The 1,044,293-nt window shown below is 39.2% G+C and overlaps 4 protein-coding genes, 1 long non-coding RNA gene and 2 pseudogenes across 14 annotated transcripts; 4 read left to right on the top strand and 3 right to left on the bottom strand.

Moving 5' to 3' along the window:
- Positions 1-259,276: 259,276 nt before the first annotated feature.
- Positions 259,277-277,084, bottom strand: MSL3 (MSL complex subunit 3). 3 transcript variants are annotated; one of them, XM_054472265.2, is made up of 13 exons: positions 276,705-277,084; positions 275,186-275,268; positions 274,559-274,654; positions 274,117-274,217; positions 273,476-273,558; positions 272,805-272,927; positions 272,061-272,221; positions 271,120-271,278; positions 269,330-269,592; positions 266,360-266,469; positions 262,776-262,875; positions 262,326-262,410; positions 259,277-260,046 (listed from the first exon to the last, which is right to left on the bottom strand). In XM_054472265.2, the coding sequence occupies exons 1-13, from the start codon at positions 276,804-276,806 to the stop codon at positions 259,947-259,949; spliced, it is 1,566 nt and encodes a 521-aa protein (XP_054328240.1). In that variant the 5' UTR covers positions 276,807-277,084; the 3' UTR covers positions 259,277-259,946. The 3 variants fall into 3 exon arrangements, with proteins under 3 accessions (XP_054328240.1, XP_063516657.1, XP_054328241.1); XM_063660587.1 differs by lacking the exon at positions 276,705-277,084 and adding an exon at positions 276,291-276,425; XM_054472266.2 differs by lacking the exons at positions 259,277-260,046; positions 262,326-262,410; positions 262,776-262,875; positions 266,360-266,469 and adding an exon at positions 267,091-268,018.
- A 54,243-nt stretch (positions 277,085-331,327) lies between these two features.
- Positions 331,328-333,921, top strand: LOC129025427 (LIM domain kinase 2-like; annotated as a pseudogene).
- Positions 333,922-371,588: 37,667 nt separating this feature from the next.
- On the top strand, positions 371,589-920,703 carry ARHGAP6 (Rho GTPase activating protein 6). 5 transcript variants are annotated; one of them, XM_054470947.2, is made up of 13 exons: positions 371,589-373,536; positions 798,416-798,575; positions 861,286-861,357; positions 869,219-869,475; positions 871,772-871,967; positions 876,071-876,126; positions 879,964-880,114; positions 881,167-881,315; positions 889,707-889,886; positions 902,133-902,230; positions 914,025-914,293; positions 915,959-916,039; positions 918,730-920,703. In XM_054470947.2, the coding sequence occupies exons 1-13, from the start codon at positions 372,949-372,951 to the stop codon at positions 919,395-919,397; spliced, it is 2,925 nt and encodes a 974-aa protein (XP_054326922.1). In that variant the 5' UTR covers positions 371,589-372,948; the 3' UTR covers positions 919,398-920,703. The 5 variants fall into 5 exon arrangements, with proteins under 5 accessions (XP_054326922.1, XP_054326923.1, XP_063516432.1 ...); XM_054470948.2 differs by lacking the exon at positions 371,589-373,536 and adding an exon at positions 615,651-615,913; XM_063660362.1 differs by lacking the exon at positions 371,589-373,536 and adding an exon at positions 737,289-737,308.
- On the top strand, positions 704,352-706,107 carry LOC129024483 (aspartate aminotransferase, mitochondrial-like; annotated as a pseudogene).
- Positions 746,210-753,683, bottom strand: AMELX (amelogenin X-linked). 3 transcript variants are annotated; one of them, XM_054470949.2, is made up of 7 exons: positions 753,508-753,683; positions 752,128-752,193; positions 750,154-750,201; positions 748,834-748,875; positions 748,701-748,742; positions 748,005-748,430; positions 746,210-746,364 (listed from the first exon to the last, which is right to left on the bottom strand). In XM_054470949.2, exons 2-7 carry the CDS (start codon positions 752,179-752,181, stop codon positions 746,359-746,361), a joined length of 618 nt encoding a protein of 205 aa, XP_054326924.1. In that variant the 5' UTR covers positions 752,182-752,193; positions 753,508-753,683; the 3' UTR covers positions 746,210-746,358. The 3 variants fall into 3 exon arrangements, with proteins under 3 accessions (XP_054326924.1, XP_054326925.1, XP_054326926.1); XM_054470950.2 differs by lacking the exon at positions 748,834-748,875 and having other exon boundaries at positions 753,508-753,672; XM_054470951.2 differs by lacking the exons at positions 748,834-748,875; positions 750,154-750,201 and having other exon boundaries at positions 753,508-753,674.
- Positions 920,704-934,846: 14,143 nt separating the features above from the next.
- LOC129023985 (holocytochrome c-type synthase) lies at positions 934,847-946,603 on the bottom strand. 2 transcript variants are annotated; one of them, XM_054470945.2, is made up of 7 exons: positions 946,367-946,603; positions 945,730-945,871; positions 942,924-943,075; positions 940,500-940,648; positions 939,294-939,413; positions 936,940-937,026; positions 934,847-936,322 (listed from the first exon to the last, which is right to left on the bottom strand). In XM_054470945.2, the coding sequence occupies exons 2-7, from the start codon at positions 945,827-945,829 to the stop codon at positions 936,124-936,126; spliced, it is 807 nt and encodes a 268-aa protein (XP_054326920.1). In that variant the 5' UTR covers positions 945,830-945,871; positions 946,367-946,603; the 3' UTR covers positions 934,847-936,123. The 2 variants fall into 2 exon arrangements, with proteins under 2 accessions (XP_054326920.1, XP_054326919.1); XM_054470944.2 differs by having other exon boundaries at positions 946,425-946,603.
- Positions 946,604-946,679: 76 nt separating this feature from the next.
- LOC129023984 (uncharacterized) lies at positions 946,680-956,897 on the top strand. The gene is made up of 5 exons (XR_010125432.1): positions 946,680-946,812; positions 946,903-947,001; positions 950,875-950,962; positions 954,592-954,649; positions 956,553-956,897. It is a non-coding gene; the product is annotated as an uncharacterized LOC129023984 (long non-coding RNA).
- The last annotated feature ends 87,396 nt before the right edge of the window (positions 956,898-1,044,293 follow it).

Here is a 1,044,293-nt window from a genome sequence, read left to right as displayed (position 1 = left end):
CTGTCTCAAAAAAAGAGAAAGAAATTAGAAAAAAAGGAACAAACTAGATACAAAGCAAACAGGAAGGAAACCATAAAGATCAAAGGGGAAATCAATCAAATGGAAAACAAAAAAACAATAGAAAAAATAAATCACTAAAAATTGATAAATTTCTAGACCATATGACAAAAAAAAGAAGAAACAAATTACCAAACTTAGGAATGAGTGTACATCGCTATCAATCCTAGGGAAGTTAAAAGGATTATAAGAAAACATTATGAAAAAATTTATGCCAAACAATTATGCACATCAGTTGACACAGACAAATTCCTAGGAAGACATTTTGATCAGAGACCTAAATGTCAGAGCTGAAACTAAATCTTCTAGGTGAGAACATAGAAGAATAGTTTTGAGAAGTTAAGTTAGCTACTGATTTATTAGATATAGATATAAAAAGCACACACTATAACAAAAATTAGTAATTTGGACTTCATCAAATTGTTTTTCTCCAGTAGACACTGTTAAGAAAACAGACACTCCACAGAACTGGGAGAAAATATTTCCAAAAAAAAACATTCTAAAGAAGGGTTTGTACCTAGAATATATAAAGAACTATTACAACTCAAATAAGCTGCTAAAAGCACATTTGGATGAAAAATTAAAATTACAATGTTAGATTACTATACATCTCTTAGAATGGCTAAAATGAAGAAGACTGAAAATATCAAGTGCTAGTTTGGATATGGAGCAACTGGAAATCTCATACATTGTTAGTGGGAATACAAGGTGATGCAGCCACTTAGGAACTAAATGCTAAGACTTTAGCATGTCTTAAAAACTTAAGCATACCACTTAATATCCATCCCAGATATTCTACTTTTGCTAATTACCCAAAAGAAATGAAATTATATGTCAAAAGACTAGTATATTAATGCTAACAATGCATTTATTCACTATTAGTCAAAAACTGGAAAATAAATACCAAATCAATTGGTGAATGAATAAATAAATTGTAGTACATCCATACAATCAGATACTATTTCGTACTAAAAAGAAACAAACTACTGATACACACAAAAAAATGGTTGAAACTCATCATAGAAAAGAATAAGATCATGTCCTTTGCAGGGACATGGATGGAGCTGGAGGCCATTACCCTTAGCAAAATAATGCAGGAACAGAAAACCAAATACCGCATGTTCTCACTTATAAGTGGGAGTCAAATGATGAGAACACATGAATGCAAGGGGAGAACAGCAGACACTGGGGCCTATCTGAGGGTGGAGGGTGGGAGGAGGGAGAGGATCAGTAAAGTATCTATTAGGTACTAGGCCTAGTGCCTGTATAATAAAAGAATCTGTGCATCAAACCCCCGTGATACGAGTTTACCTGTATAACAAATGTGCACATGTACCCCTGAACCTAAAATAACAGATTAAAAATAAAATAAAAATAAATAAATAAAATGGTTGAAACTCAAAAGCATTATGCTAAGTGAAACAAGCCAGACCCCAAAGGCCACACACCATATGATTTCATTTATATAATTCCCTGGAAAATGCAAACTCACAAGAATAAAAATCAGATCAAGGGCCAAGGGTGATGGGAAGTAAAGATAAGTATAAAGGAGCAGGAGAAACTTTTTGGTATGTTCAAAATGTTCTATATCTTAACTGTGGTGGCAGCTGTATAACTATATACATTTGTCATAATGCATTATGAACAGGTACAAATGGAGGGTAAAGATTATTGACAAATATAATCCTCATGAGAAAACACAAGTATAGAAGTAGGTCTCCTCATGTTCTCATTCTAGAAACTCTAAATATTTACCTATCATCCAGTTGAGAACATTGGAGAACTACCTGGAAGTTTCATGAGTCAATACATTGCCTGTATGAGGAGAAAGACATGATATAGTTTTTCTGTAAAGTTCTAGTACCCAGCAAAGGTACTAGACAATCTCATAGCTACTCAATAAATATTTATATTAACAAATGGACAGATAAATATATCCTCACAAAGATACTTAGCCAAGATCTGATAGTCCTCCAGGTGTGGAGGTGGAATAGTAAATGGTGAAATATGAAAACAGAGAAATCGTATAAATTAATGAAATTCCCCACATTACTGTGTCAGTGGCATCTGGATGGCTGTTTTAGAATCTTTGTACATAATAATACTCCCAAATCAGTAAACAAATAAACACTTCTTTAAAGGGATCATGCATAAATAACAAAATGACTCTCTTAAAGATTAAAATAAACAAATTGAAATAAAGTCTACCCAAATCTCAAAATTCTATGCAAGTGAAATCAATCTGCATAGATTAGAAATTGCCTGAGCTGAAATAAGGTTTTATAATAAACTGTTTCACTTAAAATAGGAATAGTTACTTATTTTATTGAATTTTTATTTTTATTTTTTATTTTTTATTTTTTATTTTTTGCTTTCTCATAATTTTTTATTACTTCTTTGTAGAACATGGATTCCAATATTATTTCTGTTTGTACTGACAATTCAAAGACAGGTCTTATTTTCCTTTTTGATGATGCAAAGGTGGAATTCAGCCTTGAATCCTTTACTTGGAGGTAATGCTTAGTTTTCAAATAAAAAAAGTCTAATTAAAAGTGTGGCACTTCTAAACAGAGATATAGTGTTTTCACAGTGTTTTAATTTTTAAATAATGAAGCAAACTCAAAGGGTTCTCTGCAAGCCATTACTTTCTTAGCTCTAGATTACTTTCAAAATAATTTTCAAATCAATTAATATTATTTCTAAAGAAATGTCAAAACGTTCTCACTTGTTCTCAAAGATACCACTTTTTTTCTTGTTCACTTTTTATCTTGCAAATTTTCCTAGTAATATTTTTATAACAATTTTGTTTTTCTGATCCAGATGTAAGTTATTGCATTTATTTCTCATGCCTCTGCCTTTGTCTTTTATGACATTGTCATTTTGAAGAGTATCACCAGTGTTGTTGTAGAATGTCTCTCAATCTTGGTTGGTCTGATGTTTCTCATGATTAGATAATGATTAAGCATTTTAGGCTGGTATATCACAGATTTTGATATTGTGTCCTTCAAGCTACATCACACCAGGAAGCACTTGATATTCATTTGTTCTATTATTGGAGATGTTAACTTGGGTAATATGGTTTAGGTGGTATTTGTCAGATCTTTCCATGGTAAAGGGATCTATTATCCTTTGTGATTAATAAATGATCCATGTAAAGTACTTTGATAGCGTATAATTTACTTCTATTACATATATTTTAACATTCAAATATTATGACATTGTAAAGTATAATATCTTTGAAAATAAACACATTTAATCATTAGTAACTTCATTCAGTATAGTTTGGAATAGAATGATACATTTAATTACTATGCATACTTCCAGAAGCTATCATACGTGCCTATCATTTCAAGGCATAGATTTAAGTAGAAGTTGATAGAAAGGCTCTTCAGAAATTACCTACGATTTTTTTCCTGTACCAACATGAGGCTTGTGGTTTATGCTTTGGGCCAATGATCTCTGTTGGACAGTCATTTCCTCGCTTTAAAATTCAAGAGCAGTGCTCTTCATTCTAGAGGAAATAAAATGCCTTTCCAATGTACTGAGAAATGTACCATTTCACCAAATATCAAGAAACCCAAGAGGCCAGACTAGATCAATAAATAAACTTCCAGCCCCTGGCCTAAGCTCCAATGATTTAGTTCCATTTATAAAGTGTTAACCTTGAAATACAGCTTGAGATAAAGTTGAACACACTTTATTACAATACAAACTGTTAATACAATAGAGACCTCACTTGCTCAAAGTTATCATGTTATAATAGAAAGATCCCTAGAGTCCAAGACAACCAGCGTTTTCAGCTTGACTCCATCACCGAAACCAGCCTTTGATTGTTCACTTTTCCCTTCTGAAAATCCATTTACTGATCTTGAATTAGGGCTCACGGTACCAACTCTGTGGTGTTGTATAAGCAATAAATCATCATACATGAAAGAGCTTTGGAAACCATAGAACACTTACAAAGGTTAGCCAAAGAGGGGGAAAGACCCTCCAAAATACAATTATACTGTTATTTCCTACATTGAGAATCACTCAACTTGGACTTGATGCCAATGAAAATCTATTTATTAAAAAAATTTTCAACATTTTGAATGTCTGAAAACGGAGCATCCTGATTGTGCAAATGAAGCAACACTGAATAGAACAGAATTTTAATGATGCCAAGAACCAGGCATAAACTGTTCAAGAGACTGACTGCTTTCTCTGCTGACTTCATGGAGTGAAGTAGTTTCAAGAGGAACAGCTGCCAACTTGAGTCGTCAGCCCACCGCATACCTTTTACAGTGATGCTAGAGCTGCCTACACACAAGGCTGTAGGAAACACTCAAACACTGGTTGCTTTTATCAGTTGTGTGTATACACGCACACATACGCATGGCCATGCATACACACAATGGTTCTGGCAAAGGAATAAATCAGTTAACCAAAGTATAACTCCCTTCAAAGACTGCCTACATGCTGTTTTACGTATTCACCTAATCCAATTCTTGAATGGTTAGACTACAGGGACAGTGGCTGAGTGTACCTTCCCAGTAAAAAAAACCAAAAAGACTGGAAACGGATGGTCTAGCTGTATCATAGTTCCTGCTCGACTCCCAAGTGCTGAAATAAGCAATGGTAAAGCTAGTGACTGGAGCAGAAGTGTTATATAAAACAACTTTGTACCAGATGAAAATCTTTTCAGGTAATTCGACTCCCAGATGAAGGAAGCAGCAGATGACAATAGCTAGATATGTTGGAGCTCATAATGAAGGATAAGCAAAAGGAGCCCTGAAAAAACTTGCAGGCCTTATAATACAGATAATGTTTAGGAATTGACATTTGTGGTAGGAAAATGAACTATCTGAATGCTGATATTGCTTACAATCATCTCTCTCTCTCTATCCCGACCACTGCAGCTCTACAACAAAGACTGCGTTACCTTTTTGTCTCAGTTGTCTTCCCACTCTGACCAATTCTTACCCCGTCTCCAGGACAGTCTTCTTAAATGTGTTGACAGTGATTGCTCAGGATGATGAAATTATGGCTGACTTTTTTTCTTCTCTCCCATATGTTTCCTCAAAGATGTCTCAAGTGAAATCTGCATAGTCTCCTCATCTTATAAATAGTATGGTTGGGAAATAAATCTACGGCTTCTTCACCCAACAGGGCTACTTCTGTAGATCATCAATCCAAAATGCTTGGCTTAAAATACCTCCTCTGGCCGGGCGCAGTGGCTTACGCCTGTAATCCCAGCACTTTGGGAGGCCAAGGCGGGCGGATCACCTGAGGTCAGGAGTTCGAGACCAGCCTGACCAATATGAATAAACCCCGTCTCTACAAAAAATACAAAATTAGCTGGGCGTGGTGGCACATGCCTGTAATCCCAGCTACTCAGGAGGCTGAGGTGGGAGAATTGCTTGAACCCGGGAGGCAGAGGTTGCAGTGAGCCGAGATTGTGCCATTGCACTCCAGCCTGGGCAATAAGAGTGAAACTCCATCTCAAAATAACATAACATAACATAATATAACATGACATGACATGACATGACATAACATAACATAAAATAAAACAAAATAAAATACCTCCTCTGTGTATGACACCCAGTACAACCCTCCTCTTCCCATCTGCTTGCCATTACCTTTAAATCTCTTCCCTTATTCCATGAAGATGTTTATCCCTTAATAGTCCACATTAATTGCCTCTCTAGTACATATTAATTTGGATATTGCATTCAACATCTTTTTCTCTCAATCCCCTGACTTCATCTGCAATTACTTTCACCTTTGCTTCACTTCTGCCTTCTCCCATGGCCACATTTTTATATTGCCTTCACCTAGAAAATCTCTGTGTCTGAAATCTTAAACTCAAATAATTCTCCTTGGACCGCAACTTCTTCTGCCTCCAGTTCTTTCAGTTAGCTATTCTTTGGCCTCAGAGGGACTCCCTGTTTCCTTGATCACTCTACTATTTTCTCCCTATCAATCACCCCCACCTCTTGTCATTCCTTCTTTCTCCATTTAATTTAGTTTTATGGACATTTATTTCCATAATACACTTTCTTCAATCCCCTCTCAAATTCACTTAGCCTAATCTTAACCCTAACAAACTCAACTCGCTAAATTGACACCACTTACACCAAGATGCTGACAACCACTGTAGAGAATCCAAAACAGAATGGAGTGGTTGCACCACAATGAAGGTAGTCAGCCTTAACTGGTCTTTGGCATTCCTTTGACTAGTAATTTTTGTGTATCTCTGGTAATATCTCTTTCCCAATTTCAGTAACTATTTCAACCTTTCTTTGAGCTTCTCAAAATTACTACCTACACATTTCTGAGCCTCACATTTATCATCTGTCAAATGAGAATTATCTTAGATGACTTTATCTTAGACTTCCCAGAGAAGCAAGATGTTCTCAGGCAAGTACTTATTTTCAGATGACTTTATCTTAGACTTCTTAGAGAAAAAAGAAGTTATCAGGTAAGTACTTATTTATTTACCACTGACAGATTCATAAATTTACCAACAACTTCCATCATTGTTTTGCTTATGCCAGAAGGTGTTCTTTCTTCCTTCTAAGGCTAGTCTCTCCATTTGTGCTGTAGAAACCATTTCAGTCCAATTTTCCACTCTCGTTTGGTGCCAACTTTCAGCATTCAAACATGTTCCAGTTCCTAACATTAATTTAAAATTTCCTCTCTTGGACCCATAGTCCTCTCTAGTAGTTTTCCTATTGTTCTCCTCTCCTTTAAGGGCAAATGATTCCACTGAAACTATTCTCACTGTTATCATCAATGATTACTTTATTGCTAAATCAAAGGATATTTCCAGCTAACTTCTTTATACATTAAATACTGCCAAGGACTCACTCCTTTCAAACATTCACTCTAGGAAACACATCTTGCAATGTTCCTGCACAAGTGTAGGAGTTCTTTCTCCATTCCCTTGGCAAACTCCTCTTCTCTGCCTATCTTTGAAAAGCTGGAGCTCTTCCACCTCCCTCTTGGTTAGTTATCTTTTCAGTTTCAACTTCTATGGCTTCAAGTACTGTATGATGATGATTCTTAAGTTCATATCTCCATCCCAGTACTTGATTGCATTTTCAGATTCTCCCCTACCTGTTGGATCACACTACTTGAATATCCAAGCATGCATGTCAAATTCAGCATGTTTATTTTGTATATATTTTTTCATTCCCATCAAAATCCTCCTGTTTTCCTGTCTTAGTGGATGATGCCACCAAACCAAAACCTGGGGTTAGCTCCAGAATTCTCCCATGTCTTCATCCACCACATCCAAAGAAACATCAAATTCTGCTGATTCCACTCCTTAAGCTTTCTCAACTGTGTCCATATCTTGTCACCTCCCACTGCCATAGTTTTGGTCTGGACCACAGGTATCCCTTGCCCTGATGGGAGACAACTTATCTCTTAAAAGTCCCTCTGACTCCATTCTGGCCCTGTTTCAGAAAGCAGAGGGAGCTTTCTAAAATACACACCTGATTACGTAAGTCTCCTGTACACAAGCATTCAACAAAATCCAGTTGCTCTTACAGTTCAAACTCCAGACCAGCCCCTTGTTGTGGAAGCTGTCCTGGACATTGTAGGACATTTAACAAGTATCACTGGCCTCCACCCACTAGATGCCAGTAGCACCACCTCTCCTCCCCTAAGCTGTGACAACCAGAAAACATCTCCAAACACTGCTAAATGCCTCTTAAGTGACAAATTCATCCCTGGTTGAGAATCACTGACCTAGAGTAATAGAAAAAAACCTTGACTCCTCAGCTTTTACCCTCCCAGTTCATCATCTATACTTATCATTTCCACCTTGCAATGGGAAGTTCACAGCCATGAACATTGTCTCTAATGTTTTGAGCTTTTGTTCTGGACATTCTTTTATTCCTCCAAGTTTCTTTTTAACCTGCCAAATATCTCTTGTAGAATTTATTTTGGAAGATTCTTATAAATAACACTTTTTTCTGAATAGCATTCATCACATTGACAAAGATGATGCATGCTTGTATTCACTACAGTTTCTACCAAAAGACTGACCTCCTGGGGAAAACATGACTGTTCCTGTTACTGAAAATTGACCAAGCACGTTGAAACATGCTGTTCTGTATTTACTCCTCCTCTACCCAATCCTCTCATAAATTACTGTGAACACTGGTGTTGTTACATTATAGTTTTTCCCTCTAGAGAAATTGCACTGTATACTACTTATACTACTCTTTCTAAGAACACTGCTAGTTAGCATTTGTTACATGTGTTCATTACCTGACAGACATTATGGTAGATATTTTATAAACATTATCAATCATCCCCACCCAAACCCACCCGTGGAGGCATTATTGGAAACTGTTAGAGTACCTTAGAAAAGGAGATGCTCAGTTGGGTTTGGGGTGAGTGGTGTTAGATACTCAGCTCAAGAGGGAAATGTCTACCACAAAAACATAGCCTTTATTCCTCATCCTATTGCTTTGTTTTAGCTAATATTCTGTCTTTATCTCTAGTAAGTAGATGGCTACCTCCAACTTGCTTTCAGGCTTCATTTTCTTTTTCTCCCTGCTAGTGCTTGCTAATGGACAGTGTCTTCTCTAACAATGTTGATGTCCATTTGTCTTAGCATGGTTCAGGTTCCTCTTATAACAAATAAATTGTTAGATGCCTGTGGTTTGTTGCCATTCCCAGATTGCCCATACAGAATATATTCTGTTTTTGCTGTCTGCTGTATCACCTAATGCTGTATTTTCAGAAATTTCAGTTGCCAAGAAATAAGGTCCTTTCTGAATAGCTCAAGATGAGGTTTTCCAAGTTGATGACCAGCATCGAGACCTCCCCCACAAAAAAAAAAAGCTATTAGAAGAGGACCCCAAGTACCAACAGGTCTACCTGGGGATGTCTCATTTGCAAGTTTACTCCATCATCTTGACTGTGAGTGTCCTTTCTCTTTACTGTGGGGTGTTATGCTAATAGAGGGGTGCTGAACTGGAAGGGAACAACAAAAGATGTTGCAATGTAGATGCTAACTTTTCTAGAAAGTCTTTTGCTTTGAGATGACCTAGAAGACATAGCATTCTCTTACCAGGATGCCAGTGTGCCTCATGAGGTCTGGAAAGTTTCTTATGATTCTATAAGTTAGACTGGTTTTTAGCTTTACCACAATAGCATAAAGGTAAAAACACAGTGGTGCTATTAGGGGTGGGGTCCTAATATATGTAACAAATCTCATTTGATCTACAATAATTCTCATTTGACAGGTGATAAAAGTGAGGCTCAGAAGTGTTAGGACCAGAAATGAGTATATAGAATGTGTTATGTTGAATTGGAAGGTCTCCAAGATTCTCACCCCCTTGGTATATATGCCCTATGTAATCCCCTCCCTTGAGTGTAAACATGGCCTGTTTTTATGATGGTGGAGTCATTCTCATGATTAGGTTATATTAAATGGCAGGGATGAAGGCCTTTTTGTAGATATAATCAAAGCCCCTAATTAGTTGACATTAATTTAATCAAAAGGGATATTGGCTGAGTGAGCATGACCTAAAGAGGTGATCCCTTTAAAACAGAGTTTATGCAAAAAGAAAAAAAGTAATGGAGACACAGACTTTACACCCTTCAAAAAAATTAACTCAAAATGGATCACAGACGTAAATGTAAAATGCAAAACTATAAAACCCCTGGAAGATAACATAGAAGAAAATCTAGATAACTTTGGGCTTAACAATGACTTCTTAGATACAACACTAAAGGCATGATCCATGAAAGAAAGAACTGATAAGCTGGACTTCATCAAAATTAAAAATATCTGCTCTGCAAAAGACACTGTCAACAGAATGAAAAGATATGCCACTGACTGGTAGAAAATATTTGCAAGAGATATATCTGATAAAGGACTGCTATCCAAAATATACCAAAAACTCAATAATTAACTAAGTAACCCAATTTTTAAAATGGGCCAAAGAATTCACAGACACTTCAACAAAGAAGATATACAGATGGCAAATAAGCATATGAAAAGATGTTCCACATCATGTCATCAGGGAAATGCAAATTGAAACAAATAAATACCACCACACACCTATTAGACTGACCAAAATCCAGAACATTATCAACAACAAATGTTAGCAAGGTTGTGTAGCAACAAGAACTCCTACTCATTGCTAGTGGGAATGCAAAATGGTACAGCCACTTTGGAAGACAGTTTAGCAGTGTCTTATAAAACTAAACATACTCTTACCATACAATCAAACAGTTACACTCTTTGGTACTTTCCCAAAGGAGTTGAGAACTTATGTCCACACAAAAACTCGCACATGGATGTTTACAGCAGCTTTATCCATAATTGCCAAAACTTGGATGCAACCAAGACATCCTTTAGTAGATAAATGTATAAACTGTGGTACATTCAGACAATGGAATATTATTCATCACTAAAAAGCAGTGGGCTATCAAGCCATGAAAAGACATGGAGAAAACTTAAATACATATTACTAAGTGAAAGAAGCCAATCTGAAAAGGCTATATACTGCATGATTCCAACTATATGGCATTGTGGAAGTCAAAACTATGCAGATAGTAAAAAGATCAGTGGTTGTCAGGAGTTGGGGGGAAATAAGAGATGAGTAGGTAGAACACAGAGGATTTTTAGGGCAGTGAAACTTCTCTTTATGATACTATATTGGTAGACACATGTTATTACACACTTGTCTTAACCCATAAAATGTACAACACCAAGAATGAACCCTAATATAAAACATAGCCTTTGGGTGATAATGATGTAGCAATGTAGGTTCATGAATTGTAACAAATGTATCACTCTAGTGTGAGATGCTGATAATGGGAGGCTATGCATGGGTGGGGCTAGGGAGTATATGGAGAAATCTCTATAACTTCCTCCCAATCTTTCCGTGAACCTAAGAATGCGCTAAAAAATAATGTCTATTCAAACAAACAAACAAACAAACAAACATTCCCCACATATTAACAACAACAAAAGAATGCCTAGAGATTAGAGAGATTCTCCTGCTGGTTTTGAAGAAGCAGCTGGCCACCAACAAGAAAAGTGGGGACTTCAGTCCTACAAGTGCAAAAGACTCAATTCTGCCAAAAGCCTCATGAGCTTGGTAGTGGACTCAGCCTGGCTGACATCTTGCTTTCAAGCTTGTGACATGCTGAGCAGAGAACGTAATTAAGCCACGCATGGACTCCTGGCCCATATAAACTGCATGTTTTTTAAGCCACTAATTCTGTGGCAATTTGTTATGCAGCAATTGAAAACTAACGCATCCTTTATGTTGGGTTATAAAATTCAATGGGTGGCAACAGAAGAAGACTAGTGACTTATTTAATAAATTTGCTTCTTCCATCTTATAGGAACTTCAAAGATATGAGCACCATTTAAACACCAGACAATAGAAAATGGTTTATTTTCAGTGGTGTATAAGCAAATGATTTCTTTATATTTAAGATTACACTGGCCATTTCTCAGGAGTAATTTTTTTTTTCTTTTTAGGAGTAATTTCATCTATACAAGTAACATATCCCAGATATTAGTTTTACTATTCCTTTTGACTAGGAAGACAATTTAGTTTAAAATATTTCATTCGACGTCAATAACTGCATTATGAAGTCCAATTTAAAAGAATCAAGGACTGAAATATTTTTGTTTGATTTTTTTTTTTTTTTGCATCAGGACTATTGTTGCTTATTTTATTTATACCTCAGCAAATTTATTTTCAGGAAGCAAAGGCTGAAGAATGAGTATTGACTTCCATGGACAGTTATTGCTGATCACTCCGTCACACTCGATGTAACAGGAAGAAATTGTTTCAGGCTGATTTTAGTTTTCCTCACACAGATTACTCATTCACATCACATGATGGCATCAAATATTTATGTGGTTGAGGAAATTATAGTTTCTCACAATTCAAGATTTGAAGATTGTCTCTTGCTATAGATAAAGAATACATTGGACTGATGAGAGAACAAACTGAGTTAACTTTGAAGACCTAAAAGTAGGAAGCCATCTAAAAAGCCTTAGTCATAAGGAGTTTAAGCCTTTTGATATGAATTTTCAGAGTAACAATGAGCCCTAGATTAGATTACTTAGTTTTGCAAGTAAACAGGTTGAACAGATATAAGTCAAAAGGAAGCAGAATTCTAAGTGATATAAGAAATTACAACAATTTCATCTTTTTAACAATCAAATAAGCTACCTTGTGAGATAATGAGTTGATAATCACTAGAAGTGATTATGCAGAAGTTGGAAAACCACCAGTTATGAAGGCTATAGAGCAAATTCCTATACTATATGGGAGAGTGAACACAATAACCAGTAAAAGTCACCATTTCAATCTAAGAGATTTCATGATTCCAAAAACATGACGTGATCAGTTAAAGAGAAATCCTACACCATTACGCACTTGTATTAAGCCATGATTTATGACATGATATATATATCACCCATTATATATTACAAGAAAAATATGAATTAATGTTTTTTTCCCTCCTTAGGTATAATGCAATCTTGACAATTTGCCCAAACTCATTGATGGTGAAGGGCAGAATGCCCAGACACAGTTGCTGGTATTTAAGACTTCACTCCTGGTGATTCATACATGGCGGGGTGGGGAGGGGGGGTAATTAAGGAAGGAAAGAGAACAATTAAAGGATAGAATACAATGGCACATGCATAGCTTTATCAACCACCACTTTCTGCACAGTGCTTGAAAATTATGCCTTAAACAAGTTGGGATCAAGAAAGATCCTCAATATCATTTCCTTGAGAAATCATTAGTATATTGGGTAGCAATATGAAATAATATGATCTTCTTCTTATAGAACCAATTATCTCATTTTCAGAGACTGTTTACATTTCTCGGTTAAATTAATTTATATCTCCCTTATTTTATTGCAAAATCCATGATTCAGGAACAATGTTAAGTTTTTATCTCTATCCCTAGTACTTAAAAAAGGACCTCAGTGATACATAAAAATGTATTAAATAAGTGAATAAATAAATTGATAAGGAAAAGAAGACAGGAGGATAAAACAACCTTAACATTCCCTAAGGATTCTGTCTAAAGACCTCTTATTTCTCTCTCAAGGCAAGAGATGATGGTGGCTTGGCCTAGTGTATGCCAACGGAGATAGAAGCTACAGGACTAGCAAATGGGTTGCTGTGGAGGATAAGAAATAGGCGTGAGTCAAGGAAGACTTTATAATCTGAATAGCCAAGTGAATTGTTTATTGATATGTAGACCACTGAGAGATGAATAAGACTTGTATTAGTTATCTAATACTATGTAACAAATTACCCCCAAAATGAGCAGCTTAAAATAACAAACATTTATTATGTCATTATTTCTGTCGGTCAGGTGCCTCAGTGTGGTTTCGCTGCACCCTCTCTGGCTCAGGGTTTCTCACAAGAGTGCAGTTGAGGTGTCAGCAGTAGTTGCAGTCATCAGGCTTAACTGTGGCAGGAACCACTTCCAAGTTCACACTCCTGTAGTCATTGGCAGAGTCCAGTCCTTTAACAATCAAATGGTTGTTGGCCCAAGGCTGTTCTCAGTTCCTTGGTTATGTGGGTCTCTCCATCAGGCAGTTCAGAACATGACAAATGGGTTCCTCAGAGTGAACAAGTAAGGAAAGCCACAGAGAATGCAAACAAGATGGAAGTCAGTCTTTTGTAACCTAATCTTGGAAGTGGCATCCCATCACTTTTGCCATAGATTCATCAGAAGCAATTCAGTGAGTCCGGTCTGTACACAAGGGAGATTATACAAAGATGTGACAAAATGTGAATACTAGGAGGCCAGCTTGTTGAGGGCCATTTTAAAAGCTCTTTATTATAGGTTTACACAGAAAAATCAGGAGTTCCTTTTTTTTTTTCTTAGATGTCCTAAGTTTGACCTTGAATGGCCTCTGAGATACCTAAGAGGAGGAGTCAAGTAGGCAATTGTCATGATTCATGAGTCTGGAGCTTAGAGGGGAGATATGGACAGGAGACACCACTTTGAAGAGTATCAACCTATATTTAAAGTCACATAAATAAGTGAGATCTTCCAGGAAAAAAAAAAATGGAAAGAGAGATAAGGGAAAATGATTCAAGACCAAGAGTGGGGAATTTTGACATTTTTCGGTTACACAGAAGAAAGAAGGTAATGAAAACCAAGAAGTAGCAAGAGGAGAAGGGGGAAAAACCAAGACTCTCGAGGTTATAGAGTCAAGAGAAAAAAATTGTAGAATAAAAGATGGTCAATTATGGCAAATGTTGCAGAGAGGCAGAATAAGACGCAGACAGGGACATTATTGTTTTTTAAATAAAAATGTGGAAAAAGACTAATTATATATTGGCAAGAGACCAGGTAAATAAATTGCGGTATATTGATACTGTGAGCAATTAAAATGAATGCAAAAGGGAGTCACTCCCATCAACATGGAAAAAACTCAAAAACATAATGTTAAGAAAAAGCAACTGCTGCAAAACAGATATTATTTAAAAGCTTAAAAGCTAGAACTAAGTATATATTTGTATAAATCCATTTGTATATAGAAATAATGTAAAAGCAAGCATATGAATTATTTTTTAAAATCACGAAAATGTTACCTCTGGGGAGGGGGTAGGGAAAATGTGATCAGGAAGAAGTATACAACAGCTACTTCTCTGTAAGGCATCATTCCTTTCTGAAATATGAAAACAAGTATAGGATAATACATGGATTTTCTTGATATTATTCTCTCTGTCTATATGCTTAAAATGTGTCATAGTGAAAGTTTTAAATTAACAAAATTTGACAAGATTTGGCAACTCTTTCAAGAGTGGCTTTAAGTGGAGTAAGTTAAAATGGACTAAAAAGAAACTTAACTTCACTCTCTGAGTGACCCTGGAGAAATTATTTTACTTCTCTGAACTTCAGTTTTCTCATCTGAACAATGGTATATAAGTGCCTGAATATGTGGGTATGTACATGCATGAGTATGTATGTGTACATATATATGCATGACACATTCATAAATGCACAGACACACACATATGCACATATCATAAATGTATTGCAGGCAATAAACAAATGAGAGCTATAATTCAACCTTTATGGTGAGAACTAAAAAAAGACAATCTTTCAGAGCTTAGCTAGAGTACAGATTATAGATAAAATAAATGGAAATGGAAGGCGAAAGAAAGTGGTAGGGATTACTGCCAAATGGTGTTCAGATCTGTCTGAATTAGTACAAAGAAAGGAGAACTAAAAAGAACTTCAGAAGCTTTGTGGTTCGATTGTAGTTACCTGACTTTAGAAAAAAAAGTAGTCTCCCAGCCCTACCTTCTTCACCACTGCCACTCTCCCAGAAAAGATTCAAGGAACAAAGCTAATGGGCATCTCTTTAGCAACTGCTTAACTAAGAAATGACAGGCTGAGGCAGGAACCTAAAGAAGATGATCATTGTAGTTATGACTAGGATGGGAAAGGCAAACTAAACTTAAAGACCCTGAGCAGAAACTTAAAGGGAGCTATTGCTTAAAAAAAAATGGAGCAGAGTTCCTGGAGGTGGATGAGAGAGCATAAAGACCTAAGAACATTTCTCCAAGTGCCCCGTGTCCATTACTGGCAAAGAGTCATCCAACCACTGCCTTTCAAGTTCCTACTAAGTGCCAGGCACTGTTCTTTGCATGAAGAAACCATCAGCAAATAGGAAAAAGTCCATGGCTTCATGAAGGTTATATTCTAGTGGTAGGAAATGGTAAATAAGCAAAGAAATTACAAGCAATGGTAACTTAGAAAAACAAAGCAGATGGGCACTATGGGGAAGGGTTGGAAATTAAAAATCCAGTGAGCAGGAACAAACTCATTGATAAGATGTCATGTGCCATGTGTGGGAATTTGAGTCCAGGAAATGAGGGATGACTGAGGGGTCTGAACTTCTTGGGTCTCCTGGTGTGTCTTAGTCTGTTCAGGCTGCTGTAAGAGAATGCCATAGACTGGGTGGCCTATAAACAATAGAAATTTATTTCTCAAAGTTCTGGAGGCTGAGAAGTATACGATCAAGGCATTGGCAGATGGGAGTCTGGTGAGTGTCTGCTTTCTGCTTCCTAGCTGGCCATCTTTTCACTGTAACCTCATATGGTAGAAGGGATGAGGGAGCTTTCTGGGTTCTCTTTTGTAAAGCTTAGTTTCCATCTCTATTAAAAATTTTTGTATTAAAAATACAAAAATTACCTGGGTGTGGTGGTAGGCACCTATAATCCCAGCTACTTGGGAGACTGAGGCAGGAGAATCTCTTGAACCCTGGGGGTGGAGGTTGCAGTGAGCCGAGATTGCACCACTGCACTCCAGCCTGGGCCAAAGAGCAAAAAGCCGTCTCAAAAAAAAAAAAAAAAAAAAAAGAAGGGGAAATCTGTACACAGAGACAGACAGACACACACAGAGGGAAGAACACCCTGTGAACATGGAGGCAGAGTTTGAAGTTAATGTGACTGCAAGCCAAGGATAGCTGGTAAACACAGAAGCTAAGAGAAAGGCATGATACAGATTTTTCCCTCGATTCTTCAGAGAAAGCATGACCTTGCCAACACCTTTATCTTAGACTTCTAGACTTGAGAGCTGTGAGAGATTAAGTTCCTGGTTGTTGTTTTGTTTTTCCCACCATAGTTTGTGGTTCTTTGTTACAGCAGCCCTAAAAAACTAATGCAAAGTGATATAATTTGTATGGTTCTCTTTTTAATTTATAAAAAAATGCTGTCATTATCTTAGTTACAAAACTCCTTGTGGAAGAGGTGAGCCTCATATTTCTCATCTATTAAATGGAAATGAAAAGACTAGGACAATGTCACTCAGCTAGCTATCCATATAGCCAGGACTCAACTCAATAATTACTTCTCAAATACGTACCATGTTCCAGTTACCAAGCTAGAACCTGGGTTAAATGTTGAAAATAACCCTTGAGCTCCTTTCAGTCTAGAGAATCAAGGTGCTGTGAATGTATACTGCTAATCCTCCCACATAGAGCCTCATATAGTCCATCTTTTGAGAGAGAATAAGGACCCCAAGATTTGAATTTGAACTATCAACAGAAAACCATATAGTCCTTAGTTTCTATTCCCTAGGGACAATAAAAGCATTTACAATAGGAGACAAATTACAAAAAATAGAGGAGAAATTAATAGTTTTGTATCATAAGCCTCTCCCTTATTTTTGGAGAATATACTCTTGACCCTTCACTGACCATTTATTGGGCCTGAACGAGCTCTTTCATGAAGGGCTGTGTTTGATGTCCCTTTGACATAAAAATGTTTTAAAAAAAAGAATTGATAGTTAAGTACTTCAAATGTGGACATCTGAAACTAAGCTTATTCATAAAATCAGATTCCAGGGAATAACCAGTTCCTGACTTGCTGAGAGAGGATGTTATAAACACAGCCATGGGCAGAAAGTCTAGCTTCTATTTTGTGGCTGGAATATGTGCATGTTACATACTCATATAAATGTCCTGAACAGTCTCATCCTCTTCTGCTTCTCTGCATTCAGCCCTGCAAAAGAATTCAATGAGTTACAAGGGCCCAGCCAAAGAACCAAGGAAGCAGAGGCAGAGTGTTAGTAGTCATTGCTTGAGAAGGTACTAGAAGTGAGAGCAGGAAATGGATCAGAATCCACAAGATAAGCCAGTAAGGAAGCGTACACAAACTATCCAAGATCAGGGCAAGTAAAGAGCCCAAAGCTAGGTCAATCAGCATGAAGCAGGAGGATATAAATAGTAGCAGTATATGGAGCAAGCCTATTCTAAGGCACACAACAGCCTAGTCAATGGGGAAAGAGGAACAGTGTAAAGCTCAGGTCAAGATGCAAGCTCTGGAGAAGGCAGGCCAGGGTTTGCTTCCAATAGAGGCTTTGGCTTGCTTCATGGGAAAGGTGAGCTTTTCCCCCGTGTGGACAGGCTGAGGTCCATAGCTAGCGTCATTTGGGAAAATCTCTCCCGAGGAAGAAATGGGGTCGGGGAGAGGAGAGAGAGAGGCGTTCTCTAACTTTAGTTGTACTTTGGCCTATATACCTCACCTTCCAAAAGCAGAGATTTCCATTTGTTGGCAATGTACTCTGTATATTTAAGCATGGAAAAATTATTTTAACCTAAAGTGTTGATTTTATAAGGACAGTGCTCAGTGTAATTTTTTTTCTTTAGCTAACCTTCCTTTGCCTAATGACAAGAGGTATAACTCTCAAGGTCAAATAAGCACACTAAATATTCTATAACATAGATGAAAAGGGATTAGGTAAAATAATCTCCCTTCCCCAAAAGCTTTTCCGGAGAAACACATTTGCAGGGATGCATTAGTCATTATTTTTTTAAAAAGACAGCTGAGGATAGTTGTATAAAATCAATTCACTCCGCATTTAATGCACTCTAGTCTGCTTAATGCACATAATAAGTACACTAACCGCATTGAGCCTCTCTCCTCCAACTCAACCACACTTCATAACAGGAGCATTAGATAGCCCACGGACCTCATATTTTTCCTTCCATTTCCTTTGACTTAACTCATTCAATGAGCAACTATCTCATTTCTCTCTAGGGGTGTCTTGGCCTCACGCTCAACTTTCTTCTCTTCTACTGACTTCTCCAATCATGAGTTCCCAGGAAGGTGTATAATTTTCCCTGCATTACTGTCCAAAGCCAAGTTATAGAATCCAATGGAATGCAACCCTCTTCTCTAGGTAAAATAGTTTTCCTACCGTTCCTTCTTTGCTTATCTTTCTGTGCCACTGCAAGTAAGAGAAACTCTGAAAAGAAAATGGCAATGAAAATCAGCAGAGTAATTATTTTTCTTGTGTGAAAATAAAGCCCCAACGAGTATGGTGGCTCTGTGATGTCACTGGGGAGTCTATTTCACATCTGTCTTTCTGCTCAGCCTCAGCATAGTGTGTGGCTGTCATCTCATGCCTGCTGCCTCATGGTTACAAAGTAGCTGCTTCTCCTCTTCCAATATTGTGACTGTGCCCAAAGTAGGAACAGAAACAAGATGATAGGCAAAAGCCACCCAAGTCAGCTGTATTTCTTGCTATTTTAAAGAACATCCCTTGAAGCCTAACTGTATGTATTTTACCTACATCTTAATGGTCAGTCAGAATTATGTCACATGGCCAGCCATAAATGCACAGGAGCCTAGGAAATGTAGATTTTACATGGAAAAATTTCCATCCCAAACACAATAGGATTATTTTAGATAGAATAAAAGGAGCAAAATATGTACGCTATCTGGTGACAGACATAAAAGAAATAATTACAAAAATATACAATAACAAGCTTTGGTAAGTCGAAAAATGAAAAAAAAGTGCAGGTTGGTATGAAAGCATCCAATGAGGCAATGTGATCTAACGAGGGGAAGATGAAATGGTCACAAAAGAATTATTGATAAGTGAAACCTGAGAAATAAATAGGAATTAGCTAAGATGAGGGGCAGTGTGTTCTCTTCTTTCTACCTTCAGACTGGGGAGATGGCCAAACAGACCTGGAAACTAAGCTTTTTAAACTTACTATGAAATGAACTACAATATAGGATAGGGTAAGGGATGGTAGTGTGTATTCTTAAAATTCCTCAACTTGGAAATGACAATCTTGCCAAAGTTAGTCTACATAAAGATCAATCCCTTTGACCACACTTTCAGAATTAAAAAAAAAAAATTGTCAAGAATTTTGCTTTTTTCAAAATCCAAGCATAGTGTTGCCAGTTACAGAAATGCAGGAAAGAAAATTCGCCCACTCTTCTTCTTCTTTATATATCTGTGGGTCCAACCACAGAGTCCTCATCAAGCTAATTTATTTGTCCCTTTACTGTCTAGAATGGTGTTTTACACTGTTATTTATTGGGAAATGGAGGAAGATTTGTACTTTAATCATCACAACTCCACCTTTAGATCCTTATATCCCACTTCTCTGTCATGGGCTACAGTACTTATGCAGTTATCGCCTCCACTGAAGCTTATACTCAATAAAAATCACAGAGTACTTGATGCTGTATATTTTCAGCAGCTATCCAGACACAGCTCTCTCTCTCTCATATTCCCTAAACACACACACACAGAGACACACGATCCAGTATGTATATTCTTTTGCTCCTTCCTCTTTGAAGCGTAAAAATCTCTAATAGAAAAATACTATCTTTTGCTTTCTTGCTTCCCATAATACCTGGTTTAACTCTGTAAAACGGGCACCCAGTAGACAGGGATGCCTATATCCTATCTCTCAAGTCAGACCCAGTCAAATGTTTTAGATTGCAGAAGTGAGCTTCCAGACCCATAAAACAATTGGAATGTAGCATTACAAATAAGAACTTGTAAATACTAGGGCAGATAGGATTCACTTGTCATTGTGAATTCTAAATGCCATAAAAATAGTTAATTTAGAGCAGAATGATGAATGTCATGAGTTACAGGAACAGCAGATTGGCCCTTCATGGATAGCAGTTGTCTTCTCTCTTGTTTGAGCAGAGAGACCAGAGGATAGACTTTAAGTAGCTCCTGCTCCCTGTCACTTGTTGCTGTCTATTATCAGCAATAGACTGAGGCACGGTTGAAAACCAGTGACTGTGCTGTCAAATCTGGGGCTGGCGTCTTCTGAATGAAGGTGTAGAGGAAATCTAAGCAGATGACTCCTCTCCATTCACAGCATGGGGGAAAAGTGAGACCTGGCTCTAGTAGGGTTTTTAATAAGCACGTTATATGCTTGTCAAGAAAACTAAAATTTAAAAAAAAAGTTATATAATACGTCTGATTTGAGGATCATTTTCTAAGAACTGCTAATAAATGGTTTGCATTAAATCAGTTCCATAAGGGTTAGTTCTCAGTATACCATGATGCTTTGTGATTTACATAATGGGCTTAAAGAATATACTCATGTAATATTTTCCTAATAATGCCAAGTTGGCGGATGTGACTGACAGCTGAAGAGAAACATTTGAAATAATTCTGACAAGCTGGAGAATTCTGTGGATACAAACATGGCACAGCCTGTGTCAAATGATAAAGGAAGAAAAAACTAATAACCTCAGAAATTGGCCTATGCCAGGTTCATGTACTAATGGTAATTGTAGCTGGATACCCAGGAGGCAGAGGGAGCTGTAAAATGGTAAATGTCTCCGGGAGGGGAAATGGACAATAAAGAAGCTGACCCTAGCCCTTCATTGATACAGGAGTTAAGATAGGAATGACATTACTGGAGCTTGAGAAAATAGCCTGTGGTCAAGTAAACTAAACATGAGTCAGCAGACTGGCACTGCAGCCAAAACAAGGTAACCTTGAAACTGAGCTGGATAGAGAGGAATATAATGCACAAGGGCCCTGGAGATGATGCTTACCATGTACCCCACAGTGGCGAGATCTTTGGGAGGTCATAAATCTGTTCTTGACATGAATACGAAGGGCTTGATTGATGACTCCTCAGATTAACATACAGAACATAATGGAAAGTTGGGGATATAATGGAGGGAAGGTACAATAAAACCTGTTTACCTTTCCTGGAGAAAGAAAGGCCTCTGAAACAATGTAATACAATGCTAAACTTGTGATTGTAAAGAAGTAGAGAGTTAATTTTTTTGTTCTGCTGAGAGCCATTTCCTTAGAATCCAAGACACTGCTTAATGACTCCCTCTCAACCAGAGACCACTACAAACAATGGGATTCCAGAGCTGGGTTTGGTAGATCTGACCAGAGATTGAAACATTATGGGAAGACCTCTAGGATTCACATACTACCTACTTATGCTGCCAAAACAACTGAACTCAAATACATCAGTTCAGTCTCATAACTCACTAGTTCTTGAATTTCCCATCATCATGTCCACTTCTGTGTCTTGTTCATGAAGTTTTCTCAACTTAATGTCCCTTCCTTTCCCATCCTTCATTGTCTCTTATCTCCTTCTTCTGTCCTTTTCTCCCCCATCAAAGGCTACTATATAAATCAATAAACTACATTTTTTCTTGACAAAACAATAAGTTATAAACACTAATGTTATACAGTTCTTCTCCCAAGAGACAGCATGTTTCCTACTACAGTAAGACACAAATTCTGCATTGATTCTTTAGCAATAGCCTTAACATAGATGCCATGGATTTGCCTAATCCATCCATTTACTATTGTCTGGCCTTCCTGGTTTCCAGAGATAGAAGATTCTTTAGGGAATGCTAGGTATAACCAGTCACATAGCTGGTTTCTATTACCATAAGGAGCTAAGAGAACAAAAAGTAAATGAAGAGCTAAGAAAAAATGTTAAACAAATTGAATGAACAGAAGAGAGCAAGGACCAATATACCTTCATGATTAAACAAAAAAATAACCCAACAGACTTAGAAAAAAAGGGAACTTCCTCAACCTGGTAAAGGATGTCTACAAATAACCCACAGCTAACTTCATACTTAATGGTGAAAGACTGAAAGCTTTCCACCTAAGATCAGAAAAAAGACATGGATGTCTGCCTCCACCACTTCTATTCAACATTGTACTGGAGGTTCTAGCCAGGGCAATTAGGCAAGAAAATGAAATAAAAAGCATTCAGGGCCGGGCGCAGTGGCTCACGCCTGTAATCCCAGCACTTTGGGAGGCTGAGGCAGGTGGATCACGAGGTCAAGAGATAGAGACCATCCTGGCCAACATGGGGAAACCCCGTCTCTACTAAAAATACAGAAATTAGCTGGGCATGGTGGTGTGCGCCTGTAGTCCCAGCTACTCGGGAGGCTGAGGCAGGAGAATCGCTTGAACATGGGAGGCGGAGGTTGCAGTGAGTTGAGATCGCGCCACTGCACTCCAGCCTGGTGACAGAGCAAGACTCCGTCAAAAAAAAAAAAAAAAAAAAAAAAATCAGATCGTAAAGAAAGAAGTAAAACTATCTCTATTTGCAAATGATATGGAAACAAGCAAAGAAATAATGAGAATTGCCTGAAAGCACAGAGATGGTATCACTGAAATGACAACAATGTCTTATATTTATGTAGCATTTTACAGCTTCTAAAGAGCAATCCACTATTTTGCCTTCATAACCACCTAAAAAAAAGTACAATTATTCCTCCATATCACAGATGACAAAACCAATACTTAGAAAGTAAAGTATTTGCTAATGAACTAACAGTTACTAAATGTCTTAACTGTCATCCAAACCTCCAGCCCTGGGAGTCTAGGCCAGTACTTCAAGGTTGCTTGGTTTCTCATCTCCTAAGAGCAGCATGGTCCAATAGAAATTTCTGTGACGATGAAAATCTTCTGTTATCTGCATTGTTCAGTACTGTGGCCACTAGACACAAGTGGCTACTGAATACTTGAAATGTGGCTAGTATGACTGAATCACTGAAATTTTAATTTAAATTTAAATAGTCACATGAGGCTAGTGGCTGGCCATGTTGGACAGTGTAGCTCTAGAAAGTAAGTTCCTGCTCTGAATCAGACACACCTCCTCATGGTTCTATCCTCGGAGTGGCCAACCTACGTGCAATTCTTCATGGATTGATGAGTAATGTGTGAAGCAGCATGAAGGTAAACAAACCACCCCTGGGGATGATTACAAGTTGCAGAACATCCTTAGAAATACCTAAAATGATTCTGCAACACAGAAACATGTAAGAGTTTTCTAACCAACCAAAAATAAAAGTAATTCTTTCCTAACAACTACAGCTTAGTATTCATTAAGGGGGTGGGTTGAAGTCAGAAATAGTGTAGCTTATGTTTAACTGACTATATATGGTTTTCCTGTCTTACACCCACTCCAGTGCATTCTTGCTTCTAACTCTACCCCTATAGATCTGCCAAATGTATTGCTTGCTCTTTCTCAAATATCTTCTCCATGTTTCCACTTTTGTACCTTTTCTTGGGCTATCTTTTCTTCTGGTGATGTCTTTCTTCACCTCTACAAGTCCAAACATGATCACATCCTTGAAGGGCTATCTCAAATCTATAATCTCCTAGGAGACTTTCTTGCCTTAGCTGGATGCCATTCATTCTTCATCTATTTTGTTTGTATGAAACAAACAAAAAACTATAATATTATATTATATTATAGTTTTATTATATTATATTATAGTTTTAATTATACTCATATTATAGTTTTAATTGCACATCATCTATCTGATTAGAGGCAGGATGGGCAAACTGCAGCACGTGGACTAAATCTGATCCTTTGCATGTTTTTGTAAATAAAGTTTTATTGAAAACAGACGTGCTCATTATTTTACATTTTGACTATGGCTGCTTTTGTGCTTCAAGAGCACAGTTGTATAGTAGTAGAAACAGAGACAATCTGGCCCACAAAGCCTAATACATTGCCTAACTGGCTCATCACAGAAAACATTTGCTGACCCTGTATTATTAAAAGCTCTGGAATGGACTATAGAAACTACATATTATTTATTTTTTTAGTCTTTATAAAAACCTAGAATATTGCCCTACATAGAGCAGTAACATCGTAAGTATTTTAAGAGAATTTTTTATTTACAAGAATTTAATGATAATACCTGCTTATGTATATCAGTCTTTTATTTGCATATATGTATCCCATCTAATTTCTCATTTATGCATCAAGGTAACTTCCTGGCACAGAGAAAGTAGGTGTCATTATCCACATTTTTACACTGTGAGAAATTAAGGCACAGAGACTTGCCTATGGTCACACAACTACTCAGGAGGTAAAAAACTGGGACAGAAACCCAGATATTCTGATTTCTGCTCAGTACTACCTCATTTGGTCTCTCTGTGCTTACCTGCTTTCCCTTAAGTTGAACTAAGATGCCAATGGAACCCAAAATAAACATGTATATACATCTAGTTAGTAAATTAATAATCATGGCCCAGATAAGCCATGTTTACTTACTATTTTTATGAGAACCAGTCATTTAAAACTATTTTGTTTCTAAATTCAAAAAAATAATATAAACATTAAATGTAGAAACTTAATTAAGATTTTAAAAGGTTTACAAAAGAGCTCCCCCACATCGACCAAAGTAGAGGGAATTCTTTTTTCCAACACTTTAGAAGATACAAGAAATGTACGTTTCCTGTGCTGGTTACACTGATTCTCTCTTCTCTGTTTGTCCCCCTTACAAAGACAGTTGCTTTCTCTTTTTCATCCAACATTTTAAAGCTATCAACTTCAAGTTGGTAGCTATCAGATTAAACTGTAAATGAGAATAATATGCCCCAATGGTGTATTCAGTCTACCCAGGCCAAGTTTATCTAATTCAAGTCCATTATCTGCTCAGCGACACTTCTTTACTATTTGGTATTGATTGTTTATTCAGCTGTTATGAAACACCGGAAAAAGCAGAATGGCAATAATAACAGGACATTTGTTTTACATCTTCTGTAAAAATTTTCTGGCTTTGTTCTAAATATATTAAACACTAGACTCATGAATTTTTAAACAATATTTGTAAGGACTTTGCATTTGTATTGGATAGCTACATTGTTTTGACATTGACACTTTTCTAAAATGGGTCATATCTTTTTAGCTTTAAGTATAACTGACAAATAAAAATCATATGTTTAAGGTGTACAACTTGACATTTTGACATATTATGCATTGTGAAATAATCAACAGAATCAAGCTAATTAAAATATCCATCACCTCACATAGTTACTAGTTTCCTTTTTGTGTATGGTGAGAACACAAGATCTACTGAAATGGCTCACATTCTTTACAGTTACAGAGAGTCTACTTATTTCTGCCCAGTGAGAAGAAATCGATTCATTTTTAAGCCTCTAGGAGGTGTTACAGTCAGCTTAAATTATGTATTCAATTTAAAGCAAATGAAAGATTTCAATATAAGCAGGTGGTTCTCTGAACTGGAGGCTACCCTACTGGCAAAATACATATCATGAAATATTCATTTAACTCTCTGTGGGCACCCAATAAATGTTTGTAAGCTAAAATAATCTACATCTACATTTTTTTTTTAAAAAAAGCAAAAATTAATATTTTCTCAAGCCACAATGACAGGGGATATTAGAATGTCCATAAATGCAGGAACACTTGCCTAATGTAGATGTGACCTAGTGTCCTGGTTCATCATAGCAAACCAGTCATCCGGTCCAACCAGGCCTTCCTTCTTGGTATTCAGGGGTCAGCATTTCTGCTGAGCTAAAACCACTGGGCTAGCTGCATGATGGGCTACACCCCAACATCTTAATTCTTATTTAATGGAGCTACCATGGATCTTACATTTTCTTTCATAACTTATCTGTGTATTTGTTTATTTATATTCTGCCTTCTGCTGAGGATGACTTTGAGCAGCCTGCAAAGGCACATATATTTGAGATTACAATGTGTTTAAAATAAGAAAAATGAAGTATCCCTTAGCCCAATTCCTCTGGTGCTTGACATAAGCCAAAGACAAAAAGTGTATGTGAACTCAAACTGGGCTTCCCTCAGCTTCTGTGCCTAAAGTCCTGATGTCAGCCAAAGCCAATGACAAATAATAGAGCCAGAACCCCTGGGGTTGAATACTGGTTCTGAATTCTGATTATACACTGCCATGCCCATGTGACTCTGGCCAAGTATCCTCTCTGCTCTATGCCTCAGTTTCCTTGGGCATAAATCAGGGATACCAACAGCACCTACCTTAATTCATACAGGGTGTTGGAGCAGTACTTGGCACAAAGCCTCACTATGTCAGCAAGTAGAAGGAGCAGTAGTACTAGCCACAGTAATGATTTAGCATTGGCCCAGCAGGCAGTGACTCACAAGCAGCCTCTATTAGTCAGTGATAAACCACCTAAGTATATTTCTGGTGCCCTGCCCATTTCCTGTTTCCTCTTCAGTGTCTCTCTCCTTCCCCTTCTTAATGGTGAGTGTCCTTACCCTCCTAGCATTCATGGGGGCATGGGGTCCATCCTGTGCCCACTGACAGGCCAATCCTTACTCTAAGTTGATGTCACCAATCCCTGCCGAGAACGTAACAATATCAAAGATTTTAGTTATTCCTGTAAGGGCATACTTATGTCACCTAAGTGGGGATATAGGGGACCGAGAAGCTTTTACTCTTGATTAAAAAGCTTTCTGTTGGTATGGTGACCAGTAGCAGGTAGGAAATCTCAGGCTATTTCTTGCTCTTGACCCCAAACATGTTACTTAGCTAATCACTGGGCTCTGGAGGAAGGAAGGCAACAGTGTGTGGATGATGGAGCAAGGCTAAGGTACAGAGAGTATTTTAGACGACAGCATTTGCCAGGGAAAAGGATTGAGAGGACACATCCAAGGTCATCCTGTGTTTCAGAAGTTCCTACAGGACCCTGTCTGAAAGGCTCTGGCCTTAGAGCTCTTGTCTAGTCTCAGTAGTGGCTCTTAGGGAAGCCATGGGAAAGAGTAGAAAAAAAGAGATGCTTTTATTCTGGATATCCGTTACTGCAAGAAGAATGACTTCGAAACTTAGCAGTTTGAAATAACAGTCTATCATCTATGTTTCTGCTGAATCTCCAAGGTGAACAGGGCCACCTTCAGCTGGGGTCAGTTCTGCTGAAGCTAAAAATGATCCAATTCCAATATGGCTTATTCATGTGGCTGGCAAGCTGGCACTAGCTAGTCTTAGTTCCTCTCAGTGTGGTCCTTTCCACAGAGCTGCTTTGGCTCCCTCACAGCATGGAGATTGGGTTCCAAGAATGGGTGTTCCCAGTGACAGACTGTGGAAGCTTCCTGTCTCTTGAGGTCTGGGCCCAGAAACTGACACAGCAGCATCGCAATGAATTCTATTGTTTAGGCAATCACAAAGTCCACTCAGATTCAAGGAAGGAGACGTAGAGATCTTCCTTTAGTGTGAGAAAAGTCAAAGAGTTTGGGCCATCTTCATTTGCCACACTTAACTGTTTTAAGTAGAAGAGGAGAAGACTGACCTGGACTCATATACCCTCACTCTCCTCCTCCATCATCTCACCAAAGCAGACAAGCTACAATTGGCTGCTTTACAATGATGGGCCCTTCCTCTAGTCTCGGACCACAGACTTGGACTTCAGGTGGTCACATTTTAGAATTCCTTCTCTTTGAGTTCCTTACATCCTTTTACAAAAATCTACCTCCTGCTCTCCGAAAATTGATGGTCTCAGTCTCATCGAGTAAGATTAAATCGTAAAAGTAAGATGTGGCAGCTGTGGAGAAGGAGAGAGTCTGGAGTCTATAATGCAATGTGTTATATCCCTGCTAGGGAGTGGCTGGGCCTTATCAGCCACCAGGTGATTATGAATTTTTGATAAGCTTCTAAATGATGACATTTCCAACTATACATATACAGATACAGTTTAATTAAGAGCAAAAATTGGCAAATGTGGTGGCTTTTCTGGTGGCGAAACCATTAATACCACATTTATTTAGCCTGAAGCAATGGAAACATGTTAAAAGTTCTTTTAACACCAAATTTAAAGATATCCAATAAAGCTCGTTTTCAGTTATCTCTTCTTCAATATAAGATGATATCTATCAAATCCTTCTGTTCTTATGTGAAAATTTGTACATATCTAAGCCAGAGGGCTATTTTGCTAAGAATCAACTTCCATCATAAGAATTTATAATAAGCTTAAAGGGTAAATGTTCAGTGTGTGATAAAATTAGTTTTTGAAATCCTAGGTTTGAGGGGACCAGAAAATCAAAAGAGGCAGGAGCTTTTCTAATAAGATGTGAAAGATCAAGATGATTTGGATATTGGATGTAGGGACCAGGAACTTTAGGCAGTGACTGCTGTGGGAAGTCTGCCTTCGTCTAGAAGGGAGGCAAATGGGTTCATTGTACCAAGGCTACAATCATTACCATTTTTTTTAAAGCCTGAAAATTTTCTCATAAAGATCAAGTTCTTAAAATTTACTCAACGGGAAAAAAAGAATCTTGGGAGATACTAATGACTAATGATTTCGTCTCTAAAAATAAATTCCACTTTTGAATGTGGCAGCCTGGGAGGAGACAGATCTGCTCACACACACATGGAGTTGGGTGGTTTGAGAAACAGAATCACAAGCCCGCCCCTTCCCCACTTGGCACCAGCCACAGGGTTTTCTGTCATAATTCTGGGAACCCTCCCAAGTCAGAGTCGCAGCATGGTGGGCACACTGAAGCCATCATTTCACATCAGACCCAAAGGCGTATCAGTTCTCTCTGCGGCGCTCAGAAAGATGACATAATGCATTTGCTGAGGGCTCACATGTCTGTCGAAAGATGATTCATCGGGGGTAAAAACTAGGACAATAAAATTCTACAGAATGGTTCTGCATCTCCAGGTACTTAGGGATTAAAGGAAATACTGGAAATAAAATGGAGTCAGTCTAGGCTGGAAAAAAATAATAGTCAAAGAGAAGCAAGTAAATGATTATCTTTTTCTGTCATAGGCCCTTCATGCTGGGAATTCTCAGTAATGGTCAAGCTGAATTTCAAATATAAACTGTCAAGCCAACATGGGGTGTCTGTGATTTAGGCCAGTGCTATATTCAAAGCATTGCCTGTAGACCAGCATCATCATCATCATGTGGAAGCGTATTAGAGATCCAGATTCTTGGGTCCCATCCCAGACCTACTGAATCAGAACTTGTGGGAGTGGGGTCCAGCAGTCTGTGTTTTACCAGCTCTCCAGATGATTCTTAAGCACTCTATAGTTTGAGAAGCCCCATTTCAGACTGTGGATAAAAGAAAAATAATAACATAGAAAGACATTTGGTTTGCTAAGGCTTAACTCTAATAAATACATATGAAAATGAGGCATATTTCATGTGTTTTTTGGGCATTTAAAACATTCCCTAAAGTCAGATATGAGTCTAATAAATGCTAATCAATGAAACTTGACAAGTTCATTGATCTTGCTACTAAAATAATTTGTCTCCAAATCACTGATGGTCTATTCTAGATTCCAGGGGATGGTGATGCAGGTTATATGTGGGGTGTTAAAGATCTACATAATGCAAGGAAGAAGTTAAGCAGAGTGCCAGGCCAGCAGGCTGTGGTTCCTGGTCCAAGGATGGGGGATTACTTGGCCCCATCACAGAGGCCTAGCAGCCAGGTTGGGCTGGACAGAACATTTACCCCTGGCAGTGACAGGCAGCAGAGACAGACAGTCAACATCAACTGAGGATGAAAAAAAAAAAAAAAAAAGATCAGCAGACAGAAAACAATACCAAACATTCAGATATAAAGAGACAATTATAGATCCTGAACAGAAAACACAACCACAAAGTCAGGCAGAAAATCTAACCTGTTCCAATTTGTTCCTGTTTTTAAGTGGGTCAGCCAACACCAAGGCAACAAACAATATAAGAATTTGAGGGCCTAACTTCCTTAGATGTTGGTTCCTTGTTTGAGTTGAGTCAGGCCAGGCTTGGTGGTGAACAGAGCCTGGCAAACACTATGTGGGCTGCATGGAGATTAGATGTGGTAATACAGATCAAAGGCTATGTTCAAAATTGTTAAGCATGCTGTTGGTCTGTCCAAACCAGGAAAATTGCCATTCATGTATCCCATGACAGTGACTGAGCAAGCACCTAGTGCCAGCTGAATCAGAATTCTGTGGCTTTGGTTTGGCAGTAGTATTTACCCGAATCAGAATGGCAGACCTTGGCCTCAAGCAGAGGTCCTCTTTCCTACCAAGACATACATGGAGCTCTGGTTTAGAGCAGGGGTTTTCAACCTCTGGAACTTTTGATACATAATGATGTTCAGGCTCAAATCTATTGTATAGCTGAAGGTAAGACCCAAGGGTATTTCTAGAGCACCCACCATGTGATTCTATGATACAGCCAGCATTGGGAATCAAGGCAGGGGGAAGAAGAGGGAGAAAAAGCCAGTCCTGGCCCAGCCTGCCTTCGTGGAAGTAGAAGGAAGGAGAGATGAGGCAGATTCATGACTGGAACCTCAGCTGAGCTCATTATGTTAGGAACTCTTGTGTCTGAAATGTCCACATGCAGTCAATCAGTTGTCTGCAGCCTGAGATAAAGTATAATGAAAAAAATTGTGCATTTTATATTAATGATGTATATTTGGGTGGATGAGTTTATTTTTTTAAAGAGGAAAGTGAAAGGAACCAGGTGACAAATGAGAAAGGGAACTAATAGATCCCCAGCAGAATCTCAATATATACTTGCCTGGGCCGGGAGCGGTGGCTCACGCCTGTAATCCCAGCACTTTGGGAGGCCAAGGCAGGCAATCACTTGAGGCCAGGAGTTCAAGATCGGCCTGGTTAACATGGTGAAACACCGTCTCTACGAAAAATACAAAAATTAGCCAGGTGTGGTTGTGCATGCCTGTAATCCCAGCTACTCTGGAGGCTGAGGTGGAAGGATCACTTGAGGTGAAGGTTACAGTGAACCAAGATTGTGCCACTGCACTCCAGCCTGAGTGACAGAACAAGACTTTGTCTTAAAAAATACACACACACACTTGCCAAACTGAATTAAGTTAATGGGTGTATATGTACCAAGCCCTAAATAAGGTGTAATACATTACTTCCCTTAGTCCTGTAACTAGCTCTATTAATCCTATTATATCCCTATTTTACAGATAAAGAAATCAAGGTTTAAAAAACATAAAGCAACTTGCAGAGCTAACATTTGAAATCAGTCCTGTCAGATCTCAGGCTCTCTTCCCCTACCTGGCTTAGAACAGGTAGGAATGACAGGAGGTGATCCAGCTCAATGTTGCTGCTGCTTCTGAGTCACTGTAGCTTGTGTTTTTGAATTTGAATTCCTGGAATGAATGGGGGTGTGCTATGAGTAGCTTAATGCCAGAGCAGCTTCTGGAGTAGTTGGTGGACACCTATTCAGTCCCTGCTTATTTTACTAAAACTCCACCTAAGAATATCTCAGGGTCTGGGTCTTTGGGGGAGAGGTTCCCATTCCCTTCTCTGTTAGTGGGATTACTGAAGTTTGTGTCTACAGCAGCAAGTGTTAGTAAGTATATATTAATGTGTCTGCCTGTGCCAAACCCTATCTCCCTAGGCTTGAGAAACTTAAGCATGCAATATTCAGCCTTGCACCTCCAATGCTCAATACTATGAGTACATAATAACTGCTTAATAATGGTCTGATGAATGAATGAATAAACACAGGGCTGACAACTCAGGGGATTCCTTCTTTAGTTTCCAAGGGGGTTTTTTCATGCATTCAACAAACATTTATTGAGCACCTACTATGCGTCATACACCATTCCAGGAAGTGGAGATATAGAAATGAACACAAACAAAGGCTCTCAGTTGTCAAAACTATTATGCTAAGATTCAGGGCTTAAAAATTGGGCATAAGGTAGACAAAAATAGGAATGCTGTTTGGCCACCTTTGACTTCTAACATTACTTAATTTTACTTGGCTTTTTTGTTACATACTTGTTTTAAATGAGTCCATAGCATCATCCTGTAATTAGAAATACAATTCTAGCAATAATGCTACCACAATTCTGCAACTGCTGACCTGAAACACAATCAAAGCTGCCTGCCTATGAGAAAGCCTGGAAAACAACTGATTCCTATACCTACACGAACAGAAGCAGGCCGGCTATTGCTCCTATATATCATTTGAGCTGTGTAAAGAGGAGTGAGGGGCCAAGAACTCACTGGAGATATAGAAAGTTAATTAAAATGCATCCTTAATTGTCCAGAATTTGGGTAATAAATGCCCTACAGAATGCATGAGAAGGAAGTCCAACACCCTGTGGTCACATTTTTGTATATTCCCTTCTGGCATTATGAGAACTGGCCTCCAAGGCCGGTTTGAGGCAAAGAGTCAATGAATGCTCTTCTGGCCCCCAGGAAGAGTAACAGCCGCAATTATTATTTACTTCTTAGATTCTGGTTACACACAGATATCATTACATTCATGGTTCCACTCTAGTTCATCATTTCTGAAAGCCCATTGGTTCCAGTCTGTTAATTATGGCAAGTCAATCTTAATTCAAAACCAATAATCTTTGGAAAAATATGATGGAGAGATTATTAATGCAATGGCTATTCTAAAGAATTCATTTATAGGGAAGAATTCCAAGTCTTATTTAATTACAAAGATAGAAATATGTCAATTTTGGAAGTCAAGTCATTCTAGCAAGCCTCTAGTTGGGAAGAAAAATTCAAAATTGAAAATTGATATTCTGAGTGTACCAGATAGGATGACTTTCTCCCCTCCTCTTTAATTGTTTGATTGGTTTTGTTTTCTAACAATGCCTGTTTCTTAGTTTCAGGCACTCTGTGTTGGAGGGGATGGTATGGACATCATTGTTTTCCTGAATCAATATTTGTCCATACTCATAAAACATCTGAGAAACATATGGTCATTTATATAGTCCCTTCTTTCTCTAGGTTGACTGCCTTCTTAATTTAAACTATCTATCACGAATCACCTCATATTTTCGATTAAGGTTCTGAGTGATTGTCAAGTAAATCATCAGAAAAGTCAACTGAAACTCCTGCACTTCCAATTCAGTTCAATTTCACATGATCCACCTTGAAGGAGTGTTAGGAATCATATAATAGATGTGGTGGTCTTTCAGTCTTTGTTGTTTTTTTTTGTATTTTTCTTTTATTATTATTATTATTATTATACTTTAGGTTTTATGGTATGTGTGCGCAATGTGCAGGTAAGTTACATATGTATACATGTGCCATGCTGGTGCGCTGCACCCACCAACTCGTCATCTAGCATTAGGTATATCTCCCAATGCTATCCCTCCCCCCTCCCCCCACCCCACAACAGTCCCCGAAGTGTGATGTTCCCCTTCCTGTGTCCATGTGTTCTCATTGTTCAATTCCCACCTATGAGTGAGAATATGCGGTGTTTGGTTTTTTGTTCTTGTGATAGTTTACTGAGAATGATGATTTCCAATTTCATCCATGTCCCTACAAAGGACGTGAACTCATCATTTTTTATGGCTGCATAGTATTCCATGGTGTATATGTGCCACATTTTCTTAATCCAGTCTATCATTGTTGGACATTTGGGTTGGTTCCAAGTCTTTGCTATTGTGAATAATGCCGCAATAAACATACCTGTGCATGTGTCTTTATAGCAGCATGATTTATAGTCCTTTGGGTATATACCCAGTAATGGGATGGCTGGGTCGAATGGAATTTCTAGTTCTAGATCCCTGAGGAATCGCCACACTGACTTCCACAAGGGTTGAACTAGTTTACAGTCCCACCAACAGTGTAAAAGTGTTCCTATTTCTCCACAGCCTCTCCAGCAGCTGTTGTTTCCTGACTTTTGAATGATTGCCATTCTAACTGGTGTGAGATGGTATCTCATTGTGGTTTTGATTTGCATTTCTCTGATGGCCAGTGATGGTGAGCATTTTTTCATGTGTTTTTTGGCTGCATAAATGTCTTCTTTTGAGAAGTGTCTGTTCATGTCCTTCGCCCACTTTTTGATGGGGTTGTTTGTTTTTTTCTTGTAAATTTGTTGGAGTTCATTGTAGATTCTGGATATTAGCCCTTTGTCAGATGAGTAGGTTGCGAAAATTTTCTCCCATTTTGTAGGTTGCCTGTTCACTCTGATGGTAGTTTCTTTTGCTGTGCAGAAGCTCTTTAGTTTAATTAGATCCCATTTGTCAATTTTGGCTTTTGTTGCCATTGCTTTTGGTGTTTTAGACATGAAGTCCTTGCCCATGCCTATGTCCTGAATGGTAATGCCTAGGTTCTCTTCTAGGGGTTTAATGGTTTTAGGTCTAACATTTAAGTCTTTAATCCATCTTGAATTGATTTTTGTATAAGGTGTAAGGAAGGGATCCAGTTTCAGCTTTCTACATATGGCTAGCCAGTTTTCCCAGCACCATTTATTAAATAGGGAATCCTTTCCCCATTTCTTGTTTTTCTCAGGTTTGTCAAAGATCAGATAGTTGTAGATATGTGGCATTATTTCTGACGGCTCTGTTCTGTTCCATTGACCTCTATCTCTGTTTTGGTACCAGTACCATGCTGTTTTGGTTACTGTAGCCTTGTAGTATAGTTTGAAGTCAGGTAGCGTGATGCCTCCAGCTTTGTTCTTTTGGCTTAGGATTGACTTGGCGATGCAGGCTCTTTTTTGGTTCCATATGAACTTTAAAGTAGTTTTTTCCAATTCTGTGAAGAAAGTCATTGGTAGCTTGATGGGGATGGCATTGAATCTGTAAATTACCTTGGGAAGGATGGCCATTTTCACGATATTGATTCTTCCTACCCATGAGCATGGAATGTTCTTCCACTTGTTTGTATCCTCTTTTATTTCGTTGAGCAGTGGTTTGTAGTTCTCCTTGAAGAGGTCCTTCACATCCCTTGTAAGTTGGATTCCTAGGTATTTTATTCTCTTTGAAGCAATTGTGAATGGGAGTTCACTCATGATTTGGCTCTCTGTTTGTCTGTTATTGATGTATAAGAATGCTTGTGATTTTTGCACATTGATTTTGTATCCTGAGACTGCTGAAGTTGCTTATCAGCTTAAGGAGATTTTGGGCTGAGACGATGGGGTTTTCTAAATATACAATCATGTCATCTGCAAACAGGGACAATTTGACTTCCTCTTTTCCTAATTGAATGCCCTTTATTTCCTTCTCCTGCCTGATTGCCCTGGCCAGAACTTCCAACACTATGTTGAATAGGAGTGGTGAGAGAGGGCATCCCTGTCTTGTGCCAGTTTTCAAAGGGAATGCTTCCAGTTTTTGCCCATTCAGTATGATATTGGCTGTGGGTTTGTTGTAGATAGCTCTTATTATTTTGAGATACGTCCCATCAATACCTAATTTATTGAGAGTTTTTAGCATGCAGGGTTGTTGAATTTTGTCAAAGGCCTTTTCTGCATCTATTGAGATAATCATGTGGTTTTTGTCTTTGGTTCTGTTTATATGCTGGATTACATTTAGTGATTTGCATATATTGAACCAGCCTTGCATCCCAGGGATGAAGCCCACTTGATCATGGTGGATAAGCTTTTTGATGTGCTGCTGGATTCTGTTTGCCAGTATTTTATTGAGGATTTTTGCATCAATATTCATCAAGGATATTGGTCTAAAATTCTCTTTTTTTGTTGTGTCTCTGCCAGGCTTTGGTATCAGGATGATGCTGGCCTCATAAAACGAGTTAGGGAGGATTCCCTCTTTCTCTATTGATTGGAATAGTTTCAGAAGGAATGGTACCAGTTCCTCCTTGTACCTCTGGTAGAATTCGGCTGTGAACCCATCTGGTCCTGGACTTTTTTTGGTTGGTAAGCTATTGATTATTGCCACAATTTCAGATCCTGTTATTGGTCTATTCAGAGATTCAACTTCTTCCTGGTTTAGTCTTGGGAGGGTGTATGTGTTGAGGAATTTATCCATTTCTTCTAGATTTTCTAGTTTATTTGCATAGAGGTGTTTGTAGTATTCTCTGATGGTAGTTTGTATTTCTGTGGGATCGGTGGTGATACCCCCTTTATCATTTTTTATTGCATCTATTTGATTCTTCTCTCTTTTTTTCTTCATTAATCTTGGTAGTGGTCTATCAATTTTGTTGGTCCTTTCAAAAAACCAGCTCCTGGATTCATTAATTTTTTGAAGGGTTTTTTTGTGTCTCTATTTCCTTCAGTTCTGCTCTGATTTTAGTTATTTCTTGCCTTCTGCTAGCTTTTGAATGTGTTTGCTCTTGCTTTTCTAGTTCTTTTAATTGTGATGTCAGGGTGCCAATTTTGGATCTTTCCTGCTTTCTCTTGTGGGCATTCAGTGCTATAAATTTCCCTCTACACACTGCTTTGAATGCATCCTAGAGATTCTGGTGTGTTGTGTCTTGGTTCTCGTTGGTTTCAAAGAACATCTTTATTTCTGCCTTCATTTCGTTATGTACCCAGTAGTCATTCAGGAGCAGGTTGTTCAGTTTCCATGTAGTTGAGCGGTTTTGAGTGAGATTCTTAATCCTGAGTTCTAGCTTGATTGCACTGTGATCTGAGAGATAGTTTGTTATAATTTCTGTTCTTTTACATTTATTGAGGAGAGCTTTACTTCCAAGTATGTGGCCAATTTTGGAATAGGTGTGGTGTGGTGCTGAAAAAAATGTATATTCTGTTGATTTGGGGTGGAGAGTTCTGTAGATGTCTATTAGGTCTGCTTGGTGGAGAGCTGAGTTCAATTCCTGGGTATCCTTGTTGACTTTCTGTCTCGTTGATCTGTCTAATGCTGACAGTGGGGTGTTAAAGTCTCCCATTATTAATGTGTGGGAGTCTAAGTCTCTTTGTAGGTCACTCAGGACTTGCTTTATGAATCTGGGTGTTCCTGTATTGGGTGCATATATATTTAGCATAGTTAGCTCTTCTTGTTGAATTAATCCCTTTACCATTATGTAATGGCCTTCTTTGTCTCTTTTGATCTTTGTTGGTTTAAAGTCTGTTTTATCAGAGACTAGGATTGCAACCCCTGCCTTTTTTTGTTTTCCATTTGCTTGGTAGATCTTCCTCCATCCTTTTATTTTGAGCCTATGTGTGTCTCTGCACGTGAGATGGGTTTCCTGAATACAGCACACTGATGGGTCTTGACTCTTTATCCAATTTGCCAGTCTGTGTCTTTTAATTGGAGCATTTAGTCCATTTACATTTAAAGTTAATATTGTTATGTGTGAATTCGATCCTGTCATTATGATGTTAGCTGGTTATTTTGCTCGTTAGTTGATGCAGTCTCTTCCTAGTCTCGATGGTCTTTATATTTTGGCATGATTTTGCAGTGGCTGGTACTGGTTGTGCCTTTCCATGTTTAGCACTTCCTTCAGGAGCTCTTTTAGGGCAGGCCTGGTGGTGACAAAATCTCTCAGCATTTGCTTGTCTGTAAAGGATTTTATTTCTCCTTCACTTATGAAGCTTAGTTTGGCTGGATATGAAATTCTGGGTTGAAAATTCTTTTCTTTAAGAATGTTGAATATTGGCCCCCACTCTCTTCTGGCTTGTAGGGTTTCTGCCGAGAGATCCACTGTTAGTCTGATGGGCTTCCCTTTGATGGTAACCTGACCTTTCTCTCTGGCTGCCCTTAACATTTTTTCCTTCATTTCAACTTTGGTGAATCTGACAATTATGTGTCTTGGAGTTGCTCTTCTCGAGGAGTATCTTTGTGGCATTCTCTGTATTTCCTGAATCTGAATGTTGGCCTGCCTTGCTAGATTGGGGGAGTTCTCCTGGATAATATCCTCCAGAGTGTTTTCCAACTTGTTTCCATTCTCCCCGTCACTTTCAGGTACACCAATCAGACGTAGATTTGGTCTTTTCACATAGTCCCACATTTCTTGGAGGCTTTGCTCGTTTCTTTTTATTCTTTTTTCTCTAAACTTCCCTTCTCGCTTCATTTCATTCATTTCATCTTCCAGGGCTGATACCCTTTCTTCCATTTGATCGCATCGGCTCCTTAGGCTTCTGCATTCTTCACGTAGTTCTCGAGCCTTGGTTTTCAGCTCCATCGGCTCCTTTAAGCACTTCTCTGTATTGGTTATTCTAGTTATACATTCTTCTAATTTTTTTTCAAAGTTTTCAACTTCTTTGCCTTTGGTTTGAATATCCTCCCGTAGCTCGGAGTAATTTGATCGTCTGAAGCCTTCTTCTCTCAGCTCGTCAAAGTCATTCTCCGTCCAGCTTTGTTCCGTTGCTGGTGAGGAACTGCATTCCTTTGGAGGAGGAGAGGTACTCTGCTTTTTAGAGTTTCCAGTTTTTCTGCTCTGTTTTTTCCCCATCTTTGTGGTTTTATCTACTTTTGGTCTTTGATGATGGTGATGTACAGATGGGTTTTTGGTGTGGATGTCCTTTCTGTTAGTTTTCCTTCTAACAGACAGGACCCTCAGCTGCAGGTCTGTTGGAATACCTGGCCGGCCGTGTGAGGTGTCAGTCTGCCCCTGCTGGGGGGTGCCTCCCAGTTAGGCTGCTCGGGGGTCAGGGGTCAGGGACCCACTTGAGGAGGCAGTCTGCCCATTCTCAGATCTCCAGCTGCGTGCTGGGAGAACCACTGCTCTCCTCAAAGCTGTCAGACAGGGACATTTAAGTCTGCAGAGGTTACTGCTGTCTTTTTGTTTGTCTGTGCCCTGCCCCCAGAGGTGGAGCCTACAGAGGCAGGCAGGCCTCCTTGAGTTGTGGTGGGCTCCACCCAGTTCAAGCTTCCAGGCTGCTTTGTTTACCTAAGCGAGCCTGGGCAATGGCGGGCGCCCCTCCCCCAGCCTCGCTGCCGACTTGCTGTTTGATCTCAGACTGCTGTGCTAGCAATCAGCGAGACTCCGTGGGCGTAGGACCCTCTGAGCCAGGTGCGGGCTATACTCTCCTGGGGCACCGTTTCCTAAGCCTGTCGGAAAAGCACAGTATTCGGGTGGGAGTGGCCCGATTTTCCAGGTGCCGTCTGTCACCCCTGGAAAGGGAACTCCCTGACCCCTTGCGCTTCCCGAGTGAGGCAATGCCTCGCCCCTGCTTCGGCTGGTGCACGGTACACTCACCCACTGACCTGCGCCCACTGTCTGGCACTCCCTAGTGAGATGAACACGGTACCTCAGATGGAAATGCAGAAATCACCCGTCTTCTGCGTCGCTCACGCTGGGAGCTGTAGACCGGAGCTGTTCCTATTCGGCCATCTTGGCTCCTCCTCTGGACCAGTCTTTGTTATAGCGGCTAGCACAACCAACCTTCATCAATGTAAATGCCTACTCATTAAATGTTATGCGAGGGAGTGGGGAGTATACAGAGAGATACACCAGCTTCCATCTGAAACTCTTAAGGTTATGTGCATACCTGACTTCATCCTCTTTCTTCTGATTTTAGAAAGGCAAACAGTACAGATACCTTTATTACATAACCCATCAATAAAGACCAGAACAGCACCTTCAATGAAGTACTTTAACATTTCTGTAGCTGAATGCATGAATATTCACACTGGACAAGATAAATAAAGACTATAAATAGATTCATATTAGTTGTTTAAATGTACCTAATGAGTTACAAATTGTATCAAGTAGAAAACCCAGATTTACAGATAAAAGACTCATTCATTCAAAAAAAAATCTTATGGCACCGGGGACTCAAGAAATGAAAGACGCAATTTTACGAGGAAAAAGCTCCCAAATGAGTAAAGTAATTCAGTGTGATAAAGAAGGTAGCCAAAGGATGTTATAGTTGCAGAGAGAAAAGACACCAAATCTAGTTTGAGGGATTGGAAAGACCTTCTGGGGTGGGTGATGCCTGAGTTCAGTCTGGAAAAATATGACTGTAAACTGAAGAAGGGAGAGGGAAGTATGTTCTGGGCAAGGAAATTATATTCCAAGGCAGCTCCTGTAAATAGGAAAGAATGAGTAGAGGATGGCTCTGACCAACCTGAACTCAGCCTCATGTTTGACAATTTCTCTATAAGCCAATCATCTATCTTCGAACGATTATACTAGTACTATAATTGAAATGTTTCTGTTAAATACTGCTGCATATTTATATCAAAATTGCCTTGTATTTGACTCACTGCACCTTTGTTTCTCCTGCATAATTCCAATCACTGTTGTAGGGATATTTTAAAATAAGAGTTGAAATACAGATATGCTTCTTTGGCTTATGTACCACTTTATCTCCATGTAACAAAATCTTCACAGATTTTTTCACAGCTCTACTCAATGCCAAAATTAATTGGGGCAAATTAATCCAAGCTTGTATGAAAATCTACAGAAAATATTTCATGTGGTAGGAGCTGAGAGGGGGTAGAACAGAGATGGTAAAAGAGTTCAAGTGGGTAAAATACAATAAAGTGGGTTTTTAAAAATATCATTAGGATGTGTGATTTGGTATAATTAAAAAAGTAATAAGTCTGAGAAGGCATATCATTTTATCACCTCAAGCTTAATTCTGAAGCATGGGCTTTTTAAATGTCAAGTTGAGTTCTTTTCGTCAAAGAGTAGGAGAGAATGCAAAGCATAGAAAATTTTTTCATGGTGTGCTTGATGTGGTGACAAGGAAAGGCTCGTCTATACTACGTTTTGAATATCGCTGATGGGCTCCCAAAGACAGACAGAGCCATCAGCAGCATGCACAGATGTTCATAATCATTCTATGAAGAGGTTTTTAGTTGAGGGAGCTGGTGTGTTCTATTTGCTAATTGCTTCCTCTGCCTGTTTCCCTGTAATCTCCCATTCCGATTTGCTTTCTACCTTTTAAGAGTCTGTAGTGTTATCAGCAGCAGGAGATGCAGACCCAGTCCCCATGTGATTGTCACAAGTATGATTGTCACGTTGCTTTGCATGTGCTAACTTGTCTTGCCATGGTAAATTTGTCAACTGCTCTAACTTTCCCCATTATGTTTCAAACATGCTTTAATGACAAATTGAGGGAATAGCTGCAATACACCCAATGTTGTTTATCTTAATGCATTCGCTTTTATCAGAATTGCTAAAGATCATTCACTCAACTTGAAGGTTTTCTGGTTCAATGGCTACTGTTTCATTATTAATACTCCATGTTAATTTATGAGACTGTGCTGTTTCTAGATCTCTTTCCTTCTTGGGTTTCTTTGGAATGCTTATCATAGAGATGGTGCAAACTGAACTATTCAGTTTGGATGTTGTATAGCTAGCAATATCTTTATTGCTTTTAGATTGAGTGGCACATCATGGACAAATATGGCAACTCTCAGGGGTGCCAGCCCTGTGGACATGGATAGAAACAGGATATCAGCTCCCAGGATAAAGTTATGTGGTAGGTGAGGCAGTTCCACAGGAAACCGTCTTCCAAGCCCCCTCCAGGAGGCAGCACATGCAAGGGCTTTCTAGATGAGATCCTTATACAATAGCAGTCAGATGATCAACTATTATTTACTGTGTATCCCATAGACACATAAAATTATCCAGAGATTACACAGCTTATATAGATAGGGATCCTGAACTGTCCCTGCATTAAGAAAGTAAAGCATATTTCTCTTTTATTATTATTAAGCAAAGGAAAAATATCTTCCCATACAAACTGAAAAGCACTTAGTCAACTAGTTTGTTTAAGTGACTGTGCAGCTGCTCCTGATGCAAGCTGTTTGGAAAGACAAGTTGTTTCCTAAAGAAACATTCACAGTTTTCATAACTTTTCATCAATACTAAGAAATAAAAATTTTGTAGGTAGGTTACATAAAGCTAATGAAAACAATAATTTATCCTCTGAGTATGATCAATCACACATTACCTATGGTTTGGATATGATTTATGGATTGACTACAAAGAGACTTTTTAAACAGTCCCCTTTTTTGGCAGAACTTTCAAAAACAGGATTTTAGACTGCAGTTAGGCAGAAAAGACAGTAAGACCATGGTCTAGATTTCAATCTAAGTTTAATGCGATGGTAGCCAAATTGGATTTTCTTACCTAGACCTCTCACCTTTGTTCCAGACCCTACTTTCAGCTAATGGATGTCCTGCCCTCACCTCACACCTAAAAATGCCAAAACAGAAGAATCTTCATTTTCCTGTCTCTCATCCCCCTACACAATAACAACCACAAAAACAAAACAAAGAAAAACTTTGGTTCTGCTTCCCAAGTTTCCAATTCTTTCTAAGGGCACCATCATTATCTGTCTCATTCAGTCCACACATGAAAGGGATATATAGATCAATGAGCCGCATGTCCAACCCTCAGGGCACAGCATCAAAATGTAGTAGGTGTTATGACAGAGTTACACATAAACTATCTGGGAATAAAGATAAGTAACATTGATTGCAGCCTTGCAGGGGGTGGGAATCAGAAAATCCTTCAACACTTAGAGACTTGAGGGACTGAAAGGACAGAAGGAGCATTTAGGCACAAAGAACAATGTGTCATAAAAAGGCATAAAACTTCATGATGAATTGGAAATAGGTCATTGTGATCAGAATAAAAAATAGGTGTTGGAACACAGCAGAAGAAGGATAGAAATGTGAGGAGACTGTGAAGAACCCTATTTAGTAAAAAGTTTGACCTTTACACAAGTAGGGAGCCATGTAAAGGTTTTAAGGTTAATGACATTTGCAGATGCATTTCAGAAAAATCACACCAATTGTGAAAGTTTGGATTATTGCCCAGAAAATACTCACTTACCCTCCCTTCTCCTTGAGGTACATTAAGTACTTCCCTGCCCCATTGATTTGGGCTTTGCCATGTGACTTACTTTGACCAAAGAAATATAACTTGAAGAGAAGTCTTAAATACGTTTGTGCAAATTGGCTTGGCCTTTTGCCCTCCTATGATGACCATGAGAAGAGAATGTCCTAGGTAGCCTCTGTTCCTTCAGTCTGGGCCCCATGAGACCCATGTTGTAGAAGTGAGGCCTGAAATTCAAAGCCTGGTGCACAGATTCCAAAACCTAGAACCAAGCCCCACCAAGTTGCAGCCAGAAACAAAGCCACCCTGGCCAGCCCAAAGACTTATAAGCAAGATAAGTAAATGCATATTATTGTAAGCCACTAAATTTGGGAGGGATTTTTTACACAGCATTACTACAGCAGTAAGTGACTAATACTTGCATGTTAGGAAATATGACAATTTGTACTTTCCTTTTAACCTTGAATTCCTTCTTCTTCCAAATCCAAACTACCAAGAAGATATTTTTCCAATCCTTCATTAGAATTGAATTACTGAAGCAGCCTCCTAACCAACATCTTTGAGCCTAGTTTTGCTTGGTTCCCATTTATTCTGAAGTCTACGTCTAAACTTTTTCTTAAATGCCCCTTCATGTCATACCCTATCTCATAATCTTCAGGGCTTGCTATTACGTATCATTTCAGGTTCAAATTCTGCCTTGTTTCCTAACACCACCAAATAGTTAAGTCCGCTTTTGCATCCCAGGCTAATTCTCAATGCCATGCCTTTGTTTAAACAGAAGAACCTCCCTCATACTGAAGCCCATTTAGAATATTCACTTCCTCTTTTCACTCTGTCTATGCTTCATTTTAAGCCACCTTTCATGTAGTAATCACCCTCTCCAGACTTTTTAGAGCTGCAAGGACTATACATTCCTATGGCATTTTCAATCTATATCCCAGAAACATTTAATTAAGCACTGACTTTGTATATATGCATATATGTCTATCTTGTCTTCCCAGCTACCTTGAAATCTCCTTGAAAGGCAGAACTACATCAAATTTTCTATATTCTCTTGTCTCCCTTCCACCACCAAAGTTCTTTGCAGAATGACTAAACATAATAGGTAATAGATATTTGCTTGATAACCTATGATTAAGCACCTACTATGTGCCAGGTACTGTGATTCATATTGACTGAAAAAAGACAAACCATTTTCTACAGCCTCAAGGGCTGTACAATTAATAGCAACAGCAAATGATTTCACAAAGGAAGCATTATTGTTTTCCTCTGAAAGAATTTTGCTTTATTTGCCGCTTATATTTTAAATGTTTATACCTATTGTGGGACTTAGAAATGAAAGATGAGCACAATAGATGCATTTCCTAAAGTCACAATCATATCTTACCCAGAGAATCTTCTCAAACTAATTGTCACCACTCTGGGAACATGATTGTTAATCCTTAATTATTTTCTTTGCAAAGGCAGTGAGGGAGGTTCAAAAGGGCGTCTGGAGAGGGAATCTTCTGCTAAAGCACACACTATTTATAGTTTTCCAGAATTTTCCAGAAGCAAATATTTCAATGTTTTCTTAATTTTCCCCCTTGTCACCTGACAGAAATGTAGCAACTTCCATAATTTATCAAAGAGGCAGCAAATTGTGTTACAAAAATCAATGCACTACCTAATGGAATTATATTTTTTAGGTATACTGTCTGCTTTATTTTTTTTTCTTTTTATAAATGGAGAGCCTATCTAGACAACCAAATCTTTATGCCTGGAAAATCTGGGGGACAATTTTAAGTTCCATTGTTGATTATGAAACAGAACTCACTTATTTTTAAAGTAACATTGCCAAAAATTCTGAAAAAAATGGCCTTAATGCACTTATAAAATGTGAAATTTGCTTGAAGACCACTTCCTGTCTCCAATATTTCAGCCATGTCCTAACGCACATAAAAGTTGGAGCACTCTTATGCTATTTCAAATGTATTTTGATATTAATTATGGAAATGGACATTCAACCACATAAGTGAATCATTTTATCCACACTTCTAGTTCAACTACAGTATGGTCCCCAGGAACGACAGATGCCAAATGAGAAGAGAAGTTGATATGCTTGTTTGGCCAAAGCCTTTGAATGACCAAGAAGGATTATATTAACAATTATGGTGACAGACACAGTGAGATTTTGACAATTTAAATAAGTTTTTATTAATACTTTACATAAATGCATGTTTAAATACCTAAGTGGTGAAAGATATCCAAAAATCTATTATCTTCAATTTTAAGGAGTATTTTCCAAGTAGAATCTTCCCTTGTGCCTGTTGGTAAAGGAAAGAAGTCTGAAATATTGAAGATTAAACTCTATTTACAGCTTACTGGCAGCTAAAATGGGAAACCTCAGAAAATAAAGATAGAAGGACCCAAGCAAGAGTGGGAACGATTGGAATGACAAAATTAAATTTCTCTGGGACCTCTTCCAGGCTGATCTGTGCCTAAAAAAAATAATAAGATGCTACAGTATGTCACTGTGAAGAAACAGATGTCAGGAAAGCCCAATTTTAGGGACTGCTGTGCCTCAAAGAACTGTAGTGTGACATTATTGGTGATCAACTTTGTTCTTCAGATCTCTTTGGAAAGTTTCTTTTAAACTCTTAATTAAACCCACTTTCATTGTAAAGAACTGTAATTTGGCAATGAGAAACATTTCAGCACACAGAGAAAGTACTTATTCTAGAAAACATAAAGGTCCAAAGACCACATATTCAAGCTGTTTTGATAGAGAAAAAAAGAGAAGTGTTGCAAGTATTTTAGAGCCTTAAGTGGAAAAGTAACCAGGAAAAAAGAGGATTTTTAAAGTGATACCAGTATTTCAAATTATTCTAGGCCTACTTCAGAGCAGACATAACACATCAAATATGCAACAATGAGAAGGAAAAACATGGAAGCAGAGCTGGAATGAAAGACTAAGCATCAATTCCTACAGAACTGATGTCTTCTAGAAGTCTGTGGGCTAAGTGTAAACTCTGGGCTGTTCAAGTTACTGAGATGAATAAGCCCCCTTATCACTCACAAAGTGAAGAACTGGAAAGCATGGGAAGTTCATCTGATAGAAATAGTATTTTAGATCTAATGTAAAAGACAACTCTTATGCATACACATACACACCTGAACATACAGTTTGCTATCATGTGTGTGTGAACCAAAGAAACAACCAACCATAGGAAATGATATAAGAAATTGAGGACAAACTTAACAGACTCCATTGCCTCTTTCAACAGCTTCCCCCTTAAGTCAAATACTCTTCTTCGACTCTCAAATGCACTCCTCAAAGGTACTCTATCCTGTAATCTTCTTATCACAAGAGCAAATCATCTATAGGGTCCTGACTATATTGTAGTAACTCAGTATTTTACCTCTCCCAAGATTATCTGCCTTTTAAAAGAAGAGAATGAGAGGTCTGTACTAGAGCCAAAGGAATGAAATTCCACAGGCCATTAGGGGAGTAATTTTGGGAAAAAATAACATCCCTCTGACTTTCAAGTCACCTTATGTGATAAAATCCATCGTTCTCATATATCTGTGCCAGGGCTTTTGAACTTTGGCACTATGGACTTTTGGGGCTGGAGAATTCTTTCTCAGTGAGTAGGGGCTGTCCTGTGCATTATAGGATGTTTAATAGCATCCATAGCCTCTACCCACTAGATGCCAATTGCACCCCTTCATGCAATCGTGAAAACAAAAAATCCCTAGACACTGCCAAATGTCTTCTGGGGGGCAAAATCACTCAGCTAAGAAGCACTGGTCTATATGAAGACAGGCCTTACTTGCAAACACCAGTAACCTTAAATTTATCACCTCATATTTTCATTCTGTTGCAGTTGCTATTAGTACATAAATCACTCTTTGGAAAAAAAATCAGGAAAGCTGTTCATCACAAAATAATTAGCAGAATTGGACTCTAGTCAAGAGCTTATGTTCTTCCTTCACTGAATATTCTCTGCCCTCAGACATATTTACAAATACCTACTTGAAAATGTATTAAAGAACAAAAAACTGACTGTACTCCTTTAAACTCATTGTAGCTCTTGAAATTAATGCAGCACAAAAACTCTTGAAAAATAACTTTAAAGAGCATGAAGATGCAGAGCTTTGTTTTCACAAAAATGCTAGTGTCAGATCCCTGACTTACACAACACATCTCTGGCTCAAGATACACATAGTAATCTATAGAACACATTGATTTAAAATGAATGTTTCTGTTTTTGTTTTTGTTTTTGTTTTTGTACTCTCTATTTCCATCCCCTATGGTTTCCCAAGACCAGTGGTTATCAACTGGGAGCAATTTTGCCTGCAACCAGGGTGCATTTGTCAATGTTTGGAGACATTTGTGGTTGTCACAACTGGCAGGGGGATAACAGACATCTAGTGAGTAGAGGCTAGGGTCACTGTTAGGCATCACACAATGTGTAGGTAGCCCTCCACCACAAGGAATTATCCAGCTCCAAATGTCCATTGTGCTAAGGCTGAAAAACTCAGGACTGGAGACACAATTAGAATTCCTATTCATGGCCCCTGATTTGCTTACAACCTATGGGGTATGGAGGGTACCCATACCTTCTCCATACATGTAATCACCCATGATGCTTTATATAGGGATGTAGCCACAGCAGGTACCCCATAGACATTGTTATCTGAAAAGCCTAATGTTTTAGAAAAAGATATAAAAATAACCTATTCTCTCCAGTTAAAAAGGTGTTTGGTAAACAGAAAAAAAAAACTACAATTGGAATAACATCTTATTTTTAAATGGAGGAATTGTATCATTTGCAAAAAAAAAAAAAAAAAAAAGGACCAGGAAAGTCATACATCATTACATCATTGATTGTGTTGGAATGCAGTATTTGTTGGTTGTGCATTTGAGCCTCCAGGGGGAACTCAAGGATCTTTTCATCACCCTGAATCCCACCTCTACTCCCTTACCTTCCACCAAGAAGAGGCAGCAAACTGAGGAGGAATAATGCCGAAGTGGCTTGTGAGGCCACAAAGAGGCCACCATGCTGCTAAAGGTTGGGGGCAAATAGCGAGTGATAAATAGAATCCCAGTGGGGCTTGAATTTTCTTTGCCCTTTAAGTAAATTTCTTCACCACCTATTTATTTTCCTCTTTCCATTTCTTTTCTGGAATTCCAGATACAATTTTTGAATGAAAGCTCTATCTGACTTATTTTTTTTTAAGATTGATGTAATCATATCCCTTTGATCCAAGTTCTCTAAAGGCAGTGGAATTCAAATTACAACAAAAAAGGGCAATCAAAATATTGAAGTGCAAAACATCCAGGGAATGCAGGCATCTCACCCTGGGGACTCTGGGTAAGCCACATTAGGTTCTTATACTGAAAGACTAAAAACATGGCCACAGCAATAGCTTGTTGGTTTTGTAATAAACCTTGAATATGTATAAATAAAGCAAATCTCTGTAAATAGAAATCCTGTGAGCTCTTCTTGTGATTAAGAATTTAAAGTACTAATCTTCTCCTGGGCTTGCAGACTTTTAGAACAAAAAGTTTTAAGTGAAACTGGAAAACAGTTAAATATTACCGATGCTCCCATATTGCTCATGTAATATTTATGAGCCATGGAATGATCATTCTGATTATTCCCAGCTGATTTTAACAAGGGATTTTTTTTTTTTCTCTTTTAATTAGGTGCCTGCGTGCAAACAAAAGCCTATTATAGCACTCAGAAAGAACACACTGAATAAAATTAGAGCAGATCTTCTAAATCATTGGATAGTAGTCTAGATATAAAAAATACAATGGTTCCCTGTGATCTGGATGTGAGTGCACTTGCAATAAAACTTCAATGCAATTACAATTGGCCAGTCTTTGCAATTAGGGCAAGCAAACCTAAAATCAGCTCAGCTCTTCTGAGTCATTGTAATGCATATCAACTAAGATACGTGCTTTATCAACGTCAAAGGTATTGTTATCTCCTATTCTGTTTAGAGGAGCAGTACCTTTGACGTTGATAAAGTATGTATCTTAGTTTACATGTTTTTAGTTTATAAAAGTTTTTATATCTTAGTTTATTAAATGTTTTTAGGTAACTAAAAGGCAAATGACTTAAATTTAAAGAAAATCAGTTTTCCTACTGCTCAAAGCAAAGAAGAAATATTTCTGGTTCAAAAGGATGTGAGAAGGGTAGGGCTTTTACAAGTAATCAACATCCTTAAGCTTGACTTGAAAAGTCTATTCAATTACAATTAGCATCTAAATTTAAATCCCTACCTGTTGATGGAATAGAGGTTAGAAATTCTAGTATAGTGTACACCTCCATGGTCTACTGAAATCTTAGCATTTATTTCTGTCTTTCCAGAAAAAAGACAAAGTAAGTTCAAAGGTGTGGAATCTTTATAGGCAACGATAAGAGCTTGACTCCTTGTTCTACATGATAGTTTATGGAATCATTACTTCCATAGACTAATTATGGAAGTGTTTATGCCTGAAACACTGGATCTCATTTTGAAATACTGTTAAGGATTAGACCCTGTAGCAGACACAACCTAAAATGACCCCCAATGAGTCCCACCTCCTGGTGTTCACACAAGCACATGATCTCTGTCATTGAGTATAAGCAGAACCCATGACTTGCCAACAAAATATGGTAGAAGTCATGAGGTTTCACTTTTAAGATTGTGTCACTTCATATATGACTGCATCTTGGCAAACTGGAATGAGACTCTCCTCATAAGAATGATTTAGTGTATGACCATTATGGAGAAGGTCCCATGGCAAGGAACTACAGAAAACCCCTAGAACATGAGGATGGCCTCCAGGAGCTGAGCATGGCCTCTATTCACTGGCCAGAAAAATACCAGAATACACAGTCCTACAGTTTCAAGAAAATGAACTCTCCCAACAAACTGAAGGAACTTGGAAGTTGATTCTTCCACAGTCAAGCTTCTACATGAGCATGCGGTCCAGTCAATAGCTTGCGGCTCTGTAAAGCCCTGTGCAGAGGACCTAGCTCCACACCAGATTACAGATGCAGCGAAATTGTGAGTAATAAATATGTGTTGTTTAAAGCCACTAAGATTGTGGTAGTTTGTTGCTCAGCAATAGGAAACTAATATAGACACCAAGAATTCCATGAAATAAAGTAGAAAAGAAACATAGTGGAGGATATGATGGATTATGTTTAATGATCCCCAAACATGTGAATGCAGAAAAAAGTATCATAGAAAGGAACTAGGAAAACAAGCCCAGTTCTCTGTTTTGCCACAGATATTTAGTAAGCTTTAGGGGTTTTCAATGTCTATACTTTCAGTTTTCCTGAGATTTGTTTTTTAATTTTTAAATTTTATTTAGGTGAAATTTACAGAACATAAAATTAACCATTTTAAAGTAAACAAGTCAGTGAGGTTTAGTACATTAACAATGTTATGCAACCACCACATTTATCTAGTTCTGAAATATTTTCATCCCCCAATGGGGGATGTACCCATTGAGCAGTCACTCCCCATTCCTGTTCCCTTAGCCCCTGGAAACCATTAATCTGCTTTCTGTCTGTATGAGTTTGCCTATTATGGATATTTAATATAAATGGAATCATACAATGTAACCATTTGTGCCTGGCTTGTTTAACTTAGCATCATGTTTTAAAGGTTCATCCATACTGTAGTATGTATCAGGAATTCATTCTTTTTTACAGCTGAATAAAATTCCATTGTATGTATATACCATGACTTGCTTATTTATTTATCCATTGATGGACATTTTGGCAGTTTCTATCTTTTGGCTATTGTGAATAGTGCTATTATGAACACGTATGTACACATATTTCTTTGAATACCAATTTAGTTTTTTCGGGTACATACCTAGGAGTGGAATCATGGGGTATTTTGGTAATTTTACATTTAACTTTTTGAGGAATCATTAAACTCCTTTCCTTACTGGCTGAACCATTTTATATTCCCACCAGCAATGTATAAGGGTTTTAATTTCTCTACATCCTCATCAACATTATTTTTATATATTTTTTAATTTTTAATTTTTGTGGGTACATAGGTGTATATATTTATGGGGCACATGAGATACTTTGATATAGGCATGCAATGCATAATAATCACATCATGGAGAACGAAGTAACCATCCCCTCAAGCATTTATCCTTTGTGTTACAAACAATCCAATTATACTTTGTTATTTTAAATTGTACAATTAAATTATTACTGACTATAGTCACCTCACTGTGCTTTAGAATACTAGGCCTTATTCATTCTTTCTATTTTTTGTGCCCATTAACCATCCTTACTTCCTCCTCACTTCCCCACATCCCCCCACTACCCTTCTCAGCCTCTGGTAACCATCCTTCTACTCTCTATCTCCATGAATTCAATTGTTTTAATTTTAAGCTCCCCAAAATAAGTGAGAATAGGCAAAGTTTGCTTTTCTGTGCCTGGCTTATTTCACTTAACATAATAACCTCCAGTTCCATCCATGTTGTTGCAAATGACAGGATCCCATTCACTTTCATGGCTGAATAGTACTCCATTGCGTATGTGTACCACATTTTCTTTATCCATTCATCTGTTGATGGACACTTAGGTTGCTTTCAAATCTTGGCTATTGTGAACAGTGCTGCAACAAACATGGGACTGCAGATACCTCTTTGATATACTGACTTCTTATCTCTTTGATATATTTACTTCCTTTCTTTTGGGTATATACCCAGTAGTGGGATTGCTGGATTGTATGGTAGGTCTATTTTTAGTATATTAAGGAACATCCAAACTGTCCTCCGTAATGGTTGTATTAATTTACATTATCACCAACAGTGTACAGGGGTTTCCTTTTGACTACATTCTCAGCAGCATTTGTTATTGCCTGTCTTTTCAATAAAAGCCATTTTAATTGGGGTGACGTGATATCTCGTTGTAGTTTTGATTTGCATTATTCTGATGATCAATGATGTTGAGCACCTTTTCATGTGCCTGTTTGCCATTTGTATGTCTTCTTTTGAGAAATGTCTATTCAGATCTTTTGCCCATTTTTAAAATTGGATTATTAGATTTTTTTCCTATAGAGTTTTTTGAGCTTCTTATATATTCTGATTATTAATTCCTTGTCAGATGAGTAGTTTGCAAATATTTTCTCGCATTCTGTGGGTTGTTTCTTCACTTTGTTGATTGTTTTCTTTGCTGTGCTAAAGTTTTTTAACTTGATGTGATCTCATTTGTCCATTTTTGCTTTGGTTGTTGCCTGTGCTTGTTGGTATCACCCAGGAATTACTTAAGAAATTTTTGCCCAGACCAATGTCCTAGAGAGTTTCTCCGAAGTTTTCTTGTAGTAGTTTCATAGTTTGAGGTCTTAGATTTAAGTCTTTAATCCATTTTGATTTGATTTTTGTATTTAATGAGAGATAGCAGTCTAGTTTCATTCTTCTGCATATGGATATCCAGTTTTCCCAGTGCTATTTATTGAAGAGAATGTCTTTTCCCCTAATGTATGTTCTTGGCACCTTTGTAGAAAATGAGTTCCCTGTAGGTACATGGATTTATTTCTGGGTTCTCTATTCTGTTCCATTGCTCTATGTATCTGTTTTTATGCCAGTACCATGCTGTTTTGGTTACTATAGCTTGGTAGTATAATTTGAAGTCAGGTAATGTGATTCCTTTATTTTTATTCTTTTTGTTCAGCATAGCTTTGGCTATTCTGGGTCTTTTGTGGTTTCATGTAAATGTTAGGGTTGTTTTTTCTATTTCTGTGAAGAAGGTCATTGGTATTTTGATAAGAATTGCATTGAATCTGTAGATTACTTTAGGTAATATGGACATTTTAACAATATTCATTCTTCCAACTCTTGAGCATGGAATATCTTTCCATTTTTTGTGTCTTCTTCAATTTTTCAAATCAGTGTCTTATAGTTTTGATTATAGAGATCTTTCACTTCTTTGGTTAAGTTAATGCCTAAGTATTTAATTTTCTTTGTGGCTATTACAAATGGTACTACTTTTTTATTTCTTTTTCAGATTGTTCACTGTTGGCATATAGAAATGCTACTGATTTTTGAATGTTGATTTTATATCTTTTAACTTTACTGAATTGGTTTATTAGTTTTAATAGGTTTTTTTGATGGAATATTTAGGTTTTTCCAAATACAAGATCATATTATCAGCAAACAAGGATAATTTGACTTCTTCCTTTCCAATTTGGATACGATTTATTTCTTTCCCTGGCCTTATTGTTCTAGCTAGGACTTCTAGTACTATGTTGAATAACAGTGGTGAAAGTGGGTACCTTTGTCATGTTCTAGATCTTAGAGAAAAGGGTCTCAGTTTTTCCCCATTTAGTATGATACTAGCTGTGAGTCTGCCATACATGGCTTTTATTATGTTGAGTTATGTTCCTTCTACACCCAGTTTTTTGAGGGCTTTTATTGTGAAGCAATGTTGAATTTTCTCCAGTGCTTTTTCAGCATCAATTGAAATAATCATATGCTTTTTGTCCTTTATTCTATTGATATATCACTTGACTTATTTGTCTATGGTGAACCATCCTTGAATCTCTACAATATATCCCATCTGATGATGATTTTTTAATGTATTGTTGAATTTGGTTTGCTAGTATTTTGTTGAGGTTTTTGCATCAATATTCATCAGAGTTATTGGCCTGTAGTTTTTGTTTTTTGTTTTTTTTTTTTGATGTGTCTTTGTCTGGTCTTGGTATCAGAATTATACTGGCCTCATGGAATGGGTTTGGAAGTTTGCCCTCCTCCTCTCTTTTTCAGACTAGTTTCAGTATAATTGATATTAGTTCTTTAAATGTTTGGTAGAATTCAGCAGTGAAGCCATTGGTTCCCAGGCTTTTCTTTACTTGGAGACTTTTTATTATGGCTTTGATCACATCACTTGTTATTGGCTGTTTGGGTTTTAGGTTTCTTGATGGTTCAATATTGATATGTTGCATGTGTCTAGAAATTTATCCATTTCCTCTAGATTTGGCATATAGCTCCTCATAGTAGCCACTAATGATCTTTCGAATTTCTGCAGTATCAGTTGTAATGTCTCCTTTTTCATCTCTGATTTATTTATTTGGGTCTTCTTTTCTTAGTCAGGCTAAAGTTTTGTCAACTGTATTTATCTTTTTAAGCAACCAATTTTTCATTTTGATGGTCTTTTGTATCATTTTCTTCATTTCAATTTTATTTATTTCTGTTGTGAACTTTATTTCTTTTCTTCTACTAATTTTAGGTTTGGTTTTGTCTTGCTTTTCTAGTTCCTTAAGATGCATCACTAAGTTATTTATTTGAAGTCTTTCTTCTTTTTTGATGTAGGCACTTATAGCTATAAATTTCTCTCTTAATACTGCTTTTGCTGTATCCCACAGATTTTGGTATGTTGTGTTTCCATTATCATTTGTTTCAAGAAATTTTTCAATTTCCTTCTTAATTTCGTCATTGACCCACTGGTCATTCAGGAGCATATTGGTTAATTTCCATGTGTTTTGGATAAAATCTGGAAGAATTATTTGGATTACCCAGCAGAGATTCTTGTTCTCTCACCTTACTTTCTCCCAAACAAATGGAGTTTCTCTCTCTGTGCTGAGCCTCCTGGAGCTGGGGGTGGCATGACACAAGCATCCCTGTGGCCATCAACACTGGGACTGCACTGCATCAGGCCTGAAGCCAGCACAGTACTGAGTGTTGCTCAAGGCCCACTGTAACGACTACTTGGCTATTGCCTATGTTTGCTCAAGGCCCTAGGGCTCCACAATGAGCAGATGGCAAAGCAAGCCAGGTTCGTGTCCCTCCCTTCAGGGCGATGAGTTCCCCCAGGCCCCAGGCAAGTCCAGAGATGCTGTCTAGGTATGAGGGATTAGAGTAAAAAACCTTAAAAAACTACCTGGTCTTCTATTTTACTGCAGCTAGACTGGATTCGAACCACAAGACACAGTCCTTCCTGCTTTTCCCTTCCCTTTCCATGGGCAGAGGAGCTTTCCCCATAACCATCACCACCACTCATCCCCACAGAGTTCTACCGGGCCACTGCCAATGTTCACTTGAAACCTGAGAGCTCTTCAGTCAGCTTGTAGTTAATACTGTCAGGCCTAGGGCTCACCCTTCAGGGCAGTGGGATCCTTTATACCAGAGCAGGACAGGAATAATGTCTAAGAGCCTAAGCCTATACTCAGGGACCACAAAAGCCCACTCGGTGCTCTTCCTCACAGCGGCTGGTACCTATGTTACAAAACAAAGACCCCTTTACCTTTTCCTCTGCTTTTCCCAAGAAGGAGTCTTTCATCATAGCCACCACAGCTTGGAATGTGCTGGGTCTCATCTGAAGCCAGCAGGTCTCAGCATCTCACCCAAGGCCCACTGTGTACTACCTGGGTATCATTCTTGGTTATTCAAGGCCCAAGATCTCTTTAGTCATCAGGTGATAAATCCTGCCAGGACTCTGTCCCTTCCTTCAGGACGGCGGGTTCCCTTCTGGCCCACAGTGTATCTAGAAATGTTGTCCAGGAACTAGGGCCTGGAATGGGGGCCTCACAACTCTGCCCTGGTGCGCTATCCTACTATGGCTGAGCTGGTATCCAAGAGGCAAGACAAAGTCCTCTTTACTCTTGACTCTCCTCTCCTGATTTTTGGTTCTAATGACGGTGCTTTTTTGTGTGTAATTAGTTGTTAATATTTGGTGTTCCTGCAGGGAAGACAATCGGTGGAGGCTACTGTTTGTCCATCTTGCTCCACCTCTCTCCATTTTTTGTGTTCTTAATAGTAGCCTCCTAGTGGGTGTGAAATAGTACCTCATTTTCATTTTGGTTTGTTTCCCTAATGATTAATGATAAGGAACATCTTTTCTTGTTTGTTGGTCATTTGTACATCTTCTTTGAAGAAACGTCTATTCAAGACCTTTGCCCATTTTTTCATCAGGTTGTATTTTTGTTGTTGAGTTGTAAGAGTATTTTTTATATTCTGGGTAGTAGACCATTGCCAGATATATGACTTGCAAATATTTTCTCATGTTCTGTAGGTTGTCCTTTCACTTTCTTGAGATGATATTGAAGATGAAGCCTATAGTGGCAGATCATCCACATCAATTTGTGTGGCAAAAATTCATCTTGCTCATGCCCTAATTGAAGAGGACCAATGATTAACAGCAGAAACAATAGCCAACACCATAGCCATCTCAACTGGTTCAACTTACACAATTCTGGCTGAAAAATTAAAGTCAGGCAAACTTTCCACTCTGTGGGCAGCAAAACCATTGCATCCAGATCAGCTGCAGACAAGAGCAGAGCTTTCAATGAAAATTTTAAACAAGTGGAATCAAGATCCTGAAGTGTCTCTCTGAAGAATTATAACAGGAGAATGAAACACGGCTTTACCAGTATCATCTTGAAGACACAGTACAATCAAAGCAATGGCTACCAAGAGGTTGAAGTGGCCCAGTCAAAGCAGGTGTGGACTACTCAAGAGCAAAGGTCATGGCAACAGTGTTTTGGGAATGCTCAAAACATTTTGCCTGTTGATTTTTGGAGGGCTAAAGAAGAATAACATCTGCTTACTATAAGAGTGTTTTGAGAAAGTTAGCCAAAGCTTTAGCAGAAAAACGCCCAGGAAAACTTCGTTGAAGAGTCGTTCTGCAACATGACAATGCTTCTACTCACTCTTCTCATCAAACAAAGGCAATTTTGGGAGAGTTTTGATAGGAAATCATTAGACGTCCACCTTACAGTCCTGATTTGGATCCTTCTAACTTCTTTTTGTTTCCTAATCTTAAAAAATCTTTAAAGTGCATTCACTTTTCTCCAATTAATGTAAAAAAGACTACATTGGCATGGTTAAATTCCCAGGACCCTCAGTTCTTTAGGGATGGACTAAATGGCTGGTATCATCTATTACAAAAGTGTCTTGAACTTTTTTTAGTATAGGTGCTGCTGAAGCGAGCACATGTCTTGAACTCTATATAGGTTATGTTGAGAAATAAAGTTAATATTTTTTATTTTTATCTTTTAATTCCACGAACTTTTTGAAGTCCTCTTGTATTTTGTGCCAGGAATTTTACTGTAAAACAGCAATGAACAGCAGGAGTCACAGTGGCTGTGACACCTGTTTTCATGGAACTTAGAATCCAGAGTAGGAGGGGAAGAAAGTATTTATTACATTCTCTGTATGATCTTAAATATAATAAATATATTGAACAATCCTTCTGATGAAAATGACTAAAATGGTGAGTTAAATTATGAAAAAGAAAATATGCTTTATAATGTTTCACTGAGCTAGCATGAAAGTGAAAAAATCCAGAGGGCAAAATTGGGTAAAACCAGAAATCCCAAGAGGTAAGTAAGCAGCAAAGTCAACTTTATCCTCTCAGGATTCTGCTAAAAGCAAAAGATCCTGAAATTCTGTGGTAGTACAGTAAAGAGGAGATAAAGACAAGGTTCCATCTAAGGCAGACAATGTAATGGAAGTATACTAGGCCACCCTTTCACTAAGAAGCTATACCCCTTACTGTAAATGTGAATAAAAAATGAATCCACAATAAAAGTGGAGTCAACAAATAAATATCTATCTAGACTTTAGTGTTAGATAGAGGATAAAACAATTCCCTTAAGTATGTTCCCTAAAGCTGGTCCACACATGGGTGAGCTTTTTCAATTCATGTTACCTGTGTGACATGAAGAGCTTTAAGCTGGAACTTGAATTAAGAATAACCCTGGGTTGGAGGTACTCCTAGGTGACTGATAGGAACAAGCATCAATATTTTCTGCAGAAACTAAATCTTAATCCAGACCTAAAAGAATGACGGCAAATAAGGTTCCAAGGTACAAGAGATCTAGTGAAAAATGACAAAATAGACAAAACACCATGAGTAAGAGTCAGTAGAAACAAGACAGCAGAATCAGACCCACTTCAGATATTAAAATCAGCAGATCCAAAATATAAAATAACTATTAAACATTTTTAACAATATAGAAGAGTAGCTTGAAAGTATTAGTAGGAGAAAGACAGCAAAATAATCATGAAACAGATATGAAAAACAATCTTTAAATTAAAATGTAATAATTAAAATTTTAATAGATTTTTTTAAACATTAATAGACAGATTAAACAGCGGATTTGATATCATTTAACTGTTGAGCTGAAAGACATCCAATAAAGTTATTCCAGATACAGTCCACTGGGCAAAGAGTTGAAAATATGAAAATGACAAGAGACATGGTGGATAATGCAAGACGGTTTTATTCATCTAATCAGATTTAATGAGAAGAAACTAGAAAGAATGGATAGAAGCAATATTTGAAGTGCTAAATCATTGAGAGTTTTACAGAATTGCTGAAAGACATCTCAGTCATACAATGTAGGAGTTTTAATGAATTCCAAGCAGAATAAATAAGAAATCCATTACAAGACACATCATAGTGGAAATGTATAGCAACAAAAGAAAGAGAAGATCTCAAAAGACTGGGGGAAAAAAAAAAAGAAAAGATCGTTCACCTTCAAAGTACTGCAATTTGATTGATGACTGTTTTCTTAACTGCAACAGCAGAAACCAGAAGATAGTGCTGAGAGAAAAGAACAATTCCACCGAGAGCACTATACCTAGAAAAATATCTTTCCAAAATATAGTGAAATAAATATATTTGCAGACAAACAAAAATAGAATATACTCACAACAAATTCTCACTAAAGGAAATTCTAAAGCATAGATATTAGGCAAAAGGAAAGTGATGGAAGGTCTGAGACACAGAAAAAAGTAGTAAGAAATTAATAAAGAAGTGTAATAGACCATTGAGCACATAAAAATACTATCTAATTTGTAGAGTTACAAAGATACACCTAAAATGCCATACAGTGATATATAAGCTGAAAGGGATGAGTGGAGTGAAAGACTTCTAAGTTTCTGTTATTTGGCAGTAGCATAGCAAGAAGTTGATTAACTTTGTAACATTTACATGGTAAAACATCTAGAATTAGCAGTCAAAATAGATATAATTCATAGCTTCAAATCTAATGGAGAGCAAAAATGCATTGAGAAAATGGGGGACAAAATATATCATTCCAAACAAAAAGAATAACACATAAATGCATAATAAAATGATGAAACAATCAAAGTATATCATTAATAAAAATAAATATGATAGACCATACTTGCTTGTTAAAAAGTGAAGTATGTCAGACAGAATTGAAATCAAGTCTTGTACATCTAGGCACAGCTAAAACATAAGAACATATAAACTGAAGTCAGAGAATTAGAAATTAAGAGTATAGCTACATTAATATCAGACAAGATAGACTTTAAGGAAAAAACAGGCAATCTTGGTATTAAAAAAGATTCACTACATAAAGATCAAAAGATCAACACGATTTAGGCAAAACAATTCTAGCCTAATAATAATATAATGGCTAAAACTGAGCATCAAAAGATATTAAGCAAAATTGACAGAGCCTTAAAGAGAAACTGACAATTCTATTACATTGAGAGATATTAATATTACCTCTCTTAATTATTGATAGGTCAAATAGACAAAAAATTCAGGAATAAAGATAACTTGAATACCATAATTATCAAGTAAATATAGAATATCATACTCAACAATTGGAAAATACACTTAGAACATTTAAATGTATCCATGCTAGGATCATACACACTGTTTTCCTAGGCTAGAGGTTGGCAATCTTTTTCTATAAAAGGCCAGATATTAGATGTTTTAGGCTTTGTAGGTCAGATGGTCTCTCTTATAACTGCTTGGTGCTGCTGGTGGTGTAGCCTGAAAGTTGCCATAGATAATAAGGAAGCAAACTAGTGTGGCTGATTTCTAACCACGCTTTACAAAAACTACAATGGCCCAGGAGCAGTAGTTTGCTGACTCATGTCTTAGCTTTTGGACAATTATTTTAAAAATCAGTAACAAGGATAACCAGAAAAAAAACCATGTCTGGAAGTTGTGAATTACATGTAAGCAATATCTCAAAGAAACCACAATGAAAATAAGAAAACAATTTAGAATGGAATGAACATGGCAATCCTACAAAACAAAACTTTTGAGATTAGTTTAGGGTGATAGTTAAATGAGCATGTTCAATTTGTGAAAACTCATCTAGTTGTAAAGGTATGACATGCTCATCATCCTATATGTATATTATGCTTCATTATAAAGTGTAGAAAAGGTAAAAATCTAAGGGATAGAAATATAGTAGTATTTAGAGGGAAATTCACAGTCTAAAATGCTTCCTTAGAAAAGAACAACCTAATTTATTCAGCTAATTAACAAAATTAAGAAGTTAGAGGGGAAAATATCAGAAACCCATATGCTGAAATTGGGAAGGAATAAAAAACCCAATTAATGATATAGCAAACAAACCAAAAATGGATCAAAGCTATAAACGGGTCCTTTGGAAAGATTGTAAAATAGACAAATTTCTGACAATATAAATAGAGGAAACAAGTAACAAAGCACAAATTTTAAAATATTAGGAAAAAAGAAGGCCTTAAACGTGCTGCAGAGATAAAAGAAATAAGAGCATTTCATGAACAGTTTTATGCAAACATTTGAAATAGATTAGATGAAACTGACAAATTCTTGCATAAATACAACCCAACAAAATACTCAAATACAAGTTTTTTTAATGTTTTAAAAATTTTAAATAGTCCCATAAATATAAACAAAATTGAAGCAGTGGTTAATCTTCCACAGTGACAAAATGAGGACAAGACAGCATAAATCTACCACATACACATGTGCGTACACACACATGCATGAGCGTGCGTGCACACACACATTAAGTATGAAAGACTTAAATTTGAAAGGACCAGAAACCTTTAGCAAATAGAGAAAAGATTTATGACTTTGGGTATGGAGAATTTCTTAAATAAGATATAAAACATAAAGGAATATTTGGATGAATTCATTTATAGTAAAATAAGGAACTTTATATTTATCAGAAGTCACCCAAAAGAGAGTAAATATATAGACCACAAACCGGAAGTAGACATGAGCAACATATAGAGGAGACAAGGACTTATTATCCAGAATGTATGCACAAATCCTCCAAATCAATAAAATGACAACTAGATAGAAAAACACACAAGACATGAATAGACATTTCTGAGGAGAACAAATCCTACTGACCAGTAAACGTGTGAAAAGATGCTCACCCTCATTAGTAACCAGGAAATAAAAATTAAAACCACAATGAAAAATCATTTCATGCCACTAAATTGGCAAAAATTAAAAATTTGGATAATGCCAAGCATCAATGAGTTATAGAGTGATGAAAGTTTCATCCAACAGTGATGTGAACCGAAATGAACACCGCTACTTGGCATTAATTAGTTAACTTGCACCAGTCCATGATCCAGCAATTCCAGTCTTAGGTATAAGATAAGCAGGAATGCTCAGAAGACCATTATTCATAAGAAAAGAACAAATAGGGAACAAACATCTATTTACTGTAGAATGACTAAATATATTAATTTGATACATCATCCTGGATGAATCCAAAAACATAACCTTGACCAAAGAGACAGAACTAAATGGCATATTTTCTAGTGATATATACCTATGTATTAAGACCATAAAAAACAGCAAGACAATTTTAACATGAAATTCAGGGAAATGGCCACTGCTGGGTGGACAGGAAGTGGTACTTGGGGAATGGCATGAAGGAGACTTCAAAAGTACTGGTGCTAGTCTATTTCTTTATCTGGGTGGTGGGTACGTGGGTTTTTACTTTACTTTTCCTTCTTTAAACTGTACTACCCTATACATTCTTTTACATATATATTTCACCATAATTAATTTTTAAAGGTAGTAATAATTACAAAAGTGCTTAGTGCTACAAAGTATAAGGTATTATGGGCATAAACAGGGACCTATCCTAGTGTGAGTTGTTGGGGGCAGGGTATGGAAAGGGGAAAAAGACAAGGAGCATTCCAGTTCTATACACACCGAATTTCTGAAAACGCTGAAAAAGCAGCGACTCTAATTTGAATTAAGATCTTAAAAGATGTTCTTTTCTTTGGTCCCCTAAATTTCTAATTGCTTCAAAGTAAAGTTTTGTATTGTCGGGCATGATTTGTTCTCTACAAACACTCTACTCGTTAAGATTCCATTTTCCTAACAGCCCTGACTTATAGTGCTCATAATAACCATTTCATTACTTCGGTGATTCAGTTTAGAGTTCTCCTACAGTAATTACCAGAAGGATTTCTTTTTCTTCCCCTCTAAGACAAGTAGCATATATTCTTTGAATTGGTTTCCAATGCCAAATGTATTTTGTTTTTTTTAAGCAGGCGAAACGCCCTAGATATTTCAATCTTGCTAAAGCAGATATGCTGCAGTATTCTTGGATATAGTTCTTGTAAACCAAAAATAAAATTCTAAGGCCCCTCAACCATCTGAATGGACTTCCTCCTCAGCCAGGGAACTTTTTTTTTTAAATTTTTTTTTGAGATGGAGTCTCGCTCTGTCACCCAGGCTGGAGTGCAGTGGCACAATCCTGGCTCACTGCAAGCTCCGCCTCCCGGGTTCACGCCATTCTCCTGCCTCAGCCTCCCGAGTAGCTGGGATTACAGGTACCTGCCACCACACCCGGCTAATTTTTTGTATTTTTAGTAGAGACGGGGTTTCACCGTGTTAGCCAGGATGGTCTCGATCTCCTGACCTCGTGATCCGCCCACCTCAGCCTCCCAAAGTGCTGGGATTACAGGCGTGAGCCACCGCGCCCGGCCGGAACTTTTAAAATTTAACCCAAGAGACTGGTTCAGGCCATGATGGGAAGTGGGGGTGGGACATGCCTCGTTATACCTCTCCAGCATTAACATCAACACAGACTTTAAGTCTGATAAGAAACATTTTACAACCTGTTCTCTCTGAAGCCTGCTACCTGAAGACTTCCTCTGAAAATAAGAACTTTCTTTTCCACAATCCTTTATCTTAACCCACACATTTCCTTTCTACTGATCCCAGGTTTTTAGGTTAAACTCAACCAATTATTAACCAAAAAAGTTTTAAATCTACCTATAGCCTGGAAGCTGCCCCTCCCCCAAACTCCCAACCCCAGCTTCCAGTTGTCGTGCCTTTCTGAACTGAATCAATATATTTCTTAAATGTATTTGATTGAGGTCTCACGTCTCCCTAAAATGTATAAAACCAAGCTACACCCCGACCACCTTGGGCACATGTTCTCAGGACTGCCTAAGGGCTGTATCACAGGCCATGGTCACTCACATTTGGCTCAAAATAAATCTCTTCAAATATTTTACAGAGTTAGACTCTTTTCATCAACATTCTCTTCTCACATTCCCATTTAATATGATTTCACATATCCTACCCTTTTAAAGAAGGATAGTCAACCCCTTTTAAATCACAGGGAAGGACTTCAGCCTTGGAGCGTTCCAGGAGGAATAAGCAACACAAAGTCCCAATGGCATCAGATTGTTCTCAGTACACATCAGAGCACCAGAGAATAAAAATATGTACACTGATAGATCCTTGACACCACCATTGTATAGACTCCATTTCTAACATCAATGACTACATCAGAATAATTTTTAAAAGCAAATTTACACAAATGCAGCCATTTGCTCAGAGTTTGTTTTCCACAGTTCCACTTTTTAATAAGCAGCAGCAACATGTATCAATCTAAATGCCTTTTTAACTTTTATTAAAAAACTCATTGTACATGAGAGAAAATACTATTTGCTTGGTAGTTGGGTATAATTTACCCAACTGTTTCCTTGAAGCAGAAATTATACTTTAAAAAAAACCAAACAAACGAGCAAAAGCCCTTCTTCAATAAATATGATCCCATGCAATGGAAAATTAAAATAAAAATCAGATGCATTTTTTTTTAAAAAAAGAACAAAACAAAATGAAAATGATCACAGAGTTGGTCCCATCAAAACTGATGAGTCACGGCAAATAAGGAGGAAAGAACTAGATCTAATAAAGGCTGCTGAATCACAGCCATTTGGGGGCTCTTTTTGAGCAATGTTAATCTCTTAAATTGGCTAGCCATTGGTAATTTGTTTGAGGTTAATTCTCATAAAGAGACAACTTGAATGGCAATGGGCTTGTTTGAAACAAAACAAAAGTGTGTGATCTGAAGAACTGCATTATAATTGATCAACTGATCTAATATTTAAAACTATGGCTTCCAATTCTTTGAACAATTGTAATTAACACATTCAAAGGGTCAACAAGATTGATGCACTTGCCAGAAAAGTAGGTTTTCCTTCTTATTTAAATAAAAATCAATTTATTGATCAAGACAACAGCTTACCTGAAAATGGATGTGTAATCAAGAGTGCTATGTTTTAAAGGGACTTTTGTTGAAAAGGAAGACCACGCCAGAACATCAAAGCTGCATGATTTTTTAAAAGAAAAACAATAGCTTTTAGAGGAAATACTTTTAGCTACCATACTTATCACTATCAAGAGGCCAATAAGCCCAATTTTTTTATTTCCTTACTTTTTCATGGGAATTTGTCTTTAATTTTTGTGTGTGTGATAAGCTACAGGTTATTCGGATACTTCTATTGCATAATCTAAAATCTCAGGCCAGAAAATAGCTTGAGAAGAATCCACTCCCCCATTTCAATGTCAAGGAAATCCAGGATTAATGGGAGAAAAGAAGCTCAGTCAGAGACAGTGTTCAAGAGCATCAAGGATAGGAAAATATGAAAGCCTTCCTGTCCCCAAACTGCTCTCCCATGTACCTGCCACAACATCGAAAATTCCCAGTGTAAAAGAATCTCTGTTTTGAATGGTAGCTTTTTTTCTGGAGACCCCTGTTAAAATGCAAATGTCTTGTCTGTAACAGGTAGGATACTAATCTATACCCATCCATTAACTTCAATAGTAGCTGGCATTACACATAATTTAGCAAATAAATGGCAGCTCTTTGATTTAAGCCTCACTTTATAGACATGGGTTTTTCAGGGATAGCACTTAAGAGGCTGTAACTTTCTTTGAGGCTCTATGCCCTCCAACAGGTAAGTGGGCAGTAAATGACAGTTGTTCCTGGGGCTGCGCTGTGTGCAGTCTCTAGGTTAAGTTCAATTTTCCCCTCTATCGTTTATATTTTTAACTAAGAATTACACCTGTCCTCATTCTCATTACTCACCAGAAATAGATTATTATTTTCATGCAGTAATGCAAAAAAAATTTAGTTATCTTCAAATGAAAAAAGAATAAAATTTTCACAATGAGGCAATAGTAGGTAGACTGTTCAGAAAGCAAGTATGAATAATTTCTACTCCCCATAGTTATTTTGTTGCAATTTATCAAACTCCTCCTATGTGTTTGGTGTTCTTGTGCTAGATGTTCTACATGTTTTAAAGTTTTTCAACAATCCTGCAACCAAAGGTAGAATTGTATCAGTTTTATGGATATGGAAACTAAAGCTCAAAGATAATTTTCCAAAGCCCCAGTGTGTCTGATTGCAGTGCCTGCAAATTTTCCTGATAGCACGCTTTATTCCATATTCAAAATGATATCACCTTCTTTGGATTAAGACTTAAACAACAGAAAATTCTAAACCTAGGTCCAAGTCTCACTGATTTGCAGATTCTTGCTCTTGCTCTCTGTAAGTCTCTGCCCTCCTTTGTGATATGATTTATGCTCAGAGTCATTCATGCCCCTCTATGAAAGAACACAGAGAACAAATGGTAAAATCCCAGCATCCCAGGCCAACAGCCTTGCTTGTCTGACTCCTGCTCACCCTTTTGACTTAAGCTGACCTCCTTCTGTTGCTTTTCTGCCCCCCAAAAATCCTCAGGAACTCTTTGCTCCTCAGCCCTAGCATATCAGGAAAACCAGGGCTCCTCCATTAACGCTTCTCACTCTAGCTTCTTTGACTCAGTGAACTTCATCATTCCTGCCCAGCCTTGCCCTGCTTCCACCCACACCACAGAAGTCTACCTGGGTCAACAGCTTCTGGGTTTGCAGCTGACTCTCTCAATGACCCTCTCTTTCTACTCGAGCCACAAGCTCTCCTTTCGTAATAACTTCAGATTTCCAAGGAACCACACACAAGGCTTAATGTCCTACACTCATCAAGAGCACATCACTGGCTAAGAAAAAAAGATATTCTCCTTAGTAAAGCTGTTTATATAGCTGACGCCTCATATCTCCTGCTTTACTTTTTTCATACCTCTTAAACTCCTGGGAATCATCTGGTTTCTGATTATTGCTCTGGGCTTTTGTCTTAGTTGCCTTAGTGTTACCATAAAGGAATAGCTGAGGCTGGGTAATTTATAAAGAAAAGAGGTTTACGTGGCTCATGGTTCTGCAGGTTGTACAAGAAGCATGGTGCCAGCATCTGCATCTGGTGAGGGCCTCTCATAGCTGCTTCCACTCATGGCAGAAGGTGAAAGGAAACAGACATGTGCAAAAATCACATGGCAAGAGAGGAAGCAAGCGAAAGAGTGGGAGGTGCCAGGCTCTGTTTAACAACCAGCTCTCACGGGAACTAACAGAGCAAGAATGCATTACTGTGAGAACAGCACCAAGCTCTCCCTCATGGGAGAGTTCTGCTCCCATGACCCAAACACCTCCCATCAGGCCCCATCTCCAATATTGGGGATCAGATTTCAACATGAGGCTGGGAGGACAAACATCCAAACTATAGCCATATTGAACCTCTTTCTTAGCTGTTTCCTATCTCCTGACTTTTGATTTTTTCTCTGCAAATTCTTCAACTCCATGCTAAGCAGAGTTTCACTCGAAACCACTCACTCCAGGTTGCTAGGTCAAGCCTGACTATCAGATTTAGTCCCTCCTGGGACCTAACTCTATGCTAACCTCTTTGAACTGTGCCCTGGGTCTGTTAACCACACTCCCTCTCATCCCTGGGTGCACAACCTTCAATCATTGCCAACAGCTGCTGAATCTAATCCTGGTTCTCTTCAAGACTTGCCACCCTTACATTTTGTGAGATTTCTGTGGCAGAAGACATATTTTCCTGCCTATTCCTTAGTGTTATATAGCACTCCTTATCACCAGTGGATCTCTATTGTTCTCATTGCTCTCTTAATAAATGGTAGCTTTCTCTCTCAGTGACAAAGGAGAAGAATACAAAAGACAAAAAATGAAGAACGAACACTTATCAGCATAGAATCATACAGAGGCCTTCTTCCAATCAGAAGATAAGCTTTATAGTCAATTAGCTGCCTTTATCCAGATATGCTCCTGAGAGAGCAGTGATTCTCAAACTTTTGCAGCTATTTAAAGCACCTGTAAAAAAATTTAGATTCTGGTTCAGTAGGGGAGAGGTGCTAAGATTTTGCATTTCTAATATGCCCCCAGGTGCTACCCTGGCTACATCAAGGTCCACACTTTGAGCAGCAAAGCCCCAGATCTACAGTTACCTGGAGATGGATTTATACCTGATTTCCTTTTCAGGCAGTACACACAAAATTAGCCCTGATCTCTGATTCAGACTATAGCATCTTTCTTTGAAACATAGCATTTTATAACATGTTTGAGCAAAATCAAGTGTTTTCAAACATAAAAAAATGATTTCTTTATTCATAGTTATAGATGGAAGTCTGAATTAATAGACACAAAACTTGTTTCTTTCAACAAAGAGATGAAAAATAAGAGAAAAAGCGTGAATTAGAAAGAGGCACTGAAGTGGCGGTTACTGGGCAACCAGGCAAAAATAAAGTTACTGAATTCCACAGCTGAAAGAATAGAACAGCCCATGGGAGAGGGAGGCAAAGTCAAGCCTTCTATTTCAAAATGTTTTACTAGACCAACTCAATAGAGGACTTTACATAATGTAGACAAATAAGAATCGTACTTGTCTATTATCTTGTGGTCTAGCAGCTTCCATGGGCCAAAATGTCTTCCTTTTTATCAACCCAAATCTTTGAGCTTTCACATAAACTAATTTATTCTTGTATACTCACAAGGCTAGGCCACCTGATTATGAATTTTTCTGGGTATGGAATATAACTGAAAATGATTTCTAAATTTCACCAATATTAATGACTAGCATTTATAAGGCACTCATTATGTGCTTTACATGTATCAATTTCATTTGATTCTGTTGACACTGCAAAGAATAGGTATTCTATAAGACCCATTTGTCAGATGAGGAAAGAAGAGTTAAAGAAGTAAGCAATGTGCCTGATGTCCTAGGGGTGAGAAACAATAGAGTCAGGATTTGAACTCAGGCATCTGACTCTAGCCCCTGTGCTTCCAAATAGTACACTATCTTGTCTCTCTATTATTTCTTTTGTTCTTTTCCCCCAAACTGGACAATTTCAATTTATTTTCTTATAAAGTTTCCCTGGAAAACTCCTCTGCAATTCTAATGGAAAGTCCTCCAAGTTGGCTCAAGAGCAGAGATAGTTACTATCTGAGAACCTAGCTAGAGGGAGTACATGGAAGGGATGTACTCCTCTTGCATATCATTCTTTCATTCATATTTCATCCCAGATTATGGCTTGGATTTTTCTTCCCCAACAATTCTTACTCCTGTTCAGTGTATTGGATGTCCTTTCTGAGGTAAGTATCCTTTATTAAAACTCATACGTGAATCAGGATGCTTTAGGTTACAAATTAAAAAAAATAAAACTAGAACTGGCTTAAGTGATAAAGGGAATGTATTAACTCACATAACTGAAGAAATCTTGAGCAGCACTGTGTCAAGATCCTAGCTTCTTTTCAGCATCCTACATCACTTTGAAATTTCTGGCCACATCTAAAGCCAGCTACCCTCAGAATTGTAGGATGTTGATGACCAGGGGCTCCCAGGGCCACAGTTTCCTCATTCTCACTTGAGAATAGGGGCATGTGTTCACCAAACAACCAAACAAAAGTCCTAAGCTCCACTCTGATTAAACCAACTCACCATATCACTTCCATTTTAAGAGGCATATTTTTAATATTGCAATATATCTGAAGTAAAATACATCTTACAGTTGATGTACAGTTATAATTGTTGGCGTTTTTTTCTCATTCTTTCTTAGGGGTACCTAAAATAGTGTCCCCTTCTTGGTATCTAACACTGGGACAATAGGCCCAGACCAGTCAAAAATTATCCCTAGACCTGGGGTGACAATCCTGGTAACAAATGCATTACTGCTATTTCCCATGGGGAAAGGTGGAATGGAATGGATGTTGGGAAGACAATAGACGTGTTCTTTAAACAACTGAGCACACACTAATGGGGGAAAATCTAATAGTGCAAAGTCATTCTTTTATTTACTCATTAAAATGAAAGCATTTATTGAATGCCAACTATGAGCTGATACTCTTCAAGGTGCTAGGATATAAATGATTAATGAAACACAGACCCTGCCATTGAACAGCTCACACTCTACTGATACTTACATTGTTAAATTTATACAAACATGTGTTTCCACATAAATAATAAAATTACAATATTGCAATAATTTCTGGGTAATGTTCTATGAATAATAACGAAATAATAATCAAATACAGGAAATGGTAAGGGAATAGATAATATTAGGCAGAATGCTATACCCAAAAAGCATTGCTGCAAGTGAAAGAAAACATGTTTCCCTGGCCCTAACAAAATCTGGCGCATGTAAGGCAGCAACTCAGACTCCAATTTTAAAGTAAGAATGGCAGGCCAGCTCACAGTTAAGACACATTCAGTGACTCACATATTTCAGAAAGACAGGAAATAAAGAAGCCCTGGAGATCAGATCATGACCTGCAGAAATGTAGGATGCCCAGTAGAAAAAACCCTGACAAATTCAGTCATGGTAACTATGGGAAACACACAAATGATCTGGAAGAGGGGGCAGAACAATTGCCAATTTCATATGCTAACCACCAGATCAATACTATATTTATTTGTTGGGGAGGCTTAAACTGGGGGACACTCAAATGGAATTGGATTGAGCCACGGGGTAATTATCCAACTTCTATGAGATTCTTGGCTGGGAATAAATTTCTCTGCCTCAGCTGTGTGTAGTATGAGACAAATGACAGGCATTTGTGATCAGAGCCCCAGTGAGGTCAAATCACATTAGCAAAACTAGCAAATGCTTTAAGCAATCACCAAAACTTTTCGGGGGAAAAAATCATTTCACACAGCTGAAGGGGCAGAGATTTGCAATCAGCAGAAATTTTACTCCCAACTTGGCTTTCACATCTACTCTCTCTGTTTCTCTGGTGGTTCTTGTATAGTTCATATCTATGAAGAACATTCACATGCTACAACTCGCTTGGTCTTAGAGCATTATTAATTAATTTCTGTGTTTCCGACATAGTCAGTCAGTGCTAGAACCAAGTTCTTCTTCCCTGTTTTCTAGGTAGAGTCAGTGTGATTGTGTATTTGCCCCAATGATGGTGCATGGATGCTGGACAATGGAGAGGCAAAACAGCGATCAAAAAGCTTGCGCACATGTGGTGAGCATCTGATCTCATCCGGGAATGCAGGTCTAATGGTTGTGATCAACTATTACAAAGTACAAAGAGCCTATAAGAAGAGAAGATCACCAGATGGACTCCAGAAAGAGACAAATGTACTACCAAAAGCTTTCCTCTTTAGCCTCTGTTGATAATCATTGCTTATTATGGGATGAAGGTACTGAGTTGAAAAAGAAATGCAGAACCTTAATAATATGCGCCTTTGGAAAAGTACATACCTTTGACCTGGGTAGAAGACCAAAATTGCCTACACTCTTGGTGCCAATAGGCATCATAAAATTAGTAGTTTCCAAAAACACAGCAAACTGCACCTGTCTCTGGTTTTGCTACAGTATCCTAGAAACCCCCAAAATGCCACAGCTACTGGAACTGAGGCTAGGAGAGGAATCTACTCACAATGGCTTATAACTGTAACTCAATAATAAGACTACCTGTATTTTGTATAGTTCAATGAGAGCTGGTGGGAGTGGAGAGAAACAAGGTGAGGGAGTAGGGAGAGAAAGGATAAAGCAACTCGTTAATAGTCTATGAAACGAATTATTTTGAGAGATATAAGAATGAATGCACATGTGTCTTACATATTGTTAAATTACAAAGAAAACAATGTTTTATAAAATCATACAGATTACAGGCTTCCTGTACCTCCCTAATCCCAAATTTAGCCAGCCTTTCACCGACATGATTTTACACTTAAATTCATCAGTGGGTCTATAGCAAGACGGCCTTAGGTGCCTAACAATTTGAACCTGATGATCACTGCAATTTATTTAGGCAACTTTCAACTTAAACCCAATTTCCAAGCTGCAAGTCAACCCCCTACAATTGCTTTAAGGCCCTTCGAAATCTTTATATATATGATTCTTTTATTCCATTATCCACATCACTGATGAAAGCCTCTCTATTTTCAGATTCAAGGCCTAAGCCCATGGAAATCCACTGTTGCTTTCACTCTTAGGATGGCACTGCCCATCTGTAATGTTCTCGGAGTACACTCCTCCACAGCAGAATTTGTGACTAGTAAGTTCAGCAACTTGACCTAGTTTCAGTAAACGGGGTAGGGGCTATACTAGAGATCACCCAAGAAGATTTTCAAGGCATTCTGCCATACTAAGAGAGCTGAGAAGCAGCTCCTCCTAGCAGTCGTGTTACAGAAAGGAAATGTTGATTGAGAAATAGCCTCAGTATTTGGTCAAGTTGCCACTGACACAATACAGCTGGAGATAAGATCCAATTATCCAGAATGTTGAAGCCAAAGCTTACTACCTTCATACCCAATCACGGCCTGCCCGGGATTTGGCTTGGTTTGTTTTCAGTAATCATCTGGAAGTGACTGAAATAATTTCACTGCCTCACATAAGTGGGAAGGATGGGGTGGAGATGGTATGTAAAATAACTGCATGACAGTGTAGCTTGTTGGTTGAGAACGTGGGTGCTAGAGCCAGGTTGCCTGGATTTAAATCTTTCTGCCAGCCATTACCCATGTGTAACTTTGGCTAAGTTATTTAATCTCTGTGCCTCAGTGTATAGCAGATGCACCTGACAGTAATAACAATGTAAACATACCCTGAGAATGACCCTGTATGGGAGACGCACCTGTCAGCAATGAAAGCATACCCTGACAATGACCCTATGGTGTAAGAAGAATGCATGTTTGGAGTTCCAAGCTAAGGAATTCAGGAGTGGCCAACCCAGAGATTCATTCCTTACCTATGAGGAACATCTGAAGTCCTGGCCCATTTCATGGAATGCAGGCCATAGGGGGGATTGAGGCCCTTTGTGTGGGTTGAATGAAGGTTGCCAGGAGATGGTCACTAGGGGGAGAGTGCTAAGCGAAAATGCTATGTAAACTGCATGCTTTTTACAAACAGTAGCAGTTCACGAGTCCAGGCTGCCACTACTGAACCACCCTGTATATAATTCCCCTCAATAAACCCTGTGTCTCATTTGCTGGTTCTGAAACTCCTCTTTGGCCTTTCAAACATGGTACCATCCCTACTGAAGTCAATAGGGGTCTGGCATGACACTTAGTTGTCTGATCTTGGACAAAAGAGAGGAGAAAATACTAGCATCTTTCAACTGGGCTGTTGCCAATATTAGCACAGTGCATGACACATAACAGTAGCTTTTATCATGAACTAGATCCAAGGCTCAAACAATGGGCTAGCAGGATCTGTGGTGCAGGGAGGTGACCTCTATCCCTTGACTTTACTGTTCTCTTCCTTTTGACCTCATTTTCCCTTCCTGCAGAAAGACTTTGGGGCTACTGGGAAAATAGCCCACTGCCCCCGCCTCCAAATCACAGATGCCGTTACTTTATGCTGCTAGAGGTGAAAGTTCCCCAGCTGATCACAGGAAAATGGAATGCAAGACCAAGAGAAGATGAAATGAAAAGAACCAGTGGACCTATGTGGTCAAATAGACATAAAAGGCAACACAAAATTCTAGATATTGGTCATCTCCCCCTAGTGGAGCTTCCTGCCAATCTTCCATTTCTTCTTCACAGAGAAAACTACAAAGACAGTGCCAATAACATCTGTAATGAACAAAGCTACTCCAGCTGCCACTGGTCAGCTTCCTTAAAAAAAAAAAAATCATATCTGCCTAGAAATCATCCACTTCTCCGTGTATTGCTGGTTCCCGTAAGTCCAGCTCTGCAAGCTGAAGGAAGCTGATGAGCTTTCCCTCCATTCACCAGTAAGACCAGGATCTGGTTCTGAGGGACAACAAGAGCAGGTGCTCATTGTAAAAATGCAAATGATCAGATCCTACTGTAAGGGCTCAAGGCACTAGAAATTTACAAATGCAAAAGCATATTGCTGTGAATACATTGTGCAAATAAAAGTCACTCAATGACATGAAAAGCACAGTTCTGATTGAGGAAGTAAATTGTGACTCTAAAGCTAAACTTAAACAAAAAACAGCATACATCAGGGTCTCACAAACACCTCGTCTTATAACAGTGCTGTACATGCAAAACAGTTCATTACACTGTACTCTTTCAGTAGTAATGGCTAGGGGAGATCATTAGCAGAAGGAAGTCACAACATGGATAAGATATGTTTACATGGAAAGTCTTTGTACAGCCAGGAATAGTCACAAATCTGTAGTCCCAGCTACTTAGGAGGCCGAGGGGAAAGGATTGCTTAAGCCCAGGAATTTGAGACCAGCCTGGGCAACATAGCAAGATCCCATCTCCAAAAAATAAGTATATATAAAAATAGTCTTGCACAGTTCAAACTCCAGGAAGGGAGTAAGATTTTCTTTCCTTTTCTTTTTTCTTTTTGCTGTTACCTCAGCCATGGTGAAAGAAAGAAACCTAGATAAAGGATTAAAACTCACACCCATGCCACTTACTTGCTGATGTGGTGGGTGCTAAAATTAGCATAATTCAAAGAGAATCCTCCAGTGTAATCCAAATAAGTGTAGCCACCCAGAAATGTTTAATCTATATTACTTGAAAAAGTCAGTTGCATTCATATAAGTCAGTCTCTTAAAAATAAATGAAACTGGAGATTTAAGGGACGAAGCATTCAAGAGGATTTTAGATCAAAGCAAGAATCTGTGAATTAAAGAAATTGTCATTTGGCATTACTGGAAAGGCTAAATGAGGGGAAGAAAGTGATATTCAACTTAGTTTGGCTGACTTATTGATTCTGCTTAAAAATACGAGATTGGGGAGGAAATTAAAATCCTTGGATAAAACCACATTTTGGGATCAATGATTTTTTACACAACCATGTTATCTTTTCAACCCATTGCCTTGGAAAATTGAGACTTGAGGCTATGATGATGATGATGATGATAATAATAAATCTGGGCTGCTATAATAAAATACTTTAGACTGGGTCATTCAGAATCAATAGAAATTTATTGCTTACAGTTTTGGCAGCTAGAAAGTCCAAGATCAAGTCACCAACAGATTAAGTGTTTGGTGAGAGCTCACTCCCTGCTCCAAAGATGGCATCTTCTTGCTGCATTCTCACATGGAAGAAGGGGCAAACAAGCTCCTTTATTTCTCTTTTACAAGGGCACTAATCCCATTCATGAGGGTGGAGCCCTCATGACCTAATCACCTCCCCAAAAGCCCCATCCCTTAATATAACCACAATAGGGATTAGGGTTCAACTTATGAATTTGGGGGGCACAAACATCCAGACCATAGCATATTATTTGATGCAAATATGTTTCCATGGCATAGAAAAGTTTCAATTAATTCTAGCCTTTGTACAGAAGCTCTTTCCCTCCAACTTGGTGTATATTTTCACTCTATTTTAAGCCTCTTTTAGGTGACTTTTATGTCTTAGATGTCTTTTATCAAGTATAGTGCTTAACAAATACTCCCTGATTGAGTCACTAAATATTAAAATATGGAGTTCAGGAAATGTTATTCTATTGTGATAAATGTAGGAATACTATTATTTCCCCTTTGTAGGAAAGAACTTCTTGCCTCACAAGACTATGGAACATAAAGTCGTTGCTTCTAAATGACAACCAAATCAAGACACTATTCAAACTCCATACTGGGGTGGAAATAGCTAATATCGCTTTCTTTTGCATTCAGGCATTGTTTGATTTTGATTTTTTTTTTAATTTAAGATGCTGAGAGAGTGGAAAGCAACAGACAGGAACCATGTCCTATTGGCAAAAGAATGGTGATTTCTATTCTCAACAACAATGATTAAACAGGAAGATGATTTTGCTGAACTCTCATTCTGCCAGAAATTCCAGGGACTCTTGGGGCAGTGAAACATTTACAGAATCAGACAATGAGAAGAACATGTTCCTGGAGAACTAACAGCTTTGGAAGGATGTAAATTGATCTAAATAGGCAGAAATCATGTTTTTAGACTCTGATATGAGTTATAGTAAATTGATGTGTCATATTTCTATTAAAATCCACTTAATAAAATTATTCTGGAATGCGGACTAAGTCACATGAAGGAATCCTTTTTAGGGGAATAAAACTAGGAAATGAAGATGCTTTCATTCAGCATTTAGCCCAAATTCAACCTTAATTATTGAATGATTGCTTCAGCAAACACCCTTCTAATTAAAAGAATAACATGTAGACCTGTCCTCTTGGAAGCCTAATTTGGAAAATAGGGCATGTGGTAGGCAGAATAATGCCTCCCCCATCTACCAAGATGTCTATGCTCTAATTCCTGAGAACCTGTGAATATGTTATGTTACATGGCAAAGGAGAATTAAGATTGCAGATGGATCAAATTCGCTAATCAGGTGACCTTACAACAGGGATATTAGCCTGGGTTATCCAAGTGAGCCTAATGTAATCACAACAGTCCATAAATCTAGAAGAGGGAGGCAAAAAAGAATCAAAGAAATGGTAGTGTGAGAAAGCCTGATATCAGTGGCTTTGAAGATGGAGGAAGGATGCCCAAGCCAAGGAATGTGGGTTGCCCACTAAAAGCTGGAAAGGGCAAGGAAGGAGATTCTCTTCTAGAGCCCCCAGAAAGAGATGATGCCATGCTGACATCTCAGTTTCAGTCTAGTGAGAATCATTTCAGACTTCTGACCTCCAGAACTGTAAGATAGTAAATTTGTGTTGTTTAAACCACCAAATTTGTGGTAATTTGTCCTAGCAGTAATAGACAACTGACACAGGATATAATCTTAAATAGATAAATAAAAATCTACAGTAATAATTGTCTAGTACCCAATGATACAGACCATACATTTCATATTAGTACTCTGAGACAGTGTCTCAATTCTTCTTAAGGGTCTAGAGATTTGTAAGACTGTTGGCAGTTCCCAGACAGGACACTGTGGGAAGTCCTACTATATTTGATCTGTAGTGCAGGTAACTGGTGTCAAAGCCATGAAGAACATTAGTAGAGCGTTATAGTGGAGTGTCTTAAAAACACTGAATCCCGGCCGGGTATGGTGGCTCACGCATGTAATCCCAGCACTTTGGGAGGCCGAGGTCAGGAGATCGAGACCATCCTGGCTAACACGGTGAAAGCCTGTCTCTACTAAAAATACAAAAAAATTAGCCAGGTGTGGTGGCGGGCACCTGTAGTCCCAGCTACTCAGGAGGCTGAGGCAGGAGAATGGCGTGAACCCGGGAGGCGGAACTTGCAGTGAGCCGAGATTGCACCACCACACTCCAACCTGGGCAACAGAGTGAGACTCCGTCTCAAACAACAACAACGACAACAACAACAAAAAAGCACTGAATCCCAATCCCAGACTCAGATTCTGATTCAAGTAGTTCTGAAGTGGGAGCTCAGCATTTTGCATTTCTGAAAAGCTTGTCCCCACCTCTATGTGTAGGCAGCTGAGTTTGAGAAACATGTGCTAGGAAACCTTTTGTGGCACATCTAACCAACTTAGAGCAACTCAGGAGCAAATCAATGAAGAGTTTGTTCATCTTTAAAAACAAATGGTTGGACTACATTATCCCTAGGGAATTTTTTCACCTATATAGTCTGTGGGTCCCTGAGTTTGACCTGCATTCTGCCTCCTATCAATCCCTTACCCCCAAATTTCCCTTATAATCTGTCAACTTACTCCTGTTGTGATTCCCCAGAATTGCTCTTGCCCTTTGCCTTAGGCTTGCCAATTTTAACCTAGCCTTTCCCCACTTTTGTAAAGAAAATATCCATCAGATCCAGCGCAAACTGGCTTGCCCATGCATCTCTGCCCTCAGCTTTCTGTTCTACTCGTCTTCAATTAATATATTCAAGCATTAGTTCTTGTCAGTTTCATCTCACTTGCTGGGTAGGAAATAGTTGGCCAGTAGACCAGCAATCATTGTCTTTCTTAAAAAGATGAGATGAATAAATTTATTTGAAAACATGCTAATGACAGACCTCTTGGCAAACAAACTAATGGCTGGTGGGAGATTCCTTATCTGTAGATTATTTTAGCAGGATGTGCCTGGTCTGTTTAGGATTGCTTATGGCAAACAGGACTGAAATCTACTAATTTATAGGACATGGAAATGTCTATGCCATATAAGATAAAAATGTTTTATGTCCAAAACATTTCCCTACTGTGTAACTACTGTAGCAGCAGACATCAGTTGGAGCCTCATATGTTAAATCTGAAACAAAGTACACCCTACACAAGAATATGCATGAGGACATGAGTGAGTGGCTCCAGCCCTCTCCATGTATCACCTGTGCTTCACAATTATTTGTGTTTTTGAAGTTATTAAGATCTCTGATTCATGTGGGTCTGATTTAACATTTCTTTCCTTTGTGTTATTTCGCTTGCCCACCCTAGTATACATATTGAAAGAAATTTGATCAATGAAAATTAGAAAGGTATTGCAAGAAAGAGCAATGGTACAAATTCTCATTATTAGTGGTGGTGATGAGGGGTTAGTAGGAGGGAGATAATGAAACCAAGTCAGCTGGATGTATTTTATGTGTATAACAGGGTAACAAAAGAAAATAGATCACATTTAAAGTAGAAGAGATTGTGCTGAGAATCCAACCCCACCCCAAAAGGAGCTATGCCAGGTAAGTTATTGTTATTTAGCTAAAAACCAACCCTTCCAGATTCTGCTCTGTGGTGCTGGGGCTGGGACTCTGTGTCCTACATGTCTGCTTTGCCAGCTGGTCCCTGACAGCCTCTTTCAATAGGAGGCACTAGAGGGAAACTGAAAGTCAGGAGGAGGAAGACAACAGAACTTACTCCTTCCAGTTTTGCTTTTCTGAAGGCAGGGTGTCAGCATGCAGTTCCTGTGCATGCCACCTCAGTAACGCTTCATCACTGCAGCAGCAGGAGTTTGTTCCTGTGTTCCTGTGGCTGAGCAGTGCCCCTCCTCAAAGGTGTGGGTCCCAGAGACATCAGCTGCTATTGGTTTGAATGCATGCGTTTCTCTAAAATTCATATGTTGGAACCTAATACCCAATGTGATAGTGTTAAGAGGTGGGAACTTTTGGAAAATGATCAAGTCATAAGCACTCTACCCTCATGAATGGGATTAGCGCTTTCATAAAAGACATTGAAGGGAGCATCCTAGTGCCCCTTTTCCCTTCTGCTCTTCCTGCTCTATGAGGATACAACATTTGCCCCTTCTACCATGTGAGGATGTGGCAAGAAGCACCATCCATAAGCACAGAGCAAGCCCCCACCAGACACCAAATACTTTAGACTGGGTAATTTATAAATGATAGAAATTTACTTCTCACAGTTCCAGAAGCAGGGAAGCCCAAGATCAAGGCAAATCTGCAATCTAAAGTATTTTGTTATAGAAGTAGGAATGGACTAAGACAGCAGCTTTATGAGAGGTCTTCCTTTAGTTTCTAAGCTTTAATAATTTCAACGTCTTCCCTTTTGTCCTTCAGCCTTAGAGGTTGTAGTAGCTTTTAGCAATGGCTACCTCTGCTACTTCCTAGAATTCTCTTTTTATCTTTTCAGTGGTTAATAACTTTTTATTTAACTAAAAATTCTTTAAGTTTTTTTTTCTTTTTAACATTAAAGCTCTGTTCAAATTTTTGGTGTGGAATGTGGAAGAAGGCCTGGGAAATAGATCATGAAAAGGAGTACTCTAATCCTCTACCGTTTGGGTGTTTGACTCACACTCAAAATGTGAAAGGTGACTGTTGAGCTGGCTAATTTCTTTGAAGGTACCGCATAGTGAAGGGGCTTATTGAGATGGATCTGAACTCTTGGTGTCTGTCACAAAGAATAATGCAGAAGTGTTTCCCAGGGACCAGGCGTCAGCTCTGTATGAGGGTGAGGTGATATGGCATTGCTTTAATCCGATCCAAGAGGACTACTAAAAGGGGCAAACAGATCTTAACAAAGAAAAACTGGAGATATTTCTAGATTCCTTGGGACTGACAAGAACAGATGAAAATTCTCATGATATGAAGAATCAACTTTCCATCCCTGCCAAGTGAGGACACCAAGGCTAGAGCACTCTGGCAGTACAATCAAGTAAGAATTTTCTTGCCTCTTTTCCTCTTCTTTCTTTTCACTCTAAAGGAATCAGAAACCATGGTTAGCAATCTGAGAGAGGAGGAGAAGCTCCAGAAGAGGAGAGAGAGTAAAAGCCAATCATGTACCATTCTCTGGCTGTAGATATCCTGCTTCCAGTAGGCCCAGCTTCAGGGTTTCATAGTATGGCACCAAACATTTTAATTACTGAATTAATCTAGTACCCTGCAACCTGAAGCGACTATAGAAATTTGTACTATCAAAGAGCAGTTAGAAAATTCCAAGGGCAAGAGAAAAAAATACCTCCACAGAACAGATTTAAAGAATGAAGGCAGCAAAACTAAAATTGCTTTATGATTCCATCCCCTAGGTCCTTCTTGTTTCCAATACTGGTTATAAGCAGATAATCAAAGAAAAATAAAGTAAGAAGTTAAATAGGGTTTTGATTACCAAGCTAAGAAGTTTGGACTTTTCCCTTAAGTCAATATGAAATAAATTCAATTTAACTCAAATACGTATAGAACATTGTGCCAGGTTGTGAGGATATAAAAATGAATAGAACCAGGTGCTTCCATGGAGGTAGCAGATATATACATACAGTCGAATTCAATATACTGACGAATGTTATGATCAAGATATGCTTCAGGTACAGAGTGGATGGTGCACACCAGGCAGAATTTTATAAACTGCAGGATAAAAATAGAGAATAAAGACAAAATAAATCCATAAGGAGATATGGCACATATATCTTTGTATTACAGGATATTTAAATCTTCAAATATCCATGTGGAAGTCAAAATTCTTAACCACACTTTGAGCCAAAAGAATCTTTAAAAAATTGCATCAGGAAACTGAGATAACTGACAATGATTTCAACATATCAGCCCCTGATATGAATCTCTGATGCATCTGAGTTTCAAGCTGCTTCTCAGGTCCTCTTTGGCAGCAATGCATGGCCTTCCCAATGACAGAGCGAATATGATGACACCCGAAGGAGGAAGCTGCTGGCAACCAATCAACCCCAGGTGACAAAGAATTTGACTTATTTTTCAGCCTTTAAAATCCAAATGGTTCTTGGCAACACACATACACACAAGCTGGAAAGGAAATCTGGAGGGAGGAGCAGGGAGGGGAAGCATAGGAAATCCTAACCACTCCACAAGAAAGTAGTTTGGTATTGACAATTATTCCCTAACATTGTAATAATTTGTGCCGTGATATGCTGGGCTTGTTCTGGGATACACACCCCAGCTGCTGGAAAGGCTAACACATCTGCTGCTTGCTATGTATGCTATTCCTTCTTAACACTGACAGATTAGGGTTTCTTGGATCCATCTTGTGATGCCCCATCATTTGAAACACTTGAGCCACCAACAGAGCTGTTTTTAGCATCACTGATCACTGTTTGCTGAGGTAGTTTTTCCCCACCATGAAAAAAACAGGAGATGGAGCATATGTCAACTAAGGGCATTTATATCATAAGAAATAAAAATAAAATTCTAAGTCCTCAAACTGACTGAATGGACCCCCTCTTGGCCAAGCGGACCCCAGAGAAACCTGAGAAGCTGACAGGTTGGGAGGTCAGACATGCCTAGTTATAACCACCCCTCACTAACCACCATTAGGCTTCCTTCCCTAAGGGTTAAACAGAAACTAGCCCTTGCAAAAGACTCCACCACTGATATCAACCATATCAACCAACCACCTGACTGCTGTCCTTCTGCAATTTCATCACAACAACCCACCAGAATTCCTTCCTGATAAGGGCCTCCCATTATGGAATGGTTCTGGCCAATCTATTGAGGACATGCAGTGAGGAGTTTCATGTCCTCTGCTTCACCTTTTGATGTCAAATGGCCAAAAACTCCACCCTCGGATGGTGCTAACACTGCCATTCTTTGTACATGGGACCCCTGAAGGGACATGACACTCCATTGCACATGACATACATGTTTCTCTTTTCATAAATAACCATGGCTCCTCCCGAATATGTATATTTGGCCACCCTGCTCAGCATAAATTCCTGTTCTCTTTACCCACTGCCTTGAAGTGTCTGTTTCTAGCTTCTGGCCAGAGGCTACACTTCCCAGTCTGCCAGAATGGCCACCCTGCAGGCTGCAACCCTTTATAAGAAATAAAGCTCTCCCTTCCAAATTTATGAATCTTGTCATTCTTCAGTTGACATCTTTTCCAGAAAGCACCTGTGGTGGGAACAAGATGTGCCTGCTTCACTTGTGGAAATAACTTTAAAAAATACAACCTGCAATAATAAATAGTTTGGGCTTTCTTTTAAGATTTCAGGATACACCCTCATTGTGATTTTTGGTTTTGGTAGGGTTTTTTTTGGCATCATGATTTAATAAAACTCAGCGAAGTCCAAACATAACTACCAAACACACCCTCTGTTGGCTTTTTGTAGAAAATAAAATGTGACCCTCTCTATTGTATTGTTCATATACTATCACAAAATGCATCTTTCTAAAGTGATTCTAACATTAGAATTAGTTCCACATTTGCGGTGGAGGGAAAAGCTATATTAAAGTATATTAGTGTGATGTGAGTATCTTAGGGATCTAAATATTATAAAGAAGATAATGGGTCCTATCATCATCCAACAAGTCACTTGTTAAATAAAATTTAGAGGTGGTCACTGGTTTGGACTGAGCTTCTGTACTTGGCTCAACAGACCAAATCAAAATGGAGTTATTCATGCTGAAGTTCCATGTCTGTAATGTGAAACTAAGTTGTTTATCTGACCTTCCATGAAATCAGGAGAGAGATAATAGCCAAATCCCCAAACAGGCCAGTTTTTAGCCAGCCCGATAAGGACGTGTCCTCTGCTTTAACCTCTATAAAGAAAGTAATTTGGAAGTGACCTGTCTGTTTTTTGTTCTGTTTTTGCTTTCCTCAACTTTTTTCTGTCTATAAAGCCAACCTCCTCTGATCAGCTCATCAGAACTGATTCTAGAATCACAGATAAAAGTCCATTAAGATCTTTAAACTAAATTTGTTGTAATTTTGTCTTTGGACACACTCAATGACCAGAAGTCATCTGCAACTCATGAAAACTTCTCCACCCCATCACCTGCTAGAATATTCAATTTGTCAACTAGGTCTCTTATCCAGAGTATATCCACAGACTCCTCAAATCACTAGTGTTAAAGACATACGTCCTTGAGAGTCTGGATCAGAAAATCCAGAGATAGGTCTAGTAGTCTGTATTTCTAAAAATCTACCTGATTCTGATCAACCAGGTTTGAAAATCAATGTATTAAGTGCTCAAAAAATTGTAACTGAACAAAAGACCAATTGGGGATTCTTTTAAATAATAAAAGATACTTCCTTAGGGTATATTGTTAAGGAAACTTAGTTGTAAGCCAGTAAAAGAAAAAGGAGGGAAGAAAATTATCCCAAGGCCAGGAGAAATCAGTTCAACAATTGACCTTCAAAATAACTACTGTCAGTCAAAAGAAGATGTCAGTTTGTAGGAAAATTTGGAATTAGGGAAAAAGATTACTATCTCCAAAGGGAAAACTATGCATTGTGTACAGCACAATTTTCTGAGTTATCCAATTCTAGCTTTTTATTTTCTTTGAGCTATTTTACAAATAGTAGAGTTGTAAAATAGCTCAAATAAAATATAGGCATGCAAATAAAATCTGTCTGGCAGCAGTTCAATTGACTCCTTCAATCACAGCCCTTGGGAAAAAGCCAGGTTTGTGTCCACTTATAAGTTCATTTCAATATGTTTTACTCCATATAAATCAGTGGTTCATTAATTCTACTTTTATTTTATTTTATTTTATTGAAACAGGGTCTCACTCATTGCAGCCTCAAACTCCAGGGCTCTAAGGATCCTCCTGGCTGAGCCTCTTGAGTAGCTGGGACTACAGGCATATGCCACCACACCTGGCTAATTCTATTTTTTAAATTTTTTTTGTAGAGACAGGGTCTGGCTATGTTACCAGACTGGTCTCAAACTCTTGGGCTCAAGTGATCCTCCTGCCTCAGCCTCCTAAAATACTGGGATTACAGGTGTGAGCCACAGCACTTGGTTCTCATTACTTCTACTTTAAAATGGTTGTGACATTTTGTTGCCTCCCTCATTTGATTGAGTCACATAAAATATTTTACATGTTCATTTTATATTTGTATGTATGAGAGTCATGATTTTACCTTTTGTTAAAAGTTATCTTTTAACAAGTTCTGCCTAGGAAGTTGTTAATCTTCAAGGGGGATGACACCAACCAGTGAGCTTTCTTGTCCTATTTCCCATGACTCGCCAAAACCTACAGCTTTCATGTAAGGGAGAAAATATGCTACACAGATAAAACAAGCATTCTAGTCTTCTTGAAAATTCGATTTCTCAGTGTAAACAAGTGTTACTGTGATTGTAAGCCAGCCTCTTGTGAGTATAGTTAGGCTACGTATGGTTAAGGCTGATTGACTCTGAGCACCACACAATTCTAATTTCTGAAACTACAAACCTGCGGACCAGATCCTGGAACATATGTTAGTAGTCAGCCTCCCACCCTCAGTGCAATTCTACCTCAGTTCTCTCTAACTTTCATGTGGAAAAAGTATTTTAATACTCTTAAAACATTCTAAGTTTATTTTCTGAAAGGCCAAAGATGAAGAAAAAAAAGATGCTATTTACAACTGGTACAGAAGAATGTTTCAAAGAGTTTGTTATGCTAAGAAAACATATTGATAAAAGAGGAATTTCCACAAGCAATGAAGTGTTAGGTTACACTAGAGGCTAATTTAAAAAGTGCACACATTTATCGTGGGACTATAGGATCCCGAATCTACTAAGGGTTAACCTAACTCCATACTTACAATAAAGTGAGCTCCTGTTATTATATTCAGTGTCTTCTAGGTCTGGCTTTCTTACATTAGAATAGAAAATGTTCTCTAAAGAAATCTCCCCCCTCCCCTCCAAACCTCACATACATCTTTAATTGAATTTATTATAATACCATCCTTTGGAAAGCAAGAAATAAGAGTACAGAATCAGGGTTGCCTCCAGTTTCAGTAGGAAAAATGGAGCACTAATAAGAAGAATGGGGAGAACAGAGTGCCTAGTTCTAGCTATGTGAAGAGCTGGGTGGGCTTGAGGATGGCTCTATTTTGGTGGATACACCAGCGATCAAGCATATGGCAGACAGTAAGAATTCCAAAGTTCATCTTCCAAAACTTGTTTTGACTGTCTGCTTGTGTCAAAACTGATTTGACAACTTGGCAAAGATGAGCCTAAAATGCAGTCATTATGGTTCATAGATGAGAGAAGCTGGAAAGACCAGCCCTACTTCTGCCTCCTTCATGACGCCTTACTGGTCCTTCAGAAATCTGGGCTCAAAGAGGGATACCTTTTTCTGCCATGCATGTTAGAAACTTCCTGTAGTGTAGTGAAAAGTCTTGAGTCTAACCTTTTGGAAATTTAATTTTGTCATCTGTGGAGTGAAATGATACCCACTTAGTAGGAGTGAAATGATACCCACTTAGCTGGTTGCAAGGTTTAAACAAAATAAAGTTGATAAACTGCCTATGTCTGGCTGATTCTTTTTCCTTTTTTTTTTTTTTTTTTGAGACGGAGTCTTGCTCTGTTGCCCAGGCTGGAGTGCAGTGGTGCAATCTCGGCTTACTGCAAGCTCTGCCTCCTGGGTTCACGCCATTCTCCTGCCTCAGCCTCCCGAGTAGCTGGGACTACAGGCACCTGCCACCGCGCCCAGATAATTTTTTTGTATTTTTTAGTAGAGACGGGGTTTCACCGTGGTCTCGATCTCCTGACCTCGTGATCCGCCCGCCTCGGCCTCCCAAACATACATACATACATACATACATTTATTGATTTAAATTTTTTGAGATGGGGTCTCACTGTGTTGCCCAAGCTGGACTCTAACTCCTGGGCTCAAATGATCCTCCCATCTCAGCCTCCCCATTAGCTAGGGCTACAAGCATGTACCACTGTGCCCAGCAAGCCTGGCTGATTCTTAATTTCTTCCTATTGCTATGGCCTGAATGTTTGTGTCCCCCCACCCACCCACCCACCAACCAAATTCATATGTTGAAATCCTAACTCCTAAGGTGATGATATTAGGAGGTGAGGTTTGGGGAGGTGGTTAGGTCATGAGAGTGCAGCCCTCATGAATGGGATTAGCCTTCATGATTGGGCTTTTATCAAACAGATGCAAAGAAGCCCCTTTGCTCCTACCATGTGGAGGACACAGTGAGAATGCACCATCTATAAGAAGTGGGCCCTCACCAGACATCAAATCTGCCATAACATGGACTTTTCAGTCTCCAGTACTGTGAGAAATAAATGTTGTTTATAAGTTACCCAGTTTATGATATTTTATTATAGCAGCCTGAATGGACTAAGACACCTATTCTTATTGTTGTCACTGCTTTTTTTTGAAGGGGTTTTAGACTCATCCCTGATAATAAGACTTTCCTATTCTGCTAAAAAGCCCCCAAGGACACCAACAAGGTCAGGAACAAATCTCCCATAAGGAATTTGCAGTTTCTACAATCAATTTATGATTGTAGAAACTATATTGACAGATACAATGATAGAGAACAATAGTGCAAAACTATAGAACATTCTGTCAAGACCCCAAGATGATATTAGAAAGGATTTCCATTATTTTATAGAGGTTGTAGTCAGCTAATGGTCACAGTGTACCGTAGCACTAAAAAAATGTGGTATTTGAAAAATTAACCTTTTTCCCTCCTTACTTCCTACCTAAAGATCCCCCTGCTCTTAGTTGCTTTGCTTTAATTAAGCTTTTCACCTGAAAAAAACACTTCAACCATGATGATTATTTTTAAGTGGTGCTAACAGGACAACCTGTGAACACCCTCTTAGCCACATTATTCTCTCATTACTGTGTAATTCATGACTCCTCAGCACTTCTTTGTTCACCAGCATGACATATTGTACGTACCAGATTTACTGACATGGAAAAAATATGTAGTATCTCTTTCAGTTCCAACTCTTGCATCCAGCTTTAAATAGTTCATCCAATTCTATCCTCAAAGTATTTTTTTAAATCTACGTTATGTATTTGCATGTATTTAATGCTAAGTTTGGTTACTACTTCCTCTCCTAAAAGAGGCATTTAGCAATTTATCTAATAAAGCAAATTCCATTTAATTACAAAACACATAGGTTGGCCAAACTGAAGTCAACAAATGTGTTTTGTAATTAAAGATAATTGTATTATTAGATAAATGCTAAGAGGTTTTTATTTTTAAATGTTTCAGTGATATATACTGACAATGATATATACTGCCTGGAAGACAGCACAGGTTAAGAAATTCCTCCATCCTTTGGTGTCCAGAGGAAGGGCTTACTACACAGAACCACTCTTCTTAACCATATGACTTTAAGAAGACTTGTGAATAACCCCTTTGTTTACCTAGGACAGGCCAGACACAGACACTACAAATTTCCATTCATTGCCACAAATGATTAACTGAACTGTTTGTAAACCCCTGACTAATCTGGACAAAATGCCTGCCAATAGCATCAAAATGCTGAACAACCAATCCTCCTTGAATGGCCCCTCAAGAGAATTGGCTGACTCTCAAGGAAAGGAATTTCCTGCTCATTGCTCTCCCCATGTCTGGTTCTTTCTAGCCTTGTTCATTCCTTCTTATAAAAGAAAATTCCTTTCTATCTGACCTTTGTGGTGCTTGCAGATCTTCTGGTGGGACCATTCGTCCTATTGCAAAGTTCTCTCCCCATATGCAACAATCCCCCACCCCTCATGGAAATAGTCCTTTTGAATAATGTTCCTCCTTAGCTAAACCTGGATTTGCTTTTTATTTGATAATGGAAATCTAGGCAAAAGTTTCAAATAGTACCATGGTTAGGAATCTTAGACTCCTAAATTCCATTGTCAGAAAATCCCACTCCTGAAAAGGGACATCTTTAATGAGACTTATCTTTAAATTAGAGTTTTAATGCTAGGTCAACAGGCACAGGATACAGCAGGGTTAAAAAAATGTTTCCCTTCTTTTCACTCCATTTCCACTACTTTTTCTTTTCTTATTTAATCTATTTGCAATGACATTGACAATATAGAGCTGCTTGAAGGAAGAAGGATATTACCAAATGAGAAACCAACAGATGTAGGTAGGAGAGGGTAAGTCAAATTCATTTTTAGCCTACATGAAATGATACAATGTGTGAGTATTTATGGCCATGTGTAGATAAGCTTCAGAGGTTTGAGTTGGTCTACTTATTTCTTTGTATTGATTTTGCACTAGCTTTCACAGCCATGTCGTTAGGTTTAGCACCCCGAGCCCTACCTGATCAAGATTATTCTCAGTGCATTTCCAGTTTTAACATGCAAATAGATCTCCTGGAGGACTTATTAAAACACAGTTTGCTGGGCATCACCCTCAGTGTTCCTGATTTTGGGGGTGCCTGAAATGTTGCATTTCTAACAAGCTTAAGGTGACGCTGATGTTGCTGATGGTCTCCACCTTGAGTGGCACTGATCTATTCATTATCCAGCCATCCTTGGCCCAAAAGTCTCAAACCACACTGCCCAAGGCAGCCATTGCCAAGGAAGGTGTTAGTGAAGAGGGGAGTTCCCAGGGTAAGATGCTATCAAATGTGAGTGGGTGATGACTGCAAATATATCCCTTGGGTTAGCTGTCTCCCTCTTAGAGTCTTTAAGATAGGAGGAAATGCAAAAAATCATGGCAAAAAACTGAGTTAACTGCTTCAGCCTCAAGCTTTCACATCTGGAAAAGGGAGGCATGGGCTGGATGGCTGCCAGGTCCCACTGCCTTTCGCAGATTACAATTGGGCTCTGGGGAAAGCAGAATTAGTTTTTCTCCCCTGGGATGCAAACTGCAGCATCTGAGATAAACTTAAGGAGGAGGTTCCTCTGATAAACATGACTTTCCTCATACAGCTCCAGCTGTGATCGAACGCTCCTACTCTGCTCTCCCAAGGAATGTTGATTTTGCAGCTTCAAGAAATAAAAGCACCAAACTTAGCCTGCCTGGGAAGGAGCCTGTTTCTTGTTATTCCTCTAAAGGTCTCCTTAGGGAGATAAAGCTCCCAGGGCCCTAATCCACCCGTATCAGTGAGCGCTGGCTATTATATTCATGAAAGAAGGGCTGATTCATTTATAATATGCAGGAGGCATAGTGCCTAAGGCCTGACCTTGTAAACACACTAAACACCACTGAATTGGGCGCTTACTTAAAAGGGGTGAATTTTTTAAAGTATGTATGCATGTATGTATGTATGTATTTATTTTTGAGACAGGGTCTCGCTCTGTCACCCAGGCTGGAGTACAGTGGCGCCATTATGACTCACTGCAGCTTTGACCTCCCAGGCTCAAGTGATCCTCCCACCTCAGCCTCCTGAGTAGCTGGAACCACAGGCATGTGCCACCACACCAGGCTAATTTTTTTTTTTTTTTTTTTTTTTGTTAGAGACGGGATTTTGCCATGTTGCCCAGGCTGGTCTTGAACTCCTGGGCTCAAGCAATCTACCAGCCTCAGCCTCCCAAAGTGCTGGAATTACAGGTGTGAGCGACTGTGCTTTTCTAACTTTTAATTTAAGTTCATGGGTACATGTGTAGGTTTGTTACATAGGTAAACTTGTGTCATGGGAGTTTGTTGTACAGATTATTTCATCACCCAGGTATTAAGCCTAGTACCTATTAGTTATTTTTCCTCATCCTCTCCCTCCTCCCACCGCTCACCCTCAGGTAGGCCCCAGTGTGTGTTGTTCCCCTCTATGTGTCCATGTGTTCTCATCATTTAGCTTCCACTTATAAGTGAGAATATGTGGTATTTGGTTTTCTGTTCCCATGTTAGTTTGCTAAGGATAACGGCCTCTGGCTTCATCCTTGTTCCTGCAAAGGACATAATCTCTTTCTTTTTTATGGCTGCATAGTATTCCATGGTATGTAGATACCACATTTTCTTTATCTAGTCTATCATTGACAGGCTTTTAGGTTGATTCCATGTCTTTGCTATTGTGAATAGTGCTGTGATGAACATACATATGCATGTGTCTTTATGATGGAATGACATATTTTGGGGGTGTATGTAACCAGTAATGGGATTGCTGGGTCGAATGGTATTTCTGTTTTTAGGTCTTTGAGGAATCGCCACACTGTTTTCTACCATGGCTGAATTAATTTACATTCCCACCAATAGTGTATAAGCATTTTCTTTTCTCTGAAATGTTGCCAGCATCTGTTGTTTTTTTACTTTTTTTTTTTTTTTTTTTTTTTTTTTTTTTTTTTTTGAGATGGAGTCTCACTCTTGTTGCCAAGGCTGGAGTGTAACGACACAATCTAGGCTCACTGCAACCTCCGCCTCCCAGGTTCAAGCAATTCTCCTGCCTCAGCCTCCTGAGTAGCTGGGATTATAGGTGTGTGCCACCACATCTGGCTAATTTTTTGTATTTTTAGTAGAGACAGGGTTTCACCATGTTGGCCAGGCTGGTCGAGAACTCCTAACTTCAGGTAATCCACCTGCCTCAGCCTCCCAAAGGGCTGGGATTACAGATGTGAGCCACCGCGCCCAGCCTTGACTTTTTAATAATAACCATTCTGACTGGTGTGAGATGGTATCTCATTGTGCTTTTGATTTGCCCTTCTCTAATGATCAGTGATGTTGAGCTTTTTAAATATGCTTGTTGGCTGCATGTATGTTTTAAAAGGGTGAATTTATGGCACGTAAATCATATCTCAATTTTTAAAAAGAAATAAAGGAGCCTTTAATAGTTACAAGAGAGAAATGTGGAGATGCTGGTCAAAGAGTACAAAGTTTCAGTTACACAGAATGAATAAGTCTGGAGATCTAAGGTCCAACATGAGGACTCTAATTAATAATACTGTGTTGTATACTGGTAATTTTCTAAGAGAGTACATTCAGGTGCTCTCACCAAAAAAAAAAAAAAAAAAGTTAACTAAGTGAGGTAATGTACTTGTGTATTAGTCTGTTCTTACATTGCTATGAAGAAATACCCAAGACTGGGTAATTTATAAAGGAAAAAGTTTTAATTGACTCACAGTTCCACATTGCTGGGGAGGCCTCAGGAAACTTACAATCATGACAGAAGGCAAAGGAGAAGCAGGCACCTTCTTCACAGGGTGGCAGGACAGAGTGAGTGCAATCAGGGAAAATGCCAGACAGTTATAAAACCATCAGATCTCTTGAGAACTCACTCACTATCATGAGAACAGCATTAGAAAAAACATCCCCATGATCCAATTACCTCCACCTGGTCCTACCCTTGACATGTGGGGATTATGGGGATTACAATTCAGGGTGAGATTTGGGTAGGGAAACAGAACCAAACCATATTACATGTAAATTTGGTTGACCGTTAGTAATTATTTCACCATGTATATATATATATCTCAAGGCAGCATGTTGAACACCTTTAACATATACAATTTTATTAATCGCAAAATAGTTATACAATCTAAAAAAAAAACAAAAACAACTGAGCACCTTCTGGGAGTCTAAAAGTTGAATTTGACATTGTCTCAACCATCGGGCAACTCACTGGCAAGTAGAGGAGCCCCAGATTCTGCCAAGCCACAGCCCATTTGCCCTACTCAGGCTTCTGGGTCAGTGTGATCACCACCTATTGAAGCAACCAGCTTGGTCTCACTTGAAAATCCTAGGAATCAGAGACATTCCAGATAGGAAAAAAGAAGAAAAAGAAAAACATTCCACTTCCCCCTCTACCTCCCCTTACCAACACATGCATACACACATACACACACACACATATACACACTTTTGCAGGGTTCACTCTAGCCAAAATTTTGAAACAGTCAGACTTGTCTTTGGAAACTTGCCACCTTCTGAACGTCTCCAACTTAAGATGAGCTGTTCTAAGCAGTCCTCCTCCCTCTTTTACTTCTGGACAGACACATGCTCAGGGAAGTTTCAAGTTTCTTTTTTGTTTTCCCCACAAGACTCTCAAAACAGGAATCCTTGAAGCCCCAGTGGGGAGGAAGGGTGAGTAAGAAAAGCACCTCCTTGTGTGAGACTACACGAACCAGTCAGTTCATAAGGGAACGGCCATCTTGTATACATGCACCAGATACCACACAGTCCTAAATCCACACTGAGCCAATGTTACTCAGTGGGATTACATTTGCCACATTAATAGGACCATGAAAATGGAATCCACGTAACAGCCTCTTCTCCAAGTCTCTAATTTTGCCTTAAGTCAGAACACACTAATAACCTGTGCCCTTCAGAGCCACTAATTCATGAGCCAAGAAGAAGATTCTAGGAGCTTTAAGGAACATCTCATTAAATTCTAGCTAAGCAAAGCCCTCATGTGATTAACCTACAAATTTCTATCTTTTGGTTTTTGAGGAGGCAGGGAAAATGTAAGGATATATATGCTCATGACTGCCAGAGCATTGCATATTTTTTTCAAATGTTATCTGAAGATGCTACATTAAAATCTTAATTGGCCAGAATACCAGGATTTATGAGTCAGTTACTAATTCATTTTATTTTAAAATAAATTGTATCAAAAAGCCTTGGTTTTCAACAATTGTTGCTGAAGATCTTTCTAAAATATATTTTTCAAATGGCTTTCAAGATTCCTTTTATCCACAGGACCTTTTTTTCAAACAAAATCCTAATCAGATGCTAATATGTGATGGCAGTAAGGCAGAGTGGTTAAGGTTGAAGCCGGCATTGCTAGGTCAGGCCCTTCCCCTTCCCCTTCCCCTTTCCAAGAGCTCTGACATTCCCCAGCCTAGGGGAACTAAAAACGTGCTTCAGAGTCCCTATGTCTCAGTCATCTTGGGCTGCTGTAACAATGCATCATAGACTAGGTGACTTACAAGCAACAGAAATGTATTTTTTCACAGTTCTGGAGGCTGAAATTCCAAGATCAGGGTACCAACAAGTTTGGACTCTGGTGAGGGCTTGCTTCTGGGTTGCATTCTTACGTAGCAAAAGGAGAGCAAAAGATCTCCCTGGGGCCCCTCATATAAGGGCACTAATCCCATTCATGAGGACTCCACCCTCATGACCTAATTAACTCCCAAAGGCCTCACCTTTTAATAGCATCACATTGGGGGTTAGGGTTTCAACGTCTGAATTAGGGGAGGGAGGCACACAAACATTCAGTCCATAACACCAAAGAACACAGTAAAGCCCAGTTTGAAAACGTTAGTGGTAGGCAATTGCCTTCTCTTATATAGAGTTTCACAAGGATTGCTACTTTTTTTTTTTTTTTTTTTTTGAGATGGAGTTTCACTCTTGTTGCCCAGGCTGGAGTACAATGGCATGATCTTGGCTCACTGCAACCTCCACCTCCCAGGTTCAAGTGATTCTCCTGCCTCAGCTTCCTGAGTAGCTGGGATTACAGGCATGTGCCACCATGCCCGGCTAATTTTTGTATTTTTTTTAAGTAGAGATGGGGTTTCTCCATGTTGGTCTGCTGGTCTCGAACTCCCAACCTCAGGTGATCCTCCCACCTCGGCCTCCCAAAGTGCTGGGATTACAGGCGTGAGCCACTGCACCTGGCTGAGGATTGCTACAACTTTAAAGTTAATATTGATAATAGCTAAAATTATTGCAGGTTAAGTATAAATGAATTCCATGCTAAGAGCCTTACTTGTTCAAATGACCTCAGTTAGTCCTCATCTCCACTTCATAAGCATTTATTTACAGCCACTATACTGTCTTTTCAAACAGGGTTTTCCCTGACTCCAGTTCATTATTTAAACAAGGCAAATTGTGAAGTAGCTGGAATAGGTAATTTTTGCCTTCACCTCTTATGTTCTCTTTCTTTGCTTTTTGCCCTGAAGACTCACATTTCAGGAACTGTCTTTATGCCACCCACTTTGTTTAGCACCTATTTACTAAGTGTTCACTTTGTATCAAGCATTGAGGCTGCCAAGATACATGAGACAATCCCTGACTTCCAAGAGCTCAATCCAGATGATGTTGCTCAGAGGCTAGTTAACTCTTTTCAGGAAATAGCTGCACTGACAGTAATGACACAGTTCAATTTTTCTTGGGGGAACATATCCTGATTCAAATATTCAAGTAAAGATCCATAATCTCTTATCTGAAACCCTAAGTGATTTCTGTTTCAGAACTCAGAATCTTTCAGATTTTAGAAATGTAAGGTGGTATACTCTTGTATCTGTCAGGCTAGGCTACATTATGCTTCAGTAACAAAAATCCCCCAAATTCAACTTGTGGCGGGGGTGGGGGACTGTGCTCTATATCTCTTCAAGGTCCCAGGCTGTAAGAGTGTATTAGTCAGGATTCTCTAGAAAAACAGAACCAATAGGATATGTTTAGGTATGTGTAAGAGAAGATTTATTATGGGAATTGGCTCACCTGGTTATGAAAACTGAGAAGTCTCAGAGTCTGCCATCTGCAAACTAGAGAAACAGAAAAACCAGTGGCGTAATTCAGTCTGAGTCTGAATGCCTGAGAATCAGGGGGCTAATGGTATATAAATTCCAGTCATAGTCTGAAAGCCAAAGAACTAAAAGCACTGATGGCTGAGGGCAGGAGGAGATAAATGCCTCAGATCAAGCAGAGAAAATTCACCCTTCCTTCACCTTTTTGCTCTAATTGGGCCTTCAGTGGGTTGGATGATGCCTGCCCATACCAGGGAGGGTGATATTCTTTACTCAGTCTACCAATGCAAATGCTAATCTCTTTTGGAAACACCATCACAGACACACCTAGAAATAATGTTTCACCAGCTACCTAGCCATCCCTTAGCCCAGTCAAGTTGACACATAAAATTAACCATCACACAGAGCAAGCACCATCAGGGGTGTTGCTGGTCAGAGTTCCAGCAACTCTGGAAAGAGAGTTACAAGTAATTGCAAACTGTCTCTTAAAACTGCTGCTTGGAAATGACATGTATTACATCTGTTCACATTTCATTGGCCAAATCAAGTCACATGATCATACCTAACTTTAAAAGGGAAGGAAAGTGCAACCCTACAATGTGTCTAGAGGATGGAGGGCTAGAAACATTTGGCACACAGCACTTTGGACTTCCATAGCCATATATTACCTAACAGCCCTAGGTGAGTCTGCCAGAGCAAAGAATAGTAAAACGTAATAACTGTGCTACAAAAAATGTGAATATTTATACTATGATGGGCAAAAAAAGGATTATGCATGACCTCACATGGGTTAGATTCAGGTCTTAAAGGCAAATGAGTTTTGGGTCCAAATTTCCAAAACTTTTTTAAAGCTTTGGGGGATTTCAGAATTGAGATAAAAGATTGTGGACATGTGCTGTACCCACAGATTTTTATTTTTACTCAGTTTTACATTTATTATAATTTGATTCTTTTCTATGAAGGAATCATCTATTTGCAAAATTAGATGTAGAGGCAGTGTAGCCATGACCTTAAATGCTAGGGATGGACCCCGAAGTCTACCACTTACTTCTTGTGTGCAACCTTGGACAAGTGATATGGTTTGGATATTTGTCCCCTCCAAATCTCACGTTGAAGTGTGATCCCCAGTGTTGAAAATGGACCTAGTGGGAGGCGTTTGGGTCATGCGGGTGGGTCTTTCATGAATGTCTTAATGCCATCCTCTTGGTAATGAGTGAGTTCCCACTCTATTTGTTCACTTGAGAGCTGGTTGTTAAAAGGAGCCTGGCACCTACTCCTCTCTCTCTCCATGTGACATGCCTGCTTCTCCTTCGCCCTTCCACCATGAGTAAAAACTTCTTGAGGCCTCACTAGAAGCTGAATAGATGTTGGTGCCATGCTTGTACAACCTGCAAAACTGTGAGCCAAATAAACCTCTTGTCTTTATAAATTACCCAGCCTTGAGTATTCTTTTATAGCAACACAAAATGGACTAATACAAGTAAATTAACCTTGTGCTTTAGGATCTCTTTTGGTAAAAATATGAAAATGATAATAATCCATCATAGGTTTGTTATGAAGATTAAATGAGATGATATATGGAAAGTGCTTAAAATAGTGCCTAAATTTGAGCTTTTATTAAATATGACATAACTCTCATAGTCTTATATTTAAAAAATCTTGTGTTCTAAAACCATAATTACACTCTACAGTTTCCTAAATTTCCTGTCCCAAGTCAGAACACTCTTGCTCTGTGTCATGTCCTAGTGTCAATTTACCTTTGCTGAGGAAATGAGCTGATAAGAAAATCCATATGGGGTTGGAGGGGCAAGAAAATGAGGTTTCAACCTGGTTGTTCACTGGAATCCTCAAGGGAGCTTTAAAATGCTAATGCCTTGGCCCCACCCTCAGAGAGTCTGACATCAATAGTCTAGGGTGGGGCCTGGGCTTTAGGAGTTTTCAAAATTCCCCAGGTGATCACAACGTGCAGTCATGTCTGAAAGCTGTTGCTTCTATAACATTTATTTAAACATTGAACAGTATTTTCATTGGAAAACACAGAGGATTTATTTTCCAGTTCTATTTCCTCAGCAGTAGCACACTGAGAATGGTTGTGATTTGCTCTGGGAGAGGAAGGGAGGGGATTGTGGAGCATAATCACAGTTTGGGAACATATGTGCTGCTACTCCTGGCTTATATTTGGGAGCTGCTGACTCAGAGAGTGGCTTCCTGTCCTATTTGCCACCATTGCTCGAGGTCTCGGGGTGCGAGGACTAGCAACTGCTCTCAGTGGCCTCAGTTCTACCCCTGGTGGGCAGTCAGAGAAGCTGCAGCCTCCAGATTATCAGCATGTTCTGCTGATCCTAGCCCTTCTTTGAGAGGGCTGTTTTTCTCACCTGCCCTTTGCAAGTTAGTCTGCTACGCTGACTGCACTGCCCATAATCTAGGTTCTATTAATTTTACATGAAATCACAAATGCTAAGATCCTACCTATTGCTGGAAATAGATTTCTAGATAAAGGCTGAAATGACAGTAAAATCTGTGTTACAAGAAAGGAAAATGAAGATTAAAAGATGGAAATTAGTGGGTGTAAAAAGCCTGTGGTATCTGGGTCCAATTACAGAAAAAAATAATGGAAATACCAAACTTCAATACTTCACACTACCCCTTATTCATGCTCGCCTGTGGTATCCAGGTAAAGATGATGAAGAAGCAAAATATTTATTTACTTTCACTCCTAAAACTCCAGTAAGATGACTATAAAAGCATTAAGAATATACAGTCTCAAAATAACAAGAATTGGAGCGGGGACAAATGACAGCAACAAAAGCTTGGAAGTTGGAAAGGAGATGGATCATAAACCAGGGATCAGTAAAGAAAGTTTTACTGGAACAAGGACATGCCCATTCATTTCCGTATCATCTATGGCTGCTTTCCTAATCCAATGGCAGAGTTGAGCAGTTGTGAGCAGTTGTATTTGATAGTTGAGCAGTTGTATGGCTTACAAAGTCTAAAATATTTACTACCTCACCCTTTAGAAAAGAAGTTTGCTGATCCCTGCTATAGATTACTTAAAAGCCTCAGGAGCTGGCAGCATTAAGTACCTCAGGGAGTTGGGGAGAAGATGGAGTTATAAAAAAGGGAAAAAAGCTGAAAGTATGTTTAAGAAGCAACTAGATTTCCAGTTTCCCAGATCCTGTAGAAAATGAACATCCAGAGATTTTTTTAAGATTTCATAGGAATTAAAAATAAATAGCATTGTCTCCCAAAATTCACTTGTTGGAAACAATCCACAATGCAACAGGGTTGGGTAGTGAGACCTAATAAGAGATGATTAGGTCCTGATGGTGGACCCTTCATGAATGGAATAATATAGTTATCTTGGGAGTGGGTCAGTTATCCAGAGAGTGGGTTGTTATAAAAGCAAGCCCAGCCCCTCTTGCTTTCTCTTTCATACACGCTCCCTTGCCCTTCTGCTCTTCAGCCATGGGATAATGCAGCATGAAGGCCTACACCAGATGCCTGTGCCATACTATTAAACTTACTAGCCTCCAGAACTGTAAGAAATAAATTTCTTTTATTTACAATTAAAAAAATAAAAATAAAAGTAAATAAAAATAAATAGTATGGAGTAAATGCCCTAAAAGTAGAGGGGGAAGAAACGACAAAGGATCAGCAGCCCAGTGATCCAAAATCAGAATGTAATAAAAATTTTCTGCCTTTACTCCAGAAAGAGTAGAAAGAAAATGGCAGGCAGAAAATTATCGATGAAATGATTTTTAAAATTTCTGGGACACAGGAATCCACCTGAAATTCTAGGCTCTCATCTGTAGTACCTAGGTATTCCAACACTCATTTCTGCTCAATAACCAAGATGCGCCTGTTTGTCCTTCACTTATGGTATGGCTAGCTGGCAGAAGGAAAGGTCTACTGATTGTGAAATCCAACTATTTGCTTTTATGTCACTTACCAAATGATAACTATGGCTAGCTTCGATTTTCTCCTTTTAAAAAATAGATCCAATTTATATGAAATATCCAGGATAGGCAGATACAAAAGACAGAAAGCAGCTTTTACCAGTTGCCTAAGTCTGGTACTTGGTTGCCAGGGGTTAGGAGGAGAGGGGAATGGGGAGTGACAACTTAATTAGGTACAAGATTTCCTTTTGGAGTGATGAAAATGTTATTGAACTAGCTAGTGCTGACAGCTGCACAACATTGTACTAAAAGGCCCTGGAACTGTATACTTTAAAATGGTTAAAATTGAATTTTATGTATATTTTATCACAATAAAAAGTTGATCTTGTGCTTTCCTTTTACATATTCTAAAAATAAGAGACCAATATTGTGGAAGACAATCAAATCCTTAACACCCTTTTGTCAGGCAAAAATCTGATCCTAAATGGATAACAAATGTTACTGTGTTTGGGGAAACTTCCACTTTCTCATTTCCATTAGATTTCATGAGGCAGGAGGTTACTATGTCACCCTTAATTTTACTACAACTAGAGTTCTCCTTGTGCTTCCTCTCTGCCTTAACTTTTATTTAAGTCATTGCACTTTTACTTAAGTAATGATAAATTTTAAACTGCACCTTGCAATTAGAAAAACAATCAACATAGCTGGGCACAGTGGTGCACACCTGTAATCCCAGCTACTCAGGAGGCTGAGGCAGGAGGATCACTTGAGCCCAGGAGTTCGAGACTAGCCTGGGCAACATACAACATAGTGAGACCCCTGTCTCTCAAAAAAAAAAAAAAAGGAAAGAAAAACAATCAACGTAATTGCCTATGAAATTCCCCCAGGGTAAGAGGTTGAAACAAATTTACTATAAAAATATAAAATCTAGCATAAAATTATGCTAAAATATGACTCTTTTTAAACATGTAAGTTTATACTGAGAGAGAACAGTATAGGCTTTGACCTTGCTATTTCATTACATCAAAACCAGAAGCTAATTTCTTTAGCCTTTGTCTATCTTTAAAGCTTTAACATTCATATGCATCTGGAAAGTGTGTTTTCTTCTTATCTCCACTGCACGTTCTTTCCAGAAGCCTCTGGTCACAACTGACGAGTGACAATTGACAAGACTCCTATTAGCCTCACAAACACTGGCTTAGAAGCTAGTGTTGCCTTGGGAGGAAGGAGACCTCATGTTTTAAGCACAGCAGAAAAACCTTCTCAACTTGCAGAGCAGTAAAAGTGTCCCTCGACAATTTCAGTGGTGCTAAAAATAACTTCCATGTCTTTAGTCTCCCTTGCCTAAGTCTTTTAAACTATGGGATAAATCTAGACGCTTGCTTGAAGCCGACCGGATTTCTTCAAACTTTGAACACTGGATTTATTCCAACTAAGGTACTGCTCTCTTTAAGCTTTTAAGTACTTGAGGCTGAAGTATTTCTTAAACACATTTTAGAATAAGCCACTGTATATTGGAGCTGTTTTTCCTCTCCAAGAAGGAGTGATGTGTACGAAGTACCTACAGATATTAAGTGGCATACGGCTAACTGTGGGAGAGGAAGAGTAGAATGCTTCTGTATTTTATCAAGTGCTGGGGGCTGTGGAGAATGCACTTGTAAGCAAATACCAGAATGACCTACAGGTAAACATATAAGATTTCTCGTAATAATCACCACTTAAACCTCCCAACAATACTGTTAAAAAAAAAATCACCAATAGTTGCTGCTAGAAATCCAGTGTCACAAAAGGCCAAAGTTTATTGACAAATTGGCGTATATGGAAGACCTCGACCTTCAACATTCACAAGAAAAGATCAATTGCATGAAATTTGTCTTGTCCGTAATTTTGCTGTTCACATAATATGGTGAAGATCCCTCTTACTCTACAAACAAATTAAATTAAACAACAACAACAAAATGATCTTGGATAGCAATTGCTATGAACTTCAAGGACATCATTCATTCCTTCATCATTCAATCTATAAATATTTACTGACCGTCTGCCATGTGTCAGACCCTGTTCTAGGCCTTGGGAATAGAGCAGTGGGAGAGATAGGCATTGTTCATAACTTCAAAGAGTTTATAATCTCAAAGGAACACATGTATGTAACTAATTATAAACAAGTAATTGTTTTACAAAAGACAAGGGCTTCCTTCCTCAAGTTATCATCTCAAAATACTAAATGCCCCCTAGTTATATTTGGCAAAAACAAACTACTGGAACTGGAATTGTTCCCCAAAATGCTCTCTTTACATTTATAATGAAGATCAGTGTTTCTCATGACTTAAGTAAATTACCCTTACCATGGAGACTTCCCTGGGAATGGCTACAGCCTAGAAACCACTGTCTCAAGCAGCCAGGGAGATGCTCTCCATTTCTCAATAGCCTGCATATTGGTGTTGTGCTTGGGGAAATTGCGAATCAAGTGTTCCTTCCAGCCATAACATCCTGTTTCTATGTACACTAACTGCCACTGGCCGAACTGCTTATGTGAGAACTCAAGCACACTTTCCTGCTTTAAGAGTTAGGGAGACTCAAGTAAGGCAAGCAAACAGATAAAATCTTAACAACTTCAAGTCTTAGTACCAAGTGAAGTGACCCAGTAAGCATGCAATGGTCCTCCCATCTACCCAGCATAGTAGACTAATTCTACTTTTCCTGCTTGGAATTATTTGAACTGAGATTATGCGGCAGTAGACTAGTTGCATGGCATGATCAAACCATCTTGATTAGCTCAACCACCATTTAAGTACGACTGGCAATGGGCCAGGAGAGCTGGGTATATACAATTAATGAACCAAAGCTATTTAACTGAAATAAAAATTCTATACCTTAAGTTCTCTTCTGAAGAGTTCAGTTTAAAAAGAAAATTAGCACAGGGGCAAACATAAACGAGGGAGCAAGGTTATTGCATACTTAGCACCAGATTTATCAAATGAATCATAATTAGAAGCCCTGCCACTAAAATAATGCAATTTGATGCTACATTTACTCTAGTGAGATATTGATTGTCCCTAAAAAAACCCCACAAAGCCAGCCTCAATAACGTCACCAAATATTTTGGAAACTCTGTTTCAATCCTACAAATGCATAAAATTATTCTCCCCATTTGGGAATGAGTACAGTTGGCTCCTGAAATAGAATTGATGGTGGAAGCATTGAGAAACAATGACGTTTTTGATTCTTTGGAATTTCTGGGCACTTATTTGGGTGTAAGAAGAGTTGAAAATCATTTTGCAGCAATAAAATAACACATCTGATATTCTAGTGACTTTTTCCTCGCTGACTGCTACTCCACACATCTGGAAAACTTTAAACAATCCAAATGAAGGATATTTCCAACCAATCATTTTAGACTGCCAAGATAGCTCATAGCTTATAATCCAAAAGTAGGGCAGCCAGTGGATGGTGGAATTGGGGGATGTGTCATGAGAGGAAGCCTGTCTTCCTGAGGAGTGTTGCAAAGGCATGGTTAGTGTGAAACAATAAATACCAATGGTGAGAAATCTTTAAAGAGGAAGAAACAACATTTATTTATGATCCATGAATAATGAGGTCGATCTAGAACCAGCAGCCTTTTCCACAATCGGTGCAGATGAATCTAGGGCTGGAACCTAAGTCAGCAGTGTTTATCTTTCTCTTTTGCAAATACATGTACCTAGGTCTGGAGTGTCTGAGCTCTCATCTCTTGTGCATTACGTTAAGCTGACGTTTGGGGACTCGGTCTTAAACTCCCAGGTATTTATTGAGCAACTGCTAAGTGCCAGGCACTGTAGGGCTGACAGTGAGAAAGCAGTGCCCCTGCTCTCAGTGGAGAGAGGCAAATTATAAACAAGAAAGCAACAACTGTATGTATGTGCCATGAAGAAAGTTAGAACAATGGGAATGCTATTTTAGCAAGGGTTGTCAGGACAGGCCACTCTGGTGAGTGGGGTGGAATTTGAGCAGGCGTCTGAATGGAATCAGGAGCAAATCCTGCGAAAATGTGAGTTCTAGACAGAGGAGGATGAAGGATATGGCAAAGAGTGGAACAAGTAAAGGCACCCAGGAGCAGACATTCAAGTTCAAGTCTTTTTTTTTTTTTTTTTTTTTTAAATGTTTGTTTTATTCTTTGGTCCTCATGAGTACTTCCCTTTGTTCAAACAGTAGAACAGTACTTGCTTTGGGCATTTAACACTTAGTACACAGTTTTACGCACCCAACTCCCATTTGGACAGCTGACTAATCTCTTAGTAACACTTTCCCAAAAAGTTAGTTATTTTCCCTCAGAATTTTGATATGACTTCTGTATGCTGCCTAAGTCAGTAAAATAACTAGTAGTATTTACTTTATAATATTAAAGCAATAGTACTGCCTTAAGTTAGAAAACTTATGACTTTCAGGATTCCTATCATAGGAAAGGAAGAAAAGTAAATATTAGGAAAAGTTAGGCAAAGGAAACAGTGTGATTTACGAATGAAGAATTATTCAGTAAAGATGAAATATATGTATTGACTTTAAAGCCTTTTCATTTTATTAAGTTTTTAAGTGAATAGCTCATCTTTATGAATTCATGCCTGCAACAGTATTATCTGCTAGATTATAATTCATAAACAAATGAAATATCATTAATTTTTTTTTGTAATAAGTATCCCACCTAAACGGCAAGGGAGTGGACAAACATTGAGTCTTCTCCGGGCCTCGCATTGTGGTATATGTATGCACTCTGTAGTTAATAATATGATTTAATTAGTAACACCGTTCTATGCTGACATTAAGCTTTTAATCAGACATGAAGCATTTCTTTTTCCAATCTAACCCTTAAACAATATCCCTGGGCAAGTTCACTACTATATCTTAGCTATTAGCAAATCTTCTTTTTAAGGTCCCTTAGAAATGCGGAAACACGGCCAACTCTTTTGCATATATACATTCATGTATTCATTCAATCCATCCATCAAATATTTATTGAATATCTGCAGTGTGCCTCCTCTATTTCCATTTGTACTGCTTGAGGAAAATGGCAAAAGTGCAACTTTTCAAAAATAGCCTTGAAATGGACTAAAGATGGCTGCCAGTTCTGTCTTTTCCCATCAAGAAATAGAAGTTATTTCTCCTTCCCTGAATCTGCTTTACTGTGACTGCTTAACCAACAGAATGCAGTAGAGTTAAGTCTGTCCCAATTTCGGACTCACTTTTAAGGGTACTAGCAGTTTTCACTTCTCTCTCTTGGAACTCTCACATTAAGACCCTTAAACCACCATGTAAGAAGTCACACTGCCCTTCTGGAGAGACCATGTGGAGAAGCTATGAGGAGAGGAGAGGTGCTGAGACTACATGGAGAGGGAGACAGCTCAAGTCATCCTAGTACCCAAGGTGAACCTCCAGATGACTCTAGACCCAGCTTGTTATCTGACTACAACTGTGGGAGACCCCAAGGAAGGCCAGCAGAAAAGCTGCACAGCTAAGCCTGGTCAATTCATAGAACTATAAAAGAGAAGAAAAAGGTGGTTGTTTTAAGCCACTAAGTTTTGGGGTGTTTTTCTATGCAGTAATAAATAACTAAATAAGCCTCAATGGAATCAGGGGGCTCACTGATGGGACACACACACACATGCACAGTAGCACTTGAAATATTTCTAAGGTCAGTATTACATATACTGTATGGTCAGATGATTACAAAATTTCTGTCTTTTTCAGAAAGAAATCACAAAAAATAATTATTTCTCCTCTCTTTAGTCATGAACTGGTTATTCAGGGAGCCAGATAAAGGCAGCACATTAAGTTTCCCCCGACAGGCTGCTGGGGTAACTAACAGGTTGGGAAATGACTATGGAAGCTCATGGCCAATGCAGATATCCCAGCTTCATCCCCACTACACTTCAAGACTCACCAACAACTCATCATTGACCTACTCCCCAAGCATAAGCAGACTGATACTAACTATCCAATATCCTTCGGAGAGCCACCAGAGCTGCCTCTCTGATGTCCAAAGCAGACCATATCAGTTCAATCTTAAAGATTATCAGATTGCCTCCCCTGTCCATCCTCTGCTTTCTGGATGCTGTACAATCTCCTCAGCAAGACAGAGAGAATCAGATTCATCAAATCTTCATGCTTCCTGTGGCCGCCATAATAAATTCCCACAAGCTTCATGGTTTAAAACAATAGAAATGTATTCTCACACAGTTTTAGAGGCCAGAGTCATGAAATCAAGATGTCTATAAGGTTGCGCTGTCTCTGAAAATTCTAGAGGAGAATTCTTCCCTGCCTCTTTCAGCTTGTGGTGACTACAGGCATCCCTTGTTTGTGGTTGCATCTCTACAGTCTCTGCCTCCATCTTCACGTGACCACCTTCTCTGTGTGTACGTTTCTTCTCCTCCTCTTATAAGGGCACACGTCACTGGATTTAGAGCCCACTCAGATAATTCAAGATAACACCTTTCAAGATCCTTACTAATTTATTTGCATCTGCAAAGTCCTTTTCCAAACAGGGTTATATCTACAGGTTCCTGGTGGGCATATCTTTTGGGGAGCCAACATTCAAGTCACTACATGTCATCTCTTTTCCCTGCATCCCTAGCCCAATGCAGGCTGTGATTGGGCCACATTTTGCTACTTGGACTTTTCACAACACACTGTGCCTTTTCACGGGTCTATATGATAGTGTTCCCATGATGGTGCCTTTTTTTTTTTTTTTTTCTTTTTTTGAGACAGAGTCCCACTCTGTCGCCCAGGCTGGAGTATAGTGGCATGATCTCGGCTCAGTATAAGCTCCGCCTCCCGGGTTCACGCCGTTCTCCTGCCTCAGCCTCCCGAGTAGCTGGGACTACAGGCACATGCCACCACACCTGGCTAAATTTTGTATTTTTAGTAGAGACGGGGTTTCACCATGTTGGCCAGGCTGGTCTCGAACTCCTGACCCCAGGTGATGCACCAGCCTCGGCCTCCCAAACTGTTGGGATTACAGGTGTGAGCCACCGCACCTGGCCGATGGTGCTCTTTTGACTAGAATTCTATTTGCCACCTTGCATTTTCCAGACTTCCTAACATCTTTCAGGCCAGCTCAAATGTCACCTCTTTCATACAACCTTCTCAATACTTCACAAGCAAAATTAGTCAGTTCCTGCTTCTGACAGCACATTGCATAGGGCCTCACATGGAGAGTGTCCAGGGCATGGCCAAATGCTTAATAAATACTCACTGAACCAGTCAGGTTAAGACTAGCTTTATGAACAGATGCACACAGGTTCGACCTCCATCTGTCAGGAAGATCATTGACATTTTATTCTTTTGGGGCTCACAAAGCTTTGTGATATTTAAAAGGCTTTTGTTAAAACAGATGTGTATCCAGCACTTCATGCCAAGGTCAGTTAATACCCTTGGGGCATTATTAACAGCCGGAGAAGAGCGCCCTCAGGAAGTCAACACTGAGAACAGGCAATCATGCAGAGGGAAGTTATATGTTTCCTTTTCCTAGCCCCATTCTGAAAAAGTATTTCTAAGCCTCCCCTGTGACATAGTTTGTATGTTTGTCTCCACTCACATCTCTTTTGAGTTAACTTTTAAGTTCAAGGGTACATGTGCAGGATTGTTAGATAGGTAAACTTGTGTCATGGGGGTTTGTTGTACAGATTATTCCATCACCCAGGTATTAAGCCTAGTAACCATTAGTTATTTTTCCTCATCCTCTCCTTCCTCCCACGCTCCACCCTCTGACAGTCCCCAGCGTGTGCTGTTCCCCACTAGGTGTCCATGTGTTCTCATCGTGCAGCTCCTACTTACAACATGTGGTATTTAGTTTTCTGTTCCTGCATTAGTTTGCTAAGCATAATGGCCTCTGGCTCTTCCCATGTTCCTGCAAAGGACATGATCTCATTCTTTTTATGGCTGCATAGTATTCCATGGTGTATATGTACCACATTTTCTTTATCCAGTCTATCATTGATGGGCTTTTATGTTTATCCCATATCTTTGCTATTGTGAATAGTGCTGCAATGAACATGCACGTGCATATGTCTTTATAATAGAACAATTTACATTCCATTGGGTATATACCCAGTAATGGGATTGCTGGGTTGAATGGCATTTCTGTCTTTAGGTCTTTGAGGAATCACCACACTGTCTTCCACAATGACTGAACTAATTTACACTCCCACCAACGATGTATAAGCATTCCTTTTTCTTCACAGACTCACCGGTATCTATTATTTTTTTACTTTAATAGCCATTCTGACTGGTGTGAGATGGTGATAGAGTTTGGCTGTGTCCCCACCCAAATCTCATCTTGAATTGTAGTTCTCATAATCCCCATATGTGGTGGGAGGTAATTGAATCATGGGCACGGTTTTCCCCATGCTGTTCATATGATAGTGAATGAGTTCTCAGGAGATCTGATGGTTTTATATGGGGCTTTCCCTTTCACTCAGTTCTCATTCTTCTCTCTCCTGCTGCCATATGAAGAGGGACGTGCTTGCTTCCCTTTCAGCCATCATTTTAAGTTTCCTGAGGCCTCCCCAGCCATGCTGAACTGTGAGTCAAACCTCTTTCCTTTATAAATTACCCACTCTTGGGTATGTCTTTATTAGCAGCATGAGAACAGACTAATACAGATGGTATCTCATTGTGGTTTTCTTTTGCATTTCTCTAATGATCAGTGATGTTGAGCTTTCTTCATATGATTGTTTGCCACACATATGTCTTCTTTTGAAAAGTGTCTGTTCATGCCCTTTGCCCACTTTTTAATGGGGTTGTTTTGTTCTTGTAAGATTGTTTAAGTTACTTATGGATGCTGGATATTAGACTTTTGTTGGATAGTTTGCAAAAATCTTCTCCCATTCTGTAGGTTGTCTGTTTACTCTTTTGATAGTTTCTTTTGCTGTGCAGAAGCTCTTTAGTTTAATTAGATCTCATTTGTCAATTTTTGCTTTTGTTGCAATTGCTTTTGGTGTCTTCATCATGAAATCTTTACCTGTACCTGTGCCTATGTCCTGAATGGTATTGCCTAGGTTGTCTTTCAGGGCAACCTATACTTTTGGGACTTACAATTAGGTGTTTAATCCATCTTGAGCTAATTTTTGTATATGGTGTATGGAATGGGTCGAGTTTCAATCTTCTGCATATGGCTAGCCAGTTATCCTAGCATCATTAATTGAATTAGGAATCCTTTCGTCATTGCTTGTTTTTGTCAGGTTTGTCGAAGATCAGATAGCCTTAGGTGTGTGGTCTTATTTCTGGGTTGTCTATTCTGTTCCATTGGTCTATAGGTCTGTTTTTGTACCAGTACCACGCTGTTTTGGTTACTGTAGCCCTGTAGTACAGTTTTGATGTTGGGTAGTGTGATGCCTCCAGCTTTGTTCTTTTTGCTTAGGATTGCCTTGGCTATTCAGGCTCCTTTTTGGTTCCATATGAATTTTAAAATAGTTTTTTCTAGTTCTGTGAAGATTCTCAATGGTACTTTAATAGGAATAGCATTGAATGTATAAATTGCTTTGGGCAGTATGACCATTTTAACAATATTGATTCTTCCTATACGTGAGCATAGAATGTTTTTCCATTTGTTTGTGTCATGTCTGATTTCTTTGAGCAGTGTTTTGTAGTTTCTTTGTAGAGATGTTTTACCTCCCCCATTAGCTGTATTCCTAGGTATTTTATACTTTTTTTTGTGGCAATTGTGAATGGAACTATGTTCCTGATTTGGCTTGACTGTTGTTGGTATATAGGAATGCTAGTGATTTTTGCACATTGATTTTGTATCCTGAGGCTTTGCTGAAGTTGTTTATCAGCTTAAGAAGCTTTTGGGCTGAGACTATGGGGTTTTCTAGATATAGGATAATGTCGTCTGCAAACAGGGATAGTTTGACTTCCTCTCTCCCTATTTGGATACCATTTATTTCTCTCTGTTGGCTAATTTCCCTGGCCAGGACTCCCAATACTATGCTGAATAGGAGTGGTGAGAGAGGGCATCCTTGTCTTGTGCTGATTTTTAAAGGGAATGCTTCTAGCTTTTGCCCATTCAGTATGATATTGGCTGTGGGTTTGTCGTACATGGCTCTTATTATTTTGAGTATGTTCCTTCAATACCTAGTTTATTGAGAGTTTTTGACATGAAGGGGTGTTGAATTTTATCAAGACTTTTATGCATCTGTTGAGACAATCATGTGGTTTTTGTCTTTAGTCCTGTTTATATGATGAATCACATTTATTGATTTGCATATGTTGAACCATCCTTGTATCCCAGGGATAAAGCCTACTTGATTGTAACGGATAAGCTTCATGATGTGCTGCTGAATTTGGTTTGCCAGTATTTTGTTAAGGACTTTCACATCAATGTTCATTGAGAATATTGGCCTGAAGTTTTCTTTTTTGTTGTTGCATCTCTGCCAGCTTTTGGTATCAGGATGACGCTGGCCTCATATAATGAATTAGTGTGGAGTCTCTCCTCCTCAATTTTTTTTGGAATTGTTTCAGTAGGAATGGTACCAGCTCTTCTTTGTACATCTGGTAGAATTCAGCTGTGAATCTGTCTGGTCTTGGGCTTTTTTTTTTTTTTTTTGGTTGGTAAGCTGTTTATTATTACCTCAATTTCGGAGCTCATTACTGGTCTGTTCAGGGATTCAGTTTCTTCTGGTTCGGTCTTGAGAGGGTGTATTTGTCCAGGAATTCATTTCTTTTAAATTTTCTAGTTTATGTGCATGGAAGTGTTCATATTATTCTCTGATAGTTGTTTGTATTTCAGTGGGGTCAGTGGTAATATCTCCCTTGTCATTTCTTATTGTGTTTATTTGAATCTTCTCTCTTTTCTTTTTTATTAGTCTAGCTAGCAGTCTATTTTATTAATTTTTTTAAAAAAACAGCTCCTGGATTTGTTGGTCTTGTGAATGGTTTTTCATGTCTCAATATCCTTCAGTTCAGCTTGGATTGTCGTCTGCTAGCTTTGGGATTTATTTGCTCTTGGTTCTGTAGTTCTTTCAGTTGTGATGTTAGGTTGTTAGCTTGAGATCTTTCTAACTTTTTCAATGTGGGCATTTAGTGCTATAAATTTCCCTCCTAACGCTGTCTTAGCTGTGTCCCAGAGATTCTGGTATGTTGTATCTTTTTTCTCATTAGTTTCAAAGAACTTCGTGATTTCTGCCTTAATTTCATTATTTACCCCCAAAGTCATTCAGGAGCAGGTTATTCAATTTCCATGTAATTGTATGGTTTTGTGTGAATTTCTTAGTCTGGATTTCTAATTTGATTGCGCTGTGGTCTGAGAGGTTGTTTGTTATGGTTTCAACTCTTTCACATTTGCTGAAGAGTGTTTTACTTCGATTGTGTGATCAATTTTAGAGTATGTGACATATGGCAATGAGAAAAATATATAATCTGTTGTTTTGGGGTAGAGAGTTCTGTAGATATCAAGTCCATTTGATCCTGTGCTGAGTCTAGGTCCTGAACGTCTTGGTTAATTTTCTGTCTCGATGATCTAATAATGTCAGTGGGATGTTAAAGTCTCTCACTATTATTGTGTGGGAGTCTAAGTCTCTTTGAAGGTCTCTACAAACTTGCTTTATGAATCTGGGCACTCCTGTGTTGGGTGCATATATATATTTAGGATACTTAGATCTTCTTGTTGAATTGAACCCTTTACCATTATGTAATGCCCTTCTTCATTTTTTTTTAATCTCTGTTGGTTTAAAGTCTGTTTTGTCAGAAACTAGGATTGCAACCCCTGCTTTTTTTGTTTTCCATTTGCTTAGATTTTTCTCTATCCCTTTATTTTGAGCCTATATGTGTCACTGCATGTGAGATGGGTCTCTTGAAGACAGCATACTAATGGGTCTTGGTTCTTTATTCAGCTTGCCACTCTGTGTCTTTTAATTGGGACATTTAGCCCATTAACATTTAAGCTTAGTATTGATATGTGTGGATTTGATCTTGTCATCATGTTAGCTGGTTATTTTGCAGACTTGTTTATGTGGTTGCTTTGTAGTGTCACTGGTCTGTGTACTTCAGTGTGTTTTTATAGTGGCTAGTAAGCCTTTCCTTTTCATATTTAGTGCTTCCTTCAGGAGCTCTTGTAAGGCAGGTCAAGTGGTAACAAATTTCCTCAGCATTTTCTTGTCTGAAAAGGATCTTAGTCCTCCTTCACTTATGAAGCTTAGTTTGGACAGATATGAAATTATGGGTTGGAATTTCTTTTGAGAATGTTGAACATTTGCCCACAGTCTCTCCTGGCTTGTAGGGTTTCAGCTGAGAGGTTTGCTGTTAGTCTAATGGGCTTCCCTTTGTAGGTAATCTGACCTTTTTATCTAGCTGCCTTTAATATTTTTTCTTTCATTTTGACCCTGGAGAATCTGAGGATTACGTGTCCTTGGGGTGATCTTCTTGTAGATTATCTTCCTGGGGTTCTCTGCATTTCCTAAATTTGAATGTTGGCCTCTCTAGCTAGATTGGGAAAGTTCTCATGAATGATATCCTGAAATATGTTTTCCAAGTTGGCTTCATTCTTTCCATTCTTTCAGGGACACCAGTCAGTCACAGATTCCTGGAGGTTTTATTCATTTCTTTTCATTGTTTTTTCTCTATTCTTGTCTGCCTGTCTTATTTTATAAAGCTAGTCTTCAAGCTCTGAAATTCTTTTCTACACTTGGTCTATTCTGCTATTAATACTTGTGATTGCATTATGAAATTCTTGTACTATGCTTTTCAGCTCTCTCAGATTGGTTACAATCTCCTCTGTACTGGCTATTTGGTCTGTCAACTCCTGCATTATTTTATCATGATTTTTAGCTTCCTTGCATTGGGTTTCAATGTACTCCTATAGCCGATGATCTTAATTCCTATCCGTATTCTGAATTCTGTCATTTCAGCTGTCTCAATCTCAGCCTGGTTCCAAACCCTTGCTGGAAAGGTGATGTTGTCATTTAGAGGAAAGAAGAAGGCACCCTGTCTTTTTGAGTTTTCAGCATTCTTGTGCTGATTCTTTCTCATTTTTTGTGGGCTTATCTACCTCCAACCCTTGAGGTTGCTGACCTTTGGATGGTTTTTAAATTTTCTTTTATCCTATTTGATGACCTTGAGGGTTTGTGGTATAAGGTGCATTCAGCCAACTGGCTTTGTTTCTGGGAGATTTTAGAGGTCAAGGCTCAACTCTCAACACCTCGACTGCATGTTCTAATGCTGGGGGACTTGTATTGGGCCCCAACTTTGTTCTCTGGCTCCTCAAGCTTGGAATCTACTGTTGGGGTGGGGCTGAGATGAGCAGCTGCAGTAGAGTGCTAGTGGATGCAGGGGTGCCTGCCTCCCTGAAGACACTCACCACAGTGTCAGAGGCAATGCAGCTGGGGTGGGGGGTAAGGGGGCCCTGTTGGAGACTGTATGCATGGTTGCCCCTAAGGTGGTGTTGGCTTGGGGTGGGGTGCTGGCCAATGCAGGTCTAGGTGACTTCTTTGTGCCCTGCAAACAGGAGTGATCACTCAGGGTGTGGGAAGATCTGCTGTTCTCTGCACAGTGTTAGTGCAAGGGCAGGGCACTGGCAGGGGTGGGGCTTGCTGATTCTGTGCCCACCAAGGCTCCATCTGCAATAGGAGTTGGTGGTGGAGTGGAGGGGAGCGGACTGCTTTTCCACATGCTGGCATGGCAAGTAAAGCAAAACCTGCCCATGCAGACACATGCCAGCAGAGCAATGCAGGGAGTTGCTGTGGGGCTGGGGAAGCTGAAGTGTGGGGAGGGAGCATGTGGGCCGCTGCATATGGCCAAAGGGGCTACCTCACTGGAGTGCTCCACTGGTCAGGCATGGTCCACCAGTGCAGAAGTTATGGTGTGGTTCCCCAGAGCACCTGAGACTGCCCTGTAAGTAGGCATGGCCTGGCTGGGGCCCCAGGAGAGGCCAGCAGACCAAGGGGTGCTCAGGTCAGACCTGCCCCATCTGATGTGCAAGACCACCTTGCAGAGATCAGGTCCAACTCTTCCCTAGGGCTAAGGTCTCCTATGGAAACAAGTCGAGCCTAAGGGAATGGCCATCCCTGGCCATGCTCTACTACAGATGCTCCCACACCGAACCCTCTGGGCTCCACATCAGCTGGCTTGCTGCCCCACCACTTCTCTAAGCAGCTCTTCCTGCCACCTCAAGTGGCTGTGGTGGTCAAAGGGTCCCCTCCTTCTGGGGTTCCAGAGGTCCGTGGTGAGAGCAGGTTGCTCCTTGCCAGTTTACATCACCAATTCCCCTGGAGCTTTTGTGGTTCCAATATAAGCCCCAGTGTGTGGTAGCCCATGCAGGGCTCCCAGCTTTCTCTCCCTTCAGCCCAGCTTCTGTGTCCCAAATCTCATGTTGAATTGTAATACCCAGTATTAGAGGTGGGGCCTGGTGGGAGGTGACTGGATGTTGGGGTGGGTTTCTCACGAAAGGTTTAGCACCATCCTTTTGGTGCTGTCTTTGTGATAGTGAGTGACTTCTCATGAGATCTGGTTGTTTAAAAGATATGTGGCACCCCACACCCGCTCTCTTGCTCCTGCTCTGACCATGTGATATGCCTGCTCCCCCTTTGCCTTCTGCCATGATTTTAAGCTTCCTGAGGCCTCCCCAGAGGCCAAGCAGATGCCAGCACCATGCTTCCTGTAAAGCCTGCAGAACTGTGAGCCAATTAAACCTCTTTTCTTTATAACTTACCCAGTCTCAGATGTTTCTTTATAGCAATGCAAGAATGCCTAATACACCCTGCATTTAAGTTTGGACCACATGATTAATTCTCATCAAAGAAATGAAGACAGAGTGATATACTCCATTTCTAGGCCTGTCCACTAAAATCTCCAAATAAATCATTGGCTTTGTCTTGTTTCCAGCTGTGTAGCTACCCTCATGATACAAAGAGCTCAGATTTCTAAATTACTATTGAGAAAGACAGACAAAAAGGAGAGATACCTAACCTGCATCATACTGTAACTGAGCAAGAAATAAATTTTTCTGTTACTAGGTGTATCTGTTAGCTTTTGTTAGGTTATGCTGTGGTAACAATCCCAAAACTCTCAATAGCCTATGACAACAAAAGTTTATTTATAATTCATATTACATGTTAACTGCTGTTGACTGTGGCTATGCTCCTTATGTTTTGTTTATTCCAGAATCCAAGCTGAAGGATCAGTCCCTATTTGGGGCTGTTTTTATGGCACACGGAAAAATGGACCAGCAACAGAGCTGCTATGCAAAGCTTTTAAGCTTCCACTAAGATACAGCATCTATTACATTTGCTCAAATTCCACTGGCCAAGCCCTAGTCAATGGGAAGGAAACTCTACTTTCCCCCTGTTATGGACTGAATCATGTCCCCCCCAAATGCATAAATTGAAGCCCTAACCCCCAATGTGATTGTATTTGGAGATAAGGCCTTTAAAGGGGTAGTTAATATTAAATGAAGACGTAAGGGTGTGACCCTAATCCAATAGGACTGGTGTCCTTATAAGAAGAGGAAGAGACACCAGGAATGCACATGTACACAGAAAAAGGCCATGTGAAGATATAGCAAGAAGGCGGCCACCTGAAAGTCAAGGAAAGAGGCCTTGGAAGAAATCGTACCTGCTGTTACCTTGATAATGGATTTCCAGCCTCCAGAACTGTGAGAAAATTAATTTCTGTTGTTTAAGCCATGCAGTCTGTGGTACTTTGTTACAACAGCCCAAGTTGACTAATACACTCCTCATAGAAAAGCATGGCAAGTTACAGGGCAGTGGATGTGGATGACAATCTCCTTACGTAATAGGACCTGATCTGTAACTTTAAACAACTGAGGGCAATTAAACCATTTACCACATTACAGCACCGAAGTTGGGGAATGCTTGCTAAAGCAGTTGGCCAGCATTACCCTGACTTTTCAGATGCCTCAGATTGTCCAGCTAGACACATGCAGAAAGGTACTTTGGGGGATACTGAAGGTAAAACGTCTCTCTCTCTTCTCCATTTGTCTAGGGCTGCCTCTGCTCCTAGACTTCCTAGAATGAGCAGCAGCTGGGACCAAAGGAAAGAGGCTGGTGGCATAGCTATAACACTTTGTCCTTGGAATCTGATCTCATCATCTACTAGCACTATGGCCTTGTGCAGATTTCATTAACTCTTTGAGTTTTAATTTATTTGTCGAATAAAAAAACTGCTATCTGCTTCCCAGGGTTGCTGTGAGAAGCAAATGAGAGAAAATCCTAACACCCAGTAGGTTTTCATTAAATGTTATTTTTCTTTCTTCTTAGAAACTGAAAAAGTTCCTCCTAAGGGGAAGTTAAAGCTTAGTATGTCTCAGTCTTATCACAAGAGATATTCCCCTTTGTTCCAAAAATCATTATTTCAAGTCGGCACATCTTACAGGACTAATGACCGTACAGAAGATACTGTGATTAATCATTTGAGAACTGGAGAAAGTAGAGATGGGAAAGGAAGGGCAGAGGCTGCAGGGACCAACCTGCAGGCAAGAAGAAATGTTCACTGCATTTATTTAATAGGGCCACTGTGCAGCTGACTGGAGTTTACTCATCATAACAATGCTGGCATTTAAATAAAGATGTTAGAATTAATCATCGATTGTGATTAAAGCCCACAGTTAGTGAAAAAAAAGAAAAAATGCTGGGCTTTTTTTCCCCCTTATTTTTCCCCTGGTCCTAGCAATACAGAATCTCAACGGCCCAGAATAAAAATTCTCTATTTTTATTAGAAACACAATGGTGGGGGGAAGGAATCTTGGAAATTGTATCAGGAATTTAGATGGTAGGAGGGAAGAGAGTTTGATGTGTTTGCCTAATGTTTCATAAAAGGATGCCAGCTGTGTTGTTTTTAATTTGGGAATTACAGAGCTAAAAAGAGATTTACTCACTAATAAATATCCATTTTCTGAATCTTCATTGCCATATTGTCCTGCAGTAATTCTTTGCTGATTCCAGAATAGTTTAATACTAATCCAGCAGATAGCATGCAGTCCTGTCACAGATACTGAACTCTTTACTGTGTATAAACTGACAATCTCTGAAGAGGGGCAAGGAGGAGAAGGGAGAAATTTTGTGAAGATGCTGTATTCTATTTTGGCTTTAAAACCTTGAGAATTGAGTACAATGAGGCAGTTTTAATTTGTAGCCTTGAATTTGAAACATAAACTAGTTTTCAAGGTGGAGCTCCTGATTTGGGGAGCCTTTTTCCCAAAAACCTATCACCAGTGTCATATCTCCAAGTAGGCAGGAATTGTCATTGAACTCCTCCAATGATAACCACCAAGAGTGATTTATTGGTGTCCCCTTGACTCCCTAGAAGTTCCCTGAAATGTTCCAGCCACACTAATCCTCCCTCCACAGCACTGATGATCCCCTGTGCACAGCCTCCCACTCCCACTCCCTATTGGCCCTGTCCTCCCAACCACCCAATCTGTAGGCTGTTTGATGGATTCTAATGGGCTTACCAATGATTCATAACAGATATTATATAGTCCCTCTTATTTGTTCTTTAGACTTTGGCATATAACCAAACCCTTTGCCTAGAGCAGTGGTTCTCGACTGAGGGCAAGTTTGCATCTCAGGGGGTATTAGACAATGCTGAGATATATTTTTGTTTGTTACAATGGGGAGATGGGAGGTACTACTGGTATCCAGTATATACAGGCTGGGGATGCCACTAAATATCCTACCATGCACAGGACAATCTAAAATACCAACAACGCTGACACTGAGAAACCTTGAAGATGGCCTAGAAGATAATGGATAATAACAAGTCCACAGCAAGTAGCAGAAAAGTCTTCAATTAAAATGACTTTGTTAGAAAGGAACAGGAGACAGAGAAGAAAAGACAGGTCACTGGGGGAAAATTCACAGGACAGATGTCCACCATGTCTACATGGACGGGAAGAAGAAACCCTCCAAGGTGTCCGGCATTGCCATCCCATTCTGGAAATGTCTTCCCTCCTTGGCTGCCATCTCAGTTTCAGCCTAGTTCCCCTCATGACTATCTCTGTGTTCATTTTTTCTCAACATTCACTGCTCCCACCCCTACCAGGAGGATTGGTGATCAACCCTTTTTAAAAAATTATCTCTGCATGCTCTGCTTAGATGGCTCACTTCCCCAACATGTCAATTTGCATGTATGTGTGGCTAGGACATACAAATCTGTAACTTTAGTCACTCTCTCTCCCATGAGACCCAAATACCCATTCATTCTAGCTGTGTCCCTCTCTTTTTTTGTTCTCGTTTTGAGATGGAATTTTGCTCATTGCCCAGGCTGGAGTGCAATGGCGTGATCTTGGCTCACTGCAACCTCTGCCTCCCGGTTTCAAGTGATTCTCCCACCTCAGCCTCCTGAGAAGCTGGGATTACAGGCATGTGCCACCACGCCCAGCTAATTTTGTATTTTTAGTAGAGACGGGGTTTCACCATGTTGGCCAGGCTGGTCTCGAACTCCTGACCTCAGGTGATCCATCCGCCTTGGCCTCCCAAAGTGCTGGGATTACGGGCATGAGCCACCGTGCCTGGCCTGTGTCCCTTTCTATATCGCAGAGATATATCAAATGAATCAGTCAAAACCAAATTTATTCTCTCCCTTACAAATAGAACTAATTAATAACCCAATTTGCACAACTAAACTTAAACATTTTATAAAACATTGGTATGTGCTTGCTGCAGTGTAAGCACTGGACACACATAATCCTTTTTCCATTGGAATGATTTCAAGTGAAGTAAGAGAACACCTATTTAAAGGGCACATAAAGAGCAAGGATAGGAGGAAGTTTGTGGAGAATGGTAGTTCCATGTTTAGTCCAAAGCCTCAACAATATCAGGGCTCAGAATCAGCTTCTATGTTCTAGTCACCTTTGCCTCATTGTGACAATAGGGCAGTCACATATCTAACTGTTACATTTTCACAGAACAGTGTCTTTCTTTTGATGGCTATTATCTTTTTTTTTTTTTTTTTTTTTTTTTTTTTTAGATTCACAGGGTACATGTGCAGGTTTGTTACATGGGTATATTGTGTAATCCCGGGGTTTGGGCTTCCACTGAACCCATCACCCAAGTAGTGCATATAGTACCCAACAGGCAGTTTTTCAGCCCTTGCCCTCCTCCCTCCCTTCCTCCCTCCTTTTGGAGTCTGAAATGTCTATTGTTTCCATCTTTATGTCCATGTGTACCCATTGTTTAGCTCCCACTTATAAATGAGAACTTGTGGTATTTTTGTTTCTGCGTTAATTCACTTAGGATAATAGCCTCCAGCTGTATCCATGTTGCTGCAAAGAACATGATTTCACTCTTTTTATGGCTGTATAGTAGTCCATGGTGTCTATGTGCCACATTTTCTTTGTCCAATCCACCATTGATGGGCACCTAGGTTGATTCCATGATTTTCATATTGTGAATAGTGCTGTGATGAACATACAAGCACAGATGTCTTTTTGATAGAATGATTTATTTTCCCTTGGGTTGATACCCAGTAGTGGAATTGCTGGGTCACATGGAAGTTCTATTTTTAGTTCTCTGATACATCTCCATATTGTTTTCTATAGGGGTTTAATGAATTTTCATTCCCACCATCAGTGTATAAGTACTCCCTTTTTTCTGCATCCTCATCAATATCTGTTATTTTTTGAATTTTTAAGAATAGCCATTCTGACTGATGTGAGATGTTATCTCATTGTGGTTTTAATTTTCATTTCTGTGATGATTAGTGATGCTGAGCATTTTTTCAAACGTTCATTGGCCACTTTTATGTCTTCTTTTGAAAAGTGTCTGTTCATGACCTTTGCCTACTTTTTTGCAGAACAGCGTCTTTGAGCAGGAAGTGGTAGGAAGTTTCCCAACTCTCTCCTTCAGTCTTGGAAGAAAGTCTTCGTACAGCCCCAGCCTCAGCCCCAGTATTTCCCCAGTTCACATTGGTCAGGATCGAATCATGTGCCCATGCCTTATGTGTGAGGGAGGCTAGGAACACAGGTGTCTGGCATTTTAGTAGGAGGGGAGGGGAGCTCTGCTGACAAGAAAGAGGGTGTGGGAGGGTCCACAAAAAGGCACATGACAGTGCAGACATGGTCTAGTCCCCTCTTCATGGTATAGACACTGCCCAGTCCCCTCCTTATGGAATCACAACCTACCACAGGGAGAACCAGATTAACATAAGGCAGCACTGATGACTGGGGGCCGCTGCCATCTAGAGCTGGAATGTGAGACACAAAGCAAGGCACTGTCAGCACTGTCTGAGGAGGTCTAGGAAGCCTTCATGGGAGGTGAGATACCCAACCCTTCTCCTGAAGTCTCCACCCAAATCTTCGAACCCCCTCTTTCTGCCTTCCCACATGTAATTCATGCTGAACACTTATCAACACTCCTCTCCCTTCCACCTCCACACTCTCTCAGCCTGAGTTCAAGATTTCATTATCCCCCTTTTTCCCTTTCTGATTGATTGCTGGACCCCCACTTAAATCCATCTTCCACAATATCACCATAGTTATTTGGATATGGTCATGTCAGAAACCTTCACTGGCTCCTTATTTATAAAATAAAATCTAGCCTCTTCGGCGTGGCATGCAAGGAACAACACAGTCTTTGTTCACCTGTCCTTCTAGCCTCACTTTCTGCCATCCATTCCTCTTTCCACAGACAAATTGGGTGATTCGCCATTGCCCAAATGTACCGGGTAATTTCTTGCCCCCATGCCCTTGCATAAGCTGTTCCACATGCCTGGAATACCCTCCCCCTCCCCATCCACTTCCCTTCTTCATTTTTTAAAATTCATCATTCTAAGTACAATTTAAATATCACCATTCCCACGAAACTTCCTCAGTCTCTCTGGGTCAGAATTAATTTGCTGCCTCTTTTGGGTGTTCAAAATGTTCTGTGAAATGTCTACTGAGGAACAACCCCAATATCTACTGTACACTTCCTATGGGTCAGGTACTTTTAAATGTATTTTATATGAATAAATTCATTGAATCCTCATAGCAGCCCTCATGAGTATCATTCCCATTTTGCAGATGGGGGAAACTGAGGCATGGTGCTCCCAAGAAACTCTTCTGAGTCCACACAGCTGGTTAGTGGTACAACTTAGTTTCAAACCCAATCAGTCTGACTCCAGAGGTGAGTTCACTATTTCTATACCAGTGCTGTCCAGTGGATTCTGTGATGATGGACATGTTCTATATCTGCGCTGTCCAATATGGTAGTCACTACAACATATGGCTATTGAAAACTTGTCATGTGACCAGTAGAACTAAGGAATTGGATTTCTAATTTTAATTAATTTTCATTTAAATAGCCACATGTAGCTAGTTGCTACCATATTGGACAGCACAGCTCTGTACCATATGCTCTCCATATGAGGGCAAGGACTTCTTTATTCATCAGATGTCTCATGACTCAGTTTAGATGTTTGTTAGACTGAAATAGTCAAGCATATTTCCTTCTCTAACACAAATGTAGGGCAGCATTTCTACACCTTCAACTGAGGAATAAGACTATTTTGCTGAGTTTCCATTGTGCAGCATGTGCTAAGCAATCTCTATTATTAGAAAACTTGGTTAACCACTTTCATTGAAAATGCTTCCCCCCAAAATCGTTTTATTACTCTTCCATACGAAAAGCTCACAAAGCAATCTTATGCAGCTTAGAGGAGAATCTGACCTCTGTGTTCAGAAATACAATTTCCATTATTGACAATTCTTATTTATATTTGCAAGGTTAACATCCAATAGTATTTATAAGGTCAGCACAATGTGCCAAGGAATAAGAAATAAAAGTCAACTCCAGTAAAAATAAGCACACCCTGAAAGCTATTTTTTTGCATTGCTAGAAAGCTCTTTTTTTCTTTTATCCCTAAAAAATATATATCCTATGGAGATTTATGCTTGCAAACTTTGGCAGATATCTGTATCAAGAAGTTACATTAATTTAAATTTCTGAATACAACTCAAATCTCAACGTGAAAATGTCTAAGTGACAAAGGCAGCATATGTTGTGTCTACACCATGTTATTTAACATATACATGAAAAAAGTTTATTTTTCTCCCCATCCAGAACAGTACACAAAGAATAATAATATCCATAGAAATAATTTTTTCCCATATGTTTAGCCACAGCTGCTACAGTTTAAAGAACACACAGGGTTGTTTGTTTCAAGTTTTGTTTTCTTTCTCCGGAGGAGAAGAGAGGCTGACAACAAAATAGCATGTTAAAAGCTATAAAGAAATATCAAATAATTCAAGGGATTATAGCTTTAAAGCTCTACATCACAAGCCTACAACAGGACACCAGTTGGTTTTGCTTGGTTCAGGAGTTGCAAAGTGGTGGCCCTTGGATGTGTTTCATTCAGCCTCCCCAGTGTCTTTAAAAATGTGTGTTTGAATGCCTTCAGTTAGACTTGCATGCTCAAACTTTCCACAATTGCCATGGTCCCTTCTTGCTGCTCAGTACTCCTTTTTAGTTTACTTGCCTGGCATCCTGTAGGCATTTGAGTTTTCAGCCCCAGATGAGGTGGTATTCTGTTAGAGGAACTCAGAGCACTTAGACGTTTTCCAAAAAAAAAAAAAAAAAAAAAGAAAAAAAAAGTCATATTTCTACCTAATTATTCAAAGGACATCATAATTGAAGGACACTGTGCAATGCACTAGTCAGATGCAATATGCCATCAATTTGCCATGCTAGATGTATTATTAATCATCTTTAAAAAAGACAAATTCACTTTCTGCATCTATGAACCTTCTGTAAATCTGGAATTAATTTATCCAAGAGATATTATGGAATACAGAGGGAGTTTTAGACTATGTTCTTCAAGTCCCAGAATTCTAGTTGAATTAAAATTCTAGGATGTATTGGAAACTGTCACTGTCTAACGTGGTTAAAATGACTACAATTACCAAATCTAAAAATATGTCATTCTCTTTACTCCATATCTGTTTTCTCCAGAGTTTGCTTAGAGTCCTACAGAAATGGGAAACTTGACCAGGCATGGAGCCCCTGCCTCTGCTCACTCACTCAATTATCTTCACCCCTTACCATTCTTCCCTAGTTTGATTTCATAGCTACAGGGAAATTCTTGAATTCTTCATCTTTATTCTACAGGAAGTCCTGAAACGAAATCAGATTTTATCTGTAAACATTATGTTTTTCCTTATTTACCAAAGGGAAAATGATATTTAAAAATTTAATTCTAGAAAGAAAACATATATAATATATTTGAAATTTTTCCTTGAAAACTAAACAGTGCTTCCAAGGTCAACTAATTTTCTTCTATGATCCAGGTGTCTAGAAGAGATCTTGAAGTTAGAGTCCAATATCTTAAATTTCCACAGAGGAGCAAAGACTATCAGTGATCATGCATATACTCAGCAATGAAACTGAGACCGGAATCAGCTAGATCAGAGATTCATAATCCTCGCTGTCCATCATAATGACCATGATTCTGAGAGGGTGGGACTTTAGCCTTGACCCCACCCCCAGACAATCTGGGGTGAGGTGTCAAGCACCGGTATTTTGTAAACCTCTGAGATGATTCAATGTGCAGTTAGCCTGGAGAACCTTAGGTCCAGACCAGCACTCCTCCAAGTATTGTCCTCAGCCAGTCAGCCTCACAATCATGGGACATGCCGGGAAAATGGAAATTCCTGACTGTACTCATCAAAAAGCAATAGAATTAGGATCCCAAGAGTCAGAGGCCAGGAATGTGCATGTTATCTGGCTCTCCCTGAAATGCGTAGGCCCACTAAACATTGTGAATCACAGGCTAGACAAAGTAGACAGCTTCAAAGACAACTGGCTTTGGAGGCAGATAAGGCTATGAATTTATGAATTTCAACTAGGTCACTTACAAGCTGCAGGCCCCCTTTAAGAGGCAGTTTCAGGCTCCCTTTAGCCTTGGTTTCTTTATCTCTAAAATGGAGTAATGGTAATGACCTCAGAATGAAGTAAAGTAAAATGAAGTACTAAAACTGCAGTACCCAATCCCATGTGTGGGGCAGATTTGGTGACCCATAAATTCCCGGCCCTTTCACCATTTTTCTACTGTCTAGAAGCAGCTTCTTCTCCTTCTTTTTTTCTTTTTTTTTTTTTTTGTAATTCCATTTATTCTACTATAAATATCAGAAAATAATCAATTTGTTCTCATGTCCTACAGTGTGATTGGACAACAGAGTAGCTTCCACATGTTTAAAAAAATACAAGTATTGATGGGGCTTTTAAAAGTTGTCTCTTTGACCAAATGGAAATCCACAGGCAAAGTTCAAAATCTTGTTTTGTTACCATGAACACACAGGACTTTTTTTCCTTCATAGATTGAGATAAGTTCACCAGCTTATCAGGCCCGCAGACTCATCTCTCAAGTGATGTTTTTGTCCTTGGAGGAATTTGAGCCTTTATATTTCTTTTATGTGTTATTATCCCAACAAGCCATTTGCTCTCTAACTTAAAAACGCAGTATTAAACTCAAACTGTCTGTTCATTGTGTCAATCACTTAGATTGAAGACAGGGAGGAAAATACCTTTCCAGTAAGTGTTCCCCTTTTTGATCTCTGAGAAAATGAGAATAAGATTTGTCTTGTGTTAAGCATGAGCTTCCATTTCCAAGGGTAATATTCCAAGCCTAAGCTACATATAACCATGTGAGACCAACCTGGTTACACCAAAACCTTCAAACTGACAGGGAAAGAAAAAGAAAAGAGGCTGGGAGTGGCTTACAGAAGCTTGCTTCCCTTCCAGCTGCCAACTTCAATTGAAAAGACAAAGGGGCATGTTCTTCTTCGGTAGGGCTTCTGGATTGGAGAAGTCAGCACCTGCAGTTGAAGTAGCCTGTGAAAGCCTTCTTCTCCCTATGTACTGCTAATCTCTCCCTGATAACCAGCCAGTCAATTAAACCCACAAACAGAGCCAGGATACCACCTCCTTGCTACTATCAAAGCACCCTGAGGGAAAGTGTATGGATCTTGCCTGCCCAACTTCCATTCTCTGTCCAAATCTGGCTGTGGCACCACTTTGGCTCACCTTGGTTATTTCCTCTGATTGCTGAAATATCTTCTGGCTCAACAGCAATCACTTGCAAAGCAATTGAACTGAAGTCTCCTACTTTCCCTCCTATCATTATCATTATAATCTCTCTCAATGTTCCAAAGGATGCCTTTCATGTGTCCACAAAAATGTCTGCCACCAGCAGTCATTCCCAAATGTCTACCTTTGTCTCTTTGCTTGCGTTTGCTAACCTGGTCTCCATCCCCTGCCCACTCAGTCATCAGGAGGAGCCTCCCTGCTGCCAGGACCTATCAAACTCCACCAAAATTATGCCAAAGGGTTCTCCAAGTTGCCAACATGAAGTTGGAGTCCATTCAGGGGAAGGGAGAAGCCCTTTGCTGCAAAACAGTGTCACATTTTGGCAGCCAGCCCCATAAAGCTTCTTAAATGATTCTGTTAACCTTGCCCTTTATATTGTTTCCACTGTAGGAAGTTTAAAACCAGCTCAAGTGGGCATTCTAACCTCTTTCATCTTTCTTTCCACTGTCACCTTCCCTGAACAGAATGTCCTCTCACCTGTCTCAGTTACCAAACATATGTACAGAGACAAACAAAGTCAGTATTTGAATTGAGACAGGGCACAACAGGGGTTACTGTCTATACCAGGAGTTGGCAAACGACAGCTCAAGGCCAAATCAGATCCACCACCTGTTTTTGTAAATTATGTTTTATTGGAGCACAGCCATACTTATTTGTTCACATATCGTCCATGGTTGCTTTTGCACTATAACAGCAGAGTTGAGTAGCTGAGATAGAGATGGCAAAGCCTAACCATCTATCCCTTTACAGAAAATGTTTGCTGACCTTTCGTCTAGACTAACAATGAGCTCAATATATGGTGTTATGACACTTAAGGAGAATAGACAATCTCTCTAAAGGGATTCTTGGAAGATGTTTTTTTTTTGGGGGGGAGGGGTTACATTTCTTTTTTGTAACAGCAAAATTAAATACATTTCTTGAATAATAAAAATGGTGATTTTTAATGTCTAATATAAATGTTTAATATTAATTTACAAAAGACATATGTATATGTTCTACCAGGTATATCTCTGTGTTTTGACATGTCACATACCTATGAAGAAGGCTTGATATTTTGGTTGGAAAATCATATTAAAAATGCAGTCATTGGCTAGGCACAGTGGCCCATGCCTGTAATTCTAGCACTTTGGGAGGCCAAGGCAAGTGGATTGCCTGAGCTCACGAGTTTAAGATAAGCCTGGGCAACATGGTGAAACCCCATCTCTACTAAAAACACAAAAAAATTCGTTGGATGTGGTGGCACGTGCCTGTAGTTCCAGCTACTTGAGAGGCTGAGGCACACGAATCGCTTAAACCTGGGAGGTGGCAGAGGTTGCAGTGAGCCGAGATCACACCACTGCACTCCAGCCTGGGCAACAGAGTGAGACTCTGTCTCCAGAAAAAAAAATGCTGCCATAAATTCTAATCCTATATTACTATAAATTATTTTGTTCATGTTTATATAATGTTTCAATGTGGGCATTAATGAGATCATATATTTACTTAGTGTATATGTTTTATAATGCCTCTTCTTAAATTATTTATTTTGGTAAACACCACAATACTCTGAGGTAGAAAGAGAATCAGCATTTTAACCATAAAAATTTGAATCCTGTGGCCTTAGGGGGATTGTTTACAATCATTTGGCTAGTGAGTGGAGAAGTCTCACATTTTAAATATTAAGATTCTTGAAATGGACAAATCAAAAATTATAGTTGGAGATTTAAAATTCCTAATTCAGAAGTTGATAATAACATGTAAGCAGACAGTCAGTAGTGATATAAAATACTTGACAAACACTATTAACCAACTTGATATAAATTCCATCCAACAAACAAGAACATACTTTCAAGTATGTATGATATATATTCATCAATATAGACCATATTTTGAGACATAAAACAAGGCTCAATACATTTCAGATGGTTGATTAAAATGTTTTCTCTGAATTCAACAGAACTAAACTAGAGATCAACAGAAGAAAAACACTAGGAAAATCTCTCACACATTTGGAATTTAAACAACACAATGCTAAATAACTCATGGTCTGAAGAAAAAATCACAATGGATATTAGAACACTTTTAATGGAATTTTGAAAATGAAGACACAACTTATCAAAATGTGTGGGATGCAGATAAAGCAGTGATTAGAGGGAGAATTATAACATTAATGAATATACTAAAAAGAAAAAAAGGTCTCAGATCAGTGTTTTAAGCTCCAACTCAAGAAAATCTGTTAAAGGAAAGCAAATGAAACCTAACGCAAGCAGAAGGAAAATAAATGAATAAAGAGCAAAAATCAGTGAAACAGAAAAACAATGAATAAATTCAATGAAACCATTATTGAGAAGATTAATAAAATTGGAAAAATAATAGCCAGACTAATCAAGAAAAAAAAAGAAATATACATATCAACAATGTCAGGAATAAAAAGGAAGCATCACCATACATCCTACAAACATTAAATGATATTAAGGGACTATTATGACTGATGTTACAACAATAAATTTTAAAACTCAGGTAAAATGGACAAATTTATTGAAAGACACAAACTGCCAAAACTCATTTGAGAAGAAATGGATTACCTGAATAGCCTACATCTATTAAAGAAATTGAATTTTCAGTTAAAAGCCTTCCCCAACAGGAAACTCCAGACCAGATGGCTTTAATGGTGAGTTCTACCACATATTTAAAGAAGAAAAAATACCAATTATACACAAACTTTTCCAGGAAACAGAATGTGGGGGAATATGTTTAGTTCATTTTATGAGGCTAGCACTACCTTGATATAAAAACAAGAAAAAGATATTATAAGAAAAAGACAATAGAAACCAATATCACTTAAGAGCACGACAAGAAAATCCTTAATAAAATGTTAGCAAATCAAATATAGCAACATATAAAAAGGATATGTCATGACCGAGTAGGGTTTATTCTAGAAATGCAAGATGTAACATATAAAAGAAAAACTTTCGGTAATAGCAGAGTAATATGGTCAGAAAATACCTTCCCAAAACACAATTATAAAACTGGAAAAACTAACAATAATCATTTCAAGGGCCTAAAAATAAATGAAACGCTGACAACAAATTGAGATGTATTTATTCATGAAAAACTAGTGAACTCTGAGTAAAATGGTCGTGTCTGTGATATTCTTGCCTGGAAATGATCACATACACCCCCATCCACCCACCCATATTAATCTGCAAAGTAGTGCTACTTTGTGGTAGTGTCAGATGGGGCTAGCAGTGTAAAATAGAAGATTTGCCACTAGATGGGGCTGCCTTGATTTGGAGCAGAAGGTGAAAACCCACAAGTGTCGCCAGTCAAATTAGCAAATTCGGTAGGAAACAAAAGGGATGAAAGTCCATAGCTCTGTTAGCTTGAGGTTGTAGCCCCACTGGGAATGAGTGGCAGACTAGCTAGACATCAGAAATTTAACAGGGATATCCTGGAAATTAGAGATCCATAGAGGGGCTAGAAATGCTGTACATACATCCTTGGCTAATTAGGAGGCTGTGTACAGGCAGAACTGAGTGGGTCCAAGCTCTTCACGATCTCTGGATGATTCCAAGTCTGCTTGCACATGCAAGGAAGACCCAAGAGGATCCAGCAAAAAATTAAAGATGATTGAAAACGCCTAAACTTTGAAAGTGATGGACCTACACACGGATCAGTCAGCAGAAAGTAGAATCTTTACTGGCATAAATTGTTTGAGCACAGTTTCTGTCTAATTATTGGCTGACAACTAAGCTATACAGACAAAAGAGGACCCATAGGAAGCTGGGAGAAGGAAGAGTAAGAGGAAAAAGAAGAGGAAGGACGGAGGAGGAAGAGGAGGAGAAAGAGGAGGAGGACAAAGAAGAGGAGAAGGAAGACGGAAAAGGGAGGAGGAAGAGGAGGAAAGAAGAGGAGCCACATTACAGCCACAAACTTGGGGAGTAAGGAAGAGGTGGAAAATATTCCACAGATTAAAGCAAAGCAAGTTACTAAACAAAATAAAACCCAGGGGAAAAAAAGGTGCAAAAACAACAGCACTAAGGGGAAAAAATGAAGAACCCACAGTTTCTACAATATGTTATTGCAATGAACTGAATGTTTGTGTCTTCTCAATATTCATATGTTGCGATCATAATCTCCAATATGATAGTTTTAGAAGGTAGTGCCTTTGTGAGGTAATTAGGTCATAAGGGTGGAGCTCTCATGAATGGGATTGGTGCCCTTATAAAAGGGACTCCTGAGAGCTCTCTCACTCTCTTTCCACTGCATAAGAAAATAAGAAGATGGCAGTCTGCAACTTGGAAGAGGGCTCTCACCAGAACCCAACCATGCTTGCAACCTCACATTAGACTTCTAGACTCCAGAACTATGAGAAATAAATGTATGTTGTTTATATGCCACTCAGTCTATGGTAATTTGTTATGGCAGCCTGAACTAAGACAAATATCTAAAATATCCAGCCTTCTATCCAGGTTTCAGTAACACCAACAAAAAATAATGAGAGGAAGAAATAAGAAAGTATAACCCATATTCATGGAAACACAAGGAGTTGAGTTTTTTAATGGACTCTGAGTGGGTCCAGTTGCTGGATTCAACAGACTTTAAAGCAGTTGTTATAAACAGGTTCAAAGAATTAAGGGAAACCATGTTTAAGAATTAAAAAAAAATACAATCACAATAACTTAAGAAGTTGGAAATATCAATATAACAATATAAACATTAATTATTAAATGTTTAAAATATTAAATATTAATATTAATGTTAGATATTAAATATTAAAAATAAACAAGTGAAAATTCTGGAGTTGGAAAGCACAACAAATGAAATGATAAATTCACTAGACAGACTTGGTAGCAGAACTGAGAAGACAGAAGAATCAGTAAACATGAAATAGATCCATAGAATTATCCAATTTGAACAACAGAGAGGAAAATTTAAGAAAAATTAGCAGAGACTTGAAGACTTATGAAACAATATCAAGCGTACCAACCTATATGTAATGGGAGTGCTAGAAGAAGAAAGAAGGAGAAAAAAGAATATTTCAAGAAATAATTTTTAAAACTTTCTCAAATTTAAAAATACACATTAATCTATAGACCCAAGAAGCTTAAGAAACCCCAAGTAGGAGACATACAAAGATATCTACACCTAAAAACACCATAGTGGACTGTTAAAAAGCCATAGAAAACGAAAAATCTTGAAAGAATCAAGAGAAAAACAACTCATTATATACAGTGAAAAAAAAATACAATAAAAAACTGACTTGTCAGAAGTAATGGAGGCTAGATGGCAGTGAAACAATATATTAAGAATGAAAAAACCCACAAAAAAACCTGTCAGCCAAGAATTCTATATCTTAGCAAAAACTACCTTTGAAAATGAAGGGAAACTGGGCCGGGTGCGGTGGCTCACGCCTGTAATCCCAGCACTTTGGGAGGCCGAGGCAGGAGGATCACAAGGTCAGGAGATTGAGACCATCCTGGCTAACACAGTGAATCCCTGTCTCTACTAAAAATAAAAAAAATTAGCCAGGCATGGTGGCAGGCGTCTGTAGTCCCAGCTACTCGGGAGGTTGAGGCAGGAGAATGGTATGAACCCGGGAGGTGGAACTTGCAGTAAGCTGAGACCTCGCCACTGCACTCCAGCCTGGGTGACAGAATGAAATTCCATCTCAAAAGAAAAATAAATAAATACATAAATAAATAAATAAATAAATAAATAAATAAAATGAACGGAAACTGAAGGTATTCATTTCACATACTAGAAAAGGCAAGACTATGTGATAAAATGAAGGTCAATGTTTGCCAAGATCAGGGGATTTGGGGAGAAGACTGGCTTTTTAAAGTGATGTAAATGTTTCATATCTTGATTTTGTGGCTGTAATAGAATTATACATGAAATTTACATTTCACATGGGTTGATGTTATTGCTTGTAAGTTATACCCCATTAAACTTTTTTAAAAGAGTATCGTCTGTTCAAAAACTTTCTGTGTGCTTCATAAGATGGAGTCCATGACCCCAGTTTTTGCTCCCATAACTTTTTTAGTCTATACCTCCATTATTATACTTGATTCATTGTATCAAAATTATCTATTTAAAGTCAATCTCTCCCACTTGTTTATAAGATCCTTTGGGGTTAGGAGCATATGTTATCAACGTTAATACCCCCAATATATATCACAGTACCTTATGAAAGTAGGCATTCAAATATAAGTGTTCTGAGACTAGAGCCCAAATCTGGGCTAACTGAGGGCTCTTTCTAATAGGCTATGCTTGTTTCTACAAAGTATAGTAAGTAGATGATTTGCCTGAAAAATACAACAGAAGCTGACTCAAATAGGAAGATTTCTTGTTGAGGGATAGAATTATTAACAATGACATGAACAATAAATATATTTTATTATTTCAAAATAAAAGAAGATAGGGAATTCCTGGTTTAATATCTTAGATGAACAATATCACCAAGGTCCCAGGCTCATTTTTTTCTTTCAACTTTGCCATCCTCAGCATTTTGTCTTAGGTTTGTAATTTCATGGTTTCAAAATAGCTACTGCAGATCTGGGAATCACATATTATAATCACATTCAGGGAAGGAAGAAGAGGGAAAGTTCAGTGCAGAGGAGGTATCCTTCCAAACTTTCTTTTGTCGGGCAATAAAGTATTTCCTGGATGTTCCCCCAGCAGTCTTGCCCGTATGTCTCATTGGCTAAAAGTCATATGGCCACCTAATTTGCAAGAGGGGCTGGAAAAAGGAGTATTTGTCCAAGGGACATTGAATTGCCACGCACTGATTTACACCACCAGCTTAGACAACTGATTTAGACTCATCCTCTGGGCTGTGCACATTACCACCTAAACAAAATCAAGTTTCTGGTAGCAAAGAAGAAGGGGAAATGCCCTTGTGGATACAAACAACTGTGTCTGCCACAGAAAGTAATTTTAAAAACCACACTCTTGCTATTTGGAGCTATTTCTATTATCACCAAAATAGGTTCCTATATGTCAATAATACTGTTGTATCATTAAAAATAATCATCTCTTAAAAGCTCGAGGGCTATGAGTACAAGGTCAAGGCTTCAGAGTCTTGACATTAAAGTGAGAACAGCAATCAAAGGATCAATAATGATGCTGTCCTAGTATGGTAATTGTTGATATTCTTAAAAGGTGGCTGATGAGTATTAATCTCACATGAGTCTTGGAGGTTAAAGCCAATGCAGAGTCAATTCTGGCTTGCTTCCTGAGAAGGGTGAAAGCAAGGAACAAGACAGGAAACTTAATGTTTGTTTCAGCTAATCATGTAGAACCACTTGACTCACTGTTGGTAGAACAAAACAGAATGATAAATTTAAAACCCAAATCAAGTTCTCACCTTTCTTGCAGCCAACATTTTAACAATGTCCCCTGCCTTTCATCTAAGAGGATCAAGGATAAACAGGACTCGATGAAAGAGACGTATACCCATATCCTTCCTTAGCTTTGAGCCTAGTGGCAAAGTCTCTCCTTGATTTTTTGAATTCAGTAAGGCAGCACTTTATGAGGTCTACCTTTCATGATGGAGGGCTCTGCCTGGCTTTTCTTGAAACAGACATCGTAAGAAATAAAAATAGCAATGCTTTAAACCCGATGATGACCAAACCATATGCACCTGTCCATTTGAAAGAGACAGAGGGGATAAATGTGATTGTTTCAAAATAAATTGGCAGTGCTTCCACAATATCCTGATTATTTCACTTAACATTTGCAATATTACACTCAAACCAGCAGGCCAGGCCAGGCATGGTGGCTCATGCCTATAATCCCAGCACTTTGCGAGGCTGAGATGAGGGATTGCTTGAGCCCAGGAGTTTGAGGTCAGCCTGGGCACATAGTGAGACCCCCATCTCTACAAAAAAATTTAAAAATTAGCCAGGTTTGGCAGCACATGCCTGTAGTCCCAGCTACTCTGGAGGTTGAGCTGAGAGCATTGCCTGAGCCCAGGAGGTCAAGGCTACAGTAAGCCATGATCACGCTGCTGCACTCTAGCCAGGCAACACAGCAAGACCCTGTCTCAAAAAAACAAAAACAAAAAACCCAGCAGGACATATTAGAAATCAAACAATAGAAGATTTAAAATAAGTCATTTTTTAAAAAGACAAAAGAAGCCCTTTACTAGCTGAAGGGCTACAATGAGAAATTTCTATGGAATTTTCAATGGAGAACAAATAATCTAAATTTACAACTATGATTCAAACATTGGGTTTCTGATATAATTTGATGACTTTTAAGTTTGTAATTTAAAAATGTCTTGACTTCAAACAAATAAAGCATGGAATTTAAAAGATGGAATTTGAGGAAAATGAAATTGTAATTTGGGTTTGAATTGGAGAAGAGTAGGGCTATAAAGAATCAAGGATGTGTTTTTATGTAGTTTATTAATCAGCCTCATTATTTGTTATCTACACTGAATATTTTGATGTTCTAACTCAAGGAATTAAAACTGTATATAAACATGAATTGCTTTAATCTGCTCTTCAACCAAAGTTTGATGCAATTTGCTCTTCAATAAAAGTATCATCTTAGCATAAATATTAAAATAGAAAATATTATAGTTTAGAAAGCCAGGGCAACATATTCCATTTGGGGGTTAAACCTGTGCTCAATACTGACACAAAAACACATACCATTTCCCTTTCCCAGCATTTTTCATTTACTGGAAAGATTTGGAAAATGTCCAGTGGTAGATTACACTAGTAATCACACTCAAAGACTGTGAACAAAACGGAGAATGACAGCTGTCTCCTGTTCAATGCCACTTCATTCTGCCAAACTCTGCCTTCCTCAGTTTCCTTCAAAAACCTTGGAGTTATCTGTAAGCCATACCATATATTTATCATTCAGCAAATCCTGTTAGACCTATATTTAAAACATATCCACAGTCTACACATCTCCTACAAACCCCACAACCAGCCCAGTGGTCCTAGCCTCCATCATCACTCCCCTGGATTACTGCAATAAGTTCCCAACAAGTCTTCCTGCCCTCACCTTTGCTCTTTGTTCTGCCATTCATGTTCCTTTTGGGAATTATACCTCATATTGGATGAGATGGAGGTAAGAGGCCCCCACCATTTCCATTTCGATTCCATTCTGAGATTATTTCCCATGCCAAGTATGAGCAGCCACAGAGCAAATTCCTGAAGTGAGAGTTCTTTGACAAATCTTACTGAAAGGCTATGATTATGGACTGTTTCACCCCAAAATTCATCCATTAAAGTCCTAACCCCCAATGTGATAGAATTCGGAGGAGGGGAGGTGGGGACTTTGGGAAGTAATTAGGTTTATTAATAGATAAGTTCATAAGGCTGGAGTCCCCATGATGGAATTAGCATCCTTATAAGAAGACGAGGGACCAGAGTGCTCTCTTGGGTTCTCACTCTCTCGTTCTCACTCTCTTGCTCTCTAGCTCTCTCTCTGCCATGTAAGGACACAGCACAAAGGTGGCCATGTGCAAGTCAGGAAGAGAGCCCTCACCAGGAACCAAATCTGCTGGTGCCTTGATCTTGGACTCTGTAGCCTCCAGAACTGTGAGAAAAAAAAATGTCTGTTGTTTAAGCCACCAAGTCTGTGCCATTTTGTTATAGCAGCCAAGCTGACAAAGACAGCAATTTAATAATTTGTCAAATTGCATCTTTCGTAGAGAACTGCTTACAATTTGATGAAAAAAGCAAAAAAGAAACATTGAGGTCAGTTCCCGACAGACCAGAAACTGACCTATAGAAAACTGTTCAGAAGCATATTCTACGCAGCAAAAGAAATAAGCAGCATAGTAAACAGACAACACACAGAGTGGGAGAAAATCTTCACAAACTACACATTCAACAAAGGACTAATATCCAGAATCTGTAAGGTACTCAAACAAATCCACATGAAACAAATAATCCCATCACAAAGCAGGCAAAGGACATGAATAGACATTTATTTCTCAAAAGAAGATATAGAAACAGCCAAAAAACATATGAAAAAATGTTCGCTATCACTAATCATCAGGGAAATGCAAATTAAAACCACAATGAGATACCACTTTACTCTGCAAGAAAGGCCATAATTAAAAAGTAAAAAAGAAAAAAAAAAGATACTGTTGTGAATGTGGTGAAAAGCGGACACTTTTACACTGCTGATGGGAATGTAAATTAGTACAACCACTGTGGAAAACAGTACAGAGATTCCTTAAGGAACTAAAAGTGGATCTACCACTTCATCCAGCAGTCCCACTACTGGGCATTTACTCAGAGGAAAAGAAGTTATATGAAAAAAGACACATGCACACGCATGGTTTACGGCAGCATATTTCATAACTGCAAAGATATGGGAGCAACCTAAGTCTCCTCAACTAATGAGTGGATAAAGAAAACGTGGTATATGTATACCAAGGAATACTACTCAGCCATAAAAAGGAATGAAATAATGTCTTTTGCAGCAACTTGGAAGGAGCTGGAGGCCATTATTCTAAGTGAAGTAACTCGGGAACGGAAAACCAAATATCATATGTTCTCACTTATAAGTGGGAGCTAGGCTATGAGGATGCAAAGGCATAAGAATGATATAATGGACTTTGGTAACTTAGTGAAGGGGAAGGTTGGGAGGGGGTGAAGGATAAAATACAACATATTGGGTACAGTGTACACTGCTCAGGTGATGGGTGCACTAAAATCTCACAAATAACCACTGAACTTATCCATGTAACAAAAAACCACCTGTACCCCCAAACTATTGAAATAAATCAAAACAAGCACACAAATTAGGGACAAGTAGGATGATTCACATGGCCACAGAGACTTATATGGCCACATTACCTTAGAGGGATTTTAGGCAAGACATACAAAATACTAAATAATGGTGAAGGGTGGGAGAGAAAAGAATGAACCACTGATGTGGTGGCCATGGGGAACAACTTGAAGGAAGCACCCTCTTTCTGCCGTGGGGGTCAACATAATTGAATATGAGAAGAGGAAGGGGTGGCAAGTCAGTTTGGGAAAGCTCTTTATGTGGTGTTAAAGAAACCCCCTCTCTCCAATCACAGCAACTTAGTCTCTCCAGCATCCCCCCACTACCACCCAACCACCAGTGGAGGTGTCGGGGTTGTGTTTCATGACGTCCAAGACACTCCAGGGCTACCATTGGCTGCAGCAGTGCCTGGATGACCAAGCGCAGCTTAAGAGTGTGTCTTTGCCTTGCCTAGGGGAGGGTATATATAGGCAGGGGGAGCTCCCTGGGACAGACCACTAGAAGGCTTCAACATGGCTGAGATTACAGACAAACCACAGACATTCAGCACAGATATGGGCCAACCAACCACAAGAGCAGAAGAATCAGCCACAAGTGCTGAAGAAGAAAAGAAAGAGGGGACGACCCCTTGCCAGTGCAAATACAGAAACCGTTGCCAGGTCAGATAACCCTACCCATGCTCCTTCTCTTCTTCTCCATACATTCTCCCAAGAGTCCTATCCTGTCCTGGCCTGGCAAAAACCTTTCCTCAACCTATACCCTTTATGAAGCCCCCGCTTCCCATTTTGTCTCCATCTTCTTCCCCTAAACCAATGCTCTTCTGTGTTCACTCTCTTGCCCTACCAGGTACACAAGACAACTATGAGGATATAAATTGTTCCTTCACCCTTCTGCAGACAAAAAAAAAAATCCTCTGAAACATCTATCACCCAATCAAGAAAGCATAAGAGAGGGGAAAAAGCCAACCATAATTGTGTGTTACCACATGTTAAATAAGAAATGAAATCAGAACCAAAAGACCCCCAGATAACTCCACCAATCCAAGTAAGCCCTGTGCGTAGGGAGGCCCAGAGACCTAAAACTATCTGTTACATCTCCAGAAGGGGCTGTGGAAAAAAGGTCAACCATGTAGAGAGACCAAATCTTATACCTATAGGGTATAGCAATGGTGATAAATAAAAGTAAAATCAACAAGTTTTGAAAGAAAAAACGTTTTTCAGAAGTATGGACCACTGAATCACAAATTTAGTATTTTTCCAAAGACTGCATTAGGATAATTCATTAATACCCAGTATTTTGTATTACATTCAGATTGTGGTAATAGCAGAAAATGATTGAGGAAAGTATGATGCTAGACTGATGGCGAATAACAGAATTGGTGAAAAACAGCAATACTGTTCAGTTGAAATTGTGCTCATTACTGTTGGCACAAACCAACCCATTAGTCAGCCATGAAAATTTTTCACGTAATAGTCCTTTTAAATGCATGTGTCCTTATATTCAAAACTCCTTATAAAAATGAAAATATTATTGGGGACTCAGTGACCATGGCTAAATAAACATGTTCATATTATATTATCTTTTAAATCTTAATCCTTCTCTCTATGAGAAGAAAGAGAAAGATGTCACTGGGGTAACAACAAAAAGCAAAAACAAACGCAAATAAATGAAAGGGAGGTTGGCAGCACAAAGTGTCAGCTGCAAAAAAAAAAAAAAAAAAAAAAGTCAACATCACTCATGAGTCACAGCAAGTAAAAATAAGATTAGGATTTATGTCAGGTTTTAGTCTGCCATAAACTTTTCACCCATTTTCTTCTGTAATAACAAATTATTCTGCAACATTCCTCTTGCTATAGTCACCAGCCACTTCCTGAAAGGAAGCAAATACATTCTCAATCACCCAGGTACATTTTAGGCATGACAAATTAGGATGCCACAGAGAAGAATATAGAGCATATTGCCATTAGCTGCTATCATCATACAAAATGCCCTACAAATTTATAGTTCAGACTTTCTGTATTTCTCAATACTCTTTCAAATTTGCTTTGATGGAAAAGCCATTTCGTAGTTTTTAGGGAGCTATTGCACAAACATAATTTCTGGCTTTAAGGAAGTTGGATGTTATGTTCACTGCAGGGTGGAGGGTTATTAAACAACCTTTTAGCCCTTACTCAGACACCCCAAGCTGTCTTCTCATTGCAAAGGCAAGTCCATCTTTCCACTTATTCAGGCCCAAACCTTGGAGACATCCTTTATTCTCTGTGACTTTCATAGCACACAGCCAATCACTTAGGAAATCCTGCTGGATCTACTTTCAAAATAGTTCCAGAATCCTACTTCTCCCTACCTCCAGAGCTTCCACCTAGTCTGACTCCCCCATATTCTCTCATCTGGATAATTACTATTATCTTTTTCTTTTTAAATTAATATTATTTTAAATTAATAAGTCATAATTGTATATATTTATGGAGTACAATGTGATGTTTTGATACATGCATAAAATGTGTAATGAGTAAATCAAACTAATTAACATATTCCTCACCTCACTTACCTATATATTTCTATGGTCTCACCTGGATTATTGATGGAGCAGCTCAGAGGCTCCTCCTAGGTGATGCTGATGCCACTGGTCCAGGGACTGCATCTAGAGTGTGTTTCAAAGTGAAGGATGTTTGAGAGGAGACAGACTGATAAAGAGGAGGGTATGCTCAGTTGCAAATAATAGGATACCAAGCCATCTACAAGCAGCACGTGAGAGAAGACACTGGGACAGACCAAGTGAGTGCCTGCTTTCCTCACTTCCACCCCTGTCCGTAGAGTCTTCTTAACACAGCAGTCAGGTTGTCCCATGCCAAGCTGCTTAAAACCCCCAGGGCACCTCCATCTCAGAGGAAAAGCCAATGTCAATACAACCACTGATCTAGACCCATCCAGCCCTGACTGCCTCTCTTCCTGCCTGCCCCCCCACCCATACCCCCAATACACACACACACCTTTCAGTCATGAAGACCTCTTCCTTGGTGTTGGAACCTTGAACTGCTCCTATATGAGGCCTTCTCACTGGTTGTTCTTTGCCTAGAATACTCTGTCCCTATTTATCTGCATGGGCTAAACCTCTCACTTCCTTCTGGATTTGATGCAAATGTCATCTTTTCAGGGAGCCCTGCCCTGAGCACCCAGCTCCTCAATGAGCCCTTGCCTTTCCTACCCAGCCTTCCTCTCCTTTCAATTCCCTTAGCCAGCCCCAGTTTTACCATGGCACTTATGTCTAACATACTACGCAATGTATTTACTTATTGATTTTGTTCATTAGTTATACCTGTCTTCTGCACTATAATGCAAGCCCCAGGACTGTAGGAGGTTTTTCGACTTTATTCCTTGATTTATCTCCATTGTCTAGCACAATCCATGGCACACATGGTACACAATGATTGTATACTGAATGAATGAATAAAAGCACTCTTTGGTAACAATATTTCCTACATTCATAAAAAGCTTTAATCATCAGAGAAAACATTCCAACTGAAAACCAATTTTTAAAATATTTTGTGTTCTGGAAATATTCACATAAATACAGCAGTAGAGAATAATACAATGAGGGCCATGTACTCAACACCCAGCTTCGACAATTACTAACATACAGTCACTTCTGTTTTAGCCATACCCCCACCCTTTTCTCCAGCTAATTATTTTGAAGTGAATCACAGGAACTGTATCATTTATTCATAAATATATCAGTATTATGTCTAAGAAATAAGGACCATTATCACCCCTAACAAATTTAGACAACCCCACAACCACCACCAACCCCAGCAGGCAACCACTAATTTGATTTCTGTCATTCTAGATTAGTTTTGCCTGTTCCAGAATTTCATGTAAATGGAATCATATTAAATGTACTCTTTTGTGCCTGGCTTGTTTTGCTCAGCATGCTTTTTTTTTGTAATTCATCCATGTTCCATACCAGATTTTAAATTAGGAATTTGGAACGGTAATTATCAAGGTTTTTCAGGAAAGCAGAGTGAGGTGAATGTTAAGTAATTTACACCCAGATTAATTCAGATACTGAATTTAGCAGCTTCCAAACCCCCAAACAGAAGACCAGTTTAAGTCCTCACTACTCCAAGTGTGGTCTGTTCTGGAGACCAGCAGCATTGGCATCCCCTGGGAGCTTACTAGAAATGCAGAATCCCAGGCTTTGTACCAGACCTGCTGAATCAACATCTGCATTTTAATCAGATTTCCAGGGGATTCGTGGACACCTTTCCGGTTTGAGAAACACCAGTTTAAACATTCTTAGGGGAATGGCTCAGTGGCCCAATCCATGGACCACAGGGCTCAGCCCCAAGCACATTTCACCACTATGGTCACTTGACATGAACTACGCAAGGACTCCTAATATTACATTGGTGTCTTAGTCCATTCAGGCTTCTATAACAAAGCCACACAAAATGGGTGCCTTATAAGCAACAGAAATTTATTTTTCACAGTTCTAGAGGCTGGGAAGTCCAAGGTCAAGACACCAGCAGATCTGGTGTCTAATGAAGGCCTGCTTTCTGCTTCACAAATGGCACCTTCTTGCTGTGTCCTCACATGATGGTAGAAGGGAAGAGGCAGCTCTCTGGGATCTCTTTGATAAGGACACGAATCCCATTCACAAAAGCACTACCCTCATGACCCAATCACCTCCTAATGACCCCACCTCCTAACACCATTATATTGGTGATTAGATTTCAACATCTGAATTTTGTGGGGGACATAAACATTCAGATCACAGTAACTTGGCCTCTTTACAAACACCACAATTGGGTACTGCGGGGGGGTGAAACGATAAGGAAAGAACACTGCAGGTGAAAACAAGTCATGTGGTTGAGTTTGAATTCTCTTCTTTTTTTTTTTCTTTAAAATACTTTAATATGCCTCTAAGATTTAGGAAAGCTAATTGAATTATCTGAAACTATGATAGCCTAAAGAGCTCAGGAAGGGTGTCTGTGCAATTACACAGGTGAAATCATTCAGAACTCAATGGCTGGAAGCCTGAAATTGAGCAATCACATCGAAGAGTATCACAAGGGACAGCTCCTTTGAAGGAAAGAATCTTTGAGCCCTTATATATTCATCCAAAGCAGAAAGAGTAGCTTGATGAGAGGGGATAAAAAATACTGGGAAACGGATTCAGGTGCAAATATAAATAGTGGCTTTCAAAATAACTGTAAAATCTCAGGGTGCTTATACAACTTTGTCAGAACCATGAACATTGACCCAGCTACAGGAAGAAAACAACTTATGTGAGGTGGAGCTCTACCTATTACCTGGTTGAGAGGTTTCTAGAACAACATGGCACACAGGCCCCAGGTAGGCAGCTAATGGAAGACTAAAAGGCAGAAGACATCCCCAGTCTTAACATAATGCAAATGAACCTGCACGTTACAACAGTTTATCTTCTCTTCCCCTTGTCTCTGCAATGTTACCAGCAGCAGCAGGGGGAGTCCCATTTCCATCTCATTTAACTGCCGAATTTTGAAGTTCAAAAAAAATTTGCTGAGTTTAATAAGGTAATGCATGTTATACTGGATGAGCCTAAGTCTCACTGTCACCCTCATTTCCTTCTCCCCCTTGATCAAGTGCTCCCTGTTTACCAGAGTAATGATTGGCTCTATCATTCACTCTTCCTAACAGTTTTCATTAATGTTCTGAACCCTTGATCTTGGACTTCAGTGCAACAGCCCTGTGTTAACGTTCAGTCTATTCCAGTGGTTCTTAACTGTAGGTGATTTTTGTCCCTCAGGGCATATTTGGCCATGCCTGGAAACATTTTTGTTGTTTCAACTTGATGGGGTTGTAACGTGCTACTGGCATCTAGTGCGTAGAAGCCAGGGATGCTGCTAAATACCCTGCAATGCACACAACAGCCCCACACAAAAAAAATCACTTGGTCCCAAAGTCAATAAGTGCTGCTATTAAGAAACTGCTCTGCTGTAATCTGTTGTACAAGCAAGAGCAAGAATCATCTTCTTCAAAACAACCATTCTGGGATATTTTCTGGTCCTTGGAGCATATATTTCTGGGAAGAGGCTCTAAGACCTTTTACTGATAACCCTCATTAGACAGGTGATTCCACTTGCTTGGTCTGTCTCCAATGCCTTCCCCTATCTGCTGCATGTAGATCACTCCATATCCTATTATTTGCAACCAAGGATACACTCTTCTTTTTCAGTCTGTCCCCTCCTCTAAATTATCTTTCACTTTGAAACACACTCTAGAGCTTTGCTAGCCACGTGTGGTTCCTAGACCATCAGCATCAACATTACCTGGAAAGAGCCTCTTACAGACGCAGAATCTCTGCCCCAACCCAGACCTATGGAGTTAAAACCTACAAGATTTCCAGGTGAGTCTTACACACATTAAAATTTGAGACATGCTGCTCTAGTCTAAAGCACTGATTCCTGAATTTTTTTTGTGCATTGGAATCTGATGGAGGCCTTTAAAAACACACCTGGATCCCAGCCCCAGCGAAACTGATGTAATTGGGATTCGCCCTGGGCACTGGGTTTCTATAGTTCCCCATGACATTCCAATGTGCAGCCAAGGATAAAAACCACTGCTCCGGATTAATCATTCTTAAAATGGTTGTTACTGGCTTCTTTCATTTGTACATTCCAATGCCTATACAAGAGCCAGTATAATACAACAATCAAGAGCCCGGTTTGGGGACTAAACACCATGACTTTGAATTTAAACTGTCACTGATCATGTGATCTTGGGAAAGTTATTTAATTTCTCTGTGCTTCAGTTTCTCTAGATGTAAATGGGAATAAGGAATAACTCTCATATGATGACAGTTTCCCTCAGTCAAGTTTCAACCAGAGCAGCGGAACCGGACAATATGTATACTAAATAGATTTATTACAAGGAATTGGCTTATGTCATTGTGAAGGCTGCTTATCAAGTCCAATGTTCAGAGTGCAGGTGGTCAGGAAGGGAAGATCACAAGCAGGCTGCAGGCTCAGGGGTACAAGTTTTAGCTTGTCCACAGGCATTTCTTAACTCAGGGAAGCCTAAAGCCTCATTTAAAGGTCTTTAAGCTGATTAGGTCATGTCCACCCAGTATAATCTCCTTTTTGATGAATTTAAAGTTAATTCGTTATGGATCTTAATTGCACCTGCAAAATCCCTTCACAACAACATATAGATTAGAATTTGATTGAATAATTGCGGCAAGATGTGTGTGCTACAAAATGGTCACTGCCTCTTTTTCCTCCTCTAACTCTCTAGGGACTGCCCCTTTTAGCCTGCCCTAACTGGAAAAAGAATTCCCTAGAAGGGAATCGTTGGATGGTAGTTGCACCTAGGCAAGTTGATACATCCAAGGCCGTCACAGAGTTAAGTACCTTACCACATTTAACTCACCAAAGACAGTATCTCACTCATAGTTAGCATTCAGTAATTGTGATTATTGCCCTTATTAAAGCCATAAAAGTTTAGTTATCCAAAGATTCTTATATAAAGTGCTTGTTCATATAATGTATTTTGATATGATCAAATCTCAATTTCAACTTTATATTGGCTTATATTACAGCCAAGATACATTTTCATTCCTAACTAAAAATAGGTTATTAGTCACCAAAATGTCAGAGATACTTGATAGGCAGTAAGAAATCTTAACTTAAAACCTATAAGAATTCAGGAAAAACATATATTCAAAACCAAAATTCAGGTCCAAGTGTCTCTACAGGAAGGAGTTCTTAACAGCAGTGCTATTCTGAATCAAAATCTACTTGAAATTTTTATAAAGTAAATGTAGTCTTGGCTAGTATTCCTCAAGACTGTCAAGGTCATGGAAAACAAGGAAAGACAGAAAAACTGACAGACCAGGGAAGACTGAGGAGACATGACAACTAAATGCAAAGTGGCATCCTGGATGAGATCCTGAAACAGAAGATAAAGTAGTAGAAAAACTGGTGAAATCCAAATAAAGACTGCAGTTTAGTGAATACTAATGTACCAAAGTACCATCAAAATCAAAGGTGTTAACAATGGGGGAAACAGAATGAGGGCTACATAGGAGCTATCTGTGCTATCTTTGCAACTTCTGTGTAAATCCAAAATTATTATAAAATAAACAAGGTTACTTAATAATAAAAAAACCTAGGATGCAACCCCCAAGAATTTTTTTCTTTTAATTTTGACGTCCGGGTATACGTATATAGAGAAAGCTCTCACTGATTGTGAAGCAAATCTCAGGACTGAGACCCATCCCAAGCTTCACTTCTGAGAGAATAGATTATGTTCCCAATTCTTGTTATAAAATCATTCCTTCAGGAAACACAGGATACAATAGGGACAAGAGAGCAATCTATTCCTTGCTGGCCTCTCTCAGACTCTGACCAAAAGCAGCAGACCCCTAGGAAATGGGAGATTAGACTTCTTTCATTCTTTGCCCTTTCTTGAACTGTGAACGATTCCCCTCAGTTTCATGATCTCAGAACTGAATTATTGAGCAGGGTAACTCCATTTCCTGTCCGGCAGATTTTGATGTACCAATTCTATGGCTTTGTGCTCATCTTGTCTTCCTTTCAGATGTGTGGGAGTGAAGGAGCTGGTGGCTATCAGACCTCAAGGTCTCCAACAGGACAAGATCAAGAGGGATTCCACTCCCACAGGCCACTCACTCACCCTAGGAAGACTGTGAAATGCCTGTCCTGGTGCTTAGTTTGAATTGTTGAAAGACCATCTTTACGGCAGAAATGCTTTGTCATTTCATTTGATAAGGGCCTTGGGTTTCAAGCCAGTTTACTCTTTTCTGCTCTACTGTGAGCATGAAAGCCACCTATAGATACGCTCCGAGGCAGGATTTTGACATCAAAGCCAAAATAAGAATTTAGGAAGAAAAGAAAGGGAGGGAGGAAAAAGGGAAGTTTGGTCCAGGGAAAAAAATGCAGTGTCATTTCTGACCAACTAAACAGCACTTGAAAAATCTGTCTATCCCCACCTATATACATATACTATATACCTCCTAAACATACGTACACACATATACACAATCACATGCACACACATGGAAGTTCTCATTTCTCTACACATAAGCTACTAAGTCCTCTGATAAAGCACAAAATTACTGTTAGGATATTTGAGAATTTGTTCACGTATTCGTTCATCAAATCATTCATTCATTCATCAAATAATACTGAGTACTACTAGGTGCCAGGAACTGTTCTTGGAGCTGGGGATATAATAGTGAACTAGACAGTTTCTACTCTCACAATAATTTTGATACTACTAAATGACATTTATCAAATATGTATTAAATGCCAGTTACTGGACTATGTAATCACTTTACAAGTATTATCCCATTTATTACTCACAGCAACCCTATGAGGAGATAAAATTATTACTCCCATTTTTCCAGATGAGAACTCTGGGGCTTAGTAAGCTCAAGTAACTTACCCAAGGAACATGATAACACATAGATTTTAATCCAGAGAGGGTAATTACCTGAGCTAGCACAATACTGCATACCCAGTGTTAGATGTCAACGGTTAACCTATCCTGTGGTGGCATGAAGTGCTGACTGGAACAAAGCAAACATAAATATTGCTCTCTTTACTCCAATGTGGAAGGATTCTCCAGCTTGCTTTCTTGGCCCCCTCTCTCCTCAGCTTCTGGGTCTAGGAAGAGGAGTGTCCTTGCCTTGCACTTGTCCCTCATTCTTCATTTCTTCCTCTCTCATTCCTGGAAAGGGAACAGCAAGGAGGAAATTGCCTTTCCATCCCACGCACAGCTGTTGCAAGAAAGCTCTGGCAGGCGCCGAGCTCTCCCAGGAGAGGGAGTCCAGGAGGAGCCATTCCCTGCTCCTTCCCATGGCTCCCCCATTTTTGGATGAGCTTTATCCGTAAGCCACCTGTTATGTGCAGCTCAAGGTCTGGCATTGGCTTCCAGTCAGAACCCAAACAGTGCTCTCTGTCCCAGGTACAGATCCGAGGAGCTGAGGGAAGGCAGGAAGACGTGTCTAAAAGAGGAAGTAGAGAAAATGCTGGACTGCACTCTCTGAGCAACAGCCCTTGGAGACACCCCAAGAGGCAGCTGCCCAGCTGGCAAGGCTTGTGTCAGGCAGCTGTGTGCCCAGGAACAGGGAGCAGCACACATACGGCAGAGCAGACCCGCACCATCTGTCACACGCCTGTGCCAGCATCTTCACTTCAGGCTAGCTGGGAGTGGGAAGGCTTCAGGAGAGAAGTGACAGCTCACCAAGCCAGCCACATGCCATGGCTCCCCTCTAACAATCTCTTCCTTTAAACATTTAGACTCCTTCACCACTGCCATATGGCAGTTGCCAGTGGATACTCTACCATAATGAAGAGCATGCAATTTGGAGTCAAAAAGCCCTGGGTTTGAATTCAGCTTCTCCATGTACAAGTGTGAGTGACATGGGTAAATTACTTAACCACCTGTCTTTGAACATCAGTTTCCTCTTTTGTAAAATGAGAGTTATGATAATTATCCCTCAAGGTAGTTGTGAGGATTATATTTGATAATATCTGTGAAGAGCTAAGGGTAAGGCTTTGAAAAACAAACCACATAATCGGCAATAAGTAAAACAAAGCCTTTTCCATGCTGAATCAAGTCCCTGACTACAAAACAATCTTCTTTTGTAGGTGGTAGGTCTTCCGTCTCAGTTGTGGAAGTAAAAAGAGCAGTAGAGTCTCAGCACACTTTAATGTGCATCCAGTGCTCCTGGGAACCTTGGGAAAGGCAGATTCTGATTTAGTACGTCCTGAGTGGGGTCCGAGATTCCGCATTTCAAATAAGTTCTAAAAGGTGCTGATGGTGCTGGTCAAGGGCAGCACTTTGCACAGCAAGAGTCTGGAAAACCAGCTGTGGTACCTTAAACAAACTATTTCACTTCTCTAAACTTTGATTTTCTCAAATGCAAAAATTTAAAAGTTTACCTAGATAATTTCACAATCCTTCCTTGTTACCATGTTGTAATAGATTACTGCAAAAATGGCTGCCAACAGTTTCCCCCAACCCTTCTGCTACATGACTTTGTCCCTCCTTCCAACAAGAGAAAGAGCCCTTCCCCTTGAATCTGGCTTGTTCTGTTACTTGTTTGGATCAGGAGAGTGTGACAGAAGTAAAACTTTGTGATTTCCAGGCCTAAGCCTTAGAAAGCTTGGTAGCTTCCGTTTTCTATTTTTTATTTTTTGCCTTCTTGGCATCCAGCTTCCATGTAAAGCAGCTCAGGCTAGAGTGCTGAAAAGGAAAAGAAAATGGTCCAGCCAGCACTCAGCTCTATTAGGCACTGCAGCTGAGATGCCAGACACATGAGCATAGTCCTCTCAGACATTCCAGCCCCAGTTGACTTCCCAGCTTTATGTAGCTACACAAGAAACCCCTGCTATGATTTCATGCAGCAAATGAACCACACTGCTGAACTCATCCACAAAATTCTGAGAAATAATAAATTTTTGTTGTTTTAAGCCATTGTGTCTTAGGATGGTTTGTTATATGGCAATTAATAGCTGTGCACGTGTTCTGCTCACATAGGAGATAACAGAAATTTTTAAAGCCACAACACTTGGAATAATTATAAAGAAATATGCCTATTAACTGGAGGGCTGAATATATGCTGAGAAGTGACTTTTACATTTATATAGTTCTTAATGAAAACCTCTCTTCTGTATTAAATTCAATTCATTCAGACAGTCTCTGACTTACAATGGTTCAACTTACAACATCCAGTATGCTCTTGGACTTACAATGGGGTTATGTCCAAATAAGCCCATTTTAAGTCAAAAATGCACATTTGACTTAACAGCATTTTCAATTTATGATGGGCTTATTGGGATGTAGCCCAATCTAAGTTGAGGAGCACCTATTTGTTCAGGGCTAGTGCGGAATGTGAGAAGTTGGGGACGTAATTCCAAGAAACTTGCATTATATTTGGGAATGCTACAGCGTATATTACAAAAAAGTTAGAGAACACATATCAATTAATAATAGTGCACTAAACATATATTTGAGACTCAAATTATTTTAGCATCAACAATAAAATTTTACGGATGCCTAGAAGGTACTCAGTAAGTATATTCCAGAATTAGAGAACAGTTCTATGAAGAAGTACAGGCATATCTCATTTTATTGCTCTTCACTTTATTGTGCTTTGCAGATAGTTTTTGCTTTGTTGTGTTTTGTTTACAAATAATGGCTTGTGGCAACCCTGCGTTGAGCAACTTTATCAGCACCATTTTTCCTACAGCATGTGCTCACTTCTTATCTCTGTGTCAGATAATGTTAGCATTTTTTTTTAGCAATAAAGTATTTTTAAATTAAGGTATGCATTTTTTTAGAAATAATGCTACTGTACACTTAATAGACTATAGTATAAACATAACTTTTGTATATACTAGGCAACCAAAAAATTTGTGTGACTCACTTTATTGCAATATTTGCGTTCTTGTAGTGGTCTGGAACCAACCTGCAATATCTCCAAGGTATGCCTGTATAACTTAAACTTGGATAAATGAGGGAGTAAAAAGAGCTATGTAATGGTTGAGTCATGGTGTTCAAATTTTCTATACAAAAATGAAACAGCCCTATTGACAAATACATTCTAGAAAATATCAGAAGTCCTTTATACAGAGGATGATGATTTTAAACAGACCTTTAAAATTATTTTTGCTATGGCACACACAATTTCACTAAATTAGTAAATTGTGAGGACACAAGGTTATTGTAAAATATATGCTATAGAAATATGAATAGAATTTCAGAGTTGTAATACAGGTAAAAAATGTGAAGGTGTAGTGTTAAAACCAAAAAAATGACAACATAGGACCCTTGAAAAGTGTACACAAACTAGAATTTGGGAAATAAACATAAAGGATTTGATGTACATACTGATCATCTTTAGCCCTCTCATCCACATCCTAGTTATAATATGTTTTATTTGGAAAATATTTTCTAAGTAATTGCTATTGATAATGTGAAACCTCAGAATTAAAATTTTCCAATGATAGTCCAATAAAATGAGTTCAATGATTAAGAATAAGATGTAAGAAAAAACAAAATTAACACTTGTTTTATAATATTCTTTATACCCATTTCTGTAAGAAAATTCTGTACTTACAAATAATGTTTTAACTGTACTGGAAAATAAACCCATTTTTTAGAAAAGGAAATTAATCTTGTAGGCAACTTCTCAAAACTCCATTTATCTATGTTATCATTTTGCTACCTCTTTTTATGAAAACCCAAGAGGGAAGAACACAATTCTGATGTACTGGTAACGTGAGACCTCAGAATAACACCCATTTTAAATGAAAGTTCCAACCAAAAATCATGATTGAGTGTTCAAATATTCTCGGAGAGACAAAGGACTAGTTTAATAATAGTATAATACTACCTTCCTACCAGCACATAGATCGGCCTGCGTACACAGTTAGCATTCAATGAAATAATTAAATAAATCTGCCCCGGGTGTGACTGGTTGGAGCCAGTGTCACAGGTGAAAAAAGAATTTACCAAGACAGTTCTAGGTAAAGAAAGGCAAATTTATTAAAGAAAGTACAAACATATGTTGCAAGGGTGCAATAGGCAGCACAGCAAAGAAGGGGCTGTCTGCCAAGAGGCAGAGGATGGAGGGAAGTTTTATAGGTTCATACTGGAGGGGCTATGTGCGGATAAGGTGTGTAGATAAGGTTCTGCTGCTGGGGCTACATGTGGAGTGAGGTATATGGGAACAGGGTGTGGTGCCAGCAGGTTGTCTGTGATTAGCCATGTCTCAGAACAATTGTTCTCCCTGACCTGGGGCTCCTTCTTTGTTGTTGCTTACCTATCTTATTAGAACTCCACAGGATGAATGTCAATGCATACAAGCTTTCTCAAGGATGGCCTTGGATAGAGGAAACAAGAAGAAAACAAGAAGAAACAAGAAGGGTTAACTCAACCCATTGCAGTTAAATCTTCCTTGAATATTCTTTCATCTATTCATTTAACACTGAAGTTAAAAGGCCAAGATTGAAAAAGTTACAGTAACCTAAAATTGGAGTAAAGGGATATTCTTTGAGTACCCATATCTTGGTGGAGAAAACAGACAATAAACACATGAATAAATGCATAAGAATGCTAGATGATTGTGAGAATGCTGTAGAAAACTAAAGCTGAGTCAGAAAAGTGGTGGGCAGGGACAATATTTAGGTGAGGTCATCAGGAAAGGTCCCTCCGAGGAGACATGTAAGCAGAGACATGTGGGAGAGAGCATTCCAGAGAAAGGGAACAATTAGTACAAAAGTTCTGAGTCAGAAAGGAGGGTTGGTATTAAGATATAATTATCAGATTTTTAAAATAATAAAATTAAATGGAGAAATAGAATAAGCAAAAAAGTTAAAAAAAAATAAGTCACGATTACTGGAGCTGACTTTATGTGTATAGAGTATGTGAGCACCTTCTTCACTTTAGGGGTTTGAGTTCTGTTTTAGGAAGGGGAGATGGTCTTCCTGGGCAAACACATTAAATACACAGAATTTCTAACCCATTAGCTTCAGTCCCCTGGGAGAATTGTGTTAAATCCAGTCAGCAATTATCTGTAATACTGGATAACAATCTGTACCTGAGAGTGAGCTTTGAAAGGGCAAAGCACAGTCACTGTCAGAGAAGGGTCCTTCAGGTACATATTGAATTGCCTGGGGAAAGACCTTCTGACATCTCTGTTTGCTTTTCAAAGCACTGGCTTTGTGCTTTGTAATCAGGAAAAAAAAATGGTTTGTCTAAATCGATCTCCTCTCTGTAATTTCAACATATTTCCCCACTGTTTCCTTCTAGAAATCCACTTTATTGAGACAGACTTCTCAGTTGTCACCTTAAAAATCTTCAAAAACTTGGGGTGCATATTGCGGAAAAGTATGAATAGGTAGTACAGATTAATGGAGTTTGAATCATCAATTACCATTTGTTACACCTTCCTGATTTGTGTGGGAAAAGCTGAGAAACTAACAAATATGATTCCTTGGGGGCATGTGCAGCCCTGCAGAATAAAGCAATGCTCTACTCTCGACATCTCCCAGGGGCACCTTGGTTTTATAAGTATTTGGCCATAAAATCATCTCATCCACTAAAAGTATAGATGGATAATCAATAGCATAAATGAACCTTAATAAGATTTTGCTCTATTTGGGTATACATTCAACTCAAAGCTTTGAAATAATAGCTTTCATGCACAATTTAATAAGGTCAATGGAATAGAAACAACCTATGGGGCTATGCTGCTAAGCTTCCCTTTTTGGGCAAGGGGATAACATGCCTCTTTGAAAAACTGAAAAAAGCGATGGGCCTTTCTCCCAGGAAAATGCTTAAACAGATATAAAATTGCATTAAGTATAGAGGAGGTCATGGATCTCCTGGATTATTGAAGCCCCGTGCCCTAGAGACAATGGAAGACAAAAAGTGTAACAACAGTAACACCTCAGGTCTATATGGCTCTAGAAAAAGAGTCCTAATTTTCTTGGCAGTAGGTACACCAAAGCAAGGCATGTTAACACAATGGCTATTTTTTTAACATTTAAAAAATGTTTAATTGTGGTAAGATACACATAAAACGTGCTATCTTAACCATTTTTTAGTGTACAGCTTAGTAGTGTTAAATATATTCACATTATTATGCAACCAATCTCCAGAATGCTTTTCATCTTGCAAAACTGAAAGGCTATACTCACTAAACAACTCCCCACTCTTCCACCCCCCAGCCCCTGCCAATCACCAGTCTACTTTCTGTCCCGATGCAACAGATTACTCTAGATACCTCATATAAGTAGAATCATAGCACTTTGTCTTTTTGTGACTGGCTTATTTCACTTAGCATAATATCCTGAAGGTTCATCCATGTTGTAGCCTGTGTCCATTTCCTTCCTTTTAATGGCTGAATAATATTCCATTGTATGAATATATCACATTTTGCTTATCTATTTATCCACTGATGGACACTTGGCTTCTTCCACCTCTTGGCTATTATAAATAATGTTGCTGTAAATATGGCTGTACAGATATCTCTTTGATATCCTGCTTTCAATTCTTTTGGATAATATACCTAGAAGTGGGATGACACAACAGTTTTGGTGCATCCATTTTGATGGGCCTGTTACATGCCAAGGGACATTATGATTCAGCAATTGTGAGTCGGGATCCTTGTCGAAAGGGCCCACCAAAATGTGAAATCTGTGTTTTATTACAAAGTCATGCACATGATAGACATCCCTGATCCTTATTCTATATTTAATCTCTCCTCTATTATGCAGATTTCACATTTTACTTTATTCATGCCAGTATCTTAAAAATTTTTATAAGAATGAATTAATTTTATAATAAAAAGGTAATAAAGTTCTTTTTAAGTCTGTTAGAACTAAGTCTCACATTTTACTTTATTCATGCCAGTATCTTAAAAATTTTTATAAGAATGAATTAATTTTATAATAAAAAGGTAATAAAGTTCTTTTTAAGTCTGTTAGAACTAAGTCTCAAAGGGTAACTCAACTACCTCTTAAAACCATAAATTCAAAGGAAATTTATAATATGAATATTGGTGGATATATATATATATTCATATTATGTGTATGTGTGTTTATGTGTGTGTATATGTATACGTGTGTATATATAAATACCTAACTGTTCTTCTAATGTGTGTTTGCATATACTTATATATACACACATACACATATATACACACACATTAGAAAAACAGTTAAGAATTTATTTGAGGACTTTCTGCGCAGTATGGCACTGAGAATAAGGACATGTAAATTCCTCCTCCTCCTTCCCTTGAACAAGCAACATAACACTGATCAATAAAACTGAGTGTAACCAAAAAGCCTTCAAAATAGCAGAGATGTCTATCCCTTCAATTATCAAATGGAAAAGGAAATATTTTTAAGTGTAACTCTTTATTGAATATAAACAAGTAGAGCCATCATGATTTTAAAGGTGAAATTAACATGAGATGTAGACCATTTATTCAAGGTGTCCATGACGTCTCTAAGAATGAGCAATCACTCAGCTTAGAATGGCAAAAGGTCCTTTATGAGCAGAGGACAAGGTTAGCACATGAATCCCTGTCATGGGTTCTTTGCCTGCCAGATGGAGCCTGTACCCTACCCCATTCCACCTCTGAATCCCACCTTGTCCCACCTCCACCACAGGGGAGATGAGGCCCTAAGATGAAGAAAGGACATCCATTTGTTTATTTCCTGGTTATCAGAACAGCTGGAATTTCAATGATTTGTTCTGGGACCACATCAACATAGTGGCATCAGTAGGTACCTAAGTCACAAGAGCTCTAACACAGCTGGGTCAAAATTGTTTCAAAACGTATGTGCCCATCTGAATTATCTCAAGTCAGACCCAATAACTTGGCCTATGTCATTCCAAGCCAGTGTGGATTCAGGGCATCAGAAACCAGTTTCAAACCATATGCCCTTTGGAAGTGTCCTTGACAATTACTTTACAGCTCTGCCTGTGCATACGTACTGGAAGATTCAATCTCCTTAGCAGCCTAGAATTTCAGCTAGAATTTCAATCTCCTTAGCAGCCTAGAATTTGCTTATGGCTGTCCTCAAGCACCATGGACCATTTACAAAGTGTATAGGTGTGATCTCTCCTTGTAGATTCGAAGTGTTTTTGGAACAGGGACTAGATCTACTATTTATTTTCCATCCCTCCTAGAGCTTAGTATAATGCAATGCATATCAGAGATATCTGTTCATTTTTAGACAGTCTCCTCAAGAAAGATTAGAGAGCCTTTTACCAGAATGCCATAAAAAAAGAAGTATGGGTAAATGAGCACCCTGAGATTATGGCATAAGCTAGATACATCCCTCCTCACACATAAGGACCAGATCCAATGGCAAATCATTGAGAACTGAGGTGAAATAAATAGATTTAACCAATGTCTAAGTTTCCAATTTCTATCTTTGTGCCAATGATCCCCAATTTATATTTGCAGCCCAGACTGCTCTTCACCGCTACCATCTACTTACTAGGTGTTGCCAACCTGGATGTCTCAGAGGCCCCTTACACTCCAAAAATTTGCCAAAGCTCAGCTCATTTGGCCCCTAAAATATCAGCTCTGTAAAGGCTGGGCTTTGGTTTCATTCATTGTTGGATCCTGAAGGCCTAGAGTAGTGCCTGGCAGAGAGCAGGTGCTCAATAAAGAGTGTTTGAATAATTTAATAATGGATGAATGAATGCAGGGACCTCCCCAGGAGACACAGTCTTCCATTAAAGCCATATGTGTTGCCAAAGAGTTCTCTAGCACTTGACAGTTAAGACCAAACCCTATACCTCTTCCCATTACCTCATCCCTCCAGTCTCCTCTCTCTTTTATCAAATCACCCTCTCTGCTGCCTCATCCCTGGGAGCCCCTAAATATGCTCCAAATCTACTACAGGTTGAATATTTCTTATCCAAAATGCTTGGGACAAGAAATGTTTTGGATTTCAGATTTTTTCAGATTTTGGAATATTTGCATATACATAATATCTCAAGGATGGGACTCAAGTCTAAACATGAAATTCATTTATGTTTCATATATACATTATACACATAGCCTGAAGGTAATTTTACACAATATTTTTAATAATTTTCTGCATGAAACAAAGTTTTAACCATGTTTTTACTGCGACTTGTCACATGGGGTCAGGTATGGAATTTTCCACTTGTAGCATCATGTTGGTGCTCAAAAAGTTTCAAATTTTGGATTTTCGAATTGAGGATGCTCAAACTATATCATAAAACAAAATGCTCTTTTATTATACAAGGTCCTCTATAAATCTGTTCACAGTCTCTCTTTGCCAGCCCCACTCACACTATTATAATCTTGAACGCCCTGGAGTTCCCAGCTCACACCTCATTCTTTGACCCCTCTGTACCTTTCTCAGGCAAGGAATGACTTGCTGAAATGTCCTCCCCCTCCCCTGGAGAAGCCCTCTCTTGGCTATCTCCTCTTTACCCTTTAATTCCCAGTGCAGGTGTTGTCTCCTCTATGAAGTCTTTCCCTGGGAATTCCCCCTCCCAGTCTGCCAGGCAATGTGTTCCTCTTCTATGCTCTCACAATACACTATGCCAGGACTCTTTTCAAACTTTTTTTTTATATCTTGGCACACAGAGAAAATGGTTGAGGGTAGACAAGACTGTGCATGGCCACAAGCAACTGGCCTGGGCCTCTGGCTTTCATAAACCTTGTGCAGCAACACCTGGATACTTTTGTAACCCATTCATTGCATACCAGCATGGCATGTCAAGCTGGTTGGTAACTCTGTTCTTGGTATGTCTTAGTCTTAATCGCTACATTCACTGCACTGTATTATACTTATTCGTGTTTGTGTTTTTCCCTCAATGAACCTATGAACTCCCTAAGGGCAAGAAACTTATATTCTTATTTTTCATGTTTTAAATGACTGTACAATAAAATGGACTTTTGAGGATGTACAGTCCCATAAACTTTATCACATGTATATGTTTGTGTAACCATGACTACAATCAAGATACAGAATATTTCCATCACCCAGGGTGCTGACACACCCTCCTCCAACCCCTAATCCTTGGCACCCACTGATCTGTTCTCTGTCACTATAGTTTTGTCTCTTTGAAAATGTCTTATAAATGGAATTGTACATTACATAACCTTTTGAAACTGGCTTCATTCAGCCAATGCCTTTGACATTCATCCAATTTGTTGTACGTATCAATAATTTGTTTCTTTTTATCACTGAGTAGTATTCCATTGTGAGGATTTAACATAGTTTGTTTATTCATTCATGCACTAAAGGGTTTTGGGTTGTTTCCAGTCTGGGGCAATTTTGACAGACGTGCTGTAAACATTCATGAGAAGGTTTTGTGGGAATGTAAGTTTTTATTTTTCTAGGGTAAATACCCAGGGGTGGGATTATATGGGCATTATGGCAAATGTATTTTTAGCTTTATGAGAAACTACCAAACTGTCTCCAAAGTGACTGTACTATTTTGCCAATAGATTGTACTGGCAATGTATGAGAGTTCCAGTTGTTCCACATCCTTGCCAGCATTTGGAATTGCCAGCATTTGGCATTGCCAGCATTTTTATTTTAGCCATTCTCATAGGTGTGGCATGGCATCTCATTGTAGCTTTGTCTTCATCATTGAACTCCAGCATTTTGCAATGTGGTAGGTTCTCAGTAAATATTTGTTGAACTGAAATACACTCATCTTGTTGTTTTGCCTCATTTAATAAACCTACTAATAATAAATTCAAGGCCAGGCACAGTGGCTCACGCCTGTAATCCCAGCACTTTAGGAGGTCAAGGTGGGTGGATCACTTGAAGTCAGGAGTTCAAGACCAGCCTGGCCAACATGGTGAAACCCCATCTCTACTAAAAGTACAAAGATTAGCCAGGTGTGGTGGTGCGTGCCTGTAATTCCAGCTACTTGGGAGGCTGAAGCACGAGAATCACTTGAAACTGGGAGGCAGAGCTTGCAGTGAACCGAGATTGTGCCACTGTATTCCAGCCTGGGTCACAGAGTGAGACTTTGCCTCAAAAAATAATAAATAAAAATAAGTAAATTCAATCTTCACTATACTTTGTACCAAGCTTTGTGTTAGAAAAACAAAAAAAATTGCACAGGACAGAAGTACTAAACTCTCTCTCTCATCTTCCTGTACTCACTCCTTTTCCCAAGTCCTAAATGAATCATTCTTTCTATTAGGATATATAGCAATATAGCCTATAATATTTACTCAACAAACTGAACTTGAAGGCACGCAATCAAGAGCTTCTGAAAGTCTGTATTCTCACTGCTAATAGTACTAACCATAAGTGATGATCTAGTTATCATCATCAATAACTAGATAATTGGATGAACCAGGCACTGTGTTAGGAGAAATTCCTATGGTAACTCACTTATCTCCCCAACCAGATGAAATAGGTATTATCCTCATTTTAGAGATGTGGGAACTGAGGCTTAATGAAGCTGACAAACTTGCCCAAAATCAAACAGCCAATAAATGAAGGCTGTAGGGTGCATACCAGATCAAGCTGGTTTCAGAAAACACGGTCCAAACCATTCCATGTACCTGCTTTACTTGGCAAAGGAACTAGCTGCTCTTTAATCAACAGCAAAACAACAAAAACAATCTCAAGTCACTTTAATTTTGAAGAGTTATAAAACTTTAGAAAAGTAAACCTCTCTCTTTACTTGAGTCTTATGATAATAAGTCCTTCAGATCAGCCATGAGGCATACAGATGGAGGAGCATGGAGACCCCCAGTCTGGGAAACCTCAATTGCTCCATTGGAAGGCAGACTAAAAATTATAGACCTTATTCTCGTGAAGCTAACAGCATGAGTAGGACTCAGCTGAGCAAACTGAACTAGCGTCACTTGTGGCTCTATGATAATTATCCCTGCCCGTTGAATCTTGAACTATATTTACATAGTTCTATAGTTGAGAGGGTTCTCCACTGCAGACCTAAGCTGAAGTGATAATAATGGTTTCTTTTAATGTTGATTCTAAAAATAAAATAGAATTTTATATATAAAATAATATAGTAACCTGGATAATCTAATGACTATCAAACTGTTAGGTGCATCCAGGGATAACAAAAAGCTTCAGTCTTTAGAGACATATATAGCACTAATTTTAATAGAACAAATCACAGCCAGACCTTTTACTAGATAGTTGCTATAATAGTCAAGAGACTATTGAACTGGAATTCAGTGGTTTGACCTAGTATTTTGATTTAAAATATTTCTTACCTCTTTTATTACTTACTTCCTCCCAAACCCATAAACAAGCTTCAGTGAGCTTGGAGCTGAATCTATTTCTTTGAATGTCATTGATTAGGAAAGATAGGAGGCACAAATCCCAGGATCCTATGTCTTAAGTGATGACTTTCCAGAGCCCAAACATTCAACCATTTCACCCTTCAAGTAAGAAATCAGGAGAAAAATGTAGGCGCTAAAAAGTCATCCAATGAAATTATGTTGCAAGCCAACAGCTTTTGGGGATCACAGTAGCTAGTTCCAAATGTCAGACTGTTTTGTGTGTTTGAGTCTCATAGAATAACATCAATTTCTAAATCTTCCTTACAGTGAACTGCATAACAAAAAAAGGTTTCATTTGCACTCATCTCAAAAGTGTTCCAGACAAATAGTGCCACCAAGTAATTATTGACATGAAAAATTATGGTCTCAAACTCAAAAACATTTGGCTCAAAGTCTCAAGTAGCAAAAGTTGAGGGCAATGACTTTATCAACTTGGAGAGCTTCTCTTAACCTGTGGCAGTTCCTCTATATATGTGTCTGCACATAATGTTTGTATTGCCCTGCTTAAACACTCAATAATCATAGAATCTACTGAAAGAATATCATCTAAACAAATTTATAAGGGTCTTATAATATACAGTGCCAGTGATTAATGAGAAAGCATTAAATAGCAGAATAACTGGAAATTTTCCAATCAGCATTCCAAAGTGTGTGCATTACTGATGAATTTCTCATATTTGAAAGCTAGACAACCCCAAGAAAAGAATTACATATTTATATAAATCATAAACCATTCAGCAATAGTCTGAACTTTCTGTAAAATTGTGATGTTTCTCAAGGGAGAAAAACTTATTTATCAAGACCATTGAACATAAAGAAACAATTAAATACAAACCAATTTGCATAGCCAACATAGCATTTTCTGTTGAAAAATCAAAACTTTTCATCCTGACAGATATATTTGTCACTGAGAAGACAGCATTTTTAAAAGAAAACAAACACAGCACACAATTCAATTCCCTTGCAAAAAGTGCAGCCAAAAGTTTACTGTGAATTATAGCCTATTATAATACCATAGAAATGAACAGGCAGCTAAAATCAGTTTCTCTTTTCCCAAAAGTGCCTGTGGACATTTATTCCTAAGGAAATAAATGACCAAAGTAGTATAAGGCTTTGTCCTTCTGTTTTACAGGATATTCCTGCCTTGCCTCCAATATTCTTTTTAAATTTTTGAATTGCCTGAACAAAACTCAGAAGGACTTCATTTTTCTCCAAAGGCATCGTTCTTGTATAATTCTGAGACACAGCTTTCAATTCTTTCCAAATAAATTCATCCTACTGAAAAGCACAAGCTCATCTCAGAAAGCAACAATAAGACCCCTGATATTTTTTCCTTGAAGACCATTACTCACTGGCAAATATGTTCTCCTTCATCCTCAGTCGCCCTGCTGAAGCACCAGGGAATGGAGAAGGTCTGCCAGTTTTCTCCTTCAAGGTCCTCCTCCATGGTAGGAAGCCAAAACAGCCCACCTTTTCCTAAGGATGGAAAGAAAGAACCTCTTCTTTATTCTTTTATAAGAAGAATGATTGTATCATAACAACTGCTATCCAAGAAGAGAGAGAGAGAGGAAGGAGAGGAGGAATCGATGCTGAGAGGCCAATCATATTTCATCACTCAGCTACTTGGAAACCAAATAGTCTTAAACAATCACGTGCTCCGAGAGATTTGAGGATGCAAAAGAGGAGTGGCTCTGCCTTTTGTAAATTATTAACAGGAACTTTTTTCCTGACCACGAGTAAAGATGTACAGACTACTTATTTAAGAAAACAGCAATTAGGTCTGACATGGAACATAAAAATGGACAAGTCAACAGCAAGATCTCTGACCGCAGTTCTGTGCTGACCCCTCTGAATCAGGACAACCTGGTGCAGTTAGAATCAAAGTGATATCCAACTGGGAATGAAGGGGCACCTTCTGAAGGTCTGAAGGGACCATAACTGCAGCTTCAGCATCTGCCTCTGATGAAAAATGTGTATTTGCTCCTCCCCATCTGAGAACTCACGATGGGATATTTGGCACTCTGAGCTGGAGTGAAGCCACCTGCACACAGTTCTCACATTGCTCCTAGATTTCAAATTGCTGCTTAACTTCTCCCGTGGCTTTCTTGTGTTTCATCCAAATTTGAGATTTAACGCATCTACCTTAAAGCTATTTGAAAGTTGCCAATTTCAGTGCTAGATCCTATCCAGTAATTTAAACTTGGTGAGAAAAACCTGATCCAGAAAGCTTTTAGAAAGCATTAGCTTTCCATGCCATAGACAGAGGGCACTAAGGAATACTCTTTTGGGTGATATGCAATGTCTCCTTTTCTCTAGACCAGGGTCTCTCAACCTTGACATTATTGACTTTTTGGACTGGCTACCCCTTTGTTGTGGGGGGCTGGCCTGTGCATTGTAGGATGTTTAGTGGCATCTCTGGCCTCTACTCAGTAGATATCAGTAGCATCTCCCCAGTTCTGACAACTAAATATGTCTTCAGACATTGCCAAATATTCCTGGGAAGCAGAATCAACCCCAGTTGAAACCACTGCTATAGACCCATTTCTTTAGTGAAGTTGTTCAAAACAGGAGGAGTATCATTTATATTTGAGATGGGCTCATGCCAAAGATAAATGGTAGGTAAACAGTCAAGGGTTTGGGTGAAACATACGACTCATATGCCCAAGTGCAGGTGGCCAGTTTGATTTGTCACGATGGAGACACATTTAAAGTGGGAAAATAACTCTCCAATGACATCTGCCAAACCTCTCATTGCTATAGTCTCCAAGTTCCCAAATCCTGCTATTTGGAATATGCTCATTTCTCCTCAGTTACATATTTCTTATTTTACCTTGGTATCTATCATCCATTGCAAGAAGGATTTGTTCTGGAAAACTATGCCTAGTCGATCTTTGTCAGCAAAACCAATCAAGGCAGAGATAATGAGGACATCAATCTTGTGCCCAGTTGTGTAACTGTTACCAACCACAGGTGGGATGTTTCCTAAAGAGCCTTAGATGCAAGCAAAAAAAAAAAAAAAAAAAAAAGAGAGGAAAAAGAGGAAAAAATTATTTTCAATTAAATACACGAACAACAGTCTATTTAAATTCAACGCTGAGAAAATTAGATGGATTGTTTCAAAAGCAAAAGTGCAATTCAGCAAGTTTACAGGTGATGGTATTTCATTAAAAAGAATGGCACGCCAGAGGGAGAAACAGTACAGAGTGGGAGTTGTCTTGGGAGTGAATGTGATAAAAAAGAAGACAAGATCCTCAAGTGGGGAGGCCGAGGCGGGCAGATCACGAGGTCAGGAGAACAAGACCATCCTGGCTAACACGGTGAAACCCCGTCTCTACTAAAAATACAAAAAAATTAGCCGGGCATGGTGGTGGGTGCCTGTAGTCCCAGCTACTCCGGAGGCTGAGGAAGGAGAATGGCATGAACCCGGGAGGCGGAGCTTGCAGTGAGCTGAGATCTCGCCACTGCACTCCAGCCTGGGCGACAGAGGGAGACTCCATCTCAAAAAAACAAAACAATCAAACAAACAAAAAATCCTCAAGTGGTAAAGATCCTCAAGCGGAAAGCGGCGTCAGCATGGCTTTCTGTCCCCTCTGGGGCTTATTTTGGAGATTAGTGTAGAGGGGTCAGTGACTGAAGGACGACAGAAGTTTGTTCTTTCCTATGGGAGAGGGTATTGAGTGTGCTGCAAAGAGAGGTTCTGTGTCCCATTTCCTTTGGGATAAGAAGGAAGAAAAGAGTTTTCAACAAAGCAGAATGGTGTTCTGAGATGGGTGAACTGTGTCCCCTTCTAGGGGCTGGATTCTAGGAGGAGGAAGCTTGTTGGCCTTGGGAAATGCACAGGATGTTCAGTGTGGCCTGGATGGAGGTGGAGTGGGGGAGCTCCACTTGAGAGTTGGAATTTGGGAGCAGGAGCTTCAAGAAACAAAGTCTCGTGTTTCTAGCCTGTTTTCCAGATCTATTCCTTGGCTGTAGGTTGTGGATTTTTCTTTCCTTTTTTAAATTTGGAAATGCTCGTTTCTTACTAATGTTGAGAGCATTTTTATATCATAGCTGGTTATACCTATCAAATGGCCTGCACAAGCAGCAAATATTAAAGAATTAAATCACATGTCCCTGCCCTCAAAGAGTTTATTTTCTAGGGTTATATAGAAAGATAATAAAGAAAACATCCATGAGCAGATTTGAAAGATCTCATGCTTTTTACATAAAATTATATTATTCTTCCTAGTTTTAAAATCTAAAGGTATACTTTGAGTACCTTTAAAATCATTTATGAATATGAGCTTTTTTGACTGGCCAAGAGAAAAATAATTTTATGTCCTTTTAAGGAAGGTTGAGAATTATTTAAAGTTGTTCAGATGAACTCCTTAATCCACAGCCTGACATTCACATTCAAGGCCTCTGCCTCCTCTTTCCAGTCTCACTTTTTGGCCCTTCCTCCCTTCTGCCATTTGTCATGCTTTTAGTGCCAATCCTGTTAAGGAATATGATGAGCTCCCTATGAATTTTCACCTCCAAACATTTGTTGTTGTTGTTGTTGTTGTTTTTCAATATTCCCTGCCACTAAAACACCATTTCTCTTCTTCCTGACCAAAACCAATCTTTCCTCAAACACGTGATTCACAGGCCATTTTCTAGGATGTCTTCCACTTTCTTCCAGGGAATTAATCTCCCCACCTCAGTACATCTAAAGGACTTTGTACCTCTGTAAAAGTAGTGATCACATTCTGCCCTACATTGCAAGTACCTATATTCACTGCAGAATGCAAGCTCCATGTGGGAGACTGGTTCTAGGACCTCTCTCTGATAATCACCAAAATTCGAGGATGCCCAAGTCCCTTATGTAAAATAGTGTAGTATTTGCATACAACCTAAGCACATTCCCCTGTATATGTTAAATCATCTCTAGATTACTTATAATGCCTAATACAATATAAATGCTGTGTAAATAGTTTTCATAGCCAGGCACGGTGGCTTATGCCTGTATTCCCAGCACCTTGGGAGGCTGAGGCAGAAGGATCACTCGAGCCCAGGAGTTCGAGACCAGCCTGGCCAACAAAGTGAGACCCTGTCTCTACAAAAATTTAAAAAACTAGCCAGTCATGGTGGCATTCATCGTGATCCCAGCTACAGGAGGGGCTGTGGCAGGAGGATCGCCTGAGCCTTGGAGGTGAAAGCTGCAGTAAACTGTGTTTGCACCACTGCACTCCAGCCTGAGTAACAGAGTGAGACCCTGTCTCAAAAAATAAAATAGTTATTATACTGTATTGTTCAGGGAATAATAACCCAAAAAAAGGTCTTTATATGTTCACATGTTCAGTATAGACACAACCATCCTGTTTTGTTTTTGTTTTTCTTTTTGAGACAGAGTTTCACCTTGTTCCCCAGGCTGGAGTGCAGTGGTGCGATCTCGGCTCACTGCAACCTCTGCCTACTGGGATGAAGTGATTCTCGAGACTCAGCCTCCCAAGTAGTTGGGATTACAGGGTCCATGTCTGGAATTTCTATTTTGTTCCATTACCTCTATGCCTGACTTTTCATGGATAAGTTTTAGTAACTGTAGCCTAAAAATCAAGTGTTATAGATCCTGCAATTTTGTTCTTCTTTTTCAAAATTGTTTTGGCAATTCTAGGTCCTTTGTATTTCCATATAAATTTTACAATTAGCTTGTTAATTTCTTTTTTTAAAAAAAAAAAAAAAAAAGCCTGCTGGATTGTAATCGAGATTGCGTTGAGTCTATAGATCAGTTAGGGACAACTGACATTTAAACAATATTGAGTCTTCTGACTCATGAATATAGTATTAACTCTGTTTATTTAGTTCTTCTTTAGTTTCCCTCAGCAATATTTTATAGTTTTCAGTGTACAGATGTAGCTTTGAGGGTCTATGGCAAAGGGCAGCAAAGAGTAACATCCTTTGCTAATTTATCCCTAAGTATTTCATATCTGGATGTTATTGTAAATGTTAATTATAAAATTTCAACTTTTGATTGTTCATCACTACATAACTTGTACAGATACAAGTGACCTTGTATCTGTAATTTTGCTAAACTCACTTATTGTTCTATTAAACTTTTTGTGGAATTTTCTACATAGATGATCGTATAATATGCAAATGAATCTGTTTTACTTCTTCCTTTGCTAATCTGTTTTTTTTTTTTTCTTGCTACTCCACTTGTTAGGACCTCCAATAAAATACTGAATAGAAATTTTTAGAGTGGAAATCCTTGCCTTGTTCCTGATCTTAGAGTTAAAGCATTCTTAAATAGTCCAGAGTTGATTAACTGAACCTTATAAAATTTTGAAAAGCATAGTCTTCAACAGTGGGGAGTGTAGAGAAAATATTTTTGTGTTTCTGCAGATTTGGTGCTTTCAGGCATGTACCTAGGAGAATTGCTGGGTCACATGGAATTTCTATGGTTAACTTTTTGAGGAACTACCAAACTGTTTTCCACAGTGGCTACACCATATTAAATTTCAACCAGCAACGCACAAGGGTTCCAATTTCTCCACATCCTCACAGACACTTGTTATTTTACATTTTCCCTCACTTTCATGCTCTTGTTGGCTCTTCAGTAATTTCAAGCTTTTCTAAAAATATTTTATGCATAGAATTGGTCTAAATAACTGACCATACTTTGATATAGATTTCAGCCCTTCTTATACGGCTGATACAGTGTTAACTCAAAATGTTAAACTCTAAAAAATAGATCACCCACAGAATAAATGATTTTAAGTTGGAACTACCCTTTGGAGAGCAGCCTGCTTGCATTTTGTAAAGCAAGAGTAAAATTGAGGAAGTGTTGGCTCTACTTTTGTGTTATCTACGTGCTGTCATTTATCTTTCTTTTTCCCTTTGTTTTCTGTGTAAAAGAGTAAGGAAAATATCACATGGTTTGCTGAGAATAAAACCAATCTTTCCCAACTTTGAACTTATAGTTAGAAATAATAAACATAGAATGAGATTTTATCCTCCCTTTCAGCCTTCCTGAAGAAAGAAAAGGAAATGTCATTAAAAATGTAAATTGATTAGTCTTCTGAAATTGGATGGGAAATGTTCCGCCCAAACTCTTTCTCTCAATCTAAATGCTTCAGTAATATTGTTCAAGGTTCAGATAAGGTAGCTATTAAGTAAATTAGCTTTGAACATACAAGTGGCATTCAAAAACCTGTCTAACCATGAAAGATTTAAGTTGAATTGTACCTGCAATGAAAAATGAGGAAAGCATTAGAAAAGCTCATTACTTAGAATTCACATAGCAATTCATATTTTCTATGCATTTATAATCAGATGCAAGTCATTGCTCAAAAAGGTTCTGCGCATTTTTCATTGGGCACCGTATTCCATAAAACTCACGGCTGGCAAAATTTCATATTTCAATCAATCTTCCTTTCCTATCATTCATTCAATATTTACTGATCACCAAAAATGAGATAGGCATTGTGCTAGGCAGTAGGGATAGGGAAATGAATGATGTCTGTGCAAGTTTGGTCACTTCAGCATCTCCCTCCCCACAAGGTTTGAGATTGCTGGTTGCAGTTTTGTTGTGCTGCACCTTGTTTTTGTCTCCCTGAGCAAGCCCACTAAATTGATAATTCCTTATTCACCAGCCCATACCCATCTACTCTTGGGTTCTTGATCCAGCTTCATCCCTGGACATTGTGCTTTAGGTCCACTTCACTCTCTCCACATTCTGCATCTTCTAAGCCAATCCCAATCCACCGTTCCTTTCCCCAGCTGTGGAATTCAGTCTAGCTGCAATGCTCAATGCCCTCCAACAGGAGTTGAGATTACAGATGACAGAAAAATTAAGGATGACTCCCATTATGTTTGAATTTCAAGTAAACAATGAATTTTGTTAGTACATCTCGTCAAATATTTGGAATAGGATATACTTATACTAAGCAATTATTTACTGTTATCTGAAATTCAGATTTAAATAGAGTCCTGTATTTTTATTTACCAAATGTGGCCACCCTGGTAGGGGCAAATAAAATGTATTCCTCAAAGACCTGCCCACTGTGAATTAATGTGCATGCTACTAGACGAATCACAATAGAACTTGCTTGGGGCTGGTCTTCAGTTGGATTCCCCCAGATGCAGACCCTGAGATAAGGATCTGAGTGCAAGTGGTATTTTGGGAGGTGACATAAGAGAGAAAGGGAAGGAGCCAACACAGCGTGCATTAACCAACAAGTTACTGCTGTAGGTAAGAACGAACTTCAGAGATGCCTCCCCCAGGGAACAAGAATGCTGGGGTATCTTTCTTCAACTCATATTTGGCATTAATGGAGGATCGTTCCTGAAGATTTTAATGCTTCTGCATTTCTAGCCAAGCATGTCTCAGCAACCAGACCACAGCCTCTGGCAAAGCCATACGTGCTTGCAGCACACACCCCAGAGATGGTGAGTACCTAGGGAATACAAACAGGCACTGCCACAGCTGCATCTGCTATCATGAGATCTGTGGAGCATGAGCTTCATATAAGCAGAGTTAATTTGGGAGGCCAATGTAAGTTCAAAAACCATAGCAAGTAAGAATTGAGTAAGACCTCCAAGTTAATCTAGTCCAATTCCCTTATTTCACACACTAGTACATTATGGCTCAGAGAGTTTCTTGTCCAAAGGCAAAAAAAGTTACCTACTGCCGGTCCAAGATGCTGTTTTTATTACTGTCGGGTCACCATTGAAGAGTGATGGATGATTTGCAAAGAATTTTCATGTTTCATAGACCCCTCCCTGGTCCTCCCATTCTATATCCCAAGGGAGACACAGCTCTTGCAGTTTGGTTGGGAGTGGGTGTCTGGGCACTATGAAGACCCAAAAGGGCCCCTCTCACCCTGGGCTGAAAACCCAGCCTCCTGCTTTTGTCTGGGAGGCAGCACAGTATAAGAATTATGAATCAGGCCTCTTGCATGCAGAGGTTGTCCTGCCCCAGCACCATGTCACTGCCCTTTTCTCTGCCCTTAGGTCCATAAGGTGCCTGGTCATCCCCCATCCACATCAACATCCCATATAAAGAAGCTCACCTTGGGGAGGATGGAGCATCTCCAGGCATTGCCAGGCTGGGCTCACCTCTTTACCCCACCACTTTAATATTCTTTCAGCAAGGTCCCACACAAACCTGAGGGGTGGGTAAAAACTTGGGTTTGATAATTTCCCATATTTGGGGTAATCATCAAGTGGAATCATGGTGTGAAATCTCTAAATTTCCATAGATTTGCAATCTATGAAAGTTAACATAAAAGAGATCTAGCTCCTGACACAGGACTGCCACACAGTAGAGGGCCAATAAATGTTTAATGAATGGAAAGACAGAATGCCTGAATTGCAACTTACTACTTATCCTCAGATCAAAATTCAATGTATTCTACTTCTTTTTGTGCAGTTTGTCAGAAACCCTTGACTATATGATTTGATGGTGATGTTCATATTCAGTGGCCCATGATATAGGGTGCAGTCAATAGTAACAGGGAAAATATGACACGTATGGAAAGAAATATCCAATGGAAATTTTGTGACCTGAACAAAATTTTTGCAGATCAAATGATCTTTGAAAGGTAGTAACCATGAGGGTTTTATTTACTTAAGCATTTATAATTTAAACCAAAACAAGAAAATCAATCAAGATAATATAATTGATTCTAACTTAATCAAGACAGAGTTTTCTTCCTAAACCAGAGTTTTTCTCCTGTGGTGTGTATTGACTAATCTGGCTCAAAAAAGACCAGACTAATCTGGTCTTATCTGGCTCAAAAATGACCTCACAGCAAGTCAAAGAAATTCAACCGTGATTTTAATGTTATATTTAACATTATTTTCATTTCTTTTAACGTTAGTATTATTTTCAAAGGACAAATAATAATTGTACAAACTTAAGGGGTACCATATGATGTTGTGATATATGTATATAATGTGGTATGATTAAATCAAGCTAATTAACATATTCATCACATCACTTATCTATCCTTTTTTATGGTGAGACATTTGAAATTTACTCCCTTAGTTATTTTGAAATATATGCCAGATCTACGCTTAAAGCATTATAGATTGTAAGTGAACCTATTTATCTAGAGTTCTGAGTTACTTTGCAATTAGCAAAGCCCCTGGGGAAAGCACTGGGAAGGTACTAAGCCACATAATGAATCTATTGCTTCAAGCACTTAAATATCAAACCACAGAAATGAACTCAATCTGGAATATGCCGTATGTCTTAGAGATATATGTGGTAAACCTTTATGTCCATTTAATGAGTACATAACTTCTTGAAATCATATGTTTTCTGAGAAGATGATGAGTACAACATTAAGTTAGTATCACCTTGAATTTCTTTATGGACATAGAGTCTTAGATTCCAGGGAAACCAAATGTGAGCTCTGAAAAGGATCTCAGACACCATTAAGTCCAACTCATTTTAGAAACAAAAAAAAAATCAATGCCCAGAGAAGTTAAGTGACATTCTCTAGCCTAAGGGTCAGCAAAGTTTTCCTGTAAAGGGCCAGATAGCAAATGTTTTAGGGTTTGTGGGCCATGTAGTCTCTCACAGCCATTCAGCTCTGCTGTTATAGTGCATAAGGCACTACAACAATGGGTGAGCATTTCTGTGTTCCAACAGAACTTCATTTATGAAAAGTGGTGGTGGCCTGGAATTGGCCTGTGGGTCATGGTTTACCAAACCCTGATGCAAACTGCATAGATTAATAATGTCAGAGACTGGCCAGACCCAGCTTTCATTATTTGCTATGGTTATTTATTTATTCATTCCTTTATTCATCTAAGACATAAGGCATGATAGGGGATTCGGCTACAGTTGATATGGTTGATTCCAAGTTCAGAATGTAGGATTTTATCTACAGGGATAAAACTTAGCAGTCTCTACTAATTGTGTCTCAAGAATACATCTCCAGTTGGAAATCAAATATCTAATCATGGAAATTGTCTACAGGACACAACATTTTGTAGAGCTAATAGCCTACTACATCAGCATTTTTAGGTTTGTGTTCCCAAATGCATAGGTGGCCTGATCATCTTATAACCAGATGTGAGCCATAAGGATTTCCAGGACCAGCCTCCATCCTCAACCCCTGGGTCATGAGCCTTTCTTCTAGGGAGTTCTCACAGCATTTGGCTCACCTTCCATCACCCCATCCTTCCTAACACAGTATCTCTGCCAGATGATATCATGAGGAAGAACCACTTTTGGAAACAAATGAGGAGAGGAGACCCAAAGGGACTGGCCCAAGTGAAACAGAAGAACAGGAGAAGTGCTGAGTCATTCATTGAATCTTTTCAGCCTTGACAATGTACTGCAGATAGGGAAGTGAATAGTGGAGACCAGGGTCCTGTTCTAAGGGAGTCTGAAGTAGAGTGAAGGAGCATTAAATAGACAGTAGTAACTTCTGTGAAAAAAATAAAATAAATAAGAGCATAATGGAACAAAGAGTAGGGGCTGCAGAAAGAGAGAAATGGGCTACATAAAATACAGTGAGTAGGGAAGTCCTCTCCAAGAGGTTGTCTTTTGGGATAAGTCCTACATGATGACAAGGAACCGACCTCATGGGGATCTTGGAAATGTGGAAATGTGCTGAGGCAGGCACTTATTTGGTGCATTCAGCGTGGTTAAACTAGAGCAGGCGAATAAGCACAAGACTGGTGTGAGATGAGGTCACAACAGAAGACAGGGGTAGCCGCAACCCCTGGCCAGCATGCCTGTGAGTCAATGTCTCCTACAAACAGGGGACACGCTCCACAGGGCATGACTGAAAATGACCCATTGGGGTGCAGGCTGAAAATATCAGCATTTTTATTTAAATGTATTTTTTGTCTAAAAAATTAGAAAGAAATTAAGCTTTGCTAATTAGGTCATATAAAGATTGCCACTGGCACCGTGTCTCAGTCAGGATGTCTGAAGGTTATGAATCAGGTATGGTACTGGAAATTTCCCAAGGCAAAAGAGTTATCAAGGGGTCTATCAGGGCACCCACAATACGTTCGTTCTGTTGCAGCTGATATATGCCTTGTTAAGTGAATTCACAGATTATATTATCTAGCTGTAACTAAGTGAATACAATTGGCTTAAAAAGCTCTGTGCAAAGGAATCAAGCATTAGAAACAGAGTTAATAATGGAAGTACAAAAGGAAAGCAAGAAAATAGTAGACTTTACATTTCTGCTTCTACTATAAGCTCTTCAACAGCTATAGGTTTTGGATAAATACAATAATTATCCAATTCAACACTTTCAAGAGTGTTTGATCGCCAGATTTCATATTATGATTCAGTATTCAGATATGCATATATGGACATGTAAATATATACAGATATAGAGATACAGTTATATAATTGAAATGAGAGCTTTTCAGAACAATACTTAATAATATACTCTTGACATTTTCTCTATTTTATTAAATATTATTAATATTGTAATCCCTCAATAGGCTGTTGTGATATGCAATTTGAAAAATACTAATACAATCAGATCCAGACAGAAATCAGCCAAAAAAATGAAATTAAGGAGACTATCTGAAATATGGATTAACATCCATTACTGTTAATCATTAATATTACCACAAAAGTATATTTCCCCACTTCAAAATTGGCTAATAGTAGCGTGAAGTCACAATTTGAAAAATATTTTAGAAATTAAACATCCAGACCAAGAAAACAAACCACTATATTTTTCAGTAATATTAAAAACACAAGACAACCTTCAGTCCATTACTTTAGAAATTTTACTAAACTTAATGCATGTTTAAAAACCTATTTTAAGATCTCTTAATATATTAATCTAGTTTTATATGTATATATTACTGGTAATGATCTATATACATATACAGACACACATCTATACTGACATTCTTACTATTTGTTTTTTGTTTTTCTCTTACCGAGGTGATATGTGAACAAGTAAGTTTGAAAACCATCACTGTAGCTCACAGAATTTGTCTACTCTGTATCTTCAGTGGCCATCTGTGGATTTCCAGAACCCTAGAATGGAGGACTCTGCTTCTTCACCTTGTTTCTCCTACTATTGCCTAAACCCAATGTTCTTGGCCCTTTATTACCTGAACTAATAGCCTGGAAACTGTTAAATAAAATTTGTGGAAGGCCTTTGATTTGGGCTGAACTCCTGCATGAGGCCCCAATAGACCAACCCAAAATGGAGTCACTCTTGCTAAGGTTACATGTCACCAAACTGAAACCTATACTGTTTACTTGTAAGATCTGACCTTTTTAAGAAATCAGAAGAGAGAGGATAGCCAAATCCCATGAAGCCAACAGGATTCCCTATAAGGAAAGTAACTTAGAAAGGACCAATCTGCTTTTCGTTCCTTGTTTCTGCTTTCTTCAGCTTTTTCTGCCTATAAAGCCCACCCTCTCTGCTCAGCTAATGGGAGTTCCTTTCTGTTTTGTAAACTGGATACTGTCCAATTCATGAAATGCTAATAAAAGCCAATTAGACCTTTAAAACTCAATTTCTTGAAATTTGAGTTTTTGACATAACTGTACCTACGTGCAAATTCTTGTCCCCAAAGAAAGTATTAATGAACATAAGACATCATAAGAGACCTGGCCATATAATAGTTACATGTCAAAGACTTGTATGAGTCAGTTGATTTTGATTCAGCTCACTCTACAGTTGGATATCCATTTAGAAAAACAAAGTATGTGAAAGTTCTGGTTTATCCTGATCACCACTGAGTTTGCCAGTAACATATTCTGCCCTAGTTAAGAGTACTAACTTTGGAGAGAGACAAACAAACCTGGACTAGTCATATTAGACATATGAACCTTAGCAAATGTCTTAGCCTTCCTATGCCTCGGTTTCCATATTCATAAAATGGTGAAAATACTTACCTCTAATTCATCCTGCTATAAGGGTTGATGAGAAAAATCTATGAAATGCACTTTAGCACTAGGCTCAGCATAGAATGAGTACTTTGTAAGCTGTAGCTACCACTATTGCTATTGTTATAGTTGTCTTTGCTGTGGAGATTTAGTTCTGTGTGGTACATCTTTATATGTCACATACAGCTCTAGATGAGCTTTTAAAAAAACACAAGGTAACATATTTTCATGTTCATGAAGAAGACAACAATACCATCCTAATTATATTTGCAACAATACTAAAACAATCTTTTGGTCAGACTGGCACTGTTGTCTTGGCCACTTTCTATTTCATAGCCACTAGGTCAACTCTCAAAATGAATATAACCACTTACCTGTATATTTCAAAGATGATGATGACATGGAAGGGCAAGGTTTGGGATCCTGTATTTTATTTTCCACTCTATGGGAAACATTCAGGTCACTAAATCAACTTATTTTTTCACTTGGTCTCTTTTTCATTCACCTACAAGAAAAATGATACCTGGTTTGACTATCTTCTTTGTATAAAATGTGTTACACATTTTTAAAGAACAGCATAATTCACTCAGTTTTACTCATTGCAAAAATGTTCCTGGAAACATCACAAATGGATGTTCTTTTCTACCTCTACCACCCTCAATTTAAATAATGGTCAATTTTATGAAACTATTGCTAACAATGAATTATAGTATAGGGCTTTTTCACATTTTTCTGCACAAGAACATTTACTAGAAAAAAAATCCATTTTACTAGAGAGGGAAACATATTTTACTATAAACAGAATAGTCAAGAATGCCAACAAAATCAAAGAGCCATAAGGTCAATGGAAAGTGTCCATTAAATTTTTTTTCAATTTTGGAATGCATCTTTGTTCTTAGTGGGAAAGCAGATGAGTAGAAGTCTTGATGGATAAACAGGACATCAATTCACCAGAATATTCACAAAGCAACAAAAGAATGACAGGATAGCTTTGCATATAAAGTCAAGAGGCACGATCACTTTCCAGTTTGCTAAATAACCCCTCAGTCATTCAGGAAGAAATATACACTTTTCCCAAAGGATATCAAAAGCTCCTATTGTACAATTGTGCATGCAAATCAAAAGCCCTGGTTATTTTCTTCTTCCCTTCTACTTACAATGTTCAGTCTTGGCTTAGTCTTGTGGGCTCAGGCATCCCCTAGGTGGCTTTCTCTGACCTCATCCCTCCCACATGTCTAACCACTCCTTTAGTGCTGCCAATGCAATGCCCTTAAACTGCCCTCAGTCCACACCCAGGATCCTCTCTGCTTGCTCCCTCATCCCTTCACTCTTGTTAACTTTCCGAGCAGTCTTTATTTATTCATTTCAGTTATTCCCGTAGATGTTATTTTCATAGATCCATGCAATGTGTGTGACTTGCCAAGGCCACAGCATTTGTGGGAATCCAGTCTTCCCCTCCTCTGCCTGGCAGCCTATTATCTCCTTCTAATAGCACCTGCAGCAAAGTCACAGCCTAAAGTTGTGACATTACCATGATATCCAAGCCAACCAATGGCAAGGCCCTAAACATGGAAGTATTTCAATGCAAGAAAAAGCATAACACAAATCTGAGTAACAGGCAAACAAGATACAAGCTTCAACATATACCTTTATTAGTATTAAATCGAGTCAAAGTCATTTCTGACTGTCAAAAGAGTTCTTTCACAAATTATTCAAAGAAGGAGCACTGTAAGCTAAGACATTGTATGGCCATGCCAAAATTCCACATAAAATGTATTGAAAGGATACTGAGGGAAACAAATAATGGAGAAAAACATTTCTAAGCTGTATTCATCAAGCATTTAAGACATCAATTCTTTTTACCTCAGAAGCACTGAACTAGGGGGCAGAAATTATTATTATTCATTATTTTTAACTTATATTGAATTAACTAGTGTTAATCTGTTTTCTTTAGTCATACATAATATTTATGACTTTGGTTGTAGTTTATGATTGCACTATAAAATAATATGTGTCATCATTCTTTTAATAAGGGAAAGAATGTAAATTACTTTCTACTACCAACATCCAGGGTAGCCTAGGGGGTGCTGTAGACCTCCATAATCTTCTTCAGTTCCCACCAAAGTCTCCTAAAAAAATTCATGCAATGTAAATAAAAGCAGCAGACTTGTTGTACAAACATAGCTTCAAAAAAATGTGGCATATACACACCATGGAATACTCTGCAGCCATAAAAAATGATGAGTTCATGTCCTTTGTAGGGACGCGGATGAAGCTGGAAACCATCATTCTGAGCAAACCATTGCAAAGACAAAAAAACCAAACACTGCATGTTCTCACTCATAGATGGGAACTGAACAATGAGAACACATGGACACAGGAAGGGGAACATCACACACCGAGGCCTGTTGTGGGGTGGGGGGAGAGGGGAGGGATAGCATTAGGAGATATACCTAATGTTAAATGAAGAGTTAATGGGTGCAGCACACCAACATGGCACATGTATACATATGTAACAAACCTGCACGCTGTGCACATGTACCCTAAAATTTAAAGTATAATAATAAAAGAAAAAGAGAGAGATGCATCAAAAACAAAACAAAACAAAACAAAAAACCAAGTTCCCTAACCACACACCTCCAATCAGGTTGCTACCCTTAAACACCTTAGTTAGTCCTAGTCCACAAAGATACAGACATCAAGATGAGATCAAAATGTAGATTATTTATTTATTTATCTATTTATTAGCAAAAATGCCTGTGTAAAGAAAAATACGGACAGAGCTCAGCAAGCTAAGAGAAATGACAGACTCAGTTTGACTTGGATGAAAGAGTCCTAGACTACCTTAATGTCTAAGGAAGTTTCAGCAAAACTGTCAGGGAGTTCCTGAGCCAAGCTCAGCCAAGGAAGGGATCTGTCTCCTGGGACAGTGCAGGTTAGTATCCCCATCATGCTCAGTCATTGCTAGGGAGCAACCCTTATGGTACGTCACCTACAAGGGATTAGAGACTATAGAAGCTGGAGCCCTGACACAACTGTAGGAGGTCTGTAAGGCACATTATCAGAGCCAACACTCCTATACCACTTCTGTATAGAAATTCAAGTGTTTATACTTATACAATAAATTTTGAGCCTGGCATCCAAATTTTCCCCAATCTCTGCCTAATCCATGTGTAAACTTTACTTTCTAGAACTTCTTTTTTGCCACTTTACATTAGCCTAAATATCCCTTTGGTACCCATATGAGCCCCAAAGACCACCAAAATGCTTTCAGTCTTGCTGTTTCCTCCCTCTACTACATTTCCACCCGAAACCTTCTTTTCAGTATCCTACCTACTTTTTGAGGGCCATTTGAAAAGCCAACCCAACACTGATAAGGTTTGAATCTATGTTCCCACCAAAATGTCATGTCAAATTATAACCTCCAATGTTGGAGGTGGGGCCTGGTGGGAGGTGGATTGGATCATGGGGGTGAATTTCCCCCTTGGTGCTGTTCATGTGATAGTGAGTGGGCTCTTGTGAGATCTGGTCATTTAAAAGTGTGTGGCACCTCCCCCAACTCCTTGCTCCTGCTCCAGCCATGTAAGACGTACCTGCTTCTCCTTTGCCTTCTGCCATAATTGAAGTTTCCTGAGGCCTCCCCAGAAGCCAAGCAGATGCTGACCTCATGCTCCCTGTACAGCCTATGGAACCATGAGCCAACTAAACCTCTTTTCTTTATAAATTACCCAGTCTCGGGTATTTCTTTATAGCAATGCAAGAACAGACTAATACAAACACTAAGGTTGAACTCATAACTCTTATCCTCACCATGCTCTCAACCCCATCCCTAGTAGAAAGGGCCTCTCTCACCTTAGAAACTCTATGGGACTTTACCTACTTGGAGATGAGAACTTGGAGTATTTAGCACTTTCTTTTGCTTTAGTTGTTATAAGTTTTATCTCTACAGTAGACCTCAGGTAGGATTGTACCTATTTCTAATTAGTATTGCCGTAATACCATGCAAACCATAAATTGAATAGGCAAATGGATAAATTAATGAAAGACAAATTCTGACCTGGTGCTTACTATCTATCCAGGAGTAATAGTTAAGCTAAATGACCTTCTTTATTACATATTTTGTTTTTTGTGCTTGTGCTGATATTCTTTTAATTTTATGAGATAAGCAGGAACTACCAAACCCAAAGTACTATTGATCCTAACACTCAAGGGAAAAAACAAAAAAAAAAAAAGAAAAAAAATCACAGACCTGATAAGGGATATATCATCACTGCTGAAGTCATGGAGGAATACACATAGTATAATGAGCCACATAGCAAATTGACCCAACAAATGACTCTTTCTTGAGAGATTTGAGTATAAGGTCCTAATAATACCTCTTCAGCTATCTATTTCCTTTTTCTCAGCTATCACTTATCTCAGACCTCAGTGTCAATTTCATATTAGAGCATATGCCTCTTGTTCATCTTTGTTATCAAACATATCCATAATTACTAAAAAGAAATAAAATTATTAAATACCTCAAAATTTTATGAGTCACATAACAGAGACTAACTTCTTTATTTAAATTTTTTAATTTTTTAATTAAATACTTTTTGAAATAATTTCAACTGAATTCAAGAGTCTAGATTAAAAGGAATATCTTCAAATTGATTCTGCTCTTATGTGAATAGAGAACCTTGTAAACTTTTCAATAAAAGAACAATTAGTGGTAAATGAAGATTAATCAAACTTCATCTCCCAGGATAATAAAGAATGTGAGAGTTACAGAAAGCCCTTAAAACTCATCCCACCTCACTTTCAGCAATGAAAGAACATCTATTACTAACTTGGTTTAGGAAAAACCCAAACTGACTTACAAAATGTTTATCTCTTTCATGAGTTCATTTATATCAGATTTTAAGAACCTCATTAGATGTTTCCCAGGCAGAAACATTTTTCTCCAAGACAATTCACCTATTTTAAATATCATTAGAGTGTGATTGGCACACATCCTGTGGGGAGCTGACACCCAGAGGGAGAACACAATACTAATAGCTAGTCAGGCGCCAACTGGCCCCAAGTTGCCAATTCCTTTTCAGAGAAAAACTGAGTATATCTAAGCAAAGGGAACTTTGATGATAATCAGGATACATTCTGTAGCATCAAAATTCTGCTTAGCAAGGGATAAATCAAGATTGCAAACACCACCTGAGTCAGAGTGTCTTCAATCACACAGTCCAGTTAAACCCTGTAAGCAGCTAACGTCGGGCCAAGATCCCACAGATGATCCTCAATCAGGCAGTTCGGCTTCTTGCATGTCAATCAAAAAGGTGATTAGCCTGAGACATAGTAACCAAGTGTAACAAGTTTGCTTAAAAGAAAATAGACAGCCAAGAACCACAGCAACCCATTCTTAAAGAGAAAACAATATCTTGATAAATGATTCTTTTCTAAATATGTGCCTATTATTGTATATTTGAACTGCTCCAGCAAATGCATCTTAATTTTATATTGTCCCAAGGAGTATCCTTGTTGCATTTAATTGGTAATTTGACTCATTTAAGTGAATAATTCTTGGGAGTTTGCCACATGCAAGGCAAAAATTAAACAAAGTTAGTAGAAGCGACAGTCTGGATCCTCAAGTATAAAGGGTAGGACAAGTGCACCCAACAAAAGGAAGATACTGAAAAGAAAGAAAAGGGCATGGGCAGAGTGGAAAATCAGGAAATAGAAATGAGCATTTTATTTGAAGTGGCAGCAGCAGCTAGGGGTTGACAGGGCAGTGGGGACAAGAATTATAAGTACAATCTTAGTATTGGATTGGCATTTAAATCTTAGGGAAACCACTTAATGTAACTGAAAACAAACAAACAAACAAACAAAAAACAGAAGCAGGATGGTAGAAATAACCCAAAAAGCAAAATTCTTAAAATATGTGGAGAAGACCATCTCAGTAATTCCTTCCTGACTTTGAGTTTCAATGTTATTTCTAAAATAGTTATACATTGCACAACAAAGCAAACTACTTAGCTTCTAAAACATGAAAAGGCAGGAATACAAAGTCTTGGAAAATGGCCTTCCTTACTTTATGCAAAATGAAGCAATTCTATTGTTCTAACATTTTTTAAAATTATCCTAGAAAATGTCCACCTTATCTCAAGATTCTAACTCAAAAATGATCAATTCTAAGTTTGAAAGAACAAAGGTAAATATATTTTACAAAACTTTATCATTTGAAAACCTGAAATTCCTCTGAACACTGTATAATAAAGTCTCAAAATATTGCATAATGCTGTGCTTTGCTTCTTTGCTCCCTGCTTTTAGCTATTATCTCACCTTTATTGCAGAGAATAAAAATTTATATCCTGGGCAATTTTGTCCTTGTCTGCAAGTGTAGTTCTTCCCATGTGCAGTAAATGAATAATTTTTTAATTAAATAAATGTCAAATAGTTCAGTTCATGCATAGGAATGGCCTTAATAAGCCTATATTATGTACGCAAATGTTGAAGAACATGGTGAGGAAGCAAATAATATTTTCACTCCTTCAGCTGTTTATTAGAACCAAGGATAGGAAAAAATAAATTATTTGACAGCTAGATTTTTAAGGATTTCTGCAAGTATAATATTTGCTTTCTTATTAATTTACATTATAAACGCATCTTCTTATTAAATTTACCTTAGTCAGGAGAAGAGGAAGAAGCCTCATTTACATAGGACATTATGAACTGACTGAAAGTGCATTTCACAGGATATTTTTTTAGGTAGAATCGACTTCTTCTTTGAGAGTTTTCATAGTAAGCATTCTTTTAAGTTTTAATTTTTATTTTTGTCTTTTATTTTAAATTTCTGTGGGTAAAACAGGATGATGATAATAAGCATTCTTATTTCTTAACTTTTAAGTTCAGGGGTACAAGTGTAGGTTTGTTATATAACTAAAATCAGATCATGGGGTTTGTTGTACAGATTATTTCATCACCTAGATATTAATCTTAGTACCCAGTAGTTATTTTTCCTGATCCTCTCCCTCCTCCCACCCTCTGCCCTCTGAAAGACCCCAGTGTGTGTTGTTCTCCTCTGTGTCCATGTGTTCTCATCATTTAGCTCCCATTTATAAGTGAGAACACGTGGTATTTGGTTTTCTCTTCCTGTGTTAGTTTGCTAAGGATAATGGCCTTCAGCTCCATCCATGTCCCTGCAAAGGACATGATCTCATTCTTTTTTATGGCTGCATAGTATTCCATGGTGTATATGTGCCACATTTTCTTTATCCAGTCTATCATTAATGGGCTTTTAGGTTGATTCCATGTCTTTGCTATTGTGAATAGTGCTGCAATGAGTATACATGTACATATGTCTTTATAATAGAATAATTTATATTCTTTTGGGTATATATCCAGTAATGAGATTGCTAGGTCGAATGGTATTTCTGTCTTTAGGTCTTTGAGCAATCACCACACTGTCTTCCACAATGGCTGAACTAATTTACACTCACCAACAGTGCATAAGCCTTCCTTTTTCTCCACCACCTTGCCAGCATCTGTTATTTTTTGACTTTTTAATAATAGTCATTCTTACCGGTGTGAAATGGTATCTCATTGTGGTTTTGATTTGCATTTCTCTAATGATCAGTGATGTTGGGCTTTTTTACATATGATTGTTGGCTACATGTATGTCTTCTTTTAAAAAGGATATGTTCATGTACTTTGCCCACTTTTTACAGGGCTGTCTTTGTTTTGTAAATTTGTTTAAGTTTCTTATAGATACTGGATATTAAACCTTTGTCAAATGCACAGTTTGCAAAAATTTTCTCCTATTCTGTAGGTTGTCTGTTTGATGATAGTTTCTTTTACTGTGCAGAAGCTCTTTAGTTTAATGAGATCCCATTGGTCAATTTTTGCTTTTGTTGCGATTGCTTTTGACATTGTCATGAAATCTTTGCCTGTGCCTATGTCCTGAATGGTATTGCCTTCCAGGCAATAGGTTGTCTTCCAGGGTTTTTATAGTTTTCAGTTTTCCATTTAAGTCTTTAATCCATGTCGAGTTAATTTTTGTACATTGTGTAAGGAAGAGGTTCAGTTTCAATCTTCTGCACACGGCTAGGGAGTTCTCCCAGTGCCATTCATTGAATAGGGAATCTTTTCCCCATTTTTTTCAGGTTTGTCAAAGATCAGATAGTTGTAGGTGTGCATTCTTATTTCTAGGTTCTCTATTATGTTCCATTTGTCTATAGTTCTTTTTTTCCTTTGTACCAGGATCATGATGTTTTGGTTACTGTAGCTCTGTATGATAGTTTGACATCAGGTAGCATGATGCTTCCAGCTTTGTTCTTTTTGCTTAGGATTTCCTCGGCTATTCGGGCTCCTTTTTGGTTCTGTATGAATTTTAAAATACTTTTCTTTAGTTCTCTGAAAAATGTCAATGGTAGTTTAATAGGAATAGCATTGAATCTATAAATGGCTTTGGGCAGTATGGCCATTTAAAAAATATTGATTCTTCCTATCCATGAGTATGTCATGTTTTTCCATTTGTTTGTGTCATCTCTGATTTCTTTGAGCGGTCATTTGTAGCTCTCCTTGTAGAGATCTTTCACCTCGCCAGTTAGCTGTATTCCTAGGCATTTTATTATTTTTGTGGTATTTGTGAATGGGAGTTAATTCCTGATTTGGCTCTTGGCTTGACTGTTGTTGGTGTCTAGGATTGCTAGTGATTTTTGCACATTGATTTTGTATCCTGAGACTTTCCTGAAGTGGTTTATCAGCTTAAGAAACTTTTGGGCTGAGACTGTGGGGTTTTCTAGATATAGGATTACATCATCTGCAAACAAGGATAATTTAACTTCCTCTCTTCCTATTTGGATGCCTTTTATTTCTTTCTCTTGCCTGATTGTCCAGACCAGAACTTTCAATACTATGCTGAATTGGAGTGGTGAGAGAGGGCATCTTTGTCTTGTGCCAATTTTCAAGGGGAATTCTTCCAGCTTTTACCTATTCAATAAGATACTGGCTATGGGTTTGTCATTTATGGCTCTTATTATTTTGAAGTATGCTCCTTCAATATCTAGCTTATTGAGAGTTTTTTTTAAACATTAATGGATGTCGAATTTTATCAAAAGCCTTTTCTGTATCTATTGAGATAATCATGTGATTTTTGTCTTTATTCCTGTTTATATGATGAACCACATTTATTGATTTGCATATGTTGAACCAACCTTGCATCCTGGGAATGAAGCCTACTTAATTGTGGTGGATAAACTTTTTGCTGTGCTGCTGGTTTCAGTTTTCCAGTATTTTGCTGAGGATTTTTGCATCAATGTTTGATACAGTTTGTCTGTGTCCCTACCTAAATCTCATCTTGAATTGTAGTTCCCATAATCCCCACATGTTGTGGGAGGGATCAGTTGGAGATAACTGAATCATGGGGGTGGTTTCCCCCATTCTGTTCTTATGATAGTTCTCACGAGATCTGATGGTTTTATAAGCGGCTTCCCCTTTCACTGGGCACTCATTATCTCCCCTGCCACCCTGTGAAGAGGTGCCCTCCTCTATAAGTTTCCTAAGGCCTTCCCAGCTGTGTGGAATTGTAAGTCAATTAAACCTGTTTCCTTTATAAATTACCCAGTCTCAGGTATTTCTTCATAGCAACATAAGAACAGATTAATACAGTAAACTGGTACTGCAGAGAGTGGGGTGCTGCTGTAAAGAAATCCAAAAATGTGGAAGTGACTTTGGAACTGGGTAACAGGCAGAGGTTGGAACCATTTGGAGGACTCAGAAGAAGACAGGAAAATGTGGGAAAGTTTGGAACATCCTAGAAACTTGAAGGGCTCAGAAGACAGGAAGATACGGAAAAGTTTGGAACTTCCTAGATACTTGTTGAATGCCTTTGACCAAAATGCTGATAGTGATGTGGACAATGAAGTTCAGGTCGAAGTGGTCTCAGATGGAGATGAGGAACTTGTTGGGAACTGAAATAAAGGTCACTCTTGCTATTCAAAGATACTGATGGCATTTTGCCCCTGCCCTAGAGATCTGTGGAATTTTGAACTTGCGAGAGATGATTTAGGGTATCTGGTGGAATAAATTTCTAAGTGGCAAGGTGTTCTAAAGGTAGTAGAGCATAAAAGTTTGGAAAATTTGCAGACTAACAATGCAATAGAAAAGAAAAATCCATTTTCTGGGGAGAAATTCAAGCTGACTACAGAAATTTGTATTAATAACGAGGAGCCAAATGTTAATCACCAAGACAATGGGGGAAATGTCTCCAGGTCATGTCAGAGACCTTTGTGGCAGCCCCTCCCATCACAGACCCAGAGGCCTAGGAGGGAAAAATGGTTTCCTGGGCCAGGCCCAGGGCCTCTGTGCTCTATGCAGCCTCAGGACATGGTGCCCTGCATCCCACCTGCTTCAGCTCCAGCCGTGGCTAAAAGGAGCCAACGTACAGCTCAGGCCATTACTTCAGAGGGTGCAAGCACCAAGCCTTAACATCTTATACATGGTGTTGGGCCTGTGGGTGCACAGAAATCAAGAATTAAGTTGTAAGTACCTCTACCTAGATTTCAGAGGATACATGGAAATGCCTTGTTGTCCAAATAGAAGTATGCTGCAGGGGTGGAGCCCTCATGGAGAACCTCTGCTAGGGCAGTGTGGAAGGGAAGTGTGGGGTCAGAGCCCCCACACAGAGTCCCCATTGGGGCACTGCCTGGTGGAGCTGTGAGAAGAAGGCCATCATCCTCTAGACCCCAGCATGGTAGATCTACCAATGGCTTGCACCATGCACCTGGAAAAGCTGCAGACACTCAACTCCAGCCTGTGAAAACAGCCAGGAAGAGAGCTGTACCCTGCAAAGCCACAGGGGTGGAGCTGCCCAATGCCGTGGGAGCCCATCTCTTACATCAGCATGACCTGGATGTAAGACATGGAGTCAAAGGAGATCATTTTGGAACTTTAAGGTTTAATGACTGTCCCATTAGATTTCAGAATTGCAGGGGCTTGTAGCCCCTTTGTTTTGGCCAATTTCTCCCATTTGGAATGGGTGTATTTTACCCAATTCCTGTACCCCCATTGTATCTAGGAAGTATTACTAATAACTAACTTGCCTTTGGTTTTACAGGCTCATAGGCAGAAGGGACTTGCCTTGTCTCAGATGAGACTTTGGACTTGGCCTTTTGAGTTAATGTTGGAATGAGTTAAGACTTTGGAAGACTGTTGGAAGGGCATGATTGTGTTTTGAATTGCGAGGACATGAGATTTGGGAGGGGCCTGGGGCAGAATGATATGGTTTGGCTGTGTCCTCACCCAAACCTCATTTTGAATTATAGTTCCCATAATCCCCATGTGTTGAGGGAGGGACCAGGTAGAGATAAATGAATCATGGGGGCAGTTCCTCCATTCCATTCTCATGATAGGGAGTTAGTTCTCACAAGATCTGATTGTTTTATAAGGGGCTTCCCCCTTCATAGGCACTCATTCTCTCCCCTGCTGCCCTGTGAAGAGATGCCTTCTGCCATGATTGTAAGTTTCCTGAGGCCTCCTCAGCCATGTGGAACTGTGAGTCAATTAAATCTATTTTCTTTATAAATTACTTGGTCTCGGGTATTTCTTCATAGCAGCATGCCAATGAACTAATACAACGTTCATCAAGAATACTGGCCTGAAATTTTCTTTTTCTGTTGTATCTCTGCCAGGTTTGGGTATCAGGATGATGCTGGCCTCATAGAATGAGTTAGAAAGGAATCCCTCCTCCTCCCCAATTGTTTGGAATAGTTTCAGTAGGAACAGTACCAGCTCTTATTTGTACATCTGGTAGAATTCAGCTGTGAATTTGTCTGGTCCTGGGCTTTTTTTGGTTGGTAGACTATTTATTACTACTTCAATTTCAGAACTCATTATTGGTCTGTTCAGGGATTCAATTTCTTCCTGTTTCTTTCTTGGGAGGGTGTAAGTGTCCAGGAATGTGTCCATTTTTTCTAATTTTTCTAGTTTATGTGCATAGAGGTGTTCACAATATTCCCTGATGGTCGTTTGAATTTCTGTTGGGTAACTGGTAATATCCCCCTTGTCATTTCTTATTGTGTTTATTTGAACCTTCTCTCTTTTCTTCATTAGTCTAGTTAGCAATATATATTTTTAACTTTTTTTCAAAAAAAAAATAGCTCCTGGATTCATTGCTCTTTTGAAGGGTTTTTTCTTTAGTTCAGCTCTGATTTTAGTTATTTCTTGTTTTCTGCTAGCTTTGGGATTTGTTTACTCTTGGTTCTGTAGTTCTTTTAGTTGTGATGTTAGGTTGTTAATTTGAGATCTTTCTAACTTTTTGATGTGGGCATTTAGTGCTATAAATTTCCCGCTTAACACTGCCTTAGCTGTGTCCCAGAGATTCTGGTATGTTGTATCTTTTTTCTCATTAGTTTCAAAGAACTTCTTGATTTCTGCCTTAATTTCATTATTTACCCCAATGTCATTCAGGAGCAGGTTATTCAATTTCCATGTAATTGTATGGTTTTGAGTTTCTTAGTCTTGATTTCAAATTTGACTGCACTGTGGTCTGAGAGACTGTTATGATTTCAGTACTTTTGCATTTGCTGAGGAGTGTTTTACTTCTGATTATGTGATCAATTTTAGAATAAGTACCACATGGCAATGAGGAGAATGTATATTCTTCTGTTTGAAGGTACAGAGTTCTGTAGATATCTATCAGGTCCATTTGAACCAGTGCTGAGTCCAGGTCCTGAATATATTTGTTAATTTTCTGTCTCAATGACCTGTCTAATATTCTCAGTGGGGTGTTAAAGTCCCCCTCTATTATTGTGTGGGAGTCTAAGTCTCTTTGAAGGTTTCTAAGAGCTTGCTTTATGAATCTGGGTGCTCCTGTGTTGGGTGCTTATATATTTAGGATTTTTAGGTCTTCATGTTGAATTGAATGCTTTACCATTATGTAATTCCCTTCTTTGTCTTTTTGGATCTTTGTTGGTTTAAAGTCCGTTTTCTCAGAAACTAGGATTGTAACCCCTGCATAGTAAGCATTCTTTTAAAGTACACACAGAGAATTCCACAGGATAGTATATAGACTGGGTGACACATCAAGTCTCAAAGGCTGAAATCATAATGAAGTATATTCTTTTTTTCTTTTTCTTTTTTTTCTTTTTTTTTTTTTTTTTGGAGACAGGGTCTCACTCTGTCACCCAGGCTGGAGTGCAGTGGCATGATTATGGTTCTCTGCAGCCTCCAACTCCAAGGCTCAGGCAATTCTCCTACCTCAGCCTCCTGGACAAAGTATATTCCATTACCACAAACCCTGAGAAAGTGAAGTGTGGCCCATATTACTCAGAAAGCCTGCTGTTCCCTCCTAATGATACATAAGTAGTTCCTAAATAGAAGATTGTGTGGCCCAGATGTTAGTAAGCATAAAATGGCTACATAGGAATACCTCAATCCCCACCAAAGCCACCTTCCATTTTTTAGCCTAATGGGCTGAACTCTTATTGTCAGCTAATATCCAGTGAGAAAGTAAGTTTTGCCACTGGACCAAAACAAAGACTCTTTTCTTAGTCATGCCAGAAGAAAAGATTTTATTAACTTTATGATAAAGAATTAGAAGTTGATGACAGAACCCCACTGTCTATCCCTTAGAGGTTTTTTTTTGTATAATATTTACACCTAAGTTACTTCTGGTAAACTGCATATAATTCACATTCCAAGGTATGAGTTTAACCATTCTCAAAAATTTCTACTGTCATCATATCAAAGCTAAAGTCAAGTATTTCCCAAGATCTTTTGTTAAAATCCAGTAGAAGAGTTGAAAAATTAAAAATTCATTTCTTAGGTCTTTGTCTTAGAAACCTTATAGAAAGAAATGTAGGCTACTTTTTTTGAGGAAGATAGTTAGCATTAATCTGAAAGGAATCAAAGAAATGAACAGGGAAAGGAATGAATAATTTCTTCTTCTGAAATAACCATATTTACTTATTCTCTACCATAAGAAAATCCTGCCCACAGAATGAGACATAATTTCATGATAAAGCCAAGTGTCAACTACTTACTTATTAAAATGGGATACTATTTGGATACCTAGTAAAGGGGCTGTTTCTACTGTGTCTTAAGGAACCTTAGTTGGGTTCCCCTAAACTCATTCAGGGGCCGTGGAACATGTGACATAAAAGTCAGGGGGCAACCGAGCACAGCCAGAGTTCTCATTTTATTCCTTTTGTTTACTCTTCCAGTAATCTGTCAATGGAGAAGGGTCTATGACTCTAAAATTGAAAATCATTGGAGACAGATTCATTTCTGGGATGAGGAAATCAAAAATCCTCTCCCCATGAAACTGGACAAATCTGTTTAAAAAAACAACAACCATTTCAGCAATCTGAAACTTGACCATGAGCATACAACAAACAGAGAAACATTTATTCATGAAAACTACTGATCTTCAGGTAGGAAGAGCTTAAATCTGTGGCATTCTTACCTGGGCCTGCTCCCTCTACTACCTTTCCACCCCACCTGTGCCAGTTCTGTTCAACCGGGGCAGGGTAAGTCATGAACATCAATAGCTTCACTATGTCCACCAGAGGAGGCTCACTTGGTTGTCTTTTACTAATTTTTAAAAATTGTGGTAAAATATACACAACATAAAATGTACCATCTTAACCATGTGTAAGAGTACAGTTCAGTAGTGTTAAGTACATTCATATCATTGTGGAACCAGTCTCCAGAACTCTTTTTATCTTGAAGAACTAAAATTCTATATCCATTAAACAAGAGTTACAGCCCATTCTTCCTTTTCCCCAGCACTTGGCAACCACCATTTCACTTTCTGTCTCTATGAATTTGACTACTATAAGTACTTACATGTATAGAATCATAAAATACTTGTCTTTTTGTGACTGGCTGGCTTATTTTACTTAGCATAACATTCTGAAAGTTTATCCATGTTGTATCAGGTTTCAGGACTTCCTTTCTTTTTAAGACTGAGTAATAATCCACTGTATGTATACACCATATCTTGTTTATCTGTTCACATGTCAGTGGACACTTCAGTTGCTTCCACCTTTTGGCTCTTGTGAATAATGCTGCTATGAACATATATCTACAAATATCTTTCCAAGATCCTGCTTTCAATGCTTTTGTGTATAAACCCCGAAGTAGATTTGCTAGATATTATGATGATTCTATTTTTAACTTTTTGAGGAACTATCATACTCTTTTCCTATAGTTGTTGCAATATTTTACATTCCCACTAACAGTACACAAGAATTCCAACTTCTCCACATCCTCGCTAACAGCTAACACTTGTTATTTTCTGTTTTTTGTTTGTTTCTTTGTTTTTAATAGTGACCACCCTAATAGGTAAGGTAGTATCTTATTGTGGTTTTCATTTGCATTGCTCTAATAATTAGTGATGCTGAACATCTTTTCATATGCTGGTTGGTCATTTGTATGTCTTCTTTGGAGAACTGTCTATTCAAATTCCTTGCCCATTTTTTACTCAGGTTATTTGGTTTGTTGTTGAGCTGTAGGGGTTCTTTATATAGTCTGAATATATTAGCCCCTTATCAGATATATGATTTGAAAATATTTTCTCCCATTCCATAGGTTGGCTTTCCATTCTGTTGATTGTCTCCTTTGATGCACAGATGTTTTAAATTTTGACATAATCTGGTTTATCGATTTTCATTTTGTTGCCTATGCTTTTGGTGTCATATTCAGGAAATCATTGCCAAATCCAAAGTCATGAGGTTTTTCTCCTATGTTTGCTTCTAAGAGTTTTATAGTTTTAGCACTTATGTTTAGGTCTTTGATCTACTTTGAGTTAATTTTTATATGTGATATAAGATAAAGGTCCAAGTTCATTGTTCTGCATGTGGATATCTCATTTTTATACCACTTGGAAAAAAAAAACCTGTCCTTTCCCACATTGAATTGTCTTGGCACCCTCATTAAAAATCATTTGACCATGTTATGTGAGTGTTTATTTTTGGGCTCTCTGTTCTATTCCACATGTCTATATGTCTGTCTTTATGACAGTACCACACTGTTTTGATTACTGTAGCTTTGTGATAAGTTTTGAAACCTAAAAGTATGAGGCACCCAACTTTTTTCTTTTTCAAGACTGTTTTGGTTATTTGGGGTCCCTTGAGGTTCTATATGAATTTTACGATGAACTTTTCTATTTTTTCAAAAAATGCTATTGGGATTTTGATAGGGCTTGGATTAAATCTGGATATAGCTTTGGGTAGTACTGACATCTTAATGATATTAAATCTCCCATTTAAGAGTATCTTCTTTAATTTCTTTCAGCAATGTTTTGTAGTTTTCAGTGTATAAGTCTTATACCTCCTTTTATTCCTAAGTATTTTATTCTTTTTGATGCTATTGTAAATGAAATTATTTTCTAAATTTCCTTTTCATATTGATCATTGTTATACAGGAATGCAACTGATTTTTGCATGTTGATTTTGTACTCTGCAACTTTGCTGAATCCATGTATTCGTTCTACCAGTTTTGTTGTAGAATCCTTAGGGTTTTCTACATGTAAGATCATGTCACCAGTGAACAGAGATAATTTTCCTCCTTGTCTTCCAATTTGGATATACCTTATTCCTTTTTCTTGCTTTATTGCTCTGACTAGGACTCCCAGTACTATATTAAGTGGAAGTAGTGAAAGCAGGCATCCTTCTCTTGTTCCTGATCTTAGAAGAAAAGCTTTCGGTCTTTCACAATTGAGTATGATGTTAGCTATAGAACATATTGAATATAGTCAGTTAAAATGGTGATCTCAATTACAGGGGAATATGAAAGACCAGTGGCTCTGGGAGCCTGAAGTTTCTGTTTTGTTTTCAGCAAGCAATGGACTGGTAGGTTAGGAGGGGATTTAACAGGGAGTTCCTAGAAGTGGATCATCCACAGGGGGCTTGATGAGCACCCTACATATTCCAAATTGACTGAAGAATCTGCACATGCACAGCAGAGACTGAAGTGGGCCCAAACCACCCACATATCCCTGGATGAAAGAGTCTGCATGTATGTGCAAAGGAGATGCAAGAGGACCTAATGAAAAAAAAAAAACAACACAGGTTGGGGAAGACTCAAAAATGGACTGAAGGTACTCCCTAGCCCACAGATTTATCAGCAGACAGTAGAACCCTACTGACTAAAAAGATTTAAGCACAACTTTCTGACCAATCTTTGCTGAATATTATGTTATGCAAGCAAAGGAGTAACACTTAGAAAGCCAAGTTTTAAAAAAGTTAAAATGAGGGGAAAAACAGCAGAGACATCAACAGCCACAAATCTCAAGGTAAAGCATTAGGTAGGGCAATTCCACAAATTAACTGCAGGCAAGTTACTAAACAAAACAAATCAAAAGAGAACAATCAGCAAACACAGAAATTCTCTAGGGAAAAAATAAGAATTCAGAGTTGCTACAATATATTGTCTAAAATATACAGTATTCCAAAAAAGAAAGGACGTATTTGTTCTTTCTTTCTCTTAATCATATTATTTTTCTTTATATGTAGTGATTAGATTTTCTTTTGCTGCTTTCAAGATTTCCTGTTCACCTTTTTGTCACATGTGAATTTCTTTGTGTTTATTTTACTTGGGGTTTGAAAGAATGAAAGAGGGACCTATAATGAGGGAAAAAATAGTCAACAGAAACTGTCTCTGAGTGTCTCCAGAAGCCAGATTTAGCAAAAAACTTTAAGGCAGCTATTATGAATACGTTCAAACCATACTGAAACAATTAAAGTATGATATCAATAACTCAATGAATGAAGAGTTTCAACAAAGAGATAATCATTATATCCAGATGGAAATTCTGACATAGAAAAGTGTAAGAAATTACACAGAAATTTCATTGGATGGGCACAACAGTAGACTTAAGCTGGCAGACAAACCAGAACATCTAAATTTAAATCAATAGAAATGGTCCTGTCTGAAGAACAGAGGGGAAAAAAGATTGAAGAATAATAAACAGAGTGCACAGAAATATGTGGAACAACATCAAATGTAAAAATATATGCATAACAGAATCACCAAAGAGAGAAAGGAACAAATGTATTCACAAAAATAATAAATAAAAACTTCATAAATTTGATTAAAACATTAATTTATAAGTGCAATAACTCAACAAACTCCAAGTAAGATAAACACAAAGAAATTCACAACGTGACAAAAAGGCAAATAGAAAATCTTGAAAGCAGCAAAAGAAAACCTAATCACTACATATAAAGAAAAAAATAATATGATTAGCAACTAATTTCTCATCAGAAACAATGGAGGCCACAAAATAGTGCATATTAGGGTTCTTCAGAGACACAGAAACAATAGGAGATACATCCAGAGTAAATGTTTGACTAAAAGTCTGGACACCTCATGGCCCAGTCAAGGTGTCACATAAAATTAACCATCCCAAAGTGGACTGATATATCCGAAGAGCTGGAAAAAGATAAAATAAAATGTCAACCACAAATTCTATATTCAGAAAAAAAAATCCTCCAAAAATAAGGGTGAAATAAAGAAATAAACAAGCACGTAAAGAATTCATAACTATCAGGCCGGGTGCAGTGGCTCACACCTGCCATCCCAGCACTTGGGGAGGCTGAGGCAGGTGGATCACTTGAGGTCAGGGGTTTGAGACCAGCTTAGCTAACACAGTGAAACCTCGTCTCCAGTAAAAATAAAAAAATAAAAAAATAGCTGGGTGTGATGGCACATGCCTGTAGTCCCAGCTACTCGGGAGGCTGAGGCATGAGAATCTCTTAAACTTGGGAGGCAGAGGTTGTAGTGAGCTGAGATCACACCATTGTACTCCAGCCTGGGCAACAGAGTGAGACATGACACTGTCTCAAAAAGAAAAAAAAAAAAAGAATTCATAACTATCAGATCTGTCTTACAAAAGAATGTTAAAGAAAATCCCTCTGGCTAAAAGGAACTGACATAAGATAGTAAATGAAATCCGCAGGATGAAATGAAGAGCATAAGAAATGTAAAAAGGCCAGGTACAGTGGCTCGTGCCTGAAATCCCAAGTGCTTTTCAAGGCCAAGGCAGAAGAATTACCTGAGTCCAGCAGTTCAACATCAGCCTGGTGTGACGGAGAAAAAGAAAAAGAAAAAGGAAAAGGAAAAGGAAAGAAAAGAAAAGAAAGAAGGAAGGAAATGCTAAATACATGGATAAGCATCAAAGAGTATAAATATTTTTTTCTTATTTCTTCTTTAAACTTCTTTAAAGAACATAAGAAAAAGTATAACACTATTTTGTAGGATTTACATCATGCAGAGTTACAATATATGTGACACTAATAGTAAAGAAAAGAGGGAATAGGAAAAGGAGATATACTAGAGCCAAAAATTCTACATTAAAGAAAAAAATAGCATTAAACCTTCACAAACTCTTCCAGACTATACAGAAGTGGCCAAAATACCATATACACAAAAAATTACAAACCAATATTCCTCATGAACATAGATGCAAGAATCCTTAACAAAATGTAATCAAACCAAATTCAGCAACTTGTAAAAAGGATTATACAAGATAGCCAAACGGAATATAGCTTAGGAATAGAAAGTATATATAACATGTTGGAAATCAACTAATTTCATGCACCATAATAATAGAATAAAGGACAAAAAACCATGTGATCATCTCAGTAGATAAGAGAAGTATTTAGCAAAATCTACCACCTATTCATGACAAAAATTCTCAGTAAAATAAAAATATAAAGGAACTTCCTTACCTGAGAAAGGGCACAAAATCACTTATAGCTACCATCATACTTACAGACTGAAAGTTTTACCACAAGATTAAGAACAAAACAAGGATGAATATCCTTGCCATTTCTATTCAAAATTGTACTACAGGTTCTAGTTGGTGCAATGAGACTAAACACATACATACAGAGAGATTAGAAAAGAAGACATGCAATTATTTTGGGGTTATATGATTCCACATGTTAAAAATTCCTAAAGTTTACACAAAACCTACTACAACTAACATACCAGCCTAGCAAGTTTACAAAATACAAGATCATGAAAAAATTAATTGTATTCCTATGTACCACCAATGAATAAAAATGAAATTAAAAAAATTCATCCACAATATTACATAAACGAATAAAAAACTTGGGAATACATTTAACAAAAGAAGTGTAATATTTGTACACTGAAAACTACAAAACATTGTTGAGAGAATTTGGGAAAAATCTAAACAAATAGGGAAGCATTCCATGTTCATAAATTGAAACACTCAGTACTGTTAAAATGGCATTTCTCCCCAAACTTATATACAGATTCAATATAATCCCTATTAAAATCTCATCACACTGTTTTATAGAAATTGACAAACTGATTCTAAAATTTATATGGAAATGCAGAGTTAAAATATTTTTGAAAAGGGGGGAACAAAGTTAGAGGACTTACATATCCAATTTCAAAACTTACTGTAAAACCACTGTAATCTAAAGAATATGAGATTGGCATATGATAGGTATATAGATCAATAGAACAGAATTGAGAGACCAGAAATAAATCCTTTCATTTATGGTCAAGTTACACTCAACAAAGGTACTGAGACAATTCAATGAGAAAAACAAACAAACAAACAAACAAAAACAGCCTTTACAACATATGGTGCCAGGAAACTTGAGAATCAATTTGCAAAAAAAGAAAAAAGAAAGAAAGAAAAGGAACTTAGAGGCTTACCACATACCATACACAAAAATTAACTCAGAGTATATCCTAGACCTAAATGTAAGAACTAAACCTACAAAAAATTTTTTAGAAGAAAACAGAAAAAAACTCTTCATGACCTTCAACTTATAAATTGGACTTTATTGAAATTAAAATATTTTTGACTTCAAAGACACAATTAAAAAATTAAAACACAAACCACAGAAAAGGATAAAATATTACAAATCATATATCTAATAAAGGGCTTTTATTTAGAATATGTAAAGAACTCTTGCAACTCAGTAATAAAAAGGCAAACAACACAATTTTAAAAATGGGTAAAAGACTTAAATAGGCACTTCACCAAAAAAGACACACAAATAACTAATAAGTATATGAAAGGACGTCATTAGTCATTAAGGAAATGCAAATAAAAACCACAATAAGATACCATGACACACACACTAGAATGGCTACAGTAAAAAAGAAACAATAACAAGTGTTGGTAAGGATTTGGAGAAACTAGAACCCTTATATACTACTGATGGGGATGTAAAATGATACAGCTATTTTGTAAAAACAATTTGGCAGTTTCCTTAAAATTTAAACACAAACTAAATATGGTGAGGATTTGGAGAAACTAGAACCCTTATATACTACTGATGGGGATGTAAAATGATACAGCTACTTTGTAAAAACAATTTGTCAGTTTTCTTAAAATTTAAACATAAACTGAATATACAAGCCAGCAATTCTACTTCCAGGAATCTACCCAAGAGAAATGAAAACATATATCCACATAAACACTTGTATATGAATGTCTATGGCAGCATTATTTATAATAGTAAAAAATTAAATAACCTAAATATCTATCAACTGGTGATTCCATAAACAAAATGTAGTGTATCCATACAATGGAATATTATTGAGCAAGAAAAAGAAACTACCGATACATGCTACAACATGGATGAACCTCAAAAACATGACATTAAATAAAAGAAACCAGATACAAAATACTACATATTGTACGATTCTATGTATATGAAATTTCAAAAGACAAATATGTAGATATAGAAAGCAGATCAGTGGTTACCTGGGCCTCATGGCAGCAGAAGTGGGGAGCATAGTGGTGGGGATTGACTACAAATGGGCTCAAGGGAAATTTTGGGGGTAATGGAAAAATTCTAAACTAAGACTGAAATGATGGTTACACAACTCTATACGTTCACTAAAAATACAAAAAGAAAACCTTTGGGTTAATTTAATGTAAAATATTTATTTTACAAATAATGAAAGTATCTTCTTCATTTTATATGGTTTGTTTTTGCCATTTTGATTCCTACCTCCAGAATAATAACTTTTGCACAATACACCAATCCTGAAGGCAGCTATTAAATGGTTACAGTTTCGATATTGTAAGAGCTATCTGGATTATTTTGCTATTCCCAGGCCATCTATTCATGAATTGTACTGAACTGAAGTATATATTTATATTACAGTTTTTTTGTGGGTGGGGGGATCTTGATATGCTTTTCATTGATTTGCATAATTCACATTAAAGATGAGAAAGGGTTGGTGCCTTGTAAATATGTAGCAGATCTTTGTGGTCTGTTCTGATGTGTGCATTAACTTTATTTAAAAAGAACACTTGTGGTATCAATCTAGACAAGGTGCCAAATGCAAAAAAAAGTGTCTTCAACTTATAAAAATATGTGAATATCCTTATAGCATCTTTGTGTGTCATATTTGAGCTCTGATATTGCTTTCTAATTTTTCATGTTGGGGGTCTTATTCCCCATGGAATTTAGAGTACCTTAGAATATAGGTCGAGAATCTGTGCTAGATTCCTAATGATTTAATTTGAAGTGAACATATTTGCTTTAAATTCATAGGAATAAGGTTGGTGAGACTGAGCGATTCTCCTAAATCAGATCTAATACAGTGGATTTTCTACTTATTAATTACTCAGCTTGTACTGCTACAAATTCCTTAAACATACACAAGAAAACTCATATCCAGGGGCAAACAAAAATAGCCTCTAGAATTTAAAAACAAACAAACTGCATTCTCATTTTAAGTTACTATTCACTTCTGCTTTTCATGATTAGCAGTTTGAAGAGTCTGACATGCAGAACGAGGGGACACACTGGGTGAGCTCCAAGATTCCCTCCAGTCCTAACATAAATCATGCCCTCTATTATTCTTGATAAAAATGTATCATTTCTACCCACTATTACATATTTTTGCAGTAGTTGAACATGAATCTATTTTTGTTGCATGATTCTTTTACCACATCCTTAGGAACCTAAGCTTTTTTGGATCAAAGGTAGAAGAAATGTATCATCTCAGCTTTTGGAAAAACTGAATATAAGGACATTCCAAAAAAATTTTCTTAAAATTCAACATCAACATAAATATTTAAGACTCCTATCTTAAAGAATTGACAAGTAGTATTTCTTAATGAAAAAGAAATGTACTGAAATACAATTCTTTTTCAGTTTAAAAATGAACTGAAATATAAACTAAAATATAATTCATAGTAATATAATTCATAGTCAGAAATGCAAATTCAGTCCCGCATGGCCATGGCCACTCAGAATGCTTAAACTCTGCCCAGAAAGGCTATGAGGAAAGTGATTTGTTATTTTAAGGATTAAATTTAGATATTTTGGGGCTCATATCTTTTTACTTGATATTTCACAATATTAGGCAATGAGTAGGACAATAAGAAAACAGAAAAGTGGCTCCAATGAGGGAATAGAATGGAGGAAACTATTGAAAAAGGATGTAGATTTTGACTTTTCACTTTGCACTTTTTTGAACTGTCAGACCTTTTTATCATGAACACATACTTCTCTTAGTTTTTAAAACCTAATAAGAATAATGAAATAGAACTTTTAAATTTCCTCATGTGCATTTCCTTTGAAAGGCAGGATATAGCAATAATGAACACTGAGAAGAAAAAGCATACATTTGCCATCAGAAAGATTTAGATTCAAATCCTATAGCACCCCAGGCATAGTTTTCATCAGAGTATAAGAATTGGGCTTATCTGTCTGTTTCCTCCCTAAATAACTCTGTAGCTTGTTCTATGTTTCATTTATCATTTTCTCTTGTATATAGCCTGTTGCCTAGTATATACTAGTTGTTCAGTAAATATTTATTAAACTGAACTAAACTTCTGAAGCCCTGCCTCCTCCAACTCCCATCTTTGTAATTTTTGGTGAGTCAACTTCCTCACATTCAGAGTAGGAGTGATAATTACTACCTCACAGGGTTGTTTAAATGACACATGTATATAAAGCACTTAGCACAGTGCATGGTACATAGTAGTTGCCATTCACCCTCACCTCTAATTTTAAAATAAGTCTCTTTCCAATGGGAAATAATAATAATTTTCACAAGGAAAAATCTCAGTAGTCCTTTATCTGCCTTTTAAATACCACTTTGAAGCTGACAAAGATGGGCCAGGCAAAACATTAACTTTGGTATGTGTTGCAGAGGTCCCAACACCACCCACACATTTAGCAATTTCTAGAAGGACTCACAGGCCCCATAAGTAGTTATATTCATGGTTATAGCTTATTACAGGAGTCACCAAGAGGAAAAGATATGTCAGGAGGAGTCTGAAGGAATCCATGCATAGGTTTCCTATGTTCCCTCCCTCACACCAGAAAGGACTGTGTTCCCTCCTCTAGCAATGAGATCTAGTAATACTTGTATACTGTTTCTTTCCACTGAGGCCTGCTTGAGACTCAGAGTCCAAAGTTTCTATCATAATGTAGGCACAATGACCTGCCACAACTACTCTAATAGTAAATTCCCAGAAGGAAACAGGTGTTTAGTGCCCCACATGGGCAAAACAACCTATAGCTTAGAGAATATTTCAAACGCAAAGTTGAAAGAGGGCCTTTTAAAAATAGCACTGTCAGGCCCACTCTGTTAACGTTTTCCTGCATAGCATGCCAAGTGATAATACTGGGAAGAGGGCAGGAGTTACCAGAAAGAAGACTAATAAAAACTGGGGAAAACAGCCAAAGGACAAAATGGTTGAAAGGGAAGAGAGGAAATGAAGTAACTGGGCAGGGGGCAAGGAAAGAAATCAGGGAAAAAGAAGAGGGAAGGCAGGAAGGAGAGAAAGTAGTCACCTGGCTAAGCCAAACTGGCTTCTTACTCGGGCCACTTGACCCTATAGTACCCCTGCTCAATGTCGCTCATCCCAACGCCCTACCTCCCATTCCGCTTCCTATGATGCCATGTTGTACGTGCTTATTTCTCATCCTCTCTATTTATGTACATACCTGTTCTCTTAGTCCTGCTGCCTTGGTGCTACCTGGATGCTTTGATAAGAAAGAAGGAGATGGAGGAGGGAAAGAAAGCCCGATAGTGATAAGATTAGGTAGAAAAAGGTGTTTGAGCTAAATGGAACAATATGACAATAACAGGCTCCCAGAGCCCCTCCAAACTTATAAAGAAATATGTAGTCTTTCTGGCTTTAGAAGACAAGAGACACTGGGAAAATACTATGGCAGAATGGGCTCTTCTGAGTGTACTTTTAAAATTACAGTGGCCTCTTTGACTTCTGTAATGAAGTCAGTGGTCAGTGGTTACTTCCCTCATTTTAATTCATAGAGCAAGTTTTTTAAAAAGATGATAGGTGCTAAGGTTATATTCTCCCAACCCTTCCTTTTTTGTGACTTCCCAAATTCATAAAAGGGAAAAGAAGATAAAGGAGCTATTCCTTGCCTTGAGCTTTTATAATTAAAAAAAATATGACAGATCCTTTTCTCCTTTTCTCACATTTTACATTTTATAAATTGCTGTCAGACTAAGGCTTTGCCAAGTTTCAACCCCAAGTGAAATCTTACCAAAACCACTAAAAGTATAAAAAGCAGATGGATAATAGGTATAATCATTCAGCCTATGCATGTGTTATGGTTTTTTAAATAAGTTCATTCCTCTTGTGTTAAATGTGTAATATTAGTTATAACGATATTGATTTACTAAAATACCTATCCTTCTATCATTCTATTTTCTTATTATTAAGAAGGTTTCACTTTTGTTTTTTATATATATATTCATCTGGATAAAAACAGAACCCTAGATAATAAATTTGAAGGAATATGACAGCTTTCCATCTTCAGCTACCTGCAAGTCTATCACATGGAAGAAGATATTTTCACAACTCCAGAGAATGGAGGTTGACCAAATAAATACGAGATAATTTTCATGGGGCACATTAGGCTCACTTAAAGAAAAAACCAAGACATCATTTAGACTCTTCTAAAAACAGATGGTGTGGTATTATGTGGTAATTGTCACATGAGGGGTATTGTCATCAAGGGAGATCAAGACTGGAACCAGCGTATCAGTGAGACTCTGAGAAATAATTGGAGAACCAATGGAAGGGCTGGACAGACAAGTAAACATATAGATTCCCACAGAGTCCAAAGACAAAGATCAGTCCCCCAAAATGAACTGGGTCCTTGGAAAACCTTATTGACATGGATAGATTGCTTGTTGAGATGGGTCAGGTTGCCAAATATAACCTAAGTAGTCTGAAGTTAAAGTGTAGCACAGACACACAAGGGAGTTACAACTGGATGGAGGGAAAAGGACTAAGAGCCAAGAGAGAAGTTAAGGGTTAGGAAAGAGAGGTGTACTAGTCAGGTAAGGCTAGGCTATGTGGAGGTAGCAACCCTAGAAGCTCAGTGGCTTAACATAACAAAGATTATTTCTTACTCAAGATGCATATCCCAGTTCAGAGGGATCTTTGTTCCACGCAGTCTTTCTGGGGCTCAAGCTCATAGATCTGTCACAGCTGTTTCATCTGGATCACAGAGTTCTCCAAGGTCTCTGAACATAAGAAATAGAAAAAGGAAGAAGCTCATAGACTCTTAAGTGAGCCCGATCTGCAGTGAGGCTTCACTTCTGCTCATATTCCCATTGGCCAGAGCTCAATCACATGCTCCAACCCAACTATAAGAGAGGCTGCAAAATGCAGGGAAGGAAACAGATATTCAGTGAGCTCTCTGCTGCAGGAGGGTGCACTGCCCAAAACCCACACCGAACCTTGTCTGTGTCCAGGTGGAGAGGCTGCAAACATTCTTTATTTCAGCTTACTCTCCTGTAAAGCTCTACTTTTCCCAGCCACTAGAAGTATCCTGAATTTCTGACACGGTGAATTATCATTTTGGGGGGCATTCAAAAGGAAGCCAAGAGTGGCCAATATCCAAAATCAAATACTAGTGAGGATGGGGGAGCAACAGGAACTCTCATTCCTTACTGGTGGGAATGAAAAATGGTACAGCCACTGTGGCAGACAGTTTGGCAATTTCTTACAAAAGTAAACATACTCTTATCATATGATCCAGAAATCACGCTCTTTGGTATTTATCCAGATGAACTGAAAAATTATGTCCACATAAAACCTGCACACAGATGTTTACAGTTTATAGTTTATAGCAGCTTTATTCATAATTGTCAAAACCTGGAAGCAACCAAGATGTCCTTCAGTAGATGAATGGATAGAGAAACTGTGGTACATCCAGTGAAATATTACTCAGCACTAAAAAGTAATGAGCTATCAAGCCATGAAAAGACAAGGAGGAAATTTCAATGCATGTTACTCAGTGAAAGAAGCCAATCTGAAAAGTCTACATACTGTATGATTCTAACTATATGGCATTTTGGTAAAGGCAAAGCTATGGACACAGTAAAAGTATTAGGGGTTGTCATGGGTTAGTAGGGAGAAAAGGATGAATAGGCAGAGCACGGAAGATTTTTAGGGCTGTGAACCTATTCTGTATGATACTACAATAGTGGACATATGTCATTATATATTTATCAAAACCCATGGAGTGTAGAACACCAAGAGTGAACTCTAACGCAAGCTATGGATTCCTGGTGATGATGTGTCCATGTAGGTTGATTGTAGCACATGTACCTAATAATGAAGGAGTCTGTGCCTGTGTGCGGTGGGACAGGGGATATTTGAGAACTCTGTGCTTTCCACCCAATTTTGCTGTGAACCTGAAATGGTTCTAAAAACTAAAGTTTATTAGTTTAAAAAGGGAGTTGGGGATGCTCATCTTTAATAAGGTAGTAGGAGGGACATATTTATTTGGTAGAAAGTGAATCAAATGACCTCTTCAAGCCCCTTCCAACCCCGAGGTTCCCTGATTTCTATGCTCTGTTTGATATCAAGAGACCATTGACTCTTAGGACAGAAAGGGATTTTAAAGGTCATCCAATGGATGAATTCTGATAGATGAACTATTTCCTCTGCAGCACAACTGCTGAAAGGTCATCTCGTCTGTGCTGGATGATGCTCAGAGAATGGAAATTTGGTGCCTCTTTGATTAACTCTTTCAATACCTCCTTGAATCACTTTGTCTGAGAGTCTTCCTTGCATTGAGATGTCTGTCTCCCCACAGTTATTGCCCATTAGATATATCCATGGGAATCAGAAAGAGTAGTGTCTGGAGGCAAATCTGGTATCTGTTAAACAGAGTACACCACCAGTAAATGTGAAGCTCTTGCAAGACTGATGGGCATTGGAAGAAAATGAGGTAGGGATCAGCAATAACGTAACAGAACCAGGGAGGAAAGCAAGCAGGGCTCAGAGTGACCTTGAGTTCCTGGAGGACAAAAACAGGGGCTCAGTTTAGGTGCTGGTGAGGCTACCACTGTGCAGGGCTATGGGCAAGTTGAGCCAAAAAGCACATTCATTAGTTTGTGCCGAGGTCATTTTCCTCTTGAAGGATATTCAGTTTATTTCAACTAAACACTCGTAAGTCATAATTTTCCCAAGAGGTTCTTTTAAACTGTTTGCAGACAGAAAGATCTGTCCTTTAAGGAGTTCATGGCCTTGTTTAGAAAATATAAAAATACTTTGCCAAATCAACTGGATACTTCCCCATCCTTATTTCACTTGGTATTCCTTCAATATCAAAAACAGCTAATACTCTTTTCCTTGATACTTTCCCCTTCTTGGTATTGACCTCATTTATCTCTGGCCCATTTTCTCTCAATGGATTCTCTTCTCTCCCTTCCAATAATGATGGTTTTCCCAAAGCCCAATCCCTACCCTTGTTATCTTACATGACACATCTTTGCTGGGTAATCTATCCAGTCCCATGACTGTATCTATACTTACATGCTGATGAACTCTAAATGTGTATCTCTCCTAAGAGCCCCAGACTCATCTTTACTTAACTAGGTCACAGATACTAAGAGTTTATGTGCTCACAATGGATTTAATTGTTGTTCACTCCTCTCTGTTCATGCATTTCCAACTCAGCTTCGTATTTACCCAGTCTCCAAAGCTGGGAGACTAGACAGAAGTAATCCTGCATTCTTACCTCTCCATGAACCCCCATAATCCAGGCATGAAATCCCATCAACTCTACCCTCAGGCAGCTCTAAAACCAACCTCTGCCTTCCATCCTCGTTACCAATGACACAGTCCTTCATTTCTCATTTGGACTATAATATTCTGCTTTAAGTTTTAATTTTTTTCATTATATCATAGTTCAGGTGCTTTTATAATGAAGAACAATTTATTGACTCAGCCTTACCCTGTCCCAATCTGGCTCCCCACAAGCCACTAACTGAAACTACCCCAGGTTTTTGATCATCTAGTAGTTGTCTCAGTATCTCTAGATAGTATGTGCTTTATGTGACAATTTCTTGGTTTATCAAAATAAGATATTTCTTTTACTTTTCTGGTACTAGAGATGAAGAATTAACCTACTTCCTTTACCCTCAAGTTTCCAGTAGCCCTTCCCAAAAGTCTGTATGTAACCAAATATAAGGCAAGACTTTTGCTCAAAATTATCCCATAAAAAATAAAGTTCTTATTAAGACTTTCATATTATAAGCAGTCTCTCAATTACTTAATTTCAAACAACAAATTACTATTTGGGGAAGACACAGTAGCCTGAAATGACCTCAATCAAAGCTAGATTTGGATGTTTATAAAGGGTATCTGACATGACGGGGGAGGGTAAATAAATTTAATACAGATTGAGTCAATATTTCTGGAGAAATGGCTTCAAACAGCAGTTCTGGATGCCACTGCATACAAGCATTTTTTTAAAAAATTACTTTATTAAAATACATTAAATGCTTATGTTGTGGAGCTTACTGCGAATTAATGAGTAGATGTAAATTAGGATAAAATTTCTAATGGCAACATCAAACTCAGATTCAAAAAGTGCTGTAGTCAAACAACTTAGTGGAAGCGAATATGGCACTATGTTTTCAAGTGGCTCCAGATGAAGGAGAAATGAATGCCAATGTGCATGTGTGGCATTTGAAAAAAAATCATGAAATATGAGAGTGAAAAAGAGCAATTTTGTATAACAGTGTAGTTTACATAACATGTGGTTTAAAATATACATATATAACTAAAATTTAAAATATCATAGGTAGACATTGGCTATTTCAACTCTTTCTTTAAATGTTGTATATTCAAGTTGAAAAAAGAAAAGTTGTTTCCAACTTTCTCATTTAGGAAAATGATGGTTTGACTCATATTCAGGGTCCACTTATATTTAGACTTATATTATAGTTATATCTCCAGATCAAGACCTCCATTAGTCAATGCTGTCACAGACAGCATTCTTAAGCGTTCTAAAACATGCTTCTATTATTCTATTTTATGTTCTGTGCACCATAGGCAATGTCTCTTGGTTCTCCACTTTATAAGAGAAAGCAGTAATGTTCTCCCCTTCTCCTCCAACTCTTTTCCCCAGTCCTCACCAACCTGATTCTGTAACAAAACTCGTCTGCAATTTGCCCAGCAAGGGTCACAAACTGTTGGTCCCTAAGTGAAAGACGATATAGTTTTGTTTGATTTAAACAGAAATTTATAAATTGAACGAGTTTCCCTGTATTTTAAACTGAGATTTCATGTGTAACAAAGGTCCTATTTTCTTAATATTTCTATTGTGCTTTATTCTTTTGCTTTCTCAATGACATGACCTTCACCCTAGAATGCTCAGTTATCCAACTGTCTGGAGAGAGACCAGAATTTATTACAGAGGAAATTCAAAGACAGAATCTAAGGAAATATTCACCTTCTGATCTCCAAAAATAGACTTATGAAGCAGGACACTAATCCTCCAAAACTAGTGGTTATTCTTTTTTAAAAATAATTTCAACCCTTATTTTAGATTCAGGGGGTACATGTGCAGGTTTGTTACATGGGCATATATCGTGATGGTGAGGTTTGGGATACGAATGATCCCGTCACCCAGATGGTGAGCATAGTATCCAACAGTTAGTTAAACTATTTATTTTCTTGAGAAAAGATTTTCCTAGTTTATATTTCTCTTAAGCTTGCCAAAGGCCACGCTTCAAGGATCCAGCCTCATAGATTTCTATAATAGCCTGACAATAGCCAATCAATCAGTTTATCTCTGCCAGTATATCATATATACTATAATAGTTGAAAGCCCACTGTGATGGTTAATTTTATGTGTCAACTTGACTGGGCCATGGGGTACCAAAATGTTTGGTCAAACATTATTTTGGGTATTTGTAGGAGGGTATTTCTGGATGAGATTAACATTTAAATTGGTAGACTGAATAAAGCAGATTGTCCTGCATAATGTGGGTGAGCCTCAGCCTATCAGTTGAGGGTCTGAGTAGAACAAAAAGGCTGACCCTCCTCCCAGTAAGACAGAACTCCTGCCTGGCTGCCTTCAAGTTGGGACATTGGCTCTTTCCTGCCTTCAGATTCCAACTGAGACATCAGCTCTTCATGGGGCTTGAGCCTGCTCGCTTTCAGATTAGACCTGCACCATCAGCATTTCCAAAATCGTCAGTGGACTAACAGTTAAACAAGATTGACTTTTAGGTGTTGCTGGTGTTTTGTTGTGTTTTTCCTTGAACCAGCAGCAGAAGAGATTGGGAGCAGGCCATAATTGCAGACTAAATAATGAGATTCTTTTCTTCATATCCATTCTGCGGTGTGAAAAAAAATTGCGACTTTGCAACATGCATAAAGATCCAGCTTTCTGGTTCTCTTGAAATTTGCCGTCTTGGAACAGTGGGCTAGCAATCCTGTAGGAAGGCACCTTTCTCAGTTCAGCAGCAACAGCATTTGCCCACTTTCGATGGGGCACACACTTGCCAGTTTGACAGGCCCACCCCCTTCCAAATCACTCTCTCACTCACTCACAGTGCCTGTATAGTTCTGAATATATTTGAATTTGTGATTCCTGGTCAATGAGCCCATTCTAAAAGTTAAACAACAATTAACAGTGTTTACATATTGTTTCAATTAGGAATATGTTTAGCTGCAAATAACAGATACCTAAATAGCAGGACCTTCAACAAATAAAGGTTTCCTTTTCTCATATATCAAAAAGTCTGGTGTGGGCAGTTGCTGAAGTTGGATCAATGATATATGATACAATGTTGCAGAGGCTACTAGCTGTCTACTAAATGTTAATTTTCTCTTTTTTGTACTAGTTGAAACCTGAGATTATTTGAAGGGACAACGTAACAAGCTACAAGCAAGACTTCTATTCTAGCCTTCCTTACAACTAGGAATATTTTAGATACTCCTGGACAATTTTAGGTTATAATAATCACAAATGGTGACTTCCAGGAAGGCAATTTTAATGGGGATAACACAGTTGGCATATGTCTTCTTTACTGTGCTCTATCCCTTCTTCATGTCTGAGAATAAAAATATGATGGCTTGAGTGTGGACAGCCATATTGAGAACAGGAAGATTAGGGTCATACCCAAAAGATGACAAAGCAGAAAGCCAAAGGAGCATTGGTCCCTGTTTATATCATGTTGCCATCAGAACAACCCTGGACTACCCACTCTGGACTTAATAAAGCTATAAATTCAGCCACTGTCTTATAATTTTTTACTACTAGCAACTAAGTATTAATTTGACTGATACATTGTTGACACACTGTCGATGTATCTGTAGCTCTTTTGGCATTTTCATTAAAGTTTTAAAATTTCTACTGCCTTGCTCATGGCAAGAATATGGAGAAATGGGAATGAATCTGTCACAGCCACAGCTTTTCGATTCCCTTAAACGCAGGGTAAGCACCAGGGCATTATTCAGGCACTAAATGGCTATCTTATCCAGTTGTGATTGGAAGTACGAACAGACAAATTCTTCATTAAATATGGACTACTATGTATCTTCTTAGAAGTCTTGCTACTTGGTACAAATAAAGATGGCATCTATGCAAAACAACCACTGGAACTCAGAATATGCCAGTGATGCTCAAGTCCAGATTCTTTCAGTCCCATGTCCCCAACTACCCTTTGCTATGAAATGACTCGGTTTTCTTATCTACTTCCACCCATTCAAACTAAAGACAATTACTCATTTGGACTAAACTAAACTAAATCACTCATTTGAACAGTGCACAGATGCATGAAGACCACATGGCCACGAGTATTCAATAAGATACACACCCACACTCATCCAGATGACTGGGGAAAAAAGAATTATACCATATGTATGATATAATATATGTAATTTATATATGGTATCATTTAGGTATAAAAGGTATAATTTATAAAATGTATATTATATAATTTACATATATTATATATAAAATACACCTTTTATATATGTTATATACATAACATATACATTATATATATATATATATAATTTCCATCTAAATAAAACACAAAAATTTTAAATTCTTGTGGCAAACTCAGCATGCCCCCAGAAATTCACACTTCTTGCAGGCCCAGTTTGCCACACACTGTCCAAAACAGTTCATGACACCTCCTCCTCATACCTTTCTCTGAGCCTTGTATGTACCTCTCTCACGGTGCTTGCATTTTGTAATACACTTTGTTTTCTAGTCTCATTCCTCTTTGTCTGGGAACCTTTTGAGGTCAGCAACTGTTCTTCTTTATTTCCTTACAGACAGATCTAATTATTTAACACTGGATAAATGTTCTATTAATACTAGTTGATTTGAGTGAAGCTCTGGATAGAATTTATCACACTTCGAAGGAGGCCCATTGGTAAGATAAATCTGAAATTATCCGTACTTGTAATTTGTACAACATGCCGAAAAGAGAAAGCTATTAAAAAGTACTCAAGTCTTTAGGAACTTGACTTTGATGACCTATAAAAATGACTACAGAGAATAGGTAGTTCCCCTTGACAGGTATTTATTATTTATCCTTCCTGTCAGAAATCATAGATTTTTTTTATCCTTCCTGTTCAATCAGCATCAAGAGGTGTAATGATTGTTAAAGGTCCCTAATGTCTTTTCGCCCCCTCCTATCCTCCTCCTTTAGGGCAGAGCGAATGAGCTCATTTGCAGAGAGGCTTGCCAGGCTCTGCATATGGTTTGTAATATAAATAGATCACATCTTAGGCATATCAGCAAGATAGAAGATGCTTGCCCTCCCCAAAGTCTGCTGAAATAGAAATTCTCACCTTAAAAAGTAGGCAAGCCACCTCTACTTTCTACTTCTCAGGGACTTTAAGAATGTGTTGTGTGACTATTTCAATCTTTGGCAAACTTAGATGAGTCCTGGACTATCCAAAAATAAAATATGCTAAAACTAAAAACTAAATGGCAGTCCTGTTTAATTTCAGATTTTCACCTATAATTGAACTTTGTGACTACATGCTTATTAAGAGCAATTTAGGTTCATGATCTGGATTATAATCTATTGCATTAGCTTAAACATATATTGATCAGATTTTATTTTGTCTTTTATAAATAAAACCTAATAATCTGGCTTACTTATGGTACAAGCCTCTATTAAAAACCAAAAATGAATCCATGAGGTAAAGGTGACAATAAAACAAAATGACCCTGAGCTACACAATAGTCTTAGCTTTTATTTGAAATAGTTTAAGACTCACAAGAAGTTGCAAAAATAATACAGAGTTCTGTGTACCCTTCACCCAGGTTTCCTACATGAGAACATCTTACATAACTATGGCACATAGTCAAAACGAGGAAATTGATGTTGGTACAATAGTATTAACTGAACTAATAATCTTGTTTGGATTTCACTCCTTTTCTGTGCTCTTTTGGTGGGGGGGGGGTGCAGTATATATAGTTCTATGAAATTTTATTACCTGTTTAAATTTGTGTAACCATCACTACTATCAGGATACATATTGTTATTATTTTTAAACATTTACAGAAGTCCAACTAAGTATTAAACACTGATAATCACTTCTACACAACCTCATAAGGTAAGTCTATTATCCTCATTTTGAAGTGAGAAGACTTAAAAGGAAAAAAAGCAGACATTTCCCTTTCTTTTGGTATTTTATTATCATGTGACTAAGAGGCACACTTGTTTAATGACATTAACTTCAATATGAGGGATTCAATTTTTTAACCTTTATGTTGAGCCTTTATCAAGCCATAGCTCTTCAATTTTTAAATGTATAAAGAGAGAGTTCACATAATCCGTTCACTATTTTTTTTTACTACAATTAGGCATGAGATGAGTGAAGAGACCACACACACACACACACACACAAAGAAGACACATCCTGCAGCTCAGGATGCTAAAAACCACATCTCTCAAGTACTTTTGCTTTTCCTCAAAACCACAGAAACTCTATTTCTGTTCTTGTTTTTTTCCTGTACCCAGACCATAACAGTTTTATCCTTTGAGAGTTATTTCTAAAAATAAAATGAGAAAGAAGAAGAAACATGTAAAGGTATCTATCTTTGGTTTCCCAATGCTATTTTTAACCACCTATTTTTTTTTTTTAACCATTCCCTACTAGAAAACACTCTGTCCATTGCATCACCCTCAGGCTCCATGCATTTAGAGCCTGGTTTACCCCATCCCCTTAACCACCACTGGAAATCCCATCAACAAAATATTGTGGAGCTCACTGTGGCTCAGCCCTGATTTCTGGAGCATTACCTCTTGTCCACACTCCACCTCTGGCTTTCAACAAATGTTAAACCAAGTCTAGTCTAGACATTTGGGACCCAGCATATGAATTTTTCTACTTACTGACTACTCCTTCTTTGTATCTTTTCCCATTTTCTCCTCCTCTTCCTGATTTCCAAAGTTGGAGTCATGAAGGACCATTCTCAGCCTAAAATAGTGATTGTCAACCAAGGATGACTTTCACCCCAGGGGATGTCTGGCCATGTCTGGAGATATTTTGGGTTGTCACAACTGAGGGGAGTATGCTATTAACATTTAGTGGGTAGAGACTAGGGATGCTTCTCAACATCCCACAATGTACAGGACAATCCCTACAATGAAGAATTACCCCACCCCAAAGGTCAATGGCCAAGGTTATGAAATCCTGCCCTAAAAGATGCCATGATGTACTCAGATTCAGTCTACACGCTAATGGCTCTCAAATTTCAATATCTAGTCCTGCCATCTCTCCGAATTCCAGATTTCTATATCCAACTGTCCCCACTTATGTCTATTATGTGCCCCAAACTTAACTTGTTCACAGCTAAACTCTTGATGTTACCCACACACCTACTCTTTCCCCAGTCTTCCCCATATTGCTGATGGCGCCACCAAATTTGTCACCTTATATTCAGATTGTGATTTCATGGAAATCATTGGGTACAGGCATACTATGATTAAGATGAAAGAATAGTGGAGCTGTCAGGAATCTCATCTGGGAAAGTTTTTAAGACATACCTAAACCTATACATTTAATTTGATGGTAGAGCCAGAATAAGAACTATGGTCCCATAAGTTTCCCCATATTTGGCTTGGCTCCCTTAGTTAAAATATGTAGCTCAGTTGCTTTCACTTCATTATTTTCATAAGTTGTTAGAAAGGCAGTTTTGTACAGTGCAAGGATGAGCAAACTATTACCTGTGGGTCAAAACTGGGTTGCCACCCGTTTTTATGTGGCTTGTGAACAGAACAATTTTACCATTTTTATGTGATTGAAAAGAAACCCAAGGAACAATAATAATTCATGACATGTGCAAATTATATTCAATTCTGATTTTAGTGTCTGTAAATAAAGCTTTATTGGAATATAGCCACATTCATGCATTTACGAATTGTCTATGGCTGCCTCCGTACTACAACAGCAGAGTGGAGTAGCTGCAACACACACCGTATGGCTGGCAAAGCTGAAAATATCTACTATCTGGTCTTTTACAGAAAAAGTTTGCTGACCCCAGTAAAGTGATATGAGCTCAAATTTTAGAATTTAAATAGGAAAAGAAAAGAAATATAGATTTCAGTTTTGTCTCAGCTGGCAGTGTGATCTTTGAATATGATCCAATGTCTGTGAGCCTCAGGTTAAATGGGATAAAAGATACTTTCCTTGAATTGTCAGGAGTGTTAGAAGTAATGCCTGTAAAGTTTTCGAATATAGTAGGAACTCAACAAATATTAGCAATAAATAGTAATAATAAGAATAATAATTAGCATAAACTTAGCCCTCAAAATGTCCCCTTTGGCATGCTTTGAGAGTTCCTCTGACAAATGCCTTTTTCTAAAATCCAAGCAAATATGTAACTTAAATTGAATGCCTTTAGTCTCTTGCATCCGTTAGTTAGGTGATGACAGAACAGGTTTCTATCACATCATGGGTTGACAGCAAACTGAAGTTAATATCTTTATAATTCGCATGTCATCCCGCCCAATCATGAATTCCCTCAGTAATTAGTTTCCTGGAAATTGTCTCCTGAGTGATGAAGGTGACAATATCTGAAACTGGAAATAGTCGGGACATATCCAGTCTCCTTTTCAACTTTCCTATGCCAAGAACATCAGAAAACAAGTTTAGTTAATAGAAAACAGGAAGAACCAGAAATAAATTAGTAAATGGCACATAGAAACAGTCCCAACCAATCAGACCCAACTTTTTTAGATTTCCTAAAGGGTACTGACAGTATCCATAGAAGTAGAAACTAGCCTTGATTTTTGATTGGCCTCCCCACAAATTTCCAGGCAATACAGATGGGGGCATGCCTGACACTCACCTCGTCAGTGGCCTCCGTCAAGACCCTGGCCTCTGCCCTGGCCACCACCTCCAATCCTTCAGGAGATTCTGCCATCCCTGGTGGAGTATCAGCCTCAGGCTTGCCTCCTGGCTTACATCTCATTCCCAGAGTGGAAAAGAGGTCAACTCTAGCTCTTTTTCTTTGTGTGACCCCATCCTTTCCCCATCTTGCACACTGCCATTTTCTCCTGCTCTCTAAGGCAGTTTTTGCTGAGCAAAGAGTCACTTCCAGCCTCCTTAGACTTCCTCTTCTCACTGAACTCCCCTTTCTATGACACTTTCTGGGATGATCCACATCCCTCACGAGTGACAAGGCACAGGGTGTCATCCTGCTAATTAACATATGGCCTAATTATGCCTGCGTTACACTTTAGAAGACAGATTTAAAGCCTGAAGTGACCTAAGTAATTAGAAGTGGTAGACAGAAACAAATGAAAGTGGCAGCAATAAGGTTGGGGTGGGCAATGACTTGGCCATGTCCCATGAGGCTGAAAAGGTCCAGAGGTCAGTGAAAAACAATCAGCCACGACTCAGATACATTGACACCTTGGGATCGGCTATAAGCTTTACAAGCTGTATTAAGAAACGAGCATCAAATGTAGGGCAAGATGGAATTTTCTTCCTCTGTCCCATCTTCATTCTCTCCTCTACCACCCCTGGTGCTGAGGTGGTTTTTGGTAAGATAGATGCAACAAATTAGAAAAATTCATGCCCACAAAGTTGAATTTTCATACGGTGCTGCAGTAAAAATGGGGTGGGGGATAGGAGCTGGTAGCTTAACTGATGTTCTGAAGCTGACACGTTCTAGGGTCACTTCTAGTGAATGGTAGGGGCAAGACCAGGACAGACAAAGACATGATGCACGTATAGGTTTGCATCTTAGTCCATTTTGTGCTGTTACAACAGAATATCTGAGACTGGGTAATTTATAATAAACAGAAATTTATTCTCACAGTTCTGAAGGCTGCAAAGTCCAAGATCAAGGGACCAGCATTTGACGAGGACCTTCATGCTGCATCATCACATGGCACATAAATAAAGAAAGTGTAAGAGAGAGAGAAAGAGGGGGCCAAAGTCATTTGTTTGTAAGGAGCCCTCTACCACAATAAGGAGTCCCACTACTATGTTAATAAGCCAACTCCCACAATAATGGCATTAATGCATTCCTGAGGGTGGTGCCCCATGACCCAAACAACTCCCAATAGGTCTTACCTAATACCTTTGCATCGGGAATCAAGTTTCTATCATACAAACTTTAGGGGACACATTTAAACCACAGCAGTTGGATACCGCTAGATGTCAACTGTGGGTCAATAATGTAAGTACAGGTAGTTTCTATGGGAAAAGATCTAAGAAACAACAGCAGATGAGAAAACAAGACAGGGAAAGGAAAGAAGGCAAGAGAAGGTATGTTATCAAGGAAGTCAGTATTGAGGACAACTGGAACTCAGTTCAGCTGGGGAACTATCAAACACAGAATAGAGCAGTGATTGGCAAAGTTTTTTTGTAAAGGGTAACATAGCAAATATTTTAGGTTTTGCAGGCCATGCAGTCTCTGTCACATTGACTCAGTTCTGCCCTTGTTTTAAAAAAAAAAAGCAACCATAGATACATTCATCCCTCAAGTATCCTTGGGGGATTGGTTCCAGAACCCCCATGGATACCCAAATCCATGGATGCTCAAGTCCCTAATACAAAATAGCATAATATTTGCATATAACTTATGTCCTCTTGTATACTTTAAATCATCTCTAGATTACTTATAATACCTAATACAATGCAAATGCTATATAAATAGGTGTTACACTGTATTTTACTTGTATTATTTTTTACTGTTATATTTTTATTATGCTGTTATTTTTTATTATTTTCTTTTTTCACATATTTTCTTAAGTTGAATCCATGGATGCAGAACCCAAAGATATGGAGGGACAACAACAATACATAAATGAATGGGTGTAGCTGTGTTCCAATTAAACATTTACAAAAATAGGTAACCAGTGCAAAGGCTACAGGTTGTCAACCCCCTGCTTAGAATAATGTTTCTCAAACTCCTGCGGTGAAGAACCAATTTTTAAAGAATGTCCAATCCACTGCAAAACAAGACTTTTACAAATACAACAAAGATGAATCATTAGAAAATGAAATTTTAAAAACACAAATATGAAATACAAGCTTTTTTATTATTAGATTCAAAAAACACAAAACAACTGTCCAATTGCTTGATTCTTTGCCTGTATTAGCTATAATCCAGTTGACAATCCTGCAAGGAAGATGCTGTTGACCTAATTTTAAGGAAGAAACTGACCCTCAAGGAGGATGAGTGACTCATTCAAGGCCACACAGCTAGTAAGAAACAGAGCTGGGACTCCAATCCAGGACTGTATGATTCCAACACTCACACTTTACATATGCCAAGTTACTGATGAAAAGCCTGTGAGACAAATCACTGTTATAAGTGCAATCTGGGCTGGGAAAGAAATAAGAAAAGACTCATAAAATGGAAAATGATCTACAGGGAAGGTAGCAAAGAAGTGCCCTAGATATAATTGAAGTCTTTGAAAAATGGGAATAGGAAAAGTACAGTCACATGACTGGGGCCTTTTACAGTCAGACTAAGGTTTTAAAGGTGTTTGTCAAGGCAGTGGACACTAGAGACTCACTCTCAATGGGATTTTTCTAGGAGCTGGAAATAATTATTTAAAATTCGTATAAAAAACAATTTAAGAAATTAAACAAATGAGGGTGCTACAGTTTGAATTTGTCCCCCTAATGTGTTGAAAACTTGATCCCTAATGCAACAATGTTGAGAGGCAGGACCTTTGGGACATGAGGGTTAGTTATCACAAGAGGAGGTGTGATAAAAACCAGTTTGGCCATCTCTCATGAGCCCCTTTGCTATGTGATGCCCCGTACCACCTCCAAACTCTACAAAGAGTCCCCACCAGATTCACCCCCTCAACCTTGGGAATCCCAGCCTCCAGAACTGTAAGAAATAAAATATTATCCTTTATAAACTACCCAGTCTTTTGTACTCTGTTATGGCAACAGAAAAGGGAATAAGACACAGGAAGAAGACTAGTCCCCACAGGAATTTATATATATTATAGGCAACAAGATTTCAAACAGTACAATACTGGCTTAAGAACAGACAGAAATCAGTTAAAATGAAAGAATCAGTAGCCCAGAAAATGAGTTTCCTTTGTATAAAACTGAATATTTAATAAAGAAAGCATTTATCAAACAACAGAAAAGAAAAAAAATTATTTAGCATATGCAGTTGAAGAAACAGATTAAGAAAAAAGTATTTCCCCTATGTCATATATCAAGGTAAATTCCAAGTGGACTTTTTTTTTCTTTTTCTTTTTCTTTTTTTTTTTTTTTTGAGACGGAGTCTTGCTCTGTCACCCAGGCTGGAGTGCAGTGGCATGATCTGCAACCTCCACCTCCTGGGTTCAAGCAATTCTCCTGCCTCAGCCTCCTGAGTAGCTGGGACTACAGGCACGTGCCACCATACCCAGCTGATTTTTGTATTTTTAGTAGAGACGGGGTTTCACCATGTTGGCCAGGCTGGTCTTGAACTCCTGACCTCATGATCTGCCCACCTCGGCCTCCCAAAGTGCTGGGATTACAGGCATGAGCCACCGCACCCAGCCCAAGTGGATTTAAGAGATTTTTTTTTAAGTTAAATATAGAAAAAATGGAAGGAACTCAAAGCCCAAATTTAATTTCTGGCAGAATATCCTTAGGAAATAATCAAACTTACGGAAAAAAGAAAATGCAGAAAGATATTCACACATCTAATGTTCATTTACAGGGTGTGATTAAGGAAACACCAGCACTTCAGCTCCATAGCATAATATATGGCCCTTCAAATAATTACAAAAACTATAGCAAGATAAAAAAATGTTTAAGAATGATGGAACTATAAAAATAAAAAAAACAAGGTGTATTAGTGTTCTATTGCTGCTCTTAACAAATTACCTCAGACTTACCTGCTTAAAGCAACACAAATTTATTATCTTACAATTCTGGCAGTTAGAAGTCCAACATATCTCACTGGGCTAAAATCAAGGTGTCAGCAGGGCTGCATTCCTTTCTGGAGGCTCTAGGGAAGGACCTAGGTCCTTAACTTCTTCAACCTCTACAGGACACCAGCATTTCTTGGCTGATGACCTTTTCCTCCATCTTCAAAGCCCCAAAAGCCAGCAGAGTCCTTATATTGCTTCACTCTGACCTCCTTCCACAGTCACATGTCCCTCAGAGTCTTGTTCTGCCTCCCTCTTCCACTTTTAAGGATGTTTATGATTACACTGGGCCCACCTAGATAATCCAGGATAATTTATCTATTTGAGGTCAGCTGATAAGCAACCTTCGTGACATCTGCAACCTTAATTCTGAATTTATCATGTCACCTAACATATTCCCAGGTTCCAGGGATTAGGACATGGGTATCTTTGAGGGGCCATTATTCTGGCCTATCTATTCTATCTATCTATTCTAAACCTATTGTATGTTTCAAACAGATGAAGAAAATATAGTAAGATGTGACTATATATTAAGGGGATAGTGAGTAAATATTGTCTATTTTCCAAATGTTTTATATTAGCATATTATTCTATAATTTTTTGCAAACATAAGAGTGGTGGTTGATGGAGGCAAATATGAGAAATGTATGCTAAATCTCAGTGTAATAAATGTTGGGCTAGCACAATAACATCTGTTGCATTTTTCCATCCATCCATTCTTTTCTGAACATTTTTAGATATTCCTCAGTCATTAATTCCTTGGTGCAGTCCTGACCCATCAGAGTGGTCAGCAATGGTTGCCAAATGCAGTGATGATGGATGACTGTCTTGCTCTCTGCAAGACAGCTCTGCAAGCTCTCAATTAATAGCATTTGCCTTTCTCATTTGGCTGGTCTTTGTTTATTTTCACAGAAAATGTAACTGTTTCCTTAAGCATTGAGCATTTTAATGTTTTTATTCCAGCAGTTATGGTATCCTCAAGAATGTTGGGTCATCTCCCCAAGTGGTGTTTGGGCTTGTCTCAGAACTCTATGGAAAGAGGCCCAGGCCTCAGACCCTATGAAATACTTGTGCACACACAGAAGGGACTTTATAGTCGCTACATTAATCCCTCCAAACTGGGAGGTCTCATAAAACACCCACCACAAGCACTTCTTATTGAAATCACTGATTTCAAACCAGCTTGCAATAGAAATTTTGTGAAGCAACCATAGAATTGTTTCCATTCCTAATTCTAGAAATGAAAGCACAACTATTCCTCCATCACATCATTTGAGGAAGAAAATAAAAGATGATATGCATTCTATCTGTTGCAGTGGTACAACATCAAGACAACAAGGTCAGGACGGGGTAGCCATGGAAAAAAATATAGTCAATATCATCTAGTTTCAGAAAAATTGAATGAGTTAGCCTTCAGTCCACATTCATGCATGATATGGTTTGACTGTGTCCCCACCCAAATCTCATCTTGAGATGCAGCTCCCACAATTCCCACATGTCATGGGAGGGACCTGGTGGGAGGTAATTGAATCATGGAGGCAAGTCTTTTCCATGCTGTTCTCATGATAGTGAATAAGTCTTATGAGATCTGATGGTTTTATAAAGGGGAGTTCCCCTGCACAAGTTCTCTATTGCCGCTATCCATGTAAGATGTGACTTTGCTCCTCGTTTGCCTTCTGCCATAATTGTGAGGCCTCCCCAGCCACGTGTAACTATGAGTCCGTTAAACCTCTCTCCTTTATAAATTACCCAGTCTTGGGTATGTCTTTATTAGCAGTGTGAGAACAGACTAATACAATGCACAATCCATGAAACCTCGGGTCAGAAGAGTTACTCTTCTCAGTTGTTCTGCAGTCCTCCCCCACTTCCCAACTTGACTAAAACTTTAAAAGTGCTCCAGGATTAACCCTCTCTAGTTCCAACCCTTCTATTTATTGAATAGCTTCACATAACTTGCAAATAATGCTACATCTATGTCCAGAGTCAAGCTGTGTAGTTTGATCATTCTTTCTCCCCATGACTGTAAAATGTTTTAGGATCATGGATTGTGTCAACTCTAATCACAGTTATTCAAAATATAAACAGAGCTGGAAAGGATCCTAGCAATGATTCATTTTTTAGTTCTTAATCTTGACTGCACGTTTAGAATCACCACAGTAGTGGTGGGGGCAGCTTTTAAAATCTTGATGCCCAGGAATGCCCCCAAACAGTTTCATAAGAACCTCTGGGACTGGGATTCAGTAATCAGTGTTTTTAAAGCTCCCTAGTACCATAGCCAAGGTTTAGAACCACTGCTCTAGACTAAAAAATGAATGTCCAGGCAGATGAAGTGACTTTACTGAGATGAAATAGCTAAATAGTTGCAGAACCACCAGTGCTGTGCTTACCTTGGAGCTGGTACTGAAGGAATGAATTCTATTCTAGGTTGATCCAAAACAGTGGTCCCAACCTTGGTGTCTAATGAAGGTACATGGAAGCCTTTAAAAACACAGTATGTAGATTCCTACCCCATACCCCAACAGAGATTCTGGTTTTTTTTGTTTTGTTTTGTTTGGCAAAGCTCCTCGGGTGATTTTAATGTATAGACAGGGTTGAGAACTACTGATCTAAATTTTAGAAGATCATGGGCCATGCACAGTGGCTCACGCCTGTAATCCCAGCACTTTGGGAGGCTGAGGTGGGCAGACTGCTTGAGGCCAGGAGTTCTAGACCAGCCTGGCCAACATGGTAAAACGCTGTCTCTACTAAAAATACAAAAGTTAGCCAGGCATAGTGGTGCATGCCTGTAATCCCAGCTACTTGGGAGGCTGAAGCAGAAGAATCACTGGAACCTGGGAGGCGAAGGTTGCAGTGAACCAAGATCATGCCACAGCACTCCAGCCTGGGTGATACAGTGAGACTCTGTCTTAAAAAAATTAATTTCAGAAGGTCTTCTAAAATTTAGAAGATCAGTAGTTCTATAACCTATCTGCTCATTTTTCTTAACCAATAACCTATCTGCTCATTTTTCTTAACCAAAGACCACAAGGTAAGTGGATGTGTCTCCTTCATATCCAAGGAGCTTTATCAGAAGGAAGTCATGTCAGTAAGTTCTTAATGTCAAGAAGGAGAATGTAGAATGTATACATTAAAATTATCCCAAAATTACAGGAATTTCTCTCTGAAATGAAAGGTGTTTCCAATAACATGCTTCATTGTTTAAAGCTTTAATGTCAGAAAGAAATTTAACATTAATGACATAATAATCAATCCAGGGAACTACATTAAAAAATTTGTCATACAAACATTACCTTAAACATGAAATGTTCAAAAATAATAGGAAAACCAAGACATGCTCTTAGGTGTCCTGAGTGAATTGGTGTGAGGAGGAGTTATTTAGGAGTAAGTGAGGATGTGGAGATGCCTAGATTGGGGTTCAACCAAGGAAGGTGTACTAGGTTTTCTATTGCTATATAACAAACTACCTTGAAATTTAGCAGCTTAAAACAGTAAACGTGTATTATCTCACAGTTTCTGTAGGTAAAGAACTTGGGAACAACTTCACTGAGCGGTTCTGGCTCAGGGTCTCATGAGATTTCAGTCACGATATTTTTGGGACTACAGTCATCTGGAGGCTTGACTGGGGTGAAGGATCTGTTTCCAAGATGGACCATGTGGTAGACAAGTTGATGCTGGCTCTTGACAGGAGACCTCAGTTCCTTGCCACATGGACCTCTTCATAGGGCTGTCCTTATGACATAGTGGCTGACTTCCGCCAGAGTGAATCCAAGAGTGGGCAACAAGGCAGCTTTTATGATATAGTCTCAGAAGTCACATATTATCACTTATACATTATTTTTTTATTAGAAGCAAATAAGTAAGTAAGGACCACAGTCAAGGGGAGAGGAATTAAGCCCCACTTTTTAAATAACATGTCAAAGAATTTGCGGACATATTTTAAACCATCACATAAGGCAGGAGAGAACAGACAAAGACAAGTGTGCTTGCCGGTAAACCTAATGCAAACTCCATTTAAAAAGCACAAGCCCTTCCCTTTTTGACAACTGCCAAAAGGTCCAGGAATAGGCCTTTAAAACTAGCTAGAATAGCTTCTGGAAGGAAACAAGGGATTATCTTTGATTTTAGGAATACTTTTGGTTCACAAATGTCTTCCTGAATGCTGGAATTATTTTTATATAGAGTCAAAAGCCACAACTAGAGATGAGACAACAAATGAAAATGGTAAATGAAATAAACACTGATACAGCTGAAAAAGTAAGAGTTTACCAGCCAATAGGTGGGGAGACTCAGATCAAAGACATAACCTTCTCATGTAGAGGGAGAATGGAAGAATGGAAGAGAATTAGAAGAAAGAGAACAGAAAGGTCAGGCTCAGAACTAGGAGGACTGGGCTTCAAAGACCCAAAGGCCCAGGAGAGGTTTCCAAGTGTTAAGGTCATTAATCGGCTACCTCAGTATTTTTGCTTCATATTCTATACACTGAAAAATCTTCATCCGGACAGTTAAAATCTTATACTTTGGACCTCCGAGGGTGAATCTCAGTAGGACTCTTTGCTTGTTGTGTACTGTAGCAAGTCCTGTAAGCACCCTGTAACTTTCCTTCCTCATCTAGACAACAGGGAGAATAATAATGCCTACTTCATACATTACTAGGTAGATTAAACAAGTTATTATTTTCTCATTATTAAAAAAAGAAAACAACTTGTGATAGTTGGCAAAATACCCCAAGACTCAAGCTTAATATTTCTTAGCATCTGCTGATTAGAAGAAGTAACTAAACTTCTAGAAATCTACTTCCTCAATTGCCATAGGTATTTATCCTTCCAACGGACTCTGATGTGTCATGGGGCATTTTAGTGAGCCTTCTTGTTCACATACATATGTGAAGAGCTGAATAATAATCTTTGGGTAGCTTCTGACTACTCAAAAATAGGAAGTTTCAACATTAAATATTGATGAGTAGATTTGCTTTTTCTCATATGTCAGTTTTTGCACACGAAAATATTTAAAATTACCTTTGATGTTAAAAAACTAATTTATTAAAATTTTCAAATCAGAAACTAGTCCTTCTCAAGCTTTTAAATTCAACTCACTAATCATATTATCATATGTATAAATCTACCAAGTTTTAATAATCACTCTTGGGGGATCTTTAATTAATGTTTGTTCCCATTGCCAATGTAGTTGATTAGACTCTCTCTAGTATGTTAAGCAATATTTAAAATTTTAATATATTTTATTTATTCTATTCCTTTTTTATGGGCTTCAATTGTGTGAGTAATAAACCTTCCCATGTACTCATGTACTATTTATAAATCTAATAGATTAAATTTGTAAATATATTGGTAAACTTAAGTTTCCTGAATTTTCTAATATTGCTGATAAACGTCATAAGATTTCAAGCTAAAATCACAAGTTTAAATCAATAAGTCAAATACACATTTTGAATGGTATCACAAAGCTGATAAAGTTATCTTAATAAGCCAAATTCTCTTAAACATAGTAAACATCTAAAATACCAAATATGTATATAGTATCCTTAAACACAAAATATTAATGCTATAGTTTTGGTTATTTTATTTTTTTTAATTACAATTTTTCTTTAGGTTAAAAGGAAACATAACTGTTGAATTAAGTACTGAGCATCTTGATGTTTTCAATTCAACCAGTATGGCATCCTTCAGGAATGTTGTGTTACATCCCCAGGTGATATTTGGGCTTGTCTTCCAGTTCCCTGACAAGAGGCCCGTGCCTCAGCCCCTAAGAGATTCTTATACACAACCCTGAAGCGAACACTGAACTCTCTTTATGGCCAACGCAATAACACTCTCCAAATGGGCTGGTCTCACAGCTCAACTCTATGTAATCCCATTCCTGAGTCCACTAATGGAAGCCTGGAACCCCTCCCCAAGTCGAAACAATTACGTTTTGAATTTAGTGGGTTCTAAAGATACTCATCACATTCTCCTCTAGCTCTAGAGACTTGAGTGGTCCCTGTAGTCTTTTCTTAGCCTTCCTATATAGGAAAGTCACAGCTCTCTATATATTAAAATAACAGACAACTGGAGAATAGATTGTGGAGGCAAAAACAGAAGCAGGAGAAAGAATTAGGAAAGTATTTCAGTGGTTCGGGTGACATGTGACAGTGGCTGAGACCAAGGTGGTATTAGTGGAGATGAAGTGGATTGACGAGAATATGTTCTAGAGGTAACATTAACAGGACTTGGTGATGGATAGTAGCTACTGGGAGAGAAGAAAGGAATTGGAGATAATGCCTGGATATTTGCCTGAGCAACCAGGTGGTTGGTAGTCCTGTTACCAAAATAAGAAAAACTTGAGTGGAAGGAGCTTAAAGAGAAACTTCAATAATTCTCTTTTAGGTATGTTAATGTCAAGATATCCTTTAGACAACCAAAGAGCAATATTGTATTACAAATTTGAGCCTGCGGGGCTGGAGAGCTCACACGATACAGAAGTCTGCTCTTTCATCGGATACTTCAGGTTTATTTCCAGGAGGAAAGATAAGGCTTGGATTACCCTCTTCTGGGCATATTTGCTGCCAGGATCTGAGAAAACATCCCACTCCCCCTTTATCATTTCTATAGAAACTAAGCAACAACTTTATACCTATGGTAGGCATCATTTACCTTCAAGTAAGCAAGAATAAATACTTTCATTTACAAAATTGTGAATGCATGCAGTTCCCTATCGCAAGATTTGTGATCATTTGGCTTGCTTTTGAAAAATTGGACTTTACCATAAAAGATTTTAGTTCCAAATGACCTAATAGCCAATTATCCCCTATATGTTATTGTGATGGTTAAATTTTATGTTTCAAGTTGTCTAGGCTTGGTCAAACTCTAGTCTAAGTATTGCTGTGAAGGTATTTTGTAGATGTGATTAACATCTACCATCAGTTGTCTTTAAGTAAAGATCACTCTCCATAATGTGGGTGGGCCTCATCCAATCCATTGAAGGTCTTAAGAGCAAAGACTGAGGTTTCCTGGAGAAGAAGCAATCCTTTCTCAAGGCTGTAACATAAAAATCCTGCCTGAGTTGCCAGCTTGCCAGCTTGCCCTACAGATTTTAAACTTGTCAGGCCCCACAATCACATGAGCCAATGCCTTAAAATAAACCTGTCTCTGTACACACACATATTTAGATATATAGATAGATACACACGTATATATCCTATTGATTCTGTTTCTCTGGAGTACCCTGATAGTTATTATGCACATATTTCATGTAGGTAAAAATTAATAGGAAAATTACATTTAATGATCGAGAAGTATCTGTGGCCTCCCATGATTATGTGTACTACCTCTTGGTACATCAGAGGTGCTTCATAAATTTCCATTTGTGAACTGAAGTTTTCTGGAGTTACTGCTTGGATACAGAAAAAGAGAGAGAGAGAGAGAGATCATCTGTAACAGCTGGCCTTGCTACTGATGAAGACCAGCCTCAGCACCTCTTGGAGGGTTTGCCATGTGCCACTCATTCAAGAAAAGGGCTGATGAGTTGTTCTGTATAGAAGCTGAGGAAAGAGATTTCCAAAGCCATAACTATTTCTAGAGACAATATGCCATTGATAAGAAATTATTTCAAATTGTGAAATGCATCTGTGTAAAAGAAATGCATGTGAAAACCTGCACATTCTTTTGTTAGCAAAACTGAATTCAGCTAGATTATCTTTCCCATATTATTACAAAGCAAGTTTTACATTAATTAGCAAGCTCTTCCAACAGAATGAATGAAAGGCTGCTGATTTTCTAAATCACTTGCCTACTAATACATGATTGCAATTTAATAGGACACTATAAATATCTTATTTTTAGGACATATGTTTTGCATGCCATTATTTTCACAAAGAGCTGTTTTATTACATAAAGTGTTTTTCTTGTCCTTGACAAATTTGGATATAAGTAGTAAATAACAAATGCCTTCACTGGATCAGAGGCATAAACATAAAAGCAAAAATGATAAAATTTATTGAGGAAATCATAGAAAAATATAATCTTGACCCTGGAGTATGCAAAGATTCTTTAAGACACAACCCCAAAAGCATTAACCATAAAATAAAAAAATGATAAATTGAACTCTAATCAAAATTAGACTTCTGCTCACCAAAACATACCATTAAGAAAATGAAAAGGCAAGCCACAGACTCTGATAATGTTTACAATACATAATCCATGACAAAGTACATGAATCCACATGAGAAGAGAATGACTACAAATCCATAATAAAATGAGACAAATTACTTACTTTTTTATTTTTTTTATTTTTTTTATTATTTTATTTTATTTTATTTTATTTTTTATTTTTTATTATTATTACTATTATTATTATTATACTTTAGGCTCTATGGTACATGTGCGCAACGTGCAGGTAAGTTACATATGTATACATGTGCCATGCTGGTGCGCTGCACCCACCAACTCGTCATCTAGCATTAGGTATATCTCCCAATGCTATCCCTCCCCCCTCCCCCCACCCCACAACAGTCCCTGAAGTCTGATGTTCCCCTTCCTGTGTCCATGTGTTTTCATTGTTCAGTTCCCACCTATGAGTGAGAATATGCGGTGTTTGGTTTTTTGTTCTTGCGATAGTTTACTGAGAATGATGATTTCCAATTTCATCCATGTCCCTACAAAGGACACGAACTCATCATTTTTTATGGCTGCATAGTATTCCATGGTGTATATGTGCCACATTTTCTTAATCCAGTCTATCATTGTTGGACATTTGGGTTGGATCCAAGTCTTTGCTATTGTGAATAATGCTGCAATAAACATACGTGTGCATGTGTCTTTATAGCAGCATGATTTATCGTCCTTTGGGTATATACCCAGTAATGGGATGGCTGGGTCGAATGGAATTTCTAGTTCTAGATCCCTGAGGAATCGCCACACTGACTTCCACAAGGGTTGAACTAGTTTACAGTCCCACCAACAGTGTAAAAGTGTTCCTATTTCTCCACATCCTCTCCAGCACCTGTTGTTTCCTGACTTTTTAATGATTGCCATTCTAACTGGTGTGAGATGGTATCTCATTGTGGTTTTGATTTGCATTTCTCTGATGGCCAGTGATGGTGAGCATTTTCTCATGTGTTTTTTGGCTGCATAAATGTCTTCTTTTGAGAAGTGTCTGTTCATGTCCTTCGCCCACTTTTTGATGGGGTTGTTTGTTTTTTTCTTGTAAATTTGTTGGAGTTCATTGTAGATTCTGGATATTAGCCCTTTGTCAGACGAGTAGGTTGCGAAAATTTTCTCCCATTTTGTAGGTTGCCTGTTCACTCTGATGGTAGTTTCCTTTGCTGTGCAGAAGCTCTTGAGTTTAATTAGATCCCATTTGTCAATTTTGGCTTTTGTTGCCATTGCTTTTGGTGTTTTAGACATGAAGTCCTTGCCCATGCCTATGTCCTGAATGGTAATGCCTAGGTTTTCTTCTAGGGTTTTTATGGTTTTAGGTCTAACATTTAAGTCTTTAATCCATCTTGAATTGATTTTTGTATAAGGTGTAAGGAAGGGATCCAGTTTCAGCTTTCTACATATGGCTAGCCAGTTTGCCCAGCACCATTTATTAAATAGGGAATCCTTTCCCCATTGCTTGTTTTTGTCAGGTTTGTCAAAGATCAGATACTTGTAGATATGTGGCATTATTTCTGACGGCTCTGTTCTGTTCCATTGATCTATATCTCTGTTTTGGTACCAGTACCATGCTGTTTTGGTTACTGTAGCCTTGTAGTATAGTTTGAAGTCAGGTAGTGTGATGCCTCCAGCTTTGTTCTTTTGGCTTAGGATTGACTTGGCGATGCGGGCTCTTTTTTGGTTCCATATGAACTTTAAAGTAGTTTTTTCCAATTCTGTGAAGAAAGTCATTGGTAACTTGATGGGGATGGCATTGAATCTGTAAATTACCTTGGGAAGGATGGCCATTTTCATGATATTGATTCTTCCTACCCATGAGCATGGAATGTTCTTCCATTTGTTTGTATCCTCTTTTATTTCCTTGAGCAGTGGTTTGTAGTTCTCCTTGAAGAGGTCCTTCACATCCCTTGTAAGTTGGATTCCTAGGTATTTTATTCTCTTTGAAGCAATTGTGAATGGGAGTTCACTCATGATTTGGCTCTCTGTTTGTCTGTTATTGATGTATAAGAATGCTTGTGATTTTTGCACATTGATTTTGTATCCTGAGACTTTGCTGAAGTTGCTTATCAGCTTAAGGAGATTTTGGGCTGAGACAATGGGGTTTTCTAGATATACTATCATGTCATCTGCAAAGAGGGACAATTTGACTTCCTCTTTTCCTACTTGAATACCCTTGATTTCCTTCTCCTGCCTAATTGCCCTGGCCAGAACTTCCAACACTATGTTGAATAGAAGTGGTGAGAGAGGGCATCCCTGTCTTGTGCCAGTTTTCAAAGGGAATGCTTCCAGTTTTTGCCCATTCAGTATGATATTGGCTGTGGGTTTGTCATAAATAGCTCTTATTATTTTGAGATACGTCCCATCAATTCCTAATTTATTGAGAGTTTTTAGCATGAAGGGTTGTTGAATTTTGTCAAAGGCCTTTTCTGCATCTATTGAGATAATCATGTGGTTTTTGTCTTTGGTTCTGTTTATATGCTGGATTACATTTATTGATTTGCGTATATTGAACCAGCCTTGCATCCCCGGGATGAAGCCTACTTGATCATGGTGGATAAGCTTTTTGATGTGCTGCTGGATTCTGTTTGCCAGTATTTTATTGAGGATTTTTGCATCAATGTTCATCAAGGATATTGGTCTAAAATTCTCTTTTTTGTGTGTGTCTCTGCCAGGCTTTGGTATCAGGATGATGTTGGCCTCATAAAATGAGTTAGGGAGGATTCCCTCTTTTTCTATTGATTGGAATAGTTTCAGAAGGAATGGTACCAGCTCCTCCTTGTACCTCTGGTAGAATTCGGCTGTGAACCCATCTGGTCCTGGACTTTTTTTGGTTGGTAAGCTATTGATTATTGCCACAATTTCAGCTCCTGTTATTGGTCTATTCAGAGATTCAACTTCTTCCTGGTTTAGTCTTGGGAGGGTGTATGTGTTGAGGAATTTATCCATTTCTTCTAGATTTTCTAGTTTATTTGCGTAGAGGTGCTTGTAATATTCTCTGATGGTAGTTTGTATTTCTGTGGGATTGGTGGTGATATCCCCTTTATCATTTTTTATTGCATCTATTTGATTCTTCTTTTTTTCTTTATTAGTCTTGCTAGCGGTCTATCAATTTTGTTGATCCTTTCAAAAAACCAGCTCCTGGATTCATTAATTTTTTGAAGGGTTTTATGTGTCTCTATTTCCTTCAGTTCTGCTCTGATTTTAGTTATTTCTTGCCTTCTGCTAGCTTTTGAATGTGTTTGCTCTTGCTTTTCTAGTTCTTTTAATTGTGATGTTAGGGTGTCAATTTTGGATCTTTCCTGCTTGCTCTTGTGGGCATTTAGTGCTATCAGTTTCCCTCTACACACTGCTTTGAATGCATCCCAGAGATTCTGGTATGTTGTGTCTTGGTTCTCGTTGGTTTCAAAGAACATCTTTATTTCTGCCTTCATTTCGTTATGTACCCAGTAGTCATTCAGGAGCAGGTTATTCAGTTTCCATGTAGTTGAGCGGTTTTGAGTGAGATTCTTAATCCTGAGTTCTAGCTTGATTGCACTGTGATCTGAGAGAGAGTTTGTTATAATTTCTGTTCTTTTACATTTATTGAGGAGAGCTTTATTTCCAAGTATATGGTCAATTTTGGAATAGGTGTGGTGTGGTGCTGAAAAAAATGTATATTCTGTTGATTTGGGGTGGAGAGTTCTGTAGATGTCTATTAGGTCCGCTTGGTGCAGAGCTGAGTTCAATTCCTGGGTATCCTTGTTGACTTTCTGTCTCGTTGATCTGTCTAATGTTGACAGTGGGGTGTTAAAGTCTCCCATTATTAATGTGTGGGAGTCTAAGTCTCTTTGTAGGTCACTCAGGACTTGCTTTATGAATCTGGGTGCTCCTGTATTGGGTGCATATATATTTAGGATAGTTAGCTCTTCTTGTTGAATTAATCCCTTTACCATTATGTAATGGCCTTCTTTGTCTCTTTTGATCTTTGGTGGTTTAAAGTCTGTTTTATCAGAGACTAGGATTGCAACCCCTGCCTTTTTTTGTTTTCCATTTGCTTGGTAGATCTTCCTCCATCCTTTTATTTTGAGCCTATGTGTGTCTCTGCATGTGAGATGGGTTTCCTGAATACAGCACACTGATGGGTCTTGAGTCTTTATCCAATTTGCCAGTCTGTGTCTTTTAATTGGAGCATTTAGTCCATTTATATTTAAAGTTAATATTGTTATGTGTGAATCTGATCCTGTCATTATGATGTTAGCTGGTTATTTTGCTCATTAGTTGATGCAGTCTCTTCCTAGTCTCGATGGTCTTTACATTTCGGTATGATTTTGCAGTGGCTGGTACCGGTTGTGCCTTTCCATGTTTAGGGCTTCCTTCAGGAGCTCTTTTAGGGCAGGCTTGGTGGTGACAAAATCTCTCAGCATTTGCTTGTTTATAAAGTATTTTATTTCTCCTTCACTTATGAAGCTTAGTTTGGCAGGATATGAAATTCTGGGTTGAAAATTCTTTTCTTTAAGAATGTTGAATATTGGCCCCCACTCTCTTCTGGCTTGTAGGGTTTCTGCCGAGAGATCCACTGTTAGTCTGATGGGCTTCCCTTTGATGGTAACCCGACCTTTCTCTCTGGCTGCCCTTAACATTTTTTCCTTCATTTCAACTTTGGTGAATCTGACAATTATGTGTCTTGGAGTTGCTCTTCTCGAGGAGTATCTTTGTGGCGTTCTCTGTATTTCCTGAATCTGAATGTTGGCCTGCCTTGCTAGATTGGGGAAGTTCTCCTGGATAATATCCTGCAGAGTGTTTTCCAACTTGTTTCCATTCTCCCCGTCACTTTCAGGTACACCAATCAGACGTAGATTTGGTCTTTTCACATAGTCCCACAGTTCTTGGAGGCTTTGCTCGTTTCTTTTTATTCTTTTTTCTCTAAACTTCCCTTCTCGCTTCATTTCATTCATTTCATCTTCCAGGGCTGATACCCTTTCTTCCATTTGATCGCATCAGCTCCTTAGGCTTCTGCATTCTTCACGTAGTTCTCGAGCCTTGGTGTTCAGCTCCATCAGCTCCTTTAAGCACTTCTCGGTATTGGTTATTCTAGTTATACATTCTTATAAATTTTTTTCAAAGTTTTCAACTTCTTTGCCTTTGGTTTGAATATCCTCCCGTAGCTCGGAGTAATTTGATCGTCTGAAGCCTTCTTCTCTCAGCTCGTCAAAGTCATTCTCCATCCAGCTTTGTTCCGTTGCTGGTGAGGAACTGCGTTCCTTTGGAGGAGGAGAGGTACTCTGCTTTTTAGAGTTTCCAGTTTTTCTGCTCTGTTTTTTCCCCATCTTTGTGGTTTTATCTACTTTTGGTCTTGATGATGGTGATGTACAGATGGGTTTTTGGTGTGGATGTCCTTTCTGTTAGTTTTCCTTCTAACAGAAAGCACCCTCAGCTGCAGGTCTGTTGGAGTACCTGGCCGGCCGTGTGAGGTGTCAGTCTGCCCCTGCGGGGGGGTGCCTCCCAGTTAGGCTGCTCGGGGGTCAGGGGTCAGGGACCCACTTGAGGAGGCAGTCAGCCCGTTCTCAGATCTCCAGCTGCGTGCTGGGAGAACCACTGCTCTCCTCAAAGCTGTCAGACAGGGACATTTAAGTCTGCAGAGGTTACTGCTGTCTTTTTGTTTGTCTGTGCCCTGCCCCCAGAGGTGGAGCCTACAGAGGCAGGCAGGCCTCCTTGAGTTGTGGTGGGCTCCGCCCAGTTCAAGCTTCCCGGCTGCTTTGTTTACCTAAGCGAGCCTGGGCAATGGCAGGCGCCCCTCCCCCAGCCTTGCTGCCGACTTGCTGTTTGATCTCAGACTGCTGTGCTAGCAATCAGCGAGACTCCGTGGGCGTAGGACCCTCTGAGCCAGGTCTGGGCTATACTCTCCTGGGGCACCGTTTCCTAAGCCCGTCGGAAAGGCACAGTATTCGGGTGGGAGTGGCCCGATTTTCCAGGTGCCGTCTGTCACCCCTGGAAATGGAACTCCCTGACCCCTTGCGCTTCCCGAGTGAGGCAATGCCTCGCCCCCGCTTCGGCTGGCGCACGGTGCACTCACCCACTGACCTGCGCCCACTGTCTGGCACTCCCTAGTGAGATGAACACGGTACCTCAGATGGAAATGCAGAAATCACCCGTCTTCTGCGTCGCTCACGCTGGGAGCTGTAGACCGGAGCTGTTCCTATTCGGCCATCTTGGCTCCTCCCCCCCTACTTACTTTTTTAAATGAGACTTGAAAATACACTTCACAAAAGACTATAGATGGCCAATAAGAACATGAAAAGATACTCAGCAGCATTAGTCATCAGAAAATGCAAATTAAAACCACAAGATATTATTATAAACCCAATAAAATAGTTGAAACAAAAAGATTAGCATTAACAAATGTTAGCTAGGGTATGGAGCAACTGGAATTCTCATATATTGTTGGTGTGTGGAGGGGTGTAAAATGGTGAAATATATTTGGAAAATAGTTTGACGCTTTCTTATAAAGTTCCCATATTCTTACTCTTAAGTGTTTCCACTCCTAGATATTTCATTTCCAGTGGAAATAAAAATGTATGTCTACACAAAGACTTGTATGCAAATGTTCATAAGAACTTCATTCATAGTAGCCAAAAACAGGAAACACCCAAACTTCCATCAGCAAGGGAGTGGATAACCAAGTTGTAGTATATTCCTACAATGTTATATTACTCATCAACAAATAGGAACAAACCACTGATAGTTGCAACAACATGAATGAATCTCAAATCAGCATGTTCAGGGAACAAAGGCAGGCATGAAATAGCACATATTGCATGGCTCTATTTATACACATTTCTAGAACAAACAAAGCTTCTATAGTGACAAAAGCAAACTGGTTGTAGCTAGAGTTGGTGGTGGAGGAGTTAGGGGTAGAATTTGATGGGAAAGGGAAAAGAGAGAACTTTCTGGGAAGACAGAAATGTTCTATATCTTGATTGAGACCATGGGTACATACACTGTTGCTTCCACGTTTTACCCATTCCAAAATCTTTACAGGACAGTCAAGATTTTAAAATATAAGTTAGTTTTTTTCAAAGGCTCCAAATAAAGCAATACCTTAAGAAATTACTGCAACTGTTCTAACAGTGTGTTACTAATACTTTCTATAAAAAAGACAGGATGTAATAATAATAATAAGTTAATAGTTCATGCTGTTTCTATGGGTTCCACTAGCACAGAGAGTATAGAGGTTCAAGGTCACATGTGGAAGAGCAAACAGCATTCTTTACTGCTGTGCTACCCCTTTCAGGAGCCTTATACTCATCCAGGTAATTTCACTGCCCCCCATGGCATCTCACACCTGTGTTCTATCGCCACAGCTGTGCAGCTCTCCGTAGTCAGCTGTGGGGCTCTGTGTCCAGGTGGCTGGGTACCCCTCTGAAAATGAGATTGGTTCTGCTGCCCCCCTAGCATCTGCAGTGATTGCCTGAGGGGTCAGGCAATCTTAACCAGTCTTTCCACAGCACACAGGGGCTCTCGGTATCACATGTTCAGTCTCCTCTCCCTAGAACTGTGGCATATGTCTGTGAACTAGAATTGGGGGATAATTTGAGAATATGGAAGGAGCCATTCTTACAGTGGTTCCTCCATTCTGCCTTGTCCCAAACCTCCAGTCTGATTATTACTGGGCTCTGAACTGTGAAGTCTTGAAGCTCTGCCTTGTCCACCTTCAATCCTTTGGCCTTGCTGTGTGAAGTTCAGCTGCTTCCTCTGCAGCTTGGATGTAATAGACCACCCAATTCAGCACTCCTTTTTCCACCCTACAGATTTCAGCCCCGGATCCACGTACCAGCTCATCACCCAAACAGGCAAGCCCTTCCTTCTTCTCACTGTCCTTTCTTTCATTTTTTTGAGATGGGGTCTCACTCTGTCACTCAAGCTAGATTGCAGTGGTGCAATCATAGCTCACTGCAGCCTTGAACTCCTACCCTCAGGTGATCCTCCTACCTCAGCCTCCCAAGTAGTTGGGACTACCAGTGCACACCACCATGACCTGCTAATTTTTAAAAATTTTGTAGAGCTGGGATCTTGCTATGTTGCCCAGGCTGGTCTCAAACTCCTGGCCTCAAGCTATCAGCCCACCTCAGCCTCCCAAAGTGCTAGGATTACAGGTGAGAGCCACTGCACCAGGCCCCAACTGTCGAGTGCATCTTACTATGGATGCACTTGCTCCCAACAGCGGTAGAGAAATTATGTTTAATAAGTAGTAATACATTGATGAGAAAGCTAGACAGTTGAGAATAGTTTAAAAAACTAAAAGATTAACAAGTTTATATTATGCCAAATTTATAAATCAGTTCTTCATATTTGTAAATGTAGTTGAAAAAATCCTACCTCACATAAAACTTTGGGAAGGCAGGTCACACTGGAATTTTGATGCACTGAAATCATTTTTTCTCAGCTTGCTGTTTTGAGGTACATATATGAATGAAAAGTTTCTTTGAAATGCTACAGTTCAACACAGACACACTCAAACTTAGGAGATAGTAATAGATTTTCATAAATAAAGGGCAGAATTAGGAAGATGACAATCTTTTCTATTATCTGAGAGAAGCATTTTCTTTCAGATACATTTCCTGACCCTGAGCTAACTTACTATCTAAAAATAAAGTGGCCTTGTTTTGGTCTTCTACCCATCTATCCAAGGGTAGGAACCAACCTTAGCTTATAGCCAAACCCAAGTAGCACATCTTTATAGACTTAAATTTATTTTAAAAAATAATTTCTGCAAAATTAAGTATGCACCACACTTGAAAACACTGATCTCAAAGATAAACTTAGACAATCTGAAGACACTCTTTTGTCCCAAGCTGAAATGCAGCAGACTGAAGTACGATTTAGAAGCCTGGAACTATAATCCATTATTTTTCACCCTAGCCAGTACACTGTTAAAATGGAAAATCTGTCTAATCAATTACAGCAGCTGAGGTGGAATATTGCATAGCTTGTAATCTCTGAAGCTTAAAAGAAAATCTGTTTACAAAAATTCAGAGATACATCAAAATGACAAGGGGAATGAAAGTTCATTTTCAATTAACACCAACCAGAGTTTTAGAAACCTGTAACATCCTTATTCCCCTTCCTCTTACCTCTTCCGAGGTTGTCCAATTTGACCATAAACATGCCATGGAAACCGAATTGATGGAATGTTTACAAAACAGATGTGTTCACGGGATGCTAATAATGTATTTAAACCCAAGACCTACCTTTCCAAAGGGACATAAATTATAAGTGACAGAATACAAAGTACAAAAGAATGCATTAAAGTATATGCCACAGAGCAGACAAAATTGAGGAAGATATTATCTAGTCCGTATTTATTAAACATTCACTATATGAAAATTCCCAAATTTCTTCCAAAGAATATTCTTTCACTCTGCCGAATTATGTACTACTATCTGTTTAGAAAATGAGTCAGAAAGAAAAGTATAATATTTCACTCCACCTAGAATCAACAGGGGAGGAAACAAAAATATTCAAGATAAATAATGAATGAATGATAGAATATATATATATACACATATATATGCATATGTACATACACATATACATCTTAATAATGATGAAGTGTTTTTTCTCAACTTTTTTTTTTCTTTTTGAGACGGAGTCTCACTCCCTCAGTCACTGAGGCTGGAGCGCAGTGGCACAATCTCGGCTTCTTGCAAACTCTGCCTCCCAGGTTCAAGTGATTCTTCTGCCTCAGCCTCCCAGGTAGCTAGGACTAGAACACACCACCACACCCAGCTAATTTTTGTATTTTTAGTAGAGACAGGGTTTCTCCCTGTTGGTCAAGCTGGTCACAAACTCCTGGCCTCAAGCGATCCACCCGCCTCGGCCTCCCAAAATGCTGGGATTACAGGTATGAGCCACTGCACCCGGCCTCAACTTCTTTACAAATGAAATATGCTTGTGTCTTCCAATGGCAATTGCCCTCGATGAGGAACTCTGGTTTGCTAGTGGTATAGAGGTCTGATTGTTGTCAGTACTCTGTCATTCCTATTTATTTTCTTGTTTCGCTGTGTGAACATACCTTTGTCATAGTAAATACATGTTTTTGACCTATAACCCTTCACCCACTACACAGCAGGAAGATGATTCTTTTGGTAACCCATCCTCAGTTTTGTTATTGCCACTAAGTCAGTGGTTCTCGATCACGAGTTAGTCTGTACCCTTAGGGACATTTGGCAATGTCTGGAGATGTCTTGGATCGACACAACTGGGGAAGTGATGTTATTGGCATCTAGAGGACAGGGATTCTGCTAAATATCATACAGTGCACAGGCCAGTCCCCAGGACAAAGAATGATCTGGTTCAAAATATCAATAGTGCTGGGATCAAGAAACTCTGCTCTAGAGTTAGGTAGGACTAGGGCTACTGTGTGATTGACTCACTGCTGAGCCATTGTATTTTTGGATCTAAGATACAAATAGACTTATTTGTATTTGATTATTCGAACTCCCCAGTTTACGACACATATTCATCATTGGACTCTTCTCAGCCTTATTTTGTTCTACTTTTCTATTTCTTTTCCCCATTCCACCATTCTAATGTATTTGACGTATATCCTTTTATTTGTATGTGTCTTTGGGTAGCATTTGGGGGTGTGTTTGTGTACATGCATGTGTACATGTGTTACACACATGGTATTGGGCTCTAGACTCACACCATTTTGGCTTTTTTCACTCAGCATTGTTTCGAAGTAAAATAATTGCTCCATTGCTATGTGCAAATCGAGTATGTGCCTTCTAATTGCTAAAAGACACAGCAGTTTACTAATATACCACCCCCATCCCCATTGTCACAAGTGGTAGTGTTTCCAACACTCTACTCCTAAAAATGCCATGAAAAACAGCCTCAAAAATTTTCCTTATGTGTCTGTGTGAGAACTTCCCTGAGACATATATCCAGAAGAGAGTTCTCAGTGCTTTCTCAGATATTATCACAATTGACCTTCAAGCAATGATGTGAGACAGGCATCATTGTTTTCCAATAATGGGGAAGCTAAAGCTTAGCGAGATTACATAGGTTGCCCAAGGCCACATAGCAGAGTGGGGACTGACTGTCTGTATTTTCTGAAGCTCACATCTCACTTTCTCCTTAGACACCTCCAGATGCAAAAGAGACTGAAGCCCAGAGCAGAACTGGCACTGACAGCAGGGAAACATGGAGGGATTTGTATGAGGCTGTGCTCACATTCTAGAGCTATCTGCCTTTCCCTAGATGAGGTATTTTTCCTCTCCAGCATTTTATTACACCCCAGGATCTCTGGGACCAAATATCACAGGGACAACTGGACCCATGAGACTGAGGATGAGGAGGACCTGATGGCCTGAGCCACAGGCCCAAAGGAGATGTCACAGAGAAACCAAAAACTTCTCCAGGCATGTATCTTCACCATTCATTCTTTCACTCATTTTCACTATTAATTGATCGGCTACTATGTGTAGCACGCTTGTCAAGCAAAACCTATCATTCAAGGGATTGTGCTCGTATCTGTGACTCCATATTACAACCAGCTAGTGCCCTTGCTTCAATGGCTATCCAAGCCATCACACACATGATCCTTAGGGAAACCAGCAAGATGGCCATAGCCCTTAAATGCCAGAAGAGTTGGCAGCAGACGTGGGGCCAACTTCTCCCTTATGTCCCTGAGACCTCACTGCACAGGAATGTGTTGGAGATCTCTTGCGCCTAGGATCGTGATACATAGGTCACTAGGAAACCCTAGCAGCACCCTCCAAAGAACAGGGACGTTATAGTGTTTGAGGTCCCTACATTTGACTGAACACAGCTATTTGGTCCCAAACTAACATGCTAAGGGAACCAAAGGTTAAAAAGTCCTCTGCAGATGGAGGGAAGATTGTTAACCTATTGTATTTTCACATGTTTTAAAGTTGAATCATGTTTAGAGCTTTCAAAAGTGGATTTGGCTGTGTTATTTTGAACCCAAGAAGGCATAAGTGGGGGAGGAAGCCAGTGGAAACATCCCTAACCCAGAAATCCAGATACCTGGGCCTGGGTCTCAGCATGATAATTGATCCACTGTGTAACTGGGAGCAGCTCAGCTTCTCTGGGTCTCACTGAATTCCCCTGGGAAAGAGGTGAAGTTTCAGATTGTTTCAATGAGCCTTAAGGGTCAGTGAACGTCCCTCAAGGGCCACTCAGGATGGGAGTTGAGATGTTAGGAATGGGAGTTGCAGTATCTGCCCAATTTGACCACTTTGACCAAGTTTATATCTTGGCATTGCATATAAGAATTCATCTTTTTACAATGAGTTCTAACACAAAAGAAAGATTTTTAAAATGACTGATCACAACGACTTTAAAACTCTGCTTAGTGCTAGATATACTTTGCTTCTATGACTCATTTCATTTCTCTCAACCCCAAAGCTCTGGCTTCCCTTAACTTTCCCTTCTTCTAGAAAACCAATAAATTGAAAGAAAAAGAATCTTACAGTGGACAGGGCCAACTTCTCCATCAGGCCTGGAGAATCAGCCCAGGGCCAGAGCCCAGAATGTATTTAAAGACCCATGAAAATTTACTCTTAAAATTTTAATCTTTTCCAATCAGAAAAAAAGAATAATAATGTGTACATAATAATGAATCCAGCTCTGCTTACGTTTGTCTTTATGCCATAACAGCCATAAAATATAACTATTAGTATTTTTGGTGAAGGATGGACCCATGGAGGCAAAAGTACTTTCAGCCCACGAAGGCATCATCGGTTCTAATAGCAGGAAGTATGTGGTGTTTGGAGACAGCACAGATCTGGGTTCAGATTCCTGCTTTTAACATAGCTGCATGTGATTTATCTCTGTGTCTCTGTCTCCTGGTCTACTCAACAGGGACACAGATTACTCCAGGACTTGCTGGGAGGCTTAAGTGAGCATGCACATGATATCCTGGACCAGCAGGTGCTAAACTAATAGAGGTTTCTCCTATCCCCTCCTTTTCACACAAACCCCCAGCCAGGTGGCATGGACAAACATTTTAGGGGGCACTTAGCCAACATTTACTCCCTGGCTTGGACTTGAAACTTCTAAAACTTCCTGCCAAGTCATTCAGCTCTGCTTTGTTCTCTCCATACTAGGAATTAAACAGAACTCATGTAATGGTCTTATAATTACCTCCTGCTTCTGTACAGAAAAATCCCAATTTTCACTGAAATAAACTGAGGTAAATGAAACAGCCACAGCCTGGGCCTCATGCTTTGTCATCTGTATCTCCAAGAACTGAGAAGTAGCAAGACCTGATGATAGAAATAGCATTGACAGAACATATGGCTTGGTTGACATAAAAGATCTGTCCCAAGAAAGATGTAAATAAATCTAGTTTTCATAAATTGGATGATGTTTATCTTTTAAAAACACACACACTTTTACATTTAAATATGATTATTTGGACACTTAGGTTGCTTCCATATCTTGGCTATTTTGAACCGTGGTCCAATGGACAGATATCTCTTTGACATACGAATTTCAATCCCTTTGGATATATACCCAGAAGTGGGATTACTGGATCATATGGTACTTCTATTTTTAGTTTTCTGAGGAACCTCCATATTGTTTTCTATAATGCAAAAAGAAGGGTATTCTGCCATTTGCAACAACATGGATGAACCTGGAAGACATTATGCTACGTGAAATAAGCCAGACACAGAAAGACACCACAAGATGTCCCTTATGTATGGAATCTAGATAAGTCAAGCTCATAAAAGTAGAGAGTAGAATGGAAATTTCCAGGAGCTGAGATGGGGTTGAGTAGGCAAGGAAATGGGGAGAGGTTGGTGAAAGGATACATAATTTCAGTTAGACAGGAGGAATAGGTTTTAGTAATCTACTGTACGGCAAGGTGACTATAGTTAATAACAATGTGTTATATATTTCAAAATTACTAAAAGAGTATATTTTTAAAGTTCTCACCACAAAATAAGTATGTGAGGTGATGGATATGTTAGCTGGATTTAATCATTCCACAATATATACATATACATAACATCACATTGTACCCCATAGATATGTACATAATTAGTATTTGTCCATTAAAATATGATTATGTGCTGTTTTAATTAAAAAGAATATAACATTAGCAAAACCACTCCATGTTAAGAGCATACTAAAAATAAAACAGAACTTGCCCATGCCTATGTCCTGAATGGTAATGCCTAGGTTTTCTTCTAGGGTTTTTATGGTTTTAGGTCTAACGTTTAAGTCTTTAATCCATCTTGAATTAATTTTTGTATAAGGTGTAAGGAAGGGATCCAGTTTCAGCTTTCTACATATGGCTAGCCAGTTTTCCCAGCACCATTTATTAAATAGGGAATCCTTTCCCCATTGCTTGTTTTTCTCAGGTTTCTAAGATCAGATAGTTGTAGATATGCGGTGTTATTTCTGAGGGCTCTGTTCTGTTCCATTGATCTATATCTCTGTTTTGGGCATGTCTAAAACACCAAAAGCAATGGCAACAAAAGCCAAAATTGACAAATAGGATCTAATTAAACTAAAGAGCTTTTGCACAGCAAAGGAAACTAACATCAGAGTGAACAGGCAACCTACAAAATGGGAGAAAATTTTCGCAACCTACTCATCCGACAAAGGGCTAATATCCAGAATCTACAATGAACTCCAACAAATTTACAAGAAAAAAACCAACAGCCCCATCAAAAAGTGGGCAAAGGATATGAACAGACACTTCTCAAAAGAAGACATTTATGCAGCCAAAAGACACATGAAAAAATGCTCACCATCACTGGCCATCAGAGAAATGCAAACCAAAACCACAATGAGATACCATCTCACACCAGTTAGAATGGCAATCATTAAAAAGTCAGGAAGCAACAGGTGCTGGAGAGGATGTGGAGAAATAGGAACACTTTTACACTGTTGGTGGGACTGTAAACTAGTTCAACCATTGTGGAAGTCAGTGTGGCGATTCCTCAGGGATCTAGAACTAGAAATACCATTTGACCCAGCCATCCCATTACTGGGTATATACCCAAAGGACTATAAATCATGCTGCTATAAAGACACATGCACACGTATGTTTATCGCGGCACTATTCACAATAGCAAAGACTTGGAACCAACCCAAATGTCCAACAATGATAGACTGGATTAAGAAAATGTGGCACATATACACCATGGAATACTATGCAGCCATAAAAAATGATGAGTTCATGTCCTTTGTAGGGACATGGATGAAATTGGAAATCATCATTCTCAGTAAACTATCGCAAGAACAAAAAACCAAACACCACATGTTCTCACTCATAGATGGGAATTGAACAATGAGAACACATGGACACAGGAAGAGGAACATCACACTCTGGGGCCTGTTGTGGGGTGGGCGGGGGAGGGATAGCATTAGGAGATATACCTAATGCTAAATGACGAGTTACTGGGTGCAGCACACCAGCATGGCACATGTATACATATGTAACTAACCTGCACATTGTGCACATGTACCCTAAAACTTAAAGTATAGTAAAAAAATAAATAAATAAATAAATAATAATAATAAAAAATATGTAAAATAAAAAGAAAAAATGCAGAGATAACAAGCTGGGGAAAATATTTGCATCACTTTGATTTATAGACCAAGAGTTATTTTTCTCTATTAAGAGCTCATATAAATAAATAAATAAATAAATAAATATTAAAAAAAAAACAGAACTGACATGATGCTTTAAAGGTATGAATGTAATATAAAGAACTCTGTGTCTCAAAGTGAACTAGAATCCACTTTAGAAACTGTGGGGAATATGTGTGCATATTTCTGTGTGCATAGACAGAAAGACATTTTTATATATTATGTATGTATATAATATACAAAAAATCAGAATTAATAAAGAATAGAACAATAATGTATACAATATATACATGTATGTAATCTTGGGTCTTGGGTAGCTGACCTTTCTGGGCAGGTCCTGCGAACGTCTGGCACACAAACTTAGGCTTCCAGTGCCAACCTTCCAATGACCTAACCCTCGACTCAGCTTCTGTCATGCTATAACATAAAATGAAAGCTCACAAAGGGCAGGGGGTCCAACACATACACAGCGAAAAGCCCTGACTTCAGTGCTCCTTTCTGTGGAACCCTGGAATTGTGAGGTGCCCGTGCTTCTCATCTCGAGTCAATCCTGAACTCATAAGTCCACCCTTTCCCTAATACTCTTTCCCTATACTTTATAACATATAATTTATCTAAAATTCTAATGGGTGACCCAGAGACAGTCAAAGGAACCACCTGAGTGACCGCTGTAAGCTGTATGTTGGTAGTGATCATTGCTGGGTGGTAAGTCTATAGGCAATGGCTAATTTTTCCTTCCTACTTTTCTGACTTTCCAAATTTTCTACCTTACCCTTAGAATGCAGGAGCTGGGACGGGGGATAGTTATTATCTAAAATGAACTTGAGACTGCCCAAAGAGGAGCCCTTCAAAAGAAACTAATCTGCTTGGTGATTTGGTCCGGAACTAACCACTGGTTCCTTTAGAGATGTAATCTACAAGACACTGATTGTAAAGGAAATCTAATCTCTGTTCTCAATTTATCACCCTAAAAGTTGCTAAAAGAGAAACAAGTCCATGTCTCTTTAGTTTAGAGAATGACAGTCTCCGCTACAAAAGATAATTTCTTGGAAAACATCTTGTTGCTTCTTTACAAGGTTCTTTTCCCTCCAGGACCTTCAGGGAAAGCTATTCTTGTGAGAAATAATAAATCAAGCTAAATAAAATATGGCCTAAAAAAAGATTTACACTTCCATTTACGAGAATGGGTAGTGGCAGTAGATGGATCAAAGTCGCCTCATTTAATTCACGGTCCTAACAAGGGTGGTTATCTGGGTTTCCAGCCTATGAGAAATAAAAGATGTGAAATGGGAAAGGGATGGAAAGAGAAGGTTTGAAGAAGTGGACTGCAAGGCTGGCAGCAGTGAGCAGACAAAAATGCCTGCCTGATTCAGAGGGTAATACTCTTGATGATGGCTCAAGAGATACTTAAAAAGTAGATATAAACAAAATTTGTGGGGTACTATCAGATCAGACTAAAAACAAAAGTTGAATTTTCTGGTTGTGTTTTATGAGCAGTGCCTGGCACACAGTTGGCACTTTACAGATGTTTGTAAAGCATAAATATCACGCAGCCCTAACAAGGGGTAAAGTGAAATGGCCACACAGGCATGGCTGTGCCAGTAGAAATTGAGTTTTTTCTTTTTGGAACGTAATTTAGAAAAATGCCCATAGCTTTGGATTCAGTAAATTTTAGGAATCTGATCTAAGGAAATAATCTTAAAGTAAAAAAAACAAAAAGCCTTATGTAAAAATATTTTAAATTGATTGGCTATTAGCAGTAACACTGGAAAAAATCAAATTTCCAACAAAGAAGAATAGTTAAATAAGCTTAGTGGAATATTACATAACAGATAATATATATTCAGGATAACCTATAAAAGTATTTTTAATGCTTTAAAATGTTTAAATTTTTCTATCCATCTATTATGTGTATATATATGTGTGTACAAAAGCATATATAGTCTGATTATAATTTAATCATTGAAAGAGTAAGCATTATTTTCTATGCTAACTGTACTACAGGGTAATCAAATATTTGTTAAAAAAAAGTTTCTCTTTATAGAAGTATTCTAGCTGGTAAATGATGATTGAATGAATGAGGTAGAGTAACACTAAATTAATTATCATTACTGAATAACAAATTACCCCCAAACATAGAAGCTTAAAACAACACACTTTCCATGGGTCAAGAATTCAGCAGTGGCTGAGCAAGGAGTTTCGGCTCAGGATGGTTCAGGAGCTGCAATCAAGATGACAGCTGGGGCTGCAGCTACCTGAAGGTCTGACTTACAACCTCACTCATACAGCTACTGGCAGGAGGCCTCAGTTCTTCTCCATGTAGTCCTCATGGCTTGGCTGCTGGCTTTGCCCAGAGTAAGTGGCCAAGAGAGAGAGGAGTAGAAGCTATGCTGCCTTTTATGACCTACCCTCACAAGTGATATAACAGCATTTCTGTTATGTTCTACTGGTCATGCAGACCAACCCTGAAACAGTGCAGGAGGACATTACATGAAGCCGTGAATCCCAGGAGCCAGGGAGCACTGGGGGCCTCTTCAAGGCTGGCTACTGCAAACACCATTTATCAACCCTCAATGAATTAACTGATCTACACTATAATCATCAACGGCCACTGACATCACAACAAGAGAGACAACCAGGCATGAAGTGCCACTGATGGAAGTAACAACAACAGCTATGAAGTAGTCCTGTGAAAAAAAATGAACTTGAATCTGATTAAGTCTCTGGTTCTACATACTAATATACAAGAACTGGAGGGGACAAAGGAACATGTTAACCAATACCATGTAAATGCAGCTTCCATGTGAGTGCAATACCATGTAAATGCAAGTCCAGACTGTGAGCAGTTTTATAAGACAAAGAACTAATTTCTTGATTAAAAAAATTGCAAGGGATAAATGAGAGAGAGAGAGAGAGAGAAAACCTACAGATTGAAAGAGACTAAAGGACATTTCAATAATTGTAACATTTAAACATTATTTCAATCCTAATCCAAACAACTAAATTTTGAAAAACATGACTAAGCATATAAATAGAAGGGAGAAACTTTAAAGCATACAAAAACAAAATACAACATTCTGTAATCATTCATTGTAACGGAAAGAATAATTCCACACATATAATATCTTAAGAAAATATTATAGTAAGAATGTTTCTATGTTTCCTCATTCATTTATCCATACAGTTAATAAATGCTTACTGAGTACCCAACGTGACTAAGGCATGCAGTAAGTATCCTAGCAAATATAGAAAAGGTTATGTAATACTTGATACCCAGTGTTCAAGAAGGCAGCCAAGTATAAGCTGCATTTTTGAAAGTTGGTATTAAAAAATGATTCAGCCTCAGTAACTAAAATGTGACTTGGGCAGAAGACATCAAATAAATTTTCAAGGCCGGGCACAGTGGCTCATGCCTGTAATCCCAGCACTTTGGGAGGCCGAGGCAGGTAGATTGCTTGAAGCCAGGAGTTCAAGACCAGCCTGGCCAACATGGCAAAACCCCATCCCTACTAAAAATACAAAACTTAACCAGGCATCATGATGCGTGCCTGTAATCCCAGCTACTCAGTAGGCTGAGGCAGGAGAATCACTTGAACCCGGGAGGCAGAGGTTACAGTGAGCCGAGATCGCACCACTGTATTCCCGCCTGGGTGACAGGGCGAGACTGTTTAAAAAAAAAAAAAAAAGTCATACCTCCCTTGTGTTAATTTTATAATTGACATTTTAAAAACACTTCACCACTTTTCATTAATGATGATCATGCTTGCCCTAACCCCACAAGCTTTTAGTGGCAAAGTAGATCTATCTATTTTTCTTCAGTGTGATTAGATACTCATATTTCCATAGCATTTTTGAAATTTGAGATGTGATTGAAATATTACAAAATTCTCTCCTTGAAAGTATACAGTTGGGCAGTTTTTATTTTTATTGATTTATTGAGACAGAGTTTTGCTCTTGTTGCCCAGGCTGGAATGCAATGGCGTGATCTCAGCTCACTGCAAACTCCACCTCCCAGGTTCAAGCGATTCTCCTGCCTCAGCTTCTGGAGTAGCTGGGATTACAGGTGCCTACCACCATGCCTGGCTAATTTTTTGTATTTTTAGTTGAGACGGGGTTTCACCATGTTGACCAGGCTGGTCTTAAACTCCTGACCTCAGGTGATCCACCTGCCTCGGACTCCCAAAGGGCTGGGATTACAGGCATGAGGCATCGTGCCCAGCCAGCAGTTTTTAGTGTATTCACAAAGTTGTGCAACTATCAACACTATCAAATTCTCGAGCAATTTCATCACTGAAGTAACAATACTTCAGTTAGAGCAGCCCAGGCATGGATTATTTATCAAACTGACCGTGATGAAGCCCATTAGGAACAAAGGGATCTGAAAACACGTACTCAAGCTGACTGAAGGCCAAGCCATGATTCCAGCAAGTCCCCAGCAAAAAGAGTGTGATTGCCACTAATTTCCAGGTATTATTTGTATAATGCTGTCTTAAATAATTTCATATTTTAAGTTGACTACAATATGCTCAGATGCTCTTTGCTTGACTTGATCAAAGTACACAACTCACTGAAAATGTTGTTCGCAATATCATTCTATCTGCATATACTGATAGCAAGCCAATTTTGCAGTACATCACAGGAATAGGTGGTAGATTTGGTTTACTTAGGTGTAGAAAATCTTGGAAACAGGAAAGTATCCTCAGGAAAACAGTATCCTTAAGATGATCACTTACAATGAGACCTTAAAGATAAAATAATTCATTTCAAGTTGCTGGGCGCGGTCACTCACACCTGTAATTCCAGCACTTTGGGAGGCCGAGGTGGATGGATCACAAGGTCAGGAGTTCAAGACCAGCCTGGCCAAGATAGTGAAACCCCATCTCTACTAAAAATACAAAAATTAGCCGGGCATGGTGGCAGGTGCCTGGAATCCCAGCTACTCAGGAGGCCGAAGCAGAGAATTGCTTGAACCCGGGCAGCAGAGGTTGCAGTGAGCCGAGATGGCGCCACTGCACTCCAGCCTGGGTGACAGAGTGAGACTCTGTCTCAAAAATAATAAATAAAAATAAAAAATAAAAGTATGAACAGTCTCTTAGAAGAATAATTTTTCAAAAAGACATACTGTGAAGTGTCCATGGAAAGCATATAGATGCTTCTACAAAGGCAAGTAGGTTGAGAAGTGAATGGCATGTCCTAAACAGCTCATTTTCCACCTGCCAAGGCCTGGATCCTCACTAGCTGGTAATTTACACAGTAATCTAGGAAACAGAAATAAAATAACTGTCATTTCTAAGTCTTCAACAAACTATTACTGGCATTTTCAAACTACTCTATGCCTTTTAGAAAATATAGGAAAAGGGGTGTTCTGTTTCACAGTTGATCCTTGCCTGCCCTCTCAAGCCTGAATCACCAACACTAGCCATCAGCCAGACAAGCATATTTAGTGTCTCAATTTCGGTATCTGTAAAGAAGATATTTCAACAGATGGTGGAAAAGGAACTAGGACAAGAACCAAAGGACACAATTCCGAAAGGAAACTTAGAGAAACAAACCCAATGCCTGGTAACTTCATATGTACAAAACAGTGTCAATCAGCTAGCTGGTTGATGAAACAGAATAAGGTCTGTGTGCATTGCTTTGGATTGATTTTCCTTAAGAGAAGCATAAAAGAAAAATTGCCCCTCTCAGATACGTAGGCTCCAGGCTGGGTTCTAGAAGCCTGGTCCCATCAAGTCAGAGGGGAGGAGCCAGTGCTCAGGCTGAGTGCTCAGGAGTGGAGGAACACATCACAAAATGAAAGGTTAATACAAAGGAAACATCCATTTAGAAGAGTTAGGAATAGATTCTATTTCTTTTTATTTTCTTTTTGAGCCATTTCCTGGAGAGACTTATAGGGGTACAGAGAAAACTTCCCCTTCGCCCTCTAAAGGTTCGCTGAAAACCAGCTGACAAAAGGCAAATTAATAAAGGAAAAGGCATGCAATAGTTTATTGTAATGTGCATAGCATGGGGGAAACACAGGAGAATGATTACCCTCTGACCGACAGCAGCACAGAAGCCCATATGCCCTTTTGCATAGGGGACGGAGAGATGGCTCTCCTGTCAGGTTCAAATCAGCCTCGTTGTGCTAACTGAGGCCAGGAGGTTTCACACTGAGTCGGTGGCCAATTAAATGCTGATGAATCCATGGTTTATTGTGAGGCTTTCACATGCCTACAATCATGCAAATATATTCAACACACAAGGGCACTAGTAAGAGAGAGAGGAGGGTCGTAGCTTGATTAGCTTCGGAGGCCAGCATGCTGACTGACAATCCGGCAGGTCCTGTTATTTTTTCCTGGGTCGGGGTTGGAGCGGGGGTCACTGTCACTGCTCTTCTCCCAGCAGACCTTCCTACAGCCCCTGCCGATGGAACAGAGGCCTCAGAGTTGCCACGTGCAGAGCTTCTGCTGGCATCTTGACCGTGGTCAGTTTCTTTGTGGTTTTTATGGCCTTCCATGGCCATGATCTCAGCCACCTTTTGGCTTCACTCGCTTGTCAGGTCTCAGCAGTGCCTGGCCACAGCAGGTGACATCTTCCATACATATGCTTATCACTCTGAGGGGTCAGCAATTTCACTGTAGGCTGAGTCATTTGTCATAAGTGACACCATTTTGAGACATTTAGGATCAAGAAACATTATTATATATCATCGGGGAATTTAGACAATTATTTTCAGGGGCAGTAAACCATTAGGGAGAATAAATGGACTGTGGAGGTGAGAAACAGACACTAAGAAAGGTGAGAGGTGGAGGTGCACAGGAAGAAAGGTTGTCTTATTATGCAGATGGAGTCTTCCAGGTCATCTTTCTGAGCTGCCCTCAGAAGAATAGATGAAAACTCTGTCTGGGTCTGGTGCTGACTCCCAGTTTTTTCTCTTCATAGATGGTTGATCTTTCCTAGATATTTGATGAGATCCCTAGGGAGGCGGTTTAAGACAATTACATTTCTTTTGGAAAGATGCTTTCTTAGTGAGATAAGAAAATTCCAGAGACAGTCCCTCCCAGAGCTTGGGGGACAAGAGGGAGGCGGGGGAGACAAGACAAGGTAAGAGGGACCTTGATTCTGACACCTCTCTGTATGTCAAAGCACCAGTCTTGGGGTATTGCTTTCTGAGCCTCAACAGACTCATGTCAGGCAGAGGAGCTGAGAGAACTTCTATGGCAGGAGTAGGAGGAGCTCAGGCAACAACTGCTATTCTAGTGATGTATAAATTTTCAGTCTAAAGCAGTTCACATGTTGTCTGTGTGAAGCAATGAACACTGAATGCCCAGAGCTATTTTAACACATGAGCTATATGGACAAGGATACACAAGAGAAGTTAATCAAGTCCCTTCACACTTACCAAATAGGTACTTTGTAAAAGCAACTCTCCAGAGAGACGTGGGTTTTCTCACAATTTCCCCCAGGGAGCACATTGGGCCACGCACCTCCCTCCAAACCTCTGCTGCACCATCTCAGGAAGCAGAGGCCTGGAACTGTGCCTGAAACTCCTTCACTCTGCAGGTGCGTGGTGACAGCCTGGCCCGGGTGGCAGGCTGGAAAATACGACGACACAACCACAAAGGCAGCATTTTCACACTAGCTTTTACAGACTGTTAGTACCTGTCATTCAACATTAGAGAAAAACAAAGCCCAGAGGGCAGCAAGATGAGAAGTATTTCTATGCTGGTGTCTCATTTGCAAGGAAAAAATGAAATGTGACCTCATAAAGCACCAAAGTATCAACAATGAAATAAGAGATGTTAAGAGTTTGCCGAAAAGCGCAGAAGTTAAAAAAAGTACTAACTACTAAAAAGTGGTCAAGAGGGTTTTGAAATCATAACTTTCCTTTTGATTCATTATTCAGAACCCAAGAACTCAAATACTTGGTGTCATGGGAACATAAAGCTAGTAAATGTGTTCTGCAAATAGCAACTATCCCACTGTTTGTCTTTTGCTTACCAAATAGCATTTCACGTTATCGAATATCCTTTTTCCCAGGACATTAAATGATTTTATGGAATCTAAAAAGCAATGGTAATTAAGTAAGGAAAAATGTTGTGCCTCCATGTGTACCCTCAAGTAATAAACAGATTCAATACATGGTGCTTGCTGCTATTAGTAGGGGATGATGCAGATGATATGAAAATAACAAATACAAGCTCACTATGTGATCATTTTTGTATTAACTTCAGTTAGTTTCAGATACTTTATGTGGGTATTATTAGAATCAGAGATTTCATTCCTACATAATTCATTTTATTTTTTATTTTTATTTTTTGAGACAGGGTCTCACTCTGTCACCCAGGCTGGAGTACAGTGGCACAATCTCAGCTCACTGCAACCTCTGCCTCCTGGGCTCAAGCAATCCTCCCACCTCAGCCTTCCAAGCAGCTGGGACCACAGGCATGCATCACCATAACTGGCTAATTTTTGTATTTTTTTGTAGAGACAGGGTCTCACCACGTTGCCCAGGCTAGTTTTGCACTCCTGGGCTCAAGCAATCCACCTACCTTGGCCTCCCAAAGTGTTGGGATTACAGGTATCAGCCACTGCTCCTGGCCTCATAATTCATTTTAAATCTATTTAGAATGCAGGAAAAACACTATTTATCTAGACCAGAGGTCAGAAAAATAAAATCCACAGGACAAATCCTGCCTGCCACCTGTTTTTCTGTTGTTTTTTTGTTTGTTTTTGTAAATAAAGTTATATTAGAACATAGCCATGCCCATTCATTTATGTATTACCTCTGGCTGCTATTACACTATAATGGCAGAGGTTGAGTGGTTGCAACAGAGACTTTATGGCCCACAAAGCCTAAAATATTTACTACCTGGCCCTTGACGGAAAATATCTGCTGACTAATACACTACACATTTCATTATTTACCCTCACTATCACTATGGCACAATAAATAACAGATTATGTAAAATTTCAATATCTGATTTTCCTGAAGAAAATTAAAGGAATTTATATTAAGTTTTGGTATATTCCCTGCAAATATGGCTGCCAAGTAGTTCGCCCTTGCCATCAAGACCTGGAGTTTATTTTCCCTTCCCTTGAATATAAGGTGGTCTTGTGACTTGCTTTGGCAGCACAATATGGTAGAAGAGGCCTGTCAGCTTCTGCTTTCCCTCTTGGAGCCCTGAGTCACCATGTGGAGAGTTTGTCTCCTCTGCTGGAAAGAGAGGCTCAGCCAGTCGCAGACATACCAGCTGTGGTACCAGTCTTTGAGTGAAGCCATCTTGGAGATCCTGGCTGCAGATAAGCTCCCAGCTGAATGCAACCCCAGGAGTGGCCACAACCAACACCGTGTGGAGGAGAAGAACTGCCTAGCTCAGCCTAGGCAACCAACAGGGTGGGAAGAATAAATCATCATTTTAAACCACCAAACTGTCATCATGCAGCAACAAATGAACTCAAAGTTTTGATGTTCCATTTAGTATTTCAAACTTTCTTTAGGATATTTTAAAATAGTTCTAAAACAAGACAACTCTATCGTCTTCTTTTATATCTTAAAAGCAAGAAACATCATTCTGTTCAGATGGCAGTGTGAGCAGATTGGATGAAAAATGTCTCTCATAAACTGCATGTAAGACATGGAGACTCAAAGAAAAAGCAAAGTTATCTGGCAACAGCAATAAGATACAAAATCTCATCTAAATGCTGAGAAAAAGATTTTTTTTTAATCCACGAGCTAAGTGGTCAGGGTTTTCAGAATCTCATTTTTTAAGAAAGCATTTCTTTTCTCAATCTATTTGTCTTACTAAAAAGCAAGCAGGTCAGGAGAAAGAGACTTCAAGGAAATGAAAAACATTGTTAAATTTAAGTTAGCTGGTGGCAGGTGATTTACAATTGACTAGTAATATAAGAATAAAAATTGAGAAATACTCCCAGAAAATAGAGGAAAACAATGAGAGAAGAAATTGATGCAAACATGACAATGAAAGTCTTCAAGACAGAGACATTTCGAGCAGGGGATTGTATTTTCTATAGGGCATAGAAAAGGGGGTTCAGTTAGGCAACATTTATTTAAATTTTATTTAAAGAAAACAATGACTTGAACTAACCACTGAAACACTTGTGCCTCATAAAGGAGACAAATTGGTACAGTGCCTACCAGAAATGGCATGGAGGTTTCTCAAAAAATGAAAAGAGAATTACCATATTACCCAGCAATCCCACTTTTACTTCTATATCCAAAAGAATTGAAAGCAAGATCTCAAAGAGATATTTGCATACCCATGTTCACAGCAGCATAATTCACAATAGCCAAGAGGTGGATGCAACCCTAGTGTCTACCAACAGATAAACTGATAAACAAAATGTGGTCTATCCATACAATGGGTTATTATTCAGCTTTAATAAGAGGAAATTCTGACACATGCTACAACAACATAAACCTTCAGGACATTATGCTAAGTGAAATAAGCCAGTCACAAAAAGAAAAATACTGTATGATTCCCCTTATATGAGGTACCTGGAGTCATCAAATTAATAGAGATGAAAATAGAATGGTGGTTGCCAGAGGCTGGGGGAAAGGGGAAGTGAGGACTTGTTTAATAGGTTCAGAGTTTCAATTTTGGTAGATGAAAAAGCTCTAGAGATCTGTTGCATGACAATGTGAATGTACTTAACACTACTGAACTGTACACTTAAAAAATGATTGCAATGGTTAATTTTATCTTATTGTTTCTTTACTATTAAAAAACTTAATTTTTTAAAAAAAAGAGACTAGAAGGAAAAACTCCAAAATAGTTATGGTGACTAGCTATGGCATCATGATGTTGGATGATTTTTCCCCCCTTTTATCTGTGCTTTGATGTGTCTCTTTTTGTTTTTAGTTTGTTTTTATATTTGGAAAATATTAGTTTCCTATAATCTTAAAAGAAATGGGAGTTAGTTGGGTCAAAAATAATAATAATTACCTTAATATATTTAGACAAGGCTTTTTTAAGTCTATAAGTAGGATGAAGGAAATAATTAAAGCATCAAAACAAATATATTAGAAAATAGAAAACCATAGCATTATTTACAAGCCCAAGAGTGCAAGTTTCTTGAAAAAAAAAAATATATATATATAAAGAGAATACCTTTGCCAAATACAATCAATAGAAAGGTATGAGGAAAATGTCCATTAAATGAATTATGAATGTTAAAATAGCAGCTGCTGAAAAAAATCCTTTGAAACTGCAAGAAATAACTAAGCAGGCACAGCTGTAATATATTTGAAACTCTAGATCAGGCTTGGCAAACATTATCTGTAAAGGACCAAATAATGAATATTTTTAGCTTTGTAGGCCATGCAGTCTCTGTAGCAACCACTCAACTTCTGCCATTATAACTTGAAAGCAATTACAGATAATATTTAAATGAAAGGGTGTGGCTGTGTTTCCATAAAACTTTAGAAAAGCAGGCAGGAGGCCTGATTTGGCCCAGAGGTCGTAATTTGCTAAGTGATAGAGGCTGGGGTCACTTTTCCTTCATGTTCTTTTTCCCCTAAAATTTGGCCTCCCCACATCACTGTGACAACCTTCACCAAGACAGTAAAGAGCTGGAGCTACTGTATCTTTTTCTCCTGGGCCACTGACATCCTCATGGATAGCATTCCTAATTAGATGCCACTAAACAAACAGTGATTCTGGATACTCAGAATCCATAGGCATCCCGCTTCCACATTTTATATTTTATATTGAAAAAACAAAGTGTCATAAACCTTAGAGGGCAAACAGAGGCAAAGTAAAACTTCCATCATGGTCTATCAGTACTCACAAAGACTCTTTTCAGGAAATATCTCAGGCCCACTCCTTGACATAAGGAAAACTATAGAATATGTCATTCTAAAAGCTTTTGAACATAGGAACCAAGGCTCTAGGTTTTGGAGAAAGTATTAATTAGAGTAAGAGGCTCTAGCCAGGGGTGAGAGGGAGCACAAATACAGAAACCAGGTCTTCCCTTTGCTATAGCGATCCAGTGCAGTTACCCCAATTGGGGTTCAGGTTCAACATTCTCCTTTAAGTCCCTTTTTTATTAAAAAAAAAAAAAAAAGGCAGCAAGTAGTAAACAATCTGAAAACTTCTATAAGAGAGTTCATGGAATTTTCAGATGAAGAAACTGGGCAAGCCATGAAACTTGTATTCAAATGCCAGAACTGTGGGCCCTGATGATTTTGAAGTAGATTTGGTTCAAACTTTCAGGGCCTGGATAATTCCAAGTCAAAAACTCAGAAGTTTGAATATAAAAACATGAAAAGTTATGCAATTAGTTTCAGAAAGCTTCAACGGAATCAATTTCCAGAGGTAAGCTCTGGGACTCTATATTCCCCCATAATTCTGATGCAGCATGTCTTGGAGCTAGCATTTGAGAACCACTGAATTCAAGAGTTAAATATAAAAATCAACCAAAGACAATGATTAGTTAATTAGCAACAATCGTATGGGAGGGGGTTTCTGGCAGCATTTTCGCATATAACCAGTGAGAGTGTAAATCACGATAATTCGTCTGGAAAGCAATTTGGCAAATGTATCAAGGACTTTAAAAATGTTTACAGATGTTGATACCTGCGAAGGAGGGAGGGCTACCCGGCTGCTGCTGGGAGCAGGGGTTTACAGGAGGAGACGCCAGGCTAAGCTCAGGCCGCTGAGGAAGGGGGGCCTCCCAGCTGTTGCCGGTGTGACCGACCGGCCCCAGGAGGATGCTTCTGGAAGTGCGGAAAGAAGTTGGAGGCTGCCACCAGCCGCTGCAGCCAGAGTGAAGCGCCCCTGCATCCTGACAAAGCAGCAAGCCAATCGGGATGAACCCCTCTCTCCCGTCCAGTTGTCCCTCTCCAATGCCCCCTGCTGGCAAAACACAACAGGAAGCAAGGGAGCAAAGGAGTTTTCAGCACAGCAGAAAGCGATGTATTTGGAGCTGCCTGATAATCGCCGAAAAACTGACAACACCTGAAATCTCTTTATAAAATTCCCCTCACGTGTGCAAAACATGCAGGATATTTCAAAAACCAGAGCCTTGATTGCCCAAATCTTAAAGGAAAGAACTAAAAAACTAGCGTCAGAAGTTCCTTTCAGAGTGATTTCTGGAAGCCAGCAGGATTTCACTTCATTAATATAATTATTTTATTACTTGTACTAATCAACATTTTGTCATCGGGCTGGCTTGGAGTTTTGAGGACAAAGATGTCGCTTTCCCATAGTTTTATTTCTCCTCATTTTTCTATACAAAGTGAATGATATAGTATTACTTCTACAAAACAGCAATTCTTATCACCAGTTGTAAGAATTTAAAACTAAGAGCGTCTGCATTATAGACTATCTATAATGTAACCTGACATAAACCAAGAAAACCTCAGGCAGCTCTCAGATATGGTTACAAATCGAAAGAATAGGGTGATGTTGACAGCATCCTGTTATGATCAGCTGGTTTGCACTGAGCCCAGAAGACAAAGGGTACACACAATTTGTTGAGAAGAACATTTATTATGACGGCAGGCTTCTTGTATGCTAATTCGCTTTTGACGGGAAGGTGTAAAAATCTAAGAGCACTTAGCTACTTACTACTTAAGCAACAAGAGTAATGTTCTGTTTACAGAAGGAAAGTTGTTTGAACTTGACCATGATCATACCATGGTATGTTTACCATACCATGTCTTGGCACGGTAAAATACAAGATTTTAAACTTGACTTCGCCATTGAGAAAATCAAAACAAAACAAAAGAACTGGTTTGCCTTATTGAATAATGAATCTGAGACTTCTCAGAAATGATCTAATGTGATGTGTTTGTCCATTTGGAGAACATTTCAAAGAGATTTCAAGTTTCCATCTACCTTTTCTTTTATTTTAGCTTCTTGTGTTATAAATTTGTCCCATAAGACAACGACTCTGAAACTTACCATCAAGGAAATCTTATAAAGCCAGGTTCCTGTCTGGTGGGATAAATTTAGACTCTAGAAAATGTAAAAAAGTATGTGTCCCACCATCCAGAATTCTGGGTGTGTGACCTAGAGAAAGACTGGCATTTGAATACAAGGAATTATATACAAGTGCTATTTATTTCAGCACTATGTATGAGTAAAGGGGGAATTTGGAAGCAATCTGAATATTCAACAATGGTAAAGGAATTAATACAGGATATTACATCCATGTGATAGACTATCATACAGGAGTTAAAAGTATTAAACTAAACGTGTGTATAAGTAAAACACATATTTACATATTTATGCATATGTTATACATGTATGTATATATACATATGGATGTATGTCATATATATGTATGTCAAAACTATGATGAGTAAAAGAGCAAAAAGTTTCATTGTACAATGTGAGTTCACACTATACCACACTCAGGCTATTTTTGCCTGTGGAAGAAGGGCAGGGTCTTGAGACCCAGGTAATGGTTAAAGGGAACTTTAGCCAAATATAAATTTTTTTTTTGTCTTACAAATAGTGGTTGAAACAAATATTACAAAATAATAACAGTTTTTTTACTTTATAGTGAAAATGTATTTTATATTCTCCTTTCTAGTTTTCTGCAAATTCTAAATTTCTTACCAACTGCCCCCCACCTGCCCCCACCAGACTTCATGCTAGCTACAGGATCCCAAAGATGTGTTGCTGTCTCCATCTACTTTCTTCCTTGTTATTTGAGCAGTAGCAAGGGTAGGTATATGTTCCCTTGAGCATCTGATGGCTTCTGAACATGCCAGGGTTTCAGTGATTTCAGCCAAGGCAACGAAGTTTAAACTGTTCCATAGACAGGGAGTAAAACATTTGCACCACAAAAGGCACGTTGTGACATTAGCTATTGCTGTATAGCAAAGCATCCCAAAATTCAGTGGCTTAAAACAATAAGCATTTATTATTGATCAACAGTACATAGGTCACCTGGATGGGTCTGCTAACCTGGGCTAGACTTAGCTGATCTTGGCTGGCTTGTATATGCATCTGTTGAGGGCTGGCAGGTAAGCTGGGGGTTGGCCAGTCTAAGATTTTTTTTTTCACATGTTGGCCAGTCGGCTGATTGTTGGCAGTGGTAATAAGAATAACTGGCCATGTGGCTCTTATCATCCGCAGGTTAACTGGGATTTGTTCACATCTCAGCAAGTTTCCAAGGGAAAGAATGGAAGGGAGTGACTTCTGCCATATTGCCTTGGCTAAAGCAAGTTATAAGACCAGACTTTTCTTTGTCCTTTTCAAGAGCAAAGAAAATAGACCCCACTTCTTTATTAGAGGAACTTCAAACTCACATTTCACAGGTTAGGAAAGGGAGTAGTGGTGGTTGTGGTGTTAGGTGTGTAAAGATTTAGAAACATTTTTAAATCCATCTATCACACCATGGCTTCTTGTGGACCACCAAATTAACTAAGAGTCCCTGATTGGTTATGCTTCACATGCTACAGAATATAAAAGACAAGATGAAATATCATATATCAAAAGAAAATCTTACTATGTTTTCCCTCCAATAGAGTGTTTTCGGTTTTCAGACTGTTTTATATACTGCCCAAGCACATTTAAACAGCCTTTATCCTCTGACACTAATAGGTGTGTTTCTATGCAGCTCACAAATCATCTCACCCAAAATTATTTTCTGGATACTAATGGACGACTAATAGAGGCTGGTGACCTGAAACTGTCTCAGAAGTCACCTTTACAATAGTGAAGACTGAGCAGTAAATAGAGACTGCAGGCTGGTGTAATTTACCTTCTGCCAAGCCATATCTCCAAAACGGCTTATTAAATCATCCCACTGAGAGTTGTAAATCTAAGTGGGAAAAGTACAAATCAATAGAAAAACATAGTCAAGCACTTCACTACCTATGATTTTCATGATCCTCTGGAAGGATGAAGATTGATGTTGCAAAGAAATTCCAAAACGTGGAAGACTTGTAAAGATTAACTGGCTCTGGTTTGCTTTAGTCTTAACAATTCATTTTATTCTTGCTGTCTAACCTCTGTGTATTAACCTTTTATGCTTATATCACAGTATCAGTATATACTTATTCCTTATGCCCTATCTTGCTAAGCAGGAGAATCAGAAAGCCAAAAAGTTTGAAGATCTGTCAACCCCATATTTGCTTACAAAGGAAGCTGTATAAAGGCACAGGTTTTCTGACCTTCAGAGGAGGTATGAACTCAGAGGAATGACAAGAGGAACCTTGGCCTGTTTTAAGCAGCGATGCTTGAAAGAAGCCTCACTGGAGTATTGGAGTAAGTAGGCTTTCAGCTCTCAAAAATGGGTTTTCATAGTGTATTTTCGTTGAGTTTTAGGCACAGCCAATTTTTAGAGACCCCTTTCTAAAAAGTGAAATATAATTCCCTGTTGTAGTCTATTCTCACATTGCTATAAAGAAATACCTGAAACTGTAATTTATGAAGAAAAGAGGTTTATTTGGCTCATGGTTCTGTAGTCTGTACAGGAAGCATAACACCCTCTGTTTCTGGGGAGGCCTCAGGAAGCTTTCAATCATGGCAGAAGGCAAGGGGGGAGCAGGCTTCTTACATGGTAGGAGCAGGAGCAAGAGAGAGAGGTGGGAGGTGCTACACATTTTTAAACAACCAGATCTTACGATAACTCACTCACTATCACAAGATCAGCACCAGGAGAGTGGTTCTAAACCATTTATGAAGGACGACCCCCATGATCCAATTACCTCCATCAGGCCCCGCCTCCAACATTGGGGATTACAGTTCAACGTGAGATTAGGCAAGGACACAAATCCAAACCATATCATTCACATACCATAAAATTCACCCTTTAAATGCTGACAATTCGGTGGTTTTTAGTATATTCAGAGTGGTATAATGATCACTACTAATTCCAAAAATATCCATCACCCCCCAAAAAAAGTTCTTATCTATTAGCAGTTAGTCCCAATTCCCTCCTCTCCCTATCCTCTGACAACTACTAATCTACTTTCTAGCCCCATGGATTTGCCTATTCTGAACATTCCACGTAAGTGGAATCATATAATATGAGGCCCTTGTTTCTGGCTTCTCCAGGATCCTTTTTGATGAATGAAAGAGCACATGAACCTGATATTCCTGACTCTCGGAGTGTCCTTGCTCTTTCTCTGCCTGCCTGGAGGCCTGTTTCAGCCTGGCAACTCATTTCCACAGAAGCTCAAACGCACAAATCCAGCTCCTCAAGCATTAAGCGAATGTCTGACATTTGAGCAGCAATGAAGGGAAGGCTCACAAAGCACATCACCCAGCAAAAATGCCCCTGCCCCGCTTTCAATCCTTCTCTTTTTTTCTGAAACAGATCCTTCTTTACTTTTCTTTTCCTTTCCTCCTCAGAAATCTCCACCACCCCCTTGAGCCACAGCTTAACCTCCTCCCCAGATGCTTCTCCAAACTCTTCCTTTTGGTATCTCACTTAACAGCCAGAAGCACGGGCTCATCGTGGGCCAGACCACACCACACCTTGCTCCCCAAGGGCCTCCTGAGGGCACTCCATTTGTTTCATCACACACACATTCCAGAACAGGACCCCCTTCAGGTTTTGTGGGGCCTCAAGTTTCTGTTATCGTGGCAGCCCTCTTTGAGAAATAAAGCACACAATTATGCCTACAAAACTGAGGGCTTGGAATAGGTGCACACAAGCAAATGAGGAGCCCTGAAGTTTCAGCTTCACCAGCTCCACAGTCATTCTACCTCTGCTCCAAAGCCAACACCATGGATTGTTGGAACATCTGAGTAATGCAAATGTTTCCTGGCCTCACAGGCCAGGACTCAGTGATAGGCAGAATAACAGCCACCAAAAACATCCACATCCAAATCCCCACGATCTGTGAATATGTTACCTCACATGGCAAAAAGAACTTTGCAGATGTGATTCAGACTAAGGACCTAGAGGTGAGGACATTATCTGCATGGGCCCAATTTAATCATAGGAGTCTTCATCAGCGGAGATGCTTTCCTGGCTGTGGTCAGAGAATCAGAGACATGACAGCGTGAGAAGGACTCAGCCAAAACTTGCTGGCTTTGAAGATGGAGAAAGAGGCTACTAGCCAAGGAATGCAGGAAGCCTTGAGAAGCTTGAAATGGCAAGGAAACATATTCTCCCCTAGGGCCTCCAGAAGAAACACAGCCCTCTGACACTTTGATCTTCACCTAATGGGACCTGTATATTATGTCTGATGTCCAGAACTGTATGCTAATAAATGTGTGTTGTCTCAAGTCACTAAATTTGTGATTATCTGTTACAGCAGCAGTAGAAAATTAATATGGACTCCAAAATGTTGAAAGTGTTGTAATCTGAGCATAAGTGGAAAAGACGCTTATCTTCCTACAAACCTGCCCTAGCAGGAACCAAACCCTTAAAACAGGTCCCTCTGTGTATTGGGGAGTCATCACAAACCAGTTGGCTAGCTGTGGTCACCATGCAGTCTGCCAAGTTCTTCCTCCCTAACTGCCTTAGGAGATCCTTGGAAGAGGAGGAGGAGGTGAGGGAGCAGAAAGGGAGTAAGTAGGAGGATAGTGCAGAGCTGATTTGAAAGCTCCTTGAAAGAGACTTGCCTCCCTCCACGTGATGATAGGGCCGTGGCGAGAGTATCAGTGCTGCATGTACCATGGGCTACCTCCAGATGGCCCCAAGCTTTAGTTCTCATGGAGTCAGAGAAGTGTGAAGCTTGTGTCCCCTCACACCTGGGCCCGCAAACAGCTCTGCTCGAGTCTACAAGTGCTCTTGTGAGGTCTCTCCAGCTTCTGGCCTTCTGCCTTTGCCCAGAGGTGCAGGAAGTCCCTTAGGAAACACATTGCTTGGTTTTAGGCCCTCAGGCTTCTATTGCTAGGGACTCAAGCCCTTCATGGCAGCAGACAGCTCCTCCTCTCCATCTTCCGCCTCCCTCTCTTCTGCACTGGCCTCCCCAAAAGCCCCTCCTCCCAAAAACCAGCTAGAAATGATCTCCTGCATTTCAACACATGAGCAAGCCCATGAGGTGGCTGTCCAGGCCAGCAGCCTTTGGGCCCTGCTTGGTCAACCAAAAGGCTTTGGAAACTGGAGGAGGGGACAGCAGAGAGAATTAATTCTTACTCCCTGCCACATTTAGACTCCCATATGAGTACATAGCTTTTTTGTCTTTTTCGTGCTTTTTGCTGTGGACAGGTCTCCTTGCCGCAAGCCGAGTAGAGAATTTGCCACAGAGAATTAAACAGCAGCAAGCCCAGACATGATATAGAAACTCAACCCTCAAGACCTAGTGTTGAGGGCCACCTGCACCTGGGTGTGCTTTCTTCTGTCCCATTGGGGTCCATGGTGTTGAATACACCACACTTGAGAGGCCACCAGAGTTTGAAGGCTGTTGTGACTGGTGTGTTTTGAAGCCAGTGCTTGGAAAGGTGGCCAGGAACACATCGAAGGGTCCCTGAGAGCCCAAAGTGCTGGAAGAGACTCTGGCTCTTGACTTGTTTTTTGGGGAATAAAGTCTAAGTCCAAAGTTGTTTGTAATCAGCACTTTAAAGATATTTGTAAGCCCTGTCTTTTGCATTTGAGGTTGCTGATAAGAAATCCCATGTTCAGGCCTAGCATGGTGGCTCACGCCTGTAATCTCAGCACGTTGGGAGGCCAAGGCAGGCGGATCACTTGAGGTCAGGAGTTCGAGACCAGCCTGGCCAACATGGTGAAACCCCCATCTCTACTAAAATACAAAAATTAGCCAGGCATGGTGGCAGGCCTGTAATACCAGCTACTTGGGAAGCTGAGGCAGGAAAATCACTTGAACTCAGTTCGAGGCCAACCTGGGCAACATAGCAAGCCCTCATCTCCACAAAAAATTAAAAAAAAAATTAGCCTGATGTGGTGGTGCACAGGTGTAGTCCCAGCTACTCAGAAGGCTGAGGTGGGAGGATCACTTGAGCTGGGGAGGTGAAGGCTGCAGTGTCACGCCACTGCTCTCCAGCCTGGGTGACAGAGCAAGACTGTCAGAAAGAAAGAGAGAGAGACAGGAAAGAAGGAAGGAGGGAGGGAAGGAAGGAAGGAAGGAAGGAAGGAAAGAAGGAAAGAAGAAATCCCATGTTCTACTCAGTCCATACTATCTTCCCCGGTAAATTCTTAGCCAATCTCAGAATTTACCACCTATGTTCTGGTGACTTCACAGACTATATTTCCCACCCAGTTCTTCCTCCTGAGGTACAACTTCCTTCTCGTATAAGTCTCAAAACATTCTGTCTCCTCTCCTCATCCTCATTTCAATAATTTTATGGAGGCCACTATCTCCCAACTGGCCTATTTCCTCTCACCTTTTTTTTTTTTTTTTTTGAGATAGGGTCTTAGTCACCCAGGCTGAAGTGCAGTGACATGATTATAGCTCACTTCAGCCTTCATCTCCCCAGCTTAAGCGATCCTCCCACCTCAGCCTCCTGAGTAGCTGGGACTACAGGTGTGCACCACTACGCCAGGCTAATCATTATTATTATTATTATTATTGTGTGTGTAGAGATGAGGGCTTGCTATGTTGCCCAGGCTGGTCTCGAACTCCTGAGCTCAAGTGATCCTCCCACTTTGGCCTCCCAAAGTGCTGGGAATACAGGCTCATGAACCACGTAGCCTAGCCTTCCTCTCACCTCTTTCTAATCCATCCTCCACAGTGCAGCTGAGTGAGATTCAGAAAATACAAACTTAATGATGCCAACTATTGCCATTGGCGATCATTGCCTCCAGGATAACATGCAGACCCTTAACACGGTCTATATGGCCCCATATGATCTGACCCTCAGCCCCTGACCCTTTACCTCTCTGACCTCCTCACTCTGCTCCAGCCATACCGGCCTCCTTGCTCTTCCTCTAGCAATGCCAAGAACACTCCTGCCTCAGGGTCTTGGCCCTGGCTGTTCCCTCTGCCTGAATGCTCCTCCTCCAGCTATCTGCATGTCACACTCCCTTAAACTCAGGTTTTTGCTCAGATGTCACCTTATCAGTGAGTGAGGCATCTCCCTAGAACTATAATCACTTTACCTAAGTACTAATTAATTTTTACCTTGGAAATCAGGTTAATTAATAAATTCAGTGACATTTAGAATAGATGATAACTGTTAACATCAGTGAGACTAATAAAAAGTGAAATAGTTTAATGATAAAAATACAAGATTCCACTATTCTGTCAATTTAGATAGATCATGTTAATCCATAGAAATCAGTCACTATGAGCACACTAGTACTTTGAAATTACTTCCTGGTAGTGACTTGAGTTACTTCTGCTAGGCTAGAGATCTATTTCCCAGTATTCTCTGAATGTAGCTATGATCACTGTGTCCATTTAGCACATATTCTATTTTACAGTTCTCATTACAACCCCATGCAACAAAGGGTTTGGATGCCAAAACTAAGATATTTTGTTAAATCCTCTAGGAAGCCAAACATCTCTAAAACTCTTGAAAGTGTGGTCAGTGAAAGATGTTGTCATTGAATCTTGGATGAACTTAATATATTTCTTCTTTTGCAATCAGCCCTCATATTTCAGAATTACAAAAAATAAATCCAGTTTAGATCTAGCTACATAAACGATAAAGCCTTAAACTAAGAACTGCCTCTTCCTTTAATACCAGAATCAAGCAAATGGCCAAGCAGATGGCAGTTTAAAACAGTAAGAATCCTGGGAACACGTGGGAAGGGTGAAGAAGATGGAGAAAGTGGAAAGACTGCAGAAAAATGATTCCAAATGTTTCCCTACTTCTTTCCTCTACCCTCTGACCCATAAGGCTTGCTTATTGTCTTGCCTTGGCTTGGAAAAAGTTGGGGTGAAATAGCTTTAGAATCAAAACAGATCTGTTTGAACTCTTTCCTAGCTTCTAACTAATCTGAATTCTAATTCCTTGATTTATGTAAGACATAATACCTTCCTTATGTAGCTATCCTGAGAACAAAAGGAAGAACATAAAGTATGGCAGAAGGGACTATGTCTGAATCCTGCTTCCTACCCGATTTCGTACATCCTATCCCCTCAAACAATATCTCAGAACCTGCCTGCTCAGTGTGCAGACTGAGGGCCAGCAGCCTCAGCATGACTGGGAGCTCACTAGCAGTTCAGGCCTGCTAACTCAGAACCCACATTCTAGCAAGACTGCCCATCAAAGCAGGAGAAGCATCATCCTGTAGGAAAGGTCTCCTGATTTCCAGCAACCCAACTGTTCAACTACATGTGAACTCTTGCTTATTCACCCATTTCTAGTAATTGCATTCCTCACTGTGTGATGAAAGATCTAACACATGTATTTTCCATGTATAATGCATGTTGGCAACATGTCCATTCTGGATATGATGTGGGATAGCCTCCCAGTTGCTGTGCCTGTCACCATGCAAAGGGAGTGGTGCTGGCTAGGTACATCCCAGGCCCTGAGACAATTTGCTGGGGACTTGTATTCTGCTCATTGGTTAGATATCCCATAATTTACACCGGAGGGAAAGCTGAAGGCAAGAAATGGCCATTGATAAACTCATGTTGAGTTTAGAAGATGGATTCCAGAGAATAGGGAAGCACTTGGTCTTTTGACCAGAATAACATAAAAACAAATACACACTAAAGTCACCCAGTTCAAAAGATTTAACTAGTTTATTGAGGAGTTTCTTGCCTCTTTGGAATACAAACATGATTTCCAAGTTATTGCTTTCAACTTAATCTATTGAAACCCCTTTACCCAAGTGTATATCAAGTTCCTTAACACCATCTTGGCCAGATTTCATAACTGATGAAAACATTCAATGATCAAACCCTCTACACTGAAAACCAGTTAAAAGAGTAGAAGTATACTTTCTTTTTGGGACAATATAAGGGTTAATTTCAGAAAATGCTGACCTTTATGGGTTACATTACACTTTTGTATATTATGAACTGATTAAAGTAACATACTTCCTTAATACCAAACTTGATTTAGTAAAAATGATGGTCAGTGCCTGTAAAAATTATCTTAACCGTATTCCAACAAGGACCATGCCTTATTGTTCTTCCCATTTCCAATACCTAGTAGTTTCTGGCAGCAGAATAAGTAGTCAATAATTGCTCAGAAAAACTTAACTGTTGACAAGCCAAATCTTAAAGGGCAAAGGCTATTGAACTATTTTTTTGACGGCAAAACAGGGTCATTATACTTGTTCAAATTTTTGAGTTGACAATATCTAATGAGAGACGGCAACTTTTATAAATTGATGTTTTCTTTGGCTTCTTTAGTGTACATCATACCATGGAATGATTTATATATTCTATTTCTGCTCAGAAATGGTTTTTTTTTTGTTCTCACAAGTTTTTATCAAAGATCTAGTACAAGGATCTGATACAGAAGTTATTGAAATATTGTTTTCAACATGCCTTTAAGTTACTACTAAAAGGAAAACATTGACAATGAATGTAAGACTTAACAACTGTAAGGTTTGGCAGTTTAAGAAAGTAACAATTTAAAAATTAATAAAAGGAAGATAATTTGTAATTTGTATAAGGATTATATAGACATTTAAATATTTTTATCTGAGGAATATTTTGAATTATTAGTAATAAACAATAGAGGGTTAGATGTTTTGATGAAAAATTAGTACTCAAATCAACCAAAGCTGCACATCATCAACTGTTTTTTTTTTTTTTTTTTTTTTTTTTGAGATGGAGTCTCGCTCTGTCGCCCATGCTGGAGTGCAGTGGCACCATCTCAGCTCACTGCAAGCTCCACCTCCTGGGTTCACGCCATTCTCCTGCCTCAGTCTCCCAAGTAGCTGGGACTACAGGCACCCGCCACCACGCCTGGCTAATTTTTTTGTGTTTTTAGTAGAGACGAGGTTTCACCATGTTAGCCAGGATGGTCTCGATCTCCTGACCTCATGATCTGCCCATCTCAGCCTCCCAAAATGCTGGGATTACAGGCGTGAGCCACTGCGCCCGGACACATCATCAACTTTTGAAGTTATATTTAAGAAATGCCTTTAGGGGAAGAAAATAATTGTTCATTATTAGAAAATGAATTAACTGTAAACTCAAGGTATGCGCCTATATAAATGTCTGTGCTCACTTCATTGAAGACATTTGAACAAGTTGAGTCTTACAAAGGAAAATATTTTTCCTTTTCCTGGCCATAAGTAATTACTAATTCAACTTTTTAAGCAATTCAGAGCACACTGCAGGTGCGCCAGATTCAAACAAGCATTGCATAAACCAAATGGAGATAAAAGCTACCACGAACCTGAGTACTACTTTGGATGAGACACCAAAACCCACGTCTAACTTAGCAACTAAGTGCACAGTATTGATTCTCATTGGTCAGTGTATGCATAAGTCATTTTGATGAAACCATCTACAGATTTTTAAAAAATCCTTGTGGCCCTTGTTTACAACCAGTGATCTTTGGAAGTTAAGGTGTGCTGAGTTTAGTTACAAGGCAGGTGCTATATTCAATGCTGCTATGGTACTGACACCATTTCTACGAAGTTAGAACTTTCTAAAACATCTGAAGATAGGGGAGGCATATGAGACTAAAATAAGAATTAGAGGAGTGACTGCAGAGACTGTCAGTTGGTAATGAGGGAGGAGGAGGATAAACTGGTGTTGGCCCCAGATGAGACCACAATGCAGCAACAAGACAGCACAGAACCGCAGGAACTTCTAGGAACCACTGTCTGGTCCTGCTGCCAAGTGAGGCAAAACCAAAGAGGGATTTAACAAAAAAAGGCACAAAGGAAAAACACAATGAAACCTAAAGTTATGAGTCAAAAGGTTACCCCACTGTTACCCTGCATTAAAGAGGACAAGGCCAGAGTGAAAACTCTCTCTCCTGGTTCTTTCAAACAAGACAGGCTTTATTTAGATCACCAAAAATAACATTTTACAGAAAGGGAACCATAACATTACACAACAAAGTATAGCTGTAAAATCTCAAATAAGAAAGGCAATGCTTTCTTTAGATCACCAAAAATAATGTTTCACAGAGAGGGAACCATTAGAAGCAAATGCATAGCTGCAAATTTTCTTTTGCCATCAATATCGATTCCCTCTAAAATACTTTGAGACTACTTTGTGGTTTCCAAGTACAAACTAAACCTTTTTGGACAGAGTTGCTCGGCTTCATCAAAAAAATAAAACCAATTTGCAAAAAAAAATTGTTTAATGCTAACAAATAAAGAGACAATGTGGTTCTTGCTAACTAACTGCAATGTCTACTGAAATGGCCTAACCTACTCCACGAATATTTCACTGTGAACATAGTTGCTTCTTCCTTGCCATCACAGATGGCCTGCAAAGTAACAAGTGTCGTGTCAGAGCACTTTCAGGCACCCAGGGAATCATTCCTAACAGAATAACTGCAGTATGTGGGCAACTCAAACAACAGAGCCCCAAGGTGGGCATTGTGTCTGTGCTATGGGTAAAGACCCACCACCTTGTTAGTTGTTCACCTGGAACCCAGAACGCCAAACTAGACAGAGCAGTTGCTCTTACAGAACCATCAACATTTTAATAAATTGCCCGGGGGTTCTTGGTGCTGTAATGTGCCTCACAGGCAGCGACGTAAGCCGACTCTGGGAAGAAGTCATCATGGTATTCTGCTAAAAACCTGGAAAAAAAAAAAATAGCCCCAGTGAGCACCATACTAAGGACTAAATACCATCAAGCAAAATATTGACTTTCAACCTACTAACATTTCAACTGTTTTTTGGTATTAGGAAGAAAAAAATGATTATAATTTTGATCTCTCTATATCGATTATTTTCACTGCACTTATCTAGCTTCTATGTAAATTACTACTTATCTGAATGCCTTCACCATCATCAGGTGTACAAATGGAAACAGAACCTATGCTCCACTAGGTGGCTGTCTGGTTATATAAACACTTCTGTTGGGGGCAGAAAAAAAAAAAAGCCCATGAATGTTTCTACATTTTTCTGTTGTTCAAACAAACTATTAAAAAACAACAGGTTATAGGCTGGGCGTGGTGGTTCACGCCTGTAATCCCAGCACTTTGGAAGGCCGAGGCAGGCGGTCACGAGGTCAGGAGATCGAGAACATCCTGGCTAACACAGTGAAACGCCGTCTCTACTAAAAACACAAAAAATTAGTTGGGTGTGGTGGCGGGCGCCTGTAGTCCCAGCTACTCGGGAGGCTGAGGCAGGAGAATGGCGTGAATCTGGGAGGCAGAGATTGCAGTGAGCCGAGATCACGCCACTGCACTCCAGCCTGGGCGACAGAGTGAGACTCCGTCTGAAAAATAAATAAATAAATAAAATAAAAAATAAAAAACGATTATAAACAATAAATCTCACTTCAGAAATGTACATCATTTATATGAGCAAAGTCATACAAAAATTGAACAGAACAACTAGTAATGGCATTTGGTGTCCTAATTTGCCATGCCAAAACATGTTACAGTTCTAGCTAACAGTACCAAGACACAGAAAAGACTCATATGTATGAAGACGGATGTTAAAAATGTGCCGGTCATTCAAGAATCTGCAATATACATATGATATCTTGACTCAAACTTCAACTGATTTTGCCATGGAGGGCTAAGACATTCTCCCATGTGCAGTATTCACTAATAAGCACATTTGCCTTATGCTTGCTTCCCAGTGACTCCCACCTGCCCAAATTCCTAAAAATGTGCAAACCTTCTTTAGTATAAATTGAGTCAAAACTCATTGGATAGCTAACTCTTTTTCTTCTATGAGTGTACTCTTTTTATGATCATTATTGAGTCCATTGATTCTGGTTGATATCTTCGAATACATTTTTAAAACCTCTTACTAGGTTTATTAATAAGTCCTCCTAAGTTACTTCCTAAAATTCTAATTTCTATTTTGTATTAGGCATGCATCAAAATTAGCAGGATTTCCTATGCTATCCCGCAGCTGACTCTTCATATTTTCTTGGCACTATTTGATTTCAGTTTACAAAATTTTATGCCAAACAGAGTTGTGGGTTTTGTTGAGGAAGAGGCTGGGAGGGAAGAGGGTCTTTTGGAAACTTGTTTCCAAGAAAATGTTGTGAAGTCTAATTCCACTCATGGACACTTTATTCAAAATGCCTACATGAAAGGATCTCTTAAAACCACAAGACGATTTCCCTGGCTGTGATACTCTCCACTCTGTGGTAAATCCTACTTGATGAGTCAGGGTGGGGCCTGGATACAAGGAAGAGATGCTCCTTAAAGAGAAGGAAGAAACAAAGTCAGGTAGCTAGGATGAGCTGCGTGAGGCTGGGGGACAACTAGCCTTGAAGGCCAAGGACAGAAAGTGCTCCATAGACATCACCTGGAAGGGAGAGGACACAGCAGAGCCTCAGGTCAAATGATCCTATTAGATAAAAAAATGACTGGCTTTGTCAGCTGCAGGAAACAATACCTTGGTCTGAATTCATACATGACAACACAGATGAGGGGTCTTTTCTCTTAATTCTAAAGTAAACATCAAAATCCAACCTATAAATGCTACTATTTAAGTTAGTTTATGTACATGCAACAAAGGAAAGTCCAATGCTTAAGGTACTGTTGAATAAAAAAATGTAAACCCAAATTATCATCAATCTCAATCACTTCTACTTTAGAAAATTTATTTTCTATTTATAAGGTTTTTTTTAATTAAATTCTTCTAGTGAGACAAAAAAACTTCACCTCTGTACAATGAATGCCCCTAACTCAGAAACCAGAGAAATTATGGAAAAAAGAAATACCAAAAAAACCCACTCCTAATTCCCATTACGGTTAGAACCAACCATACTTAGGTAATACTTCTACTATTTAAAATACCACAGAGCTGACTTCCCCATGTGCTAAAGAGAAGTTCAGAAAAGCCACATATATGGCAACAGATGTAAGTTTTGACAAAGTAATAAAAATACCTCAAAAAGAGATCAAAGTGCTTCAATAAAGCCTTCAGATTCTTCTCAGAAAAGGACATCTTACCAAGGATTTCTGGAAGTTTCACTGCATTAAAAATAAAGGCAAAACCATTTACAATTAGCAGAATCTGACAATGCATAGGATTCACTCAGGGAAGGTCTGGGCCCCTCCTTATCTCTATTGGAACTGAAATTAACATCCACATTATCAAACAAAACCCCAAACTCTTACTGAACAAAGACAGAGTAGCAGTACAAATATTACAAACATAATTTTTATGAAATTTAAGATTCATTCAGTGCCTTTTCTTTGATAGGTTACCTTCAATTTTTCTTGGATCCCCAAATTTCTTAGTTAGATAATTATAGCCCAAACCACAAGGTGTACAGAAAGCTAACAAGAGAATGCAAAATGAAAAATGGAAAGAAGGCAGGAACCAGGATTCTTACCAAACAATCGCAGCAAATGTTGTGCCCCGTAAATGTAAGAGGGTGGAGGCGGCTGGTCACCTGGCGGGTAATTGTCAGGCACAAGCTTCCAGGAGAGGACCTGGAAAAAGCACGAATTGAACGCTTTTGTTATTCTTAATGGAGACACTTCCAACCACCTAACAATTAGGACAGTAAATTGTACGTAGAGGGGAAAAAATAAGTGATTGGATCAAAATAAACACAAGCTTACAAAAAACAATGATGAAAGGCAAAAACACTTAAAATAGATTAAGAAAGTCTTTAATTTCTTAACTCGCAACAGTTATTCTCTATAAATAACTGTAACTGTTTAGGTTCTTTAGTCCCTTTCTCTTTATTGAAAATCCTGCTGCATGGCCAGGCGCGGTGGCTCACACCTGTAATCCCAGCACTTTGGGAGGCTGAGGTGGGTGGATCAATTGAGGTCAGGGATTTGAGACCAGCCTGGCCAACATGTTGAAACCCCATCTCTACTAAAAATACAAAAAATTAGCCAGGTGTGGTGGTGGACGCCTGTAATCCCAGCTACTTGGGAGGCTGAGGCAGGAGAATCACCTGAACTGGGGAGGCAGAGGTTACAGTGAACCAAGGTTGTGCCACTGCACTCCAGCCTGGGCAACAAGCGTGAAACTCCGGCCCCACTTCTCCCCCACCCAGAAAAAAGAAAATCCTGCTGCACTAGAGAGAGAATGAAGCATTAAAAAGTAATCCATAGATGTTCTGAATAATATTACTGTTGTTTCAAGATTCCTTAATTTCTTGCTGTTAGACTCATTATGGAAACGAATTTGAATCTTTTAACCCCTTGAATCAACTGAAATAGACTTCAAACCTGATAACTGATTTGTCTTCATTCTGAATTTCAGAACTTGGGTGGACTTGGGGCTTTTGTTAAAGGGAGAGTTGCATTTCAAAACTCTCTGATGAATTTCTGTAAAAGTACTTCAGCAAATTATAGAACCAGTGCCTACTCTACTGAGCTGCAACTTTGGCTTTTGGGACATTATATTCAATATGGAAACAGTCAGACTGGAGGAAGTCCACCAGCAGACAAAGCAGAAAGCTGCCCCCACAAACTCAGAAATGCTGATATAGTCAGTTTAACAATATGAAACTGCCAGAAGCTAATAAGCACCAAGGTGGCCCTGAAGGATCCAGAACAAAGGCCTAGCTTCACTTTGGCCCCGGCCTAGACAGGCCTAGACTCTCGCCTAGGTCTCCACTCCCAGTGCCCCACTTCTGCACTGTGGAGCACTGAGGGAAGAGATCGTTCCAGCATCTTTACAGCATCCCCAGCACCTGCCCAGTGCACACAGCTGAAGCTTTGGAACGGTTCTGAAAGTGACTCAAAGGAAACATACAGGACTTTGCAATCTCAGAGGCATGAACAGCACTTGGCATGTACAAAAGCAGGTCATCTGGCTCTATCTCACTCACTCAATTCTGTGTTTCAAGGCAGTTTATAATCTTCTATTTATGAAGACACATTTTCCGGGGAAAAACAGGTTTCTAGTCCGGGGATTCCCAACGGGGTATGCATGGGAACCACTGATGGATCTTTACTGGCATGTGCTGGCCCAGACCAGCCCCTAGTACTGTGGAGCAGCGATTGGAACTGAGAGAAAGAGCCCTGGTCAAAAAACACGGTGGTAGACGTACGTAAGAAGGTGGGAATCCACGAAGGTCTCATGAGTCCTTGTGAGAGCCGCCTGAACCCCAACCATTTCCCAGAAAGCACTTTTAAACTATAAGTTGCAGCTGTACCTATAACCACTAGATGGCGCATTGGCACTGCAGACCAGAGTGGGAATAGCCCTTACTTGACAACTCAGATGCCCCTTAAATTCATGATTTCCCTTCAATAATAAAATTCGTAGTGCATTCTTATCTGAAAAATGGGCGTGTCAGGGACTGCTTGAACTAGGGATTTCCTAACCTACCCTCAACAATCATCATAACACAAATTAGGCTTTCTAGATTCTCTATGGGGTCAGCCAACTGTAACCCCTGGGCCAAACCCAGCCAAATGCTCATATGTTCAAAATGGTTGGGGAAAAAAAAATCATATGAATAATATTTTGTGATATGTGAAAATCACATGACATTAAATTCTCAGTGTCCATGAATGAATTGAGGGGGCAGCACACAGAGCCACACCCCTTTGTTTATGGCAGAGCCATGTCCCTTTGTTTATGGCTTTCCTGCTGGAACTGCAGAGTTGAGCAGTCTCTCAAGAGACCTTAGGGTACACACTACTGAAGATAGTTATCATCTGGAAGAAAGTTTTCTGACCTCTCTTCCCATCATCAAGTGCTCTTTGCCTAGGCTGGGCACAGTGGCTCATGCCTGTAATCCCAGCACTTTGGGAGGCAGAGGCGGGAGGATCACTTGAGCTCAGGAGTTGGTGACCAGCCTGGGCAACATGGCAAAACTTAGTCTCTACAAAAAAATGCAAAAATTAGCCAGGCCATAGTGGCATGAGCCTGGAGTTCCAGCTACTCGGGAGGCTGAGGTGGGAGGATCACCTGGGCCCAGGAGGCAGAGGCTGCACTGAGCTAACATCCTGCCACTGCACTGCAGCCTGGGTGACAGCATGAGAGTGAGACCCTGTGTCAAAAAAAGAAAAAAATGTTCTTTGCCTAGCAAAGCCATTTTCCCCTGTGCAACTCCTACTCACCTTAAAAAAAAAAAAAAAAAAAAAAAGGAAATCTCACCTCCTAGGAGACATTCACAGAATATGCTGATAAACTGAGACATCTTCAGAATCCCTGACAAACTCACCACCTACAGATCACCTAATGGGCCTTAAAAATAGTTTTAAAATGAAAAGTTTTCCCATCTATCAAGTGGAAATCTGGTGGCAAGGCTGATCTCGAGAATTCAAAGTAATTTGGTTCAAGTGTCTGGCACAGTGGTGGCCTAGAGCCCATCCCTGAAGGGACGGCTATTGGTATTACTGTTAATGATGGAGGGGAATCAGGTATTTAAAGTAGGAGTCAGCAAACTACAGCCTGCTGGTCACATCTCGCCCAACTACTGCCTGTTTCTATATTGCCCACAAGCTAAGAGTGGATGTTATATTTTTAAATGATTGAAAAACAAAAAAAATTTTCAAACACATGAAAATTAAATGCTAGTCAAATTTCAGTGTCCATAAATCAAGTTTTATTGGAATATAGCACACTCATTTTATTTACATACTATCTGTGGCTACTTTTGGAGTTAAGTAGCCTTGACAGACACCATATGGCCCACAAAGCCTAAAGTATTTACCCTCTGGCCCTCTGTGGAAAAAGTGTATTGACATCTGTTCTATAAAGTAAAAATACTGGTATTTCAATAATTACACTTATTTAAAAGATGATTGTCAGTGTAGGGCTGGAATCCTAACAATTTTCTCACTTTAGAAACCAAAACCCACAGTGTTAAGCATAATCTTACGTACAATTTTGATGTTTACAGTAATAGCAACATGATGCTTCAAGAACCTTGACTTCCACCTATAGAATCGAAGTAATCACAAATGAAGGAACCATTGGGAACAAACATCAAACATTCTTTACCTCGTTTATTTCATTAGTTCTTCTCCCTTCAAAGCCAGCAAACACAGCACTCCCTTCCTTGCTAGGAGTCAGAGGAATAGGTGAAGATGATCTGCTATGCACAGGTGTCTCTTCCAAAGAAAAAGATGAAATTATTCACACAGCAACTGAATTAAAGACTGCCTCAAGACTGTTAAAAACTGCAGAACATAAATCTAAACTTGGTTCTCAGAAATTACCAACCTTTAACGATAAGACTTTCCTTTTATAACAGATAGCACCTGAATTTTATTTGGTTAAAAAATAAGGAATAATGCACTGACACATGCTACAATGTGGATGAACCTTAAAAGACTATGCTTAGTGAATGGAGCCAATCACAAAGGGCCACATACTATGTTTCCATTTATATGAAATACCCAGGGTAGGCAAATCCAGAGAGACCGAAAGCAGCTTAGTGGTTGCCAGGAGCTTGCAGAAGGGGAAGTGGGGAGTGATTGCTACTGGGTATGGGGTTTCTTTTTGGGGGTGCTGAAAATGTTCTGGAATTGACTGTGCAGATGGTCGCACAACTCTGTGAATACACTAAAAACTACTGGATTGAACTCTGTGAATACACTAAAAACTACTGAATATGTGGATGTGTCAATAAAGCTGTTAAGTGCCACTGAATGATTCACTTTACAATGGTTAATTTTATATGTGAATTTCACATCAATAAATACAAATAAAAAATAAAAAGTACAAAGAGAAACAGAAAAAGATAGCACTTTATTTTGTAGCACCTTTTTAAAACAGTCTTTTTAAAAATTTTCCCAGCTGACCCTTTTCAATCTTCAATCAACCAATCATTATTAACCACTTACATACAGATGATTCCATTTATATGAAATGCCCCAAACTGGCAAATCTATAGAGACAAATAGATTAGTGGTTGTCAGGGGACATAGGGAGAGGCAAATGAGTAACTGCTAGTCGATGTGGGGTTTCTTTCTTGGAGTGGTGAAAATGTCTGAAACGGATTTCAGTGATGGTTGCCCAACTCTTTAATTTTGCCCAACTAAAACTATTTTGTTAGTTATCTATCAGACAGGGTGGTCTCTTTGTGTCGCCCAGGCTCGACTGCAGTGGCCCAATGAGATCACTGCAGTCTTGGACTCTGGGCCTCAAGCAATCCGCCAGCTTCAGCCTCAGCCACAGCCACAGCTGCAGCCTCCCAAGTAGCTGGGACTATAAGTGCACATCATCACACCTGGCTAATTTTTTCTTTAAAGAGATGGGGTTTCACTGTATTGCCCAGGCTGATCTTGAACTCCTGGCCTCAAGTGATCCTCCTGCCCCAGTCTCACAGGCATGAACCACTGTCTCTGGAGACACTAAAAACTTTAAATGTGTGAATTTTAAGGTATGTGGATTATATCTCAATCAAGCTGTTTTAAAAAAGCACCTGATTTTGTTTTAGTACTTGATTATTCAAAGGGCTTCTCTTAAAGGAATGTCTTCTTCAACTCTGCCCTTCTGAGCCTTCCCAATCTTCAAAGAATCAGCAAATACTTTCACGCACCTGGAACTATGCCCCCAACACTGAGCTGTGATGGGGTGACACAATCAACAAGTCAGACCCTTCTCTCAGGAGCTTATGATGTGGCAGGGACAGGATGTACACAAGGAAATGGGCACCTGAACAGAGAATGGCACTGGGATGAGTTTTGGGAGTTCCAACAGGATGATGCTTAGAAGGACCCCTGAAGGAGTCAGCACAGCAGGAGAGGCTGAGGGAAGAAGAGGGCACAGGTCATACACAAGATACGCCTACTGGGTCATGGGGATTCGACTCCAAGTAGATTTACCCTGACCTTAGCTTTGGAGGTGTTTTTGATATTTATGAGGGGTGTCTTAGATTTCACAGCCTGCGAGCAGCTGAGCTCTGTGAAAGGAAGGCCACCAGGTTTCCATCTCTGGAGTTGGGTGCTTGGCGCCTGCTGGTGTAGCTCTGTTTCCGCCTCCACACAGTGTGCCGGTGGACAGGCATGCAAGCTGCTTCCCCTACTGCTGACTTCCTAACTCACCGAGCCTGCAAGGAACCAGGTGACATCGTTGGCCCTGCTGCCATCAACTTTCCATTTCACACATTTTTGGCAGTCAAGGGTGGAAGGATATAAGCACAGAGCACCCTGTATTTGTGAATGAGGTCTTCAATGTAAAGTGAATACTACTAGTAAGATGGCTTCATTAGCATAGGCTAAACAACCAGATTGTAATTAATTTCGGAAAAATGCCTGGTTAGTGTATGATAGCTAATGTTAGTTTCTACAGTAATTGTACCTGATTCATGGCACCTGTTTTAGCAGTTTTTGAAAGTTTAAAATGATTAATTAGCAGTGGTTTACTTCTAAGTTTTATATTACAGCAAATCAACCTGTGTGTATTTTGGAAAAAAAGAAAGTAAACTCTTGTCTAATTAAAACATTCCAGCTGAAAATCAAGGTGAGCAGATCTGATGGAGTTTGAGTTGGGCTAAGAGGAAGTGAGAAGAGCTTATGGAAATCTGAGCATTCTTACTTTGATATTTTAGGACAGACCTTTCCAAATTAAACTTTAGAATGGAGAGACTACAGAGACAGAGTACAAAGAAAACAAAAAGCTAAACAACCCATTAGCATTGCTCATTTTGAATGCTTCGTTAGGCCTAGCTACACAATATATAGAATTCTGATAACTCAATTTGCTCACAAGTGGTAGAGTGATGGCAAAAAAAGAAAGGCTGAGGAAACAGCCCAGTCCTGCCTCCAACACAGCTGCGCTGCAATCTGTGCCAGGTGCTTCAACTTTCTACAGCTCCAGACAGCAGGCAGCATGACAGCACTTTGGACATGGGAATCAAACGCACCGTACACACACACATGTAACCTCAGCACCATGCCTGGCACTGACTAAACACAAGGTACCCGCTGGCTCTCCCCGGCCTGGGGCACCCGAGAATGAACCTACTCTTTTCCAGGTGCAGGAAGAGCTTGGGCATGCTGCCGGACGTGTCCTGCTGCCGGCGCTTGGGCTGAGGTGAAGCGCTGCTCTCAGAAAGCCTGTCACAGTTGGCACTGTGGCGCGTGGACCGCCTCAGCGACTGCAATGCTTCTGGCTCAGCTTTGCGCCTTTTGGGGGTGGCTGGTTCACCGGTGGTCGGCTGACTCTCTGTGGACTGTGGCGTGGATGGATTCAACAAAGGCGGGCTGGGAGAGAGTTCCTCCTGGCTCCTAGGGAAGATGGAGAATGTCACACACGGCTCAAAGGGCCTTTCCAGAACATGGAGTGCTTCTGAAGACACGAAATGCTCTCTCTACTCCAGGAGGGTTGTAAATATGTACCTAAGTCACTTGGACCCTCTCCATAACTCTGCAAGGCATGCTGGCATTAAAGATTGTGATGCCCCTGTTATATGTGTCTTAGAGCAGTGGGTCTCAAGTGGGAGCAATGTTGCCCCGACAGGGAACAGATGGCAATGTCTGGAGACATTTTTGGTTGCTGCAACTGAGGAAACAGGTGCTATCGGCATCTAGTGGGTGAAGGCTCCTAATGCTGCTAAACATCCTATATTGCACAGGCAGCCCCACAACAAAGAAAGATCTGATTCAAAACATCAATAGGGCTGAGGCTGAGAAACGCTGGTCTAGAGAACAAGCATACCCTACCACCTCATTGAAACATAACTACTGGCAGCACTAGGAAAAGCATCAGGGCTGTTGTGTGAAAACACACAGCCCACCCCGGAGGAGTCTCAAGGTTTGAAGTAGGCCCTGGGGACTTTGACACAGGTCCCAGTGAGTCCTGCAGGCCTCTCACCTGGGGTGAAACTGACATGGGGAAAGGGAAAGGAGAGAGAGAAGCTACCAAAGGAAGGATGGCTGAGAGGAGATGGTGGCCAGGCGGAAAGAGAAGCTGGGGAGCCGACAGCCAGGAAGCAGAGGGAGAAAGGGAGGGCAGGGCAAGGCGGCCGAGGCAAAGGGCAGCGCGCTGCAAGTGGGAGGTTATCAGTTCACATGCAGGCAAAGTTTTGCAGCACAGCAGTAGATGAAGGCAGACGATAAGTGGTTAACAGAGGAGACAGATGAGTGGAAATCATGAGAACAGACCACTCTCTCAGGAAGAGAGGGAAGAGGGAGCAAGCACAATACCTTATAGAGATTAAGGGAAAGACTTTAGGTGGCAGGATCCCCCTCCCTGCCCCCTCAAAAAAGAACAGAGCATGCTCGGTAACTGAGGGAGGAAAAGTGGTGACATCGCAGAGCAAGAAGAGAAGTAACTTTTACTGAAGGCCAAAGTTTGCAGGCCCTGTGTGAACATACCCATTTAATACTACTAGCTAGGCCTGCCTTCAGTCCATCCCACACCTGCAAAAGAAGGAGGCTCCTAAGGAACCTCTGCAACTAACACAAACAGCCAGTGAGGGGGCTCAATTCAAACCTGCCCCTTCCACCCTCCTCGGCCTGTGCTCTGTTCACTCCACCCCCTACCGTCTTCCCCAAAATGGGATAGCTGCTCATCATCCCACCTAAATTCTCTATGCTGGGGTCTTCACTTGGTAAAATCTGCCAGAGCCATATGAAAGTGAATGATGACTTAGCTTACCCAGGAAAAAAGAAAACCACCAGGACACACACTTTCCATTTCCTTCCCTCCTCCAAACATGTTGGCCCACGCCATCAGATTGAACTCTTCAGAACAAGGATCTGATTATTGCACTGCTGACACGTGAGGGTGAAAGTGCAGGCTATATAACTTACCTGTTAGTGCTTGTGGCACTTTCCTTAATTGGAAGAAAAAACTTAGACGAAGTCACCTTTTTATACTGAGCTTGTTCATACGGATAGAGTAAAACCAACGGGAGAGTGTAATCAAAGGTTATTCTTAATCCATCCACCATCTCCTTACAAAGGTCAACACTAGGAGGATTAAAAAGAAGAGATTAGAGACACAAGTAAGAGGTACTTTCCAAATGTTCACAATGAAGTTGCCGATTTTTAATAGGGCAGTTTTAAATCTAATCATTATATATTACACCTACGTACACACAAAATGAAATGGATTTGTAGCTACTATCAAGATTACATACGAAAACATAAAGTGCAGAAAATACAGCAGTCACTTTAACTTACCCCAATAAACACAAATAAATAAGTTTGAAGCCATACGAGGTGTCCAGCAGCCTGTGCTGCAAAAGTGGACAGGTGGACACACCCCTATCACTGCAAGCTGAAACGGGTTGACCCTAGTGAACCCCTAACCCTTGCTTTAACTCCAACACTCCACCTTTCTGCCTCTCATCTAGCTGGGTCATGTGTGCCAGGCAGGATACAAGGAAGCTTTCTCTGACTGGAATGAAAACCTGTTTGTAAACAAGCTTTGAGAAATCCTCACTGCCCATTCTGGTGCTTCTCAAGGAAAGTTCTCGCCCTAAACAGTACCACTGAAAAAACTGTCTCAGTGCTGAGGCAGTATACTTTCAATGCATCCATGTAAGATGTGTAAATAGTTATTGAAGTACTGAAGATTTCACAAAAGTGACAAGGTTTTAATATTAGATGATTCAATGAATTATCAATAAATTATTAAATATTAAATGAATTCAAAATAACTGAATAGAGACAAGTGTCACCTGTTTTAAATGGAAGCCACCTCTCTAATACAGAGAGAACCACAAAACACCAAACATGCCAGTACTCACTTCTTTTCTGCTGGGATATAATGCACATTCATGTTGGCATGTGGCATAACGTGATGGTGACGAGGCCTCTCATTGGCTGAAAAGGCTGCATTGATAGCAAAATGCTTCACATAGGATTCCAAAATCGTTATGATGTTGGTCTGGCATGGAAGTTTCACTAACTGTTAACAAAAACATAGACATCTGATGTATGCATCCTAATGTAACAAACCACATAGTCCAAGAAACACTGGTTATGTCTGTATCATTTCTTAACTCAAAAATAAAGCAAAGCCAATTCTGTTTGAATAGAACTTCTTAAATATGTTCGCAACCTCTTTGATCTTTTTTTCTCTACTGATCATAACCTTATGTAGATTACAATATTACTTTTTTGAATAGATGTAAGCAGTGATTCTTAATCTCAGTGATCTGTCAGAACAACCTGGGGAACTTCTTCAAGTATACCTGCAGTTGGACTCCACCACAGATCAATTAATTCTTAATTTCTGGGCTGAAGCACAAGCAGCAGGATTCTGGAAAGCTCCCAACACAACCCTAATGGGCAGCCAGAGCTGTGTGAGTTACAATTTAATCAGCAGCACAGCACCACTGGCAGAGAACTTTAAAACCTGACTCAATACAAAGCTGAAAAATATAAATTTCATTCCTCCAAGATTCGCTATTGCTTACGTCTATGATTGCAAAATATGGCAAAATGAAAATGCCAAACAAATTAATGTTTTATACATTCTCCCTACATACCCGTTTCCTCCTGTTAATGTAGTAACAATCATCCTCCAGCTGCTTCTTCAGAACTTCAGGGATTTCTATAGTTATTGTTCTTTCTTCCATTTCCTTTCTTGTTTGAAGCTCTGGTTCTTCTTTCTGCAATATCAAAATTCCATTTTTAACTATTTAAAACAGGAGGAGAGTCAATATCCAAAGAAGGCCTGCTATGAAACAAACCCAGCTAATCCTCAACAATCATAGTATGCCATGTGTTCTAATTAAAAGTATGTTAAAGGCCAAAAGTTAACTTGTTTGGGGGCACTAAACACAATGCAAATATGTATTTCATTTCTTTCCCATTTCAGTTTACCACTCGGATTTATACTAACTTTGGATACAGGCAGAAGACATCACAGTCTGTAGGCTCCATTAAAAAAATTAATCATTATAAAACAAATAATTTGACTGGAAAGAAAGATAACTATAATTTGTGGAAACACTTTAGGGGCATAAAGAGCCACTGAGAGACTCATACGGCGACTACAAATAAGGGTTGTTTTTCTTTAAATGTCAAATAAAAATTTACATTATTGGTTTAAAAGATGTATCTTTAGAAAACAATTCACAACTAGAGTATTTCACTGTGAATTTTTACCACTAAAATATATAACAAAGAGAAAGTTTTTACAATAAAAACTTTATACCACTTCAGTCTTTTCTTCAATATCACTTTCTTCACTTATTTCTTCATCCTTGTTTTCACTACAGTCAGAGGAACTGCTTAATGCTAGGTGAAACAAAAGCATCCGGTAAACTCGCATTGTATACTTCACCAACCCTTATGTCTACAGATCTTCACGTGTAGTGCGGGTGCTACAGGAAATAATAAACTGCAATTCCATGTATTTTTAAATGCCAAACACAAATACTGTATCTTTCACAATAGAAATTTATTTTGACAACCAATTTCAACGGATGCAAAAATCACACTAGCTAATGATCGGAAAGTGTATTGTCAGGATCCTACAGTCTCCTGTTGCATTCATAAATGGGACCAAGGCCTGGGAGGTGACAAAAAGAGAACAGATCCCATGAGAACACACCCATGAGGGGTTTGTACAAAGATGCTGGCCGAGAGGGCAGTAGTCACAAGCATGACTCTGCTAACGTTCTATTACTGATTTACTGACTTATATTGACCTCTACTTTAATTGTCAAAAATAAATGAGGCAAATATTATACATAATGAGCTTGAAGTGTTTCCCTGTCTAGAATTTCAGTGAATCCTTCTCTCAATCTAGGTGGAAGTTCTTTCAGCCAAAGGAAATGAAGTGAAGCTACTCACAGTTTTCATCATTTTCATCTTTTTCTTCAGTGGGGAGGCCTTTTAAGACAGAGTCAACACCAGGCAACCTGCAGCGCTTCTTCTTTCTTCCTGTGCTCCTCCTGAAAAAGAGTAGCAAACAACTGAAATAAGTTTTGACATTGAACTCGTGAGTCTTGAGATCAAAACAACATATAATAAACAATGAAATACAATTGAAAAATTATTAAACTTTAGAACATAAATGGTAATTTCCATTTCAGAAAATTATACAATAACCACTCTGAAAACACTAAGGTTATTTAGAATACCATAGGAACACTCTTCCCCTTACACACTTTAAGTATTTAAAATTACTTAATAAATGATATTTGTCATTGTATTACTTTTATATCATAAAAATCTAAAACACTAAGAGAAAACACATTGGATAACATTTATATCTTTATTTTTGTATTCTTACAGGCGAGCTACAGCTTTTCTTGCCAATTTACGCTGTAATCTACGATTTTCATCGGTATCACGAAGCACATGATCTTCGGCTGCCCATCTATCCCAGCTAATTGAACAAAAAAGGAAAATTCAGTACTTTAGTTTGATATGAAACAAAGGCTAAAAGTACCTCAAAGCAATAGAAATGCCCCAGAATAACATTTTAGAAAACGATTTAAATATTTTAAAATCACAAAGAGGAGGCAAATAAACTGAAAAAGTAACTCATTCAGACACAGAAACAACTGGGGTTTCCAGAATCACCCAGACAGAATCCAAATACAATCGACTTAAAAGTAACTATTCCTCACAATAGGCAAGTTCTGGTAACAAAGTAAAAACAGGAAATGAATGAAACTTCTCTACAAGTGTTTCTAAAACTTAAAGAAGTTTGCAATGCTACAAAGTAAAGACAGGAAATGAAACAAACTTCTCTACAAGTGTTTCTAAAACTTAAAGAAGTTTGCAATGCTACAAAGTAAAAACAGGAAATGAAACAAACTTCTCTACGAGTGTTTCTAAAACTTAAAAGAAGTCTGCAATGTTCCTATGCTGCAAAGACAATCAATTTTCAGTCTGGTTTAACAAGTTCACTCACCTTCTGTTCCAACCATTAAAATGGATCAGATATTCTGGGATCTTTCTGCCTTTTTCGTCTTTCCCAACAATAACATCAACAATCTGAAACCAAGAAATATTTCCCACAAATGGCAGAACATACAGAAAATTAGAAGTTAGATCAGGAAAACTAATTCATAGACCTTTTTTTTAAAGAAAGCATTCTGTCCTCTTTTAGACCGAGAGCTGGGTTGAAATATTTTTCCTTTCATTTTTTCCCCTGAGTGGACGCCTTCAAAATAGGAAACATCCGTCCAACCACCCCGTGATTGGTCTCTGAGCGTGAGACAGTGTGAGGCTTCTGAAGCCATTGGCCGGCCGATTTGTCACTAAGGAGAGAGTCCAGGCTAGATGAACGCTGCAGCCCTGAGAGCTCTGGGAGTTGTAGTCTCCTGGGCTCCCCTATGTCCAGTGCTAGGAAGGCTAGCTGGAGACTCTGGAATCCCTCCCTGTTGTGTCCCTAGAGGGAACAACTAAGACTAATGACGGGGCGTGTCCCTCCCCCCCCCCCCCCCCGAGGAGGCTGGAGGGCGAGGAGAAAGAGGGATAGCAGACGCGGTTAAAAGACAGGAGCAGCAGGGGAGGGAACTGAAGGCAGAATATGCTCATCCCTTTAGGGATGTCCTTTAGCATCTCTAATGGACAGAGCTGTCCAGACATCGCCAAAGACACAGCTGGGACTGCCCTTGTCCCTGCCGCCTAAGGCTTCGCCCAGGTGGCCCTAGGAACCCAGGTCTCTGAAATGAAAGCACCTGGGTGCTTTCCTCGGGGATCTGGGAGACCTGGTGCCAACTCCTGCCCGCCACCCAAATCTGAGGAGCTGCAAGATGTGGCTCAGCTCCCGGAGACTTAGGTGGACCGGCCCGGGGCGCGATTCCCATCAACTATGGTCAGTCCCACGTAAATCCTTCAGAGTTTGAAAACGTAAATGCTGCAAGGCCCTGGGGTACGAAAACACTGGGCCAACCTTGCCCTCGGGATGGGGTTCACGGCCTACAGGAGGGATGGGGCCTAAACTGGACTAGGGTCCCAGGGACACAACGTCGCAAGTCAGCGGCCAGCGCCGTGGAACTATGAATTAGAACCTGGATTGGACGGCCAGGGCGTCCCACAGGAGCCCACCCGGCACCAGGCCGCACAGAAGGAGAGATTTAACGCGAAGACAGAAACCGTATTCGGGAGGCCTCCTCCCTCAGCGGCCACCGTTGCAGTCGGAGGCACAAACGGTAGCCCCGGTAACGCGACAAAGCATGGGCGAGGCTCCCAACCGCGCGTGCGCCGCCCGGCCTGACGGAAGGAAGTGGAAGCATCCCAGACCCCGCCCCGACTCCCGGGCGTAGCGCCCTGTGAGCGCCCCCTGCTGGCCGCACCGCTCCTCGCAGGCCGAGGAGCCGGGCCGGTCCCTCAGCTCCGCGCGGCCGTCCGCCCCCGCCCCCGCCCCCGCCTTCGGTCCCGGGTCCCCCAGCCCGCGCCTCCTCCCTGTCCCTCCGCGGCGGCACCTTGGCATCGTACAGCACTCGCGCCTTGGTGGGGTCAGGCTCGAAGCACAGCACTTTCTCCCCTGAGTGGAATTTAAATTTCATGCCCTCGCTCGCGCTCATTTGCTCATCGTGGCGGAGGGCGAGGCTCCGGGGCGGGCGGAGCGCGCGCGGTGGGGGAGGGCGGGCGGGGGCGGGGAGGCGGTGCGCCGTGGCCGGGGGGGGCCGGGAATGGCGGAGGCTGCGGCCGCCCCGCCCTCGGCCCCTCCTCCGCCCGCCCCGAGCCGCTGCCGGGACCTCGGAGGCGCCTGGCGCGCGCGCTCCCGCCCGGGCGCGTCCCCGCACGTCCCCGCCGGGGCTCCGGGAGGGGTGCGGGCGGGGAGCGCGACCCCCTGGCCAAGGTCTACCGGCAGGACGTCTCCCGTCGCCCCCATGGGAGAGGGTCCCCGCGGCCTCCAGGCTGCGCCCACGTGCGCGCAGGGTCGTCCGTCGCCCCGAGCGCCCGCTCTCCGGCCCGGGCGTGGGAGGCGCCTAGGGAGAGAGAGAGCCGGTCTGGAGTAGGCACCCGGCGGCCGGGAGGCTGGACGGCGTCTGCCCCCAAGAGCTCCCTGGCCGTGCGCGCCGCGTCAGCCCCCTTGGCAGAGCAGCGCACCGATGAGTGTGGCCACGCTTGGAGAACGCAGCGCTGGAGCTGGCCCCAGGCGGGCAGTGGCCTCGGGCGAGGGCAGAAGGGCACTCCGGGCTGTGAATAGAACACTTGCTTATCCCTCCAGAGGACAAGCTGGTGGCAGGCCTGGAGCCCCCAGTGACGGGGTGAGCAGTGGGCAGCGAGGCAGATGGGTCCTTAAAGAGTAGCTGACGTCTTCAGTGTCAGCTTCTAGCGTGGCTTGACAGCCCCCAGCATCCCCGGAATGCCCCCCACGGTCTATCTGCTCCGATAGACTAAAAATTCCCTAAATAGAAGCACCCTTGAGGCCGCTATCAATATGGTACCTGCACAGAGTGGATGTTAAGTAAATACTTGATGAGCGAATGACAAGTGATGGGAGACTTGAAGGACAAACTTCCAGGGACAGGAAGGACGGTGCTGGGCTTTTTATTTTGAGTTTTGGAAAGCCATTGGGCAGTGTAATTACTGGATTAGGACCGGGCTGGAGACCAGCTTCCAGGCTAATCTCTGCGGACCTAGTGAACTTCCCCTACTCTGTTCTAGCCTCCAGAAAGTTGCATTTGCTTCCCCTCCGCACGCTTCCTTCACCAGGTTCCTGGTATACATCCTTCACATTTCAGCGTGGGCATTGCCAACAGAAAAGCCCTCAGGCTTCCCAAGATGAATCATAAAGCCCTGAGGTGTTCCCTCCCAGGACTCTGCTTAACCCCTTTCTTGCATGTACCACTGTGCTGTAGAATGGGTTGTTCATTTGCAAAATGACCTCATTAAGACAGTAAGCTCTTTGAAGCTGGGGGAAGGGGTCTTATCCAATTCATCACGGCGTATTCGTGGCACATAATCAATATGGAATGAATGAACAGATTGATTCAGGAAATAGAACCCACAAAACTCAGTGGCCAATTGGATGTGAAGGAGAGGGAAGGAGGAATCTTGAGAGACTTCCAGGTTTTCTGGCCCAAGGAATTGGGTGAGTAATAGCTGCATCCGCCAGAATAAGGCTATACAGAGGAGTTAAAGGTTGGGGGAAGATGGTCAAATGGCCTTTGGGGTAATACGGTGCAGAAACTAGAACTGGAACCATGATTCCTCTCCAGGTTGTGGTTTATCAGAGATGAGAACAGTAGATGGTGGTGTTCTCCACAAATGGCAGGGGCGGCTTGGAAGCACACGTAATTGCACGTCCTGTTAAACCATAACTGAAGTATTCACCTTTTTATTTTTCCTGCCCATGATTGGAGAGTTCTGCTGCAGGCTCTGCCCTTTCAGGGATAGGATTTTAGATGCTTTCCTTTGTTTCTCCCCATTTCCACCCCTTCTTATGTCATTGAGGAATTCCTCTTTCCCTGTCCCTCTAAAAAAGTACAAGAATGCAAAAGCCTTCAGGAACCTAAAAGTTAAAAAGCCTGCCAATGGCAGCACCCCTTACAGTCCTCCTCCAGATTAGGATCCACTAGAGAGGGCTCCACCCTTAATGCAGGACATCATTTTTCCTCTCGGGTGTAAAGGTTAAGAACATGGCCAGCTTTGCAAACCACTCTCCAGGACCCAGTCCCATGCTTGTCACTTTCTAGCTTGTGACCATGGACAAGTGGTTAGTCTCTTTGTAATGCACTTTGTTCATGTTTAAAATGAAGGAAATAGTGGCTCCTACTTCATAGGGTTTTTTAGGAGTCAATGAGTCAATTCAGTGAACATGGCTTTGTGTAGTGCCTGACATATAAGCGCTGGGTAAATATTTGCTCTTGACATTAGGCATTTCTTATCTGTTTCTCCGTGTCCCCCATTCATTCATTCATTCATTCAACAAATATTTATTGGACCTCCTGTGTGCTGGTTGCTAGACACACAAAGTAGGATACATACATTACCCCTGTCCTCCCAGAGGGCACATTTCAGGAGGGCAGAGCAGCAAGCAATCAAGTTCAAGCTTTATGTGCATACCCTGATAAAGCTAGTGTGGAATAGAGGAGACAGAAGAGCTTACTTCTCTCTAGGAGGAGGGAGAGTGTCTGAAAAAGCTCCAGAGAGGAAGGCACTCTTGAATTGCAGCTTAGGTGTTTTCCTCATTTTCCAGTTTTTGAGGTTTGGACAGTAGTTTCGTCTGTATTCGGGCATGATTATAGAATGGTCTTGTTTTTGTCGGGATTAAGATAACCATTAAATCTTATAACAAATCTTTTTGATTTCTCATTATAGGTCACCTACAGGAATTGCTTCTCTTAGCAAAGTGTGTGCAGTGCGGGATCCAGTTAGTTGCGTCGCCCGCCGCCCCACTGGCAGAGGCCCAATTTTGTTCAGGTGTTTGCCATCCCACATTGTTAGAGCAGACCTCCCACCAGGGCTGGAGTGAAACTTGATCGGGCTAATACGGTAGGACTCACTTCTGGGTATACATTTGGAACAGCTGGGGAACTTTGAAAACTTGTTAAAATACTGTTGCCAGGAGTTGGAATTTTGTTTCCAAAGTTCCCAGGCGATTCCACTGTGCAGGCGGAGCTGAGAACTACTGGTCTAAACCAATCCCGGCAATCCCCTTCCTCTTACAGTGATTGGCTTAAGTATGGTCATGTGATACACGCCTGGCCAATGAGAAATTCTCATAGCGAGTTAAAATGGGGAACTGTGAGTACTTCTGGAAAATATTTTCCACCTGCCTCCCCCTAAAAGAAATACATCTGGCATAAGGTCTCCTCTTCCTCACTGGGTGTTATCGTCTGCATCAGAATGCGGGGTTGGGGAGGGTGTCAGTGCTGTAGCCACCTTGGCACCACGGAGCTGGCCATCATCACTGAGGCTCTGAGGATGAGAGCCCAAGGATAGCACTCGCTCACCTGGGTCACTGTGGAGCTGTTGAGCCCCTGACACACTAAATTAACTAATCCTGATGCCTAACACCAAACTTCTTGCTTTGTGACATAATAAACCTCCATGCAGCAAAAGCATCCTGATCACGCCCCTCCTGCAGTTGTAGAGTTAGGTTATTGGCATCTGGTATGATGTCTATTGCTAATTTTGGTGATACTGATGAGACAGACCTCTGATGGTGAGAATGCATTTTTCCATGGACATGTAGACATAATTGATGTTGCATTTGAAATATTGTTTCACATGTATTCAGTATTCAGTAGGCTTTGGGAATGAAGGGTAAACCTAGTTACCATTTATGATATGGTTTCAACTAGAATGTCTCTTTTAGGTTAGAAACAAACTTTAAATGAATTTCTGGAACAACCCATTTATAAAGTTAAGAACAATCTATGATCTTACAACTTTGACCTTAGAACTGGATGACCTTACAATTAGATTTTTTTTCTTCTTTTGGTCTTAGGTGATATGCAGACCTACATCCTAAGAATGTATCTTGTGGTTAATGAATATTCTGATAAAAGTTATAGTGATCCTTTTACAAAAGTTGCAATGCTTCTTAATCCTTAATCCTTGTTGGTGCTTCTCAGGTCAAGTGGAGTTGACTTTCACTGCTTCTCGGTTTCCACTTGTAATTCTTCAGATGTTATAGGGATGTAGTTCCAAGGGAAAAACCAAGCTACCTACATTGTGGTTATATTATGAAGAAAGCGTTCCAGAATGCTGCCATCAGTGCCCTCCAGCCAAAGACCACTAGGAACACACTTGTTGAACTTGAGTTGAACAAGTTGTATATTGTTTATTTCAGCCAGGGAGAAGGCACGCCTTGGGAAGTTGTGGGGAGCCTCAGTGAGGGAGTTAGAAAAGGCTTATTGGAAGACTTGAGCTTGTGTTCTGTGATTTGGTGGCTTGAAGCCCTTCTTCTTGGGAAGGAGTTAAGGAAGTAAGGTTTTCCTCTGCATTTGATGATGTCATGAAGAAGGGATTTTAGGATTGGGTATTTGATTACATCTTACCTAGGAGGAGGAAAGACCAGATTGCAGCTGAAGCTGTGATTGGTAAAGAAGTGGCTGTCACTCATATTAGCCAGGAGAAGGGACTGTTTTGGATTTTGTGGTTTGGACAGTAGTTGTGTTTTGCCTGTGTTCAGGCATGGTTGGAGTGCTCTTGTTCTTGTCATGATCCATCATGGTCCCTAAGTGATTTCACCTGATATTCTATGACACTGTTTATGATCAATATGAGAATAGCCAGGCCCAGCTGTTCATGCCGGGCCAGCTCCTGGATGTCAGAGGCTGCCTAGTTTTTCCTCAATCATTAAGGTTTATTGAGTGTTTTCTATGTGATAGGCATTCTGCTAAGTGCTTGACATATTCAGATCCAGTCATTCTCGAAACCTTAGGAGGTGGTATTATGATCACCCTCGTTTAACAGAGGTAGAAACAGGGACCTGCATTGCTAACTGACTTGTCCAAAGATGGGGCGTGAGTTCAGGCTGACACCAAAGCCAATGATGCTGGTAAGCACACGTCTCCACAAAACGATGTGGCTGGGCTTGGGCTGTAAGATTCAAGACTCAAGTCACTGTCACTTTATAAATAGCAAGAGTATTAACATACATGATGTCTATCTTGCAAGTTTAAAACAAAGTCCAGCAGCACGCCTATATTATGAAACCATTTAAAGTTATGTTGTAGAAAGATATTTACTGACATGGAAAAACTGTGAACAGTATGGTAACAGACAAACACATTAAAAAACAGAATTTGGGTGACCTGAGGAGCTTTTTACAGCTGCAGCTTTGACTCATTGAATTGAAATATCAGAGTGGGATTCCAGCATCTGTGAATTCAAAAATTGAAATTCTTACTGTACAGATGAAGCCCAGTGTTCTGTTTCAGGTGTAAACTGAGGCAGGTACTTGTCAGGCTTTCCTGTTGTATGATCAACAACCTTAATGGCCAACATTCAGAATATAATTGGGTTCTGATGAATTCAGAGCTGTAGAATGTAGTCAGTTTGCACTTTTGTGACACTGTACTTAGGGTCAGTGGATACTTTTGAAGATGGTGAGAATGATTATTTACATCTATTGGCAAGTTTGAGTAAAGCCACCTTGGGCGTAAGATTTGGCCCTGGTACAAGCTTAAAAAGTAACTTTAGGTCCTCAACCTTCTTATTCAAGATTAAACATTCAAAGCTGAGGTTTATTCCATTTAACAGAACCAAATAATAACAGCAGCTATTTATTGAGTGGCGACATGCCAACTTTTCCACATGTCATATTTTTTAGCCCATAAACAATCCTCTGAACTAGATAATTATTATCTGCACTTAAAAACAAGAAAACTAAGGCTCAGAAATGTTAAGGGGCTTACCCAAGGTAGCACATGAATAAACGTCAGAATGGCAAGGTGTTTTCCAATCTGGTTCTATCTAATATCCATGTCCCACTTTCTCCATTTGTTAATATCCCAAGTTTTACAAGCTTTTAAAAAGGCTTATAAAACTCTAAGGAGGTTTCAAATATCTCTGCCTTTGTACAGCTATGTAATCAATGCTTTCTGCACCTGTGACATATCAAATTAGCACAAACACAGAGAATATTATTTGCATTAAAAAGGGTACTGAACTTGCAGTCATATAATCATTTTAGTCTTCAAGAGACTGAGTCATATCAGCTACAAAGGCCAGATTAGAAGACTATCCTTACAGTTGAAATTCCAGAGAAATTTACACAAAATCATTTTCAAAAAGGTTCAAAATATCAAGTCGGGTTTAAAAAATGTTAACTAGATGACAACCTTCAAATGCCAAGACCTCTGAAACATTAAAGCCTATTTGAAATTTGGCAGAATTTTAAAAGGAAGATTGAATGTCTTATTCACCTGAAATTTGCTTTACTTAAGACTCACATGATGTTTCTGAGTAAAACAACTGTCCTTGACTAATTTCATATAAAAATGATGATGTATTATGAACAATAAAACTACTATTAATTGTACATTATGAACTGTTGGTGAACCATGACAGAGAAACAAAATACACATGAATTACAAATTTTGCTGTTGAAATATATTCTGGAAATTATTAGTTTCTTGGTCATATTTCAGTGAGTGACTCTTAAAAACATTATTCTCTGTTTTTATCATATTTGAAAAGCAGCTTTGTCATCCTTGTAATTAATTTTTGTTAAGTTTTTGAAGAAAGTGGTAAAAAGAATCAGGCTACATTGAGTATTTATTATTAGCTTTCGGTTCTCCCAGGAACCATGGCTAGATACAGCTTCCTCTTTGCTCAAATCTATAATTAATGTTCATAAGATATCATATTGACATTGTTTTTTGTTTTGTTTGGGGGGGCAGTTTTTGTTTGTTTGCTCTTTTAGAGACAAGTGTTGCTATGTTGCCTAGGCTGGAGTGCAGTGGCTATTCACAGATACAATCATAGTGCACTACAGCCTCAAACTCCTGGCCTCAAGCCATCCTCCCACTTCAGCCTCCTGAGTAGCAGGGACTACAGGCACTTGCCACCTCACCTGGCTGACATTGTTTTTTAAAACAGAATCTCATGAGGAAATTACCATGAGTCCATGACTAATGGATCATGAAAATATTAGCTCAATTATCAAATTGAAAATTATTGACCTAAATTATCCTTCATTATACTTGGATTATATGTAGTAAAACCTAAACTAAAAATGGTAATTTTTAGATTAAAAAGTAACTGAAAATGATTTTCATATTTTAGTTTCCAGAGATTAATAATTTACTACAAAGATGACTTTAAAACCTTAAAAATTCTAAGAATGTACAGTGACTTTTTTTAATCTCACCCCAATCTTATTAAGATGATTGTCTCCAATGACAATCATCATTCAAAGTGATGACTCTGAGGTATTGTCACTTCTTTTTTTCATGCTACACAAAGTACTGGATTCTCGTCGTCATCATGTGAATTGTGTTGTAGTGACTATATTTAGTCTGTCTTGTTAGATTTGCCATCTTCTTTATTCTGGTAGCAGATCTTTTCTTCTGACCACAAGTTGGGCAGATGGCCCAGGCATGATCCAAGGCAATATCTCATCTCCTCACCAAGGTGATTGGGCAAAAAGGCACCTTGGTGCGAGAATTATTCCACGTTCTTGCTACTTGGACACAGGGGGAAAGCAACTCAAGTGGAAAGAAAGCAGCTTATTGTTCAGGTAGGTTTCTGTCACTTGCAACTGAGAGTTCTAATGAATAGAATCTTCTGAATACCTCAAGGTGTAGCCAATATTTTATGTAGTGGTTTTCGGGAAAGCAGGAAAGTGAACCAAATTATTTTAGTCATGTTTTTAACAAGGCTTGAAATAAAAGTTTCTCAAGATTTGTACCAAATCTAATTTTTCATTTTGTCGATATCCGATAAAGTTTAATAATGAAAAAAATAAATGTTAGCTATAATGAGTATTCTAATCCCATCTCGGGTTTGCAAATAGTTTCCTGAAAGTGGTAAACAATGAGCCTGGCTTGGGTGTACTGTTCCATACACGTTGGTATGTCGCAGTAGTAGAAAGAATGGTGAAAGACCAGTTCTCAGACAGGAACAGTAAGATTGCAAAAGAGGCTGAAGTGTGAAAATAATTCTGCTTTTCTTCACTCAGTACATGATCTCACTATATTGGAGTAAAATGGTGACTAGTGGATCTGATTCTCAGTCACTTTGCTTTCCTGGAGGAAAGCCAGCAGTTAAACCTAGGGAGATTGCACGGACAAGGTATAAATTCCTGGGAGCTGTATAAACATGTTACTGAAAAGAGGTTGCACTCTTTTGTTAATTTGGACTTTCATTAATTGGACTCTGCATTAATTAATGCAAGAGGTAATGAGACCTGCAACCGTATTTTCTTAACAGTCCTGCTTCCCCACAGTCCCATCTCAACCCCGCTGATGGGGCATGTGTAACCTGCAAAATGATGACTCTCCATACCTACATCTCTTCTCTAGTCTTCAGGTATCAGAGTGCTATCCTGTAATCATATGCTAGCCTCATACCTAGGGAATACCCAACGTATCTAAATGGAACAAGTCCAAAATGCAACTCATCACCTTTCTTCCTAAGCCTCCTGCTGTGTCTCAGTTGATGTTAGTGGCTATATCACCATCCATCCTATTGTTCAAGCTGTATATCTATCTGGATACTGCCCATTCATTTTTCTCCCTCACCCCTAACATTCAATCAGTTCTACTTCCTAAGTAGCCCTGAAAATGTGTAGTCATTCTAGACAACCCCTTTCTCTCAACCCTCTCGGTAATCCCTAACCAGGTCCTATCACATAAGTAGCTTTCTAGCTCATTAATCTTTTATTACATCTCTATTACTGCTATTCTGGTGTGAGCCACTGTCACCTCTCCAGCATCAGTGCGGAAACCTTCTAACTGGATGCCTTGTATCCAACTGGACTCTGTAGCGTCTTTTTTTCACATGGACTCTGTAGCATCTTTTTTTCACAGTGTAGGTAGGATGAACCATTTTAATATGTAAATCTATCATGATACTAACTGCACTGCTTTTAGTCTCCCAGGGACTTCTTTTTGCTATTAGAAAGAAATGGCATGGCTCACTAGGCAAAGTATAGTCTTGACATGGCCTTTCTCATGCCACTGTCTTCCTCTCTTGCCCTACACCACCCACGCTGATCTTGTCCCAGTTCCTTTAACACCTTATCCAGAATATTCTTCCTCTCCTCCTTTGCCTGGTTACCACGTTGGTCTTTCCAGACCCAAAGGATAGGCTGTGGTGCTTCATTATGTCTCCACTGGTCCCTTCATTTTATAGCCATCATCTCAGATCATCATCATACATTCATTTGTGTGGTTGTTTAATTATTTGTCTCTTCTACTAGATTGTAACTTCTATGAGACCCAGGGCTGTGTCATCTTTTGCAAACATGTATCCCCAAAGCCTAGCATTTTTTCATAGATATGACATAATAAGTGATTCAGTGTATTTGAAATAGAACTATTAATACCTCATGTATATTATGGATTAAATAGGCTTTGAGTGCTGGAGGGTAAACCTAACCATCACTTATAAAACAGTTTCATTCAGAAACTGCAGTCTAAGTTGCCAGGCACAGTGACTCATGCCTGTAATCCCAGAACTTTGAGTGACAGAGATTGGAGGATCACTAGAGGCCAGGAGTTCAGTACCAGCCTGGGCAACATAGTGAGACCTCCATCTCTAACAAATAAAAATTTAGAAAATTAGCCAGGCCTGGTGGCACATGCCTCTAGTCCAAGCCACTCTGTAGGCTGAGGGGGGAGGATCACTTGAGTCCAGGAGTTCAAGGTTGCAGTGAGCTATGATCATACCACTGCACCTAAGCCTCGGCGACAGAGTGAGACCTCATCTCAAAAAAAGAAACTGTAGTCCAAGATGGAAAAATCAAAGTGTAAATGAATTTCTGAGACTTCCCACTAAAAATGTTGGAAAACTGCCTCTGAAATTATAGCTATGTAGTAGACACTGATTTTTGTTTTAGTAATGTAATAATATTCAGAATATAAGAATGTGTTTGGAGGTTAATGAATACTTGGAAAAAAGGTGTCAAATAAGATTTTATAAATATCTCTTACCCTACTTCTGAAAGCTACTCAGGAGAGCAGGGACTATGTCTATTTTTATTTATCAGAACCTTATGCCAAATGCTATGTCTGTGACATAGGAAGCACTCAATAAATATTTGTTGAATGAACAAATGCTGTTTTGTTTGTTTACTTTTGGCCATTTGCTTTGATGCAATATTTCTACCTCTATTCCTCTTTGCCCAGTTAGTTCATATTTATCTTTTATGCTTCAACTCAGGCATCGTCTCCTGTGCAAAGTCTTCACAGATGCCAACTGCCCCTGGCCAAAGGTGAGCTGGGGGCCCCTATGTGTATCTCCACATGCATCCTTCTATTATTGTGTTTATCATACTGTGGGATGAATCTGTTTATGTCTCATTTTCTCCCTGTGCAATAGGAACTCCTTGAGATCTCCTCCATATCTCCAGGGACTTGTACAGTTCCAGGTACATCATAATTTCTTGAGGAAAAAAAAAAAGCTTGTTAAATAAAATAATTAGCAAATATTCAGCCTTCAAAGTCCCCAGAGACTGGTTCTTGGTGCATCCTAATTGCTTCAAAATTGCTTGTTGAATGAAAAAAAAAATGAATCAGTGGTTCTTCAGGCTTCAAACATCATCCCAATCTCATTTTAGTTTAAATTTAAAATGTGGGCTGGGTGCCGTGGTTCATGCCTATAATCCTAGCACTTTGGGAGGTCAAGGTGGGTGGATCACCTGAGGTCAGGAGTTCAAGACTAGCCTGGCCAACATGGTGAAACCCCGTCTCCACTAAAGAAAAAAAAAAAAAAAATATATATATATATATATATATATATATATATATATATATATATGAAAATTAGCCAGGCATGGGTGGTGTGTGCCTGTAATCCCAGCTACCCGGGAGGCTGAGGCACAAGAATCACTTGAATTCAGGAGGCAGATATTGCAGTGAGCCGAGGTTGCGCCACTGCACTCCAGCCTGGGTGCTAGAGTGAGCCTCTAAACAAACAAATAAATAAATAAATAAATAAGTGACCTGAATAGCTTTAGCATAAACCCAAGTCTATGTATTTTTATTTCCTTTTATTTAAACACACACACACACACACACACACACACACACACAAATAGGCGAGATCCAAGCAGCAAAACAGAGGTACACTCCTTAAAAAATATTGGTATATGTTACATTAATATTCAAGGTGAAAATCATATGCCAGAAATTTATCAAGTACTACTGAATGTTGTTAAATAATTTAAAGGAACTCAAGGTTACCTTTTTGATAAGAAAGAGATGGATTCTCAAATGAAGCAAACTACTCATGTAATGAATATTTTAAATCTAGGGATAAAAAAATCATTGCAGAACATTGCACTTAGCATGAATTATGGCAGGCTTTTCCCCTGAGATGGGGACTAAGACAGGATGCTCATTTTACCTCAATTCTATACAATATTGAGATCTTAGTCAAAACAATAAGGCAAATAAAAGGAATTAAAGGCATAGAGATTGAAAATGAAGAAATAAAGCTATCATTATTCTCAGATGACACAATTGTCTATGTCACAAAGAAGTCCCAAAACTCTATCTGTAGATAAGCTATAAAGATACTTTGTAAGGTTGCTGTGTACAAAGTCAATTGTGTTTCTGTATGCTAGCAATAAGCAAGTAGAAAATGAAATTTGGAATAGCATTTACAACAGTATCAAAAAGGTCAAATACCTAGAATGAATCTAATAGAAGATGTGAAAAACACATAATTATTAAGAGAAATTTAAAAAGACCTAAGTAAATGGAGGAATACATCATGTTTATAGATTGAGAAGCTTAATATTATAAAGATGCTAGCTCTCCCTAAATTGATGTATAGATTCATAAATACAATGCAATCCTAGAAGTTTTTTGAAAATTGAAAAGCAGATTCTAAAATTTGTATGGAAATGAAAAGGGCCAGAAACAGCCACCAAAATTTTGAAAAAGCAGAACAAACCTAGAAGACTTTTATCATCAGATATTGTGGCTTCTTATAAAACTGCAGTATTTAAGATGCTGTGGTACAGATGTAAGAAAAGACAAATAGACAAACTGAACAGAACAGAGCAGAGGTCCCTAAGCCCTGGGCCACAGACTGGTACCAGTCTGTGGCCTGTCAGGAGCCATTTTGCACAGCAGGAGGTGAGCTGCAGGCGAGCCAGCATTACCATCTGAGTTCCTCCTCCTGTCAGACCAGCATTGGCATTAGATTCTCATAGGAGCGCAAACCCTATTGTGAACTGCAAATGCAAGGAATCTAGGCTGTGCACCCCTTATGAGACTCTAACTAATGCCTGATGATCTGAGGTGGAACTGTTTCATTCCAAAACCATGCCCCCCTTGACTTCCGCAAAACCAGTCCCTGGTACCAAAAAGATTGGGGACCGCTGGAATAGAGTCCAGTAACAGACCCACACAAGCCACTTGAATTGTGAGAAGGGGGTTGCTTCAGTGCAGTGAGGCAAAGATGATCTCTTTAATAAATGGTGCTGGATCAATTGCATGTCCATATAAAAAAGGAATCTTGATCTCCTACTTCAACCGTATGTAAAAACAATTTCAGATGGATTGCAGATCTATGTGTGCAAGGTTAAAACAATAAAACATCTAAATGAAAGCATGAAAGAATGTCTTCATGACTTTCAAGATAGCAAATTTTTAAACACAAAAAGCACTCATTAAAAAGAAAAAGTGGACTGCATGAAAACTAATAACTTGTGTTCATCAAAGAGCACCATAAAATTAATAATGAAGCAAGTCACAGTGTGGGAGAGGATATTTGAAAAGGTGATGAACATCAGTAGGGAAATGCAAATTACCAAGATCTCAGTATGTTTTCTCCAGAATGTCTTAAATGGGCAAGACAAGTAATACTAAGTCTTGATGAGGCTGTGAGCAACTGCAACCCCCAAACACTGTAGATGGGAGTATAAGTTGAAAAAACTACTTTTGAAACTTGTTTGGAAGTATTTATGAAAGCTGAACGTATAATACTCTATCATGCAACTATCGTATTCCTAGGTACATGCCCTGCAGAAATGCAGACATGAATTTCCAAAAGACATGTACAAAGGAATGTTCATAGTAGCACTCTTTGGAAGAGCCCTGAAGCTGTCATCCATATCTACTGACTGTAGCTTCAGTAAATAAATTGTAATACATTTATACAATGAAATACAATATATCAGAAAGAACAAACAACATAGATTAATCTTTTCAGAAATACTATTGAATGAAAGAAGCCATACACTAAACAGTACATAGTGCATAATTCTATTCATATAAAGTTCAAAAACAGGCAAAAATGATGCGTAGTGTTAAGAGTTGGGATTGTGTTACCCTTTGGAGGAGGGACAAAAGGGGATATTCTGGGTGCTAGTAGTGTTCTATTTGGTGATGTGGCCACTGGTAACCTTTGTGAAAACTTGCTGAACTATACATTTACAATCTGTGTACTTTTCTGTCTCTATGTTATATGTTAATTAAAAATTTACTTAAAGAATTTGCTTGCAATGTGGAGGAAGATGATGTCAGAGAAAAGGTTTTAGAGAATGCTTAGAAGTCAATAAGGAAAAGATTAATGACCTGAAAGAAAAATAGGCAAAGCAAAAATGTAGGCAAGTAACATGGGAGAAAATTATAGTGGCAGAAGCATTTCAAAATAGGTATGACCTGTTAGTGTTTAGGGAAATGTTTCTTCTAAAAACAATGTAAGTTTCACATTTTCAAATTGGCAAAAATGTGAAGGCTATATAAAGATACCAAGAGGTGGGAATTCTCATCTGCTGCTAGCAGGAGTGTGAATGGGGACAACTGCTTTGGAGAACAATTTGGCCACATATAAAAAAGTTGGAGACACACCTGTCTTTTGATTCTCCAACTCAATTTTTAGATATGTATCTGGAAAAATACTTTGTAACAGGAGATGAGTATTGTAATTTTCTTTCTAGTATTGCTTGTTATTACAAAGATTATGAAAATGATCTAAGTAGAAATAGGTAAGTGTAATATTCATACAATATAATACAGCAGCACATAAAAGAAATAACATAGAGTCATTGTATCAAAACTGTAGCAGTCAGTAAAAAAAATCTTAAAAACATACAATAGTGTATATGATGTGTGCATAAAAATGCACAAAAAATAAACAATAAATCCAGAATGGTGGTTGCCTCCAAGATAGGAGAGAAATAGGATGAGGGAAGGAGTACATATTGAGGAGGGAGTGTTCCAATTGCATAATTATTTTTTTACTTAACTGAAACAAATAGGACAAAATATAAAGATTTGACAAGGCTGTGTAGTGAGTACACAGGTATCTGTTATATTCTAATTTTCTGTGTGTTTGTAATATTTCATAATAAAAATTTTTAACAGGAATAAATGGTCAAACATTGGGCTGTTTTCCACAAAAGTAATCCCCTCAGTAAAAGAGCTAGTTGTGTGTATGTATGTGCAGAAGACACTTCATGGGATATATCTTACTGATCAATACCTTGTTTCTATATTCAAAAATGTATCTAAAAGCCTAGAAAATTGTTTTTAGCTAATAATAGCTAATGGTTATAAAATGCTAAATTTATGCTAGGCTTTTTCTTTCCTGTTCCCGCCTTGCCCCTCTCCTCCTTCTCCCTCTCTTCTCACCTTCCTTTCTCCCCTCCCACCCTTCCCTCCACCCTTCTTTTCTTCCTCCTCCCCTCCTTTCCTTGTTTTTTTTCCTCTTCCAACATTTCTGTTGTTGTTGTTCTTGTTCTTGTTGAGACAGTGTCTCGCTCTGTCACCCGAGCTGGAGTGCAGTGGTACAATCTCAGCTCACTGCAACCTCCACCTCTAGGGCTCAAGCGATCCTGCCACCTCAGCCTCCCCAGTAGCTGGGACTGCAGGCACATGCCACTACCCCTGGCTAACTTTTGTATTTTTCGTAGAGACAAGGTTTCACCATGTTGTCCAGGCTGGTCTCAAACTCCTGGGCTCAAGTGATCCTCCTGCCTTGACCTCCCAAAGTGCCGGGATTATGGGCATGAGCCACCATGCACAGCCCCAACCATTTTTTATTATAAAATATTACACTCATATAAAAATTGTATAAAACTTAAACCCATGATTTAATAAATTATTGTGAAATGAATACTTCTGTAATCACAACCGAGGTCAAGAAACAGCATGGTCAGTACCTGGAAAGCCTCCCTTGTATGGCAGGTTCAGTTCTAAGAGGCACACAGAAATAGCTCATGGTGGAACCTGTATTCCAAGCCAGGTCATTTGGTCCTTGCTCCACGTAATGTGTGCGTGTGTGTGTGTGTGTGTGTGTGCGTGCATGCTCATACAAGTGAAAATGCACATCTTGATTTTTTTTTCTGTCAATTGATTCATGTATCCATATCTAACTCAGGATTGTTGGAAAGATTAAAGGATAATATACTATAAGGTACTTAGCACAGTGCTCAGTATGTATAATTGTTTCCTATCATCATCATTGTTGTCATCATCCACCGCTACTTTATTCTGCTCCTCAGGTCCCTTCTGAACTTGGCCAAATGTAAACCCCAAAAGTAGAAATGAACATTCCTTTCAGAACTTTCCTTTTCTGCAGCAGTGTCTGGGCAGGCAGACTAATGAAAATGTATAAAGTAAGATACAGGTAAACTTTCGTAGTGTATTACAAAAATGAACACATAAAAGTTTATGGCAGTAAAACCGATCCAATAGTCCCATAGATAATTTTTTGGATAAAGAGAAATTGACCCTTCTGGGGGCCAGGTGCCGTGGCTTACGCCTGTAATCCCAGCACTTTGGGAGGCTGAGGCAGGTGGATCACTTGAGGCCAGGAGTTCAAGACCAGCCTGGCCAACATGGTGAAACCCTGTCTCTACCAAAAATACAAAATCTTTCTGGGTGTGGTGGCATGCCTATAATTCCAGCTATTCGGGTGGCTGAGGCAGGCGAATCGCTTGAACTCAGAAGGCAGAGGCTGCAGTGAGCTGAGATCACACCACTGCACTCCAGCCTGGGTGACAGAATGAGACTCATTCTCTCAAGAAAAAAAAAATTTTGACCCTTCTGGTCTTGAAACTTGAAACTTACATTTGTGTTATGGGAGCTCCTTCCTCAGGAAGCAAAGACCTTCAGGCCTCTCAATAAATAAATAAATAAATAAATAAATAAATGTGTCAAAGAACTAAAACTCACAAGATCAGCACATCCAGACAATTAGAGGCTGGACCCCTCATTCATGATGATCGCTTTCTTGCCCCTCCCAGCTCCTGTTTTCTCACACATTGTTACATTTCTTCACTACTATTATAAACCCCTAGTTTTAGCTGGTCAGGGAGATGGATTTGAGACTCAGGGAGACGGATGTGAGACTGAGTTTTCATCTCCTTGGCTGCAGAACCCAATTAAAGCCTTCTTCCTTGACAGTACTCATTGTGGCTTTCTGTGTGACGAGCAGCAGCACCTAGTCCAAACCCTGGTGCTTCAGTAACAGTGGATGCAATTCAGAACTTGAGAGTCCTAAAGAGACCTGCACTTTTTCTATCCAGCAGTACTTTTACACCAAGGAGATAAGTTTACAAAAGTTTATATAAAATGTTACAAGTTTATATAAAACTTATATAAGTTGCAGTTAATCTGTAATGTAAATTCTGCATTTTCAAAGATGTGTGTGCACCAGGAGGAGAAACATAGTGACTGAGAAACACCAAGAATAGGAATGAGAATTATGCAGTATAGTCATTTAGAGTATTCATTTATCCAGAAAGTATTTATTAGACACTAGACACTGGAGGAGATATGAGATGGCAGCACATTAGTACAGTCCCTAGCCCTATGAAGCCAAGACTAGTTGAATTGACAGATGAATTTACAAACTTAATGAAGAAAAAAATGTAATGAAAAAGGAAGTACAGAGTGCTATAGGAGGACATAGCAGGGGTGAGCAACTTCATGGCTGAAGGTCAGAGAATATCTGGAGCACAGATATTCCTCTTCCAGAGAAATTGTGCTGAAAGATAAGAAGGGATCAGAGAGGAAAAGTTGATCGTGGAGCAAATGGAAAAAGCATGTGCAAAGGTTTAGAAGATGAAAACAAAGCCTACTTTGGCTAAAGTCTAGACATCGAAGGGAGGTTCAAAAGTTGTTTAATGCCCGGCATGACATTTTTTTATCACAGCTAACAATTAGAAAATATGGTCAAACATGTCACATCAGTTCACTGTGTTTACTAAATCCTTGGATTGTGGCTAACCTAAGTCTCTTGTCTTCTAAACATACCTAACATCCTTTGGACCTGCTCATTGAGATTGATAGATTAGATGTGATAACTATATAGTTCTCTGTATTTAATCTCATGTGCCATTTTTTCCTTGTTTATATCCCAAAGGAAAAAATACAAATAATACTGGATTAATTTTATAAACAGAAAGCTACTAGATTCCCTATAAATACAATGTCTCTGACCAGATGGATTTGTGCTATCAAACTTACTTTTTTGGAAAACTTTAGAAATTTTCATCCAATATTATTTAAAAAACAATTTTAGGCCAGGTGCAGTGGCTCATGCCTGTAATCCTAGCACTTTAGGAAGCCGAGGCGGGCGGATCACGAGGTCAGGAGATCAAGACGATCTTGGCTAACATGGTGAAACCCCGTCTCTACTAAAAATACAAAAAATTAGCCAGGCGTGGTGGTGGGCACCTGTAGTCCCAGCAACTCCGGAGGCTGAGGCAGGAGCATGGCGTGAACCCAGGAGGCGGAGCTTGCAATGACCCAAGATCGCGCCACTGCACTGCAGTCTGGGCGACAGAGCGAGACTCTGTCTCAAAAACAAAAACAAAAAACAAAACAAAACAAAACAACAACAACAACAAAAGATTTTAAAGGATTATAATAAACTGATGTGGTAAAATAGTGCTTGGGACAAGCCAGGCATTCTTTTCTCACTGTTTAAACTGTATCATTTCAACTAGACCTAAATATTAATTCACTTTTATTAGCTTAATAACATTTTCCAGGCAATTTTTAAATGAGTACTGGTTATTTTGCAAATAGGTCTCTTACAGACTTGAGACCAAAAGACATCCCAAAAAGAGCATGAAAGCTGCAAAATTGTATATTCTGTTTTTCATGTTCTTTCATAAGTGAGGAGATAAAGCTTTTAGAATAAAATACATATATCTTCAACTTGTATACTAATTTAAATTATATGCTGTTTACATTCACTTTATATCATATCAATGTTGTTTATACTAGATTTTAAGTTCTAGGTGGCAAAAAATGTGGCTAATAAGTTACTGAATTATTTAATAAATTATTCTAGAAGATAAATGAATATAGTGGGATTTCTCATGGATTTAGGGATAAGAATTAAAATAAAATGAATCTAAAACCCATGGCATGGCTCTGTCCTCCTAATGACCCTTCCTCCAGCCTTGAGAGCACTTCACTGCTTTGACTCTCATTTTCCATATGAAAACTAAAGACAGCCGTGCATGTCACCCTCCAAACTACTAGTACTCACCAGTCTTTTAAGGACTTTACATCCTGTTCCTTTCATACTATTTTTATAATTTGGAGGCAAAAGCCCAGATCCTGCTGGATAATGAAACTATTTCCCAGAAAGTTATGTTAGTAGGTGTGTTCTAAATTTCACCTAGTGACTTTATTTCACTCAGTAAGCAATAGAGGGGCTTTAAAAAAAATCACAACAGCTTATTAGGATAACCCACTAGAATGTAGGGGTCTCTAAACTGATTTGAATCTTTAAGGCCATCTGAACTGACTGCACCTTTGAGCAAGCAATATAACCTTTTTTTATTTTTATTTTTATTTTTTATTTTTTTATTTTTTTTTAGTTCCTTTTTTTTTTTCTTTCTTTCTTTCTTTTATTATTATTATTATTATTATCATTATTATACTTTAGGTTTTATGGTACATGTGCGCAATGTACAGGTAAGTTACATATGTATACATGTGCCATGCTGGTGCGCTGCACCCACCAACTTGTCATCTAGCATTAGGTATATCTCCCAACGCTATCCCTCCCCCCCTCCCCCCACCCCACAACAGTCCCCGAAGTGTGATGTTCCCCTTCCTGTGTCCATGTGTTCTCATTGTTCAATTCCCACCTATGAGTGAGAATATGCGGTGTTTGGTTTTTTGTTCTTGCGATAGTTTACTGAGAATGATGATTTCCAGTTTCATCCATGTCCCTACAAAGGACGTGAACTCATCATTTTTTATGGCTGCATAGTATTCCATGGTGTATATGTGCCACATTTTCTTAATCCAGTCTATCATTGTTGGACATTTGGGTTGGTTCCAAGTCTTTGCTATTGTGAATAATGCGGCAATAAACATACGTGTGCATGTGTCTTTATAGCAGCATGATTTATAGTCCTTTGGGTATATACCCAGTAATGGGATGGCTGGGTCGAATGGAATTTCTAGTTCTAGATCCCTGAGGAATCGCCACACTGACTTCCACAAGGGTTGAACTAGTTTACAGTCCCACCAACAGTGTAAAAGTGTTCCTATTTCTCCACATCCTCTCCAGCACCTGTTGTTTCCTGACTTTTTAATGATTGCCATTCTAACTGGTGTGAGATGGTATCTCATTGTGGTTTTGATTTGCATTTCTCTGATGGCCAGTGATGGTGAGCATTTTTTCATGTGTTTTTTGGCTGCATAAATGTCTTCTTTTGAGAAGTGTCTGTTCATGTCCTTCGCCCACTTTTTGATGGGGTTGTTTGTTTTTTTCTTGTAAATTTGTTGGAGTTCATTGTAGATTCGCTGTCTCTCCTTTTTCAACCCAATAACCTCCTCATATTCTTCAGAGGAGTGAAGCATGCATTCCATTAAAACTCCTTTCACCAAGACCTTGGTGCTAACCCAAGTAACAATTGGGTTTTCTATCTTGCTTTTTTTGGCCCTCTGGCAGCATTTACTCAGGCGCTAACTCTCGCCCTTCTGGAAACACTCCACTACCTTTGTCTCTGTTTCCCTATCTTTCCCATTGTTACTACAAGCTCTTGAGCCACTCTCTGTTTCCTTTTTACATGCTCTTCTTTTATCTGCCGATAATACTTAGGGCTTTCTTCTAGGCCTTCTTTTCTCTCACCCTAGATCAGAAGTTCTTTTTAATATGTTTCATAAACATTTTTTGTTGGTATAATATGCTCAGTTGATAAAACTTCCAAAGATACAAAGGGTGTCAAGTGAAGAGTCTCCTTTGTATTCTGTTGACCCTCAGACACCCCATTTCTCTTTTTAGGGGAATCTCTGTTATGGATTTCTTGTGTATCCTTGCAGAGATATTTTATGTATACACAGACATAGACACACACAAGATACTGTATAATACTACATACATATTGTGTCTTGCTTTTACTGTTTAATAATGTATCACGTAGATTGTTGCATATATGTATATATAGAGCTACATTTTTTGTGTGCATGTAGATGTAGAGTGTGTCTACATATGGATGTATTATAATTTATTTAACCAGCCCTCTTAGAGTTTAATGCAGGAAGTAGAAATTCACTTGCTTTCTGGTATGTAAATAAAAGGAATTAGGTGAGATGAAGTAATCGAAAGGGAAGAAAAAGTGGAAATAATGGGGTTGCCACCGAATTACTGGTTTCAAAGTTATACAACCATAGCTGTCATCCGGAGATTCAGAAGTCGCTATCACCATGGCCACAAATGGCGCTGTCTTGTACCAGGAAGCTGGTGAGTAGACCCTGGAAGATGGAAACCAACAGTCACATACATTCATACCTGTCTGACTTTGTATGCAGCCTGCATAATATCACAGAGATGGCCTTTGTCTTACTTTTAGTCTGGATGCTTTTCAACTTGGAGTCACTCTCTTGTTGTATAAGAGAAACTCATGGCAGAACCTAAATAAAACAGAAAGAAGAGTGGAAAAGGATATCAAAGCCTGATTGAACGACACTGTCTAGCTGTTTGGATTATTCACCGTAAATATCTATCCTTCCACCTATCTTTAAATTGCAACAATATGGTCACACCTTATATTATATATTACCTTCTACAGTGAAAATATGTTCACCCTCTCTCCATAAAGGGGAACCAATTCTATTAGTTGCAGAATCAAACTCCGAGTGATTTTAATTACTTTTTAAAATTAGTCACAATTGAAATTTTATGTCTTGTAACACAATGACTAAATTATAACTAAACACTATACTAATTTAGTATAAACTAAATTATACTTTTAACACCTTTATGTAAAAGAAAGGTGAAGGAGAAAATGGAGAAATGAAATTTGGTTACTATATAAAGGTATATACACAAAATGGCAAGGAAACAATGTATGTAGCTACTATATTCCTTGATTTCACAACTACTCATGAGGTTTTTCTTGGTGAAATTTCTTTCTTCATTTAGCATTCTGTTTTTCCTTTGCCCTTGAATAGTATTTCAGCTTTATAGGGTTATTTATATGGTAGGACAATACAAACTAATGGTGTTGTTATCACTGTCATCAAACACAAACAGGTTAGATAACTAATTTTAGTTTTCCATCTTGGTGCCAAATACTGTTTTATTTAGGATTATGTGCAGTAAACACTCTAGGCATTTTAAGTAGAAAGAGTTTTAACACAGAAAATTAGGTGCTTGGAAACTCATTGGGAGCAATTTAGGGGATTGCCCATGGGCTAATGGTTTAAAAGTCACACCATTCTCATGCTTTCTGGTATATTTTTAAAAAGACAAAAGTCATACCATAATTGCTGTGATTACAAATTCAGAAAACTGCAACTGATGCTGTCACGACACTCCCACAGCTGAATCTCATGCTCTTGAAGCTAGTGAGTACATGCTGGAATGTGGAGTCCAGCTGCTGCAAATGCTCATGTCTGCCTCATTTTCCTTTTCAGACTCCAAAGCATCAGGAAAATATCTCATCACTACATTACATTTCATGAAAATGCAGCTCATCGATGAAATCTAAATCATGTCACAAATCCTAGCTGCATGAGTCTGATAAATGTAGTTTTTAGTCTTCTAAAATATCAAAACCATTGTAGATATAGAGTAGGAACAAAGAAGGGGGAAAGAAAGTGCTAGCACACTTATGATGACAGATATTGACGTAGCTTGCTATCTTTTGTTTTTACACCCAATTTCATGAGGAATATCTTAGAACACACACCATTTCCCACATATGTGAGAATAAAAGTAGGATAAATTCATAGACATGGTATTGATGGTTTAAAAGAGACTTTTATTTAAAATTTTATTAAACATTTACAAATTACTAGAGCTTATAACACAGAGTGTGGTCTGTTCTGTGGACCAGCAGTACTGGCCTCACCTGGGAGTTTGTTAGAAATGCAAAATCTCGGGCCAGGTATGGTAACTTATGCTTGTAATCCCAGCACTTTGGGAAGGTGAGGTGGGCAGATCGTTTGAGGCCAGGAGTTCGAGACCACCTTGGGCAACATGGCAAAAACCCATCTCTACAAGAAATATAAACCAGGTGTGGTGGCATGCACCTGTGGTTCCAGCTACGAGGGAGGATAAGGTGGGAGGATCGCTTGAGCTCAGGAGGTCAAGGCTGCAGTGAACTGTGATCATGCTACTGCACTCCAAACTGGACAACACAGTGAGACTTTATCTCAAAAACAAATGCAAAATCTCAGGCCCCTCCCTAACCAGCTGAACCAGAATTTGCATTTTAACAAGATTTCCAGGTAATCTGTGTGCACATTTCAGTTTGATGAACAGTGGGCTAGAGGTGGTACATACTGCATTCCCAGTAGCAGCATATGTATGGAATTTTTCCTCTACTATCACTAAGGCTGTGCTCAGTTGTCTTCATATTTTTCAAATTAATATTTGAAAATGGTATTTCTCTTGGCCAGGCATGGTGGCTCACGCTTGTAATCCCAGCATTTTGGGAGGCAGAGATGGATGGATCACATGAGGCAAGGAGTTCAATACCAGTCTGGCCAACATGGCAAAATTCTGTCTCTACTAAAAATACAAAAAAAAAAAAAAAAATAGCTGTGCATGGTGGCATGCACCTGTAATCCCACCTACTGGGGTGGCCGAGGCATGAGAATCTTGAATCCCGGAGGCAGAGGTTGCAGTGAGTCATAATGGTGCCGCTACACTTCAGCCTGGGTGACGCAGCAAGACCCTGTCTCAAAAAGGAAAAAAAGAAAAGGAAAAAAAAAGAAAATGGCATTTTATGAAATTGAGCATCTTTTCAAGATTCAAAAAAGTTTTTGTATCAATTTCTGTGAACTTGCTTTTCGCATTTATTCAGTTAGTCTTTTGGTCTTTTTCTTATCAATTTAAGAATGTTTTACTGTTAAGAAAGTTAGCCCTTTGGCTTTGGTATGAGTTGCAAAGTGTTTCTCATTTTGTTATTTCCTTTCTGATTTTGTTTATGATTTTATTTCCATGCAGAATACAAACACACGCAGACACACACACACATACACACACACATTCCTGTGTGGTTGAATTTGTTAATCTTTCCTTTTATGTGTTAGAGATTTTTGTCTTATGCTGAGAAATGCCTCTATCACACACAAGATTTTTTAAACTCTTCCATGTTTTCTTTGATAATGATCCAATCCTTGAGCCACTGGAATGTATTTTGGTGAGAAGTATGAGGTAAGGATCCAACTGAATAGTTATCCTAGATAACTATACATCAAGAGTTCTTAACCTCGCATTCACGAATGCCTAGAGAGTACTTAAGCCCCTAAAATTGCATGTAAAATTGTGTCTGAATTTGCATTTTTTAATTTTATTTTATTACTATTATACTTTAAGTTTTAGGGTACATGTGCACAATGTGCAGGTTAGTTACGTATGTATACATGTGTCATGCTGGTGTGCTGCACCCATTAACTTGTCATTTAACATTAGGTATATCTCCTAATGCTATCCCTCCTCCCTCCCCCCACCCTACAACAGTCCCCAGAGTGTGATGTTCCTCTTCCTGTGTCCATGTGTTCTCATTGTTCAGTTCCCACCTATGAGTGAGAACATGTGGTGTTTGGCTTTTTGTCCTTGTGATAGTTTACTGAGAATGATGATTTCCAATTTCATCCATGTCCCTACAAAGGACATGAACTCATCATTTTTTATGGCTGCATAGTATTCCATGGTGTATATGTGCCACATTTTCTTAATCCAGTCTATCATTGTTGGACATTTGGGTTGGTTCCAAGTCTTTGCTATTGTGAATAGTGCCGCAATAAACATACGTGTGCATGTGTCTTTATAGCAGCATGATTTATAGTCCTTTGGATATATACCCAGTAATGGGATGGCTGGGTCAAATGGTATTTCTAGTTCTAGATCCCTGAGGAATCGCCACACTGACTTCCACAAGGGTTGAACTAGTTTACAGTCCCACCAACAGTGTAAAAGTGTTCCTATTTCTCCACATCCTCTCCAGCACCTGTTGTTACCTGACTTTTAATGATTGCCATTCTAACTGGTGTGAGATGGTATCTCACTGTGGTTTTGATTTGCATTTCTCTGATGGCCAGTGATGGTGAGCATTTTTTCATGTGTTTTTTGGCTGCATAAATGTCTTCTTTTGAGAAGTGTCTGTTCATGTCCTTCACCCACTTTTTGATGGGGTTGTTTGTTTTTTTCTTGTAAATTTGTTGGAGTTCATTGTAGATTCTGGATATTAGCCCTTTGTCAGATGAGTAGGTTGCGAAAATTTTCTCCCGTTTTGTAGGTTGCCTGTTCACTCTGATGGTAGTTTCTTTTGCTGTGCAGAAGCTCTTTAGTTTAATTAGATCCCATTTGTCAATTTTGGCTTTTGTTGCCATTGCTTTTGGTGTTTTAGACATGAAGTCCTTGCCCATGCCTGTGTCCTGAATGGTAATGCCTAGGTTTTCTTCTAGGGTTTTTATGGTTTTAGGTCTAACGTTTAAGTCTTTAATCCATCTTGAATTAATTTTTGTATAAGGTGTAAGGAAGGGATCCAGTTTCAGCTTTCTACATATGGCTAGCCAGTTTTCCCAGCACCATTTATGAAATAGGGAATCCTTTCCCCATTGCTTGTTTTTCTCAGGTTTGTCAAAGGTGAGATAGTTGTAGATAAGCGGCATTATTTCTGAGGGCTCTGTTCTGTTCCATTGATCTATATCTCTGTTTTGGTACCAGTACCATGCTGTTTTGGTTACTGTAGCCTTGTAGTATAGTTTGAAGTCAGGTAGCGTGATGCCTCCAGCTTTGTTCTTTTGGCTTAGGATTGACTTGGTGATGCAGGCTCTTTTTTGGTTCCACATGAACTTTAAAGTAGCTTTTTCCAATTCTGTGAAGAAAGTCATTGGTAGCTTGTTAAGGGCAGCCAGAGAGAAAGGTCAGGTTACCCACAAAGGGAAGCCGATCAGACTAACAGCGGATCTCTCGGCAGAAACTCTACAAGCCAGAAGAGAGTGGGGGCCAATATTCAACATTCTTAAAGAAAAGAATTTTCAACCCAGAATTTCATATCCAGCCAAACTAAGCTTCATAACTGAAGGAGAAATAAAATACTTTACAGACAAGCAAATGCTGAGAGATTTTGTCACCACCAGGCCTGCCCTAAAAGAGCTCCTGAAGGAAGCACTAAACATGGAAAGGCACAACCGGTACCAGCCACTGCAAAATCATGCCAAATTATAAAGACCATTGAGGCTAGGAAGAAACTGCATCAACTAACGAGCAAAATAACCAGCTAACATCATAATGACAGGATCAAAATCACACATAACAATATTAACTTTAAATGTAAATGGACTAAATGCTCCAATTAAAAGACACAGACTGGCAAATTGGATAAAGAGTCAAGACCCATCAGTGTGCTGTATTCAGGAAACCCATCTCACGTGCAGAGACACACATAGGCTCAAAATAAAAGGATGGAGGAAGATCTACCAAGCAAATGGAAAACAAAAAAAGGCAGGGGTTGCAATCCTAGTCTCTGATAAAACAGACTTTAAACCACCAAAGATCAAAAGAGACAAAGAAGGCCATTACATAATGGTAAAGGGATTAATTCAACAAGAAGAGCTAACTATCCTAAATATATATGCACCCAATACAGGAGCACCCAGATTCATAAAGCAAGTCCTGAGTGACCTACAAAGAGACTTAGACTCCCACACAATAATAATGGGAGACTTGAACCCCCCACTGTCAACATTAGACAGATCAACGAGACAAAGTTAACAAGGATACCCAGGAATTGAACTCAGCTCTGCATCAAGCGGACCTAATAGACATCTACAGAACTCTCCACCCCAAATCAAACAGAATATACATTTTTTTCAGCACCACACCACACCTATTCCAAAATTGACCACATAGTTGGAAGTAAAGCTCTCCTCAGCAAATGTAAAAGAACAGAAATTATAACAAACTGTCTCTCAGACCACACTGCAATCAAACTAGAACTCTGGATTAAGAAACTCACTCAAAACCGCTCAACTACATGGAAACTGAGCAACCTGCTCCTGAATGACTACTGGGTACATAACTGAATTTGCATTTTTCTGAAGCAGAGATCATTAGGGTTCATTCAGTTGTCCTCAAAGATTAAGAACCATTGCTCTATGTAGTGTCCCATCATCCAATATGGCTTCAGTCGTTTTCTATCTTTATTACTCCCAAGTGTCCAGTCAGAGCCTTCTCTTGACCTCCCGACTTGGGCATACCAAAGTGTATGAGTCCAATGTAATCACAAGGGCCCTTATAAGAGTGAGGCAAGAAAGTCAATAAACAGAGGAGATGGAATGACAGCAGCAGAAATTGGAGTGATGCACTTTGAAGATGGAAGAAGGAACCAGAGCAAAAAACTGCCTTGATTTTAACCCACTAAAACTCATTTTAGACTTTTGAGCTCCAGAACTGCAAGAGAATAAACGTGTATTATTTTAAGCCACTAAACTTTTGGTAGTTTGTTATAGCAAATAAGAAACTAATACATGGTATAACATAGAGAAGGCAGCAACAGTCTAGCCTCAGGAATTTAATAAATTTACTGGTCTCATTATAACTGCTGGCGTCATGAGTCCAGACAATACAATATCCAAGCCCATCTCAATGGGATATATTTCTATAAAGTTTTATAAAGTAAACAAATAGACACAATCTACTTACAGACAAGCCCACTTCTATTATCTTACAACTGCATCTCATTGCAAGTGACTGGAGCGTCATTGAAACCGGTGGAAGGAACAAGCCTGCCATATTGGCCCTTGGCTCCCATATAGCAATTTTACCATTTTCATCTTTTAGACATCCAGCATCTTTTGACATACACCACCTTTCTGCAAACACCGAAAAAGTTCTAGCAGTGTCTTATTTCTCAAATAAGGAAAAAAATGAAAGGAAATATTCTAAGACAAAAGGGAAAAGGGGCAGCTAGGCATGCCCAAGGGTAAGGAAACATAAGGCATTAGAGAACCCTAACCGAGTTTCACCTGGGCAGGGGGTGGGGAGATTAAGAAGGGATAGAAACACTAGTCAAAGCAGGTTTGAATTTAGTCAACCATCTCCTGAAACTGGACACCTAGTATAGCTTAGCTCCATGTCATCTGACTATCATCCTTCTAAAACCTACCCTAAAATAGCGTAGCTGTGACAATATGGTCAAACAACCCAACTGCAGCAAGGCAGAACTCTGCAACCAGGGTAAGCTTGTAACTCCAGCCTATAGCTGCTCAGGGGAATCTGCAGAGGTGAAAATGACAGGCTCACTAAAGGCTATAGGAAAGGAGAATGTTTGAGGGAACACTTGGTACTGGAGATAGTGCCCCTTGCCCCCAGTCCTCTGCTCTTTCATGCCAGAGAGCGCTATCATTCTCTAACCACAGTCAGGGAAAGCATTTTGTAGAAGGTATTGATGGATAGATAAAATGAGCCAAGCCAAGTGTTTGGTGAGTTGCAAATATGAACAGACATTGTTAGAGGGCTGCTGAACAGTTCAGAATAACTGAGAACAGTCATTACCTCTGTGGAGAAGCCTCAGAGTGGGTATAGGAGGCAAGAATATCAAAGGTGAATTAATGAAGCTGTATAGGCGACTATCTTACAAATGAGAATGCATTCATATAGTCATCATGCAATTAAAAATAAATTTGCAAAGAAAGCACTTGTACTTTAGAAACTGGTTGTTAATGAGCTAAAGGCCAAGAAACAGAACTCTAGCATTCATGAGTCAAACAAAATAAAAGAAAGCAAATGTCTTTACATGGACTTTCATAATCAGCCTGGATGTGGATTAGCAAGGAAAAGAGAACCATATGACATCCAGATAATGAAAGAAGAGAATCCGGAGCTGAATAAAGGCATATGGTAAATTTCTAGGGGAAGAAATTGTGTTAGTCATCTATGTTCCTCTGGTCTAGTGCAGTGCTAGTTCTTTGTAGCTGTACATGTCCCCAGGTGTCTGTTGACTGCCTGACTAAAGGGGCAGATGGCACAATCCCATCCACATTTAGCTACATTCTCACACATTCCTGTTGGAAAGGGCTGTGTAAACACTACTTGGCCTTTTATAGTCATCGTGAACCCTGTATGCCTACTACTATTTGGACATAGTTTACCCATTCACTTCCTAGACCAGACTCAGGATTCTCAATAAATCTTTTTGTTTCTTTCATAAAAACCAACCTTCCAAGAATCACATTCAGTGATCCTGCCCCCAACCCCAGTGAAAGCATATGGGGAATCTAAAAAAACAATGATTACAAGTAAGGCTTAGCCAAATAACTCAGAGGATCAATCAATACAGAAAAATGAGAAAGCGTTTTGTACATGGTAACACTCTAAGCAAATGTGATCAGTAATTGCAATCGTTCAGTCTCCTGGTTTGTCAGTGCCCTTTGCGGCTGGGTCTGAGTTGCTGAAGTGCTGAAGTGCTCCTGGTAGGGCCAGTCTCTGTAACTGGTTCAATTGTTCCCCACAATCCTCCATTTCTGGTGTCCTTAAGCAGGTCTTGCTCCTTTCTCTTTGGTGTTGTCGATGGACACAAACTGGTCCATTATATTTTTTCCAAGATGCCTTTCCTCGCCAATGTTGCCAATATACAAGAAGGTAGGGGAACTGAGGTCCCAACCAGCATATTGTAATCCTAAGTTTATTGAAATGGATGGAATTGAAAAATGACAAAATGCCCAACGAGTAAAAATTCTAGCATTAATTTTATTTTTGCGAAGAATTAAAGTGCCCTATCAAAATGCACATAGTTACTTGAGAATTATAAATAAATCATAATCCCTGATCAACCGTTAGCTGGAATTGGCTCATCACATTTTCTGTGCAGTTACTTAGCATGGCATTGAGACAGTGAGGTAATAAATACATGAGCATTGATAGTGAGAAGTAGAAAAGGAGTGTCCAGAACAAGAATGGCAAATCCATGGCATACATGCTTTTCTCGTTCACTTCCTACACCCATGGCAAACATCAGACTTTTACCAGCTTCTGCCAGACAGAGCCTCAGAATCCTGTTCAACACAATGCTCTAGGAAACCACTGTGAATTGAACTTTGTGTTGGCAAAGGAGGTAAAAAACTTTTGGTCTTTTCTGGCCTAAAATATAAGGTAGAATGTTAGAAGAGTACCATAGGAGGATATAAGAGTACCATAGTAGAGGAAGGCAGGCAGGGGCATCAGGAAGAGGCTAAGCTGCTGGGGAATGCAGTGTTACAAAGGGACACAGCATAGTGACACAACTGGGTCATTATCTTTCCATATTCACCGAGTTGAACAGCAGTACTTCTCAAAATTTAGTGTACATAGGAATCATCTGGGGTTCTTGTTGAAGTGCCGATTCTGATTTAGTAGATCTTAGGTGGGGATCAGGACTCTGCAATTCTAACAAGCACATAGATGTTGTTGAAGTTGCTGGTCCAAAGATTACATCTTGAGTAGTGAGGATGGAGTTGCTTAATGTGGATTAAAACTCATGTCTTGGGCACAGGACCCTGGGTTCTTTCCCTATGCTGTAGAGGAGGGAAACTGGAGTAGAAGTCAGAACTCCCAAGTTCAAATTGGAGTCTGCCACTTATCTTGTGACTACAGTCTTCAAGACCCATTTCTTTTATCTGTAAAATGGGAACAAAAACATATACCTTATGTGATGCTCATGAAGATCAAATAGATATTTTAAAGGACTCAATAAATATTAATTAACTCTGAATAAGCCACAGTCAGTGAAGACACAGAAGCTCTGGCTACACACTCCCAAATAATCCAGAAGAAAAATTTTATCAGCCTTCCAGATGGCTGTCAACATGAAGCCAAACATACAAATATTTGGAATGCATTCAAAACATATTCAACAAGCATCTTTCTCCCTTTCAGATGGGTGTTTTGGCCTCAAGAAGACAAAGAGTGAGTGGCTTTATGTAGAAAGATGCTCTCTATCTAACTTCACTGGCTTCTTTGTATACTTTGGAGCTGCTTACAGATGCATTGGAAAATGATAATTCATACAACATGGATAATCTCAATTTTCAGAAAGCCTTTGATACTGTTCCATACAATGGACTGCTTAAACCCAAGACAGCAGGGATTCTTGATGGAACCCTGAGAAAAAGGAGAAATTGGCTAGACAACAAAACAAAAAGTTGAGACTGAAACAGAATGGAAAATAGAAGATGAGGTTACATTCAAAGAGCAGGGGAGGAAGTCTAGATGTTGCAATTGCGACTGTCACATAGGTTGGTATACAGGGTGAACAATGAGAGAAACAACAATTACAGCTGTGGCTCAACCATGCATGAGCATCAAGCTTGACAGTGACATGCACTTTATATAACAATATCTTAACATTATAAGGGCTACATATTAATTAGTCTAGACAGACTCTTAAGGCACTTGAAATGATGTGAAAACAGGTCCCACTTAAGAATCAAAATATCCAGCTACAGCATGACACTTTTAGTAGAAATTTTATATTTTTCATTAATTATACTCATTGTAACCCTGGGAAAATAAGAGATCCACATTCTTCTAAATCAGTGGTTCTCAACTGACGGTGGTTTTGTGCCCCTGTCCCCAGGACATTTGGCAATATCTGGAGACATTTTTGGTTGTCACAGTGGAGGTGGGGATGCTCCTGGCATCTAGTAGGGAATGCTCAACATTCTACAGTACACAGGACAATCCTCCACACATGAGAGTCATCCAGCCCCAAGTCTCAACAGTGCCGAGATTAAGAAACCCTAGTTTAAACTATTGTACCCTAATGTGTGCACAGGAGAGGCAAATTCATAAGGTAAGAATTTTGTACAAAAAACATTTTAAAAATAACTGCCATTTGTGGAATAAAGTATTCATTTTCACCAAACTATAATATGCTGTTCAAAAACTAGAAACAGGAGCAAGGAGGAGGGGCTGAAGAGAACAGAGAAATCTGTGGAGAAAAAGAGATACAGGAGAGAACAGAAAACAAAAACATCTAACCTCTGCCAGGACTTCCATGCCCTGCACAACCCACTTTCTTTGTGAGTCTTCTGCCCAATTCACTTCAAATGATTGGTCTGGAGTTTGCTACAGGTGGCACACAGATGTTTGAATCTACTCATGCCAGCTAGTCTTCCAGACATCATTTTGTTTTAGAGAAAAAAGCAGGTCTAATGAGAGAATATGGAAAGTAGTTAGAAAAAAGAATTTTACAACTTTTAAAAAATGTATGAAGCTGCTTCGATTTCTGACTCATAAATTATAGAAGAAGGTAATTCTTCTAATTGGTACATTAAAAATCAAAACAGTCCAGATTTCCATAATTGCTTTCTATTACTAGGCGAAGATGCAGCCCTGATGGAGGGGATGAAACGGTTTCAGTGGACCTGCAGAGGAACCCACACCCTGCTACTAACTCTACCTCTTGTGATGTCACAGTTATAGTCACTACCTTCAGAAAATGTGTCTTCTATTATGGTATGAGTATTCTCTGCAAGTTTCCTCAAGTAACTTATTCAGTTAACTCTTTTAAATGGATCATGTGGACAATGAACCAGAATAGAACGCAGCTAGGGGGTTCAGAAGTGGGAACAAAGAAATCTCTCTGAAAACGCTTCCTTAATTTACATTTTCTTCAAAAGTCAAAACTATTTGTAGGAAGGCAGGGCCCTGAATCATTCAAAATTTCCTCTAATTTAATTCAATGGAAAAGAAAACACAGCTGTGACATGTTCTTGGCTGTCAATGGCATTGATTGACCTTTGGCTGAGTCCATTTAGGAGATGGTAACATACATCCCAGGAACCTAACCTGGTATCCTAAAATGAAAGGGTTCTTCAGGACAAGGTTGAATTAGAAATAATTACATGATTGGACATCAGCGCCCTGCAAAACAGCCAGAGCTGAGGACCACTGAAGCAATGGGAATAGAACTCTACCATCAAGCCTATTTATCCACAAAGATACACAGATCGTATTGCCTTGAGTTTCAACACCATTGTCATCACTTTTGGTTGGATTCCTTACCATCACTAATTGATAGAACTCCGTGGATTAATTGATTTTTTCTTTTTAAATTAGGTTTAATTTTTAAAATTAACAAAAATTGTATATGTTTTTGTGTACCACATGTTTTGAAGTAGGTATACTTTGTGAAATGGCTCAATAGGGCTAATTCACATATGTATTGCCTCACATACTTATCACCTGTTGCAGTGAGAACACTGAAAATCTACTCTTCTAATGATTTTCAAAATACAGTATGTTCTTTTTAACCATAGTCACCATGCTGTACCATAGGTCTCTTGAACTTATTCCTCCTATCTAACTGAAATTTTTTATCCTTTGGCCAACAACTTCCCAACCCTCCATCTCCCCAGCCCCTGGTAACTACCATTTTACTCTCTACTTTTATGAGTTAAACTTTTTTAGATTCCACATATGAATGAGATCAGACAGTATATGTTTTTCTGTGCCTGTCTTATTTCACTTAACATAATGTCCTCCAGATTTATCTATGTTGTTTTGAATAACAGGATTTCTCCTCTTTTTTAAGGCTAAATAGTGTTCCATCCTGCATTTGAACCACATTTTCTTTCTCGTTTTTTTTTTTTTTTTTTTTTTTGGGACAGAGTCTCACTCTGTTGCCCAGGCTGGAGTGCAGTAGTGCAATCTCGACTCACTGCAACCTCTGCCTCCTGGGTTCAAGCAATCCTCCTGCCTCAGCCTCCCAAGTAGCTGGGACTATAGGTGCACACCACCACGCCTGGCTAATTTTTGTATTTTTGTAGAAATGGGGTTTCACCTTGTTGGCCAGGCTGACCTCAAGTGACCTCAGAGGCTGCTTCAGCCTCCCGAAGTGCTGGGATGACACGTGTGAGCCACCATGCCTGGCCTGGACCATATTTTCTTTATCAATTCATCCACTGATGGACGCTTAGGTTGGTTCCATATAAGCTACTGTGAATAATGCTGAAATAAATATGGGAGTGCAGATATCTCTTGGACATAGTAATTTTATTTCCTTTGGATGTATACCCCAAAGTGGGATTGCTGATCATGTGGTAGTTCTATTTTTAATTTTTAAAGGAACTTTCCTACTATTTTCTGTAATAACTATGCCAATTACATTACCACCAACAGTGTGCAAGGGTTCCCTTTAAAGTTTCCATATCCTTTCCAACTTGATATCATTTTTTTTGTTAATAGTCATTCTAACATGTGAAGTGATATCCCGTTGTGGTTTTAATTTATGCAATGATTAGTGATGTTAAGCATTTTTTCATACACCTGTTGGTCATTTGTATGTCTTCTTTTGAGAAATGTCTATTCAGGTCCTTTGTCCATGTTTTAATCAGGTTATTTGTTTTCTTGCTGTTGAATTGTGTTGCGTTCGTTACCTTTTTTTTTTATATTAACCCCTTATCAGATGTATAGTTTGCAAATATTTTCTCTCATTCTATAGATTGTCTTTTCATTCTGTTGATTGTTTCCTTTGTTGTAGAGAAGTTTTTTAGTCTGACGAAAAGTTTGCTTTTTGCTTTGGTTTGTGATATGTGTATGTACACATAAATATACACATATGCATACACACTGACATACCTTAACAGCTGAATTTGAGCATTGTTTTCATTCCCTTGTACATATTTTATTTTACAGTTTGTTATGGTGTTAGTGAATTTAAAGGTCCATATTTGACATGTCAGGGCCAGGTATACTTCTCTTTACTCTTTACCTATGGATCCTAGCTCATCATTGAAAAAATCATATATTTAGTCACAAGGAGGAAGGAGCAAGAAGACAATGATGAATCAGTACCACCACTTATCCTCCAATGACCCCTTGGTGAAAGGGGTCAGTGAAAGCATCTCTGTACACAAACAGGAGCATCTTAAATATCTTTAATATACCAAAAATAGTTCTCAAAGGAAATATATGCTTAGCACAAGTTTATACCATCCACTGAGCAGCTAAGAATCTATTTAGGTGCTCATTTGTTTTTCAAATATTTCATGTAGTTCATTCAATATGATAGAAGTTGAGTAATTGTGGTGCTTTAAGTATAAACATGGTCCCTCACTGGTGCTCCAAATATTAGTGGTCTGTTCAGAAATTCATTTTGCGTATACACAAATTTTGGGGCCATTTTCAATCACTGTTAAGACTCAATTTTTCCCCATTTACTTCAGAATGATTAAGGGGGTAATGAGTAGTATTGATGACATGGAAACTTCACAAATTGAATCCACTCAGTTTGCATATGTTGATTATCATATTACATTTTAGCCATACCTCATCATCACCATAAAACATAATTTAAGTTTTAGGATGTGGAGACAGAAGTTAACTTTCTACATATAAGGGACTGACTCATGACTTAGCATCGACCAGCCAAAATACATGTAGAATAACATAGAGAAAACACACAAAAATAAAGGAGAATTACTGATTTCAAGCAGCTTAATAAGAAATATTAAATATTTATCTTATACATTGTTCTTTACCCACAATAGGCATTTTAAAAATATGCTGTTGGCACTATCCCTTATAAATTATATTGAAGTTTCTGTGCATGTTCTATGAAGAAAAAATATCAGGTATCTACACCTGGATCATCCTCTATGTCATGTGACCTTAGAGAAAATCAAATTGAGTCCAAATTACCAAGCGCCTACCATGTGTGAAGTTCTGACCTTGGAGGGAACAAAAGGCTTCTAAGGAATGGTCTTTTCCCTCAAAGAAACTACATTCATAATGGTGGGGAGAGGACATAAACTTGAAAAAGTTAAATGGCAATAAAATGTTTTACTTATATACCAGGACATCGATAGAAGACATGTCATCAGCGACAAGTACAGCCAATACTTCCGTGCTAGACAGAATAATGGCCCCCCAAAATGTCCACATCCTAATCACCAGAAACTCTTAATATGTTACCCTACATATAAAAGGGAGTTTGAAAGCATGATTAATTTAAGGATCATAAAATGAGGGGGTTACCCTGGATTATCTTGGTACCAAGGCCCAGTGTAATCATAAAGGTTTTAATAAAATGGAAGCAGGACAGTCTGAGGCAAAGGAGATGTAAGGATGAAAGCAGATTAGAGGAAGGCAGGGCCGTGAACCAAGGAACTCAGGCAGCCTCTAGAATCTGGAAGGGGCAAGGAAACAAGTCATCCTCTAGAGCCTCCAGAAGGAACAAAGTCCTGCTGACCTATTTTGGACTTCCAACCTCTGAAACTAAAATAATAAATTTGTGTTGTGTTAAGCCACTGAGTTTGTGGTAATTTGTTACAGCTGCCAAAGGAAGCAAATACACTTGTTATTATAATCTACTTCGTTTCAATGGGCCCCAAAGTCCACAGCTGTCAAAGGGGAGTCATGAGACTAAATCAATATTCCAACATCCCAAATTATACCCTTGACTTATGCAACAGCTAAATGCACTGTGTTTGGAGACGAGGGTAGGAGAGGAAAAGCAGCAGAAGTGCAAAGGAGAGGAGATGGAAGGTGCTGGAGAGTTTCTCTCTCTGGGCCTGTACTGGTTGATTTGCAAAGCACCGAGCAAAGGCAGTATGTTTTCCAGGTTTCACCCTCCTGTATAGGGTGAAGTATAAAAGAAACCAGACCAATACTGCCCAAAGCAATCTACATATTCAGTGCTATCCCTATCAAACTACCAATGCCATTTTTCACAGAATTAGAAAAAAGTATTCTAAAATTCATATGGAACCAAAAAAAGAGCCTGAATAGCCAAAACAATCCTAAGCAAAAAGAACAAAGCTGGAGGCATCACATTACCTGACTTCAAGCCATACTACAAGGCTACAGTAACCAAAACAGCCTGGTACTGGTACAAAAACAGACACATAGACCAATGGAACAGAATAGAGAACCCAGAAATAAAGTCGCACACCTACAACCATCTGATCTTCAGCAAACTTGACAAAAATAGGCAATGGGGAAAGGACTCCATATTCAATAAATGGTGCCAGGATAGCTAACTAACAATATGTGAAAGAATAAAACTGGACCCATACCTTTCTCCATATACAAAAATTAAGTCAAGATGGGTTACAGATTTAAATGTAAGACCTCAAACTATAAGAATCCTAGAAGAAAACCTGGGAAATACCATTCTGGACATCCACCTTGGGAAATAATTTGTAACTGAATCCTCAGAAGCAATTTCAACAGAAACAAAAATTAACAAGTGGGATCTAATTAAAGTAAAGAGCTTCTGCACAGGAAAAGAAACTATCAACAGGGTAACCAGACAACCTACAGAATGAGAGAAAATATTTGTTAACTATGCATCCGACAAAGGTCTAATATTCAGAATCTATAAGGAACTTAAATAATTCAATAGGCAGAAAACAAATAACCCCTCTAAAATTTGGGCAACAGACATGAACAGACACTTCTCAAAAGAAGACATACAAGTGGCCAATAAACATACGAAAAAATGCCCAACGTCACTAATCATCAGGAAAATGCAAATGAAAATCACAATGGGATACCACCTCACACCAGTCAGAATGTCTATTATTAAAAAGTCAAAAAACAACAGATGCTGGTGAGATTGTAGAGAAAAGAGAGCATTTATACACTGTTCGTGGGAATGTAAATTAGTTCAGCCACTGTGGAAAGCAGTCAGGAGATTTCTCAAAGAACTTAAAACAGAACTACCATTTGACCCAGCAATCCCATTACTAGGTATCTACCCAAAAGAAAACAAATGGTTCTACTCAAAGACACATGCCCTCACATATTCATCACAGCACTATTCACAATAGCAAACACATGGAATCAACCTAGATGCCCATCAACAGTGGAATGGATAAAGAAAATATGGTACATATGCACCGTGGAATACTACATAGCCATAAAAAAGAGTGAAATCATGTCCTTTGCAGCAACATGGATACAGCTGGAGGCCATCATCCTAAGTGAATTAACACAGGAACAGAAAACCAAATACTGAATGTTCTCACTTGTAAGTGGAAGCTAAACATTGGGTACTCATGGACATAAAGATGGCAACAATAGACACTGAGAACTACTAGAGGGGGAATGGAGGGAGGGTGTCAGGTGTTGAAAACCTACCTATTGGGTGCTATGCTCAGTACCTGGTTGACAGGATCATTCATACCCTAAACCTCAGCATCATCCAATATACCCATGTAATAAACCTGCGCATGTACTCTCTGTCTCTAAAATAAAAAGTGGTATTTTTTTTTATAAAAAAAAGACCAGGCCAAGGAGAACTGCAGCCCAGGGCTACCAAAGCCATTAATTACTAGTTTGATTCTCAATGATAAACAAAGGATTTTACTGGTTTCAATTTTACCCAAACTCATGTCCCCATTATCAGCTAATATTAAGATATTATGGCATGAACTTGTTTTTTCTAATTTTTATTCTACAACACTTTAGTTGATTATTTTTGCAAAGGAATGATCTCAATTTATAGAAGACTGTGGGTGGGGTGTAGGCAGTCAGGGAAGACAGGATGAAAGTAGAGATGCTAATCCAGGAACAACGGCACAGTGAGGGCAGCCAATTTCTCCCTGTGAGTCAAGTGCTTTTCCTGCTGAAATCCGCAAGGACAAGTTAGATTGTCATTATCCCAGGCTCCATAAAAACAAAACATAAGAAAGTCACTTAACAGTGAGAAACCACTTGGTGTTCAAAGAAATTTAATTTGTTTTTATTGCTCTTTATTTTTATTTTTAATTGCTCTCCCAGGAATGGCTAAATGACATGGACTTTTCATTTCTTAAAGATCTCAGGGGGCTCTAACTTCAAGACAAGATGATAAAAAAAAAAAAAAAACTCTATATACATATGAAAGGCCAGATACCGAAGTAGCAATGGAGGATCCAAATATAGCCTGATGACTACAATGGGATACCTCAAATATCCCTTGATACAGTGACAGTTCTCACTAGGGAAACTGGTCATGATGGGAACTCAGTGCGAGATGTCAGGGAACATACAAAGCAAATCAAACCCAAAAGATAGAAAGAGAGAGGAGTTAAGACAAATAAAAATGATTTATTCAAGAACATTGTGTGAGAGAGGAACACTTTAAGAACTGGAGAGTTTCTGAGGTATCATCTTTAGTTCCAAGATCAGCGCCGCACTCTGAGGTCTCTTATGTGCCTCTCAGTTACAGTAATTATAGTGGCTAACAAGAGTCAGCCCCTGTGCTAAGTCTTTCCTGCATTTGTTGTCATAATCTCCTTGTGTAAGGTTGGTTGACAGATGAAAAAACCAACTCTTCAGTTATTTACTTGGGGTCCCAGGTTTTAAGTGACGTAATCATGATCAAACCAAAATCTCTTTGATTCCAAAGTCCACATTTTCATGCACTCTACAATACTAAAATTGAGTTTACACATGCCTAGAAGAAAATGTCCTGGACATATCTTAGGCATTAGCCTTTGGATTATTACCTCTCTCCATCCCTTTAGCTGTAATTCCTACTAATTGTATGTTGGCTCTTACCATTTATCTGTCTTGTTTTTTAACTTCTCTTTAGCAACTTCCATGTCTTTTGCCTTCTGCACTATAGTTTGGCCTGTTCTTTAGAGCCCTCTCTAAATTCATAGTTCTCTGCTGAGCTGTGTTTACCCTACTGTTTAATTCATTTATTGACTCCTTCCTTTTAATGGTCAAATCAGACTCTATTATCTATAGTTCCTTGTTATTGCTCATGGCATTTGATTTCCTCAAATGCTTTGTAAATTTTGTCTGCAACCCTATATTTAGAACAAACTGTATTCTATAGGGCTCCTTTACTCAGCCTATTAGCTTTTGTGGTCGTTTGCCAAGGCTCTACAGGGTTCAAAGTTTCTAGACCAGAAGGTACATTAGTCCCTCAGCCCCACACTTCTTGAGTATATGGAAATGCAAACAAGAGATACTCAGCACAAATACACACTATGTATCCTTCACAATATTCCTGAAGGAAAGCGGTTTATATAGGCTAGGCCAGGTGCCTGCACACGATGGACTGCAAAACATCTCCCACCTGCTGCTTGTTTTTGCAAGGCCTGCAAAGATGAGAATGGTTTTTGAATTTTTAAGTGAGTGAAAAATACAAATAATATTTTGTGACATGTGAAAAAGATGCAAAATTCAAATTTCAGTGTTAATAAACAAATATTTATAGGGACACACCATGCCCATTTGTGTACATATTGTCTGTGGCTACCCTTATCCTACAAAAGCAGAGTTGAGCAACTGCAACAGAGACCATATGGCCCACAAAGCCTAAAATATTTACTATCTGGCCCTTTGCAGAAAGCGCTTGCTGGGCTAGGTCATCTAATTGAAATCATCTCTGTTTGAAAGTGAAAGTACAGTCCACAGCTGTGTGTCAAAGTCTTCTGCCTATATGAAGAAAAACTTAGAGTGTACAAAATAAAAAGGAAAGACTGTGATTGCCAATCCCTTAAGATACCAAGGAAACTTTTTAAAAATTTCCCCAGTTTTACACTTGCCCATAATTTCTTCAGTGAAACATGCCATTCTCTAATGTGGCCACCAGATGGAGACTCCAATAACGGCCTAATGGTACATCAAAATTTACTTACCAAGATACCCTATGCATAATTTTAAAACAACACTTTGCAAACAGTGTGAATAGAGAGATCAACTAAATCATGTCAAACTAATAATAGCCTTGGTAAGGAAACAGTCTGCAGCCCAATAGCTTTTGAGGAGGTGGGAGCACCCCTGGAGTTAGTCTATGCTTGATCTTATCAATGGTCTCAAACTGTAACGTACAAAGAATCACCTAGAATACTTGCTAAAAAGGCAGACTCTCAAGCCACGCTGTTAGAGAGTCTGAGTCAGCAAAAATGAACAATGCATTTTTTTAAAAACAAGCCTACATTTGATTCTGATGTAGGTGATCTAATGACCACAGATATAAAGGTACTGATTTCAGGAGATTTCTTCTCTGTAGGCCTGAATAAACAGGTGGCTGATTGTGCAAATTACAAGGTCCAATGAGTGCAAGGGCATTTGGCACCACTTCATGGGCAGGGGTTCAAACTTGTGGTCAGGGGTGGAGAAAGCTCTGTCTCCAATTTCAGCACCCAGGGAGAAAGTCAGAAAGGATTGTCAAGGCCCCATTCAAATGGAATGGCCCTCAGGCAGGGCGAGGCTGACCTGGCAGCCTGAATGTTGAAGTTTCTGTAGCTCGTTAAGAAGAGGAAGTCAGGGAAAACATGTCCTAGTGGTCTTTTTTCTTTTATGATCTTCTTGTGGACCCCTTGTCTTAATTCACTGATTTAAAGCATTACATCATCTGGCAGTCACACCTGTAGTCCCAGCACTTTGGGAGGCCGAGGTGGGCAGATCGCTTGTGCCCAGGGGTTCGAGACCAGGCTGGGCAACATGACAAATTCCCATCTCTACAAAAATAAAAAATAAATAAGTAAATAATAAAGCAATACATCCATTCTGAAAACTAACCTCTCGTTATAAAGTGAAGGGTAAGTGCAAAAACTTCTATATCTCACACATACTGATTCTCTTAAGCGCCTTCTTTCTTTTCCAAGTGTAATCTTCAAAGCAGCTTCCACAACATGGACAAACCCTATAACAGCCTGGTCTGAGGCATTTTTAGGTGATTTTTGTTTGCAGGACCCTAGATTTTCTATCTTAGAACCACTATGACGAACTTATACACGTGCTCAATAAGTGGCTGCTCAATAAGTGATTCTTTCATTAAATGAAAGAATCAAATGAAGAAAAAAGTTTTCTCTTAAAAGGAACAAAATCCAATTTTTAATGGCTCCATGCACTTTCTGCATCATTTCCTTCAGGAGCATAGAGAATGGAGAAGTGTACAAAACCTCACTTGGTTAAAAACTCCTATGTCTTTATTTCCAGTCTTGTTCTCTCTTTAAGTCTTCAGTTGCCTGCTAGATATTTCTACATACATGCCAAAGACTACAGCAAAACTAAGCTCACCATCTTCTTCCAACATCTCCTAGAATCATCACCATTTTTCTAGTCAAGCATGCACAAAAACTTGGAGTCATCTTTACTTGTCTGCTTTTTCTCATCCACTGTCTTGCTGGCTTTGTGCTGTATTAACTTAACTCAGCTGAGCCTAGGTTTCACAGCATCCCCTTTGCCATTTGATTCTAGGCAATATTGGCCACCCAGGACAGTTTATGTGCAACTTGGAAATTGGAATTGAAGCAGAAGTCATATCTTGTACACTCTGAAGGTTTGAGCAGGGCTTCTGCACATTGTCACTGATCTGCTGACATGAGATCTGCTGACATGAGGCCAGCACCTGCACCACAGCTCCGCCAGCTCCTTCTGATGTCCCCCTCAGCTTCCCCAAGGCCTGGGCCAAGTGCGCAGACAGCTGGCTCTGTTGCGATGGGCATCAGTCTCACGAACAGTGTCAGGCTTTCCTTTCAGATTCCTCATCTTTGTAGATTGCTTCACCAACTCCCACAATTGCATCAGCCTTATCCACTATAAATGCATCCGTTATCCATTCCTCTCTCTTAGTCTACTTCTGCTGCCATAGCAAGATACCTCAAATTGGGTAGCTTAAACAACAGAAATTTATTTCTCACAGTTCTGGAGGCTGGAAATCCAAGATCAGGGTGCCAGCAGGGTCGGGTTCTGGTGAGGGCCCTCTTCCTGGCTTTCAGACAGCCACCTTCTCACTGTGTCCACACGTGGTAGAGGGCAGAGAGTGCAAGTTCTCTGGTGCCCCTTCTTATGAGGGCAGTCATCCTATCATGAGGAGCACACCCTCATGACCTCATTTAAACCTACTCACCTCCCAAAGATCCCACATCCAAATACCATCACATTGGGGGTTGGGGCTTCAACATACAAATTTGGGGGGTAACAATTCAATCCATCGCACTCTGCTAGCAGTTTTCTTTCCCTCATTGAATCCTGATGGTTACAGCTCTTGTCATTACTCAGGAAGTCCTACAAGATGTTGCAATTTTGTCTACGTGCTTCTTTTTTTTTTTTTTTTTTTTTTTGAGATGGAGTCTCACTGTTGCCTAGGCTGGAGTGCAGTGGCGCGATCTCGGCTCACTGAAGGCTCCACCTCCTGGGTTCACGCCATTCTCCTGCCTCAGCCTCCTGAGTAGCTGGGACTGCAGGCACCCGCCACCACGCCTGGCTAAATTTTTTTGTATTTTTAATAGAGACGGGGTTTCACCGTGTTAGCCAGGATGGTCTCGATCTCCTGATCTCGTGATCTGCCCACCTCGGCCTCCCAAAGTATCTGCTTCTTGTTTCCACTGCCTTTGCCATCACTCCAGTTCAGAGCCTCTCCCCTGAATGTGGATCTCTGCAGGAACTTTTTGGATCAGCCACTACCCCTAGTTTCAGGGGCCACTAATCCATCTCGCTCCTGCTGAATCATTCTGGTCTCAAAAACCTCAGTGTCTCTCTGTCTCACCAAATTCAGTTCAAATGTCTTTGTTTTTCAAGGAATTTCTTTTTTTAAACCTATACCTTCTTATTTATTTCTTAATACACACGTGTGGCAAGTTCCTTGGACTCTCTGTGCCTCAGTTTCCTTAGCCACAAAATGGGACATATTAATGGTGTCCACTCCAGAGGGTTGTTGTGTTAAATGAGTTAACTTATGTGAAGCATCTAGAAGACTGCCTGTCTGCCTCTTAAAAAGTTCTCTGCAAGAGTTAGCTATTAGTATGAGCCATTATTATTCCCATGGCATAGCCTCTGAACTAGCCCATGGATGCTCCAGGCTCTGCTTTTGTGTCTTTTTTGTTTGTTTGTTTGTTTGAAACAGAGTCTCACTCTATCGCCCAGGCTGGACTGCAGTGGCATGATGTCAGCTTACCGCGCCTCCCGGTTTCGAGTAATTCTCCTGCCTCAGCCTTCCAAGTAGCTGGGACTACAGGCACATGCCACCATGCCCGGCTAATTTTTGTATTTTTAGCAGAGATGAGGTTTTGCAACGTTAGCCAGGCTGGTCTGGAACTCCTGACCTCAGGTGATCCACCCACCTTGGCCTCCCAAAATCCTCCCCGGGATTACAGGTGTGAGCCACCACACCCAGCCTTTGTGTCTATACTCATGTTGAGCAACCATGCCACCTCAAAAGATAAAATGACATCTATCAAGAATAAGCAATTAAGATAGAGGAAAGACTACTAGAACATATGTTGGGTCTGCGCTGGACTTGTCAGACATACTAACCTGGAAAGTGCGAAGTTCCCTCCTAGTGGGCCACACCCCGTCCACAGTGCCTTGAAGGAGAATCTGTGACAGTCTGTTCTTAGCATGAGGTAGCCACCTGGGTGGGGGTAGGGTGGTCCAAGAACAAAGAGTGGAGTTTCCATAGCTTGGGGAGACCTCTGAGGTGGCCTGGTGTAAAGGCTTTGCCTAATGCGGTCGTGGGAACTCACTAGGCTGGTGAGACTAGCTCCCAGTGGAATCTGGATAGAAGAATACAGTGTGCATTAACCAGTTAGAACATGGGGAATCATGGAACACACGGAAGGAAGCAGAGGTGTCCATGAGGGAGATGTCAGAGGAGCCATGGAAGATGAGAGGGAAGTGTCCTAAAAGCAGCCTGGGGGCCTAGGCAGAAGAACATTTCTGCCCCAATATTGTTTATTGCTTCTTATAATAACTCCTCCTTTTCCAAAGGCCTTCTTGGAACCCCGAGAGGCTAAATCCAGAGGGCCATTTTTGAGGAGTTCAAGGAACAGAGGATGGAGAAAGACATACACTGAGAGGTAACTGTCTCTCAGGGAGTTTGAATGAGGCTGATGGAGTCATGACTAAAGGGCTGTATTTGTCCAACCAGCCCTGCTCCCCATTGCCCCACCATCAGCCAGGCTTCCTTTGGCAAATATAAAGTAGAGATATGTAAGAGTCAAAGGTAGGCAGGACACAGGGCCTGGGAAGCGTTGGTGTGACGTTTTTGTCCTCCATGTTGGTACTGGATTGCTGTATTGGTTTCTAAGGGCAGCTGTAACAAGACACTACAGACTGGGTGGCTTTAAAGCAGCAGATACTTATTGTCTCACAGTTTTAGAGGCCAGAAGTCTGAGATGAAGGTGTTGGCAGGGCCATGCTCCTTCCGAAGCACCTAGGGGAGACCCCTTCCTTGGCTCTTTCAGCCTCTGGTGTTGCTGGAAGTCCTTGGCATTCCTTGGCTTGTAGGGCATCACTCTAATCTCTGCCTCTGTCATCACATGGCTATCTTCTCACTGTGTCTCCCCCTTTTTTATAGGGACATCAGTCATATTGGATTAAGAACCCTTCCTACTCCAGTAGACTTCATCTTAACTAGTGACATCTGCAACCACCCTGTTTCCAAATAAGGTCACATTCTGAGGTACTGCAGCTTAGCAATTCAACATATTTTGTTGGGGGACAAAATCCAATCCATAATAATAGCTAAGTTTCTTTTTTTCAAATTATTTTGAGTTACAAAGGTTCATTCATGATGGCAAGATGCAGGATGCCATCTGTCCACTGATAGTTGTCTGCCCCTTCGATCATGTGCTGTGGTCACGGTGAGGCAGCTGCCCCACCCAGCATTACGTTTTCCAGCTGCCTTTGCTTCCAGTTGTAACCACATGACTAGATCTCACCACTGATGTGTGGATAGAGTTGAGGTTTGTCAGTTCAGTTTAAGTCTTCAAAGACGCTGGTACCTTTTCTATTCTCTTTTCCTGAGGCAGAGGACTTGAGGCATTAGGGGATAGCAGAACTCCATGGAGGATAACTGCCTGCCCAGTGACCAAAAATATTCAAGTTGGTTTTTTATGGAAGTGAGAATTAAGCTTCTCTCTTGTCTAATTTAGCCATTGAACTTAAGTAGTTTACTTGTTATAGCCACCCGCAGCAACTTAACTGTTTCATTCAAAAGACCCAATTGTTTTTCCTTTCATCATTTTCTCACAGAAGTTGATATTCTGCTAAATGCTCCTTTAAATTCCAATATGATTTTAAACTAATCTTGAAGGAAAGCAAAAACATATTATATCATCCTAACTTTGGACAAGCTATAGGGATAGATAGATATTATATACTATATTTCCTATGAAGTAAAAAGTTGCTTACATAGTACAGATATATCAGTTATATTAGGAACTTCCTTTTGAAAAACTAATTTTTTGCTTAATTTTCTATTGCTGTTAATAATGCCGTAACCCATGGTCTTTATACTACACAAATAAGGAGAAGCTAAGGGTGATAGAGGAGGTAATGTGTTCTTCTCGGGTCACTTTTTCATTTATCATTCGAATATCATGCAGTCCTACCCGGTTTTGGGATGAGAATAGAAGGATATTTTAATTTCCAAATGCACAGACTTTTAGGCAAATATCTGTCTGTGTGTCTGTTTGTTAAATCCTTTTGGCTCAGACATCTCTGGTGACTTGTTCTGGCACCATTCACATTTTAGTATCTCAAGAATAACAGGAAGAAGCTTAAAAGACTTCTCAGGAGAAAAGGCAACTTCATGCCATATGGAGATTTAAGAATAAAACACTCATGCTGAAGGCTTAGAGATGGCAGGTGGTCTTTATAAAGGAACATTCTGTGGGTTCTGACAGATTTACCTATTGCAGAGGTTCTCCACATGGAGCAATTCTGCCCCCTCTGGGGATCAGTTAGCAATGTCTGGAGATAAGTTTCGTTGTGACAACTGTTTTGGGGGTCGGGGGCTGCTACTGGACTCTAATGAGTAGAGACCAGTGACATTGATGAACATCCTACCATGTACAGGTCATTCCCCCAATAAAGAATTGTCCAGTTCCAAATTTCAGTCCTGCAAAAGTTGAGAAACCCTGACTGGGAGTAACACGTGAAAATTAACTATGTCTACATACTCCTTTGATGAAGTTTGCTTTATTCTCAAAGCTGAAGTTTCAAGCAGAATAATTGTGAAAATCCTAAGAATGATATTGACTAGCTTTCATTGAAATCTATGTGCCCAAGCACTGTGATAACTGCTTTACACAGCAAGGAGTGCTTTACAAATTTATAAATCTCAGCTTTGCTCTTTTTTTTTTTTTTGAGATGGAGTCTCACTCTGTCAACCAGGCTGGAGTACAGTAGTGAGATCTCAGCTCACTGCAACCTCCACCTCCCACGTTCAAGCAATTTTCCTGCCTCAACCTCCCAAGTAGCCGGGATTACAGGCATATGCCACCATGCCCAGCTAATTTTTGTATTTTTAGTAGAGACGTGGTTTCACCATGTTGGCTAGACTGGTCTCGAACTCCTGACCTCAGGTGATCTGCCCCCCTGCAACCTCCCAAAGTGCTGGGATTACAGGCGTGAGCCACCATGCCCGGCCCTCGGCTTTGCTTGTAATGCAGAAAATAAAGATAAGAATCTAGGAAACAGAAAATTAGAGACATTTTTTAGAGTAAATTTAGATTTAATTGAAAATCACAGAAACACTGAATTAAACCATCAAAGAAGCCCAACTTTGTGAATGCTAATACTTTTAGAGGAAAAATTATCATAAAAACACTGAGTCAAGCAAAATATTACTCAAACATAAATGAGTTAAGAATAGTATATCTTTCTGAAGAATATTTAGCCCTGTGAGAAAACATGCACAAGATAATGTTCAATAAAAAATATTAAGCTGGGCACAGTGGCTCATGCCTGTAATCTCAGCACTTTGGGAGGCTGAGGCAAGTGGATCATTTGAGGCCAGGAGTTCGAGACCAGCTTGGTCAATATGGTAAAACCCAATCTCTACTAAAAATACAAAAATTAGCTGGGCATGGTGGTGCGTGCCTGTAATCCTAGCTACTCAGGAGGCTGAGGCAGAAAAGTCGCTTGAACCTGGGAGGCAGAGGTTGCAGTGAGCAGAGATTGCACCACTGCACACCAGCCTGGGCGACAGTGAGACTGCATCTCAGGAAAAAAAAGATAATAATTCAGCTACAAAACTTAAAAGTATGATTCCAGTTCACAGCTATGCTTTTTTGATGAATGAATACATTGATAAAAATATTGGAGAGAAAATATACCGTAATGAAATACACTGAAATGTTGTCTCTAGGTAATGAGATTTGTTTCTTCTTTACTGTTTCAATTATTGTGTAAATTTTCCAAATCGAGCATGTATTATGCACTACAAGGGAGGTAGATAAAGGAACTAGGGGAGAGAGACGAAATCCTTTGGACAGAAACTATTTTGACAACATCAGTGATAAAAGATATGCTCTTGATTGAACCATTTATGACTGTTTATATTGGCTGTATTCATGAATTGTATGGAATAGCTCTGGTGGAATAAATGACTTTCTTAAGTAAATGTAAGCGAAACATGACTAATTAGTTCACCTAACCAAATGTGCTTTGGAAGCGTTCATTTTCATTATGCTGTATTTATTTTTATTGGGTTTTCTCTGGAAAGCATATGAAAAAGAGGGGGAAAGAAACATTTCAAACATTAGATACAACTATTTCAAATATTCATAGGCTAAATAGAGGAAAAAAGTGAGAAAAATGTCTTACCTATTTAGTACTTGTGTTTAATAGTTCCTTTACTAATGAGTGTAAGAACTGACTGTTAAGAGAAATTTTCTTTTACCTACCATTTTCTAAATTCCAATTTGAGGGATTTTACAATTCAGATATCTTAGAACTCTGGCTTTTGACCACAAAAGCCTAAGATAAATAGTATGGAACATAAAACAAAACAAAACAAAACAAAAAAACTCAGTAGTCTGAGCTTTGATGTTGGGAATGCAGCACGACACACTCAGATTCAGGAATCCTTTCTGCTCAGTTGCAAGCACAGATTAAAAGACTCCAGTCCAAATATAGGAATAGTCTCCCCCAAAATGAGAAATCTTCTTTTCCAGAATGAAGCCAACAGAATTGTGAAAACTAGTTGGAAATTTTGTATCGAGTTTACACAGAGGCCATTCCAATTAGGGATGCTAAGAATAAGAGACCCATTTCTCGTTATTCTTTATCATTATTAAAAAAAACAGTGAATCAACATTTGTGCTCAAGTGCTGGTAGCCAGTGTTTCTCAACCAGGGTTACTTTTAACCCTCAGGTTACATTTGGCAAGGTCTGGAGATATTTTTTAGTTGTCACAACTGGGGGATGGGACTTGCTACTGGCATCTCTTGGGTAGAGTCCAGGAACGCAACTTTAAAGTATGCATTCAGTAAATACAGATCTCATCGATGTTGATCCTAATCCCAAACTGGATTTAGATTTTTTTTTTTTTTGAGATGGAGTCTCCCTCTGTTGCCCAGACTGGAGTGCAGTGGCATGATCTTGGCTCACTGCAGCCTCTGCTTCCTGGGTTCAAGCGATTCTCCTGCCTCAGCCTCCCAAGTAGCTGGGATTACAGGTGCCTGCCACCACACCTGGCTGATATTTGTATTTTCAGTAGAGACAGGGTTTTGCCATGTTGGCCAGGCTGGTCTTAGTCTCCTGACCTCAAGCAATCCACCCACCTGGGCTTTCCAAAGTGCTGGGATTACAGGTGTGAGCTACTGCACCGTCCCGGATTTAGAATTTTTAAGGCATCTGTTACTGCGAATTAATTGATAGAAGCCCTGAAATCATGAATCTAGGATAGTCAGACATAAACCATGTAACTTCTCATTGTAAAAGTGGATAGGTTTTTATTATCTAAATTCATGTACATTTGTTCCTATGTGGGGATTTTTCTTATACTGAAGCATGGACTTAAATAGATTATTATTAAATTAGGAAGTATGCCAATCAGTAAGCTATTGTATCTCAGCTCAATCCCAGTCTTCCACACTCCTCTTGGATGTTGGAGCTGAGAGTCTTTTGCCAGTTGGCTCCCTAGTAGGTTCAACCAAAACCACGGATGCAGGGAGACTTTGAGGCTGGAGGAGGCAGAAGGGGCCTGCTCTTTACTGCCTGCTTGTTCCTGTCAGTGTCATCCCAGCGATGGCTCTATGCCTGACAGTGGCAGTTCGTTCGTTTCCAGGATTTGTTTTTCATATCTCTAGAACCAGTCTCATTGTACTTCCTCAAAGACACTAGCATCAGCCAAGCAGTGTCCCCTCTTCAGAAGTCTGGAGCCCATTCCTATGTGGCCTCTCCTCTGATGTCCTAGGCTCTGATAACCCCAAACTCTTCCCTTTGTTCCCTCAGCCCAAGAGTGGTAGCTGCTTCTTGAAGTTACTGCTTCTACCTTATCTCAGTGGCCCTTTATGTCCCTTCAGTACTCCCATACCTGTTCAATCAATTTCTTAGATTAAATTCTTTCTGTTCACATACTTGATTTGGTTTTCATTTTCCTGACTGGACCCTGATTGAAAATTTAAACCTTGTACAAAAGTTTATCACAGTATAGTTGTTTATCCTGATCTGAAATAGGAAGATGTATAAAAAACATAACTTTCAATCATTTGACTTGATTTATTACACAACAAAACCACCAGAAAATCAATGAGACAACAGACACAGCCACCGGTATTGTTACTTATAGTCTGCTATTTTATACACGACATCTTCAGGCTGACTGAAAATAATAGCACATATTGAAACTTGCATTCCGTTTCACCACTGAAAGTCTTTGGACAGTCTTCCTTGGTCATTCAGGATTTTGGTGAGTTTTTCTACTTCCCTTTAGGACCTACCAAGCACTCTTTTAGGTTCATAAAAGGTTAGCAGCCATAATTATTGTATCTGACATCACTGATGCCCAACTACTCTTCCTATTATTGAGAGCAACCAGATACAAAATAAAAACTTACTATGCTCAGGGGATAGCCCAACTCTACTCCTGAACAACAGGACTTTGGGAAGAGGTACTTAAGAAAGCCTGTTTGAATCTTGAGTCTTTCTAAAACAGGACCAATGGCACTGTGTTGTAAATATTGATGGAGCCTCCAAGTAGAGCCCATGCTCTGTGTTTTGCTTTCCCCATATATAAAATATGTAAAAATGAGCCAACTGACCAGATGACCTTGAAGTGACTTCCAACACTGACTCCTCTTAAAAGCTGTGATGGTTACTAAAAACTTTCTGGTAGCCATAAGGTTTGCTGGAATGATTGGAGGGTAATATGGAGCCTAATGTCTGGCTGGCTTATATAGAAAGAAAGATGGACAAAGATAAATCCCACATGGAATTGAGTAAACTAAGAGAGGAGGGCATAGAAGGGAAGGGTTTGATAGAAAGACATGATGCAGGAACCAAAGAGTGCCCCAGAAAATTCATTTGGACAGCTGCCCCCTGCTCCAGAGTCTTCTGGGAAAGCTCAAAAGTTGACCCCTGCAGTCACAACTACACTGCCCTTGACAGTTTTCTTTCCCTAACCCAACTTCTTGGAGATAGGGTTCCTGCCCTCAAAGACCTCATAACGTGCATGGAAAAGATTGAGCTGTAATTCAATGTCTTAGTCCATTTTATGCTGCTACAACAAAATACCTAAAACTGGATAATTTTAAAACAACAGAAATTTATTTCCTCACTCTTCTGGGGGATGAGAAGTCTAAGATCAAGGTGCTAGCATCTAATCTGGTGAGGGCCTTATTGTTATATCTTCATGTGGCAGAAGGTAAAGGGGCATGCTGGCCAAACCCTGCATGAAGCCAAGCCTCTTTTATAAGAGCCTTAATCCCATTAATGAGGGAGGAGCCCTCATAGCCTAATCATCTCTTAAAGACCCTACCTCTTGATTCTATCACATTGACAACACCTGAATATCGGAGAGGACACATTCAAACCATAGCACTCAATAACTGCATGATGATAATAAGCGTAAATGAATGAACAACTCATCATATCTGCAGTGGTGGTGCATTTTAACTAAGAAAGGCATCAAAGATATCATTTGATTGAATTTTGGGGAAGTGTTCTAGATCAGTGGAGGTAGGGAGGGACTGTTGAGATAGGGAACAGCATGAACAAGAGTTCATGTTCTTGTGGTTCATGGTTGAATGTGGGGAAATGTCTGACCTGTCTGGGGGAATGCTCTGTGGGGAATTAGTTGGATTGGCAGCCCTGAAAGGAGGAGGTATATGTGATTATTTATGCTAGAAATGTGGCCTATGGCTAGGTCTGGAGACCTTATATGCTATGCTGGGAGCAGAATTTATTCTATAGCCAAAGGGAAGCTATTGGATGATTTTAATGAGGGAAGTGACATGAACAGCTCTGTGCTTTAGAAAAATGCCTCTGTAGCAATGAGAAGGACAGATTGGAGCAGAGGGGAATTTGAGAGACCCAAGGGAGGAGACATCTTTTTATCCAGGTGGGACAAGGTAAAGCCATGAGCCAAAGTGATGGCTGTGGAGGCAGAGAAAAGGAGATTCAAGTGGACCAGCAAAAAAAAAAAAAAAAAAAAAAAAAAAAATCGGTTGAAAATGGAAGCTGGGAGAAATGGGAAATGACAACTGAATGAAAGATCCTTGACAAAATGATAAATATAAGCATAGTGGGTGAGGACAGTTTTACCTTCTCTCTTTCCTCCAATGACCCTCTTACCATCACTTTCCACCATGCTTTGTGCATAATAGGCACTCAAATATTTGCTGAATTATTTCATTAATTAAGCTAACCTTTTATGCTATTCTCACACCTTTATTCTACAGATAAATTGTTTTAACTTTGGTTTTATTTGTAGCATTTGAATTTCTGTAGTAGATAAGGATAATTCATGACACATTAAAATATTGACATGTCAGGAAGAGGAAGCCTTCTTTTTCTTTTCTTTCCCTTCTCTTCCAGTGTTTTTTTGGAAATTCACTTTGATATTCTAATCAAAATGTAAAAACCAAAAAATGGATAGACAGCAGAGTTGTTAGGTGTTTATTATAATAAATGTGCAAATTGCCAAGTTTCCCTTCAGTAGAAAACAAGATGACTTTGGGAGGCCAAGGCGGGTGGATCACCTGAGGTCAGGAGTTCAAGACCAGCCTGGCCAACATGGTGAAACCCTGTCTCTACTAAAAATATAAAAACTATCCGGGTGTGGTGGTGGATGCCTGTAATCCCAGCTACTTGGGAGGCTGAGACAGGAGAATTGCTTGGACCCAGGAGACAGAGGTTGCAGTGAGCCGACACAGTGCCACTGCACTCCAGCGTCAGCGACAGAGTGAGACTCTGTCTCAAAAAACAAACAAACAAAAACAAACAACAACAACAACAACAAAACAAACAAACAAAACCAGATGAAAACCTAGTGGTGACAACTGAATTTGGTGTGGGAAGGTTGGCGACACCGTGGGAATGTCAGCATTGTGCTTCTGTGGGGCCCAAATTGTCCTCAGAATGGTAATAATAATGAGTAGACACTGAATTAAATAGTAGACATCAACCTGCTAGAAATCACGTTGTGGATATTGGTCACAGGTGCTACTATATTAAGTGCTGTTTAGAAACCAGTTTTGAGTTTTGCTTGGAATTTATTTGTTCTTGAGTGTTTTATAACTTGTTTTTCAAAAAATTAAATAGTAGATTAAATGGAGAGTGATTGCTAATGAGCACAGGGCTTCTTTTGGAGGTGATGAAAAAGTTCTGGAATTTGTGTGACGGTTGCACAACTTTGTGAGCATAATAAAAATCCCTGAATTTGAATTTGAATCATAATTTTAGCTAATGTTTTGATTATCATTTTATGTTCTATTAACCAGATCAAAAACTTGTTTCACTTGATTTTTAGTAGATTTTATTTCATTTTATTGTTATTTTTGAATAGTTCTTTGATTTACTTGGTTCAAAAGGCAAAATACACGAAACATTATTCCTCAAGAAGTTTTACTCCTATGAATATTTATTCTTATTTTCCACCTTTTCTTTACAAAAGGTGGTGTTCTATATATATATACACACACATTGTTCAGTGCCTTGGATTTTTCACTCAACAATATGACCTGGACATCTTCCCACATTGGAACTTAGAGAACTTCCTAGTCCTTGGATTTGCAGTTGCATAGTATTCCACTAGTGGAAGTAAGACAACTTATTGAATCAGTCCCCTGAATCATCTGATTTTTAAAATATGAAGATATAATTAAATAGAATTTTGAAATGTCAGTGGATAAAGAATACACACACAACTCACATGTATATCTGGTTTGAAATATTTTGGCTTATGGAATGATCAGAGAAAAGAAATTTGTTACTTATAGGCTCCAAAATAATAATTTATAAAAGAAATCCTGTAAAAACTAATTTTGTTATTTATTTATTTATTTATTTATTTATTATTATACTTTAGGTTTTAGGGTACATGTGCGCAATGTGCAGATTAGTTACATATGTATACATGTGCCATGCTGGTGCGCTGCACCCACCAACTCGTCATCTAGCATTAGGTATATCTCCCAATGCTATCCCTCCCCCCTCCCCCCACCCCACAACAGTCCCCAGAGTGTGATGTTCCCCTTCCTGTGTCCATGTGTTCCCATTGTTCAATTCCCACCTATGAGTGAGAATATGCAGTGTAAAAACTAATTTTGAATCAAAATGCATAGCAGTTATAGAAAAGAAAAAAATCAATGTGCATAGAGCAATTATGATCTAATATTTTAAACGAGGATATGTTTCTTATTAGACTTTATTAAAGCTCAAATTATGTAATGGTGGCTATTCTGTAACTTTACATTTAAAAGTAGAATAACTAAAGCCTTTTGTGTTAGCAAATTAATTTTTTGAAATTTTATTCCTTTATCCTGAGTTGATGTCAAGATTTCAAAAACAAAAGCAACATACTTTCATTGATTGTAGCAAAGCAGAAACATAATTAAATATCAGATTAAAGCTCAAACCATGAAAAATGATCTAATGTTTTCCTTTCACATTTATTAGGAAAACAATCAAAAGCCTTTTCTAATATTAAAGTTATTTTTTGAAGTCTTACTCAAAGGAATCCTAGATTAATCATAGATTTAAAAGTCCGCCCATTCGTGCCTGGGGTTGAGGTTCTCCCTCGCCTAGGCAGAGGTGGGAGCTTATTGGGGCTGCTGTGGCCCTGCTTCCTCCTCCCCATTTCTACGCTCCTGGGACCATGTCTGCACTGGTGGGTGCTAGAGCCAGGAGAGACTTTTGAGATAATGTACAATCTCCTCATTTTACGTATGAAGAAACTGGGGCTTAGGGAAGAAAATGAAGTTGTCCAGGTCACTCAACTAGTGGTAATGCCAGGACCAAGGTGAAGATGCCTGGAGGTGTCAGGGCTGTGGGGACCACATTGCTCCAAGCCAATGATGATACAGGACTGTCAATGAAGTCTGGCACAGCTGTTGCTTCCGGTGTTCAGAATGCCAGGATTCCCTCACCTGGTGGTACTACGAGAAGGACGGGAAGCTCTACTGCCACAGGACTACTAGGAGACATTTGGGGAGTTCTGTCATGGGTGCTCCCTGCTGATGACATGGCCCATTATAGTGGCTGGAGACGTTACAGTAGGTGGTTAATCAAACATGTGCAGGGCAGGAGAGGGCTCCTCCACACCAGGAATGTCAGGCGACCATTAGGTGATGGTTGGGCAGTTGTTAACCGTCTCTCTAAAATAATAGTTGGTTGCAGCTCGTACCAGGGAAAGGCAGTCTCCCAACACATTAAAAAAACCCTGAAACTGGTGATCAGCAGCTTCCTGATAAGATCTCAGGAGTTGGGTGAGTGGGCTCAAGGATGTGCAGTGCAAGGCAAAATGGTGGAGTTTAACTGGTCTATGACCTTCCTCTAGGAATGCTCGACTGGTAAGGGGAAAAGCACCTCAAGCGAGCATGTGCACAACTTCAGTAAACACACTGTGCATGCAGCCCCTCCCAAGTGTTAGCAGCCCACTGCGCATGCAGACAGCCCACCCCAAGGGAAGAATCAAGGGAGACAAGATGCAGACCCCAGAAGAATGCCAACATGTAAAACCCCAAGTCAAAGGTCAAACTGAACACTTGATCTCTGAAGTCTCCTGCTTGGCCCTCTTCCAAGTGTGCTTTACTTCCTTTCATTCCTGCTCTAAAGCTTTTTAATAAACTTTCATTCCTGCTCTGAAACTTGCCTTGGTCTCTCACTCTCTCTTATGCCCCTCAGTCGAATTATTTCTTCTGAGGAGGAAGAATTGAGGTTGCTGCAGACCCATGCAGATTTGCTGCTGCTAATAGGGAGTTCAAGTACCATCCAGAATGCTTTGCCTGTATGAGCTGTAAGGTGACCATTGAGGATGGGGATGCATACGCCCCGGTGCTGCGTGTCACCCTATACTGTGGAAAGTGCCACAATGAGGTGGTGCTGGCACCCGTATTTGAGATACTCTCCACAGAGTCCATTCAGGACCAGCTGCCCTACTCTGTCATGCTCATGTCCATGCTGGCCACCACAGAGGGCAGGCGGAGCTTCTCTGTGTCCATGGAGAATGCCTGCTCCAACTATGTTACCACCGTGCAAGTAAAAGAGGTCAACCAGATGCACATCAGTCCCAACAGCTGCAATGCCATCCACCCCAGGGACCGCATCCTGGAGATCAGTGGAACCCCCATCCACACACTCCAAGTAGAGGAGTTGGAGGATGCAATTAGCCAGATGAGCCAGACACTTCTGCTGTTGATTGAACATGACCCCGTCTCCCGGTGCCCAGCCCAGCTGCGGCTGGATGCCTGGCTCTCTCCCCACATGCAGAATGCTGGACACCCTCATGCCCTCAGCACCCTGGACACCAAGGATAATCTGGAGGGGACGCTGAGAAGATGCTCCCTAAGACTCAGTAACAGCATCTCCAAGTCCCCTAGCCCTAGCTCTCTAAAGGAGCCCCTGCTGCTCAGCCATGACGTCAGCTGCTGGGAATCCCTTTGTTGTTCCAGCACTTATTCAAAGCAGATCTTCCGGTCCTGTGACCTGATCCACGGGGAGGTCCTGGGGAAGGGCTTCTTTGGGCAGGCTATCAAAGTGACACACAAAGCCACAGGCAAAGTGATGGTCGTGAAGGAATGAATGTGATGTGATGAGGAGAACCAGAAGACTTTTCTGACTGAAGTGAAAGTGACGTGAAGCCTGGACCACCCCAATGTGCTCAAGTTCATTGACGTGCTGTACAAGGACAAGAAGCTGAACTTGCTGAGAGGACATTGAGGGGGGCATGCTGAAGGACCTTCTGCAAAGTGTGGACCCGTTCCCCTGGCAGCAGGAAGTCAGCTTGGCCAAAGGCATCGCCTCCAGAATGGCCACCACCAAGAAACGTACCTTGCACAAGAACAACTTCAAGAAGTGCTACATGGTGGTGGGAAACCTCTACTGGATGATACCTGAGATGCTGAATGGAAAGAGCTATGATGAAATGTGGTTGTATTCTCTTTTGGGATCATTCTCTGCGAGACCCTTGGGCAGGTGTATGCAGATCCTGATTTCCTTCCCCAAACACTGGACTTTGGCCTCAGCATGATGCTTTTCTGGGAGAAGTTTGTCCCCACAGACTGCCCTCCAACCTTCTTCCCCCTGGCCATGATCTACTGCAGACTGGAGCCCGAGAGCAGACTGGCATTCTCAAAACTGGAGGACTCTCTGTACCTGCGGGAGCTGGGCATCCTGCCACCTGTAGGGCTGGAGGAGTTGGACCACACTGTGAGCATGCAGTACGGCCTGATCCAAGACTCACCCCACTAGCCCTGGCCCAGCCCCCTGCAGGAGGGTGTTCCACAGCCAGCATTGCTCCTCTGTACCCCATCCCTGCTGTAAGCAGGGTTTTTCGGGCTTCCTGTGGATTGGCAGCTTGTTTAGAAGCAGAACAAGCCAGCAGGGTGTGGTGGCTCACGCCTGTAATCCCAGCAATTTGGGAGGCCGAGGCAGGCGGATCACCTGAGTTCAGGTGTTGGAGACCACCCTGACCAATATGGAGAAACCCCATCTCTATTAAAAATACAAAAAATTAGACGGGTGTGGTGGCATATGCCTGTAATCCCAGCTACTCAGGAGGCTGAAGCAGGAGAATTGCTTGAACCTGAGAGGTGGAGGTTGTGGTGAGCCGAGATCACGCCATTGTACTCCAGTCTGGGCAACAAGAGCAAAACTCCGTCTCAAAACGCAAACAAAAAGAAGCAGAACAAGCCACCTCTTCTATCTCCTCAGGAGACGAGTGGATGCAGCACCAGGAAAATGTATCTCCACAGGTTTGAGGGCCTGGTTACTGTCTGCAAATCCAGCACTCACCTGAAAGCTGTGAAGAAGACAAAAAAAGCCTGGCCTTTGGGCCAGGAGGAAATCTGTTACTCAGATCCACCCAGGAGCTTCCAGGTGGATTAGAGATTACACTAATCAGCGTGACCTGGACTTGCTAGGCAGGATCCCAGGGTGAACCTGCCTGTGAACTCTGAAGTCTATAGTCCAGCTAGGTGCAGGAGGACAAGCGGGAGTGTGGATGAAGGAAAGACTGGTGGCCAGAAGGCACTCAAAGGGTGTGAAAAGACAGTGGTGCTCCCCACTTCCACTCCAGGTCCTGCCCTTCCTGGAGCAGAGGTCGTGGGAGTAGGTTTTGAAGAGTCTTGGTGTGTGGCACAACTGGCCAGGAGTCAGGAAAAGGGCTGGCTTCTGTTCACCTGCCAGAGGGTGACTCTAGCCAGCCCAGGGACAACATCAATGTGAGGGGAAGCTTCTACCTCATGTTTTCAAACCTAATTACCCGAGACTGGCTGAGAACTTATGGGCAACAAGCTGTCTATTTGCAACAGTCACCTTCAAGCAGAGGAAGAAGCTGGGGGACTAGAAAGAAAGAGGCCCTGCCCTCTAGAAAGCCCAGATCCTGGCTTTTGTTACTCATACCCTGGTGGACTCCTCACTCAGAAGCCTGAGACATTTTACCTAGAGCTAGATGGGTTCTGGAGGACAGTGTGGCTTGTCACAGGCCTAGGGGCTCAGGCAGGGGAGTGGGAGTGTCAGCAATCTCTTGGCCTTGGTCTTGTGGCAGCCACTGTTCACCCTTCAACATGCCTGGTTTAGGCAGCAGCTTGGGCTAGGAAGAGGTGGTGGCAGAGTCCCAAAGCTGAGATGCTGAGAGATACACCCCCCCAAGCTGGGCCAGCTGACTTCTACCTCCCTCATTGGCTATCCCACCTCACTAGTTCCTGGCTGCAGCTGCCTGAGCCACAGCTGCAGGTACTGGAAAGCCCTGAGGTGACCCTCCACCTAGTCTCCCAGAGCTCCAGGGACTCTTTGGCTCAACTAGATTTGCATCCTCCTAACTGTGAGCTTGCACCATATTTAACAAATTGAGAATAGGTTTGGGGTATTAATGCAATGTGTGGCCGTTGTATTGGAGTGGTGTGTGTGGGGGGGGGGGGGAAGTGATCCAGGAAAGTGGTTGTTGTTAATATTATCTTGTCATTACATCTGTTGGGTGATATGTGAAATATCGTACATAGACCTGATGAGCTGTGGGATCAAATGTCATCTCTGGCCAGAGTTTCCTTGCTATGCAGACTATACTTACATGTGAAGTTTGCAAGCTTGCTGTAGGGTTGAGCCTGGACTCCCAGCAGCAGCTCAGTTCAGTATTGTGTGGCTGGTTGTGCCTCAGCTGTCCCCAGTAAGTGTGGGAGTGGTGGGCCTGAACTGGGCCATTGATCAGACTCAGTAAATTAAGCAGTTAGTATAACAAGCAATTTTTTAAAATCCAAGATTTTTTAAACTAGGGGAACAGTTTGCATGCATTCGTGCATTGCAGTGAAGTTGAGATATACACGTCAACTTTTGAAAACGAGCCAAGAGATTATAAATCGGCATATGAGACTCTATTCATCTTATTAAAAGTACTGACTTTGTATCATTTACACATTTAGAAATTATATTTTGCTACGCAGAAAGGGACAAAATGTGGGGGCAAGTATTAAATTAGACAATATGCCAGGAAGAACAATCAGTTATTTGTTAGGTGCCTATTAATGATTTGTCCAAGCGAAAACTGGTTTCTGAGACTGTTATCTGTAATGAAATACATTTCCCAATGAGGCAGTGAGGGAGATGATCATAGGTGAATCTTTGCCAATCCTGTGTCTGTTCATTGTTTTGCATGTATTATACACTGGGAGGTCTTGAGGACCAAACATGGAATGTATGACTTTTAAAATATGTCTGGCCAGGTGCGGTGGCACATGCCTGTAATTCCAGCACTTTGGGAGGCTGAGGCGGGCAGATCACCTGAGGTCAGAAGTTTGAGACCAGCCTGGCCAACATGGTGAAACTCCATCTCTACTGAAAATACAAAAATTAGCTGGGCGTGGTGGTGGATGCCTGTAATCCCAGCTACTCGGAAGGCTGAGGAAGGAGAATCACTTGAACCTGGGAGGCAGAGGTTGCAGTGAGCTGAGATTGTGACACTGCACTCCAGCCTGGGTGACAGAGTGAGACTCTGTCTCAATAAATAAATGCATAAAAATTCAATATGTCTGATGATATTTTAAAATATCAAAATCATCCCATTTAAAAATCAAGCATGATTTTTCAGGGAAATTAATTTTGCTACTTTTCCATTCATGGCACAGGGAGTTGTTTTTGAGAAGTGTTTATTCTTCAACTTGTCCCTTGAAAGTAAATTTATTTTCTTTCCCTGGTCTATAGGGCAACACCAATCATAAGACAATTCCTCTTTTATTGCTCTCTTAACGTTCTCCAGCTCACAGGAAACTTCCTCTTCAGGCTTTTATCACTGTACCTTCTAAGTGTCACTTAGTGAATTCTATCTGTTATTCCATTAATGTCTTTTAAAAGTCTATTATATGAAAATCCTTGTGCAACTTGTTATTTGAGAAGCAAAGGCAAAAAAAAAGTCGCTTAGTATATATAGTATGACAAAATAGACACACACGAAAATGTAAATAACAAATCTATAATATGAAATACAGCAATATGAGAGGAGAAGGATAATGCAGGCAGATCATACTTGATTGCTGGGCACATAGGGTCTTCAGACACCAAAGGGGTGCAGACAACAAGGTGCACATGGACAGAGTAATTTGTGTGGCTTCACAGAGAGGGAAAGACCGCAACAGGCCATGGGACAGCATTTGGGTGGGCAGAGGGAAGAAGATCAGCACTCACTAAGAAACCTTGGTGGTGAAGAAGTCCCCCTATTTAGGAGTCAATGACAAGGTGAATGTGGCTGGCATCAAAAACTAAAGGAGAGGACTAGCAAGCCTGGAAAACTGAAGTTGGATTCAGCCCATAAAAGGTCTTGCACGTGAGAATAAGGAAGAATTTGGAGTTTACCTTCTTTCTGTTGGATGATTTATTCATCACCAAGTGTTTATGGAGTGCCAGGAACAGTCTCAGGAACTGATAATGCAGTGATGATTAAAACACTCAAAGTCCCTGCTGCTCTGGAACCTTCATTGTAGAGGGGAGGAAGACAGAAAATAAACCAGAAAACAAATTAACAAGATCATTCAGGCTGTGCATGGTGACTCAAGCCTGCAATCCAAGCACTTTGGGAGGCCAAGGCGGGAGGATTGCTTGAGCCCAGGAGTTGGAGACTAGCCTGGGCAATGTAATTGCCCGTAGAGACCCCATCTCTATGAAAAATTAAAAAACAAAAAACAAAAAAACAAAAAAAAACAAAAACTAGCCCACCGTGGTGGCACACGCTTGTAGTCCCAGCTACTCGGGAGCCCGAGGTGGGAGGATCCCTTGAGCCTAGGAGGTAGAGGCTGCACTGAGCAGAGATCATGCCACTGCACTCCAGCCTGGGCAACAGAGCTAGTCTCCATCTCAAATAAATAAATAAATAAATAAATACATAAATACATAAATAAATAAATAAAAATAAGATCAAGATAATAACAATTGTGGTAAAAATAATGAAATAAGATCATGAGAAAGAGGATGACTGGGGCTAGGGACAAATTTTTATTTTTATTTTTATTTTTTTGAGACAGAGTCTTGCTCTGTCACCCAGGCTGGAGTGCAGTGGTGCAATCTGGCTCACTGCAACCTCCGCCTCCTGGGGGTTCAAGCGATTCTCCTGCCTCAGCCTCCCAAGTAGCTTGGACTACAGGCATGCACCACTGTACTCAGCTAATTTTTGGAATGTTAGTAGAGATGGGGTTTCACCATGTTGGCCAGGCTGGTCTTGAACTCCTGGCCTCAAATGATCTGCCCGCCTTGGCCTCCCAAAGTGCTGGCATTACAGGCGTGAGCCACTGTGCCTGGCCTGATCATTTTTTCAAAGCGAGGAAATAACACTATCAAAACAAATATTTAGAAAGTTACATTTCTTTTTGCTTAATAAACACGCATGCACTAGGGAAAGAACAGGATTTTGGCTTCCTCTCTTCTTACTTTTATAAAACATTTATTGAGTGGTGCTTTTCTGGGGACGACTCTTTAATTTAGTTTTCTAAATTAATTAGGGGGATCTCTAAAAATAGAGACTTTTGATCCAAATAGAAAAGTGAGAAGTCCGAGACAAGTTAGCACCTACCCAGTGTAGGTCGGCAAGTTTCTCTTTTGGCTTTTGCTAATGATGATGTTGCTGAAGGAGCCAGGTTTTTCAGAAAAAGGCAGGGAATGTTGGGTCTGCCATTGATCCATACAGTGTCGGTGACTGTCCACTACATCTGGATCCAGATATTCCCTCACAATCACTTCCACTGAACATTATCATTCTTAAATAAAGGAAAAATATAAATCTGCCCTAATGCTTGTTAATTTGAATCCATGTTTTCACGGGTTATATGAATCAACACCATTTTAGGCAGTTCAGATTTGCCCAGTTGAGGCCTCCTGACCAGATGTGCTACGCTAAGCCAACAACAGTCAGCAGAACTGCCTACGAATATGAACAAAAAATGAGTGTTTCAGATAAGAAATGATCTCCCAAACTTCGTGTCAGAAAACAACTGCATGAGTTTAGAGTTCTGGCTGGGGATTTCTGAAGCAAGCCAATTTCATAATGTTGTTGGTTGCTTCTTTATCCTTAACAGCTTTAGTTTTTCATCGGAATTAAGTATGTGCCTGTAATTTGCCATTCAAAATGTAAACTCCCTTCTCCCCCATATTTTCCCATCTTGTTCTCTTCCCGCCCCCACCAGGACTTTGATCTCCCTAATCTCCTAAATTCTTCCCAGAGATACAGACTTTAGCAGTTCATTCTCTTGGTCCTTCACCATTAAAGCATAGCTTCCCTCTCTTCAAAAGTCTTATTCACTTTCCACCTTCTTTCAACATTTAGCCAGAAAGTCCATGTAGTAGAGCAGAAAGAGGTGGGCTTTGAAGTCAGCAGGACCTGTGTTTGAAAAGCAGCTCTGCCTGAAAGTCTCTGGGAATCACTTCATGTTTTAAAGCCCTACTTCCTCACCTATGCAGTATGCTTGATGGACAAAGTAAATGCTTGCTGTATCTGAGGTTTAAAGGAAATAATGAATATAAACTACAACTAATATATATATGTATAAGTGCCTGCCATATAGAAGGTGATATACAAGCAAATGTTTGAAATTGAGCCTCCTGTTTCCCCCTTTTTTCCAGTAATTGCATGTTTGGAAAATTACCGTTATTCTATATATATGTACATAGAGCATATTTTTCTCTGTGTTTCTATAATGTTTTAGAACTATGATTTTCAAATTTTAACATGCATGCAAATCACTTTTTTCTCATTTTTTCTGATTCAGGGAGTCTAAGGTTGGGCCTGAGATTCTGCATTGCTAACAAGCTTCCAGGTGACATTGAGGCTGCTGGTTCAAGGACCATGCTTTGAGTGGCAATGTCGTAAAAGGAAAGTTCACAAATGTGGTGTTAGGAATGTATTCAGCTGCATATAACAGAACACCAGCTAACAGTGTCAGGATTTGTTCTCATGCTTTAAGAATCTAGAGGAAGTAGATGGCTACTAGCATTGGTTTTCTGTGGCTCCATGATATCAAGCCTAGCATGACTGTGATACTCTTGCTTTTCCCTCAGGCTTGTTGGTGAATGGCCATAAAACTGGATGCTGCAGTTTCAGACTTCATGTTCACATTTCAAGGTAGTGAGAAGAGACATATCCCATGCCAGCTGTTTGCTTCTATCAGGAGAGCAAAAGTTTTTCAGAACCTCCTGAAAGCTTTGGCTTATGTTATAATGATCGACTTAGTGTCACATGGCCAATCCACACTCCAAGACAGACTGAGAAAGTGAGCCTTCTGAGAAGAAAGAGTGGGTACTGAATAGGCAACTAGCAGAGACTGCTCTATTTAGGTTCCTCCTACCTTTGTTAAATAACTTCTTTATAACTTTCCTCTGATACCTGATCTTTTCATACATACTCAGAAGATACTTGGTAACCCTTTGAAGGTTTACTTAGCTGCCCCAGTAGAGGAATTGCTTTTCTCAGCTCTTATATATCACACAAGTCTAATATGATATTTCTTAATACGCAAAGTATAATTGTGAGTTAATAAAGTCAGCTTTCAATTCCTTAAGAAAATGCTCAGATTCTTACTGAACACAGACCATGTCACTCACTTAAATAATTTGGGCTCAAATTAAATACTTTAATTTATATTCAAATTAGCTCTTAGTGAAGGAATTAGATGTCAAGAATAATAGGTCAAAGGGAACATGGGAATGTTAATCCCCTGTCTATAAATAGAAGACTAGTGATACACAGATCAAAATTAAGTTCAAACGGCGTGCCTAAAATAGACTTTTGCAAATGATGCTTCTAAGGAGGAATTATTTGAGTAAAAATAACTCTAGCTCCTATTTTAAGAAATCTTGGATGTTACAATAATGTATTTAACTCATGGCAAATGAATTAGTGGATATCTAATAAAATTATTGCACAAATAAGGATTCATAACAGGAAAAAGACAAGCAGATTTGGTTTGTAAGAAAGTTGAACACTCTACGGAAATGGGGAAGAGAAACAAAATTCATACCTCTTGTGTCAAATTAGAGGTCAATAATAAAATCAGATTTCAATTATTTGAGACTATATTGACATTTCCACCAACTTTATGAATCAGTCAGTCAATATACATGGGAACTTTAGTCTATTAGAGGCTATAAACAAAAATATCAAGTCAACATAATTACTTCTGTGCCCCAGGGATGGTATGAACCCCCCAGCCCCCAAAAAAGACATTTCCAAAGTTGATGTGCAAAGACATGACTTTGAGTTTAAAGCCTTTTTCAGCTGTTTGACTTCGGACTATTCTTTTGCCCTGATGGCAATGTTGACCACATATAATTGCTCTGAAGATTAAGTGAGAGGATGTAGGGAAGGTGTCAGGCATGCAGTAGGCTCTCGAAAACTTTCTTCTTTCATGCTCTGCACCATTTAGGGAGCTCACACTCTGTTTTCTGTTGTTGCTTGGTTTTCTGATATTAGAATATTAGAAAGGTGCTTGGAGAGAAAGCATACTAGGGAAGACCATAATATCTTAACAAGATGATTCCATTACTTTAAAGGATTGTTAAGTCCTCAGGATATCTAAGATAAAGACTAAAATAACATCTAAAGGCAAATGTAAATGATTTGACAATTCTCCACTGTTTCACCATTTGGAAGTCTCAACCTTTAGCAAGCTTTGTGTGGTACAGATTATTAAGAACTGATGAATTCCATAGACCAGGTCAGGCTTAATAATAGCTTGTTTTGCTTCATACTTTAAGTAACTTTTTTAAAAAAAATTCACATCAATTAGTGTCTGAATTTAAGAAGTCTTACAGCAGACAGAACTCAGGCAGCAAAGATCATTTCCAATGAAAGTGGATACACCAACATGGCAGAAATGAGAAGCAACTTCCTACTTGATGTTTGGTTCCAAAATGGCACATTCACTATTATAGCAATATCATATTAGACTGATTTCTTCTTCCACAATATAGTGATCATATTTGCCAATTGTTCTCAAGGTTATAACAGTAATTGGTCATATTCCTGATGCAGGATCAGAAGAGGCAGGAGATGGAGGTAGGAGATCAGAAGAGGTAGGAGATGCCCATTAAGCACTATGAGCATCTGATCAAGGCTTTGGTGCTTTTCAGGGACTTAAAAATCTTCAAGACTTGAAATCAAATTTATGGGCTTAAAAATACAAAGTGAGAACTCTAAAATATAAATAAATGTTTAATTAAATGTATACAAAGCCTAACATTATGTCAACTTCCCTAATTAATAAATTTAGTATCTATAAACATTTCACTACATTTAAGCCATATATAAGTCATATTTTCTCACTTTGTGAGAGTTTGTGTATATGCATAGTAACTGCTGAGAAATTATAACCAATTCATAAGTCAAAAGTTACTTGTAGCCAAATATCATAAAACACAATTATAAAATCCTGAACTTTTTTTTACAATAATCAATTATGCTTCCTGTGGGATGGGGGTTTGTTTTAATACGTTTTATTTATTTATTTTTATTTATTTATTTTTTGAGACGGAGTCTCACTGTGTTGCCCAGGCTGGAGTGCAGTGGTGTGATCTTGTCTGCCTCCCGGGTTCAAGTGATTCTCCTGCCTAAGCCTCCCGAGTAGCTGGGATCACAGGCACGTGCCACCACACCCGGCTAATTTTTATATTTTTAGTAGAGATGGGGTTTCACATGTTGGCCAGGCTGGTCTCGAACTCCTGACCTCAGGTGATCCACCCACCTCAGCCTCCCAAAGTGCTGGGATTACAGGCATGAGCTACCGTGCCCAGTCTAATATATTTTATATAATGTGGAAGAGAGATTCCAAAAGTAAGAGAGCATAGGGCTACAGTATGTTTAGACCAGCCCTGCAGACATAAAAAAGTATGAGTTAGTGAGCACTTATCCTATAGAAATCCTGTAATTGAATAAGATCAGTATTTGATATGCAATTATTGCAGTTATTTGTAGAAAATATCTCTAAGTTTTATGCTTTAATGAAAAATTTATCTTTAAAATCCGTCTCTTTAAAATCCATCACTCATCTCTCCTGTCCTCTGTCCAAAGTCTCTGCTGATTCCATATTTTAAGACTTTTCAAATATAAAATTCTAGGCTTGGTTTTCATGGAGCATCATAATTTATTCCTAATCGACCCAGTTCTCTACACCTACCGGACTAATACTTTGTCCTTCAGGCGTCAACGTTGTCCTTTCCCATTGTCCTTGTAAATATATCCTTCACCTGGAATGATATTCTTTATCCTTAATCCTCATTCATTCATAAGTTCATCTTGCATTTATGGAGCCTACTATGTGCCAAGCAGTGCTCTAGGTTTTGGGAATGCAAAGGTGAATGAAACATAGTCCGTGCCTCAGATAACTAATAATAATTTACCTTGCCACTTAGACTGTGGTCTTTGAACCTGCATCCCCAGCATCAGCATCACCTTGTAAAAATGCAAAATCTCAAATCTCATCCCAGACCTGGTGAAACAGAATCTGCCCTTTAACAACACTCCTAGGTCATTCATATGCACATCAAAGTCTAAAAACCACTGTGGAGTAAGCCATGATAGACAGATAAATATTAGTAGCTATTAAAAGAATGCTGTATTATGCAATGGATATACTTTCTGTTAGTCAAGTGCTGCTCATCAGGCTCAGCTTCTCTCTGTCTCACCAAACCATTCCTGCAACTCCATCTCCCAATGCCCCTTTCTGAACATCAACAGTACAGCCTTCTACCACCAGCTTAGCCCGTAATCATACTTAATCCTTGACCTTTCTCTTGTTTGCTGTTGTTTTGGGCATGAAATGCTCTTCTTCTCAAATGGAGTTTCCGTTGGCTAAGAGCAGGAGTAGAGATTTCTTACACTTCTGTACCCCATGAAAGCAATCGATATTTACTGAGTCTATACATTTAGCAAATACCTTTGCTTCATCAGTTTAACAAAACTACTAATATAAAATAGGCTTTGCCTGCTGAAAAGTCTAGGGAATATACTAGTGGATAACATTCGTGGCAGATGTAATATCCTCAAAAAAAGAGACTAGATTAGGACTACTTATCCATCTGAATGAAAATGAATTGAAGCCAAATATTTCTCCAACTAGCTAGAATTACTGTTATGCAGATAAGAGCAACTGTTCAATCAGACATACCCCAGACCTGCTGGGGGAAAACTCAAGGAAAGAGAAAGAGTGGCCCATGTGTAGATCCCTAATGCCTCATCACACTCCAGGGCAGTGCCCAGCAATCTGGCAGGAACAGGCATCAGAACCTAGGAGAGGAGAAAAATAAAATAGGGAGGAATCTTAAACAGTCCAAAGGACAGCAGGAATAAAGAAGAGGGAAGAGGGAAAAGAAAAACAAAAACTGGAACTAAGGCAAAACATAAAATAAGGTGGAAAAAATGAAACCAAGCAGTTTTGTAATCACAACAATTGCAACAAAACTCTCTAGTTCAAAAGCAATGATCATAGCCTGAATGTTTTTTAACAAAAACTTCTTGTAAATTGTACCGTTTACAAGAAACATAACTGAAATAAAGGAGCACAGGAATGTTGAAAGTAAAATGACTGGAAAAGTCATACCAGATAAATATTAATCAAAAGAAAGTTGGTATATTTGTGGTACTATTAGACAAAACAGACTTTAAGGCAAAATATATCACTAAGAGTAATATACAAATATATTACTAAGAGTTTTATGTGTGTGTATATACACACACGTTACACAAAACAACTGGAGAACACATAATATGTTTTTCAAACACACCTGGAACTTAATAAAATCCGACTACATAGTGGAACCTAAAATAATCTCAAAAATGTCTAAAACACCATTACCATATAGTTCATCCCCTCTGATCACAACTACACTAGAAAACAAGAACAAACAAAACAACAGAAAACAAAACATACCTCACACTTTTGGAAATAAAAAAAAGCAAATTAAAAAATATGTAGTTCATAGAAGAAATAACATTGGAAATTAGAAAACACTTATAATTTAAAAATATTAAAAATAATGCTGGGCAGGGTGGCATGCACCTGTAGTCCCAGCTACTTGGGAGGCTGAGGCAGGAAGATCACTTGAGTCTAGGAGTTTGATGCCAGCTTGGGAAGCAACATTGTGAGACCCTGTCTCTAAAAATAAAAAATGCTACACTCAGATTTTGGGGGTGCAACTAAAGTGGTTGTATTAGTCTGTTCTTACACTGCTAATAAAGACATATGTGAGACTGGGTAATTTATAAAGAAAAAGAGGTTTAATGGACTCACAGTTCCACATGGCTGGGGAAGCCTCACAATCATGGCAGAAGGTGAAGGAGGAGCAAAGGTGCGTCTTACATGGCGGCAGGCAAGAGAGAGAGCATGTACAGGGGAACTCCCATTTATAAAACCATTAAATCTCATAAGACTTACTCACCATCATGTGAACAGCATGGGAAAACCTGCCCCCATGATTCAGTTATCTCCCACTGGGTCCCTCTCATGACATGTGGGGATTATAGGAGCTACAATTCAAGATGAGATATGGGTAGGGACACTGCCAAACCATATCAGTGGTATTTGACAGGAAGTTTATAGACTCAAATGCTTACATTAGAAAAGAAGGGTAAAAATAAATTAAACTTCCACATTAAGACGTCAGAAAAGAAATACTGAATACACTTGAACAATGTAGAAGGATGAGCATAATAAAGTTAAAAATGTAAATGAAAAGATATAAGAAAGTAGATTAAAATAAAAGCCAAGTTATTTACTTTAAAAGACTAACAGTCGAGACAAGCAACTGACAAAACTCATAAAATAGAGAAGGAGAAAACAAAAGAAAACATCAATACTATTAGGAATATAAAGACAGCTACAGATGCACAGAGATTTAAAAGATAATGAGAACCACTGGATTGGAGTGTGAATAGCTCTTTCAGAAGGAAAAAGTGGAAGGGAGAGTGTGTAGCATAGGTATAGTGCTGAAATGATAAGGACAAAGTCTTCTGTTCTCAGTGAAATGGAAAATAAGAACCCTGATATGGTTTGTCTCTGTGTCTCCACTGCCCAAATCTCATGTCAAATTGTAATCCCCACATGTTGGAGGAGGAGCCAAATGGGAGGTGATTAAATCATGGCAGTGAATTTCCCCCTTGCTGTTCTGGTGATAGTGAGTTGTGTTCTCATGAGATCTGGTTGTTTAAAAGTGTGTAGCACTTCCTCCTTCGCTTTCTCTCTCTCTCTTCTGCCACCATGTGAAGACGTGCTTGCTTCCCTTTGGCCTTCTGCCATGATTGTAAGATTTCTGAGGCCATCCCAGCCATGCCTCCTGTACAGCCTATGCAACTGTGAGTCAATTAAACCTCTTTTCTTTATAAACAAACAGTCTCAGGTAGTTCTTTATAGCACTGTGAGAAGGGACCAATACAAACCCCAAATGAGAGTGAGGAGGGCAGGTAGGGAGTAAAAAACCTATCCTGTAAAGCACGGTGGTTGATATTTTTTTTAATGCAATCTCACCAGAACCTATTTCTCTAAAAGAAGGACAAGTATTCCCTTCAACAAAGACCTGGGCGCATTAAACTTACAGAACCCCTCTTCCAAAATTATGCTTAGTGCCACAGTGATAATTCTTTTGAGAATACATTTAATTTTTTGACTCAGATAGAAACCACTTGAATCAACCCTGATAAGGAAGATGAGTAGAGGAGAAAAACATGTATTTTAAACCAAAATAATATGTAGCTTTAAAATAAAGAAACAAGCATTATTTCCTTCTCAACTGGCATTGGAAACTCTTTGGATTAAAGGGCTTTCACATATTTTAAGCAATGAAAGCATAAGGCTAAGAGGGGCACCACCTCCGTAGGCAGTTATGTTGGAGACCTCACTCAGCTGGCAGATTTTAAAAAGAAAATCAAATTGCCTTGCTCATTTAATGTTTCTTAGATTGAGGAAACAGATGAATAAACCCATTGACTTAATACTTCATAGGTGCTCAATAAATGCTAGCTATTTTACCAATGTTTAATATCTTGCATATAATATCTCATATATTAAAGAAAAGTATGGTTCTTATTTTCAAGAGCATATTTATTTTGAAAAGTGTTTGAAATTTTGAAGCCAAGCATTTTAAACTTTGGAGCCAAGCATTTAAAATTTTGGTGGCGCATGCTTGTAGTTCCAGCTACTCAGGAGGCTGATGTGGGAGGATGAGTTGAGCCCAGGAGTTTGCCTGGGCAACATAGTTTGCCTGGCCAACCTCATCTCTTAAGACAATTTTTTTAATATTTTAAATTTTATTTTTAACTGACATATAATAATTGTATGTATTTGTGGGGTAGAATGTGATGTTTTGATATATGCTTACAGTATTGGAATGGTTAAATTAGGCTAATTAACAGATCCATCATGTGACATACTTGTTTTTTTGATGGTGAAAATATTTAAAATCGACTTTCTTAGCAATTTTGATCTATGCAATGCGTTGTTATTTATTAGAGTTGCCATTATGTGCAATAGATCACTAAAGCTTATTCCTCCTAACTGAAACTTTGTACCCTTTAATCAACATCTCCTCTTTCTCCATTTATCCCCCATCCTCCAGACTCTTAAAACCATCTCTACTTCTATGACTTTTTTAGATTCCACATATAAGTAAGATCATGCAGTATTTGTTTTTCTGCACCTGGCTTATTTTACTTAGCATAATGTCTTCCAGGTTCATGTTGTCATGAATGACAGGATTTAACTATTTTTTAAAGGCTGTATAGTATTCTATTGCATATATATGCCACATTTTCTTTTTCCATTCATCTGATGATGTACACCTTGGTTGCTTCCATATCATAGCTATTGTGAATAGTGCTGCAACAAACATGAAAGTGTAGATATCCCTTTGACATATTGATTTCAATTCCTTTGGATGTATACCCAGAAGTGAGATTATTAGATCATATGATCATTCTATTTTTACTTTTCTGAGGAACTTTCACATAGTTTTCTGTAGTGGCTGTATTGATTTACATTTCCACCAGCAGTGCACAAGGGTTCTCTTTTTCTCCACACCCTCGTCAACACTTATCTTTCATCATTTTGGTAATAGCCGTTCCAACAAGTGTAAGAATATATCATTGTGGTTTTAATTTGCATTTCCCTGTTGATCAGTGATGTTGAACATTTTCCATATATCTGTTGGCCATTTGTATGTCTTCTTTTGAGCCATGTCTATTTAGATCCTTTGTCCAGTTTTTGATTGGGTTATTTGCCTTCTTGCTATTGAGTTGTTTTGAATTTCTTAGGTATTTTGGATATTAACCCCTTATCAGGTATGTAGTTTGCAAATATTTTCTCCCAGTCTGTGGGTTGTCTCTTCACTCTGTTGTTTCCTTTGTTATGCAGAAGCTTTTTGATTTGATGCAATCAAAATCCCATTTGTTTATTTTTGCTTTTGTTGCCTCTGATTTTGGAGTCATATCCAAGAAATCTTTGCCCAGACTAATGCTGTGGAGCATTTCCTCTGTTTTCTTATTGTAGTTTTATAGTTTCAGGTGTCACGTTTAAATCCATTTTGAGTTGATTTTTGTATACAGTGTGAGATTAAACAGCACATTTTTGATGAGCCATTAAACAAAGATAACAATAGGTTTATTATCCTTATTTTATTAATTAAAATTTAGGATCTGAGTGATATTTAAAGAAATTGCACACACCTCTACTAATAATAAAATATTCCACAGACCAATAAGATGATCAATACTTCTATTTTTATTGTGAATTCTTTCTATGATTGTCTTCCTAGATTAGGGTAACATCTTGTCAATGGGTTGAACTGAGTAGGCTGAAAACTGGAGGTTTAGATTTCCTTATGCTGACAGTAAGCAAGGAATGGTAGGATAAACATTTGTATCCTCTCTTCCTCTTTATGCAGCCAATAGCTCAAAGAACAGTGCTTTTCCATTTGGATTTCATCATTTATTGTGTTTATCACTTCCTGGCCCTTTCCCATGGGACAACCACAAACCAATGACTCAAGTTTCAAAAAGCCACTGAATAGGTCCAAGATAAAGTTACTTTTCTTTTCTAATTCTCTAACTAGCCCCCCTTGCTCCTTGCTTACTTTTTTTTTTTTTCCCACGGGAACTGTGTTGAGCTGTATCATAATATACACACACACACACGCACCACTTTACAACAAAATATTAACAAGCCATTTGCAACTTGTCCCTACATCTGCCAATACAGAGAACACCACTTTTTAATATTTAGCTCAAAGTCAGGAATTTTTGCATCAAGAAAAATATACCTTTCATTGTTGTTGTTGGTCCTGCATAGACAGGCTAATTGGTATCATAAAGCAACAAGATCAATTCAGGTTTCTAAGATCAACTCTGAGGCTTGGGTATTAGGCCCAACTCATATTGATCATGTCCCATGAGTAATTTCAACAGCCAATGTTCTTTTCTCCTTCAAGATTTTTTCCATTAGTCACTTCCATGTCCCTAACATATAGCCACATGTTATAATGGCTAAGTAACATGTGGCTTGCAAATAGTGTAAAGTTCCCAGGCAGAAAGCTACTGAATGAGACATTATCAGTAATAGCTCAAGATAAAACTTTAGTGTAAGTAAATACTTCTGGAAGAGCTCATGGTTTTAACACAGTAGGTTGAACTATTAATGGCTAAATAAAACAATTATAGTTCTCTTTGGATATAAGTAATTTTAGAGTTCTTTTAAAAATTAATTTCTCACATTTTATAAATATTTGCCTTCAGTCTAAACTGTAGGACATACCGACTACAAATTGTGTCAAAATAGCAATAATATTTAATAAATTCAGATCCATTGTTTCATATAAAATAATGATTTTCCCTATTTATGTTGGCAGATGGTTGAAACAGGTGAACCTTCCATTTAGTCCCACAAAAGCAGTTAACAGTTTTTCATTAATCAAAGCAGAAAGGGAATTTTGAGGGCAACTCTCCTGCATGGAGCCTACCTTGTCTTCAGGCCCTTGAAATGTAGGCCTCAGGCTGTTATCACATGACCCTCCTCAACCCCATTCTCTAGAGATGAAATGGGAGTCGGGAAATGTCCAGTAATTCAGAAGGTCTAGGTTATGTTCACCATACATCCCTAGAATCTGGAAGATCACCCAAACACACATGGATAAGTGAGCTGCAACAGATCCAAAGACAAAAGCTGCCACATAACAGCTATGTGGGTTCAATAGGTGGGCCATTTCTCTTCCTTTGTTCTCTCCCTCCCTAATTCCCACATAATGGCTGCAGGCTTCTAACAATGGGGGGCAGGCATCAGTGTCCATCTGGGAGCTGGAGTCCCTGCTTTGTTTAATGGATTTCATATTTGGAAGGAAAGGGTTCATTTCTGAGTTGCAGGCCCTTCTGCTTGCTCCCCTTGCAGCCCTCCCTGGTGACATGTCAGGATTGTAATCTGTGACTTCCTGATAAGAAAACCAGGCCCAGGGGAGTGAAGTGGCCTATTGGGCCCCACAGCAAATCCCAGGCAGAGCAGGCATTAGGATTTTCTGTCTGACCCTTGGCCTGTTCTCCATCACTGCCTTCCCAAGGGATCCTCAGATGCCAGAAGAGACATCATACCATGAAGACAGATGCTCTGCTGCTCTACAGACCCTGACCCCGTTGTTCTAAGTAATCAATCTGGAATGTCTCCTTGTTTAGGCTTTTAATTTCATTATTTAAACCTAAGATCCACAACTGAGTTACTTATATTCCTCAGGGCATAATATACCATCACCTACAATATCCATTTAAAATTTTCATTATTTTTTCCTTTTATTTTCCTCTCATACTATACCACCTTGACAGGTTCAATATATGTCTTTACATCTGAATGTGCCCATGAAAAATCCTCATTCCAGGTCTGATATTACCATCTGTTTGGGTAATCTCCTTTCTTTTTTTTTTACTTTACTAATTTTCTCTCTCATTCTGTGCCTTGCTTTAGGCCTACACTGTAACATTGTTAATATATATCTTCGATAAGAAGGTCCCCTGAAAACGCATTGTTGCTTTTATCTTTATATTTATGATTTTTAATTTATATAAATACTGTTATAGTCTAGATCTCATTATGTTTCTTACTATTTTCCTTATTTTAAAGATCTATCTAACTTTACGCACTTTATTTCATTACTTCTGATTACTGCTTTGTTTTCCATCTTACACTTTTACTACATTTTACTAATTTGATGGATGACTTTAATTTCTGGATTTTTAATTAATTTTGAGGTTACTTTTGCACAATCATTTGGGATAGTAAACCAAAGTATTTTTCTTCATAAATGGAGCCAATTTCCCCAATATTATCTAGCAAACATTTTTGGCATTAGTTTTGAATGAAATAAATCAAGGTACTCTCTCCTCCATTATTTTGAAGAAATTTAAGTTGAAATGAACTTAAAATGCTTCACACAGCATCTTAAACATCATGCTTTATTTCTTGATATGGTTAAGCAGCTCTAAGTCTATAGAATTTAATTAAATAAATATTTATCAAGCCTCTATTCAAAGTAGAATGCTGAGTACTAGGAAATCCAGATGAGCTAAAGCTGGTGTTCCTTTTTTACTTTGCAGTCTACTTGGGGAGACACATCCACATTAACAACATAATGTGGAAACTGCAAAAACGATGACATGCACTGAAGGTTATGAGAACTAAGAGGGAAGATTTCATAGAAGTGATGTTTAAGTTGGGCCTTGGTTTTTAAGGAGGTTATATGTCACGCCCCCAAAAGAGGAAAAGGCCTATTTAAGATACCAAGGTAGCCAGTGGCACATGTCTATAGTCCCAGCTATTCTGGAGGCTGATTGTTTGAGCCTAGGAGTCTGAGCCCAGCTTGGGCAACATGGTGAAACCCTGTCACTAAAATAATAATAATAAGATACCAAGGTATGAAAAGAGAAGATGCCATTAGGAGGATGGAAGGATGTGAGGATGAAATGCCAAGTTGGGGCTAGATTGTGACTGGTTAAGACCACACATGCTTCTGAGAGCTGGTGATGGGTCCCTGTGATACTTAACTGAGAGTATGTCATGATTAAGTTGAATTTTTGATAGAAAGCTTTAATGGCCAGGTGAATGGAAGAGAAAGAGACTGGTATCAGGGAGAAACATTTAGAAGGCTATGGCAAGAATAAAGAGTGAGGTGGGAATGCTTGGTCCATGGCAATAGCAGTGAAGATACAAAAGAAGTAAGGGGTTGGAGAGATATCCAGGGAGCACAATTAATTTCTAAACCAACAATGGCTTTGAAAGTTGAGCAGAAGGCCTCTGGATTGAGATTTTGATGTTCTCTTTTGATTTTGTTTTACATGGCCATGACCCAAGAAAAAGCAGTGCGATGTTTAAAAAGTGTAGTTGTGTATGTATGCTAGGAGATAGAATTGAGGAAAATAACTTCTCTTTGGTTTAGGAAAACACTTCATGAGCCTTTGTGCTCTGCAAAGGTCACATCTCTGGACCTAGTCACAGATCAGGAGTTTGAGGAAGATGGAGCTACCTGCTTTGCACCATGGGAGAGATGAAGTTGAAGTCTTAGAACTGAGGGAAGAGGAGAGAGGCAATACATTGGGAGGCTGAAGCCTGAGGAAAGAGTTGGTAAGAGATTTCTCCATAAGCTATATTCCTCCAGAAGGTATAGCTGAGGAAACCCAGAGGACGTTGATGTCCAATTTTAAGTGATTCCTGGAACTATGTAGCAATTTTACTCTCCACTTTTTCAACCTTTGATAGACTTTGTTGCATAGTATGGCACTTTTGTTAGTTGCACCTTAACAGTGAAGGAGAGGAGACTATGTGCATCCAACCTAGACAAAGTGGTTTGACAACATAGGTAGCAAGAAGCCTGGAGAAGTAACTGAGGATGGGTGGTGATGGGTAGTTCAGGTGAGGAGCAACAGATGTCCACCACTAGGACACAGATGCAGCCAGAACCCATTAAAAATACTGGAGCAGGCCTGGTTATAGTGAAGTGAAAGAAACACTAGACTCGAGTTAGTTTATTTGGATATTCAAGGACCCAGCAGATCAGAAGACTCGAGCACTCCAGTTACAAAATAACCAGACTATTTATACCCAAATCTAAGATGCAAAGACTAAACCCAGCTTGGGGTAACTTTCACCAAGTAATATTTTGCATGGCCCCAGTTTCCTCAATAACTGAAGGAGATGGGTTATACCAGGTCCAAGATAACTTCTGGTTCTGAAAATCTTTTATTCTAAACTAACCTGGTTGTTCAGCTGCTTGACATGCTGACTGATGTGGAAAGTCTTGTAAATGGCTTTAGAGTATTGTTTTGGGGCCACCATATTGTAAACTAATGTCAAATGGGTATTCTTGGTATTTTACTTCTCATTCCCTCTTTGAGGCTTTTTTTCTCTCTTAGATGGGGGAATGTGCCTAATTAACACTCCCAAATCTCCAATCAGTTTGAAGTTTTTGTGCAACCACAAAAAAGAAAATATTGTGTTTTGTTTTGTTTGAACCTCAAAATGGTTTAAATTATTCACTTCAGAGCTGGAGGAAATTTAGTTTTCCTTTTGCAAGTGGAGGCAGGTCTCCCTGTGCTGATGAAAATTTTGTAAATTCTGGACTGAAGAACAGACTTACCTCCTCTATTCCATTTTATGAACCATGCCCCTCCAGGACTAGGCTGGAATTCCTGAGCACCTTTATCTAGGTTGAGCCCTTACTCCACTCCAGTCCTTTGGGGCTACTGCTTTGTTTCCCACTTGTGAACTTGAGATTTCTCTCAGAGTAACGTTTGGAGTAACATTATGGAGTTCATGTCTTTTCTCATTGTACCAGAAGTGAGATAGATATACTATTTTTATTTTCTAGAGTTATTTAGATAACAAATAGTTGCAGAGGGAAAGTATTTGCTTATATCTTTCTACACAGCAGTAGGAAGAAAAACAGTTCTATTTAACATCTATAATTTTTTTCCTAGTCTTACAATCCATATGTTTTTATTGGGGATGTTTATACTATTACATTTAATGAGGCAAGGTTAAAATCTGCCATCTTGCTATTTGTTTTCTGTTTCTTCTTTTCCTTCCTAGTTTTTATTTTATGTTCAGGGATACATGTGCAGGGTTGTGACATGGGTAAATTGTGTGTTGTGAGGGTTTGGTGTACAGATTATTTTGTCACCCAGATAATAAGCATAGTACCCGATGGGTAATTTTTTGATCCTCACCCTCCTCCCACCCTCAAGTAGGCCCCTGTATCTATTGTTCCTTCTTTGTGTCCATGTGTACTCAACATCTATAATTCTTATTAGTAGTTTGTTCCTTGAGTGCGACTATTGGTATATGCACTGATGACTGTTAGAAGGGTCCACGTGTCCAGTCAAAACTGAGGGTCCAAATCAATCCACGTGCACCCTGAACATGCAGCTTGGAATATTTGAAGGAATTCTACAAATAAAAAGTTAAAGAGAATGGTTAGCTTTATAAGGAATATGTTGGTGTTGATCTGCATGCATGTGCACTCCTGGGAGCTAAGGAAGGCTGTTCATCGTGTCCTTGGAAGAGCATTCCCAGGGTGCTTGGTGTTAAGGGCCTGTGTGACTTGCTTCTTAGGTTTCATGTAGCAGACTCTTGGCCACAGGCACAGGATAGGAATATGATTGCCTGGAGAAGAGTACACTTTTAAACATGGGTATACATCAGCTCCCAGTAGGAAAATATACCTTCCTTAGGAGGAAGGGCATTTGGCTAGTGGACACACCTTAGCTTCCTTTCTTCGGCAGTGTTTATACCAGCTTTTCAAGCAGACTTTATGTTTTCTGTAAAGTAATATGCTAAAGCATCAAAACCTGCTTTGATGTCTTATGGCCTTTGGACGTGATCGCTTGATATTTATCCTTCTTGTTGAGAGCCAAGGGTGAATTTTTAAAGTTCCTTTGTTTAATCCCCCTGGCATCATTCACTGAAGAGAAGTTATTACACATTGAAAACCATTAGAAATATATACAGAAGAAAGTTAGGTGGACATATTTATAACATCTATGCTGTATATACATGTGTATATACATATATATGTATATATGTATATGTATATATGTATGTATCTATGTATATGTGTATATATATATGTGTGTATGTATATATGTATATGCACGTTCACAAAAACAATTGAGACACATTAGGGATTATTAGCAGTCAGCCTCTGTATCTGTGGGTTTGGCATCTGTGGATTCAATCAACCACAGATCAAAAGTATATTTTAAAAAAGGATGATTTCATCTGTACCAAAGATGTACAGATATTTTTTCTTGTCATTATTTACTAAACAATACAGTATAACAACTACTTACTGATCATTTACATTGTATTTGGTATCATAAGTAATCTAGAGATGATTTAAACTGTATAGGAGTATATGCCTGTAATCCCAGCAATTTGGGAGGCCGAGGTGGGTGGATCACTTGAGGCCAGGAGTTTGAGACCAGCTGGACCAATATGGTGAAACCACATCTCTACTAAAAATACAAAAATTAGCTGGGCGTGGTGGTGCGTGCCTGCAATTCCAGCTACTCAGGAGGCTGAGGTACGAGAATCGCTTTAACTCGGGAGGCAGAGGTTGCAGTGAGCCGAGATCATGCCACTACACTCCAGCCTGGATGAGGGAGGGAAACTCTGTCAATAAATAAATAAATAAATAAATAAACAAATAAAGTGTATGGGAGGATGTGCTTTGGTTATATGCAAATATGATACCATTTCATATAAGGGACTTAAGCATCCATGGATTTTGGTATCCAATAGGGGTCCTAGAACCAATCCCCACTGATACTGAGGGACAACCATATTTAGAAGATAAATCTATTCTGATTTTTCCTTTTAAATAACCCAGCAGCCTAGAGTTAAATGTGTAAAAATTCATTGTAATGATAAAATTATTTTGTATTCCATTCAGTATATTTTCTTTGGGGAAAACAATTGGCATTAAAATACTATTGGGGAAATAAAATCAATCAGATGTAAATCATTTACAGAGTATCCAAATTGAAGTTGTAAGAATGCAGAGCAAGTAGACAGAAGCAAAGTAGTGTAAGAAACAGAATCAACTCAAAGACTAACATTAACTTGAAATGATCTTTTCCAAAATATGAAGAATAGTAAGACAGCTATTTTACATTCTGTAAAAACAGTTTTGAGTTAACAAGAGAAGTCTGGCTCCAACAAGGACCACCAGACTTGAAGCTAAAGATAGTGCTGAGGACACTAAGTAGCTCACTCAACTCACATTCTTGTGGCCACCCCATAACAAAGGGAAAGCCTGTGGCATCTTTTATGTCATTGTTGAAAGGGGTTTAGGTCTAAGTGTTGAGGGCAAAGCTTATTTTCCTGTATATCCTAGGATCATTGGTGCATATCTTTTGTGGACAAATATATAAATATTTTGGCTTACTTCTGAGAATTTTTCTGCTCTTTTTCCTGCCAAGTGTTACTTATATTTTCCACAGAATAAATGTGTGCAACTTCAAAAGCAGCACCATCCATTAGAAAAGTTTCCATAAAATCAAAAATGGATTATTTGAAAGCCCTGTGTTTAATAGTGGAGAAAAAAATCCTCAGCACCTACAATGCATTGTTGTAAACATGCTATGCAGGAAAACAAATATTGGGTGGCCTTGATGGAATGAATCAACTTTCCGAAGACCAAATTCATTTCAGAGAAAAAAATTTTTTGATTAAATTTCTATTAATTTACCCAGAAATTGTAAAAATTATAAAAATAAATGGAATATTATAAGCAGTTGCTCTTTATAAACAGAAGTAATTGGAAAGAAAGAAATGAAACTGGCCAGGCTCAGTGGCTCACACCTGTAATCACAGTGCTTTGGGAGGACAAAGTGGGTGGATGGCTTGAGCCCAGGAGTTTGAGGCCAGCCTGGGCAACATGGTGAAACCCCATCTCTACAAAAACAATACAAAAATTAGCTGGGTGTGGCGGCATGAGCCTGTAGTCCCAGCTACAGGCTGAGGTGGGAGGATCACTTGAGCCCGGGAGGTCGAGGCTGCAGTGAGCCATGATCGTACCACTGCACTCTAGCCTGGGTGACAGAATGAAACTGTGTCTCAAAAAAGATAAAATAAAATAAAGTGAAATAAAAATGAGAATAAAAGAAATAAAATTATGAGCCCTCAAAAATGCTTCTTGTTTTCTATCAACTGCTAAACCTACCAAAACATGGATTAAAGAATGCTGGTGTCACTGTCCTTATCAATTTAGCAAACACTCAGACAGTGTTCATTGTGTGTCAGGCACAGTTCTAAGCATTTTACAAGTATTAACTCATTGAATGCTCATCATAACCCAGGAGCAAAGACTGCTACTGTCTCACTTTACAGCAGGAGAAACAGAAGCACAGAGCTGGTAAGGAGCAGAGCCTGAATTCAACCCCAGCTCTGATCCCAGCATCCCTGCTCCTCACCCCTACTCTTTTGCCTCTTGGATATACTTTTGCTGTTTGTATTATTTTCTGGATGATGACCCTTGCAGAAAGAAAACAATTCAGGCTAGGCATGGTGGCTCATCCCTGTAATACCAGCACTTTGGGAGGATGAGGCGGGCAGATCACTTGAGGTCAGGAGTTTGATACCAACTTGGCCAACATGGCGAAACCCCATCTCTATTAAAAATACAAAAATTAGCCGGGCGTGGTGGCAGGCACCTATAATCCCAGCTACTGTGGAGGCTGAGGCAGGAGAATCGCTTGAACCCGGGAGGTGGAGGCTGCAGTGAGCTGAGATTGTGCCATTGCACTCCAGCCTGGGCAACAGAGCGAGACTCCATCTGAAAAAAAATAGAAAGAGAGAGAGAGAGAGAAAGAGAGAGAAAAGAAAGAAAGAAGGAAGGAAGGAAGGAAGGAAGGAAGGAAGGAAAGAAAGAAAGAAAGAGAAAAAGAAAGAAAGAAAGAAAGAAAGAAAAAGAAAGGAAGGAAGGAAGGAAGAAAGGAAGGAAGGAAGGAAGAAAGAAAGAAAGGAAGGAAGGAAGGAAGGAAGAAAGAAAGAAAACTGCAAATTGTGTGGCACTGCAGTATTCCATGGCCAGCAATGCTTGTAACAGGGGGCCTGAGAGAGCTTTCTTATTTGTCATTTGTCATCTCCCATTGCATTCCTCTCCCCACTTCCTGAGAGGCTGCAAGCCCCTTTGCATCCTGTCTGCCTTCAATTTCTGACTTTACCGCTTTTTGATTTCCCTCCCTTGCCTGGTTTCTGTTAGTTAAAGCCCAATTGGATAAAGAGGAAACAATCTGGGTTGGTGGACTTGAGTCTTTCCCTGTTCCTCTCAGTTTTCAGTCTTTATTCTAAATCATTATCTTCCCGAAAGCTATGAATTTATCTCTGAGTCTCATAGATGATTGGGCTGAAGAACCTAGCCCTAGGATGTATCCACTGATATGCTAAACTTTATATGTTCCAAGAACCAGTATCTTAATTAATCTTGGTTCAGCCCCACTTTTAAAAATCATTCTTTTATCATCTCTACAGTGCTGCAATACTCAGGACAGTCTTTTAAAAGCTGCTATTTTTCCATGAGAATTAGTCATGTAACTACCCAGCTATCCTGTTTAATTCCCCTTGTGGATTCTGTGGAAATAATAAGGTAAAAATAATGGCTTGGGAATTGTGTTCTACAAATTATCCTTCAAAGCCTAACAAGTAATGAAAGCGATATGTGTAAGCATTGCTTCAGATGACACATATTTATTTTCTTTTAAAGCCACAGTGAACTGATTCTGTTAAATCGTACTAGGGCATTTGATATTTACATAGCACTTGCTCACTGTGGATGAGTGAGTGAACAAAGATACCTGACATGTTTTAGTGGACTTTTATCACCATTCTCACCATCAGACTAGCAAGCTAAAGGGATGCAATTGTTTAGAGACTTAACCACATTGGAACATGGTTAGTTGGGGTAAGGAGTAGTTCCTTGACTCCTGGAGTCATGTTCAATTAGTTTATTTATTACCGATCATTTGAGTTCTCTTGTATATTTATGACCAAGAAATCATGACCTCAGGACCAACCCAAGGTGAAGTAGGCTCCAGAAAAATAACACAAAATATTTGGGCAGATGATGAATTCAGGTAACACTCATCAAAAGCTCTGTCATCAATTCCTCCCAAAAATAGATACTCTCCTTGAATGTTTATTTTCCCTCCCTAAAATAGAGGGTTTTATTTCCCCCTTGAGTTATCTGGGATGATTGTAGCTCTGTTGACCTGGCCTCAGAAAACTGGAGAGGATCCTGACTTCCATTTCAGCACCAGTTTCTGGATCTTGTCAAGTCTTGTATTTATTTAAAAGATGATATATTATGAGGTCAAATTAGTCTACGCACCAAATTTAGGTTTTTGTAAAAGAAAAAAAGCACGAGGGCAAAGGTTTGCAAAACCTAATATGACCAGAAATATTTGTGTAGGATTTTTTAAGAATTAATGAAAACATGGGAGGTCATTTAAACACTGCCCCCGCAGGGCTGTGAACGCAACTGGTGGCAGCCTCTGAATGCATGAGAACTAGAAAGTGAACATGCCCTTAAAGGCAAATATAATGCAGGAAGTCAGCCAATGGCATATGTGCCAAAACTAAATTTAGTTCTGGAAACTATATTTCGAGTGTAAGTGAAGTGTTTTTACAAACAGTTTTTTTTTTTTTTTTTTTTTTTTTTTAAGTCACAGAAGTACTATCTTTTCAAAGTGATTGTAGCTCTATGGGTTGAATTGGAACACCTGGTCTCTTAAAGGTGCGCGTCACAGGATTAAACCAAGGCAGGTGATAATTTAAAGTCTCTACCAGGGCTGGGCACCTGTAATCCCAGCACTTTGGGAGGCCGGCGCCAGTGAATCACTTGAGGCCAGGAGTTCGAGACCAGCCTGGCCAACATGGCAAAAAACCTGTCTCTACTAAAAATACGAAAATTAGCTGAACGTGGTGGTGCGTGCCTGTAATCTCAGCTACTTTGAAGGCTGAGGCAGGAGAATCGCTTGAACCTGGGAGGCGGAGGTTGCAGTGAGCCAAGATCGTGCCACAGCACTCTAGCCTGGGTGACAGAGCAAGACTCTGTCTAAAAAGAAAAAAAAAAAAAAAGCCTCTACTAGGTCTCTTGAGAGAAGCTAGACTTTACTTTTCTCATAAGAACAGTGAGGCAAACCTTAGAGAAAGCTTCAGGGTTATTAAGGCTCAGGCTTTAGGGTTTTCCTTGATTGCTCAATGTATATAGGGTTACTATCATTGACCTTTAGAGTTATTGTCTTAGTCCAAATCAACTACCACCTCTTCAGAAAGGTCTTTTCTCACCACTGTAGCTAAAGCAGCTCACCAGTCTCTCTGCTTTCAACTCTTCATCGCACTTACCAGTTCTTGAAATCATATATTAACTTGTTTATGTGTTTATCATGTGCCTCCCTTCACAATTTGGTAAGCTGTCTGAAAGCAGGGACACTTTCTTTCCTATTTACTGCTGTATTCCAGTGTTTAGGAAAATTCCTGGTACATAAGTGGTTACTCAATAAATATCTGGTGGCTGTCTGACTATATAAAGCCATGATCACTCATTTGGGGATGAAATATTTCAAGAGATGCTTTGAATAGAATTTGAAGGCTCCAAGGCACCTGCTGAAAACTATATAATTTGGAGGTCAGGTTAGTCAACAGATCTATGCCAAATTTTCTCTTTCTCCAGAAAGGTCATGTGTGAAAATCAGTATTTCCAAGATGTCTTGTGGTTGCCACATAAAGGGGGGCACATATTGGGAGAAGTTTTATTTCCTTTAGCAATAGAACATAAAAACTGACTCTCCCCCACCCCCACACTCCGGCTCAATAAAAGGAACAGAAAATGTCTTTCTCATCAGTAGTTTACTTCCTTTTGACTTTCAGTCTTATCAAATGAAAGTCCCATTGTGTTTATGGCTTTCTTTAAATAGTTGATGATGTTCTGGATTAGACTAACAACTTGAACTCCTAGAAGAGAAAGGAACTGGTTGACCATGAATTAAAGAATTTCAAATAAAAAGAGGCACCATCCAAATAGTCCTTGGGGCTCTGGTCTGTCCCAGGCTGCAGAAGGGGGCTTGAGGTCACCATTATCAATTACTCCATCCCTCCAGGGTGGTTTGGAACTATGTTTTATCTGGCCTTCTCATTTCTTGTGTTTTTAATTTGCCTTTTAAAACAACAGCAAATGTCAAACCAGGACACTGAAGCAATCTGTGAAAATAAATGCTTTATCTTGCTGGAAATCAGTAATAATAAATCCATCTGGCTTCGCCTTAGAAGTCTGTAGCCTCTGGATCTGGTCAATCATCTGAGAATCTCATGATTCTACTTTGGAAGCTCTTCTTTATTAGCAAGATGCTGATTCAAAAAAGCAATCTCCTCGTCATTATAATAATTTCGCTACCAAATTAAAAAGGTACTTCAAACTCTCTTTTAGTTATAGCCAACATATATTTTGGAAAATACGCTCAATTCTGAATTGGTGTTCTCAAGGGATGCATTAAGTAAATCAAGAGATGGATTCCAAAACTTGTTTTAACTGTGCACATTTACCTTGTTTCTTAACAAATCTTTAAGCAGACTTTAAATAAATATATGTAACATCACTATTTAGCTAATTTGAGTGAAACTGAATTTAACTGAAAATGAGTGAATTTCATGGCATGTGAATTATATGTCAATAAAGATGTTAAAAACAATGGATGGCGCTCAGTGAATTAATGTCACAGATGTGATTCAAAATAATATGGACAGTGACCTTGGTGTGTCAGGTAGCAAGAATTCTAGTTCCAGAAATCTCTTATTCATCCATTCACTCATTCATTTATTCCCTTTAATGAATGCCTATTTAGTGTCAGGCATTGTAGAATATTCTGGGTATGTAAAAATGAATGGAACACAATCTCTCATTTCATGGATGTGATACTTCGTATTTCTATGCTATAGCTTTCTCCATTCCATAAGTAAATGGACTAGACACTTGTATTTTGAGTCTCGTTGCTGGTAGAGATGCTAACACCTAGGTCAAAGTGAGAGGTGTAGGTTTAAGGAAATATTAAATGCATAAAATATTGCCTTATCAGTTGCTGTGATGTAAGTAGTATCAAAAAAGGATCTTTTTTTTTTAAATTCAGGACTTTTCAATAAAAGGTTTCTGCAACCAAATCAAAGTTAATTATTATTTCTTCAAATCAGAGTGTCAAGTAGTTTGAACATTTTTTTGTTTTTGTTGTTATCTTAATGATCCAAGTTGTGTTGTAAGCTTGAGCTGAGTAGATCCTTTTGTTACTGAAACAAGGGGTTCAGTCTAGGTCCTGCTGCTCACTTCACAGAAAGCCAATGACTGAGATGAGTATTGCCAGAGAAGAAGGATTTAATAGGGTGCTGCAGCCAAGGAGCTAGGAGCTCAGTTTCAAATCCATCTCCCGGAGGTACCAAAACTAGGGGTGTATATAGCAGGGAAGAAATAAACAATGTGTAAGAAAACAGAAACTATGGAGGGGCAAGGAAGCAATCATGATGAATGAGGGGTCTGGCATCTCATTATCTGGATGTGGTGATCTGGTGAGTTTCAGTTCTTTAACACTTTTGTTTCCTAAGGAAGGAGCTCAGACAAAATAAATGTAAGTTTCAAGCTTTAAGACCAGAAGGGTCAATTTCTATGTTTATAAAAATAAACTATCTATGGGACTATTGGGCGGGTTTCACTTTCTTGGTTCTCTGCTTCATCTGCTCAATCACCATTTGTAAAGACACTGTAAAGCATACAATTTGGAAATGCTTCAAGTATCATCTGGCTCAAGTGCACTGACTTTCCACTAATGAGAACTCATTTGGGCAAATGGAACTGTTCTGAACAATAATAGGGAATTTAGTAAGAGCAACTTCTCATAATCTTGGAACCCAATTTGTCAGGATTGGCCTTCTTTCACCTTACAGATAACAAGAATTTGATGTACAAGATTTATTTACCACCACCCTAAAGACATCAGGCAAATCACAGAGGGTGAATAAAAGCCTTCTATACAACTTCTTAATCAGCACAGATAAATCAAACTAAACACAGCTTGGATATGTCGCTTTAGAGAGCACTGTGTCCAGTTTGGGGCTTCACAACTTAAAAGGAATAATGCAGCACATAAAAAATTCCCAAAAGAACATGTTTACAGCATATAATAGACATGCCAGAGGAAAATAATTAAAGATTTAGCCTGGAGGAAAGAAGGCTAGAATTCTCTTAATAAGTGAAAATATCCATAGGAAACACAGAGCTGTAGCTAATTCCCACCTGCTCTCAGAAAGTACAAAGGGCAAGTACAAGTTAGGAGTATGACATTCCTGTTCATGGTCATGTTTTCTGATGACTGTGATTATTTAGATTTGCTGGCCAGATTAGCCATTCAAGAAGTATTATGGGGAACACATGGGTTGTGACATGACAGACGTGGGTGTGAATCATTGATTTCTGAAATGGGAATAAGAATATTTACCTCACAGCAATGTTGTGTAGAAATCATGTATGTAAAGTTCTTAGCACAGAATAGATGCTTGGGAAATGCTAAGCCCTCCTTCACCATATCTGATCCCCACACCCCGACACTCCCAGTCCTGTCTATGTAGTGCAGATCATGTGAATGGAGAGATGAGCATGACTTCTATTTGTCACACATTTTTCCATAGAAAACATGTTTTAAAAAGTGACTTTGTATAGTGTATGAGGATTAGTTTGCTAGCTCCATTATTTCCTAGCTAACTTGGGCAAATCAATGGCTCCACCATTTACTAGCTCACTTAAGCAAGTTTTTAACCGCTCAGTGACTCAGTTTCCTCATTTGATCAATGAAGATGATAGAGAACTACCTCAACGAGTTGTGAAGATTAAATAAAATAACCCATGTAAGACACTTTTCACAGTACCTGATACATATTAAAGGCTCACTCATTACTACTGTTATTGTTAGATATTCAATTTCATGATATGTACAGATAGGCAAACCTGAATAAGCCATACTATGTGTCTTATTTCTGTAATTAATGATAACAAATTTATTAATAACAGGTAACAGTTATTTTGTATTTGTTCTATGCCACAAAACATACTAAATGCTTTACAATGTATAGCTATTAACTCTGTGTACCAGAGGAAGAACTGAGCCTCTGAAGAATTAAATGACTTTACCCAAGGTAGACTGGTTGGTCTGTCTCTCTCTCTCTCTCTCTCTCACACACACACACACCCCATGCACACTTAGGACTCTAACTTGGAGATGTCTGACTCAAAGCCCATACATTTAACAAAATATTAACAATTTTGACTAGCAGACATCTATATAGTTATCACTCATTTTAGTTCTTCTGTGACAAGTCAAATTAATAGAACTTCCCACTGATGCCTGAGGATAAGTCCAAGGTCTCTGAGACACAGAAGGCGACAGCTGGCAGAGACCTGAAGAGCCAAGTTCCAGATGAGGAGACTGAGGTTAAGAGGTCAATTATGGTTATCGATCGAGCCTTTATTCTTACGTGAGATGAGTCATTCTAGCACTAGGATTACAAGGGAAACCAATCAGTGATGACTCTTGCTTCATGAACTTAGGGTCTTAGGGATGTTAGAGATTGAACATGCATAATTGCACTAATGAATCCCATATGCTTACCACTTTGGTAAGTGCTATAATAAAGGGAAGGTCTGAGAGTAGGAGAGTTATACCATGAGAACTAACTTAGCTGAAATAGGAGCCTAAGGCAGAGCAACAGACATTTAAACCAAGTAGGCTTAAATGGTGAGTAGGGGTTTCCTTTGCACAAGGTTAGATGACTGAGCTAGTTAGTAGCCAAGCCTCTACTGAGTTAGATCTATGATTCTCATTACTGCATTTTTCTTACTGCTCCATAAACCTCCAACAACTTCCGTCAGTTTGCTTTTGCCAGTTCTATAAAACTGGTTCATGAAGCCATTTCTATTAAAAGGGGGGAACCCCTTACTTTTAGCTCCCTGATCCACAACCTGCTTATTACAATCTTGTGAATGTCTTATTTTCCTTCCTATATCTTTAAAGGGCGCTGAGAGTTCTTTGGTATGTCCCTAATCTGTGTCATGCTACAAAGCAGTGAACTGTGAAAAATACCCAAGGAATTCCCAATAAATCATACAGGAGGCAAATAAAGGGCATGCGGCTATTAGCTTAAGCAGCTCTGCTTTTTCAACTGGATCCCTGGAAGTTTTCCCTAGAGAAAGGCTTACCAGGCTTTGGTTTCCATGAAGCCTGTTGAAGAGTTTCAGCAGCTTCCATCTCCTTTTAAAGACATTTCTTACTGGCTTGTTCTGGCACTTGAGCTTGTGTCTCAGGTGTGTGCTCAGCACCTTTAATGCAGAGCAAATTAAACACCAAAAAAGGAAAACCAAAGCATCTTAGCCCTGTGAATTTGAGTGTCTCTTTCTGGTTTGAGCCCCTTTTGTTGAAACAAATGCACAGAAGGGCAGAAGTCCCCCAAGGGGAAAGTGAAGTCCATCCTGAAAGAAGATGGAGCCGTGCACACGTGGGACCTAACTGCAGCTTGGCTGCTGACATAATGATGACACCATGCTTAGCAGGAGACAGGATTTCTAATCCATCACTTTTCGTTTGAAAATGAAACACTGATAAGCATTCATTAGCCATTCTCTTGTCTTCTTTTAAAATTCTTTGGGATTGCTTTTTGCTCAATGAATTCCTTGGGTTTTATTAAACTGTTTGAAAGAAGGAGAACCAAGCTGTGGCAATAAGAAATACAAAATTTTCCTAGGGCTGGCATGACAAACTACCACACACTGGGTGGCTTTAAAAAAAAAAAAACAGTTTATTCTCTTACAATTCTGGAGGCTAGAAATCAAAAGTCAAGGTGTCAGCAGGGTTGGTTCCTTCTGGAGGCTCTAAGGAAAAATCTGTTCTGCCTCTCTCCTAGCTTCTAGTGGTTGCTGGCAATCTTTGGCGTTTTTTTTTGGCTTGTAGCTGTATCACTCTAATTTCTGCTTCTGTCTTCACACGGCCTTCTTCCGTGCACACGCATGTGTCTGTATTCCAATTGCCGTCTCCTTTCTGTCATAAAGACACTAGTTATTGGATTTAGGGCCCATCTAATTCAGTCTGACTTAATCTTAACTTGATTACTTGTGCAAAAACCCGGTTTTCAAATAAGGTCCCATTCACATGTACCAGGGATTAGGACTTGGATATACCTTTTAGATGAACACACTTCAACCCACTACAAGAACTAAAAAAGCTCTGTTCTCTATTTTGTCCTCCCTCCCTCGCGCTCTTCTTGCCTCCTTCCCTTTCTATATTGGCCAAAGGCACGACTCAACCATGAACATAGCAAAACTCAAGTTGTCAATGTTCATTGAACATTAATAAAAGCATACACTGGAGTTGATAGGAATGTTCTGTATATTGATCGTGGTAGTGGTTTCATGGGTATACACAGCTGCCAAAATTCATCTATATAGCTTATTGTATGTAGATTATTTCTCAGTAAAGTTGATGTTAATATATATGTATGTGTATATATGTACCCTAGGCATAGTACCAGTTGTTTTATTTTCTTCTTTCCCTTCCATACCCCATCCTACCTTGTCACCAGAGAAACATGTTAGGCAAAATAGGTCCTCCTGTTTCCATTCAATATAGAAAAGTGAAGATTCAGGGGAAAAATTAACATTTCATAGGCAATGAAACCTCATGTTATTTGGTTGCTTTTTAAAATGGGAAATATTGATGAATGCTTAGATTATGAACAATTGAGGGTAATTAATAAAGTATCTATTAAAATTGTTTACATTATTACAGAATTCTTCATCCTCAAAAGTAGTTCTGAGACATATGCTACAGATTTTAAAAATTAGTTTAAGTAGCTAGTACAGCTGAATTATATACCAGGTTCAGATAAATTTAACTTATTTTGAGATTCTAAGTACACTTTCACCACAAAGATAGAAGAAAGTAAAACAAAGAATGCCACTAGCACACAGTGTGTGTTCAAAAATGTTTATCAACCAAAACTGAATTTGGTTTTCAGCCAATTTATATTACTAAAAGTCTCCTGAGATCAAGATTCAAAGCCTAAAGCAAAAGGGATGATGGTCATGCATTTAGGATTTGATATTGGAAGATTCTTTCACATGCCACAGGTAGAGTAACCACTGTTTGTTTCAGGAGTTGCCCCTGTGATCCTGCTGAGCACATCTACACTGCAACTTGGTTTAAGATTCTTATACAGCCTTGTTTTTCACCTGCCCTGCTAACTTGGGTTCCATGAAAATAGGATGGTTGACATTTAGAAATAGTGTACCCCGACCAGGCGTGGTGGCTCATGCCTGTAATCCCAGCATTTTGGGAGGCCAAGGCAGGAGGATCACTTGAGGCCAGGACTTTGAGACCATCCTGGCCAACATGGTGAAAACCCATCTCTACTAAAAACACAATAATTAGCCGGGCATGGTGGCAGGTGCCTGTGATCCCAGCTACTGAGGAGGCTGAGGAAGGAGAATCGCTTGAACCCAGGAGGTGGAGGTTGCAGTGAGCTGAGATGGCGCCACTGCCCTCCAGCCTGGGCCACAGAGTGAAACTGTATTTAAAAAAAAAGAAAAAAGAAAAAAAATAGTGTACTCATACCTGCTCAAGAAATAAACATGTAAGCGGAAAGGCAGAAAATGTGCCTATGCCAAACTCCTGCTTTTTTAAGTCTAGAAGATAAATATTAAACACTAGAAAACATAGAACATGTTGCTAATATTTGCACAGAAAATGAGAAAATGGACAATGTTGCAAGTGGATGTTCGTGTGTTCAATGCAGATGCTAACACAGATACAGTAGTTTTCTTTTATTGAATTTAATTTTTTAAGGTCACAATTGGTGAGAAATGGCAAAATTAGGCACACAGAGTGGGGAAAAACTGGGAAAGATGAATAAGAATAGTCATTTGGGTTTCCAAATATAACATCAGAAAAAAAAATTTCACAGGTCTGGATATCAACTAGATGAATATTAAAACCTCAAGTGTGTACCTGGAGGGTTCATGGTTCCAATTCTGGGCTACATGAAATTGATCCAAAATATTGAGCCAAAAACCTTGCCTGTTGGTATATAAATGTAATAAAAGACAAAAATTTCCTGTACTCAAAGACTCTAGGTTTACCTCCACTGATGTTTGTCAATTGTAATTTAAGTGCTTTGGCAGCTGGCATAGGAATCTAAAGAAACATTTTTAGTTCAGGCATGGGGAAGTTGGGCTATTTAATGCATTTTGCATTCTTAAGTCTTGTAAAATTTCTCCACATATCTCTCATATAATCCATGCATGTCACACAGATTTAAATGATGCTTCTTTTTCATGTTTCAGAAGCTTGGAGACAGAACCTGGACTTTTATGGGCAAGTGAGATGCTGTGAACTGTTTACCCACTGAGAACATAGAAATGATATCAGGGGATCATGATCAGTTTGAGAGACATGGGCAGGATGAAATGAAAATCAACAATGCTAAAAGTTGGGAGCCAATCAGATAGAAGTCTGAAATATTATATGACACTCAATCAGAAAGTTCAATGTGATTTGAGACTGTTTAAGCAATGGGATTATATAACAAACAAGAGCAAAATAGGATGCCCTAACCTGGAATATTGGACCTCAGGACTGAAAAAAAAAAAAAAGCAACTGGAGGGAGTCCAGAAAAGATCATCTACAGTGATGGTTTTAAAGCAAAATATGAACTTTATAGTGTAGCCAAACCACAGAGTCAGACCCAAAGGGCATGATAAAAATCTACAAATAGCTTTGGGGTCTAAACACCAAGGATAAAGAGGAATTTTGGCTGGAGATATGAAAAGCTTCAAGGGATAAAGTTAGGAAAAGGAAATTTAGGTTAAGCATCAGAATGTATCCTTTGATAGTAAGATGTGTGTGTTTGTAGAACAGTCTCTCAAGGGAATAGAAAGAATACTGATGCGTTTTCTAGGATCTCTGATAAGAGGATAGCTTGATGTCAGTCCAAGGATTCTAGAACTTCCATTGGAATATTCTTGTGTCATGACCAGATGGAATAGATAGCATAAGATGTTTTTTAAATCCTAGATTTCTACAATAATTATCATTGAGAATGAATACTGAACAGAATGTTCTGCTCTTTAATGAAAGGTATCCCAAGTCTTTGATTAACTTTGTCTCTGAGAAAAAAATTAACAAATATAGGCACTATTTTCAATATCAAATGCCCTAATAGAGAAGCAAAGCAAAGTCTTAGAAACCTGCTTTTGAAAGCATATACATTAAAACTATTTATTTCTTGACTACCAATTATATTGCTTCTGAAGCTAGCTGATGAATTGTAAGAAGGATTCTGGGAAGCAATGTAACAAAACCAGCCATTTTTTGAAATTGGTAACCAAAACCCATAGATCTTCCTTAATTGAATTTGGCATAACCTGACAGTTGATCAGAAAGGCCAGTGTGAGTTGAGTCTATATAAGCAAAGAGAATATATAACAAACAAGAGTTAAATAGGATACCTTAAATAGGAATGAATGAATCCACCACAAGCCACTATGACTGCAAGGTAAACCTAATAGCAGTCAGGTTGAAAATCAAAATAGTTTAAAAAAATCCAAAAAAATTCTTACAAAGTCTTTCTTTCTAGAAGAACATCAACATCCCCTGCCCCATGTATTAAAAGCACACATAGTTACACTGAGTTTTTAAAAGGAGCCCCGGTCTAATTTGATTAATATTTAAAACAATTTATTCGCTGTTCCCAACAATGACACAAGTTTCCAGTTTCCTGGAGGGTCAGGAACACTTGGAAACTAGATGATGAATTAACTGGCATGTGTCTGCTCCAAGCCCTAGGAGTGCTAATAGAAGAATCCCTCTGCTGGTTGGCTCTCCAACACCCATGACCAAGAATGTATGCCCTTGTGCCTGGGGGCATTCATACTAGCCTATACAGTCATGGCAGGGGTGCATTTGCTACCCCATGGTTATCATATGGGGTTAAAGAAATATATAAATCATCAAATACAATCATCAAGTTGCTCACCCCCCTTGAGTTATAAGTGATTCTGTGAAGTGACTCTGTTAACCATCTACCCGGAATGCCAAACTCCACTGAGGCATAACCATGCATTGGTATCCCAGTGGTAGAGACATTAAGTGTTTCCATTACCAGTGATAAATTACACAGTTTTGTTACTAAAGAAAGGGCAGACAAGACCCACCCACTTTTACTTCTAATGTGACTTGTATGAGGAGGGAAGAAAGCCAATGCCAACAAGCCCCCAAATGTAACTTGGCCTGGGTGTAGTTAGGCAGGGGAGCAAGAGCTCTTTTTAAACACTGTGCCTCTCAGCAGCACACCTGATTGACAGCCGCTGAAAATATTTAAGAGGCTTAGGGTGAGAAGAGATGGACAGCGATGGGGGATGGGAAACTAGAATCGCACTCTGTCTTCAGACAGCAGATAGCTCATTAAAGCTACCGGGAAAAAAAAATCTCTAAGGGTGCAGTCTGTCCGGCTGCGTTTACAAAAAACGAGTACAGCCAAGACCTGGGAGCCCGACGCACTTTGTGGAGACATCGAATTCTCCTAATTAGATTTCATGACGTACCTCCTCCAAAATAGCTGAACACCTAGGAACACGGAACACGCATTTCAAAGAGTCAAAGTAAATTAACTTTTCCCCTGAAAATGTCATAGGGAATAAAGGAAGTCTTCCAGAATCAAACTTGGACAATTCTGGCAGATATGCAAGACGAATGTTCGTGTCCAACATCTGTATTTATAATTTCATTGTATTTTTTCTCCAAAATAAAAGAAATGGTAAAGGAAAGTCACCTTTACATTTATATAAAATTATCTTCATCCCTAAGTGATAAAAGAGGACACAAACACAAAGTAGACATTTCCAACATTCTGTCTGCTTCCTGCTGAGATGGTTGTAAGTTGCATTGCAAAGCTTAACTGTTACATCAAAAAGCCCTCCAAGAGGTCGAGGCTTTGCGCTTTATAGATTCCAGGGGTCCGACAGCTGGAGAAGCTGCTTTCAGACTCATCTCCTTGCCGGGAAGATTGATTTCACCAGCGTTCTCCAGCTTCCCAGGACTGTGGCCACCGCGGTGAGACCGGAGGCGTCCCAGAGCGGGACGCGGAGACAGATCGCTTTGTGATCGCCAATCTCCACAGCCTCTGGGCTGAAGCTGCGCCCGGCGCCTGCCCCCTACCCGGCCTCACTCACCCCTCCTCCTAGAGCACGTTTCCGCACGTGCTCAAGACCCCTTCCACGGCAAAGGCTCCTCCCTCTCCAGTTTCTTAGTAGGTCTCCATCTCCAGCTCATTCATCGGCAGCCACTGCTTTTAGACAGTCTCCTATCTATCCTTCCTTTTTAAAAACAAAAACAGCCGGGACGGGGCGGGGTGGGGGGGCGCGGGGAGAAAAGGCAGGAGATTTAACTCCAACTTCAGAGCAATCGTCCCCGGCTGCCCATCTGACACCAGTGGGTGGGGTGCAATCTGACACTTCCCTTCCTTTCCAGAAACGTGAGTGGAGCTGGCGCGACCCTTGATCTGGGGGTGGGGAGACTGGGGAGAAGGTCCGCACTTCCGTCCTCACGACTTTCTCCCTAGGAGACCCGGTATCAGTGGCGAGCTGCCTTCTCTCCTCGCCGCTTGCAGGTTTGGAGCCTGGAAAACTCTTCACGTTCTGCTTTCTCCTGCTCCTGGCTCCGCCCCAGCTCCAGCCCCGGCATTCCTTCAGCTCTACCCGTCCTGGCTGCCCCCTTCCCGCTGCCTCTAGAGCGAGCGTACGGGGACATCTCCGCGTCTGCCCTGGGCCCAAGGCTGGGCTGCGAATAGCGTGTTCCTCTCCGGCGGAACACGCACACCCCGCCTTGGGGCTCTCTCCTGAGCTCCCTCCTCCACGGAGAGCGCTGAGCGCAGCCGGGAATTCTATCCCACCGTCGGCACGCAGCCTTTGGAGGTCCCGGGCGCAGCACGCTCGGTGTCCCCACACCGCAGCAAGACAGAGACCCCGCGGGAACCTTGAGCTTGGAACCACCCTTGAGCCTCTCCAGTCGGAAGAGTGGGCGCAGCAGCCCAGCGGAGGCCAGGCGCGCAACCTCGGGCGCCGGGGCAGGGAGAGAGTGCAGGGAGGCGCAGCTCAGGCGCCCGGCTCAGGAGCGGGAGGAAGTTCTCGCGGCGCCGGGAGCGCGGTGGACGCGCCCTGGGCGCACGCCCAGGCAGCCTCCTCCCTGGCCCTCGGGACTGTCCTCGGGCCGCAAGGAGGAGCTTGCTGGAGTCTTAGAGGCCATCCAGAGCCAGAAAGCAGGAGCGCTGCGTCTCCCGCCTCAGCTAGGAAGGGGGAGTGGCGCTGGCAGGCTGGGGCTGGGAACCCAGCGAGCGCCTGACCTTCCTCCTCCTCTTCCTGACCCTCTTCGCGTCTTGGGCTCCGGAGGAAGGTTCTAGCGGCTGTAGGAGGTCCCCAGACCCATTTTCCTAGAAGGCTGGTGATGGATCTGCTGCTCCTGCCGCCGCCGGGGCACTTGGAGCGCACCGGCGGCGCGTGAGCTGGGCTTTGCTCTCCACCGCCCTGGGCAAACCCCAGGCCAGCCCCGCCTGGCACCTTTGCCTGAGTCCCTTTCCGTTCCCGACCCAAAGCCACCAGCGTCCAGGGAGGGAGGAGGAGGTGGTCCTCAGGTGCAGCCCCGCCGAGATGTCCGCGCAGAGCCTGCTCCACAGCGTCTTCTCTTGTTCCTCGCCCGCTTCAAGTAGCGCGGCCTCGGCCAAGGGCTTCTCCAAGAGGAAGCTGCGCCAGACCCGCAGCCTGGACCCGGCCCTGATCGGCGGCTGCGGGGGTGACGAGGCGGGCGCGGAGGGCAGTGCGCGGGGAGCCACGGCGGGCCGCCTCTACTCCCCATCACTCCCAGCCGAGGGTCTCGGCCCTCACTTGGCGTCCTCTCCCCGGGGTCCGCCCCCCAGGGCCACCCGGCCACCGCCTCCTGGACCCCTTTGCTCGTCCTTCTCCACACCCAGCACCCCGCAGGAGAAGTCACCATCCGGCAGCTTTCACTTTGACTATGAGGTTCCCCTGGGTCGCAGCGGCCTCAAGAAGAGCATGGCCTGGGACCTGCCTTCTGTCCTGGCCGGGCCAGCCAGTAGCCGAAGCGCTTCCAGCATCCTCTGTTCATCCGGGGGAGGCCCCAATGGCATCTTCGCTTCTCCTAGGAGGTGGCTCCAGCAGAGGAAGTTCCAGTCCCCACCCGACAGTCGCGGGCACCCCTACGTCGTGTGGAAATCCGAGGTAGGGACCAGCGCTGCGCGTCCCACGGCCCAAGGAGGAGGCCCCCAGGTAGTTTCAGGAGACCGCCTTTAATTCCATTACATTTACGGAGCAAGGCACCCACTAAGGGGTTTCCGTGGTGTGGGTTTTCCTCTTCTACTTGCTAAATGGTGCCTGGAAATGGGACGTCCCTAGTGGCCACCCGCGTGTGTGTCTTGCAGGACTTGTTGGCTCTACTTTGGAGCAGTCGTGGGAGCTGGAGAAAGAGATGGCGTTCTGGTTTTCTGTTCGTGCTGCAGGCAATTTCAAAGGGTCACCTTATCCCTTCACCCAATGTTGATATTTTTTCCAACTCAAATATCTATTGCTAAGCTGTTTGTAACGATTGGATGAAATATATTTTGAAATATGTCTGCCATCTTGTTCTGTAGAGAATTCAGAAACATTATTTTGGAGGGTGTCATTGACTGTATGAGTGTGTGTGTGTGTGTTTGGGTGGCAGGGGGCACAAGAATTCTCTAGTTTTCACCTTTTCTTTCCCTGAAGGGGCAATTTCAGACATCTATGGTACTGAGTATTAGTTTAACCTAGGAGAAGAAGCAAATTTCATGGAAATATGTTGATACCTAAATTCCATTTAGAACAATTAGTAGTTTAGTGAAGAATCAACAATACATAGGGGACTCAGAGGGAGCTATCTGATACCCTTAAAATATTTGCTGTCCAGTTAAGAAAAATAGTGAATTGACCTATTGGGAAACTGTCACTGATGGGCGCTTTGAAAATAACACACTTTCAGAGAATAGTAATTGTTTTAAAAATGAACAGCTCCTATCCCCTTCAGTCCACAAACTCTATAGGTTTGCCTTGGATCTGTTTCCATAAGGGAAGGGAGATTCCATCAGTTGTAATTTAATATTTTAAAGTACAGTTAGCATTACAGAAATGAAATGAAATACCATGTAATTGCTGGATATTTAGGCGAAATACACAACCAAGAAAAACTGTTTGAAAATAGCATCTGAGATCATACTCAGCTGTGTTAATGTGAGATAACTCTTAGACTTTGGCTTTAGTAAACCGCCTTAGAAAAATAAGCATCATTTATCAGAATTATTAGCATCACATATTATTAATGTTAGTTACTGTGTCAAAGTAACTGAGGCTGTTAGGTGTTGGGGGTGCAGATTACAAAAAACTAACAAATATTGCTAAGTCTTTTGCCCATTTTCTTGAGAAAGATAGGCAGTAGAAAGGAAAGTCGAGGCAGAGGGCAAGATGTTACCTCCAAACCAGGGAACTCAAGATTAGAAAGAGCGTCAAAAAATGAAATGTTGAATTTATCTTGGTCTTTAGGAGGGGCTGGATTTTCATTGTATTTCAGAAGCACACATTATCAGATTAATCTGTATGAGTTGAGAGAAAGAGAAATACAAAAGCAAGCCAGCATTTTGGATTAGCTAGCTAACATTCGTGCTTAAAACTAATTGCATCATTAAGAACATTTCTGCTTTTCTTAGCAACCATATACATACTTGGAATATAGTATACAGATGCTGCTCATTACTGTTATGACCAAAAGGCGTATGGCTGTAGATGATTTCACTTGTTGCAAATTATCTTCTTATCCATTAGCATCTCATAATCAATGGACAAGGATCTGAACTGCAGCGATACTGGGTGGCTTCTATTCCATACAGTGGGCAGTCTGCACAAAACTCATCTACCATGATTTTCACCTTTTCGTGGTGGTTAAAACTAAGGATGTAGCCATCTAGCAAAAGGCCAAAATTTTCTCATAGAATATGTGTGTGTGTGTGTTTGAGGCAGACATGGAGTGATTGGATAGAACTCTAGCATGTAGCTCCAACCCTGGTTTTGTTTAATAAAGGCCAAGATATCCTAACATAACCCCTGGATCTCTAATTTAATGGCTGGATTACCTTTCAAAGGTTTAACGCCCTGGAACCCTCTCAAAAACCAAGAAAATGTATCCTATTGGGCACTGCCTGTCCTTTTCACTTGCAGGCAAGCTGGGTCTTTGGTCCTTAAAGGAGAGTCTTTACTAATGACATCAAAACGTCAGCCAATGAGCATCTTGCAAGGCTGCTTAGAGGCCCTGGAGGGAATATCTGGTTCATATAGATTTGGTTCTTGAACTTTTCTGGTTGCTCTGGCTCAGGGTTTCTCAGCCTTGGCAGTATTGACATTTGAAGCTGAATGATTCTTTGCTACAGAGCTGTCCTGGGTGTTGCAGGGTATTTAGCAGCATCCCTGGCCTCTTCCCACTAGATGCGAGTAGCACTCCTCTAGACCAGTGTGACAACAAACAATGTCTCTAGACACTGCTGAATATCCTCTGGGGATCAAAATCGCCCTAATTGAGAACTGCTGCGTTAGTGAGGTTGAACATAATACCCCATGCTGGCCATCAAGAGAGTGCCCACAGAAGTGTTTACAGCTGGCCTAAAGTTTGCTTGGGGCCTTTGTTTGATTCCAAAACCACGAAGATCCCTCTGGAGTCATGTACCCCTTATAGTTTGTTCAAATTTTCTATTTCTCTTCCATTGAATCCACATGAAATCCTAAGAATTCACCTTCAGGTTTAGCCATTGATGGATCTCATCCATTTCCCACTTTGTTCTTTCAGAGTGTTGTCTGCTTTTAACCTAAATTGTCCATACAACAGCTCCTGCTCCCAAGACTCTCACAAATGCCTGCAGCTTTGTTACTTGTGCTCATTCAAAGCTTACAAATGACCATTTTATGGCCTAAACGTGGGAAGTGCTAGGCAAAGTCAGCTACGATCTTGTTAGTATTTACTCACTACATGTTTCAGGATTGCTTTAACAAAATCTGATTCCTGGACATGCTGGGTAGATCATCTATTGAGTAGAAACATGGAGGAGACAAAGGGTAAATGGTACGTGGTAACACAGTTGGAACATGTTTCTCAACTTGTGTTCTTAGCAGCCAAGCTCTGCCCCTGACTCTGATCACAGGCAAAGGAATAAAGTCTCATTTCAATCCTGAGCTTCTCCTGATTCTTGTGGATCAGAGCTGGGATTATGTCCATAGCTAACCTGGAGTTTGCCAACTTTTGCAACACATAATTAAAATGATTTCTATATATCACTGGCGTCTTTACTTCATTCATGGCACAAGCATTTCTTGAGCATAAGCATTTCTGTAGGTACTAGGAATGCAGAGAGGCTAAAGAGCTCACAGTCTAATGAGGGGACAGGTGAGTTAACTGATGGGGGAATACAGAAGATCAGCACAATGAGGAAACAGAGAGGGGTGGGTGATGATTCACTGTGCTTTGGGGGGCCTTGGAAGGCTTCACTGTCTAGAGAAAATTTAAACTTGATCTTCAAAGATGACTGCCATTTCTAAGGAGAAGAAGGAAAGTGATGCCTTGATGAGGTAGAAAAGGGTGGACAGACAAAGGCACAGAGGTGTTGGTGATTCTACTACTCCCAAAAAAGAAGACTTAGTGGGCCCTAAGCGCAATAATTTGTTTGGAGGAGCAGGTTAGGGCACCTGAAGTTTGATATATGTAGCAACCACATGGCTTTTCATGTAATAAAAGCCTGACCGAATAAAGTCAGAAATCAGAGCTGTTGGGATATTTTTTTTTTTTTGAGATAGAGTCTTGCCCTGTTGCCCAGGCTACAGTGTGGTGGCACGATCTCGGCTCAATGCAACCCCCCATGTTCAAGCGATTCTCCTGCCTCAGCCACCCCAGTAGCTGAGACTACAGGCATGCACCAGTAGAGACTGGGTTTCACCATGTTGGCCAGGCTGGTCTTGAACTCCTGGCCTCAAGCCATCTGCCCGCCTCACCCTCCCAAAGTGCTAGGATTACAGGCATGAGCCACCACACCCAGCCTCTACTGGGGGGATAATTATGGGTATGGGTAAAAATGAGAGACTGGTCAAAGCACATTACTCTCCAAGGAGCCCCTGGGCATCACAACTGCAGAGAGTGAAGGCATATCGAGTGTTGCCCAAGTGAAGTTTGGTGTGCCTGGAGAAGAGGATATATCTTGCTGTATGCAGGATAATAGTGTTCAACAGGTAGGATAGTGGTAATTACGAAGCGTCTCACTGTGCTCATCTCAGGAGTTTGGACTCTCTGTTGTGTAGAGCAGAGATTCTTAACCTGGAGGTGACTTTGTCCCCAGGGGACATTTGGCAGTGTCTGAAGACATTTTAGGATGTCACAACTGGAAGTGGTGGTGTATTAATTTCCTATCACTGCTGTAATGACCACAAACTTAGTGGCTTAAAGCAACACAAATTTATTGTCTTACAGTTCTGGACCTCAGAACTCCCAACAGGTTTCACTGGGCTAACTTCAAGGTGTTGGCCTGACTGTGTTCCTTCTGAAGGCTCTAGGATCTGTTGTGGTTCCTTTTCCAGTGGCCTCCTTCCTTCATTTTCAAAGCCAGCCAAGTTGCATCTCATCGACTCTTCTTGTGTGGTCATTTCTCTCTCTCACTCTTTTCAGGACGCTTGTGATTACATTGGGCTCACCTGGATAATCCAGGATAATCTCATTATTTTAATGTCAGCTGATTAGTGACCTTTAATTCCACCTGAAACCTTAAGTTCCCTTTGCTATGAGGTATTCACATGTTTTAGGGATTGGGGCATGGGCATTTTTGGTGGTATATTATTCTGTCTACCACAGGGGAGTTCCTACTGGCATCTAGTGGGAGGCCAGGGATGCTTTTAAATACCCTGCAGTGCACAGCCCCACAAGGAATAATCATCTGGCAGTCAATGTTAGGAGTGTCGAGACTGAGAAACTCTGCTGTAGAGAGTGGGAGAAATTGGTGATTTTTAAGCATGAGGTGTAACGTGATCAGATGTGTTTTAGAGGTAAACTGGTGTCTGGGGGAGCATGGGTTAGAAGCATAAAACAAGTAGAGGACAGATCCTCAGAGGAGGTGGGCATGGGGAAATCATACCAAGCATGCATCCTATAAACAATTGGGAGTTGGCATATAAACATAATAGTTTTATATTTCCCACTTCTCTGTTTTAGCAAAGTTTTTCTTGCACTGTTGAACTCCTTGAAAGCAGAACGGTTACTCGTCTTTGAATTCTTAAAATCTGGCCTCTGTACTCTGGGGGTTTTACAGAGATCATCATAAAGCCCAGTGGTTCTCAACCAGGAGAAAGTTTGTTCCACAGTGTACATTTGGCAATGCCTGGCAGCATTTTTGATTGCCAGAACTGGGGCAGGAGTGTGCTACTGGCGTCTAGTGGGTATAGGCCAAGGGTACTGGTAAACATCCCACAAAACACACAACAGCCCCCACAAACAAATACTTATCTTACATAAAATGTCAATAGTGCTGAGGTTGAGACGCCCTATATACAAGAAACTGAATTCTAGGTTTTGCTTTTCAGTACCATTTTCTCTCATGCTTGTGGCTTTACTCTTTGTCATTTTCTTCTTCTTACCTAGTATATGTCAACCAAGGCTTTGAAATTCAAAAAAATGACTTTCCATAGGTATTGAGCATATGAAAAAAATAAGCGATGTCTAAATATATCTATAGGGAAGAAGTGAATGGTAAATATATAATGATGGAAACTGAATTAAATTTTAAAATGCAGCAGAGAGAAATATTGTGTTTAAAAATAGAGGCTCACTCATGTCACCAAAGAGAAAGTAATTAGAATAAGACAGCTTCAAAAAGAAATTGACAAAAAGTGTTTTACAAGGATTTTTGTCTGAAATCAGTATAGTGCCTTAAGGTTTTTTTAAGTTAGGAAAAAGAGTTATTCAACTTTCACACATACACTCTCTCTCAGGCTATCTCTCTGCTAGAATTCCTTCTGAAGGCAATTTTTAATTTTAATGGAGAATACTGTGAAGGTAGCTTCTCAGATGACTTAGAATTGAGTTTTCACCAACATTTTGAGATTTGAGGGTTGGAAAGAGCAAAGTTTAGACTCAGAAAGAACCTTGGGTAGCATCTAGCTCCAAATTGCTTACTTTACAGTTGAAGAGAGGGACTGTGAAGCTTAAGCCACTCAAACTCAGGCAAAGAGCCAAGGGCAGAACCACCCTGAAATCCTTCTTGACTCTCTATATAAACTGCCAAACTTCTGGAAAAAGTAAGTGACCACGACTGCTTTTATTCTCTGGTGAGCACCTTAAACCTTGGCAATCACTTTTTATCCTGATTACTTACTGAAACCATTCTCTCAAAGTTCCCTAAGTTCCAAGAATCTTCTTAGACTCCTTTGGCTAGACTTCTGGGCAAAACTGAGAGTACCATGTCCCCTCCCTGCTCCTCCTATCCCCATCACACACAGAGAATCTTAGTCTTCCCACTCCTCTGACTCTGGGATTGTCTTTGGCCAACCCTACAGTTCTGTGTTTTTCCTTCAGGTCATTGTCCCTTGATTGTCTCATTCACTTTTGTGATCTCAACCATCATCCCTCTGGGGGAGACTCCTCACTCTGTGCCTAGCTGGAATCTTGTAGTTGAGCTCCCAAATATATTTTCTGATTTCTTCCTAGATATCTGCTCATGGATGCCCAATGGACTCAAATTCTACATGTTTGAAACAGAACAAATCGCCTGCCATTTCCTCTGAACTTGTTTCATGTTATGTATTCCTTATTTTGGTTGGTATCGCTGTTCTTCTGCGTGCCTAGGTTTACCAGGCCAGAATGCCTTTACTCCTCCCTTTTTTGTTTCCTCCTTTCTTCTTCCATAAGTTTTCAAACGCTGTAGTGTGTACTTTCCATTTGCTCCACTCCAGGAAGGATTTGAAGTGGAATGTGTCTGAGTTCTTACATCTCTCTCCAGCTGTTCATTCACAGTGTCACTGCCTAGTTTGGGTTCTCATTTGCTGTGACCCCATTCTTGGTCACCCTGCCTTCAGTTTCTCCCTGTTGCCATCTTGGCCTTATTCTCAAAAGATGCAATTGTAATCATGTTAACCCCTGATTGAAAACCTTTGATGCGTCTCAGAGTGTACAGAATAAAATCCAAACCACTTAGCTAGTCATTTCAATGCCTTTTACAACATCATCTCAGCCTGCCTTCTCCCAGGAACTCTAGTCCAGCAAAGCCAAGCTGGCCACTCACACAGATAGTCATCAAATATTTATCACATGCCAGCTATGCAATGGACACTAGGAATGTAGGTGGAGCAAATAGGTATGTCTCTGCAAGGTGCTTCCAGTTTATGAAAGCAGTAACTTCAAATCAATTAATCTCTACAGTTTTTTCAGAGTGTTAATTGCATTTTGACGAGAGGACTGTGGTAGACAGAACAATGTCCCCCAAAGATGTTCATGTCCTAATCTCTAGAACCTGTGAATATGCCACTTTACATGGCAAAAGAGGATTTTGCAGATGCGAGATTATCGTGGATTGTCTGGGTGGGGCCACTGTCATCACAAGGATCCTTATAAGAGGGAGGCAGGAAGGTCAGAGTCAGATAAGGAGATATGAGGATAAAAGTAGGCAGAGAGAGAGAAAGAGGGAGAGAGGAAAGGAGGGAGGGATAGGGCAATGAGAGAGATTTTGAAGATGCTACACTTCTGGCTTTGAAGACGGAGGAAGCAGCCACAGCCCTTGGCTGTAGCAGCCCCTAGAAGCTGGAAAAGGCAAAGAAATGGATTCTTAGAACCTTCAGGAGGAATATAGCTCTACTGACATCTTGATCCTAGCTCAGTGAGACTTCTGACCTTGAGGACTGTAAGAGAATATGTCTGTTGTTTTATACTACAAAATTTGTGGTAATTTCAAGCAGCGATAGGAAACTGATACAAGGCATAAACAGGTCTGGGATGTTTCAGCTGAAATCATTGGATGAGGAGGCATTTGCCAAACAAAAAGAAAGGGCACAGCGCTCCTGCGAGAACGAATGGCATGTACTGAAGAGGGAACATAGCATGCTTCAAGAATTTAGAGAAATCCAACTAGAATGGATTATGGGAGTGGGAAGATGGTGAAGAATAAGTCTCACTGGGCTTTGGGCTTAATGATGTGGATTTTACCATTTAATGTAAAGATTCCCCACATAGATTTTGTTTCCTCTCCTTCTCGCTTTACTTTTGATAACTTGGTCCCATATCTACCTGAGAAGACTCCATTTGTACTTTATGGCTCAGCCAGATGCCTCCAAATAAATGAGCTTGACTCTGGTACATGTCATGACACATTCAGGATTTGCAGAAACAGAAGCTCACATTTTCATAGTGAGATTCACATTCTTCCAATCCGGTGCTTGAAAAAGAGAAAGTGTGTTTCATATCAAAATCTAGTCAATGACTGAGGGACTCTGCGTGCAGATAGCAGTTCTCCCAGATTCCAAGAGGCATGCCTTTGGGGCGTGACATCTTGTTCTAAAATTTACTGCATCCTCTCTGAGCCATTACTTAGATAAAGAGAGTGAGACTGTGATTGTAACTATGCTATGAAATGGCAGAAAAACCCTTGGAATGTAATGTGTGAAAAAATGAAATTAGTTGTGTTATCTGGTAAAGAACGATGTTTTCATTAGCTATTAGGGAAACGTGAATCAAAACCACAATGAGATATCATTTATACCCACTAAGATGGCCATAATAAAAAAAGATAGATAATAACAAGTGTTGACAAGATGTGGAAAAATTGGAACTCTCATACACTGCTGGTGAGAATGTAACATGACACAGCAGCTTTGGGAAACAGTTTGGCAATTCCTCAAAAATAAAACAGTTACTCCAGAGCTCAGCAATTCTACTTCTGGGTATATACCTAAGAGAAATGAAGATGTATGTCCACACCAAAACATGTATATGAATGTTATAGCAGCAGTATTCATAATAGCCAAATGGTAGAAACAATTAAATATTCATCAACAGATAGATGAATGGTTAAACAAAATGTGATTAATGAAAAATTACTCAACAATAAAAAGGAATGAAGTACTGATGAATGCTATGCCTTGGGTGAATTTTGAAAACATTATGCTAAGTGAAAGAAGCTAGTCACAAAGGTCCACATATTGTATAATTCTATTTGTATGAAATGTCTAGAATAGGCAAATACATAGAGACAAAAAGATTACTTGTTGTCAGAGGCTGGTAGGGAGGGATGTGGAGTGACAGCTAATGGGTACAAGGTTTCTTCTTAGGGTAATGAAAATGTTCTGGAATTAGATACAGGTGATGGTTACACAATCTTGTGAATATATTTAAAAAATCACTGAATTGTATACTTTAAAAGGGTGAATTATATTGTCTGTGAATTTTACCTAAAAAATGATGTTTATAATTTTCAGAAAATATATTGTTGCCACATCTTGTTTTCAATAAAACATAAATATAAATGTAGAAGAGTAGTTATATAGTCAGTTGAAGCTTCATGTATTCAACATGAAACGAGGGAGGTAGTAACGGCTCTGGGAGATTGAACAGAGGAGTCAGCAGCCAGCCATGGGATTTTCTGAGATTGGTTACTGTGGAAATTCGATGTCCTGATTATTGCACTTTGAAAGCAAGCACAGAGAAGCTATTAAAAGATTGCTTTTTCAGAGAGGCAGAGATTTTAAAAACTACTTACAATCTTGAAAAATTGCCTGGCCTTATCTCACCTGAACTATTAAAAAGCCAAAGATTTTCAGGAGCCATTAGAAGTAACAGCAATTCTAGAAACCACCTATCGAATGATATGCTGATGGATCCAAGAGGAGAATGCTGAGCCTAAGAAGCTCTCCACATCTTTGGAGAAATTGGAAGTGAATTGAATTATGTGGCTTGATGGACCAAGAAAATAACATGTTTTCATTTCTGTAGAAGTGGACAGCTCATGGAAACAAGTGAATTAATACCACCTATAGGAGCTGAAGTGTCAATAAGCATTGGATCAGTTCTCACCTTGTATTGCTCATAACTTCATCTCTCAGGGGTTTGAGAAACAATTGGGCAAGCTGGTACTTTGAGGCCCAGATGTAGATCGAGTAGTGGAAAGAGAAGCCTTAGGCAACAATAGCCATGCTGCCTCAGCGTTTAATATAACAAGGGCTTTGATATAGCTAGTAATTTTGTCCAGGGAAATCCTGGACTGGGCCAGCAGACTTTCTGAGCAAAGTATAATTCTACTCAAATTAGAACCTCCAGGTGATTTCTTGTTCACTTATTTCAGTCAAATAATCGTTGATGGGTGATGATGATGATGATGACAAACAAAATAACAATTAGTATTTGTAGAATGCACGCCAGTTTAGTGTTCTTAGAACAACTCTGTAGGGTGATAGTATCAACCTTCATTTTATGGGTGAGGACACTGAGACTCAGATTCAGAGGTAGGCAGATTTAGCTGCAGAGAAAATGAAGTGAATCGGTTCAGCTAGACTCTGAACCAGACTGCCTAGGTTTAAATCCCAGCTCTGTTCTGTGACATTAAACAAATTATTAAGCCCCTTTTTTTGCCTTAGTTTCTTCATCTATCAAATGAGGATGATGAAAGTGCCTACCTCAAAGAGTTTTTGTGAGGATTTCGTGTCATAATTACCTAGAAAGTGCCCAGCACATAGGATACTAAATAACATTAGAGATGTGGTCACACACTAGGAAGCAACAAAGGTAGTACTTAAGCTAAAGAATTACTTTAGTCGAAAATACTTATCGTGCACCTACTGTGTGTGCCAGAAACTTTGGTCTCTCCACCATGGCAGCCGAAGAGGGAGTAGGCGATCAACAACTCGGTGAGTAAGCCCAGCTGCATCAGACAACAGCAGGAGGCAAGTGGAACTTTATTTTGCAAGCTGTTAAATAAGGTATAGTTTTCATGGTAGGCATTGGAGTGACAGCAGGCTGTCACTCCAGGCATTTTGGCCTAGTGACTTGGAACACAGAAATTTGTCAGACTTGTATTGTGGATTTGGTGTAACCCAAGACATGCCAACAGGCCAAGGGGCTGCCTTCATTCCAGTACATGGTAACTTCATTGCATTTAGACACTTTTTAGTGGAATATTTAGAATGTTGGAAACTGAAAAGTTCCTAGTCGAGCCCTGTTCTTTAACTGGTAAATGGCAGTGTGCTTCTCATTTCCAGCCAGGTGTGTTTTTATTTCCACATACTACAGTGAGTACATGAGACCAAGTTGACTGCTTTTCAAGGCCCATCTCATCAACATCTTTCCAGGGTAAAAAGGCAGCAGCACTAAGTTAAGACAATCCTATCTACAATCAGATTCTCTTATTGCTCAAAATCTAAATGTAAGCTCCATTAGCATTTCTAGACTGATTTTAGCATTCTACAAGCAAATAGAATATTAGGAAGAAAAAGTCCTTGAAGGTCTTCTGTCTATTCCAAACATCCATGTCGTGCTTAAATCCCATCTATGACACCCCCAGTCTATGCCTAGCTATCACCCACAAACAGAGACCTTCATGGTTCTGCCTTTAGATTATAATAGACATAAAAATTCTCCATGGAACTGTGTTCACAACCAGTCTCCCTGAAACTTTCATCATGTTACAGACAAATTCTGCCTCTCTGGTCTTCCAGAAAATCACTAATACTGAATTATTATTGTTGCTAAGGAAGAACAGGTTGGCCTAGCTTTCTTTCTGAGCATCAACACAAAAGTTTGGGTCATATTTTCTTTCTGGAAGACGAGAATTGTGAATATATCCAACTACAACTGGAAAATATTTTAAACGAAAGTTAAACTCTTGCCCCCAAAGACATTTTGCAAACCACTTAGAGAAACTAGGTTTAGGCAGGGAATCCTTTACCCATTGCTTGTTTTTGTTGGGTTTGTTGAAGTATTCCCTATTCAGTAAATGGTGCTGGGATAACTGGCTAGTCATAGGCAGAAGATTGCAACTGGACCCTTTCCTTTCACCATATACAAAAATTAACTTGAGATGGATTAAAGACTTAAATGTAAAACTGAAAACTGTAAAAACCGTGGAGGACAACTGAGGCAATACCATTCAGAACATAGGCATGGGCAAATATTTCATGACAAAGACAAAACCAATTGCAACAAAAGCAAAAATTGACAAATGGGATCTAATTAAACTAATGAGCTGCACAGCAAAAGAAACTATCAACACAGTAAACAGCCAGCCTATAGAATAGGAGAAAATTTTTGCAATCTATGCATCTGATAAAGTTCTAATATCCAGCATCTATAAGGAACTTAAACACATTTACAAGATAAAAAGCAACGCTATTAAAAAGTGGGCAAAGGATATGAACAGACACTTTTCAAAAGAAGGCATAAATGTGGCCAACAATCCTATGAAAAAAAGCTCAACATCACTGATGATTAGAGAAATGCAAATCAAAACCAAAATGAGATACCATCTCATACTAGTCAGAATGGCTACTATTAAAAAGTAAAATAATAACAGATGCTGGCGAGGTTGTGGAGAAAAAGGAATGCTTATACACTGCTGGTGGGAGTGTAAATTAGTTGAACCACTGTGGAAGACAGTGGGGTGATTCAAAGACCTAAAGACAGAATTACCATCGAACCCCAGCAATCCCATTACTTGGTACATACCCAAAGGAGTATAAGTCTTTCTGTTATAAAGATACATGCACATGCCTGTTCATTGCAGCACAATTCACAATAGCAAAGACATGGAATCAACCTAAATGACTGTCAATGATAGACTGGATAAAGAAAATGTGGTACATACACACCATGGAATACTATGCAGCCATAAAAAAGAATGAGATCATGTCCTTTGCAGGAACATGGATAGAGCTGGAGACCATTATCCTTAGCAAACTCATGCAGAAACAGAAAACCAAATACCACCATGTTCTCACTTGTAAGTGGGAGCCAAATTATGGGAACTCATGGACACAAAGAAGGGAACGATAGACACTGGGGCCTACCAGAGGTTGGTGGGAGAGGATCGGGAAAAATAACTGAGTACTAGGCTTAATACCTGGATGATGAAATAATCTGTATGGCTAAACCCCCGTGACACAAGTTTACCTATGTAACAAACTTGCACATGTACCCCTAAACCTAAAATAAAAGTTAAAGAACCTAGGATTAGTACTCACAGTCTCTAGATACCAGCTGCTGATGCAATGAGTCAGGTTTCTTCATTTCATGATTTATAAGAGAGCTCAAAGACAGGTACAGTTTTCATATCATATCAGAGTGTTACTCTAGATATTTCAGCAAGTCCTCAAGGAGGTGTGTTGAATCTGGCTTCTAATGTTTTAATATATTGTCAATAAATGATATTGTCAGAATATGTCAAAATGCTGAGAAAGTAAACATGAAAGGTGATATGAAGATTATCCACAGGCTTGAAGGTCACAAAGTGTGATATGAATCCCAGACCAGCTCCAGACACTCCAAGGCAAGAGCTCAGCAAATATATTGTTGTTCTGCTGCAATGGCAATATTTTAATCTTCTAATTTATTATTGAATTGTAAATATATTACTTTTTCTCATGTAGCTGAAAGTGTATGGTGAAAGATAGGTATAGTGTTATGGAAGTGATCAAATATTTAGGTTTTTGTTCAGGGTTCTTTAGCTGAAATTAGTTATTCAGAGTTACAAGTTTAAAAAATGTGAAATAGCTCATTTTCTTTGAGATATTCTGTTTTGGTGCTCCCTGGGGAGAGCCGGATGCAGGAGAGTCAATGGATCTTGATTGTCTAGTTTGCCTTTCCTCATCAAGAAATAGCCTTTTTTTACAGAAAATGTTTAAAATCCTACTGTGTATTTTACTCTCCTTATGAGGTTATCATTTCTAATTTATATAAAGATATAGTAGATGTTGTGTATATAAATGTTCATTGACTGAATCTAAAACCAATCTAAAAATAAAGTTATTTTTTAAAAAGTTCATTGAATAAGAAAGTTGAATGATTGGGCCAGGTACAGTGACTCACACCTGTAATCCCCTTGAAAGCAGGCTGAGGCAGGAAGATCACTTGAGGCCAGAAGTTTGAGACCAGCCTGGGCAACATAGACCCCATATCTACAAAGGAATTTAAAAAATCAACCAGGTGTGGTGGTGGGTGCTTATAGTCCCAGCTACTTGGGAGGCTGAGGCAAGAGGATTGCATAGGCCCAGGAGTTCAAGGTTGCAGTGAACCATGATCGTGCCATTGCACTCCAGCCTGGGCAACAGAGTGTGACTCTGTCTTAGGGAAAAAAAAAGAAAAGAAAAGAAAAGAAAGTTGAATGGTCAAGAAGAAAATTAACAATATATTTGCAAAGATTCCTTCCAATTAATTAATTAAATGTTTCTATGCAATATTTTTGCAATGCAGAAAGTTGATTTTTTCTTTTTATTTAAAAAGACTTCTTACAGAGTTTTAGATCACAATCTATTAGTATAATTTCTCTGTCTATATGTACATACATATAACTTTTAACTTAATAACTGCTTTATAATAAAAAATGAAAGGTTGGCTATTACCATGTATAATTGGAGCAATGTGGATACATTATTTTTATGAAAATACAAGTTTTTAAAACTTTGTGAAGAAAAGATAAGAGTGGCAAAAGCTCTGTTTCTTAGTCTGAGTTTTCCCAAAGGCGGGACCTAGGTGAAAGCAGTTTATTTGGGAGGTGCTCTCAGGAAGGAGTAGTGAAGAAAAAGGGATAATGAAATGGGGAAGGAGGGGAAGTAAAGCTGTATCTTGGAAGTTGTAATTGTGGAAAAAGGGATGATTCAAGTTCCACCAGGACTGCTGGAAAGTGTGTAGAACGACTCTCGAGATGATCTACCCATGTTTTAGTTCTCTATTGCTGCATAACAAACCACCCCCAAACTTAGTGGCATGATTCTGTGGGTCAGGAATTAGATCACAGCTCAGCTGGGTAGTTCTTTGGCTCTGCATGGCATTGGCTGGGCTCGCTCACTTGGCTGGTTCCAGCTGGTGTCTGGGATGCCTGGAAAGTTCAAGGTGTCTTCATTTACATGTGTGGTGCCTCAGTGATCCTCCATGTGGCCCTTCTCTCTCCAACTGACTAGTTTGGGCTTCTTCACTGCATGTTGGTCTGATGGTATTTGATCAGAGTGAGTCACAGGGCCAGCCCAGATTCTAGGGCAAGGGAAAAAGAGTCTACCCCTTGATGGAAGAAGTGACAAAGAATTTGTGGTCTTCTTTAATCTGCCACGAGCTAAAGGATGGGAAGCTGGAGAATGTCTCTGTTGGTTTCCATCTTCCATTTTTTAAGATTGCTTCTGGGGTTTTAACTACCTCATGCTTCTTACATATGATGAGGTGTGCACTAGAGATGAATAACTAGCAGCACACAACGTCAGTCCGAGTTTGCACAGAACTGCCCAGCACAGTTGTAGCAGAACTCAAAAACTTTAGCACAGGCTCATGGGAAGTAGCATTTAGAATCAGTCACCCACAATCTTAGTTACTCAAAAACATAACTGAAGGACAATATGACCTTAGACAAGCCTAGGATCAAATCTCAGTGCCACTATTTATTAGGTGTGAATTTCAGTTTTCTCAGTTGTTTAAGGGGAGTATAACAGTATGTACTTTGTAGGAGATTGTGAAATGAATTGGTTGAGGGTACACAAGCTATAAGGGGTCATGTAGAAGTGTTTATTGTTTATTACTTTAATTCGTTCTCAAATGTCATACGAAGGTGTACATCAATTTTATAATGCTTCAGGGGGAAGAGGAAAGGCAACAATACTATGGTAAATATAAAGAGCAATTGTAAGATGCAACTTTAGGTTTTTTAAACTGTAGGGAAAATACGTAGTAGTTGAAGAATTATGATACAATGTAGTTTATCCTCTACATTCATGGGAAGTAAGAAACAAACTTTGGCAACAGGTTTATTACTGGGGCAATCTTGGTAATGTTTTTAATTAATACTTTAAAAAAACTTATAATTGATACATAACAGTTGTACATATTTATGGGGTACAGTGTGATATTTCAATGCATGTATACATTGTATAATGATCAAATCAGGGTAATTACTGTGTCTACCACTGTAGACATTAATTATTTGTGGAGATAACATTCTATACCTTCTAGCTATGTTGAAATGTACACTTTATTGTTATTAGCTATAGTTACCCTACTGTACAATAGAACATCAGAACTTATTTTTCCTGTCTAACTGTAACTTTGAAATACTTTTAACTGAAATATAGAACTTACTTGGATTTTTATCAGCCTTTCCACTAATGTCCTTTTCCTGCTCCAGGACCTGATTGATGCAGAATCTCACATTACATCAGGCTGGCAAGGCTTCTTGGTCTCCTCCAATCTGTCTTTATTTATTTTTCATGAGCTTGCCACTTTTGAAAGGTATTGGTCAGGTATTTTGTAGAATGTCCCTCGATTTCAGTTTGTCTGATTCTGCATGATTAGAATGGGATACTTGGAAGGATACACAAAACATCATTTGAACACCAAGTGTCACTGTTTATCTATGTTAGTAAAATACAGTGTTTCTTTTATTGATGATGCTTTTCACCCAATCAGCCCACATTCTCCTGTCCTGTCTGCCTGGTAGCATGGCCATATGCGTGTTGATAAGATGCAATACTGAAGGCTGTGCTGAGGGACTGAAGAAAGCCACCTTATAACAGTGACCTCATTAGCAACCAACTGACTTCACTGGCCCTTCAGCTGGATTCTCTTTCTCTGTAATTTGGATTTGCCTGCCTTTTTTTCCCATTACATGGGAAGCTCTCTGGCAGGCTATTGCTTTGTCTGTCCTTATTGCTGCCTTGGGGCATCAATAGCATGTCTTTGGGTGCTGCATTTGTTAATGTGGGAGGCTAAGAGAAATCCAAGATGAAAATATTCCTTGTCATTGCCCTGTCAGAAGGGGGAGGAAAAACTAAGCTTTGAGTACATATTCATTTACATCAGCAGCATTCTTCTGTGCTCATTGGTTGCTTACTTCTCTCTTATTAACAGTGCTAGAATAAACACACAAATCTACCAAAATATTAGCAGTGTGTGCTGTTTTCTTTCACTTGCCAGGATCGTTTTATAATAAATACCATTGGAAAAAATACCACTGGCAAGCATCCTCAGCAATTACGTTAACATCTCTAGAGAACAAAGTATGGTATCGGGAGGTGCTTTGCAAAGAGGAGCAGAACGTGTCTGGTTTATACTGCATTCCTTGAATATACTGATCTTGTTACCTATGAGTTTGATTTTAACTTAAGTATTTCTCTTGATTGACAAAAATTGATGCCATTATTTTGTACGATATTCACTAATTAAATATATTTTGGAAGACAAATATAAAGGTTCCTTTAAAATGAAGTGACACTAAAACAGATGTTCATAATGTGCTTTCGTGGTAGGAATTTGTAGATTAGATCAGATATTCATGTTTGTCAAAATGTTTTAGTCAAACGGAAGAAATGAGTTTTCTCAACAATTTTGTTTGTTTGGCTTATATCATGTCTTAGTTTATTTCAACTATCATTTCTATCCTTTAGAGGTAAAAATTGTTATTTCTCTCCCCAGTTGAACCCTAGTTCCATATTTCTATTTGCAAACAAAATGTTTCTACTTGTTGATTTCACCATCACTTCAAACTCTAAATATTTAAAATAATTACCAACCCTTTCCCCCAACAAAGGAAAAGTAAATACATGAATATACAAACCACAACCAGTTCTTTCTCTAAACCTTCCTGTTTTCTTCTGTGATAACCATTTTCGTAACCTTGGAATCTTGAACACATTTCTTATTGTTCCTCGGCGTTTATATTCTGTATTGAAATGACCCCCAAGACTTGTCTCTTGTTCTAGGCAATATTCCTATTTAGCCTTTTCTCTCTGTTCCACTGGGCACGGACGGCCCTTGTCTCTCATCCTGGGTGATATGGTTTGGCTCTGTGTCTCCATTAACATCTCATCTCGATTTGTAATCCCCACGTGTTGAGGGAGGGAGAGACCTGTAATACATGGTATTACATGGAGAGAGGTGGTTGGATCATGGGGGTGATTTCCCCCATGCTGTTCTCATGTTAGTGAGTGAGTTTTCAAGAGACCTGATGGTTTTATAAGTGTGTGGAAGTTCCTCTTCGCTTTTCTCTTTCCTGCCACCATGCGAAGAAGGTCCTTGCTTTCCCTTTGCCTTCCACCATGACTGTTAGTTTCCTGAGGCCTCCCCAGCCATGTGGAACTGTAAGTCAAACCTCATAGCAATGTGAAAACAGTCTAATACACTGGACCTTCTAACTACTTTCCTGGGTGATGAGTTAACCTTGTTTTAATCCATGCTTTCCTCTTCCTTAAGCATTAATAACATCATTTAATAATAATTAACAACATCATTTAATTTCCTGTTATGAAGTCCCTGTTACAATCAAGACAAAATCTCATCTGTCATATAGACCCTTCCTACAGTCATCAGCCCCTTGCCCATCCTTTTCCAGTAGGTCTTTGTTCCTACTCCTCTCCTTCTCCTCTTTCCTAATTCCAAGCTTCTTCTTTGCACTTTTCAACAACCTTATTCAAATTTCACAGTCATCTCTTTGGCTCTAAAAGCCAACGAGGGAGAGCACCCAAGGACTTTATTTGAAAGTTTAGAGACAAATAACTTTATTTGAAACTTTATTTGGAAGTTTTGAGACAAATAAAATGTTTGTCTAATTTCTGAGACAATGACTTAAAATAAGACCATTTTCCATGTAAACTGTGATAGCATCTTTGGGGTTGGGCAATCATGAATTGCTGAGAACCTTGGTAGCCACTTCATATTGTTGAATTATAGTTTCTCTTTTTTAGAAATGAAGTAACATTTCCCCCAGAAGCTACTGTGGATGAGATGTATGGAGTATTGAGTAGTCCATATTAATATAAGGGATAGCAAAAAAAAAAAAAAACGATTTTTTTTATTTTGGAGTATAATTCTATGGATTTTAATATATGTATAAATTTGTGTAGCCACTGCCACAATCAGAATACAGAACAGTTTCAGTGTCCCCAAAAAACTATTTTGAATGATTGCTTTATCATTCCTAACCTGCCCCTACTGGCAACCACTGATCTGTTCTCCATCACTATAGCCTTGTCTGTTTAAGAATTTCATAGAAATTGAATTGTACAGTATTTAGCCTTTTGAGAGTGGCTTCTTTTGCCCAGTATAATGTCTTTGTGATTCATCCAACTTGTTGCATTATCAATAGTTTGTTCTTTTTTATTGCTGAGTAGTAAGTTCCATGATATGGATATCCAAGTTTGTTTCTGCATTCACCCGGCAAAGTAAATTTGGCTTGTTTCCAGTTTGAGAGCAATTAGTATGGCTATAAATGTTTACTTACAAGTTTTTATGTAGATATGAGTTTTAATTTCTCTAGAGTAAATTCCAGGAGTAGGATTGCTGTGTCATATAGTGAGTGTATGGTTAACTTTATGAGAAATTATCAAATTATTTTCCAGGGTGGTTGTACCATTTTCATTCCCATCAACAATATATGAGTGTTTCAGTTGCTCTGCATCCTTACCAGCACTTAGTAGTTAGTAGTTTCTATTTTTTTCACTTTAATAGGTGGTATCTTTAATGAGTGGTATCTTGTCATGGTTCTGCTTGGAATTTCCCTAACAGTTGATGATGCTAACCATATTTTCATGTACTTATTGGCCACCCTTGTATCCTCTTTGGTGAAGGATCTGTTCAAGACCTTTGCCCATTTTTTTTTTTTAAATCAGGTAGATTTAATTTTTGTAAGAAAATTCTTCCTAGATTTCTCTAGGTAAGAGCATAATGAAGGCATTTATTTTCTAGCAAGGGGCTAGAAGCAGAAGTTTCTAGCTTTTACAGGCAGCAGTGGCAGCAAAGTTGAGTTTCTGATGAGAGTGGCATCCATCTGGTAACAGTGTGGTTGTAGTAACATTTAGTTTTGGGAGGCAACATAAATTATAGCATCTGGAGCTTGAAGAGGGCCAAATTCAGTAAAATTGCCAGGTAAGCTCCATTATGTGGTTTTGAAAATTTTTCTCGGAAGCTTGGTTCTGGGCCTCTCCATGATCCCATTAGCTAGCTGCCCAATATCTTCACATCTCCATTTTTCATTAGGTGGAGTTAGCTTCTAAGAACCTAAAGTACAACATTGAATTACCTACTGCACCAGTTATCTATGACCACGATAAAGTTGTATAACAGACAACCACAACACTTGGTTTCATGCAACAATGAATAATTAATTTTGCACATGGGTCTGTAGGTTTGTGCAGTCTGGTTGATGTGGAAAGAGTGTAGCAGATCACTACTGGATTTGCTCATGCATATGCGGTCAGCTAGCATGTTGTTGGGGATAATTCATGCTGATCCCTATGGTCTCATTCTCCAGCAGGCTAGCTCAGATTTGTACTCATGGTGGAAGCAGAGTTGTAAGAGAGGAAGAAGATGCTCCAAGCCTCTTGAGGCATAGGCTAGAAACTATGCACTGTCACTTCTGCTATCTTCTATTGGTCAGGCTACAAGGCCAGCCCAAATTCAAGGGATTGGGACATAGACTCCATCTATTAATGGAAATTTCTTCCACAATGTAAGGGGTTGATTCTGTAATCAATCTCCTTTATATATAAATGGTTTGGAATTTTGAAATGAGTGCAGTATAAAAAGAGAACCCAGAAAAATACATCAAAATATTATAATATCTCTGAGTGAATTTAAATCCTCTTTTGCATTTTTGTACTTTAGGTTTTCTACAATAGACAGATATTACTTGGTCTAAGTTAAACAATAGTTGTAAAAAATTTATAAAGTGTGTTGGAAACAAAGAAGAGGGAGTGATTAATTCTGGCTTTAGAAAGGTGCTAACATTTTTTCCCAAATTGCAAGAATTGTAAATAGTAGTCCTTCGGGGAGTAAACTTGTCCAGAATTTTTTTGGCATAAAGTATTAAATACACTATTTGTAGATGGGAACCTCTGACTTTCGCCAAACCTTTGGAGATTTTAGACTTATTTTTTTACAATAGCTGTGTGCTAAGAAGAAAGACTGTAGAAGGGAAGACAAGGCTCTGGTGTTATCCTCTTAAATTTGGAAGACTGGAATCATGCAGGGGAAAGGACTCTATAGTATGAACTTTTGTGTGTGTTTGATGTTGAGTAGACAGCTTGGTGGTGGATCTATGGATGGGGCAATGGCTATAGAAAACAGCTTTTCTTCCTCAGTGCCTTCTGACAAATCTCAAATGAGTTCTTCACAAAAACAAAAGCAGGGAAATGCTACAGGGGAACCCATATTAAGTAGATTTCAGTTATAGCCATTATTTCCTTTATTTTTTTTAAAAAAACAGCTTTATTGAGATTTAATTCACCTAACATATAATTCACCCATTTAATTTTAGAACATTTTTATCACCCCCAAGAAGAAACCTTGTGCCCATTAAGCAGTCATTCTCCACTGTTCCTTACCCTCAGTTTCTGTCTAATCTACTTTCTATCTCTGTGGATCTTCCAGTTGTGGATATTTCATAAAATGGAATTATACAATGTGTGACCTTTTGTGTCTAGTTTATTTTACTTAGCAAAATGTTTTCAAGATTCATCCATGTTCATGTTATAGTGTGTATCAGAACTTCATTCCTTTGTATGACTGAATGATATTCCATTGTGTGGATAGACCACATCTTGTTGATCCATTCATCAGTTAATGGATAGTTAGGTTGTTTCCACTTTTTGGTTATTATGAATAATACTGCTATGAACATTCTTGTGCAAGTCTTTGTGTAGATACACGTTTTCAGTTCTCTTGGGTATATATGTAGCACTGGAATTTCTGAGTCCACTGAGGCTTAAACAAATTTGCTTAGGCGTGTTTGGCAAATATGATAGTTGATTTTGCTGGGAATATATATTTTTTGGCCTAAACACAGTGAATATAGGATATGTTATGAGTAATCATTCTAGGAGAGTTCCTCAAAAGCAGATCTGTAGATATGTTTAAGTGATGGCACCCAAGTTGGAATAGGTCCCCAGCATCTGTAGCTAAGTATTTTGAAGTGATTGTGCAAATTCTGTGGCTTGTTTCCAAGATGTACTACATCTATTAAAAATTAAATCTTATAGTTAATATTCAATATATGATGTATTGCATATACTTGGTATCAGCATGCATTCAAACGTGAATTGAAAAAGAGAAAATGGATCCGTACTTATGGCCTGAAAGAAGTAAAAGAAAGTGTAAAATCGGTCTGTCAAGCAATGTAGAAAAACTCTGGATGTTTGCTATTTTTTTAAATGGTATTTTTTTTTCATGGGGAGAAAACACATGATGAGAAAAGAAGAGAAAGAAAGTGATGATGATATGATTGATAATTAAATGCAGCTGAGCAGAAACAACGTGGACACGCTTAGAATTTGCTTTAGTACTTTCTATGCTTCCTTCCCGGGAGGCTGTTAAAACTCTTCAGCATAAGAGCATTTAAACAAAGAGAATATTGCCTTTTTTCCTTCTACTGCATCTATTCAAACATGCAGAATGCATGTCTTGGTGAAATGCTCCAAAGATAGCTTGTGGAAATATTTATAATGTGTGTACCAGCATTTTTCACATAATTTAAATACATGCTTTTAAAATGTTTATTCTTCTCTGAAGTTTTGCAATATCTATATGACCAAATTTATTGCATCATCTGCTAACTTGACCGAGCTGTTAATGTGTGATGCGACCTTCTTCAGGTTGAAAGTGATGGTTTAGCATATCACAAAGAAAAGGTTATCCTTAAATGTTGAGACTTTGAGATACTTGCCACAGTTGTCAATACGCCAAGTGCCAGGCTACTTGCTGCTCATACTTAAGGGCAAGATAAGTGTCTTTGGAAAACATTTTCTCCCATTTGGGCCATCTTTTTGGAACCAGAAATTGCTCTGCTTCTATGCAAGGGAACAGAGTTTTACTCTCTCCATTCCCTGTATCATTTTGGCAAATCCTTGTTACTGTTAATTCAGGGGGACTGCCACTTTGAAGGATGTGGTGAATGTCAAAGTAAGAGGCCATATTTGCCCCATGTTTCTCCTGAGGCAGAATATAATTTTTACGTTGTGATCCTTTGTGAAATCAGATAACTAAGGACCACTAGTTCCAAAGGCAAGTCTTCTCCCTATATTTTTTCCCACTTACTAGTCCAGAAAAAAAAAATGGGTTACTCATTTACTGTGCCAGCAAGTATTTGTTAAACACCCATGCCCGTGTCACTTACACAGGCTTGTGATGTAAAACTGCCTTAACCTTCATACAGCTTACCATTCTAGGTAGGTAGGACACAGGGAAATTTACAGAATAACACATCAATATTAAACTGGGATAAAACTATATGAGGATGCCTGCCAATTCCATATATATTTAGATAAGGGAGAATTTGGGATGATTGAGAGTGAACAAAGAAGACCTCACAGATGGGGGTACTTTGAGCTGCCTCTGGAGGTAGACAGAACAGAACATCAATATATGAAGTGGAGACTCTTCTGGGTGTTTGAGGTTGGGGAAGAAACAAACAATGCCTCCAGGAGAGAAGCAGCCTAAACAGCAACTCCAAGGAAGATGAGTGTGAAATTCACCGTGTGTGTGAAATTATGACAGGAGTCCCAGTTATAGGATAAAGCAGCAAAACCAGAAAGCAAGTGTTTAGACATTTGAGCAAACCTCTTATTTTCTTATCTGTGTTTGTCCCATCACATAATTTACAGTAGAAAGTTATTTAAGGCGAGGCAGCACTGTTCTTCATCAGACTTACATTTATGTATTCAATTTTGGAAACACTATGACTTTTGGAAGCAAAGAAACAGAGTTAGGCTGAACGCCCAACTCCAGTGTACGAGAATTTTTCTTCAACTCACTGAATAAATGAGTATTTTGGGGTTTTTGTAATGTTCGGATGGGAAGCAAAATGCAGACACAAGCCTAGAAAATAATGCAGATGCCAAGTTGATGTGTTCTTGAGCAATGGACATGGAATCAACAAATAGCCTGATGAGAGAGCAGTGAGGGTGAAGTAGGGAGTGGAATATTCATGTTTCCTTTCCCAGGGCACTGTTCTTACATCTCCTTTACATTTTGTTAGATTTAAAACTAAGGAATCAGAAGCTGATAAAAAATTACTGTAAGAGAACACATTGAATAAAGGAGTGGTGAGAGGATTCATTCCTCTATTAACATCAGCGGTCATCTAAACATGTACTTTTTTTCGGGCACAAAATCATAGCTGTAGCATGACCTTCTTGCTTACTAAAGATCACTTAAAATTTTTAACAAAAAATGGCTTCAGCTTGAAAGGAGGCTTTTAAAATGTTAAGTATGGTTCTGATCTCCTTTTAAAAATCCCATGGTTAAGGCCGGGGGCGTGGGGGTTAGAAGTTGATGTGGGGTCAGGAGCAGGTTGATGATTATCTCTCTCTCTCTTCCTCTCTCTCTTTCTCCATGTTTCTGTCTCTTTCAATCTCTCTTTTTCTTTCAATCTTTCTCAATCCCCCATCTCTCTTAATTTATCTATTTCTTTTTCTCTCACGGATATATACTCTAAATTATATAACAAAAATGAAGTCCCATGATAATTTGTTGCTAAACCACAGTGCAGCTGTCTAATCAAGAAGGCATATTTTTTGTGGCACATATACACCATGGAATACTATGCAACCCTAAAAAAGGATGAGTTCGTGTCCTTTGCAGGGACATGGATGAAGCTGGAAACCATCATTCTCAGCAAACTATCACAAGGACAGAAAACCAAACACTACATGTTCTCACTCACAGGTGGGAATTGAACAATGAGAACACTTGGAAACAAGGAGGAGAACATCACATACTGGGGCCTGTCAGGTGGTGGGGGGCTGGGGGAGGGATAGCATTAGGAGAAATACCTAATGTAAATGACAAGTTGATGGGTGCAGCAAACCAACATGACACACGTATACCGATGTAACAAACCTGCACATTGTGCACATGTACCCTAGAACTTAAAGTACAATAAAAAAAGAAAAAAAAAGGCATAATTGTAAAATAATTTATACTCTTTTCATAATCTGCCCCAAGGTCCCTTGTTTCAGACTTATGTTTTTTCCCTTGTTTCAGACTTATGTTTTTTCTCCCTTCCATTCCTACTGCCTTGTCACTTTCTTACCGTTTCACATTCCTTAGACTCTGGGTTTCAATTCCTGATTTTTGGCAGTCAGAAATCCCTTCAAATGAGGCTGTCAATCCATGCTTCTTGTAGCCTCCAAATTTCAGATTAGCTAAATTATAAACTTTCACGTTTACAAGTGTGGCATTCCTCCGCAGCCTAATGTTTATCTAAAAATGGTGTTCATTATCCGTTAGGTCTTATTCACTCTAATTTATAAATTAAGTAGTTTGACCGCTTTTACTAGTGAATACACTTATTTAAAAATACTTTTTATATTTAATTTTTGTGGATACATAGTAGGTATATATATTTATGGGGTACATAAGATGTTTTGACATGACTTTGTATTTAATAGTCTTGGGCTATATACAATTTTTCTTTTATCTGCTAGAAATTACTATCTTCTTCCTTTGGGTTGGGGACTAAAACTTGCATTTAATATGGAGTGGTAGTAATAATTTGGCCCTGTTTTCTGTGTATGCTTGTTGACTCCTTGTTCTTAGGACAGATACTGGGAAGAATTATTTTTGCAACTGAAAATAAGTAGAGTTTTTTTTTTTTTTTTTTTGCTGGATATGCACATTTTATTTATTTATTTTTTTTCTTTATTATTATTATTATTATTATACTTTAGGTTTTATGGTACATGTGCGCAATGTGCAGGTAAGTTACATATGTATACATGTGCCATGCTGGTGCGCTGCACCCACCAACTCGTCATCTAGCATTAGGTATATCTCCCAATGCTATCCTTCCCCCCTCCCCCCACCCCACAAGTTCAACCCTTGTGGAAGTCAGTGTGGCGATTCCTCAGGGATCTAGAACTAGAAATTCCATTCGACCCAGCCATCCCATTACTGGGTATATACCCAAAGGACTATAAATCATGCTGCTATAAAGACACATGCACATGTATGTTTATTGCGGCACTATTCACAATAGCAAAGACTTGGAACCAACCCAAATGTCCAACAATGATAGACTGGATTAAGAAAATGTGGCACATATACACCATGGAATACTATGCAGCCATAAAAAATGATGAGTTCATGTCCTTTGTAGGGACATGGATGAAATTGGAAATCATCATTCTCAGTAAACTATCGCAAGAATAAGTAGAGATTTTAATAGGGGGTATAGAATGAATTTTAGATGACAGTAATCACTAAAAGTGTCTAAACAGTTCAAGTTAGTTGTGTGTCATGTGGACAACTCATCTAAATACCTGAAGTTTGGTTATTTGCACATAGAACCTGAACTCTATTTCAAGCTTCAGGTTTTAATGTGTGCTGACTTGTAAACAACTTTCAAAAACGTAAGGCAGGCAAGTTCACCTCAGGCCACTGAATTTTTATTGCTTCTGTGTATATTTTTCAGCATTACCCTTGTTCTTTTTTGACTTTGTCATTTTCTTCAGTCCAACTGAAAATGTTAGTCAAAATTTATTTTACATTAGAGTATATATTCCTAGATGCTAAATCCCTGAGAACAACCTTTTCTACCCACTTTTGTTTCTTCTATTTACATTTTGCTTTCAAAGGGTGCCCAACCACTGGATGCCACACTTGTGTTATTAGCTATCTCTATCTGCCTAAGCCTCTGGTTTGCTTCCTCATGGGAATTAAAAATAAGATTTCTCTTGATTTGATTGAAAAATCATCATTCTTTCAGCTTCGACCATATTGTTTTGATAAAAACAGCTGATTTGTATTATTGAACATCTTTCTCATTTTTCTTTCTCCATAAGGAGAAATTCATCACTATTTATTACCTGAACATTTGTGAAACCAATTTCCGAGAATCCCAAAAGAATCATTTTAATTGAAGCCACCTAGTTACTCGTAATTAAGAAGACTTAAAAATGCCAAAAAAAAAAAATCAAAATTACAGCTAACAAATTCAGAGGATAGGATAAAATCCATTACTGAAAAATCCAATTAGATTTGGGGAGAAGCTGAACAGAATTTTATTTAAACCCAGTAAAATGTCTTTGAGCTTTTCACGTGGACCCATTTGAGTTCAAGCTCTTTATTATTAAGAGTTAGTTTTATCTTTGTTTTCTGGTAGTGTAGTAGGTTTGAATAGGAGCTCTTGAATAGGAGCGCAAATAATTAGGTTAATGGTTTTTCTTTTCATACATTATTAGAGGAATAATACAGGAGGAATGAAAATGAAACCAAAATTTAGAATAAAACTTTAAAAAGTTTATGAATTGTGAAAGCTAATTGTTGGACTCCGAGCAGTGGCTGGGAAAATGATAGGATTTTATGCCAAATATTATTACTGTTGCCTTTTGCCAGAGTTTAGTGGAATTGCCCTGAATATCACCTTGGCCATTTCAACTCTCTTATGTTTGAGGTCTGCTGCCAGTAGTCAGACCATGATAAAAACCCATGACATGCTAAGTAATGGATGCTGGGCAATAAGGATCTTTCTAAAAATGGCTCTTAAAAAAATCATTATCTTGCAACTGTAAATGGCCTGTTAATAGATTATTTTTCTCCTTTCAGTCAAGATTTTCTGCTTAAGTTTACAGCCTATAAGTTTATAAATAATGTACTACATTGAAGCAACGTTTTTATTAGTAGGTATTTCAACTTGGATGTTGTAAGGGCCTTTTAATTTCACTTTGCACAAAGTGAAGTTGTAGAAATATTTTAAACAAATTGATCATGGCCTAAAATTTTCTGCAACATATTTGGTTGACTGAAGTTATTGTTAAATTTGGCCTGACCAAAATTTGAATTTCATATTTTATGGTTACCAGTGTACTCTTTGTAACAAGTTGTGCTTTTCTTGTGATGACAAGAATTCTGAAAGATGGTTGATTTAGTACTTGGAGTTTCACATTATACTGAAAAATGTGGATGCCCACCTGAGCCTTGATCTGATGACCAGGGAAACAGCAGCACTTTTTCAAAATCTTAATTGATTTTAAACAGCAAGTCATTTAATTCTGTGAGCCTTACACCCTGTTTCTTAGAAGAAAACTGGAGAAGAAACCCTATCTCAATCCTTGTCCTGGAGAATCCTAGGAAATCCACATAACCCTTTTCCCCAAGTCATTGGAGACCTTTCTTCATCCTATAAACTCTAGATATGCTTGTTACCAGGAAGCTTTAGTAGCCTTTCTAGTACCTACTGTAGTATCTTGCTAGCTCTACGGCAAAAAAAGAAAATAATATGCAAAAGTGCTCTGATTTATAGCCCATATCTCTAATTGGCTATTATTCTGCACTGACAGTAAAAATATTAAAACAAATTACCCTTTTAAGTTAAATTCACACCCAGTGAATGAACAAATAATCTGAATGAACAAGCATTCTCTTGTTGATGGTGATAGTAATTATTATCTGTTGAGCAGATTGACTCAATTTAGTGAACATAAATGGCCTCTACTTAGGGTGTTCATATAATTTGTTGTCAAAATTGTAGCATTTTGGAAAGTGAAAAGAGGCACTATTAATAATTACACTAAAATAACAGGCATAACCTGAATTGTCCCTGTTAACCCTCACCTGGAATGTATTGTTCTCCTTCCTTCCATGTGTAGTCAAGTGCTACTCACTTTTCATGGCCCAGATGAAGTTTTCTCTAAGAAGGCTCTTTAGAGTACTTTGTTTATATTTTACCTGAATTAAGGCATCAGGGTGCCAGCATGTCAGAAATTAAGATGTTTTATATATTTCAAGGAAACAATTGTTGCTGTTATTTGACATGTATTTGTTCTCTCTTACCAAGTAGAATGTAACCTTCTTGAGCACAAGGGATATGTCCTATACTTCTGTCTTGCTGAAGCACTTAGGTATATTGCAACGCCCAAAGTGAAGAGAGAGAGAACACATTCTTGCTGAGTTGCTTTACCTTCATAGTAACATTCCTCTCTATGTTTGTGAATAAAATAATGGATATTGGTGCCAAAAATGCTGGTTATTTAAAGAGATTTCTTCTGGGTTTATAATCTTATACAGTAGAAAAGGATAAGAATCAAGCCAAATACAGTTAATTATGGCCTGAGTACCCATTTAGTCACCAGATGTTTGAAAGTGTCCACTCAGATTTAGACATTTTAACAACAACCAGACCTTTACTAGCAGTACTTTATCATAGAAAGGATCATTTGAGAATATCTTAATTGTAGCATTCTGAGCAAAATTATAATTAAATTTTACCAAGTATTTATTAAAAATATAAAGTGGATATTTTTCTAATTATAAAAGTAATATATGCTCATTGTAAAAAAAATCTCATAGAATACAAAAAAATATAGAAACAAAACCAAAAACCACTCATAATCCTTTATTATAGAGATAATTACTTGGACTATTTGGGTATGTTTCCTTGAAGTAGTCTTTTGTGTTATTTATATACTATACAATGATCCTTGCCTTCTGGCATTCACAGCCTTGTGTAATCCCCTCCGTATAACTTGCTTATAACCAATAAGAGATGACAACTTTGGGAGGACATCACTTACATGATGAGGTCACAAAAGATTGTGAAGTTTGACTCGCTAGCAGGTTCTACCTTGCTGGATTTGATGAAGTAAGCTGTCATACTGGAGAGGTCCACATGACAAAAAACTGAGAGTGGCCTCTGTCTAACAGCCAGCAAGGAACTGATTTCTCAGTCTAATAACTCTTAAGGAATTGAATCCTGCCAATGACCATGTGGGTGAGCTTGAATGTGAATCCTTCTCCAGTTGAGCCTCCAGATGAGACCGCTACTTCAGTGACACCTTGGCCATGGCTTTGTGAAAGTCTGAGCAGAGGACTCAGCTAAGATGTGCCTGGATTCTTGACCCACAAAATCTTTGAGATTACAAATGTGTATGATTTAAGCTGCTAAGATTGAAGTACTTTATTACACAGCAATAGGTAACTAATATAATTACAGTGTCTCATTTATAGCTTAAAGCATTTTTACTTAACATTCTTATTAAAAATCTCCTGTGTCATTAAAAATTACTGAAAATGTGATTTTTCTTTTCCAGGTGGAAAAGAATCACATAGTAAGGGTATGCCAAATTTTAATTATTCTTATCTAATTGGATATTTAGATTATTTCTAATTACTGGCTACTATGACTACCACTAAAGTGAACATCCTCATACATCCATCTTTCACTACAATGACTACATATCTTATTATCCCAACAAAATTCATTGCCATAAGATAAATGAACCAAAATGTATGCATAATTTTAAGGATTTAGGAATATTGCTAAATTACCTTCCAGAAAGGTTAGGCTATTAAAATGCCTCTGAGTATTTCAATGTACCTTGGCCGGCACTGAATGGTTAAACAAATTAGTCAACTTGAGAAAGAGTATCTCTTTGTAATTTTAGTTTTTATTTTATTATGTCTTCATATGATTATTAGTTAAAGCTTATTAAGAATTTAAATAAATATAATTACCAGCCTGGGCAACATAGGGAGACCCCATCTCTACAAAAAATTTTTAAAAAAATCAGCTGGGCATGGTGGTGCACACCTGCAGTCCCAAACCTTTGGGAGCCTGGGAGATAGAGTGAGACCCTGTCTCAAAAAAAAAAAAAAAAAATAGCCAAGCACATAGCTTAAACCACTCGATCTATAAGTAAGTATACACATAGGAGAATGCTTTTCAGTGAACATTTATCAAGTGCTCCTTATTTGTTTTACGAATATTAACTTATTTGATCCTCACAACAACTCTGAGTCAGGTACCACTATAAATGCTGTTTTACAGAAAATAGGCAAAAAGCAACTTACTGAGAGTAGCACAGCTAGCACAGAGCTGGGAGCTGGAGACAGGCATGCCCTTGACTGATATGTAATAGACACCCCCATTTCAAACAAAAAGCCACATCCATTCACCAAATTCCAAAGGAGGCATCAATTCCTTCATTATAGATCAGAAAAATGAAGCTCAATGCATCTTGTCTAGTGAATGGTTCAAGGTTATGCAGCTTGTCAGTACTGTGATTTAGAACTCAAATGCTAGTCTGTCCAGATGCCTTCCACTTCCACATTTCCTATGAGGAATAAGCACACAAAGCAGGTGCTCAGTAAATATAGGTTGATTGAACTCCAACAGGCTACATGCAACATGAAAGGGTGACGGAATGTCAGTGAATTGGAAACAGTGGGTATAGTGGAGTGATGCTAAAAATGACCCATCATGGCAGGTCACAGGAGGTCTCTCAGTGGCTCGGTCCCTCAGAAGAAGGTATGGAGAAGTAATGGGGGAGGTAGAGAGAAACAAAAGGTAAGTTTAAAGAGATCCTACTCATAGGCAAGCTTATGACTGTTTCTGCAAAGGCATTCATGGCACTGGGACAGGGAGGGTGTATTGACACACAGCCAATACTATAAGGGAAAAGGTAAAACAAAAACCAAGGCATGTTTGTCCAGGTAGCCATAGCTGTTACCAGCAGCATTTAGAAAACTGTGTATGTTTTAGGTTGTGTTCTCCACAAAGCAGACAGAGCCAAGGGTTTGAGTGCTAGTGATTTGTAGGGAAGAGCTTTAGAAAGAAGCCAGAACAGTAGTGGAGTAGGAAGGGGAAGAAGCCAAGCAAGGGTGTAGTTTTGGGTGGAGTCCCAGGGTCAGCCTAGATCCCACGGGGTGCTTGGGAGAGTAAATTTTACCTCAGAGTTTGTTCCGCCATGAGGCAAAGGCTCTGGGTATTGGTGCTCACACACCAGTCAATGGCTAAGTGTCTCAGGCACTTCTGGCATGTGTGAGCTGGCTTCAGCACCAAGGGGACAGGTGCCAGTCACTAGCAGCAAAGCCCACAAAAGCCAAGGGATGGGCACACAAAGTTAGTAAAAGGGATCTTAGAAGATGTGGTGGCTACCAGCAGTGCTCATTACAGCATATTTTAAACTACATATGGCAGTGCATCCACTTAAATACATGTATTTGTGAGAACTGGAATTTTCTAATTTGACAGTTCTAATTTCCTCAGTTCCTGCTGGGTCTTGATGTACCAGACCGAAGTAGAAATTATATTAAGTTCTTTACACTGTGACCATTCATGCGGAATCTGTGGGAGTTATAATTAGGTCAATTAAAACTGCAATTTTCTAAAGGAAAATAAAGAATAGAAGAAATAATTCCAAGTCTCTAACTTAGAGGGTTAGTGTTCAAATCAAATTGGAGCTTTGCAAATGTTAATAGTTAAGCTATGGTTAAGGCATTTCAATTCTCTACCCATAAAGGCAGGTTTTAATAAAGTCACATAAATGGTAACCCCAAAGGCTTTCTAGCAGCAGGATGGCAAGTTGTTATGTATTATTGGGAAATGAAGTATATTTAATACCTTTCCAATTGTCATCACTCTAAAACACACTTCAACAATTGATTAAGCCGAAACCAGAAGAAAATTACTTCCCCTTACTTTTGTTTTCTTAATCTAATGTCTTTGCTAGAAAATGTAGATATTAGCTAATCTGTCTCTGGCAGCAAATACCTGCATGTTTTAAGTATTCACAAATTTCACTAATAGAGTAGCTTAACAATAGTTCTTCATTTCTAGGTGAAATATTAAATATTATATTCTTAACTCTTACTGTCAGATTAGGAGAACATTTACATCATATTTAAGGCAAATATTCCTGAGTCCTTAAAGCACTCTAGCTGGGTATTTAAAAACCACCTGCTGTAGACCAGGGGTCAGTAAACTATTGCCCATGAGCCCAATTTAGCCTTTCATACATGCATTTTTGTACATCCTGTGAGCAAAGAATGGTTTTTATATTTTTACTGGTGGAAAAAATCAAAACAATATTTTATGACATGAAAATGACATGAAATTCAAATTTCAAGGTCCAAATAAAGCTTTATTGGAACATAGCTACACCCATTTATTTACATATTGTCTGTGGCAGCTTTGGTGCTTTTATAGCAGATTTGAGTAGCTGTGACAGAGACTGGATGGCTCTCAAAGCCTAAAATAGTTTTTATTTGATCCTTTACAGAAAATGTTTGCTGCTCCCTGCTCTAGACTTTTGTGCCTCCCTTTGCCCATAGTTTGTGATCTCTTAAAATAACATTGGAACACTTAGAACTTGGGGAGTCATGCTATGGAGACACTGGAAATAAAGTCCATTTTACTTTTTTTTTTTTTTTTTAAGACGGAGTTTTGCTCTTGTTGCCCAGGCTGGAGTGTAATCGCGTGATCTTGGCTCACTGCAACCTCTGCTCCCTGGGTTCAAGCAATTCTCCTACCTCTGCCTCCCAAGTAGCTAGGATTACAGGCACCCGCCACCACGCCTGGCTAATTTTTGTATTTTTAGTAGAGATGAGGTTTCACCATGTTGGCCAGGCTGGTCTTGAACTCCAGACCTCAGGTGATCCACCCGGCTCGGCCTCCCAAAATGCTTGGATTATGGGCATGAGCCACTGTGCCCAGCCCATTTTACCTTTTTGAGGGAAGAGTTGATTATCTTGATGAGCATTTTACTTAAAGACATATGGCTACAACACAGACATTGCACAAGATCTTTTATCTATGCATATTTGAAATGATTGTAGATTTCCATGGGCCTGAATTATCTGAACTATTATCTCTGTTCCATTTACATGGGTGACATGTCCTTTGGCATAGAGAAAATCATCAACTCTCTTCAATTTACCTTGTCCCAGCATTTTAAAAAAACAGTGCCTGGCCAGGCAGCCAAGCGGCTGCTTTCATTGTTACTCCATCCCATCCTCTCAATAATCCTACAAATAAATTTTATTTTTCAATTTTAGCGATAAGGAAATGGGACAAAAAAGGTGATGCTATTCATATTAACATTGCATACTTAATCAAAGGTCGCTTCAGGATCCACACTTTGATTCATGTAACTTCAAAGCTTTGCTCAGAGTATTTTGTCTTATTGCCAGTCAAAGGAAGAATGTCATTAACATTAGTCAGAAATCTTTTCCTAAATCATTGATTATTCTCTACCCCAACTCATTCTTCACCTGTCCAGGTAACTATCTACCTTCATCTGCTTTTCTATCTGTCCATCCATCCATCCATCCTTTCATTCGTCATTAACTCAAACATCAAATGTTTATTGAGTACGTGACAGCCATCTTTCTAACTGCACAAGGCAGTAGACATACATTTGTGAACAGAAGAGACATGGTCCCCACCCTCATGGCATCTTTTTGACCTGGCAGAGCTGCACAGAGGATGGATTTTATTTGTCCACAGATTTATAGGGCCCAGGCATCTATATCATAAGTGGGGTTTGATATCTATATGTTTCATAATCTGCCCTTTTGGAAATCATTTGACTTGGACCTCTTGGATGTCTTGTTTTTACAAGTAGTCTAAATAGTGTATTGAAGAGGTTATAATCAGATTTTTAAATTGAAGGGTGGAAAACAGACGACACTGCATCTTTTCTTTTTAACCGAATGTAACGCTTTACATAAACATTTCCCTCAGAGCTACTAAACACATGCCAAATTCTACTAACAACTCTCTATCTATCATGTATATATATTTGGTAATACATTTTTGTTGATCCTATCCCAAAAGCTTTTCCATCCATTGCTTGTCACTTTGAGAGAACAGAAACTGGCAGGAGGTAATTAATAGACTTGACCTGTAGGGTGAACACACACACACATACTAGTTGGGGGAGCTTCGATTCTTTTCAAAGGACTTTGCTGGTGAGACTGGAAAGTGCCATATGCCTGCTGGGAGAAGTTTTGTTTTGGTAGTAGTTACTGGTTAGGCTTTGGAAATTTTTCTTTTGCAAATCTGGCTGGTTCTCAAAAATTGCCTTTAAGAATTGTATTTTGTAAGTTAAGAGCAGAAGCTATTATTAGCTGTGTGTTTGTGGTTGAAACATGAGGTCAGGTTTGGCAGGGAACTCTTAAGGGTGTGTGAATGCGAGCCTCAGCCCAGCCATCCTGTGGCCACTCAGTGCCTTGGGGAGCGGCTTATTCCTGGATACAGAGGCAATGCCTTTGTCTTACAATTCGTGGGAGTATGTGCTTTAATAATGGAATGCTTCCTTTGGGATTTAGGAGTGACTTATAGTAAATTTTTATTAAGGATTCAATGTCCTATTGAGAATATATATATGAATATATATAATATTTATATTCATAATTGCTTTATTAGATCAGGGATCATGTTTGTCTTGTTTATCATTTTATTCCATGTTCCAAGTGCAGTTCTTGGCATACATTATAAATATCAATATTTGTTAAATGAATGAATGAATGCATAAATGAATGAGTGAAAAATGACCACAAAGAGCACATGTAGAACGATTAAAGACATATGTTAAATTGAAGAATAGAAGTTGGTAGTCAGAGAACATTTGTAGGTCAAGCACTTCCAAGTGATGGCAGATATCTAAGATGGGGTGATCACACTCATTAATTGCAAATACAGAATTCTCTGGACCTAAGAAAACTGTGGAACTGTGAGGTAATAGTATGCTCTGATGTTGAAGCCACTAAAGGTAATGGCAGAAGAAGGTGGTGGAGATGGAGGAAAGTAGGCAGGTTCCCTCCTTTCCTAGCTGTCTCTTGGAATGAACTAAGTAATTTTGTATAGATGTATAAGGATAGAAGATCTGTAAGACTCGAGCTCTAGCTCGTGTATACAGACACACACACACACACGTATCTGAAGCATGGAGATGATCATGTGACAGTAATAATAATTAAACACTGTAAGCAGATGACCAAAATTAGCTGTGTTTGGACATTACGGAATGATTAGTACACCTAATTATTTTCTGCTAATAACAAGACAGGAAGTATTTATACCCACCTGAAATACTTAAGCAGGGAGAAAACAATTCCAGTTTTGCCAAATGTTTCATATATCCATTTTGTGGAAAAGACTCCATACTAGGGAAAAGGAGTTGATCTGTTCATTGCTCACTTGCTTTCACGTAGCAGATTTTTAGCGACACTTAGATGGTGAGCTCTGGAGGAAATGGCTATCATTATTCTAGTTCACAGCAGTACCTAAAATTGTGAATGGTTAGAATCTCTTCATGCTCTGATGACCCAACTAGCTGTAGAATATCACAGAAAGAAATGTTGTCTTGCTACCATTTGCACGTATGCAAAATATGCAGAGAATATAGCTGTTTTAAAAGAAAGCTTTGTAAAAAGAAACTAGTAAGCTTTCAATAAGAAATCATTTAAATCCTCAGCATTACACAATAATACAATTCCCTCTTTACAGATTCACTTATACCTTTACTGAATCAGAAGATGATGTTGGGGGAAAAGTTGCTTTTCAAATGTAACCATAATAGAATTTTCCCTGTAGCTTTCAAATAATTGTCTGTGAAATCACTTTGTGATGTCTATTTCAGAAGCTTAGCCATGACAGCACAATCATAAATATTTTCCCCTATGTCAACCATTTTAGATGACAGACAGATCTATCTAGTACATTTTGTTTTCTTCTAAAATCTCAAATACTACCCAAGTCAGCTCTTTTTAAAGCTGTGGCCTAATAAACAATTGGATATTGAATTGCTTTATTGCAAATAAAAATGCCTCATCTTTGTTTCACCTTATTCTCAAATTACCAGTGACATTCAGTACACTTTTATATTACATTGTTAATGAAAGTTTACCTGTGGGCCTAAAAATAGAGACAAAAAGCAGTGAATTGACTGGAAAACTAACCATTAGGGATATTAATTTTTTGGAAACAGTAGTTTTATTCTGAATACTGTACACTACCTGAAGGCTTGAAGGTTGCATATACCAGTCTCTGAACTCCATAGTGGAAATGATGTCTACAATAGCAATCATCACTTAATGAGAAATTACTACTTATTACGCCAGGTACTGAGTGAATTAGATTAGTAATTGCATTTTATCTCTCATTAATCTCATGTAAATAATGTTAATTCTCCACTTTACAGATGAGGAAACTGAGGACCAGAGATTAGATAATATGCTCAAAATCACACAATAAGGGCAAAGCTAAGACTTGAAGCCAGATGTGTGTTCCTAATCACTTTGACCTAATTACTGGGAGAAGCATAATAATAAAGACAATTTATTGTGACCTGTATATTATGTATTAATGACTAAACAGCATTTTTGCCTGTTTAAAAAAATCTCTGTAAGTGGTATTATTTGATAGGCATTATTCTGCAACATATTTTCTTTACTCAGCATAGTTCTAATTATCCATTTTAATTGTTATATAATATTCCATTTTATGAGTATAGTATCAATTATTTTATCTCCTTTCCTATTGATGAACAGAGTATTCTTCAAAATTTTCTTGGCTATTCTTCAACACTTCTTCATTTACATAAGTTCTATGGTATGCTTATCTAGTTCCTGATTAATCATGTTGGAATATTGTGTGGAATTGTTTTGCATTTGTATATTAATTTAGGAAAATTGGCACACGTATGATATTGAGACTTCATGTCATGAAATGGTGTATCTCTCCATTTACTAAAGTAATATTATATGTTATTAGCAATATATTAAAACTTTTTCAACATGCCCTGTACAAATTTTCTTGCATGTATTCCTAGGAACCTTAGAATTATCATTGATTTTTTTGTATGGTATGTTTACTTTCTAATTTGTTATTACTCTTACATAGCAAGGGTATTGATTGAGTGTTGATCTTGATTAAACAACCTTGCTGAATTATCTAACTTGTCCTAATAGTTTTTCTATGAATTTCTGAGATTTTCTTTGGAATATCATCATATTTTCTTTCCAATTCTTAGACATCTTAACTCCTTTATTTTTGTTTTATTTTATTTACATTGATTGTGGCCTTCAGAAAAGTTTGGAAGGAAAGTGGTGATCTAACGTCTTAGATTTAAAAATAATGTCTATCAAGTTAAAAATTGGGAGTTCTTTAATTTTTGTTAAGAGTTTTAAAAATAATGAGTAATGAATTTTATGGATTTTTTGGTAAATACAATGAGATGCAGATATAGGTTTTCATGTGTAAGTTACTAATGTGCTGTATTCATTTTTAGATTTTCTTTTCCATTGAACCATCCTTGCATTCCTGATGTACATTTTATGATGCATTAAGAAATACCTGCTATATTTTCTTCCAGACTTTAACATCTGTGTTCATTGTCAGGTAGTTCTCATATTTTAATTTTTTGTACAGTCCTTATCAAATTAGTACAAAGAACATTTTAGCTTCTTTCAGAGAATTGGGTAATTTTTTTCCATTTTCTGAAATAGTTTGTACAAATCATAAAACCCTGTGAGCCTGGATATCATTTTCAAGGCAGACTTCAAATTGACAATTGAATTTCTCTGATGGTTATTTATTTGTTCTGGTTTTATGTTTTCTCTTGAGTACTTTTTGTAATTGATATGTTTCTTGAAAATTATCCATTTTATCCAAGTTTTGAAATTTACTATATTACATTCATATTATTCTGATTTAAGATTTTATTGTATTTGTATTTTTTGAATTCTTAATATTGTCTATATGTATATTTTGTTTTGGCATATCTGACTTACAGGTTGCCATTTTACTAGTTTGTCAGTAAAAAACTAGCTTTTGGTTTTACATATATTTTATTACATCTTGTTTTGTATTTCATCAATTTCTGCTTTTCTTTTATTCTGTTTTTCATGGTATTTTATTTTATTTATTTGTGAAAATGTGTTGAGAATATATTATAGACCAGACACTGTTTAGAGATTAGGCATACACTTAGTACAAAATTTCAGTAGTTATTAGAAACTTAATGACTCTTTTGTAATTTTTTTCATTTTTCATTTTCATGGATACATCACAGTTGTATATATTTATGGGGTACATGTGATATTTTGTTACAAGCATACAATGTGTAATGATCAAATCTGGGTAATTGAGATATCCATCACCTCAAACATTTGTCATTTATTCGTGTTGGGAACATTTTAAGTCTTCTCTTTTACCTATTTTGAAATATACAACAAATTACTATTAACTATATCTGTCCTATTGTATTACAGAATACCTGATCTTATTCCTTCTATCTAACTTTATTTCTGTATTTATTAGCCGAGCCCTCTTCATTCCTCCCCACTACGCTTCCCAGCCTCTGGTAACCACCATTCTATTCACTGTCCCCATGAGATACACCTTTTTAGCTCCCACATATGAGTGAGAACATGAAGTATTTTTCTGTGCTTGACTTACTTCACTAACATAATGTCTTCCAGTTATATCTGTATTGCTTCAAATGACAAGATTTCAGTCTCTTTTTATGACTGAATAATATTCTATTACACACACACACACACACACATAAACATATATACATATACACAGACACACACACACACACTCCACATTTTCTTTATCCATCAATCCATTGATGGATACTATATCTTGACTATTGTGAATAGTGCTGTAAAAAACATGGGAATGCAGATATATCTTTGACAGATGCATTTTCTTTCTTTTGGATGTATATCCAGCAATAGAATTGCTGGATCATATGGTGTTACAGTTCTATTTTTAGTTTTTGAAAATTCATATTGTTTTCCATAATGGCTATACTAATTTACATTACCACCGACAGTATACTAGCATTGCCCTTTCTCCACATTCCCACCAGCATTTGTTATTTTCTGTCTTTTGGATATAAGCCATTTTAATTCGGGTGATATGATATCATCTTGTGGTTTTGATTTGCATTTCCCTGATGATTAGTGATGTTGAGTATTTTTTCATATACCTGTTGGTCAATTTTATGTATCCTTTTGAGAAATTCAGATCTTTGGCCAGGCACGGTGGCTCATGCCTCTAATCCCAGCACTTTGGGAGGCCGAGGCGGGTGGATCACGAGGTCAGATCGAGACCATCCTGGCTAACACGGTGAAACCCCGTCTCTACTAAAAATACAAAAAATTAGCCAGGCGTGGTGGTGGGTGCCTGTAGTCCCAGCTACTCAGGAGGCTGAGGCAGGAGAATGGCATGAACCCGGGAGGCGGAAGTTGCAGTGAGCACTCCAGCCTGGGTGACAAAGTGAGACTCCATCTCAAAAAAAAAAAAAAAAAAAAAAAAGAAATTCAGATCTTTTGCCCTTTAAAAATTGGATTATTATTATTTGCTATTGAGTTGTTTGAGTTTGTTATATATTCAAGTTTTTAACTTCTTGTCAGATGAATAGTTGATAAATATTTTCTTCCATTCTGTATGTTTTCTCTTTACTTTCTTGATTGTTTCCTTTCCACTGCAGAAGCTTTTTAGCTTGATGTAATCTGATTTGTCAATTTTTGCTTTGGTTGCCTGAGTTTTTGAGGTCTTGCTCAAGAAATCTTTGCCCAGACCAGTGTCCTGAAGCATTTGCCCTGTTGTTTTCTTCTAGTAGTTTCATACTTTCGGGTCATAGGTTTAAGTCTTTAATTCATTTTGATTTTATATTTGCATATGATGAGAGATAGGGGTCTAGTTTCATTCTTCTGCATATGGATATTCAGTTTTCCTAGCACCATTTGTTGAAAAGACTGTCTTTTTCCCATTGTATGTTTTTGTACCTTTGTGTAAGGTGAGTAGGCTATAAAGTGTGGATTTATTTCAGGGCTCTGTATTTTGTTCCATTGGTCTGTGTCTATTTTTATGCCAGTACCATGCTGCTTGGTTGCTATAGCTTTGCAGTATATTTTGAAGTCAAGTAGTGTGAAGCCTCTAGATTTATACTTTTTGGTCAGGATTGCTTTGGCTATTCTGTTTTCTATTGTGGTTGCATACAAATTTTAGGATTTCTTATTTCTGTGAAGAATGTCATTGGTATTTTGATAGGGATTGCATTGAATCTGTAAATCACTTTGAGTAAGATGGATATTTTTACAATATTAATTATTGCAATTTATGAACATAGGATATCTTTCCAATATTTTATGTCTTCTATGTCCTCAATTTTTTTTTTTTTTTTTTTGAGACAGAGTCTCGCTCTGTCGCCCAGACTGGAGTGCAGTGGCATGATTTCGGCTCACTGCAAGCTCTGCCTCCCAGGTTCACACCATTCTCCTGCCTCAGCCTCCTGAGTAGCTGGGACTACAGGTGCCTGCCACCACGCCCGGCTAATATTTGTATTATTATTATTTTTTTTTAGTAGAGACGGGGTTTCACGGTGTTGGCCAGGATGGTCTCGATCTCCTGACCTCATGATCCGCCTACCTCAGCCTCCCAAAGTGCTTGGATTACAGGCATCCTCTTCAGTTTTTTAAAATCAGTGTTTCATAGTTTTTATTGCACAGATCTTTTGCTTTTTTGGTTAAGTTTATTCCTAGGTATTTTTTGGTAGCTATTATAAATAGCTTTCTTGATTTCTTTTTTGAGATTGTTTGCTGTTGGCATCTAGAAATGCTACTGATTTTTGTATGTGGATTTTGTATGCTACAACTTTACTGAATCTGCTTATCAACTCTAACATTTTTTTGGCACAGTCTTTAGGATTTTTTTAAAGAGTCTTTAGGTTTTTCTAAATACATGATTATATTGTCTGCAAACAAGGACAATTTGACTTATTCCTTTCTAATTCAGATGTCCTTTATTTATTTTCCTCATCTCATTGCTCTGGCTAGGACATCCGGCACTATGTCGAATAAAAGTGGTGAAAGTGGGCATCCTTCTTTTTCCAGATCTCATCTTTTGCAATTTTATCAGCAAATGGTAAAGGTAACATAGAACATGGTTCTTTGACTTATAAATATTAAGATTTTACTTAGGTTGTTGATAATTACTATATTTTTTTTCCATGGTCTTTATTGAATATCTACTACTAAAAACTTGGCATAGAGCCATGAAAAAAATACAAAATGTTTTCTTGGAAACAGCAAAATTTCTAATCCATATACACATTTCAAGGTTAATATTTTATACTTGTGACTACTAGATCATTTATGCTAAATAGTACAGCTTAAAGATACCATAATGATAACCTTTTAGATTAACCAACATCTTTGATCTAGGATCAAGGAAATTTGATTTCCCTCAATCCCTTATTTTTCAGATTAAGCAGTTGAAGTAATCAGTCATTTTTGTGACACAGCAGGGTCCAGGTTACAATAGTTCTCCCCATTTTTTATGGTTCTAGACCCTTCTCCTACCTATCTTCCCCCAACCCTCTGGTTTGGTAACTATTTCTCTGAACAGTCTTTCTGTTTCTTTGGTACATTTTTTTCCATGTATAATTGATTTATTCTGGTCATTTAAAATTCCTATTAAATTCTCTAAATGCTTTTCCTTGCCCAAATTTATTATTCATCTCTTTACTTGAAAGTAGAATTTTCTCTCATAGTGAAATTAAAAGCAATATATTAAAGTGGGAAGTATGAGGTAAAATATTAAAACAACTAAACTCAAGGGCATTTGGCATTTCTGAGAGTGAAGCAGCTTATATACCACAGCAATGTCACTTGTTTTTCATTGATGAGAAACACAAAATTGTTTCCTTTGTCCCATGCCTTTCCCTTGAATTCACATATCTTTTTGCTGAAATGAATCCTTTCATAGTTCTTTTAATGAGTGCCTGTGGGTGTTAAACAGTCTTAATGTTTTATATTCTGTAATATCATTATTTTAACATTGCGTGATGGTTTCTCTGGGAGTAAAATTTTATATTGGCAGTTATTTTTCCTCATCACTTTAAAAGGCATTGCTTCAGGTTCTTCTACCATTTGTTGTTCATGATCAGAAATCTTCTGTATGTATGATAGTAACTTCTTCACAGGTCAGACTGTCTTTTGTCTCAGCTAAATTTTAAGACTGATATTTTGCAGTTTGACTAAAATGTGTCTAGGTGTAGGACTTATTTGTATTTATGTTTCTGAATACTCATAGGGTACTTTCAACTGAGGATTCTCATTTTTTTCTGATTCGGGAAAACTCTTGGATATTAATGTTCAAATACCGTTCTTCATTTAAAAAAAAATCTCTAAACATAAGTTCTAAATTTTATTTAAGCCTTTGAAGCTAGAGGCTCTCAAACCATCTGCCCTGATTCTTAAATGCTCCTTTGCAAGTTTTGATTACTTTTTCTCTTTTTGCTGGCTTCTGGGTAAATTTCTTGGTATCAAAATCTAATTCACTGAAACACTTTCCAGCTGCCTCAAATCTAAAGTTTATCCTATCTTTTGAATTTTTCATTTTAAAACACCATTTTTTTCAAATCTTATTTATATTCACCTTTTCTTATCTCCTTTCTGCCTGATTTTGTGTCCTAATTTGTTTGATTTTTATACATGTGATTTCATCTATCTTCCTGAATATTTTAAACATGCTTGTTTTGAGGTCTTTGTCAAGCTATTTTATAAAATTAATTTCACCACAGTAAACTCATATTCTGGATATTGATATATTGGCTGTCTTCTTCAGTGTTATATTTCTTCACATGTTTTGGAATTTTGATTCACAGGCTAATTTTGAGTGAACTTTTTGTTTGTGTTCTTCTGTCTCTTGCTCTCTGTTCATGTATATCCATTCTCTCTCTTTCACCCACTTTCTCTCTCTGTATGAGCTTCTTTTTGTGGCTGGTATTTTTCAGTTGATGTCCACCGGGGCCCCCAGGACAAAACCACATTTTAGGTGATGGTTTGGAGCTCCTGCCCTATAGTAAAATAATGCAGAGCCGGTCTCCAGGCCAGTAGCAGCTTGTTTCAGATCTTTGTCTAGACAGAGGCTGTGTTGATGTCTCTTAAATCTGTAGGTTTTTAGGTTTTTAGCTTCATATAAACCAGGTTTTCTCAGTAGGGCACTGTTGACATTTTGGACCGGATGATTGTTTGTTGTGTAGAGCTGTCCTTTGCATTGTAGAATGTTAAGCTACATCCCCAGCCTCTACCCACTAAATGCAACTAGTGCCAACTTCCCTCCAGTTATGGCGACCAAATATGTCTCCAGACATTGGCCAAATGTCCTCTGGGGAACAAAGTCACCGACTTCCCCCTGATAACCGGTGGTAAAACCTGTAAACCCTAGAGTCAATTGGCAATGTCTGATGTTAGCTTCCTTTATCAAGGAAAGGGTGCCAAATCCAGTCCAGCTTTAAGCCTAAAGCCTGGCTTCAGCCTTGCATAGTAAGTAGAGGACTTTTCATCTCCCATTGGAAAGAAATTTCTCTGTCTCACTGCCTGATTTGGGGCTCAGTACCCATCAGGCTTTGGCTTCAACCACACTCACTATTACTGGTCCCTGAGGATGTATATCTTAATTTATATTCTCGCGTTGTCTTTTCAGTATTCTTTTGTTATATTTCACTTATCACAATTGCATGTTTCGAGCAGTGGGGACACCATATAGCATGAACTTAAAATTCTTTCTTAACCAGAAGTCATAGAAGAAAGTTTTTCAAAAAAAGTTTGTGTTTTTTTAATTGCACTTCTTGGTAGTTCAACATTTTAGATGCCTTATTACCTTATGCCCTGACTTGATTATGCTTTTGCTTCTTCTTTATTTGTGATTAACAAAAGCCTCCATAAACCTGCTTTATTTGTAGTCAAATTCTATATTTGGAGTATTGATCAGACTAATAAAAATTAGATATTTTTGAATGATTTCTGCAGACATCTCTATGACTTTGTGTATGACCTCATTGGAATTGAGCACAGGCATTGCATTTGGGAAATTGAGACATTTAGGAGATTGTCCTACAAAGGCAGAGCAAAGGAAGCCTGTAGTTAGTTATAATACAGAGGGACAGTGAAGACTGTGAGGGAGAGGAGGGCAGCAGGAGGCTTAGACCTTGCTGGAAAATCCTCAGGAATGAAGTGAAATGTAGCCAATTTGGAACCTACCCCAGCCCTTTCCCTCCATGTTAAAGTTAGTTAAATCAATTCCAGTGCCTATTTATAGTTAAGCCTTGGTTTTGATTAATGATGTTGGAGAGAGATAGGAAAGCGGGGAGGATGACTGTTAGGAGGAAGGGAGGAGGCAAAGCTGCTGAGGCTGATATGCTCATCTGTTGTTTGAACCCTACTCTTTGTCACACACAGATTTCTGGCCAAATATGATAAAAAAATATTTTTGTTAGAGGGCAGTAATCCATGTCAACATTTTCACTGTATGCCAAGTGAAGAAATCAAATACCTAAACCCTGAATTAACCATATGATAAATCATGGTTCCCTTTTTCATTGAGTCATCCAGCATGCATCATCATGAACACAACCTGAGACTTAAATGTCTTTAGAAGTTATGCTTTTATACGTTAACAAAAATGAAATTATTAAAACAAACCCACATTAATGGTTAAGCATAGATTGCTTTTGAGCTGCAAAGAGCTTTAGAGACACACAACTGGTCCAACATTTAATATTGTCTGGAGAAAACCGAGATTTGAGAGTCCTAAGGACTTGCGTAAAGCTGCACAATATCTTGGTTGCAGAACAGGGACTAGATCCCTTGTCTTCCCTCCAATCCAAAGATCTTGTTACTTCTGCCCAAAAGATAATCAATTTTAATTTTGGTAGCTAGCCATAAATACTTTTCTGGTTGACTTATTCTCTGCTTTTAATGTTGGAAATAGATTAAAGTTTATAGTTCTCATAAATTAGCTTCAGTTACTAAGGAGATTAGTGTATTATTAATCCCTCCTATTTTTTAAAAAAAACTTTTACTAAAACCCACTTTCCTTGAAAACTGATATTTTCTAAAGATTTAACTCTCCAGCTACACACTCAAACAGAGGATTGTGAATGGGGATTGTCTGCATTTAAAAAAAAATCTTCTTTCTTGTTAATCATGAATTTAAATATTATAGACAGGTAGAGGGACATACAGTGACTATGCTCCTACTTCCACTTAGGTGGCTATGTAAAATGTCTTTTCCTTGATATATGTAATTGTTGTTTACTCAGAGTAATTTTATGTCAGAATCTCAACAGCATGGGTTGGGTAATTTGTTTATCTACAGGAAAATGGTGTTGTATATGAAGCAAGTTCATTATATAGGACAATTGAATTTTTATTTCATAACTTTATCTTCTTTTTCTCTTTAGTGATTTCTCTTTGTGGCCCCATGCATATTGTGCAGATTAATTAATCATGCATGAGCTCGGTACAATCTACAATGATTCACTGGGTAAAGCAGTTTTAGGGAATGCATTGTATTATAAATGTGGAAATGAGATAGACACCTAGAATATATCAGCTATCAGTGAATGTCCTTAATCATAGTCATATAGATTTCTACATACTAAAATGGAGTCATATATTTTGGTAGAATCCTTCATTTTGAAGGAAAGCTGACATGCAACGTAATTTATCTGTGTATGTGTATAAAGCTGTATTAATTTCCTGTTGCTGCTGTTACAAATTACTACAAACTAAGTGGCTTGGAACAGCACAAATTTATTATCTTACAGTTCTGGAGATTAGATGTCTGAAATGGATTTCACTGGGCTAAAGCTAAGGTGTTTGCAGTACTTCGTTTATTCTGGAGGGTCTAGGGAAGACGTTGTTCCACTGTCTATTCCAGCTTCTATTATAGAAGCTGCCTGCATTCCTTAGTTTGTGGCCCCTTCCTCCATTTTCAAAGCCAGCAGTATACCTTCTTCTATTTTCTCTCTGACAATGCTTCTGTTATCACATTTCCTTCTTGTTCTCCTGCCTCCCTCTTTCCCTTATAAATAGTCTTGTGATTATTGTGAAGCCCTAAGGAGTAAAAAGAAAATTAGAAAATGGGCTTACCTGGCAGGAACAGAAATAGGTAAGGGGAGCAAATGTTTTGAGAAATGGGGTCCACCACAAAAGGCTCACTGGCACCCATAGCATCCTGTTATGAGCATTCAGCTCATGGCCCACCTGCATTCAAGCATTCTGTCTACAAGCATTCAGCTCAAGCAGCACGACCTTATAAAACTCCCCTTCCAGCCCCTGACTCTGCAGATAGCAGACAGCCTTCTTTCTGCTGTCTTACAATGTATCTCCCCTTCTCCTCTAAAAAAATCTGCCTTTCTAAACTCATTACTATCTTGGTAAATTCCTTTACCACCAGTGCACTGGCTTCAGATAGTCATCAACCATGACAATTATATTGAGCCTACCTAGATAATCCAGGATTATCCCTCATTTCAAGGTCCTTAACTTAATCACATCTTCAGCGTCGCTTTTGCCATGTAAAGTAACACAATCAAAGGTTCAGTGGAAATCTTTGGCAGGGGGTTATTTTGCCTATCACAAATGCGTATGAAATTGGGAGACTATTTTGAAATAGCCTGTACTCATGCTACTTTGCATGATGAATATGACACATACTATTTAAACCATGTATTTTCTATATCAGCAATCTCTATAGCACCAATGGTCATAGAAATATAATGTAAGCTACAAATGCAAGCCACATCTGGAAATTCAAATGTTCTGGTAGACATATTTAAAACATAGGTGAAATTCATGTTAATTATATATTTTATTTAATTCAGTAGATCCAAAATATTATATCAACATGTAGTCTATATAAAAATATCAATGAGCTATTGATATTCTTTATTTTATACTGTCTTCAAAACCCAGAATGTATTTTACACCTACAGCATATCTCCATATGGATTAGACACATTTCATGTGCTCAGTAGCTGCATGTGGCTCATGGCTCTAACTTTGGGAAGCACAACTCTGTAGCCAAGGTTTTTATAGTTCCACACCCATTTAAGAGTTATATTGTCTACTCAAAATAATGTGATATGATGGCTAAGACATTGAATAAGACCCGGGTTTCTCAATACTGGCAGTATTGACATTCTAGACCAGGTAGTTTTTGGTTGTGGGAAGCTGTCCTTTGTATTGTGGGATGTTTAGCAATATCTCTGGCCTCTACCACTAGATTCCAGGAGCAACCCTCCAGTTGTGACAACCAAAAAAGTCTCCAAATATTGCCAAATGTCCCCTGGGTGGCAAAATTGTGCCTAGCTGAGAACTACTAGGCTAAACATAGAAAGTGTGTTAGTCTGTTTTGTGTTGCTATGAAGGAATGCTTGAGGCTTGGTAGTTTAAGAAAAGAGGTTGGCTGGGCGCAGTTGCTCACACCTGTAATCCTAGCACTTTGCGAGGCTGAGGTAGGCAGATCACTTGAGGTCAGGAGTTTGAAACTAACCTGGCCAACATGGTGAAAACCCATCTGTACTAAAAATACAAAAAAAAAAGCCGGGCATGGTGGTGGGCACCTGTAATCCCAGCTACTTGGGAGGCTGAGGCAGAAGAATTGCTTGAAGTGGGGGTTAGCGGTTGCAGTGAGCTGAGATCATACCATTGCACTCCAGCCTGGGCAACAGAACAAGACTCTATCTCAAGAAAAAAAGAAAAAGAAAAGAGGTTTATTTGGCTCATGGTTCTGCAGGCTGTACAAGAAGCATGGCACTGGCATCTGCTTGGTTACTGGCAAGGGCTTTTGCACTGTGCCAAAACATTTTGGAGAGGGTCAAAGGGGGAATCAGTCACTTGGGAAGGGGGACCAAACCCAGGGTATACTAGTTATAACAGTCCATTCTTGCCAGAAATAATCCATTCCCTTGAGAACTAATCTGCTGTCACTAGAGTGAGAACAGCACCAAGCCATTCATGAGGAATCTGCCCCCATGTCCCAGGCACCTCTCTCTAGGCTTCTCCTCCAACACTGCTACACTGTGGGCCAAATTTCAACATGAGATTTGGCAGGGATAAAGAAACTATATCCAAGCCATAGCAGAAGGGTTGGGTTTGAATTCTGTTCTCCATACATTACTGTGACCTTGAAAGGGAGCCACTTTAAATTGTTAACATAGTTTCATCCTCTTTACAATGGGAAAAGTATTATCTAGGCTGCTTGAGCCTCAAAAGAGACAGTGTAGATAAAACAGCTCCGTAAACTGTAGATACTCTATAGGACAAACTCAGCATTGTCTTTATTTATTTATGTTCAGCACTTGAATGTAAGTACAGCTATTTCAGTACTGATGTATTTTCTCATAATATTTAACTTATTTTTAATGCCCTATTTTTAATAATTGGACTACAGTGTAGACAAGATGTTTTAGGTGTTTTGTTTTCCTGTCTGTGGGTGCTCATGGGAGTACAGAAATAAGTAGAACTGGGTCTTTTCAATGAGTTGATCAAATTTGAAATAACTGGGAGTTGTTCTGTGGCCTTCTCAGGTCTGATAGGGTACACCTGCCTAAGGAACTTGCAGAGATATTCTGTAAATTACTTTGATTGACCCAACAATTATTGAACACCCATTCCTGTTAGGAATAGTGCTAGTTCCTGGTGGTACAAAAAAGAATGAGACAAGATTCTATCCCTCAGAGTGCTTGCAAGAGTAGTAGGAGAAAAGGCATAGACATTAATGGAAAGTATTTGGATGGAAGTGGTGCTTGGAAAAGAGTCAGGAGAATGCAAAGAGAAGGTTGCAAAACAACATTTACGGGAAGGTCAGAGAAAGGCCTGAGAAAGGTGCAGAATGAAAAAGTGCGTGGACTGGTTTGACATTTTGGGAAATGGAGCATAGCTTGAAGGAAAGAGAGAGAAAAGGAGAACATAGGAGCATAGCCTCCCTAAGAAAAGTGGGTCCCCTTTTGCAAAGGCCAATTCTTGGGAGAAGGAGTAAGCTAGGAGTTCTTAGCAACTGGGAATAGGTCCACCAGCAGTAAGGGTCTGTGGCAGCACCACAGCATCCACTACAGGCTCTAACGTGTCTCCACCTTTTTTTCTTTTTTTTTTTTCATTATTGCCCCCTCAAGGAAGCTTTTTACAACATTTTTTCTCTAATGTCCCCAGCCCCCACCCATGAAATTTAAATAGCACAGATATCCTATTTATCTGTTTGTGTTGTGTATTTCTGTGCTTTATACATAAAAATAATACGTTTTCTTCACCTCTCCCAATAATCGATTTTTACCCCATTGGTGGCGATATTGCCTACTTGAGAATACATGTGCTACGTTTGTCACTCATGAGTTGTGTTATTGGCTTTGGTTCCCTTGACTCAAAAATGTTTTAACAGTCATTCTGTGTTTCAGGGTGATATGGTTTAGCTCTGTGTCTACACTGAAATCTCATGTTGAATTGTTAATCCCCAATGTTAGAGGAGGGGCCTGGTGGAAAGCGATTGGATCATGGGGGCAGATTTCCCCCTTGCTGTTCTCATGATAGTGAGTGAGTTCTCATGAGATCTGGTTGTTTGAAAGTGTGTAGCACCTCCCACCTTGGTTCTCTCTCTCCTGCTCTAGCCATGTAGGATGTGCCTCTTCCTCTTCACCTTCCTCCATGATTGTAAGTTTCCTGAGGCCTCCTAAGCCATGCTTCCTGTACAGGCTGTGGAACTGTGAGCTAATTAAACCTCTTTTCTCTGTAAATTACCCAGTCTCCGGTAGTTCTTTATAGCAATGTGAGAATGGACTAATACACAGGGGCTACACTGAAACAATCCCTTTCTCAACACTTGGGGGAGAAGGCTGGAGTAAGAGTTTCTGAGAGGTATGGGGGTGTGATCCTGCTTGTGTGCCACATGTCTGCCCAGCAGGTCCTTGAGGATAGAGTTGGGGTGGAAGTGGCTAGGTGGGCCATGGAAAAGGTCCTATTTACTGAATTTGCCATATAGAGAAGTGGGTGGTGCCCGCACAGGGACCATATGTGCCAGTGGTCTGGGAGCCCTGGATGTGGTGCCATGATGGTCTGCAGACCAAAACCCTTCCTGGTTCCTGCCAAGGGTTCTTGTCCTCATCTGTGGTTATTAGGAAAAGGCCCAGCTAAAAGTAAAGTAGAACCTTGTTTTCTGTTTTGCTGTTTTTCTTTGTACATGTAACCCTTCCAGGAACCTGTGGGCAGGGGACAGAGGGTGAATACAGTCAGGATTTAGCCCAAAGCTATCAAACAGCATCAACCACTCACTCTTCCTAAGAGTGTGAGTCCATTTTCTCTTTTCCAAAGAATGACAGCCTGGTCACAAACTACATTGCCAGAAGAATGACGGGTTTGATACTCAAAAGACTTATAGTTGAATTATAGACAGGGAATGCCAAGGAAGAAACGCTGTGAGAAAACTCCACATTTGTCCTTTATCATTTACTGTTAAAAAGCTCTGTGAGAGCTTCCCAGAACCTTCTATATTAGATAGGGCTCTGGTCACCAGTAATCTAAGCTGATTGAACTAGCTAAAGGACATTTTGTGAAAGTGTGTATGAATGTCTGTAGGTCTCAAAAGTAGAGATGGAGCCAGATCTCAGAAAAGGCTGAAACCTAAAGTTAGAATTATATATGCATTATTCCAGAATCTCTCATTGCTATGTATTTGCTTTATTCATCTTTCTCTGTTCACTGTCCTTCTCAGATTCTCAGTTTCCACGGTGGCCAAAAGGTAGCCTATCCTCAGAGGTTATATCAAATGAGCCCTGCTCCTCACAGAGCCTGCTAACAGTTCTTCAGCTTTGCAGTCTCAATTCCCAGATGCAAGAGTGTGATCGACGCTCCTTGGGTCAGGTTAACGCTTGAGTTTGGTCACACATAATAGAACAAATATGGCTGCTGTGGGCCAACTTTTGGAATAGGGATGCAGCGAGTAGATTAGTAGATGGAAGGTCCCAGAGAAAATAATATCGTATTGTTGGCTTCTGAAGCTATCTGCTACAGGCAGTGATCACTGATTTTTCCAGCCAGAATAAACCATTCAATTTCAATAAATTATGGGCATTTTAGATAATGGAAACTTTAGTGTTTAAACAATGTTCTTTCCTTATTCTAAGTTTACAGCTAGTAGGCTTGGTTGGTTGGTACATAAACAAGGAGTGATAACTTAAGAGTGAGAATGTGGAAGGACTAGCTGGATCATAATGCCACTTACTGAAAGAACACTGAAGAACACTGAAAGAACACTGGAGTACACTGAAAGAACACTGGAGTTGTATCACTATGGATGCTGAGTTATTATAGAACTCTCCTCTATGAGAAGTGTTATTTCTTCCCATCTTAGTTCAGGCTGCCATATAAGAAATGTCTTTGACTGGGTGGCTTATAAACAATAGAAATGTATTTATTACGGTTCTGGAGGCTGGAAGTCCAAGATCAGGGTGTCAGCATGTTTGGGATCTGGTGAGGGTCTACTTCCTGGTTCACAGATGGACAACTGTCTTCTTGCTGTGCCCTCACATGGCAGAAGGGGCAGATGAACTATCTAAGGCCTTCCAAAGGCTCCACCTCAAAATACCACCACATCGAGGACTGGGTTTTAACATGTGAATTTGAGGGGTACACAAACATTCCATTTATAGTATCTCCCATCCCAAGTAACAGCTATTTAGATCACAAGTGGATACCTGACCCAAATGACAACCTGGTTTTTCTCTTCTGAAATTTAGAATTGAGATTGGAAGACCTTAGTCAGTTTAGACATCTACAGTGTGCCAGAAGCTAGCAGTTGGGTGTACTGTATTTAACAAGAGAGAAGTTGTTGCTCACATAAAACGTGCATTTCAGCTTTATGTTCAGCTATGTGCAGGCAAACAGACATGTGGAATTATGATGATTTTCACTTCCTCCTGAAGCCAGCTGTACATGTGGCCCTTCCAGGTCTGTGAGATTGAGATCACATTATCAGTGATCACACTAGGAAGATTAAGCTAATTTGAGGTGAATTTTTATTACTTACAACCAAGAATGTGTGTGTATCTTTGTATATGAAATGTTTTTGATAATTTATTTGATTGGTTGATTAGTCTCCATCTTTTTAAAAAGAGGGTAAATTCTTTGAGGGCTTTTTTTTTTTTGGTACTTTTCTGTCCCCAGGGTGTGCTACCCACTATGCTTGGCATATTATAGTCACTCAGTTGTCACTGCATGTCGTCTGGTGCCCCTGAGCACTCAGTGATATGGAGTGAGAGAAAGAATGGTTATAACTTGGGGGAACTCCAAGAAAACTTGATGGAGTGAGTAGCCTTGAAGGATGAAAAACTTTTAAGTGGAAATGGAAGGGCAAGAAGTGAGACAGGCTATTGTAAAGAGGGGATTTACTGCTTGTTGGTTTGAATTGAAAAAAATTCATTGTGCACTACCTTTGGAAGGTTTTTTAAGATTTTTTTCTCAGCTGCAGAGTGAATATTAGGCAGGGACATATAAATTATTAGATCTTCACTAGATCCCAACTAGTGATTCATTCCTTGGAAAGATAAGCTTTAGCAACTACATCTTTTGCCCTAATGGAAATAATCCTATTTGTTCCTCGTCCTGCACTAAGTCAAGGGGAAAGAATGCTGGTTAACTTTTTCTCATTGTTGTGTTCAGAAATGTAGTTACACTCCATTTTGGCAAGCACATTATGCCCTAGCTTCTTGCCGTTTTTCTTAAGGGTGTGTTTCATTCGCTACAAGGTCTTCTATTCTCTTGTAAAGTGTCTTTTATTATGGGTTCTTAGTAATTGTTCCCTTCATTAGTTAGAAAAGTTATGTTTTAGAGCCCTAGCTGTAGAGCTCTTTGCTCTTTATGCTAAGATGGATTATATGAAAACAATCTGATGAAAACTAATGCATATTTAGAATTAAAACACAAAAAGTTGCACACAAATGTTTATAGTAGCAATACCCATAATAGTCAAGTAATAGAAACAACTCAAATGTCTGTTGACTTGTGAATGGATTAATAAAATATGGTACATCCATAAAATGGAATATAATATGGCAATAAAAATGAAGTGCTGGTATATGCTACAACATAGATGAACTTTGCAAACATTATATGAAGTGAAAGAAGCCAAACACAAAAGACCACATATTCTATGGTCCCATTTATATGAAATGTCTAGGACAGGCAAATCCATGAAGACAGAAAGTAGGTTAGTGGTTGTCAGGGCCTGGGGAGAGGTTGGAGGAGGGGATGGGGCATGACTGCTAATGGACATAGATGGGATTTCTTGGTGTGGCGATGAAATGTTCTAAAATTAAGTTTGATGATGGTGGCACAACCCTGTGAATATACTAAAAACCTCTGAATTTTAGCATATGTATCATATGTGAATTATATCATATGTAAATTACACCTTCATAAATCTGTTTACAAAATAAAAGACACTTCTGTTTGTGTATGTATGTATGTTTCTTTGTGTATATATTTACATGTATTTATGATGTTTCAGATGTTGGCAAGTGCAGCAAGCATCATTACCATGAGCACTTCCTGCATATGACTGCTGGAGGAATTTAGAGTGCATATGACAATCCAGGGCTCTGCCATTGGCTGTGTGAATTTGGATGGGTCATTTCATCTTTATTTTTTTATATTTTTAATTATTTTTTATTATTTTTAAATTATTATTATACTTTAAGTTTTAGGGTACATGTGCACAATGTGCAGGTTAGTTACATATGTATACATGTTCCATGCTGGTGTGCTGCAGCCATTAACTCGCCATTTAGCATTAGGTATATCTCCTAATGCTATCCCTCCCCGCTCCCCCCACCCCACAACAGTCCCCAGAGTGTGATGTTCCCCTTCCTGTGTCCATGTGTTCTCATTGTTCAATTCCCATCTATGAGTGAGAACGTGCGGTGTTTGGTTTTTTGTCCTTGTGATAGTTTACTGAGAATGATGATTTCCAATTTCATCCATGTCCCTACAAAGGACATGAACTCATCATTTTTTATGGCTGCATAGTATTCCATGGTGTATATGTGCCACATTTTCTTAATCCAGTCTATCATTGTTGGACATTTGGATTGGTTCCAAGTCTTTGCTATTGTGAATAGTGCCGCAATAAACATACGTGTGCACGTGTCTTTATAGCAGCATGATTTATAGTCCTTTGGGTATATACTCAGTAATGGGATGGCTGGGTCAAATGGTATTTCTAGTTCTAGATCCCTGAGGAATCGCCACACTGACTTCCACAATGGTTGAACTAGTTTACAGTCCCACCAACAGTGTAAAAGTGTTCCTGTTTCTCCACATCCTCTCCAGCACCTGTTGTTTCCTGACTTTTGAATGATTGCCATTCTAACTGGTGTGAGATGGTATCTCATTGTGGTTTTGATTTGCATTTCTCTGATGGCTAGTGGTGATGAGCATTTTTTCATGTGTCTGTTGACTGCATAAATGTCTTCTTTTGAGAAGTGTCTGTTCATATCCTTTGCCCACTTTTTGATGGGGTTGTTTGTTTTTTTCTTGTAAATTTGTTTGAGTTCATTGTAGATTCTGGATATTAGCCCTTTGTCAGATGAGTAGGTTGCGAAAATTTTCTCCCATTTTGTAGGTTGCCTGTTCACTCTGATGGTATTTTCTTTTGCTGTGCAGAAGCTCTTTAGTTTAATTAGATCCCATGTGTCAATTTTGGCTTTTGTTGCCATTGCTTTTGGTGTTTTAGACATGAAGTGCTTGCCCATGCCTGTGTCCTGAATGGTAATGCCTAGGTTTTCTTCTAGGGTTTTTATGGTTTTAGGTCTAACGTTTAAGTCTTTAATCCATGTTGAATTAATTTTTGTATAAGGTGTAAGGAAGGGGATCTAGTTTCAGCTTTCTACATATGGCTAGCCAGTTTTCCCAGCACCATTTATTAAATAGGGAATCCTTTCCCCATTGCTTGTTTTTGTCAGGTTTGTCAAAGATGAGATAGTTGTAGATATGTGGCATTATTTCTGAGGGCTCTGTTCTGTTCCATTGATCTATGTCTCTGTTTTGGTACCAGTACCATGCTGTTTTGGTTACTGTAGCCTTGTAGTATAGTTTGAAGTCAGGTAGCGTGATGCCTCCAGCTTTGTTCTTTTGGCTTAGGATTGACTTGCCAATGTGGGCTCCTTTTTGGTTCCATATGAACTTTAAAGCAGTTTTTTCCAATTCTGTGAAGAAAGTCATTGGTAGCTTGATGGGGATGGCATTGAATCTATAAATTACCTTGGGCAGTATGGCCATTTTCATGATATTGATTCTTCCTACCCATGAGCATGGAATGTTCTTCCATTTGTTTGTATCTTCTTTTATTTCATTGAGCAGTGATTTGTAGTTCTCCTTGAAGAGGTCCTTCACGCCCCTTGTGAGTTGGATTCCTAAGTATTTTATTCTCTTTGAAGCAATTGTGAATGGGAGTTCACTCATGATTTGGCTCTCTGTTTGTCTGTTATTGGTGTATAAGAATGCTTGTGATTTTTGTACATTGATTTTGTATCCTGAGGCTTTGCTGAAGTTGCTTATCAGCTTATGGAGATTTGGGGCTGAGACACTGGGGTTTTCTAGATATACAATCATGTCGTCTGCAAACAGGGACAATTTGATTTCCTCTTTTCCTAATTGAATACCCTTTATTTCCTTCTCCTGCCTGATTGCCCTGGCCAGAACTTCCAACACTATGTTGAATAGGAGTGGTGAGAGAGGGCATCCCTGTCTTGTGCCAGTTTTCAAAGGGAATGCTTCGAGTTTTTGCCCATTCAGTGTGATATGGGCTGGGGGTTTGTCATAGATAGCTCTTATTATTTTGAGATACGTCCCATCAATACCTAATTTATTGAGAGTTTTTAGCATGAAGGGGTGTTGAATTTTGTCAAAGGCCTTTTCTGCATCTATTGAGATAATCGTGGTTTTTGTCTTTGGCTCTGTTTATATGCTGGATTACATTAATTGATTTGCGTATATTGGACTAGCCTTGCATCCCAGGGATGAAGCCCACTTGGATAAGCTTTTTGATGTGCTGCTGGATTCAGTTTGCCAGTATTTTATTGAGGATTTTTGCATCAATGTTCATCAGGGATATTGGTCTAAAATTCTCTTTTTTGGTTGTTTCTCTGCCAGGCTTTGGTATCAGGATGATGCTGGCCTCATAAAATGAGTTAGGGAGGATTCCCTCTTTTTCTATTGATTGGAATAGTTTCAGAAGGAATGGTACCAGTTCCTCCTTGTACCTCTGGTAGAATTCGGCTGTGAATCCATCTGGTCCTGGACTCTTTTTGGTTGGTAAGCTATTGATTATTGCCACAATTTCAGAGCCTGTTGTTGGTCTATTCAGAGATTCAACTTCTTCCTGCTTTAGTCTTGGGAGAGTGTATGTGTCAAGGAATTTATCCATTTCTTCTAGATTTTCTAGTTTATTTGCATAGAGGTGTTTGTAGTATTCTCTGATGGTAGTTTGTATTTCTGTGGGATCAGTGGTGATACCCCCTTTATCATTTTTTATTGCGTCTATTTGATTCTTCTCTCTTTTTTTCTTTATTAGTCTTGCTAGCGGTCTATCAATTTTGTTGATCCTTTCAAAAAACCAGCTCCTGGATTCATTAATTTTTTGAAGGGTTTTTTTTGTCTCTATTTCCTTCAGTTCTGCTCTGATTTTAGTTATTTCTTGCCTTCTGCTAGCTTTTGAATGTGTTTGCTCTTGCTTTTCTAGTTCTTTTAATTGTGATGTTAGGGTGTCAATTTTGGATCTTTCCTGCTTTCTCTTGTGGACATTTAGTGCTATAAATTTCCCTCTACACACTGCCTTGAACGTGTCCCAGAGATTCTGGTACGTTGTGTCTTTGTTCTCGTTGGTTTGAAAGAACATCTTTATTTCTGCCTTCATTTCGTTATGTACCCAGTAGTCATTCAGGAGCAGGTTGTTCAGTTTCCATGTACTTGAGCGGTTTTGAGTGAATTTCTTTATCCTGAATTGTAGTTTGATTGCACTGTGGTCTGACAGACAGTTTGTTATAATATCTGTTCTTTTACATTTGCTGTGGAGAGCTTTACTTCCAACTATGTGGTCAATTTTGGAATAGGTGTGGTGTGGTGCTGAAAAAAATGTATATTCTGTTGATTTGGGGTGGAGAGTTCTGTAGATGTCTATTAGGTCCACTTGGTGCAGAGCTGAGTTCAATTCCTGGGTATCCTTGTTAACTTTCTGTCTCGCTGATCTGTCTAATGTTGACAGTGGGGTTTAAAGTCTCCCATTATTAATGTGTGGGAGTCTAAGTCTCTTTGTAGTTCTCTCAGGACTTGCTTTATGAATCTGGGTGCTCCTGTATTGGGTGCATATATATTTAGGATAGTTAGCTCTTCTTGTTGAATTGATCCCTTTACCATTATGTAATGCCTTCTTTGTCTCTTTTGATCTTTGTTGGTTTAAAGTCTGTTTTATCAGATACTAGGATTGCAACCCCTGCCTTTTTTTGTTTTCCATTTGCTTGGTAGATCTTCCTCCATCCTTTTATTTTGAGCCTATGTGTGTCTCTGCACGTGAGATGGGTTTCCTGAATACAGCACACTGATGGGTCTTGACTCTATCCAATTTGCCAGTCTGTGTCTTTTAATTGGAGCATTTAGTCCATTTACATTTAAAGTTAATATTGTTATGGGTGAATTTGATCCTGTCATTATGATGTTAGCTGGTTATTTTGCTCGTTAGTTGATGCAGTCTCTTCCTAGTCTCGATGGTCTTTACATTTTGGCATGATTTTGCAGTGGCTGGTACCGGTTGTGCCTTTCCATGTTTAGTGCTTCCTTCAGGAGCTCTTTTAGGGCAGGCCTGGTGGTGCATTTGCTTGTCTGTAAAGTATTTTATTTCTCCTTCACTTATGAAGCTTAGTTTGTCTGGATATGAAATTCTGGGTTAAAAAATCTTTTCTTTAACAATGTTGAATATTGGCCCCCACTCTCTTCTGGCTTGTAGAGTTTCTGCCGAGAGATCCACTGTTAGTCTGATGGGCTTCCCTTTGTGGGTAACCCGACCTTTCTCTCTGGCTGCCCTTAACATTTTTTCCTTCATTTCAACTTTTGTGAATCTGACAATTATGTGTCTTGGAGTTGCTCTTCTCGAGGAGTATCTTTGTGGCGTTCTCTGTATTTCCTGAATCTGAATGTTGGCCTGCCTTGCTAGATTGGGGAAGTTCTCCTGGATAATATCCTGCAGAGTGTTTTCCAACTTGGTTCCATTCTCCCTGTCACTTTCAGGTACACCAATCAGACGTAGATTTGGTCTTTTCACACAGTCCCACATTTCTTGGAGGCTTTGTTTGTTTCTTTTTATTCTTTTTTCTCTGAACTTCCCTTCTCACTTCATTTCATTCATTTCATCTTCCATCACTGATACCCTTTCTTCCAGTTGGTCGCATCAGCTCCTGAGGCTTCTGCATTCTTCACGTAGTTCTCGAGCCTTGGCTTTCAGCTCCATCAGCTCCTTTAAGCACTTCTCTGTATTGGTTATTCTAGTTATACATTCGTCTAGAGTTTTTTCAAAGTTTTCAACTTCTTTGCCTTTGGTTTGAATTTCCTCCTGTAGCTCAGAGTAGTTTGATCGTCTGAAGCCTTCTTCTCTCAATTCATCAAAGTCATTCTCCGTCCAGCTTTGTTCTGTTGCTGGTGAGGAACTGCGTTCCTTTGGAGGAGGAGAGGCACTCTGATTTTTAGAGTTTCCAGTTTTTCTGCTCTGTTTTTTCCCCATCTTTGTGGTTTTAACTACTTTTGGTCTTTGATGATGGTGTTGCCAAGATGGCCGAATAGGAACAGCTCCCGTCTACAGCTCCCAGTGTGAGCGACGCAGAAGACGGGTGATTTCTGCATTTCCATCTGAGGTACCAGGTTCATCTCACTAGGGAGTGCCAGACAGTGGGCGCAGGTCAGTGGGTGCAGCACACTGTGTGCCAGCTGAAGCAGGGCGAGGCATTGCCTCACTCGGGAAGTGCAAGGGGTCAGGGAGTGGCCTTTCCTGGTCAAGGAAAGGGGTGACAGACGGCACCTGGAAAATCGGGCCACTCCCACCCGAATACTGTGCTTTTCTGATGGGCTTAGGAAACGGGGCACCAGGAGATTATATCCCGCACCTGGCTTGGAGGGTCCTACGCCCATGGAGTCTGGCTGATTGCTAGCACAGCAGTCTGAGATTAAACTGCAAGGCGGCAGTGAGGCTGGGGGAGGGGCGCCTGCCATTGCCCAGGCTTGCTTAGGTAAACGAAGCAGCTGGGGAAGCTCGAACTGGGTGGAGCCCACCACAGCTCAAGGAGGCCTGCCTGCCTCTGTAGGCTCCACCTCTGGGGGCAGGGCACAGACAAACAAAAAGACAGCAGTAACCTCTGCAGACTTAAATGTCCCTGTCTGACAGCTTTGAGGAGAGCAGTGGTTCTCCCAGCACGCAGCTGGAGATCTGAGAACGGGTAGACTGCCTCTTCAAGTGGGTCCCTGACCCCTGACCCCCGAGCAGCCTAACTGGGAGGCACTCCCCAGTAGGGGCAGACTGACACTTCACACGGCCGGGTACCCCTCTGAGACAAAACTTCCAGAAGAACGATCAGACAGCAGCATTCGCAGATCACGAAAATCCACGGTTCTGCAGACACCACTGCTGATACCCAGGCAAACAGGGTCTGGAGTGGACCTCTAGCAAACTCGGACAGACCTGCAGCTGAGGGTCCTGTCTGTTAGAAGGAAAACTAACAAAACAGAAAGGACATCCACACCAAAAACCCATCTGTACAACACCATCATCATTTCATCTTTCTCAGCCTCAGTTTCTCACCTGAAAAATGGGGATAAGAAACCACCTTTGCATGGTCCCTGTAAGAATTAAATGAAATGGTGTATGTGAGGTGACTCATTCATTAGGCAGAGCAGGCACAGTGCCTGGGGCTCACAGTACTTCAAGGGCCCATGAAAATGTTTTAATTTCTTTTAAATGCAGAAGAAAGAAAGATGTCCTTTTAGGTCCAATAAAAAGTTTTAATGTGTAGTACTAATTTATTTGTCTTTACACCAATGTGGTCATACAGCATATTTTGTAATTTTTTTTTTTTTTACTGGAGGAAGAAGCCCATGAAACAAAGGTACCTCAGGCCCATGGAAGGCATCATGGGCACTTGAATGTGGCAGCTCAATGACACAGGCTGGGTTTATCTTATTGCTCTGCAAATTCAACAGAAACCTCCTCTAAAATCATACCAACAATTTAGCAACAGTGCAAGCAGTCTGTCTTGAGCAGCTCACCTGCACACACCTGGAGGCTTACACCTAGAGGAGAGGAGGAACACTGGGTTGGCCAGCCTGGGTTACTGGCAGGTTCTTCCATTTAGTAGTGCCCAGGCTTCTCTTCTAGGGCATCTTTGCCACCATTGCTCCCATTTGTTGAGTCCCTGTTACGGACCAGACACTTCATATTCCTTATCTCTGATCCTTACAATCTCCTGTAAAGGTGAGTAGTGTCCTGAATGTAGCAGATGCTGTTGATGCCCTTTCCACTTTTCTTTTGCCTGATATTCCCTGCAGCTTTACAGTGTGCAGTTTTTGGTATGCTGATAGGTTGCCACTGCAAGGTCCTGCCGTTGTCCTCTTTGCCATAGCTGCGTCTCCTGCTTCTCTTCCTTCTTAAACTCTGCCTGAGGGCTTCCTCTGGCATCCCAGGAGCTTGCTTTATTGTTTATAGCAGCAACCTGAAAATGTTAAGTGTGGTTAATGCCTCAGAGAATAGCCCTCAAGTAATAGTGGACAGAAGTAAGTAGAAAAATGCCATAGCTCCCTCCTGTCTAGTGAGTGATTCTGAGGTGTGTTCCTTGTGGTCTCTCAGAGAGTGCTTGACAAGATTGAGCCCCACCTGTCCATAGCAGGAACCTACTCATCTATGTACTTTTTGACTTTTTTTTCTTCTTTTCACATTTCACTTCCTCCCTTGGGCTTCTTGAGATCACTTCCTACGTAAACTCCCTGCATCCCCGTACTTCTCCAGGGTCTTCTTTTGGTGGAACCCAAATTTAAGATAATGAGTTTGTAAATGTAAAAACTAAGGCTAGGGAGAAGTTGGGGAACTTGTTCCAGGACCACTGCCCCTAACCAAAGGAGCCAGGTTTGCAACCTACATCTATCTTGTCACAGGTCATTCTGTCTTTCAGCCATTTCAGTAAGTACTATTACAAGCCAGGAGTTGCTTTTTTAGTTATGATGGAATCTGCCATTCCTGGTGCCCCATAGGTGGTTAGCCATGCCTTAGGTGGGTGTATTATTCCGTTTTTACACTGCTGATAAAGACATACCCAAGACTGGGAAGAAAAATAGGTTTAATTGGACTTACATTTCCACATGGCTGGGGAGGCCTGAGAATCATGGCGGGAAGTGAAAGGCACTTCCTACATGGCAGCAGCAAGAGCAAATGAGGAAGATGCAAAAGCGGAACCCCCTGATAAAACCATCAGATCTCGTGAGACTTATTCACTACCATGAGAACAGTATGGGGGAAACTGCCCCAATGATTCAAATTATCTCCCACGGGGTCCCTCCCACAACACGTGGGAATTACGGTAGTACAATTCAAGATGAGATTTGGGTGGGGGCACAGAGCCAAACCATATCAGTGGGCAGAGACCACACAGCTGAAAGGACACAGAGTCATGATGTCTCATAGCCAGACTTGTCCAGCTTCAAAGTCTGGGTTTCTTCTCCAAAAGCCTCATGCTTCATGGTGGTTATGATGGTAGTGATGATGGTGGTGATGATGATAATATTGATGATGGTGGTGACAGATTTGGTTGTCAAAGTTTACTAGGCACCTATTTTGAGCCTGAAAATGTGCAATGTACCATAACCATGTCCTCAGATTTAATAATCCAATTTTGCAGAAAAAAATTTTTATATTTTGAACACTAAAATGTATCAGAACCATCATTTTCTCATTGATACTATTATTCCATTACTTAAATTTATTTGTACTTGAAGGAAAAGTATCATTTCAGTCACTGTGCTCATGTAATCCTGCCATGTTTGCCGGGTTACCTTAGGGTTACTTACTCTAGAGTTGTAGCTGTGAATTATCACTTTGTAAAACTGAAATATATTTATGCAATGGTAGTAAGTGGGAGAGTAATGAAAACCAGGCTTTATCTATTTTTATCCAGTGAGGACAAAACATTCTTAAATAATAATCTGCTGTATCCACAAGATATAATTGCATACAGATTGCAGACTTAATTCTTAAATCAGTGTTTTTGAAGAATATACCCAAAGAAAAACCAAATGTGATTATTTCCCCTTATTTTTCACTGAAGCCTGTAGTATCAGATGTGCTGTTAGGCTTTTGAACTGGTTCACTCAAAACTTTGTTGAAAGAAGCCAGAAGATTACAAGTTATTTGTTGCCCAGCTTTTCGGCTACAATCAAACATAAATTTAAAGTAGACTATAAGATCACTGTCACAAGCTATAGTTTTATACATGGCCTAACTTAACAGTAACCAAGCCAACAATAAGAAGTTGATTACATTCCTTCATGGCTATTTTAAAAATACATACTTACAAAAGAAGATGGAGATTTTAAACGCTGAACATAACCTCAGATTCTCAGTTACTTTGTCTGTAATTCTGTTAGCTTCATGAATTTTTCCTCTGAGTAACTCCAACATCATCTAACCCATCTCTGAACACTAAATAATGGTGGAAATACCTTCTCAGCTTGCTGTTTATTAGGGAAAGAAGTACGGAATTAACTGTTGTGCTGTAATCACTACCAGGGATCTGTCCTTTTATATCCATTCATTTCTGGATCTGACCTTTTCGGGGTACTTCAGAAACAAAATCCTGCCTCTAGAGAAGCTTCATCATTTATGCATTGTCACTGTTCAACATCTCTTTGGACCTCTGTTGATATCATTGCTTGAGATGACAGACTGTGATAAGAGAAACAAGGTTCTCTATAAGGCAGTGTTGACTGCAGGAAGAGATGAGAATTCTAAGCTGTCAAAATGAAAAGGGCAAAAAAGTAGTCTGCCAGGAATATGTTCATACAGATTATTATATACACTTACTGTCTGTAACAGCTAAGCATTCAAAGATTACAATGAAGATGTTTCCAATATTTTTTAATGGGAACTATGAATTAGTTCATGAGTTGGCAACTGTAAGAACAAAATCCTACTTAATCAAATTAATACTGACTGAGGCAGAAGGATTTGAGCATCTTGTTATGAGAAATTGGAAGAATGAAAGAAATAAGAAACAGACTTGAGAGAATGAAGTATTGAATGAAGGGGTTTTGCAACGTGGGATTTGTAATCACTACATTTTGAGCAACATTTATGTTTTGTGAAGTGGTCTTCCTAATGTATTTAAGCTTTTAAATTACTCCTCATATATAGGTTTCATTCAAAAGTGAAAGTGGTACCTAAATTAAACAATGACTAAACTTTCTATTGGGTTCAGATGAAGTTTTAAGATTTTAAAGAGTAAAACTGAGCCTCAAGAGACCTAAAAGTAATTTAAGAAACGGTATCCTCACACTAATAAGATGCTCCCACTGTGCTTTCCCCTATGTGTTCCCTGGACTATGTCTAAGGGAGATCCTGGCCATTGATTTCATTTTCACTTTAACTAATGATGTGACCCCATCAGGATCTATTCATTCACTCTCGCAGGCCTCATTGATCCTGTTTGCCACAAGGACTGCTAAGACCCTTGGATCTGCATGGACAAACCTTGCCTTCAGACAGATCACGAAGCATGTACACACTATCAATAAGTGGAAACTGCAACAAGAGCACCTTCTTGGGGTTCTCAGAAACAGACAACATAGCAAAGAGTTTAATAAAAATGCGAGACAACCCTTGGAGAACCATTACAAGGAGTTCCACTAAGTGTAGCAGCTCTATCCTGGCAAATCTTTATTAATTCCCTCAGTTCATTTGTATAACTTGGATAAAGCTAAGTCACTTCCTATCCAGTCCAAGTGGGTGTCACATTCAAACCAACACAAATTCAATAAACTAAATCTTTGTTGCTATCTTCTTTATGGTGAAATTAAATTGCACAACACACAGAAAATCATCCTGAAAATCTTCAACAATCTAAACTCCCAAATCCTATTCATCACAGCAAACTGCCTTTGCATAATTTCTTTCCTTCCTGTTCTCCATTTCCCTCCATTCTCTTCCTTCTCCATTCCCCACCCAGCTTCCTCTCTCACAGCACTCCATGCCCTGCAACTTACTTTCTGGGTCTATTCTTTCCTCCCTGGGATGGGGTTGCTCTTGGCTGTCATATAGCTCATACTCTCTTTTGTGGGCTTTTTTTCAGTTCACCTTTCTACCCATTACCCAGATCATACAAATTAAGGCCAGACCCTATACTCTCAATAAAAAAAGACTCCATCTTTTTTCGGGGGTGATGTGAGGCTGTGAATATTCAATTGTTGTTATTAGGATTTTCCTCTGTCACATCAGTTTCATGGAGTATTTCTGGGAGAAATAGTCTTATATTTCTCAGCCCTCCTGGGACATCCAGATTAGAGGAAAAGCTCTTGAAATTCAAAATTACAATGAGATGTTTAAAAGAAAGTGTCGGGCACCCAAATGCCTGTCTACTTGCCTTCCTCACATGGCAATAGAATCTGAACAGTGTACTCATTATTTGGGGGACTATCCAGAGAGCTCTTGTACAAGTAACACAGACTAGTTAGCTGCCACGCCCACTGCCACTCCCCCTGTTCTTCTTCTCCTGCCCCATCTCCAAAGCCACTTGGCAAAGCTTCACCCAAACACCTTCCCTATAGCAGAATACCAGTGTCTTTATCACCAGGCACTCCAAAATTCCCAGTCCTCTGTGTGCCAGCTTGCTGCTGGGTTCCATGTAGAAGTGAGGAAGAGTGGACAGCTCCCCATCTCTTAGTCAGGCTTCGTCATTTTTACCTGAAGCTTAGGTACTGAGTCTCCCATGGAAATCTAAGAGCCTTAACCAGAGAACTCAAACCCAAACTTAGTGACCAAATGGAGAACATTGGGTCCATTCTCCCCCTCCCTCCTCCTGTCCCTTGTGCACAATCACCAACTCTTATCTCCTCCCTTTGTTACTTAGCATGGCTTCCCAAACAGATCAGTAGATACCAACTGTAGTGGATGCTGTGAGGCTCCATCCAGGCCTCTCTTCAGGGACAGCTCATTCAATCCTAGCTTCTGGGAATGGTTTGTACTGAAGGCTCACAGCTGTCCCCTGACCAGAATTATCCTTGGCCCCAGGGAACTGGCTGTCCAAAGATTACACTTCCTCTGAAAGGGCAATCCATTACCATTGACTGGCTGATTTAGAGATATGAAGGTCAAGCTTCCTTGCCTCTGAAGGGCCACCACAGCTCCAGAGCTCCTTGTTGAGTCAGCTGAGGCCTCCATTGCAATTGTATTGCAAGTCAACTCTTCTTTCTGCCTGATCTTTCTGCCTTGCTCACTTCCTCATAGGTTTATCTCGTTAGAGGATTTTCTAATAAACCTTCTACGTGCAACTACCTGGTTCAGTCTTTTTATAGAGAACCTAATCTAAGACCCCACAAATGCTTTTATTTGGAGATGGTGGGGATTTGGGAGAGGTCCCAGATAGGCTAGGTTTGAGCCCAGTTACACAATAAATAGCAGCTATTTATGCATGCAGTATGTAGATTTCATGTGGACCCTGGGAATTTCTAGATGTCTGTAGAACTCAGCCTCCAAATTCACTCGTGAAACTTGAGCCACTTTGTGACGTATGTGGCAGTTTCCCACTGTTGATAAACTCAGTGACTAAATCACTTATATCTACCATCTACACAAAACTACTCATCAGAATGTGTTTGGGGCACTTGATCTGGGCCCTTTTTGGGTTATAATGATGGGATTCTTGTACAGTGTGATAGCTTGGTTGTGTTTTTAGTGCTTCATTCTCTCTAAGGCAGTATGATTTTCCAGTGCACTGGAGTGGGTTGAGTATATTTTTGCACCAATAATTGGTGTTGGGGGCCATATGACTTCCTTTAGCCAAAGGAATGCTAGTAGCTATGATGCAAGTGGAGGTTTTGCATATGCTTACATGGTTAGGCTTGTCCTCTGGTCTCCCAATATTGCTGTGATTAGAGCATGCTCCAGGTACTTATTATTCTTTCATCCTGGGCTTCACGAAACAGATGAGCCTGAGCCAAACCAAAATGACTGCAGTCTAAAACAGAGACACTGAATGGGATTGGATGATACTTGTTACTGCTGGACACAGAGCTGTAACTCAACAATTTGGGTTAGCATTTTTGATAGTTTCACCCATAAAATATTGTGAATTTTTCATTTCCATTTTGATGTATTATAGTCTTTTATCTTGTTAAATCAGAGACATTATGCATACAGACCATAAAAGTGCACCTTTAAGAAATTTTGTTCTTTATGTGTAAACCTAGGTCTTCTCTACACACAATCCTGTTTTCTTCTTTAAGTATAAATTGCATTATTTTTCTTGATAAATTGTATTCTAACATATAATCTCATCCCTCTTTCCTCACTATATGGATAAGGCAAAAGCTTCCTGTTAGTAAATCACAAATAATATCTAATATCAGAGTCACAGAAACCACAGACCCTTTGATGTCTCAAATCTGATGTATTTCAAGCATCCCCCTCTACACATACGTATACACAAATGAGATCTGTAAACATTGCACATACACACCCACCCATGCATTTGTAAGTCAAAGCAGCAATTGACTGAGGGTAAAACACTTTCTAGAGCATTATTTTGTACCTTGTTTTGTGTAAAAAAGCAAAACAGTTTTCACATTGAAGCTCTGTTAATTTAAAAAAAAATTATAAAAACAGGACTGAAATGCTCACATCTATAGATCCTCTTCATCAGGGTAGCATTTGCTACTTCCCAGGATATAAATTATACTCTCAGTGGATTAAGTGGCCTGAAAACTGATTTAGGAATTTCACAATTTTTGCTCAGGGCTTAAATGCTGCTCGAGAGCCACTACCGGCGAGATGGAATGAGCAACCTTAGTGCTACTTTCCAGGGCAAAAAATCCACTCTGCTTTTCAGAGCGAAGATCGTGTTCAATGGCCCTTTCTGGAGCACATAGCCTCAATCAATGCCACGCTGATGAAAATGTGTATCACAATCTCCGTGACTTAAGAATAAAGTCAGGTGGGCCAGTTTAGTGGTTTTCAGTCTTTAAGGATTTTTTAATGTCCTATCACTCAGACACATCCAGTGTTCTGGGCAAAGCATGAGTCCATAAGCATTCAAGTGAGTTGAGCTCACCTCCTCAGTGGGGATCCTAATGCTAATGCTTGCATGTAAGTGCCCTGATTTCCAGTATCCTCCAGTGTCAATTGGGGATAATGGTAATTGACCACATAGAGGTTTAGTAAAGAGTTCCAGCGTGGGTCTGGCAGATAAGCACACCCAGAGGTTGTGGACAGTTGGTAGTGCCACATTAGCACCCCTTTCCTCGACTGGACAATACCCACTGTGTGAGTTGGGATGGGAAGCATATCCCTACCTCCTCCTGCAAGAGGTTGAGAGGGAAAATAATCCCTCTCCCATGCCCAGGTGGGCAGAGCAAGGGCTCATGGCATAGACTTAACCAATCAGTTATTTCGTCCTGAACTTGTAGCCTGGAGGTAAGTGGCAGGGTAGTGTGGCCACTGGGTCCCATGACAGTAGCACTGCACAGGCACAGAGAAAGTGTCAGGTATCCAGGAGAGACACTTTTGTTATGTAGCCTCCCTTGATTCCTATGCATTTTCCAAGCCTGAATTTTGAGAAAATGCTAATATTCTTCTAATATATTGCAATATACCCCTTTGCTTTTTAAGTTAGATTTAGATTTCTGTTGCTTGCAACCAAGAATCCTAGCAGATACCCAGACAAATGTTTCATTTGATAAACTTTAAAGCATTTCACTTATGGGAGGTATTGCTTTTTTTATTAAGATATGTCATGATCTAAAGAACAAATTATATGTATTTATGAAGCATCAAAATAAGACTTAAAAAAGTATCAGTTACATTTTACTATCTAGTGGTAGAGAATATTTGTGCTGTCCACAGTTATGATATAAATATCCCTAGTTCTTTTTTCATCCTTAATCAACTCTTGTACTCACTCCATTTTTGCTAAGCAATCCCCTCTCACCTCCATACACACAGCACTACTATGACTAGTAAAACTGCCCAGTAGGTTTTTTCAAGCCTTGTCTTACTTTTTTTGTACTTACTCGCCATTTGTTCTTAGCTTCTTTTAAGTGTTTTCTTTGCTGTGGTTGTCCTTCAGATGTTGGAATTGCTCAGAGTTCTGTTCTTAATGTTCATGCTCTCCCTGGGCATCTTCTCAGCTGCCATGGTTACTGCCAACATGGTTGTGCTATAACCTTCAAGAAGGAAAGGACTTCTTACTTCATATTCACCACTGCATGTCTCTAGAGATTGACACATTGGCCGGCACATAGTAGACATTTAAAAAAATCTCTGTTGAATCAGTTTTATCTTCTATTGGATGCTATGAAATATTTGTCTTCAGCACGGACTGCTTCTGGGTTCCTTACCAGTAATATCCATAGCATGCTTTTATTTGGATACCCCATAGGCCTCAAACTAAACATGTTAAAAACTAACTCGTGATGCTCACTCTGAGGCAAAAATAAATGGTCTGTCCCTCTGTGTCCCTGGTACCGTGAATGGTGCAGCCGTCTGGTGTCTGGAGGCAGACATCTGAGAATCTCCCTCTTTCTGTGATTCTTTACCCTCCCACCATTCACCACATCCTCTTGATTCCATCCCCTCTCTCCAGCTCTACTTCCTCTCCCTGCCACCAGGCATGCGCCACTGCTCTTTCGGATAAGTTCACCAGCCTGCCACCTAATAGGCCTCCCTTCATAATGGCTCCCTTCCCATACACTGCTGCTGTCCCTCTCCCACACCTCTCCCCTAAGCCCCACTAGCTCCTACTAGTCCTTTAGGACTTATCCCAATCAGTCACTTGGAACTGCTTGCTGGTACCCTCTTTCCTGGTTTGTGCTTCTCTGTGCTTAACATTCACCATTCCTGTATGGTCTGACTGTTGACTTCCATCTACCAGCCAGTACCACTCTCTGGACATGCCTCTGTGGATGCTGCAGTCTTTCTAGCCTCTGCATGGTACAGGATGGAAGTGCCAAGCAGTCACATCTGCCAGGATCAACCCTTAGCACATATCCAGTGTGCTTCCTTAGCTTTGCTAGGAAATCTCTGAGATGTGTTCCACCCAGGCTTGCAAAGGTCCCCAGCAGAACTGAACCTCAGTGGCCCACAATGGGAAGCTGTGCTACGGGCTTTCTTCCCTTGCCAATCTCACTTCACACTCCCCTACTGGTGTTTCCTGGGAACATCAGCAAAATAAACTCCATACACTCATATGCTTGCCCACTGGGCTCAATCCTGTCCAGAACACTTTGGGAGATAGTATAGAACACCTCTCAGAGTTATCCCAATTGGGGACCAGGGAGGTTGATGTATTTGCCCACCAACACTTCATTTGTCATTGGTAAGGGCTTCTTCCAAGGACATTAACTTTCTGGTATTTCCACTTAGCCCTGCACAGGAGGTCTTGCTCCTTCAGCCAGAAGAAAAGCCCTCAGGCAGAGATTTACAGGTGTTCCCAGTAGGCAGGCTTCAGCAAACAAGGTGGAGGTCAAGGGTGAGGCATCAATAATATCTGTTCCACAAGTTTAAATTTTATAAAAGACTTTGTTACTCTGCTGCAATGCTGAGATTTTCCCTATTTGTTTCTGGACTTGGAGCTTATAAAATAGAATGCAAGAGTGTTTCTTCCCCCATGTTCAACACTGAAAGCATCTGGTCCTTGACAGTCTGGTTAATCTGGTGTGTTACCATCCAGATATACTCTGGGATTCTTACATAGTCAAAATTACAACTGTCCTTCTGCATACTGATACTATTTTCCTTTGGCTTACCTTGGATTCCCAGGAATTCATGTATGGACAGCATGCTGCGCCTGTATTCTGGTCAAATGGCTTTTGAGAGTAGTACATGGTATCTTGGCTATCACTGCAGAGCCACCTACCTATAAGAGTTTCCAGAAAAAAGAGCTTCCCTAGAACATACGGTATTATGTCACTGAAAGCCCAGACTTATTACAAATTGCCATCTCTGTTCCATTTACTCTCTGCATTCTTTATTTTGCACAAGTAGAAACATTCGTTTTGAAACCACACATTTCATTGTTCTGCTGTGTTTCCTTTTTGTGTATGTTCTTAAGGTGTGCAACTTTATAATTTGATATACATATACATTGTGAAATAATCACTACAGTCAAGTTTATGATCATATCCGCACCTCACATAGTTACCGGTTTGTGTGTGTATGGTAAGAACACTTAGGATCTATCCCCTTAGCAAATTTCAAGTATACACTATTGTTACCTGTAGTTACCATGCTACCCACCAGAGCCCCAGAATTTATTGATCTGGCATAACTGAAACTTGTACTTCTTGAGCAACATCTCTCCATTCCCCTGTTCCCCCAGCCCCTGAAAACTACCGTTCTACTCTCTGCTTCTATGAGTTCGACTATTTTAGATTCCACATATAAGTGATATTATGTAGTGTTTGTCTTATTTCATTTACCATAATGTCCAAAAACACATGGAGATTCTTCAAAAATTTGAAAATAGATTTTTGAGTATTGTTACCATAAAAAATTATAAGTGTTTAAAGTGATGGCTATAAAACTAACCCAATTTGATCATTGTACTATGTATACATGCACTAAAACATCACATTGTGCCCCGTAAATGTCTACAATTATTATGGAGCAATTATAAATTTAAAAAATAAAAAATAGAACTATCATACAACCCAGAGATTCCACTTCTAGGTATTTACCCAAAGGAATTAAAATCAGGATCTCAGAGAGATACCTGCACTCCCATGCTCCTTGCAGTATTATTCACAATAGCCAAGACATGGAAACAACCTTAATTCCCACAGATGGATGAAGAGATCAAGAAGATGAGGTACACACACACACGGTTTATTACTCAGTCTGAAAATAGATAGCTTTATTTATTTATTTATGTATTTATTTGGAGACAGGGTCTCGGTCTGTTGCCCAGGCTGGAGTGCAGTATCATGATCACAACTTACTGCAACCTTAACCCCCCAGGCTCAAGCAATTCTCCCATCTCAGCCTCCCAAGTATCTGGAAACACATGCATGCCCCACTATGCTGGGCTAATTTAAAAATGTTTTTGTAGAGATGGGGTCTTACCACGTTGCCCAGACTGGTCTCAAACTCCTGTGTTCAAGCAAACCTCCCACCTCAGCCACCCAGAGTGCTGGGATTACAGGCATGAGCCACCGTGCCTGGCCATGGCTGTGTTTCTTAAATGGAAATTATGTATTTAGAATATAAAAATGTGGTACATATACATCGTGGAATACTGTGCAGCCATAAAAAGAATGAAGTCACGTCCTTTGCAGCAACATGGATGGAGCTGGAGGCCATAATTCTAAGTGAATTAACACAGGAACAGAAAACTAAACACTGCATGTTTTCACTTAGAAGTTGGAGCTAAATATTGAGCACATATGGACATAAACATGGGAAGAATAGACACTGTGGACTACTAGAATGGGGAGGAAAGGAGGGGGTATGGACTGAAAAACTACCTATTGGGTACTTTGCTCACTGCCTGGGCACAATATACCCACATAGCAAGCCTGCATATGTACCACCATATCTAAAATAAAAGTTGACATTTAAAAAGAAAGAATAATAAAAGTATGTATATGTTTTAAAGAAAGTGGCACTGTAAGCTGGTGTTCTTTGTAGGTTTTTGTCAACTTAAGGGTCAGTGTATAAAACAGTTGAATTCATCATCTTCCCATCCCCACTCATCCTCTTCCAGAGGTTCCATCCCTGTGAAGGGCACCAGGTCCACTGATTGCTGAAGCCAGGTACTTGAATGTCAGTTTCTGCCCTTCTGTCCTCCCATGTCCCCACCCTACATCTAATCAGTTATCAAGTGATATGTCTTCCATTTTCTAAACATCTCTCCAGTTTTCCTCTCTCCAGTGTCCCATGTGAGATCACACCACGACCTGTGGCAGTCTTAGGACTAGACTCTCTGCCTCCAATTTGACCCATCAACAATGCACTCTCTCCTTTTGTTATTTGAGTGGTTTTTTGAAAATAAACATCTAACATCTACTTCCCTGCAAAAATGTTTTGATGGCTCCGCATTGCTCTTAGAATCAAGTCTAAACTCTGAATTCACTTCTCTACTTTTTCATCCTTAGCCCCAACTCTCTATCCTCTCCTCAATTTTTTCACAAACAAAACACACTTTTAGCTTCTTGAATATGCCTCATGGTCCCTCACTTGTAAGTTCTTACGCTCTTCTCTCTGCCTAGAACATTATTGCTTAGTCTTGATTGCTTGTGTTTCTCAAGAGCCAAGTTCAAGCCCTGACCTGCTGTCAGTTTCTGATTAAAAATGTTGATTTTGGCTTTGCTTTTTATATTAACAGTGATAAACTCTATAATTCCTTACAGCTTACAGAATGCTATTTGCTTCTCCCATGGGGATTCAAAGTAATTTTTAATGCAACATATTTGACAAGGAAAAAAGGGCAGATTCAATACTCTCCTATCACTACCAACGAAAAAAGGTGGTAGAACAGATACTAATCAGCTATATTAAATTGGCCATAAACTTCACTCCTACTGAGATATTTCTCAGTGGTCACAGATAAGATGTAGACTTAGTTAACAAGGATTTTTCTAGCTGTGCCATATTTTTTTAAAGCTATTAACATTTTTGGCTTTGAACTTTTCTTTTTCTCTTTAGGTTGCCAGGAATTGGCAGACCATTTTTGTCTAATTATAACAGTACTTGGACCTTATGATAAATTCACAGAAAATCACTATTTTGGAAATGGATGCTTAAAAATGCAGCAACAAAAATGCATGCAGTTGAAATTAATCACAAATATTTCTGAGTAAATGTTATGCTTAAAACCCTGTATTAAGCCTGTGAAAAACACAGATAAGCTCATAATTTAAATCAAAGGGTATAGGGTGACCAACTATCCCAGTTTGCCTGGGACTGAGTGGGGGAAGGAGTCCTGAGAAATTGAATTTTCAATGAGAAAAAACAGAAGGTCCCAAGAAAACTGGTACGAGTTGATCACCCTAGCTACATATCAAAATAATAGCATGAGTTGTTTTATGAAAAGTGCCACACATTAGTTTTAACAAAAAATAATTTATTACATGCTTGGGTCAGGTGGGGGAAGAAGAGATATCAAGACACTCACAAGCCAGGAAAATGGCTATGATCAAAGACAATGTGCTTTGAAACCTTTGAGTATCAAAGATAAGTGTGAGTCATGAGACCAGAGAATTTAGAAGAGGCCAAATTTGAACACCTTTCAAATTCCAAGCCTGGGAGCCAGACCTTATTCTCTAAGGACTTGGGTGCTAATTTTGGAGAATTTGGGGCAAGTTGGACCAAAAATTATTATAAAAGCAATTTTTATGGAGGAGTCGTCTAAGTTTTATTTTTAATATACTTTAAGTTCTGGGGTACATGTGCAGAACGTGCAGTTTTGTTACATAGGTATACACGTTCCATGGTGGTTTGCTGCACCCATCAACCCGTCACCTACATTAGGTATTTCTCCTAATGTTATCCCTCCCCTACTCCCCCAACCCACTGACAGGTCTTGGTGTGTGACATTTCCCTCCCTGTGTCCATGTGTTCTCATTGTTCAACTCCCACTTATGAGTGACAACATGCAACGTTTGGTTTTCTGTTCTTGTGATAGTTTGCTGAGAATGATGGTTTCCAGTTTCATCCATGTCCCTGCAAAGGACATGAACTCATCCTTTTTTATAGCTGCATGGTATTCCATGGTGTATATGTGCCACATTTTCTTTATCCAGTCTATTATTGATGGACATTTGGGTTGGTTCCAAGTCTTTGCTATTGTGAATAGTGCCGCAATAAACATACGTGTGCATGTGTCTTTATAGTAGAATGGTTTATAATCCTTTGGGTACATACCCTGTAATGGGATTGCTGGGTGAAATGGTGTTTCTAGTTCTAGATCCTTGAGGAATCGTCACACCGTCTTCCACAATGGTTGAACTAATTTACATTCCCACCAACAGTGTAAAAGTGTCCTTATTTCTCCACATCCTTTCCAGCATCTGTTGTTTCCTGACTTTTTAATGATAGCCATTTTAACTGGTGTGAGATGGTATCCCATTGCGTTTTTGATTTGCATTTCTCTAATGACCAGCGATGATGAGCATTTTTCCATATGTCTGTTGGCTGCATAAATGTGTTCTTTTGAGAAGTGTCTGTTCATATCCTTTGCCCACTTTTTGATGGTTTTTTTTCCCCCTTGTAAAATTGTGTAAGTTCTTTGTAGATCCTGGATATTAGCCCTTTGTCAGATGGATAGATTGCAAAAATTTTCTCCTGTTCTGTAGGTTGCGTGTTGATTCTGATGATATTTTCTTTTGCTGTGCAGAAGCTCTTTAGTTTAATTAGATCCCATTTGTCAATTTTGGCTTTTGTTGCCATTGCTTTTGGTGTCTTAGACATGAAGTCTTTGCGCACGCCTATGTCCTGGATGGTATTGCCCAGGTTTTCTTCTAGGATTTTTATGGTCCTAGGTCTTACGTTTAAGTATTTGATCCATCTCGAGTTGATTTTTGTTTAAGGTGTAAGGAAGAGGTCCGGTTTCAGTTTTCTGCATATGGCTAGCGAGTTTTCCCAACACCATTTATTAAACAGGGAATCTTTTTTTTTGATCCTTCTTCTTTTTTTTTTTTTTTTTTTTTTTTTTTTTGTTGAGACAGAGTCTCACCCTGTCACCCAGGCTGGAGTGCAATGGCACGATCTTGGCTCACTGCAACCTCTGCCTCCCGGGTTCAAGCGATTCTCCTGTCTCAGCCTCCCGAGTTGCTGGGAGTATAGGTGTACATCACCATACCCGGCTAATTTTTTGTACCTTTAGTAGAGATGGAGTTTTACCATGCCATGTTGGCCAGGCTGGTCTCAAACTCCTGACCTCGTGATCTGCCCGCCTTGGCCTCCCAAAGTGTTGGGATTACAGGCGTGAGCCACTGCGCCCGACTGATCATTTTTAAGAGAATGAAGAAATCTCCAGAAAGTTGTGTTTACCAAGAAGACTGCATCATCTCAGGCTTTGTTTTTTATTTTGTAAACAAGAGCAAGTGTTCAGAACCTTCTTTTTTTTTTTTTTTAATGGTTAAGATGGTAAATTTTATTTTATGTGTATCCTATCACAATTTAAAATATTTTTTATTTTTTTATTTTTATTTATTTATGTATTTATTTATTATTATATTATTATTATTATACTTTAAGTTTTAGGGTACATGTGCACAATGTGCAGGTTAGTTACATATGTATACATGTGCCATGCTGGTGTGCTGCACCCATTAACTCGCCATTTAGCATTAGGTATATCTCCTAATGCTATCCCTCCCCCCTCCCCCCACCCCACAACAGTCCCCAGAGTGTGATGTTCCTCTTCCTGTGTCCATGTGTTCTCATTGTTCAATTCCCATCTATGAGTGAGAACCCAGCCATCCCATTACTGGGTATATACCCAAAGGACTATAAATCATGCTGCTATAAAGACACATGCACACGTATGTTTATTGTGGCACTATTCACAATAGCAAAGACTTGGAACCAACCCAAATGTCCAACAATGATTGACTGGATTAAGAAAATGTGGCACATATACACCATGGAATACTATGCAGCCATAAAAAATGATGAGTTCATGTCCTTTTTAGGGACATGGATGAAATTGGAAATCATCATTCTCAGTAAACTATCGCAAGGACCAAAAACAGAACCTTCTTAAACAACTAACAACATGACAAGCAATTTTGAAAACTACAGGTGTGCCTTATTTTATATAAAACTGCTTTGTGAAATACAGATCTTTATGTATGAAGCAATTAGAACAGCATCCCCAACCTTTTTGGGACCAGGAATTGGTTTCGTGGAAGACAATTTTTTCATAGGTGGTGGGTGGTGGGGTGGTTTCAGGATGAAACTGTTCCACCTCAAATCATCAGCCATTAGATTCTCATAAGGAGTATGCACCTTAAACCCGTTGAATGTGCAGTTCACAAGAGTACATGGTCCTACAAGAATCTAATGCCACTGATCTGATAGAAGGCAGAGCTCAGGTGGTAATATTCACTCACGCAACGCTCACCTCCTGCTGTGAGGCCTGGTTCCTGACAGGCCACATACCAGTACTGGTCTGTGGCGGGGGAGTTGACGACCCCTGAATTAGAAGGTTATTTATTGCGTGAGAAAGGCATTTTTCTTTTCTAAATTAAATAGCATTTTAAAATAGTATTAAATATATTTAAAATAGTGTTTATTATATAATGTAAGCATTGATTTACTTAGCTGTGACTTCTCTGCTGAACTGAGACCTGTAGGATCAATAGCAGAGTGATGAAAAATTGGAGGAATTGTATTCCAGGTAAGGGAAATACATACAAAGGCCTTGAGGCAAAGGGAGCATGGAAAATTTTAGAAAGTAAAGGAAGCTCTGGGTGACTAGAGCATAGAGGGTAGGGTGGGGCTGAGAGAAATAAAGCTGAAGGGGGAATGGGCCTGGGATATCATGAAGGGCATGTCAAATTAATTAAGGACTTCCAACTTCCTCACTGTTTACAGGGGGCTTTGAAGGGTTTTAAGCAGGGAACCGTATGTCAAGGCCAGAGCCAACTTCATCAGCATGTGATGAACGCCCATTATTTAGAGAGGCCCCATGCTTGATTTAATGCTGTTTCCACCATTTTGGAATTTTAAATTTTTTGACCAAGTGGCTCTGCATTTTTATTTTGCGCTGGGCCCTGCCAGTTACCTAGCTGACCCTGGCCAAGGCTCTAGGTCATTGTGTGTAGTGAATTAATACCTACTGAGAGGACCATGTTTTTCTGCTCACTACTTTTTTTCCTTTAAATAGACTTTATTTTTTAGAGCAGTTTTCAGTTCACAGCAAAAATTGAGATAAAGGTGCAGAGTTCCCATACATCCCCTGTCCACCCACTGCAACATCTTCTCCCATTATCAAGAGGTTTGCACCAAAGTGATACCTTTGTTATAACTGGTAAACCTACATTGACATATCTTTATCACCCAAAGTCTATAGTTAATGTTAGGGTTCACTCTTGGTGTTGTACATTCTGTGAATTTGGAAAAATGTATAACACATATGTCCACCATTATAGTATCATACAGAATAGTTTCATTACCCTAAAAATCCTCTATACTCCACCTACTCATCCTCCCTAAAGTCTGGTAACCAATGATCTTTTACTGTCACTATGGTTTGGTCTTTTCCAGAATGTTATATAACTGGAATCATATGGCATGCAGTCTACTTGGATAGGCTTCTTTTCACTGCTTTTTCCTCTGCTAGTTTCAGATAATTGTGCAGGCCACTCTATGAGAGCCAAAGGTCATATTTCTACTTCTCCTGGAATAATCACAAGAACAGGAGGTTCTGCAGGAGCAATTGACTTTAGAGGACTAGAGGACAAATAAACACTGAAGTTTTATTCTTCAGGATTTTTGTATTTCTAGAATAGTTCAAAGTATGTACAGAGTTGACAGATCTTTTCAACTGACTGGTCATTCGTTGCAAATTCCAAAGAAATAAACTGTTTAGGAAACAACTAACTGATGAGTTACATTCAATGTCCTTTCTTTGATTCCAGACACTAAAGTTATTTTGCATGCCCAAATTTTGTACTCAGAGACATTACTTCTGGGGTCTATCTAGAAGTAAAGGCGCAAATATGCTCTAATAGAATGCTGCCAGATAGTGAGGGTCATCTTCTCGCCAGAAATTTCACCAGAGGCTCTTCAAACCTTGCTTTTCCCAAATGCAGCCCCTACCACCAACAGGTTCCTCTGAGCTAACAAACAACTCCTTGCCTTCTGTGACATTTTGGATTTTAATTGTCATTTCTTCGAAGAAAAGGGCAAGCACATCTTCTCTTTTGGGCTTTTCTACAAATTTTATATGCTGTCTCAGAAGTAGTGTCCAACCTTTATTATTATGTACATGTGGATTATATCACTAGTATATACTAAATATATTACTAGATATAACCACTAATACTATAATACTATATAATGATATAATACCATATTTTTGTATATATTATATACCAGGAATATACTTTTCTCCTATTTTGTCTTCTCCTCCTTATATAATAAAAATATGCTTGTCGAAGATGCTGCCAGAGCTTCATCTGTATTCTCATGCCTCCTTGTACCATTTATTGTGCACATCAGTTCCTGGGTACTTTCACCCCCAATAGCCAAGTACTTCTATCTCTTTCTTGAAGGATCAACCTTAGGCTGTGGCACACAGAGAACCACAACAAGTTTCTGTGAATTTACTATTCCAGGCAAGGGTGGAGGTAGGGGTGTCAGCCAATGGCTGATTGGTGTTGTGTGTTGTATGTTTGTATGGGTGGTATTATAAATACTCCAGCTTCCTGAGCAGATGACTTTGAGTGGGACCCACACTGTGTCATCAACTTCCCCTTCCCCCATCTTCCTCCTCTGCAGGATGGAGCCATAGTTAACCCTCTCAGGCTCTTTGTCTGATGTCACATGTTTGCTTGCCATTCTTACCTACTTAGTCTCCCTTTCTCGTGCTCCTATTTTTTCCTGGGACTACTTCTTACAAATCACTTTCATACAGTTCTTCATCTCAGGACTACTTTTGGGGAACCTAGTGTAAGAATTTGTTGAGGTAGAAAAGTTGCAAATCATTGTGAAGTGTAAAAAAAGAACAGGAAATGAATCATACTATTTCCCTACCCCTAAGAAACCTGTTGTCAGTCTTTTTCTATGAATTTTTAGAAACTTTATTGAGGTATACTTTGCATATCATTTAATTTATTCTTTCAAGTATACATTTCAATGATATATGTAGTAAATTTGCTAATCAGTCATTTTCATCATCCCAAGAAGACCCATCATGCCCATTCAAATGACATTAATCTTCATTTTCCTCCACCCTAGCCCCTGGCAACCGCCAATATACTTTCTGTCTCTATGGATTTGCCCATTATGGTCAATTTGTATAAATGGTATCATAAAATATGTGATCTTTTGTACGTGCCTTAATTTAGCACCCGTGTTGTAGTATGTATCGGTTCTTCATTTCTTTTTATGGCTAGCATTTCATTGTATGGATTGAGCACTTTTTGTTTATCCATTCATTCCTTGATGTACATTTGGGTTGTTTCTACTTTTTGGAATATTAATAATTATTGATTAATAATAGATGCTTTAAATTAAAAATTATATAATTAAATAATTATATAATTTAATTACATATTTAAACATTAATAAAAGTTTTTAAACATATTTTAAATTAAAGGCTGTTGTTAAAAAGTAATCCTGTATTCTATTGTTTGTCTGTAATTCTTTTGTCAGTATCTGTATGTGGGATAACAATATACATTTGAATGCTATGCTGGAATTTGTTTATTTATTATTTATTTATTGATTTATTTATTTTATTTATTTTTATTTTTTTTGAGACGAGTCTTGCTCTGTCACCCAGGCTGAAGTACAGTGGTGCGATCTCGGCTCACTGCAACCTCTGCCTTCCAGGTTCAAGTGATTCTCCTGTCTCAGCCTCCGGAGTAGCTGGGACTACAGGCGCCCGCCACCACGCCCGGCTAATTTTTGTATTTTTAGTAGAGACGGGGTTTCACCATCTTGGCTAGGATTACAGGCGTGAGCCACTGAGCCTGGTCCCCTGAATCTTTTAAATCAAATGATTCAACTTAACTTTTCTTTTCTTTCTTTCTTTTTTTTTTTTTTTTGTTTTTGAGATGGAGTCTCACTCTGTCACCCAGGCTGGAGTGCACTGGTGCGATCTCAGCTCACTGCAACCTCCACCTGCTGGGTTCAAGCGATTCTCATGCCTCAGTCTTCCAAGTGGCTGGGACTACAGGCGTGCACCACCACGCCTGGCTAATTTTTGTGTTTTTAGTAGAAACGGGGTTTCACCATGTTGGCCAGGCTGGTCTTGACTACTAACCTCAAGTGATTCAGCCACCTTGGCCTTCCAAAGTGCTGGGATTACAGGCGTGAGTTACTGCACTCAGCTGATTCCATTTTCTTTAAGTTATTTGTATTCATTCATTTTTTTTTGTTTAATAATTCAACAATTTTTAAAAGTATTATGCCAGGCATTGTGTTTGATACTGGAAATACATGGTTATATTTTTGAAACCAAATTTCAAGGCATGATTTGACAACTGCATATGTATTATTGGAGATGATAAAACAGAGCTTTGGAAATCAAGATTGGTGAGAAATAATTTAGATAAAAAAGGGAGATACAAAGAATTATAATATAGTAATTAACCTCTGGGACACTCTACCTTTGTAGAATTATGATCTAAATCTTTCTCAAATCTGAGTAGATTTAAAAAAAATCTCCATATACATGCCATTGCTGTGTATTTTTAAGATATCAGATTCCAATTCAGGACCATAAGAAATCTCAGAACACAGAGAGCCAGTATAAGTTGTGTTTTCCCTTATTCTCCTTCTCTTCACCCTGCCCTTCTCATAATCACTTCTGTCTCAAGTTCTCTGTGTCTTCATCTATAGGGCTGGTACTTAAAGGCATGCTTCATTAGTCTTAACTGTTTCTTTCTCATCAAAGCCTGTATAATTACCTTGTAGATTCCAATGGGAACATGAGTGAGTTTGTGTCATCGCTGAGCTGCAGGGTTCTCATAAGCTAGTGATAAAGTAACAGTTCACACAGATGAAGGGGGACTGGGGAAGTATGGGTAGAAGTTTTTGCAATGAGGTAAATTTTCTTCTGCAAGGCTGGTAATGAGACATCACCATATGAGTGGGCTGGTCTGGATTTTGTCACTCTCCTGTATCAGCCTTTCCCCTCCAAACCAGCCTATCAGGCTCTCTATTAGATAATTTTGTTTGGACTCAGCATTTCAGCAGATAGTAACTAAACATCTTTTTTCCTTCACTCAGAAAAGTACCCTGTTTTTATAGAAAACAAGAAGAGCTTGCCGAAATCCTTCTCAGAGGCAAGCTCTCCAAGTAAGTATATTTTCTCTGGCTTTTAATAGTTTAATCTACTTACAAACTTCCATAAGCATAGTACGTGTCTTTCCATGCAGTCTTCTGCTTGATATCCATGTATGAGAAACTGCAAAAAAAAAGGTTATATTTGATTTATAAAAGTTCTTCGTTATTTAAAAGTGTAGTAGAACAAGCCAGTATAAATTCCAGCGCAGGCTGGTGCGGTGGCTCATGCCTGTAATCCTAGCACTTTAGGAGGCCGAGGCGGGAGGATTACTTGAGGTCAGGAGTTAGAGACCAGCCTGGCTAAGATGGTGAAACCCCGTCTCCACTAAAAATACAAAAATTAGCCGGGTGTGGTGCCATGCGCCTGTAGTTCCAGCTACTCGGGAAGCTGAGGCAGGAGAACCACTTGAACCCAGAAGGCAGAGGTTGCAGTGAGCCAAGACCGCACTACTGCACTCCAGCCCAGGTGACAGAGCAAGACTCGTTTCAAAAAAAAAAAAAAAAAAAAAAAAATTCCAGCGCAGCAGACAAATGTATCTTGTTATCCCACACACAGATACTGACAATAGAATTACAGACAAACAATAGAATACAGGATTACTTTTTAACAACACCGTTTTTGGAGATATAATCCACATAGCATAAAATTCACCCTTTTAAAGCATGCAATTCAGGGGATTTGAGTATATTCACGAGGTTGTGCAACTATCATCATTATCTAATTTTAGAATATTTTCATCATCTCAAAAAGAAATCCTGTGTCCTTTAGCAGCCACCCCTCATTCCGTTCTCCTCCTCAGCCCTAAGAAACCAAAAACCTACTTTTTGTCTCTATGGATTGGTCTGTTCTGGACATTTTATAGAAGTGCAGTCATACAATGTGTGGTCTTTTGTGACTGACTTCTTTCATTTAAAATGGTGTTTTCAAGATTCATTCATGTAGTATGTATCAGTACTTAATTTCCTTTTGTTGCTGAATAATTTATTGTATGGATAGATCACATTTTGTTTATTCATTTTTCAGGTGATGGATAGTTGGGTTGTTTCTACCTTTTGGATAGTGTGAATAATGCTGCTATGAACATTTATGTATAAGTTTTTGGGTAGGCAGATGTTTTCAGTTATCTTGGGTATATACCTAGGAATAGAATTGCTGGATCATGCAGTAATATTATGTTTCTAAGCTTTGGAGGAATTGGCAAACCATTTTGCAAAGCTGCCACACCCTCCTAAACTGACAGCAATCATGGAGGGTGATTATCTACATTTGTAGACCAGAAAGTGGTGGTCCAGAGAGCTTAAAAAAGTTGCCTAAGTCAATAAGATAAACCTGTATTACTTTTCAAAATGTTGGATCACCCCTGAAATGAAGCCCTCTCAGATTCCTTTAAGAATGTCTAATGACAGAGATGGAAGCCAGGAGCTTGGGACCTGAGTAATGGATGTGTCTGCCTCAAATTCTGAACATCTCAAGGGCAGTTCCATAAATGGCAAACACATCTGTAAAAAGCATATTTCTCTTTTTAACAGCAGAAAACTTTAATTCTTATTAAAATGAACACATATCACTGTGTTCAGGGAGAAGGCAGAGGGGTTAAATATATAGAAAACATCATGCCACTGAAACCATCATACTCTAAGAATTTATTCTATCATAAGATTAACTCTTCTCCGTTTGCTCTCTTTATGTGAAGGTGAAGAATCCTATGGCCTATAGATTTTTACAGTGTTCTCCATCTTGCAGCACATTAAGGAGTTAATTCCTTTCAAGAAATCCATTTCTGCTGAAAGGCTCACTTTTCCAGCCCCTGAAACAGCATATGTGACCTGCAGTGGTTATTCTTAGCAAACTTCTTCCCAGGGATGACCCAATGGGAGCAGCATAGCTCAATCTTTTCGTGAAGAGAGAAAACATCTCAGATTCTTTTCCTGTTTTAAATTATTGGGAACTGATGGCTCAGAACTATACCAGTTACCCTTATAACTAACTGCATTATCATCTTCCATCCTTCTATACCAGTCTCGCTAGTCTTTCTTGCTGGCTGTAGTTCTTGGAGCTCTTTAACCAATTTTGACTTAGGGTCTTCTTTCAGATTGCTCTCTATGCCTGTGATGATCTCCCAAATTCTTATCTAGAAAGAATCTTTTCCCTCCTTGGCATGCAATGTATTGCTCATATGTATTACCAAATGCATTGCTTTAAAAATTATATAGATACCTCAAAATAATAACAGCCATCTATGACAAACACACAGCCAACTTCATACTAAATGGGCAAAAGTTGAAAACATTCCTCTTGAAAACCAGCACAAGACAAGGACGCCCTCTCTCACCACTCCTATTCAACATAGTATTGCACGTCCTGGCCAGAGCAATCAGGCAAGTGAAAGAAATAAAGGGTATCCAAATAGAGAGAGAGGAAGTCCAACTATCCCTGTTTGTAGACAGCATGATCCTATGTCTAGAAAACCCCATAGTCCCAGCCTCAAAGCTCCTTAATATGATAAACAATGTCAGCAAAGTCTCAGGATACAAAATCAACATATAAAAATCACTAGCATTCCTATACAACACCAACAGTCAAGTCAAGAGCCAAATCAGTAATGAACTCCCATTCACAATTGCCACAAAAAGAATAAAATACCTAGAAATACAACTAACTAGGGAGGTGAAAGATCTCTGCAAGAAGAACTATAAAGCAGTGATCCAAGAAATCAGAGATGATACAAACAAATGTAAAAACATTCTATGCTCATGGATAAGAAGAATAAATATCGTGAAAATGGCCATATTACCCAAGCAATTTATAGAGACAGTGCTATTCCTATCAAACTACCAATGACATTCTTCACAGACCAGAAAAAAACTGTTTTAACATTCATATGGAGCTGAAAAAAAGCCTGAATAGCCAAGAAAATCCTAAGCATAAAGAACAAAACTGGAGGCATCACATTACCCACTTCAAACTATACTATGGGGCTACAGTAGCCAAAACAGCATGGTACTGGTACAAAAACAGACATACAGACCAATGAGACAGAATAGAGAGCCCAGAAATAAGACTGCACACCTACAATCATCTGATCTTTGATAAACCTGACAAAAACAAGCAATGGGGAAAAGACTCCCTATTCAATAAATGGTGCTGGGATAACTGGCTAGCCATATGCAGAAGATTGAAACTGTACCCCTTCCTATCACCATATACAAAAATCAACTCAAGATGAATGAAAGACCCAAATGTAAAACTTAAAACTATGAAAGTCCTGGAAGACAACCTAGGCAATACCATTCTGGACATAGGAGTGGGCAAATATTTCATGACAAAGACACCAAAAGCAATCACAACAAAAGCAAAAATTGACAAACTAATGAGCTTCTGCACAGCAAAAGAAACTATCAACAGAGTAAACAGACAACCTACAGAATGAGTGACATGGTTTGGATCTGTGACCATGCCCAAATCTCATGTTGAATTTTAATCCCCAATGTTGGAGGTGGTGCCTGGTGGGAGGTGATTGGATCATGGGGGCAGTTTCTCATGGTTTACCACGACCTCCCTTGGAGCTGTCATCATAATAGTGAGTTCTCACACAATCTGGATGTATAAAAGTGTGTAGTACCTTATTCCCACTTCCTCTTGCTCTGGACATATAGGCTCTGACAATATAGGCAGAAGGCTTCACCCTTTGCCTTCTGCCATGATGATAGGTTCCCTGAGGCCTCCTCAGCCATGCTTCCTGTACAGCCTGTGGAAATGTGAGCCAACTAAGCCTGTTTTCTTTATAAATTACCCAGCCTCAGGTATTTCTTTATAGAAATGTGAGAATGGACTAATACAATGGGAGAAAATATTTGCAAACTATGCGTTTGACAAAGGTCTAATATCCAACATCTATAAGGAACTTAAATTTCCAAGAAAAAACAAAACACCATTAAAAAGTGGGCAAAGGACATGAACAGAAACGTTTCAAAAGAACACCTATATGTGGCCATCAAGCATATGAAGAAAAAGCTCAACATCACTGATCTTTAGAGAAATGCAAATCAAAACCACAATTAGATACTATCTCACACCAGTCAGAATGGCTATTACTAAAAAGTCAAAAAATAACAAGCACTGTCGAGGTTGTGGAGAAAAAGAAACACTTATACACTGCTGGTGAGAATGTACATTACTTCAACCACTGCAGAAAACATGGCACTTCCTCAAAGACATAAAAACAGAACTACCATTTGATGTCGCAATCCCAGTCCTGGGTATATACCCAAAGGAATACAAATCGTTTTATTATAAAGACACACACACACATATGTTCATTGCAGCACTATTCACAATAGCAAAGATGTGGAGTCAACCTAAATGACCATAAATGATAGACTGGATAAAGAAAATGTGGTACATATACACCATGGAATACTATGTGGCCATAAAAGAGAAGGAGATTATGTCCTTTGCAGGAACGTGGATGGAGCTGGAGGCCATTATCCTTAGCAAACTAATGCAAGAGCAGAAAACCAAATACCGTATGTTCTCACTTACAAGTAGAAGCTAAATGATGAGAACACATGGACACATAGAGGGGAACAACAGGCACTGAGGCCTTTCTGAGGGTGGAGGGTGGAGAGTGGGGCTTGTACAACAAGCCTCCATGACACTAATTTCCCTATATAATGAACTTGCACATGTAACCTTAACTTGAAAGTTAAAAAATAAAATGTTTATTGAGTTTTATGTTACATATCTGTAGTTGTTATAGTCATAACACTTTAGAGCTGCACAGACTCAAATGATCAGCACTGCCAAACAGTTTTGACAGCAAAATTATCTGAATAGATAAGAGACTCAGGTGGGCTTTTGCTCAATAAATGAGGTTGTTTATATTCTTTGAAACAGTATGGCAATTCATAATACTCCAACACATGACTGCCTGTGGGCAGACCCTCCTGTTCAAGGTACTGTGTGGGGTATCACAGAATGCTGTTCAGGAAGATATCACTGGGGCCTTCTACTCTCGAAGGGGTTGATAAACACTTGAGAGCATGAGGATAAATACCCAAGGGATTAGGTGTGCTTTGGGCTCTGAAGCTGGCCACATCAGTAAAATATCACATACTTGGCAAATTAGATCTGAGTAATCAAACAGAATAATTCAGCATCTCTCCCCCATAGACTTTTAGTGGCTGTCATTAGTTTTCATTTGATGATAATTACTGATCACAGTAATCCTCACAACTAACAGTTTTTCACTTCTGTAACTTTCTTATATAGATCTGGCACATTTCTTAGTAGTTTACAGGTTTACTTTTTGTTTGTTTCTTGATTGTGTTTGCTTATCTGGGCGAAATATATTTTTCCTGTATGTTCTCAATTTGGTTATTTATGACTTATAGGAAATTGATTAACTTGTAAGTTGGTCTTGTATCTAGTGACATTATTGCTTTCATATTAGTTCCAGTAAACTTTAAATTGACAAGTTGGATTTGTAGACAGAAAGTCATTTATTTGTTAATAATAACACTTTGGCATAGTCCTTTTCCGTATTTAAGGCTTTAAAAAAATCTTTTCTTATATATTCCTGAAGACTTCTGGTACAATATCAATTTTAGGCATCTTTGCCTTGCTCCTGAGTTTAATGAGACCACTTTTTAACTTAAGCAAGATAAATCAGTTTCTTTCCATCTTGACTTATTGATAGTTATATTTTTCTTTCAACCTGGAAAGCCTGTGAAATTTTGTAAAATATATCTTAGCATTACTTGAGATGATCATGTTTTTTTTTCTTCCATCTTTAATATAAATACATAGAGAATTCCGTTAATAGTTTTCCTAAAGTTGAACCTCCTTGAATTCCTGGGATAAAGCCTGGTTGATCATGATTTATTGTTGTGGAGTTCTTTATTTGCTTCGCTTTGTAATAATTCTCCATTAAAAAACACTTATTGGCTAAGTAAACCAAAATATCTTATGAACCATGAAGTTGTTTGAAATTATAGGAAGGAATATAAATAGACTAGTTGGCTATGCTGTTCCCTTTTTAAAAATAATTTCATTCCATGCTGACATGAGGAATAGGATTTGTTCATAACAGAGAGATGACTTCTTGGCCGTGTAGGCCATACTTTTCCTGATAAAATATCTAGTGTCTAATATCGAATAGCCCTTATGGCTTCTTTTGTGTGTTTAAACAATCTGGTCCCATTCTCCTGAGTGACAGCAAGCATCACTTACTGTCAAAACTCTTTTCTGAGCCTGCAGAAATTACTACAACTGTGGGATGTACTTGATTTCAATGTGCTGCATTAATGTTTGCCCAGTAATTTCTAGTTGCAGAGGCTATAGCTTGTTCTTCCACCAACCATCCTGGAGAGCAGTTAGTAAGGTGTAGCAGTTGAGAGTGTGAACTCTCTGGTTTCACTTCACAGCTCTGCCATTAACTGGCTGTGAAAACCTTACATTCCTCAGTTTTATTATTTTAAAAATGGGACTATTTGAGGTACCTTTGAGCTATTGTGAATATTTAGTGAGTAAATATAAAGCACTTAAATTGTATTTGGTGCATAGTATTACATATGTGCTAGCTATGATTTATTTTTTGTTTCAATGTAATTTTTTCCTTTTTTAAATTTAAAACTTTTCTAGCTCTATTGAGGTATAATTCACAAATAAATATTGCATATGTGTATATATTGTATACAATGTGATGTTTTGACACATGTATACACTCTGAAATGATTATTACAATCAAACTAATTATCATGTCTATTACCTCACAGTTATATTTAATATTAATATTTAAGATTATTCTCTTAGCAATTTTCAAGTATACAATACATTATTAACTACAAGCTATGACTTTAAATAATCAAGTTAGAATGATCAATTTGCCAGGAGTTTTTGTTACAGATGTCAGAGTCCTATGATCACACATGAAAGATGTGCTTTTTTTCCTTATATGTGACCCATGGAAACATATCCTTTGTGGAATTTGACTAGTCCTTTACTCATTCAAGGAATTTCTGAAAATAGGCAGATTTGTTTGACTAATGTTTTTCCAATAAAAAAGAGCTGGCTGTTTTTCTCACAATATTTTACATTTTGAAAAATTCAAAGAAATGAAATTGAAGCTGATTATCAGAATCTGTCTACTGATACAAGGGGAAATCGTTAAACATTGGCCAGCCCTAGTAAATAGCAATGGAAGGATAATTTACACCTCTCATTGCTCTGTAGGAGGTTCTTCTGTCGCCTCTGTGTTGACCGGTTCACAGTTAGCGAAAGTATCTTGTAGGAGGGACTCCAAAGACAGCGAGATTGTGTGCAGCTTCTGCTCTCAGACTCCCTAGGTCAACTCTGAGCTTTGCCACTGGTCATCAGCCAGTTGACCTTGGATGTGTTTCTAGTGCTCCAGTTTCCTCATTTGTAAAAAGGTGATAATAATAATTACCTCGCAGGGCTGTGGGGAGAATTACAAGAGAAAACCTCTGTGTAGGACCAACATAGGACCCTGCACATACAAAGTGCTCAGTAAGTAATGTGTCATTTAGTACAAAGCATTTGTTATTTGGAAGTTTTTGTTGTTGTTGTTCTAAGGTGTAAGCCATCATATCTCCAGCTAGGCAGTATGCCATACATGAAAGTTTGAGAGAGTGGGGTTCATTTTTTTAAAAACAATTCAGTGTTTTTAGTATAGTCACAGATATGTGCAGCCATCACCACAATCGATTTTAGAACATTTTGATGACCCCCCAAAGGAACCTCATACCCAATAACTCTCATTTCCCCCTTCTCCCGTCCATCTAGCTGGCTGTAAGCAACCACTCATCTACTTTCTGTCTCCATAGATTTGCCTATTCCGGACATTTCACACAAATTAAATTGTACTATCTTTAGTCTTTTGTGACTGGCTTCTTTCATGTAGCTTAATGTTTTCAAGGTTTATCCATGTTGTAGCAAGTACCAGTACTTCATTTCTTTGCATGGCGGAATAATCTTCCAGGGTATGGATAGACCACACTTGGTTTATCCATTTATTCATTGATGGACATTTGAGTTGTTTCTACCTTTCGGCTATAGGGAATAATGCTGCAGTGAACATTCATGTACACATTTTTGTATGGATGTCTGTTTTTATTTTTCTTAAGTATATGTCTAAAAGTGGAATTGTTAGGTTATATTCCATTTGAGGAACTGTCAGACTGTTTTCCAAAGCTGCTGCACCATTTTACATCCCCACCAGCAGTGTATGTTTGAAGGTTCCAATTTCTCCATACTTTCACCAATACTTTTTATTATGTTTTTGTTTATAGCCATCCTAGTAGGTATGAAGTGATATTTCATTGTGATTTTAATTTGCATGTCCCTGATAACTAGTGATGTAGAACATCTTTTTATGTGTTTACTGGCCATTTGTACATCTTCTTTGGGAAAATATCTATTCAAATCTGTTTCCCATTTTTAATTGGGTTGTATTTTCAATTATTAAGTTGTAACACTGGTAATTTTTATTGAGCTATTAATTGCTGTTCACACTTGACCTTGCACGCAAATCCCTGGGGACTTGGTTAAAAAACAGACTCTGCTTCACTTAGGTCCCTTGGGGAACCTAAGGGTGTACATTTTCCAGTAGTTCCAGATGGTGTAGTCCATGGACCCTACTTGAAGTAACAAAGACACTTTTTAAAATGCTTCATGATTGGCTTTTTATGTATTACTCAGAAAAGCCATTTGAAGAGAGAAACACAAAACCTACATTTTATTTATTCTTTCCTATATTCACTTCCACAAATGGAAGTATTAGAAAAATGTAAAATATAATATATTCTCACTATTTTAAAGAGTGCTAACATTAGTGTCTGAAAATAAAGATATAGTTAGAATAATTTAACTTTTTTCTCGAATACTTGTATTATAATTTAAAGCATTTAGAAGCAATATTTGCCAAGTGACTAGATTTACTTTCAATTTTTAAAATAGTTTTGGCTACAGATGTAGCTGTAAGTTTGGACTTTCTAGTACTTATTTATTATCTTTTTCCTTTAAAAAACAGTTTGAGGCACAGTCTCCCTCTAATGAAAGATTATTCATCATCCTCTTTGGTCATGCTTCATTGGGAGGCACTTGCATTGATGTAGGACAGGAAGAAAGGGGAGGGACCCTGGCTGAACCAGCCAGATTTGTAGAATTAGTGGCCAACACGTGTCTCATAGATTTATGTGCCTACAGTCTTGGCAGCATCCCAATATAAAGGTATATTACTTCCAGGGACTTAATTCCCCTCACAGTGTGAAAGAGCAATGAAAAGCACAAGTTTGGAAAAGAAACTGCAAGTGAAAAAGCCAATGTAATGAAATCAATTGTGAACACTAGAGTTTGTTCAAATTAGTTTTTTGTTTGTTTGTTCAGTTTTGGTAGCTATCATCCTTATAGATACCTCACCTACCCTATAGGATGTATGATTTCACTTTCTAGGGGATTTTCTGGCCTTTAATGAGTCATAGCAGTAGTTAACACTAGTTGCAGTGGCTGGTGGTATAATTTGGAGGCGCATTCTGTTCTGTTGTGACATTAAAATGGAAAATATGAGCCCAGAAAATGATTTCTCTAGGGATGCACATACATGGTTACAGCTCATTATGGACCTGTCAACATCTTCTCCTCTGCCCTTCCTTGGGGGAGATTTTGTCTCCTGACGCAGTTTTGAATGAGAGTTTAACAAGTGCTGAGTCTCGTACCTTTTACAGTAAAATATTTGCCCAGATGAAGTCATCTCCTTCGGAATTTGAAATTTCCCTCTGAAAATATGGCTAAACCCACAAGCTATAAAGAATCATAATAATTCATTTAGAGATAACTTTTTGGCAGCTGGAACCACTAGAAATTTTCTGGAGTATAGATTTGGTAAGTTAGGCAGGCTAAAGAGCTCTGCCCCCAGTTAAGTGACCCTTAGGGAATTTTCCATATCTGAAGGTAAGAAGGACTATGGGAAATCGGTTTATTGATACAGTTAGTTAAGCAAGATGTTATTTCTGGCACATTTTAATAATTAACATTTATTGTACACACATTGATAAAGTTAGAAAATATCTACTCTGAAATAATGGGACTATAATTTTTAAAATTTAACTTAAATAATAAAGTTATCATTTGTAACATTATACTACAGTAATACTATAGTATCACCATGCAGATAACACTATGAGGCTGATTTGTTATCTTTTCTTTACTTCTTAGCCCAGAAGGCAAGTAGAGATGTTTCATAATCTGTCGTTAAAATCGTTTTCTTTTCCTCACTGGGCCCGTGATTGTCCAAATGTTTCTCTAAAGAAAGTCCCCTTGAATAAAAGTGGCTTTTTAAAATTATTATTATTATACTTTAAGTTCTAGGGTACATGTACACAATGTACAGGTTTGTTACATATGTATGCATGTACCATGTTGGTTTGCTTCACCCATTAATTCATCATGTTCGTTAGGTATTTCTCCTAATGCTATCCCTCCCCCATTCCCCCATCCCCCCACCCCACGACAGGCCCTGGTGTGTGATGTTCCCCACCCTGTGTCCAAGTATTCTCATTTTTCAATTCCCATCTATGAGTGAAAACATGCGTTGTTTGGTTTTCTGTCCTTGCGACAGTTTGCTCAGAATTATGGTTTCCAGTTTCATCCATGTCCCTACAAAGGACATGAACTCATCCTTTTTCATAGCTGCATAGTATTCCATGGTGTATATGTGCCACATTTTCTTAATCCAGTCTATCATTGATGGACATTTGGGTTGGTTCCAGGTCTTTCCTATTGTAAATACTGCTGCAATAAACATACGTGTACATGTGTCTTTATAGTAGCATGATTTATAATCCTTTGGGTATATACCCAATAATGGGATCACTGGGTTAAATAGTATTTCTAGTTCTAGATTCTTGAGAAATCGCCACACTGTCTTCCACAATGGTTGAACTGGTTCACAGTCCCACCAACAGTGTAAAAGCGTTCCTATTTCTCCACATCCTCTCCAGCACCTGTTGTTTCCTGACTTTTTAATGATAGCCATTCTAACTGGTGTGAGATGGTATCTCATTGTGGTTTTGATTTGCATTTATCTGATGACCAGTGATGATGAGCATTTTTTCATGTGTCTATTGGCTGCATAAATGTCTTTTGAAAAGTGTCTGTTCATATCCTTTGCCCAAAAAGTGGCTTTTTTAAATCATGAAAGCAAAAGAGATCCTCCATGTGCAGAGTGGAAGTGATAACCCTTCATTGGTGAGATAATATCCCATTATTTAGATGGGGGAATCTTCACATTGTTAACGCATTGAACTTAGAGTATAGAGGGTGGGGGATGCCCATTCCTGGCTGCAGGGGCCCTGAGACCTCATCTCTTCTGGGCGCAGCACTGCTGCCTTTACATCTTTTCCACTCTAGACCTCCATTTTAAGCCACTGCTTAAAGAGTATAAAAATATCTTCTTCTCTTTCCTTTCTTCCCCTTTCCTTCCTTTTCTCCTTTTCTTCCTTCAAAATTTAAGTAGTACACTCATGCATGCTGGTGAGTATGCTAGGTATGAAGATAGAAATGGTCCCTCAAGACGATGACTATGATATGGCCCCTGAGACAGTCATAGGCTGGGGACCAGAAAGGAGGCAATATAGGTATAGGCCGAAAGATGATGAGTTTCATTTTGACTGTGTTGAGTTTTAAGAACTGGGAGCATGTGTCCAGCTACTGGTACAGTGCCTAACATATAGTAGCCTGAGACACTGAATGGAAGCCACCATCAGTGCTCTTCTTTGGTCATGTGACCTTGGGTAATTCCCCCTCCCCAACCAACACCACCATTCTGGGCCTCTAGTTGCTCTTCTGAAAAAAGATATCATTGGATTAGATGACCCTAGAAGTTTATTTCTTTACAAGAAGCTATTGGTACCCTCTATATATTTCCTAGACACACACCTGATGGCAAGTACCTGGTAAAAACACCTGCAACTCTCTTTCTAGTAGTTTCTTTCTGGTCATGGGAACATACTCTGCCATGACAGGGCAAGTTTCAGAAGTGACAGAGAGTTAATGATCCTAGGAGCAGCCCTCAACTGGTGATGGATGAAGAGTAGGTGGGTTATTCTAGATTAACTCTTCCAGGGTAACTCTGAAGCATATCCACGCTGTCTCGCAGAGTCTCCCTGCAGGGCTGAGTCCCAGTTTCCTTCGATGATAACTGTATTGTTAATTCATGTTTTATTGACTTTTTCTCTTTCCTATCTCATTTCCTCTCACTCCCCTACCACTGTTTCCTGGTGTTACCTCCTGTGGTCAGCAGAATAATACCCTGAGAGATGTTCGCATGCTAATCCTGGGACTTGTGAATCTGTTCTCTTAGATGGCCAAAGAGACTTTGCAGATGCAGATTAAATTAAGGATCTTGAGATGGGGAGATTGGCCTGAGTTGTTTGGGTGTGCCCATTGTAATCACAAGGGCTCTCATAGGTGAAAGAGGGAGGCAAGTGAGTTAGACTCAGAGAAGGAGGTGTGATGACAACAACAGAGTTAGAGAGAAACTGGAAGATGATACACTGCTGGCTTTGAAGAAGGAGGAAGGTGCCACAAGCCCAGGGTTGCAGGTGGCTTCTAGAAGCTGGACAATGACAAAAAAAGGGGGACGGGGGGCTCCTCCTCTAGAGTCTCCAGAAGGAATGCAACTCTGTTAACATCTTGGTTTGAGCCCAGTGAGATCCATTTTGGACTTCTGACCTCCAGAACTGAAAGAAAATATATATCTGTTGATTTAAACCACTAAATTTGTAGTAATTTGTTACAGCAGTGACACGAAATTAATACCCCTCCTAAATAAACCATTTGTTCAGGACTCTTTGCTTCAGCATCTGCTTCTGGGAGAACCCAAATTAAGACACTTCCTAATCTGATATTGTATGCTTATTTTTACCTTAGTTAAAATATCAATGTTTTTCAGTTGTTCAATAACAATTAGTTATTGTGCCCTTTTATATGCTTAATGTTTCTGTAAGGCAAGTCACAAAGATGAAATTAACTCAACCCTTCCCTGTATGGAGCTTACATTCTAACAGTGGAATAGAAAATGCCACAAAAATTGTAGCATGTTTCTTGTACTATTGAGTACTTTTTTCTTCACTAGTCAAATAAGTGTAAGTATTTATAATGCATCTAATGTGAACCTTGAGCAAAGCATCAAGTATATAAATATATGCCATACGCAATGGTGTATAAAATAGTATAGTCACTGCCAACAAAAAAACACATTCTCAAATCTAATTTTTAATAAAGTGACAGTATCACCCTAAAAGAGGCCAATCTTATTTTGTCAGTAGAGGAAAAGGAAGAAGAACAAGGAGTTCTCAGTGTAAACAATGTAGGGATCCCATTTTAGGGAAACTGAAACACTGATTTCACGTTCTAGATTCCCATAAAAAGCATGGAAAGTTTATTTTGTTCCCGAGGAAATTCACTGTTGTTTAACTTCTGAACCATCAGCACATTAAAAAAAAAAATGATAATTTACTGCAGCATTTTAGCTGTGAAATATACAGAAAGAAAGTCAGATTCACAAGATATGAGTTCGAATCCTGGATCTGTCATTTCATAAACTCATGAGCTCTCGGGCAATAATTTAACTGTTCTGAACTGCAGCTGTTAAATAACAAGTCATGGGTGAAGGTCAGCACATGCTAATGTCCCAAGCTCTTTCTCTGTTTTATATGGTTGGGCATGTAGTAGAGTAAGCTTTTTCAACGCTTTAGGCTGAAATTCTGGAATCCTTGTTGCTTTCATTTCTGCTTTCAAAATTGCCAAATTGTCTCCCATCTCTCCCCCACCCACTTTCCTTTTTATCCCTTGTCAGACACAGTCAAGAGTAGCCAACATATGCTAACATTTTAATTCTAAAGGTGCTGGCTTTGAAGGCATGTGGTCGCCCTTCCAGGTTTATCACAGGTAAAAGTCGTAGCAAGTTTTTTTGCTGCCACATGATATGAGTCACCTGTCTTTCTAACCTCTGGTATCTAGTTCCTCTTTGTCTGTTACCTAAGGACTAAGCCAGTTCTAAATTCATTATTAGGTCTTGGTTATGGCAGCACCTCACTTTAAGGTGCTCAAATATCTCAAGTAGAATAGTCCTGTTGCTGCATCAAAAAGCTAATTGCTGGAAAAAACAAACTGAACATTTTTGCGACTTAACACAAATTTAGTTTTTGTTTGCATTGGAATTAGGCATTTGGAGGGCAGGCTTCCATGTGGGGATTCAAGGACTCAGGCTTCTTCTGTCTTGTGGCACCCTCATGTTCAATCTGTGTGCTCCATGGAATGGCCTAGAAAATGGCAGATCCCATGAGCCTGACCTGGAAGTGACACACATCACTCCTGCCTTTGACCAGAACTCTTTTCATTCCATTGACCATTATTTGATCACATGGCTCCATCCTAGCTACAAGGGAGGTGAGGAAATGTGAACTCCAGCTTAGCACAATCCCTTAGTCATCAGTGAGCCATCTCTGTCTTCTTGTGCTTACTTCAAAATGTTGCTATGCGGGTGAAAAATACAAAATTGATCTGCGAGTTCCTTTTAGAGTAAAACATGTGGTACAGATGAGAGGGATTGATTTTTTTCAAAGAAACCTCATTACCCATTATGATTTGATTATCCTGATAGTACAAATAGTTTAGCACCTAATAGGTTAATCAGTTTAATGGACTTGAGCCCTAATCAACAGGTGTTAACATTGCTTTTTGGGAAAATGCCTGTTTCCTTGCTGGCTGTTGACAGCAGGTCTATCTCAGCTTTGAGAGGCTGTGAGCATTTCTTGTCTCATGGTCCCTCAGTCTTGAAAGCCAGCAATGGTATGTCAGATCCTTGTTATGCGTCCAATCCCTTTGACTTCTTCCTTTATAATTTTTTATTTTTGAGACAGGGCCTCTGTCTCCCAGGCTGGAGTACAGTGATGCAATCACAGCTCACTGCAGCCTCAACCTCAAAGGCTCAAGTGATCCTCCCACCTAAGCCTCCGAGTAGCTGGGACCACAGGCATGCAGCACTATACTCAGCTAATTATTACTATTATTATTATTTAATATACAAGGTCTCCCTAAGTTGCCCAGGCTGGTCTTGAACTCTGGGGTCAAACTATCCTCCTGTGTTGGCCTCCCAAAATGCCGAGGTTACAAGTTTACACCTGAAAAGCCACCATGCCCAGCCTTTGACTTCTTCCTTTTAAAGGGTTAATGTGATTAGAGCAGGCCCACCCAGATTATCTCCACATGTAAGGGTAAGTGATTTGGGACCTTAGTTACATTTTCAAAATTCCTTCGTAGCAGTACCTAGATTAGTATTTAATTTAGCAACCATGGGATGGGAATCTTGGGAGGCTATCCTTAGAATTCTACCTACTATAGTTAAGTGAGTTGCCTGAATTCACATGAGTAGAGAGTAGTGAGTGAAGCAAGGATTTAAACCCCAGCCTATCTGGCATCAGAGTCTGTGCCTTTTCTACCTATCAGGTGACCCCTCTATGAAAATCAGTGGTGGACATTAACCCCAAAAGAATTTTCTGGAAGGAAAGCCCAACCCTAATTCTTAACCTAGAGGAATGTCTTAGTTCATTTGTGCTGCCATTACAAAATACCACAGAATGAATAATTTATAAAGAACAGAATTTTATTTCTCACTGTTCTAGAGGCTGGGAAGTCTAAGATCAAGACCCCAGCAGTGTCATTTTCTGGTGAGGGCTGCTGTCTGCATAAAAATGATGCCGTATGCATCCTCCAGAGGGGAAGAATGCTGTGTCCTCACATGGCGGAAGGGACAGGAGGGCAAAAGGGAGCCTAAGCTGGTTACCTCTGGCCCTTTTACAAGGCACAAATACACTTATTAGGGCTGAGCCCTCATGATTTAACCATTTCTCCAAAAGGCCCCTACCTCCCAATACCACCACAATAGGGATTAACTTTCATTATAAATTTTGGAGGGGACAAAAATATTCAAACCTTAGCAAGGCATATAATTTAAGTAATTATTACATTTAAAACTGTAGATTTAGTGTTTAAAAATTATGCACCAAAGTAATACTGGATCTTTCTAAAATGCCACCGCCAAAGAGATAGCATGATTGTGGGCTATGTAAACAGATCTGGATAAAGTCTTAAGAGCCACCACTTACTTGCCCTGATTCCCCATGCCTCAGTTTCTGTACCATAAGTGGGGTATAATAATAATGGTATCTTCTGGTTGTGTTGAGAGATTGAAATTATAACACTTACCATAGTTCCTAGGACACTGTAAGTACTCAATAATTTCTAACCACCCCCACTACTATCATTATCATCATCATCATCATATTATTATTATTATTATTGTTATCACCAACCTTCAGCCTAGATGGTTGATACCTATTAAACATATTATCAAATATTTATAATTTCATATCAATAACATATAAAATAAATTATGTTCATTCTTCAGATGAGCAGAAAAACTATCATCCCATTATCTCATTTTTAACATGCATTTGCTTCTGAAATCTCAGCTGTAGATTAGTAAATGTAATACTTAGTAATTTTTTGATCTGATGTTTTCTCTGCCCTTCCTGTAATTTAGAGTTTGTACACTTGATTCTAATTCTGTCAATGACTTAAATAGATATAAATTTAATGTCATGGCTCATGAGAATTAGTGTCACTTTCAAAGTCATCCTCTCAACCTGCCCTTCTCCTTTTTCCTCTTGATCCAAGACTCATTATTCTAAGGTTTCTAACACATGTTTCTTTTTACTTATACTCCAGACTTGAGCTTGCTGTAAACATGAAATTTATTTTTAGATCTTTTTGCTCTGCATTTTACTCAGAGCCTTTCTCTTTTTGCATTTGCACAACATTCTTAGGCTTCTGCTCAGCCAACATGTTAAATATGACAAAAATAAATGCCATGGAGGGAAGACTCTATGGCAGCAACAGAAATGCCTGTTGAGTCCTCCGTGGAATGAAGCCTGAGACCCCCTGGGTGGTTTAAGCAGAAATATTTGAGCAAAAAAGTGTGAAGGACAGAGGTGTCAGAAGGAATCTTCAAGAGTGTTTATAAACAGTATATGCTACAGAAGGTGCAGGGCTACTGAGACCTCAATTAGGATGGGGGGTGTGGTTAGGAGAGGCCACTATGGTGCAGATATCCACCCATCCCAATTTCTGTAGAAGTCAGCGATGGAAATGTGCAGTGGTCCGATAATGTTCCCATTGGTGCTAGCGTCAGAGCTTTGGTTTTTTATCACCTTACATGGATTTTACACATTATTAAGACATAAGCTAGAGGAGAGAAATTTCTTATTAACAAAACCTGAAATCCTACTAGCACTGATACCTTCCCCCACCACCTGCACTAGCCACCCATGACATCCTCTACAGATTAGTGTGCCTCCTTTGCTTTCCATGTTAACCTTTTAGCATCCATACCATTCCCCTTATTTAAAATAGGGCTTCTCAACTGAGACACCATTGACATATGGGGCCAGACAATTCTTTGTGGTGGGGGCTGTCCTGTGCATTGTGGGATATTTAGTGGCATCTCTGACTTCTACCCACTAGATGCTAGAAACCCCTCCCCAAGTTGCTACAACCAAAAATGTCTCCAGACACTGCCATATGACCCCTAGAAGTCACGATTGTCTGCACTTAAGAATGACTAGTGTAGAACCCCCTCTTTCTTCTGCTCTACTAGTCCTTCCTTGTTTTCCTTTATAACTCTGCTCAAAGCTCACCTGTACAAAACAATTCATTAATTAATCCCACCTAGCTCTGAGCTTTTTCATCACTAAGTACCTTCTGTCCTGCTGGGCCTAGACATAGATTTTACCAATTATGTTTTTGCCATAGCCTCCATTTGTAATAAATCAGTTTTTGTTACTTCTTCCATATGTAAGGAAAGAATAAGTTTATGACTTCATTTTAAAAATATCTCCAAAGTTCCTGCTAGCATATTCTGCATAAAATGGCCTCAGTAAAACTTTGATTTAGTGAGCAGAACTACTTTTTTTTTTTTTTTTTTGAGACAGTGTCTCACTCTGTCACCCAGGCTGGAGTGCAGTGGCATAATCTCAGCTCACTGCAACCTCTACCCTTAGCGTTCAAGAGATTCTCATGTCTTGGCCTCCCAAGTAGCTGGGATTACAGGTGCCCGCCATCATAGCCAGCTAATTTTTGTATTTTTAGTAGAGACAGGATTTTGCCATGTTGGCCAGGCTGGTTTTGAACTCCTGACCTCAAGTGATCTGCCCACTGCTGGGATTACAGGCGTGAGCCACTGCATTTGGCCAGAACTACAATTTTCTATTACTACCAGTTGCATTGCTTGACTTTTATTTATTTAGCAATTTTACCATTACTGAATTGCTTCAGGATTGAAGATAATGAATCTTTAGAATCTCTATTGAAATGAGGAATTAAAGAATTGTGATTTCTTTTATTCTGCTGAGAACTTCCAATATACTCATTTGGTGATGAATACACTTTTAAAGTGAATATTTCCAACATACTTTGGACCACTGTAGCCTTCAGCTATATGGCATATACCTGGGTATGCTGACGCCAGACTATTTTTTTGCTGGAGATTCAGCAGTTATTTTGTGTGCAGTTGATAGACTTTTTTTTTCCAGGTCCTCCCTGGGATTTAATTTTTAATGCTCTCAGTGTTTTCTCATGTCCCCTTAGCATTTCCTCTATGCATGGAAGGCTGCGTGTTGGGAACACCTAAAACTCTGCCACCTGAGGGCGTTTTTTCTAACAGTGAGAATTGCCTGGGTGTTAATGGCCATGAAAGCAATTCTCCCAGCATGGTGACTTATGCCACCTGTAATCCCAGTGCTTTGTGAGGCTGAGGCAGGATAATTGCTTGGGCCCAGGAGCTCGAGACCAGCGTGGGCAACATGGCTAGATCCTATCTCTACAATAACAACAACAACAATAATAATAATAACAACAACACAACAACAATAATAATAATCTGGGTGTGGTGGTACATGTCTGTAGCCCCAGCTACTCAGGAGGCTGAGAATGGAGGATCGCCTCAGTCCAGGAATTCGAGGCTGCAGTGAGTCATGACTGCAGCACTGCACTCCAGACTCCAGCCTGGGGGACAGAGCAAGACCCTGTCAAAGAAAGAAAAAAAAAGAAAACAAGCAGCTGGATGGATGGGGATTTGGCAAAAAGCTGCCCCAGCTTCCTAGTCCCCCAGTTAGGGCAACTCTGAGGCATGCATGCGCATATATATATATATATATGTATATATATATATATATATATATATTTTTTTTTTTTTTTTTTTTTTTTTTTTTTTTTGAGACGGAGTCTCCCTCTGTCACCCAGGTTGGAGTGCAGTGGCGCCATCTCGGCTCACTGCAAGCTCAACCTCCCAGGTTCATGCCATTCTCCTGCCTCAGCCTCCCAAGTAGCTGGGACTACAGGCGCCTGACACCACGCCCAGCTAATATTTTTTGTATTTTTAGTAGAGACGGGGTTTCTGAGGCATATTCTATACTGTCTCTCAGTATTACCTAGTAGGATTGATCAAATTGCTCACAGAAGTAACTTGTGTGATAACACACCTCTGTTGGTTTCTTTCCCTTCTCTGTCTCACCTTCCAAATAAACTACTTACACTCAAATCCTTGTTTCAGACTCCACTTGTAGGAGAACCCAAACCAAGAATCCATGTTATAAATATGACGATTCAACATGTTTAGAGAAATCTTGAACTAATTCACAAAGGCTTGTTCATGAAATGCTGTTGATCGGTGTTGTCACCAAATGTTCTAAGGTCTACATTCTGGGTGGGCCAGACTGCATCAGGGACTGCTGTGCACTGATGTGTATGTCTGTGATGATGTGGGCATTGTTATTTTTATTGGGTTTGTTGTGAGTAAAGCTTTTGGAAATTATGTTTTCCCACAAGTTCCACAAATGTTTTCACATTTTAGAAATTGTTTGAGCATGCTGTAAGCCATAACTTTGAAAGTCAAGCAGTTTGGCTGGTGATATTATTTTTAAAGAAACAAAAGTCTTGTTTTGTTTTCAATTTTGGCTTTTGTTATGCTTTGCAATCCTTTTTTGCTCTCATGGCCTTAACTTACTTTGTCTTGTGCATGGTTTTGCATAATACTCATGGAGATATTTCATACACATTTTTGTGTGGATATGATTGCAATAAATTTTTTACTGGTAATACTTCACATTCTAAAGCTCTTTTACATATATTTCATTTAATTCTCACAAACCCCCTAAACAATAGGATTATAATCACAGTTTAATGATAGAGAAAACCAAGTTTCAGAAGAGTTTAAGTGAGTTTCTGTTCAGCACTTTTATTTTGTCATGAATTAACATAAACATTTTATTCATGTGATCAGCAATTCTACAAAGACAACAAAGAGTGAGAATGTAATCTCCAAGGGAAGCAGAGTGTGTATTAGCATAGCTGTAGGGTAGGGGAACTTGGGGATGAATGGATACAGACCTCAGCATTTGTCCTGAGTCTGGTCTTCTTTCAGATTTGTTAATTCGCCACATTCTCATGTAATGGAAAGAGTAAACATTCTCTATATGCTAGCATTATTTTACAAAATGAACACCAGTGAACCAGACATGAAAGCAGCATTTTCCCACTGCTTTCTCACCTTCCAGGAAACCTCCTTCACTATTGCTGTCAGCCTCTGGTGGATTATCAGCACCATGAACACTATAGTCCATATTTTCTGCATCACCAACCAGGACACCATGAGTACCATGTGTTGGTTTACACATAATCGTTATCATACTTGCACTAAATTCGTATCTGGGGTGAAGAGGAAGTGCATCACTATCTCAAATGTCAACACTGAATTTTGAATTTTAGTGGATGCTGTTTCTTTCAGGAGCTAGAATATTACCTTTGATAGCCAGCTCTGAATAGGTCCCTCCCTGACAATTGCCATCCCTTATGTTGGACTCAGTCTGATTTCTTGAACCTTTGCTTGTTATCTGCTGTTGGTACCTGAACTGCTTCTATGGAGGCCAGTTAACCCCCTCTGGCCCTTCCACCAACAGTGCACCTGAGTTATGACTAAGCCATTCTGTGCTGGCGAGGATTCAGTTGGGAAAACATAAAACCTTTAGATATTTCAAGAAGAAAGATTTATTACAGGAGTGAGAGGCTTACTAAAGAATTGAAAAGGACTTCAACTAGCATTCAAGAAATCAGGAAGATAATAACAGCAGGCAGGCACCATTGATGGTCTCAGATACCTACTGTACCTGGAAGCATCTAGCAACACCTCCCATGGGCCATTGGCCCAAGCCTATTCATCAGCCTGCCATCACCATATTGGACTTTGGCTTCTCTTAGGCCTTGTGAATGTATCTCATTTGTGTGACCTCACCCTGAACTGTATGGCAAGGAGTCTGGAAAATGTAATTCCCAAACTTCTAGCTGCTGGGATCCAGAGAAGAACATAAAGGAATGAATACAGTTCTGAGTAGCCTACTGATAGTTCAGGCCATATTGTGTTTCTAGGGATTTTCTGAAACTGATCTGTGAGCCTGCGGTGCCCAAAGAAGAGGATGTTGTTCCTCCAAAACTGAAGGTGCTGAGAAAAACATTTCTGATCGGGGCAGGGCAATAGAATCAGGGAGAAATAGCAACTGGAGATGTGATGACCCTCAAAATTAAGATTCAGTGATAGTTGTTGATGTGAAATAGGAAAAGACTAGTACCTATGCTTCACACAGAGCTACCAGGAAAATTGGGCAACTCCCTAACCATATCCTTACTATACATAGTAGAGTAGTGCTCTGAGATTTCCCTACTTTCTGGTAAAATATGTTGTGTGCTTTAATCAGCTGGCTGAGTGTCTTCTCTACTCCTGTATGCCAAGGTCAGAGTCTTTGGATAAGTTTTCTCCTTCAGAGACAAACCTTGGAAAAAGTCTCCAGGAGGCAATGAGATTTGTCCAGGAGGTTATCCTTGCACAGGAGGTGCTCCATCCAGCCAGTCCTGTAGGGCATGAGACCTGGCCAGGAGTGGTAGAACAACTTTTGGGATTGTTTTTAGTGGCATACTCTACTTGTCATGTGATTCATAACATTTGCTTCCAGAAGCCTGTGCTTTTGGCCTAGATACAAGACTGAAAGTCTGAGGCATCCATGAAATTGACCTAATGCTGTATAAAAATGTTACTACATGTTACAAGTCATAAAGTCTGGTTTATTCCTCATGGAATGCTAGCGGTCAGTTTTCTTTTCATCATGATGTGAAATAGTCTTTGTATATTCATAATTAGGTTTTGTTAAGAAATTTTACTCTATTTAGATGAATTAATATTAAATATCAAATAATGATATATTTTTTCCCTCAAGAATATATTATAAAACCAGAACTCTATTAAAAAAAAAGTTCTGTTGAATAAGTCAAATAAAAAGTACTATACCTAAGCACTTATGGGCCCTTAATTTAACCAAACTGAGGTACTAACTTCAAATTTCCTTAATACCTTATTAATACTTTTAATCTTTTTTTAAGGAAATTTGTATGGAAGTTGTAATCAATAGTGTTCTGAAGGTTTTAAAAAATTCTAGTTGGAAAAATACTTCACAGAGACTATACCTAATACTGAAATTTTGTTTCTTTTATAATGATTAACATGAAAAGAGAAAGGCATAATAACCTCCAGTTAATTAATTGGAAGTTGAATTATTTAACCTGTATATATTGGAAATCTCCCTAGTTGCACTGAACACTGATTTATCTATTCTTGCTATCTATCATTTTATTGTTTTTCATTGGAATAAAGGCACTTTTTAGACCGTATGTGAGTTTTTTTGTTGACAATGTTAAGCTAACATGTCAACAAAATGTTTTATAAATGAGTAGTTTTAGAGGCTGCCTCTCTTTGTGACCTTTAACACACAGTGCTTTAGATCTCTAGACTAAAAAAAGTGACAAGTCAAAACTAAGAATACTCGGAGACATGTTACTGAAAATAAGGCCTGCAAGAAATTATTTTAAGTTAACCAACAGTAACTTATCAAAGAGTATTATGTTTCACATTGCAGGCGAAACTAAGAATACCAGCATTTGTTCCAGAATTTAACTTCACTTTGATTTTAAGTATAAACTTAAGTGTGAATTTCTGCCAGTTCCTTCTAGACTTAGGTTGTGATGTGAAATTAGGAACTTGATTGTAGCTGCAATCAAGTTCTTAATTGTTATGAATGATGAATGTTTGCAAAGTTTCCAATCTTTGCAGAGATGTGCTATTCTGGCTTACAGGAGTATCTTTCTAATTAGTAGGTGGATATGTACTTATGTGCATGTGCACGCATATGAGAGAGAAATACTTTTCTCAATTAATGTGCTTCTGATTATATACATCTTATGAGATTTCATACAATTGAAAATTAGCTACAAAGAACAATAATACTGAGTTTTCTTCATAACACATTTCCATAATGCCTGCTCCATTACTTTTGTTATTTACATATTTGAACTTTATTGTTATTAAATTGGATTATCTTATGATTTTTTTAATAGGTGGATATTCCAACTCTTGGCTCACAAAATTACAGTTGGTAAATAATTTCTTCAAAGAATTTTAATATTGATAAATTACTTATTTCAAATGAATTCACTTAATATCATTTTTATTTTCTTATGAATTTTCTAATAAAAACATATTTTTCATTTCTTCCTCTCTTTTTTCAACTCAATGTCTTTTTTAAAAATGACAGTAATGTGTGGTTATAATTATGCATTTTTTCCAGGTGCTCAATGGCCCTTATGTCTCTTTTAAAAATAACTTTTATTTATTGTGGGTTTTCTCCCCAAAGCAGAAGTTAGTCCAATACACATGGCATAGAAATTTCACAATTAGGCAATTAAACTAGAAGTATAACAGCTGACATGTGTTCAAAGTAATAAAGTTCCAAAATTAGAAGGTGAATCAAATTAACATAAAGGCATTATTAACTTTTTCTAGGAGGCGTGAGCTTGCAAAAGTCTTGGGTAATTTGATTTGCTTATTCTCAAAATAGCCAGTGAACCTTGAGTGACATTGCATTTCAAAGGTGGGAGCCAGAGGGAAGGTCACTGTTAGTGTTGGAGTGGCAAAGGGGAGGTTGAACTTTCAAATCATCTAGGGTAATGCCTGCTACTCTATTTTGAGATTTTTAGCTAGATGGCATGAAGATTTTTTTTTTTTTGATGGGAATCAGAAAGTTAAATAATTCCTGAATTTGGAACTTCTGGTGGTTTTTAAACCTTCTCCTTGTTTTATAGTTTCCTCTGTTGTTTATATCTTCCTAACATTCAAATAATAAAGTTATTTTCATTTTTAAAAGAAACAAATCCAAATAATAATCCCATTATGTGGGATTGTTGACTCTAAGCATTGTGTTTTCTTAATATACCAATTACATGCTAATGGGCTTTTAAAAAATCTATGCAGGAACATTTTAAGATTGTCTGAATGAATGAGCATGCCATTTCCATTACAAGCTGCTAGATTGCAGTTTCACAGACTACTGATGTGGATCTGAGGGCAGTTCCTCAAATTAATATGGTAGATCCACAGTTTTGAAAGACAATTTTCATTTTATATAACTTCTGGCATGTTCTTAAAAAGAATTACACACACACCTTTTAAGTAGTTCCCCCAGTGTGGCTGCTATTCATTTTGTTGTCATCCTTGGTATTCAGGTCTGGCCTAGTCCCTTCATAATGTATTACCCATGTCGCTTTTGCTTTCTTGTCCTTCCTATGAGCTCCTGCTCTCTTTTCTGGTGCTTATGTGGGGCAGCACTTTTCTTGTTGCATATAGATAGAGTCAGCCCTGCCTCTGGCCCCTCCCAAAGGACATGCTGTATCACCTGCCCCAGCAGCTTCTGTGGTAGGCCCACAGTGCTTCCATTTTGTGATTGTTGCCACTGGCCTCCATCTGAATTTGTTTCACTGCCCTAGCCATGTGTGGACATCCAGGTGTTGCATTCTTGGTATTCATGTGGAACAACCAATGCTTCCTGATACCAAGGAAGCCAGGGCTTTCTGCAGCTTCCCTTCTTTGACATGAAAAACGGAGGTGGATAGGGAAACTTGAAATCACTGGTCCATTTTTGTCCAGAGCTGGCAGAAAATTTGGGTTGGCCAGATATAACTTTATTTCCTTTGGGGTCATAGCCAAACTTGATTTTCTTTAATACATCAATTTTCAAAACGTGTTATTTTATTTTTATATACTTATTAATGTTGAATAGTTCATGTATACATACAGATAAAAAATTCGAATGGTCTTAAACAATATGTGCTTTTATTAGAGGTCTCATTCTCATCTCTAGTCCTGAGTCTACCATTTTACTTACCCAGAGACAAGTGATAGCAATGTCTTGCATACATTTCCATTCTTCCTGCGTTATTGTATGTATTTATAAACATGCACCTTTCTGAATCTATCTCTATGTATACCACTTTTGTACAAATTATACTGCATAATTTGTATACAATTTATTATACTTAGCATACCTTGGAGATAGTTTTATATCTCTGGGTGTACATATGCTTCCTTTGTTTTAGCTTTTATTTTTAAGGGTTTTATAGTATTCCATTATATGGAGATTAATTATAAAATAGTGATCCCTTAATTTGTTTAACCTGTCCTCTACTGATGGCTATTTCTGTTGCTTAGGATCCTTTACTTTGGATCAAGGGCTAGCAAACATCTTCTGTAAGGGATAAATAGTGAATATTTTAGACTTTGCAGGCGTTGCGGTCTCTGTTGAAACTGCTTCACTCTGTATTACAATAACAGCCATAGACTATACATGGCTATGTTCCAATTAAACTTTGTTTATAAAAACAGGCTGCAGTCCAGGTGTGGCCCCTACCCTAGATGTTCAGTTTTGAGAGACTGTCATGAAGAAAGTGTTTGTGACTGGCCTGTAGAAAGTGCTTAACAGATAGCTGTTATTTGATTGATGGATAATTTGTCTGGAAATTTGTCATTAGAATAAGGAGATTGCTAAACAGTAAAAGATTTGAAAAATACATTTGTATCAAAAAAGAGGTATGGAAAATAGAAAATGCATGACTTTAAGAGCATTTGACTTTCTGGTGTTTAAAAAATTGTTTAAGATGACACTTTGACTTCTTTTCAAAGTGTAGTAAACAGGAATAAGAAAATGATATAATGGAGGAAGGATTATCTACTTCTTTGTAGTACTACCAACCTTTGAAATTTTGCTTCCTGCCCCAGTCTGACTAGTAAACTCAGATTCACCCACAAAACTGGGTATGGTAACATAGCTCATGGTTATTAAAGCCATTTGGTTTTGCATGATGAGTGTATTTTCTTGAAAATGTGTGTCATCCTTATGATGTCCACATACAAATGTCCTACATAGGCTTTTCCCTCCTTCTGGGGTTCTAGAGAACACATGAAAGTACTTCTCCTTTCATTAAACACTAAACTTGATGCTTTTAAATTCTTTGACATTCTATATTAGGGATGAGTAAACTAAGGCCTGCAGGCCAAATTCAACCTGCTGCTTATTTTTGGAAATAAGGTTTTATTGGAACACAGTCATATGCATTTGTTTACACATTACCTGTGGCTTCCTTCATGTTACAACAGACAACTTGGGTAAGTGAAATAGAGAATATAGAACTCATGATAATGAACATTTACTGACCCTTTATGGAAAAAAATCTTGCCAACCCGTCTTTTTGATTGCACTGTTTTTCCCTCAACTTTGAGAATTGGGTACTCTCTTCTCTGAAGTTGTAGGGGATCTATTATTATTTTTTTAGGATGGAGAACTTGCAATCATCATGTTTCTTAGCTTTTAAAGAACAGGCATGGTTGTTTGGTTGATTTATGTTTTCAATATAGTGAATTCCTACATTATTATTATTATTATTATTATTATTATTATTATTATTATTATTATTATTTTGAGACCGAGCCTCACTCTGTCACCCAGGCTGGAGTGCAGTGGCACGATATCGGCTCACTGCAAGCTCCGCCCCCCGGGTTCACACCATTCTCCTGGTTCAGCCTCCCGAGTAGCTGGGATTACAGGCGCCCACCACCACGCCTCGCTAAATTTTTTGTATTTTTAGTAGAGATGGGGTTTCACCGTGTTAGCTGGGATGGTCTCGATCTCCTGACCTCGTGATCCGCCCTCCTCGGCCTCCCAAAGTGCTGGGATTACAAGCGTGAGCCGCTGCACCCGGCCGTCCTACTTTATTTGTTTAACAGACAGTTATTAAACTGTCTCTTAAATAGTTATTAAACCTGTTATGTTCAAGCCTGGGAATACAAAGGCAAATTATATTGATTTCCTGTTTGGGAAAAAACTTGGGGGCCAATGGTTGACATAGATAAATAAATCAGTAATTATAAGGGTAACAGAGATATGAAGGAACTGTTATGGAAGGAGGAACCCTCCATATTATCCCGGAGGACAACAAAGGCTTGCTAGGGCAGAAAGGTGACATTTTGAAGGATAACAACGAATTGGACAAACAAGGAAGAAGAACACATTCCAGGCAGGCAAAAGGTACACTAAGCATGTACAAAGATGCTGAGATCTTAAACAGCTTTAAACAGCTTGAGGTAGTGGAAGAAGCAGTGACAGTAAAAAAAACGGGCCTCATCATGAAAGACCAAGTGCATCGATGATGTAAGAGGTGAAAGTGGCATTGCTTCTCCCTTCCATACCACCACCAGCCACCAGGGGCCATGACCTAGAGATTGCTGGAACATGAAGGACTCTGATGTTCTGGAGGAGCTGTTGCCATCTCTCATCCCTTTAAAGGAAGGACTAATAAAGATCTGTCGCTATAGCTGAAAAATAGCTGTGGACAGGGCAGACAAGTGGACAAGCAGAAGCGGAACAAAAGTTCCCAATAAATTCCCAAAGCAGTTAACTGTAGTAGAGGGAATTTACGTGACTTAACTGTAGAATTCTCCATAAGGGGAGCTGCTTCATGCAACTGCGTAAAATTTCTCCTTTTTTTTTTCTTTTTTTTTTTGAGATGGAATCTTGCTCTTGTCGCCCAGGCTGGAGTGCAGCGGCATGATCTCGGCTCACTGCAACCTCTGCTTCCCGGATTCAAGCGATTCTCCTGCCTCAGCCTCTCAAGCATCTGGGATTACAAGCGTCCGCCACCACTCCCAGCTAATTTGTGTATTTTTAGTAGAGACAGGGTTTCACCATGTTGGCCAGGCTGGTCTCGAACTCCTGACCTCATGATCCGCCCACCTCGGCCTCCCAAAGTGCTGGGATTATAGGCATGAGCCACCACACCCAGCAAAATTTCTCCTTTTTAAACTGTACCTACAGCTCTTTATCTTAGTGCAACTAAAGTTGGTAAAGTCTTCATGATCCTTTGCAGCCTAGTTCAAGTTAAAACCAAGAGAGAAGAAAACAAAAGCAAATCAAGCCCGTTCCTTTGCCAAGAAGAAGTGTTACTTGATTTTTATTTGCATCCTGGATGTTCCTTGGAAAAGAACGTGATGTTTGGCAATGTTCAAATGCCTGTTGACAATCCTCCGACATCATTTTCTGTTTCCATTGCCTCACTCAGCACAAGGGCTCTCATAAGCTTTCCAGTCAACGATGAAGCCCAGATGTTATGGATAAGCCACAGACTTTTGGGGGAAACTAAGCAAACACCAGTAATAAATAATGCCTTGAGGACATACTACGGCTCCCCTCTAAGTATCGTGATGGTCAGGCTTCATCATTTCCCAAGCAGATTGCTTGGATTTTAATTTTGGCAGCAAATAACATGGATCATGTGGGTTTATAAATGGTAGCTCTGTCCCAATAATTCCAGATGATGGGGCCATTCCAGCTTTCTTTAACTTAGAGATTTGAGCATGCATTGTGGTAGGTCTACTCACTGTATCTGTCTAGAATGATTCAGAGAGGCCACTCCTGGGCTGAGTTATTTCTCATACATACATATAATTGGAGGCCACATTAGCCTGCAGTATAACTTTGGAATTAAGATTTGCTCAAAACCATGGCTGAGTTTGATTAATAGGTTGTAAGTTAGAAACTTCCTTTCTTGTGTTCTGATCCCAAATTCCTACTTTATATTGTGGCACCTATAAAATTGTCCTAGCTAAGGATGACTTGGTGGTACCTAACGTGAGAATGGTTTATGGATGAAGTTCTTTGTGCTTACAGGGTTTTTTCCTGATAATTAACACTGGGATGAATCACAAGGCCCATCTTTGCAAAAGGCGGTTTCTTTTCTTATTTTTAAAGGATTATTCCTGAAATGATTTTGTTCATGTTTTGGCTCCTGTAATATCTCTATTCATTTTTTTCATGGAATTTTTTCTTTGGGTCTTTTTTTTCATAATTTTTTTTTTGCCTTTCAGAAAACACAACACAAAACAAAAAAACAGAAACAAATGGTTAAAATTCAAGGGATTGTCATAGCTCTGAGGGTAAAACGTGCAGCCTGTTGGTGTCATTTGTTACCCATACAAGCTCTTAGTATTTTATTTCCGTTGCAGCATTGAGGTTGCTATCTTTCTCATCATGAGTAATCTAGCATTCATGCTGCATTCTATTCATAGCTGTCATACTGTCTCTGACAGGGTGTTTTCAAAACTTTGATCTGCTTCCAGAAAAGACTTTTACATGGGTGATAGGATTTATGGAGGGAACTTTCAACTGAATACCAGGTATTACCCTCTTGGAAAGAGCAAAGCATCAAACGTGAGTATCTCCTTTTTCCTCTTCCTCTCCTCTTCTTCCTCTTCATTTTAATTTTATCAAAGCTCAGTTTTTAGTAACTTTATGTTTCCTTTTTATTACAGTATCTTTGTACTCTTCAATAGCAGTGTCCAAGGGGTAGAAATTTGATTGTTGTTGTAGGGGAAGAAGCAGGAAAAACTACATATTTCAACAAAGGTTTGTCTGACTCTGAGCAAGTTATTGGGGTACAGCCATGGATAAGACATAGTCTCTGTCCTTGGAAATTTCAGAACCTAGTAGGGAGACAGTTACATAAACAGAAAATATAACATAGGAAGGAATGAACAGGATATTCTAGAAATATCAAAGGCTCTGAAAGTAGGGTGATTTCTACTTTTAAAGAAGTAATTTAGGTTCTGAAATTAAATTCCTGAAAATAAGGGCCACCCTAGAACCATACCATAACAAAATTATCTACAGTTAGTTATGCTAATAGTAACCTCTTTCCTGTCGTGAGGAACTCCTTTTCTTTATTCCACAAAGAGCCTCACCTTCATGGAAGATCCAAAACAAGAAACTGTAAGTCTGGTTTTGACTGTTGGTCTTTTAAAGAAACTCTGTAATCCACAAAGAATGGGTCCGTTGCAGGAAGTTGTCCAACTGGATATTAACTAGTCAGATAGCAGCTTTGCTGGGGTATAGCACAAGTTGGCCAATTCGCACTGGCACATAGCCTGGCCTCTTGGGTCTTCCTTGTAACTCAAATCACTTTGCAAGCCCTGGTAGCTTCACGAAAGTCAGATGTACCCTTAACTCTCACCCCATGCACTCATCTATCCTGGAAAGAAAAAGTTATTGGATCTTGGCCCACTACTCAGGAAAGTGTATTGACCACTGGTTGTATAGTTAAGTAACAGCATTTTGAGGAGGATGATAATGATAGTGATGATGGTGATGATGATGATAATGTCATTGATGGTGCTGCTGTTGCTGGTGTGCTTAATGATAAGGATATGTGATTATAATAGGGTAGGAACTATATCTTATTCTTTTATACCTAGTATTTGGTGCAGAGTAGGGATTTCAGAAAGTTTGTTTGTTGTGGATGGAGTGAGCAGTTAGAGTTTCCCACTTAAAACCTGACACAGAGCATGCCATCCCACTTATTCAACACCCTCCAGTGGACTTCCATTTCATCAGCATCACCCTGTGTTGACCTATGTATTCTGGCTCTCCTCTGATGTTATTCTGGCCTCATCTCTTATCACTCCCCAGAGACTGGCTTCTTTGTTTTTCTTCAAACACATGCACGTTCCCATCTGGAGGTCTCTGCGTACGCTCTTCCCTCTGCCTGGAATGCTTTCCCCCAAATATCACTGTGGCTCATTTTTTGTTGTTGTTGTTTTTGAGATGGAGTCTTGCTCTGTCGCCCAGGCTGGAGTGCAGTGGCATGATCTTGGCTCACTGCAACCTCCACCTCCCAGGTTCAAGAGATTCTCCCACCTCAGCCTCCCCAGTAGCCGGGGGCCCACCACCACTCCTGGCTAATTTTTTTTGTATTTTTAGTAGAAACGAGGTTTCACCATATTGGCCGGCTGGTCTCAAACTCCTGAATTCAAGTGACCTGCCCACCTTGGCCTCTCAAAGTGCTGGGATTCCAGGTGTAAGCCACGGCGCCCGGTCCCAATGTGGCTCACTTTTTAGCTTTCTCAGTTCTCTGCTTAAATGTCCCCTTCTCAGAGAGGCCTCCCCTGACCACTGTGCACCCCTCTCTCCCTCCCATGTCCCTTTAACCAGCTTTATTTTTCTTTGCAATATTTACGTATTAAGCATTATTTGTGTATTTGTGGCCTATCTCTGCTCACTCCATCTCGACTGAATCTAAGCTACATGAAGACTACCTCCTTTGTTTTCATCATAGGCATTTCCCTAGAACCTAGAACAGTGCATGGCATATAGGCATACCTCTGTAAATATTGTTGAATTAATTTGAAATGAGTTAATGAATTGCTTATACCATCAGAAGACACATTTCATGAACTGGCATGTATTTCAGGTATCTTTCTAGGTTTGTCTTTCTTATCACCCTCTTGGTTGTGTGAGCCCCTTCAGAACAGAGATCCTATCAGATGTGTTTTGTTGTCCCAAAAGGAGCCCAGCACAACCCCATTCACACAGTAGTTGTTCAGTAAATGCTTATTCGTTGGTAGATTGTCTCAAAGGTTCCCACTTAGGAGTATTGCTTTTCTTTTTTGCTCTGCTTCACCACATTTTTCAGTCGCTTTGTTTTCCTTCCTGCGTTTTGACACTTTATCAAACTGTACTTTTTCACTGTAGACATCTATGGGGGAGAGATTATACAAAAGTATTTATATTTCCACTCTCAAATACATTTGGTGGATTCAGGTTTAATTTTGTATTATTCATACCACTGCACCAAAGACCAACTACCAAGAAAACTGTAAAAGCCAGAGAATATATTTTCTATTCTTGATGAAATAAAGGTTCTGTATGAGAAACCAAATTTCTAACTTCAGAAGATTTAATAGGATGATTCTTTTTTAAAATTGACACATAATATTTGTTCATATTTAGGAGGTACATGTCATATTTTGTTACATGCAGAGTGAGTAATGATTTAGTCAGGGTATTTAGGGTATCCATCACCTTGAGCATTTATGATCTCTATGTGTTGGGAATATTTCAAATCTTTTCTTCTAGCAGTTTTGAAATATACAATACATTGTGGTTAACTATGGTCACCGTACTCTGCTATCGAACCTTAGAACTTATTCTCTCTATCTAACTGTAGGTTTGCACACATTAATCAACCTCTCTTCATCTCACCTCCACCCACACTTCCTAGGCTCTGGTTACTGTTATTCTACTCTCTGCCTCCATAAAATACACTTTCTAAGCTCCCACATGTGAGTGAGAACATGTGGTATTTCTCTTTCTGCGCATGGCATATTTCACTTAACACTATGACCTCCAGTTATATCCATGTTACTGCAAATGATGGGATTTCATTCTTTTTTTATGGTGGAATGGTATTCCATTGTGTATATTATATACAGCACATTTTCTTTATCCATTCATTGAACAGGATGATTCTTAAAAGCAACTTCTAGCTGATTACATTTAGACAAATACATTTAAACATTTGCTGTGGTTTTTAGCATGTTAGTAGCTTTTGAATATAGTACATTCTGCCTACTCAATGCCCTTGAAATGTCTTTCTGAAATAGTTAAATTCATGTTGGTATTCACGCTGGACTCTGTATCACTGCCTCCCTTACCCAAAGGAGTTTGACTAGTTACTTGCTAGTTGAAACCGGCTTGGTACAAGCTGACACATTTTTCAAGAAATAGTTGTGTAATACATGTTGATATTCTTTGTTCTCCCTTTCCTTATTCATCCATTTGGCTCCTTTCTTCTTTCCCTGACTCTATTCCTTCCCCCTTGACTTTTTGGAAGCCATTATCTGCTTTAGTAAACTTAATGGTGAATTGCCTCAAGAGTAAAAATGCTCTGCTTTTCAAATTAGAAAGGACTATTTCTTGTATTCTTGGGGATCTCATTCTGTCATAGCTCTTCTTTAAAAAGTTCTGGCCAGGCACAAGCACTCATGCCTGTAATCCCAGCACTTTGGGAGGCTGAGGCAGGCAGATTGCTTGAGTCCAGAAGTTCGAGAAAAGCCTGGGCAACGTGGTGAGACCTCCTGTCTAAAAAAAATACAAAAATTAGCTGGGCATGGTGGCGCACGCCTATAGTCCCAGCTACTCAGGAGGCTGAGGTGAGAGGATCGCTTGAGCCCAGGAGGTTGAGGCTACAGTGAGACATGATTGCAGCACTGCATTCCAGCCTGGGTGATAGAGTGACACCCTGTCAAAAAAAAAAATGTTCTAAGCAATCTAAACAAATAACGATTTTGTTTATTTGTTCAAGATTGGATTTTCTACACATTTAAGCCTGATTTATCACAAATAAAGCACTTTCTCACAAAATATATTCTCAACTAATTATTGTTTTCATTAATAGCACTGTCCTAATTTTATAACAGATAAAGTTCCCCTGGTCTTGTTTTTAACGTCTTGACATATATATACATTTTTGAATGACTAAATCAAGCTAATTAACATATGCATTACCTCACATACTTATCTTTTTTGTAGTAAGAACACTTAATATCTACTCTCTTAGCTATTTTCAAGTATACAATACATTGTTATTAACTGTGGTCACCATGTTGTACCATAGAGCTCTTGAACTTACTCCTCCTAACTGAAATTTTGTATCCTTTGACCAACATCTTCCAATCATCTCTCTCCATCTCCAGCTCCTGTCAATCACCATTCTACTCTCTGCTTCTATGACTTTGCCTTTTTTAGATTTCACATATAAATTGATATCATGTGGCATTTGTCTTTCTGTGCCTGGTTTGTTTCACTAAGCATAATGAATTCCAGGTTCATCTGTGTTGTTGCAAATGGTAGGATTTCTTTCTTTTATAAGGCTGAACAGTATGCCATTGTGTGTGTGTGTGTGTGTGTGTGTGTGTGTATATATATGGCACATTTTCTTTATCAGTTCATCCACTGATGGAACTTTAGGTTGATTCCATATCTTGGCTCTTGTGAATACTACCACAGTGAACATGGGAGTGCAGATATTTCTTTGACATGCTGATTTCATTTCCTTTGGATATATACTCAGTAGTGGGATTGCTGGATTATATGGTAGTTCTATTTCTAATTTATTGAGGAACTTCCATACTGTTTTCCATATTGGCTGTTCAAAGTTACATTCTCACTAACAATGTACCAGGCTTCCTTTGTCTCCACATCCTCTCCAGCACTTCTTATGTTTCATATTTTTGATAACCATTCTAACAGGTGTGAGGTGATATCTCATTGTAGTTTTGATTTGCATTTCTGTGATGGTTAGTTATATTGAGTATATTTTTCATATATTGAAAAAAATATTGGCCATTTGATGTTTTCTTTTGAGAAATGCCAATTCAGGTATTTTGCCCATGTTTTAAATGGGTTGTTTATTTTCTTACTGTTGAGTTGTTTTAGTTCCTTATACCTTTTCCAGGTTTTTATTTCATCTATGCTGACAGCACATTGTATTTGTTTGCTAAGGCTGCTGTAATGAAGCAGCACAAACTGAGTGGCTTAAACAGAAATGTATTGATCCAGAGTTCTGGAGGTTAGAAGTCTTAGATCAAGGTGTCAGCAAGGTTGGTTCCTTCTGAGGGCTGTGAGGGAGAATCTATTCTAAGTCTCTCTCCTAGTTTTAATGGTTTGCTGGCAATCTTTGGCATCATTTAGCTTGGAGATGCATCACTCTAATCTCTACCTTCATCTTCACATGGCTTTCTTTCTATATGCATATCTCTCTGTCTGTCCAAATTTCCCTATTTCACAAGGACACCAGACATATTGGATTAGGACCCACTCTAATGACATCATTTTAACTTGATTACTTCTGTTTATTCCCTATCTCCACGTAAGGTCACATTTCGAAGTAGTGGGGTAAAGACTCCAACATATCTTTTTTTGGAGACACAATTCATCCCATAACACTCATCTTCTGAAATGTCAAACTCCGGAGTTAGTAAAACCAACGAAAGTGTTCATTGCAGCATTATTAACATGGGTTAATAATGGGTTCTCTGGTTTATCAAATGTTTAACTTTGACTCTTTAGATATAGTAAAACTTTAACTGAGTAGGATGAGAGGTTCTAACAGATGGAATTTTCTAATTTGCTGGCAATTAGCCTGTAGATGACTATGTGAGATGTCAGCTCTGGTTCCTTCAGTAGAATATACATAATAGAAATTTTGATGATTAACAATCCTTCTATTTAGTATTCATCCTAACCTCAGACTCTCCATTTCATAAGCCTGCCTACCCATTGTGGCAAAATCAAGACACTGTGATGTTGTCCATGACATTTATGTTGGTCCCAAGTCACCCTTGTGTTGTCCATGACTTTTATCTCACTCCTTTCTTCCTTGTTCTAACCACTCCTCCAGTTCCCGAATCTTGCTTCTCTCCCCACTTTTGTACATTTGTATTTGTTCTCTAGATTTTTTTTACTCAATGCCCCCTAAATAATTTATCTCAGATATGCTCTACTGGCTTTCCCTGGTTCAAATCAAATTGATGAATGGGCCATCCTAACTAGTCCTTTTGACATCAGTCACCACCACCAATGAGTCCACTCACCAGCACACAGACTGGGCCCCCTTAGTTTATCCACAAAGTGGAGAATTTGACACGATAATATACTGTCCTCTCATGATATGTATTGTGTGATGCCCTCTTAAGAGACTTTCCAAGTGGCTAGTCTCTACCTCATCTGATTACACTAACATGCAGTTATTCTAATGATCTTCCTAATATGTAATTCTGAAAAGCAATTTGCATTCAAAATCCATCAAGGCCCCTCCCTCCATTGCCCATTCAATGAATGCATTCTTCAGACTGACATCTTAGCTTCACATACCTACCTACTAGAGCTCCAAACAAGTAGTTCTCAGCCTTGGTTGACATTGAATTACCTCAGGAAATTTAGAAACGAAAGATGCCTGAGCCACACCCGAGATAATCTAATTTAATTGGTCTGGAGTGTGGTCTATGCATCAGGATTTTTAAAAGTTCCAATATTCAGTCAGGGTTGAGAACTACCTGTTTAGAGCAACATGTCTCCAATCTTAATGTGTGCAGTAATTGTCTTGTTCAAATACACATTCTTATTCAGCAGGTCTGGGGCCAGCCAAGGTTCCTGTATTTTTTATAACCAGTGATGTTTTTGGTCCACACTTTGTATAACAGGGTGATAAATGGAGCTCTGTCAGGTCCAGGACCACATTTTTCTCATCTTTCTGTCTCTAAAGTATAGTGTAGAAGCTCTTAGCAAATGTTTGAAATCAAATTAAATTACAACCTTTCCCCAAATTTCCAACCTTTTTCTCTGCATATTGAAGTTCATATACGCATAGGCTTATCTCTTTTTGAAGCCTATCCCTAGCCACAACCAGAAGGCCAATGTTTTTTACTCATTCATTCAACCAACATTTTCTAAGTGCCCTTTATGGCCTGTTATCAAGCATTCTATAGATAATAAAATGCAATTTCCACCTCAAGTTTGCATGCCCAAACAGGGGATTATCCTCTAGGTGTGTGTTTCACAGATTACCAGTGCTAAACAACCAGGTGTTTTGTTGTAATATGCCTTACCTTTGTAAAATACAAAGTTCAACACTTGGGTGTCTCTGCAATGTCAAGTTGCTATAAACGTTTCTAAACAGTGCTCTCAAATTCTCTCCTTGTGAAATGGCAGTAAGTAATTTTCAGATCATGTTGGTTCATGGACCACACTTTGAGTACTGCTTTTTCAGGGCCTTTCCAGACAAAGTGGAGTCTGTAGACCAGCAGCATCAGCATCCTTGAAAGCTTCTGAGAAATGCAGAAGCTTGGATCTCATCACAGCCCTACTGAATCAGAATCTGCATTTCTAGGTGATTTCTGTGCACATTACAGACTGAGAAGCACAGCTCCAGGGCAGTGGCTCTAAAGCTTGCCTGCATATTAGGTTCACCCCTGGGGCTTCTAAAAATTCTGCTTTCCTTCTTTTGAGAATTGTCTATTCAGATCCTATTTGTTTTTGTTGCTGTTGAGTTGAGTTCTTTTTATATCGTGGATGTTAGTCCTTCATTGGATGAATAGTTTGCAAGTATTTTATCCCATTCTACAGGTTGTCTCTTCACTCTGTTTGTTTCCCTTGCTGTGAAGAGGCTTTTTAGTTTATTATAGTTCTCTTAGCCTATTTTTGTTTCTGTTGCCTCTGTTTTTGACGTCTTAGCCATACAATTTTTATGGAATTACTTAAGTCTAATAGAATTAGCTGAAAGTAGTTTCCAAATGTGCATCTCTACCCCTTGCTTTGCAACCTTCTGAAAACCAGACAATACTCTGATGGAATTTGGGAAAGAAGATATATTAGTTTAGGCCTAGTGTCTTAATGTCCTGAAGAACTTCCCTGTGTTTTCTTCTAGTAGTTTTATGGTTTTGGATCTTATGTTTAACTATTCAATGCATTTTGAGTTTATTTTTGTATATGGTGATAAATAAGGGTCTAGTTTTATTCTTCTACATATATAGTACATATACACAATAAAATACTTTTCAGCTGGCTGGGCACGGTGGCTCATGCCTGTAATCCCAGCACTTTGGGAGGCCAAGGCAGGTGGATCACCTGAGGTCAGGAGTTTGAGACCAGCCTGGTCAACATGGTGAAACCCCATCTCCACTAAAAATACAAAAATTAGCTGGGTGTGGTGGTGCATGCCTGTAATCCCAGCTACTCAGGAGGCTGAGGCAGGAGAATCACTTGAACCCGGGAGGCAGAGGTTGCAGTGAGCTGAGATCACGTCACTGCACTACAGCCTAGAGTGAGACTCTATCTCAAAAAAAAAAAAAAAAAAAAAAAAAAAAAAAGAAATACTTTTCAGCCATAAGAAAGTGAAATTCTGTCTTTCTTGGCAATACGGATGAGCCTGGCTGACATCATGTTAAGCAAGATAAGTCAGACACAGCAAGATAAATACTGGATGTTCTCACTCAGATGTGGCAGCTAAAAAAATTTTGAGCCAAAGGAAGTAAAGAGTAGAATTGTGGGTATCACAGGTAGAGAAGGTCAGAAGGGAGGGGAGGATGGGGAGAGACTGGTTAATGAATACAAACTTACATCTAGATAGGAGGAATTAGTTCTGGTGTTCTAGCACTGTAGGGTGAATATGGTTGACTATAACTTATTGTATATGTCAAAAAACTAGGAGAGAGGATTTTGAATGTTCACAACACAAACGATAAATGTTTGAGGCAGTAGATATGCTAATTACCTTGATTTGATCATTACACATTGTATATATTATAAAAATATTCTGTATCCCATAAATATGTAGAATTGTTACATGTCAACTAAACACAAAAGGAAAAATAATTCTGCTGCACAAGCTATATCCCAATGAATTAAACTAAAAATCTCTGGGGGTGGCCCCCAGTCATCAGTATTTTTTTTTACAGCTCCCCAGGTGACTCTGGCATGCAGCCCAGAGTGGGAACCACCACTAAGTCAGCCCAGTGTCCATAAAGTCCCAGAAAGTGGCCAGCCATTGCTCTAACCTTCAAATCAGCTCAGGTTCTCAGATACTCATTTATTACTCCATTCCCTTCACTTAGGAAACTCAGGACCACAGCTAAGGTATTCCTTAGTGGTTATTTAAAGAGGACTGCTTAGATCAGTGGTTCCTCACCTTTTGTTGCACAGCAGTTCCTGAAATTGGATGGGTGCATCTTTAAAGTACAGTTGCAGGGCCTGTGCCTTTTTTATTGAGGTGGAACAATTATTGTGACCCTGTTCTGCTCAGTAAGACATAAAGAAAATGTGCTGGGTGGCTTGCTCCCTGATAGAGGAGCACAGAAATAGAAATATTATTAGAAACAGAATTAGAAATAGACAGAGGTCCACTTCATGACTGCTCAACTGGACTTTTTAGGGTCTCAATTTCTACTCGTGTAAGCTCAGATTGCTCAGTGGGCCAGTTGGTGAATCCCAGAGAAGGGACTAGAGAAAAGACCTAGTTTGGAAATACTCCATTATCTTATTTCAAATGTGGGCCATGGACTAGCAACATCAGCACCATCTGGGAGATAATTAGAAATGCAGAATCTCAGGCCCCAACCAGATCTGTGAAATCAACAATGTGCCCAAGTGATTGCTATGCACATTCAAATTTAAGAAGTGGTGGTCTCTAAGAGGCAGAATATTTTTTTTCTCAAACTACTTTTCAGTTCCCCTGTTTTCCTTCTGCTGTCATGGAAGATGAGCTTGCCACAAAGGGAAGCTATGAAGAATCTAGCACATTCTTCCCTTGGAAATTCAAACACCCACTTCCACACTGCAGTGGAAGTGTTGTGACATGTTCTATTGGAAAACCACTACCTACATGCCATCATATGGAGCCATAAACTATTTTTAGGTTTTCTGGACAGGCCAAGATTCTGCTGCCCAAATGACTCCAAAGAACGTGAGGCTGATGTGTCTCAGATTTTCTTGTAATTCTTGCATTTCTAAAAAGATCTTGGGTGTTTGATGTTGAGTTCAGCCCTGTTTTACTAACAAACGAAGCCTTTGTATTTACTATGTCTCATTTGGTAGGTTATTTTCTCCCTTTTTATTTCCAGTGACATGTCATGTTTCCTGATACTGATTTATCAGAGAAGTAGAAGAAGAAATTGATTCAATATGCATAATATTTTATTGAATGACCATCTCCATGTAAAATTTTTCTTGGAGTTTGAAGTGGGGAGGAATGTTGGATATAGACCTGGAAAAGAGAAGGTGTAGTGGAAGTTCAAGTTTCCTCATTTTTGTTAGAGGAGTTTGAAAGCTGCCAGCAAGTGTTTAACAAATAAGAAGGCAGCCACCTGAGATAGTCTATTGAGATAGGAAGAGTGATTGTAAAATACAAACAGCAACCCACGGTCCTTCAAAGAAAAAAATGGCATGGGCAGGAATTACTTAAATCTAATAGAATTAGCTGAAAGTAGTTTCCAAGTGTGCATCTTTAGCCCTTGCTTTACAACCTTCTGAAAACCAGACAACACTCTGATGGAATTTGGGAAAGAAGATATGTGAGTTTAGGCTTAATACTTTCCTAGTCTTTATTATTATATTTTACAGGAATTTCATAATATATATTTTAAAGATTCTTACTACCATAATTAAATTCTGCCCAGTATGATGATCAAAAAGGGCTTACTGAATGGAGAAAGACATTTGTGTAACAGCCAGCAGTCATTTATTGCAAAGCCAGTAAGCGCCAGGCATTAGGGATATAGATATAAATAATGTCCCAGCATAAAAGGCAAATATATATTTATTTGCCAAATATATATATATATGTTTTACTTTATACATATTTTTCAGGAGTTCACAGAAAACAATGAAATAACCCTGAAATCATAGTTCATTTCTTAATTTTCCCAGTAGGAGAAGGCTCACTTTTCATGTTTTTCTTTATTATTTTGAAGGCAGGACTTCAAAAAGGAATGAAAACACAAGGTCAATTGCAGGGCAAATCACAGCGGCTCCATTCTTGCATATCCAGATGGGCATCACCCTCGTTTACCTTCCAAAATTGGGAATCTTTACATCCTTTCACAAAAACATGATCCATAATTATTTTGTTCCAGTTCACTTTTTTAAACTGGTAGAAAGCATGCTGTTAATGTGATAGTAAGAACTTACTCTGTGAATAATAAAATTATTAACATTTCAAGCCTGCATTTTGGGGAGTTACCTCGAGCCCACATTGTGCCACTCTTAAACACATCAGCGCATGCAGTCTTTGGGGCAGCTCCCTGAACTAACTCTCTTATTGTCATTTTAGAGATGTTGAGATTAAGGTTTAGGGTATAGTTTTCTCCAAATCTCAGCTATAAATAAAGGATAGAGTGAGGATGTCTGCCTGGCTTCTATGCTTAAGCTTCTAAATGTTGCCTTGCACGCTGTCTGTTTTGTGATCTGAGAGTCATAGTTTATCTGCTATTTTGAAGCACAAATTAGTTTTTTTTTAAAAGAAAGCCTGATAGCTTTATCTGAGAGGATTAGCTTCTACTATGCAAAACCTTGAAGGGAATAAACTATGGGAATAAACTATACAGCTACCTGAATGTTTGTATTTTAGATTTCAAGGTTATTGAAAGTACTAGAGATGTACTTCAATCTAATGTTTGCAAATAAGAAGCATAATATCTCCTTGAAGTCAAGATTTTTGAAAGGCATTATTACTTGGTAAATTAAACATTGGTTTGCCAAATAGATTTTTTCTTATTCTGGAGAATTATATAATAGAATCATGGGTATTTTGTACTTGCCAAGAATCACTTCTTGTACCATGTAGAACACTCCTGACTCCCGGCCCCCCATCATTGTATAGCTGAAAAAATCAGAGAAGGAAAGGCACATGCTCCAGGTCACACAACTTGCTGGTGTCTGAAATGAGTGAAACCTGAGAGGTTGTCTAGTCCACACTGCAATGGATCTCCAGCTGAACGTTAAACATAATTATGAACTATCTACATATTTTTTGTAGGAAGTTTCAGAGTGATGAGATCATTTCTTCAAAGGTTTTGTTTGTTTGTTTGAGATAATGTTTTAATTTCTGCCAAATAGCATTGGCCCTATTGGAAGACTTGCATTATGTAAGTCTAGCATAAAATATTTATCATATCCTTCATTTGCTAAAATGTTTGATCTTCTTACCACTGCATCAAAACAGGCTGGGTTCTGAAAGGCTGATGGAGAGTCAATTTATTCGCAAGAAAGAAATCACATGATTCAAGTGACCCAAGATGTCAGCGTGAAATTAAATTCCACCAGAGAACTGATGATACTGAGATTGACCCTTGCTTGAAACAAATAAGATGAACCATGAAGTGAACCTCATTCCAAACATGGCATCAACAAACATAAATGAAGGCCTAAAAAGTGACTTGTTTTGGGTGCCAGATTTTTCAACCTCAAAACTGAAGTGGTTGTGAAGCCAATTTCAAAATGACAGGCATAACCCAACCTTTAGGGTTTATTGGAAACTTGATTATGTTCTTAAGGCCTCTCAGATTTTTGGCATGGTTTAAACATTTGCCTGTCTGTCCTACATATGATAAATCTGTGGCTTTTGGCTAAAGTCTGGCCTGTGGAACTTTACCCATATGTGAATCTCAAGCTTTCAAACATGTTGCATTCTTCTAAATAAACACTGGGCCACTAGGCATCTGCTGTTAATGTAGATCTTGTAGTCATGCATTATTTTTTATCATTTCATTCATTATTTCTCTTCATCTTTCACTGAGCATTATCCATTACATGGACAACACACCTTTCACATGTTCTGTGTTTTGCTTTTCGTGTGTCATGATTATCCCAAATGCCTAAAAACAATTGAACCAGCCTAGATCTAAGAAAGGGGGCCGTAGGGAGCCTTAAGAGTGAAGATACCCTCTAAATAATCAAAAATTGAATTACCCTTGATATGGCTTTAGCATTAAGTCAATTTCCTTGTACACTTGTTCTTACAAAATTGGGTAATCAATCTATAACAAGTATCTGTTCTTAATGCATTGGTCTGTTACTCAGAGAATCTTGACTTTAACAAAATGTTTAAAAGATTCAGCAAATTAACAAAATTAGCACTAGAATATAAAAGTCTTTCTGTCCCTCTTTCTACACACACATACATACACATTTGCAGTTCTTTACAAGGTTTCTGGGCTATGCACATCGCATGCTGTTTAGGAGTATAGGCTTTAGAGTCAGACAGTCTCAGGTCCAAACTCAGCTTTGTCTAGTGGCAATGTCACTTGTTGCCACTGGCAGGTTCCCATCCTCATGAAAGCAACCAAGAGGGGAGGATAATACTTACCTTTTGGAGTTTTTATGGTCTCAGTGAGCTAATTTCAGCAAAATACCTTTTCATTGTCTAAACTGGGGTCTCTCAACTTCAGCACTATTGACATTAGGAACTGGATAATTCTTTGTGGTGGTGGTGGTGGTTGTTGCATGCATTGAAGATGTTTAGCAGCATCCATGGCCTCCAACCACTAGATGCCAGTAGCATGCTCCTCCCCTCTGATTTGTGACAACTAAAAATGTCCCATGACACTGCCAAATGTCCCCTGTGGGGCAAAATTGCCCCTGGTTGAGAACTATTGTTCTAAAATTATACAAAATAACCTCCTTTTGCTAAAGCAAAATAATCGTTGGACATTCTAAGACTCAGAAGAGAAGGAAACTTGAAATGAATCAAGCCACTAAGGACATTTGAACTGAAAGGTTACAGAGAACAGAAGCTCTAAGGAGACCCCAAGCATCCCCATCTAAATTTCCTTCTCTCCTAAAGTTCCATTAGTATCTGCAATAAATCAACATTTTTTGTAAAATCCACTTGCTCCATTTCTCAAATCATTGCTTCATCTCTCATTTGTGAAGCTATTGTTTTTGATTACTCCCAAATATGATTTTTTTTCCTACCCAAAGGAGACCCTTCCCACTCTGCATCCTAAAGTGTCTGTGTGTCAACTCATGGTCAGTAAGGTGGTTGCTATGTAGATTAATGTGCACTAGCTGATATTTTGGTTTGCTCTCCTGGCCTATTTGTCAAGCTTGGAGGGTTTTCTAACTTTGCAACTTGGACTCACAGACTCCTAGCCTCAAAGAAATATTTTCACACCAGCCTTAAGTTCACATCCAAGATGTGACAGATTGTGTGTTCTTGGGGTGGAAGTGAGAGGGAAGGGGAATAAATAAACCCATTTTTAGGAAGTATAGTCAGCACTTACGCCCTTCCATCATGCCTTTCTGAAGGCATTGCCCCAAACCCAGACTTGAAGTTGAGCATACTGCTTAAATTAGGGGATTGGGGCAGGGCCATGGGCATGATCTACCCATAAACCATAGATGGTTTCTTCCACCCCCACATTCTCCCTCTTCTGACTCTATTGACCACTCCTTCTCCCCACCAATTGTCTCTCTCTATTTTCTTGGCACCAGAAAATCTTTTTTTTTTTTCTTTTTATTGAGATGGTGTCTCACTTTGTCACCCAGGCTGGAGTGCAGTGGCGTGATCTCGGCTCACTGCCAACCTCTGCCAGCCGAGTTCAAGCGATTCTCCTGCCTCAGCCTCCGAAGTAGCTGGGATTACAGGCACCCACCACCACACCTGGCTAATTGTTCTGTATTTTTAGTAGAGATGGGGTTTCGCCATGTTGGCCAGGCTGTTTTCAAACTCCTGACCTCAGGTGATCTGCCCGCCTCAGCTGGCCTCCCAAAGTGCTGGGATTACAGGTGTGAGCCACTGCACCCAGCTGGAAATCTTAAGATTTAATTGTCTTCCAGTGAATGAGCTGAGAGAAATAGGATTTATTTAAGCAGAGTTGTTTTCTCCTTTTGGGAGTGAGAAAAAAAAAAGTAGGGGTTCGCCTAACCATTATTTACAGCTGTAGAAAACCAAATGCACAGTCTAAATCTAAGTAAGGAAAAACACAAACACAGCCTTAGAAGATAGAAATCATTCACAAAAAGCTCTGCATTTGTATTTCACTATGTGATGTTATATGCTTTCAGTCCAGTTCAACTGACATTTTGAAAACCAAACACTTATACAGTGTTTGCAGTGATTTTAAAAATATTAATCAATGTTATTCTCATATCAATCCTATGTAGTTGTTATTATTGCTATTATCCCCATTTCACAGATAAGGAAATTGAAGCATAGATAAGTAACTTGCCTAAGGTATGCAGCTAGTAGTGGTGGCTCTAGGATTTCACATTTATTGAGCAATCAGTAAATGTGCTAAGTCTTGGGCAACAAAGACAAGTAGGAAGCCAGCAGTTTTGTGGGGAAGACCTCTGAATGGTTAATCCTGTGATGGAGTGGTGAGTGCTATGTTAACTGCTGGATTAATTAAGCCTTTTTAATTTCTGTATTTCTGATCATTTGATATCCAGAGCCTTGCTGATCCTGAAGGGACTGCCCCTCCCCTGGGAGAGCTAGCTAATTCCTAGGGATGGTAAACAACTCACTTGGAATTATACCTTTCCTATGTGGACCAACCAATCCAGAGCCCATACCCCAACCACCTCATTTTTTGGGCTCTCACAGGGCTCTCAAACCCTTGTCCTAATCACCCCAGGCCAGGTACCAGACACTAGAGACGGACCCTACACCCCAGAGTCCACTTAAATTATTCAAGCTAGCCAATCTTAAGCCTGCTAGCCCTGCCTCACCCATTCCTTTCCACACAAACCACAATAAAGGCTCTTGCCCATGTTTTCTCCTTGCTCCCTCTTTCCCCTGACCAGCCCTGGTGCTTCCCCATGTGGCCCTATGTGGTGTGGCATGCCTCTCCTCTTGGGAACTGTGAGTAACAAGCTGTTTTCCCAAAGGCAGTTGTCTTCTGATCTGTTAGCCCCACTATACCTGAATAATAACAAAACTTACATTTAGAAACATTTGCATGCCTGTGGAGCCCCATGCAGGCACTCAGCAGACAAGTACAGCTGGGCGCTGTTTTCAAGCTGCTCACAGCTGTGCTGCACTGGGCCACAAAATGCAATTCTTCTGCCATGGTTGGTGCACAACAGCTGTTTGGCTCCCCACTGGCCTGGTCTGTGTAAGTGTAACAGATGACTGCCATGCCGTTCTTAAATTACAGCCCAGAGAAATCAGTTGGTTTAAATAGTCTTACTTATGGACTACTTCCAACACCCTATGATTGCTTTGTCCCTTCTTTATTTGAAGGTTCACCATGTTCTTCTTTACAGAAGTACACTATGTTCTTCTATAGAATTTTCTGCATATTCTCTCAAGCCTTTTTGGTGCCAATAAGCTATCTTCAACAATGAAAGCCACTGGTGGCTGCTGGGTAGGAGTTGGTCACCTTTGGAGATAAGACTCTCTCAAGCTGGGGGGACATCAAAATGACTAGCTATTTGGCCAAGGAAAGACAGTTATCTGTCCTATGGGTAATTTTGCTTGTGGAACTCTGCTCTCTACCCCAAAGGTGACCATTTGCCATGATCATTGGAAAGAGGATTCTAGATCTGGGCGAACAAATGAAATCTGAAGTTTCTTATAGCATAGGACCCCCTCCTCCTATTAGCTGCTCTGTAAAGCTGAAGTATTGCTCCTTGTGGTAACTTTTCTTATTTAAACCTTTTCAATATTGCACTTGTTGGGGTTTTTTTTTTTTTTTTCTTTTTTGACAGAGTCTTGCTCTGTCATCCAGGCTAGAGTGCAGTGGCATGATCTCGGCTCACTGCAACCTCCACCTTCCAAATTCAAGTGATTCTCCTGCCTCAGACTCCTGAGTAGCTGGGATTACAGGCATCTGCCACCATGCCCGGCTAATTTTTGTATTTTTAGTACAGACGGGGTTTCACCATCTTGGCCAGACTGTGATCCGCCCGCCTCAGCCTCCCTAAGTGCTGAGATTACAGGCATGAGCCACCGTACCCAGCCTGAGGGTTTTTTTTTTTTTTTTTCATTTTTTTGTCCCTGGATAACCAATGAGATTAGGGGCTTATTAATCTCCTCTGGCTAGTTATCTCCATTAAGCTTATTGATTTTCATTCTAAATAGGTTCAAAAGAGCTGTTTATAGACTTAACTAAAGGCTAAATGGCTGGTGATTTGGAGGTCTGTATTCTTTGCCAGAGTGAGGATAAAGTCACATTCCTTTTTCTATCCCCAACCCCTCCTAAAACAGTGGGAGGCCGTGGTTAGGCACTCCACTAACATTTATTGAATGTGGGTATTTTCTGATGTTGGATCGCTTAGGCTAGTTCAGAAGTGGGAGCTGTGGTCTGGGTCTCTGTGAAACATCTCCTGAGAGGATGAGAAAAAGCTGTTTACTCTCGAGTGTCTGAGTTTATGCCTATGTGGATGGTTAGCGGGTCTGTCATTCAGCAGGGTAGGCAACTCTGCAGAATGCCATGGAAATTACCTTTCTTGAAATCCATGGAACAATTTTAAATTGAAATCACAGTAATGAAACAAAGCTGTTATGGGGATGGTGTCAAGAAAGTTCAGTCATATTCCAAAGTCCTCTAAATTTGCATTTGAAGGGTGGTGCATTAATTGTCTCAATGGCTCATTTCTCAGACAGTTGAATGATAAATTGTTAGACCTATAGCAGTGGTTCTCAACCAAGAAAGATATTGCATTGTCTGGAGACATTTTTGATTGTCATAACTTGGGGAATAACTAGGTGTTACTATAGTAACACCTAGTGGGTAGAGGCCAGGGATGCTGCTAAACATTTTAAAAGGCACACAGTGGGCCAGGCACAGTGGCTCATGCCTGTAATCCCATCACTTTGGGAGGCCGAGGCGGGTGGATTGCTTGAGGCCAGGAGTTCCAGACCAGCCTGGCCAATATGGAGAAACCCCATCTCTACTAAAAATACAAAAAAACTAGCCACGTGTGGTGGCACACACCTGTAGTCCCACCTACTTGGGAGGCTGAGACGTGAGAATCCCTTGAACTCAGGAGGCAGAGGTTGCAGTGAATTGAGATCACGCCACTGCAGCTGCACTCCAGCCTGGGTGACAGAACGAGACCCTGTCTCAAAACAAAACAAAACAAAACAAAACAAAACACACACACACACAGTGGTCCCCACATAAAAGGTTTTCTGGCCCCAAATGTCAATAGTGCCAAGGTTGAGAAATCTTGATCTTTATTAACCTAACATCTGGATTAGTTTCAATTAATCTATGCTGAAAAAATAAGTGTTCAGAATATTAAGAAATGGAGAAAATGATTATTTAAAAATGAAGTACCTTAATATTTTTAAAATTAGAAGCATTTAGACATTCAGTATTTGGTTATTATTGTACACATTATAGGAGTTAATTCTTTATTAAATTGAGAAAAAAAATTATAAAAATATTGAGTTCTTCCTGAAATCTGCATAAAGAAAAGAGCCATTCTGGGTCTTCTCTGTGGGTAATTGAATTTTTGGGGTACAGCTTGTGTTAGTTACTCTTCTCCTAAAGATACATTTTATTGACAGGTGCTCAGCCATAAAGGGCTAGGAAAATCAAAGAAAATATAATTCAAGGTCTTAAAGTCCCTTTTTATTACCAGATTTCACTGAGTATGGGCACATGAAACATGAGACCATGATCTTCTGATAGTTTCAGATGTCTCAGATTAGAGGATGAAAATGACTGATTGTTTTTCTCAAATGATCTCTAAGATCAATGAGCTAGTCCAATGTACATATTCAATATTTAAAAAGATCAAAAGTTGCTGTTATCATGATATAGTTGATTTTTGTTTCTCTTGTTTGTATACTTTGGGCCATAGAGAAGCTATAAGAGACAACTCTGTATCTTTTAGAAATGAGCATATATTTACAAGGAGAAAAGTCTTTTTATGTCACAAAGGATACTAGTATATTTATCAATTTCTAGGCCTTTAAAGTGATGTCTTTAGTCCTGCAGTTCTCAAAGTATGGTCTGAGGAACTATTGGATTTTTTTTTTTATTCCCAGGTGTTCCTTGAGGTCAAAATTATTTTAATAATAATATGAAGATATTATTTGTGTTTTTTAATTCTCATTCTCTCAAGAGTATGCCATAAGAGTTTTCCAGAGACAACATGGTGTGCAATGAATATCATGCTGATAGCTAATAGAATGTGTTCTTGTGTTTTAAAACTTTCTCAGTTTTAATTCCTAATTCAATAAATAGCCATAGATAAAACTCACATAAACACAAGCTTTTGGAACTTCCAATAATTTATGAGTGTAATGGGGTCCTGAGACCAGAAAGTTATGAGAACTACTGCTTTAGTGACTGGCAGAGAAAATGAATCAAGTAGAACAAAAGTTCAGAACTTGGGATATTTCAAATACCATGGCTAATAACATAAGCCAGCATCATCTTTTATTGCTTTGTAGATATCAGAGACACAAAAAACCCTTGGATTCTGTGCCAGAGCTTAAAAGAACTAGAAGCAATTGTTTCTGAGTTCTTGTTTCAAATCCAGTGTCTCATTTGGAGTTGTGTAATCTCTGTGCCATTGACATTTTGGGCAGAGTAATTCTTTGCTGAGAGGAGCTGTCCTGTGCATTGTAGAATGTTCACAACAACCTTGGTCTCTGCCCACTTGATACCAGTAGGAACCTCAGTTGCAACAACTAAAAATGTCTCAAGACATTGCCACGTGTTCCCTGGCTGGCAAATCACCCAGTTGAGAACCACTGTCTCTTAAGGCAAATTATCTGTTGTTGCAACAGGACGTTTCTGATTCCCTCTCATTGTTTAGAATTTATTCACATAGCCATTCCTAATTGTAAGTAGGCTGGGTTATCTAATATTTATTCTAGATGGGTATATGCCAGCTAAAATTGGATGTTGTATTACTGTGACAGAAGAAGAGAACAAGTATTGAGGGACAGCTCCCAGTTTTCATCATGTGTGGAAAGGGAATCTATGCTTGAAATATTTGTGATGGTGATAGCACATTCTATCAAGTCTAGGAAAACAAGTCACTGGATTTTACTGAAGTATTTAGGTGTAAAAAATTGAAGGCCCTTCTGTGAAAAAGTTCTAATTGGTAATTTCATTTTATGCAAACTCCTATTATGTTATTATTTGAGAGAGTTCAAGCATACTTTTTATCCTTGGTAAATATTACACAGTAAAAAATTCAAATATCAGAGACAATACAAAAATAATTGTACAGGCTCTTTGCTTTCTTTAGTTATGTTTTTGTCCAGAAATACGTTTTTTGTGCATATTTTCATACCACAAGTTAAATTATTTTTCAACGTTCATTAAGATTTTATCATCTCTCTTGATGGTGATTGTCCACAAAGAAACAAAATATTTATCTGTTAAACAAAGTGTGATTTGCATGAGGTTCTCCCAGAAGTAGCACCTGAGTCAAGGATTCACATTCAAGGAGTTTATTTGGGGAATAAAAGTAGAGGAGCGGAGGTGTGAGACAGAGAAGGGAGGAATCCAATAACAGGTGTACTATTGAGCACATTTCCACTTTAGGAGATGGGCCGCAATCCCATTAGGGAACTCTATAAGCCAGTATAGAACATAACTCAGAGTTATCCCACCCAACAGACAAGGACACTGAGGTATTTATCCTCCAACTCTCATATGCTGTTGGCTCAGGGCTACATCCAGGGGCATTAGCTCCCTGGCACTTCTGGCTTTCCTTTTGTTCCCTAGTCAAAAGAAAGCTCATAGGCAGAGAGCTGCTTATGTGTGAAGCTGGATGTCATGGGATGTCCTAAAGCAGTGAGTGCTGAGAGGACATGATGGGGTACCTACAGCATCTATTCCACCCTCTACACTGGTTGGTTGGCTTGGCTCACTCACCAGCCTCTGGCCCACCAGCCTTGCTCTATGTTATGTTGTGGGCTTACCAAGGTCAGATAGGCAAAGGAAAATGAGCTGAAGCTGGACCTCAAAAGGATGCTGACAAAAATCCTTGCATGATGAATAAATGGTGAATGAACTTCATCAATATGATGGTCAGGAAAACATAAACATTAACAAAAATATGAAGCTAGTTTTCAGGAGCCATAGCAATATAGTTTTAAATTCCAACCCAAAGGATATCTGCAGAGCAACAATGGGAAATGGAATTTTTTGCTGTTATTTCCTTTGAACTTATCACAGATTCCTCTTCTCTAAGATGTTAATCAGGGCCATCTTTGGATCATACTTACTGTCAGATGTAAGCCAGGCCACTGTTAATGAGAGACTGGAATGCAGCCCCAGAATCGGTGTCTGCTTCAACCCAGATGGGCATGGGGATGAGAGATGCTGTGTGGTTGTGGAATATGGGGAAAAAATATAGTGACTTAAAGGAGGGCAGAGGCCCTTAAAACTTCCTTTTATAGTACATCAAAGCTGTTGATCATTGAGGAGAAAAAGCTTAAGGTGGGCTACTGGGACCTGCCGCTTTCAGCAAGAAGGCTCATTATTTTGAGGATAAGTAAAACAAGTAGCCTCATGTAAGGACGAAGCACTCTTCAGTAGATGTTGGTTGAGTCCATATGGCTTGCAGAACATCACATTAAAGTTTGCTGACTCATTCCATACAAGATTTAAGCAATTTTCCCAAGGAGACAATATTGCTGTCTCCATATAAATGGAAATAATTCTAGAAGGTAAACATTAGCCAGCACAGAGAATGATTTGATGAAGCGATAGAGACTTCTATGGGTAATGGGGGCAGACATAACACACATACATGGGAAGCAGGGTGGCTAAATGCAAGTGTGTTTTAAGCCAACAAAGGTAGCAGTGGCCATGGTGGAGGAACTGGAGAGAGGGGCCACTTGTTGATAATTTATTCCTACCAGCCCTTATTGCAATAAAAAGGAAGTATGTAATACCGTATGTGGTTAAAAATTTGAAACTAATAAGATAAAGAAGGATGATGGTGAAATGGGGGGAAGAAAATAAGATGATATCAGTATATAAAAATGCACGCTATGAGATACTGTCTCTGCGCTGTTCAATATAGTAGCCCTTAACCCCATAGAGCTGTTGAGCACTTGTAAGGTGCTGAGTCCACAATGAGATGTGCTCTTAGGGTTAGGTATGCACACTGGATTTCAAAGACTAATATGAAAAAATGTAAACTAGATCATTGATAATTTTTGTGTAGATTACATGTTAAAATTATGATACCTTGGCTACACTGGGTTAAATAGAATATAGTTTAAAATCAGTTTCACCTGTTTCTTTTCACTTTTTTAATGTGGCTACTAGAAAGTTATAAATTACATAGTGGCTCTCATTTGTGGTTCACATTATATTTCTGTTGGACAGGGCTGTTCGCTACCATGGCCTGTACCAGTGGTTCTCAAAGGGGGATGATTTTGCCCCCGAGAAGACAGTTGGTAGTGTCTGAAAACATTTTTGGTTGCCACTGCTGGAGGGGAGGGATGCTTCTAGAAGCCCTCTAGTGGGTAGAGGCCAGGGATGCGGTCAAACATTCTATGATGCACAGGAAAGCCTCCGCCATCAAGTATTATCCAAATGTCAATATTGCCAAGGCTGAGAAACTCCACTTTACACCATAGATACAGGGTACTGGGAGCCCAATATGGAGGTATAGTATTAACCTAAGTGTGAGGGTGTAAGCATCTTCTCTAGAGTGTAGACAGTGGGACCCATAATAACACCCTTCACTGCTCAACTGCATGTCAACAGGCAGTACAGCAAGCACCTGATATTGATGTTATTTAATTCCCATGAGAGCACTATTGCGGTAGGCAGCATCTCCATTTTGAATCTAAGTCAGTTGATTCCAGCTTACGGGCTTTATCACCCACAGAGATAAGAACTGTAACTACTTCAAGTCTCTTGAGTCCATTTATTTCTTTCCATTGTAAGGGCCTACTACCCTAGATAAGGCCACCTAGCTAGTCTCTAGTCTTGACCACTTCAGTCCTCCAGTTCTTTCTCCATGTCACAGTGATCTTTCCAAAAATCCAAAACCTTTCAATATTTCTATAATTACTCTCAGGATGCAACCCACATTCTTTATCATAGTCTAGAAACTATTACTTGGATTCAACACATTTTTGTCAAGGATACACAGCGTATTTTGGACTAAATATGGTAAGAATCACAAAATGACTGCAAGATGATGCATGTTAATGGCTGTCTCTAGTAGAGATGCATCTTGAAGACAGGATTGGTGACCTTTCTCTCTGTAAACAAAGACTTTTAGGACAGTATTTTGCTTATGTAGGACCTGTGACCATTTGGGTAAAACATGTTTACGCAATTTAAATGATTATCAAACCAACAATAAGTTTATTGAAATGAGAAGATTTTAATTTGGGAATTTGATAGGAAGATACATGTTGTTTGTTATACTGTAAATCTACAAATGATCAATTCTTTGGAGGGAGAGGTTCTGATTTGTACCTTTTTCTGTGTCTCCAGCAATAACGAGTATAAAGTAGGTTTTGATAGTTCCACCTTAATTAAATTACAAACTTTGTGATGATCCTGAAATGTGTATTTTGAATAAGGGATCTTAAGTGCCACCTAGTGGCAATGAGGGGATATATTACACATTACATTATAAAATGTATTAGTTTTGAAATTATAAAGGATCTTAAGTGCCACCTAGTGGGAGTAAAGGATTATATTACACAACATACTACAAAATAGAGCTGGTTTGAAAATGTAAATGGTCTTAAGTGCCACCTAGTGGAAATGAGGGGATATATCACACTTATTTTAAAATACGTTACTGAAAATTTGTCCCCTTCTCAGTGGTAGCCCCAGTATGACTTAAACGCTGTGAATACAAAAATAGTATCTCCTTAAAATTATGCATTCTCATCTTCTTTATTCAGTTTACCTATCTGTCGCACTTCCCTCTGGACATCTAATTTTTTAAAAAAGAAATTTTTTGTATTAGTTGAAACAGATGAATCCTGAAATCTGAGTGAAATTTTAAAACTGAAAGTTTATTTCTCTCTTATGTAAGAGCCCAATGAGGATATTTGGTGGACAGCCTTCCTTGTAGTGATTTGGGGATCCATGCTCCTCCCATCTTGTAGTTCAGCCAGACTTTAGGGCAGAGATCAGCAAACTGTTTCTGTTAATGGCCAGATGGGAAATATTTTAGGCTTTGTGGACTTTCTGGTCTGTGTCAAAACTACTCAGCTTTGCCTTTGTAGTGTGAAAGCAGCTGTATACAATATGTAAATGAATGAGTGTGGCTGTATTCCAATAAAACTTTATCTTTGGATGCTGAGATTGGAATTTCATATGTTTTTCATGAAATAGTCTTCTTTTTAATTTTTCTTCAACCATAAAAATGTAAAAAACATGATTAGCCCACAGGCAGTACAAAACCACTTTGTTAATACTTGCTCTAGGGCTTTGGAATCCTTACTTCCAGCCAGAGGCTGGAGAAAGGATCTTGCATGGGAAGTTTTTTTCTAGGCCAGCCTGGAATCAGTCAAGCACCATCCCATTGGCCAGAACACAGTCACATGATCACAGACAGGGTGGAGAGGGAATAGGTTTTGGTGAACACATAGCAGTGTACCCACAATCTCTAACACAGTCCACCCTGTTACTTTAAAAATATAATTTTGTTATTCATTCATTTATTCTTTATCAGTTGATGCCATTTCTTAGCCATGTTCCCTTGGTATTTATCATTACACACACATGTTCGTGAACATATCCACTTTAAGACCTTGTCTTTAAACTCAGTACATACATATAAAGTGATTATGATAAACATAAGAAATGGCATCAATTAATAATGAATGGAATTGTATTTTTAAAGAAATACCATGAACTATATTAGAGATTTTGGCTACACTGCTGTGTGTTCAACAAATCTTTCTCTAACCTCCACCCACATGGTTGAAAAAGGAGACTTCGAACCCCAGCTCAGTGTAGCACCAATGCCTTGATAGCATCCTTGGAGCAGAGCTCCTCAAATGAGAATGTGCATGTAATTGTCTGGTAAATATTACCAGCACAATGGGGCCTGAGCGTCAGAATTTTTAATATTGGTTATGCTGATGTTGCTGGACTGTGGAACACACTTTGAGTTGTAAGAGTAAGCGTACTGAGCTAATAAGAGAAACCACGTTTCTTCATCTCTGTAATCACCGATAGTTTTGACTGTAATAGCTGGGACCCCAGGCAGCTGTCTGGATTTTGGAGAAAATGAGGGTATAAAAGGAATGTGAACTGAAGCTCAAAGCTTGGGACTATGGATTATAATAAAATTTAAAGCAACAACTTGCAAACAAATGGGTATTATGTATTTGATGCAGTTCAGGTTTTAAAAATAAATCTTACAGCCAAAAAAAAAGAATCCCCTGTCATTAATCTAGGTTGACAAACATGAATGAAAAGTTTAGGAAAGAAAGGAAACAGAGAGATGGGGAAGAGGGGTAAGGTGGTTGGGTGGATGGAGGAATGTCTTAGGTTGACTAGAGAAGTGGGTTTTGCTTCATGTGATTTTTTCATATTTCCAGGAGAGGGCTGCCAGTCCCCACTCTAAAAACAATGTAAATTTTTACATTTGCATCTACCATTTTCAGAAAGTATTGTGATATACAGTGATTTTTAAAAAAACTTACTTCTGTCTATTCTATTAACCATAATTGGAAGCTCAATATATACGAAGGGCATTAAACTAAGAGTCAAACATCTGAATTTGGAAGGTCCTTTTTCCTAGATCTTAGCAATTCTGTATCTGCAGGTAAGTTGATGAACATCCTAGATTTTTTTATCTGTAAATTAGATGCAGTAAGACTAGATCTGTCTCCTGAAAGGATGGCAGATAATTAATGAATATTGTTTGTGAAAGCCCTGTGTGAATACATTAATTCATTCACCTATCCATTCACTTGTTCAGTCACACATTTAAGCCTTAACGTGTTGCAGTGCTGGATGTCGAAATACAAAATGACCATCACACAGATTCTGCCTTCAAACAACCCATTGCTAACTGAAGAAAAATAGGATGATTATGCTATAATTGAACTGCAAAGTGACAGTCTAATAAGGCTTGGTAGGAGCACCCTCTACTGACAACCCTGACCTGCTGTCCTTTTCTCCCAGTACTTGGCACTTCACTCATTCCATTCCAATTACATAGGCCTCCCCCAGCTGTTCCTCAGACTCAACAAGTTCTCTATGTTTTGGGGAATTTGAATTTCGTTTTCTTGCCTGAAGTGTTTTTCCCTTAGTTATCCACATGGCTCATACTCAAGGATTTTTAAAAAAAGATCTCTGCTCCCTTGTACAATTCTTACAGAGGCCACTCAGGGTACATTATCTAAAATAGCACCTCAGTTACTCTCTGTTTCACCCTCTCTCAGTCTGCAAATTAAGATGTCATTCCCTAAGGCATCCATTGTATGCAATGAATTAACTTCTCTCGTATGTATCGAGAATGGTAATAGCTGTGCATCATCCTTGGGAAAATTGAGAATATAGTCTGTCAAAGTACTTTCTGTGTTCTGTGGTTTGGATGAAGATAGCAAGTTGAGTCCATGTTTTACTTTTCTTTATAACAGTTTTCACTTACCAAACACAATATTATGAATATATTTAATTTGTTTTTCTCTCCTTTCTCCCCATTAGAACACAGACTCTAAGAAGGTAGGAACCATGGTTTGTTGAATGTTGTATCTGTAGCCCCTACCCTACCATGTGCCATCTCCAGCTTGGCATATTGTAGGGTAGGCAATACACTTTTGTTGGATGGATGAGTGTGAATGACAAATGAATGAATGGATGAACGAATGTTGAGAATGCACTCAAGAGGTAACTCTTGATCTGGGTCTTGTAAGACCAGTAGAATTTTCCTTGGTAGATGGGGATGGGAAAGGTATTCAGACACAGTATGGTTTAATGCCACAGTCTTGTAAACTTGAGAGAGCCATATCCAGGTAAGGCAGTGGCTTTCTGAAGTGGCAAATCCATACCTATTGTAGTTTTCCTGATTTTTGTCCTTCTTTGGAGAGTATTATACACCGCATATACATTGTATTATTCACAATATATTTTTGACAGAAATAAGTTGTATTTCCTGAGCAGACACTTCCATTTGTTGATGGCCTGTGTACTAAGGAAAATACAGATTTTAACATTAGCCTAAATACCACATAATTAGAAATTTAATCTACTGGGGAAAATATCATTAAATTTTCATACTGCATATATTACTTTGACTTATCAGAGTTATTCTTCTCTTATTAATAAAAGAACAAGGTGTCAGTTTACTCACTGATTAAAATAATCATATTATTCCATTTCAAGAGCCTATGTTTTCAATAGTGAAATGCATGTTTAATGATCATTAGAGCCATGCTACTCAAAGTATGGTCCCCGGACCCGTGCCAATTCTTAGATAGTCCTTGCAGGTCTGTAAGGATATATGCAAATCAAGCAAGAGTAAACATTTAGAAACTTTTATAGAAATTTGGCACCATAATTTTATATCTATTGAATCTAATTTTTAAAATTGGGCTTGTGTTTCATGTGCTTCCCTCCACCCCTTTTTAGTAATTTATTTTATTTTTTATTACATTTTACAAAAGTATGATTCTGCAATGGATTGGAAACAAACAAGCAAACCTTGTCTTTCAATACAGGTCATTTGAGAAACACTGCTGTAGAGCATGATTTGTGCACTGCCTTGAGTCCCACAAAGCCTAAACTATAGGGAACACTGAGAATTTAGCTTGGAGTCGAACTGACCTTAAACCAGGTGACAGTGCCTGTTAATAGTGCTGATAGCTGGCATTTATCAAGCACTTACTATGTTCCAGACATTACACTAAAGACTCGAGAGATTTCCCTTGCAGCAAGGGACTGAGAAAAGTAAAAGTAGATGGGGGAGAAGGAGATTATGTGTGTGACATCAGAAGCACACACAGATGTTTCTTGCTCTATCCAACTTCTTTCAGGGATGGAAAGTCTAGAATGACAGCCACTCCACTGAGAGTTACACTGATTTGACATTCATTTTCTTTTATTTCTGGGTTGGTTTTAGTAATGTTTTGGTAATATAAGCCATTAAGCTTACACATGGGTACAGGAAAGGCTGAGTTTCGGGTTGTTTGTTTATGCATGCATGGATGCCTTGGAGACCTGGTAGAGAACCCAAAAGCTTAATAGCGGCCTTTGCTTAAGGAAACCTGGCCTACTGGACCCAGGGGCAAAGCTATTAGTGTCCAGAATCTGGGCCCTGTCGCATAAAGATCTTGTTGTAACTGGTTCAATTCTAGGAGGGCTCGGGAAATACGTTTTTTAGAAGCCTTGAAATTTACAACCTCATTGTCCATTGTGGTCTTTTCAAAGCATTCAAAGAATCTGCATTGATAACAGTCTGTGGATTAAAAGGACAAGCAACCTCTGCTATAGTTTCCTGCATTTGGAAACCCTGTGGACCCTGCTAGGCAACCCTTTTGGTAAAAGGTAGGCAGTGAAATGCAAGAATTGGTAGAATCTACACAGCATCTGGGCTAAATCAGAAGTATGCCAGAATAAAAGGGGAATATATAACATATGCCCTTGGTAAGCTGGACTACACTAACAGGGCTTCATCTCCCTCTGTGCTGAAAGGTTAGCAAATATTTTATCTAAACATGCCACAGAAAAGCACCATAGGTATTGTCTATTGGTAGAATAAATAGTTCAATCAATAGCTCAGCGTAGTTTAAGTTGAATTTAATAAGACTTTGGAAGCAGATGGACTAAAAGAAACACAGACACACACAGAATTTGGGGCCCTGGTTCTGTAGCGATTGCTCATAAAAGAATGTGAATCTTTAGACTATGTTTCCTAAAAGGAATCCAGCCATACTTATCGAAAATTTTCATGGAATTTATAAAAACTGAACTGAAACTTGTATCCACAAGTCCTTAAGCCTTTTGACCACCTCTGTGATTAGGCATATTCAGCTAATGTAACTAATTGCCAGATTTAGCAAATCACTCAGTTACATTTGAATTTCAGAAAAACAAATATTTTTAAAGTATATTCCATGTGGTATTTATAAGTAGATCCCATGCAATACTTTGAAAAGACCACAATGCAAAATAAGGTTGAAAATTCCAGGGTTTCTAAAATCATGTTTTCCTCAACCCATCTAGAACCGTGCAGTATTTGGGACATATTTATACTAAAAATAATCATTTATTATCTGAAAGTCAAATTTAACTGAGTGACCTGTATTCTGTGTGGCAACCCTAATCTAGTGTCATTGATAAAAAGATGTGGGAACAGATAAAAAAGAGGCAGCAGACAATTGGTTAATTCTTTTTTCTTTTCTTTTCTTTTTATTTTTTGAGATGGAATCTCGCTCTGTCACCCAGGCTGGAGTGCAGTGGCACGATCTTGGCTCACTGCAACCTCCGCCTCCCGGGTTCAAGCAATTCTCCTGCCTCAGCCTTCCAAGTAGCTGGTACTATAGGCGTGTGCCGCCACACCCGGCTAATTTTTGTATTTTTAGTAGAGACAAGGTTTCGCCATGTTGCCCAGGCTGGTCTCCAACTCCTGACCTTGTGATCCACCCACCTCAGCCTCCCAAAGTGCTGGGATTACAAGTGTGAGCCACTGTGCCTGGCAACAATTGGTTAATTCGTAGTTGAAATCTTTATACATATATCTCACTTAAACTTTACAACACTCATAGAAGAAGGATATATTAAAAAGCTTGTTTTACAGATGTGGAAACTCAGCCTTGAAGAAGTTATTTGTCTAGGGTCAAACAGCTACTTGAGTCAGGGAGGTAAGATTCAAGATCAAGTTTAACTCTGGAGCCTAGACTCTCAAACACATCAGTGTAGTCTTAAGTGACATTTAATAATACTTTGGAAGCAGATGGACTAAAAGACACACACACACACACACACCACACACACACACTCCTCATATTAGCAAAGCATCATTAGGACTAATTCTCCTTTAGTGTTTTCCAACCAATATATCAATGGTTTCCAAACTTTTAAATTATGGACACCTCTCCTCCATTTTAACCTCTCATGGTTAGAATTACTAAGCATGGTAATTTTAGTTGTCTAATAAAATATAATGACAGAAATTAGCAAATTAATTTGTCAATCAAAATGAATTCATATATAATTTTCACAATACAAGTAGTATCGAACAGCATATGAAAGACAGTAAAACATATCTTCAGATAAATTATTTATTCTAGAAATGATGTTGAGTGTGCAAATAGATTGGAGGATTCCCTTATATAATTTGAGGCTCTCCCACTACCACCTCAAAGCAGTCATGTCCCACAAGTTGGGAATCTATAAATTAGAGAAATTAAATCTTAGAGATAGACCCAAGATGAATGAGATTTCTTTACCTGAATGTAGAAATGAACCCAAAGGAAAACAACCACTGAAGCTGTGGAGAAATGCAAGGTGAGGGGAGTGGAGGGTCAATGATTTAATTCTCAGCCACAGCAGGTGCTTCTGGTGCCCTGCCTGCTTCAACCTGAAGGCTTTATACTATAAACACTGGCAACTTTTGACTTGATGGCTTTCTCTGCCACCTCTCCCTACTCATGTTCAGCTGACAGTAGGACAGCAGGGAAGTCTGGAAGTGGTTACACCTAGAAAGCAACCTTTAACACAACTAGCTTCCTTGCCCTTTGAGTGGGATGACTCAGAGTGAAGCTTTACCCAATCTCCCAGAGGCCCCCAGAAGGACTAAGTCCCAGGTGCCCACAGTAGTCACCAGCTCATTAATGCATTTGAATTGGTCACCTTCCCTTCCTCGTCTCACTTTCATCCTTTCCCAGTGCTTCCTGGGATCTTCTCCCAATTAAACTGCTTGCATGCAAATTCTTATCTCACTGTCTGCTTCTGGGAGAACTCAATGTTAAGAAATGGACTAAGGAATTTTATGTTTTTGAACCCTGCCATAGGTATCAATACTAGAAAAGATTAGCTCTCTGTTACTTTTCTGATCCTCAGTGCCTTGAGAATTAGTCCAGCCTTTTGAGAATAAGCAGGTTGGTGAGCCTGGTTAATATCAGTTCTTGATGGAGGGGCCCATGTGGTTACTAACAACATGGGTAAATAGAGCCTGACGTAAATTAATTATGCTTACGTAGATTTTTTCCTCTGTAAATTTTGGTCATTATAAATAAAGAATTGATAGGTTTTTGTATACAGTACATGGTGAATAACTGCTGTCCTTCAGTGCTTCACTCCTAGCATCTTTATTTGGGTATGTTCTTTGAACTTAACTATAAAATATAAATTAGATCAATTTATTGGATGAGAAAGTTGTGCAATGATAAAGCAGAATAATGTATTCACTCAGTCTTATGCCAGGCAGTATGGGGTAGTAAAAGCAGAATTTAAATGGGTGTTGGGAGCCTAATTTCTGCATGGTTTGTAACACCTCTGGGTCTTATTTTCCTTATGAATCGAATGAGCTCTAATAATCCATTCACCAACAAGTGTCTATGATCTTTTCCACCAATAAAAGTCCCAGTGTCAATTGCAGATTTGAAAAGGATTGTAGATTATGGGCAGACTTCAACATCTCAAGATTTCCTGCTCAACCACCCCTGGAAAGAGATCATGCATGCAGTATTGTGAATACCTCTGAAGATGTGTAAGATGAGCATATGGTAAGATAGGCTCTTCAGGGGACACTTGACAATGTCTGGAGACATTTTTGGTTGCCAACAACCGGAGTCAGGGAAGATGCTAGTGGCATTAGTAGGTAGGGATGCCTCTAAACATCTTATAATGCAGGGGTCCCAAATCCTCTGGTCATGGACCGGTACCGGTACATGGCCTGTTAGGAATCAGGCTGTACAGCAGGGAATGAGCAGTGGACATATGAGTGAAACTTCATCTGTATTTACAGCAGCTCGCCATCACTTGCATTACCGCTTGAGCTCTGCCTCCCATCAAATCAGCAGCGACATTAGATTCTCTTAGGAGCATGAACCCTATTGTGAACTGTGCATGCAAGGCAGCTAGGTGGCACATGCCTTATGAGACTCTAATACCTGATGATCTGTCACTGTCTCCCATCATCCCCAGATGGGACCATCTACAAGCTCAGGACTCCTACTGATTCTACATTACGGTGAGTTGTATAATTATTTTATTATATATTACAATGGAATAATAGAAATAAGGTGCACATTAAATGTAATGCGCTTGAATCATCCAGAAACCATCCCCCTCCCCTCCAGTCCTTGGAAAAATTGTCTTCTATGAAACCGCTCCCTGGTGCCAAGAAGGTTGGGGACTGCTGCTGTAGTGCACAGGACGGTCCCCCAAAGACCAAGAATTATCCAGTCCCAAATGTCATTAGTACTAAGGTTAGAATAAGGCAACAAATAGACCAAAGCATCCAATGGCTGAAAGCAATAGAAATTTAATTTTTGCATCTATAACAATCTAGGGTAGTTCAAGCTAGACCAGGGTGGGGTTGTGGGGGTGGGCAGGTAGACCCAGCTCTGCTCTATGAGAGGATATCAACTGATGGCATGATTGTCACTTTCAGTATATTGTTTCCACAGCTACACCAGGCTCCCTCCATTGCAGCCAGCTGAAATAGGGAAGTGGTATGGAGGAACATGTATAGGAGGTTTATCTGGGTAAAATCTGGCAATATCACACAGTCTTCCTCTCATGTTCCATTGACTAGAAATCAGCCAATGCAAGGCAGGCTAGGAAATACAGTATGGACTAATCCATTACTCAGAAAGAGGAGGAAAGAATATTCTGCCTACTAGTTAGCAATCTCTGCCCTAGTGTGCAACTGCATCACTTCTTTTATTATAATAATAAGAGTGATAATAGCTTCAGTTTTTGAGTACTTGTATTTTATGAATTTGTGTATATTTTGCGCATGTTAACTCAATTTTCCCAGTACCCTAATAGGCTACATTCTGTTATTAGCTCCATTTTACGTTTTAGGAAACCAAGGCATGAATGGTTAAATAATTTCTCTAAAATACACAATAAGTGTCAGAGCCTGCTTATAAACCCAGACTGTCTGATGCTAAAACCTGAGTTCTACCCATTATACCACCATTCCTGTTTTCTCCTTGAGTACCGTGGTTATTTCTACTATTGAACCCAGATCTGCCTTTCCACACCCTCCCCCTCCACTTGCTGGTTCCACTTTTGTTATTGGGGAGAAACAGGACAATCTTACTTATTTAGAGTTTTCAATATAGACAACTAGAGGCATAGGTGGAAATCAAGGTAATGGCCATGGGGACTGGAAAGAAACAGGCAGATGTAAGAGATTCAGACTCCATAGGAGAATTCAATGGCCTGGAATTTTTTTCTAAGGTAACTGGAATTCTCTAACTGTTAAAGAAAATTGATTCTCACATTGATTTTGTATCCTGAGACTTTGCTGAAGTTGCTCATCAGCTTAAGGAGATTTTGGGCTGAGACGATGGGATATTCTAGATATACAATCATGTCATCTGCAAACAGGGACAATTTGACTTCCTCTTTTCCTAATTGAATACCCTTTATTTCTTTCTCCTGCCTGATTGCCCTGGCCAGAACTTCCAACACTATGTTGAATAGGAGTGGTGAGAGAGGGCATCCCTGTCTTGTGCCAGTTTTCAAAAGGAATGCTTCCAGTTTTTGCCCATTCAGTATGATATTGGCTGTGGGTTTATCATAAATAGCTCTTATTATTTTGAGATACGTCCCATCAATACCTAATTTATTGAGAGTTTTTAGCATGAAGGGCTGTTGAATTTTGTCAAAGGCCTTTTCTGCATCTATTGAGATAATCATGTGGTTTTTGTCTTTGGTTCTGTTTATATGCTGGATTACATTTATTGATTTACGTATGTTGAACCAGCCTTGCATCCCAGGGATGAAGCCCACTTGATCATGGTGGATAAGTTTTTGATGTGTTGCTGGATTCCGTTTGCCAGTATTTTATTGAGGATTTTTGCATCGATGTTCATCAGGGATATTGGTCTAAAATTCTCTTTTTTTGTTGTGTCTCTGCCAGGCTTTGGTTTCAGGATGATGCTGGCCTCATAAAATGAGTTAGGGAGGATTCCCTCTTTTTCTATTGATTGGAATAGTTTCAGAAGGAATGGTACCAGTTCCTCCTCGTACCTCTGGTAGAATTCGGCTGTGAATCCATCTTGTCCTGGACTTTTTTTGGTTGGTAAGCTATTAATTATTGCCTCAATTTCAGAGCCTGTTATTGGTCTATTCAGAGATTCAGCTTCTCATGGTTCAGTCTTAGGAGGGTGTAGGTGTCGAGGAATTTATCCATTTCTTCTAGATTTTCTAGTTTATTTGCATAGAGGTGTTTATAGTATTCTCTGATGGTAGTTTGTATTTCTGTGGGATCGGTGGTGATATCCCCTTTATCATTTTTTATTGCGTCTATTTGATTCTTCCCTCTTTTCTTCTTTATTAGTCTTGCTAGCAGTCTATCAATTTTGTTGATCATTTCAGAAAACCAGCTCCTGGATTCATTGATTGTTTGAAGGGTTTTTTTGTGTCTCTATTTCCTTCAGTTCTGCTCTGATCTTAGTTATTTCTTGCCTTCTGCTAACTTTTGAATGTGTTTGCTCTTGCTTCTCTAGTTCTTTTAATTGTGTTGTTAGGGTGTCAATTTTAGATCTTCCCTGCTTTCTCTTGTGGGCATTTAGTGCTATAAATTTCCCTCTACACACTGCTTTAAATGTGTCCCAGAGATTCTGGTATGTTGTGTCTTTGTTCTCATTGGTTTCAGAGAACATCTTTATTTCTGCCTTCATTTCGTTATGTACCCAGTAGTCATTCAAGAGCAGGTTGTTCAGTTTCCATGTAGTTGAGTGGTTTTGAGTGAGTTTCTTAATCCTGAGTTCTAGTTTGATTGCACTTTAAGCTGATAAGCAACTTCAGCAAAGTCTCAGGATACAAAATCGACGTGCAAAAATCACAAGCATTCTTATACACCAATAACAGACAAACAGAGAGCCAAATCATGAGTGAACTCCCATTCACAATTGCTTCAAAGAGAATAAAATACCGAGGAATCCAACTTACAAGGGATGTGAAGGACCTCTTCAAGGAGAACTACAAACCACTGCTCAATGAAATAAAAGAGGATACAAACAAATGGAAGAGCATTCCATGCTCATGGATAGGAAGAATCAATGTCATGAAAATGGCCATACTGCCCAAGGTAATTTATAGATTCAATGCCATCCCCATCAAGCTACCAATGACTTTCTTCACAGAATTGGAAAAAACTACTTTAAAGTTCATGTGGAACCAAAAAAGAGCTCACATCGCCAAGTCAATCCTAAGCCAAAAGAACAAAGCTGGAGGCATCACGCTACCTGACTTCAAACTATACAACAAGGCTACAGTAACCAAAACAGCATGGTACTGGTACCAAAACAGAGATATAGACCAATGGAACAGAACAGAGCCCTCAGAAATAATACCACACATCTATAACTATCCGATCTTTGACAAACCTGACAAAAACAAGAAATGGGGAAAGGATTCCCTATTCAACAAATGGTGCTGGGAAAACTGGCTAGCCATATGTAGAAAGCTGAAACTGGATCCCTTCCTTACACCTTATATAAAAATTAATTCAAGATGGATGAAAGACTTAAATGTAAGACCTAAAACCATAAAAACTCTAGAAGAAAACCTAGGCAATACCATTCAGGACATAGGCATGGGCAAGGACTTCATGTCTAAAACACCAAAAGCAATGGCAACAGAAGCCAAAATTGACAAATGGGATCTAATTAAACTAAAGAGCTTCTGCACAGCAAAAGAAACTACCATCAGAGTGAACAGGCAACCTACAGAATGGGAGAAAATTTTTGCAATCTACTCATCTGACAAAGGGCTAATATCCAGAATCTACAAAGAACTCAAACAAATTTACAAGAAAAAAGCAACCCCATCAACAAGTGGGTGAAGGATATGAACAGACACTTCTCAAAAGAAGACATTTATGCAATCAACAGACACATGAAAAATGCTCATCATCACTGGCCATCAGAGAAATGCAAATCAAAACCACAATGAGATACCATCTCATACCAGTTAGAATGGCAATCATTAAAAAGTCAGGAAACAACAGGTGCTGGGGAGGATGTGGAGAAACAGGAACACTTTTACACTGTTGGTGGGACTGTAAACTAGTTCAACCATTGTGGAAGACAGTGTGGCGATTCCTCAGGGATCTAGAAGTAGAAATACCATTTGACCCAGCCATCCCATTACTGGGTATATACCCAGAGGATTATAAATCATGCTGCTATAAAAACACATGCACACGTATGTTTATTGCGGCACTATTCTCTATAGGAAAGACTTGGAACCAACCCAAACGTCCAACAATGATAGACTGGATTAAGAAAATGTGGCACATATACACCATGGAATACTATGCAGTCATAAAAACTGATGAGTTCATGTCCTTTATAGGGACATGGATGAAACTGGAAACCATCATTCTGAGCAAACTATCACAAGGACAAAAAACCAAACACCGCATGTTCTCACTCATAGGTGGGAATTGAACAATGAGAACACGTGGACACAGGAAGGGGAACATCACACACTGGGGCCTGTTGTGGGGTGGGGGAAGGGAGAGGGATAGCATTAGGAGATATACCTAATGTAAATGACGAGTTACTGGGTGCAGCACACCAACATGGCACGTGTATACATACGTAACAAACCTGCACATTGTGCACATGTACCCTAGAACTTAAAGTATTTTATATATATGTATATATATATATATATAATTATATAAAATTGATTATCTAACTGTTAAAGAAAATTGGGCCAGGCACAGTGGCTCGTGCCTATAATTCCAGTATTTTGGGAGGCCAAGGCAGGAAAATCGCTTGAAGCCAGGAGTTTGAGACTAGCCTGGGCAACATAGCAAGACCACATCTCTACGAAAAACAATTGAAAGTAATAGCCAAGTGTGGTGGTGTGCATCTGTAGTCACAGCTACTCGTGAGGTTGAGGCAGGAAGATCATATGAGCCCAGGAGTTCAAGGCTGCAGTGAGTTATAATCATACCACTGCACTCCAGCCTGGGTGATAGACCAAGACCCTGTCAAGGAAAAGAAAAGAAAGAAAAGAAAATTGAAGACAGGAGGACAAACTGATTTTGGTTGTGGATGAGTGCGTGGGTAAGGAAGATACTGATAATGTCAGGTTTTAAAATGTTAGGTTAAGGTATTTGGGGCTGGGATATTTGCATGATTATTTTATTTTTAATTTTTTAAAGTTTTTATTTTTATTTAAGTTCCGGGGTACGTGTGCGGGATGTGCAGGTTTGTTACATAGGTAAATGTGTGCCATGGTGGTTTGCTGTACCTATCAACCCATCATCTAGGTATTAAGCCCAGGATGCATTAGTTATTTATCCTGATGCTCTCCCTCCCCCAACCCCACCACCTGACAGGCCCCAGTGTGTGTTGTTGCCCTCCCTGTGTCCACGTGTTCTCATTGTTCAGCTCCTACTTATAAGTGAGAACATACAGTGTTTGGTTTTCTGTTGCTGTGTTAGTTTGCTGTGGATAGTGACTTCCAGCTCCAGTTGCATCCATGTCCCTGCAAAGAACATGATCCATTTATCACAAACCTATAGCCAATATCATACTGCTTGATGATTTTAAACCAAACTCATAGGATTAAAGTTCAGGAGAGAGATGAGGGCTAAAGATAACCATTTTAACATTATCTTAATAGACATGACAGTTGAACCCATGGAAGTGGAAAGGATTCATGATAGAGAACAGTGTGCACGAGACGATAAGATTAAAAGCAGAAATTGGTAATGCCAGTTGTTTTATTGACTCTGATTCCTCACCTACCCTTGCATCCATACCATTGTAGAATTTGAAGTTCCATGCACAAAAAGGGGAGAGTACGTAATACGCTGCCCCCTGATGTTTAGCTCTTTGACTTGCTTTGGCCAATAGATAACGCAGTAGTGACAGTGTGCCAGTTCCTAGCCTAAGCTTAAAATATTTTGCATGTGTCTGTTTGTTGTCTTGAGCCTCTGCCAATAAGGACATGCCTGGGCTAACCAACTTGTCTTGGGTAAAGGATGAATGACATGTGAAGCAGAGCCCAGCCTACAATAGCCAGCCTCAGTCTACCTAGACACTCATGAGCTACATCAATGCCTCTTGTCATATTGTTATGGGCCTCTGAGATTTCATTATTTTTGTGATTGTTATTATTGTTATGCAGCGTGGATTTTGAGTTCTGGAGAGAGGCTCGCGGATAGATATAGAAGATTATTTTCCAAGAAATGGTAGCGGAAACTGTGAACGTGAATAGGGGCCTTGAAGGAGAATACAACCTGAGAATGCCTACATTTACAGTTTTGGAGGAAGTGTGGAGATGACAGAGAAGGAGGCTGGAGTCTAGAAGGAGAAGACATTAGGATAGCATAGCCTTTAGATTTGGAAAATCTTTGCATAATCATATCTTTACCATTTACTAGCAATGTGACCTTGAACAAAATATGTTTTAAAAACACACAAAATATGTTTCAAAAGAAATATTAATAAAACTGAAACATTAAACTCCCAAGGCGTCAGTTTTTTCATCTGCAAAATGGAGGAATGAGGACCTATGTTGAGTATTGCTACAATGAGTAAGTAAACTTATCACGATATGTGTTAAATCTAATAGACTGCTCAGTAAATGTTAGCTCTTCTCTAAGAAACTCAATAGTTGTGATGGCTAAAATATTGCATACATACTTGGTGAGATATTGAAAATATCTTTTTAGGAGAAAAAGGATGCATCTCAAAAGAGAAGAACAAAATGAAACCAAAGGCTGGGGAGAGGGAGGAATTGGGAGTTGTTTAATGGGAATGGGGTTTCAGTTTAGGAAGATGGAAAAGTTCTGGAGATAGACGATGATGATGATTGCACAACAATGTGGAAGTACTTAATGCTACTGAACTGTACACTTAAAAATGGTTAAAATGGCAAATTTTATATTATGTATATGTTACCACAATAAAAGAAATAAAAGAGAAAACATTTGAATGAAAGGAAACTTACAAAATGTAATTTGAAAAAAATACTTAGTAACTAACTTTTTGACTGATAAGTATTAGATCAGAGATATAATAAGTGCTCAATAGCTGTTTTTATAAATAAAAACATGTTTGCAGAGAGAGTTCCCCCAGAAACAAGGTTAGGAATAGCCACAGTAGATTGACAGGAAAACTTGATGTCCTGTGTCTACTCATAGACAATTAACTTTAATAGGAAAATTGTTGATTTTCATTGGGGATTTCATGTTTGGGGGTGAAACACCCCTGGGGGGTGGTCTGGCAATGCAGAGGTTCATGGGGGCTTTTGACTCCATTTTAGTAATTTAGTCTTCATTTTTTGTTTTAGAAATACCAATAACATTTCATAAATCATGTGAGGTTTTGAGATAAAGCTCAACTAAATTTTAGAGAATGTTTTGTGCAAATTGTTTACTGTTTCTGAAAAGGACAGATTTCTTTCATTACTAATTTGTATGAATCATTTTGTAATAAACAAGATGATTTTGTGCCCACGACAATGACACATCTAGTTCTTTTAATAAAAAATATGTTTTAGAAGAAAAATAAATAAAAGTGAAACATTAAGGAGGCAGATGTCCAAAAACATATTTTATTTTTTATTTTTTTCTTTTTTTTTTCTTTTATTATTATTATTATTATTATTATTATTATTATTATACTTTAGGTTTTATGGTACATGTGCACAATGTGCAGGTAAGTTACATATGTATACATGTGCCATGCTGGTGCGCTGCACCCACCAACCCGTCATCTAGCATTAGGTATATCTCCCAATGCTATCCCTCCCCCCTCCCCCCACCCCACAACAGTCCCCAGAGTGTGATGTTCCCCTTCCTGTGTCCATGTGTTCTCATTGTTCAATTCCCACCTATGAGTGAGAATATGAGGTGTTTGGTTTTTTGTTCTTGCGATAGTTTACTGAGAATGATGATTTCCAATTTCATCCATGTCCCTACAAAGGACGTGAACTCATCATTTTTTATGGCTGCATAGTATTCCATGGTGTATATGTGCCACATTTTCTTAATCCAGTCTATCATTGTTGGACATTTGGGTTGGTTCCAAGTCTTTGCTATTGTGAATAATGCGGCAATAAACATACGTGTGCATGTGTCTTTATAGCAGCATGATTTATAGTCCTTTGGGTATATACCCAGTAATGGAATGGCTGGGTCGAATGGAATTTCTACTTCTAGATCCCTGAGGAATCGCCACACTGACTTCCACAAGGGTTGAACTAGTTTACAGTCCCACCAGCAGTGTAAAAGTGTTCCTATTTCTCCACATCCTCTCCAGCACCTGTTGTTTCCTGACTTTTTAATGATTGCCATTCTAACTGGTGTGAGATGGTATCTCATTGTGGTTTTGATTTGCATTTCTCTGATGGCCAGTGACGGTGAGCATTTTTTCATGTGTTTTTTGGCTGCATAAATGTCTTCTTTTGAGAAGTGTCTGTTCATGTCCTTCGCCCACTTTTTGATGGGGTTGTTTGTTTTTTTCTTGTAAATTTGTTTGAGTTCATTGTAGATTCTGGATATTAGCCCTTTGTCAGATGAGTAGGTTGCGAAAATTTTAAACTATACTACAAGGCTACAGTAACCAAAACAGCATGGTACTGGTACCAAAACAGAGATATAGATCAATGGAACAGAACAGAGCCGTCAGAAATAATGCCACATATCTACAAGTATCTGATCTTTGACAAACCTGACAAAAACAAGAAATGGGGAAAGGATTCCCTATTTAATAAATGGTGCTGGGAAAACTGGCTAGCCATATGTAGAAAGCTGAAACTGGATCCCTTCCTTACACCTTATACAAAAATCAATTCAAGATGGATTAAAGACTTAAATGTTAGACCTAAAACCATAAAAACCCTAGAAGAAAACCTAGGCATTACCATTCAGGACATAGGCATGGGCAAGGACTTCATGTCTAAAACACCAAAAGCAATGGCAACAAAAGCCAAAATTGACAAATGGGATCTAATTAAACTCAAGAGCTTCTGCACAGCAAAAGAAACTACCATCAGAGTGAACAGGCAACCAAAAACATATTTTAAATGGTATAAATTTCCATGGCCTATAGGTTTTTAGCCAGGCGCAGAAATTTGGCCAAGATTATTGAGGGAAAGCTTTTGTTGTTAAAAAAGGGGGAGGTATAGTTATGTGCTCCAGTAAGTATATAATGTATAGCTGCTACTCAAACTGATAATTTTGATGAAACCAAAATAATGTTCCCTAACATGACACCGTGATTGACACCGAGCCTAGGGAATGATTGCTTCAGGACGCAGCTTTTCCTTCTTGATAAATGTATTAGGAAAATGTTTAGGAATGATTTCACAAACATATGTGTACCTTAGTGACTTATATACTGATATTTTACTTTCCAAGAAAGTTCTTCCTTCTGCATGAAACACATAGCCTGCTTTTAAGGAAATTATACTAGGACTGGGAAAAGTCAACAGAGAGCAATGTAAGACAGTCTATCTTGGATGGCATGGCTACCACCATTCTACTTCAGGTCCATGACAGACATCACTAATTGATCGCAACATACTGTTGCTGAGCCTGTATACACCCTCGGTTTTTCAATGCTGTGCTCCAAGCAGCCATTGCCCGTTATGTTTTTTCTGTGAGATGGAACCCATTGTTTATCCCGTATTAGACCATATGGCTATGAGAATTTACGGATAGGAGAAACCAGTGAGGGTGGAATTGAAAGCCTCATGGGAATGGATGGTAGGATCAAACACACAGAAGTAAAATGTGTGGATGAGTGTGTGTGTGTGTGTGTATGTGTGTGTGCAATGCATAGACAAAGGTGAAGAGGGCAATATTAGGGAGATTCAGTTGATTTGTTGTACAGTAATTATCAAGAACTTTGGAAAGTAAAAGTGGGTCAAATCAAGAAGATACTGAAAATCACATAGAGGACTTTAGATTTCCAATTATTGAAATAGAGAATTGTTTGGTAACTAGACGAGTGAAGCCTGTGCATACCAAATAGATGAGAAATGGGATATAGTAGGCATAAGAGGCCATTGGGTCTCAAATGGAGGCAATTTGTCTTCTCAGGGGACATTTGGCAACATCTGAAGAGATTTTGGTTGTCACAGCTGGCAGGGTGTTGGGGGTGGGGTGGGGTGGTGCGGTTCTGCTGATGCCACGGCCAGGGATACTGCTGAACATCCTATGTTCAGGATAGGATATCCCAATAGGATATTCCCCCACGACAATGAATTATCCGGGCCAAAATATCAGTAGTGGTAAATTGAGCAGTTCTGCTATAGGCTAATTGCTGTAGTCTGTAACCCCAAATCTCAGTGATTTAATTCAACAAAATCCATCTTGCTCATGAAAAGACCAAAGCAAGTATTTTAGATGAGGTAGAAATTCTGGGAGTTCTCCTTCAAGAAGTCACTCAGGAATTCAGGCACTTTCCATTATGTAAGCCACTATTTTTTTTTTTTTTTTTTTTTTTGAGACAGGGTTTCACTTCTGTCACCCAGGCTAGAGTACAATGGCACGGTCTTAGCTCACGGCAACCTCCACTTCCTGGGCTCAAGCGATTCTCCTGCCTCAGCCTCCTGAGCAGCTGGGACTACAGGCATGTGCCACCACCCCTGGCTAATTTTTGTATTTTTAGTAGAGATGGGGTTTTGCCATGTTGTCCAGGCTGGTCTTGAACTCCTGAGCTCGAGTGATCCGCCCTTCTTGGCCTCCCAAAATGCTGGGATTATGGGTGTAAGCCATGACACCTGGCCTAAGCCACTGTCTTTAATATGTAGCTACCAAGGTAGGCATGGAAGGGGAAGGAGAGTGTGTTCATAGAGAAGTCATCCTTGCTCTTACCTGCCTTGGACCGGAAGTGACCTATCAATCCATTCACATTCCTTTGGAAAGAATTTGTTGCATGGTTCCACCTAGATGCAAGGTGCCTAGGAAATGTGGTTTATCTCTGTGCCCAAAGAGAAAAAGAACTGGGTCTCATACGTTTCAGTCTCTCCCATACTGGGAGAGACTGGACAAAGAACTCAGCTAGAAAACTATTACAGATTCAGTGCCAAGTTGTAAGCACCTGGGTGAGTGGTGGCATGAGGACAGAGGGCTTAGCAAGAGACTCCATTTAACAGGTAAAACAGTGTAAGTGTCCAGAGTAAGTCAACAATGGCAAGTCTGAGATGTTACGCCTTCCCACTAACTGTAATCTCTGTAAACGTCGTCTTGAGTCTTACTCTTCTTTGAAGTCTCAACTTGCTTGGGCACGGGTTAATGACCCACAGTCCATGCAAGAAAGTATGGATATATAGAAATAAAGTAGGAAAGAACAAAATCTTGTGGGTTTTTTTGTTGGTGGTGGTTTGTTTTTGCTGGGGTTCCTGGAGGAGGGAATGATTACTTAAGATTTCGAACATGATGAGTTTTCAGTAATGGTAGAATATTCTAAGAGCTGGGCCCTAAACCATTAGATAAGAGGGCAGCATTGCAGATGTAGTTTTGGAGGCAATCATCAGTTGAGTGGATTTCACTATTATATCCCTGGAGTCCAGTTCAGAGCCTGACATGGAATATATGGTTAATAACATTTTGTTAAATGCATAGATCAACAGGTATTTGACTAAGATAAATAAGGAAAAGGATACTTTTCCCTTTCATTAAAATGAAAATAAACCTGATGCTTACATATCTTTGTTTCAGTTAGCTATTGATGTGTAACAAACCATCCCAAACCTCAGAGACTTCAAACAATAGACATTAATTATTTGCCATGTATTTATGAATCAGCCAGATGATCTTTCTGGTCTTGGGTGGGCTTTCTTATGCATGTACAGTCAGCTGTAGGTCATGGAGAAGGCTCTGCTGATCTTGGCTACCTCTTTCATATGTTTGGAAGTCAGCAGGTCTAGGGTGGTCATGCCTGAGAAAACTGGGTTCTTTTCCATATGGTTTCTAATCTTCCATCAGATTCTCCTGGGTTTTTCTTATGGTGTGGCAAGAATCTGTGAGAGAAAGTGGAAACACTCAAGATATCTTAAGATCTAGGCTCAAAACTGAAGTACCATCTCTTATGCCACCATCTGTTAACTAAAGCAACACACAAGGCCTGCTCAGATTCATAGGTGGAGAAATAGACCCAACTCTTGATGAGAGTAGGTGCAAAGTCACATTTCAAAGGTTGTATATATGGAGAAACTGTTAATAGGCACATTGTGCACATGTACCCTAAAACTTAAAATATAATAATAATAAAAAAAAATAAAAAATTAAAGAAGAACAACAACAACAACAAAATAGGCTCCATCAGTAAGATAAAAACCACAGTCTGGGAGGAGGTTGCTACATAGTGTGGAAAGAGAGAACACTAAGCTTGATTTATTCACTTCTGAGCATCCTGATCTCCATGGTAATTAATGAGATTTCTAAAATAATTTCCAGGTTATGTTTTTATTACTCTTGATCAGTGAAGAATTAATTTGAAAGGCCTAAGGTTTACCCTGCACTTTAAAAGTAAATAGCTATCACACAAAACTAATCTCCTTATAGGTTAAATCCTGACACAACTTGCACCAAATGTATCCTATCCATTTTCATGTCATGGTGCATAAAGAAAACGCGCGGTGGCTCACACCTGTAATCCCAGCACTTTGGGAGGCCGAGGCGAATGGATCACAAGGTCAGGAGATCAAGACCATCCTGGCTAACACAGTGAAACCCCGTCTCTACTAAAAATACAAAAAATTAGCCAGGCGTGGTGGCAGGAGCCTGTAGTCCCTGCTACTCGGGAGGCTGAGGCAGGAGAATGGTGTGAACCCGGGAGGCGGAGCTTGCAGTGAGCTGAGATCGTGCCACTGCACTCCAGCCTGGGTGACAGAGCAAGACTCCGTCTCAAAAAAAAAAAAATCATAATTTTGTGGCAGGCTAGAGTAAAAGGACAAAGCTGCTTGTGATTATGGGGGATAGTCTCAAGGGCTCTGGCTTCCCCAGGTCTGGTTCACCTGGCTGGTTCAAGGGATGAGTTGATTACCACCTCCACACACCTGTAACCCACCAGCAGAGTGAGCCAGGTAGGATGTTCTGCAATGGACCAAAATATCAATGGGTCCAGGGAATCCTATGACTTAGTTGCAGGATCAGGCATAGAAGCCAGGTCTCTAGACCTTCAGTCCCGTGCCTTCTTTATGGAACTGTGTTGTCTTCAGAGATATGTCTTTAATCAGCACACGTTTCTCAGTTATCTGCTGTTAGCCTTGAAATGTGCAAGACACCTGAGAGGAATGTATACACTGTACAAGGCATGGCCACTGTCCTCCCAGGGGTTAGGAAAGAAACTCTCGTACACCCATTTTGATTTCTTCTCTGGGTGCAGTATCAATCAGTATCAAGTCCAATGCAAGGTAAGGAGGCAAGTGCCATTTCTTCTGGAGTAGCAAGCATTGCAAAAATGTCTCCTTCCTCTATTTTAATCACTGTATTTGGATGCAAAATAATTCAGCATAGCACAGGAAATATAATCAATTTACTCAAGAATCCCTGGCAATATGATACAGTAGGAGGCTTGTATAACCCATTCAGGAACCGTAGATCCTCTGATTCTTCTACATTTGTGTTATTTTAATTATGCTTATTTCCTGTAATACAATTACTAATAATTATTTACCGCTCTATTGTAGGGGAAAATCACTTACATATTGCTGCATAGTAAACCACTTCAAAACTTGGTGGCTTTAAGGAGAATCAAAAAGCTCTTTTTGGAAAGAGCTAGATAGTAAATATTTTCAGGTCTGCAAGTCGTATGTTCTCTGTCCCAACTACTCAACTCTGCTTGTAGGGCTAAAGCAGCCATAAGCAATACATAAATAAGAATGGCTGTGTTTTAATAAAACTTTGTGTAGATGCTGTGATTTGAATTTCATAAAATTTTTTAGGTGCCACAAAATCTTCTTCTGTTGTGTTTTCTACCCTTTAAAAATGTAAGATCCATGAATGGTTTGCTGATAGAAGCTGGATTTGGCTCGAAGGCCTTAATTTTCCATCTCCTGACTTAAAACGGCCATCATTATCACTCCGTAGTCTTCAGATTGGTTGGGAGTGCACAGTGCAAGCTTGGGCTTTTTGACTCTGATTCAGGTTCTAGATCCATGTGACCCTGGATTCTTATCGAAATGGGAATAACTTTTATCCTTGTGTATTCATTCTGGGACCCAGGATGGGTGGCAGCAGCTTTTTTCACAGCTGTGACACGGAAAAGAGTACAAGCTCAATCATCCAAGTGCAACTGTGGCCTCAAGCTGGCTACCATGTCATTGGCCATTCCATACAATCGCATGGCCAAATCCAAAATCAGCAGGCAGGGAAATGTCCTCTTCAGTGATAGAAACTACATAGGATATGAATTCAGGGAGCCATGAAGAATTGGGGCCACTAGTGCCGCCTATCACACTCACCTTCCCTTTTCTTTATTGAAAAATATAATGATCTCCTTATTTTTCCTCCAACTTCCTTCTACACAGAAAAGAAGGGCATATATAATCTATTTTAGATTATTTCTGGAGGGAATAACTTCCTATGAGTACTTCTCTTAGTCATCTGCAGGAAAATGCTGTTTATAATTTTGCCCTGATCCGATATCTGTCATGCAGGAAAGTACACATTACATATCTTTGGACATTCCACAGCTTAATCTGATGCACCAAAGGTCAACTGAATGTTTTCCTTGAGAGAATTTTGAAACACCAACTGCTATCTGTGAATATTCTTTGTTTGGCATCTAAAGGTATCCCTGTTATCCTAGAGGTCCTTTCATTGTGAACACAGGGAGGTGAGAGGAGTTATTCCTGGAAGTGGGGCCTATGAAACCACTGGACCTTTTCCTGACAATTGCTATACCCACGTCACTGAGCGAGGACTGTTTAACGTAGCTTTTCTTGCCTTTAGCCACATTCCTTCCACTCACCATTTGTTGATGCAACTTTTAACACAGGGCAAAGTGTCTTATGTTTTTCTAACCTTCCTCACTTTCTGGATTTTCTTTTCTGATAACCTTCTGTATTTTAGAATTATGATTTCAAATTCCTGAATGGAACATTTCTCAGAACAAAAACCACTTTTTAAAAATATGTACCCTGAATGTAAAAAGTAATAGTGAACAGAATGTAGCAAAATATCAGGGAGGACTGAGAATGTGAAGGTCCACCTGATAGGCTAGGAGGGTCACTTAGCTTGGCAGAGCCTCAGTGTTTGCATATGAAAAGAAAAATGACTCCCAACTTGGAAATAATTTGATTCTGAGGTTCCACAAAATGCATATAATCAGAATTCTGTATAGAATTTGAGGTACAACTTAAAGAAGACATCTCTATCCTCTATATATAGGCTGTATATGGGGCCCAAAACATTATTTTTCAGCTCCCTAGCTATCTCCCTTCTTTTCTACTTCCATCCCTTCCTGGTCCTAGGTACAGAAATCTCAAATTTTATTTTGTTTAGCTGAATAATATTAGTTGTGGAGATGCTCTTAAATATATGATGAATGGCAAATAAAGAATTTGGGGTTTCCCCAGTATGATGAACTCTATTAACTGTCATTGTAGGGATGAGATATTTTGATCAAAAGATCTTCTCATGGGATTATGATCAACACTGTAAGTAGATCGATCACTTGTTTGCAGAGGTTTAGAATCAATAGCATAACTTAGTACCCAAACTCAGATGGGTATAATTTGAAGTTTTCCTTAATGATTCCAATATCAAGGTTATCACTATGTTGATGAGGGATGGTAAATAAAGAAACCTAAATGATAAAATGCCAAATGGTGACTAGCTTACCATATAGATTGCATGCGTGATACGTGATGTGTGTGTGTGTGTGTGTGTGTGTGTGTGTAATATGAGTTGGCTCAGGCATGAGGCACATTTTGGAATTTCATCAGCATTTGAAGTAGTGAAGAGGTGAGGAAGCTGAGATTCAAAAGGGATGGGGACTGAGGAAGTGATGGTTGAAGAGATATCTTAGACTCCAGAGACTATGCCAAGCACAGGAGGCATACAGTGGAAGACTGGAGAGGTGAGCGTATTGCAGAAGGACTCCAGTCCTTGGGTGGGTCCAAAGGCAGCTGGAGTCAGTCCTTGGGAGCAATGAAATTGTCAGGCTAGGAATACTCCAGCCAAGTTGACTGGCATGCAGCTTAGAAGGAAATGGAGAGATGGACTTAGTGGCGTGGAGTTAGGAGTTGGGGTTACAGTCGGGGTCAGGGCAAGCCTGCATCTCTGAAACTACAGCTATTTCTTTTCTCCCTAGGGTTGCCAGGTAAAATACAGGATGCTCAGGTGAATTTGAATTTCAGATAAATAATGAATAATATTGCCAGTATGAATCTGTCCCAAATATAGCATGGGACATACTTATGTTAAAAATTAGCCAGGTGATGTGGCTCACTCCTATAATCCCAGCTACTTGGGAGGCTGAGGTGGGAGGATCACTTGAGCCCAGGAGTTCAAGGTTGCAGTGAGCTATGATCACACCATTGTATTATAGCAACAGAGCAAGACTCCGGCTCTTAAAAAGAAATACTCATTTTTTATGTAAAATTCAAATTTAGCTGGATGTCCTGTACCTTATTTACTAAATCTGGCAAACATACCTACCCACATCCATGCTAGCTAAACACCTTGTACTTTTCTCTCCTTGTACCTTTCCATTATTTGGGTGATTTCTTCATTTAACAATTGTCTCCCTCATGAGAAACCAAGTTCCACGAGGGTGTTTTGACTTTCAACATACTTTGTGCAAAAACGTAGGTGGGGCTCAAGAAATATGTGTTGAATGAGTGCATACTACTTTATTAGCAGTGGGACTACAAGTACCACTAGAAGTCTCTCTGAGGCTGCTGGCCAAAGTTCTACTCTATAATAAGGGCTTTAGGATTTTGTCAGTAGAGGCAACTGCAAGGAGCTGGGGGCAAAGTGGCTCAGACAGGATTGACAGTCCCTTAACTTTATCATTATTCTCATATTTAAATACACATGTCTCCCTGGGGGCACGATTTCCTGTGTTGAAATCCACAGCCCTAGATTGAAAATCAGATGGCTTGCCCTGTCATTAATTGGCACAATGGCTTTAGGAAGGTTCCTCAACCTTTAGAAGCCTCAGTTTCTCTCTACAAAATAGGAGTGAATCTCCTGACTCATGAGCACTCACCAGGATTGAGAACTCATGACGTGAAAGTGTATATTGGAAATAATTATGCTGTTTTTTTAAAAAGATACAAATGTACATTTTATGCCAGAGAAACAGTAGAGGCCCCTGAGATAAATTTCCCTGTCACCTGCGCAAATATCCCTTGTTTTAAAGACATGGAGACTGAGACGTGGAATCTTTCTTATTCAAGCACAGCCTCAGTCACTGTTCAAAAGCTGTGCTGCCATGTCCATCCCAAGTGCCACTGGAATGTCACATCCTGGAGAGTGTAGGGAAAGGAGTCCCCCTGCAAAGAGCCAATAACTGCCCTTATTTCTGAAGGGTCACAGAGTCACAAACCTCTAGATATTTCTTAGGAATTCCTCTCCCCTTCAGAATGAGGCTTTTATGACTCAACTTTCTCTACTGAATAATCAGTAGGAGTTCAAGAGTATATTAATAGATCAGGCTCAATTAAACAAACATTTTTGGAGTCCTACAAGGCTCTGTGCTTAGGGAAAACAGTGGAGAAAATAAAGATGATTAAGACACTATGTACTATGAAAAAATGCTCACCATCACTGGTCATTAGAGAAATGCAAATCAAAACCGCAATGAGATACCACCTCATGCCAGTTAGAATGACGATCATTAAAAAGTCAGGAAATAACAGATGCTGGAGAGGATGTGGAGAAATAGGGACACTTTCACACTGTTGGTGGGAGTGCAAATTAGTTCAACCATTGTGGAAGACAGTGTGACGATTCCTCAAGGATCTAGAACTAGAAATACCATTTGACCCAGCTATCCCATTACTGGGTATATACCCAAAGGATTATAAATCATGCTGCTATAAAGACACATGCACACGTATGTTTATTGTGGCACTATTCACAATAGGAAAGACTTGGAACCAACCCAAATGTCCATCAATGATAGACTGGATAAAGGAAATGTGGCACATATACACCATGGAATATTATGCAGCCATATAAAAGGATGAGTTCATGTCCTTTGCAGGGACATGGATGAAGCTGGAATCCATCATTCTGAGCAAATTATCTCAAGAACAGAAAACCAAACACCGCATGTTATCACTCATAAGTGGGAGTTGAACAATGAGAACACATGGACATAGGGAGGGGAACATCACATACCGGGGCCTGTCGTGGGGTGGGGAGCTAGGGGAGGGATAATATTAGGAGAAATACCTAATGTAGGTGATGGGTTGATGGGTGCAGCAAACCACCATGGTACGTGTATACCTATGTAACAAAACTGCACGTTCTGCACATGTACCCTAGAACTTAAAGTATATATAAAAAAGGACACTATGTACTAGCTTAGGAAGAAAAAGCCCCCACTCAGATAATGCTAATGAAAGAGCAAGACAAAGGCTGAAAAGAAGAAGCAAACGCTTCTGACTGAGAGTTGGGGAGAATCGTGGGAGACTTCAGGGAGGAGGGTCTTGTAGGTTGCATAGAATTGATGTAATCCCCATTGAAGCTCTTCTGTGTTCTTTTTTTAACTTTTATTTTAGGTTCAGGGTACATGTGCAGGTTTGCTATATAGGTAAACTCTTGTTATAGTGGTTTGTTGTACAGACTATTCCATCACACAGGTAATAAGCATAGTACCTGCTAGTTATTTTTTTCTGCTCCTATACCCTCCATCCTCAAGTAGGCCCCAGTGTCTGTTCTCTTCTTTGTCTCCATGAGTTCTCATCATTTGGCTCTCCTTATAAGTGAGAACACGTGGTATTTGGTTTTCTGTTACTGCATTAGTTTGCTAAGAATAATGGCCTCCAGCTTCATCCACGTCCCGGCAAAGGACATGACCTCGTTCTTTTTGTGTCTGCATAGTATTCCATGGTGTATATGTACCACACTTTCTTTATCCAGTATGTCATTGATGGGCATTTAGGTTGATTCTGTGTCTTTCTTATTGTGACTAGTGCTGCAGTGAACATTCACGTGCATGTATGTGTCTTTATGGTAGAATTATTTATATTCCTCTGGGTATATACCCAGTAATAGGATTGCTGGATTGAATGTTGGTTCTGTTTTTAGCTCTTGAAATTGCCACACCGCTGTCCACAATGGTTGAACTAATTTACACTCCTGCCCATAGTGTATAAGCATTCCTTTTTCTCCACAACCTCACCAGCATCTTGTTATTTTTTGTCTTTTTAATAGTAGCAATTCTGACTGATGTGAGATGGTATCTCATTGTGGTTTTGATTTGCATTTCTCTAATTATCAGTGATATTGAAGCTCTTCTGTGTTATAACACTCAATAATAGTATGAAACCTCAAGTTCACGAATCTGTTCCATTTACATGTTTGACTAACCCAAGTATAAAACAAGGGGAACACAACCTGCCTAGGCTGCCACAGAGAGCCAAACAGGAGCTCATAGGTGAATGCGTAATGCACTACACTGGTGGGAGGTTGGTCTTATTTACTGGCTTGTCACCTGCCTAGTTTGGACTCTGTTGCTCCTTCCTTCATTATGTTGGTCTTTACAGGGAAAATTTCAGGGAAGCTCCCAAGTTTGCTCAAGAAAAGCCACCGAGACTTTACAGTCATTTTTTTACTTTGAAAAAAACAAATCCAGTCTTCTTCCAGATGTTTTCATTTACCAGGTCTAGGGAGAAGTACAAAAAGGAAGACATGCTAACTTTTGGGTTTATTCTTCCCATTAAAACTTCTCCAATGTGGCATTGAAATATCTTTCTAGCATTGTTGGTGGCTGTTAACCATTTTTGTTCATTTTCTCCCCATGTGTTTACCTCCAGGAAAGGCATGAAACCACCATTGTCCATTCCCTGACTTTAACTGTGTGTCTCTTCAGTCTCAGTCTTCTGGCTCAGTAAGCCAGTGGGTGTGTATGTATTTTCCACATTCAGCTAAAGACCTGCTTCTTTGCACTTAATGTGAGTAAAGATATAGTTGGGGTTTTAATCAATAATTTTCATTGCATCTTCTTTTATAGCTTTTTGGTTAACAAGTTTAGATATGAAGGTTTAAAAGGGTTCTACAATATTTATTTATATAGTTAAGACACGGATTCTTAACGAGTGGTAATTTTATCCACCAGGGGGCATTTGGCAAGATCTGGAGACATTTTTGACTGTCACAACTGGGGAGTGGTGATGGTGACACTGCTGGCACCTGGTGGGAAGAGGTCAGGGATATTGCTAAACATGTTACAATGTGCAGCACAGCCTGACAACAACAAATTATCTAGTCTAAAATGTCAATAGTACAGAGGTGGAAAAACCCTAACTTAAGATATGTACTCTACCTGCTTTCCAAGGAAGCTTAACAAATTAAACATAATAACAAAAAGTAATTACAAATAAAAGTAGAGCTGAAACAAGATAGAAGGAGCAGAAGCAAGGATGTCACTGGAGTCCTGAAATGACTTAATCATTAGGGTTGAACATTTGATTGAGTTCTGTATTTCCCAACAAATGAGAAAAAAAGAAACAGATCTTGGGTCGCCCCCCCCAAAAAAAATTGATACATAAATCCATCAGCCAAGACCACTTTTTTTTTCCTGCCATTGATTTTAAAGAGAAATATATCTTGTAGGGCATTATATGTGGGACATTGTGTAAGAAAATAGACAATTTTTCAACCATGGTTTTGCAAAAGACACAGATGTGTGTGTGCATGTGTTTGTGTGTCTGTGTGTGTGTGTGTGCAAATGGATATTTCTGGTCTAAATTCTCTACTAAAACAGTAGCAGATGGTATAACATTAGGTTTTGTGAGATGAAATGCATTTCTTTGAGTTGCAGAACTAATATATTCTGGGTATTGTCTTTGCTTGTGATCAAATGAATAAGGAGTCGTGTCTCTGAAGAGCCAAGAGAGAGAAAGAACGTTTCCATCGAATTTTGGGAATCTCTCCCTGTATTATCAAATGACTGCAACGAGCCTTTGGCAAGGGCTAAAGAGTAATCAATTCATGGTAGCATTTTCCAGTGATCATCCAAAGTGCTTGAAATCATTTGATAGTGTTTATTCCTAGTCTGCTGTGGATCAGTCTATTTGTTAGGCTTTGGGGACAAAAAGATTATTAAAATGTAGTCCCTGTTTTCAAGTAGCAGGAGTCTAACCCTGGCAAGAACATATATAAATAATCATGAATTAATACACACAGTAGAGGAATGTGCAGTGTGCCATGGGAACCCAATGGAAGAAGCGAAGTTTCACTGAGGAAACAGGATTTGAACTGTGTGGGCTATTGAAGAAGTCTTCACAAGTCTTATTTGTAAATACAGCTGATCCTTTAACAATGAGGGGTTAGGGGTTCCTACCCTCTCTGCAATGGAAAATCTGCATATGGCTGGGCGCGGTGGCTCACACCTGTAATCTCAGCACTTTGGGAGGCTGAGGTGGGTGGATCGCTTGAGGTCAGGCATTCAACACCAGCCTGGCCAATATGGTGAAACCCCATCTCTACTAAAAATACAAAAATTAGCCAGACGTGGTGGCGCATGTCTGTAATCCCAGCTACTTGGGAGGCTGAGGCAAGAGAATCGCTTGCCACCGGGAGGTGAAGATTTCAGTGAGTCAAGACTGCATCACTGCACTCCAGCCTGGGTGACAGAGCAAGACTCCATCTGAAAAGAAAAGAAAAAAAAGAAAATCTGCATATAACTTCTGACTCCCCAAAAACTTAACTACTAATAGCCTACTGTTGACCAGAGGCCTTACAGATAACATAAACAGTTGATTAACATGTATTTTGTATGTTATATGAATTATACCCTGTATTCTTCCACCAGCATGGCACATGTATACATATGTAACTTACCTGCACGTTGCGCACATGTACCATAGAGCCTAAAGTATAACAATAATAATAATAATAAAAAGAAAAAAAAATAAAAAAAATAAAGTAAGCTAGAGAAAAGAAAATGTTATTAAGAAAATCATAAGAAAAAATATATTTAGTATTCATTAAGTAGAAGCAGATCATCATAAAGGTTATCATCCTCATGTCTTCCTGTTGAGTGGGCTGAGGAAAAGGAGGTCGAAGAGGGGTTGGTCTTGCTGTCTCAGAGGTGGCAGAGGCAGGAGAAAATCAGCATATAAATTGACTTGCATATTTCAAATGCATGTTGTTAGAGTCAATTGTATTTTATCGATGTATGAAATGGATGCAGAAAAGTATACAAATCATAATACACACCTCACTTTGTTTTCACAAAGTGAACTCACCCATGTGACTATCATCAGATCAAGAAATAAAGCATCATGAGAAATAGAACTCCAGAAACTTCTGAGGCCTCCTTTTCCAGGCATTATCTGCCCCTGTCTGCCAAAGGTAATCATTATCCCAACTTGTAACTCCATAGATTAGTTTTGCATTTTATACAAATGTAATCACATGTTATATATTATTTTGTGTCTGGCTTTAACATTTTTGTGATGTTTAGGTTGTCACATGTAGTTGTAATTAATGTACTTTTCATTGCCATGTAGTATTCCATTGTATGAATATACAAAAGTTTATTCCATTGATGAACATATGAGTTATTTCCAGGTTTTGGCTATTGCAAGTCATGCATTGTTGTACACGTTTTTAAACAAACACACTTGTGTATTGCATGTGTCTATACCTGGAAATGAAATTGCTGAGGCTTCATTTGTATATAAACACACACACATGTGCACACACACACACAGTTGATCTTTCAACAACACAAGTTTGAACTGTGTGGGTCCACTTGTATGTAGATTTTCTTCTGTCTCTGCCACCCTCGAGACAGCAAAACCCAACCCTCCTCTTCCTGCTCCTTCTCTACCTACTCAACATAAAGATGATGAGGATGAAGACCTTTATGACTATCCACTCCTACTTAATGAATAGTAAATATATTTTCTCTTCCTTATGATTTTCTTAATAATAATACTTTTTTCTAGCCTACTTTATTGTAAGAATACAGCATATAATACATGACGTACAAACTAAGTGTTAATCGACTGTTTATGCTATTGATAAGGCTTCTGGTCAATAGCAGGCCATTAAAAGTAAAGTTTTTGGGGAGTCAGAAAGTTATACACAGATTTTTGCCTGCGTGGGAGTTTGGCACTCCTACTCCTCTCATGTTGTTCAAATGTCAATTGTAATTTAGTTTTAGTTTTCCAACCTGCTTGTACAAATTTATTCTAACCAACAATGTGTTAGAGCAGGACCTGGCAAACTATGGCTAGAAGACCTGTTTTGTTTTGTAAGATCACAGCTCACTGTAGCCTCAAACTCCTGGGCTCAAGTGATCCTCCCACCTCAGCCTCCCAAGTGGCTAGGACTATCAGTGTGCACCATCACACCCGGGTAATTCTGTAACTTTTTGCAGAGTTGGGATCTTGCTATGAGAGAAGGGTGGTCTCAATTTTCTGGTCTGAAGCAATCCTCCCTTCTCAGCTTCCCAAAGTGCTGGGATTAGAGGCGTGAGTCACTGTGCCAGCTTGTAAGTAAAGTTTTATTGGAACATAATCTCAGTTTTTTTTTTTTAATGTATTGTCTATGTCAGTTTTCCTGTGGCAAGGGCAGAGTTGAGTAGTTGTGAAAGCAACTGTATGGCCCACAAAGCCAAACATATTTACTATCTGGCCCTTTACAGAACTAATTTGCCAACCTCTATATTAGAGTTATGAGGGTTTCAAAACCTTGCCAACAACCACGCTGTTGACTGTTTCATGTCAGCTCTTCTAGTGTGTGTTCTGGTGGGTGTTTCATGAATCATGTTATGGCATTAATGTCCATGATCCTATTGAAATCTTCATATACATTATAAATAGAGCTTACGAGAGAGTTGTCATTATGGTTAAATGCTGAGCTCCATTTGAGATTCTATAACCTTCCCCCCCAAAAAGACTTGATTTATTTTATATGATTTTTCTAAATGGTATACTAGTAATTTCATTTTGAAAAAAAGGTTTCTCTTTACTTCTTCTTTTTTTTTTTTTTTTTTTTTTTTTTTTTTTTTTGACAGAGTCTGGCTCTGTTGCCTGGGGTGGAGTGCAGTGGTGCCATCTCGGCTTGGCTAACTAAAACATTCACCTCCCAGATTCAAGCAATTCTTCTGCCTTAGCCTCTTGAGTAGCTGGGATTACAGGCATGCATCACCATGCCTGGGTAATTTTTGTATTTTTAGCAGAGACGGGGTTTCACTATGTTGGCCAGGCTGCTCTTGAACTCCTGACCTCAAGTGATCCACCCACCTCGGCCTCGCAAAGTGCTGGGATTACAGGCGTGAGCCACCGCGCCCGGCCTTCTCTTTGCTTCTGAAACTTAAGTTGTGGGATTTAGTGAAAAATTATTAAAATGTACTTTGGAAAAGGGTATTTTATTCTCAGTGGAGTACAGCATAGTAGGCAAGTCAATAAGGAGAGGGAACCCCCATGGATGAAGCAGGTAGATGACCAAGTGACTTGGGAAGTACCTTCCAAAGAAAGGAAGGGTCCATAAATATTTATTGATAGAATGAAAACAAGAAACAGTGGTTCAGGTGGCTCAATGCCCTTTCAAGTACTTTCATTTTATAAAATCACAGAAAAGTTTCTACATGTGACTAAACAATTTTCTCCCTTCTTCAGATATCCTCCTAAAGACTCTGTTAGAAAATAGTATTACTCTTCCAGTAAGAAAATTATGCAAATAAAAAAAACCCCACGAGACCTAGGTATCTGAATCAGTCTTTGAGAAGAAAGCTGATGTGCACACTCATTAAACTGCAGAATATGGCTCAGTAAGTCTTTCTGCCTCAAGATTGTTTCCAGCTGAAGTCACACTTGGCAAATCTGGATGCCTCAGAATGTAAAGATGGCCCTTGTCCAGGGGCAGACCTCCATGCTGCTGCTTCCTCTTCCCATTTGCATCCAGCAGTGCCTGGGAGAGGCAGGGATCAGAGTCCCTTCAGGCAGTAAGGATGAAATAGATGAAAAATGAGAACATTAACACTGGGAACCAGAGGTCAGGGAACCTAGAGCCCAAGATAGCAAAAAGATGTGAGAAAACAGTCGTTATATAAACACCTAAAAGTTGGAGAAACCTTTGCTCTTTGGAGAGGAGTTACTGCAAGAAGACTATTCAGAGGATCTTTAAGTCCTGGAGGCCCCAGAGGGGCATGGAGAGGGAAAATGAGGAGACACCATTTTGTTTAAGAAAGCAAAGGAGTAGAGAAATACAGGACTACTACTTTGAAGATAAACAAATTAATAGAAAAAAAGTCCTACAGTGTGTTTAGAAGGGAAAAAAAAACTGCTTGCCTGAAGTTGAGGTAACATTTTCATAAATGTTAACTTCACAAATATCTTCACATCAAGCACATGACTGACTAAAGATGAATGACTCCCAATTCCGCAATAAACATTAGGGTTCATCTACACACACAAGTCAGCTTGGCTCAATGTATTAGAAGGAGAAAAGGTCAAGTCAATGAAACAACCAGTTCTTAGGGTGCCAGGTACCTGATTTGCCTGCGTGTTTTAGTTTTCGCTTGTTTTGGCATTCTTAGACATAGCCAGAAAATATTACAACAGAAACATCTCATTCCAGGATGTTATTTTAGTTAGTGGGACAGGGAAGGGGAGAAGTGCTTTCCTAGATATAACTTAGTTGATAGGTACCCTGGTTCTTAAAATCTGTATTGGAAGTTACCAGAGACCCTGACCAAATGCAGCATAGTATGTTCATGCCAAAATGCCTCCTCATAAATATGTACAATTATTATATGTCAAATAAGCAAAAGAAAAAATGAAATAAAATGCTTCCAGATATTGCTCTTTTACCAAATGGTTTCAAAACATGGACAGGATTATTGAGGTCACCTCTTTTACCTGTGTATAATTGTTTTATTTCAACAACAACAAAAAAGCATTTGAGAATTGGGACATCATTCTATTCTTGAAAAAAATTCCCCTTGCCCACAGATGCTTCGATATACTCAAACTTTGGTTTACTTTTTACTATTTACTCTGTGAAGTAAATGTCACCCCACTTTGATTAAAATAAGACCAAAGTTCAGAGAGCTGAAATGAGTAGCCTAAGATCTTATGGTAGGGAGGGCACAGACAGGTTTTCCTACTCTGACACCCCCACTGGACTGAGCACATAGTGGGCCCTTTATCAATGTCTTTTGAAGGAGTGACTGACTGAATGCACAGATGGTGAGAGTGCAATGAGGTGGAGCTAAGTTTGTGATATAGATACTCCTCCTTCTTTAGTCATCTGGCAACAGGCACAGATAAATTTTTGGAGTTAACGGAAGTGAAAGAAAATGAGAATATGTATGAAGTTCTCATCCATTGCATGTAAACATGAAAGCCTATAAATTGTACCACCTCTATGGAGAGCAATATAGTGGTGTCTATTAAAGTGGAAGATTCCAGGCTCTTGAATCATCAGCTTCACTTCTAAATACATACTCTAGGGAAATTCTCATATACGTGCATGAGACTGTTCATTGCAACATTATTTGTTATGGGAAAAAATCAGAAAGAACATACCCTTATGAGAAGAGATAAATTAATTATGGGATAATATTTCAGTAAAAATAAGTGAAATGGGCCAATATGTGTCAACATGGATAAATCTCAAATTTTGGCAAAATATAATTTATATATTGAAATTCAATCAAATTCAAGGTTACAGCAACAATAATGATATGCTGACTTATATTCTAGTATCCTTTTTTGATTGCAAGATAAAGAGTTTGCAGCCAATTGTGCACAACTTTGGGGATTATACCTGCATGGAAGAATGTCGTGTATGTGAGCATCATTGTTTGGTGTGTTAAAGTGAAAAAAAAGGAAGGTTGAGAACCATTACTCTAGAGTTTTGTTGTTCAAATAGTGATCAATTAGGAAGAAAAATTTTCATGAACTCTGTCTTAGCTCAGGCTGCTATAACAAAATACCACGGACTGGGTGGCTTAAACAATGGGAATTTATTTCTCATAGTTCTGGAGACTGGGAAATCCAAAATCAAGGTGCTGACAGATTCAGTTCCTGGTGAGGCCTCTTTACCTGGTTTGCAAATGGTTACTTTCTTATTGTGTCCTCACATGGCAGAGAGAGAGAGAGAGAGAGAGAGAGAGAGAGAGAGAGAGAGAGAGAAGGAGGGAGGGGGAAGGAGGAGGGGCGGGGGGAGGAGAAGGCACACTCTGGTCTTTCTCTTCTCATAAGAGTACTAATCCCATCATGGGGTCCCACCTTCACGACCTCATCTGGACCTAATTACCTTACAAAGACCTTGCCTTCACATTCCATCACATTGGGGGTTAGGGCTTCAACATATGAATTTTAGGGGGATACATTCAGTCCATAACAGATTCCCAGTGTTGACTTACTCTAATTTTACTGAAATAGAGCTACAGTTATTTATGTAAGACTATGAATAAACTTCTTATGTTCAGAAATCTTATCTATATAATCCAACTAAGTTATTATTAGTATCACACAAACATGGCTGGATGTATTACATTAGAAATTTATGTTTCTGATGATCTTACTTAAAATACAGGCTTCGTAGCATACAGTAAATTCACTTTGATGGCCCTCAGGGAACCACAAAAAGTTAAGTCCTCCTCCTCCAGAGCAGTCGAAGCCAAAGCAGAAGAAAGAAGATCTGGTGATCACTAAACCAATAAAAGATGTATCCATAGCAGAGAAAATAAACAGAATTTCAAATATGGGCCCCAAAAGAAAGTCACCAAAATAGTCACCACAACTTGTAGGGCTGATGTGTGATACAGCTTCCCACTAAGCAGCTCTTTGGTGCTACAAAATAAGGGGCAGGAGGATTTATATATTTTATGGATAATGATTCTCTGGGATGTTCCTCTACTGCATTGAAACCACCTACTACTAAATCTATTAATCAAAACAAATACTTTATATGTAACAATCAGTAAGTTTCACAGTAGTAATATTAATTTAATTTGACAGATGATTTGGCTTTGTTAAAATCCAGTGATGGATGTATGGTTAAAAAGAATGAAGGCTTGGGTCCAACTCCATGCTTTGATTTCAATAACACAAATGTAGAAAATGTCTGTTTGTATAAGAATGTTTTAAAATGTTACACATAAGCACAATAATTCTTTTTTTTTTGCTAGTTCAAAATAATCCGAATACATTTGACTGAAATGTATCACTCTCAAATGTCAACTGTAATGAGGAACACTTGATAATTTTGTGAATGTCCCTCATTTATTTGAATATAAATATAACACACAGCTTTTTTTAGAATCTTATAATAGCAGATATATAAGATAATAAATTTTGTAATAAGCAGCAGCCCATTCTTGTGCTAATAAAATATTACAAGCACAAAAAGATAGGATATACACAAGAAATCTTCCTGTGTATCAGCTAGGCTACTTTTGGTTGCACTAACAGAGTACATGATTGAAAGTTGCTTAAATAGTAAGAACATTTTTTATCTTACATAAGCATTGCATTAGATATTACTGTGTAACAAATTATCACTAACTTAGTGGCTTAAGACAATACATATTTATTATCTCACAGTTTCTGTGGGTCAGGAGTTCAGACACAGTTTAGTTGATTTCTTTGCTTCAGAAGGCTGCAGTTAAGGGGGCAGCCTGAGCTGGGGTCTTATCTGAAGGCTCAACTGGTGAAGGAAGGCCCTATTTACCAGCTCACTCTGGTTGTTTGCAGAATCTCCTTAAAGGTTGTTCGACTAAGGGCCTCACCTTCTCATCAGCAGTTGGCTGGAGGCCAGCCTCCTCCACTCCTTGCCTCATGGGTCTCTCCAACATGGCAGCTTACTTTATGAATGCATGCAAGCCAAGAAGGCAACAGCAGAATCAACTGACTAGACAAAAGTCACAATTCTGGCAGTGACGTCCCATCACCTTTGCCATATTCTATTTGTTAGAAGGTGCTGTGGAGTCTATTTGTTACAGCACTTTGCCATATTTGGGTAGACCAGCTCACACTCAAAGGGAGGAGATTGGGTAAGGACATAAATACCAGGAAGGGAAAGAGGGGAATCCTTAGGACCACCTTAGAGTCAGCATGCCACAGACATAAACCTGGAGCATGGTTCCAGGATTAGCTCAGGGACTCAGTGACTACAATTACCCAGATACAGTTCATCTCTCTTCCCTGGCTCAGAAATGTCTCTCTCCATGTAGATAGGCTACAGCCTTACCAGGTGCTGTGTGAAGGAGCATACTCAGGTGAAGAAAAGAGAGAATTTCAATTTTTGTTATTTTGGGAAAAAAACAAAAACAAACAAAAAAAACCTTTCCCAGTCTCCTGGGAGATGTCCCGTCAAGTCTCATTTGTCAGGATTGGGTTGTGTGTCCATATCCACATTGCAAAGGAGTCTAGGGAGGTAAGGGCAAGGATATGGCATTTTTGCCCTCAGTAGGAGGTAAGTCTCTGCCAGAGAGAAAAGGAAAGGGGTGGGTGGGGGCAGAGGCCAGGAATGTTCCACCAACTACTAAAAGACAGACTTCTTTAAGGGCTACCTTGTGTTAACATGATAACTGAATTTTCTGTCTCTATTCTCCTTACTTGAGATGTTCATTCATATAGTGCGCCATGATGTCATTGGGTCTTTACTTGGCTCAAACATTATTGTACAGACAAATGCAAATATAGGTCCTGAGACTGCCTAAGGTTCTCTATTATTGATACGATTATTTTGATTCCAATATTTCCTAAATATGTTAAGCTAGTTATAAAATTCTTATTCTCAAATCTCTTGTCTGTAAATGTTTTTCTTTTTGTACTTCTTCAAACAAAAGTGACTGGCTCCTTAACTTCCAACCATCTAGGGTCATTTATTTACATATGCAAAGGTAATCATGAAAATAAAAATAGATGGTAGAATGAGCCTTTGATCTACCCTGGCTTTTCTGCAAAACTCCCCAGATAAGTACACAAAGGGTGAGTTGTTTACAAAAATCTCTCTGTAATCAGAGCAGGACCTGTGACCTTCAGCACCTTAGACTATGAGGGTTCCAGACTTCCTTTCAGGTTCCTCAAAGCCTGGTGACCACCTTTCAGAGGCGAACTTACTACCAGTCAACCTAGCTGACCACTAGGAGTGTGTGTGAAATGGCTCTGAAAGCATCTGCTCTTGCAGAACTTCTTTTCAGGAACTAAATCTCTACTCTTTTATCCTATAATTTGCTGTTGTTGATTTGGATTCAAGTGAATAAACTTACATTTATCCTTTTCAAATACAGTCTTATTTATTAGGTCCATTTGCCATGACCTTCTGAATCTTGCTTCTATAATCTCTCTTAATTAATGTAAGGCTCCATGTTGTGTTGACCACAAGTTTTTAAAGCATGTGCAGGCATGTTTACTAACTGAGCCAATGCTCAGTTACGTCCCAAAGGATCTGACCATTTTGTGTGGATTTTAAAAGAAAACATATTAGAGGGAATACACTGATTTTTATTTGTTCATTTAATGCAGTGGTTCTCAACCTGAGTTGGAGGGGAGGATTTGTCCTCCAGAGGACATCTGGCTATGCTGGAGACATGTTTATTGTCACAGTGGAGGAGGGAGGCATGTTACTGGTGTCTAGTGGGTAGATACTAGGGACACTGATAAATATTACCTAATGCACAGGATGCCACCATCCCTGTAACAGAAATGGTCCCAAACATCCATACTGCTGTGTTGAGAAACCCAGTTTTCATTTCAGAAGTGGAGCTGGGCATGGTGGCATGTGACTGTAGTGCCAGCTACTTGGGAGGCTGAGGTGGGAGGATCACTTGAGCCCAGGAATTTGAGGCTGCAGTGAGCTATGATCCTGCTATTATACTCCAGCCTGGGTGACAGAGCAAGACCCATCTCAAAAAAAAAAAAAAAAAAGACATTCTGTTTTGTATGGGAAATCTTACACAACCTTTTTCTGTCAGTTTGATAGGAATTTTTATGAAATATTTTGATGCTTGAATGTAGAGCCCAGGTCTTACTATATTTACGTGCTTCTTTGTTCTATTTCTCTGTTGAGCAACTCTTTTTGCTATTATATCTGGACTCCACAGCTGAATCCTCTGCTTACTTGCCTGGGGCCCAGATACCCTCAGGAATCCGACCCTATTGTCCATACCCCAAACCATTGGCAGTTGGTAACACAAACACAGTCACACCAATGAATAGTAAGGTAAGGAAGTGTCAATGGACACTTACCACCACTCCTGCTGGCTTCTCAATGCTATTTTGGCCACCATGAATTGTGCCATCTCATTGTCCTATTACTCTGTGTCACTCTCCACGCATTTAAAGTGCTGGTCAGGAGCATTCAACTGGCCAAGCCTAGTTCCCATGATGGAATCTGAGCTTTTGGGATGGGCTCTGGACCAGAGAATTCATGTGCATCACTCTTTGAATCTATTCAATAATTACTGCCCCTCATTGCCATATTTGTTGATTCTCCAGAAATAACCACTTGTAACAGTTTATTGAGTGTTTTTGCAAACATTTTCAGTGCATATACAGACACATACATAGTATGATATGCTTTTTATATTATAATGTGCATATAAGTTAGGATTGCTTAAGCTGCTATAAGAGGCCCCCGTGATTCAGTGGCTTAAAAAAATGAGATTTGTTTTTTCTCTGCATCATGGCCCAACATGTATAGTCCAGGTTGATAGGAAGCTGTGCTCCAGGCAGTCAGCTGGTGACCCAAGATGACATTGGCTTTGCCATCTTCAACATAGTCCCTCAGGTCACTCTGGTGGTCACCATTTTGTCTAGTGGGAAGGAGTGAAACTGAGTATGAAGAAGACGTGCACCTTGACTTAAGAGACAAGGCTGGGAAAAAGCTTACTTACATGGCTATCCCTAACTGTTAATGGGGCCGAGAATTGAAGTGTAGCTGGGAGGACATATGCCAAGCTACAATTCTATTGTATACAAGAAATGAAGAACAAATTTTGGTGGATAGCGACCTAATCATCTAGTTCATTCTTTCTCTCTCCTCTTTCTCTCAACATAGATAGGCCTATAGTATACAAGCACATTTCCTTACCTTCAACATTGTCCATGTTAGTACATATAAAAATTCCTTTTTCCACAACCATATTAACTATATTATTCTTGACTCTTATGAGGATCATGTATAATTTCCCCCATCAGGTTTATCAAGTTGGTCTTTTGAGTACCTCTGTCTGTTTAGCTGTTTATTAAATGCTCAGCACATATAGGACTTGGTCAGTAGATAGCAGTGCTCTTTGAATGGCTCACTAGGGTTTTCTTTTTAAGCCATTCTTTTCTAGTATAGAAATTTGCATTCTGATATAGAATGTTTGGTTTCTAATTATTTAAAACCATATATTAAAGAATTTTTGATTTGTTCTGTTTATTATTGCACTGTTAAATAAAAAGCGTCATTAAAATGATACACTGCAAATTGCATTCTGTTTTCCAAGTCTAGAGACAAATTTGAATTCCCCCAAAGTCTGTTCTGGCTTGCTTTTACACTGTTGACATTCCTCAGAAGAGGCAAGAATAGGCAAATAATTATGTGATGCCCATTTCAATTCCAACCTCTTGACTGCTTCATTCTCACCCTTCACCATTCACATTTGGCATTACAATTCCAACATTATTCTTTTTGAAAAATGGTTAAGTTTTTATCTGATGTTTCAATGTTGATACACTATGATTGGGTCTTATTGTCCAAAGTGAAGTCAAATTCGTGTTTAAGTAAAATAATTCTAGCATGGTTTCCTTCTACCTCCCACCCATTATTTGAAAAGTGACAAGAAAATGTATAAAGCTGGTAGTAATTGAGGCATTTCTAGGCTTGGGCCTTCCAAAGACTGTGAATAGCCATAAACTGGCAAATAGAAGGAGACCTGGAGACGAATTGCAGTCTGAAATCACAGCACCATCTGGGGAACCATTTTCCTAATTGTATTAGTTTTCTATTGCTGCATAACAAATTACCAGAAACTTAGAGGCTTACCATACACATTTATTATCTCACAGTTTCCATAGGTCAGGAGTCCAAGCACAGCTTAAGTGGGTCGTCTGCTCAGGGGTCCCACAAGGCTGCAGTCAATGTGTCAGCTGAGCTGCATTTCTCTCTGGGGCTTCAGTTCAACTTCCAACTCATGTGATTGTTAGCAGAATTCATTTCTTTGTGGTTGTAAGATCAAGGTCCCTATTTTCTTGCTGACTGTTGGCTGGGGGCTACTCTCAGCTTTTGGAGTCCACCCTCATTCTTTGCCTCATGTCCCTTTCCCAGACCTCTCAACATGGCACCTCACTTCCTCAAAGTCAGCAAGGGAGAGTCTCTAAGCCCACCTTGCTAAGATGGAGTCTTATATAATGGAATATAATTATGGGAGTGGAATCGTACCACTTTTGCTGTATTCAGTTGGTAAAAAGTAAGTCACAGGTTCTGCCCACACTCAAGGGGAAGGGATTGTATAAGGGTGTGATTCACTGGAGGGGGGTCATCTTAGGATATGTCTGCCACCCGTATTTCTGGTTTAACTCACTACCTTGTTTCCATTTCACCTTCAGTACCCTTCTGATGCCTGTCTGGTGCCTGTTTTCAAATTCCTACCTGCCTGGTCCTCACATTCTCATGGTTCTCACGTGCTTCCTGATTACCTTTTACCTTACATTTCCAACACCTTCACAGAATGCATCCTGCTACCTGTCTCTATGGCCTTCTTTTCTCTATGGTCAAGTCACCAATCCCTTGGCTCTGCTAGCCCTCTCCTTTTAGTGTTCAAGCACAGCATGGGTAAATGTAACTGATGCTGTTATGTTGAATACCTTCTCCTCCTGGCTTTTCTACTCATTTCAGTGGTGTGATCATTCTTCAAGTCACCCTAAGTTAAAACCGTACAGTTATTCATATCTTGGACTTCCCTAAACCAGGGGTTGGCAAATTATGACCTGTGAGCCAAATTTGATCCACATGCCTGTTATTGTAAATAAAGTTTTATTGGTGCAAAGCCATACCTATTTGTTTAAGTATGGTTTATGCCTGCTCTTGCACTACAATGGCAGAGTTGAGTTGTTGCTACAGAAACTGGCCTAAAAGCTGAAAATATTTAATATCTGGCTTTTTGCAGAAAGCATTTGCCAACCTGTGCTCTAAACTAAAGAAGATAAAGATTGTTTCCTTTGCATTTAAAATTCTAATAGTATTCTTTCCTTACCTTCTTTTCCTTCTGCCATTGTTCACCTTGGTTAGCGCTTTTGTTATCATACACCTGAATTGACTCAGCCATCTCCTAACTGGGCCTCAGCAGCTATTCAGAGCTTCTCTTCTTTGAAGCCCTTGGTTCATTGCTATTGTTTGAGCATCTGAAGATCTTCCTTGTCTAGTTCTAAATTCTTTCTCTTTATTTTTCTATGCTTTTTACAGAAACTCATCTTCCCTGGGTGGGCTGAGAGCAAACACTGGCTCAAATACTTTACCCAGTTTTGCATGTATGATTCATTAGAAACTTCTCATAAACTATCTGGATTTAATAGTTATGTCTTACCCCACATAAGACCTAGATCCTCTATAGATTATTATAAAATCATTGCACACAAGAATTATGTCTTACATGTTACATCTGATAAAATGCTTAACATTGAGTTGAGCTGGACAGAGAAGTATAGAAGGTGTAGACCAGCGATCCCCAACCTTTTTGGTACCAGGAACCTGTTTTGTGGAAGACAATTTTCCTACAGACCAGGGTTGTGGGGGGGATGGTTTCAGGATGGAACTGTTGTTCCACCTCAGATCATCAGGCACTAGTTAGATTCTCATAAGGAGTATGCAACCTAGATCCCTTGCATACACAGTTAACAATAGGGTTCACACTCCTTTGAGAATATCATGCAGCCGCTGATCTGACAGGAGGTGGAGCTCAGGTGGTAATGCTCACTGGTCTGCTGCTAACCTCCTGCTGTGTGGCCCGGTTCCTAAACATACCAGTACCAGGCCATGGACTGGTACTGCTCTGCAGCCCAGGGGTTGGGTACCCTTGGTATAGACTGTTGATAGGTCTTTGTGACAAGCTGCTTTACTATTTAAAAATGAAACAGAGCTTAGTTTCATTTTATGTCATTTTTAATGGTGGTGATTATAGATACTTTAAATACATTTAAACTTACAAAAAGGTTGAAGTAATGGTATAAGGAACTTTTTCTCTAAATCATTTGAGAGTAAGTTTCCAACATGGTGCCCTATCCCTCCTAATAATTTATTGTATAATTCCTACAAAAAATAACCAAAATACTACCATCAAAATCAGTAAATGAGCATAGTACCTGATAGCCATTTAGTCCCCATGCTCTAACAAGTTTAACTAATTGTCTAAGTAATCTCCTTTGTATCAAAAAGATCTAGTCCAGGATCATGAGTTGTACTTGGTTGTCATATCTCTTTACTCTCTTTATATTTGGAACAGTTCTTCAGTATATTTTGACTTGCATGACCTTGGCATTTTTTGAAGAGTACTGGAGAGCTGCTTTGTAGAATGTAAAATTGTATTTGTCTGATGATTCCTTATAATTAACTTCAAGTTATATGTTTTTGATATGAATATCACATTTGAGGAGGTATAAATATCCCATTCATCATCAAACTTTCACTCACTAGTTTTAGTGGTGTTTCTTGGCTAAATTAATTATTACTGTATTAGTTGACATTTGATAATTTTCTATTTCCATCACTCCTATAATTATTATTTGGCATCCCATTACAGGGAAAAGAATTCTTCTCTTCCTATTTGTTCATTTATATCACCATGGACTCACGGATTCCTATTCTATTCAATGGGTTAGAATCCATTACTTTCATTTATTTTGATGCTCAAAGGGTCCCACATTTAGCAGTGGGATAAGGTTGCCTGATAAGATATAGAAACCCAGCTAAATTTGCATCTCAGATAAACAATTAATAATTGTTTTAGTAAAATATGTCTAAAATCTTGCATATACATGCTTAATATTGCATGGACATACTTAAATTATTAGTTGTTTAACTGAAATTCAAGTTTAACTGGGCATCTTCTATTTTTATTTGCTGAATGTGAAGCCCTGCAGTGGGAGCCCCTTCAAGATGTTTACTGTGTTCTTTCGATATGTCCCCATCATTCTTTGAATACTTCCTTGATTTCTGGCCCAACAAAATGCTCTAGCCTCACCTCGTACCTTTCTTGCTCCAGCTCTCAAGCCACTTCCCCAAAGAAACCTGGGTCTGTTTAGTATAAAATGGTGTTTAGAAACCAAGATCTGTACACAGCGTATACTCATTACTGTTGAATGTCACAACTCCTAGACTTTCTCAGTGGAGCGATCCAGGGCAATCTATGTATTTATCTATTTACACATATGCATATATGTACATACATCTACATGTGCATTTACTTCTGTATCTATCTCTATGTATTGAAAAATCATGACTTCACACCAATGCTTCTAATTCCAATCTAGTACCACATGAACATTTCTCATTTTCCTTTTCTACTTCTCTAACAGTGAGAAATGTGGTCCCCCCACCCTCCATATAACCATAATTGATCAATTACCCGCATATGTACCCAATCTCCCATTGCCACCACCAGCCTCCACATCCCTACACAGATGCTTTGCTCACCTTTCTTGGGCTCTGACACCCCACCCTGTGCTTCCTCTCACTGCCTCAGGCTCCAAAATCCCATGCCAAGCCACTGCCAGTACCACTTCTGCCAACGTGGCACATGGGCACCTTATTCACCTGATTCAGGCTTCAACATCCCATGCCAGGCCAGCATCATCATTCCCCTGTGTGGATGCCCTCTTCATGACACTTGGGCTTGATCCCCAGCAACAGACCACCCTGAGTGAATGCCCTCCTCATGACGCTTGATACACTGTGCTGGGTCACCATTCCTGCCCCACCTGATGCAGATACCTGTCCTGCAAGGCCTGATGTCATGGGTCTTGGATTGAATTGTTCAGGAAAGGAAGGAGGGAAAGGAGGAAGGTATTTCTCACCCTGTAACATTATAACTGATTTATTATTTTTTTATAACTGATTTATGTTTTCATTCTGTTTTCCCCTCAACCTGGCTCACTCACTGGCAGATTACCTTATTACCAGAACAATGCTTGCTTTATCATAAGCACTCAGTGATTATCCATCGAATGAAAAAGTGAGTGAATTAATGAACAAATGAATATGTAGAGAGCTAAAGTTTCTACACATCCAGAAAATAAATTTTAATTCTCCTAAAAATTTCTTTTCTCTTGGCCCTTGAACTTACTTAACATCTGATTTAGAATTCACCCATGGTAACCCAATGATTGTTTGGGGTTTTCTACCTGACCTAGCATGACATCTGGGCAAGTTTATTTTCAGGTCACTATAACACAGACTTTTCTTGCAAGAGTATGGTCAAAACATCATTTTTCCTTATTAGGAGGTGGCTTGTGTGTGTTGGGCTCACATTTCATGCCTCCCAGGCTTCTCTTGCTCTCATCCCCTGTGCAGACTTAATCATATGCCTACCGGTGATTTCTATATACTGAGATCAAAATCAGCTTCTATTTCTTACGCTATCAAATAAAATATCTGCTCAGTAAAACTGCTTCTACATATAAAAGAAAGAATCGGGGACCAGCTCTTCAACTGGTATGAATGAGTTGGAGAGAAAAGGCAGTAAGGCACCCACCCATAGGCCCCCAGGGGTCAGGAAGCAGTGTTCAGTGTTTTCCTCCTCTCACCAGCTAGCTAAATTCTTGTAGAAAAAAAATCCCTTCCTCACGAACCTGCAAATTGAAGAGATGTAGCAACTGGGTTCACTGATCCCACCCACCCCGATCCTGCCCCAAGTCATCACACGGAAAATGAGCAGTGTGTGTGTGAATGGGTATGGCATATAAAATTATAGTTTCATTTAGCATTTATTGGAGCTGATTCGAAAAATCACATGAAACTATTATAAATTGCTGAACAGTTTCAAAGTTTATTTTACTTATGTGTGTGGAAGAGAGACAAAAGTAGATGAGAAGTTTAAAAATAATGTTTATTGCATGACTAAGAACTTGGGAGCTGAGAAGGGAGACTAACATTATGTAAGCTCAGAATATTTTTGGAAGTTAAATGGCGTTTCCTACAATTTTACTTCCAATGCATTCAGCTGATCACCTCTCTGAAAACACCTTGTGCCTTGCATACCTTTTTTGGAAGCTTACTTCTCCCTCCCTCTTCTCTTCTAATACTCTTTCCTTGATAAATCCTCATTCATCCTGGAAGACTAGGCATTAAAAACATTTTCTCTATGAAACTTGCAGTGGCTCTCAAGTGAGTTCATTAGAACAGTGGTCATGCATTAAAACTATGTATTTACACTTTGTCTCCACTATTGGCTGTGAACTTCCAGACAGGGGCATGTTAAATTTCATTTTGTTTTCTTTTACTTATGTTAAGGATATCATATATACATAATTGGATAATTACACTGGCTAGCTCATGACACCTGAGTGATGTGTTTTTTTGTTGTTTGTTTGTTTGTTTGTTTTTTCCATTCTCAGTGAATGTCTTCAGTGGCGTTGAGCACAAGAGTGGACTAAGGACTTAGGCACACCTGGTCTGAATCCCTGCTCACCCACTTAACTGTGTGACTTGGGGCAATTTATATAACTTTTTGAGCTTCTGTTTTCTCAAATGTAAAGTAAGAAAAATAAAAGCCCCTATTTAGTAGTTTTTCTTTTTTATTTTTGACTGTTAAATGTAATATTGCAAACTAAATGCTAAACATGATTTATATGACAAGAAGCAGCCAGTAAATTTTAGCTTTTTAATTTTTTAATGGAGTGGGGCTCAACAGATACTTGATGAATGATACGTCCATTAAGCTTTTTGGAATCCCAATTATGTATCCAATTTGTTTTATTTATTTTCTTTTTCACTTTTCTTCCTCTTCTTTCTTTTCCTTTTCTTCTTCTCCTTTCTCCTCTTTTTCCTTCTCTTCTTCCTCCTCCTCCTCTGCCTCCTTCTTCCTTTTTTTCTTCCTTTTTTCTCTTCCTCCTTCTCCTCTGCTCTTATTTTTCTTCCTCTTCATCTTACTCCTTGTCCTCCTCTTCTTTCTTCTTTTTCTTCCTCTTCATTATCATCTTCCTTCTCTTTTTCTTCTTCCTCCTCCTTCTATTCTCCTTCCTTCTCTTCCTCCTCCTCCTACTTAATCTTCTCTAAAATTCTTCTCTCTCTCTCTCTCTCTCTCTCTCTCTCTCCTTTCTTTCCCTTTTCCCCTCCCCTGCCCTCCTCTCTTTTTTGGACATCTCTGAGCACAGCTGCTGCACATACCAGGGCAAAGCTGCATCAGATGTCAAAGTCTTTTCAAGGCAAGCCAGTTTTCAAGCTCGGGCACACTGACTTTTAGGATACAACCCAAATACTATTGAATAACAAAACATTAAGCTTCTTTGCAGATAAGCCTGGAATACCTTATTCTCTAGGTTTTTAAATTTAAGAGAAGTGGAACCAGGCACTTTACAATTTGAAATGTTATTTCAAATTATTCTCATAGCAGCCCTGCATAATAGGAATTATTATTCCCACTTTACAGATAAGAGAGTTGAAGACGGTGTCACTATAAGAATTAACATTATTATAGGAGCAGTCTCTCAGCTCTGCTTCCCTTTCTGCTGGCTTTAATTTCTTTCACTAAATATGTCTTTCTCCCTGTAGTCATAAAAGATAATCACAATCCAACAGAGACATCCATCCCTACAGCTCATGATCCCAAAGGAAGTGAGACCATTTCTATTACAACATCCAATTTATTAACCAGTTTCATGGGAGGGCTATGATTGCCTTTCATCTCAGGATATTTTCATTGGTAAGCAGAAGAGTAATCAGCAGTGGCTTAAGTGAAAAGAAAAGAAAAAAAATTTTGATTATCTCACAGAGCTAGAAGTTTGGAGGTAGGGGGCTCTTGGGTTGAGTCAGTGACTCAGTGATAGCAGGAGCTGGGCAGTGTCTTGTAACCCTCTTGAGTTCATGCTCATGGTTGCAGCTCCAAGCATCACTTCTTCACCTCAGCATAATAAGGAGGAAGAAAGGATAGAAAAGAGGTCATTCCTCTGACAACACTCTTATTTTGGGGGATAGAAGATCTCTACTCTAAAAACCTCAGTGGACTTCTCTTTATATCCCATTGGCCAGAAGTGGGGCACATGTCCACTCCAAGACCAATTATTGGCAAGAAGCGATGGAGTTAACATGAGTGGTTTACAGCAATCATGGCTCAGCATCTGAGGCTAAGTGAAGGGACAGCTTTTCCTGAAGCCAAAGGTTCCTGCCTCTTGAACACATTGCAGGTTCTGTGTGCATGACAGGAGAGGGTGTGTGTACAGATGGTTGTTGGTAAGGCAGTGGTCAATATCTGCTGCAGCCCATTTTGGGTCATATGTCTATCCCTCAGATCTGCTGAGGACAGCACGATGAGTTCTGCCTTCGACTGTGTTCCTCTGGTGCAGTCTCTAAGACTAGCATTAACAGGAAAAGGATTGGTCAGGAAATATTCTTGGGAAAAAATGGTAGAGGAAGTGGGATGAAGAAGAGAGGGAGGCTCCACAGAGTTCAAGGTCTCATAAAATTCACCCCCCAGAGGATAACTTAAGTGCAACTCCACAGAGAAGTACTGGGGACAGTGTAGACCCCACTCAGTGCTGTGTTCCCCATTGGGATTACCCCACCAACACTGTGGGGAGGGGATATAAATTTCTGGGCACTCCTGGTTCTTCACATGTGCAGGCAAAAGAGATTCTGGAAGTCTGTGTGCAGTTCTCTAACCAGGAGACACAAGGCTGGCCGTTTGGAGTAAGAGCCTGTTAGAGCCACTGAGCATAACACTGGGGACTTGGAGGGGATATGAGCTGAGCCCCAAGGACATCTGCCACAGGGTCCATGAGAGTCCAGACCAGCATCAAGTCTGCACCCCAGAGCCACGGTGCGGGTGGGCATTGCTTGATGGTTGCCAAGTGAACCAGGACAATATGAGCACAAGGAAGGTGGCCCCCTATGGAAAGAAAAATGCTGAGAGGTCAACATCTCAGGGCATCCACTCATCAGCCCTCTGCACATTCTCCAAACTCATTAGGGTGCCTCCAGGAGAGGTCTTACGTGAGACCGGGAATTTTGGCTGCCCAGGTACTGTGTGGAATCTGCTGGATTCTCTTTATCTCCAGCTGCTGGGGGTACACCAGCTGTCAGTGATGACTTCTAGTGCCATTCCTCTTTTCCCCACTTAGGCTTCTCTTACTTTTTAGCTGAGAGTAGAGTTTCTCCTCCCCAAGTACTATTGACATTTGAGTCTGGATTATTCCTCATTGTGGGGGACTGTCCTGTGCACTGTAGAATATTTAGTAGCATCTCTGGCCCCTCTCCACTTGAAGCCAATTCCACCAGCATTCTGCCACCAAAGTTGTGACAGATATCCCCCAGACCTTGTTAAAACCACTCATGGTGGAGAACCACCGGCTTAGAACACTGGGCTCCTGCAACTGTAGCTTCCGGGTTTCACCTGCTAAATTGGGGGAAATGCCCTCTAAGCTGTGGAACTCTATGAACTTCATGGGAGTTTGCCAGATTTAGTGTGACTCTTATTCTTAGTGAGTTAATTTGTCATTTGTGTCTTGTTTCCTCTGTGCTAGGGGAATAAAGAATACTGGACCTGTGTTCAGAATTTCCTCTCCCTTCTCACATTTACCTGCCATTAGTGAGCTGAGGCTTTCTTTCCTTAGAATTAGGGTTGCCAGATTAAGCAAATAAAAATATAGGACATCCAGTTAAATTGGAATCTCAGTAAACAAACAACGTTTTAGTATAAATATATCCTGTGCAATATTTGGAATATAGTTATACTACAAAAGTATGTGTTATTTATCCAAAACCAGGTTTAACTGGGTGTCTTGTAGTTTATTTGGCCGCTGTACTTGGCACGCATTCTTTCTCTAAGGACTCCACTAGGAAATGCCTGCATTACTGTATTCTGGTGCACTTATCGTATCCTTCAATCACGGAGTCCCCACTCTGCCTGTTGATTAGCTTGTACTCCACTCACCATGGTGCCACAACTCGGGCTGTTTCTATCACAGCACTTTCAGCATTGCTGCTACTTTCCATAGTGCCCTGTCTCTTCTTTTAGCTTTTGTGTCTTTCCGCAAATTGATTATATGGAGTTGGATTAAGGCCTGCAAGCCGTTATGTGTGGGTGTACATGCATGTGAAAAAAATTACTCTTAGCTTCCCTAAGAGAAGCTCATGGGAATCGAATCATTGAGTAATACAGCCACGGAGGATCCTGGGGAAGGAATTCTCCAGCATTGCACAGTAGCCCCTATTCTGAAAGCCTCCAGTTAGTATCACCATGAAAATATTAGAGGGAGAGGAAAAAAAAAAATCCTCTGTGAATAATAGCACTCCAAGGGAAATCCTAGTAGTTTGCATTTTTAAGACCAGATGCAGGTAACCTTTCATATATTGTACATATTTTAGGATGATTTTTTTCTGAAAGACTTTTATTATTAATACTATCATTGCCTAAAAGATCAGCTGATTTGTGAGTTATTTGAATAAAACAAACTAAAAAATAAGGGAAATAAATGTTGCTTGTCATCTTCCTTACATTCATTGTGGCAGAAAGGGCAGCAATGAGCTCTTGCTAGATAAGAGAACTACAGCAGAGGTGCAGGATGCAGCATCATGGGAACCAGAATTCATCTGAGAGACTCAATAACTCTGACGATTGTTTATTTAGTGACCCAGGGGAAATTTGACTTGAGTTACACTGTGTGTATTGCTGAGTTCTTTCTGTGTGTCTTGGTTATTTCAACTAAAAAAGACTGGGGGAGAAAAAGCAGCTAATATGCTAAAACTGTAATGATTACTTAACATTACATTTTGGAAAAATGGCTTTACTGAAGTATAATTCACTTATTATAATTCACTTATACAATTCCCGCATCTGAACTGTACAATTAAATGGCTTTTAGTATATTTACAGAGGTGTACAACCATAACCACAATCAGTTAGAACATTTTTATCACACCACAAAGAAACTCTGTACCCATTAGCCAGCCATCACTCTCCATTTCTCCCACTCCATACCCATTCATCCTCAGCCCCTGGCAACCACTAATCTACTTGCTGTCTCTGTGGACTTGCCTATTCTGCATATTTCATATAAATGGAATTATACAGTATGTGATTTTTTTTGGTTTCTGACTTTTCATTTAGCATAATGTTTTTAAGGTTCATCCATGTCGTACCATATAGCTATACTTTATTCTTTTTGTTGCCGAATAACATACCATTGTGTATATCACATTTTACATTCATCAGTTGAAAGTCATTTTTGTTTTCAGTTTATGAAAACTGAAAACAGTTTTGTGTAGATAGGCAAGATGGGCAGGGAAACAAACTAGAGAAAGAATAAACTGCAGAAATCCAAGTGAGAACAATTAAGAGTTCAACTGTAGTACGTTTCCCTTTCCTTTCCTTCCCTTCCCTTCATTATTACCCTGACTTAATCCTTGCCCAGCCTTCCTTTCATTTTCACAGTATCCTGCTCCCACCCTAAGCGTGTGTATTTCAAGGTAAGGCTTTTTGTGGAGCCAAATTGAAGGGGGATCACCTGGCCAGATTTGCAAATGTAAAGGCAGACTGGTACATAGATTCTCCCTCCATGGTATACCCCCAGCCCCCAGTGAATTTAAGAACCAAATAAAATATATAGATTAGCTCTTGATTAAGAGCAGCAGGACCAAGGTTCACTTTTAGTCTCAAGGTCCAGGAGAGATAAGCTTCTGTAGCATCATCTGGGACTGGCTACATAATTGGCAGAACCCAGTACAAAATGAAAACATGAGGCTCCTTTTGAAAAAATTATTAGAATTTCAAGATGGTGAGAGATGAGCCTTAAACCAAGTGCAGAGCCCTTCTGAGCATGGGGCTGTGTGCACAGGTCATGAACCCATGAAGCCAGCCCTGAAAAGAGTTCTAAGTTTGAAAATATCTAGATTCCATCTGCCATAGAGTACCAGCCTGTAATCAGAATGTCACATTTGCAGATACTTCCTAAGCAGCTGAATGTATACAATGACCTATTGATCAAAGGGATGCTACCCTCCAGAAATGAATGTGTTACTAGGTGTCTTCAACATTAAATCTCTTTGGAGCTGTGTTCTGATGAGCTGAACTGGGATGTTGCCCTTGCTGGTTGTACAGTCATACCACTTCACATTTCATGAGAGCAACAATAAAACACCATGAAAGATGTGTTGCTTCTAGTACGGCAGGCACTGTTTGTCTCACGGCCTGTGAGAAACCTTCCAAGACACAGCCCTTCAAACTCAGGACCCTGTAAGTCAGATTAACTGTGACCACAGACTACATGAGTTGTTATGAGTAACTCTGGGAGAAAGCCGCCTTTCGTTAAAGTGGGGACTGAGTGGATTCAAATACATTTTAAAACATCTGTCATGGCCAGATTGCCATTTCAATAGCCCCATTGCCTGCCTGGAGCTTCTGCATGCATGAGTATTTCTGCTAGGAAACAGAAAATGTTTGGATTCCCAATTTAGAATCCCTTCTATGAGTTCAAAGAGTTTGGGCTTACATTGCTCAGCAGTCTCCTGGTTTTGTTTCTTTGTGCCCTCATGAAACTAGAGCTCTGTCACTTTGCTCTAGGAAGAATTTTGTTGTTGGTGAAGAATATTCTTGATAGTTAGCATCTTTGAAATATCTATGAAAATGAGAAATTAAGCACAAATGAACACAAGCTCTGATGAACTCTCAACCCCCCAATCTTTCTGGCTTAAATTTTATTTTTACGGTTTTTTTTCATGCTTTGCAAGGCACAATTTACATATAGTAAAACACAGCAATATTAAAGTGTATGTCTTGAAGAAATTTGAGAAATGCATGCGGCCATTACCCAGATTAAGATATAAAACATCTCCATCACCCCAGGAAGTTTCCTTATGCCTCTTCCAGTTAGTTCCCCTGCTCAGAGGCAACTGCCATCTTAATTTCTATCCACATAGATTAGTGCTGCCTGTTTTTGAAATCCGTATAAATGGAATAATACTGTATGAGTTAATGTGTCTTTCACTGTATGCAATGCTTTTGAGACTATAAGTTGTTGTGGACATCATTAGTTTGTTCCTTTATTGCCAGGTAGTTTTCCATTGTATGAACACACCACAATTTGTTTATCTACTCTCATGTTGATAGATATTTGGGGAGTTTCCAGCCTTTGGCTATTACAAATGAAGCTTCTGTGAACATTCTTTTACAAGCCTTTTTGTGGACATACATACTCATTTCTCTTGGGTATAAAGCTAGGAGTGGAATTGCTGGTTCATAGGGAAGCTGTTTATTTAACTTTAACTGCCAAAGAAGTTTTCCATCAATGTACAGGAGTTCTAATTATTTATGTCCTTGCCAACACTTGGTCTTGCAGTCTTTATAATTTTAGTCATACTGAAGGGTACGCAGTTATATCTCTTTTTTTAAAAAAATTACTTTTATTGAAGTATGATTAGCATACAATAAAATATGCCATCTTAAGTGTGTAGATTGACTAAGTTTGGCAGGTATATATATCCATGTAACCACCACATCAAGATATCAAATATTTCCATCACCATAGAAGAACCTCTTCATGCCCCTTCCCAGTCAGTGCCTGGTAGCAGGCAACCACTGATCTATTTTCTGACCCTACAGATTAGTTTTGTTTGTCTAGAATTTCTTAGCATTGGAATCATATTGTATGTGTATTTTTTGGTCTAGCTTCTTTATCTCAACATATTTTTGAGATTCATGCATGTCCTTGTGTATTTCAGTAGTTTATTTCTTTTTATTTTTGACTCATATTCCACTGTACAGACATATCACAATATGTTTACTTGTTCATCTGTGGATGAATATTTGAGTTGTTTTCTGTTTTGTGCTATTATGAAAACAGCTGCAATAAGCATTTGTGTACAATTCTTTTGGGGACATATGTTTTCCTTTCTCTTGAGTAAATACCTAGAAGTAAAATGGCCAGGATATATGGTAAGCGTATGTTTAACTTTATAAGAAATTACCATACAGTTCTCTAAAGGGTTGTCACATTTTATGCTTCCATCAGCAAGGCATGAGAGTTTCAATTGTTCCCTATTCTTGCCAACATTTGTCATTCATACAGTAATCATACAGTATATTTTTAAATTCTAGCAAGTTTAGTGGTATCTTGTGTTTTAATTCACATTTTCTTGATGAATAGTGCTGATAAATATCATATCTTATGTGCTTATCAGCCATTTATTATCTTATTTTGTTAAGTTTCCAAATCTTTTACCAGCTTGAAAAATCGTATTTTTGTCATCATATTTGAAGTTCTCATAACTGAAAAATTGTCAGTTTTTGAGTTGTAAGATCTCTCTATATACTCTGGAAACAAGTCATTTGTCTGATATAAGTATTGTGGATATTTTTTCCTAGTCTTTGTCTTGCCTTTTCATTTTTTAATGATATCTTTCAAAGAGCATGAATTTTAAATTTTGATGGAGTCCAATTTTTAATATTTTCATCTGTTCTTGTTGGGTTTTTCTTGTATCTTAAGAAATCTTTGTATACCACAAGATTGCAGAGGTTTTCTTCTATATTATCTTGAAAACATTTTATAGTTTTAATAATTACATTTAGGTCTATGATTCATTTTGAATTCATTTTTATATATGGTGTGAGGTAGAGGGACAGTTTAATTTTTTAAGAAAACATTGTTATACCATTATTTTTTGAAACTCTCTCCTTTCCGCATTAAATTACTTTTGACACCTTTGTTGAAATCAGTTGACTATATTATGAGTCTGTTTGTGGATTCTCTATTCTGTCCCATTGTTCTATATGTCTTTCTTCATGCAATTATCACCCTGTCTTTCACTGTACACAATGTCTTGATTTTTGTAGCTTTATAGTAAATCTTGAAACCAGACACTATAAGTCCTATAATTTGGTTATTCCTATTCAAAATGTATTGGCTAATCTAGGTTCTTGGTATTTCAATACAATTTTATAATGTCTGCAAGAACTGATGATGGGATTTTGATTGAGATTACACTGAAATTATAGTTTGATTTATTTGTCTTTTTTCTTTTCTCAGTAATATTTTTAAATTTTCAGTTTTTAGGTTGTTGTATATATCTGGCTAAATTTATTCCTGAGCGTTTTCTGTGCTTTGATTAAATTATACGTTGTATTGTTTTTCTAGTTTCATCTTCCAATCCTTCATTGATTACAAATAGAAATTCAGTTGGTTTTGGATATTAATCTTGCATCCCGAAGCCATGCTCAATCTACTTATAGCTCTAGTGGCTTTTTAAAGTAGATTTCTGGATTTTCTTCCTACATAATTAATACATGATTGTCTTTTCTGGGAAAAAAAAAAGCTTAGTATTTCTCCTTTGTTTTCAATGTGTATGTCCTTTATATCTTTTGATTGCCTTGTAACACTGTCTCAGATATCTTATTCAATCTCTCTGTGGCTTTAATATGCATCTCCTTGCTGAGCACTTTTTCATATTTATTGACCATTTGAGTATTTTGAGAATTTCTTGTTCATGTCTTTTTTCCCATTCCTATTGTTTTGTTTATTTGCATTATTTGTAGGAATTTTTAAAATCTAAATACAAGTCCTTCATTAGACATGTGTTTTCAAAAATTTCTCCTAGTCTGTGGTGCTTTCTTTTTTTTTTAATTCAGCAATGGTGTCTTTTCATGAGCAAGAGTTGTTTTTGTTTTTTTTGTTTTTAATTTGATGAAGTGTATCAAATTTTATATTCTAGGAAATGTTTTCCTACCTCAAAGTCGAAAAGATATTCTCCTGTGTTTTTGTCGGGATGCTTTTAAGTTTTTAGATCAATGATTATTTTCTTGAAAGCTCTGTGTGTGTGTGTGTGTGTGTGTGTGTGTGTGTGTGTGTGTGTAGTTTCCTTAATATTACACTCAAATGCTTTTTACCATTTTTATGGGTAACTTTGGCAAAGATGAAAATTATATAATATATAATGCTGGTAATTGGATTGGGAAAGAAACACTCAAGATATGCTGCTGGAGGTGCAAATGCATACAACTTTTTTGGCATGGGTAGGGAAAAATTCAGTAATAAGAATCAAAAGCTGTAGGAACCAAAAGCCTTAAAGATGTTAATTCCTGAAACTCTATAGGTTCACATCAAGACATTTATCCTGTAGAAATAATCCTGGGTGTGTGCTAAAATTTAGCTTCAAGGATGTGTTATCACAGTACTTTTTAAAAATAGGGCAAAGGAAGAATGGAAACAGTCTATAATAGTGGATTGATTAAATGATCATATAGCACTATTGTGGAATACTGTTAAACCACTGAACATAATACTGTAGAATATTGAATGCCTGTCTTTGTCTGTTTTGTGTTGTGATAAAGGAATATGTGATGCTATGTAATTTACAAAGAAAAGAGGTTTATTTAGATTATGGTTCTTCAGGCTATAAAAGTACTGTGGTACTGGCATCTGCTTGGCTTGTGGTAAGGGCTTCTGTGCTGTGTCAAAACATGGCAGAGAAGGTCAAAAGGGAAGTAGGCACATGCAAAGAGGGACCAAACCCAGGGGTATCCTGGATTTATAACAACTCATTTTTGGGAAAAATAATTCATTCCCTGGAGAACTAATTCCATTTCACAAGAGCTAGAACTCACTACTGCAAAAATGGCACCAAGTCATTCATGAGGGATCTGCCCCTATGACTCAAACATCTCCCACTAAGCCCTACCTCCCAACACCTCCACGCTGAGGATCAGATATCAACATGAGATTTAGTGAGGGCAAACAAACTGTATCCAAACCATAGCCATGCCATAGAATGCCACACTTTAAAATGAAAGGCAAATTATTATTGCCATTTGTTCACTGCTTTATAATTTTAATTAGTCCCTTTGATTGCATATTTTTATTCTTCTGTATGACTAAGAAAAAGGGCTTCTTGTCCCCTGCCCAAGAGTTGAAAGCATGCCAGAGAAATGCCACCATCCAAAACATTTCTCTTGCTGTCTAGCATTCCATCTTCTGAGTTACAATGCCTTGGTCCACTTATAATTTGGTGAGATTTATACATCCATTTAAATTTTCATTAGCTGGATATGGACGTGGATGTAAACAAGAAGCATTGATTAGATCTAGAAAAGGTGGTAGGGGGACCCAAAGGAGCACCAATAGACAAGGCTGTAGACAGACTTGGGGATGAAACTGTTGTGTACTCCCTGGAATTTTACTGACTCAGGTGTGGTATGGTGTGAGGGTGACACCTTTAGAAGACTGTCCAGGTCTCTTTGGAGTAGTGTGTGCTTGTCAAGTTTATAGCTCGTAGGAAAGGGTAATTAGAACATGCAAAGGCTCAATCAACCTTTACTGAGGCTCCCTCAGGCATGGTACTCAGGCTTCAGGGCCCAGAGGGTACATACTGAATTTCACTTTGCAAAGAACCCAGCATTAGAGCCTGGACCCCAGGAGCTTGAGTCTAGTGGAGCAGTTGAGCAGCCAAAAGGAGTGTTGAGAAGGCAGCTTTAACAGGGCATATGTGTACAATATCAACAGAATTCAGAAGGTCAAGCTGCTGGAGTTCTTCATCTGATTAACCTTCATCATTCAAATATTCTGTGCTACAGCTTTTCAACAGGAAATTCACGTGTACTTAAAATGTACTTTTTTTGGCCCGAACTGTCTAAATGTGCATTGTGTTAGTTTCCTAGGGCTGCCGAAACAAATGACTACAAACTGGGTGGTTTAAAACAAGAGAAATGTATTCTCTCTGTCAGTTCTGGAGGCCAGAAGTCCAAAATCAAAGTGTCAACAGGGCCATGATCCCTCTGAAGGTGCTAGGGGAGATTCCTTCCTTGCCTCTTCCTAGTTTCCAGTGGCTCCTGGCAATCCTTGATGTTCCTTAGCATGCAGTTACATGACTCCAGTCTCTGCCTCCATTGTCACATGGACTTCTTTCCTGTGTGTGCTTGTGTCTGTATGTGTCCCCTCCTCTTTTTGTAAGGACACCCTTACAAATTTAGGGCCCACCCGAATCCAATGTGACCATCTTAACTAATTACATCTGCAAAGATCCCATTTCTAAATAAGGTGACATGCACAGGTAACATGGGGTTAGGACTTGACCATATCTTTTTGGGAGACGCAGTTCAACCCGTGATTTCAATCACTGTTTAAATATCCCTTTTGGGGTTACTATGTTGTACTGTACGTTCCTCTTTCTTGCATTTTTGTCCCCTGTATGTACCATGTCTTTTGTTCATAAGATGACTCTGAGAAACCCCGTAGGCTCTTCTCTGGAATTCATGATGAAGATAATTCTTGGGTTTCTATATTCATGGAAACAGAATGTTCAGCTTTAGCTCCCGAGAGACTTCAAGTGCTGGCAATGGGAGGGAAACCGGATGTGAGAAAATGGTAGGGAGGCTAAGGGAAGATGAGGTTTCTGGCCATGGAGCTGACTAGGGCAGCGGTCAGGGGTGACCTATTAGAAGATGAGGGTACAGAGTGGGGCCAAGAATTAGAGATTGAGCCCAAAGAGGAATGCAGCAAATCTGGCCTAGTTGGAGGCAGGGGTGGATCTCCAGCAGAATATAGACAATGAGACCCATCTTGGCAGACACCTAAAGGAGAAGGGGAACTTGTTGTCGATGTCCAGTCTATTAGCAAGGCCTCTTACCTCCACATCACCATATGACAGATCTGTTCAGTGACTCCCATTTCCTTCACTAAGACCCTATTTCTGCTCCCACAGTCGTTCTCCTAGACTACCAATTTCCCCTTCTATTCAGGCTACCTCAAATTGTTCTCCAAAGAGCAACTGAATCGTCTTTTCAAGCATAAACCCTAAGTTGCTGTATTATCTGGCCCCTGCTCACTCATTCTGTGTCATCACACCTCAGTCACTCTGTTTTCTTTATGTTCCTTTAACACACCAAGCTCCTTACCACCTCAGGAACTTTTCACCTGCTGTTCCCACTGCCTAGAACTCTCTGCCTTCATATATCAATGTCTGATTCTTGGCCTTCTCCCCTTGCAACAACCTCCTGTGACCCTCCAGTCTAAAGTAGTGCCTCTCCATCTCTATCCATCATCCAATTTTATTTTCTTCATATTGCTTACCACTATGTGAAATTATTGAATTCATTTATTTCAGTGGTTCTTAACATGGAATGATTTTGTCTCCCCAGGGCAAATTTGGCGATCCGGAGATTTTTTTATTCTTACAACTGGGGTGGAGGGTGCTACTGGCACCTAGTGGGTGGAGACCAGGGATGCTGCTAACATCCTACAATGCACAGAACCACCCTCACAACAGGGAATCATTCTTCCCCCAGTGTCAGTAGTGCCAAGGTGGAGAAACCTATTTATTTGTCACTTTTGTATTCTCAAATCTGTGCTTAACCTTTTTGAATGTATATCCCAAGAAAGCAGGAAAGCAAACTGGTATGTGTCTTGTTCGTTGCTCTATCTCTCCCCCAGAACAATGCCCTGGTCAGACTTGGTGATCGAAAAATAATTGATGGATTAATGAATGAGTTAATGACTGAATGGATGGCCTCAAGCCCTGGATCTGTCCTTTCCTAGCTTTTTGAGCCTGGGGACATGTTTTTAAGTGAATTAAGCCATTGTTGACCTGCCTCAGCCTCAGTTTGAGGTAGGCCCTCTATCCCTGGGTCTCAGGATCAGATTATTACATTGTCCTTCCCCCCAGGGTGATTCCCTGCATCCCCCAGGGGCACAGAGATTTTTCATTATCTTTTTCAGATTACAGAAAGAATTTTAAAAATGTATTACTTTAGACGTCTGATATTTTTATGAAATTAATTATTTCCATCCAGCAATAGAATATGATTCATTTACTTGGGTCTTCTTTAGTATCATTTAGCAAAATTTTATAATTTATTCACATACACAAACACATGCACATATTGTTAATGCACATTTCTGAATAAAGGGATTTTCATTTTTCCTATTGTTGTGGTCCAAAAGTAGACTGTTGAGTTTTAAACATATTTTTGCTATATTTAAACAATTCTAATTAAATCCTTTAATGGTTATAAAAATAATAGTAATATATTTCCAAGTTTACAATTTCTATTTTTAATTTTCTTTGATCAAGTGATTTTTTAGGAAGAGTATTGTTGTTTCTTTTTTATTTTTAACTTTCAAGTGTGAGAGGCTTTTGTTACTGTTGTTGTTTCTGGTTATTTTACAATTGTCTCTTTATAATTACTACATTCTTTTTAAATTGATGATGAGCTGGTCTTTATATTTTAGAATAATTTTAGATTTACAGAAAAGTTGCAAAGATTGTACAGATAATTCCTGTATACCCTGTACCCAGTTTCCATTTCTTCTAATGTTATCATTTTACTTTACTGTTCTCGCATCCTCTTTTTTATCCTTGTGGTGGGCCAAACCTTTCAGAGACTCAGCTACTAAAAGATACATTTTACATTTAATATGAATAGAGAAACCTGTATATGCAAACAAGAAGGAAAGTTGTCTAGGAAGGAGGTAGAAGTAAAGCCACATTGCTGTTTCCAGGTTTGCAAGGCCCAGTGCAAAATGAGAATGCAGAGCCCCTTGTTCAAGAAATATTAAGAATTTCAAGATGGCAGCAGCAGAGCATTTAACTCAGCACAGAGCCCTTTGTACTGTGAAGCCCTGAGCCACTGCCTGGTTTCATGCCTGTGAAGCTACCCCTGCTGTTCCTACAGTTGAAAGAAATCTTTCAACTTCTTCCATGATACAAATACCTCAGTAAGTTAAGGGAAAGTGTCCTGCACGACCAAGCTAAATCTACTCATATTTGAGTTTTTGTAGAACACTCAAAGTCACAAGCTTTGCAGCTTGCCTGCCTTCTAAATCTAAGTTCAAAAGGCTTTGAGTTGAGGACAATAGTGTTAGCTACCCTGAAGCAGCAGTGAAGCTAATTCTAAAATAACATCCACATTAGCTCACACAGGCTGATATTTTCTTTGCTGAAGATCAGGCAAATGGAGTGTTTGTTTTGAGTGCCTTCCAATAATACTTACAAGTAGCCAAGAATGCTTGGGCTCTTGGAAACTGTACCTATGCCCAGAGGCTCTTGGTGAATATATTTTTTTAACCAGGTTTACTCATTTAACTTGTCCAAATGGGGCACTTTCACAAGGGAACCCATCAGCCAGTCATTTCTGATGAAATACCAAAAGGACCTGTGAGGAAATGAAATACGAGAGGTCTTGGTAAACTGACATTTTGAAAGTATCTGGGAAATACATTGCTGGAAATTGGTTTAGCTTCATCATTTATTTATCAATGTTCAACAACATTGTATCTTGAAATTTGAGGGTACAATGTCCACTTACAGTATTTGGTTAACTGTGCTAGCCAGATAGCAACATACCTACAACTTACAACATACACACCACATGTGCTACATAATTCCAGTTAGGCTCATCTTCCCTTCTGCATCCCTTCTGCACCCACGTTCTATTCATCATGGCGAAAAAAGGGTATCCTGGATCTGAGGCTGCTTCCTCCTGTTTATACAACATGGGCACTGGCTCCACTATGGAACAGAATCCCATTAGATAGAACAGATGTACCCACCTGTCTCTCCTGCCTCTTTTGACTCACAAGTGTGCCCCCCTAGTTTCTGGGAATTAACTCCCACTGAGAGCAAATGGATAGGCTTTTCTTCTGCTATTATTCCCTTCCTTGTATGTAGGCATTGTGTGCAATTAGTGTGAAAATCTAATACTTTACATCCTCCCACCCTTGGACCTTGGACCTTAGTTCCTGGGTTGCAAAGAGGTCCCAGGTTGGACCTTAGTTCCTGGGGTGCAAAGAGGTAATTGTCACTTAGAGTTTTGGGCTGTATTTTAGTGGATTAGAGTTGTTAGAAGTCTGCAAGAGATTTCAAGTAAAAGACTCCTCAGGAGACTATGTCAGCATTCTATGGGCATATATGCATGCACGCACACATCTATGTAGGTATACACACATTTGAGTTTAGTATGGTACTTGTGTTTTTAAAAAATCAAATTTGTTTAAAACAGTACAGAATAAGTCAGTTCAAAAATCAAAATAGAAAAGTAACTAATTAAGTTTCTACAATTAGAAATAGAATTGCCTTAAAGATTGCTTTGAATCATTTATTTTTAATAACATCATCACACTTGTTTTCTAAGAAAGGCCTGATTTATGTGCAGATTATCTTCCTAGAATTCTGACATAGTTTCTTAAAAAGCATTATCATATTCTAAAAGACTTAATTTTTGTTGTGTCTTAGCCAGTTCAGGCTGCTCTAACAAATACCATAGACTGGGTGGTTTGAACAGTAAACATTTATTTCTCACAGTTCTGGAGGCTGGGAAGTCCAAGATCAGGGTGCTGGCAGATTCTGTGTCTACTAAGGACCTTCTTCCTGATTTGCAGATGCCTGCCTTCACGCATATCATCATGATCATCTCCCTCATGTTTCTTCTACATTAGTGTCTTTATAAGACATGAATTCCATTCATGAAGGCTCCACCCTCATACCTAATTACCTCCCAAAGGTTCCACCTTCAAATACTGTCACATTACGTATTAGGCCTTCAATATATCCACTTTGAAGGGATACAAACATTCATTGCGTAGTACCTTGATGTAGCTACATTTTTGTGGCTTTCCCTTTTTGTCATTTAGAAATTGCCACTTAGCATCAATGCTATGTTTCGGACTTTGTTGGGAGAAATTTTCTCAAACTGGAAAGCAAAAAACAGATTAGAAAATGTTTTCTAGAAGTCATTTCAGATATTTTAAGTACTTCTGCTACTAAACAGATACCACTTGATTAATATTTTTGCCAACAATGTCCATCTCAGATAAATGTTCTTTACATTTTAAAAATATTACTTTTCATTAACTATTGAGTAGATTCAAAATAAAATTTGTGGTTAAGAAAAGAAGGACATGATGGCTAGAACACTAGAAGGTACCAGGATTTAAGGAACAGAGGTGGAAGAGAAAAAGCCAATGAAAGAGAGAAGGCAGAAGACTTTAGAAAGATTACTGTGAAATGAAGGGGCAGGGGCTGAGCTGCATTCAGCATAATTTCTTCAAATGTGTCATCCAGGTTACTGATTCAGCTATGCTTAATCTACCTTTGAAACTGTTCATTGAGTTTCATTTTTATTTGATTTCTTATTATATTGAAATATATGTACACAAAAGTATACAAATTATAAATGTGCAGCTTCATGAATTTGCGCCAAGTAATAACAGTCATATAACTAGCACCCTGATCAAGAAATAGAACATCATTGGAATCCTACAAACTTCCCTTGTGCCCAATCATGATCTGCAACCCACCATCTCCAAAGGTTAGTAATATTCTGACCTCTACCACCATCAATTAGCTTTGGCCATTTATTTATTTATTTATTTAACAGAGTCTTGCTCTGTTGCCCAGGCTGGAGTGCAGTGGCACAATCTTAGCTCACTGCAACCTCTTGGGCTCAAGCGGTTCTCCTGCCTCAGCCTCCCTCCCTAGTAGCTGGGACTACAGGTGCATGCCACCAAGCCTGGCGAATTTTTGTATTTTTAGTAGAGATGGGGTTTTGCCATGTTGGCCAGGCTGGTCTCAAATTCCTGGGCTCAAGCGATTCACCCATCTTGGCCTCCCAAATTGCTTGGATTACAGGCATGAGCCACTGTGTCTCACCAGCTTTGGCCATTTTTGTACTTTATATAAATGGATATCTACAGTGTGCCCTTTTGTGTCTGATTCTTTGCATATCATTATATTTGTGAGTTTCAACCTCAGTGTTGCATTCATCTGTAGTCCATTGCTCCTTGTTGCCTTGTGGCATTTCATTCTATGTATATACCATAATATATCCATTCTACTGTGATTTGTGTTAAGAGTTGTTTTCACTTGCAAAGTTTGAGGTACGAAATTTTCCTGCCTTTGGTTGAGAGAGGGCTGTTCTCCCTTACCATAAAGATACATCCTTTTTAGACACCCAGAGTGTTTTTTGTTTTGTTTTTGTTTTTGTTTTGAGACAGGGTCTTGCTCTGTTGCCCAGGCTGGGGTGCAGTGAGCCATGATTGTGGCGAGTGCCACCACATCCAGCTAATTTTTAAATATTTTGTGGAAATGGGGTCTCATCATGTTGCCCAGGCTGGTCTCGAACTCCTGGGATCAAGCAATCCTCCCGCCTAGGCCTCCCAAAGTGTTGGGGTTAGAGGCATGAGCCACCATGCCTGGCTGAGTCCCAGCTTTATGGGAAGGACTGTCCCATTCAACTTGTTACCATGGGCAAGCCTAGAATTTGCATTTTGTCCACTGAATCCTGTTAGGTCAGGAAAACAGAATTTAGATTCACCACATTCAACAAATGACTTCAAGGCAAACACTGGCTGTAGGGCTGCAATGTTCTTTCTGATTATTTTGAGACATAAGTGTTCCTTACTTTTTTGTCCACTCACGCATATTTTAAATAGAGCTTTAAAATACATTATCCAACATCCCTAGTTGTTTTCTGTGGAAGGCTGGTGTGGGTATTCATTCTACCTTACTGTAAGAAACATATATAGACATGTACTTTAAAAATGCCCCTTGTGTTTGGGTGTGGTGGCTCATGCCTGTAATATCAGAACTGGGGGAGGTTGTGGCAGGAGGATTGCTTGAGGCCAGGGGTTCAAGATCAGTGTGGGCAACATAGAGAGACCTCGTCTCTATAAGAAACAAAAAATTAGCCTGGTGTGGTGGTATGTGCCCATAGTCCCAGCTACTCAGGAGGCTGAGGTGAGAGGACAGCTTGAGTCCAGGAGTTTGGGGTTACAATGAGCTATAATTGTGGCACTGCACTCCAGCCTGGGTGACAGAACAAGACTTTGTCTCTATAGAGAGAAACAAAAAGGCCCCTGGATTTGTGAAACCAATGTATCTATTATAAAATTTAAAACAAGTGAGGTATGATAGTAGTTTTTGTTCATATTCTTTCTCAACCTATATAAGGATACCAAAGAGGTTATAATTTTTTACCGAAGATGTCCTCTTCTGGTTTTGTTTGTGGAGAGTAAATAGTTTATTTCAAAGGCTTAGACTTGTGTCATTTTAATATTTCCCTCACAAATCATTTTGAGTGATTGATGCACAAAATATTTTTAGGAGCTACTTTTTACATTGTTTTGAGGTAAGCCTTTATGGGTTTCCAAAGATGGTAGTACAGGAGTCAGGAGTGAAAGGAAATGTGTACTATACAAAGAGAAATATGATCGTTGACATTCAAGGGGCCCAGAAAAAGTGCTCTGCAAGTTCAAAGGAGAAGTTTACTTCCTTTTGAGTGGATCAGGAAAGTCTCTGTGTAGGAAAAGACATCTGAACTGGGCCTCAGAAGATGGGCAGGGTTAACTGTTCTCATGGAGGAGGAGGAAGAGGAAGAGGAGGAGGAGGAGGAGGAAGAGGAAGAGGAGGAGGAGGAAGAGGAGGAGGAGGAGGAGGAAGAGGAGGAGGAGGAAGAGGAGGAGGAGGAGGAGGAGACATACTCGTCTGCATGAGTTCAGGTAGGAAAATATAGTTGAGTTTGTCTGGAAGGACACATTCATAGATTTAGAACTGTGCTATCCATCATGGTAGCCACTGGCTACCATGTGGCTCTTGAGCACCTGACATATGGCTCATGTGACTGATGAATTCATTTTAATTTAATATAATTTGCAATGAAGTGAAATTTAAACTTTTAAAAAAGTGATGCTGTGTTCAGTTTTTGGAAAAGTTTTAAGTACGTTTAGAACCACTTGGGTATGTGAAGCTATTCTTGCAATTATATATTTTATGAAGTCTAAGTCCAGATCAAGTATTTCTAATGAAAATCCACTGTCCAAATTGAGATGTGCTGTAACAATGTAAAATATCTTATTAATAATTATTTATTTACATCAATTCCATGTTGAAATACTATTTGGGATATTTGGGTTAAATGAAATATATAGTTAAAAAGTCAGTTTCATCTACTTATTTCTACATTTTTTATCTGACTACCAGAACATTTTAAACTACATATATGGCTTGTATCACATTTCTATTGGACAGTGCTACTCCACAGAGAAGGTTGAAGCATAAAATCAGAGTGTCTTGGGAACTTTAGCAAGTTACTTATCTTCTCTGAGCCTAAGTTTCCTTATCTCCTGTGGTTTTTGCTTCATACAAGTATTGAGAGGGCAAAATTAGAGTTGCACACAAAGCCCATGTTGACACACTAACAACTGGCTCAATAATTGGGTATCATTATTCTTTTATTTAAAGGGATAAAAAGGTAGACAAGTAAGTTCTGTAGAAAAGGGAAGGGACAGTGAGAGTATCTGATTTATAAAGTATGTAATGGCATGAGCAGTTATAAGGATCATAGACCCGAAGATCAGTGAGTAAATGAGTGATGTGTGGTGACTTGGCAAACAAGATTAAGAAAGCTGAAAGATAACAGATGAGCCGTGAGGGATGAAGGTGGTGCAGTCAGAAGATTGTTCTAGGCTTGGAAGCCGGTTCTGACTTTGCCGTGGATAGATGGGGAAGCCAGCTCACTTACTATGTCTCTTTGTAGCATCTGAAGAATGACATGGCCAGACCAGATGGCCACCCAGATTACTTTAGGGCCAGGTATTTAACTTGGTAGAAGAAATGGAAGACAGATTTTTCATAAATGTTGCTGTTGCTCCATACATGAAGCTCATTATAGTTAAGGAAACAGAAGCATTTTATCTAAAGGTAGGTCTAAGGAACTTGTGATGACGTATTGAAGAAAATGAGCAATGAAAACAAAGAGGAATAAAGTCTTGAAAGAAGAGATTGGCACATTCTTTAGCTTTGCAGTTGAACTTGCTTGGCAATTACTGAAAATAAGGAAAAGAAGAAGGGTTTGGCCAAGGTTTGTTAATCTTTATAAACAGGCAGGAACATCCTGTGCCTTTTCCCCTGTAATTACAGTTTATGAATATTTGTTTGAGTGTTAGGATACTTTTTTCTTTGCCTTTTGATACATCCTTGTGTGTACTCCTTGTTTATCTGTGACTTAGTTTCAGTTTTCATGTCTATGTGCTTCAGAAAGTCAGAAAAATTAATCACATGAGCTTAAAATGCCAATCAAGAAAAGCTCAGCAAGATACATTGTATTGAATGCAGTGATTTCTTTTAAAATAAAATAGTAAATAATTTCTGCTTACCTGGAGGTAAGGCAATAGCTCTGTAAATATTCCTCTTTTGGACAAAGTTCCACTGTGGTTTATATTCAGCCACAAAGAGGGCATGCTTCTTATATTATATCTCAAGGTGGAATTCATTTTGCATTTAAACAATGTGTAGATGAGGATGAGGTTTAGCCGCATCTATCCAAAAACTCAAAGTAACCATAGCTGAAAAAGATAGGAAGTTATTATTTTCTGATTTAGATGAGACTGGAATAGTGACTTCACATTTACCTGGGACCCAGGTTTCTTCATGCTCCGTCCTCCATCTTCCTAGCACATGTTTTTCTTCTGAAGGGCATTTCATGGTTTAAGATGGCTGTTGCTATGGCAGCCAACTACGAAGCAGTTGACTTATAATTGAAGGCCATGTTGTATTTAAAGAATGTATGACTTCGAACACTAAATGCAGTTAGTTCATAGTTTAGCTTAGTGAGGTGCTGTCTGTGGGAAGCACACAAAGACAGACACCGACTGAACAGTCAGTTGTGATGACTTTAAAGGAATCACATTTTCAAAGTTACGTGCACTCCCGGGGGACACACTCATGAGTGCAATGTAGCGTGTAATCAAATATTTGAATTACAGGCTGGGTTCAGTGGCTCACACCTGTAATCCCAGCACTTTGAGAGGTCAAAGCAAAGGGATTTCTTGAGTCCAGAAGTTAATGACACCAGCCTGGGTAAGATAATGAGACCCCGTCTCTACAAAAAATCAAAGTTAGCCAGGTATGGTGGTTAGTGCCTGTAGTCCCAGCTACTTGGAGGGCTGAGGCGGGAGGATCACTTGAGCCCAGAAGTTCGAGGCTACAGTGAGCCACGATCGTGCCACTGTACTCCAGCCTGGGCGACAGAGTGAGACCCTGTATCAACAAACAAACAAATGAAAGGACAACAACAACGAAAAAAACCCACAATAGTTGAATTATGTTTTTTCACAGGCATTCTCCCATTTTTCCCTCCATCTTCCCTCTCCACACGCCCCACCCACACCTTTTCCAGAACACCCATAGTTGAATTCAAGGTAGATATATTTGCACGTTATGTAACTTCACTGTATAGTGAGGTCTCCCTACTCCTCCAACACCACCTTCCACTCTGCTCAGGCGATCTGTGGATCCTGCAGTTCTGTACTGGATGCAGAAAGAGAGAAATCCACCAATGCTAGTGGGAGACACCTAAAAGGAATCATAAAGTAAAAAGATGGATACCCAGATTTCTGGCTGGGACAGACTGCATTTCTCAGCCATGGGGCAGACTGCAAGAGGAGAGATACAAGAATACACTCAAGTACTTTCCAGGGTCTCGCCACTACCTTTTAAAAGCCATTTCAGTCAGCCATGCAGTTAGCGGAAACGCCTGCGACAGTCTAGCAAAGCGCTGGCAGAGGTCCAGTTTTTGCTGACACTGTGTCTTTTTAGCTTTCATGGTGTCACCATAGGTATTTGAGTTTAAAAGTTGGGAGCAAATGCATCATAGAATCCTTACCACACAACATTATAAATTTGAATCTCATGCAGGTAAAGCCTTTATGTTGGATTTGAGGGATGAAATGGCTGCTTTCTAAGATTTGGAGAATCAGAATGTCATCCCAAATCTCATTATAAAAATCAAATTAATCGATTTGGAGTGAATTGTCAAACACAGCACGATGGTAATGTTTTCTTTCTTGATTGAGTCATTAAACTACAAAATCGCTGCGATGTTTCTATTCTGTTATTCCTTAACCACAGCTGAAATAAATTTGGAAAGTGTTTTCAGACAGTTGGGATGGAGGAAACACAAGGACGCCATTACTACACTGTACAAACAATGCAAAGGTCGCTTTCCCACATCATCCCAAGGCTTGCTGTTAATCTGGGACAAACACAGTTAGATATTTTTTGATGGAGAGGGCATTGTCGTGGGTGGAGAAGAGATGAGGCAGCTCCCTTTGACCCAGGTGTGACTCAGCTCAGGTCACAACTTGTGGCCTTAAATCTCAAAGAGAATTAGATGTGTGTGATTTTACAAGTTGGACTTTCTTTTATTGAACCTATTTCTAAAGCACAAGAGGGAAATGTGCAGCCTACCATGCATTAAAAGGCCAGTAGACACTCTTACTATCCGTATCCCCTGGTTCCTTTTGTGTCTCATGAATAAAATATTTCTACAAAAATATGGAAAATATCCTCGCTCTAAATTAGGAAAGCAGCCTTGCTTTAATTTCCTTCTCTGCAAGTTGGCAGCTGGGTAAAAGAAAATATTTTGACTTCCAGAGATGCTATTGTCCCTCCTTCAGCCTCCCTCCTAGCCCTGGGCTTCAGGTAGTCTGCAGGGTGTTCTTTCTGGCCAGTCTCTGGTCAGATCTGATATGTTTCTTCTTGAGAGAGGCCCCTGTTTCTCAGCCAGCAGAGGCTGCAGTGGGGAAGATTTGCTGCCTGCAGGAAGTCTAAAGTCCAGTCACATCTTTCAGCTCCATCCTTAGCCTACAAGATAGGAATGTGGTTTCCTTGATAATGTCCTGCTGAACTGTCTTGTACACAAGATAATGTTTGCTTCATCATCCCTGAAATATGTATCCAAAGCTTCGTTGTGATGGTCAAGAAGCAGTCCGTACCTTGGAGAGAGGCCTGGGGAATAAAATTCAGAGAGACAAGTATGTCAACCCCACCACCTCATTCATGTATTCATTCAGTAAACAAAGTGTCTGAGGTTCTACTGAGTGTCCAACAAGTGTGTTAGGCACTTGGGGGATAGAAGTGACAAACACAGATAACTCCCCCCTTTGTGTGGCTACGAGTCTAAGAGGTGACCCAGACAGCACTTTCTGTCTCTCTCACTCTCTTGCTTTTGCTCACTCTGTGTGATCTTGCCCCTGCCTATCTCTCCAATGATTTCTTCTATAACTCTTGTCCTTAGTCACCACACAACTGTCACACTGAGCTTCTTACTCTTTCGTGAACATGTCAGTAATTCCTTCCCCACAGCCTGTATACTGGCTCTTCTCTGTATATGAAAAGATTTCCACAGGGTGGGCTGTTTCTTGGTTTGTCTCTTCCCAACCAGCTTGAGTTAGGTGAGATCACTTGACTGGTTTTGCAGCATGGACTGTGAATGGAAGTAGCATGTATTACTTTCTGGCCAAGAAAGTAGATGACCCTCCAGCTCTGTCTAAGCAATCTGTTAAGATGGTGGCATCTCAGTTTGGAGGACCCTCGCTCAGCTGGAGTCCATTAGTAACTACAAGAAGTAGAGCCCACTAAAACCCACAGCATCACTGAAAAATATGTTTCCATTGCATTAAGGCAGTGAGGCTCCATGGTTAATTTGTTACCCCAGCATAACCTTACCTGACTAATAAATAAGCTCATTTGAGTGGAGTAGAAACCATTATTATTCTCATTTTACAAATGAGGAAACGGGCACACAGAAGTAATAATCTACCCATAGTCACACAGCTAGTAAACAGTAGAACTGGGATTTGAACCCAGGTAGTCTAGCTCCTAGGACTGTGGTAAACTGCACAAACAATGCAGGAGGAGGCACTTAAATATAATTAGGTCCAACCAAGGGAAGTATGGTGGAAAATTCCAGCCTGAGGAAGCTACTCTGGAGTGGTACACACAGCAGGATCTCAATAAATGTTAAATGAATGAATGGATCCTTTTAAGGAGCAGTATATTCAATTTTTTTGGCTGCATAACAAAGTACCACCTAGTGGCTTAAAATAGCACACATACATTATCTCACAGTTTCTGTGGGTCAGGAGGCCAGGAACACCTAACTGGATCCTGCACTCAGGATCATACAGGGTCATACAAGGGTCATATGACCCTAAGTGAAGGTATCAGCCAGGGCTTGTCTCATCCTCAGCTCAGGATCCTCTTCCAAGCTCATGTGGATGGCAAAATCTAGCTTCTTACCATTGCAGAAATAAGATACCCTTTTCTTACCAGCTGTCAGCCAGGGGTTGCACTGTGCTCCTAGTGTCCCCTTGAAGTTCCTTGTCATGTGACCATCTCACAGGCCCTCTTACAACCTGGCAACTTACTTCTCAAAGGCCAGCAGGAGCATCTCTCTCCTGTAGGCTACTATGGAGTCTTACACACTGTAATATAATCATAGGAGCAACATCCCATCACCTTTGCCACAGAAGGTAACATAATCAAGGGGCAGACTGTTCCGTCATAATCCCAGGTCCTGCCTACGCTCACATGGGAAGGGGTTATACCAGGTGTATATACCAGGGGATGGGAATCTTGCAGGCCATCTTGGAATTCTGCCTATCAAAAGCAGTGAACAAGGATAAACTGTAACACTTTTTTTTTTTAACACTAATTCGTTGGCTACTCACTATTAAATGCACAACCTAGTGCTGAAGACTATGAATGGTCACATATTAAATAGACCGCATAAGTCACACCTCAAGGAAAAATAAGGGAGTTAAGACAAAATACAGAAATCACACTTGGCCCATGAATTAGAAACTTAAGTAATTAAAGACAGATGTTCTGTAGGGTAATTGGGGTGAATGAAACTGGTGATTTCAGTATATGTAAGCTAATCTTTCCAGAACCCCTTTTCAAAGTTCATTTTATTGAGCAATAGTTTATATTTAATAAACTGCATCCATTTCAAGTGTACAAATGGATGAATTTTGATAATTGTTGTGAAATGACCACCACAAAACAATAGCTAAACATTTCCATCACCCCAAAAATATATCTGATGCCCCTTGATAGTCCAGACATTTCTCTACAACCCCAACTCCAACCAGGTAGCCTTTCCAGCCCCCTTTAACTGTCCTTTTAATTAAATAAAGGCATTATTGTATAGTGGTTTGGCACTCAATACTTGAGTCAGAATGTGTTGTTTGGATCTTCCTTTCCCTACTTTCTTGCTGTGTGACCTTAAGCAACTTACTAATTTCTGTCTGCTTCAGTTTTATCTCAAAAATAAGATAGTGCTTCTCTCCAAGATAGTCATATCTCAAAGAATTCCTATGAGAATCGATGTAGTCGATAGATGAGAAACCTAAGTAGTTCTTGGCACATCATGAGCACTAAATAAATTCTTACCATGTTTTCTATTGTTATTGTCAACATTGTTCAGTTCAATTAAAAAGCCACTATAAAAATGGCTAGTAGAAGTTAATGTTTATTAAAATATATTTATGTCTTTTCCTGGAGCACTCTTCCCCCAGATATAAGTACTCCAACTCCCTCCTCTTCTTTGAATATTTTCTCTAATCTCAAACTCTGATTGAAGCCTACCCTGACCACATTATCTAATACTGAAAGCTTCCTCACCCCACCCCATCCCACCCCCTCTTTCCTGATGTTTCCCTACCTTGCTGTAGTTTTTACTTCTCCTGAGAATTTATCACCATTAACATCCTAAATAATTTACTTGTATATTTACTTTTTATTGCGTATCTCTCCTTATTAGAATGTAAGCTCCATGAGGACAGAAATCTCTGCCTGTTTTGTTTGCTGATGTACCCCAGGCTCTTAGAACAATGCCTAGCACATGATCAGCACTCAGGAAATACATGCTAAATAAAAGAAATTGGAACCTGTGGCCTAAGCTTTATTTATATTATCACATATAACTCTTACAACAAAACCGTGAGATGTAGATATTATCACTACCTTTTGATAAATGAAGAAAATAAATCTTAGAGAGATGTAGTAGCTTGTCAGAATATACACAGTTTAGTTGGTGCTACTCCAAGACATACTCTTTTTGGCTGTAGTATACCATATGGAGGAGCTTGGAGGAACCCTAGGGTGGATGTGATGAGTCAGGCATTGTTGCCCAGCTCTAGTAACCCACAAGCAATTTGTGTGTTTACATGCACTGGATTTTAGGTCCACTGGCTTATGCCAAGCCAATTCCTTATTCCTGCCCTGCTGCTTTTCAAAGTACTGGAGTGGCAAGGGGCCGAGGCATATTTTTGAAGGATGAACTCATTCCCTGGCCCACAGCCTTACTAAAGTCTTCAGTAAATCTATTGAATCTATTGCAGGAGGTTCAGCTGCATCAAATTTAGGATTATCTTGCTTTAATACAGCTAAGACTGCAGAATAATGAAGATTTGGACCATCATATAACTCTGAATCAGGGACCATCTTAATACAGGAAAGATCTTTAAAGCATGACTTCCTTCCGTTTTTTAGGCCGTGTCTACACATCACAAAGTAAAGATGTCAGTTACAGACACTAACTGATGTGGGTTTGTTTCTTTGCTCTGTCTATCTTGGTATGGATTTTCCAAAACTAGACCCTGGGACCAGGAATTGAGTTCAGGTAGTTTATTTGGGAGGTAACTGCAGGAACATAGTGAGAAAGTAAGGAAGACAAAGAAAGGAGGAAAGCTAGTAGAAGCTATGTTAATGAGTTGGTTACTGCTGTGGGCAAGTGGGGCTCAATGCGGCTGAGGGCCTGTGTAGAACACAATTCAGAAATGTCCCAGTGAGGGGTGATGATGCAGGGGTGTATATGCCATCATCTGTAACCTTTTCTGGGCCCTTACCTCCCCTGCACTTCCAGCCTGACCAGTGCAGTTGACCTAGTAGACTTCCATTGCCAGAGATCGCCCTGAAGCAGTTTGAATTTAGGGGAGCTGTCTGCAGCTGACCTCTATTGAAAGACAGTTCTTCATGTGTCGCTGGCATTTCTAACATCTTGTGAACAGAGGCACTCACACTTTTGGAATATCTTTTCAAAAATATTTGTTTAGTGAACAGTCTCAAGAGAGATAGAGGTCGTGTCTCCCTCTAGAGAGAAGGGCAGGTTTGTTTTCTGTCCCTAAGGAAGACATTCTCTTCCTTAGGGACAAAGGTTAGGCAAACTTACCATCCATCACAAAAGATTTAGGTTCTCTAAGCTCAGGGATGATGTCCTGTAATGCAGTCCATTATGTGAGCAGGTGTCACCTGACTCCCATAAGTCACCTTGTAGGGACTGGGGCTTGGAGGGACTGGAGCAAATGGTGATGCTCTGGCTATTACTATTGCTGTGAATAACATATTGTCCTTGGTCTTGGACTCAGGTGTCTCATGTCTTCTAACAGCATCCATGAAACTGGCAGAATGACTCATTCGCTTGAAAGTAGAGTAAAATTTCAGACCTATCACAGTTTTTGGGGACCTCCATGGTGGATCTAGGGGATATGGACAGGGTTCCAGCAACTACCAAATGCTATGCTTCACTCTATTGATAGCAGTATTAACAGGATAGTACAAAATCTCTGTTATGTCCTGCATGTTTGATTGAGCCTCAGACCTAAGCATTGTGTTCCTCTAAGTAGACCAGCCCTCTTTTAAGGATAAAAATAATATTAGGGGCAAAACCTATGAGTGTGTAAAAATATATTGCCTATTGAATACTCACTATATATTTCATTTTTTCAAGGCAAGACATTTTCTATTTTGTAATATTTGGAATAGAATAGATTCACTGATTCGTGAGCATTGTAATTATTCTTTTTTGAATTAATTATGTTGAACACATTAGAAAATTGCTAGGATTGTCTTTTGTAATGGAGGTTTTATGTTGTTTCCATTTTCAAGGAGTTCTCTCACGTACTGTGATATGCAGAGAAGGGTTGTCTTCTGCTGGGCCCAAGGAGACATCAGTGGGCTTGCCTCACCTCCACCCCTTGCCACTGGTTAAGTTGGGTAATTGAAGTTCTTTATTGTATGAGGCTAGGTCTGTCATACATCAAAATTTCACCAATATGATCTGGATCTGTGGCTAAATTCTGTTCCATTTCAAAGTTTTCTTTGTCTATTCTTTCACCCTTGTCACATTCTCTTAATGACATTGGGCAGGGCAGGTCTCTCTACCTGTTTTTTGTTTTCCTCGAAGAAAATCTTGGACACTTTGACCCTTTCCTTAGCAACTTCAATGGAAAATAATTAGTTTGGATTTTGATCGAAATTGTAAAAAATCTATTAAAAATGGGGAAGAATTAACATCATTGTTGATATTTTGTCTTCACATTCATGAACATGTTATTTCTCTCATTTTACTTCAGGCTTCTTTAGTGGTTTACAATAGTCAAAATGTGTAATTTTCTACATAAAATATCGCATATTTTGATTTTTTTTATTGTATATTTTATTTTGCAATTATAAATGGCACAGTTTTTAATATTACAATTTACAACTGCTGGCTGAAAGTTTATAGAAATGCACTTTGCTTTTGTATATTGAAATTATTGCAGCCACCTTACTGAACTCTCTTGTTAATTCTAATAATTTATCTGTGGAGTCTCTTGAGTTATCTATGCAGGAAGTTATATCATCTGCAGATTATAACAACAAGTTAGAAATTTTAAAACACTTTCACATACATTATGTCATCTGATTTTCCCAGAGCAAGTATTATCATCTCCATTTTAGAAGTGAGAAAATAGATCAAAAGATTTTAAGTGACCTGCCATAGGTACCAGGTACCAAGTGATTGAGGTAGAAGAATCTAGTCTCATGTCATCTTATTTCAATCCAACACTGTGCCTCCTAAAATCACTCACCTTGAAAAGGAGATGAAAACTACAATTGGAGAGAAGCCACAGATAGTGGGGGTAGATGGAAAAGAGGAAAATAATTTCACTTACCATGTGAACATCAAAATATCATGAATTGGCCAAGTCTTGATTTATTGACCATAGGGACTTACAGACTCCTTTTTATTTTTTCCCGTTTGCAAGGTTTAATATTATTGGTATGTCTATAAAAGTAAATATTTCAGTTTTTTCCCAATGCTACTGAAGTAATGAAGTCCTTGGCTGCAATTACACAACTGTGGCAAGATCCAGCTGCTGCAGTTTTAATGGTTGCCTCATAAGTGGTAGGAACTAGTATCTGTAACTATTTTGCCTCTCATAATGCTTTGTAGAATGACAAAGATGTCACCAGAGTCTATGTTTATGTCATCCTAACCATTATTGCAAAAAGAAGGTCACAATTTCTTCTTTTGTCTTCACTCTGCAAAATCTGCAAAAGTACTTTAGAGTTTGGATTCAGTAAGAGTATATCCCATTTCTTCCTGTGGTTATTTTCAAAAGAGGCCTGGAAAGCAAATAGAGGAATTTCCATTTAGTAAATATAGGAATTTCTTCCACTGCCTTGGAGAATATGTTTTCTCTCCAATGTCAAGTGGATATATTGGAATCTACCCATTGGATAATAAGGAAATAGAGTCCAGGAAAACTCATGAGCGATTAAGTGTTGGTTTCCATGTTTATAATAAAGATCTGGCATCTCCCCAAGTTGTGCTTGAAAAAAAATATGTTTTGTTATAAAGCCAAACAGCTCCTATTCCCAGGTAGTTCAATATTGGTTCATAGTCTGCAGTGATTCCAATTATGAAACCAAACTGGACTGAGGTGTATATACTGAATAACAAATATTTTACACCATACATGTCCTGTGACATGAGATCCGTCTCATCCCAAATGCTATCTAAAATGCCCAGTGCACACCAAGAACCTCTTAAATTCCCTTGTTGAACCATTTGTTTCATATGGAAGTGGAAATTACAGATTTTCAAGCAGGACTTCTAGTTGTCACTCACATGAGGCAGAGCTAGACTGGCTGTCCAATCAGTAAATGAAATGATATAAACCTAATCACCTCCAAGACCTGAAAACCACACTCCTTGATTCTTGCCAGTACAACTCCATATGGAAACTTGCTATACAAAATACTCCAACGAATTCAAGTGCCAGATTGTTGGAAACCTTCCTTAAGAAAAAAGAAATCTCTTTTATTCAGGTAATTATTTTCTTTAACAAAGACACCCTCAGTTTTATTTAAGGGGCTTAAAATTAGGTGTCCTTTCTCTTTTTCTTTACTCTGAATGCTTCAGGGAAAGTATTTTAGAGCTTATATTTTAGAGTGTGATTTTATAGAAAAGGAGCTTCATCATGGAAGGTTCCATGCAAACCCACTAATGTTTGAAATGATCCTTTAAGAAACAGCTTTTGGCTGGGTACCCTGGCTCACGCCTGTAATCTCAGCACTTTGGGAGGCCGAGGCGGGCAGATCATGAGGTCAGGAGATCGAGACCATCCTGGCTAACACGGTGAAACCCTGTCTCTACTAAAAATACAAAAAAAAAAAAAAAAAAAAAAAAATTAGCCGTGCGTGGTGGCAGGAGCCTATAGTCCCAGCTACTCGGGAAGCTGAGGCAGGAGAATGGCATGAACCCGGGAGGTGGAGCTTGCAGTGAGCCGAGATCGCACCACTGCACTCCAGCCTGGGCAACAGAGCGAGACTCCGTCTCAAAAAAGAAACAGCTTTTTTTGGTTTCTGGGACAGCATGAGTCAAAGCCAAGGAAAGAAGATGAGAAAACAGCTGAAGTGTAAAACCACAAGAGATTTCTCAGGAAGATACATTATTAATGCATCTTAAAATGTTACCATTACCAAGACTGAGAGTTGACATGTATGCTCTGCACGCTACTTTCCTTACTCTTCTTTTGGAAATACTAAACAAAACAAAAGCAAGTGGATTGATAGGCTTTTTTATGAACCTTGCTGAGCAACAATATACCTTCAGAGGGTTGGGGATATATCATGTAACTCATGTGTGGCTTAGTTTTAGAAGAGTCAAGAGAATACTATGTACCAATGGTACATACTATGTATGTACATACATGTATGTACTTCTGGTACAACCAGAAGTAATTTTGAAACAAGTCATTTACTTGAACTTCTTGGAAACAACTAAATATTTAATACCCAGAAATACTGCTTACAATGTCTTCTTTCCTCTCCCATCCACCATCCTTAAACACTGTAACCAGATTTGTACCTCTTTCAAGTGCTCAAAAATCTCAAGTACAAGTTTTGCAAGGGTCCCCCTTGGAGGCCAGGGCAGGTACGTACTGAAGCTGGACAAGCCAGAAGATCTTTAACGTTCTGGAGAAGGGAGTATCTAGGGACATTCTTAAGAAATATATATATATATATATATATATATACACACACACACATATAATTATATATATTTATATATTTATATATATTTATATATAATTAATATATATTATATATAATATATTTTATATATAAGATGTATATATAATATATATTATATATAATATATATTATATATAAGATGTATATATAATATATATTTATATATAATTATGTATATATAATATATACTTATATATAATTATGTCTATATAATGTATATTTATATATATTTATATATATAATTATATATTATATATATAGCCAATTCCACATAAAACTGCAGAAAATAAATGTAATAAATCCTAAATCAAATTTTAGCTTGAGCACTTCTAAGTTCTGAGTTGACAAAGTGTAGCTAATTATTTTTGGGTTTTCCAAATCTACCCTAGTGTTTCCTTATTTTGAATAGGGGCTTTTAATAAATGCCTTTAATAAATGCTTTTAATAAATGCCCATGTAAGGATACCTCTAAGTCAGTCTTTCAGAATATACTAGTGAGGAGTAGATTTGGAAAACTTGACTTTCCACAACTTTGCAAGGCTGAGAAAAATTGTAGAATTCATTTAGCTTCTGTTTGGCTTCCCTTTGTTATTTATCTTAATAACTAAGTGAGCTTTCTGCCCTTGGACAAAGCCCAGGGGACCAGTCACACAGAGAGATTCTTGTGTGCAAATGCCTGCTTCTATGAAAAAATCTCTGTAGGGTAAAATTCATTAGCTGTCATGGTATGTGAGCAGAATATTGAAGTTTTGAAGGTTGAAAAATTCAATTATTTGCTTGTTGAGAAGCATGCAATTCTTCAAAGGTATCATTCTGAATGGAAGTTTTTGTAAAAAGAGCAGTAAGCATAGCATCGCTCAGAAGAGCCAGATTTCTCACTTTTGTATGATCTTAGGAAATGCAACCACTCAATGTGTTTCCGGATATTCCTCTGATTAGGTTCTGTGGATGAAACTGTTACATGGACTGTAAAACATTGTAGAAATATAAAACATGGCCTGGTGCGGTGGCTCATGCCTGTAATCCTAGCACTTTGGGAGGCCGAGGCGGGCAGATCACCTGAGGTCAGGAGTTTGAGACCAGCCTGGCCAACGTGGTGAAGCCCCGTCTCTACTAAAAATGCAAAAAGTAGCTGGGCGTGATGGTGCAGGCCTGTAATCTCAGCTACTCAGGAGGCTAAGGCAGGAGAATCACTTGAACCTGGGAGGCGGAGCTTGCAGTAAGCCGAGATTGTGCCACTGCACTCCAGCCTGGGCGACAGAGCAAGACTCAGTCTCAAAAAAATAAATTAAAAAAGTTATTATTCTCATTTATCATGTACCTAGTCCATAATAGACATCTAATAGATATTCCTTGAATGAGTGAATGAATGAATGAACAATGTAGTGACTCTGAACCCATTGATGGAATATTTAGGATTTCAGATTGCATCCATACTAATGTTATATCTCCTGCCAGAAGTCTAGGGTCAGGGGTTGATACGTAATTGTGGTTTTTCTTGTTTTCCTAATTTTTGCATGAGTTTCTTTTGTTATCTGTTGATTTTCATCTTAAGTGTCAAACATAAAGAGTCATTTCAATTCAACAGACATATTAAACCCTTATTAAATGCCAGGGAAAACATCATCTCTACCTTCAAGGAGTTTCCAGTCTAGCAGTAATTTCAAACATGTAAAGGAGTGGCACTGCAGTGGGGCAGATTGTTACCAAGGTGCTATGCATCGTGGAGAAAGGGCATTGTCTTAGTCTGGGGAGCAGGGGAGTGACACCTGTGCAGGGTGCAGAAGGTACTGTAGACAGAGTGAGCAGCAAAAGCAAAGCTGAAAGTGTAGATGAGTGGGGGTTGTGAGTCTCCAGAATGTTGTTCTTCAGAACTGTTACTTGTATTGCTAGATTTGCTTTCATATAAACCCTCTTTCAACTTGAAGAACCACGTTTGAATATTTATCATCGGTTGTAACTAAGGTTTTACTTCTTGAACTGTAATGCTTGAGTGGACCGATTGTTCTGTGAAAGCAATTAGAAAATCAAGTCAGATGGCACCAGAAAGCTGCACTGTGAACTCAAGGGGTACAGAAAATGTACTCTGGCTTTGTTGCTATGGTAACAAGTGGTTCTCCTGCTTTTTAGTTCCATTATAGGCCATGGTGATAACATTTTCTCTTTGGGTAATTATGAAAAATAAAGGAGAAAGAAAGAAAAGCCACATCTTGGTGTTTGCCCCTGCATCTAACAGCTGCATTTTATTCCTGCAACTGTTAAGGGTATTGGAATGAATTCTTATAAGGGGCAGCTATTGTGATAACTCTTCCCTGAGGATCCATGTGACGTTGGCTTTACGAACACTTTCAATGTGTGCAGGTTACAGGGAGGCTAAGCATCCCTGGGCAAGCTATGCTGCACAGCCAGATCCACGAGTGGGAATGCTGGGGTCTCTCACCTGCACTCATATTAACAGCCCTCTTGGTAATTCTCCAGCAAGATGCCATCCTTTGGACCAGTGGTTTGCAACGGAGGTCAGCGGTGGGGAAATGGGGGAGGATTTTGCCACCCAGGGGACATTTGATAATGCCTGGAGACATTTTGGTTGTCACAACAGTGGAGGGAGGTGTGCAAATGACATTTAGTGGATGGAGGCCCAGGGTACTGCTAAATGTTCTTCAATGCACAAGACAGCTAGCACCACATGGAGTTATCTGCCCACAAAGGTTCATAGTGCTGAAGATTAGAAACCCTGCTTTGGACCATGATTTTCATCTTTTGGAATGGCTGGCATTCAGGAAGTACTAACAGAACCAGTGTATGAATCTGATGCTGTAAAATGGATTTCTTCGGGGTGAGTTTTCTGTGACTTCTTAGAGGATGTCGGAGATGTTCGGCCTTGGAAGAACGTGCATTACAAAGGGCAGTCTCGCCAGAGCCTTGCAGTGAAGGGCTCATCTCATACTAGCAGGACTCAGAAGCCTGGCAGGCTCAGGTGCTCAGTTCCAGAAAAACATTTCTCTTCTCCTCATATTGTATTACTTGTTTAGAATTTCACGTAGGTAGCTGAGCACATTGAAATGACACGTTTGTTGTATTTAGTTTGAACACCATATGTTGACAGGGCTGCAAGCCCAACACGCTGTTTTTTTATAGGATTTCAGCTATCACCCTTTCATCAACCTGGGATCAAACATACAATAGATAGCAAAAGAACACACACACACACACACACACACACACACACACACATATTATTTGTTCTACAAAGGGGATTTCAAGCATAAATCACTTATCACGCTCTATGCAAATATCAACTACCTGCCAGCTTACTTCTTATTTTTCTGGGAAGCTCTCCCTTAAAGGAGCAAGAACAAACTGCCTTGTTGTTGGTATCTAGGGGCTGTTCTGGTGACAACTGTGAGTGTCCATAGTTGCGGAATGTGCCCACTCATCAGCCATTTCTGTCAGGCTGAATACCTCACCTGTCACAGGGAAATGATATCACACCTGTGTGTCTTAGAGTGTTCCCCAGCAGCACTGTGGAGCTTCACAGCCTGACATTTTTCTTCCTAGCCAAGATGTTTCTGACATGTCAGTCCACGTGTGTTCACTCCCAGTTTTGCCTAAGGCATCTATGATCACTGATGCCAGTCAGGTACAAATCATCCAGGAATCCTTCCAAATCCCTGGACCTTGACGCATCCATCTACTAAGGCTTTGTTAGCACATCTCCAACAGTGTGCCAGCCCCTGTGCTGAAGGATGCAGATCTAAAAACAGGAAGTTGTGGCTCATGCTTTCAGGGGAACTTGGTAAGGGAAAGAAGGCACATGTAGAAAATAAATGATGACTTTTAATCCAAGAGAAGGCATGTACAGGGACAGCGTAGCCCAAAGAGGTCGGGGTGCATTGGCCTGTGGGTGTAGAGGAGGCTCCACTGGTGGAGGTGTGACTTTAGAGCTCAAGCCTAGAAGCCTAGTGAGAATATGCCCAGGCAGGAGAGAAAAGCTGGGATGCATGCCTGGGAGCACAAACCAGTGTGAGGTCTTCCAGGGACTCCCAAACAACACACAATGGCTGCCTGGATGTCAGATTTCTGTTGCTAATTGGATGTAATTGATTGAACTGGCACTTGAGAAAGACAGTTTTGGCAGTGGAGAGTAAGATATATGGATTGGGGCTTGGGAAGGTGGGGATGGCAGGCCAAAGCCAGGGAGACCAATGAATAAACCATTGGTGGTGAGGACACAAAGGAAATAAAACGTATAGATTCAAGAGAGAATTCTGACATGGGGCCCACTGGCCTTGGTGGCTTGTTGGATTAGGGGCCAAAGGTGGTGTCTCAGCTGGCAGTGACAAAGGAAGGCTAGTGAAGAATACGCTTCTCATAGCTTTCACAACATCTTGTTCCCAGCTGCCCCAGATAAGTATAGAAACCAAGTCAACAAAACTTACTCCCAGCCTCCCGCACCAAACTATATTGCTGCATATAAAACCCTGGAGGCATCACTGGCCCCTGGCTTAGAAAATTGGATGAAGGTGAGACATTTCAATGAAACATACTTTATGGTAGGAGAGAAGTGTGGATAATGTTTGGTATTTCACATGATAAATTTGAGATGCCCGTGGAATGTACATGCAGGGGTGTCCAGGGAGCTTTTTGGTAGGAGCTCAGAGAAAAAGCTAAGATGAACGCACTCATTTGGGAGGAATTAAAGACTAGGCCAGTGGTTCCTAGCCCTGAGTGCATCATCTATGGGGCCTTTCAGAATCCCGATGTCCAGGCCCACCCCCAGACCAATTATATCAGAACTATACAGCAGCATATTTTAAGGGATGGAGGAATAGTTCCCAGAAATCATGCTGGTTCTCTGTGAGAGAAGAGGTAACTTTAAGTGGTGCCAGTTCATGCAGGGGCTTGAGAAAAGAAGTGGAGTGAGTACAGGCTAAAAGCTGCAAGTCCTGAAAGAGGAAGGAATGCGATGGACTGATGGCCAACCAGTGCTCTGAACCCCATCTGGGATAGGAATTGTGGATCTGTGTCTAGTCTGCATATTTGTGCACTTGTTTTGCCCCAGTGTACTTACCATCCAACTTGAGGAAGGAGGGTATGGTGGTATGGTCTGAGACAATGGAAGGGCAAGAAGGGTTTCTGCAGCTGACTTTGGAATCCAGGCTGGATAAGGAAGGCACAAAAGTCAAGAGGGGCTGATGATCCAGAAGAAAATCAAGTAAGGAGGAAGGATTGGAGGCTGTGCTTAAAGACTGGAATATTTGAGGTTAAGATTTCCAAGTGGTACAATTATAGTGGATGCATGACAGAGAGTGGCTGAATATGCTTCGAGGTGAAAGCTGTTCCAATTGAGATGGAAAGCATAAATGTGGAGAAGTATTTGTTTAGTCTTCTTGTACTCCTTTGTTCTAGAAGTCTGCCTTGGTTATTCCCTATTTCCTTAACATAAAGGCTGTCCAATGGTGACTGCAAGTGTTTTAGCACAGCTGTCTTCTATAGAATGGGTTATTATTATATCTGTTATTTTAAAACACCCACCCTTGCATCAGTAAATGTACATGTCAACCAAATTCTTTATATTAATTGACAATTATTTATGAAAATTGCAATGCCTTAAGTGAAAAATTTGTGGAGCCAGCATCCCTTAGAAACACCTTTCTTACTAGAACCATGTGTTCTTGCTTTGTGACTGTTTGCATGTTTTATTGCTAAGTCTGTAGATGACATTCTTTCTTGAAGATTATTAATTATGTATACAAGTACCCCTGTGTAAAAGTATTCAGTTGGAAGAGACCCAGGAATCTAAGGCAGGGGCCAGCAAACTGTTTCTGTAAAAAGCCAGAGAGTAAATATTTTCAGCTTTGCAGACTAGACAATCTCTGCCACAACTACTCAACTCTGCTTTTGTAACCTTAAAGCAAACATACAATACATGAATGAGTTATGGCTGTGTTCCAATAAAACTTTATTTACAAAAATAGGCAGTGGGCTGGATTTGGTCTGAGAACTGTAGTTTGTTGACCCCTGATCTAGGATAATAAAAGACTCTAGTGGATTATTTTTGTGGGAAGGTTTCCAAGTTCATATTTTAATTGATTTGACTTTACAATTTTGGCTTTAATAAAACCATTTAAATCATAGTTTGTTATGGTGCTATAGAAATGAAGTAACTTGTAAATGACGACACATGGAAGGTTCTAACTACAGATGGGTTTGTGGAAAACTAATAGGTCATGATATTCTGATGTAGACAGTCCTCAGGCTTGTCATCTTAACTTACTCCCTTGAAGACTCAAGTACCTCCTCCCTCATCTTGGAGAAAGTGCGTGTCTGACACTACAGTGTCATTTCCTTCAACCATGTAATCCATAGGCACAAGTGAAATGGTGTAATTCAATGTTGACTAGATCAATGACGGTATTCTAAACTGTTTCCTTATGGAGATTCAGTGTCTTCTGGGAAAACTAACATTAGATTGCAAATCTGTTCCTAGCATTTAGAGACTCTTCATTAATAAGCACCTTTTTTTAATAGTAAAATATGGCCTGGCCAAAAAAAATCTCTGACAAGATGTGAGACTCAATGTCGTTCTTATGATTTAGAAGATAGGCTGAAGTGAGATATACTTCCCTACAAATAAAATAGATATTCCTTAAAATGTCAATCAGAGTTATGTGGTTTCATTGTCTCTGTAAAGTATTTACATATTTACAACTAAGGCCTATTAAATATTTATTATTAAGGTTGCCACTCTCTGAGGTGGTTTGATGTTTCAATCAGGGCCCAGAGGTTTTTTTAATTTTTTTTCATCAGTCATTCTTTGGAATTAAATGTGTGTACGTTGGTAGGACAGAAAAGGAACGGAATGTCAGCTTTCTGCCAACAAGTCTTCTGGCTACAAGAGAATTTCTCATTTTTTTTTTCTTTTCATTGTGAGTCACATGGAGAATTTATCTGAGGAGGGCATCAAAAGAAGGAGTGAAAAGCAATTAAGGAGAAAAAACACAGTTCCTTACATCTATGTTGGTCCATATTGGAAAATGAATACTGAGTATCATGGCTGGTTATCAATTTCTTTTCTTTCTAAAGCCTAATTACTGAATTTTTCACTTGGAACATGCCCAGATAAGATGGAACTTATTCGGGTTCCATTCTGAAAAAAAGATACCAGAAGTCATGATCTGCTTTTCTCACTCTGGACATGGAAATTCTCATCACAGTGGTCAGTTGAGGTGATTTCAAGGAATAATACCTGAAGGGATCCTTTAATTCAGGTTGTAGAACAAAAGCCCAAACAAATCATTAACAATAATTAACCTCTCAGATGTAATAAATTACTTTTAAATAAGTTAGTTTATTGAGAAATATAATTTGAACATACATAATAACAAGAGTCTGACACTAACTTCTGTACCCTCTGCTTGAAGCAACTGGGGAACTCTATGGTGTGATGGGAAGTTAACTTTACTCAACCTGTGAGACTGGGTCTTTCTTCTGAACCATCCACAGGGCATAAGGTTCATGCTGATGTGCTTTGGAATGTGCATGGCCCGTCCTATCTATTGCTCTAGCTTCTGCTGGCTTTAATTCAGAGTTTCTCAACCTCAGCACTGTTGATATTTGGGCCACATGTGGGAGGCTATCCTGTGCACTGTAGGATGTTTAACAGCATCCTTGGCATCTACCCACTAGATGCCAGTAGTGCCCAGCCCCTGACCCTCGTCAGGACAACCAAAGTGTCCCCACACATTGCCCAATGTCCTCTGGGAGACAGAATCACCCTGATTGAAACCACTGCCCTAATAAGATATTGCAGAGTTCCAGATTTGATATCATTTAACTGATATTCTAAAAAGCATTGGCTACATCTGCATGCTGCTGCCCTAGGCTTCTCTTTGCATATTTGATCTCAACTTTGCATTGAGTCTTGGAGGGAAGGGGCAATGTGTGTAGGATGTCCACACATCTAGGTTTGCCTAGGATAATCCAATTTTTGTCTGTCATCTGGATGTAATTATTAAGTAGCACCACCTTGAAAAGTGACACAGTAAGAGTGAAAATTATCTGGCTTCCATGTGGTTTTGGAAAATGGGGAAGAGTTTTAAGAGTTCTCACAATGTCAGAAAACTTTTACCTTGCAGAGGTTTTTGATGCCTTCCTGTCCGATTTTAAAAGCCTGGAAATTCAACTATTTCATGCCCATATGAACCACATACTCAAGTCTTCAGCCTTAACTCTTAACAGCTTCAGTTTTTGTCCAGGTAGGCAAAGTGAGCTCAGACAACAAGGAAAAGAACAGTGTTTTTAAAAAAATGTTCTTCTCAGTAAAAATAAATTCTAAAGTTCTAAGTAGGGAGTTACTGCTGAGTTTATAATGGTTTTCATATTTGCTTTTACAATCACAGTATTGCTGGGCTCAGGCTTCCTGCTTGGAAAAGTGCTTTGCAATGCTTCAGACAGAAGAGAATGATTTTAGAACAGGCTGGGCTATGAGACAAGAGAGTTGAAGAAGCCTGAGGTGGTTTGAAAGCAGTCATTCCTTTGGTGTTAAAGATAGGGGAAAAAAGATTGTTCCCCCTTATTAAATCCTGTCACATGTAGACAAGAGTGCTTGTTAAAGCCTCGAGTGGACATTTGCATTGTGTGGTTCTCTGGTGTGTACCTTTGCTAAAATAAGTATGCGAAAGTCTCCAGGCAGTAATATACCCTTGACCCTGTAATCAGAATCGGTCTCTCACCTGGAAATGTGAAGACAAGATGTTTGGCTAGTAATGAAGGTAAGATAATCATGTGGGACCACACCATTCAAAAGGTTGTCTCATGCTCACAAGATGAATGCTATATTTCCAGCCATCATGCCCATGTATCAGGCAGAAAGAAAAAGGAAGAGGGGAGCTCAAAAGGGCATCCTTGCTGAGACAGCTTCCCAAAATTACTGAAGCTCTCCACCTAACACTTGCTCTCCAATATCGATAGTTTTTTCAGCCAGGTATTTTTACCACCTCCTTCAGTATTATCTTACCAATAAATGACAGGAGAATGGATATTGGGTAGACAATTAGCAAGCTCTGGTATATAGCCCAACTTTTCCTAATGTTTAAAAGTCAAAACCACACAAATCTTCTAAACCAGTGGTCGACATTCGCTGCCTGTGGACTAAATTCAGCCCACTGACTCTTTTGGTAAATAAAGTCTTATTGGGACACAACCACACCACTTCATTTACATATGGTCTGTGGCTGCTTTTGTGCTGTCAAACAGAGTAGTTGTGACACAGACTATATATATGACCTCCAAAGTCTAAAATGTGGTCTCTCTGGCCCTTTATACGAAAATGTTGCCAACCTCTGTTCTAAACAGATAACTCAATGAAAACATGGGCAGAAGACATGAACAGACACTTTACAAAGAAGATATCCAAAGACCAATAAGCACATGAACAGGTGTTCCAACTCATTAGTCACCAGGAAATATTTTTTTTTTTTGGTGTTCATTTTTGTTTTTTTGTTTTGTTTTGTTTGAGACGGAGTATTGCTCTGTCACCCAGGCCGGAGTGCAGTGGCACAAACTCAGCTCACTGCAAGCTCTGCCTCCCGGGTTCACGCCATTCTCCTGCCTCAGCCTCTTGAGTAGCTGAGACTACAAGTGCCTGCCACCATGACTGGCTAATTTTTTGTATTTTTAGTAGAGATGGGGTTTCACCATGTTAGCCAGGATGGTCTCAATCTCCTGACCTCGTGATCCGCCTACTTCAGCCTCCCAAAGTGCTGGGATTACAGGCATGAGCCACCGCACCCGGTGGGAAATGTTAATTTAAAACACAGTGGGATGGCACTGCTTTCCCATCAGAATGGCTATAATCAAGAAAGAAAGAGAGAACTGACAATATCAAGTATTGCATTAATATGGGACAACTGCATTTTTTCATCTGTCTTTTGGCTGCATAAATGTCTTCTTTTGAGAAGTGTCTGTTCATGTCCTTCGCCCACTTTTTGATGGGGTTGTTTGTTTTTTTCTTGTAAATTTGTTGGAGTTCATCGTAGATTCTGGATATTAGCCCTTTTTCAGATGAGTAGGTTGCGAAAATTTTCTCCCATTTTGTAGGTTGCCTGTTCACTCTGATGGTAGTTTCTTTTGCTGTGCAGAAGCTCTTTAGTTTAATTAGATCCCATTTGTCAATTTTGGCTTTTGTTGCCATTGCTTCTGGTGTTTTAGACATGAAGTCCTTGCCCATGCCTATGTCCTGAATGGTAATGCCTAGGTTTTCTTCTAGGGTTTTTATGGTTTTAGGTCTAACGTTTAAGTCTTTAATCCATCTTGAATTAATTTTTGTATAAGGTGTAAGGAAGTGATCCAGTTTCAGCTTTCTCCATATGGCTAGCCAGTTTTCCCAGCACCATTTATGAAATAGGGAATCCTTTCCCCATTGCTTGTTTTTCTCAGGTTTGTCAAAGATGAGATAGTTGTAGATATGCGGCAATATTTCTGAGGGCTCTGTTCTGTTCCATTGATCTATATCTCTGTTTTGGTACCAGTACCATGCTGTTTTGGTTACTGTAGCCTTGTAGTATAGTTTGAAGTCAGGTAGCGTGATGCCTCCAGCTTTGTTCTTTTGGCTTAGGATTGACTTGGCGATGCGGGCTCTTTTTTGGTTCCATATGAACTTTAAAGTAGTTTTTTCCAATTCTGTGAAGAAAGTCATTGGAAGCTTGATGGGGATGGCATTGAATCTATAAATTACCTTGGGCAGTATGGCCATTTTCACGATATTGATTCTTCCTACCCATGAGCATGGAATGTTCTTCCATTTGTTTGTATCCTCTTTTATTTCCTTGAGCAGTGGTTTGTAGTTCTCCTTGAAGAAGTCCTTCACATCCCTTGTAAGTTGGATTCCTCGGTATTTTATTCTCTTTGAAGCAATTGTGAATGGGAGTTCACTCATGATTTGGCTCTCTGTTTGTCTGTTACTGGTGTATAAGAATGCTCATCATCACTGTCCATCAGAGAAATGCAAATCAAAACCATAATGAGATACCATCTCACACCAGTTAGAATGGCAATCATTAAAAAGTCAGGAAACAACAGGTGCTGGAGAGGATGTGGAGAAATAGGAACACTTTTACACTGTTGGTGGGACTGTAAACTAGTTCAACCGTTGTGGAAGTCAGTGTGGCGATTCCTCAGGGATCTAGAACTAGAAATACTATTTGACCCAGCCATCCCATTACTGGGTATATACCCAAAGGACTGTAAATCATGCTGCTATAAAGACACATGCACACGTATGTTTATCGTGGCATTATTCACAATAGCAAAGACTTGGAACCAACCCAAATGTCCAACAATGATAGACTGGATTAAGAAAATGTGGCACATATACACCATGGAATACTATGCAGCCATAAAAAATGATGAGTTCATGTCCTTTGTAGGGACATGGATGAAATTGGAAATCATCATTCTCAGTAAACTATCACAAGGACAAAAAACCAAACACCGCATGTTCTCACTCATAGACGAGAATTGAACAATGAGAACACATGGACACAGGAAGGGGAACATCACACTCTGGGGACTGTTGTGGGGTTGGGGGAGGGGGAAGGGATAGCTTTAGGAGATATACCTAATGCTAAATGACGAGTTAATGGGTGCAGCGCACCAGCATGGCACATGTATACATATGTGACTAACCTGCACGTGGTGCACATGTACCCTAAAACTTAGAGTATAATAAAAAATAAATAAAAAATAAATAATTTCAGACTTAAAAAAATATATGGGACAACTGGAACTCTCGTACATTTCTGGTGGCACTGTGGGTTGGTATAAAGACTTTGATAAGCTATTGGGCAGTGTCTACTAAAGTAGAACATATGTCCCCCCTCTGTGATGGAGCCATTCCACTCTCAGGTATATGCCCCACAGAAATGCCTATGTATATCCACCAAAAGGGATGGACCAGAATGTTCACGTTGGCACTATTTATTAATAATCCAAAGTTGGTAACAACCAAAATGTCTATCAACAGTAGAAAAGGGAAAACTGTGTTTTATTCATACAATGGAATACTTCTAGCAGTGAAGAGGAGTCTCACTACCTGCTACAACATATAATATTGACAAAAGAAACCAGACAAAAAAGACTGATTCTGTTGCCTTAAAGTTCAGAAACAGGCAAACAGATCAACGGTGTTCGAAGTCAGAATATGGTTCCTTTTAGGAGTAGACATCAGGAGAGGACTCTTCATGATTTGGGTGGTCGTTATACAGGGGGTTCGCTTTGGCAAAATGCATTGAGTTGTACACTTATGAGTTCAGAATTTTTCTGCTTGTATATTGTATTTCAATAAAGAGTTTCAAAAACAGAGAAAAGAATACACATCTCTTTAATGATAGAAATGTATCAGCATTGCTCTGAGCCAGTTTTCTATTGAAAATGATGCCTATGACGTGTCCCTCATGAAACAACCACATGAACGTACATAATTAGCCCTGGCCCTTTGGATTCTAGTCTTATTCACAAATGGAATAAATTTTCTGTTTTCAGATTTTTGCATTTGACTACGTCTACCCTGACAGTGTGACTGACTAGGTGGTCTCAGCTCCACATACCCCATGGCAAGAATAAAAAGGTTGTGTCTAAACTGCAGTGGATTAACCCACTGAGCAGACTGCGTGCCCCTGGGCTTTCTTGCCAAAGGAAAGAGCAAAGGCTGCAAGGAAGCTGAATGTGGAATTTATGGACCCTAAGAAGGCAATTTGGAAGGATTTTTTCCCCCCATGTCTGTTTAGTCTTAACTTGGTGAAATTGTAAAGAAGTGCTGGAGACTGGGGGAGCTGTTTGTATGCAAAGTGTTGTCTGCCTCAGTTGTGCTGCTGAATTTTGACTGGCTGCCCAATCTTATGTGGGAAGCTGAATGAAATGTGTATACTTCTAAAAAAAAATCAATTTTAGATTTTACAAAAGGAGTCAAATATTATTACTCCCAAGGGAAGAATTGAGGCAGTTTTTTTTTTTTTTAGGAAGAGGGTCAGAAGAAACAGCCAGGTCTTTTTTAAAAATCACCCAAATTTTTTGGCTGATATATTCAGTTAAATTTGTCCCCTCTCATTAATGCCAGTGGGGAGTTATAAAGGAAAGAAAAATATTAAATGCTAAAAATGAATAGAAGGGATGTAATAATCCAAGAATTAGGGCAATTGATGGCAGTTTTTTAAAGACACTGCTGTAAATGAAATTTAAATAACTGTAAAGCTAGATATTCAATCCAGTAGTTATATACATAAGATGTACTAGTTATTGTTTCATAATTATCCAAAATCTTTCATTTAAAAATATCATTTTATGTTTCTTAGACTGTATATGTGTATATGTTACGTATATGTGTATATATATATTTCAAACATATATGTGTAGAAATTCATGAGATTTTTTTTAAGTTACCATCCTCCAAAGGAAAAAAAAAAAACCTGGCAAGTGATGAGAAGGAATTGGAGCTGTGTATAAGAATCTCAGAAGATTTAGGTGATCTTGATGCAGCCTCCCAGGTCTAGTGTAGCACCTAAAAGGATCATTTTTAAAAAAGAAATCCAAATATTAGTTTAGGAGAAAACACAGAAAATCTCATGACTCTCGATTTTGCGAAAATTAAAATCTGACAGTAGAAGGCAAAGTGGCATGGCCCCTGTGCTTGGGTTACTGCTGCTTCCCAAGGGGCTCCTTAGGGAAATAACTTCCCTGTTCCTTCTCTTTTTTACTTGGCAGTCCCAGGAGGACAGTTGAGTTGGGGGACTAGGGGCATTGGAACAAGTGTGTCCTTGCCAGGCTTCTGTGGTTGGCTGCTAATTGGGCTTCTCACTTTGTGAACCAAAACGTTTAGAGAGTCTTGTCTTAGGAAAAGCAAATTATTCTGCCCCATGATGTCCCTTCAATGTGGAAACATCAAGTAGATAGGTCTCACTGATAACAGAGTTGATCAGGGGAGAGTATGCAAAGACAAGACCCAATTATCAAAGCACAGCCTTTTCAAAGGGTTTTGAGTAGATTGCACTTGTTTTGGTGAGAAACCAAATTAGAGAGTTCTGCCTCCTAAACTCTACATAGACTAATGTGTTGTTGGGAAGCAGCCCTGCTCTGGGAGTCGCATTTACCTCTTGGTCATACTGAATTCCTTCGTAGGAGGGCCTTTGATATATTTATTCTATAACCAAAAATGGCAGCCCTGAGATTGGAGAGCATCCCTTTGATTTCCTGTGGACTGTACTTTTCTGGAGATATGGTTTATTCTTTCCTAAGGGTCAGAATTATGATTCTGAAAAGTTTTGCTTTTGAAATACTATATCACAGTGTCCTAATGAGAATGGTAAGCCATCTGCAACATTCAACACTTGGGCATGGCAGTCAAATCTGGGCCCGATGAATGATTATGTTATATAAATCACCAGGTTCCTCCAGGCAGCAGTCATTGCCATTGTAATTGATTCCTGATGAGACTGTTTCTTGATTTGCTGGTGCTGTAACCACTGATGCTGATTGTTCTCATCTCCTGAAATTGTATTTAGTAACAGCATTCAACAAATATTACTGAAGTGGTTATTGTATATGGGACCAGGCTCTGGGGGTAAAAAATGAGTATGACAGCCCTGTCTTTGAGGAGACAAGTGTTTCAGGAGGAAACAGACAAGATGAGCATCCTAACAGAGGTATGAACAGGAAGCTAGCAAAGCTCCTATTAGAGGGTGAATAGGTGAGGTGAATGAGGGAATGTCCCTCCAGAAAATCCAGAGAGGCTAATGGGAGTTACACAGGCAAAGGAGAAATAGAAGGGAGGTGACAGAGGAAGAAGAGCATTATAGGTGGAGGGAAATTTCTCCTTGAAAACAAAGGAATCATGTTCAATATGCGACCTAGAATTTCAGTGGACATCTCCTCTGGCAAGAAATTGAGTAGAAGGATGGCTGCATTTTGGAAACTTCAAAGTGTGGAGAGGATGCTATGTGCACTATAGTAAGTGCAAAACAATGGGTTGGATTTTTAAAAATTTTATGTACACACATATTTATCTATATAGTACGATGTGACATAGAAGTCACAGCCTGTTGAAAAGTTTATGCCATAAAAATAACAATTCGAGTTCACTTCCTGTGATTGGCCTAGGGTTTTTAAGACAAGGAAGAATCATAGGATGTTGAGGGCCAAATATAGACATGGATGTTTTAGAATCCTTTGCTTTTCTGATCTCAGAGCACGTGGCATTTGGTGTAATTGAATCCAGGACAGATGGGTGCAAGCCTCATTCAACTTTGGAGGGAAAACAATTAACAAGCATGTGTCCAAATGTAGGATTAAACTTGCAAGGCAAGCGAGTTGCTTCCAATAACACTTAGGAAATACTAGTTAGTGAGAGGGAAATACTTTGTCAAACGGTTTGAGAATAGTAAATACAAATGCAACAAGGGAACATTGTTTTTAGTTACAATTTATATTGTTCTAGAAGAAATGGGGCTGCAGGTGCTTTCCACAGACAAAATGAATCCCAAATACATTTACCTAAGGCTTCTAGAAATAATACAAATCTGTCTTTAAAAGCTCAGATACGTAAAACATTAGAATCCGATTTGGAAGTCCTCTTGATCTAAGCAGTCTGGTTTCTCTTTGGTAAGTTGCCTGCTTCCAGACTATAAATGAAACAAAATAATCACTATGTTAATAGAGATCAGTATATGGAAGTTATACTGTTTTTCTTTTGGGCTTATAAAACTCCAGGAGGGAAAAGATGAAAGCCAAAGTAGAAAAAAATTCAAAGGAAACAAATTGCAATTTTAGTTTTCTAAATCAGGGGTCGGTGAACATTTTCTGTAAAAGGCCAGATATTTTAGGTTTAGTGAACATGCAGTTGGTCTCTGGCAACTGCTCACCTCTTCTGGTGTAGTGAGAAAGCAGTCATAGACAAGTAAGTAAATGAATGGGTGTGACTATGTTCCAAGAAGACTTTATTTAGGGATGTTGAAATTTGTATTTCATGTAATTTTCATTTCATAAAATGTTATTCTTTTAATTTTTTCCAACCATTTAAAAATGTAAAAACAATTTTACCCACCCTGTGCTAGATCTGAGACAATTATCTCCCCACAGGTTTGTTCTGTTAGAAAGTCCTTGGTTGAAAAGCAACATACTTTCCTTTTAAAGTTTTCATAAATTTATTAAATAATGATGTTTTCCCCCACTGGTATTTTCCTAGGTTTTTCTAGAATGCTCTGTGCTCTCGTAACACTTTCTAACATCTGTTGTCATCATGCATTTATTAAGCATTCACCATGAACTGAAATGCTGGGGACAGACGTCAGAGGAAAAGAAAATATTAGCAATAGAAAGTGGTACAGAAGCTCCTCTATTTATGGAATTTCAACTTGTGCACTTTCAGAGATACAAACAAAACCATGCTCTGGAGCAAAGCCCTCTGGCTTGCTCTTCGCCACCAAAATATGCATCAAGAGGTTCTGGGAGCTCTTTTAGTTTCTGCCCTTTTTAAAAAGAATTTCTCATTTTTCAGTCTATGGAATATTTGCTGTCTTTCTGCTAGGTGTTGAGGAATTTTGCCAGGAACCCCATCTTATGTGATAACCTCAGAGGACTTGAAAGAAGAAAGTGCTAGTAAGAAGTAGTAGAAGTAAAGGCAAGATAGAAACAATTTATTTTTAATTGAAATAGGTCAGAAAAACTGTTGTAAGCCCTTTGGCAGGAAGAATGATTTTGACGACAAAGATCCCATCATACAACCTGAGAGAGGCTCTGTACTTGTGTCATAATAGCAAACATTGATACAGAGCTTCTATGTGCCTGGCTGTGTTTTAAGTGATTACACGATCATATGAGTGTGCATGTATACTAATTTAACCACCAAAAAAGTGTTAATCAACTAATGAGCTCACGAAATGATTGATGAAACAGTGAAAGTTGAACGTGGCTCTGGAATTAGCATCGTAGGCCTATTTGTGTTAATTTAAGAGAAGGAAACAAATCTGGTAAGTGTACCCAGTCATGGATGGTTCCATGGGTTTGCAGCTTTTGGCATCTGCCCAACCTTAAAGTAAGAGGCAGAACAGCAATGCTATTTTGGGGTAATATTACGGATGCTAAAGCTGTTGAGGAATTCCCTGTGGTGCTTGTGGGCAGAGTACCCATTTCAGAAGATTTTCAGTGTATGAAATGAAACAGATCGAATGTAGGCAAAGATGTCAGCCAAAGCATTTATCAGTAAGGAGGAGCACAAAAAGACCAACTCATACCTCAGCCAGGTGGAAATCTGGAGGTTGCAAGCTTCTACCCTGTTCAAGACCTCTGGACATAGGAACAAGGTCATACATAGCCTTTAGAGCTTAACATGTATTCAACCAAAAAGCATAGTGGACTCTGTCTGTGCTCTGCCCGGAATATCTCAGATCTTTTACCAGTTCTGTGTGCCTGTCCCATTCACCAGCTTCTGTGTAGTTTTGCTTCTAATGACCAACATCTGTGAGCACTCTGTGGGGTTCTGGAGCAGTTGCCCTATATTCACAAAGAGCAGGAAGTGCCTGGGAGTTTACATCACCCTGGGGGCGGGGCATCCCACAGCCCATGACTGACTGATGTGTGTGAAAATATTAAAGTCCAAATTCTTTGGCGAAGGCGGGACAAAGTTTAGATGTAATTAATACCCCAGAGCTTCCCTCAGGACCAGACTGAGACTAGGACTTTGCTAGAAATCACACCCTTACTTGGCTTTATTCCCTTCCCTACCCTGTTACGCTCACCCCTTACCAGTTTCTCCTGGGAACAGGTTCTTAATAAATCAATTGCACATCAGTCCTTATCTTAGTATCTGCTTCTGAGGAACTCTACCTAAAGCAACAAGCACATATATTATTAAGACAGAGAAATATTGTAAGGCTTTACCTTAAGTCAGCAATGAAATATTGAATGAAAGAATGGACTGAATGAATTGATAGAAGCCAGCTTTGCACTACTCATGTTGTAGTCAGGGAAACAGAAAAAGGATAAAATATTGAAACAGTGACTGTTACATTTTAGAGTTTGAAGGGCGTATAGTGAGACTGCCCACATAGTGCAGCCTCTCTGGCTGATGGTAATCTAGGTTCAGCTTACATATGGCCAGGGAAGAAGATACTACCACCTCCTGGGACAGTTGCCTTCCATCTAGATTTGTTATAAAGTCAGTCCTTCCTTCCTCTTTCCCTTTCTCCCTCCCTCCCTTTCTTCCTTCCTTATTTCCTTCCTTCTACTTTATGGAGGTAAAATTCACATGCCATACAATTCATTCATTTAAAGTGAACAATTCCTTGGTCTTTAACATATTCAAAGTTGGGTAACCACTATTAACATAAATTTCAGGACATTTTCATCACCCTGTAAAGAAACACCGTACCCTTTCGCTATCCCCCCCTCAACTCCTCAACCCCCAAGCTCTGCAGTCCTGGGCAACCCGACATCTACTCTGTGGATTTGCTTATTCTTGACATTTTGTATAAATGAAATAATATAATATGTGGTCTTTTGTGACTGACTTCTTTCAGTTAGCTTACAATTTTTGAGGTTCATCTATGTTATATCAGTATTTCATTCCTTTTAATGGCCAAGTAATCTTTCATTGTATGGATAGATCATATTTTGTTTATTCATTCATCAGTTGATGGAAATTTGGTTTGTTTGTACCTTTTGGCCCTTATGAATAATTCTGCCATGAACATGTATATACAAATGTTTGTGGACATATGTTTTCATTTCTCTTGGCTATATACCTAGGAGTAGAATTGCTAAGTCAGATACAGAAAGTTCTTTCTTATATTCAGACAAAATCTGAGTCTCCTTAACTTCCACACTTGGTACTTATCCAGCTTTCTGAAGAAATATGGACAAGACTTTCTTATGTATGACATCCCCTCAAGTTATTCATCATCTTTATGTCCTCCTTCAACTTTCAAAGACTGAATATCTTCTGTTCTTTCAGTCATTCCACTGCAAAAATGGAACTTACAGAAATGCAAACTGATAGCTTTGAGGTTGTCATATTATCTGTTATAATGTACAAAACAGCTTTATTTTGTTCCAAATCTCAGACTTTCCCATCAACAACAGGGAACAAGTGGCTAAGTTTATTTTGCTAAGATAAGAGAAAACAAATTATTTTCTGGGTAAGAAGGCTTTTCGATAGACTCTGCATGGGTTTTCCCTTTGGAAAATCAAGAGGACTAATGATTTGTGTAGTTTATGTATACATTTGTCATTTCTTGACACGTTAATGGGAGAAAAAAATTCTGTGCTTCTGAAAAATAAAATTTGATGGCAATCAATTATCTTAAGAGCTTTAAAAGGAATCACGTGTAGCATTCTTTTTATTCTTAGTCATGAAGACGATGGGGAGAAAACTTGACAAAACCACAGGAAAATGTAGCAAGTTACTTAGCAGGCTCTGGGTTGTGCTGAACTGGGCCAAATGTTATGGTCATTTCTGCTTCTGTAGCTATGAATGGATCTAATCCTTGTTAGTCATACACTTAGGACTATTTTCCACCTTCTTTTTTTTTTTTTTTTTTTTTTGAGACGGAGTCTTGCTCTGTCGCCCAGGCTGGAGTGCAGTGGCGCGATCTCGGCTCACTGCAAGCTCCGCCTCCCAGGTTCGCGCCATTCTCCTGCCTCAGCCTCCCAAGTAGCTGGGACTACAGGCGCCCGCCACCACACCCGGCTAATTTTGTATTTTTAGTAGAGACGGGGTTTCACCGTGTTAGCCAGGATGGTCTCCATCTCCTGACCTCGTGATCCGCCCGCCTCGGCCTCCCAAAGTGCAGGGATTACAGGCGTGAGCCACCGCGCCCGGCCTCCACCTTCTTTTAACATTAAATCCAGAGCTCAGGATGGCTTCTGACTTTGTCTCATGCTATCTGCATGACGTTGGACAAATCACTCGGCCTTTCTGAGTTTCAGTTTGTGCATCACAGTACCACTACATCAGTGGCTTTCAAACTGTGTTGCGCGGGATAACAACCAAAGAATCTCACTAAAAATGTCAATGGTGTGGTGCTGCAAGGAATTGTGCAAGTAGGCTCTGGGGAGGTCCTCAAAATCTATTTCTAAAAACCCACCCAAGTGATACTGATGCCCATGGTCCTGAAGACCATACCTTCAAAAACACTGACTAGACATTTCCTTCTGGTCCCTCTTCCTCTTGTTCTGTATTCCACTGAAAGGGAGAAGAAATCTTATTATCTTTCCAGGTAATATCTTTTCATCTGTGCTGTGTGCAAGGACATGAAGGAAGACAACTGAAGTTGAAATAATGAAAAAAGTCCCAGTCTGATGCTTAGATTCTGATTTATTAGAATTATTTTGACCACAACAATTTCAACCATAAAGTAGGGTTTCTTAACCTTGGTACTATTGACATTTGGGACCAGATCATTCTTTGCCTTGTGTGTGGGAGGCTGTCCTGTGCATTGTAGGAAGTTGAGCAGCATATCTGGCCTCTACCTACTAGATTCCAGTAGCATCTCCCCCTCCCTCCAAGTTACAGCAACCAGATATGCCTCCAGATATTGTCAAATGTGCCCTAAGGGGCAAATTTGCCCCTGGCTGAGAACCACCTTCATAAGGCATGGTCCCCAAAGAAAATAATCAAGAAATTAGGCTTGGAGCAGTTTTCTTCGGTTGGTTCTTACTGCACAGCAAGGCAAAGAAGGCCCTGCTAAACTGTTGGTTCTTGACCTTTATGTACCAAGCATTCCTGGGGGATCTGGAACTCCCTGGCTCATCCTCTCTATTTGCTGGATTAATGGGATACAGACAGTTTAAGTGACTTGGCAGGAGAAGGACATTCTGTTTTATTCTGCTCATTTTATTACACTCCTGACAACAGATTCTTAACATTTGCCTTATATGTTCTGCTCCCTATCATTATCACAAGATAGATTAGTGGAGGTGGGGGAGGGTAGGGAAACCAATATATGCGAAATTGCTTTGAAACCTGCAGGCACCAGAGTAATGCCAGGTGTCATCATTCATCCTACTCCTGAGCCTCTGAAGCTGGGGGTTTCTTGAGGTTATAAAAGTGGTTTTTTAAGGGGGGTGACTAGTCAAGCACTCCAGAGAACTCCAGAGTGGTCAGTTTTGATCACACAAATGGCCAATTTTTACCCAGTCTGTTAGCCTTTTAACAACACACAGTGTTGCGTGGAGACCCACTTGTGTATGGGTCTTCAATGATGGGTGGAGACCCAGGGCTCAGCTCTACTCTTCTGCTCTGGAGAACTTTCTCTTTGTTTTCTTGGGTGGTGCAAGACCTACTTCACTGAAAGGAAATGTGTTGTTGGTGTGAGAGGTACTGCTAAGTGGAAATTATTAAAGGATTAATTCCTTATGTCTGTGAAAGATTTCTCCACCTTGGCACTCTAGACATTTGGGACCAGAACATTACTTGTTGTGAAGGCTGTCCTGTGCAGCGCAGGATGTTTAGCAGCATCTCTGGTCTCCACCCACTGGATGCAAGTGACACCCTTCCCCTGCAGTTGTGGCAGCCAAAGATAGCTTCAGATATTGCCAAGTTTCTCCTCCGTGGCAAAATTTCCCCTGTTGAGAATCACTGGCCTAGGAGGTGTGGATGGGACACCAGCAAATCTAATGAATGGGCCTGATTTGTCAAAAAGAATCTCCACCTTGAAACATACTGGAATGGCCTGCAAAGAGATTGGGGTCAACTACCGTTTACATCTCAACTCCACCATTTATTAGGTATGCAAAACAGGTTAATTACCCTCATAAATAAAATTAAGATAATCATACTTTCCTTCCCAGTTGTTCTGGGGATCCAGATGTTTGCAAAGCATCTAGTTGAGCCTGTGATGTAGGTGCTTAATGAATAGTGGAATTGTTACCATTTCAAACAATAATTCTAGCACCTGCAGTGTTGGCGTTGTCATGGGAATTCTGCAGGCTTTAGACAACTGAAACACTGTGCAACTGTGCAGAAGAAAGGAGATTATGATCAGAGGAATGAAGGCAATAGACTAACATTAGATTATGGATATAAATGAAAAATCATTTCTTAATTCCTAAATGGTTATTTGGAAAGTCATAGCTGGAGAAATTGCGGCCTCTCCTTTTTGCCTAATGACTCTTGAATAGAACGTATATATTAGAAAAGTCTCTTTTTAGGCACTTTTTAAGGATACCCTCCCTGGCTCTGTGGCATGGAGTAGAAATTCTTCAGTGAAAATGTCAAAATGACAAAAACAAGATAAACCAATAATACCAAATAGAACCTACTGTAATGGTCATTTATTTCCTCACCCTTCCTCGCTTGTTTTCTTTCCCTGAATTCTCGGATTATCATATTCTCAACTCCAGTTGATGTATAACTTTATGATATTCTTTGTACTAGGGTTTGAGGCCAAAGACAATGGTACTATGCTGTGCCAGGATGTTCTCCTCTCTCTTTTCCATCTCTCCTATGTGACTGCAGCTCCAGCCACCGTTTTTGGAAACACCAGGAATTCCTCATTCACTGGTCTTCAGCCCAGCTGAACTTACCTGGAAAAAAGAATGAGGACCTTCATTCTTCCTTAGATTTCTTCTATCTCCGTATCCCTGGAAGGGTTAAGAGGGTGGGAAGAAATTATGGCTATAGAGCAAAATGATAATTCCTGAAATGGCATATATGTTTACAGTTGTCAGGCTGAGATTTTACCCTCCAGTTTGCTGAAATTCTGCCTAATGAGATGTCCTCCCTCAAAAGCACATTCAGTGTATCCATCGCTCCTGTCTGTGAGTGTGGGTGAAGTCAGCCTTATCATTGCCAATGCCAGGGCCTTAGCAGGGCTGGTAGGTCCTTCACTTACAGGAGACACATGATTTCAGCCAAGGAGGGCCTTAAGCTGCTACTCCAGCTCTCCTTTCTGATCCTGGAGTTTGATTTCCTTAATTTCATCTTTGTAGCCCCATGAAAAAAACTTAAAAAAGAGACAACTCTAAACTGTGTTCAGTCTTCATATAAACTGTGTTCAGTCTGTTTATACAATAGTGTAAATAAAGATTCTAATTAATACAGTTTGGAAAACTGTTAGGCATTGTCTAGTAAAGTTCAAGATATGCATGCCTATGACCCAGCAATTATATTCCTGGGTTTGTACCCTATAAAAATGCATGCACATATGCACAAGGATATATGTACAATGATGTTCAAGCAGTGTGGTTTTCAGTAGTCCAAGAATGAAAAGGACATAAATGTCCATCAACAGTTACAAAGATAAATAGTAATAAACACATATAATGGAGTACTAGACAGCAATTGGAATGAACAAACAACAGCTACATACAGCAACATGGATAAACCTTAGAAACAGAATGTTGAGCAAAAGAAGTCAGCTATAATAAAAACATACTTATGAATCTGTTTACATAAAGTTAGGAAACAGGCAACACTAAGCTCTAATATTTATGGATGCCTGACTTCCTAAAAGGGAGTGGATTTTAACCAGGGGTGATTGTGCCTTTCCCCACTCCCTGGGGGACATCTGCAATGTCTAGAGTCATCTTTGGTTGCCACAATTGGCGTAGGGGGAATAATACGGGCATGTAGTGGGTAGAGGCTAGGGATGATGCAAAACATTCTGCATTGTCTAGCCTCTACCATAAAGAATGATTGGTTCCCAAATATCAAGAGTGCTGGGGTTGAGAAACCCTGCTGTAAAAGGGAAGTGAAGAGTGAAGTCATGATAGTGTCTACCACTGGGATGGAGGAGAGAAATACAGCCAAGGGACATGGGGGTCTAGGGTACTAGCAATATTTTAATTTTTGACCTCAGTGAAGGTTAGACAGGTGAATGTTTTGTAACAATTCATTAAGCTGCACATTATATGCTATTGATTTTTCCATTTCAAAATGTTAAAAATACTCTAGGGGCTAGATTAACAGGACAATAGGATGGCATAGTGTGGGCACTGGGTTTGGGGGAAGGGGTTCCCCATCTAAGAGGGTCTCATAGTAACTCTGTTAACAATGGTGGGGCTGGGCCTCCAAGAAGGGCCTGTCCTGCCATCTGAAGTGATTTTTAGTACTCAGATGGGCCCTCAGCTCTTCCTACACTCTGAAGTTGAATTTGCTTCCACAGATTTGGGTAAAGTTTTTCTGAAAAAAGTAATCACCCTTGCATTGGCATTAACTGTGGAAAATTTTAACTCAGCCTATAGGCAGGCAGAATAAATGCAAACAAGGATTTTAATTTAAATGCTCTGGCAGAAAGGGCAGCATTCAGTTCTGGAAATGCTGTAATGTTTAAGGACAGGAAGATGTGGAAATTCCACAGTTAGCAGGGCACGTTTTCTCTTAAAGGTGATGCTAGTAGAGTAACTCATACAGATTATTTTTAAGTCCTCTCTGGGGTGAATTATAAACATCAGATAAATTTATTATTTTTTAAAAAAGAAAAAAAAAAAAAACGAGAACATTAGCCTAGCAGGCTCTTAACCAACAAATTGGATGAACTTCAGCCTCCTCTGAAGTGAGGTTTTATGTGCTTCTTGCTGCCTTTTTATCTCTCTCCATTACCCCAAAGGATCAAACGTGCATTTTAAAACCACATGCCATGTCAATATACAGTTTAGTTGACCTAGAACAATACCTGTGCATAGTACGCACTTAAAAATATTTATAAAGTGTGGAATGATAGACAATGGAGACTCAGAAGGGCAGTGGGGTGGATGATGGTAAATTACTTAATGGGCACAATGTACATTCTTCTGGTGATGGATACCCTAAAAGCCCTGACTTCATCACTACACGATCTATCCACGTAATGAAATTACACTGTTACCCCATATATTTATACAAATAAAAATTTAAAATTTAAAATAATATTTGTTGAATAATGACCAAGTGAACAAATAACATGGGAAGGATACTTGGAAGTAGAGATATGCAAATAAGAAATTTTGATTAGAGTGGTGTTTTAAATATACCCTGAAATATATTTGAATGAAATAATGAATAATGTGTAAAATTCAAATTGTTTAAGATTGAACAGACTTCTTAGAGTTCTGCATGATCTTCTAGATCCTTTCTGGAGCTTTGAGCCTTAAACAATTGGACTAAGAATTGAAGGAGGTGGATGATTCATTCCAAGGTGATTTAAGAGTCTTGCAGCATGAACTGATCATTTCTTTAGGTGCTTTGCCCAATCTCACAAACTCTTCAAACACAGAGAGAAAACAATCCTATTGCACTTGAACATTTTACTCCAACTTAGCTATGACACTTTAGCAATAAATGATGCTAGAAGGCAGAAGTCATTCCTAAAATGTAAGTACACAGTATGGGGCTGATGGAGTATTTTTGGCTTACAAGAATGTCATTTAGTGACTTACTACATTTTTCAAAGAAAGAATACAAACCAAATCCAGGATGACCCAGTTTTAAGAGGTGACTTAGTCAGGGGTAATGATCAAAAGGCTATGGTTAAGGTTTTAAGACCCAGAGATCCACCTTGTGTTGTTTACATATATTAATAATTAAATAGTATTTGTAGGGAAAGGGATTTTTAGCTTCAGGGGCTTAAAGGCAAGCGTGACAGAAGAAAAAGTCCTAAGGCTGGAGTGTTCACCTTTATGAATAGACCACAGTGAAGTGAAAGTCCCTAAACTGGGGCTTGTCTAGGCCATTGAATTACATCTGTACACACATTGCCCCCATCAGGCTGCCCTGGCTGCAATTCTCTGAAAGATGCCAGATGGTGAAGCTCAAGCTGGTTCTCTGTCTTATTCTAAGGATCTTTGATGACTTTGCTCTAAAGGTTGCTTTTAGCAGCAGAACAGAGTGAAAGTAAAGGGGGAACTTTAGTGTGTCATTTTTCGAGCTCTGCCTGGACATGTCACAGAGCAAGGAAGGCCTCCAAGGTGAATGGGCATGCTCATTTCTCCTACAAAGCAGAAGAAAGGAGACTTGGGTAGATCAGGCTGTGGGAGAATGAAAGACTTGGGCAAATAGTTCAATTGACTTTCTCATAAGACAGGCAACACTGTTTGGAAGTTCCTGGGTTTGGCAAGGGATTGATTTTAAATTTATTTTTATTTTTATTTTTTATTTTTGCAGTATAAAATACACATAGTGAAGGGTGTAAATTACACTAGTCTGAGCTGTACTGCTCAGTGAATGTTTACATATGGGTGTACTCTAGTAGCTTCCATACAGATCAAGATATAGATCATTTCCAGCACCCTAGAAGGTTCCCTTGTACCACCTTCCTAGTCAATACCACCTTCCCACTTTGGTAACCACTATTATGACACCTATCACCGTGGATTCCATTTGCCTATTGCACTTAAACATTTGAATTTCAGTTGCAGAATAAATAAGTGAAATCTTACCATATGTACACTTGTGTCTGATTTCTTTCTCCCAACGTAATGTTTGTGAGATTAATCCATTTGTTCTGTGCATCAGTAACATTTTCCTTTTTATTGCTGAGTAGTATTCCATCATGTGCACAGACTACAGTTGGTTTGTCATGCATCAGTTGGTGTACATTTGGATCGCTTTTATTTGGGGCAATTATGCCTCAAGACAGTATGAGCATTCTGGTATATGATGAGATTATTGTACTCTGTATATCTAGGGGTGGAATTTGCTGGATTGGAAGGTAAGCCTATGATTGACTTTAGCAGATATAACCATACAGTTTTCCAGGTGGATAAACTGTCATGGGACTATCTAATGGTAGATTCCTCAGGCCACTTGCACCCCTGGCTTCACATTCCCACTGCTAATTACAATTATGCTGCGAATTGTTTTAAAATATTACATGCCAGTGGATGGTTCATTCAACTAAATTGTAAGGACTGAAATTCAGGGGCCACATCCAACTTTCCTCCCCTCTCCTCTTACACAGAGCAAGTGGAGAGTCATTCAGCCGGTTCAGTACAGTGGGACCCTGACAAACTGGCACAAGCTACCCCTAAACACATCTTCCACTTTGTAGCCACCCCTCTGGGGCTTGCATTGATTGATTCATGAGTCTGGAGTCTCTCCTCTGGCCCCAGGCCTGGCCTTTGTGTGGGCTCAACTTGTGGGAGGCTGGACATAAATTACAGAAGGACAAGGCTGTGGAGGGAACTTGCTGATCTTCTCCAAGGTGTTTTAAAGTGCAGGTTTCCATGAGGGGATTTCAGAGCAGAGGCCAGTTTTAAGGGTTATTGTGAACCTACAGGATGTGCCCTGCAAGCCCCCCTGGAACTCGGTTCACCCTAGGTGACCAGCATCCTGCGCAGCCTTGTCCCCGCAGCAGTTCCCCTGGGTAGCATGACTTGGTTCCTCTCAGTCCTGCCCTCCCCAAGGGTCCCCACAATTTGAGACTCTCACAGAAGAAGGCTTTCTAGAAAGGGAAACTCTGCCCTCCCAGGAGAAGGCTCTGAATCTCCTTCCACTGTCAGGCCCACACCTCCTTCAAAGTTAGTGAAAGTCTCTCTTTCTTGGAAACCCAAGTTCGCCTTCTCGCTGGCATTAAAGGCTTTGGCAGTCCCCGCCTCAGCAGCCGGGGTCCCACGGGTCCGGGGAGGGTGGGGTGGCAGGAGGCAGGCGTACTGGCCAGCCTGACACCTGTCGTGGGCGCGTTCGGCCTCCGCAGCCCCCAACAGCTGTCAGCGGCAGCGGCCGCCGGAGGGACCCGCCAGGAGCGGAAGGAATTAAACGCCCGCCCATCGCATCACACTTGGCCGCTCCCTCCTCCTCCTCCTCCTCCTCCTCCTCCTCCTCCTCCTCCTCCTCCTCCTCCTCCTCTTTCCCCTCCCCCTTCGCGCCGCCGCCTTCTCCAGGTCCCCACTGGCTCCGCAGCGGCAGCGGGACGCTGTGCCAGGGGCGCTTTACACAGCACTCAGCACGCACGGAGCACCCCGGGGCTGCCCCAGGATGGCAGTGAAGTAAGGGGAACTCAGAGAGACACCGTGACCCCAGGCTGAGCCCAAGGAGCGCCACTCCTCCTGGAGGCGACATGGGGCACCCGGTGTACCGCGGCGAGAAGCCCCAGCTGCACTACGCGGTGAGTGTCCTGACGCGTGCAGAGGACACAGGGGGCGCCACTGGGCCGCTCCAGGTGGGGACTGCGAGGGGCGATGGTAGTCGGGGCTCCCCACAGGTCCACGGCTGAGGGGGTGGCGGGTGGCCGGGTACGTCACCCCGAAGTGCCACCTGCTCACTAACTCAGTGGCGCTTCCCGAAATCTTTTAGAAGGTACAGGGGAGCCCCAACCCTGAATTCAGTGTTTCTTTGCCCCAACGCTCTGGTCACTGCATCTGGGACCGGGGCTGGACTCCGCCACCGCCTCGCTGACAAAGGCTGACAAATGGGGTTCCTGGGGTTAGGCCTAGGTCGCTCATTCAGCCTTCAGTCAGATATGTTGAAAGGACGAGAATAAGACTGGACAGGAGGCAGGGCCGCTTCATGATCTCAGTGTGCGGCGAGTGGATTTGCTAAAGAAATGCTGCCAGGAGCGTTGGGGTGCAGCCGTTTCACTCCTTAGAAAGGGAGTGCATTTCCCTCCTACTTTGTGGCGGGACAGAATGTTGCACATTATCATTAATGTTGCACGCTAATACAAGAGAATACCAGGGGCTCTTCTGTCATACCTTCCCCCTCCCTTATGGTGGCTTCTGTTCTCCCTGTTGATACAAAGATTTACTGGGGACCTACTGTGTGCCAGGGACTGCGCTAGGTGCTGCAGGTACTGCAGGAAACACAACAGAGAGAGAAAGCTCATGGGATTTGCCTTCTTTGAAGAAGGAGTCAAGATTTCAAGGTTAACGACCGACCAAATCCAGATACTAGATTGAGTATATTCTTTGAGAGAGAGAAAAGAAAGGAAAGAAGGAAAAAAGGAAAGTTGTTTCTGAGGAATGACTACTACTTCTGAAGATTTCAAATGCCCCCTCCAGGAAGGGTGCAGGGAGAAGGTTTACCTTACTCCAATCTTCAGACATTGATTTTCCACTTGTGAGATGTGTCGTTTTGAGATGAGACACTGCAGTTGTTCTGTCATCTGCTAATTTACTGAGTTTTCCTTGAATTGATTTGCACTGTTGAGACTGGACGTACTGACTGCCAACTTTAAAAATTGGAGAGAAGCAGGCAGAGAGTTGACAAGAATCATTAATATTTATAATCAGGCAAAGACAGTTAACTGTCTGGAATTCGTGTCTTCCAAAATCCAGTCCCCAACATTAAAAAAAAAAAATTGTTTTTTTTGAAGAAAGGAGCAGAGGTGGACAGGGGTGGTGGACTCAGGCATCCTGGAGCTGCTCCAGTTGGTTCCTGGTGTCACCTGGGGGCTCCTGGATTAATTGCAGGGCCATTGGGCAAATTGCACACCTCGTACACTTCACTTTCCTCCACTGGAAAAATTAAGACCTGAATTAAGAAATTGTTAAGATACCTTCCCAGGCAAATGTTCCAGGAACCTGTGACAGCTCTTTCTCTGGTTTTTCTATAGTTACTTGCCTTGAAACACCAAATGAGATACTTGTAAGTTACTAATGCTCGTTCATATGTCTTGGAGACACCAGTGGCTCAGTGATTTGCCTTTTAAAGTAGTTTAAAGGGTAACCACTTTTCAACAGAGGTTGCTTTACACTGAAGGAGGCAGAGTCTGTGCTCATTGTGCCCATTCAACATCTCCACCCCACCACCTTTTTGAACTGTGTGCTGGTACCCTTTGATTCATGATCTGAGGTCTTTTCCATTTACAAGAGTGGGGGTGGGGGAGGAAAGGTGAGAATGGGCTCCTTAATTTTAAAAAAATCTATTCATTCAATGAATGGTTATTGCCTCAATTATGAAATATATTACAAAAATATTTTAAAATTGTCATTTAATTAAGCTGTCTCATTCTTCTAAAATCATAAACTGAAGAGTCAAGCCAATGCTAATATCCCCTCTTGGGGCTCTGAAGACTGCTGATGAAATAGCCCTTTATTCTAGTACAGATTATCATGTATGTATATTCTGATTTAAGACTATAGAAAGGAAGATTCCAGAGGGAATTTGTTGGGATTCTAGGTTGGAATAAGTTACCCAGGCTCTCTGAAGTTTCCTATGCATACTTTAGGATGATAAAGCAGCAGCTCTGAATCAGTCACGTGTCCAGAGAATGTTCTTTATTAAGTGTGACCCATTGTTTTTCATATTAGTATAACCCTTGATGGTATAATATCTATTCTAACGCTGCACTTTTGTTTACTTCCCTCATTTGGGTTTTGATAATTCCAGAGCTTGTTTTGCCGTTTAGCACAAATATTTCACTTACTTTGCTCAACATGGTTTTGTCCCACTGTGCATTTTCCTGTGATCTTGGGTTTTTTTGGGTCTGTCTTCCTCGACATGAATGACCCTCCATGTGTCCTTAATACCTCCTGCCTCCTCTGAAATATAATTCGGGGGTAAGTATCTAATGCTCTTCCTTTAGTGCTTTTTCATTTGTCCAAGGTGAGACTGCATATAAGAGGTCAGTGGCTCACATTTGATTCATTCAATAAACATTTGTTGAATGCCTATTGTATTCCAGGTATTTGGTCAATTTTCCAAAGAGACAATTAGATAGTGAAAATGTTAGGAGTTGCTATGGACATCTCACTCATCTTTTTAAATGGTCATAATGGTCACAGAGAGCAAAATGCAATTAACTAGACAAGAACATCCTCCATTTATATAAACAGACATTTTCAAAGTATAGTACAACTGTCTTCTTACCTTATCATCACACACAGAAAATAATGTGTGTTAGCAGCTAATGTTCTCCTCAAAAAATTTCCTCCTACAGTTTTCCCACATTCAGGTTATGGTGACTCCGTCCTTCCAGCTGGGTGTTGTCCTTGATGCTTTTTGGTGACTGAATCAGATTTACATTTTCAAAAGCCTGCCATGATCCCAGCATGGAGTCAGGATGAGGAGGAGCTAGAGTGCATCCTGGTATTTGGGCCTGGGAGAGATTCGAGAAGATGACTGATGCTAGGGTGGCAGCTGGGCAGAAGGTTGAGAGCAGTTGGCATATTGGAGAGATGCTTAGAACATAGAACCTGTCAGACTTAGTTTGGATGGGATAAAGAGGTGATAGAGTATGAAGGATGAGGATGACATGAATGAATCAATGATTTTCTGGCAGCATTTCTAGAGAAGCTCTTGAAGTTTGTATAATAAGCAAATAGTCATAATAATATTTCCCTCCTTGTTGTCGTCTTATACAGATTGCAAAATATTTGAACACAGTCTAGGTCAATTTCAGTCTCAAATCCAATTGCTGCCTTATGCAGGTTTTCTATTTCCTGACCGAAGAAATCTAAGCTCAGAACAGTAGAATTCAAGGTGGCACATGTGTCACTGCTGACAGAACTGAGAGCTTTATCCAGGTGCCCTGATCCTGCACTGCTCTTCTGAGTCATTTAGACAATGAGGATAGTCGAACCTAATCATCCCTCTGCGAGCCACTTTGCCGCAGTAATAAACCAACAACCAAATGTTGGACCTTCAGTGACTTAATGTGACTATCTATATTGTCAAATTGCATGGCCAAATAGCTCTTTAATTTGCCTAGTGTAGACAAAAACTAAAAATTTAAGTATCCATTAAGTTCAGTGCAATATCTTTATGTCTTTCTGAAAGACACTAAAAAAAAATCTGGATTAAAAGCTTGGCCTGGCGGCTTACTGGGGACCTTAGGAGGCTCAAGCTCTTCTCTCCTGGTGCCCCAACCTGTCTTTACCCTCAAGTGGGGCAGAGAAAAGCAAATCAATGTCCATTATACAGTCACCATCAGGAATCCCTGGGCTGACATCATTCATTTCTCTCTCGCTGGCGGGTTGAAAACTTGCTGGGAGTAGTACTATGTGTGTCTTGTCCCTGCTGTCACCTGGGCACCTAGCAGAGTGCTGGAAGCAGAGTAGGTGCTCAGTAGATATGTGTTGAATGACTTCATGAATCTAGTAGTTGAGACCTAGTTTTTGAGGTCCTAAGCTGCTCATTCTCCTTCCTTGTACTGGTCTAGTCTGAGCTCCTCTGCTGCTGATGTCACTTCCTGTTTGGTGCGGTCACTGCACCATCTGTGCTTTTGACCGCAGCCTTGTAATCAGATGCTGACTCTGCCCTTGCTCCAGTTAACCCCTTCCTAAGGAACTCACTGGAAGTGCCAAGCTGCTTACCCTGACAGAGAACCTGTTTTCACATAGAATGGAAACTATGAAAGTTTCCAAGTTTGTTCTCTATGAACATTCAATTTTCGAAGACTTTGAAGTCATTAAGTTTGCTTAATAATTGAGTGGTACTGAATACAGGATACTCTCTGGTAATTCTGAAGATGCCCAGAACTGGGCGCCGTTGCAGGCCTGTGCTGATATGAATCAGTTATCATCCATCAGTGCTAACAGTATGGACATCTTAGGAAACTCAGCAGAACTTATACTGACCTGTGGCATGGCCCAGAACTTACTTTTGTAAAACAATTTTTACATCACTCTGCTTGTCATTTGTCTCCTCATAAAAGCAAAATTTTTTCAACTTACAAATATGTGAGAGATTATTGAATCCTCTTAATTAACACCTCTACTAATTGTAGATACCTTTTCTACTCCCACCCCCAACCCGGCATGCTTACTTTTCTGCTGCATGCAGAAATTTTCCTGGATGAGGCCTCTTTGGTGTGGAAGCCCCATCAACTTAGGAAGCTACATCTCCCCTCCTTCAAACCAGTCATTAAGTACCACTACTAATTGTTACAAAATCAGATTGCTGTTGGATGTTGCATAGCAGACATATCTGCCAATCATTTGAAAACAATTACCACCCTTTGCCTAGTCCTTTCTGGTGATGAACTTTTATTATTTACTTTTCCTGTTCCCACACTGTGATAACCCTGGACCACACACACTTGACTCTCAACTTGGTTGTGAAATTATTGTCCAGTCATACAAAGTCTTCACTGGGTTCTTGATTCCTCACTTCCCTGTCACCTGTTTCATTCTCAGACTTTCCCATCTCAGTGAGTGGTTGGCTATCCCTATGGCCAGTGCAATCTTTTTAAAAGGTAATGAAATGGTGACATTTCAGTGCTTAAGCTCTTTGATTGGTTTCCATTCCACTTAGAATAATAGCTTCATCCATGACCTTGACCTTCCAAGTGCTCCTTACATGATCTTCTCTGCCTCATACCACACCCCACTCCATAAGCTTATCATTGCCTGGCCACATCTGTGCCCTTTCTGTTCCTCAAATGCGACCAGTTCTTTTCTGCCCCAAGCCTTTGTACTTGCTGTCCCTTCTGCCTGGAATGTCCTCTGTGTGGTAGGCTTTTTTTTTTTTTACATCCTTCAAATTGCAGGAAAAATGTCACCTTTCCTGACTGCTTTCTCTGAAGTGTTTCTGAGCCCACTCAGTTACCCTGGATCATATCACACTAGCCACTTCCCTCATTGTTCACATCACCACTTGGTATTATATTATATATTCATTGTTTGTCTGTCTCCTCTGACTAGTGTGTAAGTTTATTCAGGGCAAGGACCCAATGATCCTTTCCCACTGTCTTTCCACTGCCTTAGAGCAGGTCCTGGCACAGGGTAGGCATACAATAAATATTTATGAGAACATGAATCTGGCTGCCTGTGTATTTTTCCCTAGGTTACACTAGGACCTTCCAAACTTAACCCTTTATTAGTTGATGATTGAGGTCACAGAGAGAGACGAGACTAAAAATTAGCTTTACAGTTTCACTGAATTCTTACTAAACGAGAATCTCTAAGGACTAGACTTGGAATCAATCCTTTGAAAAAGCTTTGGGGGTGGTTCCAATATCAGCTGGGTTTGGCAAACACTGATTAATTTACACGGTGAACCACTTACTACTCAAGCAGCCCCTACAAAATGTAGGATTCAGCAGCAAAGTAGATTCAGAAAGTGCAATACAATACTTCACCTCAGCTGACTCTGAGGTAATCTAGTACAAGTTTTCAGAGCAGTCCTTTGTTTTACCACCCAGTGTTCATTTCAGCCAAACTCTCTAATGATACAAAAGGTATAGGAATACTTCCTCTATATAATGTCATCTGGCAATATGTCCCTCGGTATCCATATTCTAGGTAAAATCAACCAGTGGTTCTGAACCAGAGGACCTTGGGCAATGTCTGGAGGCATTTTTGGTTATCATAACTGGCAGGGGTTGCCACTGGCATCTATTAAGTAGAGACCTGACATGTTGCTGAACATCCTACAAAGCACAACACAACCCAACAAGGAGTTGTCCAGCCTCAAATGTCAATAGTGCTGAGACAGAAACCCTGACTTAATTGTATTTCAGTAGATATCAAAATCTTTTTTTTTTTTTTTATGTTTTTGAGAACAATTTTGTATGGCACTTTCTAAAATACATTATTTGTAGTTTCTTGGGTTTTCAGAGATAGAGGTGAGAAAATGTGAGTGAGCTTCCCTGGCTGTGAGTCACAGTTATGAACAGTGTGTTTCATACTGTGTGGGGATTACTCTGGAGAGGGTGTTGGTGGTCCTTCCAGAAGCCTCAGCATCTTGGGCTTTTTGTTTCTTCACTCCTCAATGCCGATGCCCTTCCTAATCTTGGGTTAAAAAATGTTCACTGTCTTATCTCTCATGTCAGACATTAGCTAACTTCTTCCTTTATGACCGTCTAACAGCCTTGCCTAATTTGCCACCTCTCTTCTGATTTAGCCAGAATCCCCGTTTAATGAATGTGTTAATCGTGGGCCTAAAATTAGGAGCTATAATCTCCAAATGAGGATGTGTGGAGTGCTTAGCAGCCTTGGTGTGTGGATGTGGGATCTGCATCTGTATGAAAGTGAGAAACTAGAGTGCCTGCTTCTGTCCCTACTCCTTGAGGATAATGACGCAGACCGGCCTGCTCTGGGGAAAAGGGAAGAGTTGCTGAAAGAAAAGCCAAAGGAAAGAGGGAGGGAAACTGTGGCTCCCAGCGTTTCTCTCTCAATCGCATCAGGGTTCAAAATCTCCTGAGCAGCCCAGGGTGGCAGGCGGGTTTGTGGCCTACCTATTCTCCTATTGAATTGCAGAGCCCTTTCTTAACTCCTGGCCATGTCACTGAATGTCCATTAGCATGGTCTGTTTTAGATTGTGAGTTACGAGATGATGGGGAGGTTGGGGATAGATTTAAAGGTCTTGAGTGCTTGCCAAATTTTGGACTGAGACCACCGTTTACAAACACAATTAATTAATTTAATATATTTTAATGTACTTTCTGTTCTCAGGTTTTCTCATTCTAACCTTATTTTCAAAAGACCAATTTTTCTGATTTATTTTATTCTTAAATATACCCTGAATACTTAAAAACGTAAAGGTAGATCCAGTGATGCAACAAGGACTCCCACCAGTCATTATGTGGTACTGCTTTCACTATCTTTGTGGTGACTACTTGGATGTGAATATGGGATACTTTTCAATACAAGAAACATATACAAAATATAAGCCAAATTTTTTCATTCAAATACAGTTACTGTTCCTGAGGACTCTTCCACTTCCAATTTCCTTGAAAGATGCCATGACTCTTTCAAATGAAAACCTGTCAGGCTTGTTCTCCTCTTCTCTTTGGATACTTGTCATTTTCTTAGAACTTTTCTAACATAAAAAAATCTTATAGTAAAATTTGAGTGTTTGGGATGTCAGCTAAATTAGATTTCTGAAATAACAATTTTAGAAGAATTTGGAGTTGTGGCTTTAGGGAAAAGTTGCCATGGCAACAGCAACAGAAGTAGTTTAGATGAATAAACTTTTAACATATTTTTGAATGACCCCTTTCTGCAGTTGACTGAAATATCTGGTAAAGAAATGTATAAGGCAGTCCAGTGCAGTACAGAGGCTAAAAGCATCTCACCACCTTGTGGAGCATGTGGGCTCCATATTTGCCAAGCATCTCTGTGCCCGGTGGGTGCCTCTCCACATGGGCACAAATCCCTGGACATTGCTCTAGGTTCCTAGCTTGGTGATGCCGTATTAATTAGACCCACAGAGGAATAATAGATTAGCAAGGGTATGGAACATTGAGTTTGCTAGAATGATTTGAAAATGGTAACATAACACATAGTAATATTTCTGTGGGTGTCTATGCACATGACTTTCAACAGTTCCATTCATGTTAAGATGCCATTTCGATGGTCTGAGCAAAATGTAAAACACGGTCTTAACTTTTATCTCAAAAGTTAAGGCATCCTCCCACATTAGCTACTGATTCATGTCCAGGGCTTTGTGTCGATCAGGATCCAAACAGGAAACAGATAAATCACTCAAAAGGCTTAATTTGAAGAATGAACTATGCCAATGTGTTGACAGGTTTAAAGGAACCAACGATGAGTGGTGAAGCACCCAGAAATTAGCAACACTGAGAAGCTGTTACCAGGGAGGGACCAGTGTTACCAGAGCCCACTGACTTGCAGCCTTGGCTGGAAGGGACCCTGGCAATGTATCCAGAGAAGACTCCAGCAAGGGCAAAATACAGAGAAGCAGGGATAGACTAGAACAGTAAATACTCTGACTTCTTGGTCTCCCTGTTCTCCATCTCTTTCTGGGCCCAAGCCCAGCCAATCCAGTGAGACCAGCACAGAGAAGGGCAGAACATTTTATTTCCTATTTTTGTTGAGGGCTGGGAGGGGGTCGGTGTTGATAAACATAAAATATCATTACAAGCATTTTCAGTCTTGTTTGGAGTTTGCTTACATTTATGAAAGACCTTAAATTCCTAAGTATATAGAAGACTCTCAAATTGCTTCAAATGTCCCTTTCTTCCACGCTGTAGATTATTTCAACTACCACATTTAAAGTACTCAGGTGCTATGCCAGCTCCATCCATACGTGGTGTGCTTGCTTTTAAGGATTTTTATATCACAAGCCTATTAAAGCATTTAGTACAGAGTGATATATTCTACATATATTTTCTCATTAATCTAATACTGGAAAGTTCATTACTTTAAAGTGACCTGGTCTAAATTTATTAGTATTTATTAATATAATTCAAAATATGTAAATGTATTAATACAGACTACAATTAGATTTTTTTTCCCCCTCTAAGCCCATTAGGATAGTCTAATTTGATTTCCTTGCCAAACAAAGAAAAAGGAAGATTTGGTCTGGCTTTTTTTCTGGTTGATGGGTAAAGGGTTTTAACCCTTAAAATTGCACATTAACACAAATGGTCTAACCTGTGCTTGACTGAAAGGCAATTTTCATTTATCTCTACTGTTCAAGGAATGGTTGCAGCTAAGCATTGCAGTTTAGCCACCCTGTACCCCAGTAAATTTTGGCAGAGAGAAAACTCTCATTTCAACCTTGACTGCAGAAAGTACCCCTTATTCTTAAGTTAGTTCCTCCTTGAGTCTTCTGTGCACCCACTTTCATAAATATTCATCCTGCTTCTTTGGAGACCATATTCACAACAGAACCAGAAAATTCAAAAGAGCAGAGACCAGAACCAGGGACTATATTGTGTGTGACTCAATGCTTGGCCATTTATAGCATGTGCCTGATGCTTAGTATGTACTTGAGTGTCAGTGAAATTAATCAGTGATTTAAAGCTCTCAGAAATATTTAGTCTGACTTAGAGTAATAATAATAGCCAATATTTATTGAATACTTTCTATGAGTCCTGCTTATTCTACATATATTATCTCACTTAATCCTTAAAATAACCCTGTGAGATAGGTCCTATTATCCTCATTTAAAAGATGAGGAAACCAAAGCTCTGACCTTATGTCTGTTTCAGGGCCACACAGCTAGTATGCAGTGAGGCTGGGACTCAAATCCTTGTCTCTTAATTTGACTGCCAAGTCTGCATGCTTGAATCACTGTGCAGTGGGTGATTGTTGACATGCCATTGGCTTAAGGTGATGCCTTTGAGGTAATACTTTTTAAAGCCTTTCATTTTGTAATAATTGAAGACTTAGAATAACTTACAAAAATAGTACTGAGAGGTCCCATGTACCCCTTATCCAGCTTCCCTCAATGGCAGCATCTTATTTATACAATATCAAAACCAGGAAGCTGACATTGGGACAATCCTATTAACTAGACTACAGATTCACATTTCACCAGGTTTTTACATGCATTCTTTTATGTATATATGTGTGCGTGTGGTTCTGTGCAATTTTATTACCTGTACAGACTGGCATATCCACTACCACATTCAAAGTACACAGCTGGTCCATCACCACAAAAGCACTCCCCCATGCTACCCCTTTGTATTCACATCCACCCTACTCCTGCCCTCGTCCTGAATCTGGGCTACCACTGAACTGTCTCCATAAGATGACACATTTTAAATTCTTCCTCCTGTTCTTGCTGCACGGTGGAAACATTCCTGTGTCCATTGATTATTTACACCCAAAGCATCCATAAACATAACAGAAGAAAGTATGGTGAATTGATAGTGAGATCACAGAGGATTTTGGTGTGTCCTTATTGTCAGCAATGCATATATGTATATGTGTGTGTGTATATGTATATGTATATGTATGTGTATATGTGTATATATATATATACACATATACACACACACATATAAAGAACATCCTGTTTGTTATTTTTAGTTGAGGGTTGTGGTAATTTTATAATTCCAACTCCTGTGTTTTCACTAGCAAACTGCTTTTTATTGAAACATGGCAGAGTTTATCTCCTGTGTAAATGCGGCACACTCCCTCTTTGCATGGCTGTTCTAACAGCACATCCATTTCTGGACCAACAACCGCGTGATTGAACTTGCAGCAGCCTGGAAAAGGTACATGAGAGCTGGCACTCTGCCCTTGTCAGCGTTTTCCAAAAGTATTTACGAACAAGGATAAACACGAGTCCTGCATGGATTTGAGGTAGCCATGACCGATCTGGGCTCTGGGCAGCACAACAGTTACGTAAACCTTGGCATTCATGGCACACATGCATTTTTATTCATTCATTTCAAAGGGAGTGGCAGTTCATAGACCTCTCTTGGGGAAAGGTTTGAACCTTATCATGATGAACTGGCTCAAAAAATCCTTAATAGCTGTTTTTATTTAGGATTGCTGCAGAGTGAAACCTTATCATCGGGACACAGTTAGAAAGACTTCCTGCATTTATTTGGTTCTCACTATTTTAAAAAAGGTGTCCAAACTGCTGATGCTGTCTGATTCTGCAAACATAGGCAAACTTACTAGATACTTCACATATTTCAGTTTTACCATGTGATTATGACTTGGTATTTATTAGAAAGGAAGAACATTTTTAAACGTAGTCATACTGAGTCCAACTCTTGCTTTTAATGCAACTTAATGCATTAAAATTAGACAGGTAATGTCACCATTACCATGCAGATACTTTGTATCACCCATTGCAAACATCTGTAAAGGATCAAAGGCTCATGTAGTGAGTCTAAGAGGAACCTTGGTTTGAGAATGGGGCCTTCCATGATATTTCTGTGCTGCTGCAGGTGGGGGAGGGCACATTTTTATTTAAGGTATCATTAGAAAGGCATGAAATATAGAACTCCTAGCATGCATACATATATGCACATAGACACACAAAATCGTGCTTTACCTTATAGCTGTGTTGTCTAAAATATAGAAGTGTGTTTGTATCAGTTAGCTATCACCACACTAATGCTGTGTAACAAGCTACTCTGACATTCAGTAGCATAAAAAACTATCATGGATCCTAGTGGATCTGTGGGTCAGCTAGGGTTGGCTTACCTAGACAGAGCTCAGCTGTTTGACCAGAGGCCAAAGTGTCAAGGCTCTTCTGTCAGTTCTGTCCCATGTGTATCTATCCTGGGGCCCAGGCTGGCAACATCTACCCAAAGAAGTTCAGCAATGACAAAGGCACAAGATGGCAAGTGGGATCAACTGAAGACTCCTGAGACATAGGCAGGAATTTGACACACTGTTGTCTCCACCCACCTGCCACTGGCCACAGCAAGTCACATGTCAAAGCCTAACTTCAGTGTGTGGGGAAGTGCACTCCTTCCATGATGGGGCTGTGGTAAGGATGTGAAGCAATGAGGGATGAAGAGATGGGGGAATTGAGTCACTTTACCTCAGTGTTTAATCAGTTTCTCCTGAGAATACCAATATTTTTAAGAAGGTACAAATCTATCCTGATTTTCTTTTTCTGTTTCATCAGTGAGTTCTTTCTGTCATGGATGTCAATATCTATGTCATCATGACCCAATTAAATGACAAAAGCAGGGTTTTGAGGTTCTCTCACTCATATCAGTTCCCATAAATCCACAGTGATTGGATAAAGACTGAGTAGACATTAAGGGAATATAGAAATAGACTGAATGATATTAACATTTAAACAGAATTGCGACACTCGTCCCTGTTTCCTTGTGTGTAGCAGCTCTGGTTCCTCAAACTATCAAAAAGAAACCATTCAGAATCACCTCCCTGGATACTTTTTAAAATTTATTTTTAATTGACAATTAAAAATTAAATATATTTATGATGTACAATATGTTTTGAAATATGTATGCATTGTGGAATGGCTAAATTGAGATAATCAACATATGCATTATTTCACATACTTATTTTTTGTGGTGAGAATACTTAAAATCTATTGTCTTAGCAGTTTTGAAGTATATAATACATTGTTATTAACTATAGTCACCATGTTGAACAAGAAATATGAATTTACTCCTCCTGCCTAACTAAAATTTTGTATCCTTGACCAACATCTCCCTGGAGATTTTTTATCTGCTTCTTTTTACTAGTGTCACTTTTAAAAGATTTCCGAATTTAGCTACTGTTTCAAAACCTAGAAGAAATTAAGGATGAGGTGATTTACAAATGAAAGAAAAATATATTAATCCTTTAGGCCAAACACACCAGAGGCAACGTTTGGCAATTAAATTATTAATTTGATCAATTTTGACATGTAAATGGATAAGCTACATTAAAAGCAATGCACCTAAAGTACACACACAAAATCTTGTCTTGTTGAAGTTTGAACACCTTCACCATATCTTCCTCTACTATATCAACTTGATTGAATAGTTGCCAAGGCTTGTTTTTTTTTTATTTTTGTTTTTGTTTTTTTCCAGTTTGCTCTGTGCGTGATCATATCTAGTAGACTGTCTGCCATATTACGGTAGCTCAGTTCTTAAATCAGGGGTCAACAAACTATGACCCACAGGCCAAATCCAGACCACTGCCTGCTTTTGTGTCTCCTATGAGCTAAGAATCAGTTTTACATTTTTAGATGGTTGAAAAAAATACCAAAGAAGAATATTTTATGCCATGTGAACATTTTATGAAATACAGATTTTAGTGTTCATAAATAAAGTTTTATTAGAGCACAGCCATGTGCACTTGTTGACATATTGTCTTTGGCTGCTTTCACACTATGATAGCAGAGTTCAGTGGTTGGTTGCAATGAACTGCATGGCTTGCAAAGCCTAAAAGGTTTACCGTTTGGCCATTTACAGGAAAAGTTTGCCTATCTCTAGTCTAATGCTGTGTCTCAAATTACCACAGACACTGTAGATAGGTCTATGTTACATCAGTATGAAGGCAAAAGAAAGGGACACATATTGTTGGTATGGAGGGGAATGGTAGGTATATTTCAGATAAGAGCAAAATATCAGTGAACATTCATTGATTCACCAGTGTATGTGCAGAACTGGGTATGTGTATGGCACTAAGGGAAACACTTTTTTAAAAGGTTAGTCTCCAATTTTTACTCTAAGGCTTCCTCTTGAATAAGAAGATGCATCTGCAAGTATAGTGTCTGAAAACTATTTGCCTTGTCCAATCTCTACATCACTGGAAAATGCTTTAAAAATTTTAAGTTAAAAATAGTGTATGTTTCATGGTTTATTTTGCAATTATTCTAGGCAGAATAGTTTTCATAAACATTGCCATTCTTACCAGTACAAAAGGGAGACTTAAACTCAGAAAAGTGTCATTTACTCATGGGTTTAAAATGCTAGTTCTTGTTGTGGATGTATCTGAGATTTTTATGTTACTGTATCCAGAACTCCCTCAGAGGCAAGAACGTAAAGGGCCTCCAGGAGCTGACTCTAAAAACACCAGTCTCCTGTTCTTTAAACTCTGTGTAGCTTGCTGAGTGCTCAGCCACAAGAGCTGGGGGTGAGCCATCTGTGGGTCCTGCCAATGCAGCCGGTGTTGTGCCAAAGGAAGTAGCCCTGTCTTACACTTTGTGATGTTTCTTTTGGCTGACTCTTCCACATTCTTGTGACCCTTTGAATGAAGACGTCTTAACAGCTTTAGCTCTACACCATGGCCTCCCGCTATCATTTCCTGCAGGTCTTGTCTTAGAGCTCAGCAGCTTCCTGAGTAAATGTCACCTTGGTGTCTTCTAAGAGGGTCTCACTGAGGTTCAAAAAACCATGGCTTCCACCAGATTGAAAGCATAATGTCCACGAGTCTTTGTCTCGCTGGACTGTGCAGGAGGATGAACCTGGAATTCTTTTTGGTTTTGAAGCAACGAGTAGGTCGGGGCACAGAACAGAGAACCGGGAAAATGTCTCTGAGGGTGGAAATCAATTGACCCCAGAGGAGGAAATTCCAGTTGAAAATAGAAACCGGGTCAGCACCCTTGTGAGAACCACAGCATCCTAGACTTGGAAACTGGCAACCTGTGGCCTGTGAAGGCTGCTATCAGAAGTCCATGGACTGGCCTGAAAAGAGTGTTGTGTTTTATGGCAACCCAAATTGAAACAGGATTTATCTAGCTTCACAGATGTGGTCTGCTGGAGAGTTATGTGGAAATGACTCAATGTCATATATTTGTCACATTGACCAATGGTTATTTCTTTAGTAGAAAAAGACAATTCGGGAACAATATTTTCTTGAGAACTGTGATATATGTATACATGATGGTGGTAGCTTCCAAATTACCATGGTAAGAATTATCTCCATTGATGGTAAAGGGGAAAAGGGTTATTTTGTTGCAGCTGTATGATATCCCTTCATTAATTCAATGAAAAGATCTCAATTAATGATTATTCCTTAAAATGACAGATCTATAATTAACTTGGAAATGTCCACAATATTATCATGTTGCTATGAAAAGTGGTGGTTTTTAAACTAGTCTAACATAATTCCGGGTTATCTTTAAAGAGAATTTAATGTCTAGAAAAGTTTCTGTAGCTCTAAAAAGCTGCAGAATAGGATGTCATTTTAGGAAGTTTCCCTTGCTTAATTCAGTTTATGATCCAAATTTGAAGGAGACCAGGAGTTTTGTCTGCAAATAAAATGAACAATATGTGTTCTAAAGTGTTTTGGATTTTTGTTTTTGGTGGGAGGCTGGTTAGTCGTGGAGCAGGGTAGAATTAGTAGCTTTTGGCTTTAATCAGGAAAATATCGCATGGTGTTAAAGTGCTGTCTATTAATTGGTTATTATAAACTTTAAAATGTATATTATGGTGGAGAAACTTCTCATTTGGGGGACTGTTTTTCATAGCGTTTGTGGCAACTTTTATTTATTACTTAAAAATCGTAAACATCACAAACACTGAAATTCTGGTGTAGAGATAGGATTTTCTTAAAGGAGAGATATATTTTTGATATATCTTTTCTATCTGTGTGTGAAAGTATAATGCCTTCCAGAAATCCATAGAAACAGAAAATAGATTAGTGGTTTCCTGGGGCTGTGGTTGGGAAAGGAGAGTGACTGTCAGTGAGCCCCAGGGATGTTATTGAAGTGACAAAAAGGTTCTAAAATTGGATTGTGGTGATGGTTATCCAACTCAGTAAATTTACAGGTGAAGTTTATAGAATGTAAATTACATCTCAATGAGGTTGTTTTAGAGTATGAGTTAATAAGAGAATCAAAAAGTACTTATTTACAAATGAAGGATTAAAATCAATATTATACAATCAAACTCGAAATATGTTAGTAATGGTATATATTGTTTTTCCTTTCTAGGCCACCTCTTAGAAAGCTCAAAATGTAACAAATGAGGGGAAACACCTTTTTATTTTTTGCTAGTTGTTCAGGATTCAGCGATCTGACCAAGCACCCGTTTGTAGTTAAGACATAAACATCCCACTGAACTAGACACCAGACTTCTAAGAAACTCAACTTTCTAAAATCAAGAGCAAAAACATATCTGAGCAGCCACCAGGACTGTCTATATAATTTGATAAAAATGTTGCAAAACTGAATTAATAGTTATGGTTACACAATTTGGTACATTTACTAAAATATCATTGAATTGTATACATAAAATGCGTAAATTTTATGCTGTATCAATTATACTAAAATAAAGTTATCTTCCTATAAATATGTTCATTTGTTTATATATTTATATGTTTATTATATATGCATATACAAATATAAATATATAACATGTAAACATATAAATATATGTTTATATATATTTGTATATGTTATATATATATATATAAATAACGTCTGCCAGTGACACCGGCCCAATATCTATATTCCACATAATGAAGTCACAGCAACAGGGCCATAATCTTATCTTCTGCATCTTATTTTGGGATATTTTGGCCTTAACCATGTGACACTGAAATTTTCTTGGGACTGTTGAAAGCATTCCACTTGTTTAAAGAGGTTCTACTAAAAAACAACTTTTCACCCATTTTTTTGTTTGTTTCTCTCTTTTTTTTTTTTTTTTCTAGCACAGTGGTAACACCCTATTCCCACTTTAACTTCTTTTCCTTCCTTCTTTTTTGAAAATTTTCTAACTTGTATTTATCATTCTCTTGCTCATCAAGGTCATCCAGACACTATGGTTCTGTTCATGTGGAATTTTAGTCTCATAGCAATCAGTAAGACTGTCTTGCAAGAGCCGGAAATGTGTTCATTAACTTGAGAGGCCTTCCTGCTTAAGTGGTCAAATATGGAAACACAAAGTTATGTAGGGACATTTTGCTCTGTAAACTCAAGGTATAGCATCATTTGTTTAAAGCCTCTATTGAGATGTAATTCACATATGATACAATTCACCCATTTAAAATGTACAATTCAGTGGGTTTTAGTATATTCACAGAGTTGAACAACCATCACCACTAGCTAATTTTAGAATATTTTTGTTTCCCCAAAAGAAACTCCATGCCACTGGCAGTCACTCTCTTTTTATCTCCTCCACCAATGCTACTCTGAGCCCCTGACAACCATTAATTTGCTTTTTGTCTCTGGATTTGCCTGTTCTTGAGATTTTACATAAATGGAATCACACAATACGGGGTCCTTTGTGACTGTCTCCTTTCACTGAGCATGTTGTCGAGGTTCACCCATGTTGTAGCATGTATTAGTACTTCATTCCTTTTTATCACCATATAATATTTCATTGTATGGAAACATGATACTTTGCTTATTCATTCATCAAGTGATGGACATTTGTGGTGTTTTCAGTTTTTCTGCTTTTATGAATAATGCTGCTATGGACTTCTGTGTATATGTTTTGTATGGATGTATGCTTTCACTTCTCGTGGGTATATAACTAAGAGTAGAATTTCTCGGTCATTATGGGAACTCTATGTTTAACTATTTGAGGAGCTGCCAGAGTGTTCTGCAAAGTGATTGCATCATTTTACATTCCCAAAATGGTGTTTGAGGGTTCCAGTTTCTCCACATCCTTACCAGTACTTGTTGTTGTTATTAGTAGTAGTAGCAATATTTAGAGACAGCATCTTGCTATGTTGCCCAGACTGGTCTTGAACTCCTGGGTTTGAGGAATCCTCCAACCTCAGTCTTTTGAGCATCTGGGAGTATGGGCATGTGCCACCACATCCAGCTTTGTCTATTTGATAATAGCCATCCTAGCCAGTGTGAAGTGTTTTATTTTAGTTATAACTTTTATTTGTATAACAAATAAGAGGCACATTAGATGGTGATCATTTGCTTCACAACGCTATTTTTTGTAGTCCTCCTTTTAAAATCACAAAACCACATATGAATTTAAAACCAGATCCTTTTCTTTAAAAATAGTCTACTGCAGTCTGCCCATATTCCAGCAGTATCCATTATCAAAGTGAAGTGTACACAAAAGGCTCCCTCCACCTCTCCTTGCTTGAGAATCTGTGTCCCCTGAGTATGGATGTCCTGCTCCACCTTCACAGTGTCACCTTGGAGGAAGTGGCAGAGGGTCATCCACTTCAACCGTTTTCCAGCCCTGGCACTTGGCAGCAAGACTTGGAGAGGCCAGAGGACATGTGGCCACAGGCCCCTGCTTGTGCTCCTGAGTGAACACTTGACACAGATATCCAGTGAATCATGGGGTGCAAGCCAGAGACAACCCCCCACCCCCTTTCTTGCAGGCTGTGGATCTACCTGTTGGTGGCCCTAGTTATTATATCTGTTATGCTTTAAAAGTGAAGACTAAGCCACGACCTACAGGCTGATGATTATTAGGTGGATTAACATAGGGAAAACACTATAGAAAAGAAGGAATAGTTTGTGCAAAGATGCTGAGGAGCAAAGTGGCATAGCAAGTTCAAGCAAATGAGTGAAGAAAGTAGCAGACTGAGTGAAGGAGTAAGGGGAACAGTAGCAGAACAGAGCTTTGGAGAGATGGGTGCGGTGGTCAAGAAAAATGGCAGGGACTTACAGGCCACAGAGTAAGGATATTGGAGTAAGGGGAAGTTATAGAAACAGTTAAGCAGTGTGAGGATTGGATGATGTGTGTGTGTGTGTGTGTGTGTGTGTGATGATCAATTTCCTCAATTAGAAAAAAGAGACGTGATGAAATTGTGTTACAGCCTTTTGGACACTCAGAATAGGAGGTCCTTTATTGCCAGGATACCCATAGCATTGCCACCCTCAGAGATCTTGTAAACTCTGGTAGGAAGAACTCATGGATGACTACTTTGTCATCCTACTGTCTTTAAATCTGCTTCTGTCTGTTCCCGGCACCCACTGAACAGCAATTTCTACAACTCTCAATTTGGGCAGCAGCGTCCATACTGGGAAAACTCTTCCGTCATGCTTCCTCATAGACCCCTATTGACTGGGTAACTGCTGCATCGGTCACCTCCTCTCCCTGGGCCTATTATAGCTATGGCTAAGGGTGCTTCTGTTGTACCTGGATAGAGTTTTATGCTTATAAGCTGCTTGTGGCTACTAAACAGAGCAAGAGGAAACTGTGCACATGAAAGGAACTTTGTTGCCCTTCTCTGTTACAGACAAGCAAACCACCAATGAGAGCAACAACTTTTTAAGAAACCCTGGCAGACTTGTGGCAAGGATAACCAATATTGTAGTTCACCTGTGAAGCTTATACAATGTTTGCCACACTGTATGCATTGAGAATCTGGTTGCGATTTTTGTTATAAACTGTTCCATTCCGCTTCCCCGCCTCCACCCCCCACCCGGCATACACACGTTCACTTCAGTGAACTCTGCTTGACAGACTAACCAGGCTGAGGTCTCAATCTGTGACCCAGGAGCCAGTGATAACACCTTTGACCAATGGAAAGAAGACTTATAGTTCTATTTTTGTTGTTTTGATTTTTTTTAAGTTATGGTGTTGAAGTCATACGTTGTCTTTAGTTATTAATCTTACTGCTTCCTTCAGCATTTTGTTGAATAGCATTTCATCATGCTTTGGTTAAGTGATTTATAGTTAGCTCACAAATTCCAGGCTTAAGATTAAAAAGCTACTCATAAATTCCTTAGAACATTCATTGTGCCAGCAGAAAGAAAAAAATACTGGACTATAGGATATCATTCCTGTATCTGATTCCTACACTATTCCGTTGAATATCATCCCACACCTCCTCCCCATTCAACTCCAAATGGCCAATGAACACATGGAACATACATACAGTTAGCCAATAAGAACATGAAAACATGCTCAAAATCTTTAGCAGTCAGGGATATGGAAATCAAAACCACAAGGAAATACCACTTTACACCCACCAGGATAGTAATGATGAAAAAAAAATACAAAGAATAAGTGTTGGTGAGGATGTAGAGAAATTAGAACCCTCATAAACTACTGGTGGGAATGTAAAATGCTGCAGCCACTTTGAAAAACAGCCTGTCAGTTCCTCAAAAAGTTAAGCATAGAGTTACCATATGACTCAGCAATTCCACTCCTAGTTATCTACCCAAGAAAAATGAAATGTGTGTACACAAAAAACTTATACATGAATGCACATGCATTATTCATAACAACAAAAAAGTGGAAAAAAACCCAAGAATCCATCCTAACTGATTAACAGATGAACAAAATATGGTCAACCATACAAGAGAATATTATTCAATAAGAAAAAGAATGAAGTACTGACACACACTCCAACATGGATGAACCTTGAAAACATGGTACTAAGTCTCTCTTGAGCTGGACACAAGAGATCACATATTCTCTGATTCCACTTACATGAAATATCCAGAATAGGCAAATCCACGGAGATGGAATATAGATTGGTGGTTCCCTAGGGCTGGGGGTGGGATAAAATGCAGAGTGACTGATAATGGGTATGGGGTTTCTTTTTGAGGTGATAAAAATATTCTAAAATTGGTTGTGGTGATGGTTGCACAACTCTGTGAATATACTGAAAACCATAGAATCAAACACCTTAAATGTGTGAGTTGTAAAGTATGTGAATTATATCTCAATAATGTAGTTATAAAAAATGAACCAAGAAAGCCAAGCAGTGCTAGACATGCATGGTCTATTCCACTGTAAGGTAATAGTCTGTCTAGGCACATTTACTTATTAAAAAAAAAAACTCCCCAGTTATCTCTTTAGATGTTTCTTTGTTATATATGTACTTAACAATCTTCTCAGTTTACTTGCAGTTTGTAGGTGACAGTTTATTTTATGTCATGGGAAACTGAAACAGAATATGTCAGGACTGTTTATGTGAACATGGTCTGGCCTTTCGCTGGACACTGGGATACAGTATATTTCAGTACCCCCTACGCACACATCCTACACACATTAATCAGGGCCAACATGCTGGGAATAACCACGATGGCCAACCACAGGATACTAGGATGCTTTTTATACGGACATTTGTGGGTAAATGTACCATGATCTATTTAACTGGCTGATAATCGTGGTGGCAGTGGCGTATGTGTGTGTGTTTACATTGTGTGTGAGTGTGTGCGTGGGGTATGTGTGTGTGTATAGTTTACAGCAAGCTCAGGCAGAATGCTGTAAGCCAAGCAGTACTATGAATCTCTAAAAAGGAAAAAAGATCATTATCTTTAAAAGTGCATTCTTACATGCTGTCAAGTATTTGAGGATTGCTTTTCCTAGCTGAGGCTCAGTTTAGTCTTCTTTAGTCTGTTGCCAGGGGATCAGCAATGGGCAAAATCTCCACCCCCATCCCAGTGCCCACTCTGTGTCATACATTTTCCTTGATGACTTATGTGAGTACTTTATAATCTTTACAATTCTCGGCTGGGCATGGTGGCTCACACCTGTAATCCCAGCACTTTGGGAGAGAAAGGAGGATCATTTAAGCCCAGGAGTTTGAGACCAGCCTGGGCAATATGGCAAGACCCTGTCTCTAAAAATAAAATAAAATATTAGCTGGGCGTGGTGGTACACTTACAGTCCCAGCTACTCAGGAAGCTGAGGTGGGAGGATCACTTGAGCGAGGGAGGCTGTGGCTGCAGTGATGATCATGCAACTGCACTCCAGCCTGAGCAACGGAGTGAGATCCTATCTAAAAAAAAAAAATCCCTTACAACTCTCTAATAGGTTTCTTTATATTATTTTATAGATGAGGAAACTGGGGCTTGTAGAGGCTAAGTAACTTTTCCAAAGTCACAAAAATAAGTGGTGAAGTTGGGTTGTAAACTCAAGTCCACTGATTACAAAGACCATATTTAGGGTCCCTTAAGTTAAGCTGTCTTACATCTTCCCGAGGAGAAATAACATGCTCTTTTGCTACTGACTTAATCATAATCATTAAGAAAACTGAAGTGGAAATTGATTATTTGACTAGAAATTGATTACACAGCAATTCAATGTTTAGACTAAGAACCAAGGATTTCCAATTAATATGCCAGAGCTTGCCATTAAAATTTTTTATATTGTCATTTTTTTCTTATGGATATATAATAATCATACAGTAAACCCTTGATTTGTAGGATACCAACCTGCAGGAATGACTAGTAATTTTTTTAAAAAGAAAGAAAAAAGAAATTCTCCTTAAAAGTAGAATTGGGATCCAGATGTGTTTTTACCCAGCAGTGTCTTCCTTCATGGATTTGTCTTATAGAAGGAAAAAGACATTCCACCCCAATGGTGATAGGTGCATGAGAAGCTCATTTTGAGAACTAAGGATGGAGAAAGCAAAGAGGAGCAGAGTGGTAGAGATCACAGTGACAACAGTACTGGGGTCACCTGGGGCCTCAAGGTGGGCACCCATGGCCATGTGGTGGTAGAAGTGAGAATCAACAGAGGGACAGCAGTTTTCCCTTCCTGTTAACAGTGGAAAAGAGAGCAGCAATGAAGAAGTAGAGTCAGGAACTGCTCTAACGTTTGCTGGAGGGGCAGCCAGCAGCCCCTCATATTAGGCCTAGCAGGATGCTGGGTGACATATTGAAAAGATGTAACAGTCATAATGGATTGTCAGTGTGGATGCCTGCAGACATTTGCTTCATGTGGTAATATCATGACAGATTCAATCAGCTCTTTATTTAATCTGTATTTTCACCTATAATTATGCTTATAAGACAAACTGTTCAATGGTTTTAAAGACATGAAAATGTCTCCATTAGAGAAATAGAAGCTCTTACAATAAGATAGTTAGAATGTTAACCCTGAGCTATCCAGGATGTGTGCTTATCTAGAATTACTCGTTCCTACATGATCCAGGCTCGCTGAGGATTTACCACACTGGGCCTTAAGAGCTATGATCTGCTCTTTTATTTTTAATATTTTTGGAGATATTTTTCCTTCCTGAGGTTACCCAAAGCAGTATCCTTTGACCACATTTTCTTTGAGCTCTAGATTAGAAAAACATTTATAACCACCCACAAACACAAAACTTTTTAAGATGAGGTTTTGGGGGGTAAAAAACTTATGAACTGAAAAGAAAATTTGGTTCCTATTGGCAGACAGTGATACCTTCTTTGAGTTCTAATTATATGGAATAATTTGTAAATGAATTAAACAAATGCAAAACAAAGGGATTATTTTTATGTTTTAATGTAAATGTTGTATTAAAAAGACTGAGGATTGACTTGAATAGATTGGAAGACTACTTCATTATTAATGATTCTCGTGCTTGCCTTTGGAATCTCTTGCTTGGCTGGGTTATGTAGAATCGGATTTTAAGGCTTTGATGCAAGGATGACCTCGATCCTGGGCTGCTTGCTACTCTCATAGGTTCTTAAGCCAAAAGTTGAGATGATTTGCAATGGTAGGGGGACAAGACAGATTAGCAATGGGAGATACAAAGAGTGGAGAGGCTCATCAGAGAGATGAGGAAGATGGCTTTGCTTCTGACCCAGGTGTGAATCAGTTAAGTGGTGGAAATTAAAATAAAGAGGAGATGCCAAAAAGCAAGAAGTATCAGTAAGGCATAGACTGGTGAACTTGGATATCTGTAACATATTTGCATTCATAAATGCAACGTTTTCTCTCTTGCCTTGTGCAGACCTGGCCTTTCTCCATCTATGTCTTTTTGAAACATTACAGGATATTCAACATTAGCACCTAATTATGGGCCCGTTTCAATGTTAGAGCCTGTTTTATCTCTGCTTTAACATGGTTTAAGTATGTCTGCAAAGGAAGAAATTTAGTTACATTGTTAACCATCCTTTTTCATGTCTCAAAGAGTAGAAGATTTGTTTATCTAACAGATTTTGCCAAGAAGGCAGTGAATGAAATTTCAGTTTTGAAGTATATTTGAAGTTAACATTTTGAGACAGGGAGCCAAGCTCAGTCAAGCAACACTTTCCTATGGAAGCGCCTTCCTTTGAGCTCAACATAAATCATACCTTAAAGTAACTTTCAGCCGGATTAGTGTTGTCCAATAGAAATGGAATCCAAGCCACATATGCAATTTTAAATTTTATAATAGCCACGTTTAGATAAGTTTAAAAATAAAAAGAAACAGTAATATATTTTATTTAACCTAATATATCTGAAATATTATTTTAATACGCAAACAATGGAAAAGTTACTAACGAGATATATACATTTTCTATGCCAAGTCTTTGCAATATTATTTATTTCATACTTACAGCACATTTTAATTCTGACTAGCCACATTTCCAGTACTCATTGGTCACTTGGGGCTAGTGGCTGTCGTATTTGACACCAGGGCTTTAGAGAACTGAATGAGCAACCAAAAGATGACTGATTTGACTCAGTTTCCTACTGGGGAAGTTTTCACATCAACTATCTCTAACTCTCCCCCATACCTACACCCAGCCCTGAGCACCCTAAGATTGCTGAACTTTTCTCACACTGGAATAGTCAGGATGTCTTATCTTCACAGGTGGGGAGGATACAGAGCCGTGTTTTCACATTTCATAGTAAAATTCAGCTGCTGTTCTCTGCCCGTATTCTACTCAGCTTTGAATTTCAACCCCTTGGCTTTCCCATACCAAGCAGCCAACGCAAACTATTGTTTTCAATGACACCTGTTCCTTTCTAAGAAGATGAAGGCAGTAAGCAGATTTGTGCTTAGTACAAGGTGTTCAAGTGAAATTACCTATTTATTTTGGTGATCACCCTCGCAAATTGCTAGGGTGTATCTTCATCTGGAGTTACATAAATAGGATTTGCTCACCTCCTAAATAGAGTGTGTGATAATGGAGGTAACCTAGGCATCCTCCTACGCTCTGCCACAACTGATGCTCAATTATTCCCCAGAACACCTAATGCTTTATGTAACAGAGCTCTGAGAGAATAGGGGAGTGACAGGCAAAAGTGAAATAGATATTTCAAACATCACTCCTATGTGAAACCTTTAGATTTGGCATTTAGGTGGAAGGCTCTTTTTTCCTTCCCCTTACAGGGTTTGTTAAATTGCAACCATGCCTTGGTGTTGCCAGAGCAGTGTCTTGTAGCTGATACTCACAGAGAGTCAGTGACTTGTAGACTTCTCTATACAAGCACAGTTGTGGATAAAGCCATTCTAGAAGGGAGGTGACCCCTGTACAATAAAGCCTGGGTTGTTGCAATGTGAAATCGAGAGAGCAGAACAATCTTCTATTTTGTTAATTAATCTGCTATATAAAGTCTTGCTTAAATTAGGCATGGGCTCAAAGTCTGACTCACAGTCTTTTATGTTTTGAAAATGTTCAAAGAAGGTGGAACCAAAATGGGCGAAAAAAACTTGGCACGTATTTGAATCGTTCTCATTTGTTCACATTTGTAATTCTTGAAAACGAGACAGACAAACGTACAGCATACTTTTGTGACCAAGAACTTGGGAATCAGATCCTAAATCTCAATGCAATGTTGTACTTTGGGTTTATGTTGGGAATCAGGCATGGTTTCAAATCCCAACTCTTGTATCTACTAATTGGATGACTTCCAGTAAGTTATTTGTGAGCCTTAGTATTATATCATAATTGAGTCGGCAGACCTATCTTTCAGAGATGGAGTCAGAATTAAGCAGAATGATATACATAAAGTTATTGGACAGTGATGGGACAAAGCCTGACTAAATAATAACACCACTGAATTTTAAAATGTAACATGTTATCAGATCTCTTTCAATTATTTATATGTGTATATGTATGCAATTAAAACATAACATACTAGCCTTTTTACTGAATTATTCTTATTGTAAAACAGGAAATATATACAATCATATGGTTTTATTTAAGCTAACAAACATTTGCTGAGTTTTGGTAATGTCAAATAACTTACTGTTGGATGATGAAGGGTATATTTTTGTTCAAGTCGTAAGTATCCTAATATCCTGTACATATGAATGGCTGTTAGGTCACAGCTTCCCTCCTGTAGCTCTTAACATGTAACGCCTCTAGCCCTGTGGCTCTCAACTGGGGACAATTTTGCCCTCCCCCACCCCTGCTCCCCCACCAAGGGACATTTGGCAATGTCTGGAGACATTTTTGTGTATTCGCTTGCCACATCTTGGGGAGGGTGCTATTGGCATATAAGCAAGTAGAGGTCAGAGATGCTACTAAATATCCTACAGGGCACAGAACAGCCCCTACAGCAAAGAATTATCCAGCCCCAAATGTCTATAGTGCCTAGGTTAAGAAACATGCTCTTGATATTATGTATTTTTCTAGAGTTTATTATGTCTTTCATCATTTGTGGCTTTGGCCATGCTATGAGGACTGTCTAGATAAAAATTGTCCAATCATGAGCTGGTTGGACATAAAGCGGTGACTATTTGAAGTCAAGGTGATACTTACCTAACAGCATTGTCAGAGGGAATTTGTTCATTGAGCAGGAGGCTGGATTAGCTGCTTTTGGATGGTCTTCCAATCCCAGGAAACCTGTGCTTTTCCTCTTTTGTCCCACAAAGCTATATTTCAGCAAGAATCTCTCCCAAACTTTGTGTTCACCATGACCAGCTTCTTCTCAGATCCTGCCATCAAGGCCAAGCAGAGTATTTTTGGAATGTGGATGAATGTGACAAAAATGTTATTCTTAAATAGCAATTCTGCTATGCAACACCATGATATAGTCTCCTGAATAGATCTGATTCCAAGTGGAGGCTTGAACTCTAATATTTAATAGTAAACTATAGAAACCTTATCAAGATTAACAGCACTAGGAGTTTTTAATTCTGTTTACATGACTAGAAGCTGACATTCATGTCCTTCTTGAAACTCAGACCCTCAAATATTGGGGAAGTCAAATACAATATGGCACAGTCACAGGATGAGTATCATACAGTGATAGTTCATGCTAGGTTAATGTCAAACACTAAGAGTATAATGCTGAAATATTTCTGGATGAAAGATAGGATATCTAGGATTTCTTTCAATGTAATTGAGTGGGACAGAAATCTAAAAGTTGGTGTTTTAAAGAGAAATTGGTAAGCCACAGCTGTGAAAATGGAGGCTTAGGTGGTTTGCATATTGGCTGCCTTGAACTGTAAATTCCACCTGAAGCAGAGGTAAACGACAGTGCTTTTAGCCGGGGGGGACGGGGTGTGGGGGGGCACATTCATTGACAATATTATTGCAAGGTATGTTGGTTCTTTTTTTTCATGACTGGAACAGTGACCAGCTTCACTTCGTCACCTTCTTTCTCTTCTATGAAGTGCCTTCCCTCCTTAAACCTAAATCCAACACATCCCTGAAGACCTAGCTCAATTATCCCCTCCCCCTGGAAGTCTCTAAGGTCTTCCAAATTTTATTAATATTTCTCCACTGAACTCCTGCAGTGATGCATCTTTTGCATGTTTTAAGAAACTGAGGTCTAGTTCACATACCATAAAATTCCCCTTTTTAAAAGTGTAAAATTTAGTAGTTTTTAGTATATTCACAGAATTGTGCATTTATCTCCGCATGTTCGAGAACATTCTGATCACCTCATAAAGAATTGCTGCATTCATTAGCAGCCAACCACTCCTCCATTTCCCTTTAACACCTCTGGCAACTACTAATTACTTTCTGTCCCCATAGATTTGCCTTTTCTGGATATTTCATAAAAATAGAATCATATAATATATGGTCTTTTGTAACTGTCTCCTTTCACTTAGCATAATGTTTTCAAGGCTCATCTATGTTGTACATGTATCAGGATTTCATTTTGTGGCTAAATAATCTTTCGTTGTATGGATACGCCACATTTTGTTTATTCATTCACCAGCTGATGGACATTTGAGTTATTTCCACTTTTTAGCTATTATGAATAATGCTGTGAACATTTATGTGCAAGTTTTTGTGTGTACATGCGTTTTTGTTTCTCTTGAAATGAAATATAACTAGGAGTGGAATTGCTGGGTCACATAGTAACTCTATGTTTAAACTTTTGAAGAGCTGCCAGACAGTTTTCCAAAGTGGCTGCTCCATTTTACATTCCCACCAGTGATGGAACAGTGATGATTAAAAGCAATGGCAAAAACTGCGATTACTTTTGCACCAACCTTAATACAGGGATTCAGATTTCTCCATATCCTCTTTGGCATTTTACCCTACACAAGTCTGTTGATGTCACTATTTGTCCTCAGGACTGATTATCCCACATCCCAAATTAGTCTCACCTCCCAAATTAGACTGTAAGCTACTTAGGACAATGATCCATTTATTTGGTCTTTATTTAAGCCAGTGTTTTTTTTTTTTTTTTTTTTTTTGATTGCTTATTGTGTGGCAGGAACTACTAAGTGCTAAGGCTTTGATTAAGAAGCTCTGTTTTGTGGGAGAGGCACATACAATCACATTGGCCTGTTTTGGGGTGATGGGTGCAGTAATAACAGCCTATTCAAGGTATAGCTTTTGCTTCATATAGTTTCCCTCCCACAATGTCATACTTACAAATACCACTCAAGTCTACTATTTAATACATTCTATTAGAGAAGAACAGATCTCTGTGTGTGTCCTCTTTTTAGTCCAAATGTAGAAGCTCTGATTTTTCTGTAGGGCTTTTGTGTTTAAATGTGCTTAAAGAAATCAATGCCAACAATATTTCTAGCAGTAACTTTGGATGTACCATGTAAGTTATTTTGAAACAGTGAATCATCACGAATGTTAATCTGTTGACTTGTACGTATAAAAGCTTCTTGAGACTCTAGGCTAAGGAGAGACAAAGCACCTTCAAAAATGTAATTCCTCTGGATTCAGAAATAAATTATCCACATGCCGTTTTCACAGGCTGTTTTCACCTGCAGTTAATCTGGTTTTATGTTTGTCTTTCTGCAACTCTCAGTCAGTGTTTTGGAGAAATTAGGACATTTAGAATTCCTAAATGACATCAAGGATAAAAGGAATCAAACTGCAAACTGTAGAAAAGAATGCATTGTTATACTATATATAAAGGTACAATTATATAATTATAAGACTATAATAATTAAAATATATTGTGCTTAACAATAGTATCAAATTGTTTTCATCTGAGTTCTTAATTACCTAACATAAATATGTCTATGCCAGCCATGCCAAAGCAGGTCCCTAAAGGAATTTCTTATATCTAGGAAAAAACGTATTGATCACCTGATGCATTTAAAGGACGAGAATGGCACTTTCATTCCAGTTTATAAATCATGTCAATTTTAACAATGACTTAAAAATTCTTTTGTGATTTGTTTAAACTCTGAAAAGAGGCTTGTTTGTGTTAAAGAAAAATCAAAATGAGAATGAGTTATGTGCTCATATTATATATAGATGAGTAAAATTCTTACTCCCTCTGCAAGCATTAGAAAACAATAAGATACTCCCACGGTTTCCTTTTTTTTTTTTTTTAAAGCACTTATGCAGTCCTTACTATTTAACAGGCACTGGTTTAGAATGTTTACAAATACTTATTTAATATTCATAACAACCCTAGGAAACATATACAATTATTATCCCCATTTTACAGATAAGGAACCTGAGAGTTTCAGTAACTTGTGTAAGGTCACCAGGTAGTGTAAGCCCATGAGATTTGGCACCTTTTCCAAAGTGGAGTAGGCCTGCCCCAGAGTAAAGAGTGCCTGGTCTAGTCTTTATCTCAAAGAAAGCAGTGATTTAATTAATTAATATCAATGTGGAGAATCTGTTGGTCTGACATCATTCTAGGTTTCAGAGGCAACTTGGCTGCAGGTTTTGTTTTTGTTTTCATTTTTGTTTTGAGACAGAGTCTCGCTCTGTTGCCCAGGCTGGAGTGCAGTGGTGTGACCTTGCTCACTGCAGCTTCGACCTCCCTGGGCTCAGTTGATCCTCCCACCTCAGCCTCCTGAGTGCCTAGAACTACATGTGTGTGCCGCTACACCTGGCTAATTTTTTGTGTTTGTATTTTTTGTAGAGATGGGGCCTCGCCATGTTGCCTGGGTTGGTCTCATCCTGGGCACAAGTGATCCGCCCGCTTCAGCCTCCCGAAGTTCTAGGAAAACAGGCATGAGTCACCATGTTCAGCTTGCAGGATATTTTCGCACAGCTTAGGAGAGCAATGAAATTAAATGTGAGAGATAAAATATACTTTGTCACCTACCTGTTTGATGGTCTATATAATGGATTATCTGTACCATACATTATACATTATAGATAACATATATTATATTACATTTTCATATTATGTATAGTCATGCTGTCTTTGATATACATACACATATATATGCATATATTATACACACACATAAATGCTTAGCCCCTTGCAGGCTACCCTTTCCCATGTGCTTCCATGTCTTGGCTAATAATTCTTCTCAGACTTTCAGGAAGTACAGTGCTACTAATATTCTTGGAGGTTATTATTCTTTCTTCTTGGTGAAGAGGATATTGAAAGATCAATAATTTCCATCTATCTCTAGATAGTAAGGATGCCTTGTAGAAGAGAGATCTGAAGACCCTGACATGTCCACAGCTTTGCAGCCTGATTCTGACCTTTCTGCTTCGGGGGCAACTTCCATCAAAAGGAGTTTCTTGTCGCAGTTCTTACAGGCAGGGACATTTCACAGCAGTTGCTAGTAATGATACCATCTACTCCGAAGAATGGGAAACCTATACTCATCTACTTGGCTTCCCAAAGATGGATCTCATTTAGGGTGTGTGTGCACATGTGTGTGTTTGTGTGTATATATGTTTTAACCAAAATAATCAGTGTTACCAAATCTCTAGGCCTCCATGCCTAGAGGATCTCTAATTAAGTACGATATTCTATGCGCTCATACTAGAAAGTTATAAAGGCAAAAAAGACACTAGATTAAAACTGATAATGTCCATATAGGTTCTGAGATTTTTTTTAAAAAAGTCCGAGCTTATGTTAAACAGAGGTAATGAAGCTAGTCAGTTGTATAGGCTTCCCTAATGTAAGTCAGCATCTCTCATCTTGGCATTCATTCCAGAACTTTTTTAAACAGGCTTGCATGTGCACAGTATATTACCTTGCCTTCCAAGTACTGTCAGAATTGGACTGGTACCTAACAAAAATATGAAAATTATGAGTCCTAGAACAGTGCTTGGATGTAATAAGCACTCTGTAAATACTTTTGGAAAAAATATGTTGATCAACTACGGTTTTATTAGATAATTTTAAAAAGATAACTTTAACCCCTGCCCTCTCTGGAGGAGAGAGTGGCTACAGTAAGAGGGGACAGTCATCCCCAGACCTCTCTTTGATGCTTCTGGGTGTAAGAATGGCAATTGAAAAGGGATTTAGGAAATGCCAGGCATGCTGGGTGAGTAATATGGCTGCCACCTAAGAGACCATCAGAGAAGTGTCTTCTGTGGTATCATGCCCTGAGCCAGAATGTGGTTGACTGCTTGACTCTGAAGAAATTTTAAAGTGTTCCTGCGGTTGAGAGAGGTCTTTTGAAGTAGGGATTCTCAAGATAGCCTATGGTGATTTGAAATGTTTACATTTTAACATCACATATACTCTCCTTTCTATTGGAAGCAACTAAAACTGATAGTGAAGACTTATGCTTTTGCTGTAAAGAGTAAGAGTTGCATATCTGTGGTATGATAGTACTCCTAGAGGGTGATTCATAGGTTAAACCATTGGAACAGAAAAGAGAAAATATTTTTACTTGGCCATGCTCTCTTTTTTAAAAACAAATATTACTATTTTTTTAGAAGCCATATCACTGGCATAGTTTTCAGTTGTTTTTACAATTGGTTGCTCTTTAGGCATACAATCTTTAACCGTGAAATTATTCAGAGATAATTATTTTTGGAAGGAAAATGACAAGGGAAATAGTTATGTAGTCAATTTTTGATTATCCAAGATGATTTTGCCATTGGAATTAGTATCTTATTTTAGCAAATAGCAACAGTCACCTTCTCTCTTTGCTAACCCTTGGAACAAAATGTTTTATGAGGGAACAGAACTGAATTTTATTTCTCTTCCTGTGCCCCGGGCCTGTCTTATATTTTCACTGCTGGTAGCACCTAATGTTTTCCCCATTTCAGCAGTATGCTGGAGCCAGCTTGCATTGGCTGGAGAACCAGTTGTGTGCATCTCTTCCTAACTGCATGTCCTGTGTCCTCACCTTGGTACCCTGGAATCTGCCACAATGAGTATTTATATTATGGAAATTGACAAATGCCGCAAATCAGAGCTTTCCTCCAGAGAACCAGTTGTTAAATGTTTTATCAGCACACTGCTGCCCCACCGAGTCCTTCCTTTTTTTTTTTTTTTTTTTGGATGAATATTTTCTAAAATGTATTAGATGTTGCTGTCTTTGCAAACAGGGTGTAATAGAAAAATTTACCATTTCCTGGTCCCATTATTACACTTCATATTGCTGGGTGAGCTTCTTAGTGATTCTTCACTTTTCCCTTCAGAAGAGGGCTTCTTCCTTCTGAAATCTTCCACTCAGTTCTTATGTGTTGATTTTGATTGCCCTTAGTCCATCAAATGAGATAACCAAGTCCATAAATGTGCAGGTAGAATAAAATGAGAGTTAGAGGACTTCTATTACAGAATAAAGCTCTTGAATAAAATGCATGGCCTTAGTCCAGAATTTTTGTGGCAACTAGTTTGATTGCCAATGCCAGCTTTATGAGTATCCTACCTGTGTGGTCGCACAGGGCCCATGCTCAGAAGGACAACATGACTAATGTTCTGCTGTCATCATTTTAAAATTATTGATCTTCTGAGCAAGAGGTCCTGCATTTTCATTTTGATCAGGGCCCCATAAATTATGTAGCCAATCCTGATAGTTGTTCAGATGCCTTTTTTGCTTCTGATTTTAGAAAGCTGAATTTCTTAGAAGTCTGGTGTGTAGATCAGTGGGCTGTTTCTATATTAACCACAGATGGATGCTTGGTCAGATCACTGTAAATACTAAATAAGTAGTAACAAAAAAAGATGTTTATTTTCATTCATTATACTGTGATTTTTCTAAATGGGTGTCCTAGGAAGGAAAATGATACATTATAATGTTACTCACTTATTTTGAATGTATAAGATTGATTTTAATCCTTCATTTGCAAGTAATTTCTGGTTCTCTTATTGAGGTATACTTTTAAAATAGCTTTATTGAAGTCGTAATTTTACATCATAAAATTTACTCAGTTTAAGAGTACAATTCAGTGGTTTTTTAAATAAATTTACAGAGTTGTGCAACATTCCCACAATCTGTTTAGAATATTTCCATCATCCCAATGAAATTGTTCATCCCCATTTGCAGTCATTCCCTGTTCCCACCCCCAGCCCCAGGTACCCACTAATCTACTTTCTATTGGAAAAGATTTGCCTTCTGTGGACATTTCATAAGAATGGAACCATACAATATGACATGTGGTCTTTTGTGATTGACATCTTTCACTCAGTATTATGTCTTTGAGGCTCATTCATGTTGCAGCAGGTCAATGCACAACTTTACGCTAAGATTTATAGGATATGTGAGGTTGGTGTAGGACAAATAATGCTTATCTACTTATCTGTGAGTGCACATTTATTTTGGCTGAAATTTTCATGGAGAATGGAAAGGTAGCCCCATTGCATTCTACAGGAAGTCCATTTTCGGCATATAACGCTTATCATTTTGGCACCTCCTGGATGAACTACTTACCCTACCTTCTGAGAAACTTTAAGCTATTTATGAGGGTATAAGTGAACTTGATATTTGAGTTCAATTACTACCAAGCACACTTTCTGGAATTACTACTAAATTGCAAACATATTCTAGTGGTTATAAAGACGCTTTTTTGAGTTAATGTTCATCAATATTTAAAAAGTGTTTTTCTCAGCATTAAAACAAGTTAAAAATACCAATGATAAGAATTCAGGCTCTGGGCTGAGACAGCTCTCAGTGGAAATCCTAGCTCTGCCTCTCAAAGCCACGACCTAAAATAAGCTATTAAATCTCTCCAATACTTGATTTCCTAGATTATGAAATAATACTACACACTACCTCAGAGAATCATTGACAGAATTAAATAAGTCAGGTAATGCATTGAACACAGTGCTTAGTACAACAAATATAACTAAATGTAAACATTTCTACGATGATGAATGATGATTCTGTTATGTACAGATATGTACCACCATTTGCTAGTGTATCACAACAGAATAGAACACATCATATAATATGATGCAAGTTATATTAATAACATAATGTCTATGCATATATTTTGTTATATCCATAGAAAATTTTAACAAATTAATAGCACAGTGTGTGGCCTTTACTACACTCAATAAATGTTAGTTATATTATTATTATCATTATTACTTACAATAGCTTTCTTCAGGGGGAGGAACTATAGGAGATTTCTTCTTTTCACAGTATATTTCTGCTGTTTTTGGTTTTTGCTTTTGTTTGTTTTCTTAAAAAAAAGTATTATTTTTTTAAATAGGAAAAATTAAAGACTAAAAAACTTAAATTGTTCTTGAATAGATTTGTAATCATTATCATATACTCTCTTAAATCACTTATTATTCACCTTTTATAATCTTTGGAATAAATAATAATTAAAACTTCCATTTTCTTTAAATAAGAAAATAATACTGCTTTATAAATACTCAGTAATACAAACTAACTGACTATTTCCTGAATTTGATAGTATCTTTTTCAGGATATCCTTCTTGTAATTCAGTAAATAGAAAGGGCCCCCATTAAAAATCACATGGAGAAATTAGGGTGTAGGGTTGGGACAAACACACCAACGTGACTTGCCTTGTAGCTCTTATTTCCCATTTTAGATGCTGATGGGTTAAATTTACTTAATATCAAGTTTAAATGTATGTACAGTCTTAGGACTTGGTTGTTGGTTCTTAAGAGTGTGTTGAAAAAATAAAGAAGTCAGCTAGGAGAAGTTGAAAGAACTTAGACTTTGAATTCAGATGCCTGCCTTTGATTCTTCCTTCTGTGATTTTGTGCTATTTGGCATCTCAAAAACTCAGTTTTCCTACCTTGAGAATGGGGAAAATCCTCGCCCTATGAGTTTTTCATAGGCATCAAATGAGACAATCAATTTGAGATTAAGCTATAAATGTAAAGACTCCAAAATGCTAGCCAGTGTGATTTTTTAATAAGATCATTATTTTTCTTCCTTTGAGGATTTCTCTCCCCCAAGACCAATAGTACTGACCAATATTCAGGCTTCATTCATGTTTCAGCAGGGCCTGGGAATGGTTGTGGGTTTCTTTGAGCTCACCGGTCATTTATTGTTATTGATTAATTAACTCGTGATAAACAGCTGGCGAAAACCCAGGATAAGGAAATGAGAGTGATGGGGTGGGGTTGGGAATGGTACGTAGGAGGAGGCCGGAATGATGAATAGGAAACAGCCATGCAGAACTCTGCTGAAAGAGCCTTCCAGAAAAGGAAACAGCAAAAGCTAAGGCTAGGGCAAGTTACCTGTATTAATATAAGATAACATCAAATGGGCTGTCCTTCCAGAGGAGTAACTGAGCTTGTTTTGGTCTACATTGGAATTTCTTCCCATTAGAAAATTTGACCCTTTTTTCTTGCAAAAGGTAAGCCAAAGATATGTGAATTGCATGACAGTGATTTAGGATGGAACAATTCCTTATTTGAGGAATGCTGCTTTTTCTATTTTACTTCTGTGCCCACATAGCACCCAACTTACAACTAGGAGCTTAGTCATAGACAGTTCTCAATGCTGGCTGCACATTAGAATCAAACAGGAAGCTTTTGACACCTCACTATTCCAAGTGTGTTCCTTAGAACAGCAGCGTTGACATTGCAAAATGCAGAATCTCAGACACACCCCAGACTCACTCAATTAGAATCTGCATTTTAACAAAGATCCCTAGGCAATCTACATGAAAGTTAAAGTTTGAGATGTGCTGTACAATACTGTGCCAAAGATCAAGCTTCACTCCTAGAGCTTCTGATTTATTTGGTCTGGGAAGAAGCCTGCCTTGGCATCATTTTAAAAAAGAAAAAGAAAGCTTGTAATTTCCAACTGATGAGAACGTACAGCAAAACTTGAAGACCACTGACTTGATTGTTCTCACTCACAGGCCCTCAATCACTGATGACTATCAAGCACGTGGAAATGGGATTCATCAATTATTTAAATTGCTTGTTTGAGAGTACCAGTCATGTTTTAATGTTTTCTGGTGCTTTTTTCTCTTTTCTTTTTTTTTTTTATTATACTTTAAGTTCTAGGGTACATGTGCACAACGTGCAGGTTTGTTACATATGTATACATGTGCCATGTTGTTGTACTGCCCCCATTAAGTAGTCATTTACATTAGGTACATATCTTAATGCTATCCCTCCCCCCTCCGCCCACCCCACAACAGGCCCCGGTGTGTGATGTTCCCCTTCCTGTGTCCAAGTGTTCTCATTGTTCAATTCCCGCCTATGAGTGAGAACATGCGGTGTTCGGTTTTCTGTCCCTGTGATAGTTTGCTGAGAATGATGGTTTCCAGCTTCATCCATGTCCCTACAAAGGACATGAACTCATCGTTTTTTATGGCTGCATAGTATTCCATGGTGTATATGGGACACATTTTCTTAATCCAGTCTATCATTGTTGGACACTTGGGTTGGTTCCAAGTCTTTGCTATTGTGAATAGTGCCGCAATAAACATACGTGTGCATGTGTCTTTATAGCAGCATGATTTATAATCCTTTGGGTATATACCCAGTAATGGGATGGCTGGGTCAAATGGTATTTCTAGTTCTAGATCCTTGAGGAAAGGCCACACTGACTTCCACAATGGTTGAACTCGTTTACAGTCCCACCAACAGTGTAAAAGTGTTCCTATTTCTCCACAGCCTCTCCAGCACCTGTTGTTTCCTGACTTTTGAATGATTGCCATTCTAACTGGTGTGAGATGGTATCTCATTGTGGTTTGGATTTGCATTTCTCTGATGGCCAGTGATGATGAGCATTTTTTCATGTGTCTATCGGCTGCGTAAATGTCTTCTTTTGAGAAGTGTCTGTTCATATCCTTTGCCCACTTGTTGATGGGGTTGTTTGTTTTTTTCTTGTAAATTTGTTGGAGTTCATTGCAGATTCTGGATATTAGCCCTTTGTCAGATGAGGAGGTTGTGAAAATTTTCTCCCATTTTGTAGGTTGCCTGTTCACTCTGATGGTAGTTTCTTTTGCTGTGCAGAAGCTCTTTAGTTTAATTAGATCTCATTTGTCAATTTTGGCTTTTGTTGCCATTGCTTTTGGTGTTTTAGACATGAAGTCCTTGCCCATGCCTATGTCCTGAATGGTATTGCCTACCTGGAGGCATCATGCTACCTGACTTCAAACTATACTACAAGGCTACAGTAACCAAAACAGCATGGTACTGGTACCAAAACAGAGATATAGACCAATGGAACAGAACAGAGCCCTCAGAAATAATACCACACATCTACAACCATCTGATCTTTGACAAACCTGACAAAAACAAGAAATGGGGAAAGTATTCCCTATTTAATAAATGGTGCTGGGAAAACTGGCTAGCCATATGTAGAAAGCTGAAACTGGTTCCCTTCCTTACACCTTATGCAAAAATTAATTCAAGATGGATTAAAGACTTAAATGTTAGACCTAAAACCGTAAAAACCCTAGAAGAAAACCTAGGCAATACCATTCAAGACATAGGCATGTTTTCTGGCTTTTAATGAATAATCTTAATAATTTGTAAATCTTTCTCTAGAATAGACTTCTAGTTCCCATTAGAACTAGACTAGTGGTTAGCATTACTGTTATTACAGATCAGAGACTGGGATGCATGATAAATTTTCCTTGTCTTCCTTCAGCTCTAACCACACCGACTTTCTCATGTTTGGGGGTGATATTATTTCTCACTGTATTTGCATTGCAATTCTGAAAAATATCTTCCTATCCCACCTCTGTTTTGATTTCCATGAAGTGAGTAAATTTACCAAGTGGTTTGGAAGAAATTAATGTAACTGTATAGCTTGAAAAGCCTTTTTTTCCCCTACAAATGTATTATTTAGGACATGTAAAATTTAGCAAACACAGATATTTTAAGCATAATTTACTAAATATTGATGATAATGCATGCTCAGAAGTCTTCATTTAGAGGACTTTCAATTTGTCTGAGTGTAAACTCAACTCCAACAATCAAAATAATTTGAAATCTGGTTTTTGCTTTAGCAACTTCACTTGGTTGGCCAACGTTTTAATTCTCCAGTCCTTGATCTCTCATTGTGGTAAACCCACAAGGTAATTTTATTAGTGCTTTGGTTTTCTGTAAGAGGCTTTTTTGTTTTTCTTTAACTCAGCATATAATTGGTGCATGTTGAAACTTATTTGTGTTTCGGTTGAAAGGCAGTTATTAGTAGAGAGTATCAATAGAGAGTATTAGTTGTTATTTGCAAAAATGTTAACCTTACTATCTAGAGCAGGATCTCTCTGCCTCAGCACATTGATATTTTGGACTGGATAATTCTTTATTTTAAGGGATTTGTCATGCATTGTAGGGTGTTTAGCAGTGTCCCTGGTCAATCCCCAGTAGATTCCAATAACAAGCGCCAATCATGACAATAAAAAATGTCTGAGATATTGCCAAATGTCCCCTGAGGGGGCAAAACTGCCCCCAGTTGAGAATCACTGATCAATAGAGATGAAAACAGAAAAAGAATCTGTAGATATTTTGTGACCTAAATAAGACATTCTTATCTCTCCATTTTGCTAGCTTTTATTTTGTGGCTGAGTGAATTGTTTTCAGTGTGAAGACCAATGGTACACTGGATTTCTATTTAAAGATGGTTCCAAATATGTAAAATAATTGATAGTTTACAAGCCACCCAAACATATTTCCCCACTTCCTTTTCTGAGTTTAGTTGAGAAAATTTTATATGTAGAAAGCTGAAACTGGATCCTTTCCTTACACCTTATACAAAAATTAATTCAAGATGGATTAAAGACTTAAATGTTAGACCTAAAACCATAAAAACCCTAGAAGAAAACCTAGGCAATACCATTCAGGACATAGGCATGGGCAAGGACTTCATGTCTAAAACACCAAAAGCAATGGCAACAAAAGCCAAAATTGACAAATGAGATCTAATTAAACTAAAGAGCTTCTGCACAGCAAAGGAAAATACCCTCAGAGTGAACAGGCAACCTACAAAATGGGAGAAAAGTTTTGCAATCTACTTATCTGACAAAGGGCTAATATCCAGAATCTACAATGAACTCAAACAAATTTACAAGAAAAAAAACAAACAACCCCATCAACAAGTGGGCAAAGGGTATGAACAGACACTTCTCAAAAGAAGACATTTATGCAGCCAAAAGACACATGAAAAAATGCTCACCATCACTGGCCATCAGAGAAATGCAAATCCAAACCACAATGAGATACCATCTCACACCAGTTAGAATGGCGATCATTAAAAAGTCAGGAAACAACAGGTGCTGGAGAGGCTGTGGAGAAATAGGAACACTTTTACACTGTTGGTGGGACTGTAAACGAGTTCAACCATTGTGGAAGTCAGTGTGGCGATTCCTCAGGGATCTAGAACTAGAAATACCATTTGACCCAGCCATCCCATTACTGGGTATATACCCAAAGAATTATAAAACATGCTGCTATAAAGACACATGCACACGTATGTTTATTGCGGCACTATTCACAATAGCAAAGACTTGGAACCAACCCAAGTGTCCAACAATGATAGACTGGATTAAGAAAATGTGTCCCATATACACCATGGAATACTATGCAGCCATGAAAAACGATGAGTTCATGTCCTTTGTAGGGACATGGATGAAGCTGGAAACCATCATTCTGAGCAAACTATCGCAAGGACAAAAAACCAAACACCGCATGTTCTCACTCATAGGTGGGAATTGAACAATGAGAACAGATGGACACAGGAAGGGGAACATCACACACCGGGGCCTGTTGTGGGGTGGGGGAAGCGGGGAGGGATAGCATTAGGAGATACACCTAATGTTAAATGACTAGTTAATGGGGGCAGCACACCAACATGGCACATGTATACATATGTAACAAACCTGCACGTTGTGCACATGTACTCTAAAACTTAAAGTATAATAAAAAAAAATGTCTTCCTTTCTTCCTTCTGAATTTTAAAGCTCCTTAAGTCAAGTGAAAAATCTAGTCATTTACCTGCCAAGTTCAAATAAGGAAATGACTTTGGCTACAATTATTGGAGTGCTTCAGGTGCAAGTGGCTGTTTGGGCCTGATAATTTAGAGATATGGGACCTCACATTTACTCTCTCTGCACATAAAGCAGTGGATCTCAGCCCTAGCTGCAAATTGAGATCACCTGGGAGCTTTAGAAATTTCATACCCAATCCCCAAGCCCCAGAGATTCCAGCTCAATGGTCGAGGGTGGTGACTAGGTATTTTGTAGAGCTCCCCAGGTAATTCTAGAGTGCAGTCAGGGTTGACACCCACTGATGTAGGTAGATAGGGCTTTGCTGCCTTTCTCCTTCATTGATCACTTTCCCACATTTCCCTGTAGCCTGCTTTCTTCCTGTCTGCAACATCCTGGTCAAACTCTTCTGCCTATCTCTTGTTATTATTTTTAACCAAATGATTTTTTCCAAGTGTTTTTCCTTTGTTCAGACTTGGTCTTGCATGGAAACTGCTGGATCAATCCACTTAATCCATGACCTTCTTTCGACTGCTGCCTTTATTTCAACTGTTAACCTCAGTCCACCTTAAAAAATATATATGGTTTTTAAGTGGGTATTTCTTCCTTTGCCAGCAAATCATTATACGCAGTTCCTGTCTATGTTTACCACCACCACTTGCCTCTATTTCTTTTTCCTTACTGCTATTTATACTTTAATTTTCTTTCTTTTCTTTGTGCTCTTTTTTATTCATGTTTCCATCCTTAGATGACATGCTCACATTTTGTGAATTAAGTGTGTTTCAAGATGCTGGGAAAGTAAGTTTTCTGTACTTTATAACTTCAGACCCGTGTATTTGGTTTGTGTCTTATTTAAAAATGTATGTTCTTATGGCCCTGTTTGCCCCACCTAAGTGTTTAAATGTGACACCTCATGTCTGCTGGGCTCCCAGGTTCCTATTATGGCCGGTGGATCTGGGCCAGGCAAACCATCCTAGGCCTCAGGCATCTCGTCACGTCTAGATTCACCTCTCCCCTTCCCACAAGACAGGCTCACCTGCCTTCCAGCCCTGTAGCTGCTGGCCTCTCCCTGAACTCCGTGGTCTCTAGCAACCTTTGGACTTCTAAGTAATATTGCAAAGATCTTTATCCTTTGCTTGCTTGAGAGCATTTCTGCTAAGCCCCACCAGCAACTTTCATCTTGTTTCCTCAGATAGTTCTTCTAAAATAAATCATAAATTGCCCCATTGCTAAAACTTATGTCACATTCTTTCAATTCTAGTATCTGAGTCATTGCGAAAAGGCGTCTCAGGTTCATTCCAGAAATTTGGCAGGGGAGCTTCCCACAACTCAGCAAAGCGTTGGGCCCCTTTGGGCCTTTTCACTGAGACTTCAGGCTAGATTTGCTGTGCCTGCTCTGTCCTTTCCCTTCTAATTTCCCAGGAATTGTCTTTGCTGTCTTCTTGTGTTCTCTGAGGTCACACTTCCACAGCTGTTCCAGAAACATCACACCACTTGTGTTTTTTAAAGCCTTAGCTTTTGCTTGTGGGTTCACTTGTACAAGAATATTAACGTTGACTCTCACTTTGTGTAATACTAGTATATCAAGTTAGTCTTTTAAAAAACACCTTTTTTAAGCCTTTAAGCCCAATTTATACATCTCATTTTCTTATCATTTTTGCATTAATGTTTAAAAACAAAACAAAACACCTTTCTTTTGATCCCTTAAATACCAGCTAGTGAGACTTTCAAATCTAGCACTTAATTTTTTACTGAACATCTAAATATTCCTTGCAAAATTTAAACTTCTAGATTTAACTCATCAGATTTCCTCAAATACTTAAACAGAGATTACAAACTTAAATCATTAAATCCCAAGTATTTTAGTTAAAATCATAAGTTCAATATGCCAGATTTTCCAAAACAATTCAAACACCTCAAAGAACAAATAAAACTTGCATATCCTAACGTGTTGATTCCAGAAGTTATTTTTACACTCAACTCAATTGTATTAATACCAAAATTTGATTAATTTCTTCATTTGCCCCATGTATTTTATCAATATTTCTACTAGTACCTGATTAGTATTAATACTAGTAGCAGCATTATCATTAGTATTCATAATAGTGTTAATGCTAGAACTATCATCATTATTAGTACCAGCACCAGCACTATTAGCAAAGAATTAGCCTTGATCTTAGAATTATATTAGTATTAGTATACTTCTCAGTTGCAAGGTTACTGACCCAAATAAGGAAAACAGAAATGATGGATACAGTTATTGGTTGAGAATGTGACTTCAAATTTATAAATTGGGGGTTTTCAGTCAGAGATTTTGGACCAAGACACCAAGAACTAGGGTTTGCCATTCTGATTCCTCAATCTCACTGGGCCTTTATTGTGCTATAGTCATTTATACAGTAGTAAGAATTTCTAAGCTTCAACCTTTTCTTGTAGTCTGGTGAATCATGGTCATTTATACTTAATTTTCTTACAGTGTTTTCTTATGTAATTTTTATTGAAAATTTCTGTGACAACTTTTTATTGCCTGATTGGAGAGAGTGACCAATCATCCTTGTTTTTCCAGGACTGAAGGGTTTGCTGAGACATGGGAACTTTTCAGCGCTAAAACCAGGAAAGTGTCCAGGATGACTGGTTATCCTAGATTCTAGGCCAGTGGTTCTCCACCCACACTAAAATGGTCTGGGGAACTTTTCAAACATACCAGGCCCCTAAGCCCCCCACCTCCAGATATTCTGATTTAATTTGTCTGGCGATAGTGCCCAGTCATTGATATTTTTTAAATTTTCTCAAGTGATTTTTCTGTGTAGCCAAGGTTGAGAACCATCATTCTGCATTCTCTACCCAATTTGAAACACCCTATGCAACATTGTATTGTCTACTTTGACCTCCTGGAACTTAGCAAAACTTGAATTTGACAAGCTTGTGTTTGGGTTCATCAATGTGAAGTATTTCCAGTAAATATTCCTGGGGGAAGTCATGCACATTTTTCTGAGCAGATTATGTTATTTGTTGTTTTTGAGTATACGTATTCTCATGACTTTTCACAGAGGTTTTTGTTGTTGATTAAATTGTCATGCTTTCAGTAGTGACAACTGCATTAAGCTGGTCCATTTGTCCAGTTAGCACCACCCTTGAAAGTATTCAAGCTTCTTGGTAACAACAAAGTGTTCCAGACTCATCCTGGTTTTTCCTGCCACAAGACATGGAATCAACTACTTTTCAAGGATCCCTGTGTCTTTCACTTTTTAGGTGAAAGTTTTAGATGCCAAAATCTTGGCTACCCGGGGGCACATCGTGTTGTTTTACAAGAGCATTGGTAGTAGGTAGATCTTGGATCCATGATCTTATCTGAAATTGAAATTCTTAATTCTCTCACGTGGTTTTTGTGCATCCCCATTGTCCATCCTGTAGGTACTTTTTTATCCTTATTCTTTTTTTCTATAGTGTTCTTTGTGTTTTTTTCAAGCATTAAAATTCTGTCACTCTTTTATTTACTTTCCTTTCAAATTTCAACTGAGAATCAGGAAAACTGTGTGTATAGACTTCATTTATTTTCTAGCTTATTCTGAGAGGCAAGGGGAAACACCCTGTTGTCTTTTCCAGGCACAAACTCTATTTCCTTTTACAGTTTGATAATTTCTTCCTTCTCCAGTACTCATATTTTCTGAAGAGTCATCACTCCTTAGCTTATTTCTTCATAAGTTGTAGCCAACTGAGTTTTATACATGAAGTGGAAAGTGGATTTTCCTCTGAAATGAGAGGAAGTAGGTATTTTGTTGCCTTTTAAAAAGAGGTAGAAATGTATGAGCAGATCACCCTCTCAGTCCTCATATGGGCTGATAATTTGTACCTGAGACTATAGATTTAGGATATGGGGCAGAAATTGAGTCAGAACAATACAGCCACCAATGGCAGAGACTACAGGCCAAGGCTCAAAAATAAAACCCACATAAATGTTATTTTAGTGAGTTTTGCCCTCATCCTGGGTTGTTTTGCAGGGAAAGTGATGGGAGAGAGAAGCGGGCATATCTTAAGAAGGCAGTCCCTTTTGCAGTGTTTTCTGACTTGATCTTAGACCTAACTCTTAATTTTAGAATTCACTCTGAGAAGATATTAGGCAAACTCTTACTATCAAAGGATTTCCCTCATTTGGGATCCTGAGTTTCGTCAAGTCACTTCAGATCAGCAATAAAATCCCCTTGAGAGTTTCCAGATTTTTCTCCACAAGGAACCATGAAGCATGCTGTTTATTTGTGGAACTCCCACTCCTGGTTCTTCAGAACTCCTTCATTTGCCGATCTAAAGATAGCAAAAAAGGCTCTTAAAAATACACGCCTTATTGATTTTGGAATGTTCTGGTAAATGCCAATCTGATTGATGTCATTTATGTAGGGAAGGCTTTGGCTTAAGCCCCAAAGTGATTTTAGCCAAGAGGAAATAATGTATCTAATAAATAATGTGGAGTTTGTATATTCATCCACCAAATAATAATTATCATCACTGAAAATATGTCTAGAGATGCCACATCCACTTCTCCATTGAGGTAAATTTCTAACAGACAAAGCCAAGTGAAATTTGATGTCAGTATAAGCTGCTTTGACCTCATTGTTTCTGGCTTTCATTACAGATGAATTTCCATTTGTAGTTTTGTCGTTGTTTTTGGTTTCCTTGGTACTTTGATTTGTTTGGGCAAAAACTCAGTGAATCTGTAGTGATTTAGGAGACAGTTTAATCAATACAAGTACCCATGTTTCAGACTCAGACATGCAGGTGATATTTATTCTGGGTATTTTGGGGGGAGCTACACCTTTTGTTTATTCTAAGATGACGAAGCTGCATTATTATTTTATATATAACATGCACTCATTGTAAAAAAGTTGCAACGATAGACAAAATTATAACGAGTGGATTGTAATAAGAAAAAATTCTGAGTACATGGCAGGATCCATATACTATGTGTATTCTTGCCTTATTTTATCGGGACATCAATGAAAATAGGCCAATAGTTTATCACATGAAGAGCCAGCCTTCACAAATACAGCTCTGTGGAATTGTATCTGAGCATAAAAACACTCTTTATTTAATTATTATTAATATAAAAATTACCAATAACCTTTATATCTATCTATTTACTTATTGATCTTTTCCTGTGGTGGAGGATTCAAAGGTTTCTGGGAGTGATCAGGATGCCCAAACTTCCTCTAGCTTTAAAATTTTAATTAGTAAATGAAGAAAGCTCCATGTTTTCCTCCTAGAGTTTAATTAGCTACTAATATAAGTTACTTAGCCCAGGATCTATCTTATGGTGGTAGGTGTTCATTATGTTCAGCTAAAATTTCCATCACCATTATCATCTTTATCATCATTACTGCCATCACTGCCACAACCAACAACATTACAATCACCACCACTGTCATCACCACCATTGTCATCATCCTTTAATACTAGGCTTGAGGAAGCTAAAGGGAGCCAAATGTACATTTATGTCTTATGTAACATTAATTTTACTTGTCTTATTCCTAATGCCTCATCTTAAATGTAAAGAAAGCAAGAAGACCCAGAGATAGTTAACTTTGTCGTCTCTTGACTCCCAGGATCAAAAATAGTTGTTGCTACAGTGTTTGGAATAAAAAAGCTTAAAAGACCTTGTATACAAAAGTGGTTCGTACTGCCTTCTCTCGTGAATTCATGCCAGCAGATATTTTTATCCTGGTAGGAAGTAACTAAAAGATTTGTTCAACCCTGGTCTGCCAGCCTCTGTAACGCACATCTGACAAATATGTGTGACTCTGTGAGAAAGTTTGGTTCTCCCCCTGGTGGCAAAAGGAAAAACTAACACAAGTGCTCCTATGGGAGGGTATTGATGGGGTACGAGATATGTAAATACAGCTTTACCCTTTTCACTAGTTTTGCCTGAGATTTTTATCTCAGCCCCCTTGGTTACTTTTGTTCTTTGGACAACAACTGGTTTATATCTTCTATGGTCATTGGGATGAAAGGGATTTGAGAAACTGACAAAGCATTTTGCTTCAGAAACAACTTGAAAAACACATCTATGTTTCAAATAAAGATTATTTCAGGATCATAAAAATATGCTCAGTGTATTAGCCATGGAACTAGATTTTAAGCTTCATAACCACAGAGATAGATATTGGGTTTATTTTATTGTTATTGCCTCTGAACTGAGAAAAGACTCTAGAATTCTAAATATAACGCACACACTTGAACTCAGTAGACGGAAACTTACCCTTCTAGGTAGGTAACCCTGCTTACCTTCCAAATAGAGTTTGGATGATATTGCCTCATAGAAAGATTTTTCGATACAACACTCAGGAACCCCTGTGGACTGCTGCTTTGGGGCCAGGCCCCATGCCACTTGACTAAATACATCCTCACTTAACCTGTCTCTACAACAACTCTATGAGGGAGGCATACTCATACTGATGCTTTAGCCATGCGGACACTGCTCCCCTGAACCACATGGGTAGTCAAATGGTTAGGGCAGATTTCAGCTCATGTCTCTTTTATTCAGAACCCATCCTTTAAGCCAGTAGTTCTCAATGGGGGTGATTTGACTCCCAGAGGACACTTGGCAATGTCTGGAAACATTTTTGTTGTCATACCTGGAGAGGTGCTACTAGTCGGTAGAGGCCAAGGATGCTCCTCAACATCCTGTAATGCACAGTGCAGCCCCCACAACAGAGAACTACTTGGTCCAGATGTCAGTAGTGCCAAAGCTGAGAAACTGTACTCCTAACCAGTGCTACTCAAAATGTATTCCACAGAACAGCAGCATCTGCAACACGTGGGAGCTTGTTAGAAATGCAGAATCACGAGCCCTGTCCCAGACCCAGTGAACCAGAAACTCCATGGTTGGAGCTCAGGAACATGTGTTTCTACAAGCCCCAGGTTCTTCTTGCACACTCAAGGGAGAGAAGCTCTGCTCTAAAACACCAGATCATTCTGTGTCTATTGAGCTAGACACAATCGTATGGTTTCCTCACCACTTTCAGTGTTCTGTTGTCGCATAGAAGTATCTCCTCAAGCATCTAAAAGGGGAAAGTCTGGCGTACGCTAGGAACAAATGTGACTCATGGGGAAATCAGTGCAATTACAAATCCAGGAACCACACCCAGCTGAAAATCTAGGAAGGTTCTTTTTCTCTTATTTTCCCTACTTAAGAAGGGAAGTCTCGGAGACTTAGTCTAGGTTCAAAAGATGTCAACATATACACAGACTTGGTTTGGGGTTTGATTATCTAAAATTAAACCTTAAATTGAATTAGGTAAAACCCATTTTGGAGAGCCACAGAATTCTAAATTGCAAATTACATTGAGTTTCATATTTACTGGCCCAAATAAGTAATCTTCTCTATTTGTGCATTTTTCTAATCACAAATTTTCTTCTGAGAGCCAGTGAAATAATTATTTTTATATGGGTCTCTCTTCAATAATTGCTCATCACTTGGTATTTTATGTGATTTTGTGGGGCATACGTTATAGGCAAGGATGTATTGTAAAGGATAAAAATGTCAGATAAAGCATCTGTGTTTAAGTAGTTTGTACTTCGCTGTCCTCCATCCCACCTCATAGATTTCTACTGCTTGGCTATAACTAAGAGTAGAATTTAAGGCTGACACAGGAAACCAGATAATCAAGTTCATTAAGTACCTTAATCAACTCTGGCCAGAGGATGATCTCAGAGCTCCCCTATCTCAAGAAGAAATTTCATGAGAAAGCTTTGGGGTTACTTCCAGATTAAAGATTATGTTCTGGACAGTTCAAGCCCTAAACAACAGACACATGAATAAGTGGAGCCATTTCTATCATACTTTTTCAGGGACTGAAGATATAAATATTGCTATTTGTTATTAAAGGATTTTGTTTGTTAAACCTGATGATCAGCTCTTCAAAACCTAATTTGTTTGCAGATCCCTCATTGTCATCTTTGAAAGGTTCCAGTAGTTTCTGGAATACTTTCTTTTCCTATGCCAAATACAACAGTGACCAAGAAATCCATCTGAAGGATTTGGATAGTGTGGTAGCATGTATTGATGGACCCAGTGTTCCACTCATCCCTGTATACATGCTCTTTCGGTAACATGGCAGTGCCCTCTAACTGTGACTCTGGAGTCAGCCTTTTGACTGGCTTTGGCCAGTAGGGACATGGAGAAGTGATAGCATACCCGTTGTGATCCTAGACCTCAAGAGACCTTTCTTGTTCACACTTGCCCACTTGTGCTTCTGCCATGGCCATGAGAAGGACATGTCTGAGCTGGATTGCTGGAGAGGAATGAGAGACATGTGGAGTAGAGCTGCATAGCTAAGCAAATCCACCCAAGCCCAGCCTAGAGCACAGCCCCCTGCAGATGCATGAGCTAGTCCATTCGGGATCAACCACTCTCCAGCTTCTGAGTAGGTTATTACACAGCAATAGCTGACTGATACACATGAGTAGAGAAGAAAAGAATTTTCCAAGTAAAGATAATAGTATTGATAAAACCATGAAGAGAAGGGTCTGTCAACATGTTGGATCATGAGAAAGTTGGCTTGAGTGAAGTAGAACATGCTTATTGAGAAATAATCAAAAATAAAACTGGATAGAGAGTGCTGACTCAAATTATAGAGCAGTTTAAAAGCCAGTCAAAAGAATCATAGTATTGTGTGAAAGTGCCATAGAAATAATCTGGTGCCAGGTCTTCAACTAAGACAAAGTGAGTTAGTGGCCAAACAATAAAGGTACCCAAGTCTTAAGTGTTTGTAGGTGATGCAAAAGGAAGAGATAATGGAATGATGGAACAGGGATTTTAGGAAGGTAAATACAACCATGAGTTAGAAGGAATGGTTTGGCTGTCCCTAGACATATTACCTGTGAGACTTTTGTAGTGTTATGGAACTGGAGTCGTGAAGCTCTGAAGCAGAGGATGGTCTTGGGGAATGGAAAGGGTAGTTATGGAAGAATTCTGGAGAAGGAAAAAATATTCTGGTTATCTATTGATGAAACCCATGTTTCTCTCCTGATCACAGTTGATATTTAATGAGAGAATTCTTATTAAAAGTAACCATGTCCATGAAGGATCTTATTGGGATGAAGAAAGTGTTCTAAAACTGGTTTATGGTGATGGTAGCACCACTTGGTAAATTTTCTAAAAGTCATTGAATTGCATGCTTGAAATTGTTGAATTTTATGATATGTGAAATATGTATCAATAAAGCTGTTAAACAAAGAAACAATGAAAATCCCCACCAGTTATGTTCCATAGTCCCTGGAGGGGGCTGTTTTCATTTGAATACCCAAACTCATCCTGTCAAGTACAGGTAGCATCCTCCTCTTCTTTCTCAGATGACACTATACACAGCGAACCATTGGGGTGCCCACGTGTGCCACACAGTCTAGAGCCATCACTGTGTCCATGCCAGTGGTACTCTATGTAGATGCAGGGAAGAGCCCTTCTTCCCCATCCTGGCCCAGACTGTCAGCGAGTAACAATGACGTGCTGCTTGTATCCATCATGAAAACAGTCCCTTTCATCTTGGCCAGAAACCCTCTTTTCCTAGATCTGAGATGTATGTCCTGCATTTGGGCCCACAGATCAATTCCTTGGCTCTGCTTGTCAACCGTCCCTTCCAGTTGCCATCCTTCTTACTTTTTCTGTCCTGGACCTATCTCTCTCACTGTCATAAACCCTCAGCCTCATTTGAATGTTGGCAACAATTGAATGGTAGCAAATTCTACTACTAAAATCCTGCTCACAAGGGGACTAATCAAAGGTGACACTGAAATAAGTCTTCTGGATTTCAAGCACAATATGGGGCAAATGAGGAAATTGATATAATCTTTTAAAAAAATGTAATAGCATTATTGAGCTCTGATTCACATACCATACAATTAACTGATTTAAAGTGTACAACTTAATGGCTTTTGGTACATTCCTCTAGTTGTGCATCCATTACCACAATCAATTTTAAAATATTTTCATCACTCCAAAGGAAACTCCATACCCATTAGCAGTCACACCCTATTTTCCCCATCACCCACCAGCCCTTGCAAACACTAATCTGCTTTCTGCCTCTATAGATTTGCCTATTCTAGGCATTTCATAGGAATGAAATCATACAAGATGTGGTCCTTTGTGACTGGCTTCTTTCATTTAGTGTCACATTTCTGTGTTCTTGATTCAATTAAATTAACACAAAACTTTGGGATCCATTTTGTGCCAAGCACTATGCTGGGCACTAGTTGGAAAAAGAGCTTACCTTTCTGGGAAAGTAGAACAACAAGGAAACAATGAATCCCATTCCATTTAACAGAGGGATTGATCATTTGGAGTGTGCAAGTTGAAGCATGAGGTATGGGACTCACACTGGAAGAATTTTGCTCTGCAGGCCATCAAAGTACCAGAGTATTGAAGCAGGCAAATTACTATAATTGTGCTCTTGAGTTTATTAGATGTGAATGTCTTGCTGGCAATCATGGTTTTACTATGGAAGCAAACTGAGGTCTTGGAGAGCTCATTCTGTCCTTAATTCTAACATTTAGTACCAAGACCTTGGACATGGTACCTCTCTGGGCCCCCCTTGTCTCATCAGCAGGGGTAGAATTGCTGGTCTTTGCTTATATTCCACAGGTCTTAGAAGGATCAGACCAGACAATGTATGGGAAAGGGCTTTGTATGCTGTAAAATGACACCCAAGCATGATTTTAACAATTGTGCTGCACAGAATAAGCATTTTGCTGTAATAATTTGTGATCTCATAAGTATTAGTCTTCTAGTGATGCAATAATAAATGACCACAAACTTAGTGTCTTAAAATACTACAAATGTATTATCTTCTAGTTCTGTAGACTAGAATTCTGACACAGATCTCACTAGGCTAAAATCAAGGTGTCAGCAGGGTTCCTTCGGGAGGCTCCAGGGGCAGATCCCTGCCTTTTGAGCTCCTATTAATAGAAGCTGCCCTCATTCATTGGCTTTTGCACCCTTCTTCCATCTTGAAAGTCAACAGTGTTGTATCTCCCTGTGCCTTTGTGCTTTTCTTCCATTTCCCTTTGACAGACTCCAACTGGGAGAGTCTCACTTTTAAAGACTCATGGGATTAGATTGGTTTTACCTGGATAATCCAGGATAATTTCTCCTTCTCAAGGTCTATACACTTAATCATATCTGCAACGTTCCTATTACCACGTTAGTCAAAATATTCACAGGTTCCAGGGATGGGTGTGTGGACATCTTTGGGAGGCCATCTTTCTGCCAATAGATGAGTTTCTGTTATTTCTCTCCTTATCGCATCTCACTATGTTTGTATGTGCACATGATCATCTTGTTATTTTCTCTCTTCTGTGTTTACAGTCTTTTTTGGTTTTCTCTTTTCATGCTGTATCACTGTTTATTCTTTTTTACTATCTCTTTTTCCCTTGCTACACATTTCTTTTTTCCCTTATTGTTACTATCCTTTACTCCTTCTTAGTATTTTCTCTGTATTTCTTATTCATTTGGCTATTTATGGATATTTTGAACTTGCTTTATCTTCCTGGCTTTTTCTAATTTAATTTTCTTATCACCTTCCTTTGAGCCCTCTTGGTCTCTATTTTTACACAACATTGACTCAATCTCTTTTTCTGTCCTTCTAAGCTTCCTCTTCTAACCCTTGCTTCTCATGCAGAATTCTTATCTTCATTTACACACATTGTTTAACTTTTGTAGCTCCTTCAGCCCTGACTGTGCAGTTTATGTCTTGACAAATGGGTGGCAGAAAAGCAGACATAGCAGGGAGAAGCCATTGGTGCTGAGAATCACAATCCAGATCTACATAAAAATGCCCCATGTTCTGCAGCCTGTTCTGCAGCCAAACTTGAGCCTTTTGGAGCTCCTGCTAAAATCTCTTAAGGAAATCTCAAAGACAAGAGGTACATGATTACTGATTACACATGTGTGAATATATAGGTATGTTTAATAAGAAAGGTCAGAATAGAATTTGGAGTGATCTAAATTACCTAGGATAGATGAAGTTCTTTTTGGTGTAGATTTTCTTACAATTACAGCAACAACAACAACAAGCCTTTCAAATATAAACGTTTCATGTCATTGCTTTTTCAACTTTTATTTATTTTGTATGATTCTAATAAAGTGAGCATTTAATCAGTTGCAGAACTTTCATGTATGGACATTGCAGAGAATGATGTTGCTGATAATGAAATGGCATAATATGTGTATAACTCAGGTTCTTAGTCTTTTTAAGCCCCAGAACAAATCTGTTCAGAATAAGATCTAAGTTACACATTTGCTCTCCAGAGGAATGTATATGAAGATAATTTTGTATCTGCTTTCTGGGGGTTTCATTCATAAATTCATTCTATAAGTATTTACTAAGCATATATAAAGTGAACAAAAACAGAGATACTGTTCTAGGCATTAGGAATACATCAGTGAATAAAATACAATACTTTCTTTCGAAGAGATTATGCTGTAGAATAGGGAGACTGACAAGCCAATAAGTATATAATATGCCAGGTGGTAATACAGAAGATAAGGGGATAGAATGATGGAGGGGAGTCAGTAGGATGGTTAGGGAAGCTTTCTCAAAAGGTGACAATCAGAGATATGACATAAAGGAGACCTGATATTTAAAGGATGAGTCAACCATTGTTAACAGCTTGCTATCACTTAGGTTCCTATGTGGGAAGTCAATTTAGATAGTCAGACAAAGAAAGCCCTTTTAGTCTGTTAATGTGAAGAACAGGTTTTGGTTTAACTTCTTACGCATAGCAGTGAGTAACTAGAAATTAGCACATTCCAGGGACAACATACTCTTTCAGATTTATTTGATTTTCCAATTTGGCTAAGCAAACATATGATTATTCATTGAAATAGTAGCTCCAGAGGTGGTATTAGTTTGCCTGCTTCTGAGGAATTAAGAGAAGAAATGGTAGCAGATAAATTTTAAAAAGCTAACACTTTAAATTTTATAGCACCTAGATATACAGCATTGTCCAACAGAAAATTTTGTGATGCTGGAAATATTTAATATCTGCCCTGTCCTAGTGAATAGTCTTCCTCAGAGGTTTTCTTTATAGCTTCCACATCTCTGTTGTTTGAGATGTCCCAAGGACCACAAAGATGGAATCTCCACCCTAGAGCCCACCTGAGAGGGAGTGACTACTCAAAGCCTCTTTAAGAGCAAAACTGTGGCTCCTAAGTACCTGGCCAAGTCAACTACAATCCTCCAGGATCTTGTTTTGAATTTTAAAGCTGCTCTCTCTTGGGCCCACTCCATATTACTACCACAGAGAGGGTAGCTAGGCCATAGTGCTTCTGTGAAGGAGGAAGAGCCCCTTCAAACTCCAGTCCTTTACCTCAACAGGCTTAGCTATAGGGATGTCTCCTCAGGCTTGTGTTTGTATCTTCAGATAATTTCCATGGGATACTGGTCTTGATTATTTTATTTTATGTTATATAGTCAAAAGGCTGATAATTGCTTGGTCTCAATAATAAGACATTGCCTCCTCATTGAAATATTAATCAGAATGGTAGGTGGCTGCTATCTCTGTAGAGTACCAATCAACTTAATCTCATTTGGATAAATTTTGAAAATGAAGGAAAGAAATGTGGCTACAAACACCATGTTTTATTTTTCAGCACCTAGAATCCCACTCCAAAGGAAATAAATTTATTTCACTAACCTTAGCAAACAAATCAAATTTACCCACTAACTCCACCTATACCCACCCTGCCTAGGAGTTCATACTTGTTCAATCATTCCATTCCATTGCAGCCCAGGTGAAAAAGGCTGGTTGAATTTGAGATGTGACCTTTGCTTAAATTTCATCCCCAAAATGTGCCCCTCAGAATGTCACATTCTTTTGGTAAATAGCCCTTTCAAAGTGAAGACACAATTATTTCATGTTATTTATATGCTTGAAATGCAGACCTCTATTTTTCAAATCCACAAAAGCAATGATTTAATTTTCAATAGTTAGGAAGTACTTGGGTCAAATTTTAGCCACCGTGCTTCAGGATAAATATTGCTATCGTTTGCTTTTTTTTCCTCTTTCTCTTTTTTTTAAACAGTGTCTTTTTTATGGACTTGAGAGGGCTGGTGATGATTTTGTTTTGTTTTGATTTATTTTCCCCAAAGTAGTGACAACAAGATCTCCTGTTTTACATTTTACTTTTTATTTTACTTACCAAGCAGGAATTTGTGGGTCTGTTGTCTCATCTACTAACATCTGTGTATCCTGGGATTGAAGATTGGGAATCACAAGCTCTTTAAAAGGCTGACACAGATGGGCAGAGATCTAGCATCCTAATTTTAAAAGTATATATATATGTGTGTGTGTGTGTGTGTGTGTGTGTGTGTGTGTGACAAAATTAGAAAATATTCATATTTAAAAATTTAGAATTATTAGAATCTTTAGTTTCATGGTTAGGGATTTGTATGAATAATTTTTATTTCAATATTTACATATGGCAAGCATTCTATAAACATTCCAAATTTTTTGTACCTGATAAGAAAGAAAAGAATAAAGCAATATTAATTGTGGCTGGCTTTTGAATTTCCAAAGTCTTTCCTTAACCTTTCAGCATCAGTAGAATTGTAAATCATTGTCCCAATTAAGTTAACAATAATTTCTTTCTTTTCTTTTCTTTCTTTCTTTCTTTTTTTTTTTTTTTTTTTCTGAGATGGAGTCTCGCTTTGTCACCCAGGCTGGAGTACAGTGGCGCGATCTTGGCTCACTGCAAGCTCCGCCTCCTAGGTTCAGGCCATTCTCCTGCCTCAGCTTCCCGAGTAGCTGGGACTACAGGCACGTGCCACCACGCTTGGCTAATTTTCTGCATTTTTAGTAGAAGTGGTGTTTCACCATGTTAGCCAGGATGGTCTCCATCTCCTGACCTCGTAATCTACCCTCCTCGGCCTCCCAAAGTGCTGGGATTACAGGCGTGAGCCACCGTGCCCAGTTAACAATAATTTCTTAACTATTCTGTACAATTCACATAGCATGAGGAATATGAGATCAATATCCCAAAGTGAACATGATTTTTAAAAAATCCATTCTTCATTAATATTCACTTGGTATATATTTAATCACTGACTCATTAGTCAAAAAGTATCTGTAGTGAGAAAAATGTTGAAATACTGGTTTCATGTGGGAAAAAGTTAATATATAAACATATAGTCAGTATATACTTTATTTACTAAGGAAACAATTTTGCTGAATTTTCCATCTGATTATAATGACACATCTAGATATTTTAATAATAAAGCTACAGCAAATACTTGAGGGTCTTTGAAAGGAGAAAGCAGGTTCTATATTTCAAAAGTAGCTTGGATATAAACTGCAAAACTATTTCTGCAGATGGGCTTGTTTCCCCTTTTGTTTTATCAACTTTAGATATTTATGTCTTAAAATTAACTAAAGCAGGACACAGAAGTAACCCTCTTCTCCATTTAAATATATATTTTTTTCATTTGGGTTCTAGATTCTCAAATGATTACACATATACATTGTTAAAAGCTAATGAGATACATTAAATCTAGATTAAAATGACAATATACTTTTACAGAGACATTTCCTATAGTACTTACAGCAGAGTCTTGGATCAACTCATCTATTCCTAATTATTATGTAGATACTTAGGATATGAGCATGAGCTTAAGTACTAGTATTTACTTTATGATATACTGGCAGAAATCAGAGCTATTGAATATGTTTACTTGTTATCTTTTTCATTAAGTTTCCAATATATAAAACTAGGCATTATCTTTCTCATAAATAATATTTGATTAATTTGTTAGTGATTAACCATATAACAAAGGGATATTTGCATAGAAATTTTTATTCCAAATCTCTCCATGGTAGCTTTTAATTACCTCTATTAAGGATTATAGTAATTTAAAATTATTAAAGATATCTATGAATTCTTCAAACTGAATCACTGAAATGTCAATGCAAGCTTAATGGTTTTGTTGTTGTTGTTTTTGGTAAAGTAGCATGGTCTTTTAGTTAAGACCAGATAGTAAATATTTTAGGCTTTTCTGACCATAAGATCTCTGTCACAACTCTGCCATTTGAGTACAAAAACAGTCATAGACAATACACAAATGAATGTGCATGGCTGGTTCCAATAAAATTTTATTTACAGTAACAGGTGATGGGCTGGATTTGGTCCATGGATTATAGACCAATGGTTATTGCTGACCCTTGCTTAGAGGATAAATAGCTGTGTGCTTGTAGAACCAATCTGGTGAGGGAAACACTTAAGGGATCATGTTAATTTTAATGTTGCACATATCCTGGCTGCTGTTCTCTAGGAAATAGCCATCCCTCCAGTCAGATAATGAAAATATGCTGGTGATTTCTCTTCTTTCTGCATGGAAATCTTCTTAAGGGATTTTGAGATTTATCCATCAAGTGAGATCTATCAGTGCTTAGTGCAACCCTGGTGGAAAATATAAATTAGTTATTCCTACTATCTCTATAAGTAGGCCCTCCAGTCATTGTGATAGTTGGGCCAATCTTTGTTAAGAACATGTTGTTGGTTTTTTCGTTCGTTTTTTTTTTTTGTTTTTGTTTTTGTTTTTTTTTTTTTGTAGGCATACTTTGGAAATGACCTGCCATGTAAGTGTCAAGAATAGTTAACTCAAGATGGAATCATGATTGACCTGTAGAGTGTGATGGGCCTCAGGAAGCATGCCCTGGTAGTTCTGTGAGTTCTCACTAGGGAGAGACATTTTATTATGTTCTTCATGCCATAGGTACTATGGTCTAAGCAAGTGTACAATGAATAAGTCAATGAATTAATCAATGGAAAATTATAGTCTATAGTGAGCTTTGAATTGTAGGAAGTGAACCTGTAGCACATTGTCACTTCAAACTCAACATCCAGTTTTACAATGACTAAGTAGAGATTTTCTAGTAAGAAAATTATCCAAGTTTCTGATATCACTTTTATTCTTTCATTGGTGACTCTACTCAGAGAGAAAGAACATGGGTCCTACATTAGGACTGACATCAGAGGAAAGAGAAATGTTTATAGCCAGAAGGGACCTTGAAGATGAGGAAGAGAATAACAATTTTGATGGCTACAACAATGATGTTGATGCTGTAGGTTTAAATAGTAAGTTGTTATTTACAAAATGCTGTTTCAGTCCTATCACTTTCCATGAGTTAAAACGAAGGTTTAGATTATGTGACTTTTGAAAGGCTAAAATAAAGTAAGTGAAGCTGGAATACTTGGAATTCTGCTACCTGATACCCAATTAGGAAAAAGAGGAGACAAAGTTTAAAACAAGATCTAGGTTGATGAGTTGGTCTATTCAGCTTTTCTATTTTTCTAATATTCATTCTCTTTCTTCTGGTAATTCTGGGTTTTAGAAGAGTATATACAATTGAATTTCTTCTGACTGCTGCTATTGACGCATGCTAACTAAAGGAGGCAGCCTCAGCCCAGGGAATTTAATCCAGTCAAGTGATAATTAAGCATCTATGAATTGGCATTAATTACCAACTTTTGGTCCTTCCTGTGGATCTGTCCAAACCTTGATTGTAATTCCTGCATGTACTGACAACTTGATAATTTAGCATATCCTGGTGTCCATTTTTAAGGCACTATCCAAAATATATCTCTGCTCATTACCCTCTGATACTTATCTAAACAAGTACCTTCTGATGTTAAGCTTTGAGTAAAATGGGGGAAATGGCAGGGAAGAACTGGACAGAGAGAACGGGGGAGGAATTCAAACTACACTTGATGACTGTGATGACGACAATTTCAGCTACCACCATTTTTGAACATTTACAATGAGGGAAGATAGTACTGTTTTATATTTATTATTTCATTTAATCTTCACATCATTCCTCTGAGATAATTGTTATTCTTTGTATCTCATATATAAGAAAACTGAGTTTTAGAGGGATCAATACATTGTGTAAGTTCACAAAGGTATGAGTGATGAGGGCAAGGTTTGACCTCAGCTCTGTGGCTTCTAAAGAGTATGCTGTTGAGCACTAAGCAATGTTATGTCATAATAGCTGGGCTCTAAGTCATGGCTAACTAGGAAAACTTGGAGACCCTTGTTACTCAAAGTGCTGTCCTCAGCCCAACAGTATCAGGAGCCCCATTCCAGACCTGCTGAATAGGCTCTACATTTTCACACAAGCCCCCAGTGATACATTAAAGCACACTAAAATTTGAAAAGCATGGCCCTAGGCTTTTCCTAGACAACCCCTGCCCAGTAGTCTGAAAGTCCATAGAGATACTTTATCATCAGGAAGGGGAGTAGGCAAAAATCAAACAAACAAACAAAAACTACCACAATGTCCTGTAAAAAGAAAGCTTTCTCCAGCTTCTGAAATGCACACGTAGAATTTTACAGAGGGGCTCAAGGGACCCAGGAGAATAGTGGCTAGAGGGTCATTCAAACTGGGATACTTTTGAAAGGGAAAAGATCACTAGGAATGATTACCCTGGCACATTAGGCATGAACTGGAACTGCACTAAGCAAACTGGGACATATGGGCACCTAAGTCTTATTTGGTGAGAATCTACCAAAATATCAGGATTTTTTAGACTGTAAAACATGAAACCAGAGAGACAGGAAATTTAAAGTCTACGAATTTAAAAGGGTGACAGTTGGTTGTTGATTAAATTATTTTATTCCACAAATATTTATCAAGCTCTTTCCTTCTTTGTCAGGTACTTTATAAGCTACAGAGATACGAGATGGACAAGACACAATAGAACTTAACAGGACTAAGTAATACCCTTTAAGCTTGACAACAGCAATATTAGGAAACATAAAATTAGAGTTAACTTCGTGGAAGTCATAAATTGCAAGCATCCTGGTTCTGTTTCTATCCTGTATCTTAAGAAGTGATATAGTCTAATATTTTAATTCATGGAAGATGAATCCAAATGTGATAATTAAGGCAGGTTGGGAAGTTAGAATTGGAGGAGGAATAAGAATGCTATTTTAGATGATAGCCAAAACCATGCCCTCCCTAATATGTCATGGGGATCTTCTGACAGGTATGGAACCCTGGGCCAAATGGGCCATAATGAAAATTAGAACACATGTAAGCTTTGGAATTTATCATCTTTTGTGTGTTTTAGAAAATAGTATTTATCCTAAGGCTTTGTTCATCCTGAGCTGTATCTTGTAAATGAAAAGTACAATGTGTGCATCTTCCATGCCGAAAAATAAACAGCAACCTTACCCTTTTGTAAACAGTAATGCAATATGCTCAAGCAAGATTTACAGATGCATCCGTTTAGATAAACAACAAGAATCCTTATTAACAATTAGTCCTCATGCAAGACCCACGGCAATCTATGCTACATAGGAAAACTATTTTACGATCACCATGCTTTCTCCAGTGCCTAGGACAGAGTCTAATGCACAGTGTAGATCAGTCAAAACTTGTGGGTTTAGTAAATGAGTCAGACGGCATTTCAGGGATGCTGAAAGAGGAGAACAGTGTGGTCCTTCCTGCTTTAATTCTTTTTGCAGAGTGCAGAATTGGTTGAAGGCAGTTCACGTAGATAGTTCCAGGTCAGTGCAGGAAACCAGGAAGGAGAGGGCAAGAATTGACCTTGTTGCTTTGCCAACTGACTCTTCTATTCTGGTTTTGTTTCCTTCATCTGGAGAAGCAGATGTGCCTGCCTGATAGGGCGGAAGCCTGGAAGCCCCACAATCTGGAGGTAACATCCTGGTCTCTCAAACTTCCTGGGTGATTCATTAGCCAGCCACAAGCACAAGATCTGTCACTTCCAGAAACAGCCCCATCAGTGTTCTTGTGATATGAGCTTAAGATCCAGAACAAATAACAATAATTGGGAAATTTTAAATGACCGTACTATTTATATATAATACTTTGTGAGGTTAAAACAAGCTCACTTAAAACTTTAAATATTCCTTTGTTATAGCTAGTTCCACATGAAAGTACTGGGTCAATTTGTCCTTGTAGTCAAAGATTCATCACAAATGAAATTCAAGTATGGGCAGCACAGGCCCCATTTCCTCCCATCTCAGAGGCAAAGGCATCTATCATCCTATCCAAATCCCATGCAGTTCTGCTGCATCAGGGTCACTCCAGATAGCATCATCTTCACTCTCCCCCAGCTTCAACTTCTACACACTCAGTCATCTTGTCATGTCAAAACCCTTCCTTGAGCAAACCTCTTCTGAAAGCCATCTCTCTTTTGCAACTAAATCTCTCGTAAGAATAGTTTACACTCAAAGCTAGTTCACATGCTCATCTATCTACTCCGAAACTCTCTGCTATCTGGCTTCTACCCCATCATTCCTTTGAGTCTTCCGTCTTCAGGGTTATAGGCAACTTTGCTGTGAATTCAGGAGAGTGAGTCCTTATTGCATGTTACCTCTGGAACCTCTGAATCCAGCTGTTTTTTCCTGACAACCTCTTTTCTTCCCTTTTCCATAACTCTGATATTTCTCCTCCTACCTCTGGGAGTAATGTGTCTTGCTCTCCTTTGAAGGCATGTTATCCCTCATCTGCTTCTTAAACATACTTCCATTTTAGGCCTCTTCTGCTCTCACTGTAGACACATTTCTTTCACCCTTTTATCAATTCTGTGGCTTAGGCTACTACTTTGTTTTATGTTCTTCCATGTTGCAAGGAACAGAGACACACTTGGTTATTTCAGGTAGGAGAAATCCATTGTAAAGTTACACAGGAAAGAACTTAAAAGGGGAAAAACATCTTAGCCCTTGTGAAAACACCACCACCCCATGCAAGACTCAAAGGAAACTCATCTCTGTGCAAAGTATGACTCTAGTAACATTCGACGTTTACCAGGCTGTAGACTTGACGCTAACTAGCTTTCTCTCTTTCTCCCCACCTCCCTCATTTACCCACATCGATCTAGTCTACTCTCAAATACCTTTCCTTGACTTTTCTTCTCTTTCCCTCATGGCTTCTGCTCCTTTGTGTCATCTGATGTCTCTTGGTTTCTGCTATCTCTTTACCCATAATTTCTTGATAGATACAATTTATTCTATAACTTAAAACATTGCAATAATTTTTATATTTGCTTTCCTGCTGCTTTCAATGCCTGCTGGAACTAGGTGGAATCTGAATGTATGTATGTATAAATGAATGAATGAAATATTGAATCAGATCTATTAACTTTGTCTTTGTATCCTCACTGGCTGCCCATGATGTCATAGTTGCCAGTTATTGAGTACTATATAACTGCCATTATGCCACTTACATATTTTTTCAACCTTCACACATTCTTAAGAAGAGATGGTTTTATGGACTGAATGTTTGCGTCCCACCAAAATTCCTATGTTGAAGCCTAGCCCTACAGCCAGTGTGATGCTATTTGCAGGTAGGGCCTTTGGGGAGTTATTAGGTTTAGCTGAATTCATGAGAGTAGGGCTCCCATGATGGGATTAGTGCCCTTATAAGAAAAGAAAGAGACCAGACCTTGCTCTTTCCCTGCCATGTGAGAACACAGTGAGAAGGTGGCTGTCTGCAAGCCAGGAAGAGATCCCTCATCAGAACCGAACTTTGCTGGCACCATGATCTCAGATGTCCAGCCTCCAGAACTGTGAAAAGTAAATGTCTGTAGTTTACACCAGCCAGTCTATGATATTCTGTTTTGGCAGCCAAGGCTGACTAAAACCAATGATATTCCTCTCCCATTTTTTAATGTATAAAAGACTATGGCTCTCACAGATTAAATTACTTTCCTTAGATCACAATGCAAGTGGTAAGGCCAGGAATTGGAACCCCAATACCTGAACTATTTTATGGTTTTCTGCATTCATTTTTATAAAACAATAAGCCAAAAGATAAATGAACAATTATTTTTTAATGAATGTGAATATGACATATTTAATGAATTTTATCTTTTTGTTCTGCTTTTCTATTTTGGTCTACATGACTATAACACATCACTGTAGGCATAGACATTACTTAATATTGCTAAGGCATTAATCAAGATATATTTTGATAATAGTGATTAAAACAAGAATTGATTTATCTTCTATGTCTCTAGAATTTTTAGCTTGTGAAAATACAGACCAAGAGGGAGAAATGACTGTCTTTAAATTTGTAAGGCCTATTGGATAGGTCGAATGAATTTGAAGACATTTGGCTGCAAGTAACAGAAGACTCCCCGCCTATTGGAAATAAACAGTAATGAAATTTCCATCTATGATGACAAGAAGTCCAGCATGGCCTAGGATCTGGGTACTATACAGAATGTCAGGATGTTGGGTCCTTCTCTCCGCAGGCTCTGTCCTGCTCTGTGTATTGTTGGCTTTGCTCTCAGGCTGGTACCAAGATGGCTGCATCAGTTTCAGACATCACATTGAGATGTGACACTGATCAGAGGGAGAAGTACAGTTTATCTCTCTCTGTTTCTCTTTCATAGCACAAGACTTTCCCAGAAGCTTCATATTTCGTAGGCAGGAATTGGGCCACATGCTGTGACAGTGACTACTAGTTGTCTCCCCTTCTCCTTGCATTTCCCCCACCTTCCTTTCACTACCTCCTTTATAGCTAACTGTCATCATGTGACTATGTCCCCTGCAGTAAGGGCTTTCTGTTGGCTGAAGTTGTCCAGGGCTCCTAGCAGCAGTGCTGGACCTCAGACAGCACAGCAAAATGGCAGAAAAGTAAGCTAGTTGAGAGCCTCATCCCTGATGCATCTATCTACTCCTGAACAGGGTGCCCCCTGTTGCCTAACACCTGTCTTCTTTTCTCCAATATATAAAATATAATTCCCCAGGGAATTATATTTGCATCTTATTTAAGACCACTGTTATTTTTATTTCTTGCTCTTTTTTGTAGTTATGCAACCAAACTTAATCTGATATGCATTTCCCTTCTTAAAACATTCCTGGCAAATGGAATAGTGTAACCACAACGGACCAAACGTAATGAGGATCTATCTTTGGAGCCGGGATGGGTCATCTACCCTTGGTCACGTGGGGGAAGGTTGAATAGCCAAATAACATTAGACCTCTCTTTGGAAGAAGGAGGGAAGGGGAAATCACTGTTGGGTAGGCAACTAACTGAGGCTGCTAATAAAGTTAATTAACTTTTCCAAGGTCACATGGCTAATTATTGGTGGAAAAGTAATTTCTTTTTTTTTTTTAAACATTTTTAGTTTCAAAGGTACATGTGCAGGTTTGTTATATAGGTAAATTGCATGTTGTGGGGCTGTGGTGTAGAGATTATTTCATCAACCATGTAGTAAACATAGTACTCAGTAGGTAGTTTTTCGATCCTCACTCTCCTCCCACCCTCCACCCTCAAGTAGGCCCTGGTGTCTGTTGTTCCCTTCTTTGTATCCGTGTGTACTAAATGTCTAACTCCCACTTACAAGTGAGAACATGCAGTATATGATTTTCTGTTCCTATGTTCCTCCACTTATGATAATGGCCTCTAGTTCCATCCGTGTTGCTGCAAAGAATGTGATCTTGTTCCTTTTTATGGCTGCATAGTATTCCGTGGAATATATGTACCACATTTTCTTTATCCAGTCTACTGTTGATGGGCATTTAGGTTGATTCCATGTCGTTGGAATATTATGGATAGTGCTGTGATAAACATACATATGCATGTGTCTTTATGATAGAACAATATATATTCCTTTGAGTATATACCCAATAATGGGATTGTTGGGCTGAATGGTAGTTCTGTTTTAAATGCTTTGAGAAATTGCCAATCTGCTTTTTACAGTGGCTGAATTAATTTACATTCAGAAAAGTAATTTCGACTTAGGTTGTCTAAAAGCAAGTTCAGTGGACTTCTGTTTATAAGATAAGCTTAGTCAATGATTTGTCATTGATATTATAACAGAAATTCATACGTAGCTGGGAGATGACACCTAGCTGTTAAACATTTATTGCTTCATGAATTCCCTCTTACTAAGATACAAATATGAGCAGTTACCTCTACATTGGTGAGAATCATATGCATACAGGTCAATGTTATACTCATATGGAAAGAAGCAGACAGCGCAGACCACCTCAAAGTTGTATATTTGGCCGTGGGTAATAAGGTGAGAAAAATGCTTTGCTAATGTTGTTGGCCTCAGCTAAATATTTAAATAGCATCCAGTTACTCAGCATGTGAACCAGGCCGTGGGGAGTCAGGCAAACTGGGATTGTTTTGTGTGGTGGAACAGAGGTGATCCAAATGTGTGTTTGTGTGCTTTTTAGAGTTTGAGGCCAATTTAAAAAAATAGTGTGCACTGCACCATGCACGTGGGTTTCTTTGTCAACACCGTCTGGGTGCTGACTCTAGAAGTTTCACTTCCCTTAGCATACTGTGGCTCCATTAGGGGATGGGGCACAGCACTTTGATTTCAAAGGTGGTTGGCCTCATTAGCTATTTGCAGAACTTAGTAACCAGCAGAAATGATGCTGTTGGAAAAATCCTCTACCTTAACTTTAATTCATATGGTTTTATTTTTTTTCTTCTGCTTTTGAGGGGCTTTCAAATGAAGTATCAGAAGGAAACAGTGCTTTTTATATGCGCATGTGTGTAGTTTTTTTCTTGGTCAACTGAAAAGATAGAAAAAACATTCTGTGTTTGTGGGCAGCATTCATATAAAATTCAAAGGCAAATTTTATCTATGTGACTGATAAACAAATTACTAATGCCTGTTCATCCCAGTGAATTTTACAAAATGATTTGACTGGTGCTGAAGGAGGCAGGAGAAAGACAGCAAATCTGAACTCTATAAAATCCCTGAAGGAGTATCTTCTTAGAAGACAAGGGAGGAAATACTTTTTTTCAAATGGGAAGCAAATCACAATATAGAATTACAGTGTTTAATAATGCTTGTGCAAAGATGATTAGGAATTTTGAATACATTGGAATATGGTGATAGGAGGTTTGGTACTGATACACATTTTTAGCAAGCCTTTTATTATAGGCTAAATAAGATGTAGAAGTTGTATTGACAATACATATGAGCAAGACTGTTGGTTACCTTTAATCTTCCTTCAAGTGCCATTTACAGAATTAATTTGTTTATTAAACATAATGTCCTCCTATTATCTAACAAAGTTTCTTATCCTGAAAATCTGAATAATTGTGTGTTCCGGAATATAAAAATGTTTACATGGAAAAACTTGTTTGTTTTTGGTGTCACTAATTCAGATTGGTCCCTTTGTCTCACATAAGATGGGTCTGGCACCACCAGATTTTACAGTGAGCAGAAAATGTTGCTGTATAGATTGATACCATCAGCTCTCAGAGGACTTGACATTCATACAAGGAAGAAATTATTTGTAATACCTAGTACCTGAGGTGTTTGCTTTATAAGGAGATCCCATAACAGATAATAATATAACAGAGTTATTAATGAATGGGGAATTTACCCATTTTGTTACATACAGAATTCTTCTAAATCAAGCTGAATTTATTTTTAAGGAGATAAGTGCTTAGGATTTAACTTTCTTTAGGACTTTGCATTAAAATGTTTCCAGACATGGATGGAGGACCTTTATGAAGATAAAATGGAATAAAATATACCAAATCAATTTTTCTATTATAAAAAGGCAGGAAATCACTAAATCATAAAAGAATTTACAGAAGAATTGAGACCACTCATAGCTACCTGAGGAAAACAATTAAGATATAGTTAAGGCCGGGCACGGTGGCTCACGCCTGTAATCCCAGCAATTTGGGAGGCCAAGGTGGATGGATCACCTGAAGTTGGGAGTTCAAGACCGGCCTGACCAACATGGAGAAACCCCATCTCTACTAAAAAATACAAAAAATTAGCTGGGCGTGGTGGCGCCTGCCTGTCATCCCAGCTACTCGGGAGGCTGAGGCAGGAGAATCACTTGAACCCAGGAGGCAGAGGTAGCGGTGAGCTGAGATCACGCCATCGCATTCCAGCCTGGGCAACAAGAGTAAAACTCTGTCTAAAAAAAAGAAAGAAAGAAAGAAAGAAAGATATAGTTAAAACGTAGAACTACCATATGACCCAGAAACTCCACTCTTGGTTATCTACCTAAGAGAAATGAACATATGTCTACATGGAAACATGTACATGAATGTTCAGAGCAGTGTTGTTTATAATAGCTAAGAAGTGAAAACAATCCAAATGTTCATCAACAAATAAACAGATGTGATGTATCAATACAAAAGAATATATTTAGCCACAAAAGGGATGATTCCTGCGACAACACATGCAAACCTTGAAAATGTTATGCTAAGTAAAGAATCCAGACCCAAAAGGCTACATATTGTATGATTGGATATATATGAAATGTCCAGAACAGGCAAATCCACAGAGGCAGAAAGTAGATTCATAGTTGCTAGGGGCTGAGGGAGAGGGATGTGACGAGTAGCTGTTAATGGGTATGGATTTCTTTTTAGGGTGATGAAAATGCTCCGAAGTTGATTGTGGTAATGGTTGCATGACTCTGAATGTACTAAAACTCACTGGATTGTACACTTTAAAGTGGTAAATTTTATAGTATGTGAATTATATCTCAATTTTAAAGAAAGATATAATTAAGACTCAAGTTCGAGAAAAAGCAGACCTGACTAGTATTTCTAGCTTTTCTACCCACACAACAGATATTTATTAAGTAAATCGCCATATCCCTAGTGTATTGCTGTTCGTGACTTGTAGGATACCCAAGATAATTTCTGGGTTTTAAAAGACTTATTAGCATGGGGGAGATGTCATCTGTCACACAGGCAGAATCTTTGCAGCTGGCCAGAGAGACCCCATATCCAAAAAGTAATGCAGCTTTGGGGGAAGAAAGGAGAAAAAAGTACTACATCTGTTTGAATACAATGGATAGAATTAGGAGTCTGATTAACTGACCCAAACACATAAAATTTGGAGAACAATAAAGACATGAGCCAAATCATAAGAGTGTAGGATGTGAGTTTCCCTAACCCCATCCCTCATCTAACGTAAAAAGAGAAAACATTTTCCATCAACTGAGTGGGAAAAAAGCCAGGAATCTCCATGAATCAGGACCCCCTGGATTTCTTCCATCCTCATTGCTTTGGAAGTGATTAAGTCCAATGATGAGCCAGTGTCTATAAAGAATTATGCTTTGTGTATGAGCCTGTCATTTTGAAATTATATTATAAAAGGAAAATAAAGGAAAATGACTTCCCAATTCAATGCAGTTTGGGGTTGGTCCACAAGCACGATAACATTGTAATTAAAATCTAAAATGAAATACTCAGAGACAGCAGGATCAAAAGCCATGGCATTTCAAATTGACCTGAACTATCACTTACTGGGAGGTAATATGGCTGTGATGAAATTCCTCAGCAAGAAAAGGTTACAATGGATTAATGAGAGGTACAGGCTCGGGTAGTATTATGTGTGTAGCCAACATAGCAACAAGGAGGTAAAGAGGATATTTGAAAATGCACTCCTTCCATTAATTATGCTCTACAATAATATTCTAACCTTGCTTTAACACTGTAGCATCATTTTCCTCATTTCTGGGTCCGGGCAATATGGATATTTTGTGTTAATTATGAAATAAATTCTCAATTTGCTTTAGTATAATTTAATACATAAATGGATGTAATTCTTCTAGAAAGTTTTGTTAGATATTAAGGTACATATATCACAACATAATGTATGCTATATATTTTATATTATATCAAAATATGTTAAATCACTATAGTGTTGAAGCACAGTCTAACAATATTCATTAATGTCCCATCAAACATAAAAAAGTATATTTTAAAAAGACAAATTTTAAAAATTAACAGTGATCAGGAGGTTTAAGAAAAAAACCCACATTGACATACTACTGTGATATTTTTCTCAAAAAAAAAAACAGCAAAAATGTTTATATCACCTTGATGTCAAAATACTTCAACTTAGGTTGAGGTCATATATCCTAGTGAAAGTAGTCAAGCAAATAGTCATCTTGCCAAACAAGTTTCTTTTTGTTTTTGTTTTGTTTGTGTGTTTGTTATTTTACTTTAAGTTCTGGGATACATGTGCAGAATGTGCAGGTTTGTTACATAGATATACATGTGCCATGGTGGTTTGCTGCATCTACCAACCTGTCATCTAGGTTTTAAGCCCCACGTGCATTAGGTATTTGTCCTAATGCTCTCCCTCCCCTTGTCCCCTACCCCCAACAGGCCCCGGTGTGTGATGTTCCCCTCCCTGTGTCCCTGTGTTCTCATTGTTCAACTCCCACTTATGAGTGAGAACATGTGGTATGCCAAACTAGTTTCTACTGTTGACTAATCATTCCTCATTCTTTAACCTGAACTCCCTGGAGCAAAAGTAGAAAGTTAATAAAGCTACTGCCTAGTGCCTAAGGTGTCATGAGGACTGTGAAAAAGAATAAAACATCATTCCAGCATTGGGAGGGAATGGATTAGGCCACAGGGCACTGGGACAGCTGTCTTTGACTCAGTTGTCATTAGAATAGGACTAGCATTGAATAAAATTCCGAAGTTTGGTTTGAGCCTTTATTAATTAATTAGTATGAATTCATTTATCATGGGAACTATGCTACCTGCTACACTCTTCAGCCACCCAAAGCCAGCTATAAACTGCTCTTTCCCCATTTCCAGCCATCCCCTTCTCCTCTAACGAAGCCCTCCCTCTTCCTCATATCACTCATTGACACTTTACACAGGAGAACTGAATTACAGTTGTGGCACCCTAACGGTCATATGTTTGGCCACTCACCCAAAACAGGATTCCTTTTCACCACATTCAGAATGGATAATCAGATGGTTATCTGCATGAAGCTTTAAGTATTAAGAATCCCCTTACCCTTAAGTCACTTATCCTCGGGTGAATGTTTTCTTTAGATATAGTCTCCTTGAAGGGGGCCCAGGCCTACTTCCTGAAATTCTCATTCTGTCATTTGAAATCTACTCTCTTGAAAGATAGGCCAGATCTATTACTTCACCATTTAAATATTTTAGGTCAGCATTTCTATTACTGCACAGCCTTTGCAACTTCAGTCTCAACATCAATTTCTTTCATGGATTTCGAAGGTTTGTCAAATGACCAAGCTTTCATCATCTTCCCCTGCCTAGCCTCACTACCCTCTTCAGAACTTGCTGGATGCCTCAATGTCTTTCAAAGGCGTATCCTCCAGACCCGAGTTTAGTGCTCCATGTGTGTTCTGGCTGGGGTGGAATCCATTGCGTGGTCACTTTTCTCTTTTCTTGAGTTGGATTCCAAAGTTTTTTTCATGCAGCCCAAGTTTCCATTGCCTGGTGTAATGCTTTTGTCAGATGTGGAGTTCATTTGAGCTTATTGGACAATTGTTGGCTCATTAAAAATCCTACCTCTTCCTTTTCACAGAGTTAAACTCAAGTTGCCTCTCTCTGTCTAATTAATTGTTACAATTTAAATGCAAATTTCTAATTTGTTGAATTTTTAAAGTATCATCCTAACCTTTTAATCTAATTAAATTATTATATATAAATTACAATTGTATTTTAAAACCCCAATTCTCTTTTCTATTATATTATGCATTCTTCCTAGCTTAGTTGTCTAGTAAAAATTTGATAATCACTGCCCATGCTTTTATGTAAGCTTCTGATGAAGATGTTAAACAAGATGGGACCAGGTACCTGTGGTGGTAGATTTGCCTACTTTATTAATTAGTACCTGATATGCATAGTTCTTCAGTCCATCTGTATGTACAGCTATATTTGCTACATTTTACTGTCTGATCCACAAAGTTTCTGGAAAAATTTGTCCAGCATGCTGCTGAAATCAGTAATTTATCTAAATCTTTTGGAGTCAGGTTCTATGGTAATGGAAGAAAAGTGGATATATGGTTTGTGGGGAAAATATGTGGAGACTGATGAACTCTCAGGGGATCCTTCTACATAGAGAACTATGTATTATTGTGTTTACCTTTCAGTTTATTCTATCATAGATGGTACTCCTGTCCTAACTAAAATTTTATAATCAGTAGTCCTCATTTCACAATAAATGATGACACTGATGGTGGTGATGATAGTGGTGGTGGTGATCATGGTTATAATGATTATGATGATGCTGATGAACATATATATATATATATATATATATAGCTCTTTCCATGTGCCAGGTACTACATAAGTGCTTTATACTTTTTATCTCATGTAATCATTGCAACAAACTTGTAGGCTAGGTATTGCTCACGGACCCTAACCAGTTTAGACATTCACAACTGTTAGGTTCTCTTTGGTAGATAATGGAAACACTGAAGAAGTGACAAGTGGTAAAAGTTAACTGCTGTACTACCATGTCACTACCAGGTTGAATGAAAGAGCAAATTCTTCTACATAACCATTTAATAGCCAGCAGGCACCAAAAATCCAGCCTGTTTTGGTAGCTTGGAGATAATCAATTTATCTGTCTTTTTGGGCTTCCTAAGCATTTCTTTGCATGAAAAGTTTGCCTGATGCAGTCACAAATGATTGTTAGATCATTAAAAATCCTAGGCAGTGACTTTTCTAGAATATGGCTTCACCCACTGTGGGTACACCCTTTCCAATGATGAGGTCAAGGAAAATGATCAGAAAGTACAGAGAGGAGGCAGAACAATTAGGGAAGAGAGAACTAAAATAGAAGTGATGGGTCAGACAAAAATTCATTTGGGCTACTTGCCACATTTCTAATTTCAAACTACTTATCCTAAATCGGGTTTGTTTAACTATCAAGAAATAGGTGTGGCCCTTGGGACAAGTTGGCTCAGATTGACATACTACCATGCACACACACACACACACACACACACACACACACACAGTGTAAGAAATACTGTTGCCTGAGACAGGTTGTTTCTGATTAAATAAGGACACCCTAGCAAATATCTCAACACTAAAGACTTCTAAGCACTGGCCAAGTTCAGTAAATTTCCTGAAAGGAAGAAGTTTAGTTCTCAGGGTAACTTGAAATTAGAACTTTTTTGGCTGTTTTTATTTTAAAATGCTTTTGCCTGGGAGGGAGCACTATGTGGAATTAATATCCCCTTCTGTCTCCACAGCACCACACTAGTCAGCCTAACTTAGAGAGGGAAATTCTTTGTTACCTTTTTTCCAAATACCTGTTAAAGAACTTTTGCTGGGGCTTACCTCTGTGTGTTGATCAAACTGAAAATTTTCCAAGGATCTGAGGCTTCTCTGGAGGGTAGGTTGGCATTAAGATTTCTTCAATAGTGCAAAGGATGATGTTTTTCACAACCAACACAGATGTGCATTCTTACAATTTACCTTCAGTCTGGAAACATGTTAGTGAGGCATGAATTTCTAATTGGCTACCCACAGATGGATATGGTACTAAGTATGCTTGAACTGAATAATATAATTTGAAGGCATTTCTAAAGGTCAGTTGACATCTATTGTATAAAAAAGAAAGATTATATATATGTGCCTATGCATACATATGTAGTATATATGCCTATACATAGTATATATACATCAATCCGGGTGAACATAGTGTATATGCATAATATATAGTCTGCATATGTGTGTGTATCCATATATTATATGCCAACTAAAATGTCATTCTCAGGCATTTAAGAAACCAACCTAAATCTGCTCTTACCTCATTTCAGATTCCCCATGGGTACTGGAATATTTTATCCTTGGGGATGATTAAGTAAGAGAGATACAACACCAAAGCTGACTTATCATTAGTGACTCAGTACTGGAGAATTGAGAATTATTCAGATGTGCCGAAATCTCTCTTCTGACCCGCTACATGGAGGACGAGTCACTACACCGAAATTGGCCCTTGTCTGTCCCCTTGTCCTTTGGTTAAGAACTTTGATCAATTGACTTAAGGCCTCAGATTTGGGAGATCCTCTGCTTTTTCATGCCCTAATTTGGTCTCCAGTGGTTTCTGTGCTGTCTTTAAGTAGATAAGGGAGGCCCTACTTCTTACTGGTAAATAAACTAAAGATATACCAAAGGTACCTGCTTCAGCATGACCATTGCCTTATTTGGACCAGTTAACAGTGTGTACTTAAGGCTCCCAGGCAGTGAATATCCTTCATCTCCTAGCAGATTACAATCTGCTACTATAATAACTCCCCATCTCTGTTGCATTGTTAGCTGTCTTTGTGTGTGTGTTGTGTCGGTAAACTATTTGATCTTGTATTTCATCAACTTGTACCAAACTACCTCTTTGCTATTGATGAGAACAGTAACCTTTCTACACGTAAGTTCCACTTATTCAAGAGGACTATTATGTGATAATGTCTCTCAGTTGATTAGAACATGGTGTTACTGAGGTATAATTTATTTTTGTAGTCATTTTATTAATGACAACAGTAAAATATACACATTACTTGTCATGGAACAGATCACATGCTGAGTGTTGGACTTGCCTTATGTTTCTCTGTATAAGAGTTGACTCTAATGATCACTCAAGTGTTTCCAGAAGGGAAAGGTGAGAAGTGATTGGTCAATGCCTAAGGCTCTCACAACTTGTGGTCTACAACCCTGTTTGACAGTGAGCTGTTTGGGCCTCGGTAAGAATTTTCCCACAGAAAGGATGTTCTCACTGGCAGGCTCCCAGGACCGCCCACAAATCCATTTAACCATAACAGAGCTGACAGCACTGTCAGGGCTGGAGTTGGCTTCCAAGTGGGAAGTCAGCCTAGTATTAATAGCACAGTTCCAGCTGCACTGTGGGTCCTGCAGACTTCTGATGGACCGGCCTGGGAACCAAGGCACTCTTTGTAACATTTATGGGAAATGGAGTCCTCGTTGAGAATGGTGGGAAGACAGTACTGTGGCGGTACAAGGCCCATGGCTTCTCACTTCCCGTTTCTACTCTAATCACTTCCAACGCCACTATCCAGCAGGACGAGACGGAGGGGAATCCTAGAGGAATCCTTCTCTAGCCTTCAAGTGTGGGGAGAGCCTGCCCTGTTCCTGGCCTGGCTCACTTGGGTCGACTGTTCTCATGTACAGGATATTTGTAAGTTGGGTGTTTCTAGGTCACCTGTATTTAGTTATATGATATGAATGTTTATTTTAATATAGTAGCTCTTGATCCAGGCACAAATATATTAGAATGTAAGGTTCATTTTTATTTTTAAAATATTTTTCTTCATTTTGACTAATTTCAGTTCTGATTATGATCTCCTGCTTCTTTACCAGTTTAAAGCCATCATTTTTATGCAAATAAAATGGGTGTGCATGATTGTAGTAAAACATTCCGTTTTGTGGTTACAGGAGGAAATGAGAGAAGTGGGTGGTGCACTGTGTGTGCATGCGTGTGTGTGTGTGTGTGTGTGTGTGTGTGTGTGTGTGTGTGTGTGTGTGTGTGTAATTTGAATATGACCTAAAGGATGGGGGTGTTTGTTACACCAAGACATACTTCAAGGAATTAAAAATTGTGTTGTACTAAAGGGAGGTCTTTTTCACTGATAACTTAGAAGTATTGCAGACCATTTAGGTTTTTTTGTTGGTCAGAAGTATTATAATTAACAGAATTTTTTCCCCCTGGGAGCTCTTTGAATACACAATTTCTTTAAAAAGATTTTTAAAGAATGACCGGCAACCTGAAAATTATTTTCTGCTAATCCCAAGTAAATGTCTCTGTAATGTAAGGGCTGCTTTAAAGTTATCTTATGGGGTACATATGACCCAAAGGGAAAATAACTTGTTTATTAAGTTGATTTTCTTTCTTTTTTCATGATTCACAAATTGTCAAATTCATCCTGTTTGGGACAGTAGAAATGTGGAAACATGTAAGTGAATAACAATTTTAAAGTGCAAATCAACTAAAATGTGTATGAAACCCTGCTGGATTCTTAGGCAGTCTCTTGATATTTCTAAGCTACACTTCTCTCTTCTAGGATTCTATTTTAGGACATAGTCATAAACAAAAAAGGAAGATTTCAGCACCAAATTATATTCATCTTTAAAATATTGGGGCCCTTCAGCCCCTTCCAAACACTGGAAAACTCTCTGGAGTTTGGTTTGCCAAGACATGGGAAACTTTTTTTCCAGAATATTTTTAAGGGAAAATTATATTTTAGGGTTATGAATGTAGAATTATAACACAGATAATTTAATAAGCCTCCATAGCTAAATCTAGGTTCTCTTTAAAAGATCTTGTTTTTTCACCCAGCCCCATAGTTACATATTTGAGGGAATGAAACTGAGCATACAGGATTTTTGGAGTGGCAGGGCCATTTGAAATCATTCTCGTCCAATGTTTTCATTTTGTAGAAAAGGGAACTGGAGTCCAGAGGGGTTCAGTGACTTGAGCAGGGCTACTGTTGGTGATGGCAATAGTAGGAGTGGCCATCATTTACTGAAGATCTTTTTTTTCTGGGTTTCCTTACATTTTATTTTACCCTCACAACCACCTTGTAAGGCAGGGGGCCATATTCCAGTTTTATAAGTGAGAAATCTGAAGTTTGGGAAGTGCTCTAGCTGCTCAAAGTCAACAGGTACTAAGAGGCAGAGCAAGAATCCACTGATTCTGGATGCCTGGTGGCTTCTGCCTCAGGATGTTTTCCATTGTACCAGACATTTCCCAGGCCTAAGCAGAAATACAAGAAGCATTCCTTCTTTATACATGTTTACTTCTAATATATCAAGAGCATCTCTATCTAAGCAATCACCCTGGTTACTCAATCTTTTGGATAGTAGTCTGGGGTATTGGGTCTCCTTACCTTAGTTTTTCTGACAAAAAATAATCTCCCTCCTACTGGATTTCATAATATTCCAAAATTTGTCTTCAGTGGATACCTCAACATATACTTTGAAATGTCTATTTTATTTAGATCTGAAGAAGAATATACTTTTTTTTGCTCTCATTCGGTGATTCATTCATTTATTTATTCACTAAGTATGTTTTGAATGCCTACTATGTGCAGATGCTATTCTAGGCTTTGGAGATACAGTTCTGGACAAAACAAACACAAACCCCTGCCCTGATGGTACTTTATTTCTAGAGGGCCAAAGGATGGCCGATACATACACAGTAAAAAATAAGGTAAGTGAGATGGTGATAAATACACTAGAAACAAAAAACAAAGAAATTTGTTTAATGAGTGGAAGGAGACACCAGGAAGACGGGGTAGGACTTACTCAAAAATAACTGAGAGGAAATTGGGGAGTGCTTCTTATCACATTGTCAATTCAGCAAAAAATGCCAGTGTCTATTTTGTTCAGCAAATTCCTTTCCAAAAATATAAGTTTTCAATCCCCCACCAATAGTAAAATGCTTATCCTAACTCTGTCTCTATCCTTTTGATATCTTCCCATCCACCCTTCATGGAACCCATTGCTATCACTATTATACCAAAAAACAAAAAAACAAAACAAAACAAACAAAAAAAAAAAAACACAGGAATAACAGGAGATATCCACAGGTCTAAGGGTAACACAATATGAGAGTAAGAGAAGCTTAGTACCTGGCCTATTTTTCCCAAACATCTAATTTATAGAGGGGGATCTTGAATCTCAGAAATATTGAAATGTTGGGAGGCTGGGGCAGGAGAGTTGCTTGAGCCCGGGAGTTCGAGACCAGCCTGGGAAACATAGTGAGACCCTGTCTCTTAAAAAAAACTTTTTTAAATTAGTAGGTGTGGTGCCCACCTGTAGTCCTAGCAATTTGGGAGGCTGAGGCGGGAGAATCGCTTAAGCCCAGGAGGTCGAGGCTTCAGTGAGCCAAGATCACATTTCTGCACTCCAGCCTGGGTAACAGAGCGAGGCCCTGTCTCAAAACAAAACAAAACAGAAAAATAAATGTTCAAATGACTAAATGACGACCTCAGATCATATGGCAAGGTGCTTATTATTTTATTTCCGGTAAATGATGTGCTGAGTTCCCATGGTGAGCTAAGTGATTGAGCTGGATCCAGGGGCCTCAGCACTGACTTCAGAGGAGATGGTCTCTGGCCTGGAGGCACAGAGAAAGAACTGATACAGACAAAGACTTCTGATCCCAATCCAGTGCTCCTTCCCCTATCCCATGATGGAGACTCTTTTCTGTTTTCCAGGGTCTCACATGGGTGAGAATGGGGTTCCCATTTACATTTGTACTTCCCACTCTGTACTTCACGTATGTCATAGGTTAAATGAGACTACTTGAGCTGACCTACGAACCAAAACCACTGTATCTTTATTTCTATGGGAAAATGCATGTGGACTTTGAAATATCCAGCTATCTTAACAGACTTTCAGAATTGAGGAGTGTCTGAGTTGGAAAATATAAGCAAAGATCATTTAGTGTTCAGTGAGGCAAACTCTAGCTGCCCAGCCTCTAAGATACTGACTATCTCCTAGAGAAAACACAATCCTCCGTAGTCCTGAAGGAAGCATCAGATGAGATACAAATAAGTAGTAACACTTTCTTCCAAATTGTATGGGGAAAGTTTTCTTCTCTTCACTATGAAGAAAAACTGATGATCATAAATAGTGGCCATTTTTTCCACAAAGTGGCAATTTGTGAGTGTGTATACCAGCCATTCTGTAGTTTCTCATAGTTCTCTAGGGCTATGGGGATCTATCACAGGATTGCAGCTCATTTAATCTGGATTTACTACTTTATGGGCTGGACTGATGTTTCTATTAATGGTAGTAGCCAGGATAGTGTCCCAAACGCATGTTGAATGGCGTGGAGTGGAAGGACATGTTCTCTTAGCTATTCTGTATGCTAGCAAGTGTCATTTTCCTGTCTACCTTCCGTAATGGGAATGCCATGGACATTTCGGTTCCTGTTCTACATTCCTATCATCACCTGATTGATTGGAATGATATTGCTATATAATAAGGATTTCGAAAATATATAAGCATTCTGAGGAAACATGAGGTTAGATTGAACTGCAGTGGATGCTCTACCACAGTTCAAGGGCAAGATTATTACGGTTGCCTTGACAACCATAGCTCTGCACTCTCTGTTTTATTACATATTCTTTTCCTACTTGGGAATCCTTTTGAGGAGAAACAAAAGAAAGAGTGTCAGTAAGGTCTCATTTTCAATTTATGAGGCTTCTGGAAATAATAGAGTCTTATATAGCTACAAAAACATCTCCATTTCTTAAAATTTCCCCAAACATTGGAAAGTCCAGGCATATGAAATGAACTAAAAATAAGCTTTTACTTATGTCAAAACACAAATATCATCTTTACTCCCTATAGAGGTAATTATTTTGTAAGGACTGAAAGAAAAATTACTTTTCTATTTCTCTCTAGCACACAGCTGTGACTTCTATTTTTCTATAAAAGGGAAATATTTTTGCCTATAAATTTTCATTAGTATTTTTACCTGTATTACAGTTATTCAATTGCAAATAGGTATATAAACAAAATAGTCTTACTCTAGGAAATGGCTAGGTTGAGAGACTATCAAACAGTGATATTTTAACAATGTGTTAAATTATTAATTATCAACACATCCTCTTTTAGGTTTCCTTTGTAGACCACACTAGTTTGTTTGTTTGTTTGTTTTAAGAGAAAAGGTGACAATATTTGGGTCTTTATAATTGTTTTTTCTGTATTAAAGCAAAACTGTAGTATAAATGTATACTACTTTGTGACTATAAAAGTCATTGAGAAATATTATATTTTATTTTGTCCACTCACTTGTTATTAAATCTTTCTTTCTTTTCTTTTCTTTTCTTTCTCTCTTTCTTTCTTTCTTCCTTCCTTTCCTTCTTTCTTTCTTTCTTTCCTTTCTTTTCTTTTCTTTTCTTTTCTTCTTGAGACAGGGTCTTACTGTGTCACCCAAGCTACAGTGCAGTGGCATGATCTCAGCTTACTGAAACCTCTACCTCCTGGGTTCAAGTGATCCTCCCACCTCAGCCTCCCTAGTAACTGGCACTATAGGCACCCACCAGCGTGCCTGGCTAATTTTTGTAGAGACAGGGTTTCGCCATGTTGCCCAGGCTGGTCTCAAACTCCTGGGCTCCAGCCATCCTCCCCTCTCGGCCTCCCAAAGTGCTGGGATTACAGTGGCTCTATGGAACAAATTTATATGTTAATACTCTAGGATGGGAGTTAGGGAACTTTTCTGTAATGGGACAGATGGTAAGTGTTTCAGGCTTTTGAGGCTATACAGATTTTGTCACAACTACTCAACTCTGATGTTGTAGCTGAAAGAAGCCATAGATAATATGCAAACGAATGGACTGGGCTGTGTTACATTAATACTGTATTCACAGGAACAGACAGTGGACTGGATTTGTCCCAGGGGCTGTAGTTTGCCAACTCCTACTCTGGGAGAAAAATTGTCTTGCTTACTTATCTGTCCACAGTCTACAGGGGAGTGTAGTGCTTCAGGCAAATTGCTTCTTTTATAATATATGCCTAAACTGAGCATGGTGGTGCACGCCTGTAATCCCAGCTACTTGAGAGGCTGAGGTGGGAGGATCACTTGTGCCCCAGGAGTTTGTGTCCAGCCTGGGCAGCATAGAGAAACCCTCATCTCTTAAAAAAAAAAAAAAAATGTGCCTAAAAGTCCATCTTTTCACTCTGCCTTTTGTGTAAAATGTCCCCATTGCTACCATATTGGTTATATTAGGGAGAAAGGGAGGGGTTACACACTTTAGCAACTCATTAAGGAGAGTAGAAGCAGATATTGATAATAATTTCCTTGTTTTAAAAGCTGTTAGAGCACATGAAAAAAAAATTCAACTACTAAGATTTCCTTACACCCTAGCTGAACTGCTCAGTTAGAACTGCTCTTGAATATCAAAGGCTAATGTGCCCTCCCTGCGTAAGCTGGCAATATGAACTGAGGTAGACACTGAGGGGTGCAGCCCCTTGGCCCCCAGTTGGCCTCCCCATCCCCGTGGGGTCTCCATAGTCACCTGGCACCAACAAAAACGTGCTTTTTTCTTTATTTTTCTTTGAAGTATTCACTGGTGCTTTGTTCAAACTGATTTTAGCATCCTCTTTGAGTTTGAATCAGATACTTCAAAGAAAAATATAGAAAAACGAAAATAAATATCTATGTATTTGTTACTCAGATTTAGTAACTGTTAACATTTGTTATTATTTGCTTTGGATATTTTTATCTTTTTTAAAATAAAGAATCCCTTTCATTGACACAATTGTAACCCAAGAATTTTCCCCATTCTTTCTAAAGAGGCTATTGTCAGAGGAATCTGAATTCTTTTCCACTTATTAAAATTGGTTATTGAGAGGCAAAAGAAGAAAGAATATTGATTTTATAGTATATATTCAGAGCATCACTGGTGCATAGTATGAACGATTTGATCCAATTTGTATGCTTTTCTGCCCATCGAAGACTGAATAATATCATGAATCTACTCACAAGAGAGACTTAGAGAATGCATCACATCTCTTTCCTATTGGGAATGTGGTATGAATCTAAAAGACAGTAAATATAAACCATCCTAATTCATAATAGAGAGCTGGATATATTTTTCAATTTCAATGGCAACTTTGAAAAGTACATTATTGTTCTCTGCTGCCTTGAACAGACTAATTGCCTTGTGGTGTAAATGCTTTCATAAATGCTCTCTCATCTGATCTTGTGTGACAGTTAGAACAGATGGTATTACAGCTCTCTCCCAGGTAAGGGTATGGATGCACTGGGATGTCTGTACAGTGTTTGGCAGTCTTGGCTGGACCTTTGTATCACCTACCGAGCTTTGAAAAGGTACTGATTCTGAGCCTATCCACAGAGGTTCAATCCAACCAGTCTGGGCAGCAGTATTCTTTTCTTTTCTTTCTTTTTTTTTTTTTTTTTTGTGATGGAGTTTCACTCTTGTTGCCCAGACTGGAGTGTAGTGGTACAATCGCGGCTCACTGCAACCTCTGCCTCCCGGGTTCAAGTGATTCTCCTGCCTCAGCCTCCTGAGTAGCTGGGATTACAGGCACCTGCCACCACCATGCCCAGCTAATTTTTGTATTTTTATAGTAGAGATGGGGTTTCACCATGTTAGCCAGGCTGGTCTTGAACTCTTGACCCGAGGTGATCTACCCACCTCGGCCTCCCAAACTGTTGTGATTACAGGCGTGAGCCACTGTGCCTGGCCGGGCATCAGTATTCTTAATGGATTCTACTGTGCTGCTGAGGTTGAGAACCCCCAATGGACTAGTGGTTCTCAACTAGGGACTATTTGCCCCCGCTAGGGGACATCTGACAATCGGATATTTTTTATTATCACAACTGAGAAGGGGCATCCCCTGGCATCTAGTGAGTAGAGACCAGGGATGCTGCCAAATATCCTACAGCACCCCTCCAACATGGAATTATCTGGCCCCAAAGGTCAATAATGCTTATGTTGAGTAACCCTGATTTAAGCTGGACTAAAGTCCCTCTGACTCTAAGCCATATTGTTTCCCCAGTCTCAAGTTGCTAGATTATTCAAATTAGTCATCCTCTTATTATTGCTGCTAATAAAATATATTTTAAGTAGGTTGTTCTTCAAAACAACGTTTATAATGACTTTTTAGTTTATCAGGAACCAAGTGATCTTGTGTCATAACCATACTGGGATAGGCAAAAATCCTTATATTAAACATTTTCAATTACTTTTTTAAGAATACAAAACAAGCAAGCAAACACAAAAAACAACACACCATCAAAAAGAAGAAAAGAGCTATTTCTCAACATAAATTGCTCTGTATGTATTATCCCAGATGAGCAATGTGTATTATATAAAGCAGTGGATTTCAAACTTGAGAGTGCATTGAAGTCAGCTAGAGGGCTTGTTAAAATACTGATTGCCGGCCTCATCTCCAGAGTGCCTGGTCAGTAGGTCCGGGGTGGGGTTCAAACAGTTGCATTTTGAATAAGTTTCCAGCTAAGATTGACATTTCTCTCCTGGGGACTATACTTTGACAATCATTAATGTAAAGAATTTCTCTATATTAGCATTTCAAATGAATATTAACCCTGGGGACCATCTATTAAGGCCTCAAGTTAATATTCCTAAAAGTTAAAAATCATTTTATCATAGTATACAAATAACTTAAAATATGATTCATCAAGGAATACAGAGGGCTTCCTAATTCTACAATTACAATCAGGACAGCCCTATAGAATCAAATCTTTTGCTCCCACTTCTAAGAGCAGCAAGAGCTAGCAACAGCAAGCTTTGCTTAAAAACAAGCCTAGTAGTTATAAGAATGTGCAGCTCTCTACCTGATCGGAAATGAAGGAATGCCAGTTCACTGAGATATTTTTAAATGCATCTGGTCAATGAGAAAGTTGATATTTTCTGTTTCCTGATGTGTATCCTTCAAATTATACATAAGTGCTTAAGTGAAAATGACTTGATCCAAATTCCCTTAGCTTTGGATACATTAACATATGCTCATGGAAGGGTGGATGGGATATCTAAAATTTTATTGAAGTGTATTGCCTCTCTATAAAATGACAAAACCTTAATTCCTTAAGTAATTAAAGTATTTGGCAGAAGTGGCTAAATAATGTTAGATTCAAATATGGAATCTGAAGCCCATTTCAGATATTTGAAGAACAAGTCAATGATTCATCCAGTCTATCAGCCAAAAACACTTGACAGAGATCAGTGACATGGTGTTTTGTAAAAGGCACTTCCATAGTACTAGTGCTCCCATTTTGTTGTCATCCAGTAGAAAGAAGTGTATACATTTGTGAAGAAATGCATGAGGATAATAAAACTACTTAAAATCCACATTTTCTCGATTTAGATGGACTTTTCTTAAACTAGTCTAAAGTTAGATGTTACCATATATTTCGTAGGCATAAAAATCTAAACCCCAAAGTGGCAGAATTCAAGAGTACCTATCCCTTATTTTCTACAGGAGTTCATCTGAATCCCTTGATAGTAAAGATTTTCTTTCTTTCTAGAACCTGACATAATTCCTAGTACATACCAAGTGATAATGACACTTTCGTTGAATTTACTTAAATAGCTACATGAGAGGTCCATGTATTTCTATATTTCATGAATTTCAAATTATATATTTCGGTCCCATTTAAAGTTAGGATCTTTATAAAGAAAATCCTGAAGAGGATCCAGACTATAGCGTCCAATGTGCAAATTTTTAATTGTGAGCTAGAGATTGAGAATAAAGGAAAGTTATTGGAAAATTTTCCAAGAACTAAGCCTTTCTGTTGTGCTGGTATTGATGATATATGTGTCAGTCAGCAATAAGACTACCAAAGGTGAACTAAATAATCCCATACCGTAAAATGTCTTATAAAACTTAAGCTGCTAAGAAAATCTAAGGATTAAAAAATGTACCTATTCGCATACTTCTGCTGTTGTGTGTTTAAGAGCAAACTGAGAGGTTGCTATGGCATTACTTATGCGTGCATGGCAACAGAGCGAACTTAGTGATTCAGCTTGATAAAAGAGGAAATTAGCTCACCACTTCCCTTTCCCCAAATCAGAGTCAGATATCCAAATATTTCATTTTGAAATGGTATATCCATCAACACATTCTAATGGATGAAAGTCAGTGGGGGTGGGGGTGGGGGAAAGGTCATAAGATGAAATTCGTATGTCATATGCTTACTTTAGGGAAAGCAACTTGTGTCTAAACAGTCTATTCATATCTCTGCATCCTTCTTTCCCCCTGATAGGATGGGGTTTCTCAGTGGCATCTGTTGGGTGAATATACAATGATGAGTAACACTTTGGCAAAAGACAGCAATTTATCAGCCCGTATAACTTTGTTCTAATGGAAGTGGATCATCCTAGAATTTGAGAAAGAAACATTGTTCAGCTGTGAAACTCCAATTCCCTGTGTGTAACAGCCCTCCAGGGAAGGAGTAGATTTTGTCAGCATAATATGTGAAGTTTAGTCATTATCAACTGCACAAAGCAGAGGTCAGGCGTGGGCGTACATGTGGGAGGCACTATTATGAAATCAACCCACAGCCACTGCCCTGCTGGGGTGATCCAATACAAACAGAGCCAAATGTCATGAATAAATGCTGACATTTTATCACATGATTAGTTTAAATATTATTTTACTACTGTGTTTTTTCTTGTATTATTTATCTTTCACATCTTTATTTTGTTTCCAGTTTCCTTTCTTTAAACTGATAAATGAAAAATAAGGAAGTATGGTTTGAGTCAGTACTTTGACCATGAACACAGGAAGTTAACTGAACCCTCCACCACCAGAAAAAAAAAAAAAAAAAAACTCCAAACCTGTGAATCTTGGAATCTTAGATTTGTTCTGGGTTGACATGGGTTTTGGAATCATAATTTTATTAATTTATTTTTTAATTTACATAGAGTAAAATTGAGCTTCTGGAGGGTATGGTTCTATCAGTTTTGACAAATACATAAAATTGTGTAGCCAACATCACAATTGTGATACAGAAGAATTCTATATATACCACCACCCACCCCCACCCCCACCACCAAATCTCTTCATTCTGCCTTTTCATAGTCAACCCCTCTTTTCACCCTCAGGCTCTGGCAACCATTGACCTGTTGAAACTGTATTAATCCGACCGTTTTTCTCCACTCTATCCATTCATGCAACAACCATTTATTGATAATCTATGCTGAGCTCCATTTTAGGTGCTAGGGATGAAATGGTGAACAAGACTGACATAGAAGTTTCTATCTAGAAACAAGATAATGAAGAGTAGTAAATCAGTAATTCCAAATTCTGGCAAATGCTGTGTAAAGAACAGAAATATTTCTGTGATAACAGATATCTGAAGGCGAAATCTCTTTTTTTTTTTTTTTTTTTTGAAACGGAGTCTCACTCTGTCGCCCAGGCTGGAGTGCAGTGGCGCGATCTCAGCTCACTGCAAGCTCCGCCTCCCAGGTTCACGCCATTCTCCCGCCTCAGCCTCCCGAGTAGCTGGGACTACAGGCACCCGCCACCACTCCCGGCTAATTTTTTGTATTTTTAGTAGAGATGGGGTTTCACCGTGTTAGCCAGGATGGTCTCGATCTCCTGACCTCATGATCCACCCTCCTCGGCCTCCAAAACTGCTGGGATTACAGGCGTGAGCCACCGCACCCGGCCGAAATCTATTTTAGATACCTTTAAGAAGGTTACTCTGAGAAGGCAGCATGTAATCTGAGGACTGGAGGAGGAGAAGAAGCCAGCTGTGTGAGGTGTGGGTGGGGACACATGGGATAATCATTCCAGGCGGAGGGAACAGTATGTACAAAAGAGAGTTGGGAGTCTAGTGAGTGAAGGGAGCAATGGCATGAGGTGCTGTAGATAGATAGGCAGAGCCTCACTAAGGTGTATGTACTTCGTTGCATTGCAGTGAGAAGCCGTTGAATTAGGATGGGCCTCTGATGGGGATGGTTTGATTGACGTTTTGAGCTCTGCATAGAAAATCTGTGGTAGACGAGCAAGAATGGATACAGGGGACCAGTTGATTTGCAGCCACCATCCAGTTGACTGTTTAATGGAAGATTGGGCTTGGCAGCAGCTGTGGAGATGGAGAAGGGATGGATTTGAAATATATTTTAGAAGTATAAGCAAGAGGACTAAGTGTTTAATTAGATATGGGTAAGGGGCTGGTGAAGGAAAAGGGGGAATCAGATGTGACTCTCAAGATCTTGCTTGAGCAACTGGGTGGGCGGTGCTATTTACTAACGTGAGTAAAATATTGAGAGAGAAACAAGTTTGTATTGGAAAATTTAAATGCTGGAGTTTTAGACAGGCTGAAATAGAGAAACCCATTAGACATCCATTTGGAGATGTGATGCCCCTAGATGGGGATATGCATGTAGAATTCAGAGGAGAGCTCAGAGCTGAGGAGAGAGAAATTTGTGTCATCATTTAACTTTTAATTATTCATTATATCATAAATATACAATTTAAATATATTGTTATTATATTTTTATATATTAACATTAATATAAAATCTGTATTATTAACAGTTTATTCACTGATATTTATTGAGGGCCCACCATGAGGGAGACTTAGTGAGGAAATGGAGGTATGATGGTGAGTGCAAGCCTGTATGATCTGAGACAGGCTGGCAGTAGTCACACAGATATGTGTAAAATTTAAGGGACCTCAGTACCACAAAGGAGAGGGTTCTATGAAAGGGCACGAGAGGGAGATTCGACTAAATCTGGGTGGAGGTGAGGGTCAGGAGAGGCTTCCCTGCACATTAAAGAATGAGGAAGTGGGAGAGGATATCAGATTAAGGAAAGAACATGGATAAAAGTCGGTGTGGTAGAAGACCAGAGATTTTGGTCCTCAGATGCACTGTGATTCCAATTTAGATGTCCAGAAGGGCATCCCAGGAGCATCTCAGGCACTTCAGGCAATTCACATTCCTTCAGCAAATATTTGTTGAGCACCTGGAGTGTGCCTGAGATTCTTTCAGGTGTTGGGAATTCAGCAATTTATGTGCAAAAGTTCTTTCCCTCATGAAGCTTGTTTCTTTCTGGTGGGGCTGATTCAGGAGGTTCACAAATTCCAGGCACATCTTCAGAAGGATTGACTAAGAGATGTTGGCCTGCAACAGAGCCATGAGGAGTGCCAGCATTTAGAGCTCTAAAGGAGCAGAAGCAGCAGCAAAGAACCTAGAGCAAGTGGCTAGTGAAGGAAAAAGAGAGAAAAGGGGTGCATATAGCAAAATCTGGGGGAGGAAACTGATTCCAGATGGCAAAGCTAATGAATGGCCAGCTAGGTTTAGTGGTGTTGAGGGATCAGGTAGAATAAAAACAGAACAGTCCCCCTTCAGCTTTATAACATGGAAGCATTGGGATTTTTTACCAAACCAGTTTTATCTGAATAGTGGAAGTAGAAAACAGATTGAGTTGCTTTAAGGAGTGTCTGGGAAGTGAAAACTGACAAAGTGAGAAGATATTGGCAATTGAGAAGTGAAAAATTGCTGATGACTTTGGAGAAGTTTGCCTTCAGTTCAGGACTTCATTACTGTCCTGCAGGAAAGAGTCTTCTGTTAGTGGGGAGATTAATTAACTTATTTTTGCCCAACTTGTCTATCTAAAAGGAAGAAAGTTGTAATACATTAAAAGATTGAGATTGCTGAGGATGAAATGGGGTAGTATATGCATGCAGTGGATGCTCACTAAAAATAAGAGCTTGCATTTATATTATTTTAAGTTTGCCAGTCTCACTCTACCTGACATAAAATTTTCAGTAATTATCTTATTAAATGCCAAGTAAGATTCAAATTATTATTAACTGATACTCAAGGGAGGAAATAGGGTAAGTTAAGCAAATTGCCCTAATAACGCTGCTCATAAGCCATGGCCCTTGGAGAATTTGAATCCATATTTGCTGTGATTTGGACATGGTTTGTTTGTCCCCATCAAATCTCATGTTGACATTTGATGGTTAGCATGGTGATATCGGAGGTGGGTCCTAGTGGGAGATGTCTGGGTTACAGGGATGGATCCCTCATAAATGGCTTGGTGCTGTTCTCATGGCAGTGAGGGCATTCTCGCTCTTGAGACTAGATTGGTTCTCAGGGGAATTGATTAGTTCCTGCAAGAGTGGGTTGCTAGAAAGCCAGGACACCCCTGGGTTTGGTCCCTCTTTGCACGTGTCTGCTTCCTCTTTGACCTTCTCAGACATATTTTAATGGAGCACAAAAGCTCTTGTTGAAATCCAAGCAGATTCCAGTGCCATCTATCTTGTAAAGCCAGCAGAACTTTGAACCAAAATAAACCTCTGTTGTTTATTAACTACCCAGCCTTAGCTATTCCTTTCTAGCAACACAAAATGAACTAAGACAACATCTGTTGACTTGGTTCTATGCTGTGTTTCCTCCACTTGGTGTTGTAATTTTATTCCCCTATAAGAATTGTATCTGCTTAAGTGGAGACTAAGTATTCATCTACTTTGTATCCCCATACTACCATTGCATTTAGCCCAGTGCCTGGCACAAAGTTTTCAGTTGTGAGTGGCACCAATATGAAATTTCTCAGCCCTTGGCCCAGCCTTCTTGGGCTGCTCTTGTTTTTGAAGCTCCAGTTTATATTCAGGAGAAATGCTTCGGACTTCAGACCTCCAAACTAATTCATGTTACACATATCATCAGTGGAGAAAGTGGGACAGAGTAAAGGGTGGAGATGGCTCTTGAACGTGACAGTAGAAATGGTATGATGTTAGCAGAAAATTAATATGTGCACATCTTGTTGTACTGAGAAATACTCTAACATTGTAAGGAAACAAATAAAACTGATCATTGCTAGGTGACATATTATATATATAGTATATAATGTAAAAATACATGTATGGTGTATATTGTATATAATGTAATTGAATATTGTATTGTATATTATATACAATGTACATCTATATATCTATAGATATCTACCCTTGTGTATTTTTTTCCTCCAAAATGAAATACTTTTACCATCAGAGAGTACCAAGTAGAAATATTCCCAGGAGGGTCTGAGATTGGGATGCAATCTCAGAACCCATTAAAGGGCCTGGGGACAGGTGGGCTGTAGGAGTCCTGTGGAGAGCTTAAAAGCTGTCTCTTACCTCTTGAAAGAAATGACTGTGAGGGGTGAAGTAAACTGACTCGGTGTACATCTCCCTGGGATGTTACTTACTAACTTTTAGGTCTTACCTAGGACACATATATAGGAAATGTTCCAGAATCATGCTTGGCTGCATTATTTCCCTGTAGTGGCAAAAGTGGTCTGCAGAAGCTGTGCATTCTGGGTCCTTGCTAGAACCCAGATGAATGTTGCTTGGGAATTGGAGAGGAAAAAAGGAAACAGAGCACTCCCAAATTCTTTCCCAAATCTCTTGGATTGAAACATCTTAAACTGCCATTTTTATATGTCCAAGATGGTCAAATAGTAACCATTTCACGCAGCTCAACCAAAAAGTATGATCCAGCTACTACAGAGATGTGGACATTGGAAGGCCTTCTTGTTGGTTTAAAGTTTGGCCAATTGGTAGACGTCTGGGGCTGTATATTAAGGCGTCTTGATTTTGTGAGCCAGAGCAAAGGCATTCTTGTTCCTGTCTCTATTTGAATAGTATCTTTGGTGAGAGAGTGCCAGCATCATCTATTTATTACCCTTCATGCTCAGTGACTATGTGAAAAGAAAGGAAAAGACCTTTAAAGCTGGGGTGATTGTCTAGACAGTCCTAAAATAGCTGCTCCAGGTGCAAAGGAAGCCATAAAATGCAGACAAAGCATGAGACTCCTTTGGCAAAAATACAGTGTGTTTGAACTCTCATAGGCTCCCTGTAAATTATGAAGTAGAAAATGCCCAGGAGACTAGATTCCAATAATTATGATCATTAGTTATTTTAAATTGCCACCACTTACTTCACACAGAGGCATTCTCTGTGTGCCAAATTATATTTAAAATATTTTTAAAATAATTATTTGAATAATTCAGAGCTGAAATAGTCCAGGCTGAACTATTTAGCAGGCTGAAACACCTGTGCAAGCTTTAATTCAAAATATACAGAGAAGTGACTTCATTTTTCACTCCACTGTGGAGGTCTTCTAATACAAAACAAGAACAAGACCTTCAGCAGGGAGTCCATGCCCCCTGGTTCTGCACCTTCTTGCCCTCTACTTTGTCCTGTGCCTACCCACTGCACTCTCAAGGTCCACCATGACCCGGCCCTGCTCCACTCCAGCCGTGTCCTCTAGGGGATCGCTGCCACCTTTTACCTAGGCCTCCCCACCATGGCCTCTGCCAGAGCCAGCTCCTTGTGGGTCCATGTGGAAATGAGACCTCCAGATCCCATCCTGGGAACCACCAAAGCCTTTAAGAGGGAAATCAATAGCAAAAAGATGAATCTGGGAGTTGGTGCCTACCGGAACGACAAGAGACCCAGTTAGATTAACATAAAAAATTTAGACAATAGCAAAGACTTGGAACCAACCCAGATGTCCATCAATAATAGACTGGATAAAGAAAATGTGGCACATATACACCATGGGATACTATGCAGCCGTAAAAAAGGGTGAGTTCATGTCCTTTGCAGGGACATGGATGAAGCTGGAAACCATCATTCTCAGCAAACTATCACAAGAACAGAAAACCAAACAGTGCATATTCTCACTCATAAGTGGGAGTTTAACAATGAGAACACATGGACATAGGGAGGGGAACATTACACACCGGGGCCTGTCACGGGGTGGGGGGCTAGGGGAGAGAAAACATTAGGAGAAATACCTAATGTAGGTGAGGAATTGATGGGTACAGCAAACCACTATGGCATGTGTATATCTATGTAACAAAACTGCACATTTTGCACATGTACCCCGGAACTTAAAATATAATAAAAAAAATTTAGACAAGGAATACCTGCCCATTTGGGGACAAGCTGAATTTTCCAAGGCATCTGCAGAACTAGCCTTGGGTGAGAAGAGCAAAGTGTTGAAAAGTGGCCAGTCTGTCACTGTGTGGATCATTTCTGGAACTGGGGCCTTAAGGGTTACAGCCAGTTTTGTGCAAAGATTTTTAAAGTTTTTGAAGGCAGAGATGTCTTTCTGCCCAAACTACCCTGGGGAAATCACACACCTATCTTCAGGGGAGCTGGCATGCAACTATAAGATTATCAATACTATAACCCCAAGACTTGCAGTTTTGACTTCACGGGTGCTATGGAGGACATTTCAAAAATACCAGAGCAAAGTGCTCTTCTCCTGCATGCCTGGGACCCTCATGCAAAGCAGTGGAAGGAAATAATAGTGGCAAAGAAAAAGAAACTCTGCGTTCTTTGATATGGTCTACCAAGGCTTTGCCAGTGGTGATGGTAACAAGGATGCCTGGGCTGTGTGCAGCTTCACTGAACGGAGCATTAATGTTTGTCTCTGTCAATCATATGCCAAGAACATGGGCTTTATATGGTCAGTGTATGGGAGCCTTCACTGGGATCTGCAAAGACAGTGAATGAAACCAAAAGAGTGGAGTCAGTTGAAGATCCTGATCCATCCCATGTATTCCAACCCTTCTCTCAATGGGGCCTGTATTGCCTCTACCATTCTGAACAGCCTGGGTTTGTGAAAACAATGGTTGCAAGAAGTGAAAATCATGGCCAACTGCATTATTAGCATGCAGACTCAGCTGATCTCCAACTGCAGTAAGGAGAGTTCCTCACACATCTGACAACACATGACTGACTAAATTGGCATGCTTTGTTTCACAAGGCTAAAGCCTGAACAGGTGGAGAAGCTAACCAAGGAGTTTTCCATCTATATGACAAAGGATGGCTGCATCCCTGTGGCAGGGATCACCTCCAGCAACACGGGTAATCTTGCCTATGCCATTCACCAGGTCACCAAATAATGTCCCTGGTGTGAGGGAACAGATACAACTTTTCTCTCTTCAGCTGCTGCTATCGTGAGCTTCACATGGAGGATAAGAGAGGGTAGATGGTGGTGAGTAGATCTTTTTTTTTTTTTTTTAACCACAGTGCGTAATACTGAGTGATTGAATGCATTTCTCAGAAAAGAACATGTAGCGACATTGGGCAGAGGCATCTGTGGCTGGTATCTGGAACTTTGTGACTCTAAGCCAAACTCTCCCCCATCTTTTTATCTCCAACTTTTCTGAAAGAGTTTACATGTGTGAGAAACTCATAGCACCAAAAAACCTGTCAATTATGCCACTGCAATATTTCAGAAGCTTTAACTGAAGCATCTTATGGTGTCAGGGGTTCTTCATGAGAAATAGCACACATTAGAGGCTTTGAGAGAAGACCTAGTTCTGTCATTAACAGTCAGCCTCAAGTTTGTCCTCCCATGATGGAGCAACCTTATCAACAGACCATATCACAGAAGTTGTGTTTTATGAAAACCAATGAGTCTGCTGCCACTGCAGCAAGGAAAATAAAAGGTGCTTTTTCCTGTCTTATTTAAGAAAAAGAAAAGGCTATCTCTTCTCCTTTTTCATGCTGTTCTTTTCCTTATGCACAAAGATTTTTAACTATCCTAGATTTTCATCCCATTCTACTGCTGGATTGACCATCTACCCTGTATTAGTCCATTTTCATGCTGCTAGTAAAGGCATACTGGAGACTGGGTAATTTATAAAGGAAAGAGGTTTAATTGACTCAAGGTTCAGCATGGTTGGGGAGGCCTCAGGAAACTTACAATCATGGTGGAAGGGGAAGTAAACAAGTCCTTCTTCACATGGCAGCAGCAAGAAGACTTGCTGAGCAAAAGGGGCAAAAGCTCCTTATAAAACCATCAGATCTCGTGAGAACTCACTATCACGAGAACAGCATGAGGGTAACCATCCCAGTGACTCAGTTACCTCCCACCGGGTCCCTCCCATGACATGTGGGGATTATGGGAACTATAATTCAAGCTGAGATTTGGGTGGGAACACAGCCAAAGTATATCAAGCCCCATCCTACTTGGATTTATTTAAGAATAAAGAACATAATTTTCTAATGATGCCATAGCCTTACTTTTCTCAGTGGAGAAGGTAACGGCAATTTATCTGAGCATCCTCTTCAATGATTGCGTAATTGTCTCCTGCTGGATGTTGCCTCTGCCCAGTTGGACATCCTCCTTTCATTGAACATGGAAAGCAGATTAGTGGTTGCTAGATTTAAGAAGATGATGAGTTGAGAGGGAGGTGCAAGTAGCTGTAAAGGCGTAGCATGAGGAATCCTTGTGGCAATGAAACTGTTCTGTGCCCTGACTATTGTGGTTGTCACACAAAGATACATATGTGATAAAATTGCATATAACTAAATACACACACATACACACATTCACACACAAATGATAACATGTAAAACTTGTGAATTCTAAATAAGATAGTTGAATCAATGTCAGTTTCCTGGCTGTGACATTATACTATAGTCATGAAAGATGTTACAACTGGGGGAAGCTGGGAGAAGAGTATAGGAGATGGCTCTATATTATTTCTTACAAATGAACGTGAATCTACAATTATCTCAAAATAAAAAAGTTTACTCTAAAATGCATTTATCAACATGAACTTGAGTCAAACCATCTTGGAAGGGAGGCACTTTGATGTATTCACTTCACAAAGCATAGGGATGAAGATCTCTGGTATTACCAGCAAGCCAAACCACATGACTTTCTGCTGTCTGTACCCTGTGGCCCTGCACTGTGGATAAGGGAATGTATGTGTCCTCTAGAACATTTTTGTTTTGATTGCTTTGTGTTTGTTTGCATCAGGAAAAAAGTTGCAAATGAATGAGAATACATGCGTACATCTCTAAGATTCATCAGCACCCAAAATACCAGAGCAAGCCAGACATCATAGGGAAGCCCTGAGCAGAATCTACAAAAAAGGATTGAATAATTTGATTATTCAGAGAAAACGTATTTCTAGGGGATGGACCTAAGAGTAGCTTGTTCATGAAAATGGTGGGAAAAATATAGTGGCAAGAGGCTCACTACGTGGAAGTAATATGTCTAGTTTTTGTGAGAACCACACTTGAGCTAAACCTTTAAAATCCAATCAAAGAAGGAAAATGAATAGATTAGTGTGAGGAGGTAAACATATCATTTGAAAATGGCCTTGGACTTGGGTACTTTCCTCTCATTGATTTAGCAATATGCCCCATTTTGTTAGTTGTTTATACATAGCTTCACAGTTTTAAAGTAAGCATAGCCAGTTATGTCTATGATTTCTCTGTATTCAGTTATATTTGCCAAGGAAAGTCTAATCAACAAACAGTTATCAGTTATCTTACCCATGACAATATTGTGAGATGTTGTGAGATGCCAAGAATAGACCACAAGAGCCTCTTTGTGATGGTCTCAGACCTCCAAAACCAATAAAGAAGAATAACACACAGTAAATCAGTAACAGATCTATAGCATTTGAATTCACATAGAGAATTTGTTTAGTGGGCCTGACTAAATGCCTTCACTTTGCAGCTCACAGAGCCTTGTGTTTATTCTGCCTATCTTAAGCATGGTTTTACTCATGTAGTGGGAGCAGTTGGCTCATGTCTTTTACCTATTTCATTTACTAACTCTAAGGGAGTCAAGAAGAAACTTCCCCTTTGCGCTCTGAAGGGTCACTGAAAATATACTGGCACGAGGCAGATTGATTAACAGAAGAAAAGGCATACACGTTTATTTAACTTGTGTACACAGAAACCTTCAGAATGAATACCTAACATACAGGGGAAAATGGACAGTTGTCCATTTTTATGCTTAGGTTCAACAACATGTGGACAGCCATGTAGAAATGTGATTGGACAGAAAGGGTCTGATTTAAATGCTAATGGACTCTGTAGGGGAAACCCAGTAAGGTCTGTCTATCTAGATTATTCTTGGCCTCTCTGAGAAGCATTTCTTCCTTCTTTATGTGAGAGAGGACCCTGTCTGGAACAGGAGTCTTAGGATCTACAGTCAAATAAGTTAGGTCAGATCATTTCTTCATGGCCAGTTTTTACGTAGAATATTTTTAGGTTTTATGACTGACTTTAAGGAAAAGGGGTTCTGATTTGTATGATCTGTCTTGGGGAAAAGGGATTCTAGTTTCTATGGCTATCCTTAGGGCAAAATGGGACTGAGAGACAGGAGGACAGGAGAAGGTCAGGAGAAACTTTTGCTTCTGAAGCTGCTCAGCAGCAGTCTTCATTTTGAGATACTGTTTTCTGAGCCCCAACAAAATTCTTCTGACATGCTGAACATGTGCCAGGCACTATGCTAACATCCATGAGAATAGAGAGGAAAGGAAGAGAGGGATCCTGCAGCTCTCCAGTTGGGTGCTGAGATGATGACACCATTCACCGGGTGACTCCGATTGATTTGCTAAATCTTTTCTCTTCATTTTGACTCTGCCACCTTCTTACCGTGGGTCTAAGAGCAAGTTTCTCCACCTTTCTATTAAATATCTGTGAAATGGGAGCAATGGTGGTGTTGTGATGATTAGATGAGTAAACACATCTAGAGCATAGAGCTCTATGCCTGGCACAAAGGAAGCCCTCAGTTAATATTTGCAGGATGTGTAAAAGATTGTGTTTATCTGGTTTTCAAGACCATCCTCCTCAGAGATGCCAAGGAGATAGATGCTATGCTTTCTGGAGTTCTAAGACCCACATGCATCTCGTTGACCCTTGAGAAATCTAGTGGGCTCTCAGAATTTTTAAAATTATATATTAATAAATTATAATTGTATTTGTTTGGTGAAAAGTGATGTTATGAATTTTGAATACAATGTGGAATGATTAAATCGAGCTGATTAACATATACATCCCAAATATTTAATCTTTTTGTGATTAGAACATTTGAAATTTACTCTCTGTAATTATGAAATGTATGGCACTCAGTTATTAGCTATATTCAACATGCTGTGCAGCAGATCCCAAAAAAAACTCAAATGTCTTCCTCCTTTCTGAGGCTTTGCACCCTTTGACCCCATTGCTGACATCCCCCAGCCTCACCAGCTTGGTGGAGCACCTTGAGATGTGCTTACAACAGTAGCTGGGATGTAGTCAGTGTTAAAAAATTGTTAGCTTTTGCTGTTGTGCATGTGGTTGTTGTTGTTATTGTAAAATGGTGGCTGGAATCCACTTGTGAATATGCAGTCATGTTACAAATAAGGATGTTTCTGTCAATAATGGACCACATAGACAACAGTGGTCTCATAAGATTACAATACCATATTGTTACTCTACCTTTCTATGTTTAGATATGTTTAGATACACAAATACTATTGTGTTACACTTAACCTACAGCGTTCAGTATAGTAACATGCTGTACAGGTCTGTATTACAGGAGCAATAGGCTGTATCATCTAGCCTAGGTGTGTAGTAGGTTTGTGTAAGTACATGCTATGATGTTCACTTCGTGGTCCACTAGGTCACTGGTAAGCCTTTCTGTACCTTTTTGTATGTAACTCTTTGTATATCTGCCACACTGTATGATAATGCTTAGGTGTTTGTATAAATACACTCTATGATGTTCACAATGACAGTTTTCTCAGGATATATCCTCATCATTGACACGAGATTGTACTTTAACAGAGATACAATTCTTGAACAACTTGTTAGAAGGAGATGGGAGAAATAACAGAAATAAAGGTCGTGTCGTGAATTTTTCAATTATTAAACTAATCAATTCATTAAAACAGCTGTCATTAATTACTTAAAGTCAGGCAGGTGAGGGAAAGAATGGCTTGACATTTTCTAATTTATCACTCTTTCGTGTTGCCCCTGGCTAAACAAACTGTGGCTGCTGCTACAGCTAAGTATGTCAAACTGTTGAATACCCAAGCCAGGCTTTTGAAATATTGAAAAATGACTACTCCCATGTTGATCCATAAAATCTTTACCGTCTTACAGAGAGCTGATGAATCATCTCTCTAGCACCAGGTTCAGGAACTTCCCATAATGATCTCATAACTCTGGTGCCAACATTGCCCGGGCTCGGTAGCCTTCATGAAATTTATTATTAAAGTTTGAGATGTGTTCTTGTGTAGGTGTAATGGGATTAGTCGAATTGCAAAGATGATAGGGCTGCTATTTAGAGAAAAAGCTCCTTTCTAACACTTGCCTTTTCTAATGAGTCACCATAATACCTCTGTAATTATTACATTGATTGTCTTTTGCAGAATTAGATTTTTTTTGTAACTCTGGGAGATTTTGATTAGAACATTCAGTTATTTTGTCTGAAGAGTGATCTAGCTACATGAGTTAATAGTCTTTGGATTGAATGTGTTGAAAATTAAGTTGAAATTAGAATTTTTGTACACCAAGGCTTCAGGTGCCCTTTAGCAACTTTGGGACACGAAGATATCTCTACACTCAGAAATAAGTTTTACTGAAAAGTTTTTGGTGGTGAAAAAAATAAAATACCTCAAACAAGCTGCAGAAACAAAGATTTTCCCAGAAATTCTCAACAACTATGAGGATAGACTAGAAGTTCTCCAAGGGCAGACACTTGTACATCATTAATCCTTGACAGAATAAGTAGGAATCCTTTGGATTTTAGCCAGTGTGGCAGAGTACCCTGAGACGTGACAGAAGAGAGTGGTGGTGGTCAGGCACTGAATTCAGTTAACTGTTGCTGGTTTCTAAGAACTCATCATGCATTAACATAGAATCTTTGTCAACTTCACAAAAATCCTAGTAGAGTGAGATTTTTATCCCCATTTTAAAAGTGAGCCATGTAGGTAACTTGCTCCCAAATTACTCAATAAGTGCTGCATCTGGATTAGAATCTATCGGAGGCTGGCTTCCCCATCTGGACTTCAGCATGACTCCATTAATGCTCCCCACCCTCTCCAGCCCTATGCTGGTCCACTGGTCACTGGTATACCTTCCTATACCATAACTGTATCTCCCACACAGAATAATAATGCTCAGATGTTTGGAGATGTATGTGCAAAGTTCAGAAATGACTTTAGACAACATTTTACCTTCCTTCACGATGAAATGAGAAAAATTAACACCAATCTAATACCAAAACAAAATAATTTACCAAAAAAGTGATTTTCTTGTAATGTGAAGGATTCAATATGAACTGTCACTGAATATTGTTTGAAAGGGTTCCATATTAATGCATGTCAGAGAAGCAGGCCAGATGCTGACTAAATCAGCAATGTCTTTGTTGATGCTTTTGGCCTGTAAAGTACATTTAAAACCCTGTAAAGTATCTTGTAATGGTGTAGAATAATCAAAGACTTGGGATAACTTCTGTGGTCAACAAGCCTGTTGTAAATGAATAACCAGGACTTTTGTTTTGATAAATCTAATCTACATTCCTCTGTAGCACACGATTATACTCAAAAGCAGGTTATGTTTGCCCCCAAATTCCTAGGTACCATTGTGAAGTCAGGCTCAGACCTGACTTTTTGATATCTTTTTACCTGAGCCCCTACATCCCTGGCACCAATAGAGGACATGGTAATAGTCACTAAATGAACCCACAATATCTGTGTTTAGGAGGAGTGACATTTTTTGGCTTATTGCTGGTATTCAAATGCCTCTTTACTCACCTATCTTTGACAACATCCCTCTGGATTATGGTACTCACTTAGTATACCCTTCCCATAGGTGTTCAACATTCCAAAATTATTTGATACTTTGCAAAACATCCAGCAACATCAAGTATTTTCCAGTCTTTAAAGGGCTGAATTTAGTTTGGCCTTAGAATAAAACAATCTGATTAAAGTAATGCATACTAAAAAGTGAATGACTAATATGTTTTGTTTTGTATTATTTGAAATTTTAGAGAAACTTTTTTTTCCCTTACAAGTCTTTAAAATGAAATGTGTGAGCAAGATTTTCTTTTCTTTCTTAGCAGGAATGAATGTCAGATGTCCTTTTCTTACCTCTACTTCTCTTTACTATCCCATTCAGAAACTTGACACCTTTCTCCTGAAGTGTTGATGACATATAATCTAAAGAATATCTTGGACATTTAGGAAAATAAAACACATAGGAAACTTTTTTTTCCTTCCTAGCAGGAAGTTTTCTATTTTTCTTTCCTTTGGGTGGGGCAAAACATTAGTAACTTATACAGTGCTACTCCCTAATGTAAAATTATAAAGTAATTTGTATTTAGGGATGTAGGGTTTTTTTTAGATTTAATGTGTACTTATCATGAAATCAGTGGAAGATTGGGTCAAGTCTATGACATTATTTAACTAAGCGGTCTGCCATGCCATTATTTAATGAAATAATTTTTTTAAATGCTTTTATTTTACTGTAAGCCATTGAAGAAAAATTTTACTCAAAGTTTAACAAGTGTTTAGTTCATGATGAGGCATTTGCAGCTGTAAGCAATCATATTACTGTGCCATCATTTAGTTTTATGGAAAATGAAAACTTTTACTTAAGGCTGTTAAAAGTTTGATTTTTAACAGTGCCTCCTAAGCAATACAGGCTACCACTTACTTTTGACATCGAGGGAAAAAGAGTTACTCAGATTCACTCAAGCTTTAGCTGTATTGATTTCTACGATGGGTTTTTCTTAGCATGTCAAGTGATTCCTGTTTTATAGTGAAGGCATTACTTTGAGTCAATATCAAAGTACATGATCCCCTCAACCTTCAGTTGTGTTTCCTGCTTTGTGGGGTGCCAACAATAGCCAGAAGGGGTAATTTAAATTCCACTTTCTATAGGAAAAACGCGGTGGCTCACGCCTGTAATCCCAGCACTTTGGGAGGCCGAGGCGGGTGGATCACCTGAGATCAGGAGTTCAAGACCAGCCTGACCAACACGGAGAAATCCTTTCTCTACTAAAACTACAAAATTAGCTGGGCGTGGTTGTGCATGCCTGTAATCCCAGCTACTTGGGAGGCTGAGGCAGGAGAATTGCTTGAATCCAGGAGGCGGAGGTTGCAGTGAGCTGAGATCACGCCATTGCACTCCAGCCTGGGCAACAAAAGCGAAACTCCATCTCAAAAAAAAGAAAGAAAGAAAAAGAAAAATCCCTTTGGTAAAACATTATATACTCTCTAATCAGGGATTCTCTTAACACCATTTTGAATTGCGTGTTTCTTGCCTTGTTGCACAGATTAAACTGGGAAACAATTTTATCTGTAGCAGGGTTTCTAAACCTCAGCTCTATTGACATTTGGGGGCAGATCATTCTTTTTTGTGAGGGGCTGTCCTGTGCATTGCAGGATGTTGAGCAGGATGCCTGGTTTCTAGCCGCCAGATGCCAGTAGCACCTTCCCCTCAGTTGAGACAACCAAAAATGTTTCCAGACATCCCTAAGTGTCTTATTGGGTGTGAAGTCATCCTCAGTTGAGAGCTACTAATCTAGCAAATTAGCATATTTCTAGCAAAATAGCATAACTACTTTAAAAAATAAGTTTGGTCTAGGATGTTTTTCTCTTTCAAATGAGGTATATTTTAGATCATTATCACTTCAATAATAAATAATAATTACAGAAGCCAAAATACAGGTTTCAGATGTTATCTGTGTAGGAATGTGAATAACAGTGACAACATTTTCTGAAAGAATAATTTGTATGTAGAGACTAACAAAGGTGTTTTTTCTCATTTGTGCATTTAATTATGATACAATGATATGATTATATTTAGCGATAAATGAATAATCTTCATTAGAAAATTATACAAAGAAATGAACAATTCAGAAAAAATAATAGCTTTCATATTTTGTCCTGTATTATTGAAGTAAACACGTTGCACTCACTTGATATGCTTATTATTCTTAAAAATTTCCCACATTTCTTGGTAAATTGGAGTAATTCCTGTATTGTCAGTGAATACATTATAATTTTAATAGTGATTGATAAGCATTTTGATCTCTAGATTTATTATCATTAAACAATGCAGTCACACACTTTAAACAGAATTAGTAGAAAAATTTTCTTATTTTTCTTATTTGGAACATTTATCAGACTAAAGAATTTTAAGTGAAACCAACCACTACTTTGTGCTGCATATATGAGAGCACTTCAAAAAGTTCATGGGAAAAATTAAATTAAAAGATAAAAAATAATAAATATACACTTTATTTCTCAGCATCAAGCTCAAGACACTGTTTTGAGCAATGATACCAGCCATTTTAGTCCATCTCTAAAGAACTGAGGGTCCTGGGAATTTTACCATGTCATTGCAATCTTTTTTATTTTATTAACTGAAGACAAATGGGTGCCCTTTAGATTTTTTTTTTTTTAAGATTAGGAAGCAAAAAGAAGTCAGAAGGAGCCAAATCAGGACTGGAAGGTGAATGCTTAATAATTTCCCATAGAGACTCTCACAAAATTGCCCTTGTTTGGTAAGAGGAATGAGCCAGGAGCACTGTTGTAGTCATTTTTCTGCTAAAGCTTTGGCTAACTTTCTCAAAATACTCTCATAGTAAACAGAGGTTAATTGAGTTTTGGCCCTCTAAAAAGTCAACAAACAAAATGCCTTGAGCATCCCAAAACACTGTTGCCATGACCTTTGCTCTTGACCAGTCTGCTTTTACTTTGACTGGACCACTTCCTCTTGGTAGCCACTGCTTTGGTTGTGCTTTGTCTTCAGGATGGTACTGGGAAAGCCATGTTTCATCTCCTGTTACAATTCTTTGAAGAAATGCTTCAGGATCTTGGTCCCTCTTGTGAAAAATTTCCTTCAAAAACTCTGCTCTTGTCTGCAGCTGATCTAAGTGCAACGGTTTTGGTAACTTTAGGGTGTAAAGTTTGCTTGACTGTAATTTTTCAGTCAGAATTGTGTAAGCTGAACCAACTGAGATGTCTATGGTGTTGGCTATTGTTTCTGCTGTTAATCATTGGTCCTCTTCAATTAGAGCATGAACAAGATGAATTTTTTTCCTCACAAATTGATATGGATGGCCTGCTCCTGTGGGCTTCATCTTCAACATCATCCCTTCTTCTTTTTTCTTTTCTTCTTTTTTTTTTTTTTTTTTGAAATGGGGGTTTTCACTCTTGTCACCAGACTGGAGGGCAATGGTGCGATCTCACTCACTGCAACCTCCGCCTCCCGGGTTCAAGCAATTCTCTTGCCTCAGCCTCCTGAGTAGCTGGGATTACAGATGCCCACCACCAAGCCCAGCTAATTTTTGTATTTTTAGTAGAGACAGGGTTTCACCATGTTGGCAAGGCTGGTCTCAAACTTCTGACCTCAGGTGATCTGCCCACCTCAGCATCCCAAAGTGCTGGGATTACAGGCATGAGCCACCATACCCAGCCCTCATTCCTTCTTAAAATGAGTTTTTCATTTGCAAACTGTTGATATCTTTGGGGCACTGTCCTCATAAACTTTTAATAAAGCATCAGTGATTTCACCATTCTTCCACCCAATCTTCACCATAAATTTGATGTTTGTTCTTGCTTCAGTTTTAGCAGAATTCATGTTTCCCTGACAGGGGCTCTTTTCAAACTGATGTCTTATCTTTCTTAGTGCCTCAAACTAGATCTTGTTAAGGTAGGTTATAACAAGTTAGTAAGAATTTATTTTGGTGTAATATACATTTGAAATTTTTGTATAGTTCTTTCATAATGCATATTTTCTATGAACTTTTTGAAGTCCCCTCATACTTTCTCTTTGTTCATTTTACTAGCATGTTCGACTAAGATAAGTTTTAAGGACAAAAGTATGACTTATATGGTTTTTATAATTAAGTATTTCTGTAATATTCCACATTATTGCCAGTTCTCTCCAGGGAGAAGTTTTTCCAGCTCATTCCTGAATAATTGTTACAAACCATTCATATTCATCTAAGGTATTTCTGATAACTAATATCAAAACCTTCAGAATTTCAGGGTATACTATGCTTAGCAATATTACTTGGACTTCTATTCAAACAGCAGAAACAGATTGTTTTCCTTTATCCAAAATATAATATAAGTTACCTCATGTAAAGCAGTGATAACATTTTGAGTTAAACCCCAAATCACAACTTCTGGGTGAGAATCCTTGAAATTTTAATATAATCAGCAGAAGCATTCTAGTAGAGTTTAAAAATGTTTATACCTAAGAAACAGTCACTCCAGATTTGTCAATCTATTGTGCTTAAATATGAAAAAAATGTGTACATACAACACTTAGGCAAAATTCACAGAATGAGTTCTGTATGAATATAACATTGTGGACAATTTTATCCTATTTACCACATCAATTGATCAAATAAGTTTATGTGAATGTATGCTATCTTGGGAGGCCAAGGCAGGTGGATCACCTGAGGTCAGGAGTTCAAAACCAGCCTGGCCAACATGGTGAAACCCCGTCTCTACTAAAAATACAAAAAATTAGCCAGGCATGGTGGCGCATGCCTGTAATCCCAGCTACTTGGGAGGCTGAGGCAGGAGAATTGCTTGAATCTGGGAGGCAGAGGTTGCAGTGAGCTGAGATCATGCCATTGCACTCCAGCCTGGACAACAAGAGTGAAACTCTGTCTCAAAAAAAAAAAAAAAAAAAAAGTATGCTATCAGTGTTTTTCACTGGGGGAATTTTGCATCTCCCCCCAGGACACATTTGCCAATGTCTGGAGACTTTTGTGGTCACATTTGGGAGGGGTGATTTGCTACTGGCCAAGGATGCTGCTAAACATCCCACAGTTTAGAGGACAGCAACACTCACCACAAAAACGAGTGATCTCACCCAAATAGCAAGAATGCCAAGATTGAGAAACTCTGTACTGTAAAGATGATCAATAAAATGTTTTCTTTATTCTCCAGTGATGTTCTTGAGATGTTCTTCAGATTTGGGACATTTTGCAAATGTTAACTTGCATCACTATATCTGTGGGTATGCCAACAGTCTTACTTACATATGTCACATCACAGCAGAAAGAAAAGATAATCTCTTAATTGTCCCTTTATCTCATTTTCCAGAGTGCCACTCTAACTGCAATTTCTTCACAAAGATTTCTCACCAGGAAACTGGCAGCTGTAATATTTATGATCAGTTTCTTTTTTATTTTTAATTTGTTTTAATTTTTAATGTTTGTGGGTACATAGTAGGTGTAAATTAATGATGAGAGTGCGCCATTCCTGTGGCAAATGTTTTTGAATTTTTGATGCAGACTTGTTTTGAATATCTGCTTTGTGCTTTATTTGTACTTTTTAGAATCTTTTCTTTTTGAATAATACGAAAATTGCTATAATGGCTGTGGCTAAACTATGCATTTTTGGTGTGATGGACAGTTACAACTTCTTTTAACACAGGCTTATTTTTAATAGGATAACATTGAATTTGAAAATGTGTGTGTATATGTGTGTGGCTGTTGAAGTTCTGGGAGCTCAGATCTGAGAGCCAGCAAATTTAGATGTATTATTTTATTCAATCATTCATTTTATTGAGAAATTACTTGTGAGTAGCATTTATTGCACTATTTTTATATTCAAAATATTACTATTTTTAGAAAAGGTACTTATTTTGAAAAATGTTCACTTTTCCTGCTTTTTATACTAACTTTTACATCAAAATATCATTTTGCAACTAAATTTGGGCCCAATTGAACAAATTTTTAAATAAATTAGAACTACAGGCCAAATTGTTACATTAGAAAACACTTAGAAATGGTTACCATTTCTCCTATTTTGTTGCTTCCAGTAAATTTCCTTCATGGCACAATTTACAAAAAGTAATAAATATTGAACATGTATTTAACATTAAAAACACCACTTATATGCATATACAGTTATGGCTCTTAAAATGCAGGCTTTTGTATTGTAGCAGTCCATGAGTTGTCTCTTTTGCAAAATATTTTTCTTTGTAGTAACAGCTTTATTTCAATGTTGGCTGACTATATCTTTTATTCAGTGACTATTTGCTGAAGTATTTGCAACTAGGGGCATTTTGAATGTTTAATGGGAACAAGGAGACCTTATATATAATTGGAATTATTCCATAAGGTCTGAGTGTGTGTATGCATGTGTGTATATGTAGGTGTATGTGTATATATATATACACACATATATGTGTGTGCGTTTATATATGTGTGTGTGTTTATTATACACCTGTGTGTGTGTGTGTGTGTGTGTGTGTGTGTGTGTGTGTATATATAAAGAGATATTTTCTTTGAATTGAGCAAAACACACATCTTCCTTTTCTTCATTAGGGCACAAGTTTTTTTCCTATTCCTTTAACTATTCTGTTCTGATACCATAAAAGCCATTCACAATAGGTTGTAGGTGGCTGTAATTTATAATCATTTCAGTAGTGAAATTCATCATCCCTGGGATTATTCCCTCTCTTGTCACATGTTAATTCCTGGCTCCAGATTGTCTTTGCTGTGACTTCATCTGTAAAGATTTGCTTCCCTTTTCAATGTCCGCCTTTTGCTTTCTGGAGATACAACCTTTGTTTCTCAAGATCTGAATGCATGGAATATGAAACTTTCCCCAACTCCACCAGCACAAGTGACCTCTCTTTCTCTCAACCCTGCAGCTGTTTATCCATTAAAATTACCAATTAAATTTCCTTTTATACATGTCTTGTCTCCCACTAATTGGTAGCTGCTGAGGTCTGAGACAGCACAGCCCATATTCTTTAACTTGACCCTGAGGAGATGCAGGTCTAGCTTTTATTTAGGTTAGGGTTGGCATCTGAGGGACTGTGTTCCTATTGCATGCTGCAGTCATGAGCTAACAGAACCCTTAAATCAAAAGCTGTCAACCTAACATGAAGAGGCATCCACAGAGCTGTCTCTGAGAAGCTTTATTCTTTGACTCACATCTCCAATGTGAGTAATGTGGTTGAAACCTAGCAAAGTCAAAATTTACCTGAAGTGATATGGTGGATCCAGTGCTGTAGATGATGATTGTAGACCTGGAAAAAAGAAGTTACGAGAATAACATCTGCTTTTCTGTGTGATATTCCACCCCCCCCCCACAGCTGTTTAGAGAATTAGAAATTGCTCTGTCAAGGGTTTGTTTACAAAAGCCTGGCCAATTTCAAAATGAAGCTGCCTTTGAGTTGTCCCTGTTTCATCTCACTGTTTGGAAAATAAATCTGAATCATTAAGATGTAAATACATCAAGTTAGAAGCCAAAGGCAGTGAAAACCAAGTAAAAGCAAGAAATGTACCACGATTTAACTATTCTCCTGGGAGGAAAAATACACATGGTAATAATTTTTGTATCTTATAATTTTATTATTAAATTAAGGGAAGAGAAATTTGAAATCAGCATAATATCTATTTTGTGTAGTATTTAACACTATGATGTATATTGACAATTGATAATGAATCAAAGTATGTGAGGGTAACTGTATGTTCATTAAATTGGAGTTTGGTAATGAGATAGAGAGAATGAGAGGGGTACAGGTGTAAGCAGCAGTTCTCAAAGTGTGATCCCGGAACCATCAGCAGCTGCATCACCCTGAAACATTAGAAATGCAAATTCTCGGGCCCTGTTGAAGACCTACTGAATCAGAAACTCTGGGGATGGAGCCCAGTAATCTGTGTTTTAACAAGCCCTCCAGAGGATTCTGATGCATACTCCAGTTTAAGAAGCACTTCTATGTAGATGGATGGATGGTTGGATGGCTGGCAAGATATGTGGGTACAATGACACATACATATATAAGTACAAGTATAGGTATGTGTATAAACACAGATATGAATACAAATACAGATATAAATACAGATATTTTGAGAGAGATATATAGATAGATAGATAGATAGATAGATAGAAATGTGGAGTTGCCATCACAGGACTTTTATAGAGGAGCAAATTATTTCCTTTTACTTATTATATGATTGAATAAAAGCTGTTCTTTTCTCTAGGCAATGGCTCTGTCACTTATAAACTGAGAAAATCTACTAGTGGTCCATTTGTTGAACCATTTTGCATTAGGTTCACTTAAAGTGTTTGTTCCATCAAGTCTGCCACCTGGGTGGTTTCCTTCACTGCAAAAGTGGTTTTCTCTTCCCTCCCCTCTGTCTTCTTGGCAGCTGCTGTCTGCCCTGGTTCTTATCCATTGGTAGATCTGATTGCTTTGGGGATTGGATCAACAGTTGAATCCTCACAGGGTTTTGAAGCCAACAATATCCTACATCTTGGTCCATTTTTCAGAATTTCTTCATTTGTGTTTTATCCTTCCATTTTTCTTTCTAAGCATATATAATTTATTTAGATTGGTGCAGAAGTAATTGCGGTTTTGCCATGGAAAGTAATGGCAAAAACCGTAATTACTTTTGTACCAACCTCATAATTTCAGCCAACTATTCATATGCAGCACTGTTTACAATGGGGATGAATAAGTAACAGCTAAATATCTGATAAAAGGGGATGTTTTAAATATAGTAGATTGCAAAATAATATGATACTTTCTGAGAAGAAAATTTCAATATGCAAAAAATATAGGGGATAATCATTAAGACATAATCAATGATTGTGGGATTATGGATGATTTTAATTTTACTCATTTGCTTATTTTTATATTTCTGATTATATTAGTTGTAAGCTCAAATTGCTGTTATAAGCAAAGATAATGCAGATTTATATGTATATATATAAAACAGTAAAATAAATTGATTGTATTTTTTATCTTCTTCCTTTCCCCACTATGCTATGAACTTAGAGGCCAGCAATTATGCCAGCTGTATCTTTTCATCATTTTTCACATTAAAAGCAATATTGCTGGATAGTAGAATTAAATGACAACTCTGCTTTTGGAAATGACAGGAAGTCTGCTGTAAATAGATAATTGATGTAGACGTTAAAACCAAATAGAATTTCCATTTATGGAGAAGGGAATATTTAAGGGTATGTGGCTATAAGAAAATATTTCCTTTTGCTTTTAACACAAGATGTAATATGACTTGTCATGCTAAGGATGTGTTTTGAAATGGATAATGGCACTTTCCCTAATATTTGGAGGCACAGGGCTTGATCCTCTTTTGAAGGCCTTCCTTTGAAGATAAACATAGACATTGGTTTTAGCTTAATTCTCCGTCCCTAAAATTCCTTCCTGCTCTAAAATTCTGTAATTCCATAACAAGAGTGTATAAGCAATAATTATGAAATGGAAAAATGAGCCATTCTACTTGCCGTCCTTCATGTAAAGCTGCACTGTGGAATCCTGCTCTAAGGTGGGGCCGGGGTCATTTCTCCAAGCAGTATGATGCCCTGGAAGAAAGCAATGTACAGTGGCCTGTGATTCTGGACCTTGGAACACTTTGATGCCCTTGGCTTATAATAAAGGCAAAATCCATTTAAACCACCTTAAATAATTAGGAATTTTAGAGTCTCATGTCACCAAAATCCATAAGTATGTTGGGTTTCATCCAGTGACTTGACCTTTTTCCTGCAGTGCTCTTCATTTTATGTCCCTCTAAGTGTCACCTCTAGGCTGATAGCAAGAGAACCTGTGGCAGTTTGGGGTTAAATATGATGATGTCTAAGCTAGTGTTTCTCAACTGTGGGTGACCACCCCAGGAGACATCTGGCAAAGTTGGGAAACATTTTAGGTTGTCACAAGTGGAGAGGTGCTACTGGCATCAAGTGAGTAAAAGCCAGGGATGCTTCTAAACATCTTTGGTGTGCAGGACAGCCCCACAAGAGAGAATGATCCAATCCAAAATGTCAATAGTGCTGAGTAACTCTGGCATAGAAGAAAGGTTTCCTTTGCCTATAACTCTCACTTACATTCTAGGAAAGATTTCCAAAGGCTTCTGGCCACATTTCCCTCACATGCTGCTGCCTATAGTATAGAAGGCTTCAGGCCTGGGTTCTGAGATCAATCGTGGGTGGGGAACAGTATTACCAAGATCAGCTCACTGAGCCCCAAAATGCATGTGGAATGTCCATGCTATACACGGTCTACCAGAACAATAAATACCCATCATATAATAGTACTATTTTGTTATTAGCAAGAGAGGGGAATTCAGGCATCATTACTATTCAGCCCTAAAAAAGAAGGAATTCCTGTTATTTGCAACAACATGGATGAATCTGGAGGACATTGTGTTAAATGAAATAAGCCAGGCACAGAAAGCAAAGACAAATACTGCACTTTCTCACTTACATGTGGAATCTAAAAAAGTTGAACTCATAGATGCAGAGACTAAAATGGTGCTTTCCAGAACTAAAATGGTGGGGCTGAGGGTTGGAGAGATGTTGGTCAAAGGATACAACATTTTACTTAGACAAAAGGAATAAATTCAAGAGATCTATTGTACAACATGGCTACTATAATTAATAGCAATGTATTTTATTTTGAAAATCACTAACAGTGTAGATTTTAAGTACTCTCACCACAAAAAGTGATAGCTATGTAGGTAATGCATATGTTAATTAGCTCAATGAAGCCATTTCACAATTGTATATGCATGTCAGGACATCATCTTGTACACAATAAATATGCACAATTTTTATTTGTTAATTTTTTTAAAATCCTGTGAACTGCTAAAGAATAAACATACTCTCCAAACCTTTCTGTGGGATTTGGGGAAGTGTTTGTTCACCTGTATTTTTTTCTGGGTTATCTGCATTAATATCTTTCTAGAAAAGGATATGACTGGAAGTGGCTTATTGACAATCTGGATTTTCCCAAGAGAAATTACCTTCACCCAGGAGAGATGACTACTTTAAAGAAGGGCTTTGCAGAACCTATGTCTTTACTGAGTCATTCAGCAATCCAAGTGAGAGATGATGTTAGCTTGGACCAAGATGGAACCATTGAAATTATGAGAAGAGGTCAGATTCTGACATATTTTGAAGGTACAGCCAACAAGATTTACTGACAGATTGACTATGGATTGTGAAATAGACCCATTTGTGATAGAGAGTAGAAGTTTTGGCCTGATCTACTGGAAAAATTGAGTTGCTATTGACTTAGATGGGGAACACTATAGAGAAGAACATTGAGAAGAAGTTGAAGAACTCAGGGAATTCAAGAAATAAATGTCCTAGTTGGAGATATAAACTAGGTAACTATCAGTGCATAGATGTCATTTAAAGATATAAGGTTGGTTAAAATCACCAAAGAGGAATTGCAGATGAAAAATAAAGGAGATCCAAGAACAGGGCCATGGTGAATTCCAACATTATGTTACATTCAGAGAGGTGATAGACACTCAAAAGAGTGTGGCATCCACAAAGCTTATTGTCACATTTGTTAATTGACATCAAAAACATGGCTGGTTGTTTTGTTTTTGTTTTTAACTTAAACTCTTTCAAATTCTGGAACTTGGGTATCTTTCCTTAAAAGAGAAAAAACAGCCTTCTTCGTTTTTTGAGCAAGCCAGGAAGCCTCTTCCTGCCGTCAATTATTAATTTTCTTAACATTATCCACTTATCATCTAAAACAGGGGTTCCCGACCCCCGGGCCGCAGATCAGTACCAGTCCATGCACTATTAAGAATGAAAAAATGCTCACCATCACTGGCCATCAGAGAAATGCAAATCAAAACCACAATGAGATACCATCTCACACCAGTTAGAATGGCAATCATTAAAAAGTCAGGAAACAACAGGTGCTGGAGAGGATGTGGAGAAATAGGAACACTTTTACACTGTTGGTGGGACTGTAAACTAGTTCACATTGTGGAAGTCAGTGTGGCAATTCCTCAGGGATCTAGAACTAGAAATACCATTTGACCCAGCCATCCCATTACTGGGTATATACCCAAAGGACTATAAATCATGCTGCTATAAAGACACATGCACACGTATGTTTACTGCGGCATTATTCACAATAGCAAAGACTTGGAACCAACCCAAATGTCCAACAATGTTAGACTTGATTAAGAAAATGTGGCACATATACACCATAGAATACTATGCAGCCATAAAAAATGATGAGTTCATGTCCTTGGTAGGGACATGGATGAAATTGGAAATCATCATTCTCAGTAAACTATCGCAAGGACAAAAAACCAAACACCGCATGTTCTCACTCATAGGTGTGAATTGAACAATGAGAACACATGGACACAGGAAGGGGAACATCACATACCGGGGACTGTTGTGGGGTGGGGGGAGGGGGGAGGGATAGCTTTAGGAGATATACCTAATGCTAGATGACGAGTTGGTGGGTGCAGCGCACCAGCATGGCACACGTATCCATATGTAACTAACCTGCACATTGCGCACATGTACCCTAAAACCTAAAGTATAATAATAAAGAAATAAATAAATAAATAAATAAAAGAATGGGACCGCACAGCAGGAGGTGAGCGGCGATCGAGTGAGCATTACTGCCTGTGCTCCGCCGCCCGTCAGATCAGTGATGGCATTCATTAGAGTCTCATAAGAGCGCGAACTCTATTGTGAACTGCGCAGGTGAGGGACCTTGGTTGCAAGCTCCTTATGAGAATCTAACTAATGCCTGATTATCTGAAGTGGAACAGTTTCATGCCGAAACCATCCCCGCTGCACTATCTGTGGAAAAATTGTCTTCCACAAAACCGGTCCCTGGTGCCAAAAATGGCTGGGGTCAGCTAATCTAAAACATAGCCAAGCTATGGGCTAAGGAACTTACCTTGCTTTTTTTTTTCCCCCCATCTGGGCAAATGGTTCATCCTGCCCCTCCAGGGTGAGAAATGCCTGTCCTTTTCTCTTAATCTGTACATGCAGGCTAACAAAAGATATTTTTCAGAGATGATTTATTTCACCAGAATGATTATTGATAATTTGCATTTATGGACACTTGGTGATCTTATCAATGTTTTTATGTTTTCTCTTTTTTAACTTTTAAGTTCAAGGGTACATGTGCAGGTTTGTTACATAGGTAAACTTGTATCATGGGGTTTTGTTGTACAGAATATTTCCTCACCCGGGTATTAATCCTAGTGCCCATTAGTTATTTTTCCTGTTCCTCTCCCTCCTCCCGCCCTCTACCTTCTGAGAGGTCCCCAGTGTGTGTTGTTCCCCTCCATGTGTCCATGTGTTCTCATCATTTAGCTCCCACTTATAAGTCAGAACATGCAATATTTAGTTTTCTGTTCCTGTGTTAGTTTGCTAAGGATATATACCATGGAATACCATGCAGCCATAAAAAAGAATGAGATCATATCTTTTGCAGGGACATGGATGGAGGTGGAGGCCATTATCCTTAGCAAAATGTTTTCCCTTTTTGTGGGACATTATCTTGAATTTCTCAGAATTCAACCACAAATTTAAAGAGTGAACACTGGATATCTATTGCAAATTTTTCTAAAATAACATACATAAATCTAGCTATGAGAAAAATAGTTTTCAATTTTTATTTTGCATAAGAGTTTCTTGGAAAGTTTCTTAAAATGCGGATTCCTTGACCTCAGAAGTTCTGTTATGATCAATTTGGGACTGGACTCCAGCTGGTCCATTTCATCCATCCCACACCATTATCTGATTACAGGGCAGAGGATCCACAAGCTGTTCAGGAGCTCATATAAATTTCTGGAAGCTTAAAAGGAAATTATTGACTCCCAAAGTAATGATGTAAATACTCACCTATATATCTAAAAACATAGCAAGTACCAATTTCATTGTCAATTAGTATTTTTAACAATCTCATCACATGTAAAAACAATTTGTAATGTACGTTTTGTTCTCTTTAGAAGTATTCCTGAACACGCACAATAATTACTTAAAAAGTCACAGCCAAATGAGAATCCAATGAATTACTTATTGCCAAATCATGTCAAAATCAAAATTGTAAAAATTCTTGATAATACAAGGAGATGAACCTCAAAAGTAAGTGCTTAAAATAGCTCAGAGCTCCTGGAACTCACTTTTAACAAAAAGTAACCCCAGGTGGGTCTTGAGCCAAGATGGCCAAATAGGAACAGCTCCGGTCCATAGCTCCCAGCATGAGCGATGCAGAAGACGGGTGATTTCTGCATTTCCATCTGAGGTACCGGGTTCATCTCACTAGGGAGTGCCAGACAGTGGGCGCAGGACAGTGGGTGCAGCGCACCATGCGCGAGCCGAAGCAGGGCGAGGCATTGCCTCACTCGGGAAGCGCAAGGGGTCAGAGAGTTCCCTTTCCTAGTCAAAGAAAGGGGTGACAGACCGCACCTGGAAAATCAGGTCACTCCCACCCAAATACTGCACTTTTCCGACGGGGTTAAAAAACGGCGCACCAGGAGATTATATCCCGCACCTGGCTTGGAGGGTCCTATGCCCACGGAGTCTCACTGCTTGCTAGCACAGCAGTCTGAGATTAAACTGCAAGGCAGCAGCGAGGCTGGGGGAGGGGCGCCCGCCATTGCCCAGGCTTGCTTAGGTAAACAAAGCAGCCAGGAAGCTCAAACTGGGTGGAGCCCACCACAGCTCAAGGAGGCCTGCCTGCCTCTGTAGGCTCCACCTCTTGGGGCAGGGCACAGACAAACAAAAAGACAGCAGTAACCTCTGCAGACTTAAATGTCCCTGTGTGACAGCTTTGAAGAGAGCAGTGGTTCTCCCAGCACCCAGCTGGAGATCTGAGAACGGGCAGACTGCCTCCTCAAGTGGGTCCCTGACCCCTGACCCCCGAGCAGCCTAACTGGGAGGCATCCCCCAGTAGGGGCAGACTGACACCTCACACGGCCGGGTACTCCTCTGAGACAAAACTTCCAGAGGAACGATCAGACAGCAGCATTCGCGGTTCACGAAAATCCGCTGTTCTGCAGGCACCGCTGCTGTTACCCAGGCAAACAGGTCTGGAGTGGACCTCTAGCAAACTCCAACAGACCTGCAACTGAGGGTCCTGTCTGTTAGAAGGAAAACTAACAAACAGAAAAGACATCTACACCAAAAACCCATCTGTACATCACCATCATCAAAGACCAAAAGGAGATAAAACCACAAAGATGGGGAAAAAACAGAGCAGAAAAACTGGAAACGCTAAAAAGCAGAGCACCTCTCCTCCTCCAAAGGAATGCAGCCCCTTACCAGCAACGGAACAAAGCTGGACAGAGAATGACTTTGATGACTTGAGAGAAGAAAGCTTCAGACGATCAAACTACTCTGAGCTACAGGAGGAAATTCAAACCAAAGGCAAAGAAGTTAAAAACTTTGAAAAAAATTTAGACAAATGTATAACTAGAATAACCAATACAGAGAAGTGCTTAAAGGAGCTGATGGAGCTGAAAGCCAAGGCTCGAGAACTATGTGAAGAATGCAGAAGCCTCAGGAGCTGATGCGACCAACTGGAAGAAAGGGTATCAGTGATGGAAGATGAAATGAATGAAATGAAGTGAGAAGGGAAGTTTAGAGAAAAAAGAATAAAAAGAAACGAACAAAGCCTCCAAGAAATATGGGACTATGTGAAAAGACCAAATCTACGTCTGATTGGTGTACCTGAAAGTGACAGGAAGAATGGAACCAAGTTGGAAAACACTCTGCAGGATATTATCCAGGAGAACTTCCCCAATCTAGCAAGGCAGGCCAACATTCAGATTCAGGAAATACAGAGAACACCACAAAGATACTCCTCGAGAAGAGCAACTCCAAGACACATAATTGTCAGATTCACCAAAGATGAGATGAAGGAAAAAATGTTAAGGGCAGCCAGAAAGAAAGGTCGGGTTACCCACAAAGGGAAGCCCATCAGACTAACAGTGGAACTCTCGGCAGAAACTCTACAAGCCAGAAGAGAGTGGGGGCCAATATTCAACATTCTTAAAGAAAAGAATTTTCAACCCAGAATTTCATATCCAGCCAAACTAAGCTTCACAAGTGAAGGAGAAATAAAATACTTTACAGACAAGCAAATGCTGAGAGATTTTGTCACCACCAGGCCTGCCCTAAAAGAGCTCCTGAAGAAAGTACTAAACATGGAAAGGGACAACTGGTACCAGCCACTGCAAAATCATGCCAAACTGTAAAGACCATCGAGGCTAGGAAGAAACCGTATCAACTAACGAGCAAAATGACCAGCTAACATCATAATGACAGGATCAAACTCACACATAACAATATTAACTTTGAATGTAAATGGACTAAATGCTCCAATTAAAAGACACAGACTGGCAAATTGGATAAAGAGTCAAGACCCATCAGTGTGCTGTATTCAGAAAACCCATCTCACGTGCAGAGACACACATAGGCTCAAAATAAAAGGATGGAGGAAGATCTACCAAGCAAATGGAAAACAAAAAAAGGCAGGGGTTGCAATCCTAGTCTCTGATAAAACAGACTTTAAACCAACAAAGATCAAAGGAGACAAAGAAGGCCATTACATAATGGTAAAGGGATCAATTCAACAAGAAGAGCTAACTATCCTAAATATATATGCACCCAATATAGGAGCACGCAGATTCATAAAGCAAGTCCTTAGTGACCTACAAAGAGACTTAGACTCCCACACAATAATAATGGGAGACTTGAACACCCCACTATCAACATTAGACAGATCAACGAGAAGAAAGTTAACAAGGATACGCAGGAATTGAACTCAGCTCTGCACCAAGCAGACCTAATTGACATCTACAGAACTCTCCGCCCCAAGTCAACAGAATATACATTTTTTTCAGCACCACACCACACCTATTCCAAAATTGACCACATAGTTGGAAGTAAAGCTCTCCTCAGCAAATCTAAAAGAACAGAAATTATAACAAACTGTCTCTCAGACCACAGTGCAATCAAACTAGAACTCAGGATTAAGGAACTCACTCAAAACCGCTCAACTACATGGAAACTGAACAACCTGCTCCTGAATGACTACTGGGTACATAACGAAATGAAGGCAGAAATAAAGATGTTCTTTGAAACCAACGAGAACAAAGACACAACGTACCAGAATCTCTGGGACACATTCAAAGCAGTGTGTAGAGGGAAATTTATACCACTAAATGCCCACAAGAGAAAGCAGGAAAGATCCAAAATTGACACCCTAACATCACAATTAAAAGAACTAGAAAAGCAAGAGCAAACACATTCAAAAGCTAGCAGAAGGCAAGAAATAACTACAATCAGAGCAGAACTGAAGGAAATAGAGACACAAAAAACCCTTCAAAAAATTAATGAATCCAGGAGCTGGTTTTTTGAAAGGATCAACAAAACTGATAGACCGCTAGCAAGACTAATAAAGAAAAAAAGAAGAATCAAATAGACGCAATAAAAAATGATAAAGGGGATATCACCGCCGATCCCACAGAAATACAAACTACCATCAGAGAATACTACAAACACCTCTACGCAAATAAACTAGAAAATCTAGAAGAAATGGATGAATTCCTCGACACATACACCCTCCCAAGACTAAACCAGGAAGAAGTTGAATCTCTGAATAGACCAATAACAGGCTCTGAAATTGTGGCAATAATCAATAGCTTACCAACCAAAAAGAGTCCAGGACCAGATGGATTCACAGCTGAATTCTACCAGAGGTACAAGGAGGAAATGGTACCATTCCTTCTGAAACTATTCCAATCAATAGAAAAAGAGGGAATCCTCCCTAACTCATTTTATGAGGCCAGCATCATCCTGATACCAAAGCCGGGCAGAGACACAACCAAAAAAGAGAATTTTAGACCAATATCCTTGAACATTGATGCAAAAATCCTCAATAAAATACTGGCAAACCGAATCCAGCAGCACATCAAAAAGCTTATCCACCATGATCAAGTGGGCTTCATCCCTGGGATGCAAGGCTGGTTCAATATACACAAATCGATAAATGTAATCCAGCATATAAACAGAACCAAAGACAAAAACCACATGATTATCTCAATAGATGCAGAGAAGGCCTTTGACAAAATTCAACAACCCTTCATGCTAAAAACTCTCAATAAATTAGGTATTGATAGCACATATCTCAAAATAATAAGAGCTATCTATGACAAACCCACAGCCAATATCATACTGAATGGGCAAAAACTGGAAGCCTTCCCTTTGAAAACTGGCACAAGGTAGGGATGCCCTCTCTCACCACTCCTATTCAACATAGTGTTGGAAGTTCTGGCCAGGGCAATCAGGCAGGAGAAGGAAATAAAGGGTATTCAATTAGGAAAAGAGGAAATCAAATTGTCCCTGTTTGCAGACGACATGATTGTATATCTAGAAAACCCCATCGTCTCAGCCCAAAATCTCCTTAAGCTGATGAGCAACTTCAGCAAAGTCTCAGGATACAAAATCAATGTACAAAAATCACAAGCATTCTTATACACCAATAACAGACAAACAGAGAGCCAAATCATGAGTGAACTCCCATTCACAGTTGCTTAAAAGAGAATAAAATACTTAGGAATCCAACTTACAAGGGATGTGAAGGACCTCTTCAAGGAGAACTACAAACCACTGCTCAATGAAATAAAAGAGGATACAAACAAATGGAAGAACATTCCATGCTCATGGGTAGGAAGAATCAACATCATGAAAATGGCCATTCTGCCCAAGGTAATTTATAGATTCAATGCCATCCCCATGAAGCTACCAAGGACTTTCTTCACAGAATTGGAAGAAACTACTTTAAAGTTCATATGGAGCCAAAAAAGAGCCCGCATCACCAAGTCAATCCTAAGCCAAAAGAACAAAGCTGGAGGCATCACGCTACCTGACTTCAAACTATACTACAAGGCTACAGTAACCAAAACAGCATGGTACTGGTACCAAAACAGAGATATAGATCAATGGAACAGAACAGAGCCCTCAGAAATAACGCCACATATCTACAACTATAAACCTGAGAAAAACAAGCAATGGGGAAAGGATTCCCTATTTAATAAATGGTGCTGGGAAAACTGGCTAGCCATATGGAGAAAGCTGAAACTGGATCCCTTCCTTACACCTTATAGAAAAATTAATTCAAGATGGATTAAAGACTTAAATGTTAGACCGAAAACCATAACAACCCTAGAAGAAAACCTAGGCATTACCATTCAGGACATAGGCATGGGCAAGGACTTCATGTCTAAAACACCAAAAGCAATGGCAACAAAAGCCAAAATTGACAAATGGGATCTAATTAAACTCAAGAGCTTCTGCACAGCAAAAGAAACTACCATCAGAGTGAACAGGCAACCTACAAAATGGGAGAAAATTTTCACAACCTACTCATCTGACAAAGGGCTAATATCCAGAATCTACAATGAACTCCAACAAATTTACAAGCAAAAAACAAACAACCCCATCAAAAAGTGGGCGAAGGACCTGAACAGACACTTCTCAAAAGAAGACTTTTATGCAGCCAAAAAACACATGAAAAAATGCTCACCATCACTGGCCATCAGAGAAATGCAAATCAAAACCACAATGAGATACCATCTCACACCAGTTAGAATGGCAATCATTCAAAAGTCAGGAAACAACAGGTGCTGGAGAGGATGTGGAGAAATAGGAACACTTTTACACTGTTGGTGGGACTGTAAACTAGTTCAACCCTTGTGGAAGTCAGTGTGGCGATTCCTCAGGGATCTAGAACTAGAAATACCATTTGACCCAGCCATCCCGTTACTGGGTATATACCCAAAGGACTATAAATCATGCTGCTATAAAGACACATGCACACGTATGTTTATTGCGGCACTATTCGCAGTAGCAAAGACTTGGAACCAACCCAAATGTCCAACAATGATAGACTGGATTAAGAAAATGTGGCACACATACACCATGGAATACTATGCAGCCATAAAAAATGATGAGTTCATGTCCTTTGTAGGGACATGGATGAAATTGGAAATCATCATTCTCAGTAAACTCTCGCAAGGACGAGAAACCAAACACCGCATGTTCTCATAGGTGGGAATTGAACAATGAGAACACATGGACACAGGAAGGGGAACATCACACTCTGGGGACTGTTGTAGGGTGGGGGGAGGGAGGAGGGATAGCATTAGGAGATATACCTAATGCTAAATGACGAGTTAATGGGTGCAGCGCACCAGCATGGCACATGTATACATATGTAACTAACCTGCACATTGTGCACTTGTACCCTAAAACTTAAAGTATAATAATAAGAAAATTAAAAAAAAAGTAACCCCAGGTAATTCTGTATTTGATCTTTTGCCCACACTTGGAGAATCTAAGGTCTATTTGAGGATGCTTCATATCATCAAAGCATACTTGTCTTCCTTCAATCATTTATAAAAATTCTTATCACCTAAACCTAGCATCTTAGCATGATGCTAGTTTATAAAAATACAGTGATAAACAATCTTTCTAATTGTGAAGCCTCCAGCCCAGTAAGAGAGGCAGCCAATAGACAAATGCACAAACAAGTAAAATCAATTACAGGTTGAGGTAAGTGCTAAGAAGAAAATCAACAGTGTGTTGAGATCAAGAAGCCAGGAAACATTAACACCAGATTGGGGAAGTCAAGGAAGGCTTTTTGAGCAGATGATATTTAAGCAGAGACCAGAAAAAGGAGGAGCCAGCCTTGTGACTGACACCTTAGGAAAGCGGTTCAAGCAAAGGAAACAGCACAGACAGAAACCCCTAATCAGGACCCAGCTTGCCTTGTCCATGAGTGTTTGAAGAACAGGAGGAAAGAGAGGAGGCATGAAAGGTGAGGCTAAGGAAGTTGGTCCAGACCCTTTGATATAGGCAAGTTCTATGTGGATGGATTTTATTCTAAGTGCAATGGAAGCCCATTGATGATCTTTGCTTGCTTGTTTGTTGTTATTTTTTTAAGGTTGGATATGGTGTGGTACTTTGTGTAGCAGTTGAACACATAACTCGAGCCAGACTACCCAGGCAGGAATTCTGGCTTTGCCTCTTAGAGGCGGAATAAATTTGAGCATGTTCTAACCTCTCTTCACTCAGTTCCCCATTGTAAAATGGAAGTAATAACAGTACCTACCTCTTAAAGTTGTTTAGCAGATTTAATAAATATGTGATATGCTCTATATATGTCTCAAAATGAAGAATTGTCTTTAAGAAGATTACTGTTATTTCCCCCATGAACAAATTGAGTAAGGACAAAAGCAGATGGCTAGGTTGTCTGGAAGGCTGCTAAATTTGTTTGGGAGAAATATGATGGGGGCTGGAATTGGAGTGATGAAAGTAAAGAAGGAGAGGAGGGGTCAGATTCCTGATTTATTTTGGATGCAGAGTTGACAGAAGTTGGTAATAGATTAAAAGTAGAACATGCAGTGAAGAGGAGAATAAAGAAAATGACTTAGTTCCTGGCTCAACTAACTGGGTGGATAAAAGTAATCATTATTTAATAATAATAATAATCATCATCATCATCCACAACAACATTGATTAAGCAAGTGCTGCATACCAGGCAGGCATTGTGATAAATGCTTTGTAAACACCTCTAAAGATGTAGGAGGCTAGGATACCAAAACATTTGCCAGAAGAGAAAGTCAAGAGTTCACTAGTGGATAAGGGAAGTTTGAGACGACCCTGAGACACCAGGTAGAAGGGTCAAGAAGGCAGCTGGATAGTTGGCTCCATAAAACACAAAGATGATTAGTTTGGAGATAGTATTTGAGAGTCTTGAACTTTGCAATGGGATTTACCACCATGTTTTTTTGTATAATGGCTTGGGCTGTTACAATAATATTTTTATCTCTTTTGGTCTAATTATTTTTAGTTCAAGACCTGCTTTGTAAAAACCTTAGTGTCAATCGAATTTTCAGTCAGTTCTCCATAGTGTAAAATAAAGTATTGCATTAACATTTCTGACTCTGAAACATAACTCTACCGAACTAAACTACTTAATCTGAAGTTTGTGTTGTGTGTGTGTGAAACATTTCCTCATCAAAATTCAAAGAAACTTTAGTTCAAGTTATGGCCTGAAATCAACAGAATTATATTAATTCATATGGGTATAGAAAATCATTTATTTACAGTATTTAAATTGACATTTAAACAGTTTTTCCAATCCCACACAGTTAGTGGCATAAGGTCTTGAGAAAGCATGAAACATTTTTTTTATCAGCCTCATATTTCGTTGAGCTTGCCAAACACAGTTCATTTTCCATAGAAATTTGCAAACCTGAGTAGTGGCCAAATTTTCGGAGTCGCTGAATGTAAGCCAATGAATAAAATTGTTAAACCCTTTGATTTCCCCCCACTTTTTTCCCTTAAAAAGTAACATAGCGTGTGCCTGAGTTTTATTTTTTGACATCTATTACCCACAACACTCGAGTGTGTTTCAGAATCAGCCTGTATGGACATTTCAGTACAAAATGAACACAGCCGGCCCTTTGGGGAACATTCATTTGTAGCTTTGTTATCCTTAGACAGGAAGCCTTCTCTTCTCCTCCACACTTCCATCGACATTTTTCAGAAGGCAATGGCATCAACCTTTAAAAATGGATACTTTCGAGGGTTTAAAGGTTGAGATTTTTAAGACGAACCCAGAATAGGCAAAAGTTACATATTGGCCAAAAATGTGACTCCAGAAACTATGTGTTGTAGCTAATTGGGGCCACTAGCAAATCTTTCTTTTGAGACTTCTGTCCTGTTAGCAGAATGCACTGATCGAACTAAACCTTGAGCATGACACAGGATAGAACTAGTTATTGTTAAGAAAATAATGTTCAAGGGCATTGGTCCATTGTACCCAGGAATAGTTTGGAAAGATGAAGGATATGGAAACAAACAAGCAAAAAAAGAAGAATTAAAATTAATAATTAAAATGTCAGTAACTCTAATGTGTTTCTCTTAGTGGATGATAAAATTACATAAGAATGTCGACCTTTTCTTTAAGCCAGTGGCCATAGTGGCAGTTTCTTCATTGGACTGCTTCCTTCATTGGCATCACCTTCTAAGTTCATTTTTACTTATAATAGTGAAAATGCACAATGGCCCCTAGAGGCAATATCCTAATTTTTTTTGTTTAAGTGCTCAAAAAAGTATATCCTTTCCCTGCGAAAAAGGCAGAGCGTCACAATTAATTACTGAATTTCAGCTATGAAAAACCCACTGAACTGTGAGAGTCCATTGTGCTTAAGTTGCATTTAATCTCTTTGGAGATGCCAACTACCTGATATACAAGAGCAACTGTAAGTTCCAAAAAAACTCTCACAGATAGGAACCATAGACATGGAGAGAAGGGAGCCACTACTCAGAAATGAAGGAGTCGGGGAGGAGTGGGGCTGAACCATGAAGCCAGAACAGAATTTTTGTCAGTGGCCTAGAAGCAGAGCTGAGAAGAAGGGTCTGAATGTGCTGGGGGCCAGTGGTTGTAGCTCCACACTGAGATGGAAGCCTCCTCTCACTGTAGTTTCTGCCAAAACACATAGGTAAATTTGCAGGAGTGATGGTGACCTCGGAAGAGCCTGGTGTAATTGGGGAATGATTGTTGCAAGGGAATAAGAGCCAGTATTTCATTTGGTCTTTTGTGTCTGGCATTTTTCACTCAGTATAATGTCCCCAAGGTTCATCCATGTTGTAGTATTTATCAGTACTTCATCCCTTTTTGTGGCTGAATAATATTCTATTGTAGGGATATGACACGTTTTGTTTATTCCTTCATCTGTTGATGGATTATTTGGGTTGTTTTGACTGTTTGACTATTATGAATAATGCTGTTATGAACATTCATATGCAAGTTTTTGTGCAGATTTACATGTTTTTCATGCCCATATTTCTTGGGTATATACCTAAAAGTTGAATTGCTGAATATAATGGCAAATGTATGTTTAACATTTGGAGAAACATTCTCACCAGCAGTATGTAAGGGTTCCACATCCTTACCAACAGTTTTTTTTTTTTTTAAAGCTATCCTAGTGGGTGTGATGTGATAGCTCACTGGTAATTTTTTTTTTTTTTTTTTTTTTTTGAGATAGAGTCTCACTCTGTCACTTAGGTTGGAATGCAGTGGCACAATCACAGTTCACTTCAGCCTCGACCTCCCTGGGCTCAGGTGATCCTCCCACTTCAGCCTCCCAAGTAGCTGGAACTATGGGCATGTACCACCACACCAGGCTATTTTTTATTTTATTTTAATTTTTGTACAGACGAGGTTTTGCCATGTTGCTCAGGTTGATCTCGAACTCCTGAGCTCAAGTGATCCGCCCGCCTTGGCCTCTCAAAATGCTGGGATTACCGGCATGAGCCTCACTGTGATTTTGATTTGCATTTCCCTGATGGCTAATGATATCAAGCATCTTTTCATATGCTTATCAGCCATTTGTATATCTTCTTCAGAGAAATATTTATTCAGTTTTTTTTCTTATTTTTCAATTAGGTTGTCTTTTTATTATTGAATTGTAAGAGTTCTTCAGATTCTGGATACAAGTCTCTCATCAGATATGTGAGTGAGCATTTTTTTCAAATGATTTTTTCCCTCCAGCAATCATACTGCATTTCTACCATCTACTGTAAACTGCCATATGTCTATCTCATTTATCTCAACTTTTTAACTTTTACACTTTTCTTCCTAGTGGGTGCTTGGGGGCTTTCAGCCTTCTGTGCCTGGGGAGGACTTTCAGAACTAAGAGCTCCCCAGGGTGTCTGACTCAGAGGATCACAGTGACCCAAGGCTCTCTCCCTCCGAGAGCCTCTAGTTGTGCATTCCAGACAGGGAGACTGCCCGGCCGGCTCCTCTAGCACTTTGAGCAGTGTCCCTCCCTGCCTCCTGTCTCCTTCTCTGTTCCCACACTGCACAGGGGCTCTGCGTGGGGAATATGGGGGCTCGCTACTGCCTAGAGCTGCTGCTATTGCTGAGGTGTAAGAACCCTGGAGAGGTAAGAAGATAGGGTGTGTGTATTTCAGGCTCTGTGTTTCGTGCCTACTGCTAGAAGCAAGGTAGGACCCAAGCCAGAAGGACATAAAAGATTCCATGGGATAATAATCCCAGAGCAGCATCTGGAAAAGGTGAACATAAGCAGGAAAGAAGGAGAGAAGTAATAGCGTTGGAGGGATTTGCTCAATGTGTCCTGGCGCTTGAGTCTCTTTTAACATCAAAGCTCAGGTGGTTCAAACGACAGTCACACTGTCTCTGCCTGTTGCTTTAAGAGTAAATTCAGAGTCTTCAAACCAGGCTTATTGGAATATTACATACCATTGCCAAGACATTTATATTTTTATTGAAAGTTCGGAGCAAATCATAGTAAGGACCCACCATTTCTTCTGCACCATTCCTTTTGGCTATTTTCTCAGTATTTGAAAATCAATGGAATTTGACTTTAACATGCACATTGGCTCATAATGTTACTGTTGCATGGATCTTAGTGATCTTCCAGTCCAGTGTTTTTGTGCTAGAGGTAAGGAAACTGAAGTTCAGAGTGAATCAGGCATTGCCAGGATCACCAGACTAATCCAGGATGAGCCAAAACATCATTGCTATGGAGTCTCTCTTTGGGTCTCAATCATTGGGTACTATACAATGACTGACGATTGGGGACAAGGGCATAGGTTGCCCTTTTCCTTAGTATGATGAAGGATCAAGATTCTATAACATCTATAAGTGATTAGGGTACTAATGTGGAACCACAAAATGTGGTTCAACTCTGTCCTGTGGCCGCTCCATGCAGCAAAGACAGATGGCTGGTTCAGAAAACTTTGGTTTTGTAGTTTGCATACAATAAAGGTAGCATCTGGTGCAAATTTTATTTTTTTCTAATGATTCCAGGGTTTTTTCTTTAATGATTTCATAGAAAGAACCTTAAAACTCATCTTTTCAGAATATTAATTTAGATTGTTACGGAAGTGTTCACAGAGCCTAATTAAATACTTGCTGGTTTCATATAGCTACAAGTAAAAGCTGCTTTGAATCCTTCCTAAACTTATATTGGTTTATTTGGTGAATAGTGTTTTAACACCAAGAAAGTGAAATCACTGGCTTTTCTACAGATTGGTGATCTATTACCTTAAACAATATGATCCGGCCACATCAATTCATTTGCAAATTTCTTCCTCTCTCTATCATGTGCACATGCCACCATAGGTATAAAGTAATTAAAATATATATGAATTATTTAGTTTGTTAAAAGCCAAGTTGCTTTTGAAGAAAATTTGCTGCTCTTAGATTATGATTATTTACAGTTTGTTAAGTGATTTCATTTTGTAGGCATAGACTTTTTATTGTGATTCTGATTATTTACAGTAATAGCAACTATCAAATCAACTAATGTGGTGGTGATTGCAGATTTTTGGATATCTATTACTGTTTATTGGGAACATTTTTTCACTACCAGAATGGGGAAAAAAGCCACAAAAGCAGTAAATCCCATTGCTTTCCAAGTGTCATTGTAAATCCTGCTGATAAGAACTGCACATTTTAGCCATGTTTAATACGTACTTTAAAAATTGAGAATTGTCTTAAAAGAAACAGATTTTGAAGTTCCTCTGTTGTACCTACTTCCAGATTAAGAAAAATCGTTTGTGGAAAACAAGTTGATCCCAAGTTCCTAATCACGGAGAGAAGATGGGATTTTGTAAACCTGCAGAGCCTGAATTCGTTATTGCATGCAGCTGTGCAAATTTGCAAACATTTCCTTACCTAGTCAGGACCCTATGGAAGGAGCCAGTTTGGACTGCTGCCTTGATAGCTAACATTTGTAGAGGCTGCAGTGCAGGAAGCTACTGGGATATTTGAACTTTGTCATCTGTTTTAATCTGGGCACTAAATGCCAGGTAGAGAGAGTATGCAAGCCAATTAGTTCTGCTTCAATGTCATGGTAGGGATATATCAGTAGCCTTATTATTCTTGTCATTCTCAGTGAATTTCAGAATGCTGCTTAAAATGGGCTTTCTGTATGTGTTGAATGTGTGTTCAGTGGGCTGTCTGGGAAGGAAGATAGGGGAGGGCCAAGGCCTGGGTCTCCTAAAACACATGATTATTTTATTGAACTAATCAGTGAGAGAAAGACAAGGCCTTGTGGTTTCTACGAGCACTGGACTTGCGTTTATTTGTTTTCAATCCATCCTTTGGAACTAGAGAAGGCATGAGGACCATCCATGAGCAGGTTGACACTCAAAGCTGGTTGCCCTTACCCTGGTTGCCATGGCAATGTTGTCCTAGCGTAGGGGATACTTTCCTATGTTTGTAGCTGTCTCCTCCCCATCTTTGGCAGTTTAGCACAAGAGGCAACTCCCTCATGCAACTACAGAGCATTTAATGAGTTAGGGATTCTTCATTTTGAGTTACAGTTAGCTCTCTAGTATATTTTTGGGAGGACAAATGGGCAGGAAAAATTAAGTCACAGGAGACAAGCTTCATGACTCTAATGGAGTTGAATTTACATTTGCCATTAAAAATAGCTATAGGTTGTTTAATTAGAATCCTAGAGGCGGATGACGAATTAGTTTATCTTTCAAATGGTACTCATCAAAAATGGGGCAGTGTGTGTGTGTTTTAAAAGAGCCTAACTTCTTGTTAAAATTTAAAGTTCAACCCCTCATTTGTAAATTGGTGATAGAGACAATACTATAATGCTGTGAGAATTAAATGAGCTAATACATGTCATGTGCTTAGAATAGTGCCTGAAATATAATGAGCCCAGTAAATGTTCAGTGTTATTATTATCATTACTTTTATATGACAGCATCCTGGGTGTTTAATGCTAACGATGGCTCATTGAGCAGATATTAAGCACACTGACCAATTTCCAGGTATTTTTCTAAATCTGCCTCAAGGAACTTGCCAGCTAGGGGGGAGACAAAAGTAGAAAGAAGCAGTTGTTTGAAATAGAGGCGTGGTCAACATATCCTGGGAAACCTCTGAGCCTGTGCACTCCAGCCCTGTGGACTAGCGAGAGAGGTTTCTAGAAGAGGTGACATTGAGGTGATGGTCATTGATGGCTGCTCCCAGATGTGTGGATATGGGGGCAAGGAGACAGGGGAACCTCACTTCCAGGAGTGCCAGCCAATGTAGAGCACTGAGAGAAGATTTCTAGAAGAGGTGGCATTGAGGTGAGGGTCACTGATGGCTGCTCCCGGATGTTTGGGATACAGCAGCAAGGAGGCAGGGAGATCCTCACTTCAGAAGTGCCTTGAGTTGGTTATTTGGACAGATAGGGTGTTCGATGGCCTGGGTCTGTCAGATATTCTCAGCTGCCTAAGGTCAGTGCTTAATCGTCTTATCTCCTTACAATACACTGCTTTGTATTCTCCATGGCTGTAGGGGTTTTATTCTGTAACAATTTTGTAACAAAAACTTCTTAATCAAACGAATCATTCTTTTGGAGAGTGGTGGTTCTGAAAATCATGAGAATTAAGGCATCTTAAATTACTGCCCACTTTATATGGACAGAACCACTCATTTCTCATTATTCTGCCAGATCCAAGCAAATCTCAGAACAGAACTTATCCCAGACTAATTGAATAACCTTGAATTCAGTAGTTACACTCATGGCTAAATTGATTATTTTCTCCTCTTTATCACTCAGGTAGACACAATCACTTTCAGAGGTTCTTCAGTCTGATTTACAATTAGCTCCTTAGCACATCTTTAGAAGGTCAAACAAGCAGGAAAAATTAACTCACAGGAGACAAGCTTCTTGTAACCTCCCAAGAAACAAATAACACACTCACTTCTAAGTAAGTTCTGAAGAAGCAAATAACTATTCTAACTTCTGTCGGACGGTTTTTAAAAAATTTGTTTTAATTTACTTTTTTTATTTTATAGATTTAGAGGGTAGACATGCTTTCTTACATGGATATATTGTGTAGTGGTAAAATCTGGGCTTTTAACAGGATAGTTTTGATTTAGAGACATTAGCTGACTTAATCACGGGACAGCACTTTCTTTATTTTGCAAATTCTCCTTAACACTCCTACCACTCTCCAAGCTGTTTTGATTTGTTTAGATCCCTGTTGTGACTCCAGACATTGCCAAAGGTCCCCTAGGAGACACAACTGTACCTGCTTAAGAACCACTCATCTAGAGGAAAACGGTTTGGTAAAGGCCGGGTGCAGTGGCTCGCGCCTGTGATCCCATCACTTTGGGTGGCCGAGGCGGGCAGATCAGGAGGTCAGGAGATTGAGCAATCCTGGCCAACATGGTAAAACCCTGTCTCTACTAAAATACAAAAAATTAGCCGGGCATGGTGGTGCCTGGCTGTAGTCCCAGCTACTCAGGAGGCTGAGGCAGGGGAATCGCTTGAACCTGGGAGGCGGTGATTGCAGTGAGCCGAGATTGAGCCACTGCACTCCAGCCTGGTGACAGAGCGAGACTCCGTCTCAAAAAAAAAAAAAAAAAAAAGTAAAAGAAAAATGAAATCCTTATAATGTGGAATTAGCTGAACTGTGCCAATGCCAGAGTGACAAGGGAAGGGTCTGAGTTGGGAGTCACTGTACACAAAGGCTCAGCCCTAGAAAGAAGGTAAAAGGAAGACATGCAGAGAGAGGTGGTCTCAAGTTCTAGCCTCCACCTAGTGGAGCGCCCCCATCACACTTGCCTGGTGTTGCTCTTCCTGTTACCCTCAGAGTGGTGAATTGAGGATGAAGGCTTGTCTTGGAGGCAGCAAACAGTGTCTGGGGATATCAGGTAGGAGAAGGCGAAGATCATTTAGGGTCACAATCAGTAAGGGAGGTGCTCAGGTGGCTACATTGTCAGAGTGATGCACTGATAAATGACGGACATGGGCCGGGCACAGTGGCTCACACCTGTAATCCTAGTGCTTTGGGAGGCAGAGGTGGGCAGATCACTTGAGGTCAGGAGTTCAAGACCAGCCTGGCCAACATGGTGAAACCCCGTTTCTACTAAAAATACAAAAATTAGCTGGGTGTGGTGGCTCACTCTTGTAATCCCAGCTACTTGGGAGGCTGAGGCTGGAGGATCACTTGAACCCAGGAGGCGGAAGTTGCAGCGAGCCAAGATCACACCACTGCACTCCAGCCTGGGTGACAGAGCAAGACTCTGTCTCAAAAAAAAAGACAAACATGATGTACTTCAGTGCCTGTGGCATCAAAAACTTCCATGTTATATCCAAATTTTGTATCACTCCTGCTTCCAACTGGGTAGTGTTCTCTTTGGGAGTCTACAGAGGCAGGTCAAAGCTCTCTTTCTGATTGTAAGAACTGTAGCTAACATTTATTGAGCTTGGGGCTCATTAACATGAAAAGACTCAGAGCAGAGCATGATATTAGTACATTTTATAGACGAGTGTACTGAGCCATAGAGAGGCTAAAAAAATTGTCCAAGTTTCCACAGCAGATAGGCAATGGTCATGATTGTGAATCAAATGGTTTGGTTATGGAGGCTGCACCCCCTACCACCACACTGGAAAGCCAGCTTTGTGCTTCTGCGGACACTTAACTGACACCCCCAGAGCCTGCACATTCCATGGCCAAATATGAAGCATGGAAAATTATTTGGAGAGGCAAACAAAATTTGGCTGTTTGGAGGAATTGAGATTTTAGTATTGTTCATTTTTAAAATTAATAGTAAAGTGAATTCTGGGTCCTGTGGTGTTTTTTGTTGACCATAGGACAATGATATTTGCAAATGGGCTTTATTAATTTAGATTTTGTGATAGAGGATTCAAGTGTGATTTATTGGGGTAAATGTTTTGAACCCAAATGACCACTCCTTTCTTCTCTCTTCAAATCCTCACCACTCCCAGCCCAATCTTATTCCTCAATAATTATTTATCATCTGGGAGAGTCAGGTGTTTCAAATGAGGCCAGCACGGACTTTTCCCAACAGGGATGTATTTTTAATATCTAAATGTCAGCCTATGGCCCTTGCTGATAAGGCTCCAGATCAAATAGGGGCAAAAGGAATTGAAAGCCAAATCACAAAAATAAGTAAAAACTCCAACTAACAAGAATTTCACAACAGACATAAGCTGATGACTATTTTATTAAAGCAATGTGGAGTACTACTAAATGCTACTATGTTCTGGAAATTTAGGAAATTGGTTGAAGTCGTTTTTCTCTTGTTAGTCTCATGTTAAGCTGTTCATAGTAGGACCTCTTGGGTTATTTTTTCCCAATTAATACAGTTGTCTACTAGTTTATTTTCTTTTTAAAACTCTTGGCCTTAAACTCAGTCTTTGTATTTTCAGCTATTGTTTACTACCAAAGGAAAAACTTCAGATTTAGAGAAAAGTCTGTATTTTTATTTTGTGTGGAGTTGAGAAAGGGGATGGTAAACTTGGCATTGCTTGGAAATGAAATGCGCAGCTTGATCATTTTTTTCTTGATATAATTTTTGTATTGGAAGAACTGTAGTATGTCTTGGTGGTAATAATGAATACCATAACCACATAATCATTCTCTAAATGACTGTAATGGAAAGAAGTTTTATTTAAAATTTCAAGTTACTCAAATGGCACATGTCTCCACATGTGTCTTTTTACTACAGGTAAACCCAGAAGGCATGCGTGGTTATGGGTGTGTGAGTCTGTGTAACGTGAATGTGTGCCTCCCTCTATGTTATGTTGCACTATTAGTTTGAACCACAAAATAGAAAAGAATGTAAATATCTTCTGAACTCTGGATTTATCTGTTCTAAATGAAAGCTAGAGGGGAAGCCATTTTAGTATGTGAAGTTTGGCCTGAAGAAGAGAATGGCACTTCTACAGTTCTTAGAAAATTCTCATACAGGATCAGGATTACTGGCATGCTTGGGGAACAACTTGCTGTGGGTAGTTGAGATTTTCACTTTCAACCAGCAAATCTGTTTTTGTTTCATCTTTTGTTTAAAATATTTGAATTAATAAGAATTATTTTTCAACTTCAAGAAGTAATACATAGAGCAATGCTGTCTGATAAAACTGAATGGTGATGGAAATATTCTGTATCTGTGTTGTCCAGTATGGTAGCCACTAGCCCCATGTGGCTATTTAGCACTTAAAATGTGTCTACTATGATGGAGGAATTGAATTTTAACTTTTATTTAATTTTAATTTATTTACATTTAAATAGCCACATAGGACAGGACTACCATATTTGACAGTGCAAGTATAGAGTATAATTACCAGTTAATGTATGTCTCTGGTTTGAAACATTCCACTGTATTATCACACTACATATCTGAATTTTGATTTGGAAACTGTGGCTGAATGCTGGGATTGATTCCAGCTCTGCCAACAGGAAAGGAGTGGTGAGGAAAGCTGTCGGACAGCTAGCCAAGGGTATTTGCCATATTTGCCAGAGTATTTTGACTGTACTTCTGTCATAGTATTAATACCATTTGGCCTTTTTAATTGTTATTTGTGGGCTTATTTTACCCCTTTGGTAGATTCTAGATTCCTTAAGGATGGGGCCTTTCTCTTTTCACCAGCACATGGAATAGTGCTTTGCCCTAGAGTGTGCTTAATAAATATTGACTCAGTTGATTAGAATTGGTCCATGCCAATTGATTAAAAGCTTTTCTACCTTTAAAAAAATTGAATCTAAATTCTTTAAAATCAAGTTATTTGTTTGAATATTGACAGCCTCCCAGTAAAGTTATGTTTATTCATTCCAGAAAATGATTAAGGGGCCTTAATCATAAAGGTACTGGAATAAAGTTACCATGGGTTTGTGTAATATAAACCCTGCAAAGACTGTTTACAATTCTGTGTGGGTGTAGGAAGAAAAAAGGATTCAAATATAAATATGAGTGGGAAAGAAAACTTGTTTTGAGTCCATTTTATGCATTTGTTAACATTTTGAAGACTATGCAGTACAATTTATCTTAAAGTTATGAGGTAAAAGAAATGACTTGTATTTAAAATCACTGTAATTCTCTATTTGAAGCTCCATTGATAACATTTTTTGGGGAAAACAAATTACTTGAATAACTTTAAATTCAGTACATTATTATGCATGTCACATAATTTCATTTAAAAATCTTTTTCCATAGAATGAGATCAAAAGACCAGATTTTGATTGCCAATGTGGTGTGAAGTATAAAGCCAGTGTTCCACGTCCTATTTTGTTTCGTAATATAAACATTCTTCAAAAGTTTATCTTTCTTAACGTAAAGAATTTTTCATATAAACTTCCCTTCATTTGGTTCAGGTTTTAGTTATTGTACGTATTCTTAAATTTTCATTTTATCAACTGTTTTAACTGATGTATAAACTTTGTTTTTTAAAAAAGATTTGAGAGAGTATAATTTAAATTTTCTCTAAAAAGAAATATATTCCTTATTTGCTTGCCAAATGGTGAATTTGTATGACTAAATGAGCAGTTCCTACCTTATTCAAGAATACTCATTCATAATATATCATCTCAAATGATAGGAAAATTTAAGTTTCATTCAACACAAAGACAAGAATGATTTTTAATGCATTTTATTGTCTGCTAATGGTACTTTTTTAGTTACAGAATTTGCTAAGTAAAGTGATTATAAGCAAAAATCATTGTGTTCTTGTGTCATTCCTGAAAGCATCTGAAGTATTCATTCCCCTCTCATCTTCTGATCTTTTAGTCCTGAAAAAAAATTGCAAAAGAACAGTTAAAATAATTTACAAATGTTCCTAGTGAGTACCATTTACAATAACATGTCTGGCTTCAGCTTTGTCAAAACAATGTACAACCATTTAAGTTGAACTCTATAATTTCTGAAGTTTCTTTGTTATTTCGTTGTCATTAGATATTAGGTGTCCATGAGGACTGCTTCCACCTTCAGGACACTTAAAGCCTATTATTTTATAATAAAATAACAATTGCTACCTTTTCAGGGGGTACGTCTTGCATGTCAGGCTCCAAGCTTATCACGCTATTTTGTTTTCCATAAAACAACTCTAAGATAAACTATCAATGTTTATACTCAAATTTTACACAAGAAGAAACTGAGTTTTAAAGAGTTCAAACTATCTGCCCAAAGTCACTTTTCCATAAATAGCTCACATAAATGTGAGCACATTATAAAGTTCATGGTATTAATTATTAATAAAGAGATAAATAAATGCATTTTCTATGTACAGAGAGAACATGTGCCTTGGACTAGAATAGCCAATGACAGGCACCAGACTACTTGGGATTCAATCAGTTTTCAAAAAATTCTGCCCCATATTTTCCGTAAACATGCTCACAATTATGAAGCCATTTATGACATATATTATGATTTTTTTAAATTCAGAAACTACGGTATTTATAATTGGACAGAGACTTGAAAATAATCTGATTTCGTCATTTTTCCCCATTTAAAAGAAAATAAAACACCCATACATTTGAAGTAACTTTTACAATACTGCCTCCTCTTTGAGCGCAAAGCCAGAACTGGAACCTTTGTGTCCTGGCTTCTTATCCTGGTCATTTCCACCTCACTTCTCTCTTCTTCTCAGTAGCAAATCATCAATAACATGTATAAATTGGAATTACAGTTGGATACATATACATCATAGGATCACATAATCTCGTATACATAGAAGTAAGACTTTATGGATGTAGATTAAGGTTGTTTTGTTGACTATTCCCATTCATTTGTAAGAGCTGCTTGCAATGGAAGATTTAGTGCTAAATTGCAGTAACTTCTTGCTAAAAGCTTAATCATCTATAGAATCCCAGTACAGAAAAGGAATCTAACAGTATGTTTAGTTTAGCCGCCTCCAAGTTAGATTGAAAACTACTGGAAACGGGGAATCTTCCTGTAGGTTTTTGAAGAGATTTCCCCTCTACCTTTTGTAGCCTGTTCAGATATTTGCACTCTCAATATTACCCGCTCCCTCTTTTCTTAAGCCTTCAGTGCAACTCTAGCCTATTCTTGCTAGTCAAACCTTTGAAATATAAGGAGAACTGATATTCCCTTATGCTGTTGCCCTTAAAATTCATGGGGTTTAGTAATATATATTTCTATTAATGGGTTTTGGTAATATATATTCTGGTAGAAATTCAGTAATAGTAAAATTGAAACCTACCATAAAAACTGTGGTCTTAATTACCAAGCCATTTAGATGAATTTGTTTTTAATATAAAGGTATAGCATATTGCTTGGACTAATAGAATCATAGATCTGTAACTACTACAACTGTAGACCCTTGGTTGTCGGAGACCTTAGAACTCTGGGGCCTATTTTGCTGCACCATTTTCACAGGATTTGCATTGTAGTGGCTTCAAAATATACTCACCACTTCCTCCCGCTTGGTCTTGTCTGTTGATGGCCAAGCTTCCAGAGTCAGATCAGGAAGCATGGGAGGCAGGGGCTGCATGGGGAACATCGGAGGCAGAGGTGGCTGTGGCGGCAGGGGCTGCATGGGGTGCACAGGTGGCTGGGGCTGCATGGGCTGGTGAGGCTGTGGCTGAACAGGCTGGGGCTGGTAGGGCTGCTGGGCGGGCGGAAGGAGGTTTGGCTGGTGGTGTTGGGTTGGAGTCATGGAGTGTTGGCCAGGAACGGGCATCATTGGTTGCTGGGGGATCACGGGCTGCTGAGCTGGCACCACTGGGATGTGGTGATGAGGCTGCAGGGTGTGAGTCGGGGGGTGCTGTTGGGACAGCACGGGGATGATTTGGTGGTGCAGCCATCCACCCATGGGCTCGTAACCATAGGAAGGGTACTGGTGAGAAACAGAGAGGCAGGTTTACCATTGGCTCAGGTGACTCCAACCAGAGAAGCAGCAGTGTTTTCTTTGCCATTATGGCTATAAGAATATTTTATTCATTTTTCCTTTGCAAAAATCTGTAACTGTGTACCCAGATATGATTTTTTACAAACTAAATTTCCCATTAATGTCTGTATATGGAGTAGACATGATATTTCACTTAATATGGGAATTTTAATGCATGCCTAATATTTTCAGGGAATAAAGAACAAAATGTCTACATACCGGTGGCCTTATGCTCTGGTACCACTTCAAAGGGGTAAGCACCTTAAGAGAAAAAGATATTAGAACCCATTTGATTTAATTTACTTTCATCCAATATAGAAACTCACTGATGCAGTATGAAATATAGACTCACTAATGCAGTCCTGTCAACATTGATAGCCTGAGAATGTGAGTTCTACAAAAGAAAGAAGAAGGTAAACATTTGTTGGGTGCTTCCTGTGTGTCAGGCACTGTGTTTACATCCATCACACACATTCTTCATCTTTTCTCATATGCTAGGAGGCAAATATTATTACTCTCACTTTTTAGATAAGGTCATGGGGAGTTAAAGAGATTCATTAACTTGACTGAGGTTACACAGGGAGTAAATCTGTTTAATTCCATAGTTCCTTCTTTTCATTGTAAGAGCAAAACAAACACAAAATTATGACATAATAATATGACATGATGTTAATTTCATTTTTTTCTTTGATGTCACAATGGGAAAAAGAGAGGTGCAAACACTGTCCCTCATCCTAGAAACACAGATTGACTGATCAGATGTGTCAATCTTTTAGGTTTAACAGAAAATCTTGCCTCAAAATCTTACTAACATTTGTCTTCAGCTTTTATAAGTAAATAAACTCATAGATTGTTACCTGAACCTGTGAGAGAAGTAAGAATCTTATTCCTTTCTGAACAGTATATATACTTGGTTAGCCTTAGGTTTGAGGATTCTTTATATAGTAATACGGCATTTGATCGATACAAAAAATAATTAGTAACCTTGCTCATATTATACTTGACAAAGCACTTTTCATATTCATTAACTATATTACTCTCCAAACAATATTTTGAAATATGGTTATTATAATTATTTCCTTTCTCCAGATGAGGAAACCAGGGTTCCAGAAAGAGGAAATGATTTGCCCAAAGTCATACAGTTAGTAAGAGGTTGAGGAGAACCTCAAACCCAATGTCCAAAACTCATGCATTCCACTGTTCTGCGGAGTCTCTCCTATACCACTTAGTCACTAATATTTCAGCAGAGGCAAATGAGAGACACACATAGAGTGTGACTTAATCTTAGAATCAGGAGTTTTTTGAGCTGGAAAGAGTCTTAAATAACATCTTACCTAATCCTTACGTTTTATTAGCTGGGATAGAACCAAGCTGGTCAGAGTTTACTTTTTGCCCTATCATGGAGCCTCCCTGAGTAGTGGTTCATGATGGGTAAGCTTACGGCCATATTTAGGAGGACAGACTGAGTCAGAGTAGCCAGGCGGGAGGCTGCTGGGACGACACAGGCTTGAGGCCAACCATCAGAGCTTAAACAGGGAAGCTGGTGGTAGGAACTGTAAAATCAGGACCGCTTGAGAAACATCTGGGATAAAGAATCAACACACTATTCTTTACAGAGCCCAGGGCATTGTTAACGCAAACAATGGTCAAAATTAGTAAAGAGAAAAATTACCTCATAGCTGAAGTTGATATAACCAGGGTGCCCAGGATGAGGTGGTAGCTTTTATAGGGAGGAGAGGAGGAGAATAGGAGGAGAGAGGAAGGGAGAGAGTGAAGGAAGAGAAGAGAGAGGAAGAGATTAAGTCAGTATGCAATTGTTCACATTAAAGGAGACTGAAGCTACTTTAAAAAAATCTATATAGTGCAGAATATACTTGAGGTCTGTTTTTAGTTTGAATAAATGTGCTGTGTAGAAGAGGAGACCTCTTATTTTAAAGAGGTTCAGAACAGCTGTTCCTGGGGTTATAGCCTTATGGTTGGAGACCTGGAAGCGGAAACCAGCACACATTTATTCTCCAGTGATCTGGACAACATCCCACCCCCACGCCCAGTGTTTTCAATGAATCCTACCCTATCCTGCCCAACAGTTTACTTGCTGACAAAACTCACCCCGTATTGGGGAGAGAAGTGTGTTTCTCTTACACAATAAAGAAATATCAACAAGGAGAGAATTGTCTCAGGAATGTTCCCTTGTAGGTCAGGAGGTGGTCAAGTACTTTTAAGTATCAAAGGGATTTCTCATAATTGACATGCAAAGTAAACAACACTTCCATACAACAAAAGAAGCCACAAAAGAAACCACAAGGTGGGAATTATTGATGAATGCCAGAACAAGATGGGTGGAGCAAAGTGGAAACATTATAAATCCCGTGGAAAATGAAAGAGTTGATTTATGATGTTTAGGCCGACCTTTTTTTATTATTCTGCCAACGGTTTTATGGCAGAAAAATTTTAAAGTTAAAAATAAAAGGCCACCTGAATGATGATCTGAATCAGGACTGTCTATCCTCTCAAAAGTGGGGGCCAAGTGTCTGGTGCCTGTATTGTGGAACTCTGGTTGTGCCTGGGGTCCAGGGAGGAGAGACGGTCATGCAGAAAATCTCCCTCAGACGTTGGCCTCATTTAGGATTGGCTCTATTATATTCTTTAAACATGCTCACATTTCATGGGAAGGTTTATTCTCTCTCATCTGGATGTGAATGGTTTTAGTCAGGTCCTATACCCTCTTGAACAATACCATCTTAGAGAGTGGGAAAAGGGCTGAATTTGTAAGGCAGGGACCCCTGAAGAAACTAGGAATCCCTGCAATGCAGGATTTCAGGAAGTCAGAGCACAGAATCTTGGTTTTGTGGGTGAGAGAGGAAGAGAGGAGGCAGGGGTGCAAGCTTGCTGGCTTCTGGTTGTATCAACTGCTCTTTATTCCACCAAAAAGCAGATGCAGCCTGCTTGGCGTGCATGTGATCTGAGTTCTCTGCCCTTATGCACCTGTGTCCAGACAGAGTGGGTCTAATGTCCTGATCTTTAATACATTTGAATATAAAATATATCACTATGTATTGGGTGTAGGCAGGATCCCGGGCAACCACAAAAAAGTCACCTACTTATCAGATGTACCCAAAGAGGTGGGGCCTCTGAGAACAGGAAGGTGGCTCAAAAAGTGGATTCCTAACACAAAAATCTTACCCCCTGAGGGGTAACAGCAGCAATATGTGGAGGGCAGGAAGAGATTTGGAATCTTGAGAGGAACTGGGTTTTAGACAAAACTGGCATCTCTGTAATATTCGTCCAAAGCTGGTTGAGCACTTTCTCTGGAGACCTTTCAAGGGTCCCTTCTAAAAGCTTGCTCCATCTAGAGATGGGTGGTGGTATTTACAAGCTAAGGGTTCCAACAGAATCTCCTGGGGTGCTTATAAAAATGCATAGTCCTGGGCCCCGCCCCAGCTGTACCAAATCAGAATTTTTGGTAGAGGCATTTGAGAATATACCTTTTTAAAACAAGCTCCTGAAGTGTTTCTTCAACCCGGAGACGTATGAAGACATCTGATCTCATACTGTTTTAAACCCTAATTTCACCAAATATGGGCAGATTTTTATGTCCAAGCTTGTGAAATTGGACACTGACTTATGCAAGGGGTGTTTTACTCACAGGCATGGCAAAAGCTGCTCCCAGGAGGCAGGCAAATAAAATCCAGGTCCCCATTTCTTGATGGTTCTGAAATGTAAGTCAACATCCGCTTTTCTCATCTCTTCTCAAACATGGATGTAATGAATGCTCCATAAAACACACATAATCTACGTTAGTCTATTGCTAGGAAGAAGGATGGAGCCATTCTTTGTGAATTTACTTCAGTCATATGTGATTTCCAGCTCTCAGCCTATTTCATTGTTTCTGGAGTCACAATAGTGATAAAGATGCATTTAATTTAGGTTGAGGGCTAAACAAGTTTCAGGGACATGAATGATCTATCCTCATATGACTTTGCATGCCATTTTCCTATGCCTATACAGCCCATAGTCATAGAAGCTAAATTGTATTTATAATTAATGATTAAAGGAATAAAGTTGGCCCTAAAGGTTGGGAAGATCATCAAAGTGCACAGTATTTTATAATTTTAGAACAAGGAGAAATGTCTTGTGCACAGTCTACCTGGGCATTGCTACTGTTAAAATCAAGGACTAATCATTTGAGAAAATATATTAATTTGCCAAGATAGATTTTAGTTCCAGAAATTCCTATCTACAGAACTTCAGGTAAGACCCTCCAGTAACATCTCTGAGCTCCAGATTGTGGAGCAAAAGATGTGGCTGAACCAACAGGAGAGGATGGTACTAATTTTATGTGATTCTTCAATGAATTTTGAATACTTTCTCCCTAAGAGGTTTCATTTTCTTTCAATGGAATCTTCATTTTGTTTGATGTTGCACTGTAATTATTCTATAAATAAAACCCTTGGGACGTTAAGCAAAACAGGTCCTCCTAAAATGCGCACATTGATTTGTGGCACAAATTATTAACCAATTGGGAAAACTGTCAGAAGAAAGACCTTAAATTTTTTATAAGAAGTGAATATTACGTGTAATAATGCTGTCTGTGAAAAGTACACTGAAGTTTCCTAACTCCTAAATTTGTTTTTTGTTTGTTTGTTTGTTTTGGTTAATGAGAAAAAATACTTCATTGATGGTTCTATTTTATGTAATTAAATAAAAAGCTTTTCAAAGTAGTAGATCACAGCCTGTGAATGTATTATTTTTACTTTAATCGATAATTAATTAAAATAACTATTTTACTGTGAAATGTGGCCAAGAAAGACCTTTGGAGTTAGACAAGCACTTTGTTGCATTATAAAGTTAAAAAAAAATCATTTCAGTAATCAGAGTCTAATTTAATTATGGGCCAACTAAAAAGTAACTATTGATGGCATATAGTATTAGAAATGTAGAATACATTTATATCTTTTAAAAGAAATGCAGAGAAAGAAATAAGCACAATAAAAAGGATATCAAATTATAAATAAAATCCACATACCTTTGAATGTATTCAGTGCAAGTTTCTGTTTGAAACTCAGGGATGCTTGATCCTTTAGATTTCTTCCAACTGCGAGCTCAATTTATATCATTCATGGCATCTGTAACAACCAATCCGGTTTCTAAAGGAAAAATGTGTTGAGTATAACTAAAAATCCCTGTATCATGATTTTTTAGAAGCTATGATCAGACATAAGGCTGTATGTTGTGATTAGTGCATATGGAATCTTTCATTACGGGCAATAATAGGTTTAACAGGCAAAGAGTTTCATCAGGCTATTTTGAAGTCAGCAAATTAGTTGACTGCACATGTTGATATATTCAGATTTATTTTTAAAAAGCTGCTCTGCCATCGCCTTTTCCTCAGTTCTAGCAAACAACATTGTTCTTTACAAAAATCAAGCTAGGTGGTTGAGATTCTCTAGTGTAATCTGGACATCCTCCAGGATTTTTCCAGCCCTTTCAGATCAGGAGAAATTGATTCAAATTCCCATTTGGGTAAAACCCCAAAGCTCTCTCTAGTATCTGTCTGAGGAATTGTAATTTTGGGATCACCACTGCTCTATTATCTGCTTCCATTGAAGGTATTTTTCTCTGTTCTCTTTGGCTACTCCTTTATCACCACTCTGGTGTCCACCAAAACAGGGGACAAAGCCCCTTCTCGACCCCGTGCTGAAACCCATCTGCCATAAAAACAATCAGGAACTTAAGGTTCTTGCAGTAGCAAAACTTTTACTGATGATCTATACTACGAGGCAAGGAGTGCACACCAGACAGCACATTTTAAAGTAAATTTTGTTTTTTACAAACAAACTCATGTCACAGGGGATGTTGTCCTTTGCCTCCCATCTCACAGAGCAGCTTGGCCTCTCAGTATGGCGGCCCTTCTTTGCCCACATCCTTCTGGCCCAATCCCACTTTCTCATACAGGCAAACCCAAATTCCTCTCTATTTTTCAGAGTCTCTTAACTGTCTGGCTAGCTACTTTGTTTCCGTGTTCTCAGCAGCCTCTCCTTTCCCTAAGCAATGACCAAAGCTATTCACTTTCTAAAAGAACCTCTGATCATCTACCTATTAAATTCATGTGTGTTTTACCCCTCTACCTTGGTATGACACGTGGGTTTTTTTATTTTATTCTGGAATTTGATTAGATTGATCTAATTGAACAAATTTGTAATTAGTGGCAGGAGCTAACTGACGAGTCGTCCATCAATATTAGATCAATAAAGGAGATACTGAATATCTATCCAGATACAGTTGATGTTATACTTGGATCTCTTTGAATACTCAAGTAATACTTATAAAGTTTGTACATATACATATGTTTATATGTATATGTACAAATTACTTAGCCTGTCTGAGCCTCAATTTCCTGATATGTAGAATGGAAATAATAACAGAACCTAGCTCAGGGAATTAGTATGAAAAGTAGATGAGTGACATCTCTGGGGAAATGGAAGGCTATTTATTACTCTCCCCAACCCTGTCAGCTGGCATACAGTAAATGTTTAAAGGATGCTAATAAATAAGATTCCAAGATGATCTTTGGGATAAATCAGTAGGGATGAATATTGCAAAGAAAGGTAAGACCTTCCAATCAGGGAGAGAGAGATTGCAAAGAAGGAAGTAGAAGATTATAACAGGTAAAATGTATGCATGAAAAGAAACATAGAATATGATTCTGAAAGCCAAATGTCCCCAGGATTTGCATTTATTTATGAATATATTTATTGGTGAATTTTATATCAGAGACAAGAAGGATTCCCTTTGAAGGAAGTTGGAAAATGGACCTTAGGAGGATTGGCAGGGGTGTACAGCAAGGTGGTAAGGGAGAGGAAGGAAAATGTGGATCACATTATGTTCACTGTCAATCTTTTTCCCCCATTTTATATAATTACATATATTGGAGTGTCTGAAAGGATTCAGGATATTTTTTTTTCTACAAAGTTGTGGGTAATCTCTACTAATAAAGTCCATGATGAATTACTAGTGGCCTTGTAGTTTTAGAAAGATTGATCTTATACTTTTTCTCACCTTTTAAGAATGAGAGGATGATATATTTGGCCATAATGATCAACAGGATGCTTCCTTAATGTGGCATTAATTCCTCTGGACCACTGGATAGTGAGTTACCGCTAATTCACCATGGACAGTTGAACAAGCTTTGATGGCCAATTCCATAGAAATAATTGATTTTCCCCTACTGCATATCCTGAGTCATAGGACATTAAAATATGGATCTCTGTTTGAAATCTCTTCTACTAATTTAGGTCCCACTTACACAGCTTAAAAATTGCTAAATGTTTTTGAGGAAAATGAAATTTCAATTGAAATATTTTTCCTATAAGCAATTATTTTATTTATGAATAAATTGACTGCATAAAATAGTTCTTTTGCTCATTTTTTTGTAGCAGGTATTCTTTTTCTTGACTTGCAGCCCGGTACGTTTTGCTGTTCTCACAATGCTTATGTTAGCAACTTCCCCACTTCTAATTTGCTGCTTCTAATTTGTAGTATGCTAGAAAATCATATGCCCAAGCTTGTTAAAAGTATGGGTGAACTGAAAGTAAAGGAACACCCTAAGTGGGGCTGGCCTGGGAGGGCCTCACCTGTGAGAAAAGCAAATGAATTTCGGTTTTGTGACACTTATTTTTGACTGCTGGGAGGGTGTTTGGTTTGTTTTGGGGTTCCTCTCCACTGGCTTACTGCCTGGGTTTCAGCAGCACTCAGGGTATGAGGGTGGCCTTTGGATAAGTCAGGTATTATGAGTTTGAAAAGCCTTTCCTGTCATCTGTAAGAGTTCAACTCTTGAGCCTTCTTTTAAAGCATCCCCAGGGTTGTCCAATATTCTAGAATAATTTCAACAGTGAGTCTTCTTAAGTAGCTGGAGCCAAAGTTGGCTTTTAAATATTTTCTCTGTAGATGTTTACTTATAAGAAAACATCATTCTCTAGGATAGCTTTTTTTTTTTTTTTTTGCTTTTTTTTTTTTTTTTTTTTTTTTTTGCTGGGGTAGAGTTGGAGTTGTATGATCTTCAGATCTTAGGCACAAAACCACCGATGAATTCCGATACACATCGTAACTTTGACCCCACTGCAACCCTTAGAAATCAGGTATTGTGTCTTATACTTTCTTGGGAGCTCCTTGGTACCTAGAAAAATCTCTTATACAAAGTAGGTGCTAGATAAATGTGTTGATGAATTAATGAAAATGTAGAAAAGTTTTCCATGACATGGTAAACATAGAAAATGTGGATTCTGAAAGAAATCCTACAGTGATTTAGATGGACCTTTTTAATAGCTAAGATGGATAATTCAGCATTGCTGTCAACTGCTCCTGTGGACTTTTGTGCAAATGACCTCTGATAAGTACCTGAAAAGGGAGATGCTATAAAAGTGCTAGAATCTATTATCCTAACATTCTCATTACATTTGGCTCTGACCTCTTAGTTCAAATTATAATATACTCCAAGCAAATACACTATGATAGTTTGTTTTTTTTTTTTTTTTTTTTTTTTGAGACAGAGTCTCGCTCTGTCGCCCAGGCTGGAGTGAAGTGGAACAATCTCGGCTCACTGCAATCTCTGCCTCCCGGGTTTAAGTGATTCTCCTGTCTCAGCCTCCCAAGTAGCTGGGATTACAGGCACATGCCACCATGCCCAGCTTATTTTTATATTTTTAGTAGAGACGGGGTTTCACCATGTTGTCCAGGATGGTCTCGATCTCCTGACCTCATGATCTGTCTGCCTCAGCCTCCCAAAGTGCTGGGATTACAGGCATGAGCCACTGCGCCTGGCCTACGAAGTAACATTTAAAACAAAATGTCTACCAATAGCGGGGCTGGTTCAAATCGATTATGGCACAAATAGCATTCAAGATGAGGATGTCACTCTGCATTTGTCAACATAAAAAGATGTTGATGATACATTGTTAAGTGGAAAAATAGATTTTTTAAAGTCCCCTTCTCTAATTTTTTTTCTCCCTCCCTCCCTGCTCTCCCTTCTCTCCATTTGGGGAGATATTCGCCAAAACACTAACGGTAGTTATCTAGGGACTCCTTGAAAATCTCTGGGTAGCCAAGGTTTAAATTTATTTCTTTTAAATAATCTGTGAATGCAACAAATGCAGGGGAAATACAAGAAGTTTGGAGTATGATATTTCTCATTCATGTTCACCAAGAGAGATGAGTAAGTGATAGTGCTACTTGCATAGGCCCTGGGTATATCCAATGTTCATTCTTAGGGGGAGAAAAAGTTGAACATAAAATCCAAGACAAAAAAAAACCACACGATTTTTTAAAGTGAGAGAGCCCTTTTAAATCATGAGTAGGAAATATTTTAATAATATAAACATTCACAGTAAGAGTTCATACAGCTTGTAATTTGAAAAGTCCGTAGGCATTTGCTAAATATCAGGTGGAACAATTTTCAACAAGGGAAATTATATGCAGTTGAAGAGTGTGTCGTTTGGATTATAATTAACTGGTAACTGTCAGGAGTGAAAATGGTACATCTGTGTTAAAAGAGGTAGGACAGTAATGTAAAAACAAGCATTTTTATTCCTGTTTATTGGGTAAAATATACCAAAGTAAGTTCAACTTTCCTGCTGAGGTTCAGTGGAGACATACACAGATTAGTAGTTTTTTTAAATATTGCTCAGCCAAAAAATGGAATGAAGCACTGATCCATACAACAACATGGATGAACCTTGAAAACATTACATTCAGTGAAGGAAGCCAGTCATAAAATACCATATACTGTATGACTGTATAGGAAATGCCAAGAATAGGCAAAATCCATAGAAACAGAAAGTAGATTCATGGTTGCCAGGGGTTGAGGGAAGGGGGAAATGGGGAGTTACTGCTAATGAGCACCAGGTTTCTTTTTGTGATGATAGAAATATTCTGGAGTTAGACAGTGGTGATTGTTGCACAATCTTGTGAATATGCTAAAAGCCACTCAATTGTACACTTTAAAGTGGTGAATCTTATGGTATGTGAATTATATCTTAATTTTTAAAAAGACACATATTATATATGGTATGATATCAGCCCTCAAAAAATTTACAGCCTTTATACATTATGTAAAATATAGATACATAAAAGGCTAAACACAGTGTAATGGTACAGAACAATAGTGTAAGGGTTGCCCCATGATGATAAAGTTGATGATGACGACTATGATGAAGATGTAACTAACCTTTATTGCCAGCCATGGTTCTAAGCATTTAACATGTTTAAATGTTTATTGGTCACCTCCCGCATGCCGGGTATATTCTAGGTTTATGTTTTACGTCAGTGATTAAAACACACAAAGACTCCTACTCACAGTCTCACAGAAAGCAACTATGAACAATGGATATAATAAATAAGTACAGCAGAAGAAGAGAAAGCCTATGGAAAAGGAAAAAGTAGAGCAGCTAAGAAGGATTAGAAGTGCTGAGTTGCACGTTTCAATAGGGTGGTCAGTTTTAAAGAATTTCTTGAAGAAGGTGAGGTGTTCGCCTGAGCATCTCTGGGATCAGCACAAAGGCACCAGCATGGAAGTGGCCCAGTGTGTTAGCTAGCTGGCAGGAACCCAGCACTGCTGGCGTGGTGCAAGGTGGAGGGCATAAGAGGAGCTAAAGGCCAAAAGGTGACATCTTCTCATGCTTCCATGATCTTAGCAATTAAATGTAGAATTCCTTGCCTAAAATAATTCTGTTGTTCATTGTGTGCCAGGGGCTTCAGGCTTTGGAGATGTGAAGGATTTGGATAGACATAGAGGCTATTTCCTCACAGGGCTGAGTCATTGGAAGAAAGAGAAACGGGAATGGGCAGAGCATGCTTGGTGTGCAGAAAAAGACCAGCTAGGCGGCAGCGGAGGTTTTAGGTAGAAAAATGGCAATGGCAGATGGGCTGTTGGAAACAGAGAGACCCTGAATGTTGGACAGGGAAATCCACTTGTGTCCCCTCTGCATTGGTAAAGCACTGAGCATTTGTATCCACTGTCCTTGCTTGCTAGGGTTTCTACAAGAAAGTTCATCTGGAAGCTCAGACTTGTGTCAAGAATGAGAAGGTAGAAACACAAAGCAATCAGATGACTTGGCTGTCTTCACATCACATTGAGAGTCAGAGCAGACGCAAGACCCCTGGGCTCTGGCCCTGGCTCAGACACTCTTCACGCACTTGCTCACAGATGAATGAGGCATATCTCAGGGCCCCAGATCAAATGATAACATTATAAGAACAACTGGAAATAGATAAAGTTTTTAAAAATACAGAACATAATGTTTTTCCTGTGAAATATAGGGTTGCATTCAAAAACTGTTACCAGAGAATATCCTCCAGAGAAACCTACAGCTATTCAAAACTGCTCTACAATATAAGCTCTTGTTTAGTAAGAAATAAAAGCTATTTAATGAAAGGTCTATAAAAACGGATTTAATAACTTAATACATAATTCACATACTATAAAGTTCACGTGTTGAAAGGGTATACTTGAATGGGTTTTAGTATATTTTTAATGTATTTACAAAGTTTGCCACCATCACCATAGTCTAGTTCTAGAACATTTTCATCACCTGAAAAGAAATCCCATACCCAGTAACAGTCAATTCCCACTCTCCTCCCCTTAGCACAAGACAACTGCCGATCTATTTCCTGTCTCTATGGATTTGCTTATTTGGGACATTTCATAGAAATAGAGTCATACAACATATGGCTGGAAAATGTGTCTCTGAGAACCTCTACAAAAAGGTTTCTCGGTGTTAGCACTCTTGGCATTTGGGGCCAGATAATTCTTTGCTGAGGGATGTTTAGCAGCATCCCTGGCCTCTACCTTCTAGGTGTTAGCAGCAACAACCCTCCCTCTTAAGTTGTGACTAACCAAAAGTGTCTCCGGACATCGCATATGTTTGATGGGGGAGTGAGGGGGCAAATTCGCCCCTAGTTGAAACCCACAGATTTACAGTTACCTAAGAACTGAGCTGGGTGTTGGGGTGTATAAAGTGAAGTGGGTGCCTGGACCCAGGGTGCTGTTGTGGAAAGACAACTATTTCAGGGTCTGTGAAGGTCCAAAGTTTGTACCCCAAGTTCCGAAAGTCTGTGATTCATTTTAGAAAATAGGAAAGAGATGACTAGGGGCAAGAGGCACAACTGTTATTTAGATGAAGTTATTGTTCAAACAATAGCTGGTGGGAAAAAAAACACTCATTTTTTTGGTCACTAAAAAAGATAGAGGGTGATGGGTGCACCAAAATCTCACAAATCACCACTAAAGAACTTACTCATGTAACCAAATATCACCTGTTCCCCAAAAACCTATGGAAATAAAAAGAAATTCTAAAAGATAGAAATTGTTATTTTAAAATAAAATTAAATGGTATATGCCAGTGGTCTTTACCTTCCTTATAAAGGACTGGAATCATGGTGTCAATAATTCAAAAAGTGTCTAAATTTGGATTTGGGCTGTTTTATGTTACAACAGTAAGAATTAATGGTTCTCAAAGAGCCTTACTTAAGTCAGCTTTAACATTACTCGGCAGACTATAAACACCCCTTGAGCAGCAAAAGGAAGCATGAAATTTGATTTATACCATAGCTAACAAAACCAAGTGGGCAATCACAATTTGATCATACCCTACTAATCTAATTTAGTCTCAGAAATGGACTAAAAAGAGGAAGCTTGTGGACTTTAGAAATAAGTAAATTTCAGAAAGTATAAGTGTGACCTCTTTTCTTTTCAGAATTGTGTAAGTGAAGGAAGCTCTCATCCTCCCTGGTAAATCCATTTGTAAATAAATGGGCTAAAGAAATCATGACTATGGTCTTTTCTAGTTCTTAGGATCTGTCCTGCTCAGAGTGGGAATCACAAAGTGATTGAGGTAATAACTGGTATCTTTGTTGTTCTCAGTTTAAAGGACGTGTTCTCTCAAACTGCCTTAGACTGCGCAGCCTTGACCCTCTAGGACTTGATGCCCTGTGTATGGCATTGCTATCAGATGTAAGTTAGTAAACCCAGATTGTGTTTACAAGTAGGTTGTCATTATACAGTGGCTTCTCTGTAAGTACAAAATGTGTATTTCCTTTTTATTTATCATGGACTATAGCAATTACAGAATGTAGCTCTTGTTTTTATCAGGGATATTACTGAGGCCCTTAAACTCAAGCTGACTTACATTTATTTTAAAATACATGTTCCAAAGATGTTTTCAAAATTTTAAATATGCATATTTTTAAGATTCTCCCCTTTAACCTGTTCTCCTACCCTGACATTTAGGATGGGGAATAGACAGAACATCTGAGGGAGTTTCGGTCTCAACAGATCGGCTGTAAAATTGAGTAAGAGCAAACTGTTTGGAAAAAAAAAAAAAAACAATCTGTGTGGTTGTTCATCTGGAAAGATCTGTTCCCCACTCAGTAGCTTACAGAAGGCCCAACATGATATGGATCAGCTCGAATTCATTATCTGACCAAACAGCAACTCAGGAATCTTATGTCTTGTCCAAGGTGTGCTGTGGGACTCAATAATCTCTTTCCAGATCTATTATATCTTCGTAAAAATATGCATCAGAATCAGATAAACTAGTGGGCCTCAACCAGGAATGACTGTGCCCTTCAGGGTACATTTTATAATATTTGGAAGCATTTTTGGTTGTCACAGTTGGAGGATACGGATGTTCCTGGCATCTAGTGGGTAGAGGCCAGAGATGCTGTTAAATATTCTACAATGCACAGGAAAGCCCCCCAAATAAAGAATTATCCAACCCCAAATGTCAGTAGCATTGAAGTTGGGAAATCTTGCTCAAGCAAATTCCCAGTACCTCAGGTTGTCTTATGAGATGTGGAGCATGTCAATATCCACAGTTGCCAGTTGTGCCATATGGAATGCTGCAAGGAGAAAATACGGATACACGGGGGAGGAGCCAAGATGGCCGAATAGGAACAGCTCCGGTCTACAGCTCCCAGCGCGAGCGACGCAGAAGACGGGTGATTTCTGCATTTCCATCTGAGGTACCGTGTTCATCTCACTAGGGAGTGCCAGACAGTGGGCGCAGGTCAGTGGGTGAGCGCACCGTGCGCCAGCCGAAGCAGGGGCGAGGCATTGCCTCACTCGGGAAGCGCAAGGGGTCAGGGAGTTCCCCTTCCAGGGGTGACAGACGGCACCTGGAAAATCGGGCCACTCCCACCCGAATACTGTGTTTTTCCGACGGGCTTAGGAAACGGTGCCCCAGGAGAGTATAGCCCGCACCTGGCTCAGAGGGTCCTACGCCCACGGAGTCTCGCTGATTGCTAGCACAGCAGTCTGAGATCAAACAGCAAGTCGGCAGCGAGGCTGGGGGAGGGGCGCCCGCCATTGCCCAGGCTCGCTTAGGTAAACAAAGCAGCCTGGAAGCTTGAACTGGGTGGAGCCCACCACAGCTCAAGGAGGCCTGCCTGCCTCTGTAGGCTCCACCTCTGGGGGCAGGACACAGACAAACAAAAAGACAGCAGTAACCTCTGCAGACTTAAATGTCCCTGTCTGACAGCTGTGAGGAGAGCAGTGGTTCTCCCAGCACGCAGCTGGAGATCTGAGAACGGGCTGACTGCCTCCTCAAGTGGGTCCCTGACCCCTGACCCCCGAGCAGCCTAACTGGGAGGCACCCCCCAGCAGGGGCAGACTGACACCTCACAGGGCCGGCCAGGTACTCCAACAGACCTGCAGCTGAGGTTCTGTCTGTTAGAAGGAAAACTAACAGAAAGGACATCCACACCAAAAACCCATCTGTACATCACCATCATCAAAGACCAAAAGTAGATAAAACCACAAAGATGGGGAAAAAACAGAGCAGAAAAACTGGAAACTCTAAAAACCAGAGTACCTCTCCTCCTCCAAAGGAACGCAGTTCCTCACCAGCAACGGAACAAAGCTGGACAGAGAATGACTTTGACGAGCTGAGAGAAGAAGGCTTCAGACGATCAAATTACTCCGAGCTAAGGGAGGATATTCAAACCAAAGGCAAAGAAGTTGAAAACTTTGAAAAAAATTTAGAAGAATGTATAACTAGAATAACCAATACAGAGAAGTGCTTAAAGGAGCTGATGGAGCTGAAAACCAAGGCTCGAGAACTACGTGAAGAATGCAGAAGCCTCAGGAGCCGATGCGATCAAATGGAAGAAAGGGTATCAGCCCTGGAAGATGAAATGAATGAAATGAAGCGAGAAGGGAAGTTTAGAGAAAAAAGAATAAAAAGAAACGAGCAAAGCCTCCAAGAAATGTGGGACTATGTGAAAAGACCAAATCTACGTCTGATTGGTGTACCTGAAAGTGACGGGGAGAATGGAAACAAGTTGGAAAACACTCTGCAGGATATTATCCAGGAGAACTTCCCCAATCTAGCAAGGCAGGCCAACATTCAGATTCAGGAAATACAGAGAACGCCACAAAGATACTCCTCGAGAAGAGCAACTCCAAGACACATAATTGTCAGATTCACCAAAGTTGAAATGAAGGAAAAAATGTTAAGGGCAGCCAGAGAGAAAGGTCGGGTTACCATCAAAGGGAAGCCCATCAGACTAACAGCGGATCTCTCGGCAGAAACCCTACAAGCCAGAAGAGAGTGGGGGCCAATATTCAACATTCTTAAAGAAAAGAATTTTCAACCCAGAATTTCATATCCTGCCAAACTAAGCTTCATAAGTGAAGGAGAAATAAAATACTTTACAGACAAGCAAATGCTGAGAGATTTTGTCACCACCAGGCCTGCCCTAAAAGAGCTCCTGAAGGAAGCGCTAAACATGGAAAGGCACAACCGGTACCAGCCACTGCAAAATCATACCGAAATGTAAAGAACATCGAGACTAGGAAGAGACTGCATCAACTAACGAGCAAAATATCCAGCTAACATCATAATGACAGGATCAAATTCACACATAACAATATTAACTTTAAATGTAAATGGACTAAATGCTCCAATTAAAAGACACAGACTGGCAAACTGGATAAAGACTCAAGACCCATCAGTGTGCTGTATTCAGGAAACCCATCTCACATGCAGAGACACACATAGGCTCAAAATAAAAGGATGGAGGAAGATCTACCAAGCAAATGGAAAACAAAAAAAGGCAGGGGTTGCAATCCTAGTCTCTGATAAAACAGACTTTAAACCAACAAAGATCAAAAGAGACAAAGAAGGCCATTACATAATGGTAAAGGGATTAATTCAACAAGAAGAGCTAACTATCCTAAATATATATGCACCCAATACAGGAGCACCCAGATTCATAAAGCAAGTCCTGAGTGACCTACAAAGAGACTTAGACTCCCACACATTAATAATGGGAGACTTTAACACCCCACTATCAACATTAGACAGATCAACGAGACAGAAAGTCAACAAGGATACCCAGGAATTGAACTCAGCTCTGCACCAAGCAGACCTAATAGACATCTACAGAACTCTCCACCCCAAATCAACAGACTATACATTTTTTTCAGCACCACACCACACCTATTCCAAAATTGACCATATACTTGGAAGTAAAGCTCTCCTCAATAAATGTAAAAGAACAGAAATTGTAACAAACGGTCTCTCAGATCACAGTGCAATCAAGCTAGAACTCAGGATTAAGAATCTCACTCAAAACCGCTCAACTACGTGGAAACTGAACAACCTGCTCCTGAATGACTACTGGGTACATAACGAAATGAAGGCAGAAATAAAGATGTTCTTTGAAACCAACGAGAACCAAGACACAACATACCAGAATCTCTGGGATGCATTCAAAGCAGTGTGTAGAGGGAAATTTATAGCACTAAATGCCCACAAGAGAAAGCAGGAAAGATCCAAAATGGACACCCTAACATCACAATTAAAAGAACTAGAAAAGCAAGAGCAAACACATTCAAAAGCTAGCAGAAGGCAAGAAATAACTAAAATCAGAGCAGAACTGAAGGAAATAGAGACACAAAAAACCCTTCAAAAAATTAATGAATCCAGGAGCTGGTTTTTTGAAAGGATCAACAAAATTGATAGACCGCTAGCAAGATTAATAAAGAAAAAAAGAGAGAAGAATCAAATAGATGCAATAAAAAATGATAAAGGGGATATCACCACCGATCCCACAGAAATACAAACTACCATCAGAGAATATTACAAACACCTCTATGCAAATAAACTAGAAAATCTAGAAGAAATGGATAAATTCCTCAACACATACACCCTCCCAAGACTAAACCAGGAAGAAGTTGAATCTCTGAATAGACCAATAACAGGAGCTGAAATTGTGGCAATAATCAATAGCTTACCAACCAAAAAAAGTCCAGGTCCAGATGGATTCACAGCCGAATTCTACCAGAGGTACAAGGAGGAGCTGGTACCATTCCTTCTGAAACTATTCCAATCAATAGAAAAAGAGGGAATCCTCCCTAACTCATTTTATGAGGCCAGCATCATCCTGATACCAAAGCCTGGCAGAGACACAACAAAAAAAGAGAATTTTAGACCAATATCCTTGATGAACATTGATGCAAAAATCCTCAATAAAATACTGGCAAACAGAATCCAGCAGCACATCAAAAAGCTTATCCACCATGATCAAGTGGGCTTCATCCCTGGGATGCAAGGCTGGTTCAATATACGCAAATCAATAAATGTAATCCAGCATATAAACAGAACCAAAGACAAAAACCACATGATTATCTCAATAGATGCAGAAAAGGCCTTTGACAAAATTCAACAACCCTTCATGCTAAAAACTCTCAATAAATTAGGAATTGATGGGACGTATCTCAAAATAATAAGAGCTATCTATGACAAACCCACAGCCAATATCATACTGAATGGGCAAAAACTGGAAGCATTCCCTTTGAAAACTGGCACAAGACAGGGATGCCCTCTCTCACCACTTCTATTCAACATAGTGTTGGAAGTTCTGGCCAGGGCAATTAGGCAGGAGAAGGAAATCAAGGGTATTCAATTAGGAAAAGAGGAAATCAAATTGTCCCTGTTTGCAGATGACATGATAGTATATCTAGAAAACCCCATTGTCTCAGCCCAAAATCTCCTTAAGCTGATAAGCAACTTCAGCAAAGTCTCAGGATACAAAATCAATGTGCAAAAATCACAAGCATTCTTATACATCAATAACAGACAAACAGAGAGCCAAATCATGAGTGAACTCCCATTCACAATTGCTTCAAAGAGAATAAAATACCTAGGAATCCAACTTACAAGGGATGTGAAAGACCTCTTCAAGGAGAACTACAAACCACTGCTCAAGGAAATAAAAGAGGATACAAACAAATGGAAGAACATTCCATGCTCATGGGTAGGAAGAATCAATATCATGAAAATGGCCATCCTTCCCAAGGTAATTTACAGATTCAATGCCATCCCCATCAAGCTACCAATGACTTTCTTCACAGAATTGGAAAAAACTACTTTAAAGTTCATATGGAACCAAAAAAGAGCCCGCATCGCCAAGTCAATCCTAAGCCAAAAGAACAAAGCTGGAGGCATCACACTACCTGACTTCAAACTATACTACAAGGCTACAGTAACCAAAACAGCATGGTACTGGTACCAAAACAGAGATATAGATCAATGGAACAGAACAGAGCCGTCAGAAATAATGCCACATATCTACAAGTATCTGATCTTTGACAAACCTGACAAAAACAAGAAATGGGGAAAGGATTCCCTATTTAATAAATGGTGCTGGGAAAACTGGCTAGCCATATGTAGAAAGCTGAAACTGGATCCCTTCCTTACACCTTACACAAAAATCAATTCAAGATGGATTAAAGACTTAAATGTTAGACCTAAAACCATAAAAACCCTAGAAGAAAACCTAGGCATTACCATTCAGGACATAGGCATGGGCAAGGACTTCATGTCTAAAACACCAAAAGCAATGGCAACAAAAGCCAAAATTGACAAATGGGATCTAATTAAACTCAAGAGCTTCTGCACAGCAAAAGAAACTACCATCAGAGTGAACAGGCAACCTACAAAATGGGAGAAAATTTTCGCAACCTACTCATCTGACAAAGGGCTAATATCCAGAATCTACAATGAACTCCAACAAATTTACAAGAAAAAAACAAACAACCCCATCAAAAAGTGGGCGAAGGACATGAACAGACACTTCTCAAAAGAAGACATTTATGCAGCCAAAAAACACATGAAAAAATGCTCACCATCACTGGCCATCAGAGAAATGCAAATCAAAACCACAATGAGATACCATCTCACACCAGTTAGAATGGCAATCATTAAAAAGTCAGGAAACAACAGGTGCTGGAGAGGATGTGGAGAAATAGGAACACTTTTACACTGTTGGTGGGACTGTAAACTAGTTCAACCCTTGTGGAAGTCAGTGTGGCGATTCCTCAGGGATCTAGAACTAGAAATTCCATTCGACCCAGCCATCCCATTACTGGGTATATACCCAAAGGACTATAAATCATGCTGCTATAAAGACACATGCACACGTATGTTTATTGCGGCATTATTCACAATAGCAAAGACTTGGAACCAACCCAAATGTCCAACAATGATAGACTGGATTAAGAAAATGTGGCACATATACACCATGGAATACTATGCAGCCATAAAAAATGATGAGTTCACGTCCTTTGTAGGGACATGGATGAAATTGGAAATCATCATTCTCAGTAAACTATCGCAAGAACAAAAAACCAAACACCGCATATTCTCACTCATAGGTGGGAATTGAACAATGAGAACACATGGACACAGGAAGGGGAACATCACACTCTGGGGGGGGTGGGGGGAGGGGGGAGGGATAGCATTGGGAGATATACCTAATGCTAGATGACGAGTTGGTGGGTGCAGCGCACCAGCATGGCACATGTATACATATGTAACTTACCTGCACATTGCGCACATGTACCATAAAACCTAAAGTATAATAATAATAATAATAATAATAATAATAAAAGAAAAAAAAAAAAAAAGAAAATACGGATACACATGAAAATGTGTTTTTGGGATTTGGGGAAATACATCTATGGATTTGATACTTTGGTGTTCCAAAGATGTGGCTATTTTTGCCCACAAGTGTTACCAAAAACCCCGGGGCTATGTGGTGCCTTTTTCACAAAGCAAGTACATAAAGTACAGACTGTTAAACAGATCACCCACCTGCTATAAAATGTCAGTTAATAATGAGGTGCCATCATGGGTGTTAGTTGAATGATAAGTGCCACTTCTTTCCTCTTACATGTTTATTAGTGTCATCTAAAGCAGTGGCTCTCAAAATGTGGTGGCTGGACCAGCAGCATTGGTATCCCCTGGGAACTTGTTAGAAATGCACATTGTCAGTCCCCTCCCACACCTACTGAATCCGAAACTTTTGGGGTAGGGCCCAGCAATCTGTGTTATTTTAACAAGCTTCCCCATGATTCTGATGAACTTTAATGCTTAAATCGGAGAACCGTTGGGGACCACCAGCACCTGGGAGCTTGCTAGAAATCACATGACTAGGCCAGGACCTTGTTGAAACGCAGATTCTCATTTAGTAGGCCTGAGAAAGGGATCAAGATTTGGGACTACAGATATGATAGCTTGGGTAAAAACTACAAAATTTCTCCTTTTTGAGCCTTCTATTTCCCTCTTCAAAAATTGGGAAGACATTGTATTGGTTCCCTGTTGCTGCTATAATAAATAACCACAAACTTAGTAGCTTAAAACAACACAAATTTATTATCTTACACTTCCAGAGGTCAGAAGTCTGAAATGGGTCTCACTGGGCTAAAATCATGGTACCTGGTGACTGTAGGGGAGAATCATTTTTCTTGACTTTTCCATTTTCTAGAGGCTGCCCACATTCCTTGGCTCATGGTTCCTTCCTCCATCTTCAAAGCCAGAAATGGCCTGGTGAGTCTTTCTCACATCACATCACGCTGACACTGACCCTTCTGCCTCCCTGTTCCACATTTAAGTTGCTCCTGTGATTATATTAGTCCCATATACCTAATTCAGGACAATCTCCTTATTTTAACAGCATATGATTAGCAACATTAATCCCATCTGCAACTTTAATTCCTCTTTGCCAGGTAGCATAACATATTCACATATTCTTGAGATTTGGACGTGGACATATTTTGGGGGGCATTACTCTGCTTCCTACACAAATAATTTTACTTTTATTCTCCAGCAAAATTTGTATCATAGACAAAAATCTTGGAAGGAATCCAGTCAGGACCAGTCTCCTACCAATTCAGAAATCTTCCTGCAAAATCCTCCAAACTTGGCCATGTGATACTAGCTTCTCAGCTAGACTGTAAGCTGTAACCTACAGAAGACCCTATCTTATAGTTATTCTCCATCTCCTTAGTGCCTAGAAGAGAATTTAGCTCATAATAGATACTTAGCAAACATTCTTTGATTGGTACACTGCTTTCAGGCATATAGAGCACGATATAACTACATAGACTGTGGAATCTTGACTTTGTGAAACTGAGGGATTGATGCTGAATCTCTGTCAAGCCTTATTACCCTCCTGTGTAAAATGGGGATAATATTACATTCTGTATAGGATTGTTGTTGGAATCAAATGAAATGTTGTAAATAGAGCACAGGGAGATATAGATATAATTTACATGAAACATCTGAAACCATAACATGGTAAAATACTACCTTGTGATAATTTACTAACAAAACGGCACAAGATAAGGACAGGTGGTATTGAGTCTCTCTACAAAATGCTTATTGAAGTGTCACCTCTGGCTTCATTTATAACATAAATTTAGAAGCAGTGTTTCTCAACATAGACTATATTTTTGAACCATTCGTGCAGCTTTTAAATAATATTTTTGCCTGGGTTCCATTCTACCTAGTTTCTGACTTACTTGGTCTAAGCTTTGGCTCCAACTCTTACTATGTTTTTGAATCACCTGGGGGAGCTTTTATAAATATTGATGGCCAGGTGCCACCTCCAGAAATTCTGTTTCGATCAAATATAATGTGTAGTCATGGTTGAGATCCATTGAACACAACTTGTTCTACCTTATGAATTGTTACATCTGCCAGACCTTTACTGTATGTGAGAAGTTGTAGTTTTATCAACTTTGCCTGAATCAGTGGATGTTTTTCTAATTTCCATTCAATGTCATTGGTGGAATTAAGAACACTCAACATAATGACATTTGCAATTATAAAGGTGGTATCACATCCCCAGAGTTTTAGCAGGATGGCAGAACCACAGTGAGCACTCAGAAAACGTTTGCTAATGATGGGCCAAAAAAAAAGTGTCTTTTATGGTCTTTTGATTTATTCAGGAGTATTGCATTGCAATTGAATCTCTCACAGAGTCCACTTGAGGCTGCTAACGTGTTGATTTAATGAATGGGTGCATTTCATGAACCACCCATCCGAGTGAATTACTTTGGGTGTAGCTGTTTTGATTTTTCCTTTCTCTGAGTATATGGTTTTGTTAATTTAAACAAATTCAGTTGTTTTACCATTTTGTAGACACATTCTTTGTGTGGCCAAGAATCTTGTTTGTGGTGGCCACACCACAACTAGATTTGAATGTGGAGCAACCCAGCAGAGAAGTGCTAATTTGAAACAATTGTTAAGATTGCCAGCAACAAACCAAAGTGACCTCCACCAATGGGTTCAGTTAGCAACCCTGAAGGCAAGACACTGTGTTTATTCCATTATAATTTCCTTCATCTATCAGAAACCCTAATCTTCATGGATGATGGAATAATAACAACCTCAAACTTAAGATATATTTTGTTCATCTTAATTTTCTAAATGTCCTTTTTTCCCTCAGTACAAACATAATACATGTTTGTAAATAAATTCCAACACTATAAAAATTCATTAGGCAGAGTGTCAAAGTCCCACAAATCCCATCCTCAAGTGATAGCCACTAATAACCATTTGAGAATATATAACCCCGATCTCCCTGTTAAATTATAATAAACATTTATGTCCATAACTTGTGTTCTGCAACTTCTTTGTTTAACTTTACATACAGTGGATATCTTTCCAAATGTATTCAGAGAGAGCTACTCCACTTTTTTTCATGACTGCCCAGAATTCCACTGAATAGATACCCCATAGTTTAGTTAGCCAGTTGCTCACTGATGGACACTTAGGTTTTTTATGTTTCTTTAAACATACATGCATATAACTAATATATAATAAAATTAATTATATATAAGTATTAATATATATATTTTGGTAGATTATAATACACATGTAGAGAAGTGCACATAAGTTTACAACTTAATGTATTTCTGCAAAGTGAACACACCTGTGCCAGATGAAGAACCATCCCTGACCAGCACCTGACAGGGATCCCTTGGAATCCCTTCCAGTCACTTCTCCCCAAAGGTAACCCCTATTCTGTATTTTTGTAGCATATATTGGTTTTATCTGGTTTTATAGATTACATTACTGGTATCCTACAGCATGTTATTTTTTATGTCAGACTTCTTTCACTCAACGTGATGTCTCTGGGATTCATCTGTATTGTTGTAGGTGGTTGGAGTTTGTTTTTTCATTCCCATTACTGTATAGTTTTCCATTATGTGATATACCACAATTTATTCAGTCTACTTTCACAAACATTTGGATAATTTACAGTTTGGGGCTCTTTTGAATAATGCTGCTATGAACATTCTAGCACACATATTTTGGTGAACATATGCTCACATTTCCATTGTTTTTATTGGTGACTGGGTTTTTTTGCTATCAGATATTGTACTGAAGTGAATGTCTTTGCAAATGTATCTTGCACATTTTGCAAGTATTTCTATAAAGTAGATATTAGAATTGTTGGGTCAAATGGTTTTCACAATTACATTTTGAGTAGATATGGCAGAACTGCTCTGAAAAAAATTTTGACTTTTTTTTTTTTTTTTGAGACAAGGTCTTGCTCTGTCGCCCAGGCTGGAGTGCAGTGGTACAATCATGTCTGACTGCAGCCTCGAAATCCTGGGCTCAAGCGATCCTCCCATCTCAGCCTCCCAAAGTGCTGGGATTCCAGATGTGAGCCACCATGCCTGGCCTAAATATTTTGACTTTTAAGCTAGGTCTGGACCTCAAGTAACCTATTGTGGATACACTCCTTTGCTATTACCATTATCTGTGACACAGACACTGCTATTGTGTCTTCCTGACTACAAGGCAAGACTAACAAAAACCAGAATCTTCTGGCTCTTTTCAGTCACACTCTAGTGAGCTAGTGCCTCTTTCATGTATCCACTGAGGGATAAAAAGATAAAATGACCTAGTGTCCCAGGATTCCAGCTTAAACTTTTGAGTAAATTGATGCTATGATAATATACACCAAATGGACTCTGTGGCTCTAAGTACCATCCACTCCAGATTGAGATAACCTCCTTTCCCAGGTAGAGAAAGAAGATTCTAACCTGGAGATGAGAGCCATTTGCATGTCTTACCAAAAAATGTCCCATTCAGAATACCCTGACATTGGGAGACATTAGGTTAGAGCAGTGTTTCCCAACCTTGGAACTATTGACATTTAGGGTGGGATCATTCTTTGCTGTGGGGGCCGTTCTGTGCACTGTAGGATGTTGAGAAGCATCCCTGGACTCCACCCATCACAACTGGCACTTTCCTCCTCAGTTGTGACAACCAAAAATGTCTCCAGGCAATGCCAAATGTCCCTTGAGGGGCAGAATCACCCCAGTAGAGGACTACTAAGCTAGTGCTTATAGAAGACCCCAGCTCTAAATCAGATTATGTTCAGATTCTGGCTCAGCCACTTTTTATGTGACCTAGGACAAAGTACCTAAGTTCTCTGCCTCATTTGGCTCATCTGTAAGATATAGATATTAATAGTAATATTTACCTCAATTGGTTGTTGTTGACATTAAATGAGATTCTTAATGTGATGCACTTGGCATAGTCTTTGGCAAAAAAATAAGTGTTGAAAGTTGTTAGGTTTATTAGTCATAATCTTTATTATTATTTTAAAAAAATGGATAGGTGGTAAAAAGGGTCCCATTGTGTATCCTGGAAAAAGGATGAGGATAATGCATATCTGAAAAAACATCAAAGGACAAGGGGCTCATAGCTCTTGGAACAGGCAGTGGGAAATGGAAATGTGGAGAAAACATTAAGTGCTATGAAGGAAGACAATGGCATTTGGTTGTCTCTCTCTGTTCCTTCTCAAGTTAACATTTGGAAACTAGAATTTGTGGAAAATAGACTTTGGCAGCAGAATTAGGCATTTTTAGGGACAGGATAAATCACTGTGGGGAAATATTTTATTGTATTACTCTTGTTAATATGAAGTTAGTAAACTTTCAATAGTGTGTTGAATGCTTTTATCTTAAATAATAAAATATATTCAGTGCTAAAGCAGCTGTATTGTTTTTGATATTATTGAGTAGAAAAATCTATCTGTTAGGAGCTTTGTTGGGTTGATTTTCACCTGATACCCTCTTCTCCCACCAAAGATCTAACTTTCATAAATTCTGGCACTAGAAAAGCAAGTCATCATGTTAAGCTAGGTCTGAACCTTAAGAAACACACTGTGGCTGCATCCCTTTGTTATTGCCATTATCTGTGATGCAGATACAGCAAGACAGAGTGGCATCCTGGACGGGACTCCAGATGGAGAGTATGAGGCCAGGGTTATGTCTTTGTGTTGCCAAGCTGCACCTTGGCTTGTCACTTCTTCCCATTGTGCCTCAGGTTCTAAGCAGATGGAATTAGTTTAGCATGTCCCAACTATATTCTGGGGATTTCAGGTGATATGGAGAGATGGTCTGAAAATTTTAAAAAATAAAAAATAAAAGGAGGTGAGATTATAGCAAGTATATTTAGGAGGTACTCCGAGTTATAATTTCCCCTCTGCAGGACTTCTCTATTATTCTTATTGTTTATTGTGACTACTTAAGGTGAAGCTACCATGCACAACTTTTTCAAATATATTTGATTATGGAACAGCTTGGAAAATCCTGCATTAAATAATGTATGTATCCCTTGCAGGCATAAAAATATTCTGATTTCTTTTGAATTAGTCTGTTATCATGGCTGTGACAAATTACCATAAATTTAGTGCCATAAAACAATACCCATTTATTATCTTAAAGTGCTGTAAGTTAGAAATCTGACACAGGCTGCACTGGACAAAAATCAAGGTGTTGACAGAGCTGCATTTCTTCTGGAGGCTCTAAAACCACCCACACTCCTTAGCTCACGGCCCCCTTCCTCCAGCTTCAAGGCCAGCAATATCACATCTCTTAGATCATTCTTCTATAGTCACATCTCCCTCAAACTCTGAATTCTGCTGGAAAGGGTTGTCCTATTTTAAGGGCCTGTGTGGTTATGTTGGGCCCACCTGGATAATCTGGACTTCTGTCCCCCTCTCAAGGATATTAACTTAATCACATTGGCAAAGTCCCTTTTGCCATGTAAGGTAACACATTCCCAGGTTCCAGAAATCAGGGTGTGGAAACCTTAGGTGAGGGACATTATTCTGCACTACCTATCCTAGTGGCTTCTTCCATTTCTCAACCCTGGAGGGTGTGGGGTCGTGTTCTGTAGAGCCAGGAAGAAGTTCAGCATTTGTTCATCTGCTTTTGACCTTAGCAACTCATGAAATGTGCAATGACTATCTTGTAACGGGTATTAAGTTCTTCTGGCTTTTCCTCACCCCGTAAGCAATAAAATCAAAGAGGACAAGAGTAATTAAAGCAAGCCTATTGCACTATTTTGTGTAGCATTTTCTTTTTAGCTTCTCTCCTGATATAGGCAAGAATATCTCCCTGAAAGGAACTAGACTCTGAACTGTACTTTAACATGTAAAATTGCCCTGCTGGATATCAACAATTAGTCTTTAGAGTTAAAATATAAACATAAATGATTAAATTAGTTAATCTACTCTTTGTGATATAGCCATTACAGGGCTAATTTTTTTAAAAAAAATGAACACTAGAAACCTCTAAATTTTTCAAGACACTCATATTCATCAGACTGTAAAAAGCAAAAGAAACTGAAGTATTGTGTTCCTTATCACAGCTTGGAAAAAGCTCTGATGGCTGATCTATATGAAGTGGAAACATTGCATGAGTTTTCTTGTAATTGTTGATATCTCATGTGAATGGAATGAGGCGGAAAACAAGTTTTGCACTAAAATAAATGTTTGAATCTTGCTATTTGAAGTCATGTTGTCTACATTTTTTGTTTTTGTTTTTGGCTACATTGTTACCAAATGATCCAGCAATTCCACTTCTAGGTATATACCCAAAATCAGTGAAAACCTATGTTCACACAAAGTGTGTGTGAATATTCACAGCAGCTTTATTCATAGCAGTCAAAATGTGGAAACAACCCAAATGCCCATCAACTGAAGAATGGACAAGCAAAATTTAGTATATCTGTACAGTGAATATTATCCTGCCATAAAAATTAATGAAGTAATGACACGTGCTACAACATGGATGAACTCCAAAAACACGCTAAGTGAAAGAAACCGGACACAAAAAAGCCCACATATTATATGGTTCTACTTTTATATTAAATGTCAAAAACATGCAAAACCATACAGACAGAAAGTAGATTACTGGTTCCCAGGGGCTGGCGTGAGAGGGGAATGGGGAGTGACTGGGTATGGGCTTTCCTTTTGGGGTGATGAAAATGTTTTGGAATCAGTGATGATGGTTGTACATTATCTATGAATATACTAAAAAGAAACAGAATTGCACACTTTAAAGTGGTAACTTTTGTGGGATATGATTTTTATGTCCAATCTCTTCTATTATTTTACCATAATTTATTTTAAAAATGTAAGTTTCAATATGCTTCATTGCTCAGAGAAAGCATGATTTTCTATACATCAGAGCAAAAGTATTTACCCAGGTCTGTGAAGCACTGTGTAATTTATCATTTTAAAAGTCGTATATTGAGGAGAAAACATTTTTGAAAAATAAATCTGAAAAGTGGCAACTAGAAAATCAGATGTGAACCAGTAAGTGCAGATGGCTTGTTTTCACGTCATACCTGCATTTGGTGTCATTCTTCATGTTGGTTTCTCCCTTTTCAATTTTCCCTTTTACATGTTTGTCTCTTAATACTAAAAGTCAGGAAGCAAGATTTTTTTTTTGCATTTTTACTGGAAGTGATTTTAGCTACTTTAAAATAAATGTCCTAAATATAAATATTCCCTGCTGGTCTTGTTTCCATGCTAATAGACAGAAATGATTTTCTGTATAGACAGAATTGCTACTCTCCCTCAAATTTTCTTTCAACCAGCAAATATACAAAAGCACAAAATGTTAGTGCTGTTTCTATTCTTCCAGAACCTACAGTCTAGCCAGGGAGAAAAGGCACAAATATAGATAATCAAATAGCTTTCCAATGTTTAAATAAGAGTCAAGAAAATAGCTGAGATGGGGCAGGGTCGGGGGGAGATGAGTGTGATGGTTACGTAGGAGGGATGTATCAGTGACGTTAGAGTTTTCTGGAAAAATAGCTGACATTTAAACATTCCCACCCCTACTCTTTCCTCCCTCAATGAGACATCACAAGTGATTGTCTAGACATCTCAAGTGTCTAGGTCATTTGGAACCTTGAAAGAAGCAGATTCGCCTTCTTTAACAAACATAAGGTGAATTTCCTTTGGTCATGTTTCGGTGTTCCTTATAGGTCCATAGTAAACTTGTTTGTGTTTTAGATGGTATGATTTTCTTGTTAATGTGATGATTCATTTGTAATGTCCCTGTAGGGGGACAACAGGGCTTCTCAGAGAAGGTGATGCTCAGTAAGCATTACAGGGTGAGTAGGAAGGCATGGGGAAGGCATTTGGGCTGAGAGCACCCCTCACCCTCACCATGAAGTCCTTTGGGCTCTTCCATGTGGCTGAAATTAAGGGATGTGAAGTAAGTGAGGCTTGGTGAAGCCCAAGAGCTAAGCAGTGGCCAGATCTTGAGCGACCTTGTGTTTTCACCTCAGAGTTGAGAACTTCATCTGGAAAGCTTGGAGCCTCAATGATGGTTTTCAGAAGGGAAGGGACAAGATGAGTTTTGCTACATGAGAAAGAGGCTACAAGAGTGTGGAAGTGCTGGTGGACATTCCTGAGAGAGGAAGTGTTAAAGGAAAGGACAGTTTTTAATGAGGTGGGATCCACAGAAACTGGTGACTTTCTGAGTGTGAGTAGGAGAGACATAGGAAGCAATGTTAAAAATGATTTTGCTTCAGTTTTCCTGGGTCACTGCAGGGAACCCATACTGATGTATTTGAACCACAGAATCATTGCCCCTAATTTTATTGTGTGTATTTTCATATAATTGGTTTACTTAAAGCAAGATGCATTTGCATATATACCCTTTACCCACTGTCTATTATCACATACCTATTATAAATATTTGTCTATATAAGATGGAAATATGTTACATATATAATTCATCATATAATAAATATATAATAGTCAAGAGATACATATATTACTTTAAATACATTAAATATAATAGATGTAGAGATAGTTAAATCTATTTAATATGGAGACAAATCTATAATGTTTGTAGTTTTTAACTACAAGTTTCTCAGGCCGGCCATGGTAGATTTGATAGGCATCACTCTAGTATGAATATCTTTTCTTTCAAGAATACTTGGAAGAAATGCTGATTCCTAATAAGTAGCTCATACCAAATACTAAAGTCCATGCTATTGATTTCACTTTTTTCCCCTGAGCTTTTTCTCATTATGTGCGTGAAAGAAAATAAGACATTGAGTGATCTCTGTGGACCCATCTGCTCATACATACAGAGATGTCACAATCATAGTTTTAAAAACATGTGGTTCCTGGACACAGGAAGGGGAGCAACACACACTGGGGCCTGTCAGGTGGTGAGGTTGGGGGAGGGAGGAGAGCATCAGGATAAATAGCTAATACATGCTGGGCTTAATACCTAGGTGATGGGTTGATAGGTGCAGCAAACCACCATGGCACATGTTTACCTATGTAACAAACCTGTACATCCTGTACATGTGCAGGGTACAAGTCCTGCACATGTACCCTGGAACTTAATTAAAAAAAGAAACAGAAAAAAAATGTGGTTCCTTTGCTGTTTGAAATAGTGAAATGCTCCACCATGAAATGTGAACATTGTCATCCCCTATGTCATATGTCTGGTGATTTCTTTTCAGTGGGTCCAGATCTGGGGTCAGCAAACTTTTTCTGTAAAGAATCAGATAGAAAACATTTTAGGTGTTGCGGATCATACTGTCTCTGTTGCAACTACTCAACTTTGCTGTTGTATCAGAAAAGCAGCCACCAACAATAGGTAAATGAGTGGGTGTGGTTGTTTTCCAATAAAATTTGATTACAAAAATAGGCCTCGGGCTGTCCTTTGCTGACCCTGCTTTAAGTCAGCAGTTGCCACCTCAAGGTCAAGGCATGCCTCAGTCAATGTGTTAGAAGTAATTTATTACCTATAATAATTAAGTTACAAACTTTAGAATATTTGTAAGAAAACTAAATGAGAGAGAATTAGAGGTGAGCCTAGAACCACCTCATACAGTTATTTTGATGAATTTTCTTGAGTAGGAGAGCAAGGTGCAGAAAAGTAGCATAGGATAGTGGTTAAGACCACAAACTCAGGACTAAGGTCCCTGAGTTAGAATTTCAGCCATGCCACTTGCAATATGTGTCCTGGGACAAGTTACTTGACTGCCCTGTGCTTTGATTTCTTCATCTATAAAATGGGCATTTAATAAACCTCACGTTTTAAGATTGTTTATTGATTAAAACTATGAGTACACAATAAGGGATTGGAATAATAATGGGTACACACTATATGCACAAGAGATGATAGTCATTCCCCACATATCTAAATCTTTTGGATTTAGATCCAGGACATAGCTCTCAGCTTATTTTATCTGTGCTGTGAGTCACTGATGAATTATCCTTACTGCGCACCACTAATTAGTAGTTGTGGTGACTACAAATTTTTATGTTGCTAATGGGTTGTAATTTTGTAGTTTCTTACATCAAAAATAAAGTCTACCCATAGATGGATACTTAACAAGAAAGAAGCAGCAAAACTCTGTGTAGAAAATGTGAACGTGCACAAATCAGTAGTGCCCATGAGTGAAAATGACATGGGAACATGTTGTTAGGGTACAACAGTTAAAATTACCAAAAGGTCAACAAAGTGATTATGTGCTTGAACATTGGACATCATGTTCTTTATGTTCATATCACTGAATTCTGAGTCTACTGTTTTTTTTTTTTTACAAATGAAATAAAATGTAGCTATGTTTATAGCATACCCTTCCTTGTCCATCCTATTAATATTAACTGGTGGCATGGAAGTCAAGAAAAATGACTCATAAAAATAAAAATTTTTAATAATTTTTAAAAATCAGATTACCATATAATTGATTTTTTTGTAACTGTTTTCCAAATGGTCTTCATATTGCCACGTTAATTTATCAAATACTTGGAACATGCTTTTAGGGATTTCATGACTTTCTCCTTCAAAAGTTGGCCCTGCTATTTGCTTTATTTACCAAAAAAAGGGTGAGGTTTGGGGAGGGGTGTAGAGGAAAAGCAATCAAAACCTGGGTCTATCAGCGCATGTGACATGTTCATTTATCATAAGTGTTACATGCATAGCTCTCTCCTCCCTACAGGACTATTTTATCTCCACTTTACAGAGCAGGTAATTGAGGCTTAAAAGGGTTGGATACTCACATGGCTGGTTATATGTTGAACTTGAATTCAAACACAGGCAGCCAGAAGGAGAGTCCTCCCTGTAACCACTGTGCTATAACACTGCATCCCATTTGAATGAAAGAGTGGCAAAATGAGCAGATAAGATGAAAGCTGCTTAACTGTGCTACTGTTCAAAATATTCCCCATCACATCTATGGCAGAGCTCATGGAAAGTGACATCTGGATCAAGCCTGTGCACATGAAAAACAATTTTAAATTACGGATGTATGTGCTTGGAGACTTAATCTCTTAATTGGTAGCATTGTTAAGTTTTCTTTCTGCTGCCAATGGAAGAGAAAGGAAAAAAAGAATCTGAGCTTCGAGATGAGGGCACGTTATGCTCTCGGTGTGGGAGAAATCTGGCAGAATCAGTCAATGAAGGAATATATGGAGAGTGCAGTCATCACATGAGTATGTGGAAGGGTGCAAGAAGTGAGGAGTGGAGGCAGGAGGGAGGGAAGCAAAGGTACATGACAAATTCTTGGTGGAATTTGGAGAAAAGTTATGGATCCTGGAAAAAGTTCAAGGAATTTGTCTTCCCTGATAGTTTCATTAAGCTCTGGCCATTACAATGGTTCTCAACCTGGACTGCACCTTAGAATTTTGGGGAAAGCTTTATAAATATATCATTGTCTGAGCCCCAACCCCAGACAGTCTAATTGACTTGATCTATACCTGTGCTGTCCAATACAGTAGCCACTATCCACCTGTGGTAATGTAAATTTGAATCAATTAACATTAAATACAATTACCAATTCAATATTCAGTTTCTCTGGCCATATCTCAAGTGCTCATTAGCCACGGGTGGCCAGTAGCCACGTTAGCAATTAGTACTGTTAACAAAAATGTCCATTATTATAGAAAAGTCTATTGGACCATGCTGTTCTTGGGGAGAGGGACATGGTCATAAAAAGTTTTGAAAACTACAGCAAGTAATTATAATGTGCAATGAACTTAGAGAACTGTTGGTCCTTAGAGAATACATTTGTTCTAAAATGTATCACCACTTGTATCTGAGGTAATTTTGCTTTGGAAGATGATTCTGAAAACATCATTAATGCTAGACTTTTTCTGCAGCCTAGAAATGTAGCCGCATATATTTTTATTTAAAGCAGCTTGCTTGCTCATTTACTCTACAAGGTTTAGATGAGTTAACTACCAGACTGCAACTAAAAATGAATAATTTGCTTTTCCCCACTTAGAATGAAGTGGTACAACAATTCATGCTGATTTTGAATTACTTATTAAAAGAGTTTAATAAGATAAATTATCTTATAGTAAAACCAAGAGGCTCATTGTCCACAGCTCACATTTTAGGCAACAGATTAGAAGCAATGTCTATATATTTGATGATATTCAAAATTAATTTATTAACTTAATATGTTTATGAAGTCGCATGTAATTTTGAGGAAATTGTTTTCCTTTCTCATTAGAGAAGAACCCCACTGAGAAGAGACTTTTGCAAAGTGCCAAAGTGCAATTGATGAAACACAGTGTCACCAAATATAGCATTGAAATGAGAAAGTGGAAAGGAATTCACTTTGGCATTTTTTATTTTGCCTAGTTTGTTTGGCCTAAGAGTTTTCAAACTCCTAAATATGATATTCATCTATCCTTAAGGCTTGTTTTATATCCTGCTGATTTGTAAATATCTGACTTGGGATTGGGTTCTCCAGTTTGAGGTGACAGTACTTCAGCATCCCTGTATCTTTTAGGTAACCTTGCTCTGAAATCCATTCCATGTTTAATGAGCAGTGAATATACCCATAACAGAATAAATGACCTGCCCTACAAAGAGTTCACATGACATCTTACCTATAATGAGTGCCTTCTTATCTGAGTTTCCTTCTTATTTCAAGAAACCTGAAGAATCCAACCTTATAACTCAGCGTTCCTCACTACATGAGTAGAAGGAGCAGCTACAAAATAAGTACCATTCTCTGCAGTGTGGTAGAACCAGTGATATACAGATTTCTCCATGAGAATCAAGATAAAATGCTTTTCTCTAGGTCAACCCTCCTGGGCACCTAAAATGAGATGCAAATTTCACACTCTATACTCAAAGGTATTTCTCCAGCTATAATCTTGGACTTAATTTTCTGGGGATCCATATTTATTGGAAAAAGAGAGGGACTCTCATAAAGAAAGAATTCCTAGAGTCAGCTTGTTTTATTGCTGCCTAGACTCGCTTCTTATCAGTTCATTCCGCACGTAGAGCCTCCGTTTACCAGTTACATTGTAGACTCAGTTTGCTTCCTCTCTTTATCCCCTTCCTATCAGTTCTGCACCACTCGGCCTCATTCATCTTTCCTAAAACACCTCTTTCATAGTGTTACACCTCTACCTAAAACTGAGAGTGGCTAATTCTACTTGTAAAGGATCTGGCATCCAGGAGGTTTTCTAACATGGCTCTTCCTTTTTCTTTAAATGAAATACCTGTCCCCTCCTTATTCCTGGAGGTCATTGCCCCATCTGTTGGCTTTCTTTTCTCTGTTTCATCCTGGTGCCCTGCCTCTGTTTCTGCATATTTCTGTGTCTTAATTCCACAGGGCTTTGAGCCCTGAGCTGTCCTCTATATATTTACCAGAATTCTGCCAGTTGCAGAGAGGCCTTCCAGTCTCTGTTGGATGCTCTGTGTCATACTTACTTTGTTTGGTTGCTGGCATGCTGTGATATTGCCTAGGGGTTAAAATTATTGCATTTGAAAACAGACTGCCTGGGTTTGAGTGCCAACTCTTTACTTCCCAGTTGTGTGACTTCTGGCAAGCTCTTTACGCTCTCTTTGTTTCAATTTTCTTATCTGCAAAATGGAGATAATTCTAGTACCTGCCTCCTAGAGGATAGCGAGTATTCATGGAGACAATAAGTAATCAGTAAATTTTAGTTGTTCTTTATTGTGGTTTTGACTGTTTCAGATTCATGGTCTTAAATAGCTTTCCAGTTACTAGATTTGCTTTGATGGTAGAGTTTAGATGTGAAGGATCCAAAACATTCTCTCCGTGCAAATAAGTCACAGTAGCATCAGGAGGACGCTAGCAATTAGACCAAGGTCAGGGTGCTAGGAATGGGAAAAGGAAGCAAATGGCAGCAATGAGAGAATATACATTGGCTTATCACCTAGACCCTGGAAGTTCTGAGCAATACAAAGATAGAGCCTGATGGTTAAACTGATGGTACCACATTTTCACTGAGCACTGTAAAGCAGCAGATGAACTAAAATGTCTCTCACAATTTGCATTTTTATATACAGTCTTAAAAAAATATTAAGACCTTACATGCGAACTCTATGCTACACTCAAAAAAGGTTACCAGGATCCATGGAAGGTTTATTAGTAATGAATATAATCTAAATGAAATTTCACTGTGCCATTTTATTAGATTCAGTCATGATTCTGAAAGATAAAAGCATTACCTGTTTCTAACCATTGGCTATATATTATTCAAAATCTGAAGGATGTCATTAGAAATATATTTGTCTTCTTTTACTTTAAAGACTTTCTACATGCTCAGCAAAACAATATATAAAGAGCAATTTTTACTTTACCGTCCAGTTGATCAACTACTGTCTTTCCAAGTGAGAATGTAGGAAGGGAAGAAATGAGTCATGATGTCGTTCAGTGGGGAGAAGTATAGGAGGAGTTTCAAGCGCAAGGGCTCCAGATCAGGCTGCTTACATTTATTATCTGTGTTCATATGGGAAGTTCAGGCAAGTGAGGTCAGCTGCTATATCAGATACATCCCCAAATTTCGCAACATAAGTCTATTTGTTATTCATACTGTTAGATTGGCCACAATTGGTGGGACAGCTGTGCTGCTCCAAGCAATGATTCTGAACCTGGGCTGCTTCTTCCTTTCATTCAGCTGGAGGTAGGGTAGGCTGGATTTAGGTTGAGACATTGGGGCAACTAAACCTTTCACACTGGCTATATCGCCTCTCCACGTGGTCTCTTCAACATAGTGGCTACACCTATGTCATGGGAGCTCAAGGGTCCTATGAATGCAAAAGCAGAAGTTTCCATGCCTTCTTATGTCTCAGGTCCAGAATGGGCTTGGCATCCCCTTCTGCCACATTCAGTTGGTTAAAGTAACTCATAGAGCCAGGCGGGCTTGAAGGGCAGGGGACTACACTAGGCAAAGAACACTAAAAAATGTGGTCCACTCCTGGGACTACCACACATGGCTATGCAGGTTGCCTGGATGCTGTCTCCAGGTTTTTATGGACTGGGGCTAGAAATGAAGCTTGTCACTTCCTCTGACATTCCATTAGCTAGACTCCAGTCATATGACCACTATTAACTGCAAGAGAGGCTGGGAAATGTAGACTTGCTGAATGCCCACGAAAAAGGCGCTACGGCCTTCATGAGCAGTCAGTGTTTTCCTCACTGTGTGCCATCCATTTCTGTGCCTCCATCACTTCCTCTATAAAATGAAATTGTTGGAGGCAGTGAATACATGGCACACATAAAGTGCTTAGCACCTAATACATGCTCAGTAAACTTCTACTGTTATTATTCACTATTATGTAGTGGCTATTTGATTTTATTCCATCTAAGTAAAAGCACACGGCACTGGATACCAGGCTAAGGAATTTGGACTTTGTCCTGGAGCTAATGAGGAGACATCAAAGGGTTTTAGGCAAAAGAGTGATGTAATCAGAAATGTGTTCACTCAAAAAGTTTGACGGTGATTCTACGATATTTTTGCCTTAAATGTGCAAAATATCACCAGTGATATAAACAGAAATAATCCAGAATAAGAGGCAAGAAGAAGGCAGAATGAATGCTTAATGGCATAGATTCTTAGGCTATAAATTGTTTCTTGGTATGCTTAGATATGGAGGGTTAAATGGGAAAAAAATGACCATTGTGCTCTCAGCATTTTTTGTGATTAGCAAAACTCTTCCACAGATGGAACCTTTTAATTGCTTCCTGATATTTATTTCCAAGGCTCTTTCAGTGACTCTTTGGTCTCTTATTGGTTTTACTTAAAGAGTTGTTATTTAAATCTTAAAAAGGATTCCTTATCTTTATGTTTTGTTTTTCTGGTTTGAATGCATTTTCCAAAGAATACCAAATATACACACCTTCTCCATTATTTCTGCACTTCCTCTTAAAGGCCTGCCTTGCTTCCACTCTTAAAACAGACTAGGAATTTCACAAGATGTTGTCTCTCGAGATTATTTGAGATTATTCACTTAGTCACCTTCTTACGAAACATTTATTGACCTGACAGTATATGTCTCCATCAAATAATTGATTTAACAGACCACTCTAGTCTTAGGTAATCATTCTTATTTCATCGCTGTCTCTTCCTCATTAGATACTTATAACATGGTTCCTACTAGTACTGACTCTGAACTGTGGCTTTGTCTTCCAGTTAATTTGTAAGCTCATAGTGGTTGGGATGACAGCCGCATTACTTATGAGCTGTGAATCTTTGAGCAAGTCACTTAACTCCTCTGCGCTTCTGTTTCCTCATCTGTAATATAAGGATAATAATGTAACCTACTGCCAAGAATTATTTTGATGGTTACATAAGTCAGTGCCCATAAAATGCCTAAAACAATGCCTGACACTTAGTAAGTGCTCAGTCAGAACTACATGTTGCTGTCATCTATTTATAAACTAAAGGATCATTTGCCTAGTAATAAAAAATGTATTGCATATTTATCAATTTCATGTGAAATAATATATTAATATATTAGATATATTGATATTAAGATATTAGATATCTTTAAATGAGGATGTAACTTCCATTGATGAGTATCCAGTATAAGCCATATTGACTGTCTACTGGAATAATGCGTATCTTCAACATCAGAGTTTTTAGGATAGTGGCGGTGGAGGTATGTGCAGTAACAGGTAGATTTTACTCTGAATCTCTGTTTAAGTTTAATCATTCTAGTAAAGAAAACCACCTGGAATATTTTACTGCTTTAAAATTCCTTCCTTAGCAGCAGCAGCAGCAGCACAGGCTATGTGTGGCTTACATGATTAGTTTCACAGAATCCTAGTAAAAGCATACCGAGTCCTTAATTTTGAATCAGTAAGATCTTCCATGAAATCATTTCCCGGTTTGTCAATTATAATCACAGTGATTCTTTTGTTGGAATTCACTTGAGACCCATGAGAGAACTATAACTTCCTATTGACTGGGAAACAAAGATGTCTTTTCGAGTTGTATTTGGCTCGGTGCCATGTGGAATACATGAGATCAAGGTAATTTGCGATGGGAATTAATCTTCCCTCTTCCCTCTGCTCTTCATGGATGCCACCCCCAACCCCCACCCCATCCTGAACCCTCTTAGACATGGCCATGTGGGTATATTCACTCTGACCTCCACACCCTCTGTTCAGGAAATGAACAACTTCTCAAGGACTGCTGTCCCACAAAGAGGATAAAATACAGAGCATGTGTTATGCTTCAGTGTGAAAGAGAATGAAAACTTTTGCTTTTTAGTGTGTGTGGCTAGTGTTAGAAAAATGGAGTCAGTAGTTTTAAAATATAATTTAAGAACTGAGAATTTGTCCTAAACAAAGAAGGCATCCTATGTGCTTTATCTTGCTCTCAGGGGTTTCACCAGTGGCTTCCAACATTCTTTGGTAGATTCCTAATAAGGACAGTTTGCACAGTTACAATCCAATTACCGTTTGTAGATCCCTGTGGAAAAGAGGATTTTTTTTAGAGGAATCCTTTTCTAACTCGAGTATATTTCTTCAAAATACTCTTATTAAAATAAGAAACAGGAAATCCAGTTTCAATTTCTCTCATTCTTTTTGTCCCTTCTCTCCCCTCTTTCCTCCTCCCCAACTCTCTCTCTCTCTGTCTCACCCTCTCTCTCTCTCTCACACACACACACACACACGCACACACACATAGAAACACATGCACTCACTCATTTGTGCACTTACTCAGGGACACAGCCTGCCTCCGTTCTGAAAGGACAGGAACTTCTCAATGATCCGATGAAAAGATTGCATATTTTTGGTCCCAAGATTCACAGTAGCGGAGGTCTCTGGCAACAAAAGGTATCGTGGGAGTCACAGCTATGCCAGCTGGGCCATTTCTCAGACATTCAATATGATCTGCCATTTCAGGATGCATTTTTTACCAAAAAAATAATTTTTTTAAAACAGACTCAACTTCCTACTCCAAGCTTAGTTCAGTTAGATTAGAGAGGACAGCAAAGACGCGGCTGATTATAATTTATGGGTAAGCAATATAAATATCTATACTTACACTTCTTTTTCAGAAAACAATTGTGATAAAATTTTGTGATTCTTTCACATCCATCTTGTGATTTAGGAAGAAAACTGGAATGATCAGTGTCTGAGATGTGTGACAGCTAAAAACTGTCTGTGTCAATATGGATTTATGAGAACCTTATTTTTAGATTAATGATGTTGTGGCAGCTTGAAATGAGCAAACTCAAGCAGAAAGGATTATGTCGCGATTAACAGAACAGCATAACTGGGCTGATTTCTGTAAAAGATTCGGGCACAGGCTGCTTTGAAGTCTGAAAGGGTAAAGTGGTTTATCTTTCCCTCTTAACTTCTTGAATATGGGTGCAACATTTTAGTTGCTGTGGCTATGATAAATATGAGTTTAGGGGAACAGTTTGGATAGTATATAAGGCTAATAATAAATCGGATGTGCTTGTGCTGTCTTTTACAAAAGAGGAAACTTTAAGCCTCTGAATTTTTAAACACTGTCTGGCTTTCATTATTATAAGGGTATGTCTCATAATGAAAGGGCTTGGTGGTGGAAAGAGGGGAACATGACCCTGATGTCCCAGATCCCATTATGCCACTGCAGCTGCTTTGCTCATTTGTAAGGTTAGAGGTTTGGATTGGTTTATCATGAAATGTTATGAAATACATATAGTGGTTATGAGTCTAAATTCCAGAACCTAAAGCCTGGCTTCAAATCCTAACTCTGCCACTTAATTGGTGTGTGCTCTTGGCAAGTTACTTAAGTTCTGTGCCTCAGTTTCTTCATCTGAAATATGGGAATAATGATGGTAACATAGTCCTTAGGTTGTTGTAAGAATTAAATGAGATAATATAAATAAAAGGCTTAGAACAGTAACTAGCAGAGAGCGGACCATCTATAAATGTGAGCAGTATCTTCAAGGTCTAATCTATCTCCGGAGGTCGTTCTAATTTCAGTGAACTAAATTTAATTAGAGAAAGACAAGTAGAACCATCAGCTGCTGGTCCTGTCATTAAGAAATTTCTGATTCATGCCAGTGTTTCCATTTTTTGCAACACCGAGATTTGTGCAGGCCGTCTTACCTTCCTCCCATCCAAGACTCGAGAGACGCTTAGAACTGAGAATTAAATTGATGGCCATTAGAAAAGTCCACAATTCAACTGGAACTACACAGAAATGAAATTGACCTTTTGCTCTGACACTTTTGCCCTTGAGGACTTCCAGTATGTCCCCTCTATGCTAACCACTGGAAAGGTTCTTTCCACTGGAAACAAGATGTAAGTGACATTTGTTTTTTTAGATGGTGTTAGCCCAGCCCTGGGTTTCACAATGTTCATTTCTACTTCTTTAGTTTATCAGTAACCCAGGTGAACAGGCCATTTGCAGATAACCACTTCTATTTCATGCTAGCATTTGCATATTTTCTAATATGCTAAATTATGTTGTTTGATTTTTTTTTTACAGGCTCTCTGGGATGTTTCTCAGAGACAAAATCTTAGGAGAGGAGGAAAATGGTGATGGCAAAAGGCAGATCCTAATCATAGATGTGCCTTTACTTTTAGTCCAGTCCAGGGGTCAGCAAACTTTTTCCATAAAGGGCCAGATGGTTACCTTTATGGAAGGGCAGCTTCATGGACTGTGCAGTCTCTGTTGCAACAACTCAACTCTGCAATTGTGGCCTGTAGGCTGCCATAGACAATAACAATGAATGAGTGTGGCTGTGGTTTTCATAAATCAATAAAACTTGATGTATGAAAACAATCAGTAGGCAGTACTTGGCTCCCCGGCTAGTCAGCTTGTATCAGTAAAATCCCTATCATCATCCCCATTTCACAGATGAGGAAAATGGGGCATGGGGGAGTGTAAGTAGCTTGCTAAAAAGCCACATGGCTGGCTAGTAAGTGGCAAAACTGGGACTCAAACTCAGGCAGCCCAGCTTGCCACCCCTTGCTTTTAGCCACCATGCTATGTTATACCTATGTCAACCAGTCTCTGCCTGGGCTGCTGGGCTCCCAAAACCTGCCTGGCTCATTCCCTCACCTCCTTAAGGGTTGGTGCAAAAATCATATTCTCTGTAAGGCTCTCCTGGTAGCTCATGCAGCACTCCTATTCCCCTCACCCTGTGCTACCTCCTTCTTTACCTCTTATCACCTTGTAAAACTTGCTGTGTAATTCAGCACACATTTCTTAAGAGTTTTTGGTGTCTCTAATACTTCCAAGTTAAGATGCTGTGTTAGGTCCTTCTTGTATCACCATAAAAATACCTGAGACTGGGTAATTTATAAAGAAAGGAAAAGAGGTTTAATTGGTTCACAGTTCTGCAGGCTATACCGGAAGCATGGTGGTGTCATCTGCTCAGCTTCTAGTAATGCCCTTGGGAAACTTTTACTCAGGATGGAAGGCAACAGGGAGCCAGCCTGTCACATGGTAAGAACAGAAGCAAGAGAGAGAGGGAAGAAGTGCCACGCCCTTTTAAACAACCATATCTCACATGAACTCAGAGCAAGAATTCACTATTGCAAGGACAGTACCAAGATATTCATGAGGGATCCACCCTCATGATGCAAACACCTCCCACCAGGCCCCACCTCCAACATTAGTGATTATATTTCAACATGAGATTTGGAGGGGACAAACATCCAAACCACATCAGATGGTGATGCAAATTTAGAGTGGTGATGATTAATATTAATTATAACTTAAATTTCCATTTATTCAGGTCTTGTGGGAGCTTATAAGCCTTCCACAAGAAATTCATTTGTATTGTCTGATATTATCACTACAAACTGAGAGTTAAATCTTGTTCTTTTCTCCATGTTAATAATGAGAAAACTGATGATCAGAGATTTTCTGAATCTTACCAAAGAACTGCCATCTATTTGAATCCAAGTCTTCACCACCATACCAGTGAGACTCAACCTTTATTATGCAAAAAGTAAGACTCATCCGGGGATGCTGCTTTATAATGGAGGTGCTTGGGACCTATTCCTTGTGACTCTAATTCTCTAAATCTACCTTAGAGCCGAAGGAACCTACATGTTTAACAATGATCATCTGCCCAGGTGATTCCGATGCCTTGGGTCCACAAACCACATTTTGAACAGCCCTGCCTCACCCCTTGTTTGGCCCTGGGGAGTTTACAGTTGGATGAGATTAAAGAGATGCTGCAATTAGAGACTAGCCCCAAGGATGTAAGAAAACAATGTGGTGTAGAACAAAACCAAAATTATTTCAATCAATTTTATTTCATGGGAAAATCAAGTCTGTTAGTAAAGATGCAACTTAGCTCAAAAGAATGACTTTCTGAATAAAGCATAGATATTAGATTGTTTGGGTTTTAGTTTGTCTTTTGCTTCTTTTTTTCTAAACATAGAGACATATACTTCTGGTGGGAAGGAAATCTCTTTAGTTAACACTTTTGGTGAGTTGTTCTCCAGTTAATCAAGACTCTATTTTCAAACTTTTTTTGGTTTGCTTCTTTTAATTAGGTTTGTAGTGTTTGTACTTATTAATACTAGCTTAAAATAAGCCCTATGATTCTGTTTATGTGTATAATATGTAGAAAAATACATGTAAAATACACAAAGTAATGCATGATATATATATGAATATATAGTGCATATTTTTTATGATAAACAAAATATATAAATAATTGTTAATATTTCCCAGCACCATCATTTTAAGGAGATTATATGTAATCTGGGCTTAACAGCAGACTTATTTATGCTAAACCAAGGTTTCTCAACCTCTGCACTGTAGACACGTTGATCCAGATAGTTGTTGATTTTAGGCAGTAGTCCTGTGCATTATAAGGTGCTTAGCAGCATCCCTAGCCTCTATCTTCTAGCTGCCACTGTCAAATGCTGCCCCAGTTATAACAACCAAAAATGTCTCCAGACATTGCTAAATGCTCACTGGGGGCAACGTTACCCCACCAAGGACCATTATCCTATATCATTTTATCATATTGCTGCCCTTTATTAATGCTGTCACATAGTACCCTAGAATAGAAAGATATTTTTACAACTGCCAAGGTCTTTAGTCTATCCAGAGACATTGGGTGAATTTCATTTTCATCTACATTTATAAAATCTAAACAAACTTGAAATCATCCATTTTCAATTGTTAAAAAAATTCCATGATGACCACTCAAAAGACTAGATTCAGAAAGCCGTCAAATGAGTCATTCATTTATAAGATAAACAGTCACCAAAGAAAAATGCTGGTCTGGACCATGCATGTGAGCCTTGAGAAACTGCCAGAAACATGTTCTAGACTGTGCTGGTAGGCTTTGGTGCCCTTCCTGGGTGCTTGTTTATCACTTTATGGTCCATGCCATGAGAGTCAAAGGGAAACTATGACCTTTGTGTTCATGTCTTACTGCTCCTATGAAGTCTGATGGGTGGGTATAGGTATCACGGATTAACTCTTCTCCGCATCACTTATTATCACATTTATTTTCTCCCCTCATGTACTGGCATGGGTTTTTCTTGGCTTATCAACAGGCTATTTCGAAAGACTGTCTCTTAATGGTTTATTCAAATCCAGAATACAGTTTCCCACATATATACAACATTGTATGGGTTGGTTAGGTTTCCAATTTATTTAACTCATGATGTGCCTGGTTCATTAGTCCCTAGACTGACAAATATTTATTCAGGGGCTGTTAAGTGCCAGGTACTGCCTTAGATACCGAGAACATCAAAATGAATAAGCCAGACAAGGGTCTTGCCCTCCTGAATCTAGCTGTTATATATGGCTGATAATGCAAGGCCCTAGGACTAGGTTGCTGGAACATGGCTGTAGATGCTACATAAATATGTGTAGGGCACTAAATGACCCTAATCTCTATATCAGGGGTTGGCAAACAACAGCCAGTGGGCCAAAAGCAGCCTGATGCCCGTTTTTGTATGACTTGCAAGCTAAGAATTATGTTTACATTTCTAAATAGTTGAAAAAATTTTGAAGGAAGGATATTTTGTACACATAAAATTATATGAGCCTTGAATTTTCATGTCATAGATAAAATTTTTGGAATTTTTGTTTATGTAGGGTCTATGGCTGTTTTTGCCCTACAATGGCAAAAGTTGAGTAATTGTGGCAGAGACCATAAGACCCACAGAGCGTAAAGTATTTACTATATGTAATTTTCTATAATTCTATTTTATGGGAAAAGTGATTTCAGAATTCCAGTCTTGGGACCTCTCCAGCACAAATCATTGGTGGTGGTACCTGTAGTATGAAGCAGCACCTTAGCATCAGGTAGCAGGGAGATAAGAATCTGATGGAAGGTCAAAACCTACTTTTTTAAGTGTCTGGGAGCATGCCCTTCACCCCACCAACTTCCTTTTCTAATGCTCCCCCCTACTCTTGGATTCATTTCCTATTGCTGCCATAACAAATTGTCACAAACTTACAACACAAACTTAATATTTTACAGTTCTGGAGGTCAGAAGTCTGATGTGGGCCTCACTGGGCTAAAATAAAAGGCCATGTTCCTTCTGGAGGCTCCAGGAGAGAATCCTTGGCTTTTCCTGCACTAGAAGCTGTGTGCATTTCTTGTCTTGTGGCTCCTTTTTCCATCTGTAAAGCTAGCAGCCAAGCTCTTTCAAATCTTTCTCTCTCCCACCTCTGCTTCCATTATCACATTTTTGTCTCGCTTCTGCCTCTACCTCTCTCCTTGTGATGACATTGGACCCACCTGGATAATTCAGAATAATCTCTCCATCTCAATAATCTGAAATTAATAGCATCTGCAAAGTCCCTTTTACCATGTAAAATAACATACTCACTGGTTCCTGGGATTCGGGTATGGACGTCTTTAGGGGAGACATTATTCTACCAACCACACCTTCCACCTGATTATGCCTTACTGTACTTCTCTCTACCTCCACAGAACAAAACGTGGGCAGAGGGGCAACTCACAAGCTTGCAACAACCAGCCAGAATATTGTAGTGGCTAAGAGTGGCTTCTGAGAGTGTCAGGTTCAAGTCAATTTTTTTGTTGAGTGAAAAAATAAGGATTATGTCATCACTTCATTTGTTTAATAAAAGAAAGCAGGATCATGCTTACTCTCAGTTTCAAAAAGTAACATCCTTTCTATTATGACTGTCATAGAAATAGCTTTCTTTCCCTTGGTAGATTTGTATCTTTCTTTGACAATGGAGGACTTCTTGGATTTTCTAGACTTACTACATAGCACTTATTATAGCCTAACTGAACAATGTGGACGCACACTCAAACTAGAATCTGTTCAAGCCTTGAGTTCAGTGGTTCTCAACCCTGGCTGCATGGGAGAATCATCAGAGAACTTCAGAAAAAAAAATGGACAAAGAAAATGTGGTACATATACACAGTGGAGTATTATGCAGCCATAAAAAAGAATGAGATCCTGTCATTTGCAACAACATGGATGAAACTGGAGATCATCATGCTAAGTGAAGTAAGCCAGGCACAGAAAGACAAACATCACATGTTCTTACTTATTTGTGGGATCTAAAAATCAAAACAATTGAACTCATGGATAGAGAGTAGAAGGATGGTTACCACAGGCTGGGAAGGGCAGTGTGGGGGATCGGGGGAGGTGGGGATAGTTAATGGCTACAGAAAATAATTAGAAATAATGAATAAGACCTACTATTTGATAGCACAACAGGGTGACTATAGTCAACAATAACTTAACTGTACATTTTTAAAATAACTTAAAGAGTGGAATTGGATTGTTTGTAATTCAAAGGATAAATGCTTGAGGGGACGGATACCCCATTCTCCATGATGATTATTATGCATTGCCTGCCTGTATCAAAACATCTCATGTACCCCATAAATATATAAACCTACTATGAACCCACAGAAATTTAAAAAGTAAAAATAAGGAAACAAAAAATACGGATATTGTCTTGGTCAACTGGGTCTGCCATAACAAAATAACCTCAGATCTCTCTTTTGGTTAACAATTCCAAATATAACAAAGAAGTTTAAAAATCCAAGAAGTTAAGAACCGTGGGCTGCAACATATAATGGACTAAAGTAAACTTGAAGCATTGCACTTCACTTTTTATTATGCTAAGTGTAGTCATTTGTAAACAGTTTGAAAAAACATATATTATTTGATTGTGTTGGAACTGTTTTAATTGAGAGAACAAAATCAAAGCTCAAGAAAAATATAAATTGGCCAGGTTCTGTTTTGCCAGACTTAGTAATGTTTTAATTCTGTTTTTTCAAAAGAAAATACCATTTTCACCATGTCCAAAACTGGGTGACCTTCCTTCTCCCCCTGCAAACATAATTCCCTCTGCCATTCCCCATCTTGGTGATTAGTGTTACTATCTGCCCAGTTGCTGAAACTAGAAACTCAAGAGTCATCCTAGATTACTCCTTCTCTTCCCCTGACTGCATCCAGTTTATTCTCCAGCATCTATGTGGTTCTAAGTTTCTCCCGTGTCTGTTCAAATTGGAATCAGCATCCTACTTAGCACGGAGTCTTTTCTCATCTCCACATCTTTGACTTGCTCTCGCCTTTAATTCCTTAGGAAACTTGTTTCCAGTCATCTTCCCTATATTTCAAATCTGCTCATGTTCCTCTCTAGCTCAAAGTTCCTGAATGACTAGCCATCATCTATGGAGGAAAATCTAATCTGGTTTGCATTGCCAACAGAGACGGCCCTACAGAATCTGGCCCTGACTTCTGCTTGGCTTCACCTCTTGCCATTTTCCTCCTTCCAGCCTTGTAATTCCCTGAACAAGCCTGTTTTCTCAAACTCATTTGCCTTTGCACCTGCTGCTAAAGTTGCATTGCTACTGGGCGAACCCTGCCCCCTCTTACTCAACTTTCAAGCCTCCATTGAAACACTACCTTCTCTATAAAGCTTTCCTTGATCCTCCAGATAGATAACAAAGCCTTGTCTCCTAGGCATTCGTTGCATTTAGTACTTACTTCTAGTATCACAATCTCTGTGTTTTATGGATTGTTTGTGTTCTTCCTACCTGAAAGTTAACTCTGAGGATGAGGACTGTGTTGTCATCTTAATAGTCCCAAGCCTACCACAGAGCTTAGCATCTCATCTGTGCTTATTAAATATTGTTTGAATTAATTAACCAGGAGGACTTAGTAAATAAGAACAAAATGTCCCTTCCAGGAATTACTTTATTTCAGTCATAAGCTATAGTTCACAGGTTGGGAAACTCCAGCCCGCCAGCCAAAACCAGCCTGCTGTTTTTGTAAATAAAGTTTTATTGGAATATGGCCACACTCACTGATTTATAAATTATCTGTGGCTGCTTTCATGCCACCAAGCCAGAGTTGAGTAGTTGTAACAGAGATCACATGGCTCACAAAGCCTGATATATTTTCTATGTGGTCTTTACGGAAAAAGATTGTCAAACCCCTACTACAGATAATTAAGCCCATTGGAGGTCACATCTTTGATTGCTTTTAAAGAATAGGTATGTAATTCTGCTTTGACACTTCAAATAACAATCAGCTCCCTTAGGTACCTAAGCTTGATATCTAAAATTTATAAACTCATCTGGGGACTTTCTCTCTGGGAGAAAATAATAATAAAAAAAATTCCCCAATAGTGTTCCTTGTGGTTCTCTAAGCTTAGAGGGTGTGAGTGAGGGGTACACCCAAGGCCTGAGTCCCCAACCATAATATCTGTATGTCCTATTTTTTCTTAGTCTGGTTATACCAAAAACATAAAAGAAAGAAAAAATTCAAAATACACTGGCCCCAGAAGAATTTTCTTCTGTTCACTGAATGTGACTGCAGCCTCCTCACTTTGACTAGATTTGCTCACTCACTCCTCTCCCCACATCCCCTCCTGCATCACCCTCCCTGAGCTCCTCCTGGGTTCCTGCTAGTCTTCATCATCCACTGGGTGTAATTCATACATGTCAAGGCAAAGAAACGAAAAGCCATAACTTCTTTAACACTTGCTGAAATTTTGCCTTCTCAGTGAGGTCTTCCTGGCTGCTGTCTCTAAAACTGCAAATTCCTTTCTTCTACTTCCCCTTCTTTGCCTTTTTCTCCTTCCTAGCAGTTATCATTATTTCACATACCATTCCTTTTACTTACCCTGTTCATTTTCTGCCCCTACCAGAGTATAATATATTCATGTATTAAATGAATGAATGAAATCCCAGATAAAGAGGGAAAATATCAAAGAATTAACATCGTGCCATTCACTTTTGGAATGAATACACTAGGCAGGAATTTGCCACCAGTGTGAAACAAAGTGCTATGGCACTTTGTTGCCAGGACCAGTCTTTCTGTCTCCCTTCTTTAAGGTGAGTGACTTTTTTTTTTTTTTTTTAAGACAGAGTTTTGCTCTTGTTGCCCAGGCTGGAATGCAGTGGCGTGATCTTGGCTCACTGCAACCTCCCCCTCCCAGGTTCAAGCGATTCTCCTGCCTCGGCCTCCCAAGTAGCTGGGACTACAGGCATGTGCCACCATGCCCGGCTAATTTTATATTTTTAGTAGAGACGGGCTTTTGCCATGTTGGCCAGGCTGGTCTTGAACTCCCGACCTCAGGTGATCCATCCACCTTGGCCTCCCAAAGTGCTGGGATTACAGGTGTGAGCCACCACGTCCAGGTGAGTGACTTCTTTAAGATGGTGAAGTCTTATGGGATTCTATAAGTGTTCCATTTATTGCAATGAGTCCCTGCGTGGGCCAGCACCTTTCCTTCCCTGATAGAACTTTTCTTTCTTGATCATTGAGCAACAGTAGCTGCCTCCTCAAATCTGTTGCAGCATTCCTGATATATGAGATTCACAAGAAGTCTTTAGTAAGGAGACACTGGGTTTCAGAGGATTGTAAAGTACTTTTTCTTTGGACATCACTTTCTCACTGTCTGCATTGAGGGTGGAGCCATTCACCCTCAGTGGGCTGCAAGGGTATGCATGTGTACACATGAGTACACTTTTAGGATTGTGGGAATCTTTGCTTTGAGTCTTTGATGTGGAGTATTTTAGCATCAAATGTCTCCATAAATACTGAACGTCTTCCTAATGATCATATCTCTAAGCTTATTGTGTTCACAATAACTCATGAGAGTGCTACAAATAGAACCTCAGTGGTTACAATATTAGCATAGAGTTTAAAGCCCTACATTCTTAGCTTGAGTCCTCATTCCAAATCTTATGAGTGAGTTTTATGATTTGGGGAGAATTACTTAACCTCCTCAAGCCTCAGTTTCATCATCTATATTATATTACTATATGTATAGATAATATATGTTACTATACTATTCATATAATATACCATAAGTATAAACTTTACTATTATAATATATTATAATATATTATACTAGATTATATTATTAAATTTTACATGAGATAGGTAAAAAATGTTAACCACCTCATAAGGTTGTTGGAGGGATTAACTAAAAAGCCCTTGACTATGGTTAACAGTAATATATAATCTCAAATAGCTAGAAGGAGGATATTGAATGTTAGCAACCAAAGAAATAATAAATGTTTGAGATTAGTTACTAATTATTAGAAATATATATCTAATAACTATATGTATAGAAATATCACCATGTGCCCCATGAATATGTACCATTTTTTTTTGCCAATTTTAAAAAATTCCCTTGGTGCAGCCTCTGGCACACGGTAGGCTCGCCATACACACTCATCCCCCTATATCTGATGTGTGTGATGGCAATCAGCAGCAGCACGGTATTTCACAAAAGTTAGAAGTTCCCATGTGTTCCCATAAAAAGGAGGAAGTAGGACCCTCACAGTATCTTTCTACATAGCTTCCTCGGGCCTATATGCATAATGAGATAAGATCATGTGACCCAGCAGATACTTGAGATTTTGACATTTGCAACTAACTGAGAAAATCCACAGTGAACTAAAAGAGGATTTGACTTTGGGAATTGAGACCCAATTTTGGAACACAAAGGTGGTTTGCTTGACTTTATTACTAAGAGAGGATGAGATTTGTGAGAGGTAAGTGAACTCTGTAACTCTTGATTTTTTTTTTTTTTTTTTTGGCCTACAGGGTGATTTCACCTGGAACAGCATGTCAGGCCGCAGTGTACGGCTGAGGTCAGTCCCCATCCAGAGTCTCTCAGAGCTGGAGAGGGCCCGGCTGCAGGAAGTGGCTTTTTATCAGTTGCAACAGGACTGTGACCTGAGCTGTCAGATCACCATTCCCAAAGGTAAGGCCTCTTCTGCCTTTCTGCTGGGGAACACTGCAAGTCAAATATTGGCTCTGCCAAAGCCGTGAGCTGTGAACTCTTCTCACACCTAATATTCACACAGGAAGGAAACTACAGCTTCTTGGTTGTTGGCTGGCATTAGTGTCCATTTGAAGGACATGTTCAAGAGGGACAATTTGCATGTCAGGTAATACGTTTATTTAAAGGGAAGGTCAACTTGGAGCATTACAAAGGAAAGCTGTGTGTATATCAACAGTCTATATGGATTCTGAACAACCAATTAAAAATAATTTTCAGGAAGGTCATCTTAAACGGTCAGAAGAAAAGCTGTGTCTATCTCAGTTTGGTTTCAAAATAACCCATTTGAAAAGAATGCCTTAACACTCTGTTAAACTTGTCGTTTGACCCTATGCCAACTCAGAATCAGGGATTTTACCGAACTTAACTCCTTTTTAGCCAGTTTTTCAGCTGGTGTGTTGTATGTTGCACTGGAGCCAGTGCACACCTGATTGGCTGATGTTTGTTTTTTAAACAGATCCTGATTCCAGTAAAGATGAGACACATGTACTTGAATTCCTTGAATCCATAAAACTTTGTCTCTGTATGTTTACTACTGTCTATAAAGGTACTTTTTTTTTTTTTTTTTTTTTTTGAGATGGAGTCTTGCTCTGTTGCCAAGCTGGAGTGCAGTGGCACAACCTTGGCTCACTGCAACCTCCGCCTCCTGGGTTCAAGTGATTCTCCTACCTCAGCCTCCCGAGTAGCTGGGATTATAGGTGCACACCACCACGCCCAGCTAATTTTTGTATTTTTAGTAGAGACAGGGTTTCACCATGTTGGCCAGGATGGTCTCAATCCCTTGACCTTGTGATCTGCCTGCCTCAGCCTCCCAAAGTGCTGTGCTGGGATTACAGGCGTGAGCCACTGCACCTGGCCTATAAAGGCACTTTTTAATTTGTATTAGTATGTAGCAGACACCTACTTTGAGGGAGAATGAAAAACTATGATGTTATACACATAAAGTAAATCTGCCATGAAAAGCAACATTGGGCAGTGTGCCTGAAACTTAAAGGAAAGCAGAAGAGGGATAGGAAGCTTCTAGAAGCTAGAATATTTCCACGGAGGATTTTGGTATCTGCAAAACTTCTTTTCTACTTTGTTTTCTTTTGGAGGAGGTTGAGGGGATGCTTCATGAATATTTATTCATAAATAGTTCATATATATATATACACAACATATGTGCATATATATATGTATATACATATACACACAAATAGATGGTTCTCAAGCAGGGTTGATTTTGCTCCCCATGCCCTGGGGACATCTGGCAATGTCTGGATATACTTTTGGTTGTTGCAGCTTAGGGGATGGATGCTCCTAGCATCTAGTGGGTAAAGGCTGAGGATGCTGCCCAACACCCTATAATAAATAGGACAGCCCCCTGCAACAAAAATTATCAGGCCCCATGTGCTGAAGTTGACTTACCTTGCTGTACACACATACATTCACATTCTGTCACCCACAGTGCCAGTGGTGCAGTTCTCTTGGCTCACCTGTGGCTAACAGAAAGAATGCTGGCTTGGAGGTCTAAAGACTAGGACTTGTGAACTTATCCTGGCACTCCTCACACACGTGAGCTTGGGCGACTTGCCTCTGCAGTAGGAGGCTCAGTTCTTTGACCAGAAAGAGTAGCACAAAAACACTGACCAGAGTTTTTCTTTGGATAGTGAGCCTTAGGGCCACGTTTTTTCTTGAAGCAGAACCTGAGACTCCATTGGAGGTCATGACAGAGTTCAGAAGAGAGAGATAGGCAAGGCCAATGGGCTGACAAGACATGCATATTTCACTGGCATATGCCTTGCACCTTTGGCTAAGTCACGGTTTGTTCACTACCACAACCACAGCATATTCTTTCCAAGAGGAAATCCCCACCCTATTTTATTTTTTCATGCTAATCTCACACATAGAGACCCTCAGCTCAAATAAGAAGAAAATCACTTAGGCAATTGTGATAAATGAATACTAGTGACTGTCAGGCCATGTCGCTCTTATCCTTAAGAAAGGCCCTCCTGCCTTACCTGGTATTGGTTTGGTTGTAAGGTGGAGATGAGGCCTGTTCTCCCTCCAACATAACTCACAAAGTGGCCCATGTGGGGCCCGGGCCAAGAGTTTTGTCTCCCTTTAATAAGGACAGACATTCTTTTCATTCCTAAGGGAAAAAAATGGCAATATTGTTAGCAAACTTAATTTGTAGTGAAGGGAATGATGACTTTGAAAATTTTTTGAAACTTGGTTTGAATGCACATCAGATAAGATATCAGGGAACAGATACTCTCTGTGGCTTTGTTTTTAAATCCAGTTGATTTTTCTCTTTGTTCCTGCTTTTTAAAGAGTCCACTAAACAAATAACCTTTACCAAAAACAATTTTATAAAACTTGTCTACTAGAGGCTCTGTCTCCATTGATTATTTCTGAGGCTGTGTGGTTATCCGCACATCCAGAGAAAGATTTGTGCTATCGAAATGTTTGAAGATATTCCCAGGCCACAGCAGTTATTTTCATATTTTCTGTCAAAATAGGAACTAATGATTTACAAATAATTTTCTCATTTATAGAGGAGAGAGGGAATTGTGTGGCTGGTGAAAGAAACAGGCATCACATGAGGGTTTCTGAAGCTACTGAATTGGGCATATGAATATGGACATCAAATATTTACTGAGATCCTTGGAATGTGTGGCTGGTGGCAAGCTCTATGACAGTAGCTTTGGTCTAAATGTGGCCACTTGATCCCCATGCAAACCTTCAAATGGAGGTTCTAAACAGGGTCAGATTCACTGTGTGAATAATTTTCACAGGAAAATAAATACTGTAGCCAGGACCTAAAGCCTAAAGAAATGATGCCAAGCCCAATAGGATATAATGAAAATCAAGATACAATGAAAATGGACACATAGTCAAGTTCACATTTCTGTTCTCTGTCACATTAGGATGATCATAGGGATTTATTTGTGGTTATCTATTTGCAGAACCCTCTCCTGTGAGTCTGGTGCTTCCAGGGTTCAAATGAATGCTATTATAACATAATCATCAGCTGCCAGAATTTACCACAGAGAGGAAAGAATTGAGGATGGGGGAGTTGGGAAATTAGTGGGTGATTTCCTAGAGTAGACCACAAGGGTGGGATCCAGAGTACAAGTGGAGGGTTTGACCTTCTTTTACACTATAATGATAGATGGGCACTAGTTATATGGACACTGATGCAAGTTAGAAGATGGTGGGAGAGCACGTGGGATTTTACTCCAGATTGCTTCTCAGCATCCAACAAAATAGGAAGCAATTTAATCCACTAGGAGTGAGGATGGCGAAGAGGTCCTGGAGGTTTGAGGAAAGAGGAGAGGAGTGGAAGAGAGGGCAGCTAACGGGCCAGCAATGTCAGAGGATTGCAGGACAGGCCAAAAGGTCCGTTTGAGGTTAGTAGCTGGGAACTTTAAATGAAAAATAAACATCCTGGTATCTAAACACTCTTAAGCTAAATACACCATTTCGGACTTTTAATTCCCCAGCCTTAGTTAATCCAAATATCCTCTTTCGAGTTAGGACTTTTCTAGTTCAATTCAATGAAGGTGAAGAGGGACATGGCAGTTGAGAATATATCTGTAGTAGGCAAAATAATGGACCCCCAATGATGGCCACATCCACATCCCTGGAACTTGTGAATATGATACCTCACAAGCCAAAAGGAACTTTGCAAATGTGATGAGTTAAGGTCCTTGAGATAGGGAGATTATCCTGGATTGTCTAGGTGGGCTCAAACTAATCACATGGGTACTTGAAAGTGCAGAAATTCTCCCAGCTGTAATCAGGGAGATATGTGACTATGGAAGTATGGTCAGAGAGATGCAATGTTGCTGGCTTCAAAGATGGAGAAAGAGGCCATGAGCCAAGGAATGCAGATGGCCTCTACAAGCTAGAAAAGTCAAAGGGACAAATTCTTCCCAAGGGGCCTCCAGAAAGGAACAAAGCTCTGCTGACACCTCAATTTTAGCCCAGCGAGACCCATTTCAGATTTCTGGCCTCCAGAACTGTAAGATGACAAATTTGAGTTGTTTAAGACACTAAGTCTCTTGTCATTAGTTATAACAGCACTAGGAAGCTAATACAGTATCCAAGGGAATGATTCTAATCCCACAACACAGAGCCTAAATTGGATAAGAAAGGAAATTAGGAAGTAATTCAATAATATGAAGATGTAAATTTTGTCATTAATTATCTATAAGCTGAATGTGATTCCAAAATAAAGTACCAACAGAATTTTTCTTTTTGATAATTTTACTAAATTAATCTAAACATCATCTGGGAAAATAATTAAGTGAAGGTAGTCAGGGGAAATCTGATAAAGAGTTAAAATGGAGATTTACCCTGTCCACTTATTAAAATGTGTCACAAAACTGAAGAATTAAAAATGAACCAAAATACATATGAAAATTTATTACATGATAAATATGGTATTTTTGTAAAGGGAAAAAGATGGGTTATTATTGTATTTGAGATAATGAGACAATCATCATTAAGAAAATAATAAATTGACATGGAAGAAAGATTTAAAGATTAAAAAATGAAACTATAAACGATGCACCAGAAGAAAACATAGGTGGATATATATTTTTTTACACTAGGGAAGGCCTACCCAGAAAACATAAACAAAGAGAGGAACAAGTTTCACTACATTTAAAAAAAATAGAATGATCTCTGACAGATAAGCAAATAAATAAACTTTATAGCACATTTGACAAACTAAAGGCTAACTTCTCTATTACATAAAACTTTATTACAAATTAATATAAAAAGAAAATCTAAAATATAGACAAATTACAGGTGGCTCACAGAAAAATACAAGCAGTATAAATAGATTTGAAAAGATGCTCACCCTCACATTCATTAAAGAAATGCAACCTAAACACCAAGGAGATTTTTTTCTCTCTCAGAATGGCATGGCTCCAAAAGTTGGATGATACACTTCGTGGGGAAACAAACACTCTCATACACTGTTGGTAGAGGTGTAAATTGTTGCAACAAGGTGCAAGGCAATTTGGCAATATTTATCTAAATTGTATTTATTTATTTATTATTTCCATGGTTTTTTAGGAACAGGTGGTATTTGGTTACACGAATAAGTTCTTTAGTGGTGATTTGTGAGATTTTGATGCATCCATCACCCAAGCAGTATACACTGAACACAATTCATAGTTTTTTATCCCTCACCCCTTTCCCACCCTTTCCCCCTGAGTCCCCGAAGTCTATTGTGTCATTCTTATGCCTTTGCATCCTCATAGTTTAGCTCCCACCTATTAGTGAGAACATACAATGTCTAGTTTTCCATTCCTGAGTTACTTCACTTAGAATAATAGTCTCCAATCCCATCCAGGTCGCTGTTAATGCCATTAATTCATTCCTTGTTATGGCTGAGTAGTATTCCATCATACATATATATACTACAGTTTCTTTATCCACTCACTGATTGATGGGCACTTGGGTTGGTTCCACATTTTTGCAATTGCGAATTGTGTGACTATAAACATGTGTGTGCAAGTATCTTTTCCGTATAATGACTTCTTTTCCTCTGGGTAAATGCCCAGTAGCGAGATTGCTGGGTCAAATGGAAGTTCTACTTTTAGTTCTTTAACGACTCTCCACACTGTTTTCTATAGCAGCTGTACTAGTTTACATTCCCACCAGCAGTGTAGAAGTGTTCCCTGTTCACTGCATCCACACCAACATCTATTATTTTTTGATTTTTTGATTATAGCCATTCTTGCAGGAGTAAGGTGGTATCACATTGTGATTTTGATTTGCATTTCCCTGATCATTAGTGATGTTGAGCATTTTTTATATGTTTGTTGTCCATTTGTATATCTGCTTTTGAGAATTTCCCATTCGTGTCCTTAGCCCACCTTTTGATGGGATTGTTTGGTTTTTTCTTGCTAATTTGTTTGAGTTTGTTGTAGATTCTGTATATTAGTACTTTGTCAAATGTATAGATTGTGAAGATTTTGTCCCACTCTGTGGGTTGTCTGTTTATTCTGCTGACTTTTCGTTTTGGTGTGCAAAAGCTCTTTGGTTTAATTAAGTCCCAGGTATTTATCTTTCTTTTTATTGCATTTGCTTTTGGGTTCTTGCATTTTTCTAAATTTTCAATGGCCCAACAATTCTACTTCTAAGACTGTATCTCACAGATGCATACTTGTATTCGTTGGGGTAGGCTAACCACTCAGTGCCTTAACACCACTATAAAGATATATTTCTTACTGGAGCACTATCTAATGCAGGTTGGCAATGGGGTAAGAAGGGCAAACTCTCTTCCAGGCCGTTATTCAGGGACCCAGGCTTCTTGCATCTTGTGGCTCCTCCCTCCTGTATATCCATTTAGCCTGGAGATGTACACACTGAATAACTAATAGGATAAAATAGCTGATGAGCTTAATTTGTTACCCCTTCTAAACTTAACGTGGTTCAAAAAGAGACTTTTGAAAATGCTTTTGAGAATCTGGAGAAATTTTTAGTGGTTGAAATCAGGAACCAATCATTTTCCCTGTGAGCCCAAGATTACTCCATGGAGGCAAGCATGGACTATCTGATTATTCAAATGGCTACTCTTGGCATAGGCTCTTGGATCAGACTATCTAGTTTGTAAATGGCCAACTCTTAGTCACAAAACCGGAAAACAAATGTAAAAAATAGTCAAGAAATTAAGCAAAACCTAATGGTTTACACAAACTTTTCACTTATTCAAAACACATCCAAGGAGCACTTTTTGTATATCAAGTAGTATGTTAGGTCCAATTAATATTATTTTGGTAACATTTTAATACAAATGGTCAAAATCAGGGGTTAGCAACTGAACCATGGCCAAACCAAGCTTACCATCTGTCTTCGTAAATAAAGTCTTACTGAAACACAGCCATGCTCATTCATTTGCAATTCGCCTATGCCTGTTTTCAGTCAATGTCAGAGTTGAGTAGTTGTGACATTGTCTCAGAAGTTTACTATCTGGCCCTTTACAGGAAAAATTTGCTGATGCCTGATCTAAGGTAAAATGAAAGAAAATAACTTATTCCTGCCACAATCACTATAGCACGTTAGTGTAGGCATTATGGCTTAACCTTATTATATTGTAAACAAATATTTACAGTTGAATGGTTCTATAAGACAGAAATGCATATTTGTGTTTTCTTTAGAGCTGTTTTTTTCTTGTATCAGTTCATTTCTGATATCACAATTGAGAAAGGCTTTGTTTATGCATTTTGAAAACAGTATCATGGAATGAGGAATAGCTGATCGTTTAAGAAAATATGGACAATAGTCTCATAAAAGAGTACCCCAATGCCTTAAAATTGCTCAATTATATGGCTTCCTTATAAAATGATCCCTCGCCATTATCCCTTAGGCAATGTCAAATCCAAGTACACAACTCAATGAAATAAGGAAAATTATATTCTTGCTAGGCCAACACTGCAGCTGTCTTCAGTTTGTGATTTAAATGTTGATTTAGAAAATAAAAGTAACCTGGTAGGCAAGGAAATTGAGATTGGGTGTTTATATAACAACCCTTGACAGAAAAATTTAACTGTCCTATTTCTGTTATTCTTTCTGGCAATGCCCAGTTGAAGAGGTGATGTGCTAGAACTGTCTGCCAAAGCCTTCTGTGTAAGTAAAAATAAGGTTGAAACCTGGTGCAGAATCCACAAAATCCACTGTAGGTAGAAATGCCAATGGGAAGGAAACACCACCAAATAGGGATGATCACGGAATAATGAGACCGCTGTACCTAGAGGCCCTCAATAAAGGTCTCTATTGTGTGAACTGTGGAGCTGATTGTACCTTCTGTGTGTCCACAATCACCTTTTCTGTGATCTTCACACAAAGGATGGTGATTTCCCATGGGGTAGGGCTATGTCTTATTGGTCTTTGATCTGGAACATCATCTGTATTGCCTAATACACAAGTGGCCCTCAGCAAATCTTTGAGATGTGAATGGGTGCGTGCGGGCATATTATTTAATAATAAGCTTTTAAATTAAGCTCTTTCTCTCACTCTTCCCCATATCCCTAAAGAGCATCGATCACCTTTCTCCCACTGTCCCCAGTGTCTCCAGTAATGATTTTAAAACAACCTCAACACTTTCTTACTCCTTCACTTCATGCTGAGTTTCCAGCTTTCATTGATGGTCTCATAGGGTTGATGTGAGATTTAAATGAAATAATAACCATAATGAGCTTAAATCACTTCCTGACATCTTATATACTCTCCATAAAACTTATCCGTCACCATCATCATCATCATCGTTGTCATTTTTGCCATCACCATATCACTTTGTCCTGTATCTCCCCTCAACCCTATGTCACTGCATCATTATGCTTGATTTTAATTATAGTCATAGAACCCCTACCTACTTTCCCCAATTCAGGGCTTCTCCTCTATTCTATCGACCACAGTAAAATCACCAGAGTGAAACTTCAACCACAGTGGCTACTCCTTTGTTGGAAAAACAAAAAACAAACAAAAATCCCAAGGCTCCCTATTGTCTACTGATCTTACTATCAAAGCCATTTTATATGAGATACTATTTCATATAAAAGAAGAAATCCGTTTAGTTTGCAGCCTGTTCTCAGGATGTACCACAGACTTTTATTTCTTTACTTGTCTTAGAACAGCAGGTTGCAGATTTTTTGTCCACAACCTATCTGCAGTGAGAAGTACATTTTACATCTCAGCCCAGGAAATGCATGAAGCCAAACAGCTTATCTTTATCAGAGATACATTTGGATATTCTTTATAATATTCTCTCCTATCCTCTTCTGTCTGATTCTCTTTCATTTTCAAAATATGTTTTCATGATCCACTAAGTTTTCTTGATTTATTAATAGGTTATAAACCACTATTCAATAACACAGTCTTGGAAGGTATATGGAATAGAGAACAGGGAATCACAAAGGAAACAACAAAAATATCAGTATGGAAAAATTAGGTGATCTTTGCTGTGGCTCTCAGGGCCTTGATAAGGTGGATGGGAACTTCTTTTTCCATAGGGCCATGGTGATGAACCTAAGGCTAGAGCCATACCTGAGAATCTTATGCCTTCTCTCTCTAGAGCCAAACTGAGGGAGTGACACCCAGAGGGCTTCCTACACTGCCTTACAGCTCTTTCCTCATAATACCAAGGGATATGCAACCTGAAGGAGATACATATGTGGGGCTTTAAGTTCTAGCTGCAATAGAGGATTCAACGCTATGTCAAAAGGAGTTCCTATCATCGAGTAGTTCCTAGTCAATAGACAGAGAAAACACAGATGCATCAATTGTATTAAAAGATAGAGCAGTGGAGATGATCTGTCCAAGTTGACTTTGGTGACCCTTTAGATAGAAGCTGCCTCATCCACTCACTCTGGTAAAAACCAAGAATGACAAAGACATTATCCTGCAGGTTATTTTGTAATTTTCTTCTTGGATGCTCTTCTTAGCACCCCAGGGTTTTTACCATGTAAAGTTCTCAAGTGTCTGCTGCCACTATATGATGCTGTGTTGGTGCCAAGCAGGTGTGGGATTCTTTAAGCCATGTGCTTTGTACCATGGTATTCACAAATGACTTCCTTTATGTTCTCAGAAATATCGTTTTCTATCCAAGGTCTTGTCTCAACTGGCCATATTTATACATATTTATATGTCTTGTTGGAGCAGCAACCACTGTTGCACAAGACTTTGGCATCTTGACCAAAACTTCTGTCACTGCAGTTTCTGAAATATTCTGGCACCTTTCAAAGATTTCAAGACTGCACTATATTCTCTGTTGGGATCATAGCCCAAAATAAACTTGATAATTATGAAGAATGTCCCATCCTTCAAACATGAACAATTTTTGCCTTTTTTCTTGGTTTCCCCATGGGCAAAATAAAAGCAAATACGTATACATTGAAATTTAATGCTGAGTGTATTTTTTAACCAGTCAGCCTTTTTAGGTCATTTGGAATCAAGCCCTCAAGATTACTTAAAAATTCAACTAGTGTGTGTTACTAGAGCTTTACATATGGAAAGCTCTGGAAGAGTAGTTTAACAGGTTTTCACTTAAGATAGATGTGGGCAAACTAAGCTCATGGGCCAAAGCCAGTCCATTGCCTGTTTTTATATTTTTATTAAAACCCAGCCATGTCCATTTCTTTCTGTATTGCCTGTGACTGCTTTAGTGCTACAGTGGCAGAGTTGAGTAGTTTTGACAGAGACTTTATGGCCCACAAGATCAAAAGTATTTATTCTCTGGATCTTTACAGAAAAAAAAGCTTGCCAACCCCTAATTTGAAATTAATATTATAGTAATTCATTGTTATTTTTTATGCAGTTGATCAACTATACTATTCCTGTTCATTTCAATTTCTTCATTATTTTAATTTCATGATGTAGTAATTATGTGCTTTTTAATGATCAGAACTTTGTTATTCTTAGATGTTTTAGTGTTTATATTACAGTCACGCGTTGCTTAATGACAGATTCATACTGAGAAATGCATCATTAGATGATTTTGACATTGTGCAAAACATAATATACTTACAAAAACCCAGATGGCATAGCCTACTACACACCTAGGCGATATGGTAGAGCCTACTGCTCCTAGGCTATAAACCTATACAGCATGTTCCTGTACTGAATACTGTAGATAATTGGAATGCAATGGTTGGTATCTATGTATCTAAACATAGAAAAGGCATAGTAGAAATATTGCATAAAAGATAAAAAATAGTATAGCTGTATGAAGCACCTCCATTATAATCTTTTCGGACCACTGTCTTATATATGGCCTGTTGACCAAAGCATTGTTACGTGGCACATGACTGCATATGTGACCAAATATGTTTTCAAGGTGAGATGAGTTCCTTTGGTGGCACTAAGCATAAAATAAAAGTCAATATTTTTACGACTGGTTTAAACAACTGATGCCACCATGCAGTCTATAGGCACATAAGTTATGCATTAAATGGGTAACTTTAATAAGTCAATCTTCATTACAAGTTATTACTTTTACTATTACTATCTTGTTTGATGACTGAGAAGTTAGCAATATTCCCTTCTCATGTCCTAGAATTGCAACACCTGCCAGTGCCCAAATCAATACTGGGAAGTAGAAATAAATCACTGGGTTTGGCTTGAACTAAGGGTTCGTTTCCCGAGTTTGGGGTGATAACTTATCCCAGGATGAGTTGCATGGAGGGTGAGCAACTGACAAAATGGAGCAAGGAAGAACTGCAGTGGGTAGGTGGAGGGGAGCAGCATAGAGATGGATTTAGATTAAAAACTACTGGTATACGGAAAAACATTGTCATCTTCTGCCATTGCAGACAAGTGATAGAGAGGAAACCATTTTTATATTTATTTGCTTTAGTGTCTACCACAGTGCCTTATACATACCTACGGCACAATAAATATTTGAGAAATTAAATGAGATACATTAAAAATTCAATCATAGCACATTTATTTATATAGTGTTTCCATAGCATATAGAATTGTTTTGAATGGCTCAAAAGATAATCAAAAACATGGACTGGATAAGAAAATGATAGGTAGTATAATAGTTTCATTTAATTGCATCATCTTTTCAGCTACTGAATCAGAGAGAGCTGTTTTCATGGGAGCAACTGGCAGGAAATTTTAGGCATTTCCAAGACTTTAACAAGTAATGATAAGACTCCCAAAATTTGGGTTTTAATTTTCCAGAGTTAACCACCTAGAGTATTTATTAGGGAAAAATGATTTTTGTATTTTTGTTCTGCTACCTACTTCCTTTCATTTACACTCCAGGAATGAAATGTAGCTTTAAAAAATGACTTGGCAAAAGCCATTTTCCCTGCCCTGATATTTGGAAACTTCTGTCTCTACAAATACAGTGCCTACCTAGACTAAACTAAAAGTATTGTCTTCCATTTAAGGACTGTTTAATGAAAGATACAAATTCAGGAGCCTGGAAGGACATACTAGCTCCTAGATTATGAAAAGTCAGCAGCAGAGCTGCCCCTTTGGGACATGTGCTTAAAGCTTTGAAAAAAAATCTTTTTTTAAAAAAATCATATAACTTGACTGTGGAAAAAATGACAGCAAGTAAAAGATCCTTCTAGGGCATAATTTGATCATTAGCAGTTGTTACAGCAAGCAGTGATTACAAAGAACACCTAGTTAAGGAAAAACCATAGTTGAGCCTTTAAAGCTATGGCGTCTAAACCATGAGATCAGCTTCCCTACCTCATGTTTTGACAGAACAAGGAGACATGTTCAACAAATCAAATATCTTAATGATTTTTCTGTAATAGAAAACCACTTGCTTTGAGGTTCAAGGATCCAGAAGTTTTTTTTTTCTCCTCTTGAAGATGATATAGAAAAATTTTAGAACTAATCACCCTGCCAGAATAATTTACTTACACAAAACAGAATAGGTTTCTTCTTAGTGTTTAACTGAAGGCATGGTGACCTCCAAGAGTCGACTTTCTTTACAGCAGTGAGAGACTCACAGAATGTTCTTATTTTCTGACCACAGCTTTGATAATTTCACCACCACTTCAACATGTAAACTGTGGGGATTAGTACATTTCACAAGTACTTTGGGGAGCCTCAGCCCTAAGGAGAGGCATCGCTATTGCTTAAGAATACCATAAAACATTTTCTTCTCCGGGGAAACATAGACACTTTGGAAAGAGATTTTGGAAATCCTAGCCCACAAAGTGCTGGCAGGAAAAATAAAGTGTTTAATTCACTGGGACTTATACCAAGAAAAGTGAACCAATCACCCTGTTCCTATCTGCCTTTGTCTATTTCAATTAAAGTTAATGGAAGAACTGTTAAGTATAAGTTAATAAGCAAAAACTTTGATAACATGAGTTTGGTTAAATAACCAACAATCTAGGGTATGAAAGATTTCTTGAAGATGACACACACACACACACACACACACACACACACACACACACACACACACACACACGTATCCAACATTGCCTGAATGATGGGACCAGTTTGGGCCTGAATACGTTTTCCATTATTTTTCATATAGATTGTTTTCTTCCGCAATTATTATTTTCCCCTCTCTTGAACCCTGGTTCCCACTTAAGAAACTAGCAATCCACTCCTGAATTTGCAATTTTCTCATCTTTTTCACCAATAGAATGCTTAGTTGGTAAAGGGTTGGATTATAAGGAATCAAACACTAAAAGGGATAGTGTAATCAGAAAGGAAGGATGTCCTAAACTAAGCTGGTGGAAACCCCCACCAAAATTCAAAGACCCCAGAGAGGGAACTTCATCCCTTAAGATTGAACTCAAACATTAGTCTTTGCAAGCAGAACTGGAAGCAGTCTTCTCTCTTTTGTCCTGGCACCTAGTAAATGTCTTCTCCTCACTGAAGCATTTCTTCATATTGCTTCTTCTTTTTTTTTTTTTTTTTTTTTTTTGGCGCTCCGGCTGGAGTGCAGTGACACGATCATAGCTCACTGCAGCCTCAACCTCCCAAGGCTCAGGCGATCCTCCTGCCTCAGCCCCCCACCCCACTCCACCCAGCAACTGAGACTACAGGCACGTGCCACCATGCCCAGCTAATTTTTGTATTTTTAGTAGAGACAGGATTTCACCATGTTGCCCAGGATGGTCTCAAACTTCTTAGCTCAAGGGATCCACCTGCCTCGGTGTCCCAAAGTGCTGGGATTACAGATACGAGCCACCATGCCCGGCCTCATTTTGCTTTAATTAGGTTTCCACATGTCTATCTCTAGCACTGAATTTTGAATTTTTCAAAGGCAGAGATAGCATTCATTCATCTGGGTTCATAGCACCTAGCTCAGAATCTCACCTATTGATCAATCAAAGGGTGGATGGGCAGATGAATAGATCAGTGTATGGAAGATGACATTTAAACAGATGACTATTATATTGTAAATAATATTCCCAAGCCAAGAATAGTCATCATGTTCTATGGTACAACATCCCTGGGCAGAGAATACTTGCTTAAGAATAGAAAAGAGATCCCTGTTTTGGCTCCCTTCCTAAATCTCTGGGATTCATCCCAGGTTAACTCTTAAACCATAGCATTGCATTGGTCCCACTGTTTTCCCTTTCCTGGTCCCACTGGTTTCCCTTTCCTAGATTACTAGTCCCCTTTTCTATCAGAGCTGCTGTCCATTCCATTCCTTGGGATAGACTTTGAATATGAAGCAGGCAACTCAAAGTAGAAGGAGCAATTTTGAATTCATTCCACTTGCAGTGGCAATGGCAGTAAGTGGATCCTACGTCCAGCCTGACTTGTCCTCAGGTAACACCTGTTTTCCTATGTAAACTTACTGGCCAATTTAACTTATGTTGCTAGGATTAATCATTAGAAAGCACCAAACATGGAGTACAGGCACAATGAATGGCTCCCAAGTGCCAGGGGTCATTAATAATATTGTTACTTCTTTAACAAACCTCCTGTTCCAAACTGGAAATAAAATATCTGGTTCAGTCTTTCTCTTGCCTTATTTTTTGGGAGATCTGTGGCTTGAAAGCCACAAAGAAAAGCCCTCAAAGTGAGAAATAATGAGATGAAATAATGAATTTTAGTTTTAATAAAGGATAAAATATGGTATTAGTAAACCTTTTTACAGGATATCCACAGATCGTATAACTCACTTAATTCACATTTATATGTACATATATATGTAAAGAGATGTTTTATTTTAAAAACAATATTTTGGCTTACAGAATAGGCATTGGAGCTTAAAAATAAACAGATTTCTGTACTAATCAAATAATCGGTGTTCATGAATGCAAATGAAAAATACTGTCTGGATAACTTAAGCAGAAAAAGGATTTAGAGAACCTAACATTTAGAATCTTACAACAACCTAATAAGCCACCTATGAAAAAGTCACCAGCCCCATAAAAACAAATCTAGTCCATCTTGTTAGCTGTCCACTCCCTTTCCAGCAAACATACTCCACCAGAATGGCAAACATAATAGATGTTTCATGTCAGCTTAGGCACATGTTTTCTTTCAGATCGAGGAGATGCAAATAGGAGATTATTTCACTAGTTTCGGCCTGGCTTGTGAGTCACCTCCCTTCTTGTCACTAAACTGAGCTTTCAGTTCTGTGGAGCACTTCCGTGAGCAATACAGTCCTCCATTTTCTCACATGCTTGATAAATGAGTTTCCAACCTTTGCTTGAATACATCTGGTGCCTGGGAGAAAGGACTTATTTTTTTTTAATTTTGGAATAATTTTAGAATTACAGACAGTTATGAAGATAGTATAGCGTTCCCTTATGCCCCTTACCCAATTTGCCCTGTTAACATAATAACATAACCTCAATGCTATTATGGTAACATTAATAACATAAATGTATTACCTTGGTACATTTATCACAGCTAAGAAACCAACATTGGTGCATTGCTATCAACAAAACTATAGACTTCACTCAGATTTCACCAGTTTCTACACTAATGTTATTTGTCTCTTCCAGAATCCTATTCAGGATACCACATTGCATTTAACTGGGCATCTTTTCTTATCTTTTTATTTTTATTTTTCAAATAACAAACATTTATCTTGTAAAACAGCTTCTGTGAATAGCTTAGCTTGGATGTTCTGGTTCAGGGGCTCCTGTGAAGTTGCAGCCAAGCAAAGATGGGGCTGCAATCATCTTAGGGCTTGACTGGGGCTGGAGGAGCAGTTCCCAGGCTCACTAGTGTAGCTTTCAGCTGGAGACTTACCCCTTAGCCTTTCGCATAGGGCTGCTCCTGACCTGGTTTCTCACAAAGTGGAGGGATGCAAGACAGAATACAACCAAACGGAAGCCACAATGAATGATGCTTTGTTTTGAGGCAGCTCATTCCACTGGTTCCATTTGCTGGCTAGACTGTCGTCCTATGATATCTTCCTGAATTTTCATTCTGGCCCATGGAGGGCTGGCCAGTAAGTCTCTTCATCCACCATGTTTAGTCCTCTAAATAAAAGGAAAGAACCACAGTGTCTCCTGAGTCTTCCCTAAATGCTAAACATCCATTCATACAACTGTCGACCATCAGAGGCTGTTCCAAACCTGATCCTGCCCCACCCAAGGAGAAAAAAACAGTTCATACAAAGAAATACAAGGCTATTTCCTCAAGAAACTTGGCTTATTCCCCCATCTGTAGTCTTAGAAATTTGGTAGAAAGATAATTATATGCAGACTCCCATTTCTTTGTAAATTGAAGAAAATTGCTATTGTGTCCCAAAGTCAATGTGATACATAAAGGCTTCATAATTTCTAAACACTTTTACATTGTTCTGTTTAAAACAGAAACTGAGATAAAGTATAAATTGAGCATTGTGACAAGTGGGAAAATGTGAATATTTTGTTCACATTTACATGATTTGGGTTCATAGCTGCTCTCTAAGTTGAGTTATACATAGACCAGTGATTCTCAACTGGAGTAAGTTTAGTCCCTGGAGGACATTTGGTGATGTCCAGAGACATCATTTGTGGTCACAACAGGGGTGAGGTGCTCTGGCATCTAGTAGATAAAGGCCAGGGAATGCTGCTAAACATCCTACGAAGCACAGGACTGTTCTCCACTGAAAAGTTATCTGGCCCCAAATGTCACTAGTGCCTAGGCTGAGAAATCCTGGCACAGATTATATGCAGTTTCTAAAGGGCCACTTCCCTACTCTGCCACCCAAGTGTATCTTTTTAAATCATTTTCTCCTCACTCTTTCATTGAGCTCTCCTCATTGCCTGTGAATTTCATTGGTTTGCTTTCTCCGAGAGTCAATTTTTCTGGTCCAAGTACATAGTAAGGCAGCTGTGGCTAATGAAACAGGAGATGGTGCCAAAAAGCATTCCTTCAGTCTTTTCTCAGCAGGATTTTTTTCAAAGCTTTGAATAACCTAGGACCTTCCTTCTTTTTTTTTTTTTTTTTAATTTTTTTTTCTTTTATTATTCTTATTATTATTATTATTATTGTTATTATTATTATACTTTAGGTTTTATGGTACGTGTGCACAATGTCAGGTAAGTTACATATGTATACATGTGCCATGCTGGTGCGCTGCACCCACCAACTCGTCATCTAGCATTAGGTATATCTCCCAATGCTATCCCTCCCCCCTCCCCCCACCCCACAACAGTCCCCAGAGTGTGATGTTCCCCTTCCTGTGTCCATGTGTTCTCATTGTTCAATTCCCACCTATGAGTGAGAATATGCGGTGTTTGGTTTTTTGTTCTTGCGATAGTTTACTGAGAATGATGATTTCCAATTTCATCCATGTCCCTACAAAGGACGTGAACTCATCATTTTTTATGGCTGCATAGTATTCCATGGTGTATATGTGCCACATTTTCTTAATCCAGTCTATCATTGTTGGACATTTGGGTTGGTTCCAAGTCTTTGCTATTGTGAATAATGCCACAATAAACATACGTGTGCATGTGTCTTTATAGCAGCATGATTTATAGTCCTTTGGGTATATACCCAGTAATGGGATGGCTGGGTCAAATGGAATTTCTAGTTCTAGATCCCTGAGGAATCGCCACACTGACTTCCCATATGTAGAAAGCTGAAACTGGATCCCTTCCTTACACCTTATACAAAAATCAATTCAAGATGGATTAAAGACTTAAATGTTAGACCGAAAACCATAAAAACCCTAGAAGAAAACCTAGGCATTACCATTCAGGACATAGGCATGGGCAAGGACTTCATGTCTAAAACACCAAAAGCAATGGCAACAAAAGCCAAAATTGACAAATGGGATCTAATTAAACTCAAGAGCTTCTGCACAGCAAAAGAAACTACCATCAGAGTGAACAGGCAACCTACAGAATGGGAAAAAATTTTCGCAACCTACTCATCTGACAAAGGGCTAATATCCAGAATCTACAATGAACTCCAACAAATTTACAAGAAAAAAACAAACAACCCCATCAAAAAGTGGGCGAAGGACATGAACAGACACTTTTCAAAAGAAGACATTTATGCAGCCAAAAAACACATGAAAAAATGCTCACCATCACTGGCCATCAGAGAAATGCAAATCAAAACCACAATGAGATACCATCTCACACCAGTTAGAATGGCAATCATTAAAAAGTCAGGAAACAACAGGTGCTGGAGAGGATGTGGAGAAATAGGAACACTTTTACACTGTTGGTGGGACTGTAAACTAGTTCAACCCTTGTGGACCTTCCTTTTAGGCTAGGGTAGGGTCACAAACTCTGGGGCATACCAGGTAATGTAAGTGGGTACAGTGGCCCAGGGTTGGGTACCTATGCTGTCTTGGGGCACATGTGAGGAATGTGGGACCCAGTGCTGCCAGCTCTTCCACTTTCCTCAAGAGGCTGGAACTCTAGTTATGTACGTGAACTTTCCAAGCTTTTGCATTAGGACTTAACTTTGTATAAAACTTTATGTGGGCTAAAAACCACCTGAATAGTAGGGACTGGATATGGCCATTTTGCACCCATGAGGCTGGAAATTTGCCTGTGTGTGTAGCAGCACCAGAGGAGGTCTTTGTCCCCAGCAGACATTTAGATTCTTTTCCACCATCATGTCATATTTCAGTGCATGTGATTTCCTTTCCTTTCCAGTAATGTAATCTTTATTGAGCTCTGCAAGTGAAGAAATTTCAAAGGGCTTAAACATTGATGCCATATCCCACATTCAGGTGCACCTGTGAATTGAGGCTATTTACACTCATTCCCCATGATTGCCTGGATAAGAAATGAGCCTTAGCGCTTCTTGCCCATCATCCAGACTTCTGGGAGGGCAGAGTCTAAATGCATTGCACAAATGGATGTCCGCTGTTTTACAAACACCTCCTGGATAGGAGAGCCCTGAACCATCTCTCATGTTGCAGAGGCAAAGTGACCTTAAAGAAGGACTTCCAGCTTCTCCTCATAGGCATCTGGGTTCTGCTCTTAGCCATACCTCTCAAGACAGAACTGCGCTTATTGGGAAGAATTTGAATTTGGCATTGAATGTCAGCCCTGCCACCTACCAGTTCTGTGATTTTGAGAGAATTTGCGTTAATTCTCTGATTTTCAGTTCTCTCAATTGTAAAATGAATAAATCAAAATGCTATCCCAATGGATTGTGTGTTGACACGTATTAGGTATATGATATAAATATTTCATATCATTTAAAAAAAGTACTTCTTCCAGTCCCAGTGCATATTTAGAGCTTGGAAATTGTTAGTTTTTCATTCCCCTCCCTCTCTAACTCTATGTTACCTTGGGCATGCCAGTTCCTGTATCTGGCTCTTACTGTCACATCCCTGAAATAGGCACCACATTTCCTCCACTACAGCATAAGGTAGAGGTTAGAGCATGATATGGTTTGGCTGTGTCCTTACCCAAATCTCATCTTGAATTGTAGTTATGGGAACATAATACCCATGTGTGGTGGGAGGGAGGGACCCAGTGGGAGGTAATTGAATCATGGGGACTGTTACCCCCATGCTGTTCTCGTAATAGTGAGTTCTCACACGAGCTGATGGTTTTATAAGCGGCATCCCCCACTTCACTCTGCACTTCTCCTTGCTGCTGCCATGTGAAGAATGACAGGTTTGCTTCCCCTTCCACAATGATTGTAAGTTTCCTGAGGCTTCCCCAGCCCTGTGAAAGTGAGTCTATTAAACCTCTTTCATTTATGAATTACCCAGTCTCGGTTATGTCCTTATAGCAGGGTGAGAATGCACTAATACAGTAAATTGGTACCGGTAGAGTTGGGTGCTGCTATAAGGATACCCAAAAATGCAGAAGCAACTTTGGAACTGAGTAATAGGCAAAGGTTGGAACCATTTGGAGGGCTCAGAAGAAGACAGGAAAATCTGGGAAAGTTTGGAACTTCCTAGAGACAGAGGGCTCAGAAGACAGGAAGATGTGGGTAAGTTTGAAACTTCCTAGATTCTTGTTGAATGGCTTTGACCAAAATGCTGATAATGATATGGACAGTGAAGTCCAGGCTGAGGTGGTCTTAGATGGAGATGAGGAATTTGTTGGGAACTGAAATAAAGTTGACTCTTGCTGTGCTTTAGCAAACAGACTGGTAGCATTTTGCCCCTGCCCTAGAGATCTGTGGGACTTTGAACTTGAGAAAGATGATTTAGGGTATCTGGTGGAAGAAATTTCTAAGCAGCAAAGCCTTCAAGAGGAAGCAAAGCATAAAAGTTTCGAAAATTTGCAGCCTGATGATGCAATAGAAAAGAAAAACCCATTTTCTGGGGAGAAATTCAAGCTGGCTGCAGAAATTTGCATGAGTAACAAGGAGCCAAATGCTAACCACCAAGACAATGGGGAAAGTGTCTCCAGGGTATGTCAGAGACCTGCACAGCAGCCCCTCCCATCACAGGCCCAAAGGCCTAGGAGGGAAAAATGGTTTCCTGGGCCTGGCCCAGGGCACCCCTGCTCTATGCAGCCTTAGGACATGGTGCCCTGAGTTTCAGCTGCTTCAGCTCCAGCTGTGGCTACAAGGGGCCAAGGTATAGCTCAGGCTGTTGCTTGGTGCAAGCCCCAAGCCTTGGCAGCTTACATGTGGTGTTGGTCCTGTGGGTAGACAGAAGTCAAGAATTGCAGTTTGGGAACCTCCACCTAGATTTCAGAGAATGTATGGAAACACCTGGATGTCCAGGCAGAAGTCTGCTGCAGGGGCATAGCCCTCATGGAAACCTCTGCTAGGGCAGTGTGGAAGGGAAATGTGGGGTTGAAGTCCCCACAGAGAGTCCCCACTGGGGCACCGCCTAGAGGAGCTGTGAGAAGAGGGCCACAGTCCTCCAGACCCCAGATGTCATCTATATAGCAGGAATCATACAGGCTGCAGCCTCTTCAGATTGGCTTCTTTCACTTAGCAATATGTATTTCAGGTTCCTCTTGATCATTTTGTGGCTTGCTAGATCATTTCTTATAATTTCTGAATAGTATTCCATTGTATGAATGTACCATAATTTATTTATGCACTCACCCATTGAAGGATATATTAGTTGCTTCCAAATTTTTGCAATGATAGATAAAGCTGGTTAAACATTGGCATACAAGTTTTTGTGTGGACATAAGTTTTCAATTCATTTGGGTAGTTACCAAGGAGTGCCATTGTTAGATTGTATGGCACATCTATGTTTAGTTTTGTAAGACTATGCTTAGTTTTTGCAACATTTGGCAACCCTATTCTCAATGAGTTGCACCTCTTTTGAAGAGGCAAAGAACAAGCATGTACTTCAATAAGAAAAGCCGTAGAGGACATCTGAAAGTCATATTCATTCATTCATACATTCATTCATTCACTTGATATTTATTGAGCACAGTCATGTGCTAGACCCTGGAAATACAAACAAACATATGCAATGGAAAAAATGCATGCTGTAAAACAAAGCAAAGCAGCATAACAAGCACAGTAGGAAAGGCTCCAAATATGCAAGTGACAGAACAAAGATGGAGAAATTTTCCCTGTAGCAGTTTCAAGAGAGGCTCAGAGAGGTATGAACTAGTGAAGTAACACATTTTTTACCCTTCTCCTACACTGGGTCTGAGGACACAGCTATCATGAAACAGGTGACCCCACCCAGGATCCTACAGAAAAACAACTAAAGCATGTTTGTGAAACTCAGAACTACAAGCTCTTCCTTGTGATTTGGACAATAGATGCCTTCAAAGAGTGGTTATTTTTCCTATATTTTCCTTCCCTTCTCTTAATGGAGAATTCCTTCTTCCACCCTGAAAAGGAAATACGACCGTCAGTTTTCCAAATAAAAAGAGGGAAATGCATATGTGTATAAACGGTGGTTACCACCTAGCAGAATTTTAAGCCTTTGTTTAAGGATATTTTCCCCCTAAGGATTGCAATTTCCTAAGTTGAGTCAACATTCAGAACTTCAGTTACCATTGTCCTATGTGAGATTTGTGTGTCTTGTATCCAATGTACTAGTTAGGTATTTCTTTATAGGCTTTTTAAGATTCACAGGTGTACCTAATCAAAAATAGCTGGAAAGATCTGAGATGGTTTTTACTGGATAATTTGTTCCATGTGTACCCAACAGCCAAGCACTTGGCAAGTGACCGAAAAATATGATTTTAAAAGCCAGAATAGCTCATGCAAGAAATAAGTAGCTGAGAGATAAAGAAAAAATGGCAACGTTATGCTTTAATGGCAATGTAAACTATCTAGAAGGGGCATTTATCAGTTCAACAAGAATTAATTTTCTTCACTCTCAACTCCTATTAACAAGCCTTCTCTTTCTAAAAGGTAGGAATGTCTGCCCCAGTAATTAATTTGTTTATGTGTAACTAGTACATCATGAAAATCTCTATCAGACATCTTTCTCTGGCACATATTTTATCTTTATACTAGATGGAAGATAATAACCAAGTGACCTGTTTGTTGAATAGGGCACACTTCAAAGCCAGGTATGGATATTTGATTTAATGTGCATTAGCAGGACATCGATGCGATTGTTGTGTGAGTACTGAGGCAAGTAGGCAAATGGTGGGGTGAACTTCACTCCTTAAAATAGTGAACTCAAGAGACGTGAACTACCTAAGCTGTTTGAATTTGTTCCACATGCTCTTTTAAAATTATATAAGACAAAAGAGATTTAACTGGTTAATTAGTGAAAATCTAGTAATAAAAAATGTCTGGTTAATTCATGGAAAATGGGAAGTTTGAACAAATTTCAAGATAATGTTTGAATTAGGCCAATAAATTTAATTCTTGTGTTTGCATAAACACAGAGATTGGAGAATTGCTGTGTATTCAGCATTTACTCTTTCAAATGACCATTACTTTATTTAGTACGTGTGTATTGTGCACCTCCTGTATGGCTGGGAACATACCAGTTTCCAAAAATAAAATTAGGACTATGATAAAGTTTTTACTCTCTAGGGTAACAGTTAAGTAAATAACAGCCACAATATGGGGTTTGAGAGGTACAGAACCACTAAAAGAGAGGAAAAGGGGCACAATTTTGTTTGAGAACTAACAGATTCCAGAAAAGGTGAAGAATAAGGTGGTCTTTGACACAAGTCTTAAAAGAGTAAGTGGGTACTTGCCACACATAGATGAAAGAAAGTGTAGCCTACAAATAGACCAGTCATGATTATTAACTGTCAACTAGTCCATCTTTTTTATTTTTTTGTTCCTTTTTGAGATGATGGAGTCTCCCTCTGTCGCACAGGCTGGAGTGCAGTGGCATGATCTCGGCTCACTGTAACCTCCACCTCCCGGGTTCAAGCGATTCTCCTGCCTCGGCCTCCCTGAGTCACTGGGACTACAGGCACACGCCACCACACCCAGCTAATTTTTTTTTTTTTCGTATTTTTAGTAGAGACGAGGTTTCACCATGTTGGCCAGGCTGGTCTCAAACTCTTGGCCTCAGGTGATCTGCCAGCCTCAGCCTCCCAAAGTGCTGGGATTACAGGTGTGAGCCACCACACCCAGCCTATCTTTACCATTTACTTGCTTTTCATTCCTGGACAACACTGATCTCAGGGAGGTAGTGAGTAGAACGGTGGTTACCAGAGGGTGGAAACAGTAGCAGGGTTGATAGGGAAAAAGAAATGCTGGACAATGGGTACAAACATACAGTTAGACAGAAGAAATAAGTTCTAGGGTTCAATAGCACGGTCGAATAACTGTAGTTATCATGTATTTCAAAATACCTAGAAGACATTTGCAGTGTTCTCAACACAAAAAATTGATAGAAGTTTGAGGTGATTAATATCCCAACTACTCTGATTTGATCTTTACATATTCATGAATCAAAATATCACATTTACTCCACACATATTTACAACTATTATATATCAATAAAAATCATGAAGATATTGGTAACTAATAGCTAACATTTATTCAACATGTACCATATGTCTAACCTTCTCACCATCATTGTTTCCTCTGACACAGTAACCCTCTGACACAGATACCATCATCACTGTTTTACAAATAAATAAGAAAAATTATTTCAATGTGCTTTGGGTGAGCAGCACTGAGAGAGCCCTGATTCACCTGGATAAGAATGCAATGTGCGGCTTGGCTCCATTTTACATCTCAGAGCTTTTGTACTCTGAGTGCAATAAATCAGGTATATGCACAGAAATCAGGGCAGAGTTAAGCTCCTCCTAAGGAGTGAGTCAAGTATTTTGTGATTTGACTGGATCACCTTAATTTAGATATCTTCACAAAGATATAAGCCTATGACCTCAAGATGAAATTTTAACATCAGGGAAATGAGATGGTCCTTTTCCTCTGCTATCAGGAGAAACCCTCTCCAAGAGGCAGGGAGGCAAAACACTGTTTCTCCTCAGTTTCAGTTGCTGAAATAAAGGACTTGCCACTGGTCTGTGGCCAAAATTTCTTGGGCACTGTCTTTGCGTATGACCTCTGAATTTTGTTCAGTACATCACTGCTCTAAGGATATATTTAGTGCTTTTACTGTGCCTTTTAACATTCAGCTGCTGAGTGAGACAATATTACGAGACATGATGCTCTTGATATCAGCCATTCTTCAAAGCGGGTGTTTATTATGGAATAAAAGAAAATATGTGCTTCAGTCTAGAATTTAAAAGCACTAACTGCAATTTTTCAAGCATATGTATGTAAATCAAAGTTACCTGTCTTACCATTTTCGGGAGAAAAGTGCATCTTTACATTTGTTTTAGTGTGACTTGTTTCTGATATCCTAACCTAAAATTTCATGGTCACAAAAATGTAAATTAAATGTTATCTTAATGAAAAATAAAACAGGGGCTACAGCACAGGAGATATGAGGAAAATAGTCACACACACAAAAAAAGTAACCAAGAATGAACCCTAATCTATGGACTTGGGGTGATAATGATGTGTCAATGTAATTTCATGGAGTGCAACAAAGGTACCACTCTGGTGGGGTACATGGATAGTGGGGAATGCTATGGTGGGAGAACAGCGGGTAAATGAGAAATCTCTAGACCTTCAGATCAATTTGTTGTGAACTAAAAACAATTCTAAAAAACAAAGTCATATATATGTGTGTGTGTGTGCATATATTCACATATACGTATAAGCATATATGTATATATATGCATATTATCTATATACATACATGTATATGCATATATACATATACATACACACACACACATACGTATATACACACATTTATACACACACACACACACACACACCCCTAATAACTTTTAAGGTCAAAAACTTTCTTCCCTTCAGAATATCTGCCAGAGTGACTTCAAGTACACAGTTACTCATTTGAGGTACTAAGGGGTAACATAAATATTAACTTTTGGCTGGGCGTGGTGGCTCACACCTGTAATCCCAGCACTTTGGGAGGCCAAGGCAGGCAGATCACGAGGTCAAGAGATCGAGACCATCCTGGCCAACATGCTGAAACCCCGTCTCTACTAAAAATACAAAAATTAGCTGGGTGTGGTGGCGTGTGCCTGTAGTCCCAGCTGCTTGGGAGGCTGAGGCAGGATAATTGCTTGAACCCAGGAGACAGAGGTTGCAGTGAGCCGAGATCATGCCACTGCACTCCAGCCTGGTGACAGAGTGAGACTCCACCTCAAAAAGAATAAAAATAAAAATAAATCAACTGTTCCATCACTAAGTACCTGTGGTGTCTTTCTCATCCTTCCACTATAGAATAGTCATATAGCCCAGTATGTATAATGGAACTCTCACATGGACCTCTGCAGTGCTTATTTTGCCTCTGTAACTACTGAAAGAGATCTCAAATAAGGATCTTCTTAGAAACTTGAAGTAGTACTTAGACTTACACATCAACACATGCTTTGGGTAAAAGGAAAATCCTTTATGAAAATGCAAGCTTTAAGAATTAAATGCTCCCCATAAGGATTCACTTATTCCTGTACAAGTGACTGCAGGCAGTAAAACAGAATCTGAATGAACTTTTTTTTTTCTTTAACTTGGAAAACCTTGAAAAGATAAGAGTGGTATATAGGGGCCAATTAAAATGAAAAGAACAAGGGAAAATGAGAGTAAGTCGCTCCTCTCCTCCCAATGAGGATATTGTGTTCTCAACAATTCATGAATGGAATTTCAGAAACTCAGCAAAAGAATACATTTAACTGACTTATTCCAAATATATTCTGAATTTCATATTTACTAAAGTGTTTCCAAATGAACATTTTGTATGTTATGTGCAAAAACTGCACATTACAAAAGGAAAGGTAGGTGAGTTCATCATACAAGATTTTAGATGCATACATACTTAAACTTCCACATACTCCACAAATACTAAACTTAAAAAACAAAGCACTCTACATAATTTACCTTGTCATAGATGTGAAATAATTGTTAAGCATACATAAATGTTAATAAAATACTTTGAATCAATGCTAAGGGGTGGTATCATTGAATGGTGGACCACAACAACCTAAATGGCATTTTGATGTCTTTCGAAATGACATACACACAAGCCAATGGCTCAGCACTGACATTAATATATCCTGCTCAGTTGTCTCAATCATTTATAGTAGTTTAATTTTTTCAAGAACACAGATGTTAAGGTACTTTTAATAATTTTGAAAGGCCATAGAGTATATCTATTTTTTGAAGTCATACTTTCATTGGAATTGTCTCTTTAACCTAATGAATAAATACAAAGAATGCACAGATAAAATAAGCTTTGTCTTCTTTTATTAGATAAAAATGTACTTTTCCATGCCTGTGCTTTCTACATTTTTGTAACTGATACAGATCCACAGAGGCCAAACCTAAAACTAAATTATCTTTAATGTTAAAATTTAATTGACCATGTATATAACTGTGCAATTGCTGCTTTCTCACAGAACTGTCTAGGGTTCATTCAACGGATCGCAGTAACGAGGTCTGGCATTTAACAAACAAACTAATGATAGAAGGGATATACTAATTTATACAGGAATTAAGTAAATACTGTCATGTGGTTTAGTGTAGCTCATTATGTTTGTATCATATAACATAGGTTCAAGTTTTTTTTATCAGCTATCAGAATAACAGCGGTTAAAGAGACATCTGAATAAGTGCCAACTTTTACTGCAGTTGTCTCAAAAAAAGAAATTTAAGTAATTGCAATACACATTTCTACAAATAAAATACTCCAGTGCTTACATCAATCCTGAGTTTTTAACATTAAATATCCAGTACTTATAGTCTCTGACACAATTTTATTTTGGAACATGGTGATGTATTTTTTAAGTTGACTTTCTTCACCACTTTCTTCACCAGAAAGAGGGCTTTCATTATACTCTTCCAAGTCCTCAATACTCTAAAACAAAAAGTCTAGTTCACTGACAAACCATCATCACTTTACATCTCAGGTTTTAAACAGGGTAAATTAAATGTCAAAAGGAAACAGCTTTTAATATTCAAAGGATGCTGGTTATTTATTTCAAATTTAAAAACTGTAATCAGAGCAGTGGTTCTCCCAGCATGCAGCTGGAGATCTGAGAACGGGCAGACTGCCTCCTCAAGTGGGTCCCTGACCCCTGACCCCCGAGCAGCCTAACTGGGAGGCACCCCCCCAGTAGGGGCAGACTGACACCTCACACGGCCGGGTACTCCTCTGAGACAAAACTTCCAGAGGAACGATCAGACAGCAGCATTCGCGGTTCACGAAAATCCGCTGCTCTGCAGCCACCGCTGCTGTTACCCAGGCAAACAGGGTCTGGAGTGGACCTCTAACAAACTCCGACAGACCTGCAGCTGAGGGTACTGTCTGTTAGAAGGAAAACTAACAAACAGAAAGGACATCCACACCAAAAACCCATCTGTACAACACCATCATCAAAGACCAAAAGTAGTTAAAACCACAAAGATGGGGAAAAAACAGAGCAGAAAAACTGGAAACTCTAAAAAGCAGAGCGCCTCTCCTCCCCCAGAGGAATGCAGTTCCTCACCAGCAACGGAACAAAGCTGGACAGAGAATGACTTTGACGAGTTGAGAGAAGAAGGCTTCAGGCGATCAAACTACTCCAACCTACAGGAGGAAATTCAAACCAAAGGCAAAGAAGTTAAAAACTTTGAAAAAACTTTAGATGAATGTATAACTAGAATAACCAATACAGAGAAGTGCTTAAAGGAGCTGATGGAGCTGAAAGCCAAGGCTCGAGAACTACGTGAAGAATGCAGAAGCCTCAGGAACCAATGCGTCCAACTGGAAGAAAGGGTATCAGTGATGGAAGATGAAATGAATTAAATGAAGCGAGAAGGGAAGTTTAGAGAAAAAAGAATAAAAAGAAACGAACAAAGCCTCCAGGAAATATGGGACTATGTGAAAAGACCAAATCTGCGTCTGATTGGTGTACCTGAAAGTGACGGGGAGAATGAAACCAAGTTGGAAAACACTCTGCAGGATATTATCCAGGAGAACTTCCCCAATCTAGCAAGGCAGGCCAACATTCAGATTCAGGAAATACAGAGAACGCCACAAAGATACTCCTCGAAAAGAGCAGCTCCAAGACACATAATTGTCAGATTCACCAAAGTTGAAATGAAGGAAAAAATGTTAAGGGCAGCCAGAGAGAAAGGTCGGGTTACCCACAAAGGGAAGCCCATCAGACTAACAGCGGATCTCTCAGCAGAAACTCTACAAGCCAGAAGAGAGTGGGGGCCAATATTCAACATTCTTAAAGAAAAGAATTTTCAACCCAGAATTTCATATGCAGCCAAACTAAGCTTCATAAGTGAAGGAGAAATAAAATACTTTACAGACAAGCAAATGCTGAGAGATTTTTGTTACCACCAGGCCTGCCCTAAAAGAGCTCCTGAAGGAAGCACTAAACATGGAAAGGCACAACCGGTACCAGCCACTGCAAAATCATGCCAAAATGTAAAGACCATCGAGACTAGGAAGAAACTGCATCAACTAACGAGCAAAATAACGAGCTAACATCATAATGACAGGATCAAATTCACACATAACAATATTAACTTTAAATGTAAATGGACTAAATGCTCCAATTAAAAGACACAGACTGGCAAATTGGATAAAGAGTCAAGACCCATCAGTGTGCTGTATTCAGGAAACCCATCTCATGTGCAGAGACACACACAGGCTCAAAATAAAAGGATGGAGGAAGATCTACCAAGCAAATGGAAAACAAAAAAAGGCAGGGGTTGCAATCCTAGTCTCTGATAAAACAGACTTTAAACCACCAAAGATCAAAAGAGACAAAGAAGGCCATTACATAATGGTAAAGGGATCAATTCAACAAGAAGAGCTAACTATCCTAAATATATATGCACCCAATACAGGAGCACCCAGATTCATAAAGCAAGTCCTGAGTGACCTACAAAGAGACTTAGACTCCCACACAATAATAATGGGAGACTTTAAAACCCCACTGTCAACATTAGACAGGTCAACGAGACAGAAAGTTAACAAGGATACCCAGGAATTGAACTCAGCTCTGCACCAAGCGGACCTAATAGACATCTACAGAACTCTCCACCCCAAATCAACAGAATATACATTTTTTTCAGCACCACACCTATTCCAAAATTGACCACAGAGTTGGAATTAAAGCTCTCCTCAGCAAATGTAAAAGAACAGAAATTATAACAAACTGTCTCTCAGACCACACTGCAATCAAACTAGAACTCAGGATTAAGGAACTCACTCAAAACCGCTCAACTACATGGAAACTGAACAACCTGCTCCTCAATGACTACTGGGTACATAACGAAATGAAGGCAGAAATAAAGATGTCCTTTGAAACTAACGAGAACAAAGACACAATGTACCAGAATCTCTGGGACACATTCAAAGCAGTGTGTAGAGGGAAATTTATAGCACTAAATGCCCACAAGAGAAAGCAGGAAAGATCCAAAATTGACACCCTAACATCACAATTAAAAGAACTAGAAAAGCAAGAGCAAACACATTCAAAAGCTAGCAGAAGGCAAGAAATAACTAAGATCAGAGCATAACTGAAGGAAATAGAGACACAAAAAACCCTTCAAAAAATTAATGAATCCAGGAGCTGGTTTTTTGAAAGGATCAACAAAATTGATAGACTGCTAGCAAGACTAATAAAGAAAAAAGAGAGAAGAATCAAATAGACACAATAAAAAATGATAAAGGGGATATCACCACCGATCCCACAGAAATAAACTACCATCAGAGAATACTACAAACACCTCTGCGCAAATAAACTAGAAAATCTAGAAGAAATGGATGAATTCCTCGACATATACATCCTCCCAAGACTAAACCAGGAAGAAGTTGAATCTCTGAATAGACCAATAACAGGCTCTGAAATTGTGGCAATAATCAATAGCTTACCAACCAGAAAGAGTCCAGGACCAGATGGATTCACAGCCGAATTCTACCGGAGGTACAAGGAGGAACTGGTACCATTCCTTCTGAAACTATTCCAGTCAATAGAAAAAGAAGGAATCCTCCCTAACTCATTTTATGAGGCCGACATCATCCTGATACCAAAGCCTGGCAGAGACACAACCAAAAAAGAGAATTTTAGACCAATATCCTTGATGAACATTGATGCAAAAATCCTCAATAAAATACTGGCAAACCGAATCCAGCAGCACATCAAAAAGCTTATCCACCATGATCAAGTGGGCTTCATCCCTGGGATGCAAGGCTGGTTCAATATATGCAAATCAATAAATGTAATCCAGCATATAAACAGAACCAAAGACAAAAACCACATGATTATCTCAATAGATGCAGAAAAGGCCTTTCACAAAATTCAACAACACTTCATGCTAAAAACTCTCAATAAATTAGGTATTGATGGGACGTATCTCAAAATAATAAGAGCTATCTATGACAAACCCACAGCCAATATCATACTGAATGGGCAAAAACTGGAAGCATTCTCTTTGAAAACTGGCACAAGGCAGGGATGCCCTCTCTCACCACTCCTATTCAACATAGTGTTGGAAGTTCTGGCCAGGGCAATCAGGCAGGAGAAGGAAATAAAGGGTATTCAATTAGGAAAAGAGGAAATCAAATTGTCCCTGTTTGCAGACGACATGATTGTATATCTAGAAAACCCCATCGTCTCAGCCCAAAATCTCCTTAAGCTGATGAGCAACTTCAGCAAAGTCTCAGGATACAAAATCAATGTACAAAAATCACAAGCATTCTTATACACCAATAACAGACAAACAGAGAGCCAAATCGTGAGTGAACTCCCATTCACAATTGCTTCAAAGAGAATAAAATACTTAGGAATCCAACTTACAAGGGACGTGAAGGACCTCTTCAAGGAGAACTACAAACCACTGCTCAGTGAAATAAAAGATGATACAAACAAATGGAAGAACATTCCATGATCATGGGTAGGAAGAATCAACATCATGAAAATGGCCATTCTGCCCAAGGTAATTTATAGATTCAATGCCATCCCCATGAAGCTACCAAGGACTTTCTTCACAGAATTGGAAAAAACTACTTTCAAGTTCATATGGAACCAAAAAAAGCCTGCATCGCCAAGTCAATCCTAAGCCAAAAGAACAAAGCTGGAGGCATCATGCTACCTGACTTCAAACTATACTACAAGGCTACAGTAACCAAAACAGCATGGTACTGGTACCAAAACAGAGACATAGATCAATGGAACAGAACAGAGCCCTCAGAAATAATGCCACATATCTATAACTATCTGATCTTTGACAAACCTGAGAAAAACAAGCAATGGGGAAAGGATTCCCTATTTAATAAATGGTGCTGGGAAAACTGGCTAGCCATATGTAGAAAGCTGAAACTGGATCCCTTCCTTACACCTTATACAAAAATTAATTCAAGATGGATTAAAGACTTAAATGTTAGACCGAAAACCATAAAAACCCTAGAAGAAAACCTAGGCATTACCATTCAGGACATAGGCATGGGCAAGGACTTCATGTCTAAAACACCAAAAGCAATGGCAACAAAAGCCAAAATTGACAAATGGGATCTAATTAAACTCAAGAGCTTCTGCACAGCAAAAGAAACTACCATCAGAGTGAACAGGCAACCTACAGAATGGGAGAAAATTTTCGCAACCTACTCATCTGACAAAGAGCTAATATCCAGAATCTACAATGAACTCCAACAAGTTTACAAGAAAAAAACAAACAACCCCATCAACAAGTGGGCAAAGGATATGAACAGACACTTCTCAAAAGAAGACATTTATGAAGCCAAAAGACACATGAAAAAATGCTCATCATCACTGGCCATCAAAGAAATGCAAATCAAAACCACAATGAGATACCATCTCACACCAGTTAGAATGGCAATCATTAAAAAGTCAGGAAACAACAGGTGCTGGAGAGGATGTGGAGAAACAGGAACACTTTTACACTGTTGGTGGGACTGTAAACTAGTTCAACCGTTGTGGAAGTCAGTGTGGCGATTCCTCAGGGATCTAGAACTAGAAATACCATTTGACCCAGCCATCCCATTACTGGGTATATACCCAAAGGACGATAAATCATGCTGCTATAAAGACACATGCACACGTATGTTTATTGAGGCACTATTCACAATAGCAAAGACTTGGAACCAACCCAAATGTCCAACAACGATAGACTGGATTAAGAAAATGTGGCTCATATACACCATGGAATACTATGCAGCCATAAAAAATGATGAGTTCATGTCCTTTGTAGGGACATGGATGAAATTGGAAATCATCATTCTCAGTAAACTATTGCAAGGACAAAAAACCAAACACCGCATGTTCTCACTCATAGATGGGAATTGAACAATGAGAACACACGGACACAGGAAGGGGAATATCACACTCTGGGGACTGTTGTGGGGTGGGGGGAGGGGGGAGGGATAGCATTAGGAGATATACCTAATGCTAAATGACAAGTTAATCGGTGCAGCACACCAGCATGGCACATGTATACATATGTAACTAACCTGCACATTGTGCACATGTACCCTAAAACTTGAAGTATAATAATAATAAAAAAAAGAAAGAAAAGAAAACTGTAATCAATACATGGAGCTCCAAATACTTAAATTTTTTAATTCCAGATTTCAGTGAAATATTATTATTGCAGGTCCAACAGTCATGTAGTTTGCTTGAATAAAATGGTTTGATGAACATGTTACAGACAAGATGGACCAACGACAGAAAAAGACTGTTAGTCTTATATCATGAAATACCATATTTTTTCACCAGGTAGTGACCATTTGTTATCACTAATAGTCCACATAACGTGGTTTTCATTGAAGGGATAAAATGGTCTGTGATATGACCTCATCAAGTTGGGGAAAACATAACTACATTTGAAACATATACTATTCCCTCAACAAATAGTTCAGCAGTTCCTGTTCCCTAAAATGTTGTATGTTAATACTGAGGAAGACGTAAAAAATGAGTACATAATCTCTTCCATATTTCTGTGACATGAGCAAATGCACGAATAAAAAAAAAGTAATACAAAACTTGTGTTATTGCTATGAAAGAGCAACTCACTCGGACATGTAGCCAAAAATGGAGACTGATGTCGACTTAGTTGGCACAAGATTTCAATCGGTCAAAAAAAAAAAAAAAAAAGAAAAAGAAAAAGAAAAAAAGATTTTAAAAGCATTTGGAAGGAAGAGCCAGAGCAAAGCATGGGAGTAACGGTGAGTTCCTTCAGGGAAGGCGGTCAACCTGGAGAAGTGGGAGAAAGACAGAAGCCGGCAAAACAAGCCTAAGAGGGAGTCATGTAAAGGGGACAGTCTCTGAATATCTAAGAACTGAGACATGGGCACCACTGACAGGCTGGGAAGAGGGAAGGACTAGGAAGCATTTTTGAAAGGGGAGGGTTTTAGGAAGACAGTATTGCCGATCAGTGAAGCATGGCTCAGAAGAGAAGAGATAACTCAGAAAAGAGTTTAATAATACAAGAAAGGAAGAATGAGGTCTTGAACTAAGGCAGCCTCAGTGGGGATTTAAAGAAAGAAATTAAAAGACCATTACAGCGGTAAACTTGCCTCGCAATAACTGCATGGGAAAGATAATGGCCTCAGAGGAGTGCAAGATGATACCAAAGTTCCTACCCTAAGGGGTAACATGTAGCATTAACATTGACAGGATAACTTTTCTAGTTTAATGTTCATACCAATTAATAAATAGTTTCTGAGGAACATTATAGCAACATGTTCTCTTCTCACGACTTCTATATAGATAACTGTTTGTGTACAGATCATCCTTAAGTTGCTTGAAATTTTATTTTCAAACGCTTTTCCCAGTTTATTTAACACATCTCAGTGTAGATGAGTGACATATGAACATGTCTTTTCACAAGGTTATTAAAAAGAATACCTCCCAAAAGAAAATTACATTGTTTCCTAAATAATATACATCTATATGAAGAAGAGGTCATTGTCCAATAACGATTAGCTAATGTGCTATATGACAGCAGATAATTCACAATTCACAAAGTGTTAATAATCTGCTGGCTTTCCCATTCTGTTATATATCTGAACCATCTCTTATGATTACAAATTTTCATGTAAAACCATTACTAGTCACTAATAGTTTTGAAAGTGAATATGCCATAAAACACTCCTACATTCCAGCAGGAAATAAAAGAGATACTCACTCAGTAGTCAACACTTGCCTACTTCCTATTTAACTAAAACTATTTAAACAAGACAAGTAAAAAAGACATCCAGAAAGGATTTATGGACTTCCTGCATTCCACTAAAGATCTGTCGCTGATCTCCTAAAAACTGAATATGAAATCTTCATTAATGTATTCATAAAGTATCAATTTTATACACAAGATTTATATTTCTAGGTAAAATTTCCAATTTACCTTTTCCTGTTTTAAATAACTCCCACAAAACTATTCATGAATCCTAAAAATACATTTACCAATTATATTAAATCTGGAACAGTACATTCAAAGTGAAAATGGTGAGTAATTTATAATGTATAACCAAAAGGTCTGTCCACTTGGAACCAACCCAAATGTCCATCAATGATAGACTGGATTAAGAAAATGTGGCATATATACACCATGGAATACTATGCAGCCGAAAAAAAAAAGGATGAGTTCATGTCCTTTGTAGGGACATGGATGAAGCTGGAAACCATCATTCTCAGCAAACTATTGCAAGGACCGAAAACCAAACACCGCATGTTCTCACTCATAGGTGGGAATTGAACAATGAGAACACATGGACACAGGAAGGGGAACATCACACTCTGGGGACTGTTGTGGGGTGGGGGGAGGGGGGAGGGATAGCATTAGGAGATATACCTAATGCTAAATGGCGAGTTAATGGGTGCAGCACACTAACATGGCACATATATACAATGTAACAAACCTGCACTTTATGCATATATACCCTAGAACTTAAAGTATAATTTAAAAAAAAGAAACTCCTGGGGCCGACTAAATTTTATAAAAATGAATTTGTTGTTTGGTGAAAAAAGTAAAAACTATAAATCCTAGAAGTCAGTTAAAGGATACCTGTAAAGCTCTGTGGAGCAAATATTAATAAAGTCAAAGTGATCAAAAAAAAAGGTCTTTCCATACATTCAGAAACAAGCAGACTGTCTTCTATTTTTGTTCACGAGTTGTATTTTATAAGAACGTACGGTGTTACCAAATAGAACAGACCTTTTTGAATTGCTCATGTAGCGGCTCAATGTCTTTCAGTTCCTTTCCCATCTTGTTGCCACCTCTTTTGTTGCTCTTGAAATATTCTCTAGAAGCACAAAACTAAAAAGTGATTAAAATTGGGTAAATTTTAATACTTACAAAACATAATTCTGCGTTAGCTTTAAATGGATACTCTTTAAATCAATACTTCTGAACACTTTCTATTAGACAACATTGATGACCAATTTTAAACAGTTGTGTTCACCACTCATATGCTAAAACAACATAATCTTTTTCATGAGTCATGGAGTAAAGAATTTTCTTTCTTATATTTATTCAACATGTATGTCCTAATTCTTGGTTTCAAATGAAGAGTATTTGATGACACTTCCTATAATTTGTTGACCACAGATAGTTAATTTCTAATATAGATCTTACCTAAGAAACATTCTTTTTTACTAAGATTTTAAACCCTTGGTCATTTCAATATGCACATAGATGAACCTTCCAATAATGATTGCCTTTCTGCACCTTGACCTAATCTCCAACAACAGTGTTCTCCTCTCCTCTACGTGGCACTCACTCACACAGTCATCCCCTAGATTTTGTCATTCCCAATGACTGCAACATCTCCCGTAATATTAATAATAGCAATGATACCAACGATAAAGAGCAACCATGGGTGAGATCGCATCCTGAAAATTTTAAATAAACCCATTACATAAGAACCCTTTAATCCTTCAAACAACTCTGAGGTAGGTACTCTTACCATGTCTCCTTTCATAGATAAGGCAACTGAAGCACAGAGATAAATAATTTGGCCATGTTTCCAAGCTAGCAATGGTCAAACTGGAGTTGGATCCCAAGCAATGTGGCTGCAGAGTCCCAGCCCCTGACCACTCCACTCAGCTATTTGTCCATCTTCCCAACATACACAGCCACTACTTCCCTGTCACTGTAGGTCACTCACTTCAGTACTACAGCTCAGGAATCTGTAGGGACCCAACACCCAATGGATGGAGCACTTTTCACTGCCCAATGCCCACCCCCATGTGCTCCAGTAACTCAGTCCCAGCTGAAATTCCACAGCCAGTCATCATAACCGCCCCTCCCCCACCAACATATATGCCCTGCCCAACTCTCCCTTTATCAATGTGCTCAGCTACACCCCAACCCAGGAAATTCCAACCCTAAAGTTACTCTTGCACAAATATGCCATCTGGGCTGACTTTAACTTCTTAATCCCTATGACGCTGACCTCAGTTGGACCCCTAATGCTGCGTGGCAATTATATTCCCCTAGTCCATGAGTCCACTAATGGGTCCCCCTCTCTGGGCTCATGCTCTCTTCCTTCTTTGCTGCATTTCTGCATGAACTATTACTTCCTGAGACATTGATACAATAGGTTAATCATAAAGCTAAGCCTGATACCAACAATTAGTTCTTCTCCTTCTTCTCTCTTCTTCATCTTTCTGCTCACCTGTGATGTATTCTTCAAGGGCATTCAGCTCCTCCTCCTTTCTTCTTCATCTTTCTGCTCACCTGTGATGTATTCTTCAAGGACATTCAGCAACTTCAGAGAATGTCCATAACTATGTTTCTGCCTGTAACACATAATAAGTAACACGGTCATATGTCATAGAGAGATGAAAAATTAATCCTATTCAAATCAAAACTGACTTCACATAATTTATACTATAAAGTAGCAAGGGAGTAATAGCAGCTGAAATCTTCTTTTTGGGAAAAGGTGAAATGAGTTACTCTCATTCTAAAAGGATCCCTTCCTAACTGACTACTAGAGCAGCTATCTTACATTCTTTACGTGCTGAAGACAAAGGAGGGTTTACTGCACTATAAATTTCCCAGAAACAATCATTTTCTCTAAGAGCAGTTTACTTTTCATTTCCTCAAACTAAATAACATATGGGTTCTCATAAGTAGGTTCAAGAATATCATAGCCATTCATCCCGTAAGATTTCCCGAAAGAAATACTTAACTATTTCTCCACTTTGGTACAACAATGATTTTCTAAAAGGAATAGTGAAAACAATTTAACTAAAATAGATAACCTATTTACAACATAAGGTTGTCCCTTTCTACATAACTTAATATTGTTAAGGATCTACAGACTAAACGTTGAAGACATTTATCTTATATTGCAGCTGCCATATTTCTAGAAATGGATAAAAATTAATTTTACAGGAAGACTATTTTTATCTGGAAGGCAAAAAGAGGTCATCTTCATTGGCTTTCTAGATAATATACCTCAATTCTGTTAAACTTAGGTTATAAAACAAACTTACCTGCTTAGGGAACAATCAAGTAAACATATTGTTCACTACAGACACCAATATGTATAAGATAGTTTTTGAAATTATTTGCACCAATGAATACAAAGAAATGATAGAAATATCCTTATTCAAAAAAGCCAACAATCATATATTTTTAGTTATATTTTTCTCAAAATACATTTAATTTTGTTCTTTGTTTCATTGCAAGCTTTTGCAATGCTTTCAATCCTTTTTCTCTTTGCAGCAAGACCCTTTTTAATGTCAGCTAGATAGCAAATGAAAATGCATTAAAAGTTAATGTTGAAAAGTAGTTTATTTGCAGATATTGAAATCAATATGGGACATGATGGTTCAGTAATATCAGAAGGATATTTAAAATGCAAAATGGAAAGATCATTTCAAAAAAGTAAGATTTAATCATTTTCTGTAAAACCTTTCAGGTATTAATAATAGTTTTCCAATTCCAATTGGTATAACAGCAAATCACTTAATTGACAGATGATGAAAAAAAGCAAATAATTAAAACAGTTTCTATTTTTTAAATGTGCAGAAAGGGCAACAAACACAGACTTTAATTTCTACATTCATAAAACGTCCAGCAGTTCAAAGGACATGTTTCCATGAAATACTGTCGCAACTCATTAAGTAAAGCACATAAAAGTAAGACCATCAAAAGGGTAGACATAACTTAATACACAATAAAGTATTTTTAAGCAATCTAGTGATTGATGCTATTAACTGTATTTTAATAAAAGAAGCAATGTCCATGGGTATAAAAATTTAGGTTTAAGTAGATAAAGAAATACACTTAAAAACATGTTTGAAATATTTTCTGGGAGCTTTTTATATGACATTTTTATCCACAATGCTGTGTTTCTGAAAACTGTATTACTGCAAGGAATGCTTTCCTAAACATGGTTTCACATCAGAGATCTACCATCAATTGCTAAGAATAGTTTTCAGCAGTCATAAAAGATCTGCACCATAATACAAGTATTTTTTACATACAGTATCCATCTATAATGGTCGATGTATTAGGCAGCTCACAAAACCAGCACTTTGTCACCACCAAGCAGAGAAAAACTTTCCAAATATACTGCTTGTATGAATTATTGCTATAGAAGAGCTGAAAACTAAAGTAAGCTTTTTAAAAATAAGAGTATTGTCTCCATCGTCTTACGGAAATTTTCTCAAACTTTTTTGAATAAATGGTCCTATAACAGTCAGTACAACTAATATTTCACATGGCAATATAAAATTTATGAGTTTTTGGATCCAATTAATTACATGTTTCTCACCGGGTAGAAAAGTTGTCTTTACTTTTCTACTACACAGTTTATTACTGGAATAATAATGGAAAATAATCATTTCAGAGAATTCAATTTTTTCTGGTACTTTAAAGAAAACAAAATAAGAAAGCTGTGACAATAGAATAGCTAAATTAGGAACATGAAAAACTCATATTAAAAATTCTGAGTATATATGGACAGGAAGAGGGGAACAACAGACAACTGGGCCTACTTAAGGGTGGAGGGTAGGAGAGGGTGAGGATCGAAAACCGCCCATCAGGTACTATGCTATAACTTAGGTAACAAAATACAAAATAACAAAATAACAAAATGACAAAAGCATCTGTATACCAAACCCCTGTGACACGCAATTTATCTATATAACAAACCTGTACATGTACCCCCAAACCTAAAATAAAAGCTAAAAAAACTGATATATGACTTAATGTGTGTACACTAAAAGGAACGAATAGAGCTGTTTCTCCTCCAGTGTCCTCTAATATCCCCCAAACAATTCAATTTCCACGTGTATGAAAGAAAAGCCATCCCTCGCTTCCCCATTATTAGAAGCATTCTCACATTCCACATCAACAATCAAAAAGGTAAGTAATAAAAATTTATCAAACAGATTATGTTAAATGCTACATATGAGAAGAAGGCATTTAAGCAGTCTTGTCCACTAATTCATACAGCCTATTGTAACAGTTGTATGATTGAAAACAATTTTCATAAACTACGAATAGCTCCTAAAACATACCTGCAATATCTTCTAGCTTCTGGATATCAACCCTGTAAAAAAAAAAAAGTTACATCAGGGAAATTTATAGCACTAAATGCACACAGGAGAAAGCGGGAAAGATCTAAAATCAACACCCGAACATCACAATTAAAAGAACTAGAGAAGCAAAGGCAAACAAATTCAAAAGCTAGCAGAAGACAAGAAATAACTAAGATCAGAGCAGAACTGAAGGAGATAGAGACACGAAAAACTCTTCAAAAAATCAATGAATCCAGGAGTTGGTTTTTTGAAAAGATTGACAAAATAGACTGCTAGCCAGACTATTAAAGAAGAAAAGAGACAAGAATCAAATAGACACAATAAAAAATGATAAAGGGGATATCACCACTGATGCCACAGAAATACAAACTACTATCAGAGAATACTATAAACACCTCCATGCAAATAAACTAGAAAATCTAGAAGAAATGGATAAATTCCTGGACACATACACCCTCCCCAAGACTAAAGTAGGAAGAAGTCTAATCCCTGAATAGACCAATAACAAGTTCTGGATTTGAGGCAGTGATTAATAGCCTACCAACCAAAAAAATCCCAGGATCAGACAGATTCACATCTGAATTCTACCAGAGGTACAAAGAGGAGCTGGTACCATTCCTTCTGAAGCTATTCCGAACACCAGAAAAAGAGGGACTCCTCCCTAACTCATTTTATGAGTACAGCATCATCCTGATACCAAAACCTGGCAGAGACACAAGAAAAAAAGAAAATTTCAGGCCAATATCCCTGATTAACATTAATGTGAAAATCATCAGTAAAATACTGGTAAACAGAATCCAGTAGCATATCAAAAAGCGTATCCACCACAATCAAGTCGGCTTCATCCCTGGGATGCAAGGCTGGTTCAACATAAACAAATCAATAAACGTAATCCATCACATAAACAGAACCAATGACAAAAACCACATGATTATCTCAACTGATGCAGAAAAAGGCCTTTGATAAAATTCAGCATCCCTTCATGCTAAAAACTCTCAATAAAATAGGTATTGATGGAACATATCTCAAAATAATAAGAGCTATTTATGACAAACCCACAGCCAATATCATACTGAATGGGCAAAAGCTGAAAGCATTCCCTTTGAAAACCAGCACAAGACAAGGATGCCCTCTCTCACCACTCCTATTCAACATAGTATTGGAAGTTCTGGCCAGGGCAATCAGGCAAGAGAAAGAAATAAAGATTATTCAAATAGGAAGGAAGAGAGGAAGTCAAATTGTCTCTGTTTGCAGATGACATGATTGTATATTTAGAAAACCCCATCATCTCAGCCCAAAATCTCCTTAAGCTGATAAGCAACTTCAGCAAAGTCTCAGGATACAAAATCAATGTGCAGAAATCGCAAGCATTCTTACACACCAATAATAGACAGAGAGCCAAATCATGAGTGAACTCCCATTCACAATCGCTACAAAGGGAATAAAATACCAAGGAATACAACTTACAAGGGGTGTGAAGTCCTCTTCAAGAAGAACTACAAACCACTGCTCAAGGAAATAAGAGAGGACACAAATGGAAAAACATTCCATGCTCATGGTTATGAAGAATCAATATTGTGAAAGTGGCCATACTGCCCAAAGTAATTTACAGATTCAATGCTATCCCCATCAAGCTACCATTGACTTTCTTCACAGAATTAGAAAAAACTACTTTGAATTTCATGTGGAACCATAAAAGAGCCTGTATAGCCAAGACAATCCTAAGCAAAAAGAAAAAAGCTGGAGGCATCATGCTACCTGACTTCAAACTATATTACAAGGCTACAGTAACCAAAACAGCATGGTACTAGTACCAAAACAGATATATAGACCAATAGAACAGAACAGAGGCCTCAGAAATAATGCCACACATGTACAACTATCTGATCTTTGACAAACCTGATAAAAACAAGCAACTGGGAAAAGATTCCCCATTTAATAAATGGTGTTGGGGAAACTGGCTAGCCATATGCAGAAAACTGAAACTGGATGCCTTCCTTACACCTTATACAAAAATTAACTCAAGATGACTTAAAGACTTAAATGTAAGACCTAAAACCTTAAAAACCCTAGAAGAAAACCTAGGCAATACCATTCAGGACATAGGCATGGGCAAAGACTTCATGACTAAAACACCAAAAGCAATGGCAACAAAAGCCAAATTTGACCAGTGGGATCTAATTAAACTAAAGAGCTTCTGCACAGCAAAAGAAACTATCATCAGAGTGAACAGGTAACCTACAGAATGGGAGAAAATTTTTGCAATCTATCCGTCTGACAAAAGGCTAATATCCAGAATCTACAAGGAACTGAAACAAATTTACATGAAAAACCACAACCCCATCAAAAAGTGAGTGAAGGATATGAACAGACACTTCTGAAAAGAAGAAATTTATGCGGCCAACAAACATATGAAAAAAAGCTTGTCATCGCTGGTCATTAGAGAAATGCAAATCAAAACGACAATGAGATACCACTTCATGCCAGTTAGAATACTGATCATTAAAAAGTCAGGAAACAACAGATGCTGGAGAGGATGTGGAGAAATAGGAATGCTTTTACACTGTTGGTGGAAGTGTAAATTAGTTCAACCATTGTGGAAGACAGTGTGGTGATTCCTCAAGGATCTAGAATCAGAAATACCATTTGACCCAGCAATCCCATTACTGGATATATACCCAAAGGATTATAAATCATTTTACTATAAAGACACATGCACACATGTGTTTATTGCAGCACTATTCACAATAGCAAAGACTTGCAGCCAACCCAAATGCCTATCAATGATAGACTGGATAAAGAAAATGTGGCACATATACATCATGGAATACTATGCAGCCATTAAAAAGGATGAGTTCATGTCCTTTGCAGGGACATGGATGAAGCTGGAAACCATCATTCTCAGCAAACTAACACAGGAACAGAAAACCAAACACTGCATGTTCTCTCTCATAAGTGAGAGTTGAACAATGAGAACACATGGGCACAGGGAGGGGAACATCACACACTGGGGCCTGTCAGGGTTGGAGGGCTAGGGGAGGGATAGCATTAGGAGAAATACCTAATGTGGATGATGGGTTGATGGGTGCAGCAAACCACCATGACACATGTATACCTATGTAACAAACCTGCACGTTCTGCACATGTATCCCAGAACTTAAAGTATAATAAAAAAAGAAGAAAAAAGTTACATCAAAATTTAACATAATGCTACACAAAATGCCATGTTTGTTTAAGAAGAAGAAATGTCTTATGTGAAATGGTGAAATGTTCTGCATAGAACAGTGATTATATGATCCAAAGCTGACTTCTCTGCCTCCCAGATTCAAGCAATTCTCATGCCTCAGCCTCCTGAATAGTTGGGATTACAGGCACATGCCACCACGCCTGGCTAATATTTGTATTTTTGGTGAGACAGGGTTTCACCATTTTTGCCAGGCTGGTCTCAAACTCCTGACCTCAAGTGATTTACCCACCTCGGCCTCCCAAAGTGCTAGGATTACAGGCGCGAGCCACCATGCTTGGCTCCAAAGCTGATTTTTCTTAGAAGACGTTATCTGACAGGCAAAACTGACTTAAACACTTTATCCCTTGTCTTCCGCATCGATTTCAGCAAAATGGTCTCTTTTCCGCTGCTCATCAATTGCTGGAGTCTTTCCTGCATTAAAATAAAAAAGACACACCTTTGTTTTTTAAGAGGAAGACGCTGTTGTGGACATTTTTTTGTAGAGAAATGTACTATTTGTGGACTCTTTTGGCTCTCTGCCCATTAAAGCTTTAAAGCAGCACTATACATGGAATCACTGGGACCCTGACCATTTTACAGAGGCATTTTTGCAAGCCCTTTGCGGTTCAAGTCCCAGTAAACAAGGTACTACGTGTCAGATCCCTTGGACATCAGGACCGCACCCATCGAGAAGAGCTGCTCTAAGAGTATCTGTAACCCTGGTATGAGGGAGAACCTCCCATGGGAAACCTCAGGCTCTTGAGCCTGCTTTGAAAAGCTTGGGCATCTTAGCACGTGCAAGGTGAACTCCAAAACAACATAGGGGCTGGGGGCCTCGGGCTGACTGTCTGCCGCCTGTGTGCCTCCCACGCAGAGAGCAGACAAACCGTCCCCTTGGGCGTGCACCTTCTTCCGGCTCCCCTGGACTGTTTTTAGCTCCATGCTCCATTTCCTGGGTGGCCGTAAGCTAAGCCTCCACTGGGTGAGGCCTTCGCAGGCTTCTCGATGAGCTTCCTGCCCACGGGCTCCATGGCTGGTTGTCCTCGGATGTTAAAGGTGACTCCTGAACACTGTGAGTGCAAAGATACAGTAAGGAAACGGGGTGTGTGAAAGGAGAGCCATCGGGATGGCGGGTTCAAGAAGGATGGGGCTGGCCCGCCCCGAGTCTCCTGTGGGAGCAGGAGGGATCGCGGAGAAGATGCCAGCATCCCCTCCTGTCCTGGCCCGTACAGCCTGTCCCTGGGGCTGGCTGCCGCGCACACCTGAACTCCGCAGCCTCTGGGGGATCCTCGCGGAGCCATTGGGACAGAGCTCGGCCCTGTTCCTGGGTCCCCCGGCGACCCCGTGTGGCCGGAAGAGCTGTGGGGTGACAGAGGATCTCCCCAGCTATCTCAATGGGAGTAACCTTTGAGATTTGCACCTGTTTCGGACAATCAAGGTGCTACTCGCCCGCCTGGATGCCCAGGGGATCTCCAGTGACCCCAAGTGTCCTGTCCTGCTGGGCAGCCAGGCAGGAGGGACCCACACCGACTCCCCAACCCCTGCACATATGCACAGGCCCCTGGGGCTGCTCCTGGGCCCTGGGAACCACCTGGGCAGCGCCAGCTCTCAGCCCTGGCCCACCCCAGCCTGCCCTCAGGGCCTTGCCCTGATTCAGGCCCCAGACAACGACGCTGGGGCCATTTCCTCACAGGTCAGCCTGGGGCAGCCCGGTGCTTCACACGGTCATCCCCAAAGGGCCTCATGCCCGCCTTCCCCGCCTCCCCACCATGGGCACAACACCTGAGGGACTCCCCCACGTTGCTCCCTCAGTGGACCTGCAGACGCTGGCACCACAAGGCTCCTCTGAGGGCCTGGGTCCTCGGTTCTCTTGAGAGCAGCCAGGCTGCCTGCCCGAACTCCTCGCTGATTGGTCGACTCAGTGCACGTGTGGGTGGTGGGCCGCTGGGGCCACGCCCCCTGCAGGCATGCCCTCACCCTCAGGGACCGCCCATGGTAGCTGTGGACTCAGGGAGAGGGTGGCTCTCTGAGGTCTCTGTCCCCACGATATTCCAGCTCCTCATCCTGGCAAAGGAAGCAAGGACCCAGGAGTGGGGAGTGCCAGGGGACCCTGCCCTAAGGAATGGAGGCCAAGTGAACGGGGCCTAGGACCTTGCCCCAGGCTTGTTCCAGCCACCTCTGCCCCTTTGGGTGCAATGGCCATCACCCTACGGGTGGAGCCCAGGCTCCCTCCCATGCCCTGTGTGCTTCCAACATGCCCAACTGCGTCCTTTTTATCAATGGATTGTGCTTTTATGTTTTATCTAACAAAATTGAAGTTGCCTTTGGAGGGTAAAAATATATATCTGTATATACACACACACACGTGTGTGTGTGTGTGTGCACTTAAGCAAAGGTTTTCCTTTTATATTCATAGGTTACATTGCAGAGGTATAATGGCATACCTTTTATATTCATAGATATAATTTATATCCTTTTATATTCCTTTGTATTTCCTTTTATATTCATAGATAAATTGCAGAGGTATAATGGCATAAAATGGGCATATTTAAGCCTTTGGGTACTTGAGTTAGAGAATATTCCTAAGGCAAGAATTAAGATGTATTCATGCATCATTTCTCTTTATAATTCTGTTGTCAAATATTATAGAAATGTTTATCAGTTTCATTTTTATCACCAGGAATGATTTTAACCAAAAGCTTTCAAAAACCCTTTAATTTTGACCCAGCAAAATAAAACATTTATTTATGTATTTATTTATATAAGTTTAAGGGCTACGAGGGCAATTTTGGTACATGGATCTATTGCGAAGTGGTGAAGTCTGGGCTTTTAGTGTTCCCATCACCTGAATAATGTACATTGTATCCTTTAAGTAATTTCTCAACACTCTCCCACCCTTCCGAGTTTCCAGTGTCTATCTTTCCACTCTCTGTGTTCCGTGTACACATTTCTCCGTTCCCTTATAAGTGAGAACATGCAATATTTGTCTGTGTTTTACTTGTTTCACTTAAAATAATGGTCTATAGTTCCATTCATGGTGCTGCAAAAGACATGATTTCATTCTTTCTCATAGCTGAATACTATTCCGTTTTACATATAAACCACATTTTCTTTATCCAATTATCCGTTGTTGGGCACCTGAGTGTTGATTCCATATCTTTGCTATTGTGAGTGGTGCTGTGATAAACATGAGTTCTGGTGTCTTTTTGATGTAATGATTTATTTTCCTTTGGGTAGATACCCAGTGGTGGGATTGGTGGATTGAACAGAGTGACATATGCTGGGGAAAAACATTTAGTCTATAGCAGGGAGTCAACAATTTTCTTAGATAAAACATAAAAGCACAATCCATTGATAAAAAGGATGCAGCTGGGCGTGTTGGAAGCACACAGGGCATGGGAGGGAGCCTGGGCCCCACCCACGGGGTGATGGCCATTGCACCCAAAGGGGCAGGGGTGGCTGGAACGAGCCCGGGGGGTGAGGTCCTAGGCCCCATCCACTTGGCCTTCATTCCTCAGGACAGGATTCCCAGCACTCCCCTTTCCCGGGTCCTTGCTTCCTTTGCCAGGATGAGGAGCTGGAATATTGTGCGGACAGAGGCCTCAGAGAGCCACCCTTGCTCCCTGGGTCCACAGCTACCATGGGCATGCCTGCAGGGGGCGTGGCCCCACACGGCCCCACTACCTGCATGCACACTGAGCCGACCAATCAGCGAGGAGCACGGACAGGCGGGCTGGCTGCTCTTGCAAGAACCCAGGACTCAGGCCCTCAGAGGAGCCTCGTGGTGTCAGCATCTACAGGTCCTATATTTTTTTTTAATTTAATCTTTATTTTATATATATATATTTTCTCAAAGTATGTAATTTTGTGGCTGAATTTAATTTTATCTTTGTGCGTAGAAATCTATAGACAATCATAATGCAGGGACACTTTATTAGCATGACCTAACCTTTGAAATCTTGTCTAGGTGAGTCACGAATTTAGTTCATTATCAGTCAGTTCTCTCCTAGCTGGGAAACGTTCATGCAGACACACATGGAACTCAATTAGACTGGGTCAGTGTGATATTTGCAGGGGCTCTAGTGATGTGTGAAACACACAGGGAGACTGAGATCTAAGTTTATGATCTTCAGTGTCAATAGGAGAGAAGAAAAGGACTTCTGAATAACATCACCATCAACTGCCTCACAAAATCTCTGAAAGCAGTGCTCTAGGAGTTACAGTGATTGAATCAGGAGCTGCGGTTTTGGGGGCAATTGAGAAGGAACTCCTTTCTCTGTATAGGCTGCAGAGTTCCTGAAACCTACCCAATTAGAAACATACAAAATTATTAGCCCTACTTACCAGTGCCATATGACCTGGGACTACTCAGAGTAAAGGGTTGATTAGTTAAAGAAAATATGTCTAGAAAGAAACCAAAGAACATTACCCTCAAAAGGCAACTTCAGGAATCCAACTATAACATTTTTGGGTAGATTAATATATAATACATATATAGTCTAATATTCTAATAATATAGTAAAACTGATGAAGTTTAGAACAAATTAGGAGACACATTCTGTGTCAGATGCCAACTGCCTCTGCAATTTTGGGCAAGGTAATTAACTACCTGGAGTTTCTGCTAAATTGAGGTTGGCAGGGGCACTGGGTTGATTAATTTGATCTTGAAAGTGCCATGAGGTCATGGACTATCTTCTTATCTTTATTAGGGAGCTATTTCTTACATTTATAAGACTCCTTTACTAAGTTAAAGGTGTTTTCCTTCCTCTACCATATACAATTTTTAAAAACTGTTCTCAGCTGGGCGAGGTGGCTCACGCCTGTAATCCCAGCACTTTGGGAGGCCAAGGTGGGTGGATCACAGGTCAGGAGTTCAAGATCAGCCTGGCCAATATGGTGAAACCTGATATCTACTAAAAATACAAAAATTAGCCAGGTGTGGTGGTGGGCGCCTCTAGTCCCAGCTACTCGTGAGGCTGAGGCAGAAGAATAGCTTGAACCCAGGAGGCAGAGGTTGCAGCGAGCTGCGATTGCACCACTGCACTCCAGCCTGGGTGACAGAGCGAGACTCTGTCTCAAAACAACAACAACAACAACAAAACTATTCTCATAGGCCAGGCGCGGTGGCCCATGCCTGTAATCCCAGCACTTTGGGAGGCCAAGGAGGGTGGATCACGAGGTCAGGAGATTGAGACCATCCTGGCTAACACAGTGAAACCCCGTCTCTACTAAAAATACAAAAAATTAGCCAGGCGTGGTGGCGGGCACCTGTAGTCCCAGCTACTCAGGAGGCTGAGGCAGGAGAATGGCGTGAACCCAGGAGGCAGAGCTTGCAGTGAGCCGAGATCGCGCCACTGCACTCCAGCCTGGGCGACAGAGGAAACTCCATCTCAAAAAAAAAAAAAAGCTGTTCTCATAATTTATCTCTATTTCTGTTTTGTATTTGAATGAATGACAATTCATCGAGATTTTTTAAAGAGCATTGCAGAACTCTCATAAAATGAGGCTGGTTGTATCATTTATAAAATATTTACAGCATCTCAGAGAGCTCTAAATAATAAATGACTTCCATTCAAATAATAGACTTTTAACATTTTCAAACTCGGCTTTTCAGTAGATATCAAGGCTCTCAATCTCATTCCATTTGTTAGTCTACTTTAAAATGCCTTTAATCAAATGTGTAACTTAATAGTTCTATTGATAGAAATATAATTTTTCTCTATATGTTTTGTTTTGTTTTTCATAACAATAGTAGCAAAAGATACACACCAAAATCAATTTTCTAGATTAATGTTGGAATCTCCTGGTTTCACTTTTGAAAAACCACTCCTAGTCTAAAATGCATTATTACATTGTTTGTAATGATATTTAAAAGCTGGAGGAACATAAACTCCACAATAACTGTTTCATTTTTTAATTTGACCCATCTTCGGTTTGTGGAACTTGTCTGAAATTGCACAGCTGTTTTTATTTATAGTCCAACTGGGGAATTTCACTTGTGAAAGATGCTATAACAAAATAAATGTCCCTGTGTCCATTGCATTCTGTGGCATTCTAAGCCAACAAAATGTCAAGAAATACCACTCAAATCCTTTCAGCTACAATGTGGCTGAATTATCATTCTTTTCAAGTTCTTGTTTTTGAGGGACTATTATAGCAGAAGTTCACATGCAAAAGAATTGCATTAATTTATGTACCATGCTTACTATTTTTAACTTAGAAAAAAAAGTCAGACTCCTCTTTGGACCTCAATACTGACAACTTTCATCAGTAATAATAGGCTGTACTGTTATTCCGTACTACCTTTATTCAGCAGGAATAACAGGCTGTACTGATGGATGTACTACAGTGATGCAAGGACTCCAGTAAACTGGCAGGCAGTGAAGAGGTATGCTTCAGGAGTGTCACAAAAGTGGTGATGGATTTGCAGAGAACAGAGCCACCCATTTATCTGCCTGCCTCTGCTTAATGTATGTTGCTCAAACGCCTCTATGAAAATACTGCCCCAAATACAAAACTATACTATTGGACTGCCCTTCCTTTATAACTTTGAGGGACAGTCATTGCCACTTGCTAATTGCCAAGCTCTCTTACAATTTATTTCCCTGCCTGCAACTGTATGATGTATAGTTGTTTCCAAGAAATGATGACTAAGAGGTACTAAGTGAGAGATTCTTGTCATTTTTTCTTCAAAAAAAGTCAACTGGTTTCCTGCTCATTCTTTCCACTTAAGTTGGCCATAGAAATCCCAGCGGTGACCCTCAGGTTGTCAAAGGCCTTTCTTCTTGTTGCTGTAAGGTTGGCCTGCTGATAGTAACAGATAGACCCCACTCTCGGTTATTTCAGGATCAAGTAGATCCACTGGCCATGGAGTGATGGTCTTTTCAAGTCAGGCTATTTTGAGAGGTAATAAAATATTCATACACTTAATTTTTCTTTTGTACTTGCTTGTTTTAAAATACAGTTCTGTACATAAATATTTTTGACAAGATGAGCAATAGGTCTATTTTTTCACATTATTAAACAAAATTATTATAAAGATAAGTCAAAAATGACTAAGTAGAACATTCTATTTGGTTATTAATTTTCACTGGACTTTCAAAACATTTTTCTGTATAACATATTCATGTATTTTGAATTCAGCAATGCAGTCAGATGTTTCATGTAAGTGGTTGGGCACAGTGGCTCACAGCTGTAATCCCAGCCATTTGGGAGGCTGAGACAGGCAGATCATTGGAGGCCAGGAGTTTGAGACCAGCCTGGCCAACATGGCGAAACCCCATCTCTCCCAAAAACGCAGAAAAAATTAGCCAGGCATGGTGGCACACACCTGTAATCCCAGATACTTGGGTGGCTGAGGCACAAGAATCACTTGAACCCAGGAGGCAGAGGTTGCGGTGAGCCGAGATTATGCCACTGCACTCCAGCCTGGGCAACAGAGTGAGACTCTGTCTCAAATAAAATAAAATATGTAAGTGTAACATGTAAGATTAAACATAATCTTACGTGGTGATTATCTGAATTATTTCTTTTTTCTTTACTTTTATTCTACATGGGTATTACTTCACTTGTTTTAAAGAGTTGTGTGTTCATAATAAAGGCTCCCTTTTCTACACAGTTGTTCTTCCCTTCTTCCCTCAACATTTTAAAAAAAATTCTACAAAATCTACACAATAAACATTCTTCCTTTTAAGCTACATTATTAATTTCTCCCCAACAGAATTACAGTTTTTCAGCAGCTGGGAAATGGAACCAAATGATGTTTAATTCTCCCAGCAGTGAGGTGAGGGAACATGCACAGAGCATTGCTGCCCAGGGAGCTCCCCCAACCCTGGCATCCAGTATGGTTTTGGGGCATGTAGTCATGGCAGACTGTCTGCATGACTGAACTTAGTTGCCAGCCCCTCCAGAGGTCAAGACTGATACAGGTGGCCCAAAGCTCCCACTATAAATCACATTGTTAGCATTAACTATCTAGCATAACTCAAAGCTCCAGGTAAACAAAGACATTATTATCAGGCAGGATATTCCAAGGGCTTAGAGGTTATCTCCTGGAAGGCTGTCAAAGAGCAGATGTTCTTTGGAAAGTGCAGGGTTTGGACAACACAGATCTGCTGAGCTAACCTACTACTTCACTCTTATTCAGTTCTTATTCTGAATTCTCTCTCTCTCTTCCTAAAATGTGCAGATCCTTACGGATGGATGGGAAAATATGGGAAACACAGCACTCACTGTAAACACACCATGCCTAGAATTCGGCTCCTCTTCAACAACCCAGGCTTTTGAACTGGGTCAAAGTCACTATGCCAGGATGACTTTTTTCCTTAGAATAAATTCCTCCTAAGTGGCTCCTCCTCCCCATCTAGGTAGCAAGGCTCCTGGATGACCCATGGCATCCACCGGGCACACCAGAGTCTGAATCACAGCTTATTTTCTGGATTGCCCTTGGACTCAGCAGGATGATTCCACATCTTCCAAATTCTAGATATCCTGATATCGCAATATTTTTTATCCCTGTTTCTTAATGAATGGGTAAATGGAGGTAGAGGTGTTTCTCAACAACCTGCAACAACACATTTTTCTTTCAATTATTCAGTACTTAATTGGAAATCAAAGCCCCTTTCTAATGTATCGATAACATTGGAAATTGATGACTATCGTGTAGTTGTACTTAATCTACACCATGCTAATTCCTAACATGGGCTATGGAGGCAGCAGAGCGGCAGGTGACAACATATGCACTTCTCTCTCCCTCTGCCCAAAGCTCCTGGTAACTGTCAAATGAGCAGAGGACAGGGGAAACAATAGGAATATTTTAAAACTGTGGTTTTCAGGATGGGAATATATTAATATCATACAACCTAATTATTTCCTTACTTTGTCTATATTGTTGTATATTGCCCGAGCTTCAGAGCTGTCAGAGCAAACCTCAAAGATGAGGAGCCAGCTGGCAGGTAAAAAGCAAAACAAAAACAGCCCGTTGCTCAATGACTAGGATTTTTAGTTCAATTACATTTCCTTGCCATCTAAATAGCCAGATGCAATGACCCATAGATAGAGCCAGTGTAGAAAATAGTTCAACCTAACATAATAATGTCTAAAGGAGTTAGTAATTGTTCTACTTAATTTGTTTCAGCCATTCTATTGGAATTCCTATTAATTGGATTTAACGGTAAATATATGGAATGTTATATAATGAAACAAACAATCTATTTAGAGCACACCAAGTTTCATGGACAACAAGTAACAAATCACTTTTTAAAAATCAATACCGACCAGGCCAGGTGTGGTGACTCACACCTGTAATCCTAACACTTTGGAGGCTGAGGTGGGAGGATTGCTTGAGGCCAGGAGTTCAAGACCAACCTGGCCAACATAGTGAGACCCCCATATCTAAAAAAAAAATAAATTAAAAAATGAATAACAACAAGTACAGTGAGATCAAACAACACTAGCTGCCATCTACCCTTGGTTTAATACTCTTAAGTCCTTGAGAAGGCTGGCATACGTGGAGTCTCTCCAGGAAGACATTTGAGGCAGAAAACCAGAATAGGGGCAGGAAATGTATTATTTCATCATCTGAAATGGGGACTTTATTAACTCTCCTGAGTATAAAGTCAAGAAAGAAGGTATTTTTCAGGACTGTTTAATTAAATGTCATTCTGTTTATCAAAACAGAGAAATCTGGCAGGCATTTCTAACCATATGGGATTTTTGGAAATACATGAGAAACATGTGATTACGTGTTTAGCTGAATATTATTTAAAATGTATGCAAAATCCTGAGAGGGCTTTTGAACTAAGTTCCTAAAATCATCCTCTGATGCATCCTATTTGATATGCTGCTGTGTGCCTAAAATTATTCCAATAGGAATAAAGCAGAGCCTCAATAAAACCAGCCCCTTTTAATGAGCTGCTTCTTGTAATTATAATTATCCATAATCATTTATTTTGACTGTAAGTAATATAACAAGGCAAAACCTACAATTTTCTAAAGTAATATAATCAATATAAAAACAAAGGTGTTTCATACTACTTACGGAAGATAAATGTATCCTGCAAGCTGAATGTTGGCAGATCAGCTTGTGCTCTTCTAAATCAACTAAATATCATCAGTGCCTTTGATTACAGCCTCGTGCCCAGTGTTTTAAAAATCAAAGTTTGCTTTTAAGGAATGTAATTTAAAAACTGCTGATCATCTAAGTCTTGGGAGGTCAAGGACACTCTTATTTCCTTTATACTTACAAGTTTAATTTGATGTTTTCCAAAATAGACTTGGGTATAAATTTCACATCAATATGCTAAGCAGAGCCCCATGCAGAATATTTCTGAGTGGGATTTATTGAATATAAGATTATTTTTATGACTGGGACATTATTAGATGCAATCATCCATGAACAAAAAATAAATTTAAACAACTTTCTCTAGCATCAAGTTGAAACTCAAGTCTCAATAGAGCAAGTTTCAGGAAGAGGTGGGATTTCAGGTAACACGGAGAACAGCAGCTCAGGTCCTTTTTTTAAAGGAGGATTCCCCCTTGACATGAAGCCAGCAACTCACTCTGCATGCAGAACGTGCAACATATTTCCATGCCGGGGAGAGAAGGATGTGACGTCATTCATTCAGTCATTCCCTTATTCATGTATCTAATAGCTGTCAAGACTCCTAGTATGTGTTGGGCGTTGCACTACATGCTAAGTATATAGAATCTCTTTTCTAAACTCAAAAACTTGTAAGTAGGTGGTAGTAGTGGTCAGTGTAAAATACATTTGTGAAAGGAAGAAATTACAGTGGCAAGGCCTATAATAGATGGCAAGTGATGTAGGATCCATAAGGAAGAAGGACAAATTATTTATTTATAGTATAGATAGGGAAGACTTTACAACAGGAGAAATTATCTGAGATTAGTTTGGAAGGATAAGAACAAAAAGGTACTCCAGTAGAAAATGGGGACAAAAAGTAGAAAAATGGGGCACTTTAGTCTGGGAGTCATCAAAGGTGCGGTATACTTGGAAAGAATAAACTTTTTGTAGAGCTATAAGAGATTTCAGTGTCTGTGTGAGTTATAGTTTTAGGAGATAAAGTTGAAGATATTTGGGTACAATATATTGAGGTATATTATAAGCCAAGAGAGAATATAGGTCTTATTTTTGCAGGTCAGTTGTTCTCAACTGGGGGCAACTTTGTGCCCCCTCCCTGGGATATTTGGCAAGGTCTGTATTTTGCTGTTACAACTGGAGAGGGGGGCAGGCTACTGGCATCTGGTGGGTGGAGACCAAGGATCCACTAAGCATCCTACACTGTACAGGACAGTCCCCACGGCAAAGACTGCCCCAAATGTTGACAGTGCTAGGGTGAGCAACCTTGCTCTAGATAATGGAGAGTAACTGAAAGATTTTACATATGGGAAAGAAGTAAAGAGGTACTTTCTAGGAAGGTGATGCAACACCTCCTAGGAGGTTTGCCACATCACGATGGTCATCAAAATGCTGGGTGTCAATAAGAGAAAAAATATTCGCCTGCAAGGAGAAAGATCAACTAACTTCTTGAGCATCTACTCTGTGCTGGACATTCAATGTGTTATACCATGACATTGGCAACTGCTACTTTCTGCAGCAATGGGGACTACCAGATGAAACAGGATGATACTAGAGGCTGGGAGACCATATAGATCAATGTTCACTCTCACATGGAAACAGTGGAGGTCTGGACTGTAGCAGTGTCCGTGGAGATGGAGATGTGAGAGCAAAGAGGAACGTCAAATCAAAAGGAGTTTTTTACCAATTAAATGTGAGAAGGGTTTAACCACCAAATGGAAGGTTTACAGAACGACTTTGAGGTAGCTGGTTCAGAAGACTAAGTAGGTAGCTGGAGAGACTGCAAAAAGAAGTCTCAGAGGACAGGTACAGGGCTACCCACACTTGTGACCTTTGGGGTGCCCATGGGAGGTTCAGATGTAGATGCCTGGTAAGCAAAGGGAAAAATAAGTCTTCAGTTGTAAAGAGCCCTCAAACAGAGATGTGTTTAAGAGTTTGCAACATCACGATGATCATCAAAACACTGGGTGTCATTAAGAGAACAATATTTGCCTGCAGGGAGAAAGATCAACTCATTTATTGAGCATCTACTCTGTGCTGGACTGTCAATATGTTATCATCTCAGTCTCCCCATGATATTGGCAAGGAGACTGAATGCAGACAGGCCCAGGAAGGCGCTCAAAGTCAGGCAGCCAGTCAGAGGCAGAGCCAAGCTTGGAACCGTGTCTCACCAAAACCAATCCCCATCCATTTATTCTTTCAATATTATTTATAAAGTGAATTGCTGCGTGGAGAAGAGAAGCCACAGAACGGGTTGAGAAAGAAGACCCTGAGATAGGAAAAGAAAAAGTGAATGATATCTTCAAGTCCAAAGGAAGGAAGAGCTTCAAGTAATAGTTTCAGTTATCAATTGTAAAAAGATTCAGAGTCAGACCAGGGGATGTTTCTGCCATAAATTGCTATCCAAATGATATCAAGTCATGCACACACACACAGAATTTATGTCAGAGTTAGAATGTGTACACTGCATTAGACACTGAGCATCATCAGGGTCTTGCTGGAGTGCAAGGAGCAAAAAACAGACCATAATTTGTAGAAAAGTACTTAGAGTTTGAGGAAGTAGAGCCAGGAAGAACAGAAGAAAGGTAGGGTGGTTGCTAAAGGGAAGATATTTTACAGATGAAGATTCAGACTTGTGCATAGATGTAGGCTGAAGGACTTGAGTGGAAACACCAAAGTTTGAGTATGTAGGAGTGAGGGTCTAAATGAGAGAATGAAGGAGTTTGGCCTTGGTGTGGAGAAGGGTCCACTGTTTCTTTAAAATAGTGGTCTTCAATCTTGTTGGGCCAGTAGACTCTCTTGAGAACCTCGTGAAAGTTTTAGATGTCGCCCCAGAAAAACATCTGTAAACATTTACAAAACTGGGTATGATCTTAGGGAGTTCTTGCTAAAATCTCCTAAGCTTAAAATTTAACAGGCTCTCCTTGAGAGTGAAGAGGTGCTATTAATGTTATTATAGAGGACAACAGCCTCCATCTAAGCTTCAAGCAATCCCAGATTGGTGAATTGGAAGTGGCTGGAGAATGTGATGAGCTGGATTTCCTCTGTGCCGGCATTGATTATTGAGGCGTGACTGAATCACAGTAAGAGTTCCCCTGAAAAGAGCAGTTTGAGTTTGTTAGGAAAATGGCACTCTGGAAATTGACTTCTTTCAAACAGTTCAACCCTGTAAAATCCTTGCAATATCCTTGTGTAAACCCAGGGTTATGTGGATGACCTCTGAAAGCCATTGATGTGGAAATTCCTAATTTAAAAAAGGTATCAGAAATGTTTCTGGAAATGTTTACACCTAGAAGAGCAATTTGGTATATCCCAGGGGAAGTATCCAGAGCGAGGAAATCAACAGGAGCCCAAAGTTTTGCATTCTATTTATTGAGTAAAAATGTATTGATTGCTAGCCACATGACAAGACCTGTTCCAAGTGCTTTATGAATGAATTCATTAAATCCTCATCACAAGCCTACTAGGTAGGTACAGTTATTATCCTCCATTTTACAGAGAGGGCAATGGAGGCACAGTGAGATAGCAGGGTTGATCTTGGTTTGGGTCAGGGAGTAGATTTGGAACAAGGCTGTCTGTTTCCAGAGTCTGACCTCCCACTTTTACTCTATATTGAGAAAGTTTACATATTATAATATGTTCACACATTCACTCAGTCAATTCTTTTTTTTTTTGAGACGGAGTCTTGCTCTGTCACCCAGGCTGGAGTGCAGTGGAACAATCTTGGCTCACTACAACCTCTGCTTCCTGTGATTCTCCTGCCTCAGCCTCCCAAGTAGCTGGGATTAAAGGCCCCCACAATCACACCCAGCAAATTTTTGTATTTTTCGTAGAGATGGGGTTTCACCAGGTTGACCAGGCTGGTCTCGAACTCCTGACCTCAAATGACCTGCCCGCCTGGGCCTCCCAAAGTGCTGGGATTACAGGTGTGAACCACCATGCCCACCCAATTCTTCTTATAAGCTTTCAAATATCATATTTGTTTAAACACCTGTATTCTTTAGTGTTGTAAAGGTAACTATCCATCCTCTGACAGGGACTGTAGATGGGAGGAAATGCATCCAGGAATCTAATTTATCACACCAGGGTCCTATGGATAGATTTAGGGTTATGGGAACAGTACCTCATCACCGGTTATAGATTTTGAGAGCCTTCAATGAGCCACCTCTGAAGCCTTTTTAAAGATGGCTGGACATGCTTAGGCAGAAGGTCTCTGATTTTTGTGCTAAAGCTCCTTCAAATGAAGAAGTTTCAAGCGAACAGAAATTCTCAGGTGTTAAATTCTGATACAGCTCCGGAAAGACTGCCAACTCCTGCCAGGTGACCAGAAACTCAGTCAACTTCTCTGCTAACTGACCTCTAAGCAACTTTACCCATAATAGCTAAGAATACCAGCCAATACTTGCTGAGTATTTCCTGTGGACCAGGCTATACACACACACACACACACACACACACACACACACACATCCAGATGCTCAATTTGCACAGTGGTACGGTAGTGGAGGGTCATAAAAATAAGCATGCAAGTTGAAACCACCTGATATGGTTGGGCTATATTCCCCACCCAAATCTCATCTTGTATTGTAGTTCCCATAATCCCCATGTGTGGTGGGAGGGACCCAGTGGGAATTAATTGAATTATGGGGGCAGTTACCTCCAAGCTGGTATTCTCGTGATAGTGAGTTCTCACGAGATCTGATGGTTTTATAAGGTGCTTTTCCCTTACTTCACTCTGCACTTCTCCTTGCTGATGCCACGTGAAGAAGGTAGTGTTTGCTTCCCCTTCTGCCATGATTGTAAGTTTCCTGAGGCCTCCCCAGCAATGTGGAACTGTGAGTCAATTGAACTTCTTTCTTTTATAAATTACCGAGTCTCAGGTATGTTCTTATAGCAGCATGAGAATGGAGTAATACAGAGGACCTGCTTTGACATTGGATAGTCCTGTGAGCAAGTTCTGAATTTATCATCTCACAGCTCCTGCCCATGTACAAGTTACTTACTCTGTCCTAATCTCACTCTCCTTATCTGTAAAATGGAAAGAATAATAATATTGGCTTCATAGAATTGCTGTGAGGGTGTAATAAGATTTTGGATACTAAGCACTTAGCTTATAGTACTTACTCAATAAACACTGACTATTTATTACTACTGTGTGCTGTATCACAGGGAAGTTGTGGTGGTCAGATGAGATCATTGGCATTCAGATATTTAGAAAAGTTAAACACTTCAGAACTTTCTTCTGAAGGACTTTGTTGCTGAGTTTTCAGCCCCATTCAGTGAATGTAACTAACTCTCATATTAGTGCCTTTCTGCAAAAATGATGAGGTCTTTTGTTATTACTTTTATTGAGGAATAACATATATAGTAATATACATAAATATGAATGTGCACAAATACACCTCGATAGGTTTTTAATATGTGAATGGCATGTTACTACCAACCAGATCAAGATATAGAACATGCCCAGCACCCCGGAAGATTCCCTCTTACCCTCTTTCAGGTAATATTTATTACTCAAGGGTAACCCTTACTCTTCCTTCTGTCACCTAAAGAAATCTTTCCTTGGACAATATTTTTATTATTATCTCTAGAATTAATTGTAATATGGAAAATACTGTTTTATAAGCCTCATTCTCTGAATCTGATCACTTTAAAATTAGGAGGTATGTACTTCATTGCTCAGACCCAACCCAAGAGCTCCATCTGACTTCCTGGCTTTGGACAGTGCTGACAAGTCCTCAGGGCATGACCCACGCTGGGCTATTCACTTGGAAGGAGACAAACGCCTAGGAGGCCTGGTTTCACCCTCAGAGAGCTAGTCTAACTAGAGAAAGAAGCCTTAAAATGGAATACCATCCCTAACAGCAAATGAATCCATAAAAATCATGTCTCAGGGAGCAATCTCATGTTTTCTTGTTTTCGACCCTCCTGAAGACACTGTTTGGTATTGGTCTTTCCCAAGAGGATGCCCAGATTAACCACCTCCCACACAGTTGGGTCCTTTGCTTTGGGGTCACTAGGATGTGGAAAGCTTGCTGCCTTGCCATCTGCTATTGTGTCACAGGTGTCTGTGAGGTCTCTCATGTAGGACATGGTTTCCTCTGGACACATTAGTGAGGACTTCCACAAAAGAGGGCAAAGGGAGGCCAATCCCTATGTGCTTATTCCAAGATGTATTTTATCAGGACATGTTACCCCAGTTCTTCCTGCAGGTCACTGTTGTCTGTAAGACAGTGCACACACTGGGAGCAGTTAGCAAGCATGCACTCATCACCACATGCACCATGAAAACACTTCTGTGCAGTATTGGTAGTTGTGGAGCTTGCATTTCTTTAAAAGACAGAATGGTGTTTAACCACACTTATTGCCATCCAAGGAGCTGGTGGAACATAAACTGTTCTGTATGGTTGCAAGCACATAAGCCTCTTGAGCAAGTTTTCTGTGCTTTATGAGAACAAAAGATGAGACATTTTATTCTTCAAAAATGGGGGACTCCAAGACAAACCACAGATTAATCACAAAGGAGAAGAGGAATAAGCAGTTGCATTGTGCATCTCTGGTCATTTTGCTGAGGATTTTAAAAGAGAAAATGGTGTGCTAAAGCAATGCTTCATTTCACATTATTGCACGTCATCCATCATTTTGTATAGTTACCTATTCGTAACATTCACCGCTATCTAATTAAGTGAAAAAATTTTGTTGTAAGTAATTAAGTGTTTTTTAATAGGCCAGCATTCTCAAAGATCATACTTTGCCTGTAAGGAGACTTCAAGATGTTGTCTGGAGTTTTGGAGTTTAAAGTATATATTATCCTTGTGAGATTATGTAAACTCTCATATTTGTGGGAATACAAATGAGCAAAACTATTTTGAAAAGCTTGATTTTACCAAATAAAGTCTGAGATTGCATATACACAGATCCAGCAATGCAACTTTTACATATATACCCTGGAGTGGTGGTTCCGGACTTTAATGTGAACCAGACGTTAACGTGCACCATAATCCCCTGAAGGGTGTGTTCAAACACACATTGCTGGGTGACACCCCAGAGTTCCAGATTTAGCATACCTGGAGTGGGACCATAGACAGTTTGTACCTCTAGCAGGTTCCCAGGCGATACTGATGCTTCTGGTCCCAGAACTACACTTTAAGAACCACTGTCTCAGGGAGACTTGTGTACATACATGCTCATAAGAAGACATGAGCAAAATTTTTCAAAAACATTGTTCCTATTAACCCCAAGCTAGAAACAACTCAAATACCATCAACAGTTCAATGAGGAAATGAACTGTGGTATATTCATACCAAAAACCCCTACTATATAGCAATCAAAAGGAATGATCTACAGCTACCTGCTTCAACAGGATGAATCTCATGCAGTGTTGGTGAACAAAATAAACAAGGCAAGAAACAGTATCCATAATGTGATTCCATCTCTATGCATCCCAAAACAGGAAAAACAAAATCATATTCTTTACAAATGCATGAATAGATGGTAAAACGATGAATAAAATCTGATAATTGATCATTGCAAAAGTCAGACTAGTAATTATCTGGGGCTAGGAGGAGGGAAGCATACAGGTAGTTTCTCAGGTACTAGCAATAGTCTTGTCTATTAGATATGTTGGAGTTGGACTTATGATTATTACTTAGACAGAACATTTGTATTTATACACATCTACATAGAATACATAAGTTTTAAGTATTTAAGAATCATTCTATCTTTTAAAAATAATGTCCTCTATCTGGTATGTATTCTGACTTTTGACAGCTTGTTTGAATTTTAGGATCTGCCCATTGGTTATGAAAAATTAAATCTTTTAAGCTTTAGTAGATGGTTTAGTTATTCTGCTGGGTCAACTATTGAAATGAAAGAATTTTTGTTACTGTGAAATACATTTGAGATATGAACTAGCTATGAACAAAGTGTTACAGAGTAAAAGACCTGTAAGGCCTAATTGGAGAACAGATTAGAATCTTGTACAGTTAGTATGTTTACAGTCTGTGTAATAAGTCATGGCAGGCCCTAGTAGATCATCTTTTAGATGTTGTTCATATCTATGAACACATACATAATGGGAGAGATTGATGGCTGTTGCCATCAATTACATTACATTACAACCAATTTACATAATTTCCCCTATACAAATTGCGTGACTACAAGAGTGAAGATTCTTATGAACTATTTTCTTTTGGTGGCAGGAGAGTCATTTTTGAAATCTTTGAAAAGAAGGAAGGATTGAATGTGCCTGTTGATTATATTGTGAAGTTCTTTTACCTTCCAAAAATGAGGAGTTGGGGGCATCTGTAATTCTGTGAGGATACAGGAATGCTCATTTCTGTTTCATAATGCTTACTCTGTTTTATCCTGATATTATAGTCTTGCTTTTAAATGTATTGGGCTGAATCTCTTTCTTTACAGTTTTAGTGTGTCCTGTACAAACAATTCTTAATCATTTTTTTCACCATATTTTCCTTGTGGCATGGTCTGCATGTCACCTATTTGATCACAGTGTGGATTCTGAATTTGCACCTCCCACATGCTAAGTTGACAGCTGCATAACCTCAAAATGCATTCTGGCAATGATGAATGCCAATATTTTATGATGACAGCCCAGGAATTTGATTGCAGCTGCCCACTGATATAAGTGGTATCTTTATTATTTGGTGAGTTAAACAGACACATTAAGTACATTTGTTGCAAATACTAGACTGTAAAAGAATGTATTTCTTACTTATTATAGTAAACAATAAGAAACAACCAAAATGTTCATCAATGGAGGAATGGTTAACTAAATTGCAGTATAGCTATACCATGGAACTCCCCACAAAGAAAGTAGCCTGAACTGTGTTAGGCTCCCTATGAAGAGCTTTATATGTGTTGTTTCATTTAATTCTCACAACAACCTTGTGATATTCCCATTTTATAAATGAGGACACAAAGACATGTCCAAAGTCACATAGTAAATTGTGCAGCAATAGTTAGACCTAAGTTCTATGGACCTCCGAATCCATTTTCTTATCCAGTTATACTCTCCTAGCTCGTAAATGTCAAAGCTATACATGCTGTTAATTCTCTTCTCATGGAGATTTGGTTCAAGATGAACATTAAGTTATGTAACCACAGAGAAGAGGAAGAGACTTAGATAATAGTAAAATTAAACCTATCTAAATGTCAAAGCTAAATTACTTCCAAAGGAGGTAAGTTTCCTATCATTCCATGACTGAAAGGAAATTCAAGGATATACACCAAAATTCTGGTAATATGTGCTATCCAAGTCAGGATTTTCATGTATTCTCAGAGCTGTTACTCTGCTTAAAATGTCAAATTATAAGTGAAGGAAGAGAAAAGCCATACTTTTGCTCAAATGTAATTATCGATACTGTAAAATATCACTTATATGTTTATCTCTATAACTTCTCCTTTTAATATTTACAGATGGACAAAAGAGAAAGAAATCTTTAAGAAAGAAACTGGATTCACTAGGAAAGGAGAAAAACAAAGACAAAGGTAAAGGGTAAAGTAACTAATGTAAATGCATCTTCCATGGAGCATAATGGTTAAATTTGGTGGGGTTATTGAATTGCATAGATATACGTGGTTCAACTCTGTTATGAAAACTGGATTTCTACAGTGGAATGTCATTAAGGGCTGTTTTGGTCTACTCTTCTGTGTTTGAGCAGCCCTGTACTGAACTGATGAATTCAGCTGGTTTGAGGAGAGTGTGACCTCGGCCAAGTTTGTGGTTCCAATTATTATTTTGACCAATCAGCTATACATAAAGAAGACCTGGGTTGAGAAGCTATGGAGAGCATCTCTAATGCTAACCAGCTGTCTGGCAAATCCAGACAGGCAGGGTTAGTTTAATGAGAGTTTGAATTCACCTACCACGACTACTGGAAAGAAACAGTCTCATCCTCATGGATTACTGAAGATAGGCCATTCTCAGCATTTTTTTTTTCACCCAGTTGGAAAATATTTATTTGCAACTAACCTGAATGCTTACATTTTACTTTGTTACATTGCCTCAGCCAAGATAGGTTAAAGCAAATGCCCTTAATATTTTGGGGGTCACAGAGCCCTTTAAGAATCATTGACAATGATGATGCTCTATCAAAGGCCTGAAACTCACCCAATGCCCACCCTACCACCCCCTAAATTAAGAATTCTCAGATTAGATATTCACTTGAGTTAACAAGTATTTTCCTTTTTAAAGATCCAGGAACTTTAGGGAATAGTCAGTGGCTATTAGTTTTTTTGTTTTGTTTTGTTTTGTTTTTTGAGACAGAGCCTCGCTCTGTCACCCAGGCTGGAGTGCAGTGGCACGATCTTGGCTCACTGCAACCTCCACCTTCCGGGTTCATGCCATTCTCCTGCCTCAGCCTCCCGAGTAGCTGGGACTACAGGCGCCTGCCACCACAACCGGCTAAATTTTTTTTTTTTTTTTTTTTTTTGTATTTTTAGTAGAGACAGGGTTTTACCACGTTAGCCAGGATGGTCTCGATCTCCTGATCTTGTGTTCCACCCGCCTCAGCCTCCCAAAGTGCTGGGATTACAGGCATGATCCATCGCGCCTGGCCTAGTATTTTTTTTTAACTCTTGTTTTAGGTTCAGGGGTACATGTGAATGTTTGTTATATAGGTAAGTTGTGTGTTGCAAGAGTTTGTTGTACAGATTATTTCATCACCCAGGTAATCACCATAGTACCCAATAGGTGGTTTTTCAGTTCTCACTTTCCTCCCACCCTCCACCCTCAAGTAGGCTCCAGTGTGTCTTGTTCCCTTCTTTGTGTCCATATGAACATGTTTAGCTCCCACTTGTAAGTGCATTCTCAGCATTTTTATGTTTGATCACAGTATACTCATCTTTTGCTTCATATGTTTTGGGAATTGTTTACTCTCATCTTACTGTTTTGTGTTCCCTTGTGCATCTATTTAGGGAACTAAAACTTTAGCCACTCTCTGAGGTATTTATGGTCATTTAAAACTGACATTCAAGCTCACATAATGGATACCTGAGCCCCATTGAAGCAGTCCAATTTTTTGTGCCTTTTTTTTTCAAGACAGGGTCTTGCTCTGTCGCCCAGGCTGGAGTGCAGTGGTGCAATCTCAGCTCACTGCAACCTCCGCCTCCCAGGTTCAAGCAATTCTCCTGCCTAAGCCTCCCAAGTAGCTGGGATTACAGGCACGCACCACCACGCTCAGCTAATTTTTGTATTCTTAGTAGAGATGGGCTTTCACCATGTTGGCCAGGCTGGTCTTGAACTCTTGACCTCGTGATCCTCCTGCCTCAGCCTCCCAAAGTGCTGGGATTACAAGCATGAGCCACCGTACTTTTTGCTGCTTATTTTTATGGTCTGTTATGAAGTCGTTGCTGAATGGTACGGTTGTATGCATTTATTTTCATTTTATGTGACACAGTCAACGAGTCTTGAATGAGAACAGCCATACACATCTCATCTTGGAGTCCTTTTATATAATGATAGAATTTCTGCTTTAAAAGTAATAGAAGGCGATGAAACCAAGGGTATTAAAACATGCATTGGGATCAGTATTGGACAAAAGCTATTCCATACCATTGATCTCAGTCTCTACACCTGTATCTTGAACAGTCATGACATTTGGTTCGTTAGACTAAAAAAAGGTGAAGAATTCTAAAGAATGGAAAAGCATTGTTTTACTTCCTTTGGAGTGAGGTTACTCAACCTTGCTACTGTTGTCATTTTAGACTGGATAATTATCTGGGGTAGGGGCTATCCTGTGTATTGTGAGATGTTTAGCAGCATCCCTGGCCTCTACTCATTAGATGCCAGTAACACCACCCTCAACCCAAATATCTTCAGACATTTCAAATGTTTATCTCAAATTGGAAAAAGGAAGGTGAAAGTGTCAGTGATCCGCACCCCTGACTACACAATAGAATCACTTGTGGAACCTTTAAAAAGTCCAAGACCCCCACCCCAGGGAGTCTGAGTTCATTGTTCTTCAGGGATACCTCAGGCATGGGTGTTTTTAAGAGCGTCTAATGTGCAACTTCTAGATAAGAACTCTGATCCATATTAACTAGGATACTCACCAGGCCACATTCTGTCACAGCAGAATCTGCTGCTGGAATAATTAGGGCTAAGGGTTGTCCAGCTAGCTATTACAGTCTGATAAATTGTGTTATATTTAATTGTTGATATGTCTGTGCCCTTATTTTTGTAATGACCTAAATATTAATACCCAGCATTGCTCTTTTAAACTAGAGTTTTTGCTCATTCTATTCCTGCAGTAGAGCACTTTTATGTCTCGAGATTAGAGCAATTTTCCGTATGTATAGAGCATATTAAAGGGATAACTCAGGTTAGTATTAATAATGTATTCTCTTTTAAACTTGGTTTATTCTAGGATGATGATATTGATATTGGGATTTAAATACATCTAATGTGGACTTTAGGTGATTTTTCAGAAAGTGTCCATTTGGCTAGACTAAGCAGAATGAGCATTTTTGCAGGAGGTTCCCTCAACAGAATGATGAGATGTTCCCTTAACAGAAGGAGATGTGTGTTTGCTTGCATGTATTATATATACAAAGCAGCAGGAAGCAAGAATTCCAATTAACATGGAAGGAAGGGCCAGGGAAGTAAGCGAACAATACATACTGGGCCATTATAGGTTTTTAAAACTAAATCATATTTACATAGGCTCAGTGAAAACTCTGAAATGTTCTATACTGCCTCAAAGGTAGCTAAGTGGGAAAAGGAAGGCAGATCCTGGTGGTTCCAAAGAAAAGACATATCACCCACCCAAAATATCAGGCTTCATGGCAAAAAAAAAAAAATTTAAGTAGCTTTAATGTTTAAAAACAAACTAACCTAGGCTTAAGTGAAGGTTAATTACATGGCATCTTTTCAGAACATAAAGCCCTGTCCATGTCAACACTGAGAGTCATTACATGGATGTCCTGGGAACCAGGGTGTGAGGAGGACGGGGTGCCAGTCTGGCACAGATGTAATCTATTCACATTATTTCCTTCCAGTTGCATATTAGCATTTGGGTTTGTAACAGCTGCACATGTGAAAAACGATCATTTGAATCCAAGAGTAAAAGAAGGAAAACAGGAAACTCTAAATGATCTCTTGAGTTAGGTCATCTAAAAATAAATAGAAGCAGCCTTTTAGAATAGAATTGCTCTCCCAATAGTGATTCATAAATGGTTGATATGCTACCATATTAATTGATTTCATCAGAATGAATCATATCCTGTATGTTATTTAATTGCCTTGATATATAGCGGATCTTGTGACACTCCTATGTTCCTCATGCCACTTAAGCAGTGCCCGTGTGACTTTTGATTTACATATGGGAACTAATTCAAGATTGACACTAATTAGAAAACATATTTTCATACAGAATAATTCCAAGTCCTTAATTTCTCTTAGTTATATTTCTTGGCAACCAAAAGTGTTTTTAAAACTTTCAGAACTTCAGAAAATTTCTGTGTCAAAAGTAATTTTAAAACTAAGTAATTTTAAAAATAGCTACTTTTTTTATTAATGTGCTTCCTAAACTGAGCACATGGGGAATAGGTTTTACTATGATGTAACTCTGGGAGATTGTACCCCCCACAACCCCTGCCAGGACATTTTCAGATTATGCCATATATGTATCCACATACAATCTGGAAAGAGTTCAATTCTGGCACTTTTCTTTTTGGTGAAAGCATATTGTATCATGTTTTATTTTCCTCACCGTCTAGGTATGTCACTGTATGTGAGCTGTGAAGTAACACTATATACAAATAGCTCATACAACTTTTAATTTTGCTCCATATTAAATAGCAGAATAATCAAGTTATCAGTTATCACTATGTAGAAATTCTCAAAGAACATATATTGAATGTTGTCATTGAGTGCTAGTACTTCTAGGATAAGAAGAGAAGAAAGAACCAGGGAGTGTGTGGTTTCTGAGAAGGTTAGGAAGGGGCCAGCTCACACAGTACTGGGCCACAGCATGACTTCTGATTTGGAAGTTCAGGAGAAAGATAATGGTACCTTAGACTAGGGTGGGAGTGATCATGGAAGTGGAGAGAAGTAAATGGAAAAAAGAGATAATGTGAAAGTGACATGATAAAGATTTGATGATGGAGTGAAAATGGGATGTAAGAAGGACTGGAGTATCAAGGATGACTCTCAGATTTCTGGTTCTCCCACATGAAGAACAGGCAAACTTTTGGAAATCTGAGTAAGACCTGGTAAGGGAAGATGAAGAGTAAGAAATGCCTTTGGGACATCCAGATATGAAGGTGGAAGAAGTGGTTGGTGCTCAAGGAAGGGGTCTGAGCTAGAGGTAGCAATGAGGTGTGAAATGTCTATGGACGGAAGTTTAAGTTATGGGCATCGTGCTGTCACTTACAGAGAGAGACCAGAGTGATGAGGATGGTTAAGATTGAGCTCTGAGGACCTTCCACATTGAAAACCCAGGTAGAAGATGGTAAACCAGAAAAAGGGACAAGAATGTAGCCAGAGAGGTAGAGAAAAACCCAGTTAGTATATCCAGGATGCAAAGGACAGGGAGCATTTCAGGAAATGGCAATCAGGATTAAAGGCTGACAAAAGGGCAAATGAAACAGAGCTGTCAAAAACACTGAATTTAATGACCCTGAAGACAGCAATTATTTAGAGGGAGCTGCTTTAGGATCTAATGGAGGTATCAGCTAGACGGGATGAAGTGAGGAAAGAGTGGTAGGTGAGAAAGTTATAGGTCAGAAAGTAAAGGAAACACTTTAGACAATTTTAACTGTGGCAAAAGGAGAGGGGGTAAACCATGGAGAAAAGAAAAGAGTGGGTCGAAGGTTGTTTATTTTTTTAAGAAGTAGCTGCTTGAATATATTTAGTACAAAATATCTGGTAGAAAAAAAGAGGTTGAAGATACAGGCAGAAGAAGATGTAATTTATAGCAGGGGTGGCCCACCAGCCGTCTTTGTAAATAAAGCTTTACTAGAACACGGTCATGCCTATTCATTTACTTACTGTCTGTGGCTGCTTTCCTGCTAAACTGGCAGGTTGAGTAGCTGCTACAAAGACTGCAACCTGCCAACAGTGCGGAGGCTGGAGTGAGACAAATGGAGCCCCTAGGCCACAGAATTGAAAGAAATGCTAAGTCTGCATGCTGACTCTGCACTTGCCCCATGCTGAATGCGAGAACCTTATCATTTTGCATCCTGGCCATTCTAAGCCCCAGCCATATCCACAAAGCCAAAAATATTTACTATCTGGCCCTTTACAGAAAATTGCTGAACCTATTTACACCTAAGAGTATTAGGATAATTTTTTTGAGCTCTTGAGTGCAGTACGCCATTATCCATGGCTTAAAGTTAGCCATAGTTGAATGGCAGGTGGGAAAGCATGGGAACCAGGGAGAGGCAGAAAGGCTGGCAGGATGCCAAGTCACACCTACATATCATGCAAAGGAGGTGGTGGAGGGCGCAGGTACAGCAGGTGTGAAGAGTTGGAGCTTTTGCACCTGCTGGTTGCTTTTCTCCTGAAACAGGAGGCAGAATTATTTGCTGGTGGGGAAGATCTGCCCCAGAGGTATAAGAAGTCTCTAAACGAGTCTGGTTGGTTTTCCTTAGATGGAAAAAATGACTGGGAAAGGGCTCAGTAGTCCCCATCTTATAGTAAATCCCTGCCATGCATATGCCCACCTGAGCAGATGTGTCACTTGCTACATTTATCAATGTTCTTTTCACTCTTATTATCCCCTCTGTTTCTGTTATTTCATGTAGCTGTCAGCCTTACCATCCACATGTCTCCAGACTTTTCCAACCTTTTAAAAGTAATATTTGATCATTTCTACAGACAAGATTATGTGTATGTGTGTGTGTATATATATATCTCCTCAGGGTACATAACAGGAGGTCTGGTACTATCCCCTTTGGTTTCTAATTTTGCTAGTAGTAGACACAGCCTATTATCAATAGTGAGAATTACACCTCACTACACTGTCTAAATTGATCACTCAAAGGAGAAGTACCTAATTATTTTTTATTACCATATATCACCAACCTTATTGCTAAAGAATGGCAAGCATCCTCTGAAAATCCCAAAATACTAAAGTTTTTATTTTTTTTTTTTACTTCAAAACAAATTGCATGCTGTGATAGAACCAGAGGTGCAGGCTTTTCAAGTAGCATTTCTGCTTTTACTGGAGACTTGGTCATTAGCCCCATGATGTTTGAAATGTTGCCATGGATCAAGGAGGAAAACCTTTTAAAGTCTCTTTCTACCTGATTTAATGTTAGCTTTTTCTTTCAAAGAACAACCAACCTTAGAATTATTTTCCCTTGATCATTTTAGTTTCATTCATAGGGCTTATAAGAAACAATGGAGAGGTTAGATTCCAACTTACTGCTGCTAGGAGACCTAATTTGGAGTCTAAAAAGAATAATACATTTGATTACATTATTTAGTGCCTTTCAGCATGAATCTAAAATATTGCCAATAAAACTCCTGGCCCTAAGGATCCAAGGTACATGTATACAAACAGATTTACGACAGAAATTCAGAAAGGAACTCTATGTATGTCTCCAAATAAAGCCATTGATTTCTGCACTATGCCCCTTTCCCCAAATTCTCCTTACTAAAGGATTTAACAAATTGTTTCCTGGGCCTCCCACCAGATATTTAGTGGCTGAGTCCACTCTGCATGTGGCCAGTAGAATGGCCTGAGTGTAGATCACCAGAGTGACAGCCCCAACCTAGCTGGCTGGAAATAGAATGTGGGGATGAGGAACACAACGAAAACAGAGTGGACTTCTTCCCAACCAGTTCCCAAGCTGCTCCTCTGCCTGTCAGGTTATCATTTCACATGCTAACTCTTACTGGGAACCTCAACGTGTATTCAGTTAACTAAATTTCAGCCTTAGCTTCATGCATCTCTCTAACACCTGATAGTCACTCTGTTATCTTGATTTGCATTTCTGATTATCCACTCCTTCACCCCACCCCACACTCTGAACACCTCAGGAGAAAGGACTGTACCTTTTATAAGCTTTGCGCCTCCCATTGCCTAGCTTGTTGTGGCATATAGTAGGCATTTAATAAATGCCTGTTGAATGAATGGATAGACTTGAGACATGGAGAAAAACTAGACACCTAAATGTCTAAGATGTGTGTTTATAAATACTAGTTTTCTTTATTGAAATGGAAACTTGGGCCATTCTGATTAACACAAATGTCACCTTTTTATTTTGATTGATGAGTCAATTCTTCAGAAAACATTCCTTTGAATATGTCTGTTCTTACTTAGGTCTGAAACATAAATGAGAGTGTTCACTGGACCAGTCAGTCTCTGAAAGTGAAAAGTGAATGTCTGTTTTTTGATTCCAGAATTCATCCCACAGGCATTTGGAATGCCCTTATCCCAAGTCATTGCGAATGACAGGGCCTATAAACTCAAGCAGGACTTGCAGAGGGACGAGCAGAAAGATGCATCTGACTTTGTGGCTTCCCTCCTCCCATTTGGAAATAAAAGACAAAACAAAGAACTCTCAAGCAGTAACTCATCTCTCAGCTCAACCTCAGAAACACCGAATGAGTCAACGTCCCCAAACACCCCGGAACCGGCTCCTCGGGCTAGGAGGAGGGTGAGGTGGCCAGTATTTGCTCTGACACCAGTGCTAGGAAAACTGAAGATGTACAGTTATTCTTTGCGTTTTTATTCATGTGAAAACTGGATATGTAGTTGGTGTTCAGGTATCTGTCAACAATGCCATTAATGAAGAATGTGCACTGGGCATGTGGCACCTTGCATAGCCTCAGACCTTGTCCTGTCTCCTCTTGAAGCTGTTGGGTGTCCCTCCTTTGTCACATCTGTGCTCCATGCTTTCCTAAACATTCGACAATATCACCATTAATTCTGGTCTCTTGTAATCTGTCAGTCTTGCCATACTTGCCCACTAGACTGTGAGGCTCGAGGGCAGGGCCTGGTGTTTTAGCTATTAATACTTTCTTCATCACCAGTCTGAGAACATGCCTGGCCAAATGAATTGGCGGTGGGTCTTCATAAACAATGAGCTTTTTCCTTATCAATGGAGCATTTCTTTTTCTCAAACAGAACCATAGAATCCTCTCTATATCCTCTTTCAAATACTCTAACAATATGGTACCAATTGTTAAGTACTATGTTCTAGGTACTGTGCTATTATTTGAATTGTTCATGCAAACTGGTTGGTGATTGGCTGAGTCAGTTGATAAGCATCTCTAAAGCTTCCAGGTCACTGGAAGATCTTCTCTCCCTTTTGTAAAACAAATCTGCATTTTATTTTTATCTTTTATTTTTTGACTCAGGGTCTTGCTCTGTTGCCCAGGCTGGAGTGCAGTGGCATGATCACTGCTCACTGCAGCTTCAATCTCCTGGGCTCAAGTGATCCTCCTGCCTCAACCTCCCCAGTAGCTGGGACTACAGACGCACACCACCACGCCTAGCTATTATTATTATTATTTTTAGTAGAGATGTGGTCTCATTATGTTGCCCAGACTGGTCTTGAACCTTCGAATTCAAGTGATCCAAAGTGCTGGGATCACAGGCGTGAGCCGCCACGCCTGACCCTCTCTCCCTTTTTTCTCTGTCACGTGGAGACCTGAAATTTTTGCCACCTCCAGCTGTTGAAGACTGCCCTAGTTAAAACCCCAGACACTTCCCACTTAAAACCAACATTTTTCAATCAGCCCCTAACATTTAGGGCTTGTCCAAGGTAGAGGGAGACCTGATCCATTGCTGTTTTTGCAGTATTGACTATGTTTAAAAATGAAGAAATAACAAAATTATGGAATTCCTGAATTTGCATGATGGAATTGTTCTTCTAATTCTGTCATTGTGTCTCAGACTGTGTATTGTCATACAACAATAACACTAAAACTCTAAATTTTAGCTTTCTGGGAATGTAGGGCTCAGGCAATGGTTCTCCCAAATGCCCTCTTGTCTGTCCAGGCCTGGCTAGCCAACTGCTTTCTCAGTGCTTCATCAAGTATGGGTGCGGCAAATGCGATTGGTGCCCTGCTCCCTTTTGCTGACCCTTTACCATTCCTAGCATGCCAGCTCACCTTCCATCTGCCAACACCTTATTTATTTGCTGAGGGCTTTCTCTGATGCTAGAGGCACCCAGCCTATCCAAATGGCAGGCTGTAAGTACTTAGGAGATAATATTATCTCTCTGCCCTCACCAGAGGCTACCCTTAAGCAGTGATTCCTGAGGCCTGGTGTATAAATACCCCGGCTCTCTCACTTGATAGGGATAGCTCTAAGGTGCATGATCTACAGCTGTCTCCTAGAGCTCCCCAGAAAGATTGAGCTCCAGTTGCCCACAATGATAATAGGCTTGATAATACTCCCTTCATTAGGTGCCTTTCCTTCCTTGTCTCATATCCCCCCTCCCCTACAGGTGTTTCCCAGGACCACTTCTCTAATAAAGCACTTTGGTGCTGTTTCTCGGAAAAACTAAGCTAAGGCTGTTTTATGGAATCATTCTATTTTAAAAATCTACTTCCTAGAGCCGTAGTTGAGTTTTTTATTTACAAGACTTCTCTGACTACCTCATTCATTGAGTATGTAATTTTTTTCTTGTTTCAAGAAATGAAGTGGTTGGGCCAAAATACCTTAATTATATGTTTCCCATCGCTTGTTCTTCCATTTGGAAAATGTTGTCTATTGTTGAAATTGTAACTGCTATTAGCTTGAGGAAATCTTGTAGAGGTTTTCTAACTTTTTCAAAAGGCATCTTTTTTCTTTTAATTTACAAACAGAACAATTAAAGACATCAAGCAGTATTATTTCAAGTGTGCTAAAGAGTCATGAGCAAAAGTATGTATTGGTAGCATCTGGGGGCAGCTGGTTTTTTTGGCTATCTGTACTTTATGTTCACGGCTCTGTGTCACTTGCAGGGTGCCATGTCAGTGGATTCTATCACCGATCTTGATGACAATCAGTCTCGACTACTAGAAGCTTTACAACTTTCCTTGCCTGCTGAGGCTCAAAGTAAAAAGGAAAAAGCCAGAGATAAGAAACTCAGTCTGAATCCTATTTACAGACAGGTCCCTAGGCTGGTGGACAGCTGCTGTCAGCACCTAGAAAAACATGGTAAGTAGACTTGTCTGTCTAAAGTACTAAGGACTTTCATTTATTCAAGCATCATTCACTGAAGTACCCAATGTCAATTCTGTGTTCATTTGATCAAGCTCTGAACTGAAATTTCCTGTGTGAAAGTGTACAGATGTGAGTGTTTGCGTAAGAGATTGTGGGGCTAAACAAGATTGGAGGAGAGGGTGAATCAACTTGATGATATTCAGACTGCTTAGCTCCCAGTAGTCCTCAGAAGTTACCTTGGAGGCCAAGCAATTTAGGGAAGGATCAGGTCTGTTGGGCTGGGTTTGTCACCAGGACCTCTTTTAAACAGACCAGAGCCACTTTTATTGTTTATACATAAAAGTAGCCTAGGAGGTTACTCACAAAGGTTCCTTTAAAAAGTAAGAGTCCAACTTAAAAAAAAAATTGGGGAATCATTGCTTAAGTGAATAGAAAATACATCATTTTTGACAAGAGGTTTACATATTGCTATTTGCATTTTTGTGGAAGCTGTCCACTTAAAATTTCTCCAAGTCACCCTTTGCAACTCAATTCTAGTTACTAAGTTGACTTAAGAATGATATACAGTTCTTTAAAAATTTTTCTGAAATTTAGACTTCTGGCTTATTAAACTGCCATTTTCATAAACTAAGTTTGTTTGCTATAGTGTTAGCATGTGTTTTATGTACATGGGAAAAACTTAGTTACTTTTTTTGACTATAAAAATAATATGCTCATTGTAATAAAAAAGTAAATGTGAAAGCAAAGAAAATTCTGAGGCTACCATATAGACATAGCTACTGTTAACATTCTCATCTGTTTCCTTCTAATAAAAATGGAACTTTATTTTAAAATCATTAAGGATATATTTAAATTTCTTATTACAATGGAAATCATAGGATAACATATGGATGACCTAATAAAACTAATGTAGTAAAATCTTATTTGTTTATACAAAATTTTAAGTGTAGGTTCTTTTAATTTTTTTCCACCTTATCTTTCACATGCCTGTGTATCACCTATGTATCTTGAATGTACATCTCTTTCTCTACACACACACACACACACACACACACACACACACACAGTCATGCACCACATAATGACATTCCCCTCAATGACTGACTGCACAGACAATAGTGATTGCATAAGGTTATAATACTGTATTTTCACTGTACCTTTACTATATTTAGATACACAAATACTTAAGATTTTGTTACAGCTACCTACAGTATTCAGCACAGTCGCATGCTGTACAGGTTTGTAGTGTAGGAGCACTAGGCTCTACCATATAGCCTAGGTGTATAGTAGGCTATACCATCTAGGATTGTGTATGTACACTCTATGATGTTTGCACAATAATGAAATTGCCTAATTTATTGCTTCTATCACTTTGGAAGCTTGAAAACAGGATAATCACACTATCTAGAATAAAATACAGAATTATATTTCTTCATCTGCAAAATGAACGTAAGTACCCGCCTCAAAAGTTGTGCAATCATTCAATTAATTAATGTGCATACAGTACTTAGAATAGTACCTGGCATATATTATTATATAGAGAGAAATAGACTCTGAATGAACTGAATGAATCTTCTATGTACGAAATAGAAAACTTTAATAGTAGGTCACAGTAATTTTAATTTTGGCTGCATTTTTTTTTTATTTTCACATGGTTTCTGAATAATTAAAATTTCTACAGAAGCAAGATATCACATAAGGACGTTTTCTACACAGGTGGGACTATTCTCTTTCTACCAAGAGATGGAAAACACAACTAAAACAAATTGAGATGTTTACTTTGTTTCTGGATGTAAAGAAATAATGTTATAAAGATTTAAGGCTGGGCACTGTGGCTCACGCCTGTAATCCCAACACTTTGGGAGGCCAAGGCAAGAAGATCACTTGAGCCTGGGAGTTTGAGACCAGCCAGGGCAATATAGCAAGACCCCAATTCTATATTTAAAAAAATACAATTCTTTCTGATTTAATTATATGTTGTACTAGTCATAAATTTTTCAGTGGCAAGAGAAAGGAACTCAGATAAAACTAGATTAAGCAAAGTGACCTCCCCCCAAATAACAACAACAATCTTTATATACTGGGAGCCTGATCTAAATTTAGGCACAGCTGGATCCAGGATTCAAACGATGTCATAAGTGTCCTCTGTTTGCTGGCTTTACTCTCAGACCAGTTCTCTTCATGTGGCTTCAAATGGCGGTTAGCAGCTCCAATATCCCATCACTCTCATAACTGATTGTCCCAAATGAAGAGAAAATGAGCCACCAATGAAAGAATTAATATACATGATGCTCATCAATGGCAATGATTAATGACTGGCATAGAAAAATGAGAGCCATTCAGACATTTCATGCTCCCAAAGGAAGTACACAATACTTTTTGTGAAGTATTCTTGCCCTATAAAATCACACCGCAATCAGAGTAATGTCTGGCTCTAGCTATCTCTTTACAGAAAATAAAAGAGAGAGAAGAACATACAAATGACACTATGGAGTGTCCACATCCAAACAATATGAAGACCTACAGTAGGAAATCACTGAGATTTCTTCACCAAACCAATTATAAGGAGAAAGGAAATGGAGGAAACACAGATTAAGAGACTAAAAGGCACATCGACCATATGACAGTGTGTGACCTTTATGTGGATGTTGACTGGAAATTTAATGCTATTAAGGAACTATTGTTGAAATTTCTAATATGTGATAGTGAAATTACTTGTGTTTTTGAGAGACCTAATTTTTTAGAAATGAGTTTCTCAACCTCAGCACTGACACTATATTTTCATATCTAGGACATGATCCTAGGAAAAGCAATCAGAAATGTGAACAAAAACGTGTGCACAGAATTGTTCACAATAGGGTCATTTATAATAGAAAAATAAGCATATATATTTTGGGGACCTGTGCACCATTCAGAGAGGAATATGGAGTAAATTATGGCCCATTCATACAATAGAATATTTTGCATCTTTTTTATATTTCCACAGATTTTGGGGGAACAGGTGGTATTTGGTTACATGAGTAAGTTCTTTAGTGGTGGTTTGTGAGATTTTGGTGCACCCATCACCCAAGCAGTATACACTATACCCAATTTGTAGTCTTTTATCTCTTTTAAGTGACATTTATAAGGAATTGTTACTAGCATGAGTGAAAATTCATGTGACATGATAATGAGGGAAGGCAGTAACATTCTCTCTGTCAATAGATATTATATATATGCAGTGTGATCTCAACTATGTAAAAATACCTACATTCATGTAGAAAAGGCTGGATTTTAAAAAATGAAAGATTAGCTAGGCACAGTGGCTCACACCTGTAATCTCAGCAATTTTGGAGGTCGAGGCAGGTGGATCACTTGAGCCCAGGAGTTGAGCTTGAGCCCGGACAACATGGCAAAACCCTGTCTCTCCAGAAAATACAAAAATTAGTCAGGCATGGAGGCATGTGCTGGTAGTACCAGCTACTCTGGACGCTAAGGTGGGAGAATCACTGCAGCCCAGGAAGTCAAGGCTGCAGTGAGCCGTAATCACGCCACTGTTCTCCAGCCTGGACAGCAAAGTGAGAATCTATCTCGAAAAAAAAAAAAAAAAAAGGAAAAAAAAAGAAAGAAAAGAAAAGAAAATGAAGAGTGATTATTTCTGCATCAGGTATTTCTAAAAGTATATTATTTTTACATTTTTCTGCATTTTCTAGATTTTCTTTAAGAAGCACACTTTAATTATGATCAGACGAACAAGAAATATCTTTTAGAAATTGATAAAGCATTAGAATCCCTATAAAATGTGTGTTTAGGTAACAATTCTGAATAATGAACAAAAGCTCATTTTCTCTGATAAGGAGAAGATTAGAAATATAAAATATCACATGAAAAATATTTGATCAGAAACACTTAACATAAAATTCTGGTGCTTAAAGGGCTGACCTTTAAGTATCTGGAAAATAGAAATAGTGTGAGATGAAAGAAGCAATACTGCATGCTGTCAAGTTACTATTGCTCTGCATGTTACGGCACTGTGCTGGCATTCTGCTCTCTATTTTCATTTCTCCAGAGTCTCAAGCCATGAAACAAGACTGTTGATTTTGTTTGCTTATTTGCAGGCCTCCAGACAGTGGGGATATTCCGAGTTGGAAGCTCAAAAAAGAGAGTGAGACAAGTAAGTGAAAAGTAAAGATTATATTTTGTTTCAGATGACTTTCAATTGAATTACCTTTTGCAAAGTTCAAGTTTATGCAAATTCCATTTTGGTTATCTTTTTTTTTTTACCCTCCAAGCTATTATAATTGAATTCCAGGAGGTAAAAGGCAACAACTCAGAAATGTTGTTACAGTTAGGATCAAACACTTGAAAGCAAAATGTCTGGATGTATCGGTACCATGTGCAACCAAACAAAACTAACTTATAAACATCTTATTGAAAATTGCAAAAGCAGGAAATTCAGAGTGACCAATCAATAAATGATATAAAGTTGTATGTAGCACCCGCTTTTACTAAAATGTGATATGAAAAATGCCATTAACATTCCCTTCACATAAGATGCTATATTTATAGCTTTACTTTATCAAAAATAAATAATTCTTATGAAGTTTCCATAGAACCATTGACCCCCAGTTTGCTTTTCACATAGAGACTGTGCTCCTTTGTTTCCTTCGGCCCTGTGCAACATTCCTGCAACTGAAGTTTGATATTAGATCTTCAACAATAGGTTCCTGTGATGAGGCAGGTATTTGTGTTTATGATGGCTTCATAAAAGGCAAACCATCCTTTGAGAAAAGAGTTCATTTGTTGGTGAAGGAAAATTAAAGCATTATTTTCTTCCTGTTGTTTTCAATGGAAGGAAATAAGGAACTCAGCAACTCAAAAATGAATTCAAATGAAAATAAATTTTAGTTGAAAGAAGCTGAAGAAATGATATTTGTTCATATTATTGAAAGTAATTTAAATAAATACCTCATCTATCTTTTTTGTCAAGACAAAAAAGCTTTCAACATAAATATGTTTTCTGATTGGTTGGTCGGTTTTTATTCTTAATAGTTACACAAGAAACATTAAATGGATCAACATTTAATGTTTCACAACAGAACTTGCAGGAAGGTAGTACAGTAATATTTCTGTGCAGAATTGCAGAATATTTTTACAAATATTATCTCACTGAATCTGCCAACCAGCTGTGAGAGTAGCCTCTTTGACCCACTTCTGTCAAGGCTTACAGAGATTAAGAAACATAATTCAAGATCACACATTAACTTCATAGGCCAAATTCTTTGCATGTTCCATTCTTTCTGCATGCACGTATACTCGGAAAAGAAGCATGGTGTGTTTGAATGATCACAAGTTGGAGGAGTGCCAGTGGAAGCCTTCTTTGTTTTGGCTGCCTGACACACGCTGATGGCGTGTTGTCTGGAATCAATGAGTAGTTCAGGACAGTGATGGGTATTCATTCTCATCAGGTGGACAGGTAGCAAGTGCCAGAAATTACTCATCAGTTATATCTGGATCCATTAAAGGGGAAACCTTTGCATGGAGTTGTATTTAAGGGTTACCCAATAAAAATATAATTAGTGTTTACTTAGAAGTAGATTTCAAGTATGAAATACGCCCTAACTCACTCATCATTTTACTTTGTTATATGACCCCTTAGCACCCTGCACTTTTTCCTTAGATCACTAGCCACAATGTTAAGAGTGAATTATTTGTGGGATTGCCTGCTTATCACCTTGTTTCTCTAAAGGGACTTTGCCTCTTTATTCACTAGTGTATTTTGTGGGCCTGTAACAGGGTCTGACACAGGAAATGTGTAGTAATCTTTGTTGAATGAATGGATGGATGAAAGATTGAAAACAAATGAACTCTTAGAGAAGTTTGTTGCATAGTGTAGGTTTATGAAGTTACATAATTATTTCTACAGCAGAGAACAATGCGTAAGAAAAGTTGAGCTGCTAGAGATAAAAGTAGGGTGTGGAGTTATTACTCTCTTGCTACTGTGTTTTCTTGCTGCTGTAAGTGATAATAGACCTAGTATAATGATTAAGGCAGGGAATCCTTCTGGTAATTGTTAATAAGACTACTTTGACAAATATAAGACAGCTTTTATTTAGTTATTATCATCTTTTAAGTCTTAGTCATAAATGTATTATCAGGGCTCTTAATTTCATTTTTGCAGAAAAAAAGTCTCTTTGCTTTCTTATTGAGTGACTCAGTAAAATTTCAACATTCAAACATGGCAGGATTGGTGACACACAGAAATGCTGTGTAATAGATTAATTCCTCCCTCCCACATTTATAGTTGACCTAAATTGTCTTCTACCTCTTAGGTGTTCCTCCTAACCTGGTTGTCATTACCAAGCCCTTCTGCATATATCATTAACAATAAATCCACAGATAGTTTTATTTAATAATGCTTATATATATATGTATACATATGCATATATGTATATATGTATACTCATATATACATATATGTATATATGTATATATGTATACTCATATATACATATATGTATATATGTGTATATGTATACTCATACACATACATATATGTGTATATGTATACTCATACACATACAGATATGTATGTACAGGTATACTCATACACATACAGATATGTATGTACAGGTATACTCATACACATACAGATATGTATGTACAGGTATACTCATACACATACAGATATGTATGTACAGGTATACTCATACACATACAGATATGTATGTACAGGTATACTCATACACATACAGATATGTATGTACAGGTATACTCATACACATACAGATATGTATGTACAGGTATACTCATACACATACAGATATGTATGTACAGGTATACTCATACACATACAGATATGTATGTACAGGTATACTCATACACATACAGATATGTATGTACAGGTATACTCATACACATACATATATGTATGTATAGGTATACTCATACAGATATGTATGTATAGGTATACTCATACACATACAGATATGTATGTATAGGTATACTCATACACATACAGGTAGGTATGTATAGGTATACTCATACACATACAGGTAGGTATGTATAGGTATACTCATACACATACAGGTAGGTATGTATAGGTATACTCATACACATACAGGTAGGTATGTATAGGTATACTCATACACATACAGGTAGGTATGTATAGGTATACTCATACACATACAGGTAGGTATGTATAGGTATACTCATACACATACAGGTAGGTATGTATAGGTATACTCATACACATACAGGTAGGTATGTATAGGTATACTCATACACATACAGGTAGGTATGTATAGGTATACTCATACACATACAGGTAGGTATGTATAGGTATACTCATACACATACAGGTAGGTATGTATAGGTATACTCATACACATACAGGTAGGTATGTATAGGTATACTCATACACATACAGGTAGGTATGTATAGGTATACTCATACACATACAGGTAGGTATGTATAGGTATACTCATACACATACAGGTAGGTATGTATAGGTATACTCATACACATACAGGTAGGTATGTATAGGTATACTCATACACATACAGGTAGGTATGTATAGGTATACTCATACACATACAGGTAGGTATGTATAGGTATACTCATACACATACAGGTAGGTATGTATAGGTATACTCATACACATACAGGTAGGTATGTATAGGTATACTCATACACATACAGGTAGGTATGTATAGGTATACTCATACACATACAGGTAGGTATGTATAGGTATACTCATACACATACATGTATGTATGTATAGGTATACTCATACACATACATGTATATGTATACACACACACACACACACATATTCATAGCTGGACTGTGTAAACTTGGCAGATCAAGGTGAGGATGTTGTTTGCTTCCCCTTCTTGGGGTCTGTGCAGTCTTAATTCCAGATGCTACGTGTCACAGCACTTCTCCTGCTGGGCACTGCACATTGAGGTATGGTGTTATGTGACTGCCACTTGAACCATTGTTTTTCCAGTTACGTGAGGAATTTGACCGTGGGATTGATGTCTCTCTGGAGGAGGAGCACAGTGTTCATGATGTGGCAGCCTTGCTGAAAGAGTTCCTGAGGGACATGCCGGACCCCCTTCTTACCAGGGAGCTGTACACAGCTTTCATCAACACTCTCTGTGCGTAATATAGCCATATGTGGGAAAGTGGCCCTGGAATACTAAGATGTCCAACTCATTCATCATAACTTTATGCATATGTTTCCTGATAACTTTTTGTCCTTATTTATCAACCTCTAAAGAGTGAGCTACTTGGGGGAATTTCTCAGATTTACCCTGGGAATAATTAACAAGAAGAAAGTTGCAATAAAACAAATGGAAATAGCCAAGAAGAATTTGAGGTGCTTTCAAATAACCCAAGAACAGTAGAAAGTGCTATGAGTTAGTGCTTAGAGTACCAACAAGAGTTCACATTGAGTCTGTGCCTAAAAATGAGTTTGTGTTTCTGGTATGAAGAAGGAGGTAACCACGAGAATACAGAGTGAGAAAGGAGGGCAGCAACATTCCAGGGGAAGCAAGATGCCATAGCCCAGTGCCAGGGCTTTCAACATAGCTGCTTCTGGGCTGTAGCTACAGATCCCATGAAGAAGAAAAAAAGGAGGAGGTAGAGGAGAGATAGGCCAAACCTGGGTCAACCTCCATACATTTCTTCCTCCAATGCTGCAATTCAAATAGGATCACAACAGAGAGAGAAGACATCGTCTTTGCTGTATCTTGGTTATTGCCAATAAAATATCTGTCCCTTGTGAATTGCTCAACAGAAAAGAGCCTTAAATCCATTATAAACTCAAATTTCAGAATGTTCACCAATTTTCAGCCATTGTTAATAGATATTTACCAAAAATGGAAGACTGAAATCCTTAAACTAGGTGATGAATAATGCCAGGGAAGGGGGGAGAAGAAAGTAAGGGAAATTGAGTTACCTTTTTTTTTTTTAACCTGGATTACAGTTATTTTTCTAGGTATTACACTTCTCCAGGTCTAATTTGGCTTTATATCTTTCATAGAATCTTGCTGGTAAATTGCTAAAGCAATGGGCAAATGAGTGAAGGCATGAAATGGGAATTGCCTTGATAATCCCTTTCTTGAGACAATTGAGAGGAGGCCTTTCCTCTGTGCCTGAATAGTATGGGCTCCCCTTTTATTTGAGTACCTCTTTTTGCCTTGCTTAGTGTTGGAGCCGGAGGAACAGCTGGGCACCTTGCAGCTCCTCATATACCTTCTACCTCCCTGCAACTGCGACACCCTCCACCGCCTCCTACAGTTCCTCTCCATCGTGGCCAGGCATGCTGATGACAACATCAGCAAAGATGGGCAAGAGGTAAGACGCCTTTGCTGCCATAGACGCTGTGACTCTTCCTCTCCCCTATTTTAAAAGGGCATACCACCAAAATGGCCATTTTGCCTGGAGGTAATGACGTCTCCCCTTCTCCAACCTAGCTGTCTCTGTAGGAAGAGACTAATGCAGGACCTTCTCTAGAGGGACAGTTCCTAAAAGTGCATGGGCCATGAGCCTCCTTATATGTTTCAAGTATGCTTCCAAATGAGGCTGTCATTTTCCATGATGAGGTTTTACTCAAGACTCTGAACTTCCGTTTGTAAAGAAGAAAAACAATGAACTACAGAAGTGCTTGCAACCATGTAAAAGTGGAATGATGGGGGTGGGAGGAGATTGTTATAATTGATTTTACCTGCTTCTATAACTTGGCGCCCAAATATGATGTCACCTCTTTATTCTTCCAGTTTGTCCCTGGAGCTCCCATCTGCACTATAAGCAAGAAGTCTAGTATCTCCCTTTTGAGGGATCCTTTCCTTTCTTAAACCCTCCCCCCAAAACAGGGACTTGCTCGATGCAAGGGAGGGTCAGTCCTGCTTCCAAACCAGGTGTGGAGGAAACTAGGTCTGATCTGCTGACCATTGCCATTGTGTCTTGATGTCACATGGTATCAACTGCTCAAAGCAGGTTGTACATAGTCCCACAGACTCTTTAGAAATGTTCTTGTTGGATCTGATCCCCACTCAGGCCCCAGTGTGCCCCACCACCAAATCTAAGATCTTGGGTTCTGGTTCTCTTTGGTTACACTCATATATTTCAAGATTTTTTTTGTTTGTTTCACCGTTGGACAAATGAGATGCTGGCTTCAATTTCAAGTTGCTTACTAATAGGCAACGTATTTAATCTTCACCTTAACAAAAGACACCCCCTTTCCTCTTTGATACCATGCAGTTATACCTTTCCCTGACCTCGGATTCCTGAGGAGGTTTTAGACTCCTTAATAAGCTAACATGCACTGTAAATCAATAAGAAGGGGCCAGAGGCATTCCAAACTTACTTAACCACAGAAACTTTTTTGTAATTTCTTGTTAAACAAAGCTCAGCTGCATTGTGGCTTCAGTTCTGTGTTTGTCAAATTTCTTTCCCAAAGAACGTGGTTATGTATAATTTTTTTCACTCTAATCCAGAAAGGCAATTCTGCATTTCTTCTCGTCCTCCTCCTTATGGGTGTGAGAATGGAACTCTACTGACTTAGCCATTTATCTCTATAGCAGTTATAATTAGTGAAGCCCCAGATGGCTTCAGGTTTCATAATATGGCACTGACACCTTATTTCAGCATACACAGCTCTTTGATGGGCATACTATAATTCTCATAATTGTTAAGTAGTTTTATTACTCATTTGGATGCCAGCCTCTATCAACTACAGTTATAACAGAAGCTATAGCATGATCTGCCTAATTGCTGGGGGAAAGCAGAGCTCTGTGTTTAAAGGTACTTCAGTTACTTCTCTGACATTTCTTAAGTACTATGTGAGAAGGAGAAAATTGGGTCTCAGGTAATTAAGAAGGCATTGATGAAAGCAAAAGTTTCAATTGAACTCATTATTGCCCTTTTAGAATCATTTTCAGACATTCTTTCCATTCAGTTGCTGAACAAGTCTCCATTGCCTATGCCAAAAAGAAGAAAATATTCTTGGATAGGTGTAAATGAAACAGCATGCTGGAATATTAGCTACCATTTATGTCTCTCCTTCCATGAGCTGGCTTTGTGCTAGGGGACATATATATATACATATATATATGCAAATCCTCTTAACAGGCAAAAGAGATATCACCGTCTCCATGTTTCAGAAGTGAAAACTTAGGGCCAGGGGAGCTAAGTAACTTACCTAGCAACCCACAGAGAGCTTCCACTTAAGGTTGTACGAGTGGCATATTAGTGCATTTCACAACTTTAGGGGAGGTGCCATGGACCCCATAGTCGCTGTAGATTTGCAGAGTTATTAGGACAGTATCCCAGTGGATGATAGAAAAAGATCTTGAAGAAGGGCAATGTCGTTATACTGGTTAATGGGTCGGGTTGGTCCCCTTACTAGCAAAGTCCAAGCTGTGCATAGAACCTGAGCCAGTCTAAGAGAAAAGAAGTACAGAATAGGAATTAGAAGAAAAAAAAATGTACTGGGGTCTAGGTCAGGGTTTCTCAGCCTCTGCACAATTGATATTTGGAGCTAGGAATTCTTTGTCATGGGGCTGTCCTGTGCATTGTAGGATGTTTAGCAGCATCCCTGGCCTCTTCCCACTAGATGCCAGTAGCAGTACATCTCCTCTCCCACCAAGTTGTGACAACCAAATATATCTCCAAACATTTCCAGGTCTCCCCTGAGGAGAAGGGTTCAAAATCACCCCTGGTTGAGAGCGCTTGATAGCTCTTTAATTCACTGACCATGTGTTGTTGGAAAAATCTATTAACCTTCCTATACCTGGGTCTCCTCATCTGAACTTGAGGAATGAAAATTCAACCAGCCTTGAAGAGTGGTTGAGAGACCTAGTTTACTGTAAGGAATATGGAATTATCCTGGTGACAGTGAAGTTGTAAAAGGAAGCCAGGGTTTACAAGGGTTTCTAGACACTCTTGACCTGAACATTGCGTCAGAATGAAAGACTAATAGCCAAAGATTAAAGCAGCAGGAGAAATATAAGGAAAGAAAGAAATATAAGGAAATATAAAGAAAATATATTTCTTTATATTAAAGAAAATATATTTCTTTATATTAAAGAAAATATATTTTCTTTATATTAAAGAAATATATTTTCTTTATATTAAAGAAATATATTTAATATATATTTTAATATTCTAAAATATAAAGAAAATATAAAGAAATATAAGGAAATCGTTAGCAGTGACAGGAGAGCAGGCAGCTCTCACAGCCATTGTGAACTGTAGTAAAGGCTACGGAGTAGTGAAGTACTGAGGGAGACAATGGGAAATTGGGCCATGTTCATAAATTGCTGAATATCTCTGTGCAGGGCAGGTGGTTGATTCTTTTAAGCTGTGAATCCTTGGAAGGATTCAACTAATGAGTGATATAATCCACGTTGTAGATTGGCTAGAGACAAAGGGAGAGTGAGTTAGGAGGCTTTTGTATCAATAGTAATATGGACAACAGCAATTCCTATTATAAACATTTCCATGTAAGAATGGCTTTGGTAGGCCAGGCACGGTGGCTCACGCCTGTAATCCCCGCACTTTGGGAGGCCGAGGTGGGTGGATCACGAGGTCAGGAGATCGAGACCATCCTGGCTAACATGGTAAAACCCTGTCTCTACTAAAAAAAAATACAAAAAATATTAGCCGGGCATGGTGGTGGGTGCCTGTAGTCCCAGCAACTCAGGAGGCTGCGGCAGGAGAATGGTGTGAACCCGGAAGGCGGAGCTTGCAGTGCGCCGAGATCACGCCACTGCACACCAGCCTGGGAGACAGAGCAAGACTCCATCTCAAAAATAAATAAATAAATAAATAAATAAATAAATAAATAAATAAATAAGAATGGCCTTGGGATTTGAATCATGCATGTCCTGAGCATCTACCCTAGTTTCCTGTAAACCAATGACTATTGCTCAGAGATTTTCTAGTGACTGGCCTCAGGATACAATGGCATCTAAGAGGTGGAGGAGGTGAGGACACAAGGCAATATAGAATTAGGGAATGCACTGCAGAGTCATTGCAGACATTCAGAGAAGTGATGAGCATGGGCCAGAAAAGTTAGGAATGGCTTCATGGAGGAGGTTGAATTTAAGATGCACATCAAAGGGTGTGTAGGGATTGAGTACATGGACCACATAAGCACAGCAGTGGGATGGGAGTTAGCGAAACCCCTTCTGTTAGAAGTCAAGGGTAGAGGGAGAGGATCAAGAGAGGAGTTATTTATTATTTTTTAGTTGATTTGGCATGAGCAGGTAGAGAATATGGAATGGGCAGACTGGAGTAAAGCTAAATACCAAATTGTAAAATATGGTCAAAACCCAACATTTTTCAACTTCTTCTCTTCCCTATTTTTCTAGTATGTATTATCTGTTAGGGTGTTGTTTGGGGGGATTGCAACATAGATGAAACCTGAAGCAGATTGTAAAGAAGCTTGAAAGCTCACACAGGTTCTGCCAGCACCTTGCTGCATAACTTGTCTTTATGAAAGAGAGGAGGAGGAAGGAAAACAGAGTTGGGATGGGGGGTGGTCTTAGCTTCCTCATCTACAAAATGAACATAATATTTTCTCTTTGATATGTGCTTAAAATTCAATGCATCATTCACTGGTGAGATCTTAAAGATGTCTAAAAGAAGGGCATGAGAAAAATTGTTGACCAGTCAATCAGTGCTTTTTTGGGAAAAAATAGCAGTATTTTATTGAATTGTGGTGTTTTGCTATCTTGTGTTTGTTTTGTTTTCTTCTATTTTGTTTAGTTTGCTATTTGCTTTGCTCCTTAGGGAAAAGAGAAATTCCCAAGTGTAAGAAATATTGCATTTCTTCAAGAAAGAATATAGCAGGAACAAAATTGAAACCTCCTGAGCAGTGGTTTTTCAGAGTTCAAGAACCCCCTGGCACTGCATGGAAAATGTGGTGTGAATATGCACTTGTTTGGTGAGAGTCCATAGCTGGCATTGAGTTCTCAAAGGGTCTATGAGGCAAAAAAGAAGTTACAAACCACCAATGTAGGGCCATGATTACTGATCTTTGAGGAGGTACATGCCTCTAGGAAATGGTAGGTTGGCTTTGGAACTTAGCAAGACCCACATGTGTCTCCCCTCACCCTCATTCAGCCCTGTTTTAAAGCTCATTTTCCCATTTCCCCATGCCATGGCTGGGTCTGCCAAGCAAGAGGAAACAGGAAGAGATGTAGCAATGGGATGAAGAGAGTAGGGCTGCCTAGAGTGGGGCCACCAGCTTCGCTTCTTTCTATACCATCTCCTGGCTCTGAGCTTTGGGCATCACTTCCCTCATCTATAAAATAGGGGCAACAGCAGCAGCTGTTTCTTAAGCTTATAGTAAGAAAGAATTGAAATGGCCAGTGGAAAGCCCCTAGCCTGGTACCTGTACATACTAGACTTTTAACAGATATGAGCTATTCATATGAAGCTTAGAAATGATCTAGGATGTTCATTTAGTGAAGATAAAAGTTTTCTGGAATTGCTAGCTAATTAAAAAACGAAGTAATGGCCTGGCTCGAGTGTACATTGTATTACCTAGACACAGCCGTATAGTATATATATAAATATATGCTGAAACACATGGAGAAAAGGTGGATGTTGCCTGGGAGCAAGTCTTCTTTCCATGTTAAAAAACAATAAAATAAAAGAAACCCCAAAAGTGTTAACAAACCCCAGCAGCTTGGTCTGCAGCTGGAATCTGTGTGCAGTTTTACAGATGGGTTGTATTCCATTCCCAGAATAGCAACAGGAGAAGGAAAGAGCGGAAACAGAGCTCTAGATTGTTCTTGTATGAAACATTCTTTTAAAAGAAAACAAAATCTTCCATTTGTTAATGTTTTTTTAAAAAAATGAGAAAACCCTAATATGACTTTAAAGGGGTAAGGGGAAACACTCCAAATACCTCTGAGTTCTAAAGGGAGGAATTTGAAAATGACACATATTTGATTTTCACCTTAACCATGAATTTCCAGGAAAAGAAAAATTAAATGAAAACTTGTCAATGAAATAAAAAACTTACCAATGAAATAAAACAAAGAAAAATGATTGAACGATCCTACATAAAGGGCACTTTCTTTCAAATTGTCAGTGTTTATCACATGAAATGATATCCCTTGGAGGCCAATCATTCACCTGAAAACAGCCTTGCCTTCTAAAAATAATACAACTCGTGTACTATGCTGGGATTGCAGGGCAGGGCAGCCACCAGCTCATGACTCCACAGGATGAGAGTGGGGTTCAGAGGGCTTTGTTTCAGCTGTTCATCGGGACTCCTGAATTCAATGCTGGGCACCCAGGTGTTTCTCAAAAGCTATGTAGATCTTCCCAGGCAAAAGATCCCGAACAAGCAGACGCAGTTCCCATACTTATCCTGACCCTCAACTGATATTGACAAGAGAAATAAAAATTCACATAGACCAGTGGTTCTCAACCAGGAGCAATTTTACCCCACAGGGGACATGCGACCATGTCTAGAGATAATTCTGGTTGTCACAACTGTGGGTTGAGGGTAGGGGTGCTCCTGGCATCTAGTGGGCTGAGGCCAGGGGTGCTGTTCCACATCCTGTAATGCACAGGACAGACAGACATAATATTTTCTCTTTGATATGTGCAAACAGATGATCTGGTATCTCACAGCAAAGAATGATCTGGTATTACATGTCACTAGTGTCGAGGTAGAGAAACCCTAGCCTAGAGAAACTTACTCAGACTCTCCCGTTCATCTGAAAAAAAGAGACAAGTAGAAAAAAATTCCCAAACCTTTAAAAATGTTCATATTCCTTATTACAACATTTCAACTTGTAGGAATTTACTCCTAAAAAGTGCTCACCCAAGCTCACAAAATATCTTTTCAAGGATATTTTTTGTACCATTGCTTATAATAACAGAAAATTCAAGACGACATCAATGCCTATCAGTTGACTGTGGCTAAAAAACATCATGGTTTATTCATGCATTGGGATTCTAGGGGCCAATGAAGACTGAAGACAGGATTTTTTTTTTTTTGTAGTGGAAAGATTATTGTAGCATGTTGTTAAGAGACAGTAAGCAAGTTACAAAATAATATATGGATGTGATCTCAGTTTTAAAGAAGAAAATATCAGGTATACATGTATATATGTGCACAGGAAGGCATAGGAATGGCTGATTCTTGGCAGTGGTGAAATTATGGGCATTTTTTTTTCTTTTGGCTTACCTGTACTTTCTAATTATTAATATATTGAATGTGAATAATTTTTTATACTTCAAGCAAAAAATAGTTCCCTTCCTTCACCCCGTACTCCCCTTTAGCTCCTCCTACATTTCTTCTTCTTCCTTCTCTGTGATATCTTTTGAAGAAAGTGTCTACATTCACTGTTTCCACTTCTGCAACTGTGGATCATTCCTGCCACACCACTGACATGACTCTTAGCTGGGACATCAGAACCATCAGAGAGTCCGTGCTGGAGGGAAGGGTCACATCTCGATGACCCTCTGCCACAGTTGATAACTCACTTGAAACTCCCCTGTCATTTCTTCTTGGACACAGGTTTCTTTTATTCTAACTTCTCACCCATTATTGGCCTCCTTCATCAGCTGCTCCTTAAGGGTGCTGGAGTCTCCAGGAACCCCTTTTCAGCCCTTCATGTTCCTCACTTAACTGTCCTTCCATTTTTTCATTTGTTAAAACACAAGATCCTTACCCTCTGCATTATCCTCCTCACCCCCTCCATAACTTTGGAAGCTGCTCTTCATCCCTACTTCTTCCTTCCTAGTTCAGACACTGGTTGCTGTGGCCTAGACTGTTGTGGTATGTCCCAGGTAGTCTTACTTCCTTGCATCCCCCATCCCCTGGTTCCATAGATTGCTCTTCCTGAAATGCAGATTCCATTTCCATTCTGCTCTGTTCAGAATCCTCTTGCCCTTAGATCACAGTTTGAATTCCTTGGTCTGACACACGAAGATCATCTCACCTGGCCCTTGCCTGCCTTTCCTGCAGAACTCCCTACCACACTGAGCTTCCTGGGGCTCCATGACGTATTTTAGATGTTTCTGTCTTTGCATGTGTGGTGCTTTCTCCATTGTAAAATTACCCCCTACCCCAGATCCTTTGCTTTTCAGCCTAGCAAACTCTATTCTTCTTTTGAGAGTTTGTGCAAATGCTTCCGCCTCTGTGGTAGTGACCCTGGGGCCTTCGGAGTTGAGAGCTTTATACTTTGTACTCATTACCTGTAAGTGATAGGTTTATTTCCTCCCTAGAATGAGAGCCCTTTAAAATAAGGACTATGTTGTAATCATTGCTGGAAAAATTTTAAAATAATTACAATATATGAAAAATGCTCAGCCTGTGATAGGTGCTGAGTGGATGGATCAGTGGTGAGATTATGGGTTGATGAATGAAGGGATGGATGGAGAAATGGATAGATGGATGGATGGGTGTCAATATTTCTTAAGTGCAAACAGGATAGAAATTTTATATAGTACCCATTTTACAATAAACGACTTAGAGTTGCAAATTTTTATTCAATATGCTATTGAGATGATCACTGAACTATGAGCTTCAATCCAAGATATTAAAGCAAAAGGAAAATAATGATGCCCTCCATGGCATGGATTCTGATAGAGATGATGGCATCCTTGCAGGATAAAAAAAAAAAAATATGGAGAGTAAAAGGTTTCATTGATTGTTGAATCACCCAGTATTTTGAAAGGCAAACATAACAACAGTCTTTGTGTTCTGTTCTCTCATAGGTCACTGGGAATAAAATGACATCTCTAAACTTAGCCACCATATTTGGACCCAACCTGCTGCACAAGCAGAAGTCATCAGACAAAGAATTCTCAGTCCAGAGTTCAGCCCGGGCTGAGGAGAGCACGGCCATCATCGCTGTTGTGCAAAAGATGATTGAAAATTATGAAGCCCTGTTCATGGTAGGTGGCCCTTCTGTGGCAGGACATCACAGCAAACTGCCTATTGGTTTCCTCTGGAGGCAGGATGAAATTCTAGTAGACCACCCTCTGGGGTGCAGTGCTGCTCACTGAATTCATTGGAAGTCAGGCAGTTTCAGCAGGAGTAGAAATTTGCACAACTATGATGTCATTTTGAGTTTGTGATTCCATGTTTAAACAAACATACCAAATTATAATTTTCATTTTGTTGTCCTCTAAACCATGGTCACATTTTGGAGTCATTTAATTATAAAGCAGTGTCCTTGCTCAAGACGTTAATAAAACCCTTCTTTATGGAATTGTGTCCCTCATGAATTCATGTATTCATAAGCTTCCTCAGTGGTTTCACCTCCTCCAAGGTCAATCTTGACATTTTACCTCCTACATGAAGCTTCACCTGTCCTTCCTTTGTCCTTCCCATGCCACTTCTCTGTCCCCTGCACTCCATTACTGTTGTTACTGATGTTTATCTTACCCAACATTGCGTATAGTAATTTATGACCATTTCCCCTAGTAGAGTATAAATGCATTTAAAACAAAGACTGCACCATTGTTATCTCCTCTCCATATCCTCTGTACACTTTTGGAAAGCCCTCCATCTGGCAGGCACTCAATAAATATTTTTTTGATTTGTATTGAATTACCAGTTCCTGTTTTCCTTCATCAAACTGCATTGCTTGCTACAACTTCCCTTGAAACATTAAAACAAATGCCAACTCTCTTCTATTTCTGTTCACCACTAATATTGCATGTCAAAATTTACAGGAACCTTCTTCATGTTTTTTCTCCCATTTCTCTTGTCAATTTGCAAACGCTATAAAGCCTGCCTATTCCACTAGAGCCTTTTGTGGCTCCTTCAACCAAGAATTCTAGTTACCTCTTTTAAATTTCTTTAGTAGTTTGTCTACACTTATCAAGTGCTTTGCATAAGATTTATGTCCACGTTTGTCTTATACTAATTACTTTTTGTAAATTTGAGACCCAGTGGTTTAGAATATTTGCCCTCTGTGTCTTACCTATGTGATTGTGACCGAGTAATTCAATACTCATTAAGCATCAATTCTAGCTTTAGAAATGGGAAAAACAAAAAGATGATGTAATTCTCGGGGTGGTGACCAGAATCATTTGATACGTGAAAGTATTGTGCAAACTGTAGCAGTTTGTGCAAGTGTTAATTAGTAATTATATTAGTTGGGTAACACGTGCTGCCTCAAATCTGAGTACTTACTTTAACACAAACATAAATATCACTCTGACATAAAGTTTAATCAGGTGTTAGGTGGACAGCCTTCCAGGTGGTGATTTAGGAATCCCAGCTCCTTGTATTTTGAGGCTCTGACATTTTTTAGGGTTTTACGGGCAACCCCAGAAAGGTCATCCATTTTGTCCACTCAAATCTCATTGGCCAGAACTTATGCACAAGCCACACTTAACTTCAAGGGACACTTGAAAATGTATCCTGGTTGGATCCCCAGGAGGAAGAGCAAATGAAAAGTTCACTGAGGTAGAATGGCATCCTGCTCCTGTTTGTGTCTCTGAAGCACTGTCCCTGGGTTGCACATGCTAAGCTCTCAAAAAATGTTGAATTAATAATTGACTCTGTATAAAATTTACATGTCAGCCTAAATCCTCATAATTAACTACATATTTGGATGAATCAAATGTCTGAACTTTTCAACATTTTCATCAAGTTTAAGTCACATATCATCTTGCCAAGTAGTCTTGGCATTACTTCATGTTCTCTGGATTTTTTTTTAACAAAATAATACTTCTCATCAAACTTAATTCTAGTATCTAATTAAAGTTCTCGTTTATATGAAACCACATATCATCGAGCATTTCTTTTCAACTCAGATACCAACAAAACTTTTCCTGGCTTCTTTGAAAATACAGCTGCTGCCATTTTAATTGTGCCATCCCTCTTCTTTCCATTTCCTGCCACTTGAATTACTAAGAACAGTATAAAAACATCAGTATTCTACCTTTTCCAGCTTTTCCCAAATCTGATCTTTGTTTGCCATTCTCTGTAGGGATTGATGTCAACATTCTCTCATACTTTTGGTCTCCAGTTATAGTCTTTACTTCTCATAGAGGCCTTTCCTGGCCACCCTGTCTAAAATGCACCTCCACCCTCCATCGCACACACACACACATCATCACTCCCTATTTCCTTTCCCTGCTTTTTCCCCTTGGCACTCACCACTGTTAACATTGGGTCTTACAGATTTCTCGTTTATGTTCCCCACTCCCTTGAAATGTAAACTACATGACAGGATGATTTTTTTTGGTCCATTTCTATCTATAGTACTTTCTTTACTGCATTATCCCGTGCCTGGGACATGGTAGGAACACAATAAATATTGGTTGAATTAATGAATGACTCAATGGTTGTTCTGTGACATATGATTTCCATATTACCAAGCCTTACTCCTTATACATATGAAAAGATTTGGGCATGGAGAAATTAAGGATACCTTTCTTGGAGTAAGTTAACCATTAATGTAATCATTCTTGACCTCTTTAGAAGGATTCTGGTAATCATATATTCAGAAAAATAACAGTGGAGTGGGAGGAAAAGGGAGACAAATATCTCAAGTCTTGGTCTATGAAAAGAAACTGACTCTGGAACCAGAAAATTTACTATTGTCCTGTCACTGTTATATATTGGCTACATGACCTCATCTTCTTCTGTTTCTGTTTCTTTAGTTATCAAATACTAGATTTGAATGAATGATAGCCAAGATCCCTTCTAGTTCTAAAATCTGCATGGTTCTATACCCTAGCACTGACTTCCCTTCCTTCCTTTTTATAAAGCACAGAAGAAAATTAATCTCATCACATTTTAGATTCTCTTGGCATATTTGGCAGTTGAGAAACTAGTCGGCTGTACCAAGGCTGGTGGTTGGTTAGCAAAGCTGATCTGCATGGGTGGACAAAAATGTAATCTTGTATGTCGCTATGTTGTTTTGTTTTGTTTGGCTTTTTAAAGAAGCTTTCAGAATTATAATTCCAAACAAAGAAGGATGAAGCTAGCCAGGGCCTGATGGTTAAAAGTAGTTAGTAATTGTGCAGTTTCACAGTCCTTGGGTTTAGGAGCTCGGAAAGGGAGGTGTCACTTCTATTAGCATTAGAAAGGAAGACTTGTTAGGAAAGGTAGCTGTGAGCTTGTCCTGGAAGGCAGAACAGACCTGGAGGCAGTGATTCCATAAAATAACTGGTGGAAGGGATATAGAAGCTCACAGAGGCCTGGCAGGGACCCAAAATTTGTTTTGAGTGTTCTAACATCCCTCATTTCCTGATGCTGAGACTGCCTCTCCCAAGTGGCCACTCTCTGAGTTAATGGGAAAGGGCAGAAAAGAATCTGGCTTCGTCCCGTAATACAGAAGAGGAACCTAGATGCAGAGGTTGACATACAATTTAAGAGTCTGGCTAGGACAGTCTTTTGCATTGGTTGTTTGCTTTTCAGGTACTGGTTTGGAAATCCTTGAGCTGGAAATAGATCGTAATAGCAGATATCATGACCACAGATATCAAAATACGAAGGCACTAGATTATAATGGTGGTTCTCAAACTTGAGTGTGCAGCAGAGTTGCAAGGAAACTTAGACATTCAGATTCCTAGGATGCACTCCAGAGAATCAGATTGAGTAGCACCGGGATAGGGCCCAGAAATAATCTGCACTTTCTAGTGAAGACCTCCACAGAGTTCTGGTAGTTTCCTAACCACAACTTTGGAAACCATATCTTGGGAAACACTGGTCTGGTAGAAAGACCATGTGCATTGGAATGAGCTACCAAAATTCAAATCCCTGCACAGCCACTTATTTGCTATGTAATCTTGGGCCCCCACAGTTAACTTCCCTAGCCAAAAGATGAAACAACGTGACCTAATTTACAGGACTGTTATAAGAATTAGAAATGACATTTTAAGGGACCTAGAACAGAATTAACATATATTATGCATTAAAAAAAAAGATTTCTGCTATTATTACATTAAAGTGATAAGGTGCCTGCTCTATCAAAGCATGTTTGGGTGTTTTCTTGGAAATCAAGCCCACTCTGCCCACTGTGTATAATGCTGTGACCTGATCCCACACATATATACTCCTAGGCCCTTACTCTGCTCTTTTTATTCCGTAGCATTTATTACCTTTTAACCCACTATATAATTTACTTATTTTTATGCTTATTGAAACCTAATAGAATACAAACCTTAAAAAGGCAGAGATTTTTGTTTGTTCTGTTCACTGACATTCACACCACCTAGAAAGTATATGGCAAAAGATGGGTGCTCAGTAATTATTTGTTGAATAAATATTGCAATTATGTAGTACTAGAAAAAAAAGTATTTTTGTTTCAATTTTGTCCAGTGTCCATACTGCTTATATTCCCTTACCTTTAAATCATGACCCTCCACTTCTGATATCAACACCTGTTGAAAAACTGGCTAACATAAAATGATACTCTGTGGGAGCACTGGAAATCAAGGATAAGAATCATGAATATCTACACAAAGTCATTGGTATTATCCTAACCAGAAAGCTCTCACTGACTAAGTCACTGATACATGAATTGTTCTGAAAGTTGTTACTTCTGTAACTAATATTGGGAATTCCAGAGAAAACTCATCATTGCTCTTGGGATTAGTAAGAACTTCAGAGCAGAATGGAGAAAACTGTCAGCTTCTTCTAAGGGCTGACATTAAATGATTCTTACTAGGGCTTCTTCTTAGGAGAGGGGCAAGAAAGAGAAGACACCACCCTTGTAAGCTGATGAAAAGTCCAGAGTGCAGTGGAGACGTGGGAAAGCCAGTGTGTTCCCACCCCACTGAGTTGTCAGCCTGAACTGGGGACCAGCTTAGTGCACGTGGGAAATTTCAAATGAGCACTACTGGGAGCAAGGGTCAGAGGCTGTGATGAGGATTCCAAGTCAGAAGCCAAGCTTTGCTTTGTGTTCTCTTCATTCCCTGATGCAAATCGCATTTTCTTAAAGCCACTTTGCACACCAAGTCAAAGAGTCAAGCATTCATCCAGGTCATCAAGCAAGAAACCACCCCTCCTAGTATATCCACATAATTATATATGATTTCCATTTCCTTTTCTATATATCACAAATACCACTGTCTATGTGCCAGGGTTGGGCTACTCATTACGTACATTATTGGCTTGTTTAAATCTCACTGCCATTTCATGAGGAGTAAGCCAAGTTTGTTTGCCCAAGTGATGCAGTGACTAAATGAATTATTTCTACAGCATGATGCCTCCTCACACAAAAGAAGAGGCATTTTGATGTGGTATCTCAGATATGGAGTCCATTTGTGGGGAAAGAACAAGAAAATACATTTTAGCCAATCTGAAAATGAGGAATGAAGACCTTTAACAGCAGTAATACTGCTAGACTAATCATAGCACCCCTGATGTTCAGGCCAGCAGATGGCTTCCAGAGCCAGCAGTGTTCCTGCTATAGCCTGCTCACTTGGCCCTGTCTGCAAAGACAGAACATGTGTACTGTTTGTGTCCCACAAAGATGGAAGGAAGCAGAAGCAAATTATGCCTGAACCTTTTCCACTCCCTTTAACCTGTTGCCACGGAGCAAAGACTGCTGATTTCTTTCATCTTTGCTTGAGTTATCCTCCAACATCGTTCCATGAGCCCTGGACTCTTCCACTGTATTTGTTCACTATTGTACCTGAATTGCCAAAACATGCTGCCTGACATGTATCAAGCACTTGAGAAATATTTGCCGAATTTAATGCATCTTGACCCTCCCGTGCACCCAGACCCCTTAAATTATTAAACCACCTGTCACAACAGAGCCACGCCAAAGGTTCTAAGCTGGGCCTGTCCTCGTTTGAGCTTTTGCTCCCATAAACAGCCAAAGTGATTTCTTTTAGTGTGTTTGTTAACTACAAAATGCCATCATGATGTCCAGTGATATTTACTTTTGCTGGGTTTTAAATGCTAAAGCATCCTTCTTGGTCAAGTGCAAAGTGGTGGATTGGTGTGGAACATCCAGTGACAAGTGCAGTAGGGCTGGGTCCTGGGAATAGCTCTTCGAAAAGCCCTTAATGGTTTATTGTGGTGACTTAGTAAATGGAGAAAACTCATACCACTTTTCTCTCTCAGTGGTTTATGGAATAAACTACCTCATAGCAATTATACCCCAGGCAATAATTCAAGGTTTCATTTTTAATTTGATCGGGTAGATTTTAATTGTGACAGTTTTATTCTTTCATATGTGCAGTGTTTACATTTTTTTCTCTGAAGCAGGAGGGGCCAAAGTTCTTTTGATTTTTGGAATAGCATTATGCTTTGAAGGAACTCATTAAAATCTAAGGAGTTGAGTCTCCAGATAAACACGACCATAAATGGTACCCTTAGAAAATATCTAGAATTGTTACATGGTTGACTAAAGCCCAGCAGAGATTTTGATGTGAAACAATGAATTGTAAATGAAGAATCACTTTGGGCTGGGTTTTGTTTCTTCTTTTTAACATGCAGAATTGCTTGATTTTTAAAAAAATGTAATATGTCTTTCACTACCCTTCTCCTTAGTTCCCATTTTGCTGTATACAAAAATCCCAGAAGCAGAAAATGAAAACGTTGTTTAATTATTGAGCTATCTTTTTCAAAAAGTTTTGAAGTTTTTGTATTGATAAGAAAAATAGCTGAAGAACTTAGAAAAATTCTGATGATAATCAGTTGGGAAAGAAAATTTATTTTCCCACTCTAGAAATGAATAACAAGAAAACTGTGCTGCAGCATGATATAGGTACCACTGATAAGTAGAGAGAAACATCTAGACAAGGGCAACATAACACATGCAGACCATAATCCTGGGTGATTTTAGATTATTATTATTTTTAGCCATTTCAGCAACATTCACTGCACATCCACTGGGTAGAAATCACCACCCTAGCTTGTATTCTGAAAGAGCATGAAATTGAGCAAGTGAGTGCGTAAGTGAATGACGGGGTGAGGGTCATAGAAGTGCAGGTAAGAGCTTCCAGAGAGGAAAGAGTAGGAAGGCAAAGTTAGAGGAGGAAAATGAGACATCATTTAAGAAACATTTGACTGGCAAGGAGAACAATAATCAACTGCAAATGGCTTTCAACATTAGCATTTATTATGTGACACAGTAAATATGCGGGGGGCACAGTTTCAGCAGCTCGGTAGTACTTTGCTCTCTCTCTGCTCTGCCATCTTCAGCTGCAAAATGGCTACAGTTGATAACAGCATCTCTTCCAGCCATCATTGCATCGATTAATGAAGAGATGATGTTTCTTTTCATGCACCCATTTTCAATAGGGAAGATAACCTTTTCCAGAAGCTCCTACATGCCCCCCTTCAGGTACCAGCATGTGCATACATGATCTTGCCCTAGCTTTGAGGGAGGCTAGCTGACAGAAAACTACAAATTTCTGAGCCTGTTTCAGTTCTGGGTAAACAAATCAGATAATCCCTGCCTTCAGGAAACTTACCTTCTAATGACGTGAATGGTGGGAAGATTCAAGGTCTAGCAAAAGGAACTGGAAGGGGGAGGCTACACAGAGTCTGGCTTCAAGACCATTGCAGTTAAGGGCCAAGAGGTCATAGGCTGTAACTCCAGAAATTCAGAGGGGGATTAGAAGCAGAGACATAGCAAGAGAAAATCCTATAACTGAGTTACCCAAAAGAAGTGTTAAACAAAAGAGAAGAGAGTGCTTCTTCTCTGAGAGTGAATGGATGACTGTTAATAAAAACTAATAATTGCAGAACAAATATTGTCCATCTCCATGTTATCTGCTTTTATTTTTTCAAGTGTTTAACTTATTTCATCTATTTCTAATAAAACATTTTATTACTAGATCTCTTTGCAATTGGTAATCTATTTTCAATTTTTTTTAGCGCTTTTGATTCCCATAACACCCCCCATTAAGTAAAATGAATATGCATATGTTTTCAGATGTGGGAACAGAATCCTAAAGAAGGTGATTGATGTGTCCAAGTTTATATTAATTATAAACAGCAGAGCCAAAACTGGATTTCAGGGGCTGTTGCCTCAGTCAGATTTTTTTTACAGCATCCTAATTCCTGAAAAGATATGTTTAAGTCAGTGGTCTACCTAGATATTTCTTTCTTACTTATTTCAAGCTGCTGTTTCCTATCAGTTTATTTACTTGACTTTTATTTCTCCATTAAGTACCTAAATTAATAGAGAAATAAATGTTCATCCAATTTAACTGAGCCAGTACTTTGAAATTTTTATTAAATGTTAGGAAATGAAATGTGCAGTTATAGCAAAAGATTAGAAGAATTATAGGAAAACAGTACTGGGTGCTGTTGTATGAACATTAAAAAATCAGTTTCAGGCATCATTTCAAATTTTTTACCTCATTTTCCCACTGACTCCAATTTTCTGAATCATTCCTTTATTTTTTAAAACGTGGTTTAATCACATACATTTTGAAGCTGCCTTAAATCACTCTGTAACAAAATGGATTATAAATAAATTAACTAATGAATTATATACAACTGTAGTTAGTTTTGCATAATACATAGGAAAATATTATTTGCCTTCCTGTAATACATGGATTTACAATTTTAAACTATATCTTTTTTATGCATTTGTGAATAGTGTCTCCAAGCCAAAATGGTACCATGGGCCTTTTAAAAGGAAACTATAGATAGATTTATAACTGTGACCCTTCCTATTTGCATTTGTTACCAAGTAAGAGTCACATATGCTACATAAAATAGACCTCAATAATTATGATTGCTCGCCTAGCTGAATGAGGAAAACCTCTGAATTGCAGACTAGCTTGACAAAAATTTATGGAAAGTTATTTTTTAAGTAATGATACTTCTGAAACCTAGTCTAATAATGCATCCAAGTTGATAATTTATCTTAGACATACTACATACTCTCAAATAATTAATATTGTCATGCTTGCACCACTCTGAAGGGCTTGCACTCTAATTGTTTATTCTTTAATTAAATCCAAGAATGGATTAGTGCTTGGAGCGAAATTTTTTTTTTTTTTTTTTTTTTTTGAGACAGAGTCTCGCTCTGTCACCCAGGCTGGGGTGCAGTGGCGTGATCTCGGCTCACTGCAAGCTTCGTTTCCCGGATTCACGCCATTGTTCTGCCTCAGCCTCCCAGGTAGCTGGGACTACAGGCGCTCACCACCACGCCTGGCTTTTTTTTTTTTTTTTTTCTTTTTTTTGTATTTTTAGTAGAGACGGGGTTTCACCATGTTAGCCAGGATGGTCTCGATCTCCTGACCTCATGATCCGCCCACCTCGGCCTCCCAAAGTGCTAGGATTACAGGCGTGAGCCACCGCGCCCAGCCACGAAACTTTTTATTACATGTCAAAGCCTAGCAAATTTTAAATTAAACTAACTGGATGAAAATGCAAGTACTTTTCCTAATTTGTTTATGGAATTTTCTTCTAAAAAAGAGATCGGGGCATACGTTTTTGTCCTATATTATTTTTTGCTTTGCTGTTCATTAAAAAAATATGAGCTCTCTTTCTTCTCATTTTCACTCTTTAGGTGTTACGTTTTAAAAAACTGTTATAATAGCACATGGCCATTGGGTGATGATCTTTGAAAAAAATACAGTAAAAATGATGTCTTTCTGTTTGTTTAATTTATACAGTAAGAGAATAATCTCACCCTTGACCTAAATATCCTGCCCTTTCCCTTCTCCCCATTTTCATTCCCAGGCCACTGCAGCTGGTCACAGGGTTTTAAATACCATCTATATGTGTCTCTTAAATGTCTATGTTCAACCCAGACCTCTCCTATGAACTCTGAATCCTTATTGCCAACTATCTACAAGATATCTCCTTCATTTGGATGTCTCGCAAACCTCTAAACATTATCATATCAAAACCACACTCCAAAACTTGATCCCCAACCTTCTCCTCCTGCAGCTTCTCCAAACCACTCAACAGCAACTCCATCTTTCTAGTTGCCTAGGCCCCAAGCATTGAGGTCATCTTTTCTTCAACCTCTCCCTCTCTTCTCTCTCTCCATCCAATAAATTAATGCTATCACTTCTATCCTCACTATGTCCACAGTGGAAATATTTCTCATCACTCACTGTCCTGGTTCAGGACCCATCATCTTATCTGGGTAGATCAGCAGCCCCTCTCTGCTCTCCTTGCTTTATCTATGGCTCCATGCATTTTACTCTCAACTCAGCAGCCAGAGTGATGCTGCTTTATGTTAGTCATCTGTTCAAAATCTCCAGTGGATCCCCACCCACTGCAAGTAACAGCAGAAGTCCTTATTATGACCCATAAGACTCCATGACACCTTGTTCTGGCCCCATGACCCCTTCCGACCACCTGCCTCCTTTCCTACTCTCTTCCAGCCTCATAGGCCTCCTCATCACTCTTGACTCAAGACCTTTATCATTGGCTTTCTTTTCCTTCCTTCTACCTGGAATGATTTTCTCCAACTCCTTCATCAATTTGAGTTTTCTGCTAAAATGTCAGCTTCTCTGGGACTGACAATCCTATTTAAAACTGCATCTTCCCAAGCATTTCTCATTGCCCTTCTTTGCCATGTGTTTCTCTTTGTTTTTCTTGTATGTTTGTTTAATGCCCGTCTTTCCATATTTGTTATCAGCTTCATGGAGACAAGGATTATTGTCTGTTTGGTTTGTAACTGAATTCCCAGCATCCAATACCTGGCACTCAGGAAGCATTCACTCAACATTTATGCAATGAATGAAAGGAAGGGAGGGAAGAGAAGACCTGAGGGAGAAGCACAGTGGTGCTGAAGTAGAGCTTGTGTGGAATGACTGCTAGGGGAGAAGATGGGAAAGACAGATTGAGGAGAGCATGCAAGTGGATGGCTTCAGCCATGGGAATAAAAAGAGTTTCCAGTAAATGAGTGTCTTGACCATGGCATTCTAAAAACCACATAGAGAAGAAATGTGATGCACATGTTAAGGAAATAGCAGACAAATTTGAAAGCTGTTGTATCAAAGGTTCATCAAGTACGATCAAGTAGGATGAACAGATTTGTAAGAGACAGAACGCATTTCCTTGCTTTCTCATCCCTGTTTTTATTAATAAAATTGTTTCCAGATTCTCAGAGCTCAAGAACCGTAGAGTTCTGCAAGAGGCAAGAAGCAAATTCTTCCACCAACCACTTATTTTCAGAAGACGTGACCCTGTAGTTTTAAAAAGTCTTCTCTCTGAGCTCATGTGTGAGAGAATCAGACTGAAATTTTATTTTCTCTCAATAGTTTTGAGTTTCCTTTGGTTGAGCTATCAGCTTCTATGGAATAAGAAACCACAAGTCAGAGCTGGGTTCAATCATCTCTTATAGAACATTTCCACACAGATGACTTAGGGTTGTGAGGCCATCTTCTAATGTACTGTGGATGGATTAGGCTTAGAGAAACATATGATGCTCATCTATAGAACTCTACTGGATGCCTAACAAATTACAAAGTGAGAAACTTTTCATCATTGATGGACCAGGTGCAAGAAAGGAGTAAAGGCAGGCACCGAATAACAAAGTGACATATGCAAACGTAGTAGCCAGCAATTTTTTGAGTATTTACCATTGACCAAGTACTGTTTTAAAGTCTCAACATATAATAAGTCATTTAATCACCATAGCAATGCTTCGTGGTGAGTACTATTGTTATCCCCATTTTACACGTGAGCAAACTGAGATCTAGGAAGATCCTTGTCAATGTACCTTGTCAAGGGTCCCACAGCTAGTGACTGGCGTGGCTAAGATTCAAACCCAAGCAGTCTGGCTCAAGGGCCTGCCTTCTTAATAAACTGATCATATATTCCAGAACTGCCCAATACAGTCATCATTTCTGCCTGCTGTCTTGGCATAATTATAAATGCGAACTCTAGAAAGTGCCCCCATTGGGCAATAAATTATGGATACTATTTCTCTGAACCATGATATTTTCCTTATTCAAAACCAAGAAAATCTAGCCTGAGCAATAAACGCATCCAAGTGGTTCAGTTGTATCTCCAGGCATATGAGGGGTGACATTTTGGATTGAATATGACTGTTGGTAATCATCCAGTTGGTCCTAAGAATTAAAGCAGCTGCATGGGTTGGCATAGGTTTGGTTTTAACCAGCAAATCATTCTGCTCTCTTGCAACTTTTAGGGCTCTGTTTTATGCTACAGTAAAATTGTCAGTGACCATATTTTGCCTGTTTCTGGAATGGTTTTATTTATGCCTCAACATTTGGCTCCTTCAGGTTCCCCCAGATCTCCAGAACGAAGTGCTGATCAGCCTGTTAGAGACCGATCCTGATGTCGTGGACTATTTACTCAGAAGAAAGGCTTCCCAATCATCGTGAGTATTCCAGTGTTCCATCTTCTAAAGCCGCATTGGAGATTTCTATTTCCATTTCTGAGAAATTGGAAAGGTTTACACAACTACATGCAGGGTGACCTGAAGTGGAATTTTGGCAACTTTTTGGCAATTCTGATCAGTCCATCTAACCAGAAAATGCTTCAGGTCCCATCAATCCACTTACCAAATTAGAAACCACATTACAAGATTTTTCTGTTTTATTTTCAGCTTTCTCTAGCCTCTCAGGGTCCTTTTGACTTCATTTACAGGGAAAAAGCACATATTACTGGCAAGGGACTATAATACACGTCAATGATTCTACTTCTAGAATTCTGATAAGCGTGCGTAGGGGCCCTTAAGGCTGCGCCTGAATGCATCTTGCTTATGCAGCTTTACCAGTGGGATTAACCCATTATCAAACCACAAGACAGACCTTAGCTGAGGCCTAGGTGCCCATTTGAAATTAGAGGTGTGCACCCTCTTGGCTCTCCCACTTTTTATAGCTAGTATTATTTTGATAAAAATGCACATGGGTTTCTACATGCACTCATGTTTGCAATTAGTAAAATGCAAGCCATGCTGCAGGCTATGGCTTGCTGCCATTTTTGCTCCCAAAGGAGGAGTGCAGAGTTTTTGCATTAGTCAGATTTTATGGTTACTTCCAATCTTTGCTGCAGAGGCAGAGGGTGTGGGGATGCTGAGCATTTGGCATAACCAGTTAAGGGCATAATATAGCATCATTAACCAGGAGTAGTATCACCACCATGACACCAAACCATAAATTTGTGACAGGAAAATTTGTTGCTATGCTCTTATAAAATTATCACTTTTGTTATACTTTTAACCTACTAAATTTCAGCAATTCTAAGATATGTTTCTCCCATGCCTTATGATCTCTGAAACTGAGACTAATCTTATAACCAATGATAAGCTCCTAACGTAATCCCGTACCTGTAATCCCAGCACTTTGGGAGGCCGAGGCGGGCAGATCACCTGAGGTCAGGAGTTCGAGACCAACCTGGCCAACATGGCTAAACTCCCTCTCTACTAAAAATACAAAAATTAGCCAGGCATGGTGACGGGTGCCTGTAATCCCAGCTACTTGTGAGGCTGAGATGGGAGAATCGCTTGAACTGGGGAGGTGGAAGTTGCAGTGAGCCGAGACTGCACCACTGCACTCCAGCCTGGGCGACAGAGTGACACTCTGTCTCATAATAATAAATAAACAAACAAATAAAATAATTGCATGTCTTAATCAATGGTGTCTTATAAACAGTAACACATGTTAAGTTATTCCTGTATATTGGTGTTGAACTTGATAAATTAATTTTCACTCATGATTATTGCAGATACTTAAAAAAGTTATATTATTTAGAGAAATTCGGTGAAAAGGAATTCCATGTTGTTCGACCTCCTCCTTTCCCAGGTCATTACGTTGATAGCACAGCTAAATTCAGCTTCACTCCATTTCCTGCTTAGCAGGGAAGACCTTTTAATTGGATTATCCTTTCAGATCTACTTTAAAAAATCTCTGTCTGGGCCATTCATTATCAGGCCAAATTCTGATTTAAATAGGACCAAATTCTGTTGAAAGTAAGGCCTGGATTTAAGCCCCAAGAGCCATGAGTGAGTAAAATTATATTCAAATTGTATAGATGAGCTAGTATTTTATGGTCTTGCTTTTCATATCAGAGAATTAGGCTTACACTTAAATTTTTCCTAGATCTCTAACCCTCATCAAGGTATAAGTCCTAATTTATATTAACAAATGGCTTTTCTTTTCAGCAGATCATGCACCACCATAATTTTAATAAACTCATTTATTTCCCTCCCTTGTACAGAAAAGAGACATGCTGGCATTTCTATTTATGAGCCCCTCATTTAAACTGCACTTATAACGTATGGTTGGTACTGTGTGGGAAAGCTACCAAACACACACTTTTGAGGAAAACCACTGATTTTTGCCTTGTCAGATTTCTGCTTTTGTGTGGCATTATTAGATAGATAAATACTATTCTTTAAAGAACAGTTGATAGAAGTTATTTTTACATGATTTTCAAATATGCTCTTTGCATATAAATGCCATGGTAAAAAGCAAACCTTTCTTTCTCTTCTATTAGGAAAAGGAAGAAGCATACATATTAAGCCCATCCCAAGCTGTACAATTGTCGAGCCCCTTCTGTTCCCTATCAGTAAGAGTAAGAAGTAGAATTTTAAAGTGTAGGTGAGCAGACCCTAGACCAAGATCTTAGGTGAGTGTCAGGGTTTCCAGGAAAAGAAGAATGAGCCCATAGGAGCTCTGTGTATGTCAGAGACTAGCATTATCAGTGAACAGAAAACACTGGGGGAAGACGTACTTAGGAGAAGAAAGTGTTTGGTTTTTGTTTGCGTTCCTCTAGGTACAGGCCAAGGAACAGCCCAGAAGGCAGAGAATGACGTCATGAAGTAAAAACGCATATGTTAATAAATGAATGTTTACTTTTAGTGGCCTTTTGAGGCTTGAGCTCGAGAGTGCTACCACTCTAGCTGTAGCTGCCTTTTTTTTTTTTTTTTTTGAGATCAAGTCTCACTCTGTCACCCAGGCTGGAGTACAGTGGCACAATCTCGGCTCGCTGCAATCCCCACCTCCTGGGTTCAAACGATTCTCCTGCCTCAGCCTCCCAAGTAGCTGGGATTACAGGTGCATGCCACCACACCTGGCTAATTTATGTATTTTTAGTAGAGATGGGGTTTCACTATGTTGGTCAGACTAGTCTTGAACTCCTGACCTTGTGATCCATCCACCTCAGCCTCCCAAAGTAGGTGGTCTTTTTGTGTTTTAAACTCACTCACTCATGCTTCTCAAACTTTACTACGCATAGGTATCACCAGATCTTGTTAAAATGCTCTTTCTGAATCAGTAGGACTCGGGGAGGTAGTCTATGAATCTGAATTTCTAACAAGCTCCCAAGTGATCCTGATACTACTGGTCCACGATCCACACTTTCAGTTTAAAAAGCTTAAAATATCAAAGTATATTCTTGCTTTTAGGAGCTTTCAGACTTGTTGGAGGAGGCCTCCAAGGGTAGAATGCAAAACAATAGGTGCTGGCCCACTGGCTCTCAGACTCACCAGCCCCTTGGAATCACCTGGGAGCTTGAAGAACAACTATGCCTGGGCCATCCTTCAGAGATTCTGGTTCATTTTTATGGGCTGCAATCTGGACATTTGGATTTTTTTTAAAGTCTCTTGCATGATTTTAATGAGCAACCAGGGTTAAGAACCCCTAGCTTAGATCTACCACATTGTATATCACAAATTTACTATCACATGGGAGTTAGAGCTGGGTGATTTTTGACATTAAAAAGGCATCCTTGTGTTGGCAAAGGAAGGAAATCAATGCTCCAGACCATGAATCCACTTGGAGTTTGGAGAAGGAAAAGAAGTGTGATTTGAAGTCTCAGAGATAGCTTCTGAGAAGAGGAAGGATTTGCAGTGAACTTTGAAGACTGTGGAGGATATAAACAGGCCTGGATATTTGGAGAGCTTGCACCAGGACCTGGACATAACAGTAAATATGTTGGCTAGCTGGGGGCACAATAAAGAGGCTGGCCAGCAGTGAAGGTAGAAGCCCTTAAATGGCAGGCTGAGGGGTGGTGCTTAAGTCAAGAAGCAGTGACAATAGATTATTGTAAAGCTAAATTATAGTAAATTACAGTACCCTAAACTGCCAGATGGTGCTGGCTGCATTGGTATGTCAATTATCCATCAGTAACACATGTTTGTGTCGTCAGTTATCTGTCAATAACACATGCTTGTGTAGTTTAATAGACTGGTTACCATTTCAGATCCAGAGCCAGATTGCCTACGTTTGAATTCCATTTTTATTGCTATTATATATGCAGTCTATTAGTTAAGAGTTAATATCTGTTAATACATAGATAGATCTCTCTCTCTAGTTTCCTCATGTGTAAACTAGAGATAAAAAGTAGCACCAACTTAAATACAGAATTATGCTCTTAGTATATAGTCTGGTTTATAATAAACATCACCAATTTGCTCATTTACAACTACTTACCAAAGGCTTGGCCATCACTAGATTCTACTTTGGTTTTCATGAGATAGCAACCTTCCAGGCAATATGACACAAGAGAGAACCCATTCACTTTAAGTTATGGCATTGTGTCTAAAAGCAAACACTATATTTGCTTCTAACCCTTTGATTTTTTTTTTCCTGAAGCTTCTGTTCTCTGCCACCAGTTCACATACCTAAATAAAGCTTTACATTCCTGTGAGGCCAAGTGGAAACTGCACAAGATTTTATTTGAAGGGGAAAAGAAACAAGTTTTCAAAAGATTGTAAAACCAAGAACAAGAAAATATTATAATTTCCGTTTTGAAAGAGCAAACATTTAGTGATATTTGGGAACTTAATGTTTTGTTTTGATTTGGGTTTTTCACTTCTTTATGCAACATCGGTATTGGAGGAGTTAAAGGATAATTCCTTGTTTTTTCTCATGCTTGTCTGCTTAAATGTTTGGCTTCAACCAAAACGGAATGCCAGAGGGAGATTAGAAGAGATTTTTATGACTAAGAATGCAAGACCAGGAGTTTGTGACCAGCCTGGTCGCCATAGCAAGACCCCATCTCTACTAAAGAAAAATTTAAAAATTATCTAAGCATGGTGGCTCATGCCTGTACTCCCAGCTACTCGGGAGGATGACGCAGGAGGATCACCTGAGCCCAGGGTTTTGTGGCTGCAGTGAGCCAAGATTATGCCACTGCACTCCAACCTGGGCAACAGAGTAAGACCTTGTCTCTAGAAAAAAAAAAGAAGGCAAGACTTTGATTTAAAAAAATGTATACTTGTCAGGTATATTTACTAGCATTAAATATGCTCTTTTCTTCAAAGGTACTTAAAATAGTTCCCCTACCGTTTGATTTAAGGATGTGAGGAAATAGGGAATGCGAATGGGAGGTTAATCAAACAGGACAGGATATGTTGAATGTGAATATTTGCAACAAAACAAAGGAATCACAGTAGGACTGGGACTTAGTGAGAGGCAAGTGAGACACTTGCCTAGACATAGAATTTAAGGGAATGCCAGAAAACTCAGTCAGCAAAATTGATTATGTTGCAATGTAATGTTTTTTAAAAATCCAAGCTAATGCCAAAAATGTTTGATAAAGAAAATATCAAAATTTTTAAAAGACTAGCCATGCTTAGTCATAGAACCTGAAACAAAAGGTAAAATATGTGCTGCTGCCTTAAATGGAAGCAACTCATAAGCCATATTTATTTTTTGAGACAGGGTCTCGCTCTGTCACCCAGGCTGGAGTACAGTGGCACGACCATGGTTCATTGCAGCCTCAACCGCCTGGGCTCAAGCGATCTTCCTGCCTCAGCTCCCAAAGCAAAATTTTCAAAATCTACTTTATCTTGGTTCCAACTGAGAGAATTGCTATGTTTGACAATTTCTCTTGACGAAGTAACAATCTTAAATAAGTTCTAACTAAATTAACCTGAAATAAAATAATAAGGAAATTCTGTTTGGGCATACATAAAACATTTAAATTTAATATAAATGTTATAGGTTCGAAGGTATCTTCAATTTTTCAATTTTTTCAGCTGCTTTGATGTTCTGGGAAAAAAATTATACGTAAAACCATGTATAATAGAGGTACACAGTTTTCTTTTGCCTGAGGCATCTCGGGGCCCCTAAGTTCCGCATAAGGGATGCTTTGCAGAACTAAGCATGATTAATGTGAAAATCCCCCATAAATCCAGAGCTCAGGAGAGCTCAGCAGAGCTCAGATCATCTGTGACACAGTAACTAGTTTCAGCAACAGGTCTTGTAATTTTTAAATATAGGCTTGAGGAAACATATAAAGATTTGCTCTTATTCTATCAAACCTCAGGGGCTCCCCAGAAATAGAATATTAATTAAATAAGGCTAAGTAAAGTATCTTCCCTTCTATACTCTGGAAACAAGGTCAAAATAGAACAAATTTAACTGCATTTGGAGAGAAGGCAGATATGGATGAACTAAACTCAGGTATATATATTTAAATTTCATTGTGGTTAATTCTATTAGTAGCCTTCACAAATTTTTTACTGAAAAAAAATTAAACTAAAATTAATTTTAAAAATTAGCAAAACTGGTGACTAGTGTATCAAGAGCATGGTTGAAGATCTGCACTAGTCTGAAAAAAAATAAAATTTCAGTACTGAAAAATAATTGTATTGTTTAGCTAGATGTTCATCCTATTGAATGACAAATCTGCCTTCTTCATTCTGGGGGAGCATTAGGCTTTCTTCTAATTTAAAGGTATCACATTTAACTTACCAAATATCACATAGATCATTTCTTTTAATCTTTCAAAGCTCATCATTAAAAATATCTTTTTTCACAAACATGGAGTGTTATGTGACAGATTATAATTTCTGTTTTTCTTTTACTAGGATTTTTCAAATCAGAAAGGGTTTCAGGAAATTTTCAGACAAGAAATCTGACTTTACCAGTACAGTGTAACAGCAAAGAGTCCTATTGAGTGGCGGTAGCTGTTGGCCTCAATACCCTGGAAATTATGAAGCATTAACTGCCCCTGCCCCCCTCCCCCAACACACATACTCCATTCAAGAAAGCCTTTCCAGCCAGATAGTTTTAGAAAAAGCTTATGTGGAATAGAGAATTCCATAATGAAAAATTCTAAAATGCATGCATATATGCCTTCTACGGAAAGACATTCAAGGTGGAGGGAGAATTTATCACATCACCCCTTCCTTCCTCACACCTTCACTGTGATTCACAGCTTCTTTATAAATTTGCAGAATGTTAATTTGAAGATGTTTTTATCAGGCCCTCTGTAAATAATGAAGACAACACTGTCTGATCTTCACCTGTCATAAGTGCTCCATTTGCCAGAGATATTAGGAGGGAATTAATAAGGACTAAAAATGAGGGGACAAATTTCACCAAAGCCTTATGGCCAGGGTGTTAGCTTCATCATCCAGTGGAGAGTTTAGAGCCATGTCAGTTCCTCTTTGAAGTGGGGCACCTTTATCCCTAGCAATCTGTTTAAGGGAGGCTTTGTAGAACTGATGGTGATTAATGTGCACATTCTTCATGATTCCAAAGCTGCTCCAGCAGTGGATTCCTTTCCCAGTACCATTGATATAATCCAAGATGGATGATACAGTGCTTTCAGTTCCAACAGACTGGAACTTATCAGTCAAATGATTAAGCCAAGGATGAAGCCAACACACATTTGAAACATCCACAGTTCTTCTTGCTGGGGTAGCTCAGCAAGGTGCTGGGCGGGTCCCATCCGGTGATTGAACCGGAGTTTTCCATTTGTCCCCAGAACAAGTTCTGTGCTTCCGGCTGCAGTGCAGGCCTGCCCACAGTACCCTGCCAGCATGTTTACACCCTGACCTGGAGGGACCAGCTAAGGGTGAGAATGTGACTCGCTCTCCATGCCCATCCCTTGCTTGTCTGGTTAGCTGAGATTGGCCATGCATGCTGTAAATGGTCCTGGGGTTTGGGGGTCTGACGGGGAAACCCTCCATGCATGGAGGCAAACCCATGTAGACTGGTGACCTGTCCACCCAACCTCAATCCATGATGCTCTGAGACTGGAAAGAGAAGCCACCAGGCACTTTTGGATGCCAACTCATGTCAACTGACAACTCATCCACCCAACATTCTGAACCTCAATCCATCAAACTCCGAGACATACAAAGAGATGTCACTATGTGCTTTTAGACTATTCCTCATCTAGTGAATCACTGATCAGAGTAAAAATTTCATGTAAATAGATACATGAGTATTTTAATGCCTTTATTTGGGACCCTGAACTCAAAACTATCTTCTTAGGGTTGGATTATCCTAGAGTCAAATCTGAGAGAAAACATTGTGGTTGCTTATCTCATTTTTCGGACATATCCAAAAGATGGTATGGTTTTCTAGATTTGATACTGAGTGTCCTGTGGAAAATCACTAAAACCTCCCCTCCTGGGCTCATTTCTCCACCAGTGTTCAGAAATTAGAGTGCTGCCAATTGGAGCTGGTTTGTAGGAAGGTAATGCCCACTCAAGAAGCCCCCAGAGCTGACTCACAGTGATGGGTTTTAGCCACCATCAGGCACCCTGGTCCTGGCAGACAACCACTTCTCTGACAGTTGTAGCCTGAAAGGTAGTTTTTCTTTCTTTTCTCACTTTTATCTCTAGGTTTCAGGGTCAGAGAAATTTCCTTTCCTATATACTTTTACCATCCACATTTCCACTACACTACACCCGGATTTATTCACACCCTGTCTTCTTGCAGAATTTCTGGATTATAAGAATTTGTTTTTTGATTTGTGATTTTTATATGGAAAATCTTACAGAACTTTATAGATTTTACCTGATTTATAAATTTGACAAGCTGCTTTTACAATAGCTTCCATAAACTTAGAAATGTTTCAGAAACTGGGATAGAATAGAAAGATTTAGAAGTGGAAAATGGAAAATGGACAGACACAGGAAGCATAGGTGTGTAATGAAAGTATCCACAATGACTGGATGCCCAGCCCCCATTACAGGACAGATGTGCTCTGAAAGGCCCTCACAATTCTGCTTCCAAGGCTCTGGAAATTTCTCCAGACTCCAGCCTCCATTCAGCAATCCTACTCTCTCTCTGTTCTGTGTCTTTGCTTCCAATTGTATTACCTAAGTGGGTGTATGTGTATATGCATGTGTATATAGTTGCATGTATGTGTATATGTAATATGTGTCTCTGTGTATATGTGTACATGTCTATGTCATATTTGTGTGCATGTGTATATATGTGTTTATGAATGTATATGTGTGCATATGTTGATGCATGTATATGTATGTGTTTATGTCTGAATAGGTATATGTATGTGCGTGTGTGTTGTGTATATATGTGTGTTGGGTATGTATGTATATGTGAGTATGTGTATATATGTTGATCCTGGATTTGCTTCTGACAGATATAAAACAATAGAATGACACTATTTTTTAAAAAAATCTATGAACTACCTATGTTGTTAATGAGAGTCCTGAGGAGTGAATAAAACAGTTTTTTTTTTTAATCCGTGGGCTTTCATGTGAGAAGATAATTCTTGGACATAGGTTCTTAGGCAAATTTGGCTGCCACTTCCTGACCTCTGCTGAGACAATAAAATGATAGGGAAATATTTTAAACATTTTAAAAGGCTATTAACTCTAAGTAAGAAAGAGCATTTTACTATTGATTTGTAATAATGTTGAACACTATTTACCAAATAAATTCTAGAAGGATCCCAACCCTAACTGCCTCTGCTGCTAGAGAGAATGGTATTCAGCATTCAGTCAGCTCCTTGTTTCTTTCACTCAATCCCAGACTCAGGTCAGGAAAAAGGAGAGTTGTTAACAGTAGCTTAGTACAGTGCCTGCCGCATAATTAACTCTGTATAAATATTAACTTTTACTCTCCTCACAGGCCAAGGGGATATTTCACATAAGTATATTTCCCAAACTGCTTGCCATGTGTACTCACACTGTATCTCCTCCCATGGCTGGGATACACTGGGGGGTGGGGAAACTTTGAAAAGAAGACATCGTCTCTCATTGGATGCCCCCTCTGTCTATGTCCCTGGCTGTGACCCCAGCCATCCCAAGGAGGTTCAGAGCCTGTGTCTACTATGAGACACCTCATCTACCTCTACCTCCAGGGATTCACTTCAGCCATCCCCGCTGTTTCCTCCCTGAGGGAGGGCCCAGCTATGGTCACTTTGCCGGCTTGACTTAGGAGACTGAACCAGAAGAGCAGAGAACACTACACTGGTACTTCCTACCCCCGTTTCACTTCAAAATGTTCTGATCCACAATGGGACTACACTACATTCAGTTGTCTGGATCCTGCTTAAGGCAGACAGAGGAGGTTCAGGAATCGGCTGGGATGGGAACACCCTTCCTCCTTCTCCTAACTGTGGCCTCAGTCACCCCAAGGTCAGGACCACCACATTCACTCCCAGGGCAGCCAATGCTGCAGTTTTGGCTACCATCTTTAGTTTCCCTCCTGATTTGGCTCTTAGCAGACCTTTAGCCAACTGTCACATCTACAGATTGAGAGAGGAAAATAAGGTTTGGTTATTAGAGGTTCCCAAACATCCCCGTGCATCAGAATCACCTGGAGGGCCTCTTTAAAAAATTTGCTGGCCCCATCCTGAGTTTCCCTTTTAATAGGCAGAACTGGCTTTCAGGGCTGTGACTCCACACTCAGAAGAAGCCCACATTTGGTTTACTGATTTGCAGTGGCCATCTTGAAATGCTTAACACTTTTTAAACACGGGGCATCACATGTTCATTTTGCACTGGGCTCCACGAATGGTGTAGCCAGTCCTGTCAGTAGGTCCAGAATGGAGCTGTAGAATTGGCATTGCCAACAAGTTCCCAGGTGAGACAGATGCAGCCGCCCTGGGATGCACACTTCACAACCACTCAATGAGATCTTGCAGACCTGCAAAATCATCCTCATAGCAGTCCTCTGGCTCCTTGCAATAAGATTATGTGATGAGAGTTCCAAGAGGAGGCAAGGAAGGGGCTTCTTTATTCCACTTTGGTAGGAAACGTCCTCAGCAAAAGGGTTCAAGCCCGTGTTTGCCTCAGTTACGGCTGTGGCAATATCACAGAAGCTGGGATGTTTTTCCTCTCGATATTAACCCCTGCTGGAAACCTCAGAGGAAGCTAGATCCCTGTGAATGCACTTCCTCCAGTTTGCATGCACAAAACCATTTGGTTAGGAAAGTGTTGTTCAGGCATGTGTTTACCTTCTTTAAGAAATAAAAAGGATTTGTTTTGAAAAATTAAGCCAAAAGAGAGCAAAGACTAGTAAAGAGAAGTGAAGTAAGGGGGAAGAGATGTAGGTTCTGGAACTTTTAATCAATCTGTGATTGTTTCCCTTCAAGATGTTGTCAGGGCCAGTTTTGAGGAGGGTAGAAAATAAAGATGTTTCCAGGTAAGACTTCCCATGCTCTGTTCACGTTGCTCAAGTTCTCATTTTTCTGTTCCACATACGTTTTCACTGTTATTTCTGTTTCTGTGACAACTCATGAACACAGGACTATGATAATGGTATACTAATTAGTACACCATATCAGTTTGTAAAAGCACTAGTGCCTTGTAGAATCATTTTAGATGTATTTGAATAAAATGGAGTCTAGTGACGGTCATACATTTATTGTTTTTGTCACTACTTTATACATGAAACACTTACTCCCACCGGTGGCATCAACATCTTTATCACATGAAGGATGGATTTACTTACACTAAGTATTTTGGTGGGATGGAAAAGTTGTCCAGAAAGCCATAATGAACTTCAAGCAAAGTGTCAACCATATTTTATCTGAATTATTCTTAATGCAGGATATTGAGGAAGGTGAAAGAGTCATCTACTAGTGTATCCTTACCTAATAGATAGTGAGCATCAGACTTTCACTTAAAAATGGAAGCAGGAATGAGTCCCTGAGGCACTTAGCGGTGCCCATTGGCAAATGCGGGGCTCCTTGTCGGTTTCATTCTCATCGTGCCTTCTCCATCATTGCCTTTTCCTGTTATATCTGTTGGGTTTTACTGCCCTCTGCTGGTCATATCGTTGAAACCCTTTCGCCTCATGGATGTAGATGTCTTGGAACATTGCTCAAAATGGTCTTTTTGTTTCAGCCTGTGTCCATGCATACTCCTCCAGTCATTTGTGTAACAGCCATATTGTTTAAATCTGGTCACTACTTGTTAACAAACTCACACACCTGTAATTGTCTCATTGTGCCAGAAGCCCTGACATGCTGCAGTCGGAAGTTTCCTTTTCCGTCGGAGGGAGGCATTCATCTACAGACTCCAACAAGGCCTCCAGCGGAGACATCTCCCCTTATGACAACAACTCCCCAGTGCTGTCTGAGCGCTCCCTGCTGGCTATGCAAGAGGACGCGGCCCCGGGGGGCTCGGAGAAGCTTTACAAAGTGCCAGGGCAGTTTATGCTGGTGGGCCACTTGTCGTCGTCAAAGTCAAGGGAAAGTTCTCCTGGACCAAGGCTTGGGAAAGGTAACTGGAGCCTGGCCAGCGGGCGCTGGCCAAAACAAGTGACCCTCCTCTTGTTGCATGTGGCATGGTGTGGGGCTCTTCGGACCTTCTCTTCGTCTCTCCCTTATTTGATGTTTCTGTAATTCAACCTGCATTTACCGAGTACCTGCTGAACGCCTACTCTAGGAAGAGGAAGGTGTGGCGAGCCCAGTCGTTGGCTGGGAGGGTCCCTGCAGGCCACGCTCCATTTCTCAGATATCTGGGAAATAAACGCATGCCCAGAGGAGCCACTCCTATTCCCAACTGATTCTTTTTCCCTCCAGCATCCTAGGAACTTTATGTATACTGGATTTGGGTTGCATATTTGCTAGTCTGAGGTACCACCCAATTACTGCTGTTACATTTCTAAAGAAAACAAGCTGAACCTACTATATGTATGAAGACAACCTTCCAGAACCAAATAGTGTTAGTATCCAATGACAAGAGAGCACTAGACTGGGAGTCACAAACCTGCTCTGCCACTTTCAACCTGCAGGATCTCCAGTGAGCGATTGAGCTTCCCAGAGTCCCATTTCCTCCTGCTGTGAAAACTCAGAATAATAACAGTATTTAATTCATTGAGTTTAATGAACTAATCCATGTAAAGCCCTCAACGCAGCACTTCAAATGTAATATGCACTCGATAATACTTGCTGTGTAATCTTGTGTGCATTTCTTACCTGCTCCTTACGCTAGTTGCATCGTCTGTAAAATGATCTCCTGGGAACCTCCTAGGGATGAAGTGAGATAACGCATGTGAACTGCTGAACACGTGGAGGCACCCAGTAGACGTCTGCTGCTATAAATCGTAATTATAATCCCATCATGGGATTGTAGTGAGGATTAAATGAGATGGTGAAAAAGCCTAATGTAGTGCCTTACTCCATAAATATTGATGGATAAGCTAAGGGGATTTATGAGTGAATGCATGCATGAAGAAATCCAGTGATACCAATAGCAAAGTATTCCTGAGGGTAGTACAGAAACTCTATTGTTCCTCTAGTTCTGTGTTAAAATGGTTAGCACCTATAAAGCTGTTGTCACCCATCACCCTTCTATTCATTTCGTATGACATGCAAACTTATTACTTTATGGTTCTGGAGGTGAGAAGTCTAAAATGGGTCCACAGGGCCTCTTTCCCTTCTGGACGTCCTAGGGCACAATCGTTTTCTTGCCTTTTCTAGCTTCTAGAAGCTGCTTCATTCCTTGGCTTGAGGCCCCTTCCTCCATCTTTTAAGCCAACAATCTAGCAGCATCTTCTCTCCTACCCCTCTCTCATAAGGACCCTTGTAATTATATTGGTCCCATCCAGATAATCCAGGAAAATCTCCCCATCTCAAGAACCATAATTTAATCACACCTGCAAAGCCCTTTTTGAAAATAACATCTTTGTAGATTTGTGGAATTATGACACAGATATCTTTGGGGGGCCCTTATTCTGTCTACCACGAGCATGATATAGAAAGGGCCTTTTTGTAAATCCCAAGTAGAATGAACATGCTGAAAGGTGGATCTGAATTGTATTCTGTTTTGTATACAACAGGATCTTGAATACAATACTTTGCACAGAAGAGATGTTATTAAAATGTTCATTGATTTTTAATTTTCCTTTTGTGTTATATACCTTTTTATACACTTTTTCCCTAGATCTGTCAGAGGAGCCTTTCAATATCTGGGGAACTTGGCATTCAACATTAAAAAGTGGATCCAAAGACCCAGGAATGACAGGTAAAGTATTAATTTTAAACTTTATTGCATTTACTTTTAAAATTATTTTCTAAAGTTTTCTTTACTGTCATTATATTACATGCTTGTCAAACATTATTTGGGAAATGCTGAAAATGGGAGGGGATGAAACTATCCTTAGGCTTTCCACCCAAATATGCCAATCTTTGACTATATTTTTTTCCATTTCCTTTGCAAAGGCTTTCATAGTTACAGTCACTCTGTCTGTGCAACTTTGTATTATTTTCTAACTTCCATTTTCCAGTTATTCTCCATTATCCTTTTTAAGGGCAAGGGGTATTCCACAGAGTGCATATTCATAGTTTACAAACCAATACTAAGTCATTTGAAATTTTTTGTTATTGTTGTAATAAGTTACACTTTTAGGAGCCTCTTTTATGTAATTAATTTTTCAGATTATTAATAGATTCACAAAATTTTGGAAAGCAAGTCAAAGGTTATAAATCCCAAACAGGGAAGTGGGTCAAATATAACAAGGCTTTCCAAGAATCTGGAGGTACAGTCACCTCCTGTGCTGTATGGGACCCACTGCCTTGCATTCTGTAAACTGTGGATGGCAGGAGATTTTACACTGCTGGGTGCAAATCTCATCAGTATTGCAAATTAGTGGGTTTTCATTTTTGCTAACTTAAAAAACAAAATTGCATTTATTAATTTGATTTGCATTTCTTTCTTACCAGTATTTTTCAGTGTTTCTATTAATTTGCTGAACTTCCCCCCATTGAATTGTTACTTATATCATTTCCTATTTATGTATGCTAGTGTTTTTTAAATTCTTATGAACTTTTTATATAATAAAGATGTTAACTCTTTTTCCATATTGTTTACCACTTGCATTTTCTTTTTTTACATAATTTTATCACTGTCTCTTTTCTGTGAATTCTTTCATAAAATTAATCTTCAGTTCAGCGTTGGATAGTCAGTCATCTGTATGCATTTCTTTTTAATGTTATTTCATTGTTTCAACTTTAATTTTTTTAATCCATCTGGAATACGTGTTATATATGGTATAAAATGTGTAAATTATTTGGTTGTTTTATATTTATATTCCCTTTCTCATTGTTTTGTAATATCTCCCATATTACATTTTAAAAGCACAGTGCATTTTTAAATGTAATGCCCTCTAGTGCTGATTCCTTTTCTAACTATATCTCACTGTATCCTGTGAAGAGCCTTACTCCATTTTCCTTTTCCAGTTTCAGCTGTCACCTGTTTCAGCTATCATTTGTTTCTTTGTAAATACTCACATCCCCCACTCCCCTATCCCCAACATGGCCTTGTTCTTGTTCCTTGACTGCTTTTTAAGAAGTGGGTGGCAGAGCAGATTCATAGGAAAATGGCAGTCTGGGTACACATGCCCCAAGGACTCCTCCTTTGCCTTGCAAAATGTGCTGTTACTTCTTTCCCTTCAGTTTCCTAAAGAAAGTTGTATCCTTTAGGGAAAGCTAACTGCTGTAACAACTCCGAAATGGGGCAGTGGCTTAACCTATTACAACTGGATTTCTCCCTCACTGTCCCAGTACAGTGTGGATTGTGAGGGGTGAGGAGAGGTGGAAGTGTGTGAGGGGAGGGAGTGCTGTCTTCCACATAGTCACTAAGGGGCCCAGCCTAGGCTCCACATATCCAGTGGCTCCACCATCCTCAGAGCCCCGGGAGTCTTCCAAGAGTTTCAGAGCCTAGGGAGTCTTCATGCTGGGCTGGTAGTTAAGGGAAGGGGGAAAGCAAAGATCAGTAGGAAGGCATTCGTTTAGTTTTTTTTTTTTCAATTTTTTTTTTTTTGTGACGGAGTCTTACTCTGTCACCCAGGCTGGTGTGCGGCGGCGCGATCTCGGCTCACTGCAAGCTCCGCCTCCCGGGTTCATGCCATTCTCCTGCCTCAGCCTCCTCAGTAGCTGGGACTACAGGCACCCACCACCACACCTGGCTAATTTTTTGTATTTTTAGTGGAGACGGGGTTTCACTGTGTTAGCCAGGATGGTTTAATTTTTTATTTTTTATTTTTATTTTTTAGTTCAGGCCTAGAAATGGCTTACATCACATCTGTCCACATTTGTTGCCCAGACCTCGTTTCTGTGGCCCTCCTAACTGCCAGAGAGGCTGGAAACTGCCATGTAGGAAATAAAGGGGAACAATTGGGTGATCACCAAGTCAGCCTTTCCTGCATTGATGGTAGGAGAATATGCATAGTGGCTGGCCTGCCTTCTGGCATGGAATGGGGTACTTGAGATTCAAGTAACTTCATTGATGCAATAGAAACATGAAAACATTATAATTTGTATCTCTCCTGGATTACAGATTGCATTGAAAAAGAAGGGAATGCTTCTTTCACCTTCTGAATTCTGAAAAGTTTTCCCAGCCATGTAGAGGGGCCCTTTCCTGAAATACAAATTGGTGGCAAAGCCAATTATTAATCTAGTCTGACGTCTTCTCAGCTAACCTGTCAGAGTCTAGGCATATGAATTGAGCCGATAATCAAAAAGCATTTGTCTTTTTTTGTTTTGCTGGGAAGGTTGTTTTCTTCAGGTAGCAGCAGCTAAGAGCATACTGTGCTGTTTCAGTTTTAGAAGTCCGGGGGGACGTCTTAGAAGTGGGAAGGAAATAACAGGATTTGAATCCCCAACAAGGATTCTACAAACTGATTCCATTTCTTGGGCTTTCTCTCTGGCTTCCAGGTTCCTCTGGAGACATTTTTGAAAGCAGCTCCCTAAGAGCGGGGCCCTGCTCCCTTTCTCAAGGGAACCTGTCCCCAAATTGGCCTCGGTGGCAGGGGAGCCCCGCAGAGCTGGACAGCGACACACAGGTGGCTCGGAGGACTCAGGCCGCAGCCCTCGCGACAGAGGGCCGGGCCCACCCTGCGGTGTTGCGCGCCTGCAGCACGCCCCACGTCCAGATGGCAGGAAAAGCCGAGCGGCCCACGGCCAGGTCAGAGCAGTACTTGACCCTGAGCGGCGCCCACGACCTCAGCGGGAGTGAGCTGGATGTGGCCGGGCTGCAGAGCCGGGCCACACCTCAGTGCCAAAGACCCCATGGGAGTGGGAGGGATGACAAGCGGCCCCCTCCTCCATACCCGGGCCCGGGGAAGCCCGCGGCAGCGGCGGCCCGGATCCAGGGGCCCCCGGAAGGCGTGGGTACAGCCACGGACCAGGGAGGCCAAGCAGCCGAGCGAGAGCAGCAGGTCACGCAGAAAAAACTGAGCAGCGCCAACTCCCTGCCAGCAGGCGAGCAGGACAGTCCACGCCTGGGGGACGCTGGCTGGCTCGACTGGCAGAGAGAGCGCTGGCAGATCTGGGAGCTCCTGTCGACTGACAACCCCGATGCCCTGCCCGAGACGCTGGTCTGAGCCCGCACCCAGCCGAGCCCCCCCTTCCCCGAGCCCCCCGCCCTCCAGCCCAGGGGGGACCGTGGGTGGTGGCCACTGGCACACTTAGTGTTCTTCTTTCACACTTCTCAAAAGCGACACAAGAGAAATCCAGTTCACCTACAGAGGTAGAGCACTCACACCCCCGCCATTGAGAATAAGGTTCCATTGCGTAGCCAGCCTTAGGAAAAACAAACAGAACCCAAACCAGATGGCAATGTCCAATATAAAAACGTCCCTCTTGGCTCTATAAGATACAACTCTTGCTTTGGTATAGCCTAACCGTATTTATGTGTCTTCAGTTTTGACTATTGTATATTCTGTAACAGATTATGTATAATCATATATGATATATTCACAAAGAGAAAACAAAAGGAACATTTAAAAAAAATCACTTCACTTATATTAAGCAATGAGATATACTAAACAATGAGATTCTATAGAATGTTCTAGAATGTGCACAAGCGGGTTTCTGTGCTTTTGCCATAGCTTTATAACTGGGGATAACCCTTCCTTCGATACCAAACACTAACAAGAGGAAACAGAATATGAGAAGCCATATTTTTACATAGGAGTCAGATAGAAAAATCACTGAATGCTTTTAGATATTGAATACGTTTTCAGGAAAATGCTAAATCTGATAGATTACGAAATATATTTTTAGAACTTGTTTAGAAAGGATTCAGTTAACCAAACAAGAAAAAGGCAGTGCCTCACAAAGAAATTAAGAAGTTGTCCGTCCCACGTTACATCAAATTCAGTTTTATATAGGCCATATATAATATATATTTATAATGTATAATTTTTATGTATTTTTCAAAACTACAAACTGGAATCCAACTATAAAGTGTTTAAGAATCTACATAGAATATTCAAATTATAGCACGTTTTTCCCTTTGCCCCATAATCAGTATTTGCCAAATTACATGCAATTCTTTAAAAACTAAATCACATTTGGTAAAAGGCCTACAGCTTTGTACTTACATTGTGCCAAAGGCTGAGGAAATGTTTTCTTTCGTAATTTTATATGTATTGTAAAATGTTCTACCGTACTTTAGTAGTTTGAAGTTTTTCAAGTGCATAACTATTTTTGACCAGCAGATGGCGATACGCTTCAGTATTTTATGCAATTTTTTTTTCACTTCTGAAGGGAAAGTGTATTATTAAAAAAAATTTTTTTTTTTTTTTATAAAACATGCTACTCTTAATTTTCATGTTGGTGATGAAATTTCCAGTGGTGTTTCTTAAGGTTCTATCTTGTGCCATGATGAATAAAAAGTTAAGCAAAGGCTTTGTTTCCTGGCTTTAAATCTCTTGAATGAATTTGCATCACATTTCAGACATATTCTTCACTATTCACAGATCCGAGTGTAATAAATCATGGCAATTCTATGCATATACATGTATAGCAAAAAAGCTGGTTTAAAAATATCAGATGGCTTTGGGACATCAACTCAGTGACACCAAAGCATTTACAAATGTATAATAATTTGTTGCAAGGAAAGGCTGATTTCCTCGACTGTTGAAGAGGTGGTTTTCTACAGGACTGAAACTCAGGTTTCCTGAGTTTCCTGAACCGTGTTGGGCAGCTGTTGCCCAACGCAATTACTGTTAAGCTACACCTGCTCTGTGGGCCTTAGATGCCTAATTTGCTTCAGGGCCGAAATAATAAAAGCTAGAAGTGGCATGTGATATTTCTTATTTGGGGAATGGTTTGAGACAGCTTCAGGCTCTGCCATCAGGTCCAGCACTTCCACCACTGGCTGGGACTCAGGGAGGATTTGCCTGCAGACCTCTGGTTCTTCCTGACTGCCCACACTCAGCCAAAAGTTGTCAACAAGATCCAGAGGAAATGCTGCTTGGTTGTGGATCGCAGGTGGCTTTTCTGTGCCACCTACTCTCATCCTACTCCTGCTGATGCTACTTCCCTGGCTTTGAATTTGACCATGATCTGATCAGTTCTTTCCCTCCTTCCTAGATTGGATGGCCTGATAAATGGGACTCTCTTTCTACCACGTTCTTGCTAGAGTAGTCCTATTTTTTTAAAAACATCCAGATCAAATGGTCCTGAAGTTGATGGCTATGTCAGAAAAGGTCACGAAAAGTATGTCCATCTGTTAATAGATCTCAAATAAGCAGTCCAGAAAACAGGACTCACAATATCTTTTACATATATCTCAATATTCACTCTCCCTCTCTTTGTACATTCAAGCTTAGGGGCCATATCTTTAGCTTAGTGAGTTACAGCTTGTTTCGTTTTCTTTTTTGAGATGGAGTCTTGCTCTGTCACCCAGGCTGGAGTGTAGTGCTATGATCTGTGCTCACTGCAACTTCTGCCTCCTGGGCTTAAGCGATTCTCCTGCCTCAGCCTCCTGAGTAGCTGGGATTACAGGCGCACAACACCATGCCCGGCTAATTTTTGTATTTTTAGTAGAGATAGGGTTTCCCCATGTTGGCCAGGCTGGTCTCGAACTCCTGACCTGAGGTGATCCACCCGCCTCGGCCTCCCAAAGTGTTGGGATTACAGGCGTGAGCCACCGTGCCGGGCCTTGTTTCTTAAATGCCTTTATCATATTGAAAATAAGCAGTTTTAAAAAAATCATACATGAAACCCAAAGACCTGAGGGAAATTATCCTTTCTAATACCTTATAAATGATATAATACGTGACAAGAACAAAATAAAAAACTCTTTCAAGCTGGCCAAAACCCCTTTGAAAGGCTGTTCAAGTCACTCATTCCCCATGAACAGAGAGCTTCAACAAGCATGAAAAAAGCTTCAGTGTGTCACATATGTTTCTCCATCTATGAGTACTCTGACATTGACATTGAAACAATATGAGCCATTGTTTTTGTGTCTCTGGCAAAGGGGCCAGAATGGGGATGGCAGAAATGGCCAAATACGAATTTGTCTTGATCCATCTAAGTAGCTATTACCATATGTTTGTTGTGGGTTTTTATAGAAAAAGAAAACCTCTTATACCAATGGAATTTGTGCAAATTGAGGAAATTTCTAAATAAACCCAGCTTGCTTATTTTCTTATGCACATTTTAATACACATCTGCTTGGCAGAGAAACAGCACTGGGATTAAATATAAAGGGACGTCAGAACAAAGTCCAGGCCTGTGGGGTAGGTCGGTCTGATAAGCAAACTGCGGGAGGTAGATTATACTGAACTGAGAAGAAAGGAAATGACTGAAGAAGAGTTACACAGAGGTTAAAACAGGACATCTCAACTGAGAATTTTAAAACAGAACTAAATCAGTAGCAAATGTTCTTCAAGAGAAAAAAAAAATACAAACCAAGGGAAAATTTCGACAAAGGTTGGAATTCTTCTTCGGCACAGTCAAGGTGACAGATGGTGTCATGGAGATGGCAAATGGCAGACCATGGTTTCTGGGGTACCCACCCCTGACCTGGTGTGACCCTCAATTCACCAAGGTACATCCAGTGTCAGCTCCAACTGGAGGCCCCCAAGAGGTCGCCAAAGGACCAGAAGCATCTCTAAGTTCAATTCAACCAATATCTTTTCAGCTTAGGGTGACCAACTCATCCCAGTTTCCCCAGGAATGTTCCGAGTTTAGGAAAAAACAAAAAAGTCCCATATCTGGGACACAGGCCATTCTATGACTCGGCAGGGTGGGGAAAGGTGGCATGGGGGATCCAGGACACTTGACCTTGGCATCTCTCAAGTAGGGTAGCCAAATAAGATACAGGACACCCAGTTCAATTTGAATGTCAGATAAACTGATCATGTATTAGTATCAGTATTCCCATGCAATACCTGAGACATAAGTATGCTCAAAAAATTATTCTTTATCACACATATTGCATGGGACATACATTAAAAAGGGATTTGTTGTTTATCTGACATTCAAGTTGAACCTAGCACCTATTTGCTAAATCTGGCAACCCTAATCTCCAACCTTAATACCCCACCCATTCCCCAATGACCTGTTTGACATTCTCGCTGAATGTCCCTGGATGCCTCAACCATCCTGAAGGACCAGTAAGCCATGTTCTCACCAGCCACCACTCCCATCTTTATGCAGAGCACCGCTTCCTGCTCCCCACCGGCAGCCTGGCCTGCGATCCCCCTCTTGTTGCCCTACTGTGCACGTGTTTACTGTTTGTCCACCCCACTCAGAGTGGGCCCTTCCATCTCTGGCCTCCCACCCCTCCTCCATACTGCCACAGTTTATAGTTCTGAAGCGCATATTATGTCAGAGGCCCATCACCGCTGAAAAACCATTGATGCCCTCCTGCTCCCAGATATACAGGACAAAGTCCATACCCCACCATAACATCAACATACTCCGCGATCTGGTCTCATCTACCTCTGCCTCTTATCTCTCCCAAGCATGGCACCCCATACTCTGGCCATGTACAGAAAACCTTATTCCCATGTGCAGAGCACACTTTTGCATTTTTGTTCCAAGGGTATCGAATGCTCTTCCCTGCTTTTCCTATACAACTGGAAGCTATTTTCCTTGCAAAATCAGCTCAAACCTTCCCTTCCTACAAACATGATTCTACACAGCTTATTCTGGCCCTTTGCCACGTGGCAGTGCGAGCAAGCATTGCTGTGCATTACAGTTACTGTCTTATTCTTTTATATGGACTTTGTTTCCTCTCTGTCCCTGAGGGTGGGGACCATGTATTTCTTTTCTGCACCCTCAGAACTGGGGTACCTGACACACAGTTGGCATTTGATAAAATTTTGCTGAATGTATGCGTGTAAATACGACCAAGCAGCTTACCATGGAGTAGAGGAAAAATACATGTCTGTCAACTTGTATTAATCCAATATTGGTAGATTCATCCAATAATCCACGTGGCAAATGCAGAGATAGTGATATATTTTCCAAATAAAAATAGATTTTTGAAGAAAGGAGGAGACAGTCTGAGAAGAAGCTGATGGCAAGCACAGAGACATGGTCTCTCAACCAGCCCTCCCCTGCAGAGATGTACCACCTCAGCTCTGTGCTGTATGGGACAGAGGAAGTGGGTGGCTTTCCATTCTTAAGATGAAAATTTGAATGGTAAATGACGTAAGTAAATGTATAGTTTTATGCTCCCTGGTAAGCATGCAATAGATACTTAGTGATCAAAAAGACAAGGATGTTTCAAGATATGGGCCTCAGCATCCAAGAGAACAAGGTTTGATTGCTGTCTTTCCCATCTATCAGCTGGGTGACCTCAAGAAAGTTGCTTTAATCTGCAGACTCTCCATTTTATCAGAATAGTTGGAGCATAAAAACACCAAACTCCCAGGATTCTTCTGAGGATTATATGAAACAATACCTAGAGCAGCACTAGCCACATAACAAATATTCGACAAATGGCAGTGTAATTGTTGTCCTATGTGGGACCATTTTAGAAACAAAATTGGGAAGCTTGCGGTGAAATGCAGTAGTAGTAACTAACATTTATTAACAACTTCTGCTCTAGTCTCAGTGTTTTGTGCACTTTCACTCATTTAACCCCCTCATCTTCCAGAGGGCACAATTGGCTCAAAGTGACATTAAATGAGTTGCCCAAAGCCATACATCTAAAAGGTGCAGAACCAGGATTTGGTCACAGGCCATCCAACTGTGCCACCTGCTGTTTGTATAATGCAGAGTCTATGAACAAAGCTCTGTGGTTATTTATTGGAGCCCCTGGGTATCTCTCATAAAGAAGAGGGCTTAGCTGGACCATCCCCTGGGGAGGGCTCCTGCCTCCGGGATGATCCACAGCTTCAGGGGAGCATTGAAGGGCTCTGGGTTCCCTGCCCATTTCCTACTGAAGTAAGGGAAATTAAAGCTGAAATTTAAAAAGGTCTAAAGAGGGTTTTATTTTTGAAAAGTTTTGGATAGCAAAACCACAGGGAAAAATGGGTGTGATTTAGTCATTGAACTCTCCTGGTTGAATTATACTTAAGAATATTCAATTTCCATATTTATTAATTTGACACCTTGCACTTAATTAGTTTAGCATTATCTTTAGATTTTCCTTTGGCTCATACAGCTATAATAGCCATGCAATGACTTTATTAGGTCAATTGGTTGGTTGATGGATTCATCCAATAACTTATCTAGTCAATATTTACCAGTGGCCTACTGGCTTCCAAGCCCATTAGAAAGACAGATAAGACAAGTCCAAATCTGCCTTCAAAGATATCTCAGCTAATAAAATGGTCACTCTTGTAAACTGTACTGCGAGAAGGGCAGCAGATGCTGCCAAGTCCCACAAATCCAGCAAATGTGTCAGTGGCTGGTGTCTGGTAGGCAAACCATAAATCGTTGCATAAATGTATCAATAGATAAATAAATAAATAAATCCATCCATCCAACCAACCACCCATCCATCCATCCATCAGTCTGTCTGTCCCAGGGTGAAAAGTCAGAGAAATGACCATAGCACAAAATGCTGCTTGGATTTTGAAGTTAAACCCCAAACAGGAAAGACAGTCTCTGGAAGTGGAGCAAACACCTTAGAAAGAACTTGGCAGAAATCAGGGATTGTGTGGTCACAATTAGGGCTGGTTTCCTTTGCAGTCACAGAGGACCCCATGCTTGGAAGAGCCCAGCACTTATTTGAATGCCCTGTCAGTGCCATCTTGGAATTTTCATACTTTTGAAGAAGCGGCCCCACATTTTCATTTTCCACTGGAACTTGCAAATGATGTAGGCAGATCTGGTCACATTCTTTGCTAGATAAAGAGAAGGACCCAGTTTCAGAACAGGAAGCCCCTCATAGTACAGGTGAGCCACCTGAGGCCCAAGGAGTTTAAAGGGCCTTTTGCCTGAGGCCATTTTACGAAGTTCCTAACTCCTCCACAGAGCTCTTTTCCATCGGAACACAATTCCAAAATGTAAAATAAGGTAAAACTGTACCTTGCTCCATCCCAGGGAGTATGAGCAATGTTTATGATATGCAAAACCCGTTCCACTTATTTCCTTCCATACTTTTCTTCCTGTGTTTCTATTTCTGCCATCATATTTTTTTGTATTCTTATTTCTGAGTCACTGTTTCTCTGGCATTATTTTTTGTGTGTGCTTCTCCTACTGCTAGAGTCTGAATGTTGGTGTCCCCTCAAAATCCATATATTGAAACCTAACCCCGAAGGTGATGGTATTAGGACATGGGAACTCTGGGAGGTGATGAGGTCATGAGAGTAGAGCCCTCATGAGTGGGATTAATGCTCTTCAAAAGAGGCTCCAGCTCCTTCGCCCCTTCTGCCACGTGAGGACTCAGTGAGAAGGCACCGTCTATGAAGCAGGAAGCCCTCACCAGGCACCAAATCTGTCAGTGCTTTGACCTTGGACCTCCAGGCTCCAGAAATGTGAGAAACACATTTCTGTTGCTTATGAGCCTCCCAGTTTATGGTGTTTTGTTATAGCAGCCCTAACAGACTAAGCCATTTGCTTAGTTCCAAGATCAAATATAATGTTGGGCAATGAATGAAAAGGAGAACAGAACCCTCAAATGTCCAGTAGGGGAAGGCCAAAGCTGTTTCTTGTTTCTGCACAAAGGAGATGACTTCATTTCCTTAGAAGATAAATGAATTAGAGAAGGGATTAGAAACAGGCTTTTTCCTGCAGGAAAGAAACATAGAGGGTCAGTGTTCAGTGCCTACTTCTAGTCAAATCTCTTTACTTGGTCAGACACCAAGGGTCTGGGCCCAGGATCTGCTGGGGAAAGTCAATCATGAAAGGAACATTGGGACAGATGAGCCACTTGGCTCTTTTTCATTCCTGATGCTTTTCAGGGGATCAGACAATTGTCTTGCCCTCCCGCTCTTCTCTCACCAACAGACTTCCATCAGAGGCATGCATGAGCTGCTTATGCAGTCTGTGGAAGGGCCAGGAGCACATTGAGCTTCGCAGAAGGGTGAAGCCTTCTGGGTTCACCCTTTTGCCAATACAGGGGCCAAACCACACTGGTTTGCAATGCCATGGCCCAGCAAAGTGTGCAAGTGAGCACAAGGGGAGCAATTCAGCAGTGGCAGGTACCAGATAAATGAGCTGGCCTGACCCTGGATGAATTTCTTCACAGTCATTCTGAAAATGTGAGTGTTAAGTGTTGAATTGTGTTACCCCCAAAGATGTGGAGGTCCTAGCCCCCAGTACTTGTGAATGTGATCTTATTTGGAAATTGAGTCTTTGCAGATGATCAAGTTAAGATGAGGTCATTAGGGTGGGCCCTAATCCAATATGGCTGGTGTCCTAAAAATCAAGGGGATGTTGGGGCACAGAGACAGACACAGACACACACAGACACACACACACATACACACACGTGCGTGGAAAACACCATATGAAGACTGGAGTTATGCTGCCCCATGTGAAAGAAATCCCAGAAGCTGGGAGAAAGGCCTGGAACAGATCCTTCCCTAGAGCCTTCAGAGGGAGCATGGCCCTGCTGACACCTTGATCTTGGACTTCTGTCCTCAAGAACTGTGAGAGAAGAAATTTCTGTTGCTTATGCCACTACATTTATGGCCCTTTGTTATGGCAGCCACAGCAAACTAATGTGTTGAGCAAAGGTCAAGTAGCAGGAATCACCCAGAGCACCTCTCCTGCTCCAGTGAATGCTACCAAGAAAGCGCTTTCCTTTTGAGACCACAATTCTCATAGAAGCAGTGCACACTAAGAGGGACCTTCTGTTACCCAGTCTGGGTGGCTGTTGTCTTCACCCCATTATCTTCCTGCCCCCACTATCATCACCGACAGAAGTCATGTGAAGAAATGAACTTTCAGAGGAAAGCTTTTCATTATTAAAGCAAAACAAAGGTGTAATCAGGCAACATTCAGAAGTGAGGGGAGCAGGAGGACTTAAAGAAGAAATGGAAAATAAGCAAAATTGGGGAAGTGGCATTTACATTTAAGATTTGCTTTTGCATCTTCTGCATGGGAACTTCGACCCACGGCTATGTGACTATGAGGCAACTGTAAATGCATCACAAAGATGGGGGTGGGTGGAAGCTCAAAGGATTCAAAAGATGCCAGAGGAAAGTGAAGCTCAAATCGGGCCCCCTGGCCCAGCAGCATCAGCATCTCCTGGGAGCTCGTTAGAAACAAGAATTCTCAGCCGCCCCGGGCCTACAGGATCAGGAATTCTGGGTGGGGGCCCAGCCATCTGCGTTTTAACAAGCCCTCTAGGGGATTCTGATACAGAGCACACAAAAGCTTGAAAAGCATCTTGCTGCGGAAACCACAAAAGGGAGAGAGGCGGAAGGGGAAAGGCAGCAAGATCCAAAATGCTGTTCTAAGGCAATGCTTGGCCTGAACAATGTCAAATCATACTTAAAAAAAAATCCAGTTGAAACTAGAAATCATAAAATGATCACGTTACATTTTACCTGAAAGCATAAATGTACATCATTTACTAATCTTTCAACAAGGAGCCAAGGCCTTTTGCATCTCTGGGTGCGGTGGGTCAGCAGTGCCACTTCATCCTTCTTACTAATGCACGGTGGATGAACCACATCCACCGTGCATCATCTATTCTTCCAGTTCCAGGGTTTTTTTTTTTTTTTAAACAGCAAATTTAAGAAACGACTACAAAGCAGTGAGTGAAGAATTATTCTGATTTTTATGATATTTTCTAAACCCCTTCCAGTTTCATGGCAACATTTTTTGGGATTCTCCTTTAAACCCTTCCTTATCATTCATTAGTCTTTATATACTTGGCTTATGCATTTACATTGCATTGTCTGTTGTTTTGGTTAATTAAAATAATTACGTTACTGGCTCATGCTAAGCTGACTGCTCAACTAGGAGGAGCAGAGTGGGGACCTGCTAGCTGTAGGGATCAACCAGCACGTTTTTATTTCTTTTTCATTTTTAAAAACAGCTATAATTACAAACCACACAATTCACTCATTTAAAGTATACAGTTCAATGGTTTCTAGTATAGTCACAGAGTTGTGCAACCATCAATTTCAGAGCATTTTTTAATCAACCCCAAAAGAAACTCCCACGTCCATTAGCAGTCACTCCCCATTCCTCCTCCACCAGCCCTGACAACCACGAATCTGCTTTCTGCCCCTATAAGTTTGCCTATTCTGAGGGTTTCACATAAATGGAATCATACGAAAGGTGGCCTTTTGTTTCTGGCCTCTTTGAGCACAATGTTTTTAGGGTTCATCCATATTGTAGCATTTATCAGTACTTCATTTATTTTTATGGGTGAATAATATTCCATTGCATGGATATACCAAAATGTGTTTATCCATTTACTAATTGGTGAATGTTTGAATTGTTTCTAAGCCAGCACATTTTATAGAGGGAAAGGAAAGCACTGGTTAACTTGGAATTCGCTTAAGTGTAGGTCTTTTAAGAGTGTGTCTACTGATGTAGTTTATATAAAAACTAGTTTGAAATAGGGTTTCAAACCATATTGTTTTCCCTTAACTTAAAGATTCTCAACCTGAAAGATGACATAATTCAGCCCATCCTAATATGAGGCCACAAACATTTTGGTATGAAAGGAGGCTTTAAGATAATTTCAGGAAATTGAGACTTACAGACCTAAGGTGGCTTGTCCCAAATCTCCCAGCTTCACACAGGGAATCAGTGCAGAAACAAAGTTCTCAAATCTTGTTTTATGCCATTACGTTAGCTACCACCTCCAGATTTAAAACCCTGGCCTAAGGAAAGGGCTCAGGCTGGGCTTGGTGGCCTAAGCCTATAATCTCAGCACTTTGGGAAGCTGAGGCAGGCAGATCACTTGAGTTCAGGAGTTCAAGACCAGCCTGGGCAACATGGTGAAACGCTATCTCTACAAAAAAATACAAAAATTAGCTGGGTGTGGTGGCATGTGCCTGTGGTCCCAGCTACTAAGTAGGCTGAGATGGGAAGATCACTTGAACCTGGGAGGTAGAGGCTGCAGTGAGTCAAGATCGCACCACTGCACTCCAGACTGGGCACTACAGTGAGGCTGTGTCTCAGAAAAACATTTTTAAAAAGGTTCAAATGAAGGAAAAAGACCTTAATGAAATGATGTCTAAGAATGGGATCTTAAATCAGCAGTGAAGGAATCCTCTTGTGGTCACTACGTGTCCTCCTGTTCGATTTGTCTGAGCTAATCTAAGCATGAAGCACGCACAGGAACATAAAATGGGAGGGGTGGTAGGACACAGGCCCAGTGCTGAATTGGCCCAATTAGACTGAAGAGAAACCTTATTTCCCATGGTTGTGGTAGATGGCTGGGTCCCACCCCACCTCATATCTACTGACCAAAAACAAGGATCTCAAAGCAACTAGGAAGCATTGATGCTGATGAAAGGAACCAGCCCTACATGGATGAAGTTAAAATTGAACATGGAAGGAAAGGGAGTCCAGAGAAGCAGGATCAACCAAGGGTACACCCAACCTCTGCACTTCTGGCTGTGAGTTCAAGCAGGGATTCAGTTACTAGAAGCCAAAAGCATCCTGCTAATATTCTATAGCAAACCATTGAAGGGGCATGGGAATTAGTCACATTGTTATCCCAAATGTAGAAGGAATAGCAAAGTGTTTAAATGATGATTCTGCACAGAGCTCCAAAATAGTAACTTCCAAAATAGTAACTTCATTGTTCTTTAGGACTTCACTCGACTATGATTGTGAAGACTTGTCTCACAATTCCTCTGTTACACCACTCAAGATGTATTATTTCTGTGCCCCTATCACATATGACCTTGGGTGTGTAAAAGCATCAATTAAAAGCTAATTATAAATACAAGATAGCACCCATATGTACATGCCTCATTCCCTAAACCAGTCTTAGGAACTATAATGTTTGCTCCTGCATCTGGTATGATTCTACAAAAACATTAGAATACTTGCCATGTGGTGTATAAACCTCAGGTTGAATCATTTGCAGAAAGTGTTGTCAGCTTTTTCTTCCAAACTAGAGAGTGCACAAGCATGAAATAGACACTTTACCACTTACACCAATGGCATGAAATTTTACTGAAGGTACAGTGACAATCTCTACCGCAGCAGTAAATGTTTTTCTTTTTAAAGTTCAGAGGCACATGTGCACACTTGTTACATAGGTAAACTTGTGTCATGGGGGTTTGTTGTACAGATTATTTTGTCACCCAGGTATGAAGCCTAGTACCCATTAGCTGTTTTTCCTAAGCCTCTCCCTCCTCCCACCCTTCACCCTCCAATAGGCCCCAGTGTGTGCTGTTCCCCTCTGTGTTCTTATCATTTAGCTCCCACTTATAAATGAAAACATGTGACATTATTTGTCATGAGTGGAGCAAGGCATAATTCATATGCTTCATTTTGATATACTGCATACCCCCAAATTATATAATTTTTTAAATGTTACCTTAAGTTACAAGGAATATACATGGCTTTTGAAATAATTTTTGATACCTTTTTCTTTGCAGTAAACAACCTTGTAATATGTTTTGAATCTGGATATGTAATAAATTTTCACAGAAGGGGATAACCTTGTGATCCAAAGGACATTACAATGAGCTATATTTTAGAATAAGAAGCACAAGAATCGCAGCACTTTGGGAGGCCGAGGTGGGTGGATCACTTGAGGTCAGAAGTTCAAGACCAGCCTGACCAACATGGTGAAACCCCATCTCTACTAAAAATACAAAAAAATTAGCTGAATATGGTGGTAGGCACCTGTAATCCCAGCTTCTCAGGAGGCTGAGGCACGAGAATCGCTTGAACCCAGGAGGTAGAGGTTGCATTGAGCCGAGATCATGCCAGTGCACTCCAGCTTGGGTCTCTGTCTTAATATAATATTTATTTTAGTCAAGTGGGACTTGCATATCAAGTACCTAATTTGTTACCCTGATATTTTTTGAAAGATCAAAGGCTGTAACCTGTTCTTTTTCCATTTGATGATTTTAAATAACATGAGCTTTCTTAGAGCAAGCACCCAAACACCTGGTAATCCTTAAAATTGATCAAAATGGGGATTAGAGCCTGCTGTTACCCCTCTAAACCGATTCTCCTGGTGGCAGAGTGGGGAGGGGAATAAGGCCAGAGGATGAGAGAAGTAGATTATATCTCAGCACTTTGATTTCTCTCCTTGCCGTTGTTGATCATGAGGTGATAGCTAATATTTGCTGAACATTTCCACCCACAGACTCTGTTCTCAGCGCTTTTAGGCATCACCTCAAAGTACCTGCAAAACAACTCTTAAGTTGGTTCTATTACTCTTGTTTCATAGCCGAGAAAGCTGAGGCCCAGAGACATTAAGATCACACAGCGACTAAAGGGCAGGGCAAGGACTCTGCCTCCAGGACACACATTTATAATCATCACACACACAGCCTCAAGCCTATGGTGACACAAATGATGGGTCATACAATTCTGACAGTCACTGCAAAGGTGAGACAGGAAATGTGCATTGCTTCACTTTCCCTAAGAAGCAATCTCTGGGAGAAGATAAACCATAATGATGACTCAGTAAAGAAATTGATAACTATCTCTAAATATTCAAAAATACTTACGTGAATTCTCACGCTGTGTATTATTACCACAATGTGTTCCTTAAATTGGAGTTCTAGCATTTACCACCATTTCATTTATAGACTATCCATAAGATTGTGAGTTCCCCGCAAGTAGGGGTATTAGTCTGTTCCCATGCTGCTAATAAGGACATGCCCAAGACTGGGTAATTTATAAAGGAAAGAAGCTTAATGGACTCACAGTTCCACATGGCTGAGGAGGCCTCACAATCATGGCGGAAGGTGAAGGAAGAGCAAAGGGATGTCTTACGTGGCAGCAGGCAAAAGAACTTGTGCGGGGAACTCCCATTTAAAGAACCATCAGATCTCCTGAGACTTATTCACTACCAGGAGAACAGCATAGGGGAAACTGCCCCCATGATTCAATTATCTCCACCTTGCCCTGCCCTTGACACGTGGGGATTATTACAATTCAAGGTGAGATTTGGGTGGGGCCACAGCCAAACCATATCAGGGTTATACCTTTTGCAATTTTGTATTCCTTATATGATGCACAAAGGGGACATAAACATTTTGTTAGCCAGTGAACTCACAGGAATACTAAATGTTAATATGCAATCCATTTGTAGCCCCAGCTTGTCTGCCAATACTTAGCCTGATGTTCAGTAATTTGTTCTGATTCTGAATAGTGCTATTTCCACAGACACAAGACTTAGTTTAAAACTCCAGAGAGTATCCTAAGTGAGTTTCAAGCTGTACACGAAAACTCCTATCAGTATTGACCCCCAGACCCAATCAAGCGTAATCTAGACACAAAGCAGCTCTGACAATCCAGGAAGCCATGGTTTTTTCTGGAAGTAGTAAAACGATGTATAAAACTGTTGATCTTGTCATCAAGTTTGCTTGAGTTTAAAGCTTGTTTACCGTAGTCCTATAAAACAGGTGAATCCTGCCTTTGGCATATTTTTTGTTTCCAGTTAGTGTTTTGTCTTTCATAAGAATGTCTTATCCCACACTCATTTGATAGCACTTAAGACCCCCCCCAAAAAATGCCAACAGTAATTATTTTCCTCTACAGTTTAAAAATATGTGATTAGGGCTGGGTGCGGTGGCTCACGCCTGTAATCCCAGCACTTTGGGAGGTCAAGGCGGGTGGATCACGAGGTCAGGCGTTCAATACCAGCCTGACCAACATGGTGAAGCCCCGTGTCTACTAAAAATACAAAAATTAGCCGGGCACGGTGGCATGCACCTGTAATCTCAGCTACTCGGGAGGCTTAGGCAGGACAGTCACTTGAACTCGGGAGGTGGAGGTTGCAGTGAGCTGAGATTGTGCCACTGAACTTCAGTCTGGGCGACAGAGCGAGACTCCCATCTCAGAAAAAAAAAGTGATTAGTAGATGAAAAAGTGGCTGCTTGGAGTAGGGAGACTATAGTATTGCTTTTTTTTTTAATTATTATACTTTAAGTTCTGGGGTACATATGCAGAACGTGCAGTTTTGTTACATAGGTATACACGTGCCATGCTGGTTTGCTGCAGCCATCAACTCATCATCTATATTAGGTATTTCTCCTAATGCTATCCCTCCCCTAACCTCCTCCCCACCCCCCCCACCCCCCCGAGACGGGCCCCAGTGTGTGATGTTCCCTTCCCTGTGTCCATGTATTCTCATTGTTCAACCCCCACTCGTGAGTGAGAACATGCGGTGTTTGGTTTTCTGTTCTTGTGTTAGTTTTCTGAGAAACATAGTTTCCAGCTTCATCCATGTCCCTGCAAAGGACATGAACTCATCCTTTTTGTGGCTGCATAGTATTCTGTAGTATATATGTGCCACATTTTCTTTATCTAGTCTATCATTGATGGGCATTTGGGTTGGTTCCAAGTCTTTGCTACTGTGAACAGTGCTGCAATAAACATATGTGTGCTGGATTATAAATCATTCTACTATAAAGCATTGGTTTTATAAAGATAATATGTCTGAAGAAACAATCGTTTAGTGTAAAATTACTCCAAAAAATTTTCAAAACCTGTGAACTAATCAGCTTTATTTTAAAATATACAAGTATTTTGAAATGTAGAGTTTAAGGCTGTTGTATTTCTTAAACTCCACACAAAACTGACAAATCCATACCAAATTAATCACCCACAGACTGCCAATTTCATCCACTAATTTAACACTACAGCATTCAGGATAAATTAAAGGATTTAATAGTATAGACAGTTAAAAAAAAAAAAAGCAGTCATTTGTAACATGCTGCTATAAATAGAACAACCAGTTTATGGATTACTGGTACAAAAAGTTTCAATGGCAAACTTAGAGCTTCCTTAAAACAAACAAAAAAAATCTAGACTGAGTTGAAGCGTTCTCCATCTGGGAAAAAAATGCTCATCTTGTGAATTTTAACACTCAGCCAAATATAAAATCATGTTTTTGAGGGGGACCATCACTGATACTGGGACTTAAGCCAGGCTTTCAAGGTTTGGATTAGGCCGACTGATGCGGGGAAGGGTGGAGGCTGCCAGCAAAGGAAGCAACGACATTCGAAGTTGGGATAACTTGTCAAATGCCAAGGACAATGAGGAGACCTGTTTGTTGGGAGCAGAGTTACATATTAGAATAACAGGATTTAAAGGGAACATTTTTTAAAAGGTATGTTCCAAAGGAAGGTATAGTTGAAAGTACTCTATCCAGTCCAAGAAATTCATATAAATCAGAATTTGGAGAGAATTTTGCTGAGTATCTTTCCAGTGTATACCTTTGCATTTTGTTAAAGGTCACAATCATACCATAGGGGCTTTAGAAATAATGGTAACTTTTTTAAAAAAGGTATAATCACCTCTTATTTATAATGAACAGTTTTAGTTAAAATATTTGGCCAGATGAAAGCTCTTGAGCATCACCACGGACTCTCAGGCTTTACATCTCTGGAGTATTCCTGAGAAAATAGTAAGAAAAAAAAGCAACTTTCATCACTTTTTAGAAGCTCTTTTTCAGAGGTTGTTCAGGCTTTTGGAGATGAAATACACAGGCAATACTGCAGGTAAAGGAAAAACTGAGAGACTGCTTCCCACTTAAGCTAAGTAGGAAGAAAACAAAATGATCTGCTATAAACCGCAAGGTACAACACAACTCAAAAGTGAACAGTGCATAGTATCCTTCGTTAAGTGAAGGAAAAAGTGTGATTACCCACTTGAAGTTCCCATTACATCATGAGTGCAATTCAATTTGGGGAAAATAGTTTAATGTATCTCTCAGAAAAAAATAGTTTATATTTTTCCATCTCAAACAGTGCTTTACGAGGTCCAACGCCACCAAGCGACTTTCATTCTGTCCCATACTGCCGAAAGTGAATCTAAGGCAGGACGGACGTCCAGGATGGTGAACTGGTAGTCCTTGTTGACTTCACCACCATCATAATAATCAATCACATATCTAACTTCTGTCCCGCAACGGTTTACGATCCAATCGTGCCTATCAAAAGGCAACTCATACCTGGAATAAAAACATGCCACTGAGTGTTAAAATGCTGCAATACATTTAGTCCCAGTTTAAGCCATGAGAAAGCTCAAGAAGCACATGCAAACACCTGCTCCCAAACACCTAACTGGGGAAGTCAGACCTGAAGAATCACACAGTGAACAGCACTAAGGGAAGATGGCACTGAAGAACTGTGATAAGTCCATATCAGATGACAGCTCATCTGTCTACAAAGGAATAAGGTCAATGGGGAAGAGACCTAAGCCAGGGAGGTCAGCTGAGATACTGCAGAAATGCAGGTGTGAGCAAAAAATCGCAAGTATGCCAGAAAAGAAAGGGAGGATGGCTAAGTGCATAAACTCAAAGACACAGATCATGGGAAGAGTAAGAGGGCAGATCCAAGAACATGGACAATAACTCCATTCAACCCTATGATAAATAGGAAGCAATGTACTACACCCTAATAAATCTGCCCATTAATGGGCAAACCTCAGGGAGAGAAAGACATCTACAGTTGTATATGCATTAAGTTTTGCAAGATGGCACTGCAATTCTTAGACTGGTTTTGGTGTGAAGAGAAAGTTGACCCTGACCTGAAGATGGTGAAACAACACTTCTGCGCTGACACTCACCCCATCCAAGAACGAATTCGTGCCCTTGGTGAATACTCTTTTGCTTTCCCTCCGAACCGGATCAATGATGGACCACAAGGACACTCTCTAGAATTCCCCAAATAAGAAAAGTCTGTTAAAATATTTTCTTTTCTTTGACAAAGATGATGTTCTAATTTTTTAGTAATATCCATTTTTTTTCTGTATACATTTCACATAATATAACATTTACAGAGAAAGGTAAGTTCTAAAATAATTCAAACAACAAGTGCCTATTTGTTAAAAATGTTCCTCTTTCCTTCTGGACTGGGTGCGTTCCATTGCCTCCCCTTCCTTCTGGATATCTACACTGCACTTCGCAGGAGTCAGGAAACAGGGCCTTTCCATTTGGTGGAGGAGGAAAGGCACATTAAAAAAAAAAAAAAAAACGAAAGAAACAGCCTCAAGTATTGTACATCATGCTTCTTTTTGGCACAGCAGCTGGGGTTTTTCAGACAAACAAGAAAATCCTATACTCTTCTTTCATTTCAAACCAATGAACAGCCTTTATGAAGAAAAGAAAATGATGGATTAATCCCTAGAAATGGATTGTAATTAATGTTGGACCAGCTCCTTAATAACTGCACATAAGATGAGGGGTGGCAGAGTCCTAGCTGGCAAACGCACTCTCTCTATCCGCAGACCCCTGCTGAGGACTCTCTAGGTGCCAGCCCTCTGTGGGCACCAGGGTATAGCAGTGCCAACAAGACCCTCTGAGCCCTGTCCTCGTGGAGTTCACAGCCCACCTACAGGCTAGACAGACGGCTGTTACCGAGACAGAGGGAGTGGTGGCCAAGTCAGGAGGCCACCTATATTGTTAGCTGCTCCCATGGATAACAAGATAGGTGTCTAAGTAAGTGGGAGGGAGAAAAATTTCCAAAGTATAAAGGACTTCTATTTGAGGACTTATGAGTTACTTTTCTTCTCCTTTTAGGAACTACTCCTCTCCTTAACATCTCTTCTCAAGAGGGTCACAGGCAAAAAGGTAAACTCAATCTAGGCAAAACTTTCTTCTGGAGATCATAGCATGAGTTTTTAAATGGTCTACTTAATTTTGACAGAAAATAACTGGAGACGGAATTGAAACTGACAAACTGAAATTCCCTTTTCTCTCTTCTCTTTGCTCCATAATCACACAAGTAATTAGCAGGTGGTCTTAATTAGAACACACTTTCAAAGTAGGTCACTGCAAACACTTGTGGCTCCTCTCAGGCCAGAGATTACTGAGGGCAACATGGTTGCAGTTGTTCCCCTCTCACGTGTGAGGCCCAGCCTGTGACAGCCAGGGAGTGCAACCAATGAACTTCAGAGTGCAAATATTAAAAACAAACAAAACACCTTAAAAAATCATTAAGTGGACTTTAGCCAAGAAATTAATTAATCACATTGTGCAATGAATTTAAAACCACTGTTTATGACATAATCTGGCTCAAACCAGCAGCATATGCAGTGCTCTAGATACACCCAGTCTAGGCACCACCCGAAACAGACTAAGTCTGACATCCTGCGGGTGGGACCCAGCATGCTGGGTTTTAACAAACCTTCCCCATGATCCTGATGCACGCTCCAGTGTGAGAACCACTACTCTCAACAGACTGAAGTCCTGTCTCCTTTAACACACACAGCTGCATTTACCTATTCTCCTTGAGAAAAAGGGCTCTGAGTTAAGACATCTCTTTGTGTTTAGTCCTAATGGGGATTCAATAAATGCTATTGAGGGAACAAAAATGTCTCTCCCACCTCCCTTGGGGCAGATGGCATTTTAGCATCTCCCTTCCCACATGCTCTGCTTTCAAAGGGCTGTAATGCTCCTTCTGCTGAGAGGCAGGGTCTCTGTCCCCTCCCCTTGAATCTGGGCAGGCTCCTGACACTTTGGGACTTCCCAGGCTGGGTCAGAAAAGGAGATAGAGATGTTTTTGGAACTCTAGCTATTGGAACCTAGCCACCATATGACGAAGCTGAAACAGCCATATTCAGAGGCCATGACCACTCGCCAGAGGAGTAAACGAGCAGGCCGTCAGAAGACTCTAGCCCATGGCTCGGAAGCCATCCTGACCACTGAGTCTTCGCAGCTGAGGCCCCAGACATCAAGGAACAGAGACAAGCCATCCTTGCCCTGTCCTTGGCGTACCCAGACCCACTGAATCCACAAGCCTAATAAAATGGTTGCTATTTTTCAACTAAGAAGGGTGGCCTGTCATGCAACAACTGTCACTGAGCCATGCCTGCTACATAAAATGTTTTATTAGAACAAATGATTTGAATGTTAAAACTCTAGAAAGCTGATATGAAATAAGAAAGATGCTTGAAAGATTTAAGATCTCAAACATACTTACGCAGCATGAAGGGCTTCCCACTTCAAAATCTCCTTCCAAGCCTGCTCGTTATTCTGATTGTGAATTCTAATGATATTATACATATCCTTCTGACTGATATCCTCATCCTTCCACTTCCACCTAGGAAAGAACATTTGCTAAAATTTGACAACTGTTCCTGATAATGCCATAAAGCTAATCCACATATTTTCATAAGATGATTTATTCAACATTCCCCTTTGAGAAAGAACTAAGAATGCTCATTTTCTTTGAATTTAACAGATCTAAGGCTCATTTTCAAGATTTACCCATGATCATGGAGCAGCACTATAAATCCAAAGCTACTACAGAAGCATTAAAAACAAATATAAAAGGTTCACCTTAGTCTCATTTTACTGAGTCACAGTAAACCAGACTTACAGAATCATCTATTTTTAAGGTGACATTTGTTCAGACAGTACCACTGATCGATGATCCCCTAACTTTTTCTAAACATTTTATCTAATAGTGTTTTCAGTTTTTTAAAAAACCTATTACTAGCTGTGATGGTAAATTTTATGTGTCAACCTGACTATGCCACAGGATGCCCAGACATTTGGTCAAACATTATGCTGGGTGTTGTCTGTCAGGGTGTTTTTGAATGTAAGTAACATTCTAATCAGTAGGCTAAGTGAAGCAGACTGCCCTCCCTACTCCGTGTGGGTGGGTCACATCTGATCAGTTGCAAACCTGAATGACAAAAAGGCTGACCCTTCCATGAGTAAGAGGGAAGGCCTTCTGCATGACTGCTTGAGCTGGGACATTGGACTTTTCCTGCCTTTGGACTTAAACTGAAACATCAGTTCTTCTTGCATCTTGAGACCGCTGGCTTTCAGACCAGAAGTGTGCCATTGACTCTCCTGGGTCTCCAGCTTGCTGACTACAGATCTTGGGACTCCTCAGCTTTATATAATTGTGTAAGTCAATTCCCTACAATAAATATCTTCCTGCCTTCCTTGTCTCCTGCCCCCCTACACATATCCTATTGGTTCTGTTTCTCTTGAGAACCCTGATTTAATACACTGGTCTTGCACTTACATTCTGACAGGTGTGAAAAAATCAGGTGATTATAAACTGATTAATACATAAAAATGTACTATATTGTTTTGAAGGTAAAAAATCTCTTTAGCATATAACTCTTGGATATTCTGACAAGAAATTTTTATCTTAAATAATATGTTCACTCACCCTTTCTTTAACATTGCATTCCAGAACATCTGCTCGGACGGGTAAACCCACTTTTTCTCTGAATCTGCTCTCGGAATGGATGACTCTTCTCTGACAGTAGACAATGCAAATGGCTGATCTGGAGCTGGTGTTTGATTGGGTGGTGGCATCTAAATAAAATAAACAGATTTGCTTTTATAGGATATAAAGTAAAAGGCAATATAATTAACTACTTCCTGGAAAGCAATACATCACACAAAAAGCACAGATTACTTATTAAATCAGTGACATCAAAATTTCAGACTTCTCAGATAATTTGTTTTGAAGAGTCACATTACTGAAGTTGTGTTTCTTCATTGATTAAGTTCTCAAATATGGTAAACACTGTGGTTAAATTTTTGGCCTCTTTCTCCTTTGAACAAATTTAGAAGTAATGTCACCAAGGAATAAGAAGTAGAAACTAATGCCACGATCTTCGGGCATTTCTAAAAACCTTATGACAAGCTTTTCAAAAATGACTATTCATTCTCTGGGGAAAACTCTCATAGCATACATGTACAGCACTGCTTTTTTAAAAAAATATTCTCAGATTTTTTAGGTTTCTGCTTATGCTTCATCCCTTAGGCAAAATATACTACAGATGAGTCTTTGCATCTCAACGCTGCAAGGTCAGAAGGTGCGAAGAATCCCTTCTCCCAGACATGTGGGTCACCAATACTGTTATGCTAGCACTTAGCCTTAGCCAGGGTCTCTCATCCGTGGCACTATTGACATTTGGAGCTGGACAATTTTTAGTTATGGTGGTCTAAGCACTGCAGGATGTTTACCAGGATATTTGCCTGAGGGGCAAAATCACCCAAGGTTGGGAATGACTGGCCTTGAACTTTCTGTGTTAGAAGTATAAAGGATTTCCTAGTAAACATTAATTAAAAGTCTCCATCACAACAAGGTCCTCAGTTAGAATACCGACAGCAGGAAGGGCTACGTGTAGTAGGCACTGCAGAATATTCTACCTGCATTATCACCACAGTGTGTTTAAGAGCATGGTCTGAGGTGGATAAGGATTCAGTTTTGGCTCTGCCATTTCCTAGCTGGTGATGTGGGATGAATGACTCCTTCACTGTCAGTATCTTTAGCTCTGAAATGGGGACACTAAGAATACTGGCTGCACAGAGTTGTTATGAGGATTAAAGGCGAGAATGTAGGGTGCTTAGCTTAAATGCTGGAAAAGTGACCAAAAGAGGCTGGTCTGAGTACAGCAGTGTTTACGACTAATTGATCACAACCAGCTACAGATTTCTTTGTTCCTTCTCCTCTCCCACTGCTTCAGTTGGCTAGCCTTGAATAAAAAATTTTTAAAAAGTGACCACAAGAAAAGTTAGCTGTTATTCACATTCTCACTACATATCATGATCCCATGGGGTAAGTGTCTAGGTCTCTAAGATTCCAAAAGGCCCATGTTCTGAACCACTCACCTATTAGAGATCATCTAGGCCAGTGGTCTGCCAGGGGCTTCGGATAATGCTGCCTGTCGCTGCTTTCATGCTACAGAGAAAGCAGCAGCAGCAGAACTGGGTAGTGTGACAGAGACCCTATGGCCCACAGAACCAAATATATTTACTACCTGGCCCTTTACAGAAGCAGTTTGCCATTGACCTCTGGTGTAAATATTTGAAGGCCTATGTGCAAGATAATCTTGGTGCATTGTTGAAAACTTTATTTTCAAAAACAGGCAGTGGGCCATAGTTTGTTGATTCCTGAGGTGGACGCTGCTATTGTATCCCCCACGCCCTTTCTTTTCCAGGCTAAATATTTCTAGTTTCTTTACATGCTGTCTGGTTCGCTAAAATTTCTATTCTTGATAATCCCGTGGCCCTCTAAGGTATATGCCTGAGCCTCCCTTTAAAACATGATTCCATACTTTAGACCACAATTTCTGATGCTATCACAAAATGTAGTGATGTCACATCAACCTTGCCCTCACTTCTCAAAGGCATTAAATTTGCTGGCAGTCACATGACAGTGAACCACCCTAGTGACTCGGGCAGGTTGGCACCCTATTGTACCTGAAGAAGTTCCCCAATCATGTAATGTGTCTACAAAGTTTCCCCAGACCAAAGATACCTTAACTAACTCTAGCTATGGTTCTTACAGAATTTCCCATGTACCACCTAGTAACTGTCCCAGAAGAAAATATTCATTTGGTATGGCTTCTTCCCAGTACAACTATGCTGGCTCCTCATAATCACTCTGGTTTTTTTCCCAGGCACTCCCTGAAACTACACTTACTAACACGTTCTAGATTTTCACTGTAGATGGAATATCTAACCTCTCTGTTTTCAAAGGACAGAAGAATTCATCCTAGCCATTTGCAACTTGTCTTGGGAGTCTGTACAAGCAACCCTGCATAAAAAGCTCCAGAAAGAAAAGATGAGTGTGGATTACCAGATTTGAAGGATCTAGGTTCTCCTTATTCTCAGCCGCAGTGCCCCTAATGGGACACTCCACGTACTCATAGGCGCGTTCCTGGTGGGCAGGCACAGAGTATGTTTTCTTCTCACAGGTTGGGCCAGATGGCTCTGTACTCACTGGACAGCCTGAAATAATCAAGTATAAAAATGGTGTCACCATGAAGGGAGGACATCTAACTCTCTCAACTGGAGCACCAAAGAGCTGAATTTCTGACCAATGATTACCACCACAGGAAAAGCCAGGTTTCTTCTGTTTAAATCTACCAAGAACTGAACTAGCTAACATTCCAAAATCCTAAAGATGAAAAGGTTCTAAAATTTACATTTCCTTTGAAAGAGAAATGAGTACACATTCTCTAATTGTGTCACACCCCCAGCAAAAATAAGCCAAAAAACCTTGGCAGTTGCAAGAGCATGTGTTATCTGTGCCATGGTTTGAGTAACCTGGCTGGATGAGCAGCTGGGGAGCTGTTAGAGGAACCTAAGTGGGGACCAGCCACATTTCACAGGGTCTCCTTGACTTTCCATTCACTAGTTCCAGAGAAGCCCAGACCCAATCAGGACATAGTTGCAATCCAGGCTTTCATTACTGATGCATTATCTCAGGTACAAGGAACGGGAGGGGAAAATGAACAGAGGAGACATCACAGAGGCTATTGCAAAAAAATCTGAATGCCACTCTGCTTTGTCTCAAGACTGAAACAAGGCACAGGAAAACCACGTGGCCTAAGGCCTATTCCCATCAGTCAATCGCAAGAGTTTAACAGGAAAAGGTAGACAATAAAGAAAATATTCCACAACGCATACGGGATCAAGATGCCCATTACGAGGGAAGGTCTGAGCCTAATGAGATGAGCAATAGCAAGGACTATGCCCAAAGACCCAGGATGCTGATCACAATTAGTGGGGGACTGGGAAACTGGTTCAGAGAATGAGCAGGCACTTGGAGAGCTGCGACACAGAAGACAGCTGCTCATGTAATGCAATCTTGGCCTCAGGCAGCAGCAGCAGCAGCAACTACAGCAATACACATGAAAAAGCTGAGTTTGCTTTAGTGAAAGCAAACTTCCCTGCACTTCTCCTCCCAAGCCCTCATTTCCTGGTGCCCTGTGCCATTGCCCACTTTAGGGGTGAAGGAAGACTTGCTATGCCTTTCCTCTCTACCACTGAAAGCACCAATCCTTTCCAAGTCATAGATCCCAGCTGGGTGTTACAAAGAAAATAACATTTCAACTTTTCACGTCATATAACCTGTAGCCCCTTCGATCTCCTATAGACACCCACATTTATTAATGTAGTAAGTCTGGCAGCTCTCCAAGATATACGGCAAATGAAATAAAACCAAAGTAAGGGTTCTAGGATCTCCCTGAGGACACTCAGAACAGGAGCACACCTGCTTTGGCTGATCTGTCTCAATTCTTCCTGTACAAAGAAACCCCAGAACACTGTCCTTGTCCAAGGTCACAGAACTTTTGCTGGCTTTGCCACTTACTATGTGACTTGGAGCATCAGTTACTCCAAGTCTTAGTTTCCTTGACTATAAAATAGGGAGAAAACTGACCACATAGCTTATGAAGATGAGAATGTAAGCTCCATCAGGCAAAGCTCCATTTTGTATGATGTTATTCTCTTGTGCAGAAACAAACAAAATCCAGCAGTGCTTGGTACAGAATGGGCAGTGACCTCTCAGAATAGGCTGGCTGACTGAAGAAATGAATAACAGCGCAGCATTAGTACTCAGTAAGCACACCATGTTGCTTCTGCCCTTCACGACTTACTGATTCAAGCCACGCTTTAATGTGAACAATCTAAAGTAGACATGAATGAATTAAAAATGAAAGACAGCTTTTCTATTTTCATTTTCTTATCTAAAGAATGGACAGCAAGCCCGTTAGGTGATGGCTTACTTTTATATATGAGAATACTGAAATGGCTATACGAGCAAAGGTTATTTATTAAGACAGCTAGATCTAGACTAAGGTTTCTCAACCTTGGCCCTCTTGATATTTGGGGCCAGCTGATTCTTTGTTGGGGGGCTGTTCTGTACACTGTAGGATGTTTAGGAGCACTCCTGCCCTCTATTCACTTTCCTCTCAGTTGTGACAACCAAAAATGCCTCCAGATGTTGGCAAATGTCCCCTGTGGGAAGGGGGGATTGCCCCCCTCCAGTTAAGAACCACTGACATAGGCACAAGTAAACTCTGGGAAGTTGGGGCTGGTTTAGAGTACTCACTATGTTCTCATGTACTATCTCAATCATCATGACAGGCCTGTGAATCATTATTATATCTTCATCTTACAGATGACAGACTGAGGCTAACAGAGTTAACTTGTTTAGAGTCACAAACCTCAATAAGACGCAAAATAAGGACCAGACCCAGGGTGCCTGACTCCCATGCCTACCAGCCTCAGCAGCATACTACACTGTCTCTTCCTTTAGAGCCTTTCAAGAATTTTTTTAAGACACAGTCTCACTCTGTCACCCAGGCCGGAGTGCAGTGGCACAATCTTGGCTCACTGCAACCTCGGCCTCCCAGGCGATCCTGCCCACCTCAACCTCCAAAGTCGCTGGTACTACGAGCACCCACCACCACGTCTGGCTAATGTTTGTAATTTTTTGTAGAGGGAGGTTTTTGCCATGTTGCCCAGGCTGGTCTCGAACTCCTGAGCTCAAGCAATCCACCCACCTCGGCCTCCCAAAGTGCTGTCACAGGCGTGAACCACCGCGCCCAGCTGTGAATTATCTTTTGTTTTTATTTTCTAGGCAAAGGGCCCATTACCTTTCATTTTCCCTTCATGCATCGGGCATCCTGAAGGTGGGGACGCTGAAGCATTTGAGGCCTGAACTGCAACAGCAGGAGCAGATGGAGACAAACCCATGGTTGGAAACAGTGTTGACTCCAAACAATTTTAAATTTCCACCTGCCAAAACAAAGAGACAGATTAATGTCTCTGGACTCAGACTATTCTCTCGTTAGTCCTAATCTGGTCAACCCTTGTTCCTCCTCTTTGTCATCCCATGGGCATCTACCAGGCAGGGTACTAACTTCGAAGGACAGCTTTAATATATCGCCCCCTTAGGGAAATACAGTGAAACCTAGGCCAACCTCTGGGGGCACGTATCTAAGGCAGTGAGGATTTTGGGACTGAGGTGAGGCAGTCGCTGAGAAACCACGTCAGAGCCAGGAGGTACAGGCCTGAGGCGGGGGTGGGGCGAGGGTTTCCTAGGAGTGGTGACCCGGGTGGAGGAGGGGAGGCCCATTGAGCCTAGACTTGACCCCCATCCCCAGAGCCTTAGCGAGGGGCTGGGGTCCGGGAAGGGTACGGCGCATGAATAGGAATTCGAAGAAACTAAGGGACACCAGAGGTCGAGGAGCTGCCAAGTATCTTCCCCACACCGTCCCGGCGCTTGCCCACCTGCTCCAGCCCGCGGTCCCCAGACCAAACCGGCCGCGGCCAGCCTGCCCGTCTGCACCTAAGCCCTCCCCCGGGCTGTTCCGGGAGGCCGGTACCGCCTTCAGTCGCCAACCCGAACCCAGAGCAGCAATGACTTCCCGCCGCCGCCGCCGCCTTCCTCTCGCTCGGTCACCGCTGTGGCCGCGGTCACCGCCGGCGTTCTCACGCACCCCTACTTCCTTTTTAGAAGGCGGGACTTCCGGGCACGCGGGAGGCGGGCTGAAGAGTAATATTTTCCGTCAATCACGGAGAGCGGCTTCCGTCCCCTCCTCGCCTCGGCCTGTAACCGCTGCGGGGGCCGCTCTCTGGGCCCGCCCCTCCAGGCCAGGAGCCTTTTTCAAAATGCCGGCGGTGGCAGGGAAGGTTGTCTGGTCCAGAGGCTTCCCTAGGGTGAAGAGCTCTACTATGTATGCTTTATGCGGCAGAGGGAGTGCTTTGGAGGAGTTTTTAAATTTCTGTTTTTTTAAAAAATCTTATCCCATCGGTTTTAATTGTAGCAATGATTCAAGAAACGTTGGTAGGTGCCCATAACTTTGGTGGTGGAGATCCAAAAGTGAACAAGACAGTGTTCTGGCTGCTAAGTTCTTCTTAACTGGGTATGTGATTTTGAATGTCTATATTTTCATTTACCTCCAACAGAAATTTAGCCTTTTCTTCCATCAGGGATGTAGGTAACAAATCTTAGTACTATTAGCTGTATGTGGCACTAATAAACATTACAGATAAATTATGTCACATATGGTTGTTGTGCCTGTCTCAAAATATCATCCATCCACTACTTTGAAATTAAGGTAATTTGATCTTGTTACTTAAAGTGTTAATAAAGAAACATATATCTTTCTATATAACTATAGTGGCTCTGTGAAATACGTCCAGATGCCCCCTGGTGCAGGAAGTGTTGGGGGCTCACAGCTTTCAGCTGAGTCTCCAGGAATTGTCCTCTGCCTAAGAGAATTGCCTCACACAAAATCACTTTCCCTCCTTGGGGATGGTCTGCATCCTATGAGGGTCTCTGCAAGGGCACATAAGTCCAGGCCCCTAGCCCCAAGGGGGACAACTCAGAAGGGCCATCCCAGCAGCAGAACTGCCTACAGGATAGCCCAAGGATTCCATTTCAACTATCACAGCTCAACTTCTCTCTTTACCCACAATTCTTTTGTCCCTCCCACAATTCCCTTTCACTCCCGCAATTCTGTTTTGTTACCCACAATTCTGTCTCCCACAATTCTCAGTTCTTTCCACAACCTTCTGTCTCTCCCACAATTCCTTATTTCTCCCACAATCCCATGTCACTCCCAAAATTCTATTCCTTCCCACAATTCATTTTTCTGTCCCACAATTCCTTGTCTTGCTCACAATTCTCTTGTTTCTCCCATGATTCCCTGTGTCTCCCACAATTCACTTTTCTGTCCCACGATTCCCTATCTTGCCCGTAATTCTATTGTTTTTCCCACAATTTGCTGGGTTTCCCAGCAAGCCTTTATTCCTACAAATTCTTGTATCTCTCAAATTTCTATTTCCCACAGTTCCATTCCTCCCACAGTTCTCTGTCTTTTCCATCATTCCCTATGACTCTGTCTCTCACAATTCCTCAAAATTATTCATTTCCACAATGTTCTGTTCATTCACAATACTCTGTTCATATTCCCCAGTCTCTCCCATAATTCCCCATTATCTCTCATAATTCTGTTCTTTCACAATATTCTTTTTCATGATTTCCTTTCTCCCGCAATTCTCCCTTCATTCTCATAATTATTCTGTCTCTCCCACAACACTGTATTCTCTCCCATGGTTCCCTGTATCTCCCAGAACTCTCTGTTCTCTCCCCCAATTTCCTGTCTCTCCCTGAGTTCTGTGTTCTCCCACAATTCCCTGTGTCTCCCATAATTCCATGTTTCTCCCCACAATTTTTGGTTTCCTCTCACAATTCTCTGTTCTCTCCCACAATTCCTTATCTCAACCATAATTCTGTATTCTATGCTACAATTTCCTGTCTTTCCTATAATTCCCCATCTTCCCCACAATTATTTGTTCTTTCACAGAATTCTCCACTCTTACAATTCTCCATTCTCTCAAAATACTCTGATTGTTCACAATTCCCCAGTCTCTCCCCTAACTCCCATTCTCTCTCATAATTCTGTTTTCTCACGATATTCTCGTTCACAATTTTCTATCCCACAAGTGTCCCTTTTCTCCCACAATTTTGTGTCTCTTCCACAATTTTTTGTTCTCTCCCACAATCCTGTATCTCTCCCCCAATTCTTTGTGCTGTCCTCTCCACAAATCTATGTCTCTCCCACAATTCTGCTCTCTCCCACAATTCTGTGTTATATGCTACAATTTCCTGTCTTTCTCATAATTCCACATCTCTCTCCTAATTCTTTCTTCACTCTGATAATTCTTCACTTTCACTCACAGTCCTCCATTCTCTTAAAATACTCCATCTTCATTTGCAATTCTGTAGTCTCTCCCCTAACTCCTTAGTCTCCCTCATAATTCTGTTCTCTCACAATACTCTGTTCTCTTACACAGTTTCCCGTCTCTCCCACAATAATCTCTTCTCTTTCATAATTCTCCCTTCTCTCCCACAATTCCCCGTGTGTCCACAATTTTGTGTCACTCCCACAATTCTCTGTTTTTTTCCTGCAATTCCTGATGTCTTCCCCCATTATTGTCTCCCACAATTCCCTGTCTCACCTACAAGTCTCTGTTCTTTCCCATAATTCCTTGTCTTTCCCATAATTCCTTGTATCTCCTACAATTCTTTGCTCTCTCTCACAATTCTCCACTCTTGCACTTCTCCCTTATTACACAATATTCTGTTCTCTTTCACAGCTGCCTAGTCTGTGTCCCAATTCCACATTGTCTCTCACAATTCTCTGTTCTCTCATGATACTTTATTCTCTCCTGCTATTCTCCCTTCTCCCACAATTCCCTATCTCTCCTATCATTTTCTGTTCTCTACCACAATTCTCAGTTCCCTTTCACAATTTCTCAGAAGACCCAAGCCTGGTCCTGTAACTTCAGTGTTTCAGGGCCCAAGGGGAAAAACATGGCCCAGATGAGTGGTATATGATCAGGAGGAAAGGGTATGGTGTGAAGGTTTGTGGTTATAATGAGAGCAGGTGTCAGGAAAGGTGTGACTAAGGCGGAGCACAAAAGACCAATTATTTGTTTTTTTCTACAATTCCTGAGTTCTTCCACTTAATTGCATATTATAGTACTTGACAAAAGATTTGCAGTTTTGTATTTGAATGTGTAATTCTCTTACCTATGTATGGATTTTCTGAAGTTAAAAAATAGATCTTATTTGGCTTTATATCCCCTATATCAGCACAACTCAAAATGTGTCCTGCCAGTGGGGACCAGTTCACACACTGTTACCATTCTAATATGAGATGAGGAGCTTTCACCACAAGGCAAGGCAAAGCATTGCTTGCTTCATCCAGAAAGTCTTACTATGAAAAATGACTCATCTCAGATAAAATTGTGCTTAGTGGCATAGCAGATTTATATTATAGTACAAGATTCTTAATTCAGCATTGGCCAATAACTAGCAGTTTCTGGACTGACACTTGAGTAGCACTGCCCTATCATTACAGTGTAGTTTCTGTTGTATAATTGAGTGCTCACTGAAGCAGTCAGAAGCAGACAGTGGAAGGGATCACAGAGTCAATGAATCTTGAACAACATCACTCATTCAGCAATATTTGTGGAGCACCTATGATGTGTCAGGTACTGTGGGAAGTGCTGAGAATTTAAAAGTGCTTGACAGACTCCTTGCTCTCAGGGAATTTACATTCTAGTAAATGAATAGATTGGACAACAAACAATCCAACACAAACAGATAAATAAATAATTTAAGAGCCTGATAAAAGCCACCAATCAAATGACACAGGTAGTGTGACAAAGATTGAGGCATGGGGGTCTACCCACCCCTGTGGGTAGATGATCCGTGGAGCAGACAGTTTGTATTCCTCGGGAGCTTGTTAGAAATGCAGAATTTCAAGTCCCTCCCCAGAACCACTGAGTCAGTCTGTCTTGTAACATGATCCCCAGATGATCAGTGTGCATGATACAGATTGAGAGCTCAGGATACCTTCTCAGATATGGTTGTCAGCAAAGACCTCTCTGAGAAGGGTGATGTTTTAGCTGAGACCTGAATGTTGAGAAGGACCCAGCCATGTGAAGATCAATGCAAAGAGTGGTCCAGACAATGAGAATTCCATGGTAAAATGTTCTGAGATCCGAAAGAACAGGGAAAGACCAGTGTGGCTCACACAGAATGAGTTGGGGGCAGAATAGTAGGAGGTGATGTTGGGGCTGGATCATGCCATAGGCCATGAGGAGGAAGTTACATTTTCTTTTAATTGAAATGTGAAGCCATGGAAGGGTTTCTAAAAAGAAGAATTATTTGATCTGACAATAGAGTTAGCTTGTTTTTCTCAACTTTGCTCTTCACTTTCTAGTTATGCCTGGAGACCTTCACTTGGTTCTATGCCGGCACTGCCCATGAACTTCATAGACTGATCTTTGCTAAGGCCTAAATGAATGAAGGTAAGTTCCTAAGACATAGCCAGGAGACTCCCCCACCCCCGCATAGGTCTGTGTTCCATGGAGTCTGCCAGCATTCATCACATGTATACTCAGAGGGACCGTGTCAACATCAAAGGCCAGGGTTACCTCTTACTCTTGGAAATAAACACTACTTTTCCTTAAAGGGATTTATTGCCAATAAAATTAGAGATGGCCAGAAGTTATCATTCTGTTTAATATTCTCACAACCATTGTAATAACTTTAGAGGATATATTATTATTAGTTGGTAAGTCCCAAGCTTTTTTGTGTTTTGATGAGAGTCGAGGGTTTCTTCACATAGACCTCTAAAAATTGAATTAATTGGCCAGGCGCAGTGGCTCACGCATGTAATCCCAGCACTTTGGGAGGCCAAGGCGGACAGATCACAAAGTCAGGAGTTCAAGACCAGCCTGGCCAACATAGTGAAACACCATCTCTACTAAAAATACAATTAGCTGGGTGTGGTGGCACACACCTGTAGCCCAAGCTACTTGGGAGGCTGAGGCGGGAGCATCGCTTGAACTCGGGAGGCAGAGGTTTCAGTGAGCCAAGACCATGCCATTGCACTCCAGCTTGGGTGACAGAGTGAGACTCTGTCTCAAAAGAAAAATTGAATTAATTAATTCACTGATTGTGGATGACTACCTTATATGACGAATCACTCCCAGTTTCTTATAGGAACCCTGGTTTCATGTCTCCAGATGTATGTAGGGCATTGCTTTTTGACAAAGTTTCTTTAATTTATAGCTGTACTTATTTAAGACTGGACTTTCCTTGATACCTGCCAAGGTGGTCTGAGTGGGCACTAATGGGCCTGCAATTAGGTCAGTTCAGAAAACTTAAGGCTATTCTTTGATGAATGCCAACAGGGAGGTTGCCCAGCCTCTTCTCATGCTGGGAAATTCAGCAGGTATGAGATTTGATAGGAGACAGGGCCCTGATTCCCTCTATGGCGGTGCTTCTCAACTAGAGCTGATTTTGCTGTCCCTATCCTGGGGGTATTTGACAATATCTGGAGACATTTTTGGTTGTCACACTGAGGGTAGTGGTTGCTACTGAAATCAAGTGGATAGAAGTCTGGCATTCTGCTAAGCATCCTACAATGCAAAGGCCAACTCTAGTAACAAAGAATTATCTGGCCCCAAATGTCAATAATATTAAAGTGGAGAGACCCTATTCTTGGGAAACCAAAGGCCAGAAACTTCCTCTCCTTGATACCTGGCAGCTAGAGCATGGGCTTCTATTTTCTCAGCTTGCTCAATATGTGTATATATACACACATGCAAACATACTGGCATGTAGTGTGCATTATGTAACTACACTGGGACCACTGGGACTATTTAACTCATTGCCCCTTCTTTCTGCCGCAAACCAACACACACAGTCACTCAGAAGCAGAAATGGGGGCGGGGACTCGCTATTTTTGAGTGGTGAAAACTGTTATTATTATTGAAGTTATTATGATTAAGTTGCTGATCCAGTTGTTGCCACAAGTGGGCCTTTATGAGTCACTAGATTTAACACGATGTGCCGAAAAAGATGGGAATAGCACTGGTAAGAATGGGTGAAGTGAACATTGCTCTGGGAAGGAGCTCTGGAGAGCCATGTGAGTCACCACCCACACAGGCAGGAGATATCAGTATAGTCTTGCCTAGAGGAGTGAAGAATTTCATGTTTTCTTCCCTATGGAAATAATTAGTAGTGGAGTTGGTTACCAATGGTAGAGAGAAATGGGGAAACCACAGGGTTATGTTAATGAAATTTCCAGTGGGTATTGGATTTGCCCTCCAGTTTTTAAAGCATAAACTGTAACCAAAGACCTTCTGACATGTTATTCTTTTAAAAAGGAGAAGCATGGTAGATTACAGTTGTTTGAAATTACCACCTTACTGCATAAAGAGAAAGCTAAGGTGAAGTAAATAAGAAGAGAGGAGTAAAAAAATGGCTGCTGATTTTGAGAAATATTTAGGGTTAGGGGCAAGATGAGTTCAGGTTAGACACATTGCACTTGAGATGATAATGGTTATCTAGGCAGTGAAATCCAAGAAGCAGTTCAGAACACAGAATTAGAACTCAGGAAAGAGCTGGTTGCAGATAAGGAAATGTAAGTTATCAGATTTGGTTGGATGTTAAGCCATAAGAATGGATGGTAAAATCCTTCAAGGCTTTGGTTTTCTTTGCTCTCATTCCAAATTTACCAAAGAACTTCACGACTTTAGTTTGGCTTTCCTATTAGGAAGAGAATGCATCACTAGCCAACCTAAATTCCTTCCTCCTTGGCAGTTTTTTTTTTTTTATTCTAAGCATTGTGAATTAATGACTTGGAGAAAATAGGAGTAATGGAAGAAAAATCAATAAGGCAAGGCATGAGTGGCTTTAAAGGAAGGAAGGGAAGGCTCTTTGAGGGGTTTGGACTCATTGTAAAGTGGGATTGAAAGATTAAACCCGCAAAAGACAAGTTGACAAACCATTCTCTACCACCACTACATGAAATGCAGTTTTCCAAGAAATGTGCTTTGAGGGACCCCATTTTTAAAACACAAGTAGTAGCATACTTTATATAGGGATTTAACTGTTGTTCTTCACCTAAAATATCTTGGAGGTTTTCCATATCCCTTTTTCTTTTTATTTAACAGATTCAAGAATTAAAATGTAAATGTTCATATCAGTACATACAGTGTTCCATTTTGTTTTTATTTAGGACATGTACACTATTCCATCATATAGATTAATACAGTTTATGTAACTGGTCCCTTACTAATGAACTAAATTTATGTTATTTCCAGTACTTTCCTATTACAACAATACTACAATGAGTAATATTGTGCTTACATCATTTCTCACACTGTGTGAGAATATCTTTGTAATACCTAGAATTAAAATGACTGGGTCAAAGGGAATGTGCTTTTAAAACTTTGATAGTCACTTCTAAATGACCTGGGATAGGTGGTTGTACCCCTTGTAGCTTCCCTCAGGAGTGCATGAGAGTGCCTGTTTTTCCACACCTTCATCAACACAGTGTATTGCTTTTTTTAAAAATTGATTTTTAGACATTCTTTATAAGGAAATTAACCTTTCTTCTACACTATGAGGTTGGAATATTTTCTAAAATTGTCTTTTTTTGTTTTTGCTTCTGCTAAGTTTTGCTTTGAGTAGTTTTATGGATGTTGTGGCATAATTAAAAATATTTTAAGTCCCAAATTCTCCCAAGTTTCTTCAGTTAAAAAAATTACACTTTTTCCTTTAAACCATTTATATATTTGAAACTTATCCTGGTGAAAGGAATAAGCTATAGCTGTGCTGTGATATGAATATGACTTGTTTGTCCCCATCAAAGTTAATTTTGAAATTTGATCCCCAGTGTGGCAGTGCTGGGAGCTGGGGCCTAATGGAAGATGTCTGGGTCATGGGGTAAATCCTTCATGAATGACTTGGTGACTTTCTTATGGTAGTGGGTTCTCACTCTCGCGAGACTGGATTAATTCTCAGGGGAATGGATTGGTTCCGGCAAGAGCAGGATTGTTACAAAGTGAGGATCTCCCTCATGTTTACTCTCTCTTCACATGTGCCTGGTTTGCCTTTGACCTTCTCTGCTGACTCAACATGAAAGCCCTCACCAGAAGCTGAGAAGATGCCGGTTCCATGCTTCTTGAACAGCCTGTAGAACTGTAAGCCAAACAAATCTCTTTTTTTTATAAACTACCCAGCCTCAGGTATTTTGTCGTAGTAACACAAAATGGACTAAAGACAAGCTCCAATGACTGCATCCATTTTATACTCTCCTATGTTTTGGATTCTCTTGTCTTTAGTCTTAATGTTTGTGTGTTTATTTTGGATTTTCCAGGGATTATTTCATATAATCTCAACTAATAATGATTTTACTTCCTCCTATCCAACTTTAATACCTCTAATTTCTTTTTTTTTTTTTTTTTTTTTGAGACGAAGTCTCGCTCTTGTTGCCCAGGCTGGAGTGCAATGGCACGATCTCGGCTTGCTGCAACCTTCACCTCCCAAGTTCAAGTGATCCTCCTACCTCAGCCTCCCAAGTAGGTGGGATCACAGGCGCCTGCCACCATGCCCGGCTAATTTTTGTATTTTTTTTTTTTTTCAGTAGAGATGGGGTTTCACCATGTTGGCCAGGCTGGTCTTGAACTCCTGACCTCAGGCGATCTGCCCACCTCGGCCTCTCAAAGTGCTGGGATTACAGGCGTGAGTCCCTACGCCCGGCCTAATGCCTCTAATTTCTTTCTCCTGCGTAGGCTAAGACTTTCCAGCAAAACGTTAAATAAAAGTGGCAGTAGACATTCCTAATTTTTGTGGAAAGGTGTCTAGTGTTTATCCATTAAGCATTTTGCGAACTTTTAGATTGGCATAAAGTTTTTTGTCATGTTTAAGAAGTATCCCTATATCTCTATTTTGTTATGAGTGTTTTACAAAATCAGCAAGTAATTTAGTGAATGGGTTTTCGTAGAAAATGACAAAGGGGCAGAGTTTCCCCTCTAGGTCAATGTAAACTGAGCCAGCACAAGCAGAGAGAGGAGTCCAGAGGCAGAAGTGACCATGGGAGCCTAAGTCCATGAGAAGTAACATATAACTCAGGGAAACTTGATATTCCATGGACCATGGACTGGGAGATTCAAGTGAATAAGACCTTGGGGTCCAGGAGATGGGGAGGCCAGGCCTAACTGACAGAGGCTTATACTTTAAGGGTGAATTTATTAAACAAATATTATACAAAATACAATGAGCTGATAATAAAACAGTCTGTGTTCTTAAATTTATATGTGTGTGCTTGTGTGTACTAATACTGAGGCCCTTAAACCACTAAGATTTAGGATTCTTAAACAAAACAGATTAGGTAAAGTTTGCCTTCCAAAGCCAAGGGGAGAGGGGTGGCCAGGGAAGGAGAATGTTCTGGCTGGAAAGAAGACAAATTCTGAGTAAAGGAAGCTGAAGGACAAACACTTCTACTCAGGATTTAGCATTGGCAGGACTGTTTGATGTGTAGGAATTTAGAGCTGGGTCAGTATTATTTAAAGGACTACAAACCTGGTCTTAAATTTAAAAGGGGTGTGGGGGTGGAGCATGGCAGGTGGTGAACCAAAGAAATTTACTATGATCTGAAAAATAAGCTTAAGTACTAACTCCACTGTGGGCAGGGAGGCAAGAACCTTCCCTTTTTTGAGTTGAAGATAAGCCTCTTCGGTCTGAACTTTCCTAAATTCCACTTCTTCCTTTTCTATAAAACAAGGTGAAGTACTTTATGCTAGCTATCAAAAATCATTGACTGTATGTTGCATGAATTTATGAACTTATTATGCTAGAAAAGTGTTCCTTGGCTACTTCATATGTATATAAACTTTCTCCCTCAACACAGTTTCTGCCTTTTATTTTTGGAATCTCACATAGTCTATATCTTGTTTTCAGAGTAGACACTATCACTGTGGGTGGCTGAGTTCTCATCTATATGCAAGCAAGGCTAACTGGCTCTCTAGGTTACCTTGATGCCACCCACTGAGAGTCCTTTCTGGATTTAGTGATTTAGTGCTGCTTATTTTCACCTTCTCTTAGGATGGAGCCTCGGAATAGAGACCAGGTTGAAAATCAGTCTTTTACTTAGAACCATGAAAGCAGATACTACATCTTATCCATCTATGACCCAGTGACCCAGAAGCCATTAATTTGACATTACCAACATACCTCCACACAAAGACTTTATAATCTTCAGTGTGAGAATTAAACAAACAAACAAAAACTTAAACAACTTTGGAGGGGAGAATGATAACCTAAATTTTAAGCATAAGAAAATCCCTAACAAAAAGATCCAACTAATTGCCACTGGGGGGCGATGGAAGTTCGTGAACTGCTCTGCTAATCCCTGAGGCAACTGAGCACTTTAGTTGGTTTGTTTATTCAAAGCTGGAATTTGGACGTGTGAACCATCAAGCTTAGGGAAATTCCTGGATGAGGAACACAGTCCTGGGAGAAACCTACCAAAGATGGAATTAGCACCTTGGCGAACCGCCTTCAGCGCAAAGAACTTTCTTTCCTTGTGTGGCTTAAGAATTTACTTCAGTTCCCTTCTGTCTAAAGCAGAGGAAGCCAAGTTAAACTGTGAATAAGCACGATAACAAAGAAGAGTTCTTATTTATCACTACCTGCAAACACATGTAAGTGCACAGTTTAAACAGCATTCAGACATCTCACAGCCACTTGGATCAGAGTTTTGGTGTGGGTAGGCCTCAGTTGGTAACTTTCCTGAGGAAAGGAGGGAGGTTGTAGAGTTTATCTTAGGAAATTCTGAGTCATAGATAACACTTTAAGTGACAGTTAAGGAATCTAGTGAGAGGGAGTTTGGACAGGTTTAGAAAAGCACCCTATGGAAAACAAAAGAGAAAAAAAGTATCTTCACTGCAAGAGTAATATTGCAGCCACTTGGTGGCGTGTTGTGGGCTTTATTTCTCCTTCCAGATTCCCTCGGTGGTGTCTGGAACCACTGGTAGGATAGGAGTCCTGGCACCAGACTTTGGCCAGCCCAGTCATCAGGCAGTATCAATGTTAGGGGTCCCGTTGCTACTTCTACTTGGTCTTTTTTCCCTTCCCAAGATTGCCAATAAAGTGTCATCAGCAGCCGGGTGTAGTGGCTCATGCCTGCAATCCCAGCACTTTGGGAGGCTGAGGTGGGCAGATCACCTGAGGTCAGGAGTTCAAGATCAGCCTGGGCAAAATGGTGAAACCCCATCTCTAATAAAAAAAAAAAAAAATTAGCCAGGCATGGTGGCATGCACCTGTAATCCCAGCTACTCGGGAGGCTGAGGTAGGAGAATTGCTTGAACCCAGGAGGTGGAGGTTGCAGTGAGCTGAGATAGCACCTCTGTACTCCAGCCTGGGTGACAGAGGGAGACTCCATCTCAAAAAAAAAAAAAAAAAAAGTGTCATCAGCACAAGAATTTGTCCTGCTTCCACTCCAGGAAGGGCCAAAGGGGACAAAGAGATATGGAACTTAAAAAGCAAGTCTAGAATGTACTTTTGTGCATAAGACATAAACATATCCATGAAATCATGTTGCATCCCCTGTGTAATAGGATCTCCATTTCAAAAGCCCTCCAACTTGGCATAGGGATGACCTAAGGGCTCTAAGATTGCAGCTAGGATAAGGACCCATGGATCCCAACGCTCAGAGCCCTATGTCCTCTGGAAGTTGCCGACACATGTTTCTGAGGGACACTCAGAAAACCTGGAAGCATGTTATATTAGTGAGGACATTTTAGATTTTGAATGAGAAGTCCAGCTTGAGTTAACTTAAGCAGAAAAAGAAATTTTGGGATTACACTCTTAGGAAGTCCAGGGTGGGTAAAGCCTCAGGAAGGGCTGGATCCAGTCATTCTGCCTCTATCTCTTGGCCTGATGCCACTTAGTGTGAAGGTCGCTCTCCTAACTTCTTTAACATTTGGGGGAATTTGCTCTGACTGGGTCACATTCTTTCCCCTGGATCAATTACTGTGTCTGGGGAGGTGAGGCAATATGATTGGCTAGGTCTGGTGTGTTGTGATTGACAGCCCACCTGGGACCACCTGAAATGGGGGAGAGGATGTTCCTCAGAGGAAATGATGCTGAACAGACAAAAGCAGCATGAATCTCCAGGCAAATCATTTGTCTATATGGACAGGAAGATCAACAAGCTGGAAATAGGAAGTGATCCATTAGCCAATAGTAAAATTAATCCCAATTGCTGTTTTGCTTCCTTAGATTCTAACATAGGCCTAATGAAAAAGCTCTGGATTCTTGTGTAAATAATTTGGGAAATGCCTCTACTCGTTCAAAGAGGATCTTGGAACTGTTTTCTATTGACAGATGCCCATAAAGACGAACCTGAGTTGTATTCACATGCTTCTTTTATTCCTACAATAAGGAAAGCACCAGGAGTTCAATATTGAATGCTGAAATGAAAAGGAAACATTCTGTTTAATAATGAAAAGTACCAACAATTGCCTTTGGGGCTAAAAGTCCCAAAATTATCCCTAGAAACCTCTTAAGGTCTACATATTATTTGCAAGGCTCCCTAATGCAAATGATCTGCTTTCTATGTCAATCTTAGTCATATAAAACACATGCCCCAGCATAAAACATAAACCAAAACAAAATAAAATTTCAAGAAACCAAGGGCCAAAAATAGCTATAGTCAACTGCTGATAAGGTATGAATGGAAACGGTGGGACATTCTGGTCTGAATGACAATTGTTCTTGATCTTCGAGGCGGAGAGGATTGTAGGAAGCCATTGTACAGATGGGATGACTTACCTAGGCCACAGACTGGCAGCCATATCCACACACCATTCCGAGCCTAGGAGAAAAGCCCTGGGCCCAGAGGTGAGGTGCCCTGGAAAGGGCACTCTTTGGAATCATAGAGCTCCAACTCTGGGCTCTCTGACTGTCAGCTGTGTGATGTGGATGTCACATCATCTCTCAGAGCCTCCACTGCTTCATTGGTGAAGTGACAGGAACACTGACTTTATGGCGTTATGTCATGGAGAAAATGAACACTTATATATTGATCTAACTCAGGAGTCAGAACATTTATTCTGTGAAGGGCCAGATAGTAAATATTTTGGGCTTTGTAGGCCATAGACTCCATGGCAACTACTGAACTCTACATGAAAGCAGCCACAGACAATGTGTAAATGAATGGATGTGGCTGTGCTCCAATGAAAGTTTATTTACAACCTGAAGGTGGCCCTCAACTTTGGCCCAAAGGCCATAGTTTTCTGACCCCTGGTTTAATGGTTAGTTCCTCCCTGTTCAATAAGTGTTAGCTCCTCCTTGCTCATCCTGTTAACCCTTCTGCCCGTTGTCAGAGAACATTCTGGTGATAGGCTGGATTGTGTTACCCCAAATTCATATGTTGAAAGGCTTCACCCTTAATGTGACTGTATTGGAGATAGGGCCTTTAAAGAGGTAATTAAGGTCAAATCAGGTCATTAAGACTGAGGCCCTAATCTGATAGGACTGGTGAGGACTGGTGTCCTTATAAGAGGAATAGACACCAGGGCTTGTAACTCGCTCTCTCCACACCCAAAGGACCATGGAGAGCACAGTGATCTGAGGAAAGAGGGCTCACCAGAAACCAACCCTATTTGCACCTTGATCTTGGACTTTCAGCCTCCAGAACTGTGAGAGAATACATGTCTGTTTTTCAAACCACTGTCTGTGGGATGTTTTTATGGCAGCCCCAGCAGAATAATATAATCCCCTGTGAATTAGCTGGGTAAACGATGATGCCACCTTAAATTCCTTCCTTCTTTTTTAAAAACATCTTTTTATAAAAATAATCTTTTCGTATAAAAATTTTATATCTCTTTTATATAAAGCTTTATATTTTATATCTCTTGTTATAGTGGAGGTAAAAGCATCTGCCCTGCTTATGTAACAAAATTTTTGTGAGGCTTAAATTGAGTAGAAAACACGAGGTGTGATATAGCACAAGTAATTACCAAGACATTTGTGTTTCAGCCATGTCACCCATATTTGCAAATGTAAGCTAGAACGTAAGAGAGCAAATCTGGACCCAAATGTTGAAGTCTTTTCTTTCCCTAAAGTAAATTACTTGGTCAGTAGAGTGGGGTTGGTATTTGTTTGCTTTTCTGTTTTTGAAAGGTGGGGAGCTACGAGGAAGCTAGGAGAAGAAAACATGTATAAAAAGGACTCTGGCTCCAGTCCAGAGTGTTTGCCTCTGCCCTTTGATGTCCAATGGAATCGTTTCATTCAGTGTAGTAAATTCAGATAAAATTTCCATGCTATGTTAGGTGCTGTGCTGGGTATGGTGGATAAAGAAGTGACAAAGACAAAGTCTCTGCCTCCAAGGAGCTTATATTCTAAGGCAGAGATAGGAGAGGTTGGGCTCAAAGCAGAGAACAGATGAATGAATAAAGTAAGTACAGAATTTGAATAATGCCAGAAAGAAAGCCAATCAGAAGTAACATGGTTGGGGGTCTTCATGCCCATTCATCTTGCCTTTTGTCCTCTTCTCCCAACTGTGATGTCCAAGTGTTTCAAGCTCATAGCTCCTCCTAAAGATGTTGAATCAAGATGATATTCTTCTTGTTAGCATCATTTCTAATGTACAGTTCACAAAATTAGTAACAACAATTGTTAACTGTGTACTTCTGGCCTGGACACTACTATGCTAGGCATTTTTTGGGCGTAGTAAGCTTTTAAATTCAGAATAGTTTTAGATTTATAGAAAAGTCACAAAGATGTACAGAGAGTTTCCATTCACCCTACCCCCATTTTGTTCTTTTATTAACATGTTATATTAGTATGGTACATTTGTCACAAGCAATAAACCAATTTTGATACAATAATATTAACCAACACCCAAGATTTATTCAGATTTCCTTAGTTTTTATCTAATATACATTTTCTGGTTCAGGATCTCATCTAGGATGCCACATTACATTTGATTATCATGTCTCTTTGGGCTCTTCTTGGCTGTGACAATTTCTCAGACTTTCCCTCTTTTTGATGACCTTGACAGCTTTGAAGAGTGCTGGTCAGGTATGTTGTAGAATGTCCCTCAGCTGAGATTCGTCTGATGTAGTGCATTATTTCTCATTCTCATTCTTAACCTTCAGTGTAAGTATAAATTATTCATCTTTTATAGATGAAAACACTGAGATCCAGAGAGGTTAAGGAACTTCCTGAAAGTTACACAGCTAGCAAATGGCAGAAGCTGTGATTCAAACTCAGTGTTGACATGACTTCAAGCCACATACTTACTTTGCCTCCCTGGTCTCAATCTGCTAAATTTCTGACAATGGAATTGTTCTCATCAAGGCTATCAGGGTGATCTCTTTGTAGTTCTTTCATACACTTTAAAGCAATTTGATGACATGCTTAATTAGATTAGAACAATTTCCACAATCAGTTGTTTGCTGAACTGGTTATTTGTATAACTTCGTTGGTTGTGTTCCTAGGACAGTTGGTTAATCCAAAAAGAGTATCACTGAAAAAGTATTTGAGAGCCTGTGTTTCTAGAAGTAGTTCTCAAACTGTGCTCAGAAGTAACACCTGGACTGCTTGTTAGTAATGCACTTCCTGGGTTAGGGTGATCCACTGCCCCTCTTTGCCCAGGACCGAGCAATTCCCAGAAAAGTCCCAGGCAAATCAGGACACTTGGTCACCCTACCACAGGCCTCCTGTGACTCACTAAGGCCCAGCAATCTGCTTTTGAACAAACTATCCAGGAGATTATTTTAAACGCACAGAAGTCTGAGATCCACTACATTAGATATAGAAATGAACTGCTGAAATAACTGGTGGCCAGTTTCTGAAGATATTGAAAAACATTGATTTTCATCTGGTTGAGTATATTTAACTATGCCTGAAGTTGAAGGAGAATAATATCACCCAAACTTCCAGCCTTTTGATCTTTACTTAAGAAATGGTACTACTTTCCCAGCTCTATATTTTAGTTGAAGAATGATGGGAGTTCCCAAAAGATATAAAGACTTTATGAGGCCATTATTTATCAGTCAGAATTAATGAATCTGTTATTAATCCAGGGTGGTGGTTCTCAAACTTTGGAAGCTCAATGGAATCACCAGGGAGAGTTTAAAAATCCCAATGCTCAGTTCAACCCCAGACCAATTTTACCAGAATATCTGGGAGTGGGAGCCAGGCACTAATTTTACATTTGAGAACCATGGATCGAAAGGAATGCTGTCCGGTAGAAATAGAATGTGAGCTGCAGTTTCCTAGTAGTCACATTTGAAAAGTAAAAGACAAGCACATGAATTTTAAGAACATATTTAATGTAACCCAACATATCTGAAATTTTATCATTTTAACCTGTAATCATAAAATTTTCAATGACATGTTTTACGTAAATGTTTTTATACTAAGTCTTTGAAATCTCGTGTGTATTTTATGCTTACAGCACTTCTTAATTTGGATGCTATATTTTCACCAGAAATACTTATCTGTATTTAGATTCACGTATCTAAGTTGTTCCAAACATATTGAAAAGTATTCCAATAACTGAATTGAGTATGAGTTTTTAAATTTTAATTAATTAAATTTTTAAAATGCAATCTCTTAGTCTCAATAAGTACATTTCAGTAGCTGAACAAATACATGTGGCTAGTAACTTTGGTAATGGACAGCACATATCCAGGGCAGCACTTCTCAGACTTTAATTTGGGCACATAAATTAGGCAATCTGGTAAAAACTTAGGTTCTGTTCTGAGAGGTGTGGGGTGGAGCATGAGGATCCTCATTTCTAACTAGCTGCCAGGTGATACTGTTGCTGCTGAGCCAGAGACAACATTTTGAGTAGCAAGGATCTGGGACTAATGTTGAATGATGGCTACTTCCACTCTGATTTCTCCACTTGCTCAGTGCTAATGTCTTATTTCAAAGGCTCAACATGAAAACAATCAGCCTTTTCTTTTTGGTTAGGAAATGTGTGTGTGTGAACATATATACATATATTACACATATGTATAAATGCATGTGCATATACACAAGTATGTGTGTATCCATGTACATGTATGTCTGAACTTGTCTGGAAGCATCAGCTAGCTCTGCAAATGTAAAGAGCACTTCAGTACCTCATATATTATGTGTCTTCATTTTATTTTAAATTGAGTGTACACTTCTTTGGTTCACTGGAACTGAACAACAGCTGAATGTTTAACCTTGATGTAAGTCTCTATATTCATTTATTTGCTTTTTAAAATGAATTAAGTAGGTTCCTGCATTGTGTTTCAGTGTTTGAAGGTATTTAAAAAGTATTTGATGACCCAGGCTCTGGTTTTGTGTACAGTGCAGAGTAAATCCCAGTTTCATTTGTATGTGGAAATTTTTAGCTCCAGTACTTGTATTTCTTTCTATAGATGCTTTTTCATTGTTCTTTAGACATCAGTATGGATAGGAATTGCTTCTGGAGTGCTGTTTCAATGTTTATTCAATTATTCAGTTGATTCAATTCAATTGGTTCCTCTGAGCCAAAGCTGATTTAACTCCTGGGCCAGTATCTAAAAAATAAACAAACCCCCAAAACCTAAAATTGACTGAGTTCTTTTTGAGGATTTATAATCTGAGAAAGTTATTCGAGCATAAACAGGAACCAAAATCATAATGAAATTAGAGAAATTGATCATGCATCCCTCTTATTTTTTACTTTCTTTTAGGGAACAATTTTTTTGGAGGGAAGCCACCACTGTATTTAGTAGTTGTTGAAATCACACGAAGAAGTGAAGGATATAGCTATTCAAAACTTTTGGAAAGGCCGGGCGTGGAGGCTCACACCTATAATCCCAGCGTTTTGGGAGGCCGAGACGGGCAGATCACCTGAGGTGAGGAGTTCAAGACCAGCCTGGCCAACATGGTGAAACCCTGTCTCTACTAAAAATACAAAAATTAGTTGGGTGTGGTGGCAGCCTCCTGTAATCCCAGCTACTCGGGAGGTTGAGGCAGGAGAATGGCTTGAGCCTGGGAGGTGGAGGTTTCAGTGAGCTGAGATCGTGCCACTGCACTCTAGCCTGGGCGACTGAGCAGGACTCTGTCTCCAAAAAAACAAAAAACAAAAAAAAAAACTTTTGGAAAAAATCAGGGGATAACTCATTAAAATTAAAGGAAATAAAATGAAAGATAGCAGTTGGGTGTATCAAGGCAGGATTTAAAGGAAAAATATTAATTTTTACTTTAATCAATTTTTAGCTATTTTATCTATTATCAGTCATGTGAAGTGGGAAAATTATATTTCTTTTTCTTTATGAGACAGAATATTTATTCTGTTTGTGATTATGTATCCCAATAAATATAAGTCCCAGCATCATCCATGAAAATGGCTACTGATTTAAAAGCTTGATTCCTTGGGCTAGACACTGGAAGACTCAAAAGTCCCAAAGGAAATCAATATTCTCTTTGTTTTATTTATTTTGTTTTAACCTCATGGGTATCTATAGGTGAAGTTTGGCATATAATATATTTTTTATTTCTTGTGAACCAAACTTCATTTAATAATAGATAATAACAATAGCTAACATTCATCAATTAAAATGTGTCAGGGCCTTATTAATTACTTTATATTAATTTTTATTTAATTATCGTAACAACCTTATAAGTACGGTTAAAGTATAATTTTTAACAAGTTAAAAACATGATTGTCGTATAAATACGGAATGAAAACATTCCAAACAGTCATTAAACTCATTAATGATCGGAACCATTACAAGATTAAACTAATTCCAAGAGCATTTTGAGGAATCTGGTATTTATAGACATTTTGAGGGAAAAAAAGTGTTGAATAAGATTTTGAGGCTACATTTAAAACTGGTTAATATCCTTCAAAGCAATAAAACCACAGTATTTGACATTATCTTTTCTATTGGATAGAAATTTATGAATTAACGTAACTTCAGATCATCTAAATTCTAATCAAATAGAAAATAGAAAGTCAAACACAGGTACATTCCCTAGATAATGAGGTAACTTTTAGCACCAGTCAGTGCTCTGGTAAAATTTTGAAAGGTCATGCCACACCCTTTTAACCTTATTCAACTTTTAGATAATTTTTCTTGATAAAATTATAATTGTGTACATTTTACCAATGAGGAAATTAATGCTTAGAGATATTAAATAACATGATAAGGGAATCACAGTAAGGGTAGAGCAAAAGTGGAACCCAGGTCCTTCTGATACTTTAACCCACTGTCTTATACCAGTTGAAAGCCATTTTTATCTGTCCTATAAAATTCTTTGTGTGTGTGTGTGTGTGTGTATTCAACATTACTTAAAATAAACGGAATCAGTATTTGAGACTGAAAAACCTTTATTATATGAAAATTTTTATTATGATGGTATCAGTTGCAATGAAATTTGTCCTATCAAGGATTTTGTTCTGTTTTGTTTACATGTGCATACATGCTTACAATAGTGGAATGATGCATTCTTTGCAAGCAAACCAGACCCCAACTAATGGTGGGTAAAGGACTCAGAAGTTATGCCAAAGATAGACTATAACAGGATATAGTTATGCCGAAGATAGACTATAACAGGGCTAAAAAATGAAGGAGGGAGACAGACTTTGACAGCAATGATCTGAAGAGCCTTGATGGAAGAAAGCTGAGAAGGAAAAAACTACAAACACTGAAATGTACTTAACTCTCACCTTTTCAGTTGGAAGCTGTTCATAGTGAACTCAGCCTGTGTTCTAAATAAACAGACACCAAAAAAATCATGTGGGAGCTAGAATGTTGACTCTGGGGATTCTGAATATTGAGCTGATTTATAGTATTCCAATTCTTTGATAAATGTCTAAAATGTTTCAATACTTAGGCTATCTATGATTTATTTGTATTTGATATTAGCTTTATGATGATATTGTTTATAAATCAGCATGGATTTTGTGTGAGTTATTATAAGAAAAGTTTACTCTTCTGATTAATTAAGGCAAGAACCACCTAACTGTGAAACTTCTGACTAATCAACATTTGAAATCTGTTTGTTGGCATGGTTTTCTAAAATGGGGAGTATAATAAAGTAGGTTAAAACAATGTTGTATGGTGAAGGTCCCCAAGAGATTGACCTAATTTATTTATTGTTTAAAACAAAACAAACAGAACAAAACTAAAAATGATGGACTTGTACTTCAGACTAGTATAGAATAACAAGGTCCAGATTTACCCTCTTACCTGAAATAACAACAACAAAAAAACTACACAAAATATATGAAGTAGTGATTTTCAAGACACTGATATCAGCTAATGAAGGACAGTGGTCCTTGAGAGATGATAAATGATGTGAACTCTATGATTTCCCAAGCTTACTGCCTTGAGAGAATTTACAGACCATCATGCTGGGGAAGGGGGTTAGTGGAGCTTGATGAACTCCATGATATGAGGAGGTGGAGCTGAGAGTCCAGGGAGAACAAGAAGGCTAGAATTCACAGAAAAGAGTACCAGGGAGGAGAGAGCTGCCCAGAGATAGGACTCTGGATACCTGCAGAATATCCATCACAGTACTGACAGTGTATTCATGTGAGGATGCTACCCAGAACCAGAGAAATAATGACCTGAAAGGATTACAGGGAGTGATATGCAGCACTCTCACTGGCATGGGAATAGTGCCTATTCCACCAGCGAGACTTAGAAAACCTCATAATTCATGAAGCATTAGATGGTAAACTCAGAAGGATCTTGCCTCAGGAATGGAAGAATAATTAGTTCTAAACACAGCTCTGGCCCCGCCTAACAAATCTTAAGAGCAAGACCCAAATGGATCAAAAAGTTAGGTAGAGACATGGAAGATATAGAAAAGACCCAATTCAAACTTCTAGAGACCAAAACTGCAATGTTGGAGACAAAGTAGACCACATGGGAATAGTGACGGAGTAGACATTGTAGAAGAAAAGGTTAGTGAATGTGAAGATATGTCAATAAAAGCTATCCAAAATAAAACATACAGAAAAATTGTTTAAATGAACAGCACATCAGTGATCTGTGTGATAACTTCACACAGCCTAAGATATATGTGCAATTAGATTCCCTGAAGGGGGAAGAGGGATTATAGGAAAAAATTTCAATACAATAGCCAAAAATATAAAACTATAAACTCACGTATCTAAGTAGGTCAATAAACCTGAAGCATAAAAAAGAAGAAAATGTCACTAAGACACATCATAATCAAATTTAACTAAACCTCTGATGAAGAAAAAATCATAAAAGCATCCAGAGAAATAAAGACACTAAAGATACATTGCATACAGAGGAACAAAGATAAAGATGACAGCAGATTTCTCACTGGAAACAGTGCAATCAAGAAGACAGTGGATTTGCATCTTCAAAATACCAGGGGTGGGTGGACAAAACAAACAAGCAAACAAACAAAAAAAACCCTGTCAACCTAGAATTCTATACCCAATGAGGCTATTTTTCAAAAATAAAGGTGAAAGACTTTTAGACCTCAAAGTCTGAAAGAATTTACCACCAGCAGCCCCACACTATGAGAAAAGTTAAAAAAAAAAAAATCAGGCACAAGGAAACTGATATCAAATGGAATTATATCTACACAAAGGGAAAGAATGCATTCAAAATGGTCACTATATGTGATAAATATACAAGAGTTTTTTTCTTACTATTAAATTTCTTTAAGAGATAATTGAATGCTTAAATAAAAATAATAACCCGGGAAACCATCATTCTCAGCAAATTAACACAGGAACAGAAAACCAAACACCACATGTTCTCATTCGTAAGTGGGAGTGGAACAATGAGAACATATGGGCACAGGGAGGGGAACGTCACACACCGGGGCCTGTCAGTTAGTATTTAGGGCAAGGGGAGGGATAGTATTAGGAGAAATACCTAATGTAGACGACGGGTTGATGGGTGCAGCAAACCACCATGGCACATGTATACCTATGTAACAAACCTGCACGTTCTGCATATGTATCCCAGACCTTAAAGTATAATTTAAAAAATAATAATCCTGTCATATGCATATTATAACATAGGTAGAAGTAAATGTTTGGTAACAGTAGCACAAAGATTGGGAGGGGGAGAAATAGAAATATACTATTGGAAGCTTCTTCTGCTATATAAGAAATGGTGTAATAATCACCGTTTTGCCCACTTTTTAATGGGGTTGTTTGTTTTTCTTTTAAAAATTTAAGTTCCTTATAGATGCTGGATATTAGACCTTGGTCATGTGCATAGTTTGCAAATATTTTCTCCCACTCTGTAGATTGTTTCATTACTCTGTTGTTAGTTTATTTTGCTGTACAGAAGCTCTTAAGTTTAATTAGATCCCACTTGTCAATTTTTGCTTTTGTTGTGATTGCTTTTGGTGTCTTTGTCATGAAATCTTTGCCTGTTCTTATGTCCAGGATGGTATTGCCTAGGTTATTTTCCAGAGGTTTTAAAGTTTTGTGTTTTACATTTAAGTCTTTAATCCATCTTGAGTTGATTTTTGTATGTGGTATAAGGAAGGAGTCCAGCTTCAATCTTCTGCATATGGCTAGTCAGTTACCCCAGCACCATTTATTGAATAGAGTCTTTTCCCCATTGCTTGTTTTTGTCAGCTTTGTCAAAGATCAGATGGTAGTAGGTGTGTGGCCTTATTTCTGGTTTCTCTATTCTGTTCCATTGGTCTATGTGCTTGTTTTTTACCAGAACCATGCTGTTTTGGTTACTGTGACCCTGTAGTATAGTTTGAAGTCAGGTAACATGATGCCACCAGCTTTGTTCTTTTTGCTTATGATTGCCTTGGATATTCGGGCTCTTTTTCGGTTCCATATGAATTTTAAAATAGTTTTTTCTAGTTCTGTGAAGAATGTCATTGGTAGCTTGACAAGAATAGCATTGAATCTGTAAACTGCTTTGGGCAGTATGGCCATTTTAATGACATTGATTGTTCCTATCCATGAGCATGGGATGTTTTTCCATTTGCTTGTGTCATCTCTGATTTCTTTGAGCAGTGTTTTATAGTTCTCATTGTAGACATCTTTCACCTCCCTGGTTAGCTATATTCTTAGGTGTTTTATTCTTTCTGTGATACTTTTCTAAAGAAGACATCCATGCAGCCAACATGCATATGAAAAAAAGCTCAGTATTACTGATCATTAGAGAAATGCAATAAAAACCACAATGAGCTACCATCTTACACCAGTCAGAATGGCTATTATTAAAAAGTCAAAAAATAACAGAGGCTGGTGAGGTTGCAAGGAACAGGGAACATTTATAAACTATTGGTGGGAGTGTAAATTAGTTCAACCATTGTGGAAAGCAGCATGGTGATTTCTCAAGGAGCTAAAAGCAGAACTACCATTCAACATAGCAATCCCATTACTGGGGATATACCCAGTGTAATATAAATCATTCTACCATGAAGACACGTGCACGTTAATGTTCACTGCAGCAATATTCGCAATATTGAAGACATGAAATCAACATAAATGCTAATCAATGACAGACTGGAAAAAGAAAATGTGGTATATATACACCATGGAATACTATGCAGCCATAAAAAATGAGATCATGTCTTTTGCAGGAACATGGATGGAGCTGGAGGCTATTATCCTTAGCAAACTAATGCAGGAATAGAAAACCAAATTCCATATATTCTCACTTATAAGTGGTAGCTAAATGGTGAAAACTTATGATCACAAAGAAAGAAACATCAGATACTGAGGCCTACTTGAGGGTGGAGGGTGGGAGGAGGGAGAGGAGCAGAAAAGATAACTATTGGGTACTGGGCTTAATACCTGGGTGATGAAATAATATGTACAATAAACCCCATGACATGAGTTTACCTGTGTAAGAAACCTTCACGTGTACCCCGAACCTAAAATAAAAGTTTCTAAAAAAAAAAAAAAACACTTGAAGTTAGACTGTGATAAGTTAAAGATGTGCACTATGAAACCTAAATCGGTGACCAAAATAACAAAACAAAGGATTTTAATGAGTATGTTAACAGAGGAGATAAAATAGAACCACAATAAATAATTAATTGAAAAGTTGGCAAAGGAAGAGGAAAAAGAGAACAAAGAACAGATGGAACAAATAGAAAACAGAGAGCGAGATGATATGCTTAAGTCTAATCATATTAATAATCACTTTCAATATAAATGGCCTAAACATTCCAATTTAAATGTAGAGATTATCAGATTGGATAGAAAAGCAAGATTCAACTACATGCTGCCTACAATTATCTAACTTTAAATATAAAGATGGAAATAGGTAAAAGTGGATGGAAAGAAACAAGACTAATAAAAAAAAAGCTGGAGTGGCTATCTTAATATCAAACACAGTAGATTTCATAGCAGAGTATTACCAAGGAGTAATTAGCTCATTTGTGGTAGGCAGAATACTAAGATGACCTCCAAGATTCCCTCTCCTGGTGTACTAAATGCAATAGGTAATCCTTTATTGGATCTTGGATGATTTTTTGAAAGCAGTCATGAAGTACATGATTCAGTGAATATGAGGAATAAATGTGGATTGTATATTAAATAATGTTATTTTAAGTAACATTTAAATGTTTAACATTTAAATAACATAAAATACTTAAAATAACATTAAGTAATGTTATTTTATCAATATTAAATTTCTCAGTGTGGTATTGGTGTTGTGGTTTAGTAGGATAATAAGATAATATCTTGTTCATAAGAGATGTATGCTGAAGAATTTAGGGATGAAGTACTGTGAGATCAGCTTCATCTTATGCTCAAATAGAGAGAGAGAACAAAGCAAATGTGGCAAAATATGAGCAATTGGTGAATTTAGGTATGTGGTTGTTTATTTTGCTATATTATTGAACATTTTCTGAAATTTGAAAAACTTAAAATGTCAAGAGAAAAACGGCATATGTCTTTTTTAAAATTGAAAGTGACATCTTGAGGAGAAGGAAATAATTTGCTAATTGATTAAAGGGAAGTGTTTAAAGCCTTATTTAACTGCTCAAATGTTCAAATAGGACTGCAGCCGGATTGGAGAAAGGCAGAGGAGTTTTTTTTTTTTTTTTTTTTTTTTTTTTAAAAAAAAAAAAAGCAAGGAGAGTGAACTTTGGTGGGCCAATGCATTTTCTCCATCTTTTTACTTCATGGTAATTTCCTGTTCAGAAACACACATCAACCTTCCCTTGAGATTGACTCTGGCTTTAAGACTCTTTGCTTAAGAATCTTAGTCTTAGAATCTGGGTCGGGTGCTGTGGCTCACGCCTGTAATCCCAGCACTTTGGGAGGCTGAGGCGGGCAGATCACCTGAGGTCAGGAGTTCAAGACCAGCCTGTCCAAAACATGGTGAAACCCCGTCTCTACTAAAAAATACAAAAAATTAGCCATGTGTAGTGGCGCGTGCCTTTAGTCCTAGCTACTCGGGAGGCTGAGGCAGGAGAATTGCTTGAACTTGGGAGGCAGAGGTTGTCGTGAGCCAAGATCTCGCCACTGCACTCTAGCCTGGGCGACAAGAGCAAAACCCCGTCTCAAGCAAAACAAAACAAAACAAAAGAAAAACAAAAAAACAAAACAACAACAACAAAAAAAACCTTAGTCTTAGAATCTGACAATCAGTCCTAAAATCTTGACTATTTCTCCTAGCAAACCCCAAAGCTGACTAATTTTTGTTTAATATCCCAAGGAACTTTTTACAACCACAGTTTCCTGGGCCCATTCCTAGAAATTCAGGTTCACTGTGTCTGGGTTGGGGACCTAGAAATCTGTATTTTTTCTAAAGCTTTCCCAGGGACGGAGCATAGCTCCCTTCCACTGAGTTAGAATTTCCAGAAGAGGCACTTGAGAAGCTGTATTTTTAACAAGTGTCATTGACGCTTCTTATCATTAAGAGAGTTAGAGGAACACTGACCTCTAGAAAGTCCTCATGCAAACAAGAATTCTGGTGCCTTACTCTGACATCCCAAAGATCTTGATACTCAATATCCCCAGATCTTTATTGCATTGAGGTTAAGAAAAAAGTGTGTGTGTTTGTGTGTGTGTGTGTGTGTGTGTGTGTGTGTGTGTGTCTACACCTGCATGTGGGATGGGGAGATAATTTCGAAATGGGCATTCTAGCCTGGGTATTTGGGGAGTTTTATTGACTAAGCTTATTCAGATGATACTAACATTTTGACCATTTTTTTAAATAAAGAAGAATCTCATTATCTCTTGCCCGATAAGTCTATCATTAAGGGAAAAGTTTTCTGTTTTGGTTTCTTAGGAATGAGGGAGGGATTGCACTGAAACATCACACAAATTATCCTTGCCCTTGACCACCAGCACACATTGAGAACTGGCTGGCCAGGAGGAGTTAGACTTTGAAGTCCTGAAATAGGCTTTTTCTTGGTGCAAAGCAAAATGTGTTCATGCAGAATCTAAATCCATGAACTCCAGCCTGTAATCAACTCCACTATCCAGCTTAGATCAAAGAGAGTTAATACATGCCTTTTAGGTGTAATTTGAATGAAGATATTCTCTGTAAAATCTATTGGATTTCACAGCGAGTGGGAGAGACAGAGTTAGACTTTATACCACTCAAGTGTACCAGGGACCAGATTTAAAGGTTAAAAAATGAGGGTCACAGGTGGGAGGAGTGTATATGAGAATACAGAAGCATGGGTGGATCTCTTCCCCTCCTTGGAACTTCCGACTGTAGGCTGTTTGCCTCCTTTGAGCCAGGAAACTGCCCAGAAGTGGGTGACTTGAGCAGGTGAGGCATTGGGCTCTCTTAGGTGCCCCAGCAGTTAGGGAGACCTGAACCGGACTATCACACATCACCTGGTGATGACTGGAGAATTGCAAATCCCAACTTGGCCTTCAGGATAGACAGTGACCTCATTTGACTGTTCTGGGTGTCTAAGATCCCCATGAGTAGTAGAAAAAGTTGTAGATACTAGCAAGGGCCATGTGATCAGATGTAGAAATGCAGATTGTAATAGGTATATTTTCTTCCTTATTTGATATGAATATATCTGTACATATTAATGAAATTTGTCCTCTATTCCTCTGTTTGTCATAGAATATAAGGGGTGAGTTAAGCCCATATTTCAATATTTAAATTGTAGGATAAACAGCTATTGTGACTGACCTAGGAGGCAAATAAAGATCAACCAGTTATGGATAAAATAACAAATAGGACTTTGTGGCTTCACTTTGGGGGAAAGTGTGAGTGGGTTTTGGATGTATGAAGAATAGTTGCATCAAGCAGGACAGAAACATTATGTGGTTTACTTTATATGGAAGTTAAAAATGGGTAAAAAGGGTGTGTATGGCTGCTGCATTGACAAAGGGGCAAACTGTGGTGGATTGTCCATTGCCAAGTAGGTATCACTACCATTTTCTTGTAAGAGCTCTTCTGCATTGCAGGAGAGAAGTAGAGTGCTATATATTTTCTGTCCCCTTCCCTGTACATTCTTGAGTTAGTTTGCCAGAGAGAGTAACACAATCTATTTTTTGGAGGGTTGAAAGATAAACAAAAGCTATTATGCTTGGGGTAGTTGCAGCTACATGGTAGGCAGGCAGGAGACTTAGAGTGGCTTTGCAGGGAGTGCATGAGAACAAGATACTCTGCTGGTGCAAACTGAAACAGTTAGTGAAAGGTTTCTCAGATATTCTTGCAAGTGGGAGCAGTTTTCTGTCAAGCTTTTGCTAACCACCCACTTTGGTGTGCCAGGCTAAAATAGTGTCTGATGCTCTGATCATTGGTTAAAACTTTCTTGACCCTAATACCCCAGTATTCCAATATGCATGTGACTAATACTTGTAGTAATTTCTTTATTCCTGGAATATGTAAAATGATTTTCTTTTTTTTTTTTTTTTTTTTTTTACTGAATTCAAGCTTATGCAGATAATTTGATAAAAGACATGCACATCTAAAAGATACATTTAAGGAAAATTCTATTGGAAGACAAACACCATAAGATCTATACAAGAAGTAAAGGTACTGCTAAGCCCATTTTAAAATACAAGGAGCTTAAAAACACTATAATTTTCAACTTGACCTTGAGATCTGCGTCTTTTCTCAGGCTTCAATCTGTTTTGGAGAGCCATCTACATAATATTCCAGGAGTCAGCAAACTATGGCCTGTGAAGCAAATCCAGCTTGCCCACTTGCTTTTATAAACAAAATTTTATTGGGCCACAACTTTGCCCATTTATTTGCATGTTGTCCATGGATGCATTCACTACAATGGCAAAGTTGAGTGATTGTGACAGAGACCAAATGGTACACAAAGCCAAAAATATTTTCTATATGGCCCTTTACAGAAAATGTCTGCTGACACTTGTATTATCCGAATTCCCACCTCCTTCAAAAATTGAATCTTTTTCTGTCTTCATCAACTTGGCTAACTTTGTGGGATTAGACTAAATAAGATTATTAATTTTTTGGCAAAGAGGTTTTGGATGCCTGAAAGAACCCTTTAACAGGCTCAGAGCACTCACACTTCCAATCTGGACAACAATGTGCTGTTTTTAAGTAGCTGAGTTCCTCCATAATCTGATTACCTTTGCAGTGTTTCCCTTCCTGCATTGCCTAAGGTTGATATGTATATTGTTGCCTTGTATGGCTCCCAGCAGTCCAATCAATTTAGGACTTTTCTGAAGAATAGTTCTGCTCTCTAATTGGACTTGTGCATGTTACAAATGCAGAGAGGATTATTCATTTCTGTTGTAATCATTAAATAATAAAAAGAAAGGTTTCGATGTAAAAGTGAAGCATTTTGCATCTTAAATTCAATGTTTTGGAAGTAGTTAAAAAGCAATTTAATAGTTTACTGGAAATATAGAGAAATGATTATTAAAATGTTTTATGAGCAATACCCTTTAGTGAATCTAGTCAAATTTTTATTTTTTATTAATAAAATTAATAAAAAAGAAACTCTCTGGAAAGGTATAATTTAGAACACTTAGCAGCCATGTTATGACATTCAGAAGGGATTCTTGAACTTTCAGTTATGATGCTACTTCTGCTATAATTCAGTTACGCTGCAAATATGGTATATAAGATAATGAATCCATTAATAAATATTATCCACCCATGTGCACATATCATTAGTTAAGTCCAACTGATGTTAATTTAATCCATGTTTAAATGCATGCATTATATATTTATTATCTATCTATCTATCTATCTATCTATCTATCTATCTATCTATCTAATCTATCTATCTGTCTATCTATCTATCTATCTACTTATCTATGCAGTTCCTACTATGGGCCAGGCCCTGCTTTGATTCCTGCACTTATGAGGACAGGATGAAAATAAGGAGAGAAAGGAAATTTGTAGAATCCTTTCTTTTGCTCAGCTATAGAGAAGTAGTATTTGTGGCTCTCACTCAAACTAACAGCTTGAGTGTGGATCAGTCCGGTACCCTCCTCCACACTTACCTCTGGCTCATGTCCTCTTGCTGCACAGAGTAACTGAAAAAACACATAGGAGAATCATTTGAAAAGGATTTTTGTTTGTGTGAAGAGTCAACTCTAAAGTTTGTATTGGACCAAAGTTAATATGGAGCAGAGGAAGCTGCTTGCACTTCTTCCAACTCCATAGTCTGATATTTATTCTTCTTGACAGGAAGATAGACTGCCAACTTTGTTTTTAATTATTTGAATAAAATCACATACATCATTCTCCCTTTTCTCATGCTTTCCTCTGAAATCCCATCTTCTGTGTAACTGATGCTGATGAAATTGCCGGTTTTGGCATTAGTGCTTCTGTCAGCCAAGTGAGATTGACTGAGTTAATCTCCACACCCTGAAATGAAGCCAGGAACATTGAGCCCCACTTCCCTCTCTCTCTCCCCTAGCTCTCTACCTCCCCTCAGCTTTTTACCTGCCACCCTCCAGACATACTGTATGTCTCTGTGGCATCTAACCTGGCACCTGAATAAACATTTTCAAGTATTTTTTTAATTCCCTACCTTCCCACATCCCCCTTTTTCTTTATTTTTCCTTTCTTTCTTTCTTTCTTTCTTTCTTTCTTTCTTTCTTTCTTTCTTTCTTTCTTTCTTTCTTTCTTTCTCTTTCTTTCTTTCTTTCTTTCTTTCTTTCTTTCTTTCCTTTCTTTTCCTTCTTTCCTTCTTTCTTTCTTTCTTTTTTACAAAATAGCTGAATCCTCTTTTTTTGTATTCTAGTGTAAACATGGAACAAATGTGTAACTCGTCATAATGGACATCTGTTACATGAATAGTGGTGAGCCCATATCTCCCAGATTAATCACTGTTTCTATTCATTTGGAATTAGCAACCTGTGACTTCAAGTAACTCCCTGATGAGATGGAACACACATTCTTTTCACAGATGCATAGAAATAGGAATAAATCTACAATTTGGCAAATGCACCAGATGCAGAAAACAGTGCATGCTTATAATAAGAAAATATAATAACTGTCTTGGACTAATATGTGGTTACTCTGACAAAGAGGAATTTATATAGTCGAAACTTCTTGAAAACAGTCTCACCTGCGTAAGTGTTTTCTAAACTCTGGCCCCAGGGGCCTGCAGTTTCCTGACAAAGTTTTCTCATGTTATTTGTTCTCCTTGCAGACTTGAAATTCCTCATCACTTAGAAGCAAGATAGAAATTTGGAGGCTATGAAGCATAACAGAATTATCGTCTGTAGGAGCCAGGGTCTTACTGGCTACCCTTCCTTGTTGAGGCATGTTTTCAGAAAGAGTATGTTTCTGTGTGCTAGGACTGTGTATCCAAGACATCTATCATATATGGACCATTGAGTGAGTCAGCATAAAGCTAATGATTCCACAGTTGTGTCCCACTGCACATTTAGAGAGAATATTTTACTCATACCGGAATAAGGAGTGTTCAGCATAAAAGGTTTGCTGAACTTATTTATGCTATAAAATAATGCCAGCTTTTATAATGAAGTCATTTGTTCATTCAGCAATCGTCTATTGTTCTGATCCTGGCACTGTTCTCATTTGGGATATAAAGACTTGTATATTTTCCTTAAAAGTGAATAGTCTAATAAAGGAAAAAGATTTGCCTATGCATGAGGACAATACTGCATACGAGATCCTTTCTGATAAGTACCTGCACAATGAAATGGTCAATCTTTCCTCAGTGAGCTGGAAGCCATAAAAAGAAATACAGAAATGACTTGAGGGTGAAGGTGGCATTTCAGTGGAGTTTTGAAGGAGGGCGATTTACTGGGACCTTGGATGTAGGGTGGGACAGAATGGGAATGTGACTATCTTCCTTAGATTACATCCTGTTTATATTCTTCTTCTAAAGGCAATCTTAGAGTGTATAAGATGTAAGTAGGAAAATTATATAGTGAGGTCCAGGTTTGAGAGAAAGAGGTAACAGCTTAGGCCACATGAAATGATTATAATCTGATGGTAGGAGAAACACCAGATAGTTCACCTGTGGTTTCTTACACTTGACTTTGCTGAGTGTAGTTATAAGAAAGTTATAAGAAAACTTTGACCAAAAAATTGTCAAAAATTGTATTTCCATAAAGTTCAACCTAACAGGTATAACATGCATGTACATGGCACAAAATCCCAGAAGACAAAAGGGAGTGAAAAGTATGTCTCAATCCCATCCCTCTCCCCCAGCCACCCATTTTCCTACTTAAGAGACCTCTGCTAGAGTTCTTCCAAAAGGTATTCTTGCCATATTCAAACATTTCCATAATGTAACATGTTAAAAGTGGAGACTCGTCCAGGGTCAGTTTTGGCTGGGGAATGAAGACAATGAACATCACACTCCAGGAGACCACCAGGACAATAATTCTAAGTAGACCATGGAAAACCTGAATAGAAGACTCAATGACCTGACAGAAAAAAGGGTCAAGGGGACAGAGGAAAGAGGTATTTGGTAGAGGGATTTCCTTGGAAGAAGTAGCACTGAGAGTCCCATTTCTTACTCCCAAGAATGAAGGCAAGGAGACTCCTACCTCTAGCCCCAATCCTAGCGAGGGGAGCATCTGTGCAACCTACACTGAAATGTGAGGTCTGTGCCTTGAAAATGGAGAGCCCAGAGCGCTGGTGCCTGACTCATCTGAGGAACCCTGAGTGGCCTATGGTAGATGGGAGGGGACTCTATTTGGAAGGGAACTGCCTTCCCTCCAAAGTTGCATGGATTCCAGAAACCAGCTTTGGAGCTCGTGATGGGAATATTGGCCCAGGGTTGTTTTAACAGGAATCTTATAGCAAGGTGTTGCAAGTTGGTTTCTCTAGTAAGTACACCATGAGAAGGAGTTTAGTGTGCGCATGTCCAGTAGTTTAGTGTGCACATGACCCTTGGGGTCAACACCTGGGAAAAGGAGGGGAAGAAAGTGGAATTTGCAGAGAGGGAAGCTGAGCTTCAATGCAGGCCCAGAGTCAGCTTTGGCCATTTCCATGGAGAGTTCTGGAGTAAAATGGCCCATCATAATGGTCGCACTTGGGCCAAATGACAGGAATTTTATGCCTTTGCTTTGACCAGTGGCCATTGGGTATAGGCCACCCTGGGAAGGATGTGACCTTGGCCGTGGCAGCCCTCTGCTGCCAAGTTGCTGCCAGCTGAGAGCTGTCTGCCTGCAGCACTCTCAGCACAACAAGGCTTTCCTTGAAAAGGGATCAAGATGACACATCTGAATGTCCATCACCCTAGGCAAGGGGACCTCAGCATTAGGAGGCAATGCTGGGACAGATGCTAAGAGGGGACTGAGAACAGTGAGTCAGACAAAAGGCCATGTCATGTTACAGGTGTTGTGGTCAGGGTGGCCCAAAGGGACCCCGTGAAAGCTTGCATACCTGCCTCAAGAAGGCAGCCATCCTAGAGAGTACAAATCCATCTCACAACGGTATGAGTTAGAAGTTTTTAAACTGCTTGTATAACCAGTGGCACATTCATGTTGAGTAATCTGAAAAGACTTCAGTAAAGGGTCTAGTTACAAAGGTGTGAAAACCTCGAGCGTAGGTACGCTACCCGTAAGCTAGTGAGTGGACACTGTTGGCATCCCATGCCAGAAGGGTGGAGGGGAGAGATCAGCTTCCAGGACCCAGGCACAAGGAGAGCTGAGTCAAGAGGGCTACCTAACTAGGCTGTGACCTTCAGCTAACAGAACCTGACCAAGATCACTCTGCAGCTACAACACTGAGGGAATTCCTACTTCAAACTGAATCTCTTCACTTTCTCTGATACTATCCTGAGACTCCCCATTGGAAGGCTCATTCACAGAGTCCATTTAGGTCAGCCCCCAGGGGCACAGAGCCAGACCTACAAGAGAGGAGTGTGCAAAAAGAGAGATCGAAAGAGAGAGAGAGACAGAGAGAGAGACAGAAAGAGACCCGAGACCCACTGCTTGCCCTTCCCAAGCAGCAAGCAACTGGACACTGGACAGCAGCCTGTGATGGCTGGGGAAAGGTGTGGAGAATGTTTTCAGATGATGGCCGAGACCAACTTGCATGTTTGTACTCTATACCACCCTGAGGTCACAATACATCAGTGCAACTTCTTAGTTTTCAAGATGAGACACAAAATAAAGTGCAGTTCTTGGGTCTAATTGAATCATAAAATGGGTGGGGGGAGGTGGAGGAGTAACCTATCCCTTGGTGTTTGCTCTGGAAAGGTGAGGGGTATCATGTTTGGTTCCTCTCTTTACCCTGCCTCCCCCCAGTATCAAGGCTGATCTTTTCATCTCAGGTCACATGCTTGGCCACAGCTTTCCTTTCACTGAAATTTCTGAATCTGGATGAAAGGAATCCCTGGAATTTTAACCCTGAGCCTTAATTGAAGAAATTAATCCTGCAATATTTGAGTCTTGGGAGAAAAAGACACCCTAGTGTTGAAGTTTCTATGGTTTATTTTGTTGCTAGAAATGGATGTTTGATTCTTCATTGAGGATGAGGGCTCTTTAGTTGTGGGGGAAAAGAGACAACCACAGTAACTCTTTTGGTTATGCCAAAGGGAAGTCATAGCTCTAAGCCATCTGCATAATAATTCTTCATTGTAGGTCAGAGATGTACACTCACGGGAGGCATACCTGACGCTGGTAATCAAGGATAAACTTTGGTTGCCTCTCTCTAGGTCCCAGGAGAGTGTGGATATGGGAGAGGCAAAGGTCAAAAGCCTTTCCAGGAAGAGTAAATTGGGGTGGGGGAGGTGGGCTCAATTCTGCAAGGTAGTGGGCACTGGGAGCTACACTATTTCATATCCAGTTTTACGTTTTCTCATCTGCATTACAGTTCTCTCCTTTTAGCCTCCTGTAGTCAGTAAAGTCTTATTAAACCCCGTAGCCTGGTCTTAGCGGTGCTTTCTGAAATCAAAAGAGTGGTCAATGTCTCTGTAGGGGACAAAGTTGTGAGAACAGTTACTGCAGCCTGCTGGGAAAGCTTGTGAGACATTAAGGTGCTAAATTCCAAGGCTGGCTGTAGCCTCAAGGGCACCAGAGTGAATGAACTTAAGGAATAGTCAACAACTATCTTTAGGAATCTCCATGTCAAAGATACCTGGGCAGGGAAATATACTGTGACATGGGATGGGAATTTGACCACTTCTCCTGGGATATTAAAGGGAAGTGCCCCAATGAAGCAGGAGCACTTGGGACATCTGGATATTAATTCCAAGGAGGGACCTTAGTGGTTTCTCTAAAAGGCCATCTTATCCAGCTGCTGCTTGGATATTTGTAATCATCCTTTTGTCTTGTTGGATGGGACTATTTACTAGAAAATTCTTCCAGTGAAAGATAAATTTGGGTTCTTGACCTGGCTTTTCCTAGCTGCCTCTTTCTATTCTCTTCCGTTCTGCACTTTTCTCTTCAGTTAAACATTGCTCGAGAAGCGTGGTGTATGGTAGAAACATTGATTTGGAGTCACAAAAACTCATATTCAACATTGACTGTACTTAAAGGCTGCATTTCCTTGGAAAAATTACTGAATTTCCCTAGCTTGAATTTCTATAGTTATAAAATGAGGACACTTAACTACAGTTACTCTTTTTGATGCTCATGTTTTCATCATAGATTAGTAGGAGCCTCTTTAAGCTGGTTCTAGTTTCCTTCTGAAATAACCCTATTTATCTTTGAAATCTTCCTTGATTTCTGGCACTACATGGTGTCACAGGCTCATCTTGTATCTTCTCTTCCACTACACCAGACTTTGAGTTGGCCATCTCTCCAAGGAACACTAGTACCTTTCAGTGAGGGAATGAAATTCGAGGCCAAAATCTAGGGACTTGGGCACTTATTTCTACCAGAATGCTGTTGCTCCTAGGTCATTTTAGTTGACAGAGCCAGAAAGTACATATTTTTAAACTTGTGAGCTCATATTAACATTTCCAACTCAAGTGAACAGTACTTTTTTTTTTTTTTGCTTCTTTTGTTTTATAATCGTAACTTTGTTCTCTTATATGGAAAATCTTTTTACATAAAACTATTAGCATGATTACTTCTTGTCTCTGTATTTAAAAATGAAAATATTTCAAAGTAACAATGTAAGTATTACCACAAAAAATAAAACAGTGGGATGAATGCTAACAAGAACAACAGCAAATCACTAATTGAAAACTACCAAGCTCACACAGTTGTAATGAGGAGTAAATGACCTCCTATGTCAATTTCCTGGAACCTAAGACACGGTCAGTACTCAATAAATGTTAGTCTTCTACTCCTCCCATTCCCAACTCTCTGTCTCAATCAAATCTTTCCTTAGTGGTCCTTTCACTATTGGATAAAGCCTAAACACAAGCTGGCATTTTAGCCTTCTCCAAAGATACTCCTATCTGCTTTCCCTGATCCCAAACTGCTCCCTGTGCTCTTGTTCAAATGCCTTCAATCCTTTCAAAATGCTGTATGCACTTTGGCTTTTGAGTTTGGCTTGTAGTGTTCTATTTACCTCCTTTCTTCTCTCCCTTCCAAATGCATCATCTATTCCTTTCCTTTTGAATTGGTATGACTGCTTTAACAGACATTAAATTCATATATATGTGTGTGTGTGTGTGCACGTGCATATGTGTGTGTATATACACATACTATATATATTTGGATCTCTTTTCTGGATTTTCTATTCTGTTATACTGATCTCTTTATCTTTTGTCATGTTAATGCCACACTCTTTCATCGTAGTAACTTTATTATATGTTTTAAAACATTATTAAGCAAATCTTCATTATTACATTTTAAAATTTTCTTGCAATTTTCATGAAACTTTACAATCAGTTTTGATCTGATTCAACCTCTCAACCCTCCATCAAGAAAAAAAAAAGTCCCACATTCTAAATAACTTTGCTTGGACTTTTATGGAAATAGTATTAAACCAGTAGATTGGCTTTTTTGTGACCTTAAGTCTTCCCAGAAAGGAATTCTTCCTGTAGAAAATCTTGTTTTAATTCTTTTAATATAATTTTATGGTTTTCTTCATGTAGGCTCTGTACCTGCTTTTAAAAATGTATTTGGAAGTATTTTGTAGTTTTTGTTGCTATTATATTTTTCTTTAAATTTCCACTTTAGATGGTGTTTTTAAAACTACTGTTATTTAAAATAATAAAACTATTATTTTATAATACTTTTACATTTACAGAAAGGTTACAAAGATAGTACAGAGAGAGTTTCCGTATACTCTGTACCCAGTTTCCCCTAATATTAACATCTGACATTAGCAAGGTGTTCTTTTCAAAAGTAACAAATCAATATTGAAGCAATAAAACTAAAACCCATTGTTTATTACATTTCTTTAATCTTTACCTAATGTCCTTTTTATGACCCAAGATCTCATCCAAGATGCTCCATTGTATTTAGTTATCATGTCTCTTTGGCCTCCTCTTGGCTGTGATGGTTTTTCAGACTTCCCTTGTTTTTGATGACCTTGACAGGTATTTTGTAGAATTTCCCTCAATTAGGATTCATCTGGAGGTTTCTTATAGTTAGCTGGGGCTGTGGGTTATTGGGAGAAAGACCACGGAAGTGACATACCCTTCTCATCACGTTGTATCAGTGACACATACTACCAATGTGACTTTGTAATGTGGATATTGAGCTTGATCACCTGGCTGAGTAGTGTTTATCAGGTTTCTCCACTGCTAAGTTATTCTCTTTTTTTTTGGCCCTTTCCATACTACTTTATTTGGAAGGAAGTCACTATGCATAGATCATATTTAAGAAGTAGGAATTTATCTTCTACCCCCTGGGGGCAGAAGATCTATGTGAATTATTTGGAATTCTTCTACATGTAAGATTTGTCTGTTCTCCCATGTATTTATTTATTCAATTATTTATTTATATCAATATGGACTCATGGATATTTATTTTATACTTTGGGTTATAATCCAATACTGCTTGGATTGTATTCAATTATTTATTCATAACAGTTTGGACTCATGGATATTTATTTTGTACTTGGGTTATAATCCAATGCTGCTTTATTTATTTTGTTGCTCAAATTGTCCTAGCTGTGGCCATTTGGAGCTCCTTCACTTGGCTCCTGTGTCCCTTTGGCATACTCTCATGATTGTGATTGTTTTTTTAGTACTTCTTTACTTCTAGCACTACAAGATGCGCCAGGCTCATTTTGTGTGTTTCCTTCACCAGCTTTAGGCTTAGCCATCTCTCCAAAACTCCCTGGTTTCTTTTATTTGAGAATGATATTAGAAACCAAGATGTGGGTGCTAAATTGGCTTTTTACTAGTAGGCTCTTTCATCTGGCAGAGCTAGGAAATATATGTTTGCAAAGTAAGCCATGTATGTGCACATATCTATAAATATTTCCATATGTGAACATTTGTATCCACATTAAGCCAAGCATAAATCGCTATTGATTTTTGGCAGTATCTATTAATTTTAAAATGGACATATACTTTTACCCAATACTCCTAATTTGGAGACTTATTTCTCCAGAAATAAAATTACAAATAGAGGTATATATAGAGAAAGGGATGTTTATTGTAGCATTGTTTATGGAAGAAATTACTAGAAATTATTGTTCATAGGAGTTTATTACTAGAAATAGCCAAAGTGCCTATAAAAGTATGAACATTTTAATAAATTTTTGTATATTCATACTGTGAAGCATTAGGTAACCATTAAAATATAGTTAATCCTTTCATGTATTAATCAGAAATATATCAAAGATTTTTTGCTAAATGATAGAAGCAAATTGTAGAGTAATAGAGTCCTATTTTTTTAAAGTTTGTAAAAAGTTTTTTTTTTTAATGTAGGTACATGTTACAATGGGCCTGAGAAAGATGTAGAGAGAGATGTAGAAAAATGTATACCAGACTGTTAACAAAATTGTGAGATTTTGGAGGAATCAGAATATTATTTTAAAATGCATATACCTTAATATTATATGCTTCCTATGATGATCACACTTTACCTTATTTTATGTTCTTAAGATCTAATAAGATCATTTCAATCATACACAAGAAATATGGAGGGATGGATTTGGACTTACATGGAAAAGGTGCTTGAATATTATCCACTTTAATTTGCATACTGTAAGCTCTATATGTTGTTACAAATTATCTTTTGGGGCTATCATTTGGGGAAACATACAAGATAGAACAGAACTTCATTATTAGAATTATGAAAATCACAATGGCATTTGAGATCCTTGTTTCAAATATGTGTTACTGTCTGCTAAAAAGATACCACATTGTAGTCTGGTGATAGTTAATATTTCAATCACATAAAAATGTTTATTTATAGATATATTTATATCTCCTTATTCAATAAAAAGAAATATACTTTTTTTCAGATTCTTAAGTTGGTGAACAAGTCCTCCTCTTTTTTTCCCAGGTCTGATCTGAGGACACCTTGTTTTCACTTTTCTCCCCTGTGAAATACCAGAAAGAGAGATGAGGTAGCTAATTCAGCATTTATGAGTTGGAGATAGAATTTCACCACATTAGGCAGTGCATCTGAAATATTCCCAGCACCTCTCCTGGACACCAGCAGAGCTGCTGGACAGTGGTGGCAGGAGTGTGCTAATTTATTCTCAGGTTAAACACAACTGCTTCTCCTCCTCTGTTTCTCAATATTGTTCTGTTATAAATTACCAGATCTTCTCAGAAGTAAAGAGGAAAACAGGCACAAGGATGATGATGAGACTGTGTTCGATTTCTTGTAGGAAATATTCTTCAGGTCCAATATAAGTATTTTATTGAAAACTTAAAGTTTGCTTATACTTTCAATTTTTATTAATTGTGTTAAGTAGTAAATACTATATTTCTAAAAATGCTAATAAGCACTTAATTAGGATATTAAAAATTAAACCTCCAATAGTTTAAATGTAGATAACTAATATTAGTGATTTAGGATTAAGGGGGATTACAGTTCTAGAATATTTTTTAAAGCTCTTGTTGGTAAAATTTTAGAAAAAATCTTTAATCTGATATAGCTTGTTCTATTCATCCTCAATGAACATTTAGTTGGTAGTTTCGCATAGTCCCCTTTATGATGGCATTGCCAACTTCTTTCAGTTGGAGATAGCATAGCACAGTGAAGATCGCATGCAGTGAAAACTGTGGTGGTACCAGTTCTGGGTTTGAATCTAGCCTCAGTCAAGTTTTTCAATACCTCAGAAACTTGTTTTTTTCCTCTGAAATGACAATGAAAACATTGCCTTGAGGATTAAATTAGGTAATATACAAAGCAGCTAGAGTGCCTGTTTAACAAATGATAGTCATTGATGTACATATGCAACAATTTCATTGCTCTCTGCTTCCAAATAGTGAGCCAATGAATAGAAGCAGTAACCCATCTGCTTAAATGAAGAGAAAATGAGGTGATGATGTAGGGTAGGTGAGCCCTCAAATTGGGGCTTAGCCTGGGAGTATTCTTGGCTATGTCCAGGAAAGAATTCAAGGGTGAACCAGTCGTGTTAGACAGTAACTTTTATTGAAGCTGCAGCATACAGCAGCAGCAGAGGTACTGCTTCTTGCAGAGCAGGGCCATCCCATAGGCAGTGTGCCCAGAGTAGCAGCTTGGAGGCAGTTCTGTAGTCATATTTATACCCACTTTAAATTATATGCAAAATAAGGGGCAGATTATGCAGAAATTTCTAGAAAAGGGGTGGTAACTTCCAGGTCATTGTGTTATTGCCATGGAAGGGGGTGGTAACAACTGGGTGTTGCCATGGCAATGGTAAGCTGATGTGGCACACTGTGGGCATGTCTTGTGGAAAGCTGCTTCCGCCCTGTCCCTGTTTTAGCTAGTCCTCAATTTCGTCTGGGGTCTGAGAGCCCCATCTCCAAAGTCAAGTCCCACCTCCTACCTCAATTCAGAGCTGTGCAAAGGAAATTAAGACCATGACTTTGAATTAAAATGAATGTTAGATAAGGAATCCAACTCCCTGAGACACATTTAATTATTATAGCCTAATATTACAAGGGAAAATGTCAGTATTTAAAGGAGCCCTCAAATGTATCATAGAACTACCTTGTAGGATGAATCATTTATGACTGTGGTTCATATTTTATTTTACCAAACCAGAATAGGTTTTCCTCCAGAAGTTTCAGAGCAAATATATCCTTCTCAACATTAATCGCATTGTCTCCAATTAAACTTTGATTGTTGCCAATTCACAGGAAATTTGGTTTGAAGAAAGCGTTTATAATTTTGGGATATCATTCATTGCAGTGCCACAGAAGTAGAACACAGATGAAAGAAACACTTTCCAAACCAATGTCTGGATTTTATTTGGAATTATCCTCAAAACCCCAATTCTGAAGCTTAACTGGGAATATCAAATGACTTTCCATGTCATTTATCCCTCCTATCCCCTACTTGTCCCTCCTTTCTGCTGAATAATTTTTCCCTCTAACTATGGCATTATTCATTCAACTGAACTACCATGAAGGTGAAGCATACTGAAAACCCACGCAATGTCAGAGGTGGAAAAATCAGCTAATATTTTCAATTGTGTTATAAAAAGATATGGACTATACATTGTAGTCCATTCATGTTGCTTCCTTTTGGAAGGTCTTACCCAGCACTGACACATGAAGCCAGCTGTGCCTGCCCAGAGTTGGAAATGTTACAGGTTTCAAGAGGCAGTTCCTTGTGCTTGTATTTGGAAGGCAAGCTCCTTTGTGTGGTGTCCCACCCCGTTATTGGTATGAAGCTACATATTTCAAAATGTCTTGCTTATGAATACCAGGCAGAAAAAGCACCCATGTAAGCATTTAAAGAGAGGGAAAAAGGACTAAACTGGATGAAGAGAAGCATAAATGAATTTTGGAAACCCTGTTTGTTTTTCAATGAGATCGCCTGCTTCCTTTTTCCTCCCCCTTCTTTCAGTCCTTATGGAGCTATTTCAGAGCCAAAAAAAAAAAAAAAAAAAAAGAAATTCAGGGGAAAAATAATGTTTCAACTTTCATAATGTTGTAGTATTTCTTCTCTTTGCATTTTTCTTTTCATGTTGAACAAATAATTCTTTTTTATTGTATTTTACCGAATTTCCTTTTGAATTTGCATTTCTGAAACCTGGCCATTGTGGAAACACTTATAAAAAAATCTAACCTATTATTAACTATCAGATTTTGCCTATTGGAGTCACTAGCATCTGCCAATTTGCATCTCTCTCCCTACTCCATACACACAAATCCATTCTCTCTTTCTTGCCTGTCCTGAAGACTGTTGCATTTCTGCGATTTTTATAACACTCAATTATTTTGGGATCTCTTACAACTTTGTTGTTCACCACTCATATTTAAGTCCTTAAGGAAATTCTACAATAAATAATACTTTTAAGGCTACAGCTTATCTCTTTGCAAATTTATTTATTTTATTTTTTGCTTCATTCTATCATATCATGACCAAGATTACAAGCCAGTCTGCCAGTTGCTGTATGTGTAATTTCTGAAAAGAAGAAACTGTTAGATTCAAAGTATAATTGTTTTTGTTTTCAATAATTCATTCAAGGCAAAAATTACCTATCTAGTTTTGTGAATCCTTAGTTATTTTGTTCCATCTATATTTATGTTGTCTGTTGCTATACTTATGTGAAGACAGAAACGTCAAACTAAAGAAAAATAAAAATCAAGGAGGTGTTCTCTTCCTCCCTTCCTTCCTTTCCTTGCCCCTTATTCTTTTTTTTTCCACTGAGGCCTTGCCAATTTCTTTACTATAAAGGACAGGTGAAATCAGGAGAATAATGATTAGTTGCCTTTATAAAAAAGGAGGAGACTCCTGGTATCTTCTAAAAGAGATGGTGACTTTTGGAAAGGGAGCACCCACTCTCCAGGTCAATATAAATGCTTAAAATATGAGAATTATTTTTGCCTTAGAATTTTGGATCATTTCATTTTCTGTTTGGTAGCAGAATAAAATAATCACTTTTACTGTTCATCTTCTCATCCTTATGGACTCTCTTCTCCTTTATCCCCTTCAGTTTGTCACTTAATTCTTTTTAGCCCATTAACCAGAGGGGAAATGTATCTGGAAAAAGTATGGTTGGGCTAGACCTGTAACAAGCAGCTAAATGAACTTATGAAATCATGTTTATCCGAGCTATTACCAGCTTCTGCTAACACACACACACACACACACACACACACACACATACATGACTAGACTAGAATAAGATTTGGTTGATTTTCTGCTAATATCAGGGGTTTAAATAAAATTTTTAGAAGCTAAACAGATGTCAAGATATATCCTTTTCCTTCCTAACTGTACACTATTATGCCTAAAATAATAGGATCCAGAATTATTTAAGTTTCTAGTGCCAGCCAATTCAAAATAGATTTAAAAGTAAAATGTATTGGTTTATGTAACTACAAGTTAAAAGAATTAGTGCAGACTTCAGGCATGGTATGATCCAGGGAGTCAAATGATGTGGTAAGGAGATATACATATGAGTCTTTCTGTTTGTCTGTATATCTATCTATCCATCTAATCTTTTTTCCTTTTTAAATTTTCAGTAATCTTGTGCCTTTTTAGATGTTTTATTGTGATAAAATATATACATGTAACATGAAATGCTATTTTAATCATTTTTAAGTGTATAATCCAATGGCATTAATTACATTAGCAATGTTATGAAACCATCATGACTATTTGTTTCTAAATCTTTTCCATCATACCAAATAGAAACTGCATACCCATTAAGCATTAACTTCCCAACTCCCCTCTCCCCAAGCCCCTGGCAACCTCTAATATACTTTCTGTCATTATGCTTTTGCCTATTCTAGGTATTTCATATAAGTGGAATTATACAATATTTGTCCTTTTAAGTATGGCTTATTTCACTTAGCATAATGTTTTTAAGATTCATCCGTGTTGTAGCATGAATCAGTACTTTATTTCATTTTATGGTGGAGTAATATTTCATCATATGTCTATACCACATTTTGTTTATTCATCCATTGGTAGATAGATATTTGGGTTGTTTCCAACTTTTGGCTACTGTGAATAATGCTGAAGTGGACATTGGTGTACAAATAACTGTTTGAGTTTCTGTTTTCAATTCAACTGGGCATATACCAAGGGGTGGAATTTCTATAATCTTGATTCATTTTTCCTCTCCATGGCTTCATCCTTAAGTGAGCAAAAACAACTTGGTCCTCACTCCTACAGTTATTTAAAGAAGGCAGATATTTTCTCTCCCATTGCACATATTAACCCCAAAAGAGAAAGTCTGATTGGCCATGTTCTGATGCCAACCCTTGGATCAATCACTGTACATAGAGAGAAGCTCCTTCATAGCTTCATGACTAATAACCCCACTGTGTGGGAAAGCAGTTCTACTCAAAAGAGACACTCTGTTTCTATGCTTGGGGTGGGGAGCAGAGGAAGAGACATTTGCTGCAGTGTCATCCCAGGTGTGGGTAGAAAACTCACCTTGGTTGTTTACCAGGGACACTTGGGTGAATGGAATAATTTAAGAAAGATATAGTTAGAGTTTTGACAAGAATTAGGGAAAACAGAAACTGTCAGTGCTGCCAATTGGAATACCAATTGCTATCACCTCTCTGGAGAACATTTTGATAATATCTAGCACAGCTGAAAATATGCAGATGTTCCGACCAAGCAGTTCTGTCCTTAATATAGTCTCAAAAAAACCTCTTCCCCTAGTGCCTAGGAAACACGGACAATACTGTTCATTGTAGTACTGTTTGTAATGGTGAAAAATGGAAAACAGCTGAAGGTTTCATTAGTTGACTAAAAGATAAACTGTAGTGTAGTCATAGAATGGAATGTTATGCCATCATTAAAAATAACCTAGATTTATATGTATCAAAAAAGATGGACTCAAAAGTATAACTCTGAATGAAAAAAATAAAGTTTCAGTATCATAAATACTATTTGCAATAGCATTTATGTAGATATTAGAAAACATACAAGACTATATTATGTATTGTTTTAGGATATATTATGGGATTAAGATGTATATGAAATAAAATTAAAAGCCTGTGTACTGGAAGAGTGCCCAACAAGTTAAATAATGAAAAGGCAAATGGGGCACAAAAAAAAATCAAGGGTTTTTAAAAATTATACTGCTCTTTTTTATTTTAAAAATAGCTAAGTTATATTGAATAGATGTGAGTAGTTGCTAATTTTGGCTGGTTGATACTGTATTATTTTCTTTTCTTCACTGTTCTATATTTTTCAAGCTTTTCACAATTAAAAGAAGTAGCACGCAGTTGGAGTTCAAATAGAAATTCAATTTTTTCTTTAATATTAAAATTTTGGGATATGTAATAGGTAGACAGTTTATCCTAAGCAAATTAATGCAGGAGCAGAAAACTAAATATCACGTGTTCTCACTTATAAGTGGGAGCTAAACATGGGGTATTCATGGACATAAAGATGGCAGCAATACAAACTGGGAATTACTAGAGAGGGCAGGGAGGGAATGGGGAAAGGGTTGAAAAACTAACTACTGGGTACTGTATTAGTCCTTTCTCACACTGCTATGAAGAAATACCCAAGACTGGGTAATTTACAAAGGAAAGAGTTTAATTGACTCACAGTTCCGGATGGCTGAGGAGGCCTTAGGAAACTTACAATCATGGTGGAAGGTACCTCTTCACAGGGCGGCAGGAGAGAGAATAAGTGCAAGCAGGGGAAATGCCAGGCACCTATAAAACCATCAGATGTGAGACTCACTCATTATCATGAGAACAGCATGGGGAAACCACCCCCATGATTCAATTACCTCTACCTGGTCCTTCTCTTGACACATGGAGATTATGGGGACTACAATTCAAGGTGAGATTTGGGTGGGGACACAAAACCAAACCATATCAGGTACTATGCTTAGTATCTGGGGTGACAGAATCATTTGTACCCTGAGCCTCAGCATCACGCAATATACCCAGGTAACAAACCTGCACATGTATTCTCTGAGTCTAAAATAAAACTCGAAAAAAATAGGCAGGCAGGTTTGTAGTGGGGTGGGGCAGGGCGGGAGAGGGAGAGAGAGAGAGAGAGAGAACGAGAATATTGTGTTTTTTTAACTTGGTATCTTTTTCATGTAATCATATGAAAAAGCTCTTGCCAAAATCTCCCTGCCATGCTATGCTACTTCATGCCATTTTATATCATTTATGTGTTAGAATGCATTTTGTCTTTAATCTTCCCTGTGCCAGAGTATTTCCCCTAAGAAAACGCCCAGTGTGTTTCCCATTAACCTCAAAATTCCTACCAGGGTTCAGCCTTACAACCCTGAAATGCCTCCTATCATTTCAGCAAACAATGAGACTGCTCCCTGAACATTAAAAGCTGGCAAAAGTAAACTATCCAAATCAGTATTCCTATCAGAGTAAAGTCCTGGGAGGTGAAGATGGATTTCAGAAATCCTGTTCATACCAAGAGGAAAAAGTGATTAAATAATTCTGTGTGAGGCAGTTGGTGACAGCCTTGTCTCTTTTGGTTTTGCAAAAACGATAACAGAAAGATTTGCAATATCTTGCATGATTCTGAAGTGGTTAAAATTTTATAATAGAAACTTAAAGGCAAGAAATAGAATTGCAGAGAGAGCATTGCTTGCTGAGCACTGACATCATTGCGTGGGAATGAATGAGTATTGTCTTACACAATGGAATGCATTCTGTCTCTCCTCTGAGAGGGAATTTGGCTTGGTATGCAAATTAAAATATTGTTTTGAAAAATCTGTTGCATCAAATTACAGAAAGAATTTTTTTGCTAATCCAGTTCTTTGGTCCATTGTTGGCAAAGCAATTGAGAGCAGGCTCGTCTAGCCAGTTTGTCTGGGGCTCCAGTCTTGGATTTTGTGCGAAGCCCAATCAAGGAGAACTGTCCTTAGGCAAAGAAGCAAAAGAGCTCTAAATTCTTGGGGTCTCTGCTTAAATATTTTTTTCAGGCATAAAAGAAGGAAGGATAATTTGCTCGAAATACTTGTAAACCCTTAAAGGCATTTAGAATTTGAGTGTTTGTTATTTTGTTCTCTCTTTGTTGGGAAGTTGGCAGGTGAGTGACTATGTAGCTGGCTTGTGTTGGTAGGTGGCCTTCCTCTTCTTTCAAACTTACCTGAGGGGGCCTATCCCTAAATAAAGTCTTTCAGTCTGAAGTTTTGCAGCCTGGAAATAATCTGAAACTATTCAGAAATGTCATACATTTCACAGCTCTGCTCCCCAGTGTCCTTGGCTGGGGTCGGCCCTGAGTTTGCTGATGGGGATTCAGAGAACAACTGACGCCAACATTCATGCTCATGGCTCATGGCTCATGCCTCACTATGGGGCAGTGGCTTGTGAAGAGTTGTCCTGAACAACATCATCAGCATCACCTGGGAGCTTGTTAGAAATGCAGATTCTCAGAGTCTACCCTAGACCTACTGGGGATGGGGCCCAGGAATCTGTGATTTAACAGGTTCACCAGGTGTTGGGGTCTACAATCAAGTTTGAGAACCACTGCTCCAGGATAATCTGTCTGTTTGGGTGTAGAGAATCCCAGTTCTGAGCTCCTTCACTCTTCCTCCTCCTGTTGTAATAATTGCTCCTTATTGAAATAATGTTAGAATTATTGAGGAAGAAGGTGGAGAGAGAAAACTGGCATTCATCAGACAGCTAGTATAAGCCAAGTGCTTTACATATGCATTCTCAGTTAGTGTTTCAAGCAATTATGAGAATAGGTCATTTGGCCCAATTTACAGATGAACAAACTGAATCTTTAATTACTTATTGTAGCAAATGTGGTTGTTTGGGTGTTCAATGGTGATTTCTTTTTTTTCTTCTTTTGTTAACAGAGGAATCCAGATTTACTGCAGGTATCGCGTAGTTCTGTGTTCAGGAAAGAGAGCCCAGCCCCCGGGTTTGGAATATATTTGGGTTTAAGTCAAACATGGTATTCCTCCTCTTTTCCAGTGATTGATTTGAATGTGGCCATGTGACCTGGTTCCGGCCAACTAAATGTAAGGGGAAATTTGTGGATGCTGTTGGGAAAATGTATTCTCTCTGATTAAGTAAAGACTTGCATAAATAAAAATCCTCATTCCTTCTTATATTGGACTTCTGTCTTGTGAGGGTGCAGTATTTGTTTGGAACTGCAGCAACCACCTTGCAACCATGAAGAAAAAGTCAAGGGAGAGCGGTTGAGATTGCCCTGCCTGGCACTGTTCTGTTTCTGGATTTTTGGTTGTGTGAGTTAACAAATCTCTGTTGTTTAAGCCATATTTTGTTAGGTGTCCTATTATTTTCTACGAAAAGCATACGTTCTGAGGGTACACGAGTTTACCAGGCACCAGAATAAAGATTAGAATCCAAGTTTGACTGATGGTAAACATCATCCGAGTTTGTTCTCTCTCTAACCTATCTGCCCACCTGCCTTTTCTTCCAATAAAAATACATTTTGCAGGGGTATATGGATAATCTCTGTATCTTCCTCTTAATTTTGCTGTGAACCTAGAACTACTCTAAAATAAGTCTTTAAAAAATTGTAGTTACTTTTCAGTGACCCCCTCCGCCATTAGATAATTAAATAAATAAATAAACTTTGTCTACAATCAGCCTACAGAATTTAAACTCCTAGAAAAACGACTAGCAATGATATGAAAGTTTTTGAAAACATTATGTTAAGTGCAGTTTATTATAGGCCAGATTGTCCCAAGGAATGTTTTATCAGTGCTTTTCAGGTAGCCCAATATATTTCAGGTGCACATATGATAAGTACATTCTTCTGGTAAAAATCCAAATATTACACAAAACCAAAGCTTTCCATGACTCAACTCAATTCCACTTTTCTCTCCAGAAGTAATCATCCATCTCCTGTTAATAACATGTTTTACTAGTTATTTTCTGTGCATTTATATATTTATATGCTCAGATCAAAATAAATTTTTTAAAAATAGCATTTTTGCATATATTGTACTGATTTTTTAACTTCACAGCATGTCTTGCACGTTTTTTCACATCTATTAAGTGTACTTTTGTATTATTTTCTTTTCTATATAAATTCTTTTCTTTTCTATATAAATATTTTCTTATTATATTCAGCCTAGTGCTCTATCATAGATGCATACCAAAGTTTTATTTAATTATCCCTTTGGCTAAAGCAATACTTGGTACGTAATAGGCACTTGATAAACATTTGTTAAATGAATTTGTCTTCGAAATTACCTAGGGAGTTTGCAGTTTTTCCTTGTTTTAAACAATATTTCTATGTAAATTTTAGAGTCTGTTTGCCAATTTGCCGAAAATAAATCCTATTTGGACTTTCACTGGACTTTTATTGGCAAGGATTGACATTTTTATAATATTAAGCTTTTCCATGCTTTTTTTGCATGTGTATTTCTTCAGGATAGATATTTTGGAGAGAAATTGCTGACTCAAATGGTATATGAGTTGTAAAGATTTAATAGTTATTACCAAAATTATTTTTAATACAACTTCTCCCATTTATTGTACTATCAATTGTATATGATGGTAGCAATAATGGTGATGATGACAGTGATGATGGTAATGATACTATATTGCAAAAGAACCCAGTGGTTTTCTATAATAATTTATCTCTGCTTATCCTCAGATGTCTGATGACCTTCAGCTTTTATTACTGCTCATTTTGAGTGTGGAGAAAAGTTCTGATTCTTCAGCTAAACCCATGTTAGGAAAATTTGCCTTGCCTGAGAGTATGCATTTTATGATCACCACCAACATATTGGACTAGTCCCAGTTAAATGTTGAGTAGTGCCTTGAACCACTGTCATAAAATGCCCTAGGATGGCAAAGGAAGACTTCTAGAAGGGATGACAAGCAGTGAAAATAAAATAAATACTTGACTATTGGTTCATGTTTATGTAACTGTCTTGCTGAGTACTAGGTATCCCAGCTGAGCACCTTGAAGTCCCTATTTCCTAATAAATCTCCAGATCTCTGGGAATGGACGGATCCCTGTACCTTAATGGAAGCACTTACCTGGCTGCCTTCACCTAGAATTTATTTTTACATTTTAAGCAGGCTATGCGAAGTTTGCAACTCCTAATCTTCATCATACCGTGACTAGTTCATCTTGTTAAACTAGCAAAACTATGAACAATTTGAAGAGTTCTTCATTTGCTGTCATTTATGTGCCTGTGAGTTTTAGTTGTTTGTGTTTCTTTGACAAAGTATTTGCATGCCTGAGGATTAATGCCAGTGACCCAATTAACAATAAACCTGATCAACTGAAATAACTCATGTGTGTATCACACCACATTAAGCACTGATATTTCCTTTTTTAAATATAAAGTTTCATTCTAAATGATAGATTAAATCCTTAGGAAAATGGTTGGGGGATTTATGAATATTTGGAATTGCTTAGATTCAATGATTCAAGTACATTTTTAAAAAATAAAGTCTGGAACTCTTGCATAGAGATAACATTTTTATCATCTTAAGTATTTATTTAAAGATTTAAGACTTTCAAAATATATCCCTATGGGATGTCAGATATAATACTGTCACTGTAATCTTACCATCTCTTGTAATGCTATTGCCCAAAGTTCACTTTGGGGCAAAATCTGTTTTCCTTTATGTTTGCCTGAGGAGCAACGTTGCATCCAGCAGAACCACTGGGAAAAGAAGCCCTTCCCCCCGACCTGATTATTGAAGCAGGCTCTGGCCCTTCCCAGAGAGGGCCTCCCTGACCTACATTCCTCCTTCCCTGGCTATCAGACAGGGTGTTCCTGCTGAAGCAGGAGCTGAAGTGTTGGTGAGGATCCTGCATGTGGCCCACTGCTCTGGTCTTAGATGATTCTGAAAGATCTGCTACATGTCCTGCATGAGCTGCTGGTCAATGAAAATCCTCCAAATTGATGATGGGAGCACATTGGGGGAGATGAATTCGTTGTGAGTGAATACGTGAAAACTAGAATGCCTGTCCAAATGTTTATTTTGAAATCCAAAAGCTATCCTCTGTCCACTGCTGGAACCCTTGCTTGCACGTTTGAGCCTAAAGCTGTCGAATATCAAAGCCTGGATTGCAAATCCACACATGGAGAGAGGCGATTTCTAGAAACAGAGAACATAACCATAGAGAAAAGAATACTTGGTCCTCACAACTCAAAATGTGGCCCATGGAACAGCATTGCCCCATTACCTGTGAGCTTGTTGGAAATGCAGAACCTTGGGCTCCACTCCGGACCTACTGAATCAGGATCTTAATTTTAACAAGATTCCTTGGTGATTTGTATGCACATTAAAGTGTGAGAAGTGCTATTTTAGGCAGTGTTAAGACTAGGAGATGTTCTTTTTCTCACTTACGGTCACCTGTAGTCAGTTTGGAGTACTTCAAAGGACCCTCACAGGAAAGTGTTTGCACAGACTTGTATAGAGAACTTGAGATCAGAAGTGGCAATAATGAAACAGTCCAGCAGTTAATGGTAGAGCTCTCACCAGCCATACGGTCGATAAGCTCTGCATGGTTAGAGTGGGAATCCCCAGTGAATTAAAGGCTGACCCTAAACAATTATAGACTGACACTGAGAGATTATAGCAGTGACACATCAGCAGGTTTTGGGTGAATCAACATGAGATAACACTGGCTAGAGACAGATAAAAGGAAAAGATCACTCATTAAGTATGGGATTGTGCCCTTTTTATAGCAAGCCCTGTCTTGTCTGTAGCTGTCCATTAAATGCTATGAATAAGAAAAGTAGTATGATTTTTAAAATACTGACCTTGGGTGGCTTGCAGGACCTGGCTTTTAACTCTTGTATCATGGACTGAATTTGGAGCTGACTCATTCTCAATATTCTGAAATAGCGATATTTGACCATGTACAGTTAAAAACCGAGGTATAATTATGCTTCAATAAATTGTGCAAAACTTTGTTTCAGTTAAGTTTTGAAAACTGTATGTACTAACCATCTGAAACCAAATAACATTTCTACCATACCAGAAGTGTCTCTTGGCCCCTTTTGGGTCACTTCAATTACTGTTTTAATTTCTATCATCATATATTATTTTGGCAGTTCTAGAACTTCATATAAATGGATTCATACATATATACTCTTCTGTTTGACTTCTTTCACTCAGCATAATGTTTCTGAGAAACATCCATCTTTGGGGGTGTATGAGTAATTTATATTTTTTATTGCTGAATAGTATTCAATTGTATGAACAAAGTTTTATCCACTTACACATAGGTGAGCATATAGGTAATCTCCAGTTGTGAGCTATTATGCATAAGACAGTTTTGATCATTAGTAAATAAGTCTTTTCATGAACATGCATTTTCATTCGGCTACAGTAGTTGTCTAGGAGTGGAATTGCTGGGTCTTAGGGCAGATGTTTGTTTAACTATTAGAAACTGCCAAACAGTTCTTCAAATTGGTTGTACTATTTCATACTCTGACTTAGAATTTTAACATTTTTAATTAGTGGGTTTTTTAAATTATTTTTTTAGAGAAGGATCTTGCTGTGTTGCCCTGGAACTACAGCCTCGAACTCTTAGGCTCAAGTGTTCCTCCTGCCTCAGCCTCCCAAAGTGCTAGGATTATAGGCAGGAGCCACTGTGCCCAGCCTACACTGTAAATAGAAATGCACAAGAGTTCTAGTTGCTTCCTATTCTCACCAATATTTGATGTTGTCAGTCTTTTACATTTTGTTTTAATTTGCATTTATCTGGTAACTAAAGATATTGGCCACTATTTTGTGTACTTATTTGTCTTTCATACAATCTTCTTTTGTGATGTATCTGTTTGAGTAACTCTTTTGCCCATTTTTATTGGGTTGTCTTTCTGTTGTTGACTTGTGGGAGTATCACAGATAGATTTCTCTCAACTTACCTATGCCTTCAGTACCTGAGAGCCCAGAGTGCCTCAGATGTGCTTTCTGGAGTTGTCAGTTCTGTTTTTGGACGTGGCTGCCTTGCACTTAGGAAAGTCCTCATTTGTGTCACGGGTATATCTTTTTTCTACCTATCCCAGCTTGATATAGTTTGGATGTTGTCCCCACCCAAATCACATGTTGAATTGTAATCTCCAATGTTGGAGATGGGGCCTGGTGGGAGGTGATTGGATCATGGGGGCGGATTGCTCATGAATGGTTTATGAGCAATCCACTTGGTACTGTCCTCACAATAGTGAGTGACTTCTTGTGAGATCTGGTCGTTTACAAGTGTGTGGCATCTCTCTCATAACTCTCTTGCTTCTGCTCTGGCCATGTGATGTGCCTGCTCCCCCTTTGCCTTTTGCCATGATTGTAAACTCCTGAGGCCACCCCAGAAGCAGATACCATTATGTTTCCTGTATAGCCTGCAGAACCATGAGCCAATTAAACCCCTTTTTCTTATAAATTATTCAGTCTCAGGTATTTCTTTATAGCAATGCAAAAACAGTACAACACACAGCCTTTGGCACGATACCCTGAGCATTTGGTGACAGCCTATGGGAATGATTTGATGGGTCAGTGCAGACCCTGTGGCTGAGCTCCTTAGCATTCTCATCTGTCACACCAGACCACATGTGACCATTAAACTTTTGTTAAAATTTTGCCTAGTTTCTCCTTGTTCTCTTCCATGGTGGATTTCTTCTCCACCCATCATTTTGCTCAGATTGAGAACAATTAGGGCCATCTTCTCACCTATGAGAGGCTCACTGTTTTCTGGAACCATGTTGATTTATGTTTCTTTGCCTCCTCCTCTCTCTGGTGAATTTTATAAAACTTTGATTTTGTAGCTCGTCAGGCTTGTTTTGGTGGTTAGGGTGAGAATGATGCTGTCTTGTGACTTTCTACATTCTAGCCAGAAGTGGAAGTACTGCACATTTTTACCCAGTCCATTCCTTCTTGAAATGTGCCAGAAATGTTGTCTACTGAAGCCTGGAGAAAGACATTGCTTTAAAAATAACAAGCCAAGATGTTCACAATGACCCAGTGTAGAGTGGAGTTATCAGAAGAACCAACCACATTATACATTTATGCTGATAATTTAAAGGTTAAATTAGCAACCAGTAAACCATGAGAGCTGTTGACCCTGAGCACATTACTAAACATCACTGTGACTTAGTTTCCTTGTTTATAAAACAAGAATCAAAAGAGTACTTACATCATGGGATTGCTGGATGATTAAATGAGTTAATATATATAAAGTGCTTAAAAGTATACTTGGTACATAGCAAATGCCTGATAAATGTAACATTAGCTGTCATTATTAATATATTGCTACAAATGACTGTTGTTCCAGGAGGAGAAGTTTTTCTAGGAAGAATTTATTTCTTCTCGGTCAATCCCTCTTATGTCCTAATTAAACATTAAGTTAAAGCTTTCTTTGGGTTTTCATGAGAGTTAACAGATCTTAGCAACCAACACTGTGGTCTATTTCAGTTCCATGAACAAAAGGTTGGAAAATTTTGGCTTAAAAATTGGTGCCTGTGGTAGTGTCAGAGGTGTTCAAACCAGAGTGGCTCCATCTTGAATAGGGGCTGGGTAAAATAAGGCTGAGACCCACTGGGCTGCATTCTCAGGACCTTAGGCATTCTTAGTCACAGGACGAGATAGGAGGTTGGCAGGACTGGTATCACTAGATACAGGTCACAAAGACCCTGCTGATAAAACGGGATACAGTAAAGAAGCCAGCCAAAACCCACCAAAACCAAGATGGCAATGAAAGTGGCCTCTGGTCATCCTCACTGCTCATTATATGTTAATTATATTGCATTAACATGCTACAAGACACTCCTACCAGCACCATGACAGTTCACAAATGCCATAGCAATGCTTGGAAGTTACCTTATGTAGTCTAAAAAGGGGAGGAACTCTTAGTTCCAGGAATTCCCCACCCCTTTCTTGGAAAACTCATGAATAATCCACCCCTTGTTTAGCATACAATCAAGAAATAACCATAAAAATAGCCAACCAGCAACCCTCAGGGCTGCTCTGCCTAAGAAGTAAGCATTCTTTTGTTTCTTTATTTCTCTAATAAACTTGCTTTCACTTTACTCTATGGATTCACCCCAAATCCTTTCTTGCACAAGATCCAAGAACCCACTCTTGGGGTCTAGATCAGGACCCCTTTCTGGTAACAGTAGAAGTTAATATTATTCAGCAATATCTTTGGTTCTCCTGTCTTTGGGTGGGATCTTTTGTGCCTCCTGACATGAAGCATGCCTATGTGATGCATTGGCCAATTAATTGTGACTGGAAATGTATCACTTCTGGGCAAGTCTTTAAGAACTGGTTTGCAATGCAATTTGCTTCAGGCAAGTCTTTAAGAACTGGTTTGCAATACAATATACTTTCTTCCTCATGTTATGTGACCAGTGAAGTTCCAAAAAGAGGAGCCTCTAAGTGAGGGTGATTTGGAGCAGAGTCACAGCTGGCTCATGGTGGGCCCATAGAATAACTCAAACATAAACCTTTGCTTTAGACTGCAGAAGAGTTTGGAGCTGTTGGTCACAGAAGCATCCCCAAGCCTCTCCTGATTGACTGATAAAGTACCTTCACAGGATAGAGGGCAGACTGTTTGTTCTGCTCTGTCTGGGCAGGGTTGAGTCTGATGGATACACTAGTCAGGCAGAGAACTCCTGGAGACCAGAGTTTGAGTGGAGGGGTAGCCAGATTCATGGGTACCAGAGTGAGTTCAAACCATATCTAAGACAAGGTGCCAAAAATCTAAGTGTCCAAATCTCCCAAAATGCAGGTGCGGGACTGGAAGCAGAAGACAGAAAGTGGAGACCAAATGTTTGAAGCTGGGTAAAGGCAGGGATGGAGCAGGAACCGAGGAACAAACCTTGGAACTAGGTAAGAAGTTCTCTCTATGACATTTCATTGAGTAGTAAAGGGAGAGCCAAAGCGCTGTGTTATTGGGACAGCTGTTTGTTGTATGGTGGGCTGTTTGACTGAAAGGTCAAGTCACAAGGTCAAGTTCACCACATCTCAGGGCGATTTCTGCTTTTATAAACCAGTCTTCACACCAGCAAGATTCCTTGGCAACTCAAGGTTTGAAGAACAACTACACAAAAAAATTCATTCTATTCTGGATGATGATGGTCTCCCAACTCAGGTTTAAAGGGCAGTCACTTTCAAATTAACTGGACAATCACTCTCACTCTGCCCCAGAGAATCACTTCTGAAATATCAAAACACCTATTTTGGCTCCCTTTTATGGTACCTTGTCATTTAAATCATACAAAATGTTACAAATACAGAACTGTCCATGTATGTTTTTAATAGGGTCAGCGATGTTAATGCAGCAGCAGTGTAAGCAGAGCATTTTAAGAAATTCTTCCGGACCTTTTGGAATTCAGCTTAACAGACATGTATTGACATAACTAACTTGTTCAACATGTCTTTCTGTAAGTTATAAGTGAGGAGAAAGTAAAACTTTCCATTAAACTAACAGATGAAATTTTTGTATTAGGGATAATGTACTAATATGATACACACTAATAGGATATATATTCCAAAGTGCTGTTACATCATTTAATGCAAAGTTACCTCCTACTGGGAACTAAATATTATTTTACAGAAAATATAAATAATGTAAAGACTTTCTGGGCACTCAGTAATAACCTGGGATGTGAAATAACTTGACTTGTGCCACTGGCCATGTACAATTTCTTTTTGTTGAAGATGATTATCAGAATTCTATGGAAAATGTATTGTCAGGGCTGTAGAATGGACGATTCCTGTTATGATTCACTAGGGAACAAGCTTTTTTAAAATTTTTTTTATTATACTTTAAGTTTTAGTGTACATGTGCACAACGTGCAGGTTAGTTACATATGCATACATGTGCCATGTTGGTGTGCTGCAACGATTAACTCATCATTTACATTAGGTATATCTCCTAATGCTATCCCTCCCCCCTCCCCTACCCCACAACAGGCCCCAGTGTGTGATGTTCCCTTTCCTGTGTCCATGTGTTCTCATTGTTCAGTTCCCACCTATGAGTGAGAACATGCGGTGTTTGGTTTTTTATCCTTGTGATAGTTTGCTGAGAATGATGGTTTCCAGCTTCATCCATGTCCCTACAAAGGACATGAACTCATCATTTTTTATGGCTGCATAGTATTCCATGGTGTATATGTGCCACATTTTCTTAATCCAGTCTATCATTGTTGGACACTTGGGTTGGTTCCAAGTCTTTGCTATTGTGAATAGTGCCGCCATAAACATACCTGTGCATGTGTCTTTATAGCAGCATGATTTATAATCCTTTGGGTATATACCCAGTAATGGGATGGCTGGGTCAAATGGTATTTCTAGTTCTAGATCCCTGAGGAATTGCCACACTGACTTCCACAATGGTTGAACTAGTTTACAGTCCCACCAACAGTGTAAAAGTGTTCCTATTTCTCCACATCCTCTCCAGCACCTGTTGTTTCCTGACTTTTTAATGATCGCCATTCTAACTGGTGTAGGAACAAGCTTTTTAAATGATTGTTTTTGTTCTTAGTTGTCCTCTAAATAAACTAGAAAGGTAGCAAGTGTTCACCTAAGTCTGTTTCCATTTGTGGCCATGAGGTTGTTTAATATTATTATTTGTCAGTTAAGTTGTCTGATTTTTTTGACAATTGACTTATTATGGTAATGATACACATTGACATACACTAGCACATCCACCTATATAGAGTAGGTGTTTAACAAATGTTTGTTGAAAATGATTCTATAAATACATTATAAAGTTTGAAATCTACATTGTCAGAAAGCTGAAGAAAACTCTTCTGTGAGAAAAAAACAGCAAATCTTAGACATTTCCATCGTTTGTAATATATATGTTATATATATATACACACACAATACATATATAAATATAGGAAATATCTTGAAATAAATATTATCAAATAATCTTTAGGTGTTTAGATGGAGATTTGTATGAGGAAGGTATATTCAAAGAGAAAGCTGCTTTCACTTAATTTATTGCCTATTTGCTAAAGGTATTTACTCAGTAGATCAGGAGTAAAACTTTAAACTCAAATGTCTGGAGGAATTTAAATATATGTGAATGTGTATGTTTAAATTGAAGAAGAATGTTGACAGAAATAAATCACTTTTAGAGAGAATTCCCAGGACCTGGTCCCTTTTAAGAAAGCTCTCCTGGTCCTTGTGCAAATACATAGTTCTTTAAAGTACCAGCCCACATACTTTATGGGTTAATGTCTGTATGCCTCTGTTTATTTTTGGGATAAAAATCCTTGCTTATAAAAAAGGTAGTTAAGTATGGTACAACATAGCTGTGATCCCTTTGGCCTGACTTAAGAGTTTGTACTTAAGGAACATAAACTAAAGTCAGAGATAATTCAATTGGCATTTTGAACACACAAAGACATGCTTGCTTCCTAGCTTTCAAGGCACAAAGCAGCCCCATTAAATTATAACAGTAATTACACCACTTGCACACATTCTTAAAAATTTCATGAAGTGCAATGCTAAGCTCTACTTTGAGATGTTTGTCTCTGGAGAATCAACTGAAATAGGAATCTACAAGTCAAATAGCTTAACTCCTTGTCCAACTTCACACAACAAAAATTGCCACTTTCCCTTCTAGGACACAAATCCAGTACTCCCTGTTTTCTTCCCACTCGTACTAATCCATCACTAAACTTTGTGGATGTTAACTCTGAAATGGCTTTTGAATCTGTCCACTTTTTCCCATTTTCCTTGCCACTGCCCTGGTGTGGGGTGCCACCTTCCCTTGCCCATACTCATGGCAGTAGTCTTCTACCTGTTCTCCCTGCCCTGACATTGTCTCCTCTCATCTCTCCTCCCCTCTGCACAGAGCTATCCTTTCAATAAAATGAAATCTCAACAATAATACCCTGAGTCTCAGCTTCATCACCTTAATCACTTCCCAGGTCACCCCTGATTCATCTCCTTTACTCTGCACTTCCAAAGCCCCTGTAATCACTCTGCCGTAGTAAGTGCCACATTTTATTGTGCTTCCTCGCATAGTGGTCTGTTTCAGTAGATCATAAGTTCTGAGAAGGTAGGGACCATGCTTGTCTTGTTTACCCCAGAATTCTTGGATTCAAGCCTAGGGTATACTCTCAAATTACGAAGGAATTTATCACAACTTCAATATCAGAGCAATTCCTGAGCCAAGGCACATACCAATGCTCTCTAACATATTAAAATACTATTTTTTTTTCTCATGTTGGAGCCTTTATGGTTCTAAAGGAAAATTCCCTAAGGCAGTGTGTCCCAATGGGCTTTATTTTACTAGTGAGAATAGTGAAATCATATAAATTTCTCCTTGAACTAAAGGTACCAACTTAAATTCCTTCTCTCAACTTTGACTAAAATGCTAGTAATTAGATTTTAAAATATTTTTATTTTATGCATCCTTTATGATATATGAAAATGGCATGACATGTAATGATGGTGATATAATAACAAACTGTGATATAAAAATCTGCACATGTGTGGGGTGGGATGTGGCCTAAGTTCCTTTAACTATTAATAGGTTAGATGACTTTTTTGTATTTTTCTTATTTCTTTCTCTAATGCCTTTTTTACAGACTTTTACCCATAATTGAAGACTTTAGTTCAGTTTAGGCTAGAGAAGTGAGATACAGGAAGAAAAATTACATGTGTCTTTCTGTGTGATTTGTATGTATATATGTGTGATGATTGATTAATGACTATTATTAGCCATAAAAATAAAACACATGGGGGTTCATGGAACAGAAGTTTATTCACAGCTCTATTGTGAAAAAAAAGGTCATTGTCAGTTCAAATGAAATCTCATCTTTATTGTATATGTGCTGTCAAGGTGAGCACTCATCTTTATTGTAAATGTTAAAAGTGAGTAGTGTTGAATAGATTTGGTTCCTGTTATGAAAATAGTAGAAATAAATGTAATTCTTGTAAAAGTCAAAACATCCATTTTACTTATGGCCACTGACAGATTTGGCATAAAACCCCATATAAGAAATATAAACCTAAACATGTATGTGCAGAAGTAATTGTAGGTGAAATGTAATTGTAGGGTTTGTTTCAAAATAATTGTGGTGTGGGGAGGGAAGGGAAGACTGGACAGGGTCATGGAGGAAATAGGAAGGGCCCTGAGATGATAGTTGTTGAAACTGAGTAATAAGTATATGGTGAGTAATTATATATCATCATGACTTCTGTATATGTTTGAAAATTTCCATAATACAAAGTTTTTATAAGGAAATAAGGAAAACCCATATGTAGAAGTAGGAACACCCTGAAGCTGATGAAGCTTAAGCTTAAGCTTGAGGACTACTGGATGAGTTCCTTCCAGAATGTTGAGAGGAGCCCTGGGGATGTCTTCATATTTTTTTCTGTAAAACTTGAAAAAGTGAGATAATTTAACCACAGTTGACTAAGACTGTTGTCCCTTCCCCTTTCAAAAGCCCCTCTATCACACTTCCCTTCAAAATGAGAGATGTTTGAGCAGCTGTGGGCTTTTGGGGGATCTAACTAAGGGAAAGTTAAGTTGGGGATATAAAATAACTTTCAATTATTTTTACTCATAGATGAAAGTTACAGATTTAAAATTCCCAGCAGGAACATGCACTTTGACACCCACACAGTTCATTGGTGGAATATACTTATTGATTACCAGTCCCTTCTGTGTATGTTATGACTAGTTGCTCTGGTGTAGAAAAGGCTTGGTACTACAGAGCTATAGTAACCAAAACAGTATGGTACTGGCATGAAAACAGACACATAGACCAATTGAACAGATTAGAGAACACAGAACCAAATACATACACCTACAGTGCACTCACTTTTGAAAAAGGTGCTAAGAATATGCCTTGGAGAAAGGCCAGTCTCTTCAATAAATGGTGTTGGGAAAACTGGATATCCATATGCAAGAGAATGAAACTTGATTCCTATCTTTCATTATATACAAAAAGCAAATCAAATTGGATTAAAGACTTAAATCTAAGATTTCAAACTATGAAACTACTACAAGAAAGTGTTGGGGGTCATCCTGCATGTAGAATTCTTAAAAGAAAAAAGCAAATAAGAATAAAAAAGAAGGGGGGAGGAGCCAAGATGGCCGAATAGGAACAGCTCCCGTCTACAGCTCCCAGCGCGAGCAACGCAGAAGACGGGTGATTTCTGCATTTCCATCTGAGGTACCGTGTTCATCTCACTAGGGAGTGCCAGACAGTGGGCGCAGGTCAGTGGGTGAGTGCACTGTGCGCCAGCCGAAGCAGGGGCGAGGCATTGCCTCACTCGGGAAGCGCAAGGGGTCAGGGAGTTCCCCTTCCAGGGGTGACAGACGGCACCTGGAAAATCGGGCCACTCCCACCCGAATACTGTGCTTTTCCGACGGGCTTAGGAAACGGTGCCCCAGGAGAGTATAGCCCGCACCTGGCTCAGAGGGTCCTACGCCCACGGAGTCTCGCTGATTGCTAGCACAGCAGTCTGAGATCAAACAGCAAGTCGGCAGCGAGGCTGGGGGAGGGGCGCCCGCCATTGCCCAGGCTCGCTTAGGTAAACAAAGCAGCCTGGAAGCTTGAACTGGGTGGAGCCCACCACAGCTCAAGGAGGCCTGCCTGCCTCTGTAGGCTTCACCTCTGGGGGCAGGACACAGACAAACAAAAAGACAGCAGTAACCTCTGCAGACTTAAATGTCCCTGTCTGACAGCTGTGAGGAGAGCAGTGGTTCTCCCAGCACGCAGCTGGAGATCTGAGAACGGGCTGACTGCCTCCTCAAGTGGGTCCCTGACCCCTGACCCCCGAGCAGCCTAACTGGGAGGCACCCCCCAGCAGGGGCAGACTGACACCTCACACGGCCGGCCAGGTACTCCAACAGACCTGCAGCTGAGGGTTCTGTCTGTTAGAAGGAAAACTAACAGAAAGGACATCCACACCAAAAACCCATCTGTACATCACCATCATCAAAGACCAAAAGTAGATAAAACCACAAAGATGGGGAAAAAACAGAGCAGAAAAACTGGAAACTCTAAAAACCAGAGTACCTCTCCTCCTCCAAAGGAACGCAGTTCCTCACCAGCAACGGAACAAAGCTGGACGGAGAATGACTTTGACGAGCTGAGAGAAGAAGGCTTCAGACGATCAAATTACTCCGAGCTACGGGAGGATATTCAAACCAAAGGCAAAGAAGTTGAAAACTTTGAAAAAAATTTAGAAGAATGTATAACTAGAATAACCAATACAGAGAAGTGCTTAAAGGAGCTGATGGAGCTGAAAACCAAGGCTCGAGAACTACGTGAAGAATGCAGAAGCCTCAGGAGCCGATGCGATCAAATGGAAGAAAGGGTATCAGCCCTGGAAGATGAAATGAATGAAATGAAGCGAGAAGGGAAGTTTAGAGAAAAAAGAATAAAAAGAAACGAGCAAAGCCTCCAAGAAATGTGGGACTATGTGAAAAGACCAAATCTACGTCTGATTGGTGTACCTGAAAGTGACGGGGAGAATGGAAACAAGTTGGAAAACACTCTGCAGGATATTATCCAGGAGAACTTCCCCAATCTAGCAAGGCAGGCCAACATTCAGATTCAGGAAATACAGAGAACGCCACAAAGATACTCCTCGAGAAGAGCAACTCCAAGACACATAATTGTCAGATTCACCAAAGTTGAAATGAAGGAAAAAATGTTAAGGGCAGCCAGAGAGAAAGGTCGGGTTACCATCAAAGGGAAGCCCATCAGACTAACAGCGGATCTCTCGGCAGAAACCCTACAAGCCAGAAGAGAGTGGGGGCCAATATTCAACATTCTTAAAGAAAAGAATTTTCAACCCAGAATTTCATATCCTGCCAAACTAAGCTTCATAAGTGAAGGAGAAATAAAATACTTTACAGACAAGCAAATGCTGAGAGATTTTGTCACCACCAGGCCTGCCCTAAAAGAGCTCCTGAAGGAAGCGCTAAACATGGAAAGGCAAAACCGGTACCAGCCACTGCAAAATCATACTGAAATGTAAAGAACATCGAGACTAGGAAGAGACTGCATCAACTAACGAGCAAAATATCCAGCTAACATCATAATGACAGGATCAAATTCACACATAACAATATTAACTTTAAATGTAAATGGACTAAATGCTCCAATTAAAAGACACAGACTGGCAAACTGGATAAAGACTCAAGACCCATCAGTGTGCTGTATTCAGGAAACCCATCTCACGTGCAGAGACACACATAGGCTCAAAATAAAAGGATGGAGGAAGATCTACCAAGCAAATGGAAAACAAAAAAAGGCAGGGGTTGCAATCCTAGTCTCTGATAAAACAGACTTTAAACCAACAAAGATCAAAAGAGACAAAGAAGGCCATTACATAATGGTAAAGGGATTAATTCAACAAGAAGAGCTAACTATCCTAAATATATATGCACCCAATACAGGAGCACCCAGATTCATAAAGCAAGTCCTGAGTGACCTACAAAGAGACTTAGACTCCCACACATTAATAATGGGAGACTTTAACACCCCACTATCAACATTAGACAGATCAACGAGACAGAAAGTCAACAAGGATACCCAGGAATTGAACTCAGCTCTGCACCAAGCGGACCTAATAGACATCTACAGAACTCTCCGCCCCAAATCAACAGAATATACATTTATTTCAGCACCACAGCACACCTATTCCAAAATTGACCATATACTTGGAAGTAAAGCTCTCCTCAATAAATGTAAAAGAACAGAAATTGTAACAAACTGTCTCTCAGATCACAGTGCAATCAAGCTAGAACTCAGGATTAAGAATCTCACTCAAAACCGCTCAACTACGTGGAAACTGAACAACCTGCTCCTGAATGACTACTGGGTACATAACGAAATGAAGGCAGAAATAAAGATGTTCTTTGAAACCAACGAGAACCAAGACACAACATACCAGAATCTCTGGGATGCATTCAAAGCAGTGTGTAGAGGGAAATTTATAGCACTAAATGCCCACAAGAGAAAGCAGGAAAGATCCAAAATTGACACCCTAACATCACAATTAAAAGAACTAGAAAAGCAAGAGCAAACACATTCAAAAGCTAGCAGAAGGCAAGAAATAACTAAAATCAGAGCAGAACTGAAGGAAATAGAGACACAAAAAACCCTTCAAAAAATAAATGAATCCAGGAGCTGGTTTTTTGAAAGGATCAACAAAATTGATAGACCGCTAGCAAGATTAATAAAGAAAAAAAGAGAGAAGAATCAAATAGATGCAATAAAAAATGATAAAGGGGATATCACCACCGATCCCACAGAAATACAAACTACCATCAGAGAATATTACAAACACCTCTATGCAAATAAACTAGAAAATCTAGAAGAAATGGATAAATTCCTCGACACATACACCCTCCCAAGACTAAACCAGGAAGAAGTTGAATCTCTGAATAGACCAATAACAGGAGCTGAAATTGTGGCAATAATCAATAGCTTACCAACCAAAAAAAGTCCAGGTCCAGATGGATTCACAGCCGAATTCTACCAGAGGTACAAGGAGGAGCTGGTACCATTCCTTCTGAAACTATTCCAATCAATAGAAAAAGAGGGAATCCTCCCTAACTCATTTTATGAGGCCAGCATCATCCTGATACCAAAGCCTGGCAGAGACACAACAAAAAAAGAGAATTTTAGACCAATATCCTTGATGAACATTGATGCAAAAATCCTCAATAAAATACTGGCAAACAGAATCCAGCAGCACATCAAAAAGCTTATCCACCATGATCAAGTGGGCTTCATCCCTGGGATGCAAGGCTGGTTCAATATACGCAAATCAATAAATGTAATCCAGCATATAAACAGAACGAAAGACAAAAACCACATGATTATCTCAATAGATGCAGAAAAGGCCTTTGACAAAATTCAACAACACTTCATGCTAAAAACTCTCAATAAATTAGGAATTGATGGGACGTATCTCAAAATAATAAGAGCTATTTATGACAAACCCACAGCCAATATCATACTGAATGGGCAAAAACTGGAAGCATTCCCTTTGAAAACTGGCACAAGACAGGGATGCCCTCTCTCACCACTTCTATTCAACATAGTGTTGGAAGTTCTGGCCAGGGCAATTAGGCAGGAGAAGGAAATCAAGGGTATTCAATTAGGAAAAGAGGAAGTCAAATTGTCCCTGTTTGCAGATGACATGATAGTATATCTAGAAAACCCCATTGTCTCAGCCCAAAATCTCCTTAAGCTGATAAGCAACTTCAGCAAAGTCTCAGGATACAAAATCAATGTGCAAAAATCACAAGCATTCTTATACATCAATAACAGACAAACAGAGAGCCAAATCATGAGTGAACTCCCATTCACAATTGCTTCAAAGAGAATAAAATACCTAGGAATCCAACTTACAAGGGATGTGAAAGACCTCTTCAAGGAGAACTACAAACCACTGCTCAAGGAAATAAAAGAGGATACAAACAAATGGAAGAACATTCCATGCTCATGGGTAGGAAGAATCAATATCATGAAAATGGCCATCCTTCCCAAGGTAATTTACAGATTCAATGCCATCCCCATCAAGCTACCAATGACTTTCTTCACAGAATTGGAAAAAACTACTTTAAAGTTCATATGGAACCAAAAAAGAGCCCGCATCGCCAAGTCAATCCTAAGCCAAAAGAACAAAGCTGGAGGCATCACACTACCTGACTTCAAACTATACTACAAGGCTACAGTAACCAAAACAGCATGGTACTGGTACCAAAACAGAGATATAGATCAATGGAACAGAACAGAGCCGTCAGAAATAATGCCACATATCTACAAGTATCTGATCTTTGACAAACCTGACAAAAACAAGAAATGGGGAAAGGATTCCCTATTTAATAAATGGTGCTGGGAAAACTGGCTAGCCATATGTAGAAAGCTGAAACTGGATCCCTTCCTTACACCCTATACAAAAATCAATTCAAGATGGATTAAAGACTTAAATGTTAGACCTAAAACCATAAAAACCCTAGAAGAAAACCTAGGCATTACCATTCAGGACATAGGCATGGGCAAGGACTTCATGTCTAAAATACCAAAAGCAATGGCAACAAAAGCCAAAATTGACAAATGGGATCTAATTAAACTCAAGAGCTTCTGCACAGCAAAAGAAACTACCATCAGAGTGAACAGGCAACCTACAAAATGGGAGAAAATTTTCGCAACCTACTCATCTGACAAAGGGCTAATATCCAGAATCTACAATGAACTCCAACAAATTTACAAGAAAAAAACAAACAACCCCATCAAAAAGTGGGCGAAGGACATGAACAGACACTTCTCAAAAGAAGACATTTATGCAGCCAAAAAACACATGAAAAAATGCTCACCGTCACTGGCCATCAGAGAAATGCAAATCAAAACCACAATGAGATACCATCTCACACCAGTTAGAATGGCAATCATTAAAAAGTCAGGAAACAACAGGTGCTGGAGAGGATGTGGAGAAATAGGAACACTTTTACACTGTTGGTGGGACTGTAAACTAGTTCAACCCTTGTGGAAGTCAGTGTGGCGATTCCTCAGGGATCTAGAAGTAGAAATTCCATTCGACCCAGCCATTCCATTACTGGGTATATACCCAAAGGACTATAAATCATGCTGCTATAAAGACACATGCACACGTATGTTTATTGCCGCATTATTCACAATAGCAAAGACTTGGAACCAACCCAAATGTCCAACAATGATAGACTGGATTAAGAAAATGTGGCACATATACACCATGGAATACTATGCAGCCATAAAAAATGATGAGTTCACGTCCTTTGTAGGGACATGGATGAAATTGGAAATCATCATTCTCAGTAAACTATCGCAAGAACAAAAAACCAAACACCGCATATTCTCACTCATAGGTGGGAATTGAACAATGAGAACACATGGACACAGGAAGGGGAACATCACACTCTGGGGACTGTTGTGGGGTGGGGGGAGGGGGGAGGGATAGCATTGGGAGATATACCTAATGCTAGATGACGGGTTGGTGGGTGCAGCACACCAGCATGGCACATGTATACATATGTAACTTACCTGCACATTGCGCACATGTACCATAAAACCTAAAGTATAATAATAATAATAATAATAATAATAAAAAAAGAAAAAAAAAAAATAAATAAAAAAATAAAAAAAGAATAAAAAAGAAAACACTGGGGAAACTCTCCAGGACATTGGTCTGGCTAAAAATTTCTTGAGTAATACACCACAAGCACAAGCAACCAAAGCAAAAATGGACAAATGAGATCACATCAAGTCAAAAACCTTCTGCACAGCAAAGGAAACAACTGATAAATTGAAGAGACAACCCACAGAATGGGAGAAAATACTTGCAAACGATCCATCTCACAAGGGATTAATAACCAGAATATATAAGGAGCTCATACAACTCTATATGGTCAAAATATTTAAAGAGCCATTTCTCAAAAGATGACACACAAATGGCAAACAGGTATATGAAAAGGTGCCCAACATCATTGATCATCACAGAAATGCAAATCAAAACTACAATGAGATATCCTCTCACCCCATGTAAAATGGTTTTTATCCAAAAGTAAGGTAGTAACAAATGCTGGTGAGAATGTGGAGAAAGGGGAACCCTCATACACTGTTGGTGAGAATGTAAATTAGCAGAACCACTATGGAGAACAGTTTGTAGGTTCCTCAGAAAACTAAAAATAGAGCTACCATATGATCCAGCAATCCCACTACTGGGTATGTACCCCTAAAGAAGGGAAATCAGTATATCAAAGAGATATCTATGCTGCCATGTTTGTTGCAGCACTGTTTACAGTAGCCAAGATTTGGAAGCAACCTAAGTGTCCATCAACAGTCGAGTAAATAAAGAAAATGTGGCACATATACACAATAGACTACTCTTCAGCTATGAAAATGGATGAGATCCTGTCATTTGCAACAGCGTGGATAGAATTGAAGGTCATTATGTAAAGTGAAATAAGCCAGGCACAGAAAGACAAACTCATGCCCTCAATTACTTATGAAAGCTGGAAATTAAAACCATTGAATTCATGAAGATAGAGAGTAGAATGATGGTTACCAGAGGCTGGGAAGGGTAGTGGGTGGGTGGGTGGAGGGGCAAGTAGGGGAAGATTAATAGGTATAAAAATATGGTTAGATAGAAGGAATAAGATCTAGTATTTGATAACACAACAGGGTGACTACAGTCAACAATAATATATTGTACATTTAAAAATAACTAAAATAGTATAATTGGACTGTTTGTAACACAAAGAAAGGATAAATGCTTGAGGTGATGCATACTCCATTTACCCAGATGTAATTATTACACATTGTATGCCTATATCAAAATGACTCATGTACTCCATAAATATATATACCTACTATGTATGCAAAAAAATTAAAAATTAAAAATTGGAGGTATAAAACTGCCTCCAATGCAGCAAAATGATGAGAAACACATACACACACATACACACACACACACACATATATGAACACACAGTGGACTGAATCACTAATGAGTGTAGGAGGTGCTCAGATATTAGTGAGTGGCTGAAAGGGTTGCTGTTTAGCAAATTCTCCTATGAACAGAAAGATTTTTGGAAACCTCCTTCCAGAATGACTTAAAATATGCAATGTGCTCCTTGAGAATAAAATTTAAAATAGAATAAAATTAGTTGCATTTATAGGTTTGAAACCAAAGTTTTCTGCTACTTCAAATTTGAGCCCTTTGTGAAGATAGTTTCAAGTATAATAATATAATTTTTTTTTTTTAAATAGAGTCCCTCCAGAGAATTGAAGCATAGCTAAATCCTTCCACAGAAAAGAATAATTGCTTAAAAGAGAAAAGCAAGTCATCCTGTTTTCACTTGGCTATTTTCTTTTCCAAGTATGGACTATAGACATCTAGAAAGCATGGTAATAGTGAGTTCATATACATCATGCTTTATTTATTTTGGCCTTTTAAATAACACACTTCTTAAATTTCTAGTTTGTGTAATTTCTATATTTATCCAACCAACCTTATATCTTTTCCTGTATTTCACTTTTCAGGGAAAATCTTGGTTCATTTTCCTCAAGTCTTCTCTTTTCAGGCATTGTTCATTAATTTTGCAAAGAATCCGTTTACTCAGAGCATGACAGTAGGATATTTTGTTTTTGAAACAAAATTCAAGCACATTAACACACAAGCAATGGTGTGTAATATGTATGGGTGAATATAATTACATGATCCATTTATATCTTCCATAGCTAAATATAGGATGCCAGTTGTTTGTTCATTTGTAAGTGATTATGCCTTTGATTACATTATCTCCACTTGCTATACCTATAATGGCAAAGAAGTTTTTTCTTTTTCCTGAATTTTCTAGGATCCAAGTGACATGAAAATATCTCTGGCATAGCCCGAGCATGGTTGATATAGTGTAGAGAAAGGCTCTATTGCATTCAGCCATTCAGGGGCTCAGGCTCCATTCATGTTATGGCTCCATGGCCTGAGACCTTAGGATTCAACTGGATTAACTACAAACAAATGGTAGAAAAAGTAAAAAGGAGCATGAAGAATTATGTATGGGGGGTCGGGGGTGGGGAGGCGGTAAGGGAACAGGCCTAGAAGTGGCAGGCATCACTTCTACCCACATTATGTGGGTCTCAGAATTCAGTCGTATGGCCTAGTTGCATCACAGAGAAGGCTAGGTAATCTATAACATTGAGGACATGTTTTGTTCTCCTAGGAGGACAAAAAAGAAAATGGGGTTTGGTGAGTTCATAGCATTGTCTCTGATACCATATAGTTCAATGTGGTATGGCACCATAAAGGTCCCTCGTGTTCCCCAAGTAGTCTCTAATGGCAAGCTGATTCTTTGATCGAGTTTGAATCAAGGTTGAATGACAACCTTAATTCCTGTTAGGTGAGATTAAAGTATCATGAGTCATTTAGCCCCCATGATAAAGGCTTTCAGAGAAGGTCTTGTTAAAGGGTGGGTGGGGAAAATTCCTAGGGATATGAGGGGTCAGTGGGGAGTGAAGTGAGATACTGTAGAGTAAGCGAAAAGGTTGACCAGTTACTCCTTACCTACTTACAATGGCCTGAACTGCTGAGTGTGCAAGAGGGACAGTTTTAAAAGCTGTCAGGCCACAAGCTTTCTAACTGCCATCCGCATAGGTTGTTTTTCCCACCCTGTGGCCTTCGGTTGGGTTCTCTAGGAAACAGACTCTAAGATGGAAATTTGCATGCAAGTAATTTATTGGAGAATGCTCAATGGACGGAAGGATGAGACAGAGGGAGGAGTTAAAATGGTCATGGGTCAGGAAGCTTTAGCACTGGGATGGCTCTTCAAAGTTGTCCTGCCTTGAGGCAAGGGGGCCAGGCTTTTGGATCCCTCTCTATTTGACAGTCACTGGATTTGAGCTTCTTCCAGGGAGGGAGTGTGATCTAGGGTAATGGATGACATCTGGGCTTCTACCACTGCTTTTCTGTATTCTCCCCCTTCTTGGAATACTATATGAGAAGTACAAAAGAGGACCCCATGAACATGCTTTTAGATGCCATGGTTCTATGTGGCAAAATTCTTCTACAAAGACAAGCTTTGCTCATGCTCTACTTTCCACCCTCATCTCACCAGGCTGGAATGGCCTCCCCACATTTCCTAGCTTGTACAAAGCATCCTCATCCTTTGAAGTATATTTCAATTTTCGATTCAATGAGGCATTCTCTGCTTCCCTGCATTCTAAGGGAACTCACACTCACCAGAAATCTTTTATAGTAATTATTGTCTGAATTATACATCTGTTACTCATTAAGCACTGTTTTACAGTGCTAGCTATCTTTTCTGGTGTGTACCTTCACCCAAAAATGTAAGTACTTGAAGGAAATGGTTATGTTTTATGTTATGTGAATCATCATCAGTGTTTGGTACATTGCAAGTCTTATTTCATTAGTTTGACAAGTATTCATTGAGCACCTGTTATGTTTGAGGTACCATGATGGATGCTGGGGAGACTAAGGTAAGAGTTCTCACACTCAAGAAGATTATTCTTGTGTGAGAGAGGGACAGACAATTTTATGGCAAATAATCTGCATAGAGGTTTCAGATGATAAAGAAGGATCAAAACTGCCTGATGGACAGGGTTAGGTCAAGGATTGGGGTGAGGATATGGGTCAAGAGAGGTATGAAAAAGATCAGTCACCATTAATACGGTGATATGAAAAACTCTGAAGCTTCAGATGATTAGAGTAGAAAGGAAGCAGGAACTGACAGACCTAAAAATTTATGGAAATAGGCACTAATTTATGGAACTCTGAGTTCAGCCCAGGGTTTCTCAACCTTGGCACTATTGACATTTTGGACTTTAAATTTCTTTGTCGTGGGAGGCTGTCCTGTGCTTTGTAGGATGTTTAGCAGCATTCCTGGGCTCCACTCACTAGATGTCAGTAGCTTTCCCAAGATGTGACAATTAAACATATACCTAGATATTACAAAACGTCACCTGGGGGCCCAAAACACCCCTAGTTGCGAACCACTGGGCTAGACACTTGTGCAAAAAGCAACACTGGCCATGATAGCAACTTCACTATGAGCAGGGGACATTCCTTTCATGAGGTGAAAAATTAGGAGTGTGTTCAGTGCTAACTGAAGGAAGTCCAAATGCTGACACTCTTTCTTGGGAATAATACACTTGTGGTGGGTGTTTTACTATCTACTCTTGATGGTCTGTGTACCTAACAAAATATCCCTGCAGTTGAGATCTGGTATATGGACCCTATTTTCCCTAAAGTTAATAGCTCCACTTTTTCAAGTGCTTCTTATAAAGTACATGGTCATAGAATAAAAATATCAAGAGTTAATAATCATTTGTTTGTTATTTTTTGGAAACTTTTACCAGCAGGGAAGTATGAGGATTTCTAGAAATCACCAGGGTACAGTGAAAGTTGCCAATAAAAATGTAAAATAATACAGATGTTGTTATGAAGCAGAAACATGTTGTGTTTCAAATAAATCAGTATCCTTAACAATTAGCAAACTTGAGTTTTGAAAAAAGAACAGTAGTATCATAATTTTATTATCTTTTTCCTACACATCTGGAATTTTAAAAACTTTTTCAATTAAAAAAATTAGATTATTTAGGTCACTCTTGAGTTTAATAGTAGTTTTGAAAATGTATGGAAAAGTTCTGCTTCAAATATCTTCTCCTTTTACAGAATCTTCTTAATTATTTAAAAGAACTTATCTGTGAGTTATTCCCTGATATATATATAGTGAAAATCCAGAGAGAGACTAGAAACTTTAAAATTACTCATTATTTTTTCTGATATAACTATAAAGTTTGAAAACTAGAGACAAGTATAAAAAATGTAATTTATCATATTTTGATGTAATTGACCTTTTCTCTTGCTTATTTTTTAGTGGCTTTTAAACTTTAATGTACATAAGAATCATAGGGATAACTTGTTTTAAAAGGATGTCCCAGGGCACTACAAAAGAAGAGTACAGGATGAAACCTGGGAAGCAGCATTTTAACAGCTACCCCAGATGATTCTGATACAGAAGGTCCATAAAAACCACCTGGAAAAACGGATTTACGTTCTTATGTTGCCATCATATCATTACCATCCATTGACTGATTAGGGGAGGGAAGAAACTTTTGCTTTGTCTGTTTTTAAAAGAGCCCTGTTATTTGTAAATATCATTCTTTCTACAATTAGCTTCTATTTAAGACACAACATTCGTTTTAGTCTTTCAGTACACTTTTGGGTGACTTTCCTTGGATTGGTAATCATTCAGTGTTTTTTGCCTTATATCATCTGGAACAGATATATGAATGATCCATTTAAAAATTAATAATCTCCTCTGGACTCCCAGTACATTTGGCCTGTATTTCTCTTGGGATGTGTTAGCTCCAGGCATGATGTAATGTTGACACAGAGCGTCTGTGGAAGGATCAGATGAATGGCACAGACCTAGATGATTTTGTGGGGCAGAATCTGTAGTAATTAGCACCTCTTAAGGTAAGAGGGTGAAAGACAAGGCAACATCCCAGGTGATTCCAAATTTGGGAACCTGGGCAACTTGAGTGAGAGGAACTGTGTTGGGGAATTTGGGAGCATGGGTTAGAGAATATAAGAAGAGTGGCAGTGATATGGTTTGGATTTGTATTCTTGCTCAAATCTCATGTCGAATTGGAGGAGGGGCCTCATGGGAGGTGGTTGGATCATGAGGAAGTTTCCCCCCTTGCTATTCTTATGATAGTGACTGAGTTCTCAAGAGATATGATGGTTTAAAAATGTGTGGCACTTCCCCCTTTGCTCTCTCTCCTGCCTCCATGTGAAGAAGGTGTTTGCTTCCCTTGTCTTCTCTTACGATTGTAAGTTTCCTGAGGCCTCCCCAGAAGTAGAAGCCTGTACAGTCCACAGAACCGTAAGTCAATTAAACCTTTTTTCTTTATAAATTACCCAGTCTTAGGTAGTTCTTTATAACAGTATGAGAACCAACTAATACAGGCAGGATGCAAAGTTTCAGGAGCCAGTGGGACATCTGTTAGAGATGTGTATAAGGAGTTTAGAAATTTCAACCATGCTTCAGAGTTAATCAAGGTTTGAAATAGAAAGTAGCAGCCAAAGGTGTAAATGTACTAACTAAAAGCTAGTAAATATTAATAAAAGAGAGCCAAAAACTAAGCTGTGAGATGTGCCCTCATTTAGAAACCTGAAGAGGTGAAAAGAAGGGAATAAAACAAGTAAGAAAGGGACAAAAAAGGAAGTGGGAACTTACAGTAAAAACTTGTCCTAGAATCAAGGGAATGCTTCTGAAGGAAGACATGTCTAGCAGAGGCAAGCCCCGCTGAATTGAGAGAGGAAAAGTATTGAAACAAAGCTTTTGAGTTTGGTGACCAAGGTTTCACTGGTGACCTTTGACAAAACCTCAGTTACTTGAGTAGACTTAAATGAAGTGAAAAGTCATGAGCTTGAGGGAGAACTTAAAACTCAAAATTACTGTAAGAACTTGAGTCTTCAGGTCGACTTGTCATCGGGTTCCTTGTTTTTGTTGTGGATTTCCGCCTGCAGGATAAATTTTCCCCTGCAGTCTTTCCTTGGTGACCTCTTCAATGTAATCAGTTCAATATTTCTGCTATACCTCCGTTACCCACTGAGGCTCTGAATTAGGTGGAGTTAATTGGTTCAATTGGAGATTCACACCCATGGCAACTTGTCATCTCCTAACCTCTTGATGGAGTATACCAGCAAATGAGAGATGACTTGAACTAATCTGACCCTTTCATTTCACATCCACAGCACAATTACTCTCCCTTTTGCTCACCTAACACGATCTCAAATACTAAAATGACCCAATCCAGCTTATTAGATCCCCAAATAACTTAATATAATAACATAATACAAAATTTAGACATTTGGAAAAGGCACATGGTAGGGTCGGTATGTACCCGCTCCCATTTTTTTCTATGGTTCAAAGCACAGTTTTAAGAAACCAGTTAACTTTCTTCAGTGAGGCCTATTTGCCAGCTTCTCTGCTGGGAATTATTTATAGTATGGCAATAAGGTCATTAACTTGTACTTGGTTCTGAAAAGCTAAAAACTTTCGAAGTTGCAAACTTGAATTTTTGCCCTGATATCTCTGACTCCATTGACCATAATATTTTCCACCATACCATGGTACCTTGACAGATCATCGTTCTCTTCAAATTTTTTTTTTTTGTGAGAATGGCTAATTGACATGTTTTCTTTCTGCTGCCTTCCATGATATATAAATACAATTAAGCAATAAAACCAAGGAAACACAATATCAAATTGATTATATATGACCCACATGTCGAGGAATAAAACATTTAGCCTTATACCTTTTCATACTCCATGTGCAGCTGAGAACGAGTCCTAGTTTCCTAAAGCACCTCTTGATGAGCTAAAAAAAAGAAGGATCTTAATGAGTCTATCTTCTATACCACATCTCTAATGTTTATAAATATTTCATATAAAGTCAATTCATGAAGTTAAACTTCTGAAACCAAATTATGGGATCCGACATACCCCATCTATTTAAGGCAAAAGTTGAAAGTGTCTAATTCAAAGGCATCATAAATTATTTATATGTAAATTTAAAAATTTAAAGTTTCATTTTGGCTTTTTTCATTTTCAGAGAAGGAAAGGGTCATGTCATATCTGATAACAAGTAAGTACAGTTATATATCAACATATTCCAGATATTCTGGTGTGAAATACCCCCATAAAGCATCCTTGTGGAGCAGTGTAACTTATTTCTGAATTTGAGTGCTCTGAGGCATTGGGCTAGTGTGAGGTTGAGGATGTCAAGTCTAAAAAAGATGTGGGTTTGGTTCTGGACCATGGTTGTGGCCAGAGGAATGTAGTCTGGCTGCAGGGTCAGAGTGTTAAGACACTAGAAGGACAGACTTTGTGGTGGTAGATGATGAGTCCCTTAGAGAAGGACCCCAGGCAGTAGTTATGGGATTATGGGAAATGACACCCACCACTCAGGGACAAAGTTGGCAAGAGGTGTCAATGGCTAGGGCAATGCCAGCCAAGTGTGGATCACAGAAGAGCTCCAGGCAGTCCCAGTGGAGAATTCAAAGGATAAGGATGATTGCCACAATGGCCATTATGGGAATTGTAATGGCCAACAATTGAGTAGCACTTTTGGTAAGACTTGGTGGTACCACTTGATACTCTATGGCCACTTTGTCTCAGAAATTTGGTAGTATTGAGTCTATAGTAACTCCAGCTACAACGGTCTGAGAAAGAGGGAAGCTGACAACCTCCAGACTTTTGGTCTTTGATCCTACAGTTCAATGATTTTATGTATTTTATTTTTGTTCTTCTCGACATGCTGATTTAATTTTATATAGTTTATTTTTATGTATGTGTGATTAAGTCTCTTAAAAGTCAACCAAACACAGACTCTGGAGCCAGATTGCCTGGGTTCAGCTGCGGGCCCTTGGACAAGTTACTTGACCTCTCTGTGGTTTAGCTTTGTGATCTGTAGACTGGGAACAATATCCCTAAATTATTAGTTAATTATGAGGATTTAATGAGTTAATGCTTGCTTTACATAGAGTAAGAGTTTTCTATTAAATTGCTAAAAACTAAAAATAAAATTTTATGTAAGTTAGTAGGTCCAGTTGTATCCATTTCACACGGGGGCATTGTTTAAAATGCAAATTCTGGAGTGTCACCCCAGACTTACTCAAATTCTTAAAGGTAGCCCTAGGAATCTGTATTTCTAACAAGTCTCTCAGGAAATTCCATTTTTCAAAGTAAGATCTGGGAATTAAATGAGCCATGTTTCTTGTTCACAATATATTTAAAGTTATTAGCAAATTATTTTCTGACTCATTTCTTAAGAAAAATCCTTAGTAGATTGTACAAAGCTTGCTTACTTAGTTTAAATGTTATTTGGAACAAGAAAGGATATAACTAAATCAAGCTTTCTCTAAACTATTCTTCATGCAAGATTTGCTCTTACATCTTCCTCTACCAACTCCAGATGCAAATATATCACCTATGAATTTTAGAAACTAGCCATTTGTTGGGCATGTCTTTTACTAAGACTAACCTGGAATTTGGTTTGAATTATCAAGTATTTGTAACACAATATAAAGGAAATGCAGTTCTGTGTGTCAGAAATCCCCAATTCCTAAAGGAAAAGTTCACTGTGATAGGCAATTGCTAACCATTCACAAGCACATTTTTAAAAAGTATAGCAATGATGGAAAACCAAACAATAGAGCCTCCATAAAGATTTATCCAAATGTAGTTGCCAAGACAAATGATGTTGCATTTTAACGGTAACATGGTTTGTTCCTCATTAAATAAAACAAAACAAAAACAAAAATGTGATCTTGTTTTCTATAAATGAGTTCAATAGAGTGGTAATGTGCAAATGATTTATTTGAAAAGAAAAAAGAAAATAATTTCCTACTCCTATCACTGTAAATGTTTATGGGCTGCCCATTTTTAGGCACAGAAGATGTCTCTTTAGTAGATCATTTGCCAGTAGGAAAGGATTTACACCGAGACATTCTATTTGGCGGGGTGTGAGGGATGTCTGGTTGTCCTTGTTCGCAGTATCATTTGTTTTCAAGGTGACTGACTCGACGTACGGACCTAATCCATGACCTTGAAGCAAAGCAGAGTTAATTGATGTACCAAAGGATTCATTAGCATTTGTCTCTCAACCATGAAACCAGATGGGCAGGGTAGCCTAATTGAGAAATTAACTGTATATTTTCTTGCCTATGGGCTTTTAATGCACAAAAACAAAGGAAACATTTTTTCTTCCTCTGCTGTTTTTCCAACTTTTATTTTAGTTTCATGGGATACATGTACAGGTTTGTTACCTGGGTATACTGCATAATGCTGAGGGTTGGAGTACAAATGATCCCATCACCCAGGTAGCGAGCACAGTACCCAATAGTTAGTTTTTCAACCCTTGATCCCTCCTTTCCTCGCCACCTAGTAGTCCCCAGTTTCTATTGTTACCATCTTTATGTTCATGAGTACCCAATGTTTAGCTCCCACTGATAAGTGAGAACATGCAGTATATGGTTTTCTGTTCCTGCATTAATTCGCTTAAGATAATGGCCTCAGCTTCATCCACGTTGCTGCAAAGGAGATAATTTTGTTCTTTTTATGGCTGTGTAGTATTCTGTGACATATATGTGTTGGGGAAACCGGCCCCACACCACCCAGCGGGTACCCCAAGTCCGGCGGAGACAAAGGAGTTAGAAAGAGACAGAATAAGCGTTTAAAAGGCAGGTCCAGGGGACCGGAGCCTCGGAGGCTTGCTCATGGGCCAGAGCTCTCGGGCTCCACCCAATTTATTGGTTTACAAGCTCTTTGTTCTTAGGGCAGATGGGAGGGGGAGGAAGCCATGAGGAAAAGGATTAATCAGTGAAGGAGAACTCGTGAGTCATTCAATAAGATGTATAGCAGTGGCGGTTTCTTTGAATTTCCTTGAGCAAAGGCGTGTGTCTGAACTACTTAAGATCTTTAACTTATGGGGACTGAAATGGGTGGGAGCAGGTTTCAGGAGGAGCCAAGATGTTTGATTGTACTCCACTGCTTCAAGGGAGTGTTATCTCCCTGAGCAACCTGTGGAATGCCGCTGAGCGGTTATGCTCTGGGGGCATAAAGACCTGAAGGCAATAAGGAGACTTTTCTCCTCAGAGACCACCCATGGCTTCCCATGGGTGTCTCACACAAGGGAGATCAACTCAACTGGCACCCCAGAAACTCTCTTTCCAACAATATATACCACATTCTCTTTATCCAGTCCACCATTGGAGGGACACCCAGATTGATTCCATATCTTTGATGTTGTGAATAGTACTGTGATAAGCATGCGAGTACAAGTGTCTTTTTGGTAGAACAATTTGTCTTCTTTTGGATATATGTCCAATAATGGGATTCCTGGGTTGAAAGGCAATTCTGTCGTAAGTTATTTGAGAAATCTCCAAACTGCTTTCCACAGTGGCTGAACTAATTTACATTCCCATCAACAGTCTATAAGTGTTCCCTTTTCTCTGCAGCCTTGCCAGCATTGGTTGTTTTTTTGGCTTTTTAGTAATAGCCATTGTGACTTGTGTGAGATGGTATCTCATTGTGGTTTTGACTTGCATTTCTCTAAAGATCAGTGATATGCAGCCTTTCTTTATATGTATGTTGGCAGCTGGTATGTCTTCTTTTGATAAGTGTTTGTTCATGTGTTTTACCCATTTTTGATGGGTTATTTGTTTTTTGCGTGTTCAATTGTTTAAGTTCCTTATAGATTCTGGATATTAGACTTTTGTCAGATGCATACTTTGCAAATATTTTCTCCCATTCTGTAGGTTGTCTGTTTACTCTCTTGATAGTTTATCATCATGTGCTGAAGCTCTTTAGTTTAATTAGGTCCCACTTGTCAATTCTTGTTTTTGTTGTAATTGCTTTTGAGGACCTAGTCATAAATTCTTTCCCAACGCCCATGTCCAGAATGGTGTTTCCTAGGTTTTCTTCTAGGATTCTTATAGTTTGAGGTCTTATATTTAAATCTTTAACCCATCTTGAGTTAGTTTTTGTATATAGTGAAAAGTACAGATCCAGTTTCATTCATCTGCACGTGGCTAGCCAGCTATCCCAGCACTATTTATTGAGTAGGGAGTCCTTTTCCCATTCCTTATTTGTCTTGACTTTGTCAAAGATTGGATGGCTCTAGGTGTGTTATAACCGGATTCACTATTCTGTTCCATTAGTCTGTGTCCATTTTTGTAGAGTACTATGCTGTTTGGGTTACTGTAGCCTTATAGTACAGTTTGAAGTCACGTAATCTGATGCTTGTCGTTTTGCTTAGGATTGCTTTGGCTATTCAGGCTTTTTGTGGTTCCATATGAATTTTAGAATAGTTTTTTTCTAGTTCTGTGAAAAATGACATTGCTAGCTTCATAGGAATAGTGTTGAATCTATAGTATGCTTTGGGCAGTATGGCCATTTAAGTGATATTGATTCTTCCAATCCATGAGCATGAAATGTTTTTCCATTTGTTTCTGTCATCTGTTATTTCTTTTAGCAATGTTTTGTAGTTCTCCTTGTAGAGATCTTTCACTTCCTTGGTTAGATGTATTCCTAGGTATTTTATTTTTGTGTGGCTATTGTAAATAAGATTGCATTCTTGATCTGGCTTTTAGCTTGAACATTATTGGTATATAGAAATGTTACTGATTTTTGTACATTAATTTTATATCTTGAAGCTTTACCGAAGTTGTTTATCAGTTCCAGGAGCGTTTTGACAGAGCCATTCGAGTTTTCTAGGTATCGAATCATATCATCTGTGAAGAGAGATAGCTTGCTTCTTTTCCTGTTTAGATGCCTTTTATTTCTTTCTCTTGCCTAATTGCTCTGCATAGCATTTTCAGTATTATGTTGAATAGATGTGGTGGGAATGGGCATTCTCATCTTGCTCCAGTTCTCAAGGGGACTGTTTCCATTTCTGCCCATTCAGTATGATGTTAGCTGTGCATTTGTCATAGATAGCTCTTATTATTTTGAGTTATGTTGCTTCTATGCCTAGTTTCTTGAAGATTTTTATCATGAAGGTGTGTTGGATTTTATAAAAAGCTTTTACCACATTTATTGAGATGATCATGTGGGTTTTGTTTTTAAATCTGTTATGTGGTGACTCACATTTATTAATTTGCATATGTTGAACCAACCTTGCATCCCAGGGATTTAGCCTACTTGATCATGGTGAATTAATTTTTTCATGCACTGTTGGATTCAGTTTGCTAGTATTTTGTTGAGGATTTTTGCACCTATGTTCATCAGGGATATTGGCCGTTTGTTTTCTTTTTTTGTTGTGTCCTTGCCAGGTTTTGGTATCAGTGTGATACTGGCTTTGTAGAATGAGTTAGTGATCGGTAACTATTTTTGGAATAGTTTCAGTAGAATTAGTACCAGCTCTTCTTTGTACATCTGATAGAATTCAGCTTTGAATCCGTCTGGTCTGGGGCTTTTTTTGGTTAATACGCTTTTTTAGTGTTGATTCAATTTTGGAACTTGATATAGATATATTTAGGGTTTCACTTTCTTCCTGATTCAAATTTGGGAGGTGGTGTTTTTCCAGGAATTTATCTGTTTCCTCTAGCTTTTCTAGTTTGTGTGTAGAGAAGTCTTCATAGTTTCTAGTTTGTGTGTAGAGAATTCTTCATAGTTTCTAGTTTGTGTGTATAGAAGTCTCCGAGGATCTTTTGTATTTCTGTGGGGTCAGTTATAATGTTACCTTTGTCATTTCTGATGTGCTTATTTGGATTTTCTTTTCTTCTTTGTTAATCATCTAACTAGTAGTCTATCAATCTTGTTTATCCTTTCAAAAAACAAACTTTTGGTTTCGTTGATTCTTTCTATAGATTTTTTTCTCAATCTTGTTCAGTTTCTTCCTCTTCTTTTTAATATAGTGAGCCAGGTATGGCAGATGATATTTTCTAAAAATGGCTGCAGCAATCTATCCAGTCCTACATGTTCCTCCAGAACCATGCCACCATCCCATCAAGAGGTGGAATCTATTTGTTCTCCCTTGAACCTGAGTGGAACTTTGAGACTGGTCAACAAATAGAATGGAGTGGAAGTGATGTTGCGTGACTTCCAACGCTAGGTCCTATAAAGCAATATGGCTCTACCTGGCTCTCCCTCTTTGGCATGCTCACCCTTGAGACCCAGGCACCATGCTATAAGTAAGCCTCAACTACATGAGGAGACCATGTGTGCTGTGACTAACAGCACTAGCTGAGACCTCCAGCTGGCAACCAGCGTTAGCCACCAGAAATGTTAGTGAACTAGCCTCTAGATGATTTTATATCCTAGTTCTTGGCCTTTGAGAAGCCCCAAATTGCAAATTCTTGAGCAAAAAAAAAAAAATGTAATTGCTTAAGGTGAAAAGTTTGGGCGTGATTTGTTAATCAGGATGAGATAACTGTAACACCAGGGCTTCCTCTTCTGGAGGTGTGGATAGTTTTTTGCTTCAAGGACAGATAAGAGGCCCTTGTTTCCAGACAGGGTGAATAATATCAAGGCTCAGAGGGTTCAAGCAGTGAGGTGGCAGTCTAGTCCACCAGGAATAGGATTTCTAATCCCAGTAGATAAGGGTAGGGAGTTGTGAGAGCAGTGGAGATGTTGCCCTGCTCTCAATCTGGCTTTGGGGAAGAGGCAGGACCTCTGATAAGGCTGGCAACCAAATACTAAGCTCAGTGACCTTGGAAACTGCAGTTAAGGCTGTCATGATCTGCTGGGGGAGGAGGAGGTGTACATGCACATGTGTATATGCATGTGCATGTGTGAGTAGTGAAGAGATTGAGTCAGAAAAGCCAGCTGCCTTCAGGAGGACCACAAGAGCCAGAGCAAAGAAAAATGGCATAGTTACAACCACACACTGAAAGACACTCTTGGAGTTTTTGTCATCCCCTGGGACTCTTGTTAGACCCTAGGAAGGAGACCAGATCCCCAAACTTTGTTCTGATGTTATATGTATATATTGAAAAATTGTTAGTCATTTGTTCTAATATCATTTATCAGCTGATTAGTTACCTGGTTAATTCTTTTCTTACTAATTTGAAATATTGTGTGATCATATAAGAATATCTTTGGTCTGCTGTGTTTTTGTTCCATTAATCTGTCTGTAATCACCAATATGATTACATATTATAATATATGTAATAGTCATTTTAGTGACTATATATTTAAAATGCATTTTGATGTCTTGTAGGGGAAAATCCCATTATATATTCTCCCAGAAATTTCTTGGCTTTCTCACAAGTGTATTCCTTCAGGCAGGCTTTCAAATCATCTGGTGATGTTCCTTTCAAAAAACTCATTGGGGCTTTGATGAGTATTGTCTTGCATATGAATAGTTAAAAGTGGTAGATTGAACATACACTTAGCTCCTCTCCCTCCCAGAATCCCACTAAAGAAGAATAAAGGAATGTTTACAGAAGATATAAATACATGAGAACAAAGTATGAGATAGGAGACAACAGTGACACAATTTTGGAAGTTGGTGGACAGATGGTAGGGGTTAAATGATTTAACAGACATGAGAAAGCTGAATCCTAATCTGGAAGTTGGAAAAGGGGAGAAATAACCTAATGTACATTGCAGACTCCTACAAAGAAGCAGGATTTGGCAGGTGGAATAATCAGTTGAAAGACTGTTTAAAAATTTAGTTCCTCATATCTCCATTCCAAATTTATACATCTGAACAAATATCCATCCCCCATTCTGGCAGGAGACTTGAAGTTTATTCTCTAAGGATGATGAACAGATGATCTTTGAATTAGGCAATACCAGGTACAACTAAAACAGAGATACCAAACAGAAAACATGGGGACTAAGATAAACCTTATGTATAGGACCTAAGATCTCTAGCCATCTTCCCTCATATAGCTCAGTAATGTTGGCAGCCAGATATATATGTTCTTCTTAAATTCTAGAAATTTTATATTGAAATCTTTTACTACTGATTTTCTTCTATTTTCTCTATCCTCTATTCATAGAATTTCAACTATTCTAAAACATTCTCCCCCTTCTGTGGAGGAGGTGAAAGGCATCTTCTTTGAGAAACCTATCTTCCAAGAGAAATAAGCACAAGACACTCAAATCAAAAGTTTTCCAAATATTATCCTAGAGAGAAGAGCACCATTGAGAAGCACTCCCCCTGCCATGAGCTCCCAGCTTTCTTTTTAGCGCCTGCCTCACTCTTAAATATGAGCAGACAGCCAAGGACTGCCAGACGTTTATGAAACAAAAACCCACCTCACTTTAAATGCCAATACAAATAGAAAGAAAAACTTAATAATAACTAGTATTAATATCCCTAGAGAATATGAATCTATGAAGAAGTAGATACTATAAAATAAATATCCAGTGAACATGAAACCTTAGAAATAGACAATATGTTCGCATAAACTATTGGAAGATACCCTGGGCACAGTGGCTCACACCTATAATCCCAGCACTTTGGGAGGCTGAGGCAGGTAGATCACTGAGGTCAGGAGTTCAAGACCAGCCTGGCCAACATGGTGAAATCCCATCTCTACTAAAAATATAAAAATTAGCTGGGCGTGTGGCAGGTGCCTGTAATCCCAACTACTTGGGAGGCGGAGGCACGATAGTCACTTTAACCCGGGAGGCAGAGGTTGCAGTGAGCCGAGATGGTGCCACTGCACTCCAGCCTGGGCAACAGAGCAAGACTCCATCTCAAACAACATAAAAAATCAAAAAATATATATTGGAAGATAAAATCAAGAGAATCTCCCAGAAAGACTAGAAGAAAGAGAAGAAAATAGATAATATTTTTTAAAATAGAGACTTATCTAGAATGTTCTAGAATAATTGAAGTTCTGGCCGGGCACGGTGGCTCACGCCTGTAATCCCAGCACTTTGGGAGGCTGAGGCGGGTGGATCACGAGTTCAGGAGATGGAGACCATCCTGGCTAACATGGTGAAACCCCGTCTCTAACAAAAATACAAAACAATTAGCTGGGCGTGGTGGTGGGCACCTGTAGTCCCAGCTACTCAGGAGGCTGAGGCAGGAGAATGGCATGAACCCAGGAGGCAGAGGTTGCAGTGAGCCACGATAGCACCACTGCACTCCAGCCTGGGCGACAGAGCGAGACTCCGTAAAAAAAAAAAAAAAAAGAATAATTGAAGTTCTGTGAATAGAGGATAGTGAAAATAGATAAAAGGAAATCACTAATAAAATAATTCAAAATAAAATTTCCAGAATCTATGAAGAACATGAATGTCCTGATAGAAAGGGATGTCACTGAGCACCCAGAACAATGGATAAAGTAGACCAAATCCAAGGCACATTATCGAGGAATTTCACAAAGCTGGGGACAGATAATGGACAATATAAAGTCTCAGGGAGAAAAAAAAAACAGGTTTCATACAAAGTATCAAGTATAAGAAGACATCAGACTTATCAATAACAATAGTGGAAGCTAGAAGGCAATGAAGCAACAACACACTAAAAATTCTGAGGAAAAATAACTTCAAGAACTCCATATTCAGTGTCTAAAAAACAAAACTCATGTAGCCCCTTTTCAGGAAGCTGTTTGAAGATGTGCTTCTAGAAATTTATGGAATGAACCAAGAGAAAAAAAAAGACACAAAGTCCAGGAAACAGGGAATTCAGTTCAAGAGAAAGGCTGAGGGAATCCTGTGATGATAATGAATGAAGAGTTCTGGGTGGCTTCCAGTTATTAGGTATAATGGTAAGCAGAATTCTATGATGACCCACAAGATTTCCACCCCTTGATATATGTGCCCTGTAGAATCCCCTCACATGGGTGTGTGCAGGATCTGTGAATATGATGGGATATTACTCCTGTGATTATGTTATATGGTAAAAATGAAGAGGTTTTCAGATGTTATTAAAGTCCCTAATCAGTTGACTTTAAGTTAATCAATAGGGCGATTGTCCTGGGTGAAGTCTTACCTAACTAGATGCGCCCTTTAAAAATAGTCTAGAAATCATAGAGGGAAGGAGTCAAAGAGATTTGAAACATCAGAGATTCTCTCCTGCTCACCTTAAAGAAGCAGACAGCCATTTATGTGGCGAGGACCACAGGTCAGGGAATGGTGGGTGGTCTATAGAAGCCAATGGCCTCAGTCCCATATCTACAAGGAACTGAATCCTGCCAAGAGTGACATGAGCTTGGAAGAGGACCCTGAGCCTCAGATGAGAATTCAGCCCTAACCAATACCTTGATTTCAATCCAGTGAGATCCCGAACAGGGAACTCAGCTATGCTGTGCCTGGACTCCTAAACCATGGAAAGTCTGAAATAATAAATGTGTGCTATTTTAACCCACCAAGTTTGTGGCAGTAAATAATTAATGCAGGTGTAGATGGCAAACAATCCAGACTGAAGCAGCTCAGACTCTGGAAGGATTTATCCAGAGATGTAAAATTGTCCTAATGTCCTGAGAGATACATACAACTTGAGGATAATTGGGAAATGTATTAGTAGTAAGTACACACAAAGCTAAGCAATCAAACACCAGATCATTGCTAACTTTAAGAAAAACAGAATGCTGCAAAAAAAATAGTCATAGTATATAAGGCAACTTAGTTATAAATAGGATTTACAGAGTCAGTATGATGTAAAAACCAAATGATGGTCTAAGCAAAATCACATGATAAATACAGTGGGAGGATGAAGATGAGAAATATATGTAGGAGTACAAGTGGGGTGAGATTTTGCAAAAGCAAAATCTTCATCTTTCATACTAGGAGTGATAGACAATGACTAGAACAAAAAATTCAGAAATTGCAGTATATGTCTATCATGGTGCCTCTGGGAAGGGAAACATTTGAGTGGATGAAGCAGGTAACTTTTGTTTTTTATTGAAACCTTGTGAAAGTACTTGACTCTTTAAAATATGTGAATGTATAACTTGGACAAAAATGAAAATAAATTTAAAGCAAAGAATTGAAAGTTCAATAGATTAAAGACACATAATATTAGTTCTTGAGATGATGTTTTCATTTAATTGTATTTTCAAATACCTCCCACTTATTGGCTGTTTATAAGTGAACAAGATTATAAACTATAAAATTCAATTCACTTATTCCATGTGTTAATAAATGCCACAAAAGAAAATAAGAATTTCCTTTTCCCAATCACAAACACTTCCCTTACAAAATCACCTTCAGGAAGTAACCTGACCAAATAAACAAGAGCTTCCATTTCTCAATTTTTAGCACATCATGGGGTGAAGGGATTATTTCTGTTTTCCCTTTTGTTCCTTAGAGTAACATTAAAATATTTGTAATATATTGACACCCCCTGATGAAAGATCAAACATTTCAGTGTTTGTTTCTTCAACAATCAACTTCTCATTTGGAATAGCTGGAATCTAAATTCATTTTTCTCACACTTTTCACTCTCCAGATGCTGGAATTGAGCTAGATCATGAAGAAGATATGTTGTGGTGGTTTTCATATTTTCTATTGAGTGGTATTCACCAGCAATGTGACAGAATTCAGTGTACATCAGCAGGGTGTACCTTTTACCATTACTCGCACTTACTATGTGAGTTCCTAAACCCTGTTAAGCAGCTATCTCCATTTCAGTAAAATGGAGATAGTAATAACATCTCCAATATGGGATTTTTGAGTAGCTTACATGAGATAAATAAGCAAAGGGCTTAGCACAATGTAAGAAGTCAATAAGCATTAGCTGCTGATATCATTGCTATTCAGGAAAAAGAACTGTGATTAATAATAAGCATCAATATTAATGTTTAATAAATTTAAGAATAAAATTCTAACTTTAACCAAGTAGAAGTTTTGATGCTGGGCAAGATGGCTGAATAGGAACAGCTCCGGTCTGCAGCTCCCAGTGAGATCAACACAGAAGGCGGGTGATTTCTGCATTTCCCACAGAGGTACCCGGCTCATCTCATTGGGACTGATTAGACAGTGGGTGCAGCCCATAGAGGGTGAGCAGAAGCAGAGTGGGGCGTTGCCTCACCTGGGAAGTGCAAGAGGTTGGGGAACTCCCTCCCCTAGCCAAGAGAAGCTGTGAGGGACTGTGCTGTGAGGGACTGTGCATTCCGGCCTAGATACTACACTTTTCCTACCATCTTTGCAACCCACAAACCAGGAGATTCCCTCAGGTGCCTATACCACCAGGGCCCTGGGTTTTAAGCACAAAACTGGGCGGCCATTTGGGCAGACACCAAGCTAGCTGCAGGAGTTATTTTTCATACCCCAGTGGCACCTGGAACGCCAGGGAGACAGAACCATTCACTCCCCTGGAAAGGGGGCTGAAGCCGGGGATCCAAGTGGTCTAGCTCAGTGGATCCCACTCCTATGGAGCCCAGCAAGCTAAGATCCACTGGCTTGAAATTCTCACTGCCAGCACAGCAGTCTGAAGTTGACCTGGGACACTCAAACTTGGAGGGGAGAGGGGCATCCACCATTACTGAGGCTTGAGTAGGCGATTTTCCCCACACAGTGTAAACAAAGCCACCAGGAAGTTCAAATTGGGCAGAGCCCACTGCAGATCAGCAAAGCCACTGTAGCCAGACTGCCTCTCTAGGTTCCTCCTCTCTGGTCAGGGCATCTCTGAAAGAAAGGCAGCAGCCTCAGTCAGGGGCTTATAGATAAAACTCTCGTCTCCCTGGGACAGAGCACCTGGGGGAGGGGGCAGCTGTGGGTGCAGCTTCAGCAGACTTAAAAGTTCCTGCCTGCCAGCTCTGAAGAGCGCAGTGGATCTCCCAGCACAGCGCTCAAGCTCTGCTAAGAGACAGGCTGCCTCCTCAAGTGGGTGTCTGACCCCCTTGCCTCCTGACTGGGAGACACCTCCCAGCAGGGGTCAACCTCATAAAGGAGAGCTCCAGCTGGCATCTGGTGGGTGCCTTTCTGGGATGAAGCTTCCAGAGGAAGGAACAGACAGCAATCTTTGCTGTTCTGTAGCCTCTGCTGGTGATACCCAGGCAAACAGGGTGTGGAGTGGACCTCCAGCAAACTCCAGCAGACCTGCAGCAGAGGGGCCTGACTATTAGAAAGAACACTAACAAACAGAAAGGAATAGCATCAACATCAACAAAAAGAATGTCCACACAGAAACCCCATCCGAAGGTTACCAACATCAAAGACCAAAGGTAGATAAATCCATGAAGATGAGGAAAAGCCAGTGCAAAAAGGCTGACAATTCCAAAAACCAGAATGCATCTTCTCCTCCAAAGGATCACAACTTCTCACCAGCAAGGGAACAAAACTGGATGGAGAATGAGTTTGACAAATTGACAGAAGTATGCTTCAGAAGGTGCATAATAACAAACTCCTCCCACCTAAAGGAGCATGTTCTAACCCAATGCAAGGAAGCTAAGAACCTTGAAAAAAGGTTAGGGGAATTGCTAACTAGAATAACCAGTTTAGAGAAGAACATAAATGACCTGATGGAGCTGAAAAACACAGCACGAGAACTTTGTGAAGCATACACAAATATCAATAGTCGAACTGATCAAGTGGAAGAAAGGATATCAGAGATTGAAGATCAACTTAATGAAATAAAGCATGAGGACAAGATTAAAAAGAATGAAACGGAAAAACAAACCCTCCAAGAAATATGGGACTATGTGAAAAGACCAAATCTACATCTGACTGGTGTACCTGAAATTGATGGGGAGAATGGAACCAAGTTGGAAAACACTCTGCAGGATATTCTCCAGGAGAACTTCCTCAACCTAGCAAGACAGGCCAACATTCAAATTCAGGAAATACAGAGAATACCACAAAGATACTCCTTGAGAAGAGCAACCTCAAGGCACATAATAGTCAGATTTGCCAAGGTTGAAATGAAGGAAAAAATGTTAAGGGCAGCCAGAGAGAAAGGTCAGGTTACCCACAAAGGGAAGCCCATCAGACTAACAGTGGATCTCTCGGCATAAACCCTACAAGCCAGAAGAGATTGGAGGCCAATATTCAACATTCTTAAAAAAAAGAATTTTCAACCCAGAATTTCATATCCAGCCAAACTAAGCTTCATAAGCAAAGGAGAAATAAAATCCTTTCCAGAGAAGCAAATGCTGAGAGATTTTGTCACCACCAGGCCTGCCTTAGAAGAGTTCCTGAAGGAAGCACTAAATATAGAAAGGAACAACCGGTACCAGCCACTGTAAAAACATACCAAATTGTAAAGACTGTTGACGCTATGAAGAAACTGCATCAACTAATGGGCAAAATAACCAGCTAGCATCATAATGACAGGATCAAATTCACACATAAAAATATTAACCTTAAATGTAAGTGGGCTAAATGCCCCAATTAAAAGACACAGACTGCAAATTGGATAAAGAGTCAAGACCCATCAGTGTGCTGTATTCAGGAAACCCATCTCACATGCAAAGACATACATAGGCTCAAAATAAAGGGATGGAAATAAAGGCTCAAAATAAGGCAAATGGAAAGCCAAAAAAAGCAGGGGTTGCAATCCTAGTCTCTGATAAAACAGTCTTTAAACCAACAAAGATCAAAAAAGTCAAAGAAAGGTGTCACATAATGGTAAAGGGATCAATGTAACAAGAAGAGCTAACTATCCTAAATATATATGCACCCAATGGAGGAGCACCCAGATTCATAAAGCAACTCCTTGAAGACCTACAAAGAGACTTAGACTCCCACACTGTCAATATTAGACAGATCAACAATGAAGGAAAAAATGTTAAGGGCAGCCAGAGAGAAAGGTCGGGCTACCAACAAAGGGAAGCCCATCAGACTAACAGCGGATCTCTTGGCAGAAACTCTACAAGCCAGAAGAGAGTGGGGGCCAATATTCAACATTCTTAAAGAAAGTAATTTTCAACCCACAATTTCATAAGTGAAGAAGACATAAAATCCTTTACAGACAAGCAAATGCTGAGAGATTTTGTCACCACCAGGCCTGCCCTAAAAGAGCTCCTGAAGGAAGCACTAAACATGGAAAGGAACAACCGGTACCAGCCACTGCAAAACATGCCAAATTATAAAGACCATCAAGGCTAGGAAGAAACTGCATCACCTAATGAGCAAAATAACCAGTGAACATCATAATGACAGGATCAAATTCACACATAACAATATTAACCTTAAATGTAAATGGGCTAAATGCTCCAATTAAAAGACACAGACTGGCAAATTGGATAAAGAGTCAAGACCCATCAGAGTGCTGTATTCAGGAAACCCATCTCACGTGCAGAGACACACATAGGCTCAAAATAAAGGGATGGAGGAAGATCTACCAAGCAAATGGAAAACAAAAAAAGGCAGGGGTGGCAATCCTAGTCTCTGATAAAACAGACTTTAAACCACCAAAGATCAAAAGAGACAAAGAAGGCCATTACATAATGGTAAATGGATCAATTCAACAAGAAGAGCTAACTATCCTAAATATATATGCACCCAATACAGGAGCACCCAGATTCATAAAGCAAGGCCTTAGAGATCTACAAAGAGACTTAGACTCCCACACAATAATAATGGGAGACTTGAACACCCCACTGTTAACATTAGACAGATCAGCAAGACAGAAAGTTAACAAGGATATCCAGGAATTGAACTCAGCTCTGCACCAAGCGGACCTAATAGACATCTACAGAACTCTCCACCCCAAATCAACAGAATATACATTTATTTCAGCACCACAGCACACCTATTCCAAAATTGACCACATACTTGGAAGTAAAGCACTCCTCAACAAATGTAAAATAACAGAAATTATAATAAACTGTCTCTCAGACCACAGTGCAATCAAACTAGAACTCAGGATTAAGAAACTCACTCAAAACCACTCAACTACATGGAAACTGAACAACCTGCTCCTGAGTGACTACTGGGTACCTAACGAAATGAAGGCAGAAATAAAGATATTCTTTGAAACCAACGAGAACAAAGACACAACATACCAGAATCTCTGGGACACATTCAAAGTAGTGTGTAGAGGGAAATTTATAGCACTAAATGCCCACAAGAGAAAACAGGAAAGATCTAAAGTTGACACCCTAACATCACAATTAAAAGAACTAGAAAAGCAAGAGCAAACACATTCAAAAGCTAGCCGAAGGCAAGAAATAAGTAAGATTAGAGCAGAACTGAAGGAAATAGAGACACAAAAAACCCTTCAAAAAATTAATGAATCCAGGAGCTGGTTTTCTGAAAGGATCAACAAAATTGATAGACTGCTAGCAAGACTAATAAAGAAGAAAAGAGAGAAGAATCAAATAGACGCAATATAAAATGATAAAGGGGATATCACCACCGATCCCACAGAAATACAAACTACCATCGGAGAATACTACAAACACCGCTATGCAAATAAGCTAGAAAATCTAGAAGAAATGGATAAATTCCTCGACACATACACCCTCCCAAGACTAAACCAGGAAGAAGTTGAATCCCTGAATAGACGAATAACAGGTACTGAAATTGAGGCAATAATCAATAGCGTACCAATCAAAAAGAGTCCAGGACCAGATGGATTCACAGCCGAATTCTACCAGAGGAACAGGAGGAGCTGGTACCATTCCTTCTGAAACTATTCCAATCAATAGAAAACGAGGGAATCCTCCCTAACTCATTTTATGAGGCCAACATCATCCTGATACCAAAGCCGGGCAGAGACACAACCAACAAAGAGAATTTTAGACCAATATCCTTGATGAACATCGATGCAAAAATCCTCAATAAAATACTGGCAAACCGAATCCAGCAGCACATCAAAAAGCTTATCCACCATGATCAAGTGGGCTTCATCCCTGGGATGCAAGGCTGGTTCAATAGACGCAAATCAATAAATGTAATCCAGCATATAAACAGAACCAAAGGCGAAAAACACGTTTGTCTCAATAGATGCAGAAAAGGCCTTTGACAAAATTCAACAGCACTTCATGCTAAAAACTCTCAATAAATTAGGTATTGATGGAACGTATGTCAAAATAGTAACAGCTATTTATGACAAACCCACAGCCAATATCATACTGAATGGGCAAAAACTGGAAGCATTCCCTTTGAAAACTGGCACAAGACAGGGATGCCCTCTCTCACCACTCCTATTCAACATAGTGTTGGAAGTTCTGGCCAGGGCAATCAGGCAGGAGAAGGAAATAAAGGGTATTCAATTAGGAAAAGAAGAAGTCAAATTGTCCCTGTTTGCAGATGACATGATTGTATATCTAGAAAACGCCATTGTCTCAGCCCAAAATCTCCTTAAGCTGATAAGCAACTTCAGCAAAGTCTCAGGATACAAAATCAATGTACAAAAATCACAAGCATTCTTATACACCAATAACAGACAAACAGAGAGCCAAATCATGAGTGAACTCCCATTGAGAATTGCTTCAAAGGGAATAAAATACCCAGGAATCCAACTTAGAAGGGATGTGAAGGACCTCTTCAAGGAGAACTACAAACCACTGCTCAATGAAATAAAAGAGGATACAAACAAATGGAAAAACATTCCATGCTCATGGGTAGGAAGAATCAATATCATGAAAATGGCCATACTACCCAAGGTAATTTATAGATTCAGTGCCATCCTGGGATGCAAGCTACCAATGACTTTCTTCACAGAATTGGAAAAAACTACTTTAAAGTTCATATGGAACCAAAAAAGAGCCCACATTGCCAAGTCAATCCTAAGCCAAAAGAACAAAGCTGGAGGCATCACGCTACCTGACTTCAAACTATACTACAAGGCTACAGTAACCAAAACAGCATGGTACTGGTACCAAAACAGAGACATAGATCAATGGAACAGAACAGAGCCCTCAGAAATAACACCGCATATCTACAACTATCTGATCTTTGACAAACCTGAGAAAAACAAGCAATGGGGAAAGGATTCCCTGTCTAATAAATGGTGCTGGGAAAACTGGCTAACCATATGTAGAAAGGTGAAACTGGATTATTTCCTTACACCTTATACAAAAATTAATTCAAGATGGATTAAAGACTTAAATGTTAGACCTAAAACCATAAAAACCCTAGAAGAAAACCTTGGCATTACCATTCAGGACATAGGCATGGGCAAGGACTTCATGTCTAAAACACCAAAAGCAATGGCAACAAAAGCCAAAATTGACAAATGGGATCTAATTTAACTAAAGAGCTTCTGCACAGCAAAAGAAACTACCATCAGAGTGAACAGGCAACCTTCAGAATGGGAAAAAATTTTCACAACCTACTCATCTGACAAAGGGCTAATATCCAGAATCTACAATGAACTCCAACAAATTTACAAGAAAAAAACAAACAACCCCATCAAAAAGTGGGCGAAGGACATGAACAGACACTTGTCAAAAGAAGACATTTATGCAGCCAAAAAACACATGAAAAAATGCTCACCATCACTGGCCATCAGAGAAATGCAATTCCAAACCACAATGAGATACCATCTCACACCAGTTAGAATGGCAATCATTAAAAAGTCAGGAAACAACAGGTGCTGGAGAGGATGTGGAAAAATAGGAACACTTTTACACTGTTGGTGGGACTGTAAACTAGTTCAACCATTGTGGAAGTCAGTGTGGCAATTCCTCAGGGATCTAGAACTAGAAATACCATTTGACCCAGCCATCCCATTACTGGGTATATACCCAAAGGATTATGAATCATGCTGCTATAAAGACACATGCACACGTATGTTTATAGCGGCACTATTCACAATAGCAAAGACTTGGAACCAAGCCAAATGTCCAACAATGATAGACTGGATTAAGAAAATGTGGCACATATACACCATGGAATACTATGCAGCCATAAAAATGATGAGTTCATGTCCTTTGTAGGGACATGGATGAAATTGGAAATCATCATTCTCAGTAAACTATCGCAAGGACAAAAAACCAAACACCGCATGTTCTGACTCATAGGTGGGAATTGGACAATGAGAACACATGGACACAGGAAGGGAACATCACACTCTGGGGACTGTTGTGGGGTTGGGGGAGGGGAGAGGGATAGCATTAGGAGATATACCTAATGCTACATGACAAGTTAATGGGTGCAGCACACCAGCATGGCACATATATACATATGTAACTAACCTGCACATTGTGCACATGTACCCTAAAACTTAAAGTATAATAATAATAAAATAAATAAATAAAAATAAAAAATAAATTGCTGGTAAAAAAAAAAAAAAAGAAAAAGAAAAAGAAAACCTAGGCAATACCATTCAGGACATAGGCATGGGCAAGGACTTCATGTCTAAAACACCAAAAGCAATGGCAACAAAAGCCAGAATTGACAACTGGGATCTAATTAAACTAAAGAGCTTCTGCACAGCAAAGGAAACTACCATCAGAGTGTACAGGCAACCTACAGAATGGGAGAAAATTTTTGCAGTCTACCCATCTGACAAAGGGCTAATATCCAGAATCTACAAAGAACTCAAACAAATTTACAAGAAATAAATAAACAGTCCCATCAGAAAGTGGGCGATGGATATGAACAGACATTTCTCAAAAGAAGACATTTATGCAGTCAACAGACACATGAAAAAATACTCATTGTCACTGGCCATCAGAGAAATGCAAGTCAAAACCACAATGAGACACCATCTCACACCATTTAGAATGGCGATCATTAAAAAGTCAGGAAACAACAGGTGCTGGAGAGGATGTGGAGAAATAGGAACACTTTTACACTGTTGGTGGGACTGTAAACTAGTTCAACCATTGTGGAAGACAGTGTGGCGATTCCTCAAGAATCTAGAACTAGAAATACCATTTGACCCAGCCATCCTATTACTGGGTATATACCCAAAGGATTATAAATCATGCTGTTATAAAGACACATGCACATGTATGTTTATTGCGGCACTATTCACAATAGCAAAGACTTGGAACCAACCCAAATGTCCAACAGTGGTAAACTGGATCAAGAAAATGTGGCACATATACACCATGGAATACTATGCAGCCATAAAAAAGGATGAGTTCATGTCCTTTGTAGGGACATGGATGAAACTGGAAACAATCATTCTGAGCAAACTATCACAAGGACAAAAAACCAAACACCGCATGTTCTCACTCATAGGTGGGAATTAAACAATGAGAACACTTGGACACAGGAAGGGGAACAACACATACAGGGGCCTGTCGTGGGGTGGGGAGAGTGGGGAGGGAAAGCATTAGGAGATATACCTAATGTAAATGATGAGTTAATTGTTGCAGCACACCAACATGGCACACGTATACATATGTAACAAATCTGCACGTTGTGCACATGCACCCTAGAACTTAAAGTATCATTAAAAAGAAAATACAAACTTTAAGTTAAAAATGTAATAATAATAATAATAATAAGTTTTACAATTCTGTATATGGAATTTTCTCACCCTGCTTAAGAAATAAATGGCTAATTAATTAATTTCAACCCTTTTTATGAAACTAAATTAAACTTACGGTAATCTGCATAATCTTTTGTATACATTTGAATTTGCAATTCAGAAAATGTTTTAATGATGGGGTAGTTGCATCCATACACCTACATAAAATTAAAAATACATTATTTTTCACACTTAGAATTTCACAAATAATTTTGTTGGAAATCTACAAGTTCTTTGGAAAGTTGGTAGGAAAATTGTGTTTAAATAGCCACTGACTTTTAATTCTCAGAAGATACAAATGAATTCATCTGACCTTATCTAGGAAACCACACTACTTGTGATTATTATTTGCACATATAGAGCGAGAAAGCATACTAAAGAGTTATCCTTGTGTAAACTTAATTCTTCAACCATTAAGACTTTGGCTGGGAAAGAAAATGAGAAAGAATGAGGGTTCCTCAGTTCAGATTCTTCTTCACTCGCCTTTAACCATTTATTTTGTGCTCAAAAAAAATTGTTTTAAAGCACAAATGCCTATGCTTTCACATTTCCAAATGACAAACTTAAAACTTCACTTTAGCAGTGTGTTCATCATTGCTCAGGAAAAAATCTCAATGCAATGTAAAGAGTGAAAGCCTATAAAGACATATTAATCTTTTGCTTTGATTGGTTTTGTTCCATTGCATTCTATAAAGATACATGAATTTAGAACATTGGGCTTAGGAACTGTTAAATTGAGGATTTCTCTAGAATGCTTTCTTCTCTTGTAAACTCGTGGAAATTAAATGCAAAAACTATGTTACCACAATATTTCTGTGCAAAGACCAAACTTTAGAAAAGTTGTCAGGAAATCCCAAAACTTCTACACCCTAATTACGTGGGTGTTGTGGCCTGAATGTAATTTTTCTATCCCTCTTTTCCTTGTTAAATTTATACCTTCAATACAGTTCTGTTCATGTGGTAGAAACTGTGTCATAATTTGCCCAGGGTATGCAATGTGGCCAAGTTCTCACTGTTCTTAAGATCTTTAACTAGGCATTTCCTGATTTTTGATTTTTCACCCTTTAACAATTTTGCATTAATGCACACCATACAGGATATTAGCTTGAGAGAAAAGAAAGAAATTTAGGATAAGGATATTTGTAAACATGTGGCACCCACAGAGAACAGTTCAATAAGACCAGATTTGTTGTTTGAATAAATATGTTTTTTAGGGCAGTCAGCTTATTCTTCTAAGCATGAGAGGAAGAGAAAGACAAATCTTTATTGTGCATTTTTTATAAAAGCTATCCTAGGTTCACCTGATTTATCATTCAGCTGCAAAATGAAAACTTGGCCTTTGTTCACTCACAACTCTAATTTTTCAAAAAATCATGCACGATTTGAACAACTCTCACTTCTGAGTGGTTAACATGAAACCTTAAGTTTTTAGAAAGTGGAAAACAGTTTTAACAAGGAAGGAAAACAATTTCAATCAGGTAAGAAAACAGTTTAATTTGGAGATTCAAGCCCTTAAATAATGGGGATCTAGAGTAGGATTAGAAATCAAGAGAGATCGAGATCCCCACAGACCATAGTTAAAATGAAACTAGTTCCAGTGAGGTGCAAATTGAAATTGATATTAATAGTTAATATTGTAGTGGATTTCAGGAGTAAATTTTCTGTACAAGTGTAGAAAACTATGATTGATATCTAATATAATGAAGTTTGCCCTGTTTCTTAACTAAGTTCTGGTCTACCACTATCCCCCCTACTCTTCATGTCCTCTCCCCATCTCTCCCTCCCTCTCCCCATCTCTCTCTCTCTTTCCACACACACACTTTTCTCTCTCTCTCCCCACTCTCTCTCCTGTATTCCGAGTGGAACAGAGTTGGCTAGAGATGATGGTCTTAGCTGTATATCCCGGTCTTAGCTGTATGTCCCTTCCACCCTCTTTCTCTTGTTGCCTAATTCCTTCTACCTCAGAACCCTGACTCTGTGGATTCACATTCTTTTGGCACTAGGTGCCAACTTGCCTTCTGCCACTTGGCCATCCAGCTATTGTGTGCTCTCTGATGGGGCAGCTGGCATAAGAGGGGCCTTCACTCCCTTGATTCACAGACGTGATCATTTAATCAATTGTTCAACAATCATTTATTGATATCACCATGTGCCTGGCACTTGGATTGGAGTCCCTGGAAGGAATAATGTTTTTCCAACTTACCTTGACTCTTCCTCTGCAACTCCTCAAGGTCCCACTCCACAGCCTTGCATGGTTAGTAGGCTCTCACTTTCTTTGGTGATCCTGGACTCCCAATTTTGTTCTCCTAGACTTAGGAAACTGTCAGACATTTTGCTCAACTTCTCAGCTTCTTCCGTTCCCTCATTTGGGCTTGACAAATGTCTCTAAAGGAGAAGGAACACCCAAATGGCAGGCTTACCTCTCTGCAGTTCTGTCTGCTCCCAGTTCCTTGAAGTTAAAGTTGTTTAATCCCTTGTTAGTAGTTCAATGCCTTAAAGCAGCTGTTTTAAACAACTTTTCCAGCTTTTCTCAACAAGTTGTTTTAAATAACTTGTCCAGTTTGTCCCTCATTGGAGGGGTGTTTCCAATGATCTAGTCTTCCCTCACCTTTTAAGATTCTTTTCCACATCTTAGCTTCCTTAGATCATATCTCTCATACCCCTTTCTTTTAGGCAGAATTCATCATGTCATTCTCTATGTCAGCAAACTCCTGAGTGCATGCCTGTATTAAAGAGTGTATTCCTGTTATAAAACTTATTTAAACATTTGTCTCTCATCTTAGACAGTTCATGTGTAAAGGACACTAATTATATCTAACATATATTTGTGCTCCTAGTGCCTAATGTTGGTGCATATAGTAGATCTTCAATAATGCTTATTGATGGAATAGGTGGCATTTCATATAAATGTTATTGTTAGTTAGATTCAGTGTCTCAAATGAAAAGTATGAGCTTTCTTCCCACCACAAGAAGAAAAGGAGAACGAAACTTGTATATCTCATATAGGATGCTTCAGATAGGGAAATTAGAAAACCAAGTATCATCTTTGGTTTTGTCAAAGGGAGAGTGGGGAAATAAGAAAAGATAAGTACAGTAATCATCAAGGTTAGAAAGGAAAAAAGAAAGAGAAGAAATTTTTAAATCTTTATACACAAATTTTTTGGGATGATTTTCCAAGATGTTAGCCTATTTACATT

The sequence above is a fragment of the Pongo pygmaeus genome, chromosome X (assembly GCF_028885625.2).
Source record: "Pongo pygmaeus isolate AG05252 chromosome X, NHGRI_mPonPyg2-v2.0_pri, whole genome shotgun sequence".
NCBI classification, from domain to species: Eukaryota; Metazoa; Chordata; class Mammalia; order Primates; family Hominidae; genus Pongo; species Pongo pygmaeus.
This window is presented reverse-complemented; position numbering and strand designations above follow the sequence as displayed.

What these genes read in the sequence shown, in the direction of transcription:
- AMELX (XM_054470949.2), bottom strand. Translation starts at nt 752,181, where the DNA reads ATGGGGACCTGGATTTTATTTGCCTGCCTCCTGGGAGCAGCTTTTGCC. An exon ending in GAGCAGCTTTTGCCATGCCT is followed by an intron (nt 750,202 to 752,127) that starts GTGAGTAAAACA and finishes TCCCTATAAAAG; the next exon opens with CTACCACCTCATCCTGGGCA. An exon ending in ACCAGAGCATAAGGCCACCG is followed by an intron (nt 748,431 to 748,700) that starts GTATGTAGACAT and finishes GTTTCTCACCAG; the next exon opens with TACCCTTCCTATGGTTACGA.
- MSL3 (XM_054472265.2), bottom strand. Translation starts at nt 276,806, where the DNA reads ATGAGCGCGAGCGAGGGCATGAAATTTAAATTCCACTCAGGGGAGAAA. An exon ending in TTTAATGGTTGGAACAGAAG is followed by an intron (nt 274,655 to 275,185) that starts GTGAGTGAACTT and finishes TTGTTCAATTAG; the next exon opens with CTGGGATAGATGGGCAGCCG. An exon ending in TTGAAGAAAAGACTGAAGTG is followed by an intron (nt 272,928 to 273,475) that starts GTATAAAGTTTT and finishes TTGATATTGCAG; the next exon opens with AAAGAAGAACCAGAGCTTCA.
- ARHGAP6 (XM_054470947.2), top strand. Translation starts at nt 372,949, where the DNA reads ATGTCCGCGCAGAGCCTGCTCCACAGCGTCTTCTCTTGTTCCTCGCCC. An exon ending in TCAGATCACCATTCCCAAAG is followed by an intron (nt 798,576 to 861,285) that starts GTAAGGCCTCTT and finishes TAATATTTACAG; the next exon opens with ATGGACAAAAGAGAAAGAAA. An exon ending in CAAAAAAGAGAGTGAGACAA is followed by an intron (nt 876,127 to 879,963) that starts GTAAGTGAAAAG and finishes TTGTTTTTCCAG; the next exon opens with TTACGTGAGGAATTTGACCG.
- LOC129023985 (XM_054470945.2), bottom strand. Translation starts at nt 945,829, where the DNA reads ATGGGTTTGTCTCCATCTGCTCCTGCTGTTGCAGTTCAGGCCTCAAAT. An exon ending in GCATGAAGGGAAAATGAAAG is followed by an intron (nt 943,076 to 945,729) that starts GTAATGGGCCCT and finishes TGATTATTTCAG; the next exon opens with GCTGTCCAGTGAGTACAGAG. An exon ending in TGGGAAGCCCTTCATGCTGC is followed by an intron (nt 937,027 to 939,293) that starts GTAAGTATGTTT and finishes GGGGAATTCTAG; the next exon opens with AGAGTGTCCTTGTGGTCCAT.